Here is a 1,013,383-nt window from a genome sequence, read left to right as displayed (position 1 = left end):
AGCAGAGACGGGGATGGCATGTGGCCAGTGACATGCCAAGGTTTGGTGAGTGTTACCGTCGAGACTGTTTCTGAGAGCCTCAAGTTGAACTTTAATGATGAACTTAATGAGCTGTAGTAGCAGCTATCACAAACTTACCCTGATCTGTCCACAGCAGCAACTTCTCCAAGAGCCTTGGGCAGCCAGCAGCTTTCTCTCATCTGCTGACTGCACAGACATCGTATCCATCAAGAGCAGGCCTTCTGTTCTACATTCGGTGACATGTGGGGAAAACAGGACGGGAGTGTGGGTTTAGCCAGCATAGTCACTTTAGATGCAGACTAGTCTTTGCATTTCCCAACCATAACTATGTTCAGCTTTGCTAAATATTGTAGCATAGCTATAGAAATAGAAAAATTATCTCACATGATAGCCCTTAAGCAGTAAAATTCCATCCAGCATGCTTTTAGTACACCAGTCTTGGAGACAGCAATACCAGTTTACTTTCAAAACACCCTTAACTGTGTGGTTTTTACCTTGTCTTCATGGGATAATAGAAAAAGAAAGCCCATACAATCATTCATGAATCCTAACAAAATTATCTTTGTGATACTAAGCTTAATCTCTGCTTTATAGGTGGTTATATTACAGGGATCACATGCTTGAGATGAGCAGAGGGCATCACTGATCTAGCAGGGATCTGCTGTTGACTGAACTGCAGGGGTTGGGTCTTGACTGCTTTTTTGAAGGACACCATTGTGGGTAAAATACTGTTGCACAGCATTGCATGCTGCAGTGCAATTGTGTGTAATGCAGTCATCTAGCCTCATTTTAAGAAACAGCACTCATCTGGGCAGTGGTGGTGCACAACTTTGATCCCAGTACTTGGGAGGCAGAGGCAGGCAGATCCTCTAAGCTCAAGGGCAGCCTGGTCTACAGGGGGAGTTCCAGGACAGCAGGAATACACAGAGAAATTCTGTCTCAAGAAACCAAACACCACACACACACACACACACACACACACACACACACACACACACACACTCACTCACACACACACACTCACTCACACACAGAGAGAAATGGCACTCTGGTGTTACTGTTAACATTTTTAGTAATAAAGTTTTCATGAGGGTTTTTTGTTAGATATACTGCCATTGCACACCTACTAAGCTGCAGTGTAATTCAAACATAACATTTTAGTTGCACTGAGAAACCAGCAATATGCTGTCTGTATTGTGATGTTTGGGTTTTGGTTTTTAAGAAAAGGTCTATCCCTGGCTGGCCTGGAACTCACTACATAGGCCAAGTCTAACACTCAGAGACCCTCTCTTGCCTCTGCCTCGCAAATGCAGGGATTAATGGAGTCTACCGGTATGCTAAAGAATGCAAAAATTGTGTCGTTACTTAAGGATCAGCATTAATATAACTAAATCTACATTGGTGGGCATAAAAATTATAAAGATAGTCAATAATGACACAGTGGGAAGACACCATATAAAGGGCAGGTATTATGTGTACTGCTGAAAATTGATGCCCTGAGCTAATAGAGTGTGCACTCAAATACAGCCTGTTTAAATAAAAGGAAATTGGGATATGAATGAAATGTAGGCTATATAACATTAAAAATGGAACTAAAAGTTGCTTCTCTGAAAAGATCAAATTGACAAATGCTTACACTAACCAGAGAGAAGACTCGGATTTACCAGATCCAAAATGAAAGTACAGATAATGTGATATTTTGTTTGTGCTGTAACAAAGCTTGCCTGAATATCAGAGTGAGGAGCTAGCCACACTAGTTAGTCACAAAGGCCAGGCAGTAGTGGCACACACCTTCAATCCCAGCACTCAGAGACAGCGGTAGATGGATCTCTGTGGGATCAAAGCCACCCTGGGCTACACAAGATTGAATCAGTCTAAAAGAGAAACAGAGCTCACACCTTTGAGCACAGTACTTGGGATCACAAGCCTGTAATCCCAGCACTAGGGAGATGGAGACAGGAGTGATATGGCTGGGTAGAGAGAGGAAGATAAGGCAGGAGGAGACAGGAGCACATTACATTCAGTCTGAGGATTCCTAGAGACAGGATGCTCATTCGGTCTGATGATTCGGCAGACTAAGAGCTAGAGGCTGCTGCTCTGCTTCTCTGCTCTTCCAGCATTTACCCCTATATCTGACTCGGGTTTTATTATTAAGAGCAATTAGAATTCAAGCTATAGAGGTGTTACCAAATAAAAAGTGAGGCATTTTCATAAATAACCTAAACAAATGCTTACAAAAATAATAAAAATGGCATTCTAGACCAAATGAATAAATTTCCTAGAAAAACAAAGGCTACGAGAGTTGACTCATGAAATAAGATCCAGGAAATGTACATAACAAAGAATTAAATTAGTCCTCAAAATAATCAAGGTTTTTTTTTGTTTTGTTTTGTTTTGTTTTTTTTTCAAGAGGAATTTCTCACAAGGAATAGGCCCAGGTTCGAATGAATTCCCTGGCGGCTTCTTCAACCTTTTAAGATGCAGCCTTCTGGACACATGGCTCAACAGCATATTCCTTGACTAAGCATAATGCCTTAGGTTCTCTCTCTCACATACACACACACACACACACAAAAGCGTCAATATCCACCATACTCACAGGAGCTTCATGGGCGGGCTGCTGAAATCATGAACACTGCAGCAGTGGAAAACTGCACAAAACTCTACTTCTTTCCACCACAGATGCAAGAAGGGCTCCCGAGGTCCCACCCTTCCCTGAGGAACACTGGCTCATACAAGCAACCCTAAATTCAGTTGATTAAAAAGGACAAACAGGAAGGGAACTAAATGGGAAGAAAAGGGGATCAACAAGAGTAGGAGATGTTAGGAACATTGTTGTTGGACTATCTCAATACACATGTGCATGTATGAAATTGTGTGTGTGTGTGTGTGTGTGTGTGTATTTCAACACAGCACACAAACACACTGGGACAATTAGGCGAGGAAAAGATGACACTCGGATTGGAGACAGCCAAAATCATCTGTTTCCAGATACAGATTTATGTATAGCCCCCAAGGAATACATGCAAGTTCCAGAGAGGTCAAGACGGCTTACTGTCTCCTACAGAGAACAACAAAAAAGCTAAATCCCAAGGTGGGCAGCACTAAGCTCAATAAAAGAAATACAGGGCCTCCAGGTTGTGGTATGACACAGCTTTAAGCCCAGTACTCAAGAGGCAAGCCAATCTCAGAGTTCAAGGCCAGCATGGTCTACAGAGTAAGTTCCAGGGCAACCAGGGCTACACAGAAACCTTTTTTGGAAAGAAAAAAAAAAAAAACAGATGAGGCAAGCACAGTGGTGCACCCTTTAATCTCAGCATTCCGGAGGCAGAGGCAGGAGGATCTCTGTGAGTTAAAAGCCAGATGGGTCTAGAGAGCAAGTTCCAGTACAGCCAGGACTACACAGTGATACAATGTCTCAAAAAACAAACAAACAAACCTATAGGGTCATCACAGATATACAATGAAGTGAGACAGAAGACTAGGAAGCAAAGAAAACCACATTCATGACTGTGACCTTGACTCCCTGGACATGAGGCTCCCAGTGTAGCAAAGAGGATAGAGAGATGCCATCACATTGTAGTGACATCACAGTAAGTCAAAAATACACTGGGAAGCCGCCACAGTAGACTAGATTGAGAAACATTTCTGATGTTGACGATGAATCTTGAAATACACTGGCACACACCTTTAGTCCCGGTACTCAGGAGGCAAAGACAGGTGGATCTCTAAGTTCTTGGCCAGCCTGGTCTACAGATCCAGTTCTAGGACAGCCTGAGCTACATAGTAAGACCCTGTCTCGAAGGAAAAAAAAATCTAAAAATTTGAAACTTTAAGGAGAAATTTACGTGTAAATCTTTGAGGTTTTATGGCGAGGACCACAAGGTGACCATTGCTGCTTGGCAAAGTTCCACATTACAGCATTGCAGACCACACTTCTCGGCACCTTTACACTTTCATTTTTAATGATTCTCAATATCAGTGCCTTTCCTTTGGGGAAATTCTGTGTGGGCTTTGGTAAAGGATGAAAATGTGTACAATGGTAGCCTCTCTATTCAAAGTAATTCTTTAGAAAAAAATACCAGGAATTCCATCGTGCCCTCCTAGTCACACCAAGAACAGGAAAGTTAGAGATTGACTAGTCACACCTGATCCCAAAGATGAAATACCTTCAACTCAGATCCCAAGCCTGAGGCCGTTAAGGGCAAGAGCTCAGTTACTAAATACAGAGAAATCAGAATGGTCCAGTATAATGGGAAAAGAGTAAGACCTTCCCTTTGGGAGTGTTATGAGGGGAACAGGCCCATATAATAAGACTAAGAAATTGCAGTTTAGTGTCTGCTCCCCAGAAGTGTTTTCCCAAGGTCAGGCATTTGAATAAAGGTGTCAGTTCCCTTGGGGGCTTGAGGAAAGTTCCTGCTTGATAAAGCAGACATTCTTCTTAACTCTAGCCAGAGAAATTTGTGGCCCTTCATTAATAACTGGTGCCTATTGTCAAGGTCAATGCTGGCTTCCTCAATGCCTGATCTCAAGCCACACCCCAGCTCACATGCCCCTTGTCTCCCATTTAATTCTATGTGCAACTGTACAATATAAAAGGTGCAGTCTTTCGTCAGTTAAAAGCCTCTGAGAGCTCTCCCAATTCACCCTCAGATTGTGTCTGCCTCCTCTCCCCACCCCCCACTGCTGCCACACATCCTCTTTGGAACCCTCACTTCTCCCCTCACCCCTCCACCCTCCCCCTCCCCCACCCCAGATGTAGCAGGTCTCTGGCAATTTTAGATTAAGGAATTTTTTTTAATATGATACCAAGTCAAAAGAAAAAATGTTACCTTTCATTGAAATTTAAAATTCTGTAGGTCAAAGGGCTAGATAGTATCAAGAAAAAAGACAAGGGGCTGGAGAGATGGCTCAGTGGTTAAGAGCTTTGACTGCTCTTCCAGAGGTCCTGAGTTCAATTCCCAGCAACCACATGGTGGCTCACAGCCATCTGTAATGAGATCTGGTGCCCTCTTCTGTCATGCAAAGGTACAATGCTGGCAGAACACTGTACATATAATAAATAAATCTTAAAAAAGAAAACTAGATAGTTATGGTTTAAAAAAAAGAAAAAAGATAAGACACACAGTGGTAGAAAATAGAGAATACTTTCATAGCATATCTAGCAGCAATCTTTATGGATCCCATACGACTCCGCAAAGACGCAAGTGAGGACTTTAAAGTAGGAAATTTCCAGACAAGGTACACACTTTGCCAGAGAGCACAGGGAAAGATGCTGTTGTAAGCCAGGCAAACCTGGCCCCGCCTCTCACCCTCCTCTCCACGGCAGGTGTATGTACTCTGGCTCTTTAAAAGAAAGGCTCCACCCACTTCCGCCCCCCTTCCACCGTGTTTCTGGAGGCCAGACAGGACCTCTCTATTGTCATAGTCACACACACACACACCCTTCTGCCCTATCTCTGTGTCACTTTACCTTATTTTTTTTTACATCTTACTCAATAAAACTTTCAATGTAGCCGGGCGTTGGTGGCGCACGCCTTTAATCCCAGCACTTGGGAGGCAAAGGCAGGTGGATCTCTGTGAGTTCGAGGCCAGCCTGGTCTACCAAGCGAGTTCCAGGACAGCCTCCAAGACAATACAGAGAAACCCTGTCTCGAAAAACCAAAAAAAAAAAAAACAAAACAAAACAAAAAAAAAAAAAAAACTTTCAATGTGAGTCATGTCTGCAGGTCTGTTTCCCCATCCACCCCCCAAACTCCACTTCCTCCCCCACCCCCATCCATCACTGGCGGGACCTGTCACCTGCGGTCCCAGCCCGCTCTGCATTATTCCTAACAGATGCTTTTCTCAGTCATGAGGCAGCTGTGAGTGGAGATGAGCATACCTTCTCACACAAACCAAGATGGCTACCATCAGGTTTTACAGTAATGCAAAGAGATGAATAAACCTAAGTGGGGGGGGGGGGAGTCAAGATCACGGGACCGCAGCTGCCTACCCATAACAAATTAATGTCCATTATAGGAGTTTTTCACTGAACTTTAATATCTTTTATATTCTCACATTTACACATTGTGTTTTGTCCAACTTTCAGTCCAGTGATGCAAGAAGTGCATTAGGTTTTTCTCACTGTGCTTCTCAAATTTGGCTGTTCTCCATTTAGCAGTGGGTAGCTTTGCATTTTATATTTTGAGGGAGAAATTTGTAACTGTTACAAAGCTGTTCATTGTCAGCTATGTAGCAATGGTCCACAGGGTCATAGTGAATGTCCAGCTAATGAATGTTTTAATAATTTCTCCAAGCCAGACGGTGATGGCGCACACCTTTAATCCCAGCACTTGGGAGGCAGAGGCAGGCGGATCTCTGTGAGTTTGAGGCCAGCCTGGTCTACAACGCTACACAGAGAAACCCTGTCTCAAAAAAAAAAAATAGATAAATAAACAATAAAAAGAGGGAGAGTGAAGTTTCCAGAAACCCATGAAGGAAGAATATTGGAGAGAACAGGAACAAAGAGAAGGAAGAAAAATATTGGAAAGAACAGGAAAGAGACAAAGAGACACCACCACAGGGAGCAGCAGGCCAAGCACTGCCTTGGATCCTCAGCTCCTAGGGAGGGTTGGGAATGTAAAAACCGTAGCCAATAGGAAACCCCAGGAAACCTGGGCAGTCCTACCCTCAGAACAAGCCACAGCCCTCATGAGCCTCAAATCCAGCTGCAGGTTTCAATGAAACAAGCGGTAGATTAGCAGTAGAGAGAAATCCCATTTTGTAACACCGAATCACTAGGACAGAGACGCAGGACACCATCTTGAGAGCATCTATTGTAACCAAGGTTCCAGGGCATACCCAGAGGACTTCATTCTGCCACAGAGATACTTGCTCATTCGTGGTTATTGCTACTCTAGTCACAATAACAAGGAAACAAAACCAGCCCAGATGGTGAACAGATAATGAAAATGTGGTAAGACACATAGTGGAATTTTATTTAACCATAAAGAAAAATAAAGCCTGCAGGAAAGTGAATGGAATTGGAAACTATTATAATAAGGTAATCCAGACTCAGAAAGATGAACATTGTGTGTTCTGCCTCATATGAGGATCCTAGAGTCTAACTTTGGATATGGGTATTTATGAAGGAGTAGGTATATGGAAAGGGGCCAGGAAACTAGAAAGGGGCCTGCAGGGGAGGGAGACTTAGAAAATGGAGTAGAAAAGATAACAGGACACACATCACATGAAAGTAGAGGGAGGAACACTGGAGGAGGAGGAAGGGTTTAAGTGGGGAGGAGATGGGGAGATGGAAGGGGATGGGCCAGGAAAGGTCAACTAAACCAACATGCTTGGATTATAAGAAACTTGTGACCCTGTAAGATAACTAAAAAGTTGGAAACCAAACCAAAATCTGAGCTGCCTTAAGGGAATGAGGTGAGGGGACATCCACAGGCCGGGGAGCCTCAATTTGGCCTGCCAAAGCCCATTGGTGATGGAAGGTCCAGAAAAACAATTATGGAGAGCAGACAGTCTGGACCTTGGTGAGCTCAAGAGTGCAGGCAACAAGAACCTGGCTCAGGTTGATGAGAGCCTAGGGAGAGAACCTCACCTTCAACTGCCAGGAACAGATCTCACCAACTGAGAAGTGCCCTGGAGCGGGAGAGCTCCGAGCCTGAGAGGGAGCATGCATCAGACCCTGGGGCAGCCGAGCTGTCTTTCTTTGCTGCAGAACCTGATAACCCTGAGCTGGGGGGGGGCGGAGGTGTCACTTGATACCCACAGCTGCATTCCTCTAGCAGGGGAACTAATGCCCAGGAGACTTGGAAGAACAAAGGCAGGTCCTGGTGCTACTGATCTCAGTACAGTGATGTGGTTGCTTCCCACACTCTCAGCACTTGAGAGACAACCCACAGTTAAAGTGGTCACCCTGGGGATATGTCCCAGGGTATCCAGAGAATGAGATTCTGTCCACACCACAGAATACAAAATCAAGTGTGTCCTGGAACTAGATCTGTATAGACCAGGTTGACCTCAAACTCAAGAGATCCACCTGCCTCTGCCTCCTGGGATTAAAGGTGTGTGACACCATGCCTGGCTTGTTTAAAAATTTTATATTTTTTATTCCCTTAACATTAGTCTCGAGTTTTGGGGAAGTTGTTCCATGTAGGAAGTCTTCTTGATGTTTTCCTTTTGTTTTGTTTTCTAGTCTCTTGCTCTTTTATCTTATATTCTTCTCCAGGTCCCTCCTTCTCTTCGAGTCTCTGCTCCAACTCCCTTCTCCTCTTTGCCTGTCTCCTTCCATTATCTCACCCACTTGCTATTTCCATATGTGCCCTAATTAATTTTTACATTCATAGTTTATTCCTCATCAGTTTAGCTTTTTTTATGTGTGTCATCCACGACGATATGTCAAGGGGCTATAACTGATTCTAAATTCATTTCTACATCTTGTATACATGTTGTTGCTCAATGGTTAAGAGCCCATGGAGATCTTCTCTAAAACAGGTAATATTCTAAGTCACAAATCAAGTCTTACTGAATATAAAAGAATTGAAGCTGGGCCATGGTCGCAAACACCTTTAATCCCAGGAAGCAAAGGCAGGCAGATCTCCATGAGTTCAAGGCCAGCCAGGTCTACAGAGTAAGTTCCAGGATAGCCAAGGCAACCAAAGAAGCCCTGACTCAGAAAAAAAAATTTGAAATGATCTCATCTATCTTATCAGGCCACAGTTCAATAAAACTGGAAATAAATAAAAAAATAATAAATAAACCAACCCTGCATGAACTACACAAACATAGAGACTGAGCAATATGTCTGATGCCACATGGTCAGGGAAGAAATCTGGCAGATTACAAAATTCTAGAACTGGATGCAAATGCAAGCATGACCTACAGGAACCTTTGGGATAAGGATAAAACAATTCTAAGAGGAACATTTGCAGCCATGACCACATACTCACTTACCATCATGCACTTCAAGGTCATGGAAAACAACACCAGAGCAGCAAATATCAAAAAATAATAAAGACCAGGGTAGAAATGAATGAATTAGAGCATAAAAGAATAATATATAGATCAGTATATCAATTAAGGTTTGACTCTTTGGGAAAATGAGTAAGATTGACAAATTCCTAGCCAAAATAACTAAAAGGAAAGTAAGATCAAGATTAGTAAAATTAGATGTGAAAAATATGGAAAGATTTTTCAGATTCCACAAGCTACAGAGAATCCTTAGAAAATAGTTTGGAAATTTATATTCCAAAAACGTGGAAAATCTAGTAGAAGTGGGTAAACTTTTAGATAACTTATCAGTTAAATAAAGATTAAAATAACTGAAACATTCCCAACAACCAATGAAATTGAGTCTCAGTAGTTAAGAGCACTGGCTGCTCTTGCAGAGGGTCTGGATTAGAATCCCAGCTCACTACTGTTTGTAATTCCAGTTCTATGGGATTTAACACCCTCTTCTGGACACCAGGGGCAACAGGCAAACAAGTAGTACACAGACATATATGAAGCAAAACAGGAATACTCATTAAAAAATAAAATAAAAAAATAATCTCTGAGAAACTAGGCATGGTGGCCTGCACTACTTAATCCCAGCATTTGGGAAACAGAGGCTGGTAGATTTCTAAAAAGTAAGTTCTAGGATAGCCAAACTACATAGTGACACTGTCTCAAAATTCAAAAAGAAGAAAAATCTGTAAGGAAACATTGCTGTTCTCCATACCTGCGCACCCAGCTTCAGGTGAGCTTGGGTCCTCCTGGGACCTCTTCCCTGCCCATCACCCATTCCCTCAATCTTCCAGGGCTGCTCTCCTGGCATTGAGAGGATCCGCCCACATAGGAAAGACATAAGTCCTTCCAGGCCTCCCCCCAGCCCCCAACCACCCCCCCCACTGCACCAAGCTTCAGGTGAGCTTGGGTCCTCCAAGGGACTCCTTCCCCATCCATCACTCGCTCCCTCAATCTTCTGGGGGCTGTTCCTGTCATTGAGAGGACCTGCACACACAGGAGTGACGTCAGTCCTCCTAGAACCAACCCGCAGCTCTCCCCACACCTGCATGCCCAGCTCCAGGTGACCTTGGGTCCTTCTGGGACCCCTTTCCTGCCTATCACCCACTCCCTCAGTCTTCCAGGGGCCGCTCCTGGCATCAAGAGGACCCACCCACACAGGAAAGATGTGAGCCCTTCCAGACTCCACCCCAGCTTCAGGAAAGGAGACCAGTGGAGACAGAGAGACCCCACCTGCACCCACTGGAAGAAGAGATGGGAAGAGACAGTATAAGAACATACTCAGCAATAGAAAGACCAACATGACTCCACCAGAATCTAGAGACCCTATGTCAGCAAGACCTGAAAAGTACAACATAGATGAAGCAGAAGAGACAGACCTTAAAATGTATTTTATGAAGATGATAGAGACCCTCAAAGAGGAAACGAGGAAATTCCTTAAAGAAATAGAAGAAAAAACAAACAAAAAATACATGAAATGGAGGAAAAGACGAACCAAAAAATTCAAGAAATAAACAAATCTCTTAAAGAATCTAAAGAGTGCCAAGAAAAAACAACCAAACAAATGAATGAAACAACTCAAACAGTTGAAGGATTGAAAGCTGAAATAGAAACAATAAAGAAAACACAGAATGAGGGGATACTGGAAATAGAAAAACTGGGTAAACGATCAGGAACTACAGATGAAAGTATAACCAATAGAATACAAGAGATGGAAGAGAGAATCTCAGGTGTTGAAGACTCATTAGAGGATATACAGTCATCAACCAAAGAAAGTCTCAAGTCCAACAAATCCCTAACACAAAATATCCAGAAAATATGGGACACCATGAAGAAGCCAAACCTGAGAATAATAGGTATAGAAGAAAGCGAAGAAATACAGCTCAAAGGCACAGAAAACATATTCAACAAATTCATAGAATAAAACTTCCCTAACCTAAAGAAGGATATGCGTATGAAAATACAAGAATCTTACAGAACGCCAAATAGGCTAGACCAGAAAAAGAAGTCCCCTCACCACATAATAATCAAAACATCAAACCTACAGAATAAAGAGAAAATACTAAGAGCAGCTAAAGATAAAGGCCAAGTGCCGGGCGTTGGTGGCGCACGCCTTTAATCCCAGCACTCGGGAGGCAGAGGCAGGCGGATCTCTGTGAGTTCGAGGCCAGCCTGGTCTACAAAGTGAGTTCCAGGACAGCCTCCAAAGCCACAGAGAAACCCTGTCTCGAAAAACCAAAAAAAAAAAAAAAAGGCCAAGTAGCATATAAAGGCAGACCTATCCTAATTACATGGAAATTATGAAAGCCAGAAGATCCTGGACAGATGTCCTACAAACACTAAGGGAACAAGGATGCCACCCCAGACTACAAAGCTTTCAATTACCATAGATGGAGAAAACAAAATATTCCACAACAAATTTAAACAATACATATCCATGAATCCAGCCCTACAGAAAGTGTTGGAAGGAAAGCTTCGACCCAACGAAGATAACTACACCCACAAAGACATAGGCAATTGATAATACCACTTTATCAAAACACGAAAAGAAAAAGGGAGGAAAACCTACATACAATAACACCACTACCAATAAATCAAAAATAAAAAAGAATCAACAATCAATGGTCATTAATATCCCTCAATATCAACGGTCTCAACTTGCCTATAAAAAGATAAGACTAGCAGAATGGATACAAAGACAGAACCCATCCTTCTGCTGCATACAAGAAACATATTTCAACATCAAAGACAGACATTACCTCAGAGTAAAGGGCTGGGAAAAAAAGATTTTCCAATCAAAGGAACCCAAGAAACAAACTGGTGTAGCAATCCTAATATCTAACAAATTAGACTTTAAATTAAAATCAATCAAAAGAAGGACATTTCATATTCATCAAAGGAAAAGTCCATAAAGATGAAGTCTCAATTCTGAACTTCTATGCCCCAAATACAAAGGCACCCACATTCGTGAAAGAAACATTATTAAAGCTCAAATTGCACATAAAATCTCACATGCTAGTAGTAGAAGACTTCAGCACTCCACTCTCACCACTAGACAGGACCTCCAGACAGAAACTTTACAAAGAAACAAAAGAAATACCAGAAGTTAGTTCTGAGTTTAACAGACATCTATAGAACATTCCATCCAAAGACAAAGGGATATACCTTCTTCTCAACACCACATGGAACCTTCTCTAAAATAGACCACATAATCAGAAACATAGCAAACCTCCACAGATACAAAAAATTGGAATAAACCCCTGTATCTTATCATTAAAATTAGAATTATCATCATTAAAATTAGAATTCAACAATAACACAAGTCGCAGAAATCCTACAAACTCATGGAAACTGAACAATGCACAATTACACCATCCCTGGGAAAAGGAAGAAATAAAAAAAAGAAATTAAAGACTTCCTGGAATTCAATGAGAATGAAGACACAACATACCCAAACTTATGGGACACTCTGAAAACAGTGCTGAGAGGAAAGTTCATAGCACTAAGTGTCCACATGAAGAAACTGGAGAACAGTCGCACTAGAGAATTAATAGCACAACTGAATGCTCTAGAACAAAAAGAAGCAAACTCACCCAGGAGGAGTAGATGCCAGGAAATAATCAAATTGAGGGCTTAAATCAAGAAGAAACCAGGAAAACATTGCAAAGAATCAATGAAACAAAGAGTTTGTTCTTTGAGAAAATCAGCAAGATAGACAAACCTTTGTCCAAACTAACCAAAAGGCATGCTAATTAACAAAATCAGAAATGAAAAGGGGAACATAACAACGGACACTGAGGAAATCAGAGAATCATCAGGGCATACTTTGAAAACCTGTATTCCACAAAATTTGAAATTTTAAAGGAAATATTGACAATTTTCTGGATAGATATCACTTGCCAAAACTAAATCAAGAACAGATAAACAATCTAAACAGACTATAACCCTTAATGAAATAGAAGCAGTCATCAAAAGTCTCCCAACCAAAAAATAAAAAAGCCCAGCCCCAGATGGCTTCAGTGCAGAATTCTACCAGAAATTCAAAGAAGAGCTAATTCCAATACTCCTCAAAGTGTTCCACACAATAGAAGCAGGAGGTTCACTGCCAAATTCTTTTTAAGAGGCTACAATTACCTTGGTACCCAAGCCACACAAAGACACAATTAAGAAAGAGAACTACAGACCAATTTCCCTCATGAACATCGATTCAAAAATACTCAATAAAATATAAGCAAATCGGATGCAAGAACACATCAGAAAAATTATCAACCATGATGAAGTAGGCTTCATCCCAGGGATGCAGGGATGGTTCAACATTAGAAAATCTATCAGTGTAATCCACCATATAAACAAACTGCAAAGGAAAAACCACATGATCATCTCACTAGATGCTGAAAAAGCCTTTGACAAAATCCAACACCTCTTCATGATAAGGGTCCTAGAGAGATCAGGGATAACAGGAACATACCTGTACATAATAAAAGCAATATACTATAAACCAACAACTAATATCAAACTAAGTGGAGAGAAACTTAATGCAATTCCTCTAAAATCAAGAACAAGACAAGGCTGTCCACTTTCTCCATATCTCTTCAATATTGTACTTGAAATTCTAGCTAGAGCAATAAGACAACAAAAGAGATCAAGGGGATACAAATAGGAAAAGAAGAAGTCAAACTTTCACTATTTGCAGATGATATGATAGTTTACATAAGTGACCCGAAAAACTCTACCAGGGAACTCCTACAGCTGATAAAAACCTGTCAGGATACAAGGTTAACTCAAAAAATCATATCTATTATATACAGATGATAAATTGGCTGAGAAAGAAATCAGAGAAACATCAACCTTTACAATAGCTATAAACAGCATCAAATATCTGGGGATAACATTAACCAAAGAAGTAAGTGAAAAACCTGAATAGCCAGAACTTGAGTCTCTAAATAAAGAAATCAAAGAAGACATCAGAAAATGGAAAGATCTCCCATACTCTTGTATTGTAGGATCAACATAATAAAAATGGCAATCTTGCCGAAAGCAATCTACAGATTCAATGCAATCCCTATCAAAATACCAGCACAATTCTTCACAGATCTTGAAAGAACAAAAAACAATTTTATATGGAAAAACAAAAGATCCAGGATAACCAAAACAACCCTGTACAATAAGGGAACTTCTGGAGGCATCACCATCCCTGACTTCAAGCTCTATTATCGAGCTATAGTCCTGAAAACATCTTGGTATTGGCACAAAAATAGACAGGTAGACCAATGGAATTGAATTGAAAACCCTGATTTAACCCACACACCTATGAACATTTGATTTTTGATAAAGAAGCTAAAATTATACAATGGGAAAAAGAAGACATCTTCAACAAATGATGCTGGCATAACTGGATATTGGCACGCAAAAGACTGCAGATAGATCCATGTCTATCGCCATGCACAAAACTTAAGTCCAAATGGATGAAAGACTTCAACATAAATCCATCCACACTGAAACTCTTAGAAGAGAAAGTGGGAGATACTCTTCAAGAAATTGGTATGTTGAGACCACTTCCTGAACATAACACCAGTAGCACAGACACTGACATTGACAATTAACAAATGGGAACTCCCAAAACTAAGAAGCTTCTATAAGGCAAAAGACACAGTCAACAAGACAAAAAGGCAGCCCACAGAATGGGAAAAGATATCCACTAACCCCATATCTGACAGAGGGCTGATCTCCAAAATTTTCAAAGAACTCAAGAAGCAAGTCTCCAAAACACCAAAGGATCCAATTAAAAAGTGGGGTACAGAACTAAATAGAGAATTCTCAATAGTGGAGTCTAAAATGGCTGAGAGGAGGGAGGGGGGACACACACACACTGCCTCGCCCCACCCCCCAGCCCTGCGGGTGTCTCGCACAGAGCCTGCGCTTGTGGGGTCCCTCTCTTGCATGCGTGCACCCTGCATTTCGTCCCCCATCCAACAGCCTGGGGGTCCTCCCACTGCCTCAGCTCCCTCCCTTCCCTGCAAACGCAGCCCCTCTTGCGTGCTGGCTCAGGAGCGCTGGGAAGGAGAAGGAATAAGACATCAGGAGGAAGAGAGAGAGAGAGAGAGAGAGAAAGAGAGAGAGAGAGAGAGAGAGAGAGAGAGAGAGAGGGCAGAATGGAAGAGTCTCACTTCAATTCTAACCCATGCTTCTGGCCTTCTATCCCCACAGTCTCAGGGCAGATTGAAAACACAATGTTCATCAACAAGATGAAGGATCAGCTATTGCCAGAAAAGGGCTGTGGACAGGCGCCACCTCACTATCCCACATTGCTGACAGTGCCTGCCTCAGTGTCCCTGTCCTCTGGCATCAGCATGGACACAGAGTCCAAGTCAGAGCAGCTGACCCCACACAATGAGGCCTCTGTTACTCAGAACATTACTGCGGTCCCTGTGCCATCTACAGGATTGATGACTGCGGGTCCTGGTTTGGTAATCACATCCCCCCTCAGGCTCTCATGTGACCACAGCCTCATCAGCTCAGACCTTCCCTATTTCAGCTCCCATGACTGTCTCAGCTCTCCCCCCTGGCTCACAAGCCCTACAGGTGGTCCCTGACCTCTCCAAGAAGGTAGCATCAACCCTGAGGAAGGAGGCGGCGGTGGTGGTGGAGGTGGCAGTGTGTTTCCTCCTTAACCTCCTCGGGGCCACAAGAAGAAGCGGGTGCTGGAGTCAGGGCTTCCTGAGATGAATGGCACTTACATCCTTGCCCTCGATGACGATGATGACCATCAGAAAGATGGCAAGACCTACAGGTGCTGGATGTGTTCACTGACCCTCTACTCAAAGTCGGAGATGCAGATCCACTCCAAGTCACACACCGAGACCAAGCCCCACAAGTGCCCGCACTGCTCCAAGACCTTCGCCAACAGCTCCTACCTGGCCCAGCAGACCAAGCCCCACAAGTGCCCGCACTGCTCCAAGACCTTCGCCAACAGCTCCTACCTGGCCCAGCACATCCGTATCCACTCAGGGGCCAAGCCCTATAGTTGTAACTTTTGTGAGAAATCCTTCTGCCAGCTCTCCCATCTGCAGCAGCACACCCGAATCCACACCAGTGATAGACCATACAAATGTGCACGCCCGGTGTGTGAGAAGGCCTTCACACAACTCTCCAATCTGCAGTCTCATAGAGGGCAGCACAACAAAGATAAACCCTTCAAGTGACACAGTTGTCACCAAGCATACACAGACAAGGTGTATACCTGCACACTCTGTAGTCAGGCATATACATCAGAAACATACCTTATGAAACATATGCACAAACACAACCCTCCCGATCTTCAGCAACAAGTGCAAGCAGTGGTAGTGGCCCAGGCCCAGGCCCAGGCTTCCCAGGCATCACAGCAACAACAGCAGCAACAACAGCAGCAACAGCAGCAGCAACAGCAGCAGCAACAGCAGCAGCAACAGCAGCAGCAACAGCAGCCACCCCCATCACCACAATCACCACACTTCCAGTCTCCTGGGGCAGCTCCCCAGGGTGGGGGTGGTGGGAACAGCAACCCGAACCCTCCACCCCAGTGTTCCTTTTACCTGACCCCCTATTAGGCAGCAGAGCATCATAAAGACATCTGCCTCATTGTTACCACCAGCTCCATCCAGGTGGAGCACCTGGCCAGCTCTTAGAGATCCGTACTGCCATCCACTGGAAAGAGGGAGAAGAAGTTCTGGTCAACTCCTCTTGGTGGGAAAGTTCTCTTCCTCCTTGACAAGTCCTGTTTCCAGCTCCTTGGTCCTCAGGCATGGCTTCCTTCAAGATAACCATCCTTAATCTCAGCTGCCCCTGATTGACAAAGGAATCCTGAGCTGATAGTGTTACCCAACAGCCCCATCCAAGCAGAGTTCTTCAAACTGGGGGTTGGTGCTCGAGAGAGGATCTTCTATGGCCTTGCATCTTGTCCAGTGTGGGCACTTACCTTTCTCTCTTCTTATCCTCAAAGTTGGGGCCAAAAGAAGGCTAGTCGCTGGCCCTCCCAGATAACAGAAGGAAGCTCTAAATGCGACCAGACTTCTGTTCTATGCTTACCTGTAAAAGAGCAGGTTTCGCACGTGGCCTGATCCCTGTGAGACATTTTCTTTCCCTTACATGGTCTCACTTCATAGTGGATGGTGACTGTACCTTTTTATTTCTAAGAGGGACAGTAGCCGATACATGGTCAGCAAGGTGCCAGAGATTCCCCAGGTGACCAAGGGTGGTATACAAGTGTGGGTTATGATTTTTCCTTGCAGCCTCCTTCCATCTCTGTCAACCAAGGGCCTATATACTCTGCCTCACCACCCCAGTCCAAGAAGCTATGGGAGCTGTTCTCTGCAAAACCCCAGCCAGGGTGTTGCAGAGAAGGAGAAGTCAGGGCACACACATGAACTGGAATTAGCTCCCTAGGTGCCAAGGTCAGATGCCAGACATGGATGGATATATATATATATATATATATATATATATATATATATATATATATATATATACCTGCTCATCACAGCTATTTTTGTTGTAACAATTTCTGTGTTTATAAACTGCATTATCTCAGAATTTTCATATTGATGTTTTATTTTTGTCTTATTTTTCTCCACCTTGTCCTCTGGCCATGGCATTTTAATTTTCTTTTACCTTTTAGTTTTTTTAATCATGGCAGATTTCAGAGAAAAGAAAATTAAAATCAGGAATTATACAGTTGTTATAAAACAATTAAAAATGAAAAAATCTTATGTACAAACTAAGGGGTGTTTTTAGAACATTGTATAGAAATAAACTCATGTTTAAGGATGAAAAAAGTAAAATGGCTGAGAGACACTTGAGAAAGTGCTCAACATCCTTAGCCATCAGGGAAATGCAAATCAAAACAACTCTGAGATACCATCTTACTCCTATCAGAATGGCTAAAATCAAAAACACCGAAGACAATTTATGCTGGAGAGGATGTGGAGAGAGGGGAACACTCCTCCACTGCTGGTGGGAGTGCCAACTCATACACCCACTTTGGAAATTAGTATGGAGATTCCTCAGGAAAATGGGAATAAGTCTACCATAAGACCCAGCAATGCCACTCTTAGGCATATATCCAAAAGATGCAAATTCATACAAGGACTTCTGTTCCACTATGTTCAAAACAGCATTATTTGTAATAGCCAGAACCTGGAAGCAACCTAGATGCCCCTCAACTGAAGAGTGGATAGAGAAAATGTGGTACATTTACACAATGGAGTACTATTCAGCAGAAAAAACAATGGAATCTTGAAATTTGCAGGCAAATGGATGGCACTAGAAGAAACCATCCTGAGTGAGGTAACCCAGTCACTAAAAGAGAAACATGGTATGTACTCACTCATTTATGGATTTTAGACATGGATCAGGGGAGTGCCAGTCTGCAATTCCACTGACAGTCTGGGAAACAGGAAAGAACCTAAGAGAGATATGCATGGTACCCCAGAAAAGAGGAATGAGACAAGATTTCCTGAACAGATTGGGAGCACGTGGGGGTGGGGGGTGGGGGAAGTGGGAGCTGGGAAAAAGAGAGGGGGAGAAGAGGAGGAGAAAGTAGGTCATGGAGGAGCAAGAAGGTTGAGGTGGGGAAAGAATAGAGAGAGAACAGGATGAGAAATACCATAATAGACGGAGTCATTATAGGTTTGAAGAGAGATCTGACACCAGTGAGACCTCTAATGATCTACAAGGATGACACCAACTGGCAAACTAAGCAATAGTGGAGAGACTACCTTAAATGCCCATCCCTGATAATGAACTTGGCGACTACCTTATATGCCATCCTAGAACGTTCATCCAGAGACTGATGGAAACAGAGGCAAACACCCACAGCTAAACACTCAACTGAACCTCTGGAACCCAGTGACAGAGAGAGAGGAGTGATGAGCAAATGGGTAAAGAATGGGCTGGTGAAACCATCAGAAACAGCTGACCTGAACAAGGGGGAGCTCTTGGACCCCAGAACGACAGCTGGGAGGCCAGCATGGGACTGATCCAGACTCCCTATTCAGAGAGTCAGTGAAGAGGCCTGGGTAACCTATGGGGCCCTGGGCAGTAGTTCAGTGTTTATCCCTGGCATACAAATGGACTTCATGTGTCTATAACACAAAGAGCAATGCTCTCTCATCCTGGACTCTTGGTGGAGTGCCTGTACCCTGCCCTGAATGAAATGACAGACTCTGGATATTCCCTATGTGGAAGGAAGTGGGGATAGGGTGGAAGGCTGGGGGAGGATGGTGGGGGGTGTGGGAGGAGAGGAGGGAGAGGGAACTGGGATTGACATGTGAAGCAAGCTCTTTTCTAAAAAAAAAGTAACAAAAATAATGGAAAAAACAACAAAACAATCAAACAATAAAAACAATCAATTTGTGGATATGGAAAAAATAAAATATTGCTGACAAAGAAAGCGAAACTAAAAAACAAAACAAAACCAGAAAAAAGAAAACATTGCTGTTTCAATCTTACTAAGAAAAGCCCCAGGTTTGTCACCATAGCTCAGAGAGAATAGATACCTAGCACTAAGCCTGACGACCTGAGTTGGATCCCAGAATTCACAGAAGGCAAGAAGAGAAATGACTCCCACAAGTTGACCTATGACCTTCACATGCATCCTGTGGCACATAAGTAGCCACAAGTAGCCTACACACATACACACACACACACACACCATATACACACTCACACACACACTCACATACACCACACACACATACACACACACCACATACACACACATACACCATATACACATACACCATACACACACACACTCACATACACACACACCATACACACACACTATACACACACTCACATACACCATACACACACACTCTCACACACACACCATACACACTCACACACTCACACCACACACACACACACACACACACACACACCCTTGCCTACTTTACCCTGCAGTGTGAACTCTACTCCTTCAGACCTTTGTTTATTCTCCTGGGATATATGCTTCCACCTGCCCAAGGAATGCTATGGATAAAAAAATGTTTCCTTCCTCATCTGGGGAGAGTGATGAGAACTACTCTATGTTTTCCATTGCTTCTCTGTCCCTGCCTTGAACCCTGAGTGGTCTTGGAATAAAAGCTTCAGAGAGGCCCAATAAAGGTGTCTTGAGCAGCAATTATCTAGAAACACATTCTGTTGAATCTTGAATTCAACTTCAACTCCTCAGCACTGATCAATGGTGGGTTACAACACACATACACATAAGTAAAGTTAATAAGTGTAAGTTAATACAATTTCAAAAGACAAGTCCAGGTCTAGATGTATCCAGTGTCAATCAAATTCCAACAAATTTTGGTTTTTTTTTTGTTTTGTTTTGTTTTGGAGACGTATTCTTCTACATAAATCAGGCAGGCCTTCAACTCCACCTGTCTCTGCTTCATGCGTGTAGATATTAAAGGTGTTTTCCACAACACCTGGCTAGACCACGCTTTTAAAGCTAACACCAGTGTTCCTCAAACTGTTTCATGAAATAGAAATGGAAGAAACATGACAAAACCCATTCTGCAAAGACAGTTTGACCCAGACATCAGAACTAGACAAGGCTGTGATGAAGGAAGAAAGTTACTGTCTTAGTCAGGGTTTCTGTTGCTGTAATGAAACAGCACGACCAAAAACAAGTTGGAGAGGTGATGGGGGAAGTCCTGTACATTTGTTAATAAAGCACTGTTGGCCAATAGGTATCTAGATGGGTGGGACTAGGAGTCCAGGAGGATTCTGGGAAGGAAAAACACAAGAGAGTTCGAGATGTAACACCATGGGGTAGGAGCCCGGAACTATTCTCCGGTAAGAGACATACTTAGATTAACAATTATGGGGTAATTACTTAAGTCAGAGCTAGCCAGTAAGAAACAAGCAAGGCCAACAGCTTCATAATTAATATAGCCTCCTGTGTGTTTATTTGGGGACTACAATGCGGCAGAGCCCAGGCGGCTGGCGGGGGATAAACCAAAGTGGCAAGCAAAGTTACTGTCTTAGTCAGGGTTTCTGTTGCTGTAATGAAACAGCACGACCAAAAACAAGTTGGAGAGGAAATGGCTTACACGTCCGTATCACAGCCCTTCACTGAGGGAAGTCAGGGCATGAACCTGCAGGCAGGAGCAGACACAGAGGTCATGGAGGGCGCTGCTTGCTAGCTAGCTTCTCATGGCTTGCTCAGCCTGCTTTCTTGTAGAACACCACTAAAGAAATATCCTACAGACTTGCCTACAGCCCAGTCTTACAGAGGTGAGTTCTCATTGAGTGTCCTCCCTCTCAGCTAGCTCTAGCTGTGTCAAGTTACCGCAAGACTGCCCGACGTAACTGACCCCTTATCAACTTAACATGCAAACACATCACTAGTTAGTCAAACGTTTCCTTTATTGTCCATCCCTAATGTCACACATTAACAAACAGCACAATATAAAACATTCCTAACTTTTAAAACTACCAAAGTCTGTAAAAATTCTAAAACGTAAAAATCCAAAGTCTCTTTAAAAGTTCAAATTCTCTCAGCTGTGGGCTCCTGTAAAAATAAAAAAACAAGTTAAAAACGTTCTTGTTCCAAGAGGGAAGAACCAGGGCATAGTCACAATCTGAACAAAGCAAAAGCAACTCTTAACAGTATAAAGAAGTCAGTGTCAAAAGTCTGGCATTCACAGTTGAACGTGGTGGCACACGCCTTTGATCCCAGCACTCTGGAGGCAGAGGCAGGTGTGTCTCTATGAGTTCCAGACAAACCTGGTCTACAGAGTGAATTCCAGAACAGAGCAACCTGTCTCAAAAAACAAAAACAAAAAATGTCTGGCATTTGCTCACTTTCCCAGGCTCCTCCAGAGAGCTTGGACCACGTTTCTGGATCCTCCCTCTGCAACACCTCCATAGCTTGTGTTCAAGGCTCAGGGCAGCTCCATCTTGGTGTTCATGCGCATGGTATTGGCATCTCCAAAATGCTGGGGCCTTCTACCATAATTAGATTACACTTTCACCTGTGGCTTCTCCTGGGCTCTCTTTAGGAACTCCAGCCCTAGCACACAGCGCACAGCTGCTCTACATGATCTTTATGTATTCAAAACCAGCAGCATCGGGCTGACTCTCACAGTGCCAAGTTCAGCTGCCAGCCCAAGGCACAACCTTGGCTGCCTCTGGAACACAACCTCTGTGTCCCGACCTTGAGAAAACACTTTCCAGAAGATCTCACCTCAACAAACTGGTCTCTTCTTAGTCACAGCTGATTTTTCAGCCTCGGCTGACCAGAAACACAGCTTCTTAATTCAAGATATCAAGTGGCCCTAGCTCTCGGCATTATCACACCTCGTGTCCTCATAACAGCTCACCAAGCTTTGAACACTCAGGGGCTTTTCTAGCCCAAAGTTACAAAGTCCTTCCACAGTCCTTCCCAAAACACATGCCTGGTCAGCCACAGCAAGACACCATGTGCCTGGTACCAATTTCTGTCCTAGTTAGGACGTTTTTCTTCTTCTTCTTTTTTTTTTTTTCTGTGATGAAACACCACAACCAAAAGAAACTTGGGGAGGAAAGGGTTTGTTTTACTTACACTTCCACATCACAGTTCATCATCAAAAGACGTCAGGACCGGAACTCAAACATGGCAGGAACCTGAATGCAAGAACTGATGCAGAGGCCAAGTGCTGCTTACTGGCTTGCTCCTCGAGACCTGCTCAGCCTATCTTCTTATACAACCTAGGACCATGAGTCAGGGTTGGCACCACCCACAGTGGGCTGTGCCCTCCCAATTCAACACTAATTAAGAAAATGCCCCATAGGCTTGCCTACGGCCTGATCTTACAGAAACAATTTCCCAGTTGAAGTTTTCTCCCTTGAAATGATGCTAGTTTGATTTGGGTTGATCTAAAACTACCCAGTGCAATTACAGACCAATTACCCAGATGAAAACAGTTGTAAAATTTTCCAATAAATCTTACAAATTGGCCAGGTGGTGGTGGTACAAGCCTTTAATCTCAGCACTTTCTAGTTGGGCAGGCAGATCTCTGAGGCCAGCCTGGTCTACAGAGCAAGTTCCAAGACAGCCAAGGTTACAGAGAGAAACCCTATCTCAGAAAAAAATGAATTCAAGAATATATTAGGATGAACATACATCACAACCAAGTTCATTTCATTCTAGAAATGCAAGGTTGGTTGAATATACAAAAATCACTAGGTGTATTTCACTACTACACAAATAGAGCTAAGGATAGAAAGCACATGATCATTTCAATCAGTGCAGAAAGGCCTATATACAATACTATCAATGAGTCAAAATGTGTCCACTGGTGCAATAATGTCAAGTCTGATATGCGGTAACCTATTGCTTTCTGATTCCATTTAATGCTTGTTCCACAGAAGGGAATTCACATATGATACTATCAATCTAATCAAAATCCCATGCCTGGAGAGACAACAGGAAGCTACTTGTAGTTGGAGCTGCTTCCAAATTACCATCCAGAGACTTATATATGTTTGACCAATAGCTCAGGCTTATTACTAACTAGCTCCTACATTTTAAAATAACCCATATTCCTTATTTACACCCTGCCACATAGAGATACCTTTATTAGCATGGCATGTTCATTTTGCTTCACTGTGTTTCCTCTCAACTCTCACTCTGCCCTCCTTTCTCCCTGTATCCTCAGTTGGATCACCCCACCAATACTTTTTGCCTGGCTATTGGCCAATCAGCTTTTATTAGCCAACGAGAGTCATACATAGTCACAGTGTACCTACAAGAGGACTGTTCCACAGCATTTCTCCATCTTTGTCTATTTAAAAAGGAAGGTTTGCTCCACTATTGTTTTCTCAATGGACATAACATGCCCTAAAAACTGCCTTCCAAATATTTCCATTTGTTGCCATTTATTACTATTCCTGTCAGTTCTGCTCAACAAGCTTCTTTATGCAATGAGTGACACTGCAAAGACTCATAACTGGTCCTAGTGTTGAGAATGAGTGGCCGTTGAATGCTGAGCCCTAAATGGGACATCTACACCCTCCCCCTCAAAGGCCAAGGAAACATTGTGAAAGGGAGGGCAGAAAGAATGTGAGAGCCAGCGGCGGGATGGCGTATTGTGGGATGCTAACTTCTGGATGTGACATGGCTGTTGCCCTCACTGTAGCGGTGATTGCCTGCACAAGACTGATGCCACCAATGCCCTCCCATGAGGGGACAAAGGATATTTTTGCAAACTTCATTTTTATTTATTCAATGTATCTCTCATATCTTGGTCCCATTCGTCCTTTGCATCTGACCCCTGCCCCTGCACTGTGCCCCCATTAAAACAAAGAGAAAAAAGGAAAAAAATCTCATCATGGAAGCTGCAGTGTGACACAGCGAGTCACGCAGCAAACCCCTTTGTCCACATATCTTTACTTGCAAGTGTTTATTGCAAAGCATCATTGGTCTGGTTTGAGGCCTCTGGTTTCTGCTACAGTCTTGGTGCTGGGCTCTCACTTGAACTTCTCTTGCATGTCCTGTTGTTGCTGTGTGTTGTGGTCTGCAGCTTTGGGTCTGTGGGTCAGGTCCCTTCACGTACTCCAGCAGATCATAGAGGGGTAGATGTTGGGGTGGGCCAATTGATAAGTCTGGTTTGGGGCCTGGGCAGCTGTGGGGTTGGTCAGCTGGACAGTTCTCCCCATCCCCCGTCCTCACCACCAGGATGAGTTCTCCAGTATTGCCCTGGCTAATTCACCCTTGCAGTAAGGAGCAAGGGGTGGGGCCAGTTCTCCAGCTTTCACATCCTCAGAGTCAGTTCTCCCTGACCTACACCATCAGGGCCACCTCTACCATGTTGCCCAGGTGATGCGCAGGGGCCACTGTTCCCAGTGCTGAGCTGGTGTGAAGCGGGGACAGCCCTCCAGCTCTTATGATCCCAGGGCCAGCTCTTGTACATGCCTCAGGTTTTGATGGACAGGGGTTGGGGGGTGGTGCAGGCATTTCTCCTCCACCCATGCTGCCACAAGACAGACGAGTAATGGGGACAACGCTCCCTTTCTCACAATATTGGGGCTGGCTCACCCACACCTCCACCAACAGGGTTGACTCTATTGTGTTGCTCAGGCAAGGTGCAGGGCCTGCTCTCCAGAGTGTTGCAGCCCATGGTGGGCAGGGACTGCTTATCTACCTGCCTTAAGTGTTGAGGGGTCAGGGGCAGGGTTTCTCTTCCCAGCCATGCCTCCATATTGCAGAGGAGGGCTAGGTCCATGCTCATATTCTCAGGGTTGGTTCACATGTGCCCTTGTCAACAGGGTCAGCTCTGCTGTGCTGCTGCTTTCCCAAGTGTTGCACCTAGTAAAGGGGCCAGCTCTTGTGGGGACACCAAACCTTGAGCAGAGGCCCACTTCCCCTTCGGCCTGGGAGTAGGCAATGTTTACTGAAAACATGTTTACTGAAAACAATTCAGTGCCATAAAGCTCTTGATAGGGCTCCGATAAGGGCTCGCTCACTGAAACACCATGACTTTGATCCCCCCCTACGGCTAGATGCTTCTTCCTGCTCCCTGCTGTTTCTCCCCATTCTAGTGCCAGAGATTTCACCACCAGCCAGGAGGGTGAGAAGTGAGAGAGCTGTGAGAGGTGTGTGAGAGCTGGGTTAGAGAATTGTGCGTGTATGGATGGCAGAAGTCTTTAAAAAGGGAAGCGTTTTTTTCTTGAAGAGTTCTAAGCCGACTTGGGGAGCATAAAGTTTTCTTAACGCAACCGACCGGTTTCTGTGTCATCTATCCCGACCACCTCGCTACATTCTGGGATGCAGGCTGCTCAGCAGGTGCGACAAGCTCCCTCACCAGCTGGAGGTGGTAGGGGCAAGAGGGAGGGCAGCCCCTCATCTCACATGCCTCAGGGTGACTGCATCACTGTGGAACTTGCTGAAGCACAAATGAGAGAAATCTGAAGGGTGGCAAATAATGCCCCAACTCATTCCCAATGATAGGGAAGGGCAAACGGTGGATTAACCTCCCACCCCCACAGCCAGTGGTACATCTTTTCTTCCCCACATTATTCCTAAGAGGACCAGTTGCCCCTCAGTCACCCAGTGTCTAATCTATTTGCTTGTTAATATGTCCTTCCTATCTGATCTGCTTTCTTACTCCTAGCTCTGTGGATATTTCTTGGCATCATCTCTATCTGGACCATGTCACTCAAGTGTTCCCCCCAGGGTCTATAAATTTCTCTCTCTCTCTCTCTCTCTCTCTCTCTCTCTCTCTCTCTCTCTCTCTCTCTCACACACACACACACACACACACAGATTGAGAGAGAGAGAGAGATGCATTCACATACATGAACATGCACAGATGCATGAATATTTTTCATGCAATTATGGGTTCTGGCAATTCCTAAATCTTGAAAATGAACATCCTTCTCAAATGCTGTTGGATAAGAAGAACTCATGTGCCAGGCCAAAGGCTACTGGGTAGCATAATTCTCTCTTCCTTGTGGAAGAGTCATCCTTTTATTTTATTCAGGCCTTCAACTGATTAAATGAAACTCACCCACACAATGCAGGACAACTGTTTTACTTAACTAATTTTAATGTTACTCTCATCCAAAAACTGCCTAGAAATGCCCAGAGTAATAGTTGACTAGTATTACTGGAGTATCTTGGCACTCTATGGCCAAGTCAAGTAGACACAAAAATTTATTATTACAAGGTCTGATGGGAGGAAATACAACCAACACAGCAAATGTAGCTCATTTTGGAGAACACTCTTCAATTTGTAATGAGAGTGTTTTCCATGAACCAGCTACATCTCAGAAATTGTGCATTTCTCCCTCTCCCTCATCCTAATGCAGACTTGTAGCCCCCATCAAGAAGCCCTGATAATCCTCAGGGTGTACCAGCCCTGCCCTTGCTGTCTACGGATGTGAGAGGGGGAGAGGAGAAGATAAGAACAAGTTTTAACCGTGCACACATCTGGAGATTCAACATCCTCTTCCTGGCTCGTGTTCTGATTGATCCTCAGGTACACCCCACATCTCTGGGCCTGACATTTAATTCCACTAGTAGGGGCCTCAGACGGTTGCTTACATCACTCACATGGCAGTACAGTTTAAGGGAACCTCCAAGAGGGGTCATAGGGAACTTGCTTTGCGGTCGCTGTCCCTGGTGCTGACTGAACGCCAAGGCCTGTGCCACAGCGTCTGTTTCTGTCCTTGGTGCTGCCTGTTGGTTCCTCTCTCCTCAAGGTTTGATGCAAAGAGTGGGTTTTTATTTGTTTGTTTGTTTTTCCCGAGGTAGAGTTTCTCTGTGGCTTTGGAGGCTGTCCTGGATCTAGCTCTTGTAGACCAGGCTGATATCGAACTCACAGAGATCCACCTGCCTCTGCCTCCCGAGTGCTGGGATTAAAGGCGTGAGCCACCATCTCCCGGCAACAGTGGGTTTTTTAAGCAAAGACAAAAATTCGGGGTAAACATAATATTCCTTTCACGCTGACATATTATAGGATTTAGGTTGTAGGCCTGCATGTCCCCATTCACACAGCACTCCCTTTCTTGCATAAGAAATTTAGCACAGTTGATAGAGCAAAACTAAGCAGGGAACGATGGAAGCTTAGGCTTGCAAGCACTTAGCCAGCAAGGAAAGAGTGATGTTTCGGCAGTCTCAGGATAGGAATTTTTCTCAGGTTGGAGGTGTGGCTCAGGGAAAGCTCTTCTTTAGTATTCAAAAGGCCCCAGGTCAGACACACAGCACAACGATAGTTAATAACCAGGGAATTCTCTCCTTCGATTTCCCATAGCCAGGGTGTCAGCAATTCCTATGAACTCTGTTTTTTTACATATCTCTTGGTTGGTCCATTCCTCACTTCCTTCACAGTGATCACAAAAGTCATCATCACCACTTTCATTCTAAGTGCCCAATGGCCATTGTGTCTTGCAAGAATCGTGTCTAGGGATATTGTTCAAAGAGAAATAATTATGTCAGAATATAAGTATGCTGTTTAAATGCCTTGTCAAAATATATTACCATTTCGCAAATTCATGCCATCGCGGAAGCCAGACGTTCAAGAGCAATGCTTTTATTTTAAAGAGACCAAGAACGTATTCATTTTGTTGAACGTAAACCACATCCCAGTTAGAAAGACTGATCAAGAGAAATATAAAATTTGAAACAAGCTGAGACTACCCCACACTGGTATGTGGATGAGAAACTACACAGGAGGGCTCTATTTTACAGATGCGATGACAAAGTTCAAACTGTTCAAGACACCTTTCCCAATTCAAACAAATCCTCAGAACCAGATAAGTTCCCTAGGGCCAAGCAAGGGACACAAGAACTCAGCAGATGCGCGCTTCCATTCTCTTGCCACAGGGATGCAGGCCGATGGACGGATCCGGGGCAAGAAGTCCCCGGGAAGGCAGTCAGCACTGGAGGAGAGAGAAGGCAAAGGGTTACAAGTGAGCAAGCTGCGTCTGCGCGCAGGTGGAACAGGGGGGCTTCCGGGACTACAGGGGCGACAAAACGGCTGTGATGCAATCACGCAAGTCACCGCGTCAAAGCGTGGATCCCGGGATGCGCTTACCGCAGACCCCTGCATCTAGCTGCGGCTAATCCTGAGGGCAGCCGCGCCGCCACCAACTTGCACCCCTCCCTCTCTGCAGCAACCGACCAGGGTCCCCGGTGATCCCTGACTACGGGACTATGACACCCGCGGGCGGCCGCGGTGGCTGGGGCTGGGGTGGTGGCAAGGGAGGCGGCAAGGGAGGTGACGCGGGCTCTGGGGGCAAAGGAGGCTTCGGGGCACGCACGCGCGGCCGGGGCCGGGGCCGGGGGCGCGGCGGCGGTGGCGGCGGCGACAACAGGGACCGCGGTGGCAGCGGGCAGCGGCGCGGGGGCCAAGCCAGGAACAAGAGCCGCCGCAGGAAGGCCATCACGGTGTCCGTAGAACCGCATCGGCACGAGGGCGTGTTCATCTACCGTGGCGCGGAGGATGCGCTGGTCACACTGAACATGGTGCCGGGTATCTCAGTGTACGGAGAGAAACGCGTCACGGTGATGGAGAACGGCGAGAAGCAGGAGTACCGCACGTGGAACCCCTTCCGCTCCAAATTGGCCGCCGCCATCCTGGGTGGTGTGGACCAGATTCACATCAAGCCCAAGTCCAAAGTGTTGTATCTGGGCGCCGCCTCGGGAACCACCGTCTCTCACGTCTCCGACATCATTGGCCCCGATGGCCTGGTTTATGCGGTTGAATTTTCCCACCGCGCCGGGCGCGATCTGGTCAACGTGGCCAAGAAACGCACCAACATCATCCCGGTACTGGAAGATGCCCGGCACCCTCTCAAGTACCGCATGCTCATCGGAATGGTGGACGTGATCTTCGCTGACGTGGCCCAGCCGGACCAGTCCCGCATCTTGGCGCTGAATGCCCACACTTTCCTGCGCAACGGAGGCCACTTTCTCATTTCCATCAAAGCTAACTGCATCGACTCCACAGCGTCCGCGGAGGCTGTGTTTGCTTCCGAGGTGAAGAAGCTGCAACAGGAGAACTTGAAGCCACAGGAGCAGCTAACTCTGGAGCCCTATGAGAGGGACCACGCTGTGGTCGTCGGGGTTTACCGGCCCCCTCCCAAAAGCAGCAACAAGTAGCAGCAGCAGCAGAAGCCAGGGAAGGTGCCCTGCATTGCCAAGAGACTGTGCTGTGTCTTTGTGCCTGTCCTACTGTGTTGTTGTTCTATTAAATGAAATAAACAGTTGCCAGCGTCCTACTGTGAGGCCAGCAGCTGCACAAATTCACTCCAATCTTGGTGAACTAATTCATATGGTACAGGGCCCCTTCAAGGTGTCTATCTAATGACGCCAGGCCTTGTCTCCTGGCGTTCCATTTCCACACATGCATCTTCTAATCACAGGGGCAGGAAAGAGAGAGCCTGAGGGCAGCAGATGATCTTTGAAATAGTCCCTGGGGAAATGTCTGTTCCTATCGGTCAGGTCACATGACCAAGGCTAGTTTCAGGGAAGGGAGCTGGATGCTCAGCTATTCAAAGCTGTCTGACTCAAAGCCAGACTCACTCCATAGACCAGGCTGGCTTTGAACTCTCCACCTGCCTCTGCCTCCTGAGTGCTGGGATTAAAGGGCCTGGCTGTGTTTTGTTTTCTGAAACATAATCTTCCCTTGCAGTCCTGGCTGAGCTGGCACTTCAATCCTCCTGCCTCTACACCCGGAGTAAGAGGGAACTATGCAAGTGTACCACAACCCCCAACTCAAACATAATTTTTTAATTCGTTTTTCCAGACAGGGTTTCTCTGTGGGTTTGGAGGCTGTCCTGGAACTCACTCTTAGACCAGGCTGGCCTTGAACTGACAAAGTTTTGCCAGCCTCTGCCTCTCAGTGCTGTGATCAAAGGTGTGCCGCCACCACCTGACTTCAAACACAGAATTTTAGCCATAAGGGTTTTTTTTTTCCAGTCACTGTAACATTTTATAATCTCTCCAGCTTTTTGACTTTGTCACCATGTCAAGTTCCATGTGAAGCAATGGAGATTTCAAAGGCAAATGCCAGTTTCCCAAACTTCCACAGGCGGGAGAATCTCGATGCCACTTTTGGCCTCCCCGGTGCTGTCTTGGCTCTGCCCGTTTCCACCAGCACACAGAAAGCAGGCTCTGGGACCTCGTGTGTTCTCTCCGCATATCCCTGGGCTATCCCTTTCTAAGTTTTCACAGTAGCAAGAGAAGGCAGGGAAGCAGATGGAGTGCTGGGTCTGGATATACCCAAGGTGTCATCACCAAGGGTCTACAGAGCAGCCAGCAAAGACACTTCCAGGGACTATTCCTCTCAGAAGGGAATTCTGGGCTCAGTACATTGGATTCTGGTTCTCAGAACTAGTCCATCTTAGCCCTGGGAGGCTGAAGCGGAAAGACTGGCAAGATTTGTCAAAAAAAAAAAAAAAAGAGCAGAACCAGCAATGGCGGAGTTGAGGATGTCCTGAGCCTAGTATCCCCTCCCTAAGTCCTGAGCAGATCTTACATGCTTCTATTCACTCCCCAAGCCCCACTGCCAATTGCCAAGGTCACCAACACATAATCTGGGAATGCAGCATGTAGAGAGAGGGTTTGTTTGACTTCTTAATGATGTGCTCAGGGTGGGGTCGGCAAGATAGCTCAGCAGGTCAATGGGCTTGCTGCCCTCCCTGATGATGAGTTCATTCTCCAGAACTCACGGGGGAGCGGAGGGGCATGTCAAGAACCAGCTTTCCCAGATTGCCCTCTGACATTTTTGCATGGTACATGTGCATGCACAGATACACACATGTACAAGGAAGTTTCAAGTGTAATTTTTAAAGGACACTTAAATATGTGCTCAGGGACAGACCTGGCTTGGTCTGCTCTGCTCCAATGCATACCTCCTTGAACAACAAAAGGATAAAGTCTCACAGCCTCACTCCTACACCAAAGCCCAGGGACAGTCATAGAGCTGGTCTCACTCATGACATCTCCCTCCCCCCCCCAAAGGATACAGCCAGAAATCAAACCCCAGCAGTCTTGACTCCAAAATCAATGTCATTTTCACTAAGTCTATGTTGGTCCTGTTGCTTTACAAGAACTGACTTTCCAATCCCACCACAATGAATGAGTAGCTGGGGTGAGGTGTGGAGGCTGGGAATGGAATCTCAGGACATAGGGGAAGATGGAAGGAAAGAAAGTGACTACTGGCCAAGCAGTGGTGGTGCACGCCTTTAATCCCAGCACTGGGGAGGCAGAGGCAGGTGGATCTCTGTGAGTTCGAGACCAGCCTGGTCTACAAGAGCTAGTTCCAGGACAGCCTCTCTAAAAAGAAAAGAAAGCAATCCCAACAAAATTTAGATAGATTGTGGGTCAAAGGAAGCATGGTAAGAACTGAGAGGCATGCAGGAGTGAGGACGGAGGACCACAGGGAGGCTGAAGTCAGGTTTTGGAGAAGGCAGGGAAAAGATGAGACTAACTCCAGTGGGAGGTGATTCTGAGGCATCCTAGAGGTAACAAGAAACACTGGGTACCAGATTTACGCAAAGCCACATCTGCATTCAACCATCTGCTTAGTTTTCCAAAAAGGTCACATTTGGGTCCTTTGGTGTATTTGTCTACTCAAGCCATGGCGACAAAATACCTCGTGTCACAGGCCTGGATGCTCATTACATGGAAAAACCAGTATTAAAGAAATGAATGGTAGGGCATAAAGAATGACCTTTTCGGTGGCTGAAGAATGAGACAAGACTCTGTTCACAAATGAACTTTTCCATCCCAGGACTGGAGAGCTCCAGACACAGAGAGTGGAAGGAATGGGGAGACATGGGCAGGGAAGGGGGAACTATTCATTACTCCCTGGGAATGGGCAGGGACCACCCAGGAGTTTGGATGCCACCTCTTTTTATTCTTGTCGTGGTGTGGTGCTGAGTCTTAGTAGCTGTGAGTGTATTTAGCTTTGGTGGGGGTGGGGGTGGGGAGAAAAACGAGGAGGGAGGAGAAAGAGAAGGGAGAGAAGCGAGGGAGAGATACAAGGCAAGTATATACCAAGGTAAGGTTTCTCAAATGATCAACATGCCCTCATGCAGAGCTAAGCAGACTAACACAAAGCTTAAGGCAGCGAAGGGGACAGACAGAATAGGAAGACAGGTAGCAACCCTCCTCAGTCAGTTCCAGTCCCCATTACACATCTACGGCCCAAGTGAAGAACTCATGTTTTCTGCAAAAGTGGCCCTGAGTCCATCAGATACAGCCCAGGTCACTGTCATCATAACCCACACAGAAGAGCTAGAGGGAAACTTATGAAGTTTCACCAGGCTATATGATCTCCAAACCCACCAATTTTTAAGATTTTAAAATTTGTGTGTATGCTTGTTTCTGTGACGGGGGAATGTCCTTTTATACATATGTTTCTCTTATTGGTTGATGAATAAAACAGATTGGCCAGTAGCCAGGCAGGAAGTATAGGTGGGGCTACCAGACAAGGAGAATTCTGGGGAGAAGAGTCTGAGAGGAGCCACCAGAGAGATGCCATGTAGCTACTGGGAAGATAGGACGCTAGGCATTCTCCAATAAGATAAGACCATGTAGAAACAGATTAATAGTTATGGGTTAATAATGTAGAGCGAGCTAGTCAGTAAGAAGCCTGAGCCATTGACCAGTTTATAATTAATAGAAGCCTCAGTGTATTTACTTTAGGTCTAAACAGCTGCAGGACCAGGTGGAAAAGAAACTGTCTACATTTCTGTGTACAGCTGTGTGCACAGGAGTGCGGGTGCTCACAGAGGCCAGAGGAGCTGGATCCCTCCGGTGTTGGGGTTACAGGAGGTTGGGAGATGCCTGCCAAGGATGCTGGGAATTGAACTAACATCCCTTGCAAGAGCAGTACAAACCTAATCACTGAGCCATCTCTTCACCTGCCCCCAAACGGGTCATTTTTAAGACAATTAGGTACAGTGAAACTAGAAAGTTTATGTAGGCACCCCCCCCAAACACCCCTTAACACCAAGGGAGATGTGTTGGGATGGGCTGCTGTTTCTGACCTCTGGATTTGGGGGTCGAAGTGGGAGGTATCACAGGATGAGATTTGTGGTGGCTCGAGTGAGAAGTGTTCCCATATTATTTGAATGTTTGGTCCCCAGCTGGTGGCACTGTTTGGGGGAGATGGTCCAATCTTGTTGGAGGAAGTTCACCACCGGGGGACAGGCTTTGACAGTTCATATAGCCTCACCCCACAGGGTTAGGTCACTCTCTCTGCTTTGTGTTTGTGGTTTTAATGTGATTTCTCGGCTCCCTGCTGTGGCTATCTGTTGCCATGCCTCTCCCTCCCTCCACCCCACCCTGTCCTGATGCTGCAACGATAACGGCACACTTACTGAAAGTAAAAATTGGTATGTATTGTAGAAATTACTCACAAGAGACCAAACAAGTAACCCAGATGAGCCGAGTAGTTTTCTGCCGCCGAACTGGAAGCCGAAAGCCGGAAAAAGAGAGCTAGACTTCCGCTGTTCAGTCTTTTATACCCTCCTCCATAACACCCCTAGCCATGCCCAAAAGTGGGCCTGGCTAGTGACGTAGTTCACCGTCTATGTCCGTCCATATATACGTCTTTAGTCATGCCTAAAGTGGGTGTGGTTAGCGGTGTGGTAAACCGCTCTTTTATTACCTCATCTGTGTGTGCCTCTACTAAGTCACATGGCTAATGGCGGAACTCGTATTCTGGAACTGTTAGCAAAAATAAACTCTTCCATGGAGTCACTTTTGGTTATGGTGTTTTTATCACAGCAACAGGAAAGTCATGAATACAACTTTTGGTCTGAAATAACACACAGACTTGGTGACTTAAACAACGGGTCCTTATTTTATTACAGTTCTGGAGGCGTACAAGTCCAGGTGCACTATGTGTCAAATTTGGCTTCCTGAGAGGGTTCTACTCCACTAAGGATGGGCCACATTACTGTTTCTCACAACAAGGGAGTTTGGGAGTTTTTTTATTTTTTTATTTTTTGGTATTTCTTCCTCTTCCTACAGGATTTGAGACCCACCCTCATCACTTTCTTGAGGCTTTCTCATTGGGAGCTAGGCCTTCAACTTAAGATCTGGGGGTAGAATGTAAAAAATAAATTAATAAAAAAATTTTTTAAAATTTTGGGGAATACATTTTAGTGTGTAATGCTAGAAATGGGCCAGAACATTAAGCTAAACTGACATTCTCACTGCACTGTGAGAATTGGCTGAGGAGACCAAGTCCATTGAGGAACTGGGGGCATGATTGGTGCTGTGCGTGGTCCCTTCATCTTTTCATCCTGCTGTCAACAGATGAAATCAACAAGGCAGATCAGAAGCAGAGCTTTAAAGGCTTCGTGGTAGCGTACACCTTTAATTCCAACACTTGGGAGGCAGAGTAAGGTAGATCTCTGAGTTCAAGACCAGCCTGCTCTACAGAGTAAGTTCCAGGACAGAATACTGAGAACTCAGTGTCAGGAGTTGCCTTGGAGTGTAGGGAAACCTTTTAGCATGGTTTCTACAGGGCAAACTAGACTAGACAGAACTTGCAAAGTTTCAGTCTGCCACTCCACCAAGAGTCAGAGGACCCAGCCCAGGCATCAGTGTGTGCCAAGCAGCAGTGAGGTTTCGGGCTGGTGCTCAAAGGGTCACACAAGGTGGGCTGTGCATCCAAACGAGAAGGAAGCCTCTGCACTGGGCCCTTAGCATCACTATGAGGACCACAAACACGACATCTCCTTTGTTTGTCATGAAAAAGCCTGGAGGAAACCACAGTCCATGACACTGATACTTTCCTCTCCAAGCCTGAGCTCTTCAGAAGTGTGTGAGAAAATTTGCATACCTCCATATATTCGTAAGCATGATGCACTTCTTATGTCTCAGGAACGAAGTATTTACAAGAATTTAATTTTCAGGGCAGAGTTTCTCTGTGTAGTCCTGAAACTCACCATGAGAGCAGGCTGCCCTGGAACTCTAGACCAGTTCTCCCTCTGCCTCCCCAGTGCTAGGATTAAAGGAAGGAGAGTGCCACACACATCCTGCTACTTGAATTTTAAAAGCAATGATTTGGGGTCTAGACTGGGAGATCCCGGGTTCTTGACCTTATTCGAGAATGAAGTAAAACCCCAGACTGCAATGTAGGGAGAAAACTTTTGAAGTGAAGCAGCAGTATAGACCAGAACTCATATCAAGAGCTGGGCAGTGGTGGCGCATGCCTTTAATCCCAGCACTTGGGAGGCAGGGGTAGGCAGACCTGTGAGTTCGAGGTCAGCCAGGTCTACAAAGTTACAGAACTGTCAGGGCTACAGAACTGCCCCCCCCCCAAAACAAAACCAACCAAACAAAAAGTGTGCCTATGTATATGTTGGGGGGGTTAGATGTTGGCTGTAGGTATACAGGCCTGTGGGGCATTTTCTTTATTAGTAATTGAGAAGCCTCCCCCGCCACCCTCATTGTGGTTGGTGCTTTCCTCAGGCTAGGTGTCAGTGCTGAAACAAACAGGTTGTACAAGCCAGAAAGCACTCCTCCATGGCTTGTCTCCATGTTCCTACCTAGAATCTTCCATGATAAACAATAACATGAAGTTCAAGCAAAAATATACTTTCCTTCCTAACTTGCTTTTGGCCATCGTGTTTCATCACAGCAAGTTACCTTAAGTAAGGTTATGTGTGTACATAACCTGCCAAACTACCTTAATTTGCCAAGCACAGATGGCTTTCCCATTAGTGCTTCTGAAACCTGCACTTGGAAAATATTTCACAGGACTAGGTTAACTGCCTCATGACTTAGTTGGTGGCCTCCTGGAAGTTCTGAAATTAGTCTAAATAGGGGAAGGCTCAGAGAAGAAACTGTGGGACTGAAGGGATAGCTCAGCAGCTATGAATACTGGCTGCTCTTTTAGAAGTCCCTGGTTTGATTCCTAACACCCACATGATAGCCCACAATGGCCTAACTCCAGCCCCAGAGGATCCAACTGAAGACAGAGATTTGTTTTGCCAGGTCCCACACCCCTTTAGCACCAAATAAATACAGAGGCTTATAATAATTATAAACTCCTTGGCCAATGGCTCAGGCTTCTTACTGGCTCTTTATTAATTATTAACCTATTTCTATTCATCTAAGTATCTCCACGTAATCTTGGCTTACTGGAGAATGCCCAGGTGTCCTTTCTTCCTGGTAGCTACATGGCATCTCTCTCCTTCCTTTTTCTAGAATTCTCCTAGTCTGGTAGCCCCACCTATACTTCCTGCCTGGCTCCTGGCCAATTAGTGTTTTATTAAGCCAGTAAGAGAAACATATATGACAGCAAACAAAAGGACATCCCACATCATCCAACATCCTCTTCTGGCCTACTCAGACCCACACACACGGTACACAAAGTGGAGCTGTAGGTATATAACAATTATCTGCTAAACACAGATGATTTCCTCTACCAAGTCTATCCTCCACCAGACTAGTCCAGGCCAGCCACATTCAGCAGCATGCTCATGCATATTAGCTTTTAAAATGTCAGTTTGACAGATGGAAAAAATTGAGGTTGGATTACATAGGGTTCAAAGGCCAGACTGAGCTACAGAGCAAGACCCCTATCTCAATAACAAAGCTCAAAGTCAGTACTGCCAGCCAGTCTAAGGCACTGCATAATAAGCCACCAAAACCTAAAGAACACAGAAACTTACAAACTGTAGACCTGGTCAATAGATTGCAGATGCCAGACCATCAGTAGTTATTTAATATACATTGCCCTCAATTGAGAAATGTCAATAAACAGCTTTTTTCCACAATTTACACAGCACCCAGAATCAAAACTCACATTTCTTTCCCACATGTAATGCTGATTTTCAATAAAGCAAGTATACTTCAGTGTATTGTTGAACTCTTTAGCAGCTACTTCCAACTTCAGGTTGTAGTTTGTATGTGGAGAACAGAGTTAACTCTCAAATGCAACATTTCCACACTTCACCATCCTCACCCAGTTAGGCTCTTATCTTTCTCATCCTTCTTCCTTCATTGGATTTTAACAGGAAGGTTGTTTTACAGCATAGTTCAGTAGTTACTATACACCTGGAATCAGGACACTGGCATCAATTTGAACTTTTTCCTCAAACAGGCATTGACTAAACATAAGACGGACTGGAGAGATGGTTCAGTGGTTAAGAGCAGTTACTGCTCTTGCAAAGGACAGGGGTTCAAGTCATAGTACTCACACCCATCTCTAACTCCAGCTCCAGGGAATTTGACAGTTTCTACCAAGCATGCACACAGTACACATATGTACATGCAGGCAAAACATGCGTGCATGCACGTGTGCGTGCACACACACACACAAATAAAAACAAAATATTTAAAAAGAAACAAGATTTGGCTTAGAATAAACTTTCTCAAATTGTGTCAGTCACCAAGGTATCACAGATGTCCTGACATCTCAGAACCATCCTGTCAAGTATACATACGACACAGAAAAATGATCTAATTTCCAGAAAAGGTCTTTCTATCTGTGTAAGTCTTACTCAAGCAGACTAGATACATAAGAACACTTTGCAGTCAGTTCATTAAACATATTTATTGAATACTTTCTCAGTACCAGGAATTAGAGATACAGGAGTGAACAAATCTTTATAATGTCCTTGCTCCATGGAGTGTCTGCTCTCAGTTAACCACCCTGAGATCAAACCTTATGCTGAATCAAGAGTGGGAAAGCAGCTGCTTGGCACTATAAGATGAAACAAGCAAGAGACACATGTAGTAAATAAGAGAATTTATTTGGAAAGGAGGGTATAAAAAGCATGATTCTAACACTTATTCAGAATATTAACAAATTAGAAAAAGTTAGAAACTACAGAAAAGGTAGACACCCTGAAGTTTGCTTAAAGGCTGGCTACATGGTACAAACAAGGACCCAAGATTCTATCATGCAGTAAGCACTAAGAGAAAAAGTGTGGGAATGTTTACAGAGCAGGCCACAACAAATATTTTAAAAATTTACATTAAGAAACTGTACATAAATGGAAAAATAAATTAGATAATTTACAAGAAATGTTTTATAGGTTACAATAGGCTATAACTTAGTCTTATTATGCATAAAGTTTATAGCACATCATACATTTTTACAAAAAGATTTAATATCAGAAGGATCTAAACATAACAAAGCTTGGACCTAACAAGAATAATGCAACCAACAAAGTAAGGCAGCTTACACTGAAGTGACATGTGTAAATAAGGATTTAAAAGATGCCCCAAAAAGCTGGGCGTTGGTGGCGCATGCCTTTGATCCCAGCATTCGGGAGGCAGAGGCAGACGGATCTCTGTGAGTTCCAGGATAGCCTTCAAAATAATACAGAGAAACCCTGTCTCAGGGAAAAAAAAAAGATGCCCAAAATGGGAGAGAAAATTCCTAGGAAATGAAAGAATGCCTTTCAACTTCAGTTAAACTGCAAGGAATTCACTTAGCTCAAACATAGTGGGTATGAGTGACCATGTATCTGAACCTCATCTACTGCAGAAGACCAGTGATTTACATGTAGGTAAGGCCAATGACACCCAGCATGCAATGTAAAACCAAAACCTTTATTTAGAAAATAAAAAGTCTGTAAATGAAGCAAGGTGCTAAGAGCCAGCAGCAAGATTCCAGCATCAGCTCACACTGACTTTTAGAAGGACATTGCTGTCAGACACAGGTCTCTCCCATCAAACTCAGTTTTTGGGTCTTCTGCCTGCCTCATTAGGTAGAACTGTAACCCATCTCAATCTGCTTGCAGGCAATTCCACTTTCCTTTTGTAAATGTGGCTGGGAATTGTGTGCTGGACAAATGCAATAATTTCAGAGGGGCTTTAACTCTGAATTTAGAGGGGTAGTTAGTTTCCTTTTTTACAAATGATTAGTAATTTCTACATAATTTTTAGGTTAGTAGCTAAATTTTAAGGTACTTTACAGATGAATGTATACACATACTTTCCAATAGCTATCATAGGCACTAATAGGGGAATAGTATTTTTCTGGTTTTGTAAGTACTTCTTAATACATAATAATAAAAGGCAGAACTGTTAAACTACATAAGCAGCATCTGAAAACATGTAAGTCATCCTAAGCACTGCCAGGAATGAGGCAGCTGTTCTCAGGCTCCTGACAACTATGTCATTTCCCATGCATGGTAGCCACTGAGTTCCCAGTTTACAAATGAAGAAGCCGGGACAACGACCAGCACACTATAAAACACTATCAATTCTGAACTCCACCATGTACTGAATACACAAGACAGCACAGCGCGAGCAATAGGGAGTGCTTTCCAAAACATTTTAACCTTTTAAAAGTAGAAATAAGACAGCAGAAAACCTGGGACAACCTCTTTTCATGCTGCTGTTTTGTACCAGCTATCACAATCTTCAAAAAAAAAAAAAAAGAGTTCATGTTATTACTGACACTGTGAGACTCATTGGAAAGACAATTTTTGTTAAAAACAGCAAACAAAAAGTAATTTTGTTAATTGTGTAATGCAAGCTAGGAGTGGTGGCATATGCCTTTCTCACCAGCACTTGGGAGCAGAGACAGGATGATCTCTTATGAATTTTAGGTCAGCCTGGTTTACATAGCAAACAGACAGAACTACAGAGAGACCCTGTCTCAAAAAGCAAAAACCAAAACAAACTGAAAATTATCTGATGACTCAAATGAAGCTAGCCTATCTGCATCACTATCAGAACAAACCACACTCAGTGAACAGGAGCTTAGCTGGGAAAAGACAACATCAACACTTCAAAGCAATCACCTTAAAATCTGAGTATTTTCAAAAAGAATGTATTTTGTTTACATATAGCACAAAACTGAAGTTGAATGCAAAGTAATGGACATTCATTTTCATTATGCTTTATCAATTTTTTTACATAACTTAGAATTTCTGAATTATATTTGCAAATTCAACACATTAACAAAAATAAAGTGCTCAACAAAAGAAAAAAAGATACACATAAACTAAATATGAAGGAACTTTGTTTCTAACAAAGTGGTTTTACAAGGGACATTTAGAAACTATGGCCAGGCCAAGCTTTCCACCTAAGAATGTAACCCCTCCAAACAGCATTATCTTTTAGAAATAAATGGGTTCCGCAAACACAACAATTACATGCATTCTCATGGGCAACATCAATTTAGTGTTTCTGAAGAGTCCAGGTTTTGCAAATAATGAGAACCTCTTGAGAGGGTGGCTTTCAATTATCATGCACACTACTGGCCTTGGCAATGACTTCATCCAATGGAGGGATCCACTACTTCTCCACCTACTTAGAGTAGCTGAGAAAGGAAATGCCATGCTAACCTGTGTGACCTGTGTACTAGAAGCTTGGAGTCAACTAGTTAAAAGGCATCATTTGGGGGAATGGTGGTGCTTTAGATCTGTGTGTGTGCATTTTATCACCAAAACCATGGCTAATAATGCTCTTAGCATTTCAGAGTTATCAGAATTTTTATAAAGATTCTCTGTATATATAAAAGATAACAATGAGTTAAAAAGTATTTCTTGGTAATCTTTCAAATTTGACTGCACAAAACTCAGAAACTTGAGAAACTAAGTTCTTAGAATTAATTTTATTCCCATGAAGGAAATTCATTAGTTTGGAGATTGCTAACTACTAAGATTATTACAGGCAGTTTTATCAGTATCAGATATTAGAAAAATCCCTTACACTATAAGAGATGACATGATGTCAACATACAATGTTTTTGCAATAGTCAGTAACAGCTTGTCTGTGTAAAATAAACTGGTCCAAATAAATGATCTTATTTATATTTAAAAAAAGAAGTCCCACATACCCCATCACATTCTTTTAAAAGCACACATTCTAAAGTTTTCATGGACACTAAATATTAAGTAATTCTAGCACACCTTTAATCTTGGTATGCAGGAAGCAGAGGCAGGTGGATTTCTTTGAGTTCAAGGTTTGCCTGGTCTACATAGCCAGTTCCAGGCCAGTTAGGGCTACATAGTTGAGACTCTGTCTCAAAAACAAAAGCAGAAGTAGTTTTAGAAAAACACTAACCACGGTGGGCACTATTTAAAATGTACATCAACTGAAGACTAAATAATTAAAAATAAAAATAAACAACAGAGGGCAAAAATATATCTCCCAATAAATTCTTGCACTGATTTCACATTGAAATAACACATTAGATGTATCAGCTAAAAAGAAAAAAAAAAAACACATGTACTAAAATGACTTTCATCTATTTGTTAATTTTTAACGTGTTTACTAAAAATATAAAATTACATATGGTTTATATTTTTTCTATTAAATGGCACTGTTTAAGAACACAGACCGGCCGGGCGGTGGTGGCGCATGCCTTTAATCCCAGCACTTGGGAGGCAGAGGCAGGCAGATCTCTGTGAGTTCGAGGCTGGGCTGGACCGACAGCCTCCAAAACAATACAGAGAAACCCTGTCTCGTATAAACAAAAAAACAAACAAACAAAAAACAACAAAACAAAACAAAACAAAACACAGACCTTAGGCAGGTGGTGGTGGTGCACAAATCTCAGTACTTAGAAGGCAGAGACAGGTGGATATGAGTTCTAGGCCAGCCTGGTATTAATAGTGAGTTCCAGGACAGCCAGGAGTTACACTGTGAACCCTGTCTTGAAAAACCAAGGTGGGGAGGGGAGGACAAAACCACCTCACAGACCTTAAATTAGGTTGACTGATATTTAGAGGCAAACCTATTTATGACAGCATGCTTACAGGTAATTTCTCAAGAGCAATGTAAAGCAGATTAGACGCTTGGCAGCCTTTATCAATCATGATTCTGTGTTCTTATTCATAATTACAGATTACACTTGGAAAAAGGTAAAAATGGATGATTTAGTTGACTGGCATTACATGGATCTTAGTAGATAATTTCAGTTCCAAATTGACAGAATGTTATGTGTCACATTAACTTAAGTATAGTGATCAAGTGAATACGAACACCAATCTTTTCTTAACGACAGCCCTAAACCTATAGTTGCTGATGTATAAAATTTCCACAGGTAGAAAATATGCAGTTCCTAACATTGTTATTTTCTTATCTGCAAAAACACTTGAGTCAAAACCTTTAAACTGTAAAGGAAGTGGTTGCATTTGGCTGGAATTGGCCATTTCTATGCAAACACTGACAAAGACAACATCGTAAACGTAAATGTCTGAGTGGGCTGATTTCAAAGTTCTAAGGGCAAATACTCTTCATATGCTTCTCTCCCCAGATACTATTTGTATGCTCATATCTTTAGGTAAAGAAAACTGCATTTTAAATACCTGCACATAAGATGTGAAAACTACACACAGAGACAACTGTCTTATCAAGCACCTCTTGACAGTCTGGTGGAAACTTCTCAGTACTAAACACTGGGGTCTCAGAAACCACACTGAAATACTTTTTAAATTGTAAACAATCTCTAACCTCTCGAAGGTTATTTCCAGAAATATTGGTAATTAATACAGGTCCATTTCCCTTACAGATTCAACTTTATGGAACTACTGGTCTCCAAAATGTTACTGCATATGTGAAATTTGAGAGATTTAACATTGTAAAATCAGGAATTCAAAACCAAGAATGAATTACAAGATAGAAGGAAAGACAAATTTTGGATCTGCAATGCTTTTATAACCAAAAAACATGAATATTGATCCATTTGTAACTCAGCAATACTGCCTAAATGCCCCACAGTTTCAAAATATCTTTTTAGATAATATCTGATTCTGTCCATTGCTACTGCTTATAGCAGGATGAAATCTGCTTTCACAGTTCAGACCTAATGAAAAGTGTGTTCGGGCCTGAGATACACATGGTAGAAAGAGAACAAAATGTCACCCACTCTAACCATATTCCATGTGAACAGTCTTCACACTTTTCAAAGACCTAATTAGATTCCAAAGCATGTGATTATGCCCCAATTTTAAAACAGTAAACATCTTAACACATATACTGATTAACGCATGAAATAAAGAAAATGAAACGACACCAAATGTGTGCAAAAATTTCAAAAGAAAACTTCAGCTTAATGTTTAAACACGTTATTTCAACTCATCAACTGAGAGAAAAGTGTACTTAAGGGGAGAGGCCATATAGACATGCTTTTTAAAAGGGGGATGTTTATAAAACTACTACCATAGTTAATACTTCATATTGCCTTAACATTCCTAAAGTCACAGAAAATGATCATCTTTGATTGCCAGTACAATAAATTACGATACATAGTATGAAACTTCCTATTCACTAGTAACCAAACGTACATAAAACAGACTCAAAACAAATGTTTAGTATTAATTATTTTGCATAAGCAAACATTTCTGAGACTTGAAGATTTGTGTTTGAGCATACAGTACTACAATGTTGGCTACATCAAATAAATAGAAAATCATTTCTTGAGAAAAATTCAACAATCAAGAGGCTGTATTGCATTTAGGATTGAACGCTGGCTATATATACACACAAGGGGACAATCAATGAGGAGTATTTCTCATTACAGAGGTCTTTCCAGGTGGCAAAGCTCATAAGCTCACCGTTCTGACATTTAAGATCGACACAAATAGCGTTACTCTTTTATCCTTTGGTTCCCAGTGACAAAAAAATGAATGTAGTCTCTGGATCACTTCCTCCTAGATGACATTTCTTAGTAAAGATCTCCGATGTTTTAGCTGAAATTTGGCAGTCCAAGAAGCGCACCAACAGCTCCAAAGTATCCCTGCATGATTTAAACAGTTTAAGACAATGTAGCTTTTAAATTAACACGTTTACAGCCTTCTTCACATGAATACATGAAAGGGTACATTCAACAAAACAAAAGATAAACTAGATTCAGGAAAAAACAGCATTGTCATTTCAAAAATAACAACATCCCCCCTCCCTGTTAATCAATAGCCTTAAATGTAAGTAAATGGCCTCAATTCACCACAAAAAAGATAAATCAACCAAAGAGATGGTTCTTTGGAAAAGTTAGTAAGATTGACAAACTTTAGTTAATATGACAAAATAAAGACACAAATTAATAAAATTTGAGGTCAAAAGGATGTCATTACTACAGACTCCAATAAAGAATTTTAGATTGCATTCTATACACTCTTGTACTTATTTACCTACCTACCTACCTATTTTGGTTTTTTCAAGGCAGGGTTTCTCTGCAGTCCTAGCTGTCTGTAGACCAGGCTAGCCTCAAACTCAGAGATTTGCATGCCTCTGCCTCCCAAATGCTGGATTTAAAAGTGTGTGCCACCACTGCCCTGTTTTGAAAACTTTTAAGCTGTGGCTTTTAGACACTAACATTTACACAACTAATACAGCAAACCATCCCTTTAGTCAATAAACAAAAATTCCTTGGAGCTTTGACACTTTCAGTGTGTGCTTTGTAGAAGTGTCAGAGAATATACCATTCTGATTTTATACTGAGGTTCCGGACAATGAGATATGGAAACTTATTGTAGCAATACTTTGAATTTTATTAATTCAAAATAATGTAAACATTTGATTTCATTATATGAGACTGAATAATTGTACATAATGGAATTTAACTGGATATTATAAATAGGAAAAAAGGCTTGGAGGTGAGTTGTTTGGTTTTTTGTTTGTTTGAACACAGGGTCTTGACATGTAATACTGGCTAGCCTGGAATTAATATAAAGCAGACTGACTTCAACCTAGGCTAACATCTTGTCTCTGCTTCCTGAATATTGGGATCATAGGAGTGTACCACCAAGCTGAAGTAGGAAAACAACAGTTACTTCTCGGGGTCAGGGAATTAAAAAGAATTTTCTTTGTTAGAACACATAGCCCGGGCCTGGGAAAATAGCTCCTTCCATAAATACAAGGAATTGAGTTTGATTTCCCAAACCAATATAAATAAAAGAGCCAGGTGTCGTGGTGTATCTCTACGAGCCCAGATGTGGGGAGGCAGATCTTTGGGGTTTGCTGTCTAATCAATATAGCCTCACCATGCCAGAGAGATGACACCTGAAGTTGTCCTGTGGTCTCCACATATGCATATATATTTACAGTTTTACATATGTAAGATATATAGAAATGTAGAAATTTTTCATTCAAAACATGCCGTTTAGCCTACAAAAAATTGTTTTCATACCTCATGTTCTAGAAACAATGCTTTCAATTGACCTTTTGACCAGTAATCCAAAGCATATGCCAGAAGTTTCATAGAGAGAGTATTAACACGTAGGAAGTTTCCAACGAAGACAACTCTGTTTATTTTCTGAGAGAAAAGAAAGTGACTTTTAGAGCATTAAAATATTTACGTAAGAATGTTAATGTCATTCATTAGTGCCTATTAATTTTTGGCACACAGTTCTATATTTCTGATTATTCACAAATTAGATAATTAAAGAATGAGCTCTAATGTCAAATATGAACTCTGAATTTTAATGTTGATGTCATGTCCTACATGTTCTTGGACTACAACCAAATGTACCAAGATTCAGAGTACGCTGAGTCAGGGAGGCTGTGCTCATAGTGTTGACAGCCTATACATTCCTTTTTCAGTTTTACTGCAAACCTAACATTGATCTAAAAAGTAATATCCAGTTATGATGTAACGATGTACCTTGCAATGCACCCTGGTCCCTCCACAGATTTGGACAATAGCAATGATTGGGGAAGGGGACCATGAAGGGTGGGTAACATAAAAGCTGAGAAAGGGAAAGATGTGGAGATGGAGGAATAGGAAGCATAAACCAACTAAAACATAGTTTGGAAGCTGGAGAGATGCTCAGTGGTTAGGTGCACAAACTGATCTTCCACAGGACCATGGCTCAGTTCCTAGCACCATGTTGGCTTTTCACAACCATGTGTAACACTAGTCCCAAAAAATTCAATGCTCTCTTCTGTCCTCCACAGGCACTGCATGTGAATGGAGTACAGACACATATGCAGGAAAAATATCCATACACATAAAATTAAAGTTTAGGATGGAGAGCTGGCTGAGGTTAAGAGTATCTGCTACTGAAGCAAGCCCTGGGGATCCTCCTTTCTCCCATCCATACCTACTGGGGTTTGTAGGTCCAAAGCCATATCCAGGCTTCTTAGATGGGCGCTAGGGACTCAAATCCAGGTCCTCTGCACAGAGTCACTGAGCTATCTCCCCAACCCTCCATTTTTCTGAAGGCAAGCAACACACATCACCTCAGACCACATGTGAAGAACAAGTCTCAATGCCTTCATAGCCCTGTACAATGCTGCTTGATCCATATGCAACAAGGCAGCACTGTAAAGAAGCCGAGGGCAGTAAGAAACTTTCCAAGTCTTCCACTAACTGAACACTCCATTATTATAAACAAAGAATCCACAATGCTTTTCTCAATAGCTATCTCAAAATGTGTTATAGTTACACTTAGGCTGTATATTCATTTCTGAAGACATTTTGAGAATAAGTAATTATTTGTCCTATGTCTGGCCTCCAAGTTAGTTTCTTTTTGTTTTGCAGGGCAGGGGAATGAACACCAAGGGCTTTTCACTATTTGTCATATTACTTTCCTTCTTTTTATTGACTATTTTAAAGCAGAAGCTGACTGTGTAGCCTTGGCTGGCCTGGAATTCTCTTTGTAGACCAGGCTGCCCTTGACCTCAAACAGATCTACCTGGCTCTGCCTCCTGAATGCTGTATTTGTCATTAAAAAGGAAGAAACAAACAAACAAGATATTTTATCCATTTGAGAATGTGAAGAAATGGATCTCAGTCTGGGAGACCTCATTGGAAATTAAGGAGTTCTATCACATGCACAAGAATCTACTATTTTTTATTTCACAACAAAACAAAACAAAAAGACAGGGTCTCTATAACCCCAATGGCTTGGAAACAGCTATGTAGATTAGCCTCAAACTCATAGAGCCCCCAACTCCTGAGCGCTGGGATTAAAAGCATACACCACACCACTGTGTCAAGATGATTTTTGTAAAATTGAAAGTTCTTGGATGTCTTCTTACCTCGTTAACAGCACACATCCGGGCCACAGAACCAATGTTATTGGTAATAGTAACTAAAGTAGCCCTTGCCAGATCCTCTTTACTAACAGTTTCTCGTTTCTCCTTATAAATCATATTCCCAAAACTGAAAAACAAAAACAAAAAACAAGAGAAACAAGTTAAATCTACTGGTAATAATTAATAATTCACATATTAACTTACATATCTATAATAGCTCTATACAATTAGGGTCAAAAGAGCATGAACACACAGGGATCAGCTCAAAACAAATATATCCATAAGAAATAAGCAGAATTAAAAGTTTTTAAAAAAGAAACAGACTTGTTACTAGGAAGCAAAGATTTCCATTATATCCATACATTAAATCCAGATACAACAAGGAAATTAAGATTATTTTAGGAAACCAAGAAAAAAGTGCAGTGACTTTTTTGTTTGTTTTGTTTGCTGGTTTTTCAAGATAGGGTTTCTCTGTGTAGCTTTGGAGCCCATCCTGGTACTTGCTCTGTGGCCCAGGCTGGCCATAATGACAAAAAATATTGTTAAAGATGATTTCAACTCTAATGTCAAATCTTCTTTCAGTAACACAGCATTTATGACACACCAAGCATTGAGATACAGACCCGAAAGTACCTCAAGCAGTATACTCACTAGGGTAGCACCGTGCGACAGAAATATGTGCCACATTAATTCATTATCTATTAGCCACATTTGAAAAGGTAAAAATAAAGATGAAATTAAGTAGAACTGTCCATCTTACTAAAAGCCAATATATCTAAATGCAGCCATTTGACATGTGGCATGCATTAACTACCTTCCAAGTGCTTGCTTGGTGTCCTACGGACAATGAGAATCACATAGAGGAGGGCTACAGAGACACTAAGTGTAACAAGACAACAGACAAACCAAATCACAGGGAGCAAGAAAGAATAAGGATTGCGTTTTTTGTTGTTAAGGAGAAAAAATTGAGAATGTTTCCTCAGTAAAAAGAAATTTTAGAGAAAAAAAGAAAGAACATTCTAGACAGAAGCAATCAAGGTTAATGTCACATGAAAACAACAAAACATGAAATCACAAGTGACATCAGTTGTGAAGAGTGAAGGGTCTCTGAGAATAGAGAGATGTGCTAAGGAGGCAAAGTCCACTACTTCTAGAGGGCACTGGATACTCTGACAAGCAACAGCCAATCAGAATCTAACGGAAATCACATGCAAATATAAACATACAGGAACACAGGGAGAGATTCATGAAGTTCCACTCCTCCTTGAGGATCTAAAGGCAGTTAAAAGGTGATGGGGCAGGAGAATGACACACTGTTTTCAGTTACATAGCCATTGCTATGTTGCCAACATACCAATAAGCAACATTAGACTCATTAGGTCATGAAAAGAAACCCCAAAAGTAAAAGGGGACTGACTAGCTACTTAGGAGAGGATCAATGTGAGTGGGAGGGAGACAGGAGAGAGTAATATGGGTGAACATATTATATTAGCCAGGCAGTGGTAGAGTACACCTTTAAAAGTGAGTTCTAAGACAGCCAGGAATACAGAGAAAACCCTGTCTTGCAAAAATAAAAATTACATTTACAAATTAAAATGCCATAATTGAGACCCATTATGTGTAAAATAATATATGCTAACAAAACTTTAAATTGTTCAGGAAAAATTTAAATGAATACATAGATGACTTTTTAAATGTCTGAAAGGCACAAAAGTGCCTTAAACAGCTAAATTTTGTTATAGAAAGATGTATCATAAAGATATCATTTTTCAAACATTATTTGTTCTCTCCCTGTCTGTGTGCACACATTCAGAATTCAGAAAATACTTTGTAGGAATTAGTTCTCTCCTTTTACTATGTAGGTTCTAGGGATCAATCTGAGGTAGACAAGCATGGTAGCAGTAATCCTTACCCACTGAGTCATCCAAGTAAAAAACAAAAAAAACTAGTGCGTGAGAATTCATCTCTAATCAGAGGAAAAAATAAGACTAGATATTAGGTATGTGTGAAAAAATTGAAAAACTGGATCTATCACATAAAACTGTAAGAAAAATTACAAACCATGATTGTTTATATCATAGCAAAGACTGATTTATAAAATACATTAAAATACCAGAAATAGAAAATACAGGTTAATTCCTTCATATATCTGGAATGTGGAGGACTTACTATGAATCAATATCCAGCTGTCACAAGATTGATAAATTCAACTGCAACAAACCAACCAAACCAGACCCAAAAAAAAAAAAACCAACCAGATCATGAACAATCACTAACAGCACCACAGACAGTTCTAAGCTTCACTGTTAGCAAAAGAAATACAAAGTAAAATCACACTAAAATGCTGCTTCACTGAATACTAGTTCACCAGTAGGAAAATATTCTTTTACCTGTGGGTTAGGTGGAGAAAAAAAAGAAAACACCACCATTTGGAGGGGCTGCTAAACAAAACTGTAAAAAGCATTGTGCTTTACCTTTGGATGTAAGCTACACAAGACAACATGAACATGGAAAGATTTCTATAATGTGTGACTATTTTTACTAGACAGGGTTTCTCTGTATTGTTTCAGAGGCTATCGGTCCAGCCCGGCCTCGAACTCACAGAGATCCGCCTGCCTCTGCCTCCCGAGTGCTGGGATTAAAGGCGTGCGCCACCACCGCCCGGCCAATGTGTGACTACTTTATTAGAGTATGTATAACATGCTACGTAGTGACACAAGTTTTTAGATAAGCAGGATTACAGAATATGATTTGTATTTTCAAATATCAACAGGAGATGGGTGTTTCAGAATACAAGGTTTCTGTTTTCCTGGATTTTTTTAAAAGCTTCATGAATCTGCTTGTCATCCTTGCCCAGGGGCCATGCTAATCTTCTCTGTATCATTCCAAATTTAGTATATGTTCTGCCAAAGTGAGCACCTGTTTTTGTTTTTGTGGATTTTTTGTTGTTTTTCGAGAAAGGGTTTCTCAGTGCAACAGTCCCGGCACTCGCTTTGTAGACCAGGCTGTCCTCGAACTCGCAGAGATCCGCCTGCCTCTACCTCCCAAGTGCTGGGATTAAAGGCATGCACCACAGCCTGGCCTGTTTTTGCTTTTTGACCCTGGCCTTGGGCACACTGGGCAAATGCTCCTCCACTGAAAAATATCACCAGCACAAGGAGTTTTTTATAGGGTGAACAGAGGGTAAACTCTGTAATGAATTTACTTGTTTTCAAGCCTGGGTTTCTCTGTGTAGCACTGACTATCCTGGAACTTACTCTGTACATCAGGTTGACCTCAAACATGGAGATCCTCCTGTCTCCCAAGTGCTGCAACACTACCACCTGGCTTGAGTATTTTATTTTTAAACTACTTCAATGTCTAAAACTTGACTCTAAACAAAGTAAAGGAAATCACCCTTAAACCCCATGACACTATTTCCCAAAAACTAAATAGACAACTTGAATAACTTACCTAGATGCCACAGCCCAACCTGGCAGACCAAATCTTTCATAATCTCCTCCATAAATATCACGAACCAGTCTATCAGCTTGGGTGCTGTCACCTTTGGATGCCATTTCAAGAGCCTCCTCAAAACTTTCACAGCCAGTCAATAAACTGCATAAACCAAGAAAGGTACCCCCTCCAAGGCTAAATAAAGTAAAAGAAGATAATCTTGTTAAACTGAACTTGCATGTTATTTTCTTTCCCAAAGTAAAAAAGACAATATTCATTTATTGAATAAACACAGGGAAAACATGGTTACATATCAACATGATAAAAAACAAGAGAAAACTACTTAGTAAAACCAAACCTGTCATCTCAAAAGCTTAAGTCGGCTGGGGAGAAAAACCCCACCTTGAATCTAATAGTTTAGACTTTGTAATTGCTAAAAATACACTACTGTGTGTGCATTAAAAGAAATACTAATAATAGGCTGGTGAGATAATGCATGCTACAACTGTCAACACTAGAGAAGCTGAGACAAGATCTTGAGTTCTGGGCCAGCTTGTCCAACAGACTCAAAATGGGTGTTTGTGTCCTAAAAATACCACACAAGGAAGGAAATCTGTGCTTATAAATTCCCAAGAAATGACTTTGTGAAAGATTTAGTTGCCCAATTAGGATGAAATTAATTCAGTTATAATATGTGAACATTAATATGAACCAAACACTTAGAGGAAGTATATATCCAGCTTACCATCAAGTTAATGACAAGTTTATTTAATACTATTCCCATAGCATTTTGGATTATGTTCATGAAATGTTTAACTATGTGGCTCTAGCCTTTAAATGCAAAATCTTTGTTTGCTAGACTCACCTATATTTCTATTTTTTGTAGTTGGTCAAAAGAAATGTTTTGTGTAATTATTGGTTAAGGACAGTATGAAAGTGGGCTTTTAGAGTATTTATAATGCATTTAAATATTTCAACAGGTGTATTGCTTTAAAATTAACACCCCCCCATAAACCCATATAAATTATTTTAAAACTTTTGCTCCCATAGTTAAACAGGAATTGCTACCTATTGATGAATTATGTAAGAGAATTAAGTCTTATAAAACCCTTTACTTCACATTTCAGGTTATTAAAAAGTTATGGTCTTATTTGAGAACATTTTAATTTATTCTATAAAGAGTTCACATTAAATTCATCCTAAAAATTAACTGCAGGGCTAGAGAGGCGGCTCAAAGGTTAACTGCTCTTGCAGAGGACCTGGATTCATTTCCTAGCATCCCCCGATCAGGCCGCTCACAACTATCCAGGATCTGATATTCTTTGGCCTCTATGGATGGATACCAGCATGTATTTGATGCACATAAATTCACACACAGATAAAGATAAATGAAAAAAATAATTAACAACTCCGGTATCTGATATCATATTTTAAATGCAAATTTATACAGTACATGGAAAGCTTTATGCTCAAATACAAAAACTAGAAAAAAAAAAGAAATGTTGCAAAAATTAAACAAAATATGAAGAGATACTATAGTCAACAGAATATTAACCGTCACTGCTAGCAACTCTACTGTTAAACTCAGGAAAAAAAGTAGAATTATTCTATACAAAAATTAACTCAACATTATGGAAATTCTGATGCCAACTGATGTTGACCATTAGTCATTTCATAAACACCTTACAAAAAGAGATCTGTAACATTTAAATTTACACATCTATATTCTTTTTAATGATGTTACTTTTATGTGCGTGTGTTTTCTTTGCATGTATGTTCTGCACCATGTGTGTGGCTAGTGCCAGCAATGGCTACAACCTCTGGCACTGGAATTAAGGATGGCTGTGAGCTGCTATGTGGATGTTGGAACTGAACCTGGGTCTCCTGCAAGAATAGCAAGGGCTCCTAACTGCTGAACTATCTCTCCAGCCCCCTACATATTTTGGTGTTGCAAATACATATTTTTTTCTGGCAAAACTAGGGAACTAGCAATATACAGCTGGGGGCCCAATTTAGTGTAACATACTTGCGTAGCAAGTACGAGGGCCCATGTTACCAAAAATTGATAAATAAAACAAAATATACCCTAGAACTTTTGTGTATGTAATCAAACCAAAAAGATTAGTACCTTGTTCCAGTCACTCTTTTATAGTTGTCTTTGGAATGGACTGCTAAAATACTGACTCCTGAGCCAATATTCACTACCAGCAGTGGATAAGGATCATCCAGGTTAAAAGGCATCTTTTGGCATCGCTCAGGTTCTGAGGCATTAGCAAAATAATAGCATTCTGCTTGCCCATTGAAACTGACAGAATCTATATACAGCAAGCCCTTTACAAGGCAATCAAGTTCATCCAGTTTGTGCAGGTGGAGGTTTCCAATCTGGAAGACAAAAGCAAAAATCAGAATTTTAGAAAGGTCAAACAAATACACTTGGCTTACAGTTTTCATAGATTTTATAAAAATTCAGTATTAAGTAAGGTACTACATGTTTTATTTTATTTGTTGAGGGTCAAAAATCTATCAAGGATTTCACTTAATCCACCAGTTCTTAGTGAAGGCAGCATTGCCTCTGGGGTATCTTAGATTTCAGTGGAGAGGAGACAGGGGTCAAAGTGACATTTAAGAGGACAGAGATGGGTTAAGAGCACTGACTGATCTTCTAGACAACCAGCGTTCAATTCTAGCACCTACATGACAAGTCCAGTTCCAGGGATTCTGATACCTTCTGCTGGCCATCTTGGTCACTAGATGTGCACATGGTGTATGGACTTACATGCACGTAAAATAAAAACAAACCATCACAAAATTTAAAAAAATAAAAAAGACAAATTTAGTGGACAGGGTCTTCAGGGTCATGGGATGGTAGGCATTTGCTATGCACAGGACAGTTACACAAATTTTAAGATCACCTCACCTGAGTTAGTTTTGACTATTCTGAGACAAATTTTTACCTATCGATTCATACAAACATGAAGTATTCCTCACATAGTTCTAATGTATGGATTAATTTGCTAGGATGACATTTCAAAATACTGAATTACATGTGATAAAACTTCAAATACAGAAACACGTATCTCTTCAATAGTTCTCTTGCCATATACGCTATAACTTCAAGGGCAAGAGGTGCACACTAACATAACTTATTTTAAGGAATGGCTAATAGAGATAGTTATTATGAATACAAAAAATAAAACAAAAATGCCGGGCAGGGCCGAGGCCAGACAGGTCTACACAAAGAAACCCTGTCTCCAAAACCTCAAAACAAAACCAACCCCTGCCCACCAACAAAAACCTCAACAACAATAACAGAGGAAAACAAATGTTAGATAGTAAAAGTAAGACTGCCAGATTCTCTGGGGTCTCCTTAGCACACAGCTCTGTTCCACAACTCCATGCTGATAGGCTCTACCACATTCCATGGCCATACTGAAACCTGGGCAATGGGGATAGCCCATAAAGTTGTCACAAAATGTTCCAAGTCAAAATCTAGTGATGCACAGATACCTCAGAGAAAATGAACTTAAGGAACACACTAGATCAACAGTTCTCAATCTGTGGGTCCCAATCCTGTGAGACAGGGATGGGCGGATCCTTTTATAGGGGTTGCATCAGATATCCTACTTATCAGACATTTACATTATGATTCTTAATAGAAGTAAAATTAGTTATGAAGTAGCAATGAAATAATTTTATGGTTGGGGGAGGGTTCACCACAACATGAACTATATTAAAGGCTTGCAGCATTAGGAAAGGGTGGAAACCACCGTCTTAGAAATCCAGCTTTGTATTTAGAACCAAATATTCTCATTAATTTTTGGTTTTCAAGTAATAGACACCTACTGTGCGAAAATCTTTCTCAAACTTGTAAGCACCACCTCCTGTAGCACTCAGCACCGTTTGTAAGGTTGAGAAGTTTTTATCTCTTCCCATTTGAATAAATGTAGGCAGATCCTGGGTTGGAAATCTGATAAAGTGCAAGTTCCCTCTTCGTCCAAAAAGTGTTAAGTCCTTCAGTTCAAGGTGTACATCCCGAATGCCAGTAGATCCATATGCTACGTTAGAAGTCAAATATTTCCGAATGCTTTTTAAGCTTTCAACTTCCTCTTGTTCCTCCTCTGCTGTGATATCGATAGGTTCAAAATATGAGAGCTTTACCAGAGTTCCCCCAATGTCCATGCCAAACCACGGGAAAGCTGTGAATTAAAAAAAATAAACAAAATTGATAGTGGGAAAACAAACCAGAATGAATGGTTAATTAGCCTTTCTCTGAGTCATGCACTTAGTTAATGCTTAGTGCCCAAGACTTACCTTCTATATGCAACTAACCCTTTCCTTCAGTTATATTTGTACAGCTTTTCCTCTTTTTTTTTTTTTAAAGACAGGGTTTCTGTGTAGCCCTGTCCTACAATCATGTCAGGTAACCAATGGTAAAATTACCTCGTTAAATTGAAATTTTGGGGGACTAGAGAGATGGCTAGGTGATAAAAGCACTTGTCACCTTTCCAGAGGATCTGAGTCCCACCTATATCGTGCAACTTATGATCACCTGTAATACTAGTTGCATGGGATTCAACACTCTGGCTTTCACAAACACACAGATACAGATTCGTATATGCACAGATAAGAAAATATAAATAAATTTAAAAATGAAATGAAACCTTCCTTTGCTCATTCAGCATGTTAAGTTTCTTTGGAACACAGGATTAGCAACCCTTAATTGCCTATATAAGGACAAGTGCATTTGGGCTAGGAGTAATAATCAGGTTTAGAACATCAGCTAACTGGGCTATGTGGCTCTGGGGGGAGAAAAATCTAATGTTTCTTTGAATATGGAGAATGCTAAAATACAAAAATTAGCCTATCCAAAGGCAGAGCCCTAATATAGTTAAAGAAGTTAAAGACTTAAGCTGAGAAAATAGAGTCAAGCACAAAAGACCTTGCATGCTAGGGAAAGAAATTTAGTCTTGGATCTATAGATAATTTTGCCAACATTTATTTTCTCCATAAGGAAAGTATACCGTTTGGCTGAACGTCAGAAAGCTTTCTAAAGTAGGGATATACAGGACAGACAGATGAAGTTTAAGAGGCACTTAAAAGCAGGGTGGTTGGAGGCAGAAGCAGGTGGATCTCAGTTCAAGGCTACCCTGGTTCTAGGCTACAGAACAGGTTCTAGGACATCCTACACAAAGAAACTATCTCAAAACAAAACAAAAAGAGGCACTTAAAAACTAAAGATGCCTGGCAAGTGAGTTGAAAATCAAAACCATCTAGGCATTATTTGAAAATTACAGATTCTGGACTTCTCTCCTAGGTGCTGGGCTGAGATGACTCAGCTATCAGGAGTGTTTGCTACCCTTCTAGTACAGTTCTCAGCACCCATTCCAGGTGACTCACAAGTGCCAATAAGCCCAGCTCCAGGGAATCTGACACCTGCTTCTGGGTGGGCACCATTTATTTATGTATATGGTACACATGGGCTCCTGTATGCAGTGCCATTGGCAGAGTGCTGCATAAAGCACTGGCTAGTGTTGACACCTGCAATCCCAGCACTCTGTAGGCAGAGAGAGGCAAAAGGATCAGAGGTTCATTATTCTTGATGACACACAAGTAGTTCAAAGCCAGCCTAGGTTACTTGACACCAGAATCAGAGAGCCAGTCAGTCAGTCTCTGTCTCTGCATAATTCTCACTACTTTCTTCTATAGAAATAGTTATTGGCCAGGCATGGTGGTGTACACCTTAAATCCTAGCACTTCAATGGTCAGCCTGGACTATACAAGGAGTTCTAGGTATCTGGGGCTACATAATAGATACACTGTCTCAAAAATGAGGAGCGGGAAGAAAAAGAACAATCAGGAAACTGAACTTCTTAGTATTGGAAAAATGGGTAACAAAAAGGTCACATCAGTGAATGACACTTGAGACAATGGCAGGCCTTTATAAGTCATACAGTAGCATCTCTAGGTAAAAAGAATGTGGTTGTCACCAAGAGCTGCTTTCAGTTCATAAAATTTACGATTTCTTCTTTGAGAGACTCATTCATGGTCTACATAGCCTTGGTGGTGGTAGGGTCATTGTAAAATTATGAGTCATTTTCCTGCCCCATCCCCACTAATGCTTCCAAAGCAATATACCAACAGGAGACATTTATCAAGTGTTCAAACAATTCTTTTGCATTTCATGGTTTTTATTTAAAGTTGTTTTTTGGCCTATTTTGGATGTTGGATCTCATGCTATGGCTCAGATTGGCCTGGAACTATTATAGCCCCAGTTGGCTTTTAAATTGCAGCAATCCTGATTTGAAAGTGCTGGAATTATAGGTGTGAGCCACGAGTTATACTAAGTTTAAAAATGGGGCCAGCACTCGGGAGGCAGAGGCAGGCGGATCTCTGAGGCCAGGCTGGACCGACAGCCTCCAAAACAATACAGAGAAACCCTGTCTCGTAAAACCAAAAAAAAAAAAAAAAAAAAAAGAGGCCGGGAGTTGGTGGCTCACGCCTTTAATCCCAGCATTCGGGAGGCAGAGGCAGGCGGATCTCTGTGAGTTTGAGACCAGCCTGGTCTACAGAGCTAGTTCCGGGACAGCCTCCAAAACAATACTGAGAAACCCTGTCTGGAAAAACAGAACAAAACAAAAAGAGTAGATGACACTGATCAAAGAATTCTGAATTTCCCTCAGAATTGCTTTAAATCTTTCAAAAACCATGTTTGTTATTATGACATGTTTTAATGACGACCGATAAAAAGAAATTTTCTGCCAGGGGTGGAGGGGGTGACGGTGGTGGTGGTGCATGCCTTTAATCCCAGCACTAGGGAGGCAGAAGCAGGTGGATCTCTGTGAGTTTGAAGCAGACAGATCTACAAGAGATAGTTCCAAGACAGCCTCCAAAGTCACAGAGAAACCCTGCCTCAAAAAAAAAAAAATTTTCTGGTATTAACCTAACCAAAAGAAGTTCTCCCACTAGGACGCTTGACTCTAGATTTCAAGGGTTGAAAGGACAAAAATCATTTTACCAAAATTCAAAATCTACTAAAAGCCAGTATTTGCATATTCTCTCTCACCCACCTTTTGTTCTGGTAATTCAAGCAAACCCAGGGCCTTGTACATATTATGTACTCTACCTCTGAGCTACATTATTGGCCCTTTGCAGACTTTCAGACTCATGTCAAACATAGGTGTCAAAATACACATACAAATGTTAGAGTACAACTGGAAGTTCAAAGGTTACTCATTTTCCAGCCAGAATCCTCTGTTCACAGATTTACAAATCAGAATACTGACATTCCTGAAAGCAAACTTCAAATTAGCATTTAACACTTCTTATTCTTAAAACCATTTCAGTAGAAGCTTTCATGTATTCTAGAGAATTAGAAATCGCTAACTTTTCTAAAACTGTGACTGAGTACTAAGGTTTTTTTTTTTTTTTTGCTTTTTAATTCTAAGTTACGAATAGCCAATTCTAAAATGCATATTTTGGCTACTCTGCAATATGAGTAGCAGAATAACTTATCATCAACCCTGTTTATTTGAACTCTGAAGTTATACTTACCATTAAAATAATAAAAAACAGGGCTTTTGAGAGCTCAGTGGTTAAAAGGCATGCACAGCTCTTGGGAGTTTGACACCTAGCACCCAAGTCCAGTAGCTTATAATAATCAATAACTCCTGCTCCAGGGGATCTAATACCCGCTTCTGACTTCTGTCACCACTTCTGAGAGTAAGTTCTCCCTCCACCATGTCAGTCCCAAGGACTGAACTATCTTGTCAGCCTAATACCCAACTTTTACAGAGATCTTTTCAACTCAGCAGTGTTCTGGAATTCATTTCCTTAAATCAAGAAATAACTACTATTCAGAGGCTGCAGAAATGACTCAGCTGTTAAAAGCAGGCATTGCTTTTTCAAAGGACCGGAGTTTGATTCCCAGCACCCACTTCAGATGGCTGAGAACTGCCTTAATTAACCTCAGCCCAAAAGCTGATCTGACACCTCTGGTCCCACAGATAGCAGCACTCGAATACACAAACCCACACACATACACATAATTAAACCACATTTAAAAGGCATGAAGGAGGCAACAAGAACACAGAGGACTAACTTTCAACTATGACTCACTCTTTCTTTCTTTCTTTCTTTCTTTCTTTCTTTCTTTCTTTCTTTCTTTCTTTCTTTCTTTCTTTCTTTCAAGACAGGGTTTCTCTGTATTGTTTTGGAGGCTGTCCTGGAACTCGCTCTGTAGACCAGGCTGACCTCAAACCACAGAGATCCGCCTGCCTCTGCCTCCTGAGTGCTGGGATTAAAGGCATGCGCCACCAACGCCCAGCTTATGAGCTACTCTTGTATCATTTAACAAATGGTCTAATTACCAACTTTTGAATTTTCTAGTATATTAAAATGGGTAACATACACATTGGTAAATCCCAGGTGTGTATGCAGTTCATGAATAAAAGAATTTCACTTGGGGCTGGAGAAATGGCTAGGTGGTTAAGAGCACTAACTAACTGCTCTTGCAGAGGACCTAGGTTCAATCCTCAGCAACCACATAGCAGCTCACAACTGTCTGTAACTCTAGTTCCAGGGGATTCAGCACTCTTATGGTAGGCAAAATAGCAATGCCCATAAAATAAAAAATAAATATGGAATTTCACACTTCTCATTGGGTTTTCTTAAACAGACTAAATATAGCCATCTCAATACCTTCAGTATTAAGATTCCCTGAGAAAGGTTTGAGTATTTTTGCTTTCTTTAGTAAATTCCTCATTTCTAATGGGAGTTAATTAGCTACAATACATTAGGTAACTGTTACCTCCTAATGTACTTTACTATCTACTGGAAGTGACAATTCTTAATATTAATAAATTTACAAATAAATTATATAGAAACACATGATACATAAATGCTGCTCAACAAAAATTTCAAGCACCTAATTCCTTGGTTGGCACTGACTCAAAACCTGCATCAAATTAAATATATTTATCATCTTTTACCATCACCTTATTAATCTAGTTACAATGCACACAGACAAGCAAATCATAAGCTGAAAACCTAAAGTTTAAGAAATCATTCGGGCCTGTGGTGCTGGCACACACTTTTAAACCAAGCACTTTGGGAGGCAAAGGCAGGCAGATCTCATCAAGTTCCAGGAGAAACCCTGTCTCAGAAAATAGAATTAAAGAACAATTATATAGGAAAAGTAAGGTGGGGGTAAGCACTGAATGAGCAATTTATAGCGCATACACATATAAAATTCTCAAAGAATTTTAAAATTACATTGAGGGGGGCTAAGGCCCAGAAGGTAACTGATTCGTTTACTTTTCTTCTCTCCTGGAGATGAATTAACACATAATTCAACTGTGATGACAAAAGTGATCCTCCCCCACCCCCCAAGACAGGGTTTCTTTTTGTGTAACCCTGGCTGTCCTGGAACTAGTTCTGTAGACCAGGCTGACCTCAAACTCACAGAGATCTGCCTGCCTCTGCCTCCTGAGTGCTGGGATTAATAAAGGCGTGGGCCAGCACTGCATGGCAACCAATGGAAAAGCAGAGAAAATGAGTTCACTGAAGGCAGATGTCAAGTGATTCCCCATCACTGCACTAAGTAAGAAGCCTTAGTTTTGTGTATGTGTTATTTTGAGCAGGGTCTCATGCTGTACAAGAGCTGTGATGACAAATGAGCTTTACCATGCTAGCCTAGGGTGCATTCATTTAAGCGAGAAAATGTAAACTTAAAGTCACTGTATCATGGGCTTCCTTTTTGTTTGGTTTTGATTTTTTGAGACAGGGTCTCACAACATAACTCTGGCTGGCCTGGAACACAGAGAGAGATCAATCACTTCATGAATGTGTTGGGATTAAAGGTGTACACTTCCATACCTTAGTTCATAAACTCCTTGAAAACTAGCATACACACACACACACATCTCTGTTAATACATTTCATTGTAAATGGGCAGATAATCTAAATTTTTTTTTTTTTTTTTGGTTTTTACGAGACAGGGTTTCTCTGTATTGTTTCGGAGGCTATTGGTCCAGCCCGGCTTCGAACTCACAGAGATCCGCCTGCCTCTGCCTCCCGAGTGCTGGGATTAAAGGCGTGCGCCACCACCGCCCGGCTCTAAAATTTTTTAAAAAGGTAAAAAAACAAAAACAAAACTTGTGTTTCCCAAGTATTTAGACTATGCCCTCCCTGTAGGTGGACTAGAAACAACACTGCACTTTGAGAGAGTACACGAGGGTACTAAAAGTTACAGCGGCGAAGTTCAATTTCCTCATCTTTAAACAACAAAAAGCCACATTTACAGTTTCTAGACTGCCGCTTATAGGAACCCTTAATGGGAGCAGGCAGGGAAGAGGTGTTCATACCCCCCCCCTTATAGCTGCTATCCTGGAGCAGTTGGGAAGATAGCATGAAGCACTAGGAAGTGTAAAACCTCAAATAGGCAGAAGCACGCATCCCCACATCCCTAGCTTGTAGAGGATGTAAGTGCAACATTCACAAAGACAGAACCAATAAATAAACCAACTGCAGAAATAAAAGGCTTTTAAAGGGCAGCTTACGAATGATGTGTTTGTTCTCTGACAGCAAGGTTAGAATCTTTGAAGTATATGCATGCACAATTACAGAAAAACGCTCTCAAGGTATTTACCACGTTATTAATGTGGTTCGAATTGAGTAGCTGTAGTACAAGTTTTTAAAAAAACATTTTGTTTATCTGCTTTCTAAAACAAATACAAACCAGCTGATATTCTAAATTGCCAAGGCAATTTACCTACTGGCGGATAACCGCACATGCGTTGAAAAGGTCCAATTGCAACAGTGCAAACTCCCAGGAACCCACCTGGACTTCAAGGACATAAGCAGGAAATCCAGAAATCGGTAAAAATGAAGAGGTAACAACCCCTAGCTGACAGCCAAGAGAGGACCGGTAGCGGTAATCTCGTTTGGTAAAACCCGAGTCAAAAATCTCCCGAGTACCTCCTAGATCTCCAGGAGCAAGTGGGAGCAAAGGACTTGGGGGGCGGCAGCAGAAGCTCGCCCGGCATGCATGGGGGTAGGGAAGTCCGCTGCCTGCAAGCTGGGGCTGCAGCTATCACCCCCTTCCCTCCCTGGCGGGCGTCCGCGAGCAAACCCGATCTTAAAGCAGGCCGCTCCGCCCGAGGCTCCTAGGGCCGTTTTCCCAACCCGCGGGTCCCGGCTCCCATCTTACAGGGTTTTTTGGCATCCTTGATCTTCATGGCGTCAGCCTAAGGCGCGAGGGGTAGCCTCGGGTGCAGAGCTCAGCGGAGACCTGCGAATACTCCGGAGCTGGCAGGGACGCGCGGCGAGGCCCGGCCGGTTCCTCCCCCTCAGTCCGGGCGGGGCGGGCCTAGGGCGGGGCGGCGGCGCCTGAGGCGACGGGCGGCCCACGGGGCGGCCCCGCAACCCCGCAAGGGGCGGCCGGGACCCAGCGAGCCGGGGAAGGCCGCGGGCCTCGCCGCTCCGTGGCCCCCCGCAGCCGCTCCAAACAAAAGGCCCCGGTCCCCCGAGCCGCCACCGCCGCCACCGCCGCCGCCGCCGCACTGAGAAGTAGCCCGCCCAGGCCCAGCGCCCACGTGACGCAAGCCCCCTCGCCTCCTTCTCCACGAGGCTGCTAGGAGTTGTAGTTCTCCGCAGCGTGAGGCTCGCCTCTCCTACAGCCGATGAGCAGACGGACTACAAAGCCCAGGATGCCTCGCAACCCCTTTTTCTAGGCCCCCCTCCGCTTCCGGAGATCGCCTCAGAGTGGTCCCAGCGGGAAGGAGGCGGGGCTTCAGTCACGCCAGCAAGGAGGCCGCCAATGGTGGCAGCTGTGGGCGGTCCGGGCAATTCCCGGGCTCTGATCTCGCCGCCCCAGAAAGAAGAGAGGGCCTGTGAACTCTGTAGGCACAGTCATGGCTGTCACTCAGTCTCCGACTTTACCCCTTGACGGTTATTGTGCCAAAATTCAAGGGTTCAAGCCACTCAATACGTTTGATGGCCTAAAGTCATTCACGAAGGAACCTACTGAAGGAACACTTTGAATATTGGGTTTGGAATGATGTCATTAATGATGGTAACATTTATTTCCTGAGTGTTAGTTACTGTTATCTAGCAGCCTTCTGAGCCACAGGTAATTCATATGTTTTGTGAAGATACAGCGAGAACTGGGCAGTCAAAACACCTGAAAGTTACAGGGGGGTGGTGGCGCTCGACTTTAGTCCTGGCTCTCGGGGAGGCACAGGCAGGGCTACACAGAGAAACCCTGTCTCAAAAACAAATTAAAAGGAAAAAGAAAACTTGAAAGCACATGCGCTTTGCCGGTGTTCCATGTGCCTCACAATATCTCTCCAGTCTGCCCCTCATTAGAGGAGAGTGACTTTCAGAAAAGAGGATTCGATGTACCAGTTCTTAGAACAAACCCAGGACACTCTTTTCCCTATGCCTCTTGTGGCTTGAGATGGTTTGTCAGAAAGGGAAGAGATGGCTTCGAGGACCTGGGCTCTCCGCCACCCTTATCGTCTTAGATGGTGGAGAATTCAGTGATAGACAAAATAGGGTTTGGTTTGAGGGTAGGCATTGAAATGGCTGGAGATGTACTTCAGAGTGCTTGCGGGGAGTTGGCCGTGGAAGATAGCGTTCCAAGAAGCATTTTAAACAGAGAGCTCTACTGCCCTGTCTCTGCTGATTGCTATGCTTTGGGTATGGTTGCTCTAAGACACAACTCACAGCCTTCATTTCTCAGCAGGGGACGAAGGTAGGGTCTTTGGGAAGTGACTGAGTAATGGTGACACCAACCCCGAGGAGTGGATTAATGCCTCTCTCTAGAAACTGCATTGCCTCTCACGGAACTGGGTTCGATCTCATGGGAGTGACTTGGGTCTGGTAGGTCTGCTTAAATGTCTGTGAACTGGTGGACATAAAAGAAAGAAAGTTAGCCCTGGTGCTCTGGCTTCTTTCCCATTCACTTATTTGTCATTCGCCCATGAATTTCAGCTGTCATGAAGTTTTGTCAGAACATCCCTGCCTCCAAGGCTGTACACAAAACCCCGCCCTCAACACACACACACCATACCAAATCTCAAGTATTTTGATATAAGCAACACAAGGCACACTAAAACAGTTGATAAAGCAAGGGTAGCACGAGAGAGACAGAGAGAGACAGAAAGAGAGAGGGAAAGAGAGAGAGAGAAGGAATGGAGCTAGCTGGTCAGTGCCCTGGCCAGCAGGGCACAACGAAGGTCTAGCCCACGGGAACCTGGAATAACGGGACAAGAGACACGAGAAATGGACAGCAAGACAACATGACTGATCAAGCTGCAAGGCTTTATTTTCCTTAGGCGTGTTACAGAGTGGTTAGGGTGGGGAACTAGGTAGGGTGGGGTAATCAAAGGAGAGAGGGCGTTGCCTAGTAACCCGGCCACTGAAGGTGAACAGAAGCAGGTATTGGCTAGGTGAAAGGATCGCAGAAGGAGGGGTTAAGTGATCTAATTGTGGATGTTTCCTTTTTTGCCATCAGCTATTCCTGTGAGCCCAAGTTCTATTCATTAGGAAGCTGGTGAGGGGGAAGAGGGTTGGATGGAACTGAAGGTAGCTATTCTTTTAACAGGATGGGCTATTCTTTTTTTTTTTTTTTTTTTTTTTTGGAGACAGGGTTTCTCTGTGATGGCTCCCAACAGGTCAAGGGTGGCACACACCTTTAATACCAGCACTTGGGAGGTAGAGGAAGGCAGATCTCTGTAGCCAGAAACCAGGTCTACTAGAACTTGTTCCAGGACAGGCTCCAAAGCTACATAGAGAAACTCTGTCTCAAAAAACAAACAAACATTTTATTTAATATGTATACAGTGTTCTGCCTGCATGTATCCATGAATTCCAGAAGAGGACACCAGATCTCATTACAGACAGTTGTGAGCCACCTTGTGGGTGCTGGGAATTGAACTCAGAACCTTTGGAAGAGCAGCCAGTGCTCTTAACCTCTGAACCATTTCTCTAGCCCCCGATAACTTTTTTTCTTTAAATAAAGGATTCTTGTTTTCTGCCTTTATTCATGCCCTAGAACTGTTTTATTGAAACAAATTTGTGTAGTCACTGTTAATATTCAGGCATCTGTACTGGCTTGCCCTTGGGTTCTGACAGGATATGTCCTCAGCTGTAGCCAGTAAGAGTACCACTTGTGCATATTCACTATGTCCCTTTTAAAAGGGCTCTGCCCACCTCCCATCTCTTCCTCTCTCCTCCCTCTCCGCCCTCTCCCCCCTCTCCCCCTCTCTTTCTCCCTCTCCCTTCCTCCCCTCTTCTGCCACTCCTGTCCCCAAAGGCCAGTATCTCCTCTCCCCAACTCCCCTTCCTCATTCACTTTCCCCCAATTAAAAAAAAAAAAAAACCTCCACCCAAGCTCTGTTGAATGGCATCTTTCTCTTGAGCTCCACTTGTAAAAATTACAACAGTAACCAGTTTGGATGGGACTACCCCCTGACCCAAAAAGCTATTGTTTACACATTAGTTCTGAAAACACCCTATTAAAAAAAACTGCCAGGTGGTGGTGGTGCATGCCTTTAATACCCATACTCAGGAGGTAGAGGCAGTCAGATCCCAGTGAGTTCAAGGCCAGTCTGGTCTACAAAATGAGTTCCAGGACAGCCGGGACTGTTACACAGAGAAACCCTATCTAAAAAAACCAAAAAGGAAAAAAAAAGCTTTATTTGCTGTTTATGGTGGTGCACACTTTTAGTCCAGGCACTCCGGAGACAGAGGCAGGCAGATCTCTGTGAGGCCATCCTGGTCTACACAGAGTGAGTTCCAAGATAGCCAGGGCTATGCAGAGAGACCTGTGTCAAACAAATAAGCAAAACAAAAATTTTTGTTTTATATGTAATAGTAAGAAAAGACACAACATTGAGAACCTTCTTTTTGTTTTTCTCTTATTTTTTTTATTGTTGTTTTGCTTGCTTGTATGTTTGTGTGAGGATGTCAGATCCCCTGGAACTGGAGTTACAGACAGTTGTGAGGTGCCATGTGGATTCTGGGAATTGAATCAAGATCCTCTGGAATAGCAGCCAGTGCTCTTAACAGCTGGGCCATCTCTCCAGCCCCCGGTTTTCTTTGTTGTTGTTTATATGTTTGTTTGTCAAGACAGGGTTTCTCTGTGCATCCCTGGCTATCCTGGAACTGGCTCTGTAGACCAGGCTGGCCCCAAACTCACAGAGCTGCACCTGCCTCTGTTCCCTAGTGCCGGGTTTAAAGGTGTGTGCCATCACTTCTCAGCAACAATGAGAGTCTTTAGCTGACAGACACACCCAGATTGTGATAGCCAGGATGCGCTAACAGCTTACTGCTGTGCAATGTGGAGGCTGGAGACCTGGCTCTGAAACCTCTTTCCCAGTGTAAGTCCATCTTTTACAAAACCAGGAAGAAATGAGCCACTCAGTGAACACATAGATTCTGTTGTCCCAAAGAAAAAAATTTTGAAAGTTGGATTATTAAGGAACTTCTAGGCCAGGCGGTGGTGGTGCAAGCCTTTAGTCCCAGCACTTGGGAGGCAGAGACAGGCGGATGTCTGTGAGTTGGAGACCAGCCTGGTCTATGAAAGCGAGTTCCAGGACAGCCTCCAAAGTCACAGAGAAACGCTGTCTTGAAACCCCACCCCACCCCCACCAAAAAAAAAAAAAGAAACTTCTAGTCAGGCGGTGGTGGCACACGCCTTTAATCCCAGCACTAGGTAGGCAGAGACAGGCAGATCTTTGCAAGTTCCAGGCCAGCCTGGACTATAGCATGAGTTCCAGGAGAGCCAGAGCTCAGAAAAGAAACTTCAAGAGACCAGTGAGATGACTTGGTGGCAGAAAGGCTAGGCCTGATGACCTAGGTTTAATTCCTGGGCCCTACAAGGTAGAAGGAGAGAACTGACTCCCACAGATTGTCCTCCACAGTGACACAAACATGCCCACCCCCACAAAGTAATTAAGTAAATACATGTGAGTTTTTTTTAAAGAAATGTCATGAGTCACATCATCTGGGGAAAGACACCAATGCTAGTTATTCTAGGCATTTATGTCTTTGGAGTGGGGGTGGAAAGGACTATAAAGTTCAGAATTCAAAGAGTTGTAAAGGTCTGCTTAGACTTTGCAATAACTCAGGAGATAAAATTAAACCACCACCATTCTTTAACCTACTGTGAAGGACAACCAGCCACATGCCAAGGAAACAATTGCCAATTAGATTTTACTCAAATACTCCTCTATGGAGGACATATTTCCTGATGTTTGCTCAGACTTCCCAGAATAGATAAAAGTCATACCCTGACCAGAGGAACTCCAGAAGTCATCTCTAGGATAAAACTTCTTCACAACCCTGAAACACCTTAGAGGACCAGGCACGATGGTCCATGCCTTTAATCGCAGCAGTCTAACAGCAGAGGCTGGTAGATTTGTGTGAGTCTAGCGCTTTAGGCTATATTGTGAAACCCTGTTTCAGACAAAAACCAGAGAAAGAAACAACAACAACACATCCTTAAAACCCTATGATCTACTTAATGTTTCTTAGCAACTTTAAGGATAATAGCTTCGAGTGGTGGGAGGCGGGATGGGCAGGAGGAGCATGTCAGATTCTGGTCTCCAGTCTAATCTAGGTTCAAGGACAGATTTTGTCTCAAGGGAAAAAGGAAGAGAACCCAGGACATCTGTGGCTATCCAGCACACAAGCATACCTGTACACGTGCGAAGAAGCCCTAACTCGAATTCAAATCTTGTTCCTAACACTTGGTAATTGTCAGATCCAAAGGAAACTCCAAAAGACAGTCCAAATATTCAGAAATGAGCTCAAGCTGGACCATAAAAGAATATCTGGCTGTTAGATAAATCCGGCATTCCTCAGGAACTTGTGGGGACAGTTCTGTCTACCAAAAGGAGTCATTTCTCTTACCTAGGGCAAAGGGACATATGGCTCTCAGATAACATATACCTGTGGCACCTAACAGCACATCAAGGTCTATGCTAGCCTCCAGGCTCCCTCAGTCCCTATTTACAAGTACTTGTTATAGCTTCATTGCCTCCCAAGGCCAGTCTCCTGGCCCTTCTATCCCTCCAGCTAGTCACCCTTCTTATAACACAGCTATTCTTACTACGCTTCCTCTATTTTCTATCTCCTGCTACTCTCTCCTCTCCCGTGGATAGCCCTGGCCTTGTGCAGTCTGCTAGGCATGTTCAATCTACTTCTTTCTCTCTCTACTCTGGACTCCTCCCCACTCCTCTGGCTGTTTTCTCTCTCATGGCTACAATAAAGTCTTCCCCTACCATGGAGCGATCATGTCCATTCTACAGTAATAAATATGGGCAGATTACTTTATCTCTGATTCTCGAAGAGAAGAACAGTGTTCATATAATCCTGGGGCAGAGATGGGAATAAAGGAGAAAATACAAGAGAAAGTACTGGACACACTTCCTGTCCTGTAGGTAGAGATCAGTAAGTAATGCTTGTTCTGCTGTTTCTATTGTCACGATTATTGTAATGATAAAGAGGAAAACTTATTTAGACCAATGGTTCTCAACCTTTGGGATTGACCCCTTTGGGTCAAATACCCTGCATACCAGATATTTACAAATATCAGATATTTACAGTATGATTCATGACAGTAACAAAATTACAGTTATGAAGTAGCAATGAAAATAATTTTATGGTTGGGGATTACCACAACATGAGGAATTTGTATTAAAGGGTGGAAGCATTTGGAAAATTGACCACTGATTCAGATTGGCTGTCCACAGCATCTATTTGAGAGGACCCTATTCCAAAAGGCGCTTTTTAATAATTTTCACCTGAGATTCTACATGTTATTTTTTTGGGGTGGGGGTGGTGCTTCAAGACAGGGTTTCTCTGTGGCTTTGGAGGCTGTCCTGGAACTAGCTATTGTAGACTAGGCTGGTCTCGAACTCACAGAGATTCACCTGCCTCTGCCTCCCAAGTGCTGGGATTAAAGGCGTGCGCCACCATAACTGGACTCTACATTTGATCTTTAGACCGTTTTTATTTACATTTTTACAGAAACATTTGTTTTTCCTAATAGACTGAAAACCAACCTTTCTGGAGGGAATGGCTTTCCTACCACCTGATTGGCCCTGGGGGATTAAGACAGTTTGTGCCGTTTGTGACTTCTCATGTTGTAGTTATCACCCTCAGAGTGGAGGAGAACCACCCACCAAAAGAATTATCAGTAAATTTTTATTACTTAAGCTGGGGATAAAAACAATTTCCTATGCCTCTATGTATGTAAAACTGGCAACTCAGGACCTTGAATGGTGGCCAGAACCTTTTCTTCCTCTTTTTTGTTCTCTTGGTACCCAGCCCCCACACAACACTAGATGGACTATGCCATTTTTTTTGAGGGAGAGCCAAGACCTCTGATTTGGCATTCCTCAAAGAGTATCACCATTTAAGAGGATTCATCAGTTGGTTCTCTGAGTCACAGACTCTCTACCAATACCTGTCTTCGGGCTGTGACCTGCTGCCTGTCTTTGACAGTATCAGCCTGGAAGTCAAAGGGGAAAGTGAGGATACACATGCCTTATGATAGGATGGCCATGGTTCATGAGGAAAGAGAACCTGGGTAACTTTGGGGCAGAAGCAGTGCTAGCTCCTATGGCCAGACATTGTCAATCTTAACTTCATAGTTACAGAGTTGAACCAAGTACTGTGTAAAATAACAATCCTCTGTTCAAATATGGGACTGCCAGATGGGCTCTGCTATGTGCCACAGAAGCATTGATCTTTGAAATATTGAGAATTCTCATCTTAGAGCAGTCATAAAATTGCTGCAATACCACTGGAAAGTCCCTTCTCTTTTGTGGGCTTAAAACTATCCATGTATAACATGAGGGGTTAAGATTTCTTTCTTTCTTTTTTTTTGAGGCAGGGGTTCAAAAGGTTTCTGTGTAGTGCTGGCCATTTGAACTCATTATGTCCACATGGCAGACCTTGAACTGAGAGATCTGCCTGCCTCTGTCTCCTCAGTCCAGGGGATTAATGGCATGTACCACTACACTCCAGCTGCATTTTTTTGTCTTTTCAGAAGTTAGTGTGATATGTATTCAGTCAGTTTTGTCTTTTAAGAATTCTCTAGAGCTGCTAGGAATGTCGGAAGCTACACAATATGACCTGAACAAGGACATCAATAGACGTGCCAAGACAGGAGAAAAGCTCACAAGGCCTCATAAAGAACTGCAGGCAACTAAGGAATGCTAAGAACAGTAGAAATAGTCTTCCTCCAGGGAAAGCACACCGATTGATTCTCTAATACAAAATGCTCAGCCCAGAAAACATTCAAACTAGTAACACTATACAGACTGAGCAGGTTGTATTAGGAACATATATATTCATGTAACAGCAATTCATGACAAAAGAGACAATGGATTTGAAAAAGGGTATAGGAGAGTTTGGAGGGAGGAATGCCAAGGGATTAATGATGTAACTATATTATAATCTCAAAGATAAAAAATTCACAAGTGTAATTGAAACTGACATGTCCTCTTGGCTTTGGTTTCTCTGTCCTTTTCCAGCCCCCACTGGCTCTCAGCCCCCATCTCTCCTCACAGCAGTGCCTGATTAATTGCATGCTCTCTTTTCTAGTGTGGCCTCGAAACTATTCCCTGCAGATTGAGTGTGGGAGCTGGGGAGAGCACCTAAATGGACCAAGAGATTGTCTTCCTGTCTCAGTACTTCTTGTCTAGGAAACATAATAAACCTAGCCCATCTTGCAAAGCGAGAGGGGAAGTCTGGCACATCCTCATTTTGCTTCTGCTGAGTGGGTATCTGCAGGCAGTGGATTGAACTTTTTATTTTTTTGAGATAGCGTTTCTTCGTATTGTTTTGGAGGTTGTCCTGGAACTCGCTCTGTAGACCAGGCTGGCCTAGAACTCACAGAGATCCGCCTGCCTTTGCCTTCCAGTGCTAGGATTAAAGGTGTGCGTCACTAATGCCTGGCAGGATTGGACTTTTTGAAGACACACACACACACACACACACACACCACACACACACACACACACACACTTCAAGGTGGCCTAGATCAAACTGAGATGGTCAAGAACATACTGCAGTCAGCATTGGAAGCTTAAACTCAAATCAACATCTTATTGTCAGAGAGTATCACTAACACCTGCACCATCAAGAGTCATTTTTAAAAATGTATTTTGTGTGCATAAGTGTTTTGTCTGCAGGTATATCTTTGTACCAGTGTAGTACCTGGTGTCCATGGAGGCCAGAAGAGAGAATCAGATCCCCTGGGACTGGAGTTTTGAGCCAGGATGTGTGTGTTGAGACTCAAATGTAGGACCTCTGGGAAAGCAGCCAGTGCTCTTAAACAGTGAGCCATCTCTTTGACCCTCTCAATTGTCATTCTTATCATCATCGTCCTCATTGTCATCATCATCATCATCATCATCATCATCACCACCACCATCTTGATAGTGAAAGCACAAAAGCTTCAGTGACAAATGTTAATTAAACTTTAACCATGTGCTACTATAGGGAATTTCCTCATGGAATAAAGGAGAGAGAGAGAGAGAGAGAGAGAGAGAGAGAGAGAGAGAGAGAGAGAGAGAGAGAGAGAATAACAAATCTACAAACAAGAATGACAGTAAGAAATGATGTGAAGGGAATCCTGCTGTGGGAGGAAGACAGGATTTATTTTCAGCTGGAAGGGTAGGGAGTCCTTCTTTGAAGTGGCGTTTCAACGGAGACCCATGACCCAGGATGAATCAGGCTGGGGAAGCCTGCGCCTGGTACGAGCAGTAGGTTTGGGTTGCTCAACAGAAGAGCCAGTGTGGAGGAAATGCAAGGTAAGGGGCAAATGATGGAAGGTGAAGACAGACGGCTGAGCAGCAGGGCCCTGAGGGTCCCTGAAAAGGTTTCAAGCCCGGGGACAGTGTTCCTGCTCTGTGAAGAGTGTGGCACTGGAGAAGGGGCTGCTGTAGGAGGACTAGACAAGGTAGATGGGGCAGGAAGGGCAGGTTTACAGTTTGGGTTTGGGTGGGGTGGAGACAAAGTGGAAAATCCAGGGCTCCTGTTGAGCCCCAGAGCCACTGCTTCCCTGAAGTTAGATATGCCATCATCGTTTGTTGTAGAAGTCCGCTTGCTCTAACATCTCACAGGTACAAGTCCTTCTAGATACTTTCTTATGTGACAGGGAAGAACCTCTCTTCCGTTCTCCCCTGCTTGCTGATCCCTACTTCCAGATTCTTCAGACTCACCAAGTCCAGTCCCGACACCTGCCACCTACTTGGTCCTAAAAGCCTTTTCTCACTAGTGGCTCCAGCCACCACTCCTTCCCCTAAGACAGAATGTCAGGAGTCAATCTGGACTCTTCCGGCTCCTCACACTGCATGCCCGACGAGGCATCAAGTCCTCTTGCTGTCATTGTCACATCTCTCCCCTCCTCCAACGTCATTGTCTACCACAGCTCGGCTAACACATCTCTCATCTATACTCAAGGCCTTTCCTGCCTATGTGAGCCACACTCCCTAACGCTAGGGAACTTTCCCCAAAACAAGCTAGAGGATTCTTTCCAGGACCGAGCACCTTATCTCTGCCTGCTACAATGTTCTCAACAGAAAATCCAAGCTATAAAACCATGAGTTTTGTCTCTGGATAACCAGAGCCGTTTTGATTGCCTCTATTTAGCCTATGCTCCACTGAGGCAAGAATTGTTTCCAGCACTTGAGTGCATGCTGCTGTGTGTTGCCCTTACCCCCTTTGTAGTAGAAGGCTCTCTTGGCAGCCATGATGACCCCACCTTTAATCCCAGCACTCAGGAATCAGAAGCAGGTAGATCTATATGAGTTTGAGGCCAGCCTGGTCTTTAGAGGGAGTTCTAGAATAGCCAGGGCAAAACAGAGAAACTCTGTCTTGAAAAACAGACAATCAAACAAAAGGAGGGGCTCTCTTTCTCTAGTTCTTCTGGACGCTTGCTTCTACTTAAAAACCAACCCAACCTAGCAACCACCCCTCCCCCTTCTCATACTTCCTCTCTAATGTGTAAGTTACTTTTGGCCTCTGAACATGAGTCTAACTGGTCTCACTCACTTGCCTGATGGTAGGTAACTTGCCTGTCACCTTCACTACAAGGTTGGGATTATAAACTTTTCTGCTCGCCTTCTCCTCGAAGAATGTCTAGCTCAGAGTAGAGGCTCACAAATCATTAAGTGGAACAGGTTTAGCCCAAGCTTCTCAGATGCAACCTGGGAACTCTCATCCTTGTAAAAACTTTTAGAAACCAGTGATTAATGACAACAAAAGCAGTTTAGCCCCTTTCATCAGAGTGAGTCACTTCACTTTATGAGGGTGGTATTGAAGGGAGTTGGACCTGAGAGCTGTCCAGTGCCTCCTAACACCATGTTTGATCACAGGCAGCTCTAATTACAGTTGATCCTCTTCCTACGCCTGGGCTTCCTCATCCTCATCTTGTGTATGTCAAGCCTTCCTCTAAGTTATAGTAGAGTGAAATGAAGAGGCAGCATTAGGTTGCAATCTCTTATGGATTGTGCAATTTTGGATGGGAGTTTTATCTTTCTGTGTCTCAGTTTCCTCATCTGTAAAGTGGGTATAAAATAGCCAACGAGTGTGTTTGTGTGTGTGTGTGTGTGTGTGTGTGTGTGTGTGTAGATGGAATGACTTCTTGTGTGTAAATACTTAATGTTGACCTGGCACTGGGAATGAAAGGGCGAACTTTGTGGTAACTAAGGGAGGCAAGGCATTCATGCTGATATTCTTTTAAAAATATATATATACACATGTAGGGGACAAATACACACACACACACACATATATATACATACATACATAAATACATACATACATACATACATACATATATATATTTAGGGGACAAACCAGAGATTTAGACAAGGTCCCTTTGTAGTCCTAGCTGTCCTGAGCTCTCTGTGTAGTCCAGATTGGACTTGAATCACAGAGATCCTCCTGCCTCTGCTTCTGAGTGCTGGATCTAATGGCCTGTGCTGTCAGACCCAGCTTTCATGCTGGTATTCAGTCCTTAGTTTAGATCTCAATTCTGTCTCCCACGACCACAGAAAAGCAGGTCAGATTACCTACTTACCGTGTCTTCTTGACCTCACAGGACTTCAATAGTTCTGTCTGTAGCATTAATTGCAGCATTTTTAGTCTTGTGAGTAGTGACAGGGACAGAGGCATAGATCCCATGCAGCCTAAGGAGTTCCCTAATCTTTAAGGTACTATGACTCCTGTAAAACCAAACTCTTTACTTCAATGCAGAAGAGAATTTCAGAATAAGCCAATATTAAACCACGCTGGAGTTAGATATTTCTTGCTTGTTTTTTTCAGACAGGGTTTCTCTGTGTAGCTTTGGGGCCTGTCCTAGAACTCACGCTGTAGACCAGGCCTCTGTCTCCTGAGTGCTGGGATTAAAGGTGTGTGTCACCACCCAGCATATCTTGAATTTATCCTCAAAGAAGTTGCTTTGAAACCTGAGATCAGAGCTGGCAGTGGTGTAACCCTTAATCCCAGTGTTTAGGAGGCAGAGGCAGGCAGATCTCTGAGTTTTCAGTCCAGCCTGGCCTAGACAGTGAGTTCCAGAACAGTTAGAGCTACACAGAGAAACCCTGTCTCAAAAACCCAAAAAATAAGAGAAAAAGAGAAAGAGAGAGAGGGAAGGGAGGGAGGGAGTGTAGGGAAAAGTGACCAGTCAAAGAAACATACCTTGAGCCGAGCCAAAGAAACACACTTGGTCCTGCAACCAGAACTAAAGAAATGTACCCTGACCCTGAAACCAGTGCCAAAAGGACACACTTTGTCCCTAGAATCAGAGTCAGTGAAAGAAATGCACCTTGGCCCTAAAATTGGAGCCAAAAGGCTAAAAAGGACCAGAGAAAGAAACACTCTGGCTCTGAAACCAGAGTAAAATCTGACCCTAATCCTGTGCAGAAAACTAACCAATCTTTGAGCAGAGCTCTAGCCAGTCTGAGCTCAGCACTAAAATCTGACCAATCACCACCCTGGAAGCCCTATATAAACCCTGTGTCTGTTCAGCTTGTGGCTGTTCCCCCTACCAGGCTGTCCTCTGTCACTCTGGCAAGGGCAGCCACTCTCCTGGATTCTTCCTTCCAGTAAACCCCTTCAATGAGCTTTGGGTGAAGATCTTCTTTTGCCGCTGCGGTGATGGAGCAGAGGCGACCCTGGGCAGAGCAGAGCAAGCAGGGCTGTGACACTTTTGCCAGGGAAACCTTCCCTTGGCAGAGATGTTACACTCCGCTCTCTGCTCTCAACTCTCCTCCCTCCAGAGCTGAACTGTAGCAACTTTGCCTGAGAAACCTCCTACCTAGCAAAACTGCTACACTAGGCGAACATCCCCAGCTGGAAGACCCTGTCCTGCCAGAGCGGAGCTGATACCCTGGGGGAAGCCTTTCCCTGAGGCTGGGCTAAGCTGCTAAGCTTACTATAACCTGTGGTGGTCCTTGGCTCCCGAGCTCCAGGATACCTTTCCACCTGAGCTGTGTAACACTCAGTATTCTGTGACTCCCGAGTGCCAGAATACCTGACCCATCCGGATCCAACCAAAATGCCAACAGGGAGGGGGAGGAAGGGAGGGAGGGAGAAAGGAAGGAAGGAAGGAAGGAAGGAAGGAAGGAAGGAAGGAAGGAAGGAAGGAAGGAAGGAAGGAAGGAAGAGTATCAGTCAGGTGTGGTAGCACACACCTGTAATCCCAGTACCCTGTCTGGAAAAACTTAAACAAACAAAGAAACCTGAGGTCAGAGCAGTTGCTCAGTGCTTTATAAGATCCTGAGGGTAAGGGAAGATAGCTTATCTTTACTGAAAACATGTTAATAGTCTTGTTTGAAGCACCAGAAAAATACCCAAGAGAAAGGATGATGCCAATGTCATATCCATTCAGGTTGATTAATCTAGGTTTATTGTTACTTTAACATAAAGATTTTTAACATAAGAAAATCTATGTATGGAAGAAATATCTTGCTGCGCCAGCCTTTACAAAAACAAAAAACAAAAAAAACCCCTTGATTCTTGACTGGGAGAGGCTTCAGTGAGATGCCTTTTCCTTCCCATGCCTTCATAATTTCCCCATTTTTCTAGCCCGCCTCTGAGTGAGTGCTTTACTCAGGTTAGAAAGTTCCTAGAGGGTAAGGACTGTGTCCTTTATTCTTCACCACTGGAATCCTTGATTCTCAATATAAGCTCCGGCACATATATAATTGAAGCTTAATTGTATGCATGAGAATTAACGGAGGAGTGAGGAAAGCTTTCCCAACTCCACTAGCATCGAAGATCTGAACACGGTGTTCTTGTGTGAGCACACTTGTTTGCATGTGTGAGTTTTGTGTGCATACCTCCCTGTACACGTTGTGGGGTTGCCGGGGGATGCCAGATGTGAACAGCTGGAAGACAGTGATGGAGCATGGTGCTGGTAGGGAGTGCTGCCCACGAATAAGGAAGAATTGGGAGCAGATGAGGACATTGTAGGGACCTTGAGGCTGGCAGGCCAGAGTGTCTAATGAGAATAGTTTGCACAGTTCTGCTTTGGAAATCAAAAGCAAGCTTCGTCAACCAGCCAGTCAGCAAGAATAGCTTTCTGGAGCATAGAGTTATGTGAAAACTCTGAAACTCAAAAAAGAAGTAGGATATTAGAAAAAAAACCTTTTCAATTTTTTTTACATCTACAACACCAACCATCTGCCACTTCCTGGACAGAAGCCCATGCCTGCCAGCCAGGAAGGGACCAGAAATGAAGTTTGGGGACCACAGGAAGTTGTCAGCTGAGTAGAGGTGTGGGACTAGTCAGGCTAGAATGACACTGCCCAGTATGGGGTGTACAAGAGGTGCTGGATCCTTCACAGCTGCTGGCCCAGTCAGGGTGGTTATCAGCTAGGTCAGCTGATACTGTTCCTACTAAGATTTCCTTGATGACTGCAGCTTTGTACCAATTGACACTTTGACCCAGGATGTCACAGCTCCAGGCTTGGGCTGGTAACAAGTGGTTCACTGACATGCCTCTCTCAGTAGCACCGAGAGTCTGGGCTTTGGGCTCTCCTGCTTAAACAAGTCCCTGGGTTTTGCAATCCGAATCTGGAAAAGGCAAATTCCTATTCTACCTTTCTATCTGACTCTGTGTGTGTGTACACAAACATGAGTACAGATGCCTGCAAAGGCTGCAAGAGTGTTGGACTTCATGGAGTGGAGGTACTGGTGTGTGTGAACCACCTGACATGGGTGCTAGGAAGGTAACTCAGGTCCTCAGCAAGAGCAGTATGCACTCTTACCTGAGCTACCTCTCTAGTCCTTTCTAGTATCTATTCATTCACTCACTCACTCACTCACTCACTCACTCACTCACTCACTCATTCATTCATGAGCATTGGCCTATCATTTGCCAGGTGCTATTGTGTGAGCGTAGGCATTGGCAGGATTTCTGCTTCAAAGAGAGCTGCAGATAAAGCAAATGATGGCAGCTTATGAGAAATGCTGAGAAGAAAGTCGGTATGGTAGAAAGAGAGGGAGAGGGAGTGACTTGAGAAATTTGAGAGAACTGTGAAAAGGGTAGAGTAGAATCTTTCCAGGGGAAGATCAAGTGCCAAGGCCCCGAGGCATGCTGGGAGAAATGGGATGCTGGCCTGTATGCTTGAGTCAGAGTGAACAAGGAGAAATGAGACAGAAAGGCTAAAGGGTGGTGGGGTCCAATTCATGAAGGGCCTAGGAGCATACCAAGGAGAGCCTAGATTCCATTGTAAAGGCAACTCAAAGCCACTGGAGGGTTTTAAGTGGACTGTAAAGTCACTTATGAGCCATATAAAAAGACTTTGGACTTTGTCCAAGGAACAGCAACCCAGCAAATACTTCAAAGGATGTTGGGATTAAAAGTGCATTGTAGAAAAGTTTACTCTGGGTATGGTAAAGACAGCAGCTCAGGCAGGAGTGAGGTACAGAGCCAAGTAGGGGGAAGACATGGTCGACTTGTTGAGTGAGGTAAGAACAACTGCATCATCACCAGCTTCACCACCTTCTGGAGTGACATTTTCAGCAAGGTCGTTAGGTGCTGGTGTAAATTTGCTTCAAATTAACATTTGACTATCAAATTGACTGGCTTAAATGCAAACTAGACTCTCCACCCACAGCACTGATCCTTCCCCTGGGGTGGACTTCTGGCTCCCTAAACTTGTTTGCTTTTTATCTTCACGACCGCTGGTGCTTCAGAATAAAGGATGAATGAATTTCCAACAGACTTGGAGTGATTCTTATCTGGAACCAAACAAATGGCTAAGTCCTGTTGGGAATTTCTACTATCAGAATTAGTCAAACACGCTGTCTGTTGCACGAGGTATACCAGCCTGCCAAATAGTCTTATTCCTTTTACACAGGGGAAGCCCTAGTCACTATGTGAGGCCTTGTCAGTCACTTCTGACTGTATCAACATCAAAGATCAACTAACAATGATGAGAAATTTTTGTTTTGTTTTATTTCTGTTTTTCTCCCCCCCCCCCAGATGGGTTTCTCTGTGGCTTTGGAGGCTGTCCTGGAACTAGCTCTTGTAGACCAGGCTGTTATTGAACTCACAGAGATCTGCCTGCCTCTGCCTCCTGAGTGCTGGGGTTAAAGGTATGTGCCACTGCCACCGCTGCCACCGCCACCCAGCTCAATGATGAGAAATTTAATGAGCACTTACTGTATACTGTATGTTAGGTATGAGGCTGAGGGTCTTACATGCATTATCTAATTTTAGACCTGAATAGGTTTCCCCCTTTTATTTGTTGTCTTATTTATGTTCTGTGTGTTTTGCTTGCATAAATTTATGCATGCAGGAACCTGAAGAGGCTACGTCTTCTGAGTTACAAGGGGCTGTAAGCTGCCATGTGGGTTCTGGGAACCAAATTCTGTAAAAGCTCTTTACTTTTGAATCATCTCTCCAAGCCCAAGTTTAATTTGATCTGATGTATTATTTTATTTTATTTTATTTTTTGAGACAGGATCTCACTGTGTACCCCTTTATTTGTCTGGAGCTTGATATAAAACAGGCCGGCCTTGAATTTACAGAGTTCCACCTGCCTTTGTCTCCCCAGTCCTGGGATTAAAGGTGTGAATCACTAAATACAGCCCAACATGCTCTTTTCAGTGCTTTTATTAGTGCATGTTTTGTTACACAAAATGATTTTGCTATGACAATTTCTTAATGCATGTTCCATACTTTGATCATATTAACCCCCATTACTCTCTATTCCCTGGCCATTTTTTTCTACTTTCATGTTGCCTCTTTTTCCAGGACAAACACTATTCAGCTTTTTATTTTATTTTATTTTGGTTGTTTAAAGACAGGGTTTCTCTGTGTAACAGTTCTGACTGTCCTGGAACTCACTCTGTAGACCAGGCTGGCCTCGAACTCATAGAGATCTGCCTGCTTCTGCCTCCTGAGTGCTGGGATTAAAGGCATGCACCACCACCACCTGGCTCTATTCAGGTCAGACATGAACAGACAACACTAACATTACACAACTTTCAAACCCCATCCTCAGATGAACTACCAAGCTCTGAAAGCCACCATAAAACACAATAAACTCTTTTAAATTTATTTGGCATGTATGCATGTTTTAGCTGCATATATGTGGGCCATATGCGTGCCTATTGGATCTCCTGGATTTGGAGCTGTAGATGTTGTCGACTCACCTTGAGGGGGACTGGGAAGTGAACCCAGGTCCTTTGCAAAAGCAGTAAGTGCTCTTAACTGCTGAGCCATCTCTCCACCCCACCCTCTGATCCTCCTTCATGTGATACTTTTAACAGTGAAAGTTTAGACAGAGGGTGTTTAGACTGAACACGCCATGAGACAATCCTGTTTTTTAGAAAATGAAAGTGTCATAGGTATCATTCTGAACATCCAGAATCTAGACAGGAACCCTATCTATGCATGGTGGCACATGTCTTTAATCCCACACTCAGGAGGCAGAGACAGGCGGATCTCTTTGAGTTCAAGGACAGTCAGGACTACATAGAGAGAACCTGTTTCAATGCCATCACCCCCTAAAAAGAAAAACAGGAAAAGGAATCCTGCTTGAGCTGGCAGGATAGCTCAGCAGGTAAACACCTGCTACCAAGGCTGATGACCTAAGTTTAAGCTCTCAGGACTCAATGGCAGAAGGAGAGAACTGACTCCCAGAAGTTGTCTTCTGACCTCTATATATGTGCTGTCACAAATTAGTGTAAAAATAGAAGAAAAGGAACCCTAGCTTTTAAAGTCTCCCCCTGTAAGCATTGTGATGGCTTAGATGGATGGACAAAGATTCTGGCACTCGGAAGTCACAGAATACTGAGTGTTACAGCTCAGATGGAAAGGTATTCTGGCAATTAGGAGCCAAGGAATACCACAGGTTGCAGAAGACATAGCAGCTTACAGCTCTGCGCTCTGCTTCAGGAAAAGGTTTCCCCAGTGTATCAGTTCTGCTCCGGCAGTTAAGTTGTTACAGATTGGCTCTGGAGCCCTGGAACCCCAGTGAAGTTGTTACATGTTGGCTCTGGAGCCCTGGAAGAGCAGAGTGTAACAACTCTGCTTCTCCAGGGGAAGGTTTCCCCAGCAAAAAGTGTTACAGCTCTTGCTCTGCTCTGCACGGAGTTGTCTCTGCTTCTGCAAAAGAAGGTCTCACCCAAACCTCATTCAAGAGATATATTGGGAGGGAAGAATCCAGGAAAGTGGGTGCCCTCTGTCAGGGTGGCAGAGGACAGTCAGGAAGCCTGAACAGCCACAAGCTGAACAGGCACAGGGTTTATATAAGGCTCCTTGGGGCAGAGTTTTCCAGAGAGATTTCCAGGGTGGGGATTGGTCAGATTTCCCTGAGCTCAGAATGGCTAGATCTCCTGCTAAGGGGTTGGTTGTTTTTTTTTGTTTTTTTTGTTTTTTTTTTTTGTTTTTTTTTTGCACAGGTTTAGGGTCAGATTTGGCTCTGGTTTCAGGGCCAAAAGTGTGTTTCTTTCCTTGGTCCTTTTTAGTTTTTGGCTCTAATTTTAGGGCTAGGGTGTATTTCTTTCACTGACTCTGATTCCAGGGCCAAAGTATGTTTCTTTGTCTCTGCTCAGGGTGTGTTTCTTTAGTTGGCCCTTTTCCCTTACCCTCCACCCCTGACTCTTTCTTGTCTTATACGCAGAGGCTGGCCTTGAACTTACTATGTAGTCAAGGATGACTTTGAACAGATCCTTCTTTGTTCTGGGGTTGCAGGATGGCATTGCAGTGCTGGGCTGAAAGAGAGTCATTTTCAGAAGTTCTACTTTTAGAGTCAAACAGAAGTTATGACCTGGGTATTGACCGACTGCTGTGGTTTGAATGTGGTTTGGCCTCTCTAAGACTTTTTTTTTTTTTTTGGTTTTATGAGACAGGGTTTCTCTGCTTTGGAGGCTGTCGGTCCAGCCTGGCCTCGAACTCACAGAGATCCGCCTGCCTCTGCCTCCCGAGTGCTGGGATTAAAGGTGTGCGCCACCACCGCCCAGCTGGCCTCTCTAAGACTTACATTCTAAGTTCATCCCCAGTGTAAAAGGGTAAAAAAAATCATAGCATCTTTATTTTTTATTTTGTTTATTTGTTCATTTTTGTGACAGGGTTTCTTTGTGTAGCTTTGGAACCTGTAGACCAGGCTGGCCTGGAACTCACAGAGATGTACCTGTCTCTGCCTCCTGAGTGTTGAGATTAAAGGCTTGCATCACCACCACCCAGCAGCTGGCAAACTTTAGGCTCTAACTTCTGTGATGAATGGGACACTTGAAGGTGATTGAAATTGATGGGTTCACATCCTCATGAAGCTTGAGAACCAGCTAGACGAATCCAGACCGAGATCCCAATTCTTCCCCTGTCAGTTACTAGTTGAGTGAAGTCCTTACTTAACTGGGGCTTTGTTTTTCATTTGGGAAATGAATATCATTTTGTGGAGTTGGAGAACAACTTAATGGTACCCAAGTGCATGCTTGTGTGTGTACGTGAGCATGCATGCTTGTCTATATGTGTGTTTGTGGGTGTCACATGGCACTTGAAAGAGCCTTAATTATTTGAATTTCTTTTCCCTGTTTTCTTGTGACTGTGTGTGTGTGTTCATACTCTCAATTTCATGTGTGTGAACATGGGCATATGTGTGGAAGTCAAAGGACAACCTTGAGTATTGGAGCTCACCTTCCCCAGGGTCTGACACAGTCATTTTCTTCTGCTCACACCAGGCTAGCAGGCTCCCAAGCTCGTGGAGACTCTTCCAGATCTGCCTCCTGTCTCCCACTGGGATCACAGAGGAGCACTATGGCACCTTGCTTCATGTGGTTCTGGGAGTTCAAACTCAGGTCTTTACTCCTTTTCTGAAAATAATTCACTTATTTTTATTTCATGTGCACTCAGGTTATGCCTGCATGTATGTCTGTGTGAATGGGTTGGGTCCCTGAAACCAGAGTTGCAGGCAGTTATGAGCTGCCATGTGGGTGCTGGGGACTGAACCCAGGTCCTCTGAAAGAGCAGCCAGGGCTCTTCACCTCCAAGCCATCTCTCCAGCCCCAGGTCTTTACTCTTGCCTAGGAAGTGCTTTTACCCCCGAGCCATTCCCCCAGCTTCTTTCCAGTTTCCAGGAGGAGGTAGGATTTGGAGTTGTGTGATTCTCTGCTGGTGTGCTGTCCTGTGCTTTCAAAGATGTTTTCCCGGCTTCTGCACACTAGATGGCAATATCACTGCCCTCCCCACTGAGAGTTGTGACAACTGAAAAAATGATTCCACATTTTTTCAGTGAAAAAGGCCTCGAGCTTGGAGGAATCACCAATTTGGATAAAAGGGCAGAAATTTTGCCTACAGCTGCAGGCCTAGCACTTTGACCTGCATTCGCTTGGCAATGTATCTGCTCCTTTGTTGTTGTTATAGCTTTTGAGCCGGTCTCATACAGTCCAGACAGGCCTGTCACTGAGAATGGCCCCATCTCCAGATCCTCCTTCTCCCACGTTCTGAGTGCTGGGATTACAGTCGGGAGGCACCACACCTGGCTTCCCACTAGGTTTTTATTTCCAAAGCTAGATGATATGAGGAGGAAAGAGGAGCCCAATGCCAATTTTGCAATGCGAGAATTGCACAAAGGACAATCTGTACAGCTCCCTCCCTCCTTCCTTCTGGAGGCCAAGTCCAGCCACACCCTCTTAATTACCTCCAATGATTTCAGTTGAGCAGGTCAATTGAGCCACGCTGGCTCAAAAAGCAACAGACTTAGCCAGATCTGATATCGTACAGTTCTTTCCCTTGTTCCTTCCATTTGGGCCCCAGCTGTAGGCTGAAGGTCACGGTTTTTAGTGTTTAGCTGCCGCTCACTAGCTAGTTGATGCTTGAGAGAAAGGGAAGGGGTTCTGATTTAGAGGCTGCTATCTATCAGACTGTGTGAGTGGGTGGGTTGAGTCTGCTTGGTGAGAATCTTACCCTCAGATGTGGTCTACAACTATAAATGGCCGTCATTTATGCTGTGTGCAATATTGAGAAAAAGTCATTTGTTTTATTGACTCTAAGTCATACCATGCTGTCTGTTCTAGTTTGCTTTCTGTAGCTGGGATAAAACACTGGCCAAAACCAACTTGCCATGGAAGAAAGGGCTTAACTGGCTTCCAGGTTACAGTTCATCATGGAGGAAATCCAGGGCAGAAACTCAAGTTAAGAGCTTGGAGGCAGGGACTGCAGCAGGGACCATGGAAGAACACTGTTTACCAGTTGCTCTTGAGCTCACATTCACTCTGCCCCTGCCCCCAGATGAGGCCTGAACCCAGGGTCTCATGCTAGGCCAGTACTAAATCCCCAACCCTCAGCTATCTTTTTAATATAACTTAGACTCACCTTCCTGGGAATGATTCAAAAAATTCCTCACAGACACACCAAGGGGACAATCTGCCAGAATCTGCTAGAGGCAATTCCTCAACTTAAATTGTTCTTCCTAAATGGGTCAAGTTGACAGCTGACGCTATCTATGCCCAGGCAGGCTTGGGTTTTTTTTTATTTTTTATTTTTTGGTTTGTTTGTTTTTGTTTTTTTCGAGACAGGGCTTCTCTGTGTAGCTTTGGAGGCTGTCCTGCAACTCACTCTTGTAGACCAGGCTGGCCTCGAACTCACAGAGATCCTCCTGCCTCTGCCTTCCAAGTGCTGGGATTAAGTGTATGTGCCACTGCCACCCGCTCAGGCTTGGGGTTCTTAGCATATACCATCCTCCTGTCTCAGCCTCCTGAGTACTTGTGATGTAGGCAAATGCTTCCACACTGGATTCAGTTGGTTTAAATTGAATGCTTGTGATCAAATGCCAATGACTGCATGGGGCGGGGGTGGGGAGGCTGGAGGGTGGACACTTCCTCCTGGCATTCCCCTATGAGGCCTGGGACAACACAGGATGGCTCTCTGACCCTCTGTTTCATCATATTCTCCCATTTTCTTGCTATTTCCGAAAGATGCTGTCTTTATTTATGAAATGCAACTTCCTCCTTGCGTCCTGTCTTTTCTAGAACATTCGCTGTCCTGGTTTGCATGTCCTCTCATAAGCACAGCACATGCACATCTCCTTTCCTTTCTGTTTCTAATTGTAAACTGTTACATTGGTTGCGGACAGAGAAATGAAATGGGAAGGGGAAGGGGGGGAGAGGGGAGGGGAGGAAAGAGTTTGAACTTATACACATATATATATATGTATGTATACGCACACACACACACTCACTCACACACACATATATATTTTGTTTTGTTTTGTTTTGTTTTTTTTCAAGACAGGGTTTCTCTGTGTAGCTCTGGCTGTCCTGTAACTTGGCAGGCCTGGCTGGACTTGAACTCACATATCAATCTGTCTCTGCCTCCCAGGTGCTGGGGTTAAAGGCGTATGCCACCACTGCCTAGGTAAACCCTTGAACTTCTGTCCATATCATATCCTCTATAATCTTCCCTGCCTTTGCCATTTCCTTTGGGGAGAACAAAAAGAATTCAAATACTACTATCATTAGACTGTCAGTTTGTAAAGTATAACTTTAAATTTTTATTTTATTTCATTTTTAGTTACACACACACACACACACACACACACACACACACACACACACGTGTCCAAGGAGGCCAAAGACAACTAGATCCTCCTGAAGCTAGAGTTACAGGTGGCTGTGAAAGTTAGGGACTGTAGGCAGAGGCTCTTTCCAGCTTGGTCCCACTGCCCTTCAGCCCCAAATAAACACACTGAGGCTGTATTAATTAGAATCTGTTTGGCCGATGGCTCAGGCTAGGTCTCTCTTAATTATTAACCCATAACTACTAATCTATGTATTTCTACATGGCCTTGTCTTACCAGAGGAGGCTCCAGCATGTTATTCCTTCAGTGACTACATGACATCTCTTCTGGTGGCTTCCCTTTGTTTCCTCTACCCAGAGCTCTCCTCGTCTGGTAGCCACGCCTACGCTGCCTGCCTGGCTACTGGCCAATCAGTGTTTTATTCATTAACCAATAAGAGAAACATGTATACAGATGGACATCCCCATCAAGGGACTGAACTCAGGTCCTCTGGAAGAACAGCAATTGCTTTAACCACTCTAGCCCTGTAGAGTTGTTTTGAGACAATGTCTCCCTCTTCACTATGGCTGGCCTCAAGCTCAAAATCCTCCTGCCTTAGCCTCCCCAGTGCTGGGACTACAAGTGTGTGCCACCATACGCAGCTGGTATCATGCTGGTTTGACTGTAGATGTTTGGAAGGTTTCTGTGGTTTTACTAGCCCAATATCCATTCTTAGCTCTTGGGAAGTAACCTGTGACTTTTTTTTTTCCTTTGTGAAACCAACTGTTAAGGTTTGCATATGGTTTGTCCCCAGATTTATGAAGTAGCGTAGTCTCAAATTTTTTTAAATCTTTTAAGACAGGGTTTCTCTGTGTAGTCTCTGCTACTCTGTAACTCACATTGTAGAACAGGCTGGCCTTGAACTCATAGAGATCCATCTGCCTCTAGAGTGCTGGGACTAAAGGTACCTGTCACTATTACCTGGCTTCAAAAATCTTATGGTAGTGGTATGGAGAATGTAGAAACCTACTGATTTGGTATCTAGAGACAGGACCTGGGGAAGATGGTGTCCTAGTGACTTTTAATGAAGGAATAAGAGACCAGACACATAGACATATAGAGATGCCCACTCCTGTCTTTTGCTACCTCACGACTGTCAGTAAGAATGACACCACTAGTGAGACCTTCACACCTGGATCCCAAGAACCTCTTCCATTTATAAAGCAGCTTGTCTCAGGTGTTATGCTATAGTAATGATAAACTGACTTAATACACTGACCTCTCAGGTACACAGAACCATGTAACCAGGCCTGGCAATCAGCAAATTGACAGTGGTATGAGCCAAAAACTTACACTTTTTATTGTTTCATCTTCCTCCAGAGATGATAAGCTCTGTGAATGTAATCTTCTTAATATTGTTTTTTTTTGTTTGTTTGTTTTTTCAAGGCAGTGTTTCTCTGTGTAGCTCTGGCCATGCTGGGACTCACTGTGCATACTTGGCTGGCCTTGAACTCAGAGATCCACCTGTCTCGCCTCTGTCTCCCAAATGCCGGAGTTAAAGGTGTGCACCACCACCACCACCACCACCACCACCACCTGGCCATTTACTTTTAAGTTTTCACATTTATTTATTTATTTACTTAGTGTGTGTGTGTGTGTGTGTGTGTGTGTGTGAGAGAGAGAGAGAGAGAGAGAGAGAGAGAGAGAGAGAGAGAGAGAGAGAGAGAGAGAGAGAGAGAGAGAGCGCAAACGCTATAGTGAGCTTGAGGGGTCACAGGACAACCTGTGGGAGTTGGAGTTGGTTCTTTCACTCTGTGGGTCTTGGGAAGGAAACCAGGTCATCAGGATTGGTTGCAGTCATCTTTACCCACTGAGCCATCTCACCAATTACTTTTCTGTTGTCCTGATTAACACCATGACCAAAAGCAATGATTATTTTGGTTCACAGCTCCAGAGGAATAGAATTCATCAGGGAAGGCATGCATGGCAGAGCAGGATCAGGAAGTTGCTTGATAACAGTTCACACCAACACAGAAAGCAGAGAGAGGTGGGAAGGTAAAGATACAAACCCTCAAGGCCTGCTCTCAGTGCACCACCACCGCTGGGCTCATAAACATAAACCATTAAGTGCTTCTTTGTTTTGTGGCTGGGTCATGGGGCACATGCCTTCAAGCACTTGGGAGGCTTCAACAGGTGGGTCTCAGAGGCTGAGGCCAGCCTGGTCTACTGAGTAAGTTCCAGGATAGCCAGGGCTACATAGAGAAACCCTGTCTTAAAAAACAAAACAAAGCACAAAATTTGTGTGTGTGTATTTTTCTTGTAACTCAATTGCTCAATTCTCAAGTATGAACTTTTAGATGACAATGTCATATCATAATGCCTGAGCTTATCTTAGAAAGGCATCAACAAGACAAAAGCAAGACAAGAGATCCACATTTTTGAACTGGCAAAGTAGCTTAGCAGGTACAGGCTATCAGAGCCTGAATTTGATCCCAGGACACATGGTGGAACGATAGAACTGACTACTGGAAGTTATCTCCTAAATCTCTATTCACGAGGCATGGCACATACATGCCTGTATGGGTGGAGACACACACACATACACACACACACACACACACACACACACACACACACACACACACACACACACACACACACAATCGATATGTAGAATCAAGAGAATCCTGAGTTACAGATCTGACTTTCTGAAACTAGAGTGAAAGAAGGCACAGCCAGGGCGGGTGTGTGAGGGGTGCCATGAGGTCAGGGGTCTCAAACCATGCCCTTGCAGGAACCGTTCTCTGCCTTACAGTGTGAAGTTTGAAGAGATTTCCTGTCTGGACAGGCTGCCATTAGGCCCCTGTCTGATCTGTTCAGGCTGCTCCCAGAGCAGATACAGTTCAAAGAGAGGAGGTCACAGAGAAGTATGCTAAGAAGTTTAGCTTTTGGTAAGAACTACTGGAGGAAGAAGATGAAAACTCTGAGTGGGTCCAGATAGCCCTACCATGAGTTATTGGGGGAAGTGGACTTGCCTGGCTAGATTTGCTGTACCACTGTGGAAGGAGGCAGATGAACTGACCACACTTTAGTCATGTTTCTTGACTCTGAGAACAGTAAACGTGATCCAGACAACACAGAGGGGAGGATTATTTTGGCTCACAGTTTCTGGAATTAATGAATTAATTTCTGTCCACAGTCATTGGCTCCTTTGGTTCTGGAACTGTGGTTGGCAGAAGATCATGGTGGCAGGAAAGGAAGTGCTTCTTTACTTCACAGCACAGGGCAAGTGCTCGGGGCCAGCCTAACAGTCAACTTCTTCCAGGTGGGACCTAGCTTTCAAAGTTCTCAGAACCTTCGAATCTATTGCTATTGGCTAGGGATAGAGCATTCAACAAGAAGCCTGTGTGCGTGTGTGGGGGCATTTCATAGACAATTTTTATTTCGTAGTTATTGGTTTTTTGAGACAGGGTTTCTCTGTGTAACAGCCCTGGCTGTCCTGGAACTCACTCTGTAGATCATGCTTTTCTCAAACTCAGAGATCTACCTGCCTGGCATGGGCCACCACCACCCAGCTTCATAGTCAAATTGAAATACCCTACTGTGTTAGTTGCTTTTCTTTTGCTTTGCTAAAGACAGCATGACCTGAAGCAACTTGTAGAAGGGTTTATTTTAGCTCATGGCTCCTGAGAGCAGAGTCCGTCATGGTGGTGGTGGGGGGCATAGTGGCAGCTGGCTGGGAAGGGCAGGGAATGGAAGGATCACATTCTTTCCCCATAAGCACGACACAGGGAGGGCTTTAAATCCTGAAAGCCCAACCTTCAGTGACAAACTTCCTTCAGTAAGGCTCAACTTCCTTAGCCTCCAACCAGGGGCCAAGTGTTCAAATGTCTGAGCTATGGAGGATATTTATCATTTAAATCACTGTACCCACTTTTCATTTCCTATTTTGAGAACTTAATTCTATTTTTTCTTTTCAAGACAGGGTTTCTCTATGTAGCAGCACTGGCTGCCCTAGAACTCACTCTGTGGTCCAGGCTGTCCTCAAACTCACAGAGATCTTCCTGCCTCTCCCCTCTGAGTGCTAGGATTAATGGTATGTTCCATTATACCAGACTAAGATGAAGGTTTCTGATGATTTATTTATTTTCATTTTTTAATGTGTATTGGTGTTTTGCCTACATGTATATCTGTTTGGGTGTGTTAGATCCCCTGGAACTGGAGTTACAGACAGTTGTGAGCTGGATGTGGGTACTCGGTATTGAACCCTGGTCCTCTGGAAAAGTAACCAGTGATTTTAACTGCTGAGCCATCTCTGTAGCACCTGGTTCCATGTTAAATGTTTGAAAATATAATTGAGGAGAAATTATATGAGAATATAATTGCTGGCTCAGCAGGTCAAGTCACTTGTAGTCAAGCCTGATCACCTAAGGTTGACCCCCAGGATAATAGAGAGGCCTGACCCCTACAAGTTGTCCCCAGACTCTACACATGTGTCCTGGCATACATATGCCCACACACATAAGCGTACACATACAGGGCAGTGACCTGGGCTTGGTTCATTTGCAAAGGCCTTTGTCAAGATCAACACAGGAGTCTCATATGCAAAGTGGGCCTGGTGGACCTGTTCCAGCAGCTGGGACACATCAGCAGCTGGTGACATATGAGTCAGAGGTCCTGCCTTGTTCCTACTACTGCCCAGCTGAGAAGAAAGAAGTAAGAGAAGATGAAAGAAAGAAACAAAGAATGATGATGAGATGGGTTTTGGCTTAAAAATTTTTTTTGAGACAGGTTTTCTTTGTCCTGGAGCTCACTCTGTAGACCAGGCTGGCCTTGAACTCACAGAGATCTATCTGCTGCCTCTGCCTCTCTACTGTTGGAATTAAAGGTGTGTGCCACTACTGCCCAGCAGGCTTTGGCTTTTTAACTCAACCTTTAAAAAAAGCTGAATTCAGAGCACATATAAAGAAGAAAGAGGTTCTCTTGAAGACGCTAGGTTACGAAAACTTTCTCTTTGTCCCCCACACATTTCAACTTGCCATGGTATTTACTTGCTATTTAATGTAGTTCTAAGTAAGGGTGAATTAAAATTTTAAATCAGCATGACTTTCTCTGCTCATCTTTATCTCCTGCCATGCCCGTTTGAAACGCAAATATCAAGGCTTTTAGTTGGGGTGTGGAGTCAAAATTATACAATTGAAATTTCTGTGTCTCATCCCCAGAAGGGGCCTCAAGCTTGCCAAAAGAGATGAATGTAAGCCAGGAGCTGGAAGGTTGGAAGAGATGATCCCCTGGGCAGGAGGAGATGCTGAGTTCCACCATGCTGAGGATTCCTTGCCTGAGCCAGCTGCTCCAACCCACGGAAGAGGGTTAACCTTGGGATGATTGACATCCTCTGCTGCACGTTGTCTGGACACAAGATTTGGGTGGGGAAAGGTTTGTCTCCATCATAAAGCCTGACAAATGTGTGTTGGTCCTGCTTGCCAGGGGCAGCCACCAACTCACCAACTAACTGGTTCTGAGAAATGCCTGTGCCCACCCTTTACGCCCTCGACTCCCTTTGTGCTCACGTACTGGCTGTTGCCAAGGGAGAAGGGCAGCAGCTGTCACTGGGCAGGCCAGGGAGAGAGAGAGGCTAGGCAGAATCTGGGGTGTTGGGGAAAGGGGCAGAGGAAGAATGAAATTAATTTTTTGCCCATGTACTTTGAAGGTACAAGGTCTCAGGGCCTCATTTGGTGATGGGTTTGTTAACTAGAATAGTCCGCGGTGTACAAACAATTGCATGGCGAGATACAAAGCATGCCTGTATATGCCCATGTGGTTCCATCCCTTGTCTTTAAAGTTACTAGTATTGGTCACGAGTTCTTCACCCCAGTGCCTTCCTCAGACCGCAAGCACTTCCAACAGATTTCACATCCTCATCTACAATTTTTAAGATTTGCTCTTGTTATTTTCCCCCTGGGGCTTGAACCCAGGAATTCTCACATACAAGGCAAACACTCTACCACTGAGCTACATCCCTACACCCCCAAAGTCTCCCACCAAATGCTGTAATCTGATTAGGTTCCTACATTTCTTTTTTTTGTTTGTTTGTTTTTATTTTTAAATTTAAATTAGAAACAAGGTTGCTTTACATGTCAATCCCAGGTCCCTCTCCCTTTCCCTCCCCTCCTCCCATGCCTTTCCACCAACCCCCCCATTTCCTCAGGGAGGGTGAGGCCCTCCATGGAGGTGTCCATATTCTGTCATTTCATCTAGGGCAGGGCCTAGACCCTCCCCCAAGAGTTCAGGCTGAGAGTGTATCTCTCATTGTTGGATGGGCACCCAAAGTCCATTTGTATGCCAGGGATAAATATTGATCTACTACCCAAGGCCCAATAGATTGCCTAGGCTTCCTCACTGATGCCCACATTCAGGGGGTCTTGATAAGTCCCATGCTGGATTCCCAGCCATCAGTCTGGGATTCAAGTGCTAACCCTTGTCAGGTCAGCTGTTTCTGGGGGTTAAGCCCTCAATTTGATTATTTCCTGGCATCTACTCCTCCTGGGTGAGTTTGCTTCTTTTTGTTCTAGAGCATTCAGTTGTGCTATTAATTCTCTAGTGCGACTGTTCTCCAGTTTCTTCATGTGGACACTTAGTGCTATGAACTTCCCTCGTAGCACTGCTTTCAAAGTGTCCCATAGGTTTGGGTATGTTGTGTTTTCATTCTCATTGAATTCTAGGAAGTCTTTAATTTCTTTTTTTATTTCTTTTTTGACCCAAGAATAGTGCAACTGTGCATTATTTAATTTCCATGAGTCTGTAGGGTTTCTGCAATCTGTGTTGTTGTTGAATTTTAATTTTAACGCATGGTGGTCTGATAAGATGCATGGAGTTATTCCAATTTTTTTGTACCTGTTGAGTTTTCATATATTGCCAAGTATGTGGTCGATTTTTGAGAAGGTTCCATGTTGTGCTGAGAAGAAGGTATATTATTTTTTTATTTGGATGGAATGTTCTATAGATGTCTGTTAATCCCAATTGGGTCATAACTTCTATTAGTCCCTTTGCTTCTTTGTTAAGTTTCTGTCTGGTATTCCTGTCTAGTGGTGAGAGTGGAATGTTGAAGTCTCCCACTATAAGTGTGTGGGGCTTTATATGTGATTTGAGTTTTAGTAATGTTTCTTTTACGAACGTGGATGCCTTTATATTTGAAACTTCATCTTGGTGAATTTCTCCTGTGATGAATATGTAATGACCTCCTTCATCTCTTTTGATTGATTTTATTTTAAAGTCTAATTTGTTAGATATTAGGATTGCTACTCCTGCTTGTTTCTTGGGTCCATTTAATTGGAAAATCTTTTCCCAACCTTTAACTCTGAGGTAATGTCTGTGTTTGAGGCTGAGGTGTGTTTCTTGTATGCAGCAGAAGGATGGGTTCTGTCTTCAAATTCTTTCTGTTAACCTGTGTCTTCTTATGGGCAAGTTAAGACCATTCATATTGAGGGATATTAATGACCATTGATTTCTCATTCTTCTTTGATTTGGAATGGTTGTTGTTGTTGGAATTGTATGGAATTCCACCCCTTTCTTCTTTTGGCTGTTGGTAAGGTGGGATTATCTAATGCCTATGTTTTTCTGGCTGTAGTTTGCTTCCATGTGTTGGAGTTTTCCTTCCAGTACTTTCTGTAGGGCTGGGCTAGTGGATATGCATTGCTTGAATCTAGTTTTGTCATGGAACGTCTTGTTTTCTCCATCTATAGTGATTGAAAGTTTTGCTGGGTACAGTAGTCTGGGCTGGCATCCATGGTCTCTTAGTGTTGGTAGAATATCTCTCCAGGACCTTCTGGGTTTCAGAGTTTCTATTAGAAGTCAGGTGTAATTCTGATAGGTTTGCCTTTATATGTTGCTTGACCTTTTTCCTTAGCTGCTCTTAATATTCTTTCTTTATTCTGTATATTTGGGGTCTTAATTATTATGTGGTGAGGGGACTTTTTTGTGGTCCACTCTATTTGGTGTTCTGCAGGCTTCTTGTACCTTCATTGGCATGTCTTTCTTTAGGTTGGGGAAGTTTTCTTCTATGATTTTGTTGAATATATTTTCTGCCCCTTTGAGGTTGTTTTCTTCACCTTCTTCTATACCTATTATTCTTAGGTTTGGTCTTTTCATGGTGTCCCACATTTCCTGGATGTTTTGTGTTAGGGATTTGTTGAACTTTAGATTTTCTTTAGTCAATGAATCAATTTCTCCTAGTGTATCTTCTACACCTGAGATTCTCTCTTTCATCTCTTGTATTCTGTTGGTTATGCTTGCATCTGCAGTACCTGACCATTTGCCCAGCTTTTTTGTTTCCAGCCTTCCTTCAGATTGTGTTTTTTTGTCTCTATTTCTGTTTTCAACTCTTGCACTGTTTGAATTGTTTCTTACAATTTTTGCTTTGTCTTTTCTTCAATTTCTTGCATTTTCTGGTTTGTTTTTTCTTCCATTTCTTGCATTTTTGATTTGCTTTTTCTTCCATTTCTTTGAGGGAGTTTCCTATATCCTATTTTAGGGTGTTTATCATTTTCATGAAGTTGTTTTTAAGGTCATTCTCTTCTGCTTCATTTGTATTGGAATGTTGGAGTCTTACTGGTGTGGAGTCTCTAGAATCTGGCGGCATCATATTTGTTTTTCTGTTGCTGAGTGTGTTTTTGTATTGTCTCTTTCCCATCCATTCTTCTAGTGGGTGCAGAAAAGCCCCTTACTGGTCTGGTGGTTAGGGGACCAGAGTTCCCTTTTGGTGGGTACAAGCAAGTCCAATACTCTGGTAGTTCTCCTCTTCCTGGTCCTAGTCCTGGTCCCATGGGTGGAGAAGAAGACCGGGAATCTGGGGTGTGGGTACATAGGCTCCTACTGGCGGTCTGCAGGCACTAGTCCTGGTCCCCTGGTCCTGTTGGTGGAAGAGAAGACTAGGAATCTGGGATGCATGGCTTCCACCAGAGGGGAGGCTCTCTGGCAGTCCCCAGGCACTGGAAGGCAGGACCAGATACAGGACCTGGTTTACTGGTCCCATTGGTGGAAAAGAAAACCAGGAATTTGGGGTGAGTGGCTCCTGCCAGGAGGGGAGGCTATCGGTTCCTATATTTCTAATATCAGCATCATGTGACTTTATGCATTGAAATTCATATTCAAACTATAATGAAACATTTCCCCACTCTGGTAAGTAGGACTTCAAGACCTATAGAAACTATACTTTCTTTCAAAGTCAGAAAGCAAATTTCCCCAAGTGCATTTTGGGAGTGGTCACAAAATGCATCACAGTTCCATGTCAACAATCCAATATGGTTTGGATCTCAAATGCACCTCAACAGCTCTTGTATAGAAGACTTGGGTGTTCAGTGTAGTAATGGATCCCTAGAGGACATTTGGTGTACCCTTGACTTCCTAGATTCTTGCAATTCCACTTGTGTCCATTCTTCATCCCCGCTGTCCCCCCTGTTCAACCTCCGTCTGCAAGAGAGGACTGTCTCTAAATTCTGCTAAGCAGCTTGACTAACTCTAAGACATTGTTTAGTTATTTGCTAGGGAATCTTTTGGTGTCTTCAGCAAATCTGTGGTCTGTAGCAAAAGGCACCCAATTCTATAGCTTTATGGGGTCATGTTTTTCCTTCAGGCGTCTCAATGTCAGAGACAATGCAAATAGTTGGTTCGGGTCCCACTCTCCCCATCCTGGCCAGCACAGGAAGTCTTAGCAGGAATTCAGCAGCAGCTCTCCAGCCACTGTCAATGCCCATCTGGCCATTGTTCTGTCGGAGAGTGACCTAACCATGGAGAGTGCTTTCTAGGGACATGTCTGTTGATATAAACCAGTTTTCGGACAAAACTCAAGCTCTGGGAGTCACAAAGCTTGGGCACTAGGCTTGGCCAGTCATCTCTATATGCCAACTAAAGAGACGAGTAACTGTGAGGAAGTTTAGACGGTGGAAGAATTGGGGTGAGGGTAGAACTGATCAAGAAACTCGGTCAGGGTGGGTTCTGGTTGGTCATTGCCCCAGGTCCGGTTCACTAAGGTGGCCTGAAGAAGCCCTTGTTGCTTGAGGTAGACAATTTGATTCCTATAAGATAATCCGCCCTGTTCCAGGATGCAGTGTGGCCATTGTAGACAATTGCTCTCATCTCAGGGTGTCATCTGCCTTGACTTGCTCTGCTGTTTTCTCAACCAAAGGTGACTGCACGTTTAGGACAACGACTTAAGGCTATGAGGTGCCTGTAGGGATCTGAACCAGGGCATTGTAAAATTTGACAGCAAGATGCGCCAGTTCCTCTTATCACTATGCCTTTAATCTTAAGAATGGACGTGATAGGTGTGAAAGGAGATAGGTGTGAAAGGCAGACGCCAGGTGTAGTGAGCAATGCCTTTAATCTGAAGCGGAGGCAGCTGCCTGGCCTATATATCAAGTTCCAGTCCAGTCAGGACTACATAGTGAGACCTTATCTCAAACAGACAGACAGACAGACGCCCATAGAAATGTCAGGGTTTTTACCTTGCTACCTTGTAGACTTGAGAGAGAGAGGGAGGGAGGGAGAGAGAGAGAGAGAGAGAGAGAGAGAGAGAGAGAGAGAGAGAGAGAGAGAGAGAGAGAGAGAGAGAATGCATCCTCCACAGTGCACGTGTGGCAGTCAGAGGTGACAGGACGACTGTGGGAATCAGTTCTCTCTTTCTTCCAGGTGGAGCTTTACTTATCTCATGTTGGGCAAGCATGTTTACCTGCTAAGCCATCTCACAAGCCCTCAATGGGGTCGAGCAAAAGCAGTTTCTAAGTGGCTGTCCTAGGACCACCTCTACAGTTAGTTTCCTGGAAGCACAGAGGCTGAATGGAATTGATACTCCATTTTTTTTTGACCAAAAGAAAGTAAAGCAAGATAAAGTTGGAAAACAGCCAAGTAAGAATGTGTCTCAACACTTAAGAAAGTGCTCAACATCCTTAGCCATCAGGGAAATGCAAATGAAAACAACTCTGAGATACCATCTTACTCCTGTCAGAATGGCTAAAATAAAAAACCACCGTAGACAATTTATGCTGTAGAGGATGTGGAGAGAGGGGAACAGTCCTTCACTGCTGGTGGGAGTGCCAACTCATACAGCCACTTTGGAAAGCAGTATGGAGATTCCTCAGGAAAATGGGAATTAATCTACCACTAGACCCAGCAATTCCACTCTTAGGCATTTATCCAAATGAGGCAGGTTCATACAACAAGGGCATCTGCTCCACTATGTTCATAGCAGCATTGTTTGTAATAGCCAGAACCTGGAAGCAACCTAGATGCCCCTCAACTGAAGAGTGGATAGAGAAAATATGATACATTTGCACAATGGAGTATTACTCAGCAGAAAAAAACAATGGAGTCTTGAAATTCGCAGGTAAATGGATAGCACTGGAAGAAACCATCCTGAGTGAGGTAACCCAGTCACAAAAAGACAAACATGGTATGTACTCACTCATATATGGATTTTAGACATGGATCAGGATAGTGCCAGTCTGCACTTCCACTGATAGAGAGTCTGGGAAACAGGAAAGAACCTAAAAGATATGCATATATGCATAGTACCCAAGAGAAGAGGATGGAGACAAGATCCCCTGAATGGATGGGGAACACGGCGAGGGGTGGGGGGGAGTGGGACCTGGGAAGAAGAGAGGGGTGAAGAGGAAGAGAGTTGGTCATGGGGGAACAGGAAGTTGAGGGGGTGGGGGTAGAATAGGGGGAAGAGGGAATCATAGGATCGAATACAGATCAGGCACCAGAGCGACCTCGAGTGATCTAAAGGGATAACACCAATTGGCAAGCTAAGCAATAGTGGAGAGACCACCTCGAATGCCCATTCCTGATAATGAACTTGATGTCTATAATCATCCGGGAGCCTTCATCCTGTGACTGTTGGAAGCAGAGGCAAACACACAACTAATCACTGAACTGAACCGAAGGAACCCAGTGACAGAGAGGAGCAATGAGCAAATTGGCAAAGAATGGGCTGGCAAAACCAGCAGAGACAGCTGATCTGAACAGGGGAGAGCTCTTGGACCCCAGACCAACAGCGGGGAGGCCAGCATGGGACTGATCCGGAACCCCCGAATGTGAGTGTCAGCGAGAAGGCCTGGGCAACCTATGGGGCCCTGAGCTGTGGATCAGTGTCTATCCCTGGAATACAAACAGTCATCGTGTGCCTAGAGCACAAAGAGGGATGCTCTCTCAGCCTGTACTCTTAGGGGAGTGCCTCACCCTACCCAGAGTGAAATGACAGACTCTAGATATCCCCTATGTGGAAGGAATTGGCAATAGGGTGGGAGGGTGGGAGGGAAGGGGAGTGTGGGAGGAGGGGAGGGAGAGGGAACTGGGATTGACATGTAAAACAAGCTATTTAAAATTAAAATAAAAAAATTAAAAAAAGAATGTGTCTCAATGTCTGGTCTGAGCTGGAACCCACTGAGACTCACAAAGGTAACCACCAAGAAGGGCCTTAGGGAAGAGCCTGCCTTCTACACAACCCTGCGTCTGTTGGGCACAGACCTGTCCCAGTGCAGGGCACACAGCCTGGCCTGTTCCTTCATCCTTCTGAGAAACTGTCTTAGGATAAAAGGCAGCCTACCGCCTCAAGGGACTGTCTCAGAGACAAGGCTGGCCTTTGGCCCAGTTTCTTGGGAAACAATATTTCAGGCTGAAAGATGTTTTAATTTACTGTAAATGCCTGAAGAGATTTTAATTCACTTAATCCACTGGGACTGCATTTGGCATGGGGACAATGATCCTGTGGCATGGACGCCAAGAGGTCTGTGATTGTCTGGATTTCATGTGTCAGCGGTTATTGGCACAGTCAGAGAGTCAGCTGAAAGCTGGAGAACTTGGGGTGTAAGCACGAAGCTTATGGTTTTTACTCAGATGCTCTGGGTAAGTGATGGGGCGAAGAAGAAGAGTGCAGGGCAGCTCAGAGCATACTCCATTGGCATCAGACAAATGTGGATGAGAATCCTTGAAATGACTCTTCATGAGAGCGTGACCCTGGGCAAATGACACTTGAGTCTCAGTCTCCTCTCCTGTTAAACAGAAAAGATGTGTATTTTCATCATAGGTTGATATGAGGATTAAGTGAGTTAATCCACGGAAAAATCTTGTTATTCTTTTGCATCTGTTGACTACCAAGAAGACAAACTATTGGAAATCAGTAGGATCTATAGGAGAGGGAGAGTAGGTCTGAGAGAACAGAATGGCTTTCTGATCCTACCACTCCCTAGGTATGTCACTGTGGACAACTTCCTTGTCTCTGGGCCCAGCTGTCCTCATGTACCATGAAGGAGTCATATACCCTTCATTGCAGAATTCTGGTTAGCTCAGATCGTGATCCACAGTTAGCATCCAGAGAGTGCCAGTTCTCTCTTCTCCTTTCGCAACACAATAGCCAGCCATGCCTTCATCTCTTACATGTGGCTTAAGACCCAAGCTGGCAACCCGCCTCATCAAGTTTCCCAAGGCTAGGAGGAACAGTAGTTACACCCTGGCTTTTGAAGCCAGAGTGCCCTTGCCTTCCAAAAAGCTATGTATTCACTGGTGTAGGGAAGAGATAGGCCAAACAGCAAAGACAGCAAACTCAGGGCTGCGATTTCTGTAGCAGGAGAGATGACAAGTCTTCACAATCACCTCTTTTTCATTTTCTTTGTCACTAGAGAGCAAGTTTTGTGCTTGTTAGACCCTCCTCTGCCACTGAGCCACACCCCTGCCCTAAATGGTATGTATGTATGTATATATGTATGTATGTATGGTATGTGCATAAGTGTATGTATGCATGTGCACCATGCGCATGCAATATCTGTGGAGTCCAGAAGAGGGTGTTAGATCCCCCTGGATCTGAAGTTACAGACAGTTTTGAGTTGCCATGTGGATTCTGGGAGCCAATCACAGATCTACTGTAACAGCAGTAATTGTTGTTTAACCACGGAGCCATCTCTTCAGCCCTGACAGGTTGATGGAAAAGGGGAAGAGGGTCCAACTCAGAGGCATTCCATCCTAACTGTTTTCTAAGGCTAGGTCCCTGACAAACTGTCTTCTGGTAATCTTGCTGTTACCACTATGAGGAGGTGCAATTATCCCCATTTCTACAGACAGCAAAAGTGAGCCACAGAGGGAGAAGCTCGGAATAGGAGTCTAACAGAGTGCAAGCCCCACAGTCACAAGCATCATCCACTGTGTTTTATGAGCATCTCAAAAGAAACTCTAGGGACACGCCCCATGAGAAGGCTTCTCAGAGAAGCAGTGACTCTGATGTCACTTTTTAAAAAAGGTGTTTTCGCAACAATCATAATTGTTTTACAGATGTTATTTGCATGCATTTTTATGCACAATGGGCTTCATTAAAGCATCTCTATCCATGTGTATACTTCAATCATACTCGCCCCCTCCCATTACCTCCTTCTGTCTTGCTCTCACTCCTGCTACTCCCCTATCTCTTCACACCCCAACCCACTGCTCCTTTCATGTCCTTTTCTTATGTGTGACCCAGTGATTTCATCAGTTTTTACAGGGCGGTGGGCACCGTACCATGGTGGGCCCAGCCTTGTTCAAGTCTTGTGCAGTCAATCTCATACATTTGAGATTTCAAGGCTGTGAGTTCAAGGTTGCATGCCTGGAAACCAGCGTGCAACACTGATATTACTCCTCCTTTTGGCTCTTATATTCTTTCCACTTTTTCTTCTCAGAGCCTTAGGGGGTGGAGTAAGATACAGACATCCATTTTATAGCTGAGTACTTGACAGTCATTTATTCTAAGTGCTTTGACCATTTATGGGTCTTCTGCTGTCACTGCTGACCTCTGCAAAACGAAGCTTCTCACACCAAAGCTGATAGCAGCGGCCACCTATGGGCATTGATATAGTTAAGTAGAAATGGATTAGATGGGTACATCATGTCCATTTAGCAAAACAGCAGCAGCAGCAGTTTCCATGCTATGGCTTCACCAGCCACAGACTTTTAGCCAGGTTTTCATACCAAGTGTGAATTCCCTCCTGTGAAGGGCGCTTCAAATCCATGCAAGAAATGCTTGCTTACCTCAGTTACAATTGCAGCTGCTGTGCCACTACACTCATTGTGTCTGGCTGGTTGGCCTTGTTGCATGCAGCGCCTATAGCTGAATAACACGGTTGATGTCAATGATCTCCCGGCAGCCTGCAGAGCATCTTCCAGCACCGTGAGGGCTATCTGGCAGGGAAAGAACTTCCAGTCCAGTTTTAGCATGATTTCTCTAGGTCTTGTGGCCAAGGCATATGGTGTCTTCAGCTGGAAGGTCTTACAATCTGGTTTTTAGGGGCAATCAAAGCAGTGTCAATTGCCTATATTGTTTTAAGGGGAACCAGGGGCTTCCCTGACTAACAGTTTGTAGGAGATAGCCTACTCCAGGCACTGGGATTTTTCATTTAATGAATTAAATGGCTTTTAGAGGCAGCTTTATCAGCCCATAAAGATTATCCCATGTTCTCTTCCTACCTCCCTCCTCTCATTAACTTATCAATGTCAGATTTCCTTTTGGCTTTATCATATATGTGCAGACCCAACCCCTATCCATCTGCCCCATTTTCCATCTCTAGTATCTTCACTTCCACTTTCGTTTTACAAGAATCCTTTTTCCTCTCCTGGCCCCTTTTCAGGTTCACTCATGCTAAAGTGATCTGTCTTGATGATGATGCAGTGGGGTTGTGTGAGAGTTTTTAAATCGGAAAGCTTGTGTTTCTCACTTCTGGGAAGTCTAATTCACAATATATCACTGCTAACTGTTCTCCGTTAATGGTGTTGTCAGATCACTACACTCTCTGTTCTCTGTGTTGAAAACAAAGTTGGCAACACAGGGAACAAATTGATAAAGGCAAGTTGCTCATGCAAAGGACTCAGAAAATAAGAATTCCAGAATAACTCACAGTTCAGATTGCTTCAAAAGTAGCTTTCAGCTCTATCACTTACTTAAAGAAACTGAAAATCGCCAGGTTTTCAGGTATGGTGGTTGCATACCCTCAATCCCAGCACTCAGGAGGCAGAGGCAAGTGGATCTCTTCCAGTGTGGTCTACAGAGTGAGTTCCGGGACAGCCAGGTCTGTGTAGAGTGACCCTGTCAAAAAAGTAAAAAATAAAACAGAAGAAAGAAAGGAAGCTGAAAATCTTAAACAGATTCATTAGAAATGGCTTGAAGACCCAGTGAAAGTCCTGAAAAAGACCTGAAGTTAAAACAGTAGTAAAAATAAAGTGGAGAAACTTTCTGTATTCATCCAAACTGATATCACCCAAACTACATGAAACTGGCATCATGCCCCTCCAGAAGGACATTTGGGGAAAATAAATTCTTTTTTTTATAGCTTTTATTTTTTATTTAGGTTAGAAACAATCTTGTTTCACATGTCAATCCCAGCTCCCTCTCCCTCCCCTCCTCCCCTGCCCTCCCTACCAGGTCCTCCAGCCCCCCCACCCAATCTCCACTCCAATCCCCAAGGAAGGGGAGGCCCTCCATGGTGGATCTCCAGTCACTGTCATTTCATCGAGGGCAGGGCCTAGGCCCTCCCCCAAGAGTCCCAGCTGAGAGAGCCTCCCATATGTGGCATGGGCACTCAAAGTCTATTTGTACACCAGGGAAAATACTACCCAAGGCCCCATAGATTACCTAGGCCTCCTCACTGACACCCACATTTAGGGGGTCTGGGTCAGTCCCATGTTTTCCACACAGTCATCAATCTGGAGTTCAAGAGCTCCCCCTTGTTCAGGTCAACTCTTTCTGTGGGTTAAACCAGCCCAGTCTTAACTCCTTTGCCCATCAGTTCTCTCTTTCTGACACTGGATTCCAGGAGTTCAGTTCAGTGTTTGTCTATGGGTATCTGCCTCTGCTTTCATCAGTCGCTGGATGAAGGTTCTGTTTCCTAGACTTTCTGGCAGTGGGATTGTATTCTGGCACTCCCCCGATTCATGTCTAAAATTCATAAATGAGTGAGTACATACGATGTTTCTTTTTTTGTGACTGGCTTACCTCACTCAGTATGGTTTCTTCTAGTGCCTTCCATTTGCCTGTAAAATTCAAGATTCCATTGTTTTTGTTTTTTTTCCACTGCATAGTGTAAATGTTGCTTGGCATCTAGGTTGCTTCCAGGTTCTGGCTGGAAAATAAAATTCTTTTGAGGACAATTGATAAAAGTACAGCATGGATTGGATAATAAGTAGCATTATAGTAATGTTAAATGTTCTGATTTTGACCATGATATATAATTATGGAGGGGAATGTTCTAGCTGTTAGGAAAAGCACACAAATATTGAATGGATATGATGTCAGACTTTAGAAAACAACTGATTTATTTATCTATACTTATGTAGAAAAAATGGGACTAAAATAAAAAAATTCTGGAACAAGAATGCACAGGGTTTCTTTATCTTATTCCAATAATATCTTTCCTTAAGATTGTATTGATATAAAATCCAAGGCTGTGAAAATGTCCTTTTTTTGTTTGTGTTTTTCAAGACAGAGTTTCTCTGTGTAACCACCCTGGCTGTCCTGGAACTTGGGTTGTAGACCAGGCTGTCCATGAACTCACAGAGATCTACCTGCTTCTGCCTCCCAAATGTGGGATGAAAGCCCAGCATAAAAAATGTTTAAAGTGACTATTTTGATAACTCACTATGGTTAATGGTTAGATAATCTGATGTTCTCATAACTGACATTGCATCTTCCAGGGTAGAGATGAGCGTTGTGTAACCAGGCTGATGTTTTGAGATCAAAGGCTGGATGGGGAAGAACAGAGAGCAAGAAAGGAGGCAGAGGCTAGATAAGGAGAGGCGCCAGCTCACAGGCCCTGACCTTCGAAAACTGAGCTGAAGGTTGCTAAGTATAGGGGTCTATGACACCAAGGGTGCAGTGTGAATCGAAGAGGGCAGGGGAAGTTGTGGAAAAGAGCTCTTATATTAAATGTGTGGCAGATATTATATTAAAAGTGTAGTAGTCAAACACACTTAAGGAAATGCTCAGCATCCTTAATCATCAGGGAAATGCAAATCAAAACAAATCTGAGATTCCATCTTACACAGATCAGAATGGATAAGATCAAAAACACCGATGACAGCTTATGCTGGAGGGGATGTGGAGAAAGGGGAACACTCCTCCATTACTGATGGGAGTGCAAACTTGTGGAAATCAATATGGTGATTTCTCAGAAAATTAGGTATCAACATACCTCAGACCCTGCAATACCACTTTTGGGCATATACATATCTAAAGGAGGCTCATTCACACCACAAGGGCATTTGATCAACAATGTTCATAGCAGCATTATTTTTAATAGACAGATCTTGGAAACAACATAGATACCCCTCAACCAAAGAATGGATAAAGAAAATGTGATAATTTACACAATGGAATTCTACTCAGCAGTAAGAAACAATGACATCCTAAAATTTGCAGGCATATGAACAGAACTAGGAAAAAACTATCCTGAGTGAGGTAACCCAGACCCAGAAAGACAAATACAGTATGTACTCACTCATAAGTGGATACCAGACATAAAGCAAAAGATACCCACCCTACAATCCACAACCCCAGAGAAGCTAGAACCCTTTTCCAGAAACAGATGGAAGCAGATGCAGAAATCCACAACTAACCATTGGGTCCAGTTCCTGGAGTACAATTGAAGTGACGGAGGAGTGATAATATGAACAAAGAAGTCAATATCATGATGGGAAAACCCACAGAATCAGCTGATCTGAGCTAGTGAGAGATCATTGACTTGGGTCTGACAAATGATGAACTTTCATAGACCAAGCTAGACTCCCTTAATATAGGTGACAGTGGTGCAGCTGGGACAACATATGATGTCACTGGCAATGGGTCCAAGATCTAACTCTAGTGCACAAACTGACTTAGTGGATCCCATTCTATGTGGAGAGATACCTTCTTAGCCTAGACACAAGGGTGTGTGAGGGGTGGGGAGGTGTCTTGGTCCTCCCTCAAAGAGATGATGGGACAGATTTAGTAGACTTCCTAGGGGAGGGCTTACCTTCTCCAAGGAGCAGATGAGAGGTGGGGGGGCAGTGGGGGTGACCAGGCGGAGAGGAGGGAGGAGGAACTAGGATTGGAATATAAAGATAAATTAATAAAATAACATAAAAAGAAAAAAAGTGTGGTGGTAGTTGTCATAAAAGAAGGAGGTGAAGGGGTTTAAGCTCATTTTAAAAGAGAACGCATCCAATGTGGTGACTGAGGCATGATAGGGAGGGAGTGGGGACCTGACATGCTGACTTTCATTGTCTTCCTAGGAGACTGTGTACATGATGGTACCACAAACTTAGAAGGGAATAGAGGAGGAAAAACAGTGGGGGCAGAGTGGTTGAGTAGGGTAAGCTGATTAGTTCAACTTAGAAAACGAGAAACCACATGCCAGTGGGTTTCTTTCAGAAATTCATGTTTCAAGGGAGCTGGAGAGATTGCTCAATGGTTTGGTGCACTTGTTCTTGTAGAGGACATGAGGTCAGCTCCCAGCACCTACATGGTGGCTCACAACCAGATTATTCCAATTCCAGGAGATCCAACAACCTCTTTTGACCTTCATGGGTACCAGGCATATGTACAGACACACAGTGAGAACAAAACCACTCATATACATAAAAGAAATCTCAATTAAAAATATGTTTCAGAGTTGGTGAAGTATGAAAATTTTGCTGGGGAGCTGCCTGTAGCCTTGGGACTGTACACTGAGGATCCCATCCCAGCAGTCCAGTCTACCAAGAGACTGCCAGCATCCTAGTCCCTTTCTCCATCCATTGGACGAGGTAAGCATGGGCCTGTTTCCAGTCCACTCAGAGCCATCCGGGGCCTGGGAACTGTGCATTGGGGATCGCATTCCGGTGGTCCAGTCCACCCAGAGACTGCCAAGGTCTCAGTACTAATCTCACATCCACCCATGGGAATAGGAGAGCCATCGGAGTATTGGGCCTGCTTGCACCCACTGGAAGGGAACCTTGGACCCATACCCACCAAGAGAGGAAGAGACTCCTCCTACACCCACTGGAAGAAGGGATGGGAAGAAGACAATATAAAAACACATTCAACAACAGAAAATCCAATATGACACCACCAGAGTCTGGGAACTCTACACCAGCAAGACCTGAACATTCCAACGCAGATGAAGCAGAAGAGAATGACCTAAAAAAAACTTCATGAAAATGATAGAGGCCCTCAAAGAGGATATGAGAAAATTCCTTAAAGAAATGGAAGAACAAACAAACCCCCAAAATACAAATCTCTTAAGGAAAGCCAAGAAAAAAACAATAAAAAAGATGAAGAAAACAGTTCAAGACCTGAAAACTGAAATAGAGACAATAAAGAAAACACAAACTGAGGGAATGTTGTAAGTAGAAAAGCTGGGTAAACAATCAAGGAACTACAGAATACAAGAGATGGAAGAGAGAATCTCAGGCGTTGAAGATACAGTAGGAGAAATAGATTCATTAACCAAAGAAAATCTTAAGTCCAACAAATTCCTAACAAAAAATATCCAGGAAATATGGGACACCATGAAAATACCAAACCTACGTGTGAAGGGAAACGAATCACACTAAGGATGCCAGGAAAAGGTAGTTGGATATTTATTAAGATAGGGAGAAGTGACTCACATGAAAAGCTGGGAAATGAGTCAGCGCTCTATGGTCTCCGAACCTTGGCCAGGATCCAAGAGAGAGCTTTTCCTTTCTTTTCCCCTTTATATCCCTCACCTTTCCCATGTCCCTCTGCCCACACCCAAAGGGTGTGGTCAGTACCTCAGGTACATGAGATCTCCCCTACAATTCCCATTTTAGTCTAAATGAAAGATTTAGACTTGATACAAAACTCAAACATATATAGCATATATACATAGATGATAAGCAAATTATAATCTACTTATATCCTATCCTAAATATATCTATCCCATCTAAACCCTAAACTTATCTGAAAGGGATGTCTAAGTCTGACACCTCCTTCTAATCCCAAACCTAAATAATTGAAAACTAACTCTAACAGGTGTAAACTATCTTGTAATATCAACAGCAGGGAAAGGGGGCATAGTAGTCTCAAAATTACTTCCTGTTGAGATGGGATGATGACAACCTCATGGGATTCTGTAGGAAGAAAATGTTAATGCAGTGGAAGTCTAAAGTATACTAACTACAACACTTTTGCTCAGTCTCTGTTTGGCAGGAGATGCTTGATTGAAGTTCTTGATTGAAGTTTTAATGCTGATTGAAGTTCTTGTCTGAGGCTCTGGACAGATTGTAGGAGGTGTACCATGTCAGTTTATTGGTCCAGAGTTGTGTAGAACAATGCATTTAGTCCCAAACCAGTTCCAGGATGGTACTTATTAGGTGGAGTTGATGATGTGGGGCCCCATTTTCTTTTCAAAGTTTTTGAAGATTGTTGTTAGGAAATTTCTTGCTCTCTGTGGAACACTCAAACATGAATGTCAACAGAGAAATTTTTAACTTTTATATGTATGCATACTGGGAAAGGCAACAAACAGTAAGGAAGATGATAAGTATGAGGAAAATCAAACTTTCAGAGAAAGAACAGAGTATAAACAGATGACAGTCTCTAGGTTTTGTTTTCTTCTGTCTTACATCAATTAGCCCCTTGATATAATACAGACACTTTGAATTTTATTTTGTAAACACAATTGGATTTAGAGGAGGAGAGTCAAATCCAACTCCAAAGCCAGCTTTGGTTTAAGTGAATTGGGACCAAAAGAGCATTAAGAAGCAAAGAGAAACACATATTTAAGTGTAAGTTTAAGAGAATTAGACATTGATACCAAACATTAGATTCTTGTTTGTTTGATGGTCCTTTGGGTAGCTATCCTCTCTTTTTTAGGTATCTATACGTTTAGTATTTTTCGCTGTTTGGAGATGGGTCTTCCTGTGAAGACAAAAACAAAACACTTCTCTTTCCCTTAATGAGGTCTCCTTACACATAGTAGAATAAGACTTTGTGGATGAACTGTCATCTTTCCTCCTCCCAAGGTTTCTCCTGTTCGTATAGAATATTGACCATTTTGATGGAATCCAAAGCTTCTCTTCTCCTGTGGAAACAAAGGCGAAAACCCTTCCCCAATGTAACACATATCCTGGTTTTCAAACTGAGGTCATAACATCCTTGAAATACACTGGTTGATTTAGCTCCAAAGACTTTTCTGTAGTCCAGTGTCTTTCTGCAGCCCTCCCCCCGACCAGCTCAAGTGTGGTGCGTGGGTGGGTGAACCACTCCTGACACCAAAATGTGAAGGGAAATGAGTCACACTAAGGATGCCTGGAAAAGGTGGTTGGATATTTATTAAGATAGGGAGAAGTAACTTACATGAAAAGCTGAGAATTGGGTCAGCGCTCTATGGTTTCCGAACCTCAGCCAGGATCCAAGAGAGAGCTTTCCCTTTCTTTTCCCCCTTATATCCCTCACCTTTCCCACATTCCTCTGCCCATGCCCCAAAGGGTGCTGTCAGTACCTCAGGTACATAAGATCTCCCCTACACCTAAGAATAATAGATATAGAAGTTTCAGTCAGGGTTTCTCCAGATGATTCACTGTCACTCTCTGCCTCAGAACTCAGGGAGGCTTGAGTCTCAATCTCTTGTAACTCTGAAAAAGCCTCTTTTGTGGCCTGGACTACCTGGCGGTGGCTAGCCTTATCTGTCAAGAGTGCGCCCTTCACTAATCTCCATAAGGAGAATGTAGATGGGGGCAGGGACTCAGGTCTCTCTTTTCGTAAAAGTTGATGAAGATCACGGCGAACCTCTTCCCAATCTGGGATATTTAAGCTCCCCCCGGTAATGAACCATGGACTGGCTCATTCGATCGACTTTAGAAAGCCTTCTAAGGTTTTAGACTTTACTGTAGTCCCATGTCCTTCAAGTAACTTTTTAACTTGATACTGTAATTTAAGCTTCCCAGAACTATTCCCCATGGCTTCTTTTCTTTTTTCCCCAATCTGTCCCTGGCCAGAAAAAGAGACGAACCCGCTCACTTACCTCGCTTTCACGATCTCGGTGGAACCTCCAATTGTCGCACCTGCTGTGCGGCCTGCATCCGAGAATGTAGCGAGGTGGTCGGGATAGATGACACAGAGACTGGTCGGTTGCTTTAAGAAAACTTTATCTTCCCAAGTCAGCTTAGGAGGAGACCCCAGTCAGCTTAGGAGAGAGCTCTCAGGAGAAGTCTCTCTAAGAAAAGGGAGCTTCCCTTTTTAAGGACTTCTGCTCCATCTACATACAATTCTTTCCAGACTTCTCACCCTCCTGGCTGGTGGTTTAATCTCTGGCCCCAGAATCGGGGAGACACCACAGGGGGGACAGGAAGAGGCATCTAGCTGTAGGGAGTGTGAAAGGCATGGTATTTCAGTGAGCAAGCCCTTATCTGAGCCCTATCAAGAACTTTAGCACTGAATTGTTTTCAGTAAACATTACACAGCTGCCTGCTCCCAGGCCAAAGGGGAAGTGGGTTTCTGCTCAAGGTCTGGTGTCCCCACATAGAAGAAGGTAAAGAAACCCACCTCAAAGATGCAGAAAACATATTCAACAAAATCATAGAAGAAAACTTTCCCAACCTAAAGAAAGACATGCCAACGAAAGTACAAGAAGCCTACAGAACACCAAATAGAGTGGACCACAGAAAGTTCCCTTGCCATATAATAATCAAACCCCAAACATAGAGAATTAAAAAAAGAATATTAAGAGGAGCTAAGGAAAAAGGTCAAGTAAAATATAAAGGCAAACCTATCAGAATTACACCTGACTTCTCCATGGAAACTCTGAAAGCTAGAAGGTCCTGGATAGATACTCTACCAACACTAAAAGACCACGGATGCCAGCCCAGACTACTGTACCCAGCAAAGCTTTCAATCACTATATATGGAGAAAACTATATTCCATGACAAAACTAGATTTAAACAATACATGTCCACTAATCCAGCCCTACAGAAAGTTCTGGACGTTAACTACACTCACAAAAAAATGTAGGCAATAGATAATCCCATTTTACCAACAGTCAAAAGAAAAAAAGGGTGGAAATTCACACACAAAACCTCCACCACCAACAAATCACAAACAAACAAGAATTAACTCTCAATGGTCCTAAATTTCTCTCAATAGCAATGGTCTTAACTCACCTATAAAAAGACACAGGCTAACAGAATGGATACAAAGACAGAATCCATCCTTCTGTTACTTACAAGAAACATACCTCAATTTCAAAGACAGATGGAACCTCAGAGTTAAGGGTTGGGAAAAGATTTTCCAATCAAATGGACCCAAGAAATGAGTGGGGGTAGCAATTCTAATATCTAACAAATTAGACTTTAAACTAAAATCATTCAAAAGAGATGAAGGAGGCCATTTCATATTTATCACAGGAGAAATCCATCAAGATGAAGTCTCAATTCTGAATATCTATGCCCCAAATACAAAGGCATCCATTCATAAAAGAAACATTACTAAAACTCAAATCACACATAAAACCTCGCATACTTAGAGTGGGAGACTTCAACATCCCACTCTCACCACTAGACAGGATCACCAGACAGGAACTTAACAAAGAAACGAAGGAACTAATAGAAGTTATAACTCAATTGTATCTAACAGACATCTATAGAACATTCTATTCAAACACAACAGAATACACCTTATTTTCAGCGCTACATGGAACCTTTTCTATAATCAGCCACATACTTGGCAACATAGCAAACCTCAACAGGTACAAAAAAAAATTGGAATAATCCCCTGTATCTTATCAGACAACCATGCTTTAGAGTTAGAATTCAACAACAATGCAAATTACAGAAACCCTACAAACTCATGGAAATTGAACAATGTGCAATTGCACCATTCCTGGGTCAAGGAAGAAATAAAAAAAGAAATTAAAGACTTCCTAAAATTCAATAAGAATGAAAACACAACATTAAACTTAAGGGACACTTTGAAAGAAGTGCTAAGAGGAAATTTTATAGCACTTAGTGCCCACATGAAGAAATTGGAGAATAATCACACTGGAAAATTAACAGCACAACTGAAAGCTCTAGAACTAAAAGAAGCAAACTCACCCCAGAGGAGGAGACACCAGGAAATAATAAAATTGAGGGCTGAAATCAATAAAGTAGAAACTAGGAAAACAATACAAAGAATCAATGTAATATTTGACAGAGGGTTGATTTCCAAAATATACAAAGAACTCAAGAAGTTACTCACCGAAATACCAAATAACCCAATTAAAAAGTGGGGTACAAAACTAAATAGAGAATTCCCAATAGAGGAATCTAAAATGGCTGAAAGACACTTAAGAAATTTCTCAACATCCTTCTCCATCAGGGATATGCAAATCAAAAGCCAGAATGGCTAAAATCAAAAACACCAGTGACAGTTTATGCTGGACAGGATGTGAAGAAAGGGGAACACTGCCACTGTTGGTGGGAGTACAAACTCGTACAGCCATTTTGGAAATCATTATGGTAGTTCCTCAGGAAAACAGGAATCAGTCTACCACAAGATCCAGCAATTCCACTCTTGGGCATATACCCAAAAGATGCACATTCATACAACAAGAACACCTGTTCAACCATGCTCATAGCAGCATTATTTGTAATAGCCAGAACTTGGAAGCAACCTAGATGCCCCTCAACTGAAAAATGAATGGAGAACACCTGGTACATTTACACAATGGAGTACTACTCAGCAGAAAAAAACAGTGGCATCTTGAAATTCATAGGCAAATGGATGGAACTAGAAGAAACCATCCTGAGTGAGGTAACCCAGTTACAAAAAGACAAACACAGTATGTACTCACTCATATGTGGAGTTTAGACATAGAACAAAGGATTACCACACCACAAGAGAAGCTAGGAAACAAAGAGGACCCTAAGAGAGACATACATGGTCCCCCTGGAGAAGGGGAAATGAACAAGGTCTCCTGAGCAAATTGGGAGCAAGGGGGAAAGGGAGAGTGAGTTAAGAGAAAGAGAAGGGGAGAAGAGGTGGACATGAGGGAGCAGGAAGATTGAATTGGGGGAAGAATAGAGGAGAGCAAGAAAAGAGATACCATAACAGAGTGAGTCATTATAGGTTTGAAGAGAAATCTGGCACTAGGAAAATGTCTAGCGATCTACAAGGTTGACCCCAATTAACAATCTAAACAATAGTGGAGAGGCTTCCTTAAATGCCCTTCTCTGATAATGAGATTGATGATCACCTTATATGTCATCCTAGAGCCTTCATCCAGTAACTTGTAGATGCAGAAGCAGACACGCACAGCTAAACACTGAGATTAACTCTGGAATCCAGTGCAGAGAGGAAGGAGTGATGAACAAAGGGGTCAAGACCATGTTGGAGAGACCCACAGAAACAGCTGACCTGAACAAGAGAGAGCTCATGGACCCCAGACTGATAGCTGGGAAACCAGCACAGGACTGCTCCAGACCCCCTGAACGACAATGTCAGTTTGGAGGTCTGGTTAATCTATGGGGCCTCTGGTAGTGGATCAGTATTTATCCCTAGTATATGAATGGACTTTGGGAGCCTATTCCATATAGAGGAATTCTCTCTAAGCCTAGACACAGGGGGAGGGTCTAGGCCCTGCTGCAAATGATAAGACAGACTTTGAAGATCCCTCATGGAAGGCCTCACCCTCCCTGGGAGCAGAAAGAGGATGGGATGGGGGTAGGTGAGAGGCAGGGGCGGAGGGGAGGGAGAGAGAGCTGGGATTAACCTGTGAAACAAGCTTGTTTCTAATTTAAATAAAAAATAGGAGAAAAAGAGAAAATTTCGATAGATTGCTTTGCAAATTAGCTGTTCTAATCTTCCCTTCATCCAACAGTGTGAGAGGGTTGACTGGCATTTATCTCCCTCCTTGTAAGAACTGGAACATTTTCTTTTCTTTCCTTTCTAACTTTCTTTCTTTCTTTTTTTAATTTAATTTAATTTTTTTTAGAGACAGAGTTTGTTTAGCCCGGGCTGTCCCGGAACTTGTTCTGCAGATCAAGCCGGCCTGAATTTAAAAGATTCACCTGCCTCTGCCTGCTGAGTGCTGGAATCGAAGGTGTGCCCAGCAACACTGGGATTATTTGAATTTTAAATTTAAAAAGTATTGTGTGTTCATGTTTCTGCATGTGCCACAGTGTATATGGAAGGCAGAAGACAACTTTGTAGAGTCAGCCTGGTTTTACTCCTTTGTATGGGTTCCAGGGATTAAATTCAGGTCACCAAGTTTGAACAGCAAGCACCTTTATCCACTGAGCCATCCTGCTGGTCTGACTTTCTGAATTTCAGTTTTTGCTTACTTGATACACACATCTAACGATAGTAGGCATTTCATGGTCTCCATGTTTAGGTTCTGTATCAGCTAATCTTAAAACTACTTGTAAATTATTGGGGTGTGTGTGTGTGTATCTGTCTGTCTGTACATAGGTGCATGCATACCATGGCACATGGGTTTTAGGGATCAAAGTCACTCAGACAGAGGTGAGCACATGTGGCTGTTACCAAGGAGGCAATGTGGTAAGACATCTTTGGCTCACTGCACAATCCTCCTCTCAGTTGACCATTGCCAGCACCACCTCCTTCCCCATGTAAACTTGGGCCACTGTCTGTTTGTTGAGCTCTATAAAAGGGCCTGCTATCTCACACCACTTCCCACTTTGACTTCAGATTCTCATGTCTACTAGACATACTATAGATTTTGTTCCCCTGAAGTCTACTGTCAGTTTATTTTATAGATTAAAATTATCAAACTTCAAAGTGAAAAGAGTAAATTTAAAAGCTCTCTATAAACAACAATAGCTCCAATTAAAACTATAGGAAGGTATTTTGTGTGTGATGGGTGAGTATGCAGAAGAGCAATACTCTCATATTGGAGAAGGGCAAGGTAGGCTGGTGTTGGTATTACTATATTATACTTTATATTGTTTTTAAAATTTATTTTTATTTTATGTGCATTAGTGTTTTGCCTGCATGAATGTCTGTGTGAGGGTGTCAGATTTTGAAGTTACAGACAGTTGTGAGCTGCCATGTGGGTGCTGGGAATTGAACCTGTGTCCTGTGGAAGAGGAGTCAGTGCTTGTAACTGCTGAGCCATCACTCCAGCCCCTGTGTCAGTATTAACCAAAGCTAAGAGATGCACATGGGATCAAATGTTTTCTTCCTTAGTTATATGTTCAGCAGGCCTGCCTGCCTATGCTCACCAGGAGCCATGCATGAGGATGCACCATGCAAACATTATATGGCTCCTGTGTATACAGCAGAAAGCTGGCAAGACATGTCTGTTCTCTTAGAAGTTAGGCCTGTGTGGTCTTCCTTAAGAGGGTAATTGCGTGCACATTGATATTAATATGCTTAACAAAATTTGTATTTTATTATTTTATGCATACAGATGTTTTGCCTACATGTATGCCTGTGCACAAGTGCATGCCCAATGCCTCTGGAGCTCAGAAAAGGATGTTGGATCCCCTAGAACTGGAGTTTATAGAAGGTTATGAACCATCATGTGAACACTGGGAACCAAACCCAGGTCCTTTGCGAGGGTAGCAAGTACCCAAGCCATCTCCAGCTCCTGCAAGCAGATTCTTGAGGGAAAGAAGAAGAGATCAGGTAGGAACAACTTTGGTCTGTACCTGCTGTTTACTATGCTAGGCAGAGCTGATCCTGGACTTGCAGTTTCTTTGAATAACCAATTCTAAAGATGCCAGAGAAACATGCTTGGGGTGGAGTGTTTTACTCCCCCACACATTCTTTCCTTTTTCAGCTTCATTGAAATATAATTGACATAAAAATTGCATGTATTCAAGATAGACAATGTGATGTTTGATATACATGTCAGCCGTAAGAGATACTTATTTTTGGATTAACACCTCCATCAACACACTGTGTCTTCCAATGTTATGTCTTTGTAAATGCCAAGGAAGGTCCTGGAAACCACTGTTATACCTTTTGCTTCTGTGATTTTAACTTAATAGATTCCACACATGAGTGAGACATGAGTCCTTTCTTAGGGTTACTATTGCTACAATTAGACACCATGACAAAAGCAACTTGGGGAGGAAAGGGTTTATTGGGCTTATACTTCCACATCACAATTCATCATCAATGAAAGTCAAGACAGGAACTCAGGTAGTGCAGGGACTTGGAGGCAGGAGCTGATTCAGGGGCCATGGATGAATGTAGCTTACTGGCTTGTTCATTATGGCTTGCTCAGTCTGCTTTCTTACAGCATCTAGGACCACCAGCCCAGGGATGGCACCATCTACAATGGGTTGGCCCTCTCACATCAATTACTAAATTAAAAAATGCCCTATAGGCTTGTTTACAATCAGGTCTCTTGGAGGCAGTTTTTTTCCCAGCTGAGAGGCTTGTTGTGGGATATTTGTACACTGTGTGAAGATGTACTGCTGTGATTGGTGTAATAAAGAGCTGAGTGGTCAATAGCTAGGCAGGAGATGTAGGCGGGACTTCTGGGCAGAGGAGGACTCTGGGAAGAAGAAAGGCAGAGTCTCCCGGAGACTCCAAAGAAGTCTGATACACAGTACGGAGCAGAGGTAACAGAGCCATGTGACAGAATGCAGATTAATAGAGACAGGTTAATTTAAGTTGTAAGAGCTAGTTGGGAAAAAGACTAAGCTCAGTTCAAGCTTTTATAATTAATAAGTTTCTTTGTTGTTATTTGTGGAATGGTGGACCCAATGAGAAAGTATTACTTTGGAGGCTCCCTGCTCTCCAATGACTCCAGCTTGTGTCAAGTCGACATGACAATAGCCAGCACAAACCCTTTGACCATTTTGGGTCTGTTGGGTTTGTTTCAGGTGTTTCTGTTTGCATGCTACTGAGGGCTGGCAAAGTCTAGTGAATTTCATATGCTCACTAGACATTGGGTATCTTTTTGTGATAAAAATCAAATTCATGGACCTTGAGCATACTGGGCAAGCCCTCTACCCCTGAATCATACCCCTAGTCTTGGCTATCTTCTTCCAGAGATCTTTTGTATTTTTTTAAATTGAGTTGTCAAATGTTTTCTCGGTTATAGTCTATTGCTTGAGTTGTTTCTTTTCTCGGATACAGATATTTACAGGTATATATTGCCCTCCAGGCACTGCTTCAACTGTATCCCATGCATTCTAATCTGACTTATTAATTAGGCACAGGATATTTCCTAATGTCTCTTGTGATTTCTCCTTTGACCTCTTGGTTATTTGATAATTCGTTGCTTAACTTTTAAATACTCAAGGGGTTCCAATATTGCTGTATGCTGTGGATTTCCAATTCCTGTCCATGGTGGTTGGGGACATGCTTTATATTATGTTAATTTTTCACTTTTGTATATGTGTATATGCGTGTTAACATGTACGTTGGTGTGTGTGTGTTTGTGGATATGCATGTACAGGTATAGGCAGGATTTAGCTAGTCTAGCTGGACAGATTGCTCTGGGATGCTGTGTTTACAGGCATGCACCATGCCCCATCCCTGACATTTACATGGGAGGTAGGATCTGAACTCCAGTCCTCAGACTTTCAAGATGAGCACGCACTTCTGTCTACTGAGGCTGCTCATGACCCCAATTTTAGTCCTTTCACATTTATCAAGCACTACCTTTGAAAGGCAGATAGATGGGTGAACGTTCATGGACAGAGTTAAACATTGTTTCAATTTTAACGTGTTTCTGAAACCCTTGCCCCATCAATGTTTTATGGTCCTAGTATCCTCACTGGATTCAGATTCTAACAAGCTCTCCGTGGGCCTCCTGTAAATTTTGCAAACACTTACTGAAGAAAACCAGGTGATTTTGAATCTCCTTGCATTCTCGATTTTGTCCCTTCAGCCGAGGGCAACCACAGAAAACATGAGTGGTTTCTACAGTTGGCATCTGCCAGGGTAAAGTTTCAGTGCTCAGCCAAGCTCATATTTCCCAAATGCTCCCAGGAGAAAAGCACAGCTGCTATCCTCCGCTCTCCTCTCAACTATTACCTTGTTTCAGAGTTCTAGCTTGTCCAGTCTGCGTTGCCTCAGTGCCCCGTCCACAGTCTTAAAAAGCCTTTTGTGGATGATTTATACCCAGGAGACATTTGTTAATGTCCAGACGTTTTTGTGGCTATCCCAACTTATGAGTGTTGGCATCTGGTTGGCAGGAGTTAAAAACATTCCACTGTTCTTAAGCAACCAGGTCCCAATGTACGGGAATTGGCCCCAATGTGCCTTGAGATAAAGGAGAGGCAAGCAAATCTGGGGGTTTTGTGGAGTGCAAGTTATGGGGACTCACTAACAGAAGTGTGACTAGATGCTGAAAAAGTGATTCTGGATAGTAACAAGGCCATGTATGTTCCAAAGCCTGGGTCAGAAGGCAAGGTCTTGTCAAGTGGTCAGGACTAAACCAACTTTATCCAAGCTTGAGCGTACCTTGTTTACCTCAGCCTAATCAAAAGGCCAGGTACTGGGCCAGTGAGATGGGTCAGTGGGTAGAGGTGTGCCAGTCCACAGGCCTGACCACTTGAGTTCAATCCTGGATCTCACAAGGCAGCAGGAAAGAACCAACTTCTGAGAGTTATCCTTTGACCTCCACAAGTATGTCAGGGCACATATGCATCTGCATATACACCCATCCGGCTACCCCCACCTCCCCAAGCACAATTTTGGAGCTAATGACCAGTTGTAAAGCTACACAGGCCACTCTAACATTTTCTTCTTTTTATATTTGGCTGGGAAACTATATGGGAAAAACTAGTCAGGGATTCTGGGCAGTCACAATAGTTCCATAATACAAGATGGCACTGGTAATGTCAAAGAGAATCTTCACACTTACCCTGTGTAGGCAACAACATCTAGCCTATAATGCCAATAGCATTGAGATTGAGAAATATTGCCAAGGAGAAAAAAATAATGGGTTGTTATATATGAACCTCAGACCTTATAATGTTGAGCAAAAGATGCTGAATACAAAAAGAATAAATTGTGCAATGTGTGGAGATTGGATCATGGCCTGCTTTTAATTATCTTGTATGAAACATGGCTTTCAGGCTGTACCTTGATTATGGCGACTCCATATTATAAGCAACATTTGCCTCAATTTGAGTTCAAACTCATTGTACATGTAAGACACCACATTGGTTCATCCCTGTCTGTGAGACACTGACTGATAACTTATACTCCCAAAAGAAAAAGTACCACCTACGTGCTTACTGGGTAGATTCAGACATATTTAATCCATCACGGTACAGAGGGCATGGCAGCAGGAGCAAGAGCCTGCTGGTTATGTTTCATCTGCAGCGAGAAGCAGGCTGATGAATGCTTGTGGTCATCTCACTAGCTCCTCTTTTATTTAGTTCAGGACTCCAGCCCAGGGAACCATGCTGATCACATTTAGATGGGTCTTCCTACCTTAGTTAACCTGACTTAGGGAATCCCTTGAAGACAGATTTGTTTCCTTGGAGATTCTAAATGCCAACAAGTTGGCAATCAAGACTAACCAGCATAGAATGTGTGAGCACATGGGCCTATTAGAACCATGTTTGCAAGAATGGGATGGAGAACTCATCAAGCTCACCAGAGCCTTGCCTGGAGGACACCTAGCACCATGATGGTGATGACCCCAATGACCTGGCATCTGACTACCCAGTATGTGTCAAAGAACCAACTGGGGGGAAACTCTAGGCTGTCTGGATACTGCTTAGCATGGCCTACCCAAGTTGCCAGTCACCCATCCACTTACCCATCATCCATCTTGGTCCAGTTCTGTATCTTACCTTCATGGTCCAGAACATCTGCAGTTCAGTTCAGTACTAGGTCTCAAGTTGACATGCACTCTTCCAGCAGCTCTTGAACTGAGTTAATCAACACTGACCATCAGAAGTCACTCCCTTTGCATCTGAATCAGCCCTCTGACTTTTTAAACTCTTCAGACTGCAGCCTCTGTAACACTCTGTCACCACCCTGTAACATGAATATTAATAATTAAGACTGGAATTTAAAAACTGCATCTGCAACCTGTGTTTTCGATGGCCAGCTGTCAAGGGACATTGGGACTTCTTGGCAAACTGCAGCCAACAATGCCTATATATCTAGTGAATGTATTGTTATCAGTAAGGATGGACATTTGAGAATATACAAACCTGTCTATGTTTCTGGCATAGCATGCTCATGACAAATGTGCTTCCGTTGGTATAAAATCCCAAACCAGAAAACTCAGTTCACAGAATGAGAAGCCAGGATAGGCCTACTTTCAGTAGGAACTGGAATGCTGTCAGCCCTTTGCTTTAATAATAACCTATTGTACTTTCCCACTCTGTGCTGGCTAGTTTTATGTTAGCTAGACACAAGCTACAGTCATTTGAGGGAAGGGAACTTCAATTAAGAAAATGCCTCCAAGCTGGGCTGTGGTGGCACATGCCTTTAATCCCAGCACTCGGGAGGCAGAGACAGGTGGATCTCTGAGTTTGAGGCCAGCCTGGTCTACAGAGTGAAATCCAGGACCGCCAGGGCTACACGGAGAAACCCTGTATCAAAACAACTAAACAAAAAGCGAAAGAAAGAAATGCCTTCATAAGATCTGGTTGTAGACAGTCTTAATTAGTGATTTCATGAAGGGGGTGGGCCAGCCCATTGTGGGTGGTGCCATCCCTGGACTGGTGGTCCTGGGTTCTAAAAGAAAGTAAGTTGAGCAAGCCATGGGGAGCAAGCCAGTAAGTAGCACTTGGCTTCTGCATCCGGGTTCCTGCCCTGATTGGGTCCCTGCTCTCACTGCTTTTGATGACGAACTGTGATGCAGAACTGCAAGAGAAATAAGCTCTCTCCTCCCCAAGCTGCTTTTGTCATGGTGTCTCATCACAGCAATGGTAACCCAACTCTCCACGTCTAGTTTCTCTCTTTCTTTCTTTAAAAAAATGTCCATGACTCCTGTCGGGGAAGCAGATAGGCTGACTGTAGATCTTCATGCCTCCCCCCTCTCCTTCAGATCCAATCCCTAAGTCTCATTTCCAGCCCTGCAGCAGAACACCTGCTGAATCCCCCCTCCCCCAGCCCCACCACTATGGATGCCACCGATCTCCTCCTACTAATCTCTCTCCTGTGTGTGACAGGGCAAGAAAGTGCAGAGGTTCCCCCATCTTGTATTCTTGTTGAGGCCATTTTATAGTTAACTCAAATTTGATCGCTTTGATGGAGAATCCCATGGAAAATTACCCAGCCTTATTCTAGGAACCCAAGGTCAGGATGTCCTAGCTAGGTTATCTTAGCTTTTGTTAAAATGCCTGCTTGTGTAAATTTCCCCTTCTGGCTAGCCACTTAGCTACTGTCTCATTGTTGGTTTTTAAAAATAATTTATTTATTTGTGTCTTATTTACCTTGATGTTTCACCTGTATGTCTGTGTCAGGATATCAGATCCCACTGGGACAGGAGTTATAGACAGCTGGGAGCTGCCATGTGGGTGCTGGGAATTGAACCTGGGTCTTCTGAAAGAGAAGTTCTTAACCACTGAGCCATTTCTCCAGCCCTCTGTCTAATTGTTTGCTTACACAAAGCCTTCCTGCTCCCAAGTTGCTGAGTGAGATGACAAGGAGTTGTTTCTGCTTTCAAAAACCCTGAGTTATAGACACTTGGGGCTACACCTATGTCACCAAATACCTAGGTATAGTCTCATTCTCCTGGAATAAAGACTTTCAATTGACTATAAACTGTGTCTGACTGGTCACCTTTGGTATAATATAATTTCTCCACTCACTGCTCTATCCAGTCCTCAACTCCAGCAGACACACCCTGGGAACCCACAGGCCACTCCAACCAGGGAAGAATGTTAGCCGGTGGTCCTCAACCTTCCTTACACTCTGACCCTTTAATAAAGTTATTTACGTTGTGGTGACCCCCAACCATAAAATTATTTTCATTATTCCCTCATAACTGTAATTTTGCTACTTCTATGAATTGGGGTGTAAAAATCCATGTTTTCCGATAATCTTAGGTGACTCCTGTAAAAAAGTCATTCTACTCCCAAAGGAGTCATGACCCACAGGTTGAGAACTACTAATGTAGGTTAACTGCAGATCTTTCTCCCTCCCTCTGCTCCTCCAAATCCAATCACCCAGTCTCATGCCCAGCTGTGTAGCAGACCTTCTGCTGTGGCTTCTCCTAACTCTCTACGCTGTTCCCAGGGAACTAAGGAGGTCTTGGAGGGACATCTTGTTTTACTTCCTCCAATAGACCCTCCAGGCCACCTATCTCCATTCGTTAGTGTCAGCTACCAATACTCAGAAACATATTTTATCTGGAATGCCCCAGTGGTCCCACCTATCAGGATCCCAGATGAATTTCCTACCAGGCAACAAGCAGCTACCTCGACTCTTATGAAAAAGAGAGGAACAAACTGTCCACCCAACAAAGACCAGCTATTAGCACCTATAATTACAATGTTCCCTGACCCAGATGCCGAGATGCCAGTATAAAAACACCATCAATAACAGCCAGGACAATATGTCTCTTCTAGAGTCTAGCAACCCTTACACAGAAGGCCCTGAGAATTCCAACACAGTTGAAACACAAGAAAGACCTTGAAATGGCCTTTATGAATATGATAGAGGTCCTTAGAGAGGATATGAATAAATCCCTTAATGAAATCTATGTAAACACAAACAGCAGAAGGAAATGAATAAAACAGCTCAAGGCCTGAAGGTAGAAAAAAGTCAATAAATGAGCCCAAATTGAGGGAAATCTGAAAATGAAAATTTAGGAACTTGAGCAGGAACCACAGAGGCAAGCTTCACCAATAGAATTTTAAGAGATGGAAGTGAGAATCTCTCTCTCTCTCTCTCTCTCTCTCTCTCTCTCTCTCTCTCTCTCTCTCTCTCTCTCTCTCTCACACACACAGAAAAACAAAACAAAACACCAAAATAGCAGGAATCAACATCACTGGTTATTGCTGTCTCTCAACATCAATGATCACAATTCTCCAATAAAAAGATACAGACTAACAGAATGGGTGCAAAACCAGAATCCATCCTTTTGCTGCATGCAAGAAAACACGATGTTAGCTTTCTCTCCTTTACCCACCCGACCCCCATCCTATGTTAGCTTTCTCTCTTTTACCTATCCCCACCCATGTTTTAGTCCTCTCTCCTCTACCTGCCCCAACCCCAGAATGCCTGTTATTCTGGCCAGAGAAATGGAGTAAGAGATTACTTGCCCAACTCAATCAGTGCCAGGACCTGGGGTGCCATGGGCCAGACTGGCTGAGAAGAGCATGACCATTGTGGAGGAAGAGTCATAAGTTACTAAACTCCAAACACAGTGTATGAAATCCTAGTATGCCCATAACGAAGACCACCTCTTGGAAGTCTCTCTCTGGACAAGTTCACCAAGCCCATGGGGACAGGCATGAACCAGGCCAGCATCTTGAGCCAAGACTTCTTATTGAGAAAGCACTTAGGACTTTCATCAGACAGAGCTGGTTCATTCCTCAGCTGTGGAGTTTTAAGTATGGAGTCCTGACTATTCCAATAGCTACTGAAAATTCTGTAATGCAATTCAGTACTTTATATGCTGACTTCATATTATTAACAATAAAAAGACTGTTGTAGAACTGAGATGATATGTAAATAAAAGGACTTCATGGTACCAGGAAGGAACGGACATGGCAGATTTCTCTTTCCTTATTGGTTCTTCCCTGGGCCCCAGTCTCTTAAAGTGTCCTGAGGCAAACAGTGCATGTTAAGAAGAGTCATGGAAGGAAGGTTTCTGCTCCCACCATGCCAGTGGAAGGAGAAGGGGATTCTTTTCCTCCAGCCACTCTCAGTGGGGAACACCAAGGTGTATAGAACCAGTGGGGTGACTCCATACAGGCACCAGATTGATAAAGAACAACAGGACAATTCAGAGGTCCCAAAGGGAAGACAAAACCCCTCATCCTAAGGCTCTAGCTCTGACCTTGCCTTCTAGCTCCTTCTCCAAAGCTAATGGCCTCCTCCGCCCCTCCATCAGCTGGCTCCAGGCTCACACTTTGATCTACTTCAGACAGAGTTTTAAAACACTGACCTGTTCACACCATGCTTCTCCTAAAAGCCTCCAAAGGACTCCCCACTGTTCTCAGCTATGGTTTTCAAAAAGTTCATTGTAGCTTATTAGTGGGCTATGGAACCCACTTAGTGAGCTGTTGGCCTGAAATACATAAACGTATTGCTATGTGAAATAGTTTGGACTTTCAAATGTTATGTACCTTAAGGAATTGGAGGCATCGTAGCTGACATGTCACCTGTGGTAGTCTTAACACAATTCTAACTATTTTTGCACTGAGGTATAACATATACTCAGTAAAGTACCCAAGTCCTAAGTGTAGGGCCTGATGAATTTTTAACATATACACACTCTTATTTAACTTCCACACACATCAGGATATATATTACATCAGGGGCTGGAGAGATGACTCAGTAAAGAGTACTGGTTGCTCTTCCAGAGGCCCTGAGTTCAATTTCCAACTCCCATGTAGTGGCTCACAACTGTTTGTAGCTCCAGTCCCATAGGTCTGATGCACTATTCTGGCCCTTGAAGGTATTGCATGCACACAGTGCAGACATACATTTGGACAAGAACTCATGAGCAGAAAATAAATATAAAATGCCAAAATGCTTTAAAAACATACACCGTATATGACATACCAAAAGGTTTCCCCCTGCCCTTGACCATTTCCCTTCATGCCTTGCTCCCAAGAAAGTAATTTTTTTGCCTGTTACACTCTCAGTAATTTTTGCCCATTCTTGGACTTCACAGAAATGGAATCAAGAATTTGTACTGGTTTTGAGTTTGTCTTCCTTAGCTCAACAGCATGTTTATGGGACACTTATGATGTTGCATGCAGCTGCTTATTGCCTTTTTTCATTGTTACACTCCACTGTGTGAACACACTGCAGTGTAGTGTGTTGTTTTTGCTCTTTTGGCTTTTGAGGGGACTGACTACCCCAGCTTCCAAATAAATCTCACACAGAGTCTTATTATTAGTTATGAGTGGCCAGCCTTATCTTGGCTTGTTCCTAACCAGCTTTTAACTTAACTTATCCCATCTACCTGTTGCCTCTGGGCCTTTATCTTTTTACTTCTGTTTATTTTAATTTCACTCTTACTCTGCGGCTGCATGGGTGGCTGGGTGGCTGGGTGGCTGGGTGTCAGGCCCCTGATGTCCTCTCTCCTCTTATTCTCCTGCTGCCCCTCCTTCTCCTTGTTTCTCCTTCTGTTTATACCCTCTGTCTCCCAGCCCTGCCTATCCCTGCTCCTCACTCCTGCCTTGCTATTGACCATTCAGCTCTTTATTAAACCATAAGGTGTTTTAGACAAGCAAAGAACCACAGCTTCACAGAGTTAAACAAATGCAGCATAAACAAAAGTCCCACACCTTAAAGTAATATTTTACCACACTGCAGTTTTAATTGTTTAGTTCCGCGATGGACACGTGGATTCAGCTCAGGTTTGGCCTTTAAAAAAAACTCCTGTAAATATTTTTGTGCTTGTCTTTTTGTGGACATACTACCCCCCCATTTCCTCTGTCTCCCCTCATCTACTTTACTTTTTATTTGTTTTGTTTGAAATAGAGCCTTTGAAACAAACCCTCATATAGCTAGAGTTTTGAGTGGAGGCAAAATTTCCACAATATTTAAGTAATCATAGAAAACTATTATAAAGCATGTAATACAAGCCACTTGTGGGACAATTAGAGTGTTGTAAAACCATCACAAGTACCCAATTCCAGAACATTCTCATTGTCCTGAAAAGAAACTTTGTACCTGCTCGACAGTTGTTCCCTGTTCCTCCCCCTTTTAGTCCCTGGCCATGATGAATCTACTTTGTTTCAGTGGCCATGTTCCTGTTGTGGGCATTTCATAGCAACAGGATTATGTGACTGTTTGTATTGAGCTTCTTTCACTTAGCATGTTTTCAAATTTTGCCTATTTCTTATTTTCACACACTCTTGTGTCCTTTTTTTAACAGCTACTTTGAGTTCACTTCCTTGTCTTTTAACAAAGAAAAGAGGTCTGTTCAGTTTACAGTTTAAGAGGCTCAAAATTCAAAACCGGGCAACCCCAGTGATTTGATCTCTTATATGTGGGTGTCTCACATTGCAGTGAGAAGGATTAGCTCCATCACTGACCCATGTTAACTCCTTCATGGAGATTTATTTTCTATAGAGATCAGGGACCCTTATGAGTGAAGGGAATATGATGGGTATGGGTCAGGCTGGGATACAGTGGCACTTTTTTTTTTTTTTTGGAGATAGTGTCTGTCTGTATAGCCATGGCTGGCCTGGAACTCACAGAGATCCATCTGCCTTTGCCTCCCAGGGCTAGGATTAAAGATGCAGGGACACACTTGCCTGTCACAGTTTCTGTTTGCAATCCCCTTCTGCAGATGATGCTAGGAGAGGTTCTGCTGGCTAGGAATGCGTTCACCTTTCTACCTGAATGTCTCTTTTCCTCAGCTGTGACTGGGAGTCTGCTCTGAACTCCATTTTAGAGATGGCAAGAGTGGAGAACATCTGGGCCATTTCATTGGTGAGGAGTGGAAAATGAACAAATCCTGACTCTTTTCCTGGGCTACAACCAGACATGAAAGCAAAAGCAAAGTCGCTGCTGCAGTATGTGCTTCAGTCTTGAGGGGTTCTTAATATCTGACACACCTTGGGTAGGGGAGTTGACTTAGTGAGAGTCTAAGAGTGGCAAGCCAGTTGTTGAAGAGTCCTGACTCCACCTTATTCTTAAGGTAACAGTGTAGCATAGGACCTGCCAAGCATTCCTACATGTTTATGGTGAAAAGAATGGTGGGCTAGAGAAAGCGAGAAGACATTCAGAAAGACAAGTTGAAGGCAGAGGCAGGTAGATGAGATGGTCCACTGAAGTAGTGGGATTAGTTCAGCAGCTGGCATAAGTCCATGTGACAGCAAGGAGTCGAAGACTGGAGATGTCTAAAATGGAACTGTGACCCTGGAAAGGCAGGAGTAGAGGGCAAGGATGGCAGGAGTAGACTTCGTTCTGCAGCAGGTTGGTCCTCCCTCCAGGAATTCCTAATCAATTCTGAAAAGGTAAAACATTACACACACACACACACACACACACACACACACACACACACACACACACACACAAAATTTTTTTCCACCACTGAACAGTAGGTTGAGAATCCAATCTGTTAGCTTTTATTCCTGGAGAGAGGGTCTTGTTTAGTAGCTAAGTCTGGCCTGATACTCACTATGTAGCCCAGGGTAGCTTCAAAATTGTGGCAACCCTCCCACCTAAGCTTGAATCCTGAAGTGTAACGTGTAGTTTTTCCCCACCTGCCTCCTGGGCCCTGCCGAGCTGTCTGAACCCCCAAATAACAGATAGGACACTATATTAATTATAAAGCTGTTGGCCATTTGCTATCATTTCTCATTGGCTAGCTCTGAATTGTTGACCCATAATTACTAATATATATTTTTATAAGGACTTACCTTTCTGAGAACACAGACTTGCGTCCCCTCTTCTTGGGAATCACATGGCGATGGCTCCCCTTACTACATTTCCCAGAATCCTCCTAGACTCCTAGTCCCACCTATCTTGCTTCCCTATTGGCCAACAGTGCTTTATTAACATATACACAGGACTTCCCCATCACCAAAGAATACTACATTTAAGAAGCATTCTTTTCACTGCTGAGCTACATTTCACTGCTGAGCTACATTACACTCCTGAGGTAGATAAGGCTTCCCCTCTTAACCCCTGATCTGGTTGGGTGTGATGGCACACACCAACAGTCCCAGCACTTGAGAGGCAGAGGTGGGCTGATCTCTCTGAGTTCAAGGCCAGCCAAGCCTATATAGTGAGAGCCTAACTCAAAACAAACACCCTCCATGTATGAGAGAAGAAAAGCCCAAGATTGAGCTGTATTGAAAAGGCAGAGCTTTCTTTTCTTTGGGGTTCAGGCCTTGAGTCCTGAGCTGACATGCCAAGGGAAGTTCTACCTAAGGCTTTGGGGGCAAGGGATGCACTACTCTATTGTAGAGTAGATCTTGTTCTGTCCTGGACTCTCAGAGAGTTCCAGGTGACCAGACATCCAGTTGATATCTTCTGAATGGTGAGATATCTAATGGGAGGACTAAGGATAAGGAATAAAGAAGACAAAAGCAAAAGCTTGGAAAGGGTGGTCTTACATAAGCTGATGACTTATGCCAAGTAAGTTTATGGAGAAGTACAGCGTCTTACATACAATTTGTGGTGTTCACAAGCTTGTGTGGCCATGACCTGTCTTATTCCAAAGTATTTTCAGTGCTTTGTTTCTGTAAACTTGCCTTTTCAGTACATTACGTATAATTGAAGTCATGGAAAGGGTGGCCCCCTGTGTCTGGTTTCCTGTGATCTATTTTGTAAACCGTTGGTCTTATCTCTTGCTCTTGTAGTTTTGCAATCATCCAAATAGTGCCCAGGGCATTTCCAAACTCTGCAGAACAGGTGAGGAAAAGAACAGGAACACTCAGAAAGCATCCAGGTGGAAATTAATTCAATGTAGGAATGAAGACCCTGCAGTTACTGGCCAGGTACCTGGCAGTTGCATTGATTAGGAGGTTGATTATTTGTGTCCCTGAGGTTTTTAAATACCAGGGTTGGGTCATTTGCAACCAGGCCACAGTCGCTTCTTCTCCAAGATGAATCTGGTTGATGAGCCCTATGGGCAAGAGCTGAAGATAGCAGGGGAAGAGCCAGTCTCACCCATTGTACCTGGTGGCGTGGGCTGAGACCTGCTTGTGAGACTCAGTCACTGGTCATGGCTTCTGTGGACTTGCATCTTCTCCTGTCTTTAAGGAGGTCCTGCATGCCCTCCTCTACCCATGGGAAATCCAGATGACTTATTGTTCTCATACGTAAAGGTGGGACAGTGTGGTGTGTTCTTTTTAAAGTCACACCAAGGCATGAATCCCAGCCCTGTGACTTTCTACTCATTGAACCCTAGAAAGTGGCCACATTGGATAAGATCCCAGAACTTTGTGAGCCTAGCCTTTAACCACTGAGCTATCCCTCCAGCCCGCCCATGCTCAAAAATAAAACAAAACGAAAAATAGAAAGATAGAATTCTGACATCTGCAGCATGCTACACCTGGCATTGTGGTAAGTGACATAAGCTGCAGTAAGAATTTGGAATCTAGTTGAAAAAGTCTCTTAACCCCAGGCGCACGCCTTTGATCCCAGCACACAGGAGGCAGAAGCAGACAGATATCTGAGTTAAAGGCCAGTCTGATTTACTGAGCAAGTTCCATAACAGCCAGGGCTACACTCAGAAACCCTGTCTCTAATCAATGTGTGTGTGTGTGTGTGTGTGTGTGTGTGTGTGTGTGTGTGCTTGTGAGAGAGAGAGAGAGAGAGAAGATGAAGAACCATGGTTACTTGATGTAGAATAGTATTTTAACTAGGCAAAGATGTGTTACATTTGTTTATGCTGCAAAATGTTACTTTAACTGTGTAAAAGTGTTGTTTTTATTTATGCTGCATTTGTTTAATTATGAAATTTGTGTTGCATTTGTTTTACCTTGCCTGCCTAAGGCGCCTGATGGATCCAATTTAAAAAAAAAAAAAGGCGGAACAGCCAATAGCTAGGCAGGAGAGGGATTGGCAGGGCTTCCAGGCAGAGAGAATAAATAGAAGAAGAAAGCAGCTAGGCTCAGGTGGAAGAAAGAAGGAGAGAAGGAAAGAACGAAGGAGACGCCATCCAAACATAGAGAAGTCGTGAAAGAGATACAGAAGAAAGGTAAAAAGGCCCGAGGCAAAAGGTAAAGAGAATTCAATTTAAAAGAACTCACCAGAAACGTTCCTAAGCCAGGCCGAGCATTCAGCACTATGTCATGATTTGGGAGCTGGTGGATGACCCAAATGAAAAGGCTTGGAATAGTTACTAGAGGCTTGGGAGGAACATGAGGAAAGAGGGTGGGAAGAGGTTGACCAATGAGTACAAGACTGCAGGGAGAGAAGAGAAATAACATCTAGCCAATCAAAAGCAAATCTTAAACTTATATGCAGCCTAAAACATGGCTTCCTACAACCGGAGGTGAGGAAAACCGAGAGGTCATCACTGAGGCGGGGAGGGTGGAGGCAGCCCTTTCCTCCACAACTTGCTTTTGGTCATGATGTTTCATCATAGCGACAGTAACTAACACAAAAGTCGGCAGAACTACTGGGAAATGATGGAAGTAGCTCCCAGTTATACTGGTTGTCAGTTCCCACACCCATCTACAATCCTGCCTATCCCTCTCCTGCTATTGGCTGGTTAGCCTTTTTTTTTTATTGGATCCATCAGGCGCCTTAGGCAGGCAAGGTGAAAAAAACGCAATACATCTTTACATAATTAAACACACATCCTTTCATAATTAAACAAAAGCAGCATAAATAAAAACAACACACCTTTACACAGTTAAAGTAACATTTTGCAGCATAAACAAATGTGACACATCTTTGCCTAGTTAAAATACTATTCTACATCAAGTAACCATGGTTCTTCATCTTCTCTCTCTCTCTCTCTCACAAGCACACACACACACACACACACACACACACACACACACACATTGATTAGAGACAGGGTTTCTGAGTGTAGCCCTGGCTGTTATGGAACTTGCTCAGTAAATCAGACTGGCCTTTAACTCAGATATCTGTCTGCTTCTGCCTCCTGTGTGCTGGGATCAAAGGCGTGCGCCTGGGGTTAAGAGACTTTTTCAACTAGATTCCAAATTCTTACTGCAGCTTATGTCACTTACCACAATGCCAGGTGTAGCATGCTGCAGATGTCAGAATTCTACCTTTCTATTTTTCGTTTTGTTTTATTTTTGAGCATGGGCGGGCTGGAGGGATAGCTCAGTGGTTAAAGGCTAGGGTCACAACCAAAAATATAAGAGCATGGGCATTTTACCTTCAAGAATGTCTGTGCACTTTCTCAGTGAGGAGGCCACAGAAATCTCTAGGGCCTTGGGTAGTAAATCAGTGTTTACCATGGTGTATGAATGATCTTTGGGAGCCCATTCCAAATAGAGGGATGCTCTCTCAGCCTGGACACATGGTGAAGGTCCTAGGTCCTGCCCTGGATGAAATAACAGACTTTAGAGATCCCCCCCAAGGAGGGCCTCACCCTCCCTGGGGAATGATGTGGGGATTGGGTGGGGGGCTCGGGGGCTGGTGAAGGGACAAGGGAGGAGGGGTGGGAGAGGGAGCTGGGATTGACATGTGAAACATTCATGTCTCTAATTTAAATAAAACATTACAAAAAGAAAAAAAAGAATGTGCACCAAAGTGCAGTGCTGCAAAGGCCAGTAGAGGGCATTGGATCCCCTAGGCCTGGAGTAACAGTGATGCACTGTTTAATGCGGGTGTTAGGGATTGATTCCTGGTCCTCTACAAAAGCAACAAGTGTTTTTCACAATCAAGCTATCTCTCCCACCCCAAATTCCACCCTTTTTTATGAACCAACCAATAGTATTCCATTTTTATAGACATGTATCATGTGTTTAAAGTAATTTTATCTGTTGATAAACACTTAGGTTTGACTCTTGGCTGTTGTGAACAGTGCAGCAATAAATATAGACAAGCAGGTAGCTTTTCAGCATGTAAATAAATAGTAGTAAGAATGTCGGATCATCTGGGTGTTGCTGGCCCATGCTTTTTAGGAGACAGAGTCAGGTGAGTCTTTGAATTCTAGCCAGTCTGGCCTACAGATTGAGTTCTAAGAGCCAGGGTTGCACAAAGAAACTCTGTCTCAAAAATAAAACAAAATGAAAGATGCTATATCAAACAGTAGTATCATTTCGACTTTTTTTGAGGAACACCAAACTGTTTCTCACAAGAGCAGTACTAATTCACCTCCTCCCCAATAGTGTGGGCAGGGGTTCCCTCTTCCCTACATACTTGCCAGCACTTGCTATCGGTTGTGTTTTTGATAACCATTCTTGCTGAAGTAAGTGATATCTCATTGTGGTTTTGAATTACATTACTCCCAGCATTCTGGAGCATTCTCTCACAATATCCTTTGATCGCTTGTATGTCTTTTTAGAAAAGTCCATTCAGGTCTTTTGCCCATTGTTAAGTAGGGTTCTGGCTTTTTATTGGCCCCCTTTATTTTCCTTGTATATTATAGCTGTCAACCTCTTAACACACACACATTTTCCACAGCTCTGGGTCACTCTTTACTCTGTTTCAGACTCATCTTTGACTATATCCATGTCCTGAAGCATTTTCTCTATGCTCTGTAGTTTAATAGTTCATGTCTTACACTGAGCTCAATGATCCTTTTTTGGTTCACTTTGATAGCAGGTAAGAAATGGGTACTTATGCATGTGCAGTTTCCCAGCAGTTTGTTGAAGAGACCCTTCCTTCACTCATGTATGTTCTTGGTCGATCTTCATTGTCATAAGAATCAGCTAAAAAACACACCTTTGGGCCTGTGTGTGTGAGAGTATCTCTAGAGGTATTTAACTGAGTGAAGACTCTTTATAAGGTATGAGACAGCATCCCATGGCCTACAAGCCCCAATTAAATAAAAGAATAGAAGGAAGAGAGCCTATTGAGTACCACATTTTTTTTTTGCTTCTTGATCTGCCCAGATGTGAGCAAGTAGCCTCATACTCCCACTGCCATTGTCATCAGCTACTCCTGTTGCTGTGTCTTTCTCTGAGCTATGACCCTTTAAACCCACCAAAATTGAAATGCCACATCAACGAGAAAGTAATAAAGACAGTCCCTTCCAATAATGCCATTCTGGGAGCCAGAAATTGGGGAGCATTAAGGAAAACAAGTCTGAAGTTGACTGTCACCTAGTCTTCCATGTTCTGTGTCTATTTGGACTGGTTATACAGTAGGGACAAAGGATGACAAGGATGGTAGTGTTTTCCTGTCACCAGAATGCCCTCGTCCTAGCTTCCCATTGATAATGGTGCTCCAAACCCAAGTATAGAATACCAGCTGCCATGCGTTCCCATTAAGGCATTCCCAGGAAGTCTCTTGAATGCTTATTATGTATTCCAACACCTTCTTTGTTAATGTTATATCTAGGTACTCAGAGATGGCTCTGATGAGCCTAAGCAGGTTTTTTATTTTATTTTATTTTATCTTAGCACTATGGCATCTCAGCAAGGGCAGTATAGGGTCTTTTGCCAAGGATTTATAAGTTAGCCTCTGGCAGCCTCCATATACACAGAAGTCCTCATTCGGTGAGTCTCAAGTGTGTGCTATCATCTTCTCTGGCCTATAAAATGCTTGGATCATCACTGCCCATGAAAATACTCACATGAAAAGAGATGGCTGTGGCACTGTCAGTCGCCTTATCTTTTAATTTCTTGGTATCCTACTTTTTCAGTTTTTCATGGAGACCTACATTGCTCTCTCTGGGTAAAGCACCCGCCTGCCATTCTGTTGCATTTCCTTCACTTTGTTTTCTTAAGCGATTATGGATATCTGTTATCAATATCTCCAGGTGTTGATTGGCACACGATTCACCCTGTCAATTAACACACTCCAAAGTAGTACTTGGTCTCCATTGTCTTCATTGGTTACAATGGCACCTGGCATATAATGGATGTTCAGTAAATGCTTGGTGAAAGAATCAGTAGAAGAGCTGGGTGGTGGTGGAGCATGCCTTTAATACCAGCACTTGGGAGGCAGAGGAGGTAGATCTGTGAGTTCAAGGCCAGCCTGGTCTAGTTCCTGAGTGAGTTCCATGACAGGCAGGGCTACACAGAGAAATCCTGCCTGAAAACAAACAAACAAGACAACAAAGCAGACAGACAAAAAGAACAAGTAGAAGAAGGGAAGAAATGGGCCCCGGAGGGTCACCTTCCATTTATCTGTATTCTCTATTCTGAATGTGAGAGGATTACTTCGCTATAACCCTTGGCATCCAGTTTGTGGCTGAACCTTATTCAAGCCACATCTCCTATTAACCTTGGAACCTAAGCCATATATGTAGGCCTTAGGGAATGTACATGGGAATTCTAGATGTTTTTCTTACTTAATGGTCTAAGAAATTAGTTTCTTCCAACTAATTCCACACAGATTTACCCAAACTCCATGAATGTAGTACTCTGCCCAATAGAGTATAAAATTCAGGGGCAAAAATAAAGCACACACTACCGAATAAGGCTGAGTTATGCATTCACAGGAGCACCATGGACTCCCCTGTGACACATCTGTTTATTTAAATGACGTTAGAAGATGGCAGAATGTTGAAGCAAGAAATGCACATTATTTGTTTCATACTGAGGAAGTGGCATTGTAACACTGTTAAATAAAAAAAAACCAACAAAACATTTTTCTTATTAGAAATCCATTGACTTAGAGAAAGAAGCTTTGCCAAATGCTAACTCTGCCTTGTCTGATTAGTTTTGTCCCAGTGTTTTCTATGGTGCTGTTTACATTCCCAGTTGACAATATGGGTGAGGGACTCTAAAGATGACACTCATCCCAGTTTCTGGGCCATCTATGAGTACCTGGGGAGGTGGCTGTGGGAAGGTGGAGGACATACTTCTATTATGTTCAGTCTCAGGCTTTGCTCTGTCTGGATGCCCACTGTGGTATAGTGAGAGTCACTGACTGCAGGGACCTCTTGGAGCCCTCGCTGTGTTCAGGTATGAATCAGCACATAACTTTGATTTGTGGGAGTTACCATTTCACATCTCCAATCGTTGTTTGCTGATGCACAGTGACCCCAAGGGTCCCCCCAATCCTGCTACCTGGGATCCTGTGACTCTTTGAAGGGCATCTCATCTGCTGCTGAGGGTTCCTGCTTGAAGTACGTCTGGGGAATGCAAGGCTGGCTCAATCCCAGTCTAGTCATTCCTGGGTACCTGAGGATCCCCTGGGAGTGTCTCCCCTCTATTTTGCTGACCCCCATTTCATTTTCTGAAGCATCCAACTCCTTGCAATGAGATGGAAGAGACAGTTTTCTTTTAAAAATGGCTGTTTGGCATGTCAGTAACATCAATGACAACAGTATTGACAACATCTTATTTCAGGGCTTCGCTGTATACTTCACAGAGCTTTTAGAAGTAGCATTTCATCAACCATCTGGAGGTCCCCCCTATCTAGTGAACCCAAAAGGGGTCTTCTATCTCCTGACCCTGCTCAGGGGGTAACAGAGCAGGTGGACTCTTCTACAAGTGTATACCCCCATACAAACATTAAACCATACTTTTCAGAGTGCAAATTGCCTGACCTCTTCCCGTACATGGAATTTTTCTGGTCCTAGCACCTGGCTACTCTCAAGAAAAAAGTTTCTAAATTTCAGTTTTAGAGGAACTTCCTTCTGGGGATGGTTTTCTTGATGGTCTTTGTGTTGGCATCTTGTAAGGTCAGGTCTTTCAAAGCTGAGAAGGCTCTGAAGGCATACTTGGAAACAGAACCTGGTCTTTCTGACCTGGCAGACTGCAGCTGGGTTCAGAAAGGAACACAGTGAATGCAAGAAGGAAGCAGCGGGGTCCTTGTGGCCACCGAGAGAAAGCTTACAGCCCAGTGTCTCCTCCCCGAGTTAGGGGGGTTGGTGATGGAATAAAGGTCAGGCCCATTTGTTGGGGATGGGTGGCCTGGAGGGACAGGAGGGAACATTGGGCACATCCTAGCACACCTCTAGAACTGAATTCCTGAGCTATTGCAGAGACTTTGAGATTCTCCTTGAGATTGGCGTGTGCCAGCCACAAAGTGGACTACTAGAAGCCCTGAGGCCATTTGGAGTAATAAAGCCTGCTTTCTCATCTAGACACGTCTGTCTCCTCATTCTATGTCACAGTCAGACCATCTTGCCCTGATCACACCAAGTCTCTGGCTCTCTGTGGCCTAGCCATGTGGCTTTTTTTTTTTGTGGGACCCTGACTTCACATTCCCCATCTCTTGCGGCCCTACAGGGGTCATTCCACATTGCTACCACCATGGGCCTCTGGCTGCTCACCAAACATTCCAAGACTGTCCCCATTTTACTACTTTTTAGTACTGTTTACTATTTTTTCCTGTACTGATCAACTCTTTACCTGACTGATACACTCAGGATTGGAAATGCCCTCCTCTGGATTGCCCTCACTATACTGTCATTAAGATGTGTGTGTGTCCCAGACCGTTGGATCCTTAAAGGCACAGTGTGTTTCTTTCCTACAAGAAGTAGTGTGGTATAGTGGTTAAGTGATTAACTTCTGGATTCTGGGCTCAAACCTTTGCTCCTATAACTTATCAGCAATCTACTTTTAGGTAAGATCCTTAGTTACTCCATCTCAGATTACTCAGCTGTAAAGTAGGTTAGTAATAGTTTTGCACAGAGTTGTTTTGAGAACTAAATGGATATATGCATATAAATAAATAAATATATGGGTTGCAACTGCAGTGACATCTGAGAATATTGCAGTGAACACTACCTAAGTCTAACTATGAACATTTTTAACAAACCCACCATAAGGTACAATCCCTGGGACACAATGCACACTCACATGCTTGTTCAAAAGTGATTTCTCTATCACATGCCTCCATCCTTCCCTGCCTTCCACTTGTCCCTCTACCTTCCTCTCTTTTCTCTCTCCCTTCTTTACTCTTTGAGTTTCTGGCCCTCCATTGGTCCTCACAGAGTAGCTGAGCTCCTTAGGGGACCCTCGGAGCAGGAAGGTCCCACACTCTCCTTTAGACTCCAATAGTGGAGGTTCTTGAGAAAGGGGGATAGGTGAGCAGAGCCAGGGCGTTGGTGTGAGCAGCTGAGACGCTGGCCACGTGTACTGTGGGGGGGAGGGTGGGGGAAAGGCGTGGGAGATCAGAGAAGGCCTCCAGGAACAGTCTAAAGCTACACAATAGTGCTTGCTATTTCCTGAATGCCCCAGTCCATGTCTCTAGAAATTCCCTAGATACAGAAGAAGCAGAAGGGAAAACTGAACAAACCAAAGAGAAGAGGCAGCCTGGAAAAACACCTGCATTCTCATCCTGGAGGGGAATCTAGAGTTCCGAGTCTATGCTCCAGGCCAGGCTCCTCTACTTATCAAACGGTGACACGAAGCAAGTGACGGAGTCTGAGAGGGGCCCGTGTGTCTTTAGTTAAGAAATAGGGTTCACTGCACCAGAGAGACAGGGGTTGGATTAAGTGGGGTTCAGACATGTGCTGGATGGTGGTGTTCCTAGGCAATGAGAAGGTAGCTTAGGGGGCCAGATGCCAGATGTCACTCCCTGTCTTGTTCTTGGACAGTCTTAGTGCCCGCTCTCTGGTATTGTACTCCAATAAAACTGGCTGGAAGGAAGACTTAAGGCAGGGCCAGTGCCTGGGGTCTGGGGAGACTTCATGGTTCCCTCTTTCCCTGCCTCAGAGGACATGTTTCCTGGGGAGTGGCTGGAAAAGAACAGCTGCTTGCATATCTGGCAGAGCAGACTCAGCTGCTCAGCAAAGTCAGAGTCAACTCCCTCAAGAGACCAGGAGTGGCCAACAAGGCCAGGGCTCTCTATCAGGGGACAGATAGGCAAGGGGCAGCAAGTCTTCTGAACCGCAACAAGGCTTTCAGGCCCAGCTGCTTTTGGGAAGCAAGTTTGCACATTGGGCCTAGAAAGCCAGAACTGTGAGAAGCCTTGCAAGGAAGAAGGAAAAAGAGGAGTGAAGACCACAGAGAAACAAAAACCACCTTCCCTTCTCTCTTCCTCCCCCCATTCCCCCCAGCTCAGGAAATAGCTCTTGGTTTTGCTGACTTGAGAGAGCTACATACACATAAAATTCCCTCTTCCTGCCTCAGACAGGCTATCGTTTCTCTATTCTTATCCTTTTGTTTAAAACATTTTTATTAGTCTTATTTTGTCTTAAAATTTTAAACAGCTGTTTATAAAAACACAACAAATACACAACACAAAACAAAACTCGGTAAAAATAACACACTATATAGTACATATACTCAGACCATGTGATATATTTATATAATAAAAGATGAAAATAGTCACTTTCCATAATAAAAATAAGTTCTATTTTTTGTTTATTTTACAATATACTTAATATTCTCTCTTTTGCCTCTTCCTCTCCAGCTTTCTCTCCTTCATTCTGAATCTCAAAGAGGTTCCGTGTGGCTGTCCCCAGCCCAGTGAGCTGGAGCCTGAGAGGCAGTGGGTGGGTAGGTGGCAGAGGGGCTCATGAACACGCACGGCAGCCACATTCCAAGTGTCTCTCCACCTCTTCCACGAACGAGGAGCCATCCGTGCACTGGAAGACGTATTTCCGCCGCTTGCTGCGGATGGGCTGGCAGCACTGGCTGCCGCAGCCCCCACGGCATACCATGATGGGCACCTTGGAGGCTGTGGCACAGGAGGCATAATCTTTCTGGCGGCGGATGGCTTCACGGACTATCTCCCCCAAACATGGATTCTCTGAAGATGACAGAAAGGTCATGTTAGGGCACTGGTGGTAAAGGGGTCAGGCATGACCTTTGGGTGCTTCCCTGGTTGGCTACCAGGGGACACTTGAGATCTGAAGATGCACACAGTTACTCTCTAGTTCATCATCTGTCTCCTTACACATCTACCCACTCACCCTTCCTTCCTTCCTTCCCTCCCTCTCTCCCTCTGTTGGAGGAAGTCCTGTGTATTTGTCAATAAAGCACTGTTGGCCAATAGCGAAGTAAGATAGGTGGGACTAGGAGTCGAGGAGGACTCTGGGTAGGAGAAACACAGGAGTCAAGATGTAACGCCATGGGGTAGGAAGCCCAGAAAGTTCTCCGGTAAGAGAAATACTTAGATTAACAATTATGGGGTAATTACTTAAGTCAGAGCTAGCCAGTAAGAAACAAGCAAGGCCAACAGCTTCATAATTAATATAGCCTCCTGTGTGTTTATTTGGGACTGATGCGGCTCTAGAACCAGGCTGTCGGGAAGGCTTCTCTCAAAGAAAAGGTTTCTCTTTACATCCCTCCTTCCCTGTCTCCCTCCCTCCCTCCCTCTCTCCCCCCCCTTTCCATAAATGTGATGTGCTTTTACTGTGCCAGGCTCTACACAAGGATAATTGTGCCCCGAGGATATTCTAGTGGTAGGACTGGGCTTGGTCCCCTCCATCCTCCAAGGAACTGGCAACTGGTAAATAGTGGCTAAATCTTATTATGAGACAGGTGCCTAAATACAAAGATTGAAAACATCTGAATTCACTTAAGAATTTGGATGGATGGTTTCTTTGAAACTGGAGGTCTGCGGAGGCCAGCCCACTTCCCCATGTTGCCATGATGGGCAGAGTTCTGAGAGCTTTGGATAGGGCAGCAGAGCTCCAGCTGGTCCCAAATCTGCCCCATCACTCCCAGTAGCCTGTGTCTCTTGGTCTAGAGCCAACACCGAGGTGGATGTACTTGTCATGAGAAACCAATGTGGACGAAGCTATTAAGGGACCTGTTTCTACAAGAGCACACGAAAGTAAGTTGGCCTGGTCCAGGGGCAGGGAAGTGACCACACAGATGAGATCTGAAAAAGATGGTAATGAGGAAAAGGCCCTACAGGATGTTTCTGGAAGTCCTAGAAACCACAGGGTCCTCCAAAAAGGACCCCCATGTGTGCTGGGATGTTGACCTCTGACCCTGCTCTTCACCTCCAGCCTCTACTTCCTAGTTGTCCTGTTTTTGTTTTTCCCCATCCCTCATTTCCCTCTCCCTCCTCTCTCTCACATATATTCGTCTGTCTGGGTTTGAGGGCAATGCTAGATTTGGAGAATGAGTTGAAGGTTTGTTGTGCTCTTCAATTTTCTGAACTGGGTGGGAAGAATTATATCATGTTTCTTTAAATGCATGGTGGAAAGCATCAGTGAGCTCACGAGGTTCTGTGGAAAGCAATAGTGAGCTCCAGCGAGCTCACAGGGTCCTGGAATTTTGGTTGAAGACTTTTTCCCTTCCTTCCCCTCCCTCCTCCACCCCTTCTCTTTTCCCTTTCCCTTCCCCTTTCTCTGTCTCTCTGTTTCTGTCTCTGTGTCTCTTCCTCACTCTGCACCCAGCATGGTCTCATGCTGCTTGGGCTGGTCTCTGGATGAGCTTGGATTTCTGGTCCCCTTCCTCTCAAGTTTAGGACTTACAGGACTGAGGTGGGCACCCTTTCACTTAATGATGGAAGATTTTTAAAGGAGAAAAACCTCCTGTTTATGAATATATGTATACACTATGGGTGTGCTTGCCCGCAGAGGCCATAAGTGGAGTCCGATTCCCTGTAGCTGGAGTTACAGGTAGTTGTGAGCCTCAGGTGTGTGGGTGTGAGGAATCAAACTGGGGTCCTCTCAAGGAGCAGGAAGTGCTCTTCCCTGCTCAGCCACCACTCCAGTCCTGATGACGGAAGGCTTATTACTAATTCAGTTTCTTGTAACGTCTCTTGTCATCTCTGATTTGGCATCTCCTCTCTGCCTTTCGTAGCCTACCTAAAGGTTTGTCAATGTTGTTCATCTTTTAAAGATCCAACTGCTGATCACACTCAGCTTCCTGTTGGTCCCTGCTGGGCATGGTGTGGTATGGGCTGCGGCTAGTCTGCAGGGTCATGGCTCTAGTGGCTGGTGTGGTGTGGTGAGTATGGTGGAGTGGGGTGTGGTGTGGCAGCCATCCAGTGAGTATGGTGGAGTCCTGGTGAGGCCTCGGGACGGGAAGGTGAGGCATCTCCTGCCTCTGGAGTGAACACACAGCAGGTGCTGCTGCTGCTCTGGGGGATTGCTCTAGAAGCTTGGGTCATGGCAGGGTGAAGGGTCAGATTATGGGCTCCTTTTTGGAAGCAATACAGCTCTATAAACTGCAGGCAGTTCCTCAACTGGGCTCAGAGCCTGAGAGGATGCAGGACTGTCCAGCAGCAAACATTACAGGTGTGCAGTTCAGGTTTCTGTGGTACGCCAAGAGCCTACTGCCTACCTCTGTCTGTAAAGAGAAACTCTCTTTTAGTTCTGAGTCAGTGCCAGTCAAGGAGACAGGGTAGCACAAGGGTGATCCCCTTCCCCCATATGCTGCCATCTTGGGGTTCTGTAGTCCACAGGCCGCCCCATTCCCTTGCTGTACTCAAGCATTCTCCATTAGACAGTATAGTAAAAGTGTTGCTGGTATTCTTGTTGGGTCATTTTGCATATGCTGGACACTCTAGTTGGTTTGTTAGCTGCTTCAAGGATATCACTTAAGAATCTTAATGTTGAATCCTCATCCACCACAATATTACTTAGTGTTTACAGTAAGAGAGAAGTGTCCTGTTCAAGGACACACAGAATTTTCTTTTCATGACAACAGTGTTGCTTCTGGCTTTTAAGAGTCCTAACTTGAGGCTGTAAAGATGGTTTGGCAGTTCAGAGTGATTCCTGCTCTTCTAGAGGATCTGAGGACTCAAGTTCACTTCCCAGCACCTAGGTAGCTCACAACCACCTGTAACTCCAGTCTCCAGTTCCAGGGGATCTGCTGCCCTCTTCTGTCATCCATGGGCAGTGCACTCACATGACACACACACACACACACACACACACACACACATACACACACACACACACACACACGAAAATAATAAAAATAGGTCTTTAAGAATCCTAACAGATTTTCCACGAAGTTAGGTCATACATTTCAGCTCCCCAACTCTTAGCACATTCCCAGGTACCACATACTCTACGTGGCATATATTCTTCTGAGAAACCCTGCAAGGTAGCATGACAGTCAGCCAGTGTCCATAACGACCCCATCACCTGCTACGTCTTCTATGTAGCAGCCTTCAGTGAATGCACCTTAGTGATGTAACTGACCTGGAAATGGGCAGTACAAGTTACTTCTCTGACTGCATCGTCTAAGACACCACGCATGACTTCTTCCTCGATATATGGTTTGCTCTGGGGAAAATCAGCTACTCTGACCCGTTTCTTTCATAGGCCCTCCATCCCACAAGAACAGTCGACTCACCTTGCTCACAGTGATTGCCGCTGAAGCCAGGCTGGCATAGGCAGTAGGGCTCCCCGTGATCTGAGATGTGGCATTGTCCATGGTGGCACTTGAAGGCTGAGCAGGCATTGGCAGAGTCGTTCTTGTGGTCACACAGGGCTCCCCCGTAGCCCTCTGCACACTTGCACGTGTATGTGCTGCCAGTCGCTACACACTTCCCATGGCCGCAGCTAGGGGGCAGAGGAGACCAGAGTTAGTGTTGTAGCATCTTCCTCTGTCCTTCCAGCCAGAGGACCAGAGCTGTGGGACCTTGTGTTGGGTACAGCCCTCCTTCAGTCAGCATCCAAGCACCTCTTTTCATGTGAACCCCGTGTAGTCGGAAGCCCGTGTGCCCCATCAAAAATCCCTACAGAGTCTTCATAGCCCAACAGACTTTAAGTTTTCTGTCAATGCTAAAAATAATTATTATTTTTTGTTTGTTTCTTTAAAACAGGGCATCATTGTGTAGACTGGGTTGTCCTCAAACTCAGAGATCTGCCTGGTTTTTGCCTCCCAAAGGATTAAAGGCATGCCACACCACGTATGGCAACAATATGTTACATATTTCATTTTATTAACTATGTGCATGCATGCAAACACCAGCACACATGTGGGTGTGTGGGTGCACATGTAGAGGTCAGGGGACAGGAGGCTCTCTCCTTCTACCATGTGGGCCCTGGGGATTGAACTCAGGTCGTTAGGCTTAGCAGCAAGCTCCTCTATGCACTGAGCCATTTCACTGGTCTCTAAATATTTTAATCCTCCTTTAATTTAAAGAGCAAACATGGTTACTACTATTACTACCACTACAGGTTGAACAACCCTTGCTCCAAACGCTTTCAAATTCAGAACATTTTAAATGTCAGCATGGGTTCCAGGTGAAAAAAATCCTAACCTGACCTCCAATGATGGCTGCTGATAATAAAACACAGATGCACCGAAAGAATCATACAGAATTATCTGACCATGTGTGTGAGGGACCTATGAAATAAAAATGAACTTTGTGTATAAGCTTGGTTCTCATCCCCAGTGTATATAATCCAAAGCGTGATAAGACACCCCAAATGTGAACCACTTCTAGTTCAGGCATTTTCGACAAGAGACACTTAGCCTGTTCTCAGCAGGTGGCGCATGCTGCGTACCAGGCACCGTGTTAAGTGCACCACTGCTCTCTCCATGGCAGCCCCTCCCATGAACTGCCTTCTGTCCACCTCCCAGGGTGAAAGATGGATGGCAAACTCTGCATTTCATAATGAAAATTTTCAGGGTTATGTATTTTATGTATATGATGGTTTTGCCTGCACATATATATGTGTATCACGTATGTTCCTGGTGTCTGTGGACAGGAGAAGAGGGCACTGATCTTCTGGGACTGTAGTTACAGATGGTTGTGAGTCACCATGTGGGTGCTGGGGACTGAACCCAGGTCCTCTGCAAGAGCAGCAAGCACTCTTAACCATTAAGGCATCTCTCTTTTTCTATATTTTTTATTTTTAAATTTAAATTAGAAACAAGGTTGCTTCACATGTCAATTCCAAGTCCCTCTCCGTTTCCCTCCCCTCCTTCTGTGCCCTCCCACCATCTTTTTTTTTCAAAAAACATGTAAAAGGATTTATGTATTTTTATCTCTGTGGGTATTTTGCCTGCATGCATATATGTGCACCGTGTGTGCCTAGAACCAACAAAGGCCAGAAAATGGTGTTGGATCCCCTGGAACTGGAGTTACAGATGGTTGTGAGCTGTTATGTGAGTTCTGGAAGTCAAACCTGAGTCCTTTGGAAGAACAGCCAGTGCTTCATGTTAATTCCAGGACCAGGCACATATATCAAGAATAACAGGAAGTTTAGGCCTCTACAGTGCTCCTTCCTTCTTGATCAAGACTATTATTTCCGGCTTGTTCAGCCAGGCAAATTACCACTCTTGAGTCTAGTCTTCTATTTTGCTAACTGTAGTTTCTAGGAACACTGCGTCTCTTGCATCGAGTACAAGGCCCTGCACATAGTAGGCCCTTGGTAAACACGTGTTGAATGAATCATGAGTGACTGAACCATTACAAGCGATTCAGATGTGCACTGTTATGCAGACACAGGAGCTGGAATTAATCTGTCTTCTATTTGATGTCCTGTGTTTAGGGCTCTATTTCCCTTAAGAGAGGTTTTTCTAATGACATGGGGGCAGTGCAGAGTCCGGCAGTGGCTTTCACAGATCCTGAGGGCTGCCTGGAGGAGACAGATCTTTTGTGAAAGCTCCCCTCATGCTAATGCTTTCAAGCCAGGCCTACTGCTTGGATGTAGGAGCCTCGCTTCTTGGCATTTTAGGCAGTTGTGCTATCCACAGTAGGACCACAATCCCCCCAGCATCCATCAGTATCTGTTCCTTAGATGTGAGCAGGGCAACTTGTAAGCTGAGAGTCTAGTACCCTTAGGACACTCACCTGTGGCCAAGGCAGGGGTCACGAGCTTCCTGATCACACAGAGGACCAGTCCATCCTGGGTGGCACTCACACACTACGCTGTCCTTCTCCACAGAGCGACAGAGGCCATGCCGACAAACAGTGCAGGACTTGCAGCCGGGAGAGACCCCCAGGGACTGAGGTGGGAGAGCCTTGAAGTCCTGCAATTCGTTGTTGATACGAACTTCGTGGATACAGCCGTGGAAGCCGCCCAGCGGCCTGTCTGCACCCTGGCGTAAGGCCGAGAGGCCCGTGGAGGTGGGGATGCCTGTAGGAAGGAAGGCAGGACAGCCTGAAGACACGCCCTTGCCCCACCCTCACCCCCTTAGCCTTCAAAGCGAGAACATGCACAGCACATGTTCGCAGTTACTGTTCAGAGCTCTGGGCCCATGCTGCTCAAACTGAGCTAACAGGTCAGAGACCGGGCCTTTTCCTCACAGGGGCAAATCCTTGCTCTGGTACCATTAAAACTCAACCTATCACCGGTATTTAATCTCTGAAAAAAAGATCCCCACAAAAGTCTGTAGTTTGAACTTTCAAAGGAGAAACGAGAGGACCTGCCACACAGTCCTATTGGCTTAACCGAGGCCCACCCCTTAGGTATGGCAGTATGGTCTAATGTTCCTCCTCCATGCCATACCTAAGGGGTTCAAGGTTACCAGGCTATTTGCTACCCTCTGTGCTATACTAATGCCTTTCTCAGGGCCTTTAGCAGACTACTGGTAATGGCCTGACTTTGTTTTCAGTGACGTCTGGTCTGTGTTTTCTCCCTGCTCTTACTGCTGGGCCCATGGCTTAACTGTGGTGAATGCTTAGCGTACACACAGCCCTGGGTTGGATCCCCAGCACTGCATACCCTGAACACTGTGGCACTCCATAGTTATTCCAGCACTCAGTAGGTAGAGGTGGGAGTATTAGAAGTTCAAGGCTATCCTTGGCTATAGATGAATTTTGAGGCCAGCCTGGGCTACATGAGACCCTGCCTCAAACAGACAACAAATAAATGCAGCGTCTACTCTCATCCTTCCATGCTAATTCCTATCCAGGCCACATGCTGGGTGGAAAATGTGCCCCATTTGTTGTGGCCACAGCAGGGCAGGTGCAGAGGAGGGAACCATGCTCTTGTGGAGAATCTGTGTCCCGAGATGGGTCTGGGCCAGGAGTGCTCTGTGTCCCCTGCATCTGGATGGCCTGCTTAAAGTGCAAGTCCCTGGGTCCATGTCAGCCCTTGGCAGGGGACACCTGGGCTGAAGCTTTAGGAATCTACACTGACCAAACTGCTTCGGTGGCTGTGTGAAGACATGCGTGTTGGGGTGCAAACCAGGGTGTTGCCGCTCGCACTAGGGTAGCACCCTACCTCTGAGTCCCAGTCTGAACCCCCTCCCCGGCTCCTATGTCAGTTTCTCCTGTCTGCATATAATTCTTCAAGGCCCAGCAGCCTAGGGGCTTCATTTCTGGTCTAGGCAGCTTGTGGTGGTTTGCCATTTTGGCCTTTGTACAACCTTGACCTCGGTGTGGTGCTTCTCGTCATGTCCAGGAGGTGGCAGGCCAGAGGGTACTGCCCCGAAGCTTCAGACTGCAGCAGAGCCTGGACAGTCTTCCATCTGATCCTCCCCCCCCTCCCCCTCCCCTCCCTGCACATCTGTTACTCCCACAGAGGCTCACTCTTTCTCCTTGACAAGCATCTGTCCAGCATCTGTTCCCCATGGCTGGGCTTTCAGCAGCCATTTTTGTCATTACTTCTCCGGGAAGGCTCCCTTGACTTTGGCAGTAGGTGCCAACAGGACATCAAGGAGACCCCTGGCATCAGGTGTGGGTGTCCGTGCAGAAGCAGAAAGCCAGAAGGACACAGGGTGGGGCAAGGTGGTGATGGGGGTGTTACCTCCAAGATAGAGGGGACTGTTGATGCCCACGGCTGGCTGCTTCTGGAGCTTCCCCAGGCTCTTGGGGGCTCCTTTGTCCACCACCAGGTTCAAGGTCTGGTTTAGCATCACCAGCTCCACGCTGTGAAACTGACCATCGTTCACCGTCTCCACGCTGGACAGGAGAGAAAGGGAGAGAGAGCCAGAGGTGAAGCACGTTCCAGGGCCAGGCACGGGGCTGCGGTTTGGATTCGCACTGCTTGTAATCTGCTTCAGTTTCCGTGTGGAAACAACTGTGAGTTACAGAAGTTGCCCAGATAAAAACAGAAAATGCCCTTTTGCCCAGGCTCTTCAATTATTTCCATTTGGACCCCACCACCATGCTTTTTTTTTTTTTCCTGAGCCATGTAAGGGTAAGCTATGCATGTCGTGACCCTTGATCTCTGGATCCCTCGAGTGTGACTCCCGAGGTCAGGGCTGTTTTCTCACATAGGCACGGTGTCCTGTGTGAGCAGTTAACATTCATGCCGACTCTCTCAATGTTCAGACGAGCAGCGGCCCCAGTGATGGCTCCTGTAGCAGGGTGCCCAGCCCACCTCCGACTCAGGAGACGAGCAGCGGCCCCAGTGATGGCTCCTGTAGCAGGGTGCCCAGCCCACCTCCGACTCAGGAGACGAGCAGCGGCCCCAGTGATGGCTCCTGTAGCAGGGTGCCCAGCCCACCTCCGACTCAGGCTAGAGGCACTGCAGCTGCTCAGTTCTCGCCCTGGCCCCTTCACAGAGTGGGCAAGCTATGCCTAGCTCATCACCTCAGGTTGGCCGGGCCCACACACTGCCTGGACACTTGCTCACTGAAGATGCAATCCCTTCAGATGCCCCATTTCCTCCGTCAACCTCACCGAGCAGTTAGCTTTGCTCTAGCAAACACCTGGGAGAAAGTGTTTGAGTGTGATGTGATTTTTGTTTCCTTAGCATGTATGAAACAAACTCTCTCTAGGCAGAGTTCAGTAGTTTTTGTTTGTTTCGCCTAAAATCCGTTGTATCACCACCAGTTCTGAGCATGCTACAGCTAAGGTGAGTCTATTCTCATCCCAGAGCTATAGACTTGGAAGCTTAGGGAAACGGAGCTGCTTTCTCCCCTCCCCTAGCTAATATGTGGTAGAGCAGGGCCTCAGGATGGGCCATGTATGGTGTTAAATCACCTACCTATATTATTTGATAATTCTACGAAGTAGGTACCAGATAACACACTTTGCAGATAAAAACACTGAGCCCCAGACAGTGACTTGTTTGAGGTCATCCAGCTAATACATGCCAGAGATAGGGTTTATAGATAAAACTTTCGATTCCATAGTTCTTTTCCTTACTAATGCTATGACCCTTTAACACAGTCCCTCGTGTTGTGGTAACCCCAACCATAAGACTATTCCATTGCTACGTCATACTGTAATTTTGCTAGTGTTATGAATCGTAATGTAGATATCTAATATTCAGGATGGTCTTAGGCGCCCCCTGCGAAAGGGTCGTTCAGCTCCCCAAAGGGGTTGTGACTCACAGGTTGAGAACAACTGTCCTAGAACTAGAGTAACAGGTGGTTGTGAGCTCTACAGTATGGGTTCTGGGAACCGAACCTGGGTCTTCTGCAAGAGCAGCAAGCTTTTAATAGTGGCAGTAAGTAGGGTATGGGGTAAGGGCAGAAGCTGAAAACCTTAATTTACCCCTAACAAGCCAGCAGGCAGGAGGTACATCTTTCCTCATTTGGGAACAGGAGACTTATAATCTAGTGCCTCGAGTGGAAATAGTATAGGACTTAAGTTCCTGTCTCCCAGCTGTGGGACTCTGGGCCAGTGTACAGAAAACATTATCAGGGGGTCATTTCTCGTGGATGCCAGGAGTGACCAATAGGTGGCGGCAGAGCCCTGCAGGAACAAAGCCCTGTGATTTCTTTAGGCACAGCCTGCAGACACCACAGTGGGAGGATGGGTTTAATGGAAACCGGAGCAGTGTCTAAGCCAAAGCTCTTTCCACCCTGGGCAGTCAGGCTTCCCATCCCTCAAACAGGAGTGATGACGCTCACTAGTTCATGTGCTGAGGATCGAATAGGACAAAGCCTGGTAGAGCTGACCCATGCATGGAATTCTGAATGGCAAGCCTTAAAAAACAAATCAAACAAGCAAAACAAAACAAAAACCCAAGACACGTCCCCCTAACTCTGACTATCCAGTTTCTCTTGATAATCTGTAGCTCCTACCTCACAACAGCACCCACAGGAGTTCTTCTGGCCGCGTGGGCAGAAGAAACCATGGAAAGTCTGTATACCGAAGGCCTGGCCTATTCTGGGGCAGGAAAGCCCCAGGTGGTTGGCTGTGTGTCTGCCCTGTGACCTACAGTAGAATCTTGTCATGCTCCTTCACTTCTCATGACTGCTGGGGACCTAAGCAGAATCAGGGATGGGCAGAAGGGAGGCCCTGGAATCTGCTTGCTCCAGGAGAGTGAAGTCTGCAGAGGCCCTGACAGCTCACCCGTCTTTGAGGCTTTTTCACGGGAGTCTAAGGGAACAGAAATTTGTAGGCTGCCAACTCCTCTGATAGGCTAGCTTTGGTTTGGCTTCTTGGCTTTCATACAAGGCTGGCATATCCTCCAGGTGGCAAGACGTCACTGCAGTGACTCTGAGGAATGGCCTCCTGACCCCTCAGCTCCTGGCAGCTCACAGAGTACCAGTTGTGAATTACAGCCTCTGCGAGCATGGCATTCAGAAGGTATCAAATGCCCCTTAGTGTTAAGTTAGGCTCCTTCCTCTGGGAGCTTTCCCTTATCTTCCAGGCAGGAACATTGCTCCTTCTTCAGAAGTATCACCACAGCAGGCTTGGGAGCCTCCAGGGAGGCTTGTTAGATTCTTCCTGGGTAGACACACAACATGTGTGTCTTCTTCTATGTGTGGGATGTTTAATCTTGTGTCCCCTACACTTGGTCCAGGTGCCTGACAGGTGTTTGCCAAGTCAGTGAGTGAGAGATAATAGTTCAGGTCGAACATTCCTATACCGGAAAATCAAAATGTAAAACGGCTCCAAAAATATGGAAAAATTTGAGCACTAACATGGTGTCACAAGTGGAAAATTCCACATATGACCCCATGTGATGGGTGGTAATCAAAACAGGTATTATTAAAAAATACTTCATGTTTTCTAAAATTGCCTTTAGACTATGTAGATGATGTGCATATAAACATACATTAACTGCCCCATAAAAATCACCTTTTTTATGTGGGATTTCTGGAGTCTGGGGCCCCTTATGATTATGAGTGGAAGGGCTCTGACATTCTGTCCCCAGGATGGGCACATCATTTTTTTTCCCAAGGGCACACCATCTTCCTAGTGGACTTGGTAAACTCATACAACTCCCGGGTAGCAGCTTTAGGAGGTAGCAGTGGTTTCCTACTTGGCATAGTGTTTCCAGAATGCTCCCCACTCTGCATAGAGCCCAGCTGCTTCTGGAAGCCTGTCTTTAACCTTCTGCCCTGAGCAGTCCACACCATGGCTCATTTGCCAAATACTGTTTTACACTTACCAGCACCCTAGGAAATACCCACCAGTGCCATAGGAAATCAGCCAAGGAAGTAGAGGGAGACCATTTTTTTTACCCTTTAAGTGACACCAAGGGCTTTCTCTCAGGGATATGGCTTGTCAGGCGGCCATTGGCCCTGCCTTCCTACTCTCTGCCCTTCCCACGTGGTTCAAGGTCACCAGTTTCAGGAACAAAGATGTTAGGAGACAGTGTGTGCTGTGTCCTACTGCCCGAGGCTGGTCTTGTTTCTCTTCATCCTGAGAGCCTTCTGCTCTGTCTCTTGTCATTGCTGCTGTCCCGACCCAATCCGTCTACTTGGCCTCTCTGCACATACGACGTTCTCCATTCACAACCCAACACAAGCAGCTCCTTCTCTAGGGACTTTTCACACATTCAACCCCCCCCCCCCGCTTCTGAAATTCATGGATCAAGCGGGATGTGGCGCACACCTTTCATCCCGGTGCTCTGGAGGCAGAGGCAGGTGGGTCTCTGGGAGTTTGAGGCTGGCCTGGTCTACACAGTGAGTTTCAGGCCAGATGGGTGACACAGTAGGATCTTGGCTCAAAAACATTTTTTTTTAATTCATGAGAGTCACCTGAAAGATTCCTTAAACACAGATTTGCTATTTTCTCCGTGGCAGCTTCAGAACCATCACTTGTGGGGTAAGGACTGAGGTGTGTATTTCTGTATTTTCTCCCTGGCAGCTTCAGAACCATCACCTGTGGGGTAAGGACTGAAGGTGTGTATTTATTTCTGTATCTTCTCCCTGGCAGCTGCAGAACCATCACCTGTGGGGTAAGGACTGAAGGTGTGTATTTATTTCTGTATCTTCTCCAGCTCACTAGGTGTTGCCGCCTCAGGACCACACTCTGCTCTGAGAATCACTGTTTCCTCCTCCATTGCTTGCTCTCTTCCAGCTCCCACTCCACTAAGTGTGTGTGTGTGCATGCATGTGTATGTGTGTGTGTGCATGTGTATGTGCGTGCATGTGTATGTGTGTGCATGTGTGTGTGCATGTGTGTGTATGCGTGTATGTGTATGTGCATGCATGTGTATGTGTGTGCATGTGTGTGTACATGCATATGTGTATACATGTGTGTGTGTGCGTGCTTGTGTGTGTGTGTGTGTGTGCGTGTGCATGTGTGGCCTCTTCTGTGTACATTTTTCTTGAGTTTGACTCCTGCTGTTGGTTTTACATGACTCAAGGGTAACACAGACAGGCACTGAAGTCTCTAGTGGTTATTATAGAATATATCATAAAATATAACCAGCTTTCAATTTTAATCATTATTTGGTAGAGGCTTGAGTGTCCATTAGCTGAAGTGATCAGGATCAAAAGTAGTTTTTCTCAGCTTGAACTGCATACAGGTTAGGGACTGACTGCCCTGCACCTCAAATGCTCTAAGAACTGAAAACTGTTGAGTATTGTAGAGTTTATCATTCTGGAGAATTACTTCAGATGAGGGATGCGGACTCTGTCCTTCACGAGAGGGCAGAAAACATTTAGAGTGAATGGGCGTGTCTACAAAGCCATCCCTAGGTAAGGTTGAAGAGAGTGAGCAGGCTGAATGTGGGCTGAAGGGGGCACAAGGGGGGGCGTTGCACAGCAGTCATGTAGAAAGCGGCTGGGTGCAGTCTGCAGCTAGGGGTCCCCCGAAGGCTGTGTGTTGAAGGCTTGGTCCAGAGTCTGTAGGGCCCCTGGGAGGTGGTGGAACCTTCAAGAAGTAGGGCCTATGTGGGAAGTGGGAAGTCCTCTGCTCACTGAGGGACATAGCCTGAAGGGAATGAGGGGACTCTGGCCCCCTTATCTCTCTAGGTTTTCAGCTGCCATGATGTGAGCAGCTTGTTCATGAAGAGAGAGTCAAAGTGGTGAAGCCAAATGACATAGACTGAAATCTCTAAAACTGTGAGCCAAGAGAACCCTTCCCTCTTTATTTCCATTTTATTTCTTTTTTTGGTTTTTCGAGACACGGTTTCTCTGTATTGCTTTGGAGCCTGTCCTGGAACTCACTCTGTAGACCAGGCTGGCCTCAAACTCACAGAGATCTCTGCTGCCTCTACCTCTTGAGTGCTAGGATTAAATACGTACGTATGCCACCAATGCCCTGCAACTTTCCCTCTTTATAAGTTGGTCTTCTCTGGTATTTTGTTACAGCAAGCTGCCCAACCTACAGGGCGACTGTTAAAAAGACTTCAAGTTTAGGAAACACCGTCTTTCAGAACAGTTTGAAAGTCACTTTAGCACAGTCCTGTTCCCTGGGTGCTCTTGAATTTCCCCTTCTTGAATTGCATGCTAATCGCCCTGCTTTCTTTCTTAAACTAATAAAAGATTAGGATGACATTTTGAAAAGGGCACCTCATTAAGCAGCCTCATCTCCATTGGAGCACCTGGCTCCACACACAGTAGCCAGCTGGCCATTTATCTTATGGTAATGAGGTGTCATCTCCGCACTGGGCCTGCCTTCCGTTCCTGCTTCTAGTACCTTTCTCCCTCCACCTGCCACTCTGTGAGAAGTGTGCTTGTGTGGGACAGGAGGCCTCAGAGTCACCTGGTGTCTACTCTGGAGGAACATGTTCTGTGGCTGGGAGGGGTATCTTTACCTGTACACGGTGGTCGGAGGGGAGCTCAGGCTGTCATACACCAGCCTCACGTGGCCCTGGTACAGCTCCAGTGCCAAGGGGTCGTTGTCTCCCTTGTAAAGAAGGATGCCATTGTCTTTGTCAGTGGCCACCTAGGGAGAGCAACCAGGGTGTGTGAGTTAGGTCTTACCCAAGTCCCAACCTCTCCTGACCCACTCTGAGCACCCTCTTCAGGTGGCTGTCTCAGTCAGAGCCTAGACCAGATTGGAATTCAAATCTATATCTTGTCCCCCCATCTGGCCTGTCTACTCCAGAAGGCAAGACTTAAGCTTACACTGCAAGTGCAGACTGAGTAAATTGCTTCAACAAATATACATTGAGCATGCACTATGTGCCATGACATCAAGGTAACTGACGGTTCAGGGGTGCTCGAGTCCTTTATATAAGAGTATCTGCACTGAATCCATGCACTCCTCCCATGTGATTTCCACCTTCTCTAGATGAATGGCAAGAACCTGACACCAGGAAAACGCTATTGTACTAGGTGTAATGCATATGTAGCAGTTACCATCACGCCCAACCTTTTGAGATTGTGCTATAACCCGTCATCTACAAATTCAGGCCGGAGAATTGTGCAGTAGATTTATTTTAAAAAATTCACAATTAAAAAGTCTCATAATGTTTTATACTTTCCGATTTTGTCTGGCTCATATTCATAGCTACCCTTGGCTACACATGCCCTGAGGGCAATGGGCTGGACATACCTGGCAGGTGCTAAGCTTGCTCACACGTGTTCAAGATAGTGACAATTAAAAAAATGTTTTCGGTCTGTGGCTGGTTGGTGTGCAGAGACAGAAACTGGGCTGGTTTCTATATACATTAGGAGGCTCCAACTCTAATCTGTCTCTCCTACCGGTATACAGTACAATCCAACAAAGTACCTGCCCCCTTTGAAGCCCATCTCTCTGCATGTTGTAACATACTAACTTTGTAAACAAAGGCTAAAGACCAGAGCTTTACTCAGTGTATCCCATGAAGCAAATAATGTCTTCAGAGCCATCTGGGGAGCATATGAGTCTTTGCGGGCAAACAAAAGTTTTGCTGAGGCTGGAAGCCAGGCTTCAGGAGAAGCTGCCGTACAGGCCAGCTCGTTGCTGGGTGAGGCTCCAGAGGACTGGACGGGCAGCAGGTATATCTTATAGCACAACTGGGTGTCTGGAGCACTGGAGGCTGTTCAGGTAGGGAAGAGTGAAGGGAGGAAGAGGAGACTGGGGGGAGTTAGAGCTTCCTATTTGTGGTAACATCGATGCCAACGGTACAGTCCTGCCCATCAGTCAGGCTCTGCAGGGAGAGTTCTGTATCCTTCAGCTACAGTCTGGAGCAGACCCTGCTGTGTTTAGGTGCTCAAGAGATCCTTGCTGAATGAGTGTTTCACTCCAAAGCTCCAGATTAAACCTTGGCTGATGTTGCAGAGTTTGTGCCCAGCAGTAACCAGCAGCACCTGGGCTACTAATTGGCCTGCACCGTCCAGTTGTGTCCCTGAGGCTAAGGGGCTGAAAGCAGCTAGGTTCATGCTAAACTCTTTCCCATTCCCTGAATGTGTCCTGCTTGCCTGTGCCTCTAGGTCTTTGCAAATGTAGCTCTCTGCTGGCTCCTCCCCGGCCTTTGTTCTTTCCTTGGGTTCCCCCCACCCCCAGTTTATCCTTCTCCCCACAATTTAGGCAAAGTGCCACATAAGCTTCAGATCTATTAGGTCTTCCTGCCTCTAGACAGCCTTCCCTGATCCCTCCCCGCAGGCCAGGAGCATGTGCTCTGTCTTCTCTTAGCATCCATCCTCTCTTATCATCTTCTCTTTCCCTGCTACCCTGGCTGTTTTGTCCACCATACCATCCAGTCCCCATCGTCCAGCATGGGATAGTTGGTGGAGTGATTTTAAGGAATGAATGAGTGAGATTGCAAGGAGCTGACTCTTGATGTGAGACTCACCAGGAGGTCCCTTATGGACTGCTCCCGGCCTGCCCAGTTCCTGCAGAGCTGAACACTGTCTTTTATGTTCTGGGAAAAGAGGCAGGCTTGCTAATGATCTGGGAAACTCCAGCTGTACTCTGAGGGGTGCCACACTGGTCCTTCCAAGGATGGTAGTTGGGAGGGGAAGAGCATACCTGCAGGGAGATGTTGGCCTGGGGCCGGACCTTGGCGGAAGCCAGTTCCACATAGGAGTCCTTGCCTATGAAGTTCACGGTGATGAGCTTCTCACACCTGGGCCCAGCAAAGCCTGGGGGACAGCGGCAAGTGGGCTCCTGTTGCACCACAATGCACTGTGCCCCGTTCTGGCACTCATACTGGTCGCAGGGGCTGGTCTGTAGCAGAACCATGGGTGGAGGATGCTCACAGAAGAGCCCACTGGGAAGATGACACGGGAGAGAGGAGACAACCATAGTTATTCATCAAGAGGAGAGTTATGGTGGGAAGTTCCATTCTTGCCTCTATCGGGAGCAGGTCCTTTAAGCCTCAGCCTCTCTCTTTTTTAAAAGTCTGAGTCAATGGAGGCAAAATAACCCAGCTCGGTGGGTAAAGGTGCTTGCTGCCAAGCCCGATGGCCTGAGTTTGATTCTTGGGACCCATGGTAGAAGAGAGAACTGACTGACTGACTCTCAGATTGTCCTTTGATATTTACAAGTATGTGTATGTGTTTTGGTTTCCAAGCAATCCCACAAGCTGGGCTCCAAGATCTTCCATTAGGTAGAGTCACACACGTGTGACAATGTGAGCTTGGACTCAAGTCTAACTTCTGTAGACAGGCCTGCATCCCTGCCTCCTCCTGCCGTCTAGTCCAGGCTACCTTCCTCGGTCGTACCTGAAGCCCTGGGGGCAGATGCACGTGTAGCCATTGACTGCGTCCACGCACTGGGCTCCGTGGCGGCACTTGTGAGCAGCACAGTCGTCATTGTCTGTTTCGCACAGCTTCCCGCTGTAACCGGGAAGACACTCACACCTGCAACACGGGCGGAGAGAAACTTGCTGAGGGCCTGCTGACTTGCTGGCAGGTGCCCGTGTGCCTCCCCTTGCCAAAGCTCTCTCTCCATTTCCTCTAGCCCCTGAAGGGCTCACCAGGCCTGCCTCTGCTGCTGGGCTCCACTCACGGAGCATAGCCTTTGCTCTCAGAGTCAAGGTCTGTCTGTTGTAAGGGGCAAGTTTTGTTTTCAGAACCAGGCTGGGGCACAGGTGGCATCATACAGGTTTTGGGGGGCAGATCTGGTTCCTTCCACCTTTCGTGTCAGACACGAGGCTGGGCACCTTCAAGGGGGATCTCATCAGACCCTCAGGGGACTGCGGGGGAGGCCCTACCCAAAGTGGCATCCAGAAAGCACTCAAGCCACCTCCCTGAAGCCTCATCGAGTGACAGCTACACTGACTGTGTCAGATGCTATTCTAGGTGTAGTGGTCACTCATGGCCTCTCTGGCTTGCACGTTCTCTCAAAGTCATGACTCCTCCATAAACTCTACTACTCTGGAGTGCAGTGAACATTGTGTAAAGTCAGACAGTGCAGGATAGACACGATGACCAAGGATGAAGGAAATGATGGCTTCTGTATGCCCTTGCCTTTGTTTTATTGTTTGTTCAGACATTCAAACCAAGTTAGGAAGGATTAAAAGCTCTCATTTCCCAGAGGGCACGACGGAAGCGGCTGCCCTCGTGAAAGCCCCAGGCCAGCTGGTTCAGTCCTTCCCTAGAGAGCCTCGGGTTCACAGCCCTACCACACTTCCCTACCATCCACACTAAGCCTGTATGTAGGTGTCTGGGGCTCATTTGTTTGAGCTAACACAAAACTGAAACCCCTGCCTAGAAACAGATCTGAGAGCACCCAGGGCTAAGGCATCCCTACAAACACATCCACACAGTGTTAACTTGCCTCGCTCCGTTCTGCATAACCTGTGCCCCTCTCCGGCCCATCAGCTCAATTCTATTGGGCAGAGCAAAAATTAAATGTCATCTATCCAAGGCATGGGGGAGGGGGCACAGTCGGGGAGTGCAGGGTGAGTAAGAGCTCTGAATTTGTGGCTTACACACTCAGGGTCTGACTCTGTTTGGGGGTGGGGTGGGAGAGGAAACACTTCTCCCTCCCTCCCTCCCTCCCTCCCTCCCTCCCTCCCTCCCTCCCTCCCTCCCTCCCTCCCTCACTGCACTCCTTCCCCATAGAAAGAGTGGGGTAGAACCCCAGTGTCATGCCAGAACTAGGTAAGTGGATGGCCAGGGAAGATTCTGAAGGGCCATGGTGGGTATAGTTCCAGAATCTGAAGACTGCCTGGGCAGGCCTGTGTGTTCAGATCTGGTGAATTTTACTAGTACTCTCCCAGGGCAAATCTAAGTGTGCAACATACAGCTGCAGCAGAACGTAGTTTAGGGATGTGGTGTGCCAAAGTCTGTCTGTCTGTCTGTCTGTCTTCTCTTTCTCCCTCTCCTTCCCTCCCTCCCTCTCTGGCTTTTTTTTTTTTTTAAAGATAAAGTCTTGCAACAAAGTCAGGTTAGCCTCAAACTTTCCACGCTGCCCAGGATGACCTCAAACTCTTGACTCTTCAATTGGGATCTCTAAGTTCTAGTGCTAGAGTGTCTACAATGAGGACTGGAGAGATGGTTCAAGAGTTAAGAGCACTTGCTGCTCTTACAGAGGCCCCAAGTTTAGTTCCCAGAAGCCACAACAGGCAGCTCACAACCACCTGTCACTGTAGTTCCAGTAGGATCTGACACCCTCTTGGGGCCTCTGCAGGAATTTGCACACACACACACACACACACACACACACACACACACACACACACACACATATATATATACACATAAATAAAAAAACCTGGGGGTGGGCAGATTTAGAAAGATGGTTCATTGGTTAAGAGTACTTGGTTTTTCAGAGGATCCAGGTTTGGTTCTTGGCACCCAAGTGGCAGATCACAACAGTATACACCTCTCCTTTCAGGGTACCTGATGACCCTTCTGGCCTTCATTAGGCACCAGGCTCTCTCTCTCTCTCTCTCTCTCTCTCTCTCTCTCTCTCTCTCTGTGTATGTATGTGTGTGTATTTACACACATAAAATAAAAATAAATCCTTAAAAATTTTAAAGAAATTTCTGCCACCAAAACTGATTCAAGTCAATTTTCTACAGAAACAAACTAGAAATGTGAGGCATTGGGGATATGCTTCATCATTTTAGCTGCTGGTAAAACTGGGCCTGGAGGAGGGGTGGAAGAGGGTGGCAAGGCCAGTATGAACAAGGCACAATGATGTATGTGAATCAGAATGTCAAAATGAAACCCATTATTTTGTAAACTAGCCAAAAAGTAAACAAACAAAAAACAAAAGCCAAAAACAAAAACAAAAAAACCCCAAAACCAAAATCAAACTCTAGCTTTGGCAGGTATTTGAGTTTTATTACTTGGATCCAAAAGAGCCTTGGAGAGCAGCTGAAAATAACTGACTCTCGCCAAGGTTCAAAACAGCTGCACAACATTTAACAGGATAAAAACCAACCTTTAAAACATGAAGTTCAAGGCAAGCTACTCCCACCTTTAAACTCTGTGGTGGAGGCCTGGAGGTGAGAGTATCTACAGATTTCCATGGGCATGGCCTTCTCAGACATTAAGGAGCAAAGGAAACACCTAAGGATTTTGCCATAAAACAACAACAAAAAACCCCAAAAACCAACCAACCAACCAACCAACCAACCAAACAAACAAACAAAAAAACAAAGCACTGGGCATTGGTGGGACACACCTTTAATCCCAGTACTCGGGAGGCAGAGGCCAGTGGATCTATGAGTTTGAGGTCAGCCTGGTGTACAGAGTGAGTTCTAGGAAAGCCAGGGTTACACAGAGGAACACTGTCTCCAAACACACACGCATGCATGCACGCACACACAATGATGCCTCTGACCCAGGGAGTCCTGGACAGGGCACTTCATTCCTAACACATTTCCAGGAGGTGCCAGTTTGAGGACCCACAGAAGGATCTACATACTTCTCAGATCACAGAAGCAGCTTTCAAACATTTTGCTGTATCTTCCATGTTGATGTTACGTAAAGTCTGGGTTGGCTCTAAGTGACGGTGGGCCCAGGACACCTGGAGTATCTGGGTCTAGCTGAGAAATCACCCAAACCTGGGTTGACTTGCAGCTCCTCCTCTCTCTTAGTTCCCTGGCAGCTGGGTCTGTGTCACTGGGTCTGTGCTGTGAGGGCCCCAGTTTCTCCACTGGGAACACGAAGTGTTCATGAGACCAGGTACTACACAGTTTTCAGTATACATGAACCAGTGAGATCTTCATAATTTTCAGGGTCTCTGAGTAGATCTGCCTGACCTTGAGACCTCATTAAAGTGTCTCCAAAGATAAGGAAAGGCTATTCCGACTGCATCACCCTCTCTAATTAATGCCCCTCTAGGCTGCTGTGGGATACCAGGTGTTTGATGATGGGAGGGGGGCATGATAATAAAATGCCTCATTGGGAGAACAAATTTTTGTTTAAATGCATTTTAATATAAAAACTACCATAACTGCTGGGCAGTGGTAGCACACACCTTTAATTCCAGCACTCGGGAGGCACAGGCAGGTGGATCTCTGTGAGTTCCAGGCCAGCCTGGTCTACAGAGTGAGTTCCAGGCCAGCCTGGTCTACCCATCAAGTTCTAGGACAGGCTCCAAAGCCACAGAAAAACCCTGTCTAGAAAAACCAACCAACCAACCAACTAATCAAACAAACAAACAAAAAAAAAACCCACAACAACAAAAACCCTACCATTATTGAGTTGCTTATATATACTTTCTGAGATACTGTCTCCTAGGAGACATGACGTGACATGTAAATAAGATGACTCAAGGAAAGCTTGGCTGGTGTCTTCTTTTCCTGTATTGTCCCAGACTCAAGGGCCCTTGGTTATAGCAGAGGGTGAGGTTTTCAGAACAAACATCAGAGGATCATGGATAATCTGGCAGCTCTAACTGTGTCCACACCCACGTCTGACCAGTTTCCATGGCCCCGCTGTGTATTTTCAAAGTCTGTGCCTTCTTATTTTGCTGTCTGCCCACTTGACCTTGAATGATATCCACCTCCTCACTCTGTGTAGCTGAGGGCTAGTCACCACTCATTTCCCTTCCTGCCTCTCCCGAAGCTCTTGGCTGCCAGTCTGGGCAGTCTGCTTTGGGTCCAAGCATGGGTTCTGCATGTTTCTTATCTCCAGGTTTCACCTCATACAGTTTTGTTCACTTGCAGAATACAGCCTGGTATTTAGCAAGTAGAAGCTCTCAATTGGATGCTGGGGTGGAGGGAGTCTGGGAGTTGCACTCAGGTGACCCCACCTCCTGAAACTCCTTCCTAGCATATATCAGAAGGGCATGAGCAGGTAGGCAGAGTAGATCAGGGTGGCTCTCACAGCAGCCGTGGCTTCCTTTATCTCGGCAAAGTCAGAGGTCTCACGCCTCTTACAATTGCCCTGGAGATGAACAACAGGCCCAGGATGTCACAACAGAAAAGGATAATACAGATCTGGGGAGATGGCTGTGCAAGCCTGATGACCCAGGTTTAGATTCCCCCAAAACCCACATAAAAGCCAGTCATGGTTCCACAAACTTAGGCTTAGAAAGAGACTCTCTTTCAACATTCTACACCGACCTGTGGTCTATACACATGCCATGCTGGCCAGTGCACCCACTCACATGTGCGCACACACACAGGGAAAGAAAAAAAAACAAGACCGCATATGGGACGATACACACAGGATGCCTCTTCTTAACTCTAAAAATTCTTCATGCGGTCCCCTTCTGCCTCTGTTGCTGGAAATGGAGGATGCTTTGCCAATAGCAGTGGCTGCTGAACCTACTCAGAAATCTTGGTCCCATCATCTCCCTTCCACAGGTGCAGTCTAGCAAACTTCCTGTGGCCACGGGGAATCAGGACTGTGAAGGTGGCCCACCAGGAAGGCTACACATTGAGTAGGTGACCAGACATCTTTCAGATGGTAGATCAACCTTTGATGGCTCCTTCTGTGGCTGGTCCCTCCCTTTCAGTGCTGGGAAGGAGAGACATGCTAAGAGAGGAGAAGGCAGAAGAGAATGAGAAGGCAAAGGGAGGGGGAGAGGAAGAGGGAATGTATCCATCTCTTCATCTGTTTCTATCATCAGAAAGATACGGAAAGGAAGAAACTAAAAAGATAAAGGCAATTTGTGGAAATACGACCAGGCCTGGGTCAGCTAGAGATGCACAAGAGTACAGGAGAGAGGAAATGGGGAGACAGACTGCAGGGGAGACAGACACTACCCGACTCAGAGCCTCAACCCCAGGCTGTTGGAGGCAGAGTCCGCAGGGCTCAGTGCCAGAACACGGGACCAGGCCTTACCTGAACCCTTTGTCCAGGGAGATGCACTTGGCCTCATGTTGGCAGAGGTTCATCTCTGGCACACAGTAGTCTATCACCTCGTCACACAGCTCCCCTGCAGATCATGACAAAGAGAAATTAGGCATCTGGAAGGGTACTGGAGGTCACCAAGGCCACAAGGTCAGACTTGTTCCATTCTAGGTCATAAGTCACAGACATCAGGAGCCCTACATTCTTCTCTTGGTATATCCTTTCTACTGGACTCCTGACTCAGTTTCCCTAGAGTGCCAGTGAGAAGGTCCCTGGGGTCTCTCCTTGCCACTCAACACCATCTGGCTGATGTTTTTGACTTTTCTGGAGCCACAGGTTAGGCCCTGAGCTTGGGATACGCCTATTCATGTTGATTATTTTCTTATTCACCATCTATTTATTGACTGGGAGGCACTGTACCAGGTGCTGGGAACACAACAGTAACCAGTCTTATCCTCGTCCATTGCTTAGCGAGAGTAATCTGCAAACATTCACAAACAGTTGTGAATGCCACCATGACAGTGAACTGTGGACAAAAGGGGGGGACTCATAACATTGCTTAGGAGGTCAGGGGAGCTTCCTGGGAAAATGGACCAGACTTGTTACATCTGCTATAGTCAAGAAAGTCAGTTGGATGCTTCAGAGCAGGAAATGAAGGAGCCTGCAGTTCTGATCTCTGGATATACTACCTTTGAAGTCCACAGCGCTGCAACATGATTAATGTGTCATAAGTACCCAGGGATGGTGAGCATGAATTAAATCTGATAAGCCTGCATCACCTGAAAATATGTGTTAGAAATGTAGTTACAGGGTGAGGAGGCGGGACTGCATCATAGCGAATGAGTCTAAGGCCAGGATTTTATTTAATTTCCCTTTTTATTTTTATGTGTATAGGTGTTTTGCCTGAATGTATGTCTGTGACCACATTCATGCCTGGTACCTGTGGAGGCCAGTAGAGGGCATCAGATCCCACAGTATTGGAGTTAGAGATGGCTGTGAGCACCATGTGGGTGCTGGGACTCAAACCCAGGTCCTCTGAAAGAGCAGCCAGTGCTTTGAACTACTGAGCCTGGATTTTATTTTCATAAAGCCAATTAGAAGGTGATCTAAGAGAGGAAAATTTCTAACCTTAGAAGCCCTTTCCCAGAAGGCCAGGGGGTTGAGGTCAGGAACAAATAGGAAACTAAAAGGGATAAGAAGTATATAGGTGGCTGGCCAGTGGCTGCAGGAGACTGGTCTGTGCTGTGGTGGGGACAGGTTGACCCCTGCCATTCCTTGATTTGGACCTGAACAGTATCTCTTAGCATTTGGTCAGGGAGAAGAATTCTTCCTAGTCCCCTGCAGAGACTCGGGGACACAGTCAAGTATCTGGGTAGGATGTGCATGCTTTTTGAGACAGAGAAGCCATAACACTCCCCTCTCAGATGCCAATTGCACTGCAGTGGCCTGGTCACCTGCAAATATCAGGTGGGCTGCATGGAAATGGGGCAGAAGACATACCTCAGGTCCCCGCCTCCATGCCCATCTGCATGCTGGGCATTTCTTTAAAGTCGGTCTCTGCTACAGAGCTAATTTGAGCCTGTCTACCCTCTCCTTAGCTGCTGGCACTGTGATCCTACTTTGGCACTGAGCATAGTCTTCTGGAACAAAGATTTAATGCTGCAAAGGGCTTCCTCTTGTCTTAGGTAAGAGAAGCCCTGAGCCATACCACAGACTTAATGTCAGTGTTCTGCATATACTAAGTACCCAGTAATGGTTGTCTGTTGCCAATGCCAACCCTTGGTTATCCCCATGTTCTCAGAAGATGCACATGCTCCCAGCACAAAGGGCTTGTCTGCATCTAGGATGGTCAGGAGTTCCAAAGTTGTTCTTGGGAACCCCTGGCTCTTGAGCTGAGGGTTTGACAGTAAAGTTACCGAGAGGCAAAGAGTTTCTGCACTTCTGCCTCTGCAGACATGACAACTTCTTCCAGATCCCACCTGTATATCCCCCCCTCCTGCTCCACTTCACGGAAGAGCTGGGCTCCATGGACTAGGGGATGGCAGCCCCGAAATGGCACCTTCACATTTTCTCCTTGTCTTACTTTTGGATTTCCAAATGATGTTACTTACAACACAACATGTCTAGGTCTGTAGTGGTGTTGCAGGGTGGGGTAAGAAGAAATCATGGAAATCAAACACATCGGGAAGGGACACAAACAGCATCCCTTAAAGGAGGAATACTCACAACTCCACCATGTCAGTTTGGGTCACAGCTCCAAGCAGATTGCTATTCTTATATGCAGTGGTTTTCATGTTTTATAATTATTACTGTTTTCTAAAACCACAGAGTTAAAGTCTATGGGTTCCTTTTTTTAAAGACTTCATGGAAGTGCAGTCTGGGATACACCACTTCCTGTTGACCTCACCACAAAGCAGGCTGCTTGCATCAGCTGGTGACATTTTTGCTTCTCAAGCAAAAGGAGTATTTAAATATCCTCATGAGGGTTTGTGGATGTAGGAAGCAGAGGTGTTGGGCTTTGGTGGGTGGGCGGCTGGGAAGACACTGCGGAGGAATCCTTCCCATGGGAGCCTTCTATGTATCTGCCAGCCGGGTAAGTTCTCCACTGTGGTCTCACCCCTGTCCTCGGGGCTTTCCCTCCCACGGAAGCTCATGATTCTGGGCCTGAGCTTAAGTCTCTTTTGCATTCCCAGCTCCTAGAAGAGGGTGTGGAAGACAGATTTCCAGAACTAAACAAGGCCCCAAGTGTAAAAGCACCTCTGTGCACAGCCTCAAATGTGGGGTTCCCAAAGGAAGGCATGGCCACGAGCGCTGCACAGACAGGTGGATGAGTCCCAGCAGTGTGTTCCAAAGTGGGGTGGGGGCAGCAGGAGAGGGACAAACGACAGAGAGGGTACTGGGGAGGCCTTTCTTGTCTTGGTGTCTCAGTCCCAATACAGAATGGAGTCCCTTATTCTCTAGTGATATTCTAAACCACCCGTCACCCCACAATACACTAGCATGAGCACGTCCCTCTATATCCTTACCCGTGTAGTTTGGCGGGCACACGCATGCGTAGTTGTTGATCCCATCCACACAGGTGGCATTGTTTTCACAGTCATTGTCCTCACAGTCATCTGGGTTGATCTCGCACCGTTGTCCCTCAAAACCCAGCGGGCAGGAACAGCTTTAGGGACGTGTATACAGAAAGGAGGCGATTCCAGGGCCAGGGAACAGGGTGGGTTTTAGAGGAAGGCAGGAAGGGGAGGAGCAAAAAACACAATCATCAGTTCTCTCTTGTGGCTGGAGGTCTACGACAGCATAGTGGACACTGAGGCCTTGGGCAGGAAGACACTTAGGAAGCTACAAGGTCACTTGTCTAGATGCTCTTTTCCAGGCAATGTTCTGGCCCCCTACCTTGCTCTACTCCAGCAAGGCCTCTACACCTCCCCTCAGCTAGAAGTGGTTTCCTGGAAAAGGCTTAAATCCCTGCAGCTGCATTTGAATTCCCCTTTCTTTGGCTCCTCTCTGGAGTAGACAAGAGGAGCAGAAAAGCACTCCCTATAATGTTTCCTTCTAAGGCAGACTTTCTGTGTTGAGGGGTAAATCAGGTATCTTGGTCAAGGTCACAACTCTGCAACTAGGCCTCGAGGGAATGCCTTCTGGTCTGGCACTTTCTAGAAGTGTGACCTTGTGTGTGGATAAGATCTAATGATGTTACATATGCAACCAAAATGTGTGGAGGGGCACACATCAACAGAGAAATCCCTCAGCGGACTTAGTTCCAGACAAAAGCCACTGGAACCATCCCCCTTATTGCTATTTCTGCCACGTCCCACCACCCTTGCCTCTGAGGAGATGGAGAGGGAGGACTCCTCTCTTGCCAAGACTGAGGAGCCTCTGTGAGCTTATCTCAAAGGCCATCAATATTTTCTGTGCCTCTGCTGTGGTACATCTGCTTGAGAACACCTCTCCACCCTATCTCTGCCAAACCTTGCTCATAGGAGTGGGCATGTGAAGTTAAATGAGAACAGAAAAGGCCTGGGCAGCACTGAAGAAGACGGGTTAGGAAGTGCTGAGGGGCGGGAGGGAGCTAGCGTCTGATGAAGTGCTTCTGCGAAGTTCCCTCTTTCAGGACCCAAACTCTGGTCAAGGAGTTATGGACATCCACGAAAGTGGTTCCAGCTTTAGACCTGAAGTCCAGGTCTCTACTTCAAGGCTGCTCTGATTTTAGATATAGATGAAAAAGGCAAACTAAATGAAGAGAAAGCAAATTTCATGCCCCCAGAATCCTACTTTACCCATTTCTTTACAACCTGAAAATCGTATCATGTTTTCTACAAAAGTCCAAGGACTTTCGAGGATTGAACTCATGAACAGTAGAGTAAAATTATCCTCCCTTTCTGCTACAGGCCCAGGGCATCATGCAAAGGGCCAATTCTTTATGCCACACAGGGGCAGGTAGTCAACGATCTTAAACAAGGGTGGTAACTGTTAGTTTCCCCCCAAACAATTCCTTCCTTGGACTTTCCCAGGGTCTTGGAATTGCTTGGCAGGGACAACGGACATGATGGCTGGTCAGCAGAGTAGATGTTGCTAAGGATGGAGAGAGGGTGGGGGAATGTCAAAGTCTCTCCCGCCCTTATCAGGTACCTTGAAGGGGTTCTCAAAGATGGAGCTTTTAAAACGGTGGCTTGTGACCCCATGTGGGATCCTGTAGCTGAATGTAGGGATTGTGAAAATTCTGGCAACAGTGAAAGGTTTCTGAAGGAGCACGGTCCAAAATTTAATTAAAAAATGGAGTGCATAATGAACCCCAGGTGTTTGTGGCAGCCCTTGCTGGTGCCACATCACATGGCTTCTCTGCAGCGTTGCTTCTGAGCATCTACGCGCACTCTGCATCCTGCATGCTGTCACGCCACAGTGCCCGAAACACCTCTGCACAGACTGGAGGCTTCTGTGTGCTGTGAATTGCACTGCTTTTGCTGTACATATGCAGCTCGAATGCAGAAAATGTGAATACTAATAAAGTTTTCAAGCTAAAATAGTAAGGATTTTTAAGTATTTCCCTACCCGCCACTCCTCATCAATTTGGCATATCTTTGGACTGTGTTGTATTAGAATGTTTAATATTAAAATTGCTCTTTGACACTTTGGTTTTAGGACACAGGAAAATCAAGCTAGAAGTGACTGGGAAGCTATCTCTCTATTGACTAGTTTTCATATTTCAAGAAAGTTCTACTCAGGACATTGGGGGAGAAAATGGTAGACCCCGAATGCTACAGCATTGATCTTCTAGGCAAGATGTAACACAGGTGTGCTAGTGTCATGACTGTTATGGGTGTAACCAATTCCTGATTGGATGTGAGGCCTGCTTCATGGGAGAGAATGCCTGCCTGACACTGAACACCTGGTCCAAAGCCCATGGCTCAGGTGGCCATGGGTTCAAGGTGGGAACCTTATACTGTTGTTTTGCTAAGCGGACATGTTTTTCAGATGCCTCTAAGTATATGTTTATACCCATAGATTAGAGCTACTATCAAACCCGAGTGGTCAAAGTACAGAAGATAAGTGATAATTGAGTATTCAGCCCCAAGTAAGACATTCCCATTAACTGTCCCTAAGGCTCATTAAGGAACATCAAGGAATGGGAGGCAGAAAGAGTATAAGAGCTGGAGAATGGTAAGGAATGCCGTGAAACTATCTTTCTGGAACGACACAGCTGTTGGCACCCATGAACTCACAGCAGCTATGGTTACCTACATAAGGTCTGCACAAGATCAGGCTAGTCATCATTCCAGGTGGGTGGGAAAGGATACATTCCTACTTGAGGAGCTATGGACAACTGATGGCTGCAGGGGGTAGGGTCATTTTTTCTGGGGTATAGCTGTTGATAGGCTGCCCATGCTCTGGTAGATGGCTCCACTCCCATGTGCATGCAGGTAGTACTAACTGGGACCAGTGAGTTATTAAATCAAAGGGACTTGAAGATAGAAGGCAGATGTATTAATAGAGATCTGGGTTATTGGGATTGGATATGATCAAGATACATTGTACACATGTGTGAAATTGTCAAGGAGTAAATAATATTCTAAAAATGCTACCAGAGTCGCTGACGAGTGTCATAAAAAGTTGTTAAATGGATTTTGGCTTGGTTTGAGTATAGAATGTCCAACAATTTTTGAAATAGTCCTAAATATACTTCTGCCATTTTATACTACATCATTATGCTAAGTGCTATTCTAAGAGTTGGTGGTTTTAAAATAAAAGATTCTATCAATTCTAAAAAACATTGACGGTGCTCTACGTCCTACAATATCAAATATTTAGCCAACATTTAATTAATTTTATTAGTATACAAATTTGTCCATGTCTTTAATAAATAGTAAATACATATTAATAATATAATAATTAATAATATATAATATATGCACATCTCTGGGAATTGCTTAAAATAAATTTATTATTTTCTAATACTCTAGGCAGAAAAGTATATGATTTTTTCATATACTTTAAAAATAGTTTATGTATATGGTTATTTTACCTGTGTATGTTTGTGTACCATGTGCATGCAGTACCCATAGGCACCTGAAGAGGGCAGCAGATCACTGGAACTGGAGTTGCAGACTGTTGTGCGCTACCCTAAAAGTGCTGGGAACCAAACCTAGGCCCTCTGGAAGAGTAGCCAGTGAGCATAACCACTGAGTCATCACTCTAGTTCTGACGGAAGCAAGAATGATGCAGCTATGAGCCAAGGAATGCCCACGATTTCCAGTAAAGCAGAATCCAGGACTAGACTGGTGATGCCCCCTCCCACAGGTTTTAGGAAGAGCTGCACCCTGCACACACTTAGGTGTTGGGTGCTAGTCCTCTGGAACTGTAGAGAATGTTTCCATTGTTTTAAGTCTCCCTGGGCAGCTGGGAAATCCTAGGAACTGACTCCAGGATTGAAGAGGGCTGTGGAGCTATCTACACAACCCTCTACTGTCTGCCTGCCACAGTGCAACACTGCACCAGAAGGCTCTTCCCGGGAGCACCACAGACATGTCATCCCCTACACCTGCCTCTGCCCAAACCTTCTGCCCCATTTCCCATGTCCGGTAGAGCTGGGCATTATGTCTTTCATAGTTAAGTTTCCAGTTCCTGTGAAAACTGTCCAAGACTAATTGATGGTGAAGTGGGGCCCTGGTGAACAATCACCATCAGGGAATCTCAGCCCCACCACAGGACCCTGTCAATCACCATCAGGGAATCTCTGCTCCCACCACAGGACACTGTCAATCACTGTCAGGGAATCTCTGCTCCCACCACAGGACCCTGTCAATCACCATCAGGGAATCTCTGCTCCCACCACCGGACACTGTCAATCACTGTCAGGGAATCTCAGCCCCCACCACAGGACCCTGTCTCAGGCTTGAGTGGGGCAGAACCCACTTCCAGCCCTGGAAGTACACTTCCTGTCTGGGACCACCATGGTCACCTCTTGGTGAACAGGAAGCGGATGGTTTGGCTGCCTCCAGATGGGAACAGGAATAGCTCCTGAGTTCCACTCTTCAGGAGTCAGGGTTGGGTGGGGCTGGCTTGGCAGGAGGATGCATGGGCCAGCTGGGTTCTCTGGAGAGTTCTTCCCCAGACCACACAGCAGCCTGGGCTGGAGGGCTTCTGATAGTTAATTATGTGCAATTTGGGCTCTGACGTTGCCCAGAGCCTGCCTGGCACCAGGGTCCCATCTTTATTGCCCAACACGCTGTGCCGTGGGAGCCCTTTCCCAGTGATCTGCTTCTGCTGGGGCGACAGCTGGGGACACTGCACACCTGAAAGCTGGTGGGGGACAGATGGGCCAGGGGCACCATCCCACTCCTAGGAGTTACCGCCTAGTAAGAAAGGACTAGAAGCATACAGAGAATCCCTGTCTTGTAAAACCAAAAAAAAAAAAAAAAAAAAAAAAAAAGAAAAAAAAAAAAAAAAAAGGACTAGAAGCATGGTTTGAAGAGCAAGGAGCCAGAGCCAGGGCATGCGACCATTAGCCTTTGTGTCTCAATTTCCTCTCTGCTCCATGCAGGCTGAACTCCCCTCTCCCCCAGTAGAGGTGTGAGGAGGTTTAGGAGAGATAATATTGTAAGTGTAGTTACCACCTGGCACACAATGTGACAGCAGTAGCCCTGTTATTTGTGACACAGAAGGAGCGGTGGGACAGCCAGGTGGGAGGGTTTCTCAGCCAGTGTCCTGTCCCCTGACTTTAGCAGCACCCACAGCCTCCAGGCTCAGAGAGTAGAGGCTGGCCCTTAGATTCAAATCCCTGTACCAGTACTTTGTATCTTTGGGGAAAGTTTGTCCTCTAATGCCTCAGTTTCCTTTTATATGGAGCAGGGATGATGCTTCCCACACTGGCATTCCTCTACAGGAGGCTGACCCAGAAGAAGGCTCTCTGAGAAGAAGGAAGGGCAGGGCTGCGCTATTACCTGAACCCGTCTTTGTGGTTCTCACTCAGGTGACAGGTACCTCCATGCTGACAGGGGTTCTGGGTGCAGGTGTTGATGGGCACGGTGCAGTCCTTGCCCTGTGGAACAGATGGGGGAAAGGCATCTGATGAGTGACAGGCCTCTGATGGCTGCTGTGACCCAGGACACCCCAGGGACTTCCCAACAGCCTCTGGGATGAAACTGAGATGGAGTGGGGAGACATTGCTTCTGGTGGCTGCTCGTGAGAAGGGGAGGGGTGTGGAGAGTTCAGGCTCCAGCATGACCAATTCCCAGAGTTCACAGGCTTCTCTGTCCTAAACTGTAGGGCATGAGTATGGGCTGGGAGTCCAGGTGAGTTTGGTTTCCAGCTCCCCCTCTTTCCGGTTGACGGTGGGACAAGCCCTTTAACCTCTCACAGGGGTACTATGAGACTTACATGGGATCTTTCACAGAAGGAAGCATTGTGCATTATGGGACATCCTTGGCACACAGTAGGCATTCTGTGAAAGCTAACATGGTATTGATATTTGTTCTTGAGGTTTAAATATCACTCATAACTGGAGCAGGGGCAACTAAGGCACAACCCATAGTCCCATGTTCTGTAAAATGACAGCCCACCCCAGTTCCTTCTGATTGACTGGTCTGCAATAGAGCTTAGGTGCCTGCATTTGCTCCCAAGTCCAGGGCCAAGCCACGCTGAGAACTGCGATGGTTTGGAGTAAGACAGAGTTCCTTTGGAGCAGGTTCCTCTTCAGGGTAGGTATGACTTGGGAGGGAGCCAGTGCGTGGCAGGTGGAGATGATCATGCCAGGTAGAAGGAAAAACGAGGACACAGGCTCTGAGTGGGTGATCCCAAGGCATAGACTGTAGGCACAGACCTAACATCCCAGGGAGCCTCTCAGCCCCGGGGCTCCCGTTTCTCTCTTGGGACGAGGATCCTATACTTGGGACATGGATCCAGTACTTTCTTGGGACACACAAGCTGCACTTTGCAGGACCTAGTAGCACTGGGCCTGGGGAGGTGTCTGCTGCATATATTTTTGAGCCACGGGTTCGGTGACTTGGGTGCATGCCAGGCTAGGGTGATCATGGGAGCCTTCCCACTGCCATCACCACCTGTTCACCATCTGCCTGAGAAGAGCCTGTCCCATCTTCTGTGGCTGCCAGTGCTTGTGATGGCATGGGACTGGGGCTTCCTGACTGTGTGGTTACTGCCAGCTGAGCCTGAGGCATTGGGCCAGGCTGGCCTCCACTGTGGGCCCACATCCTCCTCCTCCTCTCATGCATGCTGGAGCCTCAGGCTGCTCTCCAGTAGCTGGAGGGCATAGGCCCTGTCTGTCTGGTTCGTTATGTGAGTCCATGCCCCACACAGAGGTTTCTCAGAGGGGAGAGAGGGAGAAAAGCGCTCTTTAAGGGGCTCTCTGGCTTTACCCCTGAGCCACAGCGGCTCAGGGCCCCCATCTGAAAGTCAATGTCTGGAATGGAAAGTGCAATATGAATTCTCACTCACGTTGTTGAGTACATTTTCCATTCCGGGCCTCATGCTAAGTGTTTTATATTCACGATCACATATAATGTTCCCAAGAACCCTATGAGATTGGTACAATTGTCATTACACCCCCCTTTGCAGATAGGGAAGGCAGACTTGGAAAAGAAGGTAATAGGTCTGAGACTACACAGCAGCTAGTGAAACAGACGGCCAACAGATGAACCCAGACAGCTGAGTCCGAATTCGGCACCAGGCACCTCTATGCTGGACCATTTATTCTGTTCCTCTGAAAACCTGGACTCCGGAGTGCTGTGGATTGGAGCCAAGTCTAGGCAGGCTGCTATATGCCTGAAGGAAATGACTAGTTCGCTTTGATCTTGCTTTTATGTTCCATGAAATGGGAGTGAGGTGGAGTATGTCTAACCTAGAGATTCAACGTGCACCAAAACATCAAACATTTGAGTGCTGACAGGTCACCGGAGGTGGAAAATTCTACCCCAAGTGGAAAATTCTACCTTTAACCTCAGGAGATGGGGGTCATGCTCAAAATGCAGGTATAATAAAAATGCCTATGATTTCAGACTGTGTATAAATGAAACAGGCTAATTTCCTTATTAGATTTGGGTTCTCTCTCTCTCTTTCTCCCTCTCTCTCTGCACATGCACATGTGAGATCAGTGGGTAACGGTGTGGCTTCCTCCCTTTTTACATGGGTCCTGGATGTCCAACTCATGTCACTAGGCTTGTGTGGTTAGTGCCTTTATCTGCTGAGCCAACGCAATGGCCTGTTTCCTACCTGGACCTGAGTCTTGATGGCTTGTCTAGGCTGGCTGGCTGATCAGCCCCCCAGTTCTGAGATTACAAGCAAGCATCATCATGGTTAGCTTTTTCCATGGGTTCTGGTCCCCACGCCAAGATAGCTTAGTATACACCTGCGAGTGTTATAAAATCCAGAAACACTTGAAATATGAGATGCTTCTGGTCTGACGCATTTCATAGAAGATAGCGGCTCTCAACCTGTGGGCCACCCTTTCACAGGGGTTGCCTAAGAACATCGGAGATATCAGATATCTACGTTATGATTCATAACAGTAGCGACATTACAGTTATGATGCTAACAACACAATAGTTTTATGGTTGGGGTCCATAAAGAGTCACAGCATTAGGAAGGTTGAGAACAACTCGTGTAAGGGATGCTCAGCTTCTGCCTGTGCTGCAGAGAGTGAGCTGCATTGCAGAATCACATTACCTGCAAGGAACCTCACAGATGATGCAGCCCTGCAAATAACAGCAGTGATGACCATGGCGAGGGCCTGAGGCAGGGCGGGGTATGCTCAAAAGTTTAGGGATGCATGCGTGGATTGTAGTGGGACTAGAAGTATGAAGGGCAGGATAAGAGAACCTCAAAAAGAATACAGTGGGGACATCCCCTCAGCCCTGTCTGTAATCTGGCCCTCTACACTGGTGATCTTGCAAGTACCACTTGGCCCAGGGAGAATCCTCCCCCACCCCAAAAGGTGGTGTGGTGTGCAGGATCTCTTTTAGCTCTTCAGGCAGAGCACAGAAATCTAGGAGGCGGAGACATTTCTTGGTGCTTGAAAACACAGTAATTGGGGGCAAGAGATGGAGATTTCTGTCATTTACATGTCCTGGAAAAATAATCACCATTTCCAATGTCTGCCTAATTAGCCCAACTTATTTCTCTTTCACTGCATTTTGCTCAAATCTGTGGGAATTGGGATGCTCCTCAATTGTCTTCCTTCTGTACTTCAGCCCACTTCCCTTTCCCCTCTCTGACAGGATCTAGGCTACTGGTTTTCTTTAAGAGTCTAGGAGCAGCTCCCTCATTGGAATCTCTGGGTCAGAGGCGGCTGGGGAACCACTCAGAGACCCTGCTACTCAAAGTGTGGTCCATGGACTAGTAGCCTGGGCAGCCCAAGGGAGCTTATTAAATATATACTGTATCAGGCCTGACCCCAGCTCTCATGAACCAGAACCTAGATTTTAATAAGATTCTTGGGCACACGAAAGCTTGGGAAGTACCGCTCTGAGCCACCAAACATATGTGCATGAGACTAAGTGGTGGAAAAAGTATCAGATATATTTTATTTCCCCAAATCCTGGAACAGTAGCAAGATTGTTAGGTCGTGTGGAATGTCTCTAAACCTGCCACCAAGGTAGGCGAAGCGCAAACGTGATGTGTTTTTAACCTTGTTACAACTCTGCGGGCGAGCGTGATGGTTCCCTCTCTCAGAAGGGAGGGCAAGGTGAACAGAGAGCCAGTTACTAGGGAAGACTAGGCTGGTTTCTGCATCTGTGCTCTGTGGGTGGTGGCGCATGCATGAGTTCTCTGTGCTTACAAGTCTTAGCTCATCTCTCAAATGAGGATAAGAACTGATATCTGGATGATTAAGCATGCTGTGTGAGATAACGCACTCCAACTGCTTCATTAAGGGCCCCGCCTTTCAGAAGGCCAACAGCAATGGCTACATATCCCTAGAAAACTCTAGCTGACCCATGCCTGAGTTATGTCATTCTCAATCTCTGCTCTGGGGCTCTGCTAAATTTAAGGCTTCAGGGACAGATATCTTTAAAAGGAATCCTTGGGCTTTTTTGTTCCAGGCCCATAGATGGCACTCTGACATCGTCTGCTAGCAGTCAGGGTGTAGCCAAGAAAGCCACCAGGTAACTGTTCTCCAGAAACTGCTTTTCAAGGCTGTTGCCGTACATGCACAGTTCCTTGGTGATGCAGACACTGTGTTCCGTCACCCAGCCTGTGCGGATGGTGCACACGATGGCCTGCGGGCTGCCCTGGGCTCTTGACTCGTCTAGTGCATTGAGATGGTACCTGGAAAGCTGGGATGAGTGTCCCATGGAAGAGCATTGAGCCACAACTTTGCTGATCCCAGCGAGGCCCTGAAAGGGGCCTGGCTGTTCAAGAACTTCTTCAGGTGAAAAGACTTTGACTTTGGGACCATATAGTCTGGAGTTTTAATTCCTAGCCTACTGATGCCTGGTTTTTATATCGGTAATAACCTTTCTTCATAGGTTTGCTGGGAGAAGGGGTGAGTCAAATGCCAAGCAGAGAGCGTGGCACACACTCCATACATATTAGTAGGGAGACAGTGTAACTTGTTCTGGAGTGTGCTGGGTAAGAAGAACGGGAAAAGATTGTCTTGGAAGTAGCCTGGATTTCTGCTAGGATGGATGGGAGAACAGGGAGTCTCAATCCTTTTGTTGGGCTTGCCAACTATGAAGATAGGCTTGGAAGCCCCAGGGCATCGAGTCCTTGAGTCCTTCATCCACTTAGTCCCTGGAATGGCAGTCAGGATACTGCGGTTCAAGGGATGCCTTTGCTAAAGGACCCTTTACCTCCCTGGGTTGCAGTCTCCCTGTGACTCATAAAGAAAATGCAGAGGTAGCATTTCCTTTTCATCTCAAAGCATTCTTGCCAAAATTTCACGAGTTCTCTTTGACAGACCTTAGCCTTAACCAATGTGCAGGAGAATAGTGATGTTATTGGCTAATGCCACCTAGGGGGTGTGTCACATGTGTTGTAGAGTTACCTGGGTTACTCTGGGTAGCAGCGGCTGCACGGGTTCTCCCCTGCAGCTAGGACAAAGGCAGAGCCTATGCATGAGTGGTGGGTAGAGCCCCCCGCCTTACCTTGTAGCTGTAGGGGCAGGTGCAGCGGTACTGCTCCACAGGATCCTGACTGCATGTGCCATTGTTCTTGCACGGACTAGAGAGGCAGGCATTACATTTGGCCACGATGTTAATGTCCACTGGCCCTGGGTAGCAAAATCAGAGTGTGGATGGCAGCTCTCTGAGTAGGCTAACTCACCTTCTGTCCCCTCTGCTCTGACTCTCTCCCATCTTGAGGCCCAGAGGGCAGCTGGCTCTCTTGAGGTTGTACATCCAATCTGGTCAAAGTCCCATTAATTCAACCACTGTCCAGTGAGTAAGAATCACAGTGGGACATCATACAGAAGCACTTCTGCAGTCAAATCAATTACCGTAATTAGCCTGATCCGATTTGGGTGCTAATCTGCAAACAGTGCACCATAATTAGAACCCTCCTGCGTATCTTCTATTCCAGGAAGTTCTGGGCACAGGCTCTGTTCTGACTTTTCCCTTCTTTTTGTCCCTGCCAAGCCCTTTCCCATAGAATAGCCAAGGAGAAAAGCCAAAGCCAAAGGCACACACAGAGAGTCCTTCCTGCAAGACCTTAGGGATAATGCTGCCACAGAAAGGTGCTGACAGGAACACATTGCCTTTTATACCCACTGAACTTTCAACCATCTCCTGTGGGTTTTGTTTTTTTGTTTGTTTTTGTTTTTGGTAAGGGCTGAAAGGAGGTCATGGCCCCCACATAGAGCTTTGCAAAAAGGGACTATGTCTACTGCTACAAACAGCTTTGAGCATGAGCCATGGGTATCTATGTCCTATTTAATATCAGCCGTCAACCTGGAGATGGGTTGAAATTCACTCTAGTGAGTGACCATTTGTGGGTGGACTAACAGAAGGGTCCCAGGGAGCTCTGAGACCTGTAGGTCCAAGGGGGGTCACTTGAGAATGAGAAGAGCCACCTGACCATGCTTGCTTCTGATTGAGGGGGTTCCTGGGGCACAAAGATTTCTCTGGACATACAAGGACCAGTCAGAATCAGCTTACTTCCCATGCCTAGGCTGAACTCACACCAGTTTAATCAAAATGGAGATTGTGGGACCCAGAACCAATATTATTGTGCAAGCAGTGGGGATCCAACCTGACTGTATATGTGTTAGGCAGTGCCATCCAGGTACATCCCCTGTCCTTGGTTTTTAAAGTTTTTCAGGTGTCTCCTGCCCATAGCTATTCACGTCCCTCTAGTATCAGATTAGATGTTTCAGAAGCAGGAAGTAGAAAATTAAAATTGTTTTCCCACTTTCAGCAGTCATGGGGGGGCACAGCGAAGTTAAAGGAGATGAGCAAAGGGGAATCATTGCAAATGGAAAATAAATTCTGAAATTAAATTCAGGATGCCTCAAAATTAAAGGCAGATAAAATAAAGGAGATGCCCCGGCTATAAAATAAGACAAAAGAACCTGGTTCGATAAGAAAAAGGCACTTGGAGGGTGCTAATGTGAGCCCGAGTTGATTGTCACCTTGTTGGGAAGTCAATTCTGCAAACTGTTTGAGGAACACATATTTTGAGTCAGTCATTTTGAGTCTCTGACTCTTATCTAAGGATCTAGTATTAAACAGAGAAACACCTTCATGCATTCACCATAAGGGGTGGGGGATATGAACACTGAAGATTTTAAACCAAAAGACAGTTGAGTAGGTTGTGGTGGAAGATAGTCACACTGCGGTGGTCAGAAGCCCATGATCTAGAGTTAGAAAAACCTGGGGGCCTGCTGATGTGGTCTTATGAATTAATTTGGGATACAGATGTGGCTCAGTGGGAAGGCTCTGGGTTTGACCCTCACCACCACCAAGTGGGGGAAAACACATTCAGTGTCTTTAAGGCTTAATTGTTCTAAATATTTAACATGAGGGTATTATAAATATCTACCCATAGAAATGTTGGAGGATTAATCTGACACAGAATAAATAAAAGCTAAATAAAATGATACATAAAACATGTTTAATATAGACTGTCATATAAGAACACAGAAGTGGTTTATTATAGTGAATCAATAAAAATTACATGTATAAGAATGACAAGATAGCTCAATGGGTAAAGGTGCTCTTGCTGCCAAGTCTATGGACCTGAGTTCAGTCCCTGGTGTCCATATGATGGAAGGACATAACCAATTCCCACAAGTGCTCTCTTTCTCTCTCTTCCCCCCCCCACACTCTCTCACACACACACACAAACGTACACACACACACACACACATACACACACACACACACAAAGAGACAGAGACAAAGAGGGAGACACAGAGGGAGAATAGTATAATGAGGTTGCTAATATTATTTGGTGACCAATGCAAAGTTAGAGATGTTCTCAGCCACGGAAAATATACGAAGAAGGAGCCAGTGAATACAGTCAGCCCTCTGTATTTACAAAATCTATCACATCAGAAGATTCAACCAACTACAGATAATACATATCTGGAATAAAACTGTGTCTATACTAATTATGTATTGGCCATTATTCCCTAAACAATACAGTATAACAACTTTGTATACAGAATTTACAATGTATTATAAATGGAGATAAAGTATACAGTATACCTATGCTACTTAGGTTATGTGCATGAGATAGACTATGGCTTTACAAGTCCCATGTGTTTAGATGTTGGAGACACAGCAGATCCCGTGAGGGCAGAGATGTGGTGGGCAGGCAGCACCTACCTTTGCACTGGAACCGGTGGGTGGGAGTGGTGAGCAGGAGTCTGTCTGCCATGGACTCGGGGCTACTGCATCTGGCAATGCCAGGCTCCTTGTACCCAGCCTTTACCCACTCTGATAACCAACGCAGACTGCAGTCACAGTGGAGAGGGTTGGTTCCCAGGGCCCTAGAAGGAGGAAGAGGAAGTTAGGCCCTGCCTGACCTGGCCCCAAGGCTCCCCATGCGTGGCTCCCTGAAAACTCAAGGTTTTGAAACTAAATTAGAGAGGTCTGGTGTGCAGACTAGAACACAAGCCCACCAGGCAAAATCAAAGTTTCCGGAGTCCATTTCCAGATCAGCGGGTGTTCCATCCCCACCTAAGGGACACCCCTCTTCTGAAGCTTTGCTCTCAGTGCTCTGGAAAATTCTGTCCTTTGCTCTACTCCAATCCTGGCTTGCATTGTGGACCCTCTAGCCCCTGCTCACATGGCTCTCAAGCACAGGGTCTGTAAAAAGACAGATCCTTCAAAGAAGGTTCTGAAGATACAGAGGACAGGGCTGCAGTTGAACCCAAACTTCTCCAAAGTTATTGGGAAAAACCCACCATGACTCATTTAAAAAATTCCTATTCTTTAGCATTTCTATTTTTGATTTATAGGATGTATACACATCACTATTGTAGCCTCTTCACACAACATAAAAATAATTAAAATTTACACAGAGGAGGAATGCAGTCTTACGAATTTACCAACAGAGACAGGTATCCAGAAGACAACACTACCTGAGGGCGCTAGATAGGGAAGAGAGGGATAGCTGGGAGTCAGGAAAACTGAGCTCTAATTGAAGTCTCACTGGCATGACGGGTGACTTTCAGGTCGTCACCTATTACTTATGGTCTCAGTTTCCTTGAGCAGAATAAGAGTGGAATACAGAATGTGCCTGCTGGAGTCAAGGCACCGCTGGAGCTGGACTATGGTTCTGCTACTGGCTGGCTGTGCAGCCTGGGGATGAATCCTTTAACTTGCCTTCGTCTCAAGTTCACCACATATAAGGGAATAAAGCACCTTAATGCTATAAGAAACACATCAGATAATTCATTGAGCATGTTTAGGGTTTAAACAGTGACATTGCTTGCCAGGATTGATGATACCTTTGAAGGCTTCTGAAACTAGACACTGTGTACATTCTCTCAAAATAAGTTCCTGTCAGCTTTCTGAATGTCAGGTTACCTACTTGAAGGCCCAACCAACTATGGGTCAAAACAGCTTTTAAAAGTTTCATCTATAGTGAACCCATATAAACCTGGACTTTAGTTGGGCCCTTATTCTATAGCCAATATAGAGTATAACCATTATTTACAAAGTGTTTACACTGTAGTAGGTATCTTAAATAGTCCAGAAACTACTTCAAGTACACAGGAGGATGTGTGGCTTTCTATGTATATGATACCTCACTGTACATAACTGACTTGAGCATCTGTGGGTTCTTGGGGGCTCCTGGAGCCAGTCCCCCCTGTGCATATGGAGGGATTATCTGCCTAACATGAGGAAAGAATACAGAGTCACGACACTGTGGCTGTCACCATCACCATTTTCTGTTTTGAGCCAATGTACATTAAGAAAGAGGCTACTTACAGGTGGGAGAGGGACGTCAGATCATTGAAGGAGCCTTCAGGAACACTGGAAATGTCATTGCCATGGAGAGTTCTGAGGCAGAAGGCACAGGTTAGCAAGTGACCCCATTGGGACCAACACACTCACCCAGCCCAGCCGCACTTCCATGGTTCCCACAGCCCCACAGCTAGTGGTATATTTGTTGCCACTGCCATTGCTGCGGGGCCATGGACATTGCCCCGTCTACAGCAGTAGCAGGGGTGGAGGGGCTGAGGGCTTGGGGAGGAACCTGGGTGAGAATCAGAAAGCAGTTCGTTTTGGTGGTAGAACATGGGTAAGATAAACTACTCTTCTGGGCCTCAGTTTGTACACCCGAGAAGCCGAGAGCCACATCTACCTAACAGAACCATTAGTTTCAGCTATGATGTCTTGTGCTTGATAAACTGTGGCTAATGCAATCTGCTCTGGAGCCAGGTTGCTTTCAGACACTGTCTCTGGCACTTCCCAGCTGTATGGCCTTGGGCAAAATGGCTTATTCTCTCTGGAGCCTCAGTTTCTAATTGTCAAATGAGAATGACCAGTCAGACTGTCACACGAGGGGCTGGTGCATGTTAGACTATGAAGAAAGAATCTAGAGTTTTTTAAGTGCCAACTGATGAAGGACAGAGATGATGGGGGACAAGGATACAGGAGAGAGATGACGGTGGTAGGATAAACCAAAACTAAAAATGCATGAAAAAGTCATCAGGAAACTTCATGTTTACTTACTTTAAAAATAAACAATAAAAGACTTCGAATGGAGGGACCATGTATGGGTGGATGTGGCTGTTGCCAGAAACCACAGATTAGGAAGTGAAAATCCAGCGCTATCATGGGCTGGCTGCCTCCTCTAAGAACCCTAAAACGATACAGGTATCTGCAAGTGTGGCTAATTGCCCATCAGAATTAGGTGAGAAGACGCGAATGCTGAAGACACCACATGCTCTGGTCTCAAGGGCACGGAGAAGTCAAGCGGGAGCTAAACTGGAAGCTTTCTCCTCAGTGGCTGACTCTCATAGAGCCAGACGGTGCTGCACAGGCTGCTGGGAGATAATTGTGCACCTTGGATTCTATAGGGCTGAACTGATTTACCAGGCAACATGTGCCCACTGGTACAATAGTAACCAGTCAGTTATGGGCAGGGGGAGACAGGTAACTGACCACCTTCTGTTTAGAACTGAGGCATGGTGCACACTGGAATTCAAGTCTGGTGCTACTGGACCAAAATCCTGTGACAGGAGAGGTCATGTGGGGGGCACATACACGGTTTTGTTTTAATTTTTTCTAAGTGGACATAATGTTTCCATTAAAGTGTCTTCTAGATAACTATGCTTATAGTTCAGTGCTGCTGTTAGATCTGGTTAGAGAAACTTCTTTTTGCAGTGGCCAGTGGTAACTAGAGACATAACTACCGAAGTGCTGAGAGGAAGTGACTGTTGAGGGCTCAGCCGTAAATGGAAATGGATATGACCCCCTCTAAGGCTTAGGCAAAACTGTGAAAGAGAGGGCAGAAAACTCCTAAGAACTGGAGGAAGTGGGGGGGAGCGGCGTGGAAGGCTGACTTCCGGACAGGATATGGCTGATGCCTTCTTGACTTCAAAGCAGCTATGATTATTTACTGCACAAGACTGAGTGACAGGACCCATCAACATTCTCCCTAAATGGGTAGGGAGGGGCTGTTGGGCTCCACCCCTCCCTGAGGATCTTTAGGTTGCTGGAGAGATAGCTCTCCAGAGAAACCAGGTTCAATTCCCAGCACTCACACAGTGGCTCACAACTGTCCATAACTCACACATGCGGTGCATAGACACAGGCAGGCAAAATGCCAGTACACATAAAATGAATAGGTAAAAATTTAAAAGTATTAAAAAAAATCCCTCATTAGGGTTTGGGGTTTAGGGTTAGGGCTATGCTCCCGTCAATAGCTCTAAGGAAACTTATGGTGTCACACAAAGAACAACAAAAGTCACATGAAATTAGAAGGGGGACTAGTTGGTAAGGAGGAGGAAAGTGATCCAGAAGGCTGGTAAGAGGACAAGAGAGGAAAATGGGGTAGGAATATGATTAGAACATGCTACATACATGCTTGGAAATGTCACAATGAAAACTATTACTCCGTGTGATTAATATATGCTAATAAAGACATAAAATTCAGATTTCTGAGTCTGATCTACATCTTCAGGGTCTGGGGTGGGACCTGAGGTTCTGAAGGTTCCCTGTTGCACTGATGCTGTTGGTGGTGGGACCACAGTTCATGGGGAAGGGACTAGGGGTTTCTATAGCTTACAGCAAGGGCATAACTTCCCTTCCCCTGTAAAATACCCAGGGCCTTGTACATGCTGAGTAAGCACACTCCCTCTGTGCTACACTCAGACCAGGCATTTTCAATTTTCAACCTGTGGGTTGTGACCCCCTTGACAAACCTCTATCTCCAAAAATACTTAGATTATGATTCATAGCAGTAGCAAAATTACAATTATGAAGTAACAATGAAACAATTTTATGGCTGGGGGGTCACCAAACATGAGGAATTGTGTTAAAGGTCATAGCATTAGTAAGGTTGAGAACCACTGTTCTAGGGGATGCTAAAAGCAAACTATCATATGAAGATGGTGGAATCATTGGAGCGGTGTAAAACCTACCTGCCCCTTGTTACACCTGGGCTATCTGAACCTTGGATCCCCTGAATGCCCAGGTGTTCACAGTTTGCACAGAGATGGCAAGACCTAGCTAAGTTCTTGCCGGGTCTGGGCAATCAGTGGCACAAAGACTAGTGTGACATTCCTTGTGTGACGTCAGTGAATTTGCAGTCTTTTCGTTTTTGAAGACAGAGTTTCTCTTTGTAGCCCTGGCTGTCCTGGGACTCACTTTGTAGGCTGGCCTCCAACTCAGAGATCTGCCTGCCTCCGACTCACAGTCTTACGTATGTCTAATGTATTGTGCTTTGTCATGCTGGCAGCAGGAATGGCCTCATGGTCCGTTCTGACCTGTTCCTATCCCCCGCCCTGTTGCTCCTGCTCCCCTTTCTCTCCTGAAGCACAGGAAGGGACTGTACCTGGAGTTCCCATGTGAACTAGAGGCCTGAATCCATCAAAAAGACCTACAGCCATCATTAATCTTTTTAGTAACATTTAGCCACTCAGGAAGATTACACTCCCATCTCAGAGGAGACTGAAAACCCAACATCACACCCAAAGTCTACTGGTACTGTGGCCCAGGCCACTGTCTGACCTCTGGACTCACTGCCTCTCCTAAACCCCATCTGTTAGCTCTCTGAGGTTGCTCTCCTGCATTCTCTACCGCTCCTGTCCATTGAAGAGGTACAAACTTCGGCCATCAGACCTGCATGTTTGCATTTTGTGTAGCTCCCGCATACGCACACACGTCCAGTCTCGAACACTTCTCTCCATTTCCCATTCACTCCTGCACAGGTGCACTTACACCTTCAGAGGGACAGTGGGAGCTCCCCTTTAAGACCAATAAGAGACAGCCCTGGGCCTCCCTCTGGAACTCAGAAGTGAGTGGGAGGTTTCATTTTGCAAGCCCTCGCAGCTTGTTAGGATGCTCCCCCCCACAGGTCAGATTGAGAAGATAAATGTCCCCACCCACCAGGGGAACCCATGCAAGAAAGAGGGCTGAGGAGCAAGACAGCTGCACTCATCTCTGGCATCCCTTCTCCTAGTCTTAGAACCGCTGTCTACCCTGAACTTCTCAGGGGTCTGAAGGAGAGATCATGCCCCCCCAAGGTAGTTTAGCAGGTCTCCTCTCGATTGGTCAAGAAGGGCCTATTATAATATTACATATTTAATAAGCTGTGAGCCCCAAATGCTGTAGGACCTAGTGAATGATCATTTTTTTTTCTTGAACTTATTTTGAGGCCAGTCCTCTCAAGGCATTGCTCATATAAATTAGGAGCCTGTAATTAAACTTTCCACCAATTTTAAGGCAGTAGTGAGCCCCATGACTCCATTTCTGGACTGGGGGTAACACATCGTGAACATTGGCAGTGTGGTTCCAAGTCCTCTATCCTACTTCACCATTTATTTATTTAAAATGTTTTCATACAGGATATTTTGATCAGTTTTTTTTCTTTCTCCCCGATCCTTCCACCTCCCTACCCAGCCAACTCCATCCCTTTCCCACTCCCCCGTCCCCCAATCGAAACCCTTTCATTCTGACGAGAGGCTTTTCTGGGTAATGATGAAAAACATCAACTTTCAGTCAACAATGCCCCAATCTTCAAGTGTGAGATGCATGAGACTGGAGACAGGTATCAGCGAGGTTGGGAGGGAGGAAGAAAACCCTTGGGTTAGGAGCCCAGAGACAAGAGTTCAGCTTTGGTTGGTTCTGTTTGTACTAATGGTGATTTGGCCATACTCTTCTGCTTGTAACATGAACCCTGCCTCGGGGCCACACCTATAAGTTCCTGGGAGCCTCTCCACAAACTTGTCTTAAAAAAAACATTTCTTTTGTGTGTGTGTGTGAGTGTGTGTGCGTGTGTGTGTGTGTGTGTGTGTGTGTGTGTGTGTGTGCTCAGACAGGAAGAAGGGGTTGGAGCTACAGTTCCAGGCTGCTGTGAGTCGCTTGATGTGAGTACTGGGAACTAAGCTCCAGTCCTCTGGAAGAGCAGCAAGTGCTCTTAGCTACTGAGCCAACACTCCAGCCTCCATACTTGTCCTTGATCTTAAGGTCTCTGTACAGGGTATCCATGTTGTCACCTCTAGAATGTTCCTCGCTCCCTTCTCTACTTAGGTGAGTCTCATTGGCATCATCTAGTCTTGGGTTCAATCCCAACTGCATTATTTTAGGTCAGTCACTTACGCTTTACTCAGCCTCAGTTTACTCATGAGCGAGATGGGGATAACAGGGTGGAGGCTATGATGATGTCACAGAAGCCCTTATCGTTTGGGCAGTGCAGAGCCAAGGCTTAACAGACACCAGCGGTGACATTCCAGAAAGGATTGCTCTTTCTGAGAGCCTTGAGATGGGCAGAGTGTGGTGATGCTGTCACTGTGGCCTGCGGCTCTCATCTCAGCAAATGCTTCTCAGCTTGACAGTTTCCCCTCTTAGAGGACAGCACCAGCATCTCCCCTACTGTCTGTGCCCATCTCCCAGGTCAGCATCGCGGCTTGTCCACTGAAGGCCCTAAACTTTTCTGTCCCTATCTCTGAAGCGACAAGTTCAGACAGGACTATCTCTAGGGCTTCCTCTTGGTTATGAAGTTCCTGCTGAATTGTAATGGTTATTTTTGGTTTTGTTCTCAAGGAGTGAGCCTGCACCATGTTCTGGAGGCTGCCAGCACCACCTTTCAGCTCATCACCAGCATTTGCCAGGCTGTCAGAGGTGTGCCAGCTCTCTGGTGAGGCGATGAGGCCCTCCTGGGAAGGTAACCAAACAAAGAGCATCTGGAGCCCTTAGTGGGTGGGTGTAGGAGGACCTCACACTGTCCTTCAGTTTTACTTCGTGGATGAGAAGCTACAGATCTGAAGGATGAGGGATGACAGTGTCAGTCTCTCCCTCTGCACATGTTGGGGCAGCCCTCCCTGTCCTAACTAATTCCAGGTGCCCCGGTGTGGGGCTGGGGGTTGACATTTAGAACCACACACACACAAAGCATGTGACTCCGTGTGGGGCAGAGATCCCTAGGAGTGCACAGATCCCCAAAGAAGGACAAGAGTGCCCACAAGAATGTTCTCACTATCTAGTTCACATCACAAGGGAAGGAGAGAGAATATTCATTTTCCTCACATAGTATTTTGTACGTGGGGTCCTGATCACTTTCCTGCCTTCTCTGAAATGCACTCAGCTGCATTCCCTAACACACACACACACACACACACACACACACACACACACACACACACAGACAAATAGACACACATACACAGAGACAGTAAGCAAATTCAGACACACCCACACACACACACACACACACCAGACAGACACTCGACAAACAGACACACACAGACAGAGAGACAGAGAAAGAGACACAGGCAGATAAATAGATAAACATACATATATACACTACCTATAGACACACAGAGACAGACATAGATAAACAGACATGCACATACATACATACACACACATAAATGTGCATGCATGTACGAATGCACGTCACTACAGATAATGCAATTCCTTATTAAAAACAAACTTACCTGGGGCTAGGGAGGCGGCTCAGTAGGCAAGACACTTGCATAGAGGTTTGCGGACTTGAGCACAGATATGCGGAACCCACCTAAAGCCAGCAGTAGTGTTTCTCTGTCGTCCCAGCTCTCTAGCAAGATGGGAGGGCAGAGACAAGAAAACCCCTGGAAGCTCACAGGCCTGTGAGCCTGGTGAACACAGCAGTGAACAACCGAGGATTCTGTCCCACGTTGAGGACATTGAGGAGGTCCTCTGACCTCCACAGGCATGCCGCAGCACATGTGTACCTATGCTCACACACACGAACTCCACACACACACACACACACACACACACACACACACACAAACCAACAAATAAAACCGCCCCCCTCTTTTGCCCAGCTCCCTAAATTGCCACCGTACAGCAGTCTCCATTCCTGCTCAGTGAGTAACAGGAGCCAGCCACAAAGCCATTCTTCCTCTTGTTCCCTTGTGTCTCTGTTCATTGGTGTCAATGTTTACAAGATAATATAATTAAGTTTCCCTTCCCATGCAATAGCTAAATACCCCGTTTCTAAGCTGTGTCTAGTTTTCATTTTTACCACTCTTAATAACTGCGTTTCATCGACTAGTTGTGTCATAATCTCTTTATACATTTCCCCATTGTGGTCCTGGTAGGTAATATTTAAAATTTAGGTTAAAAATAACAATGCAACAAAGACTCAGATTTATAGAACCTTTCCCCTCATTTTGGGTTTTTCTGTAGTGTAAATTCCTACATGTGCAATTATGAGAAGAAAGGATACAAATATCATAAAAATGTGGCCCATAAATGCTGTTATTTTTCCTGAATTGGTCCTTATGCAGAAAATGGCTGCTCCCCACTGAGGTACTTGTGTGGAGTGGGAGGTTTTGAGATCGGTTTTATGCCCGAGACCCACTGTTTCTAGGATGACCGTGTTAAAGCATGCTGACTCTTAACTCAAGAAGCAAGCTCCCTCTTGCTGAATGTAGGCATGTATTCCTGGGACCTCGTGATGGTAGTGGAGCTAGGGTAGGACACACAAGGAGCCCCTGGCAGGCTGTGATGAACATCTTCACCCCAGGTAACAGACAGATGGACAGGGAGATCCTTTTTCTCTCTTTAAATCATCCCCATCAGAACAACTCCAGGTCCATGCAAGGGGATCCAGTTAAAACTGACAGGTCTGTCTTCTGCCATCTAGCCCATGCCCAGCAGCATTAGACTGACTGGGGGGGGGCAGGTTGGGGTTGGGATGGACAGGGGCCAGCAGGCAGTGGAAGGGGGAGCCGGTATGGCTTTGGGCTGGATGAATGAGACCTATCCACTATTGCATTCAGCTGGAAACAGGGAAATGGTTTCGCTGATGTTTCCATTCCCGAGCTCCCTGGAGAAAGTGGATAATAAATAAGTGACAATAACAGATTGCACACTGTCAGTATGGGCACTTCTTTGCCCCCCGGAGAATTGATTTTTAATAACAGTGCAGATGACATGTGGCGGGAGTTGTCGCTGACATGGGTGTTTTGCAGGTCTTAATAAATCACACCAGCCCAGAGCCTCTGGAATGGACCAGGTTGCTGGGTGCAGTTTGTGGATGGCACTGAGGCGGGAGGCTGGACTCAACACACTTGGCCAGTTACTTTACCATCAGGTCTCAGTTTCCCCATCTCTAAAATGGGTATCATCCTCTCAAGTTCACAGTACTATTGCAAAGGATCAGGAAAGGAACGGCCAGGCCTGACCTTTCCAAATATGGTGGTTACTCTTATAATAATGATGGACTAAAAAAATATAGGCGAGAGGTTTAAGAGCAGGATGACATCTCTACCATCATGAGGACATCCTTTAAAAGTGATAGCAGAAAAAGACGCAACTTTCTTTTATCAGCAAAATAGTTCAAGGTAGAAAGGTATACAAGTTGGACCTGCAGTTGGGGCAGCACGGTGTCCCCCGCCCACCCGGGCTCTAGCAAGCTCCCACTGAGAGCAGAACAAAAGTTATCCCATATTCATAGTAGCCAGAGCTGTGATGTGTGTTCTACATGCAGCATCTCATTAAATCCCCCTAAGATTTGGAGAGGCAATTAAGCGTCATTATCCGATTTTTATATGTGAGAATACACACAGGAAGGGAGGGGCAGAGGCAGAGCCATGCTTGGGAACCAGAAGGGTTCTGGAGCCCTCTAGCCTTTGTGTGAGCCCTCTAGCTCATCTGCCTCAATGGAGCTGGCCTCAGCTCAGGGGCAGGACAGGACCAGGCAGGCATGAGGGTGTACACAGGCTGCAGTCTGTGTAATCCTGTCTGCAAAAATGCAGAGGAAGAGCTCAAGTATGGCCAGGACTCTTGAGTTCCCAAGAGAAGGTGGATATCAGGATTTGTTGGTTGTATTTAAACGCTGGCAACTTCTTAAAACTTTGATTTTTTTTTCCCGAGACAGGACCCTGTTAACTAGCCCAGGCTAGACTCAAAGTCACTAAATAGTCTAGGCTGTGTTCTTCCTGTCCCAGCCTCCTAAGGACTGGGATTACACATGTGCATCATTGCACCCAGGCCTAAAACTTTTGGTCTTTGAAAAAGCTACTTGTGAGTCAACCTTCTGAGCTTGGATAGCACCTGGCCTTCCAGCTTGTCATCTCCAGTCCCTTGCAGAGGAGGCTGCATCACCCTTCTGAAGCCATAGTGAGCACCTGTGAGCAGCCTGCCCATCATAGTGTGCTCATGAGAGGGAGGACACATTAGTGTAGCCTAATCGCTTAGTCACAGGGACACACAGCAAAGTGCAGACTTGAGGGGGTGAGTGATTAGCTAAAGGCTCATGAGTGCCAGTGTGCTGAACCTCAGGAATGGCTGACCCATAGAGTTCATTGCCTTTACCCCACTGAATAAATAAGGGCTCTGCACAGAGGACAGAGCGGGAGGCGGGACTTCTGCACACCTCATGTTATTATCCAGTACCATGTAAGGCTGACCCAAGACCCCGTGACTTACAGCACTCGGAGTGACCTGAGACCGTTGAAGGCATGGACCGGGATGCACCTCAGGCGGTTGTAGCTCAGGATCCTGTGGAGAGAGAAATGTGAGCCCGCTGGCTGCTCCCGTTCTCGTGGGTGCACTGTTTACACTGTGGACCCATCGAAGCAAATGTTTCCTCCAATTTCCCTGGTTTCATATATCGACAAAGGAGCCGTAATACAGAGGGACGAGAAACCTCCTACCAGTCCAGGAAGCTCCGAAGCTGGTCCCCCGCCCCCATGTTCTACAGCAGACTGGCTCTCTAATCAGCTTTCCTACCACCTCCCTCCACTGTCAAATGGTGTGTGCTTACAACGTGCCGAGCTAATGGGAAGTAAATGGGTCTGAGCAAAACATAATTGTGTAGGAAACCCTCCACTGGGAAAGAACATGCATGTATCCCAGAAGGCATTCCAAAGACAGACTTCTTCAGAGGTAATTAGCTTCCAGTTCCTCCATCTGCCAGGCCCCTAGCTCTCCTTTTTGCATCTTCTGATGACTAAAGTCTGCCTTTCACCGGGGGCAGCTAAAGCTTTGAGGACTGAGAGCAAGGCACCTCAGGACTGAGGGGATACAAGACTGGGTATGCCCATGAGTGTTAAACGTGAGATGCCGCCATACTCACAGTGTGGAGAGGTGGGACATGTTGCTGAAGGTATAATTGGTCAGCATGCTGATGCTGTTGTTGCTCAGGTCACTAGATAAAGTAAAACAGAAAAGGCACGGGTTACTATTAGCTGTACCTGAGGGGGTCTCCAATACACCATTACGTGAGTATACCACCTATCAATCAATCCATTCACTGCCACACGTGCACCCATTCATCCACCTATCCATGCACTCATTTACGTTCATTCACAAAGTCACCTAGTATTCCCGCACACCTTTGATCATCTGTCTAGATATATACTCACTCGTCTCCATTTGCCCATCTGTATGCCTACCCATTCTCATATTTACTCCACTCACCTGCTCATTTTTCCACTTATCGCCCTCCCACCCATCTATTTACCTACTCATACATTGATTCAAATGTTAATTCTCACATTTGCACTGTCCTTGCCCACCCATTTATCCATTTATTTACTCATTCAATGATTAAATCATTCAATTACATTCCTATCCATCCATTTCATTCCAACAAAATGTAACACATAAGAAAACAATTTCCCCTTATTCTAGTATATTTCTTCCCATTATCAATTCTTTTTTCCTTCCTCTCTTCCTCCTTCCTTCCTTCCTTCCTCCCTCCCTCCCTCCCTCCCTCCCTCCCTCCCTCCCTCCCTCCCTCCCTCCCTCCCTCCCTCTCTCTCTCTCTCTCTCTCTCTCTTTCTTTCTTTCCAGACAGATTTCTCTGTATAGCCCTTGCTGTCCTGGAACTTAATCTGTAGACCAGGCTAGCCTAGAACTCAAGGGATTTGCCTGCCTCTGCCACCCTCTTCCCAGGGCTGGGAATAAAGGCATCAACTACCACTGCCTGGTTAAAAGAATGTGTAGCCCAGGCTGGCCTAGAACTCATGATCCTCCTGGCTCTATCTCCTTAAGTAAATCCTACCCGTGTGTGCCAGAACAACTGGTCCCGTGACCAATTCTTACCACCAGTTCTCTGTCATTTATTCATTCCATCTGACTCATCTCTGAGGAGGAACAAAGTTGATGAGAGAAGAGACCTCTATCAACTACACTCTCTAGTTTTTCCTCAGAGACAAACTCCCAGAACAGCAGAACAGCAGGGTGATTATTAGCTGTACACTGGAATCACCCAAGGAACTTACAAATCTTCTGAAGCCAGGGTTCCCTGCCTGCATACTCTGATTAAAATGCTGTATGTAGGTGTGGCGGCAGCATTAACTGGCAGCATGAACAGCTCCTACCTGGGCAATTCCACACAGCAGAAGCCCGTGCCTACTGCTGCAGAGCAGCGGTTCTCAACTGGGGCTCTCTTGTTCTACCCCCAACTTTGGTAGTGTCTACGGAATCTTGGGGGGGGCCGTTGCTATTGGGAAGTGCTACCAGCTTCTAATGGAAACCAAGGTCACTGCCTGGTTTCTCATGATAATCATGACAACTCCCCTAAGTAATAATTATCCGGCCTCAGATGTCCATAGCTCTGAGTCTGAGAAATGTTCATACAGACACTGGTTTCTGGAGAATAAGAATGGGGACAAAATGGTGGCTTCTTGGAACTTTTCACTAGTGGGCCTCTGACATCCACTGTGAAAGAACACTTCTTTCGTCTTGTGGACTGGCTCCTACTCCTCTCAGGCAGACACAGGCATCTTTCAGTTACCACTTGCCCAAGGAATAATTGTACCCCTCTGTGTCCCCCAAGGCAAGGCAGTGATGCTGTTGAGGGGCAAGCTCATGGCCCTCTCCCATGCCCAGGTTCTCTATTTCCCACTCAGGGGTTTTCAGGTTTCCTGGGAGGCTTGAAGTTTGTAGCAGGCGTTACTGAAGGCCCTTTGTTTAAATCATCTACTTGGGACATTTTTTTCCTCCGGGAAACCAGAGAAGGAAGAAGGGATGGCTGTTTCTGCTCCTGGCAGATCTAAGTGTGACCACGGCTCACAAGGAACTGGAGGTCCAGAAGGCTCAGGAGTTCAGCTTGGAGCCTGGGAGGTCAGAGGCAAGTCAACAGGGAGGCAGTTCAGAGCCCATGATGACACGCTTTGACTATTTGTGCACACTTGCCTGGCTGGCAAATCTTCCCACATCAGCCTGGTCTGTTTCCTCCCAGCTGCTCCTCCCTATACTGTGCAGGCCTGCAGGCAGAGAGCTGTGACATCTGGCTGTGACTCTTACTCCCTATAGCCCTGCCCCACACCACCTCAGGAAGGAGAAACAAACGCCTGCCACGCGGCAGGCTCCTTACATAAGCGTCAGCTGTCGGAGGGCAGACAACTCTTTGGGCACCGCTGTTAAATGGTTTCCTTCTAGGTACCTGAAAGAGAGGCACAGAGTGATCACACTGGGAAGGATACTGCTTACCACTTACATGCTCTGAGAAGCCTTCCTGAGTTACCTCTTCCTACCCAGTCCGTGATGTTTTTCTCCACTAGACTCGTAAGTTTCATGATGGTAGAGTTCATGCTAAAAGTGCCTGCCACTGTATCCTAGCAGGGCTCTTACACTGCTGATACATACTAGGTAGGCAATGCAAATTTGTTTGGTATTGATAAATGAAGCACTCACTTGATGCTGACTTGTCACAGTATCTGAGTAGCAGAGACAACACAGTTGAGGAACCACTTACTCAAGGTTACACAGAAACAAATAGTTTGATCTAGAGTCTAACCTGTGGGTTAGTGGGTCATAACTCCTTTGGGGTCGCATATCAGATATCCTGCATATTAGATATTTACATTATGAGTCATAACAGCAGCAAAATTGCAGTTATGAATCAGTGATGAAATAATTTTATGACTGGGGGGTCACCACAACCCGAGGAACTGTATTAAAGAGGAGAAGCGTTAGGAAAGTTGAAAACCACTGATCTAGAATTTGAACCCGCATCTCCCTGACAATTCCACAGAGTTTTTACTTAGCTCATGGGAGGGTAGTTGGGGAATTGAGCCATCATTTGTCTTAAGATCTCAAATTCGAATTGAGGGAGACTCAAAATGTCATATGATACTTAGGGACAGTCTACTAGAGCCTCCAGGGAATTAACTGGGGAAATGAGGAGTAGCAATTACAGAAGAAACACTAAACATCTGGGGGCGGGGGAGCCACACCCAGGGCAGAAGCATCAGCAGGGGTCTCTGCGGGAAACCCTTCCTCCCTTGGTGCTCGGTGCTCAGCACTGGCAGCCCACAGAACAGAAGGGAGACACCACTCTAAAGAGATGCTTGCTGTTCGATGACTTGGCAGCCCAAGACCCTCAACGAACCACACTTGGGAAATACCCAACAACTAGTGTTAAGACTGTCTTCTGACAAACCTGACAAAGACGACATTGTGACATCGGAAAAGAAACCCTGAGTCAGATCGTAGAGCATCTGGGCAGCAGAAAACCTGGTGGGAACCAAAGTGTCCACGAGAACTTTCATATAGACTGCAAGTAGCACACAGGACACGGATAAGAGCTGCACAGGGCCTGAGGGAAATTACAGAGGTGGGCCCAGCTCCAGAGCATGCATCTGAGAAGCACTGTCCATGACAGCCATTTGTCATCTGATCATGCATGGGAGGACTCAGAAGGGAGAAGGGGAGCATCCATAGCATCCATAGCAGAGGAGGTCCAGGGGTTAGGAAGGTACACGGGGGAGGCCAGACAGACTCGAGCAATCGGCTCAGCCAGTTTTCATAGCCTCTATTTCCACGAAGACTTTTATCCTTCTACATCGATCCTATCTTTATTTAATACCCAATGCCATGCTAGTAGGCTGGCTTGGCTTCATTCTGGCCTTGGCCCACTACTGTCTTTTTCCTTTCCCAAAGAAAACTACCTGGCCTGACTTGCGTGCAGGGCCTCTGTGCTCAGCTCCCCGAGAAGTGGTACTTTTTTTTTTTAAGCAGACCTTTATCTAAAACCCCAGTTCCCTCCTCCTCTTGTGTCCCTTCAGGTCTCTCTTCTCCTCTCTCTCTATCATCTCAATACCAATCACTCGTACCAAAGTTTGTATTCTCTTGGATTCATTCAGGAGTGGCATTCTTTCTTTTCTTTGAAAGTATTGATAATCATGCTTTTGAACTGTGTGATGTTTTGTCTAAATCACTCTCACTGGGGGCCATTTGGACTGGTAGTTTTTGGAAGAGGTGGGTTGTCTTGGTTTTTCATGTCATTGGTTTTTTTTTTTTTTTGGTGTTGGGATTTGTACATGAAGAGTTAGGCCATTCACTGGCTGATTTTATTTTAAATGCAGGCAATCTGTCTTCTGGCTATAAAGTCATAGATTAATCCCAACACAGTATCGGTGGATGACTTCAATGTCCCACTCCCATCAATGGCTAATTCATCCAGACCAAAAAAAAAAAATAAACAAAGAAACAGCAGAATAAAGTGACATCACAGATCAAAAGGACTTAACAAACATTTACAAAATGTTTCACCAAACACTGCAGAATACATATTCTTTTCAGTAGCAGAATTTTAGAATTTTCTTTAAAACTGGCCATGTATGAGGACATAAAGCAAGTCTCAGCAAACACAGAACAATTGAAATAACTTCTATTCTGTTTGACCACAGTGGAATAAAGTTGGATATATAGAAAATCTGCAAACTCATGCATATTAAACAACACACTATAGAATGATGAATGGGTGAATGGTCATTGAAGAAACCAAGAAGGAAAGAAAATCTTAGAACTGAAAAAACTACAGATCGATCATACATGAACCTATACAATATAATGGAAGAAGTCCTAAGAGGGAGGTTCACAGTCGTAAGTACCTGTATTAAATATCAGAATGAACTCGAACAAACCAATCCCTACAAGTTATCCTCTGACCTCCACATGTCTACACATGTACATTCCCACATGAAACCAGCATTTTCCTGATACCCAAACCAAAGAAAGATACAATGAAAAGAAAACCTTTGTCAATCTCCCTGATGAACTCAGGTGTCAAAAAACTCAATATTTGTGACCTGAATTCAAAGACACACCAAGATGATCACTTACCATAAGCAAGTTGGCTTCATTCCAGAGAAGACGGGATCAGTTAACATATGCAAACCAATAAATGTAATGTATCCCCCAATGGACTCAAGGACAGAAATCACAGGATCAACTCAATAGATACAGATAAAAACCTTTGTCAAAATTCAATACCCTTTCATAATAAAGCCTCCAGGAGACTAGGAACGGTGGAAACATAACAAAGGGTATCTACTATGAAGTAAAGCCAACATCATGCTAAATAAAGAAAAAGCAGTTCGATTAAAATGAGGAAAAATACAAATGTGTTCATTGCCATCTATTCAATATAGTGTTTAAAATCTTATCCAGAACAGCAAGAGAAGGAAATAAAAGAGACAACGAAGAGAAAAGGAGGAAGTCAAATTTCCTTATTTGCACATTCTAGGATTTAATACATGAGAGACCCTAAAGACTCCACCAGGGGAGTTGGGGAGATGATTCAGTGATTAAGAGCACTGGCTGCTCTTCCAGAAGTCCTGAGTTCAATTCCCAGCAACCACATGGTGGCTCACAATATCTCTAATAGGATCCAGTGTTCTCTTCTGCCATGCAGGCATACATGCAGTAGAGCACTCATATACATAAAATATATGAAAAAAACCCAGAAAATTCTGAGAGCCAATAAACACTTTCAGTAAACACACAAAAATCATCAGTCTTCCTATATACTAATGATCTAAAAGAAATGAGGGAAATAATCCTATTCACAACACACTCAAAAATATAGAAAAAATCTAACCAGTGGAATGAAAGACACATACAATGAAAACATTAAAACATGGAAGAAGGAAATTGATCGAGATACTAGAAGAGAGAAAGACTTTTTCATGCTCATGGGTTGGAAAACTTAACCCTGTCAAAATGACTATAGATTATTTAATACCAACATGATTTTTTACAGAAACAGAAAGAAAGCAAAGTCCCCAAAACCGAAACACTAAACCTCATATGGAGCCAGGCGTTGGTGGCACACACCTTTAATCCCAGCACTCAGGAGGCAGAGGCAGGTGGATCTCTGTGAGTTCCAGGGCAGCCTGGTCTGCAGAGTGAGTTCCAGGACAGCCAGGACTGTTACACAGAGAAACCCTGTCTCGAAAACCAAAACCAAACAAAACAAAACAAAAATCCAAAAACAAAAACAGACCAAAAAAATTCATATGGAAACATAAAAACCCCCAGATAGCCACAGCAACCCTGAACAAAAAGAATAGTGTGTTAGTTATCACTGTAACTGATCTCAAGCTATACTATAATAGAGCTATAGTGATAAAACAGCAAGGTACGGGCACAAAAACAGACTCAGGTCAATGACAGACAAGTGAGAGGTGAGACACAAGTCACGCAGCTACAGTTAACTGATTTTCATTACAAAGTTGTGAAAACCAATCCAAAACAACAAAACCACACGCATGCATGCATGCATACATGCATACACACACACACACACACACACACACACACACACACACACACACACACACTGAAGAAAAGATAATCTCTGTAACAAGTGGTGCTAGGGAAACTGGATATCCTTAGTAGAGGAATACAGCTGGCCCCTTTCTCTAACCTTGCACAAAATCAACTCTGAGGCTGAAGACCTTAGTGTAAGACCTAAAATTCTGAAGCTGCTATAGGATCAAGACCTAGGCACAGCTAACGGTTTTCTTCCCCTAACTCCAGCCACTATGGAGGCAAGGTCAACTCCCGACAAAGGCAACCCCGTGAAATTAAAACGCTTCTGTATGTAAACAAAGCAAAATGCCCCACAATAAGCCAATTATTAGAGGAGACAGCCTACGGAGTGGGAGAAAAACCTTTGCAACGGATACATCTGACAGCTGATTAATATATGAAATACACAAGCAACTAAAAAAAACTAAACAAACAAGCAAACAAACCAAAAACTCAGTGGAAAAAAATAGGTCAAGGAACTTGGCAGAGAATTCTCAGAAGAAGAAATATGAATGGCCCATAAATATTTTAAAATGTGCTCAACATCCTTAGCCACCAGGGAAATGTAAATTAAAACTACTTTGAAATTCCATCTCACCCCCAGTCGGAATGGCTATTATGGAAAACAAATGACAACAAATGCTGTCTGGGATATGTGGAAAGGCGAACTCTTGTTCACTGTCAGTGGGAATGTAAATGGTACAGCCACCATGGACATCTGTCTGGGGTTTCTTTAAAAGCTAAGATAGAACTTCCTTGTGTCCCAGCTACAGCACTCCTTGGTGTGTATCCAGAAGACTCTCCATCCCACCACAGAGACATTCGCTCCTCCACGGTCATTGTTGCTCTATTCACAGAAGCTGGGAAATGGATTCAGCCTAGATGTCCGTCGGCCGATGAACAGATAATGAAAATATGGCACATGTACACATGGAATTTTACTCAGCCGTAAAATGAAATTATGAAACATTTGGGAAAATGGATGTTACCGGAAACATTAGACTGAGCGCCGTAGCCTAGGCTTGGAAAGACAAATGCTGAGCGTTGTCTCCCACAGGCCGAGTCCAGATTCAGATTTTTATACATGTGCGTTTATGTGGGAAAGGATGTGTGTTGAGCTCAGGAAACTAGAAAGGGGTGATGAGAGAGGAGGGAAAAGACTCTCTAAGGTAAGGGAAAGCGATGATGGAACACATGTAGCATAATAGTGGATGGGGGAAACAGGAAAGGTTTTAATGGGGATGGAGGCAGGGAGATGGGGGAATGAAAAGGAAGGTTGTGCGTGGGGTGCCAGTCCAAACTAATGATGCGTGCAAAAGCCATGAGGAAATCTGATACCTGTAGGCCAATCGCACATTATGCTAAATATGAAAGCTTGAATGGAGGTACAATGTGTGGGTGGATAAAGCTGCTCCCAGAAGTCCCAGGTTATAATTGAAAGTCCCAGTGGCGAATGTGAGATCGCTCCCGAACGCTATAAACAATTGTCACCACTGTTCATTGACTACCAGAACTGGACGGGAAGTCCCTATTTCTGAAGATACTATGTTTTCTGTTGGCAGGACACAGAGGAATGAAGCTGGAGCTGTGCTGGAAACTTCTTCCCGGTTGGCTGACTTTCACTGTATGACAAGGTGCTATGCAGGCTACTGAGGAGAGCTGCCACCATCGCTCTTAGTCAGCCGTGGACACTGAGTGCTGCACCATCACTGGCCAGGTTAAGTGTGTACTGCAAACAAGTCTCATCACGCTCCTGCAAGCAACCCTAACGAAACTTACTGGGTCGTGAATAAAAGGGATTAAAAAGTAGAAGTGGGGTGAGTTAGAGAGAGGAAAGGAATCAGTGGAGTCGGAGGGGGGTACTAGGGTATGAGTAAGACTGAAATATACTGTGTATGAAAAGGCCAAGATGAAATGCAAGTTGTTGTGTATAATTAATATATGATAAAAACATTTTATTTATTTGTTTATAAAATGTTTATTTTTCTTGTATGAGAGTTTTGCCTACATGTATGTCTGTGTGTCATGTGTGTACCTGGTGCCCACAGAGAGCACTGGGTCCTCTGACGCTGAAGTTACAGATGGTTGTGAACCACCATGTGGGTGCTGGGAATTGAACCCAGGTCCTCTGGAGGAGCAGCCAGTGCTTTTAATTGCTAAGTCATCTCTCCAGCCCCAACAAAAACATTTTTAAATGAACTGGAATTCAATGCTGAGGATCTCTGATGTCTTTTTGGAAAGAAGGAAAGAGGGGCATGTCTGTGTTATAAGGGGCATATGATAGTAGGGGTCAAGTGTAGAATGAAGGAACTCTTTTTAGACAGTGACCTGCCTGGACCCCAGGCTTCTGCAGAGACCTGTTCAGCTAGGATGAGGCAAATTTTGTGGACTGAAGTCTACAAAAGCATGCAGCCTCAATGTAATTATGTGGTCCTGAATCACGAAGACAGCCCCTGCCATGCCTACCTCAGGAGGGGCCACAGGCCAGTTTATTCACCCCTCTACCATAAGTCCTTTTCTCTAGGCTTTCTGTTGCTTAGGACGCAAGTGGAGATTTAAGGAGACTTTCAAGACCGTCTTTGCAGTGAATTTCCTTCCACACAGTCCTTGCAGAATCCTGTCATTGTCATTTGTCTGCCTGGTGCCTGTCTTCAGTTCCATGAGTTCTCTCCTGTTGTCTCAGAGCTTCTCAAGCATTAACACACATGTAAATGGCCTGGGATCACTTCAACAAAGCTGGTTCTGATCTGGAAGGTCTGGAGTGGGACTGGAGAATGTGCATTTCTAATATGCTCATTAGGACCCAATTTGGGATAACGAGTTGCCTGTTGTCTTAGGGTTTCTACTGCTGTGAAGAGACACCATGAACATGGCGACTATTATAAAGGGAAACATTTAACTGGGAGGCTGGCTTATAGTTTCAGAAGTTTGTTTCATTATGATCATGTTTAGGAAACATGATGGTGTGCAGGCAGACATGGTAACAGAGAAGGAGCTGAGAATTCTACATCTTGATCCATAGGCACAAGAAATGACTATGACACTGGGTGTGGCTTGAGCATGTATGGAGACCTCAAAGCCTGCCTCCACAGCAACACACTTCCTAATAGTGACAATCCTTATGGGCCAAGAATTCAAACACATTGAGGCTATGGGGCTACTTCTATTCAAACCACTACAGCTAGGTATTCAAGACCCACTACAAACAAAGTGATCAAATTGGGTAGAAATGGGTTGAAACAGGGCATGGGCAATCTTGGCAATGGTAGACAAGTTGAAATGTGTATCATCTTCATTTGAGACCCAATGATTCTCTTCTTGTAGCCAGCCCCAAGGGAGACTCATCGCACAGAACTCTGGGCCTGATTCAGAAAGCCTCAAGCTGCCATGTCTTACTGGACAGTGTCCTCACTTAGTCCTTTCTTGTGAGCCTGTTATGTGCCTGACCATGCTAGGTGTGGGTGTGTGTATACCAAATCCCATTTTTGCCTTCAGGAAGCTTTATTCAGGGGCTAAAATTCAGCTGTGCACACACTTAGGTTGTGACCTCAGGCCAAGTTGCTGAGCATCCACCCACCCACCCACCCACCCATCCATCCATCCATCCATCCATCCATCCATCCATCCATCCATCCAGCAGCTGCCATGTGCCAGGCACTGTCTATGCTGGTAAACGAGGCCTCCATGAAAGAAGAGGCATGCACATGAAGAGGTCAAGAGACTGTGGTGGAGAGCTCCTTGGGTCTGGAGGTTTCACTTTGTGTTCAATTTGCTCTCCCCAGCCTAGTGCCTCATCCCACACCACAGCATCCTGACTGCTGTCTATCTATGTGACTTCCATGTGTTTTGGTGAACCCAGAAACCCCTAGGTCAAACCACAGAGGGCACTGCTACATTTCAGAGAAGTTGAAGTCACCTGTGCTAATCATGTTAATCCAGGGAAAAATGAGCTGTTTATCTCTTCTTCCAAGAGACCTGGAGAAAGGTGGGGGTGGGGGCCACCAAGTTTCTCAAACAGTCTCCATGGCATGCTCAGGATATTGTCTCTGCTCCAGTCTTTGTACTCAGTAGGATTGAGTAAACTGAGTAGCCCAATGTTTGCCCATCTGAAAGTCTCCCTGTCTCACTTGCAAACAAAGCAAGCCACCTGCTTTTTACTCCCTACCCTCTGTCAGAATCTCCATTGCTTGCAATGTCCACCAACTGCAGATGCTAACTGCACTACAAAACACATTCACAGAAACATCTAGACCTAGAATTCGACGATGATAATTGGCACTGCAATCTAGCCAACTCCAGGCAGGAAATTACAAGGACCTTACATTCCTTTTCTGGTTCATCTCATGTCTGACCCTCTGATGACCTCTGGTTACAGTTACACTGGCCTTGTCCTTCTCTGAAGGACCAAAGAGAGGGTAGCCTCCTTGTCAAGTTCTCCCCTTGCCCTCAGTCCTTAAGCCCTTAGCTCCAGCCTGCCTCCCACATTTCAGCTACCCCCACCCCCAGGTGACATTATAAGTTTTCGAGGCTCCAGGCACTACATTGTTTCAGTCCCTGGTGGCATCTTCAGTGTGAGTCTGTCTGTGGAGTCATGTCAGAATGCACACGATGGCCTCCCCACACACTGGCTGGCAACCGCTAGGCTCAGGAAATGTCACCTGGGCACTGAAAATCCCAGAACTCCCTAAGGGAGCTGCATTTGGCACTACCAAGCGAGTGGGAGCAGCTTTCGGTACAGGGTGTCCCAGGGCCCTGGCATCATGGCTTGGAAGACACAGAATCAAAAAGCTCCGCTTCAGAAATGCAGATGCAGCGGCGAGAGAGCTGCCTTTGTAGGAGACCCTTGATGAAGGCTCTCAACTCCAAAGTTGCCTATAGCTACAGGGAGCCCCGAGGGACCATTCAGAAGCCTGCCCTCTGCCCCGGGCCTCAGAACTGCTGCAGCTTTCCCGGCAGGTCAACCTTTGCACTGACCTGAATTTAAATGTTCTCTTTCAGTCTTCACCCCCGAGAACACACCTGCCTTGCATGAAAATACACACAGATCTCCTTGCACGGACACTGCCTGCTTTCTGCTCCCATTTCTACCTTTGCAGAGCAGACAGGCTCTCACAAAGAATTAGCTGAATGGAGATGGAGAGGGCAGCCAGGATTTCCACCAGAGGCCTGGGTGAAGTGGGGGCAGCTCAGAGGCCATTCTGGCTGTCTAATAGCTCTGTGTGTTTAGGCAAGGTACTTAACCTCTCTGAGCCTGTATTCACATAGCTGTAAAATGGAGTTTATGATAATCATTACCATGAGTATTATGAAGTTCCCTATGGATAGATTTAGTGTCTAACACACCAGTGTTGAACAGTTTTTGAAAATATATTCAAATACATATATATGTGTGTGTGTATATATCCACGGATACACAGATACACAGACAGATAGACACACACACACACACACACACACACACACACACACTTTGTTCGCTTAGTGATATACATGATTAGCAGAAGGAAGATTTCACTTCCTCTCCTGCTCCCAGCATGTTTTGCTGTGAGGACAGTGGCATCAAGCCATGCTGCTCGTTACAATGCTCTTTTGCTCTTGGGTGTCCGTATATGTAGAAAGCCCACCCTTCTCTGGCCCTCAGCCTGCATGTGACCTTCCCAGGCTCTCTGCACATGCTACCTGCTCCCGGGAGATCCAGGTGCTTGACTAGAAGACCTTCTTATCAGGAGGGGCTTTGCCAGGCACGTGCTTTCCTCCTGAATGTCGCTGGGGAATGTGACTCAGCCACAGGCTAGTTTTTACACTGCCTTCTCTCTCTTCTAAGTCTCCAGAATCAGAGACATGACTGTGACCCTGACTGTTCTACTCCAGCCCCAGTGGCAGCGTCTCCTGAAGCATACCAGCTGACTGTGTGAATGAGCATCTGGCTCTCAGCCTCCATCATTGCCTCGTGCCAGGCATACATTCCCAGTATTGAACAGAGTCCCAGCTCTACTAGGGACCAGTCTTCCTTAGGCCCCTAAAACTCCTAGGAGCCCTGACAAGCATTCTCTTCTAATGCTGCCTGCTCAGGTCTCTCTGGACCAGGCCCATACCAGCACCCTACCATGCTTAGAGGAAGCATCTCTCCAAAGCTGGGGTAAACCCTGCAGCTGGCTGGGAGTACCCGTTGGTACTCCCGGTATCAGGGTTTGCTGGATATGTCAACCTGACACAAGCTAAAGTCACCTGAGAGGAGGGAACCTCAGTTAAGAAAATACTTCTATAAGATTAGGTTGTAGTCAGGCCTGTAAGACATTTTCCTGTTTAGTGACTGACACAGGGGTGGTGTTGGTGGCAGCCCACTGGGGTTGGTACCATCCCTGGGCTCGTGGTCCTAGGTTCTGTAAGAAAGCAGGCTGAGCAAGCCGTGGGGAACAAGTCAGTAAGAAGCACCTCTCCATGACCTCTGCATCAGCTCCTGTCGCCAGGTTTCTGCCCTTTTTGGTTTCCTGCCCCGATTTCTGGGTGATGAATGAAGTTGAAGTATATATAAGCCAAATAAATCCTTTACTTCACAACTTGCTTTTTGGTCATGTGCTTTCATCGCAGCAATAGGAACCCTAACTAACGGAGAGTCAAAGAATACAGGCAGGCTGGGCTGTGACTCCATTCAGTGCTGGGAAAGCAAGCCCAGCAGGAGGCATGAAGATGTATCCCAGTTGCATGGACTGGACAGAACACAGGCAGTGCCCAAACAATGATGGCAGAGCTCCTGGTCTGTCTTTTCCGGCCAATGCAGGTGACCCACATGGCTGGATGCTGCAAAACCCCAGGAAACTGGTCACCAGGCGGCAGGAAAGGGATGGGCCTGCACACTGTGGTGGGGCAGAGAGAAAGGGCTTAGATCTGTGCTCTGCGGCTGTTGGGCAAGCTGCTATAAGCAGGCCTTGAAAGTCCAGTGCTGCGTGTTCTCACTGGCATGTGGAAGTTAAACAGCTGGCCTCGTGGAAGTAAAGAGCAATGGCTTCTCCAGGTCAGAAAAATGAGGGAAACGAAGGAGGGCGGGTAATGGTACAGGAAGCAGGTGGGTAGGAGGAAAAAGCTAGAATAATCTATATCAGTGGTTCTCAACCTGTGGGGTCATGACCCCTTTTTTGGGTTGAATATAAGATACCCTGAATATCAGATATTTACTTTCAATTCATAACAGTAAGTAGAAAAATTACAGTTATGAAGTAACAACAAAAATAATTTATGTTTGGGGGGGTCACCGCAATAGAAGGAACTGTATTAAAGGGTCACAGCATTAGGAAGGCTGAGAACCACTGTCTAACATTCCAGTAAATGAAAGAAAACACATCTTTAGGCTTCAGTTATTCTGGAATAGTGAGGCAGGCCCAATGATAAACAGATATTTGCAGAGCAATCACTGTCTTTTCTGTGAGTGGGGTGGTACTGCTTTGGCAGAGATTCTCAGTGACTTGGGGGGCTGGCATGCTTTGCCCCGATTTTGAGAAGAGCCTATAGGTCCCTGTCTTAGGGTTTCTACTGCTGTGAAGAGACACCATGGAAAAGCATTTAATTGGAGTGTCTTGCTTACAGTTCAAAGGTTCGGTCCATTATCATGGTGGGGCATGGCGGTGTGCAGGCAGACATGGTATTGGGGAAGGAGCTGAGAGTCCTATTGCAGGCAATAGGAAATGATCTGTGACACTGGGAGTAGCTTGATCATAGGAGAACTCAAAGCCCACCCCCAGAGTGACACACTTTCCCCAACAAGGCCACACCTCCTAACAGTGCCACTCCCTTTTGTGGCCATTTTCTTTCAAACCACCATAGTCCCCCTTACAATCAGGAACTGGATGCCCTTATAACAGGTGTCTCCCTATACTCCTTGCTGGCTGCTGTAGTAACTGCTTCGGTTCTCCACGTGTCACTACGGGCACCTACGTGTCCCTGAGACTTTTAGGAAGTCTGAGGTCCAAATTGTTTTTATAATGATCTAAAAGCATTGTTTTCAGTGCAGGAGAGATAGCTCAATGACTTTGAGAGCATACTACTCTTGCAGGGGACCCAAGATTGGTTCCCAGCATTCATACCGAGTAGCTCAGAACTGTCTTGTCATTTCACCTCCAGGGGATCTGATAACCTCTGCTGGTCATGATCTCTGTGGGCTCCTGCAAGCACATGCACCCCAACCCACGTATAAATATCATTCAAAAATAAAATAAAATCTTAAAGAAAAAGGCCGACATTCTCCGTTCTATACTCAGCTTACATTTGCCCTGGTGTCATAAAACCAACAGAGGACATTAGCTCAAGGTAGAGCACTGGGCCTAAGTTACTGTGCTGTCACTTACGTGTGCATTTGCACATAAAATATTTACAAAGCAAACTGCAACAGCAAAGCAAGACACACTTAAGACTGCCCTTGACAAGGCAGTAAAAACTACCAGCAGTAACAGTCCGCCCCCCCTCCCCAGCACTTGTTTCTTTAGCAAGTGTGTAACGAAATGAACAGAGCACACACAGCATTTCTGCAGCCCATGAAATGCTCAGTGAAATCCCACTCCCGTGCTCGCTGAACTAGCTGCTTTGGGGTTGTCCCACGAAAAACACTATTTCTACTTAAAGGAATGACTGGCGAGGTTTCTCAGACAGAGGCATTTACTAGAGTTTCTGGAAATGAATAAGAGAGCAGGGCCCAGGGCAAAGCACAGATGGTATTTGTTGCCAGTGACTGAATTGGGGCTTTCACATGAATATTAATATTTTTGAAAACTTGGACTGAGCTCAATAGCGTCCTCTCCCCCCCCATGACAGGGGTTCTCTGTGTAGCTCTGGCTGTCCTGGAACTCACTCTGTATACCAGGCTGGCCTCGAACTCACACAGATCCATCTGCCTCTGCCTCCTAAACACTGGGATTAAAGGTGTGCGCCACCACCGCTCAGGGACAGTTCCCTCTTATGAAGATTTATCTGATGGGAAACTGACAGGTGGTCACATCACTGATATGAAGTTTTACCTACTGGACAGCAGAATGTGTCTTGACCTGGACAACCTGTGTAACTCAGTGGGCTGATCTAAGTGACAATATGGGAGACTGACTACCCAAGGTCAACAGACCAGTGTGGTTTAGGGTAACAGAAGAAGTAAGTTCACAGATACGGATGTGGGTTCCACGCAGCAGGTACCCTTTCAGAAGACCCCACTGCCTGAGGTAGGTGATCAATGATGAAAACCCGCCAGTTTTGGAAGGGATTCCTAAAATGCTCCTTCCTGTTCCAACCACATGTCTGTGTGAAGCTGGCCTTTCTCCTGCAGCTTCACCCAAGCAGCTAGCACAATGCAGGGGATGCAGAATAGAAAAGCCAGCCATTAAAGATTTGCACAAACTAGACAGCACGTCAATCACTGGTTTGTCTCAACAACACACTTCTTATATAAGTATGGAATTATTTTTAGATGGAATAAGAGATAGCTATTTCAAAATGGTCCATGTTAGTTTCTACGTGTCCAGTATTACAGTGTACCTGACAAGCACATGTCCTTGCGGGTGCTGAAAAAACATAAAAGGTCCCAAGCTGGGGCCCATGGCACTGTGTGTCAAGCCTACTGGCTTTCACTTTCTTGAGTCCTCGTTTTCCTGCTTCCTTCCCGCCATTTGGTCCAGGAGATGGTTCAGCACCAGCACTGAGGCTTCTTGGAGCACACTGGAAGTCGTGCTTGGCTGGGAGATACCATCTCTTCCACAGAAAATAATTAGAGGCCCTCTAAAGGTACGGAGCCCCAATTATTTTTGCTATTTCAGTCTCTGTGTCCTGCACCTTAGAGGAAAGCACTCATGAGCTGTCCTCATGGCATTTCTGCATTTCGACATGTCATTTGGCACCCATCTGGTCAGGGAGGAACACATTCCATGGCCATTTTCTGCTGCTCCCATTCCCCGGACACAGCTCACCACACGGCATTGTATTTGTTCACCCAGACTTTCGAGGGCTCAGCCTCAGCCTATACCTATGCTGACAGGGTCTTTTAGTGACTGTCAGACCTCCTTTCCTTCCCTGGGGCTGCCAGTCCCTATGACAACCTGTCTGAGCATCAGGGACTGCCAGAAGTGACAGTCCCACCGAGGATCTGTTTGCATTCTAAGAGGCTGGCATGCTCACAGCCCTCCTAGGAGACACTGGCCTGGAAGGTGCTAGAGAGATTCCCCAGAAGGAATCTGGGTCATGCCACATTCTGTCAATTATGTCTGAGGAAACAAGCCCAGATGGTCCTAGCAGAGGGAGTGGGCCTGGAGTCTGGGACGGAGTTCTGACTCACGAGTGTGACATTGTGGGTGTGAGTGGTGAGTGGTGGTGTGACACCCTGACCCACTGTCAGTCCCCTCACGTGGCTCTCTTCCAGGTCCCATTACAGGGTCGCCACTGGCGTAGCTGCTTCTGCCTGTCCCCCTCCTGCCCTGCTAGGGACCTGCTCCCGGCTGGCCCTTCAGCTCATAGCCTGAGTGTCATGTCCCAGAGACGCTTTCTCTGAGTAGTGCACCTGGGTAAACCTCTCTCTCGCACCCCCTTCCTGCTTCACCCTCCATCGAGTCACAAGAGCTTCAGAGATGAGAGAACAAACGTCTTTTGCCCCCCCCCCGAGAGACCTCAAGCCTCATGAGAGTTGGGCCCACCTGTTTTCCTAAGTGTCATCTCTCCACGTTGGCAGCGAGCCTGACATATGAGTCACCTCATCCCCATGGGATGACGGCCCGGCGGAGGGCAGCGTGACAGAGCATGGGCAGGCGGTGCGAGCCTGTGACGCTCTTCTGCACCAGATGGTGAGCACCTAAGCCTGACTGAGAGCTAGGCCTGGCTCCCGCTGAGCCAGACAGGGTGCTGCATAAGTACTGTGAGTCCTCCAAAAAGAACACGGCACCTGTTTCATTTAACTTGGAGCTTCTGGTCCAGGAACAAGATCTGGGGAGGGACTGTGAGGAACCTGAGCTGGGAAGATGTTCTAGAACGGGTGCAACTTAGCGCTGGCACACCACTTGTAAGACAGGAATGCTCGAAGGAGGGATGGGATCATGTCGTAAGTAGGCCCTCCTGTGCATAAAGAGGCTCGTGCTCTCACCAGGGTTAGACACAGGCTTCACAGGGTCCAGAAAGGCAGGGTATAGCACAGGGGATTTTGGAGGGTGCAAGAAATGTGGCAGCCCATTTGCACTCTGGAGTATCTTTAGAGAGAGGAGGGTCAGGCATGCCTCTCTTACCAGGTGGAGATGGTTTGGAGTTGGCCTCCCTCTTCCCCTTCAACCCGGTTCCCCAACACCAATCAAAGCTCCCAACCACTGAGGAAAGCTCTGCTGGGATGTCCCCACACCCTCATTTGAGATGCTGGGGCACAGGGGAAGGATGTGGCTGGTGAGACTGGGGGCCTGGGGGTGGTACCTACAGTTCAGTCACGTCCTTCGGCATGCCTTTGGGGAGGGCACGGAGCCCCCTGTTACTGCATCGCACCACCGTCTCTACACAGGTGCACTGCTCGGGGCAGCGTGGACTCAGCTGGCAGCTGCTTTCGTCATTGCCTGTGGAGAACCCAGACAGGGTGAGCGTGGTAGAAGCCAGGAGAACAGCTGGGCAAAGCTGACTGACAGGGCCAGTCTGTTCCCAGCAAGGGCCACCTCTGCCTAGCCCCAGCAGTGAGCCTGAGCCAGAACTAAAGGTAGCTATTGGTTTCTTCCACAGCTGGAGGGGAAGGATGCATGTCTGGGTACCCGGGGGGGGGGGCAGGCAGTGACAGTTTCTGTGCTATGCATGAAATGAAGACCAGTCAAGCTGCTAACCCAGACCCATGGCCACAGATAGGAAAGGGGTCCTGCTTATCACACGAGGAATAAATCAAAGGAGCAGCCAGACAGAGGTAAAGCCCAGTCTGTTTCCTCCTCTCTTTCTACTTTCCCCTCTCCACCCACCACTATGTAGTCGTCCCTACATGGTGGTGAGCACGTCACCAACCTCGTTATAATGCACCTCAGTTAATCTGCAAACAGATTCCTCTGTCTTAAGGTAACAAGAAATTTTCATCGAGTAAAGAACTATACTGGCTTGAATTCATGCAATCAAATATGCTTTCTGGGGCCCTGAGACCCAAAGCCTCAGGTTTGTGGGTTCATCTCTTGGTCAAATGGAAGGGATTTTCGTGAAGTCTGTTTCCCCTAAGTGCATACTCTGAAGAGGGCCAGCAGCAGACCCTCCGAGGCTAGAGCAGGGTCCCTCACAGCCCACGCACAGGAGGGCAGAGAGGAATCAGGGTCTCAGCAGCCTGCCTTGCCTTCCCAGATCACTCCCTCTTACCGTCGCAGGTGAAGTCCTGGATGGCCACGTCTTGGATGGGAATCTCCTTGAGGAAAAAGGGCTTCTGGCATCTGGGGTTCCCACTGACGATGCGGCGCTTCCTCAGCCACCGGCCGAGCCAGGCCAAGTGGCAGTTGCAGTTAAAAGGGTTAGACAGGAGATTTCTGAGGGAGAGAGAACCTCTGAGTAGTCATCGTCCTCCTTGACCCCAGCCGAAAGCCTACTCCTATATAGCCCAGGCTAGCTCTCCCTGGGTAGTGATAGGGTTTTGGCATCCCTTCCTGAGCGATGCAGAATTTTTCTCTAAATCAAGGGGATGTCTAACGACCCTCAGCCATAGCCCATGCTAATGGGTGTGTTGCGACCTACAGCCTTGGCCTCCTCCGTCTAAAAAGCCCCACTTGGGTAAAGCTGGCAAGTCCTCTGTGGACAATTTCTTCTAGCTGAGAACGGTGTCCATGCCTTCCTTCCCACCGGAGATGCCTGCAGTTTGTAGGGCTGCGGTGTCAGTGTTCCTGGCTGGGGCAGCTGAGCCTGTTCCTTTTGCTGACGTGTGCCCCTTACTTTCTTCCTGTGGTGTCTGTACCAAGGTTAGTTCTGTGACTTTCAGCAGCTGCACACTGACTGGGTTCAGCGAGGCTGGCATCTCTGCTGGCCTCTGCATAGCCAGTAGCCGGACTGTGCATCACAGGTAATTTGTTATGGTCTATGCAGTGGCACGAGACACTGATGGGGGGAGGACAGGGATGGTAGCAGTTGTCACTCTGAGTGCTTGTCTGAGGCCTGGGACCATGCTAAGCAATTAATACCTCTATCACGCCACGGAGGCACAGGGTGGAGTAGGGGAGGGGCAGGCCACGTGGCCAAAGAAGGGAGAGGAGAGAGAGCGGATGAAAGGGGGCTTCCTGGGCTGTGGAACCCAGGAGTTGCCGTCGCACAGTCCTCAGGCAGGGTGTGAAGCATGAGGTCAGGAGGGCTCAGGCGGTGGGCCAGAGGGGCTCACTAACGGGGAGAAACTAGACTGCTGGCCCCAGGCCACTCTGCAACCCTACGTCTATTCCATTGGCAAGGTGACAGTGGGTGCAAGAACAGCGGTGGCTGCTACTCTGCTTTGTCATTTCTGAGTGGAGAAGACGGGACGGGTAACTGCTCGCTAAGGACAGCCGAGGCACAAGGCAGCATGGTCAGCGACTGTAAAGTGGACAAATACTGAGAGCTGGCTGTCCTTAGGTCTGGCTATGCATTCACACTGTCAGCAGGGCCAGTCCTCACTGCACTCATGGGAGGTGGATGGTGCTGGGGAAGAATGGATGCATTGAGATAAACAGACAGTCCCAAGCTGCCACAGCCAATGAGAGGAGGCTGGGGCTTGAACCTGTGAAGCATGGCTCTACAGTCATAATCACTATCCTATGCTGCCCCCTTCCTAATTCAGCGGACTCCCTGGGCAGCATGCTCACTATTGGTCTAGAAAGCTGGGCTCCAACTCTGACTTTGACAAATACCAGTGTAGCCAGGATCATCTTTTAAAACCCACTGTTGAGCACAGCAAGTGATCTTGGTGTGCTTTGAAAACTAAAGCATCCTCTGTGGCCATGCAGCTCGACTCTGGCCTCCTCTCCATCTTGTCTTACACAGTGTCCTTGCATACTCAGTACAATGTCCTTGCTGGGCTTTGCTTATATACTTTGCTCCTATCAACCACAGGGTCTTTGCATGGCTGTTCCTGCTAAAGGAAATGCATTTTCCACTTTCTTCAACAAACTAATCTTTGCTACTGCTTCTCCACAGAGCTTTCTCACCATGGGGAGCCCCATGGAGGAGGAGCCGGGTCTCCAATCCTTAGTACTTAGATGGTATCTGGCACATAGGGAGGGCCTGACACATGTCTGTTAAATAGACAGACGGGCAGGTGACCTTGGTCACAGTCAGTGGGGAGCTGGGATGTCAGGGAATTGTGCAGGGAGGGGCCCAGAGGAAGTAGGCCGCATGCCAGGAGAACTCACATAGTGGACAGGGAGACAAGTGTGGTGAAGGCTCCAGGGGTGATGGTGGTGATCCGATTGTCATAGAGCGACAGCAGTCTCACAGAGCTTAGACCAGTGAAGGTGTCATTGCTCACACAGCTGATCAGGTTGCTCCTCAACATCCTGGATGGAAGAGGGTGAGAGAGGGTCATGGGTAGTATTCTTACCTCTCAAAAGGTACACAGCCATCTTGGCTCAGCCAGCCACTGTTCAGGTTTGTGTAGTGATGAGCAGGGCCTGACCCTCACTGGGACAAACACAATTTGATTGTGTACTTCACACACTGTGCGGTGGTCTGAATGAAAATGGCCCCCATGGGCTCCTATGTTTGAAGCCTGGTCCTCAGTTGGTAGAACTGTTTGGGGAGGGTCAGGAAGGTAGCCATGTTGGAGGAGGTGTGCCACTGGGAGTAGACTTTGAGGTTTCAGAAGTCTATGTCATTCTAGTCGACTCTCTCTGCCTCCCTCTTTCTGCCTCCCTCTTGTAGATCAGATCTAAGTTCTCAGTTACTGCTCTATGGGCATGGACTCAATCTCTGAAACAATAAGCAAGCCCCATGCTTTCTTTTAAAGTTACCCTGGTCATGGTGTCTATTCACAGCAATAGATAAGTAACGAAGCCACACTGTAAACACAAGCCATAGCTATCCCTGTGCACCTGTACAGATGGTATGGTTGTCAGTATACACATGTGTACTTCCAGGAGGAAGAGGACCCACAAATGGGTTCAGTGTATGTGCATATGCTCGAACATGGATGCTTGCTTGCAGATGTGTTTAGGGGCACAGCATGTGTTTCCGTGTGTATGAGTAATAGGTATGTGAGTGTGTGTATCCCTCAGTATGTACATTTCTGATATGAATATGCACGTGAGTGCATTAGACTGGCTCTGAGTGGGATGTGCTTAGGTGTGTGAGCATGCTGGTGGGCTCAGCATGTCAGCTTCTTTGCGTTAAAGGTGGAGAAGTCTGATTCTGTGAGGGAGGAAGGGACCCACAGGCCAGGATGGTGCCTGGCTCAGCTCCCTGTCCACAGCCTTGATAGTCCAGCCCTCATTTCCCTGCCTCCTGCCTCCCCGCTCTGGACCTGAGCCCATGTCTGGGTACTCACAGTGTCTTGAGGCCACTGAGGCCACGGAACATGCGCCCATGCATGGTCTCCAGCTGGTTCCCCGTCAGCATCAGCTCCTGTACGCCTGCTGCTCCATCGAAGGCACCCTCTCGCACCTCCTTGATCCTATTGTTGCTCAGGTTTCTAGAAAGAGGCGGTAGAAGCAGGAGGATCAGGTGGATGGAGGGAGCTCAACCTCTAGCACCCTGACACTGGGTCCTTAGCATCTGTGCTCTGGGACAGGGAGGTACTCCTTAACAGGTGGAGCAACGCACACAGCCCAGGACTTAGAGGGCTTTCAGTGTAATCGTCTTTTGAACGCTCTGGAAGATTCATTCTTATTTCTTCTCTTTACCACTGAGCAGTGGTCCTCGAAGGAGGGGTGGAGAAAAACATAAGTAGCTCACCCCCAGTGGGGGTGAACACATTTGAGGGGCTTTTAGGTCTCAGCGGGAGCCCCTTGTAAGTGGACACTTCTTACTTTGTACCTGTTGCATACTTCTTATTTAGGAGAGGCCAACCGCCATAACCTCATGAGACTCTCAAACAATACCCGACAGATAGATACTACTGTCCAATTTTACGGATGAGGAGACTGGGTTCCAGGAAAATTGAGTAACGTTCCCAGATTCATACAGCTGAAAGAGCTGGGCTACGAAGATAGGCATTCTGGGATACCAGAAACATTTCATCAGCTGACCTCTCCTTTTTATACATGATTATTTATACATGAGGACTCACTCACTTGTATTACTGAGTTGCAGAATTCAAGTTGGGAGGTTTTGGTTTTTGTGTATGTGTGTGTGTGTGTGTGTGTGTGTGTGTGTGTGCGTGCATGCACGTGTGTGTATGTGCACATGTGAATACACATGTGTGTGTGTGTGCCTTGGCCAGAGATCTAAGTCATGTATCTTTCTCAGTTGTTCTTATTTTCTGACACGTGGTCCCTCACTGAATCTGGAGCTTGCTTGATTCAGGTAGACTGACTGACCTGTGAGCCCCAGGGTTCCTCCTGTCTCTGTGTCCCCAGTTCTAGCATTACAGGCAGCTGACCTTGGATATACACGGGTGCTGAAGATCCAACTCAGATCCAATAGATCTTCATGCATGTGCAGTGAATAATCTACCAACAACCTCGTCTCCCCAGTCCCGGGATCTTGGTTTTCCCACAGCATCCCTGTTCCTACCCAGCCTTAATGCTGCCATTCCTGAGTCTGTCCCAGCTCTGAGAGCAGGCCCTTTTCTCTGATACCGGGTGTCCACAGCATGGGAGAGCACACTAGGACAGTGACAACAGGCAGATCCTGCACAGCCATGGAAAATTCTAGCTCCCAGGGTTCTTTCGGGAACCAGAAGTAGGGATTTCCTGGACCACCTTGTAGTCCAGGCTGAAGGCATGCATGGTTTTCTGGGTGGAGCAAAGCCTGGTGATATTCATACTGTGGACAGGAAACTCTGAGGATGTGGCCGACTCACTGAGCATGTGAGGTTGTCTGAACTGCTGGGCTTACAGACACTGGCTAAACCTTTCATCCTTATTTCTTCCTATTTGCCTGTTTGGGTTTGTGTAGTATTGGGGATTGAACCCTGGGTCATGTGCGTTCGAGGCAGACACTCCTTCTCTGAGCAGCACCTTGTCACCTATTTACTTCTGGTCCTTGTCATTATTCATAGACAAAACAAATTTATTATGCAAATGATGAAATTGATTGCCCCCATCCCCTCCCACCCCAAAGGGTCTCCTAGGATCACCTAGTGGATGAGAGCAGAGCTGAGCTCAGGTGGATGAGTGCCAGCATGCAGGGTATTTGGCAGCCCCAACCTTCGCTCCTGCATGGCAAATATAGGGACTAGCTGAGTGGCATCTGCTCTTTCAGTTGAGATCTGGGCTTGCATCTGGCCATGCTCAGGTCTGCTGCATGTGGCTGAGGATGGGGACCAGTTGCCTCCTGTAACATTTCCTGTAACACATTAGCAATCTTGCATCCCTTAGCCTACAGTGGTTACTTCTCGGTGCTCACATCCCCCATCACAAGTTGGAACACAACTTATGTGACTTTCACCTAAAAAGGCGTGTGTAGGGACTGTGTGTTCTTTGCAGAAGCAGACTCCTGCGATCCTCTTTGCTGGGCAAATCGGCACTTGTGTAGCCTGACTCATTTCAACACCTTTCTCACCTCCCTATTCATCTCCACATCTGTCTGGAGGTTGAAACCAACGTGTACCTTTCTCTGGTTAGAAATGAAAAGTGGCTCCTAGCTGTGCTGGGTCCCAGGAGCTCATGGGTGCTGGGCCACAGTGGCAGCTCTGGATTCCACTGTCCCTTCAGAGAGCTAGCTCATCTCCTGCTCCAGACAGATTTATTTACATGGGTCTGTGTCTAAAGGCAGTGGCTGTAGTCAGCAGGGACCCATGAGTGGTGTGACTGAGAGAGCAGCTGCATAGGGCCTAGAAGGAGTCTGTTCCCTTGGCTCAGGGAGCTGATGGGTGGAAGTACGACAAACAGGAAATGAGGGGTTACAGACAGTCCTCATAATTCACGATTGTTATACTCTACATCACCAGGAACACTGAATCACTGCTCCTGGGGAAACTAGATGAGGCTCCTGTGAGCCCCTGGTCATGGCATTTCCATCAACCCATCAATAACAAGCTTGTTCTGTGAGTGCTTCTGCTCAGACGCTGTATTTACTGTACTATTGATCCATCAGCATGGCACTCATGGCTAGCAGCGTTGGGCTCATGCCTGAACAAATACACGAAGCCCCTCCTAGCACGTGTGCCCTCAGTGAGGCACAGTGCAGCCTTCTCGGGCTTTGGGCGTCTAGTCAGTGTGCCAGCACTGTTCTTGGGCCAAAGTTGGCAAGAAAAAGCACAAAACTGCAAAGCACATGCCACTGGATAAATAGCAAAGAGGATGCTTGCTTACAGCTCGAGAGCTGAACCCGGGAGGCATAGCATCACTGTGTTCTGCCTCAGCTGGGAATGGGAATGGGTGTCCCAGTTAAGGGACACATGCTGGCGTGAGTAGGTCCTCCACTACCGTATGTATGTCAATGACACAAACAGCTTAGAGAATTGTGATTTTAGAGTTGCGTGGAGTTTGGTACAGAGATGAGTTGGTAAATATAGAATTGGTGAGGAACAATGAGTCTAACTGCATTTACCTTGTTGAAGAAACAGACACCGCTGTGAGGCTGGGAGATATGGGATGTGGGGTGGGATAGGAAGGACAGTTAAGGACAAGTGTGCCCTGGGAGTCAGATGGTGAAAGCTCACCCTCTCCATGCTGGCACCTCTGCCGAGACACTCAGAGGGGTGGGGAGTGAAGCAAGCCTGACCTCACACTGCTAGGACTGAGATGGACCCAAGTCTGAGAGCCAGTTCTGATATGCATTCAACGTGTGGCCATAGAGAGGCCACTGAACCTCTCTGAGCTATGGCTCCCTCATCTGCCCAGCACAGAACAAGAAGCCAGCACAAGATGGGTGAAAGGAGACCAAAGAAATGAGTGCCCATCCCACAATGAGGGATGCTCTCTCAGCCTGGACTCCTGAAGGAGGGTCTAGATCCTACCCTGGATGACATGACAGACTCTGGAGAGCCACCATGGAGGGATCTACCTGGGGATCGGAGTGGAGACTGGGTGGGGGACTGGGCGGGGCCTGGTGGGGAGGGATGGGGAGGAGGGGAGGGAAAGGGAGCTGGGATTGACATGTGAAACAAACTTGTTTCTAACTTAAATTTAAAAAAAGGGGGGAAAGGAAATTGATATCCATGAGGCAGGCATGGCCAAGGCCAAGGGCTATCTATTGCAGGGGCAATATCCTTCTTGCTGTCTTTATGACTCGGTCCCAACTGCTAGGAAGAGAGAGGAAGGACTGGGACAAGAAGCCATGCACTGTGGAAGCCAGTAACAGTGTGTGGGTCCTTGCCTAAGAGCAGACTCTATTCAGACCAGGGGACTCTGGGGCCAAACTGACTGGGAACAGCTGGGGATCCCTTTCTGATGTGCCCCTCCCATGCAGACCTCACCCAAAATGCCAAGTACCACAGAGTCCCACACACCCCTATTTCATTGCTGTCATAGATCCAAGTCCTGCTTCAACCTTCTGAGGTAGACGCTGAATGTGGGCTGAGGGTAGGGACAAGTAGAGGGGACAACGGAAGGGAGTCCAGGAGGTGTGGAGCATGCAATCCACCTGATACCTGACAACTCAATTGACAGCCAAGCTTCATGTTTGTCCATGTTGTGTCCCTGGTCCAGTCCAGGACACAGCAGGGGACAGGAGGAAGTTCAGGGGTGGGAGCGAAGGGTTAGGGGTCAGGAAGCTGAGGTGGCTGCCGTGTCCCCCAACATGACTTACATTTTTCGCAGGTTGGGCAACTTCTTGAAGATCCCAGTGGCTTCCAGGACAGAGATTTCATTGTCATTCAGCCGCCTATACGGGAGGGCAGAAGCAGCAGGGCTTAGCTGGGGTTGAGGCCTGCCTTTGCTACTCGCCTGCCACTCTTCCTCACGTGGTTTGGCTGAGCTCTGCCCAAACCTCACATTCAGTAAAGTTCAAGGGGATCATGAGAAACTTCAGTATGAGGTGAGGGGCTCGGCAGGGAGCAGTGGATAGGACAGGGCAGAGAGACACTACGTCTGACCCCTCCTCCCATGCCTCCTTCATGGGATGTTGGCTTCTTACATACTCTCATAGACACACATTGTTCTTTAAACACCCAATCAAGTAACTAACACCGCGTTCATTTTATGGGGGGGTGCCAATGGTAACCTGAACCCCCAGGGAAGTTTCCTCAGGGTCTCCTGAGCCCAAGTTGCTCATCTCTTCCTGACCACTTCCGTCTTCCAAAGGGGCTCAGGGTCCCTGCACCCAGCATCTCCATGCTCAGAGTCTTGCTGTGCCCTCCAAGGACTGGAGAAGTCAAAGACAGCAACAATAGTCACAAGTCGGCCACTGTCTACCCAGCGCTCACTCTGTGCCCAAAGTCAGAAGCAACGGTATGCTTGTGTCTCCTAGACCTTCTAAAGCGCAGAGGAAGACATTATGCCCGCAACCTTCCCTCACTGGGAAACTGGGCTTCAGGTCTGAGAGACAGCTTGGCCAGTCTCAGCGAGGCTGGAGGGAACAGAGGTGGGGTTAATGTCAGGTCTCTTTAGCCCCACAGGCCATCTTTTATCCTCTATCAAGCTTCAAGTTTTAGTTTGTCCCTTTTTAGACTTGGAGAGACTGTTTGGAGGCTCTATCGGGGAAGGTCGTCCTCTCTAGCCAAGTGTGCCACATCTGGGGGTATACACATGGAGCAGTGAAGGAGGGAGGGGACACCCACCTAGCTGGCCAGACTGGCAGAATTAACCCTGGTGATCACTGGGGTGTCAGACTGCCCTCACAGCCATGCCCAGTTTTGGATAAAGCAATGTCCCTTTCTGGAGTGGCTATTAGATAACTCAGAAACATTTAACCATCTTTGTTGTATTTTTTGCCTAGTATTGATTTTTATTTAATGTCTATTTTTTTTCTGGTGATAGGGTACGTTTCTAGGGGCCAGGAGGCGTCATTTTCTTTGTTCATTGTAGAAAGGTAAGCCTAGAGCAGCGCCTACTTTATAGTGAGCATTCAGAAAGCATTCGTAGAACCAATGAGTGGTCTTCTCTTGTAAGCAACCTGCCCAGGCATGCCTGGGTGACTTTCTCAGCCAAGTAGTGACTAGGTAAGTGTGAAGAGATATAGGCAGGGGCGGGACTTACAGGTCAGTGGTATATTCAGGGAGGTGGTTCGGGATGCGGGCCAGCTTCTGGTTGGAGCAGTCCACAATGGTGCCCTCGCAGCGACACTTCTCAGGGCACACGAGGTCCATGAAACACTCACTGCCGAATCGGTTGCGATAATCCTCGGAGCCTATGTGGGGCCAAAGAGGGGTTTGTCATCATCATTGGGTTTCCCGGCACAAGGTCTAAAGTTGTGGGGAGGTGAGGTGGGGAATGAGGTAAAAGGGTGAATTAGGAGGCAGAGGGGTGTGTGTGTGTGTGTGTGTGTGTGTGTGTGTGTGTGTGTGTGTGTGTGTGTGTATGCAGGCTTGGGAGAAACTGCTTATATGGTAGGGTATCAAGTAGCAGACAGTACTGACAGCTGTTTGGCCATTTTGCTGGCACTCTCCAAGCCCTTCATTTTTGTTGTTTCCTACATGATCTTTCTCATCACTTTCTGTCTTCCAAGAAGCCAGGCTTCAGATCTGTGGGCTCTTAGTCATTTATGGGTCATGGACATTTTGAGAAGTCGATTAATGTTACAGATGCTGTCAGAGAAATACCACAAGGTACCTACACAGAATCCAGCCTACAGTTGTAGGAGATTCCTGGTTCCACAATGCTTACCATCTATGAACTGGAGACTAAGATTGGATCTTTGTAGGGACTAATGGAGGGCAGGGCTAAGGTCTGAGAAGAGGTCTTCCTGGCATTGCAGGCAATGAGTGAAGGAGGCCAGACACTCATTTGGTACTCAAACCAGCATCTTCCCTGACTCTGATGAGGATGGAGCACTAGGGTATCCGGAGCCTATAGCTCTGATGCTTTGAGAATTTGGCTTATAGCTAGCTGTCTGAGATTTCTTTGTTTTGTTGTGTTAAGAGAAGCCAGCTATTTAAAATATATGGGCAATGAATCCAATTCTCAAACACAGTGAAAAACAAAATGCACCCAGGGTCAGACCTGACTTCCACATAGAGGACGTTCTTGTTAATGCCAGTTAAAGGCCAGTTCCCATGAGCTAGAAGTTGGAGCTAAGATTTATTTTTTTCAAAATTTCATTTATTTCAAGGTCATTTGCTGATGGCAACAGGCCTGACAGACTGATGTCTCTGAGACATGCCCTTGGGGGCAGTCAGACAGACCTCTGTGAGCACATGAATTATGCTAGTCGCAATGAGGAGGGACATGCGGCTCTCCTGACATGAGGGTGTTGTGCTGGGGCTTATATATGCTCTCACACCCACATTTCATTTGCGCATTGCTAGGTATAAAAATGTGAGCTCAGTTCATGTTCATCTAAGGCATGAGTGGAATGCCACCAGCCCCTGAGGATCCTGTGTGTGTTTCTGAAGTGACTGAGTACATGAACACTATGCGTTTGGTGAATGGCTGGAAGCATTAGCATGGCGACACAGAGTGAGAGAGGTGCCTATGTTGGAGCAGTGCATTTGGTCAGGCTTTGCAACTTCCTAGCTCCTATTTCTCCAGGGGTTTGTGTGAAGATGAGAGTTATACCAGAGGCAGAGTCTCCAGGAAAAGGCAAGCACAGTATGGACATGTGCGACTCTACTCCCATGCTTCCTAGATCTTGACAGAACATCTGGTTGTTGGAGGCTATAGAAACTTCACGGGAGCTGATGGTAGCAGCTGACAGTTAACTGCACTTGAACCAGCAGCCAGCCAGCTGCTTTTCTCCAAACCTCAAATGGGTGGTTCCTTTTAACCCCCGAGGTTAGAACTTCGCTTTGTAGATGAAGACCCTAAGCTCTATGGGTTCTCGGTGCATGGCGAATGGACTAGGGCTACCTTTCAGAGACCCACATGACTAAGGCTAATGCTAGGTAGGTTTTAGTGTAGCTTGTGATGGAACCTGTATCCTTACGTCTCTCACAACAAACACGAAGTCTGATGTGGTGGAGGCAGACTGAATGGGTTTCTCCTCCAGTGAGCTCTGACAAGGAGGCAACAATGCCTGCCTCTCTCCCCTGCTCTCGCGTGCTCTGTTCCCATTTATCTCCCTGTGGTCACTGCTGGTCGGGAACAAAATTGGTGGGCCTCTCATTCTCTAGTGACACTGTCCAGCTGAAACGTGGAGTCAGAAGTCTGGATGTATCCCTTTCGTTCCCTCTACTGCCTTCCCACCTACCTCCCTCATCTCCCTCTGTACCTCCTAGCCTTGTATAAACAGAACCTATGCGTACATCTCACATCTTTAATCAGCTTCCTGGTCCAATGTTTTACAGGAATCTTTTCCCTGGCCTGCACGCATCAACCCACTGACTAAGTCCTGAGCCTGCAGCATTTCTCTTTAGATATATCAGAGTGTGAGGTAATTTTTGCAACTCTTGCCAGATGAAAACCCATTCTGGTCTTGTCAGTGGAACTACATGGCGATGTTATAGGGGGGCATTTTGCATGTGCATGGTTATGTTTTCATCGGAACATGTCTGAAATGGGATACTTGAGAAACAGAGGACCCCTGACTACTGATCAAAGGCAGAAAGACAGGAGGGAGCCCAGTTTGCACTTTACTGTGAGCCGGCAGTCGTGCTCTGGCTGGGGACGGCCGCCTATTAAATGCATTTTCGTTTTAATCAAGGTGAGAGCAGTCTGTAGTTAGCAGGAATCGCTCTCAGTAGTATCGTTAGGTTATAACTGGCAGACCTCTGCAATGGAGCTGCTGACCCATCTTAATGAAATGATTTTGCAATTAGATTCGACGGACTAATGTGTTCTCTCCAGCATTTTTCCCCCTGCTGTTTTCGTTATTGCCCTGGTTTGTAATAACGAGGGGGTCGGAAAGTGATATTTTATATGAGTGGGAACCAGAAATGTTAATAACAGCGTATGTACATAACCGAAAAAGTTCATTTCCCAGTCAGAGCCAGCACGAAATGCCACCTCCGTCACTTCATATTTCATTACGCAAGCTACCCAGGGTTCCTCGGAGCCATTTGTTATGCCTAATGCTCATAACTACCCAAAAGTATTTTTAACTTTTCCAGAGCTTTAAAAGTCAATTTCAATCTCAATGCGTATTTGTCACTGCCAGAAATACTTCAGAGGAGAGAACCAACTGAAATAGGTTGCAGCGCCTCCTTTTGGGGTGAGCTCAGGTGGGAGGGATCTTGCAGGATTTGAAGACAGGCCATAAAGTTCAGCCCCAGCTGGAGCGGGCCTCAGAGGAGCTGACATCACCTAGCTTTTGCCTGCCTCTGCCCTAGTAGGCCTCTTCCCCACTTGCAGACATCTCAGAACAACAACGCGTGGTCCACAATCACAGACAAACTTTAATAGACAGAGGTTGGGTGAAAGGTGAAGACAGACAGCAAATTTTTATTTATTTATTTATTTATTTTTATACACCCATGTTCTATATCTGTGTCTGGGAGGGGAGTGTGAGGCATCTAAAGTACCTCATTATCTGGTCAGCGGGGGAAGCCAGTGTATGTGTCCAGAGTTCTCTTCCTCTATCCCAGCGTGCTCAAGATGGGCGGGAAGAGAGGAAGAACCTCAGAAAGAGGAACTGGGGTGTGGGTGTTCAAAGACCTGTCAGGGCTCATCAGCTTGAAAAGAAAGGGATACGGACAAGCACAGGGACAAGTCATGAGTGGTGAATGGAATCGAGGACATTGCACACACACAGACATCCATTCCTAGGCCAGGCAGGGAGAACTAGACACCTGTGGTTGAAAAACACCAGCTGTTTTAGAATGACTTTGGATATCATTTGGGCATAAAGCTATCCCCGTAGCTCAGTCACCTTCCTGAAAGTAGAGGGAGAGACCCATGGTATAGCCACATGCCTACTGCCATAGCATCATGGAGATGCTGAGAAAGGGCGTTATTACGGATGCTTATACCCAGGACATATTGTATGCTCCTGTTGTAGAAGAAGAGCCACTTGAACAACACTTTCTTCCCTTTTTACTCAAGCTATTTCTAATAACAAATGTAAGCTGGATAGAGAATGATTAAAACATCTTCAACTCCCTATCAATTCAAGTCAAAGTTTCCAAAAATTTTCCACTCAAAGCAAAGTGTCCAGAAGAGGAAGGGCTTGATAGCACCGAGGCAAAGTGCAGCCAATTGGGAGCTAGATTATCCCAGGGCCAGTTAGTTAATATCCTGCCTCAACATTCTCATCTGTAAAAGGGGATCTAAAGTGTTATTGCATTTAGGGTGATGATGTTAAGCATTCAGAACCTGACCAATAGTAAGAACTCTATATATGTTCAAAAGTTCAGAGAGACCAGTAGGATATCCATTACTCGTCAGTGGCTGGGCCCGTCTCTGAGTTACAATCAGAGAGGAGATAGCTAGGGACACACAACTTGGTTGGTGCACAGAATTCGGCTCCTACTGTTAAGTAAGGGTTTGTTTTCACGTTAGTTCTTACTCATGCAGTAAGACACACACTCTAGGATAGAACCACAACAAAGTCTTCTGGTTACACCAGGCCCAGGATTTATCAAGAAACAAATTAAAGAGAAGGTGCCAAGACCCCTCCCTCTGTGTTCGGAGACAGGCACTGTTTGCGCAGACCTCTCCTGGCCTCTGAAACGGCACCAGACGGAGAGCTCCACACTTCCATGTTAAAAGTGGTCCAAGGTTAAGAAAACAGGTTGGGCATCAGGTTTCACCAAGTACTCACGAGGAGTGAGAACGGGGGTCAGAAGGAGGCCCAGTTCAAGTTCAAGGTCTCTGACCCATGTCTGTTCTATCTGTTCTCATGCCTGCATTCATTTTAAATGAAGGGCATGCCAAGAGAGGTGCCCGTGAAAGTCATGAGCAGGATGACTCACTCTTTGCATTAGCTACCACTCGGTGGCCTTGTGCTGGGACTCCCCCACGAAACAACGGGGCCCACGCCTTAGGTATACTTGTCTTCTTCAAATGGGAAGTCGGGACCTAGCTGTCACTCCTGGGTCACATGAGAATCAGACTTGGGGCACAGTTACTCCATTTGTGGATACTCTTAGTGTGTGGCCCCAGTGGGTTTTTCTAAACCTCTGTCCCTGACTCCTTCAGGATCTCCCACCCCCAATCCCTCTGTGAACTGAGACTGGGAGAGGCGGATCTGGCAGGCGTGGTGATCCAGAGCAGAGAAGAGTCCAGCGGCGGTGGCGGCGATGGCGGCGAGCCAAGCTGCAGGAGAGAACGGTGCTTTCCGCGGTGCTTGACAGAACCATGTTCCGTTTCCATCGTTCCACCACATGGTTAGATCAAGCACAAAGGAAAGCCCCGCGGCAACTGGTCAGAGTCAAGGTCAGGAAGCAGCGCCAGAGAGAGGACAGGAGCTCAGAGGAAGCAGCGTGGAGAAGCGGGAGCCAGAGCAGGCCCCCACCGAGCGTGATTAGTGTCAGTAGTGTGGTCCACTGGATCCTGCCAAAGACAGGGGCCCCACCCCCTGCGCCCCACCCCAGGGAGACTCAGTAGGACAGAAAGACAGGTGGGAAGCCATCAGACACTCACAGCCATCCTGGCAGATGACACACCAGTTACATGCTGCCCCATCCCACCGTGGGATCTGACGTGACATGAAAGTCAACAATGCATCTTCTCACACTTAGAGCTGACCCCACAGCTGAGGGGCCTAGTGGCAGTCTATGCCCTTTAATAAAAGAGGTTTTCCATAGTTCTCATTGGTCTAGCCCAGCATAATCTCCTCTTCAGGCAAAAGCTCCCTTTAACATCCCACAACATCAGAGGGCTCCCGAGTACCTTGCAGGGTCCCTGGGTCTCTTGGGCCAATTCACCCCAGATGGCCTGAGGTGTAGTAGAGGAAGAATGTAGAATTAAAACCACCTACTTTCAGCTGGACAAAGAAGGGAGACTCAGTGGGGCCTTAGGTTTGGGAATGAGACACCTACAGTCACCACGGTCTGCGAACACTTACACAGAGCTAGTGCTATTGCATGGACAGTGGTTAGAGGCTGGCTTCTGATGAGGGGCCTTTGTCAGAGTAACACAAGGAACCAGGTCATTAGCTGGAGGGTAAAATATCTAACTTTAGGGTCCTTTTGATCTCTACATTCCTTCTCTGGCTGGGAATCCTGGGAGAGGATGAGGTAGACCCAGTCTGATGGTTTTGTGTGTCATGGACCCCATCTGTATACCCTACCGTCCATAAACCAGACTTCTTTCTACTTGGCATCAGACTGGAGTTGTGCACTCTCAAGGAAACAGAGCCATAGCCATGTGACTGACCATCCCTGCTTGACACTTGATCTCTGACAGAAGGAACAGTCCACTCTCCTCTACCATGTGCTTTGGGGACTGGCTCTTTGACAGGATGTTCTCATTCCCAGTATCTCAGCAGTCTGTGGTTGTTTTCTGGAATAATGATCCAGTTAGACAGTGTACACCCATGCCTTTGCCTAGCCCCATTCACCTCTTTCCCCATCCCAATCTTACAGACTGCAACTAATAAAGGCAATGTGGGCTCTACTGCAGGTTGACACCTGGAGCTGCAGAGATCTTGAACATCCTGATTCTAAGATTTCTCCCGTGAGTTTGATCAGGACCTCAGTATGGGCAGGGCACATTTCACAAATTTTAGAACCTCCTTGTATGACTGGTAAGATGGGCCACCAGGCATTTGCTACCAAGCCCAAGCTCCAAATAGTGGAAGAACAGACTCCTGAAAGTTCCTCTCATCTCCATACTTCTGCTGTTTCATGCTGTGCTCTTCTCTCTCTCTCTCTCTCTCTCTCTCTCTCTCTCTCTCTCTCTCTCTCTCTCTCTCTCTCTCTCTCTGTCTCTCTGTCTCTGTCTCTGTCTCTCTCTCTCCCTTTTCCCTTCCCCCAAATAAAATAAAATGTAATTTATAGAGTTCCTTCTGGGCTTTCTCTTTGCTTTGCTTTCCTAAAAAGACATTGAGGGTCCCAAAGGCAAGCGATCTGGAATCTTCCTAGTATGCTAAAATCACCACAGTATTTCAGGTCATGGATAGACAGTGACAGCCTGAATCTGGGATGTTTCTGCTGTGGTTCTCAACTTTGCCTCTAGAGGGGACTGGATGAACTCTGAGGTCTCTAAAGTGTCCTTGAGCTGTACCCAAAGAGTCCTGTCCTTTCCATAAGAATGGCTTCTTCTTAAACAAAGGGCCAGATAGAAGACAGGCAGTGTCCGTCCTTCAGCTGCCAAGTGCTCCCCGGGGGTGGGACCTGTGCTGAAGGACTTAATCTGATAGTTAGATCATTCCTGGCGGGCAGCATTCATCCCTAAACTGATCTCGGTCCAGGGTGGTGGATACAGCTGATAGTGGCAGAGCAACGCAGCTGGGAAGCCAGACGCCCTATCCAGGGAGAGGCTGTGCATGTTGTAGAAGCAGCCCTCAAATTGGCTCCTAATCACATCAGCTGTCTTTTCAAAGGGGGCTGCTTTTAGGGGAAAGTAAAATGCAGAGTTATTATCTGTCAGTTCGAGTTCGTGTCATCTGCCATCCCTCACCCCCTCCCCTTTCTGGACTTCATGGAAACACAAATCTTTAGGGCTATGGGTTCTGTCTTCCCCAAGGCGAGGGTAGGTATGGGTCCTGGTGTTTCTCAAAGCCCAGGCTTTTGGAGCTCAGTGGTAATCTCGCTGCTTCTCCCCCACAGTTACATAAAAGCATACCAAATGCTCTAAGTCAAGCTATTTGAACTCTGAGCAAGACAACCTACAGGAATAGGCTCTCTACTTCATATTTTAGACAAAGCCAGCTCAAGAGTTCTGTCCTCTCCTCCCTGTTTCTTTTTTCTTGTCCCACATAGGAAGTTGGGATCCTGTAAACACCGAGGTAGACAGGTAGACACTGGCACTAGATTCAAAACTAGCTTTATTGCTTCCTATCCACTGTCTATTTCTTGTTCCCTACTCTGTTCTTTCTGTATGTATCACCCATACCTTGCTGCATGTCCCAGCCTCAGTCAATGCCAGGTCACAGCCATTACCAAAATACTATAGGGTACTAGCCACTGGATCCAGTGTCAACTATATCCCTGGACCACCAGCCAGGGTTTAGACTCACTTTGAGGTTCCGGGTGTAGACAAGACTGAGGGTCAAGGATGGCAGCTGGCTTCCTGTCCTCCTCTGACTTCATGGATCCTTCCCGTGGGAACCACTAGCTGGCCAAACTAACTAACTCAGACTTGAGTAGGCAAAGACAAAAGAGGGGATAAATGCTGGAGATAGTCACAAGGAGAGTCTTGAGAAGGACTGGTCTGCTATAGATGACACTTGGTGTTGGAGGGAGACTTTCTACCCAGATATGTTAGCAGGCTTAGGAAGGAATTGAAGGAAAAAGTTTGAGGGTTATAAGTGGATCCAAGAAACTAGGAAGTAAGCAGCTTAAGCAGTTGAACCGCCTTTCTCCTAGATATTAATAGTGTCAAGGAGACATCGACGTGGAGCCTGGTCCTGACCCTACTTACTGGCTGTGACTATGATGCACGGGTGGCCCTTCACCTTGGAGCCCACAGCTGACTCAAGTAGCTACTAGAACAGACAAATCAAACTAGGATCACTCAGCATAGTGTTCCTCATAGTAAGTCATCTCTCTAGTCACTATGCTGGGTACTAGACTACGAGTTCTCCTACTGCCACAAAGTCTCCGCATCTCTCTAGACCCTCTCCAAGTATTTACCTCTGCAAACAAAATAAGATAAAAGGCTAAAGCTTATCACTCCAGGGACACAAACGATAGAATTCGACTTAAAGCACAAAGAACATGGTACAAGGAGCCAAAAATCTTCCTGCTGGTCTGCCTTTGGCCAGACCCCATGTTGGCATTGTTCCTGGGAGAACACACTGGCTGAGCACTCTCTCATATGAGTGGGAGCACAGTTCTTGCGTAGACACACACTATCAGGGTTGGCTTAGCCTATCTCAGGACCTCCTGCTGTTGATTTATCAGCCATGGCCAGCAGAGCACAGCTCTGATCTTTATCAGTACAAAAAGAGAAAAATGATAATGATGTCTAACTGCTTGCTCATGCAGCCACTGGTCAAGGAGACTGCCCTTCTTTCCAAGGTGGGCTGTGAATTCTCTTGCCCTTTGTCTCCATGTCCTTTCCCGGGTGGAGGTGGGAGGAAGACAGTCTCTAGACAGAGCTGGGCATGGGAGAACAGACTTTGCCTCTTCCCACAGCCTGCTGTTCCCCATGTCGTCAGAGAGCAGCCATCTGCTTCAAGGAGATAGGGAAGGTGTTTGTGAAACCTGTAACCCAACCCATTATGGTTGAGCGCTGCACTAAAGCCTGGCCGCAGGCCGGGCTGGGCTGTGCATTGCTGTGCCATGTGGGGAATCTGCTTCAGAGACTACGGAATAAATCTTGGCCTGCTCTCTAGCGCACGTGTGTGAAGGCTGCCCAGACTCCAGCTTCCACCAAGCTCGGGGAGGAGTGGCTGCGCCTGGGTTCTGTTTCTCCCAAGCTGCCCACTCCTCCCCCATGCTTTTATTGTGTGAGTGTGTTTTATTTTAAATCCATAAGGTAATTGGTTTTCTGGAGGGCTAACTGAATTTCCCCAATTTAATTTGCAAAGATGCTCCCCAGGAGCCATTACAGCGCTCGCTGTCCTCCAGATTGGATTATTGGCCTCTCTGGGGCTGCTGTATTTCAGAGTCAGAAAGTGGGGCCCCCACTCCAGTAACCTGATTACCTGAGCAGCGGAACTTCTTGCTTTTGATCTGGCTGATGCGCTTGTTGGCCAGCCGGCGTGGGCTGCTGCAGCGGGCGCCGCTTGTCTCAATGGGGTTGTCCTGAAGGTAGTCAGCCAGCCACTTCAAGTGGCAGTCGCAAACAAATGGGTTTTGAGCTAAGTGGCTGAAAGAGGGACAGGGCTGTTAATCCGGAGTGACCTGAGGTACCTTGCTTCACCATCACCTGCCTCGTGCTGGGCTCTAGCAAACTGGTGCTGCCAGCAAACTGGTGTCGAGGCCCTTTCTCTGCTGCCCCAGGAGGCCTGGAGGGGGTGCTGCTCACAGAGAGAATTCAAAGAAGGGGTCTGCGGCTAGCTAGCTGTCTGCCAAAGGCAGCACAGATGCAGCCAACATCTGGTCTGGGCAATCGTCCTCCCAGCTCTCCCCTCTCGGGGCAGGACCTACTGCTGACTGTCTCCACTCCACCCATGGCGGCTCTGATGGGGCAATGCAAGGCGAGAGAGCTTTAGAGTTTACATTTAAAGTAGCATGCATTTTATTTCTCCAAGCTTGGTGACACCAGGCGCATAAGGCAGCTAGCACAGCGACTGGTGTATGGTGGGTGTTCCATATATAGTAGATCGTATTGTTGTTATTCTCCTTATCATCACGGGGGTGCCGTAGGCATCGCCTCCTCTGAACAGCAAGAAAAACCCCACAGCACTAAGCATGGGGCTTCACACGTGGTCGGCATTCAATAACAAGCAGCTGTTCTCGTTCTATCTTGGTTCTTGCCTCTCACTACTAGGAAATAAGTGCCAGATGACTTCCAGGGTCTCCAGGAGACCCCCAGGCTCATGGCGGGCCTGGAACAGGGACTGAAATCTGAGGTTGGAAATGTCAAGACCACAGACTGAGATGTGTACTCATGTCATCTGTTTACCTGCAGTATTTACACACACCAGCAATACTTGGGAGCTGAGGGCTGTGTGTGTGTGTGCGCGCGCGCCTGTGTGTGCGTGTGTGCATGTCAGGTATCCCCAGGAAGCCTGTATCAGACAGAGGCTTGGCTTTGCAGGATGCCAGAAGCTACAGGAAGGATATGGAGACTGCTTAGAACAGTACCATGGGTGCTGTGGTTACCAGCACAGTCACAAGGTTTTACTGGGATTCAAGTCCTGCTTCATACTAGCTGTGACCTTGGGTAAGCACCACACTCCTTCAGGGCCTTGGATTCCTCACATAGAATCTGGGGGTGACAGTGGCATTCTCCTGGGTTGTTGTGAGGCTGCATGTTTGAAAGTGAGATAAACACTCAGCATGACCAGGCCCCACCGGAATACTCAGCACCGTTAAGTGCTTTGAGCTTCCTCTCCCACCCCTGTTGCAGGAGCTAGAAACCCTTTCACGGGGTCCCCAGCCCACCACTTTTGGTGGTAGGGTTCTGCAGCTGCCGGGGCAGGGTACTCACAGCGTCTGGATGGATTGTAGAGGAGCGAAGAGCCCCTTGCTGACAGTCTGCAACTTGTTGTCGTACAGAGAGAGCAGGTTGAGGTTCTGCAGGTCCTGGAAGGTGTTCACCCGCAGGCAGTTGATCTTGTTGGCATTGAGGAGGCTGCAGGCAGAAGAGAGGCCTCCTGTCATTGCTAGTGGAGCAAGGGCTGGCTGTACCCGCTGGGACTGCTGGAAAGTAGCCATCCCTCATCCACGTGGCCTTGAGTTTCTGCTGCAGCTCAGGGAAAGAGAAGCTGCTTCCAGGGACTTCCTAGACCCTCCTCACTTTCCTCCCATCACCACGCATGCTGTGCGACACACTCTACGGCCGCCTGCATCTTGCCTCGAATAAGCACCTGGCCTTTTACCTACACGTATCTTACACCTGCAGCCTCGGACAAAGGCTTGGAGTGGAGCCCAACACTGCATTTTCTCTCCCCCCCCCACTCTCTCACTTGTTTTAGAATTCAGGGCTTCCAGGAATCACAAAGAGGAAAAAAATCATTTGGTACAATTGTTGTAAGGCTTTAGTAGACAGAGTTAGGGCAGTTTTTGATTCAGAGAATTCCTTGGAGCTTGTTTGGGTCACCGATTTAATTGCAAATCTGATGGAAGTTACAGGTCATCCTCCCAGGGAAGAAATGTGTCCATGTGTAGGCACACACATGCACAAACACCTTCCTGGTCTTTATTGTAACCTCATACCTTCATCTGTTGTGGAATAGAATATTTAACTAAGTAAAGATGTGTTACATTTGTGTGCATTGTAAACAATTGTTTAACTATAGAAAGGTGTACTGCTTTTGTTTATGCTACATTTGTTTAACTTTGTAAAGATGTATTGTTTTTTTTTCCACCTTGCTTGTCTAAGACACCTGACTGGTCTAATAAAAAAGCTGAATGGCCAATAGTTAGGGAGAAGAGGGACAGGCAGGGCTGGAGGGCAGCCAGTCAGCTGGGGTTCAGCTAGCCAGACACAGAGGAAGCAAGAAAGCAGGATGGGCGGTACACAGATGAGGTAAACCACCCTCAGGGCAGCACAGAGATCGATAGAAGTGGGTTAACTCAAGAGAAAAAAAAGCAAGCTGCAAGTCCAAAGCTAAGGCTGAGCATTCATAATTAGTAATAAGTCTCCATGTCATGATTTTGGGGTCCAAGAAAGCCTGCTACATTTATCTATTACCCTCCAACCCCACTGGTCACCTGTTGTTTCTCAGGCACCCTATGGTTGACCCTCTGAACCCTTTCTCTACCCCTTTTCAGGAAGGCTGGACTCTCAGCTCAAATGGCATCTCCTCAGGAAGGCCTGCCCTGACCCTCTCACCCTCCTCAGGGAGGCCTGCCCTGATCCTCTCACCCTCCTCAGCTAGGCCTGCCCTGAGTCTCACCCTCCTCAGGAAGGCCCATCTGGGACTCCTGCACCCTCATCAGGACCCTGCAATCCCAGATTGCTTCTCACAGTCCCCTATACAATTCCTTCCTCCCACTCACCTCAGTCTGTGACTTGAGGAGATTGGTTAGTTTCCTTGTTTGCCATGTATGTAATCTGTGCTAACACAAATGTCATCTCTTCAATTTCTCCCTTCGTTACTTATGCTTATCTTTTATTCGGACACACAACTTCATATGCAACATTAGGGGTGTCTCCTCGCAGGCAGCTCCAATTTGGGTTCGGCTTTCCTACCCACAAGGGACCTTTTCCGCTATGGTCATAGCTCTGTGTCCCCTCCTTCACAGAACAACACAGGAAGTGGGTGAAACACTGGTTGAGCAGATGTTATGACTGACAAAGGCAAGTTTCAGAATGCAGAGCTCCTAAGTCAAGCAAACCTGGGTCCTGAGCATTTCCCTTATAACCCAGACTGACTGGTCGTGCCCTTGAAACTACAGTGAAATCATTTCTCATTCCTTCCTGAATGAGAGGGAAAGAAACCAAAGAGTAAAAAGGTTGAAAATTTAAACAACTCTCAAGGCAGGCCCAGAGCTAGCCCCTTTGGTGGTGAATGATCCAGGAGTCAGAACAGACCCGCTTGCTTCAGGAGTATCTATATGCACCATAGTTCACCGGGACTGGCATTGGTGATGGTAGAGCTGGCCCTGGGTGCCAACCTGCCCTCTCCTGCTGTAAGTCCACCTCCCTTGCAGTCCCCTGCGCACCCCAGGTGCTGGCAGGCAGCTGTGGCCATGACAAGCAGAAGAACTGTCTGTTTAATCTGGCTAATAACAGCAAGGTCCCTAGGGTCCACACAGATGTCCTCCTGCCTCAGAGTAGAAAAAAAAAGCTCACGGTTGCTAGAATGCTCTTTGTTTTCCAGAGTGCTTTCCGGACCCCCTGTTATTCTCACTGTAACCTGGGCAGATGGGCAGAGCCATTGCAGTTACGGCTGGAAGAGACCAAAGCAGAGGCTGAGGGCCTCGCTGAAGGTCATGAGAGTTTCCGGAGCATGCTGGGAGGCATTATGATAACCAGGTCTCTAGAGGGCTCGGCTGCTTCTTTATGAATGCCTTGTCTACCCCGCCCATCTGCCCATCCCTTCAGTAACCCCCCCCAATTTCCTGTGATTTCTGTATTGAATTGTGGTCAAGGTCATTCTAGGTGGGGGACAATTGAAGGAGGCTGCAATGAACAGAATAACAGCCTAGCAATCAGGTCAGAAATGGATCTTTCACATACAAGTTTTTATTTAATTTTTAATTTTTTGGTTAGTTAATGAATGAAGTTTTTGGGGGGAGACAGGGTCTCACTATGTAGTTCTGGCTGCCCTAGAGCTCTCTACATAGATGAGGCTGGCTTTGAACTCACAGAGATCCACCTTCCTCTACCTCCTGAGTGTTGGGATTAAAGGCATGTGCCACTATGCTTGGGTATTTTATTTTTTGAATAACTGGTAAACAATTTGTTCTAAATACTGATATTCAAGGCCTCTGAAAGCATCATTTTGCCAGAAATGTTAAACTATTCAATAAAGAGACCAGAATGGTTTAGTCAATGGTCTAAGGATCCCCTCTTCCCTACCATTTTACAATAAGACTTCTCTATGTGTCAAAAGTTAGAAATGTTGCACATCACACAACACACACACAAACACACACACACACCATTAGATTTTTGCTTTTTCTTGGAAAACAAATTTCAAAACCTCTGGCAATGCTTCTGGTGCTAGCAGCTGCGCAGTGGACACATTCACAGGCAGGACGTACACTCTCTGCCACTACACTCTCTCCCTACTATGTATCCCACCCCTCACCCAAAGCTTCCTTGCATGAGAAGGCTTTTAGACTTGACACCTTGGTCCAGATTCATGAGCCCAACATCCACACTTGGTTCTGGGAAGTATTTGAATCAGACAAGGAAGATGGCTACGGAGAGAGAAGCAGCAACTCTGACTCGTCTGGAGAGTACATCTAGCCTGCATGGATCTTGGCAATATTCCTTACCTACCAGGTCCAGCTTGGCTTCCTTTGCTCATCTGGGTGTTTCTCTGTTTCCTATTGCTCCTAGATCTCTCAGCATGGGATGTTCTTTCAAAGAGGCGAACTATCAAAACAACGCAGGCTGGCAAAAGTACTAAGAAACAGAGCTCAAGGTACAGCGCTCATGAGACAGGGCAAAAGAAGACAGAGATGGGCACAGTCTCTCGGACAGTCATCCTCTACCAGCTGCTTGGCTCCCATAGGCACGAGGAGGTGTCGGGAGAGATAAAATTAAGCTGCTTATGGAGAATTAGACGCTGTGGACGGCCTTCTGAACTTCAGCACCAGCAAGATCTAGCAGCCTATCTCTGCTCTTTCTCTTTGGGGGAAGAAGACTGGCAGCTACTCAACTCAGTCTGGCTTCCATAAAAGGAGCCCTGAGCTATCTGGTCCCTGGGCAAGAGATGAGGGCATCTGACAAACACCAAAGGATGAAGCCAAAAAAACACGATAGGCTCAGCATCCCTTATCTAAAATGCTTGGGACCAGAAGTAGCTGGAATTTCAGACTGTGGAATATAGGTGTATGTATAATGAGAGATCTGAGGGAGGGGACCCAAATCTATCTTCACTTATGTTTTATATACACCTCATATACAAAGTCTCTAGGACTTTTCCTACAATGGTTTTTGCATGCTGCTGTTTTTTTGGGCTTTGTTTTTTTTTTGTTTTTTTGGTTTTTTTTTTATTTTTTTTTAGTGTATGATCTGTCATGTGAGGCTAAGTGTAGAAATTTTCTACCTGTGGTGTTATACAGGTGATCAGAAAGGTTCAGATTTTGAACTGTTTTGGCTTTTTGGATTAGGGATCCTCAAACTGTATCTGCAATGGACTTTACTAATTAGAGGACGGACATGGGCTTCCCATGTTGGTTAGGTTTTTTTTTTGATTTATTTATTTATTACATATACACCAGATTGAATTGTAGATGGTTGTCAGCCACCATGTGGTTGCTGGGAATTGAACTCAAGACCTCTGGAAGAACAGTCAGTGCTCTTAACCTCTGAGCCATCTCTCCAGCCCCCCACCCCATGTTGGTTAGTTTTTGTAACTCTTTCTTTGGAGTAAAGACCTCTACAATACTTGATCTGGTTTGCTTCATCCTCCTTTGAGGAGCAGCAATGTAAATGTCTTTAGAAAAGATGGCGAGAAGGCTGAGTCATCAGTGGAAGCCACACCCATGTGCCAAATATTTCCCACACAACAGCATCGCGATCACCCTCGTTTTTCCGATGAGGAAGCTGAGGGTCGGAATGATGACCTCAGTCTGTGTGACTGCAAAGCTCACCTCCTATCCTCTACCTAAAATCTATATGAATTTTCTCTTGTCTGTGTCTCTAGCGCAGGCCTGGTTTTTCGAGCCTTGAAGTGGATGGGGTATACTTCGGATAGACAGAGGTTTGGTTGAGTCTAGGAGACCCTGATTGTCTCTTGGGGGCAGAGCGGTGTCTCAGCTTGGGATGTCCACTGCACTGTAACTGATACAAGGTGGCCGTTTCTACATCTTGTAGTTTCATGAGGTGGGGGGGGTCTTACGTTCAGGGATAGCTAGGTGCTGGTGAGGGAGATGGTGTTCGCAGCTCTTTAATTCTCCTCCCTGTGAAGCTGTCCCACATTCTGGGATGACCAGAGGACAACAGCATCCTCTACACCTGGGATGTTCACATGCCTCATTCCAGAGGCCTCTTTCCCAGCTGAAAACACAGACCCTCAACTGTGCACAAGTGTCTCCAAAGCAGAACTAAGTCTGGCGCTTCTGGACCAACCTACTAAAGGAATTTCAGGAACCATGTGAGTATCGAGAGGATGACAAGGCCATATGAATTACTGGACAGATTAGTCCACATTAAGCACTTGTACTGACACCTTACAAACATCTAAAGCTCTCCATAGAAAATGCTATCTTAACCATCCAGGTGACATTGTGAGGACTCAAAGGCATAAAATAACTGAGCAGTGTTCCCTGACCTGCGGATGGTAGGTTAGTGTACACTCTGCTACTCTGACACCCATCTCCTCTAAGAGGAAGTGGGAGTCACTTAAGGTTATGAGGAGGTAGAGGCAGACTTCCCAATCAAATGTAGTGATGATTTTGCAATCCTATGAAACAACAAGAGCCATGTTCCCATTGGAGGAATGAGAGGAGAGCAGCACACCAGATAGTGGGTGTATATATTTGCACAGGCTAGCCCGGAGACATGCCACCACCCCCTGCTTGCTGGAGCACTTTCGACTTCCACATGCTTTATGACAAGAGGTATTAGCACGCCCCCATCCACTACCCAACATAACGGTGCTGCTGGGAGATAATCCTTTCCAGAAACAGCTGCCTTTAGGGGAAGCATGGTAGGAGAAATAAAGCCAGAGCTTAGTGGGGAAGGAAATGCCCCAAGTCTGGTATGGAAGTGGTTTTTAAATCGTGCCCTGCTAGGGGAATGGCCTGGCCTATCAGAAAAGATTCAGGCTTGCCCACTATTAGTAGCAGCTTGCAGCCCGTTCAGGGTAGTGGTAGGTGGGGCATGGGGAGAAGATGAGCCCACTGAGATCTGTGAAAAAGAGCACAGTCTCTCCCCAAAGGCCGCTGAAGCCCCACTGACAGCCACCACCCCTGCTCATATCGCATCCTCACAGGTCTTTATGGCAGGGTTTGGAAAACACAAACATCTGGAGCTGGGTTTAGTGATAAATTACATTGAAATCACCCTGGCAACTCTGGCTAACCACATGTTGATTCAGTGGCCCAAAGCTATCACTCTGGGTTATATTTATATTCTCTACACCTGCCCCAAGGTCTGTGGAAAGAGGCGGCCACGTTACTCCTCTTCTTTATAGAGTGTTTGCCAAAGATGCCAAGACTCCAGAGAGTGCAGTGTCTTCTCAGAAAACCAGTGTAGAAAGAGCATAGCTGGCTTTCCAAGAGGAGGACTGAAATTCTTCCAGCAAGGACACGGGGGAGGGGGGGGGGCGCGAAGCGTCGGGGAGGATGGGAATGCACCCAGTCACCAGTCAGAACAGTAGCATTGTGAACTTCCTTTTCCTCAACCTGAAAACCAGTTTCTGATTCACAAATACGTGCACGTGGTTGATTCACGGGAGGAGAAATATGGCACCACCAGCCACTGGCATGACCTTTTCTTTGGCTGGTTCAGGGGAAAACACTGTTTAAAGAAAGTGTCATAAAGGCTCTCTGCCATTAAAACTGCTCTACATGTCTCTAGAGAGGTATTTGCTATTACACATGGGCATAAAGTATTAGTGCGGATACTAATTTGGGGAGCTATTATAGGCCCTTGACTAAGCTGGGGGATCTTCAGGCATCTTTCTCTCATTAATATGCCTGTGTTCCCCTTAATTTCATTAGAATTAACCCTCTGCCTTCCTAAATTTCTTTATCCACTAAGTGTAACAGGACTAATCTCTTTTCATGTCCCTCTCTCCTATGAAATATGGGGAATTAATTTTGACCTTCAGCAACTTGCTGACGCCCGACTGAGGAAGATGTGACTGATCTCTAGTGCCACAGAGCAGAGGCGCTCTGGCCGTGACCGGGCTCTTACTGGAGCTTGTGAACGGGTGCTCTGATTCATGTTCTGCCTAAAGCCCACAGGAGGGCACAGGAGGAACCCCCTAACTGCCAAGGTGGCAGAGGTGACTCTTTCCTTCTCTCCTGCTAATGACCACACTGTTGTCACAGGCCTTGGGTTGTCATGGTGATTCTAGATGGAATGGAAACAAAAGCATGAGGCATACAGCATCGCCATCCCGTGGCCTATCTGAGAAACACGCCTATCTATCCACTCCGGTGACACCGGAAGGCCCTGGGAACAGCTAAGGTTTTCCTAATAGAGTCACAGGAAAGCTGAGACCAGAGCCTAGAGAGAGGGTTAAGACCTAGCTCTTGGGCAATCAAGTGACCTTGCCTATTTTAGCTCTACTTGGTCTGCCCCCTGACACACAGCTATTGGGCTGGTCACTTACCTATATGATTGCTACCTGGTGACTAATCAGGCCTTTAAGAAGAGGGAACCATTTACACAGAACACTCAGAACTTAAGGCTTTCTGTAGGAAATGCCAGATTCATAAGAAAGGAGAGAATTCTGCCCTAAAAACGTCCTGCTGAACTGAGCTTTTTGATTCAGGAGAGGACTCTTTTCTTCCCACCCAGCCTTACTTCTGTGTCTCTGGAAACACTAGATTCCTGGTCCTACAGCTTATGTATGAGTGATCAAAGCCAATTTCACTAACCCGCAGTTCCCTATCTGTAAAATGGGCCTTGATCAAAATACTCCCCTGGTGGTGTTGTTGAGAAGATTAAATGCATCTGCCACTGCTTAGCACGAGTCCCAGGAAGATGAACTACTCAATCACTGCTAGGTGTCATGGGCAGCAGCAGTAGGAAGTGCCTGTGAAGATGCTGGTGAGGGAATGTGATCTGTGTGGAGTGAAGCTGTGTTCACTGCTCTGTAATTGGCATGTTGCTTGGCAAATTTTAACAGCCTCAAATGGTTCTGTCTGCCTTCCAAGAAAACCGAACAACAGGTGCCTTAACTTACTCCAGGCTGAAGGCAGTCTGGTTTGGTTTAAAACATCCTGGAGCAGGTTGAGAAGTCTCCACCTCTGTTGCTCCCCGCTCCCCCTCCAGTAACTTTCTGGGGCATGCCATGAAATCAATGAGTGTTAAATGAAAGCCTGCCTTTCCCCAGGGAAAGCTGTGACAGCACAGCTTGCAGCTGCCCATCAGAGAAGGCAATGACAGCCCTAGTGACACACTGACTGTGTTTCCTGCCTTGCAGATGACGATGGGCCTCTAAGTTACAAAGTGCAGCCTCTTAGGGCATGCCTACCTGCTGGCTGCCCACACAGAATCAGATGCCCATCATGTCAGACGTCCCAAGAACTCAGGTGGATAGAGGGAAAGCAGTTAGGATTGCATGCAGGTGACACTTTCTGTTCTGACCATGGCTTCTCAGGTGCCTCCCTGGGTCACCTGACTCCTTTCCTGGCAGCCAGGTTTAACCAGGAAGCTGATGGACTATTTCCTATCCCAAACGAGGAACGGCGCTAGCAGCAAACAATGAGTGTATCTTTTACACAGTGAAAGACTGCCGGAACTGGACCTGTTCAAGACTGATTACATGGAGGTACAGGAGCTACTCAAAAACATCTGAAGGCAATGAAAACTGACTTCCGAGTTTCTCAGAAACAGGGGCTGAGGTTCAGTTTAAGAATGAGCTTTTCAACTTCCAACTGTGCAGTGAGGACTTATCACAGACACCATCGGCGAAGGGAAGACAAGCAGATTTATCAGAGAAGGCATGGTGGGGCTGCAGCACCAGCCGGTACATCAACACTCGTGTGTGTGTGTGTGTGTGTGTGTGTGTGTGTGTGTGTGTGTGTGTGTGTGTGTGTGTGCATTCGAGCAAGCAGGCGTGTGTATGTGTCTGCTTCTGGGTGTGTAGCCCCGAAGCTCCTTTGATCAGAGACCTTGGATATTAAGCTAAGGATGTAACCCTTGGGAGGATACAGAGGACAATATGTCAAGTTCAGGGGCAACTCCAGGGACAGCTAGAGCGTGCCTGTAGAAAGCCATTTGGTGAAGCCTCTGAGGGTGACTCGGATAAATACTATTAGTGTTGATCATCTGTCCAAAGGAGCATGGCAACAAATTGCCAAAGTGGCCTGGCTGGGCACATCCTGAACTGGAAATATTTGGAAGGATGGCAGCTAAGTCCCGAGCAATCAGGAAGGGAGGGGCAGGGGGCAGAAAAACCAAGCACATTCACTTGGTCCCTGTTAGTGTCACAGTAAGTTCCAGAAAGGAAATATACAGGATCTCTAGGCAAAGAAGGGACATTTCCACTTTGACATGCACCAATCATTCAAGAGAGAACGGTGAGGGGCAGGAGAAACAAAATTTCCCATACTGCATCTGAGTCAAAGGAGATGAAATTACCCAGTCAACCAGGGGATTCTAATCAGAACCTTCCTGTCAGACTATCTCCAGCCAAAGTAGGAGAAATCCAATCTACGGCCCGTTGAACCCTAAATTCGATCTAATGGGGACCTGCTTTCCAACTGCTCAACAGCAGGCCAGAACCAGAGATGATGGGCTCCAGCTCTGCCTGCGGGTTCTTTCTGAAAAGCAAGCCAGCCTGAGTTGTGTCAACTCCTGGTCTCCACAGAGGGAGAAGTACTGTCTTTACCCCCTAGCTAGTCAACTCCATCTGCTCAAAGCCGTGCTGTTCAGCTGGCCTGTCTTTCAAGCCCAGGGAGGGGGGCTTGGTAACCTCCTGACTGCTGTCAGCTTGTAGCAGGGACATGTCTCCTTTGTTTAAAAATATGCCACTCTAGAATTTCTGATACACACCATTCACAATGCTAGGCACTTTGATGTTCAGTCCATCTCTCCTCAGGGTAGATGGGCATGGCCTTTTTCTTTTAATGTCTATCATAAAAGGTTATTAACACCAGCCTGGCTGGTCACAGCACACACACACACACACACACACACACACACACACACACACACACACACACACACACACCCTCCAGGCAGATACTATTGTTACTCTTCTGGGGATTAATAGCTACAGTTAAGCAGCCTTGTGATGACAGTTATAACTTAGTTTCTCTGCTAGAAGCAAAGAACACCATCTGCGAAACACCCAGATCCTTGCAGGGCCCTGGTATGTCATTCTACACAACAGTCTTAAAGACCTAGGAAGGGCTAGGACCTTTGAACACAGATCTGCTCACCTACAGCCAGGCAGAATGCGATGGAAGCAGAGGAAGAGCCAGGAAGATGTAGGGAACATAGGCTTCTCTCTGTATCTCTCTGTCTCTCTCTCTCTCTGTCTCTCTGTCTCTCTCTGTCTCTCTCTCTCTTTCTCTGCCTCTCTCTGTCTCTGTCTCTCTTTCTCTCTCTACTTATCAGCTTTGTCAAACTAAACTGACGGTTGCTGTGCTGGATCCACAGCCCAGAAACTCGATGGCCATTTCATTCCAACATGATTCACATTGTTATATATCCTGGGGCAATCTGTCCAGGGACTTGGGAGTTTAGGATGTAAGCTATGAGATGGGAGGGCCAGAGGAAGTCTTACTTCTTTCTAGAAGTGTCCTTGCAACCCAAAACTACATGTGCCCATCCTACTACCTTGTGTCTTTGGTCCTGTGACTTCTCCCCTTTCAGAGATCTGAGTGGATCACCCTGTCCGTAAACTTAGATTTTGGCACCCCCTAACTGTACGGGGGAGGCGGGGGAAGTCTGGAACCTCTTCTTCCTTGGGAATTGGAGATGATATATCTTTCTTTCTCCTTTCTCCCTCATGGACCCAGCCTGGCCTCACACTTACGACTCTTTTGCTTGAGCTTCCTAAGCCCTGGAATTAAAGGTACACAACACCTTGCCTGGATTAGAGGTGATTTTAATTTTTTTGAAGACATGCAATTTACAAAAAAATTACATGCAAATCTGTTGGTACTCAGAATGGAGGCCTGTGAAATCCTGTCTTGCACGATTCAGAGAGCTGAAAGCCTTTGGAAATATATGACCATGGAGAGTCTACTCACTTTCTACACTTAATTTGCTGTGTGACACAGGGAAAATCATTTAACTCTCTGAGTTGGCATTCTCCAATGCTCATAGGGTACTCAATTTCAATTTTTAATACCAACAGGAATTATTGCAGTCATATACTTGTTTGTACAAATACACACCCATCCACACACATATCCACACACACACACCCATCCATACACACACACACACACACACACACACAGTCTCCAAACCATACATAACACATGAGTGTAGATGTACCCACTACCCAGTCACAAACCAGGGATGATTTTTGCTCATAAAATATTCTAAAATAAGCTGAATTCCTTTCTTTATTTCTGCCCATGAGAGCTCAATTATCTTCTTCAAACATTTAAATCCAAATGACCAAAATGAAATAAAGGCAAATAAATAAGCTCAGAGCTTAAAACTTGAGGCCACAGATCTTCCTTTAAAAGAAATAAGCACTTCCCTTCAGCCTGTCTTACCAGACAGTCACACTGCTGGCTGATTACGTCTCTCTTTAATGGCTTCTCCCTGCCCAAACCCATGGAAAGGTCACATGCCTATGGACAGCTGTTCCAGCTTTCAGACTAGAGTTTACCTTGGGAAGGTTTTAGTTCCCTAAATTCTTAGTGCACCTCTGTAAGATATTTCCTCTTGCAGGATTCACTTTCTTTCTTACTTTCAAGTCCTGAACCCATTCATGACACATGCAAGGGCCTGGGTTCTGGACTGGATCATCTAGGCTTATGTACACTAGCCTTGGCGTTCTTTGCCAACTCTCTGCCTCTGTGGCCACAAAATGAGGCCTTGGAGAGGTCAGATGGAATGCACAGAGGCTTTAGGGTCAGTGTGATAGGCATAAAGTCAAAAGAACTCTCCAGGGCATGGCTTAAATGTTTTCAGCCTTCAAAACAGTCACAGGGATGTAAAAAGTAGCCAGTTCCTACTCACAGCAGCTGCAGAGACACCAGCCCATCAAACAGTCCCTTGGGAATCTCTGTAATCTTGTTCCCATAGAGCACCCTGGAAGAAAGCAAATGACAGCAATCAGCAGGGCTTAAAGGAGGTCATCACCTCTGCCAGGACTGGGTGCAAGATCTCAGGTGACCTGCCTCCCTGGGCTGCCACATCTTCCCATCTTCTTATCAGGGACAGAGGCAGGCAGATCATCCTGTGCTGGGTGGGAGTGCCGTCCTGGAGGTGAGGTAAGCCAGGCTCCATCCTGCTGCACTCCAGCCCAGGCCGGTACATCACCCCCAGAAGGAAGAAGCAGCATCCCTTTGTGGTACCTCCTGAGCTGCTAGTGTGACTCATGCCCCACAGTAAATGAGCAGTGTGGGAGGCCAGCCTGTGACTTCAATGGGTATTGATCAGGCTGAGCCAGCCTATAGAATGCTTCCTTTTAATATCCCACTGCATCCTAGGAATTCCTGAGCTGAGTTCTTTAATCACCCATCTAGACAGCAGGGCTATGGGTATGTGGGGGCATCTCCAGATGGCGCAGGCATTGCTGAGTTGAGGCCTGACTCAGTGGGGAGGCTGAGGAGTTTCGCTGTCTCAGATGGTGGCAGCTTCCACTCACTATCCGCCTGTCCCATTCTCTCAGATCTAAGAAGAAAGGAACTCAGATTTTCTTTTTGCATTTCATCTTTCAGGCCCACAGTGTCCCCTTGCTATTTCTAGGTCTCATGTTTGGTGACTTAAGAAGCCTGGGAAAGGAATAAGGCTTTCCTTTTCAAGCCCAGCACCTAGCGGGTCTGTAAACCTGGAACTGAGACTCTCTGGGCCTCTCTCTGCTTCATCTCAAGACCGATTTTGCTGTCCATGGGGTCCGGCCTCCTCTTTAATTAGGGAACAGCTAAAGAGGGCTTGGTTTGCTTCTGTTCAAAACCCCTTCTCAAGTCTGAGTACATGGGCTATGCAATTATTTACTTCCCACTCAAGTCAAGAATCTAGGCTGACGGTCATTTGAGGAGGCAAAATATTAGGAGGAAGAAACGTCGAATGAGTGTAAAATAGGCCCCCTCTCCCCACTGCCGCCCATTTCCAGAAGCCACTGGGAGTGAGTTCTCCATCAGCCTGCGGGTGTGTTTCATTAATGCTTCAACAAATTAATGACTAAATAGAAGTCAGCATGATGGCGCAGGCTCACATTTGTAATTCATATTAATGTCCCACTGCTCACTGTGCCAAGTGTAGTAATGCCACAGCCTGTTCATCTCCATGGATGTCAGAGCTTCTAGAGTGGTAGAAGCTGCTGGGGGTGGAGGTGGGGGTGGGGATGCTGGCGTAAGGGTCCTCAGGCACTCTATCACTCCTCAGTATGGAACACCCTCAAGTCTGTTGGGTCAACCACCTGCCTATGTGCAAGCGTGCCAGCCTGCAGATCGGCGTGGATTCCCGCCTGAGCCTTTACCTTGATTACCTTCGCTACCCTTTCACGTCCGAGCCCAAACAGTTCTCTCTCTGCAGAAGGAGGTCTCCTAAATGTTTTAGCTAAGATTTTCTACCATCTACTATCTTATTTTGCTTCTCCGCTGCACTTACCTTTATGTTAGCTTACATTACTTACACATTTACTTAGGTTTAGTTTATTCTTATTATTTTATATGTATGGGTGGTTCGCCTGTGTATGTGCGTGTGCCTGGTGCCTGGAAGTGGCCGGAAGAGGATGTCAGATCCCCTGAGGCTGGAGTTACAGTCAGTTGTGAGCTGCCACGTAGGTGCTGGGAACTGAACCCGGGTTCTCTAGAAAAGCAGTCAATGCTCTTAACTGCTGAGCCATCTCTCCAGCCCCTTTAGGCTTAGTTTCTACGTTCTTCCTTGGACTTTGCTGAATGTGATGATGTTCTAGGGCATGCCCATGGTTGGATCTCTAGAGTGGAGAAAGAGCAAGGTCTAGTAAATAAATGTCCACTGACTGACTGACTGACTGAATGAATGAATGAATGAACAGGTCTGGAGTAAAGGCTCTCCATCCCTTTACCATACACAGTCAGCTTCATGAGCCCCATGGGCTTCTCTGTTCAGTTCCTGGTCATATTCTTTATGCCTATAACACAGGCATACACTTCCACAGCAGGCATCTACTAAATGGAGGAACAAATAAACAAAAGCTGAGAGGTGTCTCACTTAATGCTTGGCACGCACCTCCGAGTTCACTACTGGTGTGCCAATTTCCTGTTTGGCAGATTTTGAATTTCTTCTGCAAGATGGGAATCATCCCACTGTCTTGAGACTGTTCCCAAACATGGGCTAAGGGAGGCCAGACAAGGGGAATGGGAAGGTTAAGACGGGATTCTGGTGGCAGGGGCCTCCCTGTCTCCTCCTCTCTGTGACACTCATCACAATAAGCAGACACTAATCTCATACACCGCCCTGTCTTTGATATCCCAGCCAGATGTTCTATTCGATAAATGAAACTAATTTACTCGGCAGGCAGCAGACAGCAGCTGAATCAGGGACTTCCTGTCCTCGGCTCCTGCCCAGTAGGATGGGAGGACATGTGTATCTTGTTACCTGCCTGCTTGTAAACTAAGGGGCAAAACACAGATCGCGTGCCTGTGAGCACCCTCTTTATCATCTTGGGTGTCGAAGGGGGGCAAGGCATTAGGTGTTATAGATGGATCAGCTGATGAAACTATTTCTGATGCTACACTTTCCCCATTATGTTGAGGGGCTGCACAACATGGAGATCAGGAGTGAGATTCTAGACCAAACATGCTGGGCTCAAATCCTACCTCTCAGACTCATTAGTGTGCTTTCACAGAAGTGTTTTTCACTTGTTTAACATGCTCTCTCTCTTCCACCTTCTTCCCTACTCCTTCTCTGAGATGTATGCTAGTGAGCGGGTACAGGCATGGGGTGTTGTGGGGGGCGTGGCTCACCTGTGTGTATGTATGGAGGCCAGAAGTTGATATCAGGTGTCTTCCTCTCTATTGCTTGTCATTTAGTTTTTGAGACAGGGTCTCTCAGTGAGCCCGGAGTGGCTGACAGGTAAGCTCCCAAGACATCCCCCCACCCCCGTCTTTCCCCTAGCCCCCAGTTCTGGGTTACAGCCATATACCAATGTGTCTGCTTGTATGTGGAAACTGAGGATTTAGACTCAGGTCCTGAGGCTTGAGCAGCAGGTACTGTACACGCTGTCATCTCCCTAGCCCTGAATCTTTTCTTTCATCACTGTGTGCTAGGTACAGTCTGAGGTGCCAGGGTTACGTGCGGGAACAAACACAGTCAAGGAGCTTAGATATGTGGCAGTAGACTCCACAGTCTATGTTTCTGTGAGGATTTCACCCACAAGACTCCTTGAGGAGTATCTGGTTACAATCAGTGCTTGATAAATGCTGTCAATTATTTTAATACTGTAATGTGTCAATCAAACAGTGTGTTAGGCATGGAAGGATCTCTCTCTCCCTTCTGCCTGAGGAAGCATGCAGAGAGGGCTCTGTCTATGCCCCGGGTGAACTGCTGAGGGAATCAGGGCAAAACCCTATACCTTCTTAGCCTGGGAGTCTAGTGACCCTTGGTGGGTGAGGCTTTGAACCTCAACATGGGGCTAAACAAGGGATTGAAAAATCCAAGAAAGTAAGGGTGATGGGATGGGGTAGATCTTTTCTGAACTAAGTACAATGTAGGAATAGTCTAGAAATCAGAAAGAGGAAATACTGCCCTCCTCAACAAGGCCAGAGACTGTGGGAGGAGGAGTGGTAAGCCGTGGCTTCATCTCAGACATACATTACCATTCTCTCCACCCGACCTCCTGCTCTCCCCTGAGATAGCACTGTGCAACATAAGGTGGGAGGGGGAGTGAGGTGAGAGTCAAAGATGCATTCGAATTAGAAGCCAATAACTGGGAAAGCCGCCGGGCACTTAATCAATAAAAATAATGCATGTGAGTTGTAGAAATATTCCCCAAGATCAATTTCCCCTGAAGAAATATTTGTTTCTTTTACCAGATTGCCACAAGTGTGTAAGGGAACATAAAGCCTTGATAAACACCTCCTGAAAAATACGGGCGCGCCTCCCACCCCGGCCCCACTTACAGCGATGTGAGTGATTTCAGGCCCTGGAAGGCATCTGGAGCTATGTCCGATATCTGATTCTTGCTGATGTCTCTGAAAACATTAATGGGAAAGTCTGAGAACACGGCTCACAGGTGTGATAACGCTCTTCCTGAAGTATGCACCCAGCAGTTCAGCCATTCAAAACTGGTACAGATTAATTGATCAATCAAGCAATTTATTTATTCACAGCACAAGAGGCAATGCCTAAAGAACAAATCTCCTGCTGCCTCGGGGTAAAGTATGTCTTTGTATGGCTTCTCAGGTTCTAAGGAATGCCCACTTAAGTCTTGCCTGGCACAAAAGGCCATGAATATGTAGGTCATTCCTGTTTGGGGGAGAAGCTGCCTCCAGAAGCCATGCTTGATGGGTATGCTGATGAACTGTGGTCCCAGCACTTGGGAAGCTAAGGCAGGAGAATTGGGAGTTGGAGGCCAGCCTGGGCTACATAGTGATACCCAGTCTCAATAAAACAAAACAAAAACTCAACCAGCCAAATAACCAACAAAACAAACAAACAACAACAACCCCCCCAAAAAAACCAAACCCCAAACCAAAACCAACTTCAAGCCAGGGCCTTGGTCTCAGGTGCCATTATCAAGTATTTAACAGTACAAACAAAGCGGCATGGACCCCACCCAACCAAAGGCCAGGGCAGGCTCCTTTGTGCATCACTTTTCTTGTCTTGTATCCCATAGTGATTATCATCGTGAAAGCCCTGGGGTATTTCACCTCCCTGGTCACTTCTCATCACTGACCTGATCAAATCTCTCTGAGCATGGATGATGCCATCCTCTCATCTGTCTGATACAAGCAAATCACAAGACTCTCAAAGAATGCCTTTAGACAGGGATGTGTCACTAGTTGGGAATGCTCCTCATTTGGGAACAAGCCCAGGGAGGTGACATGTCCAGAATTTAAAAGAGTCGCTGTATGGTAGAAGGATCTTCCAAACACAGTGCATATAGTAGCTAGCCTGGCCTTGAAGGTCCAGGTGCTGTGGCTAGCCTGGTCTCAAAGTTGTGGGTGCAATAGTTAGTCTTGTCTCCCAGATGCAGGGAGCCTTCTGCTGTACGCTTTGAGCATACTGGTGACAACTGGGCCACAGTTTCTTGCTAATGGCCCTTGTGGAAGGGGATTTCTTTTCCTCAGAGTTAATAGCTCAGGGCTGGCCTTTGGGCGCCTGTCACTGGCAGGAGAGATGGACCAATTTCCTGCGACAAGAAACTCCTCCCATTCAACAAAAATAAATCAATGGGTCCTTGCTTTTGTGGGGGAGAGGGAGGGCTGAGGTCTTCACAGGCCAACAGGAGGAGACAAGAGGATATTGAGAAGAAAGTACATCTGAGAAGATTATTGGTCAATGATGGCCTCCAGTGGGGCCAGTCACCCAGCAGACCAGCCTCTTACACAAAAGGCGTACCTTTGTCCTGTCTCCCCTTCATCTGACAGCCTAGAAAAAGGCCAAGCAACAACTTTTGCCTAGACCTCTGCTCCCTCCCATCCTACTTCCAAAGCCTATAAGCTGAAAGATATTTCCCAGGTTAAGGCCCCTCTGGCACAGCTGTCTGACTTATCCCTTTAGCTGGCAAGATAGCCTCAAACAAATCCAGATTGTGTTTTCAAACTCGTCAGCTTACAGTGGGCTTTTCTTCGTGTCTCCATTTTTGTATAAGGGCCTTAACAAGCAAATACCCTGGATTATCCTCATCTTGCTCACCCTCAGGGTGGCTGCCTAGCAAAGCATTTTACAACAGCACACAGGGTCTGCTCCCATTAGAGAGGGGGACTATTTTGACTTTTTCCCCATCGTGGAATGTCCATTCACAGGACTCAGAACTCTAGCATAAGGAAGTTCCCTGGGCCATTGGGAAAGATCCTTTCCTCAGCTGTGTGGGGAAAGACTGGGGTTTCAGTTCACAATGACAACTTCGGGACTCCACTCTCCTTGGGCTATAACACAAAGTGAGACAATTGTCTGGTTTGAGAGTGATGGATGATGGGAACCAGAAAAGTATAGTTTGGTGGGAATAGACCACCAAAGGTTACTTAGACCTTTCTTTCCCATAATTTTTTATCCTATATATCTATATATTTTAGGTGATGTTTTGGAATATATGCTCACTGGGAAATGGCTAAATCAAGCTGTTTAGCACATTTAAATCCTAGGAAGTTATCTATTATTACTTGTGAGTACATTTAAAATGTACTTGGAAATTTTCAAGTAGACAATACACTGTTATTAACCATAGCTAACATGGTCTAGGATACATCTTTTGAACCTCTTCCACTAGCCCAACTGAGATACTGTATCCTTGGACATCTCTCCAGTACCACACTCCGCCTCCACCATGGCCCTTGGAGTGTCATCTACCGGCTGCTTCTCTGAGTTGGAAGTTTAGATTTATGTGTATGATGGCTACTCTCCACTGTCAACTTGACTAGATTTGGCATCACCTCTGGCTGTGTCGCTCAGGTTGGCCTCATCCACGTGACTCAACCTCCTGAGTTGGGATTATACCTGTACCACCACGTCTGGCTTCAAAGAACTCTACTAGCACCAGTCTGGCAGAACAGCTCAGGCTTGCCCTCAGTGTTAGGGCTGTCTACACACCAACTCTACAAAACCAGGAAAATGGTCTCCAGTACCCCCATCTCTTTACTGATACGGGTTTTTACCTGGCTGTATTTATTTTAATATTGGGGTGATCATTAGAAATAGGTTAGGAGAGGAGACAATGATTCATGGATAATTCTTTTTTTTTTTAAAGAGAGGCCAGGATGTCACAGCTGAGGGGAAATTTCCTCCCGTTAAATATTATGTATAAACTATTCATGGTCACCTAGGAGGAAAACATGATTAGGGTCTGCAATCCATTTGCATCTGAGACTTACCTGAGCCCACACCATTAAACAACAGTGTATATTTCTGAAATTCTATTAGTCAAAAAAGTTTAAGCTGATTCTTTTTCCTCCTCCCACCCCTTTGTGGGGCATCACAATAAATGCCAGTGACATCAGAAGTGATCAAAAATTAAAATCACTCTCCAGGTCGTGAATGATAAGGTCTTATGAATTTTGAATGTGCCTATCGTGGCAACTCCAACAGGATGAAGAAAGGACAGTAAAACACAGCCAAGCTCTAAATTACCTGGACTTCACAAAAAATTAGAACAGGAACTTAAATCATGCAGGAGCTATAGGTTGAGGGCAGTCACTGAACTTGCCATTTTTCACCAAAATTACTATCTGGGTGCATAACCAAGCTGAGCTTTAAAAATGAATTTGGGGGATGCATAGAGAGTGAGCTGGAGAAGCAGGGATACTGAGAGATTAATGACCCGAGACTTTAAATATTAAGGCCTATATTTATTCAGCTCTTCTAGAAAGGATGCTGCCAAAGGAAGGGAGAAGCCAGTGCTGGGAGCTGGTGCATTATGTTGGCTTCCACTAGTTGCAATTGCACTAGGAGAAAATCTTGTTTGCTTTGGCTTTCCAGGGAGATGGGAAGTTGGCTTCCTGAGATCAGAGGGTAAGCCTACTAATGCCACTGTTTCATGGGCATATTTATTTTTACCATGAAAGGAATCAGTAGACCTTGTTGATACTGGCCCCTCCCATTCAGGGGAAATCAGTGAACAGGCCTGGCACGCAAGGAAAAACAGGATGGAGCCCATGCATAGTTTTCATTCTCTGGTGGGGTGAAAGCAGCACACTGAGTTAGGCTCATGGCTTCCCAACATGGAAAAGGGAAATGGGGTCTCCCTTTAGAATCCTTTAAAAAATATTTATTTGTATTTAAAGCCTGCGTGTATGTCTGGTATGAGGGTGTTGGTTTCCCTGGAACAGGAGTTACAGATATTTGTGAGCTGCCATGTGGGTGCTGGGAAACTGAACGTGGGTCCTCTGGAAGAGCAGCCTGTGCTCCTAACCACTGAGTCATCTCTCTAGATCCTCCCTCTAGAATCATAATCTCTGTGACGGGTCATTTCTGAATCCCATTTTTGTCTCTTCAAATACTTCTGTGCTGAGTAACTCACGGATGAGGTTTAAGGTCATCATGTGACTGATACTGTCCCCCAGGGCAGGGATGATGCGGGAGTGCAGTGGCAGGCTGCTGTGGTAGGGAGGCTATAGCATGCTGGCATCATCAGCAAGAAGTAGTGGTGGGTGTGGTATCAGTAACTATGGTACTGGGGATGCTAGGTTTGACCATGGTCAATTCAACTGACTACAATCTTACACCATATGCCCTTATGTTGGGCATAACCTCCAGGGCTAACATATGTCACTTAGAAAGGAAAGCCTTTACTGTGGCCTCAAGTGCTCATGTGACCTAACCTTTACCTGAATCTCCCAAAAATCCCTTCGCCAAACCTCCCTTGCTTACTCCTCTTCATTGGCTATGAACTACCACACACAATTTCCATGCCTTCTATTTACCACTACTGTTGCTTAGGACAGCTTACTGAATTCTGATATTTATTCCTTATTTTTTTTTGTGCTCTCCCAACTGAAGTGGAACCTCCATGAATGTAGCTTTCATTTTTGTTGATGGCTCCATCCAGATTCCGGCATGTAATGGACCTTCATTTAAAAATTAGTTGTGTGAATGTATGCATGTTTGCAGGAATGTGAGTGATGGCAGTACAGGAAGATGAGAAGTCACTATCACACTGCTGTTGATATCACCAAAGCCAAGGGCATTAAAGTTGGCCAGTGTGGCTCTGGGAGTGGGGTAGCTCACCTGCTTTTCTCACAAGGATAATGTCACTTTCTCTGGTCAGAGAGGCTCTTAGCTTTACATGCTGAAGTTCACAAACCGTCACAGCCTAGCCTTGTCTGAGAGGAGTGGCTGTGATCTACTACACCCTGCAAAGCCCTCTACCCATCCACCCTCCCACAGAACCATTCCGACAAAGTCTTTCCAAGGGAAACTCACATTCGCTTCAGCTTCTTGTACTGGGTGAAGGCTCCTGCAGGAATGGATTTGATGGAGTTCTGTTCGAGGCGTCTGGAGAACAGAGAAGAGAATAGTCATTAACCAACTACTCATCACCAAGGGACCACTGGGGGCGGTTACTGTATTCTCTGGCCTTGAGGTCAGGATGGCATTTTTTAGCACAAAGCACAAGGGCCCAAGGCATGTGTCCCAGTTGTGGGAGAACACTGCAGTAGCCACAGTGTTCAGCTGTTGGCCTGCGGAGCCTCATCCAGGGCTGTGGGAGAAAGCTGGAAAGAGGATCCAGGAGCTGCGATGCTTGCCCATTAGCAGTTGCCTTTGGAGACAGAATGCTGTAGGAAGCAACCAAGCAAAGTGCTGAAAAAGTCGATGTCACAAAGAAGGAAGAAAGAGATGGACCATGGGACAGCTGGGTTTCCCTGCCATGGAACCATGTTGCTATTTAGTTGACATCTCAACCACAGAGCTAATGGGCAGAGCTGTCAGCAGCTGATTTCATCTTGGCAGTTTTAATATTGTGGCAAAACAGCCTCAAAGTCTTCAGGCTTTCAGCAGGACATGCCTCAGACTGGCTCCCTGAGAACCTGCAAGTTTCAGGGCCCAGGCTGGACCCCTGAGTCGCTGCTGGAATGTGTACCATATACGTCACAAGAATTTTCTCAAATGCTTTTAGTCTTAGGATTATGGGAAGAATAGGGGATGCTGCAGGCCCAGAGCCCAGAACTTCCTGGGAAGAGAAGGGGCCATGGGGAGAAAGTGAGCCTTTCCATTCTTATTATTTCATCTCTCAAATGTCTTCCCACCACTAAGAACCGGTGTGGTGGGAAACAGGCATGAGCGGCAGGTGGGATGCTCTATTACAGATGATAAATGACACCCGAGCCCAGGCTGAGGACTCGGTACCTCATCCCCATCCATCTCCCTTCTCCCTGAGGTGCAGATCTTCTCATCAGCTCCTCATTTGGCATAGCTGCTCCCCAAACCCTCAGCTGGGAACACACACACACACACACACACACACACACACACACACACACACAGAGAGAGAGAGAGAGAGAGAGAGAGAGAGAGAGAGAGAGAGAGAGGAGAGAGAGAGAGAGAGAGAGAGAGAGAGAGAATGTTTGGAATGGGATATGTGGGGTGCCAGAGGGAGGGGGGGGGGGACCAGCTCCCTCAGAGACTATGTCTAGTGAATGCACACTTCTGGCAAGGAGGACCCATTCATCTTGAAGAGTAATCCCCACTGCAGAGTGGGGGAGACAGTCGTATTAATTTGTGCCTCCACGATCTCATCTTCATTGGGGGAACAGAGTATTTGTTACTGGAACCGCTAATGGAGCAGTTTGCCAGCAATTTTCCCATTTCAAACAACATCTCAGCTGCTAATGTGGAATGGTTTGTCAGGCCTACCCATAACACAGACAAATCACTCTCTAGGCAAAAGGAAGGGGGAACGAGAGGGAGCCCGAAGAGGAAGGGCGGGTGAGAGGAGAGGGAGCATCAGGACAGATCATTCTTGGCTGCTGGATGAACACGGTTTACAAATGAGACTGCCACGGTCTGTTAGCAATGTCTTTGTGCCCTGCTGGAGGGGGTGGGGACAGCACTTTCCTGGGACTGTAGTCAGAGGCATGTTGGACGGGGGCCTAGTTGGCTGACCGGCTGCTAGTGAGTCACCAAATCTCGCCAGAGGGATTCAGAGACCATGGGCTACTGAATACAGCCACCCACAGAGGCTGTCTTGACAGACTTCCCAAGGACATTCTCATTTTCCAACTGAGTAGAGAGTTCAGCAGAGATTCCTCAGTCAATGTAATGGCTCCATGGATCTCTGGGGTAATGCAACTCTCCGGCATCCTGTTAGTCACCTGCCACCCAGGAAAGGGATTCCATGGTTTGCTGCCTTCAGAGAGAAACATTGTCTACAAGGATGGTGACCCTTTTCCTTTTTTGGCAGGGGAATTCATGGCTCCTTGCTATAACTAGAAGCCTGTGTATGTGAAGCAACAGTAGGTGCAAGTTCTGTTGTCTATCTGTACAATTTGTAGTCAACCAGCCTCCACTTCGGCAAGTACTAAGGGAAGGGGTGCTCCAATAAGCAGGATGTGGTGCTGAACCTCAAGGACTTTTAAGAATCTCTTGGTAGAGCTGAATCACACAACTGAATTTCACTGCTACCACACAATCAAGGCAAACCATCATTTATGGAGTTGTGTTGTTTATGCCTATTATTTCTATGAACCCTTACAGATACAAGGCAAGCTGTACCGGCCCATTTGTAGACACGGCAAAGGGAGTCTCGAGGGATCGAGCAGCTTGTCAGAAAGAGCAAAGCTGGTTAGTGGTGGAATTAATGAGTCCTGTTTCTATCCGTTGGTCACACTGCTTGTCCCTATTATGAAAATGGGTAAATAGAGGCTTTCTCAAAGTCATGGAAAGTCGGGAGGCATTAGGACCCCAGGGACATCATGGATGTAGACTCTCAGTGGACAAACTCTCGGAGCTGATGGGACAGAGAAGTGACTACGCTTCAGCTCTCTGGATCTATGGGCTCCACGCTTACATATTCAACCAACTTTATTTTTTTAAGTTCATAAAAAGTCATCTTATTTAACATGGATAGACTTTCTGGCCATTATTTCCTAAGCAATACAGTCTACTTACACAGTATTGGCACCACTAGGTACTATGAATAGTTGAGAGGACTTACAATATACAGGGGGACGTTCATAGCTTATATCCATTCTATATAATGGATCTGAGCATCTGAGGATTAGGAGTTTCATGTAATCCCTGGAAGTATCCTACCCATGTACACATAACATGCATATTGGAGTACCAGGGAGTGAGGTTTGGACAAAAGACAAAGAACTCCAAACCTAGTCTATTACCCTGGCCAGAGACCTTGGCTTGCATCCTGCAATCCTCAGGGTTTCTTACTCTGGGAATGGGCTTTCTTTGTATTTCTCAGCCATTGGGCCCTTAACAGAGTGTCAAAGGCATGACATGCTCAGGAGGCAGTGAGACCTCTTTGATGGTGGTGGGGTAGTTGTGAATTGCCTGTGTCCCTTAAATAAAAAGAGGAGGGGAAGGATAACAACATTAAGAACTAACAAGTGTATAGAGGCCAGCCACTGCGCTTTGAATCTTACATAGCAAGTCAAACAATATCTACACATCTGTGAAGTACATCTGTTATTGCCGCCTCCCTTCTCTCCCTCCCTCCTTCCTTCTTTTGCAACACAATCTCCTTATATACCCCATGCAGGAATAGAACATGCTCTTCCTGCTATAGCCTTTCAAGGACTAGGATTACAGGCATGCACCACCATGCCACACAATTCCCTAACCCTACTTTAAACACAAGAGAGAGTTGCGGCCCAGAGAGGCAAAGACACTAGTGCCAAGTTAGGAGAAGCTAGAGCAGGGGTTTCAATTCAACTTCATCTATTCCAAAGCCCAGACTCTTGACCACTGGGTTCTATTGATCCACCATTCTCCTAGTCCTTGCCAGTTCACCTGCAGGGAAAATGGCCTTCCTGTCAGGACTGGGGGGGGGGGGCGCGGGCCTTCCTGTCAGGGCAGGGGGGGGTGTGCATGTGTACACGTGGATACACATGGGCACTCAGTCTCACAGAGCAAGGACCTTGAGGAGGTTGAACATGTCACCTGTCCTGCAGCTTGGAACAAGGAGACAACGATCCAGCCTCCCAGTGAAAACGCTCCATTGTAAAGAACAAAAAGAAGCCTAAGCATTAGCAAAATCTGTCACATTTCAGGCTATGTCTGAAGCCCACAGCTGTTTTAGGGCTCTCATAACTGGCACACGTGTCTTGCTTTGTCTGGCAAACATTCTTCAGGCTGCAAACAGATTTAATAGAGCTAGCATAAAAACAAACATACAAATCAAACATCCAAACATCTTCCTGCACCAGCAAAAACAATGGGAACATCTGATGGGGGATTTCAGCCATTTGCGCACTGTATTGATCTGCCCTAGTTCCTCAGGTGCTCCTTTAATGATATGTGTTTTGCAAACACGCAACTGAACACGATCTATTTCTGGCAATGCGTAAGTCACCATGATGGCAGGGCTTTGTTCAGTATGGGGGTGCGCTATAAGTCACCCTATAAAGGAGGTTCTTGGGCCATGTTGAGATGCTGGCGGTACTGGCAGCAATGACGGTATGATGAACGTCTAGCATTCATCAAGGGCTTTTGAATGTCAGACAGGGTGCCCTTCATACACTGGCTCACCTGTTCCTTTCTACGGTGCCACGAAGCATGCAGTGCTGTTACACTGTGTTATAGGAGTGGTTCAGGAAGTCATTTTGCCCAAGACCACTAAGAAGCCAGGCTGCTGTGACCCAAGTACCTGGCTCTTTAACTCTAGGCTCTACTATCTCAGGGTTGGGAAATAGAGAAGTTTTATTCTTTTAGTCCTTGCCAGTTAAGGAGTTTCCTAATTGTTAGTGCTCTTAGTTCCCCCTGACTCAATCTCTCTCTCTCTCTCTCTCTCTCTCTCTCTCTCTCTCTCTCTCTCTCTCTCTCTCTGTCTCTCTCTCTCTCTCTCTCTCTCTAATATACATGTACATGTGTTATGTGTGTACATGCATTTGGAGGTTGGAGGTTGGTGTTGGGTCTCTTCCTCCATCAAGCTCCACCTTTATTTTTGGATACCGTCTCTCACTGAACCTGCAGCCATCCATTCAGCTAGTCTGACTGGTCAATGAGCTCCTGGGATCTGCCTCACTGCCATGTCTCATGCCCTACTTTTTATGTGGCTTGTGAGGATCTGAACTCGGATCCTCGTGCCTAAGCAGCGGGCACTTCATGTCAGGTCCCGAGGGCTTTGACTTGGGACTCTTGTTAGGATATCTAGACCCTGGGGAAGGAAGGGAATTTCATGTTTACTTCTTTCCCAAGTCATCCTGAGACATTTGCTTGGAGACCATACAAGAACCCAGAGTTCAGAAGTTCAGTTCTTGACACATGACACCTTTCAAGGTGTACCCTGAGCCTTAATTTATATATTGGGTCTACAGCAAAACTGAGGGATGTGGGTGAATCTTACATACTCCATCTCTAATGGACTGTCTGCTAACAGCTGGCACTGCCTACGGAACACAGAGGTAGGTGCGGGCCAAGTGCCAGAGTTGCTCTTCTTATGGAATGTGCCTGCAGATGTGTGCAGATGCTCCCAGAGAACATTCTTTAATCTTAAGAAAAAAAATGAATGGTGTAGGAATTTGAGACGGAATTATGCTAGCATGTCACACATATATGAACAGGGTTTTGCGGTTCACATTCCATTTTTAGTAACTTCCCAACACTGTGCCAACCTTCCAGGTTATGCCACTCAGTCACCACAGGAAGTCTTGATAGCCTGCATTTACCAAAGGGGCTCCTGGATAAGACATGAGGTGTTAAGAAATGTGCCTGAAGTCAGATAAAAGCAGGATTCAAGTGCAAGATGGTTGACCCTAAGGCTCTGAACCATCCTGGGTCCTGATCACTTTCTTCATATAGCCAGCACCTGCTCCCATACCTGTACCCGGTTTCTACCCCAACCCAGGTCAGTGCCTCAGAAATCTGGTGCTGTCAAACATCTAAGTATCCAGGATGCTTAGACATCTGCAGTGTTCTGGCTGTCTGTTTGGCTGGTCATTTTATTTTTAATTACACAACCTTTGTTAAGCCTCAAGTGTAGCTAAGCCAGTGTCTTCTCATGTCAGCTGACTATGAGGGTATGTGTTCCTTCCAGATGTCCACTTACAACTTCCTGCTGAAATCCATCTACAGCATTCCCCATCAAATCAGTTTTCCTTCCATGGGAAAGGACACAAGACACTAGAGGACGCCACACAGAGATTCAGAGCAAACGTGGACGAGATGGGGCTGAGAATCAGAAGGTACTCTTCATACAGATGGCCCCTCTGGAGCGTTTGAAGGCCCAGGAGGGAGTCTGCAGACCGAGATCAGAAGTGTGTGGGCCTCTGGTTCCTCCTTGAGTCTTTCCTGGCTGGAGGCTGGAGCCAGTTCAGAGAAACACCAGGGAGCTACGTGAACAGTGCCCTTGATGAGAGCCGAGTTTCGAGGAAAATCTACAGCAAACCCTCTTACTGTGGGTTTTCTGGAAGAAAGCTATTTTTAGAGAAATTGGCTCTGGTATGCGAGGAGACCAGCACACACTTCTCTGGAAAAAAAAATCTAAAAGAGTCTGCCAGCTTGCTTTGCATGAGAGATAGGCACTCCTTCCAAATGCCTAGAGTGTGGACTGTTTCCCAAGGTTAAGACGATTTAAAAAAGAATCTGCAATGGCTATGGATGGAGAAGAGGAAGTGGGGAGTCTGGCACCATGCCAAGTATTCGTAAGTGGGAGGACATGAATCTGGATTCTAGGCAGCCATGGGCAAGAGGTGGAATTCTTGATATTAGAGAGAAGGCCAGGTTCCAACATCTCTAGGCTGATAAATCAAACACACCTTCTCTGCTGAGCTGCATCCTGCTGTTTCCAGCCCGCTCCTCTTCCCTCCTCTCATGGCTCACCCGCTGGTGTTCTATCATCACTACAAGGACATACTTCAGCTGCCTCAGAGACTTTGGGCTAACACACAGGTCCCCAAGGCCGGGCACTGCTGGTGCTCCCTACTGCACAGTCTCTCTTACACATCACCGTTCAAACTCCTCCCCTGAACCACGGGGACTTAATTCATCTGCTTTAATCTCTCAGCTCGTTTCATGACAGAGGAGAATGAGGCAAGCGCAGCGAGAGAAGTCCCGTGTGATCCATCTGGTAGACAGTGGGTGCCCAATAAGCAGGGGCAACCTTATTACCATGTCTGCATATATTTGCATGATGATGAGCTACTCTCAAGTTCAAGTCACACGGTTTGTGGCTAGCCTCGGTCTACAATCAATCCTCGACTCATAACTCTCAAAAGAACTGACTGTCTTCGTGGAGGCCCCTGATCAGTAGGTGCCTCCTAGGATATGCTTCCTGCCTCTTGTCACCACTAAGAATGAAAGTGGTGGTGATGTTGCAGTAGCTATGGTTGGGAAATAATGATTATGGCTAACAGTGTATCTTCTGTGTGGGACACAATGCCAAGCATCTCACAGTACATGCCATTTATGAAGCACTCAGAAAGTACCATCAGCCTCTGAAGTTCTCAGGTAAGAGAAGGAAGACTCGGAAGATTTATTTGCCATGGCTACAAGGCAAGGCCAGAGGTAGCACAGGGGTCTGCTGGGGCATACCACCTTAACCTCCAGGTTGGGATGGGTCTGCTGGAGCATACCACCTTAACCTCCAGGTTGGGATGGGTCTGCTGGAGCATACCATCTCAGCCTCCAGGTTGTGATGGGACTGATGGAGCATACCATCATAACCACCATATGGTATTGTCCTATCTAGGCTGTCCATTCCTAGACTTTGTGATTTTATAAACTAGGTCGTTACAGATTTATTTATAAATTATCCATAAAAGGTAATCTGTATGCATGTGTATTATATAATGCATACACATATTCTGTCTGCAGTGCCCATCATTTTGAAAAATAAATGGCATTTTTGATAACAGTAAAAAGAAGGAAGTCTGGAAGTTTAAAGGATGCTGCTTTAAAATGGCATTTTTTTGCTCAATTAAAAAACAACTACCACATTGTTCTTGACTTTATTCCTTTAACTTGCAGTGGTTAAAAACTCAAGAATCATCTCATATTAACATCCTTGTTTGTCAATGTTTGTCTTAATTATCAATGTCCAAATGAGAGTCCAGTCATCTGGGTGTAGTCTGGCCGGTATAGGATACACTTTTAATGTAGGCACCTGCTGTTTTGAACTTCTGGAGACCTGAGTTGACCTGTGAGGTCCACACTTGGGGATACATGGGAAGCTGGAGAGGAGGGGAGACAGACTGGGATGGGGCAGCATCCCCTGATACAGCCTGACAGTTTAACTTGGCCTCTTCCTTTAGGCTGTGAGTTAGTGTCTTGGCCAAGAGGAAGGTCTCTGGGTGCCAAAGAAAAAATATATAAAACCTGTCAGGTGAAAGGAAAGAACTAAAGAAGACTGGGGCCAAACCACAGGGATCTGCAAGGATGTGAGGGTGGGCAGGTGCTCTTGCCTCTCACACTGAGAGGGCCAAAGTCCCGCCTGGCATGGGCAGAGGCCTCAGAGAAAGAAGAGCGTAGAACTACAAGGCAGAGGATGATGACGGGGCAGCGGGAGAGATGTGGGACGGTCATGGGGCTGGGGTGACGAAGGGAAGTGACACAGGAAGAGAGAAGCAGACAGATAGACAAGAGGAAGAAGCCAGAAGGGGAGAGGTGGGCAGGGCTCTGCAAACTGCAGAAGAGGGCTCTCTCCGGGTCTAGGGCAGAGCAGTGCGGATGGTTATGGCAGCGCACCATGACCAACCCACTTCCCCTCCTTAGCTCCTGCTACCCTTAGCTCCGCCCCTTGCTTCCTCTGCTTCAGTAACAATGGCCTCCTGGTATGCCAGACACACTTGCATGCACCTCAGGGCCTTTGCACATACCCCTCCCCCTACCTCTACCAATCTTGCTCCAGAGATCACTTTTGTTACACCCCCCCCCCCGCCCCTCGTCTGCGTCAGCTCCTTGGCTTGCCTCATCTTCTCCACATACCAGCCACTTTCTGACACACACACTTTATTATTTGATCTCTCTAGAACACACAGGCCCCAAAAGCAGACATCTTGTCTACATGGTTTGCTGCTGTCTCTCCAAGCACAGACAAGCTGCCGTACAAACACACAGATAAACGAAGTGGTGAATGGACCACGTACCGGAATGAGTTGAGAATAGAAGGGTAAGAACAGGGGAGGTGGAGGCAGCTGAGAGGCAAGGGAATCTACGACTTTGATTTTGAGGGATTTCATCCCAGGTTTAGAAGCCTCCATCGGGTGCTAACGGTAAAGATAGGAAATGAAGGCAACTGTGATCCTTTCAGGGCTGGCTCGAGGCCAATGCTGACTGCCACTCTACTCGCCCTAGAATGAGACAATGGCTATTTTATAACTCACGAGGGAAGATAAACAAGGCTGATTCACGGGGACACATCCTACTGCAGGTTCACATGTGCACACATGCGTGGACACACAGTCTTGTCTCTCTGCCTGAAGAGTTAATCTAAAGGACAAAGGTCTCATAGGAACGAGAAACAGCTATGAAACCAGTTCAGCATTTTAACTGCCTCTGCTACCATCACCATGGTACAGTCCCTTGCCCCTGTATGGAGGCCTCCACTGAGTGTTCACATTGAGTATTTCATCTTGTTTTCACCAAGAGCCACTGAAATTTAACACTACAATTATCAGGTTATCTCTGGTGAGAAAAACCAAAGAAAACATGGAAAACTAGTTTACCAAATACCAGCCAGTCAGCCAGTCAGTCAGACAGTATGCAGGAGATTCAGGGTATAGACTCCATCTGACCCCAGGCAGGGATTGACAGTTTACTGAAGAGGACCAGGCATAATACATTTTAGACTGTGTGCATTGTGTGATCTTTGGTCACAACTACTCTATACTGCCCCGAGAGACCAGCCAAAGACAGTATAAACAAATGGGGATGCATGTGTCCCAATAAAACTTTATTTGTAAAGAAGATGCTAGGTGGGTCTTCTATAGGATGCATGCAGCTTAATGATGCTATTCTTGAATCCATACTATTGACCACTGAGCCATTATAACTGATGAAAACCTAGAAGCCTAGAGAAGAGATTCCTGGGTGTTTTTAATGGCCACACTTAACAGCCCAACATTCTGATAGTCTATGTAGGGACTTACTTACTCAGGGAGGTGAACTAACTAGGGATGGAGGGACAACAAATGGGCACTTACATTTCCACGATGCCCTCTGGCAGGTTGGCAGGGATCTCTGTCAATCCCTTCCCTCGGCAGTCCACGATGTTATTACTGCACGTGCAAGCAGAAGGGCAGGACAAGGAGTTGGCATTGCAGGATGGAGCCTCGGAGTGGGGACCTGTGGAGCCAGAACGGAATGGTCAAGTCATGTCAGCCCTAGATGCTTCCTGGCATTGGGCCTCACTAGCAGCTTCCCCAGGATGCAGCTTCAGTGATAAGCAATCTGGTGAGTTACCATCAGTGGGCATCCCTCTCTTCTGGGAGACACAGAGAGGTTCTGGCCTTGACCCCACTATTTGTGGGTCATCTCATCTGCCCTAAATGCAAGAAATACATTGAAATGTCTTACGGACACTGGCAAAAATTTCCATGTCCACATGTTTAGGGGGATGCCTGGCAGGGCAGGAGCTTCCTAGAGTCAGGGTCATTGCCATTGGGTCTTTGGCTGCCTCCAGTTGTCTGAGAGTTCTTGGGTAAGTGGCAAAGCCGAGCTTTTCTGCTCCTATCTCTGCAGATGAGGACTGGGGAAGACACATTCTGAGGTCCTCAGTGGAGCTGCTAAGCCACCTGACCTTCAGAACAATGGATGTGGCAGGTATGGGACACCTCGAGGTGTGTTTTAGTCTCACTTCTTCCTGCAAAGTCTACAGAGGGTCCAGCATGGATACACCCTATCATCCTCATCAGTAAGAAGAAGTCTGGGAACGGCTGGCCCCCGATGCCAGTGTAGATGACTTTCCCCAAGGAAAACTGCCAGACCAGGCCTTCTACATCAAGGGGTGAACGCAAAGGACCGAGCTAGGAGAACTGCAACACCCTGGACATCTATCTTCCTGTAGGGGAAATGCTGGCTCGAGTCTGCCAACTCCACCCATTCAGGCACAAGGGATGTGAGGATGGCCCCTCTTTGGAGCAGGCAAAATATTACTTGCTGAGTATGCGTCAGAAAAGGGGGGGCATCAAATTAGAGGGCTCCTGTTGGCAACAGGAGCTTGTGACATGGATTTTTTCAAAGGCGCCCCTCTGACATCTATGTTGAAATAAATTAATTTAAAGCAGACTCAGGTAGCAGTCCCCTGGGAACTGGCTGAGTCTTCCCTGGGTGGTTCTAAGTCAGCTGGTGGTATACACTTTGTTTCAAGTCATGTTGTCAAGGCAAAAAGAAAAAAAAAACTTCAAAAGATTCCTTAACCAGGTCACTAATAACACTTTTAATTACATAGAAAAAAAAAACAACAACAGTAATTATAGCGTCCGTCAGCACCCTAGGCTGGCGGCTCCCCAGGCAGGCATTCACCACCTCATTGTGGGGAGGCCAATACCTCCTGGTTTAAACACTCCAGGTTCAATCTGATTGAAAGACAGATTTCCTCCCTCTGCTAGCACATCCCTCTGATGAATGACTAAAGAACCAGGTTCAGTCCCCTAAAGGCCTGGGTGTCTGTAAAGCGATGGCGGAAGTCCCAGCCCTTTGCTGCCTCTGTGCAGACTGAGAATGTAAATTCTTTAGTCTTACTGTTATGTTCTCATGGTTTACAACAGGCCTCAGCACCAAATAAACTTAATAGATATACTGTATAATAAGGACTGACACATGAATGGATTGGCTTCGGGGCCTGGAAGAGGTAGGGGAGGTGTCCCCAAGTTACTGAGGTGGGAGTTACTCCTGGATGCCCCTGAGGAAAGGCTCCCTGGGTTCTGAGTGTCCTGGCTCTGGGAGGCGGGTTCAGGCGTTGAGTGGGAGACAGAGTGGCCACGGAAGTTGGGACCTCTTCCTGATGTTCACTCTTCCTACCACAGTTCAGTGCTGGCAAAGCCCTTACCCAGTACATGGCCTGGTGTCTTGAGGCACAGTAGAGTAGCACATGGGACAACAGATGCACCAGCCCTTCCTTACGTGACACAAACATCAGGTTTTCAGAGATGAGGAGCATGGGGGTGAAGAGGAAGAGGCAGGAAGGGTCCCCAGCTAAACCTCTGCTCAGGAAGGTTGCTGTGACTGTGGGCACAGGCACAGTAGTGCATTAGTGCTGTCCACACAGGTCCTCTCCTAGTGCCCAGAGAGAAGGAAGTAGGGCCTCTGACTAGAAGCTGGCCCCTGCTCAGCGGTCACTTCATCTTTGCTCTTCTCCTAACTGGCAAAATGGGATGGTCTAAAATTGCAAGGCCCAAGCTTGTCTGCCCAGATGTTGGGCTTTGCTCTCAGATGGGCCCATGGAGATGCCAAGAATGGCATCAGCAGCCAGCGCCCAAGAGATAGAGACCACACTGCATTCAAAGCCCTGGATATGTGATACCACAGGATCCTCAGTGACCCTGTGATCTGAGATCTACCTTTGCCATTCCCTTTACATTGATGAGGAACCTGAAAAATACAAAGGTTAAAGAAACTACCTAAAATCATAGGACCATGGAACAACATGGTTCTCACATCTGGCTGAACATTTTTCTCTCTCTTTTGGCATAGAAAAAAAAATAACCCACCTTAAATGCTGTGGTTTATTGCTACAGAATTGAGAATCCACGAAGCCTGGGAGCCTTGGGAGGCGGGAGGAGGGGCCAAGACAAGGGCTGTGTAAGCTACACTAGTGAGGGGCAAACACTCTGGTGTTTCTTTCTTTCTGATTGAAACAAAAATCACCCAGTAGAGTGCAGAGTAAAAATATCCAATGGCCTTGTGAGTATGTTGAAATAAATTAATTCCAGTATTCAAATTAAGCTTCCCAACTGGCCTCTGGCCTTTCAAAAGCCAACAACAAGACTGCAGTGACAAAGGAACTCCAGCAATTACGATGAGAATATAAATGAACATGATTTAAATACCAGAGGCATGATAATTTTGGAAATGGCTAAATAAACCTAATAATCTCATTCCTGCAATGTTCAATTATGGTATTTTAATTAAAACCTCCTAAGGAGAGGGGTGGCTAGACTCAGGCTACCTTAATTATCTTTATACTTAGTAACTAGTCTCAAATAGAAAGAAAGAAAATGAGAATGAAAGAAAGTTTCTGTTTCCAGGGAGATAAGTACATTTTATTTTTTTAATGGTAAAGAGAAAATTGATGGAGAGGCTGTTGGGATTCAGCATTGTTTAGGGGCACCAGAAAAAAAAAAGAGATCTGTCCTTTACTACTGGAAGGTAAGATTGATATCTTTATGAAAAGATATTTCATATTCAAGGCCACAGGTCTGAAATGGATAAACAAATCAATGGGCTCAAAGACATTCAAAGGAAAGAGATAATTGATTCAGGAGGTCAAATAGTTAACAAATAGCCATAAATTATGTATAATGACAGGTAGGAACTCTCTGAGATTAAGATATCAGGAAAGGAACACATACATGGTAAGATAAATCTTAGAATATGAACTCCCCAATAAGACGGTTAAATGAAGATGAAGAAAAAAAAAACCTTACACATTATGTGACATGAAGCCTTTTTCTAATGTGTTACACACTTTGATAAAATTCTGGTATGTTCCAAGGGACAAGCAGATGAAACATGGCCTGTGGGTCCTTAAAGCCCTCAGGCTCTAGAAACAAAAGATGCTGACAGAGAAATCCTTCAGTTATCACTGAAGGCAGCCCAGCAAGGCAGAATGTACCACATAGAAGTCACTCTGATAAATGATAAAATGGAGACGCATTCCCCTCACCCTGGTTTGAAAAAAAAAAAGGGTCCAATTGCCTCCCCAAAGGGAGGGAATAAATGTCTTAGACTGGAAGGGTACAGTTGACAGGCGGTGTGTTTGCTAAGCACGCTGCTGGCAGAGTTCTGGTTAGCTGGAGAGATAATGTGCCCATCCCCACAGCTTCTCGGTGGTGAGGGGAGAGGAGTTGAGGTGAGGGGAAGCAAGGGAAGGCCAGACTCCGATGGCTGGATTTAATTCAAGGGTGCTTGCTATCAGACTTGGGCAGCCAGGGCCTCCCAGCTGAGAAAGAGAGGTCTTCCCTATCTCTGGAGTTGTATTTGGGGGAAGGTGGATTTAATTCATGGGTGCTATCAGGGACTTGGGCAGCCAGGGCCTCCCTGCTGAGTAAGAGAAGGTCTTTCCTATCTCTGGAATTGTGTTTGGGGGGAGGTTTAGCTACCACAGAAGGGCTCAGGGAGTTTTTCTCCTGTTGCTTTGACAGGGGAATCTGGGGATGGAGCTACAGGCACAGGAGACTTAACTAATGTTTCATGTGGTCTGTTGCTCCTGAGCGACTACATCATTCCAAAGTTTTTGTCCCTCACTGAAGCCCCCTCGGGGAGCTGTTAAATTTCTGTTTGGGCAATCACAGCCAGGTCCCCATCAGGCAGCCTCACTCAGATGCCTTGCTGGGCTCTGGCCTGAGGTGGGTGGGTCTGTATCCTCCATGGTGGTGCACTCAAGGGTGGCGAGGACCTAGGACAGCCCTTCTCTGTGACCTTCTCAGGGTCTCCCAGACTGGCCACTGCTGTCTTAATAGTCTTGTTCCACACCGATTCCTCCAGCATCCCTTACCATAGTCTTATAAACTACCTATCATACAGAGGAGGCAACACTTGTGTGGAACCTCTGGTAACTCACTCATCATGGTGGTGTCCATTCCTCACAGGGGCTCAACACACCAGATCCCCCAAGCACTGTAACTAACTATTTGACCTTTTCTAAAGCATCCACTCAGAACAGTTTGTGTCTTAACCCTTGGGTGTCTGACAAGTCCCTGAAATAACCCTTTGCCCATAGGGTCGGTCCCCCTGAATCAATGCCCTAAGTGGGTACTACAGGTGACAGGGCGAGATTCAGAGCTTACTGTTGTCTAGAGATGGGGGTGGGGGGTATTCTCATGTCCTCAAAGGACATCTGGCCTCATGTTAGAAATGACAAGGACTGTCATGTGCAGTGGGCGCGGCTGCTCTAATCAGGGAAGGGATAAAGATGTTCTGTTCCTACATTTAGCCAAGGAAACTGCTGCTAGAGGTAGGCTTTTCCAAGGGCTAGGGTCAGGCACCGGCATTTCTAGGACTGTGGCTGGGCAACCCTATCCTCGCGGGGCTTGGATGCTGACTGCTGTTGGATGCCAGTGTCTGGGCAGTGCGCTGACAGGAGGAGGCAGCTTTCGCGACAGAGAGGCACTCACGGTCACATGCCACTTCACTCTCAGCACCCACCCGTCATGTAGTGTTTTTACATTCTCCCTAATTAGTTTTCCTCCGGAGCTCTGGGATGGCTCCTGCACTCTGTAATTATTTCTTTCACTGGCACTTATGCCGATATTGCACCCTTTGCCTGATAATTACTGTAATTATAGTCACTATATTTGAATTTGGTGCCTGTGTGATAAACGGTTTTATTATATGTGTTTGATGGGAAGTGATTTCTAAGTGGGCGTCCATAGGAAGTTATTGAGGTACTACTTAGAGATGTGTTAAAATGTTTTCGGGGAATAAATAACGTGACGAAGTGGTAACGTGGCAGGGAAAGGGCAGAGAAGAGAGAGGAGGGGCTTGGTGAATTCGGGAACTGAATGATTCACACACACAAGTCTATAGCCTTGGCATCCCGGGGCCTAGATGTTTGTTAATTGAGTTTGTTAGGCCCTCAGTGCGGTACTGGTGAGTGAGTGAGCGAGTGAGTGTGTGTGTGTGTGTGTGTGTGTGTGTGTGTGTCGTGTCTGTCTGTCTGTCTGTCTGTCTTGATCAACCTGATACAAGCTGGAGTTACTCGGGAAACTAAATTGAGAAAATGCTTTCATTAGATGGGCCTCTAAGGAAGTGTATAGGGCATTTTCTTGACTGATGATTAATAGGCAGGTAGCCCTGGGTTGTATAAGAAACTAGAGGAAGCCATGGGGGAAGAAAGCCACTGAGCAGTGTTCTTCCACAGTTTCTGTCCTGACTCCCCTCAGTGATGAACTGTAAGGTGTAAATGAACTTAAATCCATCCCTCCTCAAGTTGTTTCTGCCTGATGTTTTATCACAGCAGAATAAAGCAAACTAGGACACAACGGAAAGTGGACAAGAGCTGAGAAGAGAAAGAAATGCTAGGTGGGCTCCTTGTGTGCCCGGGCTACCCAGGCTCAGCTTTTCAAAAGCTAGTGGACTCCAACCCAGGACTGGGTCCCTGGAAACCTATGTGACTCTTAGGGGATCATGTGTGTGTTTTCCCTCCCTCCCCCAAAGTCCAGGACTTAGCTCTACTTGTTTGCCATCAGAAGAGTTGGTAGAAGCAAACAGAATTTAGGCTCCAGTTTAAGAGTTATGCCCTCTGGGAAGAGAATGGGCCACTCAGCCGCCTTCCATTCTTGAAGATTCGAATTCTTATGTGCCTGTGTGCTTCAATTCCGAGTGCTATATAGGCAATATGGACCTCTATTATACCCCAGTCACCCACAGATCAAGCCCTTATGTTTGCTCAGCACATCCTGTAGGCCCACTAAGCTATAGTAATCAAACTTCACTTATCTCGCTTTTACCAAGTATTAGGCTAAGTGCTCTATATTCATTATTTTACCTAATCCTCCCATCTACTCTTAGAGCTGTGTTTTAGAATTATTTCTATTTCAGGTGAGTGATAACTTGCTAAAATCACACATCAGTAAGGGGAGGGGGAGCTAGGACTTCTAGCTAGACAGGCTTAGTCCTGGGCCTGCGTCATCCCGTCTCCCCATTTCTGCAGGCATTTAGGTGGCAGAGGGTGTGTAGTCAATTTGGAAACACCACCATTACACCTGCATCCTGATGACACGCTGCTCATCAAATTTGAGGTTTCCTAGTGCCAGGGGACTCTGGGGCTCAGCAGAGAGTGATTAATGAGTTCTTTTAGTGTCTTCTGTCCTAGATGCCAACAGACCCTCTCTTGGAGATCCTAGCAGAATGCAAGCTCTTACTGCACACCTCAGCTGACTATGGGGTTCCTTCTGCACCAATCCCTGGCATGGACATGGCCAGGACCAGGGGACGCATGGGCACATGGATCTTAGCTTAGGAGGGGAGAGCAAGGAAGGCAGGCTCACCTGGACACACGTACTCCTTCTTCTGCACATCTGCTACATTGAAGCCTCTCAGGTGCACGGGAGCCATGCAGAGGGTGAACTGGCCAACTGTCCGCCGCTGTCGTAGCCAATCTGAGAGCCAGGCCAAGTGACAATCACAGTACAGATGGTTGGAGTGGAGACGCCTGGGAGAAGAGGAGAGAGATGCCATTACATGGAGAAGAGAGTGGGCTAGACCGCTGGGGCCCCTCTCCCCAGCATGATTATTTACATGAGCCTAGGGCCGCATTCCTGACCCCTATGCACAGGAAAAGAAACCGGAAGCCACCAATAACTTCATGGGTAGGCCATGGTCAATAGTTTGGATCCTGGAGGTTCTGAGCAATTTCCACGTCTTCAGAGTAATTCTGCTCTTCTCCTCTCCATGCAAGCAAGCATCAGCACAGAGGAGAGGGGGGATGACATCACTGCAGCGTGATGACAGACAATGATACCACCCATCCTGGTTTGAGTCAGACAGAGTGACTGCCACACTGGAGTGTAGGACTTCTCGCTGATTTAGGTGGAGTTCCGTTTCCCCTCCGGCTCTGTGGGGGCTGTGGGACTAAGATCTGCGACAGCCTTCACTACCTCTCCTTCACTGCCTCCTATGTGTCCTTCATGATCCCACAGCATGAAATGTGGGGAGCTCTGAGCCAGTGCCAGCGGTGAGGAGGCAGAGAAGGGGCCTTTTGGAGGACATTCCTTCTCGCTACCCTCCTGGTAAATAAGGTGTTGTTCTGAGCAGGATCTTTAATCCTTCACACTCTCCAGGGCGCCTGCCTTCTCCTTGTCAAGATCTATTTTGCCTGGTGGTTTCCTACTCAGAGACTTATATTGGTGCCTTTGCAGGGACTTCCTAACCACTTCTAGATGATGGCTCTTTGGTGGGAGCTGTGATTCCAGATCAGTTTCTTGCTCTTGAGAGGGCAGGTTTCCCTAGATGGAGGACAGGTTTCCCTAGAGTGACCCGCCTGTTCTACTTCCCAGGGGAATCCCTTCTGGCTAAGTGACTTGAACTTCCTCCTATGAGCTGGGAGGCAAACTGAGGACACCCAGTAGCTTCTAGAGGGCTCTCCTTAAGGACTCCATGCCAGCATTTCAAACTTCCATAGTCCCCACAGTTGTTAGAATTGGCGGCACGTGAGTTTTAGTAGCATGAGACTCAGGTTTCATTGTAAATTTCCTGAACACACTAATCAGCCAGCTGTTACCTTGGGCCTGTCGAGAGCCTAGTGTCAGGCCCATTAATACAGCGCAGCAGCCCATAGGAGTGGCTTGGATCATGTCTGTACTATAATGAGAGAACTGAAGGGCCCTTGACCGCATCCCACTTAGCGCAAGGTCAACATTGCCAAGCACTAGCCAAGTGCAGCTAACTCAGGCTGTGTGCTGGCAGAGCCTCTGTCACCATTGGGCACAGAACTCCAGCAGGCCAGGTCCACAGTGGCTTGGCTGTCCCAAATCCCATGTGGATTAAATGAACCCCACATTTATATAAAATGTAAAACATCTTTTTTTTGCTGGACATATTTATAGATATCAAGTACTTTTTGTATTTCAGGGTAAGTCAGATATTCTTTCAGAAGTTCCACAGCCCTAGACACAGAAACTACAGGGTCCTAGCACACCTTCCCCCTTTAGTTTCCAAGACTAAACCCTCTGAGCTCATGCAAGCATGGCCTCCCCTAAGTCTGGGTTCTGAATGCTGTAAAACAATTGGGAAGGGCAGTGTGGTCAAAGTCCCAAGGCAGAGGGAAACACCTCAAAGGGAGGAGGGTAGGCAGGACCTCCGACTGCTAATGGGCATAATCACCTTGTGCCAAGAGCAAAGGGAAGACTACTTATCCTTTCCTAAACACCAGGCCCACCAGGAAGCAGTGGTGCTTTGGCAAATAACACAGCGGCTCTGTGAGGGAAAAGAGGCACACAGGGCAGCCTGCTGTGTAGCATAGGCTGAGGGGAGGGGATTCTACTTCTGCCAGGAGACCCAGCCAGTTAATCAGCTTGCCTTTTATGTGCCCTGTTTGGTAGTAACACGATGATGTTAAGACAACAGAGATGACTTCCAGACAGGCGTTGGTCTCCGAGGTGGCTAAATCAGAACAAGTTCCCATCAGCTCCAATTGAGGGTGGAGATTTTAACAGGACTAGAATGAGGTTTAGGCACACCCGGGTTTTTGTCGGACGCTTCATTTCTGGCTTAGCCAAAAAGTTGGAGGCTTCCCTTTTGAAGATGGTGTTAAGTGAGTTCTTTCTCAGCCCTCAAATCACCGCTCTTTTCAATCTTGTTACAGCTGTTTCTATCCCTCTGTCCATCTTCCCAAGACCTTCTCCATTCCAAAGTGGGATCACAGAAAAGTAGTGACCTCAACTGATACAGGAGCCACATGGAGCTTTCATCAGAAAGCCCTGGGCTGGGGACAGGCTGGGCTCCCTCCATTAGGAATATTATCTATCAGAAATGATGGCAGGGTCAAGCTAGACAGATTCTTTAAAGTCGTCTTTCACACCATACTTGGAAGATAAAACGGGGCAACACTGCTCCAGATAATATGCATGCTTTTTATTTGTGTGTGTATCTGTGAGTACAATGCATGAATGTATGGTGTGTGTGTGTGTGTGTGAGTACGTGAACGTGGGTGTGTATGTGACATAGAGCACACGTGGAGGTCAGAGAACAACCTAGGGTGTCAGTCCTTGCCTTCTTTTGTGCTGAGACAGTCTCTGTGGCCTGCCCCAGTGCAAGCCAGGCTAGCTGGCTAACACGCTTCTAGGGGTTCTCTGCCTTCCATCTTACCCTAGGGGCACCAGAATTACACACCAGTTGTATACTATCATGCTGGCTTACCAAGTACTATTTTTTAAGAATAATCACAAGCATCATGAAATTTGGTGTGGAGACTGCTAGGAAGGGTTAAAATCCTCTGGGTAAGAAGGGAGATTATTTAATTGCATTCCACCATTTTAAGCTGTGAGGGGGATGACATAAGGTCCCAGACCATGTGGAAGCTCCGGTCTCTCCCAAGGACGGATGCTCTGCTCATCTGGCCCCATCCATGTTCTGTTTGTTTTCCACCCCTCTGGGTGATGTGAGCCCTGGCTCTGATGTCAAATTATCTAATATTGGCCCTGGCTCCTGCTTTCTGACTTTGATTTGACCTCAGTGCTACCAGCTATAAAATGGGAAGGACCACTCTGTGGGTTGAAGTTAACTCACAGGGAGAGCTTCACACAAGGCCTGGCCCATGGTAGGACCATGAAAGAAATATTTGTTGCTGTCACGAGTCCAGGAACAGTGGATTTGAGTCTCTTCCCAAACCATGGCCTGTCTGTTTGTGGCTGCTGCTGCTTATACAGATATGGAAGCATCCAGGTGGCTGGGGTCCCTGCGTGCTGTTATGTGATTTTTGAAGATGGGCACACCATACTCCACACAGATGAGACCACCTCTGTGGAGCAGAAGGCGAATGAATACAAATGCCAATTTACAAAAGGTGCCTTTTAGCCACAGATGCCAAATTAAATTTCCAGCAAATCCTTTTAGAGAGGGTCAGTGTACATTTTCCATCAAATGTGGCTTTCTGAATTCTATGTAAAAGCTTTCCTTTGGAAATCCCATTTATGACTTCCTTCCTCTCCCCTCTGCCCTCCTTCTCCAACACCAGTCACCCACCCCCAACGCTTTAATTACAGTGAAGGGGGATTAGTCAGCTCGTCCCCAGGGAGTTCTGTACAGAGCCATCTCTGAATTAAACTAAAGAGAAAATGGCAGCAGGCAGGGAGCAAAGGGACAGACAAGATTGACTGATTGATCTGAACTCATCAGACGGATGTTTGGTACCAAAGAGAAAAATCACAAGAGAAATGAGATAAAACTCCTTACTCACTTCCCCTCCTCAACGTGCCCCAAGCAGGCACCCAAGATCCTAGGCCAGCCACCTCCTTCAGTTCCTGTGGACCTATCCCCCCACACACACACCACTGATGTTGAAGAAGGCACAGAGGGAAGCCTGTCACAGAGGAAGTATCAGGAGGTGCTGCAAAGCTGCATTCCTCTGCTTTGGGAAAACAGGCCCAGCATCCTCAGGCTCACTTCTGACTTCCTGTTTTGGAACCTGGGCTCCACGCTTCCTCAGCTTCATTGTGGTTTGCTAGGTTCTCAGAAGACCAAATGGTGTCTCCTTAAAATGCTATTAACGTACCACTCCATTTTCAGAGGGAGGGAAAATGACTCATTTTCCTAGTGTGTTGTCATCTGAGGGTACCCAACAGGAATCTGGGAGCAGAGATGGGAGTCTGGGATGGCAACTGTTGGTAATAACTAACACCACTGTGCTCACCTGCAATAAGCACTTACCATGCCACACCACAGTGCGCCCTCACAGTGACTCTAACGTAAGCATGTCTTATTAAGTCCCTGCCCCAAAGCACAGAAAGATGAAGATATGTCCTCAGTAAGTGGTGGAGCCTGCATGCAAACTCAGATCTGCCCGCTCCGAAATGCTCTGCACTGCTTTCTCACCCATCCCTTCCTTGGTCTTTGTTTTACTCTCACCTAGAGATAAGCTCACTCCCTCAGGAATGCATTGGCTCAAAGGCTCACTGCCAACAGATTTATGGGCAAGACCCCAAGAGGTCTCCACCCCACAGGCCCGTGGTTGGGCCTGGGACTTTTGTTTTTGAGAAAGTTCCAGATGGTTTTGAGCTGCTGGTCTGGGGAGTGCTGCTCAGGGGATTTCCATTCTCTTGATTTCATGTTGTCCGAGGAGCACGGAGGAGCTTGCAACGGTCAGCCCACATTTCTAGATAACTGTGTGGTGATGATATATAATGCCATCTATTATCTACCAGGTGCTGGACACTGTTCAGTTCCATCCACTCTTCACCACCAGCCACATTCATAGAAGAAGGGAGAGCGGTCAGAGAGCCAATCAAGGGCAAAGGGCATCGCAGGTCTTTGCTTTGGTCCTAAATGTACTTAGCTAAAAGCTGTCAGAGGCTGGCTGTCCCTTTCTGCTGTGATGCAAATACTCTGAAAGATGAGAACATCAAGCAGGAACCTCTTTGAAAAAGCCAACTAGGTTCTAGTGCAGAAAAACTTACAAGTGGGTTACTGGCTGAATTTAGAGTGACCCAGATAACAAGAGTCATGGGCATGCTTCTGGAGCATCCAACCCGAAGGCTTAATCTTATCTAAGACATTAAAAGATGAAGCACCAAGTTAGTGTATTCTAACATCCAAACGTTGTTCGGAGAGCAGGGACAGGTAGCAGGTGCCACCTTGGTGGGATAGCGAAAGGGCAAAGATTCCTCCTCCATTCCCAGGAGGGAAAATCACATTATGACAGAACCACCAGTGGGATATGGCACGGGCATGAGTGAAGTCAGTGGTGGCAGCGGTGGGGGCGGGGAGGCTGTCTCATCACATAAGTTTTCTGTTTTTAACTAAGTAGCTTTTGGCAACATAAAACTAACAAATTTTCTATCAAACACCACAAGCACAGTGCAGGAAGGCTTCTCCCAGTTTCCGGTGATAAGAAATGAGTTTCCCAGGCACAGAATGGCAGCTAGGAATCATGGCTGCACCACGACCCTGCCCTGCACCTGCCTTCACTCACTAAGTCCCCCCCACACACTTGCTTTAGGACTTTGGATGTGGGAGCCGTGTGCCCATTCACAGCCAAGTAGGTTTTGCAAGCAGAGACAGCAGCCCCTGGGGCTGCTTAAGGTAGGAGACAGGTGGGAGGAAGCAGAGTCTTTACTCACAGAGTCCGAATCTTCGGCATGTGGTTGAAGCTGGTGACCAGGATGCGGCTAATGTTGTTGTTGTTGAGGGTGCTGTGGAGACAGAGGAAAAGGAAGTTACGAATGAGGGCCACTGAGATGTTCCTAAGTGTTGGGGAGGAATGGATATATGGCCATTAAAAAAAAGGTCAACAACTAAGAGTCACAGCACCCAAGTGAAACTCTCTAGATGATGGGGCATCTCAAGTCCTGATTCGTGTAGGTTCCCCCACCATCCACGAGCAACAAGTCCCTGACTCAATCTTGCTATGTGATGAATGCCTCGTTACAATACCTTTCATTCTTTTTGTTTTGAAAGAGGCATTGTATCTCGAATCGTGTGTATTCATATGTGTGTGGGCATGTGCACATGAATGCTGCTGCCCACAGAGGTCAGTGGCATCGGATACGCCTGGAGCTGCCTGGCATGGGTGATGTACACACAAAGAATGGCTCAGCCACTTTTTCCCCAGCTACAGCATCCTTAATTCTTACCAGGGTAAGTCAGTTACATGCTACTACTCTCTTTTAGGGAGAGGGAAGATGTACCCCTTTTGACTGGTAGCGCAGAACCCCCAAAGGAGATGTTACGCTCTTGTTTTAGATGAAGCGGCTGAGCTGCAGCCAGGAAAGGCAACTTCTAGCTTTGCCATCACTGCTCAGCTCTGCAGGTGGAATCAGACCAAGCCTTCTCTCACCCCACTCTTGTTTTGCTCACTTACACACTGCCCTGCATGTGCTACCTTGATAGGCTCATCTGCATTTCCCAGGCATCTTCTGGTTCATCAAGAGTATTAACTTATTTCAAGAGGGAACTAACTCTCCTGTTTCCAGTGCTCTTGACCACGGGTGGAGCTCCCATGGGGCAATGTTAGTACCGGCAAGTCCCTTTGGCAGGGAAAAGCATAGGGAATGATGTCAACTGTACAAACGGAGCTGAGGAAATAAATGCAGCTGCTGAAGAGTTGAAATCAGGATCTAAGAAAGTACTGCTCCGGTTCACCTACTGAAAACACCCATTATGAAGCCCAGGAGAATGTGGCAGTGAGGGAAATCTCTGCAGTTCAGGCAGGTGACTACACACTGGGGAGGTGGCCAGGAGTGGGAAGGCTGGGCCTGGCACTCCGGCTCCAACCCCCTGCTTGCTTTGCTCTGCAGTCCAAAGGGCAAGAACTGGATCCAGCCTTTGGTCTGCTCCTTCCTGCTGTCCACTTTCCCTGGGCCTTTCTTTTCTCTGTTCTTTTCAGAGATGGATCAGATCTCTTCTCACCAACCCGGTTTCTCCCACTCTTCTCTAGGCCACCACTGGTCTTCACCAGTGGTAAAGGAGGAGCCATTGTTGGGCAAGAAGATGATGCTGTGGCCTCTTGCTAAATATATTACCCCTTCTTCTTTTCTCCCTCCCTCCCTCCCTTCCTCCCTCCCTCCCTTCTTTCCTTCCTTGGTTTTTTGAGGCAGTGCTTCTCTGTGTAACCCTGGCTGTCCTGGAACTTGATCTATAGATCAGGCTGGCCTTGAACTCAGAGATTCCACTGTCTCTGCCCCACCCTGCCCAGAGCTGTAATTAAAGGCACCCACCACCACTGCCTGGCTAAAAAGTGTGTAGCCTGGCTGTTCTGGAACTCACTCTGTATACCAAGTTGGCCTCAATTTCAGAGATTGCCTTTTCCCTACTGCGTCTTCTCTGTGAGCTACGGACGCAGGGTGTGTAGTGTGTGCTCCGTAGCCAGAGAGCATCGGTTTCCTGACTGTGCTGCAGAGAATCTAGGCCTGGCCTGCAGTGTATCCCTCGCTTCAACCTTCCAAAGAGAAAGAGTGCTCATTCAAATACTGTCACCCCATGCCTCAACCTGATTATATCTCCAGCCCTTGTGACCTTTTAGTCCCAAGCAGGGACACCTGCCACTCAAATCCACTCCTTAAATGCCCTGGTCTCTCCATTCCTTGCTTGGTCAACAGGAAGCACACAGAGAAGAACAGCCTCGTTCTTGTCCCCCCGTGCTCTGCCATTCACTGTGTACCCACCACGTGTCTGGCACTATGTTAGACATTCAGTAGAGACGAACACACCCACTTACAACCGCTTGTGTTCGTGGGCCTCATGCAGCTGCACCAGTTTAGAAGTGGAGACTTTTTGGCTCTTTTGTGTAGCTCTCCGCCCACCCATGTTTTTGTGCATGCACGTGTATGTATATGTCTGTCTACCCAGGAAGACTTTGGAGTGTCTTATCAGGCAACACTAAGAAAGAATTCATCAAGCCCATCAGGCTGAGCTCTACTGGATCAGGAAAAGTCTCCAGGACAGAAGCAAAGCTGTAGTGTCTATCATCTCGGAATTCCACTCTGCGCTTGGGGGACAGCATTACGTGCAAGGCAGTGCATACAATGCACAAAACCAGGAAGGGAGCAAGTGAGCGCTTGGTTCAGATCCCAAGAGTTCACAGCCAGCCCTCACTTGGCTGCAGATACAAGGCAGCTAATACTCAGGCTTCAGCTGGAACTGTATCCAGCAGCGGCCCAGCAGCAATGACTTATTAACGTATTACTACACTGATATTTAAATGTGAGCCGTAATGAGAGCTATAAAACATTTACGATAATAGCAATTATTCCAGAACCTGAATGACTAAACACAGTATTCACACTTTCATGATTTGCTGCTTGAGGCTGGCTGGCCCGGGGATGTCAGAAGGTTGCTAACCTCTTAGACACTGATTGCTCTGGAAGCTGCGTTTGCTGTTTTGCTAAGAAACACAGATTCATTTGATTTCTCGTCTTGGCAGTTTTGGTCTAGGGAGGGAACACTGTGCTCTGTCCAGCTCTTAGGTCCTGCCTAAGCATTCAGTGGGAGAGTTGGCATAAGGTTCCCAGTGCAGAGGGGCAGCGCTGGTGAGCCTGGGCCTCAAGGGCAGAGCCCTTGTTAGGATCTGGCTCTGCTGTTTATGGCCCATGTCGCCACCGGTAACTTTGTGGATCTCATTACCTGTCTCCTTTGCAGCCCAGGGGTAATAATAATGATCTCACAGAGTGCAGGCAGCGATTAAGAGAGATGGCACCAATCCCCATTATTAACCATGAGATTCTTATGTGAGGTAGGCTCTGGGTTATGGCTCTACATCCTACCATTCAAGTCCTCTCATCAAGGAGTGGAAAGGTGACTCAGTTGGTAAAGTGTTGGCCTTGTGATCCTGAGAACCTGAGAGTGAAGACCAGAACTCATATCAATTCCTCTCATTATCCTATGAAGCAAGGGATGGTGTCAAGACTTGAATCCAAGCAAGTCTGGCCTCAGGAATGAGATCTGTATAGGCTTCCTGTTGTTGCTATAACGATTACCATGACTTTGGTGGCTTGAATTTTTTCTCCTACAGTTGGAGGTCCTAAATCTAAAGTGGGCCCATGAGAGTGTACTTCTCAGGAGTCTTGGGGGTGGAGATTTGTTTCTTCTCTATTGGAGCTTGAAGGGTTGTCTGAACAAGCCCCACGCCCCCCCTCGCCAGGATCTCACAGTGATTACCTACTCTCCCTTTTAAGGAGTCGTGTGATTACAGAATATCTCTGCTCTCAAGATCATTAATTTGGTCCCATTTTTAAGGGCCCCTCTGACCACTTAGTGTGACACCCACAGATTCCTGGGATGAGGGTGTGGGGATCATTATCTAGCCAACCACCAGTTCCTTGAAACAAGGTATATGAAGAACTTAGAATGGGGCCGGGCTCTGAACTGATTTTCAATCACTGTTACTGTGGCTCATGATTAGTCCTTTCCTCCATGGCTTCACAAAATCTCATCTGATACAGCTAGCACTGTGAGGTCAGGACTATTACCCCATTTAAGAGATGAGCAGTCAGAGGCCAGGAGAGGCTAAGGGTCCTGTATGGGCAGCAAGCTAGCTGTTGATGAATGTTGGACTGGCCGGTCTTTTTTCTTTTTTCCCATCTCATTTCCCTGACTCACCCGCTGCCCTCTGCTTTTAGGCAAGGTGGCTGCTGCAGTATAGGTCCTATCTGTCACATCTACTTTAGACCCAGAGCTAGGAAATCTGCATAAGTCTCCTGTCACCTCTTGCTTTATAAGCCTTTGCAGCAGAAAACAAAAGGCTCCCTCTGCCAATGCCACTGTCCCCACTTCCCCACAGTTGGTGGCCTGTCTGTGCTACAGCAGCCACCTCGTGGACCTCATGTATTTACCTCCATCCCCTGGAGAAGCCATGCCGGCTCTGGGTCTGCCTTCGGCCCCTTTGCAATGTGGAGAAAAAAATACTTCTCCCAAATTATCCAGGTAAGGTTGGAAGTTTTCCCCTAAGCAAACACTATTAATCCAGCCTTTTCCTTAAGGTTTGAAGTTCAAATCTGGGGTCAAATGTATCCTGTTTGTCTCCTTTTTAATTTAAATTTTATGTGTATGGGTGTTTCACGTCAGTCTCTGTATCAGTTGCATGCCTGGTGCCTGTGGAGTCCAGAAGTTGTTGGAGCCCCTGGAAATGGAGTTAGAATTGGTTGTGAGCCACCATGTGGTTGCTGGGAATCGAGCCCAGTGCTCTTATCCACTAATCCATCTGCTCAGACAAGGTTCTGTTCATTTTAGGACTATCTGGTCTCCCTCATTTCCAGCCACCCCAAGGGACACTTGATTCTGAAAGGACACTTCAACCTGAATCCTATCGGGGACATCTCCGTTCCTTACAGGGCTAAAATGACAGCCACCAGCTTCCTGATTTTCTCTTAAGTCCTTACCACATTATAGATACTGTCTTCAATACCGAGGCCAGTTGACCTGAATACCAGCCCAGTGGTTCTAAGGTTCTGTCATACTAGGAGCACGGCTGTCTAATAAAAAGTGACCAATGCCACTCTTGCCTGTGAGACACTGTGATTGTGAGCACTAGAAAGGGTCTATTCAATGTTTTATTACAGGGGCTGGAGACACTGCTTAGTGGTTAAAAGCACTGGCTGCTTTTCCAGAGGACGGCGTTTTATACCCAGAAGCTACATGGAGGTACAACTGTTTGTAACTCCAGTTCTAGGGGACCTGACATCCTCTCTGGCTGCTGCAGGTGCCAGGGATACATGGACATACATGCAGTAAAAAATCCACACACATAAACACAAAAAATATAATTAATTATCTTTTCAAGCCACAAAGGATTAGCAAGCTTATTATCTCTACCAAGCTGTATATACAGAATATGGGTGCCCTGCAGTTTTAAAATCAAGTTCTGGGGTACTGTGGTATGCCAGGGCCCCCCCACAATGACAAATTCATGAGGGAGTAGTGTACATGACAGTTAGCTTCAGATTCTGGAACCAGGCCAAATCCCATCCCATAAGCTTGCTTTTGTCAGTAAAGTTTCACTCCTTTATTTTTGTGCTGTCTGTGAGTGCTTTTGTGTGATAATGGCTGAGGAGTTACAAGGAGTGACCATGCGGCCGGTGAAGCCTAAAATATTTACTATCAGGCTCTGCCATTCTGATTCTGTGTCTGCCAGGGAGTAAGTGCTGGTAAATCAGAACTACGAGGGGATTAGGTCAAAGGCATTTAGAACGTAGAAAGAAACAAACAAAGGCCCAAATATTTTTAGGAACCCAACAGTGGTAATTAACAGATCCAAAAAGCAGACAGTTAAACTCCTAGCCAGCACACCATGCTCCCATCCTGGAAAATGACCCCAGTGTTTCTATACTTGTAATGAACGTGTGGGGACCAGGTCCAATACAAGAGACAGCCATACTGGGCTAGCTAGGGAATGGATATGGGCAATAGTTCTCAGAGCATAGCTCCAAGCCTGCAGCATCACCCAAGAATATTAGCCATGCTTCTCAGTCCACTCGGACCTCCTGAGTAGAAACCTCGGGTGGGCCCCTGTGTTGTACATTTTAACAAACCCTCCTGAGGACTCTCAGCAAGCTCACTTCTTTTTTTTTTTCTCCTGGTATCAGGGTTTTAGGCATGCAAGAACAACCTGATACTACTGAACTACTTCCCCAGACCTTTCATTATTATTTTATATTTGGAGACAGGATCTCACCAAGCTGACCAGGCTGCCCTTGAATTTGCTACGCTCTCCCCTCAGTCTTTCAAGTGCTGGGATTATAGGGGTGTGTAGCCACACTCGCATATGAAAACCATCCAACAAGGAGGGGGCTAAGAACAGAATCCCTCCTGCCTGCAAGTGTACAGGGCAGTGAACAGGATGTCTACTTGCTGCTGCAGGACCAAAGACCTCTTTTATGGCAGGCACGGTGTTTTCCCAATTGGGACTGGGGGCTGTAATCACCACTGGAGAGCTCTGGAATGGCTTCTGCACCCCCAGCTCTCTACTGGTCTCTGCTGGGTGCTAACATGCAGTACACTCTTGCATCATTCAAGATAGCCATCTTTGATCTAAGAAGCTCAGACCAGCTACATCCACCCCACCCTGGCAACCTTAATAAGGCTGACATTTCCCTCTGTCTCCTCCGATTAGGCCATCGCTTTATCACTCTGAGCTTTCTTGGCTCTGGGTGTAATCTGCATGTTGTGTGTCCATAACACCATGTAATTGGCTCTAATGCACCAATATTATCTACGTGCATGTATCACATAATTGCAAAAGCAGGCGTCTGCAGTGAATGCAACTGCAGTCTCCCACTGGGCCAACTTTCCTGGGGTTCTGAGAAGCCCTCTGATACATACACTTTCCAGACACCCAGACTCCCTGGGTTTGATGGACTCGCTTGGCAGACTGGCCCATTCATTCCCTGCCTTCAAGGAGGCATCCTTCTCCCTAAGCCCACATAAGAGAGATGGCTCTTTCCTTAATGGTCTCCTTGATGAATCAGCAGCAGCTAATGGCAATGGGATACCGTTTATTTACAGTATATCTGGACAGGACCAATGCTCTATGCCTGAAAGCTAGAACTACTTCCAACAGTGCTTCTGCTGAATCCATGGAAGTGGATACAGAACCATTTTCTAAAGAGCAGCTGAGTGTAAGCGCCGGGGCTAGACCTTGTGGGAAAAATCTACACTGCTGGCATGGGGAATCAAAGCACAGGGAGGTTCTGGCAGCTTGGGAACTACTAGAGGCCAGGCTGGGAAGCCATAGCTTCCTCTCCCTCTCGCTTGGCCCAGGGAGGGTAAAGGGAATGAAACTCAAGTTTTTAGGGCCGGCCCTAAATTGCTGATTCTTTTCTTGGGCTCATAATGTCACAGCAAAACTGGCTGTGTTTCTTCTTGTCTGGCAATCATCATGCACCAGGAATATGAACCTGTTGCTGGTGACTGAGTCCTTACCCTCTTCAGGACCCTAGGAATGGAATCTTGAAGTGAGCATTTGCTCACTCGGCTCTTATCCGCACGTGCATGTGTGGCTTGTCTCTACCCACTTGGTCCCAGGAGAGCACACACTGATGCCCACCGAACCTGGTGAACCTGAGACAGACTGCCCCCCACCCCCAACTAAGCCTCTCTGGGACAGCAGGCTACCCTCAGCACCCCCAGCGGATGAAGCCCTTTGCACTGTTTCTCTGACAGGGAGGTGTGGCTTGCCTTCCTCCTCAGCTCCGTACTGCTCTGACTTGTCTAGATGTCTAGACACCAGAAAGGAGGAAGCGGTGCATCCTCTGAGAAGGTCTTAACTGAATGTTAGATATTCTCTCACGAACTCCCCAATTGCTGCTGTTGAGCATGACTTGTCTGTAAAGAATAGTGTGCTCCAAGGGAGGGTGGCCTGGACGTCCCAGGGAAGATGACAATAATGATAGACAGTCGCCTGCACGGCCTGGGCACTGTGCACACACATTTATTTCTCCTAATGTCCTGAAACCCAGACCTTCAGCTCACCTGCTACCCCAAGCAAGTGCAATGAGCTATGCCCAGATCACACACTATAGGGATGCTATAGAGACTATATTCACAGCCATGTGTGTTGTTATAAGGATCTGTAGTTGTCGACATCAACCGAAACTGCCACTCACAAAACTGCCTTCAGACAGATGTCACTGTCCAACTCCTTGCCTTGCCAAGGTGGAGGTGGGTCATGTGATTTGTGCTGGGACTGTCTTCACTATGTCTGATATGTTAAGGACCAGGCTCACTGCTGAGACTTCTCAAAGGCAATAGCCCTGTCCCTGTACTATGAAGACGAAGGGTGTACCAGTGTGGGGAGCCGTTGAGGCTACATGGAAGAGGAGACAATTGTGTCTCAATGCCTTTTCAGGAAAAGGTTTGCTTGCTCAATAGGTGAAAATGTTACCAAAAGTCACCATGGCCCTTGGTGTTGTATGGGCTGAACAGGATTTTACAAATACACCACAGAACCAAGAGCTCTTTAACCTTAGCGTGTCTTTCTCCTATTAGATCAAACTAGGTCTCTTAATTCAGATGAGGCAGGAGAAGGGTGACGGACAGCTACCACACCTCCTCTACCTGCTCTCAGTCATCCTGGGTGCCGCGTAATACCAAGTTTCCTGATCTCCCTGTGGACCGTTTAAATTAAAGCTCATAACCATTGTGTGGGCATATAATGAAAACAACTGATGCTGCACTGATTAGACCATTACTCTCAACTGTTAGAAAACATAATGATCTCACAAGGGGCCTTATTCACTGACGTATAGCAGCCGGGCTCTCATCTGACACCTCAAATTAGCAGCCAAAGCAATAACAGCTGGGGTTTTTGTCTCAATATTTGTACCCGACTCTAAAGTGATTTGGCACTGGGCGAGTGTTATTTTTAAACACACAGAGCTCACCGCCAAGTAACATTTTAAATGGTCTCCAGGTGTCATGTAAAACCTACAGAAATAAATAAAAACAATCAGCTGCCAATTTGGGGCTTTGATGATGTGGATTCCTTAACAAAAGGGCTTGTCTTTGGTTCTTCCTTCATTATAGATTCAGATTACGATAATCAGAAATCCATCTCCCTCCACTCAGCAGAGCCTCAGTGTTAAGAAAAAAGAGAAGATACTTCGAAAAGTATAGAAGGTGGAAGAAAAGAGAAAGATGAGCCCTCAGAGGCTCCTATTGCTCAGCTGGATGCCAGGTTGTGAAAGTATTTACCATGTGCCAGTGTTTTTGGTGAGTGCATGGTGAATAACTCATTCAGGGAGCTGAGCATGGATACTAGCGGCGGTTCTGAATGGTTCAATTGCTGTCCAACTTGGTTAACCGAAAACAATATTCCTTAGACTGCAATGTGAATGAGGAATCAGTGGCTTTCCTGTTCTCTTTTATTGTCTATAGGATGGAATCTGAACTCCAACACTGCTCTCTCTATTCAGGAGCTAGGCAACTGGAGCTATGCCAAGGTATCTGCAGTGAGCCATGGATGGAAGAGTGACCTCCAACTTCTAGAGCTGGGTAGGTGAGTTTGGAATCAAAAAGAGAAGAAACAGATAATTTATAAAATCTCTAACATAGTAAGAGAGGGAGGGGTGATGATCAAATACTCAAAGATGGTGTGTACACAGCAAGGCTATTTTAGTTTTTTTACTTAAAGATGCATTTACTTTTATTTTATGTGTATGATTATTTTGCCTGCAGGTATATATGTGCATTGTTCCTGGTGTCCTCCGAGAACAGAAGAGGGTGCCAGACCTCCTGGAACCAGAGTTACAGACACCAGTTTTATGTGGGTGCTGGGAATTAAGCCTGGGTCCTCTGAAAGAACAGCCAGTGCTCAACCTTGGAGCCATTTCTCCAGACCTAGAAAGACTGTTTTGTGCCTCACTATGTAAGCAGGACCTGGTTGCACATTTGGCACATAGGAAGACTCAGTAAATAGTTATCCAATTGGTAGTTTGTTTAAAGATAAGAAGGTTGATGTTTGGGGCATCTTTTGATACAAATAAAGGTCCACTCTCTGCTAACACACAGACACACACACACACACACACACACACACACACACACACACACACACACACACACACAGAGTCATGATTACACATGTGAGCTATGGTTAAACCCTTGCAAGTAATCTCCTGAAGGGCAGCTATCCACTGAGAGGTGTTCCCTGAAAACCAACTACTCAGATTCCCTGTCTCTAAACAACCCAGCCTGGTGCAAAGGTGTCTCCTACTCCACAGTTATTACCTGGTGACAAACATCCCTGCAGTTTTCTGTTCTTGGTGGTAGGCTGCTCCTTCCAGCAGCTGTCTGTGTCCCTGCTTTGTCCGTGAATTCCACCATCAGTTCTGTGTCTGTACATTGAGCCACTGCCTGAACATGGTTTGCAATCTTCCGAGCCTCGTCAGAGAATCTACAGGGGCTGCTTGTGGCTTTGTTCTCAGGCTGAGATGCAAGGAGATCTCTGATATTTGTAATGGGGAGGGGATCTGTCAGAGAGCTGGGTACAATTTCTATCTTGTCTTATCTGGGGTCACAAAACAAGTAGGGGGTCCTAGGATTTACCAACTGAGCCTCTAGTCACCACTGGTAGCTGAGGAATGATGAACTGACTTTGGATCCCCTCCCAGGCCACCCTCTGACTAGGCAGAGGCACTGGGGTGGCCACTTCCTCAGCAGTGGTCATATGCCTGGAAGGGCCTTAGAAGGCAGGGTGTTGTCCGCATGCAGAATGCAAAATGTCCCCTCTAGCAAGCCCAGGGATCAAGGGATGATGGCACAGACAGGGTGCAAAGTCTGGCTTCACTAATTTTTGTTTCCTGTCTGGTAACACAGAGACGCAGACGGCAATAAAAAGCATTGGCTAACGAGCCAAAAGGACTGTTTTCTGGCCTGGTTCTGCCATGAAATTTTCCTATAGCTACAGACACTTAACCTTCCAAGAGGAATTTTTTTTTCTTTTAAAACGAAGTGAGTCCCCACCCTCTTTCTATTCTCTAATTTCTTGATTCCAGGAGGGTGAGTGCAGACTCTAAAATGGCTGGACTCCGAGTAGTTTTCAAAATACAACTACAAGTGATCCTGGACTCCCAGCTGTGCACAAGGGCAGGCCACCTGGCCAGACCCTGCGAATCATTTCCAGTCCCCACTTGGCATGTGACAACAGTTACAAGCAAGGCTTCCTTTCTCTCTTTATGGAGATACCTGCTTCGGCTTCTCTGCGGTCAATGGGCTTCTTTTCCTACATCTGGAGACAGTAGGAGCCAGACAAGAGAGTGAGCTTGTCACTCAGCTGGGTACCCAGTAAACAGAAGTCACTCACAGACTGAGAGAGGTGAACACTGGATGTGAGAACTAATTCTCACAGAGGTCTGACCCAGAGTTTTTGAGACAAGGCCTTTTATGGGTAGAAGACCTAGATGTTTAAATTAAGGTAGAGGAAGGGCGTAGTGGAGAGGATGATATAGCAACATATTTACTGTTAGATAATGCTTTATAACATACAGCAATGGCAAGGGAGGTTTGGAGACATGGGCCTGGAAAGAACTCTGGAACCACTGGGCAGGTCTGGTCCAAGCAGCACACAGTCTTCAACAGGTACTGTCCTACTGGGTGCTAACTGTGGAAATTTAAATTCAACCAGTTGAAGTGAGATGCGATGAAATAATTCATTCTAAGGTGCATGTGCTCAGGAGTCATGCCTAGCATGTCACTACCATGGACATCCCATAGTTGAGCAGTATTTCCTTCCCTGAGCTGCTGAGCATGATTATAGTCACACATGCGCCCAGTGTCTTGGCTTCAGATAGTCAAGGGAAGTTGAAAATACATTCTATTACATAAAATCAACTGAATTTTAAATGTCAGGATTAGATTCTAATTTCCTTTTTGACACAGTTTCACTAAGCAGCTCAAGTGGGCTGGAGCTCACTATGGAGCCCAGGATGGACTCAAACTCCTGACCTTGCCTCACCTTCCTGAGTTCTGAGATTATGTGCATCACCACGCCTAGCTCTGCTAGATTTTAAAAAATAGAAGCAACACAGAACTTAAAAAAGAATTCCAAACCTCACACCCAAGTGTCAGTCACCAAAAAAATGGTGCTAACAGGAAGATTTGTCTCAAAATCTTTTGTTGATGACGAACCATTTATCGGGCTTTGGCACACCCTCTTTACTCAGGAATATACACCAGTGCCATTTTCAAATAACCAGCTTTTAGTTAGTGGGGAAATGAAGTCATAAGCTACCTCACGTTGGTTATTTAAATGTAAAACTTACTTTAGACTTCAAATTAATTTTTACTTTTTCTTAAGCCAGTGTCCTTAAAACCTATTTATTTTAAATACATGACCATCATCAAACATAGAGACTCAGGGGTTCTGGAAGAGGGCTATATTACATAGTACTCGAACACTTAGAGAGAAGCCCGTACCTGTCCTACTATGCTGAGGACTGAATGGAATTCACAAACCGCAATTTAATCCTGACAGTCTGGGTACATCACAATTTGCAGCATAGTGTCGAAAAATCACATTCAGGGATATTTTAAGAGTTTCATTAAGTAATGACAGTTCCAAATTCAAAACTATGTCATGAGTAAACATTGACTCCAGGACTGTTAAATTTGCAGCCCCCAGAGGGATCCAGGTGAAGCATCGTGTAAATAAATGAAAACCAATCTCATCTATTAGAATACACCAATTTTCCACTGTAGCTCTGACTTTGTTCACAATTAAAAGTAAGGGGGGGGGGGGGTCGTGATTTAGCTGGAGTAATATAAAATCAGAGGTAGTGTGAGAAGTGGGCAGTTCCTGTCAAACACCTCCTTTGACCTTTAATGTAACTAGGATAGCCATAACCTTAATTTCGTTCTGGGCAAGAATGCAATAGCATTCTGCAGAGGAACTGCGGGATGGAGATTCTCTATTTACTTTATTAATTTCACCCTGACTTGGTGCCTTGTACTTCAGCTGACTACCTTCTACGTGTGGCAGCAAAGCAGTACAAACTGTCCATCAGCTTCAGTTTTTCACAAGTCTCCACTCGCCGTTTGTTAGGCACACGCTAGTGACATCTCCTTTACACAGCAGCTAAGGGAGATGTGCGGCTGTCCTCCGTGTCCAGTGAGGACCGAACCTCTTTCCTGCAGTCTGATGACAGTGGACTGGCCTCCAGATCATTGACAATACCCATTAGCCCCACACTCAACCCTGGCTTCTTTCCTTCCTTCCTTCCTTCCTTCCTTCCTTCCTTCCTTCCTTCCTTCCTTCCTTCCTTCCTTCCTTCCTTCCTTCCTGTTTGTCTGGGGAAGTTCTGTGGACCATATTTGCTGCTGATTGAGCTGGGTTTAAGGGAGAATCCTGCAGCTCAGTTTTTCAAAGAGAAAAACCATGGTTCCTGCATTATTCTCCACAATGACAATGGCCATTGGCCTATGCATACACTTGTTCATATAGCTTCAGCATTATAATGTATCTTTAATAATTTTTAATTATGTCGTTGAGGTAGAATAGTTAAATGGAAGGGCTTAGGTTGATGCAGAAATGAATTGAAGCACTGGGAGAAGAGTCCCTGGATCTGGCCAGTGTCACTCTGGGGAAATTATTCCCATTTGTGGACCCTCAGTCTCCCCACTGGTTGAGCTGGGTTAACATAATCCTCTCTGGAAAGTTAGGGCTCACACATAAGTCATGGGTTGCCCTCTAAAGTCTTAGCTAGCTGTTTGAAACATGCTAGAAAAAGAAGATAGTGGCTGCTCATGCATGGAGGAAATAACAATATTACTAACAAATAATTCAGATACTACACCACTGGGCTATGTAATACATTATCATTATGTCATTATTGTTGTTAACCAGGACAAAGGCAGCTCAGCTGAAATAGGAACAGATCACCTCCATTTGTACTGAGCTCCAGGTTTTTCTGAACTGGACTGTCCTTGACCATCCCCCAATCCAGTACCTCACACCCCTAAACCAGGGTACCATCCCCATGCCACAAGACCATTTTGATTGAATTTTGTCATCTTCCTCTAACACCGGAAAAAGCCCTTCTTCCCATTTACCCTTCTCTGTCAATGTATGGGGCACAGCGTCTGGCTGTGCTATACCCAGCTGGATGTGGCTGAATTAGAACCACACTAGGAGTCTGGTAAACTGTCGCCACTTCAATATGCACGAACCCAATTATCACTGCTCTAAAGTCAACGTGAATTTGGAGGCTAGCTTAACTCTTGAGAGAAACCTCCTAGGACATGAGTCATGAGGCATCCCTGGCTATTCCTGGGGTGTCCTTGCTCAGTCTGGGGAGTCCCAGACTCAGTGTTACTCAGGTCTCCCTGCCCATGACTATTCAGAAACTCTGGCAGGCTCTGGCCTGCAGCCCTCCCCCTGCTGACACAGTGTGCTCATGCTTCTTGGGTGGATTAAAACGGGGGCTGCCTGGTTTGGCAGTGAACATAAAGGATAAAAAGTAGATGGACAGCAAAGCTGAGTGTAAGAAGGGCGATGTCCCTCATCCAGGGATGACCACTGCAGTGCAGAACTGTGGTCTCACAGTTGCCAAATGTGTCTGGATTTTTGAGAAAAGATGGAAATTTGGAATTTTATGTAAGTGATCCCAATTTTTGAATGTGAAATGTTAACCACACACACACACACACACACACACACACACACACACACACACCTGAATAAAAAATCTTCTTTGTCTATGCAATACAACCGGTTTGTAGTCTAGTCTACAACCTCTGGTTTCAAAGAGCAGAAAGCAGGATCAGTCTTGATTTTGTCACAGATGTGTGTACACTCCCCCAACCTTCTTATCATTATCAAACTGTAATGGCAGGTGGATCTTGACAGGACAAACTGCGCTTAGGCTCCCCGACCTTTCCAGGCATCCGTCCCCTTTGAACAGCTGTACTGCACACAGAGCTCAAAGAAGACAAAGAGCACTGACCAAGGAGCCAGGACCCCAAGTTCCAATCTCTCCACTGAATACAATTTACTGTTGACCTTGGGCACACCAGGACTAGATGACACCGGGAGGTACCCAGGCTGCGGAAGGTTAGGAGGTATGGCTGTCTCTCCAGTTCCAGCTGTTTCCCTAAACTTTACCTGAGCAGTAGTTGGTCATTCCGGAGATGCCTAAAGGTCCCACCAGCGCCAGGTATAGTGAAGTCACTGAATTCCCCAAATTGGGAAGTGACATAAGTAGGAACAAGATCTTCAAACCTGCACATACGGATTATCTAAAGGCCCACGGGATCTCCACACTATTGAACTTGTACCTGGATGTGTTTTCTTGATATCCCTAGTCTGGCTTTGTTTGTTTGTTTGTTTGCTTGCTTGTTTATCTATTTTCTGATAATTATCTACTGAAATTCTTACTCTGGGGTGATAATGTCTGAAAATACCTTTTTACCCTCATAAGCTCCAGAAAGAATCACTACATATTTTACTAACAAAGCTTTCTTGGTGTATGTGTGGCTGCACCTGTGTGTGTACCCACAAGCGAAGATCAAATGACAACTTCGGGTGTCGTTCCGCAAGCGACAGTCATCTTTTGTTTTTGAGATGTTTTGAGATGGAGTCTCTGGCTTGGGCACTCCAAACAGGCCAGGCTGGCTGGCCAACAAGCCCCAAGGATGCACCTGTCTCTGCCACCCCGCCCCCACACCCTGTGCTGGGATTACAAGTGGATGTCTCAAGGTCCAGCTTTTCAAAGCCCGAGTTCTGGGGTTCAAACTCAAGTCCTCATGCTGAAAAGCAGGCGTTTTTATCTCCTGGACCACCCCCACTGTCTCACGGTGTGTCACTTGTATGTCCTTAAACTCTTTGCTGTTGCATTTCATTCACAAAGGCATGCTGGTCAGGGAGAAGCCTGGTCTACCGAGACCTAGCGGGCCATTTTCAACTTAGTTGGCAGGGGCTGGAAACCAGCCCACAGTATCCTGAGCAGAGGCAGCTCAGAATGTGGTGGTGTCCCTTGCAGCTACTGCACAACACAACTTCCTTGGTGGAAAAAAAAATTATGAATTGCAAAATGTGCAGGACAGGCGGAAGTGAACGACCCGGGTCATCCCTGGAGTAATGAGGAGAGGTCTCACTCATAGAAAGATGCCTGTGCTCCCCAATTAAAAACTTTACCTGCCATAGCACATCTGTAGTTGTGTGTGTGTGTGTGTGTGTGTGTGTGTAAAACAAAGCCTCCAAGCTGCTGAGTGCCAGAAACGGCAGAAGTGAGACTATACCATCCCTGCAATTACAGTGTTACTATGTGAAAAATAGATTTTGTGAGTTTGACTTACCTTACACTTCTACGAGGGGCCTTGTACTTTGAGGGGGCGGTTAGCTGGGTAAAGGGAACATGCTGGGCAGTTTGGGGAGCTAGTGGGAAGGTCTGACAAGAGGCACTGACAGCTTGCCGGCCTCAGCTCTTAGAGAACAGTTCATACCACCCTGGAGCACACAGTGGTCCAGGGGAGCTTAACACCTCAAGCTTTGGCGACATGGACTAGTGAGGCAGCTTGGTATAGTGGCCACAGAGGCTGGCCTGCTCATTGCTTGGTAGTTCGTTGGCTTCTTTGAGGTGGACTACTGTAAAAGGAACATGATGGGAACAGCAGCTTCCTGGAGGGGCTGAGAACATGCATATATTTAATGTGAGGAAGTGTCATGGTGGTGGACACACCGGCTATGGTGGTGGGCACACTGGCTATGGTGGTGGGCTGGACGAACTGCCAGCTCTGGTCATTTCTCCATTCCTCCTCCTCTGTGAGGATGTGCCAGCCTTGAGAAGTTTCGCTACACTTTCTCCTTGCTCTCCTTTCTGCTGACTAGGAAGCAGAGGGTGGCATCACCTTTCCCTGTTCACTACACCCTGAGCTGAACTACACCCATTGGGGATAGCCAACATGGAGGAGAACATAGTACCTTTCACTCTTTCCTCTCCTGGCCCCAGATCACAATCTCCTCACTGTCTGCTGTTCCCTCTCAGACTCACCTTTTTGAGTTCACATTCTATGTAATGGATGAAACCAACTTTTCAGTGCAAAGGAAATTTATGGTATTTCCAACCATAAGTAAGATGGGAAAAAGTACATTACCAAGTGTGCAATATTCCCTGAGTGGTAGATACCTCAGACTTTTCTTAAGACAAATAATCTCTAGAACTTTCTGTGAGATAAGCACACTGCATTCCTTGTTTCCTATCACACACTACATAATGTCACAGTACATCTGAACAATAATAGTTTTCTTAATGTGCAAACTATTATTTTTCAGGATCCTAAAATTAACCTTTTTATGGATAATGTATTTTGAACATCTTTACATCTGAAAAAATTAGTATGTAATGCCTCCACTTAGTCCCTGTCCATTGTTTCATTGACAAGATTCCTGATGGTGCCTAACTTTTGGTAACAGATGTGTTATAAAATGTCAATGTGGAGATGATGTTTGGAAGGTCTGGGGTGGGGAGGGGAGGCTCCTTAAATGGAGATGTCAACTCCAGCCAATTTCAGAATGGCTCACCATTAAGATGGATGTTTTCAAAGCCCCGTGCCTCTGCTGGAAATTTAAAAAGCCACGGAATAACTGATTATGATTAATTTTAAGTGCTTAGCCATGTGAAGCCAAATGAGCATCTTTTAAACAAAGCTATTGATCTGGCATTGTTTGGAATTGAGAAGATAAACGAGTCAGATCCTAAGGGCCTGTTGCAATGAGGAGCAATGAGAAGTCAGTGTTACTTTTATTACTGTTATTATTATTGTGGTCATGGGTTTCCAGGTTTTAACTTAGCAACACCCAATATATCTGGGTATCACTCCCCCCCCCAGTAAATACATGAGTATAGAGGAGTTGTCCAAATATGTCCTGAGCCAGAGTTTTGACCGGGATGAAGGCACACTAGGGAGAAAGATGTGGAAAGGACAACATTTAGAGTCTCTCCTGTGTGGCCCCTTCTCAAAGGTGAGGAAGACAAAGGTGAGAGGTCACAAAACTTGACCTACGTCCATGGCTTCCTGGTTCCCACCCATGTGAGTCTATCCTTAATGCCCCTTTCCCCCCCAAACTCTCAGACATCTGTCATAGAGAGCTAACCAAGGGGCTGACAGGTCATCACAGCTGTTTTGTGGCAGCTGTGACTTCCATTTCTTCAAAGGAAATTTCTCATCTTTCTCATTCTCCTTCGCAAGGAGTAAAACGGTGACAGGCTCCTAATAGACTTTTCTATGGAGGTTTTTTGAAGGCAGAGAGAACCATGCCTCTCTTTTCAACTCTAGTTTCCCAGGAAGAGAAGTCCTGGGTTGCTAAATTTGAGCTGGCACACTCTCCCACAGACATGCAATTGTTGCCGGTTCTGAGGTCAGAGTTTGGGTGAGGAGAGGCCATCCATCTCAGGACTGACAATCTGACCTCTCCTGTCTATGGGACCTGCCTTTTCTATGCCAGGAATCTCAGCTTGCAGCCGATTTCAAACAGCTGTTGCAGCATCAGCATCCCCTGTATTTCCCGTGATTCCTCCTAGAATCACCTTCCTCCCTAGCAAGGTGGAGGGGATCTTGCTAACCCACTGCTGGTGTCTTCCAGATGAAAAGGAAGAATGTACACGTTCCTTTATGTGCAAAGGGATATTTTAATACATTCATTCATTTATTGACCATTCATTCTTCCACCGCAAACAGACACAGGTTTAACTATGTAACACCCCCTTCCCCCAAGAATGCTCAACTCACCCTATTCTCTTATCACTCCGAAGCTAGAACTGCTTGGATGTAATTCTTTTTACAGATTCTGGAGAGGGCAAGTCACTCTCAAGTTAGAGCAATCAACTCCTTTATTTCACAAAAGAGAAAACTGAGGCTCTGAGAGCCAAAGAGACTTGCCCAAGGTCACATGGCTAATTAGTGGTAAGAAAGGACTGAATGGCACAGCCCCTGACCTAAGTTCTACTATGCTTTCTTGCTTCCTCTACAGGCTTCCCCACATCAAGGACAGCGGGCAGTGCACCTGCTGGGGAGAACAATCAAACTGTTTTCTAACACAATCCAACTTTAGTCGAATGACCCCAACATGACCCCTCAGTGACTTTTTCTCCAGAAAGCAGGTTTCTTTAGTTAGAGCCCATGAAAATCCAAGACACAGGAGGACAGTCTTGTTTGTGTATGTGTCTGTTTCTACACATGTGGGATTTCAAGGAGGGGTCATCTCCCTCATCTTTTCATCCCCGCTACTTTAAGGTTACTATTTAAAGTTGGATTTTAAGCCTGAGATTAGACTTCAGGAGCAGTAGCAATTGCTGGACCGTATCAGTCTATCTGTCATTCATTCCCCCTTGTCCTGTGCCAAGGTCCCTCCCTGCTTCTGGCTAATTCCGACTCACCTTCTGGCGATAACCCCTCTGTCACTGGCCACAGACCTGTAACCTGTCTCCCTGTATGCCCACACTCAGACAGCCACTCCCTGAATACACAGACAGATGCTGGGGGGCTATTCTTGCCATCTGCTCCAACAAATACAGCGGGAGCATGGGAGACACGGCTTGACTGAGGAACCCCAGTTTGTGAGAGGTGAGAAATCACACTTTGCAGCCTACAAACACTTTGGCCAAGGTAAGCCGGAGGGATCTCCCGTTGCCCGATTTTAATAGCATTGCAGTAGAAGACCCAGAAATGCACCCCCAAGGACCCCCCTGCACACACGCTCCCTCTTTCTCCTCTCTGCACAATGTACACTCTCTCTCACACAAGGCAGCAATCGCAAAATCAACTCACAGGATCTCCAAATCGCGCAGCGCTCGGAAGGCTCCATCTTCAATGCAGCTGATGTGGTTATTGTCCAGTTGCCTGTGGGAAAGCAAGGGAGAGCATGAAGGCTGAGCAGGGGCAGCGGCGAGGGGCTGGGCGGCTAGTCGGCATCCCCGGCCACCAAGCCTGTCCCTCCACCCCTTGCAGGCTCTGCTTGTCCCTGCCAGGAGCTCCTGCAGAGCCAGCCTGTCTGCCACGCTGCTCCGTCTCTTCTCTCTGACTGTCTGAGGGAACTACACAGGCGAGCGCACCAAAGGCTGTCAGGTCTCAGTAAATATTAATTGCGCATTTTTTTTTTAGGCAGAAGGGAGTAATTTCATTACATTAGGGCATCCAATCCATTACGAGCTCTTACCGTCATGTCACTGAAACAATTTCATTAAGCTAAAGGCCTGTAAATCATTGGAGGTCACTGCTCTGCCCTCCGCGACCTCCCAGAATGCTTTTTTTCCTTCTCCCTCGTCTCCCTTTTACTGGAAGTTACAGTCTTTGCTTTGACACAGCGCTAAATCTCAAGGCTTTATCTGCCCAAGAGCGGTGAGGGTGCGTGGGGAATATACCGATTCCAAATTAGACTCAACTAATCTAATTTTATAGTCTTTTTATTATTCTAAGCACCAAATGTCTGTGGTGGTTTGTTGTCTCCGTGCATTGTTATGGGGCCCATCTGGTAGGTCATTCTATGGGAACATTTTCTGAATAAATACAGATTCCCTCAAACTGCACTAACCATCATCAACATTAAAGAAATCCATTGATGGAAGTGTTTGTAGTGAAGGAGAAAAAGGAATATCATTATTGCCTAAAAGATGCACCACTTACATTTAAATTGGGCAGAATTAAATGCACCCATTTTAGGATTCCTTTTTAATTTCCCCTTCCCGTCCTAAATGCAGGAAAATAATGTATTTCTAAAAGATGTCTTGACTAATAGACATCCCAGTTGAGGACTGAGGGATTTTAGTGGAGAAGTAATATATATATACATACACACACACACCATTTCTTTTTCTGAGCCAAAAATGTGTATTATTTGATACATAGTAAATCAGGGTATTTATTACTATGACCACACCCAACTTATACTCTATATAATACATTTAATTCCTAAAATGGCAATGGACAGAAAAGAATGTTGTACAGAAAATGACTATTACTACCTAATAATCTACTGTCCTTTGCAGAGGACACAACTGTTGGAGCAAGCTGAGGCTGTACTTAAAACTTTTTCCATGGACACTCATATGAAATTTAAAAAATGAGCCCTTTTCAGGAGGGTCATTTCCTATGGCTGGTATTTTGATTTGTAACTTCCATTAATATATGCCAAATAAGTTCTCCAGAAACACAATCAAAGTAACATTTGGTAATGCGCACAGAGGGCTTTATTCCATTTTTTTAACCAGAGGAAGATAGAATTGAAACTAAAATAGTATTATCATTGCAGAAGTATATGGATGTAGACCTATAAGCATATACAAGTTTCTGTGCTGTTTCAGGTCCTGCAAGATATTATGAAACTGCATCACCCAGATAGACAGTCACCACAGTGCAAAGTTTAAAATAAATACTGTCCAGCATTGAAAGTAACCAAGACACAGGTCTCAGAAAGCAGAAGCATTCTTTAGGTTGATCAGTTGTACACCTAGTGTTCTAAGTCCTAGCTAATTTTGGTGCACATGGACTTACTGGGTTCTTCAGTCCCTGATCTTTCTGGAGCTCCTCTTTACATGATTTTGCAGATTTCTTTGGAACTATTCTGGGTCAGTCACTTTCTGGGCAGTGGTTCTATTAGGGCAGTCTAGTCTTGCTGCCCAGCTTCCAGATTTATCATCAATTTAAAGGCAGATGAATCAACAACCTCTGCTCCACATCAAGGCCACCAAACCTTACCAAGCAGAAACTTGGCGGGGCTGGCTTTGGGCTCCAAGAAATTGTTCAACAAACATGCTGATTTCGGCAAAAATGCACCATCCGCCTAAGTAGAAAAAGTATCTAAATCATCAAACTGGAAAGTCTTGGGTGTGGGGAGATGGCAATTTGTGGTGAACCTGCTCGTGAGTGTGCAACCCAGGGAGGTCCTTGAAATTCTAGCACATTGCAAGCAGATGGATTCGTGGAGTGTTTTCCATTCCTTTTCTTTTTGAGGGCATGAGGAACCAAAGAGGAGAGTCTCAACATACAGATTTTCCCCATGGGGGAAAATGGAATCTTCAGGAGCAAAGAGAACATAGAGTGGTGGGAAGAGAATTAAAAGTTTGGGGAGAGGGGCTAAAATGATTTATAAAAACCTGCGATCAATGTCATATCAGTCTCCTGAAGCCCAGACCATGAAATGATGTGGACAACAGGACCATGATCACTTAAGACAAAATCAGAGAGGCCAAATACATTATTGATTGTGTGATGTTTAAGTATTTTCAGCGGGAGGAACAAATTGACACCTATTTGTTTATTCATAAGAGGGAAAACTGAGATGTAATGTAAGCATCTCTGTGGCTGTATTTCATAGCTTACTTTAGCACACACGAAATGGATCAAAATTTAAAATATTTATGCTTAAGTTTGCTTGTCCAGAAGATGTTTATTGTAATGGAGATGGTGTCTTTTCATTCTAACCATACAGAAACAAAACAGGACCTGTATCCCAGCCTCGATAGTCAGAGGCCAGACTCAAGATGCACTGGTATGAGGTCTACATGGGTGCTCTGTCTGTCAGTGGTTGTCAGGTGAGTGGAGACCACAGTACCAACTCTGCTTCCCCACCAATACAGTTTTGTAGAGCCAAGCATCACAGGAGTCACAAAAGTCCAATTAACTGTTCACAGTCACTCCTGTTGTTTCATGTAAACACTGGGTCCCCAAACAAAAGGAGCAGTTTCCTGTTCAGACAGATGTCTTTTCTTTTACACTTACTTATTTATTCAAGGGAGGAGGTATGGAGATTAGAGGGCAACCTGAGTAACTTGCATCTCTCCTTCCACTATGTAAGCTCCAGGGACTGAACTTTGGTCATCAGGCTTGGTGGCAAGCATCTTTACCCAAGGAATCATCTCATCGTCGTCTCTAGATTACCTTTCCTTTCCAAATAACAACTCAGAGACATCAAAGTCTAAAGCACACAAGAGGGGATGCACAAAAAAAGAAAGAAAAGACAAAAAGAAAAAAGAAAAAGGCAAGCTCAGCAATTCTTTGTCAGCACTGGACTAATAAACACACAGAGAATCTTCTGGTAGCTGAAGCCAAAGCATTTGATTTAGTGGTTTGCTTCTGAGGGTTTGGTATGGAGGCTGCTCATGTGTATTCTAAAAACTCGGGTCAGAGGTCTGTATCATGCCTTTGAAAACAATTTATTGAAAGATGTTCTTAAAAACAAATGGGAAAAGCCCATTGCATACTCCATGCCAAGCACACCATCACTTATGGGCAAAAAGAACTTTGGAAATGTGAACAGAAAGCTTCCAGGAACTGGGCATGCCTTGCTTTGCCCCTGTTCTTCCTGAATGGCGAGAATTGGATTTCTCATCGATGGTAACCTTATTTAGCACAAGTCCATGGAAGAAAGTGCTAAGCCATGAGACACACAGTCCTGACTGCTGCCCTGTGGCCCTTGTTATGACAAGAGAGAATGCTTCTGAGTCCATACAGAGCCTGTCCCAGAGGGGATCCCCAGAAGGAGATAGTATTAGATTTCTATGGTCTTCCTAGGAAGTCTAGGATGGCAGTGGTTGGACAAGCAAAAGCCGCTCTCTTTCTTTTTCTTTTTGGAGGTAACTTATTGTCTTCTATTTTATACAGAACAGCTAATTTGATTTGCACTCCTCTGTCTCTGAATAAGTTGAGAACCCCCCAAAACATTTCATGATATTAAATTAATCGCCCTAATTTCCCTAGGAAGCTTTGATTCTGGCAAACAATATGACTGCTAAAATGATCCCAGAGCCCATTTAGAAAGAAATCCTCAAACAAGAACTAAGTGCAGACTCCCTGAGAGTAGTGTTCTGACTATTGCTCTTCCATAGTCCATGAAAATAAACAAGTCGGAAAGGAAAGCCAGCACAAGTGGGGACTTAAAGTAATCTCTTTGTACAGCAGACTAGGTGATAGCACATCTCTGATCCTAAGTGTAATATACTTCAAATTATCACAACTTGTTTCTTTTGCCTGCAGTTTCAATCTTCATAACTGGAGCAGGAGAGAAACATTTTGCAGTTCAAAACTTTTTACAAAGCATGTGTAAATCCTTAAAAGAGGTGGGAGTTAGAAAAAGCTGGTTTACACATTAACACCAATCCACCCCACAACTACTACCACAGAAAGTAAAAAGAAAAAAAAAACCCAAAGAGTAAGAAGATTCCAAGACTCTAATGATGCATGTGAGTCCCCATAAGAAATACCTGGTAAACAGAAATCTCCAGAAACAGGCTTCGGTTATTTGAAATAGGAGACTAATTTCCAACAGAATCCCCTATGCACACGTAAGGTCTGCACACCCCGGCTAACCCTGCCATTGGCAGTGGTGGGGGAGTCCCAGCATCTTGTCCAATGGTTGGGGAAACTTAGCCCAAAGGCATCATCACTCCAGGAACCCCAAGCAGCAGCAGCAGCAGCAGCAGCAGCAGCAGCAGCAGCAGCAGCAGTTCTGCTTCTGAACTACAGCTAGTGTCGCTGTAGTCCTCCTTGTGTGAAGGGAAAGGAGTGGCTGAGGCTGAGCATCACACCATTTGCTATTTTCTGACAAAACTATCTTCACAAAGAATATGAAATCAGCAGAGGACCTCTGTCCAAAATTCACAAGGGATGCCTTAGTAGAGAGTCAAACAAGTCTGTGGCCATGGACTAGAGTAAGTTTAGAATAGTCACAGTGTATTAACAGAAGTTCACACTGCATTAGGTAACCAGGATACAGAATGAAGTATAAGATAGCCTTTGAAAATAGAAAGATGGTTACCTTATGTGTGGTTTTCGTATGCTAACCATCTTTACTGTATAATTCTAAAAAATCCCAACTATTTTGAATTCATTTGTGTGTGTGTGTGTGTGCATATCTTCCAAGTGTACTTTTTATACACTGAAGACAAAATATTACAACTAACAAAGATGTGGAAATTCTGCTTTCATAAACCAAGACTGGGGATCAGACAGGAAGAACCTTGACACACTGTTTGTCTTCTCAGTGTTACCTACTTTTCTTTACGTAGAAAACAAGAAATATAGTAGCACTGGTTTTTAAAATGACATTTTTAACGGAAAAATAATCATTGAAGAACAAATTATAGAAACCTTCATCTGCTGCGCTTTCAAAACATAATAAAGCTCAAGGTTATTTTAACTGGTAAAAGGAAAAAATATGTTCAAAAGAAATGCATACACTTGATATAATTGAGTGCTGGTCACACTTTGTAGGCAAATCAAACACTTGATCTTAGCCACAATCTGTTAATGAATTGTCACTACTTCTCATCATTAAGGAGCTACAGTCATTCCACATTAGAAAGACATCTTACATGAGCAAAAGGAGGTGAATCTATTATTCTGCACATTTAGTACACTTGTCCACCAGACCCAGGAATACATGCATATAGATATGTTTACCCATCCATGAATTATTTAAATATCTGCAAAGATCCTTGTCTGCACAACTGACAACTCTATGCCTGTATCTCCTACATACATGCTTACTTACAGGTGTAAGAGCTTACGTACATGTGTAAATGAAAATGTACCTTACAAAATAGCCAAAGTGATAATGACCTCTAACATTTAATCTGAATATACTTAACAAAATTATGAAGAAAATTGATTCCTATCATTCCAATGACTTCAACCAACCAATTCTACTTTATAAGGAAGGGACAGAGTCGGGTTAATTAAGCTTTCTGATCACAGTAGCCTGCTTGAAACATAGTTGGAAACTGAACAGAAATCTATTTTAACAAGCATCGTTAGGCATACTTTGCCACACAGCTAGCGTGGTACCTCTTGCTTAGTATATATCATATTGCTGTTCAACATATGCAACTTATCAGCAGGAGAATAACTGCATCCACTTAGGTGATGCTTTTAGAAGCAAGCTCTGCAATAATGCAAACACTGCTGATGGATTAGCAACAAAGAGGCACACCCGACCTTGGAGAATAAAAAGGGTCTCACACATCGCTGGGAAGTATCAATAACTCCACTTCTGTGTTTGGAGCCTTCCAGTATGGGGGTGTTTGACAAGCAAATTTGTACTGAAAAATCCAAACGGAGGATCCCTGCAAACCACTGTAGCATCGAGGGGAAGCTAGGGGAAGAGGCAGAACCTCTGCTTCATTTGGGCACATCAAATTTGATTTTTAAGGGAATTCTGGCATTTCTAGGTAAATAAATAATAATAAAACAGACAGAAAGTACATCCGCTTAAAATGGCCTACACTCACTATGAGAGGGCGTCATTTGACTATTTACATCAAGGGACCAAAAAAGCTTCGTTACTGTTTACAAATGTTTTAAGGCTCACATTTCAAGTCAGCTCCAGATCCTGTCTGTGCCCATCTTTGCATCCATCAGGACCAAAGGCTGACAGGACTACGGCATCATGGTTTGTCTATGACTTTGCCTGTCCCATTCTGGGAAAACTCATCAGCCCTAGGCAAACTGTGGAGACACTTTGTAGGCATCCAGTTGATGACTATCCATCTTGTTGGATTCTGGGGCAGAGCCCACTGGAAGGGGGTTAATTTTCAGAGCATCATTCTCTCACTTGGATTCACAAGCTTGCTTCTGGTTACACTGGCTCTAAAAGGCTCCTCCAGCCCCATTATGCAAAACGAGCTTCCTTGTACAGATCAAACTGATAGGTGAGGCTGGTGGGCACCTGAAAGTATCCAGATTGTTCCACTGTGCACTCTCAGTCCTACTGGGAATTCGAATTTCTTTGTAAGACGTGTCTGTGTTTTACTCACTGGCCTTGCTGATGTCATGAATACTCACTCAGAGGCTGGACAAATAAATGGCTGTCTCCATAGCGATTGGGGCAGGCCTGTGGTTTCCCTAGTTACACTCCTGAGAGATAGCCATCTGTGGTTCATCCTCAGCAAAGGCTCAGGGTGGAGGGAGGAGTGGGAAACGGGAAGATGAAATGCATCTTTTTAAAAACAGGCACTAAGTTACACTTCTGTGCAGTGTTTTCACTCCTTCTAAAGTAACCATCACAAACTCTAGTGAGGCAGCCCAGCAGTTTTTTTACCCCATGGGGGTTTCAGAAAATTTCATTTCGGACACTGATGAACAGATATAGCCCGTGACTATAGCCCACAGGCTGAAGCCAGAGTGGAAGTGTTTCTTCCTCTTTGGGCACCTTCACATTGGATTATAGGCATAACTCAGGGTTGAAGGCAGGTGTCACCACAGTCTGAGGATCTGTCCCTAGTCTGCACCACATACTTAGACCCTCTTAGAGTGTTTCCCATTTTAAAGAAAATTACATGCATCACTCATTTAGAAAACCTAGCCGTGAGAGTCTGGGTTTATCTGCATTTTCCAACTCATTCTAACAAATCCTTTTTGCGTTCTCAGTGTTTGATAACCCTTTTTTTTTTTTTAATGGAAGACCAGAGTTCATGAGACTTCTAGCTGTGGGAACTAAGTGATTCTCATTTGTGTCCTCAAATCCCCGTTTCTGTGAGACAGAGACAACAGTGTTCAGCCAAAAGACCGTTGTGAGAATTAAAGTAATGAAATGTGTATATGCTGGAAATGTATTTCTGATGTTATTTTATTTTATTTGCTTTAAAAACTAATGTTATTAAATAAAGGAATCCATTTTTTCTTGCATAATCTCTAAGGTTTCTCTCTGCTCTGAAGTTGTGTGTCTGGAGATTGATTTCTTATGAGTTCTTAAGGGGCAAGAAATCCTGTTCATTTTACTCAGCCTCCTCTGCGATCCCAGCATATCCATTTATCCCTTCCTTTCCCATCCCAGACTAAAGAATCTATTATTTGAGATATTCAATATATTCTTTCTGGAACAAGGGCAGCAGTTCAGGCACGTGGGTTCTTCTAACTTCTGTAGCCACCAGGAGACTGAAATTCAAGAAGTCTCTAAAGACTCACATCAAAGAAAACGCACATTTTCCTTTACAAGAAAACGATACCAACATGGTGACATATTTAGAATTCCATGGGGGAGATGTACTAGTAAAGTTTAACCTCATTTGTTGATGGCTGTTCCTAGTTAATTATAAATCAGGTAATGTTTTGAGTACTTAAAGCAATCAAATGTCACACCATCTATTGGTTTTCAATATTTTTCCTTTTATTTATTTATGTATATGTTTGTGTGTGTGTGCCTGTTTTGTCTGTACATGCACCATGTGCATGGTGGGTTCCTGGAAGTCAGAAGCTGGTGTCAGAACTCCTGGAGTCTGAGTTACATGTGATTGTAAGCCATCTGATGCGTAAGCCTAACCCATGTCCTCAGAATTAACATCAAGTACAAGTAACTGCTAAGCCACCGCCCCAGTCCAGATGTATCATTTCGTAATCTCAGCATTCTTTGATCTGTACACAGTGACTCCCTGTAACAACCCACATTGTACACTGTATGGTTACTACAATCACAGTATTGGCATACAGCCTTTCTAATTTAAGAATCCAGTACTAAACCAAGCACCTTAGATCACAATAACCCCTGTTTTACAGAAGAGGAATGCAGTGTTGAGGGTACCGTCTCTGACTAGATGTGAGCTTCTGACCTGAAAGCGGTGTAAAGCCTGTCATCACATGGCACTGGCCCCTTGCTCATGCTGTATGTGTCCCATGGCCCTGCTCATTATACATGTTCACATTTCTGTGTCTAGCTTATGCTGGTTCTTGCCACCTTCTCTGTCTGTGAAGCATTCATCGGGGCATTCTCAAAGCACACATTGTCTATAAAAACGTATACAAACCCAGGCAAAATAAACCTTATTCCCACGACCCTTTGATGATCCCCCTCATTCCAAGGCTTATCTTACAGCACTGGGAACTTGTGGACACATAGGCAAACTGAAGATCAAGGGTGTTATGTAGCAGCAGCAAGGAGCTCAACCTGGCCTTCCTGATCCACGAGTCCCGGGCTTACCTACCACCCCATTCCACTTCACCTGCAACATTCAAAGTGCAAAGTCTGGGAACCGATGTCGTGACTATATGGGTTTATGCTACTAAAGGCTGGGAAGAGACCGATGGGGAAAGCCGGGATCTGTCATTTGTCACTGGAACCCGGTTACTTTCACTGGCCGGCAAGCACAATTATCCAAAAGATGGCAGAAGAGGGAGGACCCCCTCAGCAGTACCCCCACTTGCCCCTTTGTGCCCCTCAATCAGATAGCAACTGACTAGTAACTTAACTTTTAGGTTTGCTAGGGGCCACTGCCTTAGCTCTGGGTACTGAGGGTCAGGACAGGTGCCTGTGATAAGAGGATATGCTGCAATTCCAGGTGAGGGGCCTGCTGGGACCCAGCAGGCAGAAACTTTCCAGCCAGTCTGGGAAAGCTCAGCATCTTCTTGGGTGGGGGCACGGCACACTCAGAGAAAGAGTTTGTTGCCGCCGCCCCACCCCACCAAAGGCAAGTTGTAAATTGCAAAGATGCTGATCAGAATTTTCTGGGTTTGCCCTCCCCGAGGGGTGTCACAGAGTTGTCTTCTAAAGATGCATAAGCCGCAGGTACTGAAATCACCAAATAGGTCTCACTACATCGTGTAGCAGGATATCGGGGGTCAGTGACCATTAGCGAGGCATCACTCAGAGGTATCTTTGTGACAGCAGAAGCCAATTAAAGTATGTCTTGTAAGCTCAGTGTAAGGGGACATCAGGGCCTCTGTAATTAACTGTGGAAAAGGTGTCGTCAAAACTCAGCAATGTGGGAGGCGCTGATAACTACATTCAATCAAGCTAATGTGTAGAACTGAAATACTCCAGGAAAAGGCCCGCTTCGTTTTATTTACTATTACTTTTAAGGAACAAGGGACATTTAGATTCATTGGCAGCAGCATCTACCTGCAGCAGAGTTACAGTGGTTGGCCTAAGTCAGGTGCTCGGCACAAATCTTAGGGGTCACAGGAGGTGTTACTTAATACCACTAAGACTGCCATCGTGAAAGCAACAGGGAAGCCACGAGTGCTTGGTGAGGATGTGGAAGTACTGGAGCCCGGCTACGCTGCCGGTGGGAAAGCAAAATGGTACAGCTGCGATGGAAACAGTGTGGTGCTTTTCTAAAGAGAGCAGACCACTGCCACCAGACCCAGAGATGCCATCCCCAGCCAAAAGAAGGGGAAACAGGTGTTCAGTCGAAACCCTGAGCACAAATGTTCATTGCAGCACGACACCCAAAATGCAGGAACAAGCCACACCTCTGCCAATAGATGGACAGATAAACACACTGTGGCACACACACCATGGAGTTTTATTGAAGCATTTAAAACAGGGATAAGGTAGTAGTACATGCCGCAGCATGGAGGAACCTTGAAGACATGCTACAAAAGCTAAGAAGTCAGACATGCCACGCCTAGACTAGGCAAACCCAACGAGCCAGAAAGCAGATTAGCAATGATCAGAAGCTGCAGTGATAATAAGATTGGCAATGAATGGTTGAGGGTTTCCTTCTGAGGAGATAAAAGTACTTTGGAATTAGAGGTGATGGTTCTTTGTAAATGTACTAAATAAAAATATACTGAGTTTTACACTCACTGAATTTGTTTTAGTTTCCTTCTTTGTTTTATGAGTGTGTCCTGCTGGTGTCAGAGGACAACCTGAGAATCAATTCTCTCCTTCCACTCTGTGGATCCTGGGAATCAAACTCAGGGCATCAGGCTTTGTGACAAGAACCTTGACCTGCTGAGTCATTTCACCAGCCTGAGTTATACACTCCTAGATGGTTAATTTAGAAGTTAATACTCCATGCCTTTGGCACACAGTAAACTTTTATGTGTTTTTCTTCCTTTTTTAAAAAAAATGATGAATTCTGTGTGTGTGTGTGTGTGTGTGTGTGTGTGTGTGAATTTTACCGTGAGCTGGGAGAAAAGAGATAGAGACTGAAGAAGAGAGAAGTTCACTCTTTCCAAAGCAAGGAGGAGCGTTGTTAGAATGTCACACTGCAAGGGTCTGTTTCCCTGTAACAATATTGTATGGAGATGTAGGGGAGCCTGGACAGACCTTTGCCTGGGTGCAATAAGACAGCAAACCCTTTCTGTTTGGGTGTGAACAGAATTATGTTAGCACCCAAAGATCAGAGAGAACCAAGAGAGAAATACAAGGGGGGGATTTAATCTACCTACTTTGGGGGATTATTTATAACAATTTTAAAACTTCGGTCTTCCTAGTTTGCTCTGGGGACACTGTCAGTCACTCTGCACCCAGGAAAGAACTGTACACACAGAGAGAATGAAGGGAAACTTGAAGGCTGCTGGACCCCCAATTCCAACATCAAGTGTGGTGGGCCAGCTACTACCTTGCACTTCCCACATGGCTGCCTGGCTTCTCCCTCCAGCAGTGTCCAGCACGGTAACTCAGCAGACTACATTTGCATTTCAGAAGCAACTGCTCTGCCTTCGTACAGACTGGCTCTTTGCTTCCTTCCTCTGAAAAGATGGACAGTGGCCCGGAGGTGGCAGAGGTAAAACCACCAATGACCAGAAATCCTAGTCCTCTCGGCCCAGCCTTTGGTCTGAGTGACTAGGAGCCTGTCAGCCTGCCTCCTGAGGAAGAGCTAGCATAAAGGCCTGAGTGAAAGTGACAAGTCCTTTCCCTAGGGCTGTCACCAACTTTCTCCAGGACTCAGGAACAGCAGCATTAGTGTCACTGAGCTGAGAGATTTTTTTAAATATAGAAATAGAAGGAAGGGGAAGAGAAACAAAGGGGAGGAGGGACTGGAAACTATAACACTACATGAGATGGTTCCTTCTTGGGTGCCCTCGCCCCAGTGGGGGCTGACTCCACATGCGGCTATGATTAGAGCTTTTCCTGAAGCCACAGTAAGACTGGAGGGATTACGAATCTACAGAAGGGCAAGGAGGCCACTGCAGACACTTAAGAACCAGGGACAAGAAGGCACTGCCCAGGAGGGTGTGGCGCCAGCACTCAAGTTTCTATCTAAGATGATGGGGTTTAGTGGGGGAAAAAAACCAAACCAACCAACAAGCAGATACTTTCTGAAGAATCAGGTGGCCTGTGGCTTTACTTCTGGGCTAAAGTGTCCCTCTCAGTAAGCAAAGACATGAGCTGGATGGCTTCTGGGGCCCCTGCAGAAGTGACATTCTGGGGTGCTGAATTCCCACCTAAGCCCCAGCATGCACGGGAGGGTGTTTTCCACTCTGCCTCTGGGTATTCTGTGATGAGCTAGATTTTATTTTTAATGCAGTGTTGAGAATGAACGTGTGAGCTTCTTCCTGTTTGGAACAGTGAAGCTGAGGATGCTCCAATGCCTTGGAGGCCTGAACAGTACGTAGGTTGGGAGAGAACAGAAGTATACATGGGTGTGGTATTAATGTTTCTCAAACCGCTCCCTGGAAAAGGATGCAGCCCAGAAGCCCCAACAGCACCTGTTGGGATGCCAGTGAGGATGAGAGCAGCTTTCCATGCTTCTGCATGCTTCTGGGGGTTATGCTACAACAGCTAGGCTAGGCTACAACAGCTCCTTCAATTTTCTTCCTATAAAAGTCTCTCTGTCCAGTTTCCTCCTATGAGCCACGGGGAAGCTTCAGAAGAGCACCCACCATTGGAATACCATGCAGTAAGTCAGCAGATTTGGGGAAGGTGAGGCTGAACTCCCATCCAGTAGAATATTGGAAAAGGAGGCTGTAGGAAAGAGAAGTCACTCTGGATGACACCTTCAAGCCCAGTGGTTCACTGAAAAGTTCTGAAGAAGCAGCAGAAAAGCCATCAAACTTGACATTCATCCCTCCAGTTCACCTGCGATGGATTGCCACCCACCCTAATCTAAAGAGGATTTAGGCTCACACTGCTCTTTCTAGAAAGTTCATTCCGCTTTCACACCCAGAGGTGAGTTCCCTTCCTAGTCTTGCTTGGGGAAGAACAGGCAGCTTCAAGCAAAAACTGGGAAAGAAAAATCCTCATTTCTGGATCAAAAGTGAAACTGAGTTACACAGCACCCAAGCCTTGGAATCCTTCAAGGGGTCTCCCTTGCTTACTGGGTTCCCAGAAGCTTCTTAGTGCCCGTAACTGTCCCTGGCATTCAGTAACTCACGGGTGATGACTCCAAACAGATGTGCCATTTCTTCTTATACTCAATGTCCCCAATTCTATTTCCTTCTTGTTCAAGTTCATCGCCCCAGGCTCCCCTTTCTACCCTGGCTAACTCACTTGCTTTCCTGGGCATTTACATTCTGAGTCTCCTGTTCCCACTGCACTGGATTCTGCACCTCTGTTCTGGCTGGGAGCAAGGACTGAAATATGTTAGGGGGTGGCCACGACTGTGGGTTTTCTCTAAACAGATGGTAAATGAGGCCGAGGGTGTCCCCACTTACAAACGGACAAGTGTGAATGCATCCGATCACAGGAAAGGGTTGGATAATCAGAGCTAACATTTCCTTTGCCCGTGACAGATAGGCACTTTGGAAATGTCTCCCATCCTGCTTCTTTTTTCCTTGGGTCAGCATTGTGGTAGAGGCAGTGGGCGGGGGATGGGGTGTGTGTCCATCAAGATGTTCTATACCAACCCCTCCAAGAAGAGAGCAGCCCAGAATTGTCTCTGTACAAAGGGCTTGCATTAACTGTAATGAAGCAAATGACAAAATCAATAAAGCGGGAATTGCGTGGCTGTCATAAAGATGATGTAAATCCAGGGTTCACGATGGTTATGAAGCTATTTAGAATTGTAATTAAAACCAGCACCATTTTTTTCAAGATAAAAGCCCCTTTGACAACCATAAATGCAAGCTACAGGAAATTTTCAACAAATATATTCAAAATTAATGTATGGCACAAAGATGGCATAAATTAACTGAGGATAATCCATAAGCCTGGGCTTTGGAATGTAAGAGCTCCGAGTAAAGAGATTTCGATTTCACGTTTGGTTTTCAAGCAATGTGGTTTTCAATTTTAATCAAGTTAAAGCTTGACAGAGCACTCGGAGACCCCGAGTGAATGGCAGATTTCTGACAGCTACTTTTCAGGGAGACTGAAGGTGCTGTCTCTGTATTTGCCCAACTTGAGGTCTGACGGCTCCCGGTCATCTTACTTGGCTCACATATTCCCAAAGGAATCCAGAGGCTGTGTAGGAGATGACATTTTTTTGGTTCTGGAGGGGCCCCAAGGTAGGAGGAGATGGGGAAGATGAAATGGTGATGGGACTTTTATGTTTTCTTTTCTTAAGAACTTACTATCCTTGAGCTTACTTCCTTAGCCTGGGTCTCATCTACAATTGGGAGATTTCTTAGAAAACATTCCTGCCTATCTACCCACTTACCTGTCTGCCTTTAAATAAATACAGTGATGTGGTCTGGATGAGCATTCCCCAAACATCTATCCATGTATTTAGTCTTGGTTTCCAGGGTGACACTGTTGGGAGGTGACGGAAACTTTAGGAGGTAGAGCCTAGCGGGTTACGTACCTTGGGTATTTTGTGTACTGATGGAGGGCTAATGAGAAAAACAAAGTCACCTTCCATTAATATGGACTTCAATGATGCTAAAGAAGACCTCAGCCCTATGAGTGGTCATGGCAGTAGATTCTTAGTCTAATGGTGTCAGAAGCAACCAGAGATCATCAGTTCTAAGTCCAGTATTTCCAAAGGAAGAGGAAAATGAGGCTCAGAAGATAGAATAAACTATTTAAAAAATCTTAAGAAGCATTTGAAAGGGAAATCAGGCCTGGACGTTTAGTCTCTAATCATACTGTCAGGTGATAAACTGTGAAACAAGTATGACTACACATGATGATAACCTAAAGCTTCAAGTCTGAACTGCCACAGAATCTGGGTACGCTTGGTGCTTTTGATTTAATTTGGGCTTCAATATGGTAATACGCAGGGACTTGGAGGGTAGGAATTGAGGACTCCCAGGAATTTAGTGAGATGACAATATGGCTTTTATTTTCTGTGTCTTATGATGGATTCATTTTACGAAGTGGAGGCTTGCTGGCAGTGAGGGGAGGCCCCTCAGAGAGCCAGTTAGTTCCTAGGGGTAGCAATCAGCTGAAGGTGAGGCCGGCATTCATACACAAACCAACCAATTGGGAGCCTGCGCTCTCAATCGCTTCCTTCAACCAGTTCTCACACAATGAGCCAGTGTTTCCTCTTTTCCAAATGTATGGTGCCAGGCAGCATACACCTAGGGCCAGCCCCCATATCTCTATCCCTACTGAAATTATCCAAACTATCCAGGCCCTGCCTGGCCTAGTTTTTCAGTGGAAAACCCAATAAAAGCTGTGGCTCGCCCCCCCCCCTCCACTGCTTCTCTCTGGTTCTCTCCTAGAGCTTCCCACCATCTCCCTGCACAGTATGGCAGGCTCTTCATTTCTATGAAGGCTGTCAATAATAATGAAAGTCTCTTTCAACGGCACTGGCCTCCCTGTGTCATTGTTCCGTCACCTTTATGAGTTAAGACCAAGAAACAAAGGATGCCTCAGTTTGGCACAGTTCTTGCTGACTGTCCGAATAGTCAGTCCTGGGCAAATTTAATCTCCAACTTGTAAAAGGAGAAATTTGGACCATGTGGTTCATTTCCTAAAACCTTTTCTAGCTTGTTAAGTCTATGAGTCAGTAGAGGGAGGTGAATTCTGCACCCCACAATGCAATAGGCAGAAAGGTTGCAGTAAAGAAACTGTGTGTTTGCCAAGCCACTTATCATAAAAGCTCTTCCCGTGCCTACTTCAGCAGTAAAACAGCAAAGGAAGCAAGTCATTTTTGGAAATCTAATTGCATTAAGGAACTAATTCCAGAAAAAGGGTCTTGGGTTGGTAGCTTACCAAGAACATTCATCTTCTGCATGACAACTATGAAAATTTGCATATCCACATCTCAGGTGCACTTCGTTTTTTTTGTTTGTTTGTTTGTTTGTTTTTGTTTTTGTTTTACGAGACAGGGTTTCTCTGTATTGTTTTGGAGGCTGTCAGTCCAGCCTGGCCTCCAACTCACAGAGATCCGCCTGCCTCTGCCTCCCCAGTGCTGGGATTAAAGGCGTGCACCACCAATGCCCGGCCCCAGGTGCACTTCTTAATGCAGGTTCCATCTTTGTGTGTGTGTGTGTGTGTGTGAGAGAGAGAGAGAGAGAGAGAGAGAGAGAGAGAGAGAGAGAGAGAGAGAGAGAGAGAGAGAGAGAGAGAGATTGTGATATGTTGGGATGCTGGGAATCTAAAGCCTTATGTGTTTTAGGCAGGTGCTCTACCACTGAGCCGCACTTCTAACTTGTTTACTTTTTCTCTCTCACAATCCTGGGGATCTACCATGGAGCTACATCCTCAGCTGTTACACCAAGGGTCATTCAGATTGCTGGAAATGTACAAACACTGTGCTGTACAAATAATCCAAACAGAAGTTCAGTGGCTGCCACCACTTAAGAAAGCACAGGATATAGAAAAGTCTGTCCAAGGAAGTCTGGTGGAAGCCATCCAGGCTCCAAGCACATGGGAGTTAGTCACTTAATATTCAAATAGAGACCCCTGAACCAGGAGTGTAGGTGAGCAGCAGCAAGATGGGAGGTGGACCTCGAAAACATCCTAACTCTACCCCTCATCCAGTAAATTTGGGTTCTGTACTCTGTTATTTTTCACATGGTTGGACAACAGGCCTACAGATGACACAGGTCAAATGAATCCCTTGGGATATTTAAAATAAGGCACAGGAGAGAAAGAGCAGATTGAAAGGAATGGAGGCTTTCTTTAGCTTAAAGAAAATCTCAGGAAACTCTCTGTGTTCCAACCCAGGTGACATGTCCTAAAATCCGAGTACACAAAACTCCACAAGCTGCTCAGAATCTCCTAAGATCTTGGCACGAAGTGATGTATGTCCTCTTTACTGTTAGTGCTGTGAGCTCAAAGTCCATTACTTGGCCACACCCCCTCACATTCATTTCTTCTTTTGTCTGTAACACCTAAAGACCTCCTAAGAGGAAGTCATGTCCCCCCTCATTGTTTGGCTTCGGTACCATTGTGGGCTAGGAGTTAAGGAGACATACTGTGAGCCAGCAGCCTTCAGATCCACAGCTATTCAGCCTGTTACCATGTTGAATTTGCCTGATGACTCAGGTGTGTATTTTCCCATAAGTCAATGAGCTGACTCCTCTTTCCCCCAGGAGCCAAGTAGAGCCAGGGACAACTGCTGAACTTGGGTGTGGTGTCTTTTTTTCAGAAAGACACAAGCAAACATTTACCATTTACGGGTCTGTGAGCCGCATATACTTAAGCAGACGAAGCGATATCCAGCGGTGATCTAATTGACATTTTAGTTGGGCAAGGGAACTGGGGCCGGCCCAACGGCAAGCAAATTCATTTTCCAAAGGTCACAGGGTTGGCTGCTGGTGATCCGTTGTTGAAAGATATTTCAGGGTTGGTCAAGGCCACAATCAGAGAGGCCTGTGGAGTACAAACAATCCCCTTCATTGGAAACAAGGAGCCACACCTTGGCTGTGATTATGTTTACGCAGATGGTGATGACCGTGGTCTCCAGCGGTCAGCAGTGGCAGGATGGCTTGGTTATGGCCAGCTCAGAGGCTTGTGAGCTCTGGCTGGGAAAATGGCATCCATGGCACTGATGCCAGCAAAGTGGGTGAAACAGGAATGTTCCCTTCCTTTGGGCTAAAATAAACAAAAACGATTTAATACATAAACAGATGTGTGCTAAAAGAATGTTTTAGAGTGTGTCAAGGAGACTGAAGGGAAAACAGCATCCTTTGCCCATGTCCCAGTTCCAAAGTTTGCCTTTCCAGAAGGTATTACCATGGTTCCTTGGGAAACTATCCACAGAGAGCCCAGAAGAATAAATACAGATCCAGTGATTCCTTCTCAAACCTGCGGTGTTCAAGAACTTTACATAAAATGGTGCAGTGTTAAGATAAACCCATTCAATCCCCTTTTTAAAAACACCTCTAACTATTCACAATACTAAATAAATGTAAATACTGAGGAAGTCCTTGTTAGGCTGCTTGGGAGAATAAGAAGGAAAAATTCAATACATGTTTAGCATGGACATAATTTTCCCTAAATACTTTCAACCCATAATTGTAGCATTGGATGGTGCAGATCCCACTGACACAAGAATCACCTTCAGACCACATCACACCTTGTTCTCCAATGTGTGAACCCTAGGTGCCATTTTGTGTCAGACATGAGGATCTATCTTACCTTTTTTAAATATCCTATAGTAGTCCAATGAATAAATGACCGTACCACAGTTCATTTACATAGAGTCCCACTGACAGGGATTTTGGTGTCTCCCAAAACATTTTCTCTACAAATGACACATATACATTTCTGGGGCATTCATGAGAACATTAAAGTGCATTTATGAAAACTAAGTAGATAGCTTGCAGGGTCTGGGTATATTGCATGCTGCCACTAGCTGACTCGTTAAGGGAGTCATGCTAGTTTGTTGCTCCTCGTGCTAGGGTCAAAGGTTGCCTTCTGCTTTCTTAGTTCAGTGTGCTGTAAATTCTTAGCAAACATTCAAAGAAAAGAAAAGAGAAAAAAACCCAACTTTTTAATCAGCTCTACATTTCAAGGGAAGAAGTTGAATGTGCTGTCTGGAATCAAGGCAGCCATGACCAATATATATTGATTAAGGCTTTCTTTGCCAAGTTAGGTTAGTTTTTCTAGAACTCTGAGACACAGCACAGGTTTTCCCTACTCTGATTTTTTTGTCATTGATATATATGTTTATTGAGGAAATATTAAAGAAACTAAAGGAAAAAAGGGGGTGTTTACCCTAGAGAAATGCAAACATGGCCACACAAAGTCTTAAATTGTCATGTTCTCACAGTAGCTTTATTCACAAGAACCCAAACTTAGAAACAACCTAAATGCCTATCGCCAGGGGAATGCCTAAGCCACATGGGAGCAGCTTCATTCAACTGAATACTACTCAGCCTTCAAAACAGTGCTGGCTATACATGTAAGGCAAATTTGGAAATATACTAAGTGTAAGAAGTGAGTTTGTCAAGAAGATACACATGGGGGAGGGGTCAGCTGTGTGGTGGCTCAGAGAACACTCTTAGTGGTGTCTTCAGGGCAGTCCATTTGTGAAATACCTTGAGCAGCATGGCAAAAATGCATTTTTATCAAAGGTGAACTATGCCTCTAATGAAGCTGCTAAAAAAAAACCACTTAAATATCCATTGTATGCACTGATAATTATTGCTACCTTTGTATCTTTCTGACCTTTCCTCTGTATCAGTATGTGCATATGGAAATGATTTTCAAGCTTTTAAATGCACTTTTTGTTCTATTTTTATTTCATTTTCATCAAGTAGGTGCTTGTATTTTGTTCACTTACAAAACAAAACTTAAAATATCTCTTATGCCGCATTCTGAAAGACTTTGTTCCCTTATCAAATACTCCCCGAGTCCTAGTAAGAACAAGGGTCCCTCTGCCTTCCCACCCAAAAGTAAAGCAAACAGCCCTGGCAGAGTAACAGAAAGTGAGAAAGACATTCTCCCATCCCCACTGTCTTACCATGCAGGCCAGCTTAGCCCAAAACTTGATGCAATCCTCCTGCCTCAGTTTCCCAAGTACTGAGATAATGGGCGTATGTCACCATGTATGATCACGGCAGCCCTGATGAGACCTTTTAAAAGGCTCCTGGCCTTTTCTCTGTGAGATGCAGGCTTTAACCTGGCCTCAGGCAGGTGGCTGCCCCTCACAGCCCGACAGAATTTATTTCCCAAGGCTCAGCTATGGATCTGGCACAGGCCCAGACTCTATACACAGCTGGCGGGTGCTCACGGGGAGGAACTTGAACAGACTCTGGGGGAAACCTCCACTGTTTGAGGGGAACAAAAACTTCTGAATCGCTGAAAGAAGGCATTGTCTATGGCTGTGCTCCACATAAGCAACCCCCCTCCATCCAGAATCCACTGTCAGGAATGGGACCTCTCCTCTGACAACGTGCCCTGGAAGTGACAACTTCAGAGCTTGGGTAATGAACACAGAGGAGTCTGTGTGAGCCATAGTCATCTTCCTGTCTTCCTCAGTCCTGGGCAGACACCATCAGCACACAGTCAGCACACTCAACCTTATCTTCCCCAGTCCTGGGCAGACACCATCAGCACACAGTCAGCACACTCTACCCTGTCTTCCCCAGTCCTGGCAGACACTAACTGCACACAGTCAGCACACTCAACCCTGTCTTCCCCAGTCCTGGGCAGACACTAACTGCACACAGTTAGCATACTCAACCTTGTTTTCCTCAGTCCTGGACGATGCCAACAGCACACAGTCAGCACACTCACCACTGAGGCAGGAGGATTGCTTGCTGTCCTCCAGGTTGCTTTGCTCCTTTTAATTCTGGACTGACTTTCACCAATGTTTTAAGAATCATTAATGATTTGAGTAACATCAACGTGGGTTATATTTCCATTCCGCTGCATGACTCTTATGAGATCACCCAACCTTGCTGAGGATAAATTTCCTCATCTTCAAGAGTGGCAATCCTGCCAACCCCACTGGGTTGCTGGGTTGTTATAACACTTGGTCAAAGGACAAGAATCTACATTTGAAATGCTGTGTCGTCGACTAACCACTGCCCAGACCGACATCAATTCAGCTGCAATCTTGAGTCCTCATGAAAAACAACAAGTAAACAAAAACAAAACAAGCATCGAGATATCAAATGCTTGCCCAAGATCAGTAGGGAGGACAGTTAAACTCCGATCCTTCTCCATTTCAGTCCCAAAGACTGTACAGCCAGAGAGAGAACAGCTCCATAGGTCTTAGTGGAGAAAATGCAAGTCCCAAGTCACCTGTGCTGAGGACAAGTAACAGCAGTGCACATGACTGAGTCTTACAAGCATTTGCGTCTAAATCAGGTGAAAGTGCAGCCCTTGACTGGAAGCTGTCATTCATTCATCCATCCACGGAGCCCAGGAAATGCATCTCTAACAGGGTGCTGAAGATTCTGGACCAGGTGGTTTTCAAAACACATTGCAGGAATCCTGCACATGCATGGACCAGAGTGCTGATAAATGCTTGCAACCCTAGCATGTGGGAACTAGAGGCAGGAGGATCAGGAGTTGAAGGCCACCTCAGTTACATAGTGAGTTCAAGACCAGCCTGGTCTACAGAGTGAGTTCCAGGACATTCAGGGCTGTTACACAAAGAAACTACCTCAAAAACCAAACCAAAAATACCCCCAAATAAGCAAATGATTTTTAAAAAATACTTTGCATTAGGAGCAAATAATTCAAAACCAGATGACTAATACATAAAGTTACTTTATTTCTTTTAAAAAATGTGAACTGTTAGACACTAGGCCCAAAGCATCTGCTGTTAATGAGGGCCTGGAATGGTCACAGAGCCCACATCTCCAGTCAGCCAGCTACTCTTCAGACAACACTCAAGCTGTATTCATGTGGCATGTGTCAAGTTGCAGTATTTGAGCTTAAAATCCTTCACTGAAGGATTTAACTTTGACACATCACTTCAGAGAAAGTACCCAATACCAAAGCCCAAGCCCAGCACATCAAAGGCTCATCCCGAGGGTGAATGGGGAGCAGGGTGCAGAGCATTCCTTTTCATTCAGCATTTCTTGGTGCCCTGTTCTGGGCTAAGTTCCTCCCACTTGCCATCTCATTCAATTATAGTGAGAACTGTAGCCTGGGCAAGGGCTAAGCAGTCTTATTTCTTTGAGGAGCAAAGGTGCAGAGAGGAACATTAGAGGGCCAGAGAGCCAGCATCTGTCGAGCAGAGAAGCCCCAGGGACCCTGTGGGAGGCATCTGGTCTTGCTAGGGGACAGGTGTGCTGGAGGCTCTCCCTTTAAGTGTGTCTATATGAGCAGGTCTGTTCAGAAGTTTGTAGGACAAGTGACAGAAGAGAGAACCTACCACTCTGTTCTAGTTTATTGCTGCCACATAGGACAGGGCATCCAGTGTTTATTAAGATATTTGATTTCACAAAGCAGAAGTTCATGTTCTTAAGCAGAAGTCATTGGTACGTGAGGGCATCAAATCCAGGTTCCCAAGGGTACTCTACCTCTGAGCTAAATACCCAGACCTACTGATTTTTGAAACTCCACAAGAAAGAAATACAATTTTGTCAGAAGTGGGGTTTGGTCCAAAGTGTCTGAGTTCATTAGTTGGTGTGGCATAGTGGCTGTAGTTACAGGGTCCAGATTTGAGCTTTGAGTTCAAACCCCAGTTTAGCCACTTTTTAGCTATGTGACTCTGGACACATTGCTTTGCTTTCTGTGCCTTACAGGTTTATCGCTTGTCATCGGGTAATGATCACAACCTTGTTGTCATGAGGATTAACTGGGTGGATGTTAAAAAGAACCGTCGGAGCTCTAACAGAACTCATGACTGGCCAAGAAGAAAGAATAATTCTGTTTGACTTGAACTGTCTTTTCTTAGGGTGCCTCTGTTGATTCTATGTGGCAGGCAGGCAGAGACAGGAATACTTAGGACCAAGTTATGAGCTTTCATAGGAACCTCAAATACTTTATCCACAAGCCCCTCCCAAAATATCCTCTCTATGAGCACAAAGAGATTGCAGCTTCCATAGCAGAATGCTAATTAGATGCAGCCTCTTAGATGTGTTGCTGAACACACCGTGTACACCAAATCTTAGCCAATGGCACTTAATGGTTTGGCTAGGCCGCTTCCTTGGCAGAAGGACTCACCATGTGCAATTAAAAGCAATTGGGGTTTTGGCACCATGACTTGGGGACTAGTTCTAGAGGGACTGATAATAATCACAAAGACTTGCTACAGATGGAAATGAACACACCCACTACATTCACTTAGGGCTGAACAGTTGCTACAGATCCAAAGTGCTTCACTCTGGCACCGCAGTACCCTGCATATGGATGCGTCACTTTTGGTACCGAGTCTGCTATGAAACACCAGCCCCAGGGGAGAAGGGGAACCAAGTCCACTCAGATCGCAGGTCCTAAAAGCTGTTGTGTGGAATGCTGCATAGATAACTCATTTATTCACCCAGCAAGAGCATTTTGATCTTGGCAAGTTTTCTTTGTCGGATCTACGAAGGACTCTCTTTCTAGGACCAGTCATGTACCCAAGCTACAGAGTGGTTTATCTAGGGCTAATGCTGGGAGAGAGGTGGGGCAGGAGAGTGGGCTAAACTTAACCAAGCTGCAGATCTCTAACCAGTGCCCAAGAGGGGTGAAGCCCTTGGTTCCCTCGAGAAAAATCACCTGCTCATCAGTATCCAACCTGTCTCTCTTTCTTCTTCCTCAACTCTGGAGTTGAGTGACAACAAGCCCAGTAAGGTGACCAGAGACCTGGGACAATCCTACTTGGTTTTATTGTTTTGTTTTGTTTTTTTGTTTTCCTGCTGCCTGGCAACTCTGCTGCTGAGTTTACCTCAGTGACTAAACCTATGTTTCCTCAATGAAAGATGGTTTCAAAGAGCCATCAGACTTAACCATCTGAACAGAGCTGAATGATTATTTGTGATTTTTCAAGGATACCCTACCCCCATGCTCTTTGTTTAACAACAATCTCATGCTGACCTCTAATGTCTAATCAAGGAAAAATGACTGTCATGTAAACTTGCAATCTGTTGACCATATGTCAACAGTTTAACAGATAAGGAAACTGAGGCAAGAGGGTTGGTGACACGTGAAGGACAGCATTAGTATCAGTACTTTTAAACATGAGTTTCTGAGTCCTGGAGGTCAGAATTCCTACGTGAAGTTCAGTGGGCTAGCATCAAGGAGTGGGCAGCATCACGTTCCTTCTGGGGGGTCTTGTGGACAATCCTTGCAGACAGGAGCTGTCTAAGATCCAGGTTGTCCTTACCCTGGGCATTTGGCCTTTGCTCTCTCTTCTGGAGAACATCTTTTCTCATCTCAAGATGCTTCCCATTACACTGAGCCCACGTCAACAATCCTGGATAATACAAATGTTCATTTCAAGATTCTGAATTCAAAGTCTCATTTACCCAGTGATCAGGATGTGGACAGTGGTGTGTGTGTGTGTGTGTGTGTGTGTGTGTGTCTGTGTGTGTGTGTGTCTGTGTGTGTGTGTGTGTGTTTCTCTGTGTAACAGCTCTGGCTGTCATAGAACTCATACTGTAGACCAGGCTGGCCTTGAAGTCAGAGACACTTGCCTGCCTCTGCATCCAGGATTAAAGGTATGTGCCACCACCACTAGGCATTTCTTATGCCTCAGTGATGACAGGATAAAGGACTGGATAGATATGGAAACAGTCATAGGTCTGTACAGGACATCTTCTCTGAAAGAAATGAGAGGGGGTATGATAAAATTACTTTTAAAAGTCAGGGATGTCTTGGGGTCAGTGCTCTGTAGATATGGCTTTCTTAAGTGTGTATTTACCCCAAAAGGGAATATTTAGTCATTAGTTGTAATAATCTGAGCCAAATTAATTCTCTGGGAATAGGATGAAAGCATAAAAACTGATTATTCTCCATAAGATCACCAGGAGTATAAATTGTTTCCAGTTGCCACACAGAAGCTGGTGTAAAGGAAGAGTTGTTTAATAGGCTTATCACATGGGTACAGGGTTTGAATGCAAGCATGGCTCTTATCTGTCATCTGCCCATCTCAGTGGAAAAAGAATGCCATCCCTGCCCTGGCAGGTTCTTTAGATCACTAGTAATCACTGAGAGACAGACTTCAATGCTAGTGACTCAAGTTGGGTCTAGTCCTGGGGACTCACCCCGAATGCTCAGGCTCCATATATGCTAGGAACCTGCTTTACTCCTGAGCACATCTCCCAGCTCCTAAGATTCCTGTTTTAACAGTTTGAAAATTGAGTATATATAGTTACATATAATATATAAGCTGTTTATATATAACAATTATATATGTATATACATAAGCTACTGTGACGGGCTGTGAAAACATAAAGGGATTTATGGGCACTTTAAAAGCACCTATTTGGGGTTCTGGAATGGAAAGATGGATGAGTGGGAAAAATGGGAATTTATAGAGCACTGAATGCACTCTTGCTTGATACTGATGGCTGCTACACATCTGTCCACATATCCCATAATACACAACACCAAGTGAACCTCACTGGAAACCAGTGATCTTAGTAACTGAGTCTGCAATCACTCTGTGTATTCAATGCTATGAGAATTGCAAGGATTGGGAAATTCTCCACATATTCCATTGTATTTACACAGACCTAATGATGTTCTCAAGAATGGCATAGTCCCCATCAGGCAAGGTGGCACATGCCTTTAATCCCAGCACTTGGGATGCAGAGGCAGGTGGATCTCTGAGTTCAAGGCCAGCCTGGTCTACAGAGAAAGTTTCAGGACAGCTAGGGCTCCACAAAGAAACCCTGTCTCAAAAAAATCAAAAACAAAATAAATACATAAATAAAAATTATTACGAATGAGTAAGTGCTGAGTGGAGGAACAAAATAAGAATTACATAGTCCATTAATAAAATAATAAATTGATAAATAAAAAAATAAAGATAGCTTTGGAGCTATCTTAGTGACCTTTTCAGAAACACTTGCCACTGGTGGATGTTACAGCCTTCTTCAAGTCTTGGCTGGAGCAGGGAGAGAAATACTTTTTCCAGCTGATTGGGATCCATTGTTTTCTTCAGGACTTACTCCATCCAGCCCAGTGGACGGAGAGCTTTCCCAGTCCTGTACTAACTGTGCCCAAACTCATCCCTGAAGCCTTTTCTAGTCTTCCCAGGACCCATGCTCTTGCCTCAAACAGTTCTCATGGCCCATTTCCATCTCTGTCTAAAGGAAAACAAAGTTGCCATTTGTCAGACTGTGGTAATGGGAGAGGATTACACAAAGAAGAGGCACACATCCTCCTGGCTTGACTATTCACTAGTTCTTTTAAAATGGTTTACACAGCAGAAGATTAGGGCTCAGCATGGTTAATAAAGTTGCCCAAAGTACACAGATAGCAAACAGAAAAATCTATAATTGGGAAAAAAATCCTCATTTTTTTTCTGCTCTAAGACTCCTCTTTTTAATCAGCACACTCGATTGACACCAACCAGACTAAGGATCCTAGCATCAATAGTTACCAGACTCTAAGTGTGAGGTCCCAAGGAATACTCATCTCTTCTGAAGCCCTTTTCATTTCTCATCCAATCTAAAAATCTCCAGGCAGGAGCTCAGTCCAAGAGCAAAATTCTCCTAAGACCCCTGGGTCTAAGTCTAGGGGCCTGCAGGCCCTATACTTCCTTGGCAAGGTGGAGAGTGGGAGACAGGACTCCATCCTGGATCTTTGTTTAAAACCCTTTGCTTCCTGTGGACTTTGTGCTTAAGGTGGTTAAATATCTGTGGCAAGTTTTTTTTTAAAACTTGGCCCACAGAAAAATTGTCCTGGATAATAAATTTTAATGCTGGATCAAGAATAATGGTCTCCATTATCCTGAAAACCGCAAAGGCTTCTCTGGACTTACTCTCGCTGCCTCGGTTTCATTCTTTGCTTCTAAGACACCATCACGCTTTCCCAGGAAGGGCTTTGGCTGTTCTCTATACATCAGAGGCTCTGCTGAAAGTCATCCACTTATTCACCCAGGAGTCACTGTTTGTTATGAGCCCACTCTGTGACAAGCAGAAAACCACTTCTTCAAAGTTAGATATGGGATCTCTTGTCTTTGTAAACCATGCAGGGACGAACAGTCATGTACACAGTCGTAAGTCAGGGTGGGCGGTTGTTAGTAGAAATACAGAGTGGTATCCTTGGGATTCCAGCTTGTTTCTGAGGGGAGATGGAGTGGGGTGGCGGATCTGGTAGGAGAGGGAAGGGAGCGGAAACTGCGGTGGGAATGTAATACATGAGAAAATGAAAAGGAGGGGAAAGGGGAAAAAGAGAAGGGGGGGGAGAAACAACACAGAGGCCAGCAAAGGATGCCAACAAAGTGCATAAGGCTATGAGTATGGCTTCATGTGACTTCCACACAGAGTTTCTGGAGCACTGACCACCGCTGCCTGTGGGAAACACTGGCGCAGTCTAATTTACCTATCTCTTCTATTGCTTTTCTCGTTTCAGGGAATTTAACTTACCAGCCAGTGATTAAGGACAACTCAGACAGCTAGCTACAGGACAGACACAGGTGGTGCTAGAGGGAGGCAGCAATCACGTCAACCTGCTCTCTGTGCAGCCCTCTCCCTCTGTAGACAGAAACTCTTCAGAGCCGGGATGAAACATGGTTTCATTTGTAGGGCTGACTTTAAGCCTGGCAAGAATAAGGGCACAGTGATGACGGGCGGCAGGGGTGGGGAGGAAATGGAAGAGAGAAAGGAAGAAACAAGGGGAGGGAAGGGCAGTTGGAAGGAAGGAGGGAGGGAAGAAATGAAGCGTGAAAGGACAGACAGAAGGAAGGAAAGAGAGATGGGAGGGAGGGAGGGAGGGGGGGAGGGAGGGGGAAGGAGGGAGGGAGGGAGGGAGGGACGGAGGGAGGGAGGGAGGCTCCTGCAGCAGAAGATCTGAAGCCAGCACACTTCACAGGAAATCTCAGATCCCTTTCTACTGCTGCCCAGGAGGGACAGGCACTGTTCCCACGTGTCAGCATCTGTGGAGGTGGCTTGAACATAGCCCACCTGATTCCAGTTGATAAGCTGGTGGCAGACACTGTAGTCAACCCTGGTGGCCCCCATGTCTGCTTCACCCATAATTTCCGAAGCACTGTCTTAAATCTCCGGACTGGCCATTCCAGCTTTATCCTCTTCTGGGGCCAGCTCTTCTGTGACAGTCTCACAAAGCTCCTTCTCTCAAGTCCCTTGTCATGTTGGCTTCCATGTTTACGTCCCTCTCCCCGGCTACCTGCTCTAACCTTATCTCTTCATTTTCTTTCTTGATGGGTGTGTTTCAGGCACACATCTCTGACTCTCTCACACACTGCTGTGTGCTTGGTGATTTTTCACACATTGTTCCTGTTGGGACTACCCTGGTCTTGAGTGAACTCATCCTTCAAAGCCTAACAGGAGCCATTTCTGGAGTGAAGAGAGAATCAGACAGGTTTTCTGAGTCTCCACAACTTTTCCCTTATGCCCAATGAAACCCGTTAGAGTTTTCTTTTTGCTGCTGTGATAAAACAACAACAACAAAACCAGCCAAGACTAACCTGAGGAGGGTAGGGCTTATTTGGCTTATAGGTTATATCACGGAGGGAAGCCAAGGCAGGAACTAAGGAATGACACAGAGGCAGGAACCATGAAGAAAAACTGCTCACTGGCATGTTTCCAGGCTAATATATAGCTATTTCTTATATAGCCAAGACACACCTGGCTAGGGACAGCACCACCTGCAGTGGGCTGGATCTTCCTGTAAAGAAAATGCCTACCAGAATGCTTACAGGCTAATCCAAGGGAGGCAACTCCTCAGGTTCGGTTTCCCTTTTCGTAGATATGTCAAGTTGGCAACTGAAGCTAATTATGGCAGGGTCCTTGACCATGCCCTACACATGCTAGTCTGTAAGTCCATCCTCTTCTTAAATGTGAATCTTGTAAGTACAAGGATGGTCTTTTCCATCCTGCAACATTGTTTTATTCACTGGAACATGTGAACATGGATTCTGGTCCATAATATCTATCCACCAGCACTATTAGCGGGACAACAAGCCTACTTGTGCCTTTGATGGTTTTGACAAATCTCACCCTTTGCCATGAAGCACCCGGGCACTGTGAAGATCTCAGTGATGGAGACAGGCTGGTCTATACAGGCTGGTTCTGTGAGATGTGCAGAAACAAGTTGACAAACGAGCAAGATCATTTCAGGGGTGGATAAGTGCTCTCCAGAAACATGGGTAAGCACAGAGGGCAGTAGGGGTGGGGAAGGCAGCTTTGGGCTGAACCCGAAGGATCAGAAGTGGATGTGTGACAGTCCCGGAGCAGAGCATCCGGTGCAATTGGAACAGCAGAGAGCAAAGGTCCTGAGGCAGGCAGGATGCTACTGTGGGGACCAAGGGACTGGAGATGGACTGTGAAGACTACATGAGCTGAGCCGAGAGACACAGGTCACGAAGAGCTTTGGGTTGGGGGTGACCAGGAGTACAGGTGCTGGCCCAGGTACAGTGACAGAATGATCTGCTAACACAGATGCCACTAAGGAATGGGGGCTAGTGTCCCTCCCTGCTCTTCCGTCACCCTCTTGTGGGGCGGAGACAGTTCTCATTAATCTCTGGTGAAGGCTGTGCACAGCCTAACTAGAGAACACAAAGACTGCCTGCTTGGCTTTGTTTTCAGGCCGTCAATTCCAAATTCTGCTAGCTGGCAGAGACAGGGGCTATTGATTTTCCCTTCTGGAATGCGTGTCCTACAGAGTCCTCGCAAATAGAAACTGAAAAACAGAGGAAAACATGACTGCTGAGAGCGACAGGGCCAGGGGACATTTCTTTCTAAGACAATTTGTAGGGGAGGGGGCGGGTCTTCTCACGACTGGAGAGTGGCTTGTCATCTCAGCCTCCAATTCACCTCCCTCTACCTTGGCTCTGTGTCTTTCCGATTCCTCTTGCTTTCTTGTTGCATCTTTTATTTAGAACCTAGCACACTGCTTACATATAGTAGGTACTTCATACTGGCCCAGTGAAGGACAGGACACAGATGGGTTTCTCTGCTGGCTTTTCGCTAGATCTGTTTGTCTGAGCAACTGCCTGTTTTCTTTTCAGCTTCCCACCTCCTATCCTTCTAGACAAACTGTGGAGAATGGAACTATACATCCATCCAGCTTGCAGTGGCTACATGGAGTGGAGTCCCCGACTAATGGCTGTCCTTTCTAGAGGACCAGGTTAGGGACTTCCCTCTGCTGGTGCAGGAGGGGCAGGGTACCAAGCCCCTCACCAGGAGTGGCATGACAGTGGCTGCCCAGTTCCATAGGGTTCAGACACTACTGCCTTTGTTTTGAAACCAACGAAAGTCACGTGCTTTCCTCCTTGTCCGGGTGCACTCCGGAGTTGCATATTTGGCTACTCTGCATTCTTCCTGTTGCTGGGATGGCTGCAAGGGGAAGAGCAAGGGTAGATCCGAGTGCCTGTCTGGAGTTAAGGACAGCTGGCCAGAGTACTAACTGTAGTCTGGCTACACAGTCTTAGCCTTAATTTTGTCTGCCAACTATTACCAAATCCCATACATTAATGGGAAACGGGGTCGTCACAAATTCTTTCATTTTGAAAGGCACATGAGGGTAAGCAAAGGGAATTCATCTCAACATTACAGAACTTTCCTTTAAAAATCCCAGTCAGTCTTTGATTTTTCTCCTCATAATCCAGCATATAGTGTCATGGATAGGTCCAATCAGTTGTCATTTCACATATTATGGGTCTGAAGCTTACACCACACTCCAGGAGGTTGTCTTCAGGGCATATGTTACACAAGGTAATAGATCAAAAGCAGTGTATTTGCTAAGCTACTTGGCATGGTGGGGAGGGCCCAGACTTGTTCCTACACAGACTGAAGCCAAGGCTGTTCCTCACTGAGCCTGAAATGTGGCTATTCATGATTCACAAGGCCAACAAGCTCCATGTGGGTGATCTGGGTGTAGTATCAGTGGTTCTTTGACAGGTCTTCTGCAAACTTCACTTTGGAAAAGTGCCTCCTATTGTTCATGGGTGGTGCTCCTTTCCTTCCCCCCTCCTCAGAGTAGTGATGGGAACAGAATCTAGGCCTTGCATATGTGAATCATGTGCTCTACTATTGAGGTGCACTCTCACCCCCATGATGCATATTTAAATGCTCCCTTTCATTATCACCTCTGCCCAGATGCCAACCCTCTTGAATTTGCTGTCAGCTCCTGTCCTACACCTCCAATTATTCACATGGCTATTTCTCTTGGGATTATAGGGTCCTTTGATCTACCTCCCTCATGTTAAAATCAAGAAAGTCCAGAGAGGTAGTAAGGCTTTGCCAAGTTCCATCAATTGGAAGGACCAAGACAAGATGGCAGACTCCCCCACTGTCTAGCAAACAGGTGATGATCTGTTCCCATTGTCCATGCAGACAGGACATTTCTGCATACCCAACACGTGACAACCCAAGTCCTGGTCCTCTAGGCCTGGCTCTGCCTCCTGAGTTTTCAGTCTCCACGAAACAGGATTTCTAAGAAGGCAGAGCTCACAGACCCACACACATGGCTCTCTGCCGCTTGCCTGCCCAGAATGGCTTTCATCAGGAGCTCACATTTTTTCTTGGCGTATGCATGGATGAGTGATTGTAAGTACTGTCTGTCACTGTATCATCTGAGCCTGGATCTTCTCAACTCACACTTCTTTCCCAGCCTCTGAGGACCCACCAAACACCAAGTTCTATTCGTGTGGTCCCTACTGGCTCCTCCTTTTGGTTCATCTCTTTACTTCCTTCCCAAGCTACAGCCCTTATCTCCTTGGACTAGAGAGAACTTTATCTCTTACTCTAGGCATTTCCTTCTGTCCACATTCTTTCATGATAGAAGCCTCACGAGGTGTCTCTGTATCTGACCCTGGACACATCCCCTTTTTCAGTTTTGCCTTATACTTTGTTTGCCCTGCCCACCTAGTTTAATCTGTGAATTCTAAGCATCACTTAGGCCCAGACAAATACAGCCTGTAACACTATGATAACCACAAAGGAATGCAGTGGATACAGCATGTAGAACCCTGGTCACACCACCACATGCCGGGTACTACACAAAGTTATTCATACACATTATTTTATTAACCTTCACGGAGTCCCTAGGTGGTAAGACCGATTATTAGCCTCGTGCTACAGTGGTAGACACCCACGCTCAGAGGTGTCAAGGCATTTACCAAAGGTCACAAACCCAGTACCAAAACAGATGAAATTCATACACAATTCTATCAGACAACCAAGCCATGCTCCTAACCTCTAGGCTGTGTAGTGGAAAGCTATTTCCCTCCTCCTTGGACAGCTCCTCGCTCTGCTCAGTCACTCATTTGCAAGTTTTCACGTTATCAGCATTTCAGTGAACACCCTCTTCAGTGCACATCTTTCCTGTCCCTGGTCATGCAGTAATCCACGAGAGAACGGGAATTACATTTCTGGGTCCTTACAGGTTTCTCCCCATGTGCACATTGCTAACTGAAGAGGAGGGTGAAGGTCCCCATCCACCGTTAGTATTCTTTTCTTTCTTTTTAGGAACTCTTCCTTTAGGTGAGGAGTCTTTTCCCCTCCCAGGACTGCAGGGAAGTAAGGAATGTGATCCAAAGAGAGGAAAAGTCCTGTGTTCAGGTCCCGAGTCATAGCCAGGTCCAAAGCCCCTAATCTGAACCTTTTTTCCTGTCCTCGGGACACTACAAATGAAAATTACATAGCAGAAAATAGTTTTACACACAAAATTCAAAACAAAACCCACCTACTATATGTAAATGACCTTCAGGCAGTACACGTGGGGTACACATGAAACACAGATGGATTCTGTGTTTGGATTTGCGTACTGCCTCTACAATGTCTCTTATACAAACATTTCAAAACCCACAAAATCTGAAACTCCAAACACTTCTGGCCCTAAGCCTTTCAGATAAAGGAGGCTGGTTCTGTATTTGTATCCACTCCATCTAGGAGACAGGCCTGGCAGCATTTGCTAGACTGACTTTGGAATTCTGAAGCTTTCACTCCTGAGGCTTTCGCATGGTTACAGATATTCCAAGGGGAGGAGAAAGTTCCCCGAACTCCTCCACTAGGAACAACTGTGGGACTGATTTACTTTCCTGAGAATAATAAATACGGTTGACAACTACACAGCCCTGTGTATACATGACTACAGTATGTCTGTTAATTGATCCATGTAAAATTACCACCATGGGACCACACAGATCATTCTATACATGGAAAAAGTGTTAACTTGGGGCTCAGTCATCAGGAAGTTAGTGGACATCAGGTTAGTCATTATCTCTCTCTGGACTTCTGTTTTTCGCTTGTCCTAACAGTCTGGGATATTAATTAAGACTACACGTTGGTCTGAGTTCATGGCAGCCCTATGTTTTTAGAACCCAAGAAACGAAATGCTAGAAAAGCTGGTGACGGTGACACCCCGGGTAAGAAAGAGGGCTTTGCTCTTGTGCTCCGCCACTCACTGGCCCCTGCAGCCCAGAGCTGGGTTTTACGTAAGGCCTACGCTTGTCTACAGAGGCACTCATGCGCTCTGGCTGAACTGTACCAGCCCACTCCTTCCTGTTCCCAGAGGAAGGAACAGGCAGCCTCCTTGTCCCAGAGGCCCTTCAAAGTCATCCCTACCTGCTAGCCCCGTCCATACCCTCTGTGTGCTCTGCATAGTAAACACCAAAGGTTTCACAAGGCCCTGGCCCCCAGGGTGGGAGGTGGGGGAGGCAGATGGCCTGCATCTGGAAACCATCACCAGCTCCCTGGCTGTGTTAGTAAACTAAACCCCCCATTTATTACAGAGGAAAGTGACAGTTAATGTGACAGTTGTAGCTTTTTCCTCCCCTTTTAGTCTCTTACAAGACCATTTAAATGGAATTGGAGCTAATGAAGGAGGACATGCTTGCTTAGCCCAATCAGGTGGCGTCTCTGTACTCATCTCCAAAACTGCTCTAAACCCATGGTATGGCTTTGTGGGTAGAGACTCAGAAAGCACACACCTTCCAAAGGCTGGGACCCAGAACTGTGGAGGTCACATAAGAAAGGATCACAGTTATCAGGCAAGTTCAAATATGGAGTGTTGGACCCAATCTGCCCCTAGACTGTGGTAACAGTGTGTGGATGTGTCCATGGCAAAATTGTGCAGACCTGTTCGTGCTCGCTCTTGCTCTGTGCAAAGGAAATTAAATTCTGAAGACTCAGGTCCACGGACTACACTGAAGTCAACTTCCTGGTGTTGCTGTGGGACTAGGGTCCTGTAGAATGTTACTACTAGGGAACTGGTACAGGAACCTATCTATGGTTTCTTGACATCTTGTCAACCAATAATGACTTCAAAACAAACAAATCAAACAAATCAAAGTCTAGGGCAGTGGGGATGGACTTGGACTCATGTCTCCAAGGTACTAGGACAAGAGTTCTAATGCTGTTTTATAAGGGGCTGGAGACGTACGTTTACAACAATGAGGTTATCACCATCATCGTCATCATTGTCACCACCACCGTCACCATTCGTGCTTGCATTTATTAAATACTATGAACGAGACTTTCCTTCTTTCCCTCCCTCTCTCTCTTCCATTTTCTTAATTGCATACAAAACCTGTACCAGACTATCATCACCATGCTACAAAAAGCCCTGGGAGAAGCTGGCTGGCACCAGAGCCCTGCAGTTTTGATGCAGTCAGGCTCTGACCCAGGAAGAACAGGGCTTTGTGAAGCTCTCCACCTTCCAAGCCACCTGGTGTGCCCTCCTGTTCCTCACTCCCATCCTGGCCAGAGAGCCAAAGCAACAAACACAGCACTTACAGGTTCTTAACGTCTGTGATGCCCCGGAACGCCTTCCTCGGGATGCCCTGGATCTGGTTCTCGCTCAGATCTCTAAAACAAGAAGAGAAGAGGCAAACCAGTTAAAGGCTGTGAACACATTCTCTGCATCTCATTACAATAACAAAACCATGGGAGGCTACCCACCAGAAGTGTCTGAGGCGCTGTTTAGTCTCAGGCCCCTGGCCGTTAAAAGTCTGTACATTGTTTGCAAGTGAGGACTTTCACAGAAACAGTTACTAGGCAGGGAGCAGCTTGCCTCAGGGTAGGCACTGTGGGTGGTCTTACACCTCCAGGCCACGAGCCAGGACTCCAGATTATTTGTTACACACACTGCACCCCATTCAGTTCTGGCACCTCCCAAAGACCCTTACCCCCCACCCCAAGATATCCCTCCCCAACTCAAGGTCAACACCACTCAGTTTCCTATATCTCAAGAAGTCCCTTAACTCAAGTTCTCTGCTCTTGGCATTTGGGATTGGAACTGAGCCTGGTCACTGGATTTTCTGATATGGAAAGATGGCCTTTTATGCATTTCCACATACCCCATCCAAAATGGAGGTCCCACCCCTCATTCTGCACTGAGGGATGCCAATACAGTGGTTGCTTCGAAATGGAGAGTATGGTGTGTGGCTGGCTCCAACCCAAATCTTCTCCAAAGATTTAAGTGTCCCCTAGAGCTTTGATTTTCTACCCAAAGAATCATGCAGGCTTTTGTTTGTTTGTTTTGTGTTCTGGTTTCATTTTTATTTTTGCTAGAGCAAACACGTGCATTTGTTTTCATTCAGACCTCAAGCCTGCTTGGATCTCAGTGAGTAATCAATCCGTAAAGACTCATCAGGGCCCCAGGCGTATGAGGCAGCTCTGCCAAATGGTGCAAGCAGCAAGGTTATTTCCGTGCCGCCACATGCTGCGGGAGCATCTTAAGGGAGGACAGTGGGAAGGGGATGCATGTGTGCAGAGGCTGCTGGCCCTCTGGGCTTCTATTCAGCTATGAAAGGTGTATACATACTCATCTAGACAAATAAACATGCCCGGTATTTTGAAAAGAAAACCCCTCAAATAATGAGGGGAAAAAATCCAACCACAGACATAACCACTGCTAACAATTATACACAGAGCACATAGATTTCATCGACATGACCTCCTAATAGACAGCCTATTCTAAACCATTTTTCACATACTCTATTGAGAACATCTGTCTATGTTTTTTACCAAGCATATCAATGCCAACCTTTTTAATGGCAGCACAGCATCTAACAGTATGGTCACTGTGTGACTGTGACTGGTAAACGGATGTTGGCTCAACTTCTGTCATGTGTAAGAAAGGTTAGGATTGGATGAACAAATGGCTCAGCAGAGAAAGAACTTGCTACCAGACCCAACAACCTGACTTTCAACTCTGGAACCCACCTGCTAGAAAAAGTGAACTAATCCCTACAAGCTGTCCTCTGATCGTCACGTATGTGCCACAGCATGTGCATACATGTGCATGCACATTCATGGGAGTACAGAGAGAGAGAGAGAGAGAGAGAGAGAGAGAGAGAGAGAGAGAGAGAGAGAATGTGAAAAGAATTTCTTTAAAAAATGGAAGCACAAGACACATTTCACTGTCCACACCTTGGGGACACTTCTCAGGAATTTCCTCAGCACAAGGCCCTACAATGAGAGCTTGTTGGCCACAGGTTAAACTCATCCTTGCTGAGTTCACCTAAAGACATATTTGGGAAGGATGCTTACATGCTTCCTCCAAAGCTACTGAGGACTTCAAACATACATGGAAGAAGGGGGCAGACAGCCATGTTCTACTGAACATGCAATATTGGGAGGAGGGGGAAGTAGGAAGCAGAAGAGGGACATCATCCTTTTTTTTTTCCTGTCACCTGCTGATAAGTAACACACGCTCTGAGCAGCTGGCTGAACTTCAGGACAGCTGGGCAAGCCTCAGGCTACTTTCAGGCTCCAAATCAAGGGTTACTGTTAGAATCGGGTATACCTATGAGTCCTAGACACTTCTGGGGCTGCCTAGCAGAGTGCTCCCCCATCTCAAATTCAGCTTCCCCTCTCTACAACCGACATAAGTAAATTCTGATGCATAATGAGGTCTGTTGCAGGCTCCCCTAGCCAGACCTGATTCAATGAGCAGGGCTCCAGCCTGGAGTCAGGGCACTGAACAAAAGCCCACGATGACAGGCAGAGGTCAGGCAGTGTCACCCAGGCCACTTGGCTGTTCTCCATCAGCCTCCACAGAGGGGCCCAGGTCCTGTCATCCGACTAATGCAATTTCCACCAGGCATCTGGGCGGCACTGGAGGCTCCCGCAGCCACAATGGGCCCAGTCTTTCCTGCCGAGGCCTGTCGGTCTCCTGTCTATAAGCCCCTGTCCAATACCCTCTCAGCCTCTGCTGTTATCTTTGGCTGCTAGGGAGATGAGGTCTGGCCACAAGGCTGATGAGAAAAATCAGGGGAAAGGGGAAGAAATCAAATAGGAAGAAGGTTTAAAACTGACAGCTTTAACCACTGCTGGACGCTAGAAGGGGTGGTACCTACTCCAGAAAGAGCATTAACCCATTTTGAACAGGACATACACCAAAACATACTGGGGAAGCATAGAGGTTTCGCCTTATAGTGTGGGGTGATCAAGAGAACAGCATGATACTTAAACAGAAAGAGATGGTATGCTGAGGGGAGACAGCTCTTATAGGCAGCCATCGGGCAAAACCTTGCATTTGGGTGAAACAGCTGCTTTGGTTTTTCTGGTTACCACATCCTTCCTGTAAATGTATCCAGCTTTGTTTCTGCTTTAAAGAACCCAGTAAAAGGCTTTACTTCCAGTCTCCTTATCACTGTATTTGCCCTGTCCCAATTGAGTAAAACAGTAGCGCGTAGGGAATTTATCTGCTCCCCGTGACCATCTGCTAGTAAATTTTATTAATTTTATTTTCTATTGAGCCTCTCTTCTATGGCTAACAATGCCACAGTCATGCATCTACAGGATTGTATATTGATTTCATAAATACCTCCAGTGGGCTGACAAACTGACAGATTTAATGGTGTTACTGATGGGGCGTGGAGGAGGGTTCGGGTCTGGGTGCTTCATTTTCGGTAACCATCTCTTCACAATTATCACAGGGCCTTTGTGAGGCTTCCTAATAGTGTGTTTATCTCAGCTTGATGTCTGAGCACAGAGCTATTGTTAAGTCCGATCCTCGAGAGAGACAAGAGCAACCATTTTGGCTGACAATTAAATAAAAATAACAAAATCTATCCATGATGCCTAAAAGCCTAGTTCTGGTCAATTGCTTGTTCAGGTTGCAATGCCTAAGATAAAGAAACACGCAGAAGTGACCAGAATGGCATTCCTCCTCCCCCTTAAACTGAAGGAAGGCATAGGTTAAAGAAAGATTGGGCTGTGCAAAGTGTGCTGGGCTTTTTAAGGTTCCAGGAAGAAAGATGGCAGGTCGGAAAGGCTTTCTTGGTTGGGAAGTGGGCTATGGATCAGGATGCCTTTTTAAATAATTAGGCCTCGGAAAGCTAAGGAGAACTGCATTACCTAAAGTGCATTTCCCAGCTTCCGGAAAATGATTAACTGACTGATTATTCCATCCCAAAACACAGGACCAAAGAGGACTTATTAAGGAGACAGTAAGTCAAATAGGAGTTGGCAAGAACAGACATATCCCACATCCAGCCAGCCCTCCCGCAACCTTTTTAATTTACTAAAATGCTTTGGACGCAGATTAACTTTCTTGGCAAATTTATTATTGCTTCATCTACCTTGAAACAGGAACCGTGGGCACTTTGATAAATGGATTGTCTAGTTCCAGAGGAGCCTTTGAAATGCTTCCGGGGCGCTCCCAGAGATGTCAGGTATTCTTTGTTCTCAGGGCAACAGTGAATGGCAGTCCTTGCTTCCACCACCCCTACCTGTGCTGGACTTGAATTGAAAATACTCCAATGGGTACACTTGTTTTGGGTACACTCATTTCAACTTGTCTGTATTAAATGACAGTTTACATGTGGGGATGGGGGATGGGGAATGGGGGTGGGGTACTCTTTGAAGTTTCAAACCCAATGATTATAAACTTGTAAGATGGGTGAAAACAGCCAGAATCATTGTGAATGCTTGTTTCTGAAGAGAAGGGTGTGACTTCTAAGTTGTATGATCACTCAAGTTGCTTCAGTACTCTGATTTAGTTTCCTCATCTTTCAAATAGGGTTATGGGTTTACCAGCTTCCACAATCAAGATAACAAAACATGGACACACGGAAAGCACTTTGTACAACCGGAGCACAGAGAACACTTTGCAAGTGGTGTGTTTCCTTCCTGGGTTTCTTCCTCATTTAGGTTTGGATTTATGTAGCTAAAAATGTCCCCAGTCATCACCCACAGGATACACACTTAAAATGGGGCACAGAATAAAACACACTAATGTTATGCGTATTCCTTCCATGAAATCTGAGGGGAAGACAACACTTCCCTTGTCCAGAATCTACAAAGGACTCTCCGTATTTGATCCCCAGTCATTTAATTCTGGCTTATACAATAGAGATTGGTTCACGAGAAAGGTTGAGAATCTCTAGAGAGGCAGATGAGTGCCTTGCTCAGCCGTCACTGGGAAAGTTTCCTCCTGCAGCTGATGGGAACAACTACAGAGACACACAAAGACAGACCTTGGAATACTCAGTCCTAGATGGGATGTCTCCATTAAATCCCTCCCCTCAGGGCTCAGGGGACTCTGCCAAAGAGGAGGTGGAAAGAGTGTTTGAGCCAGAAAGAATGGAGGACACCAAGGAACCAGAGCCCTCTAAACAGAGCATGACAGGCACACATATAAACTCAGAAAGACTGTGGCAGCATGCACTGGGCCTCCATGGGTTTGCATCAGATGGAGTCCTAGAGCTGAAAGAAGTGAGCATGTGATGCCCCACTCCCTAACCCAGTAGCTATCTCCAATTGACCACCACTTGCAAATACAAAGCTGTCTGCAAGGGAATCTCACTGGGAAACCATCCATTCCTAAGGGTAGATTGCATGCCCAGTAGTATATGGCTAATACAAAACGAATTCAGCAGCATCTTTGGAGATTCCTTGTCTCATAATGCTGAGTCAAGCTACTTTTTTTAAAAAGATTTATTTATTTATTATGACAACATCATGCCTCCATATATGTCTGCACGCCAGAAGAGGGCACCAGATCTCATTACTGGTTGTGAGCCACCATGTGGTTGCTGGGAATTGAACTCAGAACCTCTGGAAGAGCAGCCAGTGGTCTTAACCTCTGAGCCATCTCTCCAGCCCTCAAGCTACTTTTTTAATCTTACAGGTCTTTGCATATATACTATGGCTTCTGGCATTGTGTTTTTGTGAGATTCCTGTGTGTGCAAACATGTGTATCTCTGCGTTTCTTATGCTTTTCTTTGGCTCTTTCTTTTCTGTTTGTTTATTTTTTCCTGTTCTGATTTGTTTTTGTTTTATCTTATTTATTTTATTTTATTATCATTTCTTAGATACCTGTTTGTTTTCTAAGGAGAGACAGAAAGAGTGTGGATCTAGACAGGAGGGAAGGGGGAGAGGAACTGGGAGTAGGGGGGAGGGGAAACCATAATCAGATTATATTGTATGAAAAAAATATTTTCAATACAAGAAGAAAGGAAGAAAGAAAGAGACAAAGAGAGAAAAGTTGAATTGGCTGAGAAACCAGGATGCCAAGGTTAAACAGTGGATGAACAAAGCCCTCATGGACTTCAGTACAGAGAGCAGTATGGCAGAGAATGGGCATGGAGAAGGAAATGAAGAAAAACTTAACTAAGGTCTCACTTAACTTAGGCCTTGGATCTGAGGGGAAAGGATCTGAGAGTGCCTTTCTTCAATTAAGGGTGCTGGCCTTCGTAGCCACCATGCTCTAGACAAACCTTGGTTAGGGACCACCCAAGAGAACTGGAACTTCCAGGCTTTGCTGCCCTCCTTAATGTAAGGGTGAGTGACACTAGCAACCGGGACAAATTATCGAAGAGTTCCTAGCTATGAGACTTATTAGTTAAGTCCAAAGCTGCTGGGAATGGAAGCCAGTACCATAGGAGACAACCTAGAAGGTTCAATCTATTGGTAAGACAGCTTCAAAGACAATTCTCAACCAGGAAGTTGGCTGCAGACTGAGACATCACTAACCCCAGAAAGGAATTAAGAGCCCACACAAGAAGCAGTCAATGAGATTTATAACTCTTTTGTCCAATGCCTCAATCCCTTTGTGCTCAAGACTATTCAATGGTGCCTTTTCAGTAGCATTAAAAAAATCCATCAACTCTCGATTAGCCAAACTAAAGTAGAGCATGATATAAAAAGCGTTATATTTGGACCTATTATCGAATTTGGGATCAGGGTGCTGGATTACCACTCTGATTCTCTTTGGCCTGAAAATATGTTAAAATTACTTTCATATTCCCTGCCTAGTAGGAGGGAATTTTCCCATTGGTGCAATGAACATATCAATCAAAACCCGTTCAGGGGATTTAAAGATTTCTGACAAACAAACATTTCTCATAGTTTCCACACTGTTCCTTATATAAAACCAACTCGGGCCTTCCCTCCCTGAAGCCCCCAACTCCTAAAATATGGTACTCCTGTGACAAGTCACTGTGCTCTAAGAATTAAAGGGAAAACATTGTTTTTCTTTACTTGATGCTATATGGCAGGAGGGACAGACTTGGAGGCAAAATTATTCCCCGAGGATTTTACTGTGTGGACTTCAGGGAAGATTTATCTTAATAGGTAAATCTCTTCTGCAGGCAATTTATCTTAATAAGCAAGATTATATATTTGCAGTTGGGTCACTGTCAAAATCAAATGAGCAACCAGCGAGCGTACGTCTTGGCTAAGAAGCCTGGCTCCCTCCAGCTGGGTATGTCTAGTCAATGGTATTCTTTGTTGCAGGGAGATGACAATAGTGTAATGGAATCATTTCCTGAAGAACTGCCACCTACCTCAGGGACACAGAGAATCAAAGCATGTCTGTGGGGGGGGGGCGGGGAGAATGACCCACAATCACTTCCCAGCACTCCAGCTGTGCTTCTGCTCTCACTGCTGGAGTCTACATTACCTCCCACCTTGATATGGAGATGTGAATGCAAGATATCAATAAGGCTGCTTGTATCCTGCCTTTCCTTACACACTCACCAGAAATTTCCTTTATCATCTGGGTGTTCAAGAGCAGTGTGAATGTCAGTTTGCATTATGCTTCCTTCAGAAAAAATGGGTGAAGTACCTACTATGTGTTACACACAGAAGCAAACAGGACTGACCATGGGTCCTTTTGGAACCTACACTCTTAGTTAACCTCAACACAAAGAAATAGATTCCTAAAGGTTGACAATAAAATATGCCCCCACACGCCTCCAGAAATTAGAGCAATACCGATAATGTTACTTGCTTTTCAACAAGAGAAAAACCCATCTCTGAATGCACACTGGTTTTATGCATTTGTGAGAAAGATGCTACCCTGAATCCCCAGGACTTTTGGGAATGCAGTCTGACTTCATCAGGAACTCAGGCTTCCGTCTTTCAGAGTGACCAATGAAAAAAACCATGTGGGGTGAAGGTGTGGCTGAGCATGGAGAGTACAGGACAGCCATTCTCAGATGACTGGTCGAAATTAGAGGTTGGGCTGCAAAAAGATAGATATTCTGTCAGCTGTTTCAAAGTCAGGAATGAGAATGGCATCATGAATGGTCTGTTCACTTCACCTTGGTCTTTGAGAGAGACACACCGGGACACTGCATGATCGAGTGTCAAGGTCTTACTGCAATGTAATCCAGAAGTGGGGAACTAGATTGAGATACAGAAGAAACAAGGCTGGCCAGAAGATATTGGAGATGAGTGATCAGAAAAAGATTCACTCCTTGCTTAACACTTTACTTTAAAATATGTGTGCATTTCTTAGAAATTTCGCTGTTAAACAGGTTGTATCTTCTTAAGGACATCTGTTCAGTGCTCTCAGTCCCAACCTGTACTTATACATTTTAGACTCTACATCACAGAAAATGGAAAGCAACTGTGTTCTAAACCTTACTATTTTCACTTGATAACATGAAGCTAACACAGAATACCCTAATGTCTTAAAAATTGAAGCCTGTCTCGGGAAAATCTTGGGCCCGAGATGCAAAGGTGCTTAGATGTAAAGATGTTCTAGAAGGCTGCTGGTGATGTGCCAAACTGCCCATGGTATGAACAGAGTGTTGGAGTCTGAAGTGGAGAGAGAGAGACATAATTTGTACTTTGGAAGACTGTTCATCAGCTCATTGGGGAGGCTGACATAGGAGGGACAGGAGGCAGGTGGTGTTTCTCTCTTCCCTGTGATTCCAGAGGAACGGCAGGAGGATACAGAGCCCTTTGGCTCAGGACTCTCCCAGATCTCAGGAGAGATGCTTACTGTCTGATAGGACACTCCTGGCGGATCCTCAGAGATAAGTGGTTTCCTACAGGGTTCTCTAGGGAAGAAATCATGGGGAGGGGGTTGACAGCTGGGCTGGGCAGCCAGGGTCAGATACTGTACAGCAGCTGGAGCCCAGGATGCTGGCTGGGCTGAGTATCAAATACATTGGGGCTACTTATGCATTCACAAGGAAAGAATTGGTAAGTTGCAGTGGGTACAGAAGGCTGTGCATGGAGGCTTGTTCTGATTAGTTATCAACACAGGTGTCCTTTGTGTCCTTTTCCAGGCAGATGTTCTAAAGAGCACAAACTCGAATGCTTGGGGGGTCTGCTGAGAAAGTAAATGGCTAAGTCACACTGAGTACAGTGTGTAACAGTGACACTAAACTGAGCTAATGCAGGACTACATACACTAATTTCCAACAAGCCAACATTAAACGACTTATCTGGGCAACAGGACACTTCAGCCCTGGGTTTCATTTGATTGGTAAGCTAAAGTTTGTGACCAGTGAGGAGAAAGAGACTGTAAACCCTTTGGGGAAATTTGCTAATTACAGAATGGCACTAACCCACAGATGTGTAACATGAGCCACAGATGCAGCTTAAAATTTTTCATTAGTCACATTAAAAATGGGAAAAGGAAATGGCTGAAGGGCCAGCAAGATGCCTCAGCAGGTAAAGGTGTTTGCCACCAAATCTTAACAACCTGATTCTGATCCCAGGATCTATATGGTGGAAGGGGGAACAGATTCCCAGATACCTTCTGACTTCCATATGTATACCATGGCCTTTGTGGGCCCCCACATATAAATGTGTTGCTTGCATGATAAATAAATGAGCAAAACTAAATGATTATTAATTACAGCAAGGCACTTTAAAAACATTACATTTAAAATGTTGTTACTTTTATGCAACCAGTTTCAAAACATACTGAGATTGCTTTCATATCAAGTCCTTAAAACTTGATTTGTATATCATGTACACCCCATATTAGACCAAGGCACATTCTAAATGGTCACTGGGCACACACGCTGTGTGACAGTATTGTGCTAGAATAATGGCTAGGAGCTGTAGCTTCATGGCCTCTGATGGCCCCGAGGGGCAAATCTTTAAAGGAGTCCCGTGTGGGACTTCTGAGTCTGGGTGAGGCAAAAGCAGCAGATAATAGCTGGCAGGGTTGAAATTCTCAGATGCAGTGGAAAAAACCACAGCTTGAAACATTTCAGTCGCGAAGACATCTCTCCCGAGGACTTCTTTCCAATCAAATTTTGTTCAATCTATCACTCTTCCAGGGCTAGCAGGGTTAACGAATGCTTCCAGTCCAAACAAAAACTTTCTGCATTTAATTATTCTCCGCAACTCCGACTAATGCTCTTTTTGTTAATGAAGAAGCATTATAATTGACTGATCATCTCCAGCAAAGGATGCAGAGTCTGAGCTTCTCCACAGCTCACTAATCCCTAGGATTATCACAATTTAGCGACAAGGCAGTTGCATTAGCTGGGATTGTGGAGCTCTCATTAGCAGCCCAATTATGCCTTCTTTTCTAGTCTAGCCTTCCTCACGCCACTAGGTGGTCCAGGAAGTGCCAGCAGGACTCCAACAGCAGTGTAGGTCCTCCAGAGTCCATGAGCACGTACATTTCTATGTAACTGTCTGAGTCTGCATTTGTACATCACTGTGTACCTATTAGAGTGTGTGTAGGCACTTAACTATGCAACCATAAGAGTCACTGTGTGTGTGTGTCACTATGCACCCATCAGAGCTCGCCTGTCTACACCTCACTATGTACCCATCTGAGTCCCTGCATATACACATCACCATGTACCTGCCAGAATCCCTGTGTATGTATGACATTAAGTACCCATCAGAGTCCCTGTGTGTGTCACTATGTACCCATTAGGGTCCCTGTGTATGTCACTTAGACTCCCTGTTTGTGCACATAACTATGCACCTAACCAGAGTCACCACATATACTCATCACTATGTACCTATCGGAATCACAACTGAGCTTTGGACATGCTGGAATTGGATGCTGAAACTCTGATTGTAAAATTCTAATTCTGTACCTGAGATAGTGCCATGCCAAGTTTTAGACTTGATGGGATCTTTGGTTTATCACCTGGTCCAAAAGAATGGCGATGTGCACTCAGTATTTTCTTTGTTTGAGGTGATGCGTCTGCTCCTTGGGGTTGGGGAAACAGGGCTCACTTCTCTGCAATCTACCCTCCCCTGAGCTTGACATATTATTCTGTTCCCCACCCCCTACCCTTCGGTGCCTGTTTCTTGGCAGCCATCTGAGGCTTTCATCCCTAATTTGATTGTTGGAGCTGACACTGTCAATCTGAAATCCAGGAGCATATCTAATGCTGGCTGGACAAGGGGGAAGGCAGAGGGTGAGGGAGGGAGGCAAATTCATCTCAAGAAGTAGCTTTATGTAAATCGATCCTTTGGCCCGAATGCTGGAGCCAGGCATTTGCTGATTAATTGGAGAAGTGTCCTTGTCCCCATGTCTTCTTTGGAGAGATGGCCCAAATTGAGTCCTCTCTTCTTCACAAAAGCATCCCCATGCCAAAAAGCTTTTACAATTAGAAGATGAAACCTTGTTAGAGAAAGGGGGGGTGGGGGAGAGGGTCTTATGGAATTGTTCTGAACTGAAGCGTGTACATTTGGCCTGCTTGGTGATTAACTGCTAACTGGGACCCCCCTTTTTTTGCCTCTGAGTCTGAGGACTGATAGCCTAGGTTCAGAGGTCAACCGTCCCAGAGGTGAGATCTATTTAGGCATAACTAGCAAAAGCTGAGGGGAGGGACACTCTGTTTCTAATGATTTTGTTTTTAATAAATTGATATTTTCAGTTAGAACTTGAGCCCATTTCTGTCTGTGTCAGGGAGGAGGGGACAGGGATATAAATGATTCAATCTTTCTTTCATGTCCTTTTAACCTTTCCTACAAAAGAGAGCTTAAACAAAATGGAAGACTGTCTCCAATGTGGTCCTTTTAACTTAGTGCTGGTCCCAAGCTTCTGCTAAATTGACTTCCCCCAAAAAGTCAGAGGCAAATTAGCCACCTGGGTCCTGGCGGAAGGAAGTTCGGATCTAGAGGGATTAGCTGTCATTCAGTTTACACACTTACTGAGGTAGCTTCAGAAGCTAGGCCTGGTCTTTTTACTGGCCCCTGTAACGTGGCTTCGTGCAGCTTTTGCTGTTATGTTCTCTCTATATCTTAAAATATATTTGTTGGATGAATTAAAAAAAACTTGCCTAGAGGCAGGGGCAGGGGGAATCTCTGGAGATCTAGGCCAGCCTGGTCTACAGATTGAGTTCCAGGGCAGTCAGGGAAACCCTGTCTTGAACCCTGTCTCCCCCTCCCCCCCCACCAAAAAAAAAACTTAAGTAAAAATGATTTCATGCCATTACTTGGTTCATAGAGGATCCAGAATCCATCTCAAATTTTGAATCGTTTTTATCTCCCACATCCAGTTTGTTCCTTTTGACTATAAGGAGACCTTGCTGCCTCCCTGTCAGTCTATTGCTTGGTGAGTAATGTCACTAGAACAGACTTGCAAAGAGAAGGTGCAGACAAGGCCTCACCGAGAAGTTCAGTGAGCCCAGCTGAGCTGTGGGAATGAGCAGTCATACCAGGAAGGCAGGCTAGGCACATGGACCACCTGGTTTCTCTGAACAAAGCTGAGGCCTGGCCTCAAAGAATACAACAGAGTAGAAAATGAATTAAGAGTTACATGCCTGATTCTTCACCAAGAAGGTTCCTTGCTCCCTTCTGATGCCTGGTACTTGCTGAGGTTAGGGGGCAACGAAACTCCATGCTTCAGGATACTTTCAGCACACACTAACAGAGATGCTGAAAGTGGGAGCTATACAGTGCCAAGGTTCTGACTGTCTCTGGGACAGCAGACACCATGCCTTGACTCCCCCATCCCAAGCTGCCAAAAGACTGGAAACACCTCCCGATACTGAGGATTATGGGAGGGAGGAAATATGAAGAGAGGAAGCTAGAAGAGTTAAGCCTTCAAGAAGGATGGGAAGTCAGAGCCCATCCCTAATATGGACTGCACTGCGACCTTGACAATCCACACTGACCCCAGGAAGGCTACTCAGAGCACTGCTTTAGATTCTTTCCGTGCCTCTGTTCAGTGTGCCCTTAGCTCCTCCCTCCTCTCAGGGAGAAGGTGTTGTGATTACCCCATGTGGTCCTTTTTTTTTTTCCCTTGAAGGGTATTGGTCCACTGGGGATGCCAGCAAGATACTGAGCCTTAGTTGTAGCTGCTCAGGGGCAAGAACTTGAAATTCAGGGCAGAAGCTTGAGGAAACATGGCTTGTATATACCTGTTCTTTCTTGTAGCTTTTCAGAACCCCATTAAACAAGTGAAACCTCCACGGTGAAGGTGAGATGCTATCCCGGGGCCATCTGTCGATAAAAATCAGTAGAGCTTCAGAAAGGCTCAAAATTATCTCCAACCAAAGGAGGAAAGCCATTCAGCAGGAGCCCAATACCCTGAACTACAAGGCTGGCTTCTGGAAGCCAGCACCGGATGATGTATACTGGTGCCTTAAGTCATCTCTTCATGTTATTAGTATACATTTCTTGCCATGAACCCCGGAACTATATATTGTTCTATGCAAATCTATTCCAGTTATGGCTAATGATTCACACTGTGGTTGCTGGAGTAAAGGAGAAACACTGTCCTCTTGCTTACTTAAAGATGGATGCAGGTCAATGGATTTACATCTCGTTTGAGGTTGACACTAATGCTTAATTCCAGGTCTGCTTCTGGCTGTTTAGCTTGAAAGTCTGAGGTGAAGTACGAGAGCATTGGGTGGACCCAGAGAACTGCAAAAATGATATCAATTAGTGATGAATGTGACCCGTTAGTCTGGCACCAAAGGCAATAAGCTCTTTAGATTCTAACAAAGAGGAAAGGACCTCCATGGTGGGAGAAAAGGATAAAGGTGAGACATCTTCAGAAATCTTTCCTTCATCTCCCTGGGTGTGTGCACTGGCTACCCCTAAGTCATACCTTCTCCTGGTAATATGACATCTTTCACACTTATCTCGGGATGCAGGGAGGTACAATGGTGGCAACTCAGCTCAGTATCTAGAAGATTCTGTCGTGAACTCCAGTCTCTGCTAGGGTAGTGACTTTTATGACTAGATTGCACTGTCTGAATCTTGGTTTCCTGGTCTGTAAAATAGGAACCATGAAATTACCGATCTCATTGCATTCCTGTAAGATGGTAAGTTAATTCAGAGCTCACTGTTAGTTCCCTGGTGTGTGTAAACACTAACAATATTTGAACCTGTAGAAGTCAATATTCACATTCTAGGAGACAGCTAAGTTCCTGCCTTCTTTACCCAGAGGCCAAAAATGATACATGGATTGGATCTCAAAGGTCTCCCTTAAGGCTCAGTCCCAAAGTAGTGGGGAAGATAGGGGGTCTTAGAGAACTAGAGGTCTACTGAGAGATATATAGGTCATGGCAGTATGCTATTGAAGGAAGCAGTGGGACCCAGGTCCCTTCTTCCTTCTTTTTGTTTCATGGCCATGAGCCAAATGGGTACTGTTTACCTTGCAGGGCCTCATCACAGGCCCAGATGCAATAGGGCTAGCAGGTCATTGACTGGAACCCCTAAAATTGCATGTAAAACCTTTTCTCTTAACAAATGATTGTCTCAGCTATTTTATTACAATAATGACTGATTAACTAATGCATACAAGGACTCTAATGCTTGAAAGCAGCGATCCCAGGTCAAGTTCAACATGAAAAGAGGCGATGATTGGGTCTCAGTCAGTCTGTTGTACAACATTGCTAACAGTCCTGCAGGAAGACTCTTCTTTATGGGTTTGGCCAATGTCTAGAATAGAGAGAGTTCACAGAAAGATGGGAACCTGGGCTAGAGCAGCCCAGCTCTCCAGAACCTGGGTAGATGGGCAGGAAGTGATCAACTGTGCAGTGACTTCTGGGCTGGGAGAAGTTGTAGGAGACTACACAAGGAGAAGGGAAAGAAAGGCAAATCTCAAGGCTCCCGGGGGGACAGAAAGGGTAGCGATGAGATGGAAACCCTGACCCGGGGATAGGGGGCAGATTGGAACAAAATGCAGATCTGGGTTCAGAGCAGAATGGAGGTCAGTCACCCTGTATACTCAGGGAAAAAGTATTCTCTGCATTGGGAGGAAGCTGGGGGGTGTGCCACCTGGCAGAGGGCTATGAGGGGGAAAGGCAGAGGTCCCTTAAAAGCAGCAAGGAGAACTGAAATTTGTTGCTTGTGACAGAAATTCCTTCCATGGAGAAGGGAATCCTTATTGCTCTTTTCAAACTATTTCAAGGTTTGTAATTCAATGGAGATCGTCATTACTAGGGTGACTACAGCACATCTGGAAAGTTTTGTACTGTGGGTCAAAGCTAGGACAATGAGAAGACACAGTCCTTAGAGACAACAGTATGGTACAGTAGGGATGGCATTACTTCTACAGGCCAGTTGCTTGAGGCAGAACACTGTGGACTTCCTGTTCTATAAAGCCTATGGGGTGGCTTGTAGGAGCAAAGTCCCCAAAGCTAGTGTGGACGTCTCAGTGTGTGACCCAGTGATCTCTTTTTAAAGCTAGACAAAGGAGAGACAGAAAACAGGAAGGACAGACACAGACGGAGGGAAATGAGAGACAGGTAGAGAGCCAGAAAAAGGCAGACATAGAAGCAGAGAGACCAACAGAAACAATACAAACAGAGAAGAGGGTGAGTCAGAGATGGAAACGAGACTCTGGAAGAGTGGCAGGGAATGAGGACTGAGGTATGTGTACTTAGTCCCGAGCATACCGGAAGCAAGGGTGGACGGAGGAAAATGCAGAGTAGCAAGAGGAAACCCAGTAGGGAGAAGCAGTCCAGCACATGCTCTCCCTGAGTACCTATCAATCACAGGGAACAGGAGGAGAGTACAGCTTTCATCGAGGCTGCTCTGGGGACAATGAGTGCTTTCTCTCTCACGCTGGAGCTGTGTTGAGATCAGGCCTCTGCACCACAGCTCAGCCTTTGTCCCCTCAAAATAACTCCCTTACCCAGGAGGGGTGCTCTAGGGTCAGGGGGAGGTCTGCTGCACCTTTCCCAGTGAGTGTGGATTTCTAGCAGCTCCTCTGTCTTGTCTCTCTGAGCTCTGGAAGCCAGATAGAAACAAGGTTTGAATGGGGGTGAGGGGGATAAAACTTGTGGAGGCTTCAAACTTTTTACATTACAAAGCAAATTTTTAAAAGCCCCATAAAATTTCAAGGCACATACTTAATGTTCAAATGGTTGAATGTATTGATCTCTACCCATCCTCTAGTATCTTAAGTTTACCCAGAGGACCGTTTTATTTAATTAACTCACTGCTTTATTAATATAAATATTCTCCTATTGATCATAAGAGGGCCTGGCAGGCACTCAAGCTGGAGGAACATCACCTTCACTCCCAGAAGTGCCACTTAGAGGAGTAGCTGGCTGGGAATCAAGGAGAGTGGCAGGAAGTGGTCCCTGGGGATGGCAGGAGTAGATGAATCTATAGCAATTTTATGGAGGGAGCTTTTTTTTTTCTTTTCTTTTTTTAAAGATATAGCTCCTTGCATCCCTTAAAGCAGAAAGCATATGGAAATGAGACAGGAAAATGGTCTTGGCTTACACGTATCAATTAAGCATGTCAATACTTTAATTAAATCTTTCAACTAATGAGATTTATCCCAATGAATATGTTTTATAGTTATAATAGCTTTTTTGGCCACTGTTCAAAATGTCAAATAAATTGTGAAAAGGAATTAAAAGAAAAAAAAGAGACATAATTGACGTTCTGAACCGAAGCCAGTTTCTTCCCTCCCTGCCTCCACCCTCCCTCCCTCCCTCTCTTTCTCTGCATTCATGTGATTTCACAGAATGTATGGAAAGTAATGGGCCCTATAATGGCCTGGCCTTTTAAGAGTCTTTTAACCCTTCAATTCTAATTCTTCCCATCAACTTCTCTAAGGCTCCCGCCACTGAACCTGCAAAGTGCCCACCCGCACCCCGAGCTTGTTCCTTAGTGTCTTGAACCCTCTGTGTACCCACAGGAAGAAAACACATCCGCAAACAAAACGACACAAGGTTAAGAGACACCTGAAGAGAGGGTGACAATGGAACTCCAGATACCCGGGTAGGGTTATTCAGTGGAAGGCGCTGCCTGACATGCACAAGGCTCTGTGTTTGGCCCCACAAGTGGCAACAAAGATACAGACAAAAGTATCCTTAGTCTGTTTTGTAGTCTGTTAACTAAATGATACAGCAGAGAAAATGAAGACTCTCACCTCTCTTACTCTTTCTTTTTAATTTCTGATATTTTCTTAATCTAATTGCGTTTAATAGCCAACATATTTCTCCAAGGATGAAAACTGAATTGTCACAGGCACAAACTTAAAGACACAAACAGTGAAGAAAGAAGTTTTCAAACGACGCTGCTTTGGTTTCTTTTCTGCAAACCCGGGACAGGAAGTAAGCACCAGACCTCAGGTTCAGGGCTACGAAGGCAACTGGAAAAAGCTAAAGAGAGAATGACAGAAAGGACATACATTTTTCTGGGGGCACTCAACCAAAATAGCCACCCACGTTTCAGAGTTTGTACACTCTAGTCCCCAGCGCTTATCCAGGCAGGTGGGTGGATGCTGCCCTTGGGGGGGGGCGCAGAAAGCAGGCTGTGGGCACCTCTTGTCCTTTTGCGCTCCACGATACTCCTTGAGAATGTGAATCTGGCCTTTCCTAGACACCTCCTTCCCAATTACTAAGGATGGCTCCACGCAGACACCCCTGAGAGAAGCAAAGATCTTCACCCTTAACTCCAGAGCTCAGCCCACCCTCCCACTTTGACTCTTTTTCTGCCGTGACCTGGCCAAAGGGAAAAGAAAATCCCAATACCCTAATCCTTATCGGACCCAATTAAAATGGAGCACTGTCGCTCAGAGTGGTCTTCAGCAAACTTTACTGCCGAAGTATGATCTTCGTGTTTCATAGATGGGGAAACAGGCTCCAGAGAGGAAGGACTTGCTACAGTCCTTGAGCCTGGGACAGGAAGTAGGTCTGGGAGTCTGTGGAAGGCTCCCATCTGCTCCAAGTATGACTCAGTCTTGTACAAACAGGGCAAAGCAAGGATGTGAGGGAGGGCTGACCTAGTGGCTGTCATTTATTTGGCTGCCGAGGCATACCTGGCCGATCTGGTTAACTAGACAGATGTGCCCCCCACCCCCTTGGCCAGAGCTTTGCAATGTGCCTGTGCCATGTGAATGAATAGTCCTTCTAATGCTCTGCCCATGCTTAAAATGAATCATTTTTTCTTCCTTTGAGTTTAAATTGAATTTAAAATTGACATGTAATAATTGTCCACACAAATATGATTTTTGATGCATGTATACAGTGTGCAATGATTAAATTATGGCAATTAGCATATTGATCACCTCAAAATTTATCATTTCTTTGTGTCCTTTGGTCTAGCGGTCTTGAAACACACTATAAATCACTGTAAACTGTAGTCATTCACCCATTCATGCTCTTGATGTCTCTGAGCATGCCTGGAGCACTTACTCAAACCGAGCTGTTGCTAGGACCAGGAGTAAAGGCGGAGTGTTACAGGTCTTTGTTCTTGGGGCTTACAGAAGTGTGCTGACGTCAGACTCAGGTAAATAACTCACCGATGAGTGTGTTTAGTTTGTGAGGAGCTACAGAGATGCACAAGATGCTAAAGGATGGAGAATGTGGAATGGATGAGTTCGACCCATGCTAGGCAGCTAGGGGAAGGGAAGCACTAACGGGCTCACGGAGCAGGAGCGGGGATTACAGAGGGAAGGTTATGTGGGAGTAGGAGGATGGCACAGAAACTGTCAAAGTTGACTTCTGGATCAGAAATGTGACATCATCCGGGAACCTTTCAGAAGTGGAAATACTCAGATTCCATCCCAGACTATCTAAATTAGGAGCTGGGATGGGACATACAACAGCTTGGAGTTTAAGATTTGCAAAGTAGCCCAAGCTAGCCTCCAACTCCTGATCTTCCTGTCTCAGCCCTTGAAGTACTGGGATTAGAGTTGTGTGTCACCATGCCTGGCCCACCACCGATGTTTTAAATAGCAGCCGCCGCCGCCATCACGCCTGTGAGGGTCACGGGGATTGAAATTTGAGAGTTGCTGACACAAAGCCTACACTGTAATGGGAACAGGGTAAATGCCGAGAGAGCTTAGCATGTAGCGCACACCCCTTTGAGAAGTAGACTGAAGTAAGTATAGTTAACATGGTATAAAGGGAGGCTGCAGAATGGAGCAGTGGGCATGGCAAAGTGAAATGCGTTGGGAAGAGTGGAGGTGATGGGCCAGTGGGGTCATGTCAGGGAGGACAGGGAGGAACGTGGAAGAGTTCTGAGCAAGAACACAGTTGTTCACTGAGTGTTGAGGAGACTGCCGTCACTAAACCAGCAGATAGACAAATACCGGTCTCCCCTCATGCTGATTTGGAAAGCCAATTAAAAATTAACTGGTACTTTAGTGTACATTTGCATATAAATTTTCATTTAAAAAGTCACAGACTGTCACTCTCTCACCATATGCCTATTATTTATTCAGTTCTTTGACAAGGAATAAGCCCCGAGTCTCCCCATACAGGAGACACAGGAGATAGATAGATCAACAATGGATTCCAGAGCAGCCAAGAACCCTGGGGATGCAAATCTGGTGTCCCCCGAAGCCCAATGATCTTGTTGCATCAGTATTTCCCTGTCAGGAACAAGTTAAAAACCCTTGGGATCCTCAGCATTCTGCAAGAAGAGAGAGCTGGATTGCATCCTACTGATCAGAAGACTGTCCATGACTCAGTTTCCAGAAAGTCCAAGCTGGACCAACTATTCTAGTTGCCTTGAAAAGAAGAAGGCACTGTGGTGGCATACTGTGAATGAGGTAGGGTGACGGAGTATTCTAGAAGGAGCCACTGCTGTTCAGGGATGGGTAGAGTATACACTTCACTGACATTCATTAGTCTCCATCTATCTTTTCTGTCATTGCTGTCATTGCCCATGGCCCACCGCCAGATCTCTCTTCTTTAAAAAAAAATTATTTCCTTGCTCCTGTAAATATCAGGGAATCATAATGGTTTCTCTGAGGATCTAGTCCCAAGGCCCACACAGAACTGTTTTATTTAGTGGATGTTTCCACAGACCCTTAGTACATTGAATAGATGACATGGGACTCCTCCTATGGAAGTGGGAGTGCTAGGGCGGGGAGCGGGGAGGGAAGCCTGGTGGGTGGACCTCCAATACCTCCAATACCCATACGGCACTCTACACATTCTGAGCAACCCTAATTCCTTCCCTTTACTACCAAGGAAACAGGCACAGTGATCTATGTCTCAGCAGCAGGACTCAGCCAAGTGATGATGGAAACCATGGACCTTCACCATATTCTAGCTATCTTATGCCCCTCCCCGCAAGCTTAGAGAGGATCACTCGGAGGGAGACCCTACTCTGTGAGGACTCCCAGCTCAGTTTCACTGTCATTTGCTGACCGAGATCACTAACTTAGGGAAATTATTTCCCTTCTGCCCTTTCTGGATAAATTATGTTGGGTGGAAAAGGCTAAGAAGAGGAAGAGTGAGAAGACAGACCCCCAAACCTAATTCTACATTCTTTCTCACAAACTGGAGGCTACCCACAGCCAAAAGCCAGGGCCCCTAACAAAGGAAGCTATAGAATTTCAGAGGTTCTGACTTCTACTCTCTGGGAAGAGGATCCAGAAAACCCTACTTTAGAAACAACGGTAACAACCCCTCACACAACCAGACAATATGCAGGGCATGCTTTCATTCCTCTAGCTCTTTGGCTTCAATATGAGCAAACTCCTAGATTTCACTGTGACTCTTAGTCCCAGCTCTGAGGGCACAGCAAGGAGCAGGAAAGCAGACTACTATGGAGATGGTACATGTATATAAATAAAGTTGCTCACACTGAAGGGGCCTGCTGGTTGGGCAGGTCAATGGTGCCATCACTTTGGTAGTAGTAGGCGTTCTGGGCTGACACAGACATTTTAGAAAATTCTGGGCTCCTCAGTGTTACAATATTACACAACCTTCTTTTAAGAAGATGGAGGTTTCCAAAGACTGCTCACCAGCAGGTCTGTATCCATTATGCACCAGACAGTATGAAAAGTTCCAGTGTGAGTCCACACCCACAGTCAGAAGTGGACCTAGGATGAATACCTATTGCTATGATTTGGATCTTTGTGCCTCAAAGGTCCACATGTTAAAGCTCTGATTCTCAGGGTGACAAGTGTTGGGAAGTGATAGAAACTCCAAGAAGAGAACCTAATGAGACCTCTGTTAAGTCTTCAGGAGCACTGTACCCAAAGGGGCTTATGGGGCCTCAGCTCCTGCCTCTCTCTCCTCTTCTTCATGGTTCATGATGTCACCAGTTTTATTCCAGTGGATGTCAAAGTAATGGTGCCACTGGATTATGGACTGGAACCTATGAGCTATGGGAGAATAAACCATTCTTCCTTAAAAGACAATTATCACAGGTACTTTGTAATAGTAGTAGACAGTTAACTAATATACCTCATATGTACTCATTTGAACTTCAGGAATATTCCAGAGCAGGCACCACTGTTCTAATCTTACATATGAAGGCATTACAGTTCAGATACTGATTAAAGGCCCAGTAGCACAGAGCAAAGAGGCACCAGGGTTAGGTTTGCTGTCTGGCATCAAACCTCCGTACCCTCTTGTCAAGCCCATGAAAGTGACTTCATGCTTGCTGGCATTCTCACCCCTTCTCACTGTCACTAAGTTAGAAAGGACAGACCTCAGTGTCCATGAACACAGAGATAACGTCTAGACTTTTTGACCTTGGAAAAAAGATGGTGCCTGCCTGGTTTAATATTGCCAAATTATTTTAGAGTTAAATAGTATTTTACTCCAATGAATTTCATTTACTGGGGTTATGCAAAGGTTTAGAATTAATGAGGCACTAGGAACACCAAAGAAGGTGGAAACTATCTTTTGGTAAGATCTTAGCAAATAACCCGTGTAAATGTGGCATGAACACGTGTACTGAAGTTATTTTCTACTCAGTGAGTTCTTTGCTAGTTTGTGGTGTGCGCGTGTGTGTATGCACACGCACGTGCACATACATGGGTGTGTACCTATGTTGTGAATATTTGTGGGCTCAGTTATGTGCGTGTGTATATGGAGGCCCAGAGGTTGACGTTGGGAATCATCCTTGATCCGTTTTCTTTCATTTTATTAACTGAGTCAGGGTCTCTTAATCAAACCCAGAGCTTGCAGGTATGTCTAGTCTGGTAGCCAGCTTGGTCTGGAGATCTTGTCTCCATTTTCCAAGGCTGGAATTACAGGCAGGCTGCCACAGCCTCCCAGGCATTTACTTAAGTTCTAGGGAGACAAACTCTAGTCCTCACACTTACCCAGCAAGTGTTTTAACCACCGAGCCATCTGCCCCCTAATCCCAAGAAAGTTCTTGTTGAGCAATAGGTATTAAGTGGGAGAGAGCTAAAGAAATACGGGTTTTCTGGAGACCCTGCTGGGACCACTTGCAACAGCAAGCCCTGACCCTTTACCACTAGCAAGTCCCAATTTCCCCTTCATAACCTTGAGAGTCTGCAGAAACAGGGTGACTCATGGTTTCTCAAAGGAAAACATCCCTTTCCCCTCCTCATCTTATTCCTGTATTTTAACGTTCAAGAAAACGAAAAAGGAATCATTACACATCACAAGCACTGTTGTAACTAAAAATACGGGAAGGATTAAAACTAACGGCAGGTTTTGTGCCGCTCTCCACCACCCTGGCATCGGCACTGTCTCCAGCAATAAGGAAATATCGCAGGCAATTTGTTGGGAGTTATTCTCAAACGAATTGCATTTGCTGAGAAGAGCACATTTAGCATTTGGTGACTCATACGTGGAAGCATTATTACTCTGGAAAAGAGTTTAGAATAAGTGAGATTTAGAGCCCAGGGGATGAAAAACCTAAGACTTTGTGTTTTGCTTAGGGAAAAAAAAAAGATGCATTCATTAGTGTGTGCTTGGCTATGGGTTTGGATATAAGGGTGCCTAACAGATTCTGTGTAGATTCCAATCTGCCACAGCAATCACCTCCCCTTGGAAAGTAGGCACAGGAGGAGAAGGTCTGGGGAGAATATTCTACTGTTTTTTCTTCCCAAAATAGAGAAGAAGAAAAATATATAACCCAGGTCATATGCTTTGTAACTGTAGAGATTTTACGGGAAAGTATTTGTAGGTTGTCATGTACACTTGAAAATTGAAATTGCTGGGAAGGATTGCCTCAGAGTTTCCTTTGTCCCTGGGATTTAAACTTTCTCTGTAAGTGTTTTAGATCACTTTGCTGTAGAACTGACAGCAGGCTTTTGCCAGGCTCTGCCCGCCCCTATGAAAGAAGCACAGCTGGGGGTCGGCTGGGAGGGAGGTCTCAGCCCCAAGGCCTCACACTCCCAAGCAGTCGGGTGGGCAGCTTCCCTCTGTCCCTCTCCCCTCTGCCGCTGGCTGATCAGAGAAGAAGTGCCTACACTCAAAGGTAGAACCCCTTTTTTCTTCCTTCAGCATGCACATGCTTGCCCGTCCAAGCTCCTGCCTTTGAAACTTCGTTTTCAATTACAAACCTGCTCCCTGTTTTATTAATCAGAAAGAAGGTCACTCAATAGTAGTTTGAGTATGATCATGTACAAAGGAAAGACAAAGAAGAAAGTATGAAAAAAATAGTGCTTCCTACTGACAGTAAGTCCTAGGTTTGTGGGAAAATCAGAACTTACAGCCTCTTTTTTTAATGAGTCGTTATCTCTACTTTAGTTCCAGTCACTTCAGTGACTTTACATTATACATACAAAAAAGAAGTATTCTTTATTTCCTTAAAGCTATATATAGTATAAAGACGTTTCAGAAAACATAGGAAGAAACAATTACCCATAATTTTCAGTGCACAATAACAATTATAAGTATTTTGCTTATTCATTTCAGCCTTTTTATTTATAAGTTGTTTGTACTTTTATATATGCATATCTATATACACACATCTATAGAGAGACCTTTGTTTTACATTCTCTTTTTACTAACATTGTACCACAAACTGCATAGCAGAAGCTAAATACCATTTTTATATAACCTTTTGTGGTTTTTTATTTTAAATAATCTGGATGCATAATCTATTTGATTTCTTTATGAATATATTACTTGGATTTTAGATAAGGCCTCACTATAGAGCTCTAAGTTGCTTGGAACTCATCATCTTCTTGCCTTAGTCACTGAAGAACTGTATTAGAGGTACACAGCAACATACCCAGCATGACCTATTTTAAGGATAGATTGGAACAGAACTGACAGTGCATCAATTGTTTTCCAAGCATGGCATTTTGTCTGTTTGTCTTTTTAAACAGCTGCATTATAATCCCTGTAAATATTCCCAAAGGGACAACAACCACATCAGAGATACTTCAGAGACCCAAGTCCCTTAGGGCCCTTGGCCGACATTCTTACACCCTTGTCCTGTCTCTCCTTATTTGCCTGAATAACATGCAGTTTCACCCCACCCTAGCCCATCTGTGAAGGAGGGAGGGCAGGCTTCCGGCTGAGATGATGTCACCCAATGGGAATGAATCCCAGTGTCAGGAAGGATAAGCCACACAGTCGGACATAAGACTCTGAAGAGCCTGAATTAGTAGTATCTCTAAGTCCCAGCTGTCCTGGTCTATGAGACAGTGAAAAGGGACACAGTGCTCTGGATTGAAGGCTGTTAATGTGGCTCCAGGGATTTCTCTTGGCTCTTACAGCAAGGAACTTGAGACACCTATAATCAGAGTATCAAACTTCACAAGGAAGAGGGGCCTTTTGAAGACTGGTGAACACTGATTATTAAAGAGTTCCCTCATACTGGAACAATCTTAAAAAACAGACAAGACTCTATGGCACACTGCAGTTCTTCTCACCTCAACCAGCCACCTCATGCATCAAGAAGCAGAGGTGACCAATGTCTGCCTCCACTGAAAGTGTTTCCCACGCAAGCCCCACATAGAAAGCGCAGACATTTCTTACGGATGTACGCGTGCTTTACACGCTTTGGGCAAGAGGCCCCCAATGATACTCCTAATGATTTATTTCCTGCTGTGAAACTGATGTGGGCATAACTACAGGGTCTCCGTCCAGTACTCTTGTCTTTTCTCTTCATACCCTCAAGTGTTTCAATGCAAAGCCACTCAGACCCACAGGCTTATGTCTCTGGCCACGAATTCATCATGCCTAGGTGGACCAAAGAGAGAGACTGGAGGCAAAGGTCACTCTCTGAGATGTTCCCGCAGAACCCCAACATTCTGAGTATGCCCACAGCATGCGTGGCAAACTGGCATTTAGTATGGTTTCCAAAGTCTTAGAAGAAAAATCCAAGCTAAATATGTTAGTATCGGAAAATGCACATCAATGCTGTAATTGTGGGACCCTGAGTACCCCTAGTTGGGCCCCTGCTCCCATGACATAAAGCTTGGTGGTAATCATCCTCTGGAGAAGGTGTAGGCAATTTGTGTTTCAAGTTCAGCAACGTCCGTGAATGTCCCTGCTGCCTCCTAACACAGAGGCTTCTGTGCCCACTGCCATTCATCATCAAGCCTGCATTGTTGTTTTTCGAATTGCAGAGAAGTGATTTTATTATGCCTGCCCACTTCACTCGATTACTTTACTTGAAGGCATTTGAGTTGTAATCCCTGGCCTAGAGTTTAGAGAGTATGTCCTGGAGATTTATTTAGGTATTATAAATGGTAAGAAACACAGAGGACAAAATGATGCTTCCTACTTTCCTGTCCTCTGAGGCAGTTCCCCCCCCGCCCTTGGCTGCTAAGACTGGTTTACCTGCACTTGGCTCAATTTCTAGCTGTTTCTCTAAGGAACTCTGCTTCCTTCTTATATGGCCATCTGCTGTAAACCTGCTGCATTTAAAAGCACTTTGTTAGCTGCAACTGTGCTGTACCCCTCTCCTTGTTCACCATGTACAGAGGTGTATGATTTCATAGCGGGAGAAGCATGTTAGCAGGTGACTGTGCGCAGAGCCAAACCACCTGCGCTGATGACAAATTTCCTAAAGGACCCCTTTGTGAGGAACCATGGGAGAATATTGAGCCCTTTGGTGAGTCAGTCTGGCTATGCAGATTAGCTCTGGCTACCGACATGACGCAGAGAGCTGAAGGCTCAATGTGACTGCTGTCTGTTGTCACAGAATAGCCACCTTCAAGAAGAGCATCAAAACAAGTGCAATTTCTACTGTATTAGCTCACTCCAGTTGCTCAAAGAAAAATTTTATTCCTAAACTTACACATATGCCTGTCTAAACATCTGTGCACATCTGCATGCTTCCACAGCAACACACACTCATTATAATCATCCCCACACATGTATGTTTTTATACACGAGTGCATCCACTTCGGTCCTGCATCAGGGAAGGGTAGAGTAAACCATTGTAGGAGACTGCTGAGGTAGACAGATGGTCATAACAAGAGCATTGCTAACTTTGACCGGCCTGACTTCTGCAGGTCTCTCCTCCTTTAAAGCATGGGCCATGCTTTACCTCCTTATCAAGTGCACTGGACCTTTACCTTTGAAGCTGAGGGAAGTCACAGCCTTCATGCTTCCTTGTGAAGGAAGACAGCACCACAAATCCCAGTACTCTAGAAATGGGGACTGGAGTCTGGTGTTTAGCACCAGGTTAAGAACAAAAGCAGAAAAAGCTCAGCTAAAACCAAACAGCTTCTCCTTGGGCTGATACACACCAGGATCGTGGCTAACCTGTATTTTCATTTTAGCCTGCTTGCTCTTGCTTCCGAAGACAAATAGGGCATGTTAATTAAATACCAAATGATTATTAAAGCACTTCTGAAGGAATAATTACGACATAACAGATATGCGCATGATAGACCATGGTGTGTAAGTTTTGAATAATTCATGCGGGACCTGAGCGGCACTAGCTTCCTACAGTGTCCCCTCCTTTTTTTGTAGCCTCTGAACTAAGGATACCCAGGAGAACAGCTATGCTGTGGATTTAAACTTATTTTTTATGACTTATTGTAAGCTCCTAGTGAATACACTTTTAATGAAGAATCTCTGATTAAACACTGGGTTTTGCAAAATCTAAATTAAATACATTGCTCAAGAGTTTTTTTTTTTTTGTCTTGAGATGGTCTAATAGCATGTAGGTCTTGTTAGCGTACTGAAATTTATACACGTTCTCCAACAATAAGAAGTGGCCATCATATAACCAGACATCTTTGTAAAAATTTCCCAAGCCTCTGGTTTCAGAACAGAGTATATGAAATCACAGCTAGGCATCAGGATGTATAGTGGGGAGATATATAATCTCCAGCCATTAGGAGCCCTGCAGATCCAGGTTTAAATCTTGAGTTATGTAACCTTTTAGGGAGATGTTTCCCTCCTGTGTCCTTGCTTTCTTACCTCACATATTTTAAGAGTCTTGGAAAAGACTTAATGATAACATTTGAAACTATCTGGAAACCTGGATGGCCCAGATAAATGCTGGCTGTGCAAGATCATCTTCATGAAGACACACAATATTTGTATTTTATGGGACATTATAATAATTTGATATACATATGTACAGTTTAATGATCAAATCAAGACAAGTGGCATTTCTAATTCCTCAGATGTGCTCATTTCTAGGTATTGGAAACATTCAAACTCACTTCATTTCAAAATGTGTGATTACCTATAGATTACAGCTGTCTTGCAGTGTGTAAGTACTCAGCATACACATTTTTTAAAGTATTTTTGGTTTTTAATTTTTCTTTTTGTTTTTTAATCTTTTTGTTTTTAACCTTTTTTCTCCCCCTCACAGAAAAGGAAATCAAGGTCTCAAAAGATCAGGGAAGCCCTTGCCACACAGCTGGAAGCAGGAGTCTCAGATGAGAGGCAGAGGCAGACATGGGGACACATACACACACACACACACACACACACACACACACACACACACGCCAGCAGTGCGCCACATGCTCTCTCAATTTCTTCCTCTGCACTCATACACTTATGTAAGAGCTAGCACAGCTGGGTGGGTATTGCAAACAAACTGACCACGGAATGTGCGTTCCACTCCTAAGTCCTTAAAACATCTGCGTGATATATTCTACAGATTTTTTTTAAATGAGGAAGTTAGCATTAGCCTAGAGCCCCTCAATAAATAGCAGATCTCCTCCCTAAGCCAAATGACCTTGAACTTTCTTAGCCTCCCCTTATATTCAGCCATTCTCATTTCCCATGCCTTGGTCCCACTCATCATTTCCCTCCAAATTGCTCTTCATTCTTGTGCTGTCTACCCAGCCTGGATTCTTCTATTACAGCCCATTCAGCACAGACATTCTATCCCCACACCATCAGTCTCATGGTAGGAAATTCTCTTTCGTATTTGGAAGTACCAGAGTCTTGAAGCCACTATGAACATCAATTCCAGACTGCCTGCTACTACTGCTCTGAGACATTTAAGGGCTGCTTTTATTTTTCCCTCCCCCTAACGTGGCCACATGCTCCTCATCACTCGCCCGAATTTCTCACTCCACCCAGCGAAGGACTTAGCTGGGGCCTGGAGCACAGTAGAACCCCAGAGTAACACACCTGGCCGCTGCCGGAGTGAATAGCATACCAGTGCTCAGTGACAGAACAAATGAAAAAAAAACTGTACCATGAATGCCCCCAATCCTGCTGCATTATCTGAACATTCAACTGAATTTCTGGATTTAACATTAAAAAGCAAAATATATTGCTGATATCGTTTTAAATCCCATAAGGTCAGCTGTTGAATGAATAAAAACAAACGTCTTCCCACTCTGACCTCTGGTCTTTTTCTCTAAAGATGTTAATATTTGTGCATCTTTCTTCAGAGCATTTATACATATGCTGATACATTTATATATACTATTTAAAATTGGCATGAACACATATACATGACACCCTGCACTTTTTCGTCAGTAATTTAACTGTGCATCCTCTGGGCAGACCTTCTACTACTAGCCCTGCAATTCATCTGAGTTTTAAATAGTCATTTCCTATTCTTTTACAAGACGGGCTAGTAACTTATATCCTATTACAGGTTGCATCCAGTTTTCTGTGAGGCAAGGAACTTCAAGGGATATATAATCTTGGGATATTTTGTGAATATATCTATTACTGATTCCTAGGAGTGGAATTGCTGGGTCAAAGAGGGTATGTGTACTTAAATTTGATAAATATTGCCCTCAGGGGGCCTCAAAGTGGCTGCATTAATCCTATTTACTTGGCATTTACGCTGACTCCATTGACCACAGTCCCAAAGGAGGGTGGGTCAGTACTAATGCAGTGGGGCAGAACCTGCCCAGGGTTTGGGAAGGATTTAATCATGCTTAGAGAGAGCCACAGTGACAGCAGCACTCAGCTCTCATCTGCATATGGGAAGCAGAGTCTGCTACGCACACCTTCCAGTAACCTCAGTGATGCTCCGTGGACTGTCTGGGAGCATCCCCTGGGTAACTGCAGATGAGAACACTGGTCCTCCTGGGAGAGAGGAACCTAGATTTTAGCTCCAATTCTGCCACTCATCTTGTTCTTCCACCCACAGGCAGTCATCTTCTCCCCGGACTTTCATTTACATATTTATAACCTAGGTTTTGAACTTGGGGGTCATAAACTCAAACACAAGGACAAGGCAGGGTCTACTTAATTGGCTGGGTGGGAAATGGCCTATCTTTGACCTCTACTGCAGTGGGCTGGGGGTTGGCATGAGGTGGCCGGCCTGCACCCCCACGCACACACAGTGAGAGCACCCAGTGCTCCATGGGAATCCAGAAATGGGAATTTTATGAAAAATCTTCAGATTCTTTTTCTAGATTTGCAAATGCTGCAAGCTAATTCAAAAATTAAAAAATTCAAGATGCTTAATATGTAAAAATCAATGAGTTTGTAATACTCAAAAAGAGAAAGCAAACACCATGTCGGGAGAGAATGCTTTCATTCTGACTTGACTTTCGGAAAACCGATAGCTAGAGGGAATAAATCAAGTATCCAATTCTTCCTATAGGAAGTCTATTTCAAGATAACCAAAAAGCCTAGTGTTCTTTTCTTTTCTTTTAAATATATGCGTTAACTCTAATACATGTAAGTAGAGTAGAAGGGAAAAAAATCATCTTACAATTTCTAATTAAATAAGCTACCCAGATGTCAGTCATCAACAAATGCTAAAACCACTGAAGTGAAAGGTGGGTTTTCCGGGCCCCAAATTATCACAATTCATTGCTGATCAAGAATCTAGAAATGCAATTTTGCAGCAGAGGGCTGAACAATCTCTGCATGAGAACAGAGATTCAAATGGTGTTAGGCACATCCTGGAATCATCCCCACCCCAGTCTTATTTATTGAGGAGTCTCACCTAAAAATTAACCCTAAATCTGAACAAGTTTTTATTTAGACAACTAGCAGGGGAAACAAGGTGTGTGTGTGTGTGTGTGAGAGAGAGAGAGAGAGAGAGAGAGAGAGAGAGAGAGAGAGAGAGAGAGAGAGAGAGAGAGAGAGAGAGAAAGAGAAAGAGAAAGAGAGAGAGGGAGAATGTGGAAACACATTGAACGTATTAGAAGATACCTTTAGAAACATTTCAAGCATCTGACCTGGCTTCCAGTCAAGTGGCAAGTGAAAGGAGAGGAAAAACATGGTCTAGAATTCAGAGGACGAAGTTTCAAAAAGATACTTTTCAATGGAAATAAAATATGAGCCACATATATAAGTTTAAATTTTCTAATAGCTGCAGTTAAATAAAGTAAAAAGAAACGTACTTACTTAAAATACTTTTCTTATAATAGTTTTTTGAAATTATAATTACATCATCCTCCTTCCTTTTCCTCTCTCCAATCCTTTATTTTCTTCTTAAATTATGCGCATGTGTGTATGTGCACATGAATGCATGTACCCACAGAGGCCAGAAGAAGGTGTGAGATTCCCCTGGAGCTATACTTATAAACTGCCTGATGTGAGTGCTGGGAACCAAACCAAACTCTCTGCAAAAGCAGCAACTGCTCTTAACCACTGAGTCATCTCTATAGCCTCCAATGGAGTGCTTATTAATGCATTTTGTTATACATATGTCCATAATCTGGTCATTTCAACCTAAAGCTAGTGAAAAATTATTCCTGAGATGTCATGCCCTCATTTTGGTACTGGGTCTGAATTCCACAACACATCTTACACTCACAGCAAATCTTCATTTAGACCAATGATGCTACCATACTGAACAGCATAGCTCTTGACTAAGATGCATACTAAATACAATGACAGACCATGTTCTCATTTCACTTTACCCAAACACAGTGTTGAAAACCAATTTAGGAGAACTCAAGGACTCATAATAGGGATTGGCTGTTGAATGCTTCTTAGGAATTATTATTTGTTATGTTAGGTGTGATAATAGTGCTATAGACCTATAAGAACATATTTTTACTTTTTAATGAGGCATACTGCAATATCCAGGAGTAAAATGCCACATTGTCACTTAATATACTTCTGCAAAATCGCCTCTACCCCCACAGCAAAACATTCATAACAATTACGTCTAGGTGATGGGTATATGGGGGATAATGAGTTAGTGGCTATAATATTTTAGGATGCCAGGTGCACAATCTGCCTGTGGATTGCAATGCCCTAAGAGGGGAGATGAAGACACAGCCAGCAGCGAACCTTCCTCCAATGGTGCTTCTCCATCTCCTCTGGAGAACCTGAGGCAAGGGGTCTATCTTTGCTCTCCAAAGCCAAGTGAGCTATATGGCTTAAGCTCTGGAACCTAGTGATGGCAGGGTCCATTTCAGTGCAGAGACATAGGGACAAGCCACCCTGGCACCAAGTGCATCACTTACGGGATTTGAGGCTGGAGAGTCCAGTGTTGTCCTTCATTAGTGCTAATGGAATTTCAAGGTCAAGGACCAGTCATAAACATCAGCCTTAAATTATGTGTATCTGAGGCTTCTTGCCCAAGGAAATCTCTCTCTCTCTCTCTCTCTCTCTCTCTCTCTCTCTCTCTCTCTCTCTCTCTCTCTCTCTCTCTCTCTCTCTAAAAGCTAAGTTGCTTGGGAGATAGGAGAGTGTCAAAAATACAGTTAACATTTCAAGATGAAAACATTATCAATTCTATTGATTTAGATCATAACTTGCCTCCATTTAGCTCAACAAAGAGGATCGGCAATTTAAAAACTAATGTGGTTTACAGTCTTATGTGACTTTCCAGCTTTGCGCCCTTACTTTCCTTTCTTTCCTTCTTCTTCTTCTCCCCACCCCCACCCTCCTCCTCCACCCTTTTCCCTCCTTGCCTCTTTCCCTAGGGAACTTTTCACTCAGCTGCATGGGGGAAACCTCATACCGGGAGACCCTCGGGGTCTGGTGAGACTGCTGACAGCTCCATAATGCCAGACACCTCACCTGTGGTGCCTCGGTATTATGGATAGTAGCGTCTCTGCCTGTCATTCTGCACGTCTCCGGAACAGCTGGAAACATCTCTACAATCCTTGTCACACAAACATGACTAATACGTTCAGCTCCAGAGGCACAAAGCAGACGGAAACAAATGAGGCGATCTCTACGGACCGGCTTCCCTATCCCTCAGGTGGGATGTATACTTAGGAACAGAGAGCTCAGGGCATTACTGCATAGTTGCCATGGGATCTAGGGTCTGAGAGGCTTGAATAAGGATCTGAAATCAGCACCCTCCCTTCGGTCACAGGCACAGCGAGCTTATGTTCCAGGACAAGGTCGACAGCAAATCCTAGCTAAATCCCAGCCTCATCACACTTTGAGAAAGTCCCAAGAAGGCTTTTCTAGGTTCCTACCCACTCCTGTCTGATGTGTCAGGCTCTGCCCCTTCACCCTAGCTTTTATTCCCCTCCCTGTTTCGGGATCAGCAGGGAAGTAAAGAATCAGTTCCTGAACATAAATCCCCAGGAAGACTTTGAATTTATTTATTCATTTACTTATTTTTGAGGCTTCATATCAAAGACTTTCAACTTCCAGAACTTCAATCAGGAGGCATTGTCCTGATGCAGATGACATTTTTATGAGATCATTTGATTGGAGAAAGATGGTCACCTCCCCCCCCCCCAGACACCCCCATTTCTGGGAGCTCCCTATCACCTTTCTTTCTAAAGCCTACATACAGTCTGTTGCAGTGATTCCTGTTTCCCATCAAAAGAGAAAAATTCAGTATTGCTTTTATGTCCATATTATCTCTAGACGCATACCCTCCAGTCTGGAAGGTTTTGACGTGTTAAAATCGAAGTCCTCTTTACAGAAGCCAAGGAAACCTTCACATGGGCATTGTGCAATTCTTTTTTTTTTCCCCAGCCCGGCTGAAAGGGTTAGCTTTATCAAGCTAATGCAATCTTCTCTCCCAAGACAGACTAACACGGACTTGAAACAACCTTCGAGTAAATAGCTGGACTTTCCCCCAAGTCTTTCTCCCTTCATCTCCATGGAAGAATGAGGAAACATGGATTATCATTTTGATTACAAATATATTTCTATCTAGAGAAAGGTCTACAAAGGGCTAAAGTCACCTCTATAAATTTAAACAGTCTCCGGTTAACCCTGGAGAGTTAAATCCTCCCCCTCTCTCTTTTTTAAAACATCCTGGTGCTTCAAAGATGTTCTATTAGACAGATGTCAAGTTGATATAATAAACAGCAATGCCAAATCTAATGAATTAAGGGAAAAGAGAACCACATGCTGAGATTTTTCAGATGAAATCAGGTAATGACAGGGAAGAAAAATGACGCCGCAGTTAAAAACAGTTTGAGAGTCCAAAATTCAAGGTGTGGAGAGGCTCCTAGCAGGGGAAGTTTCAACTGTGTCCTACATTCATATGCCTCTCCTGGTGCTCTGTCTTGAGCAAAAGAAAAATAAAATGGGACTTAAAGGAACTCTGGGGCTGGCAGAACTTTGGGTAGGGAAATTGGAATACATGTTGTCGTTGTGGGCTCCAGCCCAGCTTGCAAGGTCTGTACAGGTGGTGGTGGTGGGGGGGTTGTTTTGTAAAAGGTTTGTGAAGTGTATTTGTGTTTCCAACAACCTCCTTGCTCCTACATTCAATTACACTCTTATGAAGAGATTCAGCTCTCCAGGGTGTGACTCATGAAAAGCCCTGGGGCTCCAGCCTTCCCGAGGACCAGCTTGGCAGTGAAGCATCCTGGCTCGACCAGGGCTGGCTCTGCTTTAGGTAGGCAGAGTCATGACCCCAGGGATGTATTCGAGATCATATGTGAATGGCACAACTCAACTCTTTATCTAGCTCAAGGAGCCCTGCAGGGGGCGCTCACAAGTCCCCACCCATAGTCATGGAACTACTGTCAGTTGGCATTGTTTGGGGGAGGGAGAATCAGCTTTCTTTGAGGGTATGTCTCGTTCAACCATGATCTAGAGCAGTGGTTCTCAACTTTCTTAATGCTGCAACCCTTTAGTATAGTCCCTCATGTGGTGGTGACCCCCAACCATCAAATTATTTTCATTGCTAATTCATAACTGTAATTTTTCTGCTGTTATAAACTGTAATATACATATCAGCATTTTCTGATGGTCTTAGGTGACTCCTGTGAAAGGGTCATTCAACCCCCAAAGAGGTTGCGACCCATGCATTTCAGAATCACTGCCCTAGTGGATGGCCCCACATCTATTAAGTGTATGGGCTGCACAAACTGGACTTGATGGGTTATTGGGATTGGGGAGGGAAGGAGAGAGAAAGGGAGAGAGAATATGATATTGAGAATCATTTGTAAGGTGAATCTAAGAAGGGGGAGGAAGGAGGTTAATGTGATCAAAATACATTGCATGAATGTATTAAATTGTCAAAGAATTAAAATATTATGCTAAAAATCTTCTGCAGACATGTCTGCTTTTTCTTTAAATGCAAACATTAATATAAAAATTATATTTTATATTAAATTTAAATTACAGCAAAAGCAACAACTATAAATTTACCAGGACCATTTGTTAATAAATATACAAGTAAAAAAATACTCATCCCTTCCATCCAGATATTCCACTATGGCAATTTTTGTCCTATAGAAACACTCATAGCATTGTGCAGAGGCAAGTTCACACAGCCATCCATCATGGTACTAACCCAGCAATACTAGAAACAATCTGAATCTTGATCTATGATTTCCAAGTTAGTTTTAATCTGAGTCCCAGTACATCTGGTATATAAGAAAGAATTACATTCTGTCCTAGAGACTCAGTCACGACACACTGAGAAATAAAATAGAAAACTTTAAGATGATGGCATGCACTCTGATTTTACTTTATTATGTATGAGGACTTTCCATAAATATACCAAAACCTTCAGTGATTGTTATTGGCATGTAGTGTAATATCAGAATCATAGATATTTTCATATTGCAAAATTAGATTATATGTGAATTTTCCCAAAAGGAACAAAGAATATTCTTTTCTTGTTTTTTCAATAAAACTGAAAGACAGTCCTGTGCCTAAGAAAGATGAAGTGGAAATTATTTTTCATTTTCCCTCATATCAAACACCATAGACCTTTACTTTTCTCTGTTATATTACTATCAGCAATAATGGAAAATTATGTTTTGAGTTCTACATATTTGTCATCTAAAGTTACAACCTCACTGATTAAAAAGTGCTAACATCCAAGAACTTTTTCTGTGAGGAATTTGGATGGTTTTAACTCAATTTGATATTATTTAATCTGCCCCTCTAAGAACCTTGCTAGAGAAGAATACTGGCCAATATTTGGCATGTACTAAGATATTTAGAGAGGTTAAAATCAAATGAAGGGCTTGGTTTCGGGTATGGAAGCAGCTGTTACTTATTTTATTTGAATGGATTTAAAAGGAAACATCTAGAACCTCGAGTTACTCAAACACCAAGCTGTGTAACAATGACCTTGGTAATGGAATGTAAAGGTTTGTGGGTATATGGTTTCCCTAAGGGCATAGATGTAGAAGAGAGCAGCAGAAGGCTGCAAAATCAGTATATCCTCCCATCGCTGAGGTCTGCAAGCTCATCTAATGTGGCCCTTTCTGGCCATAGTCCCTCCACATGAGGCCTCTAGCTACCCTCTCTCTAATGTAGCCAACATACATCCTTGAGACACACAGAACATAGGAATTACTACAGCTTCATATGCTTGGGCCAGTTTTACAGAGAGCAAGAGCAACAATTTAACTAGAAGCAGGGAGGATAATCTCAAGATGAACTATTCACTGGTAAGACAATTATGGGTGGGTGGAGGGACACAGATGCTGAGCCACCAGGCTGGACTGCCTGGCCCCTGTGTGTGGTATCAGTGCATCTTTCCAGCCCTGGCCAATGAGGTCTGCCCATCCCAGGAACTCCTGATTCATTCTCAAATACCTTCTCCATCGTTAGTCCTAGTTCATTCTCTGTGCCTCAGGGAATTTCTCCTTAAGTGCTCTTTGATCCAAATTAGTATCTGTTTTGGCCACTTAAATTTCACACACACACATACAGCTTGATCCAACTAAGTCTCTCTTTGTGAAACAGGAATTATAAACATCACACTAAACCTTCCACATTGCCCTCAGTGATCTGTAGGAGACAAGCTAGTGTGTAAATATTCACAATGCCTTGCTCACTTATTCACTTCTATCCAATGAAATAACTGCCGGCTGTCCCATCAGCAGGACACTCTGCTCTGTTCCTGCAGTGAGTATGTGGCCAGGGAGGAACAGCCTCTCAGTTACTAAAAGTCCAGAGGCTCCGGAGTCAGTTTGCTGCAGTTTTAAATCTCAGGTCCCTGATTTAAAGTCCTTTTTCTTTCCTTCTTTCCAAAACCCTTGTGTTTAGCCATCACCTGACACCTGACATGTGGAAGGACAACTCCATCCCTAACGACAGTCCCCGGGATGAGATACAGACACTTCCTCACGTCCTTGCTTCACTCTCCCCAACCTTTTCGAATGTACAACTTCCTATTCTTTGCCTCTCCAAACACCCTTCTTCCCGAAACCCTACCACTCAGATTCACCAGGGCTCATCCATTCACCTCACGTTCGAGAAGAGGAGGGGAATGTTATGTAGTAAAGATATATGGGACAAGCCAACCTCAAGTTCACATCCGTTAAAGCATTTCTCTGTTGGCAACATTTTTACAAGCCTCTCAGAGCTATATGCTTAATTAAAATAAAAGGGTGATATACATCATTGCACCAAGTCCTTGCTGATGGAGAGGAAGGAAGGGGAAAATGAGTGCATCCATTCTCCTTTATTAAAAGAGTTATTCCAGGATGACATCTCAAATGAAGAGTAGCCATTAGCGAAATTAAAAATGAGGCAAAGTTGATTTTGGGAAATGCACACATTTATTGCTGTCCTCTTGGCTCCTGCTGTGTCTCCTCCTGTACCAGCTCCTAGCTGTCTCCCTCCCCAGCTCCCACGGGTAGCATCATTTATCTTCAAGTTCCCCAAACTGATGACGGAATGACAATCAGAGGAAGAACAGTTTGTTTATAAATTCTGACTTGTACCTCTTCAAATAAAATATGAAAACATGGCTAATCTTAGCAAAGCATGCACTCTATGTCACACGCTGTTCTAAGTATGTGCTACACAAAAGTGCCCGAGTGTATAAATCTCTCTTGTGGGCTGTGGAGAGAGAGAGACCATTATTTACAGAACATCTGTCACATGCGAAATGCACTCTGGGAGGTTTTTCTGTTACTTCTCATACCTGCCATGCAAGGGAATTCCATTTTACAGATGAGAAAAGCGAGGCTCTGAGAGGGTAAGCAACTGACCCCATGCTTCATTTGTGAGCCAACGAGCTGTTCATAGTCAGTCAGTCTTCTATGGAACAAATCAGTGGAGGGAGGGGACTAAAACTCTGTAGGCACAGGAAGGTGCAGGTACATCTCTGGGGAGGATATTCATCAAGGCCAAGAGGTTCTGAAGGTGGGGAGGAAAGGGAGGGAGGTCAAGAGTGGGAGAGAGAGGCGCTTGGTGGTAACTGCAGATGCTGGCATGCAGGGATGAGAGCCGGGAATGTCTGTTTAGGAGTAGTGAGGACCACCGAAGAGTCTTAGGCAGTGCCTTGCATAGAGCGTCAGAATTTTACCCACATAGGGATGCATAGCACTGGGAAGCAAAGTACACTGGTAGGCTGGCCTAAGACAAAGATGCGCTGGCTAGCCAGGAAACGGGAGAGAAGAGGCAATCATGGGTGCTGGTTGCTAAGGAATCCTCTCTATCCTAAGTGCAGGACCTGCATTTATTGAACAAACTTTTGAGAGTCCCTTGATACCTGTATGTGTACAAATGCCTTACTGTTTGAACTCGGTCAGCTGGGTAGATGAAGAAAGCCTGGGTACATGCCTTGTGAGGTATTAAGTGGCAGAGCCAACAGACGTGTGATTATTCAGATGGACATGCCAACTCCTAGGAAATAAGTCCAGGTTAATTCAGCCTGGAGTTTGATGACTAGGCCCAGGACTGTGAATTCAAATATGGAGGATATACGCTTCCATTGAGACTGTTCTAGGGGAAATGGCTTGCTTCAACAAGAAGAGTGATCAAGCTGAACCCCAAAGCTGTGTATAAGTAAGATCCTTGGGCGTCTGTGCTTATATATTCTCACCAGCATCATCTTCATATCTGACCAATCAATCATCAAGTATGACCTTTTGTGCTCCCAAGCACCTTTCTATCCAATCCTCTCCCCGCCTTACCCCGCCCCTTCCTCACCCAATCCACCAAGGCCTCTTCTGAGCTGCTCAAATCTGTTTGCCTTGTGCTGACCTCTATTCTGAAGTCAGAGAACTTTTTACAAACACAAGCCTGATCAGGTTGCCTTGCTAACGAGCTCCTAAATGCTTCTCAGTGTCCTTAGGCGTAGCCAGGTATTGACTAACTATGATCTGTGAACCGAACCCAGCCTACCAACTGAAGTCCATTTTACTGGAACAATGCCACAGCCATTCATTATGGGCCATCTCTGGCTGCATTTGCTCCACGACAGACAGCAGAATGACAGTTTCAGCAACACTGTCTGGCCAGCAAAATGGAAAGCATTTGTCCCCTGGCACTTTAATAGAAAAGTTTGCCAACCGCAGTACTAGACAAACGTCCTTACTGTGACCCATGGGATCTTTCGCCATATGAACCACTGCCATTTCTCCTTCCTTTCCTAAAGCCACCAACCCGACTTTCATTTTACTAGTCAACTTCCAGCTGCTCACAGGGACCTCAGGAATAGGACTCATGTTATGTGTTGACATGGCTTATAAAGCACCCCAATTCTATGTGTTTCTAGGGTACAGACCTTCAGAAACTAAGGCATTCCTAGCCCTCCCTTCCATTGATAGGGTTAATATCCGTGTTCTATTCTTCTTCCTTCTGTAAAATGATGTCCGGTATTTTCCACATCTTTTGCTTATTCCCCCTTGAATCCAAACTGACCACTGTACCTCAGTTCAACCCATGCCAGGAGAAGGGCTATAAAAAACACTGGAGATTTCAGCCTCCTCCCCCCCCTTTCCATTCTCCTTCCCTCTCCTTTCCTGATGCACACTAGGCACTTTGCCACTGAGCTACACCCTCAGCCCTCTCTACCTTATTTCTAGTAGAGAAATTCTTCTTCCCCTCTGAAAACATTGCAGTTACCCATGAGAAGGTTCTTGCAGGGTTGACACAGCCCTAAGACACCACCCCAGAGGTAAGCAGCTGTCTCCTTGTACTGTGGCAATTAGCCCTAGCTTCAGGTTTAGAGATGACCAGTACTTATAGAGTACAATTTTAAGAATCAGAAACAGGTTCTGTTTGCTGATTCTTGTGGGCTTCTTAAATCGTGTCAACCAGTTTGGGTTGGGTTGCAGGTAACAGTAGCCGCAATAGAGTTTAAGCAAAAAGTTCAACAATGCGGTAATTGTTTGCCAATTTTGTAGGCAAAGGGGTTACAGGCTTACAGATGTGCTGTGTGGCTGGAAGAGCAGCTCCAGGGGAGCCTCTACAGTGGCTTTCTGGAACAATGCTGTAAATTAGACCCACTGAGGCAGCTGTAATCACACACACTGGGAAGCCGGGAGCAGCCACACCAGCTGCTGCTTCCAGAAGCAGACCGCCTTGATTGACAAGTGGAGAAGGGGAAGCACATGCTGAGCCTACAGAATCTGCGCCAGCATCCTCTTCTGTTACCTAACTCAGTTCTAGATTCCAGTGCTATACAAATGCCGCAGAAGGTGGATGTGACGTCACTGTCCGAAGTGGAAATTAATTATAGGAAGGCCCAGGATTAGCTTCCCATCTCTGCAGGACCGGATAACGACACTGGAGCTGATGCAGAGTCAGGCAATGCATAGTTCTGGCTTTGTAAAGCCTGTAAGAGCCATAACCTTAATTTTACAGACGCAGAAGCTGGATGGGGAGGGTGAGGTGCTCACTCAATCCCGAAGTCAAGACCAGGTTTGCTAACTCCAAGCTCCATTGCTTTTTCAAATAAAGGGGAAAAGACTGTCATTTGTTATATCCAAAGGCAGTAACAAGTGAGGTCTTGGTCCCTTTACTGACAAAATGATGCATTTCAGAGCTCAAGCTGCTGCTAGGAAACAGATTAAAAGGCAGCTGACAAGGGTCAGCCCATGAACGTGGCTGGGTAGAATCTAGAATCCCCACCAGCCTCCCCCATGCAGAGATCACTCTACCGAGGACATGTTTTCATCCAACCACACTCAGTAGCAACAGTGCCTTTCTCTAGGGAGCAATACCTCAGAATCCAAGACAGCTACAAGTCTGTAGTCCCCAAAGTGCAGGAGGGATGAATCTATGTATCCTATGGTGGGGGAAGGGGTAGATATGAGGTCCTGAGAAGGAGTTCATTTCTATAGGAGAGAACACGCATATTCAGTTACGGGGACTGCAGTTTGCAGGAGCAAGTAGACAATAATTATTAATTATTCAGTTAGTCATCTCCACTGCCTTGGTTCTGGCCCTCATCATTTCTGTAGTGGACTACTGCTAAGCCAACTCCCAGGGAGTTTGCTACTGCTTCTATCAAATCCATCTTTCTGACTTCCATGCCTGTATTTCTCTAGTCTGACTCTAATATTGCTAACAATCTGCTTGCAAGCATTCTGCTTCATCATTAGTTAAAAGGGGGTCCATCTGACAGTAGCAGCAGTTATAAAACCCAACTAAAATGCAGGTCAATGGTCTGAGCAAAATCTCTCTCCAAAGATGATGCACAACTAGTTTATAGACATTAAGACACACTCACTATCACGAGAGTAACACTGATCAAACCATAATGAGATCTCATGTTGTACCCAGAAAAATGGCTATGTGAGAAAAAAGAAGTAGGAAGTAAGTGGCAAGGATGTGGAGAGGTTGTAACACTTGAGCACTGTTGATAAGAAAGGAAGACAAGGTCACTGCTATGGCAAAACAGTATGACCATTCCATAAGAGGCTAAAAACAATCACCACATGATTCAGCAATTCCACTTCTGGGTATATACCTAACAGAATTTTAAAAGCAGAGCCCCGAAGAGGTATCTGAGCACCCACAGCAACCTTAGTCACATATCTGAAAGGCAGAAGCAACCCAAGTGTCTACTGATGGATGAATGCACAAACAAAATGTGGAGAAACACACACATGGTAATATTATTCAACTTTAAAGAGGAATGGAATTCTAACATATGCTTCAGTATGTAGAAGCTCAAAGACATGGTGGCTAGTGAAATAAGACACATGCACATAATTTCAACCTATTCAAAGTTTTGCTGTCACAGCAGCTGAAGCAGTACAGAAAGTCAGGTAAGTCCAGAATCAGGGTCAACATGGGCAATGTACCTGGAGAGATTTCTAGGGATTCAGATTTCCCCAATAATTCCTTTGGAGGAGCTGCTGTCTTTAACCAGCAGATTAGCCATCTGGTCTACCTGAGAAGCCTATTGTACCTCAAGAAACCAATTCCACACAGCATTCATTGAGAAAGAATTCACACTGGAAGATTATCCAATAGTTCACATCAATTCTTGGGATACACCAAAAGAAGTGTCAGTAGATCTCCCTTCCCCTGCCCTGGGCTGATATCACTGTAGGGATGGCAGGTGCTTTTTTCAAAGCCAAGCTCAGGCCTGGCTGATTTTGTGGGCTGTCCCTTACCCTCAGGGACACATCTGCCTTATGTCCCCTGTCCATATTCACAGAGGCTTGAGGGGCCTCAGCCAGCCAAGCATCTACAGCAAAAGTCACTCTCCTGAGACATATTTGAGGTCCCAGTTGGTATGAAATAGCAGAGGAGCCATTTAGGGAACAATGAAAGACAAGTTCTCAGGCACTGTCCTAGACAAACAGCACCTCTGGGAGTGAGGAAGCTCCCAGTGTCTGCAGGTAACTCTGTCCTTGGCAATCTTGAGAATGATGGCCCTGAGAAAAGACACTAGAAAATGGAAGTGCCTACTGGATGAACTGTTCTGTAGTGGAGGAGACAGAGTCCTTGCTAATTTTCTTCATATTGGTGTGCCAGGGGCACAGGCAGACACTTAAGCTATTGTTTGTGGCTCTGAGGTCAGGCAATTTGTTTTCCAATCTGGAGCTTTCTTTTGTGGGTGACTTCAAACAAATTAAGCCAAGACAGTATATGGTTACCATTTTCACCCATTCACCAAATATCTGACAAAGACAACAATGAATTACATATTTTAGTTCCTGGCTTCAGAAAGTTCAGTCCATCATTGTGAAGAAACCACTGCAGAACATTTTCCAGTATGGTGGACAGAGGTACAGAATGGAAGCCAAGGCACTGGGCTGGCTTTCTTTCTTTTTCATTCCATTCTTGGCCTTACCTAATGGGATTGGTTTGGCCAACAATCAGGATGTGTCTTTCCCCTTTCAGTTAATCCTGGAAACCCCTGATAGACACACCAAGAAGAGAGAGCCTCTCCAATTCTCTCAGGGGTCTTTAAATCAAAGCAAACTGACAATGAAGAGGTCAGTCACCCCAGATGTAAACCATGTGGCCTTGCATTTGAGGTGCTAGGGGTAGGTAGGCAAGGAATAGAGGGTCAAGTCAAGTGTCTGGCATACAAAAGGTGTTCAATCAATGCAAACCCTTGGCACAGCAGTCCTGCCTAGGCATCTGTCCAGAGACTTTGAAAATTCCTCTTGACAACTTCCACTCTGAGAGCCTGAATGTTGCCTGTTTTTCAGGACCTGAAAACCATCGATGGTGGTGATCAGGCATTTCAGTAGGACCTAAGTGCTGCTTATTCCCAGAAGGCCACAAGGTCTCCTCAGAGAGAGGGTCTGTCTACTGCAGAGCAGTATGACTACCAGTGGCCAGGTGCTCCATGACAGGCAGCCAGGACTTATGTGGATCATTGTCTAGTGAACCCCCAAATCCCAGTTCCTTCTGCCATTCCAGACATTTACATGTTTTTGAAGGTGTCACATTTTTAAAAAATCTTTCTTCTGGTCCAGATAAGGACTAGAAGGAGGGAAAACAGGAAAGGCACAATTTATGAATTTCTCCCTTGTGACTCCTCCGTTTCAAAGGCACAGACAAAGCGGAGAGCCCAGTAGTCCCTGCTGTCTTGGTTGACAAATATCTCACAGACTGAAGAACACTGGTATGATAACTGTAAGGATTCGGGTATTAAGTTGGCCTAGCAAAGTGTGGATGGAGGAAAACTCCTCCCCCAGGGACACACTCAAAAACTAGGCTATTGAGCACCCAACAGACCTGGTGGAAACTGTAGAATTAGACTCCAAATGGCACATCCTAGCTATGTGACCCAGGAAGGCTCCTGTGCTCTCAAACTCTGTTCTCTACTGAAAAATGGGAATGCCTACTCCAAAGGACTGTTGTGAGAATGAAGGGATGACAGCTAAATCACAGCTAGACCTACATATATGCTAAGGCTTCAGCAGCCTTCAGACCCCAATGCTGTGCCTTGTGCATGACCTCACAGCATAGCCTGACCCACAGAAGAGTTAACTCAGCAGCAGCTACCAGGACTTGACACAGTTCCTCTCCTCAAATGCTTGTACTGTCCACCTACCTGACAGTCACAACTATACTAGCAAAGCAACACTGGCAGGTCATAGACGGGAACAGCAATTGTTATCAGTTAACAGGAGAGGATACAGCATAAACACAGACACAAGACAAGATAACACGGAGAGTGCTGCAGTAGTGTAGCTTGCTGAGCCTGAGAGTGTAGAATAAAAGCCCTGGCTAGTCTGTTATGTGCTTCTAACCATCCTCCTCCTAATTCTTGAAGTCCAGAGGGGGTACGGTATCATGCTTGTTGAGTTGGAGAGATGGCAAAGTTAGTACAGTATTGTATAAATTGATGATATCACTGCTCCATCATATGAGAAGGTTTCTATTGTAGATAGGAGAGAGAGAACAGCCAAAGGCAACTGGAGGAAGGAGTCAAGAGCAGAGAGAGAAAGAAGTAGATTGAACATGGCCAGCAGACTGGGCACGGCTATGGAGAAGCAGGAGCAGAACAAAGGAATAGAGAGAGCAGGGAAGAGAAAAGAGAGAGATGAAAACAGAGAGGGCAAGGGGCGAACATAGCTGAAACAGCAGGGTTATAAGGAGAAATGAGTAGCTGGGACAGTTTAGGGGAGGGGAGGAGGGGAGAAGAGCCAGGATTGCCAGCACAGACTCTGAAATGTGTACATGTGATACTGAGGGAGCATGGAGGACAACAAGTGCTTCAGTATGCTAAGTGCACCACAGGTAGTCATTTGTCCCTTCTGCCAGTGAAAAGGGAAGTGACTTCTTTTGATGGAGGGGAACTGGCTTCACAAGTTCCTGAGGAATGCCTGGCTTTTGTCTAACCCCCAGAATTGGGGGAAATGGGAGTTTCCTTTGGATCTGACAAGTATTTTCCTTGCAAACGTGAGAACCCAAGTTCAATCCCTAGGAGGTGGGTGGATCACTGGGGCTCACTGGCTAGCCAGTTTAGACTGCTTGGTGAGCTCCAGGCTAGTAAGAGACCCTGTTTCAAAGTAAAGGTGGATGGTATCTGGGATTATCCTCAGACCTATCCTCTGACCTAACACACACACACACACACACACACACACACACACACACACACACACACACACACACACACACTTTTTTTTGGTTTTTCGAGACAGGGTTTCTCTGTAGCTTTGGAGGCTGTCCTGGAACTCACTTTGTAGACCAGGCTGGCTTCGAACTCACAGAGATCCGCCTGCCTCTGCCTCCCGAGGGCTGGGATTAAAGGCGTGCGCCACCAACGCCCGGCACACACACACTTTTGAGAGATGAAGAAACTGAAGCTCCAAAGAGTTAGTTCCTTAGCTTAGAGACTGCAAGTCTGTGATTTGAGTTCAATACCTTGGGGTCTTTGGCTCTAAAGCTCTAAAGCATCCACGTGGGGGGAAGTGTTGGAAAGAAAGCAAGGATCACCTGGGGTAGACCCCGTGGAGTGACCCCTGCTGGCAGAAGCACAGCAGTAAAGGGGCTGATAAGCTAGTGTGGGCCTAGCCTTCAGGAAGCATCTAAACTGAGGGTTTGGTCCACTTGTAGGTAATGGGAAGGACACACATGGATATCCTTTAGAGGCTTCAAGGATATATATAGGGATACTACATTGAAGTAACATCTTGAAGGAAGAGCAAGGCAGCCTTTGGGACAAAGGATGAATGTTTTAGGAGGGCAGAAAAAGCCGTTAAAGTCTGGTGGCAGAAGGAATCTGTCTGGGAATTCAAACAGCAGTGACCATACATAAAGGCTCATCATTCTTGAATGTTTCTTGTGGGCCTGGCACCATGTTCAATGTTTTATTTATTCTATATTGTAGCTTTAAAAAAAAAACAGAATAATAAGAAAGAACAGCTCTATAGAGTAGGCATTGCCCTCAGTATACAAATTAGAATCTGAGATTCTGAGAGTATACCTAACCTGTTCAAGGTCACATACAAACAGGGTGATGTTTCAGATTAAACTCATCCCCTTCTAGGTCATGAACTGAAACTACCACAAGACACACTGACAGCCACTCTAGCTACACCATCTCCAGGAAGCATTACTTGATTTCACCAGCCTGGCAGGCAGGTGAGGAGTGCTTCTACGCTCTGGAAACTCTGAGTTCCAGTTTATCACCACATCCTAAGTGTATTTTGCTGAAACTCAAGGGCTGAGGCCTACCCTCTTGCTTGGGTATGTTTTAATTCCTTTTGTTTTAATTTGCCCATAGCACATTAACATGTATTTTTTTGATGGGTCATTCTCCATCTCAGTATCACATGATCAGAAGGTCTTTAAGTGGGAAAACCTGTTTGGTCAACAGTGCCTAAAGCTCCTGGTCGAGGGGAGTTTGGAGGAGCTGCAGCATCTGGGGGTTTTGAGAAATGTGATGTACAGGATTACAAAGAGTGACACAAAGGATTGGGTTCCAGCACAGATAGTGATATTGTGTTCTGGATCCCAGGGCGCCAAGGAAACTCAGAACCATTCCTTCACAGCACTGCAGTTTCTTTGTGTCTGATATTTCTTTAAAGAATATTCTTCCCAAGATGGAAACAATAAAGAGATAAGTCTGTTTGTATTTGTCTGGAAACAAAACCAAAGAAAACCATTTTCAAACAATGAAATGAACCTGGCCTATCAAATAAGGGCGCTGAAATTCTATCCTTCTAATTAGTCTCCTCCACTAGGGAGGTTCACTCTGGGGAGGACTGCAAGGATGGAAAACATGAGCAATGAGCATACAGACGCCAACCAAAGTTGCCTAGTATAGATGGGAAGTCAACAGCCATTGGGGCCAAGAGTTGACTCTGAGCTAAGCTGTTCACATGCCTTTCCTGGACCATAGCTTTTCCATTCAAAATCAGTGGTCATTAAAAACCTCCCAGAAAAAATTATATGGGCAGCTAACCTAGAATAAGTATCAGAGCCTTCCAAAGCCCATGATATCTCATAATGCTAGGTGACGTGGTGAAATGACTCTCTATTTACATAGTGCGGTATGGAGTTAAAGGGAAGGGACACTGGAATCATCAGGTTTTTTTAGTCAATTTGCATATATTTGTTTATCAGGCATCTCCTGAGTGCTTTTCTGATTACAGGAACTGGGGTTGCCATGGTGAAACTGAAACATAATCCCTGTCTTCTGGAAGCTTCCAGTTAGGTGGATGTCTCAAGAGATTAAACCACACGAGTAGATCTTAACAGCAACTGGGCTTTAGTATGATGGCAGTGCACTTCTAACACATGGCCGCTTACATGGGAGTAAGGGCCCTGCTAGAGAAGGCTTCTGGGTTTGAAGGTTGAGAATTCCTTTGGGGAAGAAAGCTGCTGTGAGACTGTGGTGTGAGAAGAAGGCTAACATCCTGGAGCGGCAGAGAAGTGGTCACTGTGTCTAGATCACAGGACCAGGGGTATTGTATACCTAAGAGAAAGGGAACATTGTTAGTGTGCGTTAAACAGGATAGTGAGGGATCAGCCATGCCTGCAAACATAGCTCCTCAACCCTCATAGAGAATGAAGTAAACAGGGAGGTGTGTGTGTGTGTGTGTGTGTGTGTGTGTGTGTGTGTAGAGAGAAAGGAGGGAGGAGGGAGAGAGGGAAAGAGAGAGGGAGGGAAGGAGACAGACAGACAGACAGACAGAGAGAGAGAGAGAGAGGGAGAGGAGAGAGAGAGAGAGAGAGAGAGAGAGAGAGAGAGAGAGAGAGAGAGAGAGAGAGAGAGAGAACAGAGGTCCCTGAGAAGCCCAGGCAGAGATGTAACAGCTTGGCTTGGGAGGGACACAGTGGGGAAAGCGGATGAGGATGGAGTGATCAACTGTGGACCAGACTGGATCTGGATGAGGGAGAGGAAGATGTCTCTAGATAGTATCAACCTTGTGGAACTGAAGGGAGGGGGTCTGGAATTCCCCGACAGTGTCTTGGGGATGGCATAGAATGTCCTAGACATGGGTAAGGGGCTCTTTCAGTCTGGCCACTCCCTAATTAACTTTCTTGGGTGAGTCACCCAGTTCTCCATATACCCTGGCTTCCAGCATTGCAGCTAACAACAGCAGTTATAATCACCATTATTATTATTATTTTGCAAAACAGACCTTTGTATTTACACTAAAACTTCTGCCTCTCTCTGACTTTTAGAATACAAGTGTTCAGAGTAGCTAGAAATCCAGAAGGTTCCATCCACAAGGCTCATCCCTGGGGTCTGTGTGATTTTTATATTCTCCCTTATGTCCTTACTCTGAATCCTTGTTCTAACATACAATCAGTCACAGAGGAGAGAGTAGATTTAGGGTGTGGCTGCAGACAATACACACGAAGAATGTTGAGTAAGGTTACTTTTAGTCTATGTGAAAAGGGCATAAGGGAAACAAATGATTTGGGGGCTTAGACTTGGGCTCCATTCCCAGAGTATCTCAGTAAACACAAAAACAAATTCTTCAAAATCCGGGGAGTTTGGAGAAATCCCCAACTCAAAACATTTCTGGTCCTAAGCATTTAGGATTAGGGATATTCAGTCTGTCCTAAGCAAATAAGCACCTTGGCTTCCCCATGGCATCCAATCCATATTTAACTGTTGCATGGATGCGCCTCAACAGTATCAATAGATCTCTTCTGTGCAGAATCTTCTGTTCTAATACCTGACATTACTGTTTGTGAAAAAAAGGGCATTTATCTAGGACACAGGTAAGAAATGAGATAACTACATAGCACATCACCTGATCCCTAGGAAGTGACAATCACCTGGCTGAATGATGACCATGCTACTGCTGAAGATGACATCATGTTTTGTGAGAAACTTTTGTAGCTTGCAATTGACCTGAACACTTCCAGGGTATTTAGCCCCTATGATATGACTTTTAATCCCCTTTCTTCTTTATGCCTTTTATTATGCAACAATTACCAAAGAAAATAGTCTATTCCAATTTGGAAGACAGAGGTATCAGGACATACTGTGTGGACAGATCTTTAGCAGGACCGTGTCATGGGACAGTGATATCAGCAGTATACTAGAGCCTATAGGTAACTCAGGAATGGACAGAGGAGAGGAAGTATATAAAGAGCCTGAAACATAGCATTAAGGAGGACTCAAGGCAGACAAAGCAACCGGTACCTGGATGGCTGCAGGTGAATGCTGTGATTGACAGGACTTTGGTTGCTGTTGCTGCTGGGATTGGTCACATTTTACCATGGGAAGCCATCAAAACGGAGCTCCTGACTCACAGAACTGTAATAGGTAGCAGGGAGGCAAACACGTGTGTGCCTGGATGTGAATCCTACTTAAGATCTGCTGTCTAGTGAGTGCAGGATAGATGGAAAAAAAGAAATACTCTGAAAGGTGTAAATTTTTATCTACAACTCTGCACATTCAAGGGGATTTGGGTTGATCCAATCATGTTCTCTGAAGCAGGCCTTGGAAAACAGTGCTGGGTGCAAACAAGATGGAGGAAGGGTTAAGTTGCTAGGAATCCCCAAAAATAGAAAGCACATCCCAACAACTGAGACGATATCTTTCTACCAAAGAAGCGTTTCTAAATGTCTTCACAGAAAGACCATAGGTAGTTCACACGTGTTCTGTAATTGAGACAACTCAGAGGCACACACCTGAAACTTACACAAGGGACCTTGGTACACCAGTGGAAACCGTGTATTCTGCCAAGTGTGTTACCACCTTCATCATTCCAGTAATAGCCACTCTTTGTGGAGCGCCTTCCATGCGCTCAGCGCTGTGTTAAAGAGTCATATGTTGTGTAATTTACTTCTATTATTCCATTTTTGTCCCGTTTCAAAAATGAACAAACTGAAGTTAGGGGTTAATTTACACAGACATTGTCACCCAGGTAGGAAGTGGCAGAGACAGGCCTGGGAAACAGCAAGCTGTAAGGCCCAAGCCCTTGGCAGATGGTAATCCAACAGGGAGGATAAAATAAAAGATAAATAAAACTGTCAGGCAATAAATGACAAGTGTCAAATGAGACGCGGGTGATAAATGCTAACAGAGAGTAATAGCCCTTCGTAAGTGCCATTGGCTGGTTTGGTAATAACAGGTTTTCTCTGCTCAAGTCTTCATCTTGAGAAAGTGTGATAGCAGCCCAGGGCTTAAGAACAAGATGACTTAAATGATGGACTGGTCCTGGCTGGGGCCTCTATAGGTTTGTCATATTGAATGCCAGATGTCACCAGTCCTTTGTGCAGAGTGGGATTCAAGAGTACGTGGGTGATGTCCCACTGCTACAAATCAGCATTTAAGAAGAGCCATGGTTTTAAATATATTCTCCACCATTTCCATTCTAACGACATCACTGAGAATAACCAAAGGGGGGAAAACCCGGAATCTCCTAGATGTATAAAAAAGTATTTTTATCATCTCTGTTTAAAAGGAAAGAAAAGAAAAATGGGAAGCCGCCAGAGTCGCCAGATTCTTTATTTTGCAAACACCAACCATCACATTAAGGGCATCAACACGACGAGGGTGATTTAGTTTCAACCCGGAGACGTGAAATAAACTACCAGGCAGGTTCCATTAAATCATTCCTGAAATGAATCTTCCAGATATCAAACCTGCGCTTTTCAGGACAGTTTTATTTGCTAATAAGCCTAATAAATTGAAAGCTGTCAGGTCTGTCATGAGACGCAGATCCTGAAGAGCACAAACTGATGTGCCAATGCCAGCCTGAAGCCAGTAGGCATGGCAAGGGGGTGGGGCTTCAAGGACTGGGGTGTGGTTGATGGGGTACTGTGTATCTCAGATGGAACCACTCAGGATTGCCCAGGACTGATGTCATTGCTGGGGTAGCAGAGGAACAGTAAGCCACAATTCTGTCTAAGAAAGCAAAGAGGCCCCTGGAGCCAGGACAACCAAAACCTTATCAGTTTTAACATTTGAGAGATGATGCTGTGTCCTGGTTTAAACTGTTTATTCCTTTCTCATTGTTTTCCTTTTAGCAGAGTTTGAAGATCAAGTATTTTCCCTTTTGCATCTCCTTTCGGTTTGCTGATGAAGTCTAACTGACCAATGACATTATCCTTATCATAAATGTGTGGTTCAAGACTAATTCCTAAGTGGAAAAGCCAAAATCCCACCTCTGGTTTTAGGAATTAGGAATTTACAGTCCCCATATTAACATTCAATCCTGATGCAAGCCTCTTGGGAAGGAATGTGACAAATCAAAGGTCAAATGTCAGGTCTGTTTCAATGGGGGGGGGTTCTCATCTGGACTGAGATATTAGAAAAAAAAGACCTTGTGGTATGTGCCATGATAAAATAATATAATTATGAAAAGGGTGTGAAAACTATGCAACTTTGGACACAGTTTGTAAACATTCCCTCTAGGGTCTGGCACTGGGCAGGGTGCCCCAGAAGCAGTCAATCCCAAAGCTACTATCCTGCCCGCTGGAGCACCGAACCTAGTACCATTTGGGGTGAGGGAGCAGAAGTGAGGCCAGACCAGGCTCTAGCCCCCTCTAGGGACATCACATGACACAGACCTGGCCAATCTGAATAAATCATCCCCAGAAGCCATGGTTGGTTCAGATATGGGCACATCATCAATCAGGGCCCAGTAAGAATAAATTCCAAAACTTTCACAGGGACCACTATGAAAGGAGACACCCCCCTTTTCTGCTGTTATGATTTAAAATGTGTGTGCTTCTTTACTGGCTCAAGGTCTGAATGCAAGATCTAACCTGTGGTACTGGACCTTCAGGAGGTAAAGTGGATGCAATGAGGATGGGTACTGGGGACCAGGCATTCGAAGGTTTTACTCTCCCTTGATTCCGGTCTCGACTTCTTTGCTTCCTGCAGAAAAAGCTGTGGCTGCATGCTCCTCTCATCACATACTCCAGCAGGCTGGCACAGGCTCCTCCCACCCTGGATACAGTCACTCACCATGACTTCCCAACTATAACAGACAAAAATCCTCTCGGAAACCAGCGCCACAAATACCCCTGCTGTCATACACACACACACACACACACACACACACACACACACACACACACACACACACACACACACACACACACACACGAGAGACTGAGCCTAGGATATCATGCATGCTAGTCAAGCATTCTACCACTTGAGCTATGCCCCAAGTCCCTAACCCTTTCTTCTTTTAAGGCCATTCTGTCAGGAATTTGACTGCCGTAATCCCAAAGTAACTAATGCACCTACTGAAGAGGGACGTGACAGTGCAGGAAGCCACCATCTAAAGTCTCAGTGCTATTTCTGAGCCACTAGACTAAGCCCTTGACCAGAAGGCTCATGAACTTTTAGTTTCATGAGCCAATACGTTTCCTTCCTTCCTTCCTTCCTTCCTTCCTTCCTTCCTTCCTTCCTTCCTTTTTAGTTAATGTTTTTTTTGTAAATGAGAATCCTATCTCTAACAACCTATTTTGCTTTTAAACATGGTGAGTTAGGGAATAACAGACTGCATAGATTATTGTGTTTGTATGTTTCATTTTAGAGAAGACAGTTAGATGGAGTCATTGGTCGCAGCCAACTACATTTCTGCTTCCACACAAACTATTTTTTTTCCTGGCCAACTGGTGTCTACCTTAACCTTTACTGTAATTGTAACTCTAACCATATTCTCTCTCAAGTCTAATGTTTCTCAATTATTTCCACATTCCTCTTGACCTACTCTATGCATCTTGAATTGTTGGCCATCAGGGTGGCATTAGACATATGCTGATTGGCTTCTCTGGTTGTCCCTCTTTAGGCTTCTTCGATCACTGGGTCACCAGGGTCTAGAATGAGGATGGCTGGCATTAGCTATGCAATTTCTGGTCCCTGTTAGAAGTTGCTTGGAGCTCTGTTTTGAGAAGGGATAACTAAGAGCAGTTTATGTAGAAAAAGCTTCCATGGCCTATCAACAATACTATGGTGGGCTTAGGAGGAGGAAGCAGAGAGAGGCATTGTCCATCCCGGTTACACCCAAGTGTAGAGATTTATGTACTTAGAGTTTGAATTCAGGTGCTCCCCACAGGGAGTTTAAGGTCCCAGAGATTACATTAAGTAAATAGGAGACTGATTATTAGTTTATACCTTCCCACTGACCCTAATATCCATTTCCCCATCCTAGGATACTTAAATGGAGCTTGGGCATTTATTCTCGGAGAGTGATAGTGACCCATTTTCTCACAGCAGCACACACTCTAGTGAAGGCACCAAAAGAGTTCTATGACATTTTCCTGCATGAAAAACTGTTCTGAGCTCAAGAAGAAGGCAATATTTAGTAGGTAAGCGAGTTACTCAAAAATTGCTAGCTGATAAAATTCTTACTGCAAATCAAGGGAATTAAAAAAATCTGATTTCAACCAGTCTGATTAATTCAAATTGTCAACAGTCAGAGATGAATATACACTCTGTGTTTAAAATACGTGTGTTCACTGAGTTTGGGTGAGCTTCCAGACCAGCGATTCTCAACCTTTCTAATTCTGTGACCCTTTAATACAGTTCCTCGTGGTGCGGATAAAATTATTCCATTGCTACTTCATAACTGTAATTTTGCTACTTTAATGAATCATAATGTAAATGTCTGATATGCAGGATATCTGATATGTAACCCCTGTGGGGGTCTTGACCCATAGGTTGAGAACTGCTGTTGTTGAATGTCAGGCTGGGCAGGGTAGATTTGAGTAGTTACTCAGCTTTGGTTGACTATCTGGTCGGGTGACCACAGATTAACCCCTCTGAGTCTCCATTTCATTATGGTCACAGTCTTTACAATAATGCCTACTTATATCCCAGAGTACAGTCATGTGGGTCAAATGAAAAAAATGTGAAAGTGCTTTGTAGAGCTAGCAAGCATTATGCAAATGAAGGCATTATAAGAGTGTTGGTCCTCTCTATACGTGCATGAGGATACACAGTCTATAAATAATACATGAGCTTCTTTGTATGTCTTATATTCATTTGGATCAATAATCTCACCTCCATGTACACACAGAACATTAGGGACGAGCATTTTGGACTACTGCTTTGACAACTACAAAGATACCGAGGAACATTGTGGAGAAAGGAAAACAAACAGGAAACAGCTGAGGGTTGCTTTAAGCCACAGACACCATCTGAACAAAACTCCTCAACAAACCACTAAGCAGTAATTCAATAAACAAACCTTTCACTCTGCACGCCCCCCCCCCCCCCCACAAAAGTCTTTGGTGGCCCAGCAGCACATACTCCGAAGGTTCACTTGTTATGCACAGTCCCCATCCTAGGACTAATCTTTTTATAATGAACTTAATCCAGTTAGAACTCCCTAGAATGGCCACATGTCAAAGTAATTGGATAACGGCCTGAGATTTTGTAATTATTCCTACTCCTCAAGCTGGGCTGGTTTGAATCTGCCCAACCCCTCCCATCACTGACAACCCTTCCCAATGGGAGAGCCGACGCAGAGGGGGGAGAGCTGGGTGAACTATCTTGTGGGGTAGGGATGTTAGCAGGCATGGAGGAGACTGAGAAAAGTGGGAGTCAGCTACTCCTGGTAGACAATCTTTCTCTCCTAATAGGCCGCTCCTTGCAATAAAGAAACGCATACTTCCGAAGGCGTAGGTGTCCCCGCACCGCAGGGAGGAATGATTAACCCAGTTGAGAAAATGGCTTTGAACAATTTTGCAGCTGCTCAGGCACAACTTCCCTTCTCATTTTCCAATTTACCTTTCCCCGACTGAAGCATTCTACAGTCTCCTCTGTCCTCCCCAGTCCCTGCTGCAACTCACAACATCCCAGACACACTCTGGAAAAGTATGGGCAGACCCAATGATGGAATTGGGGTACCCATGGTGTTCCCAGAAAGCTCAAATGCAGACAAAACTCAAGGGGGGACTTCTATTTTCCTGTATATGCTTTGATTGTCTGTGGGAAATCTGGACTCGCCAGCCACTGAGCTAGTTTGTAATTTTTTAAAATATCAAGTAGGCTTCTCTATCTTGGACCTCTAGTTTACTTTGCACTGAGAGGGTGGCATCCCATAACAAACCCCTGCACCTCCAACCACCCACAGGTGATGCGTGTCAAATCCCTGCCTGGAGGAAGCTGGGGGGAAGGAGACGTCCTGGCTGTTCTTTCCCAGCTCGGTCCATCTGCATCCTTGATGCCTAACTGCTGGGAGGATAATGGAATATCAGAAACACCAGCAACTTGAAGGAGAATGAGACCCTGGCAAAATTAGCTGATGCCACCCAGTCACACCACACTGATTCCCACCAGGGAGATGCTTTAATAATTAATGGTGCAAAAACTTCACCCAGAGAACAAAATCAAAGGAAGACTGACTGACAAAGACGCCCGCTTCTGGCCTGATGTCCATTATCAAGGCTGGGGAGATACAGGCACATGCGTCTGGCCTCACTTAGGTGTGACTTACCTTGTGCTAGGAGCCTGCTGGGAGTCCTAGGCACATGCTTTTCTTTTACTATGTTTAAAGTTTGTCTTGGTTTACCCCACACATATCAACACTGAGACAGCACAAAAAGGGGCTCCCTACCTGCTTTCAGGCTAAGCTTCGGTGCTTCCTCCCCACACATGGATCCAAAAACATGCACCCGTGTGCTGTGAGGAGGGAGCTGAGTCTCACGGAAACCCCAAACCAGGAAGAAAAGAAAGAAGGCTTTGGATCCACAGGGTCTGAGTCCAATTTCCCGATTTGTTCTCATCTCTGGACTTGTGTTTGTTTTCACTACTGAATTAGAATCAAGAGTTCTCTCCCTAGCTCTAAACTTGGAGGGTTGTCTGCTTTTGAAGACCCTGTTTTTACAATGCTGTGCCCTCCATGGTAAGCTTTTCATGCAGTGTTCTTATGCATTCTTACAGCAGAGCAACCGGGTGGTAAAACAATTTCCCCACATTCCCTTTGCTTGTTTATAGCGAATGTGGGATTGGGATCTGGTGCCTTGTTCAGAACTTCTTCCTGCTGCCGGTTTGGAACCCTTTGTCTAAGGGGGTGTATGAACCACAAAGGACAGATTAGCCCATTCCATTTCTCCACGCCATTGCTTCTTTGTACTAGAGAGCGAGGCATGCCCCAGGACCAGACAGTCTTAGTGTTGCCTTCAGACTAGTACACTGGTAACTCTATTGCCCTGGGACTTTGAGTCCTGACCCCCCACAAAATACCTGCAGACTAGGTTTGTCCTATCTTTCCCTGGGTGCCTTCTCTAGCCCCAAGGGATGGCAGCTTCTAGGGAGGGCTTTTCATGGTCCCAGAAGTGCTCCCAGGCATCGCTCACACAGCACAACAGTGACATCCAGGGGAAAGGCTGGGTGATGGCAGGGATTGCAGGTCTAACATGATATCCCGTAGCTTGGGGGTTTGGTTTATAAGTACAGGGACCTAGAATCATCAGGGTGCCGGAATCTGGGTACCCGTTAGTCAATGGCTGAGGTCTTTCTACACTGGCCACCTGCCTTCTCTGTATCCCAACTCTCACCTCCATCCATTCGATTGGTTTGCTGAAGACTTGGGGTGAGCATCTCCACCTGGACCACAATGAACCCCAGCAGCCCTCCTGATCCCACAACACCTTCATTCACAGAGCAGGTGGAGAAAAAGTTACTGGGGCTAAAAATGAATGCCATCCTTCCCTTAGAGAGAGTTTTTTTTCACAAGCAAATGGCTAAAGCACAGGAGTGGGGGTGTTTTCTTCATACCATTATTACCCATGTCACTAACATTTCCATGCTTTGTACTCTTCCCTTTGGTTTGACCTCCATTATGAAGAGTAAAGACACAGAACAGAAGCAAAGAACAAGGGTAATTATGCCCCCAAGCACACACATGTGAAACATGCAAGTATTGAAACGGCTAAACACAAACCAGGGACAATATGAACTGAAAGGTTGAGAGAGGAACGCAGCAGGAGGGGGAATAGATCGTTGCCTCTCCTGGTGCCCCTTCTGGGTGAGAATGTTTCGGGCAAATGCTGCCCGTGAGAGCCATGGTGTGCAGGGTCTTCTCCTCGGACTGCGGTCCTGGGTGCTCCCTGGGTCCTTTTGGAGCTGCTGATAGCCTGGGTGTCCACAGTCCACTCCCACAGGCCCCTGCTCATTCCTCTCTTTGGCCAGAAGGTGGCAGCCTGGAGACGCTGCAGAAGACTGGCCCAAAGAGAAGGCATGAAAGGAAAATCTGACTGGGGCACTGGTGATTTTTGCCCAGGGCCAAGAGCCACCTCTGTCCTGTCTGATGTTAGCTTCAGGGTTCAGAGTACTCAATGGGGCTGGTTTGTTGGGATTCTCACAGGGGCTTGGGACTGGATGGTGACATAGAGGTCTGAGCAATGGGAAAGGGAACTAAGAAGTAATCACCCAGTCCTGGGAGAGAGGCCAGTGGGAGACTGTCCTGAGAACTGCTGTCCATTGCTTTGGTAGAGCAGGAAAGTGATAACTGACCACAAGCCATTCCCCACTTCTCTTCCTACAGAGTGTTCCACTGTCCCTTTCCCTGGGTGAGAATGCAGCTTAGAAACACACAAAACAGGAGTCAGGCAGGCCCTCATTACACATGGGATCACCCAGAGCCTTGCTCTTGGACCTCTCAGATTTCAGAGCTGTGAGAAATATATGTCTCTCCTTTGAAGTTACCGAGTCTACAGTATTTTGTTATATCATCCCCAGGACGGGAAGCCAAAGAGAGGGAGGAAAGTATTTTCCTAGCGTTGCCAATGTTTTCATAACAGCCTCTGTTGCCCGCCCTCCGTTCTGCTATGGTAGGGTGTTCACAAGTGACCCTTGCTGTATTCTACTATCCCCTGGTTTAAAACAGGCAATTGGACAGATTGGACCCAGGGGCTTGTTTCTAGGGCCATCGTTTGCTGACCTCTGTTATCAAACGTAAAAAATGAAGGACAGAACCACTTTATAGTAACCATCATCTCAAAATGCCCCAGGCAGGATGGAGCAGAGAGGTGAGAGGCAGGTCTGTGCCTTCCATCTCAGACTGGGCACTCATTGACAGAATGGCAGCTGGAATCGCCCAATAAATGAATGATTTATCTACCTCTCCCTGTTCAGAACACAGAGTTAGATTCCACAGAAGTTGAACATTACCCTTCACATCCAAATGCATAAATATAAAAACAAACACCCTCCCTGGCTGTTTATTTTTCCTAAGTTCAGTGAGTTATTCTACTCTTATCAGGGGGCTTGGGAGTGCGACCCATCTAAATCGGGGTTGACAAAAGGGAAAATGTCATAAAGGGCAGATTCTGTTCTTTTCTCTCAGGAGACAATAGTCACAAAGAGAAACATAGGCCCCAGGGCAAAGAATTAGGTGAGGACAGCCAGTGGTGTGGGAAAGGACTCCGGATATTTTTACTGCCAGTTTTCTGCAAGAGCGTAGAACCACTGTTTTCTCTGTACGGTCCACGGCAAGAATTTTCTTGAAAACCTCACCGATGCTTGGTCTCAAAGCTAGGGGCTGAGACCTTAGCTAAAGGAACAATGGATTCCTAGCTGCTACCAGTGTTTATTAATAAGAAGAACATGGTTCCAGGCTACAATAAGCTGTGCCATTCTGAAGGGAAAACTGAGAAGTGCCTGGCCTGCTGGCAGGAAGAAGCCTCCTTCACAAGAGGCATTCTGCTGAGCCCAAGTCTGACCCAGGTTCAGCCTCACCGGTTGCTATGCCTACAGGACTGTCTCAGGAGGTGAGGTCTCTGCAGAAGGAGGCAGCACTTTTGGCAGGACAAGAACTACAGTTTGAAGTCTTTGCTGCACAGGGTTGTGGAGGAGAATACACCATGCAGCTGTGGACACACTTAGTGGGAAGACCACCTAGATTCCCCTCGGCCCAGAACCAGGCTCCATGCCCACGAGGCCTACCTTGGCCCACAGCTCAAAACCAATCTTGAATCTTCTGGCATTTCTTGGGGGGAGTAGGAGGCAGCGCAAAAGAGTTGGGAAATACTTTTAATGAGAAATATTCCCCCAAAGTTCCCAAGTGCTGTGGGTTATAAATGAAGCCATGAATCATGGGGCCGCCTGCAATATTTTATAAGTGGTGTTGGAAAACCGCCTCTAATAAACTTGGTGGAAGATGGATCACCTCTCTGGAAAAGCAGAGAAGGATGTTGGAGGCATAAATACACCCAAAGACCGGACTGCGAGCTCTCCATGTCTTAAGAAGTCGCCCCGGGCTCCTGGCATTCCCAGTGCTCCAGCTGTAAGAGTTTTGTGACCAGGGTCCACACACGCTTACACTTCAGGCTGATTGTTGGCACCGTCATCACATCTGGCATTATTTCCCAGAGCTGCAGCATTCCGCACCCAGCTCCCCCAGCCCCCAGAAATTCCCTCCCAACATTTTCCTAGATATCACAGAGGCGTGCGACTGCAGTTGTAGAGGAGGAAGAAGAAAGGCCAAAAGGGTAAGAGAAAGGATGGAAATAGAGTTAGAAGAAGGGGCTAAAGTGGAACTCTGAAGAGGAAAGACAGACAGACAGGGGAAGGGAGTGGGAAGATGATGGAGGGCAATGAGCCTTCTCCTCAGACTCAGACAAAAATTATTCATGGTCATGTAAGGGGTGGAGCTGTGATTCCATGGAAATACTTCACTGAGAGTGGAAAGCTGCCACCCCAGAGCCTTGGCCCATGGCCTGAGATTTGTTTCCCATGTCAGGTAATGGAGGGTGGGCTGGGCCACATGACTAAATGGACACATGCATACGGGCAGGTAGAAACGGACTTGAGATTTCTCTCTCTCCAGCTTTCACCCAAAACCAGGTTCTTTTTCGTTTCTCTACACATCTCTACTGCTTTCTCTGAATGTGAGTGAACATTTGAACCTAGAGCCAGACTTTTGTGGGAGGGGTCCTGGTAACAATGATGCCATAGCATGGTAGGGCAGGACTTATTCAAGACCATGGCCACAGCTGGAGGACCATGCAACTGAGCTTTACTTTCGATGCAAACAGGAACTGGCCACAAACTTACAGCCAAAGAGCAGGTGAACAAAGAATAAATAATTCTGTTACTAAGACGAAAAGAAATATCAGAAGTAAGGAGAGGTTCTAGGTAAACTGACTTAATGGGAATTTTTGCTGAAGGCAAGCCAGGGTAGTCAGCCACCATCTTCTCTCGTGATGATGGAGGATAAGATATCAAGGGTGTTTAGATATTGAGATGTGGGAGGGAATTTGGGGCAAACAGACTTAGCAGCATTCCTGTCAAAGTGGGCCTGGCAGAGATGAACAGGAAGTCTGCAAATCAAGCCCCACTTAGGAAGAGGATACAGAGAGTTTTCCCAAAGCTAGTGAAAGAATAGAGTCCTAGGCAGTGGAAGGGGAATGGAGGCCCCTCCTCCAACTGCCATGGCTCTGGGCAGCCTGGTTCAGCTTTCTACAATTCACTCAGCAGTATGTACAGGCTAATCATGCCCTCGTCACAGAGGCAGCTGTGATGGCTCAAAGAAACAGCCCAGGGCACGCCCCCTGGGAAGGGCTTCACCTCATCACTATCAGGTGACTTTTGCAGGAGACCACAGTTTGGTGGGGACATGGGGCAGGGGGCAAGAATCTTTTCTTTCTTGGCCTGTCTGTAAACACACACAGCAGAATCGGAACTCAGCTGGCTCTCATCTTTACAATGAAGCTAATGATAAGCATTTCACAGCACTAAGGCAATTAAAATAAGATAATTAGTGCGAAGGCCTCCGTGGTTCTGGAGGCTCACAGAAGCACCTCCTAGCCTCCAAACACCAGGCAGAGCCAGGGCTTGGCATGTATGTGGTGGATACTCAACGCAGCCTTGCTGAGTGAATATAGGTGCTGAATGTATTCACACCCACACTCTTTGGGGGCTCTGTCATTTACTCCCAGCCTAGGGAATTGGGGCAACAGAATCAAACATTTACTGTGCACAGAGCCCTCATACATAAATATTTATTTGCCCTTCAAAATGTTTTTCCTGCTGCTGGCGGTTGAGAAGGGAAGAAATGCTATATTTAAGCATCCGAGTTGACGGTTTCTAGAATACAGCCATAATGGGGTCCCAAATAGGTTTTTCCTGTAGAGCTGAGGGCTGAGAAAATTTTACTTCAAAAGTGTCATTTCTGCTCCAGGGAAACAGGTGTCAGTCCAGAACCTAACAAGTCACTGGAAATTGTCTTATTCCTGATGATCAAGCATAGAGAAGACAGGGTAGGTAGCAGAGGGCGGTAGAATGTTCGGTCACTCACTCGATTTTCCAAAGGAGTTAACTTCAGACAAGCTAGTTAAATTCCTGAGCCTTAACTGCTCACCAGTGAACTAGGAGCAACCCCAACTTTGTGAGGCTGAGAGGAGAGGGGCACAGCCAGTAGACACAATGAGAGATGTATCCAGCACTCACAAGGTTCTCCAAAAAGGTTAGCGATCTTCACACTTAATCACTTATTAAAAACACTGGCAGAAGCTTGGAGGACAAAAACACTAAGAGTCTTTGAGAGTCAAGGAAGAATAATCATCTCTAGCACTGATTAGATTCCCAGCTCTGAGCTGGCTTACTTATTACAGAGTGGATCCTGGAGAGAATTACTCTATATCTGTTTGCCAACAGAGGACTTCAGAGGACATCATGACCACCACTTGACAGTCCTGTGAGGCAAGGGTGTTAACTGTTCAGGGTCACTCAAGACCAAGGTTCTTTGCCTCCTCAGCCTAAGATCTTAGGCCTCTGGTGAGAGAGTACAAGTTCACACAGGACGCCAGGCTGGTGAAGCTGCAGAAAGAGGGTTGTGGTTAAAGAGCCTATGATTGCCATGAAAGACACAGGCCGTGACAGACAGATCTCGAGCAATGAGTACAAAATCTGGATGTTTAGTGGTGAAAATCTAAAAGAGAGAGAGAGAGAGAGAGAGAGAGAGAGAGAGAGAAAGAAGAAAGAAAGAAAGAAAGAAAATAAACAAACCCATGTGTCATATCTGACCTGAAGTTCAAAGTCTTCTATGACCCTGTTTTTGACCTGTCTATGACCTGACCTTTTTTTTGAAAACTTTATAGTGTCTTTGAGTGAGGGAAAGGCCTAGTCCCTGCCCACCAGGCACAGACCACCAAGAGGCCTTCCCTATAGCAAGGCCAAGCTCACCAGGTGTTTGCTATTTAATGTTGATGTGCAGATTTTAACAAGAGCAATTTATGAGTTTGACATTGTCAATGGTGGTCTGAATGGCTTCTCAGACTAACACAAAGGCTGCCAGAACCCATTAGCAAATCAATTGGGTAGCGTGGTGTTTTTGAAAAGAAAATTATTTTTCTATATTTGCAGGTTAGACAGTAATGCTCCCTGGAGGCTCCCCCTGCCCTCTGGGGGGGGGGAGGGCGGGGAGAGAGATTCTGTGTGGCTGCTTTTTGTAAGTGGTAACACCTAATGTCTGAGACTAAACGTTGAGACAGAACTGTTTCTCATTTTTCTAGCATGTACCCTTCCTGGTTATCAACAACAGGCTTATATCTGCCTACTAGTTCAAGTTCCTGGTCTATCCTGGGCATTTCTTCAAGTCACTTTTTTTAACATTTACATTTCTCTCTCTCTCTCTCTCTCTCTCTCTCTCTCTCTCTCTCTCTCTCTCTCTCTCTGTCTGCCTCTCTCGTGTGTGTGTGGGGGGGGCGTGGGGGTGTGTGTGTGTGTGTGCGCAACACAGCACACACGCAGAGGTCAGAGGACAACTTTAGGAGTCCTTCCACCAATGGGTTCTGGCTATCAAATTCTGGTTGTCAGGCTGAACAGCAAATGCTTTACCTGCTAAGATATTTTGCCAGGTCCTCCTAGGCCTTTTTATTGGTCAGGCTATGCTAGGCCTTGAACCTATGGGGGAAAGAGGCGCTGAAACACATACATCCCGTAAGGCATAACCTAGAATCAACCATGAGGGCAAGTAGGACTACACTTGCAAGGGCCAAGTGTGAGGAATGTGTCACCCCTGCAGCTTGCAACTTTTGTTGGGCTCAGAAATGACATGGACCCGGAGCTATTGCCATAAGGTTTTATTAGGAGCAGGAATTTGAAACCCTGTGTGGAAAAGTGGAAGTGGGGAGCGGAAATGGGGGACGGAAGGGATGAGAACCAGCACAGCGCCCAAGGGGCCGAGCTCTCTAACTAAAGGTGAGTCTGTCTTGTTTTATGACAGCTGATGGAATGTCTGTCCGTCCGTCCATCCGTTGTGTGCCCCCCCCCTCTACCCATCCAACACAGCATGACCATTAGCAGCTCTGACCTCGGGGTTGCAACTGTTTCTGCTCTCACAGTGGGTCAGAACCACCGGGAGAGGCCAGTCAAGCACTCTTTGAGTGACATCCATGCTAAGACAATACAATCCGCAGCCACACCAGGTGCAGGTGTAAATCCATCTGGGGTTGTTAAAGACGAGAGGGGTTAGACAACAGCATCCATGAAATTAGAAAAGAATCGCTGAATTTTCGTAGATAGAAATCAAATTCCTCCACAGCCCATTTCAAGCGTAGGGCTGCTTGTCACTCACTTGTACCCTCTGCTAGAAGCGACATGTCTTCAAAGCTAATCCATTATGCTAAACCGGTGGTTCTCAACCTTCCTAATGCTGTGACCCTTTAATACAGTTCCTCGTGCTGTGGTGACCCCTCAACCATGAAATTATTCTGTTGCTACTTCATAACTGTAATTTTGCTACTGTTATGAATTGTAATGTGAATATCTGATATACAGGACATCTGATGTTAGCCCCAATGGGGTTGTGACCCACCGGTTGAGAACCATTCTAAAAAAATTTTTTTAATCAGATACTAAGAATGTCAAATCAGGTAAATGTTCTCTGTGTGAGACAAGGATGGCCTCGGAAAACCTGCCTGATAAGTAGGATCCAAAGTGTACTTGAAGGAATAATAAAGTATATTAAAAACAATATCCACTTATCTTGGGCCTCCAGTGACAAGTCTCAACCAGCTGATCCACAACTATCAGACAGAAGGCCTGTCTGTCTTTGAATAGCTTGATTTTGAAAATGCTGCTGAGACACCCACAAGGTCAATGACATTATTTTATCTCAGATCTGTACATTTGTCAGCTCAGTAGATATTTTTGTTAACCCAGGCTCCTTGAAAAGTGTCTTGACCTTGGAACTGGCTGGAAAAGATTTTGTATTTCAATTCTTGCAGACTGAGCCATCTTAGGCTTTAGTTTTAGGGTGGTGGGCATGGGGTGGGGGCTGTGAACATGCAAGTTCTGATCCAGAAGGTCTAGGGGTGGGACCAAGGTACTGCATTTCTAACAAGCTCCCAGGGGAAGCCAAGCTGCCTCTCCTAGGTCAGCACAGCCAGGTTGACTGCTGTTTGATCATGGCTATTATGTGACCTGTTGTCAGCTGTTTGGGGCACACATGTTCATGGGCTTGCACCTGGAACCCGACGACAGGAAGTAAGGTTTGCAGTTTCAACTAGCAACTCCAGTGACTCTACTACACCTTCAATGCACGTGTGGAGTGAATGGGGAGGGAAGGGGAGTAGAGTAGGGCTGAGGAGGGAATGGAATGGGGAGAGGGTAAATAGGATGGGTTGGGGGAGAAGAACAACAGGTTGGGGAGGGGAAGTGGCATGGGGAGGGGAGAGGGACAGAGAGGGTTAAAGAGTCATTACTTTGTCACTGTATGACCTTTACAAGTCACTTAATAAACCCGAGTTTCATCATCCAGCTCACACATGGGAGTGAGGGTCCATATAACAGCCCAGTTAGATGAGCTAAACATCACTAAGTCTTTTCTGTTTGAGAAACCATTTGAAACAAGAATTATCACCAAACCATTTTATTTTCATTTCCTCTCCCTGCCTACAACTGCCTTTCTCACACCTTTTTGAGGGGCTGTTCAGAAGAACTGCCTTCAGACCTGTATACGTGCACACGGGTACGCGCGCGTGCACACACACACACACACATACTTTTTATATTTGGGATGTGTATAATGGTGTGCATGTGTGCATGTGTGTTGCATGTGGAGGATAGAGGACAACCTCTAGTACCTACTTCAAGGTGTTATCCAGCTTCATTTTCCGAGGCAGAGTCTCTCTTTGGCCTGGAGTTCTCTGAGTAGGCTAGGTTGGATGGCCAGTGAGTTTCAGGGATCTACCTGTCTGTAATTAGCAGCCTTGGGGTTACTGATGGGTGCCACCATGCCCTGTCAGCCACAGCATGGATAGAATGTTCTGGCACATGGAACATTTTGATGAACCACACACGGTTAATCTGTAAGTCAGTTACTTATCACACATTTTAAGAAATTAGGATATAATAAAATTCGCTCAGCAAAAAAAAATTTTTTACCTTAGCTTTTTCTGTTGATTCAGAAAACCTCTGGCAGTTGGCCTCTGAGGAACTCATTATGCATGAACATCAGCTCTCCAACTGGAAGGGCAGTGGATTAGCAGTTCACAGCTCCAGGGAACTCTGCGTGGAGCTTATGTATTCATGTCCAGCTGCTAGTTTTCAGAGAGTTTATTATATGTCAGGCATTGTCCTTTGGGTTCTACATGAATTATCTTTTTTTTTTAAATCCACACAAAACCCCAGCAAGACAGGGCTCATCATCCCGATTACACAGATGAGGAAACAGAGGCCCAAACTACCGAGCAAGAAGGTATGATTGAAACCCATGGCCTTCCAAGTCCTTAACCACTATTGCTACCATTCTAGTTTGCTTCTCTGTTGCGGTGATTAAAAACATTCTGACAAAAATAACTGGAGGAGGGAAGGACTTGTTTGGCTTACCCATCCCAAACACAGCCCCTCACTGAGGGAAGTTAGGGCAGGAACTTGGAGACAGGAACTGAAGCAGAGGCCACAGAGGAATGTCACATGCATCTCCATTTCCCACACTCCCAGGACCAACTGCCCAGGGATGGCACCACCTCCAATGGGCTGAGACCTCTAACATCAATCTCCAATCAAGAAAATGCCCCCAAAGACTCATGTACGGACCAATCAACTGATCTGCTGAGGTTTCTTCTTCCTAGATGATCCTTGCTTAAGCTGATAAAACAAACAAAAGCCAAAAAACTCACCAGCACAGCTACATCTCCTCTTTCTCATCTATAATCCTTGGCCACTCTCTGTAAAATCTCATCTAGAATCCGTGGCAACTCTCTTGTCAGAGTTTAGGAAGACAGGAAGGTTTAGAGGGGAGGAGATAGATGGAGACACCATACTGCAAGGGGAAATATGGTATGACTATGGGGGAGAAGGTACAGTGATGTTCTCTCTCCCACACTCTATAAACATGTACCTTCTTCCAAATCATATCACCTAACACCTTCAACTTCCCTCTCACCCAAGGCTTATAATGAAATTGCACCGTGAGTTGTGTCTCTTTGGACTAACATTAAGCCAAACATAACAAATGTGTACAATACATGGCCCCACTAGCCAAGACCTGGCAGACATCACTAATCAACCACAGCTCTTCTCCTTAAAGAGGCTGCATGTAGCCTTGCACCCTTGTTGGCAGGGGGCTCTTCAGCACAGTCAGTTCTTTCAGACTGAGATGGGAAGAAAAAGCAGTAGCTCTTCACCAGTAAGTCTCATGAGATCTGTGCCAAAGTAGACATAGCAGGTGTCTGGGAATGGGGAAATGTGGGTTTTTACCTTGGCTTGGGCAGGAACTTGTGTGTGACCCTGGGTAAGTTATGTGTCGTCCAGAGGGCAGGTTTACTTCTCTGTAAGTGAAGGAGTGGTCTTTGTGCCTTGGGGAACTTAGTGTTTCTCCCAATAATAACACCCTACGCTCTGACAGGCGCTCAAAGCCAAGTGGAGTTCATCAAGGCAGAGGAAAGCCCTGTCTGTGTTAATAGGACTATGTAGCAAACTTGTGTAAGAAAATATACCCACAGATGTAAAAACCACTCTGGAGAGCCCACTCTTCACCTTGTCTGTACGTTTGCTGGATAAAGCTGTAAGTGGAAGGAAAAGCAAAGCAAACACAGAATCATTTGTTCAAATTAAGAGAGACAAGCTGGCACAAGACCCACCTCCAGGCTGCCTGTGGCAGGTGGTCTCCTTGGATTGGAACCTCAAGTGCAGGGCCAAAAATCTATCTTAAGTGATGTGGGAAGTGGGACAGAGTTGCCACCTTGCAGACATAGCTGCTCAGTCCTGCTCTGCCTTAATTCTCTGTGTTCCTGGGAAGGAGCTTGCAGCTGTATGTTGAGCCGAGACAGGCAGGTCTGAGGCTCCCCGTGCAGCCCTTAATCATAATGGCTGACATTCAGTGGGTGCTCTGTTACATGCTTGGACCCACCTAACAGCCCCATGGCATAGTGAGTATTATTAGTTTAGAATGAACTGAATAAAGGTACGGTGAGGTTGAGTCACTGGTCGAAGGTAACACATAAACAGGATACAGCCAGGATTCAATCATTGTGACTATAAAGCTCTTAACTCTAGTCCAGTAGTCTGGTTTCCTTAACCTTGCTGGTGCTCCCTGAGAATTTCAGAGACTTTATTATCATTCCTGCTGATTACAAACTCTAGGAGGACAGAGGCCAGGTCTGAATTGTTCACAGCTGTACCTATGACGCCTGACAAGAGAGACAGCATCAAAAACAGGTGTTCCTGAGACTTGGGTGAGTGTATGCATAACTTGATAACCCAACAAACCAGTGAGTGGTTCTCAACCTTCCTAACGCTGCAGCCCTTTAATACATTTCCTCATGTTGAGGTGACTCCCAACCATAAAATTATTTTCTTTGCTACTTCATAACTGTAATTTTGCTACTGTTATGAATCATAATGTAAATACCTGTGTTTCCTGACGGTCATAGGCAACCCCCATAGAAGGGTCGTTTGTCCCTCAAGAGGGGTTGAGAAAACCAGCAATGGAACCTAACAGGCAAGCATTCAAGAGCTAATACTTCTTCCTTCAAACTGCAAAGTTTCTGAAAAGAAGTGGGTGAAATATATACTCTGACAGTGATGGAGCACAGATGTCCCTATGATCACTTAATGATGCTGTAGAAGCAGCTTCAGATGCTTGTGCAATCGTACAAACAGCGAATGGCACATCTCTTAGCCTACAGCTTTATCCTTAAGTGGCTGATGACTCTATTTACTAAATGCCTGCTGGAAGTCAGGTATTATGCTAAGGCTTTGATATGATTGGCTTCTTTTGTTGTCATAACAACCAAAACTGGGTACAATTTCATAGCTCTTTTACACATGGAGAAAACTGAAGGGCTGGGATCCTTGGTACATTGCTCAAGATCAAACTGGGAAGATTTAAATGACAGAGCTAAAACTCCTACTTGAGCCTGAGTTCCAAGCATCATCATCATTCCATGTCAGGAAGTTACCTGTGCAAAACTGCTGGAAATGCAGACATATTGGAGACTCGATTCTGTTTCTCTAGAATAGACTGTAGGTGTGAAGCCTACACATTTTTTTATGGTAAATCAGCTTCTTAGCACAAAGAGTGGAGATGGCCTCCTAGATGACCCAATTAAGCCTAGTCGGGGTGGTAGTATGGCAGTCACGGAGTTAGAGACTATTATGACCTACCTTTCCTGGGTTTTTATGGCCTGGTTTCGGGAGACCACAGAGGGGCACAGAGTATCCAATGTAGTCAATCTAAGATTGACTGCATATCAGTGGCTGTGGTTTTACACCTGTTTGTACCTTTACTAAGTTGCTTATGTAGTTGCAAGCAAGTTTTTCCTCACCTATACCCTGTTTCCATCTTCTGTCCGGTGAGGAGCTCCAAGAAAATGATGGCTATAATCTTTTCAGTTCAAATGGCATATGACTCAGTAAGGGAAACTGAGGGCCCACAGAATACAGTAGAGACTCCCTAGGGCTAGAGAAGACATACCCACTCTCTTTGGTCAGCTAGAAGTGGTGGCAACTAGGAACACCTTAAGAACACTTGCCTTAGATTTTCTTGCCTCAATTTTTCTCTTTCTGCCTGAATCTGGGGGACCTTCAAAGCTCTTTGTCATTCATATAATCACAGCTCAACGACAGGAACTGGTGACTGCTCCCCCAGCATCCCAGGTTACGCCAAGATTCCAAGACAGAATTACTCAAGATCATATAGGCTCATATGGCAGAGTTAGTTCACACTCAGGTCTATTTGATTTCAAAGTACCATAGAGCAAGGCAAGGCTGTGACTATTGGAAAGGAACTATCTGGGGTCTAATAAAGATTTGCAGTCACAGAGTTAGAGTATATTATAGCCAGACCCTGGAGCATAGAGATGACTAGGCTAGGAATACACAAAGGTGTTTTGTTTGGCTCACATGCTACTTTAATAATGCACTGTAATCTAGAAATCCACATTTCCACTTTTTCTTAGGGGAAAAAGATCTGAAAACTTACAGACTTTGCAATTCTATATGGCATATATTGGACAAAGCGGGAAGAATGCTGTTACAAGTAAATAAAAACCCAAGCCAACAAATTTCAAAGGCTCAGAGGCAGATTAGAAGGCAAGGTTGGTTCAATTAGGTCATCTGGGGCCCAATTTTTTTCTGCATCCAATCTTTGTGCTAAGAAAATGACTTCACCATAAGCAGACTTCCCCTCAGGGGACAAAATGGCAGCTGCATGGCTCTAGGCTTCACAACTATATTCTATTCTAATGAAATGGAATCATGTGTCAGATGGGTTTGAATTTCCAGTAACGACCCAGAGCTTTGAGCTGACTGGGCCATCTTGTGTCATTTGGCATTCTATGCAACAGGTTAGTTTAAACCCAAACTACCCAAAAGAGTCTTAGGCAGATGCATGGGATTCTTCTGACTGGTTTTAGCCCCGTCACATAGCTGAGGGCTGGTCTTATCCCAAGCATAGAGTGAATACCTAGCACAGGAATGGTGGGAGTGCTATCGTGGGAACAGCCTCATTGTCCACTAGATCTGGCGCCCCTTTTACTGGGCATCTGCTTTCCAATTCTTCATAGTCAGCATACCTCCCCATTGTATGGCACAGCTCATTTTAAGCTTGCATCTTAGATATTAAACCACGAATCAATTCATGCCTTCCCTTAATGTAGTGAAAGAACATGTGGGTACCTAGAGGTACAGGACAGTCAGCTGGCGAGTTGAGATCCTCTTACTGATGAGGAATTAAGAACTAAAGATGTAGAAAATGTTTCCAGTTGTCAGGTCAGCTGAGGAGTCAAGATGGCACTCGAGAGCACAGGAAATTTTCTCTGTCTGCAGTTTAGAAGTTTAATGTGGACCTGAGTGGCATATGATCCTCTCAGATGGGGGGGGGGCGGAAAATCCACCTAGCTCCTTAACCTTCAGTCTATGTGCTGATGAAAAGTGATGGAGAAAGTAAATGAATTCAGCTCTGACGAAGGTGGCCTAGGCCGCATTAGGGGTAACCTCTGCTTTGAAATCTATCTGCTGCTTTCTCTGCCTAGAGCAGGGCTGGATACACTCAGGCAGGGTAGGACTCTCCCACATAGTTTCAACAGTGTCCAAAGGTCCCTCTGTTTTGCATCTATATGCATGAGTTAGAATGTGGTATTTACTGAGCTGCATTCAAGCTCAGGAAAGCACAATTATAAGTTGGTTTGTTTGCTGGTGTGGCTTGCAATATTACCAGTGGGTCTATTACAAGGATGATAAGGTACATTTAAGAGGTGTTCTCTGGAAGTTACTGGTACCCTTGGAGTAGAAAGGGGGACCGATTGGGGGGTCCAGACAATGGAGGAAGGAGGGGTTGGAATTTTGCTGAGGGCTAACCACCCTAGCTTTTAAAACAAAAGAGGGTACTGTACTCAAGGAAGATCCCAAACTGAGACCGGTGCCCAGGCAGTGAGGCTTATGAAAACCCATGTCCTAAGAACTGACTATATACAGCTGTAAAGATGGCTGGTAATCTCATAAGCCATGGGCCTTGCAAACCTCCATTTTTTTCACCAGTTTTATGAGGTGTCACTGAGTAATCTCCAACACCCAGTGGGTTTAGAAAATCCTCCCAAAAGGATTACTTCCCCCTTTCCCTTCACTGTTGAAACATCCAGTCAGGGACCCAACACCTTTGCCTAAGTGAGTTAGTCCCATGAACTGAACCCCTGGAAATGGAACATCACTCCTGACAATTACTTGTGTCCTCACTGCAAAAACAAGCAGCCAGAAAACCCACACACTAAAAATAAATATTTAGTTTCCAGGCTGGAGAGATGGCTCAGCAGTTAAGAGCACTGACTGCTCTTCCAGAGGTTCTAAGTTCAATTCCCAGCAACTACATAGTGGCTCACAACCCTATTAAATGGGATCTGATGCCCTCTTCTGGCGGGCATGCAGGCATACATCCAGACAGAGCACTCAGCTAAAATAAATAAACAAATAGTGAGTTAGTTTCAACCAGGTACCGGCACCATTGTAAAATGATGACAAATACAACAAAACAATAACAAAATTATTGGTACCAAAAGCTGTACACAGAAGCAGCCCCATTGCTTAACTCTGATATGGAGGGAAAAAGTGGGAGGTGAAATCAGTGTTTATCAAAAATTAATCAGCATTAATTAAATCATACAAGCAAGCATAAAACTATACAGTAATAAGTACTTTGGAAAAAGAAATGCCAAGTGTGATGTGAGTTTAAACAAGAGGAAAATGTGTTCAAAGAGGAGGACTGATGTTGGGGCTGAGAGCACGATGAAGAGGTCCTAGGAAGTAATTCATATTGCCATAGTAACATGTACAAAGGTTCTGTGGCTGCAGTAACAGGTTGGGCTGGTAGGATGGAAAGAGCTGGGTGTAGCTGGAGAAAAGTGGGGAATGAGACTAGAAACAGAACATCCAAGGGTCTAACTCAGTGGTTACCCTGGACCATATGGGAGAATAGTTGGAGGCAAGGTAGTCATGGAGGTGTGACTGGGTCACAAAGTTGATCCTTCATTGTTGAGAGCTGCAGTTTTGAGTCCTTCCTGCTAGACAGAGCTATGAATTCTGATGACTGAATCCCCAGCTGTCCACCTGATCCACTCATGTCCCTACTGGCAATCCCTGTTTAGTTAGACTTTCCCCTGGACGAATAATGATTTATGGGAGGCTACTCTCTCCCTGCCTTTTCCTTGCTCTGATTTAGGAAGATGCATACACACTATGTGTTTTATTTTATTTAGGTGGACACATTCTTAGCACACTTTCTATAGCCCATGTGCTGGTGAAAGGTTCCTTAAAAAGTAGAACAAGAGCCTGTCCCTCATCTCCCTGTCCTTGTGAGTCCTCAGGACAGCTGGGGCAGCCACTTTCTTCGTCAGATTTTGGGAAATGTCAACAGGCTTTCATGATTTAAAGAAACAACCGACTTCATGTATAAAAAGCTGGGATGGGGGCAGAGTTGGGTGCCTTACACTTCTCAGACACTTGTCTCCTTGAGGACTTTGACCAGTAAGCCCTCACTACTTCAAATCATTCCTTACTTCTCTTTCCACTCTTGTCCCTTGCTGAGCACCTCAGTCAGGATTCAGAGTCTCTCCAAAGCAGGGAGGCCTCCCAGACTTGCCCTCCTCTACACTCTGTGTTTCTTTCATGGCAATCATCACATGTGGTGTGTGTTATGTTTATTTTTGATGTTTTATTTGTTCAGGGATCAGCAAACTATGTCCATCCAGCCAAGGTCAAACCCAATTGTAACTTGCTTTTGATTTTTCAGCATGTGTATGTAGGTATATTCATATATGTGAAAGTATGTGCACATGTGTATATGTGTGCATGTGGCCACCAGAGGTCAATATCAGGTGACTTACTCAACTACTTTCCACCTCAGTTCTTGGGACTGAGTCTCTCACTGAACTTGGAGCTTACCTATTCAGCTATTGGCTGGCCAGCAAGTCCCAGGGATCCTATTGTCTCTGCCTCCCTAGGGCTGCTATTACAGGCACGTCCTGCTGGGCCTAGCCTTTTCATATAGGAACTGGGAATCTGACTCAGACTCTCCAGCTTGCACTGGAATCACTTTACCAACTAAGCCATCTTCCCAGTCCTTACCCACACCCTATTTTGGAGGAAAGGTCTAGTTACATATCCCAGGCCGGCTTTAAATATACCATGCAGTTCCAGACCTTAAACTGACAAACTAACCCTCCTGCCTCAATCCCCCTAGTGCAAAGGAGGGCACCTCTAAGCTCGACTCATTGCCTCTTTTTGTAAATGAAGTTTCACTGGGCTAAACTTTACTCCCTCCTAGGTTGTCTGATAGTCCAGCTGATGCCTCACCAAAGAGAGCAGAGATGAGTGGCTGTGACAGGCATTTTGCAGTTTTCTAAGCAGCAAATCTATCTGGCCCATTACAGCAAGAAGTTCAGTGATGCCTGCATTCAGCTCTCAACTCTATGATGCAGAGACTGGGTCAGTCTTGTTCACTGATGTGTTCATGGAGCCTAGCCCAGAGTCTGCACCATTAAAAGGCGATGATAAGTACATGGGGAAGAATAAGCCCTTGAAAACGCCATGCGAGATCATGAAGTCAGTGATCCAGAGGGTGACATGAAGCTTGAACCTCCACACACTGCCTCCATCTTTTCGGTTTCTCTGTGTTCAGCTTTCCCTCTACTTAGTTTGGAGTTAAAACCCAGGAAGGGATATTTTACTTTCATAGCGGTGTCTTATAAAAAAAACAACAACAGTGACAAGAGGTGAAGTTTTGAGTGGAGGAACGTCAGACTGGATTTTAAAAGAGCAACAAAGCAATAAACATCGGTAGGCCTGAGTTATGAGGCCATGGGGAGCTGTCTGTAGTTACAATAGCCAGCTCAAAGAAGGTAGCCCCAAATGGAGAGAAATCCAGACACTTTAAAAAGCAATAAACAAACAAACAAAATAAATAAAATTCATTAGTTTGATTTTCTTCCAAGTGGGCAAACACTTTCTGGTGAGTGTTTGGGTAAGTTTTAATAAAGCATTTGCAAAAACAACCTTGGTAATGCAGTCAAGATTTTTAAAGCCATGGGAAAGCACTGGGAACAATTTAACTGGACACAGTGATAGAATACTTTGAAAATTATAATTTGATCAGAGATATCCAGTGTAGACTTTATGTGAATAGAGAGTTTAATACCTAACCTGTTGGAAATACATTTCCTGGATAAATTACTACCCGGGAGGTGAGAGAGAAAGAGAGAGAGAAGCAGATACTTATACACACTCTAGAATGCCTGGGGCATGGCTTTACATATTATTGCCCAGCAAGATGTATGGAGGCGATTAGGAGCCTGGTGAATACACAGTGCCCAAAACAAACCCATTTCATTTTTCAAGCTTGACAAAGGGTAAGCAGCCGGATGGACTGAGCAAATTTTACTGCATACAAATAAAATACAAATGGAGAATTTTAAAGTAATCCAGTTAAACCCAGTCAGCCTTTGAGCTTTCTGGTCACCTGGTGCTATTTGTTTCAACTCTTCCAGCCCCAGTGTAATGGAGGTAAAGATGTGACATAAGCTGGGAAGGGCATTAAAGGAGCAGACATCCATCTGTGTTGATACTAGCTGAGGCACCTGGAGCTCAGCATCTCTTCACCATTAGCCATGTCTGTTCTCCATCATCTGCGCCCACTGACATCTAGAAGGCCCTTCATAAATTTCCAGAGGAGAGGACTGGGAAAGCCAGCTATCATTGATGTATCCCAAACCATCTGGAGATCCTAACCAGGACCAGGGCTGGACTAGGGGGTGAGGGGGCACACCTGGGCACACCACTTAAGGAGATAGAAATCACAGATGCTGGCTTCTCACGTCTGCATCCTCATGATCCAGGACCTCCTTAAACAGTATGTCCTGGACACCTGGCTTATCTCATCCTTGGCTAGGGTCTATCCTAGGCTTTTTGTGCTCACAAGGGAGAAATGATGTCTTTCACTTCAAATATGGGGGAAAGTAAAATTCTTAAGATTCCAACTATCCACTAGACGACAAACTATTAAAAATCAAATCGAGCTGTAAGCCTATTCTCATCACATTTAGGAGATAAATAAATAAATAAGCAGGTTAAGTAGCTGTGAGAATCTGCACGCATCAACAAGGAAAGCTACTGAACCATTCCAAGTGGTGCTGAAACAGCAAGATGAATTTCTAAGCTGTAAAGACTAAAAAGGAAAGTGGCAGGCATCAACAGGACCTTCTCTCTCTTATTACACTCTTATAGGAACTGGAGAAAGCTATAAAAGACAAAATGACCTTGCCCAGAGAGCCCCCACATATATAATTGTGACTTTCACTGCATTTTGACCAATATTAAGTTAGTTCAGAAAAATATGATGAGTTTGGCCTATTCAAGCATAGATCCCTTATGGCACATCTTGTGGGTCATCCAAAATGGGGTTCATTCCAAAAACACTTATACCAGTTCTGTAAATGGGTATCACGCGGACGAGCACAGACTGAATTCTCCTCCATTACATATCACCAGTGACTGACACACACTCCCTTCTGAAGGCAAAATCTCCACTTGAGTCTGACTTGACACTCCTGGCTTTGAGGTAAACAGGCTCCGCACTGCAGCTGGAATGCTCTGTGAAGTTTCTACCTCCCTCCCTACCAACCCCATCCAGCATCCTCTCTGCTCAGCGGCTCAGGGCAAACAGGGCTGCTTTCCATGTCACGCAGTGACGAGGCCATGTAGCCAACTCTCTCAAGAAGGAAGAATAAGCAGTGGCATCTGGGCCTCCCACCCAAGGCAGACTGAGCCTGAGCACGCAGCATGAGTGTGTGCGGGAAGGCCTGAAGAGATGCTGTATTGATTACTCGACACAATTGAGAATTTTATTACCTTCTAGAAAAAAATAGGAAACATAAAAGCAGGAGTTTTGTGCCAGATGTTAGAACTAAACGCTCTGCTTATCTGATTAGCGTCAGTGACATGAGCTTTGAATGTGAAACACTTGTAAGTCTCCCCAGGTGAGCTCTCGGTCTTACCCGTGCCATTTATGTCAGACGCTTATATGCTTGCTCTTCTCAGGTGGGACCCAGGTGAAGCTCAGTCTTGCTTAGAAGAGACTGAAGAGCTTGTGATTTGTTTTCTAGAAGAGAGGCAAAACTCTTGCTTGGAACCTGCGGGGCCAGCCTGGGCTAGGGCCTTAAGTGTGAGGTTACCCCAAGAGGACCAAAGGAGGTGGTCACAGGCATTTCCTTTGCTGTTCTACCAGGGACTGCTCTCCCGTCTTCCCCACGGCCAGAGTGGCTTCTTTTTTCAAATGTCAGCTGGGTGGTAGCGGCTTTCTCTTGATTCTTTATTCTGAACTCAACCTGTCTCTGAAGGCAAACTCTTCTCTGAAGGCAAACCCTCCGCACCCCATTACCGCCGTCACTCAGAATTTGAATGTATCCCCTCTAATGTGGTTGGACTCCACAGCCTTCCATCTATGTAAACTCCATCAGTCCAACGTCCAAGCCTCTGTTATTTAAAGGGTGCCACGGAAGGGGTGGAGAAGCATGAGTTCATTGCATTCCTTCCTGCTGGGGAGAACACTTACTCGCATGCATTTAGGAGAAATCTAAGCTGGTACTGCCTTCCCATTGGGCATTTTGGCAATATGTCTCAAAAGCTCTTCACATGCACCTCTACACACAAAGAAAAATTTCTGAAAATGGCACCAAAGTTGTACATGCAAAGATGTTCCCCGGAGCATCTGGATGATGGTGGAAGTAACTGAAAACCACTTGAACTTCCCAGCTGAAGGAACTGGCTGGCATGGTTGCCCAGGAAGACCAACAGCTACTTTTTTTTTTGTTTTGTTTTACGAGACAGGGTTTCTCTGTATTGTTTTGGAAGCTGTCAGTCCAGCCTAGCCTCACAGAGATCCGCCTGCCTCTGCCTCCCGAGTGCTGGGATTAAAGGCATGCGCCACCACCGCCTGGCCCAACAGCTACTATTGTGGATGAGGTTAATAATTCTACAACTGTTCTATGCATAATTTTAAAGTGATAAGGTAGGTTCCCACAGAAAGCCCATAGTATAAACCAAAGGGTACGCCTGTGGACAAGCAAGTCTGGGGAAAATGTTGCTAGAGTATCACTAGTGTCATTAAACTCTTTTATACTTCTGGTTTCTGTCTTAATGATTTTTTTCTACATTGCTATGTAATGTGTGTGTAGTTAAACACACACACACACACACACACACACAAGCGTGCACTCATTTAACTGGCATTTCCATGTCTACTTTTTGTTTTGTTTGTTTGTTTGTGAGACAGGGTCTTTTCCATAACTCTGGCTGTCCTAGAACTCTCTGTTTAACCAGGCTTGCCTCAAACTCACAGAGATCCACTTGAGTGCTAGAATAAAGGCGTGCCCCACCACCACCCAGCTTCCATCTGTGTCTGTGTGAGGTTCTTTTTACCGTCTTTGCACCTATCCCTTCCATCTCTGCAAGGATGCAATTTGGTGTGGTCAGCCTTCATCCACAGCAAAAGCACTCTGGCAAGCTTGCAGGGAAGATGAGGTCTGCCCTGAGATGGAGTTATCAGACATGCCTCCTGCTTGGGGCTCTATGCCCTTGCCAGCTTCTCCTCCCAGGCTCTAGTAACCTGCTCTGGCAGGCATTCAAATTCCTTCCTCCCTTCTTTGGAAAAGACTGGGATTTTTTAAGTTTCTCAGCACCTTCCTCTCTGTACATAAAGATAAGAGGATTATTTATCCCCACCTTCTGTTGAATATATCACCCCCTCCCTCAAAGCTTGTCTCATCTCTGTTTTCCCAGGTTCTCAGGGGCATGGCTATCAACACTCAGCCAACACCTCTTCCTCTACCCCATGCCCTTGTGAACCGATTACTCTCCGTGTGATGTAAGCATCTCATTGGCCTCTCCCAGTTAGTCTTTTAAGCTCAGTCCCTTCCCAAATATGGCAGGCGAAGGAGTGCTGGTCTCCACACTTCGGTAGCAGCAGAGAGAGGAATCCTGCTCCTGTCACCACGTTGGCAGGTGTCATCCCTTCAGAGCTGACTATAAGTCATCTTTGTAGTCAGCCCTGTACTATGCATTACAATGGGAACCCTTTACAGACCCACCTGTGTTCTCTTCAAGGAGCATAAATGTCACTGGGGAGACATGATATCAGCCTCAGCTTTTCACTCAGTAGCAATCTGCTTCCATCTCACCCTCCAGCTGAGACTATCCTACTAAACTGTACGTTTGCTACATCAGCTTCTTGGGCAGGTGTCTCTGTATCTTTGTCCTGACCATAGTCTCTCACAAGAAAGTCTCGAGCTTTGACTGACAGAATTGGATCTGACCTTTTTTTCCCTTAGCTGTGAGATACCAAGTAAGTCACTATCACTCTGATTTTCATCTATAAAATGATGATAATGTCTGTCTCCAATGCCTTCAGAAGCAGGAGAAATCTGAGGTAGAGTCTGTGTTGCTTTCCTAGTCTAGAGCTTTTTCTCAGAGATCTAGAGCACTGTACTCCACCACTGCCAAGAGAAGTCAACCTTTAAACACCACTACAAATGAATCACTCAGATGCAGAGTCACTCCTGGCTTGGGCTTGCCCAGCAGAGAGGAACAGCGTGATGGGACTGGGGGAGTTGTTGGGGTTTGTGGGTTGGGGTTTACCTTACCCCCTGTGCATGTCCATGCCTCTCCCTTTACACAGACACACTGGAAGCTGTTAAATGAGCCACAGCTGGAATGTAGACGTATCTCTCCATGCTGGGTTGTGATGCATAAACTAGACGGAGGGTTTTGGCTTTTCATTTTCTCCTCAGTTGATGCATTGTACCTCTGCCTTCTTTCCACTGAGGAGTCAACGTTTAACTGGATGGAAGGAGAATCAGTGAGCTCACAGGATGCCTGCCCGTGGCTATTAGGAGTGAAGTCTCCACAGCCCCAGACGGAAGGGGTGAGTGGGGTTTACCCATTCGAGGTAAGCTTGAGAGGAAGAGGGCCCTCCCCCCTGCCTGTCACAGTAAAGATGGCCACAGACAGACCAGCAAAAGGGCACACAAACCCATGCTCCTGAGGTCAAAGGGCAGACAAGCCCATGCTCCTGAGGTGGGTTCCTGACAGGGAGGGTGCTGATGGCTTGAAAAGAGGAAGGAGATACCCCAAACCTGCTGTGACAGGTGCAGCATCCACAAGCCCATCTTCTTTCCCTGTAGCAGCAGGTCGGGCTTCTGGCAAGGGAAGAGGATGCTTAGCTCAGGGTTCCTTTAAAGCCCGAGAGACAGACAGCCATTCTGAGTGAATGGAGGTACCAGCAGGGCTTCCTTAACGTCTCGCCCTCTAAACACAAAAGCAGCTGGCAAACAAAAGCATGCTTCTGAAGCAAAGCATCCCAGGAAACCTCAAAGTGGGAGCTTTGTGGGAGTCCAGCCTCAGGTGCTTCCTGTCCTCAAATCCCACCACTTAAAATCCCTTCAGGGTGAGCACACTCACCTGTGCTCCCTGACTGACAGCCTACCTTTATATGGTTTCCTACTCTCACTATTAAAAGCCTGGATTGTTACCATGTACCTGATATGTGGTCTTAACATGTATACAATATTCAAGATGTCTACGATCCCTAGAGCTCAGTTTCCTCATCCGTGAAATGGGACATTTTCTACTCAGAAAATATTTATTGAGGGTTTATTTTAGTCAGGCATAGTCTAGGCATTGGCTCAGTAGGGGTGATCCAGGCAAGCCTGCCCCACAAATAATGCCCAGACGTTCTAGGGGATAACTGTAGCCCTCAGCCCCTTCATCGCTCACTCAAGTCACCATTAACCCTCCTTTTGAGCTTAGGCATTACTCTAAGCATTGGTGATTCAAAAGTAGAGGTTGTTTTCTCATCTGTGGAGTGTACATTTGGACAGAAAGCATACAGATGAGGCTCAATGAGACAAAGAAATTACGTGCTGGCTGCTCTGCTAAAGTGTCCCAGAGTGTGCATTCCAGCATCATCCAGTCTCTGCAGCAGTCTCAGTTAGACATGTGGGAAGTTGGGGAAGCCGGTCCGAGGTAAACCTCACTAGGTGGCTGGCACTACCCAGAAACCAGAAAGCCATTCCCCTCTATAGCCCTGTCTGAATGCAATGGCTGTACCTAGTGAGAGCTAAAGATCGCACTTGCCTCTTTTCTAGACAGTCATCTCCTTTACTGTCCCCAACTCAACAAGGCAGACTATAACCACACAGATGTAAACTTCAGCATTCATTATACCTGGGTCCCAGGATATCTATTTTCAACCACTGAGAAACTGATTTCATTTTAATAAAATGCATTCAGTGAATACTGGTAGAAGTGAATGCATGGGAAAGGCATTCAGATGTCCATAGCAAGTAGACAGGAAAGCAGGCATCCTGGCACTGTGCTATATAGAAATGTGTGCATTTGGGTGTCGGCAAGCTGTCTCAGCAGGCATTCAATCCCCAGAACCCACATAAAGTGGAAGGGGAGAACCAATTCCACAAAGTTCTTCTTTGATCTCTACATGGCGCTTTGGCTTACACGCACACACACACATACATGCACACACGCAATAACGGCAGCGATAATGAATTTAGAAATGCCTGCTAGTAGCTCTCCCTCTAAACGCAAAGTCCTTCTGCCTCTTCTTCCACACTGCTTCTTCTAGCATTTTCCACGAGCAGGGCACTATCTCAGGTTCCTGGGCTATTTGTGAGAAATGAGAGATTTCAATTCCTGCCTTCCTCCTCCACACGTTTACAGTTATAAAGCTGGGAAAGAAATGAGGCTATATAAGTCCCAAAGATACCTTTGGCCAAGGAGAGAAGTACTAAACAGGAGATAATCACAGTGGCTGATGGCCAGCAGTGGTGGGAAGCCATGTTAGATGAGTTACTAAGGTGTCTCTGAGGAAGGATGGCCTCTGAGACGAGAGTGGAGAGGGGAGCAGCATCCAGCAGCACGAGGAGCTGGGAGAGCATTCCAGGGGCAGGTAAGTACACTTGTGTGGATCTGGAGAGGAGGAAGCCACGGCAGAGCACAAGGTGGCTGGGCAGGGAGGGAGCAGCCCAACATGCATGGCAGGGAGGGCCCAGGTGAGGAGCTTGACCCGGTCTTGGGATTGGGCAGGAAACATAGTATGTATGTATGTAGAGGAAGAAATCAGGGAATGAAGGACTTCTGGTATTGTGGCGGGGCTGACTGGCCAGACTACGGTGTCCATGCCTTTTCCCAGGTGCATTTAGTGATGAGACCTTCATTCTTAGACTTGAATCAATTTCTTCTCATAACCACTGAGTACTTTCTGGAAAATTATATCCTGTTTCCCCATTTGTTCCAATAGTCAATGCCTTTTAGAGATGCTGTAGGGCAGTGGTTTTTCAACCTGTGGGTCGCAACCCCCACAGGGGGTGGGAGGGTGGGTCAGCTATTAGATATCCTGCATAACAGATATTTACATTATGATTTGTAACAGTAGAAAATTTACAGTTATGAAGTAGCAATGAAATAATTTTATGGTTGGGGGGAGGTCACCACAACAGGAGGAACTGTCTTAAAGGGCCGAAGCGGTTGAGAGCCACTGCTGTAGGGATTTAGGAGCTGGCCTTTGGGAAGCTCCCAGTGTGTTTATTAAATCCCCAGTGAAGCACCCAGATCTAGCTAGCAAGCCCTTTCTGTCTCTTGCTATTGCTGTCCTCTTGTGGACCTGACTCGGTCTGGTTTAACTCAGAGATTGCCCGGGGCCTCACACTGGGTGTGAGGAGCATGTAGCATCTCAGTCACAAGTCAGGGCAGCTGTTGTCACTCTTCTTTCTCCTCCCACTACAGGGTCAAATGCATTCTTTCCCCAAGTCCACAAATATCCCCAAGTGCATTTTTAGGTTCTGGGTATAAGCAAAGATTAACAAGTGTCTGGCTGAGCAGAAAAGCTGAGGGTGACTGGGGCATGCTTTCCTTAGATGACCTTTGAACTTCTTCCCAACATAAAGGATGCTAACTCACCTTCAGTTTCACGTCAGCTCAAGAGATTGTCCTTCCAGGGCCCAAAGACAGTAGGCAGGACACGGCTGCCTTGTTTCCATCACTGTCCTGAGCACAACTACAGTTCCTCACTGTCAGCTTCTGTCCCACACTTCCAAGCGGAGCATCTAGAGATTACTCCTTTTTAAATAAAAATTTTAAAACAGCTTTACTGGGATATGATTCACATAGGATACACTTCTGCTTCAATTGTACAACCTCAAGCTTCAGTGGATTCACAGGTTAAGTGCAACCCTGTCAAAGTCGGCCAATTCTTGACAGTTGTCATCATCTGAGAAAGAAACCTCACTAAGAGTGCAGTTAGCTATCAATGTCTATGTCTCAATTCACCGACTCAGTACTTAGCAGTCACTGATCTATTTTATAGCTCACAGATTTCTCCATTCTCATGTTCCACTGACAAAGAATCATAAAATATGTGGTCTTTGGTACCTGGCCTCTTTGACCTGGAATATCTAAGACCTATCTATGGATGCTGTAGCATGTATCAGTATTTTGCTCATGCTTATGGCTGAATTCCCTTCTATGGCCATACACAAAGGTTTATCCATTCAGGCATTGATGGATATTGGCACTGTTCACCCTTTTTGGTTGACGTGAAAAATGCTGCCATAAACATTTGTATACACATTCTTTGCAAACGCTTTCACTTCTCCTTAGAAATTACTTACATTTTTTCCTTTGAGTAACTTTTCCCAATGAAAAGATAGTAATAACCATTGTCATAACAACCAAATTACAGTGTAGTTTCACAGCAATTTCCTCGAGGAGGGAGGTTCATAGAACTCAGGAAGTGATCAAAACTTACATGTCTGAGAGCCGAAGTGCACAAGATTCACAAGTCTTCCCCCTACCCCACCCCAGGCTACACAAGCAACAGAGTGGCCCAGCCACCTGCCACTTGTGCAGTACATTCCAGGGTTGCAGCCTCTGAGCTGTTACCCAGGTTGGGCTAGGCTTTCCCATGATGCAGCTGAACCTTGAATCATCCATGCTTTTCTCACCCCTCACGCTCTGTACATAATGAGTACAGGCCCACTGCTTTGCCAAGTTGGACTCTGGTAGAATCGCTATTTTCACCTGTCGGTAGTATCCTACCTGGAGTGAGTAGATGTTTTGTCTATGTTCCCATAGTGAAAATAGTCATAACATGTGCTTGTCATTCACTGTGAGGCATCATGGTAAGTCTATCTCACTGGCTCCTCAGGCCATCAGATGCAGCCGACGCTTGTTCTCTGCAGAGGAGGAACCCAAGGCTGATGCAATCCAGTAACAGAGGCTTATGTATGCTTTCATATCTGACTCTGCTAAGCAAATGTGGGTGACTCTAGCTGATATTTGTCTTCATAACAGAACCAAATATGAAAAGTATAAAACTGGAGCCTGAGAACTTGCTTCTGCAGGGTGCCATACCTGTGAGCCTTACGCTCCCAGTTCCATATTCCCTCATCTTAGAAAGTGATGTTCTCCTTCAGAACATGCATCCAAAGTCCCCCCCTTGTTCCTAATGACCTGACTTCAGGTCAGGAAAGCACCACTGCAAAGACACTTAGGTTTGTCCTATCACCCTGGCAAAGCCCTGTGGTCTGATACCCACATGGAGCTGTATGAGAGAAACATTGACAAACAGTTGAAAGGAATACAGTCTTTACCCGAAGCTCCTAAATTATACTCACTTCCAGGAAGACCACAGTTACCCTTTGTTCTGCATGCAGACACACCTCAGGGAGACTGGGGACATTCCTGCAGCCAAGGTATTTTAGCCGTAAGCTCATGTTGACTTCTACCAACATCCAGGTCCTTTGTTCTACCCACTCAGTAGATTTCACATAGCAAGGTATACAGGAACTCCATCGCTTGAGATGGGACTTGCCTTTTTACGGGGCAGGAGCCAGGGAAGGGTGGAGTCAACGGAAGCAGGAGTGGTGGAGAGAGGCAACCGTGGCATGTAAGATCACAGGTTACTTAGAGACAGGGATATGTTCTGAAAGCTCCGTCCCTGACTAACTTTTGTATATTATTACAGGGTGCCGTGGGCTGTAACAAGTAGAACAACACAGGACATAAACAAACACAAAAGAAAAGGATGCAGTCAGGAGATGCAATAAACATGAGATGCGTGAGGCTCCACTGGCCTGACACAGTATAGCATTTTCTAGTAAACTTAAGGAAACACGTATAAAGAATATACTTTGAACAAGTGATAAAAGTATAGTGAATACACGTGTCCGAGCACATTTATTGGTTGTCATTATCAAGTGCAGTAGATTCCACATAACTGTACGCACATTCATGTGACAAGCACTGTAGGTTTGCTTACATGCGCAGCAAGCACCACACAAACACCTGAGTGATACATCATTCTTCAACACCCTGGAAGCTCCAACTAGATGGCAGCAATTTGTAAGCTGCATTATAATGCCAAGGCACCACTACCCTATAAGAAAGTACCCATCAGGGGCATGTGATTGTAATTACATTTCTTCTTACTGTGCATTTATTTCCCCCCTTAGTTGTTTTCATTAGCAGGAATGGGAAAATTGCGACTTTACTCAAGGTCTCTTCCTGGTCATCCGAACATCTGAATACCATGTGAGACAGATGGGTACATACAAAAGAGGACAGTGCACTGGAACAGTAGAACAGCAGAATAAAGAATTACGTAGCTGTGACTACAGCATGCACGGCTGGTGTCGAATGAATAAAAGAGTTGATCCTTATTATTAGGGATCCAATATTTGCAATTCATCTTTTCCCTAAAATTAATCTACCACTCCCAAAAGTTTTCCCCAGTGCTTTCATGGTAACTGAATCCTGGAGAAGCTAGATTCTAGATTCTGAGGTCTGACAAACTAATGTCCTGCTGACTGGTTTCAACTCTCCCAGAGAGGAGCAGATGTTGGAGGGTGAGAAGCAGGGCAAGCAGAGGGGCAAGAAGACCATTTAACAGCACGTCTGTGTCCTTGACACCTTTAGTGTGGCAACCACAGACAAGCCACTTAGCATTTCTAAACTTCACTTTCTTGTGAAATAAAGGGACGCTCCCAGGGTTAGCTGCTTGTGTGACAGGCATGCATACTGTATATACCTATACCCATTTCCCCAAGTAGCACCATCCTGTGTTCACTAACTCAGTGCTGAAGGTGGCTTTGTGGAATTCTGGCCAACACACAGTCAATGCAAGAATGAGAATCAGCTCTATGATTTAATGACTTTGGGATGACTGGGGTGAAGGGAAGGAATCTGCACCCCTTATTTGGAAACTAGCAGAGAGCTGGGTAATAGCTCAGGACTCATCTGTCCCAAATTCATAAACTCAGATTTTTGTCTGGGTCTCTGAGCATCACAAGGATTTAGAAACGGGAGTGCTTAGATTTTAAAGATCATCTGTCTCTTTCTGTATCCTCCCTCAACCCATCACGGATCCTTACTTTAAATGAATTCTGACTTGAAAATCTTAAGTCATAAATCAGATAAAACCAGACCCATCTCCTTGAAAAAGGGGCCCAGGAGAATGGGAATTTTGACAGCTAGGATTTTCTTCCTGTCCTTTCTCTGTGACCCTGAAAGGGCACCAGGGGCCCCCAAAGAATTACAGCACCACCAGTTCAGCCCCAGACCCTCACAATCTGTGTGCTTCTACACTTAAGAGATAAATGCCTTTGGAGCTTAAAAGAACAAAAGGATCATTTGAATAGCAGAATTCCGAGAATAACTATAAATCCCCCAAAGTTCCCTACCTGGGGAGCCAGTGACCAACAGGACCTTGCCTTCATCTACTTCCTTTATGCCTCGCACACAGCATGCTGGACACGGGAAGGAAGCACTCATCTCGGTGGATAATGAGCACATCACAAGTATCAGCCGATCACAATACTAAAATGGGACATTCACACTTTGTACGTAAATTCTGGCGCTTAGTAATCCAGTTCCACAATCTCAAGGTGGGGAAACTTGAGTCCTAGCTCACAACACCTTCATGAATGACAGATAACTATACAACCACAGTCCTAAGAGGGACTCATTCTCTTCTTGTTTGGGATCATTTCAATTATAACTGTTTTAATATAAAAAAAAGTGAGGGTCTGGTAACACAGCCCTGTGATATAGAACATGTGCTTAGGATGTGTGAGAGCCTGAGCTTGATTCCCTAAGCACTAAAATAAATAAATTACAACTAAAAAAATCCACCCTAGTCTTCCTTTCTTCTTATCTATTTTCACTTTGTCCTTAAGTTTAGAAAATTAATATCCAAAGAGATGAAGCGTCTAGTTAAAGGTCACGTGACTTTGTAGCAGAGCTTGGCTCATTGCCTTATACTCTCCTCATTTACTGGGTCACGTTTACAAGGACATTTGGCTTGTGAGGCACAGCTACACTGCTCAGCTCAGCAATGATAGAAACAGCCTTTGCAGACCCCCTCATCTCTCCAGTTGACACTCCCTCTACCATCCCAGAAGGTCAGATTCCCCCAGATGACAGAAGCTGAGAAGTTCTTAGTTTTGAGTCTTGAAGGACTCTAGAGATATAGAGGATTTTCAAGGCTACTGTTGTTGTTCAGATGTCTTCGTCACTACCGGTGTAAACTATCCTCCACGAAAGTTACCCTTAGAACTTCCTGCTGGACCTTGCAATCGTTTTTTAAAAAGAGGAGCGATTACTTCAGGTCTTGGCTTGGTTTTCAGCTGCCTTGAACCCACCATGCTATAACTCTCATGCAGCCAAATGAAGCTGCTTGGAGGGATTCAGTCCTGAAAGAGGTGGCCCTTACCTTCTGCATGCCCTCCATCATCTGGGGATGGGGAAGGACCAAATGTCTTCTCTCTAGAAACCTGCTCGGTGCTGCCTTCCTCTTCAGGTTTAGGGGACTGGTCTATGCCCATTCTCTTTTCCAGGATGACCAAATTACCAAAGCACCTCAGTGGATGCTACAGCTACATGGAAATAATCCTCTTGAGAAGAAACACGGGTGTGCAAAGATAGTCACTCCTGAACAAAGTGTTTCCCCGTGACTGGCTGACACTGGCCACCAAAAATCCACTCAGCCTCTTCAGCCGAGGTGGGTAGAAGGCTTGTTGGGCTGGCACAAGAAGCTCTATGTTCCTAGTCTCCTTAGGGTCAGTCTTCAGGCCATATCCCTCAAGTCAGCAAACCTAGCCCATTTCCTTTGATTATGCCCCCTACACTGGGACATGCACATACATAAGATACACTCACAAACAAAGAAAAAAATCCATCCACATACATATAATCATAGGCATGTCATGTACATACATATCTCTCTGCACACAAGCACACAATGATACCCATACACATACAAACACTGATACAGAGGCACATGCATGCTCACAATGTAACACGTGTACACACACATACACACATACCCCTGAATATATCTACCCAGACACATGCCTGCTTACAGGCACACACACACACACACACACACACACACACACACCTGAAAATATATACCCAGACATATGCCTGAACACACACATATACACATGCCCCCACACACATACTCAGAAAGGACACACACACAAACTCCCTTCCTGGAAAAACAGGATGTGCATAAGGTGGACACTACTAGGAAAGTTAAGAAGAGAGTCTTGGGGCTGAAGAAATAGTTCAGTGGTCAAGAGAACATATACTCTTGCAGAAGACTTGAGTTCAACTCCCAGCCCCCAGGCTGGGCATCTCATAACCTCCTGACGCTTCTTGTCTCCAAGGGCATGTGCCCTCACCTGTACATACTCCAGCCTCACCACACACACACACTTCATTAAGAAAAATAATTAATCTTAAAAAAGAAGGGAGGTTTAAAAATGAATTCTTAAGCATCTATTCTTAAAACCCCAGCTACTTCCCTACAAAAGGTTCCAGCCCGCATTCATGCTTGGCTCCCTCCTTTGCTTCTCTCCCCAGCCGTCCTCTAGAAGATGGCTCCTCACTCTCCCCCATTCTAACAGGCAGGGCATGCTGACTCTGCCTAACCCCACCTCTAGACTCCACACACTGACCACGTGTCCAGATCTGTCTGTAGTCACCCTGCTCGGTGTCCTATTGATTTCACACTCACCCTGACTTCTGTACACAGAAGGGAGAGGAATAGAGATGAACTTCAACCACTCTTCGTTCACCACCTAAGACTGGCAGAACCTTAATCAAGATGCATCATCTTGTCCTGGCCAAAACAAATGTCTCTCTAGCATCACCAACTCCCGCGTTCATCCTGGCCTGGCACCTCCATGACCACCTCTGGGGATAAAGTCAGACACTGCTGGACACCAGGTACCCATTGTGATCTACACACTTTCCACTATTCTGTCTGCCAGGCCTCAAATGCTCTTTTGAGGCTGGCTTCTTTCTGGGAGATGGACTGAGGCTCAGAGAGAACCTGGAACTTGCCCCAAGTTGTACAACAAGGAAGCTTCCAGAATATCTCCAGGACTTATTTATCTTGCTTTTCTGTAAATCCCACATCACTGATTGGACTGTCTTCAATATGGCTATAGGACCAATCTACTAAAACTAGAGTCCCCACAGAGTTCAGGAGGCTGTGGGGGAGGTAACAGGGCACACATGTTGAGCATACCACTGCCTATCACTGCTAGAGAGCCTTCCTAACCTCGGAGAATGAGGCATTCCACACTAACCGATCATGTGAAATTCCGGCAATAAATGAAAAAATAAACACAGAGCTGAGGATATAATTCAGCTAACCTTGCTCCCAAATGAGGCAGATTCCAGATAGAAAGCAGATTTTCATATTTACTGTATGTGATGGCTGTAGGCATTAAATGAATCATCTGTCTATCTCCATTGCCTTGTTCCTCCTGTGCTGAATGTATCTATCCCTAGGGTTGTCTGTCTTCCCATTCCAGGAAGACAGATCAGTGTAGTTTCAATTATTAATTCCATGTTTGGATCACAGTAACACCAGTTCCAGTTCAGTGACCTGCAGTTCCTATTGATTTAGGTGATGAATTATCTACACTGCAATGTATTATTAACTTTATTTTGTCTCTTATTCCTTCTGCATCCATGCATCAAAATAACAAAGTGCCATTCACTGGCTAAAAGGACCCATTTCCCTTCTCACATTTCCCAGGAGGGTTATGCTGACACGCCCAGGGAGGTAATTACACAGAGCTAGAGATGGGGGCTGGCTATTTGTTATCTGTGAATTCTTTATCTCAGCTGTGAATATAGGGAAGAGGGTGAGATCTGAGTGGGGAGCAGAGGGACCACGGAGGGCAGTTAATGAAGGCAGGTGGGGAGTGGAGGCCAAAAGAGTCAACAGGAATGAAATACCCTCCACCTAAATCAGCTTCCAGGAGACACTGGCTATTGCAGTAACAACAGGAGAGGTAAGCATGCTGGTGCACAGTGAGGGCAAGGGAACCTTGCCCATAGCTGTTACAGCCTCCTTCTTTCAGACTGCTCTGCTGGCTTCATCCTTGAAGCAGCTTTTGATGCTCCCTGAATGTAGTCTGGAAGAACCTTAATCAAGCCGGGCGGTGGTGGCACACGCCTTTAATCCCAGTACTCGGGAGGCGGACGCAGGTGAATCTCTGTGAGTTCGAGACCAGCCTAGTCTACAAGAGCGAGTTCCAGGACAGCCTCCAAAGCCACAGAGAAACCCTGTGTTGGAAAAAAAAAAAAAGAACCTTAATGAAGATATCAAGATGCATTATCTTGTCCTAACCAAGTACAGAGGCCATGTCAACCCACAAGTCTCCCTCTGTGGCACACGAGCCAAAGGGAAAGGGGAGCAGAGGTGCCCCCATTCAGCAGCACTGTCGTCTGGGTGTGACTGATGAACCACTGTCGCTCTCAATACACTCAGAAGTTGAGTGACTCCTTGAGACAACAAGTCTCTTGTCCACCTACCCTTTCCATCTAGAAGCCCTGCCCCATATGTTTTCAATACAATCCTTTACTTAATGAATTGGATTTGGGCGTGTTTTGTTACTATCAGCTGGACAGCTCTGGCTGAGTATCTAAAGGTCTTGGTTTCAGTCTGTCATTGAGGCAAAGAGGGAGGGGCTGCATAAAGATCTTACCTACAGCTCCTTCAATAACCACAGTCTCCTAAATGGAGAGAATAGGTGGGGGCTGGGAAAGTGAGAGCAATGCTGTATTTACTTGCTTCTATTCCATTTTCAGCTGGAACTGAACCTAACCTCCCAGCTTCCTCCAAGATTCCTGTCAGGGCAACTCCCAAAGCCAGACAGTCTGAAGAGACGCCACACATAAAGGAAGACCTCAGTTTGTACTGCCTGGGGTCAAACGCCCGTCTGTGAGCCAAACCCTAAGAGGAAAGGCAAGATTCCCAAAGACCTCCCAGCTTGATGGGGAAGAAACTCTACTCAATGCACACGTTTCCATGTGTGGGTAACTGGAGGATCACACAGGCTTCGTTCCTGGCTTCATCAGCAAGTGTCATGCCTCAGACTGCTCCCATGTAGAACTCACGGCTCACATGCCACCTTGGCATAGAGCACCCGTCACCAAATAGCTCCCCTTCATTCACCTGATTCAGACATCAGCATTTGGGGCGTTTCCCTTCCCCCTGAACAGGTTCCAGTTGTAAGGGCCTAGCGATGGACATAACAGACAGAATCTGGTTTCACCTGTCAACACAGACCCTTGGTGAGAAGTAGACCATGGCTCAGCTGTGCCCGAGAAATGATTCTCTTTCCAGAACTTTGCCAAATAAGGAGAGGAGGATCAGAAAACCGCTGTGATTAGATTATGTGGAAGAGGGTCAAAGATTAAAAATCCACTGCCTCTCATTATTAGAAGAGGGATGACAGATTCAGACCAGAGCACAAAAGAAAATACATTATTTCAAAACAGGATATGAAACCCAGTCCCAGGCGATTAGTCTCTGTTAAGTAAATTTACTATCTAATCTTTTAACTGTCTCCCGAAATTGCTGGTCCAAGATTCTCTCCCTGGGTTGAAAGCTTAACCTTGGAGTTGGGGGTGGGGAGGGTGAGTGCTGCCATCCACCCGTTTCTATCAGCACGTTTCTAGAATGAGGGGGTCAGAGCTAACAGGAATAGAGACCTAGGGATTGAAAGAGGCTGCCAGCAAAACGCACCTTGTAATAAAAACAGGATGTGTGCACCCCAGAGCAACTCAACTGCTGGATAGATAGGATTGGAGGCTGGGGAAACTAGCCAGGCATTGGTTTCCCAGGCATCAAAGAGGACACAATTCTTCAACATCGTTTTGGGCTCACGGTGGGGGAAACAGGACTCCAGTCTTTTTCACTCATCCCCGAGGGGTTCACATGCCAAAGAACCCCAAGCTCTGGATTTGTGTTCAAACCAGATCAACCTTCAATGCTTTGATTTTAAAGGAAGGCTGCTATGCAGGCCAGATACCACAGGCCTGCTTGGGGCCCAGGGAGGACAACACATGCGTTTGGAGGCCAGACAAGCTCCCAGCACCATCCAGGCAGAGAAAAAAAGCAAAGAGGGATCAGGAAACAATGAACAACAGGATCTATTTCCCAGCATCTTTCTTGGCTTGGGCACCACTGTCAACGCGGCACACGAGTCACAACAGCGGAGGTCACGAGACCCAAGCAATTCTTTCCCTCCTCTGTCGCACAGAAGGAACTCTTTTTGCCCTCACCTCACTATTTTCTCTTTGTCTGTTTAGTCTAAAAGGCTGAACTGTGGCACAAAGAAAGTTCTCTCCAAGAATGAGTTTTGCAGAGAACACACTTCAGACGAGAGTAGTGTGCGCAGCGTGATCTGCTCAGCCTGCAGAATGGGGCGCATGTTCAACTCAAGGGGGCTGGGCTCCCCCAAGGAATCCAGAGGCCCTCTGTTTGTGTGATTTATCCCTCCTGGAAAATCCAAACATACAAATGTGCCCGTTGCTGTGAAAGCAAGGACTGACTTAGGGACTCGGGGCTCAGCACAAAGCTAACCACAAGCTACTCACCCTCCCACAGGCTTTCTCCATGTTCACCTTTGCCGGCTTCAACCAAGACAGAGGAGAAGAAGTGAACACATCTCTGCTGGGGGTCAGTAGGCATATTTTCCCTCTCTAGCCTTAAGAGCCCTGAGAAAGCCAGAATGAGGATCCAAGGGTCTCCCCGGTCTCCTGGGATTTCAGAACAGCATCATGTCAGTGTGATCAAGAAACAAGAACAGAACTCCACCCTGTGGAGGGAGGATGGGCTCCACCCTGAGGAGATTCTAACCCAAGTGCTTTCATCTTGGAGCCATTTACTCAGTGAAGTTTTCTTCTGATACTGCAAGGAAGAACTAGGCCAGTTCTGCACGCCTTTCAAATTCCAGCTTCCACACTCTCCTCCTCACCCAAAATGCACTATGGAGCAGTGCCCGGGCTCAGAGACTTGTGCAAGTTGATGGAAATGGCAGGATGAGAAATGACTTAACTTTTCATGCATGCTCCAACACATCTGAGGTAAAGGCTGTTCCTGCGACTAGGTATAAACCGAGGGCTTAGAAGGCATGACTTCATCAAAGGACTACCAACCCGGCTTGTGCAACAAAAGCTTTCCCTTTCATCCCTGAATGTTATCAACAACAACAACAAAAAAAATGAGGTTTAGGGAATGGAAGTCATTGGCCAAAGAGTGAGGATTAGGACCAAGGACTGTCTTCCCCCACAGTACAAGCCCTTCCTGGCTCCCATAGTACTTTCCAACTTATGCAATGCAGGGTTTCAAGAAGATTCCAGAATGTTCTATAGCCTTTGAGCCAGTGGTACAAGGCCATGGACTTAGAGAAATAATCATGGAGACAGAGATACATTTACAAAGATGTACTGTAGCCCTACTGATCCCTGCAGAAATTTCAGAGAAAACAAACAAACATGTTATTGGGGCGGTAAAGCATTATATCCATGCAGTGGATTGTGTAGTCATTAAAAACACTGGACCAAAAGGATATTTATTGTCATGGGTAAATGTTTGTGATGTTACAAAAGAAATGAGTATAAAACTAAAGGTTCACGCAAAGTAATATTTATAATTGTGTGTGGTGGAACACTCCTGGGTGGCAGAGACAGGAAAAGCAGGAGTTTTAGACTCCAGAGCTCACTATGGTGAGACCCTATCTTAAAGTAAAATAAACAAATCAAAACACAAACAACCAAGCAAAAAGTCAAGTGGGAGAAAACTGGTTATTCTTGTATCAATACAGAAGAACTCCTTCATTTTGTTATTCTATATTTTGTTAGAAAGACATCAGTGGCTAAAACAGTCACTCTCAACCTGTGGGCTGACTCTTTCACAAGGGTCACATAGCAGATATCCTGCATATCAGATATTTACGTTATGATTCAAAAACAGTAGAAAAATTACAGCTATGAAGTAGCAACAATAATATCCTTGTGGCTGGTAGTCACCACAACATGAGAAACTGTAGCATTAGGAAGGCTGAGAATCACTGTGTTAAAAGAAAGCAACTTTGAGCAACTGCATGCAGGGCACTGTTTAGAAGCTGTCTCAGAATGTATTTTTTGTCATTATGAAAGAGACACTGACATTGGACATGAGTTAAGTAGCAGTGTACACAAATCTGAAGTGCAAAGTGTGTCTTATTTGTGCAGGAGCACACGGCGGGGGTGGGGTGGGTGGGGTGGGGTGGGGGTGAGGGGTGATCTAGTGAGGCTTTGACTAGACTAGGTCAGATTTTGGTAAACAGGAAGGGCAAGGCAGGCAGGGATAGGGTCTGAATAGAGACAGGAGAGAAGGAAGAAGAGGAGGAGGCAACAGAGTTTCAGAACTGTGCTGAGGTCAGAGGCCTTAGAGAAGGAGGCAGCATGATCCATCCCTCCTCATACCCAGCAGTGCCAAGGCAGACGTGTGTGTTCTATGCACAAAACCTTTCTCACACCCATCAGAATAAATAAAATGATAAAAAACACTCGGCCAGAGGCACTGAGAGCAGATACAATCAGCAGGCGCTGATCTCACCAGCACTCCCTGACTTCAATTAGTGTAGATCAAGTTGAACAGGTTATCCGGGACCTCAGGCACTGCCCTTCCTGCCCTTTACCATAATAACCATAAGTCTTAATTTCTCATTCGATCAATAACTCCATGCCTGAATTCTGAAATACATCATTTGTTCTCATACTCCTCTGATAAATGGTTTGAATCAATGTCAGGCATATCATTCTTAGGGCTCTGGCTTATTGTATCAAAGATATTTGCTTCTTGAGGAAGCATCTCAGACCCTGGATATTTAAGGGCCCTTAGGGCTGTAGCAAAGACTTAGGTCCCTTAGCTCTTGAGTGGCATCACTGCCACTCCAGGAAATGTGTGTTACCGGTCCCTTGAGGACATAAACATACAAGCTGAGAGTAAGTGATATAAAAATTTCCATCATAACTTGACACCAACACATCCCTGACATAATATTAATCACCTAGACATACCCTTCCCATGACCCACATGAATGAGTCTGTGATTCTTTTCCTTTTGTCTAATTCTGTGCACTCCAAGACTTTTCAAGCATAATTTTGTGCCTGTTGAATCTAATTAAAAAATTGTGTTTCTATTGTATATGACTTCCTTTCATTTTTCAAAGTCACTGCATTGCATCTTATGTCTATAGGCTGTCTATCATCTATAGGTAGGATATTTCAAGATGACTATGATAACAGTAATATACCGTACATAAATTTGAAATAGCAGAAAGGAGTTTGAGTGTTTTTACCATAAGGAAAAGGCAAACGACCAAGTGTATGTTTATGATGTGAATGTCACACCATGTTCACATGTAATATAATGAACATGTATTGAACATTACATTCACAAATATATACCATTTTTATGCATGTTAAAAAATAAATTAGGAGCTGGTCGGTGGTGGAACACACTCTTAATCCCAACACTAGGGAGGCAGAAGCAGAAGCAGATCTCTGTGAGTTGGAGGCCAGCCTGGTAAACAGACAGCTAGAGCTGTGTTATACAGAGAAATCCTATTTCGGGAAAAAAAAACCCAGCCCCTCCAAAATTAAGAAGGTGAAGATGGGAAGAGGAGGACGCAGCGGATCACCTATCCACTCTAATGATGTGTGAAGCATTAGAATGTCTGGGCCTATGGTTCTAGGCTTACTCGTAATGGAGCTAGCACTGGGGTTTAACTTTGGTCTTGGAATACAGCTTCAGTTGAGTGGCCCTTCAGAGGATCATCTGGGCCTTGAGAGCATCTATAGGACTAAGCAGAAAGGAAGTCAATGGACTGGAAGGACCAAGGGCATTGATCTCATTATTTTGTGCCAAGAGACTCCCAGTTCTAGTGTTTAATATCTAACCATATTAATCACATCAAACACAGTAATTATCCTCAGTGTGCCTTCACAGTTAGTAATATACACAGCTTCTTGGCCTGTGTAACTACACCCATCAACATTCAGATTTTATTTCAAACAATCTCTGCTATAAGAAACTTTGTATAAAAATGGGGTAGGGAATATGACCGCTCTTAGGACTCATTTCTTTTGAGACGGTATCATGTTCATTTTCAGTCTTGTTATGTAAGTCTTGGGATAATCAAATCTGAAGGGTCGGAAGTAATCCCACTGCTGACCTGCAGACTTGGTGAATGGATATCCCAGTCTCAAGCCACCTTGCCATTCCTGTTGGAGATGCATTCAAAAGTCAAAAGGTCTGTTTGAACTTTCTGATGCCCACTGCCTCCAGAGAACGCCATCAAAATATCACTATCTGTCCAATAAAATGCTTTGGTTTGCAGAGATCACACAGACCTCCCCCAGATTACCTAAAGCCAGGGATTTCCCTGTCTGGTGCCAATTTATCTTTTCCCATAAATCAAGAGTTGGCTAGTACCACAGTTTTCTTCACCTAATCCCTGCAATCCCTTCCTTGGGAATGATAAAACATCTCCTTCATCAGAAATGCCATGAGAGCTTCATGGGACTCTTGATGTGCGGATTCCCTGAAGCTAAGATCCTTGAGGGAGGGGGTGGCCCAGGGTGGTGGAGAGGAACAAATACCAGTGGCCCGTTCTTTGCTCTACCACCTTTTAGCTGTGGGTAAGCCTGTGCAGCCCACACACTCTATGCCTCCACATCTTCATCTGCAAAATGGAACTTATGTAGTGGGACTAGGGTAAAAATTAAATTATAAAGAATTTACATGCTGGGACCATTGCAAAGGTCTGCTGTCATAATTATTTATTTAGGGAGGTACAAACTATTTTGTCATAATAAACAGAAAAAATCATGACACCCTTTTCTTTTCTCAAAATAACTAAATTCCCTAAATTAGAATTGAATTGAAACTACATTAGAGCCTGGAGACATGGCTCAATGGTTAACAGCACTTGCTGCTCTTTCAGGAGTGGAATTCAGGTCCCAGCCTTCATATCTGGTGGCATAACTACCTGTAATTCCAACTCAACAGGACCAAAACACTTTTCTTCTGTTCTCTCTCTCTCTCTCTCTCTCTCTCTCTCTCTCTCTCTCTCTCTCTCTCTCTCTCTCTCTCTACACACACACACACACACACACACACACGCAATAATTGTTTAAAAAGGTCATGAAAGAAATGAAAAAAGAAAACCCACCATTTTTTAAATAAGTAAGAAATGGAGAAATTGACAGAGAAAATAATAAGAATAGAAATTGTGAAATGTGCTTTTAACAAAGTAGATTATTACTTGATTTTGAAAGGGAATATGATAAAATAATAATAAAAAATAATCATATACCTTTAAAGGTAGTCTATGAGAGAGGGGAGGCAGGCAACTATTAAGAGAATGCACAGAGCCAGTCCACGCGTGCAGGGGTGTGAGTGTGGTGTGGGGCTGACTGGCTTGCCCTTGCCTCATGCAGAGCTCCTCAAATTGCATGCCTCTCCCTAACAAGGGAATGAGCTATTCAATCTGCATTTCCTAAATGAGAACCAGCCACCCCCTCAGAATTGCTCAAATTCAATTAAGTCACCTGGCATGCTTCCTGACAATACTTTCCCTCTCTTGGCGGACTTTGGCTTTTAACCTTTACCATCAAGGACCACCATGGTTGTTGGGGAAGTCAACCTGGTATAGCAGAAGAGAAAGCCTGTGGAACCCTAGTGAGACACAAGGTGAGATGTGCTAACCACCTCTTGCTGGGAGATCAGGGTAACTTTGAAAAAAACCATTCATGTTTTCAGGGGAGGAGGGGGTAGGAATTTACACATAATAAACCAACACCCCACATTTAAGTGGACTTAGCAATTTAGGGTTGATTGTTCCTCTGATGTGGTCTTAGTTAGGGTTACTAGCTGTGACAAAACAATGCTACCAAAGAAACTTAGGGAGGTAAGAGTTTATCTGGCTTATACCTTCACCACACTATTCATCATGGAAGGAAGTCAGGACAGGAACTCAAACAGGGCAGGAACCTGGAGGCAGGAGCTGATGCAGAGGCCATGGAGGAGTGCTGCTCACTGGCTTGCTCACACGGATTGCTCAGCCTGCTTTCTTATGAACCCCAGGACCACCAGCCCCAGAGGGGCTGGACCACAAGAGGCTGGACCCTCCCCCCATTAATCACTAATTAAGAAAATGCCTGACAGGCTTGCCTACAGCCTGATCTTATGGAGACATTTTCTCAATAGAGGTTCTCTCCTCTCAGATGACTTTAACTGTGCCAAATTGTCATAAAACTACCCGGCACAGATGTCTACCCCTCTTCAGAATCATGAAGACCTTGATAAGACCCTCCCAATTCTGTGCAGTTGAGGAGTGATTACCAAAATTAAATTCCAGAATTTTTCTAGAACCATCAGACACAGGAGATGTTAAAGAGGAAAGCAAAGAGAAAGTAGAAGTCTCCTAAAACACTCACGTCATTTCAGAGAACAACGTCACCTGAGTGCATAAAGGCTTCCCTGTTATGCTACCCTGCTTTTACACTTTCTGGGGAGTTTAGTTCTTGACCTTGAACTTTATCAACAGCCTGTTCTGGCGTGAGGATCCAATTCCACCCCCCACCCCCCCACCCCCCCAAAGCTAAGCCAGGAGTTGCCATCTTGGCTCCCAGAGTTATAACTACCCATTTATCTCCCACTTCACAAGATCTTAAGAAGTACAAAGAAATCAGACTTCCGCCATCTTCAAACCATCAACAGCAAATCCTCAGACCAGCAAGCCTAAGGCAGGAGCACTGATTCTGGCAAGTGAGGAAGGAGATTCTGCTGGCTGTAACTGACCTCTGGTTGTTTGGTTGCCTCCGCACCGTTAATTTCCCCTGACGTTCACCATACCCTATCTACTCAATTTCAGTTCCTAAGCATATGTGGGAGGAGCATGTGTTGAGCATGACCAATCAAATTTCTTATTCTCTGCCCATGATCACTGTAGGTAATGGAAAGAACTATGTCTACAGGATGAAGAAACAGAGATGTTCATGGGCAGTAGGACTGCTAGACTGTGATGAGCATCCATCTTGCCAGTGCAGGGAGAACCTGGGTATAAATGGGAGTCCAAAAGTGTGGGCGTTTGATATCCTAATTTAATCACACCTTACCATCTGATTAGATCAACGTAGGCCTTTCAGGACAGAAGTCCATCTTCCCTCTTAAAAGTCAATTTGCATTTACTTTTCCCTAGAACTTTGTACCTGAAAGAGAAGTACCCCTTTATTCATGAGGGATCTGCTCTAAGTCATCCTCCCCTTGGATGCCTGAAGCGAACCCTATCCATACTGTTTTATCCTCTATACACATACCTATGATAAAGTTGAGTTCATAAACACAGTAGGGGATTATCAACAGTAACAAAGAGAACACTTCTAACAGAATATTGTATTAAAAGTAGTGAGGATGTGCCCCCTCCACACACAAAATGCAATATGGTATGGCACGCTTTCCCTGTTGCCAGTGCATTACTGAAACCACAGCAAGCAAAGCTGTGGACAGAGAAGCGCTGAAGCGAAGCCTTTTGAGTAACATGCCCTGCCTCACAAAGCAAATGTGACTTTAAGAATTTTCATTCACGATGTGGACAAGGAGTTTTTTTTTTTTTAAAAAAAGGCACACACTCAGTCTAGATTATCATTGGAATCCTTTTCATAGCATGACTGTTTTCTTTTGATTCTCCCAATTTAGCCTCTAATGGTACTAGACATAGTATGTAACAGAAAAAAAAACAAAAACAAACTCCATGGGACAGGGAAGGAAACTGGGCAAGAGAGGACTATTGATCTGCCTGAGGATGGCAATCTAGGAAGAATCCCCTGCTGGACCAAGGGACAGCAAAAACCTGGACTGCAATGGCTGTTCTCTCTAGCCCATGGAAACTAAAGGCTGGCTCCCAGTCTACACAACTGGCATGGGAGGAAGAGTTTCTTTTCTTTCTAGATATTTTATTTTATATATATGTATATGTTTTCCCCTACATGTGTGCATGTGTATCATGTGTGTGCCTAGTGCCCTTTGGGTCAGAAGAGGGCATCTGTTCCTCTGATACTAGAGTTATGGGTGGCTTGAGTCAACATGTGGGTACTGGGAGGTGACCTGGGTCTTCTGCAAGAGCAGTAAATGATCTTAACCACAGAGCTGTCTCTCCGGTCCTTTCCTCTTTCCTTTGTGTTATGCATAGTAGGCAAGTCCTGTAATAGCTATATCCCAAACCTCATTTTACTTTTTGTTTCTGAGTTAGGATCTCACTATGTTGTCTATGCTGAGCTTGAACTCACTCTGTATTAAAGGCAAGTCTTGAACTTGTTACCCTCCAGTTTCTACCTGTAATTTCTCTAATGACGGATCAACGACACTAACCCTGACTGGAGAAGAAACACAGGTTTCAGCCATTATCACCAACACGAAGAGCCTTGCCTCCCTACGTCCTTGGGCTGTGCCAACTGCAAACACCTTTCCTTACTGCTTGTTGGACTCTTGCTGACATGCCTTGAGTATGGCTTTTCTCACCGAAGCAATTCTGGTTTTCTTCAACAGTAAGCATGGGATGATCAGAAAGGCACAGGTTCAACAACGCCACTCCCTCTTTATTATGGTGGCCACCTCTCTGTGACTGTTTCCTCATGTATGAAACCGGGGTCATCAGAACACAGAGTTCACAGGGCTTCCTCAGATCAATCAGAAATGAATCAAACACCACAGAAGACTTTAGTCAATGCTCATACTGGTGCTCATTGTGAAAAGAAGATGCGGTCACGAAATGAAGGCTCTCTGAGCACGTTATCCATTGGCTACTAACCCACAGGTCCCTAGCTGGTTTTGGATTCCTGGTCATCCTTCACTGGCTATTTCCCAACCTGTCTCCTCCTTTACTCTTTACTTCTGTGGAGGATGCCAGGCTCTCCCTCTCTGCTCTGGATTCCACCATCTTGGATACTGGAGTCTCTCCTGATGCATCTATAAATCAGTCAGGCTTACTTCTTGCCGGGCAACTTGCTCCAGCCATTCCATTTGTCCTCTTCCTGTTCGTGCTGACTTTCCCTCTGGAATGCCTAGTGGAGGCCAAGAGCTTTAGGGCCAACAAACTCAGGTTTGAAATCTTGGCTCAAGTCATTGGGAGAGAGGATCTAGCCTCAGTCCCTGCTTCCTATCTGTGAACTTGTGGCATCACAATGTCCAGGGCGAGAGTGCTGTAGAAGTGAGGCACGCACAGGAGCACAGTCACTAACCTGGTCCACAGAGGAGCCTGGCCCTTGACTAGACAGTCTTCTTTGAACAGGCTCTGAGCTCACTGCCTTCCCTATTGATTGACGCCCACAGGCGATTCTGATCTGTGTTTTCTTCCCCTTTCTCTCATCCCTGCTCATGGCCACATGGTGGCAGCCTATCCATGATAGAGGAAGCTTCCAGTTGCAGAATAAAGAGATAAAGGTGATTTTTTTTTAAATACCATATTCAGATACTTACTTTTAATTTCCCCCTTTTGGTGGTGATTGTGAGGACTGTTATATTTTCTATTTCTGGGAGTTTTCTGCCAATGCAAATTGAGCTGAGGCAGAATCAATCAGTCCAGGGAATCAAGGAGTCATCTTTTGAGAAACATGGTTTACACTCACTCCCCTTACTAGAATAGTTATCTAAACAGTCAGACTCTAGCAGGCCCCTGGGTGGGAAGCCCATGTTAAAGTGTCAGGAAGGCTGATGCCTCTAAGATGGACATTTTGTCTGGAACTTTATTGGTGATGAAAATCCCTGTGCCCTGGGTAATTGTCCAGTCCTAGGAAAATATGGATGCTTGGACCTTAAGGCATTGCTGCCACACTCCTACTAACTCAGCAGGTGTAGTTCTCCTCTCTCTTTCAATGACATGGGCACACAGCGTGCCCCATAAATTCTTTAAAGGACCACAGACAACATTCTGATTTCAAAGGGTGGGGGTGACCAGGATGCTTTGCCCATCATGTTACACTGGGGAGGGGGAGAGATCCAGAACTTTGAGTCTTATTCGCAGTCCTTTCCCAGGACTCCCTATCTCCTTGGCACAGAAGGAGGGGCGTGTCTTGGCTTTCTGAACATCCCCGGTAAGGGCTCCAGGAACACAGTGACCTAGAGCAGGCTGTGAGGAGACAGTCATTTTACTTGAAGCAAACTTTCAACCTGGTATTTACAGGCACTATTAAGGTACTCTGTGACCCACACGCTGTCTGGATGAGGACGCTTTGGACAGAAAGCTGCACAAGTAGCCTGTGCCAGGCCAGAATACAATCATCTGGGAACTCCAACAAGGACAGAGCAGAGCCAGAAAGGCCCCTCTGGAATGGGCCTCCCAGAGAAAGCAGGGACTTCTCCAGGAACCTCCCTTGGTGCTCTCTCCACCTCCAACTGCCAGCTGTTCGCCCTCACTGTTCACGTTAGCAAACTTTTCTGCAAGTCTTGCAGTGAACAAATCCTGCTGGAGCAAACTCCTGCTCTCCAAAGGAACGGACATTTACATCTCCACAGGCCCGACCCCAGGAGGCTGCCAAGACACACCGAGGCATTCAGGAGTTTTATTAGAAAGCTCCCCTGAAAACAGGAAGGCTTTGCAAAACACAGAGAGAAAGAATGGCCCTTTGACAAAGCCGTGGAGAGCAGGCAAATCCAGGCACGAATGAATAACCTAAGTATGTATCTTTAAGAAATGATCTTTTGTTGTTGTTTTTCAGTCTTAAAAAATACCTTACAAAACTCTCGTCAGCAAGGAAAACTTTTAAAAATGGGCTTTCCAAAACAAACTCCACGGGGAGTAAAAATAACTGCAAGAGGAAGGAACCAGCCCAAGTCATTCTTGAATTAGGAACTCTGCTAGGACAGTAGCCCGGCTTTCCAGCAAGTCTTCAGTGGGCTTCGAGCACTTGTCTCTCTCCCTGGGACAGTAAGAGGGGGACGCCAAGGGTGACAATTCTCGGCTAACTTTCTGCTTCTGCTGTAGTTCCCGTTCTGCGTGTGTGAGGTGTTGCATCCTTATGGAGCTGGGCAAATCTGAGAAGAAGCAAAGATAGAAAAGGCCGACTTCCACTTCAGATTCAAGTCCTAAACTCAGACTTGATACCTTCCAATCGGGAGGGCACTGAGTGCCAGTGTGACACCACAGTGGAAAATTCCACACCATACTTCCCTCGATGGCCTGGGGTCAAAACGCAGGTACACTAGAAGAACCAAAATTCCTTCAGCCTACGTGTATAAGGTGTATATAAAGCACAAAGGAATTATATCTTTATAGACTCAGGCCCTGACCCAAGACATCTCATTACGCATATGCAAAGCTTCCAAAATATGCCTTGACTACAAATCCCAAACCACTTCCTCTCTCTAGCGTTGTGGATAAGGGATACTCAGCCTGACTTTAAAGTCCTGTGAGCCAAGGGCACACACAGAAAAGGAAGCTGAAGCTCCTGCCTCTGTAGCTACAGAAAAAAACCTAGAAAGCCAGGCTGGAAAGCCAGCCAGTGAGATCTGGAGGTTGATCCCAAAGTTGCCAGACGCCAGAGCTAGACCCGGAAAAAAACATACCCTTGCCCCAAGCTCAAGTTCTTTTTTTCCTAGGAAATGAGAGGTCAGGTAGAATGTCCCCTGAGATCCCTCTCTTCCAATACTCCTGGGAATAAATGTATAGCTGGCACATCAGAGTCACAAGGGGCTAAGCTGAGTAGGCCAGGAGTGGGAGACAGGGATGTAAGTCTACATCAGAACCTCTCCATGCCACCTCTCCCACTATTTCAGGGTTCTCACAGGTGCCCTGTCGTCACGCCACGCTGGTGGATTCTTGACTCATTTCTGCTGAAGATGGGAGCAAGGCTGATCTCAGCTTAAAGCTGACCACCGGCCGGCAGACCTCATGAGTCAGGTTTCCAATTCAGGTACATCAGGGTGTTTGTCCTGTGACCTTGACAGCTGCAGTCTTGGGAAACATCTGGGGCACACTCTCTTCTCTGCTCCTTTAGGAAACTGAGAAAGAGTGCAAGAGGTTGAGGGTGGGGCGGGGCAAAAGTCTCCGGCCCCTAGTTCAAAAACGTTTATGTTAAGTTTTTATTTTCATGCGAGGTGCTCTCTGACTTGTTTTCAACGGCTCCGTTCTAGGAAGTCCTCTCGATTTTTTTTTCCTTCCTGCCAGAGGTCTTCATCCTTCATTCCCCCTACCTTCCGTCATTACCTGAAGGCCTAAATCAGTAATTTCTTTAATGTATCTAAAACAGGCGCTTCAGAGCCGCCCCCCCCCAAGAAAAGCAGTGGTTCCTCACTTGGGCCCAGAAAGTAACTAAAAGCAGACAAAACTCTGACATCTCTGCCTCCATTTTGTGTCGTCTGTCTCCTTTGGCAGAAGCTATGGAGAAATGGCTGTTCTTCCCCTTTCCTCTTGAGTCTCCGTAGAGCCCCAGGACAGTAGACCCTCAGAGGACAGACACCTCATTCCCAAGATGAGAGCACTCACCCAGGATGGCCAGACCACAGTCTGTGGCAGAAAGGGTCTTGTAGAAACCAGATGGATCTCATCCAACAATGACAATGACAAAGACTTCCTGGGACCAAGAACTGTGACAACGATGGGTAGGACCCCCATCTTCATCACACCTACTTAATCATGCATAATTCTTATTCCTTGCCCAGGTTCTTCCTCTACTTAAAGCTCAATTCAGTGTCTGGAAGTCAGACTTAGGGGGTCACGGGTCCCCTTTATCTGTTCCTCTTCTCAGCATGCCCACACTGACTATTTCCCCTCTTTGTCTTTCATCATTATGCCTGTCTTTCATTGCAGCATTGGGGATGAATGGCTGAGCCTGACCTGAGAAGCCGCAGGATCCCAGACTTTCGCCTGCCTTACCAACTCCGGTCACACACTGAGAACTAAAACTTTCTGTCAGATGTCCCTGTCAACTCAAGAGCAGTGACCCACTAGGGAGACAGCAGAGAGGCTTCCAGCAAGTGTCTAGTGGGACTTGTCATACTTTTCAGCTTCCTTGAGACACTAAGAAAGGGAATGTGAGGGATGACCATTCTCAGCTGACTTCTGTATCTAGCCAAGAGCCAAGACAGTGTAACTCCAAAGAGAGTGAAAGAAGATGCAGGGGGAGGGGAGTCTGGGGAGACCCTGTTCCTGTCAGGTAGGTCTATACCGATGTGCATCAGCTGACCAGCCAGCCTGTGGAGACACATTCTGAGGAGGCCATAGGGAAAAGCAGAGGCCCAAACAGGTTCTGCAGCACAGGATGCACTAGAACTAAGTCCTCAGCTGCATCTGTCTCCCAAGTGAGCGTTGGCCCCTGGCTAAGCATATATTTACAATGCTTCTCTCCATCTGCTGCCTCTTCACTCTGTGAAAAGGGAAAAGGAAGCTTCAGAGAGGTAAAGGAATTCATCCAACACCACACAGCTCCCAGGTAGGGTGGGTTTGCTTCCCAACAAGAACTAACATTTCTTTGAATAGATACCATGTGGAAGGACTAAAGGCCACTTTAGTACAAAACAGATTCTAGGCATATCCCCATCTTAGAGTTAAAGGCTCCAGGCTCAAAAGCCAGATGTTCTGACAGAAGAGTTTGAATGCTCCATGGCCCTCCCTCACAGCACACACGGAGTCATAGGCCTGGCCACCAGGGTAGCAGTGCTCACTGCTCCCAGGTGAATGCTATGAACATTCTAGTCCTCCCGGAGCCCAGGCTGAGTCACTGGGATCCGAAACTGTGGCTGCTCACTCTGAGCACTCACTCCCAGCAGCTGGGCCTAGGAAATAGGGTGCAGTGAGAGCCTTCTGGGCAAAAGCAGGAAGAGATCTGGCCTCTCTGGGGCTTTCCTTGGGTCTCCTGAAAATCCTGAGTTTTCAGGGGTTCCTCAGTGACATACAGGAGAAAGCCCTTTTCTTAGAGCAAACCCCCTGCTTGCCAGCCCCTAACTTGTACACTGCCCTGGTGGCAAGGAGTTGGCAGATCCCATCGGTGTCTGACCCAGGAACCTGAGTGTTAGAGGGACCGAGTGACACACTGAAGACATTCAGGGCCTTGGAGCCCTCTGGCTAGGCAAGCACTCTGACGCTATTATATTATTATTATTTTCATTTAAAAACAAGGTAAATAGCAATATAAAGGGCCCATGTAAGAATTCTGTGTGTAAGCAGGACCTCCTTTAAGGCTTTTTTTTTTCCTTTAAAGAATTTCCTGAAAATGCACATTTACCTGTTGGCTCCAAGTCAATGCATTTGCTACTAGGCTTGCCTCATTGCCTACTTCCTGGGCCACCATGCTTTGGTTGAGAAGTTGCTCCCTACAGAAAACACACACACACACACACACACACACACACACACACACACACACACACACGGGGGGGGGGGATGAGGAAGAGTACCTACGTTTTACTGTGACACTCTGTGTGGGTTGGCAAAGCCTTTTGCATTTCTTCATGCTCTAGCTATGGAGACGGGGAAGGGAGTTAGGAGTGGGGGGCAGATTCAAGGATCCTCAACTACATCTGAAATGGGGGGGGGAGTTATGGTGCAGAATCCTGTGGAATTCTCTGAGGTTCATTTTTGCTTTATGCAAGGGCTAATTAGCTGGATTGGCAAATAGGTTTTTATTTATTTTTCCCTGTAAATATAATTATAGCTTGAATCATGAGGCTACAGCCACAAAACCAGCCATGGTCTTCAAACTCATTGTGGGAGTAATGAAACCTTTTGTTAAACAAAGAACTATGCAGAACCACAGCACCAGGACCAGGGGAGCAGAAGAAGCCCAGAATGGTGGTGACAGCGGTGGGGGGATGATGAGGGGTCTGTTGTCTGTACATCCATTTTCCTGCTGTCCCCACCACCTACTCAATCCCCAGCCAGTTCTGTGGAACATCAAGGTTCCGGAGGACACGGTTTGAAAAACGCTGCTACAGTGAACTGCTAACCCTTAGAATGCATTTTGTGGTCTCTGCCTCCTAGGATTATTGAACAAGGAAGGGACATCGGTATTCTTGTGTTCAGGCTTTTTGTACAGAAAATGCCAGTGGTTACCAGCCAAGGCTCTTTTCAAGCAGAGCCTTGACCCTGAAGTTGGGTATGAGCTTCAAAGAGCTGTATTGATTGAAAGGTGACACAGTGCAGCTCCCGGCATGGGTAAGTGGGTGTTTGAGAGCTGGGAAACATCTTTGGCCAGCTCTCTTAGGCCCTAGATGAAAACAGTTCTAGCTTGAGTGTGACAGTTAAGAGATTTATCTTGCCTCTCAAAGTGAGACCACACCTTTCTTCTCCATCTAAGAGACTAAGGAAACCAGCGCTGGTCATCAAGAGTAGAGTGGTCAGGCTCTGGGTGAGCTACTCACATGCTGGTATAAGGGGGTCCAACTGGGGCTCTGCCTCCAGCTGTGGACTCCTGGGGTGGGAAGAACAGCTTTAATACATTTGTCCTTGCATCTGCAGGCCCTGGGTAGGGAGGGACTTATCCTCAAGGACCACAGATTTGTTTTCAGAAACTGCCCCCCCATGCCTAGTCTGTGAGCCCCACACTGATGTGAGCTGGGCATCAGGAAATTGAAAGCCATGCGTGCCACAAAATGCTTGAAGGTTAATGTCTCTTTGCAGGCTCAGCTGTCTCCTACACCTGTGCTGAAGGCCCTTTACTCTCTTGTGAGTGACATCCTCTTCAGGATATGTGAAAAGAGGTTTTGTCTGCCCATACATTCTCTAAGTAACCAGTGAAAATATCCTGACTTAATGGTGAAAGGTGGACAGGAAAAAAAAGGGGAATGCTTACACAGAAATCCATCACCCTGTTCTTAGGCAGATGTTTACTATGTCAACAATAGAGACCCATGGCACATTCCCTTCTTTCCCCCCATTCTGGTTAAGGCCTTGGATTTCTCTCATTGTTACAACATCAACAAATAAATGCAACACAGATGACCTACAGCATGTCGGTTTCTAGCAGCAACCGACTGATGGTTTCTAGAGTCAGTTAGAATTATGGGTTACACAGAGGTTGGGGAGGATGCAGAGGAGAAACTAGGAATGAGGTTTCTGGCTCTGATTCAGCCATGGCAAGAGAAGGACTTACCAGGTAACTTAAAAATACTTTTGTCTCAGAAGCACTAGAGTAGGAAGGTTGGGTAGCTCCTGGAAGACTACAGGACCCACAGATTGTAAGACTCATGACTTTGAAAAACAAAGAGTAAGTGGGACCCTTGATGTTGGGGAGGAGGCAATGCGAACTGCTGTGGACGGATAAGACCCTCTCAGAGGCTTGGGGACAACACTGAGATGCAAAGGTAATAAGACTGTTACTTGAATACAGTTGACCCTCCATATCAGTGGGCTGCAGAACTAACGATGCAACCAATGGACTGGATGAGAAATCTTCAGAGAACTTGGCTGAACACACACACATTTTCATTCCTGTCATTATATCCTAAAATACAAATTAGCAACTACTTTTATGCGTTTATGTTGTATTTGATATTCTACATTATCTAGAGAGGATTTAAAAACATGCAGGAAACCGTGCATAGGCTGGCTGCAAATACTATGCTATTTTACACTTGCATTGGTGACCTTTGGTATCTATGGGGAGTCTTGGGTACTGAAGGACGACTGTGGAGAAACCTACTGCTGTTTAAACTCTCACCTGTATTAGGCATTCTACTGTGCAAGTCCAGTAGTCCCTCTCTACCCACAGATTTACCTCTTACATTTTCAGTTGTCTTCTGCTGACCACTGATTGAAAATATTAAATGGGACATTCCAGAAACATAAAATTTCTAAGTTTTAAATTGCATTCTAATCCAGGACACCAATTATCTCTGGTTCAGTGTATATGCTATCTGCCCTTCTTGGATATAAGATGTCATAGGATCATAATGCTGAGTTCAAGTAACCCTTGCATAGTAATCTAACCATGCATTAACACCTCCTTTATATAGAACAGGAGATTATGACAGAGACATCTTACTTGCATGATTTTTTATCACAATGTTACTATAGTTACTCTGTATTTTAGTCGCTGCAGTAACTAATAATTTATTGTGCCTCACTTATAAAATCTTGAAGGGGCTGTTGCTATTGTTTTGGTGGCCTCTCTACTACTGATCCACATCAACAACTCTGTGCACGATTTAAAAGTGAAACTTTATTGTAGCTGCAAAACCAAAACTGAAATCTAAAACCACTATAGTAGAGTTTAGTCTGACCTGCAATTCCATTCATCCATTGGTGGGCTTGGAACATATCTTCTATGGAAGAAGCAGGGACTTATTGTCTTATTTAATGCTTTTTTTTTTTTTTTTGGTTTTGGTTTTGGTTTGTGTGGACAGGGTTTCTCTTTGTAGCCCTGGCTATCCTAGAACTCCCTTTGTAGATCAGGCTGGCCTTGAACTCCGAGATCTGTCTTCCTTTGCCTCCCAAGTGCTGGGATTAAAGGCATGCGACACCAACACCCAGCTTCACTACCCAGCTTTTTAAAGCCAGTGAAATTAAAAGCTATCATTAGCCTTATATGTCTGTGAGGAAATTGAGACACAGAGAAGTCTAGTATGTGACCTAAGGTCACATCATTGGTAGGGAGTAGAGGTAAGATTCAAGCCAAACCAACTCAGGACTTCCTCTTTACCCATGCCATTCACCCAGCATGCACCCTACACCTCAAGATCGTTACAGAGCAATCAAGCAAACTGACACAGTAAAATAGCAAACAAATACATTGGTATAAGGATGGGTTTGGAGGTAGGAAAGGAAAGGGGGATGATGCAATTTATTATAATCTCAAAACTAAAAGACAAATTTTAAAAAAGGAAAAGCAAACAGATTTCCTGTACTCGCAGCAGAAAGCCATACACAAAGGAGCTTTTAAGGCTCTGTGTGTGTGTGTGTGTGTGTGTAAGCACATGGAGAATAATACTGGGAGAAATTAGAAACTTAGATTATCCAACAGGATAGACATGATTTGAATTGTTATCAAGTTACATAATTAACTACATGATTTTAATATACATTTACATGTCCTATCTACTAATTGTAATACCATAGTCAGGGTTGGCACAGTGACTACAAAATTTAGTGTATCTTCCCTGGCTCTCCATGACTAAGTGATGGAGGAACATGATTTGAACTATGCTAGGTAATGGAGGAAATCTTCACTCATCTACTGTCATAAGTTGAGAATCATCTCTATCAGGGGAGCTCTTCGCCTGAGAGGATCCATTTGACACGTTTGCAAATAAATGACTCTCATTCTCACATGAGAATGATTCCCATGAAACTGAACCATGTGATCTTCAACAGGGGCTTCCAATTCTGCTTACCTAGCAGTGTAGTGCCAAAATGGCACCTTCCATCTCTACACATAGCCCAGTTCTAATACAATGCCCAGCAGCTATCTGGACATCTGTGCCTCCCTCCTCTCATGGAGCTTGAGAGCACATAGAAGGGGTGTGCTCCAAGCCACTTTCTGCAATCCTACCATTCATTCTTGCTCCTTTTGATAGACCCTGAGTTACCTCATCATCCTCCCACCCACAAGGTTCAGCTGATAACTGTCAGGCATCCCACACCAAATCCATTAATGCACACACCCAGCACCTGGCCTAGCCCAGGCCCTGAGCAGAAACTTCTATGCAAAACTCCCAGAAGTCAGGGTAGTTGGTGGCAGCTGAGGCAGAGGATCATATGACAAGACTTGCTGCTAAAGGAAGGCCGTTGCCCTCTCAGACAGAGAGCAAACACAGGACACCAAGTCTACAAGTATAGCCTTCCGGAGCCCAGTCTGCTGTCCCCCCAACAGATGCAGGATTTCTCTAGGTTACGGTCAACAGAGTGACATCTAAGGGGCAACCATTTTTTTCCCGTTTCACAATAGAGTGACATTAACATGACTCTTTTTTCCCATGGACAAGGGAAAGATAAAGAATGGGCTAAACTTTCAATGAAGATCAATAAAGTATTCTTTCTAGATGTGCACAACTCAAACCCATGTAGGAATTCTGAAACATCTTTAGGCTTTGCCTTTCAGAAAATTAGTTGAGAACCCATAAAACCTATAAAAGTTCTGCCTATGACCATTGTTGAATTGGCATATTGTCCTCACACATAAATGCTTCAGCTCTGCAATTCAGACAAAATTGTCTCCTACAAAGACAAAAACAATGAAAGAATCACAGAAAATGTTCACCATTCTAGAGACTATTGAAACAAAAACTTAGGTAAGAAGGAGTAACAAAACTCAATGGCACCAGAAACTATGAGTCAGGGTTGAGCATGACAAAATCCAGCATGCATGACGCATGGAACTCAAAGGATGCCTGGAGTCAACAGCTACAAACAGTCATGAACATAAAGACCTGTTGTCACCAGTCTGAGCATCCAAGGAGTACCCGAAAAACACAGATAGGCTGAGCTGCATAATCACAGTCCCGAGAAACTGCTCTTGAAGCCAAGTCTTTATTTCATGTTGGAGCTTTAGGCTCTAAATCACTCTTGAGTAAAGCCTCCTGCCAATCTGTCATTTGAGTTGCTTCAGAACCCTTTTTTAGGGAGTTCCATACTGATAAGAAATTCATTGCTCTGTCATCCTATTTGTTCGCTGGTTGTGATATGTCAGAGGGACGTAAATAATCCCATTCAACGGGGGAAAATGCTCTCCTGTGAGTATGCATAACTTTTCACATCTCAGCCTCCGTTGCACTTATCCCAAGTGCTAGGCTGATTTTTTTCTTGAGTGTATGATGAAAAAAGACACGGGGGAAAACAACCTGTTCACATCCTGCTCTCCTCTGTCACCTGCTTTTTCAAACCTCGGTCTCCCTTGCTTTATCCCTAGAAAATATAAGTCTCTGGAACCATCACCACACATTCGTCTGCAGACACCTTTCCCAACGAAACCATTTAAAATAGACTCTTTTTTTTTTTTGCTTGAAATGTAGAGCTAAGTCTCCACCTTTCAAGTTCAGCCTCACCCAATACAAAGATAAAAAACATCGAGTAACCTAGAGGCTCAGAAATTGGCTGCTTTTGCCTTTGTTAGTCTTCTCCTTCAGTGCTTAGAGAGGGCCGTTCCAACTTGTTCAAGAGTGGGAATGGAAACTCAAAATGGACTCGACAACATAGACCGACTGTGTGTTCCTGCCAGCATCTCATGACAGGCTGGAGATAAGCCTCATAAACTGTGAAAAATGGACAGGTCTTGGTTTTGATAACCTGTGCCGGGATGAGGACCAAGGAGTTAAAATCTCTGGAACCCCAGAGTCTATCTCACTTGTTTTCCAGTGATTAATCCCAAACTTATCGAATTTCGTCAAGAGTTTCAACAAGTCAAAAAGGGAAGTGCTGGATGTCTGGCTGTAGCTCCTCTCTTGGCCTCGGGTTACTAGTGCCAAATGAAGTGGTGATTAACCAAAAGTGACCCTCCTCCCTTTTTCCTGGCACGCAGAATTGCAAGGCAGCAGTATAGCAATCCTCTGGAGAATGGAGACATGGGTGGGAACTGCAAACAGTAGAGTTTTAGCCTGTGGGGAAGGAAGGCACTGGTGTTGAAGAGGAGTGGGAAGCCTGGGGTCTGGGGCTTAGGCCATGGAAAAGCAATGAGGCTGAGCTGAACAGGGAAATGTGAGGGGCCACAGAGTATGCTGGAAGGAAGCGCCTGGCCGGATGGGGTGCTTTAGAATTAGGGAATGGTGGAGATGATGTCACATGGAAACCCGCTGTGAGGAGTGTGGACAGAATATGGTGGCCACAGGGAGCCACTGCGCATGCTAATGTGGCAGAGTCCAACGCTCTGAGACTGGGAAGGGTACAACAGACAAATAGTAAGAGTCGTCATGAGAAAGAACCAAGGGTCCAGTTCAGACACATAAGCTGGGCAAAGGATGCTATGCTGAGGTCTCAATCCTTCATGGTTTTCTTCCTTGGTTTGTGCATTTCCCTAACTGCAGTCGTTTGTTTTTAAGATTTTTTTTTATTATGTATACAATGTTCTGCCTGCAAGTATCCCTGCAATCCAGAGGAGGGCACCAGATCTCATTACAGATGGTTGTGAGTCACCATGTGGTTGCTGAGAATTGAACTCAGGACCTCTTGGAGAGCAGCCAGTGCTGTTAACTTCTGAGTCATCTCTCCAGCCCATGATTGTTTTTAAATCATCTGTGGACTCCTTTATCCAGGCAAAGAACAATGGACTCTGTCATCCAGCTACAGAACCATGGACTCCATCATCCAGGTACAGAGCCTGTAGTACCACTCACCTAAGGCATGCTACCCACGAAAAATGTGACTTATGTTTTCTTAGAGGTGTAGGTGAATCTCTCCCTGAAAACCAGTGAAAAACAAGTTCAAATGGTACTTATATGTAGGCTTGGACCTACATCCAAATCAGCCCATGGCTAGAAAATGAGACACCAGTCTGAATCACTTAAAATTGCCTTTGACCTCCAAGGGACAGGTGTATATTTGGGAAATATGCCTTTGTTCATGTACTCTTAAGCTCACCAGGGGTCCAAGACCCATTGGTTCACCTTCTAAAATCCTGTTCCAGGGAACCATATTGGTCTGCATTCAGGCAACTTTTCTCACACTATTCCAAGTTGACAAGCCTTTCATTAAAACCCTTTTAACCTATCTGAAGGATGTAGAGTATGAATTTTGGCTTCTAGGCAGGCCAGGTTACTGGGCAAACATCTTCAAATCTCCCTGTGGCCTTATGAAGGTCCTATTAGTATTCTTCAGTGCCCTGTGTGGGAGGAAGATTCACTCAGCATCCAGAATGTTCTACAGTGCAGCCACCCTTACTCTTTTTGGAAGCTTACCCTCAGCACTGGCCTTCAGGGAACTCTACAGGGAGGGCTACTATGCATGGTCTTGTTTCTATAAAATGGCTATGCAGGCACAGGCACACTCAGAGCAGAGCTGGGAGAAATGAGCTGTGTGTCTGTCCTGTCCTTCCCACCCCGCTGCTGGGGGAAGAGGTGGGATCACTTGTGCCCACGATTGCTCTGTCAAATCAATTCAAGACACCATAAAGATATAAGCACTGAACAGCACCGTCACGGGACTCTTTTATTTTTTCCAAGGCTCTCTGCCAGATACAACAAGAATAAATATGAAATGGCTTCATATTCCAAGCATGAACTAATGTTAGGGCTGGGGCTGATAAGTAAGAAACAGCTAAACAGGCTTTGACACAGTGACTCTGGAGAGAGCACTATTCTCACTGGAAGTGGGGGTGTGGGGATTTACAGGGGCTGCTGAGGACAGAGCTGTCTGGAAGAGGTTCCTCCCTCATAAAAAACCCAGGCCCCTGCTGACTGATTCTCACGTTAGGAAAACACTGGGAAGTCATCAGCACAATCCAAGAACGATTCCCCACGCGCCTGCTGAGCCACACAGCCCTCCTTCCTTATCTGCTTCTAATTTTCTTCATGGGTGCTGTTCCCAGACCATTAATTGAAAGAATTTTTTGGCTAGAAGCCCATAACCCACCTGGAAAAAAAAACAACAAAACAAACCCCCAAAGGCTCATATTCTTGTGTCTCAGAGAAGTAAAGGGAATAGGGACCGCCCCTTCCTGAGCCTCTGCTGGGTCAGGATGGGGGGGTGGGTTAGGACAGGTAGGGAGGACTGGCTGGCTGGACATCTCTCTGTGCAGAGAGTCATGGTAAATCACTGGCTTTCAAAGTCTCAGAGAAAATAAGCCCATTATGAGGCTTTTAAGATCAACCATAATAGACTCCCTATAATTTGGTTCTCTTTGGCTGCTTTTATGGACTCCCCCTGGGCCTCCCTTGGTGCTTGGTCTGATACTCCCCAGCATGGTATAGAGGTAAGAGAAGGGTTACAGAGGCAGTTAAGTAGATCTGAGTCAAACACCACCCCGATGCCAGTCTCACTAGGCAGCCTTGGTCATATGGGTTCACCCCCCAACCAGGGACTGAATGCTTGCATTTCCAACAGACATCAGGTGGCGCTGGAAACCCTGATGTCCGATGGGATGGGACTTAGGGGTGAGATCTCTGGTGATTGGATGAGGTCAGGAGACTAGAGAACTCATGATGTCTTCAGGGCCTCCTTAGAAGGGTCCAGAGAACTTAAGCAGACAGTGGGACAGTAGGCTGGTCTACAAGCCAGGAGGAGGCCTTCACCTGGTACCTCTGATCTTACCACAGCCTCCAGAACGGTGGTAAGCAAATACTTGTATAGGACACGTAATCGAGGACCTGAAGAGACGGACACAGAAAGCGCTTGACGCAAAAGTATGAGAACCTGAGTTCGAATAGTCTGCACCCACACAAAAATCCAGGCACAGTAGTGTGTGCCTACGGCCTCAGTACTGAGAAAGTGGGGGGGGGGGGCTCTGGCTTGGTGGCCAGGTAGTCTTGCTGAATCAGTGAGCTCTAAGGTAAGTGGGGTAAAATGATAGCAATGTGGAGAATGATAAAGACACCCAGTGCCAACCACCAGTCTTCACATGCACATGGGTGTGTGTACACATACAAACACACACACACACACACACACACACACAGAGCACCCAGTCTGCACCACTCTTTTATACTGCACTGAGTGAGCTAAGACAATTTCTGGTCTTGTTTCTATAAGATGGAGAATGCACTATCTTCATCCCAGGATAGCCAGAAGAAGTCAAGGAGATGCAGATGGAGTTTAACAGTGCACATGACAGCCAATGGGGTTGCTCCAGTCATCATCTTCATCATCACCACCGGCACCGGCGCATCTTTCCTATGACCTCAGCCACAATGGAATGAGAGCAGAGACCTGCATGCGGCCCAGCTCTCGCTGTTTCCCGTGGACTGGCAGGTGTGCTCACATTATAATTCCTGCCTCTATTCTTGACTAGATAATTAGGATGGAAGAAAAGGCAAACTGTAACATTCTTCCAGACACTCAACAGATACTGACTGTAGTTTTTGTTCCCAGTACTCTTCTAGAACCATGGATGGTCTATAAGCACAGCAGACACAGTCCTTACTCCACAGGAGAACACTGCCACTAGGGCAGCAAGGGCAGAGGGGGACTGAAGGAGAGGATGTAATTTTTTCATTAGACCCAAGATAAATGATGAATGAGTGCTTATTGGGGAACAATTACACAGAAAAATACAAAGAGCCACGAGCGCGCTTCTCTGCCCTTCCTATCGGATCAGCTGACCCATCAGAAAGAAAGAGCAAGGGAAAGCCACACCTCAAGCTTCCCTCTTTCCGGGGCCATCTGCCTGAGGCCACGCCCAAGGGGGTGTGGCCACCGTTACAAGTTCACCGCAAGCCAGCTACAGTGGACAGTTTTGGAGAGAACAGTGCAAAGGGCTCAATTCAGTGCTTAAGTTCGGTGTTACACTCAAGTGGCAGCTCACAGATGCAACAGGGAAATTAAGAGCTACAGTTTTTCTGAAATGGAAAATCTGACCAGTATTTACTAAGTTCCATTCAATATTAGGCACCGTGCTGAACGTAGGAGAGCCACAGGGACCAAGGCAGGCCCGGGGCAGACTCTCCCACGCTTGCGACATGTGTGGAAATGATCGACTGATGAGTATCAACTGCCCTTCCTAAGTGATGGCCGAGCCTCCGGGCATCTCCATGTTGCCATCTTCCTGGTACTTTCAGCAGAGCCCTCAACAGCCTTTTTTTTTTTCTTTTTTCTTTTTTTTTTTTTTTTTTGGTTTTTCGAGACAGGGTTTCTCTGTAGCTTTGGAGGCTGTCCTGGAACTCACTTTGTAGATCAGGCTGGCCTCGAACTCACAGAGATCCGCCTGCCTCTGCCTCCCGAGTGCTGGGATTAAAGGCGTGCGCCACCAACGCCTGGCCAACAGCCATGTTTTAAAGCTGAGAAACTGGAAACTCTCTTCTCTAATCATCTACTCATGTATAGGATTACCTTTACAATAAGGAGGGAGAAGACGAACTCTCCCACTGAAAGGATGGAACCACTAAAGAGTGGACCTGAATCCCACTTGAGCATCCCACGAGCTGGTTCCCAAGGGCACAACTCCCCATGGGATCCATTAGGAAGCTGCCTCTCTGTACTTCTTTCTTCACTAGGCCCCAACCTCCCACAGCAGCACATAAGCTGTGGTCTGGGACTGAGAGCGGTGTATTTTTTAAACAGTAAAATCCTTCATTGCAGACCAATTAAAATTTAAAGCCAGCCTTTTCTCCCCCTCTCCTCTCTCCATCTCCCCCCTCAAACTCGCTCACTCCTACATCTCTGAACACAGAGAACTGATAACAATTTATTGGTTACTATTAGAAATGAGATTTCATAATCTAACAAGAGGACACCTGTCACCTCCATTTGGTTCCTCCCTTCTAATGTCCCACAAGAGGGAGCTTGTTGGGTAGGATCTGTATGTCTCTTAGCCAAGAACTCTTGTTCCTGGACATTACAACTGATCCCCTCAGTCCCCTCATGCAGAGACCACATGCATGTATAATGGCATGCTGTTAATGTCATATAGCTATGCCCTCACCAACCCCAACAGCCACCTGTATACTCTCCAGATCTCAGAATTCTGGGGCATCCTCCTATGCTGTCATCAGGGTTCACTGTCAGTTTCCCTTCCTGGTTCATGAACCATCAGACTGCTCCTTAGTTCCAGCAATATTCTACACAGTGTTTGAATGCCCAAGTAATGGACTCTGATATGGCACAAGCTGGTGTTGGTGCAGGTGTCTCTGGATAGGTGAGAATGTAAATGTGTCTGCATGACACCTGTGCATGTGTGTGTGTGTACTTCAAGGTGCAAGACTTGGAGTACATATTGGAACCCATTTGCTTCACTGGTGTTCCCCAACCAGCTCTGTTAAGGTTATAAACAGCCTTGACTTTCTCAAAGCAGAATCCTCCCGCTTGGTATCATCTTTCCCTGCACTCTGTTGGAGCAGAAGATGGCCCTTTGCATTGCACATATTCTGTATATGCACACGCATGTGGGTGTGCACACACACAGATATACAAGCAATTACACTCCTTGCCTTTAAAAGTTCTGCCACAAGGGGAAGTGCATGAAGCATGGGGCACATTTGGATCTATGCAGGGGATCAAGCCTTAGAGAAGAGGCAGTGACCATAGCACAAGCTAGAGAAACACACAGTCAGATGGGTCATAGACTGGAACTGAGGTCCTGGCTGGATTCCTTTGTCAGAAGATGGATTCTAACTTCCTAATTCAAATGGACAAGTATGGGGATGGTCTGCCTATCTTCTTTCTCAAATGGGACAAATAATCTGTCTTTCCTTGGCCTCTTGGTCACTTTATTCCAGAAACAGCATCAGCAACTGTCCAGCAAAGCCTGTATGTGCCAGGTGATGCAGAAAGCACTTGAGCGCATTTCTCACATGACCCTTCCAGTCCATGGCGAATGCTTTTATGTGCTGTGATGATCTACACCGAACTGACGAGGAAACTGGAGTTCACAGATTAAGTAACTGGTGGGAGGTCACACAGCTGGTAAGTAGCCGAGTTGGGGTTTGCACAAAGGCGGCTTGACCTTTCCACACTCAAGGCAGCATGTCGAACATGAACAAAAGTTACCGCCCTTTTAAAGAAAAAGCGGAAAGGTTAATTAGGAGAGAGAGAGAGAGATCACGTACAGCAAGTGTGAAAGGTCCTGGAAAGGTACGAGGGGAGACGGCTCTCCCTTCTTCTCACTGAACTGAATCACACCCACCCTGCACCTTTGGAGAGCAGCAACCTTCTAATTCACTTCCCAGATCCCATGAAGCTGGGTCTCTGGGTGCTCGTAACTTGGTAGCCAGCAGACAAGCTCTGCAGGACTCTTGCAAAGATGTCATTAGTTGGAAATGATGCCAAAAGACACAATGGGGAGTGCGTTTACAAACACTGTTCCCTGTTTGCCAAAGAAAAAGCACTGTGTGCAGCCTCCAGCTCCTTTCAGGTGGACTTTTGGGGGCAGGCTCCTCAGCTCCACTAGACATTTATTCCAGAGAAGCACAACCCACAGCCAAGCAGAAGGACCACAGTAATGCAGGAAGGAAGCATCTGATTAGCTTCGGTTACTGACAGTGGTTCTCTGTACATCAGATAGTGACAGAGTCTTGTAGCTGACTGATGCAGAATCCCAAAACTCTACTAAAGGGCTCCAGGCTTAAAAACAAAACCAAAACAAAACCCGAACAACAACAACAACAACAAAAATGCATTAATTGAGCTGCAAAGTAAGATAAATATAGTTTTACCTCTTATCTTCTTATATGATATGATATAGTAAGTGCCCACCCCACATTACAAATGCAGAATAAGGCCTTGAAGGAGATATCACTACTTCTGATATAGTCAAGTATGTGGTAAATAGAAAACATTTTAATTATGGTTGAAACATATTTAGAACTATTGATTTATATTTGTTTTCCATCTGTTTTGGGTGGCTGATTTAACACTGCTAAAGTCCTTAGAACTGTGTCCTGGGAACAGGGGTCATTCTTTCCAGAGATTCCTAGTGGCCTAGATGGAGGAGGTAAAGATGTCAAATACAATACAGGACACTCTGCACTAGATGTGTGGTATTTTTATTTGCTAAATCCAGTAACCCTAGATAGCGCTTGAAATAGAAAGTCCGTTGATGATACAGTGTGGACAGAAATTCATGCCCGAGTCTGTAAAACTGAATTTGTGAACTAAGATTCATCTTCATTAGAAAATAATACCTTTTATTTTTAGAGCACCTTGGAGTGTAGGAAGTGCCTGTGCACAGTCTGTGTCATTTGATTCTCCCAGTAACCCGGTGAGATGAGAAACGTGACTCTAATTATTTCCAGAAAAAGAAACATGCTCCGGGAAGCTAGGCCCCTCGGAAGCCTCCAAGTTCACAAGGGCCAGATTTTAACCAAAGCCACTACAGAGTCCAGTTCAGGTTGTCTCTGGGACCCTTGCTTGATTTCTGAGTCCCAGCCTGGCATGGGCTCCAGCATCCCAGAAATGATATCACTGAATTCAGTTCCAAACTGTTTCTCGAAAAAATGTGGGCACCACGAAGTTCTATGTGCACCTCTTTCTAGGATACCTCTCTTGGGTTTGCAGAGGGGCCAGACTCAGAAGATTCTTTAGTGAGGCATCCAGTGATACCTCCATCACCTGCAGATCTTAGGAAGGCTTGAGACTACATTTCTACTTCTTCACCTCCTGGGCCAGGCTACACCTCTGTACAAAGATAAGCTGAGTCCTCTGAAGCTCAAGGAAGCTGGAGCAGAGGGTGACTTACGGAGAAGAGACTCATGCCAAGTGCCAGCTCAGATTCTGCAGGATGCCCTCGAGACCCCGGGGAGGCGGCTGAGGAATGTACCAGCAAGCACACTCAAGACAACCATTTGCCTGGGGGAGGGCCCCTCTGTCAGTGCTCAAGGTTTTCCGTGTCCTAAAAGCTTTACTTACACAGACATCGGGTCAAAGGGAAGGGAAGGACCCCCTTGCACTTTAAAAGTTACCTGCATGCGGCTGCTGCCTGCGAATGGGCCACAGCTGGTTTGCTTCCGTCATTACACTTGTCTTGTGTTGTAGGATAAAGAAAACGTGCTGCCTGCTTTGTAAAAAGTTGCGGTTTTCCCACCCTGTAAAGGGTGCTCAAACAGGACAATATTATAATGCTCTTTTCTTCAAGTTAGGTGTTAGGAGATGGGGACCAGTTTTATTGCCACTTTGCATTTCTAATACCTTGGAGGAGGTATTATTTACTATCTACTGAGTTGTGAATACAAATGACCTCACTTATTATTGGTGGAAGTCATTTTGGAGGGAGTGATGGGAGGTATCTTCTCATGGTGAAATGGGATAGGGACATTGGTGGCTTTGTGATTTGGGAGCAAAATGGCAGGGGGCCTGCTGACTTGTGTTGCTTCTGTCTAGTTTCTCCTTTCCAGGATTTCACTTGCCGGTGGCCACTAACTTCAGTTCTGTCCTTGGGAAGAGGCCACCTCTGAGAATATAGGGAAGTCCTCGGATCAGTGTCAGGACCCTTGTCCAATCTAAACCAGTGTGCTGCCAGGGAGTGGGGGCTTCTCACATGCCTTGATCCTGAAACTGGAGGAAGGGTCACTAAGGCACATGAGATCACAGGTTCATTTTTGCACCTCAGGTGGGAGACATGTAAAAATGGAGGACTTCCCAGACAGTCTACGCACTGAGATTCTACAAAGGAGTTGCTCACATTTACTGGAGTCAAGGAAAACAAACAATCACAGCCTTGGGAATTATTTTCCACTCTGCCATCTCCTTTTACACCTTTCCACTCCAACTTCGATGTCATGAAACCATTAACTGGGCTAATTCTGCAAAACTGTCCATATCAAATATCTCTAGAAATCACTGCCAGCACACTTTCAGGAAGGTAGGGCTCCTCCTTAATTTGTCCTATGATGTCATACTGGAGCCTGTACAACCCAGTAGCCAAGTAGAGGACTGTGGGTATAGTTCAATGATAGAGCACTTGCCTAGCATGCATAGGGTACTGGGTTCAGGCCCAGTTCCATAAAAACAAACAAACAAAAAATAAAAACAAAAAAAAAACTGGTAAAGCAAGAGACTGGAGAGACAGCTTAGCAGTTAAAAGAGTATATTGTTGTTGTAGGCAGGTTCAAATCCCAGTCATGTTGGATGACTCACAATCACATTAACTCTAGCTGTTGGGGTCCACTTCTCAGGTGTGCATGTGCATGGGTGCACACACATGCGTGCACACGTGCACACACACACACACACACACACACACTTTAAAAAACAGACCTTTAAAAAAGGAAGAATTTTCCAAGGCCAGAATCTAAGGTACACTGATTCTCATCAATGTAGGACAGACCCTGACCACTAAGTAGCTAACCTTGGACACTATACAACTTCTTGAAGCCTCATTAAAAAAAAAAAAACAAAAAAAGAACTAGGAATAGTACTACAGATTGGTGATCCCTACACCAAAAACTGTAAAATTCAATATTTTCTAAAGCATAACCTTTAAGAGTATTCACATCTGATCCCAAGTGGAACATTCCATATACCTGCCCTACATCACAGGCAAATACTGTGGAACAGTTGCTTTTAGTCTATGCATACGAAGTACATGAAACATACTAATGAACTTTATGTCTACACTTCAGCCTCGTTCTTAAGATACTTCATTATGGATACACAACTTTTACAAAGTCTGGAACATTCCAAGGCCCCACTTCTGATCCCAAGCAGACAGTCGAAGGGAATGAATGCCAGGCATTGCTTTGCATAAAAGGTTTTGAGAGGGTTAAGACAATACCAGCCAGCATACATCAAGTGCCAAGCCAGGAGCCATCAGGAGGCTGGCATTCTCTCTATGCTCCTACCTGAAGTTTTACCATATTTGTGAGAGGAAAGGAGAGGAAAGACCTGCTCATAGTCCTGGCCGTGAGAGAGGTTCCATCCTTCTGTGACATCATAACTGGAGCTGCAGCCAGCAGCCGAGAGTGCTGGCAACCCCTAGGGCCAGTCCTGCTGCCAGACACTCCCTCCAGCACCTCTCTCTCCTACCCACCTCGTGAGCCAGTGACTCAGTGCCATGGTGAGCGCTGACTCAGAGCAGCCAACATCTGCTTGAGGTAAGTACCCTGCGGCCTGCAGGACTGGAGACAGGAAAGGCCTCTTCCCAGGGAAGCTGAACCCCAGCTGAACAGGATGATGGCTGGGCCATCTCCTTGGTTCCATAATTAGGACTGAAACCTGAAACTCTCTGCTGGGGGAGACCTGACCACAGGTTTCATCTTTCAAAGGGTCACCTGGATCCTCATTAAAGGCTGACTTGTGCCCAGAACAGGGTCCCTCCACTCTCAGCAGCCCTCTTGACTGACCTCTGTCTCTCACGCCGGTTTTGGGGTAAAGACTTATGTGGAATTCAATCCTGGCTGAATAGGAGGCTGGGGCAGTCAGAACTGGGGGTAAATCCTACATGGATGAGTACCGGGCTCCTTCTTGTTCAGTTTTCCTTTCAAACATTCCCTCTTTGGGAAGATCTTCTTGGATTCCCAAATACAAAGTGACACACCTCCACCTCTGATACCATGTTTCCCCTTTCTGTTTTCTCCCCGGCACTCACCCCCAGTGTCTCACGAACCTACCGACCTCCTTGATTGATGCACCTTAGACCACGGGCTCTAGGACAAGAAAGCAGCCTGTGTAGCTCACAAGGTAGCCCAGCTCTCCACAAACATTATAGTCAGTGCATGAGGGAAAAGAGGAAAAAAGTCAAAACCCCAGAGGAAATCTAAGACGCGGCCTGCCTGCCTGCCAGTGCAGCTTGGATTACAGAGAATGTTTTGTTGAAGAAAGAAAGGAGGGAGGGAGAGAAGGAGAGAGCAGGGGTAGGGAAAGAGAGAAGGAAGGAGACACAGTTGTGCTTTTAATCTCAATAATCAAAGTTTACGACACAGTTATAGACTGGCCGGGATCCATAGAACAAGATACTCAAGGACTAAATGACTCAAGGAGGTAACATTTCTGGTAGTGTGGCTTGCAGTGATACTCTGTAAAGCACCCGCACCCCGTCCCTCCCCCCACCCCTGCCTGCTTGCCATCCCCTCTCCCTCCTTCCCCTCTCAAACTTCTCTCCTTTCTTCCTAGACTTAGCAAATTTTCAGAACCCAGAGTCTGGATAAGGTAGAGATTTAATATAAATTTGATGAGTGTCAAGAAACTAAATGCGGTATTGGTGGGGGAAAGATGATGAGATAGAAGAGGAAAAAATATCAACCAGGAAAAAAGCAAACAGCAACAACAGTGGTAACAGCCTGGAGTTTCCTTTGGCTGATGGGTCTCCAATAGACTGAACCCTGCTGGCCAGTGCATACGAAGTTATTAGCCTCTTTCAATCAAATGGACACACTTGCTTCCAAAGGTTCCTCTGACGGGAAAACTGTGCAGAGGGCCTCAGGGAGGGAGGGAAGAGAAGCAGGACAGAGAAGGTGGTTAGTTGCCTGTTTGCAGGAGCATGAGAGACAACTGCAGAAGGTGGTGGTGACTTCATTGGTGACACAGCAAAGCTTTTGTGATGTGGAAAAGACAAAGTCTAGACAAGGGCTCCCCATCCATACAAAAATGAAGCAAAAAACACAGGAAAAGAATGACAGCTTCTACAAGCTGATGTACTGGACCTCATGTGACCTTTCTGTGTATTAGAAACATCAAAACAGGAGTGTGTCTGGGATGTCCCTTGTGACCATATCCTTTTCTCCCCTGGGAGGTTGCTCTCATGATCAGGACATACATGCTCCTGCAAAGTCAGGTTTGGGACATGGTCTCTGGTGGCCTTGCATCTAGCAGCAGTGAAGTTGTGTGTTGAAGGTTGTGAGTCCCTGTGAGTCCCTGCCCAGGGGTGCTGGGATTATGAGCTCCCAAAGTCAGTCAATAATGGAGTCCCCCCCCCAAACAGTATCTCAACATGCACAGGTTTCATGCAAGTAGGGACTTGCTGGAGAAGTTTCTCATGTCCTCATCCAGTAATCACACCAAACACATAGTTGCGTAATTTTGTGGAATTCACCTCAGAAACTTACCAATGGGAGTGGGGGGGCATTTCAAGAATCTCCCAGTTCAAAATGGCTTCAATCTATGAAGGTTATTTCTCTCTAGATTATTTTTTTTCCTCTCTTAGTTTTTAATTCTGCATTTTTTTGACTCCTCTGTCTGTCAAGACTCCTTCATCTACCTCACAAACCCCAGCAGCACACCCTAGAAGTTAGCAAGTCAGGAACTATAGCCTCAGATCTGGTGCAGCTGGTATCCTATGCTGATCTGACTATCTAGTTCTGAGACTCTAGGACAATCCCCAAGTCTCTCGCTGAATGGCTAGTAAGAAAACCAGGCAGCCAGCAAGCAAAAGTGGTCTAACAAGATCCTGGGAGTCCAGAGTAACAGCTCCCTCTTCTAGAAGCAGGGGCTGATCCAGAAGTCCTGTTGCATGCTGGAATGCAACACGTCTGCTCCAGAATCAAAGCAAGGCTAACAATTGGAATGATTGCAACTAAGGGATCATGCTGATAACGCTGGAGTGAATTTAATAGATCCAGAGAGCCTAGCAAAAACTGTTAATTAAAACCATAATTTTTCATTAGCACTCTATTCCTATAAGTTGAGAAATCACTCCACTTGGGAAGGATCTGTCCATTAAATACACATGATAACCATAATGATCATCTACTGAACAATGACTGCTTTGCCAAGTTCCTATAGAAATCTGTCACCTACTCTGCCATAAAGTAGGGGACTGATGCACAGTAGCAAGGAGTATGTTCTCAGTCACAGGATCTGATTTCCCTGCACCCATCATTTATGAAATGAAAGAGATTGTACTTTATACATCATAGGCTTGATGTAATTTTTTTCAATAAAAAATTTTATGTAAAGCATTTACAAGGGTAACAATATAGTAATGTGCTATAAATATTACTTCTTGCATCATTTTTCTTCCACAGAACATGAATGATGGATCTGAGGCAAAGCTAGTGTAGTTTGAATGTAGCTCTGTCTGTAAGATTCATGCTGTGTTGCCTCTTGTGATGTAAATAATCACTGAAGAACTAAAGTTTTCTTGGTGGAAAGGTTTTTAAATATTTAATGTAGATTTTGGGTACAGCTGAATGACAAAGGCTTGCCTAGCATGCACTTGGTGGTTCTGATTTGATTCTCTGCACTGCAAAGAGATGCGGTCGATGATAGTGATAATGAGGCTGACAATGGTGATGGTGGCTCAATGGACTTAGTACTTTCTGTGTGACTTCGCTGCACGCTACCTTTAAAGTTGTAGGGATCTGGAACCATGCCTCAAATCATTGAGCCCTGGGAAGATGAAAGGCAAATTTGCATCATTGACAGGAGGTCTTTAAGTAGACACATTTACAGTCTTTCCACTGGTGTTGGCCAATTAGGCTGCTCTGGGCTTTATCTGTGGTTCCACAAACGTGATCCCGCATCCAGCTTCCATTTTGCACGCTCTGGGTAACATTCCCTTCCACTCCTTTCCAAGTGACTTGACTCACATTACGCAATGGGGAGGGGGGGGCGGTCCAAGCAAGTAAAGCAAAGGTGTGGCATGGACAAGGCAAGGTGCAGACATGAAAATGCTGGCAGCTGTCACCAAAGCAAGCAAGGAAACCAGTCTCTTGTGCAGCTTGGGCTGGGTTCACATCGTTCACGGCAGGCCTTACATCAGCAGAGCTGGGCAGAGCAGATACACTGTATCTACTCTTCAGCTGGACTCTTACTTCCGGTGTGCCTGTGTGTATGACCATGGAAAGCAGAATGTCCTGTTCTAGAAACGGATGACCCCAAGGGTGTGTGCCACAGCAGTACCTCTGGGAAGGGTGAACAAAAGTACCAAAAATAAGACCCAAGAGAAGGTTTATGTGTTTGTGTTTATCAACAAATTTATTATTTTTTAAGAAAACCAAAAACCCAATTCCAGAATATGGTCAAGCATTGGAGTTGGAGAGGTAATCCAGAGTCACTGAGACTTAAAGAAAGGGAAATGGGCTTTAGTAGGAAGAAGATTATAGTGAAACAGGGAAAGGCGCTTTGATTCCAAGCTACTAGTGAGATTCCACAGCTAATCGAGATCACGACTGCTGTGAGTCAAAAGAAAAAGCAATTAATTCTGACTCTGCCTGCCCTCCCATGCTTCCTGTTTATCCCACTGCCCCAGTGTGGCGTGAATCGCTTACACATCTGCATCAGAAGCATGGAGAAGCTTGTAGAAGGGCAAGTTCCCAGGCCTCAGTACATACAGAGTTGGGATCCCTAGCGGAGGGGATATTCATTACCTTCAAGGTCAGTCTCAGAAGATCTGAGGCTACCGGGCTGCCCACAACTGCATTTGGGGAGTGAACCAAGGCTTATGCAAGTCTCTCTAGCCTGAGTTTTTACATTTTCCCAAACTCACCCAAAGGCTTCTGGAAGGGACAGTAAAAGTCAAGGCTGTCTTGCCAAGAAAGGGAGCATGTTAGCTGCCAGAACCATACCCTGGGCTCCCACATTGCCGGCTGCTGAGGACAGGGCTTGGCTTAGGCATTCCATATTCCCAGGCAGACAGGTGAGAACAGGATGCCAGGACTCCCAGGATGGAGATGGAGACTGGAGAAAGGAGCAGATCTGGTTATTTAAGGGCAAGTTGCCATGCTCAGAAATCAGACTTGAGCACAGAACTCCCAGTATTTAACATAAAAGAAATCTCAGGGGGGTGGTTTTCCAGCTTTTCTCCCTTATCTCTGTGTGTTTTTTCTGAACTACAGAAATACACATATTGGTTTGCTATTCACTCTTCAGTGCTTTGTATTTTATTGCTCAGAGACTCAAATATTCCCACCAATTCTGAAGGTAGGCAATTGGTCATTTCTAGAGGAAAGTAGGGGTCTTGAGGTGGATTTCTTTTTCCGTCTGCTTCCACATCTTTGGGCCATGAACAGATGGACTGGCATATGTGACTGCCTTCTCCAGGCACCCCAGAGGTGACCTTTTCAAGGTCACCCACGTTGTGTTTTACATTTCCCTGCTGAGGTGCACTCAGGGACCCTGCACTGACAACTAGGGTGATAAGGGAGCCACTCCCTGGCTCTCCTGACCAATTAGCCTCCCTCATGCTGGTTGCTGGGCAACAGAAGGGAAGCCAGTATAGCAGCCCTAAATATTTCAGAAGATTGGGGGGAGGGTTTTTAGCTGTATCCTGGCAGGGGGATAAGGGACAGGAGTCACAAAGCTTTAGGAATTAGGAATCCAATCTTCCAGCAGGGACAATTCATTCAACAAGAGCAAGCAAAAATCCCTGTCTAGAGCAGCTTGGTATGGAAATTGTGTGTGTGTGTGTGTGTGTGTGTGTGAGAGAGAGAGAGAGAGAGAGAGAGAGAGAGAGAGAGAGAGAGAGAGAGAGAGAGAGAGAGAGAGAGAGAGAGAGACAAGGTCTCTCTACATAACTTTACTGTATTGGAACTAACTGTGTAGACCAGGCCTCTGCCTCCCAAGGTCTGGAATTAAAGGTGTGCACCACCATGCCCAACTTGGCTTGGAAGTTTTGACTCTTTCCTATGACTTACATAATCAACTACTTCAGAACATGATCATCACAAAAACAGAGTCCCAAGTAAATAAATTTTTAAAAAAGTCAGAAAACTCTGTAAGCCCACTGCCATCCTCTTGAGTCTTGCTAGTTTCTTTGAAGGAGAGTTTGGCTTCCCTGAATCAGTAGCTCCATGCACAAGCTGTATATTACTTTATGTCCTCCACATGCTCATGTCAGGGGCAGGCTACTAATGACTTTTTACTTAATGGATTCATAATACCCATACTACCTGCTTAAACAGCAAAGAATCATGCTGAAAATATGTACCCTTTGGTCCCACCCCAAAGATACTGAGTGTGGCACTTGAAACTTATGCTTTTAAATAAACAACTTTTTGATAACTACCATTATTTTCCTTTGAAACATAGCTGGAACCATCTCTTTTATAGTGTCCTAATCAAATGTTTTCCCAGACTCCTCTTATGCCCCCTTAAGCTGTCTGCACTCAATGCCGCCAGTTCTGCTCCAGGAAACACAGACACTTTTTGTAGTTCTTTGCAAATAATCTGACCTATTCTTGTTTTGTGTTTTGCTGGGAATGCATTGACCCAGGACTACAACTGTGGCTGATACACTATGGTTCTGGGGCCATAATAGGCTATTTGTCTGTCTATGAAACTGAGCTTTACAGGAGGAGCCCCACCATTTTGTTAATGTTTTATGTTGCAGCCATAGCGTAGTCATAGAAGAGAGTAAGACAGAGAAATCATGACTTACAAAGCTTAAAATATTTATTTTACCATCTGGCTTCTTAAAACAAAAATCTGCCATTTGTTATTTTGGATGAATGAGAAAGCCTGGCTAACCCTTAAACATGGTCATTTCCGCTTCCTGGTTCCAAAACTACACTACATTTCCCAGCCTTCCTTGCAACAAGGCATGATCCTATAACCAAATCCGATCAAACAGATGGGTGGGAAAATTATAAGATTCTAGCCTGCATACAATTTCCCTGTTTGCACAGAAGCCCAGCATTGACTCTTGAGGGCCCCGGAAGGTATTGGGGTTCATAATCTACTCTTAATCATTACTTGCTGACGGGACTCTGATCTCTTCCTTCTCACTTGAAGGCAAAGCGCTGGCCCAGTAGGAAAAGCTATTTTGGTTTTTAAATGAGAGAGAACTCAACCTCAATCAGCTTGAGTCTTTATGCATTATATTAAGTCCATTTGTTACAGCAGCTTGAATTAATTTAATTTAAATACTGAGCTTCCTCCTTTAGGCTGGACGTTAGAGTTAAGGAGTGGAGTCTTCCCTTTACTCGGAACATCCCTAGTATCTCTAAAACCTCGAGCCATGAGGATATGAGGATATGAGAAAAGAGATGAAGAATTAGAGAGGGTGGTAGGTTTGGAAACTAGTTTTGCCTGGGGTCTCTGCTCACATCTTACAAAGGCATAGGGAGCTCGTCATCCCTCCTGCTGACTAGTGGACGCCCTGCCACACACATGGCCGGATCAAGAGGTGTGGCCCTTTCTCTAGGAGATAATCACTTCCAGGGCAGATGTAACAGTCTAGCATCATGGTTGGAATGCTAGAGGAGCCAGTGGGGTACTAGGGATGAATTCTCAATACAATGTGGCAGACCTGGCCTTAGACCATCCTGGCAGAGTCTGTATCCCTTAAAGCAAGTCACCACTCTGTGAAGCCATGATTTTCTATGTAAGTCTGTACATCTCAACACACCATACTAGATTTTAGGCAGAAAAAGGGCAATTGTTTATCAACTTGCCAGTATGCCTGTGGTCCATTAGAGGTGCCTCAGCCATTTAAGAGGTGGACGATACTCAGGCTTGGGTTGCTCACTGGTTTGAGTGGTAAAATACCACTATTTTATAATAATTTTTTCATTTAACTTTTTACACATGTTACTCTCAGTTCCCTCTCCCTCCCCTCATTCCCCAGCCCCCCATTCCTCCCAAACTCCCATCCCACCCCATTTTCCCTCCACTTCCCAGGGAGGGTAAGGCCTTCCATGAGGGATTTTCAGAGTCTGTCATATAATCCCGGGCAGGGCCTAGGTCCTCCCCAATGTGACCAGACTGAGAGAGAATCCCTCCAGAGTTCATTTGTATGCCAGAAACAATTACTAATCTACTCTGCAAGGTCCCAGGTTGGGGAGGGTGTTTGGATCAGTCCCATGCTAGTCTCTCAGTCATCAGTCTGGGGTCCATGTGCTCCCTCTTGTTTAGGTCAGCTGCCTCTGTGGGTTTTGCCAGTCTGGTCTTGATTCCTTTGCTCATCACTCCTCTTTGCAACTGGGTTCCAGGAGTTCAGTTCAGTTTTTAGCTATGGGTGTCTGCCTCTGCTTCCATCAGCCACTGGATGAGGGTTCATGTTTGTCTTTTTGTGAGTGGGTTACCTCACTCAGGATGGTTTCTTCTAGTGCCATCCATTTACCTGCAAATTTCAAGATTCTATGCTGGAGAGGATGCGGAGAAAGGAGAACACTCTTCCACTGCTTCTGGGAGTGCAAACTCTGTACAGCCACTTTGGAAATCAGTATGGAAATTCCTCAGGAAAATGGAAATCAGCCTTCCACAAGATCCAGCAATTCCACTCTTAGGCATATACCCAAAACATGCACATTCATACAATAAGGACATCTGCTCAACTATGTTCATAGCAGCATTATTTGTAATAGCCAGAACCTGGAAGCAACCTAGATGCCCCTCAACTGAAGAGTAGATAGAGAAAATGTGGCATATTTACACAATGAAGTACTACTCAGCAGAAAAAAAATGGAATCTTGAAATTTGCAGGCAAAATACCACTTTTCAATATGTTTGTGTATGTAGTACTTTACTTTGAAGTGTTAACTAACATGTTTCACAGAACTCCCTCTTAAACAGCACACTCCTTTATGCCTGGGAAGGCAGGATACAGGATGCTTTGGGGATGGATTGTTCCAGCTCCATGTAGGGAACAAAGACTCTAACTCTGTCTTTTGAGTTTCAAAAATCTAGACCTATGTTTTCTGATACGGTGGCTTCTAACTACATATGGCTATTTGAATCTAAGTGAATGAAAGTGAAATGATCCCAAGGGCCCATCTCATCACTCGGGTGGCTTTGGCTGCAAGCATGGAAAAAGAACATGCACAACAGGACCATCACCACAGCAAGTTTTACCAGACGGTGCTGCTCTGAACCCAAGTGTACCCAAGGTCTACTGGCTCCACCAGCATTAGGATCCCGATCCTTCCAAAGCCGCCTCCACCTCAGGGAAAGACAACAGAGGTAGTGAAGGTACCAAAGCCATGGATGAGCAGATATGGAAACCCCTTCCTTACCTCCCTGTGACAGACGCAGGATTAGAGGAAGGTTAGACCAAGGGGAAGACAGAATCAGAGATCTGTGGAGACTATTTGGGGCCACTCAAGGCAGAAAATCCACTAGAAACACCCCTGACTCTCCATCCTGGGGCGGGAGCATGAAATGAGCAGCAAACTCATGGTGGCAGTTAGTCACCCGGTTCAAAACAGTCTTCAGCTTCTCCCAGCCCCTCCGAGAGGAGTAAGCAGGAGGATAACTGCTTGTGCCTTCAGGAGCTAAAGGGAAGAGGCACACTCAGGAAGCAGACTCGCAGCCATTTACCTCTTAGCTTAGAATTTCTATTGCTGTGATGAAACATCGTGACCAAGCAACTTGGAGAGGAAAGGGTTAATTTGTTTCGCACATCACAGTCCGCTGAGGAAAGTCCTGGCAGGAACACAAAACAGGGCAAGAATCTGGAGGCAGGAGCAGATGCAGAGGCCATCAAATCTCTGGTTTGCTCAGCCTACTTTCTTATAGAATCTAGAGCTACCAGCCCAGAGATGGTTCCCACCCACAATGAGCTGAACCACATCCTCTATGAACCACTAAGAAAATGCCCTACGGTCAGGTCTTATGGAGGCATTTTCTTAACTGAGGAGGTTCCTTCCTTTCAGGTGACTCTAGCTTGGGTCAAGCTGACATCAAACTAGACAGCAAATTGACCTCTTGCCAATCTTACACACAAACACATCACTGCTAAGCCCACAATCTTTCCTTTCTTGTTCACCCCCAGGACTGGACATTAATATAAACACCACAATACAAATATTCAAAAATTAAAAGTTCCCCAGTCTTTAAAAATTCAAACATTTAAAAACCCAGGTTTGTTTGTTTGTTTGAATCCAGTCTCTTTTAAAGTTTCAAAATTTCTTTAAACGTTCAAGTCTCTCAACTGTGGCTTCTGTAAAATAAAAAATAAACACTTACTTAAAGAGGGAAGTACCAGGGCATAGTCACAATCTGAACAAAGCAAACTCCAACAGTGTAAATAACTCATTGTCTAACGTGTGGGTGGGATCCACTCATGATCCTGACTCCTCCAAAGGGCCTCTGCAACATACCCAGTTTGTCTTCTAGGCTTGGAAGCCATCCTATGGTACCGCTGGCTCCAAAATGCTGAGGTCTTCTGCTGCAACTGGACTCCACTGCTACCAAGAGAGCCTCTCCTGAGCTCTCCTCAGGAACTCTAGTCCTGACACACAGCGCTAAGCCTCAGCTGCTACCCATAACCTCTTCATGCCTTCAAAGCCAGTACCACCTGTGTGATCCAAGTTTGGCTGCCAGTGTGGAGTACAACCTTGGTGGCCTCTAGAACACAGCCTCTCTGTGCTGACCCTGAGGAAACGCTTCGCAGGAGATTTCACCTCCGTGATGCTAGTCTCTGAATCAACGCCAGTTTCTTAACTTCAGTGAACCACCATCAGCTGACCCTAAAGCAAAGGTTTTAGTTCAGTGTTTCTGGTATCCTGTCAATCATGGATGATTATTAATCCACAGCTAAGCAGAACCACAGATTCTTAACTCAAAATAACAGCAAATGGCCCTGGTAGAGTCATTAAGGGACACTCAAACTTCCCTCTGCTGTTTTACAGACCAGACCTCCATCGTCTGCATTGCTCTCAACATTTTCACCTTCCATGCTCCCACAGAATGGTTCACAGAGCTTCGAACACTCAATGAATTTTGAAGCCCAAAGTTGCAAAGTCCTTCCACAATCCTCCCTAAAACATATGATTAGGTCTGTTACAGACAGACATACCCCCACAATCCTGGTACAGTTTCTTAGTTAGGGTTACTATTGCTGTGGCGAAACACCATATCCAAAACAGCTTGGAGAAGAAAGGCATTATTTAGCTTATGCTGCCAAATCATTGTTCATTATTGAGGTCAGGGCAGAAACTCAAAGCAGGAACATGGAGGTAGAAGCAGATGAAGGGGGCATGGAGGGGTATTGCTTACTAACTTGCTCATCATGGCTTGCTCAGCCTGCTTTCTTATAGAACTTAGGACCACCAGCCCAGAGGCAGCACTACCCACAATGGGCTGGACCCTCCCCCATCAATCACTAATTAAGAAAATGCCCTACATCCAGATCTTACGGAGGCGTTTCCTCAACTGAGGTTCCCTCCTTTCAGATGACTTTAGCTTGTGTCAAGTTGACATAAAACTAGGCAGTATATCTTTGAGGTATATTTTCTCTGCCTCCATTCTGCTAAGCAACACTAAAACCCTTGGAAACTCACACCCACCCAAGTGGGGAAGAAGGAAAGAGAGCTTAGAATGTCTGCAGGTTTTTTTGTGGAAAGTGGACATGAGGGAAACATTTTTATAAACTAAGCCACCTTTCTTGTTGACTGACGCTTGCAGACTGAGTTTATGTTCACTATATATTTCTTATATTTGCCTCGTACAAAAAAGTGTTCTTACTGCTGAACACAGCGAAAGATCAAAAGCTCAGTGAAACTCAACCTCAATTTCTCCATCTACAAGCCCATTATTGGATAGGATGGGTTTGGGATAACAGGAAAATGCAAGAAGAAACAGTGTATGGAGAGGTCAGGGTCCTCCAGTGTGTTCCTTGATACCTTTCCCAAGGGGAACAAGAGGCAAGCCAATTAAAAAAAGAGCGTATTCTATGCTTCAGCACCTAAGTGTAATAAAGAAGACAGCCCACCCCAGCTTAAAGCCCTGCTTTGTTGCATTAGAAAATGGGAAAGGATATGAAGCAAAAGCAAAGAACAAGCATTTACACATTTGGCAGATCCCTGAGCCAGTAACCTAATCCAAGGATTGGGTGTGGTACAGAACATGAACACAACAGAAGTATTTAGCAACGGGCCAACGTGAGTATGGTCATTCTCCCCGTTGGAGTGGGGGCATTGGAAATGCACATGGTAACAGCATCATCCATGTGACTTGTCTAGTAAACAACAGAATGGCATTTAGCAGGGACTCTGTGTTTTCTAATATAGTGTGCTGCCCCCATGTTTTGTGTAGGTGGATACAAATTCTCTAGCATTAAAACAAGAGAGCTGTCAATCAAAAGCCTCTCAACAGGGAGTGAGCTGGATATGTGTTTTTTACTTGCTGGAAGCTGTCAAAATGTCTTTAAGAATTTCAAGGTTGACTAGTCCTGTGGTATCCTGGTCCCCACAGTGCAACAGTGTGCAGGACATAGCTAGTTCATCAAAATGTATGAAATGAGCACAGGCAGGTAAGCAACAACGCTTGCTACCAGGAATGGAGTGTGACACAAATAGCCTGGGCTCCATGTCAAGCTGGAGCCATCACATGACTTCTTCCAGAGCAAACTGAACTACCAGAAACAAACCAACCCCTTTAGAGAAAGTGAGGAAGCAAAGTAATGAGGGAAAGAGACATAGGCTGGCATGAACAGGAAGAAGAGGTATCAACCAAAGACACGGATTTGGCTTGAAGCTGCTGCAGCTCACGTATTGCAGTATCATCCCAGATCCATGCACTGGACAAAGCTTCGACAGCTGACATCTCCAAACACTTCCAAGCCTCACAATGTGGAAGCCAAATTGTAAAACCAAATTATTATGCATTGGGAGCTTTGCTCGTTGGAGCTGGTACATCATCAAACCCTGAATAGAAGTATAGATCAAGACAGAGCATTGGAAGTTTCCAGAAACACTACATTCTTTTTGGCTAATAAGTAGACAGAAAGGAGGTGTTTAGAAGGGACTTTTCTATATAAAGTTCAAGAATGACTAGAGAATGTTTACTTTTGTTTTTAATCTAGCTTGAATCTACTTGGAATCTTGAAATTACTCCTTTAAGAAAAGTGTATGAGACTATGGACACCCCCATGGAGGGCCTCACCCTCCCTGGGGGAATGAGGGGATAAGGGGGGGGCTTGGGGGGAGGGCATGGGAGGAGGGGAGGGAAAGGGAGAGGGACCTGGAACTGACTTGTGAAGCAACCTTGTTTCTTATCTAAATTTAAACTGGAAAATAAAATAAAATAAAAAAAAGAAAAGTGTATGAATTCACAAATAATTCTAGAACCACCACAGCCACAACAATAACAAGAACAACAAAAGGACAACTTGGGCCCCTGCATTCCTGGACCACTTTGGAAGGCAACTTTGACTGGCCATCTCATTCTACCAGCTCCACCTTGGTAGGGGCTTGTGCAGGCGAGACTAACTCAACTGGGTCTAGACAAATTACACGCAGAACCATTCCCAGAGAACAGAAGGCACGTTCTTTAACATTCTTTCCTTTCTCTGATCTTTTTCACTCCTGGGTTCCTTTTCTGGGATTGATTGTGGGACGTTACAAGAGTCTCATCTCATTGCTGGAAGAGCCCTGGCATATGGGAGACCTGGATGCCTCTGCTGTACAGAATCCAAGAGGGGCTGAAATCAAGCACTTCTTGGTAGAGGGAGAAGCACAGACGTCTAGGGGCCTCCCAGAGACACAGTATGCAAATAATTAAACAAATGGTTTCACAGAAATGTTGTGAAGAAAAGGCTTTTCAATTCCATCTCCATGGTGATCTCTCATCAAAAAAAAATCATCTAAATGTAAATCTAAAAATTGCTTCATTTGGCTGATGGAAAATAATAAATAGAAGACCTGGTGATCTACCATATCACCCACCATAAGCACCCTGAATTCTCTCAGATTCTTCTTGTGTACCTGGCTTGGTCCTAAGATACCTCTGGTCAAATCATCATTGATGCCCATGAGCCTAAAAGAATGACTTACAACACAATCCCAGGAATCTGGTCGGCGCCCTCTCTCCATTCTCTTGCTGGCACTCATTAAGTCTCAACTCCAGACCTACTGATACACAGCAGTTCCACAGACAGGACGTTAATAGAAACACCTCCATGCTCCCTGGTATGTTAATTTCCTGGGACACAGTCCAGGCTGGCCTCAAACTTGGAGATCCACCGCCTGTGCCTCCTTAGTGCTTGGGTTAAAGGCATGCATGGTCACAGCCACAGACAAAGTCACCACCACCCAGCTTTAAAATATTTTGGTGGGACAAGTTAAAAAAAAAAAAAAAGAGGACTTGAGAATCTCTGCTGTTCTAACTTGAACCACCTCAATCCAGTTTTTACATTAAAACCTGAGTGTTGTAATTTGAAGTACCCTGAAGTAGACAAAGGCTACATCCTGTCATTTCTAAAATCATTTTTTCAGACAAAGGGTCTGAAGTTTCCAAGAAGCCAAGTCAAAAACAGGGACAGGAAGACAAGCATCAGGTTGTAAGGACAGAGAGCCTTGCTGCACCTGTGTAGAGATGAGCAAAGGAAGGGGGCCCAGTTCATCAACTGCAGATGGAGTAAACGATGGCATAACTACTTAGAAGAGCATTATACGTGGGGCTGCGGCATGGAAGCTACAGAAGTTCTACAGCTTTTGACAAAGAAAGAAGTCCCCTGTGTTTTATTAATGTACGCACACAGGTGAAAAAGCAGACTACATACCACAATACTAAAAATCGTTTCTTCTTTTTGTCTCTATTTAATTTTGTTACCTAAGACAAGAGTTAATGCGGTGAGCTTATATTAATAGAATAATAAAAATGACAATTATGGCTTTAAAAACCATGGGGCTGGAAAGATGACTCAGTGGTTAAGAACACTTGCTGTTCTTGCAGAGGCCCCTAGTTCAGTTCCCAGCACTCACATGGCTAGGGCAGTTTACAACTACCTGTAACTCTAGTTCCAAGGGTTCTGGTGCCCTCTTTTGTCTGCCAGGGGTATAACAAGCACAGTGCACATACATACATACATACATACATACATACATACATACATACATAATGAACACTCATGCACATTAGAAATAAATGTTAAAAATCAAGTCACAATGCTGCTTTTAAAATGACTTTTCAAGAATAAAAGAATTATTCAGCATGTATGAAACACTGGGTTTATCCCTCCCAACCATAGCACCCCTTAAACAAAAACTAAAAAAAAAAAAAAGTGGAGCTCTTTACTGTGCTGCATACTATGGTGAGAAGCAAGCTGAAAATACCGTATGTTCCATAAAAGAGAAGTTCAAATAAAGGGGATATTATGTGTGACCACTTGGAACAACAAAGCCACAGATCTCTAGGGGTCAACGAGCTAACTTTATAGAGATGACAGTGGATCGTGTCCACATGGGTAGACACACATGGCTTGGTAGGCAAGAGTAGGAGATAATTATGGTTACCATCCCAGGGAAGTGTGATATTGGCCAACTTGGTCATCTGTGCTGAGACTGTTTTCGCATTTGATAACAGCTGATGGGCTAAAGCCCAGTGCACAGGCTTGCACAGGGCACAGGCCTACTGTTGTTTTCTCTCTATTATTCCCGTGGAAGCTAGTGTGGGAGCAGCTTTGGGCAGAAGAAAGGCTGCCCTTTCATATGACATCCCTTGCTGCTCACAGTCTGCTTTCTGTAAAGACCCTGAACTGGCTTACATGCTAGAGCTACTATTGAAATTAAATGGCACTCATTTCCCCAAGAACACTGGGGAGTTTGGCCCACCATTCTCTGGCATGACATAGTTTTACTGAAGTGCATCATCTGTTGCTGACTTTACTCCGCTGACGAAGCCAATCGAAGCCTTCCCCGTCTTTCCTGGCAAATGACTTGCCACACTCTGAACAAAAGGCACCTTTAAATTGATTCCTTTTCACTCAACTCTTTACCATGACCCACATGCCATTCCATTCCTCCTCCCCCCACCCTGAATGTAATCAGCCTGGTCCAATTTGCTTATATAAACAGGAGGCCAAGGCAGGGGACGCCACTTGGCCATGGTGGTTCTGCTTTTTAGACATTGCCGGAGACCTTTCAATAGAACCAGACTTGGAGGAGAGTTAGATTAAACAGTTTGACTCCAAACCTAAACAGCCCCTGAAGCATTAGTGGTTCAAAGATCTCCTGGTGCATTTATGAAAAGCCATTGATCTGGGAAGAGGTGTTAGAGGACTTGAAATGCACTAAGAAAACTCCTTTGCTGGCAGGAGGCAGAGTGGTTTTCATTAAGGAGCTGCCCTTTATCTCGTCACATTACTGACCTGCCAAGGCAGAGATGGGCTGCTTCCACAGCCTTGAAGCTGCCTCTGGTCAGAAACTATGATAAGAAAGCATTCATTTTTTTTTTCTTAAGATACATACAAAGGAGGGAGGTGTGGCTCTATGGCTGCCGGCTTTCCTCAGTTGGAGTTCCAAATGTACTTTAAATTCTAAATTTTGTGACCGCCTTTGATCCATCAAAGTCTTAAGAACACCGTGGGTCATTTTACTGGTGTTTGTTCGTGCTCGAGGCTACAAACAACCAAATCTGTGACTTCTAAACCTCAGAACTTGAAATACCACCCAGAGTAGGGTCCACTTATAACCCAGGGTCATAAACACCTAAACTGCAATGGATCATCAGCAGAATAGTACAGGGATTCCTCCAGCCACATTCTGTTGTGACCTGAGTAGAATTCCTGCCATGGTTTCTCACATTGTGATGGGCACATTGTGATTGAGCATTCTTGCCAGGGTATGGCAATAGGATACCTGGCACATAGTTAGCACCTGGGGAAAAACCACCTGTTGCCATTGCCTATTATTGCTATATTATTATTATTATTATTATTATTATTATTTAGGCAGTCTAAAATCTGTAGGCAACATTCTGCATTTAGGTACATCTGTGCATTTTTTTTTTGGGTCTGGGAAGAGACCCATATATTTTATATTCATTTGCCCCCAAAGAGAATAGCAACTAAGCTAGCTAGACTAACTCCCTCCTCTAATTGATGAGTAAAATCTTACCCAGGGGTTGCAATGTTTTTCTCATGACTAACACTGTAAGCCAGAGGCAAGGTCAGAACTAAAGTCCCAAATCTGTTGACACACTTTGTCCAGTGTTTTGAAAAGTGTTGGAAACATTACCAAAAGCAGCCTAGCAGTTACTCAGTCTTACATACAAGTGACCTGTAAATAAAAGTGGGATGGCATGGACGCCTGTTGGTGGCCTCTAGGCAAAAAGAACATACAGCAGACTGGAGGTGTGAGAACAGTGGAGAAAACTCTTGACAGTAACTACCAACAGACAAGAGGGGGGAGGAGGGACTTCAAGTCCCAGGGTAGGCCTGTTCTATTCCAAACCCCTTTCTGTCTTCCATGCTATCTAGCAAGAGGTGGTGACCCCATGACAGTAGTGTGCCTTATGAAAACCTAGAGGAGACACACACACACACACACACACACACACACACACACACACAGTTGATTTCAGAAATAATGCTTCAGTCTGCCTCACCCTGCAAGCAGACACAGCTTTAGGATTTAAAGATTCACACTCCTTTCCTAAGGCTAGGTTCCTTACATTTCTTTCCCATTTTCCTAGTTTCTTGGTGGTTTTCAAAGCAAAGCCCTTGTGGTCAGGCCCTAAACTAGAAGCAGTGGCATTGTTGGATTACTCATTAGAAATGCAGATCGGGGCTCCCCTCTTTCAAACTCACTCTGAGGAGGCTCTGGGGGTGGGCTCTGATTTAACAGGGTTCAGAGGTACAATCAACTTTGAGAACCACTAATTAGAGTCACTGGTGTGGTGGAGAAACCAAGCAGGGGCTGGCTTGGACCAGCCCTTCTGGAAAACCCAATCCCTAGACTACCTTTTTTTTCTTTTAATTTGAAATAAAACTGGAATTAGATTAGTAGCCCAGACTCTCCTGTATTTTGCAAACAAGAGATCTTGGAGGGAAATGGAAAATAAATTCAAAACCTTTCATCCCAGTCACAATGACACATTCATTTTAACATTGTGTGGGAGGGGGGGGGCAGAAAGAAGGGCAGAGCTGGTTTGTTGAGAATTCTCAGTTTCAATGGAATCCACTGTAATTTAGGGGCAATTAGTGTCCACACATTCTACACCCAGAGGCTCCATTAATCCTGTTAGTTTTTATATACTAACCAAAGCCAACATCCTTGACTGTATTTAGGTCCCTTCTATTCTGTCCCCACCGCACCCCCAGTGTTGTCCTCCCCTTGTGGGAGTCACTTCAGCTCCTGGGAAAGGGGGGAAAGCCACTACTTTGGCTGTATCCAGACAGCTTCTGGGACATGAGTCCTCTATTGAGCCCCACCCTCGAGAGCAGGAAGCACCAGCTAGCTGCCTTGCTAGACCTGCCCTCTACCTGACTTGATTCAAGTCACTCCTGACTGTTCCATGCTATTCTAGGCAGCCTTCCCTGACAGCATCTTCCTTCCTCATGACTAAATAGCCAAACTGCTAAGATGGTACTGATGACTTCCATTGCTCCGTCTCTTTACTTCACTCCGCATCCATCCGCCATCACGACCACTAATCCACCTTTACCCACCCAACACCCTGCAACTCACTCATAGTGCCCCATCTTGGTTTCCAGATGTTATGCGACCTACGAATTGCTTAGAAAAGTAGGCGACAGGGTAGGTGCCAAACAATATCCTGATCTGCAGGCAGAGGTCTGTTAGCAACCACTGTCGCCTTCTACCCACCCACCTAATTCCTTGGTGCCAGAGAAAAATGCATTCAACTCTCGGTTTGTTTGTCTTCGAGATGTCTCCTTACCTAGGGAGATCAGTGCATCTTCTTCCATTTAAAAATCCTTAAGGAGACTAAACCATCTCTATGTAACACAAGCACAAGGAATAAAGTGAAGGATGTCTACCTCTTCAAAATATTTTCATTTTTACCCCATTTTATCCACAAAATGATGCAGTGAGTTAAGGGTGGAATGAAATATCACACCCAATTTAATGGTAAAGAAACTGAAGTTTAGCTAATAGGAGCAGTTTATCTAAAGCTGGAACCTTTGGGAATACAATACAGATGTATGATTTCTGGTGCTGTATTTATCTACTAGATCCATGGTTTGACTTCTGGGGAAGCAGGGGAAAGGAGAGCAGGTTGGCTCTGGACACTCTACTCCTGGTTTGACTAAACTGAGCCCTCTCTAGCTTGGAAGCCACTCCGTCTCACATTTCCTGTCATGCATTATCAGTATAGGGGCTGCTGGCCCAGTGGCTAAGAACATCGATTGGCCTTAAAGAGAATCAGAGTTAGGTTCCCAGCCACCATGTAGGGTAGATCACAACCATCTGTAACTCTAGCTCCAGGGGTCTGACACCCTCTTCTGGACTCTGATGGCATCCCCACTCACATTAGTGTATGAACATAGTCAAAAAGCAAACACATCTTAGAGCGTCCAGTGTAAGCAGCAGCCTTAGATAACACAGTCGGGGAAGCTCTGAAAAGTCAAGTTCTTGCAGGTACTCACACCTTCTGGCTTGCAGCAGGTACAGGCAGTAAAGTTGTACCAGCCCTCAGCAGAATATGAATAAACAACCCATCCTCGTAGTGGAGTTTTCATTGAGTCTATACACATTGAGTAGCTACTATGTGCTAAGCACTATGCTGGGGTCTGAGACTAGAGCGTTAGAAAAAAGATAGCGAGGTGATGCTTTGGGACAGGACTGACACCCCCCATAAATCCAAATCAGAACAAGAGCAACTAAGAAAGATCTGGTTGCAACATGGAAGGGTAAAAGAATAGTCTCATCCAACGAGGAAGACCGGCTTGTAGTTTGTGGAGGTAACAGCGAAGATAGGTTTTCTTGGCCAAGTGAAGAGGAATCACATTTTGTTGCAAAAGAAACAGTGTTGCTCATGCATGAAGGGTCAAGGGCCTGGCCTGGCTGTGGAATCTGGAGCAGCTGGAGCTGACAGGGGCATGGTGAGCAGGAACAGAGCAGGGAGGGTGGGGGCAGGGGTCAAGCAGAGCAGGCCTGTGGATTGCTGCAAAGCAATCTAGGCAGCCATTGGAGGAATTTCAGTAAGCAGGGCCAGAACTGAGTGATAATCACGATGAGGATGGCTAAGGCCTGAGGAAAGACTGAAGCTGGTCACAAATACAAGAAGAGACTCCAGAGGAGGCTGTTGGGTAGGTTTCCTTTGTCACAGAAGTGCCCTTAAGAGATTTTATAACTTAAAAGTGGAGTCAGAGTAGGCAGTATGGACAAGTTAGCAGGAGAGGGGAAATAAAATCACTCCAAATTCAGTCTGGCTTCCAGCTCACACATGTGTAATGGGACAGGCAACTTAACTCACTTTTTTTTTGTCACAATTTCCCCACTTGTGCCAAGAGGGCAAAAGTCCAGCTTCCCTGGGTTCTTAGGAACCCCAATTAAAGTGCCTTGTCAATGGAAGCATAAGGAAAATGTGTACTGCTATTTACCAGGTAAATGAATTTAGTTGAGTAAAAATAGGATGACATATTTTAAGATCCAGGTTAAAAATAAGTTATTAGAAGCCAGGCTTGGTGGTGTGCCTCTTTAGTCCCAGTATTTGGGAGGAAGAAGCAGGTTGAGCTCTGTGACCAGCCTGGTCTCAGAGATACATACTGAGATGCTATCTCAAAAAACCAGAAAGAGAGGGAGAGGGAAGGGGAGGGAGAGAGGGGGAGGGAGGAGAGGAAAGGAGAGAGGAGAGGAGAGGAGAGCAAGGAAGGAAGGGAGGAGAGCGAAAATAAGTTCAGACCAATTCTGTGTTCTTAGAATTTTTACTTGTTCTCCATGATTTAAATTTTTTTCCATACAGTATTTTTTGATCATAGTTTCCTTTCTCCCAGCACCTCCCTGAGTTTCCCCACCCATTCCCCTTACTTAATGACAGTGCACATTCTGAGGTCTACTTATAAACATAGGACATTTCTCGAGCCTCATTCAAGTATTTACCATATCTAGTTTATATGTGTTTCTCCCCATACTTCAGTTAATAATCAGTTCTGACTGCAGTGTTGAAGGTTGAACCCAGAGCTTTGTACACGCTAGCCAAGCACACTGCCACTTGGAGCCACACCCCCAGGACCCAGGCTTTGGTTTTAAGGAAATGTAAACAATGCCACCAGTGACATCAGAATCAATAAACACATTTTCCCCCCTAACTTAACAGGTCATTCTGCCAGGTCGGTGGCACTTGACATTGGAATCAACTGATGAGCTTTTCAAACCCTTCTCATCCGGATTCAGGAGAATTCAGCGGACATTTCTGCTCAGGAACAGAGAGAGCATCACTTGAAGTTCTCGGCGACAACTCTTAGGTGGACTGAGGTAGAGTGGTACTAGTTTTTAAAAACTTCCTGGGAACTCTGGGACTGAGGGTAGCTACCAAGGAGCCTTTGGTAGACTAAGTCTGTGTCTCACTCAGTAGAGCATGGGTTTCTGATCAGTAACAGAACATCAGTAGGGACAGAAAGGCTAATAGGCAACGTGAATTGAGAGCCAATGTCAATCATTGTGTTAAGCACATTATAAGAATAATTTCACTGAATCTTTGCTGCAACCCTACAAAGTAAGCAACATACTTGTCTATTACTTCTGTCAAAGATAAACTATCAGAGGACCAGTAGTAACTTTCTCAAGGGTAGTGTTGGACACAAATACAACAGTAGCTTCCTTACAAGCAACCCTCATTTTAATTTGTTTTTGGAGGAGGAGGAAGGGTCTCACTATATTGTCCAGGCTGGTCTTGAACCCCTGGTCTCAATCAGTCCTCTTATTTTAGCCTCTTAAGCACAGAGCGGAACAACATGTGTATGGTATAGTGCCACCCTGTGAGTGTTTTCTTGATGCCTTTCACTCCAGGATCTTTCGCTGAACCTCTTATGAGGCTTCTTTCCCTACTCTTAAGTTTTATGGTGGGAAAATGAAGATCCACAGACGCCATGCTCTTTATTCCCTGGTCACAGAACTGGTGTCTATACGGTCTTAGGAAACTTCTCTAACGTCTCCTGGATATGGATTTCTCATTCCAGAGAAAACAATACACATGCATGCCTGGTGCCCTTGGTGAAGAGGGCATTGCATCCCCTGGAACTGGAGTTGCAGATGGTTGTGAGCCTCCATGTGAGTGATGGGAACTGAACTCAGGTCTATTCTCTGGCTAATGGGTACAAGGTATCCAGTCAGAGAAGAAGCATTCAAATGGCTGGATCACAAATAACTGTTGTCAAGCAGACAGCTCAGAGGGGAGAAGGACAGTTCCCAGTAGCCCTAGAAGTCATCTTCTTTCTAGAATCCAGTTACACCAGGCAATCTTCAGACCGCAAACATACATTATTAGCACACCAGGGAGGCCATCCTAGTTTGCAGCACACAGCACCAAGGGATGTGAGAAGAGCTTCAGTCTTTCCAGTGTATAAAGGAGAGATGATGACAAAGCCACTCTGTGATCACACTGCAGCCCCTGCCTCACAGCTGAATAAAGGGCATGAAATCGGATGTTTTCCAAACACAGAACAAAGCAATGGAAAATCTACCTCCTTTCTCCTGCCATAAAGAACATCTAAACACATAGCATTTAATTTCCGAATGGAGCAATGTTCTTTTTTTAAGGGAAATGTTAAGCAGGAATTAGAGGCAAGATGGGCGGTAACTCTATCCTCAACCTTTTCATTGTTAATAGCATTTGGGGATGGGGGGCATTGGCTCTGCAGTGAAGTGGGAAAAACCAAAGTCTATGTAAATGAGAATCGACACACACTGATAAACCAAGCGCCAGACCCGAGGTCTTAATTACACAGGAGTCTAGATGTCAACATGAATAGGACTTATTGACGCTCAGAGACTTCACTCGGTATTATGTCAGATGACCTTCTTCTGGGAACAGAGAGCAAACTGAAGGTTTCTCATTACTCGGGGCCACGTTCACAAATGCCAAAGGGCTATAGTCATGACTAGACACTTTTCTGGGTCCAGTGTAGTGTTGAACCCAAACTACAGAACTGTAGAAGTACTGGCATCAACCAATAAGCAACAAGCAAACTACAGTGTGAAGTCAGTGCTCCAAGTAACTTAGAGTTCTTAGAAGCCAATGTCTTCTCCCTTCAGTGCCCGAACCTATCCTCATCCATTTAAGTAGGTAGCATCATTTACAACAACTAAATACATGTATGATCTCACTACAGCAACTGATGCGCCTGTGAGGTGCAGAGAAGGGTCAGAAGCCCCCTTTTAATGGTGATGAATCTTCAAAGAAAATAGTAAAACATTGGTGTCACTTAAGATGAGAACACTCCGAGTGGCCCACTCATACTCCTATTGACTTGAGTTTCACAAAGCTTTCTGCCTCCTGGCTCAAGCTTCTTTCGTTAGACTATATAAGGGTCGTTGCCCTAGTGTTGTGTACAGGTCATGTTTTTAAAGATAAGGCTACATTCAGGTTAGTGAATAACCCGATAGTTCTCAACAGGAGTTAGGGACATTTTCCTTCATATTGAAAAATAATACACTCTCCCCCTCCTCAGCACTAATTAAAGTGTCAGGACGGAGCCCCAACACTGATTTGACACATGACATAACGTACCATGTAATCGGACATGTTTTACGCTAACATCAAAGCCCTGTCTGGGATAATGGAGCAAGATATTTAGTGCGTGTCTGTTGCAGTCTGACATATAACTCCATCCAGCTTCATTCTGCAGGCCCACGCTCACCCAGGAGATTAACCCGGCAGGCTGCAGTGAGAAGGGACAGAGCAGGCTCTGACAGGAGGTCCAAGATGCAAGAGAAATCCAAACAAATCTACCTGCTTAAGGAAGACTCTCCCCAAGACTGCCACACCGAGACCTCAACGTCCTGTGGACGTCTCGGGCAAGTGTTATCCCTGCCACTCATGTGGCACATGGCCATCTATGACTTCCTGATGACATTATTCTACACCATTTTGTTTGCAGTGCTGTTTAACAACTTTGTGTGACCATGTCTCTCACTCCGAATAAACCTTAACAAAGGATGGAGTGCTTTCCCGTATCTGTCTGTCCTGACTGGCTTTCTCACCCCATCTGTGAAGGATCAGGCTTTGGACTGTAGATAAAAAATAAAAATAAAAAATAACTAAAAATAAATGACCAAGTATTAGAAAAATGAGCATCAATTTCAGTGTCTTGGAGGTGTCAAATTACTATAAATGTTTACTCTCTATTTCACGAACTTGTCACAAACCAGGAACCCACAGGATGCCAACTGGCACCAGTTGGTGAGTGACACTCTCAACGGCACTAGACCAGAACACTGAATTTCTGGAACAATGGACAGCATGGGAGAACTCCTCTGTGACTGATGGTTTAGTATGTGTGTACACATGTGTGTGTGTGTACGTCGGCATGCGTGCTTATATATAACATGTATGCAAGTCTATGATACATTTAAATAAAATAGCTATGCATATATATAAATTAAATTACACTTTATGTTGAACTAGAAAAAACAATATGGGCCTCTAAGCTTTCTTGTCTAGGTATAAGCTCATTAGTAAGTCAGCCCCAAACCGTGTCGAAAGGAAAGACAATAGAGTAAATCTCTGGGCTCCATGCTTTCATTCCCGAAAGGTCCCTGCAGGACTGGAGCCCATAGTCTTGTTTTACAGCATGGGCAGTGAAACTCGTTGGACTATTTTAAGGTCACACGGGTATCTAGTGATGGAAACAGGGCACACATGAGAGATTGCTCGACTGGATAATTAGTAATACAGAGGGGAATGGACATATTCCTATCACCTCTGCCAATGAAAAGTGGCTATACAATAATGGGATGCATTGGATAAGATCTAAGGGTGAACTTCTAGGAAAAAACCTTACTCCGGAGACAGGCTCTTCTCTTGTGCTGGGCATTCCTTTCATCCTATACAGAGATGGAGCATGAGACCAGTACACCCAGGAGACAGAGCATCAAGAGAACCTCAGAGGCAGAGCAGGAAGCCAACCTTTTCCCTACCTGACCCTCACCACATGAGAAGGCAACCTATTACACCTCACTCCAGCAGGCACCGCTCTGTTACTTGCAGTCAAAGCACCTTACCTCATACGAACTCAAAATACACAGTGACACCATGATACAGAGCTTCACCAGTTCTGAGCAAAAGCCAATGCTTGATCCACACTATTGGCCAGAATTTCAAAGGAGACAATTATTTAATTTGGGGCAGCTAGACATTGCCCAAATAGCTCTTTGAAATGACATTTAGATGCGAGGGACCATTTTAGATGGAATTACAAAGAGCTTAACTTGGAAAATTTGCATCAAAACTCAGAACAAGAAGGAAGCCTAGAGCATGTCGTGTAATTGCTACCGACTACATTCAGGGTTTAGTTTACCTTCTGGGACACTGCACATCAAGGCCGGAGCAACAGCCCGTGGCTCTGTTTAGGAATTCCCAGGCTCCTCCTGAGTGTTTACAAAACTTTCATGTCTCTACATTGGCTCAATAAAGATTTTTTCTGTTGAGATGGGATTGCCCATCCGTATTTCTCCTACAGTAAGGAGACTAAGTTGTTTTAACAGTTCATTTTGGTAACTGTAAAGCTGACAAACTGTGTACAAACAGCTCAAATTTTCTTAGGAAACAAAACTGCTAAGATGAGGCTTTTGTCTCCACCTTCTAAGACACCCTAGCATGTTTGAAGATTAAGGCTAAGGTGAGGGTTTCTTTCTTCAGCTAAGCCCTCATCCCTCCTGCCCTTGACAGCTTAATTTCCTGTCCTCTTTGGGAGACAGACGGATGAATATTTAGTGTAGAACATGATTGTGATTAAGCTTCCAAATGTGTCTTCATCTGGATTCCAGCTGGTGTAGCATCTCAATTACTCCTCCACTCCCCTATGGAAGCTTCATATTGATGTAGTGAGCTTTACATGATGGCACTGGATTAAAAATCTCCCAGGACTCTGCAATCTTCTAACCTCAATCAATTATCCCTTAATGAAAGGGAGGAAAGGGGTTGCGCATACATATCATGACCTGATATGTCCTGCAAACAGGCTCCAGGCTGTTGTTGGTTCAGTCTTGAAAAGGATCTAAAAATCTCAGGCTTCCTTGCTTCTGTTCACCCCTCTGCAAAAAAGGTGGGTGTGTTAATATGAAGCTGGTAAACTCTGAAGCAAGTGATTACAGTCATACTGTTAAACAATATGTAAAGAAGGTTGCAAAAAGGTTTAGCTGTTCCACAATTTCTTTATTGAACAAATAATCCTGTTGGACCAATTACTCTCTGCTGTGTTGCCTGTAATACATGTCTAAACTAGTAAAAGTTACAGTACCATTCTACAAATCTATTCTGCACACCTAGGATATAAACCATTGTTTGAGGTTTTTTGTTTGTTTGTTTTTTGTCCCATTTCTTTTGGGAGGAAAGCCTGACTAATTTGCATGGCTCTTTCATTAGTTTGCTCAATTTTTCATTCAGCAAACATTTACCCAGTGCTTAGATGGTATGTTGAACACTAGGCATAGACCTGACATGGTCTTTGCATTTCATGGGTCTACCCAAGGTACCAGACATGCAGAGGTAATCACTGCGTGTTATCACTGCTGATGGAGCTAAGATGCACGGGACACACAGGAGTCACTTCCCTCAACTCAGGAAGGATTTGCAGAGCTTTCCTCCTGTGCATTTCATTTACAGTTTCCTCAACACTTAGGCCAGATCTTTTGACCACAGAACAACTATGTCTTTTCCCTTCCCTCCTCTGCCTGCCTCCCTCTCTTCTCTAATACTGTTATATAAACATATGTCAGACACTCCTCAATTCATCCACTTACGATGCAGTGTTAGGAAAGAAAAGGCAGGTTGAAGTTCATTTTCTAGTATATCTTCCTTCCAGTGTTACAGTTGACAGGTGTTTGGAGAGAGGTTGCAGTCTGTGTGGGTGGGCATTCAGGGACTTGCTCCAGAAAACCAGACCAAGCCTGCTGGCTAACAATGAAGTTAGTATCTTCCACCTCCCTGGGATGAGACTAGCAACCAGACTCAGAACCAACAGAACGGTAGAGTCTCCAGGATCCCTTCCTGGTGATAAAGGGTGGTGGAAGATAAGCTACCCACCTCAGCTCTCATTAAAATAAAATCTTGGGGTTTAAAAGAAGGCATCTCTGAGTAGGAGTGACACTGCTTTCTTCCACTTGCCTTCCTGGTTCTGTGACACTGTGTATACTGCAGGCACACAGGGTACTACTTCGATATAAGGAAAATGGAAGACAGAGAAAGAACATTTGCTAGCAAGATAAGACCGTCTCTCTAGCTCATAGGTGTCTAGGAGAACTCTCAAAGTCCCCAATCACTCTTCCAGATTGTGACCCAAGGCAAAAAAAAAAAAAATGGAGTGTCACAATTCTTCTGTCACACAGAAATACTTAAAACACATCTCCCTGAATGTCAGGGGTAGGGGGTGGGAGGTCCTGAGAAACCAGAAGATGCTGGAACAGTAGCCCAGAGCGCTATGAACTCATGAAAAATTAATCCAATCCTCAAAGTTAGCACTGGTTAAGGGCTGTTCTACATAACAAAAAGTTCTCCATTGCATTATTAAAAGCACTGCTTGGTATCGACCGATTAATTTCAAAGGATCTGTTCTTTGCATTATAAGTTATCAAAGACAGATGTCCTAGAAGGGTCCTCTCTATCAAATCTGGCACAGGTCTGCTCTCCCAGGGTTATAACTGAAATTCTTAGCATGGGTTGAGTACCTTTTCTCCCACTTTAACCTAAATGTGTTGTGAGATTTCAGCTAAATGCCCAAAGGAAGACAAGATTTATGAAATCTGGAAATCAGTCTGTTTTCTCTTGGGGTTGGTATTCTCTTTAGCTCAGGCTCTAGGATCCCACGGGAGTTTGCTGCTACCTCTGTGGTTTGTAATGAATATTTGCCAACCAGAAAAGCAAACAGGTATGTTCAAGCAGAGGCATAAGATGGGGGGAGGGGACTGAGACTTGGTATTCCAAACAGGTATGCCCCATTTCAAGAAGTGCTGCTGTTCAAAAGCAGGATAAATGGTATACAGCAACGTGATTGGTCCATTTACAGAAGAAGATTCACCATGGGGCTCCAGGAAAACCAGTTTCTTAGTTTAATGGTTTTTTTTTAAAGATATTTGATGAGTATGAGTGTTTTGTCTGAATATATGTGTGTGCACCACATGAATAACCTGTGCCCAAGGAAGCTCAAGGAAGGCTTTGGATCCCTTGAAACTGAAGTTACAGAGAATTGTTAGCTGCCAGGTAGGTGCTGGGACCTGGACCAGGGTCCTCCCCAAGAACAAGCCCATCTAACAATGGGTCTGTCTCTCAAGTCCCTAGTTAACAAGCTTAATTATTTACAAAAAAATGAATGTTTAACGTACAATGCATTTATTACTTAAGGGCTGACACGTTGGCTGTGCCACTGTTGATAGCTTCCTTCTACTGAATGTCTGCTATCACTGCAGCTGTCCTCACACAGACACTTCCTAACCTCACCTTTTCAATAGTTCCTGAAGGCTACCTGGAAGAACCGCATTGCACGCTAGACAAAGACGGGCTTGTCTGAGGTCAGCTACCCAGCACCAAGCAGGGATTCAACACCAAAGCCTCGCTTGCTTTGCACTCCTTGGTTCTGGTCTCTGAAGAAATCAGGACTTGATGGTCAAACTTACAGCCTCATTCATTTGGGCTAGCTGAGACATACAGTGACTCCAACGTCCTGGAAAATTTTGAATTTACAAAATTTCCACAGGTTACTCACAAAGAATGCATAATAAATTCTGTGGTTTTGCTTTTTTTTTTTTTTTGCTGGTTATCCTCCAGGATTTAATTCAGTGATAAGAATAATTATAAACCACAGCCCTAGTATATATAAAGAAAATGGAAACACGCAACTAAAATTAATGAAAGCACTTTATTCCCTTAAATTCGTTAAGCATAACTGGGTAACTTGCCTTTCAGATTCTCCTTTGGGAAAGTCTACATAGTCTTAGGTTAAAGGATCAAGACTGAAGAATAAACCTCCCTGAGACTGCATTCTCATTTTAATTTCTTCCAAAAGAGAGGTCTTTGTATCTCTCATTAACTCCTTGGTTTAAAAATAAAGAGAGTCAAGGGATTGCATGGGAAAGCAATAGATTCCTTCTCTTTTCTCTCAGGTTGCCTCATCAGGAAGGGTTAGGCTACCCATGCCTTAACAAATTCAGACCTAAAATTCAGGCCTTCTCATTAGTAAACATAGGGGCAAGGGACATCTTAACATGGAGATGGGGATGGCACATATCCTGTTCAAGCCAACTTTAAGTATGGTACAATCACAGCAGATACATCCTATTAAAAACTACTTCTTTTCCAGCATAGGAAAAATCCTGGAGCCTAGACCCAAATAACCTATCTCAAGTGAGAAAAATAAGGAGAGCCTAGACTGACCAAATCAACGACAGATGTGAACATTACCACTTCTCACTCACTAAGATGTCTATGCTCAAGGTTGAGAAGACAATAACGAGTGTTAACAAGCGTATGGAGAAACGAACCCTCCTATATTGCTGGTTTGAATTGACGGTGAGGTCACAGTGGAGAACAGTAGCAGTTCCTCAAAGTTAAACAAAGAATTGCCTGTGACCCAGTAAATCCCACTCCTAGATATATGTTCAAGGCAATCAAAACGACACATCCGCAAAAAGAATTACACACGAATGTTCAAAGCAACATATTCATAATAACTAAAGGGGATGAACAATCCGAATGCCTATTGACTGAAGAACAAACACATAAAATATGGAACATTCAAGGGCATACAAAGGAACCGAGTACTGAAGCTCCAACCTAGATGAACCTTGGAAACTCTTCACATATGCTGAAGAAGTCAGGCCCCAAAGGCCACAAATTACACAATGCAATTTATATGAAAAGCCCAAAAGCCCCCAAAGTCGGTTTGTGGTTGCCAGGGGATGGAGAGAGGAAGAATGGGGAGAGAAGTTCTAATGGGTAGCAGGTTTCTTGAGGAAGTGATGGAAACACTTTGGAATTAGATGGCGGTGACTGTTATACACAGCAAATATACCCCAAAGTACTGAATTTTGTGTGCATTTCAATGTGGCGAATTGAGTGCTGTCTGAAATGTATCTCAAGACAAGAAGGCAAATAAGAAAGAGAAAGGACAAGGGGCCTGCTCAGAAGACTAGCCTCAAAGAGACAGGCTTCTCCAGTTCCAATTCCAGGCCCTGACACAGAGGACAGGGCTGACGACTGCAGTTTTGCAGCTTCTGTAATCACTGTCCCAGCTTCGGTTTAGAGAAGCTCCCTTCTGCCCACCACATCCCAGGAGGTCATCTCCGTGGTGCACAGGTTTTTAAGGGCAAGGCAGCCCCAGTGACAGTCATGCTGAAGTTTCCATTGGTTCTTGGCTAGTATTCTAGTATTGCCCCTCTCGTGTGTGTGTGTGTGTGTGTGTGTGTGTGTGTGTGTGTGTGTGTATTGAGTATGTTAGGGGGGGTCCTGAAACCACTGAAGTTGGCTACATAAATTGGAAGGTTAAAGAAAGGATCATAGGAACACTGCATTTTGTGTATAAAAACTTCAAGAACTCAGCAGCAGGGGGTGATTACAATTTCAAGGTTTTAAGAACATTTCCACACACACCCCACAGATGTCTATATAACCAAGCAACCTTACACGGCGGTGGTATAGAAGAAGGTAGATGGGGGGGGGGGGGGCCTGGAATTTCAGGTAAGAATTAAAGTCCCTGGCTTTTCTTCACTCCAGTAAAGTTCTCGAAGTTGGTGCTGTCCCCAGCAGCAAAAGAGAGTTCAATACACAGAGACTGTCAAGTACAGCATATGAAGAGGAGAAGCAGCTGAGATGAACGTCATTTACTTCCTTAAAAATACTTCTCTTTCAAGACCAATGTGCACATCACCACACCTTCGAGAATACTCGCAGATGAGAAGCAGAGATTTGTTGACTGGAGTGGGTGGGTGAGTGTGACTGAGCACTTACTACATGTTTTGCTAAGTTCCACCTTAATTATCCGGCCTGAAAGGCATAGAGGTCTGCACCAAGTGGCTTGCCTGAGATAAAGCAGCTTGAAAACAGGGCACCCAGGGCTAGGCCCTCTCAAGCTCTTAGCTCCTACAGGGGGCATTCCCTGTGAACCGAGATGAGCCAGAGGCCTCTATTCTTGTTCCCATGAAACCTCACACTTGCTCCCATCTTGGCATCCACCAGCTCAAGTTTTATCTTTGCTTTCCATCAAGAAAGTTCTTGGATGTGATGTCTGCTTGTGTTGCACACTGCTCTCTCTCCAGGGACACGACACACACAGGGCTTAATTTATCATTCAGGACAGACATACTGAGTTAATGAGTGATTTTATGACTTACTGAAGTAAGTCACATGACTGAGATAATGACTTACTTCATTAGTCAGAATAGAGAAGGCAGAATAGAGAAGACAGGGAATGAAGAGGGTTTGATGGGCAAGGTCAAGGCAAAGAACTAAGAGGCGGTGCCTGAAGGGTATCAGCCCTCTGGGTATCCTATGTGTACCTAGTTACAGTGGAAGGAGTGAAAGTGCCCAGAGGGACCACCACTAGCCAGCGATCACAAAGCAAATTATGGGGCACTGGGGTCTGGCAGGACAACATCTGTACAGCACATTGTGAGTGCCAGATGAAAGGCATGCATAGAAAACCAAAGATCACAGCGCTATTTTTGCAGCAATGAAACATTCCTAAATCAATACAAGGAGGGTGGTGAGGTTCCCGGAATCAGGCCCACTGTAGAAGAAACAGTGTCTGTTGACACTGCTTTAAAAGCCAAGGAGGAGTAGGATAGTGAAAACAGACGTGAGAGAGATCAACAACCTGTTTTGCACATCGGGCCCTTCTCCAGACCCACCAACTCTCCCTGGCCTAGAGCAGATCAGGACCTAGCAAAGCAATGCACACTTAGGAACAGGAAGAAAGCCACCAGACGGCTGCAGTTGGAAGCCACTTTTTACTAGGCCCTCATGGAAAACAGAATCTCAACATGGGAATCTGCTGGGCAGAAAGCAACAGTGCCCCCACTTCCCATGGAGGAAGGCTCACTCTTATCTCTCCATCTTTCTCAAGTGCTGAGCCCTGCTTTTAGAAATATTATGAACCCCATGTGTGTGAAATTAAAAACAAAAGTGATTTCTGAGAGATAACTGTCTTAACCCTCCCAGTTCCTTGCCTGCCTTCAAACCCATTCGGCCCTGACCCTTACTCTAGGCCTAACCTCCTACTTAGCAGCTGGAGACTGTAGCACACCGCCCCCACACCATCGCTTGCTTTCTTCTGGTTCTTGCTGGAAGGAGGCCACCTCAGCCAGAGTCAAGGCACACTCATTCTGATATTTTTGCCAGCTACTTTATTATGTCTTTAAGAAGGATTCAAATTGATTTGTAAATTAGAAAATTATGAAAATAAAACAACAACAACAAAAGCCCACATCAATGCATAGGTGAACAATATGACTTCTCTACCTGGCTGCCCTGTAGGCTCATCCAACTCAACAGGTCCAAACTGCATGTTGCCTCCTCTAGGCACTCCTTAAGCCCCTGCTCCATTCTCTTGTCCTCCATCCTTCAGGCTGGTAAAAAACCTCCCCCAGGCACCACCCTGCAGCAGCTGAGACCTCGGATGCTTTTCTCCCTAGCCGTCACTCCCCTCTGTCTCCCAGGTCTATTGACTTTTGCCATTGAAATGTCTTTTGAATCAAACATGTGACCCCAATCATTGCTATCTAATCTCCTGACATGAGCCCTTACTCTTCTATCTTGAAAAAAATTGTTTTAGGGGGTGCATAGCTCTCATGTGGAGGGCAATGGCCAACTTGCAGGAATTGGTTCTTTCCTACAGTCTGGGTCTTAGGGGACTGAACCCAAGTTACCAGAGTTGGTGGCAAGTGCCTTAATGTCTGAGCCATCTTACCGACTCTCTCCCATCTTTATTAGAGATTCTGTGTTTGGTAGTCCCCAGGGTCCTTCCCAGCTTCATGATAATTTGTTTTGCCTTTTTCTGTCTTGTGCCTCTTCTTTCCAATGATATGACGATGCCTTTGGCTGGGTAGGCTGAATCCTCCAGGACTGTGTTGCCATGGACATCTCTGGCATATGGAAGCTGGAGATTTAATTAGGGTGACGAGGCTGGTGCAACAATTAAAACAGGAGACTGGTGTTCTCAAGCCAGACACAACAGGCATCTCCATCACCATGGCTGTCTACCCAGCAGTTATTTAGTTTGTCTACAGACTCTTTCGACAATGCTACTCAGCGCCTAAAGTGGTACAGATGTTTCAGTCTTTGGATGTAAAAAGCATCATTGGGCTTGAGCTCCAATTCAACATTATGCGTTAAATGCTATGGGATTTTTGCTTAGCTAATAATACCATGTTAAGGTATTAGAGATACAGTGTCTCATCTCTGTGGATGACATGGCTTCCTAGTCTGAAAGGGGAACCCAGATCCCTTGCCCCACTAACTCAACTGTCTAGAGAAATTAGAAATGTTCAGAGCAAACTGACTTAAGTAAGTTAGATAATCTTCTCAGAAAGTCCAGCAGCCCATGAGAGGCCACTGAAACTAGTACGGTGCGGCGGGCCATTTCCTATGTTACTCAGGATCTATGTCATACAAGTCCTTTGAGGCCAGGTGAAAATGTTCACAGTTGGAATAGAAATCCAATGGCTTCAATTTACAAGGACAAAGTCCAAATACAAAGTTTTAAATGTTCCTATAGGTGCCTGATACCTAAACTGTGACACAAGTATTATATAGTAGATTTGAAATGACATGGGATAGGGATCTTACAATAAATATAGAGTTCTTGGGGCTTTTATAGTTCCTAGGATGACCAGAGCAGGTAACAGAAATCAATCTAGAGGTTTATGGGCTCAGAAATGCCTTTCTTCACTTTTGTTCTCTTATGTTATTAGCCTCTCCTGGGTCACCTTCCCCACCCCCCAAAAGAGATATAAATACAAAGGCCAATTGGCAGCAGAAGTGGGGAACAGGAAGGGATGCTGTGGAATGCAAAAAGCATTGCAGGGCTTAAAAAGGCCAGACTGGCTGCATCATATTTTCCCTGGCTTCTCTCCACAGAATCCAGTTCAGAGTCCTGTACACCCCACAGGATGCTGGGAAGGCTCTAATTGTCTGAGGATTTATTGTAGTGGTAAGAAGAAGTGACATTAAGGCATATAAACTGGCATTTGGGGTTGACAAATGACCAGCAACACACTTAAACCTGTTGAACACAAACCTAAGTTTGGAAATGGGTAGAAAAGGATACAATAAATGTACTGTGAAGCTCCCAGGGTAGGTTTGTGGTATTGTTTGTATTTGTTGTTGTTGGCATTAGCTTGACCATGAAATGCAGTCACCAGTAAGTGATCTTTCTAAGAGAGGTGCTTAGACAATGGCTTCCTGCATAGCTGAGCTGTTGTTCCCTTTTGGCTCCTTTTCCTCCCCATTTTTTCCTCTAAGTAAATGGAAAATTTTCAAAAAGGGGGATGAGAAAGAAGTATATGTGAGGGAAGGGTAACATTTTCTCGAATCCGCCAAGTAATAGCAGAGACCCAGCAGGTGACCCAGAATTTGCTGGACCATCCTGACCAATGTTAATGTCATCTTTTCTTCTCACTTAGTGTTCCAGTCTACCTAAAGAAGAGTCACACAGTGGATGGGGGTGCAGTGTTTCCCTTGTGCACAAATATCTGAAGTGTACAAGCTCCTTCTAGGCAGTGAGCATTGAGTTCTCTCTGTCTATCATGTTTGTTGTTTGTCCACACAGGGTCACATCTCACTTTTCCTTACACTGTTCATCCATCCACCCATCCATCCATCCATCCGTCCATCATCCATTCATCCATCCATCCATCCATCCATCCACGTCTACCCACCCACCCATTCATCCTTCTCTCCTTTTATATTCTTTTTAACCAGTTCACCAAGCACAGCAGAATTTCAGGGTTTCTTTACCATTATAGGATTTGTGCAGGGAGAATCTGTTCATTCAATAAGCATTCACCCTCTATCTCTGACATGCAAAGCGCTGCTGGATGTTATGGGAAATGAAGCAATCAGAGAGCCAACATCATGCCTTTCCTTATGAAATTTACAGTCAAATAAAATGCCAATTAACGTGAGGATTTATCTAACCACTGCCCCCTTTGAACTGGATACTATGGGGCCTATTAGGTTATTTCGTTTTGTTTTGTCTGCCAATTGTAGTGTGAGATTTCCTCCATGACTAGGAAGAATGTACTTGAAAGGCAGTGATGCCATAGGTGTCACATCCAGATCACATCTACTCCTTTCAAAAGTTTTCATGCACCAACACAGGGCACAGCCATCCCCGGCCTGTTCTGTTAGCTTTAGTTCTTTTATGTTGTGCATTTCGATTCAGCATCATCCCAGGGCTCTGCTATCCCACTGAATCTGGCTTCCAATCTATCATCTTTTACTAGCTCTGGATTTATCTGAAGGTGTTCTTAGAAACTCATCAAGATCTGCATTTGGATCATTAAAAGAGAGGAAGAAACTGAAAGTTGGCTGTTTCCGGAAGTTCATGTCAACTTGTAAGTGTGGTGTCAGACTAATAAAAAGTCGACTTTCCAGGGCCTTTCAGAACCAGAAAGGGAACAAAAAGAATTCACCAATTCAAGGAATCAACTCACATGCACAAAATACATAGAGAAAAAAATGAAAAGAAAAGAAAGCCAACAGAATTAGCTGTAGTTTTGGTTTTCTGTTTGTTTCTTTGATTTTGTTTTTGATTTTTTTGGCACTGTAAAACTGCCTAGTCTCCCTGCTTCCCCAAGTCACTGCTGGGCTTCATATGAAAGAGTAAATGGCACTCTGGGTGCAGCATGTCAGTTCCCTGCTTAAGTTTCCTCCAGCCCAGGACAGACTCTAAGGAGGAAATGAATCTCTGTGGGGGTCCTGCCTCTGATTAGCTTTCACCTTCTACATGAGGTGTCAATCATGTTAATTGGAATCAATAGACAGCCATTCAGGGGCCTGGGATAATTAAGCAAGCTGTAAAGAGTAGAACTGGAGTCCCCTTTAAAAATTAAAAGGGATCCCACTGTTTGCTAACATTTTAAGCCACCTTGGCCACCTAAGCCCTGTTCTGATTTAAACCCACTGATCAAAGAACAGCCTATGCATACTCCATGGGAACAGAGAAAATCCACCCTTCCGAAGGGACTGTCCCTTACATTCCTATGGGAATCCAAATCCGAGGGCTTTAGAGCTACGACCCAGGATACAGAACTGGAGACAGCAAGGGGAGAGAGTGAGCAACTGCCCAGAACACAGACTCTAGGCTTGCACTCCCTGGCGCTGGAGTAGCCAACCTGCAGAATGCATTGTCGGTGACCCCCTTTCTCCCCAGAGGGCAGAGCACAGCAAACTTCACAGGACCAGAAGGAAAGTAGACACACTGACAGCAAGTTACAATAACCGGACATCCCCCGCCCCCTTCAAAAAGATGCCCCCTCCAGTGAGCTTCTTCACAGAAATTCACGTGCATTTTTATGTCCCCTTTAAAACTTGAAAGGGAGCCCACATACCCCGCCCGGTGTTTGCCTCAAGATGGAGAGGGCTCCTTCACCCACATGGCAACATGAAAAGAAAATGAAATTCTGTCCCAAGGCTCATGATTTTTTTTTTCTTCCTTTTCCTGAGTCAATGAATGCCAGATGTTCTCACAAAACGTCTTCATATCTTCAGGACAGCCTGCGAGGATTCTATTTATTATTGCTCAGGGGCCAAGAGGCCATAACAGATTTATAAGGAGACTGTGGCCATTCTTCGTGTCTCCTATGCTTAGGGATGAATGTGGCCAGCGTCAGAGGCAGCTCTTCTTTCTATACAATTTACTTCCCTTGGGCCAATTAGCCAGGCCAGATCAAGAACAGAGGTGGTTACCCCCCTACACCCCCTCAGGCAGCACCAGGCTTGCCAAGGCGGGCTAAGCCACATGAGGCTTTCCAACTGTCAGAAGCAGGAGGGCTGAAGCTACCAAAAAGGACCAAGAGTGTGAGGATCAGTAAAGACATCTGTCAACAATGTGTCACATGTGCAAGGTCACATGCTCCTTGGCCTTGGCCTTGATGAGGCCACTTCCTGGTCTTCCCTGGCTGAAGTGGGTTCTGAGTGGAAGGAGAGTGGACTTCCTTCCACACCGCCTACGTTTCCCTTCAGACCACTGCTGAAACACGATTTCATCACCTTCATCTGGTGCCTACAAATTCAATGGGCCCTTTCATGGCAGTGCCCCCCCCACTCCATCCCATAGCAGCTTTGCTCTGTTTCAAAGCAAAGGCGCAAAGGCGCCTATGCCCACAGGAGAATGGGAGAGCAGCTTGCATTTGGTCTGGATATCAAAGCACCTTGGCAGTATGTTCCGGATGAGTCCTGTCAGCTCAAGACCCTGTAGCTCAGTGCTGGGGAAGGCAGGGTTATACCTGTAGACTGACTTCCACACCGTGTCAATGTTCCCCCAAAATAAGCTCTGCCTCTGGAGCTGGTCACCCTTTTCTAAGGTTTCCAACCAAAGAAGACTATTTCCGCCCAGCCCTAGAATGAATGGGGGGATCCACAGAGTCATCCGAGAAAACAGGTTTCCTTCCTTTTCCTCCAAAAGGGAGACACCAGTTGTGTCCGAGTCTAGCTTTTGTTTGTTTTATTTGTTTGTTGACAAGGTCTATCTATGTATCCCTGGCTGTCGTGGACCTCACTCTGTGTGTGTGTTGGGGGGTCCCAATATCCTCCTTCAAGAACACACCCTCCAATGACCTGACCTTTCAGTAAGGCCTACAATCCATTACCACTATGGCCACCTTTTAAAGAGTCTATCATCTCCCCATAACTTGGGCATCACTTCTTCCACACAATGGCCTTGGTGTGTGTGTGTGTGTGTGTGTGTGTGTGTGTGTGTGTGTGTGAGTGTATGAGAGGGAAAGTATAGTCAATCAAGAACTTGACAAGTGTATTAAACATAAGTCAAGTAGCATTATAATTACTGAAAGCATAGATGTGAACACAATAAAGTCCTTCCTTTCTGGTACCTTCCATTGTACATGAGCAGACAGATAATCAAATAAATTTTAGGTAGTGATGTGTTTTAAGAGAAACAGATCACAGTACGATAACAACGACAGGGTAGAAAAGTCTCTCTGAGAAGGGGACAGATTAGACTAGCATACGGTCAAAGAAGGACATTTGAGTGAAATTGGAATCATAGCAAGGAGGTAGGAATATTTCCATCTTTTCAAGACAGATGAAGAACACCAGGAAAGACTGAAGCCTCAGGCAACCGGGCAAAGGTTAGAAAGGAATCAAAGAAGTAGGTAATGGCCCAAGTGTGGAGGACTTCCTCAACAATAGCATGAAGTTGGAGTTGACTCTGGATATCATAGGAAATTCGTGACACAGGCTTGGGCAGACAGGCATGTCATGGACTGGCTTGTCCTCAGACATGATTGCAGAGAAACACAGTGGAGTGGAGTCTGGGAGGTCACTTGTGCAGTCTTCGTAAGTCCAGGGAGGTGCTGCAGAGGCTTCCAGGAGGCAATGGAATAGGACATTCAATCTTTTCAGGTAAAGAACATAATGTGATGAAGACATGGTCCGATTGGGATCCAGAGCTTTGCTATGAGCAGTTGGAGGCTCCTTTTTCTTCCTCCCTTCCTTCCTTCTCTCCTTTCCTTCACTGGGGATTAACCACCCAGGTCCTCATGAATGCCAGGCACACACTGGCCTCTTATCTCTGAGCCACATCCCTAGCCAAGCCTCACTGTTTCATCAACCCAGTGGGTGAGGACGGGGCTTGTGGATTATTGACTGGGCAGGCTTCCCAGCAAAGAGAAGCAGAGTCCAAAAGATTCCTCAATTACTATGCCAGTTTTCATCCCTTCTGCATTCCATTAAACATGTGTGTTTATCCATATTCACATCTCCACGTGCTGCCTTCCCAAACCACCTTTGGAGAGGCCGGGCATAATTGATTTGTCTTTTCAACAGGCGTTGTTAAACTGAGCGATTTTGACATCACATTGCCATCAATAGGGAGGTTTGACTTACAAATTATTTAGTGCATACAATGGATCGTTGGCTACCTCCCAGACATCCATAGCTGGCAATCCTAAAAAAAAAAGAAGAAAAAGAAAAGGAAAGAAAGAAAAAGAAAGACGATTTCAGCATTAGCTGCTGGCTTCCAGGATCTGTGCCTATTTGAGGCAGAATTCCTGCTGTTCCTGCAGTTGTGGATTTCATGGTTTCTACTTCATAATCACTTTAAGAGACAAGGGAGCAGATTGGTGGAGCTCATGGTGCCCCACGGCTGACTTCACAGTCCTAGGGAGAAAAGGGGCACCCTAGCAGGAGAGGTGGCCTGGTGCCACAGAATGAATGCCCTACCCAGAGTTAAAACCCTCACAGCTCTTCCTGGCTGCCCGCTATCTCCCCACATACAAACTGTATGACCTTGCTAACTCTCTTAACCTCTTGAAGTCTCAGGGTTTTTTTTTTTTTAGCTTGTAAAATAAAACACTATTTGCCTTATTTGGTCCTGATGTGACAAAAGAGAGTATGGAGTAAGTGAAATGTTATCAGGGTTTTTAAAATAATTCATGATATTCTTCCCCATTTTGGTAAACGATTGCCCCTGCATGCTCTGTCTGCTTCAGAGACCATACTGAGATTCAATGGTCCACATGTAAAGCCCACAGAGGCAGGAATGCTCACAAGCTTCTAGCAGAGTATATAGAAGTGGTTGGAGTAAAGCCTGTGGGTCTACCATGGGACTCCAATACAAGGCAGACAGTACCTCTAAGGAGAAGCAGAGTGGGGACTAGACTATGGTTCCTGGAGAAAATGTTACAGAGAACCTGTGGAATGAACGTAGGCAGAGTTAGGTGCAGAAGTTGCTCAGGGAGGATAGATCTCTGATAAGAAAGGAGGTAAATTCCACCAGCCATGACTTCAGTATGACTGGCAGCCAATGAGAGGGAAGGGATCAGGACACAGACCTAAAGTTGCTCCTTTGCCCTGGCCTTGGGCACTGTGTGGGTTTATCTCTATGCCTTCTCAGCTAGGAAAGCAGGAAGCTGCCTTGAGATACTCAGAATTCATCCCAAAGAGAGTATGTAACTGGAAAGGAGACTAAGCAAAAGAGATGGCTGTGTTGTAATGAGGAAGGTTTGGGTTTTTCTCTGTCCTTTTTATTGGTATAGAGGTAAACAAGGTGAGTTTGATTATAGGAATAACTGAGCAGCCTCATTTTGTGTAAAGTGTAAACATGATCTGTTCTGTTGAACCTGTTCTGCAGGTGTTGGGGCTGTGTGTTCTTGAAAAGGCTTTCTCTGAATATTCCCCCAAATATCTTCTGCCTATCAAAGGAGCTACCCACAAAATGACCTTTCCCTGAGCCTCATGAAACCGCTATACGGATGCGGTGGGTCAAATCCTGGTATATATGTACTCCCATTCCAGTCCCCTACCACTGTTCAGATTTCCTGAGCCTGCCTGCTTTGTAGATGGTGCTTTGTTAGACTAGGGAGAAGCCAGGAAGGTAGGCTGGGCAATGCTGACAAATGTTTGAAAGGCACACCGTCTTGAAAGTATGAAGGTCAAAGAGAAGGCACTCGTACATTTGATGGACTATCTGGGAGATGCAGACAAGTAGTAGGAGGCTGCTGCCTTGCACATGTGAGATAAGAGGACTGAGACATCCAGCGGTGAGTCTGGAGCAGAGGTCTGCACTGGGAACTCAGAGGTACAGTTGGTTCTGAAGACCGAGTTGGCACCCCTGTGCCTGCAGCATCCCTCTGAAAGTCAGGTTGTAGCCAGTGTGGATGCTTCAGCGTGCTGACACACGCTGTGAGCAGTTTGACTCTGTGAGGACTGTGTTCACGTCTAATCCTGTTTCCTGCTTTGGATGTACTCTATGCAGTGATTGGAACAATTGGCTGAGACAAGGAGGAGTAAGGACAATGCTCCTCCCTGGCGAAAGACTTTCTGCTGCTCCAGTGGGCAGCGAAAGAAGAGCTCCCAGAATATCGCAGGCCATGAAGTCACTATCTCACACCAAACATGGTATATGGAGCTGCAATGATACAACCAAGGAGCAAAAGGGCAGGAGAGTTTGCCTAGGAAGCCAAGAAGAGCTGGCAAGACAGAGGTTCTCATAAGTCAGCCATAAGACGCCAGAACTCCTGTTATCCTTGAGCTGGGGCTGGAGAATCTGATCACAAGCTCATGGCATTCTTGACCTTATTGGTGAAATGTCACTGTCAGAGGGCTGCAATTCCTTGGGCACTAGACTATAGAGAGTCTATGGAACATTCCATAAAGGCAGTCAGGCAGAGAGAGTGAAGCAGCTCAACCTTCACATGTACTTGAGACTAGGGATAAAGGGAGCCATGGTGTCTATACACTTCCTGCTGGGCCAGACACCATATAAGGCAATCTGCAAGTACTATCCACTTAAAGTTACAGCAGGCTAGCAAGGTGTTGCTACTCTGAGGATGCCAAGCCATGTATTTAAGAAGCACTACTATACAGAGAAGCAAGAATTTGAACCCTTGTTCATATCTACAGTTAGACTGCAGAAGTCTCAAACCAAACATGCTTCCTTCAGCCCACAGATGCAATCAGAAAGCCTACTCTACATCACCATGCTTAATTAGTCTTCAACATTCGAAAGATATGAAATTTCACTTTTTTTTTTAAAAAAATCTACATTTCTGGCTTGATTTAAAAAAAAAGCCCTGAGCATTTCCAGAGGCAGCTGTCATCCCCCCACGCCCCCTGCTGAGGAACCAATTCTCCAATGAGCAGGTGTGATCTGCATGCTTGTGCTCTCCTGACCAAAAATATGCGTTGAAATTCTCATGCTGGGGGTGATAGCGTGAGGAGGCAGACCTGAGTGAGCCTCATGATGTGATCAGAGCCCTTATAAAGAGCCCAGGCAGGGGTTAAAGAGATGGCTCAGAGGTTAAGAGCTCTTCCCAAGGACCCAGGTTCACTACCCAGCACCCACACTGGGCTTCTTATAACCATCTGTAACTCTAGCTCCAAGAGATCTGATGCCCTTTTCTGATCCACATGGACTATGCACATATGAGGTGCACATACACTCAAGCACACATACATACATACACATATAATAAATAAATAAAGTGTGTGTGCGTGCGTGCGTGCGCGTGCGCGTGTGTGTGTGTGTGTGTGTGTGTGTGTGTGTGTGTGTGTGTGTACATGCTCGAGTACCCAGGGAGCTGCCTCCTCTTCCCTTCCACCATGTGAGCTCACATTAATAAGCCGACAGTCTTCACCTTGGAATAGACCCTTACCAGAGCCTACTCATGCTAACCTGTCTGGTCCCATGGAGAGGGTTCTCTGTGTCCCGTGTTGCTTCTGCCCCCCCACTTCCTTAGAGAAAAGCTACAACTGCCAGATGAATGGCATTTCTGGGTGTCTCCTGAGGAATTGTATAAGCTCTCTTCTAGGCTTCAAGTCTGTCATACCACATGGCACAATGTTGGTTCCTGCTCCTCCACAGGAGTCCAATTTGAGGCTTGGCAGGGGCTCGGGTATGTCTAAAGAAGACCTGTGGACCATAAGCTGAATGAATTCCTTTCAGGGTGTTTGAAGTAGTGCTTACACTGTGTTCCAGACCACTCAGAGCCAGGTTAGAAAGATGAATGACTGTCTGAACATCTCTAGGGAAACACACTATGTCCCTTTCCTGCTTATGCTAAATGGGAACTGCTGTGGGTCAGAGACACTAGGACTCAAGACACTTTCTAAGTAACACTCACCTCTCAGTGGCCCAGTTTGCTCAGGTGCCAAGTAACAAGATCTACCTTGTGGGGTTGCTGTGGGGTTCAATGAGGTCATCTGCTAGCACGGTTAATGGATCAACTTTCAGTAGATGTAAGGCACTCTTATTTTCCCATTAATGTTTCCTTCTTGGCTTACTAAAGATTTTCAGTGGCACCAGGGATGAGAATGTTACTTCACAATGGTAGCACTGGGACCTTCCCCAGCAGTTTGGTCCAATGTTCCAGGAAGAGAAATCTCTGGACCGATTAAACTTCCCATGTTCTAGAAGATGTTATGCATCAACTTGGAACTTGAGCTGGTACCTGCCGAGGTCTGCTCACATCTTGGGTCTGCGTTATTCTGCTTAATTCTTCCTTTAGTCAGAGTGATAAATACCACTGAACTGATATGGAGGCTTACCACCACCAATCCTGCCCTCCATGATGCACTACATAACCGTTGTGATTGTAGTCACTGTCTGCTAGCCACACAAACTGAAGCTCTGTGGAGACACGCTCCTTGAAGTGTTAGATCTAACACCTCCTTGCAGTATTAGATCTTCCTGCCTGTAACTGACCATATTACACACAATCACCACACAGGCTGGTTCTGCTACTGTCAACGAGTCTTTTACAGTGTACACAGGATTCCTCTGTGCTTGGCCAGGAAGACTTTGAATTGATATCCGTGGTATGTTCCCTGCACTAGATCACCATTACAACTTATCCCTGAAGAAACATCCCTGCTTCCCTCAAGCTGGGAGACAGATAGGAACCATGATCAGCGAATCATTCCCTGTCCCATCTCATGCTCTCTCTGGATAGAAAAATGTCTGAACAAAAAAAGGCTGTCCTGCCTTGAGTAGAGTCTGAGACTCAGTCATGCTGGAAAGAGTCCCATGGAGTTATAATATGACACATAGGTCACATAGGTCTCTCTGTCTCTCTCTCTGTCTCTCTCTCTGTCTCTCTCTCTCTCTCTCTCTCTCTCTCTGTCTCTCTCCCTCTCTCTCTCGTTTTCTCTCTCTCTCTCTCTCTGTGTATGTGTGTGTGTGTGTGCGCGCGCGCGCGTGCGAACTTGGTCAAAACGAAACCTTTTCTAACTAGAGTTTGGAATAGACACTTGTTTGAACTGTGTTTTAGAGTGTACTTGCTGGCATTTCCCAAACTCAGATATAAAATCTGCACCAATTAGTGCTTCAGTGACTAAAAATACCCACAGGAGAGGACTTGGTCATGCTAAATGCCAGTCAGGCTCCAATGCCAGCTGTGCACACAGGACTCTAACTGGCCACACCAGATGTAGGACCTTGACAGTCACTTCTGCATTCTCCAGGGTCATTTTAGTCTGACTGCTCGTTACAGAATTCCTCTTCTGCCTTGCCTTAGATTCCTTACAGAAAGAAGGGAACACTGATTCCCTACCAGGAACAGACATGCCTTTTAGCAACACCTCCCTCATCTGTCTTTACATCTTCACTCCTCGTCCTCCTGTTTCCTTATGACTGACTGAAGGGAAGGATAGGAACACTTTTCTCAGCACAGAGGCTCTCAAACACTGTGACATTCCAATAGTTTCTTGGATACTCTCCTCTGTCTTTATACTCTACCAGGGACTCTTTGCTCCAGGAGCCATTCCACCTATGACTACATTTGACTTCCTCCTTTGTGTGCATGGGAGATGGGGAGATTGTAGTGAAAGTTTTATATGTGCAATGTGAACACCATAAATCAGGGCCCTGGCAGTATTTAAATCTGTGAAATGCAGAGGGAATTTAAATAACAAGTCAGCCACACAGGCAGGTGGCCCCCAAGCTCCGGAATGTGCATCTCACGCTAACAGCTCACACATTTATATTAAGATACTAGAAGCAGTAAGCAGAAGGAGTAAAGGTGTTAACAATGGCTGCAAAGTATTTCCCTAAGGATACATTTCCTCTAATTCCTCCCAACATAAATTCTGACAAGACAAATTCTGGATTTATCCGTGACATCATGTATCAGAGAGAGCTTCTTTGAATTTATGGAATTATTTGGAAAAGCAGTTCTTTATCCTGGGGTAGTGTATTGGTTAGTGTGATATGCTTAGCAGGGTAAATTATTTTCATAAGAGAAAAGCTTGAGTCCCCAAGCCAGCTCAATGCTAATGCACAGCTTTCATTCTTCTTGGTGTCATGCGTGGCATCCTGTTACTGTCTCTTCATTAGTAGACACATCTTATATTTATAAGTCAAATTCAGCTCTTGGGACTCACCTTTGGCTTCCTGGAAGGAAGGACCCTTACTGAAGTAGGAGGGAGATTAGGGGAAAGAACTTTTGCTAGCCAGACACTTCTTGGCTATGGGAAACCATCTTGACTCTTTGGGTGGCTGAAATGGAATCTTACTCTCTGCAGTTTCATCCAATAATAGCAATCATGGCCCCATTGGTGAATAACCAGTATGCAGGAGGTCCTATGGCATGTGAATAGTTTTTGATATGTGATCTAATTCACTACTTAAAGAACCAGAATTTGGATTTTCTCTTTATGAGGGAGATGCAACAGAGTCCAGGAAGGTGAGAACTCTGACTCTGGTCACATGGTTGGAAAAAGACCGAGAAAAAGTTTGATCCACATCTTGCCAGATTTAATAGGTTTTGATTCAACAGTTACTGTTCCTCGTGCCTTCCTGCAGCAACAGCAGCCTGATCCATTCGCTCTTGGATCTTGTGTCCCAGGAGATGGAATTTCTTTCAATATTGATTCCATTCTAGGCATAGCAGCTAGGTTCTGGGGATATACTGGTGACAGACTGTACATTGCACATAGATTTCCACAATGCCACAGCTTTAAGGCAGGGAAGGTAATTGTTCATCCTACCTCCTTGTTTTAGCCAAAGGGAACTAAGAGTTTTTCAGGTTTTTCTCCAGCATTTGGTAAATTAGAACCCAGTCTATTTGCTTGGCTTCACACCAAGAATTTTATCATTTGTAGTTACTATTTCACTTTATCCTTCACACTTTTGCTTCGTGAGAGGTGTGAGAAATATGAATATGGCCATTAAAGAATCAGAATTCAGAGGAGAAAGGCTCTCATCGTAAACGGTTCTATATAATGTTGGCGGAAAGACACAGCCTTTAGCTTGTAGAAACCACCTGCAATGCTCAGGGGAGTTCAGAGTTGAAAGTCTTCAAAGGAAGCCAGACTCTCCCAACAGCTCCAAATGTGTTCTCATCATTTAGTCTACTACCCAAGGTGCTAGACTCAAAAAGCACAGAAGAAATGTCCTCTACTCAATGTGGAATGTGGAAGTCATCACACGGAGCCTATTTCCCATCCCGCTCCTCTTGAGCAGCCTGTCTGATACTTCTGCCAGTGTCCTGGTGTTCCCAGAGGCTCTAAGCCACCATCTCTTGGGAATACTTTTGAGTGGGGGGGGCCCAATCACCAAAACCCTTCTCTTTTAAATTTGACCTTTCCCTTGCCCTTACACTCAGTCACATCAGACACACCCTGCTTACTGCTAGGGAATGTGGAGGCCAAGTTGGCCTGGCCAAGGCATCCTTGGTTCCTGGGAACAGTTCTGTTTCCATGGCCCTGGTCCAGTATGAAGATGAAGACTACCAATCTCCCCAGAGCCCCATAGGAGCTGGCAGATCTCTTTCTAAAACATCGTGTACCTCTTTCCCGATTTCTCTCCTGAAGAGACAGAGGGAAGAACAGATCAGGAAGAGGCGAAGGGAGATGCAGGCACAGAGAAAGAGGAAAGACAGACACAGAGAGGATGGATAGACAGACAGATACACACACACAAACACACACACACACATACTACCTGGGGGTGACAGATAAACAAAGACAAGAGAAACAGAGAGACAGGAGACACACAGAGACCTAGAGACAAACAGAACACACAGTGTGTGTGTGTGTGTGTGTGTGTGTGTGTGTGTGTGTGTGTGTGTGAGACCAGGTAGTTACATCAAGGCAAGGTGACTATAAAGTGACAATGCTAGAGCAGAGAATGGCATCTGTTGATTTCTGCAGTCTCTTACATGATAACAGCAGCATCTTCCCATGTCTGCCCCCTTTGTGCTGGATAACTGTCATTATCCATTGGACAGATGGGAAACTGAGGTTCAGAGAAGTGAGACAGCCTAGCTGAAGCTCACAAAGCTAGTAAACAGTAGACTTGGGATTTAAACTTTGTCTGCTATAGTAAAGCAAGTATAACCCAGGCTCACCTTAAAACTTACTGGGTGACTCTGACTGTCTAGAACAGACTTGACTACTGTGGTACCATTTTATCCTGCAATCCAGTACCCAGAGTTGACTACGTCTTCTCTTCAGCATGAAGTGATAGTTAGAGGCAGTTAGGAGAAGATTTGGTTTTTTTGGCAAAGAACTGAATCCTTCAAAAGATACATGGCACCAAAATTAGCATCCTCAGGTGGGTGAAGAACGAAAAGAGGCAGTTTCAAAATAAGAAATTCAAAATTAAAACAACTACCATTCTCCATGCTTTAAACTTACAAAAAAAGCATTTAAAAATAATAATCCCACATGCTGGAAAACTCACAAAGAAATGCCACTCCTCTTCTAGTCTGAACTTTTCATGTGTCAGTTTCTTTAGAAGACAATGTGGCAGTGTCTAGCGCTATTAGTCTCCACTCCCTTTGACCAGTATCTAAAATGTTCACCAAAGGAAAAAAAATCACAGTATGTTCAAATCTTTTTTTATATATTGATAAGTTGCCAATAATAATATAAGCCTTAACATCATCCAAATGTTCAATAAAAGGAAGAAATAAATAAATTATGGTTACATTTATGTAATGGCGTCCTTGGCAGATCTCAAAAAGCATTGCAGAATGTGATTTAATGGCATGGGAAAGCACCCATGATATATTATATATTACTATGACAACAACAAGCCATTTCTGCAAAGAATAACAGATACAAATTCATGCCTAAAAAAAGTCAGAAAAGATAAATAAAGGCAACATTAATAGTGATTATGAGTGTTGCTTTCTTCCTATGGGGTATGTCTTCATAAAGATGCACATCTTTCACTTTATCCTTTCAGTGAATACACATGTGCATATCTGTGAAATGCAGTTTATCCAAACAGACAAATAGGTGACAGTTAGCTAAGCTAAAGAACAAAACCTACCAGTGGCCAGGGAGGCAGTACCAAAGTGCTTGCTCTGCAAGCATGAGGACCCAAGGTCCAACCCCACCATGCTTCTTAAAAAGCAGACATGGACAGGCAAGCCTTTAATGCCGGTACTGGAGAAGCCTAGGCGGGAGGATTCTTGGAGCTGGCTGGCCAGCCATCATAGTCTAGTGATCAAGTCCCAGGCTAGTGAGAGATTGTCTCAAACAAAACAAAGTGGACAGCACCTGAGAATCTACACCTTACACTGACATCTGCCTTCCACTTATATGGGCAAGCATACACAGATGTGAATTTGTACATATACAAACACATGCATATGAACATAAGAAAAAAGTGCAAAGATTATCACCCCATATGAGTTATGAACCTCCTGGAATAAGTCATCTACCTCTAAACCCCAAGTTTCATGGAGGTCACAGGTTCTACCTCAGATCAGTGAGCCTCCCAGCCAGCTGGCTACAAGCTCACAGACATCCAGGTATTTGAGCTTTTCAACTTACATCCCAACCAGTGACATAACTACACTTCCGGAAATATTCCAGTTGTGTTAAGCTTTCTAGGAACCGAAGACTTCAGAGAGAAGGATGTGGGTTGTGTTTTAATTAGCATCACACAAACGCACAGCTTGGCTTCAGGGTCAGCACTTTCTGCACCTGCAGGCTTCCCAGCCTTGGACTCTCACCAGCAGCCTGAAGTGCAACCAATGGGGAAAATAAAGCATGCTCAGGCCAGCTGCTGCCAGCACTCAGGGCATCACACTGAGCAAGAACACTTGAGGAAAATTATTTAGCTATGATCATTATTGGCTGCTTTTAATCACAATAATGAACTAATACTGCAGTACTTATGCTTGGGGAAGTCAAAGAGTATCCATTAAAAATCTAATTAAAAGCCAGTCCTTAAGAAGAATCATGGCTTATTTATCTCTCTATTAGGTAATATAAACCAGTGAACTGTACAGCTTGGAAATTTTCCACCAGTCACGCTGGTAAGCAGTATTCCCTTTTCGGTTGTAAAAGTACGATAAATCCTGCTTTAAGGGAACTCTTGTTATGTTTTGAGAAGAGAGACAATGAGGGGAGGAAGAAGCGGGGGAGAGAGGGAAATAAAGAAATGTTAAGAATAACATTTATATCCTGCCACTTTCCAAAAAAAAATTCCAGGTGTAGATTTCTCTAACCATCTGTTAGTGGTAGAATGGGATGCTACCTTGTAACAAGAAAGGGAAGGGTGACCAGTGGGGGGCTGGTGGACAGTGTGATGAGGAATAGCCCATGAAGATCGCAGTGCTAGGACACCCCCAGTCATTTACCATGGGTCAGAGCCAGGGAGACAAACAGCAGCCTTGCATTTGCCGTCAATCCTCATCTGGCCCAGGCTGGAGCAATGACCACATACTACACAGGAGAGAGGGCCACTAGCCTATGGAAGTCCAGGAACTCAGCCCTGTGCACAGTGATCCCTGAGGAGAGTGTGTCTGGGGCTCTGAAGCAGCTGACTTCTACTGAATGCCTGTGGGCATGTCTCCTGTGCTGGGTGTTATTTGTAGAGAAGACAGTACAGAGGTATCGGGCTATGTGACCCAGCCTGGGAGTACCAAGACAGTACAGAGGTATCAGGCTATGTGACCCAAGCAGTTTGGTATCAGAGAAGAAGCAAAGGAAGGGAAGAAGAAGAGAGACAGCATGAAGAATGGAGATGAGAAACAAAGTATAGTGACTGTGTCCACCCGGATGACAAAGAATTATCTAGAACCAGACCAGACAGTAGAGGAATGGGCACCCTCCTGTGGGTGGCAGGGACCCACAGGTGGGGGTCAAGCCAAGGTCAGAAGGAGATTTGAGAAAGGCTGCTCCCCTTAAGTCTGGAAGATGTGATGGTTGGGAAAGGACAGGAATTAGGTGATAGGATCAATAGTAGAACAGAGACAAATGGGAAAATAAAAGATGACTGAGAAGTCAGAGCAATCTCATTAAATTTTGGAGAAAAGGAAGGTGTGAAGCTAGTTTCTAGGGTCTTAAGTGGATGGGTGATAGACAGGATGGGCCCTTCAACAGACTAATACTATATAGGCTTCGCCATACACTCAAGGGGTGTGCCCAGGAAGTACCTGGAGATGCTTCCAGGATTCATGTGGCATTCCAGGGGTTCCACATAATGCCCTAACTCCCTCTTAGGGGATTGCCACTGTAGGGCAGATATCTAGCTGCAGTCCCAGCGCAGGTGAAAGGAAAGTTTCTGATCACTGCACACCCTGTTTCACAGTCTCACGTCATCTGTGTCATTTGATCACACATTGAAAGGGTCCTAAAGCTGGAAGCTATGGCTAAAACTCGCACCAGAGGAAAACAAGAGGCAAACTTGAACTACTTGCTTTGTCAGTCGAGATGACCTTTCGAAACAGGTCTGAACTTTTGTCAGCGTGCGATCGGTATTTCCATCAGCAAGTATTTCAACCAGCTAATGTTTGCCAACTGGGAGGGTTGAGCTCTCTGGGCAGAGATAGGGGTTCTGTGCTAATCTGACCTTCCAAGGTATTTAAGGATGCAAAGGCCAGATTCATCACCTGAGTTCCCCAATCCATCGGCTGAATGCCATACATAGTCCTGTCTACCAACCGATGCCCAGACTCTCTCACTACTTTCTCCTCTGCAGAGGAACTTGGAGCACTAACCTTCAAACTGACCTTAAAAGCTTTTTAGACTTGCATGTTGCTTTTACCATCATCAATCAATGTTCATCCTTAAAAGGCAGAGGCTATGACAGAGGGTGGGTACTTAGCAGTTAGAGACAGGATGGGCATGAACTCTGGCTTTCATCCTACCCAGGACAAGGTGCTTAAACTGACCTAAGCCTTAGTTTTCCCAAGTATGAAGCATGTCATATAAGAGGATCTAGCTTATAGGGAACACCTAAGAGACTGATGTGTGATCTTAGTTATGAATCAAACACACTGTGAAGTCTTAAGGCCACTTGCCATGGGCTGTGTACATGTCTAATTGATTTGTGTGGTTCTCGCCATCAAAGCCTTTACTGCACTGAGTCCTCCAGAAGATGCTGTGTTAGCTTCTGTCCCTAAGAGGGGCCATTGTCACTCACACAAAACAGTATCTCTGAAGCACCGGATGAAGGCATTTCTGCACAGCCCTGAGCCTCTAACACTATTTCACTGTTCTAAGAGGTAGTGGCAGGAAAAACCCGGAGTTTAATTAAATTCTTATTTCAAGTAAAGGAAGAAAAAGCACCTTTGAGGGAAAGACAGTTCATAAAACACCGATTGCTGTGTCCAGGGCACACTGCAATATCAACGGCTACAGTCGGAAAGCATAGTACAAGAGGGCTTTCCTCATTCTGTACATTCTGCTTTCTTGGGCTGAGCCTTCTAATGAAGTTGGACAGGGTTGGGATTCTCTGTGTATTTTCTTCTAGTGACACCAGCCTTGACTTTAGGTTTCTGCAGCAGCCCTTTGACATGGAATTGTTGCTGTGTGTAAGCACAGGATTCACTGTGGAGATTGAAATTCTGCCTAACATGCCTTCCCAAGTAGACTTTGCTTCTTGAGTTACCAGTAGGACTCACTTGGCGTCTCGTTTAGGAAGCAGTCTTGCTTTTTCAACTGTTCTGTGGGGTTGGGAGGGTGGGAATGGGGCAGACAGGGGAGAAGTACTGGGTCAGTATGGTTAAAGGAGGAAGGGGGAGAAAAGACAGGTGCAAGGGTCTCGGAATATCACAGAAACCCTAGAAGGCAATAAAAGCTCTCTTTGATGTTATGTGGGTCTAAGTTGGGATGAATTCGGACAAGAGTCGCTTAGTTCTGATTCCCCAGGAGCCAAAGGGTCCTTTATGAAGATGTATGATAATGACGAAAATCTCATTCCAGAGCTCAGGAAGGGGGAGAGGAAGTATTACCTGCAGGTGAGGCACTCTATCAAGATAGAGGTGACTCTCTACATTAATGGGGGTTTGGTGAGGGTTCCACACATTTAGAAGTCTGACATTTAGAAGCAACAAAGAACTAGTCACATTGTTGAGACCTCTTTGTGCCTCTTTAATCCTGCCACCTATTTCCCACTTGATGGTGTCCCAGGGGGCAGGGAGGTCTCCAAGGGCAGTGACAACTGCAGTGCCACCGGACCATGCAAGAAGACTCAGATCAGTCTTCTAGTTGCTGCTGTGTGACCTTGGAGAAGCCATAGAAGCTTTCTGAAGCCTAGATGCCTCATCTATCAAATGAGGCGTGTAAATAGCTGCTGGCCTTCCCTGGAGGATTGTGAAGACCAAGAGCCTTAGGCACCAAGGACTCCCAACAGAGCCAACTGCCTCATTATTCACTTCAGCTCTCTCCTGCTCCAGAGGGACTGTGGCAAAAGGTGAGTACAAATGGAGATATAACTTATTGTTCAAGGCTAAGAGTCTCCAATGGATCAAACAGAGCCACCATGCCAGTGGCAGGTCTTGCCTGTCTGGAGCAGTTTTATGATCCTGACATCACCACCCATGGAGAAGTTTGGGAATGTTTCTTGACTCCAGATGGCAGGGGTCAGCTGGTAGCAGTGGGGGGGCCAGCCACAGATGATAAAATTCACTCCCCATCACCCACACACACAGCTGTGCCACTGGCTGAAGTGGTCTCTTGGGCATTTTCCTGTCCATTTGGGTCCAAGTGTCTGGGATGCTTTGCCTGTTATCCATTTTATTCTGTCTCTAATGCCCTCCCTTCTGAGATCTTGCAACGATTTCTTCTGCAGGAGCTCAAAGTATTCCAGTGAAGGTTGCTTGCCACCAACTGAAATGTTACCCTCCTCCACAGCCTACCCCCAAGCACACAGGTAGCTACAGATGACCAGAAACTGACCCAGGGATGATAGTCATCCATTTAAAATGTATTGGCCAGTGCTTACAAAACAGAGGAAGCATGTAAATCATGACGAGTTATCCCTCAGACCTGATTCTTGCCACCCCATCGTTATACTTTGGTTGAATTCTTCTTATTCCTCCTTGGGGGCTATCTCCCTACCCCTACCCCCACCTATCACTAGGTCCTCTTGGGGTGAAGGAGACCTCCATCTCTTAACTCTACAGAGGTACTCACATATTGGAAGAAGACATCAAAGTCCATGTCTAGAGCCTAGTTTCAGATTGACCATATTTATATACATGACACCCACCACCATGGATAAGCCCAACCCTAGCATGTGTCCTCATCCCCATAAGAAGAATCCTCCCTTTGGTCATCCTTTTTTTATGTTCTGTCATTGTTCCTCCTCCTTCTGATGTGTGGGGAACTATCTCCTCTTTGGGTTTGGGTGGGAGAAACCTGGTTGTCCTAGAAAACTGGCTAATGGCAGGTAAGTGTTTTCCCAGACTCTCACAGCAACAACAGAAATGTATCAGCAAGGATGTGCCAGTCACAAAGAGCAGTTTCACATCCATATGCAAATGAGGGGTGGTCGTCAAAGAAGCAGGGATGTGGAACGATCATCTCTAATGGCAGTTGATGAAGGTCCAGTTCTAGGGCAATGGCAGCTAGAGAGAACAACACTCCATTCCATTCTGAAGATGTCCAACAAACACTCTACAGTGTCCTTAGCTAGACGAGGAGTCAATGCTTTCTACACAGGGCAAGACACATGGGTGATGCTGGGTACTGTGAGCAAAGTGTGATTTCTATTTTTTAATCCATTTATCTATAATTCTAATGCTATAAGATACTCAATATCATTTTTAAACATATTAATTTTCTGCTTAAATTACCTGCACTCTGGTTCTGTGACCTCCAGCTAAGAATTCTGAGAGCTACACTTTAGGTGTAAAGGACACCAGTGAAGATGAACATTTAATGCCTACTGAGTGTCTCCCCATCCCAGGTACTACCCAAAATGCTATTCTTGCAAAACTCATTTACTCCTCAAACACATGATGTGAAACAGGTCCTACGGGCAACTCAGTTTTACAGCTTGTGGAAGCAGAAACTCTGAGAGGCAACTTTGTGAAGTGCCCATCTCCCAAGAAACAGGCTTCAGTAGGGGATGAAAAGGACAGTCACAACCCCGGGGCTACCCCAAGGGTGATAACATATATGCCATCGGAAAGTCTTCTGATAAGCAGCTGAAGATTATTCCGACATGACCAAACTGTGGCTTGCACCTTGTTTGCCACTGATACAAACAACTGAAACAAGGGCTCAAGTACTTGTTGCCCATCCCTACCCCACCCCCCAGTGCCAGAACCACTGAGACTTGCAGCCATGCGACAAGCTAGTTGCTGGGAAAGCAGAAGGTGCTCTCTGGAAATGTCACCACTGACCTCTTTAATCACCACCCTGTGATTGAATTAATTAGGCTGAAAGATCTGGATACTGAGTTGCTCTCACATCTGGAGTGGTTTTATAACTCAGGAAACTCATTGCAGAAGGCCAACTGTCAGAGACAAGAGTCAAGACATAAACATAATTCATCACCCAGGAGACTCTGCTTATGGCTGGGTCACCATTGGCCACCTGGGAATGATTGATGGTCTCCTTGTTTTCAGTTTGGACCAGACATACTGGGGTGATAGCTGGGTTTGATATCGCCATCATCATTTCTCATTCCATGAGAAAGTCTAATGTATCTTTGAATACAACATAGGGGAAAGAAAGGGGGCCTGCTGATTTCAGGGTTCCTGAGCATTTTCCTTGAACCAATGACAATACACATATGCTGGAGAGAACATGTCTTTCTGTACCATACGTAAATGCTGAGCCAGACCTCTCCCTGTGGATATGACGTTGGTGCTGCTAGTGTGTGTGTGTTTTGTGTGTGTGTGTGTGTGTGTGTGTGTGTGTGTGTGTGTACTAGGGGACATTAAAAGCCTGCCCTAAAATCTGGTGTTGTTGGAGGCATTTTGACAAGAACTGTTGTCTAAGACTCTAGGGTCTGGACTTCACCTTGATCAGAGTAGGCCCTGTGAGAGTTTTCTGTGCTGAAAATCTGCGGTGTGTTAACTGAGCCTTATTTGTTTAAGGCAGAAACAAAAAGACTCAGCATCCTATGTGTTATGCAGATATCATTAACCTCAGTAGTACCTTCGGAGTTCCAAAGTCTCAAAGATCTGGTTTTGCTCTGTGTCTTCTCTCAGATTTCAGCTAGTTCTTTCTCCAGCTACACCCTTAAAGAGAGACTGGTTATCGACTAATGGTTAGATCTGTGGTGTCTTCCTTTATTAGCTTTAATACAACAAATCTCAACAGAAGGGTTTGTGGGGGGGGTTGCCTACATCTTGGAATGTAGAGCCTCCAGTTTCTTTAAAAATCTACTATGTGAGAGCTTAGCATCCTTTAACAAAGCTAAGTCCTGTCCTCTCCTTGGATAATACCCACTAAGGAGCCCTAGGACATTTCCTACAATAGATGCTGCTAGCTTTGGTGCTGGGATGCTTTGTCCCAGACCTGAGTGATGCTGAGGGGCCATGGGAAAAAAGAAGCCTTGCATTTCCCCAGTAGTTTACGAGGAGTCTTATCAAATACCAGTGGCATTAGGGGATTTTTGTTTAGATTTACAAGAGATGAGAATTTATTCTGTAGGCTGTGATGATTAACCAGAGCTAGCATGTAGCAAGCATTCCATAAGAATTGGTCAGATAAGTGACTTCTGCAAGCTTTGACGTCAGGAAAGGGACACTATTTTTCTCCTGTGACTCCGCCGGCATTCTCCAACTGCACTGCATTTTGAGTCTCCTCTTTTCCAAGTGAAGTTTAATTGATATGCAGTGATACTCAGAGCTGAAACCTGGGAGTGGGGGGGATGGCTCAGCAGGTAAGGGCACTGACTGCTCTTGTACAGAACTTAAGCTTAGTTCCTGCCCCTAAATCAGGTGGCTTACCGCCACCTGTGACTCCAGCTCCAGGGACTCTGACCTCTGACCTCTGCAGGCACCTGCACTCATGCGCACACATCCACACACTGACACATGGATACTTATGCCCGGCTAAAAATGAAATGCATTTCAAAGGAATTGAAAGCTTCAGGGGGTGGCTGGGGCATGATGGTGGCTAAGGCTGCTAAGAAAGAGCTCGTGGGAGGGGGGCTACTCTCTCTGCTTTTCCACCTTCGCCATGGGATAACGCAGTCAGAGGCATCACCAGACACTGCCTTGGTTTCCGACTTCAGAACCCCGGAACTACCAGAAGACAGATCTGTCCTTTATGAAGCACTTACTCTCCTGTGTTTTGTTACCGCAGTGCAAACGGGCTCAGCCATTCTGTCTTGGCTTCCGTTTCTCTTTCCTAGTTCGCATCGGTTTCTCCTGCTTTCATTCTCTATGCATTTTCCTAATTCGCTAAAAGTTCTTTGTACAGGGTATGTACAACTGGGGAAGAAGTTTTCAGAATCTGTATACTTAACCTAAGGGGGGGCAGGGAAAATTCACGGGCAAGCCCAAGAGAGAGACGATGAAGCTCAGCGCCATCACACCCCAACCCCTTCTGACTCTAGATTAAGATTTCCAGCAGCGTGGAACTTGGGGAATAATAATCTAAAAGTTTCCCATTCACCCTCATAAATAAAAAAGAACACACCAACCAGATAGAAGAACATGGCGTCCCCTCCTCCCCTCCCTGAGACTGAGCACAGGGAGCTGAAGACTCCAGAATCCCTCCCCTCTCCCCCTAGGAAGCACAGGCTGCCTGGATCCCAAGGTGTTCAGCTGTGTTTGCCTGGATGGCTGTATAAACTGGAGAGTGACAGGGACCCTGCATGTTCCACACCTGGCTCCTTTCAGCTCTGTTTTTTTTTTTTTTTTTTTTGCCTGTTTGTTTGGTTTTCAGCTTTCACAGCCTTGAGCTCAACAAAGAAGGTACTGCCTTCCACCTTTAGTCTCTAGGTAGACAACAAACTCTATTTATTCAGTTAAAAGGAAGACTCCTGTTGCCCAAGCCACATGGAAAGAGTCAGAAATGAGATCTTGAGTGTGGAGAAAGAAGGGGAAAGGAAGGAAGAAAATAATGAGAGGTAGACTAGAAAGAGAAAGGAGGAAGGGGAGGAAGAGGAGGGTTATGGTCATTCTGTACCTCCACGGCACCACCCACATATAAAAGTGCAGATGTGGTGGTGGGACTCAGTGACTGGAAAATTACTAAGAGGAAACAGAAAGACATCAAGTCATAGGGGCCCAGCCACCTACTAGTCATACTCATTAAGATTCTTGAGGAAACTGAACCCAGACAAGCACAAAGACCAAGGTCAGAGAAACCAAAGGAGCCCGTGAATCTTTTTCCAGCCAGGTGACTGAGTGTGCAAATGCCAATCACTGCACTAGACCCTCTGACATGTTCAGGATTTAACCTGTAACAAAATAATGCTTCAAGGGAGATACTACTAGTCAGGCAGCACCATTGCAGAAGTGAATGATTCTACCTGGGGGAAAAAGGGTGCCCAAGGCCTCAGGTAGCTGGAAAGTCGATCCCATGCATCACAGTCCCAAAACTGCACACAGTCCATCTGCCTTCTAGAGGAAAACTACAAGGTGCATGCTAGCAAACGTTATTTCCTCTTTAAAAACAAACAAAAACCAAAAGACACATAATTTTCTCTCTTCCTAGATCGCTTGGCTATTGTGCCTTCTCTGTAGCCAGGAAGATCTTCTTAGTGTCTATCATCCATTCTTCAAGCTTTGGGTAAGTCCAGCTGTCTCTAAACATCACCTCTGGGCTGTAGGGCTTTCCCGGTATGTTCAGATACAAGGGTGATTTGCAAGCCCATTAGCTTCTGAAGTATCATCACTCTAGAGAGCATCTGCACTGGGCTTCTCTGAACAGTCATTTATCAGATTCCACGGATTTAAGGGGGTAGGGAGAGAAGACGAAAACAGCAGGAAAAGGCAGATACCCTGGAGGAGATGGTGGGACAGCCTGAAACCTGGAGCTTATGGAGGAACAAATGCAGACGGCTTTGGGGCTGCAGAAGCTGGCTCCAACCTTTGCTCCCCTCCCTCCGGTCTGGGGAAGAACAAAGGAGGCAGGAGAGGCTATGGTTACAAGGGACAGAGCATTTATAAGAAGGAAATTTCAGAGGCCAAACTCTGCTTCTTGCCTTGGGGTCTTTATAGAAGGGTATTATGTTTTTCTCTTTTATACAGATGGAGTGCACTTGGCGTCACAGTGAAGGCAGAGGTTTTTGCTGGATCTCTGCTCCCAGGCTGGGCCAGCATGACTGACAGGGACCCCTAGCTTCATAATTCAGAATACCTGGCATGCCCTGGGGAGCTGGTAGGATGCTCTGGGCCTTTGTGCCAACTAGGGTCCTTGTGCGTGTTGACTAATCTGATCCATGCCCTGGGGTTTTTATAGCATGTTTTAAAGCTGCTGGGAACTTAGGGACATTTATATATGTGGATCTTCTAGGAGGAGAATGAGTCTTTAAATAATCTATTCACCACACTCACCAGCAGGTAAATAGACAGAAGCTGGGGTGGCTGTGAGCATGATGTAATAGGCCTCTGGGCAGGTCAGTTTTCAAATCAGGTAAGAATGCCCCAAGTTTAGCAGACCTTCATTTGGGGATAGACCATGCTCTTTTCTCTTTGTCACGCACTGTTTTTGGTCTTCTTAGCAACAAGGAGGCATCAATTTGTTTGAGAAAATTAAATAAAGCTCAGGAGAGCTGAATGATTTTCCCAGAGTCACACTGTCACCAAGTCAGCATTTGCACACAGTGTGAGCGTGGGGTCCCATACACTGTGCCACTGACCGAACTGCACAGGAAACACACACATTACCCCCTTAACATAAGCAGCACTGGTTTTGTAGATGATCAAAACAAAGCTAGAAGAGGCAAAAGGATGTGTCCTTGGTAACACAGTAAATGCCCTTCACTATGGGGCCACAACTTGTTGCCATGACAACAAAACAAACCAGTGTTTTCTATGGTCAGTCTTAAACTCTCAAGTTGTCTAGATTTTCTGTTTTCCTTTGTTCTTTAAAATTTAAGCTTTTATCAAACATTCAATTAAAAAGATGTTAACATGATTGCTTTCTTTGAAAACTCGTTTTAGCGTGTGTGTGTGTGTGTGTGTGTGTGTGTGTGTGTGTGTGTGTGTGTGTGTGTGTGTGTTTTCCTAAAGGCCACCAGGGGGCCCTAGATCCTTCTGAGTTGGTTTTGAGCCAACACCAGTGCTGAGAGTCAGGTTCTAGCCAGCAAACCATCTCTTCTGCCCCACAGTAACGGGTTTTTAACACTGTGGGCCTCACAATTTTCTCCAAGAGCATCGAAATGGTTTGCTGAAGAAGAGCAAACCCATCTCCACTGACTAAACTGCAAATGCCTTCAGAATGTTTGGTTACTTGTTCTCTACCCCACCCATCCTCCCAACACTGGTGTTTTGAAAAGCGTTCATCTGTCCATTTCTCTCTCTGCCTACCAAAAACCTTGTAGGAGAATAGAAAAAAAAATACAGTGTCAGGACTAAGAGAACCAGAGTTACTCAAACTTGTCATTTAATTGGTTCAGTATATAACCTGAAAACCATGAAATAAAAGTGCAATAGTGACAGAGATGTGATGGCGTTTAGCACCTGTTCATTATGCCAGGACCTTACGTCATCAGCTATAGGTGATCCTTTTGCTAATGAAGTTGCCCCCACACCCATCTCCCCTCATAGTCTGAAACAGGGCAAAGGTACAATTAGAATTTAGCATTTTTTTTCTAATGGCTCCAAAGCAAATAAAAGGACCATAGAATCAGATATACTGATTATGTTAAGTACTTGCCCTACATAGATAGCATCCAAAGTGTAAGTTTGGGTCCCTCAATTGCTCATGAGATGTACTGTCTACATCAGTACTATTTGGGATCCAACCGGTCACCCAATTTGAAGAACAGGACACACGAAAGTTCCAAACTAACCTAAAAAGTTGACTCCATGCATCCCTATCCTTGGTACCCATAGGTGAGTGGTTCCAGACAGCCCATCTGCAGATGCTCACATTTCTTCTGTGAAACACTACAGTGTTTGAAACCTACTGACATCTTCCTGTAGAATTTAAAATTAAATGATCTCCAGATGAATTATGATAAATAATACAGTATAAGTAACAACTGTATGCTGCATGTTTAGTTAACAGTGACAAGAAAAATATGAATACATTCAGCACAGACAAGATTCCTTCCCCTCAATATCTACAACCCATAGTTGGGTGAATATGTCCATGGAGAACCCAAAGACATGGAGGGTCTACTCTGGGTGTATCTGTATTTACCAGCCAAAATACTCTTGGCAATTTGGACACATACACAGTATGTATGCAGGAATAGAAGGACAGCCCTCTATTCTCATAGACCAGAGCCACAGGAAAAGATTCTGGGTGAGATGGGACACAAATCCTCCTGCTGGAAAAAAAAAAGCGCGCATGTCCCTCCCACTCTAAGCACACACACCTGCAAACGGAAGTAGCTGAGAAAAAAAAGAAATGCCACCTGTGAAGGCTTAGGGCTTGTAGCAAAAGGTGTTGGGTGCTGAGTACCACCAGCAAGCCTCAGTAAAACTTAACACTCTCCACAAAGATGAGATCTGAGGCTACAAACTGGCAAACAGGAAATCGTCCCTGTGATCTCCAGCTCTTCAAAGGGCCCCTCTGCAGGATGCATGTTTGTCAGTTCAGAGTTTAATGAACCATCAATATGCACTCAATCCAGGCTCAGCAGGGAAGCCTAAACACTGTCTGAGGCTGCGGCTACCACAAGCCTCTGGATAGACCCTGCCTGGAGAACTGCCCCTGGATGTGGGTTGACACAGCTCTCCTCCTGGGTAGAAGTGGGAGCAACTGTTCTTCCCCTTCCCCACAGCTGACACCCAGGAGCCAACTGACCCAGAATCTTCCTGTCTCGTGGGCACTTAAGTAGGAAAGGCTCATGACTGACAATTAAGCTACCCGCCTGGAGCAAAATCACCCCTCATGGCTAGGTCTTCTTACTTCTGGAGAACAGCTGGCTTGAAGGCCCTGCACCTCGTTTCTTTCCAATTTGCTACTTCTCTGAAATGCACTCTTGGTAATGTTAAGAGCTGAAGAAAAGAGCCCTGGGACCTTCAATCCCTGTTTCAAGCATGTGTGTGCATGGGGGGGGGGTGCAGGGAGAGCCCTTTACATCCTAGTGTCTGAGTCTACAAATCATAGCCTTGCTCACTCAAGTCTTTGGCATGACTCTGGTGACATTCATTGGAAACAAAAACTTGAGTCTGAGCTTTCATTTCAAAATGGGGAATGGGGGGCTGCAGAAATGGCTCAGTGGTTTAAGGGCAGGGACTGCTCTTCCAGAGAACCGGGGTTCAAATCCCAGCACCCACATGGCAGCTCACAGCTGTCTATAACTTCAAGATCTGACCCTCACACAGACATACATGCAAGCAAAACACTGATGCACATAAAATAATAAAAAATAAATAAATCATTAAAATGGGGAATGAATGAAGACACACACACACACACACACACACGCACGCACGCGCACACACACATGACTTCTACAAACTGTACTGTCATTGAGCCTCCACCCTTGTGTGAGCAAGTTGTCCTGGATTGAGCAGGGCTGTCCTATCTCAGGATCCAGGGCACTGAATCTGGTCTCTTTAGGGTTCTCCTTGGAAAAAGACACAAAGGACTGGAATGAAAGCCAGCTAAGTTAGCTTCCCCTGAGTGCAAAGGACCCATTCTTTGTCTTTACCAAGACTCCCTGTTGGCTGGAGGAGCCCAGTTCCCTCCATCGCCCCCTGCCCAGCTGTACCCGTGTTACTGGCATGCCCAGCAGCAGAAGCACCTAACCTCTAGAAGCAACTCCACACTGCTGTGAGCTGTTTCCAAGCTCAACCCACAGATTGGATGTCTCCTGGCTTCAGAGACCCACTCCCCCAAGTTGTCATCCACAACCAGTTCTCCCCAGATCCCAATTCTTTGATTTTTTTTCACTCTCACTTCTACCCAGGCTTCCTGGGACCCGAGGTGGGGGTGGGGGGTGGGGGGCGGGCGGGCGGGCGGGAGGGGGAACAGGACACCAAACTGTCACTCAGAGCTGGAGGGGGTCATCTGGAAACACATGCGGCTCAGGCTCAGTGCACTCCTGGGTGATAAAAGGGCTTCCTGGTCCAGCATCTCTGTGGAGCAAGCTCACTGTCTTTGAGGTTGTGGGCAACCCCATGGCTTGTGCTTTAACCTCTTTCCACCCAAGGGGCAGGCCTGGGCCATAAAATGCAAATGATTGCAATGGTCAATTACTCCCCCCTGAAATCATCCCTTCAACTAACAGCAATAAACAGGGCAAAAGGTGCCCCCCTCACCTTCTCTGTTCTTAAACCACTGAGCAATAACCTGCAAAGTGTAAAGGTCTTTTAATTGTCCAGATCCACTCCAGTTCCTCCAATCCAGGTCACACGAATGGCTGTTTAAGCCTAAGTGAAAACTAATGATGAAGAAAAAAGGAGGTTACTGCTGTGACTCTGAACCCATCATTACTGCCCCACTCCAGCCAGCCAGTGGCAACCTTAAAGGGGCCTGAGAGGACTAGGCAGAGCCCACCCAGTACCACTGTGGGGCCATCTTCTCCTTGGACTTTGGGGTGGTGAACAGTCTACAGAAAGCCCCTTCTGTGAAAACATGCTGGATAGAGGCAGGGTTCAAATGACAGACAGAAATGGCCTGGGTGTTCTGGGCAGCCTCGTGGTGGCTCTGACCTCTAGCTAGCTAACTCAGCACCATCACAAGATCTTAAATCCACGGAGAACCCCAAAACATTCCTCAGAGGCTGGATTCCTCCACAAAAGTGCTAACACTTATGTTCCCAGCCACAGGGGCTCCTTCTGAAGTTGGAGTCTGTGCTATCATCAATATTTTTTTTTCCAGGATAATGGTTAAGGCCACAGAACAAAAACTCAGAGGCTACACTGGCCAACCACCTCATTTTGCTGCAAAGAAAACATGAATGAAGCCGGATGGGGCAGGGCAGGTCATGCTTGTAGTATCAGCATTTAAGAGACAGAGGCAGGAAGACTGCCACAAGGCCAAGGTCCTCCTGGGCTAAAGAGTAAGACATTGCCTCAAGAAACAACAACCACACCAAAAAATAAGCAAACCAAAACCAGGGTCTGGAGAGATGGCTTGATGGTTAAGAGTGCATGCTGCATGCATGTGAGATCCAGAGTTCCACACCAGCACCCACATAAGAAGCCAGATACTCCACAAACACCTGAGACTCCAGCTATGTGGGATTGACACCCTCTTCTGGCCTCCATTCATGCCCAGGGGAATGTATCTGGGCATACAGAGACACAGAGATGAGTAAATAACTTTAAAAATAATTTAATAAAAAACATATTGTAAAGAAGCAAGAAACGAAAAGAAATAAAGCTTCACTAACTTGAAGCAGGGGGACCGCAAGGAATGGAAAGGGCAGTCATGGGGTGAATGAAGCTCCTGACATTTGCTGAGGGGCCAGCTGCTTGGAGCGATGAGTCTAGGGAAGGAATCTGACAGTTGTCCACAGGCTCCCAGGCCACAGGGCCAGGAAGGTACCAGCTCTAGAATGAAGTGAGGGGCTTCCCTCTAGGTCTTGTTGGTTAACCACTGAGTCTGAAAATCCATTTACAAAATGAACACATGAAATATGCTGAGCCTGACTAGTAATGTAAATGAGAAACACACAGAGATGGTATTTCTTTTTGACTTCCCATAGTGCAAGGATGGAATAAAAAAATCATTAAATGGATGTCAATACTAGCAGGGGTCCAATAAAGCTGGACCTCTTAAAGCCTGCTGGTGAGAATCAAAACCGGTACCAAATTTCTGAAAGGAGTTTGATAACAGGCATCAAGGGCTTGAAGAACAGCCAAGTCCTTCATTCTTCTTGTTTGCTTTTTAAAACAGGCCTTAGCTGGGCGTTGGTGGTGCATGCCTTTAACCCCAGCACTTGGGAGGCAGAGGCAGGCATATCTCTGTGAGTTCCAGACCAGCCTGGTCTACAGAGCAAGTTCCAGGACAGCCTCCAAAACAATACTGAGAAATCCTATCTCGAAAAAACCAAAAAAACACAAAAAACTCAGACTAGCCTGCCTCTACCTCTCAAGTGCTGGGATAAAGGCGTGCGCCACCACTACATGGCCAAGTCCTTTATTCTTAATCTGCTTTCTGGACGTTCATTATGATCAGAAATAAGGACAGAGATCAAGGCTCACGTACTTATTTTCTCATTATTAGCAAAGGTCAACCATCCCTGATGAGGAGTGCTTGGAATCAAATGTGCTCCAGATTCTGAAGCTTTTCACATTTTACAGTCTTTGCAAAGATGTCAGCAGCTTAGAGCATCCTTAATCCAAAAATATGAGAGCTGTCTGAGTGTCATATGGATGCTTGCTAAGTTTCACATTTCTGAATCCTAGATGAGGGGTGCTGACCTGCACAGCGAACGCACACCCACTGCTCTACAACAGGGTCTGCAGAGGGTCTGACTGGTGGGCAGGGACAGGGAGAAGACTGCAGGAAGAGACAGTCCAGCACCAGGGAAGCTCGCTCGGTCAGCACACTCAGAATGCGGTCTTGCTGTCAGCCAGTAGTGAGAGTCAGCAGCCGGGAAATTGAGTAAATATGTGCAAGTTTGACATTCGACGCCCTCTAAGCATGTTATTTTGTGTTTTGCAAAAACAAAACTAGAGCACATGGCCCTTTTCCCACAGAGTTTGAGAAACAGCCCCTAAGTGGATTGGCTGGGGTGTGGGGTGTGGGGATAAGTAAGAGCCAGAAAGAGATGACAATAATGGCCCAAACATGACTGGAAGAGAGGAACACAGTTTGAGGTCTGATTGCAAGTGTGGCCCTCCCTTCCTAGGTGGATGTGGGCCAGGGAATCAGGGAGCAAATCTCTAATACCTGCCTCTGTTTCCCAGAGCTGAACTACCTCTGGGGGTGCAGAGAAGAGACCTGAGGTCTGTACTGTGCCTGCTCTGGGATACGGGGCATCCAGGAAGCTTTGATACCTTGTACATTCAGGCTCTACCTGCCAGGCCAGTAGGAGGCAGTGTTAGGTATACAAACCATGGTCACCCTGGTGAGTACCATGAGATCACCCACACTATTTTCAGGACACTTTAAGTAACATGGTCCTGGTATAATTTTGTTAGAAAACACACACACACACACACACACACACACACACACACACACACACACACACACACACCAACAAAGGTATTTGTAATACAATTACAGTAACTGAAAAGAAATGGGCCAAAATATGAATAATGATTAATGATGCCATGAGTCATTTTCTTCTAGTTTCTTTTATGCTTTCTGTATTTTCAAAAATTTACAGGGAAGATTACACACCTTTGACAGTCAATTAGAATTTAATCTTTATGGATGAGGAAAAAAAGTTGTCTCCCTAGACCAATATGCTAAGTTCTAATTTGGCATCCTATTCCAGTGCTCCCATTCTGTCTCCCTACTCTCTGTTCCATCTAGAACACACACAGGACAGGGCTTTGCTTGTTTTGGAAAGGTGGGAATTAGGAAGTCAGAGGGCAAGGGGACCCCTAGAAGACAAGACTAATGACCGGGTCCTTGGGGATACACCATATTGCTGTTTGGTGGGCAGATGCCTCAAATTTCTAATGCAGGAAACGCAGGCCCTGCTTGGAGAAGGCAGGGACCAGTCTGTGAGGTGCTGGGTTGGGGGTAGACCGTGGAAAGTAAGATAAGCCGCCCCAAGTGCTCTCACCCATCTTCGCCAAGTGGTTGGGGTGTTCTAGGAAGATACAGTGTGACTTGTGCTATTAAGGACCCATAAGGGTGCCAGCAAAATGCTGTCATATTCCCTACCCCCCAAAGTTTATTCTTAGAAGAGGTTATTCTTTGACACAACAACAGCAGTAATAATAAAACCAAAAGATGAGGACAAAGAAATCACAGCACAAAACCCTTTCCATGGCAACAGCATTTTTGAACTGGGAATTTTTGGCTCATTCAAGAGTAAGCAAGATCTGTCAAGGGGACCAGGCAGTGCGAAGGGACAACAATCACATCAAAAACCAAGATTTCTCTCAAAGAATCTGAACTGAGTGCCCTCCCTACTCCATGCACCACCATCTCCGGGGAGCTTTGAGGACACTGACACCAGGCCCTTCCTCTGAAAAGCTTGAGAGAATCTCCACAGAGAAGCCAGCGTCCGTGTTTGGAGCACACCTGTCCAGGCTGTGACTGAGTCACTTTTGTGCTTCAGCTCAAACATAAGGGCTGAGAAGTGTGTTGTGGCTTTCCACACACAGCCCGTGTTTCCTCCCTATTCCTCTGGGCTGGTCAGCGCTGGGCTCAAGGCCCTTTAGGAAAGGAGTGATGAAAGATTCTCACGTGTTGAGAATGTCTAGAAACTCACAGAAACCTTTCCCTAGTTCTCTCACATACCATCTCTGTCCTGTGTGCTTCTCCATTTCCTGAGAACCCTTGCTGTTTGCTTCCCACAGGGTTGGCAGGACTGAGCGTGGGTCATTGTCCCTGCTCTCCTGTGGTCCAGATAAGCTATGCTAAGACATGCTGTATTCTCTATTGCTCCAAGAAAACAACAGCCTTCAACTCTCTTCCCACACCCAGTCCCACGTAGCCCCTCTCCCTTCACTGTCTGCCCCGCTGGTGAAGCCTTCTCTCTAGGCTACGGGTGCCTAGTCACCCTGACTCCTCACATCCTTGAGAGTTCCAGCCTGCATCAGGACTCCTGTGCATGCTACAAGCTGCCTCTTGAATGCCCTACCAGAGAGACCTCCTATGTCAACTCTCAGATCACCTCAAATGTGAAGTCCTCGGGGCTAGCCATCTATCTAAAGGTGAATTTCCATTGCTGGGTGCCCTGTATTTGCTTGGGTGGTGAGTTGCCTAGATACAAAGGAACAGCCAATGAGCAGATAATGGGCTTGAAGGTGAGCTGAGCACAAGGAAGTTTCCCTGTCTGCACTTACAGAACAAACTGGGGACCTCTGTAGATGGGAAGGGGGCCCCAAAGGTGTTTGCATCATGTAATCTTCAGAACCTCTGAGTATGATCTTATTTGACCGGAGTAAATGTTACCTAAGGTCCTAAAAGGTATGATTAGCTTTTATGACAGTGGTTCTCAACCTTCCTAATGTTGAGACCCAATAATATAGTTCCTCATGTTGTGGTGACCCCGACCCCGCCACCATAAAATTATTTCATGGAACTTCATAACTGCAACTTTGCTACTCTTCTGAACTACAGTGTAAATATCCAATGTGTGAACCTATGGGGGGGTCACAACCCGTAGATTGAGAAACACTGACCTAGGGGCTTGAGAGACGGTGTTTCTCCCTGAGTTTCTGGATGGATGTTAAGTGCTGGTGCATGTGTTCTCGTTAGTTAGAGAGGTACACATAAACGAAAAGATGGCGTGAAGCAAGAACAGGACAGACTGAACTGATACAGTTCCAAGCTAAGAGATGATGCTCATGTCCCCAGGCCCTGAAAGACTTGGGAACAAATTCTCTCCTAGAGACTCCAGAGGGAGTGCCCAGCCTGAAGGGGTAGCTTATGACAGGAACAAGAAATGGATGGCACCCTCCACTGTGATCCCCTAGTGGGCCACTGTCCCTTAATGCTGATTCAAACCAGGCCTGGTATTACCTTATCTGTCCCAATGCTGGCCTCCTTGAGGTTGGGACTCCATCTTGGGGACACACAATTTCTCTTCTCTCAGCAGAGCCACTGGCATAATTTATCTCTTATTTTAGATGTCCAGATGAAATGCAGAAAAAAGGGGCTCACCAGTTAAGAGTGTTTATTGCTCTTGCAGAAGACCAGAGTTTGGGCCTCATCACCCACATCAGCAGCTCATACGCACCTGTAACTCGAGTTTTGTCTTTGTGCAGACATCCACATTCATGTGGACACACACACACACACACACACACACACACACACATATAAAATATTTTTAAAAATTCTTCCAAATTATAATCTTTTCAGCACTGTAGCTTAACCCTGCACACCTCTACCCTATAAGCCAGCCTCTTCCCCTAGTCTCTGCAAAGGACATTCATCCTCGGCACCACCTCCCAATGGCACTGCTGGTCCCACTCTTCCCATCCATTTAGCCTGTGACCTTTAGAAATAATGGAAAGCCACAGAAAACAAAAGGGCCTCTTCCATCTGGCTTTTCTCTTGAGTCACACAACTCGCAGCCATGGGCCAGCCAGGTCAAAGTTCCTCCGTAGTCCCCTGTGTTAACAAGCCGGAAGCTAAGCAGCACAATGTCTTACAGCATTTTCCTGAGCAGTTAATTAACGAGGGGATAAGCTACCTTGACAATCACCGAAGCAGGCAGCCTGGTCAAGAGGGATGGGATTAGTTTCCAGGGAGACCATAGGGAAATGACAAAGAGGGCAGGCTTCATGGGGGCCTCGGCTCCCTCCTCAGCACTGTGCCTTGCCCAGCTCTCTTCTCCACGGGGCAGAGCAGACTGTGCCACGCCTAAGGCATGGCTGGCTCAGCCTGATAATTAGTTAGCACTCAGTGCTCATACTGGATTTAAAGGCTGTTCACAGATGGTACAGGACAGGCCTAGGGCCTCTGGAAAACACAACCTCAGCTGACAGCCCAGGTTGGTGACGAGTTACAGTGAGTTCACAGAGTGCTCCAGAAAAGCGACTCCAAAGTAGGTGGGGTTGGTAACAGCAGGGAGCTGCAGCAGTTGCTAAGGCCATAGGAATACAGCAAGCAGTCAGGAACAGCATCATTTGAGGGTAGGTCAGATAGGCCATTCTGCCCTGTCCTGTCCCATTTTTATAATTTTTACTCAGTGCCAGAGAAAAGTCACTAAATAAGCCAAAATGGCGTCAGAGAGATTGGCTCTTACGGAAGACATAAGTTTGGTTCCTAATACCCATGTCAGGCAGCTCACTACTGCTTGCAATTCCAGCTCCAGAAGAATCCAATGCCTCTGGCCCCTATGGCTATCTGTGGGCATGTGTACATGTGACCTAGGCTCAGCCAATCAGACGCATCCACCAGAGTGTTGGAAAAGCAGTGACAGCCAGCATGGAGACTTTGTAAGGAAATGGATGGCAGCACACTTTATTTCTGAGGCAACATTGCCAGGGCACATTTTCTGTGCTCAGGCCCTGAGTCTAGCGTTGGGACTACCCTCATCTCTACTTTATCTCTTGAGATCTTATTGTACTAACTCTCCTCTTATTGGACAAATGAAGATATTGAGGCTCATGACATTAAATCACTTGTGCAAGGTAACAGAGCTTGACTTTGGGCCAGAAGTCATATCTAAATAGTCTTTCAAGACCATTGTCTTAACTCAGAAGACCACCTCAAACATACCTCAAATCCAGAGACAAAAGACTTGACACACTGTGGCAAACAGAATCTTTGCGTTTAGGACAGACATTATCAAACTATGACCTCTGGGCCAAGGCCAGTCTTGCACTGTTTTCACAGAATGAAGTCATGTCTGCTCATGTGCATGTAAGGCCCACAGAGATCCTGAAATGCAAGGATGCTTGAAGCCTTTTATAAAATGACAGAGCACATCATACAACCCCCAAAGAGTCCCCTGCCCCCATTTACTTTAAACAATCTCTGTGGTAATAACTAATACAATTTAAATGCTATGTAAGTAGCTGTGTTATATTGCCTATGGGACAATGGCAAGAAAAAGTTTGTACTGACTCAGTACATAGGTACTGCATGTCTAACGACACCACACATAGACTAGATGGTGGGACCAAGGCTCAAATAAGGCACCCCTGAGAGATTGAGAGTCCATGATATGATAGAGGCAGGCCCACATGTCATTTCATTCATGTGGATGTACACAGAGCTTTGGTACATGGTAAATTCAAGTTTTGCCTTTTGGAACTTCTTGGATTTTTTTATTTTTAAGATTTTCAACCTACAGGTGACCAAATCTGTACATGTGGGACTTGGATACAAGGGCCACCTGTGCCATGTTGATTGGGTTTGATTACTCACAACAGAATAGGACTAAGGGCAGAGACCGCATGTCCTGGAAAAATTCTAACATATTTACTCTCTGGTACATTGTGGCTATAGCTTGCCAACAGGCCCCTGGACCCAGGAGAATAATGACTCAGTTGTATCTTTTAAACCACAGGGATCACCCTGGGGTGAGGCAGAAGCAAGGAAGCACCTTGCATTCAACATATGAAGACAGGAAAAGCACTCTCTGAAGCTTCAAACTTTACTTTGTAATACAGGGATTGAACTAGGGCACTCTACATGCTAGGTATGCATTTGACAACTGACCTATATCCACCAGTGCATATTACACTTTGCATTTTTGACAGTAGAACTTTGAGAAGTTGCTCAGACTGGCCTTGAGTTCACGCTAAGGCCTAGGTGGACTTGAACTTGTGATCTCCCTGCTTCAACCCCTGCAGTAGCTGGACTTGCCTAAACTACCAGACCTGTGTCTCTCTGACACAGGGGGTATAGGCAAGGAAGCCTAGTACTTAGTTGGTAGTTCAGGCTAGCCTTTGCCCCATCCCCCACTTCCTGTTTTTGCTGAGTGTTCACACCTAGGGCTCACTCATCTCAAACAGCATCCTGCTTATTTGTTCTTATTGTACAGCTGCCCACCCATACTAGGAAGTATATCTGCCTTTCAATTGATTTACTAAGGTTAAAGATATGAATAATGACTAATATTGCCACAAGCCACATCCATGCAGGGGCAGTGATTGGAAAACATACATGGCCCTCAGTGACATAAACCAAGTCTAAAACCAAATCTGACTGCTTTGGAAACCATGAAAGGCACATGTTTTCTGGTGCCCCCCTGTGAGGGTATTGTAGGAAGAAATTAAAATATTGAAGGCCAGAGAAACTGCAAGGAATAAATAAGAACAATCTCCCTACTCTGGTCTGACCAGACAGATGGACTCCAATTCTCCCAGTCTAGGTGACAGTAGCCTTCCCACCTGCTAACTCTCTTAGGTCTGGCCCATTGTACCATCGTGTGTAACAACAATTTCTCTTAGCACCCTCCACTGTGACAAATGACTTCTCATATGACAATTACTTGCCTACCTCCATGGTCTTGTTATTCTAACTGCACTGGTCCATGTCTTCCTTGTTCTGGGACACTATCATCTTTCCAGCCTTCACTGCTTTACTTTTAATCCCATCCCTTCCTCCCGCATCCCAAGTGTTAGAACTATATCCATCCTTCAGTGGTCTATCCAGGTATCCTATGTTTTATACACAATGTTGCTGTAATCAGTTTTGATGAAACAAGGCACACACAAGTAAATTTTCCTGGTCACAGTGCATGCTGTAACCACAGTACAGATAGGATTGGACTCTACTGCAAAAACCCTCTGAGCTCTGTCCCCAAGGCAAGCATTGTTATCTATCTGTTGAATACATTTTTTTCCGAGTCCTTTCTCTACATTTACATATTTACACATGACCGGGCAGGAGATAAACAGTATGTTTCCCATGTTTTATACAAATGGGAACATCCTTGCTTTTTCTCCCACTCAACAATCCCTACTGGAGATTTGTTCTCATTATTCCCTGTAGACAGAATGCATTCTTCACAACTGCCACAGCTTAAGTAGAACATTCCTCTTGTGATTGATATTTAGATTGTTTCCAACTATTTGAGAGTCAAATAATGACGTAAAAAACATGCTATGTACGTCTCTTGGTGCAGTGTCTTTCTCCAGAGTAGGTTACATGTTACTTCATTGTCTAATTGCTTAGATCAGGGAATGGTGAGTTATGTTTTCCTTGGGAAGAGCTGATAGTAAACACTTTAAGGTTTGCAGGCCAGCAAGTGGAAGGTCTGTCACAAGTACTCAGCTGTGCCCTGCTGGATGGTCTGCAAATATATGGGTGTGGCTATGACCTGGTAGCTCTACTGGGCAGAGTTTTATTTAAAGCCACAATCTGCTGTCCCTTGGTGTAGAGCCTACCTTCTGAGCAGGGCATCATCAGTTCCTCCTGGGGTATTTCTAGGCTTCATACCACAGCAGGAAGGATTACGAACATTTACAGAGCTGTGCCACGCCCACTGCTCTGCACCCACCTACATATTTAGTTCAGTTATCTCTTCCATACTTCAGTGAAGCTGTAGAACCTGCATTCCTGTCATGTTGACTGAAGCTGTGTGCCATTAAATAATTTTTTTTGAGAGCAAAGAGCAGAGACGGCTGCAGCCAATTGGCAGTCAATCTTTTTCTCTAGAGTCCCACAGTCAAGGTTGCGTACCACCATGGTTGGCAACTTGAATGTCTCCCAAATACTGTTTGGTCCCAAGCATAGTTCCCAGAAGTGGTAGAACATCTTCGCAACAGAAAAATCCAAGCGAGAGGTCTTTAGGACATCAGAGCAAGCCCTTGAGGGGGACTGTGGGAAATTAGGCCTCTCCTCCTCTTCTTTGTGTCTTGGACATAAGGTAAGAGGCTTTTTATCAGACACATGTACCTTGTATGATGTGGTTTTACCAGGATCCAAAGCAATAAAGACCAACTGGTGATTATGGACAGGAACCCCCAGAAAATGATTTCTCCTTATAAATGGGCTATCTTGAGTATTTGTAACTGACAGAAGGCTAGCTTGTGGTCCTTTCAGAACACCAAGTTCTAGTCTCTGGTGGCAGACAGGAAGCAGAGTGGAGAGACAGGAAGTGTCAAATGCTCAAATTCAGTAGTACCATGTTCCTTCGGAGATCCCAGAACACAATCTATCACCTTGCTCCTTCAAATTGCTGATCAAATTGTGTTTTCTGGTATTGGGAGACACTATTTCCTTTGCTGTCTGGTGGCTGAGGAGTGCTCTCAGTATCTAGAATCAGCCACATTTTATAGCTGGATGTTTTCTGTCCTGCCCGGTCCCCCTGAACCAGTTTCTCATCTGCCCACTGGTCCCCACAGCCCCATTATTTAATAATCATTCTGAGGCTTAATATTAATTATAATTGTTTGGCCAGAGGCTCAGGCATATTACTGACTAACTCTCACAATTGAATTAACCCATATTTACTAACCCATGTATCACCACATAGCTGTGGCTTTCTGGTAATGCTCTGGCATCTTACTTTTATAGCAGCTCCATGGTGGCTCCCTCAGATATTAAATATTTCTTTAGCTGCTCCTAAGTAGAGCTGGGATTCATATGGAGGAAACAGGGCTCTAAGCCTGTGATTTGTTTTTTGCTTTTGCTTATTTTTACCATGACCCTACCATGCTGCCCAGCTGTGAAGGGGAGAAAGAGGGAGAGTACAGATAGGTAAGATAGAGCTAGTCAATCATTCACATCCCATGAATCTGATGGTTCTGGTGGACCATCTCCCTGGGAACATGCACTGCTCTAGTGCTGATACAACTGAGATCACTTCCACGGGGGCCACTGTGGCTCAGCACCTATAACACGATCACATTGCTTCTCTTCCTAAAGTGTGCACCTGAACCCTGGGCATCAGGCCAAGAAGCTGACTCCTTGCCCTCTGTCTTCACTTTTACCCCTCACTTGGTCCAGCCCATTGAGATGAGCTATTAAAATGTGAGCAGTTCATCCACTAAAGAACAAAGTGATGGAGGGATGAATGGTTGGATGGATGATGGACACAAGGGTAGAAAGAAGAAAAGGAGGAGGAACAAAGGAAGGGAAGGAGGGAGGGAGGGAGGGAGGGAGGCAGGCAGGCAGGCAAGGGGGAAAGAGAAGAAAAGATGACAAGGGGCAAAGAGGAGGAAAATTCTGCTGTGAAATGCATATGCATTTTGTATTCATTAGACATGCATTAACCTTTGGGGGGGATGAAGATTATTTCAAGCAGTAGCGGACCAGTTGGTATTGGGGTGACTGTCAAGTTGACAATGACACTTTATAGTTTGCTTTGAATCCCCAGCGTTTCCCAAATACTGTTCCTCGCTGTGCTTTGGTCGGTCCAAACCTTTCCCCCAGTCACAACTTGGAGGATCAAGAATGTTTTCCATCCTGCTTCATGACGGCTGAAAAGCCGAGGGCTGCCAAAGCCATAGCATTTACAAAATACAAGTGGGACCTCCAGGGAGCCCGAGCCAGGGCCATTCAAAATGCTCTCAAGTTTTATTTTTTAGAAAAATATACTTGACAGGTGCTTGCTCCTCATTTGGGAGAAACCTTCAGAGGAATGAGCCCAGTGAAAGGGAGGTGACTCTGCCTGCTGCCCTCACATTCTGTGGGTAGTGCCAGGGGCCTGGCTTTGCTTCGTTTGTTTTGGAGCGTTAACATCTCATGCATGGTGCTCCATGATTTGAATCATTATTCAGTCACAAATTACGCTGGAAAGAGTGCCCATTGAGCCAAGAGGCTAGGTTTCTATCAGTGTACAAAGCACCTCATCTTTTTAAATGGGGGCACCCTCTGCCCAAACCATAAATGTGTGTGGGCGCCCACACCCCACACACAATCAAGTGTATTTTTGGCCCCAGTGTGAATCCTTTCCTAACAGATGCTGAAAGTCTTTTTATTTCCGAGCCTAGACTTAAGGGAGATGTTTTTACAGCATCAAACCAGAAGCTGAGTAAATCCTGGTGTGCACAGAGGATTCCATTTCATCAGTGCATTCTCTACCTACTCCACACACCACATGATCCCGGATGCATGTTTTCAACCCTGACAGTTCTAGAAAGGGAGATGCTATGTACAGTTTACAGGATATGACACAGCACAACAAATAGACACAAAAGCCCATGTAGCTGGAGGATGCTGACAGGCCCACCTCAGATGTGCCTGACGATGTGAAGGTTATTAAGCACAAAGGCTTCTGGCAAACCTGTTACTTGATCACTTATTGGACATGGTCATAATAATGGGACAATTGTTCAGGTAGAAGCAGCCCACTTCACATTTTTTCCCAGCTTGTTTGGACTTTTCTCTCCCAAAGGGGCATTTCTTGAGAAGCCAAAGGAATTCTGCTGATTGTATCTCCAGTGGGCCACATTCCAGAGGGTAGGAGGGTCACACACCTGTGCCGATGAGGATGTAGAGCAGGGTGCTCCAAGGTCAGATGGCAGATACCTGCCCTGTTAGCAGCATGGATTCTCAGGCTGCTCTTGAAGGCCTGCCATCCATTTCATATACCTGCTGCTGTTGCTTGGCCTTCTGAAGGAGGCCTAGGGGGTGAAGCAAGCCTCTTCCCAAGCCCACCACTTCTCCTGGCTCCTCTGACGGATTTTTCATATGACCTCCCCACCTATTTCTGGAGGGACAGATCTACCACAGGAAACTGCACCTTCAATTGTGGAGTACACCTCTAAATTACTGCTTGCATTTGCACAAAGTAGGTCATTTATAGGCACAGACACGCCACATGGCCCCAAGACAAGACCTGGTAAAACCAAGCTGCAAGCAAAATACCTAGGGTATTTCTGGGGTCCGTTCTGAGATTTGTGTATGCATGACCTGTTCACCTATACATCAGCTATGCAATCATTCATCATCATTGCTGTGTGCAATCAACTCTTGCTTCCACCTGTTTCCTTCTCCCTCTAATTCAGTGGTTAGAGGGAGAATGACCTTCATATTAGTCCATTCTGGGTCTAACCATGGCAGAGAACCTACCACGGAACACTGGGTTCCATCTCAGTGTGTGCACCGCGTGCTGAGGAAGGCCTATAGGTAACAGAGGGAAGAGTGACAGTGTGACAAGGAGAACTGTGGAAGTAAGTGTTCTGAAGAAGAGGGACAGCTTGCCTGCCAAAGGACAAGGAAGAGAAGAAATGCCACAAGGATGAGATGACATGGAAGGTAAGTCACAAAGGGAAGGAGGACATATGCCAAATGGTACAGGAATGGCAGGGGCTGCCCACTAGGCTAGATAAGGAGCCCCTTCCTTGCCGACAATGTCAGAGATTACTAGTCTTTAATCTTGTCACCTGCTGTGCTTCACCTCTGTTTACAGTGTCACCTGCACAGCCTCTCTTGGACACATTAATATTGCTAACCTAGAAATCACAGAACAGGTTATGGCGGTCAGCACCAACAGTAGCACCAACCTGGTCCAACGCAAGGAGAGGCAACAAAGAACTTGTGTACAGCCTCTAGGCCTATGCAGTCAGTGATGGAGCAAGGAGAGGCAACAAAGAACTTGTGTACAGCCTCTAGGCCTATGCAGTCAGTGATGGAGCACTGAGAGCTGGACAGGAGGAGAGCAGGCAAAAAGTGCTGGCTTGACAATCGGCTTCAGTCCCAGCACCATTAGCTGAGAGTCTTGGGAAATCAGGTTCTCCAAACTAGGTGCTGTAGTTGGAATCTGTCTCCCTTGAAGTACCCGTGTTGAAGACTTGCTCTCAAATTTAGTATTTTAATGATCTCTGGAGATGGGGCTTTTGGAAGACAATAAAGGTTAGATGAGCTAATGAGGGTGGGGCTGCTGTTAGGTTATTAGTGGCTTTGTAAGGGGAAGAGAAAACTGAACATGCATCTTGCTCTGTCTCACCAAGTGATGCCCCAGGCTATGCAGTGATGGAGCAAGAAACCTTCACTAGATGCCAGAACCATGCACTTGGGCTTCCCTGGCTCTGAAGACAAGAACGAAATGACTTCTGTTCTTTATAAACTAACCAGTCTTTGGTATTTAGCAATGACAATAGAAACACAAGACACTACATGAGCTTCAGTATGTCAGGCAAATGAAGAAAATAGTAACTTTAGTCAGGTTCCCTTGGATACAAAACAAAGAGTGGCAATAATAAGCTTTACAAATAAAGCAGGTAAGGGAGTTCAATCAAGAGAGGGAGTGAAGGATGTTGTTCATGTTCTCAATAGGCAGAGGAGAGAAACTGGAGGCCCAGCAGAGATGATGTGAGAGGTCCCTCCCTTCCCATGCGGTTATCCGGTCAGACCCCAAGGATAGAATAATGAGGACAGCACACCAGACCCAGGGTTTGCAGCCAGAATCCCAATTGTCTGCCTTAGTATCCATCCTCAAGCCAAGCAACACTGTGACCAGTTCCAGATCCCAGCATTGCTACCAAAGGTGGTGTGAGGAAAGTCCGACTCATCAGGATTTCCTTGTTCCCTGGATTATAAGCTGACACAGTGAACTCCATTGGCCAATGATCTCTGCTGGTAAGAAAATGCTAGCTGCTGCCTCTCCAAATGCTCCCATGTTTACAAGAGCCAGAAAGAAAGTTGAACATAGGAGTCTTGCTTTCCCTGGCTCATCCTGGCTAACTGGCTTTGACTTGTTTATTTTGACAAATGGCAACTTAATATTGATGACTTGGACTCACTTTGAATCCCACAGATGTTTAAAGGTAGTGTTTTCCTTTAAGGAATAGAGGGAAACCTGTCACCATGTAAGAAAAAAGCCATGGACATGGGCGCCAAAGAGCAACGAAACCTTTGGTGGACTACACAAAGATAATCCAGAACAGCTCGGGACGTCACACCAAGATCACTGCTGAGTCCTCGATGGTATCTTTCACAGGACAGAACCTGGGCACAAGTGTGAGGACAATGAGTGTCAACGGCCCAGGCTCCTTGAGAATAGGCTTTCAAAGCTGTGTCCTGGGAGAACCTGTGTGTGTGTGTGTGTGTGTGTGTGAGAGAGAGAGAGAGAGAGAGAGAGAGAGAGAGAGAGAGAGAGAGAGAGAGAGAGAGAGAGAGAGAGAGAGAGAGAGAGAGAGAGAGAGAGAGAACGCATTCCAGTGTCATGGAAAGTTGATACTTCATGGTGAGTTTTGAAAGCAAGTAGTCCCTAGAATCATTCCCTTGGCAAGGGTCAGGTCCCTTCTTACGCTAGGGAGTTCCCTTCTGTTCACAAAAAATGTAGGGATTACATAGCAGGTCTCTAAGTCTGGGGTCTCTGCTAGCCATGACTGTGAGATGTGAGGGTCTGCACCATCTTCCAGGCCCCAAAAGGAGCTGCTTGTGGCCTGAGACACAGAGGTCTTCTGAAAACACGGGCAGTCATCTCTCTCCCATCCGTGCTACCGGAGGCCAGCTACAAGTCTCTGGAACTGTGGCACCCAATGGGAAAGCAGTGAGACCAGGGACAGAATGAGCCCTGGCTGGCCTTGTGCCTGGCCCTGCCACCAGAGGGGACCCGCCACTTGCTGTACTGAGCTGGAGTAGAGTGTTCTTCAGGCAGGTCTGTGAACCCTAGAGACATCCATTACTGGGGCTGGCCACAACTTGTCAGGGATCCTGTTACTCCCCAATCCAGTTCCAAAAACAATACCAGGCTTGATATATTAGGCCTGATTAAATTGGCCTGTAACATGCTTCTCATTTAATTCGACTATTTTTCTTCTTGCCTCTCCTGCTCTGGGCTCCACCCCTCACAATCCTGTTACGAAGAACCTTCCATTTGATCTGAACAAGGTGCAGCCATGAAGCTGTGGCCACAGGGAGCCTGTGTATACAGAATCACCTGCCTTTTGTGAGCCTCTACGTATAACCCTCTGTGAGGGAAAACATCCCAAGGACCAACAGGAGGAAACAAGCAAGCCCCAGAGAACCCTGTGGTAGAGGAAGCTCACACTCAGGCTCAATCAGATTTTCCAATTTCCTCTCGTATATTTTCCCTGACATCTCAGCATAGGGTAATTCTGATGAGAGTTTCACCTGTCAAAACGCAAAGGCTTTAAGACCTAACAGCCAACTTCACATAGGGGTCTTATTTAATCCTAAGTCAAAGAACCATTGAATGAGCTGATCAACTTTCGAGCCATAAATGGATGGCAGGATCGGCTTTCCCAGGAGCTGACTGCACACATTCATTCCACTCTGGGCCCAGCTTCCATCCTTGCCATCTTCTTCTGGTCGGGAGCTCCAGAGAGCTTTTCTCTTAGTTCGGAGGGGTCTACTTGGCAGCTCTATCCCACCTCCCTTGTCTGCTTTCTTGGTGACAACAACAAAATCCATCTGGAAGCCAGACAAGATTGCCATAGCTCAGTCAAAAACCAGCAGCTCGAACGAAAACCGAAAGAATTGAGCAGGAAGAAACCTACAGAGATTCCCGTGTTTAGAGGCAAAGCTGACCTGCCCAGTCTTCTGGGTCCACCCTCCCAATCATGTGCCCTTCTTTATGGGGTACAGCATTTTGAAAGAAACAAGCACAACATTTGACTGTCAAGAGAAGAATTAGTGTCTCGGAGAAGCCCAGAGTATGATCACATGTAATTGTTTTATGGGTGCTGGCATGGATTCAGGGGAGAATGGGTTTTTAATACCAAATCTTTCCATTTCTCTTTGTTTTCCTGCGATTTGTGGGCTCTGTGAATGGCAGGTTTCTGGCAGATCTGCAATTCCGATTTCCCCTTTGTTTTCTCACGCTAGTGGAGTTCAGGGTTTCTTTTATTTTTTTTCCATGAGTCACAAATGCTGTTTAATGGGAGTGGGAGACGGCTTCCCCTTCTCCCTCCCCCTGAGACGCATCATTTGGTTAAACCACACATAAATTTAACCTCTCTCCAAAGAGCCATTAATGGTTCTAATGCACATATATGTACATGCTCACACTGATTAAGAAGGCCCTCCTTTTTTTCTTTTTAAACCATGAAACAGTCAGGGTCCAACTTCCTGGCCTATTTCTATGAAAAGGACAGTTTGCAGCAGAGGCAGGCAGAAGGGCCATGCCTATGTGGAAACCACTTGCCCCAAATCAGCAGTGTTCTCCAAGTTGGAAAGCCCTTCAAGGGTATTATGATTTGGATACACTGTAAGTTCATGCAAAGCTTGACTTCCAGTGGGGTCATTCGGAGACTGATGAAATCCTTGAGGAGGAGAGCCCGTAGAGTAACCTAACATCATTTAGGGTACGCTCTTGGTAGGAAATGTAAGACCTCATCAGTCCCTGGCTACGTATTTCACAATGTGTGACCTCTTCCCCATCATTACTATCCACCATGAAGTGACATGTCAGGGGGACTTCTTGCCAGATCCTGCAAAACCACGTTTGGATTTTCACCACCTAGATATATGAGCTAAATAAACCTCTTCTTTTTTATAAAGTTAGTCTGCCTTGTGTATGACATGATAGTAGGGAAAGAAAAAAAATGACTAATCTGCAGAGCATCCTTGTAAAAACCAACAAGCTTCAGAGCAAAGAGAAGCAGGAAGACTGGGATTCAGGGATCATGGTCACAGCCTCCTGTTTGTATTAGGATGTAGAAGCCACAGTATGGAGGACAGATGGCAGAGCACTTGGGTGCAGGGATGGCTACGAGACTATGAGTGACAATACTGCACTACAGACATGAAAGAGAAGAGAGAGGCTATTCGGTGGAGATTTCTGTCTGACGGGAGCTTCTTCAGCATATCCAATGAGAAGTGGGTCATTAAGAGGAAGCCAAGTAGACGGTCATTCTGGTCTCAAAATTATTAGATCAGCATATACAATACTCAAAGCAAAGCAAAACCCCTTTCAGCACTGAACACCGTCATCGTGTACCCCTGACACTTCGCCATCTCCTCCTCGCTCTTTGTCTCCAGCGCCCCCATTCCTAAAGCCACTCTCCACATCCACAAACCCCTCCCTGCCTCCTCACAAAGACAATATGTCTTCTAGGCATGCATCCCGGTAAACAATGACAGTTTACTGGCTCGACTGCCAGGCCACCCGTCCATGTGCTGAAGTTCCATGAAAGCAGAAGTCCTTCAACTCTTGCTCGCTCCACAAAGGGCACTGGAAAGATGGTTTTCTCTAGAATCTTCAGCCAGGCTCCGCTTCCCTGAACATTTCCAAGGCCACCTGCATCTAGGGACAAGTCATAGGAATGGGGGAGATGCTGCCAAAAGTGTCAGAGGAGGCAGCACCTGTCACCCCTAATCCAGGGCTGCCTACCCTGTGCAGGAAATGGTCCCTGCTGGGCGTCCTTGCAGCAGGCTCCAGCCAGGCCCTGGTTTGCTCCTAATTAGTGCTGAGCTAGCCCCATAGTCCCTGCCTCCTCTCGGCTGCCCATATGGCTGGACCCTGCCCCTCACGGCTGGCAGAAAAGATGAGTGAGGCTGTCTGTCTCCTTTCTCTTTTTCACAGATCAACCATGCGGTTCATTTCCCTCCCAGCTCAAGCTTGCACAGCCTGCTCTGTCTATCCATGGGCTCTGCACCATGGAGTCAACTAACCTTGGACTGAAAATAATCACAAGACAATTGCATCTCTACTCAGTATGCCCAGACCTTTTCTTTTCTTTTGGTCACAATTTCTCTAAACAATGTGGTGATGACTAGTTATAAAGTGTTATGTTTTACATGTAGTCTGGAGATGATTTAGTTATATGAGAGGACACGTATAAGTGACATGCAAATACAAGACTTGAGGCTACATGGATTCTGAGATCCCCAGAGGAGGAACAGTCCTCACAGCCTGTTTCGCTGTATATTAAGGGACAATTGTACTCTAGAATCCAAGAGTGCTAGAAGAGGACGGAGCAGAAAATCCAGCTTCCCTCCCACGTTTTACTAACCTAACCTCACTCCTCAGCTTTACTGAAATCCGTAAGAGCTGTGGCTGGCACATTTTCCTGTGACTTAGAGCCATAACCTTGCTCTTTCATTCCAAGAAAATGGAGACTTGGGCTTGACATTTCGGAAGCCATAACGGGAACTGTCATTATTCTAAGCTGTGGGCCTTGAGTGTGGTGAGGGGACTGCATAGATTCTGTGTGGTGATAACTTCTCCCCTGGGGTGGCAGCCCCAGGAAGGAGGTACAGCCCCAGCCACATTGGATCACAGGAGCCTGGGAATACAGTGGGATTAGAGCCTTCTTCTCCGTTTGGGTCTGGCTAAGGTTGCAGGAAAAATAGCCAGCCAATGAGATTTTAATTCCTCTCAACTCTCTCCTACTTCAGGGCTTGGCTCACACCGTGTCCTCTGCCTGGGTTCCTGTGCCAACTACCCCCCAGGGTGGTCTTAGCCAGCTTCCTTTTCCTCCTCATCTCAGTTCGTGTATCCCTGCTTCTGGGGAGACTCTCCTGTCCTCAACAGTCAGCTCAGAGACAGCTCCGGGCTCTCCCACCACCACACACTGCTCACTCTTCAGGTTTCACCAGCTAGCCCTCCAACCACACTCACTGTGGTTACGTTTCTTTACTAGAGTGTGCAGTATCACAGCCATGCGGTGAGCCTTCACGGAGTAAGTGGGGAAAGTTCTCTGGAAAGTGGGCAAGACAGCTGTATTCTCAGACCACAGGCTACAATGGAAAACAAGAGCCTTCAGGGTCAGGCAGCCTGAGCTATGACAGTCTCTGCAGGCCATCTCTGCTATGACATTAGGACGTGGGAACCACAACATTTGACAGAAGAACCTTGGCAGACTCATGCACAGACTCGGCACAGCATGCCTCAGGTGTCAACAGGAAGCCTACCGCTACTGGTGTGGCATCCAGAGGGATTTTTTTTCCAAGTTACTCCTTCAGGCTAGGTAAGATGTGTCAGGTCGGGGGTGTGACAAAGGGAGACGAGGGCAAAAGACCAAGATGGGTTAGGTCATTTATTGTAAGAGTGAAAAATGGCATCTTCAATTGTATGTTTGTAACACCAAAATCTCTGAGATATGGAGTATTAGTCCATTTTTCAAAACTGAAACAAAATACCAGAGGCAGATTAACTTTATGGAGAAAAGAGGCCTATCGGGGCTCACAGGTCTAGAGATTTAGGTCTAGGGGGTCTCGTTTTGTGATTATCTTCTAGTTGGCAGTTCTCATGTCACAAGTTCATAAGCATCCCATGGCAAGAGACAGAGACTGTAGGTGTCTACGTCTACATGGTTGGTCTCTGTCCCTATAAAGCTACCAGGACTCAGTAATCAGGACTCCATGCTGATGGCCTTGTCTAAGCCTAGTAACCTCCCAAAGTCCCCACTCTAAACACCACAGGCAGATCAGATTTCTTTCCTTCTTCATACCATTGACTTTGACAGTTGAAATTCTGCATGAGTTTGGGAGACAAACCATAGTCAAACCAAAGCAACAACTAGAGTAAGGAAGTAGCCAGTGATCTTTCCTACTACCTCCATAGGAGAGGGTAGATGTCTGTGATGGAAGGCCTGCTACATGTCAGGTTCTCAGAGGGAAGATGCTCTCAGGCTACCCCAATGAACCCTCTCATCTGATTTGTTCTCCCCCACGTTTCCAGTATCAGCAGCAGAGCATCCTCATGCATATACTTCTCCAGGTCTATGGTAGATGACTATCACACTTCTTTACCTACTGGCATCTGTCTTTGTATGATCACTCCCACCCCCCCACCCCGTGAGTGTAAGACCTATAATAATGTGACAAGGTGACCCAATATCTTTCCCTTGATTAGGTAAAGTTAGCAAAAGTTGGTCATTCATATGAGTATGTTACATGACAAATGATAAATTGCCACCCCATAGTTTCATTTGTTTGCCTCAGACTGTGTTCAAGGACCGGAGGGTCTCCTTGCTAGTAGATGAAGCAAGGTACATTGAAAAAGCCACTTAGCAAGGAATGCTGAGTGGCTGACAGGACACAAGAATGGCATCTAGACAACAGGCAACAAAATGCAGGACCCTCAGTCATATGGCCACAGCAAAAACAAATGATTATTTACCCTAACATATCTCCTCTCACATCAGGAGAGTCTTCCAAGTCTTCAGAGGAAAACGTGGTCCCCCCCAATACCTTGACTGCAGCCTGTGGGATACTGAACACAGAAGCCTGATAAGCTATGCTCAGTTCCCACCCCACACAAACTGTGAGGTAGAACATGTGTTATGAAACCTTTGAAGTTAGTTGTAATTTTCTACAAAGCAAACAGATTGCAGCCTCCAGGTCTCGAATCCCTGCTCCCCCTGTGTGGAAGGAAAGGCCAGGGACACTTATGACACTAAGTTTAGGTGCCACCACCTCCTAGACTCTCGCTGTTTTCTTCTGCCCCTGCCTTAGGTGGTCTACATCAGTGCCCCAACAAAGTCCTCATCTGCTCCGTAGTAGTATAGAGAACACTGGGCTCTTTTCTATTTCCACAGGATTCCACTTACTAGACTCAGACCTCTTCAAGACAGGACCTCAAGTATATTTCTGTTCTCTCTTTGTCCTATGCCTTGGTGGATGGTTCTGGAGAGTTTTCAGATCATAAGGCAGTGTGCACCAGCTTCTGAGAAATGGAGGCAACCTGTTCCTGTCCTCCTGAAGACTCTAATCTGATGGCAAACACTCCAATCCAAGTCATAAACATACCTAGAGCACTACGACTATGGGTAAGTGCCTGCAAGACTCTGGAAGTCTCCTTGAGAGGACCCTGTTTAGAATGGAAGTCAAAGGAAGGACTAGCATACAGGAGTCAGTTCACATGGAGGCATCAGTAAGGAGTGGGGAAGGGTGTGTGCAGGGCTCTGCAGCTCTGCAGCTGAAGGAAGACTGGGGAGGCTGCAGTGGACAGCAAAGTCTGCCAGGTAAGGAGAGATGCCTGCAATGTCTGCTTAACAGCCCTCAGCAGAACTCACCCTGTCCAGATCTTGATTTTGCAACTCTACCTCCAGGACTACAGGGAAACATATTTCTGGGTTTTTGGTTTTGGTTGGTTGGTTTGCTTGTTTTTAATGCCACTGAGTTCATGGTCCTTTGTAAAAGTCATCAAAGACAAGAAGAACACAAACAGGGGTGATGACATGGTATTGAAACCCTGGTTATCAGAGCAGCAGCAGGCTGGGTTTAGCAGAGGACCACAGCTTTGGGAGTCCAGTTTTAGGAAGCAGCCATGCATCTGGGAAGAAGAGATGGTGTGTGAGAGCCCAGGGGAAGCAGCTGTCTTGTTCTAGCTGTGAGTTTTTATTGCCAGGGCTGAGTGGGTGCTGTGTCTGAGCCTGCTGCATTACCAGGGCACTCTGGTCCAGGCAAAGGGAGATTTGGTAGAAGGTTTCAGATGTCCCTTTCAGTCCCAGCATTTGGTGTCTACTGATGGGAAATGGAGGGTCAGAGTTTTTGTGTCTCTGCGCCCCAGGCTGAAGGCTCAGAGGGGGTGGGAGACACACTGGGCCTGTGCATAGTAGCTCTCTTTGTCCAAACACAAAGCAGAGAGCAACACTGCCTTGGTGACTGCCTCCTGATGCTGGTGATAATGGTGGTGACAGGGAGGGACTTTCAGCCCTAAGGTCACATAGTCAGTGGAAAGAGCTCAGGGTTGGAGTCTAAAATCCTGGGCCTGCTGTCTATCAGTTGCATGACCTTGGTCAAGTTACTTAATGAAGCTCTCTGTCACCACAGAAAAGAGAACACCCAATGGCCATCACGGCATGAACCTTTGTGACATTTTCATGTCTCTTTTCCTTCTAGACCAGTAGTTCTCAACCTGTAGATCGAGACCCTTTTGGAGATCCAACAACCCTTTCACAGGTATCACATGTTAGATATCCTGCATATAAGATAATTAAGTCATGATTCATATTAGCAACATAATTACAGTTAGGAAGTAGCAATGAAAATAATTTTCAGGTTGTGGGTCACCAAAACATGAGGGACTGTAATAAAGGTCTGAGGCATTAAGAAGATGGAGAACCACTGCTCCAGACCAACAGGATCATTAACTGTCACCTAGAGTGTGTTATTGTACCGTTTTCAGTCAATTTTCCAATCCACAGAATGGGATAACAGTAGCTATATGGGTATCTTCTCCTTATCTATGTCCACTCTTTGTCCTCTTCCCTTCCCATTGCCCTAGAGGGGTTGATTTATACAGACCACATCATCACTTTCCTGTGACCTCTGGCTTCCAGCTGGTTTTTACCACTGGAGACACAGAAACGTCCAAGAAGGTAAGAGTCAGGCCTCATGCAAGTCCTCTTCTCTCCGGGCTGGGATTGGAAATGTTGGCTTGCAATACCTGAATTCCTGGCTTTCTCTGCTCACCTGGTGGTGGGTAGAAAGGCTTGTGGTTGCTCCTCCCTCTGAGATCAAAAGCCACCCAGACAAACCTATAACCCCTTTGGATTTTTGTAAACATTCCCTTCTCTAAACACTGTTTACAATGACTTGTGATTGTGGTAGAAAACAGAGCATTGAAATTCACCATTTGAACTATTCTTAAACATTCAACCCGGTGGCATTAAGTACATTCACAATCCCACTATTATTCCTTCCCTGGGAACTATTTCATCTGGTAAAACTGAAACTCTGCATCCTTTAAGTAATAATTCCTCATTCCCTGCCCTTGCCTCCAACCTCTGTCAACTCCCATTCCACATTCTGGCCCCGTGAACTTTCTCCTCTAGGTAACTCACTCACATAACTGGAATCATAAAGTATTTATGCTTTTGTGAATGACATATATTGCCCTTAAGATTCATCCATGCTGTCACATGTGTCAGAATTTCCTTCCATATTAAGGCTGAAGAATATTGTATTGTATCTCTCTTCAACACTGTGGTTGTCTGCTTATCCCTCAGCTGGCCTGCTGTATACGTGCCAATACAAATGTCCTTGGACCCTCTTGAATTCTCCTTCTGAATATTCCATGTGACTCCTATGATCCATAATATACCCCGGAATCCCTGTGTTATGTTGAGTAACAACTGAGTTAATGCAATTAATTATCAGTGTCTGAGGCCTGGTGTGTACTCCATACATATTATCTATGGTGATCAGGAAAGCTTCGTGGTATGGCAGAATGATGAGTGATCCCTCTTCTTCTTAAGATGACAATGTTTGCCCCCAGCTAAACTACCCTCCTTGCCTTGTTAGGCTGGCACCAAGTAGTGTCATTCTAGAACATACGTGTAAACCTGATAGAACACAGTTGCAGCCCTGCTAGGCTCAGCCAGACAAACTGGCCCCACCCAAATGTGGATGCTTCCCCCAAGTGGGTGGGCACTATACAGAGATATCTTGGCTGACTTGTGTTAACAGCAGAAGAAGCAGCAGACCAGCATGAGTTTCTCTAACTTGTGATCCAGCGGTCAGTGGTAGTGTTTCCCTTTTGTCTTACAGATGATGAAGCCAGGAGAGCTCGAACTTGCCCAAAAAGCAGCAGAGGCTAGACATGGACCCAAGCTTGAAGTCAGCTCTGAAAGCTGAAAGACTACACTATCCCTTAAAGTGATGAATAAGCCTCAGCAATTTACTCTGTCCCTCCCTAAGCACTCCAGCCCAGCCTAAACTCATGTTGCTGCAGTGTGTGCAGAGCTAATGGCTACACCACAGAGACACCCTGGGTTGCAATGCATTCCCCAGTAGTACAGGCTAGGAAGCAGGACCAAAGGTAGAGGAGACAGACTGGAGGAGATGCTTCCTTCTTGGCCACCTCTGGGATGCTTTGGTGTCCTTTCTTCTCAGAACCAAGGTTTGCCCAAAGCACCTCAGGAGGAGTCAGGGGATGGTGGGTCTCCCTGGCTCCACAGCAGTAAAGCCAGGATTACCCGCTGACATTATAGCTGGCAGCCTCCAGCGCCTGGCACCCTTTAAAAGAACGCCATGGCAATTTTCCAGCTAAATTCTCCCAATTAGGCAGTTAGAGAAACATTATCCACCCCAGGATGAAGCTGATGAAATGGCAGGGGAGGGCTGCAGGAGGAAAAGGCTAATCGTTTGGAATTGCAGCCTAGAGCCAAGGGAGCACATTGGGGTGGGGGTTCTGAGTTCAAGGAGAAGGTTCTGAAGGGGCCTTATCTGTGAACAAATACGTGATTTAATTCACCTTGTCCACTTGAAAGGTCTCATTATGAATATGAGAAAGAAGAGCCATTCTCTGAAATTCTAGAACTTTCCCATCCCTGGTCTGCACTGAGTGGGCAGAGGGGAGCCTGAGGGCAGAATGATGAAGTCACAACTGGAAGGGTCTCTTTGTCACCTCAACTAAACAGAAAGTAAAACTGGGGAAACTAAGCTATGGAGGAAAGTCAAGCTGTGGTGTGGGTCTCAGAGTCCCCTGTTGCCTGTGGATTTTTATTTTATAGGGCCATTCTTCTCTGTGAACAGGCCTTTCATATCTACTAACAATGTAATTCCTAAAACCACCCAGGTGTCCAGACCAATAAAAATGGCTTCCTTTCATCTTGGCTTAAGGTCAGAGAGTTTAAAACTATCCTTACTCTTCCAAGGTTAAAGTCATTAAGACCTAAAGGTCTAAGGTGTGGCTACTGTAGGATGTTTGGTCTTGGTCATGGATATTTTATCTAAATAACAAGAGACTTGCTCAGAGGTGTGGTTACTCTTAACCATCAAGGCCAGGTAATGAGAAATTTAGTCTAAGATGTGGTTACAAAATATTTGGAGAATTGTTTCTTCCTTGTATCTTGATAAGTCTTTTGCCATGTTCCCCTTTTGGTTTGGGGTATTTAAGAAATGTTGAAGAATAAACTTCACTAGATTGCCTTCCTGACTCTATTCTGTGTCTCTCAGTCTTTTCCTTAGCTTCTTTACCTGTTACTTCTCATTCCACACTCCCCCTCTCAGATACAAACCGGGCAAGTTGGCTGGATTCAACCAAAGCCCCACAAAGACCGGATACGACAGATTGGTGCCACAAAGTGGGGCTGCTACAGATGGCTACAACATCCAAGAAACTGGGTCTCCCACTCCCCCCAGTCTTCACAGGAGAAAAAGGACATACTCAGATGTACAAAAGTCAAGAATGGAGACATCAAGCTGAAGAGACCAGACCCTCACCCAGCCCCCTGCTTTAGTAGGCATGATAAGCTGTAGAAAAGACCCAGCAAGATGTAGGCCTCTGACTCAGCACATGTCTGACCTTGCTGGACTTCCCCTAGTCACTCGTAGGTCAGATACCCTCCACATGGCAAGGAACCAATCAGAAGTTAGCCGGCAGGCTCTGGATGTGCCTTATGGTAGTGGCAATATAACAGTGGCGTGCAGAGCATAGCAACCAGTTGGCTAAACAACACAGGATGGGTCACTCAAACCCAGAAGTGCACCAATCCTGAGACTGTTGTGTACCCCTAGACACTCCCCTTGTTCTACCCAATAAATTCCCTGCCTTATGGCCCCTTCGGGTCCTTCTCACTCCACCTGCTATGTGGAACAGATGGAGGGCCCAAGTTAATACAGTTAACTGGTTAATTAATAAAAGACTCTTTGCTTTTGTATCAGAATGGGTCTATTGGTGATTTGGGGGTTCCAAATTTGGGAACAACAAAGCCAAATACACAGTCCTTAGAAGTGACCTGGATTCCACCCCCAGAATTCCAAGTCATTAACACATCTATTCAATGATAAATATAACACACTAACACTGTGCCAAATGCCAAACCCAGAATGTCTGATCCTTACAATGATTTCTGTAAAATAGAACTCATCTCATCCCATATGATCAATGAAGAAAGTGGGCTATGGACGACAGAACCTGCCTATGGCTGTACAGTGCAGTGTGACCCAATACCTGCCTGAGCTAGTGTTACAAACCACCACAGAAGGCAGCTTGTACTAGGGACAAGGTTCATCTTCACACACACATATAGTCCCTCCAAGGGGTAGACAGGGTGCCTGTATTCAGGGTTCATATTTCATATATCACATGAACAACATAATGCTGGAAAATTAGAGACAAAGATGGAGATGGAGACACACATACAGAGAGCTAGAGAGAGTGAGTACACACTGCAGGAGTGACAGAGCACATCAGCCAGCTCAAGTGCATGCTTGGAGCTGTCAAGGATTCTCCATGAGGGAAGAAGACTTGATTGGCTGCTTATCATTACACAGCAGAGATGGGAGACAGCAAGTGGGTCAAAGAGCTCTCTGGTTTGCTTCTCACTGAAGAGTTGCACAGGAGCCAATAAACAATTGTGGAACCTGGATGCCATGATACAAAGAAATCAGGAATTAGTGAATATTTGAGGCTGAGGTGCCAAGATATAGCTCTAGAACAGTGGTTCTCAACCTTCCCAGTGCTGTTACCCTTTGATACATGATCTTCATATTGTGGGATCCCCAACCAGAAAAATCATTTTCATTGCTACTTCATCACTGTAATTTTGCTACTGCCATGAGTCATAATTTGAATATCTGTGTTTTCCAATGTTCTTAGGTGACCCCTGTGAAAGGATTGCTCCACTCTGAAGGGGTCGTGACCCAAGGCTGAGAAACATTGCTCTAGGATGAGCAATGTGGTTATAGGGTTCGACGAGGATTAGAGGAAAGACTGAAATGCCCAACTTGTTGCTACTTGTTCCTGGAGTGACTGAAGAGTACGAAGGCCAAGCTGGCAGAACCTGGTGGCTGATGAGAACATGGCATTAACCATTGCTGTCATTCTGAAGACAATCAAAATGCATGAGCTTTTTCTGATAACTATTCTTGCTTCTTTCTGCTTCTTTCAACAGAGGTCTGAGGTAGAACCAGGCCCATCAGGGCTGTCTTCTGAGAAAATGCCTCAATTGCTTAGAGCCAGAGCTGGGGAAGTCCAAAGGCTGATGCTGCCCCCAGTCCTCTGCAAACCCAGCCAAGTTGTTTAGAGGATATGCTAAAAAGCCAGGGGCAGTTGATCTGTTGAGAGTTCCCTGGGCCAGCCTGGAAGTCCAGAGCGACTTCCAGATCTGCATGATCCTTCAGGAAGGACTTCATCCTCATTCCTCCACATTTAGGACGGGGCTAATTGCCCAAGGAATGTGCTCATTCAGGGTCTCACAGCAAATCAAAGACTGCCTTAGTAGTCTACAGTTAATTAATTAATTTCCTATGGGGGCTGGGGTAGCCATATTTTTAAAATAATCACAATATCGCATAAAGAGAAGGTACCAGCAATGTCTTATGTCTGCACCATCCTAGAACAGCCATTAAAAATGAGAAAACATGACTTCACAAACCACTAGGATATGTAACTTGACAATAGACTTGAAGTCTATAAAAAGTGAGGCACTGTGCCCAGTATTGGGAAGCCGAGAGAGCCAAACCGGAAGTAAGTAAGCACAGGCCACATGAAACAACTTCCTCTGGGCAGATCCACCTCGATGGACCTTTTGCAGTAATTACTGTGGTCCTTTTTCCTCAGTCCCTCCTCGCCCCCAACCGTTCTTCTTGCCAGCCGGATTTTGCCTATAATTTTGAAAGCCTGGAGATATATTTCACTGGGAATTGGCTCAAGTCTGCCAGGAAAATCAAATTCAGGACAGAAATAGTGGAATTTGGACACAATGGCCATAATAGCTGCTGCCAGACCCAACTTCACCCCAATCTTGATGCGGGGAGGAGGGACGGAGATCTCTAGGGACTGGGGGATGGTGTTAAACATAATTCTTTTTTTTTTTAAAGGAGTCACTGAACCAGCAGCCAGGGCCCTCTACTTCACTGGAATACTTGATCAATTTCCTGCCTGGCCACCGGAAGATGACTGCATCCTCCCAATAAAGAAGACCCCTGTGGCCCTGTGTAAGATGAGCCCTGAATACTGCAGGTGAAGGCAGGAGACAGAACAGACTAAACAGAAGCACTGGGTGGGCTCTGTCCTGTGCCCTTCATATGCTACATGGACTCCCATGCATGAGCTGGCACACATGAAGCTCACACTGGCAGAACCTGGTGGATGCCGCTCAGCGTAGACCCAGCGACAAAGAAATTCTTGGCTTTTCTACATGGATATTCTTTTTTTTTTTTTTTTTTTTTTTTTTTTACGAGACAGGGTTTCTCTGTATTGTTTTGGAGGCTATCGGTCCAGCCCGGCCTCGAACTCACAGAGATCCACCTGCCTCTGCCTCCCGAGTGCTGGGATTAAAGGTGTGCGCCACCACCGCCCGGCCTACATGGATATTCTTGATATGCACACATGCCCACCACTGTGTGTTGTGAGAGTGCTTATACCCCCAATATTGCATAGGTATACATACTGGGGAGACAGGTGTGTGCTACGGAGGAACATTTTGCATTGATCTTCTTGGGTTTGGCTCAGTGGCTGGAAATGCTCTTAAAATTTTTTTTACGTTTATTTATTTTACTTTGTGTATGTGACTGTTTTCCCTGCATGTATGTTTGTGTGCCACATGTGTGTCTGGTGCCCACCGAAGCTGAGGTCAGAAAAGGGTATCCGATCCCCTGGGACTGGAGTTACAGATGAGCTGTCACGTTAGTGCTGGGAATCCAACCCGGTCTTCTGTAAAACCAACAAGTCTGAGCCATCTCTCCAGCACCCTGGAGGTGTGCTTTTAATCTTGGAGTCTTCCTTAACATTTGATAGGTAAGACCAAGATGGGGAAGGGAAAACTGGAGTGGATGGCTCAATTCTATTGCTCTTCAAATTCTAGACAAACCCAGGCCACGATCAGCAGTGACTTGGGAGGAGGAGGCCTGAGGTACAGAACTAAGCTGGGCTGAGGAGGAGAGCCAGGCATCACTTGGGGTGAAAGCAGCAGCTGCTCAAGCCAGGTTTTGTCACCAGAATTGGCAGGAACCTGTCATCTGTATATCTGTCACTCCAAGAGTGACTCACTCAGACAGGAAGCACACTGGTCACCTTTTAACCTAGAGTGGCATTTGTGGCATTTTTAGTTTTTCCCTCGGGCTATTCCCACTTTGCTAAGACCTCAGAAGATAGGATGGAACCTCATGATTTAAAAAAAAATTCCAGTGATATTTTTAAGAGAATACTTACTTAAAAACTTTTAATTCTCATTTTTAATTAAAGAAAGATAAACAGACAAACACCCAGGGTCTCATAGAGCCCGATGTTGACCTTGAATTTTCTATGCAGCCAAGGATGACTTGGAATTTCTGATGCTCCTGCCTCCACCTCCCAAGTGCTGAGATTACAGGCATGTGCCACCCGTCTGTTGTGCCTTGCTATGGATCTGACCCATGGCTTCTTGCAGGCTGCAGAAGAACTCTACCAACTGAGCCGCATCCTCAGCCTCTCCCCCTAGCCCCAAGTAATTGACTTTGGAAAATTAATTCCATAGAGTCAACTAGACTTATTCCCGAGTATTCAATTCATCCTAAAGTCTTACAAATGGCTCGTCTGGTGTGCTGGCCCCAGAGCCTGTGCTTCTAACCATGATACACAGACTGTCTTTGCAGCTTTGAAAGGCATCAAAGCCGAAATGCACAGAAGTCAAAGAAGACACTGCTGACCCTAAGCCAAAGTCTTGGAATTCCACCCAAACAGAGCTCTTGGGCCTGGCCTAGTGGATGACCCCTGGAATCTATCCAATACTAAATCGCCCAAAGGAAACTTTCAGTAGTTTGGGCTCTTGTGGCTCTCCTAGGAGACAGCACCCATCCTAGATTGAGTTCTGAACTTCCTGGTGGTGTGATAAAGGGGCCTCTCTAGGCACTGAACCTATTATGTTGTTAATGACTGGAGACTGTTAGCATGCTGATTAATGCAGCCATTGTTCAGAACAATGATTAACCCAGCAGGAAGGACCAAAGGCAATGAAATAATGCCTAATCACTCTGGAAGGAACTGCCAGGTGATGTTTATTTCATGAGACCTGGAGGGAATGGAAGACACAATCATTTTTCCTTGACATCGTTGTTTTCTGTCCAGCAGGTGGGCAGCTGCAGTGGGGAGCTCGCTCATATCTGATTTCAGGTGTATATTCTTGAAATGTGTGGGGGCAGGAGGAAAGGGGCAGACCCCCTTTCTCAGACTGAGCCTCCAAACCCAGCTATGCTCCTTCTGTGGTCTCCCATCTTTCCTTCCATCTTAACATCTTTCCTCAGAGCAAGCGCTTACCTGAGCTGTTAAGTAATTAATTTCCTTGTGCATCTGACGTGGATGGTTTTCCCAAAGCACTGCCAAGTAGAAATGGCTCTTAATTATGTCAACTCATGAAACCACACTAAAGACGTCTGTATCAGAACGCTCTCATTTGCCACATTATTTAAAGAACAGGGGAGAGGGGGCTGACAGGAGGCCAATAAAAGCCCTTTCATCAGAAAGTACTCAGGGCTGGGTTCCTCAGCTTTCAAAACCAGCCTGCCTAAATGCCTCTTCCATGTACAGGAGGAATCAGAGCAGAGGCAAGGACGTTATCTGGTTAAGGAACTGTAAAGACAGAACTATCTTTCTGCCCATGTAAAATTAGACTTAATTTGATCTTTCAAAAGGCACTGTTGGCTTCCATATAGTGAGAGGACTCAGCTCAAAAGGGATGGCATCAATCTGGACAAGAAAGAGGGGCCGATTTTCTCAGCTCTCTCCATCTTCCTCAGAGTAGCTGGGGGCATTCACTTTGGAGATCCCTATAAGTGCGATGTGATTTCTGCCTGGTGCCTCTCAGAGGCATTTCCAGGTCTAAGAGAGCAGAGAGTGAATGCCAAGATGTTTTTTGAAGATGGAGATCAAAAGCCAAGGAATGTAGGTGACCCCTAGATAAGAAGAGGGCAAGGACCCAGATTCTCCCCTGTCCTTTAAGAATGCAGGTCCTGCTAACATGTTAGCTGCAGCAAACCATTTCAGATTCTAAACTGCAAAATTCTAAGATTACTGTTTATGTCGCTCTGTCCTCCTGGATGTACGGTGATGTGTTCCATTGGCGTTAAAAACCTGATACAGCCCTTGGTCCAGGACTCCATCCTGTACCCACACCTACTTGCATCTTTTCCATGCTCATTATACATAGAAGAGAGTCTATCTGCTAGAGTTGGGATTACCAACCTGCCACACCCACATCCCAGCATCCTTCTCATAGGTTTCTTATAGTTAGATCTCATTCTCAAATTTTCCCAGGACCAATGTTAAGATCCTCTGTTAGAATCTCAGCCTCCATTTTATAGGGACTTCCAAGGGCATCTCTTTTACTTTTCCTAACTACTCATTATATAGAACATACTCCAATTTCCCCTCTGAACAATGAGGAGGCCAAAGTTAGACAGGTACAAACTTGCCTGCTCTTATACTGCTGTGTGAGTGGTACAGTCACCATGATGGTAAGATGTGTCAGACTCCAGAGCCAGTGTTCTCAAAGGTATCTTTATCATGCCCACTCTCATGAGCCACCTGAGAGATCCCAGGGACTGTGATCCAGAACCCTTGAGATGGGCTTGGGTTAGCTGCATTTTGTAAGTTCTATTTTACTCATGTGCTTGCCATAAAAGCTTTCTGGTGGCAAGAGAAGCAAAGAACCCCCTAAATGTCACAGTGAGGATAGGCTGGGACACACGAAGAACACAAGGCAGAGAAACATTCTTTTTGGAGAACTCACTCAAGGAGTTTGTACCTAGTCCCATCTCCATTGCCCAATCTGCTTTCACCATGTCCTATTACTGGGATCCATTGTTAAGTAGCAGCTGACAACTTGCTCTGCACCTATCTCCCCGAAGAGCACACCCAACATACCATATTAAGCAGAGAGAGCACAGGGATAAGAATGTGACTCCATTTGTGCTCAGGCATTGTCTAATTCCTGCCAAGAAACGCATTCCTTCCATGCCTGTCTATCAGCTGGGGAGGAGAGAAGTCTGGGGACAGCAGCTCACATTTCCTGAGCAGAATTCTTTATCTTGCCTCAGGTAGAGATGAAACCAGCTGGGAAAAGATGAAATACACTCCTTGTCTTGGGCAAGAGATCCACAATTGGTGTCCAGAGATCGAAGTCCATGAGGCCTTCAATTTGGAAAACTTGTTTTTTTCAGCACGATTCATGATGACATGTTTACATTGAGGACCCCCCCCCATACAGAGAGAGACTCAAGGAATCACAGTAAGAAACAAATATTCATCCAGGAAGAGCTCCCAGCATGCCAGGGGCCACTCTTAGAACCTAAGGGTTCTCAAGGAACATATTCCTATGCAAGACAAATTTTTTACTCTAAGAGCTATATGTTTTGTACATGTTACCAACACTTTCAGGCAACAAGTGAACTGAAAAATTTCAAAAGCAAATAGATGTTCAAAGAAGGCAGAGGGTGGTGTGTGGAAGCCACAGCCTCACCGTTTATAGCGCAGGGTGGTAAAAAGGAAAAATACTTTGTTATCCCCAGAACCCTCTCCCTCCCATTCTGCTAATTAACTGAAGCAACCTTAAAAGCAGCAACTCTGATTCAGAGCCAAGTGACTTTAGCAGTGACATCATGCAAAGCACAATGTGGGCGGGTGACCTCTGTAGTGACATCATGGCTGACACAGACAGTGCCTTTCATACCACTCCATCATCGGCCTCGCTCTCAGACACAGACTCTGCTCCCTTGACACAACAATATCGACCAGTGGAGGCGTGGGGCACGAGGGGCCAAGCTGGAGATGTGTGAGCCTGCCAGACTGTCTTCCTAGTCATGCTGGGGATGCAGACCAGGTGACTCACAGCCCCTGATGACAGGAGCAGCCAGCATTTGCAAGAGGCCCGGCCACAGATGGGGCTCATCTCACACTTGCCCTTGGTGGCCCCGATCATTCTCCCCAATTTAACCAAGTGAGTCCATGGCCCATTAGTCACTCCTGACTGTGGCCCACTAGGACTCATCAGGTCTCTGCAAGTCACAGTCACAAGGAAAGACCTACACTCACTTCAGGGATGCAAGTGATTCAGACACTTAGAGAATGTTCTCCAGATACCATACTGTAGCTTTATTTGCAACAAGTCAGTCTAATGCTGGTCTCAGTAACCGGGTGTTAAGATAAGAAGCAGGTAATTTGTTCCTTCTGTCCTGTTATGAATCCATTTCAAGATGGTGCCTCTCACACCCACTTATCATCATGAGGAAGAAAAAAATTTATCACCAGCCTTGGTGTAAGGCAGAAGATGGGGCAGAAGGATGGAGGGATAGTCATAAAATCAAGGGCTATACTTTCTAATGCGGGGAATGGTTGTGTTAGTCGGCTTCCTTTTATTGCTATAACAAAATACTTGAGGTTGGTGACTTTATAACGAGAAGAGACTTGAGTAATGCATAGCTTTGGAGGCTAAACAGAGGAGGCAGCTCTTGTAGTTTAGTCTCTGGGTGACATTTCCTTGGATGATGATGTGACCACAGCATCAACAAGGAAAGGTGTATGAGAGATCACTTGGAAAGACAGAAGGCAGAGACAAACTCCTGGGATTCACAGGAGTCCCAGAAGAAACTGAGTTAATCCCTTCCTAGGGCACACCTACAATGCCTAGAAACCTCTGAGTAGGTCCCACCTCTTTAATGCCCTGCTCTATCATCATAGTGGGAACTAAGCTTCCAATCACAGCCCAGGTCACAGAGATAGCACACAGGTGCTGCCTTCAAACCACCATGAAAGCCCCAGATGACAATTTCAATTCTCAGAAACCCAAGTGCCTGTCAGTTATTTGATTCAGGCAGCAGCAGTGGTCTCCTCATCTCCCAACAGAAGGATTTGCCCAGACACGGGGGAAATGCTGTATTTATGTCTCCTGGAGTGTAAAGGGGACATCTTTCTCATAATGTAACAGTTCCCTTAGGAAAAACAGGAAGCCAGTGAACCAAGCCCCCAGGTCTCTGGTACAGGGAGTTTACAGGTGGTGGTGGCGGCAGATATCTGACACCTTTCTCTTGACCAATAAGGAACTTCCTAAGTGCAGTTCTAGACAGGGAAGTGGGGCTCCGATGTGCTCAGCGCTTGACAGGGGTTGATGCCAAACTTATGAATGAACAAATGTTTGAATGGGTGTATTTGATTTCTGTGGTTAAATCTACACTCATCAAAGCAAGAAAGCATCTAAAATTTAACATTACTACTTGGTACCTTCAGATCTCTAATAAGACTGGCTTTTCATAGACCACAAAGTGCATGGAAAACCTAAAATTATCTAATCTTTAACCCAATAACCCCACTGTAGGAAACGGTTTTATAGAAATAATCTAACGAATGTGGGCAAAAACAGCCTATTTCCGAAAATATTCTAATAAGCATTGAAATTTTATCTAATGTGCCACAGGATAATTAAGTGAGCAAAGATTACTTAAACAAAACACTGTTGTGGAGTCATTGAAAAGGTATTTGAAGAAACAGGAACAATGCTCTTGATGATTTTGAATGAAATTGTATAAAATGATGTTAGGCTACATGTTCTAAAAAATCCTGCGGTGAGAAAGGGCAGGTGAGCTGCGAGCAGCAGCCCTCTTAGGGAAGTGGGTGGGTGACACTCGCTTGCATCTTTTATTTTCTGAGATTCCTACAGTGAAGACTGTGGGATGGAGGCGGGGCAAGTGTGTAAGCAGGTGGGTAGTTAGTGAGTTCCAAGAATGAACTCCCCTTGAGAATTTGCATCCTGTAGCACATTAACTCATTCGACCAACAACTTGGACATTATGTCAAAGCATCCTCTGACCCCTCAGTGTTGTCAGGCAGCTCACATAGCAGGGCTGGCAAACGTGATGGTTAAATTCTGACTGCTGTCAGGGCCACAGGGCCCAGAGATGGCAGTTCACCTCCATGCCTACCAAGTGAAGACAGAGTTGTGCTTGGGGTCATGGGAAATAAGAATTTCTGAAATAAGATGTTACACTGAAGTTTTTTTAAATTATGTGGTGGTGGTGTATGTGTGTGTGTGTGTGTGCGCGCGCGCTTGCAACTTTGTGGAATCAGTTCTCTCTTTCTACTTTGACATGGGTTCTGGGGATCAAACTCTGGTCATTAGACTTGCTTGGCAAGTGCCTTACCACAGAGACATCGTCCTGGCTCTGGGACTGACCTTTTTTTTTTTTTGGTTTTGCAAGACAGGGTTTCTCTGCTGTGGCTTTGGAGGCTGTCCTGGAACTAGCCCTTGCAGACCAGGCTGGTCTCAAACTCACAGAGATCCGCCTGCCTCTGCCTCCCGAGTGCTGGGATTAAAGGCGTGCGCCACCACCGCCCAGCCTGGGACTGACTTTTGAGAGACACAACAGATTCACAGGGCAGGGCAGAGCTTGGGGGTGAGGCAGCACAGTGTGGTCAGGACACTTGATTCTAAGTTGGGACATCAGTAGTTCAGTTGAATACAGTTCCTTGTGAAGCTGCCTATTAGTTGAACCCTATGATTTGCTCTACCTCATGGGCACATGGGCTTTTATCCACTAGATCCACATCACTCCTTGTCTGTTATCCTGGCATCTAGGGAGCAGTCTAGAAAAGTAGCTGGTATGAGGACAATGACTGAATCCCAGTCCTCCAAGAGCATAATTTTCTTCATCTTTGTGTGTGTCTTATTAAGCATTTGGAATAAGGTGAAAATAATGATATAAAAGCCATGAGAAATAAGAAAGATTAAGAAAGTTGTGAAACCATAGGACACCAAGAAGACAAGGCAACAGTGACACCCTGGGCTGGTTCCTGAGGCACACAGGACATTAATGGAAAAACTGCTCGGCTATCTTTTCTGTTGTTGACTTAATATATAAGTATCAGTGTTAATTAAGTGTAAGTTTTAATATATAAGTATCAATGTTTTAGTTTAGTGACAAGTATACCACAGTAATATAAAATATCGGGGCAGGGAGACAACGTGGTTGGTAGAGTAGTTGGCTTGCAAATACCAGAATCTAGGTTTAGTCCCCCATGCCCACATAAAAATACCAGGCCATTGGAGCATGCTATGATCCCTGTATTGGGGAAGCAGAGACAGGGTTTTCGGGGCTCTACTGCCTCCCTGAAATAGCCTAAATAGATGAGCTCCAGGACAGCAAGAGACCTTATCTCAAAGGTGGATGGTGTTCCTAAGGATGATACTCAAGGTATTCCCGTCTCCCACCTGTATACATCTTTGCACCGCCCCCCAAACCAATGTTAGTCACAGGGAAATTGGACTAGATATACATTGGGCATTCTCCAGGTTAACTTTGAAACTTTTTGCTAAAATTTCTTCAAATTAAGATGTCTTCTTTGAAAATGATCAAGGCCTCTAGGAAGAATGGAGGAGATAGTCAATATTAACAATACTCAGCTCATCAGAAATCTCGGTGGAAGGGAAGTTGGGCCTGGATGGATGGTTGGATTCTAAATTCTCTCTCTTCCCTGAAAGCCGTATGTCACGTGACTTCACAGGAGCTCCATTTCTTGGTCTGTAAGATGTGACCACCACCAGCAGTTGTTACAAATGTCTTATGAGTGGGCACCATGAAAGAGGAGGGGCGAGACAGGGTTGCCGATTGCTTGCTGAATCCCTATTCCGAAAACAGAACCTGCTCAGACCAGTGTTTGCTACATGGGCGAGTGCATGCACACAGCTGCTCTGAATGGCACCCCACTGCTGCTATCAACACTATCAAAGCCTCAGTAGTTCTACAGAAAGTCACCGAGAAGAGGGGGGAAGAATAAACACATTCTGGTATATGATTGCAGAATATTATGAAGTTAAATGCTGTTAAATGAGCTCGGCAAATGTGTGTTGGTGTGACAGAGCCCAACTTAATGGTGAGAGATGTAAACGTATAAGGATACATGTGGTATGATGTTAGAAAACTTGTTTGGGAATAAATAAAAAAAACTGCCGTATACATTTGACAGAATTATTAATGAGGTTAAGACATGAAGCATGGGGCAGGAAGGTTCACTGAAGCACAGGGCAGGTTATTGTGTCCCATCTTGAAATCTGAGACTAGAGAATTTCAGATTTCTTTTAGAATATTTGTTTATGCATAGTGAGATATCTTGGGACTAGGACCTAAGTCTAAGCATGGACTTTATGTATGTTTCATAAACAATGTGTACATTTATATTCAAATTAACGTGACAGCAATTCATACATTATTTTTAATAATGTGCAAAGGACACATTTTCACAAAGTGGAATTTTCCACTCATGGTGGCTTGTTGGTGCTCAGAGTGTCTGACATTGGAGTAGTGTGGATTCTGGGTCTGTGGATCAGGGATGTTCAGCCTGTGTGGTCATCCCTAGGGAAGGGCAGAGTGTCTGAGGACACTCCCTGTTCGTCTCCTCTGAGACATGGCCAGGTTAGAGGAACAAAGGCTTCCCTGGCTTCCAAGTGAGGCCTCCTAGAACTCACTGGGCTCTCCTGGCCTTTCACTACATTGATTATCTGCTACTCTGTTATTTAGCTGTTAAAGAACACACACGGAAGGATAAATTAAAATTGCATAATTTAGGAAAATCTGTTACCAGATTGCCGGTTGTAAATTGCACGTTGGCAGTTCATTAGCACAGAGGCTGACCAAGTGGGGTCTCCCAGACCAACTGGCAGCAGCAGAATCGTCTGGGAACTTACAAATGTCAACTCTCAGGCCACCTTAGGCCTGCTGAATGCTGAACGTGAGGTCCAAATTCACTCCCAATTCTCAAAGTTAATGGAGTCTGCCAACTTTAAGAGTTTGAATATACCCTTTTTTCCCCCACTTGGAGAAAACAAACGGCCAGTGACCATTGTCTGTACTTCTCACGATGCCCCTCCTTGTTTCTGTGGCTTAGCTACCCTTAAAGCACACCTTCACTTTCCCCGTGCAGAGGCTTAAACCTAAAACTTGCTTCCCCCTCCACCTCCAGGCTGCTAGGCACGTGTGTAGGAGGCAGTCTGGACAGAGTGCGGAGCTTCCTAAATATAAATCACAGTCTAGGGAAATCTCCTTTCAGGTGACATTTGTGTAAACAGGAAGATGAAAGTCACTTGGTAAGAATGGAGGGGTCTGGAACATAGATCCGAGGTTCTCTTGGAAGGGTTTATCATGCTATTCTGCCTCCTTCAGGTCTTGAAACTCCTGCTGTCAACTTTCCTGCTACTGCGGCTGGACAGTATCCAGCCTGCAGCTGGGCCCCCAGCATGCTCAGCAGCAGCGGGCCCTAAGGAGTGTCGGGAGTTGATAACTGGGAGAAGGGAGCGGAAGTAGTGGAGAAGGCAACCTCATCGAAGGCAGTTGAGTATGAATCCCGAGGGTGCCTGAATGAGTTCTGAGCAAGTTTATAATGTGAGGAAAGGCTGGGAAGGGAGGCAGGAGGAGGCTTGCCAAACCTGCATTTACACAAGGAACTTTATTACAGCCATTAAAGCACAGGTTCGGGGCACAGCTCAGACATATTTAATGCACATTAAAACCAACACACGATGATTAAAAATTTTCAATGGCCCATGGGCCACCAAAAACCATATTTTGAACAGAGGTCTGCCTGGTTCTCATGGGGAATGCTGACTTCTGCAAATTCCTGGCCCTAGGGCTTGAAGCTTCCTTAGGTTTGGATCAGCCAAACCCAAAATGAAAAGATACAAATCTAAGACTGCCTGACGGGAGAGGGAACCAGGACTGCTTGGAGTGCACACTCTGTACCAAACCGAAGGTCTTTATGTGTCTTCTCTTTATTTCCCAATGGTGCACCAAATTTCTTGGCCAACACCAAGCACAGAGGGAATATACCGAGCACAAAGAAGGAAGAAGGCCTCTGGCGTTAGCTCTGGGAAGGGTCCCCATCTCTAATGGCTGTACTTTTAAACTTGGAGCAGGGTGAGGGTGCTTCCAGGAGCAGTCGCCACACTTCACAGATTCTTGGGACAAGCCTTTTTTTTTTTTTTCATTCCAGTTTCTTTTCCCATTTCTGGTAGTTTTCACTCTGAAGCCATTCCCTTCTCCTTTACTCTGCTTCTACGTATCTTACTCTTGAAAGAAAAAAAAATTAAAGATTCATTTTTATTTTCTACGTACGGCCGCTTTACCTGCATGTGCCTATGTGTACCATGTGTATGCAGTGCCAACAGATGCCAGAAGAGGGCGTAGATCCCCTAGAACATGACTTGCAGACAAATGTGGGCTGTTATGTGGATGCTAAGAACAGAACCCAGGTCCTCTGCCAGAGCAGCCAGTGCCCTTAACCACTGAGCTATCCCCCCAGCCTTCTTTTCTCATTTTAATTAGCCCCTCCAACAGAGGCACCCATAACCTTTCCCATTTGTGGAAACTTTTTTATACCAGTTCGGATGATGGACAGTAGGAGTTTCCTGTCCTGCTTCTCTTCCTGTTCTAACTGAGATGTAGTATTCCTGCCCATGGGCAGCTGTTTTGTTTGAACTCCTTCCCACGCTCAGGTTCACCTCTGTGAGCACAGCCCAGGCATCAACCTGCTTGGCTCTGGAGTGCTTGTCGTGTACCTTGAGAGAGGCTTAGGCTAAGCTGGTATGGTCTTGGGTGACGAGTCCGTGTTTTTCACCTTTCCTAAGAACACAACCTGGAGGCTGCTGGTCCACTACCCATATCCTCTGAGCTGTGTCCTCTATGCAAACAGATATGCAAGTGGCTACGCTAACCGTCTCCATGGAGAAGGGCAGAGGTGATAGAAGAAACCACCAAGAGATAAGTTGATAGACCAAAGGATGCTCAGGGTTGACAGGAATTACATTCCTTCTCAAAGAAAGAAAAGGATAAAAGAAAATCCTTGTTGTGGGCGCTAGATCAGGGGAGAGGGGGCTGTGGAATGGGGAGGATAAGAATAACATCTGTGTCAACTGTTTATTTTGGTGATTGTCTGAAATTTGCAGGCAACATGGCTGAGCACAGCTGTCATGGAAACGCGATTCCATCGCAGATGACAAGTTGGCATAAAGACAATGTAGGTGCAAAGAAGGTACAGGAAACTAAACTACCTGTCAGGCAGACAGAGGGAGGAAGAAAATCTCCTCTCACATACTTTCCCATAATTAAATGTCAGATGTACACAATGCAGTAAAATAATTAGCATGGCATAATTACTGTTCTGATGGAGTCCTGTGTATATGCCAAAACAAATTGCTGTACTAGAGCACAAGCTGTTAAAACAAATTGAGTTACTTAATTTTTACATGTAGCAGCCTGTTTTATCATTTCCTAAGATGCAAATGTTTCATTAATAATTCAACCATTCTAAATGTGCAAAGCTCTGGGCCACCACATAGACAGCTTCATTGGCCTCCCTCTAGAGGCTGTATGCAAGGACCAACTGGTCCATGGACGGGCATCCTGCCACACTGAGCCTCACCCACCTCTCCTCCATGTCATCTCCAAAGCCAACAGATGTTTTATTTAAAAATTTTAGAGGGTTTTTTAAAAGATTATCATTAGTAACAAAGATCATTTCACATCTAATTTTATTCATGTGTTATTTCTCTCTTTTATCATAGTTTTAAAAGAAGTCTTATTACTATTTTCTAAAACATGCCACATAAAAGCTTATGTGTATTTAGAGTGTACCATGAGATGTTCAATACATGTGTTTATTGTGTCATGATGAACTCTGGGTAATATATCTCTGCAGACACCAGTTCTTTCTTGTAACTGTTTGAAATGCACAATAGGCTATTGTTATCTGCGGTCACCCAACTGTGCAAAAGCATGTGTGATCACTTTGCTCTCATCTGACTATAGCTTGGGCTCTGCCCAAGCCCTCCAGTGCCAGCTAAGTTCCGCTCTTCTCTCAGCCTCTATGAGATCAACTTGTTTAGATTGTACAGCACTGAGACAATGTGCTCTTCTTCTCTTCTCAGAGCCATCCATTAGTTCACGCCACACACTTGCTGTCTTAGTTCCATTTCTGTGACTTTGTCAAAACCCCCTGACCAAAGCCACTTAGGGGATAAAGGGGTTACTTGGCTCACAGTTCCAGGTGACAAGTCCATAGTATGGGAAAGTGAAGGCAGCAACAAGGTAAACATCCACAATCAAGAAAGCAAAAATAAAAGGAAATGTTCCCTTCCATTCTAAGACATTTCAGGACCCCTTGCCCAGGAAAAGCTGCAGCCCACAATGAGATGTGTCTTTCTGCACTGATTAACTCAATATGAGAATCCCCTGCCCCAGAGAAGCCAACCTAGTGTAGAGGGTTCTCATTGCGACCCTCTTCTCAGGTGACTCTAGGCTGTGAAATTGACAGTGAAAACTGGTGTCACACTTGCTCTCAGTCTTCTCAGTGGCTCCTCATGGACCAGAAGAAAGTGCAGACAACCTAGAAGGAGGGGACATCACAGTCCCTTGGCAACCACCTGGCACCTCTCCCCAGTACACTCCAGACTTTCTCCAACTCCAATTTTTCTTTAAATGACCTAAGGCTTTATGTACTGGTCTCTGTCCTCAATCACACCTCCCCTAGGCCTACAAATCCTTCTCCTCCATCATCCAGAGCCCCTCGTTCTCTTCACAGAACTTGACTTATGCTTCCTATCCTCGGGGATGCTTTTCCTGATGACCCTATAAGAAGTGTCCCTACCCATCTGAGCCTATCTGTACTAGAGCTCTTGGCTTACTCCTCTGATAACATTTATTGTATTTTGCACAACTGTATGTCTAAGCTTACCTAATGTCTACTGTACCCAAGTCCATAAACCTGGTGGGGAAAGGAACCATACTTGTTCCACTCACTACTATGTATGCATTGTCCAGGCTATTCCTGGAGTATAGTGAGAGATGAACACACATGTGTTCTGTTTGTGATGGCAGTAAGTTGTTTCCCTTTACCATGTGTCAATTTTTTTCCTCTACAAAGTAAGAGTGGACTGGGTCAATATTTCCTTAACCCATGGATCATCCCCTCTTTTTGGGTTCAAGAGATCGAGTCAACAACTGTCAAGACTAATAATAATTCCAAGACAAAGAGAAACTACTAGAAGCAGAAACAACAATCACTCCCTTATCATACGTACCAAGGGTAAGTATTATTTCATAATAGTCTTTGTTAGTGTGTGTGTGTTTATGTGTGTGTATACACACACATACATATATATGCATTTGTTTCCTGTTCATGATACAAAGTATTCACATTTCTCTTTCAAGGAGGCACACAATGATGTTGGAAAATTTCAAAAACATGGAAATGGAGGGTGGAGAAATCGATCAGTGGGCAAGAGTACTTGTTTCACAAGAAAAGGATCTCAGTTCAGATCTCTAGCACCCATATAGAAACTCTGGTGTGAGTGTGATGTCTATGCTTGGTCCCAGCCTTGGCACTCTGAGATCCCTCCCCCTGCTGTCACATTAGAAGAGAGGCACATCTAAGTGGAAGAGGCCCTGTCCTGACTCTGGGAACGAAGTTTTAGGCAACTGCCTTGGGTCATGAGAAAGGCTGTCACCCTCTGTCCTGACATTCATGTAGCCCAGGCAGGGAAAGAAAATCTTCCCTTTCTCAGCTCGGATCAGTCCAGGCACAGTTTCCTGAAACCCTCGGGAATGGGCTGTGAGAGCAAGAAGGGAGAATCAGAAAGAAGCTGACTCTCACCCTTCTGATTAAACCGGGCTGGGGAATGAAGCGGGCACCAAAGTCAGAACCCAGTTTGTCCAGAAGCGGGCTACCTCCCCCTCTCTAAAAACAGGGCTCATAGCAGGCTACCTGGATTGGGAAATAGTGGAGGGTGAACTCAGCGTCAAGCCTAGGGTCTCTTACGCAAAAGGATCAGGAGTTACTGCCTTCTACGATTGAGTTTTACTCTAGCCAAAAGGTGCTGGTGTTTCCCAACATATTCTCCCAGCCCCACAGCCACTCCTGGCTGCTCCCTTACACAGGCCCAGTGTCACCAAGGCATTTGACTAGAGTGAAGCTGGCCAGAACGCCAGGAGAAACAGCCCTGTGACCTTGGATGCTGCCTTGGCCATCCTCAGTCTTGGAATGGCAGGTAATGACAATTTACCTGGCAGTCAGACTAGAGCACTTGGCACCAAGGCTACAGGGTTAACTACTAACCTGATCCCCTTACAGGGTAACCATAGTGAGTTTTGGCCCTGCTTTCTTCAATTCCTAAAAAGCCAATCCCAGGGTCTAGGCCTGGATTCAGCTTTCACATTAGGAAAAATATGCCAATTACTCTGCCTAGAAAGAGATGATGTGTGTTTACACACACACACGCACACACACAAACACACACGGGAATGTGTGTGTACATGTAAAAATAAGAGTTGTGTTGTTAAAGCCCAAGGCTCAGTCCTGGTACCTGGCACACTCTTTTGCTCTGAGGTCTCTGGACTTCAGCTCATACCATCCACTTAAATCCTGACCAGAAAGCTTCACCAAGGGGCAGGATTGTGCGGTGGCTTCCCCTGGTTCAGATGGCCAGACTCTCGGGAGTGCAGTGGTCTGTCTCACCTTGTCCAGCCTATGGCTGCAGCAAGAACTTAAAAGGACATTTTCTCATTGGATCAGTCCTGACTTACATCCTCTTTCTCTCTCTCTCTCTCTCTCTCTCTCTCTCTCTCTCTCTCTCTCTCTCTCTCTCTCTCTCTCTCTCTTTCTCAATCAATCCACACCCCTCCCCCATCCCCTCACACCCTCCCACTCACAGGCACACATAGCAAAACAGCTTGCTTCAAAGCGGGAGGCAGGAGAAGGGTATCTATTTCTGGCAAGCTCCCTGAGGAGGCCTCAGGGGGCTGGTAACTTACTCGCCTCCTCCGATCAGCCATCAGAACAAGTCTTGCCTCTCCATGCCCACCCTGGATCTGAGACCACCCTGTCTGCTCAGCTCCTGCGGGATGCTCTCCTGCCTGGCTTTGCCTGGCTGAGTCCCCCTCACCCACACCTCCTAAGCAGCCACCGACTGAAGGGAATGTGACTTCTAGACGAGAGAGGATCACAGCTCTGTTTCCCTTGCCTTGCCTTGCCAGATCACACTGCCTGGTGTCACACTGACTCCTCTCTCCCTCATCCTCTCAGCCACCGACTGCCATCCTTTGTCTACATTAAGGGTCTACCAAGGATTGGGCAATTTCCAGTGTCAGAGCTGAGAATGTTCTTGACATAGCAGGATGGTCACACAATAATAACCACAAATCCAACCTTGATTTAACAGAGGGTGGAGGACAAGGGCAGTCTCTGAGGATAGATGCCTAGGTGCAATCCCTGGTTTCAGGTGCCCGTGAGCCAATGACATAAATATTGTAGGCCTCAGTTTCCTCATCTGAAAAATGGGCTCTGCACATTGCCTTCAGCAGAAGATGCTATGAGCTCCTTTTTACAAGGTCTGTAAATTCTTCCCCTGCCTTCTATGAGGTCTGGCTACTGGCATGACAACTAGAAACACAGAAAGTCAGGCTCCATCCTCTCCAAGGGGGTAAATTACAAGCCTAAAGGGGATGACTGATAAATACAAAAAGCCTAGCCTGACGGGGAAGTCCTGTGTATAAGTCAATAAAGCACTGTTGACCAATAGGGAAGCAAGATAGGTGGGACTAGGAGTCCAGGAGGACTCTGGGAAGGAGAAACACAGAGAGTCATCATATAGCTGCCACAGGGGTAAGAAGTCTGGACCCTTTTCTCCGGTAAGAGAAATACTTAGATTAACACTTATGGAATAAATACTTAAGTCAGAGCTAGCCAGTAAGAAACAAGCAAGGCCAACAGCTTCATAATTAGTAGTGTCTTGTGTGTTATTTGGGGACTACAACGCGGCAGAGCCCAGGCGACTGGTGGGGAAGAACCAAAGCGGCTGACGAGGAAAAGGCTTCACTCAACACTAGCCTACTTGTCTCAGGAGAGGGCAGCCCTGTGGGATCTTCACGTTGCAGGCCCCGGAGACGCAGGTCTTTTGCCTGCGGCAGCAGCATCACCTGGTTTCCCTGTCTTTGGCACTCATGGAGCTTCTTTCTCCAAGAACTCCATCACATCCTATCACCTGTATCAGCGTCCTTGGGTTAAATGCTATTTCGAGGGTGGGTAAGACCTGCTGGGCCAATTAAACGAGACAGCACACACGTGCTGTTCACATCAGCCCAGTACACAGTGGGTCCCGCACAGTGTGACCGATTCCTCCTGACCTCCGTGACTCAGTTTGTGCCCTCCTCCCCGCTGCCCCACTCCCGATCTTGCTTTCTAATGTTCTTTTATACAGCACACCATGGTGGATTCTGGGTACCCCGGCTCTCACAGTATTTGATGTGCACGTCAAGAAACTTCTTCAGAACGAAAATGGCCCCAGTGACAGTATCCACAGAACTTTGTTCTGAGTTAGGAACAACTGGTGAGCTTGAGGGCTGTTCTCAGTAACATGGTCCTCACAGCTGATCACAGTAGAGAGAAGTTCCAGCACTTCCTGGAGACCTTTCCTAGGCCAGACTCTCCCTTCAATGAAACTATAAACAGAATTTCCCTTCTCCCACTTTATACCAACAAGCCTTCTCCTAAGACTTAACACAAGTCCTTTGCATTTTCCCCCCTAGATGCTGGCCTTGGTGTAGGTTAGTTCCATTAAAACCTTAAAACTGTGGGCAACCTTTTCTGGACACCTAGTGCTAAGCAAATTAAAGAGAAATAGATGGTATAGAGAATAGAGGGTTCTGTCCGTGATACACTTACAATAGGGGAAAAGATCCATGAGCCACCATTTATTGATTGAGAAGGATGATGATCAAGATGGAACATTTACCGACATTTACTATGCAGAAGGTGATTTGCAAATTATTTTGCATGCATGATGCTCTCTATTCCTTACAGCTATTCTGTTCTCAAGCTCCTCGTGTCTCAGAAGGAATCTGAGACTCTGGGAGGTGAGTGAGCTTGTCCAATACACATGGCTAGCTGGTGAGAACAGGCTTCATCCCCAGCTATCTGATCCTGGCTTCACAATCACAGCTACTAAACTCTACTCAATCGAGCACTAGTCAGACCCTCGGGGCTTGCAGTCGAGTCAAACGTGGGAGGGAGAATTGCAGTGCAGCTGGAATGAGTGAAACACACCAGGAAGAAGTTAGTGATGAAGACAACATGAGACAGTGACAAGATCATACAGTGCCAAACTGAGACTGAGGCTCTTCTGGGAAAACCAGGGGATCCTTTTCCATGATGCTTGTCAACAGCTATAACCCCTCCACCCCTGCCCCCTCCCCAATGAAGAATGCTTCAGGAGAAGGCAATCTATCTGCCAGTGTCCCAGGGACATGCTCCGTGCCAGATACCCTCCTGAGCAAATATTGATATATTAACCGCAGCTCAAACACCGTAAGAGCCGCAAACATACTCAGTATGGAACGGGTTGGCTGGCCTGTGGCCACCTCCCTACAGCCCAGAGCCAGGAATGGGCTGTTCTTCCCAGTGGAGGAATCTCTGCAGGGTCTTTGAATAGAGGCTAGCTGGAGGACATGAGTCCAGGGGATACTAAAAAAATTCCTGATGATGGACAAGTGGCCCAGGAGGCTGGAGACAGAACCAAGGTCTGTCCATAAAGAGCTCTGGGGACCACCATCACTTTCCTTGTACAAACTGCAGAGCTGTGCAATTAGGCCAAGAGCAAGGGTCTGGGGAATGAGGTGCACTAGGGCCCTGATAATGATGCTGACAGGCTAATGGAGACCCAGAGTCGAGTCTAGCCCTGCTATGATGATGGAGCTCTTGTTTATATTTACAGAGTAATAAGAACCAGAAACCACTTCATCTCTTTGTCTCCTGCTATTCCCTCTACTCCTAAAGAAGAGAATGGGCTGAGTTTTGTACATTTAAATGTGTTATAGTTAATTAATTACATTAGAAGATGGCAGGGCTGGAAGAGACTATTTAACCACACTCTTATTTTAATGATCAGGAGATAGTCCCCAGAAAGTTAGCTAATCTGCCAAGGTCCCACATAATAAATGACAAGTCAGTGAGGGATCCTGGCATCTGTGTTCCATAGCATTGATTCTTATTATATCGTCACTATTGCCTCCTACTGTCACATATCACTGGCAGCTTCCAGTTGTGGTCAGTCGGTCTGTGACCTGAGAATGGGTACAGAAAGTGCTATAAATAGGAGGGAAGAGAGGCTGGTAGTTGGGTTGCGTGCATGTGGGCCCGTAGCATGTTGGACAGTCTAGTGTGAAGGTCACATGACCAGTTAGTGTACAGGAAGGGTGCCAAGATTTCAGACAGGCAGGAATTGTGATAGATCTTACTAGAACTGACTGGAAGGTGTTTCTTACAACACCAGGGCAAGAATGATTTTGAGGCATCTTCTGGACTCCTTGGTCTAGTGTTCTGCCATTGATTTACGGTGCTAGCCATGGGCACATGGGAGGGGTACCCACAAATACCCCAACCACCTGGTGGTCTTTTCTGGATGTTTATGGTTAATGCTACAGATGCCACTAGACTCTGGGATCTTTTTTTCCCAAGTAGTGTTTGTAGAGTCTTCCAAGGGAAAAACAAAACAAAAACCACAGGCTATTCTGTGAACCTGCACAGCCAGATAGGCGCCTACTGGATGCACTGGTAGGAAGAGAGAAATGGAGGGAAGAATGCAGGAGGTGGTGCTGGTGGCTCCTGGAGTCTTGCTAGGTTAAAGCCTTTGCTAAGATGCTGAGACACCTCTGTAGGACGGCTGCAGGAGGACACCACACACCTTTCCCATCCCCAGGGGATATTTAGATGCCATGGAAGCATGTGGATAGGGCATGTAGCTCTCTGCCATCACAAAGACTGTGAAATCCCAAGAGCAACATTTCCTCCAGAGGCTACCACCTGAGAGTGCAGGGACCACAAAAGTAGGAGCTGGGGAATGACAGTAGGAGCTGGGGAATGGCATTGTGGGACACTCTTCCAGGGCAGTGGGGTTGGGTTCTGAGGGTTGGTACCAGATAAACGAAACTGATAGACAGCAGGAATCAGCAGTGCCTCCAGTCACGGCCCAACATATTCATCAATATTAATATAATCACCCCCCAGAGGTTCCCCTCTGCATCCAAATACAAAACAAAACCCTTTGGAGTTAGCCTTCCTTGCAGCAGGATATGACCCCCCCCCACAGTCTCCTGAGCCATCTCCATGCTCTGTGCAAACATGTCACCTCGAGGCATCTGAACAGTCCTACTGCTCTTAATCTGACTCTTACGTTTCTCACTCTTAGCTTCCTTCTTGGTCAGATTCCGGCCCATCCTTCATGCCACCTGCTTCAAAAAGCCTCCTCTCCCTCTCAGAGGCTGGCTCCCTGCCTCTCACTACCACAGCTCTAGATCCACCCCAGTCATACCTTCTTCCTCCAAATCATGGAACTGAGCACAGGCGACATTCTGCTTGTCACAATGCTTCACAAACGGAAAATAAACATCAACTTTTAAAGGGAGACACTACAGCAAAACGAGTTTGGAGGTCTCATTTCTGTCTCCACTCACTACCCTCCTTGGAAATACTTCAGCCCCAACCTCAAGGACCTTGAAAAAAAGACCTTTTCAAATGAATTCAGGTCATGAGTGTGCATTATTCTGCCATGGGCTCCCATCCGTTGCATATTTGCTGTGAATACAAACTCAACCTTAACTGGTTACTTTATTTATACCCCGCATGGAGACTTCTCTTTTAATAAAACAGAATCCGTTAAGGATTATAAACAAACCGTGTTTTATGAACTAAAACTGCAGTGCACTAGTCACTCAAGGGCAAAAATTGGGCCTGGGCGGCTGAGCCAGCTATAAATAAAGATAAGGCCCTGCCAGGCAGGGGCCTGGGCAGAGTAATTGCTGCCTCCATAATCATTCTCTCCCCTCCTCCTGCAGGGCCACCAATCATGGTGGTGTTGGGTCACTGCCCACTGGATTCAGCCCCGAGACAGAGAGATAGGAGAGCAGTTCATTAGTGCTGAGTGTAATCCTGACTGTCTAGGTTCCAGAGGAAAGTGTGGTATGCACAGCAATCCTGACCGGCTAGGTTCCAGAGGAAAGTGTGGTATGCACCCGCCTCTCAGGGTGCTCACGCCTCACAAGGCTGCAGGAGGGTCAACAGCATGAAGCCTTAATGAGGGGGTTCTCCCCAGTGCTCACATCTGCCCCCCTTCCCATCCTCCATGGGACAACTGTCTCTGCTCTCCTAACATTGCTCTCGTGCTACGAGGGCTACCTATCACTCCAACTCAGAGCTGGGGTCACAGCAATTTGTTCCTGTAATGAAAACAAGGTCTATGCAGAATCCCTAGGAGTTCCCAAGGGGGAGTGTTCACTTTACAGCTGGAAGTGGTGTACCTTTCTAAGTTGCTTGGGGATGAAGAACTCCTCTTGCAGCTGCCTGAGGCCACCTCTTTCACTCCGTAGAAATACACAGAGAAGCAAAGAGGAGAAAAGCACAAATGTAGTGGCCAGCAGCCCTCATTTCTCTGTGAGCTACTTACTTGCCTCTTTGTTTTAGCCCTTCCGGGATAGCATGACACCATTAACTACAATACCAAACACTAAGCAAGCATCAGTATGGTGCTATGCTGCACAGAACCAATAATGTGCGTTGCTGGTGCTTTGTTATGGCGGGGATTGTACAGTTTGCATTTGGTAGATCCCAAGGCTTAAAGAAGTTAAGGACCTCTGTCAAGGTTATGTAGCTAGCAACTTGTATAGCTGGAATGTAAGCTCAGTCTGACACTATGGCCCATGCGCAAACCTACACTACATTACTGTAGTGTGGCTTCCATTTCTATCTATGTCAGCAGTTGAATGTACAAGGATGAGTGTGTGTGAGAGAGAGAGAGAGAGAGAGAGAGAGAGAGAGAGAGAGGGAGAGAGGGAGAGAGAGAGAGAAAGTTAAATTACAAGAGGGAGACTCATCTGGAAACATGTTTAAAAGGGGGAGCAGAAGACAGAAGGCTCAAAGAAGAAGGCTCTGTGTCTCAAACTGCCTAAGTTAGGGTTGTTAAGTTCCAGCGTCGGATGGTCAATGTCTTAGTTAGGGTTCTACTGCTGTGAAGAGAGACCAAAACCACAACAACTCATAAATGAAATATTTAATGTGGTGGCTCGCTTACAGTTTCAGAGGTTCCGTCCATTACCATCATGACAGGGAGCATGGCGGCATGCAGGCAGATGTGGTTCTGGAGGAAGAGCTGAGAGTCCTACGTGCTGCAGGCAACAGGAAGTCGACTGACTGTCACACTGAGGGAAGCCTGAGCAAAAGAGGCCTCAAAACCTGTCCCCACAGTGACACACTTCCTCCAACAAGGCCACACTTCCCAATAGTGCCACTCCCTTTGGAGGTCATTTTCTTTCAAACCACACGATCAAGGCCAGGGAAAAGTCAAGCATGTGGCAAGGATGCTGTGAACCTCATGAGTGGATCACACACACACATAACTCTGCTTCCATCTCATCCTCACTGTCTTTCCATGGGGTGGATCAGGCAAGGGACTGCCATCTTGATCTTATGGGGGGGGGTAGCAATGAGGTCCATTGCAATGAGGTTGGCTTGGCACTCCTTCTCATGACATTCAGACCTGCAGCACTGTCACCTTCATCTTCTATTGTCTGGTGGTATCATTTGACTCGGAACCTTTGCATGTGTTTCCCCTGGGAGCAGAGTGCCCCTCCTTCTCACAGTGACCTGGTAACAGAGCTCCACCCCTCCCCTCAGTCTGGAGGCCCCTTCCTAGGGCATCTTCTTGGACCTTTCTGGTGGCCCTATTTTCTCCTGCACTGTTGCTTCCTGGGGAAGCTGCACATTTTGCCAGTTCCCATGACTAACAGAGGCTCCTATTTCTTTAGCATCCAGCTACTACAAACTCCTAAAGACACAGAATATGCTCCTTCCCTCAAATTTCATCTCAAGAGGCATTTAATAACAAGCCTAGGACACTCTCAGTTAATTTTCAGGGAATGCCAAGGGAAGGAATGCAGATCTAAAATGACCGAGAGTTACAATTTGTCCCTAATGTGTGGAGTCTGGTGCACTGTGTGAGGATGGTCTCTTTGGAAGCCATATCATAAAAACCTCTCAAGGCTCCAGGTTGCTGGGCACAATCTTGTCTTTCAGGATGACTTCTATGTCAGGAAGATGGCCACTGGCCAAGATCCCTAAACCAAAGGCCTACAACCTGGGCAGAAAGAAATGGATTCCCTCCCACTACAGCAGAAACTCATGTGAATTGAAGAAAGAAGGCAAAGGGTTAAACGCTGTCTGAATGGGTTGCAGCCTTGTGGCTTCTTTAATCTTTGGGGGAAAGCACCTTTAAATCCAGACTGACTCTGTTTAACTGTGGGCTTTTTGTCTTCACCTTACAATCACCACCTTTTAAAACCAAGTCACAAAGCTAATTGCCCCTTAATGAAGCAGGGTGGCAATTAAGGGCAGCGAACCTTGTGAAGAAAGAGAAACACATTTGATGGAGGTGTAGGTAGCATCAGGAGCCGGGCTTTGGGGGCATCCTTTTGGTGGTAATGATTTTCCAAGGCGGCGTGACACCTCCTTAGACCTGGTCAGAGCTGCCGGGACCTGGAGAAAACCGTTGTTCCCTCAGAGTTAATTAGAGTCCAATTTGGAGCTTCCTGTCTCCTGGGCGGGAGAGGAAGTACAGTTTATTACTGCTCTGTGCCCACCAGGTCCACTGAGGACAAGGGCACAACAACCAGCCTCTCACCTGACCAATTCTATTCCTTGAAGCTCGGATGTATCCACAGGGCACAGATGTGCAGAGGGCCGGGATGCCGAAAGCTGCAGGCGAGACCCCAAGACCCCAGCTTAATGAGGCTCTCTGTGTTAGAGGAAGCCAACCTATGTTACTAGCCTTCTGGTAATGGAACTGCAATTAAGTCCTTCCTAGTCAAGAGTCTGCCTCCATGGGGTGCTTTGTCACCCTTTATCAGAGCTAATGGCCTTAGATGACTGCGGAGCAGAGGACGATACAATATGGGGAAGAAGCGTCTTATTCTCAGCTTCGGGGTTCTAGAATAGTGTCCCTGCCTTACAGAAATGACAGCAACAACAACAGCTCATATTTTAGTGAGGTACCTTAGCAAGGGACGCATCGTTCCATTTTATGGCACAGAAGAAACCGAGGCACAGAGAGATTGGCTTATTTCTCTAAAGACACACAGCTAACAACAGAACCAGAACACAAGCCCAGGCAGTCTGCAGAGCATTTGCTCTTGATCATAAATAGATTCCCTCTCCAGCATCTGTGGATGCTGCCAGAGAACAGTGACACTCTGCTTGGGCTAGAATCCTGCTGACTAGTGGCAGTTTCTCTTTTTGGAAGGAGGTGTTCTACCACCCCAAGGGAGACCACTGTCCCGTAGGAGTCCATCAGCTACAGGTCTATAATGCACAGGGCTATCCTTATTTGGTTTGATGGCAGTGGCTTGAAGTTCAAAGCTGTCTACTAGCCAGCTGGCCATAGCTGTCAGCCCTGCCTTCTAAATTCCCTTCTCCGCTGCCCACCTGCCTGATCATCTGGTGCCTCTGGCTCGCACTGCCACCTGCATACCCCTTTTGGATGTTCGCCCTGATTCTACCCACCTTCCAGGAGTACTGGCATGACTCCCCAGGTATATTTCCGTCTTTGCCCAACTCGGCTCCCAAAGCACTTCCCTTCTCCCTGCACTTAGTGTAGAGTGCTGGGTGTTTCCAAGCTGTCTTTGGCACAGGGATTAACATATATATAATCATTAATCCACAGCACAGGTATACTGTGTGTGTGTGTGTCTGTGTGTCTGTGTGTCTGTGTGTGTGTGTGTGTGTGTGTGTGTGTGTGTGTGTGTGTGTGTGTGTGTGTGTGTGGTATGAGGCCAGAGGCCGACCACAGACCTTGTACGTCATGACTACCCACCTTGTTTCCAGACACAGGTCTCTCATTGGGGTCTGGAGTTCACCACTTAGTCTGGGCTGCCTGGCCAGAAAGCCCAATGAACTCTCCTGTCTTTGCCTCCCAGGACTGGCATTACAAACATGCAACTACCACACCCCACTTAAAAGCATGAGGACCCAAGTTTAATCCTTACTTTTTCTTTTCTTTTTCCTTTTTCTTCGGTTCATTGAGACAGGGTTTCTTGTACAGCCCCGGCTGTCCTGGAACTCACTTTGTAGACCAGGATGTCCTGGAACTCACAGACAGCCACCTGCCTCTGCCTCGTGAGTGCTGGGATTAAAGGTGTGCACCACCACAACTGGCGCTTCGGTTCATTAGCTGGTGACCCTGGACGCATGGCTTGGCCTCTTTGTGCCTTAGTTTCGTGGTCTGGGAAACAGACATGACTGTGCCTACTCTGGAGAACCACTTGCAGCAAATATAGGAAATTACTGGGCTTAGACCCTGACTTGGAGGACTTGTTCAATAAATGCCAACTGTTACTATGGCCTGGCATACTGATGCTTCTTGACAAGCATATTCATGAGCTTCTTCTCAGATGGCCCAGATCAGGGCCATACTAAAGGCAAGACATACCTGTGAACAGAAAGGTAGGCCTTTTACCAAACAGGCTTCAAGCACCCAGCACAGAAGGCCGGCAGAGGGTTTGGTATATAAGAGGCTTGTGACAAACACAGTGTTAATGGCTAAGTAGACATTTGATAACAACTCACACATTGTGCTGCTACCACACACAGCCAGATGGCGTTACTAATGGCTTAGTATTACTGACACCCACTATAAGCATGGTCTGAGTACCTGGCCCCTTCACCTTTCTCTCTAAGCTGGCTTTAGCAGCACCAGGATGAGGACTGTGCCTCCTGCTACTAGAAAGAGGGGGTCTCATGCAACCTGAAGTGTTCAGCATCCCTGGCCCTCGTGTGTCTAAGAAGTGGAGTCCCCCGTCTTTAACAAATCATACATGTACTGTCATATTAGTATAGAGTAGAATGCCTTTCCTGTGCCCCATTCCCTTGCTGTTTCCTGCAGGACTGGTACCTCAAAAGCTAAAAGGAAGTTCCCCACTCTTCCACATTAATACTCCTATTTAGATCTGCAATCAAGGGGGTGCCACAACTTAAGGAAGCACATTTCCTCACACCCTGGCTCTGGCTACAATCCTCTTCCACACAGCTTCATGCAAGGGGGTGCTCAGGAATCTCTGGGATCGCTATTGTTCATGTTCAAGGTCAGACTGTTCAGGTTCGTTTTGATGCTGGAAAACCCCAGTGGATTCTAGAAAAATGGAGCCAGTTCCAGGAGCAGAGCTCAGCCCCATTTAACCAATTTAACTTTGCAAAATGCTCCAGCTCTGCACATGCTTGGGCCGCTGCTCAGTGCCTCTCTTTAAAAGGCCGGAGAGGAAATAAAAATGAATGATGACAAAATGTCCACATGGGTAGAAAAACAGAATAGCCTGAAAGCTCCAGGGCAGGAACTGACACAATTTAATTAACTATTTGGAATAAACATGCTTGGCGCTGCTAGCAGGGCTGTTTGTTTGCTTTCACAAAATAATGCACTTAATAAGCCCGAGATGAAACCTTCTAGAGATTAATTAAATGCAATACCTTGGTTTGAAATGTTAGGAGTGGCCAAGAAGGCACAGCATTTGCATCGCGTATTGCTTAAGAGGATGTTGACATCTCATATACACACTCCCTGACCTTGGTTATGTGTGGTATAAAAATTGTTCCTAATTGTAATTTGGCAGTGATGCTCTCTATAAAATGCATATTTGTGAAATAGTCTAATAAATGTTTAACAAGGAGTCTTGGTGGATGAAGTTTAAAGCGTGGCAGGCGTAGAGCTGACATATTTAATTATAACCTGGAAGTCCGAATCTGGTCTCAAAGAAGGAGTAATGGCATATGTGACTAGCAATTTCATTAAAAAAATCAAAGTAATCACAACATCTGCCATTTGTTGAATAACTATTATTGCTTGACCTGATGCTCAGTATTTATCAAATCATTACAGAAGTTCTGCAAAGGAGTAACATCGTCCCTTCCACTGTGGAGGTCACAGGGGTGATTTGTCCAAAGCTATGGAGGTGGCCGGAGGAAGCTGGGCTGGAAGGCAGACCTTTCTCACTACAAAGTTCATGACTCCCAGCTGCTCGGCTACCCAGCACAGAAGAAACACAGCCTGGGAGATTCTAATCACATGATAATTGCATGACAAATTAAGAGGAAATGATACCAACACATTTTATTTGGTTGCTTATAGAAAAACATCTTGTAGGCAGTGATTGTTTGGGGGCAAAACAATTGTACAGACTCTTGTTAGACAAAAGCATCCAATCTGCCCTTATGGAAGAATACACCACGGGCTTTTGTCTTCTCGAGCTAAGTCTCCTTGATTAATCCCAGCTCCCAGATTCTGTCCCTGTCATTTCACGATCTGCACTGAAGTCAGGCTCTTGACCTCTGAGAGGGCTACCATGATTGGCTTGGAACTGTCCAAATCTGTCATCAAAAGACCCAGTTCCCAGAGTCCCCTGGTGCACCCTCTAGTGGCTATAAAAGAAATGAGGTGCTGAAAGGGGCAACTACTCACCCACTTTTGAGGGTGCCTATGAGATCTGAGAGGGACAAGGTGTCTAATGCTGAAAGACTTGAGAGACCAAGGGCACAGATTATGTAAACCAATTTTTCAAATCTGTTTACAAGACAGTGTCATGAACTAATGCAATCAAATTCCAACTCATTCTTTTCTCCGGAGCCAGGAATGACCAAAGTTAGGCAGCCCTGACTCATCAGGAATCTGAGCAGTGAGCACAATGGATGTGGCCCAGCACCAACTAGCTACAGCCAGCTGGTCAACCTCCCCTTGGCCGATGCCTCTACCTATACATCAGAGACGGTGCTAAGTGCTGTAACCATGTATCTCATTTCACCCCCAATTTCCTAGAGAAGAAACTCTTAACTGACAGTGTAATTTGTCCCAGGTTACTCAGTCAATTCAATGACAAAATAAACTTTTGTTGTGCAATATCTGCACATGTGCAACTATATGCAGATGTTCATACATGAGGGGTATATGAGCTAAAAATAGACAAATTGTTGCTTTTGACTTCATGAAGATTTCAGCACATTTGCCTTTTTTTTTCCTTCTGACTTTTGTGCTCCCCCCATATCCTGTTGTATCCAGAACCTCAAAGCTAGTTATTATTCCAGACACTCCAAAGCAGAGATAAACATCATACTTTCCCCTCCTTGTGAGCCTGCCATTATGATTTGGTCCAGGCTTGGTCCACAAATAGCTAATGAGGTTAAATATAAAATAAGATAAGGATAAAGTCATGAGGTTGTGCAGGTTCTCAGAGACAAGCAGATGACACTTGGGTCTAAACAATGTTCTAAATATGGAAAAGAAAATAGTCTCAGCCCCAAAAGGGAACCAAGGAATAGTTCCCCATCCAGTTGCAAACACATACACATGCGCAGTGCACACCATACACATACACACACACACACACACACACACACACACACACACACACACAGAGCGTACTTAGTGGCATGGCTGACTAATGATCAAGCAACCTGGATCCTGTTGTTCTGGGTCAATATTAAAGCACTCTGACCTTGAAGAACAGATCCCATCTCCAGGATTAATTCCATTACTGTCCATGAATGGCCAGAGGATGGGAAAGGGCCTCTAGCAATGGGTCAGTGACTCAAAGGACTACTTTGGATGTACTTTTGGGAACCTGAGATTGAACTCATACTCCAGGTGCTGGAAATATCACTGAAATGAACTCTTTAAGCAATCTAGAAAGAACAAAACTCACCCTTTCCTGCCCCCCAAGAGAGAGTCCTAAGCTCTCTGCAGCTGAACATCTGGATCAGAGTGATCCTGAGCAGGAAAACACCCTCCCCACAACACCAAAACTCTGGACTTGGAAACCAGGTGGCAGGTCAGGAATCGGGGCTGGGGGCAAGGGAGGGAAGCTACGTGTGAAGGACACCGGGGTCAGTGTTTAGACAGAAGCAGCAAGCACTGCTTGCTTTTCTCTAAGCAAGGCTCCACTCTTGGTGTTGGCATTTGCTCTGTAGTTGTTAATTTCATCACTTGCAGTCAATCACAGCCTGGAGTGTGCTTCCCTGGGCCCGCGTGGCTCCCAGTCTCCCTCTCTCAGGGACAACTCCCAGTTCTCCTCTCTGAGCCATCCCTGAGTCCCAGAGTACTGTGAGGACAGGGTTCTGATGGCCTACCTCTCTAAGGGTGCAGGTCACAAAGAGCTAACTGCTTTCAAGGCCAGCCTGGAGTAACAGCTGTGGCAGAAGGAAAATCCATATTGGGATGACCCTCCTGTCAGGAACCCAAATGATCCATGAGAGTTCGGTGTCCAGATCTGAGCACCCTGTCAGCACTGGCTGCATATTCACTTTACATCAGTGTCACTTTCTTGGGGACTTTATTTAGCGAGATGGCAGGGCCATTTGCTACTCACCTCCCAGGAGCAAAGCTCAGGTGAAGTCCTAGGGCTGTTCTGCTGGGTGTCTAGGGCGCTGCTCTTCCTACCATTGTAAGCAGTTCTCGGGAGCAGGATAATGGGGGAAAGTGGCCAAGAGGACAGACTCTCTAGGCACCTAGCTCTGGACTCACATCATACCCCTGCCTCATAGAAGCCTAGTGATCTTGTTCAATCTTCCTATGATTCAGTTTCCTTATCCCAGAATGGAGGCTATCAAAGCACTTGCTCTGAGTTTTGTTGCTGTTTTTGCTTTTGAGACAGGATCATGTTACACAGCCCTAGCTAGCTTGGTACTCACTACGTTGATTAGGCTACCTCAAATTTATGTCACTCCTCCAGTCTCAGCCTTCTAGGGTCTGGGAATACATTTCACCCAGCTCTCAAGATGGTGTTTTGAGAGCAACAGAGAAAAAAATGTGCAAAAGTTAGCGGAAGGTGGGCTGTCTGTTCTCACGGGCTGCTATCATGCTTATCACTACCACAGGTCAGCCTTGGCAGCACAAGGGAGACAACACGGTTCTGGTAGAAAGACCCCAGGTTGAAGTCAAGGAACCTCGCACCAATGTCTGCTCATATTGTGCAATCGCATAAAACTGACATTGCACATTTGTCACTCAAAGGAAGAGCATATTGACAAATGCAATAGCTGCTTGCCTCAAGCAAATGCGTGATGAGTGTGGATAGGGACCTTCAACCTATCAATACATGAGACTACTTCATACAGGCTCCTCTCCCATGCGCACCTCAGAGGGCTGAAGATCAAGACATGGTAGGGAGAGAGGGAGGGAGGGAGGGAGGAAGGGAGGGAGGGAGGGAGGGAGGGAGGGAGGGAGGGAGGGAGGGAGGGAGGGAGGGAGGGAGGGAGGGAGTTGACTGTTATGAATAGTATCTATTGAAGACACTCTGTAGAGCCTGCTCTCTGGACACAGCTCTTGGGGATGACTGCATTTGGTGTGTATAGGGGGTGATTTTGACTACATAGCCAAATATATAATTCTTTGTCTTGCGTGCTGAGGGGACGAGCTGAGAGTCTCAGTGCAGGAGTTGAGGGTGTAATATAAGGGTAACTGAACATGTCACCTTGACTCCTACACTCCTCATTCAAACAGTGGCCTAGCAGGTCTGATCAATGTATTCATGGTTTTTATAAAGTCTGTCTATCCATTTTGAAAGCCATATTCACAAACATAAAATTAAATGACCATTTCTGCCTTTGATACTGTGTCTTGGGGTTAAGGGAGAGAGTGGGAGGCCACAGTTGCCTCCATCCTTTACATACTACATTGTAGGAACATAAAAGGGTACCCCCACCAGCCCCAGAGAGGAGCCAAAGAGGGCCATTCCCAGCTATATGTTAGCATGGGTTTCCTGTGAGCCATTCCTAGCCATAGTCCCAGGACAGATGGCACTGTCCCTTGTTCAGATTAAAAGCATTCCAAAAATACCTGTAAAAGACCACAGTCTGACTTCAGCCCAGCTCCAGTTCCTGGGGCATGTATAGAAGGGATGTCACTCCTGCTGACAAAGGTCAGGTCAAAACTCACAGTGAAATGTTGACAAGTTACTTCAAAGGAGGTTCTCGGCTCACCCCTCATGTCATTTGGGGCCCAGAGGAGGGTAAGGAATACCCTAACACCTTTCCTCTGCTACTTTGACTTGGGACATTTGGCCAATGGACAGAAGACTGCAGTTTTCCATAATAATCCCTGCAGACCCCAATCCCAGTGTCTAACTTTGTGAAGGCATGGGATTCTATCGTGAAGTTTGCATGTCCCTTTGCAGGATTTCCATGGTCTTGACAAATGTTATAGTTTGTAATGTGTGGCAGCAGATAGTGTTTTATGGTAGTGAGTGCAGGGTTGATTATTACACCTTCACTAACAGACCACAACATACTCTTCAGACACCTGACTTTATTTTTTTTTAAGATTTATTTATTTATTACATATACAGTATTCTGTCAGAAGAGGGCACCAGATTGAATTGTAGATGGCTGTGAGCCACCATGTGGTTGCTGGGAATTGAACTCAGGTCCTCTGGAAGAGCAGTCAGTGCTCTTAACCACTGAGCCACCTCTCCAGCCCCACCTGACTTTATTTTTAATACCCAGGCCTAAGTTTTCTCTTTGGGCCTGGACTATGCCGGTTGACAGGGACAGGTCATTTGTAGACTGCTTTGGGGGCTCGTCCTGCATCAGTGCCTGGGTTGACAAGGCCCAGACTAAGAGAATGATGGCATCTCTGTCTTCCTAGCTAGGGTTCCCCATCAGCAACAGTGCTCTGACACTTGGCCAACATTTCATGGGAAACTGAAGCTACCTTTTGAGCAGCCACAAAGAAATCCTCTAAGAATCAGCTCTAAGGTGACAAAATTAAAGGCAGTCACTGTGGCCTTCCAGCTCAACAACCAATTAAAGGGATGACAACACGCACAGCGGTTGCAGTTTTTGGTAGCTAGCATCAGCGGTATTTGACGGCGCAGCCCTGAGTCTTTGAGACAGATAAAGGTCTATTTACCAAGCACATCCACACACTGCTTCCACAAAAGGATAATGTGTTCAAGTCAACACAGTCGGCTTTCAGAAGTTGCATTCCTGCTCAAACAAAGCAAGGCTGTTCCCACCACTGTCAAACACCATGGTGTCTGCAACTGATAGCAATCTGAGCCTTTCTCTGGCCTGAGTCACGTTCTCATGGTGCAGGAGTGCAAAGACACTGACAATTGGGATCTAAGACAAACTGACTGGCATGGCCAATGCTGTATGGGCTGGCAAACACACATACCTTCGCCTAGGCAGCATCAACTTGATGTGAATAATCCCTAGATGGGCAGAGATCTCTGTGCTAATGTGCAGAGGGCTGGACTTAAGCCTAGAAGGTGACACTGAATCTTCCATGACTGTCATGAGTTTGTGCCTCTGGGAAGCCAGGGCTATTCGGCATTTGCAGAAAAGCATTTGCAGAACACTCAAGTCAGCATCCTAAGATGTCCCTCTTTTAAAGTAAGCAGTTGGGGCTGTGAATCTCAGGTAGTGACACATAGTTGCTCAGACTTCCTGGAATTCAGAAGCAGACATGGTGGACACAGAACGTACCAAATCTTGGTTCCAAGCATCCTCCCCTTAAAAGTTATGAAATGTTCAACCTTGTCCATAGCCATGTTTCCCACTAGATGTCCCTTAAAGACACCAGTGGCAAACAATGTTGCTAACACAATGGATCCAGGCTCTGGTGAGGCCTCACAACACTGTAGACCTACAGTCCACGCAGCACAGTAAAGTTTCTAGGACATTCTCACAAAGAAGTTGTGCTACTTATTTTAACTTTGTGGTTTTTTTTTTATACATCTTTACCCACAGAACCTTACTAATTTATTAGCCCAAAGAAGCTTCAGGAAATTTGGAAGGAGAATGTCAGGCTCTATATTCTGAGATGCCCAGACTATTTTTCTGACCATTAAAGAAAGGAAAACCAATGGTTCTCATTTCATCTTATTCCCTGCCACAATTCAGTATGGGTGGTGATAAAGGGAAACTCCTGAAAACATAAACATCATCTAAGACAGATAGTATACAGGAAGCCACAGTGTACCTGCAAGCATATGGTACTTGGATGTATGTGCTCGCGCGTGCATGCACACAGGTGTGCACACACACAGACCCCATCTAATGGTGCTGATGGTCTTGCTTAATTCCCCTCCCCAATAGCTAACTGACATCATCTCATCCTATACATAATCTTCCTGTCCCCCCCCCCCAATGGTCCTGCGATCTGCAGAAGAGAGTTCCCCGATTGTGGTGGTGGAGCCGTCCCCACCTTCCTTCCACCCTGCCTCGGGCTGTTTGCTTTTATTTGCAGTACATTTCACCAATAGTGTGATAGAGCATCTCACACCCCACTGGTGATAACATACAGAACACCAAGTTTCAGTAGGCTCATTAAAACCACTCAGCAGGTGGATTTAAACATGCAAAGCATCTGGGGTCTCATCTGCCTCCTCAGAGTAGTCAAAGTACCTGGTGACATGCTCAAAAGGCCATCTTAGATGACTTCCATTTCAAGGTGGGTGATAGAGACGCGTTTTGGCTTACTCATTTTACGGGGTTCCATCTAAAGCCCTGGGATTGATTACATGAAACAAATATCTGAAGACTAGCAGGAGAGAGAGGAAGGCAAGCTGACGAAGGCAAGGTATGGTCCTTTCTTGGTTTCCTCTTCTATCACATCCTCTAGAGAAGAGCTGGGAAACCAGCGGTCTGCAGATGCAATGGGTATGTTTGGAAGCCCAGGAGAAGGCTGTTGCTGCTATTAAAAGAATCAGTAAGGAGGCAGCCTCATAAACAAATAATGTCTGGAAGTAAGCACTCAACTATGAATATTATAAACATTCATGCAACTACAATTTTATCAGAACTGAGTGAATAAGGAGCCCTGACTTTCGCCCTCACCTGTCTGTGGCAATATACCTAAGTCCCCATTAAATAAAACCACAGAAGGCCAGGTTGGGGGAAGAGGACTTATCCCTGCTGGACAGTAATAGAATCTCCTTGCACCATGGCATGAAGACCACGTGGGCCGCTTAGTTTCAGTAGGTGACAATGTGTCTCCCTTCCAATTACATCATCCTTTGGGAGGAGTCAGGAAGATGGAAAGCTACTACTTATAGTGAAGAAGAAATATCCTTCCTAAAGAGACTATTGGGTAGTGTAATAAGTCATCACTACACAAGCAATGTCAACAGGGACCTAGCAGAGAGTTGAAATTCCCAGTCACTTAGCAGTAATGGAGAGTCCCTCTCTCAGGGATTAATGGTGACCAGAACAGTGTTGGAAGCAAACAGAATCCAGAAGATCTAGAGTTATACAACATAATACCTAAAATGTTCAATTTTAATAAAAAATCACTCATCCTAACAAGAACAAGGAAAATAAGACAAAAATTCTGTAAAGGCAATCAAATGTGGATTTTCAAGTAGACATGCCAAAGGCTTCTATGAAAAAACAAGAAAAATGTCCTATTTGTTTATTTTACGTGTATGCATGTTTGCCTGCATGAATTTACATTCATCAAATGTATGCAGACACCGCTGGAGGCCAGAAAAGAGCATTAGATTCTTGGGATTGGAGTTATAGGCAGTTCAAGAACTGAACCTGGCTCCTCGGTAAGAGCAGTTATTGCTCATAACCTCTGAGCCACCTCTCCAGCCCTGGGAACAAGTGTGATACAAACTGAAACACTAGAGTCATAGCCAAGAAACAAAATTCAAGAGGGTACCAAAATGGGAATGTGAGAACTGAAATATACAACCAAAATTAAGGTCTCAGAAAATAGGCTCCATAGTGGGACAAAGGGCAGAATAGCAGAAGTTACCCAATCTGGATAAAGGAGAGAAAACAGAAGGAAAATAAATGAGCAGAACCTCAGAGATCCATGGTCCATGTCAACAGATATCAGTAGAGGGAGGGAAGAGGGAGGGGCTAAGAAAGTAACTGAAAGACTAAGTGATGAAAATTTCCTAAGTGGAAAGGGACATAAATCTACATATTCAAAATGTAAACAGTCAAGAAACAGGATGAACTGAGAAAAATCCAGGCAAGAAATGTCACAGTCAAATTTCTGAAAACTGAAAAATAAACTTTAAAAATCTTAAAGACATGATGAAGGAAACATATTTTACCTGTGTACCTACAAAGGGAAAATAATTCAAATAAAGTGTTTCTTATCAGAGACCACGAAAGAAAGCAGCACATTAAATTTCTCTATTATATAATTTTATTTTGGAGAAATTGGAGAAAAATGTTAGAGCAGAGTACACACCCCAAAATACCCTGTAGAATAAACCAGTAAATGAAATTCTGAGATGAATGAAAACTGAAGAGTATTTGTCACAATAAGACATATGCTAAAAAAGACAGTCTCTAAAAAAGAATAAAAGAACTTTAGAATAGAGACAAAAGAACAATGGACAGAATGCAAATGTGGGTAAATGTACCTTCCTATTAAATTATCCCAATTATGTTTGGCACTTGAAGCAGAAACAATGAAACTGGTGTGGTTCTTGGTTTATTTTACAGGAAGCATTTAAGACTGCATTCAAATGGAAGAGAGTAAAGGGCTGTAAAGGAAGGTGTGGTCTCCAACTTTCTCTTGAAATGGTAAATTGTTGCTACCAATAGAATATGATGCAGGCACAACGTAATGGTTAGAGGGACCACTAAATGTACTATGTGTTCCAAACACTACGAATGAATCAAAATACAATTGTAAAATATATTCCTGTAACCCACAAGAAGACAAAGAAAAGGAAACCAAAGGGGGAAAAAACAGAAAATGAAAATGACAGACTTAACATACCTATAATTACATTAAATGCAAAGGATCTAAATACACCAATTAAAAGACAGAGATTGTAGCTTAGGAAAAGCAGCACAGACCCTAAGCTAACGTGAAATAAGCAGAACATTGTGTGGTTACCTTCCTTAGAATGCTATTGCCACATGACCTTCCTCTTTTACTTTTCCTTCCAATTCTTCTGTGTGTCTTTGGAAAATGTATGAGATGGTTTCAAACTGAACTTGGATAACTGAGATAAGCTCAAAGCATGGCAGTAATGGAACAAAAAGCTTAATCAACTTGGATCTTGGAGCATCGGCCACATGGACTCTAGTCTTCCTATCTGCAGATGCCTAGCTCATAGAAAATAAACCTTCACCTTGTGTACATTCTGTTTCTGCAGGGTCTTCTACCCTTTGTAGTTGTAGCCCAAATGTCACCAGCACCAAAAAGTTACTCTCCTTTGGTGTGTCTATCATTGTGCTCAAACTTCATGGCAGGGGGTGTCTATATTAATGATCTGAAGGGAAGGACACTAACACCCTCATTGTGTAATGATAAGAAAATTACTTCTTGGAGAAATGATCTGTCCAAGGCCATACATTTCACCTACTTACTGCAAACCCGACTCTTCTAAGGCTTGAACAACTAACCCTTGTGACCACTAAACTAGCAGGAAGGTTTCTTTCCACTGAGACAAGGAACCATGAATAGCTCAGTGAAAGACTTTTATTCACCAAATATCCCTGAAGAGTTTCCAGAGATTTGTTTTTCATTTCTCATCTCTTTAGACATAATTAATCAAATAGTCAATCTGTCCCTTTATTTCCTCAGTGAAATATTTCTAAAGGCTTAAGCTAGGAATGGGTTGAAGCGATACCACCTTATTCCTCCCAGGAGCCCCAGTGTGGGGCAGCATTGGGCTCACTTGCCATCACAGTTGCTTTTCCACGTTTCATTACTCAGTTCCAGGCTCAAGGGACTCACCTGTGACATCCATTCTCTTGAAGCCCCACTGTTCCATGCCACCTCAACTGTGAGGGATCCAGGTCAACGTTTCCCCTTTTAGGGATTTCACAGGATGGAGACTTTGATGTGTCACCTTGCAGAAAGGGAAGGAAAGGGCAGCTGCCTCTGACTAAACAGCTTTGAGATCATGCCGAGTCCCAGTGGCATGGACTGGTTTTGCCTCTATGCTCTCTGGAACGAAAAGCGGATTTTTCTAGCTTCACTCTCCCTCCCACGTCCCCACCCATCTCTCTCAGCTCCTGGCAGTGCCAGTGCATACATACAGGGATAACACACAAAAATGCCTCCTTCTTCCCTAACAATAAAATAAGGCAACCATTTGGCATTCAAGTGGTGCCCCAGTCTCCTGACCCCTGGCAGGATCCCATGGGGTTTGTGGTGGACAGCTAATCAGAGCCCTGGCCACAGCCATTTCCCATGACATAGCTGGAATTCTCCCGCTGCCTGCCCTCTTAGCTTCAGTTACTCGGCCAGGCTGAAACTATTTGCTCCCCTCCCACCCTGTCCATCACTGCCCTTCCTCAGGCCGAGCCTCCTTACCACCCGCTGGACAGACTCCCAAGGCTCTGGATGGGAGAGCAACAAATGTCTCTCTGCTTTTATTGTTGACCCGCAACCCACCTCCTGTACTCCTCCCGCCAACATGCCTCTTTCAAGCAACCCTCCTCTTGAGCAATGATAAACTTCAATGCCAGGGGTGTGGAAAGAGAAAGCAGCCACTCGGGGTCAACCACACTGGTATCAGAGGGGAGGCCAAGTGTGGGATTTCCAAGCAGTGGTCATAAAACATGCCTCTTTGTCATTTAGTTAATCTGCCTAGGAACTAGAAAAAGAAAAGTTTCATTGCCTTTGGGCAAGCAGTTCTTAGCTTACCTGGGAAGGGGGAAGTCTTGCTGGTTACAAGCCAGGTGCCACACAGTGCACAGAGACTAAATATGGCTACCAGGAGCCAGACTGCCTGGGTTATTGCCCAGCTGCATGCACGCGCGCGTGCACACATACACACACACACACACACACACACACACAACACACACACCAGGTGAATCCAGGTAAATTATAGAATGTCTCTGGGCTTTGGCCTCCATCTCTGCACAATGAAGACAGTACAGGGAAAGGACTACCACTCAGGCTTGTCACAGGAAATGTATAAATTTGCAAACCAGTGCCTCGCACATGGAGAGTGCTGTATCAGTGCTCTGAAAAGAAATGCTATAAATGTGATGCTCAGCACAGATATGCAAATGTGATATTCCATAAATTTTCACGACTCGGTAGCATTACTCTGCATTTTTTACTGGGGATATTCCCGACTCCTTGAGAGTCTTGGAAAGTTTTTCCATGGTCAGACAGTTAGCTGCCGAGGTGGGATTTGATGTTGCTTCGTACCTACCGCTACTATCGTGGTTCTCGGACTGGAGCCCCTGACTGTGTTGGAACGTGGAAAGAAATTCAAGTTCCCCAGCTCCACCCAGACCTCCTGACTCAGCCATTCTGGGAGTGAATCCAGCAATTTGTTGTAACAAGCCCTCCAAGAGAGTGAGAGGGAGGATCTTTAAGATGTGCCCTAGATCACTATGTTCCTCTTTGAGCAAGAGAAGTAAGGTCCCTTCTTTCTTGTCCCAAGGTCACCATGCAAAGTGAACATAAGCTGCAGGGCCACAGCAGAGTTCAGTGGATCTGGATTTGCTATACTCTGCTAGATGTCACGGGAACGTCCCCCAACTGTGTAGAAAAGTCAAGCATGGATGTGGAGTTACCCAAGACACAGACCACCCTGGAAGTCAACACACTAGGAGCCAGAGGCTTCCGGTCAAATCAAGCCAGACCACAATCCCTACAAGTGGAATTTAGTAAAGTCACTTAATCTCATCGAACCTGGTGAGATTAAGTGCTCCAAAATCAAGTCAGAGCCTTTGCCTCACAGGTAGAGGTACAGGGCTTAGTGGCTAGGGTCAGCATGAACATCTACTACTGAGGGACACACGATTCACTTCACCATAGAGGACATGGTTCTGAGGAGGAAGCTACAGAGAATGGCAACAGGACTTCAACATAGTGCAGTTCTCAGAGGGTGGACAGGAAAGCAGAAAGTATTGCTATAGATCACTAGAAAAGGAAATCATCAAGTATTCCTGGCTGATACTTACCTAACCAAATTAGCTTCATTTATATAGCTACATTGCACCATATAATATACAAATATACAAAGCCTGGCCTTAAACTGGGAAACCCAACAGCTAAGATCTACCCCCATCCCAGATGTGGGCTTCCTGTGCCAGGCCCTGTTCAACAACCCCCCTCTCCTTTGGGAAGAATAGGTAAGATATAATTCATGTGTAGGGGGAAACAGCTGAAAAATATTGACCTTATGATTTTTCCACAGTTCCCTGCTGCTCTGGAGGCCCAGACTGCATCAAAGTGAATGCACAGATATATGAGCTATCAGTCCTGAGTACAATAGCATGGGCCTTTGGCTGAGAGCTGGGTAGAAAGGTTGGATATGTTATTTTATCCTTATCTATACAAGGGACTACTAAATAGGTTTTAGTCCCCTGAGTCATGGAGGGACATGGGCACTTGTGTCATCTTCCGGTCTTGTCCCCTTCAGGTTAGTTTTCCCGTGAAGCCTCCAAGACTTTTGCCCTGTTAATTCTCCCCAGAGCTTGGGCAGAAGCAATGCCTGTGGACCCAGCTGACAGGGGGCAAAAGGGAAAGTGCAAGGGATCATGGGAGAAGGCACTAGCCCCATCTCACAGTGAGTTCTGACAGCCCCGAGCCCACCCGGGTCCTGGTGATTTATGCTCTGGAAAGATTTTTAGCAAATCAAGATGCTTGGGATGTTCTCGTTCAAAGCAAGGGAAAGCAACCCCAGACATCTAAACAGACCACATTTTTGTGAGTCTAGCCTATTGTTTTAGAATTTCTGTGGAGGGCCTCTAAATGCTACCCTCAGACTCCCCACCGAGACGTAAGTAACTATAAAACAGTGGAAGAGGAAGACAGGAAGGAAACAGTTCCCTTGAATTCAACTCCCTTAGACTAAGCAAGCTTTCCTTCTAAACTCCAAAAGCAGGCACGGCAGGGAACCAAGGCATCTTCACCAACAGGAGCAGCAGTATGTCTGGTTCGGTTTTGCCCACTTATTTGAAGTGCCAACTTCTCTCGAGGCCCTAGAGTACAATCCTCCTCAGCACCAAGGTAACCACTAGGTAACCTTGGCTTCTTCCCATCCCCTGTGAGCTGATCTGTCATCCCTATGACTCAGCCTTGTTCTTGGCTGTCCCCAGCCAGTTCCTCCAGTCTTTTGCTGGATAAAAAGTAGTTGTTTGGATTGGGGGTGATGACAGTGCCATTCCCTGCTGGAATGTGGCTATTGTTCTCAGGGCCCAAGCTGCCTTCATCTCCAGCAAGGCCCGTGTCAGAAATAGTGAATCCTGGCTCAATGGCTAGCTTTCCAGTTCAGTTAAACTATAAAACCAGCTGCAAGCTCTGTCTCCAGCATTCCCATGCATTGTGGCCCCTTTGATACGGTAGGCCAAGGCTTGATGTGGGGGAAAATACAGACACAGGCTCACTGTGCATGCATGGCACAGCAGATATTGTACCATGCTCTCCAAGGTCCCGCCCAGCAAGCCACCTGCTGGGCCTCCCTCCTAGCTACACTCACTTCTGTCATCTTCCAAACAGGTCTAATCAAGCCCATCCTTTTGGACTCTGAGGAGTATGGAAGACGATGTCCACCTGAAAGGCAGTGAGTGGATTAGGGGTGCTGGGTAGAGGGGCAGCCTTTTAGGAAACGCCTGACCCACTGATATCTCCAAGGGGAGGGGTCAGCTGGGAGGAACTGCCTTGCCAACTCCACAGGGCTGTTGGAAGCAATAAACCATGCAGAATACCAAAGCTTCCGAACCCCCTGAGGACTGCCTGAGGCTGGAGACACAGCTCAGGGTGTACCTGCCTAGAATGAGCAAAGCCCTGGGTTCCATTTCCAGGACTGCAATGTAGGAGAGAGTGAAGGATGGACAGAGGGAGAGGGGGGAGAAAGAGAAAGTGACTTTTCAGGAAACAAAAAGTGACAGCAACTTCATTACTCACCCTGCTGAATTTAAAGACACCTGGCATTTCTTCAAGACATACTATGCATCAGGCTTTGTCCTAAACACTTTCAATTTATTTCAGTCACACTTCATCTGTCCTATTTTTTCACTGATTTGCTGATTTTAAAAAATTCATTTAAGTTTATTTTATGTGCACTGGTGTGAAGGTGTGAGATCCCCTGGAGCTGGAGTCAGAGACAGTTGTGAGATGTCATGCAGGTGCTGGGAATTGAACCCAGGTCCTCCGGGAAAGCAGCCAGTACTCTTAACCACTGAGCCAACTCTCCAGCCCTGATTAGTTCATTGATCTACTCACTCACCCATCCATTCACACATATTGCTCCTTAGCTGCCTACTTAGTTCTTAATCCCAGCTTTCCCAGGGCTTTGCCCAGATTCACCATCTTGTGAGGCCTTCCTTTTAATGACCTTACCTAACCCCCCCCCCACACACACACACATCTTATCGGAACCTCCTTCTGTGCCTGCCTGGTATTCCAGCAGAGCACTTACCAGTAAGCACATTCTAGTTACCTCACAGTTCGCTGTTTCTCACACATCCCCACCAGACTAAGAACCTCACCAGACAGGCCATTTGCTCTGATTCACTCCCATGAGTGTCCTCAGCACCCGGATCACAATGGTGTCTGAGGACTTGTACTGAGCAGTGGCTCAGAGGCAGGTGTTGGCAAAGCCCCTCTCAGTGGCAGCTGCCTCCTCGCTGGCAGGGAGAGAACTTGCTGGACTTTGTTAGCATTCCTGACAGCACTTAGCATAGGCCCAGGAGTACTCAAGTGCCTCCCTTGGCCTCAACCCAGTGGCTACCTGGCCCTACTGAACTTGTTCCTAGCTTCTGGTTTACTCCATAAATACTGAAAGCTCAGGAAAGTTTAAAAAAAAGTGGTGAGTCTTTCTCCTCAAGAAGGTCTCTTTGTGCCCTATATCACATGACGAATCTGGAACATTCTTCCAAGAGCCTTTCCCTACAACCCCATGTTAAGAAGACACCTATCAGCAAGCAAGGCCTGAGGCTAGCTTGGTTTCAGGCTGTGCTGTAATACATTACAGGTAGTAGCCCAAGTCATTGTCCCAGTTAGCTGTCAGCGCACACATGAAAGCAGCATGGTCTTGAAGGCTGAATAATCTGTCCAAGCAGTAGAGGATTCAAACCCAGGCAGGCTGACTTCTGGTTCTTTTCCTACAGGCCACCACACCCCCTTTTCCAGTGGCTCTGTAGCTGTACACCTAGAGATCAGCCAAGGAGAAGCGGTGGAGGGTGGTTAACTCCAGGAGGTGGCTTGACCAGGACTTGGGTGAGCACTCACCAGCACCTGGAGCACAACTTCCCGGCTTCACACTGGAGGCTGAGCTTTAGTGTTCTGTCCTGGGTTTCAGTAACCAAGCCCAAAATGATAACAGTTTCCCACCGGGGTTCTCCATCCTCTTAAGCAAAGAGCCATTGCCTCAAATCCCTAGGACTCAATCCCTCATGTCTTCCTGGGCCTCTCACTCCAGGCATACAGATCACCCTTTCCTACAGCTGTGGCCAAAGAAGTTGTCTCCGGAAAGCAGCTACATGCCTTTGGAAACCATAACCAAGCACTTATTCCCAAACCTGCATGCTGAAATCATTTTTAATAAGGTGAAAAATAACTTCTTAGAAAATAATAAATATTTGACAACCTTGCTTTCTATTGTTTCAAGACTGCAGACTACCAGCACACAGGGGCTGCTCAATAATTCGGTTTTGAATTTCTGTGCCTTGGAGACTCCTGACAGGGGAAACTGCTCTCCACCAGTCAGTCGATAAAAATAGCAAACGTTTACTGAGCCCGTGTTAATTAACTGCTGTGTGGGGCCATGAGCTCTACACCCAGCAGCACCTCGAGCAGGTGCTAGGATCCTTCTTGAAAAACAAAACCAAGTGCAGAAAACAGAGCCTCTGGGAAGTTGGCCAAGACTTAAAGTGGCCAGGTCGAGATTCAAACCCAGGTCTGCTTTTCATTGTTGCTGTGGGTTTGAGTGTCTTACCGCAAAGTACTAGAAATGTAATCCTCAGATTGGCCCGTTGATGCTATCTGAAGGCAGGGCCTTTCAGAGGTAGTAGTTAGGATTAAATTATGGTCATAATGGAGGAGGCCCCATGATGGCAATAGTGGCTTATTCTTATGTTTCCCATGCATCTTCCACCTTTAATCCAATAACTTAGAGACTCCCTCAGTTGGCACCCTGTTCTATCTGTAGGAAGGAGGCCATTATGTCTGCCAACTTTTAAGGGTCAAAGGACAGCAGACATTGAACCAAGCCCATCAGAATCTTGGTAGAGCCATGATGCTCCTGCTTCTCATCCTGGGAAGCCAGGGCCCTGCTTTGTGGAACTGGTATGTAGGACTTCACTAGAGGATGAAAAAGGGAGTTTTGGTAAACCTAAAGGCCTTAAGTGCTACAAGGTAAACAAGGAGTCACGTGGGCAGTGGGAACACTGGGGAGAGTGCCCCATGAGAGAATACCAGGATGTAGCTCTGTGATGCTACTACCTCTGGGGCATGGGTAGGAAGAGAAACTTGAACTTTTCTATCCACGCTAGTTTTAAAGATAGTCAGCTTTTCTTCATAAAGTGTTAAGGTCAAAAACAATACCTCTGTAAGCAAGATTCCATCCTGACACTATCCCATATCATCTCTTTAAAAGAAGGGGCAGAGACCAGCTTAGTGGCTCAAAATCTTGCCCTGAAAGCAAGAGGACCAGAGTTTGGAGACTCAGAACTTGAGTGAACACCAGGTGAGCATGGAGGACCACTCGAAATTCCAACCTGAGAAAGAATTGAGAGATGGTTCCCAGAGCAATCTGATTAGATAGACTGGCTGTATCAGTGTGCTCTGGGCACGACTGAGACTCACTGCCTTGGAGAATAAAATAGAAGAGGGATGGAAGGTTCCTGACAACCTCAGGCCTACACACAGGCACACATGCATACACGCACACATGCCCGCACAGATATGCTGGAGGCATGCACGCATAGACGCACACATGCATGAATGCACACACATGCAGAGACTGCACCCGTACACATGCACATCCACACATATGCAAACATGCAAACACACATGCATGCATATCAGACACACATGCTCTTGAAAAGAAGGAAAACAAATAGATAAATGAGTAATGATGAAGCAGAAGAAAAACATAAGTGAGTGATTTCCTCCAAACCCTTCACTTTACCCAGCCTGGCAGCTCCTTGAAACACGCTGCTGGTAAATTAACAGGCCACTCTGTGCAAAACCCACTTCACAGACAGCATGGTTATGCACCGTGCTGTTGGAAGGAGTGCAGAAATACAGGGAACAACTTGCTTAGTAACACCAAAGATGAATAGCCGTGTGCTGAAATAATGCTAAAAATACTAAGGTGTGACCAATGAGGTTTTAATGACTGCCCTGAAGAATTCCATGGACAGATGGATACAGGAGTCTCTGTCGAGTGAGGTGGCCACAAAGCCTTCTCTGAATGGGAGGTTTTGAGCCATGAGAGTAGTGTAAGTGCAGCTAACATTTGCTGAATGCAGGGCACTATGCCAAGTGCTTTGTAAGGATTACCACATTTCAGGTTTGCCGTAACCCTACCACAGACAAGGCTCACTCTTCAGAAACCATACAGCACTGTTGCTCAGCTTGGCCAGGTCTCAAGAGAGACGGCTGGACATCCCGGGTAGGAAGAGTGGCCAGCAGGAAGAACATGGAGTGGCATGGTCAAGTAGGTGAGTGAGCACCTAGGGGAAGGGAGGGGAGAGGGCACATGTGTGTCATGGCTTGTTCACATGTTTATGTCTTTGCTCAGGTATTCAGAGGCAGCAGGAGCCCGGGTTTACCTGGCACTCTTGAACTGAAGGTTCAGCAGAGGAGAGTTTGAACTGGCAGAATTCAATTCACATTAAGACAAGGGTGATGGCAGGAGGTCTTCTCTACCCACTGTTGCTTGGGTGTGCTCTGTCTGCTGTATGGTACACAACCATGACTCCATGGAAGCAGCTGAGACTGGGTTGGAGCAACCCACTTGCAGCACAGCACGAAGAACAGGAATGGTTCTCGTGGGGAAGCCTGGGCTGTGTCTTTCTTGCTGGCAAGAAAGGAGAGGACAAAGAAGGGCTTGCTGGGGTCTTCCTGTGAGCCAGACAATAGGAAAGCTTAAATACGCCATCGCCCTTGAATGTTTCCCAGTCTATGGCTGATGTCATGTTCATTTACACAGTGGCCATGGAGACCCAATACAGCCAAATCCTGGGCTCTGGTAGCCAAGCTGAGATTTGATAATCTGGTCACTTATCTGTGGCTCTCCCCACCTCCTGCCCCTAGCATGCAATCAGCCAAGGAATCAGTCATGTTGGCCTCCCAGCTCTATCATGTGCATGTTAGCTTGAGCAAATTATCATTCTAGGACCTCACTTTCTTCTCAATGAATCAAAGCAGAAATAATCATCTTACGATGGCTTGTGAGCATAGGGGACCCTGCAGCCCATGGTGTTGAGAACAACACCCGGTGCACGTGCCTGTGTTTTTGTTTTCTGGTATGATTTTTTTCTTCTCCTCCAGGCTCTGATCTCAGGAGCTTAAAAAATCAAAATAGGTGTATTTGATTCTTGTCCTTACCCTGATGCTTCTACAGCTGCAGCAGATATGGAGGTGACATCCATGGGCTTGTGGGCCCACCAGCTTGCCCATAACCATGTCAGAAGTTCAGAGAATCTTTTTTGCTCGCCTCTCGCCTAAGTCTCGAGCAGTGTTTGTAAGGGTGCAAGAGTCAGGGTCCGCCTTCTAGTTCAGCCACAAAGAACTCAGAAGGAAGTGATGTGGACCACGTTCTTGTTCTAGCAGACCCCACCACACAGGCTGTGGAGGCCATGAATAAGCTCTGTCATTCAGACCTTCCCTGCTTTTGCCTTGTTGCGTGACGAGTCCTTGTTGTGTTACCCAACATGATAGCATACTCTTGGGCCTGCTTCACTCTCCATCCAAGAGTGAGTGTGGGTTGGATAAATTAAGTTCCTTTCACTTCTCCTGCTTGTGCCTCCTCTGACTTGGCTGCTTATGGCCCCCTTTCAGCAGCTCTCCTGCCGAGAGAGGCCAAGCATGGATCAATTTTCCTCCCACCGCCAAAGCCAGTTCTCGTTTTCCCAGGGAAACAGAAGATTCCGCTGAAATAAGAATTCAGAGCTAGACGAGTAAGGTATGAATCCGAGTTCTCGATCCAAGCTTGAGCAAAACGCTTCACCTTTCAGGGCTTCCATTTTCTCTTCTGACAAATCGGTTCAAGGTGCCCACTAAGCCACCAGGCAGGTGGTTGAGAGACACGGCAATGAAGAGATATTAAAGTGATAAAATGGAGGAACAAGTAGCCTAGTTCCCTTCTAAATTCGTTGCCAAGGGATTGAATTTCTTCTGGAAGAAGAGAAAGCCAGAAGAGTGATCCAGATTAATCCCTCCATCTCAATATCAAAGTACTACAAAGAACTTACTGGTAGAGTAAGGTCCATCAGCTCTCCTGTAAAGGGTCGTGGGCCAGACTGTAACTATTTGCAGCTTTGGAGGGTACACAGTTGTTGTCAGAAGTGCACCACATCACACAGACAGGCCACTGCAAATATGTACACTACTGGCATGTCCATGTTCCAATAAAACTTTATTTCCAATCATAGGTGGCAGGGGCTAGATAGGCCTGTGGACCGTATCTGCTCACTTTTAGTAAGGGTTCAAAGCCAGTGAAGGGCACGCCCCTTTGTCCAACCTTCTGTCTACTGACACCACCACCCCGTGTGAGAAGTAGAGCCCCTTCAAACCAACAGAATTCCCCTCTGCCTTGGAGAATCAGGGAATCTGATTTACAGGCCTGACAATTTGTTTCCCATAATTCTGTCAGTAATTACACTGACTTCCACTAGCAGCTATGAGGTAAATGATTTGACCCTTTCCTCTGAGTAATATTCCCCCCACTGAAATAAATAGAGGGTGTCTTTCCCTCCCATAAGCTAAGCGTATTATTTGCCTCATCACACAAGGCATGTGCAGAAGCTCCCTGCTATTAGTCTATCACTGAGGCAATCAGACCGCCAGGAGCCAGAAGAAATTTACAACGGGGAAGTAAACAGGGCCCCAGATAAATAAATAAGAGGCCTGGGCTGGTCCGGGGCCTGAAAAGATTAAGTAATGAGAATATCTATGGAGAGATTTAGTGCTAAGTGAGCTAGGACCAAAGCAGTTTCCCATGGAGGAATCAAATTATATCACTGGAAAGAGATCTTATTGAAGTCCCTCATGCTGTGCCGGGGAAATCAGAACTGCTAGGGGAGGAGGGCTGACATCATTAACATAGCAATTTGGGACTCCACACTGAGGCCTGGCTAATTAGCTGCAGGTAAGTGGGTTATATATGGCAGGTGAGCAGGGCACACCAGCAAGTATGTCCACCAGGAAAACCTGGCCAGTGCCCCAGTACTCACTGGCTGGGAAGTTTTTCTTAGATGAACAGATTTCTGGAAAAGGAGAAGCAAGCAGCTAGGGCTGGAAGTCAGCTTCTGGTGCTGACTCAATTAGTGAGGTAACACCCAAGATTCCTAGGGCCAACTTGTCATTTCTGGGCCTGAAAGAGACAAACTCTGGGAAGTAGTCTCCTCTCCCTCCCTACCCTAAGAAGACTTCCCCGACCCTTCCCATCATGGGTGGTCCCACAATGTCTTTGGATAGCCCCAACATTCTCCCAATGTGAAGACAGCAGCTTTGGGGAGGCAGCCTCTGGACCTTTCTTCTGATCACCTAACTTGCAGACAGACCCTCTCCTTAGACCAGCTCTCTAAAGAGTTTTTTTCTTTCAATTCCCTGCCTCAAATTCATGATATGACTAACATGCTCCCATAGAACCCCCAAGAATGGGTAAGAATGATTAATCCTTCTGCATTTGCAGATAACTGATTCATAAAGATCACAAACATATTTCTCATGGGTATGGTGGCCAAAAAGTATAAGACCCATGGACTGGTGGATTTGGTGCCTGCATCTATATCCCTTTTCTTAAAAGACAATACTCTAGCCAGCTCACATCAGGCAAATGTCAATCCTCCACACTTCAAAGCTAACGTTTTTCTCCCATGGTTTCCCCATTCCTTATTGAGAAATCATGGCTAAGGCAGGCAAGTGCGCTGGTGCTGAGTTTGCACCTCAGGACTAGAAACCTGAGAGCCAGAGACCTGGGGTCCCCTACTGCTGGATGACTCAGTTTTTCCAACAGCAAAATGAGAACACTGGTCTAAAGTTAGAGAAGGTGCCATTCAGATCCAGCATCGATGAAAATAACTGTGTGGAATGGCGGGGAGACAAAGGCTCACGCAGGCTTAGCACAGAACCGAGCCCTGTGTATGATCGCAAATTCTTTCATTTGCCTTGGGAGAACTCAGCGAAAAGACAAAACGGGACTTGACACATCCCCCATCCCGAAAAGCTCCCTAGCATGCCCATCCCATGTTTTATTATCTCCCCTCCCTCCCTCCTTCCTCAGTCTCTCTCTCTCTCTCTCTCTCTCTCTCTCTCTCTCTCTCTCTCTCTCTCCTCTTCCCTCTCTTTTCCCTTGGCCTTCCCACCCCAATCTTTTAATGACATCAGCCTCAATGGACATTCACTTCCCCCTTCCTCATGACATGGACTTAAAGATAGTAATGACATCAGGTCATCCACAACAGCAGCACCTCTCACTGACATGTGACAATGAAGAGAGTCCCAAGAGCCCACATTCTGCAGTATGGGAGATGCTGCATGGTGGTGGGCTTCCTGGAAGGAGAAATAGCAGACAGGGGCAGGGCAGAGGGGAGACGGGCGGCAAATGATAGGTTAGTGTTTCCGTTTATGCAGCACCACTGCAGAGTCTCAGGGAGAGTTGGTTTGGAAACATTAATATTTTGATGTACCGGAGTGGTTCTGGTTCAATCATTTTAGAAGATATGGTTCATTTCATCTTTGGACTCATTCACCAGATGTCTTTCAAACAACCTCTGGTTTAGAGCCCAGATCAAGAGAAAAGTAATTTGGAAGTTTAGACCAGTGTTCAGTAAATTAGCCTTTCCTCCCTCTCTCTCTCTCTCCCCCCTCTCTGCTCCCCTCTTGCTCTTTTTCCTCAGAAAGGGTTTTTAGTTTGCATCCCCCTTGGTCTTTTTGTGTGTTTGTTTGTTTGTTTGTTTTGTTAAGCCTTCAGTTAGCTTAAGCTTCCAATAACTAGACTACCCCTTTCAAAGCCCATTAGAAGTCAAAAATCAATGAGGCCTGGAGACGAAGCCAACAGTTTATCTTTTGATTTCATTTTATCATAGAATATTATCCCCAGACCTTTGAAATAATCATCAAAACCAGCATTCCTCTCCTTAGTCCACAGTGTTGGGCACCGGCTCACATCTACTAGAGAGGGATCCTACCAAGGGTTATTTGTCTCTGCAGGGCAGACCCACTGTCCAAGTGAGAAATGCTGCCTGCTGCTACTTTATCCTTCCCTCGCCCCCATGTGTGTGCTTTCCAGCATGCAAGACATGGCTCTGTGTATGTGTGTGCATGCAGTAGGCATGCACATACACGCATGTTCTTAATGAGTCATTTGGGGCTGTTCAGAACAAGGAGGAAAGAGCTCTGATTTGCAACAGAAAGTCCCTCTGACCACACGATGAGAAGAAAAAGTCAACTTTGAAGAGACTGGGTTCTTTTCTCATTATCTCATTTTCTAGTGTTTTCATCCAATACCTGCCTTGTGCTGCATACCAGGGTAGAAGATGCAGAGTTAACAAGACAGGCAGCATCCTTGCTCCCAAGATGCTTACCTGCTATTACAGGTGACAGAGCAGATAGTACAAAAGTAATCAAATGAATGAGCCAGCGAATCCAGGTAGCAGGAAGTGCTCTAAAGAAACCAAAGCAGGGTCAACTTACAGTAAGGCAGGAGATCACCACCCACCACACACAGGGGCCAGAAGGGATTTCTGAGGAAGTAAAGTTGGAGCCAGGACCTGAATTTCAAGGACTGGGCCGTGCTGACATCTGGAATCTGCATGTTCCAAGAAGGAACAGACTGCCAAGAGGAGATCAGAGTCACTGTAGCAACAGGAGAAAGGCCCGTGGGAGCACAGTAGGCAGAATGTGGCCTGAGGTGCCACCAGAAAGAGAGGTAGGAGCTAGATGGTAGGGCACTGGAGCTGGCAGGCCCAATCAGTCACTTGACGGTTTAACGTGCTTGTGAGGAAGTCTTTAAAATGATGATGATCACTACTGGGTGGTTACTATTGGATGGATGAGATAGCAGAGCAGCATGAGAAGAAACACGCTGGCTACTGAGGATGTCCTTGTAAGCGTCTCCTGGAGAACAGGCAAGGCTGCTCCTGGGGTGATGTTCCTGAGACAGAAGGTGGTTGACAAACTGGGAATACACAGTGAAGGCAGAGCTGACAGTCTCCCTGACCCCATCCCTTCATGCCAGTGCAGGGAGAAAGGAGTCACGTGCTCCCGGGGAAGTCCTATCTCTGTCTGCTGCTTTCCGGTTTCATTAGACATAATGATCTCCCATCCTTCATTCTCATTTCAATAAAGGAAGTGCCCTGCAACGGGAAGAGGGTCTGCAGAGAACACCATTAGCAATGAAAGCCATAATGACGATTTCCTAAGATAATTTTGTTCACTGTCCAAGCCCTCAGGATCTGGTGTCTGGCAGTGCTTTGTCCTGAGTTCTAAAATAGGATGGAAGTCCCTGAAGGACACAGACAGAGGAGTGACCCTGGAAAGTCTCTTACAGGAAAAAGTGAGGCTGTCTCCAGAGACTAGGAACAATTGCAGCAACAATTCACTGTGTCTGACACAGACCCACCATTGTAACATCTATGCACCACAGCCACCAATCACAAGCTGAGGAGACAGAGAGTGCACCTCTACAGCTGGCTGCTGCCTTCACAACCCCAGTGTCTCAGCACTCAGCACAGTTTTGCTCAGTAACTGGAGCCTCCTTACCAGGGTCCTTCAGTAATGTGAAACAACGCCTATGTTTTGTTTCAGCGCCTAGAAAGGAATGTCATTTATTCATCAAGTTTTTATTTTTTTCTGTCTGTATCTGGTGTAGAATGATACATGCCTGTGCATGGTATGATATGATGCTTATATATGGGCATAGAATGGTCTGATATGTATACTGTATGCTCTAGCATGTATACAGGTATGCGGTATTTTCTGTGTATGTGTTATGCTTTATGAATGGGCATGGCAAGATGCGTGTTACTGTGTGGTGTGTTATAATGTATGAGTATGGTGTAATGCTTATGTGAGCATGTTCTGATGAGGGGTGTGTGTGGTATGATGTGGCATGGTATGGTATGGTGTGTTGTGAAGTTTGCTATGCGTGTGATGTAGTATGATTATGTGTGTGATGTGATAATGACTGCGTGTGGTGAGGCATGACATGTATATGTGTATGGATGGCATGGTGTATTATATGCATAAGCATGGTGCTATATGATATATACAAATTATGTACACATACATTTTAAAGATTTATTTTCTTTCATTTAATGTGCATGGGTGTTTTACCTTCATGAATGTATGTATACACTGTGCATGCAGGAAACTGCAGAAACAGGAAGATGGTGTAGATCCCCTGGGACTGGATTTATAGATGGCTATGAGCTGCCTATGGTTGCTGGGAACTGAATCCAGGACCTCTGAAAGAGCACCCCGTCCTCTTAACTGTTGAGCCATCTCTCTGGCCCTGCCCTTACATTTTTGAAAAGGAGAAGGCAGCATAGAGAAGAATAGCATGATTACTGTGTAATTAAAAAAATGAAACTTGTGGTCCAGTATTTCCATATGGATAACACAGGTCCTCTTCAGCTTTAAACACTCACTGAAGTTAGATTTCCATGAACACTTGGTTTCACGGTGTGGTGTTTCTATAGCACCTAACTGAGATGAGGGGGTCACTTCCTAGAAATCAGTTTTTTTCTCAGAGTGACTACATACTTTTCTGGAACTGAGGTGTTCTCCTGCTCAGGGGAATGCTGGCATGTCTATTTCAATCAAAAGCTGACTTGTCAAGTAAAACTTCCAAGTCCAGAGCTCTACATACACCAGTAGAAGCCAAACCATTGGTTCCCTGGCAGGACATCCCACCTTGACAACCAGGGAAGAGTTCTTGGCTTCATAACAGGCAGTGTCAATCAAAGGGAAGCCATGCTTCCAAGCAGACTTCATCACCACCCACAGGTGAGGAAGACTTACAGAGCAGTGATGGGAAGAACAGCACACCATGAATTAAACATTAAAATATTATTCTAAGGCATGAATCAAAATCACAGGCCCTGCACACCAAACCCAGGCAAGGAATGTGAAATTTACTTAAATGTCTCCATTTCTGTTTGGTTTGGACAGTGCTGTGTTATCATAGTTTTGCTGTTGTTAATATTATGTCAACACTCTCATTCTGGGCCTCAATCTCCAAGACTTGTAAATGAACTGTAAACCCTACAAACGGATTTTAATGTTCAAATTTTGGACATAAGCCCCTAGGAAAGCCAGGGGAAAGGAAAGTTACAGGTGTGTGTGTGTGTTTATAGTTTAAAATTATGCTAGAATCCATCACATCAAATCAGAACCCTATTTGTTCCTGAGGGAGACCCCCAAACATTGGTTGAAAACGAGAGATGATACGGCTCTTTAGAAATGTTTGTGTTGGAGGGACCTGGAACTGACTTGGGAACCAACCATGTTTCTAATCTAAATTTAAACTTAAAAATAAAAAATTAATAATAATAAAAAAGAAATGTTTGTATTGGTACTGAATGTAGTTTGAGAACACTATTTCAATCTTATTTGATATGGACATATCTGTATGATTCAGATATTACAAGGAAGTGTGCTTGGGTCTGCCCACCTGCAAAGGCTATTTTTCTATGTAGAACACAGTAGTGCCCTAATGCTTAATTCCTGTGACAATGCCTACCTCTTATGGAGCATGAGGATGCCACGATGTGCGTGAAAGCTGGCTCTGGATTCTCATTTGTAACAAATACCACACTCTTTATCTGCGCATTCTCAGGAAAGGCCACAAATCCCTGTCTAAGTTGGCCAACGCTACCACATGCGGCAGGGTGCTGAGAGCCGCTTGGGTATTGTGCAGCAAGAGCTCTGCTGTCAGGGTTCCAGCTCTGAAGGTGGGTCTCAGCCAAGGAAGTCAGAGAAGGAGCCAGATGGCAAGAAGCCCATAGTCACACCCTCTGGGCTGATTGGACAGCTCTTGGTCCTAAACTCAACATCCCAACACAGTGGAGCAACATGCACACCCAGTAGGTATCCAGAACACTCAAGGTGTCCCTGGCCACACCATCTTGTTCCTGGGGAAGGGGAAGAAATGTTACAAGGAACTGACAATCCTGAGTATGGCATGATATCTGTTCTATTTTTTCTTCACTTACTTACATACACAGCATAGAGAATGTATTGGATTGCACAGTGTTTCACCTTTGTGAGTTACTCTTGCCATCAGCTGTTCAGCATCACCAGCCAAGATACAGGATCTTTCCCGAAGCTCTCACACAGGTAACACCTTCCCCACAGGCTCCCTTTTCCTGAAGCAATTCAGCTGCTCCCAGGGGTTCGCTATCAAAGGGAACACCTCTGTCCAGTGCTGTTTGACAACATGGGTTCTCTGGCTTCCCTGCAGGGTGGTTTCTCTCACCAGAGCCCACGGCATGACTTGGGAGTGGCACACACATCCTCAGAAAGTCATCCTGGAACCCCCACCAGGTAAACTAACAAAACCCCTTACCTTCCAACCAAAGAAAATGCTAAATCCACGAAATCACTTAAGCCACCCTTCCAAAGCAAGGGAAACTCAAAATGCTTCATGCAGCGACCTATAAGAAACTCATTTTGTGGGATGTTTCACATTCCAACCCATGGTTTATTCCCCCCTATATCCCCGCCGGTAATATCAACCAGATGTGGCAAAGAAGTCTGTGCAGAATTGTAAAAATTACAAGCATATTCTGTAGTTCCAAAGCACTGTAAACTCACAGCTCACTTTTCTTTGCCTCTTAGAAAAAAGATTCAAAACAATTTCCAAGTTGCCAGAATGTTCTCTCTCCTGATCACTTTAGAGAACTCTTCTGTTCACCCAAAAAACTGAAGGGACTAAATATGCAAAACCCAATCTCTACCTCTGATTAAGTTATCTGGAATCTAGAAAGGCCTATTGCTAGCATTAAGTCTCTAAATTTTTCTCTTTTAATTATGAAATTTTAATATCTGAAATCTCTGATACAAGCATGTGTTCATGTCTGTTCACATAAGTGAGCATGCATATTCAAAGCACTGAGTTGTAAAAGTTTCACCAATATGTGGTTTTTCTCTGTCTTTCTCAGTCACCAACCCTTTTAAACCATGTCTCAACATGGGAGGTACATGATAGGGTGGAAAAATAAAGCTAAGAACTGTGAGTTAGCATATCCTGGGTTTATTCCTTGTGATTAGATGCTCAGGCCTGTTTCAACTTCTATGTAATGGCCATAACATTGCAGGATTCTTATGAGGGACGGGAAAGTGCATTTAAAAGCAGGCATTCAACACCTGGCTGGTTCCTCTTCTCCTCCAAAATCCACAAAATAATAGGTGTTATCTTTGATGGATGTTTTCAAAGGTACACCCACAGGTGACACATCCAACACTGTCTAGCACACCTACTTACAAAGTTATATCCCTAGGTCCATTCCAGATCTAACAAGCTATATATATATATATCCTGGGTGCACAGTCCGAGAGTCAGCATTGAGGGGTGTCTTTTCTGATTACTAAGAAACTAGAGCCTACCCTTGCTATGCAGAACATATGGCTATGGGCCAGCAGCCATCACCTGGCACACTTTGAAATGCAGATTCACAGGTGCCATTTCAGACCTATGGGGCTGAAGTCCAACTTTTCACAAGATCCCCAGGAATTTAGATGCCCAGTCAGTCCAAGAAGCACTAGACTAGACCAGTGGTTCTCCACCTGTGGGCTGCACAATCCCTTTAGGGGTCGAACTACCCTTTTATAGGAGTCACCTAAGACCATAAGAAAACATAGATATTTACATTATGATTCATAACAGTAGCAAAATTACAGTTATAAAGTATCAATGAAAATAACTTTATACATGGGGTCACCACATTAGAAAGGTTGAGAACCACTGGTCTAAACAATGTTTACTCCTGGTTCTAATATATGCTATAGACGTTTATAGAACAATTCAAACATTAGCCTTCTAACCAACTCTACTGTGAAGTCCAAAGGCTTCTGGTTCCCCAGGGCAAATCCTTGATGAGGGGGAGGGAACTTTACATTTTCCATATCGACTCTCCTGGTTCTGGCTTAAAGTAACACACAGATGGAGAACAAGAAAGACAGAGACAGAGATGGAGATGGGATGGAAGTAGGGTCAATGCTTCCAAGACAGAAGCATCAAAAGCTATGTGGTGTCCACTGTTACTTAGGACCTATCCACACACAGACTGGAGAGAAACTTCAAGCAAGTGTCCAGGCATTTCACAGACCAAACGATCCTACTTCCTGTAGTGTGCGACTTGGGGTCAATGCAGGAGGATGGAGCAGAGATGGAGCTATTGTGTCCCTGTTCCTCGAACTCTGCTTTGGCCATGGCCTCAGAGAACACGACCTCATTACCCCAAGACTCCCACCCCAATAGCCCATAGGCCATACAGAATATCACACTCCATCCAGTCCTCTCTAGACATGACACAGAATCTACGGCCACACCACCCTGAACACGCCCGATCTCGTCTGACGTGACACCGAATCCCAGAGAGGCAACACAGTGTGTGAGGACCACCCGGGTCTCTGAGTCCTGGCTCCGGGCAGGCGCTGATGCCTGCAGTCTCACCATCCCCAAGGTTGGCTTCCCACCACCATACTGTCATTTTACCACATCAGATAGCAGCCCTGCTGGGAATCTGGCTAGCATGGCTTTTGTTTTCCCCACTGGGTTTTCGCTTTTACAGCACTGTCTCACATCACTGCAGAGTTTTATGGAGTCACAGACTGCATATAGTGATGTCTTAAAGTCGAAGGAGAAATTGGAAGAGGAAGGCAGTTGCAGAGGGCTCCGTCAGCTGCAGATGGAGCTCAGTCAGTCGGCAAGGCAGGTCTCAGGTAGAGCCCCTTAATGATTCAGGAATCAGCACTCACCAAGCCACCCCCAGGCAGCTGGCATTCCCCTTACTAACCTCTCCATGCAACAGTGCAGACAGTCTGGTGAGGAATCTGAGCCCTGAAATTAAGGAAGCTTGGGTTTGCATTCTGGATTTACTAGCTATTGGCACCATGCCATGAGAAGCTTTTCAAATCTTTAGGATTCTGTTTCTTTGCCCTGAAAATGTGTCACTGGTGTATCTATCTCTAAAAGCTGTGATCTAGAAAGAACATCTGACCCACTAACTTTACAAAATACCCCTTAGTAGCACAGTGGGCTGACCCATGTACCCCATCTTCCAAGCTCACCTGTTGAGTGATGCTCCAAGGTCTAGGACCTTAGCGTGCAGCTGTGTGTGGACTCTGGGTCTTTACTGAAAATGGAGCCATTTGGGTAGAGCTGGCATTTGGTAAGCCTCCTGTCCTCATAGAGACAAGAAGACTGGTGTCCTCAAAAGGATGAGGACATGCATGCAAGGAGGAGCAGGTGTGTGGATACAGCCACTGTAAACAAAGACAGCCTGACCACCATCCTGAGTTTCCATTCTAGACTCTGGAAGTGGGAAACACGGTTTCTGTAGTTCAAGTCACTTAGTCTGTGGCACTTGCCAAGGCAGGCCCAGCAGACTGGACAGTAACTTTGATGGACAACCCTAGTATAGAGCTGACATCTGAGATGGAGAGACATCTGAAATTGAGGTGACTCATCTAAGGTGGTCAGATGGTGGGATTCAAAGCTAGGTATGGAAGGCCCTAAGCCCTGTTCCTTGCTCTGATACTGAGTCGCCTCAGAGAGAAAGAACACACTTAGGAATGCAGCTTCCAGTTAGCGTGGGGATCTAGAACAGATATAAACAAGACAGACAATGAAACAGAACACAGCGGGCCCCAGCAGAGGTAGAGATGGGGGGGGGTCAATGAACACACAGAGGCATTTTAGCATGGGAACCCCCTGGAAATGGACACCTCATGGCCTTTCTCTCAGACAGCAATGTCACTTGGCCACATCAGAAGTCCAGGAAATCAGAGAGTGGTTCGCTGGCCACTTTTGTATTGTTTTCAGCTGCCTGGGGATTAACTTCCCAAGCCTCTTGCAATTCCACTGCTCCAAGTGAGCGACAATGGGCTTAACCCCAGTGTCATGTTTTCAAAGCTGTCAAACACCTCACTGAGCTAAGAGGAGGATAATCAGATCCCCTGTCACACCAGCACAACTGCTAACCTACTACCTAGTACCGAAGGGATGCACTGGCCATGGATCCAGGCCAGCTGGCCTAGCAGTGCTCTAATAGTCTGCTCAACCTCCAGTGACAAGGTCACCCCCTCAGCTTGTCCAACACTGAGCTGTTGGGAAAATTCAGGTCTTTTAATCATTGTTTTCACCCTGCCTTCCACTTCTAAAGAAATTAGGGCAGCATTCAGTAGCCCCAAAGCCTACCCTACCTCACCTGTGTGTAGCTAAAAGCAAAGGCTGGAAGTGCAAGCAGGAATGAGAAATCAATAGCTTCCAGGTGGTAAAACAAGTCATGGGCCAACCTGTCCTCTCTGAAGAACGGAACTATGATCAGAGAGGCAAAGTAACAACACACCTAGGGACACACAGCTTATAAGCAGCAGAGCCAAAAGAAGCTGGGTCTTCTCAACCCAAGTGCATCGCTTACCCAGCCCTCTTCTATGCTGGAGTCTGGACTGTTTACTAGATGCTGAAGTGCTCACATCACAGACCCCAAACAAAGCAGAGCATGTGCACGGCTCCATTACTAGCTAACGAGAGTTGACTGCAGTCTTTCACTGAGCACTTACTATTGCTGTATTCATTTATCCGCACAACACCCCCAGAGGCATCAGTTAATTGCTACCTATCTTTCTGATGATGATCTGAAGCCAACAGGGAAAGTAATTGTTCTCTAAGTGCATAACGAACAACCTTTAGCCCTTTCTCTTCACCACCTCCTAGCCTCAGCTCACTGGGGAATCCCAGGAAAAGCAGAAGCACAGTTCCCACGCCCGGTCCTTCTTTAGGATGCAAAGAACTAAGATTCACTTAGCACCCAAGGCAGAAACCTTACTGCCATTGTGTACACTGTAGCAGTGGGATACCCAGGCCACACCCCTTATACTTGAGAAGAGACTCGGGAGATATATGCTTCATGAATGTTCACCCAGAAAAGCGACAGGGACCAGCAAAGGTCTGGGAGAAACACTAGGACATGTGACAGGCCCATTGCAGTCCTGAGACATAACTGAGAATAACTTCCACTCTCTGTAGTTGGCAGGGCCCTGTGAGATGGTGGGAAAACAGAGGGACTCAGCAGGGCCATATATGTGCCCTCAAACCCTGGCCTAGTCAGCGTTATCACTGCTATAACAAAACACCAAAAGCAAGCTGGGGAGGAAGGGGTTTATTTGGCTTATGCTACCACATCACCACTCATTATTGAAGGAAGTCAGGACAGGAACTCAAACAGGGCAGGAACCTGGGGGCAGGGGCTGATGCAGAGGCCATGAAGGAGTGATGCCTACTGGCTTGCTATCAATGGCTTGCTCAGCTTGATTTCTTATAGAACCCAGGACCACCAGCCTAGGGCTGGCACCACCCACAGTGGGCTGACCTTAATCACTAATTAAGAACATGCCATACAGCTAGATCTTTGGAGGCATTTTCTCAATTGAGGTTCTCTCTTTTTAAATAACTCTAGCTGGAGTCAAGTAGACAGTACAGACCCCATTCCACTGTTGTCCCTCTTTCTCCCTGACTCCTCTATGAGGTTGTGCTCATCCATGTGCTCCACACATGGCCCGCTGACCTGTCACAGGTCCAAAATAATGAGGCCGCTCTGTCATGGATTAGAATCGCCAAAGCTTAGCTTAAAGAGATCTTCTCTTTATAAATTAATGATGTCAGTCTGTTGCTACAGGGATGGAAAGCTAGCATACTTTCCACTTTCCGGGGTTTAGAAGTAGATTTAAAGTTGGTTTGTGGGCAATATTGGTGTGAAGATTGAAGCTGAAGACCGAGGCCAAGCTCTCAGAAGGGACTACCACTTAAATTTATGGGATTTATGGAGAAGTCATTTGGCCTCACTGAAAGTAAAGGCGGCTTAGGAACACACTGGAGGCGATGGAGAAAAGCACTGTCTGGACTGGAGTTACCCAGAGTTAGGTCTGGATGCTGCCAGAACCACGTCAGGCAAGCTCGTCAAGCCCAGTGAGCCTCTGCTTCACTCTCACAGAACAACACTAACCACGGTACAAATCCCAACACCTATCCTGCAGAGTTGTCAGGACAACCAAAAAATCTCACAGATGTAAAGTGCTCAGAACAGCACCTGGCACTCCGGGCTTCCTGGTGCTATTATCTTAAAGCATTATTGCAAGGATCTGAAACACTCATTGTGTGGAGTAGATGCACAATAAACTTGTTGACATCTACTGTTGACAACCGGCATTACTTACTGTGTCTTCTCATACAATCACTTTCTGTGGGAGAACCTATTGTTCAAACAAGTAGGATGAACATGTGACCACACTTGGTTTGATCGGAGGACACTGTCACGTTAGCAGTGATCATCTGCTTAGACAATCCCTGTGCACAAGCTGCAGAGCCAAGCTCTCCTCAGTCCTTTGCCCCTGGGGGTACCCTGGGGCTGCAAAATTAGCATACTGTGAGTTTTCTGCTTTGATTTAGCATTGTGTCCACTGGTCCAAGGGATGTAACATGAAGTCCTAATGCTATATCTCCTAGGCCCTTACTCCAGTTGACCCCTGAAGTCTTTGCAACCACTGGCTTCTCAGTTACAAGGCCTGATAGATTTCCTCTGTATTCAACTGGCTCTAGTCTCATTTCTGGTCCTTATTAGTCGGAAGTGCTATAACAGAGCACAGGCTATGACTTCTCTTTGACATCAGCACTTCAAATATGTCTCCTGCCACCACCACAGCCTTTACAGAAGACACATGTTGTTGTTTGAATGTGAAATGTCCTCTATAGGCACAGATTTTTAAATACTTAGTCTCAACTGAAGGTTATGGAACCTTTAGGAGGTGGAGCTTCACTTAAGGAGGGGAGTCACTGGGGTGGGGTAGGAACTGAGGTTTACACAGCATAGTCCGCTTTCCTGTCTGCTGTCTACTTCAGAGCTGTGGATGCAATGGGGCCAGCAGCCTCTTGCTCCTGTCACCGCACCTTCCCTTAAACTGTAAGTCAAAATAAAAGTTTCTTCCTCTAAGCTGCTTCTAGTCATGTATTCAGTCACAGGGACAAGAATGGTTAACCTACTAAAAAATTAAAGACTTGAAGTTGGGAGAAGTGGGTGGATCTGGGAGGAGCTAGGAGGGAGAGTGGCTGAGTGTGACCAAATACACTGGAGGCAAGTATGAAATTCTCAAAAGAGTCATGAAAAGATCCTCAAGATGAACACCGGAGTGAAGAAAATAGTAAGAGCAATGCCCAGAAGTGCTGCCATCTCACATGGCCTGCTACAGACCAGTCAGCTGCAGGGTCCATGACCAGTCTGTCTCCCCAGGGAACTGGCTCACCGTGTCTCCTGAGAGGCAGAGCTCTTTGCTAACAGAGCGGACAGCGTATGTATACACACCCATGATTGCACATTTATTGATTTTCTAATTTGTACCCTGCTTACTTCCAAAAAGGCCCTGGAGTGGCTGACAAAATAAGACAAAGACATAATGGGGCCATTAAGAAAAATCAAAGATCAAGCCCAAAGAGAAAAAGCAATGGCTGATTAGCACTCCAACCTGGATTAATATAGTTGCTTCGATTTAAAATATATTTATATATTTGGCTCTCAGCCTTTGGCAGTCAGTCAGAATGTGTCAGGATTGGGTATGGAAGGAGCTAAGTATCCTTCACATCTCCTGCTCTGTCCTCAGAGCCAAGGACTAGGCTATAATAGGCAACCAAAGGAAGCATACTGAATGAATGAATGGATGAATGAATGGTAAATAAGAGTCAAACCTCTCAGAGAGCACTTTTTGTACGGTTGGGCCCATATCATTCACGTATCAACTTACTCAGACAGCCATCATTGTCTGAGTGCCTATCTGTGCCAGTCTTTGTGCCTGGCCAAAGACTCCCAGAAGGATGGTCACCAGATGAGTTGAACATTGTTCCTGCCTTTGCAGCTGCAGCTCTCTGGCTTGAAGCAAAAGCTTGGTATAATTTATCTCAATGCCCACTGCAACTTCAGACATCCCCCTGCTCCCGAAGCTGAGGTTGTAAAGAATAAAACTGTAGAGGCAACTATAGGTATTCTAGCCCTTCAACTTTCCCAGCGCTCTCAACCCGAGAAAGCACATAGCTATACATACCATCATCTCACTGGATGCTCACAGTTGCCCTGAGAGGCTGGGGGAGGGGGAGAGGCAGCTCATTTACTGATGAAGACAGTTAGGCACAGGAAAGAAAGGGGCTCTCCAAACTCCATTAGAAAAGGGCCATTAATTCATAACCAGTGCGTTCCAGCTCTGGGCCTTACAGCCAGCATCCCAGACACTGGTTAACAACCCCTGAAACTTCTCTGTCTGGCTTCGCACTCTTGGCACAAAACTGGCATTGCCTGGTGGTTTGAGGGAGACATCTGTGACTAGGAAAGCAACCCAGCTGACACCTAAAGCAATTGAGTCCTCAGATCCCGATTCCACTCCCGCAAAGCCACCAGCATCTGCAGCCCCCAGAGCCTTCTTCCACCCAGAGACCAACGCTGAGATTCCGGGAGAAAGGCACATGCCTGCGGTTATTGGTAAAAGTAGAGTGATAAAGTGGCAATGAAGTCCTGTGGGGGACACACGGCCACTCAGTGAGTTTCTGCTAGTCCCTCCTCTGTGGGGTAAACCATCTAGATTAGAAATGCTAGAGAGAAAACTACCTCCACTGAGCATGCCCAAACCTACCTGGTCAGCATTTCTAACACATCCAATACACCCACTATATATAATTTCCATTCTGTTAAGAATGACAAATCTAAGCCGGGCAGTCATGAATTCTAGGACAGTCAGGACTGTTTCACACAGAAACCCTGTCTCAAACCCCTATCCCCACCAAAAACAAAAACAAACAAACAAAAAAAACAAAAAGGAAGAATGACAAATCTAAGAAACGACCTAAGGGATATGGGAAGGTGTGCACAAGTGCACAGTTATTTAGATACAAATACTTCCCAACTTTATATAAGGGTCTCAGGAAGCTGAGGATTTAGTTACCCATCAGAGTCTGGGGGTCAAAGCTCCAAGGATACTGAATGAGGATTGTGCAGGGAATGCAGACGTTAAAAATCAGGGTGGTTGCAGTGGATCCACTGCTTGTTGAGTTCTGTTAGACAGCCAGGCTGTGCATTTCCTCCAGCCATGTGCCCGTCCAGCCAGATGCAGATTGGAGGAATGGAAAGGGAGGTCATGTCCTTTCTTACTTTCAGCAAAGTCAGCTAACTAGGTGAACAAGAGAACCAAAGGCAGGGGGTGCACTCAAAGAAGAGACCATGACAAGTACTGGCCTGTCCTGTGGAAATCTAACAGGACCACTGATCTGCTGAAAGCCAGCCTGCCCAGGACCATTCTTCTTGCTCTTTGCAAATGTATTTACATGTACGGTGTGTGTGTGTGTGTGTGTGTGTGTGTGTGTGTGTGTGTGTGTGTTTATACACACGCACATCCATAAGCATGTATTCCTAATTCAGGGCTTAAGTGCACACAGTGACATATGTTTCCTATTTTCCAGTTTATTCCAGTCTACATGCATGGTTTGATTGCATAAGTAGGCATTAAACCCAGCCAAGGGGAAGGAGATTGGAGTCATGGCATGGGAGCCACCCCAGTAATGCCAGTGTCTTCTGAGTCAGGCTATGACTTTGCTTGTCAGACACAGTGCTGTTCCATTCAGAGCGCCCTTGGGCAGCATAGTTCACCCATCATCCACTGCCAGCAGGATTTCAAGTTCACCATCAAGAACTAGTCCTTGCAGAGAACACCCATTATCCATAAGTCACAGTCTCTACCTCAATCTGGACCTCAAGCTCTCAAGCTTCTAGACTGTCATAATGAATATATACACTCAAACCATTCTGGAAAATAATGCAAAAATCAAATTTTACTTATTTTTTTTCCATCAAACCATAGATATGCAGACCCTGGGCCGTCAATAGTAAGAAGTGAGCAATAGGCAGGGACTGTTCCAACCAGCAAGGAAGTGAGCTTAGTTCAGACTGATATTAAGAACCCACACAGGCTGCTTCTGATGAATAAAGTCACCCCAAACCCTCTCAGGGAAATTCCATGCAGCAATTTCAGACCCAGTGGAAGAATCTCCTTCCTCCCTCTTTGCAAGGGAAAACAACCCATCACCACACACTGCTGGTCTTCATTGGTCAATAAAGCCACCCGGCTCTGACAGAAGGAGCAAGAAGGCAGACTTTGCTCTGAAGCTCCATATGGCATGGGTACCATAACCGCAACAACCACAGTGCCCATGAGACCAAAGCCAGGTGAGATACAAGATAGCGAATACACATGAATGCTACTCACAGTCTGGTGAGCTTTGGTGTGCTCTGGAAAAGCAACTCTGGAAGGACCTGGAGCTTGTTCTTGTTCAGACGTCTGGTGAGGAAAAGATGAATGAAAAGATGTCAAAGGGATATCAAGTACAGAGAGTATATACACAGACATTGCTTTGATCAGCCAGTCCATCACCAGGAATTAAGAGACTTTCTAGATCTTTCAGCATGGGCTCAACACATGTAAGGCATATATACCATTATAGCAAGAGTTTGTAGTCAGGTTGGAAAGAGGAATCTGTATCGGTCATAGGTACAAACTGAACACATTGGCTGTGCCTCCCCTCCTCAGTCACAAGTATAGGACAGACATCACTCATTGGTGACAACCTTCTTTCCCATGAACTCTAGACAATACTTTCAAGCTTTTCACAGCATAAATTAAATATCAGACAAAATGTACCAAGTCTTAAATAATGGCAGGGAGGGGAGCAAGTGGCAGTTGCCATAGGAACTGAAAAGGGGGCAAGTCAGATCAGTACGGGTTGAGGGACCGAAAACCAGTCTCTGCCACGGGGGCATAGCAGGGCTACATCGTGACATTCATGGGTTTTTGGTCCTTTGGCCTTTTCTGGGCTGCTTTGTCCATAAGAGATTTTTTACATATCATATTCTTGCAAGTATAAAGATAAGTATGCTATACATCTATTAGAAAGCATTTATTTCAGCCTAAATGTTTGTTTTCTTCTAAGCTAAAAACAGTTGAGAGATATTTATGGGTTGTGAAAATGGTAGGTTTTCCTCAATGCAGCTAATAGAAAAACTGACCCAAACTCTGGGCACAAAGAATAGCTCACAGTTAAACCCAGACAGCCCTATAGAGATGACTATACTGGGCAATTGCCAACAGAGCTATTAAGATCTGAACCTGCTATGTTCCGGAGAGGCTCATGCTTGGTTCTCTGGGTATCAGGGCTAGTTGGAGATTCTGTAGAACCTTTAGAGGGTGGGGTCTGGCAGTCAGTAATATATCATTTAGTAAACGCCCTTTGGAGGCTCCAATATTCTGTTTTCTGGTCCACCATGGTATAAACTGCCTTCATCACAATTCCTCCTGTCACCAAGTAAGCTTCCTGCCATGATGCACCGAAACTCGAAAGAAAGAGCCAAATAAAGCAGTCTTTCCTTCCTTTATTGTGGTCACAGTGGCTCAAAAGTGATGAACACAGAAAATAGCTCAAGAGTCTCCTGGGCACCAATGATACTAAATGCTCACAGAAAGGGCCACAGAGGTCCCCAAGGGACACCAAGCCCCTGTTGTGATGTCGATGAGGGCTGCTATCTTGAGGTAATCAAGCCAGAGGGGGCCCTGTTCCTAGCTAGTTTCCATACTGGTTTGCATTGCATCTGCTCACAGAGGTGAAAAGCAGTTACAGGGAATAACTGTTAGCCCCATGTTAGAGCTAGGCAAATGGAGGAGAAAAAAAGCAGGATTTGCACCCAACTTCTCAGAAGTGAAGCCTAAGCCCGGTCCTTCCCCTATGTGTACTCCAAGAAAATAATACTCTGTAAGGGAGGCTTGCCTACTATTTCCTTCTTTCATCCTATAGATAAATGCTTCAGTGGAACCAGGGACTTGAAGGAGGTCAGAACGGGCCAAGCATGAAGAAGAGAAGCATTTACGATGTCGCCTAATAAGCACCTTTCAAAAAGCGTGCAGCTCTGCTCTCACAGAGTCTGTGCCATGTGGGGTGGGACTGGGGATGCTGCTGAGGAGGCTTCTGATTCAAGCGAGGAAGGAACAAAAAGACTGGGAAGCTGGACAAGAAACGCTCCAACCTGCAGCCTGCCTCTACAATGGTCTGACTCCAGTACATGTGATCATTCTTTCTAATTGCTTAAAAATGATGCTAAAATCTTACAACACGAAATTAGCTGCCTTCTTAGTTTCTAAGCACACAGCTCAGGGGCATGAAGCACAGTAGTGTGGCCCTCCTGGTTGTAGGACTAATCTTCAGGACACGTTTGTCACACACAGTTAAGTCTATCCATTTAACAGCTCGCCAGCTTTCCCTTTTAACAGGCTCTGTTAGACACCATTCTGCATTCTGTCTCCATGAGTTTTCTTTCTGCTTTAAAATAGAGAGAGAAAGAAAAGAAAATCACTTCCAGTATTCTCTTTGCAGGCTCCTGTCATGAGACTGGGGAGCCCAAGGTAGAGAAAACCAGAACCCTGCTTAAAGTAGTTCCTATGTGGTCAGTGCTAAGTTCCTTCATAGCACGCAGAAGTCACTGGTCCCACAGAAGGTGTGGTGTTAGGACTGGGGCTACCCAGCGCTGGGTTCAGGTTTGATTGATTATACTCATCTGAGGACAAGTTACCAAATCCTTTGACTCTTGGTTTTCCAACTGCAAAATAACTCTACTCTGGGCTCCAGGGAGAATGGGCCTACTGCATGTGGAAGGGCAGGGTGTCACATGATGGCCTTGGTGACAATGATGGCTGATCCCACCTGCTGCCCTCATACCAAGCACTGGGCTTCATGCTGGCTGCCCTGGCAGACTCTCACAGCAGAGCTTAAGGCCTGGGTTGTTATTGTCCCTGTCTCTTACATAATGGATTCAAAGCCAGGGATCCAGGCCAGATGGAGGCCACCGCATCTCTCAGGGGTGCTGTAGCAGGGTCTGGACAGTCAGCTGGCTCCAGGGCCTGAACCAGAGCGCTCAAAGCCTTCGCAGAACAAAAGTGCCCTGGCCTTTTCCCTTTCTTCACTTTTTCCTGCTTCTTTTCATCTAGGATTGCCACTTCCTCCACCCCAACCAGACACTGACCTGCTCTGAGAGCAGTGCCCTTCCTGAAAAGGACTCTCTTGGTGCTCTTCAGGTGAGAATTGGGTCTCTCTTTGGGTCTGTCTGGAACCACCCTTGCATTAAGTCTGGTAAGAAGTCCATTCAGACACCTAACAATCAGGTCTAGGCAAAACCCCCAAAGTCCACCTCTTACAATGGTGAACAGGGTGAAGACTTAGACCAGAGCCGCAGTTAAAAATAAAGCCAGCTTGGCTCTGAGGCTCCCAGAAGGGAAGGAATAGCTTTTATTTCTTTGCCGGTATTTATGGCTGGACAAAAATAAAAACACAACCAAATTTAGCCAATTGTGCTTTGCCGACTGCTTCTCAAGCCCTAAAGGGGGATTCTTGGCGGCCGGGCTGGGCTCTCATCCCAGTAGCCCCAGGGCCTTTCCACTGCCTCTTGTTTGGGTCACATGCCAGTTCTCCATATCAGAAGTGTAATATTGTATTTCAGGGTCACTCTAAGACTTACTCCCTTTTCCTTGGGGAAACAATTGGTCTTCCCTCTCAAAGCTCTCTGTGGGAGCACTAACTTGGTTTGAAAGAAACTGAAACTTCAAGCAAGGGGGCCACTTATCAGAGTTCTTGAGTATCGAAGGGAGAGAAACAAGCTGTTCTCCAGAAAGCTGCAGATGGTGACTATTGGCCACCTGCTTTGATGTGAATCTGGCACGGGAGGTGGCAATCTCTAGCCACAGTGAACTGTGGGGGCTGAACATGGAGCTGAATGGAGCTGGATGAGGCCAGAACTGATGCAGGGGGTCAGCAGGAGGCAGCCAGGCTAAACTAGCATGGGGTACACACATGTGTCCCCTTTCTTCTCTGATCAGAAGCACCTCTGAGCTTTCTTATGGATCAAGGTCAAAAGCCCACTAGTTGTTGAGTTGTAGTCATGGTTTTTCAACGCCAACTGTGAATCTTTAAAAAATACGGCCTTGTATTTGTTTGGCTGTTACAGACATTCTTGCATTTCTCTGGGCATGTAACATGATCACAAGTTTTGACCACTGCTGAACTGGCCCATTTCGTCAACCATTATATCCATCCATCTCTCTGTTCATTCAACTATCCATCTATCCAAGTACTCACTCATCATCATTGTCTATCATTTGTCCCTCCAGCCCCCCCCCCATCTCACCAATTCTTTTTGATTATTTTTAAATGCATGGGTTTGGTTTGGTTTTGGTTCGGTTTGGCGTTTTTGAGACAAGGTTTCTCTGTGTAGCTCTGGCTGTCCCGGAACTCCCTCTGTAGACTGGCCTCAAACTCAAGATATCTGCCTGCCTCTGTCTCCCAAGTGCCGGGACTAAAGGCGTGCGCCACCAACAGCTGGCTTCCAGTTTGTTTTTTTTTTAATAAGATCAAGAAAAAGGCAAGTAAGATACAATCCCTTCTTCAAGACGTTCGCATGCTGTTGGGGGAGACAGTTATGAAACAAAACTATACTATGATCTTGTAAGCAAAGGTGTTATATGAACATGGAAGAGGGGCAGCTAGGTCAGTCCTGAATAAAGAAAAGGTTCCAAACAAAGAGGGTTTGGGTTCAAATTAGAAGGGTAAATGTGACCCTCCAGGAGCCATGAACAAACAATTCTAATTCAGAGTTTGTGCATTCCCTGAGATGCCAGGAGTCTGTTGGATGTTTGGGGAACAGTCAGGTACTTTTGCTTTTGTGAGGAAGGTGATGGTGATTTATGAAAAATAATAAGCAACCAAAAGACTGAGCAAGAAAGTGATCATCTGGTTAGAATTAGACCTGAGTTGGAAGGGGTGACACTGGAATTAAGGGGGGCAGTGAAGAGGGTTCTGGAGTAATCAGTGTGGGATTAATTAGTAATAATCAAGTACTAATGCAGAGGCAGAGACCAGGTGTAATCAACAGAGGCTTGTGAATGAATGTGTGTGAGGGTTAAGAGATTGGCAGCAACCGAGGCAGTAAAAGTGGCCCCCTGAGATCAAGTTTGGGTAACTTACCAATCAAAATCTCCAATCACTAATGAATGGAAGAGGAAAGACAGTGGCATAGTACAGAAGGGGATGTGCTACCACCTGAACTTCAGTACTGCTGAGGTCTCTCAAATGTGTTTCAGCTACTGAAACCTAGCACTAACACTAAAACCATGAGTCAACCTCCATCTGATACACTTGGCACAAATTCTCTCCCTGAATTCCTATAGAAATGCCTGGAAGACAGCATTCTTAGCATCCCTGAAAAAAAGAGACAATGGTCTAAGAAGGATCAGGTACTTACCCATAGCCAAGCAGCCAACCTGCTGATGTGGGATCTGAAGCCAGATGCCTGCTGCTAAACCTGTAGCCAATGGTGGCAATTTAGCCCTTCATTATACACTGTCTTGATTCAATGCCTAATACGCAAGCCTCATCTTCCCAGAGTGGGGAATACAACTAACATATTCTTTGTGTCCCAAGGACAAAAAGCAACAAGCTCACAAGGGACCTTCAAGAAGGACTTGTCCAATTTGATGCATAAACCAAGTCAGGAGTTTCCACTTGGGGGAGTCCAGGGAAGCAGATACCTCCCTGGTCTAGGTATGGGGGGCACACTGAGTGGAGAAAATGCTTCCAGAGCCCCAGCTTCCAGACTCAGCTACACAAGGTAATAAGGAGAGAAGCTCACCAATTCACCTCACTGGAAAAAGGACTGGGTGGGTGACCTTTAGGACCACCCACATGCCAGCAGGCCCATTTCTTTACACAGGGAGTAGTGGAATGTCCAGGTGTCTTGGGCTAGACCCTGGAGGGAGCAAATCAGTGTGAGGTGACCCGAAAAGGTCACCAGGACTGCTTTGCTTTAGTCACAAGCAGCCTGTGTTTATTCTCAGTCTACTGACACTTTCAGAAACACCCGTCTGTCTACACAGAAAGCATCAATGCTACTTTGTCCTCCAAGTCAGAGCTCCCAATGAAGAGGTGGGGAGGATCCAGCCTAGAAAGCTTTAAGGATTACAGCAACCTCCAGGGCAAGGGCAAAAACCTACTGGAGAAGCCTCCGACCTCAGCTTCACACCAGTACCATTGCTCCCCCACTCCCAATTCACAGGCATCGCTCTAAATTGGAGCAAAGATGAAACTTTCGGGAGTCTGGATCAGGGGCTGCTTCCGTCAGCTGCTTGCTGTAGCATAGCTGACTTGACATCTGTCACACACAGCAAATCCAATCTACTATCCTGCTCCATGGAGTTTCCTGATGCAACCTGTCGTTATCCAACCGACTCAGTAAGCAGCCTGACTTTTGACTGGGTAGAGTTTCTGCCGCACACAATCAGGAGTAACCCTGTGCGTGGTGAGGGCTGGCAGTCTGTTGGCCAACAGCTTCAACACACAGAGTCACTTGAGTTGAGTGACTGTTGTTCTTTGCCGTTGGGCTCCCTTTTTAATGGTAGTGGCAATAGACAGGTTTAGTGATGGATGAAGGGTCTTCCTAATAATAGCAATTATGGACCAATTCAAAATTGACTTGCCTGGTTTAGATGTAAGTTAACTAGATACTGGCATCCACAGTGTTCAGCATGTGCTCCATGACATTTGGGTTGACTTCTGCCAATTTTTAAGATTAGTTATTTTTAGTTTGCAACTCCCAAGTAACCTAAGAACAATTAAAAAGCCTTTGTTTTTGAGATTTCTGTGGAGAATTAGCTCTGTTGTAGACTGAATTTCTTGCCCCTGAGCAGTCTTTTCGTCATTAAAGTTGTTTATGAGAATTTAAAAAAAACTTAAAAGAGATTATTTTAAGAATACAATTATTATGTAATAGCAAACCATGTCCCTAACATGATACCTGAGAGGGCTAAATGGTTTAGCTTCTGCAAACAGCTTTGCAGTGTCTCCCCAGGGCTCGATAAATGGTAACAGTTACAGCTACTGTTATTATCATTATCATCAAGAGCTCAGAAATATAGATTGATTTTTCCATCACAGATGACTGTGTTGGTCAGCAAGGCAGTAACAAATGAGCCCCACAATCTCACCAGACTAACAATGTGCACTTACTTTGCACTCACGACAAGAGCTCCTTTCCTCTTCTATGATGCCACAGGGAAAACGTGGTCATCAACACTGCTGGGTCAAGAGAGGGAGGAAGGTAGAGAGGGAGAAACTGAAGAAGGAGGAAGGATGCCAGCTCATAACCCTCTTACCCTGTAGTGACTCAAAACTTCTGCAGTTAGCCTACTGGCTGTAAAGTCATGTAACCCAAACTTCATTGTTAAGGAAGCCGGGTGCCTCCAGAAAGCCTTGGATACCTGGTGTGGACTCTCATAATAACCAGCATTGCTTTGTCTTGTTTCTTTGTTGATTCATTCATTAGTTCCCTCCTTTTTTAAAAAAAATGTTAACATAGGGTATACTATGCACTGAGATATGCTAGATACTTTATATACGCAGTTCACTTAGTCTTTTAAGCAACTCTTTAAAGTAAACACTGAGGCATTAGGGAGGTTAGGTAACTCATGCAACCAAAATCCCACAGTTCGTAAGTGAGGTTTAAGCAGAGGACTCTTGGGCACTAAAGCCTATGGTTTGGACCCTCTGCCATTCTGCTTTCAAGGCTTAGTTGCTTGGGAAACAGGAGGCTGACTCGATAACCCCCAAAGGGAACCAGTAACAAGGTGCAGTTACCTGTTTACCCAGAAGACTGATTTCTGGAGGAAAAGAGGGGCAGGGGATCACAAAGGCATGGTTTCTGTCTATGCAGCTGCAGTAGAGACTCATGGACTTGCAGAGATTGAGACGGGCACCAACAAGCCCTTGATTTCAGCATTCCTGCCTCTCAGATCTAAGTCACCTTTGCCTAGAAAAATGTAGATGAAACTGAGACTGCAGTCAGCATACTGCTTTATGAATCACCAAAGCCAAGAGCACTGTGGGTTTGCAGGAATGGCTCCATGGGTAAAATGCTTGTATGAGCAGGAAGATTTGAATTCAGGTCCCCAGCACCCATGTAATAAGCCAAGCATGGTAGTATATGCCTGTGACCCCACACTGGGACTGCACAGAGGAGCAGATCCCAGGGGCACTCAGGCTAGCTGAGGGGTTAGCTGACGGTTGACTGAGAGACCCTGTCTCAAAAACAACAAAACCCCCACCTTTTCCAAAACATAAGGGAATGAAAGATAGCAGAAGCTATTTGACATCAATCTCTGGCTTTCACACGTACATGCAAGGGTGAGCATACCTGTGTGCACTGGTGAGTGCATGTGCAAACACACACACACTCTCCACACACACACACACACACACACACACACACACACACACACACACTCTCTCTCTCTCTCTCTCTCTTAAAAAGGGAAAGAAAAAAATCACTGGGCTCTCTGGAAACCCCAGAGGATTGTACATAGAGCAGAAGAGAGCACACATACATTCTTGTGAACACACATACACACACACAGAGGGAGATAAATTCCAGGCAGTCAGGTCACGTGGTAATGGCCCTCAGCTTTTCCCATTGACTTCTGTACTCCACATTTCACAACAGGCCAACACTAGGCAGCTCTCCTAGGCTCAGGTATCTCCTCTGACTGCCTCCTGAGAAACGACCAAGCTGCTGCTTGCCCTGCCTCATGATGCTACCCAGGCTGCTCGGCTCAGTGGAATGTTCTTCTCCCTGATCCTAGGGTGGAAGCTGTGGAGACAGTAAGTGGCCAAGCTCGCTCTTAGAAGTCATCTAATGGGGGAGGAGATGAGATACAGCAGAGGGGAGGCATGGGAGAAGGGATGAAGCTAGCGCATCAGATAGACGCCTTGGAACTTCTATTACCCAGCCTGGGGAAGGCCATAAGGAGAGAAGGGTGGAGGGCAGGGAGCAGATTTAAATGTGCTCAGTTACATCTTCCTGTGTCCGTCCAGGCATAGATGCCGCCCGCACGCATTTGCAGATCTGGGTTTGGGAGCTAAGAGTCAGAGATAGCGTGGCATTTAAGGTCATGAGTCTGGATTTGGTCTCTACAGTTTAGGATGATAGGAGGGCAGGAGTCTGGACTTCACCATCCCTCAGAGACTGGATGACAAGGAAACAGGCCCCTGTGTGGTGGGGGAGAGACATGTTGAGCTGTGGGACCAAGTGAAAAAGAGTTCCAAAAAAGGGAGGACGGAAGGGGAAGACCTGGAGAGAGGGAGGGAGGGAAGAAGGGAGGGAGGGAGGGAGGGAGGGAGGGAGGGAGGGAGGGAGGGGACTGATGTTAGTAGTATGGAGCTCACTGAAGACTTCAGATAGAAACTTGGTGCAGAGATGGGCATGAGCTCTTAGCTGGAATGGTTCAAGAAAAGAGTGAGAAGAGAAAACAAATATCATTAAGACATTTCCTGTGGCTGGGAGATGAAAAATGGTTGACAAGAGGCGATAGAGAATCAGGAAAGAGGTTTTACTGTTTTTTTTTAATTTTCTTTTATTTTTCAGATGGAGAAAATTGTGCCACATTAACATGCAAATAAGAATGATCCAGAAGAGATGGCAAGCTGACGCTAATAGGGCAGTGGTTCTCAACCTGTGGGTTGCGACCCCCCTGGGGATGACATATCAGATATTCCGCATGTCAGATATTTGCATTATGACTCATAACCACAGCAAAATTACAGTTGTGAGGTAGCAATGAGATAACTGGATGGTTGGGGGTCGGGACAACATGAGGAACTGTATTAAAGGAGCACAGCATTAGGAAGGCTGAGAAGCACTGAGCTAGAAGGTGCGGGGACCTTTTTGGAGCTGTGCTAGCCTTGCACTCATGACCCTTGTGCCTCGTTTTCTGAGTGCTGAGATGACAGGCGCACACCGGCACACCTTGCTGCATGGGGACCAAGTGAGACTTCTGTAGAGGTAACAAGGACAACTCCAGTGCCAAAGGGAAGGCTCCGGCCTGTGACAGGGCCAAGGGTGGGTCACCTGGCACTAGCAGGGAAGGCAGGGTCAGGAACAAGAGCAAGCAGAGACTGAGGTGCCTTTGGAAGTCTCTTGCAGCCACTTCTGTTTTCTCAGAGCAAAGTGGAAATCAGATTCTGAGCAGAGATGGAGGAGGGGAAGGAGGGTGTTTGATGACTGAGAAGAGAAAGTGAGAAATAGTTTGTTTAAGAAGGAGTAGGGGGTGTGCGGGCAGCAGCAAATGGCCACTTGTGGTCCAGCAATGGAATAGCTGTGATCTGTCCACATGGATGCTTTTACTCAGTCACATAAAGTATCCTTTCTGAAAAAGTGCAAACAGCAGCAGGCTGGATTCGGTCAAGGTTTGGATTTTCCAAGTGATGATGAGAGAGGGACAGGGATTTGAAGGTATGTCAAATGATAGCAGTGACAGCCATGAAACCTGGGCGAGGTGAGGGAAGAGAGAGCAGAGGCACGGGAACAAAATGAGAGCCTGTGAGTTATTTGGGCCCTTGCAAGGCATGAGAGCCTGAGGCTGGGACTCAGAAGAACTGTAGTAGACATCTTAGCTCCGCACCTCTGGCATCTCTAAGCAAGTTTCCTCCATCAACACCACGAGTGGGGTGGACTGCAGGACTGCTAAGACTGATCTTATCCTCAGTCTAAGATCTGGAAAAGAGGCCAGTGTGTTGTCTCACACCTTTAATCCCAGCACTCAGAGGTAGAGATACGTGGATCTCTGAGCTTGAGGCCAACCTGGTCTACAGAGCAAGTTCCAAGATATCCAGGGTTACACAGAGAAACACTGTCTCGAAAAAACAAAACAAAACAAAACAAAACAAACAACAAGATCTGGAGAGGCTAGCGCTTGGATTCTAAGACAAGCTTACAATGAAACCTCCCCATGTCTTTGTCTCTTCCTGTGACAAAGAGGAATCTTGACACCCCTATCAGATGTTAAATGCTATGAAAGTGGGGATTGCTTATCTGGCATAGTGAATAATTTCTAGCTAAGTGCTCGATGAATGCTTGCTGGCCAGCTAGGTAGAGATGGCTGGTTGGTGTAAAGGTGATTTCAAAGGCTGCAGAGATGGCTCAGTCAGTAGAGTGCCTGGTGTGCACGCATGAGGACCTGAGTTTGGATTCCCAGCAGCCACATAAAAGCTGGCACGAGTCTGAGATTTCAGTGCTTGGAGGGAAAGACAGGCAGATCCTTAACAATCACTGGCCAGCCATCCTAGCCAAAGGGATGAGTCCTGGTTTAATGAGAAACACTGTCTAAAAATCAAGGAAGGGTGTAATGAAGGAAGGCATGAACATCTGGTCTCTGTGTGCATACACACACATGTGCACGCACCTGCCCATGCATGTACACAAACCTACATTTACATGAACATCTGGTCTCTGTGTGCATACACACTCATGTGCACACACCTGCCCATGCATGTACACAAACCTACATTTACATGAACATCTGGTCTCTGTGTGCATACACACACATGTGCACGCACTTGCCCATGCATGTACACAAACCTACATTTACATGAACATCTGGTCTCTGTGTGCATACACACTCATGTGCACACACCTGCCCATGCATGTACACAAGCCTACATTTACATGTACATACATCACTCGCCCTACACACATGTAAATACCTACTGTACCTATCACACAGAAGGAATATGACTATATAAAACCTAAAAGTTCTATGAATTGTTGTACAATACTGTCCAAGCACCTCTATGCTGGCTATTCCTCCTCTGCCTGTGAAAACCAGAGTATTTTATTAGGAACCCTCAAGACTACATCAACCAAGCCATCAGAGGGTCGCACTCACAAGCAGATGGAATGCTCAACTCCATGCTGGCAACAGCACAGTGTGGAGATAAGGTTGCACCTTTTGAACCATACAGTTAAGGTCAAGGGGCAGCACCTGAACAGAGATGGGGGAGTCGGGTGGTCTCTGCACCAGGTAGGACATTGCCAGGGAGAGGTTTCTAAACAGCAAAGTAAGAGATGCAGAAGAGAAAGGTGGATGACCCACAAAGGCCTAATGTTCCTGTGTGTGTGTGTGTGTGTGTGTGTGTAGTGTGTGTGTTTGTGTGTGTGTGTGTGGTGTGCGTGTGTGTAGTATGTGTCGCCTGACCATAAATACAAAAGCATTGTAGCATCGTGTTAGGGGCAGGGAAGGGAGACAGAGAATTCCTTAGACCTTAGCACTGCCCTGCAGACCGCTTGCTCCATTGAGACATTAAACATGCCATGAACAGCCTGTGGTTAATGTCAAGTTGGTTCTACTGGAAATTAACAGGAAAACACTTTGGGCAGTTCGAAGAATGTTTTTATACTTAAAAAGTCCTCAAACGATGCAAGAAAGCTGGTTCTAAACATGATGACATGTGCTCGGGTCACCCCGGACTCCACTTTGTCTCTGGTTTATTCTAGGCCCTTTCTTGGGGGCGTCAAACCCCTTCAACCCACACAGGTAGGAAACTGACAGATGTAAATTGAAAGAGAAATACTATAGCTGGCCGATGTCAGGGAGGGCAGGTGCAACTCAGCACAAAATTTCTCAAACTGTACTGCTTCAAATGATCCTGTGTGAACCCACTGGCCTTTTCTTTTTGTTCTGACTAAGTTCAAAGTTAGAAGATGGGGTGGGGGGGCAACAGGGATGGGGGGCACCAGGGAAAGCCCAGACAGCCAAGATTCCAACACTCCTAGCTTGTGAATGACAATCTGACAAATTTCTCTTTCGTTTTTCTTCCAAACACTCTCGCCCTAGCAGATCTGTTAATTATGGTGTAAGGCTCTGTGTTTAGCCAGGCATTTAGAGAGATATCTACAAACCTAGCAACGGGGAAAAATAAAGATCTTAAGCCCTCTAAGGCACGAGCCCAAGAATGCGGAGTAATTAACTGTGACCAAATCTCATCTATAACTAATTAGAGTTTTACTTTCTTGAAGCGTTTCCTCCTTGGTCCAAGTCCAAGAATTTTTCTTATTATTTTATTCCTAGGAAAGGGAAATACCTGGATATTATTAGAAGTACTGGATGGGAAGGGAGCTGGGCGAGAGGAAAGGAGCATTTTTCCGATTGTATTATTACATTTATGCAACTGAGTTGTCCTTACATTACGACCCCCCCCCTTTGTTCTGAGTGCTTTTCCAGCGTGTGAAGGACTTCTCAACCCGATGGCTGTTTCATTTGAACCACTGAAGAGCCCTGCTCACTCTGATCACCACCCCCTCTGGTGAGTAGTCCAACATCCCGACCACAGCTTCAAGTTCCCATCCAAACTTGTTGGCGTCCCAAACTGAATCCCAGATGTTCACTTAGTGAGAAATAAATGAATGGCCCAAGCTGTGGCCTGTACCAGTGATCCTCATAAATAGATTCCAGGTGTGTTGGCCTCTGGACCACTGTCTCTCCCACTCTATTTTACACACACACACACACACACACACACACACACACGCACGCACGCACGCACGCACGCACGCACGCACGCACGCACGCACGCACGCACCACCACCACCACCACCACCAAAACCATTGCTGTACCAGAAAATAACTCAGCACCATTCCCGAGAGGGAAGGCTGGTGTGCAATGGGCATAGCTAGCTGCCTCACCTAAAAGATGTATTTTCAGCTATGGACAGAAGTAAAGGGCTCCCAAAACAATTTTTTGTCTTCAATCTTCAAAATCAGGTAGTGTTTTTGTGGTATTGAAGACCTGTAAGGTCTTAAAATTACTAGTCTAACTGGCAGCACATTGTATTATCCACCTTAGCTGCCTCCTGTGTTTTCTATCTTCTATAATGTGAATGTCTGTGTCCCTCCAAATTCATGTGTTGAAACCCAACTTCCAAAGGTGAGGGTATTTAGAAGGAGTGGGTCTCTGAGAGATTATTCTTCATGAGGGGGGAAGTGCTCAGGAATGTAATTTGTGCCCTTATTAAAACAGACCACACACACACACACACACCGCTTGCCTTTCCACCATGCAAGGACATAGTTGATGTCACCATCTATGAACAGAGAGCAAGTCTTCACCAGTCAACTAATCTGCTGCCTAGCCTTCAGAAAATGAGAAAGAACTTTCTCTTGTTTATAAGTCTGGAAGGACTAAGGTGCTATGTAACTCATTTTGCTCAGAATTTATCAAGCTCCTACATTTCACCTAGCAAAAAGTGTAGGAAGTAAAAGAGAGACATGGCATGACCTACCATTAAAGAACCTATATTCCTGTTGAAACAGCAAAACTCAAATCATTCAATTGTATACCAAATAAGAAACAGTGTTTATTATTTCATACTCTGAGACACCAAATCCAGAAAATCTCTTTCTAAAGGAACTTGCAGTTTGATGAGGAAGGCAAATAAATCTACTTAAGATCAAGGGCATGTGCGATATGTGATAAGAAGGAAATCCATAAAACTGGGGAGAAGAATCTCTTACCTGTGGCCCATAGACCCCATGCATCCCAAGATAGGTATCAATGTGACCCAATAATATATATGACAATTTCCTGTTGTCCCAAAAGACTGGACATTCCTGCTTATGACTTCATGGAGGAGGCAATATTTGAGTAACAACTGGAAAGGAATGAAGGGAGGAACCAAGGAACAGAAAATGGAGAAATATAAGAGAAGTATGTGGCCAAACACATCAAGATGTAATGTCCTATAAAAATAACATTCTTATCTGCAGAGAGAAAGGCCAAAGATACTTATGGGCTGGAAAAGGAGGGCCATAGAGTACCTGCCACCCAGAATAATAAGATCAACAAATATGAATTACAAGGCAAATTATAAAATCAGCAAGAAAGAAGGCAGGGCTAACTGGAGATGAACGGGCTTACAAAGGCAATTGCTAAAGAAGGAAAAGGAAAAAGGGTAGAATCTTCCAGGCTCAGAGGATTATGGGAGACAAAGCCATAGACAAATGATTTTTGATGACCATATACACAGTGAGAGGCCTACCATGACCTGAAGAGACCAGAAGTGTGATGCCTAACATCAGTTGCTAGCGTGACTCCATTTGGTATCAACTAAAATCCAAGGAGCTAGACATCCCTGCAAGAGTTCTTCATTGGGTCATTTCAGATGGTAAGACCTATCCTAAACATAGGCCACACCTTCCAGTGGTAGCACACATAAAGGCCACAGGAGTTCTTGCTTTTTGTCTGCATGCCCTCACTCTTAATGACAAGTTCATCTATTCTGCTGCCTGAGACATTCCTTTGCTGGCATCAGAACCTATTCCTCAGGACTCCAATGTTGACTGGAGACCAGCTGAGACATTCGGCCTCATGGACTGAACAACTACTAGATCCTTGGTCTTTCCTTTGAGAGATAGCCATTGTGGGACTAGCCAGACCACAGTATGTAAGCCATTCCAATAAATTCCATGTGTGTGTGTCTGCATGTGTCTGTGTAAATAAATTCTGTGTGTGCATGTGTATGTTTATGTATGTATATCAATTAATTCTACTAGTTCTCTTTCTTTAGAGAACCCTGGCTAATACAAAAGGAAGATTAAACGAGTAAGAAGAAGCCAGGGTCTTAAAATGCAGTGGTCATACCCCTCAAGATTCCAGAGGGCAAGAAATGCACACACAAACACTTATATGTGTTTACGTGTTTAAAATGCATGTCTTTATCAAAAAGAAAAATGTGAAGCTGACTTAAAGTCAAGTTTAGCACCAGTCAAGTGTCACACAGATTAGCATCGTCAATGAAGAGGGTGCAGAAAATAGTGACATTTATAAAATTTTGTGCTGTTTAATTGCTGGTCATTCAAGTTTCCTAAATACATGTGAGACGAACAAGCCATATGGTAAAAAGAACACAACTGGGATGTGCTGGGATTCGAAGCAACCAAAAAGTGGGAGTCTATGGAGGGCAGACAGGAAGGACATCAGTTTGTCAGTTGTGAGTCAGGATGTGAGCCAAAAGGACATGAGATAAGTTAGGATGTGCTAGAACACGGAGGGAGAACATTGACACAGCACACTGACATGAAGAAAGGGTTTGGCAGGTGAGTCCCCTCGTTTAATACTCCCCCTGCCTTCCTCTTATAAACCTGTACACTGAAGGCTTTTTCCTGTGTCTTTTGCATACATATATCCTTGCCTCAGGGATGCTGATCTTTGCCATATAATTTGACTTGGTCAACAGAAGATTGATGTGAGTAGAGACTTCCACCGTGTTTGTATAACTTGACAAGATCTCATCTTTTTGACATCAGAACACTATCCTCTCTAGACCTAATCTGCAACCTGAAACTTGTGAGGCCAAGTGGGATCAGCCACACCCATCCAACCTATGACCCAAATATGAGGAAAAAGAACATGTATTTCATAAGACACTGAGGCTTAGAGGATGCATAGCTAGAAGGATGACCTGACCAATCCTACTATAGCAAAGAATAGGAGGTGGGACCGATAGCTGTCTTATGGATTTCTCTTCTATTCTTAGTTCCTACATCCCATTTCCCACGAGTTTCTACAGCAACTGTCCCCAAACCAGGTCAAACTCATCATTGCTTTGCCCAAAATCCCCAATGACTCTCAGTTCACTCTGATTAAGGATCAAAATTCTTACCAGGCATCCCTATATGATCTACCCACCTCCCATCCCAGAACCCTCTGTAATTTATCTCATCACTTTCATACCTTCTCATATGCCATGACTCTCTGTACCCTCCTTTGGATATCTTCTCTGCTTTATCTTCCACGTCAACAACATCCTCTTATATTACAATAGGTGACATCTTCACCTAGTTCAGAAACATGCTCAAACTTCCCTTTCTCCCAGGATCCTTCCTTTGTCACCAATTGTTAACTCCACATCCAGTCCTGCAATCTTTGACCCACTCTTCTGCTTCACTGACTACCTAATTATTACATGTACTATTGCTCATGTTCCAGTAGACTGTAAGGTCCATGCGGGTTAAGATATGTTCTATTCTGACTATTATCTTCAGCACCAAGAATAGTGACAAGAGCATGGCATAGCACAAATCTGATAAATGAAGGTGCAGTGCTTTAAATTCCTATCATAGGACAGTAGGCATAACAGTAAGCTAACAAGAAGGTAAACAAAAGGTGAATAACAAGGTTCTAAAAGACCTTGTCAAGCCAGTGTCGGGAGCTAAGCCATGGACACACAATCTGCCATGTACCACTCGGAGCAACTGCATAAAGTCACCAAGTTTGTCTCCTCATCAGTTAAAGGGGAACACACACAAACACACACACACACACACACACACACACACAGGCATGCATGCGCAAACACACGCGCGCACACACACACACCTACCAAAGGAAATAGCATCTGCCAACACAGAACATCCATCAAAGGGCGGAGATAGAGTATGTAGATTGTTCCCCAGTCATGCAAGAGACAGTGGGTGCCCAATGACTGGTCACTGGAAGGTACTTTGAGAGGCAGTGGTCATAAAAGTTTTCTCTAGAGCCTGAAAGCTGTTATGGATAAGAAAAAGAGAATCCAGGAGTCCCCAAGGAGAAAATAAGAACGACCTCGCTGGATTGGGAAAATACAGGGAGCCTTGTGAGATCACAGGAGTCCGAGAGTAGCAATGGAATCCAAAGGGGGAAGGGAGTCAATTTCAGCGGAAGTGAGGATGGGTGGGGATAAATGTTTTAAGAGCTTATGTGTCACCCAACATTTAATATGAAATCTTCTAAAGTATTAAAGTAGTGGAATGAGGGACCCATGCAGCTGGAAAAAATCCAACCAGACGTTTCCTCATGGCTATCCCAATCTACATCAGGATGGACATGGTCACCTCTTCCATTCCGAATCAGTTCTCCCACATTAGCAGAAGACTCCACTATATTCTGTATGACACTCCCATGTGCCCCATTGACAGATGCTTAGAGCATAGCCTCTTGCCATGTCTCCAAACCATTCTTTTGTCCAGTCCTGACTGCTTCTGCATTGTGGGAATGGGCTCCACGGGTCTCCTCACCTCCAGTCCTGCTCCTCAGTCTCCATCTCAATTCTTAAAGTCACACTTTCAATTATAGATATCCCCCTGTAATTTAAACCTAATTATGTTAATTTCCTCCTAAAATCCCTTCAATAGCTCCCTCAAACCTAAAATTTGTTAAGTTTCATGCCACATGTCTTCTGCTCCCAGTCTTGGGGCTTTTCACTCAGCTCTTGAACTTACTCAGCCTTTGCAAATGTTCCCTCTGTCTGGAATATTTTCCTGTACTCTACTTCATTCATTCCTGTGCACGTTTGGTCTTGGCTGAAAGGGCACCTTGTGTAAAATGGCCACCCAACACTTATCTTGGCTCTCAGTACTCTCCCTCTCTCTCTTAAGTTTATTGCTGTTGCCAGCAAACATTTTCTGTAAAGAGCCAAACAGTAATCACTTTAGGCTTTGCAGGCTCTGGGCTGTCAGTCACAACTACTTGGCTTTGCCCATGAAGCATGAAAAAAGCCACAGACAATACATGAATGAATAAGCATGGCTGGGTTAGAATAAAACTTTATTTAAACAACGGGCAGCATGGCTGAGTTTGTCTCCCAGGCTACAGTTTGCCATTTCCAGTTCTCCATCATCTCTGGGTATAGAAGAGAGTTTGTCCACCAGTGGCATTTGAGTGAAGAAGGAACATGGAAGTGGATGTGAATTGATGAATGGTACAAACGCCAAGTCCCTCTTGTTTAAGAACTCCTAAGATCAGATTCATGTACAAAGAGCTGTGTTTTCTTGTTTTTTCATGTTCAAATAATAAAAATAATAACCGTATGTACTGAGCACTGGTCTTTTAAAGGTGTTATAATTACTAACCTAATTATCTTTAAAATGGATGAACATGGAATGTAAAAAATTAATTGAAGTCACATAAACAAAAAAAAGATCCACATTCTTGCATGTTCTCTCTCAAGTGTGGAATCTAGCCATGCATGTATGCAGTGATTCTCAACCTTCTTAATGCTGCAACCCTTTAATAATACTCCTCATGTTGTGGTGACAGGCAACCATAAAATTATTTTCATTGACACTTCATAGCTGCAGTTTTGCTACTTGTGCTTTTTGATGGTTTTAGGTGACTCCTGTGGAAGAGTCAATCCACTCCCCACCCACAGGTCACCACCCATAGATTGAGAACCACTGATTAAATAAATGTACATGTGGGTACACCAGGACATGAAGAGAAAACAACAAGAAAGGCTAAACATAAGGGGATAAGGAAGGACTGAAGTCAGGTGATGGGCATGAGTTAAGAAAGATAATATAAAACTAATGTTTTTTTAGTTCTATCTAGTTCTAATGCTGTCGTTGATTTTTTTTTAAATTTTGGTGGTAAATAAGTACATAAAATACATTTGATAGATAATGAGAGTGTAAAATTCAATGTGAAGTGTCACATCTTCCATCCCGAAAATGACTACTTTAACTATACGGAAGTTTGTTGAGTTGTATAGACTTTGGGACAGTTTAATTTTGATGTGTAGCATTTTTATTGATTTTCAGGTTTTTTTAAAAATAAAACACTTTTAAATCTTTTTCGAAATGATGGGAGAAAGGATCTACTATTGTCCCTCAGTTTTCACAGGAGGAAACCTCAGAGAGCTACCTCACAGGTGGGCCTAGGCCTTGCCCTAAAGGCATTTCAGGTGGTTGGATCTTCACGGTTAGCCTTACTTGGCTTGGCCAGTGAGCCAGGACCCCAGCCTGGGGTAGAACACCCGTGCAAACCTGCCTGACTCACCGCTGAGATCCACCGCATCCCCAGGGGGACACTGCTACCTCTGCCCACTGGGTTCATCTCTGCTCTAGTCCCCACTGAACCTTTGAATCCTATCTCACCACTTGTTCCTTCTCTCATCTTTCTCCTCCCTCTGAGGAAGTTGTGATACCAGCATGCCGTGTTTCAAAGGTCAGTGAACAATGGATTGTATCCAAAACTTGAAAAGTCTGAGACGAATCAGAGATGAGAAATGCCATGACTGAATCAGTAGCAGGCTCAGTGGCCTTCCTACGGAGATTTAGCCAATTAGAGAAAACACTTCCTTTGGCCCAAAAGCTTGCCATTGAATCAGCCTTGGGGTAGAGCAGGCTGTAATGCTAACCCCCAAAGGGCTGCTCTTCACTCCGAGGCCGGATTTCATCTTTAATTTGTAGATGGTTATCTGAAGTATGCTACTGCGAGGGTGGGAGGGCTCCCAACAAAAGCAGATCTCTCGCCCAGGAGCTGGAGGTAGCTCGGCCTGGATCTGTCCTTTCCTCTTTCTGACAATGATTTGTGCTTCCCACCCTGAATTCACAGCCCACCGAAGCTCCCTGCGATGGTCTACACCTGACTTAAGGTACGTGATGCAGATGTGGCAAGGGGTGTGGCTTGGAAATTAATTGTTTCTTAACCATCTATGCATGTGTGTCTCAGATAAAAGACTAAGAACGTGAACTACCATTACCTGGGAGTCCAGCTACCATGGCACGTGGAAACCATCTGAGGAGACCCCAGGTTCAATCTACAGCACGGCCACATAGGCATTTCTCACTAAAATAACATCTGGCTTTCATTCTTTAGTGACAACTTGTTTGGATGAGAACTTGGATAGTTTTGGGTTTTGTTTTGTTTTAAATTGGACTTCTTACCATTCCACCAACTAGGAACTAGGAACTAAACTTTGCTTGAGTTCTTCTGTGAGCCCATGGCATTAGGGGAACTGGTGTGGGGACAAGCTCATTGTAAGCAAGATATGTGTTTCTTTTTTATAAAAGACCTTGGTTCTCTGAAAAATGCACTTGTAAGCAGGGGGGAGAGTCCCTGGAGAGAATATATAAAGCTATGGACAGCCCATAACAAGAGTATTTGGCAATACCAGGCTCAACTCTGTGGTAGAGAGGTTGGAACAACAGTATAGGGTAACTTGGAAACCTCATGTTTGAATTTTGCAGAGATCCATGAGAACAGGACCCCAGACCTTCAACACTGGAGCTGTGCTGGAGAGCTGGTGGCCCAGCTGCCTGAGAACCTCTGCCCAAGTTCTCTGAAGACAGAGGTAGTACAATTTTTTTCTCTACTGAACGACCACACCCCAAACTGCCTCTGCTTGTGGAAGGCACTATACAAGTTTGCTGAATGAATGGACCTGGTGAATGGGACATAGTCTGGAGGGAGAGGCCAGCACAGCTCATTGAAAATATATCCAGAACATCACCCACAGTTCTAAAACAGGGCAGGTCACTAGTCAAGCCACATGGTAAGGAAGGATGCTTAAAGCAAAAACCCAAGATGGAAGGAACCAATGTTCCAGTGTCCTGGTTCTTTAGAGAAATGCGTTTTGTAAAGGAAGTGACACTTCAGTGCAGAGTCTCAGAGCCAAACCCAAAACTTTACTCCAAACCCACCAACTGCACAGCAGAGTGGAGAGTGCTTATACATTTCAGTGAACAGAGAAGGGACGGGGAGCCATGTTTGCTCCTGGACTGTCTTGGAGGTCTGTTCTTAAGCCATACTCCTCCTGACCACAGACCATTTGCATGTGCTATGTGCTTACTTATGTCCCCACGCCTTTACGTCACATTTTTAATGCCCTCAGACCTTTCGCCCCGCCATCACTACCTCAGGAATGTCCTCCCTGACCAGCACTCCTACCACATCAAATCAAACCCAGGATGCCGTCTGGCAACAATGCACTCCCACATGGTGCTTGTTACAATTGCTATTTTCCATTCCTTGTGACTCTTTGATCAACAACTCTCTGCACTGTCCAACACGCTATCCACTGACCACGTGTGGCTACTTAACTGAAATGAAATAACATCTCTAATCCAGCCCTTGGCTACACTGGCCACATCTTAAGTCCTCAATAGCTTCACATGGCAAGTGGCAATTATACTGGACAACCCCAGCCCCAACTGCAAAAGGTTCTGTTGGACAATGCTGCACTCAGTGAAGACAAGACGGACAAAGGAGAACATCAGGAACCTACTGCTTCAGTGATGGAGGAAGATGGAATGAGGTGAGCAAGGTAAGGCACTCGAGTTGGTACTACACAAAGGTCTCCTAAAACAAAACTATCTTTACGTGTGAGACTTGTAAAAGTTGAGTGGAAGATGCAATATTTATGCTGGGCTTTGGGGACTGGATAGGTGTTTGGCAGCAGAGAAGCATGGTGTTAAAAATAAAACAGCACCTGAGCGACGCCGCGGCTTCAGCAAAGTTTGCCATCCTAGTTTCACATTCATTGCTCTCACAGAATACCCTGGAAAAGAATAACTTGAAGGGACAAAGTGTCTATTTGGCTTTCGAACCCAGGTTACAGTCCATCATGTGTGGAAGTCGAGGCAGGAACCTGAAGCCAAATCGAGAGTCAAGAGCAAAGAGAGAATGAATACATGTGTGCTTACTGTTCAGCCCCATTCCTATTCTTTTACAGTCTGGGATGCAATGCTAGGGAATGGTGTCACCCACAGTGGACAGTTAATGTAATCAAGACAACCCTCCCTGCACCTCCACAGACTTGCCCTTAGGCCAACCTAATCTAAACACTCCCTGCTTGAGACTCACTTCCCAGGTGCCTCTTGATTGTGTCAAGTTGACAATTAGAACCAACCATCTCCACTGTCACATCTGGGGATAAACAGTAATTCATCTTGAGTGCCAGGCAGATGTATAGAATGAAATCCTTGAATGGAATACTAAGGCAACTGGATTTAACTCACCTGCAACTCCAGGTGAGATTAATGTGCACCTGCTATTGGTCAATGCTACTAGACACCTTCTCACATAAACAACATGCCTGTGGTGTGACTTCTACAGTGATCCTCATTTGTAAATAAGAGCACAGGTTCCTGTGAGTCATGTGGGGTCAAGTGAGCTGAGTAAGCTGCCACAAAGCCACATGGCTAAGCAGTGGTAACACTGTGGTCACTGACATGGCTCTCTGAAGGCAAACAGAACACTGTCCAGCCCTCAGCTTGGGCTGCAGCTACTGAAAGTAGGCACTGAATCAATCAGTATTGGTTTTGGGGAAATGCCTCCAGCTGCAGAGAAGATGGAAGAAAAGGAGATGGGCAGCATTGCTGAGGATAGGAACACTGCAGGGTTCACAATGGAGCCAAAGTGTACTCTGGGGTGAACCCAAACCAGTCTCTTTGAGATCTGTGTGCCATGTCTGATCTGACCAATGTCAATAACGGTGCATTGCTGGATTATAACATGAAAATAAAAGACCTAGAGACACACAAGCTTCAAGCTGAAGATCAGGAAAGCAAAGCAGCTGGTCACTAGCCCTTACCTCTACCTCAGTTCAGACCAAATGGGCGACCCTCAAACTGCTACCGATTTCACTGTTCCTCAGATTCATTCAGACTGCTATGCTCTCCTCAACATGGCTAGAGACGTCAATGTCTTCCTATTGTCAATGTGGCTAGAGAATGAATGCCAGCTCTGAGATCCTGTTCGTGTCTTAAATACCTCTCATGAGTCCTGGGATTAGAGGCGTATGATCCCAATGGCTGAGATCATCTTTGTGTGAGCTGTTTCTCTTTAGGACTGGATCAATTTCATGTTGCTCAGTATGGCCTTGAGCTAACAGAGATCCGCCTACCTCTTAATCCTGAGTCCTGGGATTAAAGATGTGTGCCTGGCTTCTATGACTTGTGGCTGACTTTGCTTTCTGAATCTTGAGGCAAGCTTTAATAAATCATAAATAATATATCATCACACTGGATGATAGTAAGGGCTTAACAAAGTAGATGATTCTTATAACAGCTACCAAATAAATACTAATGGAGGTTGCTAAGAGGCTGTTGGAAGTTGGCCTCTTTCTCCAGGTTTTGAGAGGCCCAGATGACGGAAAGCCTCTGTAGTCTGAATCATTAGAACTTGACACCATAAGAAAGACTATGGCTAAGAAAGAAACAAAGGTTCCCAGAAAGGTTTGGAAAGAGTAGAAAGGCAAATGTTACTGTAATCAAAGATGGGAGATGCAGAGAATACAGGTTTGGAGACACAAATAGAGGTCACAGTGACTTTCCTTGAATTCTCAGCCTAGTAGGCCAGTTGGTACCATGAAGACTAGTGAGGCAAAACTACACTGAAGACTGAAGAGGATTCTTTTCAATCAAGAAGTAAGGGGGCTGAGCTGCCAAAACTTCCAAAGCCAGACCAACCACATCGTAAAGTGCTCCCCACCCCAAAGCTACCCAAGGTTCAACTCTCTACCTACTGGAAGCCCATGTGGCATGGCTGCCATGTGGCTATGCATAGGGTCACACCTTAGACCCAACCAAGCAGCCAGACAGATAATTAAGCACACCAGCCAGAGCTGTTCAGTTTCCTGGTATATAGCTATGTCACTCAGTACATGAACTGGAGACCAGCAGCATCCAAGGGCTTGTGGGAAACACAATGGTGGACTGAAGAGATAGCTCCATCAGTAAAGTTCTTGCTTTGCAAGCATGAACCTGGAATCAATCCCCAGATTACATGTAAAAGGGGGTGGGACTGGCACAGTGACACATATTTATAGTCCCAGTGCTGAAAGGCAGAGAGAATGGATCCACAGGATCCACAGGCCTGAGAGACTAGCCTATTCTAGCTTACATGGTGAGCTCCACATGGCAAGTTCCAAGCCAGTAAGAGATCTTTTGAGATAAACTAAAAAGGAAGGAAGGAATGAAAGGAGGGATGGAAGGAGGGAGGGAGGAAGGGAGAAAAGGAGAGAGGGAGAGAGGGATGGAAGGAGGGAGGAAGGAAGGGTGCGTGTGTGCGTGCGTGCCTGAGTGACATGGACTCATCCTCTGTTCTCTGAGTACACATGCACATATACACATACACTCAGGTCATAGATCAGGTGCACTCAATCTGACTGTATGTCAACCACATGCCCAGGTGACTTATGGGAACATTCAGGCTTCTGAGTTACAGTGCTGTAGACAGCTTAGTTCCGGTTGTGCACTTGCTGGTTCTCTGACGTTGGGCAATGACTGAACTTTCTAGGCCTCTATTCTTCATGGGGCCAATGGGAGGCAAGGGAGCTAGTGCACTGGGCAGTTCTGCGGCGTCCCTGAGCATATGGATGTGGTGAACACAGCTGTGTAGCTGCTAAGTGTTGAGTCAATGCTAGTGATGGTTATTGAAAATGTGGGGCTCAAGGCCAGAGGCAGAATAATGGTTCACTTGGCTACTCTTTAGGTAACAAGCTGTTCAAGAAGGGATGAGACTGGTAAAATTAAGATGAGAGGAGGCTTCCACCCATGCAGGATCCTCCTCAGGTACAATGATTTATCACTGAGGGCTTTGGAGCCTCCAGCCCTCAGAGCACTGGAATTGCATCTGGCCCACCATCTTGGACTTGCAGTTCAGGACAGAAAGATTAGGCCCAGAGCCAACATCAATAGTGAAACAGGCTCCAATCACTCTCCTGATAAGATCAGCAAACAAGAGGGCTGCAAGCCTTGGGGCCCATTCCCTGAGGACAGGGCAGCTAAAGAGTGAATCTGCATCCCTGCCAGGCAAAGGCTCAAAACCAGGAGAATCAGGAAGACCACCTCAGAGCACCTGGAATCTCCAGCAGAGGTGGGCACTGGCCTGTCACACTGCAGAGACCCAGGGAGCTCCCTGACCATGAGACCAGTTCCCTACTTTATAAGTTTTAACTGATTTAATCCTTCCAACCTCTATACAAAGTCCAGACCCCACCAGCCTCATTCACTGCTGAGAAAAACCAAAGCTGGGAGAGCCAAAGACACCTGCCCCCAACTCATGTCACTACTTAGTGGCACACACACAGTGCTTCTTCTCCCCATGTGTGTAACTTGATGATCAGTATCCCCTGCAGGCTGGCTGTCTTGTGTGTCTTGTCACCAGTGCTGCCTAGAGAAGGTTGGGTGGGGATAAGCATCCATCCCGGGATTCCTAGGCTCACTCATAGGATGGCATCTCAATGAGATCACAGGCAGTCTATTACTGTAACTACAGACAGGCATCGGCCAACGACAGAACACTGTGGGAGCTGAGCGCTCACTGTGTGGCTTCCCCTCTTACACTTGGAGAGCCATCTGAGATCCCGACATGTCCCTAGTTGTTTTCCCTCAGTGTACTGCTCCGTGAGCTTCAGGATCAGTCCTGGATGCCATGAGCATCTGCTCCAGGAAGTGTATTCAAGGCAAGTCTGCTCACTCACTCAGCAGGTGGACCCAAGCAAATGGCCTATAAGGGTCCTCACCCAGCCCACTTTACCCAACATGTCTCATCCATGATGCACCTCTCCCAAGTTGGACATTCAGACCCTATCCTGTACGGGGTAACAAACACTGTTCGGGCTACTCCAGTGCCCTCTGTGGTCAGTAGTCTCATGGGAGGAGGGGACAGTCAGAAGTGATGCTACTAAAGTCAACCCAGTGTAAAACAGGCTTCTCCATTATAAACTAAAAGATGGGTCCTAAACAAAGGCAAAAAAATGTCAAAATTGGAGGTTAAAAAAAAAACACTCAAGGCAAATTCTCAAATGGTTTGCAGTATCCTTGATCCTGGACAAGCACTGGGGGTATGTTTTTTGAGATATGGGACTTTTTGGCTTTCTTCAGGCCAACCAAAACAATGATTATCCTCCACACCTACAGATGAAGCTGGCTCTGAATGTTGTATGACCTTCCCATCTCTTTTTCTTCATCCTCATTCCCTCACCCACTCACTGCCTTTCTTCTCTCCCTCTCTTTCTCCCTGCCTTCTTCCCTCTCTCTCTCTCTTTTTCTTTCTCTGGTTTGTATAAGAAAATGTTTTCCCAAAGCACATAAAAGAAAGGAGCTAGTGTGTAATTTTGGAAGGAGAACCAAGACCCAGATAAGTGAGTGGTATTTTCATACCTTTTACTGACTTCTAATCCTTGCCAGCCTTGCACCACGAACAGGCAATACTCACTCTTTTCAACGTCCACATTAGTCAACAGAAACAATAAAAAACACATGTACTTGGTGAGAGAAATATGACTTGCCACATGCCTACTCCAGGCTGGCCCATCAAATCAATTTGGTTCCCTAAAGCACAGCACAGGTATCAAATGACAGGTGACAGTGCCCTTTGGGACAAACGCAGTGGCTCTTCCTCGATTCTACCATACCCATCTTTTCATTTCTGCTCTCTGACCCTTTGTCACCCCCTGCTTCCACCTCTCCAATCTTGCACTAGACACTGGTCTGGCTTCTAGAGTGAATGTACTTTGCCCCGGTGCACACCTTACTAGGCTTGTCTTTAGAAGAGGTCACTGTAATCCCAAAGCTAGTGTTCTTGCCCTAGGTACCTCAAGGGGCCAGGATTTCAGCCAGTACTTGCTTTCTCCTTTGCACCCAGGTCGCCAAGCGCGAGCTGCTGGCTTCCTTGTGTAACCAAACTTAAGCTGGTGTAAGATCTTAAGGGCGAAAGTGAATCATACGCACCAGGTTCAGAAACCTGGCCCACACCATCGGAAGAAAATATGATGACTCAGAGTGAATATGGCTCAGAAAATTAGTGCTTCCCCTCTGCTCAGGCTGTTTTGTTTATACACTACTTCTTCCCATTCAACAGGCTGTCATTATGTGAGCGCCAATAAGCCAGGCCGAATCGTGGACACAATATATCACTGTTCAGCGCTGCCAGAATTGGAGCATAAAGACCACTTAACTCGAAGCAAAATCTGGGAGCCCACAAATTAGTCACCACAGAGATGCCAAGACCATGTTAGGCTATTCACTGCACTCAACAGTATTACACATCTGAATGGGTTTAAGGCTCCTTGGAGGGGTGCGTGGGGGAATTCGATCGCTGCTTCTGTTGCAGGCGCTGGTGGCCACTAACTCTCCTCTCCTGCTGTGGCATAGTACATGGCAGTCCCAGTGCCTCCAAATGCCTTTCTAGCCCTGTTGCTACGTTGACCTCCACCTACCAGCTCCCAGTGACACGTCTGCATTTAGGTCTGCATTTTGCCACATCTCTGGTGTCCCCGTCTCAAGGATAATGGAGAATGTGAAGTGTACAGTTCAATGGGAAGCTATTTCACCATATCATCTGCTCAGGCAGAGAGTCAAGGTTGTAGGGGCGTGGACTACGTGTTAATGTTACTACAGTGTGGACTATGGGAAGAACACAAGGATGTGTGTGAGAGCAATTTCATTAAAAGTCCATTATGGCTTGGCTGTGTGGTGAGCCATGCAAGCTAATGACCAGGTATTGTCAAATACTCAAAGGCTCTTGGCTCACCTCCCTGAATAATAAACTGACTTGCTTCCTGGGGGATGTATGTTTTTAAGTACACTTAGGAAGGCAGTGTCAGAGTTTTAATCATGTATATATCATTTTGTTGTCATTCTTCAGTATCATCTAAATTATTTAATAGACAAATAAAATACACACATGCACACAATTTAACTTGTACTTTTGATTTTTCACTTGAACATTGAGTGTAGCCCCATTCTAAGTAAATGCAGCTATCAGGTCATACACTTGAAGGGGTTCTTTATTTAACACATATTTGAAACACGCACAAGAGCACTCCATAGGAATTAAAATGAAAATACCATGCACTTGTGGAGTATACTATGCCTCATAGCACTTGGAAGAAAAACTGTAACACAGAGGTTGACAGAACCTTGTGACTTTTTCTTTTCCACTGTTGCCAACAAGAAAACTTGTGCTCAGCAGATGTTGAGTATCAGTCTACTGATTACTGACTTCATTTCTGGTGACAATTATTTGTCAGGATTGTGATGGATAAAGGGGGGGGAAGGATCTAAGCAAACAACTTCCCTCAACTCTAGGTCTAGGGACTTGGAAGCTATCATGTAAACATCTTTGCTCTGAACTTCTTGATCTAAGTACCAGGTGTGAGAAAATGGACAAAGTTAAATTACAACTTACTTTTAGAACATCAAGAAAGCAGAATAGTCACAAATGATGAAGGGATTCTGCCTTAGTGTCTCTGAAGGAAGCCTTACACCCAGACAGTTCAGGCAGTCCTAAGACTGGCACAAGGATTCAAGGATTAGCACTGCGGCTACTGTCATCCTGACAGAAGCACCAAGAGTGGTGATGGAGAGCCCCCAGCCAACCTGATCACAGGTGACTCTTAACAAAACAGCCAAAGCCTGGGAATTCATACTTGGAGGAGACAAACAACCCAAAAGGGAAGGTCTGCCTCTCACCGGAGATACTGAGCTACATGGAAAATTCCATACCCCAGTTCAAAGGGGCAGTGTGATCTAATAAATTTAGCTGCATGGGTTATTAAAAGCAATTGTATATTCAGCCTGAATGTTTTATGCATGTGTCTTTCCCATAGCTGAAACACATGTGAAAACAGAGAGAGTTCCCAGGGAGCTTGGTGCCCATTTTGATTGCATCTGACAAGCTATATGTCATGATGAAGGATGCTTCCAAGAATGACTTGTTGCCCAAAATCTGCAGGAAGGATGTCTTGGAATAGGCTGTCTTCAGAAGGGCCATACAGTAATTGAATCGGCAGCCAGCCAGAGCAGGAATAGTTCCTTTTGTTGGCTGGTTAACACCTCATCTTACCAAAAATGTCTTGTCACAGAGTGAATAATTCATGTGCTCTTGCTAGATGGGTTTAGCAAGTAGGTGTCCTACCAAGTAAAACAAAGGTGACAGGGATGTGCCTATAGGGATCAGTGCAAACAAGACTCCTACTTGATGGGATTTAGCACTCTTCAGACCTTGATCCTCAACCTGTGTGATCTCAGGGTCAGAAGATAAATGGAAAGGCAGAGCTGAGAGGCCAGAAAGCATTGCCTCAGAGATCACATACCCGGCCTCTCTTCTATTCTCCTTGGGCTTCTAAGAGAGACCTTTGCAGATGAAAAGGGTTTTTGAAACTCCAAAAATGATGTACGAAATGGGTCCTTGTCAAATAAATCAACCAAGGAAAACAAATCCAGCAAAGGCTTTGTTTTGTTCCCAAGGGCTGGCTCAGAGATCTGTTTCTGCAAGGATGCCTGTGAATCTTTCTTCCGGGTCATTTGTGGCAGCATCGCAGAAGGAAAGGAGGAGACCGTAGAAGATGGGGAGGGATGAAGTGGGGCCTTCATCTTTGACTCTGTCTTCAGAGCCCATCTACAAAGTAGAAAGAACAGGTGGGCTTTTGACTTTGTAACCATACCTCACCTAGTACCAATTATACCAGAGGATAACTAGGGGAGGATGATGGCAAGTTTATTGACTTGAGGGTAAAGGTCTGCTTTCAAATCTGGAGTCTACTGCTCACATCAAGGAGATTTCATATGTTTTTCTTATTGGCAAAATGGGAGGATGGGAACACATGCAATTACAGTAAGGATAAAATATAGACATGCAAGCAAGTGCATCATAAGACATCACTATAGAAATGAGACAGTAGAAAATTCCTGTGATAAGACATTGCCCAGGGGTGAGGAGCTCAAAGTGTCCATCCTTGACAGTTATTGAAAGTCATTAACTTCTGGGAGAGAGAGACAATTCCCACACTACAGTGGATGGCCCTACACCCATGAGTGCATGGGTGCCATAAACTGGACTCAGACTCTGAGAGTCACTGAAAGATAGAGAAAGGGAGAGGGGGGGACATGAAGTTGGAAGGGGGTGGGGAGGCAGGGGCTGAATCTGGAAGGAGTGAATATGATCAAAATAGATTGTATTAAATTCTCAAAGAAACAGTAAAATATTATATAAAAACAGAGCATTCCCAATTTATTATATAAATATATGCTGTAGTTACTATGCTATATTTATTCTACAGAGCACAAAAGGTTTAATCACTTTGAGAATAAAATATATATACTAAAATACAAATTAAAAGATAAAATCCATTTATTATATTTGGCATAGATAATACCTCAATAAGAAACGCTGCTTACAAGAATGTTTTAGGTAATATGTTGTTGGGCATCTTCTGCACCCAAAAATTCTCAAACCTATTATTTGGCAAATTTTAAACCACAGCCTGGAAGCAGTTAAGGCTATCCTAAAAGAGATGCTTTCCTAGTGGGTACCTCACTATGGCAGGATGGCTTCATAGGGAAGAAATGAGTAGGTCTTGTCATCCCCATTCAGAGGAAGGTGGGAAGAGGCAAGCTGAAGAATAAGCAAGCAAACCTTCTCTAATATGAGAACAGTAATGTAGGGCAGCAACAGTGCCTGGGAGTCTAGCTGGATGGTTAATGCTCTCACTGCCACTCTAAGGCAGGACACTGGCTTACATCCTGCAGCATTAATGCATGCAGCTTCTAGACAGGTACAGGTATATCAATACTGCGCAAATAAGTGACTTCCTGTGAGGAATATCCACAAGGGTGACAAGTTCCAATCCGACTTCACTAATGGGAGGGGGGAATACTCCACCTCACTGAGGCTCGCCTTCCCAGAAGGATGCGTGAGAGGAACACAAATAAGCTAGTGTTCAGAGAAGGGCTCCCTGAGGTAGGCCACTGATGGGTACCGAAAGATGGATGATGCTACCAAGGGAGGACAGTAGGCAAGAGATTCTGGCAGATGGAAAGTCAGAATGAGTGGACAGTAATATTGGAGAAGGTGGAAAGAGCTGATCCCTCAAAGTCCTGAACACCATGGCAAGGACATGAAGCCTGACTCTGCTACCCTGCTAGCCTAGGGAAACTGAGGATGGAATTCAAGCAGTCTGTGTTTGAAATGTCCAGTCTAGTGGCTCCTGCACGGAGAACACTGTTCAAGAAGCCAGAGTGGAAGCAGTCATGGAAGAGAGGTCTGCTATCCCTCAAGCATGAGATGATGACAAAGATGAGGTCAGCAGCAATGGTGACAGAGGCAGAGAGACACACAAGAGGCCGGGGGAGCAGGCAGCCCCCACTCATTGCTCCGAAAACACAGTTTCCTCCAGCCCCTGGTACCATGAATTCTCACTGTCCTCCCACTCACCACTCCCATCTGGGAGCCTTGGGAGTGGAGGTCTGTGCAAACCAGAGCTCTAATGGAGCACTGGTAAGCAAAGGGGAATGGGCGGGCATTTGCAAGGGAGGGTCTCCTGCCTTTGAGCAGCAGGGCAGATTTCTCAGGATGGGAACCTGAACTCTTCCCTATTGCCAAGATAGAACAGAAATGGGTTTGAAGCACTTTCTTCTGCTTAAGCACGGGTCCTGAAGACCCGGGGCACCCTGAAGGAGGACAGCTTCAGTTCTCGGGCTGCTCTCTGCTCTGCAGAGCTGGAGGCAGGAAACTCCTCTTTCCTTTGTGTCGTATCTGTACAATGATGGTAATAATGTTTGCCTTGAGAAAGAAAATCAAACATGTCAGGGAAAAAAGTTAAATGGAATGATTTCTAATGACATTCCGCTGTAATCATAGACAGTAGCCTAGCATGATCGTCATCAAAGAGGCTCCAGCTAGCAACTGATGGAAACAGATGCAGAGACCCACAGCCAAACATTAGGCGGAGCTTGAGGAATCCTGCAGAAGGGCAGGAAAGATTGTAGGAGCCAGAGGGGTCAGAGACATCACAAGAAAACCCACATCATCAACTAACCTGGGCTCATAGGGGATCACAGAGACTGCACCAACAACCAGGAGGCTGCATGGGCTACCCTAGACCCTCTGCATATACATTATGGTTGTGTAGGTTGGTCTCTTTGTGCAACTCTTAAGAGTAAGAGTCGAGGCTGTCTCTGACTCTTTTTCCTGCTTTTGGGGCCTTTTTCGTCCTACTGCGTTGTCTTGCCCAGCTTTAATACGAGGGGAGGTGACTAGTCTTGGTGCCACATTTGGTTGATATCCTTAGGAGGCCTGCTCTTTTCTGAAGGGAAATGGAGGAGGAGTGCATGGAGGACAGTGCTGGGAGAAGAGGAGGGAGGGGAAACTGCAGTTGGGATATAATATATGAAAGAATAAATTTTTTAAATTAAAATAAAAAAGAAATAAAGCCAGGCAGTGCCCAGGTCACCACATGTCATGGCTGACGAAGACAAGGTATCTCATTAATACCAGTGTGAATCTTCCATTCTGAGGCCCAGGTGGAAGCTATGTTATCCTCAGTCCCATTTCTCGCCCTGTCAGAACATACAGCGGTAGGTCTCAGGATATTTAAGGTCTTGGATCGGGTTTACTTTATTTTTGGCTCCAATCTAGACTTAGATTTACAGTATGGAATGCTGGGAGAAGGGCATTTTACATGCTGCAAACAGAGGATGCCCAACAAGATGCAGTCAGTCTTCCGTATCCACATTCAAGGAAATTTAGAACAAAATTGCTGGGGAAAGGTGATTTTGCTGAAACATGCACAGACACTTCTATTCTCTGAGCAGTATAGTATAGCACCCTCTTATGCAGCATTCCCACTGCACTGGCACTATGAGTAATCTAGAAAGCTTCTAGCACATACTAGAAGATGCACACGAACCAAAATGAGCACTACACCAGTTTAGCTCAGGTTCCCAAGGGAGAGCCTGAAGGCATGTCCTTTCTATCAGTGACCACAACTGCCCTACTTAACCCATTATAAACGGTGCACTTCTACACTAATGTATAAAGTTCTCCAGTGTACACATATGTCTCGGGGACTTGAGCGCAGGTAGATCTTAGCATCCATAGAGGTCCTGGAACCAAGCCCCTATGGATGCCTAAGTTCATGCATGCTAAGTCTGGGTTAGCAATAGGCCAGCAGTGATTTCTCCTGAATTCCTACTTTATTTGACTGTTTCCTTCAATCCTGATGCTGGAAGTCTTGCTAGAAGAGGTATCTCACTTGGAAATGGCTGCCTTAGACATTAGTAAATGTACAAGACCATGGGTAAATGGGAGGTATGAAGGTCACAGGGAACAGAGAAGTGCTTCTGGGCCAAGGGAATGAGAGCCATATCTAGATGGCCATTGGCACATGTAAGATGCACAGATATGAGTGTTCATGAGCTAGGGGATAGCTGAACAGATCCTTCTTGACCTGTACATGCTTCCATTTTTGGCAGACATTTCCTCTTCTAAGCTACATCACTTACGTCTAATGATCAGAATGATGGTGTAATTTATGTGTTGTGGGTATTACAGGCCTTGGGGCCTGTGCTTTGCTAGACACTTGGAATGCATCAGTGCAGATGAAGACATCCGAATAGGCTGCCCACTTGGCCAGTGGAGGACCTGAAGTTCAGTGGAGGTTACCTGAGGACTCAGCCTATTTCTATTCACCATGATCATCTCCAACAAAAACTAGCATGCTACCATATTAGTGGGTAGCGTTCTGTGATCTTCTGCCAAGGACATCAGTCCCAATTTTGCCTTGTTTGATCCTCTAGAATCACATCTAAGGAAGTGCCCAGGTTCCCAGGGGAGGGCCTGATGGCATGTTCTTTCTATCAGTGACCACGGCTGCCCTACTTAACCCATTATAAATGGTACATTTCTACACGACTGTATAAGTTCTCCAGTGCACACATACATCAAATAAATAGAGCAGTACAAGGACCGATCACACACATTTAATTATATTTTATTTATTTAGGAGCTCCTGGGAGATGAGCCTGGCAGTACTGGGAAGAAGTTGCAGGGCTTTGAGGAAATTGCTAGAAGAACTCAGGGGAGGAAGATGGAGGCCAGAAAGATTTATCCCAGGGAGGGATCTTGCCATTTAGGAAAGATTTCCTGAAGACACCCAGGCTAGGACACACACACTCAAAACACCAAAGCTATCCAAGGTGACAAACAGTGAGGGTTGCCGGGCAGGAACTCTGTGGAGTATGGGGCGGGAATGGGTCGCGGGTATAGTGAGTGCTTGTCAAAACCTGAAACTCCAGAGAGAATGGGGAATGGAAAGGAAGGAGGGAGGAAAAGGGAGGGAAGGAGAGGAGAGAAGGGAAGGGAAAGGGACAAGGGGGAGGAGGACAGAGATGGAAGATAGGGAAGAGCAGAGACAGGCAAAAAGAGGAAGAAAGGGAAAGGAGGGACGGAGACACAGACAGACAGACAGACAGACAGACAGACAGAGATCCCTCCCCCTCTGAAGCAAGAGCTGTCCCGGGCTTGTCTGAAGCCATCTGTTTAGCGTGTCTGTCTCCCAGAAGCCATCACATCTCAGAGACTAGCCTTTGACAGTATACACTTCATGTGCCCTTGTCTCATGCTATTTGACTTCCAAGTACCCCAAAACAAAGTAGAACACTCAAAATATAAATTAAAGAAAGCAAAGAATATGAAAGCAGCCTGGAGTGTCTTTCTTCATTTTCTTCTTCTGAAAGCTTGCAGCAAGCCCCCTAGTTAGAATCTTAATTATGGAAATTCTCATTTGTATTATGTGATTTATTTAAAGCCCCATCTTTCCAAGAGAATAAAATCCAGGTTTTGAAGCAGCACCTCTCAAAACAATTTATTCTTCTCCAATGACTAACTGCTTTGGCCAGCAATCGTGAATTTATAGTACATTATGCCAAAGCAAAACACTCTAATAACTTAATCAAACATTTAAAATCCAGCTCACAGGCATATAATATACAGAAGCGATTCTCTCAGCTCGCTTGCTATAAAGGTCAATTACCATTTTTATTACAAACACCCACATCTTAGAGAATGCACCACACACACACACACACACAAACACACTCACACACACTCACACACACACACATACACACACACACACCATAGAAACGAGAACATTTGAAATCCAAACCTTAGCTGATATGAACCCACTCTTAACAACAACCACTCTATTATAAAACATGGAAAACTAATCCTTCAGATATTCTTTTACCCCTAGCAAAGAAAAAAGGGTATATAAAGGACCGCAACCAATGAGATTAAAACTGTTTTCAAATTGAAGACATTGAGGGGAAGGGGCTGGGGTAAGCCTTCATCAAGTCATGCGACCTTACACAAGGGGACAGTGATAAAGATAAAAATGACAGCGTGTACCATCTAGTCCCCTCTTGCAGTTGTTCAGCAGCTGGATGTTTTCTGAAAACACCTTCACCCCTATCAGAGTAAAGAAAAATGCTTTTCTTTTTTTCCAGATGGGAATTATGTGTTTCAGCAACTTTTGATGAGAGAACAAGGCAACAATGCCAAGTTGGTATGTATTTGGCATGAAGTGCTGGCCTTGGAGATGGAAAAAAGTCAATGAACAAAAATGCAGTTATTTGGTCCTCTTACTCAAATAAATTTCTCTCTTTCTCCTTATTCATCACTCTTGGCCTGTAAGGATGATGGGAATGGAGGCCAAATTCCTGGAGGTATATGTGCCAATCACTCTAGGTACTTTACATGGATAATCTTCTAAGGGCCTCTGAAAATGCGTTAATGGAGTATTTACCAGTTTGCACTCAGCAAACATTAAAAGGAGGGAGGAAACTAAGCAAGAGAAGTTAACAGAGTGAAGGCGTTGAGGGCCCTACAGTCATTAAATACAAAGAATCGCAGCCCAGGAATGACCTTGAGGAGACAGATATGACCATGCCCTTTTCTCGATCTCACATCCTAAACTGCTGTTCATGGAGATGTTAAACATTTGACAGAACCTGGTTCCAACGGCCAGTGGCATTTTCCACTGCTGGCCTTGTGTATGGAGAGAGAACCATCAATCAAGGTGGATATTTCCCATGCCTCTCTTCCATGGAAACTTCAGACGCAGAACTATTTAATAGCCCATTCTAGGGCCTGTAGAGATGGACCAGGAGTTAAGTGCAATGGCTGCTCATGCAGATGATCTGGGTTCGGTTTCTAGTAACCACATGGTGGCTCACAATCACGCTACTCTAGTTCCAGCGGATCTGATGTGGTTTTCTGGCCTCTGTGGGCAAAGCACATATATATATATATATATATATATATATATATATATATATATATATATATCAAGCAAAGCATACATAAATAAGAGATGTAAAACATAAACCTCTAGAAAAACAAAACAACACAAGGTCATTCTACTCAACAATAATTACTCCCTAGGTGGTCTTCCAGACTCCTGAGACACTCCCCTGATATTTCAGTGCAGTAAGTGGTTTAATCAGTTTGAGATGAGAATGTCCAGAAACGTCTAGAGAAGAGCCATTGATTTTCTTGCCCTTTTCTTTGCCATGGTGGTGGCTACGGTGTGTTCCTATCTAACTCTGAAGACTCGGTTCAAGCACTGATGAAGACTTCCTGTTGCACCCCTGCCCCTGTCGGAACACATCCTCTGCACTCTCAAGGGTTTGTCGTCTGCAGGGTGAAAGGTATGTGTGTATACAGTTGCCTTCCTAGTGGACTGTGGGTGGGATCCTTTAAGACAAGGCCCAGGGTCTCTTCTTACACTTCGAGTGCTAACAGAATACTTAGTAGGCAGTGGTTGCTCAGTTAACGCAAGCGAACTGTCTTAATACCCAGGATGACAGCATTGTCTGCTGTCCCCTCTCTAGGGGTGGATGAGCTGCTGTGGCTCTTGTCTGAGAGAGGAAATTGCTGGAAAAAGCTTTGCAAATGCCCTTAGATGAAGATCCCCGTCTTACAATTTCTCAGAAACATATAATCAGTCTTTTTTTTTCCAGTCCTGCCTCCGAGGCTGCGGCAAAATGCTTTTAAGCATTTACCATGGACCAGACACCACCTAAATGCTTTCCATGGATGCCATCTAGTTCTCTCAACGACATGATATAGATGTATGGGTATTTTATAGACAAAGATACCAAGGCTCAGAGAAGTCTGCTAATTCGCCTAAGGTCAAACAGCCAGGGAGTATGGGCTGGGTTCCAGGACCAGGGCTCCCACTGTCCTGCTGGACTTACTTCCTCCCCTACAACGTGGCCCTGATTCCTGCTTTGTTCTGGAGGGAGACAGCTTCTGGATGCTATCTGAAGGTTTCACAGGCTGAAGTCTTCCAACAAGCTCTTATTCACCATCTTAGTCCCCTCAAGGGATATGTAGGAGAGGTTCCCACAGGGCTGCTATGGCTGGGGTCTGCCATCCTGCTGGGGCTTCCTGATCCTGTGACCATCCCCCCTCCTCCCTCAATTCTAAGTATCTTATTATGGCCATTAGAATTGGCAATTATTTTTCCTTTGCCGTATTTGTTTTCTTTACCAAACCATGTGAAATGGTTTTTAGACATCAAACACTTGATGCCGGAAGATGACAACAATCATCCCCCAATCTCAGACAATCCTCCTAACTACCATTACCACACTTACATTTAATATTTATGCTCATATCTTCCCAGTTTTATGGCTTCCCTTCTGACTTAAAATTCCTAAGGGCTGAAAAGAAAATAAATTCAAAAATGAGAATTTTTTTAAAAAATAAAGACTAGTAAAATAAAACAACTGAAAAGCATTCACCCGCAGTGGTATGTGCTGTTGGTAGCTTTTAAACCACATCCAAAGGGGACAGTCTTTGTAATCCTGGGGTAATTTAGTTGTGGACACCACAGGCAATAAATTTTACAAAGAAAGGCCTGTCCATGATTCTCCGACTTGACAACAATGGCAGGCTCTGATCGTGATACTAAACGAGGGAGAGGCCCCATTCCCGAGCTGGTTAGTGTCTGACTTTTGAGTGGTCAGTGGAGAAGTATCACACACACTGGCACGGGTGGGGCAAGCAGGGTTCTCAGCACTGGGAGGAAGAGAACTGCAGACATTTAATGAAAGAATATATTTGCCACCCATATGCATTTAAATATACATAATCTATTTGTATCACAACTAATTAAAGAGTAACTGTGAACTCTGGTTAGGGTTAAATACACCACAGTTTTTCCTGCTCTTTGGAAAAACATCAAAAACCAAGGCAACTCATACTTTCAAGCCCTGTATGCTGCATTAAAATTTCATGCAAGTCAAATTCCTCTCCAGCCTGCTTCCTTTTCTGTAAAAGGAGGAAATTGGATAATACAGTATCTCAATCTCCTTCCAGCTCCTGAAGGCTGTGCTTTCTTTTCCCAGCACATGGATCCAGAATAGTCCTGGATTCAAATCCCACATGGCGAGTTATTTTAACTTTCTGATCTCCAGAATTTTTTTCCTCTGTACAAAGGATGTGATAATGAAAAGATTTAAAGATACAATATTTTAAAATTCTATCAGTATTCACATATCCATCACTTAGATTTTCAATAATGATTTTCATTTCATTATTTCTATTTTTATTGATCCATTTTAATGCGAACTGTAGACATCGGGATACTGACCCCTAAGGAGCACAGTAGTTCTTTCAAAAAGCTAAGGAGGAGCATCATTACCATACTTAAAGACAATGGGAAATTTCCTAATATTGTAACACTCGTGTTTGTATATCTCTCTCCACTTCTTATTTCATAGTCTTTCCACTGTGAGCCACACATTCAGCTTGATTGTTCTAGCTCTTATTTCTTTTGCAATTATTTTTGAAGAATAATGTAGTGATATGTTATTTATGATTAATTAAAGCTTGAATGAGGATTCAGAAAAGCCAAGTCAGTCCCAAGCTATACAGATCAGGCCGTGGTGATACACTACTTTAACCAGAAGTTAGGAGGTGGTGGTACACATTTTTAATCCTAGGACTCAGGATTAAGAGGTAGACAGATCTCTGTGAGTCCAAGGCCACCCAGATCTATACAAGATTAAATCAATCTAAAAGAGAATTATAGCTCACACCTTTAATTCGAGCACTAGGGGATATAAAAGACAGGAGTAAGTATTTAGTAGGAAGCATTCATTCTCCAGCCATGCTCACAAGAGATTACAGTCTGAGACTTGGTGAGAGCTCGTGGAGACAGGATCAGCCCATGCAGCCTGAGACAGAAGTAAGAAGCTAGTGGCTGGCTGCTTTGCTTTTCTGAACTTTAGCTTGAAGTTTGAACTCTGATATCTGTCTCTGGATCATTTATTTTTTTCATGTTACAGAATAATTCACCAATCAAAATTGTATAGCCTGAAGAATTTACATTCAGTGAAGACCCACAAACTCTCCACTTTAACTGGTGAAGATGTGTACCCCCAAACCCTAATGCCCACTTTGACTCACTGCTCTCCACTGCTAACGACTTGCCAGACTTCAAACCATAGGTCAGTTTTTATCTGTTTCTAAATTGACATGAATGGAATCACTCTCTATATAGATTTCATGCCTAGCTTTGTCAGTCATTATGTTTCTGAAATTCATTGTGTCAGGAAAGGTAGAAGTAGTTTTTCTGTGTGTCATTTCCCCCACTTTTTTAGCCTGATTATACTGAAGGAATGCACAATGTGTTTTATTTATTCTACAATTGGAAGCATTTAGCTTGTTACTAGTTTGAGGCTGTCCTAGACAATGCTAATATGAACAATGCAAATATGTATATATCATATTGTGGGGTATGCACCTACAAATGGAACTGTAGGATCTCAGACTATGTATACATTCAGATTCATTTGACAGTGTCAGTGGTCCAGAATAACTATATCAATTACTACCACAATAGGATATAATAAGTGTGATCATTTCACTTATCAACAACTAGTATTGTAACTTTTAGCCAGTCTCATGAGTGTGTCACGCACTGTGGTCTATTCCACAATCCCCTAAAGATGGAGCAACTTTATGTATCATGATTGGTTGACCATTTGGATATCTTTGTGTGAACTATCTATTCAAAATACTTAGCCCCCCCATCTTATTGGTTCCCTTCACACCACCACGTAGAGTGTGTCTTGAATCTATTCAGAGGGGAGTTAGCCACCCTCCCCCAGTGTCAAGCTGCTGTTGCACGGACATATCTTACTCTCCCAATGGTCTTATCATTCTCCCGTATTAAGATTGTCCTCCCTTCATCCTGTACCCTCATCTTCCCAAACCCAACTTCCAACCCTGACTAAATCTATCCATCCACAGTATTCTCCATCTTATTGTCTTTTTACCTATATTCTACAATCCCCTTTCCTTTAAGTAGCCTCTCCCCCGACCCTATTCCCTTGCTTATATCCTGTTTGCACAGACACTCTACCACACTAAAATATTGAAGCTAGGATCCTCCCATGAGAAAGAAGATGCAGCTTTTGTCCTTTGGGGCCTGGATTATCTCACTTAGGTTAGTTTTTACAATTCCACCTATTTTCTGGTTAATTTAATTTTTCTTTGTTTGTGAGTAATATCCCATTGTATTTATGTACCACATTTTCATTACCCACTCATCAGTTGTTGGGCATCTAGGCTGCCTCCTTTTCCTAGCTCTTGTGATCAGAGCAGCAAAGAATATGGATGAGCAAGTATCCCAGGGCCAGGGATACATTCTTTTGGGTACATGCCCAGAGTGCCATAGCTGAGTCATACGGTAGTATTATTTTTAGCTTCCTGAGAAGCCTCCAGATGGATTTTCAAAGTTTAGCCTCTTTCTTTACTAGGTTGATTGTCTTCTTACTGACTTATAGGCATTCTTACAAATTCTCGATATAATTCCTCTATCAATAACTAATATCTTCACTTACACAGTGACATAATTTTTCCTGGTTTTATAATAATGTATCCAGATAAACAAACGTTATTTGCTTGAATTCAAGCAAATTATCTACTTCATTCTTGAAGTTCAGAGCCCTCTGAGTTCCATTTGGAAATATCAAGTACTCCAAGGCTATGAACATATCCCGTCATTTTCCAGAGGTGTGAGTATTCTAGACTTAACATCTAAATCTACAGGAAGAAGAACACAAATACAGTATTATTTTTCTTCACTCCATATCAAAGGTACAAACTCTCAAGACAACTTGTCACTATTGATGCTGATCCTGATCACTGGGGTGAGACAGGGTGTCTCAGATTTCCCCTCTGTTAAGTTACTGTTTACTCCTACATATGTTGTTCTTTTAAAGAGAGTCACTGCAAGCCCACAGCTGTGGAATGTAGAGATCTGGTCAACCTCATACAGAGTAGAGAATCTACAAAGCAATGTAGAACTTCATATAGGTTTCTCTTTTACTTATCTATATCTGAAAAATTCATGAGTTTATTTTAAAATTAGGTTATAGTTTCTCCAAAGCACATTAATCCTCTTGAGAATAGCATCACACACTAAGATTCAAGAATTGGGCATATCCATTGATACTACAGTAATGCTGCTTTTATATCCCTTTGTTGATAGAACTGTTGTTATATACCAACTCCTGTATATACACATTTTAATGGATACTTCTGTTTAAATTCAGTTATATTAACCAATTATATTATTGGTTAATTATTGGTATATTATATTAACCAGTTATATTAACATTAGGTTAATCATGAGTTCATACCTATGTCTCTAACTCTATTCCATTTACTAAAGGTTCATTCTAATATTCTCCATAGTTTGTCTCAGATCATAAATTTCAACAATGAGACATGTGTCCCACCATCCAACATGCATCATTCAATCACAGTGTACATGCCTAGTGGTTTATAAATTATTAATCTCTGCCCCATGGGAAACAAATTTATCAACTAAAGTACAGCTCTTTTGTGTGGCTCCTTTTGGCATCCATCTTATGGATTTCATTCATTTCAAAGCTACCTACATCAGAATCTTAGTCCATCACTTTCAATGAGATTGATATATCCATTCATCAAGCCTGCAGTCACTTTCCACAATGATTTTTTTTAAATTGGCATTCACTAAAGTTCACTCCTTGCACTCTAACGTTTATGGGTTCTGACAAATGCACAGTGCTCCAGAGTCATCGTTTCAGAGTCACACAACAACACTTCACATGCCCAGCCCTTGTCCTCATTGTGCTCTCTATATATTCAAACCTCCACTTATTGTTCCTTGGGTCCCTAACAACCTAACTTCTGATATAGTGTTCATCTTTGTAATGAACCACTAAGCTATCTTACAAAGTGGGCATACCTTATATACGTTTTCTTTGGGAAAGACTCGTTTGACTCTTTCATCCATGTTTTTGGGGGGGGTCGCTACTTCTTTCTTTACTAGATTTTTAGGGGATCAAGGAACTTTTTTCACTCACAATTTGAGAGTAAAGTAAACAGTGGTGAAGAAGGAAGGGAAAATGAGCAGCTCTGGCTGTGACAGCAAGAGCATGAAGCTGCTTGTTCATGTCTCCGCAAGCTAAGAAACAGAGGGAGGTAGGCTTTTGAGGCTTTTGAGGTATGGCAGGCTATAACCACTAAGACACTACTTCTTCTTTGTTGGGCCACACCTTGTAAAGGTTCCACAGCTTCCCAAAACTGTGACATTGCTGGGAACCAAGTGTTCTAATGCAAGAGCCTATGAGGAACAATGTCCACCCAAACTCCAGGATTCCACTCCCAACCCCAGAGCTCACAGCCATTTCCCAATGCAAAATATATCAAAGAAATGCTCCTGTAGTCTTTAACAGTACCAACACTGCTTCAAAGTCTAAACCTCTTCCGAGACTCAAAGTGATATAGCTGTTAGCCCAGATAAAATAAAATAAAAACACTCACACAATACCAATACACACTGACAACAATAACTCCCACTCTGAAAGGGATGAATGGAGGCATAAAAAAGCAGAGCGGACCAAAGCAAGTAAATGCAACTGAACAAACGCCAAACCCTTCAGGGTAAGATGTAAAGGGTTGCCGTGTTTTATTCTTCCACATACGAATATTTTTATTTTCCCAGCACCGTTTGTTGAAAAGACTTCTCTTTCCACTGAGCCTTGAAACGTCATAAAAAAAATCAATTGATTCTTCTCATGTGGGTGTATTTCGGGGACATCCCATTGACCTGTGTTACATCACTTCACTAATCTCATCTTTTCTTGATTACCATAGCTTTGTTGTAAGACAGTGTCATTCTGACCGCTGTTCTTCTTCATACACACTGGCAATATTCATTCTGAAATGCTTCTTTATGTCTAAATTCCTTCTAGGATACTTTACCCCCTCCTTTCAAATCTTGCTTTTCTCCAGTTGTGCCATTTCTGAGGTTTAAAAGATTCTGATTACATTATTTAATAATGTTTAGGATCTTAATTCTTACAACTAGTTTTGGAACATCTGTTCAATTATAATTGCTATTTTCTCTATAGGTATTTTTGTATCTTTTCACTGTTTCCAAGGTGGCAATTATGCCCCATATTCTTTTTATTTTTCTAATTAAAACAACTTTGCAGAAACTTTACTTCTCTCCCCTCCCCTACACTATGCAGCCTTTGCTAGCCTGGAATTCGTTATATAGAGCAGGCCAACCTTGAACTCACAAAGCTCTGTCTGAATCTGTCTCCCAAGTGCTGGGATTAAAGGTGTGAGCCATTACATCTGGCTTATTCATTCATTTCTTAAGTAATATAAATATTCTTGAAATTTTATGAGGAAGAACAAGGAAAAGATACCTCACACCTTCAAACCTCTCAAGTTCAGCCCTATTTTGTTGTTAAAAAAAAATGAAAACTATGGTCTTGGTGTTTCTAAGATCTGACTCCTCTGGTAGCTTCCGGAACTTTCTAAGAAGTTCTCCTGCCCTGTCTGCTAATATACTATTACAAAACTATTGTACTGACACCAAGCCTTTCCGGGAGTGGGGAGAAAGCCATGTTTTTGGGGCTTGAAGAGTCTAAAGGAACCAGAGTATCCCAAGTCTTGATCCCCCATCTTTATCACAATTTCTTTTTTTCCCCAGTTGTTACAAAGAGGCAAATGGAAATATAATTTGGAGCAATTTTCTTGACTTCATCACTGTGTCCATTACTTTTGTGGAGCTGTGACAATATATGCCTGATGAACACAATCTATGGAACTACTTATTTGGCTTATGGTTTCAGAGGTGTCAGTCCATGTGGAAGGGAGGACCTGGCAGGACAGAGCAAAAACAAACAAACAAACAAATAAGTACATAAATAAATAAAAAGGAAAAAAGAAAAATATAGCCTTGGAGTTTTGATTGCAATTTATATATAATACTGTATCACATCTTTACTAATTTCAGAAGATATGTGTCCTAATCACATTGAATCACGTTCTCTGGGTCAATATGTAAATATGTCAATATGTAAATACACGACTCAGTTACAAACATTCTGAAATAGTCTACTTACAGATTCCTTACTGGTTTTTAAAATTTTCTGTTGTTAGAGAACACAGTCCACATGATTTCAGTCCTCTGGTAATTACTGAGGCTGCCTCCCCATCTTGCCTTCTCCCTCACCCCTGCCCCTTCTTCTTCTCCCCCTTTATCCTCACCCTGGTTCCTTCCCACCCTTGGTCCCTCACTCCCCCACCCCATACCGAGGACTGAGCACAGGGCCTTGCATATGCTAGGTACAGGAAGTGCTCTACCAATGAGTTACATCTCCAGCTGAGACTTGCATTCTAATCAGGTGTGTAAGCATTTCATCCACGCTTGCAAAGAATATTTTGTAGTTGTTCCTGCAGTGTTCTCCACACAGCAATTAGAGCAGACTTGCAGAAATGCTATTAAAATATTTGCGTGCTAATAATTGTGCCTGTTTTGTTTCTTAATTAATGAGAAGTAAATATAATAATGAGCCTGTTTATTCTTTTAGTGCTTTCAATATTTGCCTTACATATTTTCAGGCTACGTTTTTAGTCATATACATAGACTCACTGCATTTATTAATTGTATTTACTACTTTATCAGTATGAAATATCCTGCCTTATACCCAATAATGTTTCTGTATTACAAGAAGACCATTTTATTCAGTAAATTCTTTTGGTGTTTTCTAAATACTACTTCCTACATTTTCATTTCCCAACCTTCCCCATCTTTATGTTTAATTTATTTTTAGAAAATTGCATAAGTATTGGCGTACAGGAGAGATGGCTCAGTGACTAAGACCTATTGCTGTCTTGCAGGGGACCTGAGGTTAACTAACAGCACTTACATCAGGTGGCTCTCAATGGTCTGTAACTCCAGCTTTAGGGGACACTCTGACACTGGCACTCATATGCCCAAACACACACATAGCAACATACACACATGTCCATAATTAAAAATAATACACTTTTCAAAAGTACCTAAGTATTGTGCATTTTTAAGTCTACGCTGTCACTCTGTTTTAATTGCTGGCTTAGCCATCTGTGTATAAATCATCTTACACCTGCATTTGCGCACAGCGCCTTACTGTCTATTGTCTGTCTGCCCCATTTGTTCCCCAGTAATTTTTCTTTCCTTTTATCCCTCATTTGGATTAGCGATACACTTCATCACATACCTGCCCCCTCTCCCTCCCTTTGGATATTGCATTCCATACCATGCTTTTTAGAGGATATCCTGCTGATTCTAGCAAACATCCTCGATTTTAATAAGGCGATAAACATTAACACCATTATCACTTTATAGATAATTAAAGAACCTTTGATGATTTTAATTCTCCCAACTATTGTGTTGCTCTTGCTATACAAGGTTGCTTAAATCTAGATTAATCAATGACATGTCCTCATCTTTCATGACAGGAACTCTTTGAGGAGATCAGGGTGGTCACCCTAGGGAAGGGCTTGTTTACTTGTTTCCCTCCGGTTTCTCTGAGCTTCATCCTCTTGGAATGTTCTGGACAGGAGAACTGGGATGTACCTAAGGCAGTTTTGACATAATCATATTAGGAACATTATTTCACAGCAATGGTCTGAGACTTACATTTTATCACACCAAGGTCATGCTGTAAAGTGTCTGGCACACTACCTATCCCCTCATGAGGACTCCTCCACTTTGGCACCAGTGAGCTCTGGGGCTGGAGAATTCCTTCTTGGGGGATGTCCTATGTACTTTAAATTTGTCAGACTACTGGCCTTAACCCTTAGTTGTAAAAATAAAAAATGTCTCCAGGCATCCCCAAGAATCCTCTCAGAGGAAGGGGAGTTTTATTCCCAGCTCAGATCTACTGCCATAAAATAAAAAACTTCAAGTATTTTTAGTGAATATCCCTTAAGTATCTACACTCATTCCTTGTTCAGAGGTCTAAGATTAGCAATGGCTAAATGATTCATATTTCCCTTAACAGAATCACTGTTCTGGAGAGAACCAGTTTGGAAAGAGGAAGTGAAGACATGGTGTCCAACACTAAGATGGGGCAACGATGCGCTACTATGGCAGGAAGGTGTGTGAGTGGGATATGCAGAAAGCCTCATCCTAAATGGGGGAGGGTTAACAGGCTATGGAACCTTGAAGAGGAAGGACCAAGTGGGAGGTGACTGTGCCACAGTTTGGGGTAGGGTGGGGACACAGACTTCTATAAGAGATTGATACTGGCATGGGAAAGTGAGTTTGTTGTTCTCCTAAGAACAACATGTGTTTTGTTTGTTTGTTTGGTTGTTTGGTTGGTTGGTTGGTTGGTTGGTTGGCTGGTTTATAGAGACAGGGTTTTTGTGTGAAACAGTCCTGGCTGTCCTAGAACTCACTCTGTAGACCAGGCTGGCCTCTAACTCAGAGTTCCATCTGCCTCAGTCTCCAAAATGCTTGGATTAAAGGCATGTGCCACCACCACCCAGCTTCTCAGAACAAGTGTTTTTTTTTAAATAAGAGCAAGCCTGTGCCCTCCTGCTCTCTGGCTTCTTACCTCCCTAAATCATCTCTTCTTCTCATGCAAACTCCCATCATTGATGCCATCCACCATGATGCAGCACAGGTAATGGGGCCCTCACCAGAGGCCTGGCTGATGGGGTCACCCAATTTATATTGATAGCCTCCAAAACTATTCATTAAAGCAACTTTTCTTTATAAAGTACCCAGCCTCAGGCATCTTGTTATTGCAACAGGAAATGATCTAACAGAGGGGGCACCTAACTCAGTCTAGAGTTCTTCATGGAGGAACAGAATTCCAAGTTAAGACCTGAAATTTAATACTCCCTCTCTTTCTCAGTGAGTCCCCGAGAGAATAAGCCAAGAATAAAACATTCAGGAGGAAAAGTATCCAAATCCATTTACTTTTTAGGCTGTTTTAGAACAGAAGCAATAAAAATATTCTATTATGCAACACAGAGACATGAGTAAGGAGACCCTGGAGCAAGCTACCGATGATGGCACAGCCACCATCTACTTCTTCAGTGGTTAATAACAAATATATTGCATTTTCTTATTTCATGTTACTCAATGTGATTGAAAGCAGACTGCTGAATAGAAAGCAGATTAACACCAGTGAGGATTCATTTTTGTCTCTCTGTCTCTGTCTGTCTCTCTGTCTCTCTGTCACTCTCTCTCTCTCTCTCTCTCTCTCTAACACACACACACACACACACACACACACACACACACCTATCATCTTGCTGACTCTTGATGCCTATCAAATGACAGAGACATCCTATCCACTGTCCAAGTACCTCTCCAGCTTCCGTGGAACAGAAGTCAGACGACCTACCTACCCACTAAGCTAGCGTCTACCTCCTGTCATACAACTCAGTCACTTTTGTCAGTCTTCCCTGTAGTTTAACTATAGCTACAGTGCCAGTTCACAGGATGTAAGAATGGATAAGTTATACCTCTTCCCAGTCTCACATGGGAACTTCCCTACTCGATGACTTGCTACATTTGTACATTGCAAACCAGCATTAAAGCATGGAGGATTACTGTCTCTGAGTCTGTACTTGGGAGAGAGAGAGAGGCTCTACCAGGAATGTCCATATGAGTTTGTAGGAATTAAAAGTAAATTTCCACTGTGCTAAGTCACTGAGATTTGAGAGTTTATGTAGTATTGCAGCTAGTATTACCCGCCTAATATACCAAAACACACAAAGAGCCAGGTTTGCTCAGCAATTGTAATCCCTTCAGTTCCCCAGACACGCACGGTATTTTGGCTTTGTTCACCACTCCAAAGCTAAGAGACCTTTGCCAGAGCATTTCTCCAAGTCTCTGGAGCTGAGTGGGTACGGGAGAGGCTATTTGCAGGGCCATCGCTAAAGCTCACACTTCATCCAGTGTCTGCAACACAAGGATATGAAAGGACTCGGGCTTTGATGTCAGACAGATGTGGCTTGGAACCTTACCCAGCCCTGACAATTCCTTGGCTTAATCTTCCTGGGCTTTTGTTTCTTCATCTGCAAAATGAGGGGAATGACACCTCATTGCTGCTTGTTGTAATTTGGCAGAGGGGTACAATAAAAGAACTGATCACATGTGAAACACACACACAGTTTCTGGTGTCTCCAAAGCCCTCGCTAATTCTCTCCCAACAACCATGAAATTAACAAATTAAGAATTTATTTACCCTTCTAATCACAAAACTAAGCAAGAGTCAGCTTTTTCACACTGGACCATGTGTTTATTTTTCTATGTAAATGTTGGTTATTTCACAAAGAGGAACACGGTTCAACAAATACTTTTATGTTTTCTTTTGGTACAAAAACAGGAGAAGGTAAATCTTAGAAAACTTGAAAATCAAAACGTAAGCAAAGATAATGTAATTTTTCTAAAATAACCATTTTCTTTTACTAGAAATAAATGTCATACCTTCAAACTATTGACAGCAACAGTCATGCTGGAGTTTGATCCGGAAGGAAACAGTGGATGAGACAGTCCACACAACAGTGGGAAGGAAAACATTTTTCTAGGTTATACCAATTCCCGATGCCATGTGGCCCTGGATATAACGACTTGGTGGAGAAAGGATGACACATCACAAGAAAAGAAAGTTGTGTCTGGCAGTCCATTTCACCACAGCAAGTCTCCATAAAGAGACTTGTCTCAAAGCAAAGGATCTTTGGCAACAGGACAGATAAGCAGAGATGTGTTTTTTTTCCAGGTAAGCTGGCAGAGCCATGAACTGTTGCAGTCCCAGATCCCAGTACAGAATGAAGCTGAAATGTCAGGGCAATGGGGCTGCCGGGGGAGGCACCGATGAGAGCCGCCCACCAGCATGACTAAGTGCTCTTGGGGACAATCCCCACTCAGAGGGTAGAAAGCAAATATCCAGATGTTATGAGCTGTCAGCTGTGATTAACTGAAGAAAGGTGAAACTGCCCACTTAACCATCTGAGCAACCTTCCTCATCAAACTGACCCCAGAGTTTTCTGCAAAAGCATTCATGGGTAAAATAAATGGAGGCTCCACCCAACTCCCAGCCCCATTTCTTTTGCTGCCCACCCTCTGATCAAGTCAGAACAGCGGCCTATTTTAAACCAGTGGCAATGTGTTCTCTCGTGGAAACGTGTGGGTTTCCTGAGACAGGCTGGCGCTCAGAGAAGCAGGCACGAGGAAGGCTGCGCCCACTCGCCCATCCTTCCTCTCCCACAAGAGTACCAGGAGGAGTCCCAGGAGGAGAAGCCTGAGGAGGAGGGGACGATCTGCTGATGGCTTCCATGACATTATCTCACTCCTGAGAAAGGAGAAGCTGAGGTCTGGATGGAAGCAGCCCCACGTGAGGAAAGCCAGGGCTACCTCAAGCCCAGGAAGAAGAGATCCAGTCCCAGATACTGCCGGCCTCTGTGTCCTTTTTAGAACAGTTTATATGGATCTCAGTGCCTCTGTTACATGCTTCAAAGCAACTTGAAATACAGTGAAAACATTTCATCGAGCATTGAAGGTTTGTTTTACCAAGGCCACAAGACCAACTTAGAAAACAAAACAAAATAAATGCAGAAAACATTTTTTTCTTAAGGATACAAGGTTGTGCTTTACTTACAATCGCTCCAGCTGCTTCAGGTCCTGGAAGGCGCCTCTCTCAATGATGCTCACCTGATTGTCTTCCAGATGCCTGGAATCAGAAAAGCAGCCAGGGTCAAGGACTAAAATGGTTAGGGATCCCCAGAAGAGGCCTCAGGCTGTGCAGTCACATCACATATCCCTTCCTAGGACTGCTGGGTCCCTCCAATCATTCTGTTGGGGTAAAATCACTATATCCGTGTGGTGTCAAGGTAAGCAGGATTCCACCGCCTGCACACTGCTACCTGGCAGATTGGTTTCCATGTCTCTATTTTTTTTTGTTACACATATTTCTTTATATAGGAACAACTCAAGATTAAACTTACATTTCTGACATCCCCATATGATCAAACTAATATTGGTCTCTGGGACTTCGCCTTGAGTTAATGTTCCCTTGGCATTTTCCTTAGTCCATGCTCCACGTCTCTACTTTTAAGAATGTACCCAGCAAATGTCCCCCTGAGTGCACAGAAACGGAAGAGGTAAAGCTGCTCCTTGGAGAAACCACTCACATTCAACACCTCTTCACCTTGCTCAACCTCACGGAAAGGACAGAGTCACTGTGAATCAGCACTGTGCATAAGATGCCAGCCTGGGCCCAAGGATTCCCTCTTGCAGGGTCAGGCTCATCCCAACCTCCTAGAGATAGCGACTTCACAAAAGTAACCCCCCTCTCCAGCCACAGGCTTTATGGATCTCTAAGTTCTCCCAGCAAGTGATTAAAAGTCCTAAACACGCTGCATAAGTGAGCTTGATCCATGCACTTGGCTTGCCCTAAGAGTTGACCATACAATGAAACATTTGTTTCCACGACTTACCAAAGAGAAAAATCAGAGCTTAAATTGGATTAGTTGAACAGAGGGGACGCAATGATGATGCATGGATTCTGGGTAGGATACGGGCCAAGAAAAGACAGGGACTGCATTTGGTGGCTGCGTGGGATTTGGGGGATATGCATCTGTGATTGAAGGCTGTTTCTTGAGAGAAGGAGGAATTTAGGAAGGGCCACAGTTTGCTCAGGAATGGCAGAAGCATGGCCTAGGGGAGGGTGCATCTTCTCTCCAAAATAGACCTTCCAGGATGACCCCACCTCTTGGAATAGCCTAACCTTCAGCATGTTTTAGACTTAAGATTCAACCCAAGGGTGAGAACCTCACTTCCTCACACTCCCAGGTCAGCACTGTGCCTCCCTCACCACCCCACCCCCGCCCCCTGACATCCTCACTCTTCCAGCCTAGCACCAGGGGCTACATCAGCCCACCGAATGAGAAACACAACTATGGGCCCAGCACGTACTGACTTTGCATAAACGAGGTGAGTCAATGATGTGAGGTTTCTATCAGGGCACACAAGGATAATTGGTTAGGCTCAAATATGTAACACATTTGTGCTTACAAGTATTAACAGACCTAGAGGGTCAGCCTGTTCATCAGAATCCTCAACCTCTGAGACCTCCCATTTTTGTGACTTCTGTCCCTGGCAGGCCACTTCCTTCCGGGCCACTCACTTAACAGATAAGAACAGAGTAGCTAAGAAACTTACCCAAGGGTAACTGCACAGTTAAGGAGAGGACTTTCAAGCCCCCAGTCTACTTTAGGATCTCTGTCCTACTTCTTACTAGATGGTGGTGTTGTATTGGGCAAACTAGTCTTCATCTTTGAGACACGGTTTCCTCATTTGTAAAATACAGAAAATAAGACATCACAGAAGCACTTGTAAAAATAAAAATGGAGTAAACAAATCATCAAGCCCAGCATCTGAAGTAATAATCTGTAATGTTTAATAAATGTTCCTCCCCTCCCCTCCTCATCTCCATTCTGCCATATGGTAAGGAGGCCCTGGGAAGTTAACAAGCTTTTATTACTACATTTACTAAACAGGGTGTCAATTCAATACTAGTGACTAGGGGGGGTTGCTCGGCCAGTGTTTTCTAATCAATCAGTCAACCAGCGCTGGCTGTCATTCTTCTCCAATGAGAACAAGGACTAACTCTAGAGTGGCTGAGTGTCAACCTCTGGATGTTTGGAGGTACTAAACTCTGACCTCCTAGAATGTATCTCTTAGTTTTGTATTCATTATGATACCACCACTAGTTTTGTTCAACAAACAGATGTGTAAACACCTGGGTAAGGTTTCTGTCCCTGCTCTACCTTGCTCAGAACCTGGGAAGCTGGCTTGTAGTGGCTTTTCCAAAGAGCTTCTTGGCCTCTACTTACTGTTGGCTTCAGCACTGGGTTTTACTAGCAGGAGCCAGGAACAATAGAAGGACAGTGGGGTTGGGAGATTTGCCCTTCTGTCTCCTGACCAAACCACTCCAGGGTGACTGTGTCCCTCTGACAAAGACTATTGATGCTTTTTTGGGCTCTAAGATTGGGTCGCTCCCATTGGTCCCCAGTGACTCTAGGCAGGCATGGCTCTATCATCACTAGGCTAGGAAATGTACTCTTCCTGGAGTCTCTCCTCCCACCCACACCTGTCAATGATAGATCTCCTCACCTGCTCCCTGCAGTATCCTTTGATTCCTGTTGTTAAAGTATCCAGGATGCTTTTCAGGTTGACTTCCTAAACCCATCAGAGTCCAGCCTCATGCCTGGCACTTAAAAGCTCAGTAAAGACTACTTGACAAATAGAAGCATCTGTCAGTGGATAAGTGAGCCACAAAACCTGCGCAGAGACGTCGAGCAGCACTGCAAACTAAGGGTACGTAAGGAAGCTGTTGATTCAGTTCTAGTTTACTGGCCAGATGCAGGAGGACATGGGATCGAGGTCAGGCTATGTTTCAGGTTCCCACATGGGACGCCCAAGGCTGGTGTCTGTTCTAAGTTAGGGGGACACAGACTGTGTTCATTTTCAGTTCTTTGGCACTCCTTTCTTTTTTTCTCCACTAGGTTAGAATCGGAAATGGTCCTCATGTGATGACGGCTGAGGCGGGGTTTAACTCTTTTATTAACCCCATTTGGGATAAAGCTGGCTTCCACATTGTGAACACGGCAAATCCTTAAATGGATTACTAAGAAAAAATGGATATAATTGATACCAACAGAAGAGACTTTTCCCTGCTCCCAACCTGTGGGAGAGATGATTGTCACAGGCAACTCCTACATCTCTGCCTCATTTAGGGAAAATCGCCCTGGGATGAGACAGAAGTTCGACAGCCTCTGTTCTGTGTTTACCCATTCACCTGCACCATATTAGCAGCTATAAGGCATTCTGCATGGAAATGGGGGGCAAGCTCAAATTATTCAAGACTATCGAGTCTTTTATTGCTTCACCATAAATTGTAAATAAGAAACAGACATGGGGAATATGCCAGGATGTGATGAAAGCTTTTCAAAAGAAAATAAAAAAGAGTTCTCTAGGTTACTCAACTAAGAATAGACGGAGGGAAAATGCGATTAAAATGTTTGGATATTTTATGGGTGTTAGAAGGCTTCTCAGCTATTCCACCTAGCAGATTTCTTTCATCGAATTAAAGGGCCACTTGAAAGGGACTGTCTGTGAGCTGATAAGGGAGATAATGAAACAGACCTATTAACAGTCGATAAAGAAAGAGTAAAAGGCATTTTGGTATTGCTTACCAAAACAGAAGAATGCACCAATTAACTCAAAAGATAAACTGTAGTCAAAGAAGTGCTGCAGACTCTGCAGAAGACATTAATGTCATCTTTTGTGAGTATTTTAAACTTTCTATTTACAGAGAGCAGATATGGAAATTGGAATTTTTATTAGTCTCTCTGATGCAGCAGTAAGAAAATCAAAGGGTTATTTTTGACTTGGTTAGAAAATGAAGCAGTAGGTGAATTTTGACTTGAATGAGAAAGCATCTTCTACAGACACAAGTGGAAGAAATAGGGGCAAAAAGACACAAAGCTAAAGACTAAACACAGTTTTGCTTTTTAAATCAACAAATGACCTAGAAGCAGCAGTCTCCTGCCTTTCTTTTTAATACAAAGTACGTTAAAACTGAACCAAGGGATCCCTCACACCTATGCCAACTTCCCTTCTGATAGGCATAGACATTATCCCAGCAGTTACTCACTTGACATACACACAGGTGCTCAGAGCACAGGAAAGGCTCAGCACAAGGGAGGTCTTCACTCTGAGGATGACCAAAGAAGAGAGAACAGGTCTACGGAGGGAGTGTCTGGTAGCTGGAGACCCAGCATCAGATTCCTGCATCCCTGTGCACTGGCCCGGAGGAGCACACTGGTGACACTCTGCACACCAGAGCGGCATGTCCTTCTCCCCTCCCTCCTCAAGAATGCATGCACCGGAGCTGCACTTCCTCCCTCCCCTCCCCCGCACCCAACAATCCTTCTCCTGTGTGAGCACAGAAGTTTTCTAATTCCAACTCCTCTGAGGCTCACTATGTGGAGCTGAGGTTCCTTAATCCAGGGCTGTTTCCTCTCCTGCAATGAGGGGGCCCTAATAATGCCAGCCTCATTCATATGTTCTGTCACATGACTCTGCACCAGGTAAATGGCAAGTCATCGACCAAATGTTGGTCGCTGTCAGCATTAGCATGATTACTAACACTTCTCAAGCAAGAAATCCACATTACCAAAGCTCTGCTTCACAAGTGACAGGCAGTAATCAAACGATGCTCGGGGGAAATGTCAAAGCCCCGAAGCACTCCGTGTATAACTAGAGTTGAGAGGACCTTGAAGTGATCACTCCCTAGGCTGCTGAAGGGAAAACTGAGATCCAAGGGGGAACAGGGACTTCCCCAAAGTTGCATGAGCAATTAATTCCAAATCAAATCAGAACCTGATGCTTCTTGTCCCAAGGACAAAATCATCCTGTTCTGTAAAACTGTGAGTAGAAGCAGGGATGTGGGAGGCTGGAGAGATTGGGGGGGGGTTCAGAATACTTGTTGCTTCTGTAGAAGACCCAAGTTCAATTCCCAGCACCAGTAGGACGGCTAAGAACCATCTGTAACTCAAGCCCTAGGGAGTCTGACGCCTTCTTCTGACCTCTGAGGGCACCAGGCACACATATGGTGCACACACATACATGCAAGCAAAGCACTCATACACATAAAATGAAATAAATCTTTTAAAAGTATGTGTTAAGGGAGATGGAATCTGGTAGCAATGAGTTTGCAGTAACCGCCGATAGAGATGAGCCAGCCAAGATTCCATGACACAAATAACATCAAAGCTGGGATCAAACTTCTCGGGCTGCACTCCTGGGCAGGAGCCACACTATGGGTAAAAATCAACAACAAGGAAGGGGGGACGGCAAGAAGAAAACCCAATTGCTCCACTGTTTTTCTGAATATCAGACTTTTCAGTGAACAAACAGTTCAAAGGCGTTTTCTTACCAAACACAAACCTAGGGTCGGGTAAAAATTCTCCAGTACTCAGAATGGAAGCACATTGGTTCTTGTCCCCCTATTCCATCAATGTCTACTTCAAATTCTGCAACCTGTCTGCACAGCTGTGAATGGTCAGCAAGGATTCTGCCCTTGCCTGCCCCTCTCCATCTCTCCTCCCCTCCTCTCCATTAAGCAGGAAGATAAATAACATCTGTCCCAATTGCTCTTTTAATGCACAAGCTGGGGAAGAAATTATAATCTCTGTGGAAGGGAAGCATGGTTAGTCAACCTGACATTGCTGTCATCCAGGAAGCAGGGCATGTTGACTTAATTCATTTATTGCCTTCTGTTTTTCCTGTCACTGGAAGCCGGTTCTTCTATCGATCTCGCCCAGCTAGCAGCATCCAGCCATACGATTTGCTATCTGTGAACACTTGGTACAGTAACAAAGGGCTTTCTGCAGCAGAAGCATGAATTCCTATGGCCCAGAGCTTGGGAATGTGATGTCAGGGTAGTGCAACATTTCACAGGCTGAAGAGCTGAAAATGAAAACTCTTTGGCGCACCATCTGCTACTTACAAGACTCGGAGATTCTTTAGCCCAGCGAAGTCCATCTTGGTGATCCTGGTGATGTTATTTCTGTCCAGGTCACTGCAATGGAAAGAAAATTCAGGTCAGATTTTTGCAGGTTACACTTACAGTCTATTCAATGCAGACTGGCTTGGACGGGGGGGTGGGAACACGCTGTCTGTCAGGGAGAAGGCAATTCCAATGATTAATGATATCCCTTGAGCATGCCCAACTAACCTTAAGGAAATTGTATGGAATAAGCCATTCATTATGTATGTAGCTGAGCCCAGTTACACTTAACTGCCTGTCTTCTGTGGTCCCTTCTTCAAGAAACAAACACATCTCTCAGTGGCCCTAGGTCCTCCAATTTTCAGATTAATTTGTGCCACTAAAGCTGAGGACCCCTCTCAATTCCAGGGGTTCCAGGGAGTAGCAGCTGACACAGGTAACACTTTTAATCCTTCAATCCCTTTCATTGTTTTAGGATTCATGCATGATTCAAAGAATAACTTTCTGTCCACTGGGGTAGCAAAGCAGCTCAAACTTCCCAGAAGCCATCTTGCCATCACTAAAGGACAGTGTTCCAGACCCAGAAGATGAAAAGAGACATTCTTCATGCCGTCTAACATGTTAGTGTTTGGATCTGCTCATGTCGGAAGCCAGATACTTCTGTATTTTAGCATGTTGTGAGCCGACCTATCCTACTTTATTTTTATTTTGGTTTAAACCAGCTCAGATTTCCCAGAAGCCATCTTGTCTCCATTAAAAGACAGTGTTCCAGACTCAAGAGATGAAAAGAGCCATTCTGCTTCTATTTCTTGAAACCAAAAGAATGGTCACTGGCTTTGGTACATAGCTAGATAGACATAAACAGATAACACAATCTTGTCAGATAGATGAAACTCGTCTAGCTTCTGGGTTTAGCATCTGAACAGGTGCCAACACAGTCAAGCCTGTGCATAGCATGTAGTAAAAGCTAATTCCACACAGTAGGCAAAGGCAGCTGCATGGATGATTCCTGCCTCAACTCAGAAGCTTATGAACATTTGTCATGGGGGAGCTGAAAGCTCAGCGTGGCAGTTACTGGGGTAAAGGTGAAAGAGGCATCATGGGTGGTAGGAAATCAAGGTTAAGGGGAACTGAAGTTAAGAACAAACCTGTGAACAACTGGATAAATATTCTGTATTCCCTACAATCACCTACGAGCCCTAGATGGAAAAGGGGGGAGGGGGAACCATAATGTTACAACTCTTAACATGGAAGCTGAAGAATGACTCCCTACAATATTGTGCCCTCCTGATAAGAAGAAATATTTTAGGATTTGAGCCTGTGTAGTTTCTACAGGGTGACTGTAAATTGACAGTTTATTTAGTGTCACCAATCACTCAGTGTATTGAATCTGCTTCTGAAAATGTGTTGTTGCCTGCTTTCATGCTACAAACATCAGAGTACACACACACACACACACACACACACACACACACACACACACACCAACTGTGATATCACACAGTGATAAATCTTATGGGAACAGTGCTGTCTGTCGTTAGCAAGGCATCAGGATAGGCTACCTGGATTACCAAGAGTCACCTGTCCAACAACACATCTCCAGGAAGACCTGTGAGTTACAGGTTTGCATTAGAGCAATGGTTCTCAACCTTCCTAATGCTGCAACTCTTTAGTACAGCTCTTCATGTTGTGGTGACCTCTCCTCCAACCATAAAAGTATTCTGTTGCTACTTCCTAGCTGTAATTTTGCTACTGTCTTAAATTATAATATAAATATCTGATATGCAGGATATCTGATACATGACCCTGAAGGGGTTGTGACCTGCTGGCTGAGAAGTATTGCATTAGATGAAGAGGAAAGCGGGTTCCAATTTTTGCACTTTGTGTGAGGAACAATCAAGTCCGAGGAGGGATAACTCTGCTGATAGCAGAAATTACAGTGAGATAAAAACCAAGCATGTCCTTGGGAACTTCACCTAGACTCCAGCTCCCTTTTGTCAGCTTCCCCCTCCTAGAACAGCCATCCAAAATGTTTCTTAGTTTGTGATGGAGGACCACCCCATTTCATCTCTGCTACCTATGCGGGGTGTTTGTGAAGGAAGGGTATGAGGACCACCCCATTTCATCTCTGCTACCTATGTGGGGTGTTTGTGAAGGAAGGGTATGAGGGCTCTGAGAATTCAGAGGACGGCAATGCCAGGACCACATGCCAGTGGAGAGATGGCTGGGACCCAGCAACTTCTCGAGCATGGCAAGTACTCTTCTCCACTCTCTCCAGAATCTGGGTAGATGTGCGGGGACCTTGACAACTGGGAATATGACAAAGCTACTAAGGATTTAATTACCAGGACACAGTGTGGGACTGCAGTAGCTCATACTTCCAGCTGCTGCACTGATATTTTCAATTAATATTCATTATGAGAAAGGATGCAGCATTCTACAGAGACACTGAAGACATGGTGGGCTGGGGTATACCATGAGGGTGCTCACACACAGTCCTGGAACTTAATTCCTTACCCAACTATCTCCTGAGTAGCCTCATGACTAAGGATCATAATGACACACACCACCTCAAGAGCTCTTTTTTGAAGGTTAAATGAGATGCTGTACTCATGGTGCTTACCCACCACTTACTAAGTTTTCAGTCTCAGTCTTTGGGGTTACTCTAACTAGTTGAAGCACACTCTCCTACGTACATATACCGTGACCAGGTACCTAATTCCCCAGGCACCATGTCGTAAGCCATTATCTTTGGGGTGATCTATTTCATAACATTAAAGGTGTGGAACAAAGAGAAAAAGATGCCTACTGAATATTTAATTCACCACTACAAGTGGAATTCAGTCCCACAGCTCTGTATGGCAAAGGTGATTCTATGGCTGTTGCTTTGAGACCCTCAGCTCTGTCATTCTAGCCAAGGATGGGTCAAGAAAAGAAGGGATTTATGTCTTCTGGAGATGAGGAAAGAAATGTCCCCTTTCTCATCCTCAGTCCTATAAAGACTGCTTAACCAAGGATGTTCACCCATCCAGGTGGAGCTTACAGAAGCATGGAAATCACCATGGCATTACATTACTCCATTTATGGAGCCCAGGAGCCCAGGCAGGCTAGTAAACTGTCCATCAAAGCACTTTTGTGAATGCACAGACTGCATCTCCAAATTTCCTGGAGTGTGACCATGTGACCAAGTTCATAGCACTGCATGATGGGCCAAAATAATACATAATGCCTTCAGGCAGAGTCACAAAATTCCCTGCCCAATGCGCCACACCTCTCCTTGGCCTGTATCTTGAGCTGGATCCATAACATAGTGGAGGACTCCCAGGGTGGCACATGGTCTGAGCCCAAGTCCCTGGGTGACTGCCTGGGACAGAGATGCCGTCCTTGCCTCCTGATTTGCACACATCAGACTCAGACATATTCCAGAAATAGTTTCAAAACCACCCAAATCCAGGGACTGTTTGTTACAGCAGTTTATACTATCAAGTGCAATATCTTGACTTTCTATCCAATTTGGTTTTTGTCTTGTCTTTCTAACGGGTGTGAACAATAGGTATTATTGTTTCCATCAACAGATAAATGTCTGTAGGTAAACCTCCTTATGAACAGCTCTCTGCTAAGCCCACACTATGAACCAAGCACTTCGCTAAGCACTTTCCGTTCATCTCGAATCCATCAGTCATTGTTTATTATCTCACTTTTCCCACAAGGAGACTTAGTCTCCTCCTCTGCTCTTCAGAAGATTTTACCCAGAAAGAAACTTGGCCATGAGATCACATGTCAGTAAATAAAAATAGGATTAGAAGCCAGATTGTCTGAATGAAGAGACCAGGTGTGTGAGTGCATCTGTGTGTGTGCCTTTGCACACACACACACACACACACACACACACACACACACACACGTCCACAAATGTGCCTATGGAAGCAGAAGTCAATATCAAGTGTCTTCCTTTGTTCTCTACCTTATTTTGTTTTTGTGGCAGGGTCTGGAGCTTTTAAATTGGTTAGACTGTCTTACCAGTGAGCACCCAGGAGCCTCTGTCTTCACTTTGGGATCCTGGGATTACAGACAAACATCATGATGCCTAGATTTTTGCATGAAAAGATCAAGACTCAGGTCCACATGTTTGCATAACAGGCACTTTACCCAATGATCCATCTCCCCAGCCCTATAAAAAAATAACCCTATAGGCCGTTTTTAGCCATCGAATCCTGATGTCCATCTACCAGGAATCTAGGCATTTTTGCAGTGTATAAAGTTATGTACTACATGGGGTGGAGGGTGAAAAATACATAAACAAGTAGAATGAGAGAACATACATTCACATCTCTTTACCTTGATAAAAAAAACAAAGGAATACACCCAGTGGCATGGCTGTCCCCAGTTCCAGCCCAAACAGTACAGTTCCTGCCGTCTCCCACTGAGGCTGGGCAGTAGGAACACTGAGCCTCCCTGCCAGCACAAGGACGCTCTCTAACCTTTGCCCACAACTGGTGTCTCCCATGCTGCCTTTGTAAACAGGCATCACCATGGCAATCTCCTTCATTGTTTTCCCCATCCCGACGAATGAATCACACACCAGGGTTGAGGCTTGAATTTTGTGGTATTTTCACATCTGTTTGACACCTTGGGTGGAGTGGGGAGGAAGAAGAATTCAGAGCAACACTGGGCAAAAGAATGAAACAAAAATAACATCGTCTGGACCCGGCTCTTGTCTCTGTCTTGGCACAAGCACGCATGGACCCCTTTCCTTCTTTACTCTGCAGCATTCCTACAGATAACTCCTTGAGTCACAGCACATCTGGGAAGAGGGACGCGTAAAGATCTACCCCCAGTGAAACAGCACAGCATGGAGAAAAGAGACATCCGAGGAAAAGCCAGAGGATGTGGGTTTGAGTCCCAACTTCCTCACTAGCCAGCTGTCTGGCATAGCAAAGATATAACTTCACTCAGACCCAGATATGACAACTACTGTTATGAAGCTCCCAGGATCTAACCCCAAAAGTCAGTTCTATAGGATTACCTGGAGGCTCAAGACAGAAAGCATGTGAGGAAGTGGTCTTGGGAAAACCCAAGGAGCACCGGCCACTAGTAGGGAGAGGATGTGGAGGTGTAGGTCGGAATGAAGCTGAGAGGACATTTGTCTGGGACAGAGAAGCACACAAAGGACCCCCACCTCACAGCAGTTCAGATTACAGTTTCCCCACTGTATGATAGTACTTAGACAATCACTCTAGTTTTTAACAAATTAGATGTGAGACTCAACCGCTTGTGGTAAAACTGATTCTGGATTAGATGATTTTTGCCAACTTTGGGCTGGTGTAAGTGTCTGAGCATGTTGAAAGCCAAACTGTTGAGAGGGTAGGTGAGTGAACGCATTTCTGACCTTCGGGACAGCGAGACATAACTCATGTCATCGTAGGTCAGAAGCACCGGCCCAGAGGACATCCCACACCTTCAGACTGGATTTTTAAATCCGTCTGCTCCTTGCACGACTCTCCAAAGAGCTGCCTTCTGCCCCACAGAAGGGAAGATGGCATCTCAATCTAAGAACTGAAGGAGATGCCACACACAAAGATGTCGCACAGGCTACACAAACAGAGACACAAGGGAGCTAACTCATATTGGGATGAAGTCTCTAGGGTACTGTGAATGTAGGAGGCTGGACAGTGCTGTCAGTTTTCAGATCCAGGATGGATATATTCTGGGACGTGTTGATTTTTAAAAATACAGACTGTAGCTTGGTCCTTGTTCTCAGCATTTTGGAGTCTGGCTGAAATAAACTAAGTCATAAGCTATTTGGAAAATATGTAAAATGAAATGTTGAGAGATGGGAGTCTACATTCCACAGTGAGTGGGGCAGAGAAAGAGCGGAGATCAACTAAATCATAAAATACAGGGAAAATATGCAAAACGCAATGTTGAGAGATGGGTCTACATGCCATGGTGAATGGGCAGAGAAGGCGGTGTAGAGAGCAACAGCACTTAGAGCAGAAACTCAGAAGGCCTTTTAGAAGAGAGGGCAAGGGAGGACAAGGAGGGGAGGGACCTGGTGACAGCACGGGTGTGGAGGGGATTACAAAGCAAGGAGGGACTAGGGCCCAGCAGAAAGCTCTTAAAGGCTTCAGATATTGGAGCAATACACCACAAGGTCTGATAGCATGGACTTGGGACTCCTGTCCAGAAACTGAACAAAAGGGATCAGGATCAAGGTGTATCATAAACCCAACTCCCAATCCAGGCAAGGTTGCAAAGCCTTGGCCTGAGTAGAGGTACCTACTCTACCTTTTCCATCCATGGAGGTGACCCAATGGCTCACACTGGGCAGTCTTGGGAGCCCTTCCATCTGCCGGTAAGGTGGGTGGAGATGGTTAGCAACAGCAGAGGAAGGACACGGAAGTCATTCTCCTGGGGCTTTCTCCGAGAGCTCAGCATACTTTGCTGCCAAAGGTCACAGCTCCTTCTTGGGACCGTACCCATGTCAGCCTCCTGAACACTTAGCTTTCTCTCCTCTCTTCCGCCTTAGAGATGAACACTCCTCCACTGTCTTACGTCCTGGGTTCCGCAGGGCCTCTGTGGCTCCCTGAACTACACCTATTCCCTGAAATTGTTCACGCGTAAATGTGACCTCCATGGCTAACTCGCAGCTGAGTTTTCCATCTGGTTTCTGTTTCTTCCTGATATATCATTCACGCACTCATTCGTTTATGTATTCATTCAACAAACAGCTCTTCCCCACTAAGCTGCTGGGCTACAGCATATGCTAGGAAGTAACAGTGGCGTGGGCCTTGTCCTTAAAGAGAGCAGTTCACGTGGGACAATTAAAGGAGCAATTGCCATAAAGTGTGGTAATATCTATGCCACAAATTCATACATACACTCATCTTAGAAGGGCCAGATAACAAATACTTTTGGATTTTGTCTGTCATGTTTTCTTTCTTTCTTTCTTTCTTTCTTTCTTTCTTTCTTTCTTTCTTCCTTCCTTCCTGACTTCCTTCCTTCCTTCTTTCCTTGTTCCCTCCCTCCCTTCCTCCTTTCTTCCTGTCTGTCCGTCTGTCCTTATGTGCACATGGGTGTTTTGCCTGCATACATGTCTATGCACCACATGCCTGACTGATGATGGCTGAGGCCAGAAAAGGGTGTTGGACAACCTGGGATTGGAGTTACAGATTGGTTGTGAGCTGCCACGTGGGTGCTAAGAATCAAAACGTGGTCTTCTGGAGGAGCAGCCAGTGTTTTTAACTGCTGAGCCATCTCTCCAGCCCCTGGGGGTCAAATTGTCTATCACAACCATTCGGCTCTGTCCAGCACTGTAAAAACTGCCATAGACTTAAATGACTGAGTAGGGGGCAAGGAAAGGCTTTATGCAAATAAGACTTTATTAAGAAAAAGAGGCCAAATAGGCTGAGTTGTCCTTGGGACCATAGTTTATAGACCTCTGCTCTCTACTATCCCAGAGGCATAAACAAAGCCTAATAATGGGAGAGCGGTGACACTGTAGGTAGAGGGGAGGATTCCAGGGAAAGGTGGCATTTTAACTGAGACCTCAAAAATGAGCTGGACATAGTTGGTGTGGAGATAATGTGAGAGAGAATAAAAGGATTTGGAAAGAAGAAATAGCAAATATAAAAGCCCTAAGGCACTGCCTTAGGGTAAATGCAAGCAGACTTTTTTTTTGACTCTTCAAGCAGGATGAAAAAGAGAGCATATCTCCCCCTCCCAACTTCTTCCTTGCTTCCTTCCTCCTTCCCTCCTGACCCCCATCTCCCCTTACCACCTCCTCACTTCCTTCTTTCTTCCATTCCGACAAGTCTTTGTCAATCACTATTCTGGACCCGCACTACATATGGTTAAGGCTAGTACAACAAATTCCCTTTAAAGAAACTTCATTCTCTTGGTTGCCTGTGGAAGGCAGATCCAAAGCTGGTGGCTAAGGTCACCACCTTCCTTCTCCTTCAGGTGAGCAGGACTTAGTGGCTTGCTTCCGACCAGTGTGACGAAACAAGTGGTCACGTTAAGGAAGCACACATGGCAAGAACGCAGGTCAGCCATGGCATCCTGCAGCTGGGCATGGGAACTGACCACAGCCAGCCTGAAGCCCATCAGTTCAGTCTACCGGACTTCAAAGGAGGCCATCCGCCAACAATGAGTCCATGAAGTGGAAAGGGTCCACAGCCTCAAGCAACATCATGACTGCAGCCCTGTCAGACACTGAAACAGAGGCCCAGCCGCCTCTGAGGTAACTAGTGAGTACTGTTTGATGCTGCCCCCTTTGTGGTGAGATTGTCAGGCAGCAAGATGAGGCAAATGCCATCGAAGACCATAAACATCGACAGACTAGGGATTGTGTCAAGTAAATAACCAGACAATAGCTTCAGAGGTGTCGTGGAGAATAAAGATGGCGTGCAAGGAAGTGGAGGCCCTGCCTTGTCTGGGGCAGGCGTGGAGACCTCTCTTCAATAGAGATGTTTATGTCTGAGACCAGAGGAAAGGGAGCAGCTGAGGGGAGGAGAGGCTGCAGGAAGAAGGCTCCAGGTAGAGGAATATAAACAGACCCTGAGGGATGAAGGTAGCAGAAAGAGCTGGACAAAAGGGCAGACAGCTTCCCATGGGCTGACTTAGGCCTTGTACTCTCAGAACCACAAAAGGGGTCAGCAGGGAAGTGACTTGAGTCCGCAGCCATAAGCCATCTTCCCTCAGAGCAATTCTGCCCCCATTCAACACAGTTAACTTCTGATGGACGATTGCTTAGTGTTGCGGCTCAATAGCACCTCATCCAGGTGGGCCTCTTCCACAGTCTCCCTCACTGAGGCTGCCTTCCTCCCACCTGCAGGCATTACTGGCACCGACTAGATTCTGCCACCAGGCTAGGCACTCAGCCCACACATACGTTTGCTATTTTCCCCGTCTCGAAAGCTCTCACGTCCGTTCACCACCCCAACCCCACTGCTGTGTTATGGGCAGAATTATGCACCCACAAATCTATGCAAAGTCCTGACCCCCTGCTAATGTGAATGTGATTGTATTTGAAGCAGACTCTGCATTGATGCAATCAGGTTCAAGTGAGTTCGTTGGGATGGGCTCTAAGTCAGTGTGATTACTGTCCTTAAAGTATGAAGGAGCAGAGACACAAAGATGATTCTGCATGATGGCAGACCCAGAAGGACAGACGTGCAGCCACCAGACACGGAGCACCAAGGACTGCCAACCCCTGCCCAAATCCAGAAGGAAAGCAGAGGAAAGTCTCACGTATGGCCCGCCAGCACCCCCATCTCCAATTTCTGTTTTCCATAACCTAAAAGAACAAATGTCTGTGATTTTCAGGCACCCAGGTGTTTGTTACAACAGCTCCATAAAACCAATACTCCCGATTTTCAGGCATTCCCTGCACCCCCTAGCCTGCCACACTTCTTCCTTTCTGAACTCCTGGGTGGCTCAGCCTCTGCACAACTCATTTTGGTCTTTCATCATATTTCCTCCCACCGCATGTGCTGCTGCCTGCTTCCTGTGTGCCTGACTTGGCTCCCAAAGGACCAAAGAGGATGCTCTCCACACTTTGTGCTGGACATCTTGGATGAAGTAAGGCCCCTTGAGGACACTCAGGGAAATGTGTACTGTATTTGTCATCTCAGGGGCATGACGCAAAGGATATTTTGTTGGTGGTGATGGTCTTTTTTTTTAAAGCACATTTCACATTTTGCTTTTTAGTATCTTAGTGTCTCCTGTGGCAATTATGTATTACATATGTGGGATGGTGGTCATCACCTCCCTCAAGATGAGTGCTCAGAAAAGAGTAAGCTGTCTTAGTCATCTTGAGAAGGCATGGGGGAGATGAATTGTGCCCCACCTTTATCCTCTGTGTATACACTGTGCCCCACAGACATGGCCACAGGCAACTCTGATAGAGACAATTTCCCATGCCCTCCAAAAACTTATCAACAAAAGTAATTCACCTGACCTAAGACCCTACCTAGACCTAGCTAAAGTAAAAGGTAGAAAGAAGTCTTTCAAGATGCAAATCGGGCCATCTGCCCAAGACACGTGCTAAGCACAATGGCAGTTCTCGGGAGCCAGTCAAATTGCCCTGCACCAGAGTGTGTCATTTCTGTCTTTGTCCCAGTCCAAGGACTTCATGTCATCCACTCACCTACCCTGATGACAGAGAAGAGCCGGCATGTGTCCCAGAACCATCCGATTCCCATCCTACAGATCCCAGGCAGCTGTGTTTCCCTGTGGATCCCTCAGAGTTCTCTCACCCACCAGGAGGCATTGTTCAAGTGTTCTCTGAATTCTGCACTTCATTCTCATCCCTTACATAACCAAACACAAGTTTTAAAACATATACACGCATTCAGGAAAGAAATGGCTGAATTTGATTTAAAAAACTGGCTTCACACTACCACAGTTGTTCGGGAACTGAGCCTCCCTGGGCTACATGTCTGACTTGGCAGTACTCTGGCATATCTAATTTTACACCTGCAAAAGCCTGCAGCAAAGCCCGTGTACACAGCTACCTATGGGGGAAGAACCAGCCTAACAGAAGGGGCAACCTGGATGTCTGGCTGGGGTCACAGGGACAGAAAAGGAGTCTCTCCTCTCCTTCCTTGCAGCAGGAGCACGTTCTGCTTGCTTTAGCTTCGTGCTCTAGGACAAAAAGGGGCACACGTGGGGATACAGCAGTCACTTTGCGGAGGAACAGAAGTAGGAGTTGCAGACTCCAGCCCCGAGTGAATTCTGACTTACAGACCTGTTTTGTCTAGGACTCCTTGCGATTTGTGCATGTATAAATCAACTGTCAGTTTTTGACATTTTGGACAATTCTAGAATTGTCTGGTCTGTCTTCTACCCTACTACCCCTGCAAAATCGGACCATCAGATAACTCTGGAACTTTGTGACCACCACAAGCTAGTATTAAGAGACACACTTAAAAGGGTGAGGGCTTGAAATGCTCCAGCTGTCCTATTTGCTTATTGGTTCTGCTACAAAACACTGTGACAAAAACAACTCCGTGTGTGTGTGTGTGTGTGTGTGTGTGCGCGCATGTTTGGCATTCACTTCCAGATTCCAGAATCCAGTGTTGAGGGAGGTCAGGCCAGGAAACACAGAGGAACACTACTTACTAGCTTGTCCCGCTACTTTCCTTATACAGCCCAGGCCCATCTGCACAGGAATAACAATGCCCAAGGTGGAATGAACCCTCTACATCAATTAGCAGTGAAGAAAATGCCCCCAAAGACATGCCCTCAGGCAAATCTGGTAGAAATAATGTCCCGATTGAGGTTCCCCTCTTCCCAGATGACTCAAGCTGTGGCAAACTGTCAAAAACCAACAGGGCATCAGCCCACCTGATGTACTTTCCTCACTTGGGTTATACGCTTAGTTCCTACAGGCATTTGAGTTTGAGCTCCCACAGAAAGCATGCCCTAGAACTCCAACCTTACCAATGGTGATGTAGTTTCAGGCAAGTTACTTAGCCTATTCTTCCAGAAACTTCTGTTGTCCAATGATCTGTTTTTTTTTTTTTTTTAAGTTTGATGTGTGTGTGTGTAGAGGGCAGGGGCATGTGGAAGTCAGAGAACAACTTGTAGGACTCAGACCTCTCCAGACAAAATGTGAGCACATGTAAAGGTAGAAGTGAAGATAAGACCTTCCTTGGCACCTCATTAACACTGGAGAGACACCTCATCTAACCTACAGCCCCGATGTCACCCTCCCTGATCCATCACAAGCACAGCCTGTAGAGAGAGTTCTCCCTCTCGGTGACAAATCCAGAACATTCCAACCCTCACTCTCAGAAAAAAATAATCTTTCCCAAAGCCTTCTTAAGATGACTAAGGCAATATACTCTTTTCTGAGCACTCATCTTGAGGGGCTGATGACCACCAGCCCAAAGGGCTCACTTGATGTGTCCCTCTTTGTCATGCCCCGAAGTCTCAAGCCCTTCCAAAGTCTCCCCAGAAGGTCTTTTTTCAAAACCTATCCCCACACTGCCTGTGGGAGCTTGTGACAAAATGACTCTCCAAACGATGGAAGGCAGCAGCCCCAAATCCCAGAAGTATTTGGACTCTGCCTTTGGAAAACTGGCAAAAAAATAAAGGGAGTGTGCTATGGCAGACACGGCTATACGTTCCCCTCTGCTTCATTTTCCCCCCTCGGCAACCCACAAGATGAAATTTCCCACACCCTTTGCATGTAAGTGGGACCATCTGACTGATTAAAAGAATGGGAATGGAAGCAATAGACTCCACTTCCAGGCAAGGCCATAAAACACCCTCAACAGCATCACCCTGTCTTCCCCTTTAACTTCTCATCCAGTCATGCAGAGACCATGTGTAAAAATGGCGGTCTCCCAAGATGGAGGGAGCCTGGGATCCTGAGTGACTGTTGGAACATGAGCCACACCCCCATACAAGCCCAGACCAAGTGCACTACACTGTGATAATAAGAAGCAGCAGTATTAGTTTCCCATTCTGCTGCGGGATCATTTGTCCATGCAGCATAGCTTAGTCTATGCTGACTGGCAGGCCTGGCATCACACCAACAGAGCAAAAAAGGGCTGACAACTTAGGTATCCATGATTTTTCTTCCTCTCTAGCTCATGGCATAAAGTGGAAAAGGTTCTCCTCCATCTTAGAAAAAAAAGATTAACGGACTGAGACGCTAAGGTTATGGTGTTAACCATTATTGGCTTTGGACTCTGCTGTTTTCTTCAACAAGATTTAAGTTTTGAAAGGCTATATAGCTCCAGTCAATTGAGGTACAAATGCTGCAGCCAGCTACATGGGGACCTGAGTTAATTTCTGCTAAGTGGGTACTTATTATAGAAGAGACAATGTGTACTGACTGACTTTCCAACTTATGAAGTCAATGAGGTTGTCCCATCTTATGAACGAACAAGTGGAGATGCAGAGAGATTAAAACACTTGTCTAGGATCACAAGCGGGCAAGTAACATAGAAGCAGATGGTCAGGGTACCAGGTACCTAAAAACTAAATAATGCAAGCTTGAAGTCCTGAAGGGTGACACACAAATGGAAGCATCTGCTCAGGATACTGTAGTACTATCCCATCATCTTACCTAAACTACTACACACTACCTTCTTGGGATCAAGACCCTACTTTGGTTATACCTCAATTCCCCAGGGATCAGCATGACATCTGCCACATAAAAGGCATAAACAAACAAACAAACATCGAAAGTCTGCTGAATGGTAGAGTCACCTGAACTTAAGCTCTTGAATATAACTGTTTTTTATGTTTTAAAGATTTACTGTTATTATTTTTATTTATGTGTATATGAAAGGGAGTGAATCCCATATGTGTGTAGGTGCCCAGGGGGTCAGAAGAGAGTGCCAGATGCCCTGGACCTGGAGTTATAGGTGGTTATGAGTCACCCAACATGGGTGCTGAGAACTGCAAAGGTCCCCTGGAAGAGCAACAAGTGCTCTTATCTGCTAAGCCATCTCTCCCAGCCCTGACATCATGCATTTTTAATTGAGTTACATTTGAAGATGTCTTGAAATGCATTGTGTTCACCATCCAAGTTGAATACTTTTGTAAGTCAGTGAAGATGTCATTAATATTCACGAGTTAGCGAAGTCAACATTGGGAATGTCTAGAGCAAATCACTAAAACCAGCCTGCTAGCTAGAGCCACAGACACTCATGGTAGCACAAGGGTCAAAGGAATTACTCACAAGAAGCATAGTTGCTTATTATGCCTTTGTGAGTGCTGATTTTTGAGACAGGGTTCTTTTATGTCACTCAGATAACCTCTGAACATGTAGTCCAGGCTGGCTTCAAACTTGTGGTGATCCTCATGCCTCAGCTTCCCTAATGCTAGAATTACAATTGTGTACCACCATCTGGTCCACCTGGATCTCTGGCCATTTCCAAGTCTGAAGCTATTTGTGAGACATGTTATAGCTGTACTTCAGAATGGGGCAAACCTCCAAGTTTAGCCAGGCACACAGCACACACGTTAAGAACTTACAGCATAGGTACACTGATCACTTTAAGAAAAGAGGACGGAATAGCCCAAGGAATGCAATGATTGCTGCAAGAATATAAACATGGGTTGCACTGGAACTGGCTACATGCTTTGTATAAACACTAATAAAGTGAGTTCAGGCTGAGCTGTGACTTTAAAGGAAATTCTTCCCCATAAACATGTCCTGCCATGCCCTAATAACTCTTTAATTTGATGCACATTTGGGAAGGATGATGCTAAGTAATCACAGAATAATGTTAAGGTCTGTTGCAAAGGGGGCGGAGTGAAGTGATGCAACTTGGAGCTAACACTATCCACCAGAATGTTGGCTTCTTTTTTTTTTCACACATGGAAGGAATTTGCCAAGTGACATGCAGGAAATCAGAGGCAGGTCTCTGCAGGTTCAGCACAAGGGTGCCATGTGATGGCATCATGTGAGTCTTCTAGTCAGTCTTTATCTGGGGATGGCATGGGTGGTTCCATTTGCACGTGGGTCTCTATACTTTCTAGAATAGAGCGCTGGCTTTTTGATGACACCCAAAGCTCCTTGAGAAAAGAGAATGCTCGCCACTTACAGAAGCATCCACAAGTCAGACACAGCTCTGAGTCCCTGTAAGCGGGCATGTGACATGAAGTCAGGAATAAGTAGATAAGTGTGTAGCTTTTACAGCCCATTGTATAACATGCTAATCATGTGGTTTTGGAAAACCATCCTTGTTGTCTGCAAAATGGCTTAGTAGCCCGTGCTGATCCTCAGAGGTCTTGTGAGAAAACCAAATGAGATCATGTGAAGAAGCAAAAAAAAAAAAGGATTTGATAAAATTTAAAAGGCTTGAATAAACTAGGAACCACTACTACTGAGAAAGAAAAAAAATGGTTAATGACAGTTTTTCTATGTTTTATTTCCTAATGTATCAGGTTCTGTTCATTTCCTTTAAGTCCTCCTAGCAATCCCATACTAATCTTATCATTATTCTGCCATTTTGTGGGCAAGTAAGGTCCAGCTAGGTTAAGCAACTAGCCCCAGTTCAGACACATTTAGAAGCACTGCCCATAGAGCAATGGTTCTAAAGGGCGGACCTAGAGGTCTCAGCTCCTTCTCTCTGCTATTATGTTCTCAAGAAACTAGAGACATCAGTTTATTAGTCATGAGCAATGAGGACAAGGGGTCTCCAGGTCTCCAGCAGCCAGTGAGGGACTGGAAATCCCCAATCAGGCGATGGCAGTTCGTTCCCCTCCCTAAGCACCTGCTTGTAGACTAACTCTTGCCATTGTATACAACCGCGTTGAGCCATGCCAGCTCTTCTCCAAGTTCATTCCTTAATCCTCTACGGTTCTCCATGGTTCTCCACGTTCTACAAGATAAAAGGCCTCAACCCAACACCCCAACTGTCCAGAAAGGAACCCCAAATGGCTCATTCAACAGTTCTCTGCAGCCACCAGGCTCTTTCCAGACATCACACCTTTGCCCAGGCTAGTCTCCCTTCTGCAGTGCCCTCTCCTCTAGATCAAAGTGAACTAAAGATGTCAGCAAGCTTGGCTGACGAAAGGCAACCTCCTTCAGTAGACCCAAGAGTTGGAAAGGAAGAGAATGTCTTCAGAGTGAGCCAGTGGGACCAGGGCAGGCCAACCAACCCTGCTGAGGCAGGAGTCACTCTTTGCCATCTGGCACTGATAAAGTGCCAAGGGACAGGAACAAGACAGGGAGGGAGAAGGGCCTGTCTGATTGTCCAACTCATCCTTCGTGTCCAGACTCAGGGAAGGCAAGTCTCCTTTCATCATCCATGAAACCATATCTTGCTTATTATGACAATTTAAAAAACTTCCCTGATTATTCCTCGGGGAATCCAATTTGTTTCCTTTGTAAAGAGGAAACAATTCTCCTCTCAGTTTGGGAGGTGGGGACATTCCATTTATCTTGAGGGGGAAGAAATCTGTTTCCCATTATGAATCACGTTCTATTCATAGGTCTATTTGTGAAGAATAAATCTCTACAATTCACGTAGAGGAAAAAAATCATTCTCTCCTTACCCTCCTACACATACCCATGAAGGCTAAGCAAAGAGGCCCCCACCTGCCCTTTCCCCAGTCTTTGTGACAGAATTGGCTTTCCATCCTTTGCTTTGAGAAGGGGAATGTTTACTTATCCCCTAGAAATCAGCAGTATCCCCAAGTCATTCAGAGTAGTGACAAAGCCTACCTCCAGTAATCCATTCATTGTGGAAGCAGAAATGACAATAAATCCCAAACCCCAAGTCCTTGTGTTCTGGGACAGGGGTCAGCAAACTGCAGGCCACAAGACAAATCAAGTCCACTGCTTCTTCTATGGCCTTGGAGCTAAGAATAGATTTTATGTTTTTATGGCTAGGAAAAAAATTAAAAGTATAATATTTCACGACACATAAAATCACATGAAATTCAAATTTTGATAGCCATAAATAAGATTTCCTTGGAACACAGCCACAATCACCCACTTCCATAGTGCTTATGGCTGTTTTTGCTCTACGTGGACAGAACTGACTCTTGTCATTCCACTAAGGCTGAATGAGCACCAGAAACTAAATAATTACTTGTACAAAAATGTTTGCTGACCCTTATTGTAGAAGCCTCTATACTCCAGCAAGATCAAAATCAAGAAAGTAGCCAACAATGCAGTGACAAGAATAAACCCCACCACAATTTCTCTGGGGGAAAGACAATGGCTGACTATGTGGGCGCCACCATCAGGCTCAAACTCTCCCAGTCCTGGATGGACAGAAATAGTGCACAGTTTTAAGGGTGTTCTTGAAGGTTTTTGTGCCTCCATTTCCTGCCTGTACAATGGGGCTAACCTCCAACATAAGTACCTTACTTGTTCCTTTTGTTGGGTTGAGAACTAAGCAAGCTTATGCACACCAAGTAGTGAGAACAGCCCCTGGTCCAATGTGCTCGCTATCTCTTTGCTCTTGTGTTGCTGCTTTCACAACTCCAGGGGGCACTGTTCAACAGTAAACAGGGAAAATGGCACCCAAGAGGGAGCATGTAATTGGAAGGTAATTCAAGAGATCATAATCACGGTGGTGCTGATAATAGCTAACATTACAACGCACAGAGATTTGAAGAAAGAGGAGGGGCACATAGGCTTTCCAAATGGAGGGGACGGGCCCTGTGTAATTTTGCCACCACATTGTTCCCCTCATATTATGAAAGAGGCTCAAGAGGTAACATCAGATGAGCTATGGGACCTCCAACTCAGGCACCCAATCCCTCCCCATGCCTTTCCCACAGCTCATGGCCTTAGTTCCTGAGATAGGCTCCCAGCACCCGTTCCTACACCTTGCTCTTGGTCCCCACAAAACTCTCAGGCTGTGGGCTATTTTAAGCCCAAATTAAAGACTCCGCTGCCTTGGATGGCTGCAATTTCAGGCTGTGGTTTGTAGACTCTGACGTGGCTTGGGGCCCAGGGCTGGTGCGTGGGGCACCGCATGGGATCAGATTGTTTAAGCAAGAAGGCATCTTCTACCGCAGCATTCTCTCCATGGAAAACATAAGCCAGGGGTACGTAGATGGACAAATAAAACAGTGGGAGAGCCCTATATTCGGGAGATCAGAGCTAAAAATAGCAGCACATCAGAACCAAAAGAGCCCTAGAAGCTATGTAGATTTCAAACCTCAGAGAAAAGGACTTGCCAATGTCATTCCCTAAGCCCAAGTCTGTTGTTTCTTCTTTTGCTTCTTAGAGGGAAGACTCTTGGGTTGACTCCGGCTTCTTTAATTCTAGAACCCATCTCATTGACCCTCTCGTTACAGACAGGCAAAATCTGCAGATCACCCTCCCTGTGGGAAGAGGTGAGTACAGTCTAGTGATGGGCAATGGGGCACAGTGCAGGATGGAAAGGAGACCAGAAGGAACCAGGTGGGTGAAGGACAGAGGCCAACTTAGCTCTACATGTTGTTCCAAGGGCACAAGACCCTGTTCTGTTCCTCCTCTATGACCCTCAGTTCTCTTGCTTCTAAAGAGGCATAGTCAGTCAATTCAGTTTCTTCCCTGCTCCATTTTCATCCTGATAACACCTCTACCCTGATCCAATACCCAGTGGAGAACTCAGGGCCCACAGTGACCAGAAGTGGGTTTCACACTTGCTGCTCAACATCCAATCCCACTACATGGGTTGCTGCTGTTATTCAGTTGGTAAAAGAGCTTTTAAAATACTCTCCAGGAGCTGGGAGTTGGTGGTGCATGCCTTTAATCCCAGCACTCAGGAGGCGGGCAGGCGAATCTCTGTGAGTTCAAGGCCAGCCTGATTATACAGAGTGAGTTCCAGGATAGCCTCTAAATACAGAGAAACCCTGTCCTGAAAAACCAAACCAAACCAAACCAACCAAACAAAGCCCTCTCCTGGTCCACTTTCTATTGTTAAAGCAAAACACTTTGTACTTAAATTTAAGTATGAGGTGGGGGGACTCCATCTGTCCAGCTCTGGTGAGAGTTTCATGCAGAAGGCATTGCACAGGGAACACAATGTAGGAGAGATCAAATGGCCAGTCAGACAGCTAGAGTCCAGGGTTAGGTGTGCTCCTTCAGACCAACCTCGGCTGGAATATTAAGAGAATGACATGAATCTTTGCAAGGACAGTGTCCTCATGACCTCATTACCATGCGCTAGGCCTTATCTCTTAAATCCCACAAACTCTGTATCACCGCCACAGGGGCCAACGCTACAGCACAGGAAACCCTCGAGCATGTGCTGTAGCACCTGACTGGGCATGTGGAACCAAGCTCACTGGACACCTACTCATTCCTATTACTTTGCAGGCACCCAAGTTACTTATATTACCTGTCTGGCCCAGATAGGTAATTGGAGTCCAGACTGTACAGTGCTTTCCCATCTCCTGAAAGAAGCCAAGTCTAAGACTCATCTCCCGCTCTGGTGTCCAGCACAGCTCCTTGCCATGTGCTATGCACAAACAATGGAGGTGATTTGAATGTGCTGCTGTAATCATGTGCCTCACTCACAGCTTCAAACGGCACAGGAGAAGAGACTAAGGCCCAGGGAGAATGAGAGCTGCTCACTCAGTCATGCCACTAGGAGAGTCAATCCTACTGGCTAGTGAAGCTGAGTCCCAGACATGGAGGTGGCCCTTGGTGAGCCAAACCCGGGCTCCCATAAATCCAGAGCAGCTGGCACTTCTGAATACCCAAGCCCCCTGGGGCCTGGGCTGAATGCACACGGGTAAGCACCAGCCTATGCTCCTTTTTTCTTCTTGCCATGCTTAATTACACCAGGATTGTGCTGAGTCAAGAAACCTGCTGGGGCGGAGGCCCCAGCACGACCTTTCCCAATACTCTGAGCCAGCTTGTGGGCTCACATAGCCGGGTGTGTTTCCACCAAGAAACCCAAGAATAAGCTCAGTACCAAGACACATGGTGCCAAATGTTAAGCCCCACACCTCGGCCCCTCCAGGACAGCCCCTTCTGAACTGAGAGAGAACAAAAGGGCCTTGCAACAGCCACACCACCTGCATTCATCCCCTATTCCCACCTCCAGTCTGGAAAAAAAAAAAGAGCCCCCTCATCAATGGAATGTGACAATCAGCAGTCACCCAAAGACGGCCGCAGGAGACGGTGGCACGCATCCTTGTGACTTTGCCAACTGAAAGTTTCAACCTGAGACTTGACTTACAGTCCTTTTATCCTCGTTTTAGGAGTATGAGAGATGGACCACTCAAGAGGAAGACACAGATCCCCATTTCTCTGCATGTATGCTCACGTACATTCACATGATACATACACAGTCTTCTGGAAATGTCCAAGGAAAATAGGAGGCTACATACCCCAGTGACATCTCCAACCTTGGCTGCACATTAAATCACCAAGAGGTGCATTAGAAGTCTTGCTGCCTCAGGCCACTCCAGATTAACCAAGCCAGAATCTCTGGGGCTGGGGAATATGGGGTACCATCACATCATGTTAAAGCCCCCAGTGATTTCAATGTGTGGGCAGGGTTGAGAGTAGTTGCTAGAAAATTTCATCTACCAATTTTAGTTTTAAGGCTGAACTACCAAACTGGAATCAGGCTCAAGATACCAGGTAAATGTCCAGGTTGTTGACCACAAAGGAATTCAACAAACACATATGAACACCAACTATGGCACCAGGCCCTCTGTAAGAATCTGGGGAGTGCCTCAAGACCTAACATCTTAGATGCCATCCAGCTTTCAGTTCAGGTCTCAGCGAGATTCATCTCTAATTCGACCAATCAAGCTAATATTTACCCAGCATACCATAGATGCAAGACCCTGCATCATGCATAAAGGCATCTGACCCCATGGAACTTTCTGAAACCCTAAACGGTGAAGCTTAAGAAGGCACACAGAGAGGTCAAAACAACATAGTCCATAAATGAAAGGCGGATCTGCAACTGAACAATTCAAACTAAACAAATATACTTCAGGTGACTACTGTATACTAGATGCTGCGTAATTCTAGGGGAGTAATAAATTCGGGATCGTCAGTGGGAGCAGTGACCCCCCAAAGTGTGCTCTGCAGACCAACCACAGTGGCATTCCACAGAGAGAACCAGCCATGAATGCACACTGGGAGGCAGGCCTTCCGCAGCCTGTTGGAGCAGGATGCCTGGTGAGACGGAAGTCCATCGAGCTGCATTGTAACAAGCCCTCCAGGTGTTCTGGTGTCTCCCCCAGCTTGGGACTCTACCTAGATGACTAATACTGGGGGTACTGAAGAGTTAAAACATCTCTTTGGGTTATACAGAGCTTTGAAGAATCTGAATCGTGGCTGTGACACAATTTGGGGGAACCTAAGATAGTTATTTCAATGTCTTAGAAATGTTGTGGGTTTGTCTGTATAGACACATATGAGTACAGGTGCCCACAGAGGCCAGAGGTATCAGATCCCCCACTGGGAGCTGGAGTCACGGGTAGTTGTGAGCTGTCCAACTGACATGGGTGCTAGAAACTGAGCTCTGGTCCTCTGCAAAACAACAGCATGCACTTAACTGTTGAGCCATCTCTCCATGTCTCTGCTTAATGCCTCATGCATGCCTTTAATCAACTGTGAAGAAGGGATACACAATAGGAAGTAATGAGGCCTCCCATGCAGAGTACATATGATAATGTGTGAAACTCACTAGTACAGCGCCCGGGGCACCCCATTAGATGACCTCAAACCTAGCAGTCACAGTGCAGTGATGCTGTTCTACAAGTGAGTGTTGACAGGATGAAGGAAGGAAAGAATGAGCTAATTACTGCATGACTGATGGGGACTAGATGTGGCAAGCCCGGAAAAGCAACATCCTGCAGCACAGGGAAACATGCCCATGATAGGACAGGCACTTCTTAAAATGAAGGAGCACAACATGAGCCTCTGAATTTGAGGCAGCCATTTTCCTGATTCAGCCTTAAATGGATTCCAATGATGCACACACATCCCACACATCGGTGCCCAGAATACTGGTTAAGCATCTGGGCTCTGGGTTTAAATCCTTCGTAGTTGGGTGATCTTAGAGGGAACATTTAAGGAAATTAAGCCTAGGTTTTCTTCTGGAAGCCAGGTAAAATAATGATGCTGACATCATAGAGTTGCTGTGAGATGAAGAAATGATGTATACAAACCAGGTAACTAAAGGTATATGACTACACTGAGTGAGCTGTAGATGCTACCCTTGGGTGTTGTGCATGCAGGTGGCCGAAGACCATCTTAAATTGCTACATTCTGAGAAGCACCAGTTCATTCAAATGTCAAACCACAAAATGACTACTTGGTCTCATAATCAGAAGTACTCTTTACATGTAGGGTATAGGTGCTTGTATCACACGTGTGATACATGACATGCTATGAACCCTGGAAAATAGGTATCCCTAAATCCATTTCATAATACACAATAACACTGATGCTTACGTCCTGAGTTACACAACTAACATGTGTCCAAGAGGATACCTATTCAGCCCTCATACATTTCACAGTAATGCAACTGCCATACAATCACCCCACCTTCCCTCAGAGGCTGCCGAAAGTCTTCCAAACACGTTACACTCAGCCACAGTGTCAGAAAGTCTGCCTCTTTCACAGTGTTACATCAAGGACTGGAAAGGATGTAGCTCGGAACTGAGTCTAGATAGAGACATCACAGGCAGAGTAAGGACATGAAAGGGACCATGTGGAAATCAGGCTCTGAGTTCTAAAACTGCCCCCAGCTTGTGGGTGACAGGAGTGGCGGTGAAGCAAAGTTTTTTTCTTTTCTATTCAAAATTGTGAGCTAAGCCTAAACACAGAGAGAGCTAGGTGAAAGACTTGAGGGTTACAGCGGCTTTGCATGGCTCTTTCTTCTTTGGAAGGGAGACAGTCTGACCTGGGAAACAACACAGAAAGATGCATCCTTTGGTTCCCAAATATCTTTCCTTAAAGGACAAATTGTGGTCTTCTTTCCTCTCACCCCAGCCATATGCCCAGACAGCAGCTGCAGTTCTGAGAGCAAGGGAGATCTCTGAGGCCCATGGTGCGTCTTCCCAGGGACTGAATTAGGCTGGGAATCAGTGCAGACAAAATTGGTTGGCCTCCTGTCTTACATTGAAAACTTCTAACAAAGATTCCTAGAGTTCATTACTAACTTCAACTTCATCCTTTCTCTGCCTTGGTTCAGCTGGTCCAAAGAGCAGCCTGGATGCCCTCAACTGGAACAAAGAAGACACAGCCTAGGTTGGGATTCTGAGTTTTTAACAATTATTAACAATTCACTCTCCTTCAAATCCTGCAGTTACCTGCAAAGAACCATGTTACCTCCAGCTGACCCCACCTGCCAAAAATATTCCTGCGTTTTCATTTTTATCATCTTTGTGTTCCACGGTTGCCATGGTAGTAAAATTTACACTCAACAGCCTCACTGCCATTTTCAACTACAAATAGAATTATTGTGTTCCCAGTTTGGCTCTGCAGAAAAAGAAATATGCCTATACTCTAGGCCAAGCCCTGTGCTTGGCAGAAGGCTTGGGTGCTGTGCTGGGCAAGAAAGGGGTTTCTATAGAGTTTTCTTTCTATACTAAGTAGACTTTCTACCATATATCACTCTGTGATGAGATTTACTTTGTAATGTGGTAAAGTGTATGGAAAATGATTTTGCCATTCTAATGATAATGGTTATATTTATTGTGCCTGCAAATTTGATTTAATCTTAGGCAATCAAGTAGGGATAGGCATTTTTAATGTTAAACATTTTTGGTTTAATTTAAAAAATTTTAATATAATTACATCATTTAGCTATTTTTTAGTACATTGTCTAGTGAGTGACATGAAGGACGTTCTCAACATTGTATGGCTATCACCATCTCCATTCCCAGAACATTTTTGTCACTCAAACAGAACCTCTGTGCCCATCAGGCACGTAGTCTCATCCCTTCCCAGCTCCTGAAAACTTACGTTTTTTATTGGTGCATGTGGATTCATAGTATGCATGTTCCACAGCACATGTGGAGAGGTCACTTCTCTCCCTCTATCATGTGAGTTGCAAGGACCAAACTCAGGGCAGGGAAAGAACTCGGTCATCAGTTTTGGCAGCAAGCACATTTACCCTCTGAACTAGCAGCCCTTGCCACCATCACTTTTAACCCACCAGCCCCTGACACCTTCTAACGCTCTTGCTACCTATGAATTTGCCTACTGTGAATGTTTCATATAATCACGTGGTGTCATACAGTGTTCGTTCTGTTGTGTGCGGGCTCTTTCACTCCGCACGATGCGTTCAAGGTCCAGTCACACTGCGGTGTGCCTCAGAGTTCCACTGCTTCTGGAGGACAAATCAACCCCCGTTATGTATAAATGCACATTTTGCCCACCATTCATCTGCTGATTGGCACCTGGGTTGTTTCCTCCTTGAGTTATTTCAAATAACGCTGCGATGAACACTGGTTACACAGTTATCTGCTTTGAGTCCCCCCATTTAGTTCTTCGGGGCATCCACTTCAAGTGGAACTGGTGAGTCACATGGTAATTCCATGTTTAACTTTTCGAGGAGCTATCATTTGGCATTTCCTACCAGCAAGGGAGACGCGTACCCTCCCTAGGCTTTCTGAGTGTGCTCTGTTTCGTTCTGCTTTGCCTCGCTGTTATTGCAACCACGGCAGTGGGTGTGGGGAGGTGATTCTCGTAAGCAAAGTGGCAAGGTAATAACTGCTTTATGGCGGTCCCACTGCACCACAGGTGCACACGGCACACGGCATAGACCTTTGTCCAAGGAATGAACAAATGAACGTATGAATGGGCTCCCCTGCTTAAATAATTACATTACTCTCCTAAGTTTGATTCCTGCTCAGTTTCTCCTCACTCCTTTATTGATAGGATTTGCAACCTGCACCAGAAAACCAAGCTCCTCAAGCAAGACCCAAGCAGCAAATAAACGGTAGGTATTGGGGTTTTCATTCGGGGACCACTGGCACTGTTTATCGGCATCGTTTTTATACCCAGGGGCGAGTGAAACCTGCTGCTCTAGCATCAGGAGAATTAAGAAGACTATAAGCTACAGAGTCACGGTTACAAAACCAAAGCAGTGGGTTGAATGGGCTGCCCTGAATCACAGCTGCATGCCAGGTATGTGTCCTATTTATCCCCCTGCGCCTCAGTTCGGATCCAATCCAAGCCCTGTGTGCAGTAAAATGGAGCATTAAAAGCACTTAGCATGGTGCCTGGCACAACATAAGCTCTCCATAAAAGTTATCTCTCACTGTTACCAGGAACTCCAATGTTGATGCACAGGCCCAAGCCCGAACCCTCCCTTGGCTAACGCCTCTCATCACCAGAACTCTGGGGAGGAAAAAGGGCTCCAGGATGAGCAGACTCATTGCTTATCCATCCTACTAGTCTTCCAGGCTGACTGGAGAGACGCAGAAAATGCATCCAGTGGCACATCTAGGGTCTCCCATGAAGACCTGGACCTGTTCTTCTCTTGGACCACTAACCTCTCCAACCTTATTCTGACCAGAGGCTCCAGGGATAGCAATGTCAGTAACCTTCAAGGTCTCCTGCAAAGCCCTAGAGCCCATACCCCCAGCAGTCAGAGAGATTCCTCTATTGCACAGTAATTCACAAGTGGCACTGGGGTTGAAGAGAGTTTCCAAAAAGAAGGCAGGCAAAGGAGTCAAAAAATCAGTGAGAGGAAGAAGAGGCTGCCCTGCTAGAACCCCTGAGAGAATGCCATAGGAGCGAGTTAAGAGGCCAGGGCCAAAAATGTATTCCATGCTGGTGGCACTATAATTCTTATGTGAGTGAAGGCAATGGCATTCAACTCAGCCCGGCAGGAAGCTTCGTATTAGAATGCAGCATATTGAAAATATCAAAGTCTCATGGAATAAAACAATAGCTCCCTGGCCCATGTTTCACCTGTATGTTACTGAAAGGTTTTATTAGACACAGAGACCCTCAAACACAAAGCCATGCTGGGACATGAAGGTGGAGTTTCGCATGGTAGGACTCTGCAGGTAGGAGGTAGGGGGTGATCGATAACAGCAGTCGATCCTGGTTTTTGAGTTCCATGCATTCCCAACACACATGTTCTGTCCCATTGTCATGGGACAGCAGCACAAGGATAAGGCAGTGCTAGCCCTGTGATAGAAAGGAAGAAACATTCTGTGACTTCTGTGTTTTAGACATCATAGCGTACCCCTTACCCACTCCCACCCTCACCCCACATCTTAGAATGGTCACATGTTATATACACTAACTACCTGGGAAATGAAATACAGGTTTAAACACGATGGCCATTCCTGCTTCATATGCACTTTGTACACACAACCTGATCATCATTTTATATATAGTGTCCTATCAACCTGACATAAACTGAAGTCATCTGAGAGGAGGAACCCTCAATTAAGAAAATTCCTCCATAATATCAGGCTACATGCAAGCCTATAGGGCATTTTCTTAATTAGTGATTGATGGGGAGGGTCCAGCCCATTGTGGGTGGGGCCATCCATGGCCTGATGGTCCTGGGTTTCTATAAGAAAGCAGCTGAGCAAGCCATGAAGAGTAAGCCAGTAAGCAGCCCTCCTCCGTGGCCTCTGCATCAGTTCCTGCCTCCAGGTTCCTGCTCTGTTTGAGTTCCTGTCCTGACTTCCTTCAATGATGAACAGTGAAGTAGAAGTATAAGCCAAGTAAACCCTTTATCCTCAAATTGTTTTGGTTGTGGTATTTCATCACAGCAATAGAAACACTGACCAAGACACACAGTGTGTTTTAGGAATTTGCATTTTGACTACAACTCATTATATTAGGACTGTTACAGGATTTTCCACTTAAGGCATCACGTTGGTTCTCAAAAATTTTAAGATTCAGGGATAGTGGCGGGTTTGGAATTTTGGATCATGGATGCTCACCCAACTTGTATAATAATAACTTCTATGAAATTACTACATCTAACCTTTTGTTTGTCTTTGCTGTTTTGTTTTTCGAGGCAGGGTTTCTCTGTGTAACGGCACACAGTTCCAGAACTCACTCTGTAGACCAGGCTGGCCTTGAACTCAGAGATCTGTCTGCCTCTGCCACCTGCGTGATGGGATTCAAGGCATAAGCCACCACTGCCTGACTAACCTTTCTTGGGAACAAAAACGTCAATTCCTCAGAGTTCAACCTCACAAAGCATAACATCAATTGCTTTACAATGAACCAATTATATAAAAATTATGTGTCATTTTCTTATTGATTATTAATGTTACCTGTAAACTATGCAATATGCTTCAGAGGCAGAACACTTAGGAGGCTGAGAACATGGAATCCTGAGTCAACCTGCAGGTGAAATTTGGCTTTGGCCACTTAGCAGTGCTGGAACATTACACAAATAGCGTATCCTCCAAGAGTCTTTGTTTCCTTTCTATAAAGTGAGCTAATAATAGTACAAACTTTGTGGGATGGTCACAGGGGTTAAGAAAACACAAAGGAGGTTGTAGAACACCACCTATCACACATACTACTCAGCGACACTTATTATACAGGTTTTTGCTCATTTACTCTTTGAAAATCACTTCATTGCACAGTGAGAAGCTTGACAGAGACTGGTCTGGCATTGCCCATTGGCAGGAAAGTATCAGTAACATATACCACACATGGAGTATGTAAGGCAGAATGTAACAGAGACCCAGGTTTTTTGAGTCCCAAGTCCTACTATTTTCTATAATCTAACTCCTACTTCCTGCTCACCCTCCTCAGGGTTTCCTGTGCCCTCAAGTTTGTTCAGAGAAAGGAGTGGCTGGACCAGCTGGCCTTGGGGCTCATTCCAGCATCCTCGTGCAAGGCGATGCTCCACCAAAGCAACAGCTTTAGATACAGCAGAGTGAAATGCTTTCAGTCCCTCCGAGCACAGTCTCCTTAACCATGTGGCCAGAAGAAGTGTTCTGTATTTAGGGGTCCATTTTTTTCAGCTTCTATTTCTTTCCAGAGTCCTCAGTACATTTCCTAATTAATCACTCCCACTTAATTTCCTAAAGCAATCACATCCTCCCCACAGGCAAGCAGCCTCGTCTCAGGCAGAAGCACACACATACACACCAGCTGGCCCCTCAGCTACGTAGGAGTGTGTGAGCAGCCCTTGGACACAGCCCAAAAGTGGTACAGACACAGAAAAACACAGCCTGGGGGAACTATAGTCAAAAGACACTCTTCACAGCCTGGCCACATGTGGTTCCTGGTGAGCAAAAGGGACAGTGGGAGTTGGCTCTCCAAGGAAACTCTAAAATGCAGAAAATGTGGCCAGGGCATCTCAGGATGTAGGGACATGCGTGCCCAGCATCCTCTGAGCGCTGCCAGGCAGGGTTATTCGGAAGGGGCAGCAAGACTATTTGCTTTGCAATTGCTTTGTCAATTGATCATTCATTATATGGCTTTGGGCAAGAGCTTTGCTTTTCCTGAGCCCCAGTTTCCCCGCCTTTAAAAGGAGAACAGTAACATACACCACACATGGAGTATGTAAGGCAGAATGTAACAGTTAAAAAAGGAGCTAGCCCATGAGACTGATAAAGTTGGGCTTTAAAAAAGTGATCAGTGGGGTCTCAAATGGCAGCTGACACACACACTAAGTACTGAAGATTTCACAGGGAGTGGTAGGGATGCAGGAAAATGGTCCTACGTCTTATCTAGAAGCCAGTCAGTGTGTCTGCATGACCCAAACTGACCGCCTGTCATCAGACTTGTCAAAATTTTTGAGACACTAGAAATAGATTGATATATGTATTCAGCAGTGTGAAAATGTTGACAAGATATTAACATTAAACCAATTCTGTGAGGGGCTGAGGAAGTGGCTCCTCAGTACAGTGCTTGTCACACATGCATTTGGTGCTGAGTTTGATTCCCAGCCACGACTGGCATTAAAAAAAAAAGCAGGTCACAGAGGTATACACTTGCAGTCCTGGGTCTGAGGAGACAGGATACTTGGAGCTCACTGGCCAGTCAACCTAACCTACTGGGTGAGCCCCAGGTCTCAGTGAGACCTTGTCTCAAAATACCAGCTCCTGAGGAATGACACCTAAAGTTGGTCTCCAGCCTCCACACACATACACATACATCACACACACAAACACACACACACATGTTATGTGTGCCAAAAACATCATACTGAAGACCTGGATCTGGCATACCAGCCACTGATTTGCAAACTCTGTCAATGTCATTAATTAATGGAGACAATGAAAGATATAAAACACTCAGCCATGTACATAGCACATAGTAAACACTCAATAAATGGCAGCCAGAGTTCTTATTATTACCACTGGCTATGCAAGCACAGAATCCCCATCTGTGACAATGGACATGGGACTCCCAACAGCTGTCTGGGTTGAGGACAGCTTAAGAGCCTCTGGGGACACCACAAACATAACTACTGTGCATACACAAACTCTGCTGCTTTGCTAAAGCAAGCATGCTTCATGACAATGGGGCTCAGCAGTGTTGTTTAACTTGAGGGGACTTTCTGTTACCTCAGGGGACACTTGCCAACGTCTGGAAATGCTTTCTTCTTGTCACAAAGAAGTTCTATTGAAATCTACTAGGTATCAGTCTTGGACATTGGTAAATAATGTATAACAAGCAGAGCAGTCCCATTCAACAACAGCAACAAAACCAAACCCAACATGTCAATAGGACTGAGGGGGAGAAGCGCTAGGTTGAATGGGAGTTTTCCATGTAACACCCTGTTTACTTAAAAGATGTTATGAAGACAGAAGACTACCTAGGTTTCGTAAACTATGGGGAAGCTAGCTGATGGGCAAACAGCATTTGTAATTCACCCCTGGATCAGGCTCAAGGTCCTGCTTTCATTGTCTCCTACAGCATCTTCTCATCAGCGTCTTAACTACTACCATATCAACGCACTTCCTTAAAGAACTCAATTGAAGATTTTACAGATTGGAAAATAGGCTCTGGGGAAACCAAGAACTCCAGAGATGACCTACTTGAGGGAGCCAAGGTCACTCAGCAAGTTGCAGGGCCAAAGTGAAACAGAATCCTCCTCAGTCCTGGTCCATATCCCTCAGGAAGACATCATTCCATTTTGCTGTTGCCATGGTAATTATAAATCAATTTTGTCTATCCATTAAAGCAGTTACTCCATAGAACGTTCTCACAAAGCATTGTTGAACTCGCCCTAGTTTTCCTCCACGGATGTGAAAGCAATCACATTTTTGTATGTTCTATGATTCTGGCTACATTCATGATTGTCCTTCACCTCAAATGGGATAAATAAGCGAGGTTACTTTGCATCGCTATGACTACCCCCTCCCAAACAAAGAAACAGTGCCAGCAGTGAAAGCAGGGAGTCATGTTTACCTTACTAAGGAAAGCAGGGTTGCTTCTGTCAATCCTTGCCTTACAGGTGCATTCAACTTATCTGTTTGCTCTTGAAAATTTTCTACCTCAATTTTCTCAAACACCTGTGTGAGTTATAAAATCCCAACATTCAAAATGCACCCCAAAATCATTAAATCAGGATCTCTCGGGACAGAGCCCAGGCATTTGGTCATTTTGTATCTCCCTAGGTGATTCCAAAGTACTGGCAAGCCTGAGCATCAGGCTTCAGGGCTCGTTGCTGTTATATTACAATGATGTGACATCCCTGGAGAAAAATGAATGTGTCTAAGGGCATCCAGCTGGGGAACCACAAGTCTGCGATTAGGGTGGAGGTCTGGCCCTCTCCAAAGCCCACAGAGAATTATGCCACTCTCACTTAGGAGTGAGTTAACCATAGCCCCCTGATGTAGGGTTATCTGGTTACAATTCTGTGAGCTTAAGAAAAGGGGGATTCTCTTGAAGGGTACTGGAGACTTGTGGACTTCATGGAAATCTTAAGAACAGGTCTGGAGACAAGAAGGCAAGAGACAAGAGACTTGTCCTTCCACAAGTGTAAAGATGAAATGGAAACCATTGTGTTTAGGCTCTCTGTCCCACTGGTCAAGATTCCAGTTCCTGGAAAGAAGCTTTCAATCAACCCTGACATGGGTCAAGAGCTAATTCCTAATTACAAGAGAAGAAGACATCTTACAGTGCCAGGATTTGGTACCCAGTAGGTGTAAAGGATGATGCTTCAATTGATGCAGGGGGAACTGCTGCCAGGAAGACTGAATAGATGGAGCCTGGAAAGTCAACACCTAGCACATGTTAGACTAATCCAAGGAGATGTAATGACTTATAAAAGCAGGAAGACACAGGCAAAAAAGCCAGCAAAATCTAAATGTCCTTGTAGGTAAAGATGCCAGTAGGTAAAGATGATCACTCTTCAGAAACAGTCTACATGCAAGGTTTCCATGAATAACCTCAAAATCATTTGGAAAAAAATTTGTGTGTGTGTGTGTGTGTGCGCGCGCGTGCGCACACACATTTTTTCTGAAGAAAAGTTCATTTTTAAAAAGAATCAGATTATCTAGACTGAAAGAAAAAATGCAAGATTGGAGCTCTTAGGAGATCAATAAAAAAATAGAATTCATGGGAAACCTTTCCTAGAGAGAAGTTGTGGCCCTGCCTGACACAGTGGCCTATGTGTTTCATCCCAGTACTCCACTCAGAAAGGAGAGGCAGATAGATAGATCTCTGTGAATTCAAGAGAGTTCTAAGGCAGCCAGGAATGTGTAGTGAGACTCTGTCTTTAAAATGAAATGAACACAGGTCCCAGGAGCTATCCAGAAAAATTAAACCCAGTGTCCTAACTTGGCTCATTAGCAAGCAGATTAGTATATTTTGCCCAACACATGGCATGGTGGGAAAAAAAAACAAAAACAAAATCAGACACAGGTTAAAGTCACCAAGTGTCATGCTTCCTTGTGTCGACATAGCCATAAGCCACAAGAATATTTGGGAAGTAGACCCACGGATATCTGAGGAAAGGGTGGTACAACTGGCAGAGGCCATGGATCCTATAGAGACAAGCGCACCTGGAACCATTAAAATTCAGTCACGGGCATGTTAAAATAGAGTGCTGTCTTGGAATGCTTAACCGGGATCCTGTGCTCCTCTCTAAAGGGCTTGTTTCCCATTCTGTGAGGACATCATCCCAGATCCAGGCATCCACAGTTCCCAGTATCCAGGGACATGACCAATGAGACTATTGGGAGTTAGCTGTACTGGTTGTTCATTGCATACATTCCGTGGACAAATCAATACACAAACAAGTTGCCCCAGCTACTCAATTTATAGGCAATACGCATTAAGCCCTGAGTACTTGTCAAGGATGACCTGAATTTCTAAGAGAACTACACTAAAGATGAGAATTTTGTGACCCTAAAGAGATGAAGGGGTCCATCTCTAGCCACACAGAAGTGATGAGACTTGGATCCAGATTTACATGAACTTGAAGGTTGTGCACATGCCACAATGCACAGACCCAACAACCAAAAGTTAGAACACCAGCTATGCATTTTGCATATGCTAGCCCTAAGTCTTCCAGTAGGTATGACTGTATTCATTCATTATTTACTTGTTTTGATTAGAAAGACAGGTAATGTGCTGACTGGCACATTTTGGATTCAGATTGCTTTGCCTCTAAAGCCCGGGGTCTTTTCTATAATACTTGCTGCCTATGCAAGTTAATTTGATTTTTTTAAAGCAGGTATTGGCTTTGATCTATTTTCACAAGCATCTTAGAGAGAAATGCATAGCCCCTGCCCTCAAGAAACTTTTAATCTAGTTAAGAGATTGGATCCCATGGAACAAACTGTACAAGAAATGAATGTTAATATTAGAGGCTTTTAAACATACATGCTATGATTTCTTCTTTGGGGAGAAGGAATATCCTGGCCCTCCCCATGAATCCAGACTAGTTCCTGAGGTCAGATAAGAACAGAAATCCCTAGATTCTAGGAGCTGTGGATACCTGAATCTGTACTGATGTCCACACTGGCCCCAGTCAAGTGTCTGAGTTGTACTTTCCTTCTTGGGATCCACTAGGTAAGACATGAGCTTGTGCTTAAGACGTCATGGCACACAGTGCCGGAAACTCAGTCTACTCTGGTGATTAGCTGGAGATGAGTCCAGTCTCAACCATCCCAGCTCAGGTGTCAACTTGAGTTTCCAATGATCAGCCCCATTCTACTCCTCTTGCCAGTTTTAAAGATGAGGAAACTGAGGCTTAGGGGAGTTGAGCATCACCTACCTAGCCTTCCCCACCCATTCCAGAACCTCAGGCTGGAAGCACAGATCACAGATGAACCATCCCTACTGAGGCTAACAGAGCACAATAAAATGGTTACTGTTCATGTGCTCAATCACAAGGTAGCCAGTCTCTTAACTGCTACTTAAGGCCTGCCATGTTCTCTAAACTGGCTGTGGGCTACCTCATTTGGACTCTTAACAACACAGTGTAGTGGGTCACTGGTAAAGAGCAGGCTCAAGAACGCTTAGCTAGTGAGAGCATTCAGACCAGGCTCACCCTAATCCTGGCATCAGGACTTGGAGCTGCTATGCCACAGAGGAGGAAAACTAAGGTCTTTGTACCAAAACCTACCAAGTCCCTAGCCAATCAGTTTGAAGCAACATCAGCTGCTATTTTTGAAACTAAACATCTTTTTCTTTCTTAATTTCAGAAGGCTTACTGTGGAGCTGAACTAATTATTTGAGCCTTAATCAAGGACCAGCCACTCCCTGAAGCAGCTGTCCTGGCCTCTCTCTTGCCTCTAGAAAGTCCCAGGGGTCCATTGGATATTGGCTCAGAGCTAAATCCCAACTCCCAGTCCTCAGAAGCAAAGATGCACAGGGCTAGAAGAATCTTTGGAGTTCAGCCAGTCTTCCTCCCTCCTCACTTCTGAAGATGAAGAAACGGAGGCCCAGAAAGGTGACGAGACTTGTCCAAGGTCACACAGCGCGTCAGAGGCATGACTGGGTCTCCAAATTCCCAGGCAAACATTCTTTCTACTCCACCACTCTGCCGCTGCTAAAAATTGTGCAGATCCACCTCCCCCAGCCTTCCCTCCTCTTAACAAAGCTGTTTCCCCTACACACCACTACACACAGCCACATTTGGCAGGAGGCGCTACCAGCCCGGCTCTGCTTGTGAAATGCTATTTTGCAATGGGGCCTCCTGTTTCTTTAACAACACACAAAGAAAACTGTAGCACTGTCTTCTTGGAAGATGTTTCTTGTTGTACAGACAGGAAAAGGGCTTCCTGTCTACATGTGACTCCAATCATCATGCAGCTCTAGTTGAGAAACAACCCTGAAGAGGCTTAGTTCTTCTCAGCAGTCTTAGAATGTACCAGCGGGGCACAGAGCAGGAAGAAGCTTGGTAAAATTTTCAGAAAGGATTAAAATGCAGGCCTTAACAGAGTCAGAACTGATTGGTCACTGTCTTGTGGTAGAAATAATGAGCTGGGCTTGGGGGAGGGGGCTTGAATCAATAAGCACTTCCATGGAGCAACTGCCCTTCCCAGTTTGGATTCCTGCTCTTGACCTTACTGTCTTTTCCCTTGACTGCTTCCTCATCTAGAATCTTCCCCTTCTAGACTCGGAGCTAGCCAGGGCTTTGATGCCGATAGCCATACTGCATAACAAGCCCACATTTCCACAGGGGCTTCTCCCACTGGTTCTGGACCAGTCCTTGTTTTCTGGAATAGACTGGGTTCTTATACTGTCTCTCCAGCTTCCCAGACTGCAAGAGGTTTCTCGTGGTTCTCGGTGATCTTTTCTAGGGCCCAAGTACTGATCTGTAAACAGGGAAATGGCTTATGCTGGTAGATGCCACGAATAGCCCAGGTGTCCTTCCGTTACCTCTCGAAGACATTTATCCTTCAAAGTGGATTGAGTTTGATAAAGAGAGGGTAGACCAGATGATCCTAAGATGCTCCCAAAGTTTGAAAATCTCCCTGTTGGGGGAAGGAAAGAGGTATTGGAGGAAGTTTTCTGTCTGTCAGAAATTCAGAGCTATCTGATGGGAAAAGAAGTGCCAGCCTCAAGCAGGAGGAAAGGAAGCGGCCATGCTGCTCACAGCTATTGCACACCACGATTCATCCATTCTGATTTTTGAAAAAAAATGGATTCATTTGCCTGTTTTAAGACAGTGCCTCACCATGTGACCCATGCTAGCCTGGAACTCAAGATCCCTCTGCCCCATTCTCCCAAGTGCTGGGACAAAGGCCTGTGGAGTCACACCTGGTCAACCTTTCACCTTAAAAGAACTGGTAAGCACTCATAAGAATCGCCCTCGGACACCAGCCTAGTGCACAGGGAGAGACTCCACAGAGACACTGTGTCTACACACAGGCTCTCAGCTCCTGTTCCCCTAGAGCCCTACCGTTCCTGTAGCCTATCTAGCTCTTAACCAACCTGCCCAAAGAACCAATTCCAGTCCAAAACCTACTCTCCTACCCTCCCCAGGAAAAAGTCCCATTGCTTGGGAGAATCTTGGAGGGGGCAGGGGAAGGAGGGAGGGAATTGTCACCTTGAAACAGTATCCAGCAGTGTAATTCCAGCAGGGGCATGGGGGAGGCAGCTGTATCTGCTCATGGCCTCAAATGGGACTGTGCTGTCTGTCAGTGTTTATGAAAATACCTCTCAAATAAGGTCAGTGTTCTATGCAGTTAGTGCTAATAAAATGCAGAACCTGTGGAAGCCACAGAGACAGTCTCCAATACTTTACTGGGTAGGAGTGTCCTCAGATTAATATTTTCTTCATAACACTTTTTAAATCCCATTTGTACTATTTTTATAATAATACATGGGGTTTTCTACATTTCACGCATACTAACAGAGTTAAGTGGGGCTTGTGTTCACCAGTGATTCCTGAAGACTTAGTGCAACACCCATCATTGCTCTGGTACCTCTCCTATCCCAGAAGTTTACCCACTGGAACTTGCATGGAGCTTTTCCCTTGGTTCAGACTAATTTCCCTACTATCTTGAAGTGCCCTGAGAGAATGGTTCAGTTATCTTATGCATTATGGTAGCAACTATACAAATGACCCCTCATATGATTTTACCCTTCATGTGCACCACAGTTTCAGTATGAAGTGTCCCACAAAAGGTTGATAATCTTAGGTCCTTGGCCCCAGCTAGTACTGCTATTCTGGCAGGTTCTAGAAACCTCAGGAAGTGAGTTTCAGCTGGGAGGGAGGAAGTATGTCACTAAGGTCCAATCCTCACAGGGAATGTTATTGCTGGTGCCTTCCTCTCTTCTTGACCATCCTCAGATGAACAGCCTCCTCCCGGACATGTTCTTACTACCATGATGCTTTTCCTCAGCACAAGACCAGAACTACCAGGATAAACCTAACTTTCTGGAACTGTGAACCGAAGTCAGGTGTCTGGTAACAGCGTTGAGAAGAACCAACCCAATGCATCCCCTTATTTGATCCCATCATCTTGACCACTGCCACTTAGGTATCACCATTTAAGGCAGGGAGTTCTCTGCACTCACCCAGGGGGCTTGCTGTGGTGAGAGACTGTTTGCATTCATAAACAATGTCTCTGGTTAAGGGAAAAAGTATCTGGAGCTGAGTGAGCTGGAAGACACTGGTGACACCAAGGAAGGTTTTTAAGGTCTCTGGGTTTCCTCATTTAGTGAGCAAAGATTCTAAAGGAGACCCCATCAGCTTCCAGATACCAAATGAGCAGGTTCAAACACACCATGGACATAGTCACACAGGACTGAATGGAAGAGACATCTGCAGCAATCTGGTCTCATAAGACCATGTATTAGGCCCCATTAGATAAGACCTCTCCGGAGCCGGGCGGTAGTGGCGCACACCTTTAATCCCAGCACTCAGGAGGCAGAGGCAGGCGGATCTCTGTGAGTTCGAGGCCGGGCTGGACCGACAGCCTCCAAAACAATACAGAGAAATCCTGTCTCATAAAAACCAAAAAACAACAACAACAAAAAAAGACCTCTCCGTACCATTCCTTGGGATACATAAGAGGTGACAGAGATGCAGAAAAGTGCATCTGCAGGCAGGCGTTGAAGCAAACTAAGATCCAATCTAGACCTTTCTACTTACTTGGTGTTATATCTAAACTGCACTCCCTGCTGGTTTCTCATTAGTATCACTCAGAAAAATCCCTATGTGGAATGGTTTCTATCCATATGGCAGAGGTGGGCAGAACATATATATTCTGAGTATTAGATAGTCTAGGAACTTCTCCAGTAAATCTTCTGAGGACAGCTCTCCACTGAAACCATCATTGATATGATTCTCAATGACAGATTATTCCTCTCCATTCCCTGCTTAGGGTGGGGGTCCCTAATAATCCATCCCTTACAGAGCTCAGCTCTGCAGCACCCTTACCCACTGTTATGGGCATGATCCAGGCCTTCAGATGGCCATCAAGATGAAGCGTGAGGTTCTTTCCAGAACACAGTCATGAGTTCATTGCAAACCTTCAGTCCCCAGCGAAGGTAAAAATCACAAAGACACTCCTGAAACCTAATCTCACAACCTGGATCTGCAAAGGTAGCAGTCCACAGTTGCCACATGTAGGGAGCAATGTGGAGGGCAGTCAGGGACAAGAAACCAAGCTGCCTGGTCCAAGCAGGACAGCACATCTAGCAGGGACTCTATGCCCTGTAGACACAGCTGAGTAAGGGCATAACTCATTCTAGAGGTCAGGGGAGCATAGAGTGGGTACATCTGGTAGCAGACAGGAGCTCATCAGCTGAAAAATTTTAATGGGAGACAAGGTGGGTGATTAAACATGTTGGCAGACTTTCAGGACCCTTAAGACACACTGCTGCCAAAGTGTAGGATGAATCAAGAGTGAAGAGCCCAGGCTGATGTCTCAGAAGAGAGAAGAGGAGCCGAAGCCTGAGCCTACATAAACAGGGAGGATGTTTAAACAATGAAATCACTTTCTACTCCAGCCAGGATGTACCTCATGTACATGCTCTTCTAACTGGACCTACTGCCAATGGCATGGCCCAGAAAGCACAGCTAGAGGAAACTAAGTTGTAGGCCAGAAAGACAGATTAGTGGGTAAAGGCCCTGACTGCCTGGTCTCAAAACCCAAGTTCAATCCTTGGAATCCACACAGTGGAAGGAGAGAACTGACTCCCCTAGGTTGTGTTCTCTCATTCTCTCTCTCTCTCTCTCTCTCTCTCTCTCTCTCTCTCTCTCTCTCTCTCTCTCTCTCTCTCTCTCTCTCTCTCTCTCTCTCTCTCTCTCTCTCTCTCTCTCTCTCTCTCTCTCTTACACACACACACACACACAGACACACACTGAAATAAATAAATGCAATTTTTTAAAAAGGAAGTGGCCCACCCAACGAAGAAGAAACACAAACTCTTCTAAAATCTGAATAAATAATTGAGCATGAAAATACTGGTCAACAAGGTTCTTCAGACTCTTCCTGGAGTTTTATGCCCCTGCTGTCATGCAGATGCAGATATGGTCTGAGTGTATTCTCCAGTGGGTCAGGAGCTCGTTTCTAAGTGTGGCAATACTGGGATGGAGTGGGATGGGACTTAAGGTCACAGTACATCAGTTAGGTCCCAAGTTACTGTCTTTGAATGAGACTAATGCATATCTCATGGGACTAGTTAGTTTCCATGAAAATGAACTTTTATAAAAAAGCAATTGTGACCTCTCCATGCTTTGGTTTCTTGCTTCACAATGTGACCACTCCCTTTACACATGTCCCCAATCACTCTGTCACTCACCACAATGTGACCCACCTACTGGACCCACACCATAGCTAGAAGTGTGTTGTTTTAACTTTGAGTTTCCAAAGCCATGAGCTAAATTTATGTCACATATATATGGCCTCATGTATGCTACAGCAATGGAAAAATGGAATCTAAACATTTTTAATCATAAACTGTCTTCCTCACTGTTTGGGGATTTTATAGTTGTATTGACAAATACTATATTGATGTTCTTCCTAAGGTTTGATTGATAGCTTCTGGGCTAAAGTCCCTAATGCAGAAAAGAAAATTCCCAAGGAAGAACACCACTCATTCTGAAGTGGGCTCAGGCTCATTAACTGTGAACTTCTGTGACTATGTACCACTCTCCATTCTATGCAAGGGAACCCTATTTATCTTTCAAGATGTGATCCAAATGTCACATTCTTACTTTTTCCCACCAGACATCCAAATCATGTCTTGCATCAAAATGTGCTCAATGACTCAATTTCGATGCCTTTGTTGCCCCCTTCTCCTCCTCTTCTTCCTCTTCATCACCTTCCTCTAGTTATTTTCTCAAAATCAAGTAAAGAAATACAGAAAACTTTCAAGTTTGGGGGGAGAAAAAGCATGACACTAGTTATTCTGCAGTCCCTGACCACCCCACCTCTGTTGTTGCTAACTGGGGATATTATTCTCAAATGTAGTTTTCTCATCTGTGATGTACTACATCCCTGGGATAATTGTCAGGATTGTAAGTTAGTTCATGGATGTAAAAATGTGAGGCCAGGACTCAATGGTAGCTCTTGCTCTAAGAGTAGAGCCTAGAGGCCACCGTTCTCCTTGATCTCTCTCCATCATATTTACCCCAAGAACCACACAGATGATTACATCCGTGTCAAAGGGCAGGCAAGACTGTAAAGTGATATCCTTGTGTTTAAAAAGCTGAGGCAAAGGCTGGGCATTGGTGGTGCACACCTTTAATCCCAGCACTCGGAAGGCAGAGGCAGGCGGATCTCTGCGAGTTCGAGGCCAGCCTGCGAGTTCGAACTACAGAGCAAGTTCCAGAACAGCCTCCAAAACAATACAGAGAAACCCTGTCTCAAAAAAAAAACAAAACATACAAACAAACAAAAGAGCTGAGGCAAACTGAGCTTTGCTATTGATAAAAGAACCTGATTCCTCAGACCAAATATTTACCAGGAGAAGCTAGCATAGGTGTGCACACACACAGACACACACACACACACACACACACACACACACACACACACCCCTCACATTCCATGTTGGCAGGCGTTCTGATATCAGTCTAACAGGAAAATGATAAAGCTAGAGTCATGGCAGACAGTTCCTGAGAAACCAGTCGTGCTATGGCTCCTATATGAGTGTTCCTCTAAGAGTCATTATACTGAAGAGCTGGTTCCCAGCAGGTGACACTATTTTGAGAAATCCTAGAAACTTTAATAGGTGGTACCCAGCTGGAAGAAAACCACTAGGGCTGTATCTTGCTCTCGTCCTTCCGGTATTACCTCTCTCTGCTTCCTGTCCTCTATGATATGAGAGGCTCCATCATGCCTTCCCTGCATGATGTACTGGCCCCTCTGAAACCAGGAGCAAATTTCATCTTACCCCCTAAGGAAACATTTCCAGGCACTTGGTCACCGCAACAATAACTCTAATTCATGAATTTAGAGGAAATCCAGCAAATCAATAAAGCATTCATTGGAAAATATTTTAGGGAAATAAAACTCCAATTTTGATCAGGGAGTGATTTTTTTTTTGAGGCAAGGTCTTGTGAAGGCCAAACTGGTCTGGAACATAGTTTGTAAGAAAGACTGGCTTTAAACTTGCTATGTATCTGAGGCTGGCCTAGAACTTACAATTCTCCTGCCTCTACCTAACCAGTGCTGGAATTTGAAGTGCATGATAACCATACTCTGTCGACCTCAATGTTTTTATCTACCTTAGACAGAAAGAATAGGTCATGTATGCAATCCTACCACCTAGACGCTTTCCAAATAGCTGGAGAGTGGTTAAAAGCACACACTGTTCTTACAGAGGACTTGAGTTTGATTCCCAGCAGCCACATAAAGTGGCTCATAATCACCCCTAAATCCAGCCCCAGGAGCTCAGATGCCCTCTTCTGGGCTCCAAGGGCTCCTGAACTGACATGCACATATAGTAAATCCATTAAGAGACTTGCAAAAGGCAGACAGTGCACACTGAGTCTAAAGACAAGTCAGACCCACGATCATGCTCAATGTAATTTCTGTGAACAGTAGAAGAGGACGGGGTAACCCCAGTGACTGATCTGCAAAGAGTAGCTCAAACTAGAAAATGCTCCCGAAAACCCTAATGAAATGAACTCATTTGCCAGAATTTAATTAGGATAATGCACAGTGTCGCACTAGAACTGAAAAGCTGGACATGAAAGAGAGTGCCTGCCAGTGATCCCAGCACTCAAGAAGCTGAGGCAGGAGGATCTTGAGTTGGAGTCTGCCTTGAGCTACGTGGTGACACCCTGTCTCCTAAAAGTAAGGGTCAGGCATCAGCTCCTCAGATCTGGACAGTTAATAATAAGAAAACATCAGGGAAGGCTGGGATGCTGGGAGGGGAGCAGGAAATAAGCCAGATCAGAATGAGCCGTCCAGGGCCTAACAAGCACTGAAGATCCAGGGGGATGGCTCAGTCCTCTGCAGAAACGAGGATCTGAATTCAGATCCCTAGCACTCACAGTTAAAGTCCACTGTGGCAATGCATGCCTGTAATCCCTGCCTGTGGGGAAGAAGGGCACAAGGGAAACCTTGGGGCTTAATGGTCAGCAAGTCTAGCACCAATAAGTGAGCTTCAGATTCAGTAAGAGATACTGCTTCACAAAAAAAAAAACAAAAAAACAAAAAACAAAAAAAAAAAAACTGGAAGTAACTGCTATCAACCTCTGGCCTCCACATGCATTTATATGCATGCATGCATACATTCACAAACACAAATGCACTGACAACAGTGCATGGCGGCTCCTGCTTGTAATCCTCTAATTCTGACTGTAGTGGCAGAAGGATCGTGAGTTCAAGGTCAGCTGGGAACACTGTCAAAGCACAAACAAAAGAACCACTTACAGAAGTCAATTAAGATAATAATCAAGAGGCTGAAAGTGTTCCATAATCTGAAAATCCACAATCCAGAATACTTCAGAATCTAAAACTTTCTAAGAACAGACATGATCCAATCCCATAAGTGAAAAATCCCAACCATAGACGTCATTTTATGAGCAAGCATATTGTTTAAAATTGCCTTCAGGCTACATGTACAATGCATACATAAGACACAAAATGTACTTTGTGGTTTTGTCTGGGTCCCATCTCGAAGATAGCTCTCCCTCTCTCTCCCCCTCCACCTCCCCCACCCCCTTCTCCATCTCTGCTTCTCCTTCTCTCCTCTCTCGATATATATGCAAATATCTCAAAACCTGAAAAATTTCAAAAATCAGAACCACTTCTGTTCCCAAGCATTTTGAAGGAGTGGTATTCCACGTATACAGTCAAAGAAAATCCTCAGAGGTCAAGAGCTGGAGGCGGGTCAAAGTCGCAGCACATACAAAGCCCTTGGAGTAATCACAAAGGTTTATGGAAAGAAACAGAAGCCCATGTAACTGGTGAGAAACACAACGGCAACTCGAAGTGTGAAAACCTGTCATCCAACAAAGGATGACCCCTGCCTCTGTGTAACACAGCAGTCCAACAGTCCATGAGGGCTAAACTCAACCCCACATGAAGAGAAAGGTCCTACTGGGACTACTTCAGGGAGAACTGAGTCCCTCATCACAGGCTGTATGAGAGCCAGGGAGGTGGGTTGGTTCTCCCCTGTGCTATGCTGATGGCAGACACACTGGGACCTTGAACGGCACCCCTGGCAACTCTGCCAATCATTCCTGCTCCAGAGCAGGCTCCTAGCGAGCATTCTCAGGAGGGAGTACAGTCCGCAGGAATTACGGAAACAATGACAGAAATGTTCTGATGGGTATGCCATATTCCAGGATGTGGAAGTGCGTTAATCCAATGCTTTCAGTGCCGTACAAAGGAAAGGGGTACTAAAGCGAGGCTTGGTGGAGCATGAGCTTAATCCCAGCATTCAGGAGGGAGAGGGGAGGATCTCTGTGAGCTAGAGGCCAGTGTGGTCTACACAATGAGTCCCAGGCCAGTCAGGGCTACGCATTGAGAACCTATCTCCAAAAGAAATTAAAAAAGGAATAATAATCCCATCTTACAACCCAGAAGACTGGTGTCATCTAATTTATAAGTGGCAGAGTCAGGACCTAGTTTTACCTGGCTCTGGAGTTCACATCTTTACCCACAAGCTTTCCCCACCTCCAATCTGCTCTCTATTGAGGATTTTCAGTCACACCTCTTGGCCAATTCCTCCCGGGGACCACGGTATCAAACGCAGTAAATGCCAGGAAAACTGGAGACAGCACCATGGGGGAGATGTACAGCCTGCTGGCAGTCTGGCAGCCAGCAGCGGCAGTTACAAAAGACAGTCCTGGTCTGCAGGACACAGAGCAGAAGCTCCTGCCATGAGCCTCCCCTTGAGCAAGGCTGAATTCCACACTGAACCAAAGAGAGCCTTAGAAATCAGCCCGGTGCACCCACAGGACATCTTGGTACCCTTCCCTGGCATCATCGAGGTGGTCTCTGTGAGGTTCCTCCCTACTCTGATCTTCTTTTGTCTCAACATTTCTTTTTTTAAAAAAATGGTTAAAACCGTCTTACACCGTGAGAGTGACATGTGCTAGTAAATACAGCTGTTTCACGTAAAAGCAGCACGGGAGGCAGACACCAGGAATCGGTAAAAGGGGGTGTTTAGAGAAAGACGGAAGGACACTGAACACACGGAAAGTTAGGACCAAGAATTCCTTATGAAGCTCCAGCCTACCCTGCCTCTAAATAAAGAAACAAAATACATTCTTTATTTAAAGAGAACACAAAGCGGTACATCAACAAAAAAAGATAAAATCCCCTCCAACCATAATCCCTCCTGTATGGACCAGAGACCAACCTGGGTTCAGCTGCTGGGGCAGGATGGAGAGACAGAAGCAGTTCAAGAGAAGCAGACCAAGCAAGAGTGTATTGGGCATAGCCCGCAGCCCATGTGCAGGCGATGAGCCTGCCTCCACAGGGCTTAGTGTTGGAACAAAATTTAGAGTGAACATCTTAAGCCATCCAGCTGGATGGAGGCTGAGATGAGCAAATGGAAACACAGCCACAGCATGGCCGTTACAAGTTTGTGGAGGGCTCCGATGTGCCAGGTACTGCTAAGCACTTCCTAGACACGATCACTTTAATCCTTCCAAAAGGGAACGGGTATTATACATACTTTACAGCTGGATAAACTGCAGTTGGGTAAATAATCGCAGCCACGACGATGAGAGAACAGTATGGCAGGCACCGTGCGGAGCACATTTATGTGGATTGCCTCGGGCTGCGTTCACAACGTCCCCGCGTGACTATCATCCCTGTGTTACAGGTGTGGAAATGAGGCACAAAAGAGATTAAACAGACTGCAGCCCAGAGCAGCACGGCGTCAGCAGAGGTGCACCGGCAAGCACGCGTGCCGCAGAACAGGGCTCCAAACCCAAGTTCAAAGCTGCCAGAGCCTATGCCCAAAACGCGGTGGAGGATCTAAATCCTTGTCGTCCTGCCCATCGGTCTAGGCAAAAGACTCCACTGTCCCCACCCACCCTTCATTTTCACTTTCCTGGGTGTGGTGTGGGTGGAGGTTGTGAAGTCAGACAATAGACAGAACCCCAGAGAAATAAAATAACAATGGAAATGGCAGGGAGGGGGGAAGCAGAATAGAAAACCCAGAAGAATGGCAGAAACAAAACTTAATAATGACCCTACAAACACACATCAATTAATGCCAGAAGAGCAGCAATCAGAAAACACAGAGAGCTCAGGATGCCACTGATGAGTTCCTGATTAAAAAGTCCTGTGGCAGAAGTAGTCAGGATCCCTGGCTCATTCCACTGGCATGTGCACAGTAGGAGTGTTGCGATGTTGCTAAGCAATGCCTGGCAACCAGACTTCAGAGTGGATCGCGCAGTCAGAGTCTTAGGGGGGAAACTCCACTAAGGCAAAAATTCTAGTTCATGAAATTCAAATTTTAGATCGCAGTATCTCATGTAAAACATTACTAGGAGGTAGCCCTTGGCCACGCATCAAAATTCAAATCTGTAATAGCCCACCTAGCCCTTGTGCTCTTGAGGTTCGTGAGCCTTTTGGTCAACACACGGTGGTTGAAAACTTCCTCAGTGCCAGACACTGGTCTAGGCACAGAGGAGGAATACTGTGACAGCTCACGGGTGAACTACATATTACATAAGGAAAATCACAAAAACTACACCAGAATTCTACTTTTAAGAAAAAAGTCCAGAGGCACAGCAATCTGCTCAAAGTTGTTCAGTACCCTGGAGGAAGGTACCTTTCCCTGTTCTGTATGCTATCCAGAAGAGTCCTGTGCCTCTCTGAAAGGCCACACCACCATGGTTGGCCCAAAGAGGTCCCATAACTTGCCATATTGTCCCTGGTCCTCTTAGCTGGCCCTGAGGGCTGGGAGTACCAGAACGCTGGGCTTGGCTGTTGAGCATCTTGGAAAGTCTCCCACTTGACCTCTGGACCTCTGTGGTCAAGTGAGGGAAAGCCTATGACACGGTGTCGGTTTTTATTGGACCCAACCACCGGCAAAGCTTGCTGTCATCTGGAGTGATGGAGAAAATTAAGTTACCACATTCTCACGTTTCAGACTCTCGCCCGCTCTCCTTCGCAAACAGGAAATGTTTATTTAAATACAGCAGTTTCCAGCATGTTCTGGAGCCAAGTGGAAAAAGCCAAGATGTCCACTCTTGCTCCCACTGCCACCACCTAGCTGTGGGTGAGAGGTGGGCCCATGCTTGCCTCAGGGCAGGCCTGGGAGAAGGGGCCCCACATGAGGGTTCATTTTCATGCAGGCTGAGGCTGTGGTTGGAGAAGAATTACATCTGTGGGTTCCTTTTGTACTCAGAAGGGCAAACGCAACATCTGTTTACCCTGCACTCCCTGGTAAATGTTTTGTCTCAAGCTCCACCATTGACTTCCTCTCCTCCCTGGGCCTCTGTCTTTGCTGCTTGGATAATAAATGACACCGAATTCTCCCCTCCGTTTATTTAGCTTACTTGTGGGTGTTACCTCCTCCTCTAGGAGGGGGAGAATGTCAGTAGTTTATAAAAGACAGAGGGTTTCCTTTTCTGTGTGATGCGTTGACATTATGGGGAAGAACTTGGAACACAGACAATCCCCCAACTCTGATAGTGGCTTAATGATGAACAATTCAGACCCCATTCCTACCCTGAAGCCAAGTCCAAATGGTGACTACTACATCCTTCTCACTCAGGCTGTCCTTAATGTCATATGTCTAAGGGAATCAATCTCTCTCTGTCTCTGTCTCTCTCTATCTCTCTGTCTGTCTCTGTCTCTCTCTCTCTTTCTCTCTCTCTTCTCCCTCCCTCCCTCCCTCCCTCCCTCCCTCCCTCCCTCCCTCCCTCCATCCTTCTTTCCCTCCCTCCCAAGAAGCCTTCTGGATAGAAATGGAGAACCTGAAGGCACTGCTTCTTTGTTTCAAATCACAATTTCACCATTTGGGAGAATGATGATAAATATCAGTGTCCCGTGACAGAAGGACCCTGCAGGGGACTTAAAGTGTTCCTCAAGAAAGGTTCCCACTGCCAACCCTTGCCCACATCCTTTAAGCTGAAGTGTTGGTTTTCTTCTGAGTATGCAATGATTTTTATGAACAGGGACAGCAATGCTACAGAAGCTTCAAGCAATGGTGTGTGTGTGTGTGTGTGTGTGTGTGTGTGTGTGTGTGTGTGTGTGTGTGATTTGAAAACCATAACATGGTGTGACTGAACAGTACTACAACATTCCATCTGAGTCCCTGAGAGCCAGGTTGGGTGGTGAAGGGCTGCCCTTGAACTTGAGGTGGTTCGACCCTGCTTGCTCTAAAAGGCTACCTCTAGTCTTGGAATAGAGGTGAGAGGTCAGACTTGGCAGCTCTGTCATATCCAAGCACTTAAAGCCAAACCCTTACCAGAGACCAAAGCTGCACCAGATAGCCACAGACATGTCAGAGCAGCACCTACTTTGCCCATGCCTGGTGGTGACAATGACTACAGTAAGGATGCCCATGGGAATGCCCTTCATCCAGGTCTTTCTCTACTATTTCCAGCTATAGAGCAGATGTACTAAGTCATCAGGGTCTCCGGGGGACATGGCTGGTGACACACTGACTAGTTTTTGAAAACTAGTCAGAAGAGGGAAGTCCACTGCCCTGATCTTCCCAAACTGACAACATGATCCTGACTATGGAAAATAGTTTCATGACCCCAAAAATGAATGGTGGCAGTATATACCAAAAGCAGAGGCAACTGGGTCCTACCCTAAGATCCAAGCCCAGCTAGACCCTCTCCTCCCAGGACTGTCTGGCTAGACATCAGGGCCCAAACTGACTCTGGTCCCAAGGAGTCTGTTTGCAGAGTGGCAAGAGACCTGGGCTTAGAAGCCTGACAGGCTGCAATTCAAACACTTAACTGGTTACATGACCGTGAATATATGGCAAGATGGAACAAGGCAGAGTAATGAGCATTGCCTATGTAAGAAACAAGACGGCTGGGGAGCCTCAAGGAGGCATACAGAAAACTCACTAAACATTGACAGTCATCACCTCACTCACTCATCTGCAGCATTCACTTGAGGAGGAGAACTTAGTTTATACGCACCTACAAACACCATTCACATGAGATTTTCACTACTAGGGTCTAAGACAAAACCTGACTGAAGGTGTGGATGCCTGGATTCTGGCCCTTTCCTTGTCACTTATTTGCCCTGTTTTCTTGAGCAGGTTAGTTTGCATTTCTGATCCTAATTTCCTGGTGTTAATGAAGCTGCAGGGCCAGCCCTCCAGGATTCTACATTTCAAGCAACGGGACAATCTTTGCACTTTGAAAACAGCAAACAAAAGAAAACATAAGGAAGGCATTTCTAAGAAGTCTCCGCCTAGACAGTAAGGAAGAGGAAAGGGAAGAGAAGAGAGGAGTTGAGGTGATAAGCGGTGGGCAGCCAAGGGCAATTCAGCTCCTTCCTTGGCTCTCCTGACCTAAAGAAGGCAGGACAGAGGAAGATCGGTGTGCCTACCCCTAAGACAGGTAGAGTGCAACTGGCCAGTGCAATGGATGGGATTCTGATCAGTGCAAACCCTCACCCACTCCTTGGCTCCAGCTCCCTCCACCACTGCTCCCAGCTCCATCACCCCGCCCCCAACTGTGGACTAAAAGGAGCCCACCCCCAGAGTCCAAACTTTGAATTGGTCTTGAGGATCAAAATGATAAATCTTTCCAAAACGCTGACATAAGAAAAGTAAATATTTGGTTGCACAATTGGGGTTAAAACGAGGGTCAATCCACCCCACTCTACAAGAGCCAGTCTGCTAGCTGCCAACCCCAGGATCCCGAGGCTGAGTGCGGTTTGTAAGATTATAGCGCTAGGTCTCATTTAAAGGGCTGTCAGCATTTCCATCCTCTGGCCCTTTTGGGGAGGCATTTATAACCCAGCCATAAAAAATTCACCCGGGCTGCAACTTGGCATCCCCAAAGCTGCGCAGGGAATGTGTTAAGAGCACCCACTCAGAATCCGTTCGGTTCTTCAGAAGTTAAGACCTTCACCTACACTCTCAGCGTTCCTTGCAAGGACAGCCACACAGCAGCTGGCTCATTCTGATCTCCAAAGAGGGCACAGCTTTTGGGGGGGGGCTGGGAGTGGTTCCCTCGGGTCTGCAATCGAGACCTCCCCATCTCCATCTAGCTTGCTCCCTTACCCTCTCTTTAAGAAGCAAGGAGCGTGGACCCCTTATACACAGCCTCAAACCTCGAGACCACCACGCTTCCCCACCAGCTTTCTTCTCTGGAGCTGTCAGCGGATGAGCTCCCTCAGAGAGGCACTACGGGGTCCCCATCGCCGGGGAACTCGGACACTTCTCCCCACACCTGCCCAAAGCCACGCTACCCCCAACTTAGCGCGTCTGATGGCGGAGGGGAGAACTGAGGTCGTCCCCGGCGCGCGAGAGAGGAGGGAAAGACCTGGCGCCCCGAGGGCGACTCTGCCTGAGCGGGGTGGGTGGCCTGCGCGGGCGGGGTGGGTACTCACAGGCGCTCTGCGTTGCGGGGGATGCCCCGGGGAACGGCGCGCAGGCCCAGCCCGTGGCAGTCCACGCTAGCTGCGGAGCAGGTACACTTGGTGGGGCAGGCGGCAGCGGGGGGTCCGCTCAGGACGCTCGCCAGCGCCAAGGCCAGCGCCAGGCGGGCGCGCACAGCGGCGCCGGCCCAGGTCCGCCCCGGGGCCATGGTGTGCAAGCGCCCGAACCCAGAAGAGGCTGCCTGGTGTGGCGGGACACGAGGAGCCCGAGGAGGCGCGCGGGCGGCCTGGGGGGCGGGCGGCGGAGTTGGCGCGGAGGAGGGGCGGGCGCGGCGCTCAGGCGCACGGGGCGCGGGCGGAGCGGGACGCGCCGGGCGGCGGCGGCAGCAGCTCCATCCGTGGGGCTGGCGCTGCCCCGCTGCGCATCACTCACGGTGCCCAGGTACCGAGCGCTCCTGGGTCCCTCTGGGTCGCTGGCAGAGGTGCGAGCTCAGACTGGGTCCTGGGCTGAGCGCCGGGGAGCACGGCGCCCCGGGAAGTCCGGCTCTGGAGCACGGTGGCGGCTAGGGCACCGAGTGGCCGGGAGAGCTGGCCGGCGCTCGCTCTCTCCATTCACTGAGCAGAGCAGACACCGGAGACGCGGGGCCCGGCCCTCCCGCCCCCCTCCCAAAACACCAGCTCCGCCTCCCATTGGCTGCTCTGCGCGTCACGTCGACTAAGTTGGGAACTTTGCTGGAGCAACCAAGAGCCTGGAGGGAGGAGGCGACATGGGAGCTAGAGAGACCCAGCTGGGAAGTAAAGGGACTTGGCCAGCCGGGCCCCAGGGAAAAAAATGCAATTCACCCATTCTTAGGAACCAAGGACTATTAAAGCTTGTGGCTTTCCCCCCCCCCAATTCTGACACTGAGCTGGATACTCAGTCCCAACATGTGAGCTTCAGAATGGAGGCCTCACGTTTCTTCGGTTAAAAGAAACAGTTGGACTAAGTGAAGTCCCTACCCTAGGTTATACAGCTTCTAAGCACGCGGTACCCTGGCACATTTATCCATGGAAACTTTGTCCCTGCCCCATCTAGTATTCACTAAAGTCAACAACTACTTCCTATAGGACTTATGGGTGGGAATACACTCCACAGCCTCCCTCCCTCCCTACCTCCCCCCCTCTCTGTCTCTCTCTGTCTCTGTCTCTGTCTCTGTCTCTGTCTCTCTCTCTCTCTCTCTCTCTCTCTCTCACACACACACACACACACACACACACACACACACACTGTTCCTTGGTGAAGGTCACCGCTGGCAAATTCTACCAGAAGAAATCCAGTTCAGCTTTGCCCAGCAATGCCTGTTTGTTATGTGTCTGAGAGTAGTAAAGGCGGGAACTTAGACGCACATATTGGCACCACCACTTCAAGGGCTTGAGCATGTACTTTCTGTTTGGGTGACTGGCCAATCATGTCACCTGTGAGCCTTTGTCTCCTCAAAAAAAGGTGCCACAATCCTGCCCGACCTCCTAGGTGCATCCAAGAAGAGAAAGTGACTTTGCAAAATAGTGCCTTATCCTGCTAGACACCCATCATGCCTTCTACCCCCAGCCACCCCCCCCCCCATACTTGCCTTCATTCTGCCTGTGCCTGCTCTAAATTGGCTGGTCTGAGCTTTTCCAGATGCCGGTGGGGAAGGGCTGTGTTAGAGGCTCCATAAATACTTGTAGGGATGATTTTGTTTGTTTGTTTGAAGGGAAGGGGCAGGAACAGGAGGAAGCATTGCCCAGACTTCCTTGAGGTCCTCTCATATGGGAAAGGTCTGAAAGAGCCTTGCTTACACACACACACACACACACACACACACACACACACACACACCCTACAATCTTAATGCAATGCACAGTCACATGCAATGTGCATTCACATACATAGGAGAACATGTAGGTTCACACATCACTAACAACTGTGTTCCTGAGAATTCTCTTTTCTTTCACATGAATGCTATTCTGATTTCTTCGTTTTCCTTAAAGGCAACTTTCGGCTACTTGGCTACATACTATACGTATACAGCAGAGGTGCAAACTTTATTTTACTGTACTTAGTGTCTTAGCTCCAGGCACCCAATTGCCCCCACACACACACACACTCTAACACACACTCACACACTCCTACCCCAACTCCAGCATCATTCGTAAGAACCTGAGGTGCAGTTTTCTGCTGTTATTCTTGGGAATAATTTTCTGCCCAGATGCCACTGCCATCGCCCTCTGGTGGCCAGAAGGGAGCTAGGCTCTGCTTCTCCGGGTGACTTCAGCATTTAAGAACTCCAAACATGCCTTTGCCTCCTTCCTCTGAAGCTTTCCTACAAACCTTGAACCAATTTAGTACCAGGACTGAGGCAGATGAGAGGGCCGGGCAAGGACCCAAGGGCACAAAAGCATCTCAGACTGTCTGGAGCAGCTAAGAGTAGGGTTGTCTTTGTTTTCTCAAATGCATGCATGCTAAAGCATAGTTTGCAGCCCTGCAGGCTGGGCCTGGGTGGGTTCTCTGAGCACAGTGGGAAGCCTGTGTGTTTCTAGTTAAGCTGCTGGAGGGTTGGAGAGCCTACTAGATCTTTAAATGACTTCATAGGCATTCAAATGTGCTGCTTCCTGGGAGAAACGCCTTAAAATAGACCACACGGGTCCTTCAGAGTCAGTCAGTCATCTTTAAGGAAGAGGCAAGTGGAAAAGACACAAGGAACACAGAACACCACGGTGTGCAGAGACTTGAAATCACTGAATCCAGGAGTTCTACACCTACCTGTCTTTGAGAGATGCCTGGGTCCACATGCTTTTCTTCTTTGGGGAAAGGGTTTCCCTGGCAAAGATAAATATGTCGTTCATTCTACCCCTTCTTGGAGATTTGCTGTAGGTTTGCTGACGCTAGTTTCCCAGTTAACCTCTTCTGGTGTTAACATAAAACTTTCTTGGAATATAAGCTCAGAATCTCAAATGTAATGCAGCCCTTGTCTTTTACAGGAAGGAAAGGGAATCTCAGAGAGGTGGGCATCTGTGCAAAGCTCCCCAGCTCATTAGTGAGAGACTTTGAACCAAGATCTAGGGTTCTGTTCTTCCTCTGCCTAACTCTGGTGCATCTTCACAATGTGTCAGTCTCCTCCTGGAAGAATTAGCCAGCAAAGTCTGGGTAAGTCATTAGGTCAGGCTGCTGGGTAGAACTTTCTATGCCCATATGCCAAAGATAACTTTCACTCTGTGCTATGAGTTTCAGAGTTTTACAAAAGACTTTTTAGCCAACTTTTTAAAAATTTCCCCTTTGTCTTCCAGTCTTTAAAAAAAAAACACCCATCCAACCTACAGGAAAACCCAATTCAGGCTTCTTCTCCACCTGGTTTGTTTCCCTACCAGGCCACTAAAGTCAGATGAGGTTTTTCTGGTTGCAAACAATACACAATAAGAGATCATCGGGATCATGTTATGCTTGAATAAAGCCTTGGGGAACACAAAGAATTTTAAGGAAAGAACTGAAAAGGGCTTCAAAAAGAAAACAAAACAAAATAAAAAAACAGAGGTAAGATATTATAAGATTTCCAAATTCCTAATAAAGATCCAAAGTGTGGACTGGGCTAGTCATGTGACCACTCTTCTCACTAGAAAAGCGATGGGTACCCCTTCCCTGTAAAGTCCAGTTGCTGGCAGGGAGAAGAGACATAGTGAGATTGTTAGTGGAAAACGTGGCAGAGGTGCCCGGAGAGCACCTCCTCTGTCTCACAATGCACAGTCACTCAGTTCCCACTCTGGTCCAGTCATGCATCTGGCCCCTCCTAGTCTGTGGTCCTCCTACAGGAATTTGGATCCTAGATTCAGGTGTGGCTGTCGGTCTCTTTGGCTCCCACATACATTACTCCATTGTTTAATTGCTTTGGCTCTGTGGATCCATATTTGTCCTGAAGAACCAAGAATCTTTCTAAGATGCAATTGTGAACTGGAATCTGCTCTATGGGCTCATCTGTCCCCAATCTCATGCTCATCAGTACTTCCCCAAGAATCTCCTTTTCCTCCTTTTCTGCTCTCCTATCTTTTACCTCTGGCCAAGGTTCAGCTTCTCTATCAGTCCCTCCAGAAATCCTAGATGGCCCAGACTGTTAGATTCTTGAGGGCAGTGACCCTGCCTAATCCATTGCTTCCAACATCCTTTTTAAAATGTCAAACACACAGTGATATATGATAAATCATCTTTCAAATGCCCAATGCCTACAAGTCTAAACAAATCTTTGATGACTGCTAAATAACTGGTGTGTCAACAATTGTACCAATCGGCTAATTTATTTGTCATCCTGTGGCAGGTTTACTTATGGTGACCGGCTTTATCTTTTAGGAGAAGGAGGAGGCTACTTGCATTCAGTGCTCCTGCAGAGCATGTCCATTCTCCTTCCACCCTGATATATTTACTTTACTTCACTGCAGCTAATCATTTGTGCTGGTGATGGTCTGATGGCTTCCTCAGGTTCATCCTCTGCCCACTGTCAGAGGTAGTTATATCCCTAGAAAGCTGATCTATGACCTGCACTTCCTCAGGTCTGACCACATGCTGGGCTTGCTCAGAGAGCTGGAGGACAGAGCTTAGGCCTTCCCCTACAAGAGCTAGAGTCTGGCCTTGGCTGCCTTCTCCTACTTATGGGGGAAGTTTGTGTCCAGCATCTCTCTCCTCCATCTACCTGTCTCCTTGGTAACCAGTCTCATCCTCTGTCTCCTATAGGAGGTAGGCGTTAGATGTGATTTGCTATCATTACTAAGCCTTGAATGCTTCCCATCTGTGACTGATTCCTGCCTCCTCTTTCCCTACACTGGCTTTCTTCTGTTGCTTCTTCATGTTGACTTATCCATTTACCACGAGGGACCCTGAAAGTGACAGTCCCTCATGGAGCTACATACAGGTCTTTAGGGAATCAGGGAACAAGGACTCAGGGAGACGATAAAGCCCTCCCAACTTGCACTGAGATGCTGGTCTGTGTTAAATCTTACTTGAGGAGAGAATAACTCATGTATGTAGATTGTAGGTCATTTCTAGGGAGCAGAATTGAGGGAAAGGCTCTATCGGTTGGATCTGAATATTATTATTACAATAACAGCTATTATTATTATTATTATTACTTTATCACAGATGTTTTTCTCTTTCTTCAGAGAAATAAAGAGTATGAAGGTTTATAGCTATTCTATTGAATCAATCCAAAACAGTATCTACGCTGACTAGACAAATTTTTGGTAGATGAGTATATGATTTTAAAATAAACTATCCCAGAGGAGAAGAAAGAGGATTGACTAAGACCCCCAGGCTCACCTGTAGCAAATAAACATCAGTTAACATCTGACTCAATAGTGTGGCTGTGGCTCTAAATTTTCTTCTTCTCTATGATCATTTTTGGGACTGACATGATCTAATCATAGTCCTTGCTCAAGAGTTTCCCAACAAGAACAGGAGAGAGCAATCCAGTCACCTGTGGTTGTAAGGGGGGCAAGTAAAAAAGCAGGAGCCAGTGGCCTTGTCTCTGCATAGCTTAAGGTGGTATAACAAAAAATGAATTTACCCATTTGCTCATTCTAAGTAGCAGTCATTTGAATTTATCAGCGAAGCAAGTATTTTGTGAGAACTCGTATTTTTCCAGAAGACACAGACACAGCTGTCTAAACTCCAGTTGAGAAGGAAAAAGTAAGATACACAAAAATAAAAATGTGGGATATAATAAATGCCACTGGTGCAGTTCAGATAAGTGTTCCGAAAATTCTCAGAGGAAACCACTTCAAGCTGGATTGAAAGGACTGGGGAAATACAGGCTGGCTTTGAAGGGCGTATAGAAAATGGTCCTACACTGAGGGAAGCAAGACTCAGGCTGCAGGCATAGAGTAGTGGAGGGTATAAGAAAAAGGATTTGGGGGTATTGGAAAATGAGAGCATTTGGGGCATTTTCTATTGCCTTGAATGTCATTTGTTGGGAAAGAGCTCTGCTATCTGATGGGTCTTCAACTGTGGCTTGGCTGTTTCTTTCACTTTGGTAATGGGAGGTTCTGTGCAAAGACAGTGCCCCTGCACTTGAGAGCTCATATAGATAGAAATCCCCAGAAGGAACCCAAAATGTATCCCCAAAGTGACTTTTCCCCTAAAGTAGGGCCTCAAGAGGCAGCCCAGCCAGATGTAGGGTCAGACTCTTGGTCTTCAAGGCCATGGTGTAGAACTGAGAGATGTCCAGAAATAAGTGGTGTCCCAAGCCTCTCAGAGACTGTATGATGATTTATCTCAAATCTAAACAAAGTAAGGTCTGTCACTGGGGAAACGGTGCTCCAATTGAAAAGTATTAATCACCTAATTAACCCAAACAGCTGTGCATAAAACTTGTCCCACCCAGGGAACCATATTAAGCAAAGTGAAGGCTGTATGTACCACACAGATTGGCAGTAATGTTTGCATCCTTTGCTGGCCTTCTTGGACAGTGGGGGCTCAGTGCATCTCTAGCCGGCCATTGGTTGGGCTTGACAGAAGCATCAGGGCAGCAGCCTCCTTCAGCCAGCAGAAATTACAGTAGGATCAGAGGATCTCCTCCTGTAACTTAGTTGGAGACATGGACATCTCTGAGTATGCTGGGCACAGCTCTGAATATGTTTCGTGCTTTAACATCCTAATCCTCACACCAGTCAATAAAATCCTCTATTGTGGCTAAGACTCACTTGTCGCTCTCAGACCCAATTGCTTCTTCCAGGCACACAGGAAAACTACGTTTTCCAGCCTGCTCTGAAGTTAGATTGAGGATACATGTATCGTTATGACCAATGGAATATGGACAGAGATGATACCTTACCACTTTCAACTTATGTCTGAAGTCTCTTATGTAAAAATCTAAGCCCTGTCCCTTTGCCTGTTGGCTTGGATATATAGGAAGAATCCAGGGAAAGGTCCTGGGGCATCGTGCAAAGATGGTGGAGATACATGAAGGAATGTACTAGAATTCCCAATTCACTGTGTAAAAGGTAAATAGCAATAGAAGAAAAAAAAAACAACTTAAATCTTCCAATGAGGTTTAGGTTCCAATCAAACTAATTCAGGTCAACACAGGAATGCAGTTTTGACAGTTATACTCCCCAAATCGCATGGCATGAAATCTAAGGGGAACGGTTACCATTACTTATAAGGTAACCACATTTTTAGTATGATTTCTTTTTGTTGATTTGTTTTTAATTGTTTGTGTATAAGTGTTTTTTTCAGCATGTATATATTCATACCACATCTGTGCCTGATGACTGCAAAGGCCAGAAGAGGCATTGTATTCCATGGAATTGGAGTTACAAATGATTGTGAGCTGCCATTTGGGTACTGGGATCCAGGTCATCTTAAGTGGAAAACCCTGGTTGTCTTCCCTTCACTTATTTTGTGTGTGTGTGGGTTGTATAGAGGAGCGTGTATAGTGTGTGGGGGGGTATGCCTGTGAAAATGCACAAATATGCCAGTGTGGGGGGGTCCAGGCTCAATATCAGGTGTCCTTCATTCTCCACCTTTATTTTTTGAGACAGGGTCTCTCACCAAACCACATCTATTCAGCTAGGGTAGCTGCCCAGCCATCTCAGGGATCCCCCTTTCTCTTCCAATCCCTCACTCAAGGTTGAGGTTACAGACACACATCACCATGCCCAGCTATTCTCATGGGTTCTAGAGGAATAAACTCAAGACCTCAGGCTTGTTTGGCAGACACTTTACTGACTGAGCCATCTCCATGGCTTTCCCTGACTTATTTCCTATTCTGTCATTCAATATATATTTATTGAATGCTATCTAGGCACTGGAATGTTGTTATGCTGAAGACAAAGGAAGCATGATTTCTATTTTCATAGTCTTGTCTGGGCAATAGATACAGAAGAATTAAGCAAGAGACTTAAATATAATTGCTAACAATAAAATATTTGGAAGGTGTGTGCTGACTGTCTTTCCATTTCTGTAACAAACACCTTATAAAAAGAAGAGGTTAACTTGGAATCATGGTTTTGGTCATCCTACTTCAGGATTGGTTCATTGGCCCTTCACCTTGGGCCTGTGTCAGCACATCATGTTGGGGAGTGGAGAGCAAAGCTACTCACCTCCTAGTGCCCAAGAAGCAGAGAAAGAGGCAGAAAGAGTCTGGAGTTCATGATCCCTCTGAAAGTCATGCCCAACCTAAACCCTCCTATTTGGCCACACATTTAATGGTTTTGCCATCTCACAAATAGCATCAAACTAGACACCAAGATTTGAACACGTGTGCCCTTGGAAGACTCTCTAGACTCAAATTATAGTAGGATGGTGTGATAAAAATAGAGGCTAGCAAAAAATAAAATAAAATAAAATAGAGGCTAGCAAAGTTTCAACAATAATCAGGAAAGGAGGCTCAAAAAACAAAAGAAATCCAGCTGTGATATAATAAGGTGTGATGTACAACAGATCACCTTTTTTTTTTTTTTTTTTGCACTTGCTAGGCAAACACTACACTGAGCTTACTCCCCAACCCCAAACAGATCACTCTTCTAGGACAGAAAATGACAGTGCAAGGGCCTTAAGGTTTCACACAAAAAAGGGCTTAGTAGCCAGGTCTACAAACTGATGGAAACCTGGGCAAAGAATAATTTATTCCTATTGTATTAGCCCCTAGTATATGTGAAGCACTTTTATGAGTGACTGTCTGCTTTCTGTGTGTGACAATAAGGATACTTTTTAAAAATAAATCTGACCTGAGTCTACTGTAATTCCAGGGATATTTGTTTGCTGCGGTCTGACCAAAGACAAGCCAGTAAGGGATTTCTATTAGAGCTGTCCAGGAGAGGCAGCACCATGTTTTCTACAGCTTATATAATAACTTGTTTGTTTATTTGTTTATTTTTTGAGACAGGGTTTCTCTGTATTGTTTTGGAGGCTGTCCTGGAACTCACTCTGTAGACCAGGCTGGCCTCGAACTCACAGAGATCTGCCTGCCTCTGCCTCCCGAGTGCTGGGATTAAAGGCGTGCACCACCAATGCCCAGTTGTAGCTTATACAACTTTTAAAAGTATGTTTTTATTTACATGGATATGTGTATCCCTGTGTGAATATATGGCACATGTGTGCATGCCCTCAGAAGCCAAAAGACATGGTTGGATCCCTTGAGGAGTCATAGGTGTATGCCATGCTGTCAGATGAGAGTGCTGGGAGCTGAATTTAGTTCCTCTGAAAGAACATCAAAGGCTCTTAACTGTTGAGCCACCTCCTGTGAGAGTCAAAGTTATGCTTCAAGTTTTAATTACTATGCCTAAGAGATCCATAAAACAAAATACCTCTAACCTGTAAGCTCCTTGCCCAAGGACAGATACCTCCTGAGATTCTGAAGGCTGTTTATATAAGAGAGCAAGCCACATGTTTTCATTCCTCTAAACAAGTCTGTCTGACCCATCTGCACAGGAATGTGCTTCATCACATATAGGTGGGAGGTATGTAGGCAGAAAATACATCAGGATGTATGCTTGTCCCTGATTGGACCTGTTGGGAAATAAACAGCCTTATGGATTTGCCTTTATAAACCTATGCAAAATGTAACCCGTCACCATTTTCTGGGAATTCCAGAATGGACCTGGCCAGAGTCCATCATCCTGACCAGTATTTTCAAACTTGGCCCAAAATTGTGGTAGTGGTCTTATTCTCATCTAGTAGGATTAACACTCCCCAGCTCTGCTTTTACAAGTTCTGTCTGTTTATTTTTGTGATTGAGAATATGGAATACTGTTGATGGAAACCTCAAGGACTGGTGACTAAAAAACTTCTAACTCAACCCTTGGAGACGTGACTTCGTTGAAGGCATACGCATTTCTGTAGGATATTTTACTGTACAGATTTCCAAGTGTACTTAATGGGATCATAATCTGCTGAGTCCGCCAGGCAAAATAACCTAAATGTTATTTTAAACACTTAGTGCTTTTGTTCCTCTTATGAGTGGCAGCACAGAGAAACTACTGAACTAGACCACTGCCCGGGTAGAAACAAAGATTTATTGGGGATCAAACTGCCGAGGCCATCTCTTGGGGGGGGAATAAATTGGCTGGAAAGCAAGCAGGTTTTACTTGACAGTCAACAAGGTTGGGGTCTGGGCTGATACAGGCTTTCAACCAACCAGGGCCCTGATGACCATGTCAGAGGTGGTTGATCTAAGAATTATGAGTGGCCCCTGGGAAATAGGAACCTGCCCTAGAAGATCTGCCTTTTTGGTAAACAGAAACTTAATTACCCAGCCAAAGTCCTTTCATTTAGGACAACGTCACCAGAGCTGTCATTTGTGTGTGTGGGGGGGGCCCTTTGGACCTAACAATAATGACGTTTCAACTCCAGCTCTGTGGTTCCTGCTAACCCAGTGCTTTGTCACCTCTGCCCCTCCTCAGACCTCCTTTACCACTCTCCTGGGCCTTAAACACGTCAGTTCCTGTGTAGTTCAGGGCCTTTCTTTGTAGGCTACAGCCTGAAGAATGTACATGGCACAAAGGGACCTTTTTGGTTACTGGTCTTCTCTCTTTATCTCAGCTTGGCTTCTTCAGCGATCCCCATGTTATCATCCAGGCACACCTGGCCCCGCCCCTTGGGGACGTGGCAGAGTGCATCACTCTTACACTAATGGCAAGCGGTTAGGGTTAGGGTTAGGGTTAGAGTTAGAGTTAGTCAGGGTTCTATTACTGTGAAAAGACACTAGGACCAAGGCAACTCTTATAAAAGAAAACATGTAGTTGGGGCTTTGCTTACAGTTTCTGAGGCTTAATTCATCATCATCTTAGCAGAGAGCATGGAGGTACACAGGTAGACGTGGTCCTGGAGCAACAGGGAAAGTGAACTGGGCCTGGCGTGGGCTTTTGAAACCTCAAAGCCCACGTACAGTGACACACTTCCTCCAACAAGGCCACACCCACTCCAACAAGGCCACACCTCCTAATCCTCAAATAGTACCACTCCCTGGTGACTAAGCGTTCAAATATGTGAGCCTATGAGGGCCACTCTTATTCAAACCACCTCACATGTGAAGCATTTTATAACAGTATTTGTCCTGACCCCACCCCCACCCCTTCTGTGTACTAGAGCCTTCTCTCATTGACCTGTACCTCTGGAAGCTTCTATTATGCATGAATAAATTGATCTCTCTACCAGACTTTACCTGGACTGTGAATTTCTTAACAAATGAAATTTGTGTGAGGGGGCCAGTAAGGAAACTCCATTAGGAGGAAGGTTTTTCACTGTAGGTAATAGAGAGGAAAGATCCAGAGCAGAGAGAAAAGAAAGCGGACTGTGCATGGCCAGGGCTAGGAAAGTGGGAGAGAGGAGTGGGGATAACAGGAGACAGAGCATAGCGTGAGAAATGAGAACGCGGGAGGGAACAGAGCAGAAAGTCATGCGATGGCACCAGAGAGCACAGGGTAGACAAATGATGCAGATTATAAGGAGTAGTGGGGGAGGGGGCTGAACCTAACAAATGCGATTTACTGAACTCCTTGAGAGAATTACCTGCCCTCAGAGTGTCTGAAAGTCTCTTAATGTTCGTTATTGGACTCCTTTTCCACTATTCCTCTTCAACACCCTACCAAAAAAAACCCAGTTCTTTCCAATGACAGCCCATCCTTCTGGTCACCTGGGCCAAAATTACAGCATCCTTCTTTTCCCCTTTCTGTTCTTACTCAGCATCCAAACAATCAGCTAATCCTGTTTGTTTTTTTCTCTAAGTCCAGAGCCCAACACAAGTGGTTTTGTTCTGGATTATAGCAATTGACTCCTAGCTCCTTGCCTCCATCATCCCTTACCTGCCATAGTCAACTTTCAATCCAGAAGTCTTGTCATGATAAAATATAAGTTGGATCAAATTACACTTCTCAGCCAACACTACTGGACAGTTCTGTGTTTGGCTGTGATGGAGCTAGGGGAATTAGATTTACTCCATCATAAGCAAGGAAAAAAGAACTCTATTAAGAAAGTGGTTTTCAAATATTGAAAAGTTGGAAACTTATAACTATGCTCCTTGCCATGACAAACAAATGAAGTGAGCTATGATTCTGCCATCTTACTGGCAAGAGATTATTTTCAAGTTGCAGAATGGGGGAGAGGTCAGAATTCTCTCTGAATTGAGCACACAGAGAGCCCAGTGGCCAGTGTGTCTAAGATTATAAACCTCCCTACCTGAGAAATGAGGCCTGGGCAGCAGAGTTACAGAGACCAGAAAAAGGCTTCCTTGGAGCCAGTACTGAGTGTTTGTGTGAGCAAAGTATTTAAAGATGGAGAGGGAAAGCCCAAATACCAGAATGCTGAAGACCTCCCAGAGTCAACACATGTGAGTCAGCCACAGTGAAGAGACTTGTAATGTATAAGATACAAGTTAGAAACCTCAGAGAAAGATAACCTTCAATATAATTAAGAATATCTTAGATTCTAAATAAGCCTTTAAAAAGACAAAAATATGATTTATAAAAAGGAAAATAAAATAGAAGCAGACCCAGAGATGGCAAAGATGATATACTTTCTAGACAAGGATGTTAAAGCACATACTATAAAAAAATATTTCGCTTATTTCAGAGGCAAGAAGAAAGGAGATTCAAGAAAAGGACCGAATGTACCCTGTAATACACTATAACACGAAAGGACCCTGGGGACATGAAAGCAGGCACAATAAATAAAGCAGGCACAGAAGGACTTATACCACATGACTCCATTTATAAGGAACTCTAAACTAATCAAACTCAGCAAAACAGACAGGAAAAGCATGGCTGCCAAGGTACGGGAAGAACAGAGCTTTCTTTCTGATGGACAGTGTCTCAAGCATGCAAGACAGAAGTTTCTAGTGATCTGCTGGTACACTACAATGTATATGTAGTGAACAGTGCACATTTAAAAATTCATGCCACACATTCACACCACAAGGACATTTGCTCAACTATGTTCATAGCAACATTATTTGTAATAATCAGATCTTGGAAACAGCCTAGATGCCCCTCAACTGAAGAATGGATAAATGGTATATTTACAAAATGGAATACTACTCAGCGGTAGGAAACAATGATACCCTAAAATTCTCAGGCAAGTGGGAAGAACTAGAAAAAAACATCCTAAGTGAAGTAACACAAAACTAGAAAGACAAATATAGCATGTACTTACTCATAAGTGAATACCAGAAATAAAGCAAAAGATAGCCAGTCTACAATCCATAACCCCAGAGAAGCTTGAACCCTCTTCCAGAAACAGATGGAAGCAGAAGCAAAAATCTACAACTAGTCAATGGGCCAAGCTCCTGGAGTACAATCAAAGTGAGGGAGGAGCAAAATATGAACAAAGGAGTCAGGACTGTGATGGGGAAACCCACAGAGTCAGCTGACCCGAGCTAGTGAGAGATCACTGACTCAGGTCTGACAAATGGGGAACCTGCATAAGACCAAACTAGACTCCCTTAATATAGGTGACAATGGTGTGACTGGGGCAATATGTAAGGCCATTGGCAGTGCGTCCAAGATATAACACTAATGCACAAACTGACTTAGTGGAGCCCATATATGGAGAGATACCTTGTCCCACCTAAACACAGGTGGGAGGGTGGAGATGTGCAGAGGGAGGAGGGGAATGTGGAGGGAGTGAGAGGAAAGGAGGGATGGGTAACTGGGATTGGAATATAAAAATAATTTTTAAAAAGGGGGAAAATTCATGCCACATGGATTTGTTTTTGAGCTGAGGTCTCACAGAATTACCCAGGCTGGCCACAGACTCAAGTACCAAATGATCCCCTTGCCTCTACTTCCTGAATAGCTAGACTATGGTCATACAGTAATGCACCTACCACACCATGTATTTGTATATGAAAATAAAAATCAATAATCACATAGGACTTCTTAGCGATATCTAATACAATATGTAAAATGAAACTACCCTTAAAGTATTAACAGCAAGCAAACATGCAGAAATTTGTGTCTTGTTTCAAAAAAGAAGACATCTTCTATAACACTTCAATAATTAAAAGTCCAACAACAAATGGAGGACTGAGGAAATACTTCATTAAAAAACATGAAGAGATACAGATAATAAATGAACACATAGAAAGATACTCAAAAGTATTATTCACTAGATTAGAGAGATAGAAATTTACATCAGAATGAGATTCCATTACAGGATCACAGGAATGGCCAACGTCAAAGACTGAAATAACCAAGCTTTGGTAAGGAAGTGGAGACACTAGAGCCTCCATTTATTGCTAATAAAAACATCAACTTAGAACAGCTTGGCAGTTTCCACTTGAATTTGGGAAGTCAAATGTACTCTCATCATTAAATGCCCCAAACAAACAAAAAGCAGGAAAATAGAGGTCAATCCAAAGACCCATGCCTGGATATGCATAGTAGCATCAGTCATAATAGCCACGAGGTAGATGCCAGTTTGCCAAATGTATGTTTATTTACTAAAACTTGATAACAGGACTTTATCCCTGATAACAGGGTTGGATTCATTATAAGAAAAATTTACTGACCCACAATGGACCCAGGGATCATGCAACAGCACTCTCTCCTGTCAGCCATTCCCTGCTGCACTGGTGACCACCAGGCCCACCAGCCCTACCTACACCTGGCAGGGACAGGTGAGTATCTAAATTTCCAACTAAAGAACCCTGCACTCTAGGCCCCACCCCCATCCCTCCCCCATCCATGGCAGGCACAGCAACTAGGCAGCAACACCCTCTCCTTCCAATCATACCCACTGTACCAGAGACCACCAGTCCCACCAGCCCCACCTGCACCTGGGGACAGGACCACAGGAGCCACAGGTCCCAACTGCACCTGGAGGAAGACAACTGGAGCCACAGGCCCCACCTCCACCAGCTGGAGAAAGAGGAATCCCCAAAACCTCAGGCTCCACCAGAACTGATTGGAGGAAGCAATGGGTAGGTGGCAGAATAAGGACAACACCAGAAACTAGTGGTCCTGCATCAGCATGACATGAATAGTCCAACGCAGTTGAAACAGAAGAAAGGACCTTAACAATAACTACATGAGGATGACAGAGGCCCTTAAAGAAGAAATAAAAAAATCCCTTAAAGAAATGGAGGAAAAGACAAACAAAAAAATTGGAAGTGACCAATCAATCTCTTAAAGTAAACCAAGGGTGGGGAGGAATGGGGGGAAGAAAACAGTTCAAGACTTGAAAATTGAAACAGAGGTAATAAAGAAAACACAAAACAAGGGAATTCTGGAAATGAAAAATCTGGGTAAACAAACAGGAACTACAGATGCAACCATAACAAACAGAATAAAAGAGATGGAAGAGAGAATCTCAGGCATTGACATTAACACAAAACATCCAGGAAATCTGGGACACCATGAATAGGCAAAACCTGAGAATAATAGGGAGAGAAGAATTCCAGCTCAAAGGCACAGAAAATGCATTCAACAAAATCACAGAAGAAAACTTTCCCAATTTGAAGAAGGATTTAACTATGAAGGTACAAGAAACTTACTGAACACCAAATAGACTAGGCCAAAAAAAAAAAAGTCCCCCATATAATAATCAAAACACTAAATGTATGGAATGAAGAAAGAAAATTAAAGCTGCAAAGGATAAAGGCCAAGCAAGTAACATAAGGCAGATGATGGGGAATGTTCTTCTATGTATATGTTTGTCTTATTCATTGATGAATAAAGCACTGTTGGCCAATAGGGAAGCAAGATAGGTGGGACTAGGAGATGAGGAGGATTCTGGGAAATGTAACAAAGAGAAGTTGCCATGTGATCCAGGCAGGAAGTGACATAGCATGGAGAATCAGTGTATAAGCAGGGACAAGCAAGAAATCTCTCTCCTTTCTCTTCCCTGCGGAGACACTGAACAGACATGATATAGACCCCAATGGAGTAAAGAGCATGGACCTTTTCTCCAGCAAGATAAGGCCATGAGGAAATACATAGATTAGTAATTATGAGTTAAGAACAAGAAACCTTAGCCAACAGCCAACAGCCAACAGCTTTATAACTAATATAGTGTCTGCATGTTTCTTTGGGGCAGAGAAGGGCAGTGGGGCCCAAGTCAGGCTAAGAAAATTTCACATTACAGGAAGATATAACAGAATTATATCTGACTTCTCAATGGAAACACTAAAAGCTAGTGGACAGACTTTCTGCAGACAATGATTGCCAGCCCAGACTACTATACTCAGCAAAGCTCTCAATCACCATAAATGGAGAAGAAGACAAGATATTCCATGACAATACTAACTTTGTACCTATCTACAAATCCAGCCCTATAGAAACTACTCGAAGAAAACTCCAACCCAAGCAAGTTAACTGCACCCACAAAAACACAGGCAATAGATAACCTCACACCAACAAATCCCAGAGAAGGGAAACACACAAACACTACCGCCACCAACATCAAAACCAAAAATAACAGGAATTAGCATTCACTGCTCATTAATATCTCTTAATATCAATGGACTCAATTTGTCTCTGAAAAGACACAGGCTAATAAAATCTGTAAGAAAGCAGGACCCATTCCTCTGCTGCATACAAGAAACACATCTCAACCTCAAAGACAGAGTAAAGTGTTGGGAAAAAAATTCCAATCAAATGGACCTAAGAAACAAGATGGTATCTTCAGTGTCTTTCGGTCCTTTCCCAGTGCTTAAGGTGAGTGGGGGCCCTGCTCTGAGCCCCAACTCCGTACATGCCCGGCTCCATCTCCTTGGGCGTTTTCTGCGCCTAGAGAGGATCTGCCCCACCTAGAAGGATCACCCTGAGTCTGGCCACACCTCAGTCTTCAGTGCCCTCCATTCTCTGCCCCGTGCTTGAGCCCTTGCCCTGTTCTTGAGTCTTTAGTCCCTTCTGGTCTCTGCCCTGTGCTTGAGAGTGTCTCAGACCCACCTGCACCCATTGAAGTATTGGACTTGCTTGAACACACTGAAAAGGATCCTTAGACCCAAACCCCCCAGGAGAGGAAGTGACCCCATGAGCTCCCGCTGAAAGAAAGGATGGGAAGAAGGCAATATAAAAACACAGCCAACAACAGAGGAACCAGTATAACACCACCAGAGTCTAGAAACTCTACACCAGCAAGACCAGAACATACAAACACAGATGAAACAGAAAAGAATGACCTTCAAAACAACCTCTTGACAGTGATAGAGGCCCTCAAAGAGGATATGAGGAAATCCCTTAAAGAAATGGAAGAAAACACAAACCAAAAAATGCAAGAAATCAATAAATCTCTTAAAGAAAGCAAGGAAATCGTAGAAAAAAACAATCAAACAGAAGAAGGAAACAATTCACATAGTTCAAGACCTGAAAACAGAAATGGAGACAATAAGAAAAACACAAACTGAAGTAATGCTGGAAATCAAAAGGCTGAATAAACAATCAGGAACTACAGATGCAAGCATAACTAACAGAATACAAGAGATGGAAGACAGAATCTCATGCACTGAAGATAAACTAGAGGAAATAGATTCATCGACAAAAGAAAGTATTAAATCCAACAAATCCTTAACACAAAATATCCAGGAAATATGGGACACCGTGAAATAATAGATATAGAAGAAGGCGAAGAAGCCCAGCTCGATGATGCAGAAAGTGTATTCAACAAAATCATAGAAGAAAACTTTCCTGACCTGAAGAAGGAGATGCCTATGAAACTACAAGAAGCTTACTGAACACCAAATAGACTGGACCAAAAAAAAAAAAAAAAAAAAGGTCCTCTCGCCACATAATAATCAAAACACCAAACATACAGAATAAAGAACGAATATTAAAAGCAGCAAAGGGAAAATGCCAAGTAACATATAAAGGCAAACCTATCAGAATTACACCCAACTTCTCCATGGAAACCATGAAAGCCAGAAGGTCCTAGAGAGATGTTCTACAAACACTAAGAGACCACAGATTCCAGCCCAGACCACTATTCCCAGAAAAACTCTCAATCACTATAGATGGAGAAAACAAGATATTCCATGACAAAACCAGATTATGCAATACTTATGCACAAATCCAGCCCTACAGAAAGTTCTAGAAGGAAAACTCTGACCCAAGGAATTTAACTACACTCAAAATACTATGGGCAATAGATAATCTACTTTTACCAGAAATCAGAAATAGGAGAAAAACTCACACATAAAACCATCACCAAAAATGGATCCAAAGCAAACAAAAATCAACAATCAATGGTCATTAATATCCCTGAATATCAATGGTCTTAACTCACCTATAAAAAGACATAGGCTAACAGAATGGATACAAAGATAGAATTTATCCTTCTACTGCATACAAGAAACACACCTCAATTTCAAAGACAGATGCTACCTCAAGGTTAAGGGTGGGGAAAAGACTTTCCAATCAAATGGATGTAAGAAACAAGTGGGTGTAGCTATCCTAATATCTAACAAAATAGACTTCAAACTAAAATTAATCAAAAGAGATGAAGAAGGTCATTTCATATTCATCATAAGAAAAATCCATCAGGAAGAAGTCTCAATTTTGAACGTATATGCTCCAAACATAAAGGCACCCACGTTCATAAAAGAAATATTACTACAACTCAAATCACACATTAAAACCCACAAAGTTATAGTGGGAGACTTCAACACCCCACTCTCACCACTGGACAGGTCCACCAGACAGAAACTTAACAAAGAAACAATGGAACTAACAGAAGTTATCACCCAATTGGTTTTAATCGACATCTATAGAACATTCCACACAAATAAAAGAGAATATACCTTCTTCTCAGCACCACAAGGAACCTTTTCTAAACCATATACGTGGCAGTAAAGCAAACTTCAATAGATACAAAAAATTGGAATAACCCCCTGTATCCTTTCAGACCACCACGGCTTAAAATTAGAATTCAACGTCAACACAAATTGCAAACCTCACAAACTCATGGGAACTGAACAATGCTCAATTGCATCACCCATGAGTAAAGGAAGAAAGAAAGAAAGAAATAAAAGACTTCCTAAAATTCAATGAAAATGAAGGCACAACATACCCAAAATTTGGGATACTTTCAAAGCATTTATAAGAGGAAAATTCATAGCACTAAGTGCCCACATGAAGAAACTGGAGAATTGCCCCACTAGAAAATTAACAGAACACCTGAAAGCTCTATAACAAAAAGAAGCAAACTCACCCAGGAGGAGTAGATGCCAGGAAATAATCGAATTGAGAACTGAAATCAAAAGTAGAAACAAAGAAAACAATACAAAGCATCAATGAAACAAAGAGTTGGTTCTTTGAGAAAATCAACAAGATAGACAAACCTTTACCAAAACTAAACAAAAGACAGAGAGAGAACATGCTAATTAACAAAATCAGAAATGAAAAAGGGGACATAACAACAGACACTGGAGAAATCTAAAGAATCATCAGGTCATACTTTGAAAATCTGTATTCCATTGAATTGGAAAATCGAAAGGAAATGGATGATTTTCTGGATAGATATCACTTACCAAAATTAAATCAAGAAGAGATAAACAATTTAAACAGATCTATAACTCCTAAAGTAATAGAAGCAGCCATAAAAAGTCTTCCAACCAAAAAAAGTTCAGGGACAGATCGTTTCAGAGCAGAATTCTACCAAAAATTCAAGGAAGAGCTAATACCAATACTCTTCAAATTGATCCACACAATAGAAGCAGAAGGATAACTGCCAAATTATTTTTACAAGGCTACATTAGTAGCCAATCCACACAAAGACGTAACCAAGATAGAGAATTACAGGCCAATCTCCCTCATGAACATTGGTGCAAAAATACTCAATAAAATACTGGCAAATCCAATACAAGAGCACATCAGAAAAATCATACACCATAATCATTTGGCTTCATCCCAGGGATGCAGGGATGGTTCAACATTAGAAAATCTATCAATGTAATCCACCATATAAACAATCTGAAAAAGAAAAAACACATGTTTATCTCACTAGATGCTGAAAAAGCCTTGACAAAATGCAACACCCCTTCATGATAAAGGTCTTGGAGAGATCAGGGATAACAGGAACATATCTAAACATGATAAAAGCTATATATAGCAAACCAACAGCCAGCATCAAACTAAATGGAGAGAAACTAAAGGCAATTCCTCTAAAATCAGGAATAAGAGAAGGATGTCCACTCTCTCCATATCTCTTCAATATTGTACTTGAAGTTCTAGCTAGAGCAATAAGACAACAAAAGGAGATCAAAGGGATACAAATAGGAAAGAAGTCAAACTTTCACTATTTGCAGACGATATGATAGTCTATGTAAGTGACCCAAAGAATTCTACCAGGAAACTCCTACACCTGATAAACACCTTCAGCAAAGTGGCAGGATAAAAAATTAACTAAAAAAAATCAGTAGTCCTACTCTAAATAGACAATAAAAGGGATGAGAAAGAAATCAGAGACACAAACACCATAAAATACCTTGGGGTAACTCTAACCAAACAGGTGAAAGACCTGTATAATAAGAACTTTGAGTATTTAAAGAAAGAGATTAAAGAAGATACCAGAAAATGGAAAGATCTCCCATGCTCTTGGATAGGTAGGATCAATGTAATAAAAATGGCAATCTTACCAAAAGCAATCTACAGATTCAAGGCAATCCCTATCAAAATACCAGCACAATTTTTCACCAACCTCAAAAGGACAATCCTCAACTTTATATGGGAAAACAAAAGACCCAGGATAGCCAAGGCAACCCTGTACAATAAAGGAACTTCTGGAGGCATGACCATCCCTGACTTCAAGCTCTATTATAGAAATATAGTCCTGAAAACACCTTGATATTGGCACAAAAACAGACAGATAGACCAATGGAATTGAATCGAAGACCCTGATATCAACCCACACACCTTTGAATAACCTAATCTTTGACAAAGAAGCTAAAACTATGCAATGGAAAAAAGAAAGCATCTTCAACAAATGGTGCTAGAGTAACTGGATGCTGGCATGTAAAAGACAACAGATATATCTATATCTACCACCATGCACAAAACTTTAGTCCAAATGGATCAAAGACCTCAACATCTGTAAAGAGAAGCCTTTTCCTTGAGAGAAGCCTTCCCGCCAGCCTGGTTCTAGAGCCGCATCAGTCCCAAATAAACACACAGGAGGCTATATTAATTATGAAGCTGTTGGCCTTGCTTGTTTCTTACTGGCTAGCTCTGACTTAAGTATTTACCCCATAATTGTTAATCTACGATGGCGTTACATCTTGACTCTCTGTGTTTCTCCTTCCCAGAGTCCTCCCGGACTCCTAGTCCCACCTATCTAGATTCCTATTGGCCAACAGTGCTTTATTGACACAGGACTTCCCCAACAAACATCAATCCAGCTACACTGAATCTCTTAGAGGAGAAAGTTGGAAGTACCCTTGAAGGAATTGGTACAGGAGACCGCTTCCTGAACATAACACCAGTAGCACAGACACTGAGATCGACAATTAATAAATGGGACCTCCTGAAACTGAGGAGCTTCTGCAGGGCAAAGGACACAGTCAACGAGACAAAATGACAGCCCACAGAATGGGAAAAGATATTCACAAACCCCACATCTAACAGAGGGCCGATCTCAAAAATTTACAAAGAACTCAAGAAGCAAAGGATCCAATTAAAAAAATGGGTTTAGTGCTAAATAGAGAATTCTCAGTAGAGGAGTCCAAAATGGCCAAGAGACACTTGAGAAAGTGCTCAACCTTAGCCATCAGGGAAATAAGGACATCTGCTCAACTATGTTCATAGCAGCATTATTTGTAATAGCCAGAACCTGGAAGCAACCTAGATGCCCCTCAACTGAAGAGAGGATAGAGAAAATGTGGTACATTTACACAATGGAATCCTGGGTGAGGTAACCCAGTCACAAAAAGACAAGCATGGTATGTACTCACTCATATATGAATTTTAGACATGGAGCAGGGCATTGCTAGCCCACAATCCCACAGCCAGAGAGTCTGGAGTGCAGGGAGGACCCTAAGAGAGATGTGCATGGTAATTTGGAGAAGGGTTTGGGATGAGATCTCCTAATTGGATTGGAGGGGGAGAAGGGGAGGGCAGAAGAAGACGGGAGAAAGAGAGGGAGAAAAGAGGAGGGGAGAGGAGGACATGGGAGAGCAGGAAGGCTGAGCCAGGGTAAGAATAGAGGAGAAAAGGATAGGAGATAGCATAAAAGAGGGAGCCATTATAAGTTGGAGGAGAGATCTGGCACTAGTGAGCTCTTCATAGATCTACAAGAATGACACCAACTGGCATTAAGGCTACCTTATGATGATTACCTTATATACCATCCTAGAACTCTCATCCAGTGACTGATGGAGGCAGAGGCCGATACCCACAGCTATGAACCAAATTGAACTCCTGGAACCCAGTTTCAAAGAGGAGTGATGACCAAAGGAATCAAGATCAGGTTAGTGAAATCCACAGAGGCAGCTGACCTAAACAAGGGGGGGACACATAGACCCTAGACTGATGACTGAGGGGCCAGCATGGGACTGATCCAGACATCCCTTTCAACGAACCTGAGTGACAGAGAGGAGGCCTTGGCAATATGTGGGACTTTAGAGAGTAGAGCAGTATTTATTCCTGACCTACAGAGGGACTCTGGGAACCCATTCCACGTGGAGGGATGCTCTCTCAGCCTGAACCTAGGCCCTTCCCGGGATGATGTGATAGACTCTGAAAATCCCTCAAGAAAGCCCTTGCCCTCCTTGGAGAGCAGAGGGGGGATGTAGTGGGAGTGAGGGGTTGGAAGGATTGGATGGTGGGGGAGGAGGGGAGGGAGAGGGAACTGAGAGTGACATGTATAAAAAGTTAAATAAAAACTATAAAAAATGAATGAGATGCTAGAATTTTTGACATCAATCTGAGAGGTGATAAATATATAGAATATTTGATATTTGTAATTCGTTACAATAAATATGTTTAATAGTTTGAAAAAAAAACAAGCCGGTGTAGCTATCCTTATATCCAACAGAATAGACTTCAAATTAAAATTAGTCAAAAGAGATGGAGAAGTACATTACATATTCATCAAAGAAAAATCCATCAAATTGAAGTCTCAGTTCTGAACATCTATGCCCCAAATACAAGAGTACCCATATTTGTAAAAGAAATATTACTAAAGCTTAAAGCACACATCAAACCCCACACACTAATGGTGACAGGCTTCAATGCCCCACTCTCATCGATGGACAGATCAGTCAGACAGAAATTTAACAGAAATAAGGGAACTAAAAGATGTTATGAGTCAAATGAAATTATCAGACATCTGTAGAACATTCCACAAGAACACAAAAGAATATACCTTCTTCTCAGCATCTCATGGAACTGTCTCTAAAATTGACCACATATCTGGTAATAAAGCAAACCTCAACAGAAAAAAATTGGAGGTCCCATGTATTAATTGTTGACCTCAGTGACTGTGCTACTGGTGTTATGTTTAGGAAGCAGACTCCTGTACCAATTTGTTCAAGGGTACCTCCCACTTTCTCTTCTAAGAGGTTCAGTGTGGCTGGATTTATGTTGAGGTCTTTGATCCAGTTGGACTTAAGGTTTGTGCATGGTGATAGACATGGATCTATCTGCATTCATTTTTTTCTTTTTTGGTTTTTCGAGACAGGGTTTCTCTGTATTGTTTTGGAGGCTGTCCTGGAACTCACTATGTAGACCAGACTGGCCCCAAACTCACAGAGATATGCCTGCGTCTGCCTCCCAAGTGCTGGGATTAAAGGCATGTGCCACCAATGCCCAACAGTTTGCATTCTTCTACATGCCAGCATCCAGTTCTGCCAGCACCATTTGTTGAAGATGCTTTCTTTTTTCCATTGTATATTTTCAGCTTCTTTGTCGAAGATCAGATGTTCATACGTGTATGGGTTAATATTCAGGGTGGTCAATTAGATTCTATTGGTCTACCTGTCTATTTTTGTGCCAATACTAAGCTCTTTTCAGGGCTACAGCTCTATAATAGAGCTTGAAATCAGGGATGGAAATGCCTCCAGACATTGCTTTGTTGAATAGGGTTGATTTGGCTATCCTGGGTCTTTTATTTTCCATATAAAGTTGATTATTGACCTCCTGAAACTGAGAATCTTCTGTAAAGGAAAGAACACAGTCAACAAGACAAACAGGCAGCCCACAAAATGGGAAAATATTCACTAACCCCACATCTGACAGAGAGCTGATCTCTAAAATTACAAAGAACTCAAGAAGTAAGTCTCCAAAACACCAAAGGATCCAATTAAAAAGTAGGGTACAGAACTAAAAAGAGAATTCTCAATAGAGGAGTCTAAAATGGCTGAGAGACACTTAAGAAAGTGCTCAATATCCCTAGCCATCAGGGAAATGTAAATCAAAACAACACTGAGATACCATCTTAATCCTGTCAGAATGGCTAAAATTAAAAATACCAATGACAGTTTATGATGGAGAGGATATGGAGAAAGGGGAACACTCTTTCACTGCTGGTGGGAGTGCCGACTCATACAGCCACTTTGGAAATCAGTATGCATTTTACACCTGTCAGAATGGTTAAGATCAAAAGCATGGATGACAGCTTATGCTGGAGAGGATGTGGAGTAAGGGGAACACATCTGGAAGACACAAACTACAAAAAGTTACTAATTAATAGCTGAATTAGTCTTGCATCCACTGAAGAACTGAATTCATAGTTTAATAGTCTTCCCACAAACAGATTTTGCACCCAGATGCTTTAAGTGGCAAAAGCACCAATTTGTACAATGTCTTCTACAAAATAGAAAGAGATAAGTCTCTTTCCAATTCATTTATCCTGTTGCTAAACCAGTCAAAAAACACAGAAAAATTATATATCAATATCTATCATTAAAACTGTCTTTAAACTGACAGAATAAATGAGTAGTTTTTAAAAGTCACTTAAACACAACCAATAATGGTTCATCTAAGGTATGGAAAGTTAGATAAACACTGAAAATTTAATCAATGTCATTTAATATATTAATTATAATACAGAAGTTTTATCTGAATGACCTTAGAGAAAGCATTTAACATAATTTCACACGTATTCATAGTTAAAAGTCCCAGAAATTTCAGGGAAAGAGAAACATTTTTGACTTTAGTGAAGGACATCTACAAACAGCTCTCCCACATCTGGTATACATAATGAAAGCATGAACACCTCCCTCTTAAACTGGGGAAGAGGCCTGCCACCCATTTCAACACCACTCTGGAGGTCATCATCTGTGTAATGTGAGGAAAACATGAAGACACACAGATTTGAAGAAGTATGAACTTCTGACTGTAGACAACATGACTACCAACAGGAAATCCTAAACAACCTATCTTGTGAGAGAGTTAATATGGTTTAGGATTGAAGACTATCATATGAAATCAAAGTTCTTAGAAACTGGCAATAAATATCTAGAATTGAAATGACAAAACAGCATTCTTTCCAATTGCATAAAAACATGACTCAGGGATAAAACTAACTGATAAAATATTGTTAAAGGCGGCTGAGAAGACCTTATGAAAGGAGAGTGCTGAAAGCCTGCTCATGAATTGGAAGACTCAGTGTGGTTACAATGTGTTTTCCTCAATATGCTCAATACAATCCCAACACATGATTTTAAACAGAAATTGAAAGGATAATTCCGTAATTTCTATAAGCAAACAAAGAGCCTAAAATAGTTACAATAGGTAATTTTGAATAATAAAAGCAGGTACTGGAGAGATGTCTCAGTGTGGTTAAAAGCACTGGCTGCCCTTGAAATGGGCCCAGGTTTGCTTCCCAGCACCCATATACAGGCTCGTAACTATCTGTAACTCCAGTTCTAGGGGGCCTGACACACCTTTTTGGCTTCTATATATACATACATGCACACATGCAAATACTCATGAATGTAAATCAAAAACGAAGTTGGAGAGGTCATATCACCTGGCCTCAAGATTTACATACCATGATCTAAAATTGTTACAGTTTTGAATAAGTAGAATTAGAATGAAACTGTGGAGTCCACATCACCCAGTCTGAAACTTGCTATAAGTCCAGAGTAATTACAACAGTTTAGTATTCGCTAAGAGAAGGTTCACATAGACGAAGAAAATAGTATTGATGAAACAACAGCCAACAGACTGGGAACAATATTTTCAAACTCTTTATCTAGTAGGAAATTAATATCCAAAGTGTACAATGAATCATACAACCCAGTATCAGGAAAACAGTCAAGCTAAGGAATAGTGAAAGGAGCTGGAGAGATGGCTCAGTAGTTAAGAGAACATACTGCTCTTGCAGAGAACTCAGGCCAATCAGCTAAAGATGGATGACCTGTAACTCAGATCCAAGGGGAACTGATGCCCTCTTCTGGCCCCCATGAGCACTGCATTCATGTACAAACACCCCTACACAGAGACACACAAATACACAATTAAAAATAATAAAATAAAGCTGGGCGTTGGTGGTGCACACCTTTAATCCCAGCACTTGGGAGGCAGAGGCAGGCAGATCTCTGTGAGTTCGAGACCAACCTGGTCTTCAAGAGCTAGCTCCAGGACAGCCTCCAAAGCCACAGAGAAACCCTGTCTCGCAAAACCAATAATAATAATAATAATAATAATAAATCTTAAACAAAAACTTAGTAAAAGACTAGATAAGATATTTTTTCCAAGAAACGATACATTTGACCAAAGAACACTGAACATTTGTAACCATCAGGACAGGAAAATCAAAACCATTATGGGATATTCCTCAGACTCAGTAGCATGGCAACTACCAAAAAGTCAAGAAAATTGACATTGAGGCTCAGTAGAAGAGCACCTGCCTAGGATGCATAAAGCCCTGGTTCAGTACCCCACAGCCAAAATTAATAATAAAATGTCAAAAGATACCAACACCCCAAATTATTGTGTGTAGAGGAAAGAGAACACTTGTAAGTTCTTGGTGGCAATGACCATTGTTACAGCCACCATAGAGAACAGCCAGGAGTCTCTGAGGAAATAAAAAATTTAACTACTGTCTGACTCACTTACCTCTGTTAGGGTTAATTCAAAAGAGGTGCAAGCATCTGAGGTTGGGACAATCACGGTCCCACACTCACTGCAGCAGAATGCACAATACCCAAGATATGGAAACAATCTCAAGCACCCGCCTATAAGCGAATGGACAGAGCCACTGGCCACAATATACAATGGAATATTATTTGGGCTTTAAAAAGGAGACTCTGCCATTTTCCACAAGAGTCCATCTGGAAGACATTCTGCTAAGTGAAATAAACCAGACGTGAGAAGGAAAATACTGCATGATCTCAATTATATGTGGAGCCTTAAAAAATCAACTATGCAGACAGAATAAAACAATGTTTCCACATATACATTTATTGATTTTTCAACTGAAGTGCTAATGTGATCCAATGGCTTGTGCAGCATCTTTTCAGCAGAATGTGCCAGGACAATTGGCTAAAGAAATAACCCATTGTCTTTACTGCATTATATAAACATTCACTGGAAATGTTTTATGAATAAGTGTAGGGACTAAATGGATGAAAATCGTAGAAGAAAACACAAGTGAAAAATATCTTTAAGCTTGAGGCTTGTTATCTTTAATACAGAAAGTACAGACTGTAACAAGGAAAAGTAATACAAATTGAATTTAATAAAATTTAAAACATCTGTAAGGTAAGTTAAGCAACTCAATTTTTTAAAGCGGGTAAAATTTGAATAGATTTTTTTTTGTCAAGAAGATATAGATAGCAAACAAACCAGTGAGTAGCAACTGTCATTAGCAAAATGCAAATTAAGATCCCTAAAGGATACCACTACTGGCACCATAGAAAGGCTAAGATGAAGAGTGACTGTTTAGAACACAGAATGACTGGATGCTGGTACAGATCCCAGAAGAAGCAGGATTGGGTCTGCAGCAGGTCCTCATGAAGCTGCGTTCTATGACCAGCAAACCCCAGTTTTCGTATTTTAACCAAGCAGAGGGAAAACTGAGCTCCATGGCTGAGTTTGAAAAGTTTTACTTATGGTAAGTGGATGGTAGAAGTGATTCTAGTGTTTATTTCTTGGGAAATGGACAGCTGATTTAACAGAAAACATAACTGAACAATCACATCAAAGCATCCATGGACTACAAAACCTGATGGATCTCAGAAGCCCTACATGAGTGAATCAAAAGCACAGGACTACACACTCCCTGAGTAGAGCATATGATCTTCTGAAAAGGCAACAAGCAGTTATAAACCAGGTCGCAGAGAGCCTAGGACTGGGCATGACAGAACCACACTGGCCTAGAAAAACACCTGGGAACTTTCTTCAGTGTTGAAAGCCTTCTATATCGCAATTATGATTTCAGTTGCACAACTGTGAACATTTGTCAAAACTCACCACACTATAGTCCTTTAAAAGGTAAATTCCCTACCTAAAAATATTTAGAAATACTTAGGCAAAGCAAAACAAAACAAGAAACCACACTCCTTAAAACAAGACAAAAACACCTTCCTAAGCCTACTTCCCTTGTTTATAAAAACCATAGCTACTATGATGCACACTTTTCATGGAAATGTTATGCTGGCACGAGTCCTGAGTCCTTGCTTTGACTTGCATTTGCCAGTGTGGGTTGTGAATAAATAAAGACACAGGACATTTATGACAAGCATCTATTATTATGCTCCGTGCATCTGGGAGGTTTCACAGCTCTGAAACGAGTATGACATTTAATAAAAGAAGCAAAAAGGGGTCAATAATATTTTCAGAATCCAGGCAGATGCCACACTCCACACCACAGTGAGAACAATTTACTTTTGGATTCAGCCCTGCTCTCTTTTCTTCATTTGCAATGGAATGCTTGTTGATTGGGTGGAAAGAAGAATTCTCAAAAATGTTTCTCTTTATTTCTCACGGCCTAGGTGGTATCAAGGTTCTGACACCCAGGCCTGTGAATTGTAAACACGTGCTCATAGTTGACACAATTACTCTCCAAGTAACTGAGTCTGTAGTTATTTCTTCCATTCTCTTGCCTCTGGAAGGGGACTCACTCCCTCATCTGCGTTAATACCTTTTTCCCACTCTGACAGCAGTTCCCGTGGGCTGACCTTAGTGCCCAAGACCCTCAGAAATATCATTGCCCCAAATGGCCTGGCGCTTCATCATCTCTACTTGTCCCAGTTAGGGTTACTATTGCTGTGATGAAATACCATGACCACAAGCAACTTGGGGAGGAAAGGGTTTATCTGGCTGACATATCCTGAGTCCCAGTGCATGGAAAGGAAACCAAGGCAGGAACTCATCTTCTTTCCTCCCCGAGAAGGACCACGAGCTCACCCTGCTGATTAGCCAGGACATGTTGGTCTTCCAAACTAATAACACAGGGCAAGGTTTCAGAAAAAGGAAGAGATGACAGTTTTCTTTTACTTGAGCTATCTGGTTACACTGAGGCAAGTTCCTAGACGACTGCTTTTCCCTGCTGACTGGTGTGGCAGGCAGACTTAGGTGGCACCTAGTGATTATGCAGCTATGTGATCCTTCCCACTTTCCAAACTACACTAGACATCATTAGTCAACGACAGTCTCAGCTGCCAAGCTCCTAGATGGCTTTTGAGTCATTTCTTCCTACTGCTGAGGCATCTCCAGCAACACCATTGATGGCTAAACCACCAGTCATTTCTAACTTTGCTGAGCTTCTTTGTCTTATGTTTCGGTTCTTGTCATCTGTAGGTGAGAGCAAAGATAAAGATGATGGGAACATGCTGGAGAGTGTCATCCAGTGACTAGACCACAGTGGGATCTCACCCGAGCACCCACTGTGCAGCTGTTGCCAAGTCTTCCAACCCTAGAGCACCATGAGCAATATCTTCCTCATTGTATGCATTTGGTTAGTTTATTTTTTTTGTTTTGTTTTGGTCAACTTGACACAAGCTAGAGTCATCTGAGGGTACCACAACTGAAAAAAATGCCCCCATCAGATTAGCCTCCAGGCAAGAACTATGGGGCTTTTTAGTTGTTGTTTAAATTGATGATTGATGTGAAAGTACCCAATTCACTGTGGTACTGTAGCAGGTGGTTCAACTGAGCAAGCCAAGAGAAGCAAGCAAGTACGCAGCATCCTTCTATGGCCTCTGCTTTACCTCTTGCCTCCAGGTTTCTGCCTTGAGTTCCTGCCTTGGTTTTCACCCTGATGATTGACAGTAACCTGTAAGCCAAATAAAACCTTTCCTCTCCAAGTTGCTTTTGGTCTTGGTCTTTTCACAACAACAGAAGAGCAGGCAGTGAAGTGGCAGGCAAGAATTCAATGTACTGAAATACACAATCTAGAGCAGCACTTCTCAGTATTGGCTACAGAACAGAAGGAAGAGCCTCTCTACTATGCAGATTCCCAAATACCATTCTAGACTAAGTAACTTCACACCTAACTATGCTTCCAAAAGAACTTCATATAGACAAGTGCTCACACATGTACAAAGGTAGTGAGTAAAAGGTTATCAACAGGGGAAGTAATAGAAAGGTGTGGTCATATATTATTTTTGATCTAATAAAACTTGCCTGAGGATTGGAATGCAAAACTAGCCACAGCCAGGCAGTGGTGGCACACACCTTTAATCCCAGCAGCCACACTAGTTAGCCACAGAAGCTGGGCAGTGGTGATGTATGCCTTTAATCCCAGCACTAGAGAGGTATAAAAGACAGGAGGAGCTTAGGGTCTCATTCGGGATTCTGGCAATTAGTCTTCAGTCATGTTGAAGACAGAATTACCCCAGCCTTGGTAGAGGTGAGAACTCTCTGGTGAATAGGGTGCTTTCCTTTTCCAATCTTCAGCTTGAACCCCAATGTTTGTCTCTGGGTTTTTATTATCTGTGCTACAGAAAGGGGAATAGCAGGGCATAATTTATCTGATCCAGGAAATGGGGAAGAACAGGGAGCTCTAATTATTCCACTTCCTGAAGCTCTTTTTCTCCTCAAAATTTACTTTTTGTAATTTTCCTTGCTCTGTGTGCTCCTTTTCATTATAAATCTTCATTAAAGTTACCTCTAATATTCACACAACAGAGTCTATCCTAGGCTGTCTTGAAATTTCTTCTGCCAATGAAATTAATCCAAAACTCTTCACTTTTAGCCTCAGGCAGACTCTTCAGACAAGGGGAAAAGGCAGCTGCTTTCTTCTCAAAAATATCACAAGAGTGATTTCTAGGCAGCATACTAAAATTCTTCTCCTCCAAAACATTTTGAGTGAGCTCCCTGACAGTTCAGATAGCTCTTAGCACCCCTGTCTTCCATGCTTCTACTAAAATAACTCATTAAGCATTCCACTGCTTTTATAATCCAAAGTACCAAAGTCCAAATTCCTCCAAACAAACACATGGTCCAACCTATCACAGCAATACCCAAGTCCTTGGTACCAACTTTTGTCTTGATTAAGGTTTCTATTACTGTGAAGAAACACCCTGACCAGGACAACTCTTATAAATGAAAACATTTAATTGTGGCTCACTTACAGTTTCAGAGGTTCAGTCCATTATCATCATAATGAGGAGCATGGCAGTGTGTAGGCAGACATGGAACAGGAGTTAAGAGTCCTTACATCTTGATAGGCAGGCAAAAAGAAGTTGACTAACAGTCACACTAAGGGAAGCTTGAGCAAAAGAGACCTCAAAATGATACACTCACTATATACTTCCTCCAACAAGGGCAAACTTCTCAGTAGTATCACTTCCTTTGGAGGCCACCTTTCTTTCAAACTATTACAACCTCCTCCCTGAGAACTGGATTTCATGCTATCAAAAGGCACCATTCAAATTTCCAAAGGAGGAAAGTAATCAACAGTCCCACCTAGCTATAATCGTGTGAACCACAAAAATGGCCAGAAAAGCATAATAACCCTAAGGGTGCAATAGTGGCACACATACTTTGACAGCAACCAACATCTCTGGAATTGGACTTAAGACCCACTCAACAGGAAGGATAGCATGTGTAGTACTAGGCACCGAGCCAACTACCCAGGGCTAATGAAGTCATGGATATTTGAAGAGAACATACAACTGCCATTTTACTAAACTGGCGTAGTCCCTATAAACATTTGCCCTTATACCCACAGATAAGTGTACTCCTCACCCCTCTTCAATGAAACTTCTTTTGGCAGCGATCAGAGATCATTACAGAAAACTACAGGCAATGAAAATGCAGAGTTGTAGAGTCTAGAGCCAATAGATACATCCACAAAACAATTCCTACGCCTAAGATTCAGGGATCATCATGCAAGAGGGGGCAGAAAGATTGTAAGAGCCAGAGGATCAGCGAGTTTCCTGTGTGTCTTCTAGTAATGTTAGAAGCCACATACATAAAGTCTCACTTACTGCCTAACTATGAGCTGAAAAAAGACAAAAAGTAGACATGATAAAAGTAGATAAGGGAGGCCTCAGCCCTACACAAAAAACAAGCAACTAAGGAATGCTGAGAGTCAGTGAAATGGTCTTCCTCAAGTGAGAGCACACCAATCATTTTCCCAGTACCAAATAGTCAGGCCTGAAAACACCCATATAAGTAACATCATACAACATCATACAGATGAGATGGATGTGTGTGTGTATGTGTGTGTGTGTGTGTGTGTGTGTGTGTGTGTGTGTGTCTATTTAGGGATATATGTGGACTATACACACATGCATGTAACAACAAATAATGAAAAATAGAGTCCATGAATTTGAAAGAGAGCAGGGAACAGTATATGGGGAGAGGTCTGAGGGAAGGAAAGAAAAGGGGGAAGTTGTGTAATTATAATCTCAAAAAATAAATAATTGTTTTCAAAGGCCACCAACAAAAGCTGCTTACAAATGCAAATTATGGTGGAAATTTGAATGCTCATCAGAATGACAAGTGAGTTGATATAATGCCAGCAATCGAAAGCTATGCATTTATTTAAATAGGAGGGCATTGTTTGGAGAAAATTAAGTTCAAAATACGTATAGAATTATCAAATTCATGAAAACCTTAAAATAGGTTGGACATCTTATTTCTTTATTGAAACATTCGTATGAAGAAAACAACTAGAAAATAGAAATGTAAACATGGAATTCTGGATAATGATCACCTCTGGGGAAAGGGGAGGGAAATGAGTCAAAGGGCCTCAATTGTCTCCACAGTAGTCCCTTAGAGGAGTGGTTCTCAACCTGTGGGCCATGGCCCCTTTAGAGGTCAAATGACCTTTTCACAGGGGTTGCATATCAAGTATTTACATTACAGTTCATAACAGTAGCAAAACTATAGGTTTTTGTTTTTGTTTTTTTTTTTTCAAGACAGGGTTTCTCTGTATTGTTTTGGAAGCTGTCCTGGAACTCCCTCTGTAGACCAGGCTGGCCTCAAACTCACAGAGATCCTCCTGCTTCTGCCTCCCGAGTGCTGGGATTAAAGGTGTGCGCCACCAATGCCCGGCTCAAAGTTATAGTTTTGAAGTAACAACAAAAATAATTTTATGGCTGGGGGTCACCACAACATAACTGTATTTAAGGGTGGCAGTATTAGGAAGGTTGAGAACCCCTGATATAGAGGGTTCTAAAACAAGTCAAGCTGGATATTAAGACTTAGCAAAGACAGCTTAAGAACATTTCATATTCTTGTTTCCAGTTTTTATATGTGCTGAAGAATTAAAACTTTAAGAGCTTTTCTGCTTTTAAGGTCCTCAAATGAAATGTACAAGAAAGTCATTTGGTGTAGTGCTCCATGCTGGTAGTCAAACAGTAATTAACTACTAAATGGTCGATTTATGGTGAACTCACTAACTATGCTTAAAATATTCATCGTAATATATTTGAGTAACATTTTTGAAGAAATTTAAAATAGGTCAGGTGTGGTAGCCCACACATTTGATCCCAGTACTTGGGGGAACAGAGGGAGGTAGATCTCTGTGAGTTCAAGGCCAGCCCGGTCTACAAAGTGAGTTCCAGAACAGGCAGGGTTACACACAGTTCCTCTCTTGAAAAACAAAAACCAAACCAAACCAACCAACCAACCAAACAAACAAACAAAAAATGCCTAATAGTAAAATGTTGGATCACATATTGTCCATTCATTCATTCACATGAATGGTCACAGGAAAAGTTAGGCAACTATATGATGGTCTTGAAGGGTAGAGTCTTGGTAAATACTTAATATACAATGTTAAAGGAGCAAATAACATATAATATTGGACAGATATGTGAAACCTGATTACGGGGGAACTGGCATAAAAATTGGCATCAGAAAGCAGAATACCAGAAGAAGTGAGAATCATGAGTGGTTTATCTTCTTTTTCAGGTTTTGTCCTAATGTTTTTAATCTGTTCTTTTTAGTTAGTACACAAAATAATGAGGTTCACAATGACAGTGCTATATGTGCATTATTATACTTATAACAAGGGAAAATCAGGGTCCTCGTCTTTGGGATCTTAGTTATATTAATAAAAGAATGGACTCAAATGGAAAAGAAAAATCCCTACTTCGGACAAGATGCAAATCTCAGCAGCACCTGGTGAAGAACGGAGGAGAAATGGGAGAAAAGAGGAACCCATGTCACTTAGGTGGGCATGGAGGTCAGACACTGGCAGGCAGGCAGCCACATGGGAGGGAGGCTTTAGAGAAAGAACTAGGAAGTCTCTTTGCTGGAGAACCCCAAAGTGTTAAAGGAAGCTTGCCTAGATAAGTGATGAGGAGATTAATAGGAGAGGCTTCTAATCAGAAAAGCTGGAAGACCCACGAACCTACATGGCTGCATTCAGCAAGCTCCTGGGTTGGGGGAGGGGATTCAGAAAAAGTACAGCATCTCATTAAAGGAAAAATATTCCACTTGTTTCTTTATGATGACACGGAAGGTAAGGCCATCTTCCTAGGGGTGGTCCCTTGGCCAAGTGACTGACCAGGCCCAACTGAAATGTAGGTCTCCACCTAGGATAGAGATTCTATTCTTTTTCAGAAGTTTTTGTTTTGCATTTTTGTAGCCCTGGTTGCCCTGTAACTCAGTTTGTAGATCAGACTGGCCTTGAACTTGCAGAGATCCTTCTGTCTCTGCCTCCCAAGTGCTGGGATTAAAGGTGTATGCCACCACAATAGCTCAGAAGTTTTTCCTACTATAACATCACTTTGTTCTTATCCTACTCACCCCTCACACACTGCCTTTCCGTGTCTCCCCCTTCCCCATCACTGGTAATTTCCACTCCTTAGATTGTTCTTTCTGCTTTTATGTCACATTTCTTTTGCTTGTTCCTCCACCCCCTCTACTTAGACATTTCTTCTCCTCCAGTGGTTCCTTTCTTCCTTTCAGGCATTTGAAATTTATAAATTTAAATGCAGATTTCTCATATGAGAGAAAACATGCAGCATTTGTCTTTCAAAGTCTGGTTTATTTCACTTAATATAGTGATCTCCCGTTCAGTCCATTTTCCTGCATGTGTCTTAATTTCATTTTCTTAACCATTGAATAAAATTCCATTGTGTGTCAAACATGGATACACAGGGATCTCTGTGAGATGCCTTAACTTGGAATCCTTCAAGTATATGCCAAGTAATTTTACAGATAGTATGGTTTTAGGATTTTTGCTTGTTTGTTTTGTTTTGTTTTGTTTTTGTTTTCGAGACAGGGTTTCTCTGTGTAGCTTTGGAGGCTGTCCTGGAACTTGTTCTGTAGACCAGGCTGGCCTCGAACTCACAGAGATCTGCCTGTCTCTGCCTCCTGAGTGCTGGGATTAAAGGCGTGCGCCACCACTGTCTGGCGACTAACTTTCATAGCAGTTTATATTCCCACCCACAATGGCTAAAGGTTCCTGTTTCCCCACATACTCACCAACATTTTTTGTCACTTGTTTTTCTGATGGCAGCCACTCTGACTAGGATGGTATGGATTATTAAATTTCTTATGAGTCAGAAAATTCAGTAAATCAAATTAACTTCATATTTTTCTAGGTCGCATCTGAAGAAGATATCACAATGGGATTCCCATGCTCAGAGGATTTAGAATCTGGAGGATAAGCACATATACACACACATTAGATTTCAGGAAAACCAATCGGAAAACGATGAGTTTTGGTCTTTGGAAATACTCATGTCAACTCTATGCAATTTATGAATTTTTGTCCCTAATATAACTAGAGTTGAAAAAAATATATGTGGCAATAGGAAAGGGTCTGCTTCTACCCACTGTATCACGTGTCTAGCCGTTCCCTGGAATCCCCATCCACAGATTGTCTTCTCACATTTGAATTAGCCCTGTGCCCCTCTAGAACCTCTGGAGTAGTTGAGTCTGGTCAGTCGTTGGCTAAGGGACCACCCCTAAGAAGGTAGCTTTACCTTAAACCATGAATGATAAAGAGACAGGGAGAACGGCTTTGCCTTTAGTGACATACTGTACTTTTCCTGACCTCCACCTGGCACCAAAGTCCCTCTGCTTTCGTCCTTGCAACTCTCCCTGCTCCCAACCCACTTTATCCCACATTCCCTGATGTGTGTCCTTCCTTGCTGAGTACTCAGCTTGGGCCTGCCTTGCTGGCCTATCTTCCTAACGTTATATTCACGTGCTCAGGGCTCAGTCCTTCTACGTCTGCTCTCCTGTACCTTTGCCACTTTCTGCAGGGATCTTGTCTAGCCCCAAGAATTCGGACACATCTATATACCAGTTTCTCTCAAATTGTCTCCATTACTGACCTCTATTCCAGAAACCAGGTTTATATCTCCAGTTACCCATTTGACATTGCCAAATTTCAGATTCAGCAAATTTGAAACTAAACTTCTAAAACTTGCTTTGTTTGTGGCCTTCTCCTTGTCAGCTGATGACAACTTTTTCTCATCACCCAGCTACAAAACTACGGGATAAATCTCTCCAATTTCTCACCTCCACTTCTAACACAGTGGGAAATCCTGCCAGGTGTGCCCAGATTCTGGCCTACCTTACCATGCCCATACCTCCACATTCTCCCGTGGTAACCATAACAGTCTCCTGGAAGTTTTGTTTCTTTTCTTCTTTGTCTACGATGGATCAAATTGCTCTCTTCTTTGCTTAGAATCAATCCCTTGTATGTTGTGTGTGCTGGGTAACTAAACAGAGTTATTGTACTCTCTTCAAATTGTAGAAGCTAAAACTCTGAGACCAGGAAGCCAGTGTAGCCATTTTCTGGTGAGACCTCTATTCCTGGCTTATGCAGGTGGCTGCCATCTTGCTCTATGCTTATGTGGTATCTTTGGGGAGAAGGGGTAGAGAGGGAGGGAAGGAGGAAGAGAGAGAGGGGGAGGGAGGGAGAGAGAGGGAGGGAGAGAGAGATTCTTTTGGATGTCTTTCCTTCTCCTAAGGATACTATCTTGGGACCTTTTTTATTTACCATGATTGCTTCCTTATAATGCCGGTCTCCAACTACAGTAACACTAGTGGGTTATAAACAGTCAGTCTACAGCAGTGTGTTATAGTAAACCCTGACTAAGAGGACACACACATCTCTTATCTGTGGGCTCCTTCCTTATTATTCCAACTCTCATTACACCCCTGTGGCCCCATATGGCTTGTTGCCACTTGTTCCACATCCTAGAAACCTCCATGTTGCTTGATATTTTCCCAATCTGGATGAAATTTCCCCTAGATCCTTTCTTGGCTTATTTACCTCCCTGAAGTGTTTGCTCATATTGACTATTCAATAGTGATTCAATAATCATTCAATGATTACTTGAGCATGTACCTTCACATAGCATCTCTCTACTCCATGCACATCTTTTCCCAGTTCCTTCCTCCTCTAGTTTATTTTTTGCCTTTTATCAGATATGTATGCATTTTTCACCACACATGACATTTACTTTTCAAGTTTATTATTTATTGATGACCCGTGGCGTTACAATCTAAGCTTCCAGACAGAGGATCCTTTTTATTTATTTTGACTACTGAAATGTCACATTGCCCAAAACAGAATCTGACATACAGGAAGAATTCAACCAGTGTAATTAAATAACTAACTGGCACGTTGCATATATTCACCATAGAGATGGCAGCAGTGAGTCTACCTGATTCTAAGTCAAGCCTTTCCCACCAAATCCAGCCAAGGCAACCCATGCGTACACTCAGGAAACCATTAATTGAAGCATATTTTTGAAAAAGCTCCCTTCCTCTTTGCAAATGTGCACTGTTAATGTCACTTTTTAATTTTCATCTCAGGATTTAGATACCAGAATTCTGTTGGAGAGTCTTTCCAACTGCATCATGTGTATAGAAAGTTGCTCAAGATGCAATATGCACTCACAAGATGTCAGTAAGTGAGAAAGACTGTCCATGGGAGAGAGTGCAAACCGGAAGTTATTTTATAGTGATTAGAATGAGAGAAAATACCCAAAAAATCTGTGAAAGATAGAAATAGGGAGATAGGGCAAATGCATGCAGTTTCAAGGACGTTTTCCAAAGGTGTAATTCTTCCCCAAACTTACACATAAATATGTTGGGTGTGATGGCTCATGCCCCTGGTACCAGCACTCAGAATCTCTGTGAGTTTGAGGCCAACCTGATCTACAGAGTGAGTGCCAGGTTAGCCAGGGCTACACAAAGAGACTATCTCAAAAAACAAACAAACAAAAAAAGACAAACAACAATAACAACAATAGCAAGCCAAAACCACACAAATTTACTGTAATAATCAACACTATGATAAAGATTAGCAGTTTGCATTTTTTATAAAAACACAGAGGAACTTGAATAGTCTAAACTTAATAACAACAGCAACAACAACAAAGGTTGGAGGTATATCACTTGATTTCTAGGTTACTAGAAAGCTACAGTAAATAACTCAGCTTGGTGAATAATAAAAGTCTAAAATCAGACACATACATTTGATTTTTCACAAAGGTATGAAAGTAGGTAGAAAAGATAGTCTTGTCAATAAACTGTGCTGAAACACTTGTATATACATATGAAAGAAAAAAGTAAAAAAATAAAAACAAAAAGAAGCACCCTTCCAACCTAACACTACAAGAAAAGAAAAAGCAGACTGAGATTAAACCTGTAAAAATTGCTAGGAGAAAATGTAGCAGAAGAGCTCTGAGTCTTAGATCAGGCAAAGATGTCTCAGCTATGACATGAGCAATGTCATACGTTTAAGAAGTGATACACTGGACCTGGAATTGGTGGCACACAACTTTAATTCCAGAGTTCAGGAGGCAGAGGCAGGAGGATCTCAGTGAGTTCCAGGCTAGGCAAGGCAACACGGTGAGACCCTGCCAAAAAGAAGTGATCCATTAGGCTTCACTTGAATTTAAAGTTTCTGTTCTTCAAAATGCAGTTAAAATAATTAAAAGCTAAAAGCGACCAGCTAAGCTAAAGCCAACAGCTATCTGATAGAAGCGTGCCCATGGCAAACAGCATGTAAAGAATGAAAATAAAAACTACAGTGGAGGGCCACCTCACACCAAATGGATGGGCAGGCGATGGCACAAAGAACTGGGGACGGGTGGGGCAGCCAGTGTTCTCACCTGACACCAGGAAGGAAAGGAAACGAGGCAGCCGCAGTAGACAACAATTACAGGTTCCTTATAAAGCCCATGTAGTCATGCATGGCACAGCAATGTTTGTGTCAACGGTGAGTGCTGTGCAGTGGTGTCCCATCCCACCGTATCGCAGAACGTGTCTCCATCACTAAACAACACATGAGTGTACTCAGTGTGTGATCCAGCAATCCTGTTCTTTATCCAACAGAGATGAAGCTATGTTCTCACAAAGCCCTGCCAGCAGCAACTTTATCCATAGACACCAGGTACTGGAAACACCCAAAATAACTCTTTCTCTTGGTGGGCATCTAAGCACACTGTTTGTATCAACTCAAGGGAATACTAGTGAGGAATAAGAATGAACAGAAGATTCCTACTACAGCAAAGACTCATCTCAAACACATTCTGTTAAGTGAAAGGAACCCATCCAAAAAGGCCAAATTTTTGTATGATTCCAATTACATGATGTTCTGGGAAATGACAATTGCAGGGACAGAAAACAGATCAGCGGTTGCCATGGGCTGGGATGAGAGGAAGGGCCAACCACAGTGTGGCTGGGGAGATGTTTTATGTGTCATGGAATTATAGTGTAGCTTGACTGTGAGGAGGCTACATGATGTTCTATTTGTCAGTTTCCATAAAACCATACACTGAAAAGAGAAGTTTACTCATAAAAACTGTACCTCAGCATACCTAAAACTCAAAATCTACTGAGGTTGAGGCTGTGTCATTGTTATTCCAGAGTCTTCAGCCATCTTTGGTTGTTAATAATGGTTTAACTACAGTTGTGTCAATCATGCTAGAATTTATTTACATTTTGTTTTCAAGTATAAGTAGTGCTTTTTAAAGATTAGTTCAAAAACAATTTCAGTGAGATCCCTTTTTTCTGTTGGCCAGATTTCCACCACAGTGCCAGTCATAGTTCTGAAAATGGAGGTTTCTTCTCCCTCTCCCTCTCCCTCTCCCTCTCCCTGTCCCTCTCCCTCTCCCTGTCCCTGTCCCTGTCCCTCTCCCTCTCCCTCTCCCTCTCCCTCCATCCCTCCTCCCCCCTCTCTTTTTCAAGGCAGGGTTTCTCTGTGTAGCTTTGGGGTCTGCTCTGGAACTCACTCTGTAGACCAGGTTGACCTTGAGCTCACAGAGATCCATCTGCCTCTGTCTCCCTAGTGCTGCGATAAAAGGCAAGAACCACCATCACCCATCTGAAAATGAAGGTTTCTTGGACTCAGTGTTCTGGGGGTTCCAGCTATGATCAGGCAGCCTGTTGCTTTGGGAAACTGGTAATGCTGTCACAACACAGGAAAAACATGGCGAGACAAGAGTCAGAGAGTCAGTAGGCAGAGGACAGGCCAGGGTCTCATGAACTGCTTCGAGGGTAGACATACACTAATTCAGGAGTATCCCAGTAGACCTCTTGTCCTCAAGGCACAGCACCCTCAAATGCCAACACTCTGGTGAATAAACCTTTAATGCATAGATTTCAGAAGGACCTTCAACTAGAGGGACTTTCTTGTGTGTAGAGATGCAGGCCTTGCTAGGTTGTCCACGCTGACCTGAAACTCTACCAATCTTCCCACGTTAACCTCATGAGAAGCTAACTAGGGCATTTTCAATATTTCATCTCACACATTCCCAACTATCTCTTATGAGCGCACCTGTTATAGCTGATGATGATTCTTATCATTTAAAATTTTTTTCATAGTTTCCATCATTTTGTCTCCTAGCCTCACTCATTAGAATTTCATTTCTCAATTTTCAATTTGCACCACACTATGGGTAGTATACTTTTAAACCAACCCATTGCCTTTTTAAGTCAAAACTTGGATTAAAATGTAGCATGTACACAAATATGTATAGAACAAAATGATAACTTCAGTGAAGGTGATTCTTGAGTCAAGCATGGAAAGACTGGAGACTCCAGTCAATAAATCCTGCAACCAGGTCTCCTGGTTCTAAAATAAAGGTTAATTTTACTTGTCTTTGGATATAATATAAATAAAATCAATCTCTGTCTGTCTGTCTCTCATCTATCTCTATCTCATGTCTCTTTTTCTTCCTCTCCCTCCCTTCTTACTTCTTTTCTCCCTTCCTTCTATTGTTTATTATTATTATCATTATTACTATTACTATTGTTGTTGTTGCTGTACTGGGGATCAACACTAGAGAGCCAGCAAGCAACATCCCCAGCTCCTAAATAAAAAATTCAGCCTCACCTCTTTTTTTCCAACCTTCTATTTATAAGAAACACCATAGTGTTGTATGCAAATTCCTCCATCTGACTGTCTGGATGGCTTAATGTTGCTTTATGTTAAAAGGATACAAATTATTTATTGTATATTTATGGAAAACAGTGCTTTCCACAACACAGAGCAATTATGAATATGCCTGTATGTGCATTTTGTTCCTGTCTTTTGGATCGTGTATCTCTGATTTCCATTTGGACGTATATCTGGGAGTGTAAACACTGAGTCATGGAATATATTAATTTTCCATTGCCACTGTGTCAAATTGCCACACATATAGTAGTTCAAAACAATATAAATTTAATCTTTTATGGTTGCATAGACTGGAAGTCCAGCACGAGTTTCCCTGTGCTAAGGCTAAGGTGTAGTCAGGGCTGTGCTGTCTGGAGGCTCTAGGAAAGCCTTTGTCCTTGTCTTTCCTGCTCCAGAGCTGCTTTCCTGGGTTCCTGGCCACCTCCCTCTAGCAACATTGACCCAAATTCTTCTCACTCTTAGTCTTTTGTCCTGATTCCTCTTTCCACTTCTGAGGACACTTGTCATTGTGTTGAACCCACACAAATCATGCAGCAGGACAATCTCTATAATTTGGTTTCATCAAAGATCATCTGCTTTAGTTCCACCTACAACCCCGTTTCTCTCCTTCACATCATCTAGCATATTTGACAATGCTGGTATTATGACATCTTTCTGGAGTAACTTCATGCTCAGCTCGATTTCCCTATGTAATAATTTTCCCAAGTGGTTCTTACTAATTCACGCTTGTGCACTGGTCATTGTCTTGACATCTCTACCAAGTCTTGTTTCATTGTGGTAGTGTCATACTGGTACTGCAACGACATTTTAATTCGTATTTCTCTAAGGAATAATACCAACTTAATATCTTTAGAAGCTTCTTCTATGAAGTGAGTATGTGGATCTACTGAACCCCCTCCCTTGGTGTGTGTGTGTGTGTTTGTGTGTGTGTGTACTATCTCTATCTCTGTATGTTGACTGACTTGGGTTCATTAGGTATGGTGAATGTTAATTTGTGGTCAGATATATGTATTGTAAATATTTCCTCCTGTTTATATCCTTCAAGGTGGTCTTCTGCATTTTCTTTTAAAATTTTAATTTTTGTATTGCTATCTGTCATACAATTTTTATATAATGTTAAATATGAATCAAAATGCAATTTCCTCCCATGAGAATAGTGTATAAGAAATTAATGTTTTTGGAAATATACTTCACTTCATTTGCATTTCAGACTTTCCTTTCTCAAAAGATGAGTACATGTGTTCCACTAACAACATTTCTGTGTGAAATGCTATCTTTTCACTCTTAATTTCTTTTAATGATACTTTTCTTTGTAATTATTAAAAGATACACTGTACAGCTAGCACTTAAATATTCTTTTAAATGTAGGGTCAGTATCTGTTTCTATGATTTCAGGATCCTAGGCCACTATTTCTGAGTGTGTAATTTTTCTCAAGGTATGTGGTTTTAATTCTTCAGTGTGAACTTATTTTTAGTGAGCATTATTATTATTATCTGTCTGTCTCCATCTACCTCTGTCTTTCTGTCTGTCTCTGTGTATGTGCATGCTAAAAAGTCACACACAATATTCATTTTGGCTTAACAAGCTAAACTTTATTTTTCTTTCATGCAAAGTCTGTAGTTGTTTTCCAGGCCATAATTCTGCAATCCAGTTATTTCCACCTAGGGACTGAACTATCACTCTACCATGTAGCTGCTGATGTCCCCAGGAATGAAAAGGGAAAGCGGATTCTATACCTTTTTTCTATGCTTCAACCCAGTAGTGGTGTGGCTCATGCCCTGGTCATGGGCCAGAAATAGTCACGTGGTCCTGGATAATTGCACTGGCCAGAAGAGTGAGGGAATGCAAGGACACTGGTAATCAAAAGTTCTTTTGTCCCCTCCTTCCCATTTGTAGCCCACATTCAAGCCCCCTCCTCTCCCAAGGGACGAAACCTGGACATCTATCCAGTCATTGACTCCAGTTTCAACCCCATCAGATCCTAGTATGGCTCCTCCAAGCCTTGAGTCCTGTGGGGGGGGGGAGAGCTCTTTACCTCTTCATGCAAATGCAGAAGCCTGCCCCTCTCCTCACCACTCGGGTATAAACAAGGCCCTATCAATGAATATGCCCATTCAGAAAAGGTGAGGGGAAGCACACAATAATCGTTGACCGTTAGCAACACAGAAAGGTCATTGAGCTAATGGTGTGAAGGTCCCCACATTTCAAATAAGAACTCCTTCATTACTTAAATATTTTCTTTAGGAAGGCTCCAGACAGAATATCAGGTCCTCCTTAGTTCTCCAGTGAGCCATATCTCCTGACTCTTGCTCACACTGGACAACTTTCTTGTGCACTTGGTGAGTTTTGTTGGAGAGCTGGTCATCGGTAGACTTGCCATGGGAGTGTAAGCCAGCTAGTCATATGCGCTCCACTCAGTGGCTGTTTGTCTGCAGGAAGCCTCGGTAGATTCATCAACCAGGAGCTGTTTTCTTTTTAAACACTGCTTTCCCAGTTGGAGATTTCTATGCCATGCAAGTGCTATAAATTTGGACTTGAACTTCCCTAAGCACAGACTGGGGATTTAATTTCTCGCTGGAATTTTCTGACTGCTCTGAGCCACAGGGAATTCAGTTAATGTCTCTTTTGTGTTCTTACCAGTCTCATTTCCCAACTGACTTCCCCAGAGGTTAGATCAGGAGGAAGATGGCTCATAGCATGTCCATCTATACATTTATACATTTACTATTTATGTATCTGTCTAAAAATCATATGTGGCATTGCTCTATAGTTTGAGGTTTTCACCAGTGGCAGAATACTTTCTATAACTTGTTTCTCGGTAAACATAGTGTAAAGATTTAAATCTATTGATAAGTAGAGTTTACTTATTCATTCTAAGTACTTGTATTTCCCCATTTTAAAGAGTCATTTTTGCCAGACTGTGGTGGTGCACACCTTTTATCCCAGCACTCAGGAGGCAAAGACAGGTAGATCACTGTGAGTTTGAGGCTAACCTGGTCTAGAGAGCTAGTTCTAGGATTGCCAAGGCTACCAAAGAAATCCTTTCTCAAAATATAATAACAATAGTAATTAATTAAAATAATAATAGTTCTCGTCTAACTTTGCTAATGATGAAAATAAGTTTTGTTTGCAGTTTTCACGTCTGCAACTTCAGATGCATGGTGATTCCTTGCACACATCTGTGGACGTACACTCAGACTGTATTTTCATTGGGGAACTGCTGAATCACCCAGTATGGGTATCTTTATTTTTTTATTAAGTATTGACAACGTGTTGTCTTGATGGCTGTGCTGGTTGAGAGCTAGGTGTTTATAGAGACTGTGATGTTGTCTCTTGACAGTTTATGTCAATACTCATCTTTGCTTGGCCTTCAAAATATTTTCGTGTACAAAGATGCAACACCTTTTCCCATTATGACTTTTCCCTTTTGAGATGGGTTGCCCTCATGTCTTAGCTTCTCTTCCTATTGTGATAAAAATACACTGACAAAAGCAACTCCAGGGAGAAAGGGCTGATTTCTGCTCATATTTCAAGGACATAGTCTACCATGGCCAGGAGGTAAAGGCGACAAGTAGAGATGTGAAGTCTTGCAGCAGGAGGCATCACACCCACAATCATGAAGCAGACATGGACAGTTGCATGCCACTGCTCAACTCTCTTTCTTTGCCTCTGTAGCCCAGATTCCCACTGGGGAATAATGCCACCCACAGAAGGTAGGTCCTTCCACCTCAGTTAATGCAATCAAGAGCATACCTGGAGGCTCATCTCCCAGGTGATTCCAAATTCTATCAAGTTGACAGCTACCATCACACCATGTAGCTCAGGCTGATTGTGAACTTGCAGCCACCTTCCTGGCTTAGTCTTCCCAGTTGCTGGGATTGCAAGCAAGTACAACATTGCTCACTCCTATTCTGTTATTTCATTTCCAGTCATAGGTTGAGTAAGGATAAGTTTTTTTTTCCATAGGTCTTAGCTTTTCAAGTTTCTTCTGTGAATTACCCTGTTTGCTCCGGTGACTCGGTCTTTCTCTCATTGATTTATGAGGAAGTTGAATACCTGATGTAGTCTTTGTCAGCTCTGTGAGTTGGAAGTATTATTTTCTTCCATTTCTTAGACTTCTGGAAAAAAATCCTTACATGTCAAGAAGGGTGGAGTTTTTTTCTGATGGCCTATTCTTCATTGTCCCTCTGTTCTGCTACAGGGTGTTGTGTGTCTCATAGGGTCAAATGGCCTTTCTGTGTTCCTCTGGAACCCATGAAGATCTTGAACTTGCATCTTCTTGACGTCTATCTCTTGGACTCATAACTGCCAACAGGATCCAAGCACTCACTGGCCACCCTAGATTTTTGGAAACCGTCTCCCCACTATATCATCAGTGTGAGAGGAAAAAAAACTGCTGGAGACCTCAGAGGCAGGGAAATCACAAGAGGGGCAACAGCTCATTAGCAGCCCAGAGAAAGACTTCCTCTAAGCTTTTACATTCTGCAAATGACACCTGGAGTCAGAATCACTAAAGGGGCAGCTTTTTAGATGGCACAGAAAACTAGCCAGCAGTGAAGCCTCTATACTGTTTCTGACCCAGTGTGAAAGTTTCGTTTTGAAGGAAATCACAGAAATTGGGGGGAGGAGGATGGTGGTGTTAGGGACACTGTATGTATGATGTTGTATAGTTCAGTACACCAAACCCCCAGTGCCTTCACAAACTTCTTCCAAACTCCTTTATTTAAGATAAAAATCAATACCCTGGGCCTCGTTGGCTGTCCATCACCTGCAGGGTGAAATCCAATTCTGTAGCGTAGGAATAAGAATTCCTTACTCACTGTTGCACCCCACATACCTGCCTGGCTTTAATTAACCCTTCAACACACAGAACTTTTTAGTCTTTATACATACACCAAGACACTTCTTGCTGTCTCCTGGCTGTTGCTTAAGGAACATTGGAGAGCCACAGATAAAGGTTTTTGTAACCTCAGGCAAAGATCTTATTCCTCCCAAGCTTTCATTCATGAAACCAGAGAAAGGGCTTTGTGCTTAATATTTCACCACCCCCTCTTCCTCTGATATAAAATGTGCTGGCATTTTGAGTCACAATTTCTGCTACTAGGAACTTTCCTCTTAGCTCTGTGAGTCTCAGACTTGGGTGACAGAGTTCTGTAATGAAGAATCCTCCACTGGACCTGGGGACACAGATATAAGCCTTTCCTTTGTGCTGGCTAGTTTGTTGTTGTTGTTTTTTGGCAACTTGATACAAGCTAAAGTGATTTGGGAAGAGGGAAACTCAATTAAGAAAATACCTTTATAATTGACCTTTAATCATGCCTATGTGGCATTTTCTTGAGCAGTGATTGGTGTAGGAGAGTCTGGTCCATTGTTTGGTGCCACCCCTGGGCTGGCAGTCTTGAGGTGCATAAGAGAACAGGCTGAGAAAGCCACAAGGAGCAAGCCAATAAGCAGAACTCCTCCATGTCTTCTGCCTCAGTTCCAGCTAACAGAGGGTATGCTAACTGTATGTTGTGCAAACATCAGCAGCACACCTCACAGATGACAGAGATGTTTCAAGCTCTATGAAGTAGGTATTATTGTTATCCACATTTTATCTTTAAGAATAGCAAATTTCTGAGCAGTGAAGTATCTTCTTCTGGACCAGGCATGCATGGTGGTATCTATCTATCTATCTATCTATCTATCTATCTATCTATCTATCTATCTATAGATTTGTTGGATTGACTTACAGGCTGCAATCTAATAATGGCTGGTTGTGAATGGAAAGTTCAAGAATTTAGTAGCTGCTCAGTCCTACAAGGCTGAGTGCCTCAGCTGGTCTTCTGTATATGCTGGAATCCCAAATAAGTAGGTTCCAATGCCAGTGAAGGAATGGATGTTCTGACAAGGTGAGGGCAAACAGGGAAAGAACAAACACACTCCATTCCTTTTTCCCTGTCCTTATATAGGCTTCTAGCATAAGGTGTGGTTCATATTAAAGGTGTGCTTTACAGCTTCTATGTCTGAATTAAAGGCATGTGTCATCCAGACTCAAGACCCAGGTCACAGGTGTGCCGTCCATTTCTGGATTATAGTTCTTTCTAGATATAGTTAAGTTGACAACCAACAGTAGCCACCACAGTGGCATACGATTTAATTCCAGCATTTGGGAGACAGAGGCAAACAGATTCTGTGCATTAGAGTCCAGTCTATTCTATGTAGCAAGTTTCAGGTCAGCCAGGGATACATAGCAAGACCCTGTCTCAAAGGGCAACAGCAGCAGCAATACCACCACCAACAGCAATTGTAAGGAATCTCTTTTTGTTCCACTAGCTAGCTCCCAAATAATCACATGGAGACTTCTTATTGGCTATGAAAACTCAGCCTATACTTAAGCTTGTTCTGAACTAGCTCTTACAGCTTAAATTAACCCGTTTATATTAATCTTCCTTCTATCACGTGGCATTACCTCTCTTCCGTCTTGCCCCTCTTGTTTCCTGTCTGTGTCTCCTGGTGTTTCCTCCTCTTCCTTTCTCTCCCTGGAAATCCTGCCTGTCTCTCCTGCCTAGCTATTAGCCATTCAGCTTTTTATTACACCAATCATATTGATACATCTTCACACAGTGTACAGATATCCCACAGCAAGCAACACCAACAAAGCACACACACACACAAAAGAACAAAAATAAAAAGTCTTCAAAGATTACATTCCATGTTGGAGCACCAGGAGGCTGGAAGATAGGCCATTGCCCATCTAGCAGTAGCATGGCATTCTACCGTGCGTCTTTCCTCTTGACCCCTGCCTGGTTAGATTACTGGGGTCTTCTCTCTCATGGGACAGTTCTGTAGAGAACGTTATTTTCCCTTGAGCCCACTTCCTTTCTTCCTTCTAACCTCTTACAAAGTCTAAACCCTCACAGACTCTGTCAGGCCGATACCATACCTGACCAGAGCTACCGTGCCATCTCAGTACCCCCACAGATGGGTATGGCTTTTCAGGGATGGAGCGTGGAAAATGATACTTTTCTTCTGCCATGACGACACCCCTGAAGTTAGGCAGGCAGGACAGTAGGAATTGATATTTTAAGACTGTGCTTCATTTTTCATAACTTGACGCAACCCAAGGCTAAGGGTTTATTTCCCAAGAAACCAGTGGAGACGCTGATGGCTGAATATTTGGTGAGGCCTTTGTCCTCACAGTTTGCCGACTCTTTGGCAGGGTGTCCCTGAGTGTGAGACTATGAAATTTGTGCAGAGAAATGGTATGAGAGCCTGCTGATCAGGATAGATTTGTCAGATCAAAGGAAACCAATCCCAAGGATTCCCTGCTGGGCTCTCTAATGCCCTGAGACACTCAGGTGAATTATCTATTAAGAATATTTCCCTAAGTCCTTTACACAAGATTAGAGGCTGTGGACTCTTTGTTGTTGCTGGCCCACCACAAATATAAAACAGTCATTTTCAAGGCAAGCAGCTGATGGGCTGGCTCCCTCAGGATGCTTGGTCCAGGGACTCTCATTCTGCTGTTTTCTCCTCCACTGAGTGTATGCCTGATTGTTTTTCTGCTCCACTGCACACCACACACGTGGTGGTGGTGGGAGTATAAATTTTCCTCCCAGAGATTTGTTTGGATACAGAATTTCTAAAAATATCCTAAAGGAACTGAAGGTGCAGGGGGCAAATTAAGTTGTATAAAATCTGATGGGTCAAGTCCTCATCACAGCCTCTGTTTTAAAACACGGTCTTAGAAACACTGACCTATTCTTTGACCTCCAGGAATGAAACCTGGGATTATAAATCATATTTATTGAAAATATATTCCTACATTTTGTTGAGGATTGTATATATGTCTTCAAAGATTTGTTGAAGATTTATTTATCGAAAACATATGTTTTGGGGCTATATTTGTTGGGAATTTTGGAATATATTTACTATTCAAAAATTCTTTAGCAAGGGCCTGCAACATAATAGAATGTCACGAATATATTGAGGATATAAAAATGAGACAAAATTGACCTGGTGTCTGCTCTTTTGTTTCTGGAGTCTAGTAGGAGAAAGAGTGATCAAATGCACATGGCCCTGCCTTATCTGGTCTGACTTACAGCTTTTCAACTATACAGTGGTGTAAAAATGATTCGTTGTGAGAAAAACTGTACTTCAAATTATGAATTTTTATCTTTTCTTGGGATAATATAACTCGAGTTCTAATAGGTCTTAATAATAAAAGCCCAGAGTCAGATACTAGGGGGTGAAAGCTGAAAGATCAGAGAAGCAGAGCAACCAGCCACTAGGACTCTTACCTCTGTGAAATCCTCAGACTGAAAAGAGAGAGCTCCTGTCTCTCTGTCCAGCCATCTCACCTTCTGTTTGTCTGTACAGACCTCCAGACCTCTATGGTTAGCTGGTGGCTAGCTCCACCCTCTGATCTTCAGGCAAACTTTATTTGGTAGAATATAAGCAAGATATCACCACACAGAACAATTCTGTTTGTTTTGTTATACTTTTACTATCACATTTATACTAAAACATGAAATATTTTAGTATAAAATAGACTTTTAATTGGATGACTTGCCTATGATTTTGCTAATGTAAATGTTCTGAGCACATTGAAGATGAGGTTAGGATAGGTTACAGTGTTAGGTAGGATGATGCATTGCATGCTTCTTTGACTTACTGATGTTTTCAGGTTGTCATGGGGTTACCTCTTGATAACCCTAACAGAAACCATTTATAACTACTTCAGTTGTGGGTTGGGATCTGAAGAGATATTTAAGGAACTATTACTGAAATGCCTAATCTAGTGAATCAAGAAGACTTCGACAAGCAGCCTTTAGCTGAATACATCAAGGGAACTGGAGTTTGCCCAGCAGGGTAAGACTAGGTCTTAAGAGATTTCTCAGAAGACAGATAGGCAAGTGCAAAACCTGGGAGGAGCTTCATGTGCTGTTAGAATGGAAGGGAGGCCAGGGTGCCTAGTGAGAGGCTGGAGACTCACAGGCAGAGTGAGGCTGGAGAGGTGAGCTGGTTGTCATATAACAGCTCTGGAGGCCATGAAAGAAGAGCCTAGTCTCCACCATGAAAGCGCTAAGAAACCCCTAAAGACTACAGCAGTTGAGACATCAGGAAGAAAATTCTGGATTCTTTATACTATTTAAAAACATGTTTTATTCTATTTTTAATTATGCATATGTAGGTGTGTGTGTGTGTGTGTGTGTGTGTGTGAATGGATATGTGAATATAAATGTAGGTACCCACAGAGGCCAGAAGAAGGGGTCAGATACCCAGGAGCTGGAGTTATGTGGGGACTGGGAACCAAACTCCAGGCTCTACTCAGTGCTCACAATTGCTTAGCCATCATCCTGGTCCTCTACTGTCTTAGTTAGGACTCCTATTGCTGTGAAGAGATACTATGACCACAGTAACTCTTATAAAGGAAAATCACTGAATTACATTTTCATTATGGTGGGACATGGCAACACACAGGCAGAAATGGCTCTGGCTACACTGTGATCAGAAGGCAACAGGAAGTAGACTGAACAACTGGTTTTGGCTTGAGCATATATGAGACCTCAAATCCACCCCTACAGTGACAACTTCCTCCAACAAGGCCACACCTACTCCAACAAAGTCACAGCTTCTAATAGTGCCATTCCTCTTGCGAGCCATTTTCTTTCAAACCACCACACCTACCCTTTATTTAGTTAAATTTAATTTTAATTATGTGTATAATCACACACACACACACACACACACACACACACACACACACGTAGATGCCTTTGGAGGCCAGAGGTATTGTATACCCTTGGGGATGAGTTTCAAGAAATTTTAAGCTTCCTGATGTGGGTGCTAGGAATTGAACTTGGATTCTCTACAAGAAAGATATGTGCTCTGAACTGTTGAGCCTCATCTCTGGTCTCTTCTCCCACTATTCTTTTTGTTTTGGATAAAGAAATTCTTTTCATAGGTATGAGAATGAGACTAAAGGGACTAGGGAAGGATGTGGAGGCATCCAAATAAAGAACCCTGTTAGGCCATTATCACCTCTCAACCTAAAGAAGCTAGAGTTGAAGCTGGAAGGTGGTAGAGTAGCTGTGGTCTTGGAAAACCACAGCTAATGACAACTACAACACTCATTCAGCAAGAACGAATAACTCACATTCTCATTACCCATGGCCTGCTGAAGCTTTTGGTTACCTGAACCCACACAAAAGTCAGAAAGCCAGAGAATTCCACTAATTTCAGTAACTGTTCTTTCCAAGCAGGGTAGAACACAGGGGCAGTGGAGAGTGGTTAGGCATGGTAAATTAAGAAACACCAGCAGAAAAGGCTGCCATGCCCATGAGTCATCAATCAGATTTGTGTTACAAAACAGACTATGTTTCTAATGCTCTGTAGAGAACCAAGGCTTAAGAGCAGGGGGACTTTGTCTTCTACCGTATGGAGAGAACCATCACAAGCCTAAACCATAGTCTAAGCCAAAGATCTGCTGAAGTTAAAGACTTGGGCTGACTCAGGGGTTTCTAAGATGATACAGTTTGATTAAGACTACAAAGAATCTGGCAGCCTTGAAATCCCAATGACCCAATGCTGTTGAGTAACTAAATCTCAAAACAGGAAAGGTACCTGAGTCAGAGGCAGAGTGCTTCCCTGTACATACTCAATGCTCTGTCAGCATCCCTAGTCTGGATTAGACCATTCATTTTTCTTCTTCAGGACAGAGTCCTTCCTTCTCTATGTCTCCTAAAAACTACCATGGCAATGACTAGTACCAGAGCCTGACTCTTCTTTTTTTACTGTGGTCTATAGGACCTTTTCTTTGAAAATTAACTTCCTTGTGGCAGTCCACAAGGACTCTCAATGGCTGGTTAGGGTTAAACAAAGGATGCTGGAGAAGCAAAGAGATGCTCTTTCCATTTCTGTTACCAAGTGATTAGGCAACATTAAAGTTACAAGGTAAACACATGTGTGTGTGTGTGTGTGTGTGTGTGTGTGTGTGTGTGTGTGTGTGTGTGCGTGCGCCATACACACACACACAGAGGCATGCACACCCTGCCCTTGGCTCCTCCTCATGACAGATGAAGAAACTTTTCCGAGATGAAGGGTGGCTAGATGCGAAAGTTCACACTCCAACCTAGGTATATCTTCCTGAGTCTAAGAGTTCACATTCTTGAATGTCACTCCTTATGTCCATCACCAACTTGGTACAGCTCTGTACTTGGCTGTTTTTGTCTGGGAAGAAAAGTTAGAGGTAAAAAGGGTGTCACCCAAATGTGGGAAGTGGTAAGTAGTAAAAAATGTCGCCCACCAACTCTGCCCACCCCCAGCCCTCTCCATAGGCCTATATGCAGCTCCTTGTGTTAGTGGGTGAAGTCGGGCTTCCCTCCCTTTGAGATTGGGCTGGCTTCAGTGATTCTGCCTTAATCACCCAGAAGATGGGATTTGACTATAGGCTTTGTTTTGGTTAATTGGTTGGCTTGTTTGTTTGGGGAAGTTGGGTTGGTTTGGTTTTGGCAGGAGTAGAAATCAAATTAAGCTTTGCAAGACTGGGCATCTATTCTACCACCAAACTTCATCTCCAGGCCCAAACCTGGGATTTCTGAGACTATGCTACAGACTGTGTTCTGTCTTTGAGGCTGGCTGTCATACTTTCCACATGGAGAGGGCACATACAGAGGTTTCAGAAGATATCCTCAGCTGAGCCCCCATAACAGCAGCTAACAACTACAACACATCCAATATCTGCAGGGCAGTCAAGTGTTAGATGACTGCAGCCCAGAGAACTATCTGACTACAACCACATATAGGAAATCCAAGTGAGGACAGATGCTCAGAAGAGCCAATTCAAGAACCATGTGACATAGTAAGAGTTTTAAGTTGCTTACTTTGTATATTATTTGATATGCACTAATAGTCAGATATAGAGGAAGATATATGACGTTGTGGAAGCAATACATACACAATGGAACATAGCCACACTACATAATATGGTTCTACTTTTTATTTTTCAAGTCTGGTTTTTTTTTGTATACTCTTAGCTGTTCTGGAACTCACTCTATAGACTAGGCTGGCCTCAAACTCACAGAGATCTGCCTACCTCTGCCTCCCTAGTGCTGGGATTAAAAACATGCACCACCACCAGCTACATTCCTACTTTCAAGCAATTGCTAATAAGGACCACTCCAATGGAAGTGTTCCCTAATTGAACACATCTGTCTCCTACCCATGGTATCCTCTTTCACCTGCAGGAGTCCTCCTGTGAAGTCCTCCCTGGGTAAGTTGGACACCCAACTGGGAAGGTGGGTGCTCCTTTCACAGGCCTTCCTGGTTTCTCCTGCCCAGCAGGTAGTTTCTGTCTATAGATTCCCTTTGTCTTCTCTGGTGCATTGATCAGTACAGCTCTCCCTCATTTGTCTCTTTTAGGTACTACCATCTCCAGCTTTCCCCCAGCCAGCTGGCATTCAAACTTACTGGAGGACATGGCATGAATTGACTATGCTCATTCTACACCACAGGTTATTGACAACACAGATCAGATTAATAGATGAGCCAGTGAGCAGTTCTATAGACTACCAGGATAGAGAGGTAACTAAAATGTCATGCGATAAAATTGGAGTAGGGAGCCAATTTATCTCTGTACATGCTGGCAAAACTGGTGAGCCTAAATTGGCTTGGCTTCAATTAAACTTGCCCTCCTGGTGCCAGTCTATGTCTGCTGGAATTTTCGCTCAATATATGCAGTTAACCTGGTGTATATATGGACGACCACTAACTCCCAGACTGGCCCACTGAGGGTTCCCTGTAACAATCAAGCCTGCAACTGAAAAATTCATAATGCTGTCTGCTCTTTATTGGAAGTGATTTAGTGGAGTGTCTGCATTAAAATATTTTGATATGCCTCTCAAGAAATTGTCTAGTTAAAAAATCACATCTAATATGTTCATGGGAAATAAATCTTTCTTTTGCGCATAAAACATATACTTTTATGATTTTTCCATTTCTACTTAAATGTTGAGCAGACACGGAAAGATTTATAGTGAACAAAGTCTCCCAACAGGTACATGGCTGCCTGGTCAGGGTGCTTAGGAGATGGCGAGCGAAACTCAGTGAAATGGTACTGAAAATATTTTTCAGTTTTCTCTTCTTCTTATTTCCATGTAAAATAGGACCAAAGAGAATCTTCAAAGTAACCTTAATATGGAAATGAAGTAAGCCAAAACAAGAAACAGTTTGAAATATAACTCAGGAAATGAGCCCAGCAGATCATGTACTTGGCCTTGAGGGACTGAGAGAGATGGAATGCTAAATGGTCCTGTAAAAACCTTGGATCACGGTCATGACCTTTGGAAATTCAGATGACTCCTGCTCCAAAGGGTTATTTCTTCACTCATTGGTTAATCACTCTTTCTCTATACCCCAAAAAGGGAAGTCCCTGCTGATCATGGGTTGGAGAAGTCTCTCAACTGTATGTTTCCTATGTGGGGTTTCCATGCCATTGCTCCTTGTCCTGGTTCATATTTTGTTTTGTTTTGTTTGTTTGTTTGTCAGTTTTACACATGCTAATGTAACCTGAGAAGTGAGAACATCAATGAGAAAGTAATCCCACCAGCCTGACCTGTAGGCAAGTCTGTGGGATATTTTCTTGATTAATGATAGACATAGGAGAGTGGGCAGGACCTCCCATGTTCCCCTCTAGGCAGTTAGTTGGTCCTAGTGTATAAGAAGGCAAGCTGAGCAATCTAGGAGGAGCAAGCCAGTAAGTAGCACTCTTCTATGGCCTCTGCTTCTGTTCTTGCCTCCAGCTTTTTGCCTTGAGTTCCTGCCCTGACTTGGATCGGTGATGGAGTGTGACCTGAGAGTTGCAATCTGTAATAAACCTTTTCCTCCCAAAGTTGTTTTTGGTCATGTTTTATCACAGTGACAGAAACTCCAAGACACTCCTGGTCCTCCAAGAAACTGATTTAAAATGTGGTCAGACAGTCACTAGATACGTGAAAGGAAAAACTGTCAGTGAGAACAGGGGAAGGATGAGAGGAGGTAGCGGGGTCAACCACAATGAAGGACTGACCTGTGAAGGAGAGAGTAGGAGGGAGCCAGGAAGAGATTCGGATTGCAGCATGGTCCCACCCAGTCTCATGGAGAGGTTTTGGAACCCACTTTTTTAGTATCTTGCAGGTGTGGCCTGCTTTAGCTTCCCTCTTGGGTCCCATGGTTAGTGGAGAGCAGCCTTAGGAAAGCCAGAGCAGGGATACTATGGACTTAAGGCAAGCTGCTGCCCTCAGTTTGTTAAGGTCTCCCTGGTATAGTGGGATGGTAATGGTGCATTTTCATAGCTACCATGAATTCTCAGCACCCATAAAACCTATGGATGCACATGAAAGGAGAAAGGGGAAGAGAGAGATTAGCAGAGAACATGAGACTGAGAGTGACTTCCATTCAGTTTTGCCTAGAGCCAAACTCACCACAAATACAAACAACAGAGGCAACAATGTTTAGGCTTATGACTCCCCAGTCCCAGGCCAGCACTGCTATCTATCCACCAGTTTAGCTATTCCACTAACGCAGCCACTCCATGTTAGCCAGGACAGCAAGCATCGTTTATTACATTTTACCTAAAAGCAAATACGATCCAGTTTCTGCACAACCCACTTTCATTCAGACTATAGGGACAGAGGTGATTGTTTACCATAAAGTATTACATTTTAGCTTTCAGAAGGGGGCCGTTATCTGGAGAAATCCCAAGAGTAGGGTAAGTTGTGTCCTCTCACTCTACTGATATTTCTAGTAGCTAAGAAAATGTAATAAACTCTTTTGGAAATATTTACCAAGCCTCTTATGTGTTATGGATAATTATCCAAGATGCTAGAACAATAGGAACACTTACAGAGTTGTTCAACGGTGCAAGAACTGAGAGTATATGGATAGAAGCCATAGGAGATAGATGTGAATATAAAATAAATATAATTTCTGAGATGCTTTTGAGGCTTCTCTTCCAGGGTTGAGCATTTCAGGGTTCTCACTATGTTCCAGCTATTTATGAATTTGTTATTTATTTCCCTTGATAGTTTGCCAAGTGCCCCCATGAACAAGGAGCATATGCTGCAGTGTGAATTCTAATTGGTCTTAATAACAATTGGTCAGATATATGGAGTAAATGCTGAAAGATCAGAGAAGCAGAGCAGCAGCCTCTAGCTCTTAGGTCTACCAAATCCTCAGATGGAATGGACAATCCTGTCTCTAGGAATTCTCAGATGAATGCAATGAGCTCCTGTCTCCTGCTGCCTTACATTCCCCTCTTTGCCCAGCCATATCATTCCTGTCTCCACTTTCCCAGTGCTGGGATTAAAGGTGTGTAACTCCCAAGTACTGGGATTGAAGGTGTGTGCCACCACTTGTCTGGCCTCTATGTCTAACTAGTGTCTAGCTCTGTACTCTGATGTTTAGGCAAGTTTTATTTGTTAAAGCACAAACAAAATATCACCATGACATGCATTAATTTTTACTTAACTCATCATTCCTATATTTCTTCCACAAAGATTTCTTTTGAGTGTTTTGTGCCTGCTATTAGTAGCTAGAGAGGCCAAGTTTAAGTAAGATACTATTTCTGACCTCCGGGAGTTAACAGAAATTGAGAAAGAAAGATGAGGAAACACCAACATTAACCTGAATGGTGTGTGCCAATTCCATGGCAACAGCAAGATCATCAACAATGAAAGAGGTAACTGCTTAGAAGACAGTAATGAAGGATTCATCAGTGAATTATGGATCTTGAGATGAGGCATGAAAGTTAAGTAGACGTTTACTGAAATTCTACGCTGTCTCTACAAAGGGCGTCCCTAATTCACCTCTGCAAAGTGAACAAAAGAAAAAAATCAATGAACAGAGTGTGAGAGTAGTTTTGTATATGTGACAAACATCTATTGTTACTAACATTATCTTGTCTCTGGATCCAGAATTGAAGTGAGATAGGCCTTGACAATCAGATAACCAAGCAGATCCTGTCCATAGAGGAAGGTTTGGGAATGTGTACGTGGTTGCAGTTAATCCAGTGAGGCTCATCCTAGGATATTTTTGAACATGAGAGGATAGACTTTCACTTCCTGCTGAACCCAGAGCTATGAGGATGTCAGTTTGGCATATCTGGACAACACATGACATGGGGAACTTTTACCTGAAGACAAAGTCACATAGAGATGACCCCAGAAAGTATAGTATTCCTTTATCCTTTAGGTGCTCTTTAAATCACCTTTTGGGAGGCATTTTGAAGGGGCTTAGCATTCAAAGTGTCATAGATGAGATGGTTCATAATGTGTCAAGTTTTCCATTCCCAGAAGGACTTGAATATAATCACAAGACAATCCTAGAAGGAAGCACTGTGTAACTGGGAAATGGTAAATCTTTTTGGCCTTTCTGACTGTAGCAGGAAGTTTGGTCCATAACCTGAAATCCCAGGCACATGTGCGCAAAAGCAAGGCCAGTAGGAGGGAAGTGACCTGCACTGTTATATATCCGGAATGCCCAGCCAACTTTAGCAGACTTACTATATTCAGCCTGGAGGCTTTCTGCACTTGTGTACATAACAAGATGGACCCACACTAGATCTCTCTCTGTCTGTCTCTGTCTCCCTCCCTCCCTCCCTCTCTCTCTTTCTTACTATTTTTTCTTCTTCCCCCTCTCCCTTCCTCCCACTTCCCCCACACCTACACAGTGAAAAAAGATCACCAAGAATGCAGATTTGTCAAGAGAAATGTGACTGCCAAGGTGTGGCAGTTGAAAATGGTATTTTCCTTTCCCCCTTATCCCCTGGTGCTCAGTCTAAGAATGACTGCCAAAATGAAAAGTTCTCCAACCCCATGACAAACACAAACATCTTCCCAGGGTGTCAACTTTGACAGGGACCAAAGGAGAAAGTGCCCAGTGTCCCCACCCTGTGGATTTGAGTGAGAAGGCCAGGACATCTGTACAACACATCTGGGGAGAAGAATAGACGTTTATGGGCAAAGAAGACAGAGCGTCTCCTAACTGTTCAGAAAGTGCTGGATCTGGTTCATTTACAAAGACAACGTGTAACTGACAGAGGTCAAACCACCAAGGTGTTCCAGTCTCACATGGAAAAGACACTGAGGGGCTCTGACCTCTTCGGAGTGCTGTGGCTGGCCCTGAGGGAGGAAACAGACAGCATTTATTTGAGTTTTCTACCTCCAGTAACTTGTAGAGATGTAATGCACAGCCTTCCTTCCTTGGAGTTTCTAGTTTTTCTCACCTTCCATCTGTTTTCTCTTGCAGATTTCTTGCCTGCTTTCCCACTTCACAATATTTTATCATTCCCTTAGAAAACATGTAGTTTAAGTTTTGACTAAGATGTATGTATTAACTGACTGCACTGTTATGTTCCCACATATATTCGTGCACATGGATCAGACTCAACCTACCACCAAGACACCCTTCCTAGTTTTTGCAAATCACTAGTCTGCATTCAGAAGGACTTCAGTGCTCTTTACTCTTCAAGGGTGTGGATTCTAGTTCAAGCTTTGCTGATAACTGGTTCAACATGAGTCAAGTTATTTCATATCTTTGGACCCCATTTCTTTTTTTTCATTTTTTATTTTTTGATTTCATTTTACAATCCAACTACAGTTCTCCTTCCCACCTCTCTTCCCACCTCCCTCTCCTCCTCTGGCCTCCCCTAATTCTGCCCCCCCACCTACCCCCAGTCTACCTCTCCTCACAGGTAAGGGCTCCCATGAGGTGTCAATGTAGTCTGGCACAATAGGTTGGGGCTGGTCCTGGCCCCTCTCCCATGCATTAAGACTGTGCATGACACCCACCCTAAGGAATGGGCTCCTACAAGCTAGCTCATGTACCAGGTTTGTATCGTGGTCCTACTGCCAGGGGCCTCTCTGATAGTCCAAGTTTCACAACTCTCTCTCACATAATGAAGGCCTAGTTTGGTCCCCTGGAGTCTCCACAGTTGTAGGTCTTGAGCTCATGAGTTTCCATGAACTGTCTCTGTAGATTTCTCCATCAAGATTTTGACCTCACTTGTTCATATGTTCCCCCCTCCCTCTCTTTGCCTGGATTCCCTGAGCTTGGCCTGGTTCTTGGTTGTGAATCCTTGTGTCTGGTTCCATGAATTACTGGACAAGGGCTCTGTGATAATAGTTAGGGTATTCATAAATCTGATTACAAGGGTAGGCCAGTTCAGGTATCCTCCCTACTATTGTTAGGAGTCTTAGCTGGTAGACCCTGATTTCTTTAGTGGTAAAAATAAGCATTGGTGCCCTCTGCATGTGTGTGACAGTTGTGCAGCTTCCACTACTAGAGGGACTCTTAGCAGTGGGAGCAGGGGCTGTCCCTAATGCTTTGGCTGGATTTTTGGAATCTATTCCTTATACTCGGTTCCCTTGCCCAGTCTTAATTCAAGGCGAGGAGCTTAGTCCTCCAGCAACTTGCTATGTCATGTTTTGTTGACACCCATGGGAGGCCCACTCCTTTCTGAACAGAAACCAAGGAGTAGTGGATTGGGTTGGGGAGCAGGAGGGAATGTGAGGAGAGGAGGGAGGGGAACTGAGGAAGGGTTGCAAAATAAATGAATAAATTTAATTAATAAAAAATGACATCTCAAAGTGCCTGGGTCTTTGAGATTGGGAAATGCTGGTAGAAACAGATTCTTGAGCTTGCTTTCTCTATCTCCTTTTACCACTATTCCAATAAGATACATGGTGTCTTAGCACTATCTTTGTGCTATGAGGAGACACCATGACAAAGGCAACTCTAAGAGAAAGAATTAAATTTGGGGCTCACAATTCCAGAGGGTTAGAGTTCATGACGATCAGGCAGAAAGCATGGCAGGCAGGCATGGTGCCGGACCAGTAACTGAGAGCTTACATCTGATCCACAAGAATGAGGCAGAGAGAGAGAGAGAGAGAGAGAGAGAGAGAGAGAGAGAGAGAGAGAGAGAGAGAGAGAGAGAGAGAGAGAGAGAGAGAGAGAACTGAGAATGAGTGGGCTTTTGAAACCTCAAAGTCCACCCCTCTGATTTACCTCCTCCAACAAGCCTACACCTCCTAATGGTTCCCCAACTATTCCAGCAACTGGGAGCATAGTTTTCAAATATAGGAGCCTATGGGGGGCATTCTCATTCCAACCATCACAGATGGGGATAAAGAGCAAAAAGAGCTTCAAAAAATTCCAAGAAATAGATACTCTAGGAAATAATAAATATTAGGAGGAATTTATTTTTCTTGAAAGTTGCCATCATCTTGTACACTTCATTTCTAATTCAGTGGATGTAGAAAAGATTTATTGCATTTCTGAAGACAAGACATGGACTAGATGTCCTTTACCTAAATAAGCTGTCTCCTAAGAGAAGATGTGCCCAATGGAGGAAAAATAGACAACCAGTAGAGTAAGGCTTGAAAGATCAGCATGAGCAGAGCTTCCAGCAGCATCAGGTCGGAGATTAAAACACCCCTTACCTTACATCTGACTGGTGGATTGTAATACAAATGCAGACTCCTGGATGCAAGGGAGTTTAGGAAACAGAGCTACCCATGAATCCTGCGGCAGCGGCTATGAGACTGGGTAAGCTGGGCATACAAAGCATGTGTCCCCATAATACTTAGGAGACCATCTTAGATGACACTCTAGTTAATGAAGGTAGCATTTGGAGGCCTGAAACTCTGCTCTAGTTGCCCCATGACTCAGCAAGCAACCGTGCTCAAAACTAACAGTGACTTTATCCTTAGGTTCACAGGCGGAGAATCAAAACACTGTTGTCCTCAGCCACAAGTATATTAGTTGAATAAGAGATAGTGCAGTGAAATGAGTTTTGAGATAGAACTTTTAAAGTGTGAACCCTGTATCTTCACAGCAAGCCCTTACTTTGACAACATGAAGGTTAAATATGAGAAGTTCCCTCATTAAAACACGGGTGAAAGCCACCTCTAGATGTCTCACCTTTGGCAGGGCTACATGGTGATTCCCATCTGTACTTCCTTTGAAAACAGAAAAACTCAATTTTCCAATTTCCAGCCCCAGAAACCTTCACACACACACCCTGACCCTTAGAAGCATGTGGCTTCACAGCTCTGTTCTCAGATAAAAGGAAAACAAACAAAGCTCATTTGTCTTGAGACTAGAGTTTCCATCTTGCTGCTCATCAGCTATGGATAACTTCCGGTTGTACTGATGCCAAGGCCTCCCACCTAGAAACCCAGCTCATTCAGTGTTGGATTGGACCCAGAGAGACTAACTATTCAAAAGCTCTCATGAGTTAAGAAACACTTCTTCAAATGAGATCATGAAAGGTGTAAGGAGGAACTGCCTTTGACCATACCTATCAAAGGTTTCTATAAAACACGTTATAGGCCTGCCTTTTTATTTGCAAGCTTCAAGGTAGCCAAACTCAGTGTGTCTCTTACCATAAACAAGAAATTCATTAAAAGCCTGTAGTAATTTGATGTCAACTCAATCTTGGGCTTCTGGATCATATCTTGCTCCTCTCTGGTTTCCCAAATCCCATGCCTGTTCTGGTAGCTTACTCGATTATATTTAGTTTGCTTACCACCCAGATGTGGTGTCCTGTTTCTCATCAAATCCTCCAGTACTTACCTGACTTCCCATTAGACTCGTCCAAGTCTTAGACCCATAATTCTGTAAATAGGAGACTTTAGGAAAGTTTTTCTGAGTCTCCATTTCTTCTCTGTAGGATTAGATGACAGCACACGTTCATATCAGTTTTGTGTTTGGTACACTATAAATATCCAACGAATGCTCTCTGCACCTCATTGTTGACCTTGAAACTTGTCTGTTGTTTGTGTCTCCCAAATATAAGGATGCAATGAGTGCCGAGTATTCAGTAGGTATATATTGAATTTGTGTGAATACCGCGTATAGTAGCATCTTGCTTTGCCAGTGAACTTGTAGTGGTGAACACACCCTTTGGGCATAGTCTCAGGTGCCAATGTGACCCATTATAAGGTAGAATAGGGCCTGGCTCATACTCCCTTGGGTTTCAGAGGGCATCGGAAGGGCAGAGACTGCATCTTCTGGAGCAGGACGACCATGGCGGTAATTTACTCCTATCTGTGTAAGTGCTTCCCTAATTAATACCTATTTATAATTTATCCTGGGTCTGGTGGACTCATTTAAACCAGCCTTCAACTGCGCCCTCGGCAGAGCTATTGACTTTGAGATTATCTGTTCACCCTTGCTTTCTTTGTAAGAGCCACTCTGCTTATGACCACAGAGAATGAAGCAAGGCCCAGATGCCAAAGGCTGGGGTATGAGAGTGAGTGATATAGGTCACACAGCAGTCTCCTCAGAGCTTCAATCCCACATAGTCATATAAACCCTTATTGACTGCATGCCCATGGACAATGCCAGTGAAATATAAGGAAGATGATTACAAGCTGCCTGGCCTCCACCGGCTCTCCTAAAAAAGGCAGACGGGCAGATAAGCAATCCAGACCACACAATTTGTAAAGGTAAGTTCAAGTTATATGTTCACAAAAGAAGGACACACATTTAACTCCAAGTGGGAGGGTCAGAAATCCCTCCCTTAAAGTGGTAAAGTCTGTTTTGAGTTTTAAAGCATAACTAGTTGTCCAGAGACATATAAAGATATCCCAGTAGGACAAAATGGCATGCATAAAGGTATAGAAGCAAGAAAGGGGGGGCTGCAAATAATTTGGCAATACCTAAACCTAGACATTACAGTTAGGCTTGAAGAAGGAAGAAGGAGTAGGTCATAAGGGACTTATATAAACCATCTCCTGGAGGTGCAAGACCACTTTGTGTTTGAGGTCAGAGGCAAATATTTCAAATTCTTCGGAGTGCAAAAGAGCCAACAGTGAATTTAGCTGGGAGCATATTACAACATCCAGCCCTCCTCTGTGCTCTCCCTGGACACCATGAACACCAGCTTCAGCATCTCAAAAGCCTCCACATGCTGGACCCATTAGGCAGTGCATGCTCCTCTGTCTGAGTCATCCCCACTCTGCCTATGGTGACTGAACCCAGAGGAGCTCTCCACTGATGGAGTTTGAGATGACTCATTGGTAACCAGGGACTTGAAACTCGAAAACTCAGCAACAATACGTTGGCAGGAATACTCTGGGTTCAGACTGCCCAGTTTGTTGTCTGGGGAGCCAGTGGGAGTGAGGAATGGAAGGGGGACTTTCAGACCAAGGGTAGAGGCAGGGACTCTGAGTTTTCCCAATGAGCTAGAAATGACAGCCTCCACTGCACGCCATTTCTTGTTTGGGCACCAGCTGGTAACAAGAGCTGAAAAGTGACATTCAAGCATTTTTATTTGGCACACCTAGTTTTATTTATAATATCTGATGCAATATTTAAACGTAAGGAGCTTTTGTGTCAAATTCTACATTTCTGGATTCTGTTAAAGACTGGAAAGATCTGCCAGTAACCTCCTACAAGTTAAGAATGGGAATTCCTAATATAAGCTGTTCACTCCTGGTTCTAATGCGGCCCAATATTTACATACTAGCATCCCTTACCTGTTTTCTTCAGTTGATTGCACTTTGACCCCCTCTTGGCATCTGAGTCTGTAATCTTAATGCTGAAGCTATGCTTAAGGAGATACATTCTGATGAGAATTTCAGTAGCAGAAGGCTAGACCTTAAGATCTCATCCCTGGCAAATTTCATCTCCCCGAAGACCAGGAATTTTTACAATATAATGCGATAAGAAGGCATGAAAAGCATCAATCTCCATCTGCTTTTCTTCCCCTCTTGGTAGAATGCATAAAAGACGAGCTGAAGCTGGGATTACAGTTGCTATTTTTCTTGTTTCCCGTCACAGTCATACACTAGGATGCATTGCTCAATCAAGTCATAATGAGTAGAATGCTGTTGCTGGTCCAAACCTATTTTTTCTTTAATAAAATTTTATTTAAATTTTAAAAACTCTTTTTTTTGCATACCAACTCCAGTTTCCTCTGCCTCCTGTCCTCCCGTGCCCCCCATCAACTCCCCGTTCCACCCCCACCCACTCCTCAGGGAGGGTGATGCCTCATCAAAGTCTGTCACATCATTTGGGGTAGGTCCTAGGCCCTCCCCCGTGTATTTAGGCTGAGAGAGTAGCCTTCTATAGGAAATGGGCTCCCAAAGTCCATTTATGCACTAGGGATAAATACTGGTTACACTGCCAGAGGCCCCATAGACTGCCCAGGCCTCCCAACTGACACCAACATTCAGAGATCCTATGCTGGTTCCCCAGCTGCTAGACTGGGGAACTTGCTCAGTTCATTTGTTTCTGTGGGTTTCCCCAGCATGGTCTTGACCCCTTTGCTCATCACTCCTTCCTCTCTACAACTGGATTCCAGGAGTTTGGCTCAGTTTTTAGCTGAGGATTTCTGCTTCTGCTTCCAACAGCTACTGGGTGAAGGCTTTATGATGGCATTTAAGGTAGTTATCAATCTCATTATATGGGAAGGACGTTTAAAGTAGCCTCTCCACTATTGCTTAGATTATTAGTTGGGGTCATCCTTGTGGATCCTTGGACAATTCCCTAGTGTCAGATTTCTCTTTAAACCTACAATGGCTCCCTCTATTAAGGTATCTCTTTTCTTGCTCTCCTTCTCTATTCTTCCCGGGACTTGATCGTCCTGATTCCTCATGTTCTCCTCCCCTACCCTTCTCTCTTCCTCTTTCTCCTCCCTCCCTCCCCGCTCCACCTCCCCCCACTACCCCGTGCTCCCAATTTGCTCAGGACATCTTGTCCTTTTCCCCAAACCTATTTTAAATGGCTCTCTTCTCTGGAATCTGAAACTCTGGATGCTGCATGGAAGGCTGTGCTACTTCCCTCATCTGTTATGTTTTGGGTCCCCTTTCCTTCCTCCTGCATTCATTAGTTTGCTCTTCTAGCAAGACCCGCCACAACTTTCCCAGGATGAAGTATCAGCCTTCTCATCTCTATTCTAAATTAGTCAATTTACCATCATCATATAACTCCCTAAGTCTTTGTTTCCTCCATATCTGCTTCATAAAATCACCCTGTGAATTGTGCCTGGAATATAGTACGAAAAGATTGGTGCCAATATAAGTGCCATGGTATGCTTGCATATTTCAAATGCTGTGCATATATCCTCATAACACTGTTGAAAAGCAGATGCTGATGTTAAAACTCCCATTTTATAGATCTAAAAGTTGATGTACAGAAAAGCTGAGTAACTTAGGTAACATAGCTAGCACACCCAAGGCTCCAAACTACGGCAGCAGGACCAAGTGTCTAAGGCTCTAACAGCCGATGTCACTATCTTTTCTCAGGTCAGGGCCAAGAATGCAATAGCACTCTTTGCGTTAGGGATTGGAAATTCTCTCCAGTGCTATTTGTATTTTCAATCCTAGGTAGCCTGATTAAATTCTACTGGTGGTTAAAGCATGATTTGACTACTAAAAGAGAAAGGCAAAAGAGGGAACTCTTAAATCATATAAATAAAACCTTGGTGGTGGAGGTCCTCTGTCTTTATTCTCCCTTACTGATGCAAGAAGTCTTCAAAGAAAGAACTATTCTTTTTAAAAATCTGCTTTATTAGAAAATCCCTCTTGAGAGCTCTCAGCCTTCCAGAAGCTCACAAATCCAGCACAGATACAACATATTCCTGCAGCCTCCAAACTATCAGGATGTAGGACGTTTTCTTGTTATCTTGTCAGACATTCTCAATTCTAACAACTTACTTGTGCTGTTTGCGTGTGACCACAGCTGTCCTCAGTCCATCTCTACTGCAGTCTCTCTAATAGCTGCCCTCAGTCTTTCTATCTCCCTTGCAGGAGATATGAGTGAACTATAAACCTAACATAGGACTGCGAGGAAGCAAAGTACAACAGCAGACTATACTTTCATAGCTATAACATGTGCACAGGGCCTATGTCAGTCTCATGCAGGCTCTCTGGTTGGTGGTTCAGTCTCTGAGAGCCCCGATAATGAGCCCAGGTTAGTTGAATTTTCTTGTGGTGTCCTTACCCCTCTGGCCCTCACAATCCTTCTTCTCCCTCTTCTACAGGATTCCTTGAGCTCCACCTAATTTTTTGCTGTGTGTCTCTGCATCTTTTCCATCAGTTGCTGGGTGACATCTCCCATATGCCCATAGGACTAGGCAACAGCCTATGAGTACAGTGGAGTGCCATTAGGAATCATTTCATTGACTTTTATTTATTTTTGCCAGTCATGTGATTAGGCTGGGAAAATTAATTAATTAATAAAAAGAATTTTCTTTCATGCTGGAGGTGGTGAAGACAGAATTATTGCAGAAAAACAAATCAGCAGTAAAGTCACCAAATGTTAAACTGATGCATGGGAAAGAGAAAAAGTGAGGGGTGGAGATGGGCATGATTGTTAAAAAGACATCACAGGGAACCTTTGCAGTGACAGAATCGTGTTTCTTGACTGTGGTGACTACACAAACCAATGGATGTAAGTCAATTACACATAACTAAGCACACACTCACACTGAATGACATGCACAATGAATAAAACTGGGAAACTGAAGTAAGATTTGTGGGTTCAATATTCTGCTTGTGAAGTTGTACCCTATTTTTCTTTTTACAAGTTATCGCCACTGGAGAAAATCGAGTAGAATACAGACAGGATCTCTCTACTGTGTCTTACTGCTGTGTGTGCATCTACAGTGATTGCAAATGAAAAGTTTAGTTAAGGAAAAAGCCATAGGAACACAAAGCAGGAGTAAGTGACAAGAGAATAGGGGCTCACAACAAATGCCGAAGTTATTAAATTGACTATATGATGATCAAAGGTAAAAGGAGATTATAGTGTTTCTGTGTGGGAAAAAATACCGATATTCATGGATTGAGAAACATTGCTAAAGTTTAGTCAAAATGAAGGAAATTGATTCTTGAACACGTTGTGTCAAGGTTTTCTATATAAGGATTGCTATAAAAAGCAATGGCCCTGTGAGGAAGCCAAGAAGAGCTTTTAATCAATGCTGGGGAACACAGTGTCAATCCACTGGCCAGCAACATTGATAAAAAACATCCTTTTTGACACTTGTTTTGGGGTCTTTCCATATTGAAACCATGGGCTCTTGACATTCCTAAATACCACAAGGAATTAGAGACTGTGCAGGGTAAGTAGACTGGAAGGGAGATTGGCAGCTTAGACTGACATTGTGAATGATTCCCTGCCATCGATAAATTATTTTGTAAAAGATGCAAAGGTGGCCTTTGTGGTTCCTGGTTAGATGTGAATTTAGGCACAAAGCAAACTCAATCACTGTTGCCTAGAATCACTGCTGGTCAAATGCAATACATTGAGTCAATGGGCATTTATGGGTCTTCTTGTGCAGCAAAACACTCAATCAATTGTGATTCTAAGCCTGAGATGCCTATAAGGGAGGAATATATGCACCAATAAGAGACAGGAGACACATGTAGTTCAAATACTTCAATTTTATATATCAATTATTCCAATAGTTCCTCAAAAGGCAGAATACTTGATGTGTGTGTCATTTGGTGACTATGCCCATCACTTACTGTTTTTCAAGATGCATATCAAACCGTACAGCCACCATGAATTCTTCTCTAAACAAATCCATCATTTATTCATTCGGCAAATATTAATTTAATCTATGTATGGGGCTCTGTGCTAGTTGTTGTGATACAATAAGGACAAAGCTACAATCAGGCAGGAATCTATTCTCAGGAAGCTTCAAGTCTAATGGAGAAAGTTGGTGGTAACCAAATGATGGAACACATCTAGAACCATATCCTGAGAGGCAAAGGCTACAAAAAAATGCACAGTGCATTGAAACAACATAATGGATGGATCTGACCTTGTCAGGGAATTCTGAACTCTTTCTCCAAGCAAGTGACACTCAGTAGAAAGACACCCTGAAAGGGGGAACAGTATGGAAGAATCACTGTGGTGGGAGGAGCCTGTAGCGCAGGGGGACTGAGAGGAGGACTGAGAGGAGGACCATTGTGGAGAAAGACACGACATGCGGTGCAGGATGAGGGTGGAGACTTGAAAACAAAGAGTTCAACTGAAAGTCCAGTCTTGGAAGGAATTTTGCCTTTACCTGAAAAGCAAGGAGACTCATTTGGAAGGGTTCAGAATATGATTCATAGTTCCAAGATGTGTCCATCTTCAATCCATGCTTTTTCTTGCCTGTGGTGTCAAATTGATTAGGTTGAACTTTGTCATTACCATCTATCGTGTGATGTTAATTGTGACACCAAATGACAAATGTCTCCTCTTCCAAATTGGATAGGCAATTCCTTGGGCTGCTTCTTAAATTCAACTTTATTGGGTTTAAGACTCTTAGGGCAAGATTTATGCCTATTGTTAATTTCCACTATAAAAGAGTAAATGCTGCCAGCTGGACCTGCCACAAATGCAAAGTAGCATACCCACAGAGATTCAGCATTGTGAAATGATGTGCTTCCCAGCCTGATGGGATATCACATTTCTCTGGTATTCTTACAGCATCTGCTACAGTGCTTTTCACAAACACAATGAGAAGAGCTCTGGACTTCATGAGATCCAGTTCATGTATTGGTTCTACTATGTACTTGAGGACAAGAATAAGCTAATTTGGGGTTCCTGGTCCCATCCTTTGGTCATGTGATCACTGAGGTTCTTCTCAGCCTTGTGTCTTCTTTCTGTAATAGCTCCTATCAACAGTTCTAGCAAGATGTCTTTGAGGCCCTGGAGAAGTTCCTCAGAATGAGGTCCTGGTAGTTTCACTATTATTCTCCAGGTAGAAGGCAGTAGAGGATATGCTTTGAAATCACGTAGCCCTGAATTATAACAAAGTAAGGTCTTAAGAAAATCTATGGAGCCGGGTGGTGGTGGCGCACGCCTTTAATCCCAGCACTCAGGAGGCAGAGGCAGGTGGATTTCTGTGAGTTCGAGGCCGGGCTGGACCGACAGCCTCCAAAACAATACAGAGAAACCCTGTCTCATAAAAAAAAGAAAGAAAATCTATGAGCCAGTGACAGTTTGTGTGGGCCCAATGCTAAGAGAGAATGAGGCATAGACTGTGTTAGACTTTGAGCATGAAATGTCCCCCAGGGGTTCATGTCTTTGAACATTTGATTTCCAATGGTGGTACTATTTAGGAAGGTTGTAGAACGTTTAGGATGTTGAGCTTTGCTGGAGTAAGTATATCATGGGGCGGGGAGGGAGAGGCAGGCCAGACACTACTTTCTATCCTCCCGGTGCTTCCTGACTCCAGAGACAACATGACCAGCCACCCCTCATGCCTTCTCCACTCTAAGAACCGGTGCCACCTCATACTGTAAGCCAGGATAAATAAACCCTTTCTCCTTTAAGTAGTCAGGCAGTCAGTCACAACAATGAGAAAACAACAACAATAACAACAATGAAAACCACCCAGGTGACTGTGAATCAGAGCTGATTTAGAAATAGGGTCTTTAGGACTAGAGATAAGACGGAGTGGGTAAAATGCTAGCACTGCAGAGTCGGAACCTGAATTTGAATCCATAGGCACCACCCAGATAAGGCCAGATTGGGGGGGGCACACATAGGTAATCATAATGCTATGGTGAGATGGGAGGTAGAGGTGTCAAGGTCCCTGGAGCTCTGGTGTAGCTAGCCTGGCAAACAACAGAAGGACAGAGCCACATAAGGTGGAAGGCACTTCCACTGGCACTCCCACACATGAGCAAGCACATGTATGGGCATATGTAAACAGACTTTAAAAAGGGGAGATTTTTTTTTTAAAAATCTGGACATGGTGGTGTGCACCTGTAGTCCCAGTTACTTGGGAAACTGAAGCATAGAATCATTTGTGCACAGGTTTTGAGACCAGCGTGATCAACATACTAAAAATAATTTTTAAAAATAGGATCTTTTCAATGATCAAGTTAAGATGACAAGCTCAGGGTGGGCTGTACTGTTGCAGAATCCAACAGGTGTCCCTTGGGGGTGGGGGAAAGTAAGCATGACACCAACGACACAGGCATTAGAAACAAGTTGAAACAACAAGCTCAGTTTATTCCAGGGAGGGGTAAGTCTTATATACTCCTCAACCCTGCACCAGGGGAGGGAGATCCACTGAGCTGGCATCTGCTGAGGTGATGTGGTCACTGCCCATAGGTTCAAGTCATCTCTCGCTGCTGTTGTCAAGGCCCTCTGGCAGCCCCAGACTATATGTCAGGAAATATCTACATGCATACTCTTACTATCAGTTTAGTTTGGCCGTCAAGAGATATCTACTGCACATGCTCTGGGCCAGCTGTCAGGCCCATTGAGGCTTAGTTATCCCATAGTCTACCACAGTGTGCCCTCAGAAAAGGGAGGATTTGGACATAGAGACAGACATAAGCAGAGGAAATCGTTCCTGTAAGCCAAGGAGGGCCTGAGACCCCAAGAAGCTTACAGAAAAGCTTGAAACATCTTGTTTACAGAGGCCTCAGAAGGATTCAACCCTGCTGACACCTCGATATGGGCTTCTAGCCTCCAGGAAAGAGAGACAATGAATTTCTGTGTCCAGTCTGTGGCATTTTGTTTCTGTGTCCCTTGTGATATGGCGTGCCTTCTACTTACACAAGATGTTACCTGGAGAACTGTTTCCTCCTAATCCTCCTCTGCTTCTGAGAGAATAACAGATTATCACAACCGAGAGTCTGGAACATGAGAAACTGTTAAGATGGCAGGATCCTCAGCCCAACCATGTCCCACATCTGCTATCTGAACCGGATAATTGTTTCTTACTGCTCTGTCCCGGAGCACCCAGCATTCCAGTCTACCTCCCCAGGTGTCTTCTTCTGCCCTCCAAGCATCATTAGCTGTGCCTCAATGCTACTCAACATCCTTCCTCTAGCCCTTACCTTGGGTGTTTTTAAAACTAGGATTGTACCAGCCCTTGACTGGAGCTAGGGATGGCTCAGAAGTTACGAACAATGTCACTGCAGCCTTAGCTCTGAAGCCTTGGCTCTCAGCAGACACCCAGCACGCTTTTCAATATACATCAGCACACCTTGCAACATCAATCAAATTTTTGGGAACAACTCCATTAAGATTCCAGACCTATTCCGTGCCCTGAATTAGTGTTTCTGCTTTGCATACAGTCTTCTGCTCTTATAGAAACATAATGTTTTAATAATAGAATACAAGCTTGAAATAATTTCCTACCATCATTCTTCAGTGTGTAAGTATCAAATTAGCGTATCTTTGGGTTGGGTAGGGTTAGAATGTTTGATTTTTGAAATTATTGAGAGCCAACAAGAGGGCTCAGTGAGTAAAGGTGTTTGCCTCCAAGCCTGAGTTCAATTCCCAGAACTCACATGATCCTGTAACTTGTCCTCTGGCCTCCACATGCACACTATGGCATGTGTGCATGTGTACACATGCATGTATGTACATGTGCCCACATGAATGAACATATACACATACATTTTTTAAAAATTGAGTTGCTAATTTGAGATTTATTTTTAAAAACTCACTGAGTGAATTTTGTCTTGGGGTTTGAATAGAATTTCTAACAAATTTTCAGATTATGTGAAGACATTTTCAACATTGAGAATTTAAAAAAATCAAAATGTTAATAAACTCAAGAAAATAAAACATTCAAGATGCTCCATAATGTTAAATCCTGTCCTGTGGTATGAAATATTCATCAAGGTTTAATTCTTTATGTAAAAATAAATAAAGATATTCATCTAATTTATATACAAGTTATTTCTGTCCTTAATGAGTGATAACATTTCATACACACATACATATTAAGTAATTATTTTAAAACATGTTGCATTATGATTCATCATCAGTAAGCATTTGAAATATATACATTTTATATACTTATATACCTGAGGTCTGCTCTTATAGAAATACCATGTTTCAATGATTGAAAACAGACTTTCAGTATTTTTCTATAATTATCTCTTCATACACACACACACACACACACACCTTTGAGTATCTCAAAATAGGAGCAAGATTGAAATTTGAAATTTAATTTTCATGCAATATCCATTGTGAAAGAATAGCAGATAGCTATGCACTGATAAATGAAGGAGACATATTCTGAGTAAAGTGTCCTTAGGCTATTATATCACTCTGTGAAGGTCACAGAGGGAGCTCACAGACACTGTCTGATATGCAGCTCATTTTTGGCTGAAATGTCAAGGCATGTGACTGTCATGGTAACTATTACTTCATTGAGTGAGAAATTGGTGTGTGCGTGTCCCTGTGCATGTGTGTTGAGGCCTTTCCTGTTTTCCATCCTGCACTATGAGCCTGGGATGTAGGTATGACTATTGATGCAATGAATAGTGAGATCACATAGATAAAGAAACTTTCCCAAGGCTAAATAGGGAATTACAGAACAAGGCATTATACCCAGACAGAGTCAAGTAACCCAGGATTTGAAGTAGTGCTGTAGTATACACCTGTAATCTAGCAACCAGGAGGCAGAGGCAGGAGGACTGACAGCTCCATGCTAGCTTGGGCTACACAATGAGACCTTCTCTAAAAAAATTGCAACAATCTCCTCACAAACAATAAGGCCCTACCTAAGGGCTTCTTAAGGATCTAAGGCTTGGCTTGAGGCCCAGGAATTTTTATTTTAAAGTTCCCAAGGCCAGCTTCGGAAATACATTGTCTTGGTGCCCAGCGGATGCAATAATGCCAAGCAAGCTAAGGCTTCTCACACTGTTCACTGAGTAAGAATGTATTCTGCATTAATACAATGCTTCATAGCCCTGACTGCACATTGCAGGCACCTGGGAAGGTTTAAAACCTCTTCACTGAGTCTGATTTAATTGGGGTGAGCAGCTGGCTGAACACGGTGTGTTTTACAGGTTCCTGGGGGTGGTTTTGATGTACAGTTGGAGCTGAGAACCGCTTCTTGAACATTGCCAACTCCCTGGCTGTGGGAAACTCTGTCTTCGATCTTTCCCCCCTGTGTTTAATACTGGTGCTTATTATAGTTTGGTGAGTACAAAGTGAATTAATACACTTAAAACATTTAGAAATGTGTCCAGCCTCAAGCAAATGTGACATGAGCACTGGCCTTTGTCATCATTGTTGTACAGTTGGTCTGATGTTTTTTTCCCCTGTTTTTCATTTTTCTCCGCGTGTTCTTATTATCATGGCCTCTTTTACACATGGGTGAGATTTTAGGTTTCCCTAGCATGGACTACCTTAAAGAACTGAACTTAGTAGGGCCATCTGGTCACCTTCAGTCCAGCACCCATGTATTTCCCTTCCTTGCCCTGTTTGGGGGATGTTCTGCCCTTTTTAGGTTGTTTCTCAGAAAGAGCATTATACTAGGAGCCACAGATACTCTTCTTTGGAATCTAAATTCTAAAACACCCTGTTGAAAATCAACTGGCTCATCAATGTGAGGTGTTTTTTTTTTTTCTGGAGTCTTAATTTTGTCTTTTATACTACAGACTGCCATGCCAGGGCCCTGGACTTTTGAAATTAATTTTGAATATTATAATTGTGAAATTATATTAGGTTTTAATATTATAAAGTCTAAGTCCTCCAACAATTTTGTTTCACTATGGTTTTGGTGATTCGAACTTCCTATACTACTGAAAGAATTTTAGATCCAACTTGTCAATTTCTGAAAAGATGCAATCTGGCATTTTAACAGTGATTGCATTGAGCCAGCGGATCAATTTGAGCAATCAGTAAATACATTTCCCTAATTATCTCAAAACTTCCATGTCATGAAGGCTATCAGAATGTCAAAAGCTGCAAGGAAGCCTAAATTCCCCCCCTACTTCCTCCGTCTGTAATTCCCCTCACCTCTTTAGTCATTTCGTAGCCAAATATAGTTATCTCACACTACCTGACTTTATATCTCCACAGTAAAACATATTAGAAATATTATACAAAGATGTTTCAAAATTGAATTCCATGGCTGTTACCTGATTGGTTCCATTTGGACCATTTAACTACAGACATTAGGGCAGACAGCATGCAGTTCATACCAAATGTGCTTGTCTACTGGTAGGCCAGATGAGAGTTCTTTGAGAAGTATATATATTAGTTAGAAAGATGCGATAGAACATCACTTATAATATCTACTTCTTCATGTAACCTATGAATTTAAAGTCATTTTTTTCACACATCTATGAGCCTGCACCCAGACGTGCAGCCACACCTTTAAAATGAGCTTCAGATCCTCATATGAAACTGCCAACTACAAGTATCCACTTAAAAATCCTGATGAACCAATTCTCAACATGTCAAAGGCTGAACTCATCATCTTGCTCCAAAAGCTGGACTCTCCCTCTCAGTCCCTATCAGTGGTGAAGGAACCTTAATTGACACAATGATCCAAATGAAAAACTGTGAGAATTGCCCTAGTGCCTTCCTTCCACTGGAAGCCCGTTCTTACCATCTCATCCCTCTGCCACCAAAGCCACTTGAATATCATGTTCCACTGTGGCTTCCTTTTGTATTAGTTGTTTTTGTCCCCTCTGTTCTGCTTCTGCAACTGGCCCTGCTTTGACCAGGCTCCATCCCTGTCAACTTTTACCCCAGCCACAGCCTTCCATTGATCTCTTTGGGATTCAGAAAGTTCCTTTGCTAATTCTCACAACTCTGGAGAATTCTTTCTAAAACAGCTATGTTAACATCTACTGATGATGAGTCTTTGGAAGCAATCACTATGGTTTTTACAATGAATTCTAGTAACCATCAATTTCGTGCCTTGCTATCTGGCTGCTAACTACCTCTTGGGCAATGTCCCGCCCCTTCCCACAGACAGTTTATTATATGGCCATCCAGAGGTATTTACAGTTTATGAAATTTGACAGGCTATTTCCTGCTCTTGAGCCTTCTTTTCCTCTGCTATTCTCACTATCTGGATTGCTATTCTCCTCATCAGTCTTTTTCTCCCAACCAATATCTGGCACCTCTCGAAAACTTAACCCAAACACTATCTCCCACCAAACAGTTCCTAGGGAACACATGTAGCTTGATTGTGAGGCTCCAGCACTCAGCTCAGTGCCTGGTGTGAAATATGAGCTCAATCTGTTTTCAGAATGTACATAATTTGAAATCCCACAGTTAGGACTTTGGGGAAAAGTGCCTGGGTGGATTGCAGTCGCAGTTTGCGGACACTCCATGCAGTGACAACCCCTTTACTTCTCCATCATTATACTATTCCCTCCAGACTTCCCTGGTGGTTTCTCTCAGCTCAGTGTGTCTCAGTGCATTGACCACAGCCTGAAAGGAGTGAACCACATAGCCCCTAGGGTCATCTCCACTCTGGACCCTGTTGCAGACAGAAGGGAGCCTGAGAGAATGTGGGAGGGTAAAGACTGATTCCTTGGCTGTCTACACACGATGAAGAGGATTCCTTGTGTTATAATGGAGAAGTCACAATCAGATGCAGATCTCTTAGCATTCGTAGTACCAGTCTTTGCTATGGGAAATCTGCTGGTGCTGGAAATCCACACTCGCCAATTTCTAACTATCAAGCATTCATTTTTTTTCCAGACTACACTCTATGTAACTCCTTACTCAATGCTTTCATTCTCTCAGGTTTGTGTAAATAATCTTGCATGCAAAAAGAAAACCAACCAACCAACCCATATTTCTTGATGGGAAAGGTGCCAAATATTAGGATGTGTTGGCTACTTTTCTTGTTCATGTGACAAGCCAAGAAGCAATTTGATGGAAGAAGTGCTTATTTTGGCTTAGGGTTAAAGGAACTGCATCTTATCATGGTGGAGAAACAGCTGGTCACATGTTTCTGTAGTCAAGAAGCTGAGAGTCAACAGACAGTGGGGTGGACTACAACAACACAAGGCCCACCCATAGAGACTCACTTTCTTCAGTGAGATTCCATCTCATAAGGTTCTGTAACCTTTCTAGCTAGGGACCAAGTGTTCAAACACAGGAGCCTGTGGGATACATTTCCCATTCAAACCACAACACGGGGAAGAGTAAATGTTCTTTTTTTTAAAAAGAAGACATAAATATGGAATCTATCAACTTTGCTTTGTTCATAAAGTAAAACAACTAATAACTGAGGGCTGACTGGTAAGTATATTAAAGGAAAATAAATTTACAATTTCCAAGAGTCCTGTGGGTTCATTGAGAACAAATCACCCTAAATGAACCCAATTTCTTTCTAGCCTTATTTCCAACTAGCCAATGAAATAATGACAATTCACATCCATCAGAAGTGTTACAATGCACAGTGTTTCAAATATACTGTCTCAGCAAAGCAATGCAGCATCCTGGAGAGATGAAAGGTCTTTTATACTTGGTACCAAGATACTTCTCTGAGTCTCTTCTCCATTTGTTTATCTTTAAATCATATGCACAAATGAAAGATCATTTCATTCAGTAAGTGACTGTACTTGTGTTGTCTTCTTTTTTATTTATCAAATAGAGGATAAATTTAAGCATTCCCCCATACACAGAGCATACAATTAGTGTGTGAGAAAAAAGACTTTTTTTTCATTTAGGAGGTTGGTTTTTTATTTTAATTTTAAATAGCTTGATTTACATGTCAATCCCAGTTCCCTCTCCCTCCCCTCCTCCTACACCCCTCACCATCCCCCCCAACCTCCCACCGTATCGCCACTTCCTTCCACATAGGGGATATCTAGAGTCTGTCATTTCACTCAGGGCAGGGTCCAGGCACGCCCCTAAGAGAACAGGCTGAGAGAGCATCCCTTTTTGTGTTATGGACACATGAAATCCATTTGTATGCTAGGGATAAACACCGATCCACTACCCAGGGCCCCACAGGTTGCCCAGGCCTCCTCACTGACTCTCACACTCAGGGGGTCTGGATCATCCCATGCTGGCCTCCCAGCTGTCGGCCTGGGGTCCAAGAGCTCTCCCCTGTTCAGATCAGCTGTCTCTGCTGGTTTTGCAAGCCCATTCTTTTTATTCACTTGGGTGGGGATAGCCTGGGTTCCATTTCATCCACAGAACTCTCTCTGGCTTGCCCTACCCTCTTCAGGCAATTAATAAATAAGCTGACCTCTGTGACTAGCAACAGTAATAGGTAGCTGACATACTGAGCATCACAATACAGGTTTATTTTTAAGAAACTAGACAAGAAAATGGGTCAAGAATAATGGTAATTATTTTGCAAGGGTCTAAACAAAACTATAAATTATGCACAGTGACTATGGTAAGAGCACTGAGGACCACTTCTCATCACAAATGGAGGCAAAGATGTGGGGGATGGATGCGCTCATGAGCTCTGTAATGGCAATCATCTCACAGCATGTGCATCACACTACATTACATTGTACATTTTAAGAATTCAACTCTTATTTTCAGTTATACTCCTTTGTGTTGAAAAAAAGAAATAAGAGAAAAGGTCTTATGTGTGGGATTAAAAACATCCTATTTCTTGAGTGTGGCGCCATGGAGACATGTTTACCAGCAGTAAGTGTGTAGGTGATTGCAGGATTGAAGGTGACTTTGACATGTAAAACAAGCTATTTAAAATTAAAATAATAAGAAAACAGTAAAAAAAGATAATACGATTGACAATAGGGCCCGCTTACCACTCAGTCTTCTGCTGTATCCAAAGAAGCTCAGTGTCACATGGGATGAAGGTGCTGGTCTTATAGTTCTTTGGGCTAAACAATTTGCACATAGTCAGTTTGCACCTTTAAATCTGACTTGCCACATTTTGACGGGAACATTGAAAAACTGGAGGTCATCTGGGGAGCCTTTTCAATATGACAAATGGTCTTTGAAATCATATCTGAGAACTGCCTTGAATATGTGAGATAAGTCTACACTAGAGGGGGGGCAACTGGAGAGTCTTACAAGTAAGGCTCTACCTGGAAGGAAGATTTGGCTTTATGTGGAGCTAAGAAGAACTAAGACATTTTCTAAAGGAGTCAGCTCATGAAGTCTACGATGTGCCCTGCTCAGACAGGGCCCAGCTTTTATGTATCTTTCATACTCCCTTGCAATGGCCCCTTAAGCCAGAATCATTGTTCACTCTCATTTAGAGACAGAAAAGCTTGAACCTCAGAAAAATTAAAATAGCATGCTCAGGCTCCAACTAGTAAGTTTCTGGGTAGAGGTCCATCCTCCCAACCTACTACATAAACATCACTCATTTACAAAATGGCTTCAAGCCTCCTGATGTCCTCAGGGCCACAGGCGACTACATGCGGCACCAGGGCATCAGACTTCATCAGCGTTAAATCTGTGCCAGGACACAGACAATAATACATATCAAAGGCACACTATCTCTCCCTAGAGCAATGAGTTGTGATGAGGTTAGGCAAGGAAACCAAGACAAAGAGGGAAAATGACCTGTTCAAGGGCTTGTGTGTAATAAATTAAAACCTGGGACTGCATGGCTTGACAACTGTGCTATGCCATCCCTTTCAGAGGAATAGCACGGTTTTCTACTAGCAAAAAGATTTTAGAAATGCCCCGGGAGGCAATCAGCTGAAGCTTATTACAGTGGTCCAAGTAGAGCCTGGTGCCTGCATGGGAGAAACTGTAGGTTGAGATGCTTAGAACAGCCAAGGCTTTGTGGTTCTGGAAATTATCTTTTTGGAAGTCATTATTCACAGGGACTGTTAGGCGTCTGCTAGATGTTTGGGAACAGCTACAGACTTGAATAAGGAAAAGTCCACTTTCTAGAAGGGAACCAACTTGGTGCACTGCTGAGGGAATTCTGGCTCTGCAATCAAGCTTTCTAGCTATTTGTGTCAAAGCTGAATTAGAAGGGGCTGGTTGCCCAGCACAGCTAGTAATTAGAGTCTAACCCACAAATTCATGCACTGGGCTGACTGCTGGCGTGGGAAGGACAGGGCAGGAGGCACCTTCAAGGGACAGTGAGATGAAGCAGGGGAAGCAGTGGGCAGTAGCCACAGGAACTGCAGCCACAAGAAAAGGCTGGGCAGCTGACCTCAGTCTTGATTTGGATGATGATGTTTAGTCTTCTCTGCCTCCCAGGCCTCTCCCTTCCTGCCCAAAGGGCTATCCCAAGTCCCTGGTAAGGTGATTAGTGGACACATACTCTCAGTCTCTGCCAAGAAGTACTGTTGGCCCGGGACTCATATTGGTTGCTAGAACTACCCTTCCGGCAGAGTTGTAGAAAGACCACTGCCATTGCCCAGCCCTATAGTCTGAAGGTCATGATCCATGAAAGAACCCAAATCAGATGCCCGATTCACTGCACTCTTGCCTGAGTTCTGGATTAACGGTGTAGTGAAAGTGGTGATATAGGGAGAATAGAGAACTTGAGTCTGATGGGGTTACCTGGGGCCAGGTGTTCTCTGAATGCCATTTGGATTGTGGGAGGACATGTTCTTTCCCAGCCCCTGCTGACTTGTGGTGGGCAATACTGGAGCCACCTCCTTCTATTAGAGCAGAGACTCCTCATTTTGTTCCAAAATTCCCTTCATGGTTTTAAGAATAATTAAGTCCCTAAAGCACCTTGGTATCTGTGAGTTCTCCCTCAGTAGTTATCACCTCTGAGATTCAACTCAAGGAAAATGTAAAGTAAGGAATTATTCATTTCTTTAAAAATAGTCCACCACTATGTATGAACAGAATTTTTCTGGGAAAAAATACAAATCGTTTGCAAAACAAAATGATACTTAGTGTACACACTGACATTGTTTTGCATTTTAAAAAAATCCTTTTATTGTCTGACTTAAGAGAAGGCAGAAGGTACCACTGGGAATATTGACTTTGACCCACATAAGCAAATCTATGCCCATGGAGCCTTGTAGATCCCACCCTTTACAAAGCAAAGGAAGAAGGGGACCCAGAGTACACAGTGGGGTGGCTGTCTCTCCCCACTCTGAACACAGGAGTGGGGAGAAGCCCATGGAGGAAGTGAGGGCTGTGCCCTCGGAAACAGAGGAGACATTTCCAGCCTTTTGCAGACACTGTTAAGCCACATAAGCCACTCTCCGCCCTCCCTTCTGAGGCTCATCCTCTTGCTCCTGTTTCTTTATATTACCCTCTCTACTTCCTCCCCTAATCTAGATCTCTTCTTTATAGCTAGGAAAACAAAATGAGACAAAGAAAAAAACGTAAGAGGTAGGTAGCTTCTAACTGCCCTGCTCTCAATCTGCTGTGGCATGTTGTTTGTGTGAAAATTGTGGGAAAAAAGGAGGGATATTCTACAACCTTTTTAGATAACCACCAAGTTCTTTTATTATAAGTTATTGTTATTAATATTGTTATTACTCCAAAGCATGTTAGTTGCACTGCAGAAACCACACATGTATCTATTAACTTTGCATACACTCCCTTATTGAAGTCTGTAGATCTGAAATGAACTTTCAGTGGGTATTTTTACCCAGGTACAATTTTCTAGGATGATACTTGATCATTTGGAAATATTGAATTTTTCTGAGTTATGCAGATCTCCTAGATGTTGACATATTCCATTATACATTATTAAAAAATCACATCCATTAATATAACTACCAATCTGATCAAAAGATTCTTGAAGTATTGGGGAAATGTCATGCTCAGAGTAACAGACACAAATTTTTCAAAATTCTAATTTTTGCTCCAACACTCAAATTTTTATCATTGACATCAAGTCCTGTCAGTTGTTTTCCTTGAAGTGACAGGCTTGCTTTGTTCATTTTTTTTAAAGAAAGTGTCTGCCAAGACTTAACAACTAGTGTGCCTGTCAGTCAATTCTTCAAGAAAAAAAAATATTGTTCCATGCAAAAGTGACTAGTTCAACTCACAGCTCAAACGGTTGCACAAGTGCTTTTCTTTAAGACTGCAAGATGCCACACTTCATGTGTGCATCCCATTTTGTCACATAAAATGTTTTAAATGTATGTGTCCTCAAGGGTCCAGATTTAATAAAATTCACACCACCTATTGCCTCCTCATAAATATTAAGGAATAAGCGCCCCCCCCCCCCCGCCGCTTGAGTATGGTGTTGAAGCGGGCAAAGACAGTTGAGGACTAACGTCTTGATTTATTAGGAAGCGTTGGCAGTTAGAGCCACCGCTGCACCAACAGTACAAACGTTAGCTTAGTGAAAATGGCAAATAACATCTGAGAATTATTATGAAAAGAGTTTTGACTCTGGAGACCTTCTGAAAGGTTCCCTGGGTCCCAGAGGCCCAGGGACTGGACTCTGAGAATCACTGAGCTAAAGTGTGGAAGGACCTTATTAAAATGCAAATGTCAGCTGGGAGGGATGGGTTAAAACATAAACTCTTGGCAGTCACTGTCATCTTTGTGTAGGGGCAGGAGGGTTCAGTAAGTGTGACCCTCACCTTCAGGAGTCAGAGGAAGCAGATGCAGAATTCCAGATTCTCCGTTTAGGAATCTCTGAAAGTCTTGGGCCTTTCAAGTTATTTTTTTTTTTTTAGTGAAAGCAAAAATGCCCAAACTGAAAATTTCCTATAGCAATGCCCTGTGTCTAATGAAAGCCTGCTTCTCCTGAGTCGGAGACTGTATTGAAATAACGTATCAGGTAGACACATATATTCTCTGAGTACCCACCAAGACTGGCCATCAGTACCAAGACAAAGAAATGAAGGATTAAAGATCACCTTTAGTTCTACACTCATTCATTCATGGAACATTTGATAATCACCTGCTGCATACCAGACTCTAACCTTATACTGAGAAAATCACAATGTAATGACAGTAGCTTGTATACAGACCCAGGGTAGTGTATTCAAATAAGGGAAAATTGATTTTGATCTCAGGCTTGTACCCACTGTGTCACGTGGTATGCCCTTTAAATTCTCTGAGTTTTATATCTTTGTTTGAAAGGGGGACGGTAATGCCTCACTTTTAAAGAAATGTGAGATATGGTTATTGCAGTTTTAATTATCACTTAATGTAATTTAAAATAATTTAATTTGGGGGTATATGATTCTTTAAAAAATTATTTATTTTTGTTATGGTATTTTGTCTTCATCTGTGTACCACATGCATGACTAGTGCCCAGCAGAGGCCACAGTCGCAGATAGTTTTGAGCTGCCATGTAGACCCTAGGAATTAAATTTAGGTCCTTTGGAAGAGCAACCAGTGCTTTTAACCACTGAACCATCTCTCTAGCATGAAATAATGTGTTTTTTCCTTTAAATTTAAAAATAAATGTATTTATGTATGTCTGTGCATCTGCCTGATGCCTACAGAGGCCAGAGGAGGGCAATAGATCTCCTGGGACTAGAGTTATAGGCAGTTGAGAGTGGGTGCTGAGAATCAAACCCCAGTCCATTGGAAGAGCAGCTAGTTCTCTTAATTACTGAGCCATCTCTCCACACCCTGAGGGCATATGAGTCCTTTAGTATATCTTGAAAAATGGCATTCCATGGAGTAAGGAATCTCTTCTGACCCTTAGGCTGGAAAGTAGACTAGTTCTAGAACACTTGTCTGGCATTTAATTTACACAAATGAATCAATAAGCTGAAAAAAGATATAAACAATCCACATGCTAAAGTGGACAAGGCAAAAACTCAGTCCTTCATAAAGAACTACAGGCAACTAAAGAATACTAAGAGCAGGAGAAACTGTCTTCCCAGTGGAAGAGCACACCAATTGGATATACAATACCAAAAGGTCAGCCCTGCAAACATGCATGTGACCAACATTACTTAGACTGAGTAGGCTATTATTAGGAATATATGTGAATATATATGCATATATGCATGTAACAAAAATCAATGAATAAAGAGATCATGAATTGAAAGAGCAAAGAGTGGGTATATGGCAGGGTTTGGAGGGAGAAAAGGGAAGGAGGAATGATCTAATTATAATTTTAAAAGTAAAATAAATGATTAAAAATAAAAAATTAACAAGGTCTTTGGATTCCTTGATCTTTTTTACTTCAAATTTGAATGATAACACTAGTGTATTTGTGAAGAGTCCTGGGATATACTGTGCTAATATAATAACATAGTGGCACATAGTAGGTTTTTGGCAACTCTTAACGCTTAGGATTTTGTGGTAGAATAGATATACCTCCAATTAAAACTGGAAAGGTGATGTATCACACAATAAACCAGAAAAATAAGTGAGAGAGAAGAGCTTTTAGTTCAACACTAAATAGAACAGACATCATTAAGGGCTTAAAGTTGGATGAAAGGTTCTTGTCATTTAGAGACTCCCCCTATAGTGAAACCATGGAGACAGCATCCTCTATTCTCAAGATCTAGTCTCTTACCTTTAAGCCTTGTTGGAAGTAATTGAATTGTAGAAATGACAAACTCTAGGGGCCAGAGAAAATGATTCTGCAAAATCTTTGTTAGGTATGAGAAGTAGAATGCAGTGGAAATAAAGAAATTGAAATAGTTTAAGGATGTGTTGGGGCAGAGAGATGAGGGAGTATCCAGGACTTGGTTAGAGTGTCTGTGTGTTGTAATTAGGAGTGTATATGAATATACATACCCACTGGAGGTTCTATAAGGAGAATCTCAGAAACTGGCAGCTGGTTTTCCAGGCTTGTCAAAGAAGTCAAGAAACAATGAGTACCCACAGAACACGCCTTCACTCTCCCCACGTAGATCATGAGAAAATACTGTGAAATTCAAAGGCTGAATTTCTTCCTGGATTTGAGTTGGAAGCTTGATAAGAAGGCAGATGATCAATTTGATTGCGAATTTTTACAGATGTTATGAAATTTTAAAACAAATATTATCCATAATCTTTGTTAAGTCCCAGGAATGATTGTAATTCCCTTACCTATTAATCACTTTACCTAGCAACCCTACAGGATTAGAATGGCCATTTTATGGGTAGAGAGATTGAAGCAAATTTTCTTATCCAGAGTCTTTCTATTAATAAGAAGTAGCTTCTCAAGAGTCATAGAATCAGCTTCCAGCATCCAGATGCTCAACCATTCAGTTCTTCCACTGTAAGGAAGGAACTGATCATTCAATCCTAATAACAGTGATCAGTGGTGACACAATGATAAGGAGGGGGAATAGTGTCCATTTTCAAGGTAATCTTTACATTGCAAGGTCCGACTTAGAGAGGCTGGGTGATGGATCCAGGTGTAAGAGTGTTTGCAAACCTGAAGACCTGAGTTTGAATTCCCAGCATCCACATGTAAAGTCAGGCATGGCTGTGGATGACCATAACCCCATCATTAGAAGACAGAGACAGAAGGATTCCAGGATCCCACTGGTCAGCCAGACTAGCCAAAATGACAAGCTTCTGCTTTAATGACAAGCTCTGGCTCACAGCAATAAGGTGATCGATAGAAGAGGTCTTGTTCTGCTCTGGCTTCTGCCTTTACATGCATAGGTGCCTGCACCTGTCCACTCACATGCATGTACTATACCACAGCCCACCCACATACTCACCCACACCTCTGCAGCCCTCCCACGATGATATTTTAAGTACCACAGTTGTTATTCTCATTAATTAAAAGTGCTGAAGGTCCACCTGAACTCTATATAATGGCTAGGTAGCTCAATAGACTTAGACAGATGAGAGTGTGCTATCCCTTCTATCCAGTTCTAAATCTCCCATTCTCATTCAAGCTCCATGAAAAACTTAAAAAGTTTTTGTCACACAAACTTTAGATATTAATGAGGTCTCAGCCTTCAGGATATCTCTGACTGTGCAGTAAGCTGCTGGAGGATTACCAGGTTAGAACTAGAAGGCATTTACATAGGAAGGCTAAGCAAGAAACAAATTCTTTGTGTGAATTAGAAACCATTGTTCACATGATCCTGCATAAGCAAATAGCCTCCAGAAGCCACTTAGGTCTGTGGTCACTATTCTCTTGTCCCAGTGTACTGTCCAGATGGCAGTCACACAGTTCTGAAACTATCTGCTTATCCGGCTAGTAGATTTTGTTTTTGTTTTTTGTTTTTTTGTTTTTTGTTTTTACGAGACAGGGTTTCTCTGTATTGTTTTGGAGGCTGTCGGTCCAGCCCAGCCTCGAACTCACAGAGATCCGCTTGCCTCTGCCTCCCGAGTGCTGGGATTAAAGGTGTGCGCCACCACCGCCCGGCCGGCTAGTAGATTTCATAAAGAGAAGTTCAAAGAGATCATCTTGACTTGAGACAGGGCATCTTTCAAGTCTGGTTACAAGTTAGAATCACATGGAAAATATTAGCAAACACACACACACACACACACACACACACACACACAATCAAACAAACACCTGGAGCTCAGATTACACCACGTGTAATTCAATCAGATTCTCAGGGAGTAGAGTCTAACCATCGTTTGTAAAAATTACCACATCCATGGGACTCTTTAATGATGCCTGGGTCAACAGTTGACTATCCACCCACAAATTCTGCATAGCCACAATTTACTATTCTGATGACTTTATGGTCACTGAAAAAGATTTCTTTGGAGAAGAGGCATTACCATATCACAGTAATATGAGAAAAGCCAAGGCTTTGGAGTTAAATTCTCATTCAAAGACTTACTGACACCATACAAGTCTGTCTGTCACTACTAGTAGGACCTCACACTTCTATCTCCTCACTGCAAAGTGAGTACGTTAATGCTGCAGATATTTCTCTTTGTCAAGTTCTTGTCTTGTGACCATGAAGAATTAGGCACATAGAGCACAAGGAGTGAGCAAAGAAGGGGAGATTTTTATCAAGAAAAAGGATGAAAGAGAGAGCTCCTAGCTAACGGGGGAGTGACCTGAAGAGCTAGCTAGCAGAGGGTCTTGTCTAGAGGTTATATGTGATCTGAGGTCGAGGAACAGACCAGACTGTATATGTTAATGAGTCTAAAAACTTCGAGATCCTTCATAGAATAATGAAGTCTGGCCATAGTCCTGGTGGGTCATTTAGAAACCAAGGTCTATAATACCTATTTAACATAGGAACCGGGAACTTCTGTGAAAGGATGTGGGCATAGTGCTCAAGCTAGTTCCCTGGTGCATTTTAGCTCATGAAATCCTGTTAGATGATTGCATGCTGCCACTTGCTTATGGCACTCCTTTGTCCCTTTCTATCTGCCTATTGTATGATCTGCCTGTCTCCTGTCTCATTAATGCCTCCTCGGCAGGAAGGTGTGGTCTGAGATAATAAAGTCTATAATTAAACTACGCAGCACAGAGCTGGTGCATCATAGCACATATCATAGGGACTTGTACATATTCTCCCCACCACAGCCTGATATCAAGGCAACCACCCTGTGATGATTAAGATGCCTATGAGGTTGGAGATCAGCATCTGAGACAGATTTGAATCCATCACTTGCATTTCTGTAGAGTTGGTTAATTCATACAAGCAATGGATCCAGTCCAATTTCTCGTTCATTGCTGATCACTGTGACCAAGGTCAATAAGAAAGGGAACAGAGGACTATTTAAAAGTTTTGCACTGCTAAAAGATGGCGGAGACTTAGAATAGGCCTTGCAGAAGAGAATAAACTCAGATTCTCTTACATACTTAACAATGGGATGCTTTGGAGATTTCTATTTACCAGCAAACAAGCAAGCAATGCTACAGAGGACATTCTCCCATTTAAGCCAATCTTGATGTTATCTTGTGCATTTGCTAGGCGCAAGAAAGGGATACTCACACACCTTTTCTCAGGTCAGGTGAATTTGTTAGAGTCACTTGCAGAATTCAGAGCAATAGTTACCTATGTATTCTGGTTTGCTATAAAAGATATTCATAAAGATACTGGTGAATAGTGGAGGAAGAGATGCAAAGAGCAGGGTATAATGAAAAAGAACTGAAGTTTCCATGCCCTGCCTGGGTGAGGAGCCCTTCATCAATCTATATGATTTCCCATTGATGAGAACCGAATCTTCAGATCCTCTCCCCTCCCCTGCTGTAGACCCTGTGTGGACATGAGAAGAGCATCTTTTTACAACAGCACGTAGCCAAGACTAGTAAATGACTTACTTCTGTGAGTGAAAAGGTCCCACCCTGTGTACTTATCAGAGTGAATTGGGGCTGCAGAATCACACTGACGTATTAAAACTCATTATCAGTAAAAACTAGGGTCAAGAACTTATTAGACACAAAAAAACAAAAAAAGTGTGTAACACTCTCACCTAGACCTCATAAAAATGAGATCCCTAGCACCATGAAGACTGTGGCCATGCTGAACTCTCACCTGATCACCTGATGTATACATCAAATAACAAACAGGCAGAGAACTCCCAACTATCCCAGGGGCTTCAGCACAGCTAGGTCTCTGTTGTTGATGCAAACTACTTAAACTGCCCATCCCCGTGTTCACTTCTTAACTTTCCATTCATCCATCTGTCCATTTGTCTGTCTGGACTTGGTCCTGCTCTTTCTCCTCTGCAGCTGGACTCAACTCTGCAGCTCTGCTCAAACGTTTAGCCCTTAACAGACCCCTTTCTAGTTCATTATCTCATCCCCACAGACTCTTACATTTCTACAGGTTTTTCAGCTTTGATCTGGAAAAATTATTCATCTTAGAAACTCCTTGAAACTCTGTCCTTTTTAGCCATTTGCAGCCATTCTATAACATACATAGAAAGACAGAGATATATTTACTATGTGGTGTGTAATGTATGAACTGAGAGTTAATATCAGCAATTAAGATTAGGATAAAAGAATCCATGTTTGTTTTGTCCAGGACTATCAAGGAAGTCGGACTATCTGGCAAATTGCTGACAATGAAACCACTGTGCCTCATGAATTTATTGTTAATAAATTCTGACATTGTGGAAAGACACACATGTGTTCATCTATATTGTTGACACAGGGCACTCATGATAATTAGTGTGCCAAGAAATGGGAGAGTGGACCAAAGATAAATATGTATTTAATAGTCACAAAGAGATATAATCTAATGAGGTGACTTTTAAGTTAGCATGGGGGAGAACTTGTTGGTTCATGAGGAGGAATGTGAAGTTTTACACAACTCCCAAGCATATGATCTGGATTTCTTGGTAAATGGAATACAGATCAGCTTATTAAGATTTAATTAGATTTTGGAGAACACTTGAGGGTTGAGATTTGGATAGAAGACTTGCAGATTTGTGTGAATCTTTTATTTCAGAAAACACAAAGACAAGCATATTGGTCTGATATTCCAAAGAAAAGAGAAGATGGTAATATGTAGTTGTGACTCAATCTTTACAGAAGTGGTGTGAATCTATATGGATAGCAAGGGTCCCCTACATAAGACTGTGAAAGAAAACTGGCAGAAAAGCAAAAGAACTCAGGATGCCTTCTTGCACATCACTGAAGGATATCCACTCTGTTTCCTATACAGTGTGAACTCCCCAAGGGCAGACACTGTCTTCTACTGCTTGACATATGATAGGTGTCTACTAAATATTGAATGCAAATGGATGGATCAATCTGTGCTGGTTAGGTTTATGTCAACTTGACACAAGTTAGTGATTTGGGAAGACAATTGGAAGTCCACTTGGGAGATGCCCTTAGCAATGTGGGTAAGTCTGTGGTACATTTTCTTAATTAGTGATTGATGTGGGAGGGCACAGCCCATTGAAGATGGTGCCATAACTGGGCAATGGTTTTGGGGTGTAAAATAAAGCAGGCTGAGTAAACCTTGGGGAATCAAGCCAGTAAGTAGCACTATTCCATGGCCCATGTTTCAGTTCTTGCCTTGAATTCCTGTGATGATTTTGTTCAATGATGGACTTGATATCAGAGTATAAGCAAAATGTGGTGGTTTAAAAGAAAATGACCCCCAAAGGGAGTGGCACTATTAGGGAGGTGTGACCTTGTTGAAGGAAATGTGTTACTGTGCAGGTAGGCTTTGGGGTCTTATATATGCTCAAGCTAATAAAACCCTAAGACACCAGATCAATGCTTTCCTCCCCAACTTGCTCTTTGGTTATGGTGTTTCATTACAGCAATAGAAACCCTAACAATCAAACAGTGTTATAAGTGAAGTGGGTGAAATATGAAGCTGTATTGCTGAGTGTCCATGGATATGTTTGTTTTGATGGTGATGCGGAAGTAGAACATTGAAGGAAAGACTGAGCCCAGGCAGAAATACAAGGACTGTCAATCACCCAGATGATTATTACGAGGCCCGTGGCTCACACGGTCTCTTACCTGAGGAAGTTTCATGATGTTCAGGCCTCCACACAAACAGGTATTTAAAGCATTAAGAAAAGCAAAATGGATTAGCCTAATTATACACTTTCAACCCATTGGTTTTATTTAATGAGGTTCATCTCCCAAGACACTTTAATCAAGATGCAAAATTATGCTCTTTAAAAAAGGACTGATTTTTTTTCCCTTAGAGACCAAGATGGAATCAGTTTTTTCTCTGATAGCTGTGATCTCCGAGGTCTCCCTGGTAACCTCTTCATGCCCCTGTGAAGCGTGGCCTCTCTCCTCTTTAAGATTCAGTGAACTCCCCTATTACTTTTTGTGCAGCCCTTGCTCCAACAAGGGAGAGAACGAGGAAAAGCATTCCTTTCACTAGCTTCCTTTAAAATATTGAGCAACTACCTGGTTTTGATTTGCCAATGAAAGTATATTAGAAACTCAAGGGGGAGATGCTGAGGAAAAAATAAAAAAATAAAAATAAAATAGCATTTACGAGGTGTGAAATCATGTTGTAAGTATGTGACAAAGGGCTTATTAAGAAGATAATTTTGTTGTTTAGGAAAGTACTTTGATAAATAGATTGGCACAAATGATAGGACTCAGTGTCAAAGGAGAGAGCTCCGTGAAAATGATGGGCAAGAATGTGCATGTTGTGAGCAGAGCAGAAAGGGGAGAACAAGAGAAAGAATGAGTGAAATTTGGGGTAGAGGCTCACAGCTGTAATCCCAACACTTTGGAGGTGGAAGAAAAAACATCAAGAGTTGGAGGTAATCTGGCTGCATATTATTCAGTTTCATAGCAACCCAAGTTACAAAGCAAGACACTGCCTCAAAAAACAGACAGAAAACAGCTGGGGCAATATGCAAAACTTAATAGTCCAAAGAGAAAGATGGCCACTAAGAAATTGCTAGTGGAAGTATAGATGGACATGGGGCTTTAAAAACCACAGTGCTAAATATTTTACTTTCAGATTGTCTGTTTGGCAGTGGAAACTGGCAGTTGTTGCCACTGGTCAACTCTGCCACACACCCAAATTGTACACATGTGTGGTGTAGTGGATTCGAGGAAGGGAGTCTCATGTTAAGATGGCCAGATGGAGAGCTGAGAAGACAGAAAAAATGAGTGAAACAGCTCTACAAAATTAGTAACCCATCCAAAACTCACCTTAAAAGCAAATCCCTAAGAATTCACCAAAACTCAGGGTTGGGCTCTGAAATTCCCACAGGATGTGGCCTCAGAGGTTCCAGCCAGCTTTATTTAAATCTCAAAGGGACAGCGTATCCTCTGTTGACTTGTGGGGCACACTGGAATAAATGAACATTTCTGCACACATCTGGCCTGTAAAGGAAGGAACCAAGTGGATCTATGAGCTATACTGCACTATCTGGAGGACAGTACAGGGAAAAACAATTAAATGAAAATAACAAGCTTACTCCATGCACCTCCAGGGTACAGAATCAGAGCGTAAGACTCTCAATAAACTGATCATTTCAAGTTTGGGTTTATGGAGGAAACTGAAAATTGTCCTTTGGGGTAAGGGCTCTTCTTATTGGAAGAGTCATTAGTGCCAGGGATATTCAATAGCATGGTGGGAGCTCTGAGGTGGGCTCAGGTTCATGAAGGGAGAGAGAGAGAGAGAGAGAGAGAGAGAGAGAGAGAGAGAGAGAGAGAGAGAGAGAGAGAGAGAGAGAGAGAGAGAGAGAGAGAGAACCCCTGGCTCACAGGAAGGATTTTCTAAGATCAGGCTTCTTCATCAGTAGCGTTGGTTGCCTTATGAACATGATGCATTTGCCTCTCTCCCACTATGAAATCTTCTGGAAAAAATGGTCTTCACCAAATCAGGTTGGATCGTAGGATCCTAAAGTCCTTATTTAATATGAAGACTCAGGTTATACATTTTGGTAAATACTTATAGGTTGCCAATATTTCTCACAGAATGATGGAAAACACTGGATGCTACATGATAAAAATATCCCAAACAAGGAAGACACAGTCTCTCAGATTCTATAATCCTATAACATGTCTGTGTCTATGTAGGCAACCAACAATATTGATTGCCTATTTGGTATGACTGGCATATTACATAATTAAGGAATCCAATTATCTCATTAAAACTAATTGCTATTTACCATACTCCAAGTGGAAAATTTAAAGTTACAAAGGTTAGTAGGAGCTGACTAACTGTATGAATTTGGATGATTAACTTTCTTGGCATTCATTTCTTCATTGGTACAAAAACAAACACCAAAGGTATAGATTATTTTTTATGTGACCACAGAATTCAAGCAGGTAATGCAATCGGTAATTCAGTGGGTACAACCATAATTATATCATTGTCACTATTGCACGGCATTCAATATGAATGTGCTGCTTCAGAATGCGTTGGGTTAGCACAGAACGGGGCAGGTGGTGCTGTTCAGTGAACTGGATGTCCTCCTTTATTTTCTTAGAACAGGAAATCAACAGCAACTGAAGCTATCTGGGAAGAGAGGCATCTAAACCTCTGAGATGATGTGACCTCATTTCAAGTGTCAGTGAACTTGTCTGTCAATCTTGTCATCAGGGATGTCTCTACAAAAAGACAGGGGAAGAGTAGTGTTCCATGGTCTTGATGCAGTTTTGTTCATTTCATATTTGGGGGGATCCGATGCATTTTATTTCCTCTGCTGCAGGTCATGTAACTTTTAGAATGTAGATTAGATAGATATAGACTACAAAGGAAAAGGGATGTTTATCTTCCAGAAATAAGGAGAAAATAAAATATACTAGCCATAAACTAGTATCTCTGATAAAAGACAGGCAATAGTTAAAACTAGCAATGCATATTCCCATAGTTAATAGATTATTGGTTAAAGCTTCTAAGAAGCATTCTTACCACTCTTGACTGTTTTCCTCTAACCTTTTCTGATTGTTTAGTTACAGGAGATTCTGATAGACTATTTTAGCTAAAGGCGTTTCCAAGTCTAACTGAGAAAATGCTTATTTTCACTTATATTCCTCTAAGTTTTCAGTGAGATGCTAAGTATATAGGTATATTCTATCCTGCTAGGGGGTAAAGAGTTACCACACAAGGTCAGATGGACGTACAGGCTTACACCTATAATCCTAACATTCAGGAGGTTGATGCAGGAGGATTGCTGAAAGTTCAAGGACCATAAGGACTATAAAGTACATGTCAACCTACCTTGTGCTACAGTGTGAGACTTTGTCTTAAAAACCCAAACAACAACAACAAAAACAAAATTTAAAGAACAAAACACCAAAGCTCCATAAGATCAAAATTTATAGACCCTGTCTTTACCAAGAAACTGATATTTGTAAAGAAACTTTACAGAGAAAATGACATTTGCGTCACAGTATATTGGGTGATTTTTTTTCCTATTAGGGACATTTTCACAATTCTAAAAGGAATATGCAACTTATGCAACACATAATTGCAAGAAAGAACAACCAAGCTAAAATGGAGTCACTAGCAAATATCTAGGAAAAATAGACTTAAGTAAAATAAACCTTCTACGGTCTTCTTTCTATCCAGAGGCATTTAGCAATGGAGCAGAAGTGGCCAAGACATTAAGCAGCACATGTCACACCATCCTATAGAGTTAGGGAGAAAAAAATGTTATGTCTAGGTCTTACCACAATTGAGGTCATAATAAAACCATGTAGCATAATAAATAAAAGACCCACAGACTGATACTGGGATTCAAGCTTCAAACTGAAGATCAGAGAAGCAAAGCATCTGATCACTAGCTCTTACTCTACTTCAAACTGAAAGGTGATCCTGGCTCCACCAACCATCAGACTGCTGCCTCTACTCAGTGTGGCTGAACAATCCTGAGACTTCAATGTCTTCCTATCCTCAATGTGACTAGAGAATGGATGCCAGCTCTGAGATCTTGCTCCTGTCTTATAACATCCCTAATGCTGGAATCAAAGGCATGAGCTCTGTTGCTCTTCACTCTTGTGTAGGCCATGGTGGCTTTGAATTAACAGAGATCCATCTACTTCTTAATCCTGAGTCCTGGGGTTAAAGGTGTATACCACCATTGTCTGATCCCTATAGCTTGAGGCTGAATTTGATTTCTGAATCTTCAGGAAAACTTTGATAAATCATAAATAATATATCACCACAAAACCTGCTGTACCAACCTTCGGAACCAGGCATAAGGAGTTCCTGCTCCTTGGTTACGTGTGATGATGAGACAAAAGCAACACAGCTTTGTTTTATCTCATTGCCATGGTCCAGAAAATTTCAACCTCTACCATCAGATTCAGATGGGCCCATGTTCCTAGTACTCCAGAAACCTGGAACAAGCAAATGAGAATTCTTCAGGATAAATAGAACAATAGGACACTAGTCATCAAATTATATTTTAGAATAAATTCCAACGTATAATGCCCAGCACACAAGGATAACTTCAAAGAGAAGACATAAGAGAATATAAAAGAAAAGTACCAACAGCAAATGATAGGTGTCAAAAGTACTTGGTGTGGTCATCAGGCACAGATAGTAAAAGCCATAAGTCTTCCATCTTCGTAAGTATAAAAGTTGAACTTAATGCTCTTAGCAAATAATTAAGAATTATAAATGGATTTCATGTGGGAAATAGCTAGAAATTATAAAATTTTTAAAAAGGAAAATTGGTTTCAATGATGTGTTAAATGTAGTTGAAACAGAGTAAGAAAATTGGGAGAAACTGCTTTGAAACTAGCGTGGAATAAAAAGAGCACATAATCAGAGACAATGGGGATCCCAGTGGATACAGTAATACACTTGTAAATAAAGTAAAATGCCCGAAACTGGAAAGCCAGAAAGATTTCAAATAAAAAAAGCAAGAAGATTAGAAAGCACATTGTGGTTAAGCATTGTCTAAAACTGATGAAAACATTATCTACAAACTTGATGTATCCTAACAAATTCTAAGGCTACAAGTCTGCACCAAATCACATCTTACTGAATGATTATAAATAAATTGTTTTTTAATTATACAAAGGAAAAGGCAGTTATAATCTTCAGAGGAGTAACAATAAGATCTGAGGACATGGCTCAATGTATAAAGTGTTTGCTGCATAGGTGTACACACACACACACACTCACAAAGAGTGCAATGCAAGTGACAGATCACTAACAGTGGAAGAACGATGGCTTTTTATTTGCTTTAAGAAAACAAATATTGTTGCTGGGCGGTGGTGGCGCGCGCCTTTAACCCCAGTACTCGGGAGGCAGAGGCAGGCGGATGTATGTGAGTTCGAGACCGGGCTGGACCAACAGCCTCCAAAACAATACAGAGAAACCCTGTCTCATAAAACAAAACAAAACAAAACTAACAAAAAATCCAAATATTGTCAATGAAATTTATATGTAACACAAATATTCTGTAAGAATAAGAGTGAAAGAGAAAACCTGGGAAGATAGCCATAGAGGTATGGAAGACCACTATAAGTCTCTTTAAATCACTTCATTAAAAATAAATTCACAGAACAAGATTGGTAACTAAGAGATCAAGAACAGTGTCTAATAGGATAATAGAAGAAGTCTCCTCTCTACTCACACTATGTGAGTTTTGGATGAACGGCTACAAGGCAAGGGCAAGTGTTCGAATGTATGTTAGAAAAAGTGGAGGGAGGCTATGTGTATGTTGTTGTCCTGTAAAAGGAAATAAAAGTCTCTAATAGATGTTCTCTGGAGAGTTTCAATTTTTAGAGTTTCAGCAGACAGGATTTCTCGCTTTATGTTAAAGTCAGGGCAAGGCATCTGGGATAAGGCGGGACTGAGTAAAGGAACTCATTTCTGTCTGGGGTAAAATCTACACTGGCCAGAAGCTGCTCATACATGTATTCTAATTGAGGAGGACAGTGGCCAGAGAAATAAAGAGAAAAGCCAGGAAAAAAATAGGAGGAAAAAGCCAAGAGGTATTAGAAAACGCAAGGCCATTTAAAAGAAAACACTTCACAAAATGACAAAAGGAGCTTAAAAAATACATCCACAGTCCTTTGTCTATCTCCTTTATCTTTTATTTTCTCTCAAAAAATTTTGATTTGATATTATTTGAATATTTGGTATTGGAATATTATTTGATATTTGAAAATATCAATTCAAGAATGAAAAAGAAAGGGAAAACAAATCTCTTTCAAAATAAAACACCAAAAGGAGCATGAAGGTATCCAAAGTAGACAATTCCTTAAGAGAAATAAATGGTGATAGGGGACTGTGGATGTATAGTAAGATTCCCTTTACAAAGGAATTTAAACAAAAAAGTAAAGTAAAAGAGGAAATATTACACAAATATGAAAATGAAATTCCATCGCTTTTCCTGGGGAGAGAGGACACACACACACACACACACACACACACACACACACACACACTGCTGTATGGAAATGGAAAAAAGCCCAAAACATGGAAATACAGTTTAAAACACAAAGTACTCAAGAAAATCAAACTGCGTCAGATAATATCCAATATATTTAAGAGAAATAATAGAAGTCTTCAGAAATAGAAAATCTTATTTGGTCATCCAGACAAAATTACCAAGCCACTTATAATGAAATTATCATATTGTTATATAAATTTTAATAGCTATGCTTTATGCCGAAAGACTTGCTGTAACAAAAATTTCCTAGGGAGGAGAGTGTGAGCTGTTTATTTGGACATAGAAGTCAAACCAAGAGCACATGATGTGCTAAACGAAAGCTTTCAGACAACCAATTATGAATAAGAGTAATTGATATCAAAAGGAGGGAGTCAATCATAACTGTTGTCAGAGGGGAGAATAGATGCTGCCAGAACATAAGTGTCTTCTCTTGGAAGAACTTAGTATTGTATACCATGTCTGAATTATCCACCCAGTTGAATCTGCATCCAACGAATCCATTACCAATTTGGGGAACTTGGAGAGAGAGTGGAGTATGACTGACACTCTAGAGATGCTATCAAAAGAACGAAGTTTATGTTGTGTTCCAGAGGACAGATGGTAGATGGAAAAAATAATTCTAATCATAAAAGAAGATGGAAAGCTATAGAATAGAAGAGTCAAAAATTACTAACAATTTAGCATTGTTGTGTGTAAGCTTTAGGAGACCCCTAATCCAGATAGATAGCCTGGGGGTCAAATGAAGATGAAATACAGGCATCTTCAGACCAACAAAAACACAGACCTTGCTGCATGTAGAGCAGTGTAAAAGGCAATTCGAAGGGATGTTCTTCCAAGAGGGAGAAAATGAGGGCAAGAAGAAACAGAGAGGGATATTGGGAAGTGTGTAAAATGACCTGAAAGCAATGTAAACAAAAATAAAACTAACAGATCAGCATGTGGGAATCAATGGCATGTTCAAACCAAAGTGGCAGTTTGAAAATGACTTTTAGGAAAAGACATCACTCAGAATAGATGATAAATATCAAGTTGCTAGTACTGAATCTAAAAACAAACAAACAAAAAACTTATATAAGTCACCTCCCACCCTCAGAAAGTTGCAAAAATTTATTCAGAGAATTTTTTAGTTCCTAAAGACATGGATATATCTTGATGATAAATTAGGGATTTCATTATTACATTGTATTGTATTGTATTCCTGGGGAAATAGGACACACATAGGTCTACCTGTGACAGACCAAAGTAACGATTCTAACAAAGTCCAACTCGGCAACCAATGAGTTTTTCGTGTGTTGGTTACAGGAGTGTGGCTAAGGAGTGACTTACAGGACAGGGAGTGTCTCAAATGCAGTCACATCTCCATAAAGCACCCTCCCATACAGGTGATGACTTATAAAAGTGCAACTCTGAGCTCCCTGAGTGACTTGCAGGCGTCTCTCAGGTCTAAGACTCTCTTCTCAGTAGCTCAGCGGGTCAGTCTCCTCTCCAAGCAGCTCTTTGCTGCTTCCACAGCCTTGAGAAGGGGCTTTGTGGATCTTCTTTGAGTCTCATGAGCCCTCCTCCACCCCTCTTGACAGAATATTTCAATTAGGAGAACATGGGCATACAAAACAAAGACAAATCAATTTTACCTTGAAAAAAATCTCCAGATACCTTTGTGGAAATTCTGGATTCACTGGAAATCAGAAATTCAAAAAGACAGCATACAGAAAGAAAATGAGGTGGGTAGACTTGCTCAACTGGTCACCCAGATTTATTGAAAAGTTACAGTAGAAAAGGACTCTAGATTATAAGTATGTTCACACAATGTACGGACATGGGCTTACACAAGCAGTGTTGGTAAAAATGTCACTGAGAAAATTAGGTACATGAATCAGGGAACTGTTTGCTTCCTATTTTAACACCATAAACAGTAACAATAGCAAATCAATTCTGGAAGGATGATGTATCCAAGTAGTAAAAACAAGCAATATCATTTCAGATGTATTACAGGGGATTATGGCTTTGGTTTAAGACAAAAGTTTGTGAAGATGGCATAAAAGGCACTAGGCTGATGAACTTGACCACATTAAATGTAACAGCTTCATTTCCTTGAAACACACCATAAAACAAAGGAAAAGGCATGGCACAAGTCAGCCAAAACAAGACATGCATTCCAGTGAGCAACATAGGAAACATAACCGAAATGGAGACGAAAAAGAGAAGTGGCTTTAATAGGTTATCTGCAAAAGGAACTCTATAACTCTATAAACACTCCAGGCCTCAGAAAATGGCTCTTCTAGTGGTCAAGGAAAGGCAAACTACAATCAAAATGAAAATTGCCATCCCTCGCTGGTATGGCTAAGCGTTGAAGATGGACTCACTGTTGAAGCAGACTAGAAAGACAGGGAAAGTTTTGGGTCCTTCCCTCCTGAGTCTGATGAATGGCTCTAGGCGGCTGAGGAGTTCCATCGCAGTTACCATTCATTTACTCTGAAGGCTGTGAACATGGAGCTCACATTCCTTTCATATCTAGATACTTTATGATAGGGCAGTGAGGAACCAGTTTGAAGCCTCACTGGGACTGTGAGTATGGCATCCTTCCTGTTCCCAGACATTTCCTGGGACTCTCAGGCAGGACTGCTAATGTTGTTTAGATAAAGATCCTCTACTCTCTAGCATCCCTGTAGCCCAATCTTTATCTTATCAGTTGGAATCCCTAAGAGGCCTCTCAGGGGCCATTCTGTGACTTCATTTAGGTTTCTTAGCAATGCTTTGAAGATGATAGCTTCAAGATGCATCCAAGTCCTTCATGTGACTACCCTAGAGACAGTAGTGCTTACATGCACTCAACAAGTCAAGTCTGCCTGTCTTAGAGAAGCCCATACCCACACTTTTGCATACCGCTTATGTCTTTCTGAGCATACCCTTCCCTCCTCTCGCCATTTCTCTTAATTCTCATGCTTGAAGTCTATATTAAAATAACTTTAGGGGTCTGGAACATGGGTTAATGTTTCAGAGCATGTCGTGATCATACGGAGGACTGGAGCACAGTTCCAGCATCCATGATGGGCAGGCATCTCACAACTGCTCGTAAGTCCAAGTGCAGGGCATCTGATGCTTCTGACGTCTGCAGTCACCTGTACTCTCATGCACACACTCCCCCTACCCAGACATACCTATACTTTAAAAATATTGAAAAATCCTAGCTAACTTTAAAGTAAAGAAGTTCAGTCCTTCTTTGACAAGCCCACACTCATGCTCTGGAGACGTGTCTTCCTTTCTGAGCCACTGTCTTCCTTAACCCTTGTGCTTGAGATCTGTATGAAACTACCTTTAATCACCCCAACTCTGCTTCCTGTGGGCTAGTCTTCAAGTTCTCCTCCTCATTGAAGCCAGTGATCTGGATTTGCCTGAGCCAAGCTCCCTCCATGGTTAACAGGAGTCCTCCAGGGAACCAGCATGCCTGACACTCTTAGCAAGTTGGAAGCATGGTGAGGCTAGAGAGCTGTAGAGCTCTCTGTGTACCACTGTAGAATCAGAAGTCAGCATACACTTCTGCATCTGTCACTAAATGTGGAGACAGTACATGCCTGTGTCTCAGCAAGCTCTTACACAAAATCAAAGCCATGCCCAGGGAAACACTCATATCACTTATTAAGCAGTATTCTTATAATGACCTCAGGCTGGGAATAACCCAAATGGGGATCATGTGTGAAACAGCTACATAAATTGTGGAATATACCTATGATGAAACAGCACACAACACCGAAAATAAGTGAATTACAGCTACTTACAGCAAAGGACCTGAATCACATAAACAAACCGGTTAAACGAAGACATAGTCAAAAGAATACACAGCTCAGGATGGTACCAAGATGACAGGTAAGGCTCATCCTTCAGAGATATTGCCAGGTAAACTAAAGAAACGCAGAGACGACAGCAGCAGCAGGAAATGGCAAAATTTTGCCTGCATTTTGCTAAGAGAGACGGAGACTCATGGGAAAGGTGATACAGGGGCCTGTCTATTGTATCCATTTTAACATAGCTATCTTTTTATGCTTTTTACATTTTCCCTATGAGCCTGTTTCACATTACACAATTTTAAAAAGAAGTGTTTTGAGGTGGGGCGGTGGTGGTACACACCTTTAATGCCCAGCAGAGGCAGGCAGATTTCCGTGAGTTTCAGACCAGCCTGGTCTGCAAGAGCTAGTTCCAGAATAGGTTCCAAAGCTACACAGAGAAACCCTGTCTCATAAACCAAAAAAAATGAAAAAAAGGGAAGTATTTGGGTTGGGAAACTGGCTTAGCCAGTAAAGTGCTTGCCGTGTAAACACACAGACCCAAGTATGATGCCTAGAATTCATGTAAAAGAGTTGGGTATGGTGGTGTGCCAATAATCGCAACACTGGGGAAACAGAAACAGGAGGATCCCTGAACTTGCTGATCAGCCCCAGTCATGTGTCATCAGAGAGTTCCAGGCCAACAAGGGTTCCTCTCTCATCATTTGCAAACAGCTCCTGAGGAATGACAACCCTGTGGTTGATGTGTACGTCGGTATATCCACACACCTGTTGTCTTAGTTAGGGTTTCTGTTGCTGTGATAAAACACCATGACCAAAAGCAGTTTAGGTAGGAAATGAAAGGGCTTATTTCATATTATAGTTGTAGTGTATCATGAAAGGAAGTTCAGGGCAGGAACCTAGAGGCAGGAACTGAGGCAGAGGCAATGAAGGAGTGCTGCTTACTGGCTTGCTCCTCACTATTTGCTCTGTCTGTTCTCTTATAGCACAAGGACCGCCAACCCAGAGGTGGCACCACCCACACTGAACTGGGCCCTCTCACATCAATCATTAATTAAGAAAGTGCTCCACGGAATCTTTCCAAGTGTCTCTTTGCTTGTTTCAAGTTGACCTGAAACCAGCCAGCACATGTGTGCACACCCAGGAATATGCATAAACAAAGCAGGAGGAAATATTTGCAATACATATATCTGACCAAGAATTAACATTCTCTATATCCAAGGAACCCAAACCAGGCACCAATAGAAATACAGAGATAGAGATAGTACACACACACACACACACACACACACACACACACACACACACAGAGAGAGAGAGAGAGAGAGAGAGAGAGAGAGAGAGAGAGAGAGAGTGTTTTCAATTAGAATAGGAAAACAAAGTTCAGAGAGTTTGTGTTTTTCAGAATGGTATGCTCATTGTCAACTTAAAGTAACCTTGATCTCCCTGGCCTCAGAGCTTGTGTTTTCAAGTGCTATCTACAGCATAGTAGGCATCTTATAGAAGGTGATTAATTTTAACTATAACATAAGAAAGGAAACCAATAGTGGCATAAAATGTAGAATGGAAAATCAAACCAAGAGAATCATGTCTATTTTTATGACTGAAACAGGTTATGAGGACGTGATGACCTGTATCAAGTGGAAAAGATCCTGTCACTTAGGATTGTCAGATCTTCCAGACCAACATAGCCTTGGCCATCTCAATGAGGAAGGACAAACTTGGTACCGGAGTTGCATCCGGTAACCTAGATATATAGCCCCTCTCTTAAATGGAGAAAAAAATCAGTTTTGGAACAAGATGCCCAAAAAACAACCATCTCAGGCCTGATGCCCAACTCATTCTTCACAAACAGGAAATTGTGGCTGCCAGGAGTAAACTTTGAAGGGTTTGCAGCCACGAAATTGTTCTCATTATACAAAGCTTAATGAGTTTAATGAATGAGACCATACGGATTAAATTTCTCCTACGAATTTACAGATGGGCTCAAAGAACAAGAGGGAAAACATATGAGAATAACCATCTCGGGGGAACTGATCAAACCTCATGGGACTAGAAAGACTGAAGATTGGGAGCTCAATCCTATCTAAAAATGAGCCCCCAGCCCAGCTTTGTTGCCCCTCCCCACTCTCAGCTGGTCCCCAACACAACTTCACGTTTCTTCATAGGCAGCCAGGAGCTTTGCATCCTCCATCTGGCACCCAGAGAAGTGACTCAGAGCAAGAAATACCAAGAAAAAAGGAGCCCTTAGCAAATAAAAGGGAGGGTGCCCAACTGGATCTATGCACTCTGCTTTCATTCTCATACAACAAATTTTAAAAATCAAGGCCAACTATTTAAAAGTAATGTGTCCTCTTCCATGCTGTTCCTCATTGATGGTGTCTTCACGGCATCTGACCATACAAGGAAAATCAACTCACTGGTTCCTGACACTGATCAGGCAGAGATATGCTGCCATTTACAAAGATGGCCTAGGCATGGCCGGGAGGGAGGAAGGGTTCTGTCTTGATTGCTACCCCCACCCCCAGTACTCAGGCCTCTGAGGTCTGCTAGTTTTACTGTCAGTCTCTACAGTTCTTTTCAAGTAGCAGAGTACTCAAGAAGGTTCTCTATTAGGTGATGTAGACCTGAGTTAATCCCAAGACTACTCTCAATAAGCCCAGTCTTTGGGATAGACTGTCACAGTAGTGTGAGAAGCATGTAAATGCTATGTAGAGAGGTTAGCATCACAATAGAGATCTTAGGAGTTGATACATTCTACCTGAGTAAATAGCGATGCTATTCTGTGGGAGACAGAATTCACAGATGATTTGTTGTCTACTAAATACACAAAGGGAGGGAAGATGTAGATAGATATAGAATGTGCATAGGAGAAACCATCAAGATAGCTAAGTAGGTAAAGGTGTTTGCTGGCAATCCTGAAGACCTGAATTTGATCCCTTGGGACCCATATGGTGGAAGGAGAGTTGTTCTCTGTATGTGTACACATGTTCCCACACACACATACACATGGTGGGGGGTGTGAGTGCTTTAGATATATGTGCTACAATATGAATACCTGTAAATGTTAGGTGCTTAGTAAGGGACTGGTGAAAGGATTGGGTCCCCCAAGGAAGAGGAAATAAAATATAGTGTTATAAGAGACAAAGGGGGAAACTAGGAGGATTAAATTGGGAGGAGAACGGAGGAGTATTGTAAAGGAGGAACTATGTGGAGGGACAGCTAACACTAAAGGCCCTTTGAACAACCATATATAAACCAATTACTAGACTAGACAAGACAAGGCTAGACCTGAGACTAGATAGGTAAGGGACCTAAGGAAAATATACCAATTCAATTAAAGGAGCATGGCAGTAGAATGATTCCTAATGACATATTGCTATAACTCATTTACCCGTCATCAGAGAAGCTTCTTCGCATATAGAGATCCACAGCCAGACAACCTACACAGAGAGAAAGAATTCAGCATACATCAGCTCCCTCTCCTTAAGGCTCAGTAATCTAGGCAGAAGAGAAGGCAGAAATATTGTAAGAGCTGGAGGTGGTGAATGACTTCAAGGAAACAGTGTCTTTCAGACACCACAGGACTGATGCGCATACAGATTCACAGAGGCTGTGGCATCATGCCAAGGACCTGCATAGGTTTAAGCTAGATGGGAACCTAGCACTAAGAGGGGAAGTGCACACAATGTCCCACCCATAACCAAGAAGCTACCTGCAGTTAATACCCTCTAACAAAGGGAAATTCAGTTTTCTCCAGTGGAGTCTGGTATATCAACCATGCTTCAGGGCAGCTCCATACCTAGGAATAGCTGGGCAACACAAAATAATCTCTGGGTTTCATTGTTTTATTTATTTTTTTGTAGGATTTGTGTTGAGTTTTGGCGTTTTCTCAATCTTCTTGGATTTTTTGTTTGTTTTGATTTTCATTTGAGGTCTTTTTTTTAAGACAACATGAAGTAGATAGGAAGGTGAAGAAGATCTGGGAGGAGTTAGGGGAAACAATTAAAATACACTATATGAAAAATTTAAAATTAATAAATGTAATAACTTTTTAAAGAGAGTATGCAGAGGCCTCTGTAGTAATAATGATGTTCTTTCTAATTTGAACCCCAATTCCAGTGGATGAAGTTCATACTAAAATAGGGCCTTTTTTTGAGAATTTTTTTCAAGTTAGGTTCTGTGCCAAGCTCTTCACATAAGTTGCTTCATTTAAATCCCAGAAAGATTTTACAACTACAGTTATTCTTATGTTCCCCCATAGTCACATTGTTTTCACGTTCCCCAAAGGGTACGTGATTGGAGAACTCTTATTGCTGGGACCTGGAGGGCAATGCATTGAAGCACACATTTGGTCAGTAGGCTATGTCATCCCTGAAGGTATAAGTATTCAGCTGAGAATGGAGCTAACACTCACTAACGAAGACACCCAATACGTGTGGAGCCTTTCCACTTCTCAGAGGACACTGGAAAGATTAGAAGAGAGAGGATGTGCAGATCATTTTTTTAAACATGCACTCATTGTAGAGAAGAGATTCTTCTGTGTAGCAAAGAACCAAAGGCATGGACCATGCTGGTCATGGGGAGATTGAAGAGAGATGGGTTCATACAACGCTAGAAAGGAGACATCAAAGGGTCAAAGCACCATGACTGAAGTGCACTTTCCAGCAGACAGGAACCTCTGATTCATTAGCTGCTGGAAATAGAAATCACTCTAAACATGATTTAAGTAAACTCCTGGGGAAAATCAGTGTGTTTGGGTACAGAGTCAATGGCAAGAACATCCAATTCTATCTTGGCACCAGGTGGCCTCACTCCTACCAGCCTGTCCCACAGCCATGGTGAAATGAGGGACCACAGGGAAGCAGCTTCAGAGAATCCCGAAGGCCAATGCCGTGTCTTCAATTTAGACTATTTATAAACACTCACTTGTTAACACTTAGTAACCGACACAACAGTAATAACATGAGCAAATGCTTGCTGGGAGCCGACAGCGTCATGAGCCCCAGTCCTCAAGCTCACCCATCCTCTCCATAATCCTATGGGGCTGCTATACAAGGACACACTGTCAATGCAAATGGAGGGAGTTCAATTTCCTAAGCCCAAGGCCTGATCTCTTCACCTTGGATGGAAGGAAAATATGGAGAATAGAAAGTGGGTTCTGGAGAAATAGGCCGAGTTAGCCCACACAGATTCTACAAAGCTGATCTGAGACCCAACAGCAATCTTCCACAGATGCTAACCACATCTGTCACTTTGTGGGTATCAGGACAGAACAATTTTTTAAGCATGGAGCCAATAGAGGGATTCGAATGGAATTCCTCTCAGAATTCCTACCTCTTCTGCAAAGCATTCTGGGACAGTGGGAGATGCTCCAGAGTGTGCTTCATGCCCATCTCTTAAAAGAGTATGGAACTGATCAAGCCAGATGAACCTCCTTTCCTCTCTGCATCAGTGAGATGCTCACACGGTTGTCATTAGGCAGGAAACAGCTGCAGCTGCCCATGGCCTTGTTCTTGTGAGCAAGGCTAACTAAAAAGGGAGTGTTCATTTCTGGATGGCTAACAAAGGGTTATTGCATCCCCACCAGGAGTGTTTTTAAAGCAAGGAGAGAATGATGCCCTCTGGTCCAGCTAATGAGCCATTTATGGAATGAAGAGTGAGGACAAGAACATTCAGACTCCTTGGGAATGTGACAGGATGAGTGCAAGAACTCTTGTCCAGGCTGATTGGCTCATAACGCCACTAAATAGTGGAAACAGGTTATGGCCCCTGAGAGTCTTTGAACACAAGCCCCAAATGTCTGTGTCTAGATTGGGAATGTGTCCTCTGAATGCCCAGAGAAGTTCATGTTCAGTTTTCTGTTTGTGTGGGTCAGTCACTTAGGCCATTTGTCAAACTCCCTGGGTTCAAATCCAAGCTCTTCCGTTTATTGATTGTATTTACATTGGACGAGTTTAGTCACTCTGTGTCTCCTATTTCTCATGTGTAAACAGGATGTGTGTAAAAGGAATATATCCTTTTGTGTGGCTCTCAGGAGGATTAAATCATAAATGCATGGAAAACATATATGTTGGTATATGGAATAGTCAATCCTCAATGATTATAGCTGCTATTATTTTGTATCTATTACTGTTGCTTTAAGTGTTTCCCATCTTTAGGTCTGTGATCTTCTTCAGCACAGAGTCTCTGCATTCTACTTCTGCATTACCACTGACAACATCATTTAGCATACGACAGACCACCAATAAATGTTGTTGAAATAAAAAAGTCTCATGCGTGTCTGTCCATCTGTACACATGCATGTATTCATTCATTCTGAAAGATGATGATTTTAAATTTTTCCAGGATATGACCCAAGTGTGGAATCTCAATTGCATGGTTCCAAAATAGTACCATAACAACAACTCAGGGCACAGCACATTTTCCTCCTCTCCTTTTACATGGGAAGGAAGCTTCTCACTGTAAGACACCATAAAAATCACACTAATTTTCAGCTGTAATCAACCAAGGCAAACATTTGATACTAGGAGATTGTTTCTATATAGAAGCAATCCCCTATGTCTGTCTGTAAATTCTTTAGTGTTATTACATTGCTCAATACAATAGAAAAGGTTTCCTTTTCCAAATTATTTGAATGACAGTTCCTTGCCTCCATCCTCCTCCATCACTTGCCAGTAATGAAGGATGTTGGCTCATGAGATGGGAAATCAAAGTAGAACATTCAAAGACTGGACTCTTTAGGCTAATGGTCTGGGACCTGCCCACAATGTGTGTGTTCTTGCCCGTGTTCACTTATACTGCAATGAAAGGTAAACTGGCCTGAGTGAGGCTTCCCCATCTTGCTAATTGGTAGACATATTATTCTTTTGGTAGACCAGAGGGAAGTCTATTCTCAATAAGCAATAAAGGTGAAGTCTGGATGTCATGGCCATCTGTATGTACTTCCTATTATTCCAAACACGATGAGGGGAACACTCGAGACCAACTTTTCCAACAGCAACATTTCTGCTTAAGGACTAGCAGTCTACCATTCTGTAATCTCAAAGCAACGTAGAGGGAAAGACAAGGGGCTCTGGAATTCCTTAATGTAAGAAAAACACTCTTTTAAGATAAATCTTCTTTTAAACTAATTAGTAATGTAATGCACCCAGATCGGTCTTCTATCATTGACTTTCCCCCAACAGGCCCTGGGGTACACTTAAAGCAGTGTAATTCGAGGAAGGTTTATTTATAAAAGAAAAAGAAAACTACAGTCACATGCTACTTAATGGCCGGATATATTCAGAGAAATACGTTGTTAAGCAATTTCCTCCTTGGTTCAACGTTGTGGAGTGCACTTATGCAAACCTAGATAGTATAGACTGGTCCCCCCAGTGTGACTTCTTGATGCAGGAAAGGGACACAGTAAACAAGAGATTGGATGAGGCTGCTGCCAGCTAAAGCTGCATACTGTTTCCCCCTAGATTTTTATACCAATGGAAATAAAACCTAGAAGCTCATTGTTTACTAAATGATCAAGTACTGTGCAATTTACATAATTTTATGTGCCATAATTTCATACAGCTGGCAGTGCTAGGTTGTTTTAGACTAGTGTCCCACAAATAGGTGAGGAATATCACTAGTTGGCAGCTATTGTCCAGGTCCACTGCTGTTTTATGGGACCACAGCTATATATTCTTACCAAAACATTGCTGCTTCTATGGACATTTTTATGGACTGTAGGGAAGTGTTTCTCGGCACCTGCCTTCCAGCCTACCACCCCCCTTCTTTTTCACAATTTAGACAAGTCTAGAAATCTCCACTTGAGTTTACAGCTTAGATTCTTTGTTTCTTTAAAAAAACGAATTCTAGATCTTCAAAGAAGATTCTGAGTTCATTGACCCAGAATGTGTGTAGTTAAGAGTGGCTACCTAGGCTGCCTGAAAAACACCTGGTCCTCTCAAATTAGCACAAGTAAAAGAAGGCCACAGCTGGCACCAGACCAGGTACCTTGCCACAACCTCCAGGTGGCCCAGGCAATGCTCCTTTCCTTCAGTTAGCAACCAGCTCTTCTCTGTGGTACATAGTGTATATGCATTTGTGCATATTTGGGGGCAGGGTATAGAATTTCCTTTCCCAGAACTAGGCTAAATTTGGGGGGAGTGGGTGGGAGGAATGTGATTTCCAGATTAAGATGGCCCAAACCAGCAGATGTTATGACCTAACCAGAAATATCTTTGATCAAAATGAAGAGTTGTCCTGTATTAAGCATTGATAAGAATAGGTGTTAAAACATAATTCTACCCACACTTCCCATATAGGGAGAGGGGGTCTTGGTAAAAAGAGCCATGACCTCATTCCTGTACTTACAGGAACTGTACTCAGTTTGTGAAGGAAGAAAGAGAAACTGTAGTCCCAGTCATTGCAGCTCAGCAGTTGTCTCCTATACAAGGAAGGACTGGTCTATGCACCCCACACATGTACTCCCTTCGTCTGAGTCTAAAGGTACTGTCGGAAAACAACGATGATGCCCCAGGAGGAAGTTCTAGCTCTCTTCCTTCAATGGCAACACATTTCTCCCACACACGGCTTTGCTAGAAAACATGGTTGAACTTGATTAATCCATTCTTTACTTTGTCTCCTCTCTCTTTATTTATAAGCCAGCATTTCTCCACACCCTGTCAATAATTAATCTACCTTTCTTGAGAACTGTGAAGCTCTTTGATAAGCTTAAGTGACTATATACAGACTCAATCTTGTTGGATGGTCAGGTCTAACACTTGCTTAGCTTCCTGTCCATTGTGAAAAACTGTCCCTGCTCAAAAGTGCAAATATGAACTATTTTTTGCAGGAAACATAACTAGAAGTCCACAGGTTTGACTAATCATTCACTCTTCTATCCCGTCTGTGACCTGCTGGCTTGCTCAACAATTCATGTTTGCTGCCAGTCAAGACTTGTCAATCTCATGTCAGATATGAAAATGTTCAGACCGTTGAAGTGGAATCTGGTGGCATTTTGGTTTATGCAAAGAAAATATTGACTCACTACCATGGATTCAGTCACCAGTATCATAATTTGAAAATGACACAGTACATAAGATGTAGGAGGTAGGCCCTTGCAAAGATGGAAATGCACAGAAATGTTAGAAACTAGACTATTTTTCCAAATGGCTTGGAAATCACAGTTTTTCTTCTTATGAGATGAATTCTTGATCTCCTGCCCATGGTGGTCTTTAATCTATGGATTCAAATGATACTCCCATCTCAGCTTCGTACAAAGCTAAGACTGTAGGCTTAATGACTATGGGCAACCAGAAATCACATTTTAGTGATATTTAATTCCTGAGTCATGATGGTCAATCTTGGGCTTATTGTCAAATTCCTACCTGTGTTTGTTAGCCTTAATTGTCAACTTGAAACAACCTAGAATAGCCTGGGAAGAGAGTCCCACTGAGCAATTGGACCGACCTTAGGAGTTTGTCTTAACTAAGTTAATTGATATGGAAAGATTCAGCCCACTGTAGGCAGCACCATTCCCTAGGCAGGGAGTTCAAACTGTATTAGGATGGAGAAAACATGATGAGTACAAGTGAGTCTGTGTATATTCATTTCTCTCTTCTCTTGACTATGGATTTGATGTAACTGCCTGTCTCAAGTTCCTGCCTTGACTTCTCCTTTATGGTTAGCTGAAATCCGGAAATGTGAGTTCAAATAAACCCTTCCTTTAAATTGATTTTAGTTGGGATCTTGTATCGTAGTAATGGAAATTAAACTAGAGAACTACCTCATTTTGTACCTGGACAGATAGCTAATTACATTAAACAACCAACAACCACCAAACTTTATGGAAGCAAATAGTGACCACCATCAGAGGTCTAAATAAACTCCTAGGGACTGATGTCTGGACAGCCTTACAAACAGATCTCTAGATCTTGGAATTAGGTCATTTCCATTCCTTAATTTCATCCCATTTCTAAAGTGATTTTAGTGCTATCTCTTCAGAGGGTGTAATCTTACAGTAAAGAATGGAATCTACCTTTAGGTGGGAGCATGGCATTTTTCTCTCCATTAAGTTTTAATTTTGTAGTGGGTATGGTGGTGCACACCTTTAATCCCAGCAGAGGCAGATGGATCTCTCTGAGTTCAAGGTCAGCCTGGTCTACAAAGTGAGTTCCAGGACATCCAGGGCTAGAGAAACCCTGTCTGGAAAGACCACTAAATAAATAAACAAATAAATACATACATACCTACATACATACTTACATACATAAATATATAAACATATAGATACTTAATTTTGCTGGGCAGGTCAATCACACAGTCAAGAGACCATCCTTCTTGAAAGTGGGTCCACCTTAAGCTATGGCAGGAGGACTAATTAGCCCTTTATCGAGATAATGTATTCCCACACCTCCGTAGTGCAAGCTCTTCTGAGGGCCACCACCAGGTTCTGTTGGGTCTGTCTGTCTTTCTGAGTCTTGACTGAGAACATTGTAACATTTACTTTTTCTTGTCTTCTGTTCCTTTCTTCTGGATGTTAGTAAGAATCTAAGTATGCTTGTATCTTGCACCTGGAGCTTTTCCATGCTGTTTCTACTGTTTCCCTCCCTTGTCCTATGGCAGTTTCTCTAGCCTGTGACTGACCTCCATGCCAACCTAATACAAATAGTATGCCTTTCTCTCTTCCTCTCCTCTATTGCCTTCCTCTGGTGAGCTGTTGACACTTCTAGCTTGTCTGCTTTGTTGATTAATTTTCTTTTAAGTTCTAATAAAACTGTCCCTAAACTTTAAAACAACAAAACAGAAAACTCTTTGGGCACAACGATGAAAACATGAGTTAGGTATAATGGTACATGACTGTAATCACAGCATTTGGGAAGCTGAGGCAGGTAGATCATCTTGTTCAAGATCAGTCTGATTTCATAGTTAATGAGTCTGGGGTAGATATCGAAAACTTGTCTCAAAAAGAAAAGAAGTATCATTTTACAGCAATTCCCACGTGTTTATATTTTACTGAGGAAGAAAACGGTCAAAAATTAAGGAATGATAGAGGATTCTTAACATGTTACTTTTTGCCAAGTTAGGATATTTTCTTAAAATGCAAAAATAAAGAAATACCATTTGTAGTTACTACTGTTTCATAAAGGAAGGAACATTTTAACACCAATGTACAAGAAATTATAATATCACAATGGATTAAGAAACAACAGTTGGTGGTGGCTCAACGATCTTTAAAAAGAGAGGCAAGTACCTTTTAAATGTTGAAAAAACCCACATGACTAATTTGTAGTCACATTTTACATATAATTAACTTTTCATATCCTTTTGTTGATGCTAGGAATATGTATCCATCGAAGGACACAAACAGTGGTCCAAACATGTGGATTTCTGCCTATCTTTTGTGTCAGGGATCAAACATAAGGTCTTGCCAGGCAAGCAATGTACCATTGAGTTGCAATAAAGGCTTTTGGATGCTTAACGGTCTCTGCCAAAGAGATAAATTGAGGCTCTAACTCCCAACACATGTGACTACAAAGTTCTTTTCTAGCAGAGCTTTGCAGATGCCAACAGACTAGATTAGGGTAGACCATGGCCAGGTAACTGATGCCACTGTAAGAGAAAGGAGGGGGACACAGAGGCAACCATCCAGGGAAGACAGCCATGTAAAGGTGGAGGCAGAATTGGACTTATATGTTAATGAAGCACAGGATGCTAAGAGTTCTCAGACCACACCAGAGCTGGGGAGAGGCAAGGAAACATCCAGAGGACATGTGACTCTGTTGGCTCTTCTATTTGGGGTTTTACCCCTCAGAAATGTGAGGTAAAGATTTTTCTAATTTATTTTGGGATAGCAAATTTGTAGAATAAGGGTCTCTATCCACAAGTGAATACTGTCTAAGTTTTCACTGAATGTTTGAAACCATAGATAGTGCCAAACCCCACACTCCGCATATACTGGTTTACGTACCAGAAACATATAGACCTGGGGTAAGTTTAATACTTTCTCTCTCCTATCCCTCCTCCCCCATTTAATGTCTTCATTCTTCAGTTAGTCACAGGTCCCTGGAGCCTTGGAACCTATGAAAAGTGAAGTCATTGGACCCCTGTGCCCTATTACAGCAGCCCTGGAGAGCTAACACAAGGACACATTTGGGAATCGAGGCACCAGAGGTCACAATTCGGGCATGAGGAATGCATGTGCCATTCAGCAGTGACTCATGTGAGCAGAACTCTCAGTGTCGTGGTCACTTATAAGAAATAGAAATCACATTTTGGCCTAGATCACCATTTCTCATGAGTTTTCCCAAGTGACAGAGATAAAAAAAAAAATGAAGAAAAGCGATGCTTGTGATAAAACACCACAAGGTGCCTTTGTCAGGCCTATATTCAAAGGACAACTTCCCTGAGGCAAGCTCCTCCCCCAACCCCCAACGGAAGCATCCCATTGATCAGAGAGACTTCTCCAGACGCCTGCAAATGTCCAGAACTGAAGGGAAGATTGCAGGGCCTTTGGCCTTCTGAGTGAAGAATTGTCTTCCGCTGCCGTCCAGGCTGAGTCCATTAACCCGGAGTTCCCCACAAGGCCCAGCTGTCCCTGGTGGTGATGGGGCGATGGTCTCTAGGGGAACGACTGTCTGGCCACTCAGCACACTTAAACAAACCTGCTAGAGCAGCCCTAACTAAACACAGCGCTGCCTTCTGTGTTTGCCTTCCTGCTCTTGTTTTCAGGCCCAGGGAGGGTGGTGTCTTCCCAAAGGCTCCTGGGCTATGGAATGTATTTAAACGCGGGGTTCAAAACCCTCATGCGCCCCTCTCAAATTTGACAATTGTTTAAGCTTTATTGCTTGAATGGATGCAGATGTTCCCCGCCTCCCTTTCTGGGAGGAGTACTTGAGAAGTGGGAGGAAAACGGCTTTTTTTTTTCTTTTCTCGCCTCCCCCCCCCAAGCCTTTTTAGACACATATTTTATCTTTATGTTTTCATGAAGAGCTGCCAAGAGATGCATCTGGTCCCCAAATCAAGAATCTCACACTCCTCCTCTCGACTCACAGCTTTCCAAGCGCCTTTTTTTGTGATCTCTGCCCAAACAAGCTGTCGGCAGGGCTCAGTGGACAGATGACCAGCACATCTCGGAAGGAAGAGATCATTTCCTCCTCGATGCTAGAAGGAATGGCACCCATGGCATTTTTAATGTCATCCCTCGCCTTTTGCTTTTTTTTTCTTTTAACAGCTCATTTTCTGATTAATATTCCCAGCAGCTAGAGCAAATGCCAGTTTAATTAAATTTCCACACCACCCCCCTTTTATCCAATTAGTGGGTTCACTGGCTCCTCAACAACCTTCAATGTCTGCGTTCTCAGTGAATGCTCAGTTGCTTCTGGCTTCACCAAAAAAAATCTGTTACATATTAAGTTATAATAAGATATAGGCAATTATAGTAGCAGCAGGACAAATAGATTTGTATGGTTCATTACAAGGTATTTCTGGAATATACATAGTGTAACTAACTAGTATCTGGGACAGGCTATATTTTGAAGAGATCTTATTTTAAAGGGGGGCTGAGAAGGGGACATTATCAGTTACAATAAGCAAAGTGAATAGAAGAGCTTCTAACCATCTTGATAGCTGTCTGTCACTGAGATGCACAGAGTTTCAACATGTGAGCCACAAATGGAGATGAAAGATGAAGGGATGCTCCTTGGGAGATAGGTGGTGGCTGGTTCTTCTTTCTCAAGAGTAATGCCAGTGTCACTATACTGGAAAAGACTGGGCAAGCCAGTAGGCCGAATCACAATAGGAAGAGCACTGGGTTTTTGATGAACCACATGCACATGCCTAGCCCTGGAACCTGATGGCATGAGAGACTGGGACAGTAATACCTCCAAGTTCACACTAGTAGCTAAGTAGGGAGAAGAAACAGAAGCTCAAAAGAGTGATAACTACATCACCAGCTAATAAAGAGTGAAGTCAGAAAAAACTGTGGGTCATGTGTGTGTGACAGGATTTCGTTGTGTAGCCCTAGCTATCCTGAAATTCAATCAGCAGAGCAGGTTGGCTTCCAAGTGGCAGAGATCTGCCTGCCTCTCCTTCCTAGGTACTAGGATTATAGGTATGTGTTACCACCTTCTGGTTACTGTGGGTCCTTTGAGATTTCAAGGCACTAGCATAATTCCATGACACTTTTCTGGGACTTTGACAGTATCCATGTAAAGAAAGTACAAGAGGAGACAGAGGTGTGCAGTGATTATAGAAGTCCTGGGGGAGATCTTGGAGTTTGACAAAACAGCTGACAGATGTCACTCAAGACACGTGGTTAGTTTGATGCTTGCAGGTCTTCACACTGGAATAATGATTCTGAAGGTGAAAGAGAAAGGGTTTCTATATAGGTATGAAAGATGTAGGCTAAAACAGAGTAAAGGGAAACAAAACTCGGTGTTTATGTTTTTTTTTCCAAAGTAGATATTGAAACCTCTTGACCTGATCAAAACAGCTCTGCCTCCAGGCCTGAAAAAAAAATCTCTCAACAGGGAAATTCAGTATTTTCTTCTTTGTTCCAGTTAAGAAAAATCCTACCACATTCTAAGAGTTGTGCTGGATGGAACTTTCAATAACTTCCTACCACCACCCAATTTACACCCAAGCCATGAGCCTCACTTTATCTTAAAAGCCTTTGGGAAAGGTGGTTCCCAGGACTCTTCTACATTTCACATGGAGAACTATTTTTTAATCGATACCAGCCTGAAAAAAATCCATTTTATGACTTCTGGGATATACCCAAGGCATTTTGCCTAATTCTTCGACTGAAATTGTAAGTAGGGTTGAAAAATTCCATATAAGTAAATATCCTGAGAGTTTACCCAGACTAGAGTTGCTGAGACCAGAATATGAGCTCCCAAGAGAACTGACGGCAGTGTGTGAAATAGCTGTAAAGTGACGAGGATGCTGAATGCTGCCCCTTTGACAAACAAGGGCAGGAAGGGGAAAGAATGGGTCAAGCCTGGTGCATGAGCAGCATGTAAGCTTGAATGAAAGTCATCAGGATGTAGATATCAGCGGACAACCAAGGAGGAGAAAGCTGACTGATCACCCAGGAAAATGGAAACAGTGGTCTCCACCTGAATGAAGCTGAGCATCTCCCCAAGAGGAGGGGCCTAACTGCTATCTTTTAGTTTTAGTTTTTATTTGTTTTTGCTTCTGTGAGTGTCTACTTTTTTTTTTTAGCTCTGAATTGTCTATGTTCAAATGAGGAATTTTGGCTTTGGGGTCTTGGGAAATGAAATTTTTCTGTCTTTGTCTTACTTGTGGAATTTTTAAAGAATTCCCTTCTAAAGCTCTGTTTCCTTATCTCTAAAATGAGGGGTCTGGAATTCCTGACCCAAGCAAGTTCTAAGTAGACAGCACAGGAGTACTTTCTCTGAGTCAGGGACAATGAAGGCCAGGTTAATGGCTAGGAATTTTAGAGGCTGTCCCCAAAAGAGTTATGCACCAATTTAAAGGATGCCAGATGACCAGATAAATGTTAGCTCCTTCATTCAGGTGGTTAGGACTGACGTCTTTCTATAGTTGGGTCTCTTTACAGTTGTCCTCGTTCATTGCCACATCTCAGGAGCAAGAGCAAAGCTACAGTAATTTGTACCTACCATGCCTCCTAGGAAGACAAGACCATCCATGACATGAATAAGAGCAAGTCTGGGTTGTTGGATTCGTCTCTATTGGGCCATCATCTAAGTCTGCCTATGACAGAACATACCAGGTTGAACATATAATCTCTAGACTGTCCAGTGAGATCTTGAACCAGTGAGAGTCATCCAGCAAGAATTTGAAATTGTTGAAAGGATGATGAAGCTGATGCAAATAGGGAAAGGAAATGAGAAGACACCATGGGAGAATGGCTGGGAAAGGCAGCCAGGAAAGATCGCAAGCAGTTTAAGATATGAGGGAACAAAAACTAAAGGTGAACCAAAGATGGCTCCAAGGCATACAGTTGCAGAAGATGTCTCAATCCAACAAAGTATTCCTGCATTTTTCACACCCCTTGAATCTGGTATGATTTCATGAGCTGTTGAATATGATGTATGTGATTATATGGCCTCCAAGGATAGGGCATACAAAGCTTTGATGCATCTGTAAGGGCCTATTGCAATGTTCTCAGATCTTTTCGGCCATCCAAGTCTACACAAAGCTACTCAAGACAACGGCCTCCCCTGAACTCCCAGCCTGAAGCCAATGCTAGCCATGGGAGCTTGCTGCCTTGGAGTCAGTCTCACCCAGCTACCCCAAAAGCTATGTGAGTCTAGTTAAGTTACACAGCCACTGGAGTGAGTGATAGTGATTATTTGGGGCCCCGCCATTTTGGAGGAATTTGTTGTGTAATAATAGATAAGTAGAGCATGCCCATGTGTAGGGAGAGATATCCTCAATGGAACTGCATCAGTCTTCAAAACTGAGGCTAGCCTTTTCCTGGTAATATAAATGCTTTAAAACATGGCTTATAAAAGACTGGAATAGATACCTAGTGACAGGCTTAGAATAAGGGTTTCCAGAAGATCTGCCGTGGATAAATACTTGTATCAACAAGATTTCACACTCCTGTAGTATAATGAGAAATGTTGAAACAACTTAAGACGTTTAGTTCATGAATCTAAATTGTCTTAGCTACTGAGGGCAGCCTGTGAAATAACTTATTCTCAGAGTCTCAGATATGAGGATCCTGTCCACACTACCTGTCAATTGTTAAAGTCCTGATCATTGTGGAAACAAGGACATCCACTGCTCCCTGATTCGCCTTCCTTTACCTCTCCTTTCCCAGTGAACCCTAGAGCCAAAGTGCTTGGGAACTTCCCTTACCTCCCTTTCTGGGTCAGCCTTCATGTCTCATAGGGAAGAACTCTCACTTGTCCTTCACAGCCTGCTTCTTCCCTACCCCAGAACCCAGGGTGAGCCCCAGTGCAGACAGCATGAAAAGGGCTACAGAATAAAACCTTTGGGAAATGGAACAGTGAGAATAATTTCATCAGAGTCAATAAAAGAAGCCCCTAGGACAATGGGCGTAAAACCTATTTCCCAATGCCTTGACCTTGTGCTAAACGTAGCTACTTATCTTATATTTGAGCAAGGGTAAGTACATAGATACAATCTGTAAGCAAGCTGGCCTTTCCCACATAGCCCTTCTAAAGCTCTTAGAGTGTAAATGACCAGATCTCAGATGGTTTAATAACGGCTGCTAGAGCAATAAGGACAGTCCTCTGCAGAGTTCCACCTTGCGCAAGGTCACAGAGAGTCCATGGGTGAGCGGGGACTGGGGTCCATGGCACTCCCTGCCAGCTTCTTCTTAGCCAGGGGATCAAAGCCTGAGCAGAGAGTGGCTGACCCTGATTTGCATTGTGAAAGTCACCTGTCTGGCTCTGCCCCTGAGGCAGAGATCAAAGCTGGGAGGGTAGCCAGGAGCAGAGAGGAAATCAAATATTGATGCAATGAGATGCATGGCAATTCTCCTCCACCCACCTTGTCAGTAATAAAAGTGAGCCTGGGAAATGACCGGTAACTGTGCTCTTTCCACTGGCTCAGATTATGGCTCCCGTTTGCCCTGCCAGATGGGCTGTGCACAGCTTTGCCCAGAAAAGGAAATACAGGAGGAGAAAGACTGGGAAATGTATGATCAGATGGTTTCCCAAGCCCTCTGCCACCTCTGTAAAAAGAAGGGTTGGAGCTTTTTCAGTCCCAAGACTAATAACCCACAGAAGTTCAGAACTAAAGTGGATAAAAGGACAGAACAGGCCTTGAGAAGAGTTGGGGGCATGCAAAATGGCTGTTCTTATTATTTTCTAAGAGACAAATTCTGACAAACATGTGGAGAAAAAGCATGTAAGTTAGGCTAGCCACTGTGGAGAGCAGTATGGAAAGCAACACTGCACCAGAGCAAGCAAATAAAAACTAAAACCAGACCTATAACACTGCTCTCATATGTATCTGAAGGAAGTAAGGCTCAGCCCCCATGCTTACTGCAGTGCTAATTGCAATAGCTAAGGCAATATGTACATAGCAGAATATTATTCACCGGTCAACAGGAATGAAATCCTGTTATTTGCATTAAAGTGGATGGAACCGGATGATGTTACAAATGAAATAAACCAGACACAGAAAGACAAGTACTCTCTCTCTCATTTGTGGACGTGACAAAGCTGCCTTGAAAATAGAAAAGTGGTTACGAGGAATTGGGGGGAAGACAGAAGAAGAAAGGTTGGACGGCATCAGCACATGCTCTGGACATGTATGCCACACTGGCCCTGAGTACTGTTTATAATTAACATAGGTTAATTAAGAAAAAAATACCAGGCGATGGTGGCTCACTCCTTTAATCCCAGCACGGGGGAGGCAGACGCAAGTGGATCTCTAAGTTTCCGGTCGTCCTGGTCTACAGAGTGAGTTCTAGGACAGTCAGAGTTACATATGCAGAGAAACCCTGTCTCAGAGAGACACACACAGAGAGACAGAGAGAGAGAGAGAGAGAGAGAGAGAGAGAGAGAGAGAGAGAGAGAGAGAGAGAGAGAAAGAGAGAAAGAGAGAGAGAGAGAGAATAAAAGAAAAAATGAAAAGATATGGAGCCTGGGTTCCCCTTTTCTGGCAGCTGAAGAAGAGACAAAGGAAAGATGAGAAGTGAATTTTCTATGGGAATGTCTGTTGTTAAAATACTCTGATGCTCACCATGCCTGAGCTGGGCTTCTGTGAAATGGGGTGGGGGTGAGCAGAAGAAACAGTGACCAGATAAGATTCAGAGTTGCATCTGAACCTCCGGGAGCAGAATTTCTGGCAGGGGAGGCAAGCAGCAAAGCTCTGTTTGTGAGGGCCTCTGGGGTTTTCTCAACTGAAACTCCTGTCCTTCATACCTCTATCATGTGCACGCATTTTTCCCCTCCCCAGAAGCAGTTTCCCCCTTGTCCTAACTAACCTGGAGAAAGGCATTTATGAAAGGTATTTTCAATTCAGCTCTGTGGCTCTCAGGACCCTCTCTGGACTTTGCTTCCACATCTGCAAACCAAGTAGGGATGAAAAAAGAGACAGTGGAGATGCCTGGCCTACAGTGTGGCCCCCTGGAGGACTGTCACCTGCAATCTTATCTTCTCCCCTTGAAACATCCATCACCTGACTGAGTTTTCACTTCTCCCAAGTCAACTTCTGTATCATTGCCAAAGACCAGAGTGCAACTTCCTCTGCACTGAGCACTTCCACCAGACCCTCTCAAGGTCAAGAACAATGTCTTGTATACCACACATTGTACCGGCAAGGGAGGGAATCCATGGCAACCAGGAGTCTGATTCCCTAACTAGGAGGATATCACTTGTCTCTTTTGGTGTTATATGGATCCTGAGAGGGGAAAGAAACTCTTCAGTGATCTCTACTTTTTCTGTCCATGAACCCAGCCTCTCCTATCTCTCTAATGCAATAGCCCTGCCACCCAAGTTGTTCTTAGGAGCTGATGCCATGACCTGGGGCTCTTCGTCTTCTTCCCCAGGCTTCTTGGCTGCCATGAGGTCAACAACTCTGTTCTTCCACACCCTCTTACCATGTGCTCTGCTTCCCCTGGGTCTAGAAGAAATGCAGCCAGCCATGAACCATAACCTCAGAAAGCCCAAGCCAAAAGAAAATGTTCTCCTTTTAAACACATTGTGACAAAAGTGTGACTAACACACTAGACAATGAATGATTCAGCATGAGGTAGCCTTGCAAGTGCTTTACTAGTTGGTGGAATTTTCTTGGCTGCTCTGCTCTTCAGAGCCCCCTACTGGATTTCAGGCTCAGTCAGTGTTTATACAAGTCATTGTGTAGCCTGAGTACACCTGGACCACACAGATACTTGTCTGCTCATAAATATGTCTGGTGGGGTTTGTGCCTTCAGAGTGTTTTCCCAGTGCTACATATACAAGTAAGGAACAATTCCTGCCCTTATGGAGCTGACATTTTAGTGAGACATTCCAGACTGACTAAAGCATGACACAGTATTGAGATTCAAGGCCAGGAATCAGATGCTCAGGGTAGCCAATGATCAGGTTCTCAACTTTTTCATCATAAGACAGCTGTTGTTGAACTATCCAGACCACAATCGGTAGGGCAGTCTAATGAATTGCACAACACACACACACACAAACACACATGGTAACTATAGTATATTTAAAAAATTGTTAGTGGTTGTGATTTTGAATATTCCCAAAACAAGAAATAATCATTATATATTGTGCACATATATTGAAATATTACATTGTACCCTATAAATATTTATAATTATCATGTGAATTGCACACCACACACATTGTGAAGGCTAATCTTGGTTATTAACTGGAATCAGTTCATGGGCAAACCTCTGAGAGATTTTCTTAATCAGATTATTTGAGGTGGGAAGACCCCCCAAAATATGTATGTAAACATATATAATTATACACATAAAGAATATATAAATGGGCATATGCAATATATAATGTATATGTGAATATTATATATACATATATGAAATATAGACTTATAGACATCATTATAGAGTTCAGTGTAAAGGTGCTTAGTTATATACAGTCCCCATATCTTGCACACAGAGCAGAATGTCAATTATTATAAGTGCCATATCCTGGCAAGAAACACACAAATGTTTTAGCTGAAGGAGTTCAATAGTTTTGTTTTCAAAGGTATATACTCTCCGAGATTTGGGGAAAAGCATAAGAGTCAATGAAATGAGAAATATCAGACATCCATCAATTTGGTAATATGAATGAGAAATGTCCCCCATAGGCTCATGAGCTTGGATACTTGGTCCCTGGTTGATGACAATGTTTGGGGAGGTTATAGAACCTTCAGAAGGATTAGTCTTACAAGAGAAAGTACATCACTGGGGACAGGCTTTGAGAGTCTATAGCCTTGTGTCATTTCCAGCTCAAGTTCTGCTTCCTGTGTAGGTGGAAATGTGATCTCTTAGCTTTCTTCTCCAGCTGTCTGTTGCCATGTTGCCTCCAACATTATGGAACCATCTAGAACCATTATGGTTCTCTGTCTAGAACTATAAGCCAAAATAAACTCTTTGTTCGGTAAGTCACTTTTGGTCATGGTGTTTTATCACAGTAACAAAAATTAACTGACACAATCCCCCATCCAGCTGAAGTATGGCAGGGAGTGGGGCAGCTCCCTGATCACAGTAGAAGGTGGTGCTAAGGATGAAGGGCACTTGGCATGAGCTGGAATCCCAAGGGAAAGCCCGCTGAACACGGCCAGAATTAGGAGAGCATTGCTCTTCTGTAGCAGTTTCTCCTTTTAACCTCCTGCTGCTTCTCCCCATTGACCATACCAGTACAGAAGCCAGAGGACAAGATATCCTGCTGGTGTTGTCTCAGAGATCAATCTTCCAGGGCACAGGCAAGGCTTGAAAGAGCAGGCAAGTCTTAGATGGGCTAGAAGAAGACATAGTTGACCCAGGTATCTCCTTCCTGAGGGGCGTCCACCAACCCTCTTTCTTACTCTGCATCTTAGAGGCCACTATGCTAATGAAGCTCTGTACTAAAAATACTCCCAGCCTTGAACTTGCCATCCAACCAAGGCAGCTCCAAGGTGATTTTTCAGAGAGGCCTGGGCCCACCCGTCTCCACGCAGAGTGCAGGAAGGACTGGCAATGAGCAGGCAGAGCTGCGGGCACAGCTGACGTGAACTAACGATGGTTAGAGCCCTTCATACGGGTCGCTGGGACGGAAAAGAAGGTTTGACACTAGAGAAGAGAGGAAGAAAGAGAAAAGCACAGACTCAGGAAGCCAGGGAGGGGATGAAGGCAGGTGACCTGATTTCTTAGCCTCACTTAAGGCTGAGAGAAGGGCTGGAACAGGGAAGGGGTGGCCAGGAAGAACCTAACCTCAAGCAATGTGTTTACAATGATCAGTTACCACATGCTAGCTGCAAGGGGCAGAAAGCTCAGTTATGTCATCAGTCAGAATTTCAATACTAGGGAAAGGCTGTGTGCAGTTTTCTATAAATGTAGTGCTGTGACTCTGGGTCCTGTCTTCCTTCCTTCCTTCCTTCCTTCCTTCCTTCCTTCCTTCCTTCCTTCCTTCCTTCCTTCCTTCTTTCCTTCCTTGCTTCTTTCCTTCCTTCCTCCCAGTCCCAACATGGCCACAGTTGATCCAGCTCTCATACCTGGCTTTGGGCAACTCAGCCAGAAAAGAATTTTTTCTTGAGAACCATCTAGAAATTTTGTTGTTACATTTTACAAATCCCCATGGAGTTACACACTCATCCTCAAGCCAATTCCTGTGTCCAAGGAAATACCAAAGTATGAAATATTGCGTGCATAAGGCAGGTTACCAAAAACAAGTTTCTATAGCAACAAGGGTGCGTGGGATACGTCTGACTCGATGGCGATGCTCTCACTTCTTCCTGTGCTTGTGTACCTAGTGCTGTTGAGATGTGTAGTAGTCTAGAGCCGTACCACCCTGAATGGGCCCCATCTCGTCTTATCTCAAAAGCTAAGCAGGGTCTGGCCTGGTTAGTACTTGAATGGGAGATGTATAGCAGACGAGGCACTACTTCCTGAATTCCCCAGCGACTTTTAAAAATAAAGATTTATTTCTCCTCTTTTGTGTGCTGTCCGGTGGAGGATTTAGCTGGGAGCTCTCTCCCTCAGAGACTGAAGCAAACAGGGCTTCCACCAAGGTGTTCCTCATTGCTGTGGCAAGGGGAGCAAAACTGATTTTCACTCTGCTTCCCAGGCGCCCACCTGCAAGTGACACATGTCAATTCCATTCGCATTTCAATGACCAAGGCAGGTCACACAGACACTTCTTACAGAAAAGAGTGAAAAATGTTCATGAATGAGAGAGCTGGACACTGGCAGGTATTGCTGGTGGCAGCTGCACGGGCACAGGCTCTCCAGAAAGCTCATTGGCAAGGTGAGAGAAATGCTCCTTCATGCCAGCTCTTGAAAAGTGGGAATAGCCAATCTGGGTATACATCACCATTGCATGAACAGCTGTGCCCACAAATGTATGGTGAAGGACTATATGTACAAACAGACAAAAGCACAGTCATTGGAACACCATAGTTGGGGAATAGGTTGATAAAGCAAGTATAGTATGTGTAGGGTTTTATGAAGTTTTAATTTATGTGTATGAGTGGTCTGTTGCATATGTTTATGTGTGCAGGAGTGCTTTATGCTCAGGGAGCTCAGAGGATTGGATTCTCTGGAGCTGGAGTTGCAGTCAACTAAACAAGTGTAACTGAGCTTACCTCTCCAGCCTGACGTGGAAGAATGCTCATAATACATAAACTGGGCAAAGGATGAAGAAGTGTGCTATATTCTTTTTTTTCTTAAACTAGATTTTATTCCAAAATGTTAACAGCTAATTTGAGATATACAAAATTCTAAGCATTTCTATTTCATTGTATTTTTAAATTTTATTTTTAAATTTAAATTAGAAACAAGGTTGCTTCACATGTCAATCCTAACTCCCTCTCCCTCTCCCTCCACTCCTCCCACACCCTTCCACCCACTCCCCATCCCTTCTTCCCCAATTCCCACTCCTTTCCCCAGGGAGGGTGAGGCCCTACATGGGGGCTATTCATAGTCTGTCATTTAATCCAGGGCAGGGCCTAGCCCCTCCAAGACTCCAGGCTGAGACAGCATCTCTCATTGTAGGATGGGCACCCAGAGTCCATTTGTATGCCAGGGATAAATACTGATCTACTACCCAAGGCCCCATAGATTGCCTAGGCCTCCTCACTGACACCCACATTCAGGGAGTCTGGATCAGTTCCATGCTGAATTCCAGCCATCAGTCTGGGGTTCAAGAGCTCCCCCTTGTTCAGGTTGGCTGTTTCTGTGGGTTAATCAAGCCCAGTTTTGACCCCTATGCTCATCAGTCCTCCCTCTCTGTCACTGGGTTCCTTGATTTCAGCTCAGTGTTGGCTGTGGATGTCGATTCTGCGTCCATCAGTCACTGGTTGAAGTTTCTGTTTCCCAGACTCTCTGGCAGTGCGATTGTAGGCTGGCACTCCCCTGATCCATGTCTAAAGTCCACATATCAGTGAGTACATACCATGTTTGTCTTTTTGTGACTGGGTTACCTCACTCAGGATGGTTTCTTCTAGTGCCATCCATTTGCCTGCAAATTTCAAGATTCCGTTGATTTTTTTCCACTGAATAGTACTCCATTGTGTAAATGTACCACATTTTCTCTATCCACTCTTCAGTTGAGGGGCACCTAGGTTGCTTCCAGGTTCTGGCTATTACAAATAATGCTGCTATGAATACAGTGGAACAGACCTCCTTGTTGTATGAATATGAATCTTTTGGGTATATGCCTAGGAGCGGAATTGCTGTGTCTTGTGGTAGACTGATTCCCATTTTCCTGAGGAATCTCCATACTGATTTCCAAAGTGGCTGTACGAGTCGGCACTCCCTCCACATCCTCTCCAGCATAAACTGTCATTGGTGTTTTTGATTTTAGCCATTCTGACAGGAGTAAGATGGTATCTCAGAGTTTTTTGATTTGCATTTCTCTGATGGCTAGGGATATTGAGCACTTTTCTTTTTTTCTTTCTTTCCTTTTTTTTTTTTTTTTGGTTTTTGGAGACAGGGTTTCTCTATATTGTTTTGGAGGCTGTCCTGGAACTAGCTCTGTAGACCAGGCTGGCCTTGAACTCACAGAGATCTGCCTGCCTCTGCCTCCCGAGTGCTGGGATCAAAGGCGTGCGCCACGAATGCCCAGCCGAGCACTTTTCTTAAGTGCCTCTCAGCCATTTTAGACTTCCCTATTGAGAATTCTCTATTTAATTCTGTAGCCCACTTTTTTGGATCCTTTCATGTTTTGAGTTCTTTGTAAATTTTAGAGATCAGCTCTCTGTCAGATGTGGGGTTGGTGAATATCTTTACCCATTCTGTGGGCTGACTTTTTATCTTGTTGTTTGTGTCCTTTGCCTTACAGAAGCTTTTCAGTTTCAGGAGGTCCCATGTATTAATTGTTGACATCATTGTCTGTGCTACTGGTGTTATGTTCAGGAAGTCTCCTGTACCAATAACTTCAAGCGTACCTCCCACTTTCTCCTCTAAGAGGTTCAGTGTGGCTGGATTTATGTTGAGATCCTTGATTCATTTGGACTTAAGTTTTGTGCATAGCGATAGACATGATCTATCCACAATTCTTCTACATGCCAACATCCAGTTCTGCCAGCACCATTTGTTGAAGATGCTTTCTTTTTTCCATTGTGTATTTTTAGCTTCTTTGTCGAAGATCAGATGTTCATACATGTATGGGTTAATACCGGGTGTTCAATTCGATTCCATTGGTATACTTGCCTATTTTTGTGCCAATACCAAGCTTTTTGCAGGACTATAGCTCTATAAAAGAGCTTGAAATCAGGGATGGTTATGCCTCTGGATGTTACCTTCTTGAATAGGGTTGCTTTGGCTATCCTGGGTCTTTTGTTTTTCCATATAAAGTTGATTATTGTTCTTTCAAGGTGTGTGAAGAATTGTGTTGGTATTTTAATGGGGATTGCATTGAGTATTTAGATTGCTTTTGGCAAGATTGCCATTTTTACTACATTTATCCTATCTATCCAAGAACATGGGAGATCTTTCCATTTTCTGGTGACTTCTTTAATTTCTTTTTTTTTAAAGACTCAAATTCTTGCAATACAGGTCTTTCACTTGTTTGTTTAGCATTACCCCAAGGTATTTTATGTTGTTTGTGGCAATTGTAAAGGGTGATGTTTCTCTGATTTCTTTCTCAGTACTTTTATTGTCTGTATATAGTAGGGCTATTGATTTTCTTCAGTTGATCTTGTTTCCTTACACTTTGCTGAAAGTATTTATCATCTGTAGGAATTCCCTGGTAGAGTTTTTTTTTGGGCCACTTATGTAAACTATCATATCATCTACAAATAGTTAAAGTTTGACCTCTTCCTTTCCAATTTGTATCCCCTTGATTTCCTTTTGTTGTAGTATCGCTCTACCTAGAACTTCAAGTACAATACTGAAGAGGTATGGAGAGAGTGGACAGCTTTGTCTTGTTCCTGATTTTAGGGGAGTTTCTGTCCATTTAGTTTGATGTTGGCTGTTGGTTTCCTGTATACAGCTTTTATTATGTTTAGGTATGCTCCTGTTATCCTGGATCTCTCCAAGACCTTTATCATGAAGGGGCATTGGATTTTGTCAAAGGCATCTAGTGAGATGATCATGTGATTTTTGCTTCTCTGCTTGTTTATATGGTGGATTATATTGATGGATTTTTGTATGTTGAACCATCCCTAAATCCCTGGGAGGAAACCTACTAGATCATGGTGGATGCTTGTTTTGATGTGTTCTTGGATCCTATTTGCTAGTATTTTATTGAGTATTTTTGCATCAGTGTTCATGAGGGATATTGGTCTGAAGTTCTCTTTCTTAGTTGTATCTTTGTGTGGCTTGAGTGTCAAGGTTATCGAAGCCTTGTAAAAAGAGTTTGGCAAAGACCCTTCTGCTTCTATTGCGTGGAATACTTTGAGAAGAATTGGTATAAGCTGTTCTTTAGATTTCTGGTAGAATTCTGCAATGAGGCTATCTGACCCTGGGCTTTTTTTGGTTGGAGACTTTTGATGACTGCTTCTATTTCCATAAGGGATATAAGTCTATTTCAATTGCTTATCTGTTCTTGATTTAATTTTGGCAAGTGATATCTATCTAGAAAATTGTCCATTTCCTTTAAATTTTCGAATTTTGTGAAGTACAGGTTTTCAATGTATGACCTGATGATTCTCTGGATTTCCTCAGTGTCCGTTGTTATGTCCCCTTTTCATTTATGATTTTGTTAATTTGCATGTTCACACTCTGCAGTTTGGTAAGTTTCGATAAAGGTTTGTCTATCTTGTTGATTTTCTCAAAGAACTACTCTTTGTTATATTGATTCTTTGTATTGTTTTCCTAGTTTCTACTTTATTGATTTCAGCCCTCAATTTGATTATTTCCTGGCCTGTACTCCTCCTGGGTGTCTACTCTTCCTGGGTGAGTTTGCTTCTTTGTGTTCTAGAGCTTTCAGTTATGCTGTTAATTCTATAGTGTGACTATTCTCCAGTTTTTTCATGTGGGCACTTAGTGCTATGAACTTCCCTTGTAGCACTGCTTTCAATGTGTCCCATAAGTTTGGGTATGTTGTGTCCTCATTAGCATTGAATTCTAGGAAGTCTTTAATTTCTTTTTTTTTCTACTTTGACCCAGGAATGGTGCAATTGAACATGATCAATTTCCATGAGTTTGTAGGGTTTCTGCAATTTGTGTTGTTGAATTTTAGTTTTAAAGCATGGTGGTCTGAAAAAATGCATGTAGTATTCCAATTTTTTTGTACCTGTTGAGGTTTGATATATTGCCAAGTATGTGGTTGATTTTTGAGAAGGTTCCATGTGCCACTGAGAAGAAGGCATATCCTTTTTTATTTGGATGGAACGTTTTATAGATGTCTGTTAACACCGATTGGGTAATAACTTCTATTAGTTCCTTTGTATATTTGTTAAGTTTCTGTCTGGTAGTTCTGTCTAATGATGAGAGTGGGATGTTGAAATCTCTCAGTATAAGTGTGTAGAGCTTTATATGTGATTTGAGTTTTAGTAATACTTATTTTATGAACGTGGATTCCTTTGTATTTGGGGCATAGTTGTTCAGAAATGAAACTTCATCTTGGTGAATTTCTCCTGTCATGAGTATGAAATGACTTCCTTCATCTCTTTTGATTGATTTTATTTTAAAGTCTAATTTGTCAGATATTAGAATTGCTACCCCCATTTGTTTCTTGGGTCCATTTTATTGGAAAATCTTTTCCCGACCCTTAACTCTGAGGTAATATCTGTCTTTGAGGCTGAGGTGTGTTTCTTGTATGCTGCAGAAGGATGGGTTCTGTCTTTGAATCCATTCTGTTAGTCTGTGCCTCTTTATGTGGGAGTTAAGACTATTAATATTGAGGGATATTGATGACCATTGATTGCTCATTCTTGTTTGTTTTGGAATGGTTGTTGTTGTTGGAGTTATATGTGGATTTCCACCTCTTTTTTCTTTCTTTTTGTTGTTGGTAAGGCGGAATTATCTATTGCCTATGTTTTTCTGGTTGTAGTTAATTTCATTGCATTGGAGTTTTCCTTCCAGAACTTTCAGTAGGGCTGAGTTAGTGGATATGTATTGTTTGAATCTGGTTTTGTCATGAAGTATCTTGTTTTCTCTGTCTATAGTGATTGCAAGTTTTGTTGGGCATTCATGGTCTCTTAGTGTTGGCAGAATATCTATCCAGGACCTTCTGGCTTTCAGAGTTTCCATGGAGAAGTCAGCTGTAATTCTGATAGGTTTGCCTTTATGTGTTATTTGGCCTTTTTCCTTAGCTGATCTTATTATTCTTTCTTTATTTTGTATGTTTGGGGTCTTGATTATTATATGGTGAGGGATTTTTTTCTTTTGTGGTCCACTCTATTTGATGTTCTATAAGCTTCTTGTACCTTCATTGGCATGTCTTTCTTTAGGCTGGGAAAGTTTTCTTCTATGATTTTGTTGAATATGTTTTCTGCCCCTTTGAGGTGGGTTTATTCACCTTCTTCTGTATGTATTATTCTTAGATTTGGTCTTTTCACAGTGTGCCATATTTCCTGGATATTTTGTCTTAGGGATCTGTTGGACTTAAGATTTTCTTTGGTCGATGAATCAATTTCTCCTAGTGTATCTTCAACACCCGAGATTCTCTGTTCCATCTCTTGTATTCTGTTGGTAATGCTTGTATCTATAGTACCTGACCTTTTGCCTAGCTTTTCTATTTCCTGCCTTCCTTCAGACTGTGTTTTTTATTGTCTTTATTTCAGTTTTCAACCCTTGTACTGTTTGAATTGTTTCTTGCAATTTTTGCTTTGTCTTTACCCCCATTTTTTGCATTTTTTGGTTTGTCATTTCTTGCATTTTTGGTTTGTTTTTTCTTCCATTTTTAAGGGATTTTCTCATATCCTCTTTGAGGGCTTCTATCATTTTCATGAAGTTGTTTTTAAGGTCATTCTCTTCTGATTCATTTGCATTGTAATGTTCCAGTCTTGCTGGTGTAGCATCTCTAGAATCTGGCAGTGTCATATTTGTTTTTCTGTTGCTTAGTGTGTTTTTGCATTGTCTCCTTCCCATCCCTTCTTCTAATGGGTGCAGAAGGAGCCTCTTCCTGGCCTGGTGGTTAGGGTACCAGAGTTCACTATAACTGTCAGGCACAGTGGTACAGTCCTATTATCCCAACTACTGAAGAGGCTGTCACAATATAACCATTGCAAGTTTGAGGCTGACATGGGCTATACAGTGAAACGCTGTCTCAAATTTTAAAATAAAAAGGCTGGTGTATTAGTTACTTCCCCATTGATATGCTGAAAGACCATGGCCAAGGCAACTTTTGGACAAAAGTCTTTAATTGGGTGTATTGTCCCAGAGGGTCAGAATCCATGATGGTGGCACAAAGTCACGTGGCAGGAACAGCTGAGAGGTTGCAGCTCATATGGCAAGCAGAAGGCAGAGAGCAGACTGGGAAGGACAGGAGTCTTCTGAAACCTCAAAGCCTTCCCTTGGTGACATACCACCACCAACAGGCCACACCTCCTATCCTTCTCCAGAAGTCCCACCAACTGGGGACAAGTATTTCAATATATGAGCCTATGGGTACCTTTCATTCAAACCACCACAATGGGGAATGTAGCTTATTGACAGAGCATACCCCTAGCATGTGTGAGGCCCTGGGTTCAAGTTCCAGTGCTATCAAAGAAAGACAGAAGTAAATTGGTTAACTTCAGGTGGCTTTTCTCTTTATAAGATAATAATATAAAGATTTTTATAACACCTTTTGTAGTGGCAGAAATTGGCTAATTGGACACACAGAAAAACATTCAACTACACATAAACATAACCAAATACATACAAACATAGATAATTATATGCAAACACCTACAAATATATAGAGCACACACAAAAACATGCAAACAAATGCAAACACATGCAAACACACATCAGCATATGCAAGAAATGTGCAAACACTGATAGTTGGTTGCCTTGTGGTGTGGAAAGCCAGGTAAAGAGAGATGATGTTCAGCTGTAGAGAGAGACTTGCAACTTGATGTTCTTTACAGGATTTTTAAAAAATTGCATACATACATATTTATCTACAATCACACGTCACAAACAAATTATTTGGAAGGAAGACCTCAGACCCTGAGTCTGATGGATACACTGTGATGTTGTTTGTCTTCCCTGACTTTTTGTCTTAAGCTATTTCACTCTGTGCCTTCATCCTAGGCTGGGCTACAGCTCTAGCTTAACTGGATTTAGGAATTTGACCATGATCTTATTGATCTGCCTGCCATTCTGAGCATAGATAAGGGAGGGTCTCCCAAGGCTTCCGGACTTGGGCTCAGATAAAATGAGTTACCTTGTCACCTGGCATACAGACATCTGGCATCCTTCCCAGGGCCAGGCCTGCTAAACGATGAAGGCCTCCACTTGGTTGAATTTTGAAACTTCCTATAAACAGATGGCACCTTGATCCCAAGACCATTTTGTTCTTGAGAGTTACTTATGTTCATTGATACTGAGCTGGACCAATCACTATAGAAATCCTCAGGGTCAAGGTCAAACTTTCTGAAGAGAGAAAGGATACAAAACAGATGCTAAAAATTCAGTGCTTGGCTCTCCAAAGCAAGGCACTAGAGAGAGGTTCCTTGTGTCTCTGTATTCCAGGACGAACTTGGCAAAATCTAAAATTAAAGACCGAAGAGATTTTTCTTCCCCTATCCTGAATTTGGGCCATATTATTCTCCAGATTTCTTCCTCCCAGGCCTCCTCCTAGGATCTCCTTGTGCTTCATATCCCCCTCTCTCAGCCCCACTGGGAAAAGTCAGCGATAAATGTTATTATTCACATGGTATATGCCTAGTCTAGGCAGCAGGGACACTCAGAGTATGGAAAACAAAATAATGGTTGTCTTTGTCCTTGTGGGAGTTCCTATCATACAGCTATGTAGAAATCACAGGAAAATTTAAGAGGAAAATATATAATATGGCACAGGTTCTGCAGAGAAAGATGAAGCTGAGTGTGGTTAGGGAATGCAGGATGGGGACTTCCACCACAGTAAAGCTGGAAGGATGATTGGGAGACACAGGGAGGGATCTGTGTGGGTACCTGGGGAGAGAGGGGTATGATTGGTGAGAAGTGGCCCAATTTCCCTGTGGCTCTACAAAAGGTAGAAGAAAATGATTTGCTGAAATACAAACTTTAAATTTTTCTTCCTTTATTTTATGTTTATGACTATTTTGCTTCCATATATATCCGTGTATATTTGCTTGCAGTACACTTGAAGGCCAGAAAAGGACATTGGGTTCCTTGGAACTGGAGTTACAGATAGTTGTGAGCTGCCTTGTGGGTGCTGGAAATCAAGTCCAGGTCCTCTGGAAGATAGCTAGTGCTCTTAGCAACAGAGTCATCTCTCCATCCTACACACAATTCATTTTTCAATTACAGAATATATGTCCCTGTGTGTATTATGTGCACATGTGCATGGGTGCCTGAGGAGACCAGAGGCATTGGGTCTTCCTAGAGCTGGAGTTACAAGGGGTTGTGAGCTGCCTGACATGGGTGCTAGGAAACCAAACTCAAGTATTCTGCGCGAGAAGCCTAACAGCTGAGCCATCTCTCTAGCTCCAGACTTTTTAATTTATACAATAAAATATTAACTAGTTATGAGAAACAGTACAAATTTCCAACCATGTTTACATCACGGTATAACCATAAGGAGAATTCCAGTTTTGTCACTGACAGTCCTAGATTTGGAAGAATGTTCAAGGTGGGCAAACACACTCAGAATAAAAAGTCAGTTAGGAAAAGTCAAGCACAAAACTACAATCCTGTTTATTTCCTTCCTTGTGATCATCTATCTTAGTGCCCAGAACAATGGGCGGTCCATGGTAGCCAGTAGTAGCAAACAGCCGTTGATAGAATTAATTGTTGAATTTAGACACAGTGGAAAAACAGCTGAAAGAACAAATGGAGGCTGAACAGTGTCTTCAGTCTAGTCACCCATGGAGACCTTTGGCTGACGATTTGTCCTCGCTGGGTGGCAGTATCAGAGTCAGTGAATGCTCCCTCAGAGCCGCGTGGGTCTACCAATGAAGGCTTTCTTACGTGTTAGCAGCTCCTGGCAAAGCAATCTCTCGGTGTGTTCCTCCTCCCTCCTTTTTCCTTCCTCTATCCAAATGCATGGAATTTAGTCACAAGATAGAAAAACTAACCTTCAGGCATCCGCTGGCATGGCTAGCATGGATACTGTGGCCTTAAATTCCCGTACGTGAGCTGAGGGGCTCATGCCTGTGAGGTCCACGCTCCCATCCCAGGAAAGCGGGATGCCCACAGGAGGGTGGGAGGTTGGGGAGAATGAGAGGAATTGTAGACTGGTACAACATTCTTTACTCACTTTGGGTAAAGCTGACTAGACAGGCAGCCACCATTCAGCACCCAAACACAGCTGACACATATGGGCTGCACCCAGGCAGGCAGCGCCCAGGATTAGAGTAAAAAAGAGACAGGTAGACTGTCAAAGGCAAAAATGAAGACACAAGCTTCTGACCTCAAGTCCCTATTTATACAGAACCACATAAAAATTTTACTTTACTTTTGGGGGTCTCACACATTCATTGTTAGCCATTTTATGGTAAGTAGATGTCCAGTGTCAGCCATGTTTTAGCTGACTCATGTTGGATATCCATATTAGTACCACGTTATGTAAGCATTAGCTGGCCCGTATGACCTTCTGTTTCCCATAATTCCTTTTTCTGGGAATAAGAAGGAGGGGGAACAACATGTGATTCTACTTGTCTTATCCACTGACTCTGCTAGCACAAAATATGGAGCCGATTCCAAGATGGCTGATAAAACAAGGGCCCTCTGTGACAAAGACAACAGGCTACACCTTCCGTGTAGTCTTTGGTTCTTTCCATCTTGAGGTGAATGCATTCACCACTGAGCTAGATGCTATTATTGCTATCATTGCAATTTTTACTTTACCTTTTGTCTCCCTACCCTAGAGCTGAAACAAACTTTCTGGCCCGAAGCCCAAAGTCTCTGCTTCTCTGACAACTGATTTACTTTTTAGGCAGGCTGAGGAACTCCCTTGGAGGAACGCGTATCTGGGGCAGATGGGGTAGCCTGGTACAAAAGCAATGGATCAACTTTTGAACTTGACAAAACTGGTGAATGTCTATGACTTGTCTTTCCCTGAAATACCTATCAACTTACGCCCACCAATCAGTTAATTTCACCATCTGGCTCAGACTTGGGTCTCTGCAATCCACACTGACTCAGAGAGAGAGAGAGGTTTTACCCGTGGGTAAAAGCCTTCAGAAATTTTCACATAGGAACTTGTCCACCCAGGCTTTCAATAAAATAAAAGCTATGACAAGGCTCTTTTGAGAACTATTTTTTCTGCATATAATCATTTAAACATTGCAGTTTTTCTTCCTTGGCATGAAGAAAAACAATAACAGAGAGGTGCAAGACATTTTACATCACATGAAACAATTTTGTACATGCGTGCCCTCTCAGTTACGTGCAGGAGCACAATTCCTCATACTCCCAGGACCCTTTTCCCAGAAATGAACTTCAAAGAAATAGAAACATAAAGATTCACATATCAGCAAGTTCACAGAACATCCTGAAAAATCTCACAGGACCAGGAGACCCAACACATTGAGACATTACCTTTCCCATCAGTCCTACATGGCCTTATGGTAGCTGGGAACCTGGTTTTCTAAAATGTTATTGTCCTGAGAAAAGTCCTTTACTCACTAGGCCTGAGTGTCTCTTTGGGCATTGGTAGTCTGTATGGAGATTGCCTGAGTTCAAGTTCAACACCCAGCACTTGTTATTTAGGGAAACTTAGCCATGCTCACTAAATTTGTTGGACTTCAGTTTCCTCATCAATGAGGTGGAAGATTATTAGAATGTCTATCTCATAGGGTATTGTGTAGAGTAATTCATCAATTAATCTATATAACATTCTTAGAACTTAGCCCAGCATAGAATTAGTGATCAATAAATGCATTTATTCCCTAAAATCTGGCCCCTGACCATTTTTATAGATTTTATTCAAGTCTTTCATTGTGCATAACTTACATACATAGTATTCATTTTGGCCTGCTTTGTGTCCAATTTTAAGCATATTGAGATCACGTTTAAACTACTTTTTCCTGCTTAATTCGATATGAGTACTTTCCCCTCATTTAAGACAGCTTTAAGGGCTACATTATATTTCATCATATGGATTCATTTATCCAATTTACTATAAACATTGAGGCTGTTTCTAATTTTTTATTATTATAAATCACACAGCAATGAGCATCTGTGCCCATAAATCTTTATGTGTGTGTCTGCTAACTTCCTTAGAATAAATTTCTAGAATTGGAATTTCTGGATCAAGAGTTTAACTCATTGTGAAGTCCTTAGATACACATGGTCCCATTTCTTGCTTCCACAGAAACACAAGTCACGACTCTAGCATCCTTTCTGTCTCTGCTTTCTTGGCTACTGGCTTTTTATTCTTCCTTAGGCAGTCTAAGCCTCACCTTACCCATGATGCCTTCTGTTTTCCTGTGTTGATTTAAAGGCCCCTTGTCTATGCAGTTATCACTTGGTCTCAATGGAGAATTAGTTCCAGGACCTCTGCAGTCATCAAAATACACAGATGCTCAAGCATTTTCTATAGAATGGCGTAACATTTGTACATCTCTGTTGTACATCCTTTTGTATACTTGAGACCACCATCTCTAGATTGCATTATATTCTTATAATACCTAATGTAAGTGCTGTGTAGTTAGCTGTATAGAAGGAATACTGACAAGAACAAAATGCTGTACCTATTCAACACAGACAATTATTTTTCTAAATAGTTTTGATCCACAATTACCAGATGTGAAACCCAGGACCCACTGAAACACATCCTTTTCTCTCACATTGTCCTAGAAATTCTACATTGCATTTGGTGGTTTGTACATCTATCTTCCTGGACTAAAAACATTTAAAAGTGATATCTATCCAGAAAATCATCAATGTCCTTTAAAATTTCCAATTTAGTGCAGTACAGGTTTTCAAAGTATGACTCTGGATTTACCCAGTGTCTCTTGTTATGTCCCTCTTTTCATTTCTGATTTTGTTAGTTTAGCATGTTCTCTCTCTGTCTTTTGGTTAGGTTGGATAAGGGTTTATTTATCTTGTTGGTTTTCTCAAAGAACCAACTCTTTGTTTCATTGATTCTGTGTATTGTTTTCTTTGTTTCTATTTTATTGATTTCAGCTCTCAGTTTGGTTATTTCCTGGCGTCTACTCCTCCTGGGTGAGTTTGCTTCTTTTTGTTCTAGAGCTTAAAGGAAGAATAATCTTCAAACTTAGCACCTGGTACATAAAAGATGCTCAATGCACAGATAGAGTGAATGCACCAATCTAATTATATGAACCCACAGGAGATAAGAATCTGTCCAAGTTGCCTGGTTATGTCCATGGCTGTAGCAATGGGAACAGGATCAGGGATGGCAGCATGAGAAGGGCCTGACTGAGTCGGGCTGGTTTGAAGATAGAAGAAGGGGCCATCACCCAAGACATGTAAGCTCTCTCTAGAAATTGAAAAAGACCAGAAAGCAAGTTTCTTACAACCTTTAGAAACTTAGGTAGCCCCTGACATTTCTATCTAACCTACTGTGAGTGTGAAAGTCTGAATTAAAGGTAAACATGCTATTTTAAGATATTGTCTGTCACAGACACTATAGGAAAGTCAAACAATTTTATGCTATTGTTATGTTTCTGTGGTGATTTAAATGAGAATGGCCCCTATAAGTCCACATATTTGAATACTTGGTCCCTAGTTGATAGAATTGTTTGGAAGAGATTAGGAGGAAAAGGAAGATTTTTGGAAGAGGTGTATGACTGGGGATAGGTCGGAGGTTGCAAGAATCCCACACCATTCCCAGTTAGCTCTCTCTGCCTCCTACTTGTGGGTCAAGATCTATGCTTTCAGATGTTACTCCATGCTCCCCTCTAAGATGGTCATGGACTCACCCTTTGAAACTGTAAGCCCTCAGTAAACTCTTTCTTCTATAAGTTGCCTTGGTCATATTGTCTTACTACAGCAATAGAAAAGTAACTAATGCACTTTCACAATTGAATAGGTGGTAGTTGCTTAGGGAACACATGTTTCCTTATGGTCTTTGGTGATGATATATATTCTTAGTGTGAACTTAGGCCATTAAAGAGAACTGAATCAAATAACAGTGTGGGGTACCCACAAAAAACAAAACAAAACAAAAAAACAACAACAGATGACTTCTTGGGACTACTTTTGCCCCTATGCTCTTTGATTCCTCTTCCAGAACAAGAGTTTCTAAAGCAGAGCAGACTATTATTGGAAAAGAAAACTGTTGCTATTAGGCAAACATCCTCATAGCATGGGAATCCCCTAAATCGAGAGTGGATTGTACTTAGCATCTTTCCTCTGCCTTCCTTCCTCCCTTCCTTTCTTTTTTTTCCCCTGAGACAGTGTTTCTCTGTGGCTTTCGAGGCTGTCCTGGAACTAGATCTTGTAGACCAGGCTGGTCTCGAACTCATAAAGATCCTCCTGCCACTGCCTCCTGAGTGCTGGGATTAAAGGCATGCGCCACCACTGCCTGGCCCTTTCCTCTGTCTTCCTTTCTACCTTGCCTTTGGGAGGTGCCAGTACAAGTATCACTTCTGTTGGCCAGTCAAGGGAGTCCTTGTCTCCCTCTTCCTCTCCAGAGATCCACATCTCTCCTCAGTTCCTGAAGTAATGATTTCTCATGTGTCAGCATGCACAAGGACCACTTGGCCAGCCCTTGGCTTAGATTGGTGCTGCATTTCCTGGTCATGTGACCTGTCCCAATCGTTCAATGTTTCCCAGTCCTCGATTACTCTTCTGAGAATTAAGGGTAGCTTCTACATCACACAGACAGTAGCACATGAAAAGTTGTAAATTTACTAATGCATCAATATAATGCTATCCTATGGAAGGTGCTCATAAATAGATTCATTCATCCAAAAGCATAAGTAGAACACTAAACTAATAAATACGTATACATACACATGGGAAACACATTGCATAAATCTATATTAATATAAACTAAGTAAATAAATATAAGAACAATATATTAATATATTTATGTGTAAGCCTGTGTATTTTTATATACATAATTGTATATATATGCATATATATATAGTTGTGTGTGTATATATAAGAAATAATAATAATGACCAATCTTTAAATTTTTCACAGTTCAACAGAAGCAAGGCAGGTAAAATATGGAATCATAAGATAATATAGTGAGTTGAAAACTGGCAAGAAACACATGGGTTCAGAGAAGAGAGATAAATAATCACTCAAGAAGCACCTTTGGATAAAGTTGTTACTTTTTTTCCTTTTAGCAATGCTGGGGATCAAACCCAGGGCTTTGCATAGGCTAGGCATGCATTCTATCACCGCATCACACCCTCAGCCCTGAGGCCACTTTAAATTGAATTTCCAGGATTAACAGCAATTAGCTGGGTAAAACCCACAAGAAACTAAAGATATATGCAAAAGAAGCAGCAAGCACTAATGCCTAAGGCAAAGGAAACACACGCATGTGCACACACGCATTCTCACACACACATTCACCCATGCACGCACTTGCACGCTCACACACTCACACGTGTGCACACTCATAAACATACACATTCTCACTCACATGCATTCACACACTCACACCACATGTCCACACACACTCACACATGCACACACCCAAATGGACATTAAAATGCAGAGTTAATAAAGGGAGAGGTTTAGGATTGTTTATTCATATGGTTATTTTATTTTTATTGAGGCAGGGTCTCACTGTGTAGGCTTGGCTGGCCTGGGATTTGCTATGTAGACCAGGATGACTTTGAATTCATGGAGATCCACCTGCTTTTGCCTTCCAGGGACTGGATTATATTCATATGCTTGTTCTTTACTGGTATAATTGCCACTATTAGAAGCAGCAGACCAAGGGTATCTTTTCACTAGTTCATAGTGAGTTCCCCTAGCCCATGAAGGGAAATTATGATTGTCATTCAATTCTGTCCTTAACTTCTTGAGGCATTATGGGAAGACAAATCAGTGGGCTTAAAAGTTAGGGAATTATGTGTCAGAAGAGCATGGGATCCCAAGAGGAGAGGCAAAGTGCTGTTGGGTAAAGCATTCTAGCATTTGTTTTTTATTAACAAGCTGTAGTAAAAATTCAAATTATTTTCAATTTTTCCAGCTATTAGTTCTTGAAACTTGATTCAATGCCAAGAGTATACTTCGTGGGGCCCCATTTACATAGCTGTCGTGTCTATATATAAACCCGTATCTTGTCTAGCTAGACTATTCATTTACTGTTTCTCTGAGTTCCTATCTCTAACCCTTCACTTGTGTTGTATGCCCCCACTAGAATGCTTTCCCCACATCTTAAATCCCTTCCATTCCTCAGGGCCAGCTTATACACCATGTGTTTGAGGAAAACCTGCCCCTTTGATGGATTTCATACATTTGCTGTCTGTATCATAGACTTTACTTATCTCTAGAAAATCTTCACACCATCAAAGGAAACTAGAGAGAAAGATGTTGCTATCCTTTAAGACTACTGCCATAGAGGAGGAATTATTTAAAGCAATCCCTTCCAATCCTTAACTATGTGGCATAGATAATCAATAATGCAGACCAGTAGGAATGGTGATTTCATCTCCCAGCCTTCTTCAGCCTTATAATGCTAGTAATTTTTCATGCCTCTAAGTGCAGGTTGCCTTGTTTTTTTTTATTCTTATGTAGTATGGGGTCTATGAGATTATGGTCTTAAAATCTCAGTAGAAAGTAATGTCTCTGGAAGATGCTTAGTGAATGTTCACAATGCCCCTGAGGAGCTGAAAGCTCTGTGGAGAAGGGTGGAGTTTTAGATCAAAATCTCCCCAACCACTTTCTAAATATTACTCGCTCCAACATCCCTTGGAATAAAGCAAATAACAAGCAGATTATAGGGTTTAGACAGTAGAGGACGGGCTACACTGGAGTGGCTGTTCACAGCTCACAAGAGCTGGTCGCATAATTAAAGTTTCGTGCATCAGTTTAAACAAAGCTAAAGTAATTTATCACTAAATAAGCAAAGTTAACATTCACTAATTCTTCATACAACTGGGCCTTTTGGTGTACATCTTTAAATCCAGAACTGGGGAGGCAGAGGCAGGCCAGTCTCTGTAAGTTCAAGTTGAGACTGGTCCACGTAGTGAGTTACAGGACAGTCAGAGCTATGTGAAAGACCCTGCCTCAGAAAACAAACAAGCAAACAAACATAAAACATCAGCAGCAATAACAATAATCAAATTCTTCTTACAAATGCTGCTTTTACTGTGCTGTGTTGGATCTACTGTATTTGTGTGGTGGGCACATTATATAATATTATATAAATCTGTACAAATGTCTCTTAAACTCCTTATTCAAGGATGTCAATGTGTAGATTTCAGTTGCCTGGGGTGGAAAATTGGCAAGTCTTAGAACATAGTCCCCTCAAAGAGGAGGAGACTGCCGTAAACCAAAGATACTTAGCATAATGTATCTTCAGTTTTTGCTTTCATCTTATTTTCTAGCAAACAAATATTAAGTCACATTGGGAATACACTTGACAACTATAAACAAGATTGGCTGAGGATATATTGATGTGACTTAAAACAAAAAATGAAATGATCCAATAAGAATCAATTATTATCTTAAGTAGGATTTTTATTTTACTTTCTCCAATAAGGCCATACCTACTCCAATAAAGTCAGACATCCTAACAGTGCCACTCCCTTTGGGGACTATTTTCTTTCAAACCACCACAATTATATATATGAAATTTAAAATGAAAATGATTGTATTGTTTCATGAATTATATAATGTTTATATCATATGTTGTTTTTCATATTATATAATGTTTTATTATAAGTTTGTGTTATGTATATCCCTTATATCAGTACAATTTGTGATAGATTAACACACACATTATTAATTTTTGGAGAGCCAGTTGTAAAATATTTATAGCAACCACTAAATGTTAAAAGAGGTGAACCACTCCAAGAATATATATAAAATTACTTTTAAAGACACTATCCTTTCCAACAAAACTTCTGTACCCTAACCTTTTCCAACAATGGTTCACCTCTGTCAAACCAAAGGCAGATCAAGGTGAGGGCCCCAGTGAGTGACAGGTTCACACTAAGGAGCTATCAACCATTTCTAAGCACGTAAGCACAAGCAATGGGAATAATTTCTCTCCCAGCTTCAAGGGTGAGTTTAACAATGACTAAAGGAGGAACAACATTCCACCTAACCCTTGGCCCACAGTGACTTCCAATCCAATCATCTAAAGAACACACATCCACTCCCACATCACCCAATCCGAGAGGCGTCTCAAAGTGCCCTTAAGCTCTGACACATGGGACTCATAACCTAAGCATGGAATGTCCCCATTTTGGCCAGAGCAGTGTTACATCTCTGAACAATGATGTAGCTGGCAAAGTCAGCCAAGACTGCTCCTTCTGCTCCTTTCTGACCCAGAGGGCACATGGACTATGCTCAGGGTAGCCTTGGGTCCTAGAGGTCCCTGGAAGCAAGACTCCCTCTGAAGCAACAGCATTAAACACAGGAAGAGCAGAAGCACGTCAATGAGGTGACATCTTTAGGCCGCCAGGTCCCCAGGGAGGCAGATTGGCAAAGACAGAAAGGAGGACAAGCTGGAACTCCAATCCAGATGCCTGGAAAGAGCCAGAGGCTCCAGACATACCCCCATTCCACATTCCCCAGCTCAGCTAGCCCCCGCCCCCGTTTCTCACGCCATACACTTGCTTTTTGTTAGCAAGGACCAAGAGAGGATCAACAAGCTGCAGTGTGGAGCAAGTCTGTTGCCCGAGTCCCCACCCCTGTCTCTTCAAAATAAGTCAAGACACAAGCAATAAACTTGGTTCATATTTCAGCTGGCTTGTGTGTGTGTGTGTGTGTGTGTGTGTGTGCGTGTGTACGCTCATAGGCACACACTTTTTTAAGTGGGGAGAAGAAATGAGGAACTTAGCCCCTATATTGAACTTTTTAGTTGGATACAGTTATAGTGCTGCACGCAGTATTAAACACCTCAGTGAATGCATTTTCTTCCCTAACCCTGTTCTCTAAGTCAATGTTACCTGAGCACAGTCAGATAGATGTTTATGCATTCTTTATGGGAGAATGTGGGAAAAAGTTCCAAGTCTGAGGTATTTCTATTTTCCCATTTTAATTGTGTTTGCTTGCAGCAGGACTTCTCAGAGCCTTTAAAGACCTATAGATACACTTTATGATTCTGTTTACTGGGGTAGAGTTCACCATATTTTCCAGATTTATTTGAGGCCAGAACCTGTTTCCCATGAACTATTTTTCAGAACTCGTGTTCTGCAAGAGGATCAGTATGACTCTGTCTTTAGCTGCAGCTATTTTTAAGGTTTTCTTTTGTTTTGTTTATCAAAATGCACTGGTGCTCACATGTACAGGACTTCATTCACTGACCCTCTTCCTCATCTTCAGCAACCACGGGATTTCTCTTGTTTTATAACCTTTCGTGTGCCTTCAGAGATTCGTCATATCTTTTCCCTCCTCTTTGCTTGCAAGAGACTTTCTTGACAGAACTATTTCCATCATTACTAGAAGCTTCTGGAAGGCAGTGAGTCCTGGTAGGGAGGCCCTAGACAAGAAGCCGTTTCTGGCCCAGAGTCAACATTTATCTCCAAGGGGCCCCTAGTTCTGGAACATAATACAGTGTGCATATTTGAGAGGCATTTGTGGAAAGGTTCTTGAATGTACTTTGTTAGTATAAAAGAACACTGAAAAACCATCAATAGCCCCAGCTCTCCCAAATTCTCTGGCAAGAAAATGCTGTCCCTTGGAGAGTCTTCCTCCTTGGGTCCTACCTATGGATCCATAATTTTTAACAAGCGTCTGGGTGATTCTTACCACCAGAACTATTAGGAAGGCATTAAATTATATATGAGGAATGAAGACTAGATGGTGAATATAACAGCAAGAATTATAGACAAAAAAGAGCTACTTGGCTGGGAGGCAGGGAAAGGGGTTGACCAACACCAAAGTTCTCCTGTTTGGTGCACAATGTAAGCATGGGGGAGAAAGTGGTTTATTTGATGCCACGGGCCATCTTTGAGGGAAGCCAGCAAAGGACTCCAAGCAGGAACAGAGACAGTAAACATGGAAAGACACTGCTCACTGGCTTTCCCGCCATGCCTTGCTCAGACTGCTTTCTTATATAACCTGGGACCACCTGCCCAGGAGTGACACCACCCGTAAGGGCAGACCCACCCATTTCAATTATTGATCAAGAAAATGCCCATAGACGTGCCCAAAGGGCAATCTGGTGGAGTTGATTCCTCAGTTGAGGTTCTCTTAGTAGATGTCTCTTGTTTGTGTAAAGGTGACAAAAAGTCAACAAGCACAGCATATGCACACCCTTGCACAGGGCTGAGCTAGACAGGAGTGAATCAGGAGTTGGAGATTTGCTGGGTCCAGGGAAGAGCTACATGTACATCCTTGCATGTATACATACAAGCATACATGCACTGCTGCAGGTACTACTGGTATTTATAACTCTTTATGCCATTGTCCAAATGCTTATGGATGATAAAAGAAACAAAATGACCTTCACTTTTGAAATGATCACTGTGTGTCTTCTTTATGTCACCTACATTCAGGAGCCGCGATTACTTGGGGATTTTTATTTGTATCTTCAAGAGAGGAGAAGGGGAATAAAAGTGATATCTGCTTTATTAAAAATAAAATAAACATCCTAAACAAAAGTTTGTTATTTTTTTTAAAAATAACAATCCCCTTCATGTCTAGCCACCAAGGGAGTTTCTGCTGCAACTGATTTCTTGAAAATGTTTAAATCAAAGCCTGGAAAATCTTGTAGCCATTACACTGTAATCTCTATGAATCACCAATTTGCTTTTCATGACTTTCCCTGCATTCCTTTTATATTTTGTAGTTTATTTTGTTCCATGTTTGCAGCTGCAGCTTTTTCAAGCCCCAGAGTCTAGAAGTCACCCAGGCAGGGAATGTGTGCATCCCACTCTGCAAGTTGCCTGCCTAGCAACGAGGCACACATCTGACTTCTCTTCAATCCCATCCTCTTTCCGTCTGGCGCAGAATCAGACAGAAAACCACCAGACCTACACACTCATGAACCGAGGCTTTAAACGGTCCAGGATGCCACAAGTCAGTTAGAAGCAGCCTTCCTGGCCCTGTTACTGTGAGTGCATCCTGCAGAGGCTGAAGACTTTTAAGAAGGAGTCGGGTCCTACAGTTGTGATCGGTTGGGTGCGACCACATTGTGTCTCAGTTAGAGCAATAAATAGTTTACTTTAACTTAGCTTACTGAATTTCTCCCTTCCCATCTCTTATACACAAACAATCCACTTCTCATTTGCAAACTCTACACATCTGCTGGTGAAACCACACATTCTCTGGTTAAGCAGATATTTATTTCTCTTTCTCCCCAGCGTGGGCAAGAAGTTTCCAAGGTAGTTCACTGTATCAGTGTCCTTCACTGTGCACGTAGACCGGCATTTCTGGGTTTGCCCTGGTGTCAGAAACAGAGTGGGTGTCATTCGGACATCGACTCATAATTCCATACCCGCCCGTTTGTTTACTGAGCTTTAGTAAATGTGTATTGTTGTGGGGAATACAGGCATTGATTTGGCATGGGCAGTATAATGAGATGAAAGGTGTCTGGGCAGTCAAAACCAGCAGCGGTCCCCTCAGGACCTGCCAACTGCCTTATGCAACCTTGGAATTACAGTTTATTCTGGGGGGACCCATGTCCTTCAGGGTGCACACCCACAAAGGCCAGCTGTTGTATACAGCCTGAAATTTCCAGAATGGTCAAAGTGCCTCACTGGGATGCTTTATAATTTATAACTCTAAATGGGTTCTACTGCCTAAGTAAATATAAAAAGAACAAAGAGCAGTCATTAGTTGTAGAGTAGGATTTTAATTAATAATTCATAAATTGACTAAGAAAACAAATTCTTAATAATGATTATAACTTGCACTGTGGGCTTGACATGTTTTTGAGGGTGGAGGTGAGTTTCTGTTTGGTTTGCTCCCTATGTACGTATATATCAGCTCTTGGGAACCCCAAAGGTCCAAGTGCCATGTGATAATATGTATGTTCTTACATCTTAGGATGTTTCCACTAACAAACATAGAGGAACTACAGGAAACACGTTTAACTGTTAGTTGCTGTCATATGAAATTTGTTTTGCTAGCAGCAGGAAAATGTAAATGCACAACCATGGCAGCCTTCACTGCAGGCGTGTGTCACTCCCTTCTCACATGCAAACATGATGTGATCATGCTGCTGCTGCCACTGTGAGAGGCGACATCAGAATCCTCTTTAACACGATCATCTGGGGATCCACCAACAATAACTGAAGGGGCTGAGACAAGGATGAGCTTGAAGGGCTTGGAAGAGCTCTTCATTCTGACAAAACCTTAGGTGCTTCTCAACCTGCAGATCACAATCCTTTGGGATTAACCGATCCTTTCACAGATAGCACGCAGATACTTACATTACAATTCATTACAGTAGCAAAATTACAGTTATGAAGTAGCAAAGAAGGTAATTTTATGGTTGGGGGTCATCATGACACGAGGGACTGTAAAGGGTCACGGCATTAGGAAGGTTGGGCACCACTGGCTTAGTGTCTTAGTGTTGTGAAGAGACACCATGACCATGGCAATTCTTATGAAAGAAAGTATATAATTGAGGGTTTGCTTACAGTTTCAGAGGTCCAGTCCATTTTCATCGTGGCAGGATGCATAGTGGCACACATGGTTCGGGAGCAGCAGCTGACAGCTACATCCTGGTCTACTGGCTGAGAGAGGGGTGGGGGCTGAGGGGCATGGGATTTTGAAACCTTGAAGTCGACCCCCTGGTGACACACTTCCTCCAACAGCACTACCTCCTAACCCTTGTAACTCTTTCACTCCCTGGTGATAGAGCACTCAAATCTATGAGCCTATGGGGCCATTCTTATTCAAACCACCTCAGTCATCACGTTTGCACTTATAAAATATACTTGCAGTTGACAAAAGATATAATTAGAAATTGCATCTTTTATCATTATTGCCTTAAGATTATACCTAGATAAAATTACCTGCACATTCCCACTCTAGGGCCTGGGGCTAGTGAGTGGTGAGGTGGGAGGCAGAAGTGATTCCATTTTTGTTTGTTTCAGGCCCACCCAAATGCTTTAAAAAGATTCCTGATCACTAAAAAACACCCATAAAGGGTGGAAATGAGAACACCCAGATGGGAAGCTGCATGGTAAGAAACCACAGAGGGAGATGGGTCCATTTTGTCCTTAGCATCCTTAAGCAATGACTCATGTGATAAATGCCCATGTTCAGTTCCAGGAAAAAATTCGTCTCTTCAGAAAAAATTCTATGTTTTCCATTGTCAGAAAACCAAAACTAAGTAACCCAGCATGTTTCTACTTTGCCTTCTTTGCCAAGAAGCTTGCGCCAAAAATGTATTAGCCAAGTGTTATAATTATCTCCCATCAGGTGCCTAAAGCCATCCACTCCTCTTTTTTTTTTTTTTTTGGCCTCCAGACATTCCCAGTTTTCTTTTGTTCTTAAATAGTTTATTTTACATTGATTGAATCTGCAAGCTTCTTCTATCTCCAGGGAAGGTTTTGGTCACCAGACATTCGAAAATATTGTTAAACTCTAATTCTATGAAATTTTCAATAAAGCTCAATGGTTAGGGGAAATACTAGTTTTTTAAATAAACATTTCACTTTTTATTTGTGGACACTTTGCTTGCATGTATGTATATGTAACACATACATGCCTGGTACCCATGAGAGCTAGGAGAGCATGCTAGACTTCTTGGACCTGGAGTTACAGGTGGTTGTGAGCTGCTATGTGGATCCTGGGAGCTGAACCCAGGTCCTTTGGAAGAGCAACAAGTGCTTTTAGCTGCTATGTCACCATTCTAACTCCCAAGTTTTATATAGTTTAAAATTCATTAAGAATCTACTGTAAACTAAGCTCCATGCACTGTAACTCCAGTGTTCTTAGGCTCACTAGCCTCTGAGTGCCAATGAGGCCATGTGTGCATTTATAGTCACACCTTCAACTCTGTAACCAGACCCTGCAAAATGATAGAGCATCAGGGTCCCTTAGACATATTGTTTACAGTCTTGGGACATTATAGGCCTTGATCATAAACTGTTGGCTTTGTCATTTGAACATGTTCCCCCTTTGAACCTGTCCCATTACTCTTCTTGTAGGCTCTGATCTACCAATAGTGATGACTCTGGGAAAATGTAAGCCTGAAAACCACATGATATGTCAACATATTACTAAATAATTCCTTCTTTTGGTTGGGTTAAATGAACGGTGGGAAGACCATCTTCACACTTTTCTTATGGAGAAATAACAGGGATAGTATGGATGGAATCACCTAGGGAAAGGAAGTCAAGACAGAAAACAATAGTTTCTAGTTCTACATCTGGTGCTTCCTGGAATTGGAGAGGAAGGTCCAAAAAGGTAGGAACAACATTCAAGAGATAGTGGTGTTGAAAACAGAAACAACTGCCATTCTCAAACCTTCAGAGTCTCATGAAGCATATGTTATTATTCTTCTGTGACAGAGGAAGACTACACCCTGTATGTTTTTCCCAAAACACAAAGCTCATTACCATAGAGCTGAGACTCCAGCCAAGTCTGCTGGGCTCTTTCCATGACACACCTGTGTGGAATGGGTGACAGAACAGGCCTTTCACGTTCCTCTTTGTCTGTCTCTATCTGTATCCCAAACATACAATAGACTATAGTTATACCAAAATGCTTCCAAAGTCAACTTCTTCCTCTGACACATGCCAAAGACAGCAAGCAACCTCCTATCTTCTCATGTGGGCCATGGTAACAAGGAGGAAAGGAGTCACACAGTAGATCTGAAACTAAGATAGCAATGGGAGCTTTCGGTTCTTAATGTGATTTTCTACCAACACTCAAATAGATGTAAATACGCTTCAGAAAAAATATACAGCACACACACCCGTGTGGTTTATAGGAGAAAGGAGTGGATCTCTGGGAGACTGTGTTCATTGCAGCTATAAGTCAATGCCAATACATAAACTAAGATTGTGAATCTCTGTGATCATATGTTCTCTTTCCCAAAAGTGTCCTTTCATCTGTGACATTTGTGTGATTGACTATTTTGGAGGTGGAATGAATCAAAGAAGGGAGGAATATTCTGAGACTAATGTGATAAAATACTTTTTTTTGAGGGGAATGGCATATTATCTGACTTCTGTGCAAGGTTCTAGCCGTCTGGTACTGTAGTGTCCTTGACTTTTTAGAAAAGGATGCTGGGTGGTGGTGGCGTACACCTTTAATCCCAGCACTTGGGAAGCAGAGGCAGGCGGATCGATGTGAGTTTGAGGCCGGGCTGGACCGAAAAACAATACAGAGAAACCCTGTCTCGTAAAAACCAATAAATAAATAAATAAATAAATAAATAAATAAATAAATAAATAAATGGATGTTGTCATCTTCTGTGTCCTGGGAGAAGGGTGGGAGCAGGCCCGGATGGACTGTGCTGTCCTGGCCATCATTTGAAGGCATGTGCAGAGGCCTCGCTCACCACCAAGAAACTCTACTTCCTCTGAACCACAGAATTTTTTGAGAGTGAAAACACCCCCCTCCCAAAGACTCAGCCAGTGTTTTTAATATTGATTTAAAGCCATGGAACCTTTTGTGTATACATAAATGTAACAAGTTGAAAAAATATTATCCTGACATTTGACACCTTAATCCCTCACAAGAAGGAAGCCATCATTGTCTGGAAAATACCTTAGTAAACATGCTTGGGCTATGATGTCAGTGGGAACCAAGACCTTGGAGCAAAGAGAACAGAGGGAGAGGAGGGCCTGTTTCTCTTTCTGAATGAGACAGGAGAGGAAAGTGAGGAAGGAAAAAAATGCAGAATGAGAGGAAGCAGGAATTAAAGAAATGATGATGATGCCCATCTATGTATGTGTGTAAATACACATGAGAGCCTTTCTTAGCTCTATTTATCCTCTATCTACCTATCTATCATCACCCCCAGTACATGAGCTGGAATGGAACATTGAACTTACCTTTTTAAAAATTATTTTTTATCATTTGTAGTTGTATCTCTGTCTCTGCCTCTGCCTCTCTCTCTCTCTCTCTCTCTCTCTCTCTCTCTCTCTCTCTCTCTCTCGTGTGTGTGTGTGTGTGTGTGTGTGTGTGTGTGTGTGTGTGTGTGTGTGTTGGGGGGGAGTCCATGCATCTGGCTGCAGTTTTGGAGAAAGCCAGAGATGTTAGCTCTCTCTGAGCCACCAGACATGACTGGTGGGAACCAAACTTGGGCCCTCTGCAAGAGCACTACTTGAGTACTTGCTCTTAACTCCTGAGCCATCTCTCCAACAAAACACATTTCATATATGTATCAACCCTGTGAGCAAGTACTATGGTGCCCATTTTAAATACGAGCAACTGAGACCCAGAAAGTCAAGTGACTTGCTCAGGTCTCTTAACTAGCAGGCTTGGAGCAAGTGAAATTGTGTCTGTTGAAGTTATCCTCCTACCAAATGCTTTTTCTTTTTCTTTTTTATTTTTTTTGCTTCTACCCTATCCCCCACCTCCAAAATGTCTTCTGTTAAATTTCCAATACCTTTGGTGATTGTGTTAGTTTCTTATGGAACTCAAAGAAGTGCCTGGGTTCTGTGATTAGACAAGGCCTGGATACAATGGGTGGGATGGGTGCTAACAATGGCCTATGAGCCAGAAGAAGTTGTGATCACAATTGCCAAAATTCAAGGAACTCTTGGTGTCTTGAATTGGTAAATTTGGAGAGATCAAAACTGCATTTTAGGAGTGCAAAGAAGATCCACATGACCCTTGAGTGTGTCTATACAACCATTACATGTCAATAAATGTGAAGGAAGAGGGAGAAAGAGAGAGAGAGACAGAGAGAGATGGGGTGGAGGAAGATACTTTGGCAACTTACTAAATTTTATACTTAAATAGGCATACATGTTTATGTTAGAAGAAACTCAACAGAGACACCAGAAGGAAATGCTATTGTACCCCTAACATTGTATTGGATGTTCCCCTAAAACATGTGTACTCTGTGATTTTTGGTTTCTCAATGTTAGTGCCAATTCAGATAACAGCCAAAGTCTGAGTCTTCTATCTTCAGATTTGTACTTTTATCTCAGATACCAGAACCAAAGTTTTTCTTAATGAAGTAGTTCAATGCCTAGCATGGTACTTAGCACACAAGAGAAATATAATAAATATATCTTGGCTCTTGGGTAGATTGATGGATGGATAGAAGTGATCAGAAGGGTGGGCCCCTTCTCTGACTCCTCTTAGCATCACCTTCACCACAGAGATGTGCAGAAGGCCAGGTGTTCTTATTAATATTTTCCTTTTGGAGACTGCCAGGTGTAATTGTCTTCTCAGGGCCCAAGGCTCTTCATCTTGTTTCTAAGGACACACTTCACAGAATACAAGCCAACCTAAGCTTGAGTCATGGGTGTGGGCAACTCAGAAAGTCTTCAGAAGATGGGAGAAACTGGAGAAGAAATCTCACAGGAATTCTCAGTTGAATCATCTCTGTAAAGCTCAGATCCCATGGCCATAACCCTGTGCAACTTTGCTGTTGGATGGCTCGACCTTACTCCTTAATTCATATTCTCTTATGCTTGTAGCCTCAGAGCCTGCCCATTAATGTGCTTTCAAATGTTTGAGAAGTCAGTCGTATTTAAGTTCATCCTCTTACTGTTTGGATGACAGGAATATTTGTAAACGGAGCACCCTGCCAGTTACCAGCATTTATTTGCAGTTATATCACAAATGTTTTCGAAACTTGTGTTTATCTATAATTTGACACATCAAGAGGACTTTTGCTCTTGGCCCAAGCTCCTGCCAAGGCAAATGGTTATGTGTTAAAGTTGCTTTCATCAGACCTTCACAGACCTCATGGCTGACTCTCTCATCTCCCTCACATCAGGGTTACCCAAGCTGATGTGAAGAAAGCAATTGAACACATATGTGACAAGCTGGAGAGCCCAATTGAGAAAGGAACAGGCAGGGGGTGGAGGGCAAGCTTCGCTTGGAGTACTGTTCTAAATAAAGGGCTGTTTTCAGGGAAGCTGGCTCTAACATCCACAAAGGCCATTTGGCAGAGGACCAGCTGCTCTCTCATCAGCCTCTGTGTTGATTGTGGTGGTTGCTCTTTGCTCCACTGCTAAACTCAGAGGAAGATGTGTCTGACCCCCAAAGGCATCTGTTTTGCTATTCCTGCTCACCCGCCATTGCAGTTAAGCCCCGAGAAATCCTATCTTGGCCAATACGCAGGGAGAATCTCTCAGTTGGAAAGATGGATGCCTTTTGTGATGGATTTTGAAAATCATACTACTTCATTGCTGGAAGGATACCCTCCTAGATGATCCAGTCCAAGCCCCAGCTTATCTAATTCATGTATTCATTCAACAAATATTTGCCAAACTCCTTCCACATGCCAGGCACCATTCAACACGCCAGGGGAATACTGGGAATGGAACATACAAGGCCCTTCCTTCGTGGAGCAAGTAAACAAATGTCATGATTTTAGGGAGTGTTTGCTTCAGTGAAGATGATAATGTGGGAATGAGTGATTGGTGAAGCACTTCTTTAAGGAGAGAAACCCCAAGAGGAGGCAGTATTTGAACTGAAAATAAATTATAGGAGATTCACCAAGCAGAGATCCCTGAGGAGACAGAAAAAAACAGTCAGTGCATCCGACATAGCAGCCAAGTCTACGAAGCTGAAACTGTAGTTTACAAGGTGGGGTTGAAAAAGAGCAGAGATACGGTCACATAGAAGCAGGTGGCTTGGATGAAGGGCTTCTATCTAATCCACCTGAAAGCAAGGACAACAGGGCATCTCATAGGCAGGGATTTCCAAGCAACACAGGTTGACCCTGAGACAAAAGCTGTCTTCCTGTCTCTCCTATTTTCCCAACAAAATGATGCTCTAGGAAGCTTGGGATATTGGAAAATATGTATTGGCACAACACTGAGAAATTAATTCAGGGATATGCTCTTTACATAATGAAAATCATCTAGATTGAAATAGTCTTCAGGCTGGGCTGTTTAGTGTGATTGCTTCTCTGTGTGCTTTTCCATATTTTCCATCCCTTCCATTCCGGGCTCTTAGGGGAAGAAGATCCCTACAGGAAGCAGCTCCCCAGCTTGGCTAATTTGTGGTTCACCTTTAGAACATTTGTTACCTCTGCAGCCGGCCTGTGCCGATTTTTAATTAATAATTTTATTTAAGCGAGCTACTTAATTTTAAGTTGATTTGCTTCAGCTGATAAGATTGTGATGACTTTGATGTCTAGCTAGACTGTCTTTAATTTCACATATAAGCCACAAAAGCAATATTAAGGCTTAAAAGTTTCAACATTGCAGTAGTGAGATTATTGAAAATAACATGTGACTCACGCATATTTTTAATCATCCAATTATCCGTCGTATGGTCTTGATCAGGTACGTATGATTTGATTCTTCAGCAAAAACATTTTATGCATAACCCTTCTTCCTGTACTATAGCAGAGGATAACAGCATGACTGATGATCTCTCTGCCTGTGTGATACTGAGATGGAACACAGGTTCCGGTGTAGTTAGCCTGATTCATCCAAAACCAGTCTCTCCCATTACAATTTTAGCACCAAGTACCATTGAGTGACCCAGGCTTCTTAGTCTTAGCACTGATGACATTGAGTGGGACATATCTGTTCAGAAGGGATGATCCTGAGCATTGGAGAATGCTCAGAAGTCTCCTTCATTCTTGCTACCAGATGCCAACAGTCCCTTCCCCTATATCTAATATTCTTAGGCATGGCCAATGAATGGTGTGTTGTAGAGCAAAATTATCTCTATCTCCCCATCCCTGATTTAAGAATCACTAATCTGGGGTCACTTTCTCCATAATTATGTCCTAAAGTAAATTTAACCAGTTCAGTGATATCTTCCATCAAAAATCAATGACCTTTGCCAGGCGTTGGTGGTGCATGCCTTTAATCTCAGTACTTGGGAGGCAGAGGCAGGTGGATCTCTGTGAGTTCGAAGCAAGCCTGGTCTACAGAGCGAGTTCCAGCACAGCCTCCAAAACAATACAGAGAAGCCCTGTCTCAAAAAACCAAAAAAAAAAAAAAAATCAATGACCTTGAATCTTGTAACTCCCAAGCACTTTGCTACCACCAGATTTATTATTTCCCACTGTTTAGGTCAGCAGATGTAAATTCCTCAAGGACAACTTTCATATTTTTGTTCTCTGCAGCACATAGTTTACCTTGTCAGGACACAATGGTGGCATTCTGAATGAGGTCTTTAGGGGGATTCTAATCCCATCATGTGGAAAAGCATGGCTGTCGGCGTGGCTGCTCAGTAGTCGCTACTGCATTCACATTGTGCTGGCCTTCTTTATGATGTGCTGTGTGTGAGAAGAAATTTGGTAGCTCTGCCATTAGACTTGAGAATTTATTCAAGAAACAGGTACAGAGTAACAATGACTGGACAAACATTTATAGAAATTGGAGTATAACTAATGAAAAACCAGAGAAGGTTCTCTCTAAGATGGAGATAGCTTATTACTAGAGGGAATTAGGCTTCGGGGTCAAAAGACAAATGTACAAATGCACATGTAAACACACAAAACAATCTCCACTCGAGCTGTAAATGCTTAAGGAAAATAAATAATAAAGTTGTCCAAGGGCAGAGAGGGAGAAATTTCCATTCTAGACAAATGGAAGGAATGAGTTGGAAAAACTGTTGGCAAAGTAGAGAATGTACATTTCACTACCCTCTCCCAAAACAAAAACCAAACAGGCCCCTACAGGAGAAAGTAACAAGTTGTGTTCAAAGTGGAGATCATGAGCCAGGGCCACTGAGTGCATAGAGGAGGAGGATGTGAAGGATATAGAACAATGTGTCCATGGCCACTCTTTGGAATTTAACAGCAGGGGAAACTATCGAACATCTTAAAACACAGATGTATGATGTGATTTATATTTTGTAAATAGCAGTTTTATTGAGATATAATCCACCTACCATAAAATCCTTCCTTTTAAAGTGGGCAGATCAGTAGGTCATAGAATGTTCAGACTTGTGCAACCAAACTGTCTACTTTAGAACATTTTTATTGTCTCAAAAAGTTCTCCAGACCAGCAAGCTGTCTCTCTATTCTCTTATACTTAACCCTAACACAGCCCATTCTATTTCATTTCTATATGAATCTACCTATTTGATCATTTCATATAAATGGAATTATACATCAGGTGACCTTTTGTGTTTAGTTTCTCTCAGTTAACATAAGGCTTTCATGGTTCATCCATACTATGTGTGTAACTTCATGTCTTTTTGTTTTTTTTTTATTTTATTTTCCAGTTTAAATTTAGATAAGAAACAAGGTTGCTTCACAAGTCAGTTCCAGGTCCCTCTCCCATTCCCTCCCTTCCTCCCGAGCCCCCCCGTACCTGGCCTCGAACTCACAGAGATCCGCCTGCCTCTGCCTCCCGAGTTCTGGGAGTAACTTCATGTCTTTATGGGTAAATAATTGGACACATGAGCACACTGCATTTTATCTATCGATGGATGTGACAAACCTTTGTTTCCACTTTTCCCCACTTTTATGTTATAAAAATGTTGCTTATAAATATCTATACACAAATTTTTGTGTGGACATGCTTTCATTTCTTTGGGGCCTATGCCTAGAAGTGAAATTCATTATTCTGGTAACTACATACTTATCTTTTTAAGGATTTACCAACTCATCTAATAAAATAACTGTACAACTTACACCCCTATCAGAAATACATGATCGCTAAGTTTTCTGTAATCCTTGTAAACACTTTTGTCATACGTCTTTTTAGTGTAAACCTTCTTAGGGAGGTTGGAGTGATGTCTGCTGTCTAATAGCTCCTACTTGCATCTCTACACTGACCAATCATATTGAGCATGGATCTTTCTGATTCTTACGTTTTCTTAAAATAAAAAGAAATCATCCTGAGTGAGGTAACCCAGTCACAAAAAGACAAACATGGTATGTACTCACTCATACATGGCTGTTAGGCATAGAGAAAAAAGGATTACCAGCCTATAATCCACACCGCCAGTAGAGCTAGGAAACAAGGAAGACCCCAAGAGAAAAACTCATGGTCCCCAGAAGAAGGGAAGGGGAACAAGAACTCCTGAGCAAATTTGGAGCACAGGGTAGGGGGGTGGAGAGAGGAGGGAGATGGAAGGATGAGAAGGGGATGGAGGAGGAGAACAGAAGAACTGAGACAGGGGAGGAAAAGAAGAGGACAAGAAAGGAGATGCCTTGATAAAGGGAGCCAGAACAGGTTTGGAGAAAAGTCTGGCACACTGGAAATGGTAGGGGATCCACAGGGATGACCGCAACTAAGAATCTAGGCAGTGTTGGAGAAGTTGCCTTTGATGTCCTTCCCCTATAATGAGATTGATTACTGACTACCTTGGTTAGTAACCATTCCTAGAGCCTTGATTGACTCAGTAACTGATCAAAGCAGAAACAGACACCCATAGCTGAGCACTGAGCCACACTCCCAGAATTCAGTTGCAGAGAGGGAGGAGAGATGACCAAATGAACCAAGACAGAACTGGACATACTCACAGAAACAGTAGACCTGACCTAATGAGAGCACGCAGGCCCTAGTCGTAAAGCAGGCAAACCAGCATTGGACCGAACCCTCTGAATATGGGTAGCAGCAGGCCAAGGCAGTCTATGGAACCTCTAACAGTGGGGCCAGTGTTTATTCCTAGGTCACAAATGAACTTTGGAAGGACACTATTGCAGCCAGATATAGAAAGGAGGACCTGTCCCCTCCCCCAAATGATGAGATGGACTTTGATGATTCCCCTTAGAGGGTCTCACTATCCCTGGGGAGTGGGTGGTGGGTGGGTTGGGGGGCAGATGGGAAGAATGGGAGGATGGGAGGGCAAGGGAATGAGAGGATGGATATGTAAGTAAGAGTGTTTCTAAAACTAAAAAGAAGGAAAAGAAAAGAAAAAAATAAAATCCATTCAAATTGTTTGAGCATGTTTCCATTGGGCCCTTTGTCTTGATATTTTTGAGTTATAAGAGTTAAAACATTTTTTTCTAGGTATGCCTTTTAACAGATACCCAACTTGCCAATATTTTCACCTATTCTGGAGATTGCATTTGACTTTTTCATCATGTCTTTAGAGGTACAGATTTTTTTAAAGAGTTGGATAAAGCCCTGGTTACTTTTTTTTTCTTTTGTGAGTTTTGGTGTCAAACCTAGTAAGGCTTTGCTTTAGCCAAGGTCACAAAGATTTACTCCTCCATTTTCTTCTAAGAGGTTTATAGTTTTAGCTTTTTATGTTTAGACCCAATTATTTTCATTGGTGGCACAAGAAAGAAGACCAAGTTCATCCTTTGCATTTAGAATATTGACATCTTAAATCTTCCAAACCATGGGGGAATACACACTTTCCCACTCTCTTGCACCTTCTCTATTCATGTTCAGCAGTGCTTTTGTACTTTCAACTGTGTACGTCTTGTACTTCTTTAATATTATTCTTAAGTCTATTATTATTCCTGATGCTGTTGAGAGTGGAAATTTGAATTTTGTTTTGGAAGCTCATTAATAGCATGTAAAAACATGATTGGGGTTTGTATTAGCTACATACTTCATTATGGTGAGAAAATCCTCTTTTATTCCTAGTTTGTTAGGTGTCTTGATCATGAAAGTATACAACATTTTGTCATTACCCCTTCTAAGTCAAGTGAGGATATGGGCTATTTATTTTATGATTGACTATCACATAGTAGGCCAACTTTGCATTCTTGGAAAAAATCCTACTTGGTCATGGTTTATAATTCTTCAAATCTGTTGTTGGATTTGGTTTGCTAGAATTTACTGAGGATTTTTATATTTATGTCCACAAGGGATATTGGAATGTACTTCTACTGTAATTTTTTTCTGGATTGAATATTAAAATAATAGTGACTTTGTAGGACATGTTAGGAAGTATTCTCAACCTCTTCTATATTTTGATAGGGTTTGCAAAGGATTGGTATTAATTTATTTGATGTATCTATAGAATTAAAACAATATGGGCCAAGATTTTTGTGAAAAGTTTTTTTTTAGATAAGTTCTCATATCTAGCCCTGGTTGGCCTGGAGCTTGCTTTGTAAATCAGGTTGGCCTTGAACTCACAGAGAATCGCTTGCTTCTTGAATCCTGGAATCAAAGGTATGCACCACAATGTCCAACTCATGAAAATAAATTTTAGGGTACTAATTCATCCCATTTATGTCTCATAGTTCTATTCAGGATGCTTTTCTTTTTTAGTCACTGTTAGTTTGCCCTGTAGTTTGTTTGTGTGCAACTGACCATAATATTACTGAATCAGTTACTGTTTTTTGTTACCACAATCAAGGTAACTTATAAAAGAAAGAGTTTATTAGAACTTAAAGAGGGCTACAAGTCCATCATGGTGGGGAGGCATGGCAGTGAGTAATAGACATGGCAGTTGGAGCTTAATGCTCATGCCTAAAACTGAAAACAGAAAGCAAGAAGAGAAAACTAGAAGCGGTATATGATATTAACCCTAAAAGCTTGCTTCCAGTAACACACCTCCCCCAGCAAGGCTGCACCTCCTAAACCTCCCTAAACAGCACCACCAACTGGAGACCAAGTTTCCTTGCATCTGAGCCTATGAGGGCCACTCTCACTCGAACCCCCCCCCACATTACACTTCCTGTCCCCTAAAGGCTCATGGCCACATCACAATGCAAGTTACATTTAGTTCAACCACAGAGGTTGCCATAATCTTTCACAATTTCAACACTGTTTAAAAGTCCAAGGCAATCTCATAATTATAAACTTCTATAAAAGAAAAAGAAAATTGCATACTTTCAACACAATGGCACAGAATATACATTACTATTTCAAATGAGAGGAAAGGGTGTATAATGAGGAAATACTGGACCAAAGCAAGGCTGAAACCCAGCCTGGCAAATACCAAATCCATATATCCCTGTCAAAGAGCTCTCAAATGGCTCAGTCCCTCCAGCTTTGCTGACTACAGCTTTTATCTCTCCCTTGTCTTGAGCTACTTCCACTCCCCGAATGCAGCTCTCCTTGGCAGATAGCCCAAGACTCTGGCATCCTCAGCATCTTGGAGTTACAACATTTTCACAGCTTCATACAGCGGCTTCTCAAAGCCTCCCATTCTCTCAGGACCTTCATGGAAGGGACTCCACAGCCACATGTTGGCTGGCCTCAGTAGGTCTCTGAAAACACAGAGGAAGACTCCTTGACCCTTTCATTCTTAGTCATCACCATGTGGGTAGTACTACCAAGTTCAGCTGCCAGGTTGGGTTGGACCCTGGACCCTCTGATCACGTTAGCGGTGGCTTTTGTTTATTGTTGCTTTCTAGGATCAGAACATTTCTTAGGCATTTTCCTTTCATAAATTGGAAGCTTAGCTGGGTGGAGTGGTGCCCTGAGGACACTCCACCCTGTCTTCTAGCGAACATCATGGCTCTCCTTAGCAATTACAACCTTTCTTCTTATAACATTAAGCTTTTTAACGCTCCTTTCTCTCCAAACCATACATTTTTTATTTCTCTCTGCCCCACTTTCTCATTTTCATTGCAGACCAGCATCAGCATTACCAATAACAGCACTACAGGGTCAATGGTTCGCTGGCTTGAAATCCCTTCTGCCAAAGAAATTAGTCCCTTAGTTTAAAAGTTTGCCTCAGGCAGGTTTTTAGGACAGGGTAGTCAGCAGTCAGAGTTTTGTTTGCCAAAATATCACTGCAATAGCCTCAAGTACAGTTGTTAATATAATGTTATTCCCACCTGGAATGCCTGGAGTTGGGTATCCACAGTCCACTTAGCTCTCAGCATTGCTATCTTATAAACTTCTATTAGGATGGCCCTTAAAACTCTGCTTACATACAGCACCCAATTATTTTCTAGTCAAAGTGCCAAAGTTTTCCACCTTTTTCCAAAAACCAGTATGGTCGGGTTCTTCCCAACAATTCCCAGTACCAATTCATATACGATGTATTTTTCTCTTGCCGCGACAAAACATTACCAATTCAACTTACAGAAGGAAAAGTTTGTTTATGCTTATGGCTGGGAGGCATGGCAGCAAGAGGCAGACAATAAAGCAGGAGAGAAATCTGAGAGTTCATATCTTCATATGCAAGAACAAAACAGAGAAAGAAAACTGGATGTTGGGTGAGATTATACATGCCCAGTGAGGCACTCCCTGCAGAAATGCTCCATCTCCCAAAGTTTTGACAGCCTCTCAAACATCATCACCAACACGGGACAAATTGTTCAAATACCTAAGTCTATGGGAGCTACTCTTGTTTAAGTCACCACAGTTCTTTATATGATACTCTTATTTCTTTACATTTGCCCTCAATAATTCCTTTTTTGACTTCTTGAATTGGAGTCTGCTCTCTTTCTTTGCTCAGTTCAGACATGATAAATATTTATCAGTGTTACCAATCTTTCAAAGAAGCAGTTTGGTTCATTGATTTTTTTTCCATATTGTCCTTCTAATCCTACTATTTATGAAATTAATTACCCCTCTTCACCATTTTCTTTCTGCTACCATTGGATTTGGACTGATCTTTTTCTAGTTTCTTCAGGTAACAGTTTAATATATTCATTTGAGTTATCTATTTTTTTTTTTGGTTTTACGAGACAGGGTTTCTCTGTATTGTTCAGGCCGGCCTCGAACTCACAGAGATCCGCCTGCCTCTGCCTCCCTAGTGCTGGGATTAAAGGCGTGCGCTACCACCACCCGGCGAGTTATCTATTTTTAATATATGCGTTGGAAGGTAAATTCTCTCTCTAAGCCTGTACATTTTGGTATGGCATATTTTCATTCCTCTCACTCAGTTTTCCAACTGTCTTTGAAATTTCTGTTTGGACCAATGGTCAACCCACTTACTTAGGAATGTGTCTTCTAGTTTCCAAACATTTGTAAATTTCCAAAAATTTATTTCCATTATTGATTTCCAAGTTGATTCCTCCATGTTTAGGAAACAAATTCTGCATAACTTAACCTCTAAACATCACAGGCTTGTTTTGGGACCTATTAAAATATTTCAGAAAACGTTCCAAGAGCACTTGAGAGTGTGAATTCTGGTATTGTTCAGGGGAATACTCTTTAGATATATATTATCCATCTAGCTTGTAGCATTGTCCAAGACATATATTTTCTTTTGGTTTTCTGTTTAGTTACTCTACAGTTAGTGAGTTTAGAATATTCAAGTTTCAAAATAATCACCATTGTCATTTGTTTCTCCTTTGATTTCTGGCAGATCTTTAAAAAATGTATTTGGGTTCTGTAATTGTTTTCCCTTATAGATCATCACTTTTGTCGTAATGCAATTATTTTTCTACTTTCTCTTTAAAATCTATTTTTCTCTTACTTTAGTATAGTTCTACATATTTCCCTCTCCCAGTTATTTCTTGCTATTGTTTGCACTGTTTATTTTAGGTAATACTCGTTTTGACTTTTGTGTGTGCTTGAATCTAAAGTGAGTCCTTTTCCTTCAACACTTTGAATAAGTTATCTTACTGTTTTCTGATCCCCATGATTTCTAAAGTGAAATCAAGTTTACTTTTTTAATTTTCTCATTGTCTCTTGAAACTTCAAATAATCTCTTTATTCCCTTTTATCTGGATGTGTTGATCAATTTTTTATGCAGATGAGTGGACTTTTTAAAAATCACATTTGAACAGCTTGGGCTCTTTTTTCTTCAACACCCCCCCCACCGCCACAGCCAGGGTTTCTATTTTGTGAATATTATTAGGCTTCATGAGTCCCACAGGTTTCTGAGAATCTGTTCATTTTAAAAAATTCTTTCTCTTTTCTTTTACCCAAGAAGTTGACATCAACGAATTTCCTTTCAAGTTAGTTGAAGTTTTCTTTTGATAAATTAAATACTATTTTGTGCTCTTCTTGTGAAATTTTCTTTATTTTTTGTCATTTGAGACCGTGTATGAGAGCATGGGTAACCTCATAGTGGTATCATCCTGGAAGGACCAGCTAGGAGAACATGGGTAACCTTACAATAATCTCATCCTGGAAACACAATTCCAAGAAAGCATGGACAACCTAGCAGGGGCTTTATCCTGGAAGGATCTTCTATGAGGACATGGGTAACTTCACAGTGATATCATCTGAAGGACCTGCTAGGAGCACTTGGTAAACCTCACAGGGACTTCCTCCTGGAAGAAATCTGACTTGATGCCTCCCAGCAGCCACCAAGTGTCCAGATCCTCAGCTAGGGGTGGAACTTCATGGGCTCCCCCTCATCTCTGCTGGGATTTTGGATCACGTGGTCTTGTGCAGGTAGTTACAGTTGAATTCATCTCAGTGATCTTATGGTTTACCTCCAGAGTTTCCAGAATACTTAGAAATATTTCTTTGTTGCTAGTCTACACTAGAAAGTTATCATTTTCATATTTTCTTCACTCTTTACATGGTTTTTATTATTGGACGCTGTTTATAAAACAGCTGGTTTAAAGTCTTTAGTAATTACAATGTCAGATTCCTCAGGGGACAGTTTATATTCACTCTGTGAATCAGCTGCACTTTCCTATTTCTTTACATATATTATTATTTTTATTGGAAATGGCATTTTTAGTGCCATAATTAACTCTGATGTCATGTCCTACTTCCTTTCCACAGTTTGTCATGTTTCCATTCATTTTCATAGTGACTTTCTTGTACTAATTCTATATTATCTGGTCCTAGAAAACACTGGTTCTTTCTAGCTTTGCCCTTTCTATAATACCTAGAGTCATATCTTAGGTCACGCTGTAGTGGATGTACAGAGGATCCCTGCTGGTTCATGGGGAATGAACTGAAGAGATCCACTTGAAAGTCTAGTTCATGTTCAATCTGGTGAGAACTGACTTTACTGGCACCAACGGACAGTTTAAAATGGAGTGGAAGGAAATAACGAGAGCTGTAATTTAATCACATTGGAAACTTTTTAAATAAAAAAATGTTTGGGGAGGGTGCAGAAAGATAGTGAGAGCCAGAGGTTGCCAATAACATCAATGAGACAGTGCTTCCCACATAAAATGGGGCAGATGCGCATATGAACACTCAGTGATTTTGTTAGCACTCACAAAGCCTGTGCAAGCTGCAGTAAAAATCCCAGCACAGAGGGGTAACAGTGGGCATGAAGTCCCCCATGAACTGAGGAGCTACTGACATTTGAAAGCTGCTGGGAATGGGGGGGTCAGTTTCCTTCAATGGTGTGGCCATTGATAGTTGACCATGTATCAGGGCAGACTGCACTTTCAAGACTAGCTGGGTAACACAAACTGGATTTGAAGGGGAAAGAAAGGAAGGAAGGAAGAAAGGAAAGAAGAAAAGGTAGTAGTAGTAGTAGTAGTAGTACTAGTAGTAGTAGTAGAAGAAGAAGAAGAAGAAGAAGAAGAAGAAGAAGAAGAAGAAGAAGAAGAAGAAGAAGAAGAAGAAGATGACATCTTAAAGTTGAATTGGAAGGGATGAGAGAGAGGATGGGGCAGGCATATTTGGTGTGTGTGTGTGTGTGTGTGTGTTCAAAATACTTTGTATGAAAGTTTTCAAAGAACTGATAAAAATATTGCTAAGATTATGCTTCCTACATTTAGCTATATATCAGAGCTTACATTCTTTAAATTCTAAACTCGTTCTTTCCTATGGGCACTCATAATTTCCCACACAAATACCCATTTCTACGTGCATTTAAGAAAATGTGGCTTCCAGATATCTCTACCGTGGATGTCTGTGAGCTGAATTCTAAATGAGCTTTCATCGTCTTTCATGGTACCGACAAACCACACAGGAGACATTGTGCTTTGCCTTTTTACTCCCTAAGACAGAACCTAATTAGATCATCTTCTGGCATTGATCAAAGAGGGTCTTTGGAAAGTTTAACACGTCTGAATGGACTCAACTGCCAGACAGCAACCAGTGTGCCAAAAGTAGAGCATTAACCAAAGCCAAGAAAATTGGGTTGGCTGAGGCATGGCTGAGTATGGGGCACTAGGTACTTCCAACAGCCGTGTTTGATAGGAGCAATTAGGAACAGCAGTAATTGCCTGTCGGGAAGGTTGGCTATTAGCTGAGGACCAAGCTGATACAGTTAGACACAAAGGCTGCGGGGCCTGCTGTTGTGGCCTTTCCCCGTTAGGATTCTTCTGGTTCCCATTAGAAGGAAGCTCAAACTGCCGACCCCATTAAAATGTCAAGATGGGAGGGAGAAGCCCTTGAAGTCGTCTTTCAAGGTGACTTGTATGGTTGGTTTTATTTTAGAATGGGGGTCCTTGCACATTTATTTCCCTTCTCTTTCCCCTAAGCGATGAAAACATGAAGCTTCCACCAACAAGGGAGCCTAGGAAAAAAATCCTTGTTTTCTGTACATGTCAGGGTCAAGCCTTTAGGGTACTTTCTGCCCCTTTTCTTCTTTTTCATATTTTATGTGTGTGGCTGTTTTGCCTAAATGGATGTCAGTGTATTACCACTGCTGTGCCTGATGCTTGCAGAAGCCAGAAGAGGACAGCAGACCCTCTGGAATTGAATTTACAGATGCTATGAGCTACCACCTAGGTGCTGGGATTTGAACCCTAGTCCTCTGAACGAGCAGCCAGTACTCTTAACCACAGAGACATCTCTCCAGCCACTCTGCGTTTTTCATTCCTTTGCTATACCAAAAGTGTGAGTCTAGGTGTTCAATAGGAATTTATTTGTTTGTTGATTTTTTATAAGGTCTTTAATTAGTCACTCTCAAGTCTACTTAGGGCTTCAAATGCTCATTTCCATAACTGGAAATTTTTCTTTGATACAGGGTTTCTCTGTAGCTTTGGAGGCTGTGGGGGGGAACTTGCTCAGTAGACCAGGCTGGAGGCAAACTCACAGAGATCTGCCTGCCTCTGCCTCCCAAGTGCTGGGATTAAAGGTGTGCGGCACCACCACCAGGCCACAGCTGGAAATCTTGTAGCAACCTGGACTTGCACTTTCTGGCCCTCGGTTGCTGTAGTGTTTTGACTGCATGTTCATTTGTGTGCCACATGCGTGACTGATGTCTGTGGGGTTGAGATGAGGGTGTCACATCCCCTGGAACTGGAGTGACAGACAGTTGTGAGCCACCATGTGGGTGCTGGGAATCAATACTTGGGTCCACTGGGGGGCAGTTAGTGCTCCTAAGCACCCGTTTTTATGTTTTTGTTTTTTTCTTTTTGAGGCACCTCCATGTCAGTTTCGGTAGTGACTTGACTTGTCTGTACCTTTTGTTAAAGCTAGCCATTCTGATGGGTGTGAGGAAATCTACATGTAGATTTCATTTGTATTTCCCCCAGGGCTATATGATGTTGAACAATCTCCCGTACTTTGTATTTCTGAGAACTGTCTGTTTACTTGATCAGCCCACTTACTGTTTTGATTATATTTTTTGGTGTGAGGCTTTGAATTGGTCATACATTCTAGACACTAAGCCTCATTTTGGAGGCTTTCTCTTCAATTCATTGTTTCCTTTGCTGAGTAAAATGTTTCTCATTTCATGCTGTCTCATTGTTAGTTCTTGGAACTGCTCTCTGAGATAATGGAGTCCTTTTCAGGAAAAGCAAAGCAAAACAAAACAAAACAAACCATTGCCTGTGCCTATATCTTGAAATGTTTTATTTATGTTTTCTTTTAGCACTTTCAAATTTTCAGGCAATATATTGATGTCTTGATCCATTTTGAACTGATTTTTTGTACAGAGTAAGATATTTGGATGAACTTTCATTCTTTTACAGGTGGACATCCTGTTTTATGTAGAGCAATGCTGAAGAGGCTGCCAAATGGCCAGCAAGATGGCTCATGAGGTAAGGGCACGTTCCTGCAAAGCCTCGTGGCTTGAGTTGGATTCCCTTGGGCCCCACTTGATGGAAGAGAGAACCCACTCCCACAAGCTGTCTTCTGACATCACACATGTATGTTTTAATGTCTTTACAGAGCGGCAGGTAGGTACTGTGGTTGCTTGAGCTCTTTTCTGGCTCTTACTTGGCTTACACACCTGGTTTTGTGTCAGGACCATGCTGCTTGTTACTATTGTTCTGTAAGACAATTTGAAAAGAGGCACTATGATATATCCAGTATTGCTCTTCAGCAAGAATCCCCTGGGCTACTCAGGGTCCTCTGTGTTTCCATATAGCTTTCAGGATTGGTTTTCCATTTCTGTGAGGATTGTCATTGAAGTGTTGGTGGCAATTGTATTGAATCTGTAAATCACTTTTTGGAAATACACCATTTTAAAAAATCGATTCTGCCTATCCATGGGTATAGGAGCTCTCTTGATATTGTACGGTATTCTTCAACATTTTTGAAATTTTTCACTGTAGGGGTCTTTCATTTCTTTGGTCGGGCTTATTTGAGAGTGGTTTTTTTAAGCTACTGTAATGGGATTGCTTTCCTGACTTTTCTCTTAGCACGCTCATTATTGGATGATTGGTGGTTGCTGGTTTTTGTGTAATGATTTTCCATCCCTCTATTCTGTGAATGTGCTCACTTTTTCTGAGAGTTTTCAGGTGGAATCTTTAGGGAGTCTCATATATAAGAACATATCATCTGCAAGTAGTGATAATTTGATGTCTTCCCATTGGTATCCCATTCACTTCTCTTGTCTAATTACTTTAGCAAAGACTTCAAACATTATATAGGACATGATGGAAAAAGTGAGCTCTCACACCTCATTCCTAATTTTAGTAGAAATGTCAGTATCTGGTGAACACAAATAAAGCAGAACTGCCCACTGTCGATCCCAGTAGCCCGAGGAGATCACCTAGTCTTAAGGAGCTTGATTCAGCCAAAACCAGGCTTGGTGCTGAAAATAATTTATGAAGCAGAGCTGGAGATTTTATTAAATACATTTTAATATAGGCTTTAAAATGAAAATTGGAAGGAAAAAAGGCTCAGAAGAAAGTAGGACCTGTCCAGGTGTGTAAGGCTCTTTAGGGAGTGACATGGCTCGCTGTTTTACAACAGTCATACACAGTGTTTGGATGGGGTATGAAGTTACTATCTTATCACTGGATGGTTCCTGATAGAATTACAATGGATAAGCTAAAATCTGGCTCACAGGGCATAGGAAATTGGGGTGTCATTACTGTAGAGAGTTCTGTTTAAGATATGCACATAGAGTCCAAGTAGAAGAATGCAAACTTTCTAAGGTCATATGCATTCAGGCCTTCAGTGTAGGTCATTGCTACTATAACATAAATGTCTACATGTGAGGTTTTGCTACTCAACACTTTTTGAAGTCTTTACTAGACATTTGTGGTAGGGTTAGTTTATTGTTTTTTTGAGACATCTCTGCTCAGTCTTCAGCCTGCTTTTAAAAAATTGTTTTCTTGTTTTTCAGTTCTTCGTGTTTTCTAGGTATAGATTCTCTGTTAGAAGTACAGGTGGCAATGATGCTCTCCCAATCTATAGGCGGACCCTTCACTCAGTTAACTCTTCCTTTGTTCTACAGGAGGGTGATAGGATCTCTCCATCTTCTAGAAAAGGGAGAGTTCAGCTACGGGGATGGGAATGTAGGGCTGGCTAAGGGCATTTTGTTCTGAGTTGACTGGCAAGGTTTCCACCGGCCTTTGAGACCTGAGATGGGGGTGGGGGGCATGGTGGCAGCTGGGGGTCATATTGCAGCACAAGGGAATTTCTGCCTCCAGGGGCTGGTGGACATTGTGACACTTCACTCCAAGGGCATTGAGGCAGAGGTGTAGCCTCCAGTGTTGGGAATTGGCACATGTGGTCTTAACTGTGTCCACACTCAGCGTGTTTCCCGGGGGTTGAACTGTCTGTCTCCTCCTCATCAGGTGTCATGGAGAGGTCAGACATGGAAGGGGTGGAGGGGAAGGAGAGGTTACCCTTTTGTCGAGGGAGACAACAGTCAACAGGGGTGTAAAATTGTGTTGGAGTTTTATGTTTTATGCTTAGTGAGGCACTTCTGTGGTATTTCTATGTCACAACTAGATGTCCACCGGTGTCTCCAGAGGAGGGATGGCATTTGGTATCCAAGCCTGTGTACCACTTTCTAGGGAGTCAGCACTTATGTGGAGATGCTGGGCAAACTGAAACAGAAAAATAAAATGTGTCCTCCTAACCAGTCAGGCCGACTAACATGATAGACAACACAAAAGAAGCAAAGAATGAGGGTTCCACACTTACCTGCCAGAAAGACCAAGAACACACAACATCGAGGGGCCTTCTCACTGAAATACACCACCTTGGGGGAATTGTCCAGTGATGCAAGTGAGGAAAGGAAGATGACTAGAACCAGTTATGGGCAAAACCTAAAAATTACAGACACACAGACACAGACACACACAGACACACACACACACACACACACACACACACACACACACATACACACGGCGAGTTCAAAACCTATGCTAAAAGTTCTTGTTCAGGGCACCAGATGTAGCTGTGTCCTAACGGCTCCCTCAGGGGAAGGGTGGGAAGGTGAGGCAGTAACAGCACAGACACCGAGAGTCAGGTGAAAGGGGAATAGCAGACTCCTTCATTTAGCAATAGAGTGAACCCTATAAATCCTTCCAGTACTCAGGTATTCCAATCACATTGTTGCCCCTCATTGACCAGGCACGATCAGGACCTCTGACAGCGCCAGGCAGACTCCAGGAAGACTCCAGGTTGGCTCATCTCTCAGCCTTGTAAGCCTTAACTTCTTACAGTTCTGGCTGTCCTGGAATTTACCATGTAGACCAGGCTGGTCTCAAACTCACACAGATCAACCTGCTTCTACCTCAACAGTGTTGAGATTAAGGGTGTGCACCACCATACCTTGAATTCGTCTAGTTTTACCAACACCATTTGTTGAATACTCTGTCTCCAGTATGTATTTTTGGTATCTGTCAAAAATCAGTGTACTTAAATTGGTCTTTTATTATGTTCCATTTATTTATGTATTTTTTTGGTGCCAGAAACATGCCATTTCTGCTTCTATTACCATGGCTCTATGCTATAGAATGTGTAGTATAACTTGCGATTGAGTACAGTAAGGAATGAAGCCATACTGATTGTGAACTATAATTTCTCTGGTGTGTATGTGTGTACATATGAGGGGTTTATGTCTGTCCTGGAAAGGTTTTCATTTTCTCTCAGTAATAATGAATATTTTTTGTGGATCTAGTAATCTGTGTTGACAATTACTGATTTCAGATCTTAAGACACATCATTCCATACCACCCTGGCATTTAGAGTTTCTTTTTTATACTTACTTTTTCATTTAAATTAGAAACAAACTTCTTTTACATGTAAACCCCAGTTCCCTCTCCCTCCCGTCCTCCCCTGCCCCCCAACAATCCCCTATCCCATCCCCTTTCTACTACCCAGGAAGGGTAAGGCCTTCTATGGGGAATCTTCAAAGTCTGTCATATCATTTGGAGCAGGGCCTAGACCCTCACCTGTGTGTCCAGGCTGAAAGAATATCCCTCTATGTGGATTGGACTCCCAAAGTCCATTCATGTACTAGGGATAAATGCCAGAGGCCCCATATATTAACCAGACCTCCAAACTGACATCTTTGCTCAGGACTTCTGGAATAGTCCTATGCTGGTTTCCCAACTATCAGTATGAGTTTCTGTTGAGAAACCTACTACAAGTGTAATGGATTTGCCTTTATGTGTGACGTGAAATTCCTTTCTTGTGACTCTCAATGTTCTTTGCTCAGTACATTTAATTGTTTTAACTGTGATGTAATATGGGGAGTACTTTTCTGGGCTTGTCTGTCTACCTAGCCTTCCAAAGGCTAGGTATCTTGTCTCTTTTCCTTGGTTGAACATTTATTCTGAAATGACTTTATTGAATGTGTTTTCCATGCTTTTAGTTTGTACTTCTCTTCTTCCTATGCCATGGTTTATAAATTTGGTCTTTCAACAGTGTCCCACAGATCTCAGATGCTCTGTTCATACTTTTATTTATGTTTAATATCATTCTTTTGTGTCTTTATTATTAATCTACTTCGTCCTTAAGTCATGATATTCTGTCATCAACTCAACTCTCTTGACTGGGATTTCTACTGAGATTTTTATTTGACTGAGTTTTTCATTTCTGAAATTTCAGTTTGCTTCCCCCCTCCCCCAGTATTTCTATATCTTCAGTGAATTCTTATTCCATAATGTGTGTTGAATTCCCTATTTCATGAAGTGATTTATTCATATTCTATATGAATTAAAAAGCTTATGTACATTCTCATTGCTTTCAGCCATCATTCTTACAATCATCATTTTGAATTCTTTGCCTGAAACTTCACTTAATTAACTCTTATTGGAACCCACAACTGTAGAATTGGTAACTTTTGAAGCCACATTGAACTGATTTTTCATGTTTATTGTGTTTCTGCTTTGGGACTTGGATACAGAGAATTATGTCATAAGTTGGACTTTTAAAAATCACCTGTGTTCTTTCAGTTGAGGTAATTATATTATTCAAGTGGGATCAGTGATATCAGGGTTATGTGTCATTCCTCTCCTCTGAACTGATGGTGTAGCTCAGTAGCTAATCCCACAGCATGTATCCTCAGAGTCCCTGGCATATCCTTAGTGCTACTCTCTATAAAATACTAAATGCAGAAGCAACCATGATTGATGGATAAGGTGCTTATGAAGGTATTACAGTAATCAAAATATTTCCTCTTAATTCTAATAACTTTAGAGGAGTGAAAAACATAAAAAATACACAGTATAAAATGTTAGTTACTGAGGTAGAAATGAAAAGAAAATAAGCTGATTAAGTTAAAGAATTATTCTAAGAACAAGAGAAAATAGAGGAGCGAGTTGAGATATTGTTAGGACAAGTAAAAATCGAAGGTTATTAAAATCATATAAATTTATAGTTAAGAACTAAAAGGAGAGCTGGGCGGTGGTGGCACATGCCTTTAATCCCAGCACTCGGAAGGCAGAGGCAGGCAGATCTCTGTGAGTTTGAGGCCAGCCTGGTCTACAGAGTGAGTTCAAGAACAGCCTCCAAAACAATACAGAGAAACCCTGTCTTGGAAAACAAAAACAAACAAACAAACAAAACCTAAAAATAAGGGGAACAGGAAAGAGAAATGGACAAAATTAGAACTGAAAGGGAACATTGTAGGTAAGAGCAATAATATAGGTAGTGAAATAGAACATGTATAGGCACACACAGAACAATGATAAACTCAAGGCATACATAAACTGAAACAAAATAATTAAATATTTATTCAAGAATGAAAACTTTAAAATAACAAAAGGTGATGTAAGACAAAAAATGTTACAACATAGTCCAAGTTTTATTCCTTTCTGGAATGGGCGTCACTTTCATCCCCTCTCACTTGTCTTATGTGGGAGTGCCACTTTTTGTGTCTATAGTTCAAACTCATTAAATCAGATTGGTTGGTATGCAGTGTTTTAGTGGTGCTCAAATGGGTTACATTTTAGTTTGAATTTCTGTTCTGTCCAGGTATCATTGGGATTGGCTTTCTCTTAGGAGTCTCCCAGACCTCAGCATGGGGATACCACCACAGAATAATTCATGCCTGGCCAGCTATTGTCTTTTGCATGTGTGATAAGTGATCACATTTCTCCATATGTAATGTAATGTCCAAATGTCTGCAGCTCACGTATGACTGCACCCATGCCTTGTATTTACTTTTAAAACAGCTAGATACCTGTATTTTACTTGGGCTTTCTCTTAATGTCCACAGGCATGTTTGAGCCACTGAGTTTCAATTCAGGTCATTTCCTGTGGGTTGTTGATGTGGTCTGTGGTTCCTTGGATCTCATACTCTTTGTGATGGGGTCAGGGGCCTTTGGAATTTGGAAATGTGATTGCATGGATTTTTCTGCTTATTAGTTCAAGTGCAGACAGAAAGCGATGTGTGACTAGGGCAGAGAGGGGCTCCCAGCATCTGCTGTACTCAGCTTGTATCTCTGTTGTGCAGATATTTGGGTTTGCTTTTGGAGCTTTTCCTTTTTTCCAGAGTGGAAGGTGAGGTTCCTCTCCCTTGGCTGTCACCCTGTTCAGTGCTCTGGGTTAAAGTCTTTTGTTCCTTTCATAAAGCCAACGGTGATCTTCTATAATGAATCTGGTGTCCTAGTTTGCTGTCAACTATGATTTCCCCCTGGCCTGTCCATACCTCTCAACTCCCTCTGAAGACACAGAACAGATAATTTCTTTTAGATTCATGGAGAGGTAGGAGAGTGTTGTTAGTCCCTACCCAGCCATCTTCTGCTCTCTGTCTCCTTTCTTTAAAGGACACTAACCATTAAATTGAAGGTGTTTCCTATTCCGGCATGACCTCATCCTCATGTTAACCAATTATACCTGCAACAACCTTATTTCTAAATTAGATCTCATTCAGAGGCACCAGAACTAAGAACTTCAGCATATCCTTTTGGGGCATGGAAAGTACAATTCTATCCATATAAGGGATTATTCTAGTTGTCTGATCTAGTTTCACATTTGTGACTAGGACCCAGTGGGGTAATAAAGGAAAAACTATTTAGAAATGACAGATTATTATTCACACGCTTGAAAGACTTTCTTTTCTTTACCATTTACTGTGAAGATATAGTAATATTTCACAAAACTTAAATTGTCAACTTGGATACTTAAAGAAATTCATAGCTTATTAATTCCATTAATGTATGGTCATGCACCATATAATGATACAATGGCCCATGATGAATTGCAGTTCCACAAGTTTAAAGTGAACTGAAAATTTCCTATTGGCTAGTTAGATCATAGTGTTTTGAATGTTGTAGCACAGGACATTACTGGTGATGCCAGTGTAAACAATTTCCTTTGCTGCGAATCACATCAAAACAGCATGTAAAGATAATATGCATTGACAAATGGCTGCCACTACTTATGCATTTGTACTTTTTATTACTATTTTAGAACTCTTACCTTCTAAGTGTTTATTGTAAAGCAGTACTCATAGTATACAGACAACATTGTCATACATCTCGTGTGTACTGTATATTTACATTTCATCTAGAGACCAAGCCAAGTGAACAACCTAGATCATAATGATTTGTGTAAGCATAGCCTAAGTTTCTCCTGAAATGACAAAATTGCCTAACAATGCACTTATCAGAATGTTTGCCTGTCTTTAAGTGACACATGAGTGTGTACTATCTTCAGTCTTCAAGGAGGCTACTATTCCCATTTAGAAGTGAAAACAATTGAGAAATTAAATCAAACAGCACAACCAAAGGCATACAGCACAGCAATAAAATTGTAAGTACTAGGTTTCAAGGACACTGTGATGTAGGGTCATGTTTTAGTACACCATAATGCTGTGATGATAATTTCTCCCTGGGGGCTGCATTTTCTCGTTAGGTGGATCTTCGTGAAGAACCAGGGAGTCATGTTCTGATCCACGGAGAATTGCCACTGCCAGAAGTCTCTGTTCTGTTGGTTCTAACTCTCTGGAATTCAGTGCTAAAGATGCAAGGTGGGATAAGAAAGCTGGGCTCATAGAAAGGAGGGTCTGGGTAATCAGGGTATGAGTAATTAAAATGAGTGGGTGAAGTTTCACTTCGGACAGCAAGGCACAGATTAAGTGTTGTGTATAGGATAATTAGCAGTCATTTATTAAAAGAAAATTGCTACCAGCTGTTCAAAACCCAGGCGTGAGAGGCTGATCTGTAAATAGTTATCTCAACAGCCAGGGAGTTGGCTCTAAAATGAAGCTGGCCCCAAGGCCTAAAGGCTGTGTTTTATTGTCCAGAGACAGCCTTGTCCTAGGGCGAATCCATCCCACTCAATAATTGCTATCACACAAGGTTCTTGTCTTGGCCAAAAGCCCCTAGAGAACACTGGGTCAAGGGATTTGGGGGAGTCAGAACAACAAAAGACAATATAAGATAGTCAGAACCCTGAAACCCCAGGGTCAGTGTATATCTTGCACTTTCTCTTTATAGCCTGGTTTAAAAACATGACCTTGTCTTTTGTTAATACACACTTTCCCACTGAGCTTCTGCCTGCTTCTCAGTGGAACAACACAAACTCTATCCCAAGCTCTCTCCTGTAATGTTCTGACACCCTATATAACTTGTAGTCTTCCCGCCAGCCGCCTGGGTCCCGAGCTGTCTCAGGCCCCCAAATAACACACAAAACACTATGTTAATTATGAAGCTGTTGGCCATTTGCTTGGTTTCTTATTGGCTAGCTCTGACTTAATTATTAACCCATAACTGCTAATCTGAGTATTTCCATGTGGTCTTCTCTTACCAGAGAAAAGGGTCAGGACCTCTTACTTTTCCCGTGTCTTACATGGTGACTGCCTATGCCTCAGTTTCCCAGAGTCCTCGACTCCTAGTCTCATCGATCTTATTTCCCTATTGGCCAACAGTGCTTTATTTAATCAACCAATAAGACAAACATATATACAGAAGGACTTCCTCCATTATCTCCTCTTTTCTGTCTAAATAACAAGAAAGATTTTAACTTACACATAGTCGAATTATATATAACAGAAGTTATGAAGAGCTATAGTTAACAATATTTAGTCCATTAACATTTAGTAAGACTTAAAGAAAGTATTTTATCATCTATCCTATCTGTGTGAGTCTAAAGTTTTATATGTAACTTATCTTTTATCATAACTAAGGAAAACTATAATTACAACTAGATTTCTTTAACTCCATCAAAGATCACAGAAGGATACTATATAAACTCTAAAATTGACGGAGACATTTTGCTACCTGGACAGTCACCTGAAGTTTCTCTGTAATGTTGGGGCACCCATCTTTAGCCCATAGGTCACAGTGTATCTAGCATCTCATGTACCTATGGCACTGACTATGCCGGTTTGGGGCGTGGACAGAGCTGCCTGAGATCTTCCCTAAACTCTCCCATTCTCTTCAATGTAGCACTTCATGGCAGTGGCTTTTTTGAGTTATCTGGGAACCTTAGGGACACCAAGACTAATAACATGGGCAAAAACCAAACCAAACCAAACCTAAACAAAACAAAACAAAAAGTATAAGATTGATCCTGCGAAGTTTTCTCAACCTCATAGTCATGGCACTGGCAAAGACACTGTCAATGTCTCAAAGTAAAAAAGCAATTCAGTTTCCACTGACTACCATGGGGCAATCTGAATACTGAGATACATGGTATAAAACCTGTAACAACAACAACAAAATGCCTGCTAGAACTGCCCATATTCCAGAACCAGGTGCTCTCCACCCTGCCTTCAGTCATTGCCATCACTAGAGGTCAATGAGACACACCATTACTAAAGACTAATGTGACACACCCTCCCTCTTTTCCTCCTCCCTTGTTGAGAGGTGGACTTTTGGGTCTCCTCCCCAAAGAAATCTCTTGCATGAGGTCTGTTGTTGCGTGGTGTGATTTTTTTTTGAGCAACCCTTGGCCCTGTGATCGATGCAAAACCCTAAAAAAACAATGAGTTAAAGCTCCCAAAATATGTTAAACATTCATGAGTTAATAAAGGTACTGGCAGCTTGGAAGTTTCCCTAGTTTCACTTCTGTTGCTATGATATAATATCAGGACCAAAAGCACCTCAGCAGAGAAAAGATCATCTAGAGTCTAATTCCATGTTTCAGTCCATACCTGTGGAGTGGTTAAAACAGCTTTTTCCATCACACCCACAGACAAAAGCAGAGACAAGATGGATGCATGCATGCCTACTGCTCAGCGCCCTTCTAACCTGTTCTACTGCTTAAGCAAGTCCTATTGCTAGGCTCCAAGTCAAAGCTCATGGGTATCGATGGGGAAATGGGGGAAGAATGGAGACCAAAAATTCAGCTGACCACAGTTCCCATTCTCTCTTTTTTTGTCTCCTTGTAATTTATTTGTTCATGAATCTCAATGGTTTATAGAATTTCTAATGTAGATTTCTGCAGATGACATTACCATACTATATCTCACATAATTCTCTTTTCTTTGGGAATTTGTAATTCCAGCTGAGGTTTCTCTGCAGAATTCTCTGTAGACAGCGATTCCTTTCATCAGGTGAACATAATGTCCCACTGCCTCCATTTTAGTGTTGTTGCCACCACCACTGGTGGCCGATGTCCATTATGCACTTAGAGATCTGGAAAATGGTAGATTTACTTCATTTACTGCTGAAACCCCTTTGCAAAGAAAAACATACCCCCATCATCTGCTTGTTATTTGAGGGGCAGTTCCTATAAGAAATCAGGCTAAATGCAGGATTCTTTTATTCCCAGTTTACAGAAAAATATACATTTCCCCAGTAAGCTCCTGTCCTGATGAGTTTTAATTTTTAACCTGACACAGTGTTAGGTTAAATCAAATGAGATGTCTCAGTAAAGTGTTGTCTGGATCATGTTAACTTGTAGGTGTGTCTATGGGGGAGTTTCCTTGATCATCTTAAATGATATAAAATGACCCAGTCTGAAAGTGGGCAACATGTTTTCAGCTGAATGTATTTTCCTATTTTGTGTGATACCATTTCTGAGAAGATGAAAAGAAACATCTACTCAGATGGGAAACTAGCAATAGATCAAAATAAGGATATCTATCACCAAAATTCAATGCAGTGAATCCATGAAATTTGTTTTTGTTTATTTTGGTTACTTACAGCAGCATGGGAAAGGGGTTACTAACAGAACTCAAAGATAACTTGCATAAGTGACAGCTCACAAAAGCTGGAACAATGGAGCACACTGCACAATTTGCTGAGAGCTTGGAAGTTGGAGACTGTCCTTTCCAGGCAGTTTTGTTGGTCTGAACTTTTTCCAGGAAGTTTGATTCATCTCTCTCTTTTTTTTCTTCAGTAAACACAGGTAGCTCAGCTGGTCTCTGTCTCTTTCAAATGGCTTTGCTGGTCTGGAAGTCAATGAGTCTAAACAGTCCTCATTACTTTAATAAGCTGTCGAAAGAGAGGCCCAGTGTATCTGTTCAGTTTTAGGGGCTTCCTGAAGCCTATGATTTGTTTTCTTCCTGAGATTAATGTGCTTCCCTACAGGAAGATGCTGTGTTTTAGTGAGGTTCCCTCCAAGATGGCTGTTTATTTTGAAGGAAATTTCTATACAAACCTCTCAACATGTATTGAAATCTTTTTAAAATGTGTTTATATGTTTTGCTTGAATGTATATCTGTACAACCACATGTGTGCCTGGTCAATACTGAGGCCACAAATGGGTGATAGATCCCATGGAACTAGAATTACAGGGGGTTATGAACCACTATGTGGGTGCTGGTATTGAACCCAAGTCCTCTGAAAGAGAAGCTAGTGCTTTTATCCTCTGAGCCATTGCACCAGCCATGTATTGGAATTGCAAGCCTAGTGTAATAGTGTTGGGCAACTGGGCTCTTCAGAAGTTATACAGTTCATAAAGGCAGAGCCTTTCTGTATGGGATTACTAGAAAAAAAGATAGGAGAGGACTATTGTTACTCTCTGTTTTTGGTCATTAGAGAATACAGTGTGAATATTGCTGTCTATAAACTACAAAGAAAGTCATCAACAGGCAACTTATTCTTGGGTATACCAGTCTCCAGAAATGTGAAAATAGATGGTGGCTAGGGCTAGCAGTGCAGCTCAACTGGTAACGTGTTTGTTTGGTGTACACGAAGTCCTGGATTTGATCCCCAAGACCACATAATCTAGGAGTGGTGACCCACTTGTGATCCCAGATCCTAGGTGGGGGATGGTGGAGACATGAGAATCAGTGTTATTCTCCAGCTACATAGCAAATTTGAGACCAGCCATGTATATAGGAAAGAAAGAAAGAAAGAACGGAAGGAAGGAAGGAAGAGGAAAGAAAATAGAAGTAAATGCATATTGTTTTGCCACTCATTATGTGGTATTCTGCTATAGCATCCTACACTAATTAAGAAAATGTAGAACTTCAATAAAGGGAGAAAAGCAGCTCACCACTAGCTCCAGAAAAATCAAGGCCATGTTTCAGGGCTGGGAATGCAGCTCAGTGACATGGCATTAGGCTGGCTTGTATGACCCTTCAGCACACTTACATCACCAGCAATGCCAAACAACAACAACAATAACAAACAACAGTTGCTGAACCTTGAGCAATATAGGTTTGGATTTGTGGGTCCACAATATCTACATTTTACTTTGGAGATAGGTGGAAACTTGAGGTAAATCATTCATGTGTTGTATAGCATAGCAATACCAAAGAAAACAAGATATGAATGCAAAAATATATGCCAATAATCACCTATTGTATCATTATTTGCTCTCATTAATATACACAAAGTATAGCATTATTAAAAGTAAAGACTTATCAAAACGTATGCATACAAACATAGCATGCATGTGTGATGGAGAGAATTTTTAACAAGCATAGATACAACATTAGTTCATAACTCCATACAACCAACTATAGAACACACTACACCTCTATTTTATGACTCTTGTTGCTATTGAGGGCATCTCAAGTGTTGCAAATATTCTCTCTAAGCACTGTGTGATGCTAATTATCTCTGGGTGAGCAGTTCAACTGTTCAGTAAATTGAGTGTTGCTATAAAAAGGGATCTCACAGTTCTCTTACATTCTTTATATGTAATACAGATAAAACATGAAATAGGTTTTAAGGAATTGTTTATATCTTCATTGATACTTTTAGTCAACAGAAAACTATTAGCAGCGAAATTTTGGAAGAGGCAACGTTATATACAGAGGCTAACTGTTCCGTAGTAAAGTACTTATTTGGCATGCAAGAGCCCTGGGTTCCATGTTTAACACTGGGTTGGGGGAGTGGGGATCTAAGCCTGGATATTTGATAGTAAGGCTGTATGAGGAGTGTTATGTGTGTGCTTGTGCATGTGGTGTGTGTGTGTGTGTGTGTGTGTGTGTGTGTTTTCATGTTTCTGGTATCTTCAGCTCACATGTTTCTCTCAAGAGTCAACCTTAAGTAAACATTTCCTGACTTCTCTGTACATAAAGTGAGACCAAAGGCAGCTGATTTTAGAACATGAAGGACAGAGCAAAGTATCTTGTTCAATACCACTATAGATTAATTTTAGTTTCTAATCTTAAGTGGCTTGAGAATCAGAGAGTAAACTACATTAAATGGCTCCTTGATTGAGAATTCACTGTTCACACAGCTGAGAAAAAGAGTGTTTATTCTCAAAGCAAACTGCTTAAACTTTTTTAAGTGGCTTGTTCTAGGCACTGTTACATTCTGGCATGCAAGTGGGCAGAGGTGGACATTGCATACAAACATCAATTTTGCAGGAATGATGACTCCTTTGATAATTGGAAGACTTTAGTACAGCTCTTGTTTGAGCTCTTTTCCAGCAGAAAGCACTAAGGAAGCATGTAGGTTCATTTCATCAACTTGATAGGAGCTAGGGATTTACATGTTGGGATGAGATAAAGAGAATCCAACGCATGCTCATCGAAAGGGCAGAAGATATACTCCACTGAATATTTAGCTGTTAAGGGCAGAATATATTTTGAAATGTACGCCATATGGAATGACGCACGACAATGGGAAATGGTTCTCGGGTATGGGTCTTCACTTTCCTGCCAGACAAAGACAATCAGGAGAAAACTCGGGCTACTATTCATTTTCCGGACAGCTCATAAACTGTGAGGCCTAAGAAGACCCCAAGTGACCTCAAGTAGCTACCAAGTTGTCAGTGTGTGATGATCTATCCATTCAGGAACGCTAGACCTTATAAACTGTGGCTATATCTTCCAAAATTGCTTATAGCAACATTTCTGCTCCTTGTGATCTCCCAGAACATTGTTGTTTTCCATCAGGAAATAGAATCTATTTCCTCCCCTTGAAACTGGGAACTGGGTAACACTTTATGATGAATGAAATGAACACAAACCAAGAGACACTGCATGACTTCTGAGGTTAATTTACAAAATGTTCTTTCTGGAAGAACATTTTGGCAATAAGCAAAGCTACCATGTTATGAGGAAGCCCAACTAAGCCTATGAGAAGAGACCATTTGATGAGGCCCATGTGGAAAGGAAGTAAGGCCTTTAGCCCAGAGCTAGCATTAACTACTACACTTGTGAGTAAAGCCCTAGATATCCTGTAGTAGAGCTTGTTTTCCCTTTACGCACCTTGTCTACATTTCCAGCCAAATAAATGGACAAGACAGCAGAATTAGTGTGGAAAGAACACCTCCAAATCTCATGAGCATCAAGATCCTGGACTCTACCAATTGATACCATTTACTTGACTTCCTATCATAACCATGTTGGCCTCAACAGCATCTGGATAGTCAGCAGAGGACTTAGCCCAGATACTAAGAAGAATGCTATGAAAGAGGCTTCGGTGGATAAGATCTGCTTCATACAAAGGAAGCGGTAAGAAGGATAAATTAATATAGTCAGACTTTGGTGGAGGGATTACTTATCACTTTTAGGAAAAACCTGAAGAAAAAGCCAACCAAGCACCAATGGAACAAGAAAATGAAAGAGAGAGAACTAGTCAGTCACCTGAGAGGCTTCACAGTCCCTGAATAGATTGTTTAAATTTCTAGCCATGGTAAATTCATGCCTAATAATACAACAACTGAAAAAAAGACTTGTTTTTCATAAGGACTACAAAATATATCAAAATTTCTCTAATCTTAAATTAGCTTTGTGTTAGCTCTGTGAGGTGACTGGCATTATTTATCACCATTTTCTCTTTTGTTACCAAAGAGTGACAACATTATTGTAAAAGGGAAGTGTTAGAGTGAAAATGAAGGATCTTCTTTTATTTTTCCCACATTCAATTATTCTCCCCACCTTAAAAGTCCTTACTATAGCATCTGAAAGTACAATGAGAAAAATGCCACAAGTGTTACTCTGTGTGTTCCTTGTATGTTTACAGTACACAGCTGCTTAAATAACCTAAAAATTACTCTGTTTTGCCATGCATTTTGCTACTGAGTTTAACAATATGTAGACAGTTGCATCAATGTGTGATGCTTTTAATTTCATTAAAATCATATTCTAAAGTATGGATACACCATGATTGCTTAACTTTGTCATCATCAATGAACCATCTTTAGACAATTACACACAATACTTACACATATTGGTGGGATCCATATGGAAGTATTTTTTATAGAAAAAAAATCCTAAAAGTATGGTTCTAGGTAAGAGCACATGCTTGTTACTTTTCTTCTCCAAGGATGAAATTCTATGACTAAGACAACTTATAAAATAGAGTTTAGCTTAGTTTAGTTTAGACTTAAAACTAAAATTATTCAAAAGAGATGAAGAAGGACATTTTATATTCATCACAGGGAGAATCCATCAAGATGAAGTCCCAATTCTGAACCTCTATGCCCCAAATACAAGGGTACCCACATTTGTAAAAGAAACATTACTAAAACTTAAATCATACATCAAACCCCACACATTAATAGTAAGATACTTCAACACCCTACTCTCACCAATGGACAGGTCTGGCAGACAGAAACTTGACAGAAAAATAAGGGAGCTAACAGATGTTACGACTCAAATGGACTTAACAGACATCTACAGAGCATTTCACTGAAACACAAAAGAATATACCTTCTTCTCAGCACCTCATGGAATGTTAATCTAAAATTGGTCACATACTTGGTCATAAAGAAAATGTCAATGTATACAAAAAATTGGAATAATCCCTTGTATCTTATCAGACCACCATGGGCTAAAGTTAGAGTTCAACAACTACACAAATTACAGAAAGTCTACAAACTCATGGATACTGAACAACTCTTTACTGAACCACCTTTGGGTCAAGGAAGAAATAAAACAAGAAATTAAAAACTTCCTAGAATTCAATGAGAATGAATCCACAACATATCCAAACTTATGGGACACAATGAAAGCAGTGCTAAAAGGAAAGTTCAAAGCAGTAAGTGCCTATATAAAGCATTTAGAGAAGTCTCACACAAGCGACTTAACAGCATACCAGAAAACTCTAGACCAAAAAGAAGCAAACTCACCCTAGAGGAGTAGATGGTAGGAAGTAATCAAACTTGGAACTGAAATCAATAAAATTGAATCAAAGAAAACAATACAAAGAATCAATGAAACAAAATTAAATGAAGGTCAGATAAAAATTTAAATAGACCTATAACCCCAAAGGAAATAGAAACAGTCATTAAAAGTCTCCCAACCAAAAAATCCTCAGACCAGATAGTTTCAGTGAAGAATTATATCAGAACTTCAAAGAAGAGCTAATACCAGTACTCTTCAAATTGTTCCACACAAACAAGGAGTTGATTCTTTGAGAAAATCAACAAGATAGACAATCCCTTATCCCAATGAACCAAAGGAAGAGAGAGAATATCTAAGTTAACAAAATAAGGAATATTGCCAAATTCTTTTTATGAGGTCACAGTTACCCTGATATGCAAAGCAAACACAAATGCAATAAAGAAAGAGAATTACAGATCAATTTCCCTCATTAACATTGATGCTAAAATATGCAATAAAATACTGTCAAACTGAATCAAAGAATACATCAAAAAATCTTCCACCATGATCAAGTAGGCTTCCTCCCAGATATGCAGGAATGATTCAACGTATGAAAATCTGTCAATGTAATCCACCATATAAACAAACTGAAAGAAAAAAGCCACATGATATTGTCTCATTAGATGCTAAAAACCCCTTTGATAAAATCTAACACACCTTCATGATAAAGGTTCTGCAGAGAACATGGAGACAAGAAACATACCTAAATATAATAAAGATAATATATAGCAAACTGACAGACTACATCAAACTAAATGGAGAGAAACTCAAAGTGATTCCACTAAAATCATGGACAATACAAAGGTGTCTGCTCTTTCTTTATCTATCCCATATAGTACTTGAGGTTCTAGCTAGAGCAATGAGGCAACAAAAGGAGACCAAGGTGATACAAATTGGAAAAGAAGTCAAACTTTCACTATTTGCAGATAATATGATAGTATACATAAGTGTCTCCCAAAATTCTTCAGCAATGTGGCTAGATACAAGATTAACTAAAAGAAATCAGTAGCCCTTATTTACACAAATGATAAATAGGCTGAGAAAGAAATCAGAGAAACACCACCCTTTAAAATAGCCACAAATAATATAAAATATCTTGGGGGTAACTCTAACCAAACAAGTGAAGGGCCTATATGACCAGATTTTAAGTCTTTGAAGAAAGAAACTGGGGAAGAGATCAGAAAATGGAAAGATCTCCCATGTTCTTGGAGAAGCAGGATTAACACAGTAAAAGTGACATTCTTACTAAAAGCAATCTACAGATTCAATGTAATCCCCATGAAAAAAATCCCAACACAATTCTTCACAGACCTTGAAAGAATAATGCTTATCTTCGTATGAAAAAACAAAAAACTTAGATTAGCTAAAAACAATCCTGTACAATAAAGGAACTTCTGGAGGTATCACCATCCTTGACTTCAAGCTCTACTATAGAGCTATAGTAATAAAAACAGTTTGGTATTGGTATAGAAACAGACACATGGATCAATGGAATCAAATTTAAGACACTGACATATATACACATGCCTATGAACACCTTATTTTTAATCTCTTCTTTATTTTTTATTTTTAAATTTAAATTGGAAACAAGGTTGCTTCACATGTCAATCCCAGCTCCCTCTCCATCTCCCTCCCCTCCTTCCACCAGCCCTCCCCTACCCTCCCCTAATCCCCACTCCTTTCCCCAGGGGGGATGAGGCCCTCTATGGGGGGGTTCCATAGTCTGTCATTTCATCCAGGGCAGGGCCTAGACCCTCCTCCATGAGTCCAGGCTGAGAGTGCATCTCTCATTGTGGGATGGGCACTGAGAGTCCATTTGTATGCCAGGGATAAATACTGATCTACTACCCAAGGTCCCATAGATTACCTAGGCCTCCTTACTGACACCACATTCAGGGGGTCCTAATCAATCCCATGCTGGATTCCCAGCCATCAGTCTGGGGTTCAAGAGCTCCCCCATGTTCAGGTCGACTGTTTCTGTGGGTTAAACAAGCCCAGTCTTGACCCCTGTTCTCATCAGTCCTCTTTCTATGTCTCTGGGTTCCTTGAGTTCAGCTCAGTGTTTAGCTATGGGTGTCTGCCTCTGCTTCCAAAGAAACTAGGTAAAAAGAAGGACCCTAAGAGGGACACATGATATCCTTGGGAAGAAGAAGTAGATTCAATGTCCTGGTGGGGGAGTAGAGGGTAGGGGATGGGGGGGGCCGGAACATGAGGGGTCAGGATGGTCGAGTTATGGGTGGGATGGAGGGGGAGAGTGATGGAGGAGGTATATTGATAGACGGGGCCATTGTGAGGTTAGAGAGAAAACTTGTGCCATGGAGGCTCCCAGGAACCCACAAGGATGATCCCAGTTAAGTAAGACTCCTAGCAATAGTGGAGAGGGTGCCTGAACTGCCCTTCCCCTGTAATCAGATTGGTGATTTCCCTAGTTATCATCATAGAGTCTTCATCCAGTAACTGACAGAAGCAGATGCAGAGATCCACAGACAAGCACTGGGCTGAGCTCCCAGAGTCCAGTTGAAGAGAGGGCGGAGGGATTGTATGAGCAGGAAGGGGGGGGTCAAGATCGTGATGGGGAAACTCACAGAGACAGCTGACCTGAGCTTGTGGGAGTTCACATACTGGAAGGACAGGTAGACAGACAGCATGGGACTGACCTAGGCCCTCTACATCTGCATGACAAATGTGTAGCTTGTTCTTTTGTGAACTCCCTAGCCTTGGGACCAAGACCTGTACCTGATGCATGAGCTGACTCTTTGGGACCTACTTCCCATGGTTCGATGACTTGTTCTTCCTTGATTCAGAGGGGGAGAAGCTTGGTCCTGCCTCAGCTTGATATGCCATGCTTTGTTGATTCCCATGGGAGGCCTTACCCTCTAAGTGGAGACAGAGGAATGGATAGGGTGTTGGGGAGAGGTGTGGAGAGGGAACAGGAGGAAAGGAGGGAGGGGAACCTGTGCTTGGTATGTAAAATAAATTTTAAAAATAAAAAAAGTTTTTTGGGGGTTTACGGTTTCAGAATGTTAGAGTCCATGATGGTGGAGCAAAGGCATGGCAGCAGGAACAGCTGAGAGCTCCTTACTTGATTCCCAAGTTGTAGGCGAAGAAACACAGGGAATGGTGTAAGTCTTTTAAAATCCCAAAGCCCACCTCCAATGATACATCTCATTCAACAAGACCCTACCTCCTACTACTTTCAAACAGCTCCACTAGCTGGTGACCAAGCACTCAAACATAAGCCTCTAGGCCCCATTCTTGATTAGGCCACTAGGGCATGTGAATTTCAAATTTTTATTATCCTAACTTTTAAGATGACAACCCATACTGAGGACTTATGGAATTAGTCCAAGGTTACACAATTGGAGAATGACAGAGCCAAGATTCAAACTCAAGTCATCTGATTCCAAGTCCCATGTGTTTGCTAATATGTCATGTTGCCTAGGAAGAGCCAGGGCTGAATCACAGCCAGTGCTTATCAGATGGGTCCATATATTCTCTTATCTCTGTGCCCACCGCTTAGGAAGCAAAAAGGAAAAACAAAGCCCAAGTCACCTCATGCATGTTTGAAAGTAGAGACCCCTGATGCACTCATAAGGGTACATCATCAACTTCTATAATGACCTCAATTGGAAGCAGAAGACAGTGAAGGGCAAAGCTTGAAAGGTTTCTTTGTATTCTGTTGCCACTGATAATAACAAAGGACCCAAAGAGGAGACTAGTGGTAGCAGCTATTCAGGGACCCAGCCTCTCTTAGTGGACTAAGGTTTGAGGCACTGCAAGGGGCATGGAAGATTAGCACCAGTCACCAACCTTAACCCAAAGGCAGCATGATACTCCTGTTAATATTTTATTGTCTGAACTCAGTCTTATGTTTGGGTTAAGCTGTAAGGAGGGTTGGGTGCTCAAGTCTGGCAGTGTGTCCCAGATAAAAAGAAAACATGGTTGAAAAGCATTTTGTGGTATTGTCTCCCACTACAGTGAAGGATTAGAACACACAAACACAGAAGTGGGCTCAAGCTGTCATGGCACACCCAGGGTTCTAAGAGCTCTGTCCTGAGAGTGCCTTTAGTTTTCACTCCAGTACAGGGAAGAGATGGTTTCCTCCTCTACATTTTACAGGTGAGAAAACAGGAATTGGATGTTCATTTACTCACCAAAGTTAACATAAGTTGTCAGAACTAGAGCAAAGAGTTCTGATGAGCTGACTGCAGCATCACATTCCCTGGAATTTCTGCACACAGCTACATAGACCTCAGATCAGCTTTCTTTATCACACACACACACACACACACACACACACACACACACACACACACACACACACACACCATTGCTGATGTTACAAAACCTCTTTTGCATTCAACTTTTTTCATGTAAATGGATTTGAGCCTTTTCCGTGAATGTTTGTTATTGAATCCTGGCCTGGACACAGGACCTAATTAATCATCTCTTTGGGTCCCTTATTATTTTCTGTGGCAGCAACAAATACTTTCCCAGAAAGAAACCCTTCAAGCCTTGCCCTAAGAGGAAGGCTGGGGCAGAAAAGGAGGGGCCCTATTCCTGTTGGAGCCCATTGTTTATTTAACCCGGTGACTGAATGATAATCAGGCTTTCTGTGTTTTGTTTTTAAGGCTAAGAAAAGAATTAAGTTATTTCTACACAGTGATTTAGAGGGGAGAGGGTCAAGACTATTATGGCTCTGGGTGCACATGAAAACGCCCGTGTTGCTTAGTTTTCTTGTGTTTGTAGGTGTATGGTATATACATGCATGTTCATGTGGAGGTCTTCCTGTCAGTGTTGGGTTTCTTCCATGACACCTATCCACTTTGTCTATTAAGGTGGTACCTCTCCCTGAACCTGGAACTCACCAACTCCTGCCAGTCCAGCTAGCCTACTTGCCCTGGGAGTCCCCCATCTCTGCCTCTGGAATGCTAGAGCTGCAGATGGCTGCCACACCTACCAGGTTTTTCTGTGGATTCCAGGAATCCAAACAACAGGTCTCATGCTTTCAGGGCAGACATTGTATCCACTGAGTCATATCCCCAGGCCCCTAATTTCTTAAAATAGACTTTTGGTAGGTGAGGTGAAGAGGAGAGGAAGGGGGTAATGAAGGAAGAGTTAAGTGAATAGGAGGAGCGAGCAGCTGCAGGTACAACGTCTGCCTCTTTGAAGATAAGGCTAATGATTGCTAGGCTTATGGAACAAGCACGACGGTTGCTCCTCTGTAAGTCTGAAATCTGCAGGAACCGAGGATACTATAAAGCTTGCAGAATCATTGATCACTGTCATTGTCAGCTCACAGCACCTTATCACCACTCTAAGTGCTTGGTCCTTCTCCTGTTAGCTCTCCACACCATGATGCAACCCAAGGAGCATGGCTGGAACTGCAGGAGATGTCGATCAGATAAGAGATGTGACTTGTGTAGACTCTAGATCTAAGATTTGAGCCATAGACTCCAGATGCCAACTTTAGCCACTCACGGTGCCTGGAAGGTAGCAAGCACTTGTTATTGAGTTCTGTGTTTTCCACTTACCTGCATCGTTTTTTGTTGGTGGTTGTGAACTCTACTTCCAGGCTGCTTCCGTAATACACCAACAGCTCAAACTCCCTCTGTGTACTTAACTACGGAATAATAGACAGGGGCTGCCATGTGACCGTGGCCTAAGCCATGATAGATTTCCAAACAGTTTGGCCTTACGGGCCCTTGTCCACAAGGTGCCAGGTTTGACTGTGAGACACTAGGAGGAACGTGAGGATTGTTTGGAGTTCTAAGAAGACAGAGAAACTTGATCTGACACTAATCAAAATCTCTGGGTTTGTGTAGCACATTTCTCATTTTATTTGATTTTTATCCTCATATTTAAGTAACCCTCACAATGACCACATGACAGAAGGCAACACATGGCTATTGATTTTTATACTGAGTGAGTGGGATCTAATGACTGTCAGTAACAGACAAGGTCACACATACCATGGCTGATGGCAGGGACAGGCTAGGGCTAGGGTGAACTGCTTCCCTGTCCAGAACTCATCACTGGCCTGGACCACCTATTGCTGTACATATGTTGGTTGTCCTTCTGGAGGGAAGAGGGGCTGTTTAGGGCAGAAAATGCTGCGCTGTCAGCTGCTGACTCTCTGTACTCATGGAGAGAGCGGGATGCTGATGATGCGTAATGTCCAGTAAACTGGTGATTTATTTTTCATCTGAGACTATATACTCCAGTAAGGATTCACCCTCTTCCATCACTGTCTTCTCTGTTTAGAATAAAAAAGAAAGGATTCTGTAGATAAACAAAATTTTTGCCACTTTCACTAACTACATTATCCCTTTTATGCATCATGCCTACTCTTAGCTAAGAGCAGTGTTATCCACTCAACATAAATAAGAAAACAGGGTCCAAAGTGCTGCACTCATCTCTCAAAGCCCTACAGCTAGAGATGCACCTTCCACCTTCCCCTGAGCTTTGTAAGGAGTCCTCTATAATGTGCTGCGTTTCTGTCACACGGAGGAAGGTGATGCCTTCAGGTTTTGGTCCTTAGGTTTTGTATGCCCAAATTAGTTACTACTTTGGCTTCTGAGACTCAACTTGACTAGTCCTCCAAGGCATACAGTAGACCTCCTTAAGGCTCTAGAGGGCTAGGCTCCATCTCAGAGGGTAAAATACTTGGTGTGAGAGCAAGTATGAGCACTCATGTAAAAACTGGGTACAGAGGCACATATCTGCCATAACTCTTGTGTTATAGGGGTGGGAATGGCCGAATACAGACAGACCTCTGGGCCTTACTGGCCACCAAGTTGAACCAAAACACAAGCATGGGGTTCAGTGAAGTCATTATCTCAAAAAGAAATAAAGAAGATGGGGATCAACAGAAGATACTGGCATTGACCTCTGACCTCCACACATGCATTCACAGACAAGGCCACCTACATACTCACATGCTTCCTCCCTCTCCCTTTCCTCTTCCCCCATTGCTCTCTCTCATTGAAAACACTTTCCTCAGCAGCTGGTAAGCTGTTTCTCCTCCTCCTCCCACTCAGCTGAACGCCGGTTGTCCCACCATTCCAGCCCAGCCTCTCATAATGGCTTCAGTTTCCAAGAGACAGCTTGCCTCAAAATGCCATCCAATCCCACTGCCAGAGGGGTGCAGGGATTTGTCCAGTAGGGGGGACAGAAAAACAGAACAGCCAGAGCCACCATGCCAGGCAAGCTCTGTGAACATGGGTATCTGGGAACCCATGCTGTGGAAAACTGGGTGTGACTATCGAACACAGCCAGCTTGTTGGGGAGCATTTTGTGGCACAAAAAGGGTCTTCAGTACTACCATGTGTGCTGAGTTACCTTTCCAGAAGTTAAGCATATGAGACAAACTGTGTGCTTTAAGTTACCTGTCTGAGGGCTGGAGAGATGGCTCAGCCATTAAAGGCTAGGCTCACAACCAAAAATATAAGTTGCCTGTCTGCAGCTTAGAAACACAGTGGTCCATTTCCCCCAGGGAACTGGCTTCAGATTGCACTCTCACACGTTACCAAATCCACAGATGCTCAAGTCCCTTATCTGAAGCACCACGGTTTTTGTACGGAACCCATGTGAAGCCTCCCATACATTTAAGATACAGTCATTGTGTTGCCATGTTTAGGGAATAATGAGGAGGAGGAAAATGAGCTCTTGTGCAGTAGAAAGGACAGTTTGGTTTTTAATGTCTTAAATCCAAGTGTGCTGAATGCATGGAAGAACCTGTGAACTGACTGAACCTGAATTTATTCTAAATTTCATTCATATTTAGCAAAGGAATAGGACTCAATATTCTTAGAGTCCTCTAATTTACCCATTCTTTGATTTTGTCTTTTAATTGTCAGTTCCCCATAGTATCATGATAATCTTCTGTGAGAATATGTACTGAGAACAAATTTGAGTCCACACACAGCTATGGGAGTAGATCAGTAAGTCTAAACTGGGCCTGTGATCAAGAGCCCTTGGGGTTAATCCAAAAGTTACCACATAATCCAAGCTGGGCAGTCAGAATCCTTTGCTGGGTTTATGAAGCCAAATTTGGAATGGACCAAGCCTCATTATTGCAGCCGTAGCACACACTGTCTCTAGCCACTCAGGGAAGCTGGTCATATAAAAGGGTGACTTCTGCAGCTTCCCGACTCTAACCTCCTCATTCCCTGAGCTAATAATTTTTTTCTTCTTCTTAAATTTTTTTTCTGTCCTTTGACTAAAACAATAGAAAGTGTTTGAAATGGGGCACAGAGGAGGGGACTATTAAGCCACCTAGTGTGGCAAACCTTGGGATAGTACAGTAAGTAGCAGGAGCACTGTTTTAAAATTAACAACTCAGGTGGGACAATGCATTTGGTGCCAAAAAATAAAATTGAAATGGTCAAAATACAAGGGGGTGTTTTGACCTATGCAACTGCAAAGTCACCAAGTGCTACTCATGTACAGACATCCAAGTTGTCAAATACTGTCACCAGCAGTTTGACCTTGTGTGTTGCTCCTTCCTGCCTCGAGTGGTGTCGGTGTCAGATTTGTACTGTGTTCCATTTACACAGTGGAACAACTTGCTATAAGGCCGGCAGACTCCAACCCAAATATGCCACCTGCAGGCTAACTCAGTTTGGAAAATCTATCTAAAAATTTATCTGTGACAAAAATGAGCACTGTACTTCCATTTCCATATAATATTTTCAAAATCATCTGTCGTGTGTGTGTGTGTGTGTGTGTGTGTGTGTGTGTGTGTGTGTGTGTGTGGGTGGGTGCGTGTACCTATACGTCATTGTAATAGCTGAAAAGGCATGAAGGAATACACAACAGATCCCTGAAACTGCTTACGTAGGGTGAGAAACAGAGTCAATGAAAAGCAAATGAAAGATCAGGGGCATTCTTAATAATAACAATGTTTCTACATATCTGCTTTCTAGGTCTTCTCCAGCTTTTAGAGGCTGCTTGAATTCATGGGCTAATGGTCCCTATCCATCTTCAAAGCCAGCAATGGACAACTGACTTTTTCACATTATACCACACTGACCTAACCTTTGCCTTCATCATCTGTATTTAAGGACACAAGAGGTTATACTGGATCCATCTGGATAGCATAGTATACTCTCATCCTGCTTCCAAGATAGTCAATTAGCAACTTTAAATCTATCTTCTCCCTTTGCCATGTAAGGAAGCACATTTCAGGTTCTGAAAATTAGAAGGTGGACGTTTCTAAGAGACCATTACTCTATCCTCTCTACATTATGAGTTCACTGGCACAAATGTGAATGCATTGTAACATAAAGTAACAACTCAGAGTATAAGGCATATGATCAAAATGGTCATCCCAGGCAGTAGAAGGCAGTTCTTTCTCAAAATTTAAAGTAATGTGTTATCTTTTCAGATATTGGTTGATCTGTGTCAGAAACAATCAATAGAGCTAGTTTCGTTGATCAAAAGTATCAGGGTCAGTTAATGGATGTGGTATGAACAGAACCCTCTCTGGTACCCGAAGCGCTGGTTCCTAAATGTCTTAAAACTCATAAAGGATATGAGAATGGGAGCAGCAGCCCCAGAGAAACAGTGCAACTGGACTCCCTTCCAGCAAGCATCATTCTGCACACAATGGAAGACATGGAGCTGAGGCACGAGACAAAATCCCATCTGCTAATAATCCAATTAGAGAGATGCAAAGCCAAGTGGAATGCTCAGGGTGATGGATGTGCAATCTGCCTTCCAGTGGCTGCGAGGAGCTGTGGGAAGTGGAGAATGAAAGCCACTCTTAAGATCTAAGATGGCACTTCCCAAAGGAAGCCACTAACCTTTCTCCCTGCTGCCTCCTGCAGGCTACTCCCATTCCATCCCCTCCAGGGGTCTCTCCCATAACCCTGGCCACTTGGCCATTTCTTGGTCCCTCTGCATCGTCACACAAGCTCTTCAAAAGTATCCTTTCCTATTTCCCTTTATTGTTGGCCTCTAGAAAACAATATCTATCATCAATATATTGCAAACTATGAGATATTTATTGGGTGTTTGGTGAAGATATAGGTTTCTGTGGTTAAAACTTGGGAAGGACAAGCTAACAAAATTAAATCCATCATTTCTCCACAGGACACCCAAGCCCATTGACATGCTCATGTGCACTGTAATACTACAGGCAGTGGCTATAGTAAGCAGTAAACCCACCTAATGGTGGGACCACAGCATTAAAGGGTTACTGGTAGGATGGCTGTTCGGCTTGCCAGAAGCAGTGTTGAAGACTCCCCTATGTGATGCCGGGAAAGTTAAGAGCTTAAGACTTGGACTCAAAGGAGCTTTAGTGACCCTCCTGTCCAACTCTTTTAATCTAGGGTGTTAGCAAGGGTTATGGTCTGTGTTGGGTGTTTTTAGGTTCCTGGCCTCTTAATCAAAGAACTAAAATAAAGGCTCACACAGACTGCAAAAAGAGCAAGAAAATGTTATTCAAAGCAGAGCTATAAAGGAGGACAGAATACTCTGCAAGAGAGCAATAGGCACCAGAATGAAGAGACTCAAGGGCCCCAGTTATAGTTGGGACTTCTTTTTATGAGATTCGAGAGAAGAGTTTGGTTGCTAAGGAATGTGATGAGAGTGGTTCTATGTTTTGAGTGAGAGATGAGGTCACATAAGTGGTTTTATTGTGTTTTTTTTTCTGTGCACATCTCTTCCCAAAATGCATCTAATTTTAATATGTACACCCAATTATGTATAGGTATCAGATAGCAAATAGGGGAGTCTCCTTACAAGTTTGACTTGTTGTACACTGCCCCCAAAGCAGTTCAGGCTGCATCAGCTCCCCCTACACTCTATCAGGATGTATGGGGAACGTGCTTTATGTAAATTTTCCAAGTTTGATGATAGTAAAGGAGGCAAGAAACTTATCTCATTCTTTGGAGATGATTGTGCAGGTAGCCTGATGTCTACTGGGGTCCAAGAATGCTAGGTGCATTGTTTGGAGAGAGATATGTGTGTATCATATGAGCTGGTAAAGGAGGTAGGTTGCCAATTATATTACGAAAAGAGGAATGATGTATCTGTGTAACCTAAAGAAAGTAGAGTTCCAGTTTCCTCTCTATGCTTGCCTGCCTCAGGGAAATATCTTGCCTGAAGTCACATAGGTTAGTAATAGCAAATATAATAACATCTTTCTAGTTCCTTATTCATTATTTTATGGCACCTCAAGCTGTGCTCAATACACATAAAAAGGAAATTTGGCTCATATGGCAGATCTGTGTGGAAGTACAAATAATTTCTGTATAATATTGGGGCATGTGGAATTACGATGCACCATTAAAGATCTCTTCATTCAACATCCCATGTCTGGTGTTAGCTTCAACTATGGAAACCCAGAAATGTGATTTTAGGATGTTTAGGGTTTGATGTGAATTATATTATCAATGATGCTTTTATATGCAAATTTACTATGTAGGCTTTCATGTGTATATACAACTACAAAGATATCTCCATAATTAATGCAGTAAAACTTATCTATAAAGCTGATATTTTCCATACTCTACTATTATTTATCTTCCAATCTTCCTCATCTCATGAAACACCTCCTCTTTATTTTTCCTGTGTGTTTTCTCTTTTTCAGACCCAGAGATTAAACCCAGGGTCCCAGACAGTGTACTTTTGTGGGGATAGGGTGGCTTTTTTCACTCAATATTATTATTCTGGTGCCCATAAATATCGTTCCCTCTATCAATCGATTGTTCCCACTAATTGGTCAGTAGTGTTCCATTGTATGCATATAACAGATAATTTACTCACTTACCACTGGACTCTGTTATTTCTTGTTTGGAGACGCTACAAATTAAGCTGTTATGAATATTCATGTTTAAGTCTTCAGGTAACTACATGATTTCTTTTCTTTTATGTAAAAACTTCATTATGGAAATTCTTCAATTGTTTTCATTAAAGTTTTGCAACTTTTTATCATTTTTTATTTTAATTTTAAATAGCTTGTTTTACATGTCAATCCCAGTTCCCTCTCCCTCTCCTCCTCCCGCACTCCCCTTCCCCCCCCACCCTCCCACCCTATTGCCAAATCCTTCCACATAGGGGATATCTAGAGTCTGTCATTTCACTCTGGGTAGGGTGAGGCACTCCCCTAAGAGTCCAGGCTGAGAGAGCATCCCTCTTTGTGCTATAGGCACACGATGACTGTTTGTATTCCAGGGATAGACACTGATCCACAGCTCAGGGCCCCATAGGTTGCCCAGGCCTTCTCGCTGACACTCACATTTGGGGGGGTCCAGATCAGTCCCATGCTGGCCTCCCCACTGTCGGTCTGGGGTCCAAGAGCTCTCCCCTGTTCAGATCAGCTGTCTCTGCTGGTTTTGCCAGCCCATTCTTTGCCAATTTGCTAATCACTCATCTCTCTCTGTCACTGGGTTCCTTGGGTTCAGTTCAGTGATTGTGTGTTTGCCTCTGCTTCCATCAGTCACAGGATGAAGGCTCCCGGATGGTTATAGACATCAAGTTCATTATCAGGAATGGGTATTCGAGGTGGTCTCTCCACTATTGCTTAGCTTGCCAATTGGTGTTATCCCTTTAGATCACTCGAGGTCGCTCTGGTGCCTGATCTGTCTTCTATCCTATGATTCCCTCTTCCCCCTATTCTACCCCCACCCACTCAACTTCCTGTTCCCCCATGACCAACTCTCTTCCTCTTCACCCCCTCTCTTCTTCCCAGCTCCCACTCCCCCCCCCGTGTTCCCCATCCATTCAGAGGATCTTGTCTCAATCCTCTTATCTTGGGTACTATGCATATATACATATCTTTTAGGTTCTTTCCTGTTTCCCAGACTCTCTATCAGTGGAAGTGCAGACTAGCACTATCCTGATCCATGTCTAACATCCATATATGAGTGAGTACATAACATGTTTGTCTTTTTGCGACTGGGTTACCTCACTCAGGATGGTTTCTTCCAGTGCTATCCATTTCCCTGCTAATTTCAAGATTCCATTGTTTTTTTCTGCTGAGTAATACTCCATTGTGTAAATGTACCACATTTTCTCTATCCACTCTTCAGTTGAGGGGCATCTAGTTTGCTTCCAGGTTCTGGCTATTACAAATAATGCTGCTATGAAAATAGTGGAGCAGATGCCCTTGTTGTATGAATTTGCCTCATTTGGATATATGCCTAAGAGTGCAATTGCTGGGTCTAGTGGTAGATTAATTCCCATTTTCCTGAGGAATCTCCATACTGATTTCCAAAGAGGCTGTATGAGTTGGCATTCCCACCAGCAGTAGAGGAGTGTTCCCCTCTCTCCACATCCTCTCCAGCATAAATTGTCTTCCGTGTTTTTGATTTTAGCCATTCTGGCAGGAGTAAGATGGTATCTTAGAGTTGTTTTGATTTGCATTTCCCTGATGGCTAAGGATGTTGAGTACTTTCTTAAGTGTCTCTTGGCCATTTTAGCCTCCTCTATTGAGAATTCTCTATTTAGTTCTGTACCCCACCTTTTAATTGGATTCTTTGGTGTTTTGGAGACTTGTTTCTTGAGTTCTTTGTAAATTTTGGAGATTAGCCCTCTGTCAGATGTAGGGTTAGTGAATATCTTTTCCCATTCTGTGGACTGCCTTTTTGTCTTTTTGACTTAATGTAAAGGTCTTTTACTTTCTTTGTTGAATTTATTTTTAGAATTGTTGTAGGTGTTGTGAGTGGGATTGCTTTCATGATTTCTTTCACAGCAATCTCATTATTGGTATATAAAAAATGCTACCGATTTTACATGTTCATTATTTCAGTAAAACCAGATCAACGTTCATTCTCAGGTTAATTTGCCATAGAAGGCCAACCCTGGTGAGTATTCTGCCTGATACTGAATGGCTAGGATGTTTTTTATTCTGGCTGGTCACCTTGACACTAGTTCTGGCTCTGTAACTCTACCTCCAGGGAGTGTTTTCTTTATTAATTTTGGATGACTCCTTGGTTTGGGTATTTTCCTCATCTGAGTGTGTTGACCCTCATCCGGGGTCTCTGGAGTGTCTTCAGCTCCCTGTGGTCTCCTGTGCTGTTCTTCCTCTCCAGCTCTTTGTGAGTCCCAGTCATTGCCTTCAGGATGTCCTACTCCCTCACTGATAGGGTTCTCTCCTCAGGACTGAAGTCTAGCAACTTTCTTGAGGCAGGAGCAGAAAACGATTTAGAAACTTACCATATTTGTTTCTCTTTTTTTCCTTTTTTACTTATTTTTCTTTCATATATTACAATTATTACATAAATTACATGCCTGTTGTAATTTTAAAGAGTAGCATGAGAAAGGGGGCTATATAACAGATTTTTTTAATTGGGGGAGAGTGAATAAAAAAGGAGGGAAGGGGAGGAGACTGGCCTCTTGGGACAGGAGCAGCAGAAAAGAAGAGAAAGGCAGAGAGACAGAGAGAGAGAGAGACAGAGAGAGAATGAGAGAGGGGGAGGGGAGAGGGAGAGAGAAGGAGAGAGAGAGAGACAGGCAGAGAAGCAGTGAGAGAGGGAAAGATGGGAGGTGGGCGGGGCCCTTTTAAAAGAGAATGTAGTGAATGTGCCCAGGTGGTGCTCTTAGTGACTGCAGCTGAGGGCGTATCCTGTCAGAACCCCAAGGGCAGGCCAGTACAGATACCTGAATACTAACAATCCTGGGCACAGTTTCCTTTCCCTTCACTCCTCCCAGTCCCCCTCCCCACCTTCCCTCTCTGCCAGATCCACTCCTCCTCCTCCATTTCCCTTCAGAAAAGAGCAGGCCTCCCAGGTATATCAACCAAACATGGCCTAACAAGTTATAATAGGACTAGGTACAAACCTACGTATCAAGGCTGCATGAGGCAACCCAGTAGGAGGAATAGGGTTCCAAAAGCAGGCATAAGAGTCAGAGACAGCCCCTGAGCCCACTGTTAGGAGTCCCACAGGAACACCAAGCTACACAACTAAACATGTATACAGAGGACCTAAGCTATACAGACTCCATGATTGTTGGTTCAGTCTCTGTGAGCCCCCATGAGCCCTGGTTAGTTGATTCTGTGGATCTTTTTTCTTGTGGTGTCCTTGGCCCCTATGACTCGTATAATCCTTCCTCCCCAGTCTTCTGCAGGATTCCCCAAGCTCTGCCTAATATTTGGCTGTGGATCTCTGCATTTCTCCTATCAGTTGCTGGATGAAGCCTCTCTGATGATGATTATGCTATGCTCCAGTCTTCAAGTATAGCAGAATAGCATTAAGAATCATTCCAGTTGTGTTTGGTTCTATCCTAGGTCTCTGGGCTATCCATGGTTCCTGGCCTCACATACAGTATGAGGCTTGGGCTCCCTCTCATGACCAGGGTCTCAAGTTGGACCAGTCATTGGTTGCCCACTCCCACAACTTCTGAGCCACATTTACCCCAGAACATTTGTAGGTTGAAGATTTTTTGGCTGGGTTGGTGTCCCATTCTGTCCACTAGAAGCCTTGCCTGATAATAGAAGATGGCTGATTCTGCATCCTGCACTGTTAGTAATCTTTGCTTTGCTACAAGGCTAGTGCCTCATAGATTCCAGGGAGTTTCCCTTGCACCAGGTTTCTAACTGGACCCCCTGAAATGCCTCCCAATTCCAGTCATCTCTCCCAGGACTTTCTCCCTCCACACCCCCACCTGATCCCTCCTGTTCCCATCCCCCCACCCCTGGCCTTGGTGGTATAGAAGTAAGCATAGCTGCCTTCCACATTTGTTTATTATCACCCATGGATCACTGTCTTTTGGTACTGGATACCCATTATCCTGAAAACAGTTCTTTTCCTTTTGTTTTCCATTGTGTTAGTGCTATCATTTTAGATGGAGGACTGGTAACTTTCACTCTCAGCAAACATGGAAGCCCTGATGATATGATTTTGACAAGGCTCTCTGCTCCCTCCCCTTGCCTCTCTCCATCCTTCCTCCTTTCAATTCCTGCCCCTCCCTTTTTCCTTCTCCCCACTCAATTTTCTTCTGCTTTGCCTGTTTTCCCAATCTTGGGGATTGGATCCAAGTTCTCTTGCATGCTAGCCAAGTGTGGTGCTGCTGACCTACACACCCAGATCACTGGTGTTCTTCTGATTCACTTTTAGACACTTTGCCATGCAGCCATTCCTCACTTTCATCTCTCCCTCTACAAGAGCTCATTCCAAAACTTCAAGCAAACCCATATGCTGAATCTCAAATTCCACTCCCCATTCCAGTGTATTGTTCTAATGTCCAGGCTGTTTACCCAGTGACTGACTATCTCTTTTTTTCTAGATGGCCTCTGATCTTCTTGAACTCAATGTGTAGGAAATGGATAGCCCACCTACACATTCCTGGTCCAACTGCAGTCTCTATTCATCATGTAAACCACAGCTAGCTGTTTGGGCTTCCTTACCTCTTCAGGATGTTTGCAGAGAATGTGTTTTTGTAATTGTTCACCACCCCCTAGCACAACCCAGGACACAAAGAAGGTTTCAATTAATACAGTGGATTACATTGGTGCCAGATACAAGTGGAGAATCTGAGAGGGGGAACAGAAGCAAGTTAAGTTAAAAATCACTCTCACTCCAGACTTGCTGTGTCCCTAAAAGAGCGGATAAGGAAGTGCAAGGATGAGGAAAGTCGATCTCTCTGGTAACTGTGAAGGACATACCTGGGGCTAATCAAGGAGAGAAAATGAAGTGGAAATGATAGAAGGAAACCAGCTTTCTAGGCTCCTAAATACTGAGCACTTGCCTCTTAGTACAGAGTCTCAATTATGCACTTCTATGACTCCCTTCTGTGTTGAATGCATGCTCATACCAAATGCACTGCTTTTTGAAGTGGCTCTGAGTCATCTTATGCAAAGCTGGCCTTCTCATCAATCATATTATGAATTCTAACAGGGCTTAACATACCTATTTTATCCATGGTTTGGAAGACCTGGAGCAAGAACTCATCTCTTTCATGGGCAACTGTGTCTCCAAGACAGTGATTGTGAGACTTCCCTAAAGGTAGTGTACAGAAATTTTTTTGGGTGTACAGAAATTTTGTGTCTGAAAGGAGCAGAGACACAGACTAGGCTTTGGGATCACAGTCTCATCAATTATGAGACACATGTGTACTACACTTTCCTATCCATGCACCAGCCCTGCTTCCATTATAAAGAGAACTGTGCTGTTTCATGTTGGCAAGCCGACTTCAGCTTGCCTAAAGCTGTTTCCCATGGAAATCTTGGCCCAGCTTCTCTGGATGCAAACTCCCTGGCAGACTGTGTGTTTCTGTGTTTGGGGAGAATTCTCAGCATGCTCTGCTTCTGTTCAAAGGAACTAGGTGGAACCAGCATCCATAGAGGAATTGGAGAGCAGGTCAGACAGGTGTGCAGGATTCTGCCAACTGCCCAAATACTAGAAAATCATCTTGTCTGGTGCCCAGGTCTGGCTCCTCTCAGAGAGAGGCTGAGGTGTCCTGATCTTCCTTGTGTTGAGGTCATTTTGTAACAGACCCCTTCCTGCAGCTTTCAGCAAAACTGATCATAATAGAAGTCCATTTGGGCCTTGGAACCCATCATGTAGGCAGAAATGTCCACCAAAACAGGAGCAGAGACCTAGTCCACCTGTCAAAACAGGGACAAAGACTAAGTCACCAGTCCTAGGATGTGGCTGGGAAAGTCTGTAATGCACTAACTTTGCTTTTTTTGGTTTCCATTGTTGTTTCTTGCCAACTTCTTGCTAACTGAAGCATGTCAAGCTGGTTTGTCAGGGATATGTTCTTTTGTGCTTAAAAGGCCAAGAACAGTAAGTCTTGGGGCTGCATGATTTTGGTGAGTTCCCCATGCAGCAAGTGGTCAGCTATAAAGACTTTCTATTGACTTTAAGAGTTCATGTGTTCAAGTGACAGCTCATGTTGGTGAGAATGTAGAGTAAGGGGAACACTCATCCATTGCTGGTGGGAGTGAAAACTTGTACAGCCTCTATGGTGATCATCATGGGGGTTCCTTGGGAAGATGGGAATGGGTCTATTTCAAGATCCAGTTATACCACTCTTGGGCATTGTGTTAGTCAGTGTTTTTATTGCTGTGATGAAATGCCATGATCAAAGTAACTTGGGGAGTAGAGGGTTTAATTGGCTTGTATTTCCACAGCACTGTTCATTATAGAAAGAAGTCAGGAAGGGACTCAAACAAAGCTGGAACCTGGAGACAGAAGCTGATGCAGAGACCATGGAGGGGTGCTGCTCACTAGCTTGCCCTCCATGACTTGCTCAGGCTGGTTTCTTATAGAACCCAGGGCAACTAGCCCAGGGGTAGCACCATCCACAGTGGTCTGGTCCCTCTTCCACCAAACACGAATTTAAAAAATTCTCTACAGGCTTGCCTGCAGCTGGTCTTATGGATGCATGTTCTCAATTGAGATTCTGTCCTCTCAAGTGACTTTAGCTTGTGTCAAGTTGATGTAAGACTATCCAGTACAGCCATATACCCAAAGGGCACTTCATCTACCACATAGACTTTTGCTCAACCATGTTCTTTGCTGCTCTATGCATAATAGTCAGAAACTGGAAACAACCTAGGTGTCCCTTGGTGCATCTACACATGGAGTATTACTCAACCATTTAAAAAAGGAAAATTTCAGAGCCCCAGCCCTCCACCACACAGTGTGGACCTGGCAGATAGACAGCCAGGGCCCCAGTCTGCCACTGGGTGGGGATGGATGGGTACCACTGTGATGAGCAAGTAGAGGGCGAGTAAGAGGAGTGGAGTCATTCAGGTGCTGTGAAGAAGCAGACCTGGAGACACCACATGGTGGGGAGCAAGGGCTGATAGGAGTAGCCTGAGCAGCCACCTAAGGATGGCGAGGGACAAGGGACGGTGACACGAGGGAGGAAAGTCTGTCAGGTCTCTGAAGGAGTTACCTTGCACCAATTTGAGCTTGCTTAGAAGACTATCAGACATAAAGAACAGGCCAATTTCCTAGCAACTACACTCTCCTCAGACTCTATTCTAATAGTTTATTAGAATTGTTTTCCAACTTAGAGATACAAGACCAAAGGAGGCTAAACATAAAAATTGGAAACAATGTTGGTTAATAAATGAAAATGACTACAGAGCAATTTTATTTGCCCACACTGACATTTTTTTAAAACTGAAAACACCAGCTATGGCAAAACTATGTGGAGAGAGAGAGTGATCCTTGTGGTCTCTTGCTAGGGATTTAGAGTGTGCCTGCACCCTTCAGTCATTTTAAGAGTGACTGTTGAAACCTAATGTGGTTCTGCCCTTCACTCTTAACAATTCCAGTTCCAGCTATCTGTTCTCAAGACTTCCATACTCCAAGCTACACACTCAAAGATGTTCTGTTCAGCAGTGTTTTTCATGTCAAACTGTTACAAGCCATCTAAATCCCTATTATGGTGACAGAAAATATTCTGAGTGCCCCTAACCTTGTGAAATATTAAGTGAAAATACGAAGAATGGAGAAGTCCTTTGTGTCGTGACAATGTCTGGAAGACATTGTTACAAAGTCATAAAAAATAAATTAATTAAAAAAATAAGCCACAAGGTTCTGTGTCTGTGTGGAATGTATTTCTGCTGGCCTGCACATCACACCGTGTAGTACTTGATGCCAAGACACAAGTGCAGAGAGATTAGGAAGAGAATTTCAAATTTCTTTCTATGTTTGTTTTGAAAAATAAATGAAGGGAAATGACAACATGAAAACTCTTCTCCTCTCTAAAGAGATCAGATCTTGGGTCTTTGGAGAAGCAATGCTTCTCAATTCTACCTTCATCATAAAATCACTTGACAGATTAAAAAATGCATTGAGCTTAGCTCAGCCTTTGTAAGAATCAGAGCCAGAGGCAAGAATTAAAAAGCTGAACTTTGTGCGGTACAAGCCCAGGAAAACAAAGATAAGGAAATAAAGGAAGTGGGCAAGGAAAGATATAATGTGCCTTGGTCGCTATGCTCACTGGTTTTATGCTAGCCTTTTGCAGGCTAGAGTCACTTGAGAGATGGGAACCTCAATTGAGAAAATGCACCTCCCATAGTAAGATCAGGCTGCAGACAAACATGTAGGGCAGTGGTTCTTACCTGTGAGTGGTGATCCTTTGGGGTTGAATGACCATTTCGCAGGGGTAACATCAGATATCTTGCATATCAGACATTAATGTTATGATTCATAATAGTAGCAAAATCACAGTTATGAAGTAGGAACAAAATAATTTTATGCTTGGGGGGGGGGTCACCAAAACATGAGGAACTGTATTAAAGGGTTGTAGCATTAGAAAGTTAAGAACCAATGTTGTAGAGTATTTTCTTAATTAGTGAGTGATGGGGGTGCCTGAGGCCACCTCTGGGCTGGTGGTCGTGAATTCTATAAAAAAGCAGGTTTAGCAAATCATGAAGAGAAAACCGGTAAGCAGCACCTCTCCATGACATCTGCATCACCTCCTGCCTCCAGGTTCCTGAACTCACTTCCTTCAATGATAGACTATGATATGGTATTATAAGCCAAATAAATCTTCTACAGAGTGAGTTCAGGGACAGCCTCCAAAGCCACAGAGAAACCCTGTCTCGAAAAACAAAAAAAAAATCTTTTCCTCTTGCTTTTGATCATGCTGTTTTATCACAAAAACAGTAATCCTGATAGGAAACTGGCCAAAATATCACACAAACATGGAAGAGACAATGTAATTGTTGATAGGGTTTCTGTACTTATCTAGGTAGGAGTCACATCCGGGAGTAGTCCACAGAAAAGAAAAACAAAGGTGGTGAGGGCAGATCTATTCAGCCAGTTTCTTCATGTCTCCTGTTTCTCGGTCAAGTTTGTTCTCAAGGTGAGTTGCCTCCCTCCACTACCCAGACCACTGTGGCTCCCAGAAGAGAGATCTAATGTCTAGAGATGCGGCATTTCATCAAAATGTGGGCCATGAAACTATGCTCCTCCCAGTTTTGCCTTCAGCTCTAGTTAAATCATGGAAGGATGAGGTTGAAGGGATGAAAGATGGGGAGGGTCAGCAAGGATCTAGCAAAGGCAGGGTAATGGTCAGATAACCATGCGCACCATGCAGAAGGAGGCCAAGGAAGACGAGACGAGTCACAGAACTGTACTCACTACGATGAGCCTGTCCCCACCTCATTCCTGATCAATTAAGTCAGAATGTTGGGCATGTGCATCCTTTGAAAGGTCCCTTAGAGTACGTGGGTGTTCAGTCAGTCCTGGAAACCACTGCTTTTAAGTATCTCTGAAAACAAACCTCCGGGTGCAAATTTCATATCACAATGCCCCACTTTCCTCCTATTTTAACTGAAAAAAAAATAGCAAAGCCACTTACTTAGAAGGACATTATCAGAAGCTATTGCACCCCTGAACCTTAAATTATTTCAGGGCAAGCTCTGGAAGATGCAAGCATTTTGTGACCTTGATTTCCTACTACACAAAAGGCCACAGAAATTCTTGATGCAAAACAATGAAATTTTCCATTAGGTTCCATTTAAGCAGCAATTTTGCAAAGGATAGGAAGAAACAGCAGGTTTCTCAGTCAGACTAAATAGGTTTTGTTTGAAAAGTAATAATCAGTTCACTGTCTTGGATTTAGAGGGCACATCCATCCTCAGAACTAACAATGTCAGATTTTATTCTCTCCACATAAATTGTACTCCAGCCGTGTGTATCCAGATGAAACCAAAACATGAATAAAGTGATTCCTTGAGCTTTTCCTAGAAATGCATTTCCTATTACACACCTTCAATTTCCATCTCTTGTGCTCCATCTATTGCATACTGTTACAGAAAAGGAACAAGAAACTGCCCAAGAAAGAACTTAATATTGCCAGCAAAAGCAACTTTCATCTTGGCCCAATAGTATTTGAATACCTTGCCCTTCAGCCCATTTCACCACCCACAGCTTCTCTTTAGTCAGGTCAGCAATGGAGTTAAAAATGACTGCAAGGATTGGCAAGTCTGGAGGCAATGGGAGTAAGATATGTAATGTAAGCAGTATTCTAAGAGCCTGTGCTCCTGGTGGTATCATTTTTCTATCTGATCAGTTTCCCCAGCTGTGGATGAGGGGTAGTCTTGAAAATCTGTTTAGCCTTTTCATCTCAGGGATTTTACATTTTCAAATTCTTGGACAATGGCCCACATGCCTCTGTCAACATACACTACAGGCTTTAAATTCTGCCTTTTAGCTATTCCAAGGACTCCATAAGTCAAGAAAAAATTATCTCAAAATAAAATGTTCAACATCTCTACCTGAAACAGGCACACGAGCCAGGTGTACAGCGTGCTGCAGTGATGGAGTGATCTGGGATAATCTCCTCTGGGAACTTATCATTTATTATCTGTTATCATCAGATAAAGGGAGAAACGTGATAATAATAACAGAACCCAGATGTTAAGAAAATGTATGCCAAGTAAAAATTTTAAGCATATGTATTATAGGTTTGGTGTTTTGAAGATTATATTTATTAATGATCATGAATTGATTATGGATGAATTTTTAGAAGCATATAACAATGAAGACTTAATTTTATATGTGTGAAGCATCTGCTTGAATCTGTGTCTAGACATATCAATCCATGAGCTTGTTGTTATCTGTAACTAAGATTCATGGAGTGTTAGAAGTTTTACAAAAGAAAGTATAAGTGAAACTAAGCAGATTTTCAAAAAAGTTTAAATTATATGTATGTGCACTGTGTTTCTGTGCAGGCATGAATCCAGCTGACCACAGAGGTTAGGAGAGGGTGTTGGATCCCCTTGATCTAGAGTTACGGGCAGTCATGAACTGCCTGACATGGGTGCCTAGAACTGAACTCAGATCCTCTGCAAGAACAGTACATGCTCTTAACCACTGAGCCATCTCTTCAATTCCCTAAGTAAGCATTTTTTATTTCAAATTCCTATCTCATATATGCATCTCCCTTTTAATAATTGAAAATTAGTAAAGATTTATTAGTAAAACTAGTAAAGAATTATTTAATATATATCATAACCAAGATAATAAGAACCATAGGAATGGAGGAAGATTGTATTTACACTCCCTTTCTATACAAATAACACAATTTCTAGTGAATATCTAAAGTTTGTTGAATAGTTATGTGAGTGCATCAATTATCAATAGTAACTATTTTCAGAAGAAGAATTATGGTGCACACTAATCATTTTGAAAAGTACCTTTGCTCAAGAACCATATCATGTGAAGAATAATATTCTGGACTGGAACTTCTTGCCCAAAACTACTTGCTACCATTAAATGCCATTAATGTTATGTTGTGTTTTCATTTTCATTCAAATTTAAGGAATTCTTTGATTTTCTTCATGATGTGTTTCTTTACCTAGATTTGTTCAATAGCATGTCATTAAGTTTCTATGAATTTGTGTATTTTCGTAGTTTCTATTGCTGTTGATAGTCATCTTTATTCTATTGTGGTCAGATATAGGATGATATTTCAGTTTCCCTATATTTGTTGAAATTTTCTTTGTGGATAATATGTGATCTGTTTTGAAGGAAGTTCCATGGGATTCTGCAAACAAGGCACAGTTTTCAGAGTTTGGGTGACTTTTCTGTAGATATCAGTTAGGTTCTTTGAATTTATGATTTCCTTTAACTCCAGAGTTTCTGTTTAGTTTTATTTCCAGATTACCAATTGTGGGAGTGAGGTGTTGGTGCAACCCATTATCAGTATGTTGTGGTTGATCTGTGGTTTTAGATATAGTAGTGTTTCTTTCAAGAAAATGGATGTCTCTGTGTTTGATATATACATGTTTAGGACTGTGATTTCCTCTTAGTGGATATTTTTCTTTCATCAGTAGGAAACATAACTCTTTATCATTTATGACTAGTTTTGTTTTGAAGTCTATTTTGTTGGATATTAGGATAGTCACACCTGCTAATTTCTTAGTTCCACTTGCTTGGAATACTTTTTATCCATCTTGATACTCAAAGATGTCCTCTGTCATTGAACATGAAAGTGTATTTCTGGGAGACAGCTAAAGATGGATCCTGTTTTCTCATCTAATCTGTTAGTCTCTGTATGTTTTTTCAGAACTGAGACAACTATCAGTAAGAGTTGTTATTGGACAATGTATATTAATTCATGCCACATTGCTGCTTTCTTAGACCCTTTTAATTAAATATATGGCAGTATTTATTTACTCCCTATCCCCTTTTGGGTGTGTTTAGCCTTCTCTTTGCACACAAGTTTTCCTTCCAGTGTACTCTATAGAGCTGTCTTAGTGGTCATAAATTTCTTAATGTTTTTTTAATTATAGAAAACCTTCTTTTATCCTTTTTGTAACTGATAGTTTTGCTGGGTATAGTAGTTTAGGTCTTTCATTACCTGTAGAACATCCATACCTTTCTGGTTTTCATGGTCTCCACTGAAAAATCAGTTGTTATTCTGATGATTTTTGCCTTTACATGTGACTTGATCTTTCCTTCTCATAGCTTTCAATTTCCTTCCTTTTTGTCTGTACATTTAGCATTTTAATTATTATTTGAAATGGGGGGTTTCTTTTCTGGACCTGCCTATTTGGTGTCCTGTGTGTCTTGCACTTTGATAGGCATCTTTTTCCTGAGACTATGGACTTTTCTTCTGTGATTTTTTGAAAATATTTTGGTATCATTGACCTAAATCTCTTCTCTTTGTTCTATACCATGATTCATAGTTTTGTTCTTTTTATCAAAATATTACTTTATTTCATGTGTATGTTTGTCTGCATGTATATATGTGTATCACATGTGTGTCTGTTTCTCACAGAGGTCAGAGGAGAGTGTTGGATTCCCTGAAACTGGAGTTACAGATGTTTATGAACAGCCAGGGGGGAACTGAGAATCAAGTCTGGGTCCTCTGGAAAAACAGCCTATGCTTTTAACTGCTGAGACAACTTTCCAGTGCCAGGTTAGTGTCTTTATAGTGTTCCAGAGTTCCTGCACAATCCCTTCATGGCTTTCTCCTCTTCCTTCCCCTTCTTCTGATCAATTAATAATGTTATTATTTTACTTAACATTTTCTTTGAATGACTGATCCAACTTCTTTACTTTGTCATTAAGACCTGATATTCTCTATTCCACTTGATCTAATTCGTTGATGAGGCTCTTCTTTGAGTATATTTTATACTTCCTGAACTTTTCACTTTGCATTACATGTGTTGTTTTATTTAATTCTCAAGGAAATTTTGATACATGAAGGTATTTCTACTTCACAGATAAAGAACCAGAATATAAAGACAATTTCACAGACACCTATGATTGATGCTTTTGTTTGGTTTATTTTTGTTTTTTGAGACAGAGTTTCTTTGTGCAATCCTGGCTATTCTGGAACTTACTCTGTAGACCAGGTTGGCCTCCAACTCAGGGAGTTACCTGCTTCTGCCTCCGGGTGTTGGGATTAAAGCCATGTGCTACCATCATATCCTTCTTTATATGACTGAGTCTTAAGTCCAACTATTTTAGATGCAGACTCCATTGACTTTTACTACAATATTATAGCCTCCCAGAAATAAATACAGAGTCAGTTGCTTTTCTAACCCCAGAGGACCAGCCATGATTAACTTGGAAGACTACACTGCTCTAGGCTGTGAACATTGGCATCTCTCTGATAAATGGATAACTTCTTTTTATACAACTTACTTATTCATTGTTTTTTTAAAATGTCAGACCTGAGTGTCTACTGTGTGCTGAGCATATTCCTCCCACTGCTCCCTCCCTTCCTGTTTGCTCTCCCTCTCCTCTCTCAGTCTTCCCTGAGAGACTTTCATGTTATATGTACATGGTTTCATGGAGCTATATAAAATCTAAGAACTCAAATAGGTGTCAGAATGACTGGCTTAATTTCCTTAATATGAGTATTTCCAGTTCTCTCTCTCTCTCTCTCTCTCTCTCTCTCTCTCTCTCTCTCTCTCTCTCTCTCTCTCTCTGCAAATGACCAAGTTGTTCATTTTAGTGACTGAAAACAATTCTATTTTATATAGATACCACATTTTCTTTATCCATTCCTTTGCTGTTCACATAGGTTGGTTCCATAATGTATTTGTTTCAAACAGTGCTGCAATAAATGTTGATAAGCAAATATCTATGATATGTTGGCTTGTAATCATGTAATTCATGTAAATTCCTTGAAATGGTATATGTTAGATCTACTTTAGTTTTTGAGACACTCCCATACTGACTTCCATAGTGGTTGAAATAGTGTACATTCACACCAACAGTGTACAGGGTTATCTTTTATCCACAATTGTTATTTGTTGCCACGCTTTATTAAATGAGTAGTTTTTTATCAGTTAATATCTCTAGAGACTGGAAGTTTCTGAGGGCTAAGTGACAGAGCAGTCTACAATGATTTTTGTGGCAAGCAACCCAAGTTACAACTAAAAGCATCAGCAGCAATAAGAAGAGTGTGTATTATTTCACAAAACAAGACGTTAAGTGCTAAGAGCATCAACATGAAGGTCGCTACCATTCAGAATCTCAGCAATATCATCATGACAGATGCCTTCCACCTCAGCCAACCATATTCACAATTACCCTGTCTTTCATTTAATAGCAGAAGGTATTAAATACCTGTGTTCCAAATTATTCTAAATGTTTCAAAAGTATCCATGTAGTCTGTTCTTTCAGTATTCATTGTCATATCAATGCCAACTATCAAGTGCCAACCAAACAACAACCGCTATGTCTTTTGCCCTTTTCCTTCCCAGAAGCCACTGAGCAAGAAGTCTCTAAGATTTCGTGTTCAAACTAATCACTAGAGTGGAATAGAAAATATCACTATTGCTTATACACAGTCTCCAAGATCATGCTTGTGATCAATAGAGAATCTATCAAACTGTCCCAGACTTACTTCGTGACCATAAATGGAATATTGCTAGACAAGGTCAAGGCTGATAAGTTCTCAGAAAGCGAGCCATCAGGCTGGAGATGTGAATGGCTTGCTATTTTCATTGATATGCACTGAAATAAGTGCTGCCCAGCACTGGTGGATGCACCAGGGAAAGATGGGTCAGAGCTGAGGCAAGCAAGAAAGAAGGTCTTGTAGGAGACAAATTCAAGGTCTGTGTTTCACAAGAATGGTGAGTGTTACTTAAAACAATATGACCTAGAGTTTATGGATGTGGAGAAAGAAGCCCCAGTGTGACTGTTTATAGAACTCTAATTGATAAAATACTCCTGGAGGGCTGCATGATGCTGTATTGAGTAGAATTTGCAGCATATCATAGCCACGTCTCCTCTATCCATGGTGGAACATGTTCAAGCTTCATGGGGTAAGTGTGTCTTCTGGGCAGTATCTAAAACATATGTGTCTTCAGATGTGGAGTGTGTGTGCTTACATATGTGTAAATATGTGCAAAAACTTCCCATACTATAAATGCCTAAGTGACCTGGGCTGAACCCACCACACTCACCTCCCATTGTTATGCTTGCCTTAACTTCTAGTGTTTCAGAATGTCCCTGCATTTGGATGTAGGACCTTAGAAGGATGTGCAGGTAAGCCCTGGTCCAGGACTGATGATGTCCTTATAAACAGAGACTATGCCACAGTGAGAAACAAAACAAAAAACAGATTAAAAAAGATCACAGAAGGAAGTAGAACATAACTACCTACAAACTAAGGAGAGAGGCATTAAGTGATCTTAGAATTCAAGACTCCAGTGCTATGAGAAAATACACCTCTGTTGTTTGAGCCACACGCTTTGAAGTATTTACTTGTGGCAGCTCCAGAAAATTATAGGCTGAACTGAAAGCTGTATCCTGATGTGAAACTCTGGATTGGATAGGCTTCAAATTTCCTGTATACAGGTGTGATGCTGCACATGGTAAACACCCATGCTTGGCCTCATGTAACAAGTAACTCATGTCATTTGAAGGAGAATGAATAGAGCTGGAAGTCATCATGTTGACTCAGAAAGGTAAGTATTTCATGTTCAGTCTTGTATGTAGACCAAAAGATAAGAACAAAAGCACTGGATAACAATTATGGAGTGAAAAATGAACCAGCAGAAGTAAAGAATAAAGTGTGGGTGACAGGGGAGTAAATATGACCAAAGTACCATAGAGGCACATATGAAGATGTCATGGTAAAACTCACTGTCTTCCACAATTAACATTTTACACTAGCAAAAGACACAAGATTATTAAAATACTATCTAAAATTACCTTCAGCCCAAGAGTGTAAATTGTAATTAAACCATAAATGAATTTCATGTCTACACTTGGAGCCCATTCCAAAGACATCTCAATATATACATGAAAATATTTCCACATTAGAAAAATACCTTAAATTCCAACTAATTCTCAACACAAGCATCTCAGATAATGAATTCTCACCCTACAGCAATTTGTACAAGAAAGAACTGTACACAAAATGATTCATATACATTTAACAAATGGCTTGCGTTTTCTTCCCTTTTTCCTTCTAAAACATGTGGCACAATGAAAAATGATGTTTGTAAAAGCCAAATGTAAAAAAAAATTGCATATGGGGGGAATAGTTTATGTATGAGCACATGTTTGGGCATGTGTGTATGTGTGCTCACATGTACATGGCAGCCAGAGGTTGATACTGGAGTGTCTCCTATATTGCTTTCTCTACCTTATGGTTTGAGATGAGGTCTCAGAGCCTGCACCTCACTGGCTGGATGGACTGGCAGGCTTTTGAGCTCCCATGATTAACCCACCTCCCCCCAGCACTAAGGTTATAGACTCACCTGGCTTTTACATGGGAATCCAACCTCAGCTCCTCATGATGTGTGACAGTTCTTTGCCAACAAAGCCACTTACCCAGGCTGGAGATTTCACCATCCTATCTCACTCCCCTCCATTCCGGGAACAAATGGGCCCATTGTGAAAAAAAATACATAGATAAAATAATTTAGATAGTCCTACAGTATAACTCGAGCAAGCTTTCTTCCTATACTTTGCTTTTAGCCTCTGTGAACGCATTTTTGCCCTTAGTGTGGTTATGTGACTGACCTCCAGTTTCCCTCCAGCATTTCAAACGTTTCACAGGGGAAGGGAGGGGAGTGAAGGGGAATCAGAGAAAGGCTGCTGATGGTAATCCTTTACCTTTTGCATTCTCTCTAAATTGTTTTCCTAGAGCTGGCAGCTTTGGCAGTCATGGCTTTTAGCCACAAAATTCACTCCCCAGCAGGGTCCACTCATCCCTTCTCTCTGCCTCTAAGAAAGGAGGACCTCAAATCCCCCTCTCTCTTGTTTATCAGAAAAGTGTTTCTTTTATCCTTTCACAACCTGGAGACCAGATGATAATGCTAAGCCCAGAACCTTCACTTGAATATATCAGAACATTTTCTCAACAAAAGCCAGTGTTTCACTTTAGGCAATTCTTCTATCGTGTATTGAGAGAATAAAATTATTTTCTAACTTTGTGAGGAAAAGAAAATCAAAAGAAAACAAAAGAGGTTGAATGTGCAAGCCTTAGCTCCGCCCATTTCCTTTTGTCAGGGAGGGGGGGGAAGGCCTTTATTTTGTGTCTTAAATAATCTAACAAGCTCACTAGCCTGGAAAGACCAGACTGAAAAATCACACAGCTAAGTTTGAAGGAGAGTGGGCTAATTGCAATCTATTACTCTCTCTCTCTCTCTCTCTCTCTCTCTCTCTCTCTCTCTCTCTCTCTCACACACACACACACACACACACACACACACTGGGGGGGCAGACAGAGGCAGAGAGACAGAGACAGAGACAGGAAAAACCATTTCTCTTTTCCTGCTGAATTAACATTGACTCCCATTAAATACACACAGGGTAAAATTATGTTTAGGAATGTTTTAACTTTGGCTTCTCAGCAGGGGTAAGTGCCTTAATTTCCTGCAAATCATTGTCAAGTGTCTAGACGGGAGAAGTGGGAGCAAAGATAAGAGGTTCTGCGTTTCAACAGAGAGGCCATCAAGTTAACCCAACTCAGCTATGATTCTTCACCTGGCAACGGGTGATAACTCTTCTAGCCACTATCTTACTTACATGTTGCTTTTGACTTCCTTGACTTCCGATAAGAAAGAAGAGAGTGGGAAACAATGATGAGTGTTTCAGATAAACAGCCTGACTGTACAGCTGCCGGTATTTGAAGCTAACTGAGCCCCAGAGGAATCCCAAGCCCTCCAGGGTCTGGAGACGTTTATGAATGCTTGAAGCTACAGGTTTAGAAAAAAAACAATGCTTTAAAAAGAGCCATCGGTTGTTTAGTTCCTTATTTTTAAATACAGCCCTCTGTCAACAAAAGTCACACTGCAGAAATTGCTACAGTTCCGGGAATTCTTCTGAAGGAGAGTTTCATAATCTCTTCATTTTTTGAGCAGTAGGCAGGACTTTGGAGGTCAGCAGCAGCCTTTATAGCACACTGGCTTCTCTACCAGAAGAATGAAGTTTCTACCCACCTAAGAGTTCAGAGAAGACCCAAGGACCTAAACTCTCACTGTGTACAAGATGAAGACATGCCATTACCTTGTTCCTTCTTCAACCACTCAAGCACCTATTAGCAGCTTTCTTCCAGTATCTGACTGGATTAGGGCAAAATGAGTGGGTTCAGAAGTATACTTGCCTGGCTGGGTGCTTTGACTATTTGTGAAATGGAGATAATGATGAGAATGACCCACTATGATTGCTGTGAGGGGGTAAAGAGTTGCAGAAGCAAAGAGAGTCTGTGTTTAACTCTACTCATCTGGAGGGGAAAATAACAGAAACAGCCCTGGTTATATGTAATTTTCATGGACCTCAACAATACCTTGTAAGCCAGCACTAACTTACCTCAAACACAGGATTAAATAGTTTGGCTAGAAGGACTAGGGTTTCCAAGAGGAGAGAGATCACTGGGGCCTGAAGGAGACAAACAAGATTTCACGCAGGAGACGTGATTCACCCTGACCACCCTACGGAACAAGCAGGGAAGTGAAAGGAGGACCAGGTGACTATTGGGGGTGTGAGAGGTCAGCATCAAGATCAGGAATGGTGAATTATTGGGACTTGGGCTACAATGGACATGTGGACTCATTTTCAGTGGTCAGTACAGGTAGCTGTCTTGCCATCACAGCATGCCTTAGCTTCATGGTGGACCTATGTGCAAGTTGTAGGCTGTTGGTGGGGTCCATCCCCTCTAGGAAATCCTACACACCCTCCACTAAATCAGCCCTATTTTAGAACTGTGGTTGCCTTGTCTCTATCTTGTCCCTTTAGGTTCACTGTTCTGAAACTGTTGCCCTCACTGTAAAACCATTATTCTTAGTCCTGGTGTGTAACATGTTTCGAAATGTGACTCAAGTACTCCTGGTTATGTGACCCAGCATACCTTCCTTCTGGCTTTCTATTATTCTTCTAGCTAAGCTCCCACTGAGTCAATTCAACTTCCAATATGTAATTGGCTCTGTCATTCTCCCTTCATCTTTCTAATTCACAGTGTCTGTGAAATATTTATCGGTGAGTTTTCTGGTTCTTTGCCAATTTTCTAATTCTTTTTAAAAAGTTTTTCTAACTTTCTGGCATCTTTGTTTATTTCCATAATTTAATACATTTGAGCTCACAAACTATACACGCCCACTCGATGGGTATTTATATTGTTCTTTCAGGTATATTTTTTTTATTTTAATACCATTTGGAGAGGAGTGTTTTGTGCTATTTCCTTTCTGATTCTTGGTTTTCAGTCTGTGCCATTAGTTCCTCAAGATCAGAACCTGAATCTGATTTTTCTTCTTGCAAGCACAATAACAGCTGGTTAATTACTAGGGATGATGGAAACCAGGAATGTAAATACACAAGGCTTGCTTAAGCTATCCAAATGGGGGAACATAATAAAAGTTTGTATTCCAGCGTTGGTAAAGGTTGTGGGTCAAGTTCCATGGAAAACAGTTGCTATTACTCAGAGAGTTTCTTGCTGCTGTTGTTGCTGCTGCTGTCTTAAGACTACGAGGATTTTCTGCAGAAACTTACCTCTCTTGGGATCAGTATCTGTGGGAGAAGAGGGAAAGGGGATAAAGGATGAGTCTTGGGCAAGGAAGAAAGTAGTTGAGCTGTGCTATCAATTCAACACTCCCAGTCAGTCTCCTGGAAAACTCCGGAACCCTTTGTTTCCTTTGTCTGTCTCAACTAAAGCAAAGGTCATTGATATCCAATTAGATTATTCTGGATTGGGATAGAGAAGCAAGACAAGCACTTTCAGCAATTTCCAAATGACAATGCAGGAGTAAGACACCAGGAGCACAAATCACCAGCAGCTTTTGGTCCTAAAGGCAGGGTCTGCTGATGATGACACAGTAACCTCTATAGTCAGATAGCATGTGACAATATTAGCTATTGGCTATCTTATCTTCAATAGCTATATACTCCTCCCCTCCCAAACACACAGCTACATATCCCTCTTCTTCCAGCCCATCACCTGAATCCCCTCCCCCCTTCCATCAAAGCTGTCACCTGTACCTTCTATGTTTAGAAGTTCTTTCACTGCTGCTGATAATGATTTGGTAAAATTAACAAATACAGGAAACAATAAAGATTAATAAAACGTTTAAGCATCTCCTTCCTAGAATTCACTCTTCTTAAATTTTCAACGTATTTTCACCCCTATTCTTTTTAAATGAAAAGTATTACAGGAAAATTCAAATTGCTTCTGTTTCTACCTTCTATAAGAGAAAGGTAATCATAATGTAAATGTGAATTATCTTGTTCATTTTATATACCTTAAATGAATAGGTTGAAACTATAGATAAAGATTGTAATACATATCTCAAGATAACTGATGAAAAATTTCAAATATTTTTGATAGGCATCAGAAAGAAAGCTGTTTTTTGTGTTAATTCAACATTTACGTTTTCACATGTTAATTAAAATTCATTTTAAGAATACATAAATAGATGTGTTTGTTAGTATTTGTGAAAAATAGAAAATATTTTAATGTGGTTTTAAAATTATATAAATTGCATCATTCTATAATGTAATTTTTTTCATCAAGTCTTCTGAAAATCTTTTACATTGCAATTTATTGATTTACTTCGCTTTCAACTGTTTATGAAAGTCTGCCAAAGAAACATAGTGTGTTTTATTTATTCATTCTCCCACTGGTAGGCATTTAAGTGACTTTCACGGTTCACCTTTTTGTGAATTCCTCCCCTCCCCAACTTCCTTGACTGCTCTACTGGAATGAAATGTCTTTTCCTTTTTAAATTTCTTGCTGAGACTTACCAGACCTTCAGAGAAGAATTCCAGCTCTTTGTTCTTTGCCCCTCTGCCTAGACTGCGACAAGCACCAGGCACTTTCCCTGCAATTCTTATTGTTTCTGAGTCAGTTCTGTCAACAGACTTAATTCTCAGCTAGACCTACAGAGGAGCAGAACAGAGAAGTGACAAATGGGGCAAAAATGAGCTTAGTTCAGTGGACCTCAAACTAAATTTGAAGTTATTTCTAGAAATTCACCGCAAGAAAACAAAGAGAGGAAATAACCTATACACATGAAGGTTTTTGAAAGGAAAAATGAGAAACGAAATGGCCAACATTAAGGAGTCCTTACATAAATATAAATCATGGTGGATCAACTCAAAAGAACACCTTAGTGTGGTGACTCTGAGAGCCAAGTACTAAGATGCAATCACATGGACTTGATCTTTCAAGTTCAAATGAGTTGAATCTCAGTCCTTTTATGTCACTTACCTTATGAATAGCAGAGGAACACACGGTGGTAGGGTGTTAGAGGGAAAACACAGAAAGCAAAGTTACATCATCAATATATGAAAATATCTTTGCATCTCTGAACAAAAATAAGAAAGGAGAACAACAGATTTATGACAACAATATTGATTGATAAGCAGAGAACTCATGAAGCTTTCACCCCACGATCTAACACTGTGTCTGCAATCTCCATTCCCACATGAACAAGGAAGCTTCTGTGGTTCCTAGGTCACCATGTATCTGAGGTTGTGTTCCACAGTGACATCATTTTGTTCAACTGTGGCATAAGAACGCTGAGAGGAAAAGCTGAGTAACCAACTCATTTGGAAGTAATTTTGGTGACATTTATGTAGTTCTTTTATTTGTTACTATGCTAATTTATAAATTGAAATTTATCATAGATATGTGTGTTCGGGAAAACAATGTCTGTGTGTGTGCACCTGTCTGTATGTCTGTCTTTCGGTACTATTTGTGATTTCAGGAATCCAAAGAGGTCTTGGGATAGATCCCCCTTGAATAACAGGAAACTACTGAAAACCGTTTTGTGTTATAAGTCAGTCACCAAGTTAGCGTTTACCTCTAGGTCTTTTTGACCCCCGAATTTCACCATGTATTCCTCTAAGACAATGAGAATGCATCTTGTCTCTATAGTTCTCATATATTTGTAAAATAAACAAACATTGAAATTAAAACATCCCAAAAAAGAGAGGAGAGAAGAAAGTTCATGAGGCCTTTCCCTCTGTTCCCTTCTGGTCCAGAAGGACAGGGTATCTACTAAGATGACTCTGATTTTTCAGCCTCACCCTTAGGGCTCTTGGTACAGAACAGAAGGCTGCTGGGAAGGTGACAGTCAGCAGACAGAGCCTATTGAATAGGGAATAGGAGAAGCCATGTACTGCCTAAGGCCACTTGATCAAAGCTCTTTCACAAAGACTTCTCTGCTGTTATATGATGCTACTGAGAGCCAGCCGAAAGCAGGAGATGGTGTAGGTGTATGGATGCTCTCAGGGCCAGCCTCCTGCATCCACCTGGAACTGATAAACAAAGAATTATTGTAGGAGAAACCAGGATTTCTGGGTTCCTAGTACAGTTTCTGGATTTTAGTGAATGAGTCTATGAAGTTCTCCTTTCTCATCTTCTAGGTTTATGTTTCTTTGGTTTTTGGCGATTTACAAAAGAAAGCGGTCCATTCTAGTATCTGGAGAAGGTGTGTGTCAGTTCTGACTATTAAAGGTAATGTTTATTTCTCTTTACTTCACCCTTCAGTTGGTCATTTTGTTTCTCATTTTTCCCCTTAAAATATCTTCCATGTGCATAGGCTGTTTCTTCTCTTTAAGTTGTTTTCCCATAGTGAATTTCTAGAAATAACTTCACTTTTATTTTGAGGCTCAATGAACTACCAACACTTCTGTGATCTTTTCACCCACTAAAGCAATCACTACCTCGCTCCCAGGGAATTTTCAGAAAGGCTATGTTCTGGATTTAGTGAGTGGAGAGACTCTGGCCTAGTGGTGGATAATGAGCTCCGACTATTCTCACCTCATCCCATCTGGTCGACAAGCAGCCCTAGTCTCACTCCACTGCCGCTCTCATGCAGAAGGCATGCCAAGGCAGCTAGGAATCTGCCTGCAAGGGTATATCTAAAGGGTCAGTATCCTCCTCAGCTTTCTGACACTCCAGGGTAAAGCAGGCTGCAGCCCTCCAGACAGCTGACTGACTAACACCAGCTGTGCAAGCTCCAGAGAGGGCACCGAAAGTTTAAGTATGGGCCATGGCAGAGAGGAAGCAGTGGGAGGCCCGCTATGACTTCAAAGTCAGTATGTATGTATAAAAACATGGAATACCAGCAGCTCCAATTTGAGGGTTAATAAAGGCAATCGTGGAAATTGCAATTCCATAATTTCAATCTGCTACTATTATTAATGGTTAAGAACCCCAAAGGAAAAAATGGGTGGATAATAATTAGCAACCCCAATGTCAAGTTTAAAAATGCTGCCAAGTATCAAGATGTTACCAGGAGTGAAATGATACTGGCACCGGAGGAGAGGAGGCAGAACGTGGGTGACTGGAATGAAACCACATTTTTGCCCTTTTGCTTTTGAAGACACAAAGGGAAGTTAAAATAACAATGCTAATCCCTAATCTCAGGCTCTGAGGGCAAAGTGGTGAGTAAATTTAAGACTATCAAGGGATGTTGTCTTGGGTCCCGGGAACAATCACATATGGAGTTGGTCGAAGGTGTCTGTAGTGCTTCTTGGAAAGTGGAGAGATAGTAGGTGGACTGATGTCCAGGGACACTGAGCCACCTCTGTCACACATGGACACAGGCAAGCTAAACCTTAGCAGTTTTCCCGATTACGAAGAAGGGAACATCATAGCCCCTTCACAGGGCGGCTGGAAGTAGTTAATGGGTAAGAGCAAGCATAAATTCACAAACATGAGGTTGATGCACCATAAGCTTGGCAGAGGCATAGGTTACTGTTGCATTGTTAATTAGTGGACCCCCAATACCTAAACTGGTGTATCAGAAAATATTTGTTGTTGTTGTTTTTGACATTGTTATTAATATATTGGTGTGGATATGTGAAAAATTAATAATGATATAGTCTTCATTCTCAGAACACTAAAGTTTCTTTTAGTCTGTGCTGCTTCAGGAACCATCACTGTGTGGGTAGATAGGAATTATTCAAAACTAAGGTCTTGCCTATCCTTTCTTTCAAAACAGGACCAGAAGACAGAATAATACACCATCTCTCATATGAATGAAAATTTTTAATTTGATTTCATTTGGCTAACTTTTCACATTCTTTCTTTATTCTTATCTCAGATACCCACACCCCACCCCACCCCCTTCAAGGAGATAAACTCATGTGTCAGAGTAAGTTGGAGTGGCCAGGGAGGAAGGAGAGTCTTCATTATAAGAACAAAAGGAAGAGATACTTTTTTTTTCCTGTTAAAAGAACTTACTTTTTGACAGTAGAACTTACTCATTCTATTATATCCAGACTAAACAGAAGGCCCTGAAGACTTTAAGTCCTGATATTTTGCCAGCGAGGAGGAAATTTGCTTTCAAAGCAAGAAGCTATCATCTAGAATCTAGATTCCAGGTGCACAACCTTGTCCATCAACCATCATGTACCCTCAGCTGCCACGTCTTTGGTGGCCACCCCACAGGAGACCGTCTGCAGGCTAGTGTAGTATCAGGAGCTTCTTGGATCATTCACATATGTACAGACAAGTTTAAATATTGAGGCTGTCTGTCTAGACAGCTCTCCCAACCTCTTCATTCTCCCATGAGTCCCGCCCTTATTCTCCCTCCATCCAGCTGTGGAGATGACTGACATTTTAGAATCCTTGGGGACACAATGCTTTCTAAACAGAGTCTTAGAGTGAGAGAAGGGAAGAACCAAATGGTGACTGGGGAACTTTATCTCTAGGGAGGTTTCACAAGTTAGAGGCTGTTCATAGCCCCATGGAGTAAGATACGATGAGATCATAAACCTAGGTCTTTGGACCCCAATGACAGTTGTATCTCCAATATGTGGCTTGAATAATGAAGAGTGTTTTACTATTTTCCAACTGGCTTCAAGTATATGAAGATAAATTCTGTATGAAATCACTAGTGCTGTTTTACTGTAGTATCATCGACTGGGTGGCTTAAGCCATATGAGTGACTATCTAACATCTCTTATATTTTCGGTTGTGAGTCTAGCATTTAATTAATGGCTGAGCCATTTCTCTAGCCCTAACTATCTAGCATCTCTAGTGACTGGTAGTTTGGGGTCAATGGGTTAGCAGGGTTTCTTTCTTCTGGGGGATGTAAGGGGACATTCTGTTCCTTGCCTCCTTAGCTAGTACATGGCTATTCTCTCCCTGGGTGTCTTCACGATGTATTCTCACTATGTCTATCTATCTCTGTGTATAAATTTGCCTGTTTCATAAAGACACTAGTTAGACCAGATTCCGTCCTGGTGGCCTCATTTTAATTTGAATGCCTCAGTAAAGACACTCATCACAAACTGCACTCATTTTTTTGGAAGTTCTTGGGGTTAGGACTTCCACATATTAATTTTTGAGGAGATGAGCATAATTTAAGCTACTCAAACTCTAATTTGGGGGCTTTATAAGCCCATGCCATTTCTATGTCCTCACATTTTCCCTGTATTTACATACATGATTACCTCTTTAGTATTTACTAAGAAAGTTGTTTTAATGAAATAAATCTACTTAAATGATAACTTTATTTATAATATGAATAGAAAGATAATGCTTTTAAATATTCATTATAGTGATAATTAAAATTACATGTATCCCTCATTTCTCCATTGTCTGGGACTTTGATCATCTGCTTTAAGAGACACAGAAAACTATGAAAGAACTTTGGCTAGATAAGTTGGGGTAGGGCACATTTAACCTGAAGCTCATTGACTGTGTGGATCTTAAAGAATCAAAGGCTTGGTGCTGGCACAGGGGTTAGCACACTGACCCACTATCTGCCTAGCTCACGCCTTGTTCATTAATTAGGCGGCTGAGCCAATATATCAGGAAGAGTAACTGTGCCCTGGTATTATTCTCACTTCTAGACCAATTTCCATGGGCCTTTGCACTGTTGAACCCTGGAGGACATTGAAATCCTTATGAACTAGGAAGCCACCACCAGGGGTGTGTGTGTTTGTGTGCATATACATGCTCATGAATAAATGAAACCAATGGGACAGCCTAGTGATTTGGTTGCCAATCTTGCTACCACAAAGGGCCAATGCTGTAAATAGTTTGGGGTAGACTTTTGTCTTCTTTTCTCCCCTCCTTTCCACCTCCTCACTCCAGTCCTCTACAGGACTTCACTGAAATGCTACCTTCCAAAGACACCTTCCTTTAGAGACATTAAATACTCAAATAAATAGCTAAGTGCCTCCCACAATTCTTCCCTTTCTTTTTTGTATGGCTAATTCGTGTCATTTACCACATCTTATAATCATTGGTTTGCTTGAATATTTACTTGGCTAGCAGATTATTTCACTGCAGTGTTTACTTCTTAAAAGTAAAAGCTATAGACATCTTGTTTACCTTCTCACTAGTACACACTCAGCATTCAAAAATAATTGTGCAAAAGAAAAGTCATGGGACTTGCTTTAGTTAGGGATTCTATTGCTTTGATGAAAGACCATGACCAAAGCAAGTTGGAGAGGAAAGAGTTTATTTGGCTTCGACTTCCACATCACTGATCATCATTGAAGGGAGTCAGGATAGGAAATCAAGCAGGGCAGGAGGCAGGAGCTGATACAGAGGCCACGGAGAAGTGCTGCTTACTGGCTTGGTCATCGTGGCTTGCTCAGCCTGCTTTCTTATAGGACCCAGGACCACCAGCCTAAAGATGACCCCACCTACAATAGGCTGGGCCTGCTCACCTCAATCACTAATTAAGAAAACACCCTACAGGCTTTCTTATAGCCCCATCTTATGGAAGCATTTTTCTTGAAATCCCCTTCCTCTTAGATGACTTTAGCTTGTGTCAAGTTGATATAAAGCTCTCCAGTACAGAAATCAAGCAAGAATACAATAGAATGAAAGTGTAAAGGAAAGAGAGGAGGTGAAGGGGGAGAAAGAACAGTAGAGGCGGCAGAGCAAAGGTAGGGTGGGAGGAGGCCATGTACCGGTCGGTGCTCAGTGATCAGACAGACTTTTGTTCAGAAGTGGGTGTGAGAATGGGGGATGTCTTTGTCCCTGACCAAGACCTTGTCAACCCCCCCCATTAGAATGTGCCTTTCTCAGCTGAATTAGGGGAGGAGACTTCTGTCCTCTTCCCTCACTCTACTTGGTACTCCTCTGAGGAGCAATTCATCTGCTTCACAAAGTGACCATGTGCTAGCATTCACCGCTATGCCATTCTGCGTTGTATAGACTAAAGCCAGGGAACTAATCTCTGCATCTTTCTTACAGGCTTCTGGCCTTGGCACGACGGCGAGCTGCCCATGGTTTGTTAGAACTATTTATTGGCCTGACCCATTTTCTCCACATTCATTGCATTCTTTAGACTGGGAGTAAGGAATAAGATGCTTAGTACTCCTCCAGAAGGTCATCCTCTTTTACAACTTGGTTAATAGTGACCCAGACAGTTATTACCCCTGTCTAAAACCTACCAGCTGAAGGGAAGAAAAGATACCATTTGATATTAATCTCTACTTTCCAGCCCCCAGACTCCACTCACAGGCCATGTGGGCCTTTCTGGAAGGCCAAGCCCATTCTTTTGGCATCATGCTTTCTCCCCAAACCCTGCCTGATCTTGTGGTGAGGGTTCTCCAGCACCTGGTAGATCAGAACTGCCACAGGAGGTTCAGAGAGAAGATGCCCACAGGACCACGGGTCGTTTTGCACAGACCTGGTTCAGCAAGGACCACTTTCAGGAGGCTTCCTGAGATGATCCACATTAAGTACACTCCAGGCAGATGTCCCCATCAGATATGGAGAACCTTACCGTGGATGTGAAATGTTCCCAGCTTGGCATGCTACAGCATTTTATGGGATGTGAGAATGCTGTTCATAATTGTTAGGAATTCGGAACGGCTTTGCAGAATGGAAGCTGCCAGTGTCTCCGAGGGTTCTCAGAGCTGTTCAGATGGCAGCGTTTGTGTTAGTCATTCCAGATGTGAGATTCTTTTCCGACACATGAGTGAGAGGGATTAAGGGCATTGCGTGGGACGAAAATGATTTGTGAAAAGTGAGAGGCAGAGTAACTCACCTCATCCTCAGGCTTTCCCTGTCATCACAGAGAACTGAATCTTCTCTTATCGCTAATACCCTGGCACTTACTGCCTCTTCCATTCCCAGCGTTTTCCATCTGCTATTTAGGTAGACCCCTTGGTCAGATTATCAGCCCTTTGCAGCGGGAAGTCGTGTCCATGTCTTATTCATCCTTGCATCACCATGTCACCAAACATCTTGTGCTAGAGACATTAGATGCAGTTTAGTTTCAGTTCTTTGGTAATTGGTACATTTCCATATGGTGAAAAGACATCATATTTCAGGAATCTAAAACTCCAGTGTGCCTGCTGTAGGACAGGGAATATTTGGGGATCTCGAGCTGCCATAGGGCTAAGGATGGTGGGGATAGCACTAAAGCCATGCAAATTGCTAACAGTTATGACAGCTAACAACACTCAGCTCAAGTGCTTACTGTATGCAGTGTCATATGCACATTGAATGCATATTATCATGTTTCCCCTTGTAATAGCCCTGATATGGCATTAGGATTTACACCCACCTTTCTTTTAAGCATATTTTTACTAATGTAATTTTATCATCCCCAACTCCTCCCTTTAACTCCTCCCAGATCCATCCTTACCTTTCCATCTCCTCTGTGAAAACAAAAACAAAACAATCTACTAAGTTCAATTTCTGCTGCTCATACACTTAGGGGTGTGAGGCCCATGTCCTGGAGTGTTGTCGACCTTACTGGAATCTATGCCCTTAAAGAAAACTGACTCTCCCTCTCCCAAGATCCATTTACTTCTTTGTTAGGGGCAGGACTTGTGAGCCCCTCCACACTCCATGCCAGAATGTTGATCTTGTATGAGTCTTGTGCAGGCAACCACAGATGCTGTGGGCTCCTGAGTGTAGCAGTACTGCCAGTGTCCAGAAGACATTGTTTTGTCCTCTTCTTTCCTAACCTCTAGCTCTTAAAAGTCATATTGCATCCTCTTCTACAGTGGTCCTAGAGCTTAAAAGATTTTAATATTTATTTACATATGTGTGTGTCTATGCGTGTGTGTGTGTGTTTGTGTGTGTGCATGCATGCACATGAGTCCCTGTTCCCACAGAGGCCAGAAGAGGGTGTCACAGTGCCTGAAACTGAAGTTAGAGGTGGTTGTGAGCTATCCAAGGTGAGTGCTGGAAACTAACCTCTGGTTCTCTGAAAGGGTAGAACATGTTCTTAACCACAGAGGATTCCCTCCTTCCCTGTAAACCCATTCTTCAAGTGAAAATAAAGGGGACAAACAGAATATCTACAGCATGACTTCTGACTTTAATAGGTCACCACTACCATGAAAGTTGAGTTACAATATAAAATGGGGTGATGGGACTGGAGAGATAGCTCAGAGGTTAAGAGCACAGGCTGCTCTTCCAGAGGTCCTGAGTTCAATTCCAGCAACCATATGGTAGTTCACAAACATCTATAATGATATCAGGTGCCCTTTTCTGGCCTGCAGGCATAAATGCAGACAGAACACTGTATACATAATAAATAAATAAAATCTAAAATAAATAAAATGGGATGATTATATATATTTATAACAACTTGAAAACAGCTTTAAGAAGACCGTACATAAGACTAATGAAGGTGTGCCAACTCCACGAGTGAGAATTATGTGTGCAAGTCTAAGAGAGAGAAAAGCTGCAATTTAAGTGTAATAAGGGATCTTAATCAGATGAACAAGGGTTCCTTTTCTGCATAAATTTCATGGTCTTGATTCAGTAGTGTTGATGAACATTTAACAACTACATTTCCAGGTGTAGTTTCTGATGAATGTGGGCTTATGTTTCTCTTACATTAACAAGTAAAATGAAAGTGACATAAATAATGAACACATATGACAAGAGTCGATTTGTTTGTGAAGGGTAAACTTCTTTGCTACAATGGGTAATAGTTTCAAACACTTTCTCAAGATTTCCCACTATTCCCCCAAGCTTACACTATGTAATGTAAAAAAAATACATATACAACCTTTTTTAAGTTAAATGTGCTTTGCTTTTCTATGTCTAGACCAGGTGTTAGCAAAGTATAGCCCATTATCTGACTGACTTTTTTTCCCTACTTACACACACACACACACTACAATGAAGAAGAGGAATATTGGCAAAGTCCACCTAGTAAAACCCAAAATACTTACTAGTTTTACCTTTATAGAAAAGTTTTCTGACTCTTAGTCTATACAATCAACAAAATGATAAAGTTAGTCTTGATTTTTGAAGCACTGTTGATTTCTGTGGTACAAAAACTTCCTCTATGGCTAGCTTGAAGGTAAAAATATAATTACGTAAAGTTGGGAATAATGCAGTCCAGAACTGATGGATCTTGTTGTCACCTCACAAACACAGCAACCGTTGATCTCAAGAACATATATAGGGGAAAATCATAGAGAAATAATTAGGAAATGATGATCTTGGAGTAGTTAGTAGCTATTATAGCTTAATTTTATTCCATTGAAAGTTTACATATTCTTATTTTTCATAATTCTTAATAGCTATCTTAAAAATTCTTGAACTTATAATAATTGCATCTTGCAAGCAAAAGTAAGACGGCCCCAGCACAGCATACATGGACCACAGAAGCACCTTTACCTTTACTAATGTGGATGCGAAATGCTCTGAGGATGTCTGTGATGTAGGCAGGTCTTTGAAAAGTATGTTCAGCTTTGTTCATAATAGACAACATACTTTAAAATACATTTAAATATCCACCAATAGAATATATCAGACACTGAATATTTGAATTATGGGATCTTTCTATTATGGGGTATACCCTATGCTACATTATAATACAAAATGTAATTCATCACCTAGGTCTATAGGTATCCATGAAGATAGACATAAAAAATAAAATTGTAAAAATGGAAGTTCCTGAAAGATTTGTACAGATGATATACTTGATGTTGATTTAAGAAACAAATGATGTAGGGGAAGTAAAAGGACTCAATAGTTACCATACAAGCAAGAGGATTGAGCTTACATAAATGCTGGGTGGGTGTAGCAGCTCACCAATAATTAGACTCACAAGACAGAAACAGAACAATCTCTGACCCCCATATATATGTGCAAATGTGCACCTGTGCATATACATGCAACACACAAACACACATGGGAACACACATAGACATACAGGCATAACACACACACACACACACACACCATAGACACGTGAAAAGATAAATAAAGTCATAGGATGTAAACCTACATACTGTCTATTGATGCATCAACATATAGTCAAGTTCTAAAACCACAGGAGGAAATGATGACCCCAGACTATAATGGTCATTGCCTATCTGGGCTTGGGGACAGCAAGAGAGAAATGGGCTGGAAAAAGAGAACAAATAGAGCTCAAGTTGATCTACATGTGATAATTTTTAATTGGACAAGTATTATAAATATTGACAAGTATATGGTGGGAAAGGAGTGTTGTTATCTGAATTTCAAATTATATGAAATCATTTCTTAAAACTCTAAGTGCAATTTAACAGATTTTCACTTATTCCTCTGGTCCCTGTGTAATCTTTTGTGTACTTAAAACAGTTTCACACTCATCCCACTAGGTCTAAGCCAATGAGAACACAAATACATATCCTGATAGCATTGCACAGCACAGCCTGGATGGTGAAGTCTCCAAAGATATGCCAAGTTCTTTAATCAATGTGAGAATATTTTGATTGTAGACTCTGTCTAGTTTTACAGGACATGCTGTGCACTATCTAACCTTGGCACCGAATCTTATCAAGACAACTACCACACCTTGCCATGGCCACATTTGGTGGAAAAGTCATGTCTGTCACCAAACTGTGCCGCCCTCCTCTTAAGTTAAAAAGTACAAACTGGGTGGAATTTGCTCATCTTGCTTAAAGTTCCAACTTGCTTCCTGTTATCTTAGAACTTTCAAACTGGGGTAGGAGCTCTTAACCATTTGCCATAGTTACATAAATTATGGGCTAGAATGTTGACCACTGGAGACCCTGCCCTTTATGAGGGATAGGATGAGTGCCTTAGCTGTGGCTTAAATGATTCCTTCAAAAGTGAACCAACAAGTTAATAAGAGCTCATGATAACTTAGCTTATTCCTGCCCAAGTCAAAATTCAAAGAAATCTAACAGTTAGGGAGAAGATGTAGCTGGCAATGTCACAGCACTCTCTTTTCAGCTTAGGCCGTGGTCTCTTTCTGGTTTGTTTAGACTCATGCCCACCATTCTTGATGAAGACTTTGATCTAACACTTGTATCAAGACAAGTTCTAGTGTATCTATCAATTTTCCATGTTCTTGGCCACCAGTCCACTGGACCCAGACCATTTTACTGGCAGAACAATTTAATTTCAGGTGTGTATTCCTTGCCCCAATATTTTGGAAAAGTCAATTCCAGTACACCATTGATTAATTTTTGACTCCTCTGGGGTGTGTTGAGAAGGGCCAAAGGTTTTCCTCCCAAAAGGTGCTTGAACTCCAGATGCAAGCATATCCACCTTCTAAAACCTTCAGGTATTAACAAGGTTCTCCTTGCAAAACAGAGGACTCAGCGCTAGGGTAAGAACTACATGTTCTTCTCTCTGAGTGTTCAGAATGACCACAACAGTGCATATGCTCCAATCCATGGTAGGTGATGGTACAGCTTTAGTTGTAGCACAGACTCCAGGAGATCAGGGATCAGAACCATGAAATCTCTAACAAGGAGAGCAGCAGATGTGGAGTGGAGTCGGCCTCTACCTGCCTACCAGACAAGCTGTGTGGGCTTCAGAATTCTCCTAGCCATTTGGATCCCAAAAGAACATGAGTGAATCCCAGATACTGGACATTGAGTTAGAGGCTACTGAGTTCCATTGCTGGACTTTTGTTTTGCTTAAGTGTAATTGTTTTTATGTCCTGGTTCCTCCCTTCTGAAACAGGAAGTATGTAACTTGTTGATTTGTCTTTTAATTTTTCCAGAGAAAAGATGAGAGAAGGAGCTTCTTGATATCTCTCTCTCTCTCCCTTCCTACCTCCTCTCTCTTACACACACACACACACACACACACACAGAGAGAGAGAGAGAGAGAGAGAGAGAGAGAGAGAGAGAGAGAGAGAGAGTGAGAGTGAGAGTCGGGGAGGGATTTATTAGAGTGGGTTACAGACTTTTGTCCAGCTAGTCCAACAGAAAGATCAAGAATCCAGGAGTTGTTCAGTTGGAGTTCATCCAGGATGGATATCTCAGTTGGTCTTCAGTGTATGCTGGGATCCCAAAGTAGAGTCTATGCCAGTAAAGGAAAGGGCTTGCAGAAGAGCGAGGACAAGTAGGCAAAGAGCAAGCACTTCCTTCTTCCATGTCCTTTATATATGCTGCCAGCAGCAAGTGTGACCTGGATTCAGACTAGATCTTCCCACCTCAAAAGATCCAGATTAAATGTGGGTCTTCCCACATCAAATCATTTAACTAAGAAAACTCCCTTGCAGGTGTGCCCAACCTTTTGGGTTTTAGTTCATTCCAGAAGTAGTCCAGTTGACAACCAAGAACACCTATCAAAACTATCCATCAAATTTTTTATGTTTATATCTATTGAAGTTGGGCTTACTAAATCATCCAGTGGTGATATTTTTTATTTTGTGAATGGAGATTTAGATAAATAAGAACTACAATATCACTAAAAGATAATTAAAGACCTCTTTCCCCCAAGAACTTCCTAAGCTTTCTTCAATATGGACACAAAATCAGGATTTACCTACTTCACAGGGAACCACCCTAGACATCAATTTCTAACAGTTTGTATCCATGCCTGTGTGCAAACATCAGCTTACCTCTTTGCCCAGTCGAATTGCAGTTCCTTATACCAATACCATCTCATGCAGGATCCCATGAGGGAGAAATGGAGTCATTTGAGTCCCTGCTGACATACTTAAGAAAGCCCCCAGCCCTGCACTTCATCAAACTAAACAGTGCCCTGAGTTGATTTATGAGATAAGGTTATTAATACATGTAAGAACTCCCACTGGAAAGAAAATTATCTGTATAAACAAAGTGTTATTATGGGAATTAGGGAGAGTTCATGTAGGAAAGGTCATTAAATTTAAAAAAACAACCCTAGTATGTCAGTCCTTCCTAAACCACCAAGCTCACATGAGGGAAGATAATATCTTTGTATCTCACAGGTTTCTTTATAGTTATTAGCCCTTCCCTCTTAGAAGGTGACAATCTCGCATGCTAAGCTACTGAGTGTTTTAAATTAGAGGTACTTTCTTAGATAGACCTCCTGAAGTCTAATTTTTCAAAGCAGGTTCAATTAGAGACTCCCTAGTAATACAGAACAGGCATTCAAGTCCCCAGGGCATCATTTTCTCTTCCACAAATGAAAGACAAATTATTTTCCTTTGCTTCATTTGACAAAAATCTTATATCTTCATTCTTTCTCCTGATAAGGGGGTTCATAGCACACAATATACAGAGATGTACTCCGTAGAAATGCTCAGGCTTAAGGAAGACCGGATTACAGTTTTGTCTGACAGATTGAGATGGTGTGGTGTATTCTTGGTTATCAAAATACTCATGTAGTATGGGATTTTTAGTTGGTGAATATTCACAATGTGGGGGAAAGCTTGGTACATACTGTATAATCTCAATTCCCTAAATGTATGTACATTTGCAGCATCTGGAAGGACACATCAAGCTGAACTGCTTGTGACTGGGAGACTGTTCTTAGCTTCTTGTGTTTTGTTTCCTGTAATACACATGCTACAAAATAAAAGCTTCTTTTAAAAGCTTCAAAAAAAAAAAAGAAATGCTCAGGCTTTGGGTTAAAAAACATAAATTCCCATAGATTATTAGCACGTGTCAGAAATATTTTTGTGAGCCAGATTGCTCCCATAGAAATCATATTAGTAAACAGCCCATTAAGACACTTATTCGAGTTTGGTTTTCTGAGCCACATTACTTTATTCTTAACAAGGATTTTGACACCCTTGCTCAGGCTACTGACCTACATTCCCCCAAGAACATGAGCAATAAAATGTATCTTTGATTTCCTTCTTAGTCATTCTTTAAATCTTCAATTATGAAACTTACAGACAATGATATGACAAGTAATGTTCTCAAAAGTTGCATCTGGAATTCATAATCGGATACAGTAGAGTGCTGATATGAAGGCATGGTGGAATTTTGGTCAGGCCTCTTAACACTACCTTGCATCAGTTACACAGCTACTTCCCAGAATACCTCCAAGAAGATTTTGTACATAAAGCAAAGTACAAGGGATTTGACCCCAAATACGAAGGCAGAATTGAAGGAAGCTGGGCTAGACTTGATAAACATCCTGTAGCCAAGTGACACAGGTTTGGCTGGACAAGAAGCAAATGACAAGGCTGATGCGTCTCTACAAGGTCCAGCATCTCAGCGTGCTTGGCTTTGCAAAGCTAGGCAAAGGCTTCAGGTACTAAAAGCAAATTGGGCATCCTCAGGCTTTAAGACAGAAGACACATCCACAGAAAGTTAATGGTGTTGCAGGATTCCCACATGGGTCCCGTTGCCATGTTAGCCCCCAAATAACACACGAGATACTATATTAATTGTAATGCTGTTGACCAGTTGCTATGGTTTCTTAATGGCTAGCTCTGACTTAATTATTAACCCATAATTACTAATATATATATTTCTATAAGGACTTATCTTTCCAAGGACACCAGACTTGTGCCCTTTCCTCCAGGGATCACATGGTGACTCTCCACTCTTGACTGTATTTCCCAGAATTCTCCTTGACTCCTAATCCTACCTATCTTGCTTCCCTATTGGCCAACAGTGCTTTATTTATACCAATCAGACAAACATATACACAGAAGGACTTCCCCCATCATAATAGTTCTTCCAGTATTACAGGACAAAGCCAGCGTGCCAACTGATGGAAAAGGAATGAATTGGAGGATGGGGTATTTTGATTATACTTCTTAACCTGAGCTATTCATAGAAGCCAACCATGTTTCTCATTCCCTTGTTCCTGGTAGAAGTAAGACATGGAATGAAGATCAGAAGAACCAATGAACTTTTCTTGAGTGTTAGGAACTGGAAGTGTGAAATTCTTTCATAACACAGCATTGTGAACATTGATGTATGCTTCCTTGGCTCATATATGAGATTCATTTTTTGACATCTTCTTTTATGCTAAACATAATTCATGATTAACAGATGAGTTTGAATTCATAGAACTACTGTGCTGCAATGTATGCTAAGTCCTCCAAATCTATTTACATTCATTCGTGCTGTAGCAGCTATTGTTTTGTTGTCTGAAATCCTTTAACCTTTGTCTAGCATTTAAATCCCAGTTTTTACCGCTTTAAATCACATGCTTTCAGTGGAGTTATTTTCATTCCTAACTCACATAACACACCAGGGAGAGAGAGAGAGAGAGAGAGAGAGAGAGAGAGAGAGAGAGAGAGAGAGAGAGAGAGAGAGAGAGAGGAGAGAGTTGGGGGAGGAAGCATTGATAAAGTTCTAGCCTATAAAAGTCCCAAATTGAATGCCATTTTATAATTAAATTGAGAGTAGTACATGGACAGGCCTAGCCAATCAGAAGACATTCCATTTCTTCCTACAAATTCTAAAATAAAGATGCTCACTTTTTCTTTGGATTTCAGCCTAGACTCATCCAGTTCCATGTACTAATGACAATTACCTTTCAACTATGAGAAGGAACTGCCAAGAATGGACAGGTAAGGATGGTATAGAGAAAAATGCAGTTCTGGTGATACCATTTGGGCTCTGTATCAGGTTCTGTCTTTTTGTTATATTTTTGGATTGCTTGATGCATAAAACCAATAGACAGTTCTCCATGGTTAACAAGTTTGAGTTTAATTTTTACCTTTTGTAGAAAAATAAATGGTATTAATATAAATTTCATAAAAGCTACCCAGGATAAACCAATGAATACAATTCTAAAACTCCAGCACCAGTGCTAAACTTTATTAAGTACTAACTCTGCAACAGGCACCATGTCAACTCAATTCTATGTCTTAGCTAATTTACACTTTACAACAAATTCACCAGGCATGCATTTTCATTATATCTTCCACAGATGAGGAAAGTGAGTCTCAATTAAAAGGGCAGGCAGACTATGCAAGACCATTCAGGAGTAAGGTAATAGACACTTGGTTACTAACCCAGGCAAGTTAAGCCTAACTGCAAAATTCTACTAATAGAATCTCACTCTACCCCAATGTGCTTTTCAAAACTTAGCCTGACTATGCCTGCCTTAGAAATCACATCAGTGCTATAAAAGTCAGAGGGTATCATGTGAACAAGAGTCTAAAATAAGTATGTGTCTTTTAATCCACAATACAAATAGAGAAGTTCTTTGTCCAGAAAAATATTTACATGCCCTTAAGCATCTGTCTGTTCAGGAATACAGGTGTGTGCTTTGAAGTCCCTTTTCTGTGCCATGTTAATGGGGAAGGTTGTGTCTGTATGTTCAAAATTCAGCAAGATACCTTACAGAAGCTAATTTACAAACAATAGAATGTCTATAGTGGGCTGTACTGGCCAGGCAAAAAAGTTAGGTGTGAAGTTAAGGTAGTCTGGACTGAGAATGTTTACTCCTTTTCTCCCTGGACTGACATAAAATCTACTCATATTTGAACAAAATGGGACATTGTGAGCCATAAGTTCCAGCATCCTGTTTGGTGCCCCCCTCAAAGCTCTCTGACCCATTAAGCTTCTCTTATATATTGGTGGGAAAAATCCTCCAGATGAGGAAATACCAGGGATAGCATGGAAGGAAAGGGTTATCACATTGATATTAGGCATTGTTTTCCCAGAAAACTTAGACTTTGCATAGTCAAAAACAGACTAAAGAATGATAAATGAAGGCAGTGCACCAGATATAAGCCAGACTATTGATACAGTGAAACTTACAACATGTTTTTAGACAACTAAGATTCTAGGGGTGGGGGATGGAAAGATGGTCCAGCAGTCAAGAGCACTTGTTGCTTTTGTAGAGGACCCTGGTTCAGTTCCCAGCACCCAAGATGGGAAGCTCACAGCCACCTGTAACTCCAGTTCCAGGGAATCTGATGCTCTTTCTGGCCTCTGTGTGAACTAGACTTGAACTTGATGAACATACATACTTTCATATGTACAGACAAAAGGTCACACACTAGACCTGAACTTAATGAACATGTATACTTTCATACATACAGACAAAAGCCACAAGTATGAAATAAATATTTTTTAAAACATATCTTAGGAGTGGACTTTTTTAAGGTAAGCTAGACTTCACTTCTTGGGATTCAGTCACGTTAATGAAAACTTAAACATCCCACCTTAAAATGGCTTTGTTTACTGTCTGTGCTAAATGCAACACCCATTTATAATGACAAGCCTTGAGAGCAACCTACTTTGCTATGACAAACATTGTTTCAGGCCAGGCAAACTATACCTAACAATAAGCTTTCCACAACCACGGAGAATAGGAAAACTATGAATGTCATTTCCTGTTTAAGTGTCTGGAGCGAGTCAGATGGGAGAATCACAGTGTCAGAGCATCTCTGCTATTGTACTTGGCCAAGTGTTTACTGTGTGCATCTCAAGGGAGGGTGGCCTGAGGTAGGTGAGGGAGGAGGAAGCAGACACATGGGAGAATCAGGAAAATGACTGCAGATGTTGAACTAGAAGGGTAAGACAAAGAAAGGGACTGGAAGACAACAAATACGAAGGAAAGCCTCCATGTGTGAGAATTGGAGCTGTAAATGGTGCCTCGTGGATTTATTTACCTGATCAGGTAAAGTAAACATAGCAGGCTGGTAGCAATTGAAATCTGCTTTCCAGCATTGTCAGGACAGCTGACAAGTTCTACCATATAAGGTGCAGTTATTTTGCTACTACTAAGCCTTCAAGGAACACCCAAAGAGATCAACTGAATTCCAATAAAAATGGAAAAAAAATCATGTCTAGCATTTTTGCTTACAACAATAGCACTGTGATTTGTTTCATTATGAAAAATACAGGACAAAAAGGAGAAACTTACATACACAAAGGAAAAGAAACAACAAAATACCTTAACACAAAATTAAAAACAGAATATCATAAACTATAAACATAGAGGTTGCAAATTGACATCTCTCAGCTGAATCTTTTCTAAAATGTATTTCTTGCACTGCATTTTTAAAAGGGAAGTTCTTGCTATTAGGGCAGAACTCTCACTGGTGGGCAGGGGATGGGGCAGGCCATTTCCACTCCAAGGAGCTCTGCTCTCTCTGATGGGGAAGAAGGTTAGTTCTGTCATCCATTGGTCCTCACTTCATAATTAGCTAAGTTACTCTGCTAACAGTCTCAGAGCACCATGGTGCCTCTCTTTCTCACCCTTTATTCTCTTAGGAGACAGTCATGAACATCCATGCTTTCTTCTGTAAGTGGGAATTAGAAAATACACTTGGCTGCACATCCCAGCCGTCTTCTCCAATCAGCTTTGTCAGAGATAATAATGACATCTTCATCTCCATCTGTCCTACTCCCGTGTCACTTCTCAACTGGTAATGAATGAAAGAGGAGAAAGAGAGGGGATGTAATTAATTGGCTCCTGAAGACTCTTAGAGGTTGCCAACAATTAAACAGTAGAAATTTTTATTTTAAAGTATCTATTTGCTGACTTTTATCAGGAAATGGAAGACAAGGCAGTCCTCTGGTGATATATACACACTGTACTGGCCCAAGATGAACAAAGAATGTTGGGTTTTGATAGATCATAAAAGATTCAATTTGCCATAGTCTCCCCAACCTCTACTTGTAACTCTGTCATCAAATCATTCAATTCTTTTTCTGTCATTTAATTTTGGAGTTTCTTCTGTAGTCATATAAATATCCCACTTTAGAAAAGCAATTTTTCTATAAGCTAGTGTGATCCTGAACATTGGATGGACTCATGAGAAAAACTTTTGAAAAACCATTAAAATGGAAAGTATACCCTAAATCTGTAAGTCAGGAAGCAAAGCTGATGTGATGGTGTTCTAGCTCCTGACTTAGTGGTTCCATGGACTCAGTCAGTGACAGTTTCCCTACTTTTAGGTAAGACAGAACCTACCAGATAAGACAAAGCCTACTTAAGCCTAATAAAAAAAATTCTCCCATCTATCATGTAGGTTTTATGTCCAGATATTGTAAGTTGTGTTTCTCTAGTAAGAGCAATATTGAGGATTGGAAAGTTATTGAACTTCTTCAAGCAAAGCATTTGTCAAAAGACCCAGGAAGTTTCTAGAAATGACAGTGTTTTCTCTGAGTACTTGGAGAACACCCACAAGCCCCTGTGTCACTTAGGTCATGGAGATTGAGACTCAGTTTTCACTACCAAATTAGTCATCACTGGACCCACCATGCTTCTCAAAAAGAGAATTTTGTTGTATTACTATGGATCAAATTACCTTTAACACAATCAATAGTGGGGAAAGGAAAAGACAATAATTTCATTATTTCCAAATAACTTAATTACATTCCAGAGGTATGGCTAAGGTTAAACTTTCCCCCAGTTTTCACACGTTAGGATAGCAAAATGACTTGTCCCTTAGATAGTTGTGTGGCCCAATGGCAACAGCTGGGATCGGGTTTTTATTTGATTGATAGAGAGCTTAGAAATATTTTTTCTCTTATGATCTAGAGGAGTTATAGGCTAACAATCTAATCTTATTAATTATGTTTACTCTTTTTTAGGGGTCTTTTGCTTTGTTTATGTTAAAACATAGCATTTGCCTTCTTCACACTTTACTGCTAAAGAAAGCCCATTTCCCATCCAGCCTGCCTTTCTGAGACAGTTCTCTCTGAGACTATTAGCGAAATAACTTGCTCAATTATGAAATAAAGGCCAACGGATGGCAGAGCTGACTTCCCCGTTGCTCCCATCTTGTCTTTGGAAAATGAAGTCTCTCCAGGCTGACCTGTGGAAGATCTCTTAGAAGACTTCCCTCTGGAGCTTCCCCCAGCTCTATACTTGGAATCCTGGCCACCATGATATCACTGACTTCAGAAAGTAAACACAAAGTAAATATAAGTCCAGATTTCAATCAAGGAACTTAAGAAAAGCTTCAGACTCAAGTCTTTGGCTCTGTTTCTTGCTGTGAGTCAGGCCAGGAGGTTCCTATTAAGGTGTATGTGAACTGTGTATTACTCCACACTGAAGTTGATCTGTAATGTAATGCTGTCAAGCAGCCAAGTTCTTCCAGCCATCTCTTGGACCCATATTCAAAACATATCAGTATCTCATTAGCCCTTTCATTTGTAAAAGGCTTCGCAGTCTACTCAGCAAGCCACAGTTACAGAGATATTTTGTTTTAGGGTAAAGCAAAACCCGTTTTAGTGTGTTACTCCTATTGTATTAGTACCTATCAAGTTGTCACATTCATCTGGAATGAGTTGCTATGGAAAAAACACTAAATACATAGAATTACGCATGGAAAACACTTTGATATAGAGCAAAGTAATGGGGGAGGCATGCTCAGGGAATTTTTTTCTATAACCCCCTTAAGCCAAGCCATTGAGCAAGAGAGAAACTATTCAAATAAGCTCAAGTCATACAAGTGTGGTCAGGGGCAGCAATGAATCTTCTATTTGACTTCAGATCCTTCCACTTTCCTCTGGCTTCTTCCTTCAAAGTGAGCCCCTGGAGAATTTTAGGCAAACATATTTTTAAAAAAGCACAGAATCTCAAAAGGTTTAATAGTTGAAGAACAGAGTTGACTGTGAGTCCCCCTCCTGCATCTCCTTATTCTTCAAAAGCCACTTCTTCAAATGATGGCTTGTGAAGACGACCCTTGTCATTAGGTCATCTCTCACTCGGGTGTGTCACCACCTTCAGAGACAAATGACCTGGTAAGAGGATGAGACACACTGAGGTTTGAATGCTCCTGTGGACAATGGCTCCACACTATAGCTAGAAGGCATGTATCTCCCTCTTTTCTCTCCATCCTGGTGCTCTGTGCTGAAAGGACAGTGATTGTTTCATTGACTCCAGAAGTGAGAAGTGAAGAGTCAGGACTAAGAAAAAACTGGAACCAGGACATATAACCACATGTTTCTTAGGGAGAAATAAAACCGATGAATAAACACGCAAAAAAAAGAAACCCATTGCACAGAACAAGGAATTAACCCTGCTGCATTAAGAAATCCTACAGTCTCAATAGCCAAGCTGTGGAATCAGCCTAAATGTCCATCCTCAGAGGAATGGACAGACAAAGCAGGCTGTATATACACAATGGAGTACTATCTGGTCACAAAGAGGAATGGAATCATGCCATTTGCAGGGAAATCAATGGAACTGAAGATAATCATGTTGAGGAAAATAAAGCAAGCACACAAAGACAAAGATCAAATGGTCCTCTAATTTGTAGAATCTTTAAAAACAAAGGTCTGAAATCAGAAGAGCAACCAAAAGAAAAGAAAAGGAAGATGGGGAAATAGAGGGGAGGGCATGAGAGAATGTGGATTCTCACAAAGCATGATAAATACATTTGTGAAAATGATAAAGAAGCAGATTATTCTATGAAATTAATAAAATTTAATGATGTAAATTTTAAAGCATTATTGAGAGGCCTTCAGAAAATTATGAGTTCTCCATGGTCACTGAGAAAAAATAAAATAAAGACATCGACATGTTGGGGAAGATCAGATTCTACACTAAGTGAGATATCTCTCTGGGAAAGTGTCTTTTTTCCAAAATAGATCTTTAAAGTTTAAATATAGGAGGGTGGAGAGCTGGTCAGTGGGTAAAGGCCCTTGCTATCATTCTGAAGATATGAGTTCAACCCTCAGTACCCGTGAGGGAAGGGTAGAGGCTGAGAAGGCAAAGATTTTGGCACTGACATCCAAAGGGCCTACATGAGCGGTGGTAGCATGGTAAAGAAAATGAAATGGGAAGAAAGCACACAAAAGATCTTGTTTTATAATAAAGTCTATTGTCAATAACTGACTTACTCCCAACAATGGTGCTGATTCATCCAGAACAATCAACCCTCATGATCAAATCACCTCTAAACACTGTCAATAGCACTTCAGTTTCAACGTGAGTCTGAAAAGTGCATTCAAACCACAGGACTATCCTATTTTATATTATTTTCATTTCACACTCTTATGCTGTAATTATATTCCAGTAGGTTAAATGCATGCCTGATGTGATGTAAACTCACCTCTTTTTGTCCCTCATTTAAATAGTTCCTTATCCCAACACCCTGCTTGTAGCATGCAATTGATGGAGATGTTGAGTGACACATGTGTCTTTTGATACTGGTGGGTTTTCCCCTGATTATTAGTCTTTTTAACAGCTACTGAGAACAAAGTTAGAGAAAAATATGTCAGAACCTAGGGTAAACTTTGCTGTAGTTCATTGCCACTGCAAATGCCCCAGCCAAGCAGTTTCAGGGATTTCCATTCCTGGCTATGTCTCCTAACTTCAAATGTACTATCAGAAACTGTTAGTGAGGCTAGAGACATGCTTGCACAGCTTAAGAGTGACATCCAGTGGTTTGTTCAGGCAGGCAAGAATGGAGAACATTTTAATAAAACAATACTTAGTTTGGGTTATTGACACACTGGTAAACACCCAAAGTTTTGTTCAAAGGATGCACTTGACAAACTACCTTCTTTACCTTCATGATCTACATTCCCCAAACACTCCTTAATCACTGCACCTAGCACGTTTTGGCCCCTACGAACACATTCTGCTCCAAAAATTGGAAATGTTTTCCCTATCCTAATTATCACTAAACTTGGATAGTTCCTATTTAAACATATCCTCAGTCAAGTCCAGGTACAAGGATGTGGGGTGAGATCCAGTTTGAACTGGTTTGGGGTGTATGCACAACAAGGCAAAACTGTCCTCAAGTGATTTTTTAAAGGAGAATCTCCTAGTTCCCATCATATTCATCTGAAGCATTGGGAATGCATATGATTAAAATCAGATACAATATGGGTATGGGTGTATATGGCAGAAAAGTATTTTATGGCCTAACCTGTCAATAAACAAAAGCAGAGAACCGCTGTCTCTATGTCTCTTAGTATCCAAGCTCCTTCTATTCTTGAAGCCCATAAAATGAAGTTTCAAATAACTGGGGTACCTGAGCATCTTCGCTGTCATGGCAATTGCTCCTATTTTATAGCATGTCTTTGAATAACATTTTTCTAGATATGTTTGCAATGTGTGTAGGATTTTTGTTTTTATTCCTTAATTAAGAACTCACAAACTTTGAAACACCTGACTCTGACCATAACCTCAACAGCGTAACTTATAACTTAATAACATCTGTAATACATCTGGAAGTACAATCACTTCTCAACTGTCAACATAGAGAGGAACATAGTATATGGAACCCTAAACATAAAATCATTAGATTTACTTTGGGAAACTATTGAAGTATTGTTACCTAGTATTTGGAGACCTCATATTCATGTTCATCTGTCCATTTTTTCTCTTTTAAAAGGAAAACCTGCCCTCATTCTGGTGATATCTGCTGAAGGCATGAGCTGGTGATCACAGAGGGGAAATGGAAGACAGCTGTGCTCATCACTATTCCACCAATACAAATGCAGAAAGGACATGAGATACATGAGGCAAGTCTAGGATAATTAGCCAACTCTAGACCTGGATTTCAAGACCAGAAGGTCAATTATTTTGGGCTCAAGTGAATGTGGAAAAATCAGCCTAGACACAGGTTTGAATTAATATCTGGGTGCTGGTCCAAGACAAGATTCTATATGTGTAGGGTTCCATGTAGATCAATACTTAGAGTTAAGTGAGTCCTTGCATATGATCCCAGGAGATCCAGCTACTCTCCAAAGATTGCCAGACAACAGTTAAGGAAAGGAAGCCTGAGAGAAGTAAAATGTCAGTCTTAAATTTGGGATGGTGCTGCATTCAGTGAAGTGCTTCAGAAAGCTCTAGATGATTACCACAGGTAGGCTGGGAAGTCAGTGTCATTGTATCATAGACACAATCTCAAAATCAAATAATAACCAGTTCCATGTGTGTTTCAAATCCCCCATTCCCTTTTCCCAAATGTAAGGGTCAAGCCAATAATTCTCTAACATCTCCTTATGTCAACTAGGAAATCTTTGCAGTGTTGTTTACATAGATCTTAGTCTGAAAAACACTAATTCAGAATTCACAGTTATTTGAATATGTTCTGTGGCATAAAAGAATTCCCAGACAAGCCTCTTTCCCATTTAATAATATTTTCCAGAACAAGTCACCAAGGGTGAATTTATCTGTAAGTATGGAGCAAGAACTGCAAAGAAAGTCTTGGGGTGGCTACAGTTAGAATTGTTGGGACACCTCTTTGACTCACAGAGTAGAGAGTAAGATATTATAGTGAGGTGTAATGTGATTAATATGGCCCCCAATGTCAAGATATGGCAACAGAAGACTTGTTCTGGCTTCCTTCTATGTAAGCAAATCCCACAAGGTAGTGGGAGTAGATCTTGTATAGAATCTGCAACAAAGTAGTTTTCACAAATTTTGTGTATCTAGTACATCAAAATGATAGGCAGAGTTAGCCTCCCCTATGGAAATTTCCATTCGTGCTATAGACCATATGAAAACTGCAAGGGAGGCATAAAATCCATACATGCTTACAATGTTAAAATATTCTTGTCAATGAAGATACGGAATGAGGGTGGTGGTCACATCTTCTAGCAGGACATTAGCTTGTTTCTAAGGGGAATGTGAACGTTCAGAAATCAAAGGGAAGCAATTTTCTATGTTCAAACTCTTACGGTTTTAATTTCAGTGGGCAAGATGATGTCAGAAACGGAAATAGAAATGACAAAACATACAACTTTCAATTTTGTTTTCAAGACTTTGCAACGACTGACTGGCCAAGACAAGGTAAGGTAGATATTGCAATTCAAGTAGAACCAAATTCAATAGCATTTTGTCTAGAGCTGTTTTCCCCCAAACATGCTCTTATTTCCAAGACATACTTTAATAGGAAACAGATTACATCTCAGTTTAATCTGTTGATGCAAAAGCTCTCATGTCTCCCTTCCCTTTCTAGTTTACCATCCATGAGCAGTCTGTGTTTTGTTTACTTAGCTTTGAGCATTCTTCTGCCAAAAAGGAGGTCTCAAAGGATGAAAGAAACCTAGGGAATCCTCCAGCACTTGAAAGGTCCTTTGTGGCTTATTCCCTGTGATGGCAGACTTGGTGATAATAGAAGAGCATTTTTCAGGGGACCCCCATTCCATCAGCTCCATCCTTACCCCAAAGCCCCACTCCAACTCACTTCCTCTCTTCAACCTAGAGGGCCCGTCCTCAGGACTTCTTTATTTCACACAAGCAGGAAGAATTTCTAGGGAGAGCGTTGAAAGACAAAATCAAAGTTAATATTCAGGAATTGACTTTAACCCACTGATAAGACTTTTGAGGTGAGAAAGATAATCACTTAAACATGAAATTGAGAGTTAAAGTGAAGAAAATATATTCCGTTAAGGAAGTTGTATGACATGTGTACATATATGTATGTATAGACACAGAAAGACAAACCCAGATTCACCAAGACACATACGTACACATACACGCGCGCGCACACACACACACACACACACACATATGTGTGTGTAGCTTTGAGACATATAAACCTCTTCCTAAAACACCCGATTTATACTTTCTGCTACCGGCTTACCTAGGAGACAAAGAACAAAATGCAATATAAAATATTTATTAGACTTGGTGGAGAAAAGTATAATATTTTCCAGGAAAGCAGAATTTAAAGCACAGGTTAGAAGCTCAAATTCTGCCTTTTCTGAAAATTATTATAGGGGCAGAGCCTCATAAAATGTTCTCATTTGCATATCCAAACGAAGATCTCTCCTGTAACTCCCAAGAAAGAGAAGGGTTCATATTAAGCATGATTTCATATTCTTGTAACATAGCTCCAGTTCACTCCTACGCCTAGGGCACTCAAATATGAATCCCTGCTTGTATTTTTAAGAAATCAATCCAGAAGTATTTGACTGCTCAGAAATTTCCAATATCTGTGTTCAATTATGGCACCCAACTAAATGTAATGCTTAACACAGACACGCATGACCTTGAACAAATGGTACTAGTGTTGAGCATTGTTCAAACACGACTGTGTGTACTGAAAGAGGGAAAAGCAGCAAGATTTATCAAAGTAAAAGTGAGTTAATATTTTTATGAAAAAGAGAATGGAGGCTGATGGCAGCTTCCTATAACTATAATAAGGCAGAGATCAGCCTGGGTTCTTAGGAACACAAGAGCAAGCACACCAGGAACACTGCTGAGAGTCTGAATTTATCAGAAGCTGGCACGCTGGTCCCCACTCATAATCCTCTGAGTATCCTGTATATGCTGGATGCTTCACTAGAAGAAAGGGAAAATGCAAAAGTAATAAATAGTAATTAGGGACAGAGTGACTTGTGGTCTGACAACTGTTCCTTGTAAAAGATTGGGGAGGAATTTTGGATAGTGTGTGAAAAAAGATGAGATCATGGTATGAAAAGATTTCCCTGGCTCAGGGCTCAGACAGCTTTTGAGTTTCACAGATCAACCTGTCATAATGTCTTCTGGATTTCATCATGAGGCAGCTGAATAACCAACAAATACGACAAGCACCCTCCAATTTAAATAGTCACAATTTGAAGTGTATTGGACTTTTGACCCAGAGAGTCATTATTCAAATTTTTATTTTACTTTATTTTTTACATACTAATCCCAGTTCTCCCTCCTTCCTCTCTTCCACTCCCCCACCTTCCCCTCATCTCATTCCCTATGTCCTCAGAGAGGGTAAGGCCTCCCATGGGGAGACAACAAATTCTGTTCCATCACCAAGTTGAGATAGAACCAGTCCCCCACCCTACCCAACCTCTGTGTCTAGGCTGAGCAAGGTATCTCTCTAAAGGAAGTGTGTTCCAAAAAGCCAGTTCATTCATTAGGGAAAGCTCCTGGTCCCACAGCCAGTAGCCCCACAAACTTCCCAAGCCTCCCAATGTCACCTGAATTCAGGGAGCCTAGTTCGGTCCTATGCAGGATCCCCAGCTATCAATCTAGAGTCAGTGAGCTACCACTAGCTCGGGTCAGCTGTTTCTGCCAGTTTCCTCATCATGGTCTTGATCCATTTGCTCATATTATTGCTCCTCCTTCTCCTCAGCTAGACTCCAGGAACTAGGTCCAGTGTGTAGGGAGAGATCTTAGATACCTGTGCAGCTGACCATGCCCACTTTGGACATAGATACAGCTACATACAGACATGGGAAATAAAGGGCTGTGCAGAGGAGATACTCTCTCTTTTCTGGGTTCTGGTCAGGTCTCAGAAGCCACTAAAACCAACCTGGGTTGCCGGTTTCTCTTGTAAGTGCCTTCCCACAATAAATAATCACCTTTATCCTCAATCAGTGTGTGACTTATACTTCTTTAGATCTGGTGTCAGAAGTGGGATACAGATCCAGTGGTGTTAGGGCCAAGGAGGAGCAGCCACTTCTGGGCGGCACCAAGGTGTTGGCTTCTGGAACTGGGTATGAATCATGAACAAGTTCTTGGTGGTAGAAAAAAGATTGTAAGGCACTACAGAAAACAGATGCCAACCATACAGGCTGTATAGAAACAGGATAAGAGTGTCAAACCTACAGAGGAACCAAAAGCCCTACCCTTAAAATGGCTACCAGATGAACCTCTCTGGGTAGGGCAATGGCCTATGGCCTCTGAGAAGCGAGAGGTTTTAGAAAAGCTGGTTCAGGAACAGCTAAATGCTGGACATAATGAAGAATCTACCAGTCCGAGGAATTCCCCTGTGTTTGTTATCAAAAAGAAATCTAGTAATTGGAGGATGCTTACTGATCTGAGAGCACCAATAAAGTAATTCAGCCTGTGGGCTCTTTATAGCTTGGGATGCCATTGCCTTCTCTGATACCTAAAGGATGACCAATTATAGTCATTGATCTAAAAGATTGCTTCTTCACTATACCTTTACAAGAAAAAGGGGAAAATTTGCCTTTACAGTACCTACCTATAACAATTCCCAACCAGTTAGAAGATTTCAATGGAAGGTTTTGTCACAGGGAATGTTAAATAGTACTACTTTGTGCCAGTATTTTGTACAAAAACCTTTGGAAATAATTCACAAACAGTTTCCTCAATCCATAAAATACCATTATATGGATGATATATTGTTGGCTGATTCAAAGGAAGGTACACTGGAAAAGATGTTTGAGGCAGTAAAGGAAATTTTATCTCACTGGAGATTACAGATTGCCCCTGAAAAAATACAAAGAGGAGATTCTATTAATTATTTAGATTATAAAATAGATCTACCAAAAATTAGACCACAGAAAGCATAGATCAAGAGAGATCGTTACCAGACTCTTAATGATCTTTAAAAACTACTAGGAGAGAAGCAGATGTTCCTCTGGCAGCATCAGGTAAACAGGCCAGCTTCCCGGCCTGTGTTCCAGTGCCTGCAGATCGCCTGGAAACTGCACAGAGCTCCCAATCCCGGCGGGAGCCAAGCACCCCAGACTCCAGATCTTCCCTCCCACCAGCGAGACCAGGAAACCAGAGGAGGCAGGGAGACCAGGGGAGTAGCTGTTCCGGATCAAGTACACCAGGACCCAGCATAGGGTCCAGGGGACCAGGTAGGAGGCTACGCGCCCCAGATTCCTGTTCTTCTTTTCCACCCATGGGACCAGCATTTGGACAAGGAATAGAAGAACCACCAGATTATTGGACTTGCTAACACCCACCAAAAGGGAACTCTGGTCCCCAGACCAGTAAGGGGCTCTTTCTGCACCCACTAGAAGAAGAGATGGGAAAGAGACAATACAAAAACACAGTCAGCAACAGAAAAACAAATATGACACCGCCAGATTCTAGAGACTCCACACCAGCAAGACCCCAACATTCCAATGCGAACAAAGCAGAAGAGAACGACCTTAAAAGCACTTTCATGAAAATGATAGAGGCCCTAAAAGAGGATATAGGAAAATCCCTCAAAGAAATGGAAGAAAAAACAAAGCAAAAAATGCAAGAATTGGAATAAAAAACAAACCAAAAAAGGCAGGAAATGGAAGAAGAAATGAAGTAAAAAATGCAAGAAATGGAAGAAAAAACAAAGCAAAAAATGCAAGAATTGGAAGAAGAAACATACCAAAAAAGGCAGGAAATGGAAGAAGAAACAAAGCAAAAAATGCAAGAAATGGTAGAAAAAAACAAAGCAAAAAATGAAAAAAAATGGAAGAAGAAACAAACCAAAAAAGGCAGGAAATGGAAGAAGAAACAAAGCACAAAATGCAAGAAATAGAACAAAAAGCAAACCAAAAAATGCAAGAAATGGAAGAAAGAACAAACCAAAAAATTCATAAAAGGCAACAAATGGACGAACAGATAAACAGAAAATTGCAAGAAGCAATGCAAACACTGCAAGGGTTGAAAACTGAAATAGAGACATTAAAAAAAACACAATCTGAAGAAAGGCAGAAAATAGAAAAGCTGGACAAACAGTCAGGCACTACCAATGCAAGCATTACCCATAGAATAGAAGAGATGGAAGAGAGAATCTCAAGTGTTGAAGATACACTAGGAGAAATGGATGTATCAACCAAAGAAAACCTTAAATCCAACAAATCCTTAACACAAAACATCCAGGAAATATGGGACACCATGAAAAGACCGAACCTAAGAATAATAGGTATAGAAGAAGGAGAAGAAATCCACTTCAAAGGGGCAGAAAGCATATTCAACAAAATCATAGAAGAAAACTTTCCCAACCTTAAGAAAGACATGCCAATGAAGGTACAAGAAGCCTACAGAACACCAAATAGAGTGGACCACAAAAAAATCCCCTTGCCACATAATAATCAAGACCCCAAACATACAGAATAAAGAAAGAATATTAAGAGCAGCTAAGGAAAAAGGTCAAGTAACATATAAAGGCAGACCTATCAGAATTACACCTGATTTCTCCATGGAAACTCTGAAAGCCAGAAGGCCCTGGATAGATATTCTACCTACACTAAGAGACCATGGATGCCAGCCAGACTACTATACCCGGCAAAGCTCTCAATCACTATAGACGGAGAAAACAAGATATTCCATGACAAAACTAGATTCAAGCAATATGTGTCCACTAACCCAGAAAATTTTGGAAGGAAAACTCCAACCCAAGGAAGCTAACTACAACCAGAAAAACATAAGCATTAGAGAATCCCTCTCTACCAACAGCCAAAAGAACAAAGGGGTGAAATTCCACACATAATTCCACCAACAACAACCATCGCAAATCGAAGAAGGATGAGCAATCAATGGTCATTAATATCCCTCAATATTAATGGCCTTAACTCACCCATAAAAAGACACAGACTAGCAGAATGGATTCGAAGACAGAACCCTTCCTTCTGCTGCATACAAGAAACACACCTCACCCTCAAAGACAGACATTACCTGAGAGTTAAAGGTTGGGAAAAAATTTTTCAATCAAATAGACCCAAGAAACAAGCAGGGGTAGCAATCCTAATATCTAACAAACTAGACTTTAAAATAAAATCAATCAAAAGAGATGAAGGAGGTCATTACATACTCATCACAGGTGAAACCCACCAAGATGAAGTGTCTATCCTGAACATCTATGCCCCCAATACAAAGGCATCCACATTCGTTAAAGAAACATTATTAGAACTTAAATCTCGTCTAAAGCCCCACACAGTTATAGTGGGAGATTTCAACACACCACTCTCACCACTAGACAGGAATACCAGACAGAAACTCAACAAAGAAGCAAAGGGTCTAATAGAAGTAATGACCCAACTGGGATTAACAGATATCTATAGAACATTTCATCCACATAAAAAAGAATATACCTTCTTCTCACCACCACATGGAACCTTCTCAAAAATCGACCACATACTTGGCAACATATCAAACCTCAGCAGCTACAAAAAATTGGAATAACTCCATGCATCTTATCAGACCACCATGCTTTAAAATTAGAATTCAAGAACAACACAAATTGCAGAAAACCTACAAACTCATGGAAATTGAATAATGCTCAACTGCACCATCCCTGGGTCAAAGAGGAAATAAAAAAGAAATTAAAGACTTCCTCGAATTCAATGAGAATGAAGACACAACATACCCAAACCTATGGGACACTGTGAAAGCAGTGCTACGGGGGAAGTTCATACCACTAAGTGCTCACATGAAGAAACAGGAGAACAGTTATACCAGAGAATTAACATCACAGCTGAAAGCTCTAGAACACAAAGAAGCACACTCCCCCAGGAGGAGTAGACGCCAGGAAATAATCAAATTGTGGGCTGAAATCAATAAAGTAGAAACCAGGAAAACAATACAAAGAATCAATGCAACGAAGAGTTGGTTCTTTGAGAAAATCAACAAGATAGACAAACCTTTGTCCAAACTTACCAAACAGCAGAGAGTGAACATGCAAATTAACAAAATCAGAAATGAAAAGGGGGACATAACAACAGACTCTGAGGAAATCCAGAGAATTATTAGGTCATACTTTGAAAACCTGTACTCCACAAAATTCGAAAATTTAAAGGAAATGGATGACTTCCTGGACAGCTATCATTTGCCAAAACTAAATCAAGAACAGATAAGCAATTTAAATAGACCTATAACCCCTATGGAAATAGAAGCTGTCATCAAAAGTCTCCCAACCAAAAAAAGTCCAGGTCCAGATGGCCTCAGTGCAGAATTCTACCAGAAATTCAAAGAACAGTTTATACCAATTCTTCTCAAAGTGTTCCACACAATAGAAGCAGAAGGGTCGTTGCCAAACTCTTTTTACAAGGCTTCGATAACCTTGATCCCCAAGCCACACAAAGATACAACTAAGAAAGAGAACTTCAGACCAATATCCCTCATGAACATTGATGCAAAAATACTCAACAAAATACTGGCAAATCGGATCCAAGAACACATCAAAACAATCATTCACCACGATCAAGTAGGTTTCATCCCAGGGATGCAGGGATGGTTCAACATACGAAAATCCATCAACGTAATCCACCATATAAACAAGCTAAAAAACAAAAATCACATGATCATCTCACTAGATGCTGAAAAAGCATTTGACAAAATCCAACACCCCTTCATGATAAAGGTCTTGGAGAGATCTGGGATAACAGGGACATACTTAAACATAATAAAAGCTATATACAGTAAACCAACAGCCAACATCAAACTAAATGGACAGAAACTCAAGGCAATTCCTCTAAAATCAGGAACAAAACAAGGCTTTCCACTCTCTCCATACCTTTTCAACATGGTACTTGAAGTTCTAGCTATTGTCATACGACAACAAAGGGGGATCAAAGGGATACAAACTGGGAAGGAAGAGGTCAAACTTTCACTGTTTGCAGACGATATGATAGTTTACATCAATGACCCAAAGAACTCTACCAGAGAACTCTTACAGCTGATTAACACCTTCAGCAAAGTGGCAGGCTACAAGATCAACTCAAGAAAATCAGTAGCCCTACTATATACAGATGATAAAAGGGCTGAAAGAGAAATCAGAGAAACATCACCCTTTACAATTGCCACAAACAACATAAAATACCTTGGGGTAATGCTAACCAAACAAATGAAAGACCTGTATCGTAAGAACTTTGAATCTTTAAAGAAAGAAATTAAAGAAGCCCTCAGAAAATGGAAAGATCTCCCATGCTCTTGGATAGGTAGGATCAATGTAGTAAAAATGGCAATCCTGCCATAAGCAATCTACAGATTCAATGCAATCCCCATTAAAATCCCAGCACAATTCTTCACAGACCTTGAAAGAACAATAATCAATTTTGTGTGGAAAAACAAAAGACCCAGGATAGCCAAAACAACCCTGTTCAACAAGGCAACGTCCGGAGGCATCACTATCCCTGACCTCAAGCTCTATTACAGAGCTATAGTCCTGAAAACAGCTTGGTATTGGCACAAAAATAGACAGGTAGACCAATGGAATCGAATTGAAAACCCGGGTATTAACCCACACACGTACGGACATCTGATCTTTGACAAAGAAGCTAAAAATATACAATGGAATAAAGAAAGCATCTTCAACAAATGGTGCTGGCATAATTGGAGACTGGCATGTAGAAGAATGCGGATCGATCCATGTTTATCGCCATGCACAAAACTTAAGTCCAAATGGATCAAAGACCTCAACATAAATCCAGCCACACTGAACCTCTTGGAAGAGAAGGTGGGTGGTACCCTTGAACGAATTGGTACAGGAGACAGCTTCCTGAACATAACACCAGTAGCACAGACAGTGAGATCAACAATTAATAAATGGGACCTACTCAAACTGAGAAGCTTCTGTAAGGCAAAGGACACAGTCAACAAGACAAAAAGGCAGCCCACAGAATGGGAAAAAATATTCACTAATCCCACATCTGACAGAGGGTTGATCTCCAAAATTTACAAAGAACTCAAGAAGCAAGTCTCCAAAACACCAAAGGACCCTATTAAAAAGTGGGCTGCAGAACTAAATAGAGAGTTTTCAATAGTGGAGTCTAAAATGGCTGAGAGGCACTTGAGAAAGTGCTCAACATCCTTAGCCATCCGGGAAATGCAAATCAAAACAGCTCTGAGATACCATCTCCCCTCCTGTCAGAATGGCTAAAATCAAAAACACCAATGACAATTTATGCTGGAGAGGATGTGGTGAAAGGGGGACACTCCTCCATTGCTGGTGGGAGTGCCAACTGGTTCAGCCACTTTGGAAAGCAGTATGGAGATTCCTCAGAAAAATGGGAATAAACCTACCACAAGACCCAGCAACTCCACTCTTAGGCATATATCCAAAAGATGCCCATTCATACAACAAAGATGTCTGTTCCACTATGTTCATAGCAGCTTTATTTGTAATAGCCAGAACTTGGAAGCAACCTAGATGTCCCTCCCCCGAAGAGTGGATAGAGAAAATGTGGTACATCTACACAATGGAGTACTATTCAGCAGAAAAAAATAATGGAATCATGAGATTCGCAGGCAAATGGATGACACTAGAAGAAACCATCCTGAGTGAGGTAACCCAGTCACAAAAAGAGAAACATGGCATGTACTCTCTCATATATGGATTTTAGACATAGATCTGGGGAGTGCCAGCCTACAATCCTATGGCCAGAGAGTCTGGGAAACAGGAACTTCATTTAGTGGCTGATCGAATAAGAGGCAGACTCCCTTGGTTAAGTACTGAGCTGAACTCAAGAAAGCCAGTAACAGAGAGGGAGGACTGATGATCAAAGGGATTAAGACTGGGCTGGTTTAACCCCCAGAAACAGCTGACCAGACAAAGGTTAACTCTTGAATCCCAGGCATCAGCCTGGGAATCCAGCATGGGACTGATCAAGACCCCCCTGAATCTGGGTGTCAGTGAGGAGGCCTAGGGAATCTATTGAGCCTTGGGCAGCAGATCAGTACCCATCCCAAGTATACACACGGACTTTGGACTCCCATAGAACAATGTGAGGTGCACTCTCACCCTGAACTCTTGGGGAAGGGTCTAGGCCCTGCCCTATATGAAATGACAGACTATGGACACCCTCATGGAGGGCCTCACCCTCCCTGGGGAAATGAGGGGATAACGGGGTGGGGGGAGGGCACGGGAGGAGGGGAGGGAATGGGAGAGGGACCTGGAACTGACTTGTGAAGCAACCTAGTTTCTTATCTAAATTTAAACTGGAAAATAAAATATAAAAAAAAACTACTAGGAGAGATTTCTCAACTCAGACAATTATTGCAGTAGAAAGGGGTGATTTAAAACACCTAAAATGGCCCTAAAGGGAGACAAGAACTTAAATAGTTCATGAATATTATCAAATGCTGCTGAAAAAGAATTAGAATGAGTAGAAAAGAAAATATTATAGGCATATGTGTACCATGTGGATCCAAAACTAGATTTATTCTGGTTATTTTACCATCTAGAAAATACCCTTCAGGGATTTTGAAGCAGAAGGAAGATATCCTATTAGAATGGATATTTCTGTCATATAAACAGAATAAAAAACTGAAGACATATATAGAAAAGATCCCTGCTTGACATTAAAAGGTAAATTAAGGCTTGTAACTGGAAGGGACCCAACAGAAATTATAGTACCTTTAACAAGTGAAGAAATTTCCACCTTATGGAAGGATAAGGAATATTGGCAAAGTACCTTTTGGGGAATGATTAGTAACAATTATCCCAAAACAGAGAGAATCAAATTCATAAAGGATACTATTTGGATTCTTCCACATATTGTAAGAAAAATGCCAATCTCTGGAGTCCCTACATTCTATACTGATACAGACAAGTCAGGAAAAATATGTTATAAATCAGGAAATGTAAATAAAGTAGTTCAGATCCCTTATAACTCTGTACAAAAGGCAGAGTTGTACACTATTCTTGTGGTACTTATGGATTTTACAGAGCATCTCAATATAGTTACTGACCCTCAATATATAGAGAGAGTCGTTTTACACTTTGAAACCACTGAATTTATTCCTGTTTATACAATTACAGGGAACTGCCAGAAATAGAACTCATCCTACATATATATATATATATATATATATATATATATATTACACACATAGGATCCCATATGGGTCTGCCACTTCCTCTAGCATAAGGTAATGATGAGATTGAGTACTTATTAATAGGAAGTCTGCTAGAAACTTCAAATTTTCATTAAAAAACATATTAATAGCAAGGGCTTAAAAAAGGATTTTTCTATCACTTGGCAACAAGCCAAGGAAAATATAAGAAACTGCCCGACCTGTTCATTCTATAATCAAATTCCATTACCAGCAGGCAGTAATCCCAAAGGTATTCATAGAAATGAAATTTGGCAAATGGATGCCTTTCACTTTCCAGAATTTGAAAGTTTAAAATATGCACACCACACAATAGATACATTTTCAGGGTTTCAATGGGCTACTGCTCTTAGCTCTGAAAAGGCTGATTCTGTTATCACACTCTTCTTAGAGGTGATGGCCATTATGGGCATACCTGCACAAATAGAAACTGACAATGCTCCAGCATATGTCTCCAGCAAATTGGAACAGTTTTTCAAATATTATAACATAAAGCACATAACTGGTATACCATACAATTCCACAGGACAAGCAGTGGTTGAGAGATCTAATTGTACTTTGAAAGAAAAGGTCCATAAACAGCCAGGGGGAACAAAGACCCCCAAACACAGATTATATAATGCTCTATTAACATTAAACTTTCTTAATGCTAATGAGAAAAGACAAGGAGCTGCAGAAAGACACTGGACTACAAAAAAAACTTCTGAATTAATCATCTGGTGTATTTTAAGGATGTAATGACCTCATTATGGAAACCAGGATATATGTTACGTTAGGGAAGAGGTTTCACCTTTGTTACCACAGGAGAAGAAAAGTTTTGGATTCCATCAAAATTGATCAAGTTTTGATCTGAACACAAGAAACCTCAGGAGGAGGAAAGAAGACAGCGCATCCACAAAGTCATATTCCATAAGGTGTATAGATACCTCACAAAGGAAAGGGAAGTATTTTGTTCTTGTCTTAACAGGAAAACCCATCTCCAAAAGGCAAGAAGACACCGAATGTGTGGATACCTAATGAAGAGAGGATGGCTAGCCAAAAGAACTATCAAACAAAAAGAGTCTGATATTTGGTATCAATGTCTATTTCTCTTAACTTACATCCTTATAAAACCTATTTCTCTTTACCTCCTAATACTCTTTTGGTCCCAATTCACTTAAATCAATGCTGGATATGGCTCTCCTCCTCAAAAACCAAGCATATTGTTAAAATAAAATTTCAGAGTTTCTATATTATATTAAGAAGCCAATTGATGTAAAACAGAAGAAAACAAAAATCTAGGGACTGTCATTTGTCTATACTTGGTTCTCTGAAAGTCTAATTTCCCTCATATTTACTATCTTCCTTAATGTTGCCTTTCCCTGTAAACATACATATAAAAGTTGAAACTTCCTTGCTGACATTAATGTTTGAGTTTTCCACAAAGAACAAAGAATTTCCTAACAGCAATCCTCAAACGCTCTGGAAAGAAAATGGGGCCCCACTTCATCAATTCTACCTGATCAAATTTGATGCATCTGAACTGACAATTACCACCCTGAAACCAGTTTAGGACTACATCACTCTAGACAACTCCAGAATAATTGACTAATGTGGTGCACCTTCTTATTACACTCTAGCCAGAGCCTCAGAAAACTTCAATAAAGATGAGAACTTCAATCAAGCATCTCCTGCCAAGGAGAGACTGGGTACAAATATAGCTAGCCAACTTGAGACTTTCACTACACTAACATTTTCTCCCTACAAGATCCCATGAGGTTATTGGCGTCCCATTTCAGCAGGAAGTAATTCTGAGAATATTATGCCCCCTTTCCCTACTGTTGATATTACAGGATAATTTGCACCTATTAGAGTTAGTTTTCAATTGTTTAGGGCTGGGATTGGAAGGAAGTGTTCAGACGTGGGCATCTCTTTCAGATACGTTTAAGGTTTAGATGGGATAGATGTGCTTAAGATGGATATAAGTAGATTATTATTATATCTTCTGGTGATTTATAATTTGTTCATCGCAATTCGTCATACTGTATAATGTCTTCTTTCTATGCATAAGTATCCTTATCAACTTCTATGTATATATGCTTTATATATGTTTGAGACATTTTGTATATTGACACAATTTAGTTTTGTTTCAAGACTAAATCTTTTCTTTAGACTAAAAGGGGAATTGTAGAGAGAGATCTTAGATACCTGTGTCATTGACCACGCCAGCTTTGGGCATGGCTACAGGTGCATATGGACATGGGAAATAAAGGGCTGTGCAGAGGAGATGCTCTCTCTCTCCAGGGTTCCAGTGAAGTCTCAGAAGCTGCTGAGACCCACCTGGGTTGCCGGTTTCTCTTGTAAGTGCCTTCCCACAATAAATAGTCACCTTTATCCTCACTCAGTGTGTGATTTATACTTCTCTAGACCAGTGGGTAGTTGTGAATCTCTGCATGTGCTTCCATCAGTTACTGGGTGATGAAGGTTTCAGGAGATCATGTCTATTTCCTCTTCCTAGGAAGATCCATGTATGTATGTCCCTCTTAGGGTCCTCTTTCTTACCTAGTTTCCCATAGAGTCATTTTTAGGTCTCTACTCTGTATACGTATTTGCACACAGAAAAAGGGAAGTAAACAAAGTTTTTGGATATAATATTGTTTATCATAAAGATGTTGGAGCAACTTAACTATCATAAATAGAGGAATATTAAAGTATGCTATACTTGAGGCTGGGAAGGTGGCTCAGTGGGCAAGAACACTGGCTGCACAAGGCTGGGACATGGGCTAAAATCCCCATGTAAAGACTGGGTATGAGTGTGAGTACCTATATCCTAGCACTCAGGGGTGGTGGAGATAGACACCAGAAGCTTACTTTCCAGGCAACCTCATTTCCATTCAGTGGAAACCCTTTATTAAAGGAAGAGAGAGAGCTACTGGGCCTGACTTGGGATTCTGAACCCTAACACCCACACCCAGTGACACACTTCCTCCAACAAGGCCACAACTCCTAATCCCTGTCAAGTAGCACCACTTTCTAATGACCAAACTTTCAAACAGGAGCCTATGGAGGCCACTCCTAGTCAAACAGCCATGGGATGGTATCAGTTTTTAAATGCATGTGGGAAGCATTGTTTCTGTTTAAATGCACAGTAGAAAGGATAGGCGAGCTCAAGGGTTATCCCCAGAGAAAAGAGTGGAAACATTGAGAAGACCTGGAAGGAGATCCTTCCTTTCTCCTTCCTTCTATTTTGGCACATTGCGATTTGCTCTAGGAGTATAGAATGGCATATTATTGGTATGCTTTAAAGATACCTTTGGAAATACAATGCATAAACAAATAGAGAAGAAAGAATAAAGTTAGTGTGGACAAGTGAATGTTTACAATGCTGCAGTCAGATGAGTTTCCAAGGAAAAAGGAGGGTGCGGTTTGCAATCTGTGTTCAGGGGTCCAACACAAGTGCTGAATGGGGATGGACCAAGTAATGTGTCTACTATAGAGGCTTAAGAGGGCCTCACTTTCAGGGCCATGCCATGAATGAGCCATAGACTGGGCAGTAATCTAACATTCTGATGAAAATATGACCACAGTCAAAGAGCCTGCTTATTAGTAGAAAGTATGGTATAAGTTCAGTGTCCTGAAATGTCCAATCTAGACTTCTTCCTGTCTCCTTCCTAGATCCCAAAACAAGTAATAATTTAATCAATTTAAGTCTATAATGTTCCACATGCAGTCTCTTAAAGTGCAAACTAAACAAAAGCCCAGTGTCCTCCCAGCTATTCACTTTTCACTTTGGGAGTTCTCCTGAGAAAAATAAAAACACACAAAGAAGCAAAAAGATTGAGAGTTGGAGAGCCATCCACCGTCTTCTCAAGTGACTGATGATAGGATTCAAATTGTCAAAGGATTTGTCCTTTCTTTAACAGATATGACTTTAGTACGATTATTGGTAAAGTTAACTTTGACTGGAAATGCAATATGTCATACGTCAATAGAAACACACACATACAAGAGAGAGTGCACAAATAAATATGTTAATAATTGGTACATATTGATAAAATATGCATAGGTTTCCACTGTACTATCTAATTTTTTCACATTTTTTCAAAAGAAAAGCAGAAAATTAGGCAATCGAAAAAATTATTAACAAAGAATCCAAAAGCAATCCAAGTTCTCAACATAAAACAAGAGTACTTTATTATACAAATAGGGTTTGAAAACAAATGTCAGTACACCACTGACCAAGAAAAATTTTAGTTGAGGCAAAGAGAAGGTCTTTTTATACGATCAGACACTAAAATAATTTGTCAGAAGAAGAAAACAATACAGCAAAGAAAACAATACAGCAAACTTCTTAAGGAAGCTAAGATATTTAGGAGATAAGATAGAGCATGGAAAACTTGAACATATACCATTCACGTGTGTGGGTGTGGGTGTGGGTATGTATACCTAAAATAGTAACAGAAATTTACTGTGGTTTTAAATTATGTAAACTCAGGATCTCTCATCTGATCTAGCAACTTTTTTCTATCTTGTTTCGTCTTTTAGATTAAGTATTTTTATTATTATATTTCTCTTATCGCCTATCTTATTATCATACATTGTTAACCTAAAATGAATTTCCTGGAAATTGCAATATTCTTAATGTGTTTAAATCTGATGTGAATGTATAGTTTTCCATATTCCAAAGCAACCAAAGGTTGTGAGAATATTTGGGTCTACTTACCGCTCTTTTGCCTTGTTATTTGGGGCTCCCGTGATCAGATACACTTTCCACGATATTCTCCTGATGGGTTAACTTTTCTCCTATCGATTTCCAGGGACTGTAAAAATCCATGTTACATCTTTACATTTCCTTTTTATTGTGTCCTTTATCAGTGATATATCATAAACATTTCATCCAATCAGCACTCCTCTTCTAAGAATAGCGTTATGGAGGCATAAGTGATGTATGGGGAACTACCCACACTTAACAAGCACAGTTAGATGAGTTTTGCTATGTCTAGGCAACATGACATCATCATCACAGATACCCGACACATGGGAAAGTTTCTTTGTGTTGTCATCCTGCCTCACCCACTTAACTTCCCAAACCCATCCTCAGGCACCCACTAGTATGCTTTAAATCACTGGGGATGACTCTGTTCTTCTAGAATGCTACATGAAATGAATGTACAATATGTACTCAATTTTGCCTGTTTTATTTGGCAAAATTATTTTGAGATTCAGCCATGCTGTTGCTTCATTCCTTTCTATTGTTTCTACGAAACTGAATCCGATTGCATACACATTGTAAAACTGGCTTATCTGTTCATGTGTTGATGGGCATTTTGACTGCTAGCACTTGGTATTAACAGTCTTTTAATTTTAGCCACTCTAATGGCTGCAAAGTGGTATCTCAGTGTGGTTTATTGTATGCCTTTTTATGTACCTACTAAATGTGTCTGCATCTTTTGCTCTTTTTAAATTTGGTTGTTTTCATTCTTATTATTGGATCACAAGAATTCTTTGTTCTGGATATAAGTTCTTGTCATATTCATGCTTACAGAACATTTTTTACAGTCTGTTAATGCCTTTCAAAGATAAGATTGGGGGGTGTTATAAAGATGGCTCAGTGGTTAAGAGTGCTTGTGACTCTTCAGAGGACCAGTGTTTTATTTCCCAGAACCTACAGGGTGGTTCATAACTGCTTGTAATTCCAGATCCAGGGCACCTGATGCCCTCTGCTGGCCTCCATAGGAACTTGCACTCATGTGTATGTGCAAACAGAGATACATACAAAAAATGGGGAATAAATCTTTAAAAAACAGAAGACAAGTGGTGGTAGCACACACTTTAATCCCAGCATTGGGAAGACAGAGACAGGCAGATTTCTGTGAGTTCAAGGCCAGACTTGTCTACAGAGCGAGTTCCACCACAGGCTCCAAAGCTACACAAAGAAACCCTGACTCAAAAAAAAATAGATTTTTTTTCATTTTCTGTACATCTTAGCAACAGCTCACACTCTAATAGTTAGTTAAATTAGTCTCAGACTTTGAGTTAACTGTTTATGCTGCTATATAAACAAGGATAATTAGTCTTTTGTGTTTCAGTGAAAAATGTGCAGAATACCTCTCCTATGTCAAATAAAATACTGTTATGAAAACTGTAAGACCCCTATGATCACGGTGATGAGAACTGTTTCTAATGAATTCTCTCAGAAGCAACAGAGTTGCCATGTGCAAAATCTGCAACTGATTTACAGTTTAAAAGTTATGAGCTCAAACTGGTAAATTGAACTGGTCAGTTTCAGAAAAATACCACTAAGAGAAGACACTCTGAATTCAAGGCTACCACTGATGCTTCCAGCCACTCAAGGTCCATGGGACAGCATTTCATGTCATTACCAGGGTCCTGAAAAATCTTAGCTGCAGCTGTCACTGATTCTCATTGAAAAAAAAGTTCCTCTAAAAGCCAATCGTAAGTACTTGTTCTCTGTCCTTTTGTGCAAGAATACATAGTGGGAGAGTCTCAAAAGAGAGAGAGCAAGAACAAGTTAAAGAGGAAGGATGCTGTGATCAAGGACAGTCTTCTACAAGGTACAACCAGGTAACACTTAGGAGATGCTTCCAAGAACTCTCTAGGAAACACATCCACTTAACCAGACAGGAAAATATAGAAAAATACCACATTACCATGTCACATTTTCTTTTAGAGGTACTTACTGCTCAAGGGACAGGCATCTAAAAGCAAAAAAAGCATAAAGACTGATTTTTTAGCTTCTGAACTTTAAAGGCCAAGAACTTGGCCTGAAGAATAAAACAAGATTTCTCTCCTCTCCAACAAAACAGTTTTCTTAGGTGATATTCTCAATTAAAGACTGGTTCAGGTCTTTGATGACTAAATGTAGTGAGTGATCCCAGAATGGATTCTAAACAAGGAAGTTGTGGGAAAAACAGCTCAGGGTTTTTGTTTTGTTTTATATACATGTGTGTACTATTAGCTTCCTACATGGTTTTTTGTGCATCGTGTAAAGAAAAGAAATAGGGGAACATGATGGTACACGGCTGTAGTACTAGCTATAGCAGCTTGGACGTCTGAGACAGGACGATAAATTGAACCCAGCTATTCAGGGCCGATATAGGCAAAAAAGCAAAACCCCGTATTTTAAAAAGGAAAAGAGATTATTGGAACCACAGTACTGGGGACTGGAAGCCCCAGTCAGCAAGGTGAGGACTTCTGACTGCTTTCTGTATCAGAGAAGCAGATGTGTGCAGGAGAGACCTAGATCACACACTTTAACAGGCCCTTCTCATGGTAAGTAGACAATCTCAGGAGAGGAGCCTCCTCCCGGATGGCAGGCATGAACTCCTTCCTATGATGAGCTCATAGCCCCAAACACTTTTGAAAGGACCTGTTATTTAATATTGTTATACAGGAGACCAAGCCTCAACATGAGTTTTAGTGGGGACAAATAATACTCCTTGTTAACTTATTATCATCATGTATGGAGTTCCATGTATGCCATGATGTGTATGAGGTCAGAAGACAACTTTGTGGAGTCAGTTCTCTCCATTCACCTTTCATGGAGATAAATTATGTATTTCAAGGGAAGATGCCATGATGTAGATAACTAAATCTTTTGACTCAGAAAAAATATAAGTAAGTGTGTGTGGGGGGAGTGTGCAGAAAGACAAATGAAATAATTGAGTTCAAATGTAAATTATTTCTATACCTAAATAATTATTTACAAATATTCATTGCTAGTCATACATATTTTCTAAAGCTTGAGTTTTTCAAACACACATTTTAGATAGGATTACAAGAAAAGAAAGTCATGGGCCTAGACATGGTAGAGGATACTTTTAATATGAGCACTCTGAAGACAGAGAGGCAGGTATCAGGCTCATCTCCCAATGCCAGGATTTAACCTGCCCCTCCAGGAAGAGCAAGAGGAAGAAATGCTTCCCCAGCCAAGATTAACTCAGGAAACGACTCAGTTTAGTCACAAAAGGTTGATTTTTATCTTGTATTTTATTTCCACTCAAGAGAATTGAGCCTAGGTATTTATGTGAAGTAGGTTTTTAAGAAAAACAAAACAGTGACAGGTTTCTTGTACGTGTGCATTTCTGTAGCATGCGACTCTACTTAAAGAAGGCACATTTCTCTCTAACAAACAGGTTCTACTGAGTGCTAGAAGTTTATTCAGAACTTTGGGCATTGGTGATTGAACTTTCATTTTTGTTCTCAGGGATCCCAGTATTAATGGACTGGACAAGAAAAGTAGATGTAGTGACCCACATTTATGAGTAGCAAATGCAAGGATTCAGCTTTTGTCTTCCAGCAGTCAAATTCCTCTTTTGGGATGTGCCTCTCTGGTAAAATGGCAAACAATTTTAAGCCAGCAAATATTTTTTTTTAAATAGCATGTGCAAGGCTTTCTGAAACCAGATCCAGTCTTGGTGATTGTATAGTGTTTCCTTGGGCTCAGGCAAAGCGCCTTGTACATATACTCTTACTATTTTGAATGAATTTAGTTACAATTACCAGCTTAAATTGTGTTTTAAATGCCAGCTCTCTAAAAAGCCTAGACACACTCTGTGCAGTTTGTGTCATGAAGCTGGATTTTTACTTGGCAGCACTCAAGGTGGAGATTCTTATAGCATCAAGATAAGAATCTCTTCTGTGTAGAGTTTTAGCTCCTCGGGGATTCAAAGATCAAGTTGCTTAGAGACCCCATGGAATTTGCAGAAAAAGCAGCTCTAATCTTGACATCTGTAATTAACATTTTATCTTACTCTGAAAATTCAGTTTGCTGGCAACTCGGCTGCTCTTTGGAGCTGAATATGATCTTCCCACACCACATCCCACACAAATCTCCTTCCCCAGTGTGAGTGTAGTGTGTGGAACTCTCTTGGGACCTTCTGTCTTGGGCAAAGTGTCACGCTCTTGCTCTCGTTATGCGATGCTTACAAACACCTAAGTTTCCATTCACTCACTCTCCCAGCAGGCTTTCTAAGCTAGGCTAACATCTGCCAGACTCCTGAAGCTTTTCCTATTGGGGTAGCAGACCACTGCATAGGCATGCTGAGAGCACAGGATCAAATGGAGGCTGTGAAACTATCTGCAGAAAACACTCCTGTGAAATGTAAAAAATATCACTGTATCCTACAGACACAATCGAAAGTTGTCTTCCTCGTTGTTCACGTGGGCAAAAGCAAGTTAAATAAATCCGAGCTCGACATACAAAGGAATGTTGTCTGTGACTATGACACATTGCAGTCATTCCAATAACTTCCCACACACTTACAACTTTGGACTGAGATTCACAAGGGCCTGAATGAGATGCCAATCAATGCCATCATTCAAATACGAAGAGATTGCCTCCCTCATCTCCTGGAAAGGGGTATTTGTCAGCTTGACTACCCAGACAAAGTTGTTGGAGAGAGTATCATAGACACTCTTCAGGGATTCAAAGGATCTTTCTTGAAGTACTCTGGGGCCCAGGATCTTCACTAAAGGTGACATAGTAAACAATACAGAATGGATCCCACTAACTGTAACAAGTTAGTAAGGGGACAGAGGAGAAAAGGAGCAAAATTAATAATGATTAGAGAATAAAGAGAGCCAAGAAAGAATAAAAAAGGTCTGCTTTCATATGATTACTGGGAATGCACCAGATGGAGGTCTCAAAAACATTGGTGACTTTTAAGTTGAAACTGAATCACAGATATAATTGAGTTTTATGCTTTTGGGGGTTTTGTTTAGTTTTGTTATTGAACATAAGGGAAAAAACCTTCTTCATTTAAGTCGAGTTTCCATGATACACCTCTGAAGGTTTGACTCAATATTACATCCTTGACTTCTACCCACTTTGATTTTAAAAGTTTCATTTTAAAATGCTGCTGTATTACTCGAACTCATTTTGGAACTATAAGTGGCAAATCTAGACCATTAGCTGTAAGTGATATAAAAATACCCAAAAGATGTTCCTGCAGGGACTGAGCTGGCCTTTTAGACAAAAATAATGAGTTCGTTGCTGTGCCAGCTGCCACAGGCTCACGCATCTCAGCTGCTATCAGTAACACAAATCATCCAACAAAATGACTCCTTGAATGCATGTGTTGAAGAACAGTTATTTAGGCACTCAGGCAGGCACTCTTACATTCAGATCTGCTGTGAATTCATCAGCCCGCAGTTCCCATGATCAGGGTTAGGAGCAGACACATTTCTTGCCAGGAAGTTTATCTACTGAGAAGCTGTAGATTATTCTTCACCTAGCATTTTATACCTCATAGCACATAACCCTTGTGATTTATGATTGGAGTCAAGAGAGATAGCTGCCTGGAGGTGACCCCGATGTAAAGTTCTGTAATGTATAAAATAAGCACTGGTCATATGATCTCGTGATAATCATTTATTCTTCCTTAATGCCAATTTTTCTATATAAAAGGAAGAATTTTAAACACAAGAGCTCTAAGTTCTAATATTAGTCTTCTAAGATTTTATTGAAATGACTCAGACAATATTTTTGCAGGGTAGGATATTAAACATTTGTTTAAATGCAAGAAGGAATTACATTGGATATTGCTGAGTTCTGTATCCATTGGAAATAGCTTGGCTGCAATTTACAAACACATTAAGAGTGGCCCGAACAGACAGAGTTTTATTTTTCTCACATAACAAGAAGACTAGAGTTAGCTTCAGCTGGCTTAGGCTCAGCAGTGCCACAATATCAGGGTCAGTATATCTCATGTCTCCCTTACCTTGGGGCTTCTGCTATAAAAGCAAAATATTCATGTTTTCATAACTCAACGGATAACTGAAAGAGTTGGAGAGAGGGCAACAGTGCCAGCCAGGCTTGATCTTTCTATCTGGAAAGCAGAGCATTTTAAATCTTTTGAAATTTATTTTATGTGTATGGATGCCTTGTCTACATGTATGTCTGTGTGCCCCACACAGGTAGTATCCTCAGAGGCAAGAAGAGGGTATTGGATATGATTGTGAGCTGCCACGTGGTTGTTGGAAGTTGAACTTAGGACTTCTGGGAGAACAGGCATACTCTTAAGTCCTAAGCCATTTTTTTCAAGCCCTAGAATAGCATTTTATAGAAAATCTTACAGCAGTCAGTTTCTCATATGTCACATGGCCAAGTCTACATCCAAAGGCAACTGCAGAATTGAGCATCTTCACACTGCAGCCTAGAGTGGAGATCTTAGTTTCTTCAATGTTTCTTGGGTCAGCCAAGCAATTGTGTCTATTATGATCATTTCAGTACTCTATGCTCATACACATTTGCATTGAAATTACTAATACCAGCATATTTACTCAGGGCTTTTCCATAATGAACACACAGAACCAAAATTAAATGGCAAAATAATAAAAATTTGTTAAGATATGGCTATAGGAAAGACAAGCAAGGAAAACTAGTGTCAACTAAGTCAATCTGGGGTTCTCAATATTTGTCATAACTAAATGAGACTAATAGTTGAATGGTTTCAAAAGGATTTGTTTTGTTTTGTGACTCTCACAATATAATTTATTGAATAAGAGCCTTAGACTGCTGTGAATTATAAAGAAGAAAATAAATCACTCCAAATAACTCCTGCTGTGACATATTTAGTATGACATGACACATCTCTGAACCATCCTTCTAAGCAGTCTATGTGTGTTCTTTCTCCCTCAGTTCCTTCTGTAACTACTAGCTTCTTCTGAAATCTGCTCTCCTCTACTGAAGATTTCTTTACTCCTTTTCTTCGTGGTTGCTGTGTTACCTCCACCACAGAGGGATGGTGTGAGGAGGACAGACTCAAGCCGGACTCTCTGGATGTCATCACAACCACATCCCTCACCACTTACATGACCTTGAATAGATGACTGGACCTCTTTACAGCTCAATCTCTCCGTTATCAAACGAGATAACAATGCCGTCTATGCAGAGGATTGCTGTGAAAATGGAGTTAATCCTTGTGATGTGCTCAGTGCAGTGGCAGCCAAGCGGCAGTACTAAATAAATGCCAGCTACTTTTAGTGTATGGAATCATGTCATGCAGTTTTATTAATCTTGAATGTGTGGGTGGATATTAACATCCTTTAAATATTTGATTTTATAAATGGCCTATCCACTAATATTCTAGAAGACACATCTTTGACTCCAATGACAATTCATTTTATATTTTATTATTCTCATTGCTACTGGATGCTTTACAGCTTGAAAGAAATATATAGCCAAGAAGAATATTCTACATTTGTAAAATGTGCATCTCCTAAGACGTGTTAATTTGAAGGAATACAGCAAAAAGATGGGGGAGGTGCTGAAGACTGTCTTATTCAATGGTAATGGATTGGGGAGCCACCCGCATGATTGCTTTTTATTTTGAGCAATTTTATTTGGCTTATTTTATTTTAACTTGTCTGAATCATTGGGAACACAGAGGGAGACCCTCTGCTTGGCACATTTGGAGGGAGCAGAAGTCACACAACAGCAGCCTTCTCACAATACTCTGCAGGATCACCTGCCACAGCATCAGAATGTAACCAGCACCTGATCCTGAAGCTCAATTCTCACTCTAAGGCTAAGGTCACTGAAGACACAGAGGGAACAACAGCTTCATGTTTTAAATGCCCTTCCCCAGGAATTCTTGCACACACCAGCATCAATGCTTCAGGAAATGCCATCTAGTCAACATTACTTAATTTAATTGTTCATCTGTCTGTTAAAAAAATAGCTGAAGTGGTTGAGCACCCATTATGTCAACTATTGTCACAGGGATATAGCACACTCAACTAAACAGTCTACGTTCTAGTGAAGCCTAGGTTAGAATGGAGGATACCAATGAACAAGTAAGTAACTACTACACAAGGTAGTATGTTTTATTATTAAAAGTAAAGCAATGTGTGAGGAAAGAGAGTATGTGAATGAGTACCTCTTTATATAATGATTTACAATAAATAACTTTTATCTGTCATTTTATAAATAATAAAGCAATTGTCCTAGAGGCATTGTAATCTTCCAACGAGTTTGGTTCTGACTCTCCAGCCTTCAAACCTTGCTTCCTTTCATTGTTAATTCCATAGACAACTGGTCATATGGAGTATTAGCAAGAGATAGCCTCAGGAAAAGAAGAGGATTGTCCTTCTCTAATATGAATAAGTAATATGTGATAAACAGCACAGATAATACTCAAGCAGTGGAGTGAAAACTGAGTCAAGGTGGTATTGGCAGTCTACTCAAGCGTAATACATTATCACCTAGAGTCTTCAAGACACTCAGCTCACATCCCACAGAAATGCTCAGTCCATCAGACAGCACCAGCAATGGTAAGGTGCAGCTATGAAAGCTCTTCTTGGGAGTCACCAACTTCCTAATCATTCTATCACTCTGGGCTTTGAGCCACAGGCAGCTCTAAGAATGGGAGCAGCAGGAACACTCCCAATTTTCATTAGATATCGAAATGTGTCTGACCAAACCAAGAACTTTCCAAGAGCCCTTCAAACTGAGATCCAGCCAAAAGCTTCTGCCAACAGCCCTTCCTCTGTCAAAAGTAACTGTAATGGTAACAACAATGAAAGCACAAATGTGGTAAACAGAAACATTCTTAGGCATTTAAGAGTCAACCATGGCTGGGCGGTGGTGGCACACGCCTTTAATCCCAGCACTCGGGAGGCAGAGGCAGGTGGATCTCTGTGAGTTCGAGGCCAGGCTAGACCGACAGCCTCCAAAACAAAACAGAGAAACCCTGTCTTGTAAAAAAAAAAAAAGAGTCAACCATGCATCCCTGGGGATTCAAGTAAGGTACACTCCACCAAGAGCATTGGTCTTTTACCCTGTATCCCCACAATGACTAGCCTGTGACCACTACCCCAGTGCACTATTCCCCATTTAGCACTGAAGGGCTCTCTATCTCTCTATCTATCTCAAGCATTTTTTTCTAGGAAGTTCTACCTATTTCATCAGATTTTCAGAGAAGGATGTGAGTCAATAAGGCTTAAGAATGACTATCAACATACTTGTTTAGACCACAAAGAAGATCAGCTGCTTCAGCCGCAAAAGCAGTTAGTATGAACGTCATAGAACAGGATTTCCTAACAGTTCTTAACACCCTGCCATCTGCTTCACAGTCATAAAGTGCTCCATACCTTCTAAGTTCAGTCCTTTGGAAATAATGGTAGGAACCTCATGTTCATTACATGAAGATCTGGTGTAAGCATTTTAAAAATTACTGCAATAACTATACATCTATTCATTAATACAAACCCACCCAAACTCAATGACCTAGTGGTTATACTAAGTCACTATCTTCTAAGGTCAAGTTCAGCTGAAGCATTTTATGTTTTGTTTTTTGAGACAGGGTTTCTCTGTGCAACAGTCCTGGCTATCCTGGAACTCATTCTGTATATCAGGCTGGCCTTGAACTCATGGAGATATGCCTGCCTCCGCTCCTGAGTACTGGGATTAAAGGCAGGCACCATCATTCTTTGATCCAGCTGAAGCATTCTTTTGTGTATCAATTACACATTACTTTTTGCTGTGACTTTTAAAATAGTGTCACATTATGTAGCACAAGCTGGTCATGGGCTCAAAATCCTCTACCTTAGCCTCAGGAGTGGCTCGGTTTACAGGCTCACAAGAGTAGCTAGCCTGTAGGATGGCACTTGAGGAAAGAGAGTCCATGTCCTGCTGAGTGACAAAAGTCATATTGTAAAGGGGCCACACACAGTAGAACCACATTGGCCACCTTGTAGCCTATTTAATGCAGCTGCATACTCAAGGATTTATGGCTATAAAAATTTGCTTTGCCTAATCCAAGAACACATCAGAGAAATCATCCACCATGAAGTAGGCTTCATCCCAGGGATGTAGGAAAATCCATCCATGTCATCCACCATATAAACAAGCTGAGAAACAAAAAATCACATGATCATCTCACTAGATGCTGAAAAAGCCTTTGACAAAATTCAATTTCCCTTCATGATAAAGGTTTTGAAGAGATCGGGGACAACAGGAATGATACTAAGCATAATAAAAGCTACATACAGCAAACCAACAGCCAACATCAAACTAAATGGACAGAAACTCAATGTGATTCCTCTAAAATTAGGAACAAGACAAGACTATCCCCTTTCTCCATACCTCTTCAATATTGTACTTGAAGTTCTAGCTAGAACAATAAGACAACAAAAGGAGATCAGGGGGATACAAATTGGAGAAGAAGAAGTCAAACTTTCACTATTTGCAGTTGATGTGAAAGTTTACATGAGTGACCTGAAAAACTCTACCAGGGAACTCCTACAACTGATAAATACTTTCAGCAAAGTGGCAGGATACAAGATCAACTCAAGAAAATCAGTAGCCCTACTATATACAGACGATAAAAGGACTGAGAAAGAAATCAGAGAAACATCACCCTTTACAATTGCCACAATAACATAAAATACCTTGGGGTAATGCTAATCAAACAAATGCAAGACCTGTATTACAAGAACTTTGAGTCCTTAAAGAAAGAAAGTAAAGAAGATACCAAAAAAATGGAAAGATCTCCCATGCTCTTGGGTAGGTAGGATCAACATAGTAAAAATGGCAATCTTGCCAAAAGCAATCTACAGATTCAATGCAATCCACATCAAAATCCCAGCACAATTCTTCACAGACCTTGAAAGAACAATTATCAATTTTATATGGAAAAACAAAAGACTCAGAATAGCCAAAACAACCACATACAATAAAGGAACTTCTGGAGGCATCACCATCCCTGACTTCTAGCTCTGTTATAGACCTATAGGCCTGAAAACAGCTTGGTATTGGTGTAGGGAAAAGGGGCCAGCCTAAGAAACACACCCTGAGTGGAGCCAAAAAACGCACTTTGGCCCTGCAACCAGAACCAAAGAAATGCACTCTGACCCTGAAACCAGTGCCAAAGAAACACACTGGAATCAGAACCAATGAAAGAAATACACCTTGGCCCTAAAACTAGAGCCAAAAGGCTAAAAAGGACCCGTGAAAGAAACACACTTTGGCCCTAAAACCAGAGCCAAATCTGTCCCTAACCCTGTGCAGAAAACTAACCAATCACTGAGCAGGAGATTAAGATCTGTCCAATCCCCACCCTGGAAACCCTATATAAATCCTGTGTCTGTTCAGCTTGTGGCTATTGGTGCTACCCAGCTGTCCTCTGCCACTCTCGAAGAGGGCAGCAACTCTCTTGGATTCTTCCCTCCCGATAAACCCCTTTGATGAGCTTTGGGTGAAGACCTTCTTTTGTGGTGGAGCAGAGACAACCCTGAGTAGAACAGAGTGAGCAGGGCTGTAACATTTTTATCAGGGAAACCTTCCCCTGGCAGAGCTGAGTTGTTACTCTCCACTCTCCTGTCTCCTGGGAGCAGAGCTCAACTATAGCAACTTCACCCGGGAAACCTTCTCCTGCCCGACCAAAAGTGCTACATTGGGCAAACATCCCCACCTGGAAGACCCTCTCCTGACAGAATAGAGCTGATACACTGGGGAAGCCTCTCCTGGAGGCAGGGCTGTAAACTGCTATGCTTACTGCAGCCTGTGGTGGTCCTTGACTCCCAAGCTCCAGGATACCTTTCCATCTGAACTGTTTAACACTCATATTCTGTGAATTCCAAGTGCCAGAATACCTGTCCCATCTGATCTGTCAAAATGCCTACAATTGGCTCAAAAATAGACAGGTAGACCAATGGAATCCAACTGAACACCCCAATATTAACCCACATACGTACAAACACCTGATTTTTGATAAAGAAGCTAAAATTATACAATGGAAAAAAGATAGCATCTTCAATAAATGGTGCTGTCAGAACTAGATGCTGGCATGTAGAAGACTGCAAATAGATCCATGTCTATTGTCATACACAAAACTTAAGTCCAAATGGATCAAAAACTTCAAATCCAGCCACATTGAACCTCTTAGAAGAGAAAGTGGGAGGTACCCTTGAACGAATTGGTACAGGAGACTGCTTCCTGAACATAACACCAGTAGCACAGACACTGAGATCGACAAGAAATAAATGGGACCTCTTGAAACTGAGAAGCTTCTGTAAGGCAAAGGACACAGTCAACAAGGCAAAAATGGGGAAAGATATTCACTAACTCCATATCTGACAGAGGGCTGATCTCCAAAATTTACAAAGAACTCAAGATGCTAGTCTCCAAAGCACCAAAGGATCCAATTAAAAAGTAGGCTACAGAACTAAATAGAGAATTCTCAATAGAGGAGTCTAAAATGGTTGATAGACGCTTAAGAAAGTGCTCAACGTCCTTAGACATCAGGGAAATGCAAATCAAAACAACTCTGAGATACCATCTCACTCCTGTCAGAATGGCTAAAATCAAAAACACCAATGACAGTTTATGCTGGAGAGGATGTGGAGAAAAGGGAACACTCCTCCACTTCTGGTGGGAGTGCCAACTCATACAGCCACTTTGGAAACCAGTATGGAGATTCCTCAGGAAAATGGAAATCAGTCTCCCACAAGATCCAGCAATTCCACTCTTAGGCATATACCCAAAAGATGCACATTTATACAACAAGGACGTCTACTTCACTATGTTCATAGCAGCATTATTTGTAATAGTCAGAACCTGGAAACAACCTAGATGACCCTCACCTGAAGAGTGAATAGAGAAAATGTGGTATATCTGCACAATGGAGCACTATTCAGCAGGAAAAAATACAATGGAATTTTGAAATTTGCAGGCAAATGGATGGCACTAGAAGAAACCATCCTAAGTGAGGTAACTCAGTCACAAAAAGACATGATATGTACTCACTCATAAATTGATTTTAGACATGGAGCAGGGGAGTGCCATCCTACAGTCCCACTGCCAGAGAGTCTAGGAAACAGAGAGGACCCTAAGAGAGTTATGCATGGTACCCCAGAGAAGGGAAATGGGACAGAAGAGGCAAGAGGAGGACATTGGGGAGCAGGAAGGTTGAGTTGGGGGAAGAATATAAGAGAGTAGGATGAGAGATACCATAGTAGAGGGAGTCATTATAGGTTTGAGGAGAGATCTGACACTAGTGAGATTTCCAGAGCTCTACAAGGATAACATCAACTGGCAACATAAGCAATAGTGGAGAGGCTACCTTCAATGCCCTTCCCTGATAATGAGTTTGACGACTACCTTGTATGCCATCCTAGAGCCTTCATCCAGTGGCTGATGGAAACAGAGGCAGACACCCACAGCTAAACACTGAACTGAACTCCTGGAACCCAGTTGCAGAGAGGGAGGAGTGGTGAGCAAAGGGATTAAGAACTGGCTGTTGAAACCCACGGACACAGCTGACCTGAAAAGGGGGAACTCTTGGACCCCAGACTGATGACTGAGACGCCAGCATGGGACTTATCCAGACCCCCCTAAATTTTGGTGTCAGCAAGGAGGCCTTGGTAATCTATGGGGCCTTGGGTAGTAGATCAGTATTTATCCCTGGCTTAAGAATGAACTTTGGTAGCCTGTTCTACATGAAGGGATGCTCTCTCAGCCTGGACACACGCGGGAGGGCCTAGGCCCTGCTCCAGATGAAATGACAGATTTTGGAGATCCCCCATGGAGAGTCTCATCCTCTCTGGGGAATGGAGTGGAGATTGGGTGAGGAGTTGGGGGGGCTGGGGTGTCAGGGGAGGAGGGGAGGGAGAGGGAGCTGGGATTGACATGTGAAGCAAGCTAATTTAAATTTTTAAAAAGATTTAAAAAAAGAATTTGATTTGCTGAAAAACATCCCACAAAAATATTGTGGGGAAATAGATGGAACCAAGACACAAAAAGTGACCATTATCCAAGGTCAACAATGGGCACATGGAGATCACCCAGTTAGGGTCTCTGATTTTGTGAACATGTGTGACTTTTAATAACTTTTAAATTATGATAATACATGGTCCCAATCTTTATAGTGCTATTTTCTCTAGTTTTACATATGACTAGAATGAGACAAGAGGCTGGTATTTACAAAGACTTTATGAATATTATGATGTAGCCTTGCAGTGTAAGGTAACTATCATTTACCATGTGCCAGGGTCCTTCTCACTACTCTGCTATCTCATTGGATCCACACGCTGCTATTATTTTTGTGCCTTGGGTAAGAAACACTAGGAAGCTGCGTGTCGCAGAATAACTAATAAAACGCCTCATTTGGATCCAAGAAATGGGGTTCCAAGGCCTCCCACTTTGCATAGTGGAATTGAAAGTAAAAACAAGACTGGCAAGGCTGTTAATGGCAGGAACTCATATTTCATAGTGCCACCTTCAACTTTTAGAGCTGGTTTTTCCTTCGTGGGGTTCCTCTAGTCTGGTCTCACTTCCCCATAGGGCAGGTTATACTTTCCATTAATATCTCAAAGTCAACCGGGTATCTGAATAGATTACTTAAGCCATTTCCTACATAAGGAACACCCCTATTTTTCTTCTGCTACATAATATAGTATGCCTGTGCTTTCTCAACCACAGGGCATTATGAAAGATTCACTCGTCATCCAACATCAATAATATTTTAAATCAGCAACTATTTGTAAAACTGTTTTATAAGACTTGAAAGAAACCAAATCTTGTAAAGTTTTCCTTCAAACTTCTCTTCTAGGACATCTCCACAGTGGATATATTTACATTAGACGAGGAACTGCAGGGTTCCAGAGGCACACATCTGGTAGGGAAAAAGCCAGAAGGCTAATAGAAGAGGAGGGTTTTGACACTCGGCAGTGTTTGCTTCCAGGACTTATCCGAATGCAGTCTATGTTTGTCAATTACTTTGGTCCTGAGTAGAAATGCTGTGTGCTGCTTCTTAACACTTTCCTGCCCGTGTATCTTAGTGGAGATGCTCTAGCTTGAAGCCACGTTTCACTATCTCTGCTCTGGAGAAGAAAGATTTCCCAAAAGAGTAAGAAAATCAGAGAAGGATGATTTTACTTCTGTCTCATCAAACCTGGCCTGAGGACTCCTTTATCCCCCTCTATCAGCACAGTGTAAGTGCCCATCACAACTGCAATTGTGGACGATAGATGCAGATTAGAGAGGGGAGGGAGGGAAAGAAGGAGGGAGGGAAGGAGACAGATCACACACACCACACACACACCACACACACACACACACACACACACACAGAGAGAGAGAGAGAGAGAGAGAGAGAGAGAGAGAGAGAGAGAGAGAGAGAGAGAGAGGCAAAGTTCTTCTTAATAACCCAGGCCTCAAACTCATTCAATTACAGTAACACATAAAACAGTCAAATATTTAATTAAAACCATTGGAACTTGACCCTATATACTTGTAGTTGCATTGTATCAGGTTTCCCAGGAACAGGAGTTATAAAACACATTATTTATAAAGAAGTATTTCCTCCCCACCCAAGTAAACACTTCCCTTGGTAACCAAGCAGCTGTCGCCAGCCACTGGGAGAGAGGGTGGGTGTAGGCACTCACTTTACTGCCATTCTGTTCTCTGCAAGGAGGCAAAGGAATGCCAACTCTCCAATTCACCTTAGCCTCTGACTTCCGAAAAAAAAAAGTTCATTCTGATGTACTAGGATGGGTCAATTGGCCATATATGTAGAAGGTGTCCTCACTGAGAAAGGAAACCGCTGAGTTTTCTACTTTCAAGTTGGTGTTGTTCAGACTGGAATGTACTCTAGGTCATGCTCCCAGAATATGCCCTTTGCAGTCATAGCCACCAGACATTTTTCTTTCCCTGTGGGAAAGTGTCAGGTCCTTTTTCTCTTTGTGTGCATATTTGAGTCACAGGAAATGGTCTTTACATCCTACTTGGGAATGAATGAGGTGTGAGAATGTCACAAAAATGCTTCCCGTCTTTATCAGACTGACCCGGCTCTGTTGCTTTTACATAGATGCTTAAACATTCTAAAAGCTTTAAAAGTGATGCGGGTTCCTTAGGGAAAATTAGACAGAGATAATGAAAAGAATAAATGGAGGGAGCATCTACAGTTATGCATCTTTCCCTTAAAATATGAATTAGAAGGTTTTCTTCATGCAGGATCATCTTCAGACTTTCAAAAAACTACCCATATAATGGCTCATAATTTCATGACAAAATCTTGTTACTTAAAAATGAAAGTTATGACAATGTTATAATTCTTATTATAAATAATGGCTATTGAACTCAACCTCGGTGGAGACTAGAAAATAAACTTGAAACAGTGTCTATGATATACTAGAGACCATTACGGAAAATGGAAATAACATTGGCTTCGCTTAGCATCAAAAGATGAATTTAGATCTAAGTTCTGACCCTAACCCACAGTGTGATCAAGAGGAAAAGCTTCCCTTCTGCTAAGCTGTTTAATCTATTAAATAAAAGGCCTGTATTTTATACCGAGGATCCTTCCACTGTTAGCATTTGATGTCAAGTGGAGCAGATACAACAGGTGAGCACCTTGTAGACTGTTTAGACACTGGCAAACATTTCATATTTCTCAGATTATTAATTCTATCTTTCAAGTGTTGATAAACTTGTCCTAATGACTATTTTTATTCAACCAATGAAAACAAGGCCCAAAAAGAAAAGCCACTTAGCAACTCTTCTGCTGGGGACAAATTTATTCATTCTCTAAGCAGACTAAATTGAAATATGATAGAAATGAATTGAGCTCTTTCCTCAAGCAAAGATATCAGATAATCCGTAACAATACAAAGAACTCCATTTATATAAAAAAGAATCACAGACTCAGCTTCGGGGACAATGGAGTAATATTATAATTTGATCTTGTCTCATAGCAGGGATGGCAAATTCAAATGCATATGGGAACCCATGCACACAATATAATTTTCTCTTTACATCCTACTCAATTCACTGAAGGAGCAAGCCCAAATATAATGAAGGAGGCAGTAGTGAGTGAACTGGAAGAAGTATGTGGATGTAATAAAAAGAGCTGGTGAGTCTGACACAGTGAATATGGGTATTGGGATTAATAGGATTAATAAATACGCTGAGCTTTTAAAAATAAGCTGGAAATCTAGACTCTGAACATGTATGTTCCCAATTTCCTAATTTTCTTCAAAGATTCTTCCCCTTGCATTGTGAATGGGTAATGAACAATGTTGGGTTACCATTTTGCACACCTCTCAACATACATAAAAACCTCAACTCCCTTTATTTTCTGTAATTACATAGACAACTAGTGTAATATTGGAGCACAAAGTAAAATATCAAGCCAATATGGGAAGGGAGGGCTAAGTGTCTATTGTGCTAAAACAAGCTGAGAAGACAGATTTTAGAAGCTTCTGTAAATCTCTTCAAAATTGTTCATCTATGAATATTAAACACTATTAATGATTGATAATTGGATTGTCTTCCGTGGATGTGCACAGATGTGTACCTCTTAGCTTTTTAGAGTTGTCATCTTAGAAGTTATATTGTTAATGATGCAAATCTCCTGAACCTGAATTCAGGTTGAGAAATTATCCCAAGGCCGATGACCACCTCTTCTGCAGCCAGAGAGGCATTAGGAGCACAGCTAAGAGATACCCACCTCACCTAAGACATGAACGTTATGGCACTGGCCCCTTCCTTTTGTTCCTACAAAACATCTGTGCAAAAGAGGCCCAGCTGGCTTACACATATGTCCCACAATGTGGGCCGGCTTCAGCCTTTCTTTACACATTTCCCTCTCAATACCTAATGCTTTGTGAGAACAATGCTGTTAGCAGTTTTTACGTTTACAGACTTCAAACGTTGCCCTTCCTTCCATTGGCGAACTTGGACGGCCACGGGGGAGTTGACACATTACCTGTTTCCCTATTTTCTTCTTGGAGGAAAGTACAAGGGAATTCGGGGTTGTCCCTCCAACTTTCAGGCTCCAATTTTCAAAATCATTTATAATGCCTGCTTTTGGGAAACTATCCTGAAATTCCCCTCTCCCCTTTACAACCGTTCTGCTGTTGGCAAGGAAATACACCCATCATAGGTTTCATATATGGAGCAAAGGTCTACTTGAGATGGTGGGAAGGGAGGGAGTTACAGAAATGATCTAATAGTGAACAGTACTTTAAATTTGAAGCTGAAGGCATCCATACAGACAGGGAAGAACCTAAAATTAGCTGTTTCTTCAAAACTGGGTGCTTGAGAAGTTTTCATCGGTTCAGACTCGCTGGCCTATGAAGCAGATCTATCTGAACTATTCTGGCTCCAGCAAATGCAGCAGGCATCCAGTGCACAGGTGAATTAAGAGTTAATGTGTGCAAAACAACAACAACAACAAAACAAAAGCAAAAACAAAAAATGTACAGTAAAAGTCAAGTCTGAAACCATAGAGCAGGTTCAAAATGATAACATGGCAATTCCCTTGTGGTCAGAGCTGTGACACTGGAGTTGGGAGCTGTGGGTACAGCCAAAACCTAGACTTGGGACCCAGGTCTTCACTGATTCTTACATTCTATGGACACAACAAAACCTCCCCTTTCCTGCACCTGTTTTTAGGAAAATGAAAATGGAGGTTTCACGGGGGGGGGGGTTCAAACTCCTTTTGTAATTTCTAAAGTGCTCATCTTTTTGTAGGGGTGGGGACTTAGGGAGAGGTGATAGTAGTCACTAAACCTAGGCCTTTACAGAAGCTAGATACACAGTCCTCCCCTGTATCACCATTAGTTATAAGGGAGAGAACCACAACCCAGGCTCCAAACCTGAAATTAATGACACCATCACTTCAGCTACTGACTTTCCCCAGGATAACCCACGTTCACCCCAACATCAGTTCAGACTCTGACTTTCCCAAGAATAACTTGTGCTCTCCCCAACATCAGTTCAGCTGCTGATTTTACCAAGGCTAACACATGTTCTCACACTAATTAGTTTCAACACACACATGAAAAATGGAAGACGCATGTGAGTTTGATTTTCAGATAAATGGTAAGTTTGTATTAACTATTCCAAACGTTGTATAGATGCACTTATAAATAAGCAAAACAAAACTTTGTTTAGCTGAGATGAAGCCTGCATTTTATTGGACAAGTCTCCAATGAAGATTAAGCTGAGTGAGCTTAAGAAAAATGTACATTCTGCAAGTTTGAGTGAGGTGATTCTCTACCACCAGCTGACAATAGAGCCACTTGGGGGGAGCAGCTACACATTTTTGATACTTAGATGTTTCCCTTATGTAACGAATGAGAATGGGACTTTTTGTAAGAATCTGGGCAATGCTGATAACAGTGAGCCTGTGAACCACAGGACTACAGAGGCATCAGAGCTCCATGATGTGATACAGAATACGTGACTACTTCAGCGTAAGGTTCTCAAACTCTGCTGCACACTGAACTCATGGGATTTACAAAACTTACTGATGTTGGTGCATTCTGGTTTAATTAGCACTGGGTACGGACTGCAGCATTAGGACCTGCCAACACTCTAATGAAGAAGTTTCTAAGACATAGAAAGGTTTGGAAACCACTCTTCTTAGCATAAGAACTGCACCAATGACTTTTGTAGGAGCAGAAATGAAATATAACCTTGTAACCAAAATATTAAATAAAAAAGAACTTACTTTTCAAGCCCATTTCCCCTACATGGGCTGGGAGATACAGACCTTATGAATTGAGTGTCGTTTTCAAGAACTTTAACCTGGCTCTGTTTGTAGGAAGCATATTAACTCCTTTGCCAGAAATTCTGTGGGGAAACAATGGTCACACAAGATCTTTCCATGGTGAAGTACTTTAAATCACACATAGTGATGGCTTGCATAACAATGTTTTGGTCAGCGATTGACACGTGCACAACAGAGGTCCCATCTGTTTGTTTACAAAGGAGCTGAACAAGTATAGTCCCCAAGTAGTGACTGCAGCCATCATAAGGTCACGATGCAGCATTGCAAATGTGTCTGTAGTGATGCTGAGAAAACAAACCCATCCTGTCCATCATATAAACATATCACACATTTAATTCTATACAGCATAGTGCTTGATAATAATAAATGACTGTGATTTTGTTTATGAATTTACTACACTTCCTTTAGGTATTTTGGTGAGCACTCCTACTTATTATATAAAAACAATGGCAATAACAACAGGTGTTGGAGAGATGATTCATCTCTCTCTCACACACACATACACACACTAAAATAAGACATCAGAAAAAAACAACAACTGTTGTTTAGGACTGGGGGTGTCACTCAGAAGACTTGCTGGTCTAGCACGTGCAAAGCTCTTGCTTCCACTACCAGAAAAGAAAGATAAACTGTTTGAAAGGTACAGAAAAACAGGAGCACGCTCTAGATTGGCAGCAGCTTTGTAAATCGCCAGTTTCCCCCACCCTTCCTCTTCCTGGGACAGGGTTTCATTGCATAGCTCAGGTGGGCCTAGATCTTGTAAACCTCCTGCCTTGACTTCCTGAGTGCTTATACCACAGGCATGTTCTAAAGCTATTGACTTTACAAGCTAACACCAAGAAAGTACATCACACGATTGACCTGAGCTGTCTAGGCTGTGTAACGGCACTCTGTGGTGTTCATTCAGTGACAACATTACCACAGTTCTCAGAAGAGTAAACAGTCCGCGACTATAGAATGAAGGAAAAGCTGAAAACGGCACACTGACTGAACCAGAAGCTAGACTTCATTCCTCTATGCAGATCTCCCCAAAAGGGAGATCTCACACAAATGGACACGGAAAGAAGACTCTGTCAACCTCCAGCCTAGTTTCCCAAGAAGACAAAATACAGTGTGGGCTTTGCTAATTTAAATGTCGTGATAAGGGACAGCGGGCCTTCTTACACACTGCTAACTGCACACCGATCCTGGAACTGTTTGTCCTCTAACATTTAAATGGTTACTCAGCCCCCAGAGATGTCTCAGCCCTGAGCTAACACAGAGTGGAAAGAGCATAACTTTAGTGCCAAAAGCTCATAGATCTGAATTTCCAAAGAAGCACGCATCGTGGGAGGATATGGGCCCTTTCCCAGCTGCTTGGGAAATCTGAGAGCTGGAAGGAGATACGAATGTCAGAGAAGACACCTGATGAGCTCCAGAACTTCATTTCAGAGAACTATTTCACAAGACTGACCAATTTATCAAAAGCGGCCATGTACGGCCAGCAGCATGCAGTATCTTGTGGGTGGTTGATGGAATTCTAAATGAAGCAATGGCCCCAGCATCCTGCCAGCTAGTGGAGAATGAAGAACAACCAGGAAAGAATGATTGGAAAAAAGAAATGGACTCATCTACTCACAGGACAGCTCCAAGCTTTATCATCAAGGCAGGAGAAAGGGGAGTTTAGGTGGTCTGTGCAATGTCCTTCATGCCCACAAAAGAACACTTCCTCATTCTCATAGTTTGAGAAAGATGTGGAAACAACAAGATATCTTTTAGAAGTAAACTTACTTTCCCTTTAGCATTTCTTGTGGCTGTTTTTGTACCCTGTTACTTGCTGCATTTATCATGCAATAACTAAGGGAGTTTAAGGGCTCTGAAATGATGTACTCAAATATTTTCTAGTTAGAAAAATGAGTGGAACATATATCAGATATGTTTGACTATAAATAAACCTGTCTCTGACCTTGATACAATATTAGAACACTTTAAGTTCTTTGATTTCAGCTCTTCCCTTAAAAAGAACATAATTTGAAGAGCTGATCTTTACACGAAGTAAGCATATGCCTTAGCCAAAGACCCTACCTCATGGGCCTTTCCACTAGAGCTGGTTTACATACCGTATTCTCTACTGTATTGAAAATGCTTGAGAGAGTTGCAAGTCCAGTGCCGTGACAGACTGCTTGTCTGGAATGTGACGAACCCTGGGTTTCATCTCCAACATGTCAAGAAATAAGGAAGAGGGGAACAAGGAAGGAGAGGAGGAAAGAAAAGAAGGACAGAAGGAAAAGAACAGAAGGATTGTTGGAATTTCAGAAATAATATCAAAATATGAATTTTAAATGAAGAAATGCTGGTTCAAGTAAAGGGATAGCTATACTGTTTTTGGTGAAGGAAGCAATTAAACTGCTGAGGTATCAAATACCCCCACATATAGACCAAAGGCTACTTAGTGTAAGCTAATAAATAAATGCACATACATTTTTGTAAGATGCTTTGATCTCTTAGAGATACAAGAAGTTACAAACTCATTAAATATATTAATCTTGATTTAACATTAGTGGTGTGCACTGTTTTTTTAAAAAAAATGTTAAACTTAACTTTCAGCTCTACTATATCCTGGACACTGTGACAATTACCGGCAAGAAAGAACTGAAGTAAGCAAGGCAGATAAAGGTCTTCTCTAGGTTCAAAAGACTTACAGTTTAGTGCTGAAGACAGATGCAAATGACCCAGGAAAGGGTCCAAAAGGAAGTGATATTTGGATGGGAAGACTGTCTTAATAAGAACAACTGCTACTTTTTGATGTCATGCTAAAAGTGCTTGCTCAACTAAGTTCAAGGCTATCTGCTAAGTTAGATGCTTTGGGTATCCCCAGGGCAAGCTACTTGTGAATGTAGCTGGGTTGTAACACAACATGCACTTCATAGTCAGTGCTGGAACATGCAGTATTACTTTTATCTCTTTCTATGTTTTATTCTTAGCCATTAGATATCATCTGGCCTCTCCAGAGAAATAGATGAGACAAATGACTTAAGGAGGAAAGACTATTCCAGTTAAGGCAGAACCATGGTCAGATGCTTAACATTGCGCGCGCGTGCACGTGTGTGTGTGTGTGTGTGTGTGTGTGTGTGTGTGTAATGTAAAGGACACTAGCAAAAAGTCTCATCTTCCAACAGAATCTAGTTTCTATGATATAAAGGAGAGCCTTTCCCACAAAATATTTTGACAACACTGCCACCTAGTGGCTATAGGCAGGAGGTATTTATGAACTGAATTTTGAAGTACAAAATAGTGTCCTGAGGCTTACCTGGTAGATCTGATTCTAAAGTATATTTCCCAATGCTTTACCTTATATATAAAATAAATTATGAAGTAAACAGTCTAAATTCTCTCTCTCTCTCTCTCTCTCTCTCTCTCTCTCTCTCTCTCTCTCTCTCTTTCTCTCTCTCTCTCAGGAAAGTTCTGTGTGACTAATTCATGACCTCAGAGAGACCTTAAGACACTCTCTGTTGACTTATGTCAAATAGATTTAAGCTAAGAGAAGAATCAGTATAACTAGGGAACTTGTTTTACGAGAGAGGATTCGAACATCCTAATAGACCAAGAGCTCCAGTGAATTGTAGCACTGTCTGAAAACAAAAGGGATATGGAATGGGTACTGGAAATTAGATTTTCAGTAGAAATACAATCTTGTAAGTAGTTAAAAAAATAAAAAGACTTTTTATATACACATAAGCAAGCTCACAAATTCTGTTCTGTTCTTAGGAAGTAAAAGACCCAAATGTCTGTAAACGTAGTAATCTTAATTCTAATGTGCTTAGATCCTAACATTATTTGGGGGAGGGGGGTCAATTTAAATGTAGACAGGAGGTCATCTGAAGCAGGGGCAAGAAAAGATTCTTCACAAGATGTCTGTCTTAGTTAGGGTTACTGGTGCTGTGATGAAACACCAACTTAGAGAGGAGAGGGTTTATTTGGCTTCTGCTTTCATGCCCCTGTTCATCAAAGGAAGTCAGGACAGGAACTCAAACAGGGCAGGAACCTGGAGGCGGGAGCTGATGCAGAAACCACAGAGGGGTGCCCCTTACTGACTTGCTCCTCTTGGCTAGCCCAGTCTGCTTTCTTGTAGAACTCAGGACCAGAAGCCCAGGGAAGGAATCAGCTACCACGGACTGGGCCCTCCCACATTGATCACCGGTTAAGAAAATGCCCTACAGGCTTGCCTATAGCCAGATCTTATGGAGGCATTTTCCCAGCCGAGGTTCCCTCCTCTCTGGTGACTCTAGCTTGTGTCGAGTTGACAGAATACTGGTTAGTATAATATCTGAGACCTCAATTTCCATTCCTTGGTCCCTTCACTTAGGGTAAACCTCCTTTTCCTTCAGGCAAGCTTCTTTACCCCCAAGGAAGCCATTTTGTCTACAGGTTAGCAGAACTCATAAATGTAAATTCGTACCAGTTTGGGTCCACTCAACCTAGAAGATGTATTATTTTACTGCTTGATGACTCACACATAAGTTGTGCTCAAACTCACCCCCATTCCTGCCTCTCTAGCCCCTCCCTATCGTTTCATCACCTTGATCTTCAACTTCGGGTGTTCTTTTTCTACATCACTGAGTCTGCTTAGTGTTGCCAGGACGTGCACAGATGGACGCAGGGCCATTTCCTGGAGGGGAGCAGCCCCTCGGGGGCTGCATTTCTAAAGACAATGGACTCTCCCAGCAGCCTTGATTGTTACCTGCTCCTGCACGCTGCTGGGACTTTGTGACTCACTTGCTTTTGCCTTGGTCTTGGAGGTGCAGTCACAGCAGCTCTGGGCTCATGGGTGAAACGATCCCCTCTTGCCTGGGAAATCAGTGTCACTGCAACTGTCCCCTACCCCTTGCTCTTACAGTCTTACCATCTCATCTTGTACAATGCTCTCTGGATCCTGAGAGGGAGGGTGCACACAGATTTCTCATTCAGGGCTGAGCACTCTGAGACACTTATTCTCAAATAGAAGCATATTGTGCATTGGCTGAAACATTTTATCTTCCAAACAAGGGACCTCAGATTGAAGCAATGTGAGCAATAGAATGATGGAGATCTATAGCTTCGGGGCATGCTTGAGGCGCTCAAATGGCATGGCCAGGGCTCTTATCATTCCCTACTTACATCCCTGTTTTTCATGCCTTTCTCAAGCCACATGGCAGCTGGAAGCTGTAGGGCCAATATCTTCTCAGGTAACCACACTTCAGTCCACAACAGAGAGAATTAACAGTTTACACAATTCATTTCCCAGAAGTCCCGATGAAAGACCACACTGGCTTGTCAGTCATAGGCCATCTTTTAACCAATGCCTGTAATCAAGATGATGGGTGTCCTAGAGGTTAAAGTACATGGAGCTGAAGGGCAGAATCAGCTGTAACAAGTCCACATGGCTGGACATGGGTAGAAAAATGAATCGCTTATAAAATACACAATGTGCCGGGCGGTGGTGGCGCACGCCTTTAATCCCAGCACTCAGGAGGCAGAGGCAGGCAGATTTCTGTGAGTTCAAGGCCAGGCTGGACTGACAGCCTCCAAAACAATACAGAGAAACCCTGTCTTGTAAAAAACCAAAAAAATAAATAAAATAAAATACACAATGCTGTGGACAGGAAAAGCAGGACATTCAGCAACACATTGTACTGTGATAGCCCAAAGTTGCTGAATGAAGGCTTCATGTATTAAAGCAAAAAGAAATGCAGCAACTGGGAGTTAAGGTGGTGCAGAAAAAGATTGCATGCCAGGTTTACCATCATTATTTCCTTTAAGCAGTCAAATCTGCCTACCTGGACAACTATTCTTTATGATAACTGACTGTCGCATTGAGAGTTGTGACAATTCGATTTCCAGTCTTTCTCATGTTTCTTCTTTCTCTTGTTAGGTCAGAAGTTCTCAACAATATGGTTCATAACACCTTTGGGGGTTAAATAACCCTTTCATAGGGGTTGCCTAACACCATCAGAAAACACAGATTTTTACATTACAGTTCACAACAGTAGTAAAATTACAGTTATGAAGTAGCAACAAAAATAATTTTATGGTGGGGGTCACCACAACATGAGGAACTGTATTAAAGAGTTGCAGTGTTAGGAAGGAGAACCATTGGGTTAGATCCTTATTGCCTTAGTTATTGCATGCCAATCCTGCATGCAGACAGCTATTTATTTTCTGTGTCTAGCTATTCTACAGGTTTCAATGGCCACAAGTTCATTCCTTAGTCCATTCTATTAATCATATAACGTTAGCAATTGATCCAGTTTTATTTCAGAATGCTTGGTGTCTCAGAGTCCTGTGCTCTTTTTTACCTGGCCCCAATGTCATCTTCCTTACAGCTCTAGTTAATATGAAAGAATAAGGATGTTAAAGACATACTCTAATTAAGAATCATTCGATGGATACCTCTTCCACTGAACTCTATGCCTCTTGCCTACAGGGACTTTTCCTTTGTAGTACTCTAAGCAAGCATGAAATAAGTTTGCATAACATACACACCCTTTTCAAGACAATGCAATACCTCAGTACACCATGTCTAACACATGACTTAGTACTGTCACAATGAAAGAATGACCAGTTTATTACAGCAGCCAACCCCCACATGAATAGCAGTTGGAGTGGGTATTTTTGTTGCCTCTAGAAATCAGAGGCCTTTCTTGTGCTTGACAAACTTATCATATATGGATGAATGTCCCATTTCTTATTATGAAAATGGCAGACACAAAAGACCCTCACCCCCACCTTTGGCATGTATGTGGACTCCAGTCTGATCTGGGAGATCTGCACTTAGTACTATGGAACAATCCAAGTTAATGTATGAAGCTAACTATTAAAATTCATTTCACTTGTGACATCTAGTGTCTAATGATGGTATTGACTGCACTTTATTCAGGGTATTCCTAAACAGTGACTTTTATGTCCAAAAGACAAAAACCACCACAAGGTTACTTTAAAGACCATAACTGGATTGTAGGCTGGTTATCCTTTGCTTTGTGTCTAATATTCACTTGAGTTCACCATGTTTGTCTTTCTGTGTCTGCACTACCTCACCCAGGATGGTTTCTTCTAGTTCCATCCATTTGCCTGCGGATTTCAAGATGTCATTGTTGTTTACTGCTGAGTAGTATTCCATTATGTAAATGTACCACATTTTCTTTATCCATTCTTCCATTGAAGGGCATCTAGGTTGCTTCCAGGTTCTATTACAAATAATGCTGCAATGAACATAGTTGAACAAATGTCCTTGTGGTATGAGTGTGCATCCTTAGGGTATATTGCCCAAGAGTGGTGCTGGGTCTTGAGGTAGGTCGATTCCCACTTTCCCGAGAAAACACCATACTGATATTCACAGTGGCTTTACAAGTTGGCACTCCCACCAGCAATGGAAGAGTGTTCCCTTTTATCCACATCCTCTCCGGCATAAACTGTCATTGGTGTTTTTTATTTTAGCCATTCTTACAGGTATAATAAGATGGTATCTCAGATGTTTTGATTTGCATTTCCCTGATGGCTAAGGATGTTTAGGACTTTCTTAAGTGCTTTCCGGCCATTTGGGATTCCTCTATCGAGAATTCTCTATTTAGTTCTGTACCCTACTTTTTAATTGGATTGTTTTGTGTTTTGGTGTCTAGTTTCTTGAGTTCTTTGTATATTTTGGAAATCAGCCCTCTGTCAGATGTGGGATTGGTGAAGATCTTTTCCCAGTCTGTTGGCTGCCATTTTGTCTTGTTGACTGTGTGCCCTTTGTCTTACAAAAGCTTCTCAGTTTCAGGAGGTCTCATTTATTAATTGTCAATCTCAGTGTCTGTGCTACTGGTGTTATGTTCAGGAAGTACTCTCCTGTGCCAATGCATTCAAGGGTACTTCCTACTTTCTCTTCTAAGGGGTTCAGTGTGGCTGGATTTATGTTGAGGTCTTTGAAGCATATGACCTTAAGCCAGGAAAGAAGGACCCTAAGAGAGACATACATGGACACCCCCATCCCACGCCTGAGGAGGAGAAATAGACAAGATCTCCTGAATAAATTGGGAGTGTGGGGGGAGGGAGAGGTGAGAACTGGAGGGTGAGGAGAATATGAGGGAAATTCCCAGGAATCCACAAGGATGACCCCAACTAAGAATCTAAACAATAGTGGAGAGGGAACCTTAAATGCCCTTTCCCTATAATAAGATTGATGACTACCTCAATTGTCATCATAGAGCTTTCACTCAGTAGCTGATAGAAGCAGAAGCAGAGATCTACAGCTAAGCATGGGGCCAAACTCCTGGAGGCCAGTTGTAGAGAGGGGGGAGTGATGAGCAAAGGTGTCAAGACCATGCTGGAAAACCCACAGAAACTGCTGACCTGAGCAAGTGGGAGATTACTGACTCCAAACTGACAGCTGGGGAGCCTGCATAAGACCAAACTAGGCCTCCTGAATGTGGGTGTCAATGGGGGGCTTGAGCAGTCTATGGGGTCCACAGGCAGAAGATCCAGTATTTATCCCTAGTGCATGGAACTGGCTTTTTGGAGCCCACTCTCTATGGAGGGATACTTTGTGCAGCCTAGATGGGGGGGGGGGCTCAGTCAGTAAGTGCTCCCAGATAATGTGACAGACTTTGATCATCCCTCATGGGAGGACTCATCCTCTCTGAGGAATGGATTGGGGGTGGGATGGGGAAGATGGTGGGGGCAGGGGGAGGATAGGAGGGAAAGGAAACTGTATTGGTATGTAAAACAAGATTGTTCTAAAAATAAAAAATAAGTGGAGCGGTGCTGGTGGTGCACACCTTTAATCCCAGCACTCGGGAGGCAGAGGCAGGCGGATGTCTGTGAGTTGGAGACCAGCCTGGTCTACAAGAGCTAGATCCAGGACAGCATCCAAAGCCACAGAGAAACTCTGTCTCTAAAAACCAAAACATAAAAAAAATTAAATTAAAATTAAAGGGATGGGTGGTGGTGGCAGCGGCAGGAGCACATGATTTCATTCCCAGCACTCAGAGGTAGGTGGATCTCTGTGAGTTCCAGGCCAGCCTGATCTACAAAGCTACACAGAAAGACCCTGTCTCGAAAAACCAAAAATAAATAAATGAACGAAAATTTACGAAGTCCATAACTGAATTTTATTTATGATGCTAGATAAGGCAGCTCTGAGTCAGAAGAAGTTCATACAACTCCTGCGAACAACAAGATCAGGCAGTATTTGTGGACAGGAAACAAGTGAGGCGTGGAGACGGCGCCACTGGTCCCAGGTCAGCACTTACTGATTTGAATCATCTGCCCACTGATGGATCTCCTTGAAGCTTAGTTATTCATGGGCCAGTCACCATGCGGCGTGACACCACGTTAATTTTGTGTGGTGGGTCAGTGTAGAAGACTAGCCCAAGTCAGTGTTCTTCTATAAACTGCATTTAACAATTACAGGGTAAGTGGTTTCTAAGACTTCTTGAGCATGATCTCTTCCCCCTTTGAATTCATTCTTCCTTAGTTCCACCAGCTTTCAAGGCTCTGCTTACTGCCACTAGATTTGTAACCTTAAAAAAAATATATCCAGAAAAAAACACTTCTCATAGCATCCCAGAGCTGGGGAGGCAGAGGCAAACGGATCTCCATGAGTTCAAGACCAGTCTGGTCTGCAGGGAAAAGTTCCCGGATTTCCAGAAGTACATGGAAACCCTGTCTCAAAAATCATCATCATCATCATAGCAATAATAATAGAAACTGGAGCCGGGCATTGGTGGCGCACGCCTTTAATCCCAGCACTCGGGAGGCAGAGGCAGGCGGATCTCTGTGAGTTCGAGACCAGCCTGGTCTACAGAGCGAGTTCCAGGACGGCCTCCAAAGCCACAGAGAAACCCTGTCTCGAAAAACCAAAAAAAAAAAAAAAAAAAAAAAAAAGAAACTGAATAGCGAAAAACCTTTTCCAGACATTTTGTTATATAAGAAAAACGAAGTGGGGTTATGGTTGACTGGAGCCAGGGAAATTCTAATTAAATTTTGCAATGGGAGTCATTTCAGCACCTTCGTCTACTGATGGGGAGGATTCAACATAGTAAACCCTGATGATAAAAGAGGCAGAGCCAAGTCCTCAGATAAACAGCGACGCCACGTACTGGGTACTAGAACTTTCCAGATTTCCAAGTGCTTAAATGTTTAAAGAATAAGCACATTTACAAGACATTTCTATTTAAACACGAATCACCCCCGCTGTCCTGCGGAACAGCTGGCGTTCGTTTGAACAGCAGTTCTATTACTCTGACAGGTCACATTTCTTTGGGGGAGGCGTTGACTTCCTCTGTGCACACTGAAGGATGCCTTGGACTCGGCAAGATGGTTTGTGGGTCTAACTGAGAGGATTCGTGTGGAATGTGACACTGTCCTGGCACCGGGGAGACAAAAAAGCCTTATCACGCTGGCCAGTGTGGGGCTGACAGCGTCACTGATAAAGACGACGCTAAATAAATAAACAGAATAAAAAAATTAAAACCTCAGAAACACGACCACTTAAAAGCGGTCACTCAGCAAAAACAGCTCACGGAAGACCTGGCTAGCAGAAAAGCCGCACGCACTTGCGCAGTCGCTGCAAGGCGCTCCTCTCTGTCTCGGAGGCGCGGATTGGACGAGACATCTCGTGAGAAATACGAGTTCTCGCGGGAACAGTATTCAAATAAACCCGGGTCCTTGTTTAGCAGTGGTTCAGCTGAGTGAACAGGACTGTCTTTCTGTCTTGAGGTGGACGTATTGTCACGAATCCGGGCGCCCGGTGCTTTCTGCACCGGCCTCTGGTTGCAGCAGCCTGCAGGCTTGAGGAGGGAGGTAAGGGCGAGCCAGCGGCGGGAGGGGAGAACCGGGCGGCCGCAGGCGGAACGCCTGCTCTCCCGGAACCTGAGTTCTCAGGAATCGCCTTTCGGGGCGGTGTAGTCTTTGGCCGGACCGCCTATGCGGGTGCTGGGTGGTCTTTATAAGTTCGGTAGCCTTCAGTCTGAATTCTCCAGTACCATAGCCCCTAGCCAGTGATGCAGCCCGAATTAACTGCTGCAAAATGTAACACACACACACTCTGGATTCTCGCTATAGCATCTCATTTTATTTCACAATAATTATAGAGTTAGCAATGGTAACATTTTGAGAGGTTGGACTGAGAAGTGAATGGAATACTAGGCTTTGGAGCTCCACTTTGATTTTTATGTCATTTACCCACACCCTTGTAATCACCTGCCATTCTCTCTCAAATCTATCCCAGTCAGGCTTTCAGCCCACTTCTTCTAGAACAGCCGTTGGGCCAGTGGTCTGCATTAATTGAAATCCAGGACAGTCTCCAGGTTCTCACCTCATTTGACTTAGCACCCTTTGCCATGATTGCCAGTTCCCACGTCCTGAAGGAATTTTGCTTACTGGTTTCCAGAACATTATGTGCTCTTGGCTTCCCGTTTACTTCACGATCAGACCTGAGAATACTTTGTGACCTTCTGTCATAAGAGTATTCAATTTTGGCCGGGCGGTGGTGGCGCACGCCTTTAATCCCAGCACTCGGGAGGCAGAGGCAGGCGGATCTCCATGAGTTCGAGGCCAGGCTGGACTGACAGCCTCCAAAACAATACAGAGAAACCCTGTCTCGTAAAACCAAAAAAAAAGGTATTCAATTTTGAGCCTTGTGAGAAATTATGCTTATCTTCTAGTGATAAGATCTCTTGCCGAGCCGTGGTGGTACACACCTTTAATCCCAGCACTTGGGAGGCAGACGCAGGCGGATCTTTTGAGTTCCAGGCCAGGCTGGTCTACAAAGAGAGTTCCAGGACAGCTAGGGCTACACAGAGAAACCCTGTCTCAAATCTTCCCCATCCCCAAAAAGGAGGAAAAAAAAAAAAGAAAGGAAGAAAGAAACATACTTTTCCTTCACTATTTTTGTAGTGTTCAGTCATTTCTCAATACCAACTTTGCTACTGTTGATTAGAAGCATTGTCTTGCAAATCAGCAACAAAAATCTAATATCCTTTGGGTTTATATGACAGTATTGACTATGTTTCTTCTCTTGCTCTGATACCACTACATTTAGTTCTAAGTTGATCTCAAGTAGTTGCATTTCTCTCTTTCCAGCAGACTGAAAACAGAAATCATGGAGGCAGATATCACAGATCTTCGAGGCAAGCTCAAGGAGTGTGAAAACGAGAGATTGAAAGCTGCACAGTATGGCTTACAGCTATTGGAGAGGCAAACGGAGTTGCAGAATCAGTTGGATAAATGTCATGAAGAAATGATGACCGTGACTGAGGTAGGATTCTGAACATCTGTCTACAGGGATGGGCTTAGGGAAGGAGAATGAACTAAATGAGTTTCCAGTGTTCTTTCCAACAGTGTGCTCTGGGTTTGAGTAGTCAAATAATGCTTGCTCCCTTCGCTACATTTACTGCCAGGTTTTGTTCAGTCTACGCTCTATTTACGTGACCTCACTTCTTTTATAGTTCTAAACATGCTCCATGGCATCTCACCAAGCCTTTAGATCTCCCTGAAGACTAAATTAGTGTATTCAAGTACCTGCCATTAACAGACATCTCAAGCTTGACACAGAAAGAACAGCTCATTCCCTGTCTGCTAACTGAATGGTTTCTTGCTTCAGTAAATGGATTGGAATTCATCCAGTTGCTTGAGCCTGAAGTATGGAGGTCCCACATTTTATCCATCAACAAATCTAAGGGCTTGACTACATCTTAGGGTTTCTATTGCTGTGATGAAGGACCATGACAGCTTGGGGAGGAAAGGGTTGATTTCATGTCATCAGAGCTAACACTGACTGTGTAATGTAAAGTTGTTCAAATTTGCTCTTGATTCCTGGGGCACTTCTTGTCTCAGTTTACAAACTGCATGAGAGGAAATTTTGTCTACTCTTATTCACTGATGCACCCCTGTTACCTGGCACACAAATATTTTTAAAATAATCACTAAATCAGTATAATACTAAATACTTGGCATTTTAATTTGAGTCTCAGAAGTTTAAATATAACAAGTAAAAATGACTAAATGGCAGTTGTCATTTTTACAAGTACTGAACTGTTTTATGATAAGCTCTCAGTGTCAAATAATAGAACAAAGATTACAAACCTCAGATTGGAAATAAAGTCATGTTACACAGTTGTTTTGAAAATAGCTCACCAAATTTAGGTTTCCTTTAAAATAGAAGAGCTTGAGGTCGGGGGAGAAGGGGAGTGACAAAAATAATTCCAGCCATTTTTCTTAATTTATTGAATTTTGTTTATTTATTTTTGTTTTGTTTTATTTTGATGTTTTCATTTCTTCTTTGATTTTTTTTTTCCTCATGGAGTCCAATTTGTGTTGACTGACTACTCCTGGTATGGGTCACATCCTAGAATGTAATTGATATACCCAGTATCACTCCACTGAAGAAACTCATTTTCCTTCTCCCTGCATCTATCAGTTGCAAGTAGCTTCTTGGTTAGGGGTGGGTCTCTGTGTCCTCTTCCCTTCCTCTGTTGTGGAATTTTGTCTGCCGGGAGTTTGTGTACATGTGTCATAGTTTCTGTGAGTTCATGTGTGCATCTGCCCTGTTGTATCTGAAAAATGTTTCCTTGAGGTCATCTACTACCTTCAAGTCGTTCTTCCTCCTCTTCCAAATGGATCTCTGAACCTGGAAGAAAGGGATGTGATATGTCATCCCATTTAGGGCTGAGCATTCCAAAGTCTCTTATCCCCTTACCATTGCAATTTTCTTTGTTAATTACCATTTACTGTAAGAAAATTTCATGATAAGAGTTGAATGATATACTGAACTATGGGTATAGCAGTATGTTATTAGGAGTTGTTTTATTGCTGTTGTTCATTTAGCAGAATAATAATGGCAGGTTTTCCCCTAGGACTCAATGACCTATGTAGCCCCAGGTTCTTGTTCTCATTAACAGTGGCAGGTATGGGTTTCATCTTATAGAATGGGATGAGGGGGCTCAAATCCAGGGAAAAAGTGGGTGATTATTCCCCTGACATTTAAGCAGCTATTGAGCCAGTTGGCCTAACTTGCAGGCAAGTCCTTAAATTGTGGCATGTGGGGTTTGTAGCTGGGTAAGAGTGATTATTACTTTTCTCCTCCGGTGTTGTACTCAACACTTTTCAACACTATGAATACTAGCCAGTGGGATGAAGCTTTTAGCTGAGCACCAGCTAGATTATTCCATGTCTTTAGTAATAGGGTCTTAGGGCAAGCTGTGGAGGGCAACCAATAGCATTGGTAATATTCTGTAATGATGGGGGACGGGTCATATATAGGACCCCATTGGCCAACAAATTAAAAATATGTAACCCATTCCTGGTGTTGAGTTTACTTAGTAGTCTGTGATGTCTGATTTGGGTATTGCACCTGCCCCCAATTAATTGGTAACACCATTTAAAACTCTTTTTATAGATACATACATTTCAGGGTGCTTTTACAGTAATTTCTTTTAGAAGTCTTTCTGTATTGTCCCTCCCCATAATCCCTTCTCTATCCTGCCTTGTCTTAGTTTTTTTTTTTTAAGAAAACACATTTAGAAATAATTACAATGTCCTTTTTAACCTTAGATGTTTTCATTTTGTAAATCAATTTTTAGTAACAACACTGAAAGTAAAGGTTAATTCAGTATTTCTCCTTTGCATCCATTCCATTGCTGTTTCAAAGCATTATATAAGGAAGAGCTTTTCGTTATCAAACAGGAATGCTTACTAGGAGCATTTGAGTGCTAGTAAAACATCCTTGCTTTGTTTTTCTTTCAGTAAGAATTGATAAGCCATTAGGCTGTGGTTTTTTTTTTTTTTAATCCTTCCTTGATAGTGAACTGAAGCAATTGCTATACCTCCAGCATGGACATTAACATACCCCACCCCACATCCATAGTTGTACTTTCAACCATACAGTTGTCCATAAGTAATACATGGAAAATTCCATATATAAATGATAAAGCTGAAATGGTTGCATCCTGCCTGGGACTGGACTCTCCGTCCAGGATACCTGAAGCAGATAATGTTCCTTTCAACATCTTGTAAGGTCATTAGTCATGTAACACTGTGTCGTCATGCCTTACACTGGCCACACTTCATTTTGTCACCTGGGTACTATACTGTCTAGCATCACAAGAACAGTAAGATTTTGAGAGGAGAAAAATGACATAGCTTTTAAACGAACTGCTTTTTTTGGGGGGGGGTTCAGACAGGGTTTCTCTGTGGCTTTGGAGGCTGTCCTGGAACTAGCTCTTGTAGGCCAGACTGGTCTCAAACTTACAGTAAACTGCTCTTTTTATTATTGGTTTTACCATTAATTTTTTACTGTGTCAAATTTGAAATTAAATTTTGTCAGGATAAGTACTGCATGGGTGAGGGTGGGTATGCATGGATGGTATCTGTAGGATTTGGTACCATTTGAGGACCTAGGTGTCAGGCTGGGGTTCTGGAACATAACTCCTGCAGATATGATGCAAATGACATCTGATGCTGTGCTGGAATTTGGATACCTGGCACAGTATGATTGTTGAACATGCTTTCCTTATATTCTGTGCGTCACAGCATCTGGTATCCATGAGCATTTCCTACTGCTACTTTGAACATCTGTTCATACATCAGTTCCCTTGGAAAGCCTCCTCTTCAAAGTTCTTCCATGCTCTACTATGTGACAGCCTTTGCCATCTGGACATCCTGCACTGCCTCCTTAGTCATGGTGATATATGCACTCATAAAACATTCCTTCCAATAGATAATTTCATAGTGGTATTATCCATAGTGGTACTCAGTTGTTGAAAAAAATAAGGGCTATATTACTCAGAATTATGGTACATACTTGAAAAGAATCCTTAGCTGTCATGGAGTCTCTGTGTTGGGCACTTGAACTAAGAATGTGACACTTGCAGACTCCTTGAAGGCATAAACTTGAGAGGTTGTCTTTGAATCACCTCATAACTCTTTGGGGTTCTTTGCATACTATTAAGTAGAATTAAATGTCTCCTTGGTCCTCCATATGGTGTTTGACAGGATCTAAAAAAACAAAAAGCCTCCTCTTAGCCCGCCCGTGCCCTCAGTACCTCAGTACCTATCACTGTGACTGACAGTTTTTATGTGTGTCTGTTCTAGACTAATCTAAGGTAAGCACCATGTTTTCTGTTACTGAGTTTGTTACCTGGTACTTTTACTAGATGTTGAAGTGTACATGGAATGGAATGGCAGCAAATTAAACAGGTACGAACCAGTTTAAGATGCTAACTAATATCTAATGATTTAAGTTTTTATGCAATTAAATGTGTTTCCAGAATTATAACCAAGAGAAGTATGCCCTACAAAGAGAAGTTGAGCTCAAGAGTCGAATGTTAGAGAGTTTGAGCTGTGAGTGTGAAACTGTGAAACAACAGCAGAAAATGCAGCTGGAGCAGTTAGAAATGCAACTACACAGAAGCCACAGGCAGGAAGTGAATGACCTGAGAGACAAGGTTTGGATCTGTGCATCAGAGCAAAATATCCCGTGTTTGTGTAGACATCTCTAAGTACTGGTTGGTGGTGCAGGGTGTGTGGGGAGGGCTTGCTTAAGTACTTCTATGCAAAATGGCCAAAAGTAAGTTTTTTTATCTTAATGTTTTGAGTGGAAATACTGAGAAATAAGCTATTAAAGGAATTTGTATATATACTTGCCTTCTAATGAAATGAAATTGTTTATTAATTATTTAAATTTGGTATCTGAATATTTGTATTTGTAATATTGTTGATCAGTATGGTCACTTAGTAAGATAACTAAATAATTCTGTAGCAGTTCCTACAGCTAGTAATGCTTTGCTACTCTGCATGCAAACCAGTACTGTCTTGTGAGCTAATGTGCTCAGGAGTTAATGATTTTATGGAAAAAAAATATGGAAGATCCAGTTTTCAAAAGTATTTTGTGAAAGATGTAACCTTATTTCCATTATGACAGACAAGGATGCTAAGGACCAGGCAAACTGAGGAGCTTGAGCAAAATAAGAACTAGAAATTATCAGCTACTGTTTGAATTGAGGCTGCCTGACAGTAAACCCTGGTACTGAGTTTGTGCCCATGGTCTAGTGATTCCTTATATACTGGTGCCATTGTAAACACAGAGTAGTTCAGTGAACATCCATTCACTCTCAGAACCCCCAGCTGTCCTGTGCTTTGCCTCTAAGAAGTCTAGGGCTCTGTTTATGTTTTTCTTCATATGGAGTGTGTACCCTGATTTCTTTTCAGATCCTACTCTGTGAAAACGTGTTTTTTTTTTAAGTCTGATTTTCAATTTTTAGTATTTATAGTATCTTAGTTTTCCATGTCTGTTTCTACCTATAATCTTTCATTAAACTCCAACAAAATTTTACATTTTGAATAATGATATCAGTGAAATCATATCTAAGTAAATGATGTTTTTGTGCAATACAGAATCATCTTACCTGTGGCTCTGACAGGTGGTAATCCTGTTTGCAGCTATCCTGATTTGTGACTTAGATAACTGGAAATGATGTATTGTTTTTCAATCCTGCATGGATTAGCAGAAGCCCTAATTACCTAAGCAGATATGATAGAGGAAATAGATGGACTAGGTAAAGCAAAGATAATTATAAAGATGGCCTTTCTATAGAAGAAAGTATATTTTTAAAAATGGTGTTGCTGATATTCTCAGACCATCTGTTTTTAAATTCTCAAGGTTTACTCATCTTTTTCTTATTTTTCACATTTAATCTGTCGTTGAATTCCAAGGGGTTGACCTATAAAATTTCATGGTAGCTCCTATCCCTGTAGTCTAGACCATCATCACGCTACTGTAGTCTTCTAACCAGGTTACCTGCTTGCATCATTGTTATCCCATGCCTCTTCTTCTTAAGGGCTGGGGATGAGCATTGCTTCCTGTTCTTTACAGCTGCCTCATGGTTGGTTATACCTTCAGTTGCTTCTAAGCAAACAAGATCTACTTGGATGACTAGTATAGATTGTTCCTGAATTTCTAGAACAGTATAGGTCACTTTAAAATTTGCTTAGTGCGTAGGAATGTAACTTGGTGAGATACTTAACTTGTAAACCCAAGTCCCTGTGTTCAGTTCCCAGCACTGCGGGTGGAGGGGTGGGGAGTTGTTTTGCTCATGTCACTCAGATCCAGTGAGTTTCTATAGAGTAGCATCTTGAAAATCAGGTATAAACTCTAAATCTAGTTTTCTGGAAGGAAGCTCAAGGAACCTTGAGTTCAAAGGTTGTGAAACTCTTTCTGTTTCCTTATTTAGTTAGAGAAACTCAAAGTGGAATTAGATGAATCGAGGTTAAGTGAAAAGCAGCTGAAGCAGAAGCTGGATCACCAGAAGGATGTTCTTGCTCACAAGTCGGAAGAGCTCCGGCTAATGTCTGAGCAGCGCATGCTCAATAGCGTGTCTTCGGAGGTGCTGGCCCTTCAGATTGAGCTAACTGAAATGGAAGGTGTGAAGGTAATTTATATCTCAGGTGTTTTACATTAGAATAGTTCTGCCTGTTCTTGTAGCTGTTCTTAGGAACAGTTTACTGACTGAAATGGCTATTGATGTAACCAAAAAGCACTCTGCAGTTTTCAAGTGGATTAATTCATTCATAAAATAGTTTCTATTTTATGATTACTTAAGGCATATTTTACATTATAGAAACTCTGGCTTTTTTTATTCTGACATTATATTGGTCATAAAAGCCCAAATACACAATGTTAGCACAGTGGAAATTAAAATGCACATCAATGTAAATTTTTTTCATTTAAACTGGATAATTAAAACTTAAAATTCAAAGGAAAAAGGGGCAGTTTCCAAAGTATTTTCCCTGGCTCTCTGTTAAAAAGTTACTAATTAAAAACATTTTAAAATATACTTGGCAACCTTTGACTGGTTTTGTTTTATTGTGAGGTGGGAACCAATACGATGAGTGGCCTGCTGTGTGAGCGATTATTCAGGAGAAATCTTGTCTGTATCCCTGTTGAATAGGCTGCTCTCAAAGAGGAGGTCAATGAACTGCAGTACAAACAAGAGCAACTAGAATGCTTCAACACTTCCTTAATGCACCAGGTAGACCGGCTGAAAGAAGAAAAGGAGGAGCGAGAGAAGGAAGCAGTGTCGTATTATAACGCCTTAGAGGTGTGGTGAGAGTGTTGTTGAGCTTACAGATGGTAGCCAAGTGCCCTCTTGCTGAGCTCTAGTATTGAAACTGTTTTCTTCTCAATCTAGAAAGCTCGAATAGAAAATCAAGACCTTCAGGTGCAGTTGGACAATGCACTTCAGCAAGCCTCGGATCCCAGCAGTAAAGGAAACTCCCTGTTTGCAGAGGTACTTGCAAGTGTTCTCATGACCAACTTGACTAAGTTGGCATTTCATCTATTACAAGAACAAGCGTGTTAATGTTTTCCAGGTGGAGGATCGAAGGGCCGCTATGGAACGCCAGCTCAACTTGATGAAAGTCAAATATCAGTCACTGAAGAAGCAAAATGCATTCACCAGAGATCAGATGAACAAGATGAAGGTATAAACTCATCACTGGTAAAGGCTTTAAATCTGCTTTGTCTTAGCAAATATATACAGGAAACTGTTTTCCTTCAGAAAGCATATAATGTAATCACTTGTCGAATTGCATGTTTCTTTATATTTAAAAACTCACCTTGGGAAGGCAGCTGCAAATTGCATTAGTGGTTATTCCCTGACTCAACAGGTAGTCAGTGAATCTTGTCCGTTTGGAATGAGCACTAGTTTTTTTATTGTTTGTGCAAACCATGGTGATGCTCTTGAGCGTTACACTGTTTCCTACTTCATCTAGACTTAGCTCTCTCACCAGCTCTCACACAAGGCTTTTTTTTTTTACTGAGATCGGTACTACTCATGACCTCTTATGACTGCAGCTCATTAACTCAAGACTGTTTGCATTGTAAGGTTCTTTTTATCTTCATTTCCTCATCGCAGTCAAGTGAGAGGTAATGGAAAAGCTTGTAGCAGTGAGAAAGCAATAGTCCTAGCTAGCTGTACCAGTCCTTTGGATCTGACCCTCCTCCCTTGTGCCCGATGCTGTTAAGGTAATAATGGATTGCTAGAAAGGCTCCCTCCATAAGTGTCTACTAAAGCAACGAGGAACTTCAGTAATTAAATGTGGGAGTTAGATGAGCTACTTGAGATGGAGTATTGTCATGTGTAAATGGGAAGCTGATAGCCAGAACCTCTTTAGAGTTGTCCTGAACCTAACATGTAATAAAACACTTAGGCATCTTTATCATTAATTTCTGTGAATAATGTAACAATTTCCCCATTTATTACAATTTTTAGAAAACCCCCAGTAGACCCATAGTGTTAATTCAAGTGATGAATAGCAGGTGATGTTTGGTCAGGCTCATGTCCCATCTGAATGGCATGCTGCCAGACCTCAGCATGTAGTTTCATGTACATTTCACAGACACATAAACATTATCTTAGACTTCAGATACCATAGAAAAGTAGTCAAAATTAGTACTTGAAAGTTATCCACAACAAAACTTTTGATGCAAATGTTTTCACATTTTGAGATGAAACAGTTCTATTTATTTTCCAGGTTGAATCAGTGGAGCAAAAAACAGAAATTATAGCAGAAATATGCTTACCGGGATCTTGATTTTGCTTTTGGGGGTGATTGTTTTTCTAGTTACAAATCTCCACATTGCTGAGGATGAGGGGCTCTCAAACCGATTTTGAGCAGCAAGAACGGTTGTTTGCCATGTTGGAACAGAAGAATGGTGAAATAAAACAGCTTTTAGGTGAAATTAAAAATCTGGAGAAATTTAAGGTATATGTTACATCTTTTAAAAATGCAGCCCAAGTTTGAATTGAATTTCTCAATATATTTTTAGCTTGTCTAGTTTATTATGCAATTAGCCTCCAGTTTCAGTACAGTGTTCCAGTGTTTGAATTTTTTTGAGCTCATGACAGTCTTATATGTAGGCTATGAAGTCAGTCCCGGCATCATTTGTTAAATCTGGCCCCAATGAGATGCCAGGCTTGTCACATAACAATTTTCTATATGTGCAGGAACCTTTCGACATTTTCTGTATATTGGTTGATCTCTGTACAGCATTACTAGATTGTTTAAGTTGCAGAGGTTGTGTAGTATATGCTTTTGTTCTTAGACTTAGTTCTTCTTGTTTTTCTTCATAGTGTTCTGATTGCTTTTACATGTTTGCTTTTCTCTTGTCTGATGTACACACAACACATGCAGGCACACACACACACACATCAGAGAGAACTATTTGGTGCTGTTTCGTAGGATTACATTACATTTACAAATTTTCAAAGTTTTTAATTACCTTAGGGAACATTAGTATCTTTTCATTAAGCTTCTAGTGAAAGATTCAAATTTATATAGGTAACAGATGTTGTAAATGTTAATGATCCCTTAAGCATTCTGTAGTGTGGCCATTAATCTATCATTAAATATTAAGTTTTGCTTCCATCTCTTAGAAAACAGTTGAAAAGATGACAGTTTTGTTAAATGTATGCTGTGTTATTGGCAGCGGTGTGCCTCCGTTAATTAGCTGAGCACTTAATTCGAAATCAGGGAGAGTTGGGTTTTTGCATTCACTAAAATAGTTTCCAAATTTTTAAGCAAATATACCCACTTCCCCAGAGAAACAAAAAAATTTCTTCAGTACTGGGAATGAGGGAATACAAAAAAACAAAAACCAAGGATTTCTTCTCTGTATTTTTCCATTTTTTAGCTTTTCTTTGAAGTCTAGAATTGAACCAGCAGTCATTGCTTCTTCCATTCTAAAAGCTAGGAGAGGGAGCTGTGGGACTAGTGATGGAAGCTTTAGTTTCAGAATTAAGCATGTGTTATTTTCATGCCCATGTCACATTGAGCCACTTTCCTTATTCGAAAAGAGAATTGCTAATTCTCCCTACTTTGTAAGTTAAGAGGATGGTTCTTAGCTTAATGACTGTAAACTAATGAGTTCCTGCTTAGTGGTGGCTGCTGCTGTTACAGCAAACCTAATCTGTTGTCTACTCTTTGTAATAAGAGTTTTTTGCTTTCATTAGAACTTATATGAAAGTATGGAATCTAAGCCTTCTACATCAGCCAACCTTTGTACTCTAGAAGACAGCACCTATTATGCAGATTTACTTCAACTAAAACTTGATAAGTTAAAGTAAGTGTTTGGGACTGTGAATACAAAGATGAAGGGTTTTTCTTGCTTACTGATTTTTTTGTTTGTTTTTAATTGTCAAAAATCCAGAAGAAAGTCAATAAAAATATCTTTGTGTAGCATATTAGTTTCTATAAAATATGCATTTCTTTTGTGTTTAGCTTTTTGATTGGTAAGTGAAAAGAACTCGTAAGTTTCTCCATCAAATTTCAGGAATAAATTTCATGTAATTCAAAAATATGCATATGTGCATTTGGTAAAAATATTTTCTCCCTCTGTTTTCTTTAAGAATCTGAAAGTCTTATGGGGGTTACAGTTACGCTCGCTTTAGTTGTTTATTATTTCTTTTCGTTATTACTAAAAACTCAGAGAAATGCCTTTTTAATACACAAGATTTATTTCATCATGCTTATACTATGTATTATTTTAATACCCTTTAGCTGTTCTTTTCTATTACTTTAGCAAAGAAAATGAGGACACAAAAGGTGAACTATCTATACAGAGAATGAAGGCATTATTTGAGAGCCAGCGGGCCCTGGATATTGAACGGAAACTGTTTGCAAATGAAAGACACCTGCAAGTTTCAGAAAGTGAAAATATCAAACTGAGAGCTAAGCTAGATGAATTAAAGCTGAAGTATGAACCTGAAGGTGTGTGTTTTGTAGCTTTTTACCAGTGTCTTTATAAATTAACTTGTGATCATATATCTGTAGTGAAGTTTAGCTGTCAAATGTGTAAGAAATTAAGAGAACTGGTTATGTGAACATGAACATAATAATTTTTTCTTGTAGGATATCTAAGTTCATCATACTGAACAGCAAGAACTTGAGTTTCTCCCCTTGAAGATTGTAGTATCTCATGGTGTCCCAAAGAGTTTTGAAGTTGTTTTGAGAAAGGGTCTCACTGTGCATACCAGGCTGGTCACAATCTCCAGGCCTTCTTTACTTTGCCTCCTGAGTGGAATCATAAATGTATGTGACCATGCAGAGCTCACATAGTTTCATTTTGTTGAAGCAGCTGATACTGGGAGCTAGACCAGCTAAGTTTTTTTATAGAAGAACTAAGCAAGGCTTAAGTTCAAGTAGTCCCCCCACCCCCAATCTCTCTAATGAACCTCCAAAGGAGCATTCCAGGACTGATGAAGTACTGTACATGTTAGGATTCAGGCTCATTAGTTGTTGTCTGTTTCGTTACCATTCCATTGACCACAAATTAGTCATGTGTCCTTGGGACCCGCCACCGGAAGATGTGGTCTTGGTCTCAAAGCCTATCTATGTTTCCAATTCCATAATGAAAGTTCTCTTTGTTTTCCTTCTGACACTTTGTTTGTTCTGAATTGAACACATCTATAGGGTACAAAGTATTGCTTCCACTCATGTATGTATTGTATGATGACCAAATCAAGGTAACTAATATCCATTACTTTAGTGAAATCTCAGAACTACTCATGTTTTTGTATCTTAAACTTTTACCCTTTCTTTGTCCAGAGAAATCTCAAAATTCTTTCCTCTGTCAGAAATACACAGTATGCTATTGTTGAATATAGTCATTATGCTATTAGACCTTCCAGGTGAATGAATGAGATCACATAGTGTTTGTCTTTTAAACATGTATTTGTTATTGCTGCATGTGAGTGTGTACCTGTGTGTGATGTGTGCTTACACACCACAGTGTGTATGGTGATCAGTCAGCAGCATTGTAGAGTTGGTTCTTTCCTTCTTCCTCTGTATAGTTCCTGGAGCTTGTACTCGGGTTGTCACGCTCATAGGGCCAGCATCTTTACCCAGTGAGCCATTCCTTAACCCCCGTTTTGCTCTTTTTAAAACATCAGATTGTTTTTGAGGTATTTTGTTTCTGGGATTTAATATTTTTATAGATATTAGTGTTTTCGTCTATTCTGTAGCTCCTTGTCATTGTTGTTTCTTTTGCTGTTACAGAAGTTTCAGTTTGATAAGACCCAAATTTTTTGTTTTTATTTATTTATCTTTTTGCTTTTATTGCTTGTACTTTTTGAGATCTTTAAAAGGTCCTCACTAGATCAGTCATGTAGCATTCACACTCTCTTCTAGTATTTTCATAGTTTCAGTACAACATTTAGTGATTAATACTTTCAGCTGATCGCATTTCCTATGAGATGAGGTGTTTAGTACTTTGAGTGTAGTCGCCATTTTTCTTAGCACCATTAATTGAAGAAATTGTCCTTTCCCTGTTACATGTTTTGACTGTGAACATGGGAGCTATGTGTCAATGGTTTGGCTAATTCTTTGGCTTTTCTACTCAGCTCTGCTAGTCAGTGTTCTTTTATTGCTTGTTTACTTGAGGTCAGAAAAGGTATTTATGGGAACTTAGTTTGGAATCCCACCAAAACAAATGTTTTTGTATAGATTTGTTTTTTTCTAATGTGATTATCATATGCAATAGAGAAGAATTCTACAACTACTGGATGGAATATTCTGTAAGTTTCTGTTAGCTCCATTTGAAGTCTGGAATGTACTGTAAATCCATAGTGTCTGCTGATTTTCTCTCTGGGTGATTTCCATTGCTGTAAGTGGTCATTGCCATCCCCGGGTGTTACTTGTCCACTGTCTGTCTAATACAGAGAGATTTATTAATATTTGCGTGTTGTGGGGTGTGTACATCCATGTGTGCTACAGACTTGGTTTTGGCTCCTTTATCATTCTTTAATCTCCTAATCTCATAGTATTGATGCGAAGTTTATTTGATTTGACATAAATATTCCACTTCTGGTCTCCATGTGGACTACATTTTTCATTCATTAATTTTCAGCCTCTGCACATCCTTGCAGGTGAAATGAGTCTCATGTTGGCAGCATCCTTGGCTCTTGTTTTTATAATCCCTTCAGCCACTCTATCTTTTAATTAGATAATGTAATCCATCTGCATCCAGTAATTACTGATCATTAAGAACTTGATGCTGCCTCATTACTGGTTGTTTATTTGTAGGCCTTTCTTTATTTCTCTCCTTGGTCTTCGTCACTGAGAGGTATTTCTCAGTCAGTATGTTTATTTCCACTCTTTAGATCTTAGATTTTTCATTTATAATTACCACCATCTTATAAAGAATATCCTATATTTAATACAAGTTTATTACAGTGTGACATTTTTTAATACATAGGTAAAAAATGAAACTCCTCTCTTAACTCCATCTCCATTTCTCTCCATGCTTTGAGTTTTGATGTTAAAATTCAAGCCTTCTTTTATATTTCCTATCCCTTAACAACTGGTTATAATTGTTCCTTTGTTAGTGTTGTTTTTATATCTTCCTGCTGATAGGGGACACGTGACTGTCATGTCTGAATATTTAGGTTTTCTCTGATCATTTCAGGTTTTAAAACTTCAGACTCCCCCCTCCCCAAAGATTTATTTCTCTTTGTATGCGTGTTTTTTCTGAATGTTTGTCTGTACACCATGTGTATGCCTAGTGCCCTCAGAGGTCAGAAAAGGGCAAAACAGCCTGTTTTCACACTCAGTAATTCTTGACTCTAATTGATCAGTTCAGCTGTTAATATCTTATACTTAATTTTTCATTTACTGTTTTTTTTTACTTACATTTTTCATTTTCTGCATCTGTTTTGTGCGTTTGGAATTCTCTTTTTTCTTTAAATGATTGTTTTAAGTTCTGTGTCTTTCACACTATCCGCATGCATGTCTTTAGTTCTGCCATTGGCACCTTGCTTTGCTTTGCCATTCTTAAGGCCCTTCTTCCTTGGCTTTCTCAGTTCCTAAATACATCTCTGGATTGATGAAATAGTTATCATTCCTTGCCATCTGTGTTTCCCTGTGAGTATTTTATTGTATGGGGATAGGGCTTTTGGGGGGGTTGGTGTTTTGTTTGTTTTTCTCAGCAGACCAACTTCTTACATTCCATTTCAGCATTTAGAAGGTCACCCTCAGCACAGGTTGGCTGTCAGTTTTGTGATAGCTCGGTGGCTGGTACAGGATCCACCTGGGTGGGTCCATGGACAATCCCTAAGGAGGCATCCGGGACATGTGGGAGAGCCAGTCCCACATTCAAGCCCAGAGGCCATGTGAACTGAGCCTCCAGCAGTATGGGGCCTTATACATAGTTTGTCTGAAATGTTTGACAGGGATGAAGGGCCACTGCATGATGTGGATGTTAATTCCTGTTTGCCCATTTCTTCTTGTCCTTTGCTGGCGTGGGGTGGATTAGCCCCCTGGCAGTCTCCCTTGTGGGTCAGTGCAAGATTGAAACTCCACATAGGGAATCAGGGTGATGAGAACGTCAAGTGCCCCCCTTCCCCTTTAAGTCTTTCTCACAGCCACTGAATTCTGTACATGATGCCCTAGTGACTTGGTGAAACGGGATCAGAGTCACATAGGACATTTCCTCTGTGTGTGTGTGTGGTGTGTGTGGTGTGTGTGTGTGTGTGTGTGTGTGTGTGTGTGTGTGTTTTCCAGATTCTTCACCATCTTGCTTTTATATTTTGATTTTCAGAGTTCTATAGTTCATGGCTATTCAAATTTTGAAAGGATAATTGATGAAATACAGATTCTACCATCTTCTACCATTCATCTTGGATTCATTTATTTGTTTGTTTAGATTTGTGTATTTAATTTTGTGACAGGCTTTCACTATATAGCCCTGACTAGCCCAGAACTCATTGTATAGACAAGATTGGTTTTGAATTCACAAAAATCCTACCACTGATGCCTGCTGAGTGCTGGGGTTAAAGGTGTGTACCATCATCCCAGGCCCAGGAATTCTGTTTTTAAGGAAAAACGTTTTGATACAAGAAATACAATATGTCTAAGTACTCAGAAAATAGCCTACCTATACAGTCTCTGTAGCTGATATACTACAGTGGATTTTATTGTGTTTAAATTGAAAAATAGAAAGTCAGTATTAAGAAATCTGTGAATGCTATGGTTCTGGCCCTATCTCCTACTCAAAAGGTTGTGTTAGCTTGCTTTAGCTGAAGGATTCTTTACCAGGTTTCATTTGCCTTTCTTTGAGTGAGATCAACCCTGTGTACTACAGTGGCTCTCACCACTAGGGGGAGACTTACAGTTATTACAAGACTTCTTTCTTTGTGCTTTTTTCTCTTCTGTGATTCCAATAGGCTCCTCTAATTAAGAATATCCATTATGAATGTCAAAGGTCTGCTAGCCCAACAAAGACACAGTGTTGGGGGCCTGGGTGATTCAGGGGAGCAGTCAAAAGAAGTGGGGGACATGCAAATGTAAAAGCAGAAGTGTTGAGCAGGAACCCCTTTCTTTGCTGTTGTACCTCAGACGTCCAATATTTTGACTTTGAAAATGAAAGGGCACGTTGGGGTGGCAGTGGGAGAAAGTAATTGGGTGACTATGTGAGACCCACATAGGCCATGAGGATAGAGGCTCTGTAGCAGCTGCTGTGAGGCAGGCTGTGCTTGGGACTGGGAGGACATCCGTCATAGAAGTGGCCAGATTCTGAATGCATTTTATAGATGAGTAGTGGGCACATTACCAATATTCAGAGTGCCAGCTGTCTTTTTCGTTCCATCCGTACAAGACAGTACTGAGTGAAGCAGTCTTGAAGATACTAAAGTGCAGAGAAGTTATTGCACAAAGTCTCCTGGCTGCAGTGCGGGACTCAAACCACAACTCCTGGACTCTGATACGGCTGCTTCACCTGCCAGAAATCTCAGTAGAGCTTTCTGCTCTCACCAGCACATCTGCTCATTCCTAGAGCTGTATATATTACAGAATATACAAGGAAAAAGTAGATGGTTACAAGATAGAGTTGATGGTGCATGGGGCCAGAGCTGGAACTCAGTGAGGATAAAGCCTGGAGTCCTCTCCAGGAACACAGCCACAAAAACAGCGAAGAGCGTCTGTCAAAAGAAAGGGGTAAAAGATAGTACAAGGAGAATGAAGGGGGCTAGCAGGAGGGTTGAGAGAATGGGAGATACCTGTGCATGTGTGGGGCGCCCAACATGCAATCAGTATATGCGCACATGATGATTAAAAGTATTGAAAAAAGGTACAATAATTTAAAATACATATATTTTATCAAAGAGAAAAATGTATTTTAAGAGTACCAAATAAGGAATTTATATGTAACTCAGTATCCTCGGGTTATGTCTTTGTTTTTACTCACTGAGCATATATTTTAATAATACTTTTTTTTCTCAGAGAAAATTGAAGTACCGGTACTCAAAAAGAGACGTGAGGTGCTGCCATTGGATATATCCACCCCAGGAGAAACAGCTGCTGTTGATGCCACTGGAGAAGAAGTTTCTAGATTGCCACTACAGAGAGAGGAGAAAGAGTCCTGCCTTAATGGCTTAAATGATAACACTGGACAATGGCACCCGCCAGCCTCTTCAGCCATTCATTCAGCCAGCCTCTCTCCTTGCAAGAGCCTGCCTCTAGATCTGCAGCCTAAGAAGAAATGTGTAACTCTTGTGGATAGTCCAGCCAATGCAGATGCCTTACGTGAACAAAGTGGGAACACGCCCAGATCTCCCAGGTCAGTGTGTCCTTCCGCCTGGTTGCCGGCAGCCTTTTCCATGTTTCCTTTCTTGCCTCCTGGACTGGGCCGTGCTGCTCTGTCTGTTTTCCTGGCAGAGTGCACAATGGAACGCCACAGTTTGATCTGTTTTCCTGTGATTCTTTTCAGTGCATCAGGAAGAGGAAGATGACTGCAGGAGGAAAGGGCAGTGAGTAGCAAGTGATGCTAGGCAGTTAGACTTCCCTAGTCCATGAAACCAAAGCCATATGGTAGGCGCAGCATACCTGGGTGGAATAAATGTACTGTTGTTTTCTCGCAGTTCAAGAGTCGCCATGAAGGAAAAACTAACTTTCTCAAACGACTTTTTGGTAGTCTAGACATTGAGACAGATTTTTGGGTAAGAGCAGGTAAAGTTTTTATGGTTTTTGATTTTTATACTAAGCCTTCAGAAATAGGTTTGATGTCTGCTTGACATTTTAAATATCAAAGCTAATTTACTTTCATTTTTATTCCAAAACTTCAAAGCTTCCAGTTTCTGTGTAATTGAGTTTGTGACTAAATAAGAAGGTATCAGGTGGTTTATCAACACTCAAAGGACTCTGTCAAGAAAGTAACGCTAATAGAGATAAGAAGACTGGAGAGTGAACGGGGCTTAGGCAGCTTGACTGAAGGTTCTGGATCTATACAGCAGGATCAAGTGTAGGACAGTAGCTGTTGTGGAACTGACCTAAATGTCCAGCAACAGGCATGGGTGAAGGATGCATGGTATATACACAGTGGAACTTTGTCAGCCACAGAGGCAACAAAGCTGGGTAATTGGAGGTTGATGAATGCAAACGGAGACAAGCATACTAAACTAGTTATTCAATCTCAGATAGCGTGTTTCTCTCATTTGTGACTCCCAGCCTTTATGTGCACACAAAACATGCATGTACATGTGACATGAAAATAGAAGCAAAGTCATCTTTAGGGGACTCATGGGGGGAAGGGACAGGCACAGGGGGTAGGCTAGAACACATGTGTCTATACTCTTGTACAAAGTTCTGAAAGGTGATAAAAGAAAGCCAAGGAGCTAAGTCGGTTCAAGGAGAAGGATGAGGACGGCATGCAGTGCAGTGATGAGTCTATTTAAAATAATAGCCCACGCATTTAAAATTGAGCTTGTTGGTGAGAATTTGCACCCTGAGACGAGCTCTCTGGGGACTGCTAGGGCTACATGAACTAAAGAATGGGTGCAGAATCAGATGCTTAACTGAGACAGCAAGACATAGCACACCCCATACCAAAGGGCGTCCTAGTATGCCTCCTGTGATTTTAAGTTTTCAGTGCTGCTAAATGATGTACGAAGAAAAAACAAATCAGCTGCTACAGTTGTATTATTCTGCTGAATTTTAAAAATACTGTTTCACTCTGTACGACACATGAAATGTACACTTGATATTCTAGCACATACACCTCACCCTGTCTCAAGCAGTTCTGGAAGGTTCAGCAGGTGATGCCTGCTGTATGTGAAGCCTGTGTTTGACAGTGTCTCTAGGTGGTTTCTAGATGGCACTGCTCCTTGCTGTCTGTTCTCTTCGCTTCATTTTCTGCCCTTTGTTGCTTAAGAGACTTACATAAAAGCATGTTGCTAATGGACTCAAATTGCATGTTGGAAATTTTTTTGTCTGTTTAAAAAAAACACACATACACACACAAGAGAATACCACAGAGCATTTGTTTTTAAGTGTGTAAGTAAACATTTCCAACCTCATGTATTTTCTGCATGTTTAACTTAGACACAGTTTGAGGTGAACTTTGTCTCAGTAAGGATGGGCTTTGTTGAGAACTGAAATACTGCACTTTTATTCTTCACTTAATGAATATGCTTCCATCAAGAATTTTTTTTTTTTTTTTTTTGAGACAAGAGTTTCTCTGTGTAGCCCTGGCTGCCCTGGGAACTCACTCTGTTGACCAGGCTGACCTTGAGTTTACACAGAGATCCATCTGCCTCTGCCTCCCAAGTGCTGGGATTAAAGGTGTGTGCCACCATGCCTGACAAGAATTTTTATTTACCTCTCTTGTGCTGTGTTTACTGCTTGCCTGGTGGAAACTTGGTTTAAAGGGGTTTTTTTTTGTTGTTGTTTGTTTGTTCGCTTGCTTCTCTGTTTTTTTGTCTGAGACAGACATCTGCTTGGGTAGCCTAGGGTTCTGTGTTATTTTGTCTTGTGCTTATTAACATCTTATATGTGGTGTCCATCTTTTTTTTATCATTTTTTATTTTAATTTTAAATAGCTTGTTTTACATGTCAATCCCAGTTCCCTCTCCCTCCCCTCCTCCCGCACTCCCCTTCCCCCCCTCCCTCCCACCCTATTGCCAAATCCTTCCACATAGGGAATATCTAGAGTCTGTCATTTTACTCTTGGTAGGGTCCAGGCACTCCCCTAAGAGTCCAGGCTGAGAGAGCATCTCTCTTTGTGCTATAGGCACATGAAGACAGTTTGTATACCAGGGATAGACACTGATCCACAGCTCAGGGCCCCATAGGTTGCCCAGGCCTTCTCACTGACACTCACATTTGGGGGGTCCAGATCAGTCCCATGCTGGCCTCCCCACTGTCGGTCTGGGGTCCAAGTGGTGTCCATCTTAACATACTGCTTTAGCATCTAGAATTTTATATGATATGTATTTCCTTTTACCTAGTACTTTAACTCAGGCATTGCTTGAGCTTATATCAGGTTTGAAGATATTTATTAAACATTTTAAAAAATTAAGCCTACTGCTATGAAATTCCTTTTAGAGTTAGTCATTAATATTCATAATAGAGTCTACTATACATAATGGAGTCTTCTATAGTTTTTGTCCTGTGTACATAAAATAGCACTCCCCTCTTTGGAGGCTCATTCTACTAGGAATTTACTTCTTTTTCTTGACCATACTTAAATTCAGAATATATGCTTTAATGCTTGTAGGTTAACTGCAGAATCAAGGCTTCCAACAGAAGTAAAGGAAAGCAAAGAAGCTACAAGCAAGTTGGAAAAAGGAGCTTATAAGAAATCACACCCAATCATGTATGTGTCGTCAAAGTCAACCCCGGAGACACAGTGCCCACAGCAGTAGTGAGGCTTGCTGAAGACCTCCCTGTGTTGAGGACACCTTGTGGAGCATTTGCATAAACCAGTGCTAAGACCTAGTGGTCCTTTACAGAACTGTGAATCATAGTGAACAAGCCATTATCAGAGGAAATGTTATAATTTAAACCTATTTGCTGCACTGGGTCTGGATTTTGAGAGTTAGGTGATAAATAATGTACCTTAAGAACTAAAAATTGGACTCTAGAACACTGAACTCCTTAGTTATATTTTCCTATGTACATTTTTATGAATAAATAAAATTTTATTTTCCCTGTCTTGTAAAATAGTGAATGTCGCTTAAAAATATGTATTATTACAAGATGTTCTAAAGGCTTAAGACACCTGTATTAATTCATATATAATTTAGATTTTCATGACTCATGCTAAATAATTTTGAAATTTAAAATAAAATTGCAGTAATTTCTCCCATTTGTATTTTCTTAATTCTACAGAAACAATAGGATGTTAATGAAAGAGAATGGGAAGAAAAATGAGCTTCAAAGATTCTTTCTTTTTTGGAGGGGGGATGTTTTCAAGACAAGGTTTCTCTGTGTAGCTTTGGAGCCTGTCCTGGAACCAGGCTGGCCTTGAACTCACAAAGATCCATCTGCCTCTGCCTCTAGAGTGCTGGGATTAAAGGTGTGTACTACCATTGCCTGGCTCAGGATTTTTATTTTCTATTAACATAATTGTACATGTATTTTTGCTTATTTCTTATGTAATTTCACTTACATATAATTATAGGAAAAGATACTTGATCCTAAACTTACCAATAGTTTTTTTTTTAATATAAGTGATTATAGATTTGTTGATAACTTAATTCCATGCATACTTTTCTTTAGGTAGGTGAATTAAGCCTCTTTAGAAAACTAACAGGGTGTATATATAGATAGGGAAGAGAATATTTCATCTCAGAAATTAGTTCACAGTCTGTAAGTCTAAATACACAGTGGGGATTGGCAAGCTTGAAAAGAGATGACAGACAGTTAGCCCAGGGTCCCACATTTGATCTTTGTGTTGTGTTGGCATCCCATTTTATTTAGTATTTTAATTTGGCTTCTCTAGGCCTATGTCAGCCTTAAGACATTTATCATGCATTTAAAAGGTTTAAGCCTTGTCAGAAATCCCAGAGACCTAGAGCCCACGAAGATTGCTCACTAGATTTGGAGGTCCACCTATAGCAGGCAGTCTGCTCTACTTTTCATCCTAAAACACATGAATAATACTTGACCATGGGCACATTGAGTAGCCATAAAATAGACAATGGAAACCTGTCTCAAATAAATCTATTAAAATATGTTAGGTAAGAGCAAATTGCCTCTAGCATCCAAACAGATCAGATAATAAACTTGCTTGTTTTAATTTGCAAAAAGCATACTTTACAAAATTAGAATAGTCATGTTCAATATCTCTCACACTAACGAAGTACCTGAAGGCACTGGGGGATAAGTAACAATTTCAACCTGAGGATTGGATTAAACTAGAGTCCATGTTTAAATGCATATTAGAGAAATGTACATCAGTTTCTTCCAATATTGTCTTAGATGGGTTTCTGTTGCTACAATAGAACATCATAACCAAAAGCAACATGGGGAGGAGAGGGTTTATTTCAGTTTATAGTTCAACATCACAGTCCATCATTGACTGTTGCTGTAGGGCAGAAACTCAGGCAAGGCAAGACTTGGAATCAGGAGCTGATACAAGCCGCCGTGAAGGAATGCTGCCTATTGGCTTGTTACTCAAGACTTCTTTAGCCTGCCTTCTTATAACACCCAGGGGTGGCACCACCCTTAGTGAACTGGACCCTCCATATCAATCAAGAAAGAGCACTATGGGCCAATCTGTATTCCTTCTTCCCTAATGACGTGTGTCAAGTGGACATAAAAACCAGCCAGCACACATCTTAATTTGAACATCTTCAAAAACAAAACAGAAGCCCTCAGACCTGTCATTAAGTAGATAAGAATGGACAGTTGAAGAGCCAGAATTCATTATGATTAGCTTTTATGCAAATCCTGGGTGCCAGGCACTCTCTGCATTACTACATTTAACTGGACATATCTGCCAAGTAGGTGTGATAATTAACCTCATGTTGACCAAGACTTGCTTGTCTAAGGTCTTAAGTGGTAACAGTGAAAAAGGTTAGACAACAATAAAATGGAGTACTGGAGAAGCAAAGCTACCTTGAGTATTACGTTTCCTGAGACATGAAGAGAATGATAGCATGGGAGAATATTCAGAGAGTAAGTGTGAAGTATTTTATTTGGAGAATTTAATAACGTATATGATGAATTTTGATAGTTTTCGCTTCCCCATTGAACTCTGCCTGCCTCCCCATGAAACATAACAGTTCTCTCTCCTACTTTGTCTTTGTGTGTATGACATACTGAGTTTAGAGGTGGGTGTATGAATATGTGTGGGGGCTAATTTTCTGAGGCATGAACAACATAAGAAATGACACCCCTACTCCCAGTGGCTACTAACACAGGTGAGGGATAGAGCCTTATGAGCCCCTCCATGATAAGACATCAACAGGCCCAATCCAGCGCAGGTCTTGTGCATGTAACCACAGCTGCTGGGAGTTAATGGCCATATCTGTTTTGCAGCACTCCTCCCCATCCTCCAGCTGTTACATTCTCTATGCCCCCTCTTCAAAAAATGTTCCGACAGCCTTGGAATGGGTCTGAGCCTTCAGTGGGCACCTACTCTCAGCACTTTTCAAGTCTACATTAGCCACTGCCTATTACAAAAAGGAGCTTCTCTGTCAAAGGCTGGTAATAGTGCATGTCTGTGAATATAAGGATAGGTATTTAGAGGACAGAAGTGTGCAAATGAGCAGTAGTAGTCTCTGACCTCCCTATCCATGAGCTCTTAGCTAGGTTTACAGTACTAGGCATGTTATCTGTGAACTCCTTGAACATATCTGTGATTATCTTGTAATTTCTTTTTCTAAAGTTTCATCTACATTGCTCTCTTTGGGGGTTATTTTGGAATTGGTAAGAAGGAGTCTTGGTTTTTCATATTTGTACTTTTCGTTTGGGGGGCTTGCTTATCTTGGGGTTAGATTGTTATCTAAGCCTCTCTCTTTCTGTCCCTCTCTTTCTCTGTCTCTCTCTTTTCCCAGGCTGCCTTTCTTCTTTGAGAGAATACATTTGCCGTGTTCAGGAGAGGCTAGGTTGTAGGCACATTGCAGTGCTGGAGTCATCTGTTAGATTGCTGTTCAGGGCACCTGGCCCCATCCCCAGCCCTGACTTGAAAGTGCAGTACTATCTGCAACAACAGCCACTATCCATTAGGAAGCCCATTATAAAAATGGAGTAGCAGCTGTTTTCAAAACAATCACTCCTTAAACACCAGTTGTCTCCAAGTGCAAAGGGACCCTGTGTACTAATATATCAGTTATTGTGGAAAGAAAAAAATGCAGAAAGCTATCACAACTGGACTAGTGATTAGTGTTGGGTTGCTAGAGAAGCGGGGGCATGGAGAAAAGCATATGAAAGAAACATAAAAGGGGGTGATGGTGGCAAAGATGCGGGAGTTTATTAAATGTAGACTGAAAAGGGGGGGAGATATCTATAGTCAGATAGCAGAGCAGTGTCTCAGGAGGCCGAGCTGCAGAGACCAGCAAACTGGATCAGCCTTTGCTTTGAGTGGGTAAAAGAAAAAGGAAAGTGTATGAAAAAGGAAATAAGAAATAATTATTACTGAAAAGGTGAACTTTCCTGAGCTTGATGCCAGCACAGCAAAATTTAAAATCTAGTGTAAAAGGAAAAGTTGGTGGCTGGGGCATGACTGTGAGTAACAGCACTGTGTAAACCTGAAGAACTGAATTTAGTTGCCCAACATCCATGTGAAAAGCTGGACACTGGCATACACACGTGTGTAACCCAAACACTTGAAGGGAGCAAGGAGCACTCTGACTTGCTGGCGAGCCAGCTTATCCAAAAATGGTGAGCTCCGCACAGTCAGCGAGAGACCCTCTTTCAATGGAAGAAAATAAAGAATGACGGGGCGGGGGGAGAACACCCAGTGAACTCTGGCCTTTGTATACACACAGGCATGCACACACCCACATACACACCACACACACACATGCGATGGCAACACACACAGAGAAGAGAATGTAGCTGTTTAGGTCAAATGTTATAGCCCCGGTTTATTCCATCTGTAGTGGACCGCTACCGAGAAACCTAGAACACAGATGGTAAATGAATTATGTTTTTGTCTTCTAAGTGAAATGTGCATGGAAGGGAGTTAATGTGTCTTGTTGTGTGCTCTACATCTTAAGTGTGATGTAGAGGAAAGACTTTTCATCTAACCCGGTCCCACTGGACCTGTTTTCTCTCCACCCACCAGGTCCCTGCAGCTACTTATGAAATAATCACTCTGAGGCTTAATATCAATTACAATTCTTTGGCCAATGGCTTAGGCTTCTTACTGGCAAGTTTTCTCTTAAAAAATTAACCCGTCTCTGTTAATCTGTATATCACCACATGATTATAGCTTACTGGCATCTCACTTCCCGGGTGACTACATGCAGTCTCCTTGACTCCACCTTCCTTCTTTCTGCATCTTTGTTTGGATTTCCCACCTAGCTAAATTTTGCCTGTCCATTAGCAGAAACGGCTGTATTCATCAACCAATAAGAGAAATACATAGTCACAGCCTGCAGTACGACATCCTACATCAGTGTGACATGACTTAAC

At 44.0% G+C, this 1,013,383-nt stretch overlaps 4 protein-coding genes, 9 long non-coding RNA genes, 1 other non-coding gene and 1 pseudogene across 17 annotated transcripts; 7 read left to right on the top strand and 8 right to left on the bottom strand.

Annotated features, from left to right (window-relative positions):
* Nucleotides 1-15,166: 15,166 nt before the first annotated feature.
* LOC101842785 lies at nt 15,167-16,688 on the top strand (annotated as a pseudogene).
* A 9,880-nt stretch (nt 16,689-26,568) lies between these two features.
* LOC121141290 lies at nt 26,569-33,951 on the bottom strand. The gene is made up of 2 exons (XR_005878163.1): nt 33,913-33,951; nt 26,569-28,422 (listed from the first exon to the last, which is right to left on the bottom strand). It is a non-coding gene; the product is annotated as an uncharacterized LOC121141290 (long non-coding RNA).
* Fbll1 (fibrillarin like 1) lies at nt 28,510-29,791 on the top strand. The gene has a single exon (XM_005071943.4). It carries the CDS (start codon nt 28,697-28,699, stop codon nt 29,642-29,644), a length of 948 nt encoding a protein of 315 aa, XP_005072000.1. The 5' UTR covers nt 28,510-28,696; the 3' UTR covers nt 29,645-29,791.
* Nucleotides 33,952-42,332: 8,381 nt separating the features above from the next.
* On the bottom strand, nt 42,333-62,497 carry Pank3 (pantothenate kinase 3). The gene is made up of 7 exons (XM_005071944.4): nt 62,094-62,497; nt 54,731-55,083; nt 53,016-53,269; nt 50,906-51,082; nt 47,456-47,579; nt 45,603-45,728; nt 42,333-44,213 (listed from the first exon to the last, which is right to left on the bottom strand). Exons 1-7 carry the CDS (start codon nt 62,119-62,121, stop codon nt 44,163-44,165), a joined length of 1,113 nt encoding a protein of 370 aa, XP_005072001.1. The 5' UTR covers nt 62,122-62,497; the 3' UTR covers nt 42,333-44,162.
* LOC121141722 lies at nt 50,265-50,371 on the bottom strand. The gene has a single exon (XR_005878675.1). It is a non-coding gene; the product is annotated as a U6 spliceosomal RNA (small nuclear RNA).
* Nucleotides 62,498-93,694: 31,197 nt separating the features above from the next.
* On the bottom strand, nt 93,695-101,980 carry LOC121141287. 3 transcript variants are annotated; one of them, XR_005878158.1, is made up of 4 exons: nt 101,930-101,980; nt 100,879-101,023; nt 99,973-100,217; nt 93,695-93,826 (listed from the first exon to the last, which is right to left on the bottom strand). It is a non-coding gene; the product is annotated as an uncharacterized LOC121141287 (long non-coding RNA). The 3 variants fall into 3 exon arrangements; XR_005878160.1 differs by lacking the exon at nt 93,695-93,826 and adding an exon at nt 97,274-97,967; XR_005878159.1 differs by lacking the exon at nt 93,695-93,826 and adding an exon at nt 98,750-99,781.
* A 27-nt stretch (nt 101,981-102,007) lies between these two features.
* Nucleotides 102,008-128,147, bottom strand: LOC121141289. The gene is made up of 3 exons (XR_005878162.1): nt 127,733-128,147; nt 117,677-117,863; nt 102,008-102,056 (listed from the first exon to the last, which is right to left on the bottom strand). It is a non-coding gene; the product is annotated as an uncharacterized LOC121141289 (long non-coding RNA).
* Nucleotides 127,609-144,464, top strand: LOC121141288. The gene is made up of 2 exons (XR_005878161.1): nt 127,609-127,702; nt 142,339-144,464. It is a non-coding gene; the product is annotated as an uncharacterized LOC121141288 (long non-coding RNA).
* Slit3 (slit guidance ligand 3) lies at nt 132,049-703,889 on the bottom strand. Its single transcript, XM_040748452.1, has 36 exons — nt 703,600-703,889; nt 655,306-655,377; nt 649,390-649,461; nt 599,173-599,244; nt 323,055-323,126; nt 288,528-288,599; nt 268,895-268,966; nt 263,108-263,271; nt 256,100-256,241; nt 246,210-246,281; nt 241,250-241,321; nt 237,159-237,230; nt 225,144-225,287; nt 223,693-223,856; nt 214,044-214,194; nt 212,656-212,730; nt 208,289-208,432; nt 207,159-207,302; nt 205,153-205,316; nt 204,251-204,383; nt 188,600-188,668; nt 186,353-186,424; nt 185,704-185,775; nt 176,545-176,616; nt 174,934-175,097; nt 172,255-172,379; nt 167,101-167,198; nt 161,686-161,825; nt 158,651-158,744; nt 153,125-153,262; nt 152,430-152,670; nt 150,289-150,419; nt 144,145-144,299; nt 142,245-142,530; nt 139,793-140,001; nt 132,049-136,280 (listed from the first exon to the last, which is right to left on the bottom strand). Exons 1-36 carry the CDS (start codon nt 703,794-703,796, stop codon nt 136,045-136,047), a joined length of 4,572 nt encoding a protein of 1,523 aa, XP_040604386.1. The 5' UTR covers nt 703,797-703,889; the 3' UTR covers nt 132,049-136,044.
* Nucleotides 444,350-468,085, top strand: LOC121141286. The gene is made up of 3 exons (XR_005878157.1): nt 444,350-444,459; nt 465,245-465,402; nt 467,775-468,085. It is a non-coding gene; the product is annotated as an uncharacterized LOC121141286 (long non-coding RNA).
* LOC110341224 lies at nt 618,574-627,284 on the top strand. The gene is made up of 4 exons (XR_002383108.2): nt 618,574-618,805; nt 619,196-619,235; nt 619,831-619,934; nt 626,450-627,284. It is a non-coding gene; the product is annotated as an uncharacterized LOC110341224 (long non-coding RNA).
* Nucleotides 703,890-915,060: 211,171 nt separating the features above from the next.
* Nucleotides 915,061-917,387, bottom strand: LOC121141122. The gene is made up of 3 exons (XR_005878030.1): nt 917,145-917,387; nt 916,679-916,813; nt 915,061-915,448 (listed from the first exon to the last, which is right to left on the bottom strand). It is a non-coding gene; the product is annotated as an uncharacterized LOC121141122 (long non-coding RNA).
* Nucleotides 917,388-918,310: 923 nt separating this feature from the next.
* LOC121141121 lies at nt 918,311-940,456 on the top strand. The gene is made up of 3 exons (XR_005878029.1): nt 918,311-918,395; nt 932,515-932,589; nt 940,333-940,456. It is a non-coding gene; the product is annotated as an uncharacterized LOC121141121 (long non-coding RNA).
* Nucleotides 940,457-987,628: 47,172 nt separating this feature from the next.
* Spdl1 (spindle apparatus coiled-coil protein 1) lies at nt 987,629-1,009,101 on the top strand. 2 transcript variants are annotated; one of them, XM_040748451.1, is made up of 12 exons: nt 987,629-987,775; nt 989,060-989,231; nt 993,241-993,417; nt 995,203-995,400; nt 995,920-996,069; nt 996,160-996,258; nt 996,341-996,451; nt 997,595-997,735; nt 998,983-999,092; nt 999,552-999,739; nt 1,005,245-1,005,581; nt 1,008,516-1,009,101. In XM_040748451.1, exons 2-12 carry the CDS (start codon nt 989,076-989,078, stop codon nt 1,008,661-1,008,663), a joined length of 1,815 nt encoding a protein of 604 aa, XP_040604385.1. In that variant the 5' UTR covers nt 987,629-987,775; nt 989,060-989,075; the 3' UTR covers nt 1,008,664-1,009,101. The 2 variants fall into 2 exon arrangements, with proteins under 2 accessions (XP_040604385.1, XP_040604384.1); XM_040748450.1 differs by having other exon boundaries at nt 989,057-989,231.
* On the bottom strand, nt 990,191-996,674 carry LOC121141285. Its single transcript, XR_005878156.1, has 3 exons — nt 996,587-996,674; nt 990,561-990,602; nt 990,191-990,320 (listed from the first exon to the last, which is right to left on the bottom strand). It is a non-coding gene; the product is annotated as an uncharacterized LOC121141285 (long non-coding RNA).
* Nucleotides 1,009,102-1,013,383: the final 4,282 nt, after the last annotated feature.

This window comes from Mesocricetus auratus, unplaced genomic scaffold (genome assembly GCF_017639785.1).
Source record: "Mesocricetus auratus isolate SY011 unplaced genomic scaffold, BCM_Maur_2.0 Super-Scaffold_100007, whole genome shotgun sequence".
NCBI lineage: Eukaryota > Metazoa > Chordata > Mammalia > Rodentia > Cricetidae > Mesocricetus > Mesocricetus auratus.
Note: the sequence above shows the minus strand (reverse complement) of the source record. Positions and strands in the feature narration are given on the sequence as shown.

Excerpts from the sequence above, each read along its gene's own strand:
- Fbll1 (XM_005071943.4), top strand. The coding sequence starts at position 28,697 with ATGACACCCGCGGGCGGCCGCGGTGGCTGGGGCTGGGGTGGTGGCAAG.
- Pank3 (XM_005071944.4), bottom strand. The coding sequence starts at position 62,121 with ATGAAGATCAAGGATGCCAAAAAACCCT. Across the intron at positions 55,084-62,093 it reads CAAGGATGCCAAAAAACCCT|CTTTCCCGTGGTTTGGCATG; the intron begins GTAAGATGGGAG and ends TTTAATTCACAG. Across the intron at positions 45,729-47,455 it reads GGATGTGTGCTGTTAACGAG|AAAATAAACAGAGTTGTCTT; the intron begins GTAAGAAGACAT and ends CTTTTCTCTCAG.
- Slit3 (XM_040748452.1), bottom strand. The coding sequence starts at position 703,796 with ATGGCCCCGGGGCGGACCTGGGCCGGCGCCGCTGTGCGCGCCCGCCTG. Across the intron at positions 268,967-288,527 it reads CTGCGCGATTTGGAGATCCT|CACCCTCAACAACAACAACA; the intron begins GTGAGTTGATTT and ends CTGTCTCCACAG. Across the intron at positions 175,098-176,544 it reads CTGACGTCCCTCTCCCACCT|GGCCCTGGGAACCAACCCTC; the intron begins GTAAGTAGCCTC and ends TCCTCCTTCTAG.
- Spdl1 (XM_040748451.1), top strand. The coding sequence starts at position 989,076 with ATGGAGGCAGATATCACAGATCTTCGAGGCAAGCTCAAGGAGTGTGAA. Across the intron at positions 989,232-993,240 it reads AAATGATGACCGTGACTGAG|AATTATAACCAAGAGAAGTA; the intron begins GTAGGATTCTGA and ends ATGTGTTTCCAG. Across the intron at positions 997,736-998,982 it reads AAAATCTGGAGAAATTTAAG|AACTTATATGAAAGTATGGA; the intron begins GTATATGTTACA and ends TGCTTTCATTAG.